This window comes from Podarcis gaigeae (genome assembly GCF_964106915.1).
Source record: "Podarcis gaigeae genome assembly, chromosome: 5".
Taxonomy (NCBI): Eukaryota; Metazoa; Chordata; class Lepidosauria; order Squamata; family Lacertidae; genus Podarcis; species Podarcis gaigeae.
The window spans coordinates 88116215-89202003 of record NC_139681.1 but is presented as its reverse complement, the minus strand read 5'-3'; the positions used below and the strand labels follow the sequence as shown (position 1 = coordinate 89202003).

At 43.7% G+C, this 1085789-nt stretch overlaps 1 protein-coding gene and 1 long non-coding RNA gene across 6 annotated transcripts; both read right to left on the bottom strand.

Moving 5' to 3' along the window:
* Positions 1-61631: 61631 nt before the first annotated feature.
* LOC310845128 lies at positions 61632-69773 on the bottom strand. The gene is made up of 2 exons (XR_014564489.1): positions 69559-69773; positions 61632-62107 (listed from the first exon to the last, which is right to left on the bottom strand). It is a non-coding gene; the product is annotated as an uncharacterized lncRNA (long non-coding RNA).
* Positions 69774-259451: 189678 nt separating this feature from the next.
* Positions 259452-1057339, bottom strand: NAALADL2 (N-acetylated alpha-linked acidic dipeptidase like 2). Of its 5 annotated transcripts, none has more exons than XM_083739414.1 (16): positions 1057283-1057339; positions 1019389-1019452; positions 892752-892832; positions 657034-657526; positions 594630-594900; positions 584131-584250; positions 531964-532114; positions 456550-456693; positions 447066-447158; positions 443526-443731; positions 437458-437586; positions 406077-406223; positions 362247-362342; positions 304409-304502; positions 293627-293825; positions 259452-259870 (listed from the first exon to the last, which is right to left on the bottom strand). In XM_083739414.1, the coding sequence occupies exons 4-16, from the start codon at positions 657516-657518 to the stop codon at positions 259672-259674; spliced, it is 2334 nt and encodes a 777-aa protein (XP_083595540.1). In that variant the 5' UTR covers positions 657519-657526; positions 892752-892832; positions 1019389-1019452; positions 1057283-1057339; the 3' UTR covers positions 259452-259671. The 5 variants fall into 5 exon arrangements, with proteins under 5 accessions (XP_083595540.1, XP_083595539.1, XP_083595541.1 ...); XM_083739413.1 differs by lacking the exon at positions 1057283-1057339 and adding an exon at positions 1041545-1041621; XM_083739415.1 differs by lacking the exons at positions 1019389-1019452; positions 1057283-1057339 and adding an exon at positions 916309-916326.
* Positions 1057340-1085789: the final 28450 nt, after the last annotated feature.

Here is a 1085789-nt window from a genome sequence, read left to right as displayed (position 1 = left end):
AGTCCCAGGTTCAGTTCCTAGTGCCTGAGACCCTAGAGAGACAATGCCAGTAGACTGTCTGGGCTAGACAGTATGATCAAGTATGAGGCATCTTCCTCCTGTGTTCCTGAAAGAGCATTAATTAAATCATTTTTTCAAGCTCAGAGGCTGAATTTAAGGACTCAGCTACATTAGTCTAAAATACAAACAAACACCCAGTGTTTTGAATGCATTATAAACAGGCAACACTAGATAGCCCTGCAGAGCAAAAAATAAATAAATCATAGTGTCCCTCCCTTTTTGTTATAACAACTTAATTTCTGGCTTATTTATAGCATTTCCCCCCTGTGTGTAGATCCACCCTAAGTCCCACTTCTGTCTCTTCTCTGCTATGGGGTCCCTGGCGGATTATTTGCTCAACTCTCCCTCTCTCTGTTTTCCATGGGACAGAGAAAGTGGGGGGAAGCAGTGGTGGACAACACAGCACAGATTTGCTGGGTCACATTAGGGTGTGATCAGGGCTGTGCTCGTCCTCATACTGGATCAATAATTATGTTTGAATTTGTGAGTGCACTGGATCCGTTATTCATACAGGCCCATTCAGTCCAAAGGTGCTTACTCTAGCAATACCAGAGAACTCTGATGGAAATGGGAGCAGTAGCTGTCAATCTTCGCTTATCCGTCACACATCTGGAATGGAAATCAATCCAGTTAATGCAATTAGTATTTGATGTTGCTGCTCCTTCTGTTTTCCGCCCATGAATGATATGCAGTTGATAGCTCACTATTTGCATTCTGTTTCCTTTGCATTGAAAAGAATGCTGTGTAATAACATAATCCTGTAATTAAGTATGTAATTGATTGTGTAACTGTTGCAGTGAGATGAATAATGTCGTTTCTGTCGAAAGCCGAACTGCAGCAAAATGGAAACAGCACAGCATGCGAGTAACATATGGAATGGAAATTGATGACTTATTACATCCTGAGATTACCCTCAGGCAAATTGATATAAGATTGCCATCTTAGTACATTTATTGTTCTTAGGAAAATGAATAATAAATTGAAGCTCCCTTAAAAAAAAAATGCTGGATGATAACAATGGCATAAGGAAATAAAACATGCTATTTTGTTCTTGCTAAACACAGGTATCATTTACTCTTTATTATTATTTATTTCTTAAAACAACCACTGCCACACACTGTCTTGCAATGGAGGCATCAAAGGAGATCATTGTTCCGTTAAAATTGTGGAGGTGATATTTGGCAATTATTCAGCTTTTTGTGCTTGATGAGGCATAAGTCACAGTGTGGAAATTATATCGTCTGGAAATCATGCCGCTGAATATTTTATCTCAGTGGTGCAAAATGGCTGAATCTTTAATCGAGTGCATTTTTGTAATCTGCTTGTCGCTGTAATATTATCTTACATAGAAGGGGTGAGGTATGACTGCAATATGCCAGAATACCCAGTGGGAGCAACAGCTTGCTTAGTCAGTATGGGAAGTGATTAAAAAAAACAGAAAGAACACCTTGTAGATGATTGGTTATCATGTAAAACATCCCTTCCCATAACAGCATGGTGTTATGCAGAGCCAAAGTGGAGGAGGCAGTGGTGGTTTGTTTAAACCAGGGCCTACCTCAGCCATGTCTTATTTGAGGAAGATCCTATCTTTTGAATAGGCTGGGGAATCCCAGGCCTGCGGGCCAAATGCGGCCCTCCATCTCTTAGTTACTACTGCTCTTCCCAAGATAGCGGCACCAAGTGTGTGTGTGTGTGTGTGGGACTAGAGCCTAGAGGACCCCCCAAAAAAATATTAAATGAAGGGTTTGGGTGTCAGAGTTTGAGGAATTGGCTTCCTCCCCCATGGCAGTAGATAAGATCAAACAAAAGGAACGTCTTACCAGTTAGAATCTTATAATCACAGCGGGAGAACAAAGAACACATCTACTATAAATGGCGGTGCTCCCAATTAAGGTTAACACCCCCTCCATCCCTATTAATCTACGTCACTCCTACGCCTTGTAATCTGAGCTTGTACCCCCTGCACTTTCTGTTCTGAGACTTTCTGAGCTCTTCTCGACCGTGGGCTGGGTGGGGGAATGCTGTCCAGAGACCGTGAATCTGTTAACCCTCTCTCTCCCAGTGTTTCTTCTCCTAGCTGTTCCCCATCCAGTATTTCCCAGCTTCTGCCTTCTGAACTACGCCCCTCTGCAAAACACTGTTCCAAATCTATACTTCCTGCTCCTGGGAAGATTCAGGATAAGGGGGAGGGGGTGGCTCCCACCATTCCTCCTCAGTGAAGCCCTCCTCAGTATGGTCCTTGACACCAGGCCACTCAGAATTCCGCAGTGGCCATGCCTAGAATGCCATGAGACGTCTGCACAACCTCTCATCACACCCTGTGGCATGCATGCATGACATCAGCACACCCTGACCTTGTTCACATAGTCATCATCAACCTTTTATTCGACCGTCAGTCAGAAAAAAGTACATTTGTCAATACACAGTTAAACATCCAGGAAGATTTTAGAGCCAACACTAATATGGGCTAAACAGATAGCCCCATTTGTTCACATAGTGGGCACACACCCCACAGTGTGCTGACACCACATGGCCCCAGCCCCTTCAGTCACATGCACGTGTCCCAAGACAAAGCCTTCACTGGCCTTCAATGATTTTGCCTGGCTGAAATGTGTCACTGAACTCCCATAATGCATGTCGCTTGTCTGGATGGATGTTGGAGTGTGTGCAGAAACTAGCTTGCTGTACAACATTTGTACAAATTGCTCTGCTCACTTTGGCCCCATCCCCCACTGGGATCTGCCCCCCCCCCCAGAAGGGAATGTGGCCCTTGGTCTGAACAAGGCAGATGGATGTCAATTTGGTACTCCATCTGTTGCAAGGATGGGTTGGTTTTGCCATTGCCTTAGCCAGTGAAGGGAACCCCACCTCTGCAAAAGAGGAAAAAACCCCACGATCGGCTACATAGAAGAAAAGCAGTTATATAGCTTCAAAAACTATTTGTGATGAAGGCTATAATGAGTTCAGACATTATCTAGTGCATTTCTGTTACAATCATAATATGGCAATTCTAGGTTTTCCTGGTGCCTCCTGGATGAACTCTGTTGTAGACCATCTAAATAAGGGGTGGGGAAACCCTGTAATCACAGAATCATAGAATTGTAAAGTTGGGAGGGACCCCAAGAGTCATCTAGTCCAGCTCCCCGCAATGCAGGAATCTCAACTAAAACATCCATGACAGATGGACCCCCAACCTCTGCTTAAAAACCTCCAAGAAAAGGAATTACCATCAGGATGGTATTCCTGAAGTTTAGTTGGAATCTCCTTTCACGCAAGGGAATGTGGCCTTTCGGTTGAAAAATGTGCCTCATCCTCCGTTCTAATAAATACAAAATTGGGGCTTTCCTTGTGCAAGTTGCATTTTGTTTCAAATGAGCTGCTGCTAACTTAAAGTGTTACTCTCTGCCAAAAAAGGGGGCGGAGGAATGCTGCATTTTATTGCTTTTGCTTTTAATTGTTATCTTGTATTTTAATGTTGTAATTTATTTATGCTTTGTGAGCTGCCTGGGGAAGATGGGGTCTTGGGTGGCCATGTAATCAAATACATCAGTGCACAGAGGAAAGGGTTAACTGTCTTCTCCCAGAGTGCCACTTCCTTGATAGTCAAAGCAGCCCCGTGGGGCTACTCATTAGTAAAATAAAAACTGCAGGAGATCTTAATCAGTGATCTCTGCGCATCATGTCTAACTTGGCCCCAAGCTTGCCATTGCTGTTGTGAGGTCCCAAATAGTTTGGCGCAGACCCATAGTAAACGAGCTTTTAACAGAAATGATGGAAAGTGTAGTAAGTGGAATGATTTTATTTTTTTAATGTAGACTACGAACCCTGATAAGAAATCTGATCTCCTCCTTATTGGAAGGAGGGCGGGGGAATCACTTGCTGCGAGGCATGAAAGACATTCCCTGATTCACATCAGTTCTTCAGGAGTACTTTATTCCAAGAGCACTTATCAGTAATTGCTGCCTATGAAATGTTTTAAGTACATCTGTTAAACGCTCTGACAGCTAACAAGTTTTCGTCTGCTTTAGGAAAAGTCAGTATTGGAATCTGTTGGAGGATGATTACTTTGGGATGTTTACACAGAAGAAGAGCCATCAAAATAGGCTTTATTTTAGTTCCCAAGGAGAGGTCGACATCCATTGCATGGTGCCTGTTCATTTAAATGATCATAAGCAAAGTGAGCCCTCTGATCTGTGGTTTAGCTGGGCCCTTGCTGACACAACACATTTTCTTGGGATCCTGCCCTTGGTAGAAAACACAGGGCACGGGCTATTTGTTAATCCCAATACCTCACAGTGCAATTATCCGGTCACTTTGCAAACTGGGGGGGATAACATCCAATAAGAAAAGTGGCAGAAAATTGCAGTGGAAAGTGTGGGAGAACAACCATTCTCTGGCAATGTCATCATCTCCCCGTATCAGGATGAATGATAAATAAACAGCTTTTATGGAAGCTACCCCAGTTTCCCAAGAATAATATTAGCTGCATGATCCTATATCTGGGCCTTGTTTACACTGTATATGGTGCTAGAACTACAGTTTGTGCCAATGTTTTTGGTGGCCATAGATCAAAGAACATAGATCATAGAATCATAGTCTTGTAATGCAGAAATACACAGATGTTCCATATGGGAATCGAACCTGCAACCTTGTATTGGTCTTATTACCACCATGCTGTAACCAGCTGAGCTATCCAGGCTGATGACTGTACTTTTCCCCATTCACAACAATGATGGGATGTGTTTGGACTAAGCAAAGTTGTGTGGCTCGTCCACTCCCTTGTTCCTCAAACCAGTAAATGTTGGAGCTATGAACAGGTATGCAGGATATGTGTAGCCCTTTGTGGCTTAAAAATATGTATATTTAAATTAACACTTGACATTTGGGAATTCTGCTCTTGAGGGGAGAGAAGGAAATTAGACATCAGGAACTTCACACTTTGGGTCTGTTTATAGATAACTTCCTGTCAAAAAAGTATGAGGAGTGGTGAACAGCATGACAAAGAAGTTGCGCAAACTAGGGCTGAGCATCGTGTATGGACAAAACCTGTATCTGAAACTGAATCAGATTGATCTGGGATATGCCTGGAATAGGTCAAGGCAGCCCCAGATCACCCTGGATTGGGTCTAGTCCAAGAGCTGTCAAAAGGTGAACTAAATGAGTCAATGGTCCGACTCAGTATGAACCAGTTGCCTGTGTTGCTAATAACTGGTGGGCCATGGGTTAGTTACTCCTGCATGAACCCACCACTGTGGTATTTACATCAGAGTGGTCATATTCTTCAACTGCCATAAGATTGAGTCATGTGAGCGGTGTGTTGGGAATCTGCATACGTGCAGCTACACACACAGAGTCAATTAGGGTTTGGCAGACAGCCAAGGCAATGTGGAGTAAGTCTGCCTGGTGATATAGAGGCATGGAGACAGCTTCATGATTGGTCAAGCTCTCTCACGGGAATAATGATTAATGGCCTACTAACTGGAATGTGTTAGTACGAGGTTGAGTTCAGGAGTTGTGAGTCGTGTAAGAGGGAGCTAGTCAAAGATCCGTGTTCTGGTTTGTTCCTGTAAATAGTCCACTGTATATATTAAACACCTAACTACAAGTTCCTGGTTCCTACTTCGTCCATCCTGTCTGCAGCCAAGTTGCCAATTGCTTTCATGGACTCTGCGTTTACTCTGCTAGGTCTGGCTAAGGTCCTGCAACTAGTCAGAAAGTTGCAAAATGCCAATAGGTTTTGCCAATACCGTGTGTGTGTGTGAGAGAGAGAGAGAGAGAGTGTGTGTGTGTGTGAGTGAGAGGTATGTGAATTGCAAATGAGCAAGTTGTTGCAAACAAAACTCAGTGAAATTCCACAAACGGAATCAGTGAAATACCACAAATGATTTCGATCATCTAATGTACATAACATTATTGCATACATGCATACTACGGATTTGGATATTAGAAGTTCAGAAAGTTGGATCAGTGGAGCCTTACAAGGCAAGTGCGGATGAAATGCATTAGCATTTGCAAGGATGAAAACTATTTTTCTTTAGGTAGTCATAGCCATGGAGGCAAAGTGAAAATTGCAGACCCCAGCCTCTTTCTTTAATTAACACCTCAATGGACGTCACCCACCTGGTGCCGGATATCATCTCCATTACATTTAGACACATCTAGCAGATATGGTGATTCTATTATGACTTGTGAAAGGCAAAAAATGAAATTTGACAACTTCATTCTATCCGTGTTTTTTTCTTTTTCTTTTTTAAAGAGCTACTTGCCAGTTTCAGGCTTCAGTCTGCCAAATGAATGATACAGATAAACATATACTCGTTCCCCTGCAAAACACACTCTGAATTGTTCTTACAATGCCTCCAGTGTAAGCAGGAAGTGCTTCTTTGAAATCCTACACACTGAAGTTATTAGGTAGACAAATTATGAAACACGGCCATGTGGGAATCCTGAACATTAATAAGCAGCTGGCGATGGTTTTTCAAAGTGTGCCATGGGACACTCTTGGGTCTCTCTTAAGCCTACCTGGAGTCATTCAATGAGAAAATGAAGACAGAGTGATAACCTTCATTGGCTTTTAGCTGCAAACAAATAAAGATGGGATGTAAACTTAATAAATAAGTGAGCAGAACCAATTGCAAACAGAACCAAGGGATGCACAGCCTGCTGTGAGCAGGACCCCACCTCAGTTCTGTCCCCCCCCCCATTTCTTCTGCTATATCAACTCCTGTTTTCATGGTGAGGTCCCATATAGTGAGGTTTCCTATAGAAGGGAACAGGCATGAAAAATGAATCCAAATACTTCATAAGTGTCTATCCTAACTTGATTCAAACGCCTACTTCTAACTTTATGCTAAGTGGGATTGGCAATGGTGTTGTGGTCTGGACTCTTTCCTAGATCCTTGTGGATCTAAGAATAAGATATATGACATATATGATAAGATATATAACCTCCTTGCATGTAGAAAGCTGTCATATTGTTGCATTCTAGTGTTTAAAGGTAAAGGGACTCCTGACCATTAGGTCCAGTCGTGACCGACTCTGGGGTTGAGTCGCTCATCTCACTTTATTGGCCGAGGGAGCCGGCGTATAGCTTCCGGGTCATGTGGCCAGCATGACTAAGCCGCTTCTGGTGAACCAGAGCAGTGCACGGAAACACCGTTTACCTTCCCGTCAGAGCAGTACCTATTTATCTACTTGCACTTTGACATGCTTTCGAACTGCTAGGTTGGCAGGAGCTGGGACTGAGCAACGGGAGCTCACCCTGTCACGGGGATTCGATCTGCCGACCTTCTGATCGGCAAGTCCTAGGCTCTGTGGTTTAACCCACAGCAGCCCCTGCGTCCCTTATTCTAGTGTTTACCCACTGCTTTATTTATTTTTTTATTTCAGCCGACAAGGCTGTTGATTCTCAAACAGGCTCTGTGATTTCAATAATCTGATCCTGGTGCAATCTACTAATTTATCCTTTTTTTAAAAAAGTAACAGTGAAAAGCGTCCTATTTCAGCAGCCTGGCCTAGGGCTTGTGATTTTAATAGGACAAGTTTTTTTACAACGTTCCTGACACTGAATAAGAAGAAAGTCATTAAAACATGAGTTATGCATGTATTTTTCTATGTAGAACAAAAAAGTTATTAAGTGGTCCATCAAGACTCACAGCAATTTTCAGGTGGTCTGCAAAAATAGAAGAAATCCAATGGGGGGTGCTTGGGGGAAGCAAGAAATTTAAAAAGGGGAGAGTTTCAGAACAGTTTGCCTAGAATTCTTTTCTTCCTAGATTTCAAGACTTATTTTCATTTTGTGCTTCCCAGTCTTTCTTGAGCTGGATTTGTAGGTAAACAAAATTATCTCCTACTTGTCAGCCAACTGAAATGGCATCCAAAGCTAAAACGACTAGTTGCCCAGAGACAAAATGCAGAACCCTTTAAAAACTAATTATACAGAAGTTAAATGATAGCAGATAGACCCCCCCCCCAATCATCATCATAATAAAAATCTTCTGGTGTATAATTAGACATGTGCATTTAATTATACCGTTTAGCTGGATAAACCAGTTTAGCTTTCTGAATCAGTTTAGGTTTTTCCTGTAATGTGTGAGCCTTTCCTTTTCATATCTGTTTGTCCATCTAGCATTCATCTTGTTATAAAACTGCAGGTCTTTTAAAAAAGCTACAAGTACTAAAACATCACCTGTGGCCTTGGCAATTCTCCAGGATATATGTACTTGCTGATTATAAGCTTGCATCTTCCATAGCATTCCACTGTGGCCGTGTTTAGTCATAATCACGGCCGTAGTTTGCTTCAAATGTTTGTTCTTGTATTCTTAGATTCCAAGGAGGACAGATCAATCAGTTGCTATTAGCCAAGGAAGGCTATCCAGAACATCAAAGTTCAGAGACAGCAGTGGCCAATGAAATGATTTACCAGCAAAACTGCCAGTAGCCATAACAGTGCGACAGAAAAGGTAGGATCCTGTCCATACTTTTTGGCTGAGGTGTGTCTGCTGCAGCCAGCATTGTGCACCTTGCTCAAAGCATTGAGCAACCATGCACTTAGGCAGTGTTGGCTGTAATACCACCATCACTTCCACGCTGGGATTCCTCCATTCTTGTTGCTACTAGGGACGCAGGTGGCACTGTGGTCTAAACCACTCAGCCTCTTGGGCTTGCCGATCAAAAGGTCGGTGGTTCAAATCCCCACAACGGAGTGAGCTCCTGTTGCTCTGTCCCAGCTCCTGCCAACATTAGCTGTTCGAAAGCATGCCAGTGCAAGTAGGTAAATAGGTACCGCTGTGGTGGGAAGGTAAACAGTGTTTCTGTGCACTCTGATTTCCATCACGGTGTCCCATTGCACCAGAAGCAGTTTAGTCATGTTGGCCACATGACCTGGAACGCTGTCTGCGGACAAACACCGGCTCTCTCGGCCTGAAAGCGAGATGAGCACCGCAACCCCATAGTTGCCCTTGACTGGACTTAACCGTCCAGGGGTCCCTTACCTTTTACCTTTAATGTCCCTGGCAATTTCATATGGCAAACGGCTTCAACAACTGCCACTAGGCAATTTGCCATTGAATATCAGTTAAGAATGTAAGGGGAATGTGCTGGATCAGGCCAATGGCTCATCGAGTCCAACATCCTCTTCCCACAGTGACCAACCAGATACCTTTCGAGAAGCATGTAAGTGGGACATCAGTACCCTTCTGCGATTCTCAGCAACTGGTATTCAGTGCCATCATGCCTCTGGCAGTCAGGTAGAAAAGAGTCTTGGTGGACCCTTGGTAGGACACTGACAAACTGGAACGTGTCCAGAGGAGGGCAAAGGCCTGGAAATGCTGCCTTATGAGGAACGACTAAGGGAGCTGGGATGTTTAGCCTGGAGAAGAGGAGGTTAAGGGGTGATATGATAGTCATGTTCAAATATATAAAAGGATGTCACATAGAGGAGGGAGAAAGGTTGTTTTCTGCTGCTCCAGAGAAGCGGACACGGAGCAATGGATCCAAACTACAAGAAAGAAGATTCCACCTAAACATTAGGAAGAACTTCCTGACAGTAAGAGCTGTTCAACAGTGGAATTTGCTGCCAAGGAGTGTGGTGGAGCCTCCTTCTTTGGAGGTCTTTAAGCAGAGGCTTGACAACCATATGTCAGGAGTGCTCTGATGGTGTTTCCTGCTTGGCAGGGGGTTGGACTCGATGGCCCTTGTGGTCTCTTCCAACTCTATGATTCTATGATTCTATGACCCTTGTCCTCCATGAATTTCTTGTGAGTTTCTCCTGGGAAGGCTTTTGTTGTGCTTGAATCCTTTTGGGAGGCTTCCCATAGGCTACTGTGGAAGATGGTATAGTGGACTAGATACCGTATTTTTCACTCTATAGGACACACTTCTTTCCCTTCAAAAATGAAGGGGAAATGTGTGTGTGTGTCCTATGGAGTGAATGCAGGCTTTCGCTGAAGCCTGGAGAGCGAGAGGGTTTATTGCGCACTGACCCCTCTCGCTCTCCAGGCTTCAGGAAGCTATCCGCAAGCCTTCAGAACTTGGTGCGAGTTCCCGCCAGGCTCCTAAGGCTTGCGGACAGCAGCCTGCAGCCCGAAATCTGGGGAGCGCACCCCGGGTTTTGGGCAGCTGTCCTCAAGCCTTCTGAGTGCGGCGGGAGTTCCCACCAGGCTCCGAAGGCTTGCGGATAGCAGCCTGTTTTGGGGGCTGGGGTCGGGGAAAGCTTGGGCTTCCCCCACCCCAGCCCCGCACCTGGGGGAAAAATAATATTTTTTCTTTATTCCCCCCCCCCCCAAAAAAAAAACCTAGGTGCACCCTATGGGCCGGTGTGCCCTATAGGGCGAAGAATACGGTAAATATTTGGTGTCTTAACCCAGGAACTTCTCACATTCTCAACATAAATTGTCCAAATAAGGAACTACATGGGGAAAGGGCTCTTTATCCTTCCATTGTATTTTATTTTTGGCCATGGTTCTCCCACATTGCATATTGCTATGGGTGCAAGAGCAGGAGGCTTGCTTTTTGCTGGCATTTTTTATTTGTATCTTTTAATGGGTGGCGAGAAGCAGAATTCAGTGCAAAGCAACTCACGTAAGAGACTGGCTTATTTGGGTTGCCATACATCTGGAATTTCCTGGACATAGCCAGAATACAGCAGTTGGAAACAGTGTTCTACTTAATTTTGGAAAGAAAAAAAAAACCTTAATGGGGGGCGGGGAGCTCAACAACTTTTGTTTGGCAACCCTAGCCTACCCAGGGGTCAGAAAACGTTTTCAGCAGGGGGCCAGTCAACTGTCCCTCAGACCTTGTGGAGGGCCAGACTATATTTTGAAAAAAAAAAAGTGAACAAATTCCTATGCCCCACAAATAACCCAGAGATGCATTTTAAATAAAAGCACACATTCTACTCATGTAAAAACATGTTTATTCCCGGACTGTCCATGGGCCAAATTTAGAAGGCGATTGGGCTGGATTCAGCCCCCGAGCCTTAGTTTGCTTACCCATGGGTTAGACATTTCCCACAGCACTGAAAATATCGTGCAAACTGTTTCTTAGTTAAGGAAGTTTTTGATCCTTTCCAAGATTTAGACTGTAATTCTGTGCTTGCTTGCCTGTGATTAAGTTCCATTGAAATCAACAAATCTTCCTTTTGAGTTGACATGTATAGGATTGTGCTGTTTGAATATCTAACTTTATCAGTGAAATCAACCTGAAAGTACTTGTCTCTCCATTCCCACTGGATTTTCACCTTTCATAAATGCATCCCCTTGATGTGGGGGCATGGCTTTTGAAAATCATCATTGATTAGAGTGTTGTGCTGATAATGTCAAGGTTGTAGGTTTAATCTCCCTATAGGACAGCTGCATATTCCTAGGGTGCTGGACAGGAAGATCCCCAGGGTCCCTTCCAACTGTATGATTCTATGAGTCTACAAATTCTGGCACACAAATATTGAACGTTTTCCCCCCTAATAGATACAAGCCATCTTGCCAGCTATCGTATACCCTTGACCGAAGAACGGTACACTCCTTCTATCTGGGATGGTCGTCCTCTTCCACCGAGCGCGCAGCTTCGGGAGGGACGCACATGGAGCGGTGAGGGAGGAAGGGGACACCCGCCTAGCCAGCCAGATCAGCCGAATCAACCCTGGCGATCAATGGGGTGACAGATGTCGCAGCCAGATCGCCCTCACATCCCCTTGTAAACTATCGTTGTTGTTTTTTCTGGTCTATGACCGTAATAAATTCATTCATTCATTCAAGCCATCTTGCCTAATACAAAGCTGTTTTGCATGCCATTCGCATGTCATTTCCAGTAATATACTGTATACATTTATATATTACAATGACCCCAATTATGCATTTCGGTACACATTATTGAAGGGTTAGAGAACCGCATTGCACGATTCATAAAAGTGCAAATTCGGAAGGACAGTTGCATTTCAGTCCGTGAATTTTTAGTTCAGTAAGTGCGAATTAGGTAGGTTCGTGTGCAAATGTGAATTGGACTGAAATTCTCCCACATGCCTAATGGCAACGGCCTCAATTAAAAAAACATACCAGCCAGGCATTGATTTTCCGCCTCCCGGTTGACTCTAATTTTTCTGCTCCCAGATTATATCAAAGAAGCTGCTCTCCTTTTCATTTTGGTTTGTCCTTTGTCCCTGACCCACATTGAGCGTGTTTCATGTCAGGCTGTGCGCCTGATAGAACAATTTCAACCTACTCTGTTTTTCACAGCTTAAGACAGCAAAATAAAAGATGGCTCATGCAGAGACACATTGACCAAGATCAGAGCTAAGCTTGCTGAGAGTTGTTGCTAATTTTTTTAAAGCCTTTCCCAGCCAGCCATTTTATCTCATTAGGTTTATCTTGTTGTGCGTAGGAATTAGTCTTTCTTTCGTTCCTTCTCTCTCCCCCCCCAACCTTCTTTTGTATACAAGTTGTTGGGCAGACCACATTTGCAACTAAACTCTACAAGGAAAGGGGAAGAAATCTCATTCGCCTTTGTTCCTATCAGTAGGAAACTTTTAATTGCTTTTCTCCATTTACGCAGAATATAGTGGGGAGTAGTCATGAAAATGAATCCAAATACTCCATAGGGGTCTATCCTAATTTGACTCAAATTACTATCAGAAGAAACAAAGCATTATTTGCTCTGCGTTGCTGAAATAATTGATTTAGCAGAAATAAAACCAGCCGCAGGAGGACAACAGTATATGTTAATGACATCCTCCTCCATACAGAGTCCAGTTCAAGAAGCCAAGTTTATAATGGCTTGGAACCAAGAGGTTAATGAATACCTGGGTTTTTCTACCCTCCACAGAAGTTCAGGAAATCTGAAGATTTTGTATTTCAGATTATTTTGTAGCTTTCTGGAAGCCTGGATGTTAGGAGCAGGTGCCAGGAACAGGACAGCAATAAATCACACGGCATCAGTGCAGTTAACTTTCTTTTCAAGGAAACTAGGTCAGCTCAGAAGGCCAGGCCCAGTGAGCACAGCAACTCGTCCCCGTAGATCTTGCCCCTATGAGGCAGTTGCCAGGACTGAAACTATCTCCTCCTACTCCGGGTTCTTCTCAAGCAATCTGAGACTCTGTAACTGTGTCTGTCTCTGCTCCTCTCTCTTCATACCTCTTCTGGTTCTGGGAGATTAGGAAGAAGGGAAGGTGATCACAGCAGGATAGGGAGACACCCTGGCTTCATCAACCATGACTCATCTCTGCCTCCTGGCTCCCCCCTCCTCTCCAGCCTCCATTTCTGCCTCTGATTCTGGACTGCTCTCTACCATAGCTTCTTCCTGCTAACTAAACTACCATTATTTATCCATTAGGATGCAATTCTGACTGTGATCATATGTTCCTGCTCATTTATTAATACAAACTGCAAAGGCCTTCCTTGAATGTCCCCAAGTTAGGTTGCCAAGCACAAGAGATGGGGCCTTCACAGTGGTGGCCCCACAGTTGTGGAACCCCCACTGTACAGAACTAGGAAAAGCCCATTCAGAAGGAGCTTTCAAACATGCCTTGAAGACTTGTTAGTTCTAGTCTGTCTCTACTGAACAATGTTTCTCTATGTCACTGATCCCTGGGACTTGGCAAGTTCTTGTAGTTCTGGATTATTACAGGGTTGTTGTTGTTTAAATAAAAAACAAAAAGACCCCACCCAAACATTTCTCCCATGGAGCTTTGTTACTTACAGGCTGTCTTCCGGGGGCTATACCATAAGAGTTTAGATATTTAAAATAAATAAATGTGTAGTGTGATGCTGGACGAATGAGTCTTTTCCATGTATTAAAATGCAATCTTGTTTTTCACATGAGGAGATAGCTCAGGCATTTCACTCTGCCATCCATCTGCCATTGAGCAGTCACATCCTGACACTGGGGGCAGCTTAATGAGCAGAACACTATGAGCAATTAGCATCAGAATTAAGGCTACCTGTGGCTAACAACAGGTGATCACCCTGTCTAACAGCTGCTAAGTGTTGTTATAAGCCAGCAATAGACTCCAGGCTGAGTGAATTGTGAGCATACAGCTGGGAGTGGCTATGTACGCTATGCAAACCAAATTAATTGGGTCATATTTTTTAAAATTGTGATTATGATCCACGGGCATTAATTCCTAGCATGTAGTCACTCCGGGAAATTTTATGCAGCTTCTTTTTTTTTTAATGAGAGAAACGTAGTAAAGGTTAATGTTCTGAAGCCAACTTTTTGTTTCCAAAGCAAAATAAAGGGGGCAAAGCGTAACATTTTATAGAGATTCAGCTGACTACAGAAACTGTACAAAACCCAAATGCTAAGACTCAAGAGGGTTTTTTTTTTTTTGGGGGGGGGTGTAACTGTATCTCTTTAGAGGTTTTGGAAGTAGAGATGTACCGGTAAGTAGCATTGCCAGCCATGGACTCAAAGAGATTCATCCTGAATTTTTAAAGTTATAGATGAAATGGAAGAAAAAGCAATTGTGTGTATGCATTGTTGTTGTTTTCATTTTTAAATACTGATTCATTTTTTTCTCTTTTAAGCTTTTATAAATTATTAAGCCTCAAAATATTGGCCACTTTCTCGTAAGGAAGCAAACTCTTTGCAGAACTGACTGCCAGGATGTTTAATCTGCATGTCTGTGTGGGAGTTATTTTGCTTAATTGTAAATATTTTTCTTTCATGTTCAAACAGTCCAATATCTTAAGACCAGGAATGTGTTTTATAATACTTGTGGTGATGTTTCTGCTATCAGAGAAAGCAGATAGCTGTTTGGCATCAATCACCCTAACTCACAGACCCTCCAAGTGTCCCTATTTTCCAGGGACATCCCTGATTTAGAGAAGCCATCTCATTTGATCCTGGAATGTCCCACTTTTCCTTAGGATGCCCCTATTTTCATTGGAGAAACGTTGGACGGTGTGGAGTTATCTGACCCCCAGGCCATCTGAAGGTAATCCTATATAGGGAATTTTTTTTAATGTTTAATGTTTTATTATGTCGGCAGTTCGAATCCACGCAACAGGGTGAGCTCCCATTGCTCTGTCTCGGCTTCTGCCAACCTAGCATTTTGAAAGCATACCATTGCAAGTAGATAAATAGGTACCGCTGCGGTGGGAAGGTAAACAGCATTTCCGTGCACTCTGGTTTCCATAACGGTGTTCCATTGCACCAGAAGCAGTTTAGTCATTCTGGCCACATGACCTGGAAAGCTGTCTGAGGACAAACACCAGCTCCCTCAGCCTGAAGCAAGATGAGCACCGCACCCCATAGTCGCCTTTGACTGGATTTAACCATCCAGGGGTCCTTTACCTTTACCTATGCTTTTATATATGTTGGTAGCTGCCCAGAGTGTCTGGGGCAATCCAGTAAGATGTGTGGGCTATAAACAGTAAAATTATCATTGTGGAAAGGGATGTCCCTATTTTCATCGGAGAAATGTTGGAGGGTTGAACTCATATGAGTTTTATTGCAAAGATGAGCGTGAGGAGGTCATAAGCAGGGATGCTTGAGAAATTTGATTTTATCATAGAATTGTAGAGTTGGAAAAGATTCCAAGGGTCATCTAGACCAGTGTTTCCCAACCTTGGCTCTCCAGCTGTTTTTGGACTACAACTCCCATCATCCCTTGCTAGCAAGACCAATGGTCAGGGATGATGGGAATTGTAGTCTAACAGCAGCTGGAGACCCAAGATTGGGAAACACTGATCTAGACCAACCCTTTGCCATGCAGGCATCAAAGCTTGAAAATCCCTGACAGTCATCCAGCGTGTTTAAAAACCTCCAGTGATGGAGACTCCACCACCTTCTGAGGTAGTCTGTTCCACTGTTGAACAGCTCTTTATGAATTCTGGTAAGAACTGACCTGATCCATTCTTCCCAAATCATCTGTGAATTGCCTCACCCCACCTATGATCATCTCTCCCCACCTGAGCCAACCCAGACATTGTATTCATCTTCAGAGGCCCTCCTCACCTGAGGGAGGTGCAGAGGGTGGTGATACAAGAACAGGTCTATTCAGAGGTAGCCCCCTTTTTGTGGAATGTGTTCCCCAGGGAAGCAAACCATTGTCTGTTTTGAAGAACCAGGCCCAAACGGTATGTGGTATTTAACTAAGTTTTGCTTAGAGTAGAGCTGTTGAAATTGATGGACCACCTTCGTCATGTTCACTAGGTCTGCTGTGAGTAAAACAAAGGCTCTATCTGCACTATACATTTAAAGCAGTACTATTCTACTTTAAGTAATCATGGCTTTGCCCCAAAGGAGCCTGGGAAATGTAGTTTGTTAAGGTTGCTCGTCTAAGTCGAGGCCTATCTTCACAGGGCTAAACAGGAATGTTTTTGTCCAACCTGCTTATGCATTGTCAGGCTATCTATCTATATCTATATCTATATCTATATCTATATCTATATCTATATCATCTATAAGTAACACTAAATTATATGAAAAGGTGCACGCATAACACATATGAAAGCATCAAGCCCCATGCAGCACTATATTTCTGCAGAATTAAACTGCGGGAGGCAGTGGAGGACAGAGGTGCCTGGCGTTCTCTGGTCCATGGGGTCACGAAGAGTCGGACACGACTAAACGACTAAACGACTAAACAACAACAACAACAACATATGTGGGACTTTATTGTACAGTTATATGCATTGTTGCATGAATCTGTTTATCTTCTGGTGGCTTATGGAAACCTAGAGTGGATAATAAGGCAGAACCGGTAAAAGAAATAAATCCCTCACAGATGATTGAGATCAAGGAGAGAGATGGTATTTAGAAAAAATCTGTGCAGATAAATTTGAAATTGAGATTTTTATTTTTAGAAAGTTCCATCCTTGCACATGCGAGAATGAGAAATTTAGTTTAGTTTAGAAGTGAAATGGAATTTCTAGTCCTCCCTGTCCAAAATCTAAGAGCAAAGTATTATTAAATTTATTATTAGATTATCATGAATTTGAAGATTCCGTATAAAATCCCAGCACTAGACGTTCAGTGGAACAGAACACTCCCGACTCATTAACAGCAGAAACTATAAATTAATTCAACAAAAGTGATGCCACTATGTTAGCTACAGAAGAGCAATGAGAGCGCATTTCTTAAAACATCTATATTATATACAATGTACCAGTCATTGCAGTGGTGTCATCCACAAAATAAATTACTGAACAATGTGATAAATTCTATTTACCTTCTCCCTTTGATCACATCACCTGCCTTCTACCTGGCAATCTGTCTCTGTCTGTAATGTTTCATACATTCCAAACCTTTGAACGCTTTCAAAAGAAGTTGACACTACTCTTACTAATAAAAAGCTTGCAAGGTTTTATTTCCTTCTGAACTTGAAGACCAGGCCACCACACATCATCTAAGTCAGGGGTAACCAAAATGGTGTAGATGTCAGGGACCTTGCTGAGGAGGGTTATACTGAGGAAGAATGGTAGGAGCCTCCCCCTCCCCCTGCTCCTACTCCTGAATCTTCCCAGGAGCAGGGGGGAAGTATAGATTTGGAACAATGGTTTGCAGAGGGACATAATTCAGAAGGCAGAAGCTAGGAAATAATGGATGGGGAACAGCTAGGAGAAGAAACACTGGAAGAGAGAGGGTTAACAGATTCATAGTCTCTGGATAGCATCCACCCCCCCTTCTCCAAATTCACAGAGAACTCAGAAAGTCTCAGAACAGGAGGCACAGAGGCTACAAACTCAGATTTCAAGACGTAGGAGTGACGTAGATAAATAGGGACTGAGGGAGGAGTATCCCTTAATTGGGAGCACCGCCATTTTTAAGGAGATGTGTTCTTTGTTCTCTCCCTCTGTGTTTGGGAGTCTACTTCTCTGCCTGAAAATCTCTCTAATCATTCCATACTTGAAGGAACAGGTTAACCAAGCCTGAAACCTGCTTGTGCTGAGCTACCCAAATCAGGCCCCAATAACTCCCAAATTCCTTCTTCAATGATTTATTACCAAAATCCATTAACTTGAGCTCATGTATAACAGGAACCCAGCTGTACAAACATGACTGTCTCCCTTATCAGTCCATGAAGGCTGGTAATGACGGATGGCCTTGTCAGTTCCGAGTGGAGACGGGATGGAAGATCTGGGTCTTATCTTGTAGGATGTAAATATCCTGACCACAGACCTTTCCTGTCAGGCCTGTCAGCCCACGCTCCTGGAGATGGCGCCAGGAGTACCCCTATAGTGGTTGACCTTCTTGACCCAAGATAAGCACACAGGAACAGGGATATCTGTTTATGCTCAAGGATGCTCAAGGATGTCAAACTAAGTGTACAAGCTGACGTGGCTAGGATTCCTGGGGAAGGGGGAGAGGGTGACTGAAGGGGATATATACTGCATGAAATTTCTCTTTCTGTGTGCTTGCTGTGAACCTATCACACAGTGCCTTCTGCTCTCCGGAGAGCAGAATAAACTCTTTCTCTGAACCAAACCTCAGTGTCATTTGACTTCCTTTCTCCCTCCCAGGAGCAACGCAGACCCCACCAATGGGAAAGGTCTGAAAAGGCTACATACTGACAACAAAACCATGTGTCTTTTTAAAAACAACAACAACCAGAAGTGTCAAAATATCACATAAGCTTTGATGCTCATTATGTGCCCTTTTACTCCTCAGTCATCTCTGGGGCCACTTCCCCTTTCACCCCAACCCAAATTATGCTACCATTTCACAACTGGCTTTTGGTGTTGCTTTCCTGCAGCCTTTTGTACAGCTCGGCACGATTCCGACAGCTTCATGTTGAATTTTTCTGCTTTACCCGAGCCGCAGCCCATCATAAAGAAGGTAGAGAAAAGGCAAGCCTGTATTTATTAGAGCTGCGAAGGTATTAATAATATATGAAAGGAATATCACATTTGGAGCACTTTATTAAAACTGCAACTCATTATTATTATTATTATTTGCATTACTCTGGCGTGGAAAAACTCATAAATAAAGCACGTCTCTCCACTTTCTTCATTTAATTAAGCCACTGCACTGTAACACTGGAGAGAGTCACAGAATAGCCATTTAGCCACATTGTAATGAACAGCCGCTTGTTGTGGCTTTGCACAGTTTAATGCCACATTATTATTATTTCACACACACACACACACACACACACACACACACCCCTTGGATCATTGTGCATGAGCTGTGTTTCATGCAGGTCAACGTTATAGGCTAAAATGAATCTAGAATGGTAAAACTGGAGGGGACACAAATAGGCATTTGTTCTCTATGCAAAATGGCCTTCGTTCTTTTTCTTTTTTAAAAAAGATACACATAAATGAAAATTAAGAAGCCGTTAAACTGCTTCTTTCCCCCACCCTTTTAAAAGGGGGAACAGAGCTATTCCCTTTCTGCCATACCGTGGCGCCATCTTCCTAGGAGGATTGAGGAGGGGGCGCGCGTGCAATGGCACACAACGTCATGACATCACATGTGTGATGCCACGCAATGTCATGACATCATTCGTGCCATGTTGTATGACACCCTGACAGTGTGTTCATGATCCTGTGAAGAGCCACAGGGTAGAGATGAATGCCCCCTGAATATTGAGGGTGGGGTTGGCCCCCTAAAACATGCTGGGGGGGGGGGAAAACTGTATTGGCCCCTGGGAATTAGTGCACCTGGCCATACCTAATTTAACCAGAAATGATGAAGACTGCTGGAACCATTGGGGTCAACTGCTTCACCTGCCTTGTGCTGCCTGTCCTCCTGGGACCCATAAAAACAGGGGCTGCTTATTCTTGCTCTCTCTTCATGCTTTTGTGGGGAATAATCTCTTGCCTTTGTAGCAGGGAAATGTATTTTAATATTTTTAATATGTTAAGATTCAGTTTGATTTGTATTGTTTTTTTCCATCGGTATGTTTGCATTTGCATTTTGCGTGGTTGTGAGCTGCCTCACAACATAACAAAGTTTTATGTTTGTAACGTAGCAAAATTGCACACTTGTGCAGTTAAAGTTAGGCTGGTAATGTCCCATTTGAACAAAACATATTATCTTAAAACATATCATCCTTAATTCCCCCCATTTCCCCTTCCCCCATAAAACAACCCCCCTCACTGCCCCCCCGACTTCCCTCAGTTCCAGTCTCTGGTTTCTCTATAAATGCTATTCTCTACGTGTTACAAAATTGTATAAATCCTTGATTTGTCTAACTAGTTATTATCAATAAAAAGTTTGTGAGTGTTTATTCAAAGCCTGCCAAGGAGTCCAATTCACTTTGTTGGATCTTTAGATACTTTGTAAAAGGTTTCCATTTATCTTTAAAGTCACAGTTATCCTTGTCCCGTAGTTTATGTGTCAATTTTGCCAGTTCTGCATAGTCCATCAGTTTCTCATGCCATAATTCTTTAGTCGGGATTTCCTCAGTCTTCCATCCTTGTGCTATTAAAACTCTCGCCGCCGTTGTTGCATACATGAATATATTTTTCAACTTCTTTGGCAGGTCTTTTCCTACAATCCCTAACAAAAATGCTTCAGGTTTTTTAGCAAATGTTAGATGGAACATTTTCTTCAATTCATTGTATATCATTTCCCAATTTTTAAAAATTTCATTAGAATCCCACCACATATGTTAAAATGTCCCCTCCTTTTCCAACACCAGTGGAACATCTTATTCAAGTTGCATTTTGATACCATTGACTTCAGTGGGATGCAGGCTACAAGAATCTACCTGGAAGTAAGCCCCACTAAGCTCACTAGAATCTACTTCTTATTGATGTGCACTCAATCCTATGCATGTCTATTCAGAAGTAAGCCTTGCTGAGTTCAGCAGGGCATGTGCCAAAGTAAGTAGCCGTAGGAGGGGTGGGGAAGCTTTTTTCAGCCTGAGGGCCACAGTCCATTCTGGGCAACCTTCCAGGAGCCACATGTCAGTAGTGGGTGGAAACAGAGGCAGAAGGGAATATAAATGCAATTTTTGTATAGTAGTCTAGTATCTGTATACACACTGTTTCCCACACATGCCTCTAGCCAGGCAAGCAAGAGTCATTATTAGAGTTCAATGACACATTCCAGCCAGGAAAAAATACTCAAGGAGGGTGTGAAGCAAGTATTATGTATAATTGTTTAATTGTACACTGAAATGGAAAAAAAAACCCCTCTTTGTATTTGTATGTGTGTTGCTGAAGGTTTAACATGGAAAATTCCACTGAGCTATATTGAAGCTAAGAAGAGCTCTCTGAGCATCTAAATGTGTTGATAATTAACTTTTGATTTTCTCTGCTAGCTCTCATGTGGTGTTTAACAATGCCCTTTTAAAATGTGCTGAGGGGCAGGTTATTGGGTTATTTTTGTTTTTATCTTGATAATATATTTTATGGTTTTATATTCTGCTTTTATTCTGTGAACCACCCTGTGACCTATGGGAATCGGGTGGTACATAAATAATAATAATAGTAATAGTAATAATAATAATAATAATAATAATAATATTTTGATCATGTGAGAGGTATGCAGTTGCAAATCACCATTTTGATGGGAGTTGCCTTTGAGTTTTTCTCTGGAAGCCACAGAGAACAAAGGATGTGATAATGAGGTCTCTCCTGAAGAGAAAATAGCTCCAGGTTAATGAAGACTCTGGGGAGAGACAGACCTTTGTTATTAGGTCTGTTTGGAGTTATTTCAAATTATAAGAAAACGAATCTGTATTGAAATGCACATGATATTATACAAGTATCTGGATGTAGAATTGATTGTTGTATGTTCTGTTTTGAAGAAAGTTCTGTTAGTAAAGCATTGAAGTCATTTTTTCAGTCCAAACAATTTTTATTCCAAGAGGAGTCAGTTTTTATTCATCCTGTTGCTTCAAGCTGTACAATATTAATATCTGCAACAGCAAGACCAATGAGAGTTGTGGCCTAGGGAGAGAGGCGTGGCTAGTAAGGAGGTGTGGCCTATGGAAGATACCTGTGGGCCACATAGTGAGACCTGGAGGGCCACATTTTGCCCACAGGGTCTGAGTTTCGCTCCCCCAGGTGAAATCTAAACCTTGCAGCCCTAGGTGAAATCTAAACACATATAAAGAGCACTGTGAACATGCTTTTTTTAAAAAAAAGTTTTTAAAATATATTGAATTTGCCATTAAGCTTACCTTCGCTATCTAGTGTCACATTTGTATAAAAACACTTAAAACTACTTAAAACATTATATTTCCAGCTGTATAGCTGAGTCCCTAGTCACATCTTTCTTTAGCAGGATTGGAGCAAATGTTTATCAGCTGAATCGTTTCCTCCATCTAGCCCCAACTCATCATGTCAATCAAACAATGAGAGTTTTTTTTAAAATAAAAAATAAAAAGATTGATGCACTATTACGGGTCCTACTTTCAATCAATTGTTCTATGGCCATGATCTCTTCCTGACTATGCACTGACTTTGTTGTCCAGAGCCGAAAACACTGAACATTGTCAAGAAGACAGGTTTCACAGTTCACTAACTACCCGAATTAATTGTTTCTCACTTATCTGGCACATTTTCACAGGAACAGATGGCTCCATCTTTAATGCAAAAACAAACAGAACAACAACCACAACCAGCCACAAACCCCACAGTTTGTAGAGAGGGGTCTCAGTAATAACAAAGGAAGCTGTCCTCTTATCCCTATAGATTTTTCTTTTAACAAAAATATAGAGGAACTTAACAACAACAACAAAAGCATGTATAATTCAATAAGCAACATATTGGATGCATGTAGCAGCTGGCTGTGTAATAAAGCCACTATTGATAATGGGGCTTTAAACAGAACTTCCTCAAGAGTTTGGCAGGCTTGGGGAGAAATGCCAGCACTATTAAGTAGTGGAGGGAATAAGCGAATGATCATAGAGGGACAGGAGAAGGCACATTTAATGGGACAGATTGCAGCCTTAATCAGATTTAAAAGACACACTCTATCCGGGGAATTATAGTTCTTTGATAAAAACTATGGTTCTCTAGCAGAAAATTCCTAGCAGACTAAGCAAATGACAATTCACAGGAGTTTTGAGGGGAAGCCACATTACTCATACTGGCACAAAACCTACATAGGCTTGTAGTGTAAATCTGCTGAAAGAGTTGGAAGAGATAGGGTTCAAATATTTTAAAATGTCATGACCTTGATCTGAAGGCAGCTCTGTTTAGGGAAGTTTTTAATGTTTGATGTTTTATTGGGCTTTGAATGTGTTGGGAGCATCCCAGAGTGACTGGGGAAATCCAGCCAGATGCATGGCGTATTATTATTATTAGTAGTAGTAGTAGTAGTAGTAGTAGTAGTAGTAGTAAATGGCCAAACACACACACACACACACACACACACACACACACACACAGAGAGGGGTGGGAATGTGAGGATCATTCTTAAACGGCAGATCAGGGCAATCCAAATGATTTAGGTGCTGAAACACTTAGTCCAGGAGTGTCATGCAGACATGGCAGAATAGATGGTGCCATTTCAGACTTCAGGTGAATGACCACATTTTTAATGTCCCCCTATGTCAAAATCTCATTGGCAATACAGTAGTACCTCGGGTTAAGAACTTAATTCATTTTGGAGGTCCGTTCTTAACCTGAAACTCTTCTTAACCTGAGGTACCACTTTAGCTAATGGGGCTTTCCGCTACTGCCACACAATTTCTGTTCTCATCCTGAAGCAAAGTTCTTAACCCAAGGTGCTATTTCTGGGTTAGCAGAGTCTGTAATATGAAGTGTCTGTAACCTGAAGCCTCTGTAACCTGAAGTATCTGTAACCTGAGGTACCATTGTAGAAGACTCAGCACAGAAGGTAATGAGTTTGAATAGAACCTTCCTCCTTGCTATGTCAGGGTATAAAAATATAAACCAAGAGTTTTCTTGCCCTGCTTCTGACCCTCTCCATTATGTTATTGCTGACCTGCTGGTGGTGCTGGAAACTCTTTGCCCGTCTAGTGGACCCAGCAAATACCTGACCTCACCAACCTCTGGAGTCGGCTTGGTGCACACACCTAATTTCCTTGGAGGAAGGGTGGAATACAAATGTAATAAATAAGTGAAGGAGGAGATGAATGTCCTCTTTCAACCCAGTTTAATTTTGTCCTACTCATAAATCTGAATGGCTCAAGCGCAGTGAAGGCCATACTAGGTTCTGAATTAATACTAGCCTCATGAAGCGTGAGGCAAAAGACTGTAGTGCAGGGAAGGAGGCGAGGTGATGGGATGGGATGAAGCACTGGGTTGTGTTTGCTCTCCCTTTCCTTCACTCAGAGGTTATTAATATTAGCGAGAGAATAGACTGCAAAGGCTGGAAGCTAACAGCTTGCTTCAATGCTTACATGCTTTAAAGGGGAGAGAATCATAGACTTATTAATCTGAGAAGGGCTGTCAACAGTTTTATTATGTTGATGAATTAACCGGCTTTTAACTGATTAATTACTCAATTAAATTTAAATAAATGTACAGATTGCAAAATCTCAACAAATGCTCCTTTTGTGATGATTCTGATGAAAAGAGACTGTTTCATAAGATAACAAATTTCAATAAGCAAAAGTTCCAGCTCATTGCTAGAAGGGAAGGCCGTCTGTCACATTTCCTTCTTTGTCACATTTGGGGACAAGGAATCTTCAATATTATGTTAGACACTGACATGGCTTGAAATAAACAAGTTCAAGATCGGTCAGTGTCATGAAAGACTCAGATTTAGAAGACACAGTGGCACTGATTTCAGTTGTGTTCTAGGAGAGTGTTCTTCAGCGTTGGGTCTCCATATGTTGCTGGACTTCAACTCCCATCATTCCTGACCATTGGCTAAACAGGTTAGAGATTATGGGAGTCGTAGTCGAACAATACCTAGAGACCCAGGTTTGAATTCCCATAGCTGCTTAATTCTGCTCCTCTCCAGGCTTTTCACCCCAAGCAATCAGAGACTGAATCTCTGTGCAACCAATCTCTCTTCTGCTCTTTTCATTTCTCTGTGTGTTCTGGGAGCCTAGAGGAATGGGGAGCTGGTCACAGCCGGAGGGGGTTTCTTCAGCAGATGGCTTCATCTCTATCTCCTGCCTGCCCTCCTCTCCAGTGTCCGAATCAGGACTGATTCTAGGAGACCCAGCTTCTTCCTGCTCACTAAACACTGTTGCCTCTTCAGCTTTAGACACCTCCTCCTCCCCCCAGTCTAGTCCTTCTTTTCCCTCTGACCGCTCATCGTCATCCCACCACCAAACCCCTGGCTCTGAACCTTCTTCCCCTGGGGGTTGCCCAACTAGTTCCTCCCACCACTCCTCTGCATCCAGCCAGTTCATGACAAGAGGTGTCTAACTCCTAATAGTTGAACAAAAACAGGAACAACAATGGCTAAAGCTCTGCACAGTTACGCAATTTATGGAAATGTGAACATATCAGATCTTCGGTGTTTCCTACCTGTAAAATGGGTATTAAGGATTGGATGCAATGCTGTGCTGGGGGTTGTGGTCCGATTTCCCCACACTAGCAGAGAAGGCACGATTGGAGTATTCATAGTACAATATTCACGGAGGTTTGCCACAAAGTGCAAACGCTGTCAGTGTAGACAATACAGAGCTGCCTAGACCATTGGTTTGCCTTGGTGTGTGGCAGCTTTTTATGTTCCTTTGGTCATCCTTGATCACCCACTTCCAGCTGTAAATCCTTGTCTCCCTTTTGCTGAGCAGCAGTCAGAGCTGTAAAATTTAGTTCCAGTTTATTACTCAGTAGGACAGAGGGCAGGGTATGTGTAATTACGCGGTTACTTGTTTTTGTTTCTTCTTCCTTTTTTAAAAAAACAATGTGCCAAACTGAGGTTGATGTTTGATGTAGAAGGCTGGCATAGGAGGAGAGTAAGTGCTTAACTCTTTCTTGGTACATGGTTTCTCTATTGAAAAACTCCCCCCCCCAGCAGCTTTTACCAGCAAAATGAAGTTGGCTTCATTTGCCCTGCACTTATTCCATATCAAAAGTCTAGGTGGAGCAACAATTGGGAATGCAAAAGATATTCACCCCAGACAAGTATGGTGGGTTGTGCAGCTGGATGAGGGACAACAATCCCATAAAACATTTGCAAGGAAATGTTTTGCAATCAAAAGAACTGACCCAAATGGAGAAGACTTGCCAAATGAAAGATTGCCAGCCAAGTGGATCTGGGCATCTAAGGACTACTTGTGTCCTGGGCAGATGTCAGCAGCAGGGTTCTTGATCAAGTGAGAAGCCTATACAAGTAGTACAGCAGGATCCCTGTTTTCAAATGGTTTCCCTAATATGTGGGAAGCCAGAAGGAGCTGCATGAAAATAGATGTGGGGCTGAGGTCATGGTCCCACAACCCTTTCGTAGTTGTGTTGCTCTTTCATACAAGTAATGAATGCAAAGTACTCCAGTTTCACAAAAAAAGTGATGGTTTCATTAGGAAGTAACGGATTAAGTGTAAAGAATTTATTTCAATATGATAAGCCCCACCACCACCACCCAAAGCAGCTGGCTTTGGGTATGAGTCTGCTGAATGCTGATCATGCATGTGTAAAATCTTACTCCATATTGCAAGCCAGAGAAGATGTCACGGGGACAAAATTACATTTGAGTAGACAAGTATAGTCAAAATAAAGTCAACCCAGACAAATTCGTTTACTGAACGTGGCGTTTCAGTACCATCAATACAAATTACATAATTCTGGCACATCAAAGTGATTATCTAATCATTCATTCGAGAGGTTCCTCAATGAAATGGGCTTCTATTCCTAGAAGGTACCAATAGTCAATCATATATATGCATATCCGAACACTATGATGGCCTTTAAACACTTTGACATATTCCTGACTTGCTGGGGTTTTTTTTGGGGGGGGGGGAGAGACAGATTTAGGGTGTTATTTCATGTTACAATAAGGATCAAAAAGAAGTACGAGCTTTCTGTTTCTATGTCTCTTTGGAAAAACCTAAAAGGGGACATCATTCATAAGTGGTCTCTCTTGAGGAGTGGGATGTGTCCTGCTTTACCAAGTAGAGTTAGAAGGCTGTCAGAGGCAAGCAGTGGAGACTGCTCTCTTAAGATGAATGGGGCATTGCCCCACTAAACTCATTTTGCCCTTAGCCAATCCCCACCTGCCTGCTTCCTTCCTTACAACCAACCCAGGTGTGGCCTTGGCTGCCAGCTTTCTCCTCCTGAGTTTCAGTTTTGCCCTTGCAGAACTCAGCAGTGAGATGGTTGTAGACAAAACAAGAATTCATCATTGCCTCTGGCATCACCTAATATTGCGTTCCTTGCCTTCTGCCCTACTAGGCTCAATGGGATCCAGCCACCAGTAATGGCCAGCCCCATATTTGAAGGGGCCAGCTTTTTGAACGCTTGCCTTGTTGGAGAGCCAGAAGAAAGGCAGAAACAAACTTCATTAAAATTGGGTGCTTGACAAGGAAATGTCTAAGGAGTCATCACATTCTAGGCTGGAATTATCTATTTTACTTCCTAGGGAAGACACCCCACATGGAAATTGATGTTCTTCCCAACTATTATATTCTGCAGAGACAGATTTGTACCTAATGCCTTGACCTCACTACAATTTCCCTTTCCTCGAATAAAGTGATGTATAGTTGTTGTTCAGTGCTTGAGGGGTGATGCATAGTTATTGCTCAGCACGGTACTTAAATGATACTTTTTGTTCTTATTATCGTTTGTATTTGTTGCTTCAGCAGAATAGTCATCTTAAGTGCAATAAGTGATATAAATCCCCAAAATTATGGGTTTACAATGAAAACACTGACATGATATTTTATATAGCATCAATGATAGGCAGTGGTGTAATTGTTTTTCAGCTTTATCCATTTTCACTAGCCATTGCAGTCTTTCCCTTCTGACAAGCAAATCACAATTTGTTTTTTCCAACCATGGATTCTATGGCAGCAGTAGCCAACATGGTGCCCCTCCAGATATTGCTGGGCTACAACTTCCATCTGTGGTCAGGGGTGATGGATGTTGTAGTCTAACAACATCTGGAGGGCACGACATTGGCTACCACTGGTTTATGTCATAGATGGTGGAACAGGTGAAATTCATAATTAGGAATGCACAAACTGGTGGACAAGTCACTATTTGGGAGCTGCCCTTGACCTTCTGGTGATTGCTCATTTCCCAGGTTCTCAGAGTTAAAAAATGGCACAGGTAAAATATCTTTAAACTATGGCATTGCACATATTGGAATGCTGGAATTTGCATTACCAGAAGCTTTGGTAATGACCAAATTAAAGCTTAGGTAGCTTTTAGGGGTATGTTTACAAGCACAATCCAAAGTCTTGGTGGTGAGCTTTAAAGCCCTAAATGGCCTCAGCCCTGTATACCCAGCACCTCCATCCCCATTGTTCAGCCCAGACACTGAGATCCAGTGAAAATCTCACTGGTGGTTCCTTCATTGCGAGAAGTGAAGCTACTGGGAACCAAGCAGAGGGCCGACCCAGCAGAGGCACCAACCCTGTCAAACGCCCTCCCATCCGATGTCAAGGAGATGAGTAACTATATAACCTTTAGAAGACATCTGAAAGCAGCCCTGTATAGGGAAGCTTTCAATGTGTAATGCTTTTCTATATGTTGGAAGCCGCCCAGAGTGGCTGGGGCAACCCAGTCAGATGGGTGGGGAATAATAATAAGAATAATAAGAATAATAAGAATAATAGTACAAATTTGTAGAAAATAAGGCTATTGATGACTACTAGCCATGATGGCTAAATGGAACAAAAATGACCTCCAGACCACTATGTCTAGCCCTCAGGTTTCTTCCTAGACTGAACCCTCCACCAGCCATGTTCTGCACCTTCCTTGTGTGCTTTCACCTGGGTAGAATACTTCTATAAACTGTTGTCAGGGAACTGCCATCAGGGCGAGAAACGGAGGCAGGGCTACCCAGCGATGCCGGAGAGGGGACGAGCAGGGGGGAAGGATTTCAGCGTAACACCCATAGAGAAGAGAGGGAGATGGAGGAATTGGTGACAGGGCTCCAAGACCCTTCCCCCGACACTAGTGGAGAGAGCGCTGGGACGCCCCTGCCTTCCCCTTACTTGCGCAGACGCGTTCCGCGCAGAGAACATAGGAGGAGACTCGGGGTCAAACAGCTTTTATGCTGGAAGAGGTTCAAGAGACGCCCACTCTTGGATTCTGCAAGTGACTAACAGGTCACGGAGGGCGAGCTCCGACCCTAGGCATGGTTGGGGCAAGCAAACTAACTGAACTGAAGTAAGGTTACGCACAAGTAACCCCTCACAACCATTACAACTGTGATTGTGTTTTTTGCTTAATTGGATAGAGAGAAGATGCATCGGTGTTGAAACCTCGAGAATGGAGACTACTGTACAAAGATAAATTGTATCCATTGCTTCACTGCTTTTCCCCCACTGGCTGAACCTAGCACTGGCATGTAGCCTTCAGAAGGTAGCCAAGAAAGGAATGTGGTCCTTTGACTGAAAAACACTCCCCATCCCAGGTTTATGATATGCCCTTCTCTGGTTTCAGCACAAATCAGGAGTGGGCTATAAGTTATTTTAGCAATAACCAAGCAAACAAACACATCACTGCTGATATACAACCACCATTGTGAGGTCGGAGGCCACAACAATGCCTCCCCGGCTGTTGCTGTTGGTTGTGGACTGCCTGTGAGGTCACCAAAGCACATGGTAGTTGAGTGGCTATAAAGGTGGGGCAAGGAGAAAGCCAAAGGGAAAGCCCTCTTCTCTCCCCTAACTAAAGACATTGGACAACAGTCATTGCATCAAGCACTGGCTGGTCTCCCTCCACAAAGAGACAAACAGGCAGATGGAAAGAAGTGATCATCTAGCAGGAGGGTGCTGTGGAGCAATGAGAGGCTAAGTTCACTTGCTGAGGGGCACTGTGGGGTTAAAGGTGGCTGGTGTCCATTGTCGCTGATGTCTGACAATGGACCTGGTGCAAGCTGGCAGGTCCTGGGGAGTGAAAGTTGGATGAGTTTGCATTTGGAAGCTGGAGGGTTCTGTAAGGCTGAAGTAGACTGGTGCTTGTTGATGTAAACTGGCTGAGGTTCATCTTTGGAAGCTAGTGGACAGAAGCTCTGTGAATATTTGTGGAGTGAAGCTGAGGCATGTATGTGAATGAATGGAGAGTGGAGGATGAGTGAGTGCGGCCAATGGCATTTTTCATGGATGTCAGCTGGTGTGTGCCTTTTTCTGTGGATGGGATGTTTCAAACGTGGTTGAGGTGAATGGTGTGTGTCTGGATGCATTCACCCAGGTGAGGTTGCCCTCCAGATACACCATGCCTGGGAATAATATACTCAAGGGTGGTAATGGTTTCCTTGCAAATGCAGGAGGAGTGGATATTCATGGGTAGAAGCAGTGGAAGTTGGCAAGTTAGGGAGGAAATTGCCAGGCAGAAACCAGTGGATGCTGTTGGATGGTAGGCATCCCACTCACTGTGCCTGAATTTGTGTCAGGAATGAGCCAGCTCCAAGCAAAGGTTTGCAGTCAACTGCAGAAAGCAGCCAGGAACAGAGAGGCTTTGATGTCAGTCAGACAGGGGAGAGCTGGCAGCTGCAGACTTTGGCTCTTCCTGACCTTGATGGAGAGGCTGATAAGGCAGTAGCTGAGAGGCTAGAACACAGCCAAAGCTTGCTGGAAGCACAATCAGGTGCGAATAAATTCAGAGACAGCCTCTCAGAACTGGAAGTGGTTGGAGCTGATCCAGTAAGTCCGAGGAGTTGGCGAATGGGAGGGTTGTCAGACAGGAAGTAAAACAAGAGACATAAGGGTTGTAAGTTCAATATCTGTTGGAGATGCTGGAAGGAGTCTTCAGAAGGGTCACCTTGAGTAATGATGCTGGAGGCTTTGTTAGAGCTGTCCGGAGCTATCTGTTTGTTTTTGCAATAAATCCTCCTTTTTCATTAGCTACGCTTTCTGTGTTATCAAGCTGGGAACCTGGACTCCTGACAATTTGCCTTTCAGGGATGTCTGGCAAAGCTTTTCCCAAGGCCGCCCATGAAAGGAATGATGAGAACAGCAGGGCTTAAGCATGCCTCCTTTTATTTCTATAGAAATGCCTTTCTAAAAACACCTACCATTAAATTTGTGTTCATTACACCTTCCCCCTTCCTCAGTGTATAATGGGAGGCTATGCAGATGCTTCCTGAGCTGTTGTCATTGCCTATGGATTGCCTGGGACGTCACCAACAGACATTGGATGATAGCAAAGAGGCAGTTACTAGTGAGAGGGTGGAGGGAGGGAACTGCCCATGGAGAAGATGCATCCAGGGAAGATGGAGCAGTCTTGGTGGACTAACATCCTGATTCAATAGTGTAAGGCACCCTCGTATGCCATGACATACTGTGCTGATGTGATGTCTCACCCAGTGGCGTAGCGTGGGGGGTGCAGGGGGGGCCGGCCGCACCGGGCGCAACATCTGGGGGTTAGGTTTAGGGGGCGCAAATCCATGGGTTAGGGGGCGCCCCCTTGCCCCGGGTGCTGACAACCCACGCTACGCCACTAGTCTCACCTGTGCCCAATATTTCAAGACAAACAAGAAGAAAAATGCAGCAAATTTGTGTTAAAGGAATTCATTGACACTGTATGCCCAAAATATGAATAATTTGCTAAGCACATGGCAAAAACAATATCTGGTCGCCTTTTGGCTTAACTCGTGTAGACAAATACAGCAAATCTAGGAAGTGGAATACGAGACCGTAGCAACTGCCGCTTTGAGATATAGAGCCCACCTTGCTGAAGCTGCCTTCACCTCCACTAGGAAAACCAACTTTCTCTCCCAGAGCTGTAGTTATATATTTCTTGGTGGCATTACACAGACGTATTCATATATTAAACAGAATCACAGGGGGAAGGCATTTGGGGGAGGGGGAAAATCAATGTTTTCCAAATGAAGGCGAGGAGGAATGTGGAAGCCCATTAGGGGAAGAAATGGTCTTTCAATTGTCTGCAAAAGGTAGCACAAATAACACAGAAGAATAACCACTGCAACAAAAACCAAGTGACCCAAAGAAAACCATACCCTATGTCTTTTTTTAAAAACACACACACACATATGTCAAGGTCCTTTTATTCTCAAAGTTCCCTTGCTTTTCTGGATTTAAGTCATTAAAGGTCAATATTTTCAGAATGGGGTCTTTCTCCCCGCATGCGCAACTGTGGCTAAATAGGCTTGGAATTGATTTGTTTTGAATTACAAGATACACAAAACGTCTGTATATCTGGCCAGCAACAAAAAAGCACTTTGGTTTTATAGAGGGGGCACCGAGATGACACCAAGGGTGCGTGATGCAGTGGTGTAATGAAACCGAGATCAATGTTAAAACGAATGTAGCACCACTGAGAACTACACACAGATCAATACTCTTGTAAGCCATCAAATGCAATCTCACTATATAGTCTTGTTAGAGAGTACAGTCGGTGCTAGGTGGACCTCCCCCTCCCCCTTTATTCCCTGAATATACTGTTGATTCTGCTATAAATCCCTCCAACTTTTAGGGTGCTTCTTTTAAGCATCCCTTGTTGCTGGGGTGGCAGGGCAGGTGGAAGAGTGGAGGCATGCAGAGGCCAGAGAATGAATTCTGAGAGGATGGGTATCCTATTTGCTATTCTTTGGACCCCCTGGGAAATTCACTACTCCAAACATGCTGTAGCCTTGAATTGGCTGCCTGCAGTGCAGCTGCCTGAGTCCTGAATGGGGCATAGCTCCATTGAGCTTGGTGCCTGTACGTAAAAGTAAGTTTAGTGTGAGGGACCAGGCTAGTGAATTTAAAAATAAATTGGCAAACTTGATGTGGAAATGGGAAGAATTTAAGATTGGGGAAAATCAGAAACTGCTATTCTTTGTATGATGAAGAAACAGAACCCCAGATGGTTCTATGCACATAGGAGCAGGCTTAATCCTCAATTTCTGGGGTTACTAATGGCAGGGAGCACTAACCATTTTAATGGTGTTCCTGAATGCACCTCAATTTCCTGTGTCAAAAATAAGTAAAATGGTTGCCAAAGGTGAATGAATCTGTCAATTGTGGCCACTCATTTTTCCAATCTTAAGGACAGTTCTCCTCAAGAGAGAGAATGAATGAAATGAACATTCATTGGCATTTTATTCAGAATTTCTCCCAACATATACATTTTTATGCCATTTTCCCTAATATACCCATTTTTTAAATAGCGAATCCCCCAAATGTAGTGCATCATTTTCACTAATATGTGCATTTTTAGGCACACTTTCCCAAAATATGTTCACGTCCCTACACATTGCTTGACTGAAGAAATGCATTGCAAAATTCAGAGGAGTGCGAATTGCAAAGGAATGGACGCATTTCGGTCCATGTACTGTTTCATAGGGGACGCGGGTGGCTCTGTGGGTTAAACCACGGAGCCTAGGACTTGCTGATCAGAAGGTTGGCGTTTGAATTCCCACAATGGGGTGAGCTCCCGTTGCTCGGTTCTTGCTCCTGCCAACTTAGCAGTTCGAAAGCACGTCAAAGTGCAAGTAGATAAATAGGTACCGCTCCGGCGGGAAGGTAAATGGTGTTTCCATGCACTGCTCTGGTTCGCTAGAAGCAGCTTAGTCATGCTGGCCACATGACCCAGAAGCTGTATGCTGGCTCCTCGGCCTATAGAGCGAGATGAGCGCTGCCACCCCAGAGTCCGTCATGACTGGACCTAATGGTCAGGGGTCTCTTTACCTTTACCTTTAACGTTTCAGAAAGTGCAAATTAGTTAGGTTCATCTTTAAATGTGAGCTGAATGGAATATCTTCCCTCATTCATCCATGTGGGGATAGAGCAACTTCCAGAAGCAAAGCACTAAACTGAAAACACTGGGTAACTTGGCCCTGATGGACAGGCATTCCAAAGTGAGTGCAACCCATCTTCCTGTGTGCAGTAAGATGCATTGCACATCCTTCCACCGAGGTCCTTGTGGGAGAAAAGCCAACCCTTCTCCACACACAAAAAGTCACAACAACATTAAATGAGCTAGTTATGATTATAATGTCTTGAGTCCCTCCCTCACACCCACCCCTGAAAGGTGGTTGGAGTAGATGATCCATGGCAGATCTTGCTTGGAATTATATATGAAATGTACAATGCTTTGTCAAGGTGGAGAGAGAGAGAGAAAAGCAATGCGAAATAATGCACAAGTGCTGGACCGTCTGTTATAGTCCATTAGTTTAATCTGTCACTCCCGGCTGAGCATCTATGGGATTTATTGCATGTTAGATAGCATTCCTTTCTGTATACCAATTTGATTGAAAGGGTGATCTATCAAGACTCCGCATTGCATTGAATGCTGCACTCCCAGTCCAGAAGCGGGGGGATGAATTGTAGCCAGATCTCATTCACCTCTCTCATGTGACTAAGAAATTATAGTTGCAGGGTGGGAAGGTGGCAGAGGGAGGAGGGAGGTTTGGGGGAAAGAACATATTAGCTCTGAAGCCATCACTAGTTCCACTAGCAATTCAAAATGGAGGATGGTTGTAACCGGCTGCCCTTTCTAAATGGAGAGGAAATATTCATCAAGAGATATCAGACACCGGCTGAAAAGGAGAAGAGAAATAGGTATGAAGCGAAGCAGGGAAATAGAAGATGCAGATAAACAGGACGTGTTTCTATGAGGTGATTTTTGTGCGTGTGGGAAATCTATGTGCAACTCTTCCAAACGGGAAAGTGCCATTAGTAATTTCACCACAGTTTATGTACCACCACCCCAAAATAATAAGAGTTATTTAACGGGCTAACATGCTTAAAATTTTTGCATGTCTTTCTGGATGAATAAAGAGGATCCAGCCACGACCTGTTTTGAGGCCTGTTGCAGAATTTCAGAAGGCATCCTCCTCACACCATGAAGGTAAAATATATTTATAAACCAAGCAACTGACCACTTGCTTTCCTTTGATAGTATCCTTCTGCTCTCAGGGTAGGCAACCACAATTTGACTGGTGGAAAGGGTGCTAGGGCTTATCACTCATAACAAGATAGAGTTCCCAGCATTCTTTAGGTGAAGCCATGACTGCTTAAAGTGATATCAAAGTGCTTTATGGGCTCAGTTGGATACAAGCTAAAGTAACTTTTCTCCAGCCTTAGGTGAGGGATGGCAACATGGTGCCCTCCATATGTTGTTGGACTAAGATGTCCACCATTCCCTAACTACAACTATGGTTCAGAAATAACTGGGCAAGGAGGGGAATCTCTGGGCTAATACCTGTAGAGTCCCTGAACTTGTCCTGCACAGATACCTACTTAAGTTGTTGCTTCTTTGCAATGATGGAATCCTTGATGGATGAGGAGAGCATTGGGTTTATGTTTGGGCACAGTCCACTCAGTCTGAAAAATACTTATCTGTGTCTGTAGCTTTGGGAAGCGCCCAATGCTTCAGAGTCACTTTGTGTCTTCCCAGTTTGATCTTACTAGATCTGTTAAAAAAAAAGCCCTTTCCTTGCCCATTTACTATAATGGGAAGTCTAAAAATGACTATAATGGTGTTTTGTTTTACTATTTTCACAAGTGGATGAAATTTGCAGGCACAGAGATCCTGAATCATCCATATTTACTTTGCAATTTACACCGAGCCAGTGAATACTTGAACTACATGCACACCATCGTAAGTCAAATGCTTGTCTGTATTCGTCTCACCCCAGAATATGCAAAGAAGTAATATTCTGTTTTCCTTTGCTTTAGCTGATTGGGAGTGGGATAAACTTGGCAGTATTTTCCACTTTGGTAATATATCCTCCCCATTCATCTGAATTAAAAAAAAAGGAATCAGATTTAAAGAAGTAGCAATTTGGAGATATATATGGGATATCTCCAACATGTGTCTCTCTCTTTGTGTAGAGGCATAAAGATTGTTTCCAAATACCTTACCAATTTCATTGCAATCCCCCCCCCCCCCGTGCTAGATGGCTTTTCATGGGAATAAAAGACCATGAAGGGAAAGTAGTGAAGGGTTTTATGTACCAGAAGATGGCAATGGTGATCTTCAGTAGTGTTAATCTAGCTACGCAACACCCGTATAAGTCTTCTGCCGGGAAGCAAAACAAACACCATCTTCTATGAGTGATGCCTGAACACTCCATTTTCATACTGCTCCATAACTGCTCCTTATCCTTGAATTCTGCAAGTTATTGCTAATCATTGTGTATAATTCCCCCCCCTTTTTTTTGCTTTTTTAATATAAAAAATATTACCACTGCAAATAGCTTTTGGGGGGTGGGCAGGATTGCAGAAGCTGTGATATTATTTAAAATTGGAGAAGTGCTACTGTTGAATTCAACATGTCATGTCGATGAAAAAATCATCACTGGAAGTCAGAGTCTAGGCGAGGAAAACATGCACTTTGTTGGTTTGTCTGAAAGCCCAAAAAGCAACAAGGAGCAAACTGACAGGGAAACTATGGGAAGTGATGCTTTATTTTCACCAGTCAAGTATTTGATATAGACACACCTTGGAATGAATACATTCAAAGGACACACAGCAGCATCAAGGGTTGGTGACATCGGGCACATGCCAAGGCCTACACTCTGGCAGGAGGTCCACTTTTGATCCACAGAGCCCTCTCTGCTGTTTCTCCTTCCTGTTGCTGCTTGGTTTCATGCCCTTTCCTGGCCCTTTCTTGCCACGAGGAGAAGGCAAATGAATCCCCAGTAATAGCTGCTAAGAGAGAAGGCAAACAAATTCCTAGGGAAACTAGCAAAGAGGAGGCAGAAGTAGGGGAGTTGGTGCTAATTACCTGGACAATGCTAGGTTGGGGGACTGGGGTCATTTGGGCCACTGGTAGGAACATAGGATTGGAAGTGGAGTTCCGCCCAGGACAGTTCCACACACCAAACTGTCCTTGCTCCGATCTAAAACCAAACAGCAGCAGCATTTACACACAAGTAAAGAAGCAAACTTATATGTAGTTTAACGACATGGACTCAACAAGCTGGGAAAGAGCAGGTTCTAGTCTAGGTGCTTTTACAAAGGCAGTGGAGTAGCAACAACGAACCCAGTCAAAGAGCAAAAGGACAAGACAAGACTGATAGCGAGAGTTCGAAGAGTTTGAAGGCTGTGGGAGAGTGGCAATGTTGCACCATCAGAGTTTTCTCAACAGGGTTTTGAACAGGGTTGGAGAGAGTTCAGAAACTCACAAGGAAACCTAACTCTAAAGCCATTCCTGGCCCAGAAGCAGACATTTGCATGACAATTGCTATGAGGTAGGCGAAAGCAAACTGTCCAGTGCCAATTTCCCAAGTGGAAAATTCCACTTGCCTAGCCCCAAGTATACATTTCTTAATATACTTGGAAGTTGAATGGAATCTGTACCGGACGTCCGCTCGACTTCCAAAAAATTCAGAAACCAAGGCGTGGCTTCCGATTGGCTGCAGGAAGCTCCTGCAGCCAAGCGGAAGCTGCGGAAGGCGTGACGGATGTTCAGGTTCCAAAGAACATTTGCAAACCAGAACACTCACTTCCAGGTTAGCGGCGTTCAGGAGTCAAAACGTTTGAGTCGCAAGGCATTCGGGAACCAAGGTATGACTGTAATTGTATTTTTATCATTTTTTTGATCTTTATACTATGTTACGTGGTGCCACTTGTGTTTTATGTTGTAAACCGCCCTGTGGTCTTTTGATGAAGCACAGAGTATAAATTGGATAATAATAAATACTATTCATAAGTATTTATTTTGTAAATTTTATATAGCAACTGATTGTAAGAAAAAACTGGGAGGGAGTTGAGTACAGGTTAGGGGCCCACTGAAGACATGTTACTCAATCTGCTCCCCCTCCCCCCAAAAACCCCAACAACCCTGGAGCCAGCAGTGCCTGGGCAGCAGTGCACATTTGTGTGTTTAAGGATGGTTTTTGTAAGCAGGCAGTGGAAGTTATGGGCACTGACCATAACAGCAACACAACTCTGTCCCCTCCCCAGTCTTCCTTCAGTCTAGAAGGACATAGAGACGTGCTGGGCAGCACAGCTACATCTGCTGCTTGCTTCCAATAAATATACGCTTGTTGATTGGGTGGGTGGGACTGGTTGTCTCTGCCAAGTTCTGTATTTTGGACCTGCTAGTCATCATTAGGGTCTCCCTATGTTACTTGGTACAGTTTATGTTTAGGAGGATATCTTATCTAATCTAAATTATTATCTTACCTAAATGTTCTCAGGTGCTTTTAACTGTTCTTCTTAATGCATTACCGTATTTTTCGCCCTATAGGACGCACTTTTTCCCCTCCAAAAATGAAGGGGAACTCTGTGTGCGTCCTATGGGGCGAATGCAGGTTTTCACTGAAGCTTGGAGAGCGAGAGGGGTCGGTGTGCCCTCTTGCTCTCCAGGCTTCAGGAAGCTATCAGCAAGCCTGGGGAGCTTGCAGGAGTTCCCGCAGGGCTCTCTAGGCTGCGGATAGCAGCTTGCTGCCCGGAGCGTGGGGCACACTGAAGCAGAGCGCCCCGTGCTTCGGGCAGATATCCGCAGCCTAGGGAGCCCTGTGGGAGTTCCCACAGGGCTCCCTAGGTTGCGGATAGCAGCCTGCTGCCTGGAGCGCGGGGCATGCTGGACCCGCGGCTGGGAGGGGATTTTTTTTTTCTTTATTCCCCCCCCAAAAAAACTAGGTGCGTCCTATGGGCCGGTGCATCCTATAGGGCAAAAAATATGGTAAATAGGTTTTCTTTTCTTTTTAATGGTACTGTTTTATGACAGATGGACTGGCTGACCTGGGCTCCTTTCAGTGGAAGCTCGGGCTACAAATTTAAGTAAATATAGTAAAATCTGCGTCATTCCAAAATGTGGAATTCTTACTACGAGTTTTTCTTTGTTATTTTTATTCCTCCCGCCCCTGGTATTTTTAGGGTGCTTTAAACTGCTTAGAGTGTCCCCCACTTTGAAATATGGAGCAAAATATAAATTGCAACAATAACAATGTAACTTGAATGTGACAAAAAGGAAGAACTCAGGAGCCAGCCTCTTTAGATATGGTTTGTTCAGCAGGTGGGATTTCATATACACATCCTTGTATAAATGCTCTCCCTTCCCTACCAGTCTTGTCTGTCTGGCTTTTGGGGATGTTTATTCTGGTATCTAGCAACCAGAAGCTCCAGAGTATTGGGTTCTACCTTGATCCAAACAAGAACAGCAGAAACTGAAGTTCATCCAGGGTGTTAGGATGCTCATGGCTTATTGACAAGTCCTACTGGGCAGCTATGAAGTTAAACCACTGAATTATGAAGTTGTTAAAAAAAAAAAAAAAGGAAGGAAGGAAGGAAGGAAGGATATTCAAAGGAAACAAAAGGCATCCTTGGCCCATAGTCTGATAGAACCATAAAAAAAGAATTTTATAGAAGTATCATAAAATTTGTATAGGGGCATAATAAAAAGCAGATACAAGTCTGAAAAATTCATTAGATTCCTCCTGCCCTAACACAAGCTCTGCCGATGCAAGTACTTTGCAATGGTAATGTGAAGATAACTGAGGAGAAAGTGGCAGAGGCAACAGCAGCAGCAAAAAACTAGAAGGTGGAGGGGAGAAGGAAAGCAGCGAAGAGGGAAATCATCCCAAATCAGCCCCTGTGAACAATGGCTTTGATTATAACCATGTGAAATTTCCTAGCCCCAAAACATTCGTTTCTTTCACAGTTCTCCCGGCAATTATGAAATCAGCAGATTCCTAGCTGATTCTCTGGCAGCCGAGCTAAATATATATTTGAGACGAGAGGATCGGATGTATAATTATATTTTCTTATTATCCTAACTTCCTGTATATGAAAACAACGGAGAGCTTCGGATATTTTTTGTTTTGTTTTGCTTTGTTTTGACGCCGCCTCGCAAGGGCAAGATGTACGAGCCTGCATCGCAGCTGTGCTGTATTCAGGGAGAGTGAATCTATGGTGCACTGTTTCCTTTCAGTTTCCAGACACCGTGCCTTCCTTTGGACTAGGAGAAAACCCGATGAAGGCCCAAGTTAAGATCCTGCCAGGAAGCTGCATGGAACCTCATTATAGGTTATAGGGAGCATAAAACTCATTTGTTACAATATGTCAGGGTGTTGTCAGTGGTTCCTGGCTGGTTGTCTAGGAAAGTATAAAGACAATGAAAGATTTCTCATAGTCCTTTTTTTATTTCAAACCTTACTCAGAGAGGCTATAGAACCCAGCCTCTTGGATAATGGCTCTCCCACTTCCTCATTCATCATCATCATCATCATCATCACCTCCTCTACAGGTGCTGCTAAGTGTCCTCTATCTTTGAGCTTTTTGCTCTCCTACTTTTAAGGCTCGCCGGGTTCTGGGAGTGCTTTCTAGGGAATGCTTTCTAGGGACAACGTGTCAGCCAGCTGCTGCTCCGGCTCTAATTGCTCCTCCTCTCCCATTATTTCCCAACTTTCCCCTTCATCTGCCTCTGAGCTACGACCTCCTGCAAACCCCTGTTGTAAATCTATACTGTCTTCCTCTTCCTCCTCCCTGGAAGGGTCAGGATAGGGAGGTGGTCTCCACCACTGCTCCTTCTCTGCCCAGCCCCTGACACAACAGCTCCACTGGCCCAATTCAAAGTGCTGGACCTATGAAGTAGGGTCACCATATTTCAAAAAGCGAAAATCCGGACAGAAAAATTGTTGAGTTTTTCTCTCTTTTTGCAAAATTGCAAAGAAATTTGACACTGCCAACATCAGTTGCCATATGCCTGGACTTGTGTTCTCAGCAGCCTTGTGTTCTCAGCAGGGACCACAAGATCCCTTTCCGGAGATGCTCACCAGGCTAGATCTCTTTAGAACCCAAATGAAGCTGCTGTTCTGGCCAAAGGTTTCTGTCTCTTAAACCAATGAGGGAAGCACACTTGCTCTGTCCTTGTAGTTTTACCCTGTGGCTTTTAGCGGAATGGCTTGAACTCTGATTTCACATTCTATTAATCTTTACAAACTGCCTCAAGCGTTTTGTTAGGCTGGAAGGGTAGATTGGATTTTTCCCCCCAGAATAGATGAAATGGTCACATAGGGCCTATCACTTCCAAATTACTCTTGGAGAACCTTCTGAAATGCAGAGAACAGACCGGGGTTGGGCGGGGGGATAATTTCTTTGTTGCTAGATGCCTTCCCTAATTTCTGCCACTTGCTTCATCTCACCTGTGTGACTCTTCTTAGCTTTAACAGGAACATCAAAAGCCAAATCTGAAAGGACAACACATGTAGAGAGAGAGAAAGCGTCCTGAGGTGAATAAAAAAGAGCATTATGGGGACGGCTAGTTCGCCAACTCTATTATTTCTTCTTTTTACCAATTATTGGGTCCATCTGTCTTCTTGGCATGGCTCTCACTAGCACCATAATAGTCTCTCAAAGTCAACTTTGCCTCGCCACCCTGATCTTTTTGGAAGGCTTGGCCACAGCGACTTCCACTTGAATCAGCAATTTCCCCATGTTTAATGAGCAGAAAAGCTCTCCGTATGCAAAGAGCTGGCGCAAAAAGAGCCTGTAGTTTTGGCTCCATTTGTATCAAACGAAAGCAGCCATTTCTGAGAACTGGAGTAATCCTTGGCTTGGCTGCTTCTTCTGCTCTCCTGTAATGCTTGTTTGCTAAAATGAAAGGGGAGAATCTTCAAGCCCAAGGGTTTGATCCTGGGATGTTCCTATTTCCCCCCTCCAAGTGCCGCTGTTGCCAACTCTGGGAGGAGGATGAGCGGGCGCTTGTCCCAAATGATGGTGGGTGTGGCTGCAGTGTGGGAATGTTCAGGGAGGCTAGCAAGTTCCTTCACTTAGCAGAGTTTACAATCCCCTTTTAACGCACAGCGGGTAGCTGGTTGCAGGCTTGTTTAAGCCTCTCACTATCATACAATTCACTATTGAATTGTAGGTTCCTGGTAAATTCCCATTTTATCCCTCTTAAAAAGAATAAAGACACAACAATCTTATTTAAAGTCAATAAAAGTTGTTTACTCACATCAGTTCACAGTTCCCTGAAGGCAGACTTAGTTACAAAGTATATATATGTGGAACTATCCCATATGGGGATAATCCCAGTGTCCTCTGTTGGCTGGAAGCCAACAGGGCATCTCTAGCTAAAAAGCTGCTCCAATGATGAAGGAAGTCAAAGAGAGAGAGAGTGCTGTGTGATCTGTCCTTTTGCTACCTGGACAGGTAAGGTCACACCCACCTCTTGTCACATGCAAAGGAAGTATGTCCCAGTCCAGGAGGAAACAGGAAGTTCTGACTGGCCAGACCAAACATTCCACCACATGACCACTCTAGGAAAACAAGGAATGTTGTACTTGACTGCTACTTATGTATCACATCCTACATGCAGCGGCTATGAAGGAGCATCTCATTGCCTCTCCATGGCTGCTGTTACGAGCCTCCTCCTTTGGGCAGCCCATAGCGGTTGCTTGGAGAGCATGTGACGTACCCGCTCTGAGAGACAGGCAGAGGGCAGGCCCTCCCTGGGCGGGAAGAAAGGGGGAGCTAAGTAAAGTGCAAGGAGTCTTCATTTTAAAAAAATGATCTTGTGCTCAGGTCAGGTCCCACTTGAAGGTTTCCCAAAGGCATCTGGTACAGGATTAGACAGGTCATTGGTTTGTTCCAATGGGCTCTCCCTGTGCTTTTATGTTGAATGTGCCATCCTCACCCCTTTCCCAACAATCTACTTCCCTCGGATCCATATTCTAGATCTGGGCACCAACTTTGCTAATCTTTGTGGACAGGAGGTTGCCTCTGAGTCAGAAAGGCTGGCCCAACCCCTTCAAGAGGAGAGACAAACTTTCCCAGCAGAAGCAGTAACCTGCAATGAATATTTTAAACCGGGAAGGTGAAAAGCATAACTAGGTTTTACCATATGTTCATTGAAGTTAATCTCAGTTTGACAGGGTCATTATTTACAGCACTCAACTCTGGCATCCCACCCAAGCGTGGGCCTGCACGCTTTAACAACGCCACTGCTTATTCTTCTCCACAGTGGAAATAAGGTGGTTGGGTTGTTTTCTATATATATATACAAACTGATAAAAGTTCTTCATTTGATTTATCTCCCCAGGCCAAAATAGACTGGTGGTTTGCCTTGAAGTTAAAAGGAAAAAACCACACACTGTCAAATCCTATATATTCCTTTTTATGTATTTTGTCATTTCCCCTCTATTAACTCTGTCCTAAGGTTTGGAAGACGAGTGCTCTCTGAGCTTCCATTTACATACACTACTTTAGCGTTGACTTTTTGGTTGCAGCCTATTAAATTTATTGACTGTAAGTCCCTTGAGCTACTGAGGAGCCCGTGTCTTGCCATTGTATATCTTTTGAAAGATGCTACCGGTAGCCAATTTGAATGTGTTTACTCACTCCTGTTTTATGTATCCAGTACCTTAAATTGCATTCCCCCACGCACACATTTTCTGGTACGAAAAGACACCATTCTACATTTTAACTCTTGTTGCTTTCTTTATGGCCTACGTTCACAGCTCAACAGGGTGAATATCTGCAGAAGGCTTCAGCTCAAGCTGGTTGCATCCTCCAGGTAATGCAGGGATGGGGAACCTGAGGCCCACCAGATGTTGCTGAACTCCAACTCCCATCAGCCCTAGACAGCATGACCAAAGGCCAGGGATGATGGGAGTTGTAGTCTAGCAACATCTGGTGGAGCACAGGTTCCTCAGTCCTGAGGCAATGTACCTTTAGTTTTTGTTTATTGATCAATCTCTCTCTGTGTTGTCTTTGCAGTCCATGGAAGTGTATATCTGTAGGATGGCACTTCTTTCATGAAGACAGCCAGGGCCTCCTTCCACTAGCTAGGATGTCTATTGTTGTTGTTGTTATTGTTAATTTTATTATTAATTTTATTATTTTATTTTATTTTTTGTCCCCTGTCCATCTGACTGGGTTGCCCCAGTGACTCTGGGCAGCTTCCAACAAATATAAAAGCATAATAAATCTTCAACAATTAAAAACTACCTTATACATGACCGCCTTCGGATGTCTTCGAAAAGTCATATACAGTGGTACCTTGGTACTCGAATGGCTTGGCTCCCGAACAAATCGGTTCTTGAACGCTGCAAATCCAAAAGTAAGTGTTCCAGTTTGTGAATGTTTTTTGGAAGCTGAATGTCTGGTGTGGCTTCTGCCTGAGTACAAGAAGCTCCTGCAGCCAAACGGAAGCCATCCCTTGGTTTTTGAACGGTTTTGGGAGTCAAACACACTCCTGGAATGGATTAAGTTTGAAAACCAAGGTACCACTGTAGTTACTTATCTCCTTGACATCTGACGGGAGGGCATTCCACAGGGAGACTGCCACTACCAAGAACGCCCTCTGCCTGGTGGTTCCCTGTAACTTCACTTCTCGCAGTGAGGGAACTGCTAGAAGGCGCTAGGTGTCCAGGCTGAACGATGGGGGTGGAGATGTTCCTTCAGGTATACAGGGCCAAGGCCGCTTAGGGCTATAAAGGTCAGCACATTTAAATCATGCTTGGAAACATACTGGGTGTTATATGTTAGGACTGGTATTATATGGTCCCAGCAACCATTCCCAGTCACCAGTCCAGCTGCCTCATTCTGGATTAGTTGTAGTTTCTGAGTCACCTTCAAAGACAGCCCCATGCAAAGTGCATTGCTATAGTCCAAGCAGGAGATAACCAGCACAGATACCATACTGACAAGACAGTGCACAGGTAGGTAGGGGCCTATTTTTCAGTCCATGCAACTCTCATTAGTGTCTTGCCTGCTCTTAACACCCATTTGTCCTGTTCAATCCTGAATGTTCAGGGTGGGTTAACAAAATTAAGAAGATAAAATATCCAATAAAAAATAGCTAAAACATAACAAGTGCTAAACCCTCTGATCCTCTGTCAGCTTAGCTTGAAAGCCCGCACAGATCACTTCAAAGCATCAAGTATCTACTCTGTTTTGTGGCTCTTTATGTTTAGAAATATTCATAAATGTTCAACCCGGTGGAATTTGGAATAGGGAAAGCACATATTATAAAGAAAGAGCCTGCTAGGAGTTGGCACCAATCAGCTTCAACCAGCTGTGACCTAAAAAGCATTGGGGCCCCTCACTGTGAGATGCAAGAAAAGGCATGTTTCCTATTTTGATGCTTTTCTTGGTCCATCCTCTTATGCATTTCAATGAGGCCAAGTGCTAATTGTTCCTCAGCCCCTACAGTGGCTTCCTTCAAATGCAGAAAAAGAACCACCCATTGCTTGGCACTGGAGAGAGAAGGTTCCATAAACATGTATAAGAAAAATAAACTAGGGCACAAAACCACGCTTAGTAAAACCATTACTTAATCTTGAGTTCTGTGGGACTGACTAGAATGCGTCCTCATCACTAACCAATTCAGTATTGGATCTGTCAGAAACCAGATGTATAATAAGAATATAAGCTGTGGGATCAGACCAAAGGCCCACCTAGATCACCATCCTGTTCTCTTGATGGCCAACCAGATGCCTATGGAACACCTGCGTGCAAGACATTAGTACAGTAGTCCTCTCGTCTCTTATGCTCTGTAGCATCTGGTGTTAAGTTGTGGGTGAACAGATCAGACGGCACAGCGATTCTTTAAACAGCTCTTGTTTATTCACAGGCCAGAACAGAACTGGAGTGAAGGGTTCAGCCAACCTGCTTATATAGAGCTCAACAACAAAGCAACAGTAACAACTTTCTGTAACTATCCAATCACTGAACGTCCCTTTCAATTCCTTATTTGCATACGCGGACCTGAGTGAAAACTATCTACAGTATCCTCCTGCTGGCCCAGGGTGAGAACTTCAGTATATAACGTCTGGTCTTCAGAGTCATGCAACCTTGGACTCTGGAGGTAGTTGCAAAGTCATCACAGTCTGTAGCCTTCTCCTCACCTTCTCATCCTTCTGCTAGTTTTAATCCATTGTCATAGCTAGCCTTGATCATTTCCATACAGACAGCACCCTTGTAATTTCCTAAACATGTAAAAATCCATTTTGCACGTGCCCCTTTCAAAGCCATCCAAATCAGTGGCCACCACGACATTTTGTGGTAGCAAATGCTGCAGTTTATGTGGCACTGGGTGACGGACTTCCTTTTTTCTGCCCTGAGTATCCCAATTTTCAGATTCAATGCATGGCTCTGGGTTTTAGTATTATGAGGAAGGGAGAAAAGCTTCTCTGCATCCACTTTTTCTATACCATCCATGATGGTATGATGACTAATACCTTGTCAATGATGACAGAATCCTTGTATAATGAAAGAACACACACACACACACCGTATTTTTCGCTCTATAAGACGCACCAGATCATAAGACGCACCTAGTTTTGGGAGGAGGAAAACAAGAAAAAAATATTCTGAATCTCAGAAGCCAGAACAACAAGAGGGATCGCTGTGCAGCGAAAGCAGCGATCCCTCTTGCTGTTCTGGCTTCTGGGATAGCTGCACAGCCTGCATTCGCTCCATAAGATGCACACACATTTCCCCTTACTTTTTAGGAGAGAAAAAGTGAGCCTTACAGAGCAAAAAATATATATATATTTGCTTTCGTAGATTTTCACGGGTACAGGAATGCAGGTTTTGGTGTCCTCGGGTGTCTTCCCGTGTAAAAGTTGGGGTGTCTAGGCGACGTTTCGACGAGGTCTCACTCGTCATCTTCAGGCTGGTGCTTTCGGCTTCTTGTTACTGGAACAGAGCGGGATCTCTTGATGGCCAACCAGATGCCTATGGAACACCTGCGTGCAAGACCTTAGTACAGTAGTCCTCTCGTCTCTTATGCTCTGTAGCATCTGGTGTTAAGTTGTGGGTGAACAGATCAGACGGCACAGCGATTCTTTAAACAGCTCTTGTTTATTCACAGGCCAGAACAGAACTGGGAGAAACCAGTTCCCTTCGCCTCTCTGCCCTGAGCCTCTGCAGTTCAGGAGAGGCTGAAGGGTTATTGGGCCCAGGGGGAGACTCACCTGTAGGCACTGAGTCCTCAACCACCTCTGGAGCCAGAGTGGATTCACCTGGTGCCTGCTCCTGAGGATCCGGCACAGGTGCAGGCGCTTCAGAATCAAGGCCCTGCCCCAGTTCAGCCGGCCCTGGAGGCGGGGACTCCTGTGCAGGCTGGGATTCCTCTGGTTCAGCCTCTGAATCGGATTCCCAGGCCATCACAGTAGTGGTCCTTGCTGTTGGCTGGCCTGAATGAGAAATTTGTCTCCTCCATGTGGCGATGTGAAGGCAGTTTCAGCACCATGTATTCTTTGTGATGTTTCCATTCCTGAGTGCAAACTGGCAAAAATCATATCTCACAACTTTCTTTCCCCCCTTAACTTTGACTCAAAAACAAACTAATTGATGGCCAGTCATTAAGAGACAGTAACATGGGTTGTGCAGAAATTGTTTCACCGCATTAATATTTTCATGGCATCATCTGCGGAATCCATCCAACGTAAATTTAGTTTGGCTTCCCAGATAATCATCCTAAATGCGTCTCTGTGCAGGCCCTGAGTAGGACAATGGAACTGCCTGGGCTTCGAAATTCCACATTTCATCCTGGGGAATCCAGGTAGAATGATGCTCAATTAAAGAATGTTTAGCTCTCGACAATCTTCATTGCAGGTTTCAATATCAAGTCTAAAACTGGCGGAAATAATTCTCTGTGTGACTGAAGTTACTATCAATCCCATTCATTTCTATGGGAATTAGGCAGTTAAAGTGGGTGGCGCAGGAATCCAATCTTCATTAGTATCACTTGTGATTCCGGCGTTGCAGAAGATGCTTCTCGTTCTTTAAAGACGGAGGCATTGTGTTCTTCTTTCTCTTTGGAGAAGAGCTCTATTGTAGCTGAGCTGCAATGAATGAAGTGTCAAAAACCTTTTTATGTGTATTATCACATAATGTTCCATTATCTCCGAGGAAGTCTTAAGCCGCTCGCTGTAGAGGAGGTGACAGAGGAATTTGTTATTGCTTTTGCGTATTCCTCTTTTAACCAAATATAGATGGAGAAGGGTGATAATACCACCTCAGGAGGAAGGCTTCTCTTTGTCTGCCTAAAGTATCTGTAGGAAACTTCTGAAATATGCAGAAACTGATGAGATGGAACCTTTTGTGCTTTGATTGCAATGGGTGATGCAAGCATGAATTCCCTAAGCCCCGCCATGAGAGATAGCAGAGCAAGTATAATGAGGTCAATGTTTCCTTGGGGAGGATGGCATCAAACCAACTCAACACATCAGTCACCACTTAATATTGTTATCTCCATATTAGAAGTGGGGGGCAACCAGGGCCCAAGGATATTATCGGCTTCTGTTAAGTTCTGGAGACTGTCAAACCAAGTTTTATTTAAAATACACACTGGCTTTGCACTGCTGATTTGTTTGATTCTGCTGCCTGTGGATGTATGAACGTTACCCATCTTTAGATGGTTGCTGCCTTACTGCACACTGGCCCTGCATGTTTGGGACATTTATACAAAAGTAGATGTGTACTGAGCCCAATGGAAGTTGTTCCTTTTCCCACGCATAGTACCATCCACAGCATATTAACTGTGCACAGAGTTTTGAAATTTGATTTTTAAAACGAACTAGTTCAAGTTCAGCATGTATAAAAGGAAACTAATTTCACTTCATGTTTATGCCTTTGCAAAAACAAACTAGTTCATTTCACAGTTCAATTCAAGTTCATTCAAATCACCCTTGGCAAAAACAAACAAAAAACAGTTCAGCATTCAGTATGTTACAAGCGTCGAAGAAAACATCAACATGCACTCGCAGTGAATGTGAATTCTTTAATTTATTTCCCCCAACAATTATGATCTCCAAGTTCAAAGGCTCCCAAGAATCTAAAGAGTAAAAACTGCATGCAAAAGATTCAACTGGAAGACGAACAAGAAATCATTCAGAGTTCTACATCAAAATTCATCATATCCAGTTTACTCTGCAATTATGGGAACTGCTTTCAGGTGTAGTTTAGAGATTTTTGAACTTCGAACTAATTCAGCGAACTTTGTTAAATCAATGCATTTCAAGCACTGACCAGACATCAGGATCTGTATCCAGAAAAACAGATGCTGCTCTTAATAATAATAATAACAATAGTAATAATAATAATTTTTATTTATACCCCGCCCTCCCCAGCCAAGGCTGGGCTCAGAGCGGCTAACAAGCAATAATAAAAACAAGTTGAATGATTATTACAACTTAAAAACAAAATTAAAATACAACATTAAAATATTGAAACATTAAAATATTAAAATGTAGCCTCATGGCAGGAGGAGAAAGGAAAAGAAAAAAGAAAGAGAGGGAGGGAGGGAATCAAATTGGCTCCAAGCCAAAGGCCAGGCAGAACAACTCTGTCTTACAGGTCCTGTGGAAAGAAATCAGATCCTGCAGGGCCCTGGTCTCATGAGGCAGAGCGTTCCACCAGAGTTGAAAAGGCCCTGGCTCTGGTTGAAGCCAATCTAACTTCCTTAGGGCCCGGGACCACGAGGGTGTTGCTATTTATGGACCTTGAGGCTCTCCGTGGGGCATACTGGGAGAGGCGGTCCCGTAGGTACGAGGGTCCTAGGCCGTGAAGGGCTTTAAAGGTCAAAAGCAGCACCTTAAATCTGACCCTATACTCCACCAGGAGCCAGTGCAGCTGGAAAAGCACTGGGTGAATATGCTCCCATGGCAGAGACCCCGTGAGGAGCCTCGCTGCAGCATTCTGCACCCGCTGGAGTTTCTGGGACAGCTTCAAGGGCAGCCCCGCTTAGAGCGAATTACAGTAGTCAAGCCTGGAGATGACCGTTGCATGGATCTTAATAGTGCAATGCAGATCATGCACACAGTTAGCTTAACTGAGACCCTTCACTGCATGCTACCTCTAAGGGAGGACCAGAGGGTGGCAAAAATACAAGTGTTGTTGTTGGGTTGTTGTTTTTTTGTAGTAGCTACCCATCTATGGAATACTGTCCCCTGAGAGGCCTGCCAGGCACCAATTTTGTCATCATTCTGATGCTAGGCTCAAACTAAGATGGTTTTGTTTTGCCTCAAAGCTCTGATTTCATTTTTCTAAAAAAGATGTCTATGTGTTTACTGCATTGCTGCATTTGTTTCTTGGAAATTATTCTTGCAAATCACTTCAGTTGAGGGAGACAATTTATCAGTTCAATAAAATAACTAACTAAACTGAAATGCACAGCCTGCTTGTGATTGCCTTAATAACCTGTCATCTTGCACTCCCAGCTGCTGCTTATTTAACTGCGAAATAGTCTCAAACAAAGGGCCCTGACTTAATCAGTAATGGTCAATGCCCAGCTTTTATATGAGGAACAAGAAACCAAAGATAGCTGTGGCACTGCCACTGACGTGAACATTTAAGAACGGGTCTCATCAAGACTTTGCACATTGTCAAGATCCTTGTTTAAGTCTATTTCACTGCAGTATCTCTGCTCTGGATCTCTACTGGTTGTTGTTTAGTCATTTAGTCGTGTCCGACTCTTCATGACCCCATGGACCAGAGCACGCCAGGCACTCCTGTCTTCTACTGCCTCCCGCAGTTTGGTCAGACTCATGTTTGTAGCTTCGAGAACGCTGTCCAACCATCTCGTCCTCTGTTGTCCCCTTCTCCTTGTGCCCTCAATCTTTCCCAACATCAGGGTCTTTTCCAGGGAGTCTTCTCTTCTCATGAGGTGGCCAAAGGATTGGAGCCTCAGCTTCACGATCTGTCCTTCCAGTGAGCACTCAGGGCTGATTTCCTTCAGAATGGATACGTTTGATCTCTACTGGTAGGAAAAGCAAAATCAGTACCGCCACCGGCAGAGAAAGGTAGACAACGGCCTCTTTTCCTTCCTCCCTGAGCCTTTTGTTATATTCTGTGAATCACAGCTGTTCTCGTGGATGCTATTGGAAGCCCTTTCACCTCTGGGAAAAGGTATATGAAAACAGATCCACCAAAAGCAACATTAACTCCCTTGACACTGGAAGACACACATGTCTTTTTGTGGCAGCTGTGATAAGTAAAATCCCTCAGCTTTCTTTTTTGATACCTTAGGCTACATGTGCATGTTTTTTTTTTAAAAAAAACAACACCTCTCATTTTTTGGTATATATATTTGAAGTTCCAGGTCATATTCTGAAGGCACTCTGTATGTGGCATCTTGGTTCTCAAACTTAATCAATTCGGTTCCAAAACCAAAGCTTTCCAAAACCAAGGCGCGCTTTCCCATCAAAAGTAATGCAAAATGGATTAATCCATTCCAGACTTTTAAAAACAACCCCTAAAAGAGCAATTTAACATGAATTTTACTATCTAATGAGACCATTGATCCATAAAATGACTGGACTCCACACAGTCACAAAGAGAAAACAAAAAGAGCCACAGAAGCAAAAACGCAAAATACCGTATTTTTCACTCTATAAGACGCACCAGGCCACAAGACGCACCTAGTTTTTGGAGGAGGAAAACAAGAAAAAAAATATTCTGAATCTCAGAAGCCAGAACAGCAAGAGGGATTGCTACGCAGTGAAAGCAGCAAACCCTCTTGCTATTCTGGCTTCTGGGATAGCTGTGCAGCCTGCATTCTCTCCATAAGACGCACACACATTTCCCCTTACTTTTTAGGAGGGAAAAAGTGAGTCTTATAGAGCAAAAAATACGGTAAATAGCAAAAACAGACAGACCTCAGTGTAATAGTCAAAACGGAAGTGTGGCACTCAAATCATCAGCGTAGCACTCAAAACAGAGTATGTTTGACTTCCGATAAAAGTTCACAAACCGGAACACTTACTTCCAGGTTTGCAGTGTTTGGGTTCCAAGTACCAAGGCAATTGAGAACCAAGGTACCACTGTATAGCAACCTTGTGGAAGCCAAAGTGTGTATTATCAGTGCCTTCTCACTTCACTAGGAAGACACCAGTGCTTCCTTGTGTTCCACCATCAAAGAAAGTTTTGATTTTAAACCTAAGCCTATCTGTTATTTTTCTATCTATGCATGAGTCACCTAGGGGACTCCTCCATTTTTAATAATATTAATGGATCAAACAGCAAATCAAATTTTATATAGAGGATAGCAAATGCATATTCACTATAAAATATAAAACCCAATGTTTGAAATCAAACACAAGTCAAGTAGCTAAAAAACAACAACATACTGCCTTTCAAATACTGTCATATATCAAATACCAAGTGCCAAATCTCATATGTCATAGCCTGCCAACTATCAAATACTGTCCGGCTTCCAACAATAGAGCTTTTTGTGAGGTCTTGCATTTCACATAGATGAAATTGCCATCAAAATATTCAAATATCATGAGTCACAAAATTATGACGCAAGCTTTTTTAAACTAGAGAAACCAGAAATATGCCAATTTTGACTTTTTGTGTGTCTCACTCTGTGTGTAAACTGAATAATATTTGCTCTATAATATTAATTATGGATTATGCTAATTAAGTAAATAATGATCATTAATCAATCTTTATTATTTCTCTTTGCCTGTGGCTCACAGGGATGCAGGAGTGTACATGCCACCCGATCCAATTAGGGGCCAAATCTGAAAAATTAGAAAAGTTTTCAGCAGCCATTTAATAAGTTGAAACAAGAGGAAGCCTGCTCAATTTCTCTTGGCAGAGTTTTCCAGAGGACTGGGCCAAGGACACCAAAGGCAATACCATCAATGGAACCAAAGTTAGTAGCAAATCATGTTGATAAAATTGGGACTTGTATTCCTGAGAATATGTATGGAAGTGAGAGCTGGACCATAAAGAAGGCTGATCGACAAAGAATTGATGCTTTTGAATTATGGTACTAGAGGAGACTCTTGAGAGTCCCATGGACTGCAAGATGATCAAACCTCTCCATTCTGAAGGAAAACAGCCCTGAGTGCTCACTGGAAGGATAGATCCTGAAGCTGAGGTTCCAATACTTTGGCCACCTCAAGAGAAGAGAAGTCTCCCTGGAAAAGACCCTGATGTTGGGAAAGATGGAGGGCACAAGGAGAAGGGGACAACAGAGGACGAGATGGTTGGACAGTGTTCTCGAAGCTACCAGCATGAGTTTGACCAAACTGCGGAAGGCAGTAGAGGACAGGAGTGCCTGGCGTGCTCTGATCCATGGGGTCATGAAGAGTTGGACACGACTAAATGACTAAACAACAACAACAACAATTCCTGAGAAGAAAGTGTGAAGCTGGCCTGCACAACCTGATCTACCAAGCTGAATTTCGTTTCACCAGCTGAGCATGGCCTCCTTGTTTTTGCAACCTGTTTGCAAAGTCAAACATGTGTGCGCGTTTTTTATTTGTGTGGCAGGCCCCAACGCAGGGCCAATGGGCTGCATCCGCCTTGATGGATCGCAAATTGTGCAGGCTTGGGCTAAATGCAACACTGCTTACTGCCCATTTGTCATCCCCATGCTCTGCAAAATAAAAATGTCGCGTAGGCATTCCAGTCCTCAATCATTTGCTCGAATGGAACGAAATGCCCTGACTCTATGCGAGCAGGTTCGTAATTACATCAATAATTTAGGATGGCGGCTTGATAGACATTCCCGGCAGACTCCGTACCTTCCAGTTGCATGTTGTCTCACTCTCACTAGGATGATAATATGTTTGCTGCCATACCTGTGTACTGCGGAAGCTGCTACCGCTGCCACCCGAAGAGCAACAGTAGACCCTACGGGAAGTATTTGTTTTGCTTAGTGAAACAAATTAGCAGCTGAGTACAGCATGCAGCCGTAGATCAATCTCTCAAGCCTGCTGTCAACATTGGTGCGCTGTGTTCTTTTTGAGTGCGCTTGGTAAATACTCACTCTCCAGTAAGAGGAGCGGGGGATCAAATGTTGTTGCACAGATTAATTAAGCAGCTCGGGTTTGTGGAGTATTTCGAACATGAAAAGCTCCTTCCTAATGATAACAACAAAAGAACCGGGACTCTTTGCCATTAGCAAGCCACTCCAGCTAACAAGCTGATTAGCCTCTCCCTAGCTTTGTACACTTAACAATGCTACAGCCTACATGATGCGGTGAGGGCCGTAACTTAAGGAAAAGAAGATCATTTCCCCAGTGTTGGGGGGAAAGAATCCTGATTTTCAAATATTAGGTATGGAGTTGGAAAATTAGAGCAAATTATATAGCCAAGGTAGCCATTAACTGTAAAGGAGATGAATTGACTTGATCCTATCTCTCTACCTCAGGCTATGCTCTAACTTTGTCATCAGACTCTGAGTATAAATTGCACACTGTATTAATTTATATTGTTTTAGACATTAGTGGCCACGTGATGATTTTAGCTTATGAATTTTATTGTTTAATGTTTTTATTTGTACATTAGGGTAGTTTTATAGCTCTGTTTAGAGTACGTAATGTTTTAATAATATAAATGTTTTAAGTTTTTTTTATCAATTCAGTATATTTTCTTTAAATTGTCAAATAATTCTGTGTACATTGTGGCAGCCTTTGGCTATGTGCAATAGAACTGACTGACTGACTGCCTGACTGATATGGAGTTGATTGTATCTCTGTATCCTTCAGGTATGCCACAATCTGGCTCATCCAACTGAAATATGTATTTCTGGCTTCCACAGTGAATAATAAAAATAATCCAGTCTCTGGCCATGTTCATACCATACATTTAAAGCACTATGATACTACGTTAAACAGTCATGGCTTCCCCCAAAGTATTCTGGGAGCTGTGGTGCATTAAAAATGCTGAGATTTGCTCAGAGACCCCCTATTCCCCAGACCATGCTACAATTCCCAGAGATTAACTGTTAAACCATACTGAGAATTGAAACTCTAAGAGGGGGAATAGGGGTTTCCAAACAATTCTCAGCACTCTTAACAAATTACATAATTCTTTGGGGAGGGCCATGGCTGTTTATCATGGTATCATAGTTTCTGTTTGGGCTCATGGTTTTGAGTCTGCAAATTTAAAAATGACTCCTATCCCCCCCCCCCACTTTGGATAACATTTGCAGGCATTTTAGCCCTTTCAGAGTGGATAAAGCCTGCCAAACCACTGGTAAATGCATTGTGTTGTTTTCTTACAGTCCCACAGTGTATTTGTTAGATTTGAGCTCTTCATGTAGTAACCCTTGAGCGAACCCAGGACATCCTGCCTGTTCTGAGTAGGGATAACTAAAGCTGACAAATAGTGCAATGCTATAGACAGTTGAAGCACCCAGATAGGTTGCTCCTGCAATGACCCTTAGGCATGCAGTGTTGTGGAAATACATTTCTCGCAGCATAGCTAGTCTGAAACTGACCAATCCACAGCCCAGATAAAATGCCCGGATCTCGCCAAGCTCACCCGATGTCCTGAACTGGGCTGATAATATTGTTCCTAATGCTAATCGGCATTAGCCACACCAGAGCCATCTTGTGACTTATGGCATCACAAGGAAAGCTGTTTGCCGACAAAATATGGCAGAGGCAAATTGGGCATCATCCAGCTTCCTCCCTGGAGAATATGCTTGCACGAACGCTTCAGACAGATTGCCAGATTTCCTCTGATCCTTGAGGTATAAACTAAGGCCAGGGTGAAATGTCATCATGGGTGTAAAAGCACCCATAGTGCCATGTTGACATTCAGACCCATAAGTCAGAGCTCCAGTGAAGGGTCAGCCATTTCAAATTTGAGTCAAAAGCAGTGTTACTGGGTGGAGGACTCTGCCAGATGGAAGATATCCTCTCTCCTCTACCCCACATGCAGTGTTCAGGGGTGACGGTGGTTTCTTCCAACCTCCCCACAGAGCTAATTTCAGGGGACCCTGGGGGCATGGCTGGAGGAATTGGGGAGAAAACCCCACTGTGCAAGCGGAAGTCCTTCCACATGGCTTCTGCTGACGGGGCTCCATTGGTGAAGTCCACCCTATATATGGGAATGCCAATCTCAGTAGCAGCTGACTGTTGGAGTTCATAGCCTACGTGCAGCTTGGCAAGTGAGCAATTAGCGTTTTAACTACAGGCTAGGGCAGGCATTCCCAAACTCAGCCCTCCAGAGGTTTTGGGACTACAACTCTCATCATCCCTAGCTAACAGGACCAGTGGTCAGGGATGATGGGAATTGTAGTCCCAAAACATCTGGAGGGCCAAGGTTGGGGATGCCTGGGCTAGGGAGACAGAGCACGGGAGAAATTTGCCTGGAGATAAGAGAACCTAGTAGCAGCTTGGTAATTGGCTGAAGTCTCTCATATGGGCAGCATGACCTATGACATTGTTTGGCTAGTAATGAGTAATCTGGAGTGTTTGGAGAGTGATGAAGTTCATGTCTGTGTATAGTAACTTGTATATAGCTTGTGAGTTTACTGCTGTATATAGTAAAGGTAAAGGGACCCCGACCATTAGGTCCAGTCGTGACCAACTCTGGGGTTGCGGCACTCATCTCGCTTTATTGGCCGAGGGAGCCAGCGTACAGCTTCCGGGTCATGTGGCCAGCATGACTAAGCCGCTTCTGGCGAACCAGAGCAGCACACGGAAACACTGTTTACCTTCCCACCGGAGCGGTACCTATTTATCTACTTGTACTTTGAAGTGCTTTTGAACCTCTAGGTTGGCAGGAGCTGGGACAGAGCAACCAGCGACCTTCTGATCGGCAAGTCCTAGGCTCTGTGGTTTAACCCACAGCGCCACCCGCGTACCACTGCCATATATAATAAACTACAAAATCAAGTTTCTAGTTGTCAGCTTTGTTCCTGATCGTCGTCCTGACTGAGCAGCCTCAATCATTGCCTAGGAAAAGCTGCACTACTCTGCTAAGTTGGGCAGCATTGAAGAAGTTCAAAGGCGAAGAGCCTGGTCCTAGTAGCATGAGAAAGGACTTCAGAAAGTGCTCACAGGCTTTGGAGTTTTAACAGTGGGTGGTGTTGCTAGCTTGACTCCCCAACACTTGAGAGTTGCTGAGAGGGGAAGGAGGGAGGCGCTGGGGCATGGCAGAGGAGCGGGTCCAACTCTCCAAGCACCACAACCACACTGTGCTGACCTCCCCACCACTTCTCCCCTCTCCTTCTTGGTAACCAGCAGGGACTCTCAGCATTGGGAAGCCAGGTAAGCAAAGCAGCGCTGCCAGTACTACTCTGCCAAGTGCTACGGCTCAATATTAGAAGCTGCCATTCCCTCCCCCCCTTCCAATCTTCCACTTCGTTTGCACCATTTCCCTGGTTATCACTTCTTTCCTTATGTCTTAGTGTGACCCCAGCCAATTAGGGATCACATGGAGAACGTGGCATTTCAGAGGGAGAGAGAGATACTTTTACAGCTACAAAAAAGTACTTTGAATTGCATGTTGACAAAAGAAAAATGCATTCCCCCCCCCCCATCCATCTAGTACCCAACCCGAAGGTTCAGATCTAAACAACAACAACACTAGAGTGGAGAGATCCCCAAAATTGCTAATGTCAATTATAAAGAAGGCATTAACACAGCCCTATATTTGGGGATGGGGTCTTTGTGTGATGGACAAACAACCACCCTGAAAGTTCATTGTCCCCCCCCCCACCCATAAAGTGCTATTATACCATTTTACATTATACCGTATTTTTCGCCCTATAAGACGCACTTTTCCCCCTCCAAAAATGAAGGGGAAACGTGTGTGCGTCCTATGGGGCGAATGCAGGCTTTCGCTGAAGCCTGGAGAGCGAGAGGCGTCGGTGCGCACCGATGTCTCTCGTTCTCCAGGCTCCAGGAAGCTATCCGCAAGCCTTGCACGCCCGGAGGACGCCCAGTGCTTTGCGCAGGTGTCCGCTAGCCTTGCGGGCGGCAGCCTGCAGCGTGGAGCACGGGGCGCCCTCCAGAGGACGCCCTGTGGTCCACACAGGTGTCCGCAAGCCTTGCGCACCCGGGGATCTCCCCTGGGAGCCGAAGGCTTGCGGGCGGCAGCGCGGAGCACGGGGCACCCTTCGGAGGCCGCCCCGTGCTCCACGCTGGTGTCGGCAAGCCTTGCGCACCCGGGGGATCCCCCCCCTGTGAGCGCAAGGCTTGCGGGCGGCAGCCGGCAGCACAGAGCACGGGGCGCCCTTTGGAGGACGCCCCGTGCTCCGCGCTGGTGTTGGCCAGCCTTGCGCACCCGGGGGATCTCCACCCGAGAGCGCAAGGCTTGCGGGCGGAAGCCGGCAGCACGGAGCACGGGGCGCCCTTTGGAGGCCGCCCCGTGCTCCGCGCTGGTGTTGGCCAGCCTTGCGCACCCGGGGGATCTTCCCCCGGGAGCGCAAGGCTTGCGGGCGGCAGCCGGCAGCACGGATCACGGGGCGCCCTTCGGAGGCCACCCCGTGCTCCGCGCTGGTGTTGGCAAGTCTTGCGCACCCGGGGGATCTCCCCCCGGGAGCGCAAGGCTTGCGGGCAGCAGCCTGCAGCACGGAGCACGGGGCGCCCTCCAGAGGACGCCCCGTGCTCCACGCAGGTGTCCGCAAGCCTTGCGCACCCGGGGGATCTCCCCCCGGGAGCGCAAGGCTTGCGGGCGGCAGCTGGCAGCGCGGAGCACGGGGCGCCCTTCGGAGGACGCCCCATGCTCCGCGCTGGTGTTGGCAAGCCTTGCGCACCCGGGGGCGCGTGGGGCGCCCTGAAACAGAGGGTTCCCCATGCTGCGGACTGTAGCCTGCCGCCCGACGTGCGGGGCGCCCTGAAGCAGAGCGCCCCTCGCGCCAGGCAGACATGGGCCAGCCCCACAAGCTCGGGGACAGCGGGGAGGCGCAGCACCGCCATCCCACTGTTCCCCGACCTGGTTTTTTGGGGGGGGAAATAAAGGAATTTTTTTTTTCCTTTATTTCCCCCCCCAAAAAGTAGGTGCGTCCTATGGGACGAAAAATATGGTACATTTAATTGGCTACTTCTTAATGGCAGCAAGAGTATCCATAGCCAGAAATTGGAAAGGAGCAAAGAGTTTTAAAAGGTGATGACATTTCGGAGGGCAAAGAAACCTTCCTCAGAGCGAAGGCAATCAAGTTGGAAACCCTGTAGCCTCAGCAGCAGTCCCTGGGAAAAAAAAGAATCACTTGAAGAAAAGGATTGATGCTGATGAAATGTTGATGAAAATCTTCCCATGGTGCTCCCCCTGTTTTTGGCTCAGACTTGCCTTAAGTCTGATTCCAGATATTTTACTCCTAGAGCAATAGACCATAGGCCAAGCTATTAGAAATATTCGGTTTTTAATTGCTTGTCTTCGAGGAATACAGAAGAAGCTTTTTAAGCATTCCAAATAATTAAAGCAAAAAAGTGTTCAAATATAAATGTTAGCCAAGTGCATGCTGATGTGATTAAACAGTTGCCTTCGCAGGAAACTGGCCATGCTTCCTCCTCCATCTGCTAGGCAGGCAATCAGATTAGATTTATGCTGCATGCTTATTTTCCTCTTCGTAACAAAAAGGGGCAAGTCTTGTTTATTTTTCTAGTTATTGCAAGGTGGCTAACAACTCTGCAAAATATATTGATCCACTTTCTTAAAAGGGGGAGATTTTAGCCTAAAAAAGAACAAAGCATGAGCCACAAACTGTAATATTTTACTCCAGTCAAATGGAAATGAAAAACCAAGACCATGAAGGGGGGGGGAACCCCCTCAATTGCAGCCCTTAAATAAAGAAAATTGCATTTATACTGGAGTTTGCTGAGAGTTAGAGCTACCAGTAAGTTTCCTGAAAACTGCTCTTCAAAATGAGTTTTGGAAAATTAGGTTAGTATCGACTTGGTTGTTAATAGCTGGCTGTTCCTTTTAAAAAATATTTATTTGGTTGTTTTGGTAAAAAGATTAAATTATGCTGAGAACGAGCTGCAAGTATGTGGATTTATATGAGGTTATTTGCAAATATATACCCTTCACACACTCTAAAATGTATTTCAAAGAATAATCTCTGAGCCTGGAAGGCTGCTGTGCTTGTTATAAAAGGCAAATAGATTGAGTTGATTTCTTAATAAGCATCTCACTTTCTATTTGCAGTTTACACTCCCCTTTTCCCCTGTAGGCAAAAGCCTTGGTGGTTTCAGTTTTGATTTCCGTGAGATATTACTGTTCAATAAAGGGTATTTTTTAAAGGGTCGGCTCCTCAGCTTATGTCAGTGTGACCTGTGAGTGGTTTGAAACAACTTCTTGAGGCAACGAGATCACTTGCTAGCCCCCCATGTCTATGCTGGGTAGTGCATTTTGAGAAATACAACATGGCGGCCATATGGCTCCCACGCAAACAGTGCTAATATCTGACTGGTGTGTGTGTGTGTGTGAATGATTGGTGACTTCTGCTCTGCCAAGACTAGTTCTCACAGTGCCCAACCAGATACAAAGGTACCTCAGGTTACATACGCTTCAGGTTACAGACTCTGCTAACCCAGAAATAGTACCTCGGGTTAAGAACTTTGCTTTAGGATGAAAACAGAAATTGGGCTCCAGTGGTGCGGCAGCAGCAGGAGGCCCCATTAGCTAGAGTGGTGCTTCAGGTTAAGAACAGTTTCAAGTTAAGAACGGACCTCCGGAACGAATTAAGTACTTAACCTGAGGTACCACTGTACCCATGTAACAGCACTCTCCCTGTTTGCAGTTCCCAGCAGCTGGTGTTCAGGGACACACTGCTACCAAAAATGGCGGCAGCGTATATTCACAACACAGAAGCAGACTTTGGGCTCTCAAATTGAAGCGGTGCAAGGCTAAAATTCGGTGCCCCCTGCCTTTCATGCTCCGTTCTACAGCATTGTTGTGGCAACCCCTACAGCGCAGTGCAACCGAACCGGTCACACTACCCTAAAACCACCTCTGTACAATGACTGGTAGCCATTTTTAGCCTCATCCTCTGTGAATTTGCCCCGTCCTCTTTCAAAGCCACCCAAGTTGGTGGCTAACCCCACCTCTTGCGTGGATGAATGCCATAGTTTAACCCTGCACCCTTGTGTTGTCACACTAAGCCTGTTGTTGACTTAGATTGTTATGGGAACCGGCCCACTGTCTCATCCTCTCACCTTGCCTCACGAGATTATTGTTATAGTAAAGGAAAAGAAGTAAAAACCAAATCCCTGTCCATTGAAGAGTGCTATAGAAATGAATTACCTCGCTAATAAAACCCCGCATAATATATTGTGCCTTCTCTTTTCCCATTCCTCGAGCTTGCAAAGGGAGAAAGGCTGTGTTTATAGTGAAGGGGCTGATTTATTTTGTATTAATTTGAACGCATTACTTAGCAAGTGAATTTATTACCACCTCGTACACACAAAAAGAGGTGCATGTGTGGGGGATATTGATATTTCTGCCCCTGCTTGTGAGCAGGGAGGTAACAATGAATATGAATGATCAATAAGTGAATAAAAGCTGTTTAAACTTGCTAAGCATTTTAATTAGCAGCTTTTCGTCTTGGGGCCAGGAGTGCTGGAATGAGTGTGATGTTCCTTCCACAAAAGTATTGTTTAGTATTTGGGGGAGTGTTTGTTTATTTCTTTACACCTGACCTTCTTTTCTGGTCTTCGTCTTCCATCATGCGCTTGGAGCATGAGAAGACATTGTTACAGGCAGCTAGTTTTTTCAGGGCTGCTTTGTACTAGGTGTAGACCCATCAAGCTGACCCCAGTTCATCAGACACATATAGTAGCTTTCATCAGCCCAGGCAGCTACGGGGTTGATGCTTTGATCTGACTCTGGTCTCCAGATGGTAAGGAACTAACTACAAACCTCCATTTAACATTTCCCATTATGCCCTGGTAAACCTGTGACCCTCAGGATATTGCAAGACGAACACTCCCATCATCACTCTCCTGCTGCATGGGGGCGATGGAGTCCAACAAGATTTGGTGAGCCAGAGTTAATTTGGGGAGGATTTTATACATGTGTTAGTCAATCAAGGCTTCGAGACACAAAATACTGGAAAATCTGATATATCGCAGACCTCAGGGAACAGAAATACAGAAAATGACAGCTGGTCCACCTGGTGACAAAATGTCTTTGCCTCCAGGATCACCATAGAGGAGAGATTTTTACATTGATGGTCCAAAGGTAAGACACCACCAGAGAGGCAGACTTGAGCAGCCCAGTAGAGAATGCCCAATTAGCTCCATCAGTTTGCCTCCTCCTTCTGCCTCCTCTTGTCACCATAAGGTCCACACACCCATTCCTGATGCCCATGAGTAGGTCACTGTTAGCCATCTCCTGCCTGCTGTAGTCTAATGGTGATGCAGCAGTCCTGGGGAGATCAAATGTTCTCCTCCTAAATGATGATGGAGGGTTCTGGCTGTTGCAGGTCCTGTGGCACTAACCATGATGGGAAGGAGATGGCAAGATCTGTCAGAGGAAGAGGAACAAGAAGTTGGGTGTGAGGAGAGCTTGACCAGTGATGTAGGAGAGGGTCCCACTGCACTGCACAGGAATGGAGGGGGAGCTGTCTGAGTTAGTCTCCATTCTGCCCTCTGAGAGTGAGGTTTCCATGGTACCCAATATAAGGCCAGTGGCAAACCAGTAGGGCCAGCCAAACTGGAAGTGGAATGAGAGTTAGAGTGCTGGACTCAGGTCTCAAGGACATGTCTTTGTCTGCACTGGTGCAAACAGACTTGGCCACTCACACACCCATAGGACTGCACACTTGCAAGCACAGCCATCTGTCATGGATGCTTTAGTTGAGATTATTGAATTGCAGGGGGTTGGACTAGATGACCCTTGCGGTCTCTTCCAACTCTATGATTCTATGATCTCACTAGGTGTGAGAACTATGCAACTGACTGGTCCTGCCACACTCCACACAAGTGGAGCAGTAGGGGTAGGTCAGATGTTGGGCCAATGGCTTAGCTACTTCTTAGAGCTTGGGCAGTCTTATGAATCATGTGTCCTATACTATATAACCATGCTCTGATTTCTTAAACAAAACCTTCAGGTTTCCTCGAGTTGAGAGTCATGAGTACTGTGTCCAAGAGGTGGGCTCCCTCCCAGCTCCCAGGACTAGCTGGAGGTCTGGGATGGTGGGAGGCAGAAGTGATCAGGTGCAGCATGCAAGAATAGGTATTATTATTATTATTATTATTATTATTATTATTATTATTATTATTATCATGCAACTGTAATACAACTCCATGAGTCATTGCACCAACAAGCAGAGATGCATATATGTCACTATCCTGAGCCCTTAAAAAATAAAAAATTGAGCAAGCTATAATACTGATGGAGTGTCAAACGCAACTGCTCTACATCTGAAAAGGCAGGATCATGATTCCTCCACCACTTAAAGAGATGGTGTGTATCCACCCTAAATTTTGTTCAATGGGCTGAATTGATCTGCCTGTTTATTAAGGGCAAGGCAATGGAGGAAGGGGTCACTCTCTGATTTGTTGGTCTTTCTTGAGATCTAGAGAACACCCCATGGGCTCTCAGCAAAGCTTTTAACTTGCTTCCCCCTTTGGCATGAGCCCAGAATTTTAAATTGCAACCCTGATGTAGCACATACAGCATAAACCACCAGAGAATATAACATAAATAGTTGCTGGACCGCCCTTGATTTAGGCAGGGTATAAATGACGATAGCTTTGCCTCGGAGAGAACTACAACCTATTCCTGAGCATTAAAATGGTAGGCATATTTCAGAAGGCAACTGCAAATGTACATTGTATTGGCGTTATCTCTTGGCATTCAATGGCTTTTCCCTTAGTTCTTGTATTGCTTTATTGCAGGGAGCAACAACAATGATTACAGCCGGCATTTGTTCATGAATTTTTCCCTGTTGTGGACAAAAGCTGCTGTGCTAAGGCCGGTAACTAGAAGGCCTCTACACAGTGGGGTCACAATGGGGGGCGTGGGGCAGTGCGCCCCGGGTGCCATGTCTGCAAGGGTGACAAGAAGTCACCCTGCGGGGGCTCGCGGTAGCATGAGCTGCCATTGCGCTGCCGCACGTGAAGAATCCTCCATTTGCGGCTGCAGCTGCGAGAAGAGGATCCCAGCGCCAGCGGCAAACCGTTAAATGTAGCACGAGCTGCCATCGCGCCGCCGCACGTGAAGGATCCTCCATTCGCGGCTGCAGCTGCGAGAAGAGGATCCCAGCGCCAGCGGCAAACCGTTAAATGTAGCACATGTGTGGCATCACACGCATGCACTGTACGTAGTGACGCCGCACATGCGCTGTATAGCGGTTTGCTGGCGCCGCCGCTCCAGCACTGTACGGATGGTGCCGGGATCCCTCCATCGCCACTACAGCTGCGAACAGAGGATCCCAGCACCGTCCGTACGGCACTGGAGAGGCACCGCCGGCAAACCGCTATGTACAGCGCATGTGCAGCGTCGCTATGTACGGTGCATGCATCATACGTAGCGATGCCGCACATGTGCCCTATGTAGTGACACTCGCCCCAGGTGTCATGATGCCTTCCTTTGCCCCTGCCTCTACATTGCACTGTGGGCTGCCCCTTTCCTACAACCTCTGCTCAAGTAGGAAACAAAAGTGGTGTCTATACTAGTAGTGAAGAGAGGGACAAAGCTGCATTGAGACAGGATGCTAAAGTGTCAAATGCAATGTAAACAAGTGCAAAGTGATGCATTTCAAGGCTGTTAGGAAAATTCCTAGGATTCCTTCCTTGGAGTAGACTGCTGAAGGCCTCTAAGGAAAGAGAAGTCAGGTACACGCGGTAGGCTCAACAGAGATTTATTAATCATTAAGACAGCGCTGAATGGTCAGCCATGGTAAAAAAAAAGAAAGAAATAAAATAATAAGAAGAAGGTAAAGGACCCCTGGACGGTTAAGTCCAGTCAAAGGTCTATGTGGTGCAATGCTCATCTTGCTTTCAGGGTGAGCGAGCCTGTGTTTGTCCTCAGACAGCTTTCCAGGCCATGTGGCCAGCATGACTAAACTGCTTCTGGAGCACAAAACACCATCATGGAAAGCAGAGTGCACGGAAATGCCGTTTACCTTCCCACCGCAGTGGTACCTGTTTATCTACTTTCACTGGTGTGCTTTCGAACTGCTAGGTTGGCAGAAGCTGGGACTGAGCAACGATAGCTCACCCTGCCAAAGGGATTCGAACCGCCGACCTTCTGATCGGCAAGCCCAAGAGGCTCAGTGGTTTAGACCACAGTGCTACCCACGACCTGGTCAACCATGAAGCTATTGCCACAAGCATGGCCTGACAACGGTACATGCCCTCAGGCTCTTCTTATATGCTCTTCTTCTATCAAGTAAATACATGAAATCCTTGTGCCTGTATCATTTATGCAACATTATTGCCTACAGCAATGTGTGAACAGCTCGTGGACACCCTACCTGGCCTTCCAATTGGACATCCCATAGTTGGAGTCGTTTTCCACTTAGAAACTCCATTTATCTTATCAAGGTGTCATCCTCAATCATTCCTTTCCAGCAGGTTTTCGGCTTGCACATTTTGTTACCCTTCCCTTCCAGACTTGTCTTTGGCATTTCTCCTTCTTTGTGTTAACCCTTATTATTACAATTCAATCTGTTTTCCTCTTATCTGGTCAGTTATTAATCTTCTGTTGCTGAGGGCAAGGTTCTGGCTGCTCACCTGCACTGCTTTGGACAAACATTTCTGACTCTAAGCATAGACAGCAACTTTGATTTTAAATACTTCTATAATATCCATATCATTATATACATGTCCTATACAGTCATACCTTGGGTTACAGACGCTTCAGGTTATGAACGCTGTGGGTTGCGAACATGCATCCCACACAGATCACGTTCGCAACCCAAGCATCCACTGTATATCCAATACATATATTTGTAACAAAGGCAAAAAAAAAATCTTAGTTTTACATACATGCTCATGGGGTCTGAACAGGCTGTGACTGAGCAGGAACAAGACTTAGGGGTCATAGTGGATCGATCAATGAAGATGTCAGCATAGTGATATAGGCTAATCCCAAGCTTGGGATCATTAAGAAAGGAACTGATGATAAAAATGTCCATATCATAGTGCCGTTATACAAAACTATTGAGCGAGCACATCTGGAATCTGCGTACAGTGCTGGTTGAAAAGATAAAGGTAAAGGTACCCCTGCCCGTACGGGCCAGTCGTGTCCGACTCTGGGGTTGCGCGCCCATCTCGCTTAAGAGGCCGGGGGCCAGCACTGTCCGGGTCACAGACACTTCCGGGTCACGTGGCCAGCGTGACAAGCTGCATCTGTTCTTTTTTTATAGAATATTTATTAATGTTTTTAATATTAATACAATAAAGATAAAAAGAAAAAAAAGAATAAAAAATAGTAACAAAAATACAGAAGTAAAAATAATTAAAAAGAAAAAAAATGCAGATGTTCCATTTCTCATTTTCCTTTAATGTGTTTCTCGAACCTCCTCATACTTCCCTTTTTTGTATTCCAATTCAAATTGTTAGTTCAGCAAATCCTTGTTTCAGAAAATCCTTGAGCCAGCTCAGCACACTGAAATGCCACAGTTCTGGTTGCTTCACCTCAAAAAGGAAATTGTTGCGTTGGAGAAGGTTCGGCGTTTGAGGTGGTCATTTTGTTTGCCATTGATGAAACTTCACCTTTCCCTCCCTACTATTTCTGATTGGAAAGAACCTCTCGCCACTTTCCGCAGGCCTTGGGAGTGACACAATGCAATGTGGCATGATATTGCCATTTGCTGCAAATGCATTCCAGGAGGTATGGTCAGTCTTAAGTTGAGGCATGAGAATCTTACGAAAGCAATGGAAAAAAAGTAAACACTTTGTCTATCTCATAAGATGAGGTTAGGCAAGAAGCAATCCCAACCTGAAAATTTAAGAAAATTAATTTCCCCTGTTTTGGGGTGGGCATGGGGGTCCATTTCACACTTGTTCAGCCTCAATTAATTTTTGTTGACTTTTTTCAGCTCAGATTTAATCTTATGCTTGTGATTGCTAGTTGATTTGAAGGTTCTGTTGATGGGATGGAAAAGCAAGCTGCAATGTGTTTTCATAAATACGTTAAATTCTGTCTTAGCTCCACTCTCCTCTCTCTTGCTGCTGGCCTGTTTCATACCTATTCTTTCTGGTTGCCATGGCAATGGGGTTTGCTCGCTTACAAGGCCAATAAACCTGCCATTACTTACTGATATGTAATAGCGCTGACATGTTGTTCCAGGCTAGGCCTCTAGTTCCATGCCAGATGGACTAGCTCTGACCGAGTCACTGCCCTCCAATTATTGACACCGCTATAAGGTCATTCAATCTGGGGTCTCTCTTTCCCGTTCAAGTTGCCTCAAATGTACTTGGAAAGTTCATAGCCAGTTGGGATTGTACGGGGCCTGAATGGATAATGCTGCAGCACTAGCCCTGCCTCTGTATTTGCTGAAGTGCCCAGAAAGACCCCCCACAGCTGGAAATAAACAGAAGAGGTGGAATTCAACATCACGCTACGGTTGAACATCCCACCATCACTAGCGTTGCCATTTGCCAGATGCTGTTTGCCAGATGTAACCAAGGCACCAGGCAAACCCATTCTCATGTTGCTTCCTTCCAGACCTCTTGTGGAAGAGGCACATGAAGAAGGGCCTCAGGTGATGATCGCAGGGTCTGGGTTGGTTCATGTGGGGAAAAGCGGTCCTTGGGGCATTGTGGTCCTGAGTTATTTAAGGATAAGGCATCACTGAGGATAAGACCATCAGTGGTTACTAGCTTTGATGGCTGTCAGGGACTGGCTGGATGAGGAAGAGTGGTGGGAGGTGCCTGCCCAGGAGCCCCCCAGGGAGGGCACAGAAGATGACAACTTAGATCCTGGTGGTGGGACACTGAAGACCAGTCTGCAGAAGGGATGAGCTGGGAGATGCTAGAAGCAGGGGGGTTGAGTGATCAAGGAAGATCAGGAGAAAGAGGGCCTTCTAGGACAGGATTAGAAGCTGAGAGTCATAGAGTGAGTGCAGACTCAGACAAGGAGGAGTCAGATATTGCTCCTTCTACACAGCAGCAGCACAGTCCCAAGGCCTCCTGGCTCTCCTCCCCCCTCCAGCATTCCATTTGAGGAAAGTCCTACACTGGCCAGAGGAGGAGCTCACCCACTTGATGCATCCTTCATCTGCTTGGGAGGGATCTAAAGTGGGGAGCTAGTAGTCAGCTTCAGCAACATGTCAGCTGGCTTAAGACAGAACAGAGGACTCTACTGTGTTGTTATTTTCTGTTAATAATGAGTTAATTGTGTTTCATGCATCCCATGTCTGTGCCTGCCCTGTGGTTGACCTGGCTTGCTTGTCAGCTCCTTGACAATGGCTATGTTCTACCTACACTGTCTTCATACCTCTTTTAATACCAGTCACTGGGAATTAGAGGTGGGCAGAGTGCAGTTTTGCTCATGTCCTTATTGCCACTCACTGGTATCTGGTTGGGCACTGTGAGAACAGGATGCTGGACTAGAAAGGCCATTGACCTGCTTCAACAGCCTCTTCTTATGTTCTTATTTAATCAGCCCTCATGGGTAAATGTTTTGGTGCTATTAAGGAAAAACAAATGATCTGTGCTTTGGCTTATTAAGATGTTTTTTTGCCACCATGGTGGGTAGAGAGTGCCATCTGGGTTTTCTGGCTCAGACACCGCAATGTCTTGTATCTGCCCACAAATATATTACAGGACCAAAACAGAAATCCATCTCTGTATGTAAATGTAGCTGATAAGTACAATGGCTCAAACTGCAGATTATTTTTGTGCAGAAGTCTCTCTTATGTTAAGTAAATTAAAAACTTATCCCAAACAAAAGAGTTCCAGTTTAAGGCACCTGACATTGGTTCATAATAATAAAAAATAAAAAATAATCAAGCCAGATTGCTTTCCACAGCTGTTTTTAGATTAAATAAAATTGGTATGCCCCAACATGCACTCAACAAATCTGGCATCAGAAGTGACATTTAAATTATGCAAAGGATGAATTAGACAGAAGTTCCTAATGATAAACATTTTGCTTATTCAGTCTTAGTGGTGCAAATCCATGCCTATCCCACCTTTCAGTGCTTTAAAGATAAGATCTGCAAATTGGATTGAAAGGGAAATGTAGGAAATAAATAAAAGGGAAAGAAAGGGAAATCATAGCTACTATGAGTTGCCTCTGATATTAGTCCTGCTCATAGCAGACCAACTAAAATGAGCAGCCATGAATGTGGATACTATCCTAAGGCTAAAGCAGCTAGGATGAGTGGAGTTATGATCCACTGGATCTCCAGCTGAGCAAAGAGGTTCCTGGCTCTTAAACTATTATCATCAAGATATTATCTTATTTGCGGATGTTTTTCTCCTTCATAATGTGGAAAAACTATTACAGTGGTACCTCGGGTTACATACGCTTCAGGTTACATACGCTTCAGGTTACACACTCCGCTAATCTAGAAATAGTGCTTCACTTTAAGAACTTTGCTTCAGGATAAGAACAGAAATCGGGCTCCGGCAGCGTGGGTGCGGCAGGAGGCCCCATTAGCTAAAGTGGTGCTTCAGGTTAAGAACAGTTTCAGGTTAAGTATGGACCACCGGAACGAATTAAATACTTAACCCGAGGTACCACTGTATTCTTACACTTCGCTTTACCCTTTTCCTATTTGGAGTCATTTCTTTGCTTTTTGTGTACGCCACCCAAAACTGTCTGGTGTGATACAGAAACCTATTAAATGGAAGGACTCTCCACTGTTGTTTTCCTTTTTCACACATGCATGATAAGAAAGCCAGTCCTCCCTCAAGGAAGCAAATGTCAGATAGACCTTTTGAAATGACATTATATGCTGAGTCACCATCCCTGCTCAGGAGACCTAGTACTGCACCCCTTCCCTCGCACCCACCTACCCCCGTTGTCAAAATCGACATGCTGCTTTTATGTCCTGGTGGTCTTGTCTGCCTGGCATCTCATCAGAAAGCTTCCCGACAAATCTGCGGGGAGAATGGCATGACAATTAAGACACGGATTTCAAATGTACGTCGTCAGCCCGAGTGCTCTGCACAGAGGAACAGGCGACTTGTAAATGTCACAGCTCAAACCCAGACATTTATTAGTTTAAAGCTGACACACTTTCCCTTCACAGCAAGTAGTGAGAAAATGTTTTCCCCCTCTCACTGGAGACATTTAAAACAGCGGTAGATTGGACAAAGTGCTATATATAAAAAAAAATTCACTCAGTAGATCTTCAAGAGGCCCATACAAAGGGATAAGCTGGATGAACACATCAGATTACACAGTCCTTTTGACCATGATCTCCCACTACACATGAGTAGCACATGAAGAAGATTCAGTACACTCAGAACTCAGATGCTGTCCCTTCTGACTAAGAGCCTATGAAGAATTTGAGAAGCATCTTTTTTGCTGTGATAAATTCAGAGATCAAACCTGTTGGGTGTTCAGGAAGACATAGGACTTCCAACCGGAAACCAGTCCACTAATCCTTTCTACTTCCTTTTTAATAATGGAATACCCTTCCACAGTCACTTTAGAGAAGTTTATTTCTGTTCACTAAGAGGAGCAAGTGGTTTATTTGGGAAAAAAGATCACAGAGATCGCATGTTCATGGTAACCCTACAGAAGTGGGGAAATCTCTCGGAGGTAGCCTGTCTATGCTGCAGATTTGCCTCTGACCATTCTGTGTGGGATGTGGGAGAAAAGAATTGCACCAGAATCAGTGCTGGGAGCCTGCAAGAGTGGTGGTTTGTGTGTGTGTGTTGTGTAATATTGACACAATATTGTGTGTATTGACACAACAGCAGTGCATTAGTGATAGATTTATACTGTCTACACATCAATATCCAATAATGTCATCTGAAGGGGCTATCTTCTACTATAACACAACAAATGTGGGACAAAAAAACAACAACCCCTTGAACACTTGTGACATAAAAAGTTACACCTGGAAGTTACACCTGTAAGTTATGATACATACACTGACTGGAAACAAAGCAGTACTGTATGTCCATCCATTTGCAGATGTAAACAGTATTGAAAGTGGAATCATATATAACTTTCATGATACTACCATGATCACAAATCATCATCAATGAACTTTACACAGTAGAAAGGTTGTCAGGAGGGCCTTACAATAATGGATTTTGACCAGTATAGCCTGCAATGATTGGAAACCAATGGATAGAATATATTTAAATTGAGTCTACTACATCTACCTCCCTGAAGCTCAGCACTGGCACCCCACAGGGATGCGTGCTGAGTCCCTACTTGTACTCATTGTATACATATGACTGTATTTCTTCTGATCCATCCACTGTAATTATTAAGTTTGCAGATGATACTACCATAATGGTTCTAATTACAGGTGGAGATGAATCAGTGTACAGGGGGGGAGGTTCAAAAATTATCTACATGGTGCTTAGAGAATAACTTGCAACTAAATATTAGCAAGACAAAGGAGATGGTGTTGGACTTTCGGAGGAAAAGAGGGGAACTAGCCCCGTTATATATCGGGGGGGGGGGTGTTGCATGGAGAGAGTTTCTTTCTTTAAATTGCTGGGAGTTTACCTTAGTGAAGACCTCACTTGGAAAAACAATATAACTCGGGTGGTTAGGAAGGCCCAGCAGAGACTCCATTTCCTCAGGGTCTTGCGAAAGAACAATGTTAAACAATATTTGATGACCTCCTTCTACCAGTCCACAATAGAAAGTGTCCTCTCATGTTGTATCACAGTGTGGAACGTTGGCTTGACAGCCACGGACAGAGAGTCTTTACAGAGGGTGGTGAACACAGCACAAGATATCATGGGCTGTCCCTTGAGTCCGCTGGATGACATCGCAAGGGATCAATGCCTTAGGAGAGCGAGAAAACTTCTCAGGGACGATTCACACCCCGGCCAGCACCTCTTTAATCTTCTACCCTCGGGCAGGAGATATAGAAGTATAATCAGTCATACCACCAGGCTAAAAAACGGTTTCTATCTGTGGGCTGTTAGGCTGCTGAATGGAAAATAATATAGTGCAACTGACTTTCGGGGTTGGTGTGTTGTGCGACAAGCACACAGAGTGCAATGAGACTGAGTGTTTGTGGGGACGGGAGGTAGACTCAGTTAATTTCATTGTACACAGGTTGTACATTGACAATAAAGGATTTTTTTTTAAAAAAAAGCATCAGAAGGAATATACACACATATTTCATATACATACACTAGGGTGTCAACTCCCTCCACCCCTTTGCCAATCAGCAGGTACATGAACTGCAGCATGACAATAGCCTTACATTTTCATTTATATAGGAAGATACACACACACACACACACCACAAAGTAGGAGAGCTCTGCATGGTGAATGTGGTCATTTGCTTTTTTGATTCCACTTGTGATTACTACTGAGCCTTATAGCTCTGGATTTTCATTTTATTGGCAGCTGAGACTGTGGAGTTGTAACAAGACTGCAACTGGTGACATGGATCTGAGGAGATTAAATTGTGCTGCCATTGAGAAAATTCTTGCATCAAGGAATAAAAGGAATGTGTAGCACTGGGTAGCTGTTGATAGCTTCTCGCTGAGTGTCTGTGCTGGTAAGGCTGTGTGTGATGGAACCGTGAAAATCCCTATATCTGGATCCCACACTCATTTTCTCTTTCTGATCGGCACTTCAGATAGATGAGGGCCATGTGGCACATTAATAAATGCAGATATGTGTTGCAACGTTCTGATGGTTGCTTTTTGTAAAGAAAGTGACTTCCAGGGGGGAGATTTTGAGTGACATGGTGTGTGTGTGTGTGTGTGTGTGTGTGTGTGTGTGTGTACTAGTCCTTTTTAGCTCCGAATTTTCCTGCTGCAGAGTTCCAAATGTGTATTTGTGATGCTCAATATATGCCCTTTGGAAGTTGCATCTCTTTCAAAAAGCACTCGTTAGGGCTTCATTGCATGGCTGAGACTGCAGTAAGAAGTTCACCTGAGGATTTGGACTCAATTTAGCAAGGCATGTTTTGGCCACATATTGCGGTCAGGAGTCTGTAGGCTGATTTGTGGTACACATCCAGATGTGTAAATGGTTCACTCTTGCAGCAGGAGATTAGACTTAAGGTGGCTTTCTGGCTAGCCAGCTCAATGCCTATAGGTCTATCCATCAAACCATCTCTCTGCCCTGCGTTAAATCCCTCCTCAAACCCATTTATTTTACAAAGGGCAAGCTTTAACACTGGAGGCTTAAAATGATTTAATGGTTATTCTTTCCCTCTGGGGAACTCTGGGAGTTGAGGCATTGTACTGACATACACGGTTCTCTTAAAGGAAATCCTGAAAGCCCTCAGCAAACTATAATGCTAGATCAATGACCATTATATGTAGGCATAAAATTGATGTACATTTGTTGAGTGGATATTCACAAAATCCTTGTGATAGCCCACTGTGTTAGCCCATTCTCTCTTCTTTTACCTTATCTTTGGAATACCTGCACATGTATTATTTGCTACAGCAGGGGTCACCAACATTTATTGGCCAGGGAGCACATTTGGAATTTTGAGGAAGTGCCATGGCCACCTGTCACAAAATGGCTGCCGTGGAGGATGTGGCATAACATAAAATGGCTGCCATGGAAATGTGACATAAATGACTGGGAGGGGGCATGGCATAATACAAAATATCTGCCAAATCTGAAAGAACAGAAAAAGGCACTTACATCATAGTAAAACCCGAAGGATTGTCTCCACCCCCATCATTCTGCCCGGACACTGAGGTTGTTCCCTCACTGCGAGAAGTGAGGTTGCAGGGAACGAGGCAGAGGACCTTCTCGGTAGTGACGCCCACCCTGTGGAACATCCCCCCATCATATGTCAAGGAAATAAACAAATAACTGACTTTTAGAAGACATCTGAAGGCAGCCCTGTTTAGGGAAGTTTTTAATGTTTGAAGTTTTATTCTGTTTTTAATGTTCTGTTGAAAGCCGCCCAGAGTGGCTGGGAAAACCCAGCCAGATGGATGGGGTATAAATGATAACAACAACTTCTTCTTCTTCTTCTTCTTCTTCTTCTTCTTCTTCTTCTTCTTCTTCTTCTTCTTCTCTCTTTGAACTTTTTATTTGTTCAGTCTTGGGATCCAGTGAAATAAGGGAGTGGGTGGAACCAATCAGAAAGAACAAACAGTCTCTTATATGCTGTGGATTTTTGAGGGGATATTTACTTTTGTGGGTGCCATAGGAAGTCCTGAAAGGCAGAATGATGCCCGCAGGTGCTAGACTGGCAACCCCTATCCCTCATGGATGCTACTGATAAAACAACCCGTTAGATGCACATGGTGGTTGATCATCATGTGGTGAAAGCTGCTAAGTATGATAGCGTATGTGGCAGAATTGTGACAGGGATACCATATTAGATAGTATCTCAGTGGTGGTTGTTAACACCTACTTAGAACAGTAATGGTGAAGTAACTCTCCATTGCAAGACATTGCTGATCTTTCCCCTTAAATACATAAATGTTGAACTTTGGAAGAGGGAGGTTAAGAAATCTCCAAGTCAACAATATCTCCGGCATGCCTTGCAGAAAGAAGAATGATAGCAATGGTAGTAAATTGAAGGGGTAGGACAATGTAAGAATAGGTTATTGGACAATTCTCTTGACCATTATATGAACCCATAAATTCCATTTATCCATGAAATAACTATTGCCTTCATACTGACATCGTCCCTATAAGAAACATTTTGCCTTATAGAGACAATTGCATCCTGCTTTTTCATTAAGATGCCTTGCATTTCATTGTATGAATAGCTCAGAAAAAATATTCTATAAGATGGGCATTTCACAGTAAATAAATTGCACTGATACAACACTATAAAAAGCAATGCTCAGTGGATTCTCTAGGTCAACCTCTGTTCTAGAGTTCTGTGCTTAGCTTTTAAACATGCATTTATGAACAATAAAGGTTACTTTTTGTTAAATGAAATAACACCAACAAAATGCTATGTGTTTTCTGAATAGGACAGTCAACTAACCGGCTCTTCTGTTTCATGCCGCTTTTGAAGGCGTAGTCAAAAATTACATGGTAATTGCCATGCCTAGCCCTGGTCTATCAAAGAGGAAGAGCACTATGCCCTGAAACGTGAGCCCTGTTTCAACATTAGTTGTGTGTAGGGCAACTTTATGTTGACTAATGAGTGGGGCCCTACTCCTGACTTCAGTGCCCAGATTTTGCAATGCTAAATACCTCTGACCTGAATTTTGCAATGCAGTTCTCCATTCAAGTAATGCGTATAAAAATGCACGCTAGTGAAAATAGCATGCAAAAGTGCATTCTAACAAATGCAATTACTTTTGGGGGGGGGGGGAAATCTAGATTTTTAAAAAATCGCAAAATGATGTGGGAATCTGTAGAACTTCTTCCTTCCTGCTTTTCTTCCCCTCTCCCCTTCATCCATCCACCATCAATTAACTCTCTTCCATTCATTCTCTCTCTTCCTCTATAGGGCTGAGGGCTACACTGATAGTCCTGGGCCACAAGTAGTGTGCATGGCCCTGGCACTGAAATTTGTGTGTGCCTGGCCCTTTCATGGGGAATTTTTTGGGTGCTCGGGCACCCAGGGCCCCAGGGATTCGGCACCTATGGCCATGGGTCTCCCACCTGCTTTTTAAATACATTTTGAACATTTCCATGCTTGGAATTTAAGATGTACCTGAGAGGCCCTTGTTGTTTCGGTACTGAGCAAAGCCTGATGTGCTTTGGCTTCAGACAGGGCCTTCTCTGTGGTGGCACCTCAATCATGGAGCACTACCCTGCATAAGGTGTGCCTGGTGCCAACTTTGTTCAGCTTTTGGTGCCAGTTGAAAACCGATACCTTCCTCCAAATGAGTGATGTAGATGTGTATAAATTGTCTTTATAAATGTAGTAGAGTTAATTGATTTATACAGCTCAGCCATTGTGCCCCCTATTACATGAATTTTACCTCAGAATACCTGTACAAATGCACGACTGAAGTATCTGTGAACACCCCTTATATGATTTAGGTGTGAGACTGTTTTGTTTTTTAAGTGATTTATTTATATTTTATGCATTCATATTATTTTTATTTTAATGCCACCTCCCTTGAGATCACCTGTGATGAAGAGGAGGATATTATTTTTTAAATAAATAAATGAATGCCAGTACCCCTCATAAAATATGTAGGGGTCACACATGCATTTTAGACCACGTAGCAAACGCTACGGTTTTCAACAGCGGAGAAACCGCTGTAGGCCACCCCCCTTCAGAGATGATTAATTTCATTTTGCCATCTGAATACGACTGCCGAAAACTACTATAGACTTTGGGATCCTTCATTTCATGCACAGTAGGGGTTCCATCACATTGCAGTGAAACCTGACGTGGTATTCCTTGTATTATGAAAATATATATCCTAATCGTTCTGGGGGCCCAGCATCTGAGGAAACAGATTTATAAAATTAATGTTAGGCAATGTATGCAATAAGGCATTTTCTCTCCTATAAAGGACAGCGATCTCTGCTTTTATGCCTCCAGGGTCCACTTTAATAAACACTGAATACCAGCCAGGCATTTTCTTAAGTTTTGTTGTCAATAAATACCATCTGTGCACGAAGCACACACAATTCAGGAGAGATGCTGATCATAAGTAAGATCCAGTGCATTATTCTGCTGGCGCTCCAACTTGTTTGGCCTTCAAAGGGATAATGAATTTTTTATATACTGCTTGAAGAATTATATTAGCACTTTGTTTAGGCTTAATAGAAATACTAGATTCTCTCCATCTGAATGGAAAATCATTGTCTAAGGAAATGAACACAGTGAGGTCACGTCTTTCACTTCTTTTGAAGGGTTGCAAAAAAAATGCAGTGAAAATGAAGGGGAAAATGACTCGCTTTAATGTCTCCCAATTGTCCCATTTCTCCTTGATTTCTTTGTATCTAGGCAATCTTTTCATTTGAGATTGACGTATCAGAAAGAGAGGGGTGGGGGTGGGGAACTCCTGGAAAGGCAAAGCTTGAATATTGATGTATCGTTCACATGTACTCTCCTGCTCTTACAGTCTTTACGCATTCACAGTCGTTCTACTACAGTGATTCCCAAACTGTGGGGTGGAGCACAGGAGCTTGCCTCTCTAGAAGAACTGAGATGAGTCATGAAAAATTAGGCCACCATCCACCACTCTTAAATGGGACCATCTAGGCAGCCTCCTGGGCTATAGCTCCCCATTCACTTTGGCCACTGGCCTTGTTGGCTGGGGCTCATGGGAATTATGACACCTAGAGGACAACCAATTTGAGGAAGGTTGAGCCAAACTCCTTGGGGATTTTTACCCTAGGGTAAAAAAGAAAAGAAAAGAAGGATAGGTAACTCTAGAGGCTTATAAAATTATGCATGGTATAGAGAAAGCAGACAGAGTTTTTTCTCCAGTTCCATTAGAACTCCAGTGCTTCCCTCCCGTTGGAGCAAATTCTCTTTGGGGATTCAATGTGGAGGTTCAAACCAGATTCCCAATTAGTCAGATGTCTATTTAGTAATGCATTCAGTGGCAGAGGAAGGTTGTGTGGGGTGTGTGGTGCGCCCCAGATGTCATCACTGTGTGTGTGTGACAAAATAAGTTTTTCAAAAATGGACTCTGTGGTGTTTGCCCATTCATTTGAAAATGTCTATACAGGGGGAGAGAAAGAGTTAATAGGTAGACCAATAGAAAAGCCAGAGGCGGAGGCTACCTGTTTATAAAAGGGCTTAGTCCAAGGTTGGTTTTGGTTATTTGGTTGGTTGGTTGGCAGTTGGGAAAGCAGTTGGCAGACAGTTGGAATTAGAGTGACAGTGCAGTTGCTTCTTGTGTGAGGGGTGGTAGAAGAGTTAGAGACAGGATAAAAATAAGACTAACAAGGTAAAGAGTAACAACGTTTTGAATGCAGTTTAAGTTTATTTGTGTCTGCAATAAACTACACTCTTCTTTGTTAACTTAAGAACCTGACTGAGACTAAGTGACTTACCAGGGAGGACCTGGTTGGTAGCAGCAGATTATTGGTGTACGGGTCAATAGTCTGTGAGACGACCAGGGGCTCCGTACGAACGCCACAGGCTCACAAAACTTTTTAGGAGTGACGTGGTGGCTTAGGTGAAAGCAGGTTCCGTGCTGCCTGAAATGGCAGCGTGGGACTTGTGTCTGCCTACTGCCTCACAGCTGTCCTACAGCTAAGTGGGAGGCGGCTGAGAGGCTCCAAGCGTTGGAGAGGCATACCCAGACCCCATGGACGCGGATCACCCCGCCCCCATGGACGCGGATCACCCCGCCCCTGGCTGCAGGACACGCCCCTGCACCAGGCACCCGAGCGGCTAGCTATGCCACTGAATGCATCCAGAACAGAGTCCAAAAGAGTCTGTGAGAGCGTTCCATTAACTCACACTGTCTATAGGAAAAATGCATCATCTTGGCTGTTTATCCTTTAGCCCAGGGGTCGGCAAAGTTTTTGTGGCTTGAGCCAGTTCACCGTCCCGCAGTTGCCGCAGTGGGCTGGAGTGCGCACACATGCACAAATGCTAATTTTTGCTCTCCTTCCAGCGCGGAGGAGGCGTGCACAGCTTCCCATTGGTCGCAGGAGCTTCCTGCAGCCAATGGGAAGCCGGCCAGCATCGTGGAAGGCAGTCTGTACTCTGCTCTGTGCCGGTTTAGCGCAGCGCATGGGAGCCAACCGAGCGGGCGATGGGGGTCCATGGGCCGGTTAAATGACCCCCATGGACTGCTTGTGGCCCATGGGCCTTAGGTTACCGACCCCTGCTCTAGCCAGCCACCTGCTGCCATTTCTCCATCTCTTCATCCTACCACAATTCTTGAAAACACTTAAAGAGGTTGTTGTTGTTGTTGTTGTTGTGGTTGTTGTTGTTGCTGCTGCTGCTGCTGTAAAAAGGTAAAGGGACTAACCATTAGGTCCAGTCGTGGCCGACTCTGGGGTTGAGGCACTCATCTCACTTTATTGGCCGACGGAGCCGGCGTACAGCATCTGGGTCATGTCGCCAGCATGACTAAGCCGCTTCTGGTGAACCAGAGCAGCAGACGGAAATGCCGTTTACCTCCCCGCTGGAGCGGTAACTATTTATCTACTTGCACTCTGACGTGCTTTCGAACTGCTAGGTTGGCAGGAGCAGGGACTGAGAAATGGGATCTCAACCCATTGCTGGGATTCGAACCGCTGACCTTCTGATCGGCAAGTCCTAGGCTCTGTGGTTTAACCCACAGCGCCACCCCTGCATCCCTGTGTTATTGCTGTACATGCATCTTATTTGGAGTTGTTTTTCACTCTAGCGGTCAGCGTTACGATCCTCCTAACCTGGTTCTTACCTGTTTCGTAGTCAGGCCGCACTCTTGCGTACATGACACTGGCCTTACTGATAAGGGTTCTGCAGAAGTTCTACCTTACTCACTTTCACTGCTATCACTAATGCCACCCATTCACTGGTTCTGTTCCTTTGTCCCTCCCCATTTCACACTGCTGCCTAGAGGGAGAAGGTGAACTGGGCATCATTCCTTGTCATCGCTTCTCTAGATGGCTTTAGAAGTTGATGGATAACATTTGTCTGGATGGCTCTACAGAAAACCTCACTGTTCATAGGTTGCACTCTATTTTTAATACCAGTTGTTGGTGGCGGGTGACATTGGGACAAGGAAATTGCTTCCCTGAAATATCTGGTTGGTCGATGTCAAAAACAGGAGGCTGGAGTACGTGGACCGTTGGTCTGATCTAATGGTGCTCTTGTTTTTGTTTTATTTAAATTTATTTTTCTTTATTTTCAACACAAAATTACAACAAAAATTACATACGTTGAATCCAAAATAAAACAATACAAACAAGAAAAAAACAAAACGCAAGAGAAAAAAACCAAACATGAACAAAAAACAAAAACACACAAATAAAACCATATCATCATTCTAATCATTATGTACATATACACATATTGACTTCCTTCCTTTGTTCTAAGACCTTGAAATTTTTACTCTTTCTAAATTGTTGTGTCTAATGTAGATTACCTTTATCTTTATACTTTTTGCACCATTTTTCTCTTTCTTTAACCCTGCAAAGCTTCATTTGTCTAATGGTGCTCTTGTTATGGTCTTAGCTTATATTGTAACTTTTTGGAGGTGATTGTGTTTGTGTGTTGGGGTCCCCAATCCACCCCCCAAAATAACTCACAACGGACACGTAATTTTTGTTTAAGATTTTTGGCATGATTTTGGCCACAACTTTATTAAAATACAAACTGTGAGTGGTTGTTTAGGCATTGGTTAAGACTATCTGTCCCCCCGCCTGGGGGCAGAACTGACTTCCGGGCACCACCGAAAGACAGTGCGGGGGAAAGCAAGTCGGGGAAGAATTGGAGCTGAGACACAGACCCTCAACTCTCACCCGCCTGCTCCCCGAAGGCTTGCTGGCCCTAGTCCCATTCCAGGGATTGGATGAAAAGATGGCAAGCCCCAGGATTCCTTTAACGGAATTCCCTTTCCGCAGCAACCATGGAGGGGTAGGCCCAGCCTATCCTAACCCTTCCTCCACCAGATTTATAACCAATGCCTAACCACAACCTTACAAGTTGTGACGATTTGCTACGCAGTAGGCAAAAACCACCCAGCCAGCCAATTTGCCAGGTGGAAAAATTCCTACCAGGCCCCTGCTCAAAGGCAGACGACCCCATGACAGGCATAGCAAGGTCAATGCAACAAACCCCTTATTCTAGGGCGGGTGGGCGGGTGATCCGTTGCACGCAGCAAAAGAGAAAGTACAAGGCTGCGTGCAGAGTATTTAAACCTTTTACCCCTCCCACCAAAATTGCAACATAACTTTTGCCCCAGCAACTCGGCAATCCAATCAATGCCCCCTGGCCATCTTGGAGAACTTACCCAGCAACAAAGGGGTGGCTCAGTAGACCCCACCGCAACACGTTCTCTCCCTGAAGGAGAACACGCTATATAAAATACAGCATGAAAACAGGAGTTGGAGTCTTGCCACATAAAGACAGCATAAAACCTCATGTTTGTTTCTGATTATGATTATTCTCCTAGGAGTAGATCGATGCTTGTGGCACCCCCTTCCCCCCAACCATCCTGCTTTTCACTATATTAGACATCAGCTAGAAATTTATTGTATTATAATGCTTTTCAACATCTGCCATTCAGCTCATTACTCCAAAAGCATGAATACATTCAGTGTAATAAGGAGCCTAAATCAGATACTTATCTTTTTATTTTCATTGTGCAACTATTCTTATGACTAGGCACCCCAGATGTCTTCATACTTGGGGCTCCGAGCACATTCAGAGTTTACACACTGAAGAAATGTTTCAATCCCAGACTGCCTTTGTTGACACCTCAATGTCTTCCATAAGCACTGCACCAGGAAGATTTGGAGCATCACATGACAGGACAGTCTCAGAAAAAGATGTGTTCTCCCAAGTTTACATGTTCCTATGATGGGGTTACCATACATCCAGAATTTCCCAGACATATCCGGAATACTGCAGTCGGCAGCAGTGTCTGGGCAGGAATCATCAAAATATCTGGGCAAATCGGGTTGTAAGGCAAGCCATGCCAGCAGTCCTCTTCCATCCCTAGTAGTATTTAATGGATTGTGGACAGACTCTGCCCACAATGTGAGGTCCATGGGCTGCTTACCTGGTCAGGCTTGTAAAATAATTGTTGCATGACAATTCTTAATTGAGCATCCTTTAGAGGTTACAATGTGTTCTTAGCCTGTGACTAAGGCAGATATGCCAGCTTCAAGCATCTCCCTTTTCTACCTCCCACGTTGAAATCTGATCTCTTCTTTCGCAGAGCGATTGAGCTGTCACACAAAGTGCTTTGTTCTGATATGCAACACAGCCTGCTTGGAAAGTTGATCTTCACAGCAGATAGCAGTGCTTGGGCAAACTGAGTGACAGTGAAATCAAGCGGGCCAATGGCAAAACCAGATTTCAAATAATGGGAGCCTTAAAATCAGCATATAATCCTGTTCTAATTTTAAAAGATGCCATGTCGTGTGCACACCTGATTATAAGACAGCTCCAGGTTTGAAGATGTATGCTGCAGAATGCTCATTTATTTCGTTATACCATAAATATGCCATAAATAGGTTATACCATAATATTTATTTCCTAAGGACAAAGTCAAATCTCTTTCCTGAAATGTGCAGTGTCATAAACAAAGGGGATATCCATAAGGCATTGCTGCAATAAGCTACATGCACACCCCTATCAATACAACTATGGTTTTTTCCCAGTAGTGATGTATGGAAGTGAGAGCTGGACCCATAAAGAAGGCTGATCGCCGAAGAATTGATGCTTTTGAATTATGGTGCTGAAAGAGACTCTTGAGAGTCCCATGGACTGCAAGAAGATCAAACCTATCCATTCTGAGTGCTCAGTGGAAGGACAGATCCTGAAGCTGAGGCTCCAATACTTTGGCCACCTCATGAGAAGAGAAGACTCCCTGGAAAAGACCCTGATGTTGGGAAAGATGGAGGGCACAAGGAGAAGGGGACGACAGAGGACGACATGGTTGGATAGTGTTCTCGAAGCTACCAGCATGAGTCTGACCAAACTGCGGGAGGCAGTGAAAGACAGGAGTACCTGGCGTGCTCTGGTCCATGGGGTCACGAAGAGTCGGACACAACTAAATGCCTAAACAACAACAGCAATACAGCACACCTAGCCATGGTAGATAATGTGGAGTTCTCTGATGCTTCACATAGTCATGATTGTGGTTATTAATATTGTGCATTTGGAAGCAATAGGATGAATAAAAACTGACTCCTCTTGGAATAAAAATTGTCCAGACCAAAAAATCTGTTTTCAAAGCTTTACTAACAGAACTTTCTTCAAAGCAGACACAAAACAATTGTCAGAGAACTGGACTCTTCAACAGGCAGAGACAAGACAAATAGTGGAAGGAGGGGCAGAATTACTAAGAGAGGGGGAAGAAGCAGCTAGCCATAGGAATTCGACCTTTGTACACCAAGAGACACAGAGAGTAGAAATGCAGCTGCAAGATTCAGATAGTGACGCAGACACCGAAATAGTGGGAGTGCAATCTCCCCGATCTCGCAGGCTTACAAGATTAAATGAGAAGCGTGAAACTAAAAGGAAGAGAAGGTGGCATTTTTCCTGTTGGGGGAGAAGGGGGCGGAGTTCAGTCCTGGCAACTGAGGAATGGGAGGAAGACTGAAATTAGCGGAGATCCAACTGGGGCTTTTTGTTGAACCAACAAAACTTAATTAATTAACTGCCAGAGTCGTCTCGTATGTGTGGGAGAGACCCAAGCCTTACAACAGTAATGATACATCCAAATAGTTGCACAATATTGTATGCTTGTCCAAGCATAGCTACAGCTTTAGAAATATAAAATTACACCAAACAGGGATCAAAGATCTTTCTTTCCACACACAGACTCCATTAGCCTGCATTCCAGCCTGAGGCTGTTTTCTCCAGGAGAGAGGCATCATTATTAGCACACCTTTCTTCTACAGTGGCTTGAGAAGAAAGACAACTCCCTCAAAATGGAGATTTGGAAATTGCATGCCTCTTCCATGTGATCTAAAGTTAAACACCCCACATGAGAGAGCAGCAGAGATACATTGACAGTTAATCATTAACCTGATAGGAACTCGGAGAGCTCTTACTTGGCGCAATGGAAATTTACATGTTCCTTTTACACATACAGAGTCATTTTCCATTTCAATGTACAATTAAACCATTATACTTAGCAGTCATCTAGAGGTCATGGAATCATAGAAATCATTGTATTTTAATATTCTGCTGGAAGCCACCCAGAGTGGCTGAATATCTGCATGTGAAAGAAAACAGCAGAAAACAGAAGCTGAGTGCCAGCCACTTCAGACCAGGGATATGGAAACGATGGCCTTCCTGATATTACTGTATTACATTTCCCATTATCTATGATCACTGGCCATGCTTGCTGAGGATGACGGGAACTGTAGTTTAGCAACGACAGGGGGGGCATGCCTTCCCCATCTTTGATGTGGTAAATACTGATTGAGGCGAACCACTGGGCTGCCTCTGTTATAAGGAAGCTTCCTTTGAAACAACGGACGCCATGTATCATTAGCAATGCCCAGGCAGCATGTTAATCCATGGCTCATAAAGGTGAGTGAGTAAAATACTCAGTGCTTTTTTTATTGAAATACTGCCCTGCAATGAGGCCAAACTTAGATTCACAAGATGCTTAGGGGGTATGTGTACCCCTGCATTCCCCCAGATAAAAAGCAATGAAAAGACTTATGGGGCTCCTCTTTTTGAGTGCACAGGTGAAGCAGACGGGGGCTGGATAGATTGCATGAAGATGCTTCATCCCATAGCCAAGGAAATTATTCAAAGAAGGGAAAACGTTTTGCGATTTTTATATTGAACTACCATTACTGGCCCAACTGGCTTTTCCCATATTCTCCACAAGTGGCTATGTCTGCCTGAAATCTTGGAAAGGGAAATAGATATCTATCAGCCTGAAAGCCTCTCAGTTTTGTTTCACTACCACAGACTGCCTTGTCACCCTGTCACATAGATCTTAATGTCTAATGACTCTTTGGATGACAAAGTGCTAAATATTGAATGGACCCTTCCAGTGCTTTGGCATCAGATTCTCCCCGCCCCTGAAAAGTGAAGAAAAGGCTTAATTATCTGAATAATCAGGCTGGTAAATATTTGATCGCCTGCATCATGGATGCTGTTCTGAGCTACCCTCCTGAAATAGATTTCATTGTCAATTATTTGATCTGTTGCAATGTAAATAATGGCTCTACAGCTGGAAGAGCGTTGTGCTCTTGATCAGGGGTGGGGAACAGAAACTAGCCAGTGGACTTTCTCCTGACACACAAACCCAGGCTGTTTTGATGGGTGTGCTGGACCACCCACCTGTCAATCACTTGACATCAGAGCAATGCCAGTTACCCCAAAGAAATATTTTCCATTTGTGAACACAGCAAAGTGGGCGTGCCACAGTGCAGCCAGTTCTACTTGGGCTTGTTGTCTCTGCCAATCAGCTCACTTGCCAAGGAACAGGTCAGCCATTTCACCACATTGTAATGAACAGTCAATTGTTGTGGCTTTCTGGAGTTAAATGAGTTGGCAACCAACAAGGCCCAGCTATTTGTTGACCTAATTTCTTTGGCTACTTGTCAAAACCTCCCCCCCCCCTTAAAGCTCAGAAATTTGGCCTAGTTGTCTGGTTTTTTATTTTTATTCTATTGCTTATTTTGTAAGTGAGAAAAAGCTGTCACACCCTCCTCTGCCCCCTCACCCCACCCTGACCCAGCAGCAACATTTTGGCACTGAACACACATGGTTAATAACATGACCCAACTGAGCCATGTTGAGTTGCAGAACAAAGCAACATGGCATCACCATCGGAGCTGGAGTTGTTTTGCTTCCACGCCTTCATCCTTATGTGAGCTTCCGTTGGTCATCTGGAAAAAATGCACTCTATATGAAACAGGTTTGCCACCATGCCTGCTGTTTTGCAAAAAGTGTTCTACACATGTAGAAGTCTCCCGAATAAGACTGTAGAATTCTGAAGTGATCATTTAAATTCTTTGGGTAACCATTTCTTGGCAAGAAAAAGAAAAGAAACACACCTAATTCATCAAGGAGAAAGTTCAAATTCTGTTGTGTTGGGTTTCTTTCTTGTTTTACTAGCATGGATGTTTTTAAAATATGTACTGTATATATAATTCAAATATATTATTCCCTCCCCAACCCCTGCACTTCAGGACAGAAGTAACTGGAGCCTGCTGGGCCTGGTAGGACAGAAGGCAAGGAGACCAACACTAGGTGGAGCCAGAGAGAACAACAGGCATAGCCAACTCTCATTCTAGTTTTGTCCCCATCCTCTTCCCTAATGGAGACATCAAGATTACGGAGGAGAAAGCTGACAGGCAATGCTACCTCCTGGACTGTTTGTAAGCAGGGAGGAGGAGATGTGGGGGCTGACAGGAGGCAGAATGATGTTGATTGGTCAGTACTCCATTTGCCCTTAGGGACCACCAGCTTCTGCTGTCTCAGGACTCTACCAGCTAATGCTCTCTCCATTCTGTTGCATGTATAGAGCAGGCCTATGAACTAGGCAGAGCCGTCTTTCCCATTGGTCTTAGTGGTTCATTGCGCCAGGGCGTCGGCCTCTCAGGGGCGCCCTAGCGAGTGGGGGAGCTTCATGGCTTTGCCAGCAGCCTCCCCTTTCCCTGCACACCTGCCAGCTGCGCCCCGCCAACTATATGGCTGGCAGCTTCCTTCCCAATCTTCCACAGGAGGAGAGCCATCCCCGCAGAGGTTTAGGATGGAAGCTTCCCTCCCAAGCCTTTGCATCTGCTAAAGATGGCCCTGCTCCTGGTCGTTGTCCTCCTCCTGGCACCTGCCTTCTCAGGCACCCCAACGCTGGAGAGCATGTCCCTCGGCACGTTTTCTTGCTTGATCTCCGCCACCACACTGGGGATGGGGGCGTTGGGGGAGGAAGAGGACATTTTCCACTCCCCCCCCCCTTGTTTTAGAGTTGCTGGGGGTGGTGGTGCCAGAGGGATCTTTGCACCACGGCGCCGGATATGCTTAAGAAGACCCTGGAACTAGGCCAGAGTATGGATCATAAAATTCTCCCCCATCCTCAAAATACTTTCTCTACAATGCATAGTGGGGTCTGCAGGAAACATGGTGATTCCTTGGCAGACGATGTAGTCTGAGAAGGCAAAAAACAAACACAAAAAACTTGTAAACTAGCTTTAGGTCTAACATATCTAAATGGCTTAAGTGTCACTAGGCAAGAGTTCTTATCAAGCAGTGTGTAAGGCAGAGCTTTCCCAACTTTTCATGTTGGTGACAGGCTTTTTTAGACATGCATCATTTTGTGACACAGTAATTCACTTCTACAGTGGTACCTCGGGTTACAGACACTTCAGGTTACAGAAGCTTCAGGTTACAGACGCTTCAGGTTACAGACGCCGCTAACCCAGAAATAGTACCTCGGGTTAAGAACTTTGCTTCAGAATGAGAACAGAAATCATGTGGCGGCAGCGGGAGGCTCCATTAGCTAAAGTGGTACCTCAGGTTAAGAACAGTTTCAGCTTAAGAACGGACCTCCAGAACGAATTAAGTTCTTAACCCGAGGTACCACTGTACTAGCAAACCGGATGTTAAGCAAACCCTTTTCCAGCCTCAGGAGGAGTGTGGGGAGGGTTTGTACGACACACCTGCACACTGCAGCCGACACACTAATGTGTCACAACACACAGTTTGGAAAGCTCTGGTCTAAGGTATAGAATAATGACTGGAGATTAATTAACACTGTTTTTTTTCTTCTGCTGGTAAATCTTCAGAAATCTCATCAAAGCTCTTACTGTAACCAGCCAGTAAACACCTTCTTTAAGGGGGATAATTTTGCCCCAGAGATGTTAAGAGGGTGATAATTTTTTTTTCCAGTGGCAGATGTTGGCACTGATACTACCTTGTGTGAGGAAGCTCAAAAATAAGCGGAACGGTAATTTATATTCAGTGGGAATCTGGTAACATGAATGGAAGTGGCACAGCCTGGCCTCATTTCCCCTACAGTCTTCAGGCGGCAGTTTCATGGCCCTGCATAAGCTAATGCAGGAATAAATGCTTGCCACATTATTGTTGTAACACACAAACGCCGAGTACTTCAGCATTAACATCTGACAAGCCAGCTGTCATCTTTCCAAAAATACTTGCTGTCTAACAACTATAACACTCACTGCCGCCGCTCCCACTGCTGTTTAGAAACCAGGGGAAGGAATTCTGCTCTGGGGCATTTTGACAGGGTGATAGCTGTTGGAGTGACAGATTTTTGTTTTGTTTTTTTGTTTTGCTCAGATGTTTTAAAGGCCCGTACTCATGTTTCTGAAGGAGAAGTGCTAAACGATTCACTGTGCGTTTGGTGCTCCGCATTCCGGTTCGAAGGGCTTCCTCCTCAGACATATTCAGGAGGCAGCTGGTGAGCTAACCTGGGCGGAAGGAGAAGAGGGGCAAAAAAGTTGGCACCTTGAGAAAGCACCTGCTTCCGCCTGCCCCCTTGAGGACTCGGCACATGATGTCTGGCATGCAGGGGGCGCAAGCTGCATCCCCCCCCCCCCCCGCAGCAAAAGAGGAAGGCTTGTGGCTCAGTGATAGAGCATCTGCTTTGCATATAGAAGGTCCCGTCTTGGATTCCCAGCATCTCCAGATCAGAAAAGGCTTCTGTCTGAAACCACGGTGACCCACTACCTGCCATTGCCAACAATACTGGGCTAGATGGCCCAAAGGACATCTTCTTCTGTTTCCATGCAGCGCGAAGGAACAGGGACAAGGAGCCTGCAGAGGATGAAAAGGCAAACTTGCATGGATGTAAGAAACACAAGAATTGCCCAAATTCCAAAGGCTCATCTACTCTGGCGCTCTGATCAACAGTGGTCCAGTAATGTGCTAAAGAGGCTATTTCCTAGATTAAGCTCTGCCCATCTAGTGTAGTCCACTCTGACTAGCTGCAGCTCTCCAGGGCAGTGGCAAAGCATACACTGCATGTAACAGGGTGTATGCACTGTGTCGAGGGGTTGCTATGTGCCGTGGGGTGGGGTGCGCTGCTGGGGTGACCCCCGCTCACTGGAGCTAAGCAGCTCCACACTGCACCGTCTGCCTGGCAGCACAGTGGGGAGCCTGTCTGCTTTGAAGGTGCACCCACAATGCCCTGAGAGCCCAGTGCCGCTTTTTGAGACTCACAAAAACACTGCAGGGCTGGCAGGGCACATGCCTGTTGTGTCCTTCTTAAGCCTCCCTCCAGCTGGAAGGCTGGTACAAAGGACACTAGAGGGCAGGAGTAAAATGGCACCGGGTTCGCAGGACACTGTGAGCTGTTGCGTGCTTCTCATGGTACCCTCCATCTGTAAATAGTAATAATAATTTTATTATTTATACCTCACCCATCTGCCTGGGTTTCTCCAGCCAATCTGGGCAGCTGTGAAGAATGTGGCCCCACCCAAAAAAGACCTGCGCCTGTGGCCATGCCCCCCCAGCCCCCCTCCCATGCTACGCCTCTGCTCCAGGATCTCTCCCACCCATGGCTATCTCAGTCTTCTTTCTTTCAAACGGAAATGTCAGGGATACCAAGCCTGGGAATTTCTGCATGCAATGTGTGGAAAGAAGAAGGAGGAGTGAGACCATCAAAGCAGAAGGTAGGAAGCATCTTATAACTGTGCACAGTCAAATGCAAACAAGCATGTTTAACATGGGCATCTCTAGGTTGAATTCAGCAAAATGTTATAGTATATGTTTTTCTCCCCTCTTGGTGTCACTGTAGGGTAGCATTTAGACATCTAGGCAGCATGCCTTTCAAAGCTGAACAGAAATGCTCATGTGCACAAACACCTCTTAAGGTTCAGTTGTGTTGCAAAAGTGTGCTGTCACACTCTTCGGTGTTGTGCCAGCATTGCTATACGTATGCTGAAGGACATTCTACTAAAGCCCACCATTTCCAGATGCAGCAGAACAGCATCGTCCAGAGTTGTGACAAGACAGAAAGGGCAGTGGAAATGTCTTGGTGGATGAGAAAGTGCAGGACAAGATAACTCACCCACGTGCTTCCCTCCAGGTAGATTGCTCAGTCCAGACAAATCAGCACCATGGCTATATCCTTCTTATCTGATTTTCCTCAGTGACCTTTAAGAATGAGATCGTGACGGACAGGAACCCTAGCAGAGCAATGGAGACCCAACACAGCCAAATTACAATCTCCCTGTGTTGCATTATAAACATGGTGTGTGTGTCTATTCAACTGAGTTTTACTCAGAGTACACCTAACTTGAGGAGCAATTCTAAATATGGAAAAGTGCCTTAAATTAAGCCGGCATAGAGTATAAAGGTAAAGGGACCCCTGACCATTAGGTCCAGTCGTGGCTGACTCTGGGGTTGCGGCGCTCATCTCGCTTTATTGGCCAAGGGAGCCGGCGTACAGCTTCCGGGTCATTTGGCCAGCATGACTAAGCCGCTTCTGGTGGACCAGAGCAGCGCATGGAAACGCCGTTTACCTTCCCGCCAGAGTGGTATCTATTAATCTACTTGCACTTTGACGTGCTTTTGAACTGCTAGGTTGGCAAGAGCTGGGACCGAGCAACGGGAGCTCACCCCGTCATGATCGGCAAGTCCTAGGCTCTGTGGTTTAACCCACAGCGCCACCTGCATCCCTGGCATAAAGTATACCACATCCAATTAGAAGCAGGGCTACTGCCAGCTGAACTGGACTAAGCATGGCATATGGGCTTAAGCCCACGTGACTTGGGAGCATAACATAGAATCATAAAATTGTAGTTGGAATGACCCCAAGGGTCATTTAGTCCAACCCTCTGCAATGCAGGAATCTCAACCAAACTTTCTTACTGTCAGAAAGTTCTTTCTGGTGTTTAGTCAGAATCTCCTTTCTTGTAACTTGAAGGCATTGGTTCGGATCCTACCCTCTGGGGCAGAAGAAAACAAGCTTGCTCCATCTTCCATGTGACAGCCCATGAGATATTTGAAGATGGCTATCCTATCTCCTCTCAGTCTCCTTTTCCCCCAGGCTAAAAATACCCATCTCCTTCAACCAGCTCTCATAAGGCTTGGTTTCCAGACCCTTGATCATCTTCGTTGCCCTCCTCTGCACACATTCCAGTTTGCCAACATCCTTCTTAAATTATGGCAACCAGAACTGGACACAGTATTCCAGGTGTGGTCTGAACAAGGCAGAATAGGGTAGAACTGTGACTTCCCTAGATCTGGACATTATACTTCTGTTGATGCAGCCTAGCATAAATTAAACTAGCAAAAAGGGTGGTGTAACTCGATCTCTATTGAAAGGGTTGTTTTCCCTCCAACAGGCTTATGCAGCCTAGCTCCTGAATGGAGTTTCAGCCTGGAGTACTTTGTCCCTGCTTACCTGAAAACAACTTCTTGTGTTCAGGATTATACCCTAATTTAGGTCCATTAATTATAATGGTCTTGAAAATTCCTCAGCAACATCCCCACCCAAATCTCTCCTCCTCATGTTATTCAGCGAAGCCTTGATCTCTAATATTTTCTGGGTGCCTTCCTGGCACGACACATAATAGAATTGAGTAAGTTCTTTTCAGTTGTACTTCTCATGATCCTTGGAACCATATTTCATTGAAAGGAAAATCTGTGATCCTTATGTAATCTTTCAATTAGAGCCGTAGTAACATTTGGAAAGAAGAATAGCTTTTCAACTTCTGGAGGGCAGTCTAAATAAATTGCCGCTTGTCAAAGAATCTGGTTGCATGTGGTGATTTTCTGACATTCAGATGCTTTTTTGTGTGTGCATTTATGGGAGGAAATTGGAATGCAGGCAGAGTCGTCCTGCTGGAATTTTAAATAGTCTCGGAGAGTTAGTATTCTTCCTCACTTGGCATTTTCTTCTGACTTCGGCACAAGAAACAGCAGGCAGCTCTCATTGTATTGCCTCTCTCTTCCTCTCAGATGATTTGTCAGCCTTAGAGGTCATTTGAAGATTTCTACCTGGTGGATTTTGCTAAGGAGGTTTCATTCTTGAAAAGACAACGTGTATTCTTGGGATGGTTTATAGCCTGGCAGTTGGCAGATTCTTTCAAAGGGACAGAGAGAGAGTGAGAAAAAGGAGTATTGAGACAGATTCTGGGCACAGGTAACTAACCCCTCTTTCCCCTCCTTCTGTTGTTTCCTGGACGGGCAAGATTTTTGGGCTCAAATGTTTACTTGATTTTACAAAAACAACAAGCATTGAGGTGCCCCAATTAATGAGATTATTATTATTTTAAGATTTAAAAGCTGGATTTTGCTAGTCCATTCACAGGTGGTGAAGTGGGGCAAGGAGGGGGCATTCAGATGCTGTGGTGGCCGACTGATTTTAACAACAACAACAATAACAATAACAACAACACAGTGTTGCTCTGATGGGACTTCGGCCAGCAATATTTTTCAATAGCTATATTGTTCATTTAAAAATTAAAAAAACAAGAGAGATTCTTGAATTAATAGCCCCCTCATGGGAAAACAAAGCCACATGGGGCAATTATTCACAGGGTGGATGTTCAAAAGGAAGTTAATGTGCCAATCCCTCACTTGGGATGATCAGGAAGCGACAAAATGGCTGAACTGGCAAGCATTTAACTTTTATTTGACGTTGGCCAGGGATCTTTGCTGAATGAGGCTTAACTTGTGAGTAGGCATTCTAGAAAGGTCTCAGCCATGGGGAAGGACAGTACAGTGGTACTTCAGGTTACGTACTTAATTCGTTCCAGAGGTCCGTTCTTAACCTGAAACTGTTCTTAACCTGAAGCACCACTTTAGCTAATGAGGCCTCCTGCTGCCGCCGCCGCACCACCGGAGCCCGATTTCTGTTCTTATCCTGAAGCACTATTTCTGGGTTAGCGGAGTCTGTAGCCTGAAGAGTATGTAACCTGAAGCGTATGTAACCCGAGGTACCACTGTACTTGTTTACATGACACTATATTAAATGCTGTGTGGAGCCCCTGTTTTAATGCAGTGGTTGGCTATCTGAGGGGAAACAATCAGTCTATTCAGATGTTCCTTTTCCTCACTCAGTTAAAATTACATGAGGGATAGCATGGTGATAGCTCTTCCCCTTGCTTACAACAGTCTGTGATTTGAAGGCCAAACCTCCTGCACTCAGGGAAGCTTTTCTGAGTTTAGGACCCTGCATAACCAGGAGTAGCCAACATGTTGTCATTCAGATGTTGATGGACTCCAACTCCCATTAACCTCATCCAGCTTGGCCCAATGGTCAGGGATAATGGAAGTTACAGCTGGAGGCACTGTGTTGGCTGTTGCTGCTCTCAATCACACAGGGAGTTGGGCAAGTCCAAGGGACTCATACCTGCAAAACTCTGCCCTTCAGCTCAAAGGGAAGGTGATGCTTGGAGAGGGTGGGGCTTGCTGGAACCACCTTTCCCCTCCCAATCTCTCCATGACTTTATCAGATGAGGAATGCCTGATTTAGTGCCTCAGCAGCACTAAAAGACCCAGTGTGGGATCAACTCTAGTTACAGAGATTTCAGCCTTTCTGAATTCCTTGGTCTCTGGAGAGAAGCTATAGAAGGAGACCAGTATGGTGCTGCTCTGTCTAAAGCTTGGTTTACTGCTGCTCAAGCTGTTTGAGATCCTTGAATAAAGACTACTGTGGAATGACAAAGTGCCCATCTAATTTCTGCACGTCGAAGCTTCATCTCTAAATCTGTGAAACGCCTGGTAAGCAAAATCATACAGGAAGCACTGGGATATTTCTTTGCTTTTTCAGATATGATTATCAGATGGTTTCCATGCCAGCATTTTCCCTTTTTTTATGACATCGCAATCAGGCCTGGAAGTGAACGAATGGGGCATCATCAATCAAAAATATGGTGGGTCTGATACATTTTTTTTTGTTGCCTTCCCATCCCATCCCACTCACCCCCCCACCCCCCAGTTGCAGCATCACTAGATGAAAACAAGCCTGCAAATATCACACAGAGGTTGTCAGGCTTTCTGACATGCCCAGGTAGGGAAACCTCCCATGGAGCAATTCATCACCTTTTTAATCCTTTTAACGCCAATGGAGACATGCCAAACCCACTTCCAAGCTGATCTGCATTGCCACTTTCAGAGCTTATATAGTGAAATTTATTAAGCTTCCCCTATCTCACGCTCTCTATAATACCTGTTGATATTGCAGTGTCCCGTGCACAGCGGAATGACGAGGAGTACGTGCACATACTCTATATTGCTTTATTTACACTTCAAAGCTGGTAGGTTACAGAAAAACTGCTGAACTGCAAAGAACAGTGAAAAACAGGAAACCAGTGTACGTCACATCCAGTCTCCTTTCCCGTGAGAAACTCCAACAGCAATTGACTATGGAATGTAAACATTGTCTTGTGACAAGCATTTCACTGCTCAGGGAAGGAAGCAGAAACCAACATCCTCCCCCTTTCTGTGAACATCACTGGGCAGCGTGTTCGTACAATATCAGTACAAACCCAACTTCTGCACATAGGTACAGTGTTGATCCCTTGATACAATCTTGGACAATACATCAGCAGGAATTTCATTACCTGGCATATAGGACACCGTTATGAGTCCCTTCTGAATACGTTCCCTAGCATGTTGCAACTTCAATTGCAAGTGCTTCGTGCTTTGCTTACAACCTTCAGAATTCAGCAAAGCCAAACATGCTTTGTTGTCCTGGTAAACCTGGATTGGACATTTGACAGGAATTTTCATGTCTTTGCACAATTGTAACAACCATTCACAATCTTTAAGTGAATAAGACAGTGCATTCAGTTCAGCTTCACAAGTACTTAAGCTAACTGTTGTTTGCTTCTTGCATGACCAATCAAATAGACCCTGATTGTACTTATAGCAAACTCCAGACGTACTTTTCCTGTCTGTAGTGTCACTTCCAAAACTTGCATCTGCAAATATCTCAAGACCACCAGACTTCTGATTGTTAAATCTCAGTCTGTAATGCATAGTGCCTTTCAAATACCGCGCTATGCGTTTCAGAGCCTTCCAATCCTTAACAGTAGGATTGTTGACTTGTCTGCTTAGCAAATTACAGCTAACAGCAATGTCTGGTCTTGAACATCTGGCAATGAAGTTTAGCTTGCCTAGCACACTTCTGTACAGTGTAGTATCAGAAAATGCTTCTTCAGTGTCATCTACCTGATAACCTGTTATCATCGGTGTGTCTACAGGATTAGCATCCATCAGGTTTAGTTTGCTTAACACATCAGTAATTTTACGTGACTGGTGTACTAGAATGTTACCATCTTGATCTCTCTCTATTTCCAGAGATAGGTAGTTGTTTACCTCACCAAGATCTTTCATGTGAAAGTGCTCTTTCAGTTGAGCTACGGTGTTATTGTACATTGTGACATCCTTCCAAAAGAATAAAAGATCATCAACATAAAACAAACAATACAGTTTCTTTTGCCCCTCCTCTTTGACAAATACACATGGATCAGCTTTCCCTTGCTTAAAACCTAGAGAAAACAATACTTCAGTGAGTTTTGTGTGCCAACACCGTGCACTTTGTTTGAGACCATAAAGGGACTTCTTCAGAGCACAAACATATCCCTGTTTTACCTGTACGCCATCAGGTGGAAGCATATAAAGTGATTCATCTAGAGATCCGTACAGAAAAGCTGTATTCACATCATGGTGACTAATGTGTAGATTCTCCTCTGCAGCTAGCTAGAGCATAAGCCTAATGCTCTCATACCTCACGGTGGGTGAGTAGGTCTCATGATAGTCTTCACCTGGTACCTGTGCAAAACCTCTGGCTACCAACCTGGCTTTGTGTCTGACTATCTTGCCATTTTGATCAGTCTTCGCTTTGAAGACCCATTTGCTTCCAAGCAGTTTCATTCCTGGAACTACTGGAACTAGGTCCCATGTTTTGTTCCTTTTCAAGGAATCAAGCTCAGCCTTCATGGCATTTAACCATGGCTCAGCTTCCTTTGAATCCAAATCTTGGATTTCTTGGAAACTTGAAGGTTCAAATACCTTCTTGGAGCTTTTAACAGCTGTTACTGCTATCTTAGCAAACTCATCAGCAAACCTCTTCGGAGGTCTGCCTTTTGTTGCTCTCTGTGACCTGCGAATTAGCCTTAAGTCCTCAACACTCTCCTCTTCCTTCTTAGGAGAAAAGTGACCTATTGTGAACAATGGTTCCTCCAACTCTTGATCAGAGCTTTCAGAGGGTCGCATAGAGGCTTTCGCACTCTTGAAATCCTCTGAATCCCCCGATTCAGTTTCAGACTCAGAATCAGAACCTTCATCAGTGGGTGTGGGTTGTTGCGGTTGCTTTTGACTATCCTCAGTCTCATCACTGTCATCAGGATAACATTGGAAAATTCCCACATTCTCCCCCCACTTGGCATTGTACTCAACACTTCTTGTGAGCTTAATTGTCTTAGAGTCAGTCATCATTATTCTATAAGACCCTTTCTGATAGCCTAGAAAGATACCATGCAATCCACGCTTGTCTAACTTGGAGCTTTGTGGTGAGTGAACCCACATGTCAGAACCAAAAATTTTCATGTGTTTGATGTATGGCTTCTTGCCAAACATCTTCTCATAGGGGGTACAACCAATCGCTGAAGATAACCTGCGATTATAACTGTAAACAAAACACGAGAGAGATTCGGCCCAATAACTCTCTGGAAGATTTGCATCATGCAGCAAGGTTTTTAACCCTTGAAGCAATGTCTGATTTGCCCTCTCGCAAAGTCCATTCTGCCATGGCGAACGAGGACTAGACAAATCGTGTTGAATTCCTTTCTCAGTCAGAAAAGCTTCAAACTGCTGAGGAGTGAATTCTCCCCCGCGATCAGTGAAAAGAATTTTTATCTTCTTACCATGCACATTTTCCAACCAAGCACAGAATTCCTTGAACCTAGGAAAAGCCTCTGATTTCTGCTTGAGATTGTACACATAAATATACCTGGAAAATGCATCAATGAGAACCATGAAGTACCTGTTTCCACCCAAAGAGGGCGCTAGTGGTCCAACCAAATCAGCATGAACAACCTGGTATGGTTCTGTAGCTTGCCTACTAGACACCTTACCTTTCGCAGCCATTTTCACCTTGTTTGCTGCGCATGCCTTGCACTTCATGTGGTACTTGCAGGGTTTAATAGTCATACCTTCAACCAAGGCAGGCATTTTAGATACTGCCTCAAAATGCAAATGACCAAATTTTCGGTGAAAATCATGAATACATTCTGCATGCAAACTTTTGTTAGTACCTGCAATGCAACAAGTTTCATCCTGCACAACATCATCAAAATACAAAACATACAAACGATCAACATATTCAGCATGCAATACATAATCATTTTTCTTTGTGATGATGCACCTTTTGTTCTTAAAGGAAACGTCAATTTTCCGCTCATTCAGCTGTCCAACGCTGAGCAGATTATGTTTGGCATCCGGCACATAAAGAACATCCTGTATCGATAAGTCCAAACTGTGAAGAACAACAGTTCCGTAGCCTTTACTGGGGATTGTGTGGTCATCCGCCTGGTGAATCGCATCTTCCTGCGGTGTAAAAGACACGAACAGTCGCTTATCGTTGCACATGTGATGCGTTGCAGCTGAGTCAACAATGAAGAAAGATCTAGACGTCTTCTGGACCTCTGCAACCTTTGGAGTGAAGCGTGAGACCATTGCCTTGTGCTGCGTTGTCCTGGACACCGGACCTTAGCTCATCCACGCGATGAGCTTTCGCTGCGCTGCTCTGTCTTGGCCCTGGGATATCTGCATTCCCTCTTCATATGGCCTAGACGTCCACACGAGTAGCATTTCACTGCCTTCAAAGCTTTGGCGCCATCTGGTGGTTCCACTGCACTATGGGATGACGTCTGTGAAGTCTCCCCCTTGCCCATGCAGCTAGCACCCCGGCGATCTGCTTCATTCAGAATCACGGCAGTAACATAGTCCACGGTCAGCTGAGCATTTGGCTGATCAGTGGTAACAGATTCCCCACTTGCTTCAGCCAGCCTTCTGCAGCTAGCCATCATGACTCTGGCATTAGCCTTCTGCATCATCTCTGCTGCTTTAAATCAGGCTGCTTTATATAAGCTGTGTCTGTGTACAGCTGCTTCATTCCAAAAGCAAGTTCGAAACAGCCTCTGCCTGTGAGCCTGTGCCACTCTGCTTAATTGCAGCTGCTTCAAACCTCATTCCAAAGGCAAGTTCAAAAGTGCTTTCTCTCTGCTGCCTTAAATTCATGCTGCGTCACTGCTGCAGCTGCTTTATTCCAAAAGCACTTTTAAAAGTTACTTTCGATTTCCCCAGCATAGGAACTTGTTCCTTTTAGCCTTTGCCTGAGCCCGGCAAAACGGCCTTAAAAGTTCAAAGTCCAGCCATAAAGCCATTAAATAGAAGCTGGCAGGCTGCCCGGAGCAGTAGCACATACCTCATCAATCATCTTGACTCGCAGAGCAGATACCGTCCGATCCGTCCCTCTGCATTCTGATCCTTTTGCCGGCACTCCGATTCTTTGCTCCTTTGTTCCTTAGCCAGGAGCCCGATTCGACTTCTGGAGTCCATTCTTAAGATGACTGCGTTTTCTGGGCCACATAACCATTTATGTTGATATTGCAGTGTCCCGTGCACAGCGGAATGATGAGGAGTACGTGCACATACTCTATATTGCTTTATTTACACTTCAAAGCTGGTAGGTTACAGAAAAACATCTTGCCTCTGCCGGAGCAGAGAAAGCATCCTCTCTCCTCTAAAGCACGGAGAGAACAAACTGCTGAACTGCAAAGAACAGTGAAAAACAGGAAACCAGTGTACGTCACATCCAGTCTCCTTTCCCGTGAGAAACTCCAACAGCAATTGACTATGGAATGTAAACATTGTCTTGTGACCCACCCACAAAGGCCATGCCTCCCATTATTATCCTGGTATCAAGAGCTTAGGGCATCAAACAAAAGCCCTAGGAGGATATATTAAACTCCATTTCCGGAACCTCGTAGGAAATTTGCAACCCATAATAATCTTTGAGGAAAGATTTACTGAATCTTAAAAGTAAGAGGAATACATTTTCCACTCCGCTGAAATAGTTATTTTGACTAGTCAGCTGCACAGTGCTCTGTTGCACATCATAGGCTTGTTACCTGTTCAGGTATGTAGTGCGGCATTGGCATGTGGGGAGGAGAGGCTATGCTGGGAGCACATGATTTGCATTCAGAAAGCCATATTTCAGTCTCCAGCATCTCTCGTGAACAAGATTATGCTTCCAGAAGAAATATTTGCCTCAGAAGATGCCCTTGTTGGCTCAGATAGGGACAAGCAGGGCTTTTCTTCAGCCCGAACTTGCCGGAACTCAGTTCCGGCTCCTCTCAGGTGGCAGCCATTGCCATTCTAAGAGAATGAAGAAGGAGTTCATTGTAAATTTTGGCACCCCTTTTTCTAGAAAAATAGGACTGAGGACAACCTTAGTTTGGTTGTCTATGCATTTCCTGTTAGATGATTCTGGGGTGCTTGACTATGGGTTGGCTTGGGGTCATTTGTATTCAGCACCATCAAACACATACCTGAGCACACAAGCAATGGCATTTGGGATGATTTATTTTATGATGAGGGGTATGTGTGTTTACTGGCAAGGGGAACTGTCTTTCAACATGACAGACCAAAGCTACATGCAGCATATGGGATGACTGCATTAACCAGCTCATTTTGCTAATCGAGCTGGTGACTTTGACAGGATCACGGCAGATTTAACAGCCTGGTATGATGTGCTAACGAAGTCCCCAAACCCCTAACTCCCTCTTATAAGGTATACGAAACTGTTCGACATGATTGTCATAAACGATTGTTTACCTTTTCCAAATGTCAGAATCAAGGTGATAGTTTAGACACACAAATGACTCACAAGGGCTTCTGTTTAAACAATTATGTTGACAATTAAGTGTACATAAGAACAATGGTCTCATCACACCGAAGCTGAAAGAATATCCTTCTCCTGCATGGTTACAAAGACAGCTTTAACACAAGTTTTATTCAGCTCATGCTTTCAGCTCTAGAGAATCCGTCTTGAATGCCACAAGATGGTGGATGTGTTTGATAACTCTTTCATTATTATTTGCTTCTGCTGTGGATGGCCAATAGGATCTGGTCCCTGAGGAGAGATATGATACATACAGCCATATCAGGGGGAAAACAACACCACGATCTAAAAACTTGATATATCCAGGAGCACCTGACTAAGCTTGGGATTTTCCTGAAGCATAAATTTTGGCTGAGCAAACCAAAGGAATAACACTCAGATAGAGCTCACGTGTTCACAGTCCAGTTCGGGGGCATGGGACAGAGGACACGGGGCAAACCCCTAAGCTCAGGGAGCCAAACGCAGCTCCCCACTCTTCTCTCCCCACTCCTCACCTCTCACTAAGCCAAACCTCTCTCTCTGCTCCCAGGACGCTCTCCTAGAGTGCTTTTGCTTGGTTCTAATGACCTAATTTCCACATCACATTAAACCATATTTTAAAATAAACTATAGTTTAATGTGAACAAGGGAGGGAAGGAAGCATATGGAAGTGATATGCCGTCCCTTCCTGGGTAACTGTATAGAGGAAAAGATGGTGGCCCTATGTACCTATTGGTACAGCCATTTATTTATTTTTACTATACAATATCCCTGGTGGCCTTACAGGTATATGACACCCAGTTCAAGGGGAGGGGGAGGGGCCTTACACTTCGTAGGACTTGGTTTTCAATAGTTTTCAGCAAATGCCACATTTTCAAGTTGCTGCTGCAAGCTGCTAGAAATGGTTTAGAAGAAAGAAAAAAGAAACTGGGAATAAGCCCTTAGACTACCTTGGTAAAGGTGAATGGACCCTTGACCATTAGGTCCAGTCGTGGACGACTCTGGGGTTACGGCGATCATCTCGCTTTATTGGCCGAGGGAGCCGGCGTACAGCTTCTGGGTCATGTGGCCAGCATAACTAAGCCGCTTCTGGCGAACCAGAGCAGCGCATGGAAACGCCGTTTACCTTCCCACCGGAGCGGTATTTATCTACTTGCACTTTGACGTGCTTTCGAACTGCTAGGTTGGCAGGAGCAAGGACAGAGCAATGGGAGCTTACCCTGTCGTGGGGATTCAAACCGCCAACCTTCTGATTAGCAAGTTCTAGGCTCTGTGGTTTAACCCACAGCACCACCAGCGTCCCACTTACCTTGGAAAGTGCTTCCAAAAACTATTTCAATCTGTTGAAAGTGCGGCAGTTTAAAATGTTTTTAAAATGAATTTCTCTGAATGCAAATCTGCATAGACTCGGGAAGGAACAAGCTTGGCGGTCTACTCATGGGCAAGGGACATGGGTTGGAGAAAGATGGTTTCATCTATCACTACCTAAGATGTTACTGGAATCCAGCTGTCATCCTGCCCTACCCAACATGGCCAATGGTCAGGAACAATAGAATCATAGAGTTGTAGAGTTGGATGGAACCCAACTCAAGTGTTCATGGAAGATAAGCATCTCCATCTGAGCATCTCCAATGAAAGAGAGTCCATCACCCTCTGAGGGGGACCATTCCACTGTCAAATAGCTCTTACCATCATAAACAAGCTAGCTCCCTCTTCTGTATAACAGCCCTGTAAATATTTGAAGCTGGGTGTTCTATCTCCTTTCAGACTACTGAAGTCCACTGAGGAATAGATTGGCTACCTCTGTCCTAGAATAACAGTCTTTCCTGTTTTGGTAGATTCCTCCCAATGGCTTCTATATTTCTTTGATTTTCTAGTTGTCTGCTGCAGTCGTAACTCGTAGTTCAAGCTGACCTTCTTTCTGCCTGGGCACGTAAACAAGGGAGAAGGAGCCATGTCCTCAACACTGAAGGGATTTCTTTAGTGTTCAAACTCATGTTTGCATACAGGAGTCACAAGTTTGTTGTCTATTGTTTGTTTGTGCATCTTAAGCATCTTTAAGCTTGAGCTTTTGGGCAAATAGACTGCTATGTTCCATACAAACCTGTCGTGCTCATTAACTATTTAGCTAATAATAAATGTTTCATGGTGTTGAAGTCAATGCCGCTTAGCATTACTTCGCAAGACAGCTGCTGAGCATTGTGTTCTGTCAATCCCACCTCTCGACCTCTGACTCATCTTCCACCTCGAGCTCGAAAAGGAAAAAGAAGAGAGTTTGAAATGCCAGTTCCAAACCACTAAAAATGAAAGGTGTCCACCGACACGAAATTACATAAATAAAGCATCCAGAATTCTTTGGAAAGCCGTATGCATAATGGTCATGGCTGGTACCAGAGGAGAGCTGGGAGGCAAGAAGCCTGCCAAACCAGGAGGCCGCCCCTCATTACTGGACTCCTGTTCACCTTCTCATCACGTCTCCCATGGTTGCAGCCCGTCATGAGCTGAAGGGCAAAGTTCTGCAGGGGTGAGACTCCTGCAGTTGTCTAACTTCCTGTATGATTTAGAGTAGTGACATTCAACATTGTGCCCTCCATAGACTGCTATCTTCCTTTCCGAAATCTTAACATGTAGGACGCAACTCGCCAATGTAGAAATGTATTTTGCCTCTTTTGTGCCTGCCCCCCTCCCATTTTTCCCTGGTAACCCACTAATAATGGCTTGGTCCAGGGAGATTGGCTGGCCTTTCTTCAGGAAGTAGACCCTCTAGGCCTCAACCTCTGTAGTCAATCTTCCTGAGGGAGGGGAAGATTGGGAGAGAGTGGAACGCAGCCAGACAGGTTATCGAACAAACAGACAAGACTGGGAAGGAAATATAAAAGGATCACATGGCAATATAACACCTTTTAAAAGAAACTCAGGTCTGAGAGCCAAATGCCGTTCTCTGGGCCTCTTTATCTGGCCTTTTGGACTCTGCCTAGGCCAAAAAAAACTTCTGAGACCAGTTTTGCTTTGCTCCTTCTACACTGCATAGGTTGAATGTAGGCTACTCTGCAGTCACTTTTGCCTCTGGCCCAAGCCATCCATAGCAGGTGGCCCCTATGAAGGAATACAGGCTGAAAAAGTATCCCCAGCCTATTAAATAATAATAATAATAATCCATAACAATCTCCTCCAAAGTACTCTTAGTCATCCACACCACCACATCACACAAGTACATCAGCCACACCACCACATTCATCAGGGTGCAGGACTAGCTATTCTGACCTGTTGGACTCCAAATCCCATCAGCCCCACACAGCCCGAACAGTGGTCAGAGGTGATGAGAGTTGTCATCCAACAAGATCTGGAGGGCACCATATGAACTACCCCTGAGATACAAGGTACCTGTATCATTCCTGCATAGCAAAGGGTTGGACTAGATAACTCTATGGACCACCCAACTCTACCATTCTACCATTCTATGATACCATAAACCTGCCTGGGCTATAAGTTGTTGTTGTTTAGTCGTTTAGTCGTGTCCGACTCTTCGTGACCCCATGGACCAGAGAACGCCAGGCACCTCTGTCCTCCACTGCCTCCCGCAGTTTGGTCAAACTCATGCTGGTAACCTCGAAAACTATAAGACAGGTCTCTAAATCCCTGTTCCGGCTTACTGTTAAGAGAAGTTAGACTGGTGAGTACCAGGGACAGAGTCTTTTTGACCATGGCCCCTCAGCTGTGGAATCTGCTGTCCAAGGGAGGTGCCTGTGACTCCCTCCTTGGTTTCCTTCAAGTGGATCTCAAAAGCATCCCCACCGCACTCTGTTTTTCAGCAAAGGTGTTACCAGCTTGATATTTTAGCTGTTTTCCAGTTTTCAGCTTCAGTGTCTAGTTATTCATTGTTGGGTATATATTTTCTTATGTGCAGTAAACAGCTCTGTGAGGTGGGATATACTGTTCTTAAACCAAATAAATACCGGTAAATAACACAGAGAGGCTTTTTAAAAACAAAAAAAAAAAAAGATGTTCGGGATACTTTTGATAATGAGTGATGCCAGGAGCCCTGGGACATCAGGAAGTCTGAATTCCAATGCATACTGAAAAGGGCCGATTCTGGACAAACATTTGTTTGGTTAACATCAGAGGGTGTGTTAGGTAGGGGTCAGTTAACACCAGAGGGTGTGTTAGGTAGGGGTCAGCATCACTGGGCACTGTTCAACACCAGTGCCCCAGTAGTATGTCCACTGTCAATTCCAGGAGGCTCTTTGCCCTACACTTCTCTTCTTCTCCTTTTGCCATTACTGCCTGTTCACCTCCCATTCCAAGTGGACAAGGAGAACTCACCCTACTGTGCCTTGTCCTCTCTTGCCCCCCACTCCCTCAAAACAACAACAACAACCTGGAAACAGCACTTGGTAACCCGCGACTCAGAACACCTTGGCTTTTCAACTCCTTGGGAGCAAAAGCATTACATGTTGAGATCCAGCGTCTCCTGAGTCAATGTTCTCATTTTAAAAAGGGTAGTTTTGATCAAACAGAGCATGTTGCCCATATTCATCTATCATCTGAATATGTTACTCCTTAAAACAAAAAAGGTCTATGTTCAAATATACATTTGGTGTGGATCCCCCCCCCTCCCTGGCAATCTTCTTTTTAAACCAGTGCTGTTCTTTTGGTTTTGTCACTCAAAAGATAAAAACAAAGCTCTCATCTGGCAGTAGAAAGTAAATAGCTACACGACTGCCTGAATTATTTAGTTCATATTTATTTATATTCCAGTTTGTTAGAATGCCCTTACCCATTGCTCTCAGTGTCTGCAAGGTGTTTGCTCTCCTGTGATTCTTATTTTATGGATTCAGCAACCGGAATGCACTAGGTAGCTTTCCGGAGTCTAGCAATCAACTAATCCTTCCTAAGATAAAATAAAAATAAAGGGGAAAATAGATTTCTGGGAAAACAAATGATCCCCTCAGTGTGTTCAAAGCCTAGGCTGTAAGCCTCTCCTCCCTGACAAGGCACAAGAATGCTCAGACCTTCCCCATGAACAGGTAAAGCAAATGACAACATGAAATGTCCCAAGAAGTGATAGATTGCAGATTGCTCATACTCTTGCAATCCTGACAAGGAATACAATTAATATTTCTGGTAAGTGTTCAGGAGCCTCAGGATGAATGCAAATATTTGCTGTGTGTTGTTCTGCCTTTCTTTCAGAGTTATATGATGGGACATTTTCTTCATCCAAGATATGTGATTTCTTTTTAAAGAACAGCTTTTCTTCCCCCTCCCCTCCCCCAAAATCCCATTGACTGATGTGGCAATAAGCTCTCAATATAGCACCAAGACCCCCACAGCATTTTTTAAAATGACTATGAGCCAGCTGAGGTAAGCATGTTTAAGACCCATTGACTTCAATGAAAGTGCCGTCCTCTATTCTTAAATCCATCTCATTGAAAGCACTGAGGCTTAACAGTGCTTGCTTGCCTATTGGACATGCCCAATCTATTGCAAAAGTATGTAATTAGTACAATACAACGTTGTAAATGGTGAAACAATTATAATGCAAACTATTAATAATGAAGCTAGGCTATCATGTGTGACAAACAAATGTCCTGATCTCGATCCAAATTTTGTAGATGAGTTACATTGTTGATTAATTCTGTTAATCATTGCAATTGGGACAGACAAATTTTGGATCATCATCTTCTTTCTTTTGGTTCTCCACTGGCAATCGGGATTGCCAGCTCCCTTATATTTGTGCTCTAAAACCCTTAAACCAAGTCTGTGTTTGAATAATATTTTCAACGTGGTACAGTTCTCAGGATCTTGGTGCCCTGGATATTTTTATTTCATTGCTAAGTGATCCATCTTTAACGTGTGCCCTAAAATCCTGATTAAAAAGCCTATTGATTTGTCATTCATTGGAGTCAAATCAAGTATCTTGCCTTGTCAGGAATCTGACTTGGTTCCTTGAACTTGTCAGGGCAATAAGTATCTCACAAATACGGCCCTGACTGCAGTTATTTTGACAAGACATTCTCATTTTATACAGTTCTGCTTCAATGAGTTATTGAAATCTACTCAAATGAAATCTTTAGAAAGGAAAGGAAAAGCTCTTTCCTTTGCTAAGATACTGAGATGGAATTAACTGGTGGGTTAATTGTCAGATGTGTGTGTGTGTGCATATCAAAAAGTATACAATACTAATGGGTTATTTAATGGCCAAATAATACTCCGCCTCGCTTATGTAGCCTCCAAATTGCAAAATGATGCTTTAATTTCCTCACCCTGGTGCAAAACAAGTGGTTGATAACTAGAATGGATTGGAAGTGTGCTGAGTGTTTGCTCGTTTTGATTAGCAGGGGGAAATGAACACTTTGTGGTCTGCTGGTGAGCTGCCAAGCGCACAGAGTTTCTCAACATGCCCTCCACATGTCCCCGCTGGATGCAAGATGGCTGCCCAAAGCTTGTTGTCACAAGTTGCTGCGATGAGCGCATTTCTGTGAATCAACAGTAAGATTGATCCCTGTTCATATTAGCAAGCAGAAGGTGCTAACTAAGTGTTCAGTAGTACGAGCAGTCATGATAAGATGCCATTGAGAGAAATCTAAACGTTCATTTAGAGGCCTGTGATGATATATGGATTGTGATGTTTTATTGAGGTGGCTCTGTAGCTTCTGGATCCATGCCAAGTGGTGGCATCAATCTTGTGGAAGGTTCAAACATCTCCCTCAGCCATGCATGAGAAGCCATGCTTGCCAATATCTGCATACGAAGCAGCAGATACCATGAGAAGCTTTGCCTCCGCTAAAGAGATGGCCTGATGTATTCTAACTTCCCTCTAAAGTTCTAGTGCAGTTCTGACAGGCATCTACATCCTGATGAAGTGTCTTCTGTCACTAATTGGACCACCAAGTCACATATGCCAATTTCAAACTAACATAGACAACAGTATTCAAGGGGAAGGGGACCTGCCTAAATGAAAATGAAAGATGTGATTAATATAATATGGGTTACTGGCATTGGAATGTAATGTGGATTCCTAGCATTTCTGGCCATTAGAAGAAAATGCCCCAGGAATACTTGCACTGTCCACTCTTTTCATAAAAGTTAATCATAACTGATCCTGCTGTAACAAATGCAAACTAAGCCTTCTTGTTAATGTATTAATAATGAATAATACGATGGATTAGAATGCCTTGTTTATTAGACTATCAATAATTAACTGAGATTTGCCGTTTGTGGCAAACGACTGTTATTTCAGTTGCAGAATTCAGTGGCATAATTTATATGGTAATTTTGTGCAAAACAGCGCCAATTACAGTGAGGCCATTTTAGCACAGAAAGAGCAAGTGATGATATTATCAGTTTTTGTTAACTTTTCAATTCTATATTAGCAGAGTAGCCTGCTAAGTAAACATCGCTGAGGGATGGGACGAAAGAAGGAAAGTGCTGGCTTTGTGGTAAATGTTGTAAATTCATTGCAAACACACACACCTCTGTGTGTTATGAATTTTGCTTCAGGATAAGAACAGAAATCACACGGCGGCACAGCGGGAGGCCCCATTAGCTAAATTGGTACCTCAGGTTAAGAACAGTTTCAGGTTAAGAATGGACCTCCAGAACAAATAAAGTTCTTAACCCAAGGTACAATAATAATAATAATAATAATAATACCCCGCCCATCTGGCTGGGTTTCCCTAGCCACTCTGGGCAGCTTCCCTAGCCACTCTGGGCAGCTCCCAGCTCTGGGCAGTTAAAAACACGATAAAACCTCAAACATTAAAAACTTCCATAAACAGGGCTGCCTTCAGATGTCTTCTAAAAGTCAGACAGTTGTTTATTTCCTTGACTTCTGATGGGAGGGCGTTACACATGGCGGGCGCCACCACTGAGAAAGCCCTCTGCATGGTTCCCTGTAACCTCACTTCTCACAGTGAGGGAACTGCCAAAAGGCCCTCAGAGCTGGAGCTCGGTGTCTCAGCTAAACGAAGGGGTTGGAGATGCTCCTTCAGGTATACTGGGCTGAGGCCATTTAGGGCTTTAAAGGTCAGCACCAACACTTTGAATTGTGCTTGGAAATGTACTGGCCTGCTTCTTGTGCATAGGATTTCTCCCTGTATCTATTTGTCCCTATTCTGCCTTTGGATAAGACGTACTCTGCACGGTTATTGTGCATAAGAGTAGATTTCCTGGAGAGGCAGTTCCTCAACCTTCCACCCAGCACGGTGGGCTGCAAAGCTTTGATCTCTTCTCTGAAAAGCTGTATCTCTTGTATTGATTATCGAAGAGGCTCCCTTTCACTTCAATTCCTACATATAAGAGCTCACCAAATCGATTGAGAGCCTTTTAGTTTGAGCACAACGGATATTACTGCTGCTATGGCTGTCGGAGGCAATGCTGTTTATTGTGCCACTTCCATTGTGGTCTGGAAATGTCCCCCCAGTAGCATATCAGTATTCACATACGCAAGAACCCCTGTGTTAAGTTGTGGGTGAACATATCAGAGGACACAGCGATTCTTCAAACAGCTCTTGTTTATTCACAGGCCCAGAACAGAACTGAGCTGAAGGGTTCAGCCAACCTGCTTATATAGAGCTCAACTACAAAGCAACAGTAACAACTTTCTGTAACTATCCAATCACTGAACGTCACTTTCAATTCCTTATTTGCATATGTGGACCTGAGTGAAAACTATATACAGTATCCCCTGCTGGCCCAGGATGAGAACTTCAGTACATAACACTCTGACCCTTTATCTCACGGGTCCTGCAAAAACTAGCAAGAACACCAGGACTGTGTTACCCACTGACAGCAACCCAAATGCAGAAAGCAACAAGATACCGCTGTAAACGACTTCCACACATATTCTCCAGGCGTCTGCAACTTCACTCAGCAAAAGGAAAGATAGCAGAAGGATTTAGATTCTGCAAATTGGATGGGCATCAGATTTGCCCATTAAATCAGACTTTTTATCAAAATAGAACCCACCTCGATTGCAAACCAATATAAAATGTTCTGAACTTCATTTCCTGGCCAAATATGCTTGATGATTTTTAGCAGCTCAGCTTCGCCTCTCTTTTTTTGGTGATGGTGAGGGGACGACAAAAAAATCACAGCCTAAATCAATTTTATGATCTTAGTTGAACCTGCAAGTCTGCAATTAATTTATTGGTGTTTCTGGAATGGCAATAGGTGAACTTGAATGGCTGACAGATGGCAAGTCATTTACAGGGGAGAAATTAGAACTGGACCATATATGGATCCCGCGGGTTTGCCATGACCCATCAGCAGAGGAAAGAGGACCTTCGCTGCATAATAACGGAGGCCTATTACTAAGATAATTACAAAACCAAATCGCTGCCAGTAGGCCTAGACCTTGATTTCTCTGTTATAAAGCAACTGCTCTTGATCTGTGAAGTAGAAGTGTTCAAGGTTCACAACAAGCATAACCCCAACATCTGCCTGCCATCTAAAGATAATGATGTGGCATTAATTAATTTGAACAATGCAGGCTAGCATCAGACAGTATCAGGAATAAGACAGCTAACATCATCCCATTTGTCTTGTTAGTTATCTCCCAGCATGCAACTGGGAAATGGAGTGATTGCAGCATAAGAGGCGGTTGGAGGAAAAGAGATGAGCTGATACGATTTGCCTCATTTTGCCTTTGTTTTCATGAGAGTTGAAGAGTGTCTCCTATCTGTAAAACCCTCCCCATCTGCCAAATGCCAGTTCCATACAGAAGGAGGGAGTGTGAGTAGGCACTTGAAGAAAGATTTCGTGGTGCAATTACCGTATTTTTCACTCCATAAGACACACTTTTTTTCTCCTAAAAAGTAAGGGAAAATGTCTGTGCGTCTTATGGAGTGAATGTGTGGTTGATCGTTGGGTCCCTTTCCGGCCCCGCCCCCTTGCCCAGGCCTCCGTGGTTGAATGTTCTGCAGATGGAGGCTGTTTGTTTCCCCAGTGACTGGCTGATTAGATTATCTGTCTGGAAACTGTAGAAACCGCTCCCTTTCCTTTCCTAAAGAAGCTGCAGAACTGTGAGTTGAACCCCATAAAGACAGGATTTTTTTCCCTTTGCAAAATAAGCTGCACAGCTTTGAGCTGATCCTCAAAAAAGAGGCTTTTCCCCTTTGCAAAAGAAGCCACACAACTGTGAGCTGATCCCCCCCAAAACAGGGCTTTCCCCCCTTTCCCCCTCTAAAAACTAGGTGCGTCTTATGGTCATGTGTGTCTTATGGAGTAAAAAATACAGTAAGTTATAGTTAGGTATGCAGGTAGCGTCCTTATACCCAGTCAGACTGTGCATTCAGGAAGGGATGTGGAATGTGGAATGTCCCAGGTGTCATGAACTGGCTGGACACAGAGGAATGGTGGGAGGCACCAGCTGGGGAACCCCCAAGGGAGGAAGGCTCGGAGTCCAGGGATTGGTGGTGGGACAGCAATGAGTGGTCAGAGGGATAAAAAGGATTAGACTGGGAGGAGGAGGTGTCAGAAGCTGGAGAGGTGACAGGGGACTCAGCTACATTGGCAAAGATAAAGCACTTTATATAAGGTCCATGAATAATAATAGCTTAAAGGTCCCAGGCCCTAGGAAGTCAGACTATCCTCCATCAGGACCAGGGCTTTTTTAGTGACAGCTCTGACCTGGTGAAATGCTCTGTCCCACGAGACTAGGGCCCTGCAGGACTTGATCTCCTTCCACAGGCTGGTAAGACAGAGCTATTCCGCCTGGCGTCAATCTGAATTACCCTGATCCACTATTCCCTTTCCCTTTCCCCCTCTCCTCTTCTATGAAGAAACCCTATCTGGGACCCCACATTTAAATTCTTCCCTGGTCTCCTTGCTGGCCCTAGTAGGACCAACTTGGCCAGTTAGCCCTAGTGATCATTTGATGTCTACTGACTTGGTCCCCCCCCCAATGACCCCTGAATTTTATTCATATTGATGCTGCATGGCAGTAGCAGCAGCAGGTGGTGCATTCCTGGAAGGCCTGTTCTGCTGCCCCCATGGATCCTGCTGCCCAAGGCAGTTGTCTCACCTTGCCTCATGAGTGGGCCAGCCCTGATAGTAGCTGGAAGGCAACACATTAGCTATCTTACTCCTTCTACTGCAATGAGTGGGGAAGCTCCTGTAGGGAGGTGAGATCCATGTGAATCAGCATTCCTGCCCCCGTAAGACATTGCTGGGTGCTGGCACCCCAGGACATTTTGACCACAAAAAAGTGGAGTCTAGGCTCAGCTATTAAGCAACGGTTTTCGATGTGCTTCACTTCAGCTGTGAATCCCACCAGGAGGGCTTCCTTCCACAACTGTTTTCTGAAAAGATGGCAAGAAGCCCAAGCAGAACAAACTTCAAATTACATCCTGAAATGAACATTGACCCTGGACAAGATGAGGTTGGTGCATATGGGAATTGCCAAGCAACCGCATTTGTGTGCACAGAGCTAAATCTTCTTAGCTCTAACAGATGTATGAGGGATGGCCTATTTTGAGCTGGTTTACTTGTTTGGTTCACTAACGGAAAGGGATGTGATGCGAAGGCAGCATAATGGGTGCAATGATGCTTCCCTAACTTACTGTAGTGATCAAAGTGAAGCCGCGTAGTAATTTATTTTTCGAAGGGAATCTGCCCGGTTTCCCCTCTCCCTGTCTGCAAGGGGCTGATAAATGATTAACACGGAGGAATTTAAGAACAGGGCGAATAAAATGAATACGGTTCCAAGACAGCACTCTAGGGTGGAAAAAGAGTGCCTGTATTGCCAGTAATAAGAAATGGAAATAAGATAAATAGCAAATGAGACAGCCTGCAAAGCCAAATAAATAACATGGGGGAAAGAACAAATATTTTCTGCAAAATAAAGAACGGGTCTAAAACAAACAATAGGAGGAATAAGCACTGATGAAGATTAATTTGGTTATTCGTAAGTACAGGGGAAGAGAGGGGAAATTCTTGGAACTAATGGAAATGTGTTATGTCAGTTCTCCAGTTGTAACTGGGCTGGAAAATGTTCGCTGACATTCATAGCGTGGCATTTTCAGAAGTGATCCGTTGTGACCGAACTCTCCTCCCACTCCAAAATAAAATAAAATAAATCTGCCAGGGTTGAATTAGTGACAATTGCTTTGGGTTTAGTTCTAGAGATGCTCGGAGATGTTTTCTCCTTTAAAAGGCTCCATGGAGAGGCACAGGGTTTAGATGATGGCTTGATGGGGTGGGTGGTGAACTCAGTTTTACACCTTTTCACCTTTTACACCATCATGGTGGGAAAATGCTCTGCCCAAAGAGGCCCAGCAAGCAACTTACTTGGTTTTCAGGTAGCTGCCTAAAACATATTGTATCTTTCAAAAGGCCTTGGGTGGCCAAAGACAAATGTTCCTTTTAAACCCATAATTTATTTATTTATTGTGTTTATATGCCGCTAATCCAACCAAGTACTCTGAATGGTTCACATGGACCATGAAATACAATTTACAATACGGATGCTTTAAAAAGAAAAGTCACAAAGCAGAATTCCTAGGGAGGGAGATGCGTTGCACATACACTTTTTATTCTAGTGATGGAAAGCATCGAAATAATAGCTACTCAGCACCATCTGACTAGTTCCGAACTGCATACTCTTCAAGTGTCCCGATTTTGTTGGGACATCCTGGAATTACAGAGGCCATCTTGGCTTCTGATTCAATCCTGGAATGTCCTGTTTCCCACCTCCAGCGCTGCTGCAGCTGAGCTTGAGGAAGAGGATGAGTTGGCACTTGCAGTTGCTGCTGGCATTTGTGGTGGTGCTGCGCTCTTGCATGAGTCAGCTGGCTCCCACGGCACCAGAAGACATGTGCCCCAATTTTCATCAGTGGAATGTTGGAGGGTATGAAATTGTAGGAGTGGGTGGAGCTGCTGCACTGCTGAGGTGACGGCTCCTTCTAATCAGTCCACTCACATGGACTAGGAACATAGCAAGCTGCCATTGGGTCAATGTAGCTTAGTATGGTCTACACTGAATTACAACAGCAGCCATCCAAGGTTTTAGATCGTGGTTTCTCTGAGCCTCCCAGTCTTACCTGGAGATGCCAGAGATAGAACCAGAGGCTTTCTGAGTGCAGAGCAAGCCTGTCCCTGTGCTTTCATATTGATGTATATGCTGTTATGTTTTGTTAAGTATCTATTGTGAAACTGTATTGAATTATCTCCTACAGGGAGATGCTACAAATAATAAAGGATGGTTGGTGCATATTTTTGTTACAAACCTGACTGCTTTGCATGTGGTGTATATAGAAAGCAGCATCCATCCGATTGTTCCCCTCTGATTCTCTCCCTCTTCCCCTCCCATTAATTGTTAGGGGAAATTCATTCATCCCTGGTTATAAATTGTGCTGCCTTATGATCGCCGAAGAATTGATGCTTTTGAATTATGGTGCTGGAGGAGACTCTTGAGAGTCCCGTGGACTGCAAGAAGATCAAACGCATCCATTCTTAAGGAAATTAGCCCTGAGTGCTCACTGGAAGGACAGATCGTGAAGCTTAGGTTCCAATACTTTGGCCACCTCATGAGAAGAGAAGACTCCCTGGAAAAGACCTTGATGTTGGGAAAGATTGAGGGCACAAGGAGAAGGGGACGACAGAGGGCAAGATGGTTGGACAGTGTTCTTGAAGCTACAAACATGAGTCTGACCAAACTGCGGGAGGCAGTGGAAGACAGGCGTGCCTGGCGTGCTCTGGTCCATGGGGTCATGAAGAGTCGGACACGACTAAACGACTAAACAACAACAACAGCCTTATGATGGCATGCAGATATTAGGGTACTGTATGGTGATTGAAACACTTATAGATATGGGCACTTGGGGTGGGGTAGCTGCTATGGAACAGCACATCTTGACTCTCATCCACCACTGTTTGCATTCTTCTCTAATTGCATCTGGAGGATCAGCACATCTGGATGCTTAGGGTTAGAAAACACAGGTCTAAGAGGCTTTCCACTTCCCACATATTTATCAGTTTTCCATTGCATCTGCTGCTTTCCCTGGGAAAACCTGGTCTCTACCACTAAATTGGAGCAATCATCTGTGGGAAATCTGGTTTATATTTGTTTCGAATCAGCTGTAAAGGATAGGTTTCCCCTGGAGCCAAGAGGTGGGACAAGCAGAAGTGCGGATGAGCCCTTACAACATGTGACTGTACTTATTCAAATGCAGCAAAGAGCATTGTTTTGTAGGGGGGGGGATGAGAATTGAAAGCTTTCTGCAAACCATGAAAAACTAGGAAACACCAGTACTGGAAGAAAAAAAATAGTGGGATGCAGGAATAGAGATGGCTCACCTTTAAAAGGATGAGGATGAGGATATGTGTGGTATTTCTCACATTAAAAAGCAACAGGGAACACCTTAAAGATTATAGGAATGACTGCAGAGTACATGTTTTGCATGTGGAAGGTTCCCATTCAATCCCTTATACTGCCAGTCTACTACTGCTCTACTGCAGTAGACGAGATCCTATACAGTTCTGAAAGACCTGAGGCTTTGAAGAACCATCCCCTCCATTTCCAGTATTCAGGCTGGGGGTGATGTTGCTTAAGTAGCCAATGAGGGATGAATCATGCACAAGAGGATGGTATCAGAAGCAGAAGTGGATCACTAGGTGAGGGAGAACCACTATGCCAGCTTCCTGGCAGATGGGTCACTGTTCCTTACTGGGAGGAAGAGGACGCAGGGAAGCGTAAAAGAAATGCTAGGTGTTTGCACTGCACAGATCTCCCTGCTACCTGATCCTTCACTTCCTCCTTTCTGGTAAGCCTGGGATTCTATCAGAGGAGCTCTGCCCACCAAGCTACCCCGATCGAACGCTTGTGTGAACTTTGTAGAAGCGCAAAACATCTCTAGGCAGGGAAAAGTGGGGGAAACCCTGAAACTGTCCAGTGAGGACTGAGCAGGCTTTAACAACAAGCAAACAAATCCATAGGCATCCTTCTGGATCAAAAGGTGGGTAAACAAAAGAAACATCTCATCAAGCCAAATGCAACCTTCTGGATGCCTGACTATTCATTCTTCATTAGTTGCACTCCCAAGAAAATAGCAAAAGCATAAAATAAAAAAGTGCAGGTCTAATGAGCCCCTGCTGGAGTTCCAGAGATACTGATGGGGTCCTTCTTTTGATGGACAGAACACTGCCAGTTAGTGAAGACAGTGGTGAGCTAAGGGTGCCAGTGGTCTGGCACAGTTTAAGAAGCTTCCACCATTCCATTTACACGTAAAAAGAAAACAATCAGCATGCAGCTATCTGTCTAATTAGTCTCCACTGCTTCTATCTCTCAGTTGATCAGGTGTGTCTGTATCGAAATCAGGTACCAGATCAGGCTTGGTGATAGCAGTGATCAATGCAAAGTAGACATGAATTCAATGCCGTGCTCCTTCTGTTGAAAAAGCTTTTTGTAACCTAAATCCCGCTAGCAAAGCTTAGCTATTTGTTAGATGGGATTTGCATACATACCTCTGCTACCCTCGACCCTGAAGCAGGCAAAGCACCCTGATAGGTCCATGAGCTCTGCTTCTTACAGGGATGGTAAAGTTGTTGCAACCTCAGTAATAAGAAACCACAAGAAAGTAGCTATACAGGAAAAACAGCGTTGCTGGAGTCAATTCTTTATTCTTTCACCTCCTCTCCTACCTTAATACTAACTTCAATTTTTTACACTCGAATAGAGATGTGGCAGGGACGCAGGTGGCGCTGTGGATTAAACCACAGAGCCTAGGACTTGCTGATCAGAAGGTTGGCAGTTCGAATCCCCGCGACGGAGTGAGCTCCCATTGTTCGGTCCCAGCTCCTGCCCACCTAGCAGTTCGAAAGCACGTTAAAGTGCAAGTAGATAAATAGGTACCACTTTGGCGGGAAGGTAAACGGCGTTTCCGGGCGCTGCTCTGGTTCGCCAGAAGTGACTTAGTCATGCTGGCCACATGACCTGGAAGCTGTACGCCGGCTACCTCGGCCAATAAAGCGCCGCAACCCCAGAGTCGGCCACGACTGGACCTAACAGTCAGGGGTCCCTTTACCTTTACCTTAGAGATGTGGCCTTAAGATCGGAACAGGCTCAAGCCCTTTGCAGGTCCATACGTTCTGCTTCATGGAATTACAGTCTCAGAGAATTGTAGCGTTTGAAGGGATCCCAAGGCTTCCATATTGAAGATGTTAGGGATTAAACCTGGGCCCTTCTGCATGCAAAGCAAGCTACCAAGCTACAGCCTTAGTGTGCACTTGGCCAAATCCTTCTTTGCAAAAGCCCGGGGCAAAGTCTTCTGTCCTTAAGAGGATGAGGACCTGAACTTTGAGGACTTCTGGCAGATAACCTGTTGAGGCACTCTGGATTTTGTAAAACTTAGACAAATTCCTGGACCATGTATTTACCAGGTGAAAACAAGGCCACGAGACTTCTAGCTTTCATCTCGACAGTCCCCTATTTTTGTTTCTTTCTCTCTGCCATTTTGCTTTGACTATGGTTGGCATGAATAATGCAGTGTTGTAAAATTGATGGCACAGTCCTTTTGTTAAAGCAGTTATGAAATGAGAAAACAAAATCTACAAGGAAAAGTTATGAAGGAAAAAAAGCAGCATTTCTTTTGCACTAAAAAAGATGAAGTTGTCTTGCCATTTACATTTGTCTCTCCTGTGTCATGAATATGAGATCAGATAGTTCCATAAGGAAAGTCAATTTTTTTTTATAAGCTCTGCCAGGGCAGCTGTAAATATTAAAAAGATTTATGAATTAATTTTCATACGCAAATGACAAAATACCCTCTGTCTGTGTTTGAGAAATCTACCTAGCAGTTAAAAAGTATATAAATAGATATTTCATTTAGAATTCCAGTCACACCTCGGATTCTTCTTTAAAGCATGCAGGATTAATGTGGAATGTGTGTGTGTGAAAGAACAATAAAGCCATCATAATAATGTTCCTAGTGAGCATATTTTAAAAGGATAAAATAGACTTCCTAGTTATTTAGGGAAAGTGTTGGAGAGTCTGTTCATTGCTTTTCTTATTTTTTAAAAAACTATTTTAGGTTTTATTTCCTTCTGTTACGAGTTTTGACTTAAGAATCCATAATATTCTGCAGTCTTCCAGATGATGTTTCACTCCAACTACTATTAGCCCAGCCAAAATGACCACTGGTTGGGGATGATGGGAGTTGTAGTCCAACATTTGACAAGTCACAGGTTCCCCATTGTTGGCCTACAGTGTGTGATAAAAGACTAGCCAATGGAGCCTAATCCTATACACTGTTTGCATACCCTCCAACATATCGAAGGGAAAAACTGGGATGCCATCATCTGGGATGCCATCTTCCTGTTTTTTCTCATGAGACGATGGCAGCCATTTTGGGCGCTGTGGTGTCATGATATTTCGCATGGTGATTTTACCCTTTAAAAATTGTTTTTTTCTGGTACAGCTCCCTAAAACAGGCATTTTGTGGCACCGAGTAAGATTGTGGTGCTGAAAAAATGCTTTTTTTTAGGGGGGGGGGATTGTGGTATCAAATCACATTGCCCAAAATGGCTGCCGTCCTCTCGTGAGAAAAAGCAGGATGTCCCATTTTTCCCCAGGACACTTACAGGGTATGGGTTTCGTAGAAGCCAGGGCTTCAGTTCGCAGAAGTGACCTGCCAGAAGTGTCCAGAAAGCCTACAAAAAGACCATAACAGTATTTCAGCTAAGGTGTTTTCTCATTTTAAAAAAGTAATAAAGTATAATAAGACCTCAACTGAAGAAATAATTTGAAGAAATAATTACACAAGGTGGAGGGGGGGAATGTTTGTTATCTCACATATCCGAAATTCTGAAATCTAATGCAGACAACAAAGGAAATTATTTTTAAAAGAATTCAGGGGAGAGGTGAAAGGTTAGAAGTTAATGTTTCAGGTGACATGTGGATAAAAATAATGTTTACTACCAATGTAGCTCTGTCATCTTGCATACATAGAAAAGACAACTTTTATAAGATTTTATATAGCGGGTAACCAACTCCAAAATATTTAGCAAAGCTATATGTGGATGTTAGTGGAGCATACTGGAAAGCTAGGAAGAAAATTGTGTCTGGTGGACGGGTGAGAAAATTAAGAGCTTTGGGGATAAAGGTATTGAGCAAGTTACATACAAGAAATAGTTTTATATTGTATACAAATTCTTTAGGGATATCTTAAAAATGATGTAAGATCAGAACATCAGAATCAAGTTGGGGTTTTGTTAACTGCTGCTAAAACATTAATAAGCAGCTAAATGTTGTACTGCGAAAATCCCAAAAGAATGAGAATTAAGTTAGTTTGTTTATTTGAGACCACTTATGAATAGCTTCCCATAAAATATATTGAATTAAGTTCACAATAAAAACAATTAAAAACAATTCCATACGTAGGAAACAATTTTACATATAAGGACAATAAAAAAAGGAATTCTATAAACGGCAACAATTTCAAATTCAACACAGACACAGACTGAGATAAAATTAGGTAGCAGAGGAAATGGAACAGAAAAATCAGACAAAATATATGCAATATGCTGGACATTTGTTTAATACACAAATGAAAACAAATGTTCCAAATCATATTAGCAGATATGGCTGTCCTGTTCAGTATGGCTTGTTTTTCCTTTGAAATGACTTTCTGTGATGGATAAACTTTTGTTTTGTTCCTAGGACATTATATGCTGGACATATGGATAATTTGTATGGCTCAATAAGAACTACTTATGTTAATGTACAACCAGATACCTTTTATGAGGTTGGAGGGGTACTCTGTTATATATTTATTCTTATAAATAAAAAAACCAACACAATCATAAAGAAATACAATAAAATTTGGTACTGTGCCACAGTGACGCAATTAAACATGTAGGATTAGGTGCAGTGAAGACAATAGATTTCTGTACCATTTTGCATTTTCAAAAAATAAATCTATGACCTTTATTATAACATTAAATAGAACATTATAAGGCATCAAAATAAAACATTGCAAATGAAAAATCAAATTAAGATCCACACTAAAACCAGCATTATGGGCAAAATAACATCCAAAAATGTCATCTTAAACATTCAAAAGGCATTACAAATAAAATGCAAATACAAAAGCTGAATAAAAATTCCACATATCCAGCCATCATTAGTGATGGAACAAAATAACTGCTACCATCCCCACGCACAATTGACATCTTCCAAACTCCTCCTTAATAATCTTACTCTCAGAAATTGCCAGCAGCTATGCCCATAACACAGTTAATCCCCAGCCAACCATTCGTCGGAAAGCAAACATCTAATGTGCTGCCTGTGTCCCTGAGAAGTGGGTGGATACTGCAGAATTGCTGAGACTGGATTCCTCAAGGGCAAGACTTTATCAGTCCCCTGTTTTGCCCTGGAAAAAAATCTCTGGAAAAGTTGCCATCACCTTAGATTTCCTGTATAACCTATTGCCAGATTTCTCCGTTTATGCCCCTCAGCAACTCACTCCCATTGCCCAGTGTCATGGAATCAACCAGACAGAGACTTCTTCATTCTCAACATTAGGGTAAAGGTTTAAGGAGCCTTTTCTATTTGTGAGTCCGTTAAGGGAATTAACATTGGGGTCTCGCCGATTCTAGCAGAAGGCTCCTATTAAAGACTAGAGCCTTCTCCAATATCTATAAAACCAGTGCTTTTTTCTTTAAAAATGTTTAGAGCTACTTTCATTTTCCTACTCTTATTGAAATACTGCCCCTCTTTGAGGCCAGACTTAGATTCACAAAATGTTGAGCGTACCCCTGCATACCCCCAGAAAAAAAGCACTGTATAAAACATTCCTGTTCTTGCCAGATAACCAGCAACAAAGATCCTTTGCAGTGTTTCCCAAACTTGGGTCTCAAGCTGTTTTTGTACTACAACTCCCATCATCCTGGTGTTCTTTGGCAGGACCAGTGGAGACCAGCTGGAGACCCAAGTTTGGGAAACAGTGCTTTAAAGGTTGTGGGAAAGAGGAAGCAAGATTGGAAGGCAAGATTGGAACACACACACACACACACACACACAGAGATTGAGAGAGAGAGAGAGAGAGAGAGAGAGAGAGAGAGAGAGAGAGAGAGAGACGTCTATCCTGGTGTTATTTGGCAAAGCATGTTCTCCTTCATGGAGAGCACGTGTTGCGGTGGGGGCCGCCAGGACACTCCAAAGTTGGGGGCGGGCTAACTGATCATTGGCCACTGATGCGATTGGGGCTTCCCTTGTTGTTGGGAAGAAATTAATGTTGCCATTTATTGATTGACAGCCAGAAATGCTAAAACTCCTTGCACGAGGCTAGGGCTTCCTCTTTTCGCCCGTGCAGCGGATTGCCCGTCCCTCCCTCCCTAGAATAGGGTTGTTCGCTTTGACCTTGCTATGCCTGTCATGGGGTCGTCTGCTTTGGAGTGGGGGCCTGGTAGGAATTTTGTCCATCTGGCTGATTGGCTGGGGCCATTTGGTTTTTGCCTACTGCGTAGCAAATCGTCACAACTTGTAAGGTTGCGGTTAGGCATTGGTTTATGGTTTGGTTGGTTGAGGGGCATGGATTGGCTGTGCCTGCCCCTCTAATGCTGCTGCTGCAAGGGATTCCGTTAAAGGAATTGGGGGCTAACTATTGCTTGTCCACTCTGTCAAGGGGGCTCGGGCCATAGCAATGAGCTCCTGGTTGCATTTGGGGTGAGGGCAGGTTCCCTGCTCCGTGTAACCCCCAAGTGCATTCCCTCATTCTGACTTTCGCATCGTGCGGAATGTCAGTCTGTCCCCCATGGTGGGGGCAGATAGTCGCAACCAATGCCTAAGCAACCACTCACAAATTTGTATTTTAATAAAGTTGTGGCCAAAATTATGCCAAAAACCTTAAACAAAAATTCTGCGTGATGTGTGAGTTATTGGGGTGGACCTGGGGACCTCGACACGCAACGATATATAAAGAGTTTTTCCCCTCCCATTCTTTCAATTAAAATAAATGACGCTGGCAACTGCCATCCTGTGTCCTATTTGGAAGCAAATGCAGAGAGAAATTATAGGTAAAGTTTTGTGGGTGGTAGTCATAAGAAAATACATACCACAAATTGGCAGTTGGCAAGATAAGTAAAGCTTGCACTGAAAGCAGTTGTAGCATTATTAGCAGTCCCCTGTTGTGAAATGTGTCTTTTTATGGGCGTCAGTACCCAGATGATGTTTGGTTGTTGTCTTTTATCAAAATAAAGAGTAACAGGCAGGTCTGTTGTCCTTAACCTCTAATAGGCCTCTCCTTTAAAATGTCCACATTTTACAAAGTTTATAAAATTATAGGATTCTGGTGAGAAGGTTGGGGTGGGAATCCAAAACCTGAAAGGATTATTACAAATTGTGAGAACTGGGGCCCAGTTTAAAAATAAAATAAAATACAGTGCAGTAGATAATTGAAAAACATCTCACTATTTCTCTTTGTTTGAATAGTGGGCCATCCCGTGAAAGACTTTTTTATTTATTTCCTCTTCCTGACCAGCCTTTACAAAACAGTTTGCTCACATTAATCAAAAGCTCACTTACAAGCTTCTCAAATAAACCACTATTCTTTGGACATCCTGCTATGGTTTGGCGGAAAACGGAAGATAAAAAGTAGGTTCATTTCAGTGATTTCAGCAGCTATAGGGGGTTGTTGTGTTGATATATGTTGCGTGGCTGCTACTTTGACACACACACACACACACACACACCACACACACACACACACACGCCTTTTTCAATGAACTAATCAGAAACTAAGAGAGTAGCACAGAATGCGTGACGATAGCAGTCTTTAAATAACTGAAGGCTCCTCATGCAGAATATGGAATCACAACCTGTGTGGAAGAGCATAAATACAGATTTTGTCTGAACTAGGAGCAAACGTATCTGTCAATTTTGCTTCTCTCTGTTTCTTTTTTTTCCCCAGTCTCAAATTAAGTTCTGCACATTTCTGCAGCATTTTGTGGGTATTTTAAAATTTAAAAAATCCTCATGAGAATTGATTGGCTGAAAAAAAATCACATTTTTATTTTATTCTTAAGTTTTATTGAATGTTCAAATCAAATCTCGATGGAACCTAACCATCAACCCCAAGACAATATTGCATTAATCATTTCAGCAGACAACATACATTAATTGGGACATACAGTACAAGTAGCGAAGAAATACTATGTAATAATGTCAGCTCAAAATATGAATATGCTTGACAAAAGAGTGGGAGGTGGGTAGAAATGGATAGCCATACATGATCAATACCAAATAAATTCAAACTTACTGGGAATCTGCCAGTCATGAATCTGTTCCTTGATATATGTCAAAAATAGCCGCTATGTGTCTGCACAATCTGTTGGTCTAGTTTTGCCTCTTGATACTCTTAATGAGTAGGTTAGCTTTTCAGAGGTGGCGGCATGCAGAGCTTTTTTCCAACCATGTTTGAAGGGAGAAGTCTGAACTAATTTGCCATCCTTCTGCTCTGCTCGGTATTAACTTTTATTCTGATGTGAACCTACCTAATTTGCTGTTCCCAAAACAATGCAAGAGCCAGACCGCAGCCATCCTTTGAAATTTGCACTTCTCTGAATTTCATGATATATTTCTCCAACCCCAAATGTGTACATCTGTTAGGAGAAAGTGTGCATAAGAATGCATGCATTGGTGAAAACCAGTGTACATACATACATTATATAGGGGGAGAGCGCATGCAAAAATGCACACATTAGAGGATGTGTACACTAAAAAGCTGTTGAATTTTTGTGAGGACTTTAAAAAAATGCAAACAGATGTGAGAATGTGGAGAACTGAATTTAAGTCTAGGATAAATAAGAATGGATAAAAGCTGATATCAAGAGATTTTGCCCATCCCAATTTTGACCTAAGAAACTCTGAAACCCTGAAATAAATACTTACCTTCACGAAAACAACCCTCTTTCTGTCATCTGATTTCTTATAATGCCGGAGAGGTTTTCCCCCCAAGGTCAGAGTCTTGAGAAAATTTTCAGCTGGATGTAGGACAACATAACACATGTAGGGGAGATGGTATACCGCTTAAGAGAGTGTGAGATTCTTGCGTTAATCTGGATAAGCTTTTAAGGGCTTATCCATCACATTGTCGATCAACGCCTCTGCTTTTCCTATTACCTCTTCACATGCGATGTATCTGTCTGTCATTGTCAAACTTTTCCAGTGAGATTATCCATCATTTTGAGGGAAAGCCAAATCGTTCTTTTTTTAAAAAAAATAGTGGCCGCCTACATTAGTAAGCCAATAAGGAGCGTAGTATTAAGAGAGATAGAGGACAAGAGAGGGACAAGATGAAATCAGTTGTTGTGTCGTGCTATGCATGGCTGACTGGTGCCCATTAGGACTGGTTGTTGTTGTTAAAATCTGAATACTGCCCTTTATCCAAAGATTACAGGGCAGTTCACAACAGGAAAAATCCAAATAAATAAATAAAAATACACAATAAAGCAAAAGCAAATGCTATCAGGGTGGTTGTACTGCAAAGGTTCTGGGATAAACCTACTGGTTCATTTCTAATCAGGCATTCCCTGCAACTTGCAGCTGAAATCCTGCAACTTTATATACCTCATACCTTCCAAGGTTCTTTGTTCCTCTTTTGTTGCCCCACAGTGCAAGAGAGTCCTTCGGATAGCAATAATGCAATGATATTTATGGGGAAGGATCACATAACAAGTAACAAAGCAGAATGATATGTGGGCAGTCCAGTATAAATCCACCACTAATAAGTTATTGTTGCATCAATGACCTGTTGCAGAATGCACACCAAATTCCTACCCTAGTCTGGTGGGACCTTACCTGTGGTGTCGAGATATAGTTAATGTTGAAGGGGTCTTTCCATGCTTAGAATTATTTTGTATTTTGCATTGATTATTTTGCATTGTATTGATATTGTTTTGTATTTCTCAAGGCTAAGCCCTAGCACAAGAAATGGGTTTGAGAGGCAAAACCATTGCGAGGTCTTCTGGGTCAGCCTGAGGCATTAACCTCTCTAGGGATTTGGATCAAGGGCATTTATCTGAACTCAAGCACAAAGCTTTATTAGGTCTGACCATCCAAAATAAAAATAAAAAAGGAAAATGAGAGTGTTGGGGAAGCTCTTTTAATAGCTATTATTGGGTGCTTGCTGTAGTTTAGTTACTGTGTTCAGAAAACTATATCTAATAATTATCATTATATACAATTTCCTGTTTGAGTATAATAGTGACTGATCTTCCTTTCGCTGCTGGAAACTGAAGCAATAACAACTGTAACCTTCATATTGTCATCGGCAATGTGAAAGCTGTACAATAAAGCAACACAACGCTGCTATTTGGAGTTACCAGCCATTTGGAAATAGGAGACCTGATGGGTGGATGGGGAAGGGGTTGCGTGTTGAGGTCCCCAATCCACCCCCCAAAATAACTCACAACGGACACGTAATTTTTGTTTAAGATTTTTGGCATGATTTTGGCCACAACTTTATTAAAATACAAACTGTGAGTGGGTGTTTAGGCATTGGTTAAGACTATCTGTCCACCCCGCCTGGGGACAGAACTGACTTCCGGGCACCACCGAAAGACAGTGCGGGGGAAAGCAAGTCGGGGAAGAATTGGAGCTGAGACACAGACCCTCAACTCTCACCCGCCTGCTCCCCGAATGCTTGCCGGCCCTAGTCCCATTCCAGGGATTAGACGAAAAGATGGCAAGCCCCAGGATTCCTTTAACGGAATTCCCTTTCCGCAGCAACCATGGAGGGGCAGGCCCAGCCTATCCTGAACCCCTCCATGGAGGGGTAGGCCCAACCTATCCTAACCCCTCCTCCACCAGATTTATAACCAATGCCTAACCACAACCTTACAAGTTGTGACGATTTGCTACGCAGTAGGCAAAAACCACCCAGCCAGCCAATTTGCCAGGTGGAAAAATTCCTACCAGGCCCCTGCTCAAAGGCAGACGACCCCATGACAGGCATAGCAAGGTCAACGCAACAAACCCCTTATTCTAGGGCGGGTGGGCGGGTGATCCGTTGCACGCAGCAAAAGAGAAAGTACAAGGCTGCGTGCAGAGTATTTAAACCTTTTACCCCTCCCACCAAAATTGCAACATAACTTTTGCCCCAGCAACTCGGCAATCCAATCAATGCCCCCTGGCCATCTTGGAGAACATACCCAGCAACAAAGGGGTGGCTCAGTAGACCCCACCGCAACACGTGCTCTCCCTGAAGGAGAACACGCTTTGCCTTCCAAACTCTCTCCAAATTCTAATGAGATCTAATTTTGACAACTAAACAAAAAGGGGGAAATACATGTTGAATCTAAAGCAGAAAAGGTTCTGAGTTTCTGGAGACAGACTTGAGGGAGCTGTGATGTTCTCTCTACAAAAAATGATGGTTACCAAAATATAATTCCATTTGATATTTGGGACAGGTGTGTAGGGTCTATCTTATACTGACTTCTGAAAGTGGTCTCCAATAAAGTTTAAGAGGCTTGGCTTAGTGGTCACAAATAGGGGCAGCCTGGTGGTCTCCCTTGGCTCCCCCAAGGCCTTGTGTTGCTTCCAATTTTTATTTTGTGGAATTTTTTTTAATAACAGAAATAAATTATGCTCAGGCATTGGCAATTGGTGCCCATTAGGACTTTGAAAAGTGCCTCTCTTGCAGTAATGGCGTTACTCCAAGTAAAGCCCCACCCCCCTCTTTCTCTCCTATTATACATCATCCCTACTCTGGCTGATCTGTGCTTTCTGCCTCTGAGCTTTCTGTTCTCCTACTTTCCATGCCCGCCAGGTTCTGGGAGAAGGGGAGTCTGCAATGCTTTCTAAAGACACTGTGTCAACTGTCTCGCCCTTGGTGCTTCTTCTTCCTATTCCTCTCCCAATATTTCCCAGCTTCTCCTCTCTCCAGCTGTCAGGTGTGCATGCAGGAACCAGGCCCTGTGACCAATAGAAAGGCCCCAGTCCTGCAAAGTCCTAAGTTTGTTCTGAACAAGCACAGGTGAGGCCAATTGGTAACTCACAGCACCTGGTGGCAAGAGCTGGGAAGGAATATAAGGTCAGCATTTCCCTTCGGCTCTTTGCCACAGCAACACGCTCCCTTGCTGCGTTTGGCTTCTTGCTTCCTGATCCTTGAACATCGGATTCTTGACTCCCTGCTTCTTGATCCTCGGACCTTTGACTTCTTGACTCCTTGCTTCTTGATCATCGGATCCCTGACTTTGTGCCTCCTTGCTTCTGGACCCTTGGCTTCTTGACTCCTGGCTTCTGGACCCCTGTTCCTGCTTCCACCCTGCCACCCCGGTCCTGGTGTCCCCTGCTGGGACTTCAATTGCCCGTGAATCGGACCGTGACACCAGTCTCTGAACTGTGATCTTCTGCAAACTACTGTTGTAAATCTATACTGTCTCCCTCTTCTCTGGGAAGTGCAGGAGGAGTGGGCGGTGGTCTCCACCCATTCCTCATCAGTCCAGTCCCTGACACCTCCAATCCTAGACCAGCCCAAAGACTCTGGGCTATGTCCCCTTGATGCCTGTTGGATTAGCTGTGGGTCTTTCCCATGACTGAGAGAGACCCACTTCCAGAACCCTCCCAGCTCCTGGTATTTTAGATTTCCAAGATATGGCAACCAAAAGTCTTATACCCTGGCAATAGTTAATATTTCTTCTTGAAGTTAGCCACCCATGGTATCTGCTAACTCCTGTGCAAATAATTATCTGCCATGCCTGTAAAAGCAGGAAATGATTATTGAGTCTGTGGTTATAAAAGCACAATCCATTCCGGGCTGCTAGTTGTGCTGTATTGTCATCTCGATTTGGTGATCAATGAATGTTTGAGCTAACACGAACTTGAAGTTAGTAACTTATCTGCTGCGACGAAGAATTACATCAGTCATTTTTATATATACACCAGTGGCAGAACATTCTGTATCTGTGGGGTATTGACTTTGTGTGCATGAATGTTGACACAAAGGAAAAATAAAAATATGTGGTGTAGAAGGAGAGAGTAAAGTTTAGCTGAGGGAGTGCACAGAATTCAGAAAACTTTGAGATCCACTGTTTGCTCCTTTACTCATGGGGAGGAGCAAAGGTAGGAGTAAGTATGCCTCTCTTCCTAACCCATATGACACACCTGCCCTGTCTCTGATACCACTGGAAAACAGTGTAGTGGCAAATCAGATCTTTCTGGTCCAAGCCACTTTCACATGGTTAAAAGATGCTCTCAAGGCAAATATATATTTTAAAAATGCAGTATAAGCACAGATAATTGTGAAACACTGGTCTGCAAGTGTTCCAGTTGGAGAATAGCTTCTACCAAAGGCATCATGGACTTTGAAGAAACACGAACTCAGGGCAAAAGGGAGAAACATGCTAAGAGGAAGGCATGCAAGGGCAAACTCTTACCATGATCAACTCCCACCTGGAAACCTATGTCACCGCTGTGGAAGGACGTGTGGCTCCAGAATTGGCCTCCACAGTCACGTATGGACACACCGTTGAGACAAATTCATGCAAGACAATCTTACTTGGCTACGAGTGATCACAAGAAAGAAGACACATGGAATTCACACTCATTACTGCATTCCATCTTGTTCCCACATTAATTTGCATTGGGTGGTGGGTAGGGGAGAAGAAATCTAAAAGTATATTTTGTATTTGAACAGTCAAACACAAAATGATCTCCCTCAGGACATCATCTAGGCACCTCTTGCTGGGTGATTCAGCCAGCATTTAAAAACATAATTCTTAACTCACATTTTTCAAGATTGTCAACACTGGCTCCTGACATCTAAGCTACTGTAACTGAAACTGATATTGTAGCATTGCTGATTAACATATTAGTCTTACTTAAAAAAAAAGACCTATTGAAATTAACATACAGGAGTTAGGTTCATTAATTTCAGTGGGTCTGCTTTGGTATAAGCAGACTCAGTGGCTTTTATTGCTATGTATTGTTGTTGCTGCTGCTGTTGTTTTCTTGCTCTGTAAACCACCTTGGTATTTCAAATGAAAGGCAGTATACAACTTTAATAAATAAGTGTGTGTTTCCTATATAGGAAGCTGCCTTATACTGAGACCATTAGTCTACCTAGCTCAGTATTAGCTAACTGGCAGGGGATTGGCAGGGTTCCAGAGAGGGAATAATTGCCACTCTACCTGGAGATACCTGAGATTGAAATCTGACCTTCTGCATGCAAAGCAGATGCTTTGCCACTGAGCTGCAGCCCTTCTCTGAATGTTGCACCGTAATAGTCAACGAATATTCAACCACAGCTTCACCTTCCAAGGAATGTTGAGAGGGCGGTGGCAGAGAAGAGGACCTTTTCAGTAATGGCCTTTCATATGTGGAAGGCTCTCCCCAGCAAGGACTGCCTGGCACCCACTATGCCAGCAGTGTGGTGTAGTGGTTAGGAGCGGTGGACTTGTAATCCGGTGAACCGGGTTCGTTTCCCTGCTCCTCCACATGCAGCTGCTGGGTGACCTTGGGCTAGTCACACTTCTCTGAAGTCTCTCAGCCCCACTCACCTCACAGAGTGTTTGTTGTGGGGGAGGAAGGGAAAGGAGAATGTTAGCCGCTTTGAGACTCCTTCAGGTAGTGATAAAGCGGGATATCAAATCCAAACTCCTCCTCCTCCTCCTCCTCCTCCTCCTCCTCCTCCTCTTCTTCTTCTTCTTCTTCTTCTTCTTCTTCTTCTTCAGTGCTGGGTTAATATGCTCATTTGATGGGATGTGGTGGTTGTTTTTATACCTTTTATATTTGATTACCTCTGACGTGTTGTCTACTAGGATGGTTTGGTGATGCTGCTATGACATTCATATTGTTTCGTATTATTGCCTTGTATATTTTAAGCTGATGTAAGTTGTCTTTTTTGTGTTTTGTTTTTTAAGCAACAGGCATATAAGAAATCTAATAAACGAAACGAAACTTACGTGAAACAAATGTAGCAGGAGGGCATGTCCAGGCAGTCTCTCTAACTTTTGCTCCTCAATCTCTTCAATCCAGTTCCTCACAATGCAGTTTCTTACTGCACTTTTCTACAGTTTGATATCAGATTATCCTTTCATTTTCTGTTATCTCTTCTGAGTCTTTGCAGAAATATCTCACTGATACATCTCTCAAAACCTTTACTGTATCCCCTGAGTCTCCGCAACATTATCTTGCACACACTATATTATATTTGTATCAGCCTCTAGATCACATCTTTCATTGTCCCTATTCTCCTTGAGATGGATTTTGATGTAGAAAAACGTTCTTAGAGGCAGCTGGAGTACATCCAGGTTTTAGTGTTTAAAGTTCAATGGAAAGAAAGTGGGAGTGGAACTAGACTTTGATAAATTCCCAGTTTGGTGATTAGAAATCCAAAATTCTTTTTATTATTCTTTATTCTTTTATGTTACAATATGTACACACTACATTTGGCTTTAAAGTACCTTAGTGACTACAAACTCATCGCTCAGGACCAATATAGTACCCTCTGCTCTGAGCGTTAATTCAATTTTTCCTGTTACTCTTTGGGCTTATCCACACTCCTTCCAGGGAAAGCTGTTCTTTAGCACTTATTCGGAGCAAAAAGCAATCAGGTTTTCCGTGGATTGCTGTTTGTTCCAATTTAGAGAGAGCAGGCTTTCCCTGGGAAAAGAGCAAGCTGTGACAGAAAAGTTTGTTTTGCTGGGCAGGTTGGGTCCCCAAGTGTTTTCTTTTTCTTTTTCCCTGCCAGCAAACGGTCAACGAATGGCAGCCTCCAGTTGGCCAGGGTTCCAGGAGAGGGGGTTGAAAAGAAGACGATTTGGAGAGACAGTTTTTTAGGTTGGGATAGAGGTTGGGAGAATAGGTTGGGGGATAGGGAGTGAGAGGAGAGAGAGTTGGTTCTGGGTAGAAACATCCACTCTGAGGAATATATCAAAAGCTAGAGAAAGGAGTCTCTGAGCTTAGTGTGAAGGACAGTGTGTGGTGTCCTGTAAGAGTAATTAGGCCAGGAATTATCTGGGAAGCTGAGGCTGAGCCAGGAGAAAGAGAAGCTGTGAGAATACAGTCTACTTAGGACTCATTCCAGTCACGAGGGAAGAGATTCTTCTACAAAAAGTGGAGACTCCCAAACCAGTTAAGAGGGGTGTGGAGATCCCTTGGGTCTGTTACTTGGAGTACCTCAGGAGTAGGGTTGTCTAAGGGGTGTGTAACTGGCAGGAAGTACCACCTTGTTTCAAAACCAAAGTATTAAGTGGCAACAGCTGTGCAACAACTGTGTAACAACTGAAGTGAAATAACATTACAATCTGAAGTATCTTATGTTTTACCCACTTTGTGTCATAAACTTCCCTTATTTAATAAAATCATTCGTGCTTATTTGATCAAATCCTGCCTGAGACTCCAAATTATTAAGTTATCCCTCACACAAGTCCCCCACAGGATAACCTGGGGTAGTTTGTAGGAATTCGTGGAAATGGTGTTCTGTGAAGTGGGTGCACTGTATTTAAGTGAGGGCGGGCCCAATGGCGCCAGGGGAAAAAGTGCCGTTACACCATTGCACAAGCCAAGGAGAAAACCGCTTGGACCCATTCGTAGAAAGTTGTTGTTGTTGTTTCTTGAATTTATACACCGCCCTATACCTGAAGGCCTCAGGGCGGTTCACAGAAAAGATCAATAAAAACCACAATATATAGAATCAAAATAAAACCACAACCCAATTACATCCCCCTCCCAAAAGAGCCACATTTTAAAAGGGCATAGGATGTGGGTCAAGCAGTGGGTCAAGCGGAAAACTTCTCAGACTCGTGCTTTCAAAGCATGGGACAAGCAGAATCATGTTTAGGGAAGCTTTTAATATTTGATGAATTGTTGTATTTTAATATTTTGCTGGAAGCCAGCCAGATGGGCGAGGTATAAACAATAACAACAACAAGAACTCTATCTGAGCACAGAGCTATACTGGTTATACTGGGAAAGAGCAAAACACTTCATGAGGATTTGCACGCTGCCATGTTTTGGCAGGGAAACCTCAGGCCAAACACAACCCTCTATGCCAGGGGTCAGCAAACTTTTTCAGCAGGGGGCCGGTCCACTGTCCCTCAGACCTTGTGGAGGATTGTGTATATATATATATATATATGCAGGTTTTGGTGTCCTCGGGTGTCTTCCCGTGTAAAAGTTGGGGTGTCTAGGCGACGTTTCGACGAGGTCTCACTCGTCATCTTCAGGCTGGTGCTTTCGGCTTCTTGTTACTGGAACAGAGCGGGATCTCAATGTTTGAGTTCCTATAAATACTGTAGAGGGGGTGTGGTGTCTAGCCTCCAATGTTCTGGGCAGAGAGGAAGTTCCCAGGCTAGTGTGCCTTTTCTTCTTTTGTTCCTTAATTACTTGAGAGATACCTTGAGTGATTTCTTGAGTGATATCCTGAGTACCACTTAGGTGGGTCATTAGGTGTGGATTAGTTGCTAAAGTCTTTGTGTCTTGACCTCTTGAACTTTGTGAAGAGTTTTCCTGAGAAGATGGCTGTATTGCACTTAGTTGTGCTTTGGCTTGGCTTCGTGTATAGGGGCGAGCTGTGGTTTTGTGGCTTGTGTCAGCCAGATCTGTGTAGGGATTGCAGGGGGGTGCAGCATCCGGAGGTGCCACCATGGATTGGCTACTGGATGGTGTCAGTAATTCATCTGTGGAGAGGGTCTGGGTTTGGGTCTGGTGTGGTTGATTGGTGTTGGCGTTCTGTGTGCCTCTGGATCTGGTGTCAGTTTTTGTGGGGAGGGCTAATTTCCAGATGTCTGGCAAGCGGGATGTGTCGTCACGCTTGTTCATGTTGTGAGGGTGTTTCTCTATCTCGATGGCTTCCATGATTATTCTCTTGTGGTGATGTTCCGTGTTAAAGAGCAATTTGGAATCTGCAAAATTAATTTCGTGTCCTGTTTCTTTCATGTGTTGGAAAAGAGAGGAAGTTTTTTCTTCTTTTTTGACGGCATTCTTGTGTTCTGCGATACGTGCATTTATTCGTCTGTTTGTTTGTCCAATGTACGTGGCTGGGCAGACTTTGCAGGGTATTTCATAGATCCCTTGGTTTTCCAACTGGATTTTATCCTTGGGGTTTCTGAGGATATTGGCTATTTTTTGGTTGGTGCAAAAGGCTGTTTTGATATTGTGTTTATGGAGGATTTTGCTAATTTTATCTGTAGTGCCCTTGATATAAGGAAGGAGGGCCATGCCATTGTTTTCTTCTGTGTCTTGGTTTTTGGGGGGTGTTTCCTTTTGGATTAGCTTCGTAATCCTGTTTTGCTGGTATCCATTGGCAATTAACACATTTGAGAGATTCTGTAACTCAGTTGTCAAGTGGTCTTTGTCAGCCAGGCGTTTGGTTCTGGAGATGAGAGTCTTGGCTACGGAGTTTATTTGTGCAGGGTGGTGGTGTGATTGTGCATGTAAGTAGCGGTTGGTGTGTGTTTTTTTCTGGTAGATAGTGTGTCCTAGGGAGCCATCAGGTTTTTTGTAGATTAGGACGTCAAGGAAGGGAAGTTGGTTGTTGGCTTCTATTTCCATAGTGAATTGTATTTTGGGGTGTAAGTTGTTGAGATGTGTGAGGAAGCTATCCAGTTTTTCCTTCCCGTGTGGCCAAATTACAAAGGTGTCGTCAACATATCTGAGCCAAAGTTTGGGTTTGTGTTCTGACTTGTCTAAAGCATTGGTTTCAAAGTGTTCCATGTACAGGTTTGCGATGACCGGTGAGAGGGGTGATCCCATAGGTGCTCCTTCTATCTGTTTGTATCTTTGTCCATTGTGGATGAAGTACGTGTTGGTTAGGCAGTGGTTGGTCAGGTCCAAGATGTATTCGGGGGGATTGTATTTGTTTTGAATAGCTGTCAAGGCTTCATTAATGGGCACTTGTGTGAAGAGAGATACAACATCGAAGCTCACAAGTAGGTCATTAGGATGTAGGTTTTGCTTCTTTATTGTTTCTATGAACTGGAAGGAGTTTGGTACGTGTGAAGAGATGGATTCTGCATAGGGCTGAAGTTGCTTGGCGAGAAATTTAGCGAGATTTTGTAGAGGTGAGCCTATGGAGCTGACTATTGGTCTGAGTGGTGTTCCTTCTTTGTGTATCTTGGGGAGGCCGTAGAGTTTGGGGCATCTGGATGATTTTTCTCTGGGGATGATTCTTAGCTGGATTTCTTCACTGATAGGAGAGGCTTTTATTTTGGATTTGGTGGTTTTTTCCAGATAGGTGGTGGGATCTGTTTTTATAGGTTTGTAGGCAGGATCTTGGAGTAGCTTTGATAGTTTTGCTTGGTAGTCCGATGTGTTCATCACCACTGTGGCATTACCTTTGTCTGCTGGGAGAATGATTATGTTGTTGTCTTTCCTCAGGTTGGTGAGTGCTTTCTGTTCTTCTTTGTGTAAATTGCTTCTGGGTGGTTTGCTGGAGCAGAGGATGTTGGTGACTTCAAGTCTGATTTTATTGGCTTCATCTGGGTTGAATTTGGTTAGGCTAGCTTCGACTCCGCATATGATGTTTTCCGTGGGGATGCGTCTCGGGGCGATTGCAAAGTTGAAACCTTTGGAGAGTACTTTGGTTTCAGTTGTGGTGAGGATCCTGTCTGATATGTTATGTACTGTTTGTTTCATGGGTTGCTGTGGAGGGTGGCCGGGCTTCTGGCGTTTCTCTAGTTTGTGGAGTTTGTTGGTGTGTGTGTCTGTCTTATGTGAGGTCTCCGTTTCAGCTCTCCAGACGGCTAGTTGTTTGCATTTGTCCCAGAGTGCAGGGTGGATTTTGTTACAGAGTTTGAGGTGAAGAGTGAGTAGATCTTTGTTGGTTTGGTCTAGTAGGTACACGAAGCCAAGCCAAAGCACAACTAAGTGCAATACAGCCATCTTCTCAGGAAAACTCTTCACAAAGTTCAAGAGGTCAAGACACAAAGACTTTAGCAACTAATCCACACCTAATGACCCACCTAAGTGGTACTCAGGATATCACTCAAGAAATCACTCAAGGTATCTCTCAAGTAATTAAGGAACAAAAGAAGAAAAGGCACACTAGCCTGGGAACTTCCTCTCTGCCCAGAACATTGGAGGCTAGACACCACACCCCCTCTACAGTATTTATAGGAACTCAAACATTGAGATCCCGCTCTGTTCCAGTAACAAGAAGCCGAAAGCACCAGCCTGAAGATGACGAGTGAGACCTCGTCGAAACGTCGCCTAGACACCCCAACTTTTACACGGGAAGACACCCGAAGACACCAAAACCTGCATTCCTGTACCCGTGAAAATCTACGAAAGCAAATATATATATATATATATATATATATATATATATATATATATGCAGGTTTTGGTGTCCTCGGGTGTCTTCCCGTGTAAAAGTTGGGGTGTCTAGGCGACGTTTCGACGAGGTCTCACTCGTCATCTTCAGGCTGGTGCTTTCGGCTTCTTGTTACTGGAACAGAGCGGGATCTCAATGTTTGAGTTCCTATAAATACTGTAGAGGGGGTGTGGTGTCTAGCCTCCAATGTTCTGGGCAGAGAGGAAGTTCCCAGGCTAGTGTGCCTTTTCTTCTTTTGTTCCTTAATTACTTGAGAGATACCTTGAGTGATTTCTTGAGTGATATCCTGAGTACCACTTAGGTGGGTCATTAGGTGTGGATTAGTTGCTAAAGTCTTTGTGTCTTGACCTCTTGAACTTTGTGAAGAGTTTTCCTGAGAAGATGGCTGTATTGCACTTAGTTGTGCTTTGGCTTGGCTTCGTGTATAGGGGCGAGCTGTGGTTTTGTGGCTTGTGTCAGCCAGATCTGTGTAGGGATTGCAGGGGGGTGCAGCATCCGGAGGTGCCACCATGGATTGGCTACTGGATGGTGTCAGTAATTCATCTGTGGAGATAGATAGAGAAACACCCTCACAACATGAACAAGCGTGACGACACATCCCGCTTGCCAGACATCTGGAAATTAGCCCTCCCCACAAAAACTGACACCAGATCCAGAGGCACACAGAACGCCAACACCAATCAACCACACCAGACCCAAACCCAGACCCTCTCCACAGATGAATTACTGACACCATCCAGTAGCCAATCCATGGTGGCACCTCCGGATGCTGCACCCCCCTGCAATCCCTACACAGATCTGGCTGACACAAGCCACAAAACCACAGCTCGCCCCTATACACGAAGCCAAGCCAAAGCACAACTAAGTGCAATACAGCCATCTTCTCAGGAAAACTCTTCACAAAGTTCAAGAGGTCAAGACACAAAGACTTTAGCAACTAATCCACACCTAATGACCCACCTAAGTGGTACTCAGGATATCACTCAAGAAATCACTCAAGGTATCTCTCAAGTAATTAAGGAACAAAAGAAGAAAAGGCACACTAGCCTGGGAACTTCCTCTCTGCCCAGAACATTGGAGGCTAGACACCACACCCCCTCTACAGTATTTATAGGAACTCAAACATTGAGATCCCGCTCTGTTCCAGTAACAAGAAGCCGAAAGCACCAGCCTGAAGATGACGAGTGAGACCTCGTCGAAACGTCGCCTAGACACCCCAACTTTTACACGGGAAGACACCCGAGGACACCAAAACCTGCATTCCTGTACCCGTGAAAATCTACGAAAGCAAATATATATATATATATATATATATAGGGGGGGGGATGAATGAATTCCTATGCCCCACAAATATCCCAGAGATGCATTTTAAATAAAAGCACACATTCTATTCATGTAAAAACACCAGGCAGGCCCCACAAATAACCCAGAGATGCATTTTAAATAAAAGGACACATTCTACTCATGTAAAAACACACTGATTCTCGGACCGTCTGTGGGCCGGATTGAGAAGGTGATTGGGCCGGATCTGGCCCCCAGGCCTTAGTTTGCCTACCCATCCTCTATGCCTTCCTCTCTGGACCTCAGGACACCCCACCCCCATTCCACCTGCCTCTTCAAGCCACACCCCTCACTGACCCTGCTGCATATTCTGCTTAAAAACTTTTACCTGGCTAGAAATTTGTCCTGGAAACCTGATATTGCCTCTTACTTACCTGGGTGGGAATAAAGAGGTAGGAGTGTGCGCGCAGAAACCACTCACTTTGGCATGGAATATAGCCTATTGGACAATGGTAAAAGTAATGCCCATTGCTGCAACCACCATGCCTATTTTTGCCTCCCGTGACACATGGCTTGCAGAAGGTTGTCCACAGACTGAAAAAGCCTCACACACCACACACACACACACACACACACACAAACTTCAAAGTGTATGAAAGAGAGCATAGGTGAGGCTCTATAGCACAAATGTGCCATCACAACCTCTATTTGTACTTTGCAACTTCCATACCATGTGCCCAGAACCAGCCTGTGCTGCTGTGCTCTGACTGCCAAGATGCTCATGTTTTGAAGAAAGCGGAATGTGAGAACCAATCCTGGGCCAGTCAGCCTGGCTGCCTTTCCCAATATACTGGCGGGTAGCCTGAGCCCAAAAAAAACCCACCTCCTTCTTCTCCTTCTTATATATGAACATTAAGTCTTAGCTAGTAACAGAGCCCCAAATGCTACAGAAGGATAAAATAGTGTTAAAAATCAAAGGCGAGACCTTCTGCCTTGAACAAACAATACAGATAAAAAGCAGGCGATTTTATTCCAGCTAATAAATAACGCAATGCCTTCATTAACCTTTATTCTTTTTTATTAGCAGACTTGGCACCATGACTCCGCGCAGAGCCCAGCAGGCTGCCCAGGCACTGACATTTCAGAGATTGGCAAAAGACTGCGCTCAGCGTTAAACATACCACTGTCTCTGGTTTTGTCATCCACAGTGGGGGGCGGGGGAGAGATGGCCCCTTCCTTTTGTCCTTTAGAAAAGGCGCTGAGCAAAATAATAAAGAAAGGGCTGGAGCGTGAGCAACAGAACTTTCTTTGCTAATAGGCAGCTTCTTGGAAAGACAAGTCTTGAGGTTTAAAGAAGCTGGGCAAGGTGGAGCTTCTGCTTTGCTTGCAGAAGGTCTCAGGTTCAATCCTTACATAAAAGTAGCGTGCAGGATCAGGCCAATGCCCTATCTAGAATCCTGTTCTCATAGTGGCCAATGGGATGGTTGTGGGAAACCAGGGAGCACAGGGGGGCTCTCCCCTGGCGCATACCATCCAACTTTTTCTGTTTTATAATAATTTTTATTAATTTTCTAATTTACATTTAAAAATATTCTTTTCAACAATCTTAAATTGATGACTTCTCTTCTTCTCCTTTCGTGGTTCAATTTGTATATCAAACATGCATGCATATTTTTACTTAACCCAAACTATTCAGTTTTCCAGTATTACATTCATCAAAACTTATTTGTACTGTTGAATTTATCTGAATTTCACCGGTGTTTTCAGATGTACACAATTTTCACCCATGTATTCAATAAACATTTTCCAATCTTCTTTAAACATGTGTTCTTCTTGTTCTCTTATTCTGTATGTTATATCTGCAAGTTGTACGTCATCAGGGGTCAGGAAACTTTTTCAGCAGGGGGCCGGTCCACTGTCCCTCAGACCTTGTGGGGGGCTGGACTATATTTTAGACAGAAAAAAATATGAACAAATTCTTGTTGTTGTTTAGTCATGCCTGACTCTTCGTGACCCCATTGGCCAGAGCACACCAGGCACTCCTGCCTTCCACTGCCTCCTGCAGTTTGGGCAAACTCATGCTGGTAGCTTTGAGAACACTGTCCAACCATCTCGTCCTCTGTTGTTACCTTCTCCTTGTGCTCTCCATCTTTCCCAACATCAGGGTCTTTTCCAGGGAGTCTTCTCTTCTCATGAGGTGGCCAAAGTATTGGAGCCTCAGCTTCAGGATCTGTCCTTCCAATGAGCACTCGGGGCTAATTTCCTTAAGAATGGATGCGTTTGATCTTCTTGCAGTCCATGGGACTCTCAAGAGTCTCCTACAGCACCATTATTCAAAAGCATCAGTTCTTCGGCGATCAGCCTTCCTTATGGTCCAGCTCTCACTTCCATACATCACTACTGGGAAAACCATAGCTTTCACTATACGGACCTTTGTTGGCAAGGTGATGTGCCCCACAAATAACCCAGAGATGCATTTTAAATAATAGCACACATTCTACTCATGTAAAAACACTAGGCAGGACCCACGAATAACCCAGAGATGCATTTTAAATAAAAGGACACATTCTACTCATATAAAAACACGCTGATTCCCAGACCGTCCACAGGCTGGATTTAGAAGGCGATTGGGCCAGATCCAGCCCCCGGACCTTAGTTTGCCTACCCATGGTCCAATCAATCTCTAGGTAGGGTTGGGAGAGATCCATGACCTAAACTTGGAGAACCATTGCTAGCCAGGGTCGACGGTACTAAGAGGCATGGATTAATGGTCTAACTTGAAGCAATGCAGATTGTTATATATGCAAGTCACAGAAGACCTGCTCCCCAGCTTGCAGGCCTTTCCCCAACTGGCCTGGGAGGGCAGGGCTCTGACTGACTCTAGCTACAAAAGCTGATGCTGCTGAACAGACTTTTGGGCAGGGGTATTGCTTAGGGCAGGCACAGACACACTGAGCCCTCCAGATGTTTTGTGACTACAACTCCCATCATCCCTAGCTAACAGGACCAGTGGTCAGGGATGATGGGAGTTGTAGTCCCAACACTTGGAGATCCAAGTTTGCCTATGCTTGGCTTAGGAGGGTTTTTTTTGGGGGGGAGGCTGCTGTTATTGTTATCCATTTTTTTGTATCTTAATTTCAGATCCTATTATGATTTTTGTGGTTTGTGGCTGTGTGGTTTTTTTTGACAATTGACTTATTTTTTATGACTACTTTGGTTATGTTGTAGTCATGTTTTTGAAGTTGTAAGCTGCCTTGAGCGTCGTTTTAACTATGGAAAGGTGGCGTGCAAATAAAATTATGTATATATGTATGTTCCATCAGTTCCATAAACATTTTTGCTCCATCTGCTTCCTTGCGATCACTCATAGCCGAGTAAGATTGTCTTCCATAAACACGGTTTTAACAGTGAGTCTAAGTGACTGTGGAGGCCAATTCGGATCCACACATCCTTCCACAGCGGGGACACTGGTTTCCAGGCAGAAGTTGATCATGGTGTGGATTTGCCAAGCGTGCCTTCCTCTTGGCACGTTTCTCCCTTGTGTCCTGAGTTCGAGTGTCTTCAAAGCCCATGACACCTTTGGTATAGGCTGTTCTCCAACTGGAGTGCTTGCAGGCAAATGTTTCCCAATTGTTGGTGTTACCACAGAGCCTAGGACTTGCCGATCAGAAGGTCAGCGGTTTGAATCCCCGCAACGGGGTGAGCTCCCGTTGCTCAGTCCCTGCTCCTGCCAACCTAGCAGTTTGAAAGCACGTCAAAGTGCAAGTAGATAAATAGGTATCGCTCCAATGGGAAGGTAAACGACGTTTCCATGCTCTGCTCTGGTTTGCCAGAAGTGGCTTAGTCATGCTGGCCACATGACCTGGAAGCTGTACGCCGGCTCCCTCAGCCAATAAAGCGAGATGAGCGCCGCAACCCCAGAGTTGGTCACGACTTTACCTTTACCTTTATACCATCCGCACTAGACATTTTAAGCAGTATCATGCCACTTTAAACAACCATGGCTTTCCCCAAAGAATGCTAGGAATTGTTGTTTCTTAAGAGGGCTGGGAGTTATTTGGAGACCCGCTGTTTTTCTCACAGAGCAGCAATTCCAAGAGGTTCCTGGAAAGATGTATTGAGTGTTAAGCTGAGGTGGGGAAACCTGTGGCCCTCCAGCTGTTCTTGGACTCCAACTCCCATTAGCCTCAGCCAGCATGGCTAGCTGCCTGGAATGATGGAAGCTGTCATCCAAAAAGCATATGGAGAACCACGGGTCCCCAACCCCAGCTCTAGGGATTTATTTTAGCTGCTCAATTTGACTTGATGATTTCATTTGACCTCAGGAAGCTATAAAGATAAACTGGTAATTGGCAGGAGCAATTTTGCCTGATGGTACTGCCATTGATTTTCCTCAGGCTGTGCAAAGAAAGCTGCAGGTCACCATTTAAAAACTTTCACTTTATATCACCTAAGAGGCATCTCCCTACCCCCCAGCATACTCAAAATTAATTCCAAATCCCCCTCTTTCTCCATGCTTCAGCTTCTGTTCCCTCTTCTCTTCAAAACTGATCCTCTTCAGATCCTCTTTGCTTCCCTGAGGTGCTCCCAGCAGATCCATTGGGAACATATAGCCAATTGATGCCTTAGACCAGGCATGGCCAAACTTGGCCCTCCAGCTGTTTTGATAATACAACTCCCATCATCCCTCGCTAACAGGGCCAGTGGTCAGGGATGGTGGGAATTGTAGTCCCAAAACAGCTGGAGGGCCAAGTTTGGCCATTCCTGCCTTAGACGAATGAACTGACTTGATGGATTCCAGAACAAAAATGGTATTTTGTCTTTGTGTTGAGAGGGAGAATGTCTTAAAAAGAAAGTGAATAAGGGAGGAAGAAGACCAGATAAAGCGCATTTGCAGTAGATAGGGGCTGGGCAGAGGAAATGACAGTTCTAAAACAATGCATGAACTAAGCAAAAAAATAAACATAGAGCTTGCCATGCTTACCTGCTGTGGTTATAAAGAGGCTGATGACGATGTCATTCTAATAGGAAAAATAAGTAGTAAACTTGGGAGATTGCATTTAAAAAGAGTTGCAGCCCTCTGTGTCAGACCTCAAGGACTGAGACACGCATTCAACATAATGTAACATATCGCAAAGCCCACATAGATCTTTATTGCAAAACAAATTATCCCCTGTGACAGAACGAATCGGGGTCCACCGTGACATTGTCCTTTTTATTACTGACTGCCCAACAGCACCTCTGCTTCCCTCTCCTTTCTCATAAATATAATTATTTAAGCAGACACATGTTATGCTTGGTTCTTTTTCAATTAGCAAAAGCCATTTGCCTCCAGCATTAATTAAATCTTTCCTTGGAAAGTTGAGAACTGTTTATTTTATGTACACAACGCTGTGATTATTATTTTTCAGGAAGGGGTGTGTGTGCACATCATGTCCAAAGTAAGCCAATGGCCCTACCCATTCAGAAGAAATGAAATACAGTGCAGGAAACATCGACCTCACTCTCAGTTGGGTTCATTTACCTTCAATGGCATCATAATGCAGCCAAATTTGATTGACTCTGTAGCACCCTGATATGATCACACTCACTATGTTGTGTTGTTTAGTCGTTTAGTCGTGTCCGACTCTTCGTGACCCCATGGACCAGAGCACGCCAGGCACTCCTGTCTTCCACTGCCTCCCACAGTTTGGTCAAACTCATGTTGGTAGCTTTGAGAACACTGTCCAGCCATCTCATCCTCTGTCGTCCCCTTCTCCTTGTGCCCTCCATCTTTCCCAACATCAGGGTCTTTTCCAGGGAGTCTTCTCTTCTCATGAGGTGGCCAAAGTATTGGAGCCTCAGCTTCACGATCTGTCCTTCCAATGAGCACTCAGGGCTGATTTCCTTCAGAATGGATAGGTTTGATTCTTGCAGTCCATGGGACTCTCAAGAGTCTCCTCTAGCACCATAATTCACTATGTTAGGGGTGGGTAATTCTCAACCTGCAGGTCAGATATAGCCAGCAGCTGGATTTTATCTTGCCCTCAGAGTCCCCATCCACCAGCCCGGGATTTAGAGTGGTGAGAGCAGTTCCGCCATATAGGGCAGCGTGCCAAGGAGGTACAAAATGATGAAAATGATGATGATGCCTATATTTATACGGGTACCTACAGAGAAGATCTATTAAAAAACCCAACTCTACCAAAAGGACTTATTATGAAAACAAGAAAGGGGCATGTCACCACGGAGAGGTGGACTTGTGTTTCTTGCCAATATGCAAAGCGTGTCCATGAATTTTGCAACTGCATAGGTATAATTTTAGGGATGTAGTTTGCATTTAGGAATTTCAGCAGGGCTGTTCAGCTGTTGAGGTGTTTTCTGCTTTTCCACAATCAGAAGAACTTTAAAACACACACACACATGTCTGGGAGGCAGGGACTGAGTGAGAGAGAAGTTGAGAATGAAAATGCAGCAGAGTTACTTGGTTAAAAAAATGCTTGCTTCCTTGGGAAAATGGTGTTGGATCAGAAAGAATGAAATATGTATATGAATAAGCATAAGGAGATGTAGCAAACCAAAGAATATGAAATAGGATGCCAATGAAAGATAAATCAGGAAGTCTGTGTAAGATAATGATAGGATGATGAATGGGTTTATTATGCAAATTTAAATAGGTGTAAATAAACGGAAACTGGTGTGTGTGTGGTTGCAGGTGACTCTCTCTGTGTGTTCATGTGAATATGCTTGCGTGTTAAGGGTGATCTTACCCATGACTAGTAGAGTGCAGTCCCAAAAAATCTTCTATTGGGGCAAGGCATTCCATGGCCAAAAAAAAAGGTTCCTCTCCTCTATGCTGCATGATCCGTGGTTTGCTGGAATCACTATCCCAGTCAATAACATCTAGCTTATTTTTAATGGCATTTCCACATTTTCCTTTGTGACTCCTTAATTTTATAAGGAGTAATGGGAACAGCCATTATGTATGGCCTCTCTGCAGGAGTTGTCAGAGTACGTGAGGCAAATACCAAGCCTGCAGAATTCTTGTGGCCAGATTTCCCAAATAAATAAATAAGCAAACAAACGGATGAATGAATGGTGGAGGGCAGCTTAGATGTGTGGCGCCTATGACATAAAAAAAGTTAGATGACCAGCTGTGGTAGTTTTAAAGGACACCTGTTTATCCCCAAGAAGCTGCGCAAGAGAGAACGTTCTCCCATTAAAGCAAGTGGCATTCATTCCTCTTGCAGACTGTCTTGTGATCACCAGAGCCTGAGGTTCGAGGTGTTAAGTCAGATAAACTTTGTCTTAACATTTGTAAATCCTTTCTAAAGTGCTCTGTATCGGCGAGGCAAATCAAAGTGTGTTACCTGCCTTGTTCCTGCACGGGACAGTCTCCAAGCTGGCAGACGGGGCGGCTTCATCCATCTGTTCTGCTGACAGTTCCAGGAAAGGTGGTGCGTGGATGGCGTACTCAAACAAGTTAAGTAGCTAGCTGAGATCCGGATTGATTTATGTTTACTGCTGTGTACAGATGGCTCTCAAGATTTCTCAGACCCCAGCTCTTTGGGGTGGGGGAGGGAAGCACAGGAGTTGGGCGACAGTAACAGATGACTGTTTAGGACAATGTTGCTATTGTGTAGGACTCAAGGCCTACACAGGTGCAAGGCTGGTCTTTAAAATATCGGGGCCAAGCTCTTAAGCCATACAAAAGCTAAAGAGGTTCGGGGCTAGATAGGTTGTAGGGATAGAGAAACCTGTCCATTTCTGGCTCATGCCACTGTCCTATTTTCACATGAGTCTGTGAATATAAATATGCATTTTAAAGAAGACCTTTAGACCTAATTTCCCTCAAAATATGCACCACGTACTATTATCTTTTCTCTTTTTTCTTTTTCAGCTGAGAACTGCACTGCAACATTCATGAAGTGTTAAAGGTGGTGAACAGCGGAAGTTCTGATCTGTGCATACATCTGGAAAGCGTAGACCAATTTAGATTCAAATTTGGAAAGGCGATAGGTTTTTCGAGCATCACTATCAAGTCCCAACGTTTAAGCTGTCTGATGAAAGAGGAGATTTGGCAGCCAGCGAGGCTTACCTGCCACATGTTCTCCTCCATCCCTTTCTTCTGTTTTTCTCTCTTACCTGCTACGGTTAGCAGGACTACAGCCGTGTCATTCACCCAGCAGGGAGCAAGGAGGATGCTAGAAGGGGTTGTGGATGGGAGAACCTACAGCTGCTGAGCCTCTTGTTAAAACCAGGAATGTAAAGGTCTCTGGAGCGAGATGGCAGATCACAGCTTTAGGAAGAAGGGAGCTCTCATGCTGCAAAGCCCAGGTTCTACCTCTGGGATTCCCTGATCGGTCTGAGAATCAGTGTAGACTGTTTACACTGGTCTGCAGAGCCGTCTTTCCCATTGGGTTTACTGGGGCTTTGCGCAAGGGCGCTGGCCTCTCAGGGGCGCCCCAGCGAGTGGGGGAGCTGTGCAGCTTTGCTGGTGGCCTCCCCTTCCCCTCCTGCATGCTTGCCAGCTGCACCCTGTCAACCATATGGTTGGTGGGCATGCCGCTTGGCTCCCAAGCCTCTGTGGGAGGAGAGCAATCTCCGCAGAAGCTTAGGATGGAAGCTGCGCCCCGCCAACTATATGGCTGGCGGGCATGCAGCTTTCTTCCCAAGCCCCCATAGGAGGAGAGCGACCCCCGCAGAGGCTAGGGGAAAGGTTGACAAGTCTGGGAAATGGGGGGTGGGGCGCTGAAGGGATCATTGTGTCAGCATCTCTGTTACGACCGAGCTGATAAAGCTCATCTTCCAGAATCGCCCTCCGACGTGATTAACGACCTGAGCCTTTGATGAGGCCTCAGGCACATTCCCATCCATACACATCACAATGTGCAGATTTTAACCAAAATGTGATGTTATACTATCTGGTCCTCATCTGGGGATGGAGAACAATGAAGAGCTTTCCCCCACGTAATCTGGGGGTGAGGGGTTTAAAAATCACAGTATATTTGCTCTGCAGTTATTTTATTTTTTTAAAGCATCACTTTACACTTGCTTCATATTTAGTTTATTTACTACTACTTGTTCCTGCCGGGGCTTTGGTAATTGAGTTTCCCCTGTAAAATACACTTTTAATTTTGTGCTAACCCAGAAATAAGTGAATGAATGACAGAGGAATATGCCTTGGCTTGTAGAAAGCAATATTGTTAATTTCCCCAAAGCAACTGTCTACAGCACAGGAGATGGCTAACTGATTAAGATGGAAAGATGGAGATTTCTAGCACCTGTTGTAACCAATTTGCCAACGTAACCTTCATTTATAAGATTACTATTTCACCCTGAAGAAAGGCACACCCATTACAATTAAGGCCTGTTGGGGGAAATGAAATAGAGAAGCTTCAATTCAATGCAAGGTTTATTAGCACTGTGTACAATTACCTTGCAATCCATAAAATGCAGGATACCTGAATCCATTCAACACAGACAAAAAATCTAACATTCAAGAAACATGCTAAGCAATAAGCATTTTGAATGTCCAATCAGAAGTTTCCTGATTATTCCTTCAATAAAAATAATACTGTTGATGATACTATAAACTACCGTAGTTACAACAGTCACTGTGGTTGCATGTTTTAGCATCCAGGTAAAGCCAGCCCAAGACATTTTGGTACCTGAGGGAAACCACAAAATGGCGTCTTCCTCCCTAGCAGAGAAGAAGGAATGAGCAAAGATCTACATCAGGATCTGCTGCTGCTATTCACCCTAATGAGACCTCTGTTTAAGAAGGCCAGAGTCAGACCCTCCAAGTGTCCCTATTTTCCAGGAACATCTCTGATATGGAAATGCCATCCCAGTTTCTCATTTGATCCCGGAATGTCCTGCTTTTCCTTAGGACATCCTTATTTTCATGGGAGAAATGTTGGAGGGTGTGGAGTTATCCAACCCGCCAGCTGTCTGAAGGCAATCCTGTATAGGGAAGGAGTTTTTTTTAATTTTTTTGAATGTTTTTATATATGTTGGAAGCTGCCCAGAATGGCTGGGCAACCCAGTAAGATGTGTGGGGTATTAATAGTAAAATTATCATTATGGAATGAGATGTCCCCATTTTCATCGGAGAGATATTGGAGGGTATGCAGAGCCAACTGGTTCTGTTTTGTGCCAGTGAGTTCTCATCAAGGCCTTCTCCTCTGCGAAGACTGATCAGCTGCAGGTGGAGTCATTCCACCCTCTTCCCCTTCAGGCTGCTGTTCAGCAGGCGAAACTGACTCGTGACTGACGATTCCCTAGAAAAAGCTCTCTGTCAAATGTTTCAAAAGTTGGGGGGGGGGGAGAGAATTGGGCCCCAGGTTTGTAGAATACCTAAAGCAGTGTTACAATTAAAAGACACTTACAGTACATGTTCCTTTTACAAAATATGTATCCTGGAAAAGGGACATCACAACTAGGAAAACAAAACAACAATTCACTCAATTATACTCAATATAAAACAAATGCAAACTGTCTTAAAGCAGCCAGATAATGCAGGGATCCAGAAATTATTCCCACCTATCAATATCATGTGTTGTAAAGAGCTTGAAAGCACTGAAGCAGAAACAGGCAACTTAAACAAAGTACAGTCATACCTCAGGATAAATACGCTTCAGGTTGAGCGCTTTCTGGTTGCGCTCCGTGGTGACCCGGAAGTAACAGAGCGTGTTACTTCCGGGTTTCACCGCTCACACATGTGCAGATGGTCGAAATGACATCACACGTATGCGCAGAAGTGGCAAAAAGTGACCCGCGCACGCGCACGCACAGAATCATAGAGTTGGAATCATAGAATCATTGAGTTGGAAGAGACCACAAGGGCCATCGAGTCCAACTCCCTGCCAAGCAGGAAACACCATCAGAGCACTCCTGACATATGGTTGTCAAGCCTCTGCTTAAAGACCTCCAAAGAAGGAGACTCCACCACACTCCTTGGCAGCAAATTCCACTGTCAAACAGCTCTTACTGTCAGGAAGTTCTTCCTAATGTTTAGGTGGAATCTTCTTTCTTGTAGTTTGGAACCATTGCTCCGTGTCCGCTTCTCTGGAGCAGCAGAAAACAACCTTTCTCCCTCCTCTATGTGACATCCTTTTATATATTTGAACATGGCTATCATATCACCCCTTAACCTCCTCTTCTCCAGGCTAAACATGCCCAGCTCCCTTGGCCGTTCCTCATAGGGCATCGTTTCCAGGCCTTTGACCGTTTTGGTTGCCCTCCTCTGGACATGTCATGTCTTATGTTCTGTTCAGAATGCGAACTGGGCTCCGGAACGGATCCTGTTCGCATCCTGAGGTACCGCTGTATTACAAAAAACAACAATAACACATACATATAAAAATTTCTTCCCGGTCCTTCAACAGCAACCAGTCAAAGACCGTAGCAGCACCCGCTAAACAGGAAGAAAAAGTTCACCTGTAAACAAGAAAACATTAAGGGAGGGGAGGGTGGGTGAATCTCCAGAGCCAACCACCTGGCAGTAGCTCCACTCCCTATATATTAATGGGACTGGCCCCACCTCCCAGCAATGAAACTCTGCATGAACCTCTGATACTGAGAGGCAGGCCAGTCCCTGTTTTCCAGTAAGTTCCCTGGGAACTGTAGCCCCGCACACGATCCCGCAAAGGGCACCCACCATGTAAAGTGTGAGTTCTCATTGTGCTCTGCCTAAGAACCTCGAGTTCCCAGTAACCCCTCTAGCCATGCAGAGAGACAAACATTTCCATTTCACAGCAACCAATGGGATGGGCGCATGAGAATGTTGGGATGCATATAAAGTAGGCACTCCTTGGAGAGCCCAAATGACTCTAGAGCAAATGGTTCAGGGCAGCAGCAAAAGCCAGTTATTAAAAACTCAGCATGTGAATCTGTCACATAATAAAATGTAGTAATTTAAACTTTTCAGACATTCTGCCTGATGTCAGAGGTCTAAATCTAATGAGGATGTTATAACCTGAACAGCCTCGCCTGCGTAATTACCAATGGTATTGCTGTAGTCTTCCGCCTCCTTATCCATATTTTTAGCAGTGTGATACATTCCCCCAGATTGTCTCCTCAGATGAAGGGAATACCAGAAATCATACATTTTCTTAGATTTGGACAGGCATCAACACTTTTTTTTTAATAAAAAGGATTGTTGATCTATATTCCAGGAGGAGATTTTATGGCACTTTTATGAAAATATTAGATTTCTATTTATCAGGGTCAAATCGAGACATTTCTCATTTGAAATTCATTTGCTAAACAGTTGCATGAGTTTTACGAGTCTATTCACCCTCCTGGTTAATAGAAAAATCTGTACCTACCATGGCAACCGCTATATCACACAGACACATACAGTGGCATGTCTGAAATACGTAGGCAATTGATATGAGGCCGGATCCTATGCATGCAGATTCCACTGGAGGAAAAAATGTTTCTTTGGCTTATTCTACCTTGACAGGATAAACTCGTGGGGGGCTATACCCAGCAAAGTTTTGTCCATAGACCCACCAACCTCAGACTTGATTCTTCCAAAGCCCACCTCCCTTCTAAATTCCAACCAGTCTAGAGGGGGCCTTGTCCATTTACTTCTTGCACCTTAAGTCTCAGTGTTGCCCTTGTAGATCTCAGCAGGGTGGAGTATGGGGACAAAAATAGAATTACAGTCATACCTCATGTTACGTTCGCTTCATGTTATGATTTTTCAGGTTGCGTCCCACGGTGACCCAGAAGTACCGGAAAGGGTTACTTCTGGGTTACGCCACTCGCACATGCACAGAAGCGCTAAATCGTGCTTCAAGCATGCGCACAAGCGCCAAATCATGCCATGCATCTGCACAAATACGGCACTTCAGGTTGCAGGCTTTTCATGTTGCAAACGGGCCTTCAGAACAGATCCCACTCGCAACCAGAGGTACCACTGTAGTTGGCTCTGCCTCTCATTGTCTTTGGCTCCACCTAACTGTTGGCTTCTCTGCCTTCTACCCCAGAAATCTGTCACATAATAAAATGTAGTAATTCAAACTTTTCAGACATTCTATTAACAACTCTCAGCACCCTTAACAAACTGCACAATTCTTTTGGGGGAAGCCATGATTGTTTAAAGCTGTATCATATGAATACATATTAGTAACTTTGCATTCATGTGACATTTTTATATGTATGTGTTGTTGATGTTTTTAGTAATTTTTTGTTTAAGTTGCCTGTTTCTGCTTTGGTGCTTTCAAGCTCTTTGCAACACATGATATCGATAGGTGGGAATAATTTCTGGATCCCTGCATTATCTGACTGCTTTAAGACAGTTTGCATTTGTTTTATGGGACCAGTGGCCATGATCTTTTTTTGAGGTTGAGCTTCAAATATGGTTTGAAGCTCAACATGAAAAAAATGAAGATCATGGCCACTGGGCCCATCACCTCCTGGCAAATAGAAGGGGAAGAAATGGAAGCAGTGAGAGATTTTACTTTCTTGGGCTCCATGATCCCTGCAGATGGTGACAGCAGCCATGAAATTAAAAGACCCCTGCTTCTTGGGAGAAAAGCAATGACAAACCTAGACAGCATCTTAAAAAGCAGAGACATCACCTTCCCAGCAAAGGTCCATATAGTTAAAGCTATGGTTTTCCCAGTAGTGATGTATGGAAGTGAGAGCTGGACCATAAAGAAGGCTGATTGCCGAAGAATTGATGCTTTTAAATTATGGTGCTGGAGGAGACTCTTGAGAGTCCCATGGACCGCAAGATGATCAAACGCATCCATTCTTAAGGAAATCAGCCCTGAGTGCTCACTGGAAGGACAGATCCTGAAGCTGAGGCTCCAATACTTTGGCCACCTCATGAGAAGAGAAGACTCCCTGGAAAAGACCCTGATGTTGGGAAAGATGGAGGGCACAAGGAGAAGGGGACGTCAGAGGACGAGATGGTTGGACAGTGTTCTCGAAGCTACCAGCATGAGTTTGACCAAACTGCGGGAGGCAGTGGAAGACAGGAGTGCCTGGCATGCTCTGGTCCATGGGGTCACGAAGAGTCGGACACGACTAAATGACTAAACAACAACAACATAATTGTGTGAATTGTTGTTTTGTTTTCCTAGTTGTGATCTTCCCTTTTCTAGGATACATATTTTGTAAAAGGAACATGTACTGTGTCTTTTAAATGTAACACTGCTTTAGGTATTCTACAAACCTGGGGCCCATTTCCACCACCCCTCCACTTTTGAAACATTTGACAGAGAGCTTTTTCTAGCGAATTGTCAGCAAATTTGCCCCCCGCCCCCATCTGTAAAGTGGAGGCAGCAATCCTTCCCCTCCTGATGCCGTGAGAGTTAAGTTAAAAAATTCTTATAATGTTCAACAGCCATGAAAATAGAGACCACATTAGCACCAGAGAAAAAAGGGTTTAAGAAGATTGGAATGCATCCCCAGCTGGTGGCGGCATTTTTTTTCATTAAGGGAAGATGAGAGTGGAAAGTTGAATCATTACGAAAGGAGAGGGCGATAAAATTCATGATTTGATCAACTAGGAGTCTGCTGGTGGATGCTTTATGAAATTCAATATCAGGAATATGTAAGGTAATGAGGCTGGAACAAAACACCCGAAAATGGACTATATCCTTTATTATCGTAATATGCAGCAAAACACACAGCAGCAGGGCAAGGAGGTAAAAGCAGATATCTCTCTAAATCCTTCTCTCTAGTGTTTAGTGGCAGTGAAATAAAGATTGCATCTGCATAAACCCCAGTGTGGACTGAAAAGTGAAGAAAACTGTTCAGGCACGTGGCACAGTTTCGAAGGCAGAACTTCCAGGTAAAGAAAAAGATGCTTACCTCAAAAATAAATATCCATGTTGTGAAAATATCTAGCGGATGTTAAACACACATTGAGAAGAATACCTCTGAGCCATTGTATCTCAATAGGGAATCACAGCATGCTCTTCAGCCTTGGCCCCCCAGGGGTTGTTGGACTACAACTCCCATTATCCACAGCCAACGTAGCCAGTGTTCAGCATGATAGGAATTGTAGTCGAACAAACATATGGGGACTCAAGGTTGAAGAAAGTAGCATTCCGTTCGGCTCTTGTAGTGGGATCCAGGTGCCTCAATCTGTGAGCTGCTATGGCAGCCGGCCGGCCTTCCAGCTCTCGATTGTGCCTCAGCATCACCATAGGGCAGGACTATAGGGCAGGGATCACCAACATGTTGCCCCAGGAACTCCGGTGCACACTAAGCCTTTGAGTTTCCCCTTACTTACTGCCACTTTGGTGATGAGATGACAAAAATTGTGACCCCTTCCTTCTTTCCTTCGTCCTTGACCTTCAGCCCCTTTGGCCCAGCTCCTGTTTTCTACCTTTCAAAGGCCACCTCTCTCTCTCTGCCAGTTTTGTCCCTCTACCGAACCTTTGCAATAATGTACGGATTGGCAGGATAGATTCTCTTGCAGGCCTCGCTTACAACAGTCTCGATGACCAGGAGTGTTGTTTGCATGGACAGCTGGAGTCCCCCAAACCCTGGGAGGCCCCGTGTGGAATAATGACTCAAGACAACGTGCTGTGGGATTAAAATTGGCCACAACTTTATTATGTTTCAGATGTCGGTAGACCTTGCCTCAGGCACTGGGCATTTATCCTTCCCAGTCCCCCTTCGGGGGTCTGGGGAATATCAGGGTTATCCAGAGTGTGTGGGGTGGGGCTGGCTCTGGAGAACATATGTTCAAGCAGAGAGAGCCTGCCCCCATTACGCTGCTGTCACAGGGGAGAGCAATGACAACCTATAGGCGTACGGCCAAAGCCTCCCCTCAAAACAACCCCTTTAAAGGGGAACCCTGGTATCGCTGCCACAAAGATAAGGGGGACGTGGGTCACCGCTACACGCCCACCCCCATTTAGGGATGATAGACTAAAGGATTCCACCCAAGGCCTAATACCGCCAAAGTTGTGATGTTTTGCCAATGCAGGGAATTCATTTCTGGCCCTTCAACAGTGATCCTGACGTAGCAGCGCCTGCATACCTGTGGAGAAAAGGTTAACCTGCAAAAGAAGTCTTAACTGAGAGTGGGTAGAGCGGGAGAAGCTATGGAGCCAACTGACGGTTCCCAGGTAAGATCCTCCCCCTATTGTGTGGGCAGGGTGGTCCCTTCCTCTACCTGGCCTGATCACCTTGACAGTGCCTCCCCAGGGCAACTAGCTGAGGTAGGCGGAGACCTTCAGGTATCCCACCTGGGGAAGGCAAAGCTAAGCCTGTGCTAATGGTGCCGCATAGGGTTCCGGGGGCTGTGCGCGACCACGCAAAGGGTGCCCCCCATTTAATGTGGGGAGCAATCATTCCTGCCTGGGTTCTATGGATTTATAATTTGGCATTCTTATGCTGCCGCCGCCACCTCCAATTCAATACATTTCCTAGGAAGAGCAGGGGACTCGCAGGGTTGGCAATATGCCCTGAGCTTGGTGTTTACTGAGCTTTCTCAGAAAAGGTTCAGAAAGATCTGAAAGTTCTCTGACGAAGTCACGGAAGGGGGAAGGAGGTTTCCAAAATGAGACAGGCGAGCAGGGGACTTGTCCATCACCACTCCTTTTAGAAATTGACCAGTGGAACCTGCTGCCCATTGGTAGGGCGGAAGGCAAGGAGACCAATAACAGGGTGCAGCCAGAACGAATGATGGGCAAATGCAACCCCTGACTGGTTAGAAAAAGGCAAGCAAGTGGTGGTTGGCTGAGGGCAAGCAGAGGGTGGAGCACTGATCCATCCTGAGGGATAGCTCAGTCGGTAGAGCATGAGACTCTTAATCTCAAGGTCGTGGGTTCAAGTCCCATGTTGGGTGAAAGATTCCTGCATTGCAGGGGGTTGGACTAGATGACCCCCATGGTTCCCCCCCAACTCTACAAATCTGTGTTTCTGTGAATTTGCCTTAACAGACCAGCCTCCTCGCACCTGACCATAAGAAGCACCTAGTATTTAGAGGAGGAAAACAAGAAAATAAATATTCTGAATGAAACAGTAGATGTATGATTTTTGTGGCCACAGACATGATATGTGATTTGACAGTGAGTTTGGGGTAGCCCAATGCAAAAATCCTGAGAATCCATGTGGGTCTGTGCTTTGTAACCATGTTTTTGCGCCATTGCGGCCCCATGAAACAGTGGATTTGTGGTTTTTTTGGTGCAGGCTATAGACATGGACATGCTATGTGATCTGATGGTGAATTTGGCTCCAGGGACCACGCATTCGCTCCATAAGACACACAGAAATTTCCCCTTACTTTTTAGGAGGAAAAAAGTGTGTCTTGTGGAGCGAAAAATACTGTAACCATGCTAAAAAGCCAAAGCCCATCTCTAGTAAGAATCTCCCACCACCGAAAAAAGCAATAAGGGGGGTGGAATCATTAATGGAACAAAGCTCTTACCTATTCAAGTTTCTCTACCATTTAAGGAGTCATTTTCTGAAATGGCTCCTTGAACAGTCAAAATGGTAATGATTAGTCTCGCTCTTCCTTAACACCTGCTGGGTAACATACTTGCTTAGTGGGTCAAAGCACCTCAAAAAGCTGTTTTAAAAAATAAATAACAGAGTGTAAATGTCGCTTAATAGCTTCAAACGCAATAGCACAGCTTTTATAAACAAAAACAAATAAAGCCCCCTCTCTGAATTAGGACAAGTAATTCCAACGTCTCTGTTGTTAGAGTTGCTACTACTTATAATCAATCATTCCATAAAGCGCTTTTGGCTTTGGTCTTTTTTTGTTTTGTTTTAATCATCTGAAATTTTGAATCCCTGGTTCAAATGAATTAATTTCACAGCTTGCAGATCAATTAGTAATCATGCTGAAAATTATATTATTGATGTTCACTGGGTGACAGGAAGAAATTGACGCGAGTGGAGAGTGTTTGCAACTAAGTGCTAATCCCGGGGTCCACAAAAGCCTTTGGTGTGGGCCTAGCATGCTCTGAGGCATGCACAGGAATTTCCAAATGCTTGTTCTATCGCTGGTTTTCAATATGGACTATGTCTCCAGGCATTGGAACAGGTAGCTTATGTGTTACAGTGGTTATACCTCTACTTATGAGGCTGGGTTTATGTGTCCACCTCCTGGTAGTTGTGCTAAGGGGTGCCACAGGACACTGTTTTGCTCTTGATGCTGTTTACGATATGGAAACACATTGCTCCATTATGACATGGTCCCAGCCAATCAGGGATGACACCATCACACAACCTATCTAGGCAGCCCAGAACGATGCAGTGCCACAGAATTCCACCAGATTGGTGTAGCTCTCGGAGTGTGGGGCTGGAGACTCACTCTGATTGGCTGTGGATGCAGCTAGTCAGAGTGGAGTGGAGTTGTCAGGAGCTCATCCTACACTCAAGTAAGACCCTGGTAGGGACACATGCACGACTGGCATGTTCTCTCCCTCCTGGTTGATCGTTCGGGAGCTTCAAAAGCTTTCTTCTGCCTGAACATCACAGCGACCAATGCCAAAAGACACCGGCACACTTAGGGATCCGCAGAGTCTTCGCAGCTTGTGTGACAGACCTCAGCAACTTAGCATTTTGGCTAATCTACATTATTTAAATATAAACACACACGGAGCACTGCAACATGGCTCCCTCTCTCTAGCATCAGACAGCAAAGAGGAAAAGAACAAGGGAGAATAGTCCCACTTCACAGAACACAAACATCCTGTCTCCGTCACTTCCCACTTTGTGGAGTCAAAATATACCATGTCATGTGAAAGACAACAATCCCATGACTGCAATCATGGAGCAGGAATTCTAACAGGAGTATGGGATGGGTGGGGTGAAGCAATGGACAGTGGGGTTCCTGGCATTCAGCTGGATAAGAGTATAACTTCTTAGCTATATGTAATTCACCCTACAGCCAGAGAAGGAAGTCTCTGAGCTGGTGGATTAGGTTTAAAGACAGTGGATGGTGTCTTTTGCAATACTATAACAGCCAAGTAAGACTTTGGAAGCTGAATTTGAGAAAGGAGAGGTAGAGTTGTGAGGGAATGTTCTACTTTGATCTCAATTCAGTAAGAAGGGGAAAGATCTTCTGGAGAGAGAAGAATAATCCCAAACCAGTTAAGAGGGGTGTGGTGATCCCCTGGTCTGGTATATTAAAAGAGGAGCCTCAGGCGTGAGATTTATAGGCGGTTGGGAAACTGATAGGAAGTACCAACTTGTTTCAAAACCCAAGTATGAAGACCTAAGCTGTAACACCTCTGCAATTAGCTTAAGGAAATGAAGTGAATATAAACTGTACATTGACCATCTTGTTTATGACATACACTGAATTTATGATATATTTATGTTTACTGTTTCTTTTCAAGAATCTCCCAAACATCTATTGTTTTACCAGTTTTGCTGTAAAATAAAATCTTTTTCCTGTTTAACTTTCCCAAGTCTTGAAGTACCAGAGTTTTCTTTAAAAAAAGCTATACTAGCTAGTAGTAGGGAGAGGGGGCACATTTAGCTAAATGATGATGTCATAAAGCTACCTCAGAGTGAGGGCGCTCTTCTTGCCTTTGCTCCGTATGAGTGAATATTTTTAGCTCTCTTCACAGTATTTTTTTTTAAAAAAAACACACACCCTAAAAGCACATGCAAGGAGCAATGCAATTCACCCCAAGATATCTTCAGTGAAAAATGCCCCTCCCAACACAAAACACTTTATGGCTTAGCCCTCTCACATACACTGATTAGCTATAGGACATAATTAAATAATTCCCAGTCCAGGGACAATTGCTTCATGGACACCACCACCGTTCTTTCATCACCTTAGTAATCAGGCTCACCCCATGGAACTAGATTGCTACCTTGATTAGACTAATGATGAAATGTTGTTATCTTCTCCTTTGCCCTATCCTCTGATGGCTTACCTTTTAAAATGGCTTTTCGCTTCTTCTTCCTTTTTGAGTGCTGGGAAAAGTGCAATCACTCCAGTTAAAGCACTTGGTGTCCCTATCCCTTTTCCTCAAGAGCCAGCATGCACTATGCAACATATCAGAACGGATGTGCTGCAAGTCGATTCAATTTTATATCTGTGCCATCTTGTTTTGCATTAGGTGAGCCAGCATGGTGTGGTGGTTAGCATGGCAGACTTTGCCCAGAGACACCAGAGTAGAAATACCCATTCACCTAAGAAATTCATTAGGTGCCACTGGGGCAGGTGTTAGAATTCCTGCTCCATGATTGCAGTCATGGGATTGTTGTCTATCACATGACGGTGTATGTTTTGACTCCACAGAGTGGGAAGTGATGGAGACAGGATGTTTGTGTTACTGTGTTCCGTGAAGTGGGACTATTGTCCTTTGTTCTTTCTCTTTGCTGTCTGATGCTAGAGAGAGAGGGAGCCATGTTGCAGTGCTCCGTGTGTGTTTATATGTAAATAAAGTAGATTAGCCAAAATGCTGAGTTGCTGAGGTCTGTTATGCAAACTGCAAACACTCTGCAGATCCCTAAGTGTTCCGGTGTCCGTTGGCATCGGTCGTTGTGAAGTTCGGGCAGAAGAAAGCTTTTGAAGCTCCCAAACGAAAGACCAGGAGGGAGAGAACATGCCAGTCGGGCATGTGTCTCTGCCAGGGTCCTACTCGAGTGTAGGACTAGCTCCTTACAGCAGATATGTTCTCTAGCCTTGACCCACCTCACTGTTTTACTTTGAGGATAATGTGGGATAATGCCCATCCATGTATACAACGCTGACCTCACTGGAAGAATGGTAGGAGATCATTGTAGATGGTGAAGAAGAAGAAGAAGAAGAAGAAGAAGAAGAAGAAGAAGAAGAAGATAACTACGAGGCTGTGCACTGGTTTCAGCTGAAGTCCAAACTAAATTGATTCAGGGGGATACATGTTTTGACAGAGTTGGATGGAGACAGCCACCGGACACCTGGGGTGACCTGAGGATGTCAATGGGTGAAGGATAATAATAATAATGATGATGATGATGATGATGATGATGTATTATTTATACCCCAGCCATCTGACTGGGTTCCCCCAGCCACTCTGGGTGGGCGGCTCCCAACAGAATATTAATAAAAAATAATAATAAAGTGATAAAATATCAAACATTAAAAACTTCCCTAAACAGGGCTGCCTTCAGATGTCTTCTAAAAGTCAGATAGTTGTTTATTTCCTTGACATCTGATGGAAGGGCGTTCCACAGGGCAGGTGCCATAACTGAGAAGGCCCTCTGCCTGGTTCCCTGTAACCTCACTTCTCACAGTGAGGGAACCGCCAGAAGGCCCTCAGAATTGGACCTCAGTTTCCGGGCTGAACAACGGGGGTGGAGATGCTCCTTCAGATATACTGGGCTGATGCCGTTTAGGGCTTTCAAGGTTACCACCAACACTTTGAATTGTGCTCAGAAACGTACTGGGAGCCAATGCAGGTCTTTCAGGACTGGTGTTATATGGTCTCGGCAGCCACTCCCAGTCACCAGTCTAGCTGCCACATTCTAGATTAGTTGTAGTTTCCGGATCACCTTCAGAGGTAAGCCCCACATAGAGCGCATTGCAGTAATCCAAGCGGGAGAAAGAGAAAGGGCTGTTTGCAAGAGGACCTCCAAGCCCTGCACTGCATTTTGGCAGTGTGCACCTGTTCCCAGTAGGGAATCTTTTCCCAGTAGGAAAACAAATGTGAGCATTTAAATGGAGCAGTTGGTTTGCAGAGGGTTCAGTCTTACTGGCTGCATGGCTCTAATTCACCAGCGTGTTCCGTACAGGGAGCACACGAAGTAGACCCCAGCAGGATTGAGGCCTCTGCTGACTACAGTGTCCTTCTGGACAAATGCATTCCTTGCAGGGAACATTCTTGCAAAGCAGCATGGAGCAGGATTGCACAGGGAATTCAACCCTGCTGGTTGCAGGGAATGTGTTGGCGAAGCAGAAACCAGTAGACTGGTAGGAGAGAGATGGCATCTTCTTCTTCCCCTGCCCTCTCCTGACCTTACATTGATTTAGGTTTTTGAAACCCTAACTGAACATTATTCCTATCCCCTAAATTGATCTGGGTCAGACATTTCAACAGTTCAAGAAGGACACTGACAAACTGGAACGTGTCCAGAGGAGGGCAACCAAAATGGTCAAAGGCCTGGAAACGATGCCTTATGAGGAACGGCTAAGGGAGCTGGGCATGTTTAGCCTGGAGAAGAGGAGGTTAAGGGGTGATATGATAGCCATGTTCAAATATATAAAAGGATGTCACATAGAGGAGGGAGAAAGGTTGTTTTCTGCTGCTCCAGAGAAGTGGACACGGAGCAATGGATCCAAACTACAAGAAAAAAGATTCCACCTCAACATTAGGAAGAACTTCCTGACAGTAAGAGCTGTTCGACAGTGGAATTTGCTGCCAAGGAGTGTGGTGGAGTCTCCTTCTTTGGAGGTCTTTAAGCAGAGGCTTGACAACCATATGTCAGGAGTGCTCTGATGGTCTATCCTGCTTTGCAGGGGGTTGGACTCGATGGCCCTTGTGGTCTCTTCCAATTCTATGATTCTATGAGACATTCCTCTGGTTGGGTTGGGGAGGCTATGTGGAACCCTAAAAAATACTACTATGAATAATAATGGCGAATAGTATTTTTGAGCCACTGTTCTATTTATAGGAATAGGAAACACCGGCTCTCTTGAAAGCAGCAAAACAGTCCAGATATGCAAATATATATTTTGTCAGTGCGTGCTTAAGTAGATACAACACAAAAATTAATATACTGAAGTTATGGAATGAAGACTTCTCTTCTCCCCTGTCAAGTCCTTGGGCAAAGTCACTGGGTTGAATCCTGCTAAAGCATACTTAGACCTATTGGACTCACTGAACATGACTAACTCACATGGTTTTCAGAGGGTCTACTCTGAGCAGGACTTAGTTGGGTCCAGATCAGTATCTCTCAGCCTCAACTTCCTTAAGTATTAGAAGGTATGCTTAAAATAAGAAAGTCAATTATCAAAATCATTGTTGGCCAAGATTGAATATACAGTCGTACTTCGTTTTGAGTCCGCCCCATTTAGGGTCCATTTTGTTGAATGTCCGTGGTAAACCCGGAAGTACTGGAATGGTTACTTCCAGGTTTGCCACTCGCGCATGCACAGAAGTGCTAAATCACGCTTCGCGCATGCACAGAGCAGCGCTTTGTCGAGTGTCCCTTTCGTTGAGCATCCGGGGCTCTGGAACGGATCCCAGACACAAAAGGAGGTATGGCTGTACCTGTTAATTAATATGCCAAGATCCCCCCCCCCACACACACTTGATTTTCTTTCACACACTGAGGTACTAAAAAGAGATTGGTGTTGAAAGGCCCATTATCCCAAAGGATTTAATTGGTCTAGCTAACAAAGCACAGCAAAGATGTCATTTTACATGCAATTGTACCAAGATGAAAGGCTCTTCGTGACCAATATTCATGACCAAATTATGAATATTTAAGCAAACAGACACAGAGGCAACAACAAATGCTGCGTTATTGTACAAATACAATCGAGATATACTGTAGAAATTATTAAATGCAAAATAAAAACAAGGGCAAAAATGTCCCAGAGGTGCCTGTTCAGTAAGAATACAGGAAAATCCAAGCCACAGAATCATAGAATTAATTGTGGAGCTGGAAGGGAACCATAGTGTCATCTAGTCTGACCCCCTGAACTGCAGGAATCACAGCTAAGCATGGTGCCTTCTTGATGTTGCTGAACCACAACTCTCATCACCTCGGCAATTGGCAATACTGGGACTAGTGGGGGTTGTGGAGGAGGACAATGGTGACAATGGTGCTTTGATTCAACAAAACCATGTTTCCAATTGAACCAAGCTCCACAGCAAAAACAAACACAAAACAACACAAAAACCTTTGACACTTTCTTCTTACAGCCAATCCCATCATGTTCACTGTGAAGAATGCCATATTCCTTTATTGTCTAAGGGTATCTCATGCTTCAGTTTCCCCTGCTGCGACCTATTTCTCATTTCCTTGGCTACCCCATCTCAATTCCCCTGATTTTCTTTCCCCCACCATACCCACCAGTAGCTATGATTATGCACAGGGCTAAACAGTACAGCTATCCAAAGGTAAATTAAAAAAACAGAGTATGATCCATTTTGTTCTCAATTGATATTCATAGAAACAGATGGCAATGTTTTTACGCCTGGTTACTTAACTAACTTTAAGTGGTTAATTTCACAGTGTTACAGTTGCTTTAAATAGGTCCCTGGCGCTTTAAGTAGTATATAAAACACAACACAGGGTTTCTGTCACTTTGAGAGGTTCAGATCTGCCCCATATCCAAACATGAGCCAATTTCCACATAGTCCTCTTCTCCAATGAACACTCATCATTAACTAGGCACTGAATACTGTGACTGCAATTTTCAATCAGGTCTATAATCTCTTACTTCAGGCTTCTGCTGAAGTCTTACCCTTAGTCCATCAATCACTGCTGCCTCGGATTTTCAACAATGAATTGACTGAAGGGCTGTCTCTGGAACAGAAGTGGGGAACCTTAGGTCCAGGTGTCTAAATGCATCTCTAGCTCTTGGGACCCTCTTCATGCCATACACACACCCCAGCTGCGCCCAGCCCAGTTCCTGGGTTAAATGCATCCTTGATCTCTGATCATGCCTGTTGCCTCTTTCGATAGAGAGTCGTGTGTGTGAATGTGTGAAGAAACTAGCCCAGGTTGGTTTTTTAAAAAAAATAATAATGGAAAAAGTTATATTTTATGGAGTGTTGTAATTTGCAATTGACACTGTAAACTGTCCTGTGGTCTATTGGATGTGTGTGTGTTTTTGTAGAAATGAATGGATAAATAAATCAGATAAAGACTCTTTTTTTTTACAAGGATTCATATAAAACATGCAAATATCATCTCGGACACCATTAAAATTATTTTTTAAAGAAAGAACCCCAACCACATATGCAGACTGGGGGGGGGGGTGACAACATAAAAATCACCTCTCAAGAGTTCCACATTGACTATCATATTTTAAGAACTTTGTAGGAATGTTTTAGCTGGGCTCATAATTGGGAAGGCTAGTCTGAACAGAAGGGGGTCTATGTTTCACTTCTTGATTTGACAAACTCTCCATTCTGCTGCTAAACTTAAGCAAGTTTGATCCTGTATGCTGCCTTGAGGGGAAAACTCCTGGGAGCCATATATAATCTGCTCTGAGCTCTTTGGAGAAATCGTAGGGAATAAATGTTTACCTTTCTTGCAAGATGCTCAGAGCCTATCAAGTGTCTCTGCAATCCTCAAGAGAAGGCAGAGGGCCTTCTCGGTAGTGGCGCCTTCCCTGTGGAACGCCCTCTCATCAGATGTCAAGGAAATAAACAACTATCTGACTTTTAGAAGACATCTGACGGCAGCCCTGTTTGGGGAAGTTCCTAATGTTTGATGTTTTAGTGTGCTTTTAATATTCTGTTGGTAGCCGCCCAGAGTGGCTGGGGAAACCCAGCCAGACGGGCGGGGTATCATCATCATCATCATCATCATCATCATCATCTCTTTGGCTTTGGAAGGGCTAACTCATCACAGAGATCGAAGCATCCAAGATGCCCATTTCCCCATCCAATAAATCTGTCTTCTAGTTCTGTAATCCCTCTACCACCCAGTCCCCAGAAAACCTACCTTGCCTTGTCTCTTGTTAGTTCTTGCCATACAGACTTCCAGCCTTTACTCTTCATTGTTATCTTTCCCATATTGTGTATAGCAGGAGTGAGGAACTTTGAGCCCTGCAGATGCTGTTGGACTACAACTCCCATCATCCTTGGCCATTGGCGCCATGCTTGTCAGTCAGTGCCTGGTCCAAGGTCCCCCCAAAGAGCTTCAAGGCTGAGTGGGGATTTGAATTCTGGTCTCCCAGGTCCCAATGCAACATTCTAACCAATATACTATCCAGCTTCACCACATCTGATTCATAGAGTGGTTGGTACGACGCAGATGCCTAGTTTCTTGCCCATTTCTGCATTGCCAACATTATGTCCTGGTGGAACAACATCAGGACTCCTGTCCAATATCTCATATTTGTTAATTTGTTTCTAACCCTTAGCAAGGAGCCCAAAGCAGAATACATTTGCTTTAGGACAGTGCTTTTGACCAGCTTAGCTTTGCAGGTAGAACTATACACAAAAGTCGCTTTGGGTCATTTCTTTTTGTCCCCTCCCAATTGGACATTAGGCATATTCAGTATCAGGAAAAGGTCACAAATATTGTAAGTTCCAGCAAGGCATTCTGTATACTCCGATAATTTAATGGTATGAGCATGTTCCACTTTTGCTTTTTAGAAAATATACGATGGGAATTGTTTAAACTATATGCCCTTGGGAATCTGACATGCTCCCCACCTGGTCAAATAATGCTAATGTTTCAAAGGAAGGGCTGATTGTGAATTGTTCAAGTAGGTCAGACATAAAGCCAATTAACGCTACCTATTTGGTCTTCAAGGTCTGAATAAAACAGAGCCCCATTTTGATTAGAAGCCTTGCTCCTAACAGCAGGTACATGGCTTAAAATAGACTAGAAAAATACATAAAGCCACATGGGATTGTTAAAAAAGATTTGATTGTATCCCAGTCAATTGCTATAATATAATTTCCTGTCCCTTATTATAGATATTTCATCAGCCATATTTTCTCATTCCAATGTTATAAAATGTGCCAGTAAAACAGTGGTTTGAACTATCTTATCTTTGGAGGCAAGGCTTTTGCTCAGCCAGAACTCACCTCAACAACTTTGGGAGTTCTTGCACCTCTTTTTCAAGAAAAAGAAAACACTGTTTGGAGGGGTTCTAATACAAATAACCAACCAGTTCTTGGAGGAAGGCCTTATATTTTCCTAGGAGTTACCTAGGGACTGGAAGTGTATTTTCTCATACAAATGGACACCCTTATAGTCATACGTGGTTTGGTTCCAGAATAAAGATGGAAACACCTAGCTGTGGGAATGTCACAATTGTGAAGGATGTGTGCAGTGGGGATGCTACATACAAACCCCAAAAGAGAAATATTACATTGCAGAGCTCAGCATCTGCAGACTGGTGCCCAAAAACCCTTCTAGGGGTTTGTTGTTTCTGTTGTTGCTGCTGCTACTGCAATTAGATCTCAGGATGGTTCACAACATAAAATCACAGTATAAGAAACACAAAATACGTAAGACCAATAAGAACGAAACAAACCAAAAATCCACCTTCCCACAACACATTTAAAAGGGTACAAGATGTTGATCAGCCCAAGGCTTGGTTGAAGAGGAATATTTTTGCTTGGTGTCTAAAGATGTACAATAAATGTGGCAGCCGAACATCCCTGGGAAGAGCATTCCACCAATGGGGAGCCACTGCAGAGAAGGCCCCGTTCTCGTATTGCTGCCCACTGTTCCTCTTGTGGAGGAGGCACACCAAGAAGGGCCTCAGATGATGATCACAGGGTCCAGGTATGTTCATATGAAGAGAGTTGTTTTTTCCTTCTATCCACCTGACCCCTGGGCCATGGACTTATGGTAGCAAGATCTGGGTGAGCCACTTCCCTCATTGATTCTTCCATCTGATATAGCAAAACTCCGGATCATTTCAATAAAATTAAAATGATGAATGGCTTCACAGACCTAGGCATTATTGTCTGTGACTGAGGAAGCCATTTTCAGCAGGTGGGATCAGTGGGGCCCTTCTGAGGAGGCCCCATCTAACATGTTTTCAGTTCAGAGCCGTATAAAGTTGCTTCTGATGCTGGGTTTGCCCATTGATTTATGCACAATCAGTAATTCCCTTCCAAAATATTTTGGTTTATGTACAATTCAAGTGGTGGTAATCATACTGCTCTTCAGTGAGTTTTCAGATAGGTTTTTAAATATTCTGTAATCTGATGAGTCCTATTCATGGCATCCACACACCCCCATAACAGGGGCTATGTCTCTCATTGAGAAATCAGGAGCCACCTTGATGAACCCCCCCCCCCAAGGTTATAATTGAATTCTGGGGGAAAGTAATAGATCAGGAAGTTTATAACGAGATCTGAAACACAATACTGTATTCAAAATTTGACATATGGCGACTCTTAATTTTGCAGCGCGGATATCCTGCCAAACAATTTGATCCAACTTCTGTAAGAATATTGCATTATTGAGCAAACTACATCAAGTTCTTGCATCTCTTCCAACTTCACAACTGTGTTTCCTGAAAATGTGTGGGTTTGAGAACTGGGGGATTTCAGATTTGCTTTCAGAATATTTGCTTGAAAAATAGCCCGCAAGCAATTAACAAGTGTGATAAATTGTAGGGGCTGTTTTCTCCCCAAAATTATTACCGTTCTTGATGCAAATTGATAGCATTTCACTGAATAGCTTGGGAAAGCTCGCTGCGCACAGATCTGTTTCCAAGTTTTGAGTGCTGTTGCGTATGCCACCAATATGTCAGAAGACTTGGGGAAACATCAATGTTTGCAAAAGGAAAAGGGAGAGGGAGGCCCTCCAAATCAGACCATTGACTACTGAGCATGCTGTTTTCTGGGAGTGGGAAGAGAGAGAAATGGGAGGGAGGGAGAAAGGAATTTCATATCCTGGCTAGAGGCTAGCTAGACAACACTGCAACATGTTGTCAGTCTGGATAGCTCAGTTGGTTAAAATGTGGTGCTGATAACACCAAGGTTGCAGGTTCGCTCCCCCTATGGAACAGCTGCATATGCCTGGGATTGGACTAGATCAGTGTTTCCCAACCTTGGGTCTCCAGTTGTTTTTGGACTACAACTCCCATCATCCCTGACCACTGGGTCCTGCAGGCTAGGGATGATGGGAGTTGTAGCCTAAAAACAGCTGGAGACCCAAGGTTAGGAAACCCTGGACTAGATGATTCTCAGGGTCCATTCCAACTCTACAATTCTACGATTCTATGTTGCAGGTTTCACTTGTACCCTCTAGTTTTGGTGTTTTGGTTATTCTGCTTGGGTTGGAATTTCCACCCCCAAAACACGCTTTTCCAAAAGCAAATAAATGAATGAAACGGTGGGGAGAAGAAGACGTCCTGGCAGTTGCTCAAGGGTTGCCCAATCAACTCTTTCCAGTCAAAATCAGATTTATATCGAAGTGGAGAATAGGATTCTATACCAAATGATGAGCATACAGTCTGCAGATGACACTGGCTAGTATGTATATAGAAATATGTTCAGGAATAGAGACTTCAATTTCCAACAGGAGGTTGTTGTTTCCCCCCCTGCATGATTCCTGAATAAACAGGAAATGAAGAATTAGCATTTAGGGCAATAAATCTGACTCCACTTCGGAATGTAAATAAGCGCCTGTGGATTAATTTGAACAGAAAAAAGGAATATCTGTTTCCTGCAGAGAATGAAGAAGGGACAGTGACAACCTGGCATAATCTGAACAAGACTGCCTTTTCCTTATTCAGCTTTTAATTACATGCAGGCTAATTATTAGAGCTCAGGATAAGAGACACGCTAGAAATGAGTATATGTGACACTGAATGGAAATGTGCGGTAAACATTGCCATATAATGCAGCTTTTGGGGGAATAAACATAAGATGATTGCCTGTCCCTGCACCGATTATCCTTTTTACATTATGTTTTCTGTTGTGCTCCAATTAGAGATGAAGACTGTCTCTTGATCTGCTGATTAACCATCATGAGCAATTGAAAAGAAAAGTGTCTTGGACTTAAAAATAAAATAAAATCACACACACAACATGCTGCATGCTATTGAAGGCAACTGCTTATGAAAGCAAATATATTCTGAAATGCTTCAGTCTCTACACGAATTGGCTCCTCATGCTTATACCTGATAATGCATGGAACATTTTTTGGAAATACAGTGGTGCCCCGCAAGACGAATGCCTCACTAAACGAAAAACCCGCAAGACGAAAGGGTTTTCTGATTTTTTAGCGGCTTCGCAAGACGAATTTCCCTATGGGCTTGCTTCGCAAGACGAAAGCCCATAGGGATATCTCCGAAGACAGCGGGGAAGCGCAGCGCGCCTTCTCCTCTGTTCCCGGACCTGTCCTAAGGCTTGCGGTGGTGCCCCGTGCGTGCTAAAGCAGCCCCCCGCGACCCTCTCCCCGCTGGAGAGGTGACGCGCGCCTATGGCAGGAGCCTCCATAGGCGCGCGTCACCTCTCCAGCTGGGAGAGCAGGCACGGGGCTAAAGCAGCCCGACTCGCCCGCCTCCCTCCCACGGCACACCCGGCAACTTCTCGCGGCACACTAGTGTGCCGCGGAACACCGGTTGGGAAACACTGCCATAGATGACATATGGTAAAACCACGTTGCTTCTATCAGCCTGCCTTGAGCATCAAAGGATGCACCTGTGCCAGATGTTTACAAGGCCACACTTTGGTGCCAGCAGTGTAGTCTCTATGGTCAGTGGCTATGACTGCTGAGGGGCCTGTGTGCCTGCATGAGCCAGGCCCCCTTAGGCCACCTCTGCCACCACATCACTGTAGTTGGATGTGTTGAGGGTTACCAGCTGGCAGAGCTGAGGAGAACAGGTCCCGTTGAGCCAACATGAGGGGCTGGACTGCCACCTTCTCCTACCCATGCCCTTTCCCGCTCTTGCAGATTTCAGGACTCTGCATGAAACAGTGAGAAGGTGTGATGGTGGAAGGGTTTTCTGACATTTTCAGGGCAGCTGGAGTCTTATGATACACAGCCCAACCTCTATTTATATAACCCTCTGGTTACGTAAACTTCAGGATGCACAAGTCGCAAAGCAGGAAGTATTTTGCCAGGTTTTGCCACGCGCGCATGCGCAGAAGCGGTAGACCATTTCTGTGCATGGGCAGAAGCAGTCTGCGCATGCACAGAAGCAGGCCTCAGGTTGTGGAAACCTTGGGATCCAATCGGACCTCTGGAACGGATCCCATCTGCTATCAAAGGTACCACTGTACTGTATTATTATTGGTGGTGGTGATGATTATCATGATAATATTTATATAGTCACCAAGCAATTAATATTCCCCGAGCAACACATACCACTACCACTGCTGTGTATGGGCATTTGCAGGTTGAAAATTCAAACGAGTGAATTACTGCACAAATATAAGGGGCGCACTATCAAATAGATTGTGGGAACAACACTTGAGAAGGAAAGGAGCTTCCTTGCTCTGAGAGATTAGGCTGGAACAGCCCCTTCTCTCCACAACAGCTGCAGTCTGTCTCCCTGTTAAATCTTTTGCATTTTAAGAACATATCTGAGCTGCAGATATTTTGCATAACCAGATCCTTTATGGGTAAACTGTTCTCATCGCTTTACTAACACATCCTACTCTAGACACCGGAGCAAGACAGGCGGTTGCTGAGCGAATGAGTTCAGCACATAGCGGGTGAAGAACACCAGCTCTGTGCAAGAAGGGGGAGGGAGGGCTGGAGGGATTTAGCAGCCTTCAAATGGTCCTGTTTTCATGTTTGAAATGTCGCTGGCAGTGCAGAATTGAGTCTGGCAATGGGCATGTGTTGAAGACATGCAAGATTCTCCTCTGCCTCCTTCTGCATGGCACTGTTTGTAGGACCTGCCCTCTCCCTCTTCACATTTCCTCTGCCTCTACATTCTTTACATATCAGACAGGCCCCGCCTTGATTATCTTTTCAGTGCCTATTGAATACATTCCTTTTTCTGCAAGCCTTTAAAGTAGAGATCTTTTTTTAAAAAATCCCTGTCTGCTTCTGTATTGGACTTGAAACTGGGATGTGTGTGTATTGTTGATGTTTTTTGTGGGAAGCGATTCATAATTGAAATGAATAAGGGAGCAAGCTGTCTTAGGGCTGAAATGGAGCAAATGTCAATAGAGTTGCATGGCGAGTCCCCCCCCCCCCTCCGCAGTGGAAATAATGACACTTGACACAATTATTAAGGTTAATGGGCTAAATAAGGCCCCAACTTTATTGGTTACAGGTGATGGGTGGTATTTGCTTAGGCACTGGTCCTAACCGACTATATCCGAATTCAGCCCATCTGCTTGAAGTCCGGGAAGGGAGTCCTGCTGATGCACATAAACTAGGAACTTCCCTGGGGTCACCACTAGGGTGCGTCCCTTAGACCCTCACCTCCCCAGGCTTCAGACAGGGCCACATCCCCCATAATCCTTTATCGGACTACCCTTCAATATGCGGGGCAGGTGATGGCGCTGCCTCCCCTCTTCCATCTACAGAACTATACCAATGCCTAACCGCCAATACCAAGAAAGTTGTGACAATTTGCAACGAGGTAGGCGAAAACCAAGTGGCTGGTGCCAATTTGCCAAGTGGAAAAATTCCTACCAGGGCCCTCAACGGTGACCAACCAAGGTCCATAGCAAGGTCAGGGAACGAAAACCTTATAGGGCAGGAGGGTAGGAAAAGCAGGAACAGCTGGCAGGTGGCAAAGAGGGAGATCCCCGGCTACGTCCTGATTTAAATAAGGCAGGCCACACCTCCAGAGCCAGCCGATTGGCTGGCCAGGAGGTGACGCGGCTGGGAATCCTCCCAATCGCACAGGGGCTGGGTTCCAGTTGCTGCGTGTGTGGTGGGGCTGTGAAGCCCGCAACTTCACCTCCTCCAAAGGGCGGAAGTGGCTTTTACTGTGGATTGTTGTTTGTCAATTCAGCAGTAAACTGTGGACTTCCCCAGGGAAAGTGGCAGGACCAAAGAAGACCCTTTCAGGCCCATGTCCACAAATAACAGGAGAAATGGAAGAAATTGTGGGACAAAGGGAAGTGTGCACCAGCTCCACAGGCCTTCGGAACGCCTGCACATTACAGCACTGTCAAGCTGAGGTGAATAATAGAATCATAGAATTGTAGAGATGGGACCCCAAGGGTCATCTAGTCCAACCCCCTTGCCAAGCAGGAATAATGAAGGTGAACTGTAGTTTCTCAAGGGTCCTGGGAGCTATTAGGAGACCCCCATTCCTCTCACAGAACTACAGTTCACAGAGGGAAGAGGGGTTGATTGTTAAACCGTACTGACAATTTTAGTTCTTTGAGGGGAAGAGGGGTTGGCTAGCAGCTCTCAGCACCCTTAACAAACAACAGTTCCCAGGCTTATTTGGGGGAAGCCATGACTGTGTAAAGTGGGACAGTACTGCTTTAAATGTAGAGTGCAAAACGAGCCAGATGTGTCAGGCAGGGGTTATTCTCTGCAGTGGGGAATCTGATTTATGTGAGCAGTTATCTCACACAAACTTGAAGTCTGATCTCTTAGGATTCTGAATTGTAGCAGTGAGCAGGAATAGGAATGCAGATGTATGGGAGAGGCCAAGATGATCATAGATGTCAACTTTCCCCTTTTCTTGCGAGGAGTCCTATTCAGAATAAGGGAATTTCCCTTTAAAAAAGGGAAACGTTGACAGTTATGAAGATGATCCTCACTCCCCCTGCTCACACAATGGTATGACCCAGACAGGTGTGTGTGTGTGTGTGTGTGTGTGTGTGTACAGGGTATGTCTTTCCCTCTGTTCCAAAGCTACTTCTACTGTAACTTTACCCCTGCCCCCCCATCACACAAACACTTGGGATGGGGCAGAAATTCTGTTTTGTGTGTATTTTAATGAGAAACTACCTATTTTGCACTTCTTGCACCAGTAGGCAAACCAAAGAACAATTATCCTTCTAAAAGTTGGGCTTCTCTGAATTTTGCAATGCAGCTCTTCAGGCAAACAATAAGTATAAGAGAGGGTGAAAATAATATAAAAATGTATCAGGGGAAACTGTTTGAAAGAATGTGTGTATTAGCCAAAGTGGGATACAAAAACATGTGCATTAGGATAAATTAGCCCTAAAAAGATGGCAAATTTTCATGAGGATTTCTTTAAATGCAAAATTCTGTGGAAATCTGGAGAACTGATTTTAAGATCTGAAAACCAAAAAACTAAGTGAAACCAAAGTTGACGGATCTTTTCATGCCTAATTCACCCCATCCCTTCCTTTTAACTGGAGGCAGTGTAAAATGGTTGGCTCTCTCTCATTAGAATATTCTGAAGAAATCTCCAGCTATTTTCTAGTCATTGGCTCCCATTAAGAGACATTTCCCTAATCATCCTAAGGCATTAGCTTGTATTCTGCCTAACAGAAGCCCACACTCATAATGCCACTATTTCTTTTGACGCCTCAGATCCTGAAATTCCTAGTCTTTTCTGGAGCATGGTGTGTCTCTCAAATGGCTTCGAACACTCTGCTTGATCTCTTCAGAAATATAATGTAATCTGGAAGGTAGCCCACTGCAAGCACAGACTCTGCATTCCAAAATCCCGCATTTACACATTAGATACCGGCAATCTCACAGAAGCTAACCTCAAGGTTAAGCAATCTGCTGATGCTAAGGAAATAAAAGCAACAGTTATGAATTACAGTGGGAGATAAATTGTGCTTCGCAAAAAAAAAGCAAAAAAAAAAAAAAGCAAGACACTGATTCAAGCAATCATACTGAACACAGAAATGGATCAATTACGACCTGATACTCGTGTTTCTCAAATGCTCCCTCTTTGTTAGCTGAAGAGAACCTGCATAGCATGGCAGAGAAGATAACAGTACAGTACATGATGAAAGTTGCCCAAAGCAACACTGGGAATTACAGAAAATTAATATTAGTTATTTGTTTATTAAACTGAATACCCTTCACTCTGGGTTCCCAGAATGAGTTAATGCAAAAATGCAAAGTTATAAAACTGAAATACCTAAAAAGTGAATAAATATTAGGGGTGTGTCCAGACCAGAAGATTTTCCTGCTCAGAATGATTGACTACAACTCCTGACTTCTATAAAAAGAAAAATAAATAAATAAATAAATAAATAAATAAATAAATAGTCTATTAGCACCTTAGAGACCAACTAAGTTTGCTCTAGGTATAAGCCTTCATGTGCATGCACATTTCAGATCACTGAAGCAGAAGTCACCAGACCTTTATATATAGTGGGAGGGTGATGTGGGGTTTTTCTCAGGAGGGTAGTAGGAGATTGGTGATTGGCTCAGTGGGTATGCTGACTTCTATGACTGAAGTAGAATTAGAACCCATGACTGAAGAAGAAGAAGAAGAGTTTGGATTTGATATCCCGCCTTTCACTCCCTTTAAGGAGTCTCAAAGCGGCTAACATTCTCCTTTCCCTTCCTCCCCCACAACAAACACTCTGTGAGGTGAGTGGGGCTGAGAGACTTCAAAGAAGCCCAAGGTCACCCAGCAGCTGCATGTGGAGGAGCGGAGACGCGAACCCGGTTCCCCAGATTACAAGTCTACTGCTCTTAACCACTACACCACACTGGCTCTCAGACTGCATGGTCTGAGCCCAATATGTAATTCGTGCAGAGGGATTATGTTTAATTGTATGTACTGGACCTAATGGTCAGGGTCCCTTTACCTTTACTTATGTATATTATTAATATTAATAATAATAATTATTCAGAACCGCCCCCCTTCAGTTCTCAACAGTGTTTGGGTTGATGTGTTTTGGTAGGGTTACCAAATTCCACGTATTTAACAATTATGTATTTAAATCATTAAAAAAAAAATCCTACTCATCAGCTGAAAAAGAGTTTCAATGTGGCTTACAAATGCCAGTGCTAAGACTGTCCCTGCTTTTAGGCTTACAAGTGTCCGGAGGGTGGAGGAAAAAAGTGCAGGTACTTATTCGTAGCTATAATGACTCAGAGGAATTGGATAATTGGGAGAGGAGGAGTAAAAATGTATTGGTCTCTCAGCGGAGCCAAGAGAGAGGCTCTACAATCCCACCTTACATGATCACAGAATAATAGGATTGTAGTGTTTGAAGGGATCCTGAGATCCTCTGCATTGCAGGGATCTGAACTAAAGCATCCATGATAGATGACCATCCAACCACTGCTTTAAAACCTCCAAGGAAGGAGAGATCACAACCTCCCAAGGGAGTCTATTCCACTGTTGAATAGCTCTTCCCATCAGAAAGTTCTTCTTGATGTTTAGTCCGAATCTCCTTTCTTGTAACTTGAATCCATTGATGGAATGGCTGCAGATAGATGGTGCTTGAGGAATGGATGGTAATCTCTCAGCAGGGACAATGGCAAGGCCCTGCAATCCCATCTCAGGTTCTTCAACTCCACATATGGTGAGATTCTTCTCAAAAACATGGATTTCCAATGAGTTAGACCAGTATCCTCAAACAGCTGGCTGAACTATTGGAATACTGCAGTCTCTGTGGAAATTGCTGAGAAATGAGTGAGGGATGATGTTAGTTGCTAGGTTAGAGAATTTCCTCAAGAGACCTATGCACCATCGTGAAGATGCCTCTGCTTATCATAAATGTTCTCACTTCAATGTAACCAAAAGCGGCATGTCTCAGTTCTTCATTTTGGAGACATTGTCCTTAGAGGTTTGTTGAAACTGGATTGGATGCACCCTTGGCCTGCTCCAGGACTCACAGTGTCATCAGCGGCCAGAGAAGACCAAGGCCTTCTTATGGTCCCTGGAAATCCACTGCCATTCCTTTTGTACTGTGCATGTGGTAGATATCCTCCGCCAAATCAATCTATTTTGTATACTGCTGCGTCAAAAGTCATGTGTCTTGCCTTACTTGAAACATTTCCCCACAGGTTCCTCTCTATGCCTCTCCCACTCCAAATAAAGGGTTTTAGTGGAATGCATTTAAGTGTGCCTAGATGCTCACTAAGGGACGCAGGTGGCACTGTGGGTTAAACCACAGAGCCTAGGACTTGCTGATCAGAAGATCGCGGTTCGAATCCCCACGACGGGGTGAGCTCCCGTTGCTTGGTCCCTGCTCCTGCCAACCTAGCAGTTCGAAAGCACATCAAAGTGCAAGTAGATAAATAGGTACCACTCTGGCAAGAAGGTAAATAGTGTTTCCGTGCACTGCTCTGGTTCGCTAGAAGTGGCTTAGTCATGCTGGCCACATGACCCAGAAGCTGTACGCCGGCTCCCTCGGCCAGTAAAGCGAGATGAGCACCGCAACCCCAGAGTCGGCCACGACTGGACCTAATGGTCAGGGGTCCCCTTTACCTTTACCTAGATGCTCACTGGTAAACTGTATCACCTATTAGTCTGGAATTGCGAAACAAAGTTAATGGGGCGGGGAGGGGAAGAAGCCTACCACTCACCTTTCAGCATTTTTCATTCCTGGTAATGCACCAAGTACAATTATATCTGCATAACCCTCAGGGCAAGGCTTTGAAGGGAGCCATTAAATAATTCACCCGTTGTCGAATCAAAACATGAAGTTTCCCTTGAACAATTGTACCAGCTTCCACTCAAATCGTTGTTGTCCAACTGAATTTTTTAAAAATGTCAACAATTATCAGGGGTGACAGTGACCTGGCTTTTTAAGGTTGGCTGCACAGTTCATTTGTCTTAAAAAATCAGAAGCCTTCAACGTTTCAGCAGTGCTGCATCCAGAATCCACAAGGACTTTAAAGGATGCATTGGAAAGTAGGGGGTCTGAAGAATTTCAAAAGCCCTGGGCTTGCAAGTCTTTTCTTTTCTTTCTTTTTTAAAAAAAGTTTCTTTCCCTTCTGCGTTGGGATTGTTTTTGGTTTTATGATTGAAACAGCTCCAATGAAGAAGAGGAGGAGGAGGAAGAAGAAGATGGAAGTTATCTGCAGATGGTCTGCAGGCAAGAGAGCAATAGCTCAGGTGATCCCAATTCCATTTGTCCATTGCTTCTGCTTGCATCAGAGGGAGAGGTGATACAACAAGATTCCCTCTGGAAATCTGTTTGGTACCTACCACTATTTGGCTCTCCCCTTTCCCGAACTCTTTCTCATACACTATATATATATATAATTTTCAGCATATCATTTTCAACAATAATTAAACATATTTTAACATCTTAGACATTTTTTTACTTCCATCAATCTCATCTGAGAATTTTCCAATCTAATCTCTAAATACACATTTCCCACTTCTTCAGTTACATTTAATTCATAGCTAATATCCCCATTCTTTCTCTAATTTGCAATGTTTCATACATCTTTCCTTACACAGCTTCTAGTGTAATTTGTTGGTTACATTTCCTCTTCAAATAATTCGTATATTTCTTCCAATCTTCTGTGAATCTCTGGTCCCGCAGGTTTCAAATCCTCCCTGTCATTTTGTCCAATTCTGCATAGTCCATTCATTTTGTTTGCCATTCTTCCTTCGTTGGCATCTCGTCTTGTTTCCATTCCTGGGCCATACACTTAATATTCTGCCTTGTTGTCATGCAACTCCACTGTGCAATGATCCTCTAATCCGGAAGATAGCATATAGCCATCTTGGCCAATAGTGATAGCCCTATCCTCTATGAATTTAGTTGGTGGCCTCCACAACATCTTGTAGGAGCAAATCCCATAGTTGAACTACACGCTGCTGTGTGAAGAAGTACTTTTTAAAGTCTCACCTGAAATCTCCCATCATTCAGCTTCGTTGGAAGACCATTTGATATTATGAGAGAGCCATATCCACTTTCTACATACTGTGTGTGATTTCATGCTCCTCTAGCTTTCCCCACTTTAAATGCATTCCCCACACCCAAATGTTGGTGCACTGATCTATTCCCCACCCTTCCACCATAAGATATGGTTACCAGATTTTTTTCAATGAATCCGGGGACAGAGTAGCAACAGGGAGTCAGTAGTGGGGATGGTGAGGCAAAAGACCCTGTTGTATAAAGGTGCAAAGCCCTTCTTTTGCACCCTGTGAAAAATAAATGCAGAGTTGGTTTTTTTAAAAAACTGGACAACAGCCACCTGCCCGTGATTCCTGAGCCTCCCCCTGATCTCCTTCCCCCTTTGTTTTGACTGTTCATGGGAGTCTCAGGAGTCGCAGACGAATGGCCATTGCCCAGTTTTTTAAAAACTCTGCATATTTATGTTTCACAGGGTGCGAAAGAAGGGCTTTGCACCTTGCCTGGCAGAGAAACCGCACGCCTTGCACCCCTCCTGGGCAATGGCCGTCTGCCTGCGACTCCCAAGCCTCCCCTGATCTGTCACAACAAAGGGGGAAGGGGGCAGGAGATCTGTACTGCTGGATGTCCCCGGTTCCCCTTTGGCAGTGGCGGCAGCAGCAAGCAGTGAGCAGCTCCTGAAGCCAGCCAGAGTGAACTGCACTACCAGGCTGGCTCCGGGCTGCTGAGGCTGCCGCTGCCACAATTTCCTGGGGACAGATTTGCAAATCTGGGAACATTCTGGGGACGGAATTTGTCCAGGGACAGATTTGCAAATCTGGGGACGTCTGGTAACCCTACCAGAAGACCCCAGGGCAGGATACAAAAACACAATGAATAACTTTTGAAGTAAAGAAAAGAACCACAAAATATTAAAAAATCATGAAATATTAGGGAGTTTTGGAGTGGGCCAAATTAGCTACTGGCCTCAGTTCTCTAGGTGTTTGTACTGGTATGCAAAGCCCTATATAGCTTGGGATTAGGGATCAGGACACCCAAAGGATCAGCTCCCTTATATAACCAGCTGACTCCTGCACTCTGCAGCAGAGGGTTACCTGCAGGTACCATCTCATCAAGTTCATTCCACACAACGTTGGAACTGGGGCGTGGTGGCATCTACCCTTTGCAACTCCTTCTCATTGCATACCTGATATGCACCATCTCTGCTATCTTTTCAGCTCCTATTGAAGACGTTCCTTTTTTGACGAGCTTTGTAAATGGAGTTTTTTTTGGGGGGAAACACACAACTCATTATCTGCATTGGATTTGAAATTGTTTTTACATATTGTGTGGTTCTGCATACGTTTTACGGCATTGTGAAATCCCTTCAAGAGGTTCCATAGGAAGCACTTCCATATATGAAAAAAAAAGGCATTGAGCACACTTTCCAAGTTTCAGAAGTCAAGCATTGCATTTTCAGCAAGCAACAAACAAGGCCGTAGAATGGAATATAATGCATTATTTTCTATCTTCATGCTCTGTAGACAATCCTTTATTTTAGCCAAAGTACTAATATTTGCAATGGTTTTTTTTTTTAAAGGTCTGGTAGCCCTGCCTAGGGTGCAAAGCAGAGAGGATGCATATCTATTCCTGCCAAGTTCTGTAGCATTTGATTGGCTGGGTGAAGCTACGTGAAGTCAAAAGCCTTTATTCCAAGTAGATCAAACCTGCTTAGACTGTGTACTAGCAATTAGCAAAGCAGGGGTCTTTTATCATTGTGCCTGCCTCAATATTTCTTTTGTGATTCACAAAGGACCCTCCGTAATAGCCAAGGTCTGATTGATGATAATTACACAAGCATCTCTTCAGGAGATAGCCAAAAAGGCTTTCTTTCCAGATTCTCAGTCAAAGAAGCTGTTTGCAATTAACACTTTTGTCTGGGCAATGTGTATTTAATTACTAGATGTTTCTCCTGTGTGCAGGCAAACAAAGAGGCATTTAACCCTCCAAACCTGGCCATCAAACTGAAATTTTGTTTGAATAAAAAGAGCTCATTTAGCTGTGTATAACTGTGCCTTGGCACAGTCACCTTGGATTCTGGCAGGTCTCCGGTGTCTTTGACAACCTCACAGTAGGCAAAAATTCAACAGGTCCACCTCTTCTTGGCATGAAGATACACGGATGTAGCAAGCTGTTATAATTCAAGCCCACCATTAGATCTCAAAGCCTCAGAACACTTCAGTATGTCAAATCTTTGACTTGTGAGCTAGTTGCAAAAATTACCTTTGTGTAAGCAGGCATTAAGGAGGTTCAGAACCCTCTTGACAAAGCCTTCAAGGAATTTTTAAGAAGTATTATAGCAGCGCTGGAAAGTCTAAGCAGACCCTTCTCCCATCCCTTTTCACATGTCAGTGTCTCTCACCTCTGCATCTGCTACCAAAAGTAGTCACCTCTCCATTTGCTTGGGTCACTGGGAGATTCAAAGGTCACGTTTCAGGGGACCAAAACTATCCTGGGTACAGACAGCAGCCTCATCCAAGGCCCATCGAAGCTCCAGTTTTGAGCATGCAGTAGTGCTAACAACTGGGACGTGGGTGGCGCTGTGGGTTAAACCACAGAGCCTAGGAGTTACCGATCAGAAGGTTGGCGGTTCGAATCCCCGTGACGGGGTGACTTCCGTTGCTCGGTCCCTGCTCCTGCCAACCTAGCAGTTCGAAAGCACGTCAAAGTGCAAGTAAATAAATACATAGCCCTCTGGTGGGAAGGTGAACAGCATTTCCGTGCACTGCTCTGGCTCACCAGAAGCGGCTTAGTCATGCAGGCCACATGACCCGGAAGCTGTACGCCAGCTCCCTCGGCCAATAAAGCGAGATGAGTGCCACAACCCCAGAGTCGGCCATGACTGGACCTAATGGTCAGGGATCCCTTTACCTTTACCTTAGTACTAACAAGGGCTCAGGCAAGAGCCTAGAGGAAAGTCAAGGGGCAATCCAGGGTAAGCAGAAGATCAGGCTCAAGAGACAGCGTGGCAGCAAGACATCATTCCAGCAGCTCTCCCACCCTCACACTGAGGCTTTTAAGGCAGAGCTGCCATGGGGCGAAGGAAGGAGAACCGGCAGCTGGTGTGGGGAGGAGGGCAAACTGCTTGGCGGCACATGCACGCTGCTATGTACTGCGCATGTGTGCACGCCGCTACACACCACACATGTGTGCATGCCACTACGTACTGCGTATGTGCGCGCACCGTACTGACGGTGGCAGGTTCCTTTGCTCGCGGCTGCAGCAGCAGCGAAGGGATCATCTGCTCATGGCTGCATGGTGGGTAGAGGGATCCCAGCATCATCTGTACGGCACTCGAGCTGTGCCACGCATGTGCTGTACATACGGTGCATAGGCATGCGCCACTAGGCGGTTTGCCAATGGCACCGCTCAAGTGCCATATGGATGGCGGCAGAAGGTGCAGCTGCAAGCGGAGGATCCTCCGCACGCGGTAGCGGCAGTGCGATGGCGGTGGCTTGTGGTGCCGCGCCTGGGGGCGGGGGTGAGAACCCCCCATGGGGGGGGGCTTCTTGTCACCCCCCTCAGAGATGGCACCTGGGTTGGACCGCCCCCTGCCCCCTTCCTCTGCCCCTAGAGCTGCCACAGCCCCACCCTAGAGGTTTCTCCACATGTGAGGGGCCCAGCTCCTGAATAGCCCTTTATTCACAAGGAGTCATCTTCTGCAACTGAGCACTCAGCCTCCTGGCTGTGAGCATCTCTCTTGATGCACCACCACTCTGGGGAGTTTAGCAGTGGCTCTGCCACTGCTTCAGAGGCTTTTCTGCAGGGGGAGATCTCTGTTGGTTGCCCCCCAAAAGCATAGAATCATAGATTTGTCGAGTTGGAAGGGACCCTGAGGATCATCTAGTCCAACCCCCTGCAGTGCAGGAATATGCAGTCCCGTACAGGGATTGAACTTGCAACCATCCAGCCAGCTCTTCCTGCTTGCCATTTCCTTCCACAACTCCTTTGTTTCCCCCATGCTTCAAATACTCTTAGACAAGCCACCATTACAGTGAAGACGTTATATAATAGTAGCAATAATAATAATAATGGCCTGAGTGAAAACAACTATGTTTTTCATGCACATTGTTGGCAGTGTCATGAACCACCCCTCCACTTTTCCCATTTCCTGTTTTCCATTCATTTGCATTTTCTTCTCTTCACCCCACTCTAAATGGGTTTCACTTGACCTCAGTGTAATCATAACATAGCCAAACATGATTGATGCCATGATGATGTCACCCAATTCACTATAACCAGGCTGAGGGAACCTTGTTTGTTTGTTTGCAGACTGAGAGCTGTGTTCCAGTCCGGGCAACCTCCTCAGAGGCCAAACAGCAGTGGTGGCAAACAAATGGAAACTTTCACTTTTGCAAAGGAGGTTGGCTTCTACACACACACACACACACACTATCCTCCATTCAGGCAACCAGCAGCCATTTTCAGACTCCAAGGACATATTCCAGGAAGGGAAAAACACTTAAGGAGAGTATGAAATAGGGCTGCTGAAGAGTAGGTATGGCTATGAAGGGGATATGGCTCAGGGAAAGGCCTGAGGGATGGGTAGAGAGGTCAAGCAGGTCATATTTCAACCTTGGCGCACTAATTATGATTTGTGGTGCAATCATCCCCATTATTATAAACACCAAAAGAGGAAACAAATGGTAACACTTTCTGCTACCTATTGCCAAACCTACCATTTCAGGTATTCATTCAGCAATGGTGGCTATCAAAAATGACTGGTGCTTCAAGGATCATTTGGCTGGACACTACGCCTTGGCACGGTTTCCTTTCCGCTGCTTCTTGCCATCGTTTCTGTTGTCGTGGCTTCTCGTGACTTCTAGCCAATGCGGTTTTGTGTGTGAAATTGCATTCCACGTTTCAGCAGCTTGGAAGATAAAGCATGCCAGCGTTTGTCCGGGGCGCTGCCTGAAGCCAGCGAGCCAAGGCCTTTGGTTTTAATTTCCATTGAATTAGCACCAGCTTTGAAACATCTTTTTGTGTGTGTTGCATGTCCGGGAGTAGGTGAGTGAGCAAGTGTCTTTTCCAGTGATCTTGGGGGAATTTAATTGATCAAAAGATTGATTTAGTCTTGCACTTCCATAATAGGATTTGGATGCATAGAATTATAACTGCAGTGGAAAAGTATTATAACTTTCAGGCAACCTTAATAAGCCACAACTGTCTCAAAGGAAGGAAGCATTCAGAACGGGTTAGCTTCTTATCGACTTTGGGGAGTTCGGATAAGACCTAATTTTCAATTAGTCTTCCACTTCATTCATTTATTTAGATTTTCAATCCAATCTAGTCACAGGGCCTAGACTAGTACATAGCTTATCCTTCAGCCATTAGATCAGCTCCGCAATTTATGTGCCAAATATGTTTGCATTCAGTGTGCATTCAGCAAAGGACATAAATGTCCATCAATTGAACCGCTGCCTTGGTTGAGCATCTTTTCCGACTAGAGCCTGAATGACAGAGCCTGGTATCCCTGCTGGAAAACTGATGGTTTGTCACTGGCGGAGGAAGGGGGTGTGGTAGGGGCGGCTCGCCCGGGGTGTCATCCCTGAGGGGGGGTGACATCACCGTCTGGCCCCCTGGGATGCTCACCCTGTCCCCATGGGAGGCTAGCACAGCATGTGCACCGCTCTGGGTGCCAGAGCAGCTAACTCCACCTCTGTGGTATGTGGGACATTTCTACTTCTGATTGTCAGTTTCCTACCAGAGAATTTGGGATCTGATGTCCCAGTCCCTCCATGTGATAGCTCCTCCACCATCCCAAGACTCTTCTTATCTTCAGTGAGCCTATAGCACATTGCGGAGGTGGTTTTAGGGTAGTGCAACTGGTGCTGTTGTGCTGGGCACCACGCTGCAGGAGACACCACAGCCATGCTGTAGAACGAAGTGTGAGAGGCTGGGGGCACCAAGTTTTAGCACTGGAATTTGAGAGCCCGAAGTCCAAGACTACACAGGGATAGTGAACCTGTATCCTTTCAGATATTCTCAGTTTGTAACTCCCTGTAACAGGAGATCAGGGGTGAGAGGAGAAAGAGTTGGTTCTGGGTAGAAACATCCACTCTGGGGAATATATCACAAGCTAGAGAAAGGAGTCTTTGAGCTTAGTGTGAAGGACAGTGTGTGGTGTAAGAGTAATTAGGCCAGGAATTAACTGGGAGGCTGAGGCTGAGCCAGGAGAAGTAGAATATTGTCTACTTAGGACTCATTCCAGTCAGGAGGGGAGAGATTCTTCTACAAAAAGAGGAGACTCCCAAACCAGTTAAGAGGGGTGTTGAGATCCCTTGGGTCTGTTACTTGGAGTACCTCAGGAGTAGGGTTGTCTAAGGGATGTGTAACTGACAGAAAATACCACCTTGTTTAAGAACCAAAGTATTAAGCGGCAACAGCTGTGCAACAAGTGAGAAAGAACTGAAGTGAAATAGCATTGTAATCTGAAGTATCCTATGTTTTACCCACTTTGTGTCATAAACTTTCTTTGTTTCATAAAATCTTTATTGATATACAACAACAGTTTGTAACTCTCATCATCCCTGACTACTGGCTATGATTGCTGGACTTGATGGGAGTTGTTGGATTCCAACAACCTTTGGAGTGATATAGGTCCCCCAGCCCTACTACAGAACAAAATAATAGAATTGTAGAGTTTGAAGGGTCCCCAAGGGTCATTGAGTCCAACCCCCTGCAATGCAGGAATCTCAACTTAAGCATTCATGAGAGATGGCCATCCAACCTCTGCTTAAAAACCACAAATGAAGGAGAGTCCACCGCCTTCTGAAAGAGTCCATTCCACGGTAAACAGCTCTTACTGCCAGAAAGTTCTTCCTTCCTAATTCTTATATTATGTGTAGCATCTGCTAGATCAAATGTGGGGCAGCATTGCCCTCCATATGTTGCTGAGCATTATTACTAATCATGCTTGCTAGGCCTGATGGAAGTCGAAGTTCAGCAAAATCTAGAGGGCCAAAGGTTAACCACTCTTGCTTCTGTTGTTATGGACAACAACTCCAATTGTCAAGGATATTGGGAGTTATAGTCCACAGCATATGGAGGGCACCACTTTGGCTAACCCATCATATATTTTCATATCTTCCAGCTTCAGAAGCAGTCAGCTACAAGATCATCTTAATTTCTTTCTTTTCTTTTTCCTCGCACAGACAAGTCACCAAACTGTGGCGAGACCCTTTCGCTTCTCTCGTGAGACTTACAAATCCCCCCTCTGCATTAGTTGCTAAAACTCTCCCTGATGCTGCCACGGGAACGGAAGGGCACAAAACACTCCACATAAGCTGGTTATTTTGATGGCAGCTTCTTTCAAGGCAAGAAATATTAAAGGTAGGAAACTCATCTGAGCTTCACTTCATCTGAAACTTCTGTTCATCTATATGCTAATTCAAGCTGGATGCAAGGCTGGTTCTTCCAGAAGACTGTGCTGCTAATACCTTTTTAACACATAATTTAATATTGTAATTTGGGGGCAGGCAGTAAAACTTAGTGCCGTCTGTTGTTTTCTAGTCTGCGGCTTATTTCCTTGAGGGGAGCTGCAGTGAGCACTTGCTTCTCAGCCGAAAGGACAGAGAGGTCTGTCAATCTGTTCTGCCCCACTGTACGTCTTAGCCACATATGCAGATGCTGGAAGAGCAGTAAATGACATATTGCAGTGTGGCTCCCCTCCCCACAAAGAAAATTACATGCCACAGTGGTGTTAGGGAGGTTCTGTTTTCACACTGACAACAGGCTCACTTATCACTGAAGTGCTTGCCATTCGCCTGAGACTCGCCGGCAAAAATTCATTGAGAGCGTTGACTTTAAGACCTTTGCCGGTGCAGAATTAATAGTCACCTCTCGATGAAGTGAACCCAATTTAATTATCATGCGCAAGCGGGTAGTCTAGAACCTGGGAGCATTCCTTCCGCCCGCCCCCCCTTTCCTTCCCCCAGCATGGAGAAGCGATTTGCCCATTTAACCTTATCTTGTTTCAAATGCCAATGCCACCTCGTAAATAACACAAAAGAGATGGGCTTGGGGGGATGGGTATAGATTCATGGACTCATAAACGGGGATGCTTTAGTCACAGGCTGCACTTTAGAAGAGAGATGATCCCAGCCGCTTTGTTCTGGCTTTTGATAGACACCCTTTTCAGATAACAGTCGATGCAGCCAAGCAAGACACCTTGCAGGGAAAAGGATACTGCACTTTCAAATCAGCTAAGAGCCCCTGCCAACATCCTTTTTATTGTGCATTCATGATTATTTGTGCTTGTGTATTGGGCCTTTATAAGGGATGCGGGTGGCACTGTGGGTTATACCACAGAGCCTAGGACTTGCTGATCAGAAGGTCGGCGGTTTGAATCCCCGCCACAGGGTGAGCTCCCGTTGCTCGGTCCCTGCTCCTGTCAACCTAGCAGCTCGAAAGCACGTCAAAGTGCAAGTAGATAAATAGGTACCACTCTGGCGGGAAGGTAAATGGCGTTTCCGTGCACTGCTCTGGTTCGCCAGAAGTGGCTTAGTCATGCTGGCCACATGACCCGGAAACTGTATGCCGGCTCCCTCGGCCAATAAAGCGAGATGAGCGCCGCAACCCCAGAGTCAGTCATGACTAATGGTCAGGGGTCCCTTTACATTTATTGGGCCTTTATACAGGATTCTGTTTGTGCTTGCAAAAGTTTTGGGGTGGTTCCACTGCTTTGTTTCCATTCAGTAAATCCTGTAACTTTTTATACCACAAATATTTTGGAGGGGTGTATGTTGTGTGTGTTTGTGTCCGTGTGTCCTGTTTTGTTATGGAGTGCAAGAGTGTCCTTCCAGATGTTAATAATGTGTTAGCATTGGGGAAGCATCACAGAGCAACTACTAAAGGCAAATGATGAGTGGATGGTCCAGTCCAAATCCATCAGTAGTACAGAAACTTAGGAAGCTGCCTTATACTAAATCAGACCATTTGGGTCTATCTCTATCACTACTGTCTACACTGTTTGGCAGCGGTTTCCAGAGAGACGAGTCTGTCTCAGCATGACGTTGAGATACAAGGGATTGAATGTGGGATCTTCTACCTGGGAGAAGAGAGGGTTGAAGAAGACTGGAAGAAATTTAAGATCTATCTACAAAAATATTGTAATCTGGTTGAATGTTAAGAAGGATGCTAGATCACAAATAATTGCCTACCATTGAATTAGATTCGAATTTGATGATAAGTGAGATTAAGGAAAATATAAATTTTCTGGAGAACTGCTAGATTCTATTTAAATGAGCGGATATAAGATTGTAAACAAGATGGTAATTTGCTTAGAAAAACCTTTTTTAACGATGCAAGTGAGAGCAGGAGACGTGAGGGAGTCCAAAGAAGTGATGAAATTATGCTATGATATAAATAATGTTGTTTATTATTAATGCATTTGAATTTGAAAACCTTAATAAATATATTTTTTTAAAAAAAAAATGAATGTGGGATCTTCTGCATGCAAAACAGATGCTCTACTGCTGAGCTACAGCCACCAGTTTGGAGGGGTCCTAAGGATGACTACTTGGAAAACACCCAAAACTACAATTTCTTCCTGTCTGTAAAAAGGTAAAGGGACCCCTGACCATTAGGTCCAGTCGTGACCGACTCTGGGTTGCAGCGCTCATCTCGCTTTATTGGCCAAGGGAGCCAGCATAGAAAGGTGCTACGAAGGAGCTGGCAACAGGTATTTTACCAACCAAGTGTTTCTTTCTGTGCATGGGGGGCTCTCAGCTTAGGGATTCTCATTGTCCAGAGTCTACAGAAAACCTAGAATTGGTTCAGTGTGAGAACAGGACGCTGGCTTTTGTTAGCACACAAAGGTAATAGCAGGGGTTGGCAAGCTAAGGCCCATGGGCCACAAGCAGCTCATTCACCTGGCCCACAAGCTGCCCCCAAACCAAGCCGCCTGCTTGGTGAGTCCCCGTACGCTGTGCTAAACTGGTGCAGCACGGTGCAGGGACTCACTTCCGCAGTGCCAGCAATTGTGTCTGTGCAGATGCAGGTGCCAGGAATCAATGGTGCGGGCACTCACACGCGTGTGATCCAGCCCACAGAGGGATCTCCACTGGAGTGAACTGGCCCAGGGGAGGTAAACCTTGCTGACCCCTGGTTAATAGAAACCAGCTCAATTGGTGTTTCACTCTACTTTTCCTTTTGTTTTCAAAGGGAAGAGTTGTAGTTCAGTTGTAGAGCATCTGGAAAGTAGAGCGTGGGACTCTTAACCTAAAGTTTGTGTTTTCGAGCCTCATGTTGGGCAAAAAATTCCAGCATTGTAGAGAGTTGGACTAGATGACCAATGCTTCTATGATATGCATGCAGAAGGTGAAATGTTCAATCCATGTCATCTCCAGGTATGACTGGGGACATCTCCTATCTGAAGCTCTGGAAATCTTCTGCCTGTCAATGTAGAGAATGAATACCTAGATCGACCAATGTCCTGATCCAGTACAAGGCAAGATCCTCTGTCCCTCTGCTACACACACACACACACACACACACACACACACACACACAAGCTCTTTTTGAAAAGATAAACAGCCTGCTAACACATCCTAAGCCTCTTTGGCGGCAGAGTTTGTTTCATTTTGCAAAGTAGGGAACCCAGATGCTTGGACTCTAATGATCAGAACTGAACCAAATAATCAACTTAAACAGTAGTAGTAAGCTCAGTGTGTCAACTGAGTTAAGCAAACATTCTCTTCTGTCCAGTGGCTAAGGAAAAACCAAGCTCAACAAGGTTAATTTACTCTAGAGCATCAGTTTGATCTCCCCATACGACAGATGAATATCACCCAAAGCATATTTTAATATACATACATAAATATTTCCAAGAACAGAAGGTGTAATCTTCTTATAAAATTAAACTTTCATTTCCATTGATTTCTAGCAGCATAAAATCCCTGGTTAAGCATGGATCTTGCAGTGAAATATTATAAATCAAATCAAGCTTGAAATCCCCATATGAAGAAAAGTGGAAAGGTATCACACATATTAAAAGGTGATGGGCAAAGGAATTTGCAGATGCCCGGAACCTGTGATGGTCCCCTACTCATTCAGGAAATTAAATTAATTTAAAATAGAATGGAGAACAAAATAGCTCAGTGTGTTTTCCTTCCATTTGGGACTCTTGGAATGTCACAAATAGTACAGCAGCCTATTAAAGCCAGTGTTCTGTAACCAGAAAACCCATGTTATGCGGATGGAAATGATTAAGCAAATTACTTGTTCACTCATTCATTTCGTGATCCAAATACAACCTGTGGCTCTCATTTTGCCCAGGTACCTGGCATCTCTTAACATGTCCAATAGTTGCCCAGAACTGCTGAGAAATAAGGGAAATGTGGTTTCTCAAGGCTCCCAGCATTGTTCGTGATCTAAGGGAAGTCATATTGCAGATCATAATGTGAATCTCCCTCCTTAAAGCGTGCAGAGGATTGCACACTGCACTGCAACCTTTACTTTGTGTTAGTTAAGTTTTTGTTAATGCCTTTTTTTCTTCTTGTTTCCCCCCTCTTCTCCTTCCTCTCTTACTGCTCAAACCTTTGTCATCATTCTCTCCCTCTTCTCTTAATTCTGTGTTTTTCATTCCTTCCACACACTCCTTTTCCCTCTGCTACAGCTAGATCTGATGCGTTTTTCATTCAGAAGTAAGTTTTTCTGACTTCAGTGGGACTTGTCAAGGAATAAGATGAGTGCCCCTGAACATGTGCAAAGTGTATTTTCTTCTGCCTTCCATTAATGCAATTCAGCCTCACAGAAATAATGTTGTGATCACCTCAAGTGGAGTTTACAAGTTTCCATGGGGAAACATGTACATATTGCATTTCTTCTTTTTACATTTTGCCATTTTTTTAAATTAAAAACAAAACATATTATCTATTTGTACAGCAAAATGGTCTAATGCCCAGGCAAATGTCTGGTGAACAGAGTGGGGTTTATTTCTGAAGGAATATGAAAGTTGCACTATGTGTGGAGGCAATGGCAGACATTTGAAGTCAGTGAAGTCATATCCTTCAACTATCCCAATTTGAACGGGACATCCCATAATTACAGAAGCTGCATCAGCATCTGATTGGATCTTGGAAAGTCCCCCCTCCTTTTTTTTTGGTCCGGTGCTCTAGTGCGAGTCAGTTGGTTCATGCCGGACCAAAAGACACTCATTTTTGGGTCTCACGCTGTCACACAAATCAGCTACCTCCTATGAGAGCTGGGGACCAAAAAACAAGCATCCCAGTTTGGGTCAGTGGAATGTTGGAGTGTATGTGAAATATAGCTGACAACCATTTCAGCTCCTGCACACTTCAACATTGTTGGTCTAAGTTCTGTCCTGCGCTTGTCAGCACATTTTTTGCAATGTTTTCCATCCCTTCCGGTTTCAGTGAAGGATAGACATATCTAACAGTTTTGATTTTTCTCCATTTCTCATTTTTCCAACCTGAAGTTCTGTTTGCCCCATTTCTGTATCATTTCTACACATGCATTTCCATGCAAATTTCCCCTAACACACACATTTTTTTGGCAAGGAATTTTTCTTCATAAAATCTAGTTTTGCGAATTGTTTTCACTAATATATGCGTTTCTAGGCACACATTTTGTTCAGAGAAACAGCACCTCACAATTCAAAGTAATGCAAGCTTTGAAGGGCAAGCAGCTGTGTTTTGCTTTCTTTAATGGTTTAAGAATGACCAATTAAGTGGGTTTGTACTGAAACATGAAGGGAATCAATTCCTCCACTAGCTCTACTCACAGCAATTTCCAAGCCAGACATATTGGGAAGAAACCATTGTGATAGTCAGTTATAAGAAATTAGGATTTATTATTTATTTAACAGAATTTATTTACCATTTAACCATCGAAGCCTGTCTAGGAGGTTTGCATAAAATTGGATATAACTCTTGTTTCAGACCCTGGTTTGTAATAAATAATTGTTGTTTGAAGAAGCGACTGTTTCCATATCCAGACATTATCAGAATCTGTGGTTTGTTCCACACTGCGATAGGGAGATTTAAGCACCTTTCCTTCTCATGTGATGAAAAAGGATGGAGTGTGGATTCCAAAGGTTTGCCATGCTGCGTTTGAACCATCAGAAACTCATCCCTGTAACGTCTCAGCTGGGTCTAAGAGATCGTCCTATCTCTTTAAATACCAGATTTCCCTTAAAATGTGTTTAAAATCAATTTCCTTCAAAGGAGTCCAACTTCCCTGCCCAGAGTACATCAGCTAGAAGTGCCTACAAAAAACGATTAGCAGTGGAGCCATTTATATAATTTAAAACTGTCACAGGCAGGCTGCAGAGATAGCCTGCCACTGAGATGAATGGGGCAGCTCAGGCTCTCAAGGAACTGCTTTGCTCACCCTGTCAAACAATACAAGTTCAAAGCTGTAGAATCATGAAGTTTAGGAACTTTATCAGCTGGGGGCAAAGGTCCATGGCACAATAGGAGAGCATCTGCTCTGCATGCAGTGATACATTATGAGGAACTTTGAAAGAAAGAACCCCAGAAATCCTTTGATAGGAACTCTTAAGTAAATAAGATGGGTATAACACCAGCTATAGGGAAGAACTTTCATAACATGAGAGAAATGCTGCTAAGCTGAGTTAAGAAAATAGGTTAAGCTAAGGAATACAGAATTATATTAATGCAGAAGAGGGGAATTTAGATGGTGCAATAGCTAAGATAGGTTAGGTTAGGTTAAGTGAAGCAGAACATATTGAAGAGCTAATAGTGGAATTAGCAGGCTGAGTGCAGCATTGAGTGCTGAGCCCAGACAGTAGAAACAGGAAACATGTTAAGGATCCATATTGAAGGGATATGGAGACAGGTGATGGCGAACAAGCAGCCTAGCACCAAATGTAGAACATAAAAGGGTGACACGAGTTGAGCACAAACCTTTAACATAGCATAAGGTTCAAATAAGGTGGGATCCGCCCAGACGGGAGAATTTTAAGACACCTAAAAGGCTGTTGGAGGAACTGGACATGGAGGAAGGGGTTAATTTCTTTCACGGGCACAAATCACCTCACTCATGTGATAAGCCAACAAGTGCACAGTCAGCCAAGCCAGTTGCTATGGCGACAGCCCAGTGCTCTCTATATAAGTGATTAAGGCATATCAGCTTGTCAGTCAATCAATGATACTTGTGAAGTGAGTTGGAGACTGTTATGTTGTGAATTGCTGGGGCAGCAGAAATACTTCCTACTTGTATATATCTGTATCCGTATCTGCTAAGCCTACAAGCTGTATCTATATATCACTGTCCAGAACTGTATTACTGAAGCCTGATCTTCTCCAGCAGTAAACTCTTTTGGACCTAAAAATGCCTCTGTGTGGTGACCAGAACTGGGGGAAACTTCTGCCGTGTGTGTATCTGACCTCAGTTTCCCAACAAAAGTCAGTGTTTGGGAAACCACCACATACTTTTGAAAAAGGGCCCCCATCTCATCTGAACACAGTATCTTCTGGCTTGCTAAGATTATTACCTACTAACTGGTCCTGGCCAGTAAGCAATCTTCATGTTGTTGTTGGGGTAGTATACCAACTACATGCTTACGGTGTTGTTGTTGTTGTTTAGTCGTTTAGTGGTGTCCGACTCTTCGTGACCCCCTGGACCAGAGCACGCCAGGCACTCCAGTCTTCCACTGCCTCCCGCAGTTTGGTCAAACTCATGCTGGTAGCTTCGAGAACACTGTCCAACCATCTCGTCCTCTGTCGTCCCCTTCTCCTTGTGCCCTCCATCTTTCCCAACATCAGGGTCTTTTCCAGGGAGTCTCCTCTTCTCATGAGGTGGCCAAAGTATTGGAGCCTCAGCTTCAGGATCTGTCCTTCCAGTGAGCAGTCAAGGCTGATTTCCTTAAGAATGGATAGGTTTGATCTTCTTGCAGTCCATGGGACTCTCCTCCAGCACCTTAATTCAAAAGCATCAATTCTTCTTTATGGTCCAGCTTCTTTATGGTCCAGCTCTCACTTCCATACATCGCTACTGGGAAAACCATAGCTTTAACTATACGGACCTTTGTTGGCAAGGTGATGTCTCTGCATTTTAAGATGCTATCTAGGTTTGCTTTTGCTTAGGGTACTAGATTATTAGAACAAGCGATGTGCTTTAAAGTGATGTATTGCTTATAAGAGTTGAATTAATCAATATAAGGGTGAATATAGCATTAAGAAGAACTTTTCTGTCAGAGTTCTTTTGGGTGGATACTAAAGGAATATTAATGGAATCCAGCTACTGTATAACATCTCTTTTTAAATGCAACAGGCACTCCAGCCGAAAAATTATGAGAATTCACAAAAGCAATAATTGGTTATCAGTAACCTGACTGGCTAACAGCAGAAGGTCCCTGGTTCAATCTCTGGCCATTCCAGGTAGGACCAGGAGAGAGATCCCTGTCCGAAATCCTGGAGGGCTTCTGCCTGTCAGTGTAGACATCACTGAACAAGATGGACCAGAGTTACCACCCAGAGTGGCTGCTTATTATATATTTGCAGTTTCCTCTGTCCTCATATCCAATTTTTTGAGATTCTAGTGCAAATTCCACCCTACCCATTCAAAATGGAAGCAAACATGGTCTCTGATTATTTTAGACATTTCTGACATTAGTAAAGATCTAATCAGAAGGGAGGTTACGGAATTTCAACTGAAATGGGAGCTGAAATTGCCACTTTTTGCTTAATTTTCCCAGATCTGGGATGGAAACCAGTGCAGTGGGTAGGTATTCGTCGTTGTTGCTTTCAGTTCACATATGATATGCAATTGATGAATTTTTCTTCCATTTGCAGTTATTTTCTTTTGCACTTAAATAAATGGCCTTTGAGTGAATACATATGACAATGGACTGAGAATAGTTTGATTTGCCTAACTTCAAAATTATGCCCCCAAAATCACTAAAGCCAATATGATGGGAAAGGGAACTTACATCCCGATCCAGTCATTTGATCAGCCAGAGTTTGAGTTTAACCAAAATCCACCTACCAGATGATTCAGTACAGACATATTAGTACTCAAGAAACATGTAATGTTTCTCACCATGCCTTGGTCGTGAATGAAATGGGTTTATCTAAAAACACCTGCTAAATTGACAATTGATCAGGGAATCTCTTTTTCTTTTTTCTTTTACTCAAATCTAGCATCTTATCCTCTAGGCCACGTTTTACCTCACGGAACCTAACCAACCATGTCTTTAAAACCGTTGATATCAGCCATAATGTCAGACCTGTGGTGTTTACTGTAGCAAATGCTAGTTGAGCACTTTAGCGGCTGACTGATCTACAGCTTGAAATTGGTGTGGAGTATCTGCTGTTTGCTTTACAACAACCCAGTCAGGGGTTTATAAAAAGCATAAATCGTGAATATTATTCCCTAGTGGGTGGCTCTGGTGAGCTTCTAATATTAAAAGACAGAATAAGCCTCTCGGCAGAGATGACACGACTATCAATGGGAAGCTCAGGGTCAACTATGAAAAGGAGTTAATGGGCTGATGGGAAAAGACAACTTTCTCTCCCTTCCCTCTACAAATGGGGGAAGGGGAGTCTACAGACTAACCAAAATTAATTCTGTTTTATTTGAGGAATGTGTCAAGCATTAGCCAGCATCCAAAGTTCAATAACTGGTAAGAGCTGGGCCTGACTAGAAACAGTTTAATATAGGAAAAGTCAGAGCTGCTGATAAATAATGCCTAGCTAGTGCCAGCATACAGGTAATAGCAAAGATCATTCCTGCAAAATACAGCACCCAGAGGAAATACATAGATGAAAAGGAAGTCCAAACCAGAAGGGGAGTGGTACTTGAGGTTTCTGAAGGCAATCCCAGTGAAATTGCTGAATCATGGATACCAGTGAGAGCTGTGACTGATTCTGCCTGTACTCCCGTATCCTAAACCGATAAACTGTATCCCGATCAATGTAAAGTAATTTAAATACTGTGAAAAGACCATGAACTGATTGGCTCTCATTCACTCAGATCCACTAGTGATGGCTCTGTTTGGAACATAAAGCACAGGAGCTTCTACTTCAGCTGCAATTCCTCCAGAGTGCGAGGAAAACCTAACCAAAGGTGGTATTGGCTGAGTTCCTAACCCTTATGATTTCCAAAATGTCCTTATAAGCCATATTGTTCGGTGTGCTGGTGCAATTTCAGAAGCTGGGAGGAGGCATTGATTGTTATGGGTGCTGAGAGTGGTTAGAAGAAGCCTATTCTGCTCACAAACCTACAATTCCCAGAGTGGTTTAGCAATCAATCCCTCTTCCTAGGGAACTCTGGAAACTGTAGCTCTGTGAAGGGACTGTCGATATGCAGAGGGCCAGGAGGCCAGCTGATAAGCCCCAGCTGTGCTGTCTCCTTCCATCTCCTGTGCTCTGATGTAAATCAGCAACCCGGACTTGAGAAGGTAGGGCATGCTATTAGCAGAGTGCACTGCGCACACAGAATAGGCGTGAGGCTTGTGAAGTCATACTATAGCTACAGATTTATTAAACATAAATCAGGACAAAGAAACATGGCGTCTCTCTCTCATGGCGTCTCAGAGAGAACAGCTAAAAGCAAAAGCTATGCACAAACAGAAGTTCCCAGCATACTGTGCTGGAATGTAAACAGACATGTGACACACAACAAGTCCACATGCCTGTTCCGTAAGGTGGAATAGAAATGTCAACATGGACTAGGGGTCTCTTACCCACTCTCAGCACCCTTAAACAACTACAGTTCCCAGAAGTCTTTAGGCGAAGCCATGACTGTTTATAATAGTATAATATTGTTTTAATTGTGTAGTGCAGATGGGACCTGGTAAGCTTTTGTTATTGGAACTGGCAAAGGCAGTGGGGTCTTGTATGTAGGGCAACAAAGCGTCCTGCACCATCCTGCCACAGTGTCAACCAGTATGTCTTAAAAAAACAGTCTGATATAGAACATATTGCAAGAAAGGAATACACAAAATCACTCACGCTCCCTGTAGTGATGCTTGCTAACAGGAGGCAGCAGGAAAAGGAGCCTAATTTGGAGCCTAATTGTTTATAATGGAAATTCATGAAGAATGAACCTAAAAAGGCAAATGGCATGGAGCCTTTCTCCAATTTGGAAGAAGTGGTCCACCAAAGCTTCTTACACACAAACACACAAGTAACAAAATAGTGCTAGTAGCAGAGGAAATTCAAGAAATGTATTTATCAAAGCACCTTTGAATATCACCTGGAATTTGTCGATATGCTTTCAAACAGAAGAGGTGCTGTTAACCAGTGAGGGGAACGAGCTGCTTGTCTTACCTGAGAATTCACTACAAAGCTCCAGAGAATGCAGCTTATACTTCCTGAGTACATCTGATTAAGGATGTCCTTGAGAGAGATTGATGGTGCAAGTGATTTTTTTTCAAGCTTCCAGGAACTTAGCCAAACTAAGGAGTACTCCCATAGGCTGCAGGGTACAACAAAGCAAAGTTAGAGTACAGAATTTCCTTCAAATCTATTTCTTTGAGGGAGAGAGCTGGCTTTCCACTGGGGAAGTCATAAAGCCAGATGATTAGATAGCACTCTCTCTTTTTTCTCCTTCTCCCTTCTCTTCCAGCTGCTTTCCATCACATCTTTCTCTCCCTTTCTTTCCCTCTTTTGCCTCAAAATTCTCCTGCCGAGATGTAACTTTGGGTGTTTATCTTGTGGGGGCAAGGGGGGGCAGGAGTTGTTGTCAACTTATTGCAGTAATTCTTTCACAAGCTTCTTTTTTCCAGGGGATCACTACCACCTTGCCCTGCAGCAACAGAAGTTCTCTTGCAAGGCCTGTCACTTGTCACAGGGCCTGTTGCAAATGAGTGTTTCAAGGTGCTGTTGCTTTGAGTGTTATTATTTTCACTAGGCAGCTATTGAAGACTTTTTGGTGTGTGTTTAAGAAGGCTTTCCCTGAAATGTGGCTCAGTCGTTTCATGGAATATTAGTTGCACAATTGCCTAAATAGTTTCATTGCTTTTTCTTCCCGGAATCTGTAAACTTTTGTTATTTTATCTTATTGTACACCACTTCAGCAGTCTTTGATTGTGAAATTATTTATTTATTACATTTAAATACACCCTTTATCTTCCAATGAGCTCAAGGTGCTGCGTGTGGTTCTCTTCCTCCCCATTTCATCCTCACAACAACCCTGTGAGGTAGGTTAGGCTAAACAATGGTGACTGGCCCAAGATCACCCAGTGAGCTTCATGGCTGAGTGGAGATTCAAACCCTGCTCTCCCAGGTCCTAGTCAAACACTCTAACCATTATGCCACAGTGGTTTAGAGTTCTACACAAAATAGGTAAATATCCATCCATCAGCAAGTAACATTTCAGCCCTGCCATTTTAGTCCAGCATTCTTTCCGCTACAGTGTTCATTCAGATTCTAATTATTAAAACAAATTTATGGCTCACTCTTCCCTCATAAGAGAACAGGGCAGGATGCAATATGCCAAAGAAGCCAGCCATACAATAAATCAAAGGCTGTGTGGGACAACAGCTCCCATTATCCCTAAAAGAAAAGCCAAAGGTTTTTGGGTTTTTTTTAGAGGGGGCTACCTTACCCGGTTTGAACATTTTATTTTCCCATTTCATTTTGTTTAGGGAAGCTTTTAATATTCGATTAATTAATGTATTTTAATCTTAAATTGGAAGCTGCCCAGAGTGGCTGGGGAAACCCAGCCAGATGGGCGGGTTATAAATAATAAATAATAAGAATAAGAATAATAATTATTACTATTACTATTTCCCAGGAACTTGGCTTTTTCGCATGCCCACCACCGGGTAAGGTAGCCATATTTCAAGAAGTAATCCGGACACACGCATAAATGTTGAGCTTGTTCCTCTGGAAATCGCCCACTTCCTGTTTCTGTTTGCAAAAACCTGGACATTTTGATGATTAAAAAAAATCCCCCCGGATGGTAATTTTGCTATTGGAATCCCAGACATGTCTGGAGGGAAATGAACATATGGGAACCCTACCACTGGGGAGAGTTTCAAGGCCAAGACAGAGAACCCTGGTGTGAAGGCTCCATTCTTCCTCTGCTAGTGCTTTCCAGGATTAAGGTCCTGTTACTCAAAACAGATTCATTCAAGAATGCTTCAGGTAGAAGCAGCTCCTGATGTGCCCAGTACTTAAAGTGAGAAATGACTGAAGTAATGAACTTTGTATGATCAACCATTTCTGACTCTACTAAAGTACCAGACTGTAATAGCAGGAATGATTTTATGTATTTGTCCTGCCTGCTTAGCCAATGGGCCATCGTCAACCTGTATTTCAACAGTTTATGATAACAATGCTTTCTTTTTTCCAGGGGGGGGGGGGCATGCCACCCCCACAGTCACTAAAGCAGTAATTGCCCTGATTTCCTGCAATTCCACCCATGTAAATCAATGCGAATCAGGCGAAGATGCACAATGCCCGTCATTTCTGGAAATTGCAAAAATGTAAAATCAATCAAAATGGAAGATGCCTTCAAAGAATGCCCAAACTTCTGTGTGTGCCAAACAAAGGTTCTGTAAAGCATTACACATCGATTGATCAGCAACCGTTGTTGGACTATCAAGCAATGGAATGAGGAGAGAGAAAGAGAGACGCCATTCTGTGGACTTCTCGTATTTGTTTCCTTTCATATCCCTGTGGCTTTTATCAAAATACCTCCATAGGTACTTTAAATCACAAAGCTGCATGTGAAATCTTGCTGGAATTTGCTGTTTGCTGTGGCATCTGTGGCTCAGGATGGGTGGTCTGAGTTAGCTACTGTTGCTCCATTCAGGTTTGGGCAGAATCTCGACAGTATAGGGGGTAACCACTTCTTTGAGTTTGCACATGGCTAGGGATAGGTGGGAAATTTGATTCAGTTTTCATTCAAAGATGAGCTTACCTCATTCATATTTTCCAAAATGTGAATGGTAACAAAGCCATCCAGTGAGAACAGCACCAGCATTTGAAAGTTCAGGAAGCTGGAGAAGAATTCTTACCACCATTGCCTTCCCCATCAATATTTATTTTGCTGCTCTTAGCCTTCTCTGGAGAAAAGATGAAGGTCATGTAGGTCATCTAAAGGGCATCTAGTCTGGGGAGAAGGCCTCTCCCCTCTGAACCATATTTAGGTCAAGCTGCTGAGGCTACTTGGAGTGCAATAAGACCTGCACCAGCCGCTGCAACTACATTGCCCCCCCTCCCTTCCCCTCAGTGTTGTTGTTGTTGTTGTTGTTGTTGTATTTACTTAATGTATTTATATATCACATTTCCCCCCAAGTTGGGAGTCAAATCAGCTTACAGCATTTCAATATTGAATTAATTGTTTGCTTGTTGAGGAATTTACACTTCTCTGAATTTTGAAGTGCAGCTTGCCAACCAAGTAATGTGCAAAAATATTGCATATGCTGGAGTAAATTGTGCATATAAATAAATAATATGCATTGTGCATCTAAATGTTAGTAAAAAACAACAACGTACAAAATACATTAGTTTAGGGGAAACTGCTTGAGGAATATGTGTGTATTAAACAGAATTGCATACAAATATGTGTATATTGGGAGAAATTCACAGTAGAACGCTGTTGCATTTTCATAAGGACTACACACAGAGAGAGACACCTATACACACATATACACACATCAGAAACTGATGTGGGAATGTAGCGTACTGAACCTAAGATTGGAGAAATGAGCAACTCAGAGAAACCAAAATTGACAGATTCACCCAACCCTAATTATGCTCAACGCAGAGCCTTCGGCTACAAGGATGAACTGCTTTGATAAGCTCGTGCATCACTCAGGGGGACTCTGCCAAAGCACCTTTATTTAATGCTATAGGAAATGGCAATCCAGGATGGCAGTTGGAGCTGTGGGGAGGGGAGCTCCTTTGACTCTCGGTATTGCTGAGAAAATATGAAATGACCTATTTTGAAACCAGAACTGAACAGACTGGCTTAAAGATAGCCCGACACCTTCCTTCTGAAGATATGCATATCTAAATGTAGCTCCACATACTGTGCAGTGATGAACAATCAGTATGTGAAATACTTTACAGTTCTCCTGATAATTAGAGTGAGATATCGTGACCTCCCTAGAGGGTCCATGTGATTAAGGATGGATTTGGGCTTAACTCTCTCACTCCAAAGCTCAACATTCGGTGACTATTCTTATGCTCATCTTGAGGCCCACAAACCACTCTCCATGATGTCTTCTCCTGTGGTTAGGGTGGGTCTTGTGTGAATATATTGTGCTAGTGACACACCACACAGCAGTGGGTGCTGCTGCTGGAGTGTTAGGGTCTGGGGTGCCAACTCCAGGGTGCCCTGGGCACCTGAGCACCCACAAAAAAGAAATCTGTGGGTACCCGGCCTCAGCACCTGCTGCCTCCGCCGGCCACTGCCTTGCCTCTGGTGCTTCAGCACCCCGGCAGCGACTGGGCCAGGGCCTGCACCTCTGCTGCAGGGCCTCTGTTGGGGCCTGCTGCAAGCCCCAACTATTTCTCCCTCCCCCTCTCCCATTACCCTCCCCCCAATGACAAGCTTATGAGTATGTTTGGCCTTTGTTTGCTGAGAAACTGTTCAATTATACAATCAATGAGGGACATGATGGAGCAGGGGAAACAAGGATGGGAGGGATTGATTACAGTGTTCGTTGGGAACATTGTCACATTCAGATATGATTATTTTCTTGCTTAGATATCACTTCCATGTAGGACATTGCATATGCACCGAAGATGGTTTGGAAGCTTTAATTAGACCTAAATGCAGCAGCCAAAACGGTGCATAATACCTGTACTAAATCAACTCTACTTTGGCTACTGGTGGGTTTCCACTCAAGTTCATTTCAAGGTTCTGGCTTTGATTTTTAATTAAGACCTACACAGTTTGGGTCCAATTTTATGCAAAGTGATTCCTCCTCTCACATAGTCCCTCTTGTGAATTGAGAAGGCCCAAGCAGGATCTTCCATGAGTGCCCTTCCATCTGAAATGCAGGGGGTAGCTAATTAGGCAGGAGCAGCTTTCCCCAACTGATGCCCTCCAGAAATCTTGGACTACAGCCATCCACCCCATGCTGCTGTTAGGATTCTTGCTCCGTGCTTGAAGTTATGGGATTGTTGTCTATCACATGACGGTGTATGTTTTCATTCCACAGTGTGGGAAGTGACGGAGACAGGATGTTTTGTATTACTGTGTTCCGGAACGTAGGACTATTGTCCTTTCTTTCTTTTTCTTTGCTGTCTGATGAGAAAGAGGAAGGAGCTAAGTCAGAATGCTCCAAGTGTATTATATGTAAATAAACGTAGATTAGCCAAAATGCTGTGCTACTGAGTTTGTTACGCAAACTGCAAATACTCTGCAGGATCCCTAAGCGTGCTAATGCATTTTGGTATCAGTCGCTGTGATGTTTGGGCTGGAGAAAGCTTTTGAAGCTCTCAAACGACCGACCAGGAGGGAGAGAACATGCCAGTCGGGCATGTGTCTCTGCCAGGGTCCTACACACGAGTAGGACAATCCTAACAGCTGCATGGGGTAGGTGGGAGTTGTAGTCCAAAATATCTGAAGGGAGCCAGGTTGGGGAAGACTGATCTAGAGCCTTCCTAGTAATGCCAGATGTCTACTGAAATTCACTGTCCAGAGAGACTCACTTGATCGTGCTATTAAACATTAGGAAGAAAGTAATAAATTCTCTATCTTAAAAAGCTTTTTTACTGAGTTTTAAACGAAAAGGACTACAATTTCAACTCCTGCCATGTTTACTTTTGGAGAGTTAAAAGTGGGCTTTGTTGTTTTTTATTGAGTGCGTTGCTGCTGTTTTTCGTTTTATTTTATTGTGAACCACTTAGAGAACGTCAGTTATAAAGCAGTATAAAATAAGTAAGAATAAATAAGCTTCCATTCAGCTTCTTTTGCAATCTCACCCTCAGTTATATTTCCACAATTTCATTCTCCAGAGGTCCAACCACTTGCTTAGCCGATTTCCTGCTCTTGAGTAGTGGAAGACTTTTCAAAATGTTGTTAATAGGTTTCAAAAAAATTCTACTCAAGTTCTTCTTCTTTTGCTTGCCTCCTTGTCAATTTACATTTACTTTGCCATAGGTTATACTCCTGTTTATTTTCTTTCTTTGGGCAAGACGTCTCCTTTTTCTTTAAGGATGCCTCTTTGCCTTTTACAGCTTCTTTAACACTGCTTGTTAACCATCCCCTTGGGACTGCCATACCTTTTCTAATCTGTGGCCTACGTTTTATCTGCACTTCTATTACAATGGTTTTAAATTACCTATTTTAATTCCAGGGGATTAAAATAGAAAGCTGCACTTTGAAAGAGCCCAGTAGGACGCTGAATGTGCCAAGAGCTCACCACATTTCTCCATTTAATAATTACTGGATCCATTTCACAGGGCGATCGATAGATTGCTGTGGATTTTCATCAGGGTCCATGAATATTGTTGGGATGCTGAGATTAATTCCAAGGGGAAAGCGCTTGCAAAACACTCAGTAGCATAGAAATGCTATTAGTGTCTGCAGCCTTTATTGATCAGCTGCCTCCAGACAATCCTTTTCTAATAATCGGTTTACTAAAATGGAACGTACGCCTCTTTTGGAGGTATATGAGTGCCCTAAGGGAAAAGAAGTAACATGGTAATAATATGTAAAGTTGTGTAGAGCTTTCGTTAAATAAGTTGACATACATATGAGTGAACAACTTGGGAGCCTGTGGTGCAATGGGTCAGTGCGTCTGGCTGTTAACCCAAAGGTTGGTGGTTCAAGACCGCCCAGTAACAGCTGTGGGCAAAATTCCTTCATTGCAGGGGGTTGGACTAGATTACCCTTGGGATCCCTCCCAATTCTACAATTCTATGATACTGCTTTAGGATTAATTTCCACCCTGTGTTGAACATCAAGGCTGTGTTCACATTGCAGTTCATTCCATTCTTTTCCTCAGCTGTTAAATTCCACATTCTATTTTAATTTTCACGTGATATTATAGGCAATTTCTGGAACTATAGTGGAATACAGGGCAAGTTTAGTGCTTGTTTCCATGTTATTTGCTTCCAGAATTAATCTGTCTGTAAAGCGTGTTCTCACTAAAAGGAGAGCACGGGTTGCGGATGGGGCTATACAAGGCACCCCATGATTGCTAGGCAAGTTAAAGCCAGGGCTTGTTTAGATGGGAGGATCTGGTTATCTGGGGAAAGTTGATGTTGCAAACTTAGGGGTGGGGTCAGTGGCTATTTAAGCAAGGTCCACAGCTTTCTCTTTCTCTTTTGCTGTGGACATCGGATCTCATCGGATCTCTGAGTGACTACAGCAGAAGTTTGGGTCGTATACCTTTTCCCTTTGTTTTTCTTCCTCCATTTTCTCCTCTTTCTTTAATTTGTTGCTGAAAGATCCTTCCCCACTTTATTTAATTTTCCTGTTTGTTTTAATTCCCTTTAATTTAGTCGGGGGGGGTGCTCGGCCTGGGCCCAGGGGCCGTGTGGGGAGGGCTTCCCTCAATTCCCCTGCCCTCTTGCAGGGTCGATCCCCAGTCAAGGGAACATTTCTTCTCAGTTTGTCCTTGCTTCTCCCTTCCCCACAGGCTTCTGTTGGCTGCCTGGCTAGGGGTGGCTTACCTTGCCCTGTAGCAGGCCCTGGGAGGCCGGCCTGGTGTTGCTGGGGGGCTGGGTGCCGCTGGTTGTCCCCAGAGGTGCATTGATTTGAGCGGAGAGCTGTGAGGCCTCCATTTTGCAGCCTCATTAGGCGGGAGCGCCATTTTGATTCCTCTCGGCCACGTGGCGGCCTCTAGCGTTCAGGCCTAGTAATTGCAGGGCCTGGTGGTTGCTTTATCCTAGGCTGAGTATAATTGGTACTACTGCGACCTCTTGTGGCAGTTGATATGTTTGCAGGCAATTAATTTCTTCAATTGCACGCAGCCTGGACGGCTAGTGTAGGTGTGTGTGCTGGTAAAGAGCACAAGGTTGTGGTTTGTTTCCGTATTGGACAGCTTCTGATTTGGTGGCTGGTGCTCTTCCCAGCTGCTCCTGGGTTACCGATCTGTTGCATAATCTGTAAGCAAGTGGTTGCCTCCTGTCTACTGGTGCATCATTTTATAGTCTAGGTCTTAGTTTTAATTAACTATTTAATTCATTCTGCTTCATTTTCTTGCAGATTCTAGCGTCTTAAAGAACTTAGTTGGTTTTTTTTTTTCTTTTTGTTTTTTTTTGTTTTTTTTCTCTACTTAATTTTATTTTCTTTTCTTTTCTCACCAGTAGTAGGAATGGCTCCTAAGAAGGCAGCAGGAAGGCCTGTTCCAGCCCGCTCCTCGAAGCGGCCTATAAAAGGCCCATCCCAGGCCTTGCGATCTCCGCAGCCTGGTCAGTCCTTGAAACGCATCCAGGCTATGGTTTCAAGTTTGTCTGGCGACCCGGTGACACTGGCAAGGGTAGAGGCGGAGATGGATGGCCTGCTACACCGTTGCTCGACCCCGTCAACGTCATCAGCATTCCCGCCTCCCCCGGTGGATGTTTCCTCTCCTGCATCATCATCTAGTGAAGAAGGGGAGCCACTGTTAGCCGGAGTTGGCTTACCTGATGCTCCGCAGGTCCAACCTCCGGTGCTGCCTGTATCGCAGGATGCAGTGCCTAGGGGCCGTGGTCGTGCCAGGGTCGGCGCCAGAAGAAGCGCATCGACCCGGGGCCACGCTGTACGGGGCTCACCTGTACGGCCCCCAGCGCTGGGGCATTCTAATCCAGTTCATTCACAAGTTGTCTCTGTTCAGTCAGCCCCAGGTGCAGTGCAACAGGGTGAAGCGTCAGATTCTTCGATTGAAGACAGTCTTCCTCTTCCTCCAAGGTCCTCTTCCGGTGGGCATCGTCGCCGAAAAAGGGGCTCCAGGAGGCACTCTAAGAAGAGACGGAGGGACACATCGTTCTCCACTTCAGGTACTTCCTCCATCAGCTCTAGCAGTGATGAGGGGGCCCCCCTTAAGCTTTACTGGGGCTACGGGGAGTCGTCGGGGCTGCCAAAGTGGGTTTGGGAGCGTAGGGCAAATTCTCATAGGGCCAGGTATGGCGCCGTACAGGAGTGTCGAGAAGGGGTCCTGGTGCCTGACGTAAGAGTCTCCACCAATTCTGCTAGGGATATTATTCCTGGTGCCCACTTGTCTTCCAAATTGCGGTCTAGGATTCTGGATGGCCGCTACGTGGATATTTTCAGCTTGGCTCCTCCGCTTGATGGTCAGGAGCCGCTGGACAAGGGCCTTTCCGTTCCCAAAAGACGGACAATTGTAGCAAAGGCTGACAGGACTTTTGAACGTTGGATGGATAGTTTCCAGGTTTTTGCTGGTGTGATTTCTGCAGCGTATCCCAAGAGGTCTCTGCACCTCTGGGTTTATCTGTCTATTGTCCGTTCAGCTTTTACGATGGCTGGCGAGACTGCTGCATTATCATATGACCAGAACTTTAGGCGTAGGGCGGCCAAGATACCGACGGCCCGCTGGGACAGGAAGGACTTGGATGTGTGGACCACTTATGTGGCACCACGTATTGAGAAGAAGGCTTCTGAGTTGCAAAAATTCAAGCCTGCCACCCAAAAAGTTGGGCGCAAGTGGTTCTGCTGGGACTTTAATAAGGGCATTTGCCAACGTCAAGCCTGTAAATTCGCACACCTTTGTGACAAATGCTCTGGGAGCCACTCGGCTTCTGCTTGCTCCGCGGCCAGGCGGCCCTTTTGCAGGGGAGGGGGCTCCCAGCAGCCCCCCAAGGTCCCTGCCCAGCCTCCTGTTCCCGGAGCAGGAAAGTGATATCTTTTCTTTGGCCTATACTCCGGTTCGGCTACAGCCGTTACTGGCGTTACTGGAATCTTACCCAGACAGAGAGTCAGCGTCGTATTTGAGTAATGGTTTTTCGCTGGGATTTAGGATCCCAGTGGTCGTGGCCCCTGTAGCCCAGAATCCTAGGAACCAGAAATCCGTTAAGGACATGCCTGGTGTGGCGCGTAAGAAAATTGAAAAGGAGCTGGCTTTACGTCGTATGGCTGGTCCTTTCGCCACCCCCCCCTTTCCTAATTTGCACATTTCACCCTTGGGAATAGTTCCCAAGAAGGCCCCGGGGGAGTTTCGCCTAATTCATAACCTCTCTCATCCTAATGGTACGTCGGTTAACGACGTAATTCCCCCGGAGCTCTGTTCGGTGAAGTATGCCTCTCTTGATCATGCGATCAAGATGATAAGGAAGTTTGGGCCTGGTGCCCTATTGGCCAAGTGCGACATTGAGTCGGCTTTTCGTTTGTTGCCAATTCATCCTGAGGATTTCTGGCTGCTGGGTTTTCAGTTTGACGGGGGATTCTATTTTGATAAGGCTATGCCCATGGGCTGCTCGGTAGCTTGTGCGGCTTTTGAGTGTTTCAGCTCATTCCTGGAATGGGCCTTGCGCGACAGAACCGGTTTGGGCGGGGTTACGCATTATTTGGATGACTTTTTACTGGCCTCCGCGAGGGACACGGGGAATTGCGTGGTTCTGCTGCGTGCCTTTGCGTCCCTGGCTGAAGACCTGGGGGTTCCATTAGCGGCAGAGAAAACTGAGGGTCCCACTACGCAACTTACCTATTTGGGTATCTTGTTGGATACCGTGGCCCAAACCTCTAGTTTGCCGCCAGATAAGTTAGTTGCTTTAAGGAAGGTCATTGAAGAACTGCTCCCATTGAGGAAGGTTACCTTGCGACAGCTTCAGTCGTTGCTAGGTCATTTAAACTTTGCTTGCAGGGTGGTGGCGCCGGGGCGCCCGTTCTGCTCTCGCCTGGCCAAACTTACCTCGGGGCTGCAGGCACCGCATCATAGGGTTCGTTTGTCCGCCCAAGTGCAAGCCGACCTCCGTGTGTGGCTGGAATTCCTGGAAGAATTTAATGGCGTATCACTGTGGCAGGACACTTTGAACCTCCACAATGATTTTCAAGTGCATTCGGACGCGGCAGGGTCACTGGGGTTTGGTTTGTTTTGGGACGGCAGGTGGTGTGCTGAACCTTGGCCCCAGGCTTGGTGTGGGGAAGCGATAACTCGAGACCTGACATTTCTTGAGTTTTTCCCCATAGTTGTTGCGGTACACTTGTGGGTCGAGCATTTTAAGGACCATCGGGTTTGTTTTTGGTCCGATAACCAGGCAGTAGTGACTGTTTTAGCTAAGCAGTCATCCCGGTCGTATAGGGTTTCGGCCTTGCTTCGGGTGTTTGTTTTGCACTGTCTGCGTTTTAATATTGTATTTTCTGCTCGCTTCGTTCCGGGTATTTCTAACGAGATTGCTGATGCTCTGTCCCGTTTTCAGATGGAACGATTCAGGTCATTGGCGCCAGAGGCTCGAGACCGTCCGGAGATTTTCCCGGATCATCTCTGGAACCTTGGCAACACTTAGTTTCACAGGGAGTAGCAGCATCAGTCGCCCCTTCCACGCTAAGGTCCTATAAGAAGGCCTGGGCTGATTTTCTGTCCTTTAATGGCCAATCGGCGGGGGCGGTCATCACCCCTCATTCTACTGCCCAGGTGCTTAAGTATCTGGCACATTTGTTCCAGATGCGCCGGGCGGCTAGGACCCTGCGACTTCACTCGGCAGCAATTTCTTTCTTTAGCAGGGCCACTTTTGACAAGGACCCATGTAGGAAGTTTGTGGTGCGCCGGGCATTGGAGGGATGGGGACGGCTCACCCCATCGAGGACTGTTCCCGGAAGTCCCATCACTTTTGAGTTGCTGATACAGATGCGCAGTAAACTGCGGAGCATCTGTTGGTCCAAGTTTGAGGCCCGTCTATTTTCAGCAGCCTTTTCCTTGGCATTCTTTGGGGCACTGAGGGTAGGCGAGGTGGTCCTGGAGCAAAAACGGGATGGAGGTTCCAGGGGTTTGCTGTTGCAGGACGTGAGCATGTCACAGTCGGACCTGAGGGTGCATATCAGGAATTCGAAGACCGACCAGGTGGGTAGGGGAGCCGTCATTCGGCTCTCGGCAACGGGAGAGAAGGGTCCTTGCCCCGTAAAGGATCTTAAGAGATACTTGTCCTTGCGGCCGGCAGGCGAGGGGCCTTTGTTTATTCATGAAAATGGGCACCCTTTAGTCCGGCATCAGTTCACTAAGGTGATGCGCAAGGTGGTAGTGGCCTGCGGCCGCAAAGCATCGGAATTTGCTCCTCACTCCTTCCGTATTGGTGCCGCAACGACAGCTGCCCATTGGGGTTTGTCTGCAAGGAGGATAAAGGACCTGGGTCGCTGGAGATCGGATGCATTCAAAGTATATGTGAGGAAATAATGGTGGTGTGTGTACTGACATTTTTGTGTTTTAACCCTAGGTCTGGCCGCTATCCGTATTTGGATAGTGGGACACAGCATTGTGCACTGGGCCGCTGTCAGAGCTCGTCAATCTGGTCTGGGAGCTGGCTTGGGCCTTCCGCAGCACGTGCAGGTGTCCTGGATTTCCAGACGAGGGATGCAGTGGAGAGACTTATTGCCTCTCATGCACAGACGGGTCCTCCACGCTGGCCCCCCTACAGCGATAGTGGTGCAGCTGGGGGAGAATGATATGGTTTCCTCTTCCTGCTTTGGGCTGCGTGCTGCCATATTACTGGACTTGAGGGATTTGGCGGCCTTGGTGCCTTCAACCACACTAATTTGGTCGCAGCTGCTGAAACGCCGCATTTGGAGGGGTAGCCCTTGCCCGGCGGCCACCGAAAGAGTTAGGAAGCGGATTAATTCCGCGGCAAGCAAATTGGTGGTTGGTTTGGGCGGATTTGTGATTCCTCACCCTCTGATTTCGTTCAAGGCCTCTGAATTATTCAGGGATGATGGGGTGCATCTTTCCCCGTTGGGGAATGATGTCTGGTTGGATGCAGTGGTGTCCAAGTTGAGGGTGTGGTTTAGTCTGTGAGTGGTTGGCGGCGAGCGTAAAGGGCTCGGGTGGCGGTTAGGCATTGGTTAAAATTGGTTGGTGGAGGGGTATGGATAGGCTGGGCCTGCCCCTCCAATGCTGCACGGGTATTCCGTTAAAGGAATTCTGGAACTTACCATCCCCTTCGTCCAAACCCTTGGTGCAGGGTGCGGGCCGTGTAAGTTCCAAGGAGCATGCGGGGATTGCTGAGGGTCTGTTTCGCAGCTCCAGTTGACCCTGATCTTGCTCTTCCGCACTGACTACGGAGTCAGGGCTGTCCCCAAGGCGGGGAGGACAGATAGTCTAACCAATGCCTAAGCAACCACTCACAATTTGTATTGATAATAAAGTTGTGGCCAAAATTATGCCAAAAACCTTAAACAAAAATAATGTGTGAAGTTTGAGTTATTGGGTTTGGGGTGTCTTGGGGACCTCAGCACGCAAAGCGTGTTCTCACTAAAAGGAGAGCACGGGTTGCGGATGGGGCTATACAAGGCACCCCATGATTGCTAGGCAAGTTAAAGCCAGGGCTTGTTTAGATGGGAGGATCTGGTTATCTGGGGAAAGTTGATGTTGCAAACTTAGGGGTGGGGTCAGTGGCTATTTAAGCAAGGTCCACAGCTTTCTCTTTCTCTTTTGCTGTGGACATCGGATCTCCCGCCCGCCCTCCCTTGTTGGGCTTCGCTTGACCTTGCTATGCCTGTCATGGGGTCGTTCGCCTTGGTGCGGGGGCCCAGTAGGAATTTACCTCTTGGCTGATTAGTGTGTGCCAATTGGGTTTTGCCTACTGCGTAGCAAATCGTCACAACTTGTAAGGTTGGCGGTTAGGCATTGGTTAAAATTGGTTGGTGGAGGGGTATGGATAGGCTGGGCCTGCCCCTCCAATGCTGCACGGGTATTCCGTTAAAGGAATTCTGGAACTTACCATCCCCTTCGTCCAAACCCTTGGTGCAGGGTGCGGGCCGTGTAAGTTCCAAGGAGCATGCGGGGATTGCTGAGGGTCTGTTTCGCAGCTCCAGTTGACCCTGATCTTGCTCTTCCGCACTGACTATGGAGTCAGGGCTGTCCCCAAGGCGGGGAGGACAGATAGTCTAACCAATGCCTAAGCAACCACTCACAATTTGTATTGATAATAAAGTTGTGGCCAAAATTATGCCAAAAACCTTAAACAAAAATAATGTGTGAAGTTTGAGTTATTGGGTTTGGGGTGTCTTGGGGACCTCAGCACGCAAATAACATGAAAATGAGGGCTAAATGTGTTCTCTGTTCCACATTAATCCCAGAAGTGACTCTTACACTATGCGGAAGCTCAGATATAATGTGGAACTTTTCTGGGAACCGCCCTGAGACCTCCAGGTATAGAGCAGTATATAAATTCAATAAACAACAGCAACAACAACAACAATTAATAATAATTTATTTTTTATACCCCGCCCATCTGGCGGGGTTTCCCCAGCCACTCTGGGCGGCTTCCAACAGAATATTAAAATACAGTACAATAACCTATTAAACATTAAAAGCTTCCCTATGCAACAACAACAACAACAACAACAACAACTTAACAGTTGGGGGGAAGTTATGGGAATGGAATGAACTGTTGTGCGAATGCAGCTAAGTTAATTCTAGAAAGAACACATTGACACAATGGACTCAAAAGAAAGGCAGGATGACCTGTTTTTAAATCAATCTGTCCAATCTTTTCCCGAAGAAAATCCCACAAGTTCCTCAGGTAGCTGCTTGCCTCTCAAGAAGAGCGTTGCATCCCAGAACCGTCTCCTGCCATTAAACACTACCCAGAATCAGCCCAGCTTTCTCCTTTATACAAATTCAGAATATAACATTCCAGTACTGTAATGGAGTCCTGGCCATGTGCCTTTAATTGTCCCCGCTGCATGCCATATGCTGCAAAATATGAATTTCTGAACTGATCTTTGGACCGCTTTACGTTGTTGATACTATCAAAATAAAAAAAAAACCCAAATGAATCTAAATGAATATGTCACAATAAATAAAGGCTCTCGCCAGCTGCTATTAATATTTAAAAGCGGTGTGTGAGGTTTTATTAACTTGCATAAGGACTCTTTTTTAAACTTCATTTGCATAAATTAAATATTCCCTTGCTGTTTTAGATATGTTTCCTTTCCCTGCTTCAGTGGTCTGATTAAAGATCAGGAGGGGGCTTGGGGGAGGGGCATGGGGAAATAGACGCAGATGAATTGTAATAGACTTTCAAGATATATAGCATCTTGTTAAAAATTCACGCAGGCCAGAATACGAGAAGGTCAGAAAATGTCTTTGAAATCCTGCCAAGGCTCTTTTTGATAATTCATGCAGGTTTTAAAAGGGAAATTCCTCATTAGATAGGACCTAATGCTTATTAATTTATATTCCTAAGGCAGAAGCTGAATATTAAGTGGCCGGCTCTGTTAATCCATTTATTAAATATCAAAGACCTTATGTTTTCACCTGGTATCCTTGCTTATTGATTAATGGCTTTAGACCAATATGGGTTATTGTTGTTTCATATATATATATATATAAAATTAGAAGTTATTTCAAAGGTAAGTTCCCGACCTCAGCTGGCCCTTGCACTGCCCTCCTGTGAAGAAATGAATCACATCTTTGTGGGCAAGGCAAGAAACTCACAAGTTTGGGCAGATGGACAACAGCCTCGGGTTTGTGTGTGCGGCAAGTCAGTTGTGGAACTGAAATGGCACTGGTAGGTCAAAAGAGCTTAATATGAGACTGGATGGATGACACTGGCATATTCTTCTTCCAAGGGAAACCAGTCGGGTGTCTCTGGGAAATCCTCAAACACAGGATTGTCCTCTGTTGCCTCCCAGTGACTAGTATTCAGAGGCCATGCACCAAGATCCACCCAGCGACCCCAAATCTAGTTTAGCCCCCAAATTAACTTTTATCGTGTTTATGTCAGACACCACGCTTACGCCTTATCTCTTGCTTACGGAAGAAGGGAGGAAAAAGAAACAAACTTTTTTATTTGCCCATTTATTTACAATACACTACTTTACAATACAATACTTAAGTATACAACACTACCACACTTACAAGTATTGTTTAGGCACCTACCTAGGAGAAACATCAGTTGTGCCCAAGGGGCCGCTGACCCCGCTCAATACTATACATAACATAATATCTTGATGCAAGAGTTAATTCCACGTACACGGCGCTGTTGAGAATGACAAGCTGGCTCAGCGCATCTTTGGTAAATGAGCGCACAAAGTCGAAAGTCCTTTAGTGAAACAGTAGGTATCCATTTTGGTAATACGTAGTGTGGCGTTTGGGGTCATAAGGAAAGGGTTAAATGAGCGTGAAGTGATTGGCCAGTGGGAACCCAAGGGGAGGAGTTAGAGTTAGAATTGGAGATTTTTGGAAGTCAGTTGGGAGTTGGAGAAGGAAGAGGGAGGATACATTTGTGGATTGGTCTAGTTTTGATATGAGAGAGTGAGAGAAGCTGTTAGGAGGAGTCAGACAGAAAGTTGGGATAATCAGTTAGAAGTTATTAGGAAGGTATAGGCCGGCAAAGAAAGTAAAATTAAGAAACTGACAAGAAAAATTATCTGAAACCATAAACTTGTTAAGGCTTATAAAATAAACTTGCTTATTTGATTTAATGTTAACAACTGTCAGGACTCAGTGTGTACCCGAGAGAAATGGGTTGGTGGCAGCGGGGAAGCGATCACAGTGGTGGCTCAGGGATCAATAGACCGTCAAACGTCTGGGGACCCTGTGTGATCACCACACCTAGGTATATACGTATTTTGTTTTTCTAGCTTGATCAAAAATATTTATTATTTCATAACAAGTAGATAGTTAAGAGCTTAGGCGGCTTCAGCGGTGGGCGTCTGGTGCTCCCCAGAATTCAGCACCCAGGTGCCCTGCAGCCCTTGCACCCCCGGGTAAAGACGGCCCTGCATGTAACCCAAGAACATAAGAAGATCTTGCTGGATCAGGCCAATAGACCATCCAGCCCAGCATCTTGTCTTCACATTGGCCAACCAAATGCCTGTGGGAAACCTGAAAGTGGAACCCAAGCTCAAGAGTCCTGCTCTGGTTTCCAGCAACTGGCGTTCAGGAGCATTACTGCCTCCATAGAACAACATATGAATACAGTATATCTCTATATTGATACACATATAAATAATTACCTGAATTTTGGTGCCCTGGATGTTGATAATCAACAAGTAAATTTCTCGCAATGTATGCATATTTAGATGCAGATAAATGATAATTTGAACTCCAGGAAACCAAACGTTGATAACCGCAAGTTTGTTGTGTAAATAGATAAATGTTAGGGCTGTGTGCCAGTTCTGGCTGAATCCTGGATCCTGAATTGAATCAAGTTGATTGCAGTCAATCTGGGAATTGGATTGTGTGGATTGTGGCGGCCCCAGATCACCCCACATCAAACTGGGTACACCCAGAGCGATTCAGCGTTGTCAAAAGATTGTGATGGGGAGAAAGAAAGCCATTCACCCAGTTGACTGTCAAAAATGACCACTCTGAAGGTGAAGAAGGCCCAAACACAACTAGAGCAACAGCAGGGACCAGCCCAGATCCATCTCTTTATTAAATGCATTTTTTCTATATTTTCTACATATGCTCATCACATACCTTCCAACATGACATGGGCCAAATCTGGGATGCCATTTTCCAGGTCTGCCATTCCTCATGAGTCATGTGACCCACATAAGTTCCTGGGGGCCCCAAAGAGTGCTTTTTTCAGGCACAGCACCTAAAGCCATGCATTTTAGGGTGCCAGGCCTGAATAAGTGCAACCCAAAATCATGTGAGATTGCAGCGGCCATTTTGGCCATTGTCCTCTTGTGAGAAAAAACCAGATGTCCCTTTTTTTCTAGGGCAGTGGACAGGTACGCCATCAGAAATCACAATATGAGTTCAAAGAGCGCTCACACGAAACAAGTGACATTCCTTTTTTTAGGTGTGTTTGCATAACAATATAGGAGCACGCTATATAATCTTTGATGCTTTAGAATTAGCTTCCATCTTGCGTCCTTAAAAGATTACCCCCCCCCCCCGATTACCCCACCCTCAAAAATAAAAATCACATCAAGGTATAGAAACTGCCATAATTTTGTGGAATCTTCCTGCTTGTCACTTGTCAGCATGACATTCGCCTTTTAAGCCACTCAACTCTCCTTTATTTACAACATTCATTCCATTTAGCGTAAAATGTAGTTAGGAACAACACCAGCCGATCCTAGCATGCCCAGACTGTGAAATTAATAAGGCAACTTCTGGGTTGCTGAATAACCCTCGCATGGGGGCTTCCATCGCATCGAGGGGAGAATACAGAGCGGACCCTGTTGATAAAAAGGCACACTGAACGACTTTGCTGCCGAACAAAGGCAGATGGACTCTATGAAAGCATCATCGCATACAATCTATTTTGATATTTGGTTTGGATAATGAATCCTGATGATAATAAGCTGAACCCTCACTGCAAACACACCAGAATCGTGCTGGGTAAGATTAACAATGCTCCTTGACTGTCTGCCTGCTTAGCTAGCAGCATTAACCACCAGGAGCACGGATGATTTAATGCCCAGATGCCAAGCAATTTGAGATGCAGAAGCACCCTACAGTGAAGCAATTATTGCCTTGGAGGGCCTTATTATCCTCCTCATGCCATGAATTCTGCAGAGGGTAAACCCACTTCCATTGTTGCGTTTACCACGTCGGCATCCTGCAAAGAAACTTTTTTGATGGGAGAGGTTCCCAATCTGAGCTTTTCATCTTCCCCATCAAGCCACCCACTTATTGGCTAAAGCGGAGAAGGGCAGACTTCAAGACTGTGGGATAAGAACGTAGGACTAGCTTGCTGGGTCAGGCCAATGGCCCATATAGTCCAGCATCCTGTTCTCACACTGGCCAACCAGATGCCCCAATGGGAAACACAAGCAGAACCTGAGCACAAGAGCATTTTCTTCCCTTGCAGGTTCCTGCAACTGGTGTTCAGAAGCATTGCTACCCTGACCATGGAGGCAAAGCATAGACATCAACCAAATGCCAAACAATGTGTTCAGGCATTTGCCTTTGAATTAAAGAAGTGCAAAGTTGGAGAGAAGCCATGGTTCAGTGTTTGATCACCTCTCTTGCATGTCCCAGGATCTAGAGCCAGCATCTCCAGGTAGAAATAATAATAATAATAATAATAATAATAATAATAATAATAATAATAAATTTACAGCCTGCCCATCTGGCTGGGTTTCCCAAGCCACTCTGAGCAGCTTCCAACAAAATATTAAACATACAATAAAACATCAAACATTAAAAACATCCCTAAAAGTCAGATACAGGTAGTTGTTTATCTCCTTAAAATCTGATGGGAGGGCATTCCACAGGGCAGGTGCCACAGCTGAGAAGGCCCTCTGCCTTGTTCCCTGTAACCTCACTTCTCGCAGTGGGGAAACCGCCAGAAGGACCTCAGAGCTGGACCTGGGGGTGGAGATGCTCCTTCAGGTATATTGGGCCAAGGCCATTTAGAGCTTTAAAGGTCAGCACCAACACTTTGAATTGTGCTCGGAAACATACTGGGATCCAATGTAGGTCTTTCAGGACCAGTGCTATGTGGTTTCGGCGGCTGCTCCCAGTCACCAGTCTAGCTGTCCCCTTCTGACAGTGCTGACAGGCATTGTAGACAATATGGATCAAAATGTCTGACTCAGTATAAGACCGCTTCCTAATTTTTTGTGGGATTTTATTGTATTTCAGTTTTGATTGTTGCTACCTGACCCCTGAATGAAGTGTAGGAACCAGTAGGGTGGGAAACAGTTTCAATAAACAAAAGAAATAAATAACATGTACCAAAAAAAGTACAGTCATACCTGGGGTTGAAGGTGCTTCAGGTTGAGCGTTTTCGCGGTGACCCAGAAGTAACAGAACACGTTACTCCCAGGTTTCACCACTCACGCATGTGCGGATGCTCAAAATGACATCACGTGCATGCGCAAAAGCGACAAATCGCTACCCGCGCATGCCCAGACTTGGGTTGTGTTCTGCTCTGGATGTGAACGGGGCTCCAGAATGGATCCTGTTCGCATCCAGAGGTACCACTGTACACAAAAATTGGGTGGGGCTCTAAACAATAGCAGGGGGAATGACACCCTCAAACAATCCAATGAGTTAGGCCTATTTGCTCAGTTGCCATGGAATGTTGACTAACCATTGAGATGGAATTAAGAGACAGAACATGGAGGGGAAGGAAATGGAATGGAGTGCCCTAGAAATGGATATGGCTGGCAGCTTGGAACCATAAACAAGAGGACTCCACACTGCAACATTTTGTCGCAGGTCCCACTTGTTTTTAATAGGAAACCGATTGCCTTTGCAGAATTCAATCAAGTTAGAAATGCATTAAAGAAAGTTGGCACTGAAATCTATCACCCTTTTGCAGAGAAACAAAAGATATAAATGAATGTGGGGGAATTTGAAGCTCATTTTGATTTATAGATCTATCTTATCTGCATTAATTCACTTTTCTTGAGTTTCTTTGCAAACAGCTGTTCCCACTGTCATAATGTGATGGGGTGAGTCAAGGCAGTAGATATTGCAGAGAATGTACCAAACACCCTGTTGCTATGTGGCCCAATATTTTCAAGCTTTTCTTTTCAACCATGCTAGGGTTTGCAAATAATACCTCTTTTCTTTTTCTTTTCTTTTTTTGCCACTGACTTAGCACACTGTAAAAATCAGCCACCTAAGCCAAAATTATATAGCTGCCTTTTTGCATATGAATGCAAGTCGTAAAAGGACAATCAACAGAAAGAATTCGCAACATTGGCTCCATTGCAGCATGTAGTTAAGCATGCCGAAGTCCCATTGATCTCAATAGCACTTAAGCTCATTTAATGCTGTGCTGGATCAAGGCCAGGGTTCATAAAATCCCAGAGAAATTTGGTTTTTGTCAGAACCACACACACTGGATGCAAAACAGCTGGTGAATCTGCTCATGGGTTCTGAGCATCAAACATCTACCTGCCCTTCAAACTAAGGTCCCAGGGCAGGTTACACAACATTAAACACAACATTTAAAAAACAGTTTAAAACCATCTACAATAATAAAAGATAAGGTGAGTCTTAAAATATCTTCTTTGGCGATCACTCATAGCCGATTGTCTTCCATAAAAACAGTTTTAACAATGAGTCCGTAAGTGACTGTGGAGGCCAATTTTGGATCCACACGTCCTTCCACAGTGGGGACATTGGTTTCCAGGAGGGAGTTGATCACGGTGTGGATCTGCCAAGCATGCCTTCCTCTTAGCAAGTTTCTCCCTTGCGTCCTGAGTTCCAGTGTCTTCAAAGCCCATGACACCTTTGGTAAAGGCTGGTCTCCAATTGGAGCGCTCACAGGCAAGTGTTTCCCAATTGTTGGTGTTTATACTAATTTTTAAAATAATTGCCTTGAGACAGTCTTTAAACCTCTTTTGTTGACCACCAGTATTACGCTTTTCATTTTTAAGTTCGGAATAGAGTAGTTGCTTTGGAAGACGATCATCAGGCATCCACACAACATGACCAGTCCAACGAAGTTGATGTTGAAGAATCATTGCTTTAACACTGGTGATCTTTGCTTCTTCCAGTACACTAGCATTAGTTCGCCTATCTTCCCAAGTGATGTGTAAAAATTTTCGGAGGCGCCATTGATGGAATCTTTCGAGGAGTTGGAGATGGTGTTTATAAGTGGTCCATGTTTTACAAGCATATAGTAAGGTTGATAGTACAATAGCTTTGTAAACAAGCATTTTGGTTTCCTTGTGAATGTCCCAGTCCTCAGTACTCTGCACTTCAGTCAGGAGAAAGCTGCACTCTCAGAGCACAGTCAATGCTGGATTTTTACATCAGTGTTGGCCCTTAAAAATATATACCTCAAGTGTCAAAATCCAGGGTGAAGACATTTGTCTTCTGCATCCTCTGGAAGCAGTATAATGAGGGTTCTAGATGCAAATTTGTAGGGAGCATGTTCCACAGGTTGGGGGGCCGTCACAGAGAATGTCTTTTCCTGACCCATCCCACCCACCCACCAAGCTCCTGGAGGGGACGGAACTACCAAGAGCAGGCATCCCCAAACTCGGCCCTCCAGATGTTTTGGGACTACAACTCCCATCATCCCTAGCTAACAGGACCAGTGGTCAGGGATGATGGGAACTGTAGTCCCAAAACAGCTGGAGGGCCGAGTTTGGGGACGTCTGACCAAGAGGGACCCTTCTGTAGATCTCAGCACCTGAGAGGGTCAGTAGGGAAGGAGATGTTCTTTCAGATGTTTGGTGCTTTCAAGTTGTTCAGAGGACTGTCCTCTGCAAAGTATGATGCAGGACCACCCTATTTGGCTAGATTTCTCCCCCACCCCCCTGAGATCAGGGTAGAATTATTACTATAATTGCAAAAATTGCTACATTGTGCTGAGAAAGCCAATCATACTTCATTTCTTTTTAGATACAAAAAGATTGGGAGTGGGAGTGAACCTGGCCATTTTATGGTGACCATTAAAAACCTTGCAATCAGAATGTAGATGATTTGTTTTGTACTGCAAGATCCCTGACTTTCTTATTACTCCAGTATGAAAATGGAAGGAAATAAATAAAAATACAACAATAAAATGGTGCCTGAAAGCTGATATAATGGCTCTAGAGATGTCATTAATTTTGATCATGTCTATAAATTTAGATTGCATATAGTAGGTAGGCTCTTTATGGGAGGGTATTTAATTACCTGATAGGCTTTAATGGCTTCTTTGCATCAATAATAGAGTCGATAATCTGCATTTTTCAAGCTCCCTAAATATGCATTGACATAATAGATGGAATGGGTTCTGAGCCTTCTTTGGTCTATTGGCCCATTCACTAAAATGCATTTCTGAGGTCATTAAATGTATATTCAACATGATAGAATCTAGTTATTCTATAACAGTTTACTGGTGCATAGTCACTGTTGAGAAAGATGGCAATTTATTGCTTGGAATATGATTTTAAGTGCCTGCTGTTGTGTTCCAGCCATATGACCCGGGGTATCATTTAGGATGGGCAAGGTTGGTTTCAGATCACATAGCATGATTCCTCAAGACCCAGATTTATGGACAGCTCGCAGATTCTTCACACTCCTCCCAGTGGATAGGGGGCAGTGTCTACCCTGAGTCTACTTTAAGCATAATTAACATTGGATAGTCAAAAAAACCAAAGATCATGGCCACTGGGCCCATCACCTCCTGGCAAACAGAAGGGGAAGAAATGGAGGCAGTGAGAGATTTTACTTTCTTGGGCTCCATGATCACTGCAGATGGTGACAGCAGTCACGAAATTAAAAGACGCCTGCTCCCTGGGAGAAAGGCGATGGCAAACCTAGACAGCATCTTAAAAAGCAGAGATATCACCTTGCCAACAAAGGTCCATATAGTTAAAGCTATGGTTTTCCCAGTAGTGATGTATGGAAGTGAGAGCTGGACCATAAAGAAGGCTGATCGCCAAAGAATTGATGCTTTTGAATTATGGTGCTGGAGGAGACTCTTGAGAGTCCCATGGACTGCAAGAAGATCACACCTATCCATTCTTAAGTAAATCAGCCCTGAGTGCTCACTGGAAGGACAGATCCTGAAGCTGAGGCTCCAATACTTTGGCCACCTCATGAGAAGAGAAGACTCCCTGGAAAAGACCCTGATGTTGGGAAAGATGGAGGGCACAAGGAGAAGGGGATGACAGAGGACGAGATGGTTGGACAGTGTTCTCAAAGCCACAAACATGAGTCTGACCAAACTGCAGGAGGCAGTGGAAGACAGGAGTGCCTGGCGTGCTCTGATTCATGGGGTCACAAAGAGTCGGACACGACTAAACAACTAAAAAACAACACAACATTGGATACTGCCAATTATCATCAGTACTGGCATTTTTATCAGTTGGCAAAGGTTCCCCCAGCAGCCTGCAAGTATCAGTGAGGTGACAGTCCGTGCCCATAGGCTGGACTGGGAGTGAGGAGGAAAAATGCAGGCTCAGGTGCTAATTTGTAGGTCACATTCCCACAATACATTTAAAGCCCTATGATACTACAGCCATAGCTTCCTTCAAAGGCTTCTGGGAGCTGTAGTTTGCTGTGATGGTTAGTGGGTTCCTATTTCTACCAGAAAGTATTATTTTCCTGTGAAGAGGGGTTGACTGTTAAACTATTCCGGGAAATGTAATTATGCGAGGGGAATAGTGGGGTCTCAGCACTCTTTTTTATTATTGTTCTATTTCTATGCCACTTTTTATTCAAATAAATCTCAAAGCGGTTTACAAACAAAAGATAAAAATAACATAATGGAACATAACAAATACAGCATAAATCGTATAGAACACTTAACAAATCATTAGTAAAACAATCCCAAATCTCTAATAAAACAATTACCATCTATGTAACACTATTAACAAAACAACTAAAAGATAAGATAAGCATCACAGCTACACCTAAAATCATATTATAGGATTCACAAAGTACGACAGCATTCCTATCTATAAAACAACATTAACAACAAAACGAAACAAACAAACAAAGCCCTGTTGAATTTGAACATGTGCTCTCGCCACTCTTAACAAAACAACAGCACAATGAGTTATTTTGGGGAGGCCATGGCTTTTAAAAGTGCTTTAAATGTACGCCGTGAATGTGGCTTTAATTACAGTTCCTGTCATTTCAGACATATTTGTTTCCATTTCTATTGGCAACTAGTCTCTTTTTCATTGAGGTGAAGTGGAAGAGCATCGGCGACTCTTGCGAATTTATACCAGTTCATCATCGTCTGCTGCCCAAGCTGCTACGGCTTGGCAAGGGTAAACCCCATCACCTGGGGACACGATTATTTTGACACAAAATCATTTCTCCTTTCATTCTTGCCTGCCTCATCCCAGCACAGTGATCTCTCTTTTTTTCCTAGAGGACAGATTTAATCCATAGCCGTTACATTTCCAATTCTTGTACTGTATTCAGGGCTTCTCTCTCACCTCAAAGCTGTTAGTAAAGCCCTGAATGGTTTCATCATAAAAGTAGTGTGTTACCGTAAGCCAGGAAAAGGATTTCCAAAGAATTGTGCTACCAGCTGATAAAGGATTTGGGAGACTACAAATCTCGCACTATTTATGTAGTACATGACATTAAGAAGATGGGCCGGTGTTCCATTCTGGGTATGCACTGCGCAGAATTGATTGAGAAAAGACAGTGGTGCCCAGTGATTATAAACACCTAAAACAAAAGTCTACAACAAAGTGATGCTTATGAGTATCAATAGCAATAAATAATTACAAATGTCTTCTTAATATAGCTGAAAAGCACATTGCTTCTCTAGTATGGAACAGCTTCAGAGGATACATTAGCAGGATCAGGAAACATCTTAAATATAGTGCTTTAGAACATTCCAAGCAATTCTCATTCATTGCTTCCTAAAGAATATATATGGGAAGAAGGGGGATATATGTTTAATAATGTATATCTGAGCGGTAGCAAGATTATAGGGGTGCTCCTTTGGAGAATTGAAGACACAATGGAGACTGCCATAGCTTTAAGAAATATGATTTATTCATATATTTACACCTTCCGTCTGCATGGAGGGAGCAGAGATCTTACAGCAAGGTCATTTCAAGAGGGGCTAGTACCCCACAGCAGTGCAGCAGTGGAGTCAAAGGCATCTCTCCCAACTAGATGCCAAGAGATGGATCTTTCCCTTTGTTCTCTTCCTTCTTCCCAGCACAGCTTTTCCTGCAACCTCACAATCATCTTGGCAACCTCTGTCTGCCCAGGCCCAAGGATTCCTCTTAGATGGGCCATCAACTCATTTTGCCATGTTAACACATCTGCTTGGCCAGGCTGGTTTGAACAAGCCAACCTAGAGATTCCATGTCTGGCCCAGTTCTGTAACATGTATTTTTATTCATATCCCAAATAATCAAAATCCAAGCATTTGCAAATCTCTACGGTTTTTTGCCCACACAAAAAAATTCTAATAACATACAGCCCTATACACAGTTACTGCATTATATACTTTGTTGGTGTTCTGATTGTTGCAACCTGCCCCAGGACTTTAAGTCACACATATGTGCAATAAGCCAGTTTCAATATCCTCATATATTTGGCACAGAACTAAGGCTAAGAGCTACTGGCTTGTTTAGTCAGAACATTGCTCTTTTTGAGAGCAGAAATAGTTTAAAATAAAACAGGAAATCTTGATGTTTAGCACATCAGCTACCAGCTCCTCTCAGATGTTGTTTGCTACATGCAAGTTACTGGTCAAATTATTCTTTTTACTATTGCTATTGGTATTATTACTACTACTATTGCTATTATTCTCCAACATTGTGTGCAATGGGCTTCCTGATAAGCTGGTATCTGCAGGAGGCCGTCTCCTTTAGAATGCAGTGATCAGTTGGGTATATAAGGAGTGAGACAATTTTTTTCAGGCATGCTGGCTGCTATTGAAAATGTACTGAATGCCTATTATGTTCAGGATCAAATATTTGCAGTTCAGGAGAATATTCCAAGAAATCTCCTGTTAATATACACAAAAGCGCATTTTAGAGGGCAAGCTCATTTCTGCCTCAACAGAAGCTCTGTTTTGTTTTGTCTCCGCATTGCCTATCAAAAGAGAACAAACCTCAGTGACACTAGAAATGCCATGACACAATCCGGCATAATTTGGGATTCACAGCTTTCAGGAAGTTATTAGCGCACTCTGAGTCTTCAAGGCAATACGATCCATATCGAATTTGCATCAGCAGAATTTCTGCATGTCTTTGCATGTCTCTCAATTTAATTTATATTCAGAATCAGAACACCCTTTAGGAGCATATTTTCTCACTCAAACATATAACCTCCCCACCCCCACCCCTTTTTTGTGCTCTTGACAGACTGTCCTATGCTGATGTCTTTTTCTTGGTCCATAAATAAGTGTGATTAAGATAGTAAAAGCATGAGAATTGCTTTGCTGGGTCAGAGCAAGTTCCACCTAGTCTGAGCCTGGAAAAACTGTGATCCAGGAAGCTGAACAGGCTGTTGCCTGAGGCCCCAGCACCCTAGGACTACTGCCTGGGAGCCAGTGTCCCAGTATAATCCACTAGTACCAATGCCAGTATTGGGACCTGGATGCTGGGTGTGTGGTTGGGAGAGCCACCACTGGAAACTTTCCTCAGTGTTCATCAGCACATCAGGTATGCCACAGTGTGCTGTGGCAGATTTAAAATGGTGGTTTCTTGACTTGAGAAAGGGCTGGAGCAAGACATTTTGCTACCCGAAGCAAAATGTTAACCCTCTGTACAATAGCCAACTGGAGCTGCTTCAAAATCTGGAGTGAACTAACATAAAAAGGTAAAGGTACCCCTGCCCGTACGGGCCAGTCTTGACAGACTCTGGGGTTGTGCGCCCATCTCACTTAAGAGGCCAGGGGCCAGTGCTGTCCGGAGACACTTCTGGGTCACGTGGCCAGCGTGACATCGCTGCTCTGGCGAGCCAGAGCTGCACACGGAAACGCCGTTTACCTTCCCGCCAGTAAGCGGTCCCTATTTATCTACTTGCACCCGGAGGTGCTTTCGAACTGCTAGGTTGGCAGGCGCTGGGACCGAGCAGCGGGAGCGCACCCCGCCGCAAGGATTCGAACCGCCGACCTTTCAATCGGCAAGTCCTAGGCACTGAGGCTTTAACCCACAGCGCCACCTGCGTCTCTGATGGAAACAGGGACATCCTATATGATGATGATGATGATGTTATTCTTTATATCCCACCCATCTGACTGGGCTGCCCCAACCACTCTGGGCAGCTTCCAACAAATATAAAAACATAATACAACATAAAACTTTTTAAAAACTTTCCTATACAAGGCTGCCTTCAGATGACTTCTAGAGACTGTATAGTTACTTTTCTCTTTGGCTTGGGGGTTGGATAATTCCATACCTTCCAACATTTCTCCAATGAAAATAATGACATCCTGCTAAGAAAAAGCAGGACATTCCAGGATCAAATCAAAAACTGGGGTGGCTTCTGTAAATCCAATACTGTCCCTAGAAAATAGGAACACTTGGAGTCCCTAATGGATTTCTATTTTAAGGAAAACACAGTTCCCTGTTTTTTGTACATTCTGGAGAACTATGGTTTGTTTAAAAGTGAAAATTATTGGTTCTGAACTCTTCTTCATTGTTACAAAAGAGAAGGAAGGGGGGGACACATGGGGTTCATTTACACATCAGGAAACCATGCTTTCCTGCTTTGTCTGAGCTGAGCCAATCTCTGTGGCAGAATAGGAAAACAAACCACATTACAATGGTAAACTAGTGCAAGGCAAGAAGTCCAGTTTGGAAAGGGAGTTATTTCTGTACAGTTCCCCCCCCCACACACACACTGCATGTAGATCTAATGGGGATGCAGGTTCACCTCCAATGTGAACCCAGATAAGAAGTGTGCACAGAGTTCAGAGAGGACAAGTGAGGAAGGCAATAAGGCTGCCTCTCAAGGGAACCGAGTGTTAAATAGGAAGAGGCATGTGTATATCTATACAGGTCTAATTCGTAATAATGCCCTACAAGTCAGCACAGCTTATTAAACCAAATCAAGTGTGCACGACTAACATCAAATCAATTACAGAGCCTTAATGTGTGAAATAACTGGGGGAGCCAAGCTGTTTCAACTTGTACACAGTGTTCATCACAGGTAATAATAACCTCTTAGCCTCAAGATCCGAAATTAAATAATCTGGCAAAGTTCGAGGAAGGAGTTTTAATAGAAAACACATTTTAAAAGGCTTCCCAAGGGTTCCTGTGGCCCATTGAAATGCAAGTTGGGTTACAGAGAAACACATTGTACTCGCTTCTAAATAACCCTGTTGGGCATATTGCTCTCCAGAGGCTTGGACCCTGCATCCTTATTTATGTAAATAAGCCCAGGGACTTCAATAGGATCATTTACATAAATAAAAACTTAACATGCGTGGGGAAATTGTACTTTAATGAATAAGAGGCCTACTGAAAGAGGAGGAAGCGAAGCTCTGCCAAATTTCTCCACCCAGACAGGTTTTTCTCCCATTGCTTTTTGACAAGAAATAGGTAGTCGATTCAACATTTCAGAACAAGGGCCACATTCTTTTTTTTATTCTAGGGGTCAGGAGTGAGCAGGGACAGAGGCAAGAGTTGGAGGAGCAATTCATGCGAATCTTACTTTTATGCCAGAGGCTGGCTCACACACCCCTCTCTGACCTCCATCCCGACAAGCAAGAGGCATTATCAGAGTCCAAGAGCATGCTTCCTAACCCTACCGTAACCCTAAACCCTAATCCCACCCTACTCTAACCCGGCCCTAAACCTAGGTTTGGGTTAGTGTGCTAGTGTGCTACTGGGTTGGGGTAGGGGTTAGGGTTAGAGTTGGGATAGGGTTAGGGTTGTGATATGGTAGGATTACGGCTATGGTTAGGGTTAGGGTTGCATTTTGGTAGGGTTACAATTAGGGTTAGGGTTTAGAGGAATATGAATGTGGGGATAAATCAGTAGTGGCTGTTGAGGTGGTGCAGGTGAGGCAAAGTTGCTCTCCTAGCTTCCCAACACTGTGATCGTCAGCACTTATTTCAAAGAAGTGGGGAGTGGAGAGGGGCAAGGCACTGAGAACCGTCTTCTCGTGCTGTGTACAAGGCACTGAAATAAGATGATCTACACAGAGGCCTGGGAGACCATAGCTTTAATTCATGCAAGTGATCTCCGTTTGTGAGTTGGAGAGATACCATGTAATTAGGCCTCAATTATGGGCCTATGCACAGTGTCCAGCTCCTGCAACACCTTCTATGCACCATGGGACAAGAGAGAATGGGTGTAACCTCAGTCAGATGAGTGTACTCACTAAATCCCAGGGCATTTACAAGTGATAAAGGGGAGAGGACTGCTGACTCTTGGGTTGACTATTTAAGACACTGTCAGTGCCTTTAAAAGAAATCCAGTCACAGGCAATTGAATAAAATATAAATGGTTCCTCCTCTGTCCTTCTTGGTTGTTGTTTTTTTATTTTAGAATATTTGTGAAATGAGTATGAAACAGCAATAATAATAAAAATGCTGCCAGGATAAAGCTCTATCTAGGGAGAAAGCAAACAGGATGAAGCAATTGGGGCTCCACTGATCAATTTGCTGAGTCCATATTCATAACAACTGCTTAAGCAAAACACCTAGATGCAAAGGACTGCAAGTTGCCCATCAGTACTAATAATTCTAAATCATTGCTTTCTGCTCTACTTTTCTGTCAGAAATAAACACCCAAAGTAGTTCATAAGAAGAACAGACACGACAAGAAAGTCATTTGGGAATGCCAGACACAATAACAGTGTGTAACACAAAATTACAATGACAGAGAGAAATAATTACAATTAGGACTGGATGACAGATAGACACGATTTGAGACAGACATCCATGGGAACCTAAACCACGTAGCCCAACAGATCTTGTCACAGAAATGCTCCCTAAATCAATGTGCATTAAATGATGCAAATTTGTGCACATTATATATTTGAATCATTCGAACGTGGTAGTTGGTATGTGAAACTGTGAAATTCACAGCCTACTACGCAGCCAACCTGCCCCAAAATGAACCCCACCCCAAAATGAACCCATCTTCACACACTCTGACCCACAATGGACATCCCCCACCTTTTCAGGAGGTTCTCTAGGGTAAAACCGGACTGCTGAATAGAAACAACAAACAGAGCACAGCAGTTTAATGATCTAAAGGAGAGAGGCTGTTCTGAGATTGAGAGAGGCTACAGCAATTACCTGGAAGTCAAAAAGAGGTAATCAAAAATATTGCACAGCAGGTCATCACTAAACAACAACAATAATAAAAAATCTCCACTTCAGATATTTAAGGGGAAATAGAGTAGCAGAAGACACTGGATCCCAGCAGGGTTTAAAAGAAAACCCAATAACAAAGCTGAATAATATTGCTGCCAAATTAAATGAAACTCCATCAGGGATCATAGGTGGCTTTTGATGGCATGTGGAAGGTGGTAACCCTGTTGAGAAGCAGCAATAAACCTCAAATTGAGAATCCTTAAATATGTGCTGTGGCTTAAAAAGAGAGAGAGAGAGAGAGAGAGAGAGAGAGAGAGAGAGAGAGAGAGAGAGAGAGAGAATAGAGTGCCAGATCTCCAAGTCATTTGTATGATTACTTTGTATTCTTGTACGAAGACAGAGAGAAGATATAGTAGCCATATTTTTTGAAATATCTAAGGGGCTTTCACGTGGAAGATGGAGCAAGCTTGCTTGTTTCCTGCTCCTGAGGATAGGACTCAAACCAATGACTTCAAGTTACAAGAAAGGAGATTCCGGCTAAACATCAGGAAGAACTTTTTGAACATAAGAGCTGTTCAACAGTGGAACAGATTCCCTCGGAGGTTTGTGGACTCCCCTGCACTGGAGATTTTAAAGCAGTGATTGGGTGGCCATCTGTCATGGATGCTTTAGTTGAGATTCATGCATTTCAGGGGGTTGGACTAGATGGCCCTCAGAGTCCCTTCCAACTTTACGATTCTATGATCAAAGAGTTCACCAGAAGGACAGATTCTGAAGCTGAGGCTCCAATACTTTGGCCACCTCACGAGAAGAGAAGACTCCCTGGAAAAGACCCTGATGTTGGGAAAGATGGAGGGCACAAGGAGAAGGGGACGACAGAGGGCGAGATGGTTGGACAGTGTTCTCGAAGCTACCAGCATGAGTTTGACCAAACTGCGGGAGGCAGTGGAAGACAGGAGTGCCTGGTGTACTCTGGTCCATGGGGTCACGAAGAGTTGGACACGACTAAACAACTAAACAACAACAATAATCAAAGAAAAGGACCCTAGTCTAAAGTGCTTATAGTCTGAATGAAAACTGGAGGGGGTGGCTGTCTGCCAAGACAATGAGAGATAGATAGATGATGATATAGAAAGATAGATGATTAGATAGATAGATAGATAGATGATAGATAGATAGATGATAGATAGATAGATAGATAGATAGATAGATAGATAGATAGATAGAGAGAGATATAGGTAGATGATAGATAGATGATAGATAGATATAGATATAGGTAGATAGATGATAGTAGATAGATAGATAGATGATAGATAGATGATAGATAGATAGATAGATAGATAGATAGATAGATAGATAGATAGATGATAGATAGATAGATAGATGATAGATAGATAGATAGATAGATAGATGATAGATGATAGACGATAGACAGACATACAGATAGATAGATGTTTATTCTTTATTTATTGAGACCATGACTAGAGCAAGAGTGTTGGAGTTATTAACAGCCTCTGAAGATTGTGGTGATTGGGGCTGAACTATACAGAAGTAGTTCTTTCTTTCTTGGGGCACCGGTCCCAAGGTGTTTAGGATATTGTAAGCCAATGTAAGCCAAATTCTTAAACTTGGCTTGGTAGCTAATGGACATCTTTCATTGGGTAAAGTGAGGCATTGTGGACTTTAAGGTAATATGGAGAAAAGTTGATGGAAAGACCTTGTTGAAATAATCAGTTTTGAAGGCTCCCTTGGCACCAGAAAATATTTGGATATTAAGAACTGCCTTGCTGGATCTGAATATCCTCTCTGCTAAGAAAAACAACTCCTCCCTTAGTTGTCATCTAGCAGCAGCACAGATGGGACTCCGTGGTTTGTACATCTGCTCTGCTGGGAGACCAGCAACTTTTACTTCCTCCAGTCCTTCAGATGGAGTTTCCGGAATGATCCCCAACATTTCAGGATGGTTTAACATTTGTATACAGGAACTGGAGGCTAGCAAGGCATGGTTAATGTTTTCTTTTTCCTGGTACAGTGGTACCTCGGGTTACATACGCTTCAGGTTACATACATTTCAGGTTACACACTCCACTAACCCAGAAATATTGCTTCAGGTTAAGAACTATGCTTCAGAATAAGAACAGAAATCAGGCTCCAGCGGTGCGGCAGCAGCAGGAGGCCCCATTAGCTAAAGTGGTGCTTCAGGTAAAGAACAGTTTCAGGTTAAGAACAGACCTCCGGAACGAATTAAGTACTTAACCCGAGGTACCACTGTACATGTTTTGCAATGTCAATGAAGAGATAATAGAAATCAAACCAGCAACCTTCTAGTTAACAGCCAGATACACTGACCCATTGCATCACCTGAGGGACCTTCATCTTATTGCATCCAACAGTTAAACAAATGTCAGGGAACATCCATGGGTTTGATGTGAGCAGATAAATTTATTGTTGTGGTCAAGGCAAGCAAGATTTAGATGGTCCCTGGAGCCTGTATTCTGTAAAATTGGTGGAATCGTGGCTCAGAAGATGGCAGTGGCCTTCATATGCAGAAAACTACACAGAGGTCTGCAGGAATACTACAGAAATGTGGTGAAACCGGAGTTCTTCTTCCTTGTTCTGGTGGCAGGGACCCATGTCGTCACCAGAAACTATGCTCTGGGTCCAAAATCTTCAGGAGTTTGGGCTCAGTCCAAGATCATTTAAAGATGTCGTGCACATTAACTGTGTATGCACAGTTAACACATTAACTGAGGAGTCCCTCATTTTCAAGTATTGGCACATATCAGGGAGGGAGAACGGACTGGAGATATTTTGTTGGTAAATGGACTTGACAATCAACTGTCCTCTCCTTCCTCTATAGTCTTTCCAAGAATTAGCCTACTTAAGGAACAAAAAATACTGCAAATTTGTCCCTATAGTTACTGTGGTTAGGACGAAACCCATCTAAATGAATATTTGATAAATGAATAAATGAATATCAATGGGGAGAATAAATGAATAGTAAATAAGCCTAAATGCTAAGTGGCAAAAAATTTAAATGAATAATTCTCTTAAATGAATAAATTCACCATGCTTCAGTTTGTTAGTACTCCACACAGATTAAATCCTTTTCAGATGGAGGCCTGGAAAGGTGAATGGCAAAGGAGCGATGTTTTGCTGGAGCAATGTATATGCTAGCAGTTTACCAGTGTGAAGAAAGGCAAACATCAAGAGGATCTTGTTGCTGCAACCTTACAGTGCGCAAACAGTGTTATCAGTGTTGCTATTAAGTTTCGAAAACACTTGCTTTTTGATACTATGCCCATGTTCCAATAACCAGACCATGCACATTGTTTCATCATTGTGCATTGTACCTCAGCAACGTACCTGATATTTGGGTGGTGGGGCTGAATATAGCAAGGAACCCCAGGGCAAGAAGTACAGCACATTATGGCTGCTGCCTGGTTGGCAATGACCCATGGCAGGGCCTTCTCAGTGGTAGTTCCCTGTCTGTGGATTGCCCTCCCTGGTGAGGTGTGTCTGCCTTCATCATTATAATTTTTTAGGAGGAATGTAAGCAGATTCTCTTCCTGGCAGTCTTGGTATTATTATGTGTTGTTTCTAATTGTTTTAAAATACGTATTTATTTTGTTCTTAATTGCATTGTTTTAACTTGTTTGTGTTTGCCACCCTGGACTCATTGGGGGGGGGAGCTGGGATATAAATTTAAACAACAACAATGATCTGCTCATATAGACAAATTATTCCAGAAGCTCTGGGTCTCCAGATGTCGCTGGACTACAATTCCCATCATCCCTGACCATTGGCCATGCTGGATTGAGCTGATGGGAGATGGAATCCAACAACATCTGGAGAGCCACAGGTTCTTCACCCCTGCATTATGTCACAGAATCATAAAACTGTAGCGATGGAAGGGACTAGGGTTGCCACCTTTGTTCTGGCAAAATACAGGGCAGGGTGGGGCAGTTGAATTTTCTTTCTTCATCTGGTGCTGAAATGATTTCAAAGCAATCCATTACCATCCATTGCAGCCTAACATGATGGCCTCACTGGAATTTGTCACACACACAAACACATAGGGACATGTGCATGAATTTGTAAATCTGTCTGTGCTTGGCTACCCAGAGCTTAAATACATGACCTTTCACACACATGCCTTTGGAGAGGATCCCTAATTTTGCACAGAGAGTGAGAGAGAGAGAATGAGAAAGAGCAGTGCAGAAAGACAGTCGTACCTCATGTTACGTTTGCTTCAGGTTGGGTGTTTTCAGGTTGCGTCCCGCGGCGACCTGGAAGTACCGGAAAGGGTTACTTCTGGGTTTCGTCGCTCACGCATGAGCAGATGTGCAAAATGATGCCATGCACATGCGCAGAAGCAGCGAATTGTGACCTGCGGATGCGCAAACATCTGCTCATGTTGTCAACGGGCCTCCAGAACGGATCCCGTTCGCAACCAGAGGTATCACTGTACATACAGGGAAAACTGCGCCCTGTATTGAATCGATACAGGATTTAGCATTTTACACAGAAATATGGGACAACAGGTGGCAGCCCCAGAAGGGACCCCAAGTGCCCAAAATCACTCAGTGGTAGATCATTTCTTTGCATGCAGATGAGCCCAAGTTCAGTCTGTAGCATTGCCAGGTAGAGCTGGAAAATCCTCTAATTTACGCTTCATGAATTGGAGGGTGAATGTCTATAGTGGGGAACTGGAGACTTGGGGAGGCTTCCTGCATAATTTTGAAACCTGCCTCTTTCAGGATTCTAAAGAATATAAAGAGGCATTCAGCCTTCCCAGATATGGAGGGCAATGGGGACAGCAATGGAAAGGACAGAACTAGCTTGCCCAGTGGCTACTAGATATGATGGGTATGTTCTCCCTTCCTCAGAGGAGGCAGTATGCTTCTGAATGCTAATTGCTGGGAATCAAGGGTTGGGAGAGTCCTATTGTACTTATCCTTGTGGACTTTCTAGAGACATCTCATTGGCTCCTATGGCATACCTTCTGCCAATTAAACATTCTGCCAGTTAAAATTGGGACATACATCTTTCCTTGCTGGGTTCCCATGCGAGCCAGCCCCCTCCATGGGCTCTGGTTAGGCTGTGATCTTTCATATGAAAAATGCGCATCTTTCAGTGGCAAGCTCTTGCAGGACCCAGCTGACTCATGCAAGAACACAGCACTGAAAACAGGACATTCATTCCAGGATCCAATCAGAATCCAGGATGGCTTCTGTAATTCCAGGATGTTCTGGACAAATCTGGATGGTTGATGCGTACAGAGACGCCAGCTTCTCCAGACAATTGGGGGCTGCAGTGTGATGCGGGTGGCGCTGTGGGTTAAACCACAGAGCCTAGGACTTGCTGATCAGAAGGTCAGTGGTTTGAATCCCCACGACAGGGTGAGCTCCCGTTGCTCGGTCCCTGCTCCTGCCAACCTTGCAGTTCGGAAGCACGTCAAAGTGCAAGTAGATAAATAGGTACTGCTCCGGTGGGAAGGTAAATGGCGTTTCCGTGCACTGCTCTGGTTCGCCAGAAGCGGCTTAGTCATGCTGGCCACATGACCCGGAAGCTGTACGCCGGCTCCCTCAGCCAATAAAGGGAGATGAGTGCCACAAACCCAGAGTCGGCCACGACTGGACCTAACGGTCAGGCGTCCGTTTACCTTTACCTTTAATGTAACATCACAGGATGTCCTCTGAACATCAAGGGGCCCAGGCCCCCTCAAAATATATATATTGGGAGGGGGGCTGAACTACCTTGGCCCCTAGGAGCCAACACCTATGGATCAGTATGCTACAGAACAAAATGCTGGACTAGATTGGTCTTTGATTGATCCAGCAGAGTATTATTATTATATTATCATCCATGTTTACCTTCACTCACAAAGTGCTGCAAATAGAGCTTGGCTTGGAACAGATCCTATGCTGAAGTTAATACAAAAATACAGATGGGCAAGATTTCAAAATATTACAGCTACCTTTCCACCAATAAACAAGGGTTCAGGCTGTGGGGTTACAGATAGGTAGCCGTATTGGTCTGCCATAGTCAAAACAAAAAAAATTCCTTCCAGTAGCACCTTAAAGACCAACTAAGTTAGTTCTTGGTATGAGCTTTCGTGTGCATGCACTTCTTCAATATTAAACAACTCCTAACCCACAATAATACTACAACCAGACCTAACACGGACACTGGCACCAGAGCCTGCAATAAACCCAGATGCCAACTTTGCTGCCACATACATCCGGACAACACCATTACTGGCCCCAACAACATCACACATACCATCTCGGGACTATTTAATTGCTCATCGTCTAACATTGTGTATAGGTATCTGAAGAAGTGTGCATGCACACGAAAGCTCATACCAAGAACTAACTTAGTTGGTCTTTAAGGTGCTACTGGAAGGAATTTTTTTTTGTTTAGGCTGTGGGGTTGTGTGTGCGCACGCATTTTTTACAACGACTATCCTATAATCCAAAGCCACATTCTTCAAGGCATTTGCATAATCCAAATAGTACAGACTGATCACAAGCAAATGTATTTTAAGTCTCTCTTCCACTGAAGGCCAATTAGAATATGCCCCCCCACACACCCCCTTTAAGTACTGTAGCTGTTGTTGTTGCTTGCTATCCTTGATGGGTGCCTCAAAACCAGCTCCGAGTAAATGTGGGCAAGCAGCAAAACGCCATTTCAAAGCTGAGTAGTTTCTTAAGAAAAGCTTGCCAGAGAAAGGAGAGAGTCAAAAGCAGATTATTGTTCTGCCTTTTGTGTTAACGCTGATAATCAACACTGGACATTTTGAAAGAGGGAATCGTACAGGAAACTCTTAAGCAGGTTGCGCATGAGTCTATCAGGGCAGCGACTTTCTGTTTTCATAAATATGTAGAAAAATCCAGGATGCTTGAGCAAGACAAAACTTAAGGGACCAGTTCATGAAAAAATTATATGCCCCATTTACTCTTGCCTCTCATGTAGTTTAGATTTTTATTAACTCACTTATCTTTTATATGCAGGAGGTCATCTTTCTAATATGCACCCCAGAAGGGCTCACATCCTAGAATGAGGGGGGGAGGAGGAGGGGGGAGGTCACATGAGCCCATTTGCATTGCCAGCGTCGGAAAGAAACTAGCAAATGCAATGTACATTAGAAGATAAATGAGCCACGCACTTTCTGCTGAAGGTCCTTGAGTCTGAAGAAGTAGACAAAACTTTGAGCGGAGGAGGCGGGGAGTCGTCAGTTTTTGATGGTTTTCATTTCAAGGCTCAATTGCAGCCCTAGGCCGAAGCCATAGTGAAGTAGTTTGTGTGCATGGCATTGCCTCTTGCTTCAGTTCCCTTCCATTTATTTCTCTCTCTCTCTCTCTCTCTATCCCCACCACATAACGGGTACACATCTGCAAACTGAATGAAAAAGAAACAAAAACAAAAAACACCCTGCAATCTTGATGGGATCATATGTATGGAACAGTTTCAGAGGTATGCAATGAAATGTTGAAATCCTTCAAAGGAATCTCTGAGGAAAAGCTGGAAGAACTCAGCCATGTTTGGGCTGGAGAATTGGAAACTGAGCTGTGGGACATGAATCTTCAAGTACCAGAAGGCATGTCACCTAGAAGAGGTCCAAGACCTGTTCTCTGCAGGATGAGAGAAAACCAGCTTAAGTTACAGGAGGAAAGATTTCAGCTGAACATTAGGAGCAACCTTTTGATAGGAAGAGAAGCATGACACTGGAAGCGAATACCTAGAGGGCTCTCCCTCACTGGAGATCTTCAAGCAGAGAGGCTGCACATGTGCGCATTGGTCTTCAATTGTTGAGCTAGGAACCACTAGCATGTTGTGGCCTGATCTGAGGTGGGTTGCAACAGCAGCACTATTACTATGCGAAAATATGATCTAAAATCAAGAGTCCTCAAGTCTTGGGACACATCGTGGCAATTTAAAATGTAGCAGTCAATAAACACAGAAATGCAAAGATAGTTAAGTATTACATTCAGTATTCCATATTGCCATGTACATGACAAATTGTGTCCTCCTCCCAGAGAGCATGCATTGTGGTGAGATCATCGAGACTGACCTCACTGCTGTTGTGGGTGGGAGCGATTGGATAGCCACAACAACCCGATTGGTGGTCCCTTGGTTGCTGGGGTAATTCTGGCCAATGGGATCCTTTCATGCCTTAACCGAGGGACCTATATGCACCACTGCACATTGCGTTGAGCTTCCTCTTTTCGCCTCGCGTATCGGATCACCTGCCCACCCTCCCTATATTTAGGGTTCATTGTTACCTTGCTATGCCGTCGTGGGTCATCTGTTTTTGGGACAGGGGCCCGGTAGGAATTTTCCCATTTGGCTGATTGGCTGGTGCCACTTGGGTTTTGCCTGCCGCGTAGCAAATCTTCACAACTTTGTAAGGTTTGGTGGTTAGGCATTGGTTCAACGTGGAGGGGAGGGGAGGTTGTCACACGTACTCCTTCAATGCGCAAAAAGGTATTCCATTAAAGGAATCTAGGGGCTCACCTTGCATTTGTCCGATCCCCTTCCAGGGGTTAGGGCCACGCCAGAGTCCCTGGGAGCATTTGGGGTGAGCTTGAGTCTGAACCTGGTCCAATGCTCCCCCAGGATGTTTTTGTTAGAATTCCTGCTCTGTGATTGCAGTCATGGGATTGTGTCTATCACATGATGGTATGTGTTTTGACTCCACAGAGTGGGAAGTGACGGTAACAGGATATTTGTGTTACTGTGTTCCGTGAAGTGGAACTATTGTCCTTTGTTCACTCTCTTTGCTGTCTGATGCTAGAGAGAGAGGGAGCCATGTTGCAGTGCTCCGTGTGTGTTTATATGTAAAAAAAGTAGATTAGCCAAAATGCTGAGTTGCTGAGGTCTGTCACGCAAGCTGCGAAGACTCTGCAGATCCCTAAGTGTGCCGGTGTCTGTTGGCATTGGTCGCTGTGATGTTCGGGCTGAAGAAAGCTTTTGAAGCTCCTGAATGATCAACCAGGAGGGAGAGAACATGCCAGTTGGGCATGTGTCTCTGCCAGGGTCCTACTCAAGTGTAGGACGAGCTCCTGACAGTTTTTCCTTACTGACGTCTGCTGGAGTCCAGGCGTCAGTGCTGCCGTGCTAAGGTCAGGGGCAGCTAGTCGGTAACCAATGCCTAAGCAAACCACTCACGATCTGTAATCAATAAAGTTGTGGCCAAAATTATGCCAATAACCTTAAACTAAATTCTGTGTCAATTGTGCAGAAACATACACAGCCTATTCAGAATGTCTGGCAGAAATGAAATGTCTTCAGTTGGTGTCAAAAGATAGGCAAAATCGGTGCCAGCCTTAGCTTGAAAGCGGTTCACAACTGGGATGTATTACCAGGTTGAAGATCTTCTGATCTCAGTCAACATTGGTAACACCAAAAGAGCTTCTCAAGGTCTGCAGGTCTTTAAGAATCAGTATTCCTTAAAATGCCTTGCAAATTTGCCAGAACAGGAATCTGAGGGCTCTGGACTCTTTTTAAAGAGGTGTTGGGCAGCCCTTTCATGTTTCACATGGGGACCCTTTGCCTAAACAGTCTTAAATTTGGCAGTTCTTGTGAACTGGAGAAGTGTTTGAATCCCTGTAAAACGTCCTGGTGCTTGGGTGGAAAATGCCAACACAGAGAGCAAAAAACAGGGGGCGTTTTCTATTGAAATCAATGGACAAAAATAAAGGTGAAAAGAAAATTGAAATCAATGAAGATAAAATGAAATGAATGTGGCTTTAAAAATGAAAATGAAACGTGAAACCACCCGCCCACTATTGCATGCTTTTACATAATCCATCCTTAGCAGTGGAGGCCTAACAACATCCTTGGTTAAATTATTTCCTTCAAAGGAAAGAGTTTCAAACACTGGGCATCCTTCCAAGAAATTGGGCATGAGATCATAAACTAGTTCTTCTTCTCCCACCTTTCGAAACCTTATAATATACCTGTGCTAGGTTCCTTTTATCTCTGTTCTATATATAAATATGAGCATCAGCATTTGGGGGTGGGGGAAGAGAGAGGAAATCCACGAAAAAGTTAGCACTTTGATCTTTAATGCCCTTAAATAAAGCTGCTCTTCCACAGGAAACCGGGGAAGGGGAATGCAAATTCACGGCTGACTGTTTATTCTGCAAATGAAAGACGGAGATAAGAAATTCCAAAAGGAAAACAGAAAATAAAACTGTTTGCCATGTAAATTAGCTTCATTAATATAGAAGATATTTCTCCAACCTAGCCCTCGGATCGCTAGTAGCTGCCTTTTTCTGCAGAGAAGTGCTGGGCTTTCATTCACAAACAGTATTTTTATTACAGCTGTGGCAGCCATCATAATTGTTTATATATGTAAATGCACAATAAAGGGAGCAGAGATAAAGAATGTAAGATTTAATCCATTTTAATCTTGTTAAGGTGCAGGGTGCAGAATATATAATTTTAATAGTCAAGTTACCCTCATCTACCTGGGAAGGCAGTTTGACGTTTTTAGTGCTTAATGTCTCCAATTTTTAGTGCTAATTAAACGGTCTTAACCTGCTAGTGTTTTATATGTATTATCTTAAATCACAATTTGGGATGGAAATGGAGTGTTCTTACTAGATAGTAAAAGTTCCAAATGGCTAGAAATCTAATGTAAATCACTGTTCTGAATGGAAACGAAGGGCTGTTCCTCGTTTCTCTGTTGCTATTTGGGCACAGCTACCCTTGTAGGAAATGCACTTCCAGATTAGCAGGTGTGAAACTCCACAGGGTTGGTGTTAGCAGTCCAACTGAGGCAAGGGATGAGTTGCCGCACCCATCATTCCATGTACAGGAGCTTGACTTGTTCCATGTGCAAATTAGATGAAAAATAGAAATCTAAGGGGAGATGTTCAAAGGAACAAGAACAAGATAAGAGGAATGAAGCTCCTTCTTGAATTTCTCCAGGTGCTTGTTGTAATGACTCTCTTAAATTGCGTGTTCAGACATAGAAACCTCCCCCCTAAATAAATTCACACTTGACTCAAATTTTGGTTTCGGTTTTTGGCAGAATTTAGGCCACAACTTTATTGATTACAGAAAGTGACTGGTTGCATAGGTTCTGATTCAACTAGCTCCCTGCACCGTTGTAGGTAGCGCTGACCCAGGGTCCAGCATAGGTCAGCCAAGGGTGAACACCTGGATAAGCGGAAAGCCGGGAACGGGCTATCTCTGCCACCCAAATGTCCCCCTGGACTCAGGCATGGGCATAAGCCCCTCTCAGGGGTTGACCAAATAATTGAGGCCCCGGATTCCTTTAATGGAATACCTTTCACATAGGGATGGTAAGAGCGTTCTCCCATCCCTATCGCCTGAACCAGAGCCTATCTGCAAATGACCCAAATGACAACAGCCAATCAGCCAAATGGGAAAATTCCTGCTGTGCCCCTGTCCCAATGACAGAAGACACACGATGGCATAGCAAGGTCAAGCGCAAAGCCCTAAAAGTAGGGAGAGGTGGGTGGGTGTTCTGAATGCACGGGCCGAAAGAGGAAGCTCTGTGTCGTGTGCATGGGTATATATAGGTCCCTCAAACCCTTTGGACTGCGTCCTATTGGCCAGATTGCACCTGGCTACAAGGGACCTACCAATTGGGTGTTGTGGCTGATCAATCATACCCACCCACAAGACAGGGTGTGGGTTTCCAGATCTCACCGCAATACGTGCCCTCTTTAAGGGAGGACCCGATCAATGGCTTCCGCATTGTAATGCCAGTCAAGTTCAAATGGTTCTTTGGCGTATTCACAATCAACCCACACATCTCTTTTGCAGGAAGCTTCTGTCATGGATCTCCACAGGTTCAGGATTTTGAGTCGAACCTGGAGGCTAATAAAATTAAGAACATTTTGTGCAATGGCAGTTGGGAAAGGTGTACTTGCAGTTCCAGACAGGGTGGAATGCCCATGTGGCAAGACCCGCCAGCCCCTGTTGAAGTGGGTCACCCTGCTACCTTAACAAGATTAAGATGGATTAAATCTTGAATTCTTTATCTCCGCTCCCTTCAAATGTGTCTTGCAAGATGCAGGCAAAGTAGTGGGAAAGTCTTTGAAGGTCACTTCCAGTTCTGTTTCCAAATATCTTGATCACTAGAGACGAGGGCTGTTTTTCTTTTCTACAGCAAAGGTGGTTCAGGTAGGCTACCTGCTGCTGAAAAGGGTTTAACACTTGATGGCCCCAGAAGGTCTTCTCTAATGTTTTCATTCTTTGATGTCCTGAGGAGGCAAGCTGTTTGTGCCCAAGAGAGGCAAGGTAATAAAAATATTCTTCAAATTTACCACTCGGTAGGTCTTTTACATCTTTGCATGCAAGCTATGATTTCCATCTGTACTAGACTTCCTCCTGATTGTTTTATTGCATAATTAATGCTTCTCCTTTTTGAAGCACTAGCAAGTTTCCAAGTCTTTGTGTGGACATACTGTAAACTACTTCTGTGTTGTTATTTTTTTTTAAAAAAAGACACTTTAATCTGGACAGTTTCTGCAACCAAGGGCGGCACATCCTGTTTTGCTGCCTGAGGCAAAACAGGAGTGTAATATGTTCCATTGCGCTGCCACCAAAACCTCCTTTATCTGATTCCATGGCAGTGCCCCCAAAGCAGCAGCGGCAGCAGGTTCAGGCAAGATCTCGTGAGATCTCACCAAAATCTTGTGAGATTTTCAATTATTGATTTCAGTTTCCTTGACCTATGATGATTTGCAGATGACTGAATGGACTCTCTCAACTGGAAATCAAGTTGAAATTTGGATGACATGACAGATGTTCTATTGGGGATGGTGCGACCCATTCACACATTCAATAAATCAATGGAGTCTGTATTTTATGACTAATAAATATTCATGCATGGGGTTAAGCCTGTAGGATCATCCTAAGTAGGTATCTGCCTTCCTTCCACCAGATGGTCCATTAGGGGAGAGAATGTTTGGGAACCATTGTTCTGTACCACTCTTATAATTTCATTAGGCAGGCTTGAGGCCTTTAATTAAGAATGTAGGCACCTAGTTTATTCTGTCAGTTTGCATTTCTTAGTGTATAAAGTATTGATCTGATGTGTAGAGATATTTCCTGTTCTAATTAATTCAAGAGGGTTCTGGAAGCTTCTCTGTGTGAAAGAAGCAAGCAGAAGGTTCATGAAGTTTAGGTTATTCCTTCAGAGAAGTGGAGTACAGCTGGTTTAAACTGGTTCTGTTATCTCTTTCTGTCAAGGTCACACTGACTATAAAAGTAAGGCCAGGAGGAGCCTAGGTTTCTCTTTCTCCTTCTGGTGTAGTGTTCTGTATACATGGTACCTCGGTTTATTAACTTAATCCGTTTGGGAAGTCCGTTCTTAAACCAAAGCGTTCTTAAACCAAGGCGTCCTTTCCCATAGAAAGTAATGGAAAATGGATTAATCCGTTCCAGACAATGACAAACAACCCCTAAAACAACAATTTAACATGAATTTTACTATCTAACGAGACCATTGATCCATAAAATAAAGGCAATAATCAATGTACTATACTATAAAATAAATAAGACAGTATTGTAGATGATCAAAAATTCAAAAAAATAAATAAATTCTTACATGCACTGATGATAGTCATTGTTTGGATGGGGGGCTTTTATCCATTTCTGCAGTCCCACAATCAACCAGCAGCTGAACTGGGTTCCACACAGTCACAAGTCACAGTAGCAAGTCAGTCCCATAAAATGAGGAACAAGTCACACTAAAAAAAAACGAAAAAGCCGCACAAACAAAACCGCAAAAAAATAGCAAAAACAAAAGCTCCAAATATCACTTCTGTGTTGTGTGAGTGCTTGGGACTCCAAAGCCAACAGACTCAATGGGAAGCCTCTGATTAGCAGCAGGGGACTCAATTTACAAACGGAACACACTCAACAGGAAGCGGAACATGTTCTATTTCCAAGGCAAAGTTCACAAACCAAAACACCTACTTCCGGATTGGCAGCGTTCTTATTCCAAGTTTTCCATAAACTAAACTGTTCTTAAACCAAGGTACCACTGTATACCTTTAAGGTCTAGACTTATTATAAGTTATTGTAAGTTTAGGTTAAGTCTGCTGCAACTGGATTTCTTATGGACAGTGCCAGTCCTGAATGTATTGGATTTGTGACCATTATGCTCATTTGCAGTAAAGCTCTGCTGGATGAAGAAGAAGAAGAAGAAGAAGAAGAAGAAGAAGAAGAAGAAGAAGAAGAAGAAGAAGAGAAGTGTTTGGATTTGATATCCCGCCTTTCACTCCCCTTCAGGAGTCCCAAAGCGGCTAACATTCTCCTTTTCCCTTCCTCCCCCACAACAAACACTCTGTGAGGTGAGTGGGGCTGAGAGACTTCAGAGAAGTGTGACTGGCCCAAGGTCACCCAGCAGCTGCATGTGGAGGAGCTTGGAAGCGAACCCAGTTCACCAGATTACGAGTCCACCGCTCTTAACCACTACACCACACTGGATGAAATACAATTGCCTCTGGTCTATTATTTGGGAATCCTACAACATGTTTAAGTTTTTACTCTGCTAACTATACATTGGAATCTACTCTGGATCAATATTGAGTAGAATTACATGACACATTCAGAGCAAGACTGATGGTTCCTCTAACTGTTTGGCTTTCCAGGATTTCAGACAGGATTCCATCCCACCCCTAACTGGAAATGTTCTCTGACTGGGCTATGACATTTCTCTTAACTCTTCGGTTTATGAATGATCAAGGGCCCTTACCAAAGAACTTTTAAGTCATGGAAAATAATAATAAAAAAAGACTCTGGCTTTGATTAACCTAGCAGCACCTGTAAATTATAACGCCAGCCTTTAAAGCCCATCATTTATTCTTTGCATGTATATTTTATGTATCATAGATTATAAATTAATGGGGCTGTATCTTTGTGTGGCAGGATGGTAGGTAAATGTCAGCAGATAATAGTGTTCCTTACACCAACAGAGCTGCCTCTGTTAAATCTGTTGATAACTGAGGCTAGAGGCAAGATTATGACAGATTGTGATTTACAAAGATGGTACCATAGCATAGTTAATAAATAACTAATCTTGGTAGAGAAGACAATGCTATTAAGACCTAACAGGCTCCTGGTACAATTTGCTTAAGTGCAATTCAGTGAAATGGTAGAAAAGGAACAGAGATGAATGACTATCTCCAGTTCAATGGCTTTGTTGTCCCTTGGATTCATGCTGCTCCTCTTAACAATAGGGATATTCCAGGGATGTGTTCTCCATGAATTCCATACAAAATGACCTGATCCACACCTCATAGACTAAAGGGCAGGTGCTTCAGTTTCTGCATTTCTCTGAATTTTGTAACAGAATTCTCAGCCCTAATGTATTAAAAATGCAAAATTTCAATAGATAAAATGCATTTAGAAATATGGATTGAAGTATGGATTTAGATGTTTATGAAAACATTCTTGCCGTTGTTATTTTGCAGATTAATGCAGAACCAGTATGGAACAGAAGTATGAATGAACACATTTGAAAGTGATACATATGAGAAATAGATTGCTCTGGAAAAACAATATAACTCAGGTGGTTAGGAAGGCCCAGCAGAGACTCCATTTCCTCAGGGTCTTGCGAAAGAACAATGTTAAACAACAATTGATGACCTCCTTCTACTGGTCCACAATAGAAAGTGTCCTCTCATATTGTATCACAGTGTGGTATGTTGGCTTGACAGCCACGGACAGAAAGTCTTTACAGAGGGTGGTGAACACAGCCCATGATATCACAGGCTGTCCCCTGAGCCTGCTAGATAACATCGCAAGGGATCAATGCCTTAGGACCCCGGCCAGCACCTCTTCAATTTTCTACCTTCGGGCAGGAGATATAGAAGTATAATTAGTCATACCAACAGGCTAAAAAACGACTGGACCTAATGGTCAGGGGTCCCTTTACCTTTAAGGTGCTACTGGACAATTTTTTATTTATATCAGTTCATCCGTTTTCCAGAGCAAGGGATGGGCGGAGTATTATTATTATTATTATTATTATTTCTTGTGCTCATCGCTTATGCTGGAACTGAGCTGTCCTTCCTCCCGTCCCTCCTCCGCTACGGTGCTGCTACTTCAAAATCAGGTCCTTAATAAAAGCTCAACAGTTCATGGCAACATTTGCCATGTATTTGCCTTTTTTCCTACTGGCTGCGAAGGAAGCGGGCCTCAGTCTCCAGCAAACTGCTATTGTCAGTGTTATCAGCATTGCTAATGGCACTATTACCATTCTCATCACTAAAAGCCAGTTCATTATCTGATAAGGCCAACTTTCCTCTCGTGCATTGGGAGGGATTTGATTTTCCTTATTTATATTCTCTGTTGGCATCGCTGAGCCTTGCTTGCCGAAAACGGAGGCACCCGCCCGCCGCCCCCCACAAGGAAATTGCCATTCTGCTCATTGCACTGCTTTTTTTATTATTAGTCACTTGTTTCTTATAAAGCACGGGGTACGCTGGCTGTTTTTAATTCTTTAGCCAAAGGGATTTGCTTTTTATTAAAAAAAAAGGCGCTAGATAATCGTAAATTAAAAAAGGCTGGCTTGTGTTTCATTGAAGCCAAGGAATGAACTGACTATGCCTGCGATTGAAGATTGAAATAAGAACTAAATCTGGACAAAACAGCTGGCTGGATGCATTAGGGCTATTCATTCGGCTTTGGGTGACCACTTTTGCATCTCCAAAAAAGAGGAGAAAAGATAACTAAGGTTTGCATGGTAATTGCAATTTATGTCTTTTATTTGTTGATGTGGTTTCTAAGCCAAACAAGCAGCCCAAATTTGCTACTTGCAAATTTAGAAATAATGACTCCTGGCAGAGTTCAGCATTGTACTAAGGTGATATACCTGTATACCTGAAGGTGCATCTTCACCCCCATCGTTCAGCCTGGACACTGAGGTCCAGCTCCGAGGGCCTTCTGGCAGTTCCCACTCTGCGAGAAGTGAGGTTACAGGGAACCAGGCCTTCTCGGAAGTGGTGCCTGCCCTGTGGAACGCCCTCCCATCAGATATCAAGGAAATAAGCAACTATTTTACTTTTAAAAGACAACTGAAGGCGGCCCTGTTTAGGGAAGTTTTTAATGTTTGATGCTATATTGTTTTTAATATTGTGTTGGAAGCCACCCAAAGTGGCTGCGGAACCCCGGACAGATGGGCAGGGTATAAATTTATTATTATTATTATTGATTATTGATTATTATTATTCCATCACTACAAGCATTTATGCTTACTAAATGGAACAATCTCCTCTCTTCTGCCCCTGCACTCTGCTCTAGAGGTTCTCCCTATCACACTGAGCTGATTTGAGAAGGGTGCAGGGCAGAACATAGCCATCATGGTTAGTAGTCATTAACAGCCGCATCCTACCATGTCACTGAAGACAAAACCATTTTTTCTTGTGGCATCCAAGCTGTTGATGCAGGGGCATCCAGAATGGAACTTCCCCTCCCTCTCCCTTCTCTGTGACCCACCCCACTGCACTCCACAATAAATCTGCTCAAACAGGGACTGTGCAAATGGGATGACTTTCTTGGACACAACCAATAGTTTGTGGTTTTATCCCTTCTAAATCCCTGCGCTTCCTTTCTCGTCTCTCTTCTGATGGATCCAGCAACTGGTGCTGCATTTCTTGAAACGTTTTTCCTTTCGCAGTGTTTGAGAGGTGGCTATTTATTACAACGAAATTAAACACAGAAGGAGGCGGTAATAAAATTCATTTTAAATAAAAGACTGTGCAGATGATTTGTGAATTAATTGAACAGTTAATTTCCTTTTTTGTTTAATCTTACTACCCCACTATGTGTTATAATTGGACGACAATGTTAGCACACATATTTCTGAGCATAGCCTAGAGGATTTCCACCCACCCACCCTCCTTCAAGATGATGGCACATCACGGAATAGTGGTAATGAAATAGGCCCACTGTGGCAGAATTTATCTTCTATGAATTGTAAACATATACAAAGAGGATGCTTTGGGGGGAGAGAGAGATGGGAAGGGAACTGTTTTCCGGCATTGGGGGGGGGGTATTTTACTAACATTATTATTATTATTATTATTATTATTATTATTATTATTATTATTATATTTCTATTCTGACTTTAATCCCAGAGGGTCCCAGGACAACAAAGAAAACAGCAGCAAAATGATGCAATGAAAATAAAATGAAAACATATTATTTTTTTAAAAAAGAAAATCCATACCTCCACAGCAAATAATTTCAAGGTTGCCAGGAATAATATCTGTAATAGAGGAAGGCTGCACTGAGGAGGAATGGTGGGAGCCTCCCCTCCCTCTCCCTCTCCCTCTCCCTCTCCCCCTGCTCCAGATCCTGAATCTTCCGAGGAGCAGAAGGACAGTATAGATTTGGAACAGTGGTTTGCAGAGGGGCATAGTTCAGAAGGCAGAAGCTGGGGAATACTGGATGGGGAACAGCTAGGAGAAGAAACATTGGGGGAGAGAGGGCTAACAGATTCACAGTCTCTGGACAGCATTCCTCCACCCAGCCCACGGTCGAGAAGAGCTCAGAAAGTCTCAGAACAGAAAGTGCAGAGAGTACAAGCTCAGATCACAAGACGTAGGAGTGATGTAGATAAATAGGGACAGAGAGAGTGTAACCCTTAATTGGGAGGACCGCCATTTCTAGGAGATGTGTTCTTTGTTCTCTGTCTGTGATTATTAAAGTTTCTAACTGGTAAGAAGAGTCCTTTTCCTTTGTTCTGTTTTTCTACTGCCACGAGGGAATAAGCCTGACAATATCTCTTTACTCTAGCCTCTTTACTCTCGCCGTACCAAGCTACTTACATTCTTCCTGATTTAACAGCTTTGGCCCATCAATCCTATGGTCACTGAGAGGGTGTCCCAGGGGCCATGTGACGTTTTGGCTTCCTCTTTCCAAATCCAGAAAGTGATGTCCACCCCTGTAGAAAGTCCATAGGGACTCACCCTGCTACTATAGAAACCTCCACTGCCCTAGCCTTGCTGACATTGGAGTTCATTGGTGTCAGGGGTTCAGAAGGAGAGACACAGGAGGGGGAGCAAATGGAGAGTGAGGAGGAGGAGTACGAGGGGGGCGCAGACAGTGACAGTGGCCAGAGTTATTCCACAAGCCTCTCTAGCGAATCGGAGGACTCACAGAAGGGAGCGCCGGTGGCCAGAGCGAGGGGGGCTCCAGGGGGGAAGCCCCAGGAGGAAGGGGCTAGCGGGGAGTCCCTGAGCAGCAGTTGGAAATCAGGACCAGCTTCTCCACCAGAGCGCAGTGGGGAGGGGGAGTCCCAGGAGTCGGGACCAGTGTCCTCACCACCAGAGGGAGGAGAGGAGTCAGGTTTGGCAACGCCCACATCAGGAAGCGGGGAAACGGTCAGAAGGAAAGTCACCGGCTGGGCGCGCGCGCCAAGTTCAAATGTACAGGAGCGCGGCACAGTGGGGAGCCCGGAAAGGGAGCCAGGTCCTAAAGCCCGCCGGAGGGAGGGGCAAGACTCAGGAGGCTCAGCGTCAGAGGAGTCCAGGAAGGAGGGAACCCCATAGGGCAGAAGGACCCAGCGAAGGAAAGAACAGCGTAGGAGGTGGAGCCGGGCTAGAATCTTAAACTGGTGTGGGTGGAGCAGTGAGTCAGAGGGGACTTAGCCGGTCTAGCGTCGAGACGTGGGTCTGCGCGCCCAGAGCTTGGAAATGGAAACTAAACTTTAATAAAGACTTTTGTATATAACATCCACTGGGCGTTGGTCCTCTGTGAGCTGGGACCTAGCGGCAGTCCTGACAATTGGAGTATCATTTATAATTTACCGGCTGGAAAATAATACAGTAATAGTTGGTATATTTTTTTTTAAATATATTTTTTATTAACAAACCAATCAAATCACATTAATTACAAATTACAAAGCCGAATTTTTAAATTTTTGTTGGGGGTACCCATACTTTGAGCTCAGAAAGGGATCCAAACATCTCTCTTGCTGCTGCTTTCATATTCACAGTTCTGTCCAAATAGTATTCACAGTTCTGTCCAATCTTCTCTTTATTGTTTTCTTCATCTTCTTGTTGTTATCATATATTCCTTTATTTGTGACCTCTGATAGTCTCCACAAGCGGGTTGAAAACAGACGTTGTTATATCCTGTATGGATTTTCCATTCCTCCAAGAGCCATATTCAAACAGACAGACGCCATTTCAACACTTCCGAACAAAACATTCTTAAAGTCTGCCCATTAATCCTCACAGGCCTGTCATTCTCTCCTCGAACTTCTTAGGGGGTTCTGCCAGGTGAAACTTACAGTCCGATATAATCACAAAACCATGGTCTCCTCCCCCTCAATCGTAAATCTTGCCACCTGCTTCCTAACGAGTCTCTTTTTATAACTGCGTCATTCCAAAGGTCTTTCATTCCTTTCCAAATTTTCCACAAGCCATGTCTTTGATTAGTAATTCATTTCCACACAGTTCTTAATCATCCCGCTTATAATCAGTAATTGCAATGATTCTTCCGGGGGGGGGGGGGCTTGTTAGGTAATCACATAAGATAAAAAAAAAAGCCCCCCCATTCCGTCCCGTTCCAACATACCGACCCTTTGATGTGTCTTCTTCTTGATTTATTTTGCTGTTGAATCCAGCCCATCGCTCCACTTCACAGAGGTCACTTCAATTAGCAGTCTTGACTCCCGTTCTTCACTCGAAATATGTGCATTTGCTTCTCTCTAATTGTTTATTTTGAGCTGCTGCAACCAGGCCACGCGATCAGAGACAGCATTCAGGAGAGCCGTCCCACACGAGTACTGTGTGCCTTGTGTCCTCACCCCCTTCTTTCGAACTCGGGGGTGACATATGGCAACCGCAGGCGAGGCAGTGTTCCCCATTCCCTTGGGGTAACAAGGGAGGCTGCGTACTCCCATATCAGCCTCTTAATTACCTCGTGTGAGCCGGAGAGATGGTATTGTCAGCCATCTTACAATGCGCCCCTAGCGGCCCCCCAATATTTGGTATATTTGTGGAATGTTCAACAATAAATGCTTTAGTTTTGTACAGGTAAAAATGCAAATATATGCAATTGTCGTTACATCTTTCTGTAAACCTTCTGCAACGTCTGCCTCAGCTTAACTTCCCCATCAGCCAGAGATCCACTGGATCCTAACTCTGCTCATCATGGCGGATTTTGCTACAGGATCACTTCCTTACACTCCACAACCCAAAAAATCTCCCTCCAAATTTGCTGTGAATTTTGCATCAGACACAAGTCAATGAAAATCTAGGTACAGAACATTGCTTTGCATTTCCCCTAAGGAATATAGCATTTTATTGCTGAAATTCCCCTGATTTAGTCGAAAGATCCTCTTATACATATATACAGTGGGTGGTGCTGTAGGGACGCGGGTGCCGCTGTGATCTAAACCACTGAGCCTGTTGTTGTTGTTTAGTCGTTTAGTCGTGTCCGACTCTTCGTGACACCTTGGACCAGAGCAGGCCAGGCACTTCTGTCTTCCACTGCCTCCCGCAGTTTGGTCAAACTCATGCTGTTAGCTTCGAGAACACTATCCAACCATCTCGTCCTCTGTCGTCCCCTTCTCCTTGTGCCCTCCATCTTTCCCAACATCAGGGTCTTTTCCAGGGAGTCTTCTCTTCTCATGAGGTGGCCAAAGTATTGGAGCCTCAGCTTCACGATCTGTCCTTCCAGTGAGCACTCAGGGCTGATTTCCTTGAGAATGGATAGGTTTGATCTTCTAGCAGTCCATGGGACTCTCAAGAGTCTCCTCCAGCACCATAATTCAAAAACCACTGAGCCTAGGGCTTGCCAATTGGAAGGTTGGCGGTTCGAATCTCCACAACTGGGTGAGCTCCCGTTGCTCGGTACCAGCTCCTGCCAACCTAGCATTAAAGCATGCAGTGCAAGTAGATAAATAGGTACCACTGCGACGGGAACATAAACGGCATTTCCGTGCGCTGCTCTGGTTCGCCAGAAGCGGCTTAGTCATGCTGGCCACATGACCAGGAAGCGAGATGAGCTCTGCAACCCCAGAGACATTCGTGATTGGACTTAACTGTCAGGGGTCCTTTACCTTTACCCTCATATATAGCACCTGAGAAAGAATATCCACACATGCTCCAAATTGTGATTTAGGTGCAATTTTGATGACTCCACTTCTTCTTCCTGTGGGAGAAGGAGGGGGGGAGGAAAGCTCATGTGGATTTAGCACCAAATATTTACTAGCAATTGTTATCCTTTCTGCTGTTTGTACAGGGGAATTTTCCATGCTGGATAATGAAGAACAGAACAGCTCTTTCATACAGAGAAAGAATGAAATAACAGCCAGATGGTTGCTGCGTTAGTTTTATTGAGCATGCCATACCAGATACAAACAACAATTATTAAACACAAGCTCTAAATTAGATGCAGAAAACATGGCTGAGTTGGGGGGCGGGGGCTGGGAACCATCACAGGAACGTAAGAAATAGTTCTGTACTGAGACAGCCAATTCTTCACCTAGCTCTGTATTGTATATACAAGGGTTGCTTAACCTGTGGCTCTGCAGACTGTAACTCCCATATGTTAATATTTGTCCTGGTACTGTATTTGTTAGAAAATGTTTTTTACACAGAATAAGTTGTACTGGGGAAAAGAGAACCGATGTAATGAAATGTAATGTTGTTGTTGTTTAGTCGTTCAGTTGTGTCCAACTCTTCGTGACCCCATGGACCCGAGCATGCCAGGCACTCCTGTCTTCCACTGCCTCCTGCATTTTGGTTAAACTCATGTTTGTGGCTTCGAGAACATTGTCCAACCATCTCGTCCTCTGTCGCCCCCTTCTCCTTGTGCCCTCCATCTTTCCCAACATCAAAGGAAACGACCTCTTTTGGGGGATTACTTTGGTTTTGGGGTGACCATTAAGTTGTTACAGGGAAATATCATCTCCCTGTAAAATACCATATGTCTGTTTGGCCAAAAAAAAGACAGTGATGTGTGCTCTTTCTATATAACCATTAGAAACCTTTGAACCAGTTCTTTATGTCTTTGCCTAGAGCACAGTTACAGACCAAAGAAATGAAAGGTTTTAAAGGTTACTGAGTGCTGGAAGTGTTCACATTTCATCAGTACCAAATTATTTAGCAAAGGTGCTACCATGATATACTGGCCTGCTTTGAATGTACATATCTCAGCTTCTTAAGTTGAGATATGCACAAGACCGGTGTCTGACTGCTCTGCCCTGAGACTAGGGATGTACACCAATCCATTCTGACATGCATTTGCATTTTTAACCAGTATTTTCTGTTCCGCTCCCATTGGTTTTATTTTGCACAAATCTTTATTCATTCCCCGCCCGTACGTTTCTTTTTCAAGCAACACATATCACAGTCATCAATAGATAGTTACAAATCAATTACCTTCCCTGTGTGTTCCCTTTAAAGTCAATGTGTTTCCAGAGAGGTCATCTTTTGCAGCAAACCCCCCCCCCCCGAGTCTTTAATGAAGTGACTAATGGCCCATCACAAAGCCCCCTCTGGCCGGAAATGGTAAGGGAAGCAAAAGAGGAGATCTCAAACGATCCACAGATTGTGGCAATGGTGCAACAGGGTAAGAGCATGAGAAGAAACTTATCGGATCTGGCCAAAGACCCAACTAGTCTAACATCCTCTCCTCAAAGTGACCAACCAGATGTCTATGGGAAGCCCACAAGCTGACTCTTCCCATCTGGGATTCCCAACAAGTGATATTCAGAGAGATACTACTTCTAACAGTGGCAGTAATAATATAGAGCTATTCTGCATAGTAGAGACATCACCTTGCCAACAAAGGTCCGTATAGTTAAAGCTATGGTTTTCCCAGTAGTGATGTATGGAAGTGAGAGCTGAACCATAAAGAAGGCTGATCGCCAAAGAATTGATGCTTTTGAATTATGGTGCTGGACACGTCAGACACGACTAAACAACAACAACATTCTGCATAGTAGAAATTGATGGTCTTATCCTTCATAAATTGATCTAATCCTCTGTTCAAGCCATCCAAGTTGGTCACCATCACTACAACATAAGGGATTGAATTCCGCAGTTTAACAATATACTCTAAAAAAGTTCTTCCTTTTTCTGTTCTGAGTTTTTCAAAATTCAGGTTCTTTGGACGTCCCCAAGTTCTGGTCTTTCAGACTCCAGATTTAATGGTCAAGGAAGACAGGCGTTTATTTAGATGGCAATACATACTGTTTTGTAGACTACAAAGGTTGGTCAGCACAAAGCCTAGCCCTGACAGCACCACTGGGTTAGTAGCTAAGTGATGGTAGTGAAAGACTTGTGTGCGTCAAATTATCACCCAAAACTTTAGCTGCAGAGCTCTAGCATGATGTGATATGATATGGTAGCAAAGTTCTGCTGGCTTAGGTCATTTCCTCACTTTATTTTCAAGCCCATGCCATTATTTTGCAGTGCCTGCTAATATTACAGAGTGCCCAGATCTATTCCAAAGTCTATTTCTAGACTCAGCTTGTATGTGTATGTGAAATTCCATGAGGTTAGATGTGAAGATGAATTTGTTGTTTAAGTTCCTTCCTCCAGCAGGCAAGAAACTGAATCATTTTATTTCTACTGACCTTGTCTCGTTGAAAGATGAATCAATGAATCAAGTTATGAATGGTATATCATGAAAAAGTGATTTATGCTGGCCCAGTTCAAATATGATGTATTTCTTAGGGTCCCCCTCCCCCTTACTGTTGCATCTAAAGATTCACCCAACAGATAGTCAGTGGAGACTTGCCTGAAATAAAGAATTCCTTGCTTTTTGGAAGTCTATTATGAGTACTTTCTTTTTTTAAAAGCATTTTACATTACCCACCCACGGCACAACATTTCTGCTAAAATTATTCTCACTGAACTCCTGTCTATGTTGAAACATATTTGCTAATGGAAATACTTTTAGTATATGCATTTTTGTACACGTTACTCAGCTGGAGAACAGTAGTGTAAAATTCAGAGAAATGTGACTTTAATGTACACTGAGAATTAAGGAACACTATAACTTCCATCACGTTCTCAAGCTAGAAAGTTAAACTAGGCTGAATCTGCAGCCTCTCCAAATGGGGCTGGGGGAGACCCTTGTCTAAAATCCTGGAGAACCACTGTCAGTCCACTCCTGCTTCTTCCCCCAACCCTAATTAATTTTAGCAGCCTAATTGAGAAAATAAAGCTTCTTAGTTGTTACTGTTTTAAAACAATTGGGCATGGCCACCTTACAACAGAGGGATTTGCTGCTAGATATGGATCTACCTTGCCAACAAAGGTCCATATAGTTAAAGCTATGGTTTTCCCAGTAGTGATGTATGGAAGTGAGAGCTGGACCATAAAGAAGGCTGATCGCCAAAGAATTGATGCTTTTGAATTATGGTGCTGAAGGAGACTCTTGAGAGTCCCATGGACTGCAGGAAGATCAAACCTCTCCATTCTTAAGGAAATCAGCCCTGAGTGCTCACTGGAAGGACAGATCCTGAAGCTGAGCTCCAATACTTTGGCCACCTCATGAAAAGAGAAGACTCCCTGGAAAAGACCCTGATGTTGGGAAAGATGGAGGGTACAAGGAGAAGGGGACGACAGAGGACGAGATGGTTGGATAGCGTTCTCGAAGCTACCAGCATGAGATTGACCAAACTGCGGGAGGCAGTGGAAGACAGGAGTGCCTGGCATGCTCTGGTCCATGGGGTCACGAAGAGTCAGACACAACTAAACGACTAAACAACAACAATGCTTCTGAAAACCAGCTGCTGGAAACCACAGGAGGGGAGAGGGCCCTTGTGCTTGGGCCCTGTTTGTGGGTTTTCCTTAGGCATATGGTTGGCCACTGTGAGAACAGGATGCTGGACTAGATCAGCCTGTGGGCTGATCTAGCAGGGCTCTTCTGTTGCAGCCTTAAATACAACTTAGTCCAAAATTGTGTGGCTGAAATGCACTGATACAGTTCTTGAATTACATCATCAATTTTAAGAGCTATGACATGGGATTATTTCTTAATATTTTTGGTTGATGAGTGGTACACTGGCACAACACTCCATAGCCTTACTTTCTTCTCCTTTCCTTTTTCCCCTCGCCTTTTTGTACCACATGGGGATCACTCCCTACTCTTTTCTTAATGGATTGATTTTACTGAAAAAGAAACTGTAGGGGGCAATTATAACTTCTATCTAGGAGAAGACTAATTTTAAATTACTTGGTTATTATAAGCCAAATGAGCATTGTAGAGATTCTAGTTAATTACACTAATTAAAAGGGGTTATCTTGTCCTTGATTATTCTTGCCAGTGGTGCAGTTTAAGCACTGAAGCAGAAAAAAAGAGCAATTTTGGATGTGAAGGTTTCTACAAAAGCTTGCATTCTTGATAAGTGCTAATGACCCTTTTCTTGGTCATCTATCTCGGTGGGAGTGTAAACAGAACTCAAAGTGTAGGTTTATCTCTAGTCTAGCCATTTGTTTTCAAGAAAGCCAATGGGAACTTTTAAATAAACAAATAAACGAACGATGATGATGATGGAGCATCTTAGTAAGAATTCAGTCCAACCACCGTCCCTCCTTTCTGCAACTCCAGGAGGAATAATTAAAGCAACAACACAGAGACCCCAATCCAGAAAAGGAAACATCTACACATCAAACATCTCACAAGTGGCCCACTGACATGGATGCAAATGTGAAAACTATTTCCATCCACACCATAGTATAAGTCTCAGTACCATTGAACTGACTGGACACATCTTTTGACGTAGAGGGCACTGCAGAACTTCACCTGCAGTCATATTGGGAGTGGGGTACCAGCGTATAATCCAAAATCACATGTCACAGCAAGCTTCCTGAAGCTAAGCAGGCAAGGGATTATATGTCCAACCTAAGAATAGGAGGTTGCCAAGGCTGCCAGTATACGGCTGGGCCCAATTTAAGCTGCAAACCCATAAAGCCTGATGTATGAAGCCAATTCTGTGCTCCCGCTGATGTGTTTGCACCATACCAACCTACTTAGCAATCTGCCTGCAGGGAAGACAGCAGTGTGACTCTGCACTGCCAGATGCAGGGCCATCTTACCCATAGGTGCTAGGGTTGCCGGGCTCTCAGGGGCACCACACAGAGAGTCCAGGGCCAAGAGTTGAGTCTGGAGAACAGCCCGCCCGTCAGTCGGAGCTCTTCTGCTGTGGACGGCTCTGCGCCGCAGGTTCGGAGGCAACCAATCCAGCGAGACACTGAGGTGGCTGGCCAGCTCTGCCCTCCTGCATGCCTGGGACTGGGAAACCTTGGGGGGCGCTGGGCGGATCTTTGCACCCTGGCACCACATATGCTTAAGACAGCCCTGGCCATGTGTGCCACTTCTGTCGTGGGATCCCAGTAGCTGAAGGAGCATCTCTTTCTAGATGATTCCACTAAGATTCCTAACATAATCCACGGAGACCCATCTCTGCATGACCCCTCCAAAGGCAACAAGAGAGGGGGTCGTGGAATGCAGTTCACCTAAAGAGGCCCAGCTAGTACCCTCTTAACATCCTTTGGGTGTCAGTTTAAGACCTTTGTTTTCTCAAAGTATTGGATTAGTTTGATAGTAACTGCACTCGTGACAAAGGAAGGGTTTCTGTTCTTTTTACCTGTTCATTTGCTAGAACATATTCCACACATTTATTCCATAGTTTGTCTATACTGGATTTTTAAAATTATTTTTTATGGTAAGTCACCTAGAGGTTAGGTGATTCGTACATTTAATTAATTGATGATGACAACAACAACACCTTGAGTTCTGTGATGGAGATAATGTGGAATTGAAATATTATTAAAAAAATTATACTCATGGAGATGACTAAAACTGGATCAGGTCAGTTGAAAGTGCATATAGTTTAATGTGTTTAAAGAATGCAAATATTCCTTGTATTATCCATTTTGGCTTTATGTGGCTTTGCTGGCTCACTGTAGCCAAAATGTGAGATGGGGGCCAGTTCTGTCAACTCTCCCTCCCTCCCTCTCTGTCTGTCTGTCTTTTACTATGCCACCTCCAAGCAAGGACTGGGGGCCACCTCCATGGAGGACTGGGGGCCTTTGGATCAGTAGCATCATAGGGCACAGCTGACCTCCAGTCAGTTGCATTGTTGCTGCTTACTAGAAGGCAGTGGAGGATCAGCGAAATGAAAGGGAGGTCAGCGCAGTGCGAGTGCACCAGCACAGTCATTCTGGCTTTCCTGCCAGTGCATTTGCACTCTGCCAGCCTCTCTGCCATATCACTCCTTTAACCTTCTGGTAAGCACCGATGACACGACCAACTGGAGCATTGGCACCCTAGCAAAGCTAGAACAAATGCTGGTAAATTCCTTGCATAATCAAAGCTAGTATGTCAGAGAGCAGTCTATGCTAGAGCCTTTCTCCCAGATAGCATTGTATGAACAGGGAGACTTTTGTATGGGAGTATTTGAGCATTCAGCCATCGCCTCTTCCATTTCTAGGATTTGGTGGTGCTGTCCAATAACATTTCATATGATGTTGAGCTTTGTGACTCTGGATTCAAACTGTCACCATACCCCAGACTTCACTCACTTCACAAACTACTGCTAGGATTTATCAGTCAACCAACATACCATTACCAATGCTTTGGTTTCAGCGATTTATAAACTGAGCTGATATTCTCAAGCAGCCATTCATATTTTACCAAGCGCAGTTAATTGGAGTATTTTCTTCCGTATTTGTCATTAGGCTGAGCCAGCATTTTGAGGTGTTTACAGACTAATTTATTGATAAAATTAAACAGTATATTAAAATACAGCAAATTAAAAAGATTTCCACAGCATTCATCAGTGCAATATACATTATATTCAGATCTTCATAATCCAGTTTAGTCTCTAGAAAAGAAATACATAATTCAGGGAAAGAAAAATATTAATTTTACAATCAAAACTGCTGTCATTTATTGTGTACATTTCAGTTCTCAGTGTCTTTCTGAATTAACACTGTTGTAATATAAAAATCTGGTAGCTATAAGAGGAAATATATGCTTTATTAATAAAAATACTGAATGCAGAATCTACTTACATTGAGTCAATAGTATATATATTTAATTTTTAAAAAATACAAATTCTGAGAAAGGAATATATATATATATATATATATATATATGCTTTCGTAGATATATATATGATATATATGATTGATATATATATATATATATATATATATATATATGAGAGAAGGTGTGATACCCAGACTCTAAACCCATATTTTAGGAGGTTATAAAAATCAATCTTTCATTGCACACTTTCCACATCATGTGAAATTTATTGCTTTCCTAGTTTCACTATATCAAAACTATGGCTTCTGTGACATGAGCCACCTTTTTCAACTCTAGCATGGGTTGTTTATTAACTTGAGGGTGTAGTAGGGGATACAGGATATATCAGCATTGTTTTTGGAATGATTCTTCAGGGAAATGTGTGGCTTTAATTCAAATAACTCAGCAGACAGATGTTACCCTGTGAACTGGTGCAGCCTCACTTTGGTTCACACCATTTTGTACCAAGCCGAGATTTGTAACAAGACCCACCGTGCAAAATGGTGGACACGTTCTTCTGAAGCACACCACGGGATGAACGTTTGAATTCATTTGGTGGCGCTGTGGTGTAAACCACTGAGCCTTGGGCTTGCAGACTGGAAGGTTGGCAGTTCGAATCCCCACGAGGGGTGAGCTCCCGTTGCTCGGCCCCAGCTCCTGCCAACCTAGCAGTTTAAAAGCATGTCAAAGTGCAAGTAGATAAATAGGTACCACTCCAGTGAGAAGGTAAATGGTGTTTCCATGTGCTGCTCTGGTTTCGCCAGAAGTGGCTCAGTCATGCTGGCCACATGACCCGGAAAAACTGACTGCGGACAAACGTCGGCTCCCTCGGCCAGTAAAGCGAGATGAGCGCAGCAACCCCAGAGTCGTTCGCAACTGGACTTAACTGTCAGGGGTCCTTTACCTTTAAGGCAATTACTACATGGCATTATTGCACAGACAGGCAGCTATGAAAAATTATTTAATCCTCTCTAGTCAAAAACAGCACTCCCCCTCCTATATTGCCTCTTGGATACAATCCTGGTGTTTTTTTCTTTCTGATAGGTTTGTTATCCTATATATTTTTGGGACATAGAATAATAGAATTGTAGAGCTGGAAGGGGCCACCTAGCCCAAGCCCCTGTAATGCAGGAACCTTTCACCCAATGTAGGGCTCAAACCTACGACCCTAGGATTAAGAGTCTCATGCTCTACCAAGTGAGCTATCTAACTGGAGCCTGCAAGATTCGATGGCAAGACCCACTGAAGTCCCTTTGGGGCAAGACCCACTGAAGTCTCTTTGGGCTTCCGTAACAGGCCAGTGAGGATCAAGCCATAAAACAGAAGAAGAACCCTGCTGGATCAAGCCAACGATGGCCCACCTAGTTCAGCTTCCTGTTCTAACAGTGGCCAACCAGATGTCTATGGGAAGCCTGCAAGCAGGCCCTGAGGACAACAACTCTCTCCCTGCTTCCAATTCCCAACAACTGATTCAGAGGCATAGCGCCCCCAATAGTGGAGGTACAACACAGCCTTCATGACCGGTAGCCATTGGCAGCTTCATCCTCCCTGAATTTATCTAAAGATCTTTTAACACCATCTGAGTTGGTGGCCGTTGCTACATTTTGTAGCACCGAATTCTATAGTTTGGCTATGCGCTGTGCGAATTAGTGCGTTCTTTTCTCTGTCCCGTATCTCCCAACGTTCACAGCTTCGTGTGGTTGTTGCCTCTAAGCTGGTCACCAACAATGACTTGTTGGCTGGAAATGAAATGGACATGTGATTATCAATGGCAAAGCACCCCAAGAATGCCTTTGTAAGTGGGTCTTCTTGATACCTTGCAGTAGCGCTCAGAAAGCAAACCAGTGCAGCATGCATTGTTCTAGATTCGCAGCTCCGTAAGCGCATACTGCACTGCCAGTACATACTATGTTGGATGATGCCAGGGGCACAATTTCTAGGTTTTAGGTGGCTGGAGAAGAAATGATTTCTACGTACATGATGGAAGCAACATTGCACAGCAGATTCAAAGGCCTCCTCTAGAAAACTAAGGTTAAGCAGAGCATCTCTCTTAACATCATTTGCTGGGCCTGCTATCTTACCATCATATATGCAAATAGAAAACTCGGGTGATGAATTATGATGATGGCTATGTACCAAACATGTGGCTATGCTAAAACAAGACGTGGGTATCAGCATGCTTGGGGAAAAACTCAGGGCGTTCCAGAATTATAGAGCTGTTCAGCAGTGGAACTGACTCCCACAAGAGGTGGTGGACTCTCCTTCCTTGTAGGTTTTTAAACAGAGGTTGGATGGCGATCTGTCATGGATGCTTTAGCTGAGATTCCTGCATGGCAGGGGTTGGACTACATGACCCTTGCGGTCATCTACCAACTGTACGATTCTATGATTCTATGAAAACCGCTAAGGAGGCAATGTCCTGCAAAACATCTGCAGCAAGGGCTGAACGTGGCCATGGAACGCTGGTTGATTATTTTGGGAGTGGGTGGCTGGGGTGGGGGGTCAGAAGGGAGCATTATGAAGATGGCATGGCTGGCTGGCTGGCTGGCTGGCATACTGAAGATGAACACTCCACACTGCAATGCTACTTATGCCTCCTAATAACCAGAGGTAGATATTAATGCCCTCTCCTCTCCACCTCAGCCCTGATCTGAATCTAAGTCCTGCACAGCTGCTTTTTCTGGAGAAAAGAAGAAGACAGGGACAGTTCTCAGCAAGTTTCTAAAAATGTGCACTTAACTGCAACAGCAGACCTACATTTTTGGGCCCCTTCACAACCAGCAATGAGGTTTGGGTAACCACTGTAATCTTCTTCAATGGGATTTTTCCATGACAGATCATGTTTTAAAATATATATATTATTTTTTACTACATCTCAGATTGTGAATAAAATGACTAAACTAAATGACTAAATTCAGAGCTTCTTTACTTGTGGAAGGAAGGAAGCTCGACCTACTACGCACCGCATTTTCAAAGCGGCATTTTTAAATATATATTAAAAAGCAGTCCTAATTCTACCCGAGTCTAAATGGCTAAAACTTCCAGGGTGCAATGAAAAGCTGCTGTTTTTTTTAAAAAAAGAAAAAGGCAAGACCCAGAATGAACTTCTCTAAGCCGAAGAGTTCTCCCCACAGTACATTCCAAACAGGCAGATTTATTGTGTCTTTGGAATGCTATTACAAAAACCCCATTCTACTCCCTCCATTTAGTGCCTTGCATACCTAGAGCGACTCTATAATAAAGACATAGTAAAGACAGTCACCCCGGTGCATTATATCAAATGCACTTTAGACGGAGTCAGTAAAGAATCTCCTTCCAGAGAGAGACTTGTACAATACTCAGTACAATACTGCCGTCGTTTCACTTCTGCCTGTTACAGACATTGAAGGCATCAGATAATAGGCAGCATGCAGTCTTAAATATGAAGGAGAGCAAAGGGAGATTTGAAGTCAGGGCCTCTAAACAATTTGAAAGTGTGAACGCTGCCTTCATCAAATGTGCTTCATGGCTAAGTTCTCGCGCAGCCCCCTGACTTCAACATGGAGCTGCAACATTTCCTGCTCTACCCCAGCGAAGACAGAAAAGGGGACTCACAGCCTTTTACACAACATGGATGCAGGATCCAGGCTGCTTTCAAACCACCTTGTGTATTTGTTCCCTTTCACATAGTCAGCCATTGTGAATGAATGCAGTAAGCATCAATACAGCACAGTTTCCAGACCAACTGATGTGATGCTGTGGGCTGACTCGCAACGCTTGGGTTTTCTGTACCTTCAACATTATGGCTTATATCCAATAGGTTGCTTGCGGTAGTCAAAGGCACTCACACTTCTGCAAGGCGCCTCCTCTGGTTTCATAGCTTCCTGCTCAAACCTGTGCCACGTTTCATACTGCTTCAGAATCAGAGCCCCCACCCAATCCTGAGGAGTGACTTTGGAAGGGCACATGGGGCTGCAGAGGAGAGGAGGTTGGGAAATCCATTTTCTATGAACGGGAAAGCTTTGGTCCTCCAAGCATTGCTGAACTACAACTCCTGTTAGCCCCAACAAGCATGGCCAATGGCTAGGGATGATGGGAACTGTAGTTCAGTAAGGTCCAGAAGGCAAAGGTTTCCTTGGACTTGTTGTATTGCTACTTTGATTTTTCCAGGCTTACAGTGAACCTCTACAACTATAGGCAATTCCCCACTTCAGGAGATTATTCTCCAGGTGGGTAATCAGGATAGCTGAGGGCGCAGAGCACCCTCACGAGTTTACTTAACATGAATACAGAATGCTTGAAGAGGGCTTAAGGCACTAGGCAGTTTTGTGTGTGCTTTGTGATTGTATATACATCTGCTTAACACGCACATACTATAGATTTTACGGTTTTATCCCCTAAGACGTTAAAAACAATTTACAGCCCATCATGAACTTAGTACCCAAATCCCACTTTCCCCATATTCTTATTACTTGCCTGACTTGATTGTATTTTATCTTCTTTATGGGGGCACTAAAATATGCACAAATAAAATCATGTTAGCTTATTCATTATCATTTCATTTTCATCCACCTTAAACACACAAATATATAAGCCATAAAGTTTTCTGGCTGCGGGATCATTCAACACTGTTTGTTATAGACTGGATACTGGCAAATGACTAGCAAAGAATGTCTCAGCAGTCTGGTGATGCCTGTTGAATTATTACTTTTAAGAGAAAATTTAATTTATTGCTGGTCAATACCAAAATTAATCCAGATGACATTGCCTGTTATGATTTACTGGCACCTTACTTTATCGATGCTACTCAAAGGCCCCAGAGGACATGTCATATCAATGGATGCAGTCTTTAGCATACTTACTTAGGTGAAAGAACTCATTGAAATCAATGGGACTTTCTTCTGAACAAATGGGTTTGCATTGTGGTGAGCTGCTGGAGATGGGGGGATGTGTGTAGATGCCAGCTGGCTTGCTGACACTAACTGATGCCCCCAATTCCCTTGCAGGCTCTGACATTACATGAATACATTGAGCACAGGAGTCTGGCAAAAGAGCAGGAAAGAGGAAGCTGGTCACCTTCTCTAGTTTGTAACGGGAGGCTGAGAGAGATAGAGAGATATGACCTTCTGTAATAAATGTCTTGTGTGAGAGAGAGCTTCACAGATTGGAAGAGGAGGAGAGACCAGCCCCAAACCTCAATAACAGCTTTTACATTTGCCCCGGCAGCTAATCCAGTTATCAGCCACTCTTCTCTATTAAATATAGGTCACAACTTATTTGGAGCAATGTCCTGTTATCAATCTAGCCAAGGCCTCATATTGAGCTTACGGGCACTTGAAGGTAGCAATCAGTGTTGGAATGTAGCTCACGATGACCTTTTGCAAGGGCTTAAAAATGATCTTTGAGAGCTCACTTCACCCATCCACGCTTAAGAAAAGAGTACCACAGGTTTGTGGGTGCTTGTGATATTCTCTTTGAAGGCCACCTTCAAGTTTGGCTGCCTCCCACTCTGGTGGGTAAGTAGAATTCACAGGTCATCAGGCATCATAGATGGAGCTTTTCATATTGCCCTGGAGCCTTGCAGCTTGCTGGCTTCAGGCATTATTGCTTCCAGAATCCATCTTCTCTTTGCCCCTTGATGGCCTTCAAGAGGAGTTGGGAAGCTTTCACTCCCATTTTTGTTGAACTGCAGTTTGCTGTGTTGTCCGATCCACACAAGCTGTGGCTAATTTTAATTATGATTCACTTGAAACAAGTCAATCTGAAACTGAGTTTTACAAAGCTGGCGTGGTGAAACAAACCACGGTTGAAATTAACCACAATTTTGGACAGAGCACTAAACTGTGGTTAATTGAAACTGGAAGTCAATGCTTCAAATCTCCTCACAACCAGAGGAAGGGACAGGAAAGGAGAATAAGAGCTCTGGGAAGACTAGGCTCATTCTCAGCACATAAACATTCAGCCACAGTAGACTGTGGGTACAACCTGCCTGCATAGTGCCTCACAGGCACTACGTTGAATGTCTGCTTCCTTCTTCCACCCTCCATCTTAAGTCTCCTCCCAACACAAACACAGATGGCTTTTCCACCAGCCAATTCTCTCTCTCTCTCCCCTCTTCTCCCCACTTATTTAGCATCTAGCCTGATGAAGAGTTCTGCAGAACTCAGAAGTTTGCACACTATTTTCTGGCATTTTTGGTTGACCTAATAAATATATGGACGCGGGTGGCACTGTGGGTAAAACCTCAGCGCCTAGGGCTTGCCAATCGTATGGTCGGCGGTTCAAATCCCCGCGGCAGGGTGAGCTCCCTGCCTACCTAGCAGTTTGAAAGCACTCTTAAGTGCAAGTAGATAAATAGGTACCGCTTTATAGCAGGAAGGTAAACGGCGCTTCCGTGTGCTACGCTGGTGCAGGCTTACCAGAGCAGCTTCGTCACACTGGCCACGTGACCCGGAAGTGTCTCCGGACAGCGCTGGCCCCCGGCCTCTTAAGTGAGATGGGCGCACAACCCTAGAGTCGGACACGACTGGCCCGTACGGGCAGGGGTACCTTTACCTTTAATAAATATATTGATCTAATATGGATTCTGATGGATCAAACTAGAAAATGTTGCTTAAGAATAGAGCAAATACTTAAGGAACGTAGTTCTAGAATAATCATGAACTTATGAAATTTCCAATTAATAAATGCTAGAGCCATGGACAGCATTTGAAAAGGGTACATGTGTCAACAAATCTAATGGGGATACAAGAAGAACATATTTAAGTTCTCACTGAGAATCACACATTAGACAAGACCTCACATCAGTGCCAGCCCACTCAACGAGGCTATGTGAGGTGACTGCCTCAGATGGCAGGAGCCAAAGGGGCAGCAAATCCTGATGTCACTCTTTATTCTGGGCTGCCTCACCCATGAGGCAAGGTGAGCTCACAGTGAACATCTCAGGTCCCTGAGCAAATTGATCTACATCTATAGGAGCAAAGAATGTCCCCAAATATTGCAGCCCACCTTCAAGCTGCTGAAAGGTGAACTCTTAGTGCACCATGGCCATGCTTGTAACACAATGAAACTCAAAGCCATTGGTTTCTGAATATGTACTGGTTCTTGACAGGAAAACAGAAATCTCTCCCTGTTAGGAAACTGAATTCAGGATACCCAGGGCGCTCACCGTGGATTTGCCATTTTCAGTTGCATTCTCCCTGACAGCTCGACTTCACTGGTGTCAGTTTTGATTCCACTGGGAATAACTTGCCTAACACTTGACTCATATTGGGAGGTTGGCCAACAATTCAGGGGGTGAAACAGGATTAATTTCTGCTATATACAACAGCAGTACTTTTCATCCCCAGCTGTATGTGACATGACAGTAGCCATAGGTGTGTTCAGGTGCCTGAGCATGAGTATGGAACACCGGGATATGCCTCACAATGTCGTATGTATGTTGCCATCTTGGTTGTAGCCAGAGATTAAGAATGAGAAATGTAACCACATCCAACATTGCCAGCGTTATGTCTCCTGGGCAGACAGTGACAGCTATAGTCCATAAACATCTCTCTCTTACCGGAGAACAATACTAGCAACACTGTTTTATGACTCTGACTAACCTTGTCATCCACAGGAGACACGATTGACTCGCTAGCCACCTCAAGGTGAGGAAAGCTTAATTCTTAATGCTAAATGTCTATAAAACATAAGCAGCTTGAAAGTGGTCTGAGAATACAAAGAAGGGATTGTTCAGTATTGCTGGTGTAATTTGACAGCCAGGCCTGGCTTGCTGCTAGTTAAGGGTAAAGTATGCTTATAAATAAGGGGTTAATCAGTGAAACCTGAAGATATTTATGACGGAAGTTTTACAATATCCATACAGGTGCCTGTAATCAGCACAGTGGCACTTGCAAAGTGCCCTCATCACTCTGTAAGGTTTCATGACCAAGATCCACTAGTTCTGCATCAACTTGCTCTGCTGTTGACTTTTCATTGAACAGCAGTCCCTAATGCTACCTGACAAACCACTGTTGAAACAGATAGTTTCACCAGAAGTTCGTGATACAGAATGGTGGGTGGGCTGCAGTTCAACTGAGAAAGTAAAAGACTATGGATGCATGTAAATTCAGCCCACTAAAGACGTGCACTGGTTGTCAGCTTCATCTCTCCTGCAGCAGCCCACTCATTTGCCTTCATGGAACTCAATGAACTATTATTATTATTATTATTATTATTATTATTATTATTATTATTATTATTATACCGCCCTATACCTGGGGGTATAGGCAAGGGCTTAAATACAAGGCTGATATATATCCATATGTGTGTGTGTGTGTGTGTGTGTGTGTGATTTCTTGTAGAAAAAAGATTTGCCTTGTATCTTTAATATTTGGAAGCTGACCAATATGTTTCAGATCCGTTCTGTTTCACCCTGATCCAATTTGTTATTTGAGTCCAAATCTGATCTTCTAAATCTGAAGATCTATTTCCCCCCACATTTATGATGATGTTGAGTCTTAATCTCCATCCCCCCTTTTCAATAAAGCAGATGAAATTTTCAGAGATATTCCACCTTATATCTAACCACCTGCCTAGTGAGTACATGGACTTCCATGAAGATGAACGAGAGGGCTTCTGCAAGACCTTTGTCCTCTCCTGACAGTCACAGCAAGCTAGTCCTTTGCTTTGCAGTCTACTAGCTTTCGTGGGCTCATTTACAAGGCTGATTTTGTGTGTACCAACACATTCCAAAGAGTTAGCTTTCCTCCATATATCATTCGGAAATAGAAGTACATGATAAATTGTCAACAGTGCAAAAGGCTGCTTCAGATTTATCTAACTGTACAAAATGGTGCCGTGAAACAGGGACTCTTTTAAAGAGTCAAAAAACAAAAGAAAGGAAAGGTTTCAACCACATACAATTTCTGGTCCAGCTCAGAGTCTTCCTTTGCAAAATGTAAACAAAGCTCTTCCCTGTGTGTATGTGTGTGTGTGTGTGTACACGTGAAAGAGACAGATTCCTCATTTGCTTCCTAGTAAGGCAGCCTCAAAGACATTGAGTCCTGCTTTGAAAGAAACCTGAGCTGAATTGAGGCTGCTGAGCACTTTCGACAAGGCTGCTTGAAGAGTCTCATTTGACTGATGCAACTTGCAGTGTTCCACCGCCTCTAGCAGTACTGAAAATTGGTGTGTCCTTTCATCCAGCCTGTAAAGGATGTTTCTGAAAAAGAACAATAAGAAACAGTAAATGCTTGACTCAAACAGATGAAAACAGGTATCTGAAATCATCTGAAATCATCGATGATGCCCCCAGGTGGCAGCCACGTTTTACAAATGATACACATTACCTACTGTAACATTAACCCGCGGCAAGCTCAGAAGTCGACTGTGTATATTTTATCTGCCTTCCCAGAAGTGTGCCCCTTCATCGCTCCAGGAGCGTACATCTACAAATCTTATCAAAGGAAACATCGTCAATCAGGATGAAATATATATCACAGCCCCAGCCCCACGACATCCCACTAACATTTTCTCATTGAGAAGAATAACAGCCTGATCCCCATACTCAATAGTTCTTTCATCTCACCGGGGTGTTCCCCATCCCCAAGGAACTAATGTAAATCTTACACGGTTGTAAGTACAGCCATGCAACACCTCCCCAAAGATTTTCCCAAATATTATTGCCACGTCAAAAAGTAATATTGTGTGTTTGGGACAGTGAACCACAAAATTGGATACATAATTTTCACAAGGGGAGCATTTTCTGAAATGTTAGTTTATGTGATAGTTTGGTTCGTGGATAATGCACAGTGGGCTGATTGGTTAGATGTAACATACAGAGCGGGGTTGTTTCTGAATGAAGTTCCCCATTCCAAATCGAATGGACAACTGACTTGTGATAAAGTGTTTTGATAGAGAAAACTCAGAATAACTGCAAGACCAGAAATAGTGCTTTAAGATACCTCCCCCCTAAATAAACTCACACTTGATTCAAATTTTAGTTTTGGGTTTTTTTGGCAGGATTTAGGCCACAACTTTATTGATTACAGAAAGTGAGTGGTTGCATTGGTTCTGGTTCGACTAGCTCCCTGACCCTTGCAGGTAGCGCTGACCCAGAGCTCTATCATAAGTCAGCCAACGGTGAACACCTGAGGTAGGCGGAAAGCCCGGGAGCAGACTCTGTTCACTCCCCAGATGCTCCCTTGGACTCAGGCACGGGCACAATCCCCTCTTGGAGGTAGACCAAACCAAGTTGAGTCCCTGGATTCCTTTAACGGAATACACTTCACATAGGGTCGGCGAAACTGTTCTCCCATCCCTATCACCTGAACCGGTGCCTATCCGCAATCTTACAAGTTGTGACTATTTGCTATGCAGCAGGCGAAACCCAAATGGCAACAGCCAATCCGCCAAGTGGGGGAAATTCCTGCCGTGCCCCTGCCCCAATGACAGACGACACACGATGGCATAGCAAGATCAAGCACAAAATGCCCTAAATATAGCAAGAGGTGGGCGGGTGTTCCGATGCATGAGCCGAAAGAGGAAGCTCTGGGTCATGTGCATACGTATAAATAGGTCCCTCGGTCCGTTTAGTCAGCCCCCCATTGGCCAGATTAAACCCATCAATGAGGGACCTACCAATCAGGTGTTGTGCCTGCCCAATATACCCACCCACAACCAGGAGGTCAGTATCCAGGTCTCACCGCAACACATGCCCTCTTTGAGAGAGGACACGCTTTAGCCACAGTGCTTGATAAAGCATTCAATGTATTTCTGTTCTCAGAAGAATGTAAGAAAAACCCTACTGGGTCCGCGGAGCCAGAGGCTCATTTAGTTCGGCATTCTTTTCTCACTTTGGCCAACCAGATGCCTATGGGAAGCTCACAAGTTGGTATGGAGAGCAACAGGGTTCTCTGCACTTGAGCTCTCCAGCAACTGGAGAATGGAGATAGAACATAGGCATCCTCACTCGTAGCCAAGGATAGCCTTTTCCACTATTAATTTGTCTAACCATCTTTTAAAGCCATCCAAGTTGGTGGCCATCGCTACATCTTGCGAGAGTGACTTCCATTATTTAGCTATGCACGGTGTGTGAAGAAACAAGGGAGCGGGGTGGCGCTGTGGTCTAAACCACTGAGCATCTTGGACTAGCTGATCAGAAGGTCGCGGTTCAAATCCACGCAACGGGGTGATCTCCTGTTGCTCTGTCCCAGCTTCTGCCAACCTAGAAGTTCGAAAGCACGCTAGTGCAAATATATAAATAGGTACCGCTCCGGTGGGAAGGTAAACAACATTTCAGGGCACTCTGGTTTTCGTCATGGAAACCGTCCGTTGCAACAGAAGTGGTTTAGTCATGCTGGCCACATGACCATGTGTTGAAATATTTTTTGGGGGTCTGTCCTGAATCCACAACATTCAACTTCATTTGGTGTCCCTGAGTTCTAGTATTATGAGAGAGGACCCAAACCATGGATTCATGTGGCAAGAAAGGAAAGATCTGGAAGATCTTTCTGACAGTAAGAGTTGTTCAACGGTGGAACAGACTCCCTCAAGAGGTGGTGGACTCTCCTTCCTGGGAGGTTTTTAAGCAGAGGTTGGATGGTCATCTATCATGGATATCTCGCTGAGATTCCTGCATTGCTGGGGTTAGGAATAGATACCTCCTTTTAAAAAGATTTTTAAAAAAGAAAATTGGAAATTATTTATGTAAGCAACAACAGTGGCAAGAATTATATGAGCACAAGCTTGGAAGACAGAAGAAATGCCAAGGAAAGAACAATGGCAAGGGAAACCTATGGAATATGAAGAACTGGCAAAATTAACAGATAAGTTACATGAAAAGGATAACAAAGACTTTAAAAGAGAATGGGAATGATTTACAACATACATGAAGCAGCAACATAAAGAATTGGACTCACTGGCAGGGTTTGAATAAACAAACACAATTGTATATAACAAAAAGTAAGATTATATGTATGGGGAAGATTTTGGGAAACAACACACAGGATGAGTAATATGGAGATAAAACACAATGGGAATATGAGGGACGTCCAGGGGAGGCATGGGGGGGGTATGGAAAATTGTTAGAGAAATATTGTTAGAGGATGTATATGTGGAAATTATATATATATATATATATATATATATATATATATATATATATGTATAAGTGTGTGTGTGTGTGTGTGTATATATATATATATGAATGAATAAATACTCCTTGGGTTCCCTTCCAACACAACAGTTCTATGATTCTAATATTTTTGGCTTTTGGTGTTTTATTTGTGTTTGTTTTAGTTTTCGTGAGCCTTCTTGAGTTCCAGTTCTGGGGGAAAGGCAGGATACAAACTAACAAATGCATGGAGAAGCAGCTGCCTTGTGGCTCAGATTCTTTGTGTGCATGAAGTGGGGTGGGGGATAGAGAGCACCCATCAGCCATGTGTCCCCAGATACTGTTGGACTACAACTCCAATCGTTCCCAGGCAGCTCGGCCAGCGGTCAGAGATGATGGGAACTGCAGTCCAACAGCAACTTGAATCACAGAAGGGGAGCAGGAAAAGCCACAAGACCTTTTTTTCCTGGAAAGCAAGAGAACTTATAGCTAGATGTCAGCTGTGTAGACCTGTCAGTCCCTGTGCAGTGATGCAAACCACTTCAAGGCATTCTGGAGGAAGTCCCAGGTGCCCTAACTGAAGGCAGCCTGGATTATAGAGATAGAAAAGCAAGGTAAGCTGAAGAACACTGCCTGAGAGGGTGAGAAAGCAGCAAGGAAAGGGCTCCCAGTCAAATGGTTCAACTGTTATTCTTCAAAGCAAAGCTATTATATGTCTCTTGTTGTAAGCACAGCAGGATTAAAAGCATTTTTGGAAAAAAAGCAAAAAAACAACAACCCAAAAAACCCTACTCAGTTGGTTTCCACTAGGCTTTGGTGGGTCTGTTAGAGCAGGTAATAAATGTTATCTTAAAGCAGGTGTAATCATTATCCTAATTAGAACAGTATGTAAATATCATAAATCTCTACCCAGGGGTACCTTTGATTGTAAACTATATTGTGTGATGTTGGAAAATAATGGCGGGGGGGGGGGGAAGGTTGGTGAGCGATTGCAGGCAGGAGTTTATCATCAAACACATACAAAGGAATTCATAAAATGAATGGACAGAGGAGGGGGGGAAAAAACACAAAAGAAAGCAGCTCAGCCAAGACACTCCATTAGTAACTTAATTACATGACAGGCCCAGTGGCAACTCCAAATTAGTAATAAAACTGCCAGCGATAGTCACCCAGAAGACTACCAGAGAGTATTTTCTGCAGATCACTATCGGAGACGTCTAATTACTATTCGAAGAGAGGGATTGGCTAAAAAAAAAGTGGCAGGTTAAATGGCAACTTAGAAAGTGTGCTTGGAAATGCTTCCTTTAGAGTCTCCTTTGCATAAAGGCCATAACTTACCCCACAAAGACACTAAAACCAGCATAACGGAAACATTTTAAATTCTTCGCTGCCTCTAAACCGTGGTTGGGTGTAAATACATCATTGTAGCTGGGCGCTGGAAAACATATAGGACAGCGATGGAAAATCTGACCAATGCTCACCCTTCCTCAGAATTCTTTCAGCAAGATTGGCCAACCAGGTACCAGGGTCCATCTTTTGCTTTATGAGCAGCTGAAATACAATGTGTCAACGAATACAGACACAGTAAGAGCTGTTCAACAGTGGAATGGTCTCTGTGGGGTTGTGGACTCTCTTTCCTTGGAGGCTTTTAAGCAGAGATTTGATGGCCATCTGTCATGGACGCTTTAGTTTAGTTTCCTGCATTGCAGGGGGCTTGACTAGAAGACCCTTGGGGTCCCTTCCAACCCTATGGTTCTATTATTTAAGCAACAAAAAGCACCAAAACGTCCAGCAGAGGGTTGTCTGCCTCCCACAACCCTTTGAAGTCTTTGCAATAATCAATTACTGTTGTGACGGAAACAGCATGGCGGCAGCTCAGCAGTAATGTTGCCATCATGCTGTTTCCAACATCACAGTGCTATGTTGGGACAGCAGGGGTAGTTTCTACATACATCCCTCTGTCCTCTGATGTCACAGGCTGGCTGGATGCAGAAGACTGATGGGAGGCACCAACTGGGGAACCCCCAAGGGAACCCTCAGGGGAAGAAGGCTCAAAGCCAGGGGCATTGGTGGAGGGACAACGATGAGTTGTTAGAAGGAGAAGAGGGAACAGACTGGGAGGAGGAGGAGGAAGAGGAGGAGGAGGAGGAGGAGATGTTGGAAGCTGATTAATGAGCACAAAGAGGCTGGAGAAGAGCAGACCAGAATCAGAGGCAGGAGAGGATGGGACCAGGAGACAGAGATGAGGTTGGTTGCTGGAGTCCAGGGAATCTTCACCTCCCATCTCCCAGAACACAGAGAAAAATGAGGAGGGGAGAGCAATGGGACACTAGACGAGGGAGCCTTAGATGGCTTGGGAAGGACCCGGGGAGAAGGAGTCTTAGAGAGAGGTGGAAGGTGAGGACCTTCTATCCACACAACCACCTCATTGGGGCAAGAACTACTGGGAAGAGTTGCTGTGATCACTAGAGCCAGTAGGGAGTCTGGCTTGAGAGTGTGTTAGGCCTGGCTAAGTAAAGATTCTCAGAGGGCCACATTTGGCCCTCAGGCTTGAGTTTCCCCACCGCTTTGTTTAGAGTTGTGTAAATTTTGGGTTTTCATGTAAAGCCCCTGTTTGGTGGGACAGAGGTTTGTGCAGATGCTTTCTGCAAACATTCACTTTTTATCTGATTCACAATGTTACCTGACGTCACAACGTTGTGTATCGGGTAGCAATCAGAAAAGATGACAGGATGACATCATTGTGACTTACGGCAAACGAAGGCAGTGGAATGCAAGGGCAATGGAAATAAATGGACAAAACCTTTGTCAAGGAATGCGAACAAATCGACGAAAAGCAGGGAGTGTTTCTCAGCGCTGCCAAAAATTGCCCTCTGCTTTAGTTTACAGCTATAATCCTGCCTGCATTATTGCAGAAGAAAGACCATAGTACCAAGAATTCCAACAAGGGCAAAGCTAAAAGGCAGAAGAAAGATTTAAGAAACCGAGGGGCATAGGACATGAATTTAGAGCATGGGAATAGAACAAGCTGCCTTCTAATGAATCAGATCATTAGTCCACCTAGTCCAGCACCATCTGCTCCAAATAGCCATGGCTCTTCAAGGTCTCGGACAGAGGTCATTCACTGACCTGCATTCTTAAGTTCCTTTTAACTGCAGATGCCAGGAACCAAACATGGCTCTCTCTGCATGCAAATAATCTGCTCTGCCAGTGATCTGCAGGCCCTTTCTGTTCTTCTGAGTGGCTAATTGGAGCCATCCACTGGAGCTCCACATAATGGCCCTTCTAGTTTAGCATCCTGCTTTTACAGTGGCAGACCAGATGCCTGTGAGAAGCCTGCAAGATGGACATTGAGCACAACAGCACTCTGCCCACCAGCAGTTCCCAGAAACTGGCAATGCTGAGTTGGCCACTAGATGGGAGTAGTAGAAAAGTCTGGGGAAAATACTCTAGCAATCCCCAAGGGAAAAGGCAGGGTATAAATAGTGGTGCGATGGGTTAGTGTGTCTGGCAGTAAACAGAAGGTTGGTGGTTCGAGCCCACCCACGGATGGTCATGGGCAGGATCCCAGCATTTGTAGGGGGCTGGAGTAGATGACCCTTGGGGTCTCTTCCAAATATACAATTCTATGAAATATAACAACAACAACAACAACAACAAAGCGCTTGCTGTTTTATTGTGTCTTAGCAGAAAATAATAGAAGAATTTGAGGCACCAGAAAGCCACAGTCCTTTTTCTGTTGACCACAGTAGTTTGATGGCCATAATTCTTTGATATTTATGTGATTAAAATGACATCAGTCCAATCCCTATGCCTAATCACTTCAAAATACCTCCCTCCAAACTTAACCATTTTGATCGCATCAGTATAATACACAGAGTCACTGCAACCCGCACAAAGCGATTCTTAAAAGGAAAGTGCAATGCATTATTGATGACACTAATGAAATTACTACACACATCACTCATCCTTAATGGGTCCATTTCAATGACACATCATAGCAACCCGAAAAGTACAGCGCCAAACTGGGAAAAGTAATTAATAACGCCAGACAGCAATTCTGAAGGAGATAAAACCTCTTCATGGAGCTGACAAATCAGCCTTAATAAACTAAGGCAAAGGTACATACAAAAGGAATTTTATTAAAAGATGGGGGGGGGGGGAGAAACCTTCCACTGTCTTTATGAGCCATTTCTGTGACTGAAAAATGTGCTCGTTTGGTGATAGAAATAATGGCCCTCTATTCAAACATTGTTTCTCATTAGCTGAAATGGGCATGGAATAAGACCCATACCAGCCAGAAAGTAACTTGTATTATGCCACGTCTTAAATAAATCAAACGAGATAATGCCAAGCCTTTGCAAATGGCTTAAACTGTAATATTCCATAATGCAAGAACTAATTTTATTTTTTTGATAATGAGGTTGAACTATTTCAGGGGTTAAGCTGAGGCAGCAGTGGGGGTATTCTGGAGTTTACATGCTCCTCTGGAATGGAAAAGGACAAGAAGGGAAACAGGTGCTGGATTCAACAATGGGTGTAAAAGGAAGTGGGTGTTGCATTCACAATGTAGGGAATGGGCCAGACAGCTAATTCTGCCCTCATCTGCTTCTGCTGGAACTCACCAAAAGGCAAGCAAATGGAGTGCCCAATTGCTTCACATTCCCCTGCTGAACAGCATTTGAAAGAGTGAAGCCTTCCTGCACTCTTGAGTCTGCTGGTATTGAGGGATGGGTCAGACATGCTTGGTGCCCTGCCCACGGTTTCTGCCCACAGGTGTTGAATTAATTATTGGGAAATCATTAAGCGGCATCACTTTATTAAAATCCAATATTTTTGAATTTGGCACCATCTACAATTGTGGATAGGGACGCGGGTGGCGCTGTGGGTTAAACCGCAGAGCCTAGGGCTTGCCGATCAGAGGGTCAGCGGTTTGAATCCCAGCGAAGGGGTGAGCTCCCATTGCTCAGTCCCTGCTTCTGCCAACCTAGCAGTTCGAAAGCCCGGTGGGAAGGTAAATGGCATTTCCCTGTGCTGCGGCTTAGTCATGCTGGCCACATGACCCGAAAGTTGTACGCCAGCTCACTCAGCTAATAAAGCGAGATGAGCGCCGCAACCCCAGAGTTGGTCACGACTGGACCTAATGGTCAGGGGTCCCTTTACCTTTACGCTTATAATTGTGGATTGAGCATGAGAAAAACACTTTTTTTCCAGACTTATCATATGCACACAGAAAAGTGAGTTTCCTGTAGACAATATTTTCATCAGACTACGGTCTTTAATTTCCCCCAAAACATTTATTTATTATGAAGCATTATGAATTGCATCTATGACTGGCCAGCTCAGAATATTGATACAGTTAAATGGTCCACCTCTAGTGACAGCATTAAGATTTGTACATTGTCCACCGACGAAGACCTGTTTTGGGTCGAAGCACCTCTGCTTCTCAGTATTACTGCAGATCACATGACTGTTGGTTCTCAGCATGATTGCTGGTACAGTGGTACCTCAGGATGCGAATGGGATCCATTCTGGAACCCCGTTCACATCCTGAATAGAATGCAAGACGCGACTGCACATCTGCGCGAGCGCATGTCGTCATTTTGAGCGTCTGCGCATGCACGAGTGGCGAAACCTGGAAGTAACATGCTCCGTTGCGGAGCGTAACTTGAAAATGCTCAACCTGAAGCACATTCAACCCGAGGTATGACTGTACTGCATATGAGTTTGAAGACTGCATTTTAGAAATCTCATTGGTATGTTTTACAGTATGCTCACCGGGGCAAGATGGTTCCAACATATTATACCAATCCTGAACTGACTGCACTGGTTTCCAGTTAGTTTCCGGGCCCAATTCAAAGTGCTGGTTTTTTGTTTTTTTGTTTTTTTTTAAAAAACTTTTTATTCAAAATTATAACAAGACATATTATCCAAAAACATATCATCCTTGTTTCCCCCCCACCCCATTTTTCCTTTCTCCCCCCTCCCACACAAAACCCACCCACCCACCCCCGACTTCCCTCAGTTCCAGTCTTTGGTTTCCCTAAGAATACTGTTTTTGCATGTTACAAAGTTGTATAGATTCTCAAACTATTTAGCTGATTATTATCAATAAAAAGTTTGTGAATGTTTATTCAAAACCTGCCAAGGAGTCCAGTTGCGTCTTCAGATACTTTGTAAACGGTTCCCATTCATCCTTAAAGTCAAAAAGTGATGGTTTTGACCTATAAAGTCTTAAATGGCTCAGGACCACAATATCTCAAAGACTGCATCTCCCTATATGAACCAACCCGGAACCTGCAATGATCATCTGAGGCCTTTCTTTGTGTGCCTCCTTCATGAGACGTCCATGTTATGGCAACATAAGCATTCCGTTGCCATGGAAAACACTCCTCTTCAACCAGGCTTTGGGCTGATTAACATCCTTTACCCTTTTAAATGTGTTTGTGGGAGTGGGTCAGAGGGATGGGAGTTACTGGTTTGTTTAGTTCTTCTTCTTGTTTTTATTATGTATTCTTGTATTTTTATGTTGTGAACCACCCTGAACAAAGGGCACTATGCAAATTTATTAAATAAAAATATCAATAATTTTGGGGAAATTTTGCAGTGTTGTTGTTTAGTCGTTTAGTCGTGTCCGACTCTTCATGACCCCATGGACCAGAGCATGCCAGGCACTCCTGTCTTTCACTGCCTCCCACATTTTGGTCAAATTCATGCTGGTAGCTTCGAGAACACTGTCCAACCATATTGTCCTCTGTCGTCCCCTTCTCCTTGTGCCTTCAATCTTTCCCAACATCAGGGTCTTTTCCAGGGTCTTCTCTTCTCATGAGGTGGCCAAAGTATTGGAGCCTCAGCTTCAGGATCTGTCCTTCCAGTGAGCACTCAGGGCTGATTTCCTTAAGAATGGAGAGGTTTGATCTTCTTGCAGTCCATGGGACTCTCAAGAGTCTCCTCCAGCACCATAATTCAAAAGCATCAATTATTCGGCAATCAGCCTTCTTTATGGTCCAGCTCTCACTTCCATACATCACTACTGGGAAAACCAGAGCTTTAACTATACGGACCTTTGTTGGCAAGGTGATGTCTCTGCTTTTTAAGATGCTGTCTAGGTTTGTCATTGCTTTTCTCCCAAGAAGCAGGCGTCTTTTGCAGTAGTAATCAACAAATCTTATTATTGGCATGCACCCCTAATATATACACATGTGCATGTGCAAGGTCCATATATTTTCCTCACCCTCTGCTGAATCCACAGAGGTTGAGAATGGGGCAAGTGAGAAAGGGTACCAGTCTTGAGTAGCTTGCATTCTTGCTACTGCTGCATGCATTAGGTGGATTTATGGGTGGAGTGTGATGAAAAGAGGACTGCTGTCCTTTGTTATGGCACACAGGAAGCTGCCTTGTAATGAATCAGACCATTGGACCATCTAGCTCAATAGTGCCTTCACTGATTGGCCGTGGCTCTACAGGGTTCCCATACAGGGGCATGCATCACTCCTTCTTGAGATGGCAGGGATGGGACCTGGTACCATGTGCATGCAAAACAGATATTCTACAAACTGAGCTCCAGCCCTTGCCTCTTAAAAATATCTGGAGACGCATAGGACTTGGCCATACTGAAGCAGCCCAGATGATTCGAAGAGAACGTTTTCCATCAGGCCACAAAACCAAACCCTGAACAACTAAACCTTAAGTCTCTTGCATGTGTAAATAGCTTAGTGTAATTATGTAGATCTTAAAAAAAAAATCGCCATAAAGATTTGAAAGGAAGTATTTTATATTCTAATATAAAAGCTACTTACGGAATATAAAAGCTACTCTGCTCTTCCCCTGAAACCCTAAAACATTTGTGAACTAATGCTTTTTTATAAAAATAATCAGTGAATTACAAGTTATGGTGAGATGCTATTGACAACTGCTTGACATTGAAATGTGAAAACCACCGAAATGCTTGTCAAAACCAGGTACAATTATGGCACATGCAGTTCTGCTTCCCATGACTATAGCTATATTTGTCCAAAAGTCAAATATTTAAATTAATTCTCCCTCTTTCTTTAGCTCATTGGCTTACCCTGCTTAATGAAACAAATCAGCCACCAAAATGAGAGGTTATTAAGACTGTATGCTAAATAGCCTTTTGCTAAATATACACTTGAAATATACACAAGGCACAAATAGGATGGTGTTTCCTCAGGAAATGCAGGCAAATGCAGGATGGTTATTAGGTTATTATTATGCATGAAGACTAAAAGAGATGTTGGTAGAGCTTTCCCCCATGAAATGGTTCCTCCTTTCTGCTTCTGTGTGACCAAGATCCAGAGCTATAGCACAAGGCCATTATGTCTGTTTCTAGAGCGAGCCATTTCACACTGCGAGTGGGAGAAGCAGATGCTCCCCAGCATATATAATAAACTTTGCACATACCAAAACTAGCTTGCGGTGTTGAATGAACAAGTATTATTCCACACAGAGAAACATTAAAATGCTATCAGTAAAATAGCGCTGAGATTAAAATTCTTACGGCCGCAATCCTATGCATACTTACTTGGGAGTAGCTTTCATGCAAATATTATGTCTGAGGCAGCCTGCACAGGATTGCATGGGACAGAAATAATGGTTTTCATTTGAAAGCCGTGATTGGCAGAAGGGATGTTTCCTACATCTCAGTGTCCTTTCCCCTTTTCCATTTCTGCCTATCTTGGCATTAAGCAGTACATAGGATGAAAGGCGGCGGCTAACAGATTGAGGTTGAACCCTGACAAGACAGAAGTACTGTTTTGGGGGGACAGGGGTGGGCAGGTGTGGAGGACTCCCTGGCCCTGAATGGGGTAACTGTACCCCTGAAGGACCAAGTGTGCAGCCTGGGAGTCATTTTGGACTCACAGCTATCGATAGAGGCACAGGTCAGTTCTGTATCCAGGGCAGCTGTCTACCAGCTCCATCTGGTACGCCGGCAGAGACCCTACTGTCTCACCAGAGTGGTGCATGCTCTGGTTATCTCCCGCTTGAACTACTGCAATGTGCTCTATGTGGGGCTACCTTTGAAGGTAACTACAAGGAAACTACAACTAATCCAGAATGCAGCGGCTAGACTGGTGACTGGGAGTTGCTGCCAGGACCATATAACACTGGTTCTAAAGGATCTTCATTGGCTCCCAGTGGGTTTCCAAGCACAATTCAAAATGCTGGTGCTGACCTTTAAAGCCCTAAACAGCCTTGGTCCAGTATACCTGAAGGAGCATCTCCACCTCCCTCGCTCAGCCCAAACACTGAAGTCTCCTCCAAGGGTCTTCTGCTGGTTCCCTCAATACAAAGAACCAGGCAGAGGGCCTTCTCAGTAGTGGCCTCCTCTCTGTGGAACAGCCTCCTTCAGATGTCAAGGAGATAAAGAACTATACAACTTTTAGAAGACATCTGAAGGCAGCCCTGTATTGGGAAGTTTTCAGTGTTTGATGCTTTATTATGTTTTATATATTCTGTAAGCCACCCAGAGTGGCTGGGGAAGCCCAGCCAGACGGATGGGGTATAAATAAAAAAGTTGTTGTTGTTGTTGTTGTTGGCGTCGTCGTCATCATCATCATCATCATCATCATGTTCCAGCAGTGGAAGGACTAGTGGGGGCATTTATTTTTATCCAGAAGTCACCATTGCTTTTTTGATCTCCCTCTGTTTAGGCTTCATAAAACACTCAACCTAGGAAATTAGTTTACATTATGAGTTGCTTTACACCAGATTAGTCTCAAGTGCCTTTCAGGACAAGAATAAATCAATGACCTTTTTTAAAACAACAACAACAGCACAATATCCATACATGATAACCCCTGAAGCCAAATCAGAGTGAGGGCAATGCTTCCTGCCCTCACTCTTGCAGCTCGTCAGTAAAACTGGCAACTCCCATTTTGTGCACATTCAAAGAACGCAAGACTGTGCATTTGCAGGACACTTTTGGACCAAGAAGAGAGTGTGATAGGGGTGTAACTGTGGGGCTTATACACACTTCACTGATGCGCACGATGATCCAAAATGCAACCCCCACCCAAATTGGAGGTTGCTATATAAAATGGCACTCTAGAGCATAAGGGAGATGATTGTTACCAGGGCCATTGGTTAGTGGAGGGTATTTGCACAGCTGCCTTTGCTAAAATCTTCCTTCCTTCCATCTGTTTAGCAGAGTGGCTGAGCACTATTATTACAATAAAAAATATTTTTTTAAAGAAATTAACAAATTATAATAAATTGTTTAAAAGTTTAACTGTGCACTCCTGTAAAATCATGTAAAAAACCCCACACACCCAAGAAGCCATGATCTGCAGAATGCCAAATTCTATGCCTAGCAGAAAAGCACTTTCTTGTAATTATACATTCCATCTTTTCACTGTTTCTTAAGCCCCGGCTTTCAAATGGTAGAGAAAGAAAAAAGAAAGCCTTAATAAAGGAGCTGGTCCCAGCCACATATTTTACACCTTGTACCTTATGAGAACAACTCCATTTGGGAACAGGAGCTATCAAGAAGCAATCTGAGAAAACTGGAGCAGATAGTATTGATTTGAATGGGATTATGCACTAGCAAAGCACTTGAACCTCACCTCGCCTCATTGAAATCAATGAGAGCCTTGTCATAGCCATCAGCAGGGCGAAAATACTCTGTAAGTCTATTGAAGCAGCTCACAAAGTGACATTAGAACATGCAGCCGGCTGAGCTTACAGCAGAGTCTCCTTTGCAGTTGCCAGGGAGAAATCTGCAGCTTTCTTCTGTCCCTTGAAAACAGTGCATTTCATTTTGGCTCCTCCAGCCTGCGTGTTCCCCAGCTTCTTTACCTGCTTCTCTGTCCTGCTGACTGTAGTGAGCAGGACTTCAGGTGTGCTGCAGAGCAGGTGTGAGAGAGAGACACAGATGAAAGGACAGGGAAAGGAATGGAGAAGGTAAGCCACTGATATCTTGCCCCTTGCTGCATCTGCAGCATAGCTGTCAATGCTTCTCTTTTGATTCCTCGCAAGAAAAGGGAAAAGTTGTCAGCTATGATCTGCAGTTGGAGAGCAGGTTTTAGGTAACCTGTGGCCCTCCAGGTGCAGTTGAACTACTGTTTCTATCAAGGTCCAGATTGTCACTTTTTGAAATATGGCAACCCTAGAAAATGGCTTTTCCATGAGAACCAGGAAGTGACCTCTCCAGACAACAGAATGACTCTTCTTATCTCTGTGTCTGCCATCACCTGAGTGACATGAACACTGTTAGGCAGTTGAATGTCCATATGTACTCCACGAGTCTACCCCTGCGGCTTGATGGAGGTAGAAACTGTCTCTTCTGCCTTGTTACGCTGCCATTTCTACGGGGATATGCACTCAGTATTTATTAACCCTGCTATGCAAAAATCTCCAAATGAATCCAAACTTCAGTGTCTAAAATCCCTGGTAGAGGACAAGGATCCTGAGATCACGTCAAGAGTAGCCAAATTCTGTGCGATTTCCATAAAACTTAGGCAACAAGCTGTGCTATCATAATGATTAAGGTTTTCAATGAGAATTTCAGGTTATATGTTAGTGACTAAGTTTTAATTTATATAATTTTTAACTGTTGCTATATCTGTATTGTCCCTGTTATACCTAATTGCAAATTCAAATGTATCCCTACCGTGTTTTATGACTTCCTTGATTTTGTTCTTTCATATTTCAGAGGCACCCTGTGCAAGGCCAAAATTCTGGGTCTGCCCCTCGCCTTCCATTCTGTCATAGTTGTGGTGCCCTGTGGCGCCCCTAGGCTCAGAGCCCGGAGCGACAGAACCAGTCAGGTTCCCCTAATCCTTCTATGTAGCAAAGGAGTGGAGGCTGTGTGCCGGTTTGACTGCATGTCTGCAAGAGTGTGGGTGGCCACACCAAGGGTAAAGGGGGGGGGCTTTGAGCAATAAATAAATAAGTAAATAAAGCAAAAATGTTAGCCACCTCTGTTTTAAGTGGACAGTGCCTGTCTTCAGATTATAACTAGGGATAGACAAATCTGTGAATTATGGTTTCTCATCCCCCCCATTTTAAATTCAGCTCAGTTTGACAATGCTGCAGAAAGCATGAGAATCTTAGAATAACTTGTAACATGGACATTTTTTTTGCTAGCAATCAATAGAATACATTTTTTCTATGTAACTTTCTGTAATAGATGCACTTTTGTGCTTGCTTCCGCCTAATATTTGTATTCTTGCACACATAATTTTTTTTTGGGGGGGTACACAATGAAAAATTAGGAGAAGTGCAAATTTCAGTGGGTGGTTATGTTTCAGTTTGCATTTTGGTTCAAGAATTGTGAATTAGGTAGTTCCTCATTAAAATACAAACAAAATCCATTTTTTCCTCCATCGTAACCTGGCAACCTACTCTCCCGCCATGTAGCTCTTTTCTTTCAACTGAAGTTATGAGCATCTTCTCTCCTTCCTTGGTCCATGCTATGCCATTGCATTAATGGTAATGCAGATTGACATTTGAAGGCGCTAACATATTTGTAACCCGTATGTTGTGCACAGAGAATCTCAGGCCTTCCTTGTGGTTCTTCCAAGGCTCTGAAATAGTTTACCAGAAGAGGTTCGAATATGTATCTCACTCCTCGAGAAAAGAATGCAAAGCACATACTTTGGGGTTGACTTTGGGCAGTCAGTCATCCTACTGTTGGTTGTTTTTATTGTATTCTGGTTTATATTTTTTACTGCGGGCATTTTATCTGATAGTTTCTATTACTGGTATTTATCACCTCAATCTCTCAGAGAGGTGGCTTACAAAGAGTTAGAATAAAGTATAAACAAAATTTACACACAGAGATAAAATATATTTATTTCCTATCTTAAAAGGGATTTCGATTATTCTCCCATCCAGGTTTCTGACCCAGTCTGCACCATGCTTAGATTCAGCCCAGCTACAGCACAGCACTTGACAGAAGTAGAGAGCAGCCTTTACCAAAGGTGTCATGGGCTTTGAAGACACTTGAACTCAGGATGAAAGGGAGAAACATGCTAAGAGGAAGGCATGCTTGGCAAACCCTCACCATGATCAATTCCCACCTGGAAACCTATGTTCCCACTGTGGAAGAATGTGTGGATCCAGAACTGGCCTCCACAGTCACTTATGGACTCACTGCTAAAACCCAGTTTTGGAAGACAATCTTACTCGGCTACGAGTGATCGCAAAAGAAGAAATAAGAGTATTAGCCCTACACAAATGTAAGATGGGGGACACTTGGATTGCACATGTGAAAAGGATTTAGGTGGTTTAGTAGACCACAAGCTTAACATGAGTCAACAGTGAGATGCAGCAGCAAAAAAGAGCAAATATTACTCTAGGCGACATCAACGGAAGTATAGTGTCAAAAAAGCGTTTCAGAAAAATATGTTCTAAACTTCATAAAGGGAAATCACGTTGGCAAAAGACGAGACTCCACAGGGCCATCTGGTATCACAGTATTACAACACATATAAAGTGATTTTTCTTTAGCAATATAGCTGAGTCCCCAGTCAAGGGAACTTATAAAGGTAAAGGGACCCCTGACCATTAGGCCCAGTTGTGACCAACTCTGGGGTTGCAGCACTCATCTCGCTTTATTGGTCAAGGGAGCCGGTGTACAGCTTCTGGGTCATGTGGCCAGCATGACTAAGCCGCTTCTGGCAAACCAGAGCAGCACACAGAAATGCCATTTACCTTCCCGCCGATGCAGTACCTATTTATCTACTTGCACTTTCGAACTGCTAGGTTGGCAGGAGCAGGGACCGAGCAATGGGAGCTCACCCCGTCGCGGGGATTCGAACCACCAACTTTCTGATTGGCAAGTCCTAGGCTCTGTGGTTTAACCCACAGCACCACCCACGTCCCTCATAATCATAGTCCCTCTCTATTCTGCCTTGGTCAGGCTACACCTGGAGTACTGTGTCCAGTTCTGGGCACCACAATTTAAGAAAGATATTGACAAGTTGCAATGTGGGTAGAGGAGAACAACCAAAATGACAAAGAGTCTGGAAACTGAGCCTTATGAGGAGCGGTTGAAGGAGCTGGATGTGTTTAACCTGGAAAAGAGGAGACTGAGAGGAAATATGATCGCCATCTTCAACTATCTAAAGCAGGCATAGGCAAACTCTGGCCCTCCAGATGTTTGGGACTACAATTCCCATCACTCCTGACCACTGGTCCTGTTAGCTAGGGATGATGGGAATTGTAGTCCCAAACTTCTGGAGGGCCAGAGTTTGCCTATGCCTGATCTAAAGGGCTGTCTCATGGAAAATCCTATTGATTCTGATATATCTGGAAGCTTCAGTTCCATCCCCCTCACCGTGGCATCTGGATTTTTAATAAGATTGCATTGTATTTTACGTAGCTTTCTAAATCTAGCCAAATATGTTACTTCTGCTACTACTGAACAGTTATTTAGCACCCACCGTAAACTGTGCATGCAGATTAACAAGCTATTTATATTTTCTTCCTTTAAATATTGCCTAGGTTAGGCTGGCTGCCGAAACCGCTTCTCGATACTGCTATGTATAAAGTTTCCTTTTTATCCATATCACATTCCTGCGAACATTCATCAAGCTATTTGAATACCATTAATACTGTTACTCAAGCAATGCTTCTTGCATTATCTGTTGATACAGATGGTAGCAGCAACAGCACAGTTTCTTTAATAGAAAATATATTTGCAGTTGAATCTCCAACCTCACCAATGTCAAAATACAAACAAGAAGCAATATATTTCTCAAAAAAAAAATCAATAAACACTAGACGGGAGAAAGAATAGCACCAGTTTCTCTCTCGCCCTCCCCACCTCTCTGGTTATGTGTGGATCTCAGGTAGCACCAAAATATAGCTAGAAAATACCATTTTGACCAGGGGTCAGCAACGTGCAGCTCATGGGCCAGATGCAGCCCATGGAGACCGTTTCACTGGCCCACGAGCCGCCCCCAAACCGAGGCGCCTGCTCAGCGAGTCCCCCGCACGCTGTGCTAAACCAGTGTAGCGAGACGCGGGGACTCGCTGAGTGGCATCGGAAATGGCGTCTGCACACGCACAGATCCCAGAAATTGCATCTGCGCATGTCCAGACGGGGAAAATTGCTTCTGCGCAGGCACGATTTTCAGCATCTGGGCATGCGCAGAAGTGATTTCTAGTGCCACAGAAATGCACAGATGTGATTTCTGGCATCGCGCTGCACCAGTCCGGCCCACGGATGATCCAGTCTGGCCCACGTGGGAGTGATCCTGCCCATGGCCGGTATACCTTCCCGACCCCTGATTTTGACCATCCTCTGTGCCCTGGGCTCAATGAAAAGCACTAATACCGACTGATATCCCCCCACTCTTTGTCCTACTTAACCACCTTTCAGTTATGGGTTATTTTGTTGGCATTACTTATAAGATGGTGATACCATTAGGGGTAGACTTCAGGTTCTAAATCTGGGACCTTGAAGGACTCCGTGTGACTGCCGGAGAAGGCAGCAGATTAAAGTTCCCGCATGAAGCAGGAAGCAAGGCACCCGCCAGGGAAATACTAGGGTGGATGCTAATCACTGAAACATCTTCCTTTCCCCCCTTTTTGTTAACATTCATAGCTGGGGGCAGGCTCCAGGCACACCTGCCATCTTTGGTTCACCAGGGTGCCTCTGAAGCTGGCTATAAATCTTTTTAAGAATGAAAAGAGAAAGGAACTCCTTCCTGTTGCAGCCTAATGAGAATTTTTTTGGAGGGGGTGGCAGATGGAGCAAGTGGGAGCAGGAGAATGGTGAAATAGAGCATGAAAATAGTTGGAGAAACCAGCAGAGGAGAATAGTAGTCAGGAGGGTGGTATAAGGGGACTCTGAAGGGCAGTCCAGGTACCCCTCAAACTGGATAGCATTCTTTTTAAAAAAACATATTTTTTAATTTTCATTTTATACTTTGTCACAGGCCAATGAAATCATAACATCACTTACATCTTTGCTTATCCTGAGCCTCAAATTCCCCCCCCCCCTCCTACGCCCTGGCTTTAATAGGTTTACCTTTCGTCTTAGCATTCCTATCTCACCCAATTTACCTTCTTTTTATCCTTAAATAAATTTACTTCTGTATTTGTAAACCAGTTCCACATATCAACATTACAAAATATTTTAAGACCAGCCAACGTTTTCAAATGTTTACAATGTTCTTTCGTATATTGTATAAATTTACTCCAGTTCTTTTCAAACAGCTCATCATGCTGGTTTCAGATCTTCCCTGTCAGCTTTGCCAGTTCTGCATATTCAATCACTTTAGTCTGCACTTTTTCCAAAGTTGGAAGTTCCTGCTGCTTCCATTTCTGTGCTAAAAGTGTCTTCACAGTCATAGTAATATACATAAATATAGTCATGTCCTTTTTAGGAATTTCTTCTCCTACTATACCCAGTAAAAGCATCTCTGGTTTTTTAATAAAAGTATTTTTAAAGACCTTTTTCAGTTCATTATATACTATGTCCCAGAAGGCTTTTATCTTAGTACAAGTCCACCACATAAGAAAGAAATTCCCATCCATTTCTTTACATTTCCAACATAACTTATCTTGGGTGGGTAGCTTTCTGATATTCTTGAATAGACATCCCATAATTCTTCAGGAATACAGGTGGGACACACACACAGTGGTGTAGCGTGGGTTGTCACCACCCGGGGCAAGGCAAGTAATTTGCACCCCCTAACCTGTGGATTTTAGCACTCAAGTGTGAGCGCGCGCCCCCCCAGATGTTGCGCCTGGTGCGCCCAGCCCCCCTGCACCCCCCACGCTACGCCACTGCACACACACACACAAAATGCAGTGCTAGGCAAAGAAGTCACCTTTCTGAGGTAATGGCACCCACCAGAGAGGTGCTGGACCCAAACCAGAGAGGTGCCTGGACATCAAACACAGAGAGAATGATGATGCCTTTGGAGAAAGAGAGTGGGAGGGAGAACTTCGATTTTTGAAATACTACCCAAGTAGATTTCTCCTTACTTTTGGTGAATTATCTCTAGCCACTGCTTTGATATTAGCAGTATACTCCATACCTATCTGTACATAAAACACCGAGTCCCAAGTATTAATGTCGCAAGCTAGGAGGCTGCAGTTTCAAGCATTGTTCCAAGCCTTGTGAAGTACGATTCACAGTGGGTAAAAACGAACTTAATGCCATCAAAATTCTAGTGGGAGAACATTTAAAGCAATGCACCTGTGATATTAAAATATCTCCCCCACCCTTCTCCAGTTCAAAGTCTCAAAACTCCTCCCAGCCAGCTCCCAAATGTCAATGAAAGGACAGTAGCTGCATGGAAGGCAATAATCCAGCAAGTACAGTTCTTCAGTTTGGAGAGAGAATCGGGGAAGGAAGCTCTGTCAGTTGAACAACTGCCTGTCCAGAAGGGAGACGAACCTAACCACCCTAGGTAGGTGTCAGGGAACTGCCATCGGAGCTAGAGGCGGAGGGAAGGCTCCAGAGGGATGCCGGAGAGGGTCCCAGTAGGGAGAGAGGCAGCCCATCTGCTGGGGAAGGAAATCAGCGTAACACCAGTGGAGAAGGGAGGCAGATGGGGGAATCGGAGAGGAGGCTCCAGGACTCTTCACCGGAGACCAGCGGGGAGAGCACGGGTACTCCGCTGCCCACACCCTCCCTGCGCAGAAGACTTCTGCGCAGGGAGAGTAGGAGGAGACTTGGCGTCAAAGAACTTCTTTGCTGGAAGAAGTTCAAGAAGCGCCCACTGACAGATTCTGCTAGCGACTGAGACAGCCACGAAGTGAAATGCTGTCCAGACAGAAAGGGTTCAACCAGGTAACCTAGTCAGGAGTGGCGGCAACTTACGCATGAGCAACCCCTAGAACCATTACAGTAGGCAAAGCCACTCTTGAGTCTTACAGGTCAACAACGTAATGTGAAATTCTAGGCTACATCAATGGACTGTAAGCCACTTTTTTTTTGTAAGCCTCTCTGAGGTTTTATTACAATCAATCAACATAAAAATAAAATAAGTAAAGGGTGGTATTCAACTAAAGAGTTATGCTAGTGCAACAGTTTAGCTTTGCAATGTGAATTCCCAGCTCCCTCCCACTCCATTCCTGCCTAAATCTGCTCTGTGGGTTCCCCCAACCCTCTGGAGAAGATTGGGGGTGGGCACAGGGGGCATGCTGGTTGAGGAGGAGGTGGGGAATTTGCACTGCACATCTAAAAGTCATTGCACAGCATAGCTCCTGAGTTGAATACCACCCAGTGTTCAAATCATGAGAAGCAATGGTATTGCTCCATTCTTTTAGTTGTTTTATATATGGAATTGTCTTTTATGTATGGATTTTTCTATATATATGTTCACATATAGAAAAGCTTCAAAATCAACCCTCACTGGGTCACTGCTGCTTTCTGATGTTCTTCCCCCGCCCCTGAGATTTTTATTAAAGTTTTTTAAGAAAGAAAGAAAGAAAGAAAGAAAGAAAGAAAGAAAGAAAGAAAGGGAAGGGGAGAAATAAAAGAGAGGAGAAAAACAACAGAAATAATAACGCATACACACATATAAATCCCTCTATTCTAATTATACCCTAATATTCAATCGATCTAATGTTCAGATTTGCAGAAAATTGGCATTGTGAATAAGTAGCAAGGCGAGGAAAACTCATGGAGAGACAAAACTGGTTTAATTCTCTTTCACATGTCGTTTCATTAAAAATTTGTGGTTCACAAAGAAAGAAGCTGTTTTCACCTAAGCATAACGTCTGCCATGAAGAAACTGTTGAGCTTCATTATGGACCTTTCCCTCTCATTCGCCCTCAGCATCTTTTCTGGGTACAAAACCTCTGGGTCATTTCAACTAGGTTATGCTCAATTTCTTCCTTCCTAGGATTTATTAGGCAAGGGCATGATTCAGCATGATTAGTGATAATGAGGAAAGATCAAAACCACAGCAGGAATTTGTAAGAGCATTATCAGATTAGCCAATATTACTCAGGGACTCTGCGCTGAATTTGTTTCTTTGAAGAGCGATGAATATTAAAGTGCAGAACCGAACAGAGTTTTAAATACCAGCGCATCGAAATGGCTGTGTTTATGCCCAGCCTCTAGCAACAGGTGGTTGTTCCCAAACAGAGAATTGAGAGCTGCATCCTATAATCAAGGGTCACCAACGTGGTGCCTGGGGGCACACAGATGCCCACAAATGCTGTTTTTTGGTAGCCACAGGGTTTCCTCTTCACCCCCTCCATTCACTGAAACTAGGCTTGGGGGGGGGGGGGAGAGAGAACTATTTATTCTGTTGTAGCCAATAGACTAGCTTGCAGTGTGTGCTTGGTTGTTGGGTTCACGGGCTCCAATGGAGAGCTTCATTGCTTCGCATGTGTGCCTAGAGGCCCCCAAAGGGTAGCCACCCCTATGCAACTATGCAGGGGAAAGACAAGATACATGCAACTAGCTTAAGGTTACCAGATTTTTTTCAAAGAATCCGGGGACACTTTTTTTTTTTTTGAAAAGAGAAAAAAAAGTTATTAAAAAAGTAATTTTTAAAAAAATTAAGAAGTGATATCTTCTCTTCTGTGGTCTCCTCTATCGTGCGCCCAGGCCTTCTCTCTTGGAGCGCTAGCCACCATGGAGTAGGCTTGGGTGCTCTCTCCTACCTTTCTTCTTCAGCGGCAGCAGAGGCGCACCAAGTTTGGGGCTCCCCTCTTTTTTCTCCTCTCTCTTTCTCCTCTCTCTTTTTTCTCCTCTCTCTTTCCTTCTCCTTCTCCTCTCCTCCTTCTCCCTGTGTTGGCTCTGGGGTTTTCCTGGCCCCGGAGCACCACTGGGCAGTCAGCTGGGTGCTATCCCTCCTGGCTCAATTTGGGTCATTGGGGGGGGGGGGGTCAGCAGTTCCCTCAGTTGACGCGCTGGGCGTCCCTGGTTCCCCCTTGGCAGTGGTGGCAGCAGCGGCAGTCTCGGCAGCCCGGAGCCAGCCTGGTAGCGCAGTTGGCTCTGGCTGGCTTCTGGAGCTGCTCGCTGCCGTGGCACCCGCCATTTTGCCTCGCCAGAACTCCCCATATGATGTGTCTTTTGCTGTTGAACCAACCAAGCAACATTCATTCCCTACTAATGAATCTACAACACATAAAATATAAATCCGGGGACATTAAATGAAATCCGGGGACATTCCTGGGACAGATTTTGTCCGGGAACAGATTTGTAAATCCGGGGACTGTAACCGGGAAACAGGGATGTCTGGTAACCATAAACTAGCTATCACTCAGCCGTGAGTACAAACAAATGCTTAAGTAAGTTTCTAAAGCTGAACATTATTTGCGCAAGGAGTTGTGAAATAATAATAATAATAATAATAATAATAATAATAATAATAATAATAATAATTTATTATTTATACCCCGCCCATCTGGCTGGGCTTCCCCAGCCACTCTGGGCAGCTTCCAAAAAAAAGTATTAAAATACTGTAATACATCAAACATTAAAAGCTTTCCTAAACAGGGCTGCCTTCAGATGTTTTCTAAAAGTCTGGTAGTTGTTGTTCTCTTTGACATCTGATGGGAGGGCGTTCCACAGGGCGGGTGCCACTACCGAGAAGGCCCTCTGCCTGGCTCCCTGTAACTTGGCTTCTCGCAGTGAGGAAACTGCCAGAAGGCCCTCGGTGCTGGACCTAAGTGTCCGGGTAGAACGATGGGGGTGGAGATGCTCCTTCAGATATACTGGAGGCCCCCAAAGGATAGAACCTACCGCTCCTTTCTTGCCGATATTTAAGGTATCATGAAATTCCCACTTGCCTGGAAGTAAGATCCACTCAACTCAATGAATTCTCTAGCCATGCAAAAACCTCTACTGACCCTATTGTATTCATATGCAGGGCTATTATTATTATTATTATTATTATTATTATTAGGTGGGGAAAGGCCTTTAGGTCTGCAGTCTCCAGCTGAAAGGGGGCCTCAGATTACAATTTTTTTAAATTTATTTTGTGATCTGCTAAGTTTTGCTGAAGGAACGCAGGTGGCGCTGTGGTTTAAACCACTGAGTCTCTTGGGCTTGCTGATCAGAAGGTTGGTGGTTCAAATCCCTGTGACAGGGTGAGTTCCTGTTGCTCAGTCCCAACTCCTGCCAACCTAGCAGTTCTAAAGCACGCCAAAAAGTGCAAGTAGATAAATAGGTACCCCTCTGGCGGGAAGGTAAATGGCGTTTCCATGAGCTGCTCTGGTTCACCAGAAGTGGCTTAGTCATGCTGGCCACATGACCCGGAAGCTGTACACCAGCTCCCTCGGCCTGTAAAGCAAGATAAACGCCGCAATCTCAGAGTCGTCTGCAACTGGACTTAACTGTCAGGGGTCCTTTACCTTTTTTAAAGTTTCATCCCTTCTTTTATGCAAGCCAGACCAAAATGTGACTTACCCGCTAAGATAGGAGACCCAAGGAAAGCATTGGTTAAATTAAAAATAAGTCTCACTCTGTTTTTTAATGTCTTGTTTTCATGTGTTGTCATTTTAATTCTTATTACAGCTAAGGGCCTGAAAAGCCTGCCCCTCACTGTGTGGGGTTTGAATGCTGAAGATTCATTCTCTTGTTGGCATGGCTGGAAAGCAACAGAGAATGTATTAAGGCAAACGCTGAGTTACAGGAGGAAAAGCCTTCTGCCGGTTTTTTTTTGTTGTTGTTTTTTTTGGTTGCATGCTTGATTTATATCCTGTCCTCCTCTGCATCTTAATGGATCCAAGGCAGGTCCCATTACCTTAAGAGTTGCAGAAGGATAGAGTGTTCTGGCAGGTACACATCAGCATGACAAGAGGCAGCTGTTTTACATTCCCTGTTCTATTAAATCCTACCATGGAAATTTAAAGGCACAGGGGCTCAGGTCTCTGTCTTTCTTTGTACCTTTAAGGAAGGGGCAGGGAAACAGGACAGGCAGGGACACCCCCTGTCATGCAGTTGTTTTAGTTGGGACTTAGGGGGACAGAGGAAGACAAAAGTGGTGCAGCAAGACTTATGTTAACTTTAAGGTAAAGGTAAAGGTAAAGGTACCCCTGTACGGGCCAGTCGTGTCCGACTCTAGGGTTGTACGCTCATTTCACTTAAGATGCCGGGAGCCAGCGCTGTCTGGAGACACTTCCGGGTCACGTGGCAAGCGTGACGAAGCTGCTCTGGCGAGCCGGCACCAGCACAGCACACGGAAATGCCGTTTACCTTCCCGCTATAAAACGGTACCTATTTATCTACTTGCACTTAGGGGTGCTTTCGAACTGCTAGGTGGGCAGGAGCTGGGACCGAAAGAGGGGGGGTTAACCCCGCCTTGGGGATTCGAACCGCTGACCATACGATCGGCAAGTCCTAGGCACTGAGATTTTACCCACAGCGCCACTCGCGTCCCCTATGTTAACTTTATGTCTGCTTAATTTACAAGGGTTTGCTTTGTGCCAGCTTCTTGTGCGTGGGATTGTTTTCTTACTGTTGTTCCCAGGCATTTTGTGTGTGTGTGTGTGTGTGTGTGTGTGTGTGTGTAACATGGACCACTTATAAATACCATCTCCAACTCCTCAAAAGATTCCATCAACGGTGTCTCCATAAATTTTTACACATCACTTGAGAAGGCAGGCAAACTAATAACAATGTACTGGAAGAAGCAAAGATCACCAGTGTCGAAGCAATGATTCTCCAACATCAGCTTCGTTGGACTGGTCATGTTGTGCAGATGCCTGATGATCGTCTTCCAAAGCAACTACTCTATTCTGAACTTAAAAATGGAAAGTGTAATGCTGGTGGTCAACAAAAGAGGTTCAAAGACTGTCTCAAGACAAATAAAAAAAAATGTAGGATAAACACTGACAACTGGAAAACACTGGCCTGCAAGCACTCCAGTTGGAGAACAGCCTTTACCAAAGGTGTCATGGGCTTTGTAGACACTTGAACTCAGGATGCAAGGGAGAAACGTGCTAGGAGGAAGGCACGCTTGGCAAATCCACTGTGATCAACTCCCGCCCGGAAACCAATGTCCCCACTGTAGAAGGACATGTGGATCCAGAATTGGCTTCCACAATCACTTATGGACTCATTGTTAAAACCATGTTTATGGAAGACAATCTTACTCGGCTACGATTGATCACCAGAGAAGAAGAAGAAGTGTGTGTAATATGGCGACTGCCACAGAGAAACTGGTGGAGAACATTTAAAGAAGATTCTGCTAAGTGTCCTAATTGTAGAATGATAAGGAAAAGAGAAACATCTGAAAAAGTCGGGTAGGGGGATTTTTTTTCTGAAAAATGTCAGCTTAGCTTTAGGAGATGTGATGGCAACTGCCCTTAAACCTAGGAGGTCAGTTTGCACTTTGTGAAATTATTGCACTTTCATGTCACAACACAGAAAGAACATCCAGTGCACATTAAAACATTAAAACAATAACAACACTTTTGTTTTTCATTTTTCACACATGGGGTTTATAGGTAATATTTTAGTCACAGAGCACAATGTGCCAAATTCCATGAAAAACAGGAGCATTAACGCTACATTTTTGCCACCTGGAGCTGTTGAAAATGTACACTGAAGCCACAATGGTGGTTTAAAGTAAATCAATAATGTGTGCAACTGTACCTATTGCTTCTCAGTTCCTTGTTAAGTCAAATGTCATGAGTTTCAGGCATAATTCATGGTACTAGTATGAAATTATCATGCCCACCCACTTACCCAAATGTCTTAGTCTCTACATACCAGAAGTTGTGTGCATCAGGTGTTGCCGGACTACAATTTTCATCATTTTAACCAGCACAGTCAATGATCAAGGACTATGGGAGCTATAATCCAACAACATCTGGAGGGCACCACATTAACCTCACAGTTGGATTACTGCAATGTGCATTTTGTGGGGCTACCCTTGAAGTTGGTCTAGAGGCTGCAGCTGGTGCAGAATGTGACAGCTAGGTTGACTGTGGGAGCAAACTTCTGCCAGCATAAAACACCTTCCTTTCACAATTTGCACTGGCTGCCTATCTGCTACTTGGCCAAATTCAAGGTGATGGTACTAACGTATAAGACCCTGTACAACTCAGGACCAGGTTACTTGAGAGACAGTCTTATCCCTTAAAAACCCAGTCTGTCACTATGGTCTGCAGGAGAACCTCTCCTTCAAGTTCCAAAAGTTTCAGGATTCCACGCTGCCCCTACTCTGTGGAATACTATTCTTGTTGAGATACGACACGTGTCTGCTATTAGCACTTTCTAGAAACTTGTTCCGAAAGGCTACCTCCATCGGCTGATTTTGTCTCTGCCATAGGTGCCTGTTTTGTTTTGTTTTGACTTGTTTTTCTTCTTTTTAAATTGTGCATCACTTTAAGAAGCTTGTGAAAGGAGAATAATATGTGACTACTAACAAATGAATCGTAATCATCAACCACCCATACTACATAACTTAGGATGAAATTCTGCACACATCTACCTGAGTGTAAGTTGCCTTTAAGTCAATGAAGCATACATTTGAGTAGACATATGCAGGATTGTGTTACGTGAGACTGCTTCCTCTGCTATGCTCAACCATAAATTGGAGCAATCTGAACACTCTTAACATATCTTTAAATCTTCCAGAGGGAAGACGATGTTCACCCGTCTACCCATTTCTTTCTGTCCATTTGGCTGCCTCCATATCCCACCTACCATGCAGCACACCTGAGTAGTGCTGAGTATGGATGGAGTTGGAAGTATTGGGGATATAGCCTTTCCTCAGACTTGGGAGTCCATCAAATGCATGACTTGCCACTTGCAGCCAGTCTAGAATGGGACTGATTAACAGCCACATCATAATTGCCAGGATCAAGGATTACAATGCAACATCAAACAGGATAGTTTAGGAATGCAGTGATGGCAGCAGAGGAAAGTATGTAAGGTTGGGATTGAGGTGACATGTTTTTCCTTATTTTGCTAATGTACTTCTCTTCTCCTTAATTCACAGACCAAGCATTCTTTTCAGAGTATGCCAGGTCACCTTGTCTCCAGGCAAGGAAACAGTGTCAACCCACAGAAAACACACACTTTGTGGAATCAGGTAAGAAACGTGGCCAAGAATTCTTGGAAGCTCCAGTCTGCCAATATGTCAGTGAAAACGGCTAATAAGACTTGGATTCATTTAAGGGGAAAGTAGACCTCAGAAGAACATCCATGGGGGAAAAATTGGAAATTCATGAGAACATAATAATAACAACAACATGCACAAAAGGCTAGATGAAACTCACGCCTACCTGAAGCAAGCACACAAAACAAGTTCCATCAGAGAGACATTCAGCCTGTAAGTCAGGCCTGTGAAGACACCATTGCAACTGATTTTTGGAAGAGTTAATTGATTTTATATTGCTCTAAAGCTTTTATTGGAACAATGCTTTTGTTGTCACTTCGATTTTAAATGCGATGCATTGTGCCCTGGGATCACTTGTTTAAGAAAGAGTGGCTGAACAATGCAAAAATAAAATAAAATAGGAATAGGGTGTATTTGAATGTTTCCAGCTAAACTTTTCCCCTGTTACATTCTTAGGAGATGTAAATGCACAATGGCCAAGAGTGGGGGGAAATGTTGGAAAATGTTGGTTGTAATTTGGAATACAACATAAACTTATTCTCTCTTTCTCTTTATATATATATGGGGTGAAATTCTGGTGCCTTTCTGTTGCACTGTCTTTTTAAATTATTAACAGCAGCAAAATACAGTAGCAAACAAAGGCTCTTCTATAGTTATGTATTCATTAATTAGTTTAAGATTCCTGGTCCGGTTAAACTCCGGTGAACAAGTTAACTTTTATTTTCTGACAGAATTATTCACTCAATTTAACAGAGGCCTGAAAGAGAACTCTAGACGTTCTAGAACTCCTTCTCAATTGCTTCAGAAGCCCCCATTTCCCCAGAGTCCTACTTAGTTTTGCTAAAAGGGATAGTACAGTAAATACAGACATGAGATATAACAATCACACATCAGCAACGGAGGAGTGAAATGCTAACAAGTAACATATTTCCTAACTGAATTAGAGATTCAGGGATGGGATGAGAAATCAAAACTGGCAGATTCACCTGCCCGTTACCTAGACACAGGTTGATTCCCTCAGTAAGAATTAGGCCTCTTGAGCTCTCTCCACACTGTGGTCCCCTGTGCTGACTGCCTGATACTGACTTCCAGCATTTATGGCTTATTAGCCAGATCTCATTGAGTGACTTTGGCACCAAGGCATTTCAAAATAGACTAAGGTAAAAGTTTGTCCACAGAGTTTGTCCATTTGTCCTCCATTTGTCCACAGCACTTTCCTGGTCATGTGGCCAGCATGACTAAACCACTTCTGGCGCAACGGGACACCATGACGGAAACCAGAATGCACAGAAACGCCATTTACCTTCCCGCCATTGTGGTACCTATTTATCTAATTGCTCTGGTGTGCTTTCGAACTGCTAGGTTGGCAGGAGCTGGGACCAAGCAACGGGAGTTCTGCATGGGAGTACTGCATAGGAGTACTCTTTTACCTCACATCCAGATTGATTCATCTCAACTTTACAATGACCGAGGGCCTGTTTGGAATAATAACATTGGCTGCACAATTGACATACCAGTGGAGCAATGTTGATTTGAGAAGTAACCATTGCAGGAGCCATGTGGGAGCCAACCATATGGAAGTATCTTCTGGATACTTGGAAGAGTTGTCACTGGTCCTGTATAATACAGGATTGTCCTGTATTTCAATATAAAACAATACAAAATGCTACATCCTGTACTGATACAATTTGTCCTGTATTTGAGGTCTTCTCTCCCCCCCCCCCCTGGCAAGTTAGGGGTCCTCTCCAAATGCATGTGTTTGAAAGGGTGCATGAAAGGTCATATATTTAAGCTCTGTGTAAGTAAAGGTAAAGGGACCCCTGACCATTAGGTCCAGTCGTGACCGACTCTGGGGTTGCGGTGCTCATCTCGCTTTATTGGCCGAGGGAGCCGGCGTACAGCTTCCGGGTCATGTGGCCGGCATGACTAAGCCACTTCTGGTGAACCAGAGAAGCACACGGAAACACCGTTTACCTTCCTGCCGGAGCGGTACCTATTTATCTACTTGAACTTTGAGGTGCTTTCGAACTGCTAGGTTGGCAGGAGCAGGGACCAGACAACGGGAGCTAACCCCATCGCGGGGATTTGAACCGCCGACCTTCTGATCGGCAAGTCCTAGGCTCTGTGGTTGAACCCACAGCGCCACCCGCGTCCCATAAGCTCTGGGTAGCCAAGCACATATTTACAAATTAATGTGTATGTGTGTGCACGTGCGCATGTGTGCCAAATTCCAGAGGGGCCTGGATTAGATTGTAATGGATGGTTCTGAAGTCACCAGATGAAAAAAAAAAATCCAGAACAAAAGTGATAACCCTAAATTGTGAACCTTTCTTGGGCCTGGCCCAGAGGCTCCAGCTTGTGTAAAACACTGCAGATAGACCACTGATGGGGGCAGACTATGGCCAGCATATAATTCTAGAGTAACGAGAGCCAGTGTGGAGTAGTGGTTAAGAGCAGTAGTCTCATAATCTGGGGAACCGGGTTCGCGTCTCCGCTCCTTCACATGCAGCTGCTGGGTGATGACCTTGGGCTAGTCACACTTCTTTGAAGTCTCTCAGCCCTACTCACCTCACAGAGTGTTTGTTGTGGGGAAGGAAGGGAAAGGAGATTGTGAGCCGCTTTGAGACTTCTTCGGGTAGTGATAAAGCGGGATATCAAATCCAAACTCTTCCTCTTCTTCTTCTAGTGCACGGGCTACTTATACACTACCACACCAGGTTCAGGTTTCTTGTATTAATTTACAAGGCCCTTAACAATTTGGGTCCAAGATACCCTCAAGACCACCTAACTCCTTATATCCCTGCCCAATCACTGAAGTATTCAGGGGTGTCGCTGTTAGTGGTTCCACGTGGCTCAGATGCACAGCCCCTATCCACCACAAACTGGGGTGACCAATTGTGGGTCCAATTTTATGAACCTCCCTTCCGGTCAAGGTCAAACTTGCCCTGACCTTCCTACTGAACCTCCGTCACCAGAAGGCATTTTAATTGTACTTCAATTTTATAGTTTTAACTGATTTTTAAATTTTTGGTATTTTATCTTTGTAAACCATTTAGAGACTACTGTAGTTAAGCAGTGTATAAACTGTTGAGCTAAATAATAATTCCAGTGAATTAGCCAAAGGAAGATGAAATAATGTCTTTTGGTCATCACTGATGCAGCAAATTCAGCATTGTACCAAACCAAATCTTCCTTCTTTCTCAAATGGATTTGCTGTCTGAACTAAAAGTGGCAGTTCCATGATGCTGGAAACAGATGATGGTGACTAGGCTTGCTGATGGTGACTGAGAAACAATGCCTACACTTTTGTCAAGCATTGTGACTGAACTGGAGAACATAAGTCCCAATGAATATACAGGAAGCAATCCTCATCCCCCACCCCGGAGAATATGTGCTTTATTATGGGCACATATTCTTCCTTCAGAAGGCAGTAAATTACAGTATTTATGGAATCTTAATTATCTAAACACAGTTGGAGCCTGAAGGTCAAGGCTGCAAACTGCATCCTAAATTTCTGTTTACAGATGAAGTCGAGTATTTATTGCAGCACTGTTTGTGCTGCTATAGTTAAAGGTCTGCCAGCGTTTCCATTATAAACCACTATTTCAGAGGTTTATAACTCACTCGTAAATCTCTACTTCGGGCTGAAACACAGTGCAAAACAAGGTCTCTACTGTGGGAGAGAGATTTCTCTCCCCCCCCCCCCCAATTCTTCCTTGTTTGCTTTACCAAAATTGTTTTGTTTGTTTTTTTTAAAAAAAGGTAAACCCCAATCTGAAATATACAAAATGCACTGCCAACTCTTATTAGACTCAACAGATCACACGTTTTGTGTAAATAGAAATGCAGGGCTATTTGGTAAGTTTTCAGAATTACAAGAGAAATAAAACGAAGGGTGTTTTCTTCCATAAATACTTTATGGCCTCTGAAATTATTAATGAAATGATTATATATATATAGGGTTTTTCATGGTTGTTCATACCACATCATCTCCATAGTTCTTACAACTGGGAAAGGTATATCAGTATTATTATTCCCATGATCAGTATTGTGTACATATTGGTGTTCAGAAACCCTCCCCCATGGCTTCTCTAAGACATACATAGTTTGTGGCTGTGGATCTGAATCTCATTGTTATGTGCATGCTGTTAAGGCTAGAATACAGACTACTCAGAAGATCTATAGTTGAATGGTTCCACATTGTATATACATTTTAAACATCTTAAAAGTAGTTGCTGCAAAGGGTTTAAAGTAGACTGGGGCAGTGACTCTGGTGGAAAGGTAGTTTAATCCACACAGCATTGACTTCCCTGGTGCTGCTTTTATCCCTATTGGGGAAAACGAGACACCTCTCCATTACATCATGCCCAGGCGGCTGCTATTAAGAGTCACCCATTATACAGCATTTTCAATTTATGAACTCTTTGGTATGTTTTACATGTTCCTGCTATGTCTGCCATAGAGATATCAGGTGATTGACAGATGGCCAGTGCTGCAGTGGGTGGACGAGATAATTATCTGAACCCATTTCTCCACCCCTGGTCCTAGGCTCGTTGTTGGAAAAATAAAAATGACAGCCAGGTGAAGGCACTGCCTGGGAGTGCAACCCCCCCACCTATACAATCCCCCCACTTCTTGAAAGGCAAAAAAGAAGCAAGGCAGTATTTAATCTGACACGACATATAGAACTATTTATTCCTAAGTAATGGTGATTCACCACAATAGCAAAATGATCTGCTAAGAAATAGGAGCACACACACACAAAATGAAGATATGTAAATGTATGTGTGCACTTTTTTAACCATAGGTAAAAGTAAAGGACCCCTGACAGTTAAGTCCAGTCACAGATGACTCTGGGGTTGTGGCGCTCATCTCGCTTTACAGGCCAAGGGAGCTGGTGTTTGTTTGCAGACAGTTTTCCGGGTCATGTGTCCAGCATGACTAAGCTGCTTCTAGTGCAACGGAACACTGAAACTAGAGCAGTGGACGGAAATGCCATTTACCTTCCTGCCAGAGTGGTACCTATTTATCTACTTGCAATTTTTGGTGTGCTTTCGAACTGCTGGGTTGACAGGAGCTGGGACCGAGCAACGCGAGCTCACCCCATCATGGGGATTTGAACCACCGACCTTCTGATCAGCAAGCCCAAGAGGCTCAGTGGTTTAGACCCCAGCACCACCTGCGTCCCTTATGGTTTTTAACCATACAATGGCCAAATGCCCATAACACACACACACACATTTGCACTTTGTTAATTTGTATTTGTATCCTGCCTTTCCACCCAATGCTGCTCAAAGTGTCTAACAAAGGTAAAATACAAAACCATGTCCTACATATGAGTTGCCTATGTGTATCTGCTGAGGCAAAGCTGGTGGGGAGAATAAAGTGAACATAAGACAATTCTGCAAGCTGGAGATGAGTGTAGTAGCACCTGCAGTTCCCAGAAGAATATTGTATCCGAGAACAGAGGGAAAACACAGCTGTGATGACAAGTAGTATCTATCGACTATTTGGTTAAATCCATCAAGAGAAGCCTTATGTTGCTCCAAAAGACTGTCATGAAGCCTTGGGTTTCTTTAGTGGAGTATATCTGCTCAGCACTGATGCCACGACAGAAATGTTACAAATTGCATTCTAATCACACCTCTTCCCATGACACGACTTTAATTTCAATTTCATTCCCCCGCCATATTTTTTTTCCTCCTGAAAGGATTATTCTTGTTTAGGAAAATGTGAAAAATGAGCTTTTATCTTGCCTTCTCGCTGAGATACGCAAGCATGGCAAGGCAGCTCTGAAAGCCAAAACAAACAAGATTACCATAGCAGTGGGCGCAAATGAGCGGAGAGAATCTTTTACCTGTAAAATCCCGGAGGGACCTGTGGAACTAAGAAGTTCCTCTCGAGGCTTTGCAAGACGTCGTTCAGCATTCTTACTCGGGTGGGAGCTCTCTCCTTCGGGTCGTTTGCTGGACGCATCTCATCCGACTGGAACAACTGGGCACTCTCCCTCAGGGCGTTGGCCATTGTCAGCAAGCGGTCAAGATTCAGATGTTCATCTGAGAGCAGTAAGAGAAACACACTATGGGTAAAAATGTGCTGAGGCTGACCGGCAGATCCATGTGCTCACTTGTGGTAGAACACACTTCTGAGTCACACTTAACCACTTGGCTCTGACTGGTGGGCCTTTTGGGGTTGCAGTTTATTTGCTCCAAATATTTACACGCTGTTTAATGCCTAGTCCTTAAGCAGTGTGCAATAAGATTCCAAATTCAGATAATTGGTTAAAATTAACCATGAAGTCAGAAAGAACCTCACTTGCTGCTGAAATGAAAAGGTCTTGGCCAAGCACCAGAAACTCAACACAGAGGGGACTGTCTCCTGGTGGCTATAAGCCATGCATCTGATGCCACCAGAAATGACTCCTCAGTGATAGGCCAGGGCAGGGTTATAAGGAACCAGGCAGTCTTTAAGGTATCCTAGACTCAAGTTGTTAAGCGCCTTGTAAATTAACATGAATCAGAACCTGGCGTCTGCCTACTGTTGGGTTAAAGGACAGTTACCCCTTCCCCTCCCAGTGATAAACTAAGCGTGAAACATTTTACTCATACCATAGCTACTCCTGTTTCACTCTAGCAAGCGAGGCAGCTTGAGTACATGAATGCTTCAGGGCAGAAGCATAATTTACAAGCGTTAAAAATCCACTGGTGCCCATTATGGAAAGCAATTGGTTACGCAGAGAAATGTTACTGCATTCAATCCAAGTCTGGAGAATAAATATCCATCCGGCATAACATGACTTTGAATAAAATCCAGTTACATGCAGCCTGTGCAATGAAAAACCTGCCGTATAATTCAGCAATCAGCAGTATGCATCTCCCAAGTTCCCTTTTTCTGGTGCCTCCAATTGTATTTATTTAACAACTTAAAATAACCAGATGAGATCATTCATCCTGATTCAAGCTGGGGAGGGTTGCATAACGAATTGGAAATGCAGGATAATAAAAGTGTTGCTGTTTCCCCTTGAGTGAGATAACATTTGTAATTTTCCCTCCTTAGGAGTGGTGTCGAAAGATGTTTAAGATAAAACTAGCAAGCACTTCTGAATAGCACAGCCTACCAGTTGCAACCACTGTGTTTTTCCAAGGGATAAATCACACGTGTCGCTGTCACTTCAAGGCAGCCATGTCCAGTATGATATGATAATAGGAACGCAACTGCACTTAAAATAATACTATTTATATCCAGAGGTGAACATAGCCGTAGGCTTGCTAACGTCTTTGAAAGCCACTACTCAAGAACAATTCATATAGCTAGACTGCTAAGCGACTAGACCGATATTCTGGTATGCAAACCATTAATTTAAGAAGGACAATCCTGGAAAGGGGAAATTAAAAAAAAAAATTCTGGTCAGCTGCCAATTTGATGCCAGACTAAGTTCAAGGACTTGGTCCTGCTGCACAAAGCCATAGGCAGCTTGAGAGGAGGACACCTGAATAATCATTTCACCCACTGACATGCTCCACTGACCACTGTGTGGTACACAAGAACAACTCCTACAGGTACCACCTCACTGGGAAGTCAATTCTGCACTACATAGGAATCAAGCATTTAGCATGGCTAGGGCTGCCATATGCGTGGAATTTCCCAGACATTCAGCCAGGATTCAGTCGTCGGAAACAGCATGTGGGCAGAAAACCACGTAGATGTGGCAACCCATATCGGAAGTGTAGGTTTTGGTGAATTTCCTTAAAAATAGCTCAAAAACTTTGGCCAAAAAAACTGTTGTGTCCGGATTTTCACTTTTTGAAATATGGCAACCCTAAGCATGGCAGCATCCACCTTTTGATACATATCAGATAAGTGCCATCTTTGTTGTCTTTTCGGGAGCAATTAAAGACCATCCTCTCCCAAAGTGTCTTTCTACTCGCGATTGTTATCCTAGTCTGTATTTGCATTGGGCTTGGGGTTGTTTTCATACATGTTTTTGTTTATTATTGTTAATTAAAAATTGATAGATTAGCAAAGGATTGCTAATATAGAGGGTTAATATTTGCAGTGTCCTGTCCCATGTCTAGGGCCTGCCCAAGACATTTTGTTCCCTGAGGTGAAGGGCAAGATGGCACCTTCTCCTCTCCATTCCATTTACAGAGAGGAGCAGTCTAAACCACTGAGCTTTTTGGGCTTGCTGATCGGAAGGCTGGCGGTTCAAATCCCTGCAACAGGTGAGCTCCCGTTGCTCTGTCCCAGCTTCTGCCAACCTAGCAGTTCTAAAGCACACCAGTGCAAGTAGATAAATAGGTACTGCTGCGGCGGGAAGGTAAACGGTGTCTATGAGCTCTGGCACTCATCACTGTGTCCCACTATGCCAGAAGCAGTTTAGTCATGCTGGCCACATGACCCAGAAAGCTGTCTGTGGACAAAAACCAGCTCCCCCAGCCTGAAAGCAAGATGAGCGCCCGCAACCCCACAGTCGCCTTTGACTGGACTTAATCTTTTACCTATTACCTTATTCCATTTTCAGAATCTGAACAGTGGCAGCTGACTCTTCCTTCCACAGAGGTGACAGGACAACATCCTCCACCATTCTGGAAGGCAGTAAGTGGGTTTGTGGGGGGCACAGAGCAGGGCTATTTTAGGAGACTGTTTGGAGCAGGTGGGGTACTGCAGCCCCAAATGTCTCTCACCTGAGGAAGATGTCTCACACATCCTAATGGTCCCCCACGCATCATTTGCCATTGCTGTTTGATACGATACGCATTGCAAATTCAACACAGAATTCATTGCTTTAAAAACAACAACACGAAATCGCCTCAATACTGAAATGCTTCAGAAGTTCAGAGCAAAATAAATAAATAAATAAATAAATAAATAAATAAATAAATAAAAGCATCCATGAAAGCTAATTAACAAAACATTGTCTTGGGTGTTGAATTTAGGTGCAGGAACTGTTTAAACATTAATACCCAACATCCTGAGAAATTAGGTGTGTAGAGCCAGTGTGGTGTAGTGGTTAAGAGCGGTGGTCTCGTAATCTGGAGAACCGGGTTCGAGTCTCCACTCCTCCACATGCAGCTGCTGGGTGACCTTGGGCCAGTCACACTTCCTTGAAGTCTCTCAGCCCTACTCACCTCACAGAGTGTTTGTTGTGGGGGAGGAAGGGAAAGGAGAATGTTAGCCGCTTTGAGACTCCTTAAAGGGAGTGAAAGGCGGGATATCAAATCCAAACTCTTCTTCTTCTTCTTCTAGGTGGGTGGGTGGCTGGTTCTAGACTTGCTTGTAGGCATGAGCAAATCAGTCTATTTTTGGTCTTTCTCAGTTTCACATTTTTCAAATATTAAATTCTGTCCTCTGGATTTCCAATTCTGTCTGCAAAGTCATTTCAAAAAGTCCTTGGACAGTCCACCAGCATTTTGCTACAAATATCTCCCGATAACCACATTTTTGTATGTGACTTCTTCCTAATATGAACCTTTTTTCAAAGCAATTTTTCTGACTGTGATGCAGTTTTCACCAATAAATGCATTTTAGGCATATACATTTTTGTACATGTTACTTGGCTGGAGAACCGCACCATAAAATTCAGAATAGAGCTAATTAGGAAGGATGGCTGTAATTGGTTAACATGTTGTTTCAGAAAGTTTAGATTAGATAGACCTGCCTTTAGAGGTGAACTGAATCCCTATCTGTTGCTGGAAGACAGGGGGCTATTCCTTTGCAGATTGGTTGTAGCTCAGCAGTAGAGTGCATGATTTGAATGCAAAAGATCCCACATTCAATTCCTTACATCTCTAGGAAAGGATAGGAAAAAAATTATTTCTGAGACCTCTGGAAAGCTGCTTCCAGTCAGTGTAGGCAATTCACTGACTCCATATCAGGCAATTACATATATCCCATGGAACTCATGTTCATAAATTCCACCGGAGGAAGAAAAAGAAGAGGAGTTTGGATTTGATATCCCACTTTATCACTACCCGAAGGAGTCTCAAAGCGGCTAACATTCTCCTTTCCCTTCCTCCCCCACAACAAACACTCTGTGAGGTGAGTGGGGCTGAGAGACTTCAGAGAAGTGTGACTAGCCCAAGGTCACCCAGCAGCTGCATGTGGAGGAGCGGAGACGTGAACCCGGTTCACCAGATTACGAGACTACCGCTCTTAACCACTACACCACACTGGCTCTCTGGAGGAGGTACATGCACGATTCAGTCTTGGGTTTGGGATAGAGACACAACATCCCATGCAGGAAATCACTGTCATTAAAAAGTACCTGCCAAGCAGCTGTAATTTTTTTAAAGTATACAACAGGGCTTGTTGATTTAATCTGGCATTTTCCTTAGCTTTGGTTAATTCATTAGTTTCAGTCACTTCACTTCAAGGAAAGGAGGATTATTTTCATGGCACTAATACTAGTAAGATAAGCTTTCTCATTTCTGTTAACTTTGCAATTTTGTTTAATGAAATTCCCCGCAGCTCCTCTGTCTCTAAGATCAGTTTCATTACAGCGTCCACTTCTTTGTCTGATCTCATAAAGCTAAGGTTTGAAAAGTTGTCATGAGGGTTCGCTGCTCTTGCATTTATGCAGCCCATGGCATACATTTCTTGCAGCTACTGGATTAGTCAGGTTTCACCCCTTAGGGCAGGTGTGGGGAACATTTCTGAGCCCAAGGGCCACCTTCCTTCCTGGGGAACCTCCTGGGGGCCCCATGCCCATAGCTGGTGGAGCCAAGGGGGCAATAGATAATAGAATCATAGAGTTGGAAGGCACCCTGAGGATCATCTAGTCCAATCCCCTGCAACACAGGAATATGCAGCTGTCCCACACAGGGATTGAACCTGCAACCCTGTGACTCTTACCTTTGTACAGCAGGCTGCATTCTAGCCATGCACAAGTCAGAGCTCTTTACTCTCACTCCTGCACACAGACATCTTTCCACTGTCGATCCAGGCAAGTTAGAGGCATTGTCCCAGTTCAAGGATAGCTCAGTTGGTAGAGTGTAAGACCCTTAATTTGAAGGTTGTGGGTTCAAACCCCATGTTGGGCGAAAGATTCCTGCATTACAGGGGGTGGACTAGATGATGCTAATGGTCCCTTCCAACCCCACAGTTCTATGATTCCAGCTAGGCAAAAGCAATTCAGGAAGTTGTGAAGCAGGCCTGGAGAGAGGGTGTGGCCTGTTAGTATTATTTGGTAGTATTGGGGAGAAGGTGTGGCTCAGAGAGAGTCCCAGGGAACAGATAGAGAGGCCTGGGGGTGGTTGCATTTGGCCACCATGCTTGGGATTCCTGCTCTAGGGGCAAGGTTGACCCTCCCAAACACTGAAGGAGCAAAGCTGCTGCACATATTGTAGGTGCCAACCGCCAGCTGTGTTATTTCCTAGAGCCTGGGTCTCTCTATTTGCCTTCCCAGAGGCAGAACTGTCTTCTTTTTTCCCCTCCCTCTCATCCAAACACACAGATCAAGGTCATTCATTTCTAACACAGAGCTTTCAAGAACTGGCTGATAAATCAACTCGAGCAACTTATTCGGCATTAAATTATCCCGCTTCCTAGTGGCTGCAAGGAGAGAGGCGAGCCGGAGTGATCTGCTGCCAACGTGAGCTGCGGCAATAAATAAGCAAGATGGCCAGTCTTCAAACCAAAGAGCCATGGGGGTTCAGTGCTCTTTCCCCTTTCCCCTTTCTCCATTTGTGGTTGCCCTACAAGGAGCTGGGGAGAAACACCCTCACAGTTTGGCCCTAAAATGGTATTTATCCTTGATTGTGCTTTAAATATTGGTCACTGGTGTGACTTCTATTAAAAATTATACACAATTCTGACTTCACTGGAACTTACTCCTAAGTAAAAGTGCAGCATTTATTATTATATGGTTTATAGTTTAGAACCCCTTCATGGATCACTGCCTTGTCGTGACGAAGGGGCTTGAATAACTCAGAGAAGCTATGAACTATGCCGAGCAGGGCACCCAAGATGAACAGGTCATAGTGGAGAGTTTTGACCAAACGTGATCCACCTGGAGGAGGAACCGGCAAGCCACTCCAGTATCCCTGCCAAGAAAACTCCATGGACAAAGACAACAGGCATATAAAAGTTATGACACTGGAAGATGAGCCCCTCAGGTCGGAAGGTGTCCAACATGCTACTGGGGAAGAGCGGAGGACAAGTACAAGTAGATCCAGAGCTGATGAAGTGGCTGGGCCAAAGCCGAAAGGACGCTCAGTTGCAGATATGCATGGAAGCGAAAGGAAAGTCCAATGCTGTAAAGAAAAATATTGCATAGGAACCTGGAATGTAAGAACTATGAACCTGGGTAAGCTGGATGTGGTCAAAAATGAGATGGCAAGAATAAATATTGACATCCTGGGCATCAGTGAACTAAAATGGACGGGAATGGACGAATTCAGTTCAGATGACTATCATATCTACTACTGTGGGCAAGAAACCCATAAAATAAATGGAGTGGCCCTCATAGTCAACAAAAGAGTGGCGAAAGCTGGACTGGGATGCAATCTCAAAAATGATAGAATGATCTCGATACGAATCCAAGGCAGACCTTTTAACATCACAATAATCCAAGTTTATGCACCAACTACTGGTGCTGAAGAAACTGAAATTGACCAATTCTATGAAGACTTACAAGACCTTATAGAAATGACACCAAAGAAGGATGTTCTTCTCATTATAGGGGATTGGAATGCTAAAGTAGGGAATCAAGAGATAAAAGGAACAACTGATAAGTTTGGCCTTGGAGATCAAAACGAAGCAGGGCAAAGGCTAATAGAGTTCTGTCAAGAGAACAAGTTGGTCATCACAAACACGCTTTTCCAACAACACAAGAGACGACTCTACACATGGACATCACCAGATGGGCAACATCGAAATCAGATTGATTATATTCTCTGCAGCCAAAGATGGAGAAGCTCTATACAGTCAGCAAAAACAACACCTTGAGCTGACTGTGGCTCAGATCATCAGCTTCTTATAGCAAAATTCAAGCTTAGATTGAAGAAAGTAGGAAAAACCACTGGGCCGGTAAGATACAATCTAAGTCAAATCCCTTATGAATACACAGTGGAAGTGAGGAACAGGTTTAAGGATTTAGATTTGCTGGACAGAGTGCCTGAAGAACTATGGGTGGAGGCTCGCAACATTATACAGGAGGCAGCAACGAAAACCATCCCAATGAAAAAGAAATGCAAGAAAGCAAAGTGGCTGTCCAACGAGGCCTTACAAATAGCGGGGGAGAGAAGGCAAGCAAAATGCGAGGGAGATAGTGAAAGATACAGGAAATTGAATGCAGATTTCCAAAAAATAGCAAGGAGAGACAAGAAGGCCTTCTTAAACGAGCAATGCAAAGAAATAGAAGAAAACAACAGAATGGGAAGAACAGAGATCTGTTCAAGAAAATCAGAGATATGAAAGGAACATTTCGTACAAAGATTACCATAATAAAGGACAAAAGTGGTAAGGACCTAACAGAAGCAGAACACATCAAGAAGAGGTGGCAAGAATACACAGAGGAATTATACCAGAAATATATGGATGTCTCGTACACCCTAGGTAGTGTGGTTGCTGACCTTGAGCTAGGCATCCTGGAGAGTGAAGTCAAATGGGCCTTAGAAAGCATTGCAAATAACAAGGCCAGTGGAAATGATGGTATTCCAGCTGAACTATTTAAAATTTTAAAAGATGATGCTGTTAAGGTGCTACACTCAATATGCCAGCAAGTTTGGAAAACTCAGCAGTGGCCAGAGGATTGGAGAAGATCAGTCTATATCCCAATCCCAAAGAAGGGCAGTGCCAAAGAATGCTCCAACTACCGCACAATTGCACTCATTTCACACGCTAGCAAGGTTATGCTTAAAATTCTACTAGGAAGGCTCAAGCAGTATGTGGACCGAGAACTCCCAGAAGTGCAACCTGGATTTAGAAGAGGCAGAGAAACCAGAGACCAAATTGCAAACATGTGCTGGATTATGGAGAAAGCTAGAGAGTTCCAGAAAGACATCTACTTCTGCTTCATTGATTATGCAAAAGCCTTTGACTGTGTTGACCACAGCAAACTATGGCAAGTTCTTAAAGAAATGGGAGTGCCTGATCACCTCATCTGTCTCCTGAGAAATCTCTATGTGGGACAAGAAGCTACAGTTAGAACTGGATATGGAACAACTGATTGGCTCAAAATTGGGAAAGGAGTACGACAAGGCTGTATATTGTCTCCCTGCTTATTTAACTTATATGCAGAATTCATCATGTGAAAGGCTGGACTGGATGAATCCCAAGCCGGAATTAAGATCGCTGGAAGAAATATCAACAACCTCAGATATGCAGATGACACAACCTTGATGGCAGAAAGTGAGGAGGAATTAAAGAACCTTTTATTGAGGGTGAAAGAGGAGAGCGCAAAATATGGTCTGAAGCTCAACATCAAAAAAACGAAGATCATGGCCACTGGTCCCATCATCTCCTGGCAAATAGAAGGGGAAGAAATGGAGGCAGTAAGAGATTTTACTTTCTTGGGCTCCATGATCACTGCAGATGGTGACAGCAGTCACGACATTAAAAGACACCTGCTTCTTGGGAGAAAAGCAATGACAAACCTAGACAGCATCTTAAAAAGTAGAGACATGACCTTGTCAACAAAGGTCCATATAGTAAAAGCTATGGTTTTCCCAGTAGTGATGTATGGAAGTGAGAGCTGGACCATAAAGAAGGCTGATCGCCGAAGAATTGATGCTTTTGAATTATGGTGCTGGAGGAGACTTTTGAGAGTCCCGTGGACTGCAAGAAGATCAAACCTATCCATTCTTAACGAAATCAGCCCTGAGTGCTCACTGGAAGGACAGATCCTGAAGCTGAGGCTCCAGTAATTTGGCCACCGCATGAGACGAGAAGACTCCCTGGAAAAGACCCTGATGTTGGGAAAGATGGAGGGCACAAGGAGAAGGGGACAACAGAGGACGAGATGGTTGGACAGTGTTCTCGAAGCTACCAGCATGAGTTTGACCAAACTGCGGGAGGCAGTGGAGGACAAAAGTGCCTGGCGTGCTCTGGTCCATGGGGTCACGAAGAGTCGGACACGACTAAACGACTAAACAACAACAACAAAATAGTTTAGAAATTATTTATTGTAAGTGTTGAGTGGATTTCTGTTTAATTTTTATATGGTGATATTATTATTTTATACTATTCTAATGATTGTTGAATGTTACTTTTTTGATGTAGGTTGCTTATTTTAAAGCTGGGGAGGGTGGGATACAAATAAATTATTATTATTATTATTATTATTATTATTATTATTATTATTATTATTGCAAGTTTGTTGTTTCCATGTGCGCTCCTAAGATTCCTGCTCCAAATTCATAGAATCACGAATTTATATGCTATATGCCAGTCTTTAATACAATTCACTTATCTTATTATGTCTATTTTCTGCTTGTTCTTTTTCCATGCAGTCATTGCTTGGTCTTCACATGTTGGGAACCTCTTTCTACCTTTAAAAAGGAGAAGTTTCCCTTTTTTAAGGATAAGAAGAGGGCTTCACAGTCCTGTGTTTTTTTCTGATCCCCAGGCTGAGCTAAGAAGAAATATTCCTCTTCTTCTACACCAGCATTGCCCCAGGAAGCTAAAATTCCACTCTGTGTGTGTGTGTGTGTGTGTGTGTGTGTGAGAGAGAGAGAGAGAGAGAGAGAGAGAGAGAGAGAGAGCGACAGAGAGAGCGCCTGCTATTGAGTCTGCTCCTCACCTTCTGCTGACATATAGCTCCTGAAGAAGTAGCCAACCCTCAATGTGGTCCCCGGGCCAAAAAATATAGCCATTCCTGATGCATAGGACTGCTCAGTGCCAGATTTATGTATAAGCTAAATAAGCTATAGATTAGGGCCCCACCCTCTTGGGGGGGGCAAAGAAATTAAAGGGGGGAAACCTGGATGTACATTTCCAAAATATAAGATAAAAAACAAATGCAATAAAACCTACATACAGCAACAGCGTTTTGTGTTGTGTAGGCTCCCATGATGTAAGTAATGGGCCCCGCCCGCTAGCCTGCTCGCTAAAATATCACTGGTTTGCCCATTTCTATATATAAGGTGCCTACATTCTGCATGGACTGGTTGCATGGCAACATATGCAAATGACTTTAGATAACGTTTAAGGTCCATAAATTAGCATATAGCATATATTCAACACAAATATATATACATATATATTCAACAAATGTTGACAAAGGACAGGTGGACATATAAAGGGCCCCATTACCTTCAGTAGCTTAGGGCCTCATCAAACCTAAATCTGGCCCTGGGACAGCTGCTGTAATTTTTAACACACAAATGCCTACACACTTTTTTCTTTATTGGCTTACATGTTATACCCCACTTTGCTTGCAACATGGAGCCAAAGGACCCTACATGGGATTCCTCAAGCAGTCACCCACCTAGACACTGATCACACCCAGACCTGCTGAGCAGCAATCAAGTTCCATCAGGCCATATGCTGGGTATGCATACAACACACACAAAAATCTGGTCCAATGAAATAGGCACATACTGTTTGTTTATAGTGATGAAAAGCAAATGCTCACCATCAAAAAGCAAAGGGATAAAAAAAAGACATTCACCAAGAATCCTTGGACCATGGAACAAATTACCTCTAAAGCTCTTCTGAACTTCTAATGCAATATCCAGGGCATTAAAGGGCAGTACTGGGTTGTTGGCAATTTGCAAAATTACTTCACCTGTCAGCTGGAAGGAAAAAAGAGAAGAGAGAAAAAAACAAATAAATGGAGATCAAATAAATTTCAACACATTTTATGCCTAATAAAAAACGTCTATTCTGTATCGGTCTCTACAGCCACAGCAGGCGCCGTAACTCGCCGACGGTTTGACTTCACATCCAAAGTTGCATTCTTCCATTGTCTTTCCAAACAGACAAATGGCAACACAGTACCTAAGCACAGTATTCCGATCCATAGTTCACCATATGTTTCAATGCACACAATCAGGCCTCTTGCGCAAGCAGTCTTCTCCATTCATTTCAATGGCAGAAGTGGCATAGTATGAGTAAAATCATGTGTGTTTTGCATAACCCCTTCTCTATCAAAATGAGCACCTTGATTTATAAGATCTCTTAGCTGCCCTTCACCATAAAGTTCAGGATCTGGCTAAAACAATATATTATGTCATCATAAACACAGACAAAACTGTTCCAACCAAAACAGAGCAGTATATATTTGACAGGAGAGACGGATCCCACAAAACCAAATACAGTCATACCTCAGATTACAGACACTTCAGGTCGCACATTTTCAGGTTGTGCACTGCGCTGAACCCGGAAGTACCGGAACAAGTTACTTCCGGGTTTTGGCGCTCGCGCATGCGCAGAAGCACCAAATCGCACTTTGCGCATGCGCAGAAGAGCCGAATCGCAGCCCACGCATGCACAGACATGTCACACGGATCATGATCGCAACCCAAGTGTCCACTGTACCTTACTTGCATCTTCAGAATATGGCAAAAGATGTACACACACAGTGGTATGTGGAGGAAGTTCCACAATTTATGGGCTGCCGTTCTTTTTTGCACTTCTGAGGCCCCTATGCAGATCTTGACATCCCAGAGCACAGCAGATTGCTCATGTTCACAGAGAATAATTGGATCAGGGGGAATGTCTGATTTAGAACAGTGGCCTTCAACTTGACCAGTTCCAGGATCCACCATTAATTCCAGCCTGATATATAGTATCACTTTCAGTGTTCTCACTTATCATTTTTTTTTCAACCTAAACTACTTGCCTTTACTTACTGCCATTAGGGCTGTCAACCGTATGAAGGGTTTGCCCTTGATTAATGTTCTGTCTTTTCACCAACTAATCAATTAACTTTAAATGCATTTTGCATATTACCCAAAGGCACTGCAAGGTAAGATATTTCACCACTTAATAAACAAAAGCTCCACCACCAAGAATGGAAAAATGGGCAGCATTAACATATGAATGTGCTTTTTATTATTATTCTATATTACATTAATACATTGGAACTACAAAATAAAGAATATTGCATTAATAGTTGCTCTCACTGATTACAATGGGCTTCTGCCAATCCATCAGCCTCATGTAGTTGACTAATCTATCAACAAACTGATTTCACACAAACATCTGCCTTTCTTTTTCTCTCACCTTCCTTCTCTCATTCTTTCTTTCAACAATATAGTTGCTACATCCTTTACAGGCTGCAGCTTCTAGAAGAAGTCCCATATATGAGGTTCAGTCACCAGATTTAAAAATCAGGGAAGGTTGCCCAGGCCTTTTAAACTTGACTCATTATTTTATTAACTCCTGATTTAGTTTTTTTTTTTTTTTTGTATTTTATAACATACTGTGTTTAGGGTTATGTGGTTTAGGGTTCGGTTTTAATTCTCAGGTGTGCTACTTTTGACATTATATACAAACCGACATTGCTTCATGAAGATAAGCTGCCTTGAAAAGTCTCTTATGGCACAGTCTTCTACCAGTCTACTCAGAAGAAAACCCCGTTGAGTTCAATGAGGCTTACTCATTGCTGTTTGCTCTGATTTAGTGGTAAAGAGCAGGTCTGTGTGAGGAAAACTCCAGTGGGGGGGGGGTAAAATAAAATAAAGCTTAAAAGTGCAACCCACACACTTTTTACAGAGCAAACAGCAACCCACAGAAAACCCAAACTGCTGTTTGTTGCACTTCAGCTTTAAAGAGCAGGAACATATGACAACCATATGTCAGGAGTGCTCTGATGGTGTTTCCTGCTTGGCAGGGGGTTGGACTCGATGGCCCTTGAGGTCTCTTCCAACTCTATGATTCTATGATTCTAACTCATTCATGGGGAAAGATCTGGTGCAAATTTGGAACTTTAAAGTGCAGACCTTTGCTTGGCCATAGCCTCATGTCAGTGATTTGAAGGCCATCTGAGGAGGACAGGAGGCCTGCCTGTGGATTGGCCAATAGTAGGCAGGCCTGGGCCTGGGCATTCCCCAGGGGGCGGGACTTGCCAGCTGATGAGCATTGCTTGGTTCCGCCCCTTGCCTGGCTCAACTAGCAGTTAGGCTTTGGCTAGAGGCGAGGTTGTAGCCTTTGCCTGCTCCTCCAGATGTTTTGGAACTACAACTCCCATCATCCCTAGCAAACAGGACCAGTGGTCAGGGATGATGGGAAATGTCTCAAAACATCTGGAGAGCCAAGTTTGCCTACGCCTGGTTAAGGGTATAGTGTTAAAGGAATCTGTGAGGTGTTGCATCTGTCCCATGCCCTGGAGGGGGGCTAGGGCCATAGAACTCCTCCAGCGGGGACCCTTCAGGGGGTACCCCTATTTGATGTAGGTCATAGGGACCCCCAATCATGTGGTTTACCCTTAGATACACTCCCAGCAGATAGGATGGAGTTGAATAAATGGCTTCACCCAATGCCTATGCCTAAACCTCATATCTGTAACCATTAAAGCTGTGGCCTATTTGAACCCCAAAACTCTATGCTGTTGTCTGGTCTGGTTATTTCATTACATAGCAAGTGACTGGGTCACGGGGCCTTGGCACGCAAATTACTCCATACTATCTGATATTTGAGAAAGAATAATACACCCAGAAAAGATGTTGTTGGAATATTATCGTACATCCAGGATTTCTGGAGACAGGGGAAAGGGAGGGGAAAGATACCCCAGCAGGATATCTTAAAAGCCTGCAAAGAAATTTGGGGCAAGACACATCCACAGAACATGGAGACAGAGAGCACACTATAGATCAGCTTGAAACCCACTTCCAAGCAGGGGCAAGATCTGAAGCTGTAAAGATTTCTACCTAAAGGGGAGAAAATGCCAGGGAGGCTGCTGAGAAAAAGAGCTGTCATCTTCTGTGAAGGAAGAGCAAGGAGGTGAAAGGAAGTACTGCAGAAGAACAAAGTTAATGATATCCCAAGGGACCAAGAAAGAAACTGGAAAGTTAGATCAGCATTTAAAAAAAAACGATGGGTGGGGGGTAGCTAGGGATGGAAGAAGATATTTTTCTGTTCCAGATTGTATCCATTGTATGCAACACTTTTCCCGTTCCACTGCAGTTCACCTTCTGCCCCAAACCACGTCATTCATCATGTCATTCATTATGTCCCTTAAATAATTTGCATATTTTATTATTTAAATCACACGAGTTACCGTACATTGCCATTGTGTCATTGCACCTCATGCATTTCAATGCAAAAGGAAACACAATGCAAATTGGTTGGGGGGGCGGACACAATTTATCATTTGCAGGCTGAAAAGGACAGCAGCAGCAAATACTGGTCATACTTATAGGATTGATTTCCATTACAGACAATAGATGAATAAGTGAACACAGTCAATTTCCTCCCCCGTGTTTTTGTAGGAATTCCCCAAGATGCTTGGGTGCCAAATCCCACACCCCAATGCTTAGCACACCTAGTGAAGACTTAACAATACATTTTTCCAGCAACTGGATCAAAATACTGACCATTCCTCAGAATAATCCCCTTTTATCAAACCAAGTGGAAAAAATTAAACTTACCAACTGATAATTAGCTAGATAAATGTATTTACATTATATTTCCCTCTCAAGATCTCAAGGTAGTGTGCATCAAGCAGCCTCTTCTGTACAATGTAGAAATTGGGCCTTTAGGGTTGCCATATTACAAGACGTAAAAATCTGGACAGTTGTTGAGCCCCTAAACTTGTGGAGCTTCTTTCGCGCGATGGCCCGTCTGCGCCAGACCCCGATACAAAGCTAGAGCCCTGCCGTTTGCTCCCGAGCCCAAAACAAAACAAGACAAGGAGCTGTCCACACCTATACCAGAGCCCCTACAGAGCCTGGGCCGCCACTCCCGAGCCCAAACTTGAACCTGAGCCACCCACACATTTTTTTATACCCCCCCCCCCCAGATATATAGATATAATCAGACTGTTGCCATCTCTATTGCCTTTCTGGTGCTTATTGAAGACCTTCCTTTTTCAACAAGTCTTTTATCACAGTCTGAATCTGTACAGGATTTAAATTTGCTTTGTTTTTAATATTTGAAATTGTTCTATATACGTTATCATTGCCTACATTTTTATTAGGTCAACTGCTTTGAGATGGACTGAGAGGAGATATGATAGCCAACTTCAGATATCTCAACGTTTGTCACATGGAAGAGGGAGCGAGCTTGCTTTCTCCTGAAGAGGGAAGAGGGAGCAAACGAGGGAGCGAGTTTGCTTTCTCCAATGGCTTCAAGTTGCAAGAAAGGACATTCCAACTAAACATCAGGAAGAACTTTCTGACAGTAAGACTCTTTGGCAGTGGAATGGTCGCCCTCAGGAGGTTGTAGACTCCCCTTCCTTGGAGATTTTTAAGCAGCTATTGGGTGGCCATCTATCATGGATGGCTTAGTTGAGATTCCTGCACTGTGGGGTTTGAACTAGATGACCCTCAGGGTATTTTCCAACTCTACAATTCTATGATTCATAAATGGAATGAAATAAATAAATAAATAAAAGTCACTTGAAGGGAGGAAGAGTTGGCTCCCAACAGTTAAATTTAGAAATGTCGAAATAAAAAGGTAGTTGTGGGGGGTGGGGAGAGAACCTTATCAGTAAAGCAATTTAGAAATCTCGTGATCTCCCTCCCTCTCTGTCTTTCCTTTGGCATTATGTCACAGGCAGTTTATATGTGTGTTAATGGGGTAATCATAGTGTTTATTAAATCACGTATGTGGAACGTTAACCTGGAGAAATCAATCATGGGGAGGAAAGCTTGGAGCATTGATTTTGAGCAGGGTGAGTAATAACTTTGCAGAAACGTGCATCAAGCCCGCATAATGCAGCAAGACAGAAAAGGCCACTGATTTCTTATTTATGGTCTTGTTTTTGGCCATGCCATCCCAGGAGCACAGCACTGAACATACATGCAAAGCAGACCCAGCGCTCCAAAGACCGACCCTTTGAAACACGGCCTGAACTTAAAAAATAAATAGATGTATGATTTACAATTTTACATATTTCAATAATTTTACAATCATTTTAACATTTCGAAACTCGACTTCCTTCTTCCCCTTTCTGAGGTTCCTTAAATTTATTTTTATATTTTCTGCATATTCCAAATTACATGGTCTGAACTTAATGTCCTAATTATTGAACATAATGGCTGGAATCCAAAGAGATACTTTAGGTGCGTCCAAGAACTTCAGCACACACATTGAAATTATCAAGTCTTCCACTTTGAAAAACAGACAACCACCATGCCATAGGACCATCTATTTCTGGACATCTTCAAGGTTTCCAAAGAGGTCAATGGAAGGTTTTTTGGGGGTCCATGAATATGGGCCCAAAAATGATTTTTCCAGTGCAGTAAAATAAGTTGCATGCAAAATGTTGTATTTAGGTGTGTTTTTCCCCCTAGGGAGGTGAGTGGTCCATAGCTTTCATCAGATTCTCAAACAGGTCAGTGAGCCAAAAAGGGTTTAAGAATCACTGTTCCAGGCTGTTTGTTTCTTCCACTGCTGTGTTTCCCCTTTTACACTTTAAAATAATTACTCAGGCCCATCACATTTCCTGGAGTGTCTCTGGAAAACAGCAGCATATTTCCATAGACACTCCAGGAAATGTTACAGGTAGGTAGCCGTGCTGGTCTGCCGTAATCGAAACAAAATAAAAAAAATCCTTCCAGTAGCATATTAGAGACCAACTAAGTTTGTTATTGGTATGAGCTTTCATGTGCATGCAAACTTCTTCAGATACTCCAGGAAATGTCACATTTCCTAGGAAATCCATGGGAACATGTGGCAGAAATAGGGCTGAGAAATTAAAGTGAGTGGTGAAACTCACATTAAAGAGAAAAAGGAAGGAGGGAGGGAGGGAGGGAGGGAGGGAGGGAAGGAAGGAAGGAAGGAAGGAAGGAAGGAAGGAAGGAAGGAAGGAAGAAAGAAAGAAAGAAAGAAAGAAAGAAAGAAAGAAAGAAAGAAAGATCTGGTTAAGCTTACATTAAAATTTTAACTGAACTGAAATTACCTCTCTAAAAATAAACATTATCCCACCTTAACTTGGGACAATGGACTAAGCCACAAATGTTTGGGGAAATTACTCATGACACAATGAAAGCTGCAGAAACTCCCTGTTTTCTTGGGGTTGTGGGATGAAAGGAGTGAATGTTTCCCATGTTGGATTTTCAAGCGAAAACAAAGGAAAACTAACAATTTTGCTAGGGTAGAAATTTATGCTCCCAGAATACATAAATAGTGTGAATATGCACTTCAGTTCTGCCATTATTTTATCTGACTGCCTTGTTTCCCCTGATTATCCCATAATTCCCCCTGACTTGCTGCTTTCTGAATTAGTCCCATGGGCAACCCCACCCAATCACACAGTAAAGAGGGTTACTTGGCCATTAAGATTCAGGTACGTCATGATGAGGGCAAGTGAGGGCAATGCAAATTAACAGTTTCATGAAAAGTTTGGGGAAACTGCCAAAATATAGAGGAATTTTTGGAACTGCCCAAAATGTCTGTGAAAAATGGTGCTCTGTACACATTTCTTCAAGCTTGTTCATAATGCTATATAACCTTCCAGTTTCACATTTCTTCTTTGGCACTATTGACACTCAAAGGTTAAGTAGTAGGATGTATTTCTGTGTTTAAACAGACAGCTCAACAAACATCTAATCTGACAGGATACATTTTGGGTCAGCAGAGGGCTCTCTGAGAGAAGACTAGAGTAATTCAAAAGCTGCTACAGATGAACTAGAGCATAATAATTCACAAAAGATAGCTGTTTCTAAACAAGATAGGATTAATCATTTCAATAAATGCTACAAATATGATGTGTATTTCTCTAAAAGGAAAGCACTTCATATATTTTATTCATGCTTTGGGAAATATTGATCAGGAAAAAAAATGCATTAATGAACAAGGAATGTCCTGTATTTTTAAGTGGGACTGAAACTCAACAAAAAGGCTAGATATTGGCATGTATAGAAAGCCATGCATCAAATTCAGAAACTTCCTTGACTATCAGATTGGCCTTCAGCAACATGGGATCACTGGTGGTATCGTGACTGCAAGATATATTTTTTACCTGAAAGATGGTGACCAACCCCCTTTATTTAGCAGAAATTCAAAACACATTAGGCAGGAGAAAAGCCCACCAAAAATCTCTCTCTTCAACTACCTCTGTCTAGCCTCTAGTGGTTTGGGACTGGAATTATTCCAGACTCTGGTGAACTGGAACATATCAAAAACAGTTTGGATTTCCTTCACATTATAAAGGCCTGACTAGGACAGTCATGAGTTCACTGAATACTACAGCTGAGAACAATGCCACACACATATAGGCCCCTCATTCAGACCATCCACTGAACACAGAATGAAGCTAGTGGTCTTTGACACTTGGGAACAGGACCAGCACAGCAGCTTGTCATGCCTCACCTTAACCTGGTGCCAGGCACAAAGTCCTTGGATGATGAATGAGAAACTCTGTAGCTTGAGGAACATGGAGAGCAGGCAGGGTCTTCTGGAGCCAACTCTGAGGAACTACTTGAGAGGCCTTCTAGTGGAAGATCAGCTAAAGAACCCATGAAGCTGTCAGAGGATGGCGTGAAACCACTCCTCAGTCCAAAGGCCTAGGTCTAGGCCAAAGAGCGTTGACACAGCATGTATCTATGGACCAAGTATCAACACACAACTCATCAGCAAGCAACCCCTTGAAATCCTTTACTACCAGCAGCTGGGGCTAGGATATGGTCTAGGAGACCACAGTATAGAGGTCTCCAAACCTTCCAGTTATTATAGACAACATTAGTCTCCATATCCTTGTTCTTTGCTCCTGTGTATAGTTTCTCCTCCCTGCTCAACTCTCAGTGATATTGACTTTGGATTGTTTCCTGACATAGGAGCCAACACCTAGGGGTTGAGGTCCCTTCAGCCCCCCAATAAAATATCTGAGGGGGCCAGGCCCACCAAAAGTTGATGGGCATTACCATTCAAATGGGATGGGTGTGCCCTGTCATGTGCTTGATTATGTGGGGTGGGGTTTACCTGACCCCCCATATTTTATTCAAGTTGGCACCCCCTGTTTCCTGACATTGTTTCTGGATCACGCCTCTGACCTAGACTGACTCTCTGTGCTTGACCTTGGTTTTTGAGACAATAGTGCACACTGAAGCCTGTTCTCTTGCACGAATGTTTTGGTCAAAGACTTTTACTTCCCTGGACTAAGACTTGAGCCCCTTGGACCACAACACAGACCTGTGGCCACTCCAGGTCTTCCATAAATGTGTGACAGCACTTCTGAAAGGAGCTAGTGCATGGAGGTGGTTTTGAAATGTGGTCTACAACCATGAGCTCCTCCAAGCACCCTACTTCTCCTGAAAAGCTTCACTTGGTTATGCTAAATGTTTGTGCCAAAAGGATCTCTTATATCATTTTGTCCACTCAACTCTAGAGCTATGTTGTCTTGGTTAATATGTGCAGCCCTCACAGTGACAGCTATAGAATAATATTTTTAAAAACCCTAGCAATTATGCATAATGTTCTTCCCATAAATCAGGATGTCATGGTTGTAAGGCAAATGGCATTTTTGAATTCCTGCTTATGCATGATCCATAGCAGACTTAATATATATATATATATATGTATTGTTAGGGGGGGAATCATAATTGAGGAATGATGGATTAGCTGAGCAGGTACATGAGATATGCTCAGCAGTACAAACTGAATACAGTGGTGCCTCGGGTTACAGATGCTTCAGGTTATAGACACATCAGGTTACAGACTCCGCTAACCTAGAAATAGTACCTTGGGGTAAGAACTTTGCTTCAGGATGAGAACAGAAATTGTGTGGGGGCAGCGGGAGGCCCCATTAGCTAAAGTGTTACCTCAGGTTAAGAACAGTTTCAGGTTAAGAACGGACCTCCAGAACAAATTAAGTTGTTAACATGAGGTACCACTGTACTTGAAACATGCTGAACACAGAAGTTCAAAAATAAATAGAATAAAATGACATGTTGTGTATATGCATAGTACATTTTCGTATGTGTGCTGTAGCTTTCATTTAAAAAAATCTAATTCATCACAATACTTAATAGATGTGTCTGTATTTTTGATAATGGATTTCATTATGGTATGTTCACAGTTGGGGTTTGTGTATCCTCAAGAGACAAAAATGAGGTGTCTGTTATCTTGGTTGCAAATAGCAAGGGGGAGAATCAAATTCTCCAACCACAACTTATTGGATCACCTAAGGGAGCCCTCTTATTGGTTTAAATCAATTATTAGTTCTTGTATTACTCATGCAGTAAGGAATAAATCTAGGTTCTGAGAACACACAAATCTGGTATCATATGAGTAATGTCACGAATGAGCCAGACATTTGCAAATGCAAACAGATGCACAATTTGTCCGATGTTTGTGATTCATCTATCTGGTGCAGTGTATGAATGATCCCGAGGCCTAAGGCTCCCTGTCAGCCAGGCAAAGGAAATCATGGGGTGAAATTATCTAAATTGGAATACAAGCACTCCCCTTTCTACCCAATCCATGACAGCAGTAGTCAGCAGAAATATAAAATCCCCAGTGTTGGTTTTCAGTGGTAACTACATGCTGTTTCCAATGGTAACTACATAGGTGAAACCAAGCATTCTTGAAGATCCGAGACATAATCGGATGGGGAAAAATTTTTGTGGACAAGAAAAACTTGTCACCAGGGGGGCAAGCATTTCTCTCAACATGACTGCTTCTCCTCCGACCTCTTGATCCTTGTCCTTTAAAAGATGGACTTGGGAATTACAGTTCCTGACCTTGGCAAAGACAATGGAGATACTGGTTTCTCGGGTCAAAATACATTCTAACCTCTTGCTTTTTTAATGGATGCTATGTGTTTTTAAGTGCTGAATATGTCAGTCACCGTTAGACTGCAAAAAAAAAAAACAAAAAACAACCAACCAGTGCATGTTAATAACTTCTTTTCGGCTACTTTCTAAAACAACACATCATGTCTAAAAGAGGAAGACATTCCCTCCTCTCCATTTGACACTTCCTCTGCACCTAACAGAGACGGGTGGTGCTGTGGGTTAAACCACAGAGCCTAGGACTTGCTGATCAGAAGGTCGGTGGTTTGAATCCCCACTATGGAGTGAGCTCCCGTTGCTCGGTCCCTGCTCCTGCCAACCCAGCAGTTTGAAAGCAAGTCAAAGTGCAAGTAGATAAATAGGTACCACTCCAGCAGGAAGGTAAATGGCGTTAACTTTCCAGCAGGAAGGTAAACGGGACGCAGCAGCCGCACCAACGGCAGGCGAGAGAGCAACGCCTCTCCATGCAGAGCGGGACTCTGTGGAGGAGAAAGTGGCCAGGGTGGAGGTAGCAGAGGCGACCGGCTTTGAATATCAGCTTGATCAATTTTTTTTTATTTCATAACAGGTAGATAGTTCAGGTAGATAGTTTTTGAATTATGACACTGGAGGAGACTCTTGAGAGTCCCATGGACTGCAAGAACATCAAACCTCTCCATTCTGAAGGAAATCAGCCCTGAGTGCTCACTAGAAGGACAGATTGTGAAGCTGAGGCTCCGGTACTTTGGCCACCTCATGAGAAGAGAAGACTCCCTGGAAAAGACCCTGATGTTGGGAAAGATGGAGGGCAGAAGGAGAAGGGGATGACAGAGGACAAGATGGTTGGATAGTGTTCTCGAAGCTACAAACATGAGTTTGACCAAACTGCGGGAGGCAGTGGAAGACAGAAGTGCCTGGCGTGCTCTGGTCCATGGGGTCACGAAGAGTCAGACACGACTAAGCAACTAAACAATAACAACAAGATAGTTAAGAACTTAGGCGGCTTCAGCGGCGGGCACCCGGCGCCCCCCAGAATTCGACGCCCCGGTGCCCTGTACCTGCACCCCTTGCACCCCCGGGTAAAGACGGCCCTGTGTGCACACCAATGGTGCTTTGCAGATAAACACACCACTGAACTCAGCAGGAGGGGTCATAGTTCTGTGGAAGAACCTGAGCTTTGCATACAGACGGTCCCAGGCTCAGTTGCCAGCATCACAAGGTAGGACTCTTGGCTGAAACACTGCTGTCAGACAGTGTAGACAATACTGAGCAAGATGGACCAAGTAGTCTGACTTGGAAGAAGGCAGCATCCTGTTCTCTTGCATCTTCCTGATGATCGCCTTGTTAAGCAGCCTAACGGCGTGCAAGATTGCAGCCTTTGTGACCAGATTGCTGCCTTCTGCAAGAGGCTATGCAAAAACCGTGTTTTACTTAGCCTGAATTAATATATTCTGAGGCAGGCCACCTATCAATAATATATTATATCCCCTTGAAAGGATGGCTATATTGTAGGATACGCTCCAAGCAATGAAAACTTAAGCTCCTTTTAATTGTCAATCTTACCATCATTAAACACGTTCATGGAAAGAGCTATTTTTTTTAAAAAAATAAAATCCTCCCTGTGCTTCCCACCAAAATGAAAGTGCTAATGTAAAGAAGAACTCTTTGATCTTGAAATAAAAGTTTCATTTCAGGTGAAATTATGGAAATGTGGAAATATTAAGTTCCATTGTTAGAATTAAGAAGAAGTAAAACTGAAATGAGGAAGAATTAGGGCTGTAATTCAGAGGAGAAAGGTCATTGCTTATATGATTTTATGCTCTCAGTACCAATGTCTAGAAAGGGAGATCTGTCCTTGGAAACCCCTTCCCAGGCAGTCTGGATGAGCTAACACTGGTGTTTCCCTGCTGTTGGAGCTCTGATGGCAGGCAGGGCAGAAAGGAGGCATGCTGGGAATGGATCCTGTTCTCCCAACATGCTCCTGGAACACAGGCTGTGGGGCTAGAACAGTGTTTCCCAAACTTGGGTCTCCAGTTGTTTTTGGACTACAACTCCCATCATCCCTAGCTAGCAGGACCGGTGGTCAGGGATGATGGGAATTGTAGTCCAAAAACAATTGGGAATTGTTTACCCCCAAACAATTATTCTTCCTAGAGGACCCAGAGATCCTTCATACATCAGGAAACGTGTTGTGTACAAGGTCATCATGCAGGCAGACTTCTGCCTGTAGTGTAATCTCTTTACAGGTGCTGCTGTAGTGCTGCTGCTCACAGCAGTCTCTGGAAGCAGTACAGGAATTAAAGGGTTAAGTAAAGAGGTAAGAAACCAGGGAGGTAAGAAAGGGCTAGAGATAAGAACAAAAGATAATCGATTAAAGGGTCTGAAGCAATTCACAGTACCAGCTGCGAATGTAGCACCCTGGACATGCAAAATCTGCAAAAAAAATTAAATGCACACAGTCAGTAGGTTTCTGTTTGCAATTGGCTTTTGGGCGCATATTCCTCTTCTTCTGTCTCTTTTACTGGCATCACACATATCTGGCCAAATGGCTTCTGGGGTTTTCTTGCATGTGCATGTCAACAGTGAAATGAGCATATGCCCAGCTATTTTGAAACGGAACTATCCCACACTGTGAAAATATGGTTCACTTAAAGCCAAGCTACATATTGGCACCAAATAGCAGCTTCCCTCTTGCAGCCCTGGGATAATGGCATGGGCAGAAATGGTTAATCCCACACCTTGCTAATCTGCTCCCATCCACCTGCTTAAAAACACAGAGATGTCCTATATGACACCATTTGATGTCATAGAATCATAGAGTTGTAGACTTGGAAGGGACCCCAGGGGTCATATGCAATGCAGGAATATCAGCTAAAGCATCCACGACAGATAGCCATCCAACAGCTGCTTAAAAATCCCCAAGGAAGGAAAGTCCACAACCTTCCAAGGGAGACTGTCAAAGAGCTCTTACTGTCAGAAAGTTCTTAGTTGGAATCTCCTTTCTCATATCCTGAAGCCATTAGTTCAAGTCCTACCCTCCAGGGCAGGAGAAAACAAGCTTGTTCCCTCTTCTATGTGCCAGGCCTTGAGATATTTGAAGACGGCTATCATATCTCCTCTTAGTCTCCTCTAAAAGTACCTAGCTCCTTCAACTGTTCCTCATAAGGCTTGGTTTCCAGACCCTTGATCATCTTGGTTAACCTCCTCAGCACAAGTTCCAGCTTACCAATTTACTTTCTTAAATTGTGGGGTGTCCAGAATTGGGCACAGTATTCCAGGTGTGGTTTGTCCAAGACAGACTAAAGGTAAAGGTAAAGGGACCCCTGACCACTACATTAGGTCCAGTCGTGGCCGACTCTGTGGTTGCCGCGCTCATCTTGCTTTATTGGCCGAGGGAGCCGGCGTACAGCTTCCAGGTCATGTGGCCAGCATGACTAAGCCACTTCTGGCGAACCAGAGCAGGGCACAGAAACACCATTTACCTTCCTGCCGGAGCGGTACCTATTTATCTACTTGCACTTTGACGTGCTTTCGAACTGCTAGGTTGGCAGGAGCAGGGACCAAGCAATGGGAGTTCACCCCATCACGGGGATTCGAACCGCCGACCTTCTGATCGGCAAGTCCTAGGCTCTGTGGTTTAACCCACAGCGCCACCCGCGTCCCAGACTAGACTAGACAGACCCGCATCCCAGACTAGACCAGACAGACTAGAGTAGGACTATTACTTCCCTTGATATGGACAGTACACTTCTATTGAGTGTGGTCTTTTATTATATGAAAAGCTTCAATATGGCGGTGCAGTTGAACACCATGCATTCCACGGATGTGTGATGGGGTTGCAGGGACATCAACACTCCCACCCCACATCTCCATAGGGCCCACCACCTGCACAGTCAGCCAGCATCTGAAGGGACTCAAATTGTGATGCAGGCACACAGATCTCCTATATTTGTGTAGGGCGGGGGGCATGATTAAGCAGAATCCCTCTTTGCATTGGAGAGCTCTGGGCATGAGCATGTCTATACACAGGCTCCTTTAGACACCAGCCACATGTGCAAATATGAAAAGTGAGAAGAGCCTGTTGGATCAGGGTAATGGCCCATCTTGTCCAGTATCCTGATCTTACAGTAGCCAACTAGATGCCTCTGTGGGGTGTTGGGAGTCACCGGACCGCATATAAGATAAATATTCTGAGCATGATTCAGCTTCATGCTGGCCAAAGAGATTCTCTCATTGTCCTCCCCAACAGTGGAGATATCTCTCTCGGGTAAGCCTCATATGTGAAGGAGCAGTTTGCATCACATCCTTTGAAGCCAATGTTTTGACTAGGAGCTGGAATAAAACTTAAGAACCAAACGTTCCAAAAAACCCCCACAAAGTTTTGTGTCGTATAATCTGGCTCAACACAGCTTTTGAAGCAATTGGTGAGAGACAGACTGAAGATCTATCTACACATTCAGGAAAATGACGCAGGGCATTCCTCCCAGGTCTGTATCATTTCAGAGAGCTGATAAGAGATTGCATATTTGAATACTAACCACTTCAAAAAGGTCTGTGCCAATGGAAAGCAGCCTGCCAGGCATAAAGGTTCATTTTAAAAGTTGACTCACAGGCAGCAGTACCCAAATTTTCTTTGGGGGAAAAATGTTTTAATTGCTGTTGCACACTGCATTGATATTTGATTAATTTTAGAGGTCTATAAATATTTCAAACACATAAATAATGGACAAAATAATGTTTAAAAGCGAAACTTACGAGTGTTTGTTTTTTAATGTGCAGGAAGGTTTCATACAGAACAGTCCTAAGGATGGTCTGGTTAATATGCATGGTTGATTGCTCTAGAAATCAGAGAAATGTGGGGACATCTAGAACCACCTGCAATGAAGGAATCTCAGCTAGATCATACATGATGGCCACCTAATGTCTACTTTAAAACCTCCAAGGAAGGTGACTCCACCACTTTTCATGGGAGTCTTTTCCACTGTTGAACAGCTCTTACAGTCAGAAATTATGTTTAGTTGGAATCTCCTTTCTTGTAACCCACAAGGATAATTCAAGGAGAAGACCACTTTTCCCCCTCCTGTGGTTTCCAGTAGCTGGTACTCAGAAGTATAGTTTCCTTGAACTGTGGAAGCAGAGCATAGTCATCCTGGCTTCTCTCAAAACACACATTTCTAGACACATTTTCATATGCTTAGGCTGCTGGGAACTACATCATAAGTTTCCCTGCAAACATTAGTCCAACTGATGCAGATCAAATTGAATCGAATTCCTCAAACATCTCTAGCTAAAATGCACACCATGTGTCCTGTCTGTGTAATGAGAGTTCTACCTCTGCAGGCATCCAATAGTGACAGCTAGTTGGGTTAGAGAGGAATAGTACAATACATTCTTTTCTCTCGAATTATTTTATTAGTTTTCATCCGTAATGTCATGATTTAATCTATTTCCAGAACTGCAAAGAACAGAAGATGGAGAAGGGGAGTTTATTAAAAACACACACAAACACATAAGACACCAGGTCAATCAAAAAGGGATTTCTGCATTGACATTCAGAAAATATTCTTGCCTATTTCTTGGGAGGAAATAGCAATGCCTCAGGAGCTCAGGGAGTTTGCCGTTTATTTCAGGAGTGGGCACTCCAAAAATTGGGTAAGGGCCAGACAAGAGGTGGAAAAAGAGGGTGCAAAAGAAGAAAGGTGCATGAGATTAAGGTGGTTTCAGAAGGTGAGTTAAAAAGAGGTTGTGCTTCAGGCTGGGCCCTAAACCAAAATCATTGCTGGGATGGTTCATCTGAGGATGGGACTAAAATTCATCCCATCCTGTTCCCATGCAGGTTTTTAAGAGGGAAAGGAACTATCTAAATATATTTTAAAACCTGCACAGAAATTTTTGATATACAAATTATTTCCCATGAATATTCCTGAAGTTGATTTCAACTATGGAACTTGGCATCCCCATATACAGTGGGGAATTTCTAAAGCCACTTCCGAACTCGGGAGGAGGTGGTGTTGCCGTCTTCATGCCCCCAACACTTGCGCGATCAGGGGAATCCTCTGCCGCCAGGGCCCAAGGCACGCCCCCGAGCGGTGACCCCGGGGGAGTGCCTAGCTGATGTGCATCAGCAGGGCTCCTCCTACTGGTGTTAACCCTTCCCAGCCTTCAGACAGACAGACTGAAGCCGGATAGTCGATTAGGACCAATGCCTAAGCCAATACCGCTCTTACCTGTAACCAATAAAGTTGTGGCCAATTTTAGCCCATTAACCTAAATAATGGTGTCTTGTGTCTTTATTTCTACTGGTGGGAGGCGGGAACTCGCCACGCAATTAAATAAAAAGTGCATGCAGAAAAGACTTAGCACAACTTCTGCTGTAATTTGTTTCCCTTTTTGTGTTTCAAAATTCAGATTTCAGCGGGCTATTTGGACTTCTAATTATGCTTTAGTCTCCAAAAATTCAGATGCATATTTTGGCTCCCAATGCTTCATGTTAAAAATTTGACCATGGAATGGACTCCGTCAGAAGGTGGTGGACTCTCCTTCGTTGGAGGTTTTTTAAAGAGGATTGCATGGACATCTGTCAGGGATTACTTAGCTGCGATTCCTGCATTGCAGGAGGTTGGAATAGATGAGCCTTGTGGACCCTTTCAACTCCACAATTTTATGATTCCATGATAAGCAAAAACTGTTTTTTAAATTCTTCTCATTCAACTTAAGAAAGAAAACTTCCATTGGGCCAAAACTATTTATTTGAATCAGAGGGAAAGATGCCAGAGTAAAACCTTGATTTCGATCCCTTTGCTCTTAAAAGATTTCCACATATAATGCAGATGTCGTGCTGCTTTCATTACAGAGTATTCCATTAAATTTTGGACCTAGAATGAATGTCTTTCATGCATTCATGTAATTTTAATCTCTCCCTCTGTCTCCAAGTCTTCATAACATTCCTCTCTCCTGTGCTGTACAGTTTACATATATACAGATATGTATGTACAGTTTACATATATACAGATATGTACCCTACCTTTGCAATCAAGGTAGGGTAACTGGTAATGGCAATACCTGAAAAATGATTTTAACCATCCTGTTAATCACAGCCAGAAATGAGCATCAGCCACTTAAGGTCAGGATTCAGTTTCAGTGCAACAGTCGCCAGGAGCAAAGAGGCATCTGGCTTCAACCAGCCAAACCAAAGCACCACTATTTTATTCGGGTTTAAAACAGCAAGTCCTGTGTCTCCAAGGAAAGAAATGGCACTTCACCTTCTGCTGTGTGATGCTTATTAGCCACCGGCCTGTCAGTTTATATCACACTACATTTTCTTGCAGTTCTAAAGGACAATAAAGCTAGTGATGTACACACACACACACACACACAAATGGTACCCCACATTCTGCTGGATTAAGACAAGAGTCCATCAAGTCCAGCATCTCACTCTCACGGTGGCCAACCAGACGTTCAAGGTAAGTCCAAAAGCTATAACTGAGCAGAACAAGACTTTCCTCTCCTGCCGTTTCAGAGGTGATTCCAAGCAATGGGTATTTCATAAAGCAAAATGCATTCACCGGTCTTCTAATGGTGTATTTAAAATAAATATTTCCAAACAAATTTAATCTATAGAATGCCCACAAATAGGACCTGAGCACAACAGCACCAAAGGGATGCGGGTGGCGCTGTGGTCTAAACTACTGAGCCTCTTGGGTTTGCTGATCAGAAGGTTGGAGGTTCTAATCCCCGAGACAGGGTGAGCTTTCATTGCTCTGTCCCAGCTCCTACCAACCTAGCAGTTTGAAAGCCCGCCAGTGCAAGCAGAAAAATAGGTACCGCTATGGCGGGAAGGTAAACGGCATTTCCGTGCGCTCTGATTTCTGTCATGGTGTTTTGCTGCACCAGAAGCGGTTTAGTCATGCTGGCCACATGACCCAGAAAGCTCTCTGTGTACAAATGCCGGCTCTCTCGGCCTGAAAGCAAGATGAGTGCCACAACCCCATAGTCGCCTTTGACTGGACTTAACCATCCAGGGGTCCTTTACCTTTTACAACAGCACTCTTCCCAGTTGTGACTCCCAGAAACTAGTATTCAGAGGCATATTTCCTCTGACAGCGGAGGTATTATAATCATTAATTCTTCCATCTCCCCCCATATAGTCATCTAATCCTCTTTTAAATCATCTGAGGGACCCTGTTTTATCATAACCAAAAATGAGTCAATTAAGAAGAGGTGAAAATATGTCACTGGATAGGCTTGCCTCCACAAAAATGTTTTAATCGGGCATCGAAAAAAATACGGTGAAGGCACCTTCCAGATGTCAAGAGGTGAGGAGTTCCAAAGTGCAACAGTAGAATAAGTATTATTTGGCATCTGCAACAGTGTCAGTTTCTCAGGAAAAAAACAGTTCAGTGGGCATATATGGGGTAAGGTGATTCTTAAGTAAACTGATCTCATGACATTAAGGGCTTTAGAAACCAACAACATCAATCTTTATTACAGTCCAGAGACCCAACAAATTGCTACAAAGCAATACACAGTTCATACAGCCTACCTCCAGGTTAAGCAAGCATTTTGTTCAGAATATAGGGATCACTGGTTCTTGCAACCACCGATAAGAACTTTGCCACTGCTAATGTTCTAGCATTTGTCCGGTCCTCCAACAGGAACCTGACATAGTGAGCCTCTGATTTTCCCGGGAAAGGTACCAGCAAGGGTAGTATCAGTTCAGCCCTGGCTTGCTCATATTTTGCACAGTGCAACAAAATATGTTTTATGGAATCGATGTCTTGAGCACACGAGCAAAGTCTGTCCTGGTAGGGAACTCCTCTCAACCTGCCATCCAACACTGCAAAACAACACTGCTTTGGTGAAAAACCTTCGATAGTTTGGTATTGTCAAGTTTTCAATGTAAGATCTTAACTTAAAGACATGCCCATATTGTGCTCCTACTTCCAGCGGACTACAGACTGCGTGTGATCGAGATCGCAAGTCACTCTGTGCATTATCCCATAATCTGTGTGCATTTTCCCATGATCTTTGCTTTAATGTCTTTAGGGTGCCTTCATAACCCAGGTAATACAGTTGGGGGGGTGACAGACCAATAGAGGTGGCTTTTTTAGCCATGGTTTTCTGCCATTTGCTGACAAATTCCTCATTGGTCAGGTGCTGGTACAAACCCTTCCCTAGATCAAACACTGAAATCCTGAGCCAGTGTTTTAGGAGGGATTTAGATACCAATAGTAGCACTTGGAACTTGACGTGGTAATAAATCAATGACCAGTGCAGATCTCTGAGCACAAGGCAAGTCCCATATAGAGTGCATTGCAAGAAACTATCTTGTGAGATAGTAAGAGAGAATTTGTTGTTGTTTAGTTGTTTAGTTGTTTAGTTGTGTCCGACTCTTTGTGACCCCATGGACCAGAGCATGCCAGGCACTCCTATCTTCCACTGCCTCCCGCAGTTTGGTCAGACTCATGTTTGTAGCTTCGAGAACACTGTCCAACCATCTTGTCCTCTGTCGTCCCCTTCTTCTTGTGCCCTCCATCTTTCCCAACACAGGGTCTTTTCCAGGGAGTCTTCTCTTCTCATGAGGTGGCCAAAGTATTGGAGCCTCAGCTTCACAATCTGTCCTTCCAGTGAGCACTCAGGGCTGATTTCCTTAAGAATGGAGAGGTTTGATCTTCTTGCAAGTAGGAGAGAAAAATCTCTCTAAAAGAGAAAGAATTTGTTGCTTATTGCTTCAGGTGGCCAATCCACAATTTGGGGACTGATCTCCATCCTCCCAATGTTTTTTTCTGCCCTCTGAGTGAGGGGAGGTGCCTCTTATAGGAGTCCCGTAGAAAGCATCGGCACACATCCAAGAGAAATGTGCACAATATAAAGCGCATTAGGAGAGTCAGTGAAAGCAAAATTGTGTAGGAATTGTGGCATCAAGTATTTTATTATTTACAGCAAAAGAAACAAGGCATTTTGTGTGAGCTGCTTCTCACACATCCTTTCTAGCTGGACAGAGAGCAAAGAGCGGAAGTTTGTCAGCTTGACTTCCACTCACACGCACAGAGATAAGAAATGAAATCATCTGATCAAATGACCCTCTGCAATAGTGGCAGTGGAAAATACTGACGCTGAGACCCCACTGAGTGGGAATATGCATGTACCTGTGATTCTGCCAGTGCGTGTCCACATGCATGCAAAAGGACTAGGGTAGCCACACTCATTTTGGGCACTGATGGCACATGGCCTGAGGAGATTTCACCCCTCCCATATCCAAGAATCTCCTGATGATCTCTGCTGACTCTCCAGAGAGGAGGAGGCGTGTTCTGCTATCTACTTATTCTACTCCAGCAAAGAGTCAGTCAGTCAGTCAGTCAGTCAGTCAGTCAGTCAGTCAGTGAGTGTGTTGGAGAGAGAGAGACTGAGTGTTAGAGATCGTGTGTATAGATAAGGTTGCTGCTAAGAGCAGCTGCAGACACTCAGTGCAGTGCAGCATTCTTTATGCTTAGAACTCATTTAGCTCTGTATATAGTTTGTATGATAGTTGTAGATAGAATAAAAGAAGTTATTCTACAGAGCTGCTCTCCAAGTCGTTTATATACTCTGCTAGACTCTGCTGTGCTCTGCTGTACGACGACTGTCTACTTGTGGAAGTGAATCCGGTGCTCACAACTCTAAGCTGTGAGTCCACAGCACTTTGACCTGTTCCTGTGCAGAAGGTGGCCTCTGGAAGTGCTACCCAGCTCGCCTAGCCCAGTCGGGGCTGAAGTGCATGAGTCCAGTTGGTGACACTGGCTCAAGGGTGATGCTGACATGGCCCCTGGAAGTCTGGTCAAGAGTGAATGCAACCCTTGGACCAATTCTATCCCCACCCCCACCATTCTTGGTTAAACCTTCCTCCGTTTAGCAAAGTACCACACAGCAAAAGGACACTCAGAAACCTCGCAATGCACACTGAGCCCTATGCCCTAATTGACTCAATGAATGACTCATATTAAACACTTGAGTGCACATCCTTGTCAGGTAAATTGGGATGCGGGTGGACACACAACCCATGCCTGCTTCACTCGTTAAGGCTTGTTTTCTTTCCCCCAAAGGAATTCAAGCTGCAGTAAAATATTGCTCTGCTTGTTATGTTGATATATTTCTCATTAGGACCTGATGAAACTAATGTTGCCCAGTGCACTATGAATTACCACTTTTAATCTTGTATGTACAACTTCAGGATTGCCATTATTGTTTCCTCTCAAAGCTGAACACATGGTGGGGTGAAGATGAACTCTTGCTTTTTCTCCAACCTCACAAAATCTGCATTGGAACCCCTCTTTTTGGGATCCACTTGGTAAGGTAGTTATTTGCTACAAGACACAGGATCTGCTTATGTCATTGCTTAGCAGTCTTTGGTCTACATTTAGCTGTGTCAGCAAAATGAATGTTGAGGATCACTGAAGTCCAGAGCCTTGTTTTTATTCCTGGCTGCCTGATTGGATGAGGCTTCTCCTTGCATGGAAGAGGTCTACCCACGTAAAGCTCTCTGTGTGCATGAGATAGGAATGGAACAACCTGACATTTACGGCTTCTCTCAGTTTCTCATCTTTCCAATCTTAAGTTTGGCTCTTCAAGTTTCCACATCAGTTTGCGATGTCCACATTTAGAGGGACACTTTACCCCAGGATGTGCATTTTTTGTACACATTATTTAGCTGCAGCACTGCACTGCAAAATTCAGAAATTTCATAGAATCATAGAGTTGGAAGAGACCACAAGGGCCATCGAGTCCAACCCCCTGCCAAGCAGGAAACACCATCAGAGCACTCCTGACATATGGTTGTCAAGCCTCTGCTTAAAGACCTCCAAAGAAGGAGACTCCACCACACTCCTTGGCAGCAAATTCCACTGTCGAACAGCTCTTACTGTCAGGAAGTTCTTCCTAATGTTTAGGTGGAATCTTCTTTCTTGTAGTTTGGATCCATTGCTCCGTGTCCGCTTCTCTGGAGCAGCAGAAAACAACCTTTCTCCCTCCTCTATGTGACATCCTTTTATATATTTGAAGGATGGCTGTGTTCCAACTCTTGCATAGTTTCCAAAAATGAGATTTAGATATGTTTTCATTTAAATGCAAACTGAATCTAAATTCTCCCCCATCCCTGGTACAAAACTCCTTCCAGTGCCTGGTGAATATGTAGACATTGGGGCGGGGGGAGTGTTCACCAGTGGTGCTGGACATGGGTAACCCATACACAGGAGTGGTGGACAAGCCTTGTGATTGCATGTTCTTTGAAAGCATTTTTGTGACCTTCTCCCTAATGCAAATGAACATGGAATGAAAGGATAAAATTTACAGCCTGTAATGCTTTGAAAGAGAATATGGTGAAAATGATGTATAGATGGTATATTACACCAGTGAAATTAGCTAAAATGTATAAGACAAATAACAAATGTTGGAAATGTAAAGAAAAAGAAGGAACATTTTATCATATGTGGTGGGAATGTAAAAAAGTAAAGAACTTCTGGGAAATGATATATAATGAGATGGAAAATATGTTGAAATATACATTCTTAAAAAAACCAAAAGCATTTTTACTTGGTATTATAGGTCAGGAAATTAATAGGCAAGATATTAAATTGTTTTTATATGCAACAACTGCGGCAAGAGTATTGTTAGCCCAGAAATGGAAACAAGAAGAAATTCCGATGAAAGAAGAATGGCAGACAAAATTAATGGACTATGCAGAATTGGACAAAATGACAGGAAGGATTCGAAACCTGTGGGGCCAGAGATTTACAGAAGATTGGAAGAAGTATATGAATTATTTGAAGAGCAACTGTAATCAACAAATTACGCTAGTAGAACTACAAGAAGTTTTGTAAAGAGAAATATACCAAGTGTTACAAAGTACAAAAAGGAAGATAAGAAATGCATATTGAGAGATTAGATTGGAAAATTTTCAGACAGGATTGATGAAAGTCAAAAATTTGAATAAGATGTAAAAGTATGTTTAATTACTGTTGGAAATGATATATTAAAAAACCTGTAATAAAAATTATATTTAAAAAATGTAAATGAACATGTAGACACTGGGGAAAGGATAACAACTACATCCCCATTTCCCCTCTCCAGATCCTCAGTCAACCCATGTTCAGACCACGTGAAAATGGCTAATATTAAAACCAAATGTTGTCAACCCCAATTAAAGACCGGGAGGAGGACCCTCTGCTGAACCATCTTTCAGGCCTGTAGCGGCACAGAGGAAAAATCACACAATCTGCATGGTGAGCTGTGGCTCAGAAACAGCTTGCAGCACAGAGGCAGCTGCTACAGGGAGCAACGGAAAACAGCTGTTCCAAGCACACTGCCCCGAAGTGAACTTTCAAATTGGATGACAGTAAAGAATGTTATATTTCCCTAGAATGATAAGGAAGAGCCAAAATCGATACAGAGGAAAAGCTGGGGTTGCAAGTCGGCGGTCTGATTTTAAAATCCTGTTTTAAAAATGATACAGGGCTTAACTGCTGCTTCCTTTCTTTTTAAATACCCTTAAACTTCTTCGGGACTTACGGAATAGATTTACAACAAATATCCTGCCCCACTAAAAAATGGATTTCAGCAATCCGGAACATATTTACAAACCATGTAGGAGATTTATAAGCTTTGCAACAGCTTTACAAGTCATGGCAATAAATTTTGTTGTTGTTGTTGTTTACAAAATTCTTGCAGTGAGGACAAAGGACAAGCTTTGTTTGTTTGTTCACAAAATTTGTTACTGGGTCATTAATTTTCAAGAATGCAAACCCATTTTTCCTCTCATTCTAAAGTCTGTCTTTTAGAATCCTCATCAGGTTTAGTTCATACTACCCCTTTAAAGTTCAGATTTAGTAATGAGCTCTTTGAAAGGTTATGCAATTAATTTTACCTATTGCTCCCTCAAGCATGCCTTTTCTCGGATCGCATCTCGACTGCATCAGCTAGTAACGCTACTCTGTATTTTGTCAGATTTAATCAGAAGGCCAGGATCCAAATCATATTTACATTGTGCTTAGTACAGAATATGCAAGTGGCAGAAAGTGTGCATGTAAGCATTTTCTAGAGAAAGACGGTGGTCCTTGGCCTGTTTTTTTTTTTAACAGCAAAAAGTTGCAGTCCTATATCTTAAAAGGGGGAGAAATTCCTTTCAGCTTTACATGTGAAGTTGAACCTATCTAATTTGCACAAGCCACAAACTGAAACACACACATCCTTTGAAATTCACTGTGCCGTACACTTGTAATGCAGTCTTCCAGCCAGGTTAATGTGTATAAAAATGTATGAACCAGGTTAATGTTTGCACTGAAATGCATACATTAGTGAAAACAACACGCAAAGGTATACTGTATTGGAGGGAATTTGCTTTACCAAAATGTATATATGAGAAGTTTGTTCACAAAGGTCTGAATTTTTGTTCTGCAAACTTGTGTAGAAATGTGGGGAGTTGCACTTCAGTCAGGGAAAAAATGAGAAACTGAATTTGACAGATTCACTTACCTGCCACCTATTTCTGAGTAGAAATGCAAGGGATTGCAGTGTAAGATGTCAAAATAAAACACTATTTTTTTTCCTTCTTCAGATGAGCAGGTTTCAGGGGGAGCCTCCCCCAAACTTCATAGCATCACTTCTTCTTGTGATAATACCCCCAGAGAAAGAGCACCATTGGGGAAAAAATATGGATAGATAATTTGCACCCTTCTTCCATGTCACTGCATCTGGCCAGGGGTCACCAATCTTTTTGGTGCCCATGATAGGGTTGCCCTACTTCAAACAGTGAAAATCCGGACAGAAAAGTTGTTGATTAAAAAACATTATTATTATTTTTTTGCTAGAGACAGCAGTATTCCAGATATGTCCAGGTAATTCTGGACATATGGCACCCCCAGCCATGATCATATTGGCAAACCAGAAAAAACTGCAAAGGGTACCACACACACACACCACACCAGTTGTATATGTGTGCAAACACGCACTCACTTTCCTCCCCGCCTGCAATTAAACTTGAAAAGCATGTTGTCACTCCCCCCACCAGGCCGAATGGGATCGTCCTCCAGAGTGCAGCTGGGGAGGATGATCAGTACATGCACACGGGGCTTTTTTCCCCAGCCGGAACACATTGAAACTCAGTTCCAGCACCTCTCAGATGGGCACCTGTCAGGGGCTGGTCTGGATCGGAAGATTGGGGAATACAATTGCAGGGAGATCAGCTCCTAACAGAAGAGTCCAGTGTTTCCAGAAGCAGAGAGAGAGGCAGACACAGAAGCTGCACAGTTGTGAGAAGAACTACCAAGCTATGAGATAGTAGCTAAGCAAGCAGAAGGGAGGGAGCAGCTGGGTGATACATTGATCGAGAGTGGGGGGAACCTCTTCCCTCCCCCCAAACTCAGAGAATAAAGAAGACGCAGGGGGGACTTCCTGTTGGCATGCTTCTTGCTGCAGATGTGGGGATGGGTCAGAGTAGGCAACTGATATCCTTGTGGGGGGATGCCTGTCTGTGCTTGTAACATAATGCTGAAATAAAAGGACTATAAATCTACCAAATAATTGATAATTCTTATCGGTCAGCCACCAGAAGGGAGAGGGGAACTCCCGTACTTGACAGCACCATTGCCATTCTAAGAGAACAAGGGAGGCATTTGTGGTGAGTTCCGGCACCTCTTTTTTCTTGAAAAATAGCACTGCATGCATACCTCAATTAGGCTTTAAAATGTACTACCATAACCAAAGCTACTAATATAACTCCCCCCTCCCCCAAGGCTAACTGCAGTGGTTGAGGGGGTTGCTGCTGGGGAGGGGAGAGTTAATTTCCCCCTTTCCACCTGCAATTATTCCTCAAAAGTGACCCCTCTCTGCTACGATTAGCTTTGGGGAGGGGAAGTGCTTTATGGGCTCCAGTTGAAGGCCTTTTTCCTAGCCCAGTTGTTTTATTTATTTATTTATATTTGTTTATCTGCTTCATTTTCAGCACATCCTTCATCACAAAAAAACCCTGTATCTGTAGAACAAACACTAAAGCTGTGTAACATTCATAATTCTTGCAACTGCTTCTTCTCTATATAAGTGTCTTTCCTTCATGAGGCCACAGCTTATCAGTGGAGAGGGCAAAGCCCGGAGGCTGCCTCAAACAACCCATGTGCAATGGAACAAATCACATGAAAAAATAATGTTGGCGAGGATGTATCTTTAGGTTAATGATGAGAAGGGACTAAGCAAGGAAAATACTGTGTGTCTGTGCACACACATACATGGGTCACATCAACACTGTACATTTAATGTGGATTTAAAGCACATGGCTTTCATAGAATCATAGAATCATAGAGTTGGAAGAGACCACAAGGGCCATCGAGTCCAACCCCCTGCCAAGCAGGAAACACCATCAGAGCACTCCTGACATATGGTTGTCAAGCCTCTGCTTAAAGACCTCCAAAGAAGGAGACTCCACCACACTCCTTGGCAGCAAATTCCACTGTCGAACAGCTCTTACTGTCAGGAAGTTCTTCCTAATGTTTAGGTGGAATCTTCTTTCTTGTAGTTTGGATCCATTGCTCCGTCTCCGCTTCTCTGGAGCAGCAGAAAACAACCTTTCTCCCTCCTCTATGTGACATCCTTTTATATATTTGAACATGGCTATCATATCATTTCCCCCAAGGAATCTTGGAAACTACTTCACCTCACAGAGCTACAGTTCCAGCACCCTCAACAAACTACAATTCCTAGGATTTTCTGGGGGAAGCCATGTCCTTTCAAAGTATGGTGTGGGTGTGACTAGGTACCAATTCCATTGCATATATATACACACACTGATATCCAGTTGCTGCTATCTTTAGTAACGGAGATCTGAGAAATAACTAAACTGCCAAGTTCTATGCAATCATCAGATGAATTTTTCACATTACTGCCTCAGATTCAGAACATAAAGTTTCAGGAGCTCAAAACAAGCCGCCTTTCCTTCCCAACATTCTCCCCTCCCAAAAAAGACGCTGTCACGTACAGCTCTCAAAAACAATTTTTAACAAGCCACAATTAATGGCAAATCAAAGATGCACCAGGGACTGCTTGAGCCGTGTTGCAATTATACAAGACATTCCTTATGAGCTGGAAATTACTATTTGGTTTACAAGAATATTGATTTGAAATGGGGGACAAAATGTGATTTCCTAATTATCACATGACGACTAGCATGGTAGCTGTGAAATTTCATGGCGGGGGAAATAAAAAAGCACATAAAAAAAAATAAGTGCAGAGAAGAACAGTCTTGTTATACCAAAAGCAAAAATAGTCAACATGGTGCTTCCATCAGTCCCAGTCAGCATAGTCAACTGTTCGGGGTGATGGAATGTATCCCAACAACATCTCTAGGCTCTCATATTACCTACCCCTGCCATATAAGACTAACAGATTTGTTGTGATATAAGATTAGTGAGCTAGCACTCCACGTGTGGCATAACGTATCGCTTGGATGTGGCACAAATGTATGTTCACATGCACACAGAGAGAGACGGACACAGAGTACAGTGGGGCTAAATCGATGTGTCCATTCTCTCATGTATCAGTACAAGATAACTTTAAGAACATAAGAAAACCCTGCTGGATCAGACCAACAGCCCATCTCGTCTCACAATGGCCAAACAGATCCCTGTGGGGAATCCACAAGCAGGATCCAAGCGCAGGAAAAAGAAGAAGAGTTTGGATTTGATATCCCGCTTTATCACTACCCAAAGGAGTCTCAAAGCGGCTAACATTCTCCTTTCCCTTCCTCCCCCACAACAAACACTCTGTGAGGTGAGTGGGGCTGAGAGACTTCAAAGAAGTGTGACTGGCCCAAGGTCACCCAGCAGCTGCATGTGGAGGAGCAGAGACGCAAACCCGGTTCACCAGATTACGAGCCTACCGCTCTTAACCACTACACCACACTGGCTCTCTCCTCCTATGGCTTCCACTCTCTCCTCCCATGGCTTCCAGCGACTGGTATTCAGAAGCATTTACAGCCTCCAATTGTGAAAGCAGAGAATAGCCATCACAGCTAGTAGCCATCGATAGCCCTCTCCTCCATAAAACTTGTCTAATCCTCTATTAAAGCCACCTAGGTTGGTCGACATAATTGCCTCCCTTGGGAACGACTTCCATAGTTTGGCTATATCCTCCCCAGTCTTCCAGCATTCATCTGTTATGAGAGAGGGAGAAAAACTTTTCTCTAGCCAGTTTCGCCATGCCATGCCGTGCCTATTTGTACACAGTGGTAGCATGTCTCCTCTTACTCAACATTTCTCTAAGCTAAAAAAAAGTCCCAAACACGGCAAACTTTCCTCATAGAGGAATTACTTCATCCCTTTGATCATTTTGGTTGTCTGCCACTATTAACAACACCACTGATATGTCTAGGCACTGAACCAAAACCCCACAGAAAATAATTTTATGAGAATTTCTTTTCCTTTTCGAACTGCTCCTGAACTGTTTTGAATTTTCATCCCCCACCCTGAAAGTTTATCAAACTAGCTCTCCCCCAATTTCACTATTCACTGATGATACACTCTTACAATTGTTTAATAATATTTTATTATTGTTGAAGGAAGCAATGAGTTTACCTTCCAGTCTTCCTTTCTTAGGCTGTTCCTTTCTTCATTTGCCAATATGACCTAAGAACAGAATTTCAGTTTTCCCCTGGAGAATATTCAGCAAAATCACACACACACACACACACACACACACACACACACACACACAGTGTGAAGAATGTTGAGAGGTCCTTTTCACTCAGCCCTAGATACAACACAACCGTCCTACCTTTGCTATCCTTAGTATTGAATACCACACCCTTTGTTGGGAGGTGTTAACAAAGGGGAAATGGACCTGAAGTTCCCAGGGTTGGGATCTCCATGGAGGACTGGGACAGAACCCTGCCTGAAATCTTGTACACCCACTACCAGTCAGTATAGATGACACTAATGGACCATTGGTCTGACTTGTTCCTAAGATAAGCAGTATCTGGATAGGAGACTAAAAAGAAACTCGATGGAGGCTTCCTTGAGTTACATGGAAGAAAAGTGAGAAGCAATGTAAGTTGTGGGGTAAATCGTGAATCAAGAGTGTCACCTCTGAACACACAAACATCCCTAAACATTATTGTCCCATGCATTTTCACACCATATCTGAATCTTCCCTACATACTGGGTTATTCAAACAGCCTTAAATGACATAGGGCCAAAGACATAAAAGGGAAATTATAACCGTGTTCATCAGGCTATCATTGCACAAATAATGTAGCAAATAAAACCTCATAAAGCCTCCCCAGATTTATAGCTGTGCTCCATTGCTTATTAAAAATAGCTACAGCGAGCTCTCTCGCTCTCCCCCGCCTTGGTTCCAGACAGTTTCATAAAACCTTAAACGTGTGCTGTGCTATCAGAAGGCTTTGTTCAAGAGCTCATCTCCCAACCCCAGCCCTTAATGTAGCATGCTGTTTAAAATGGGAAGCCCTGTGCCATACAGTGATATACCTGCACAAAGTGAAACAATATCAGCAAAGGAAGAAAGGGTATTTGTTTCATGATCATGCAGCAGACAGCATCTTCTTAACATTAGCAGGGCAAGAAATGACAGAACAATGGGATCATGCAGAGAAATACCTGGTGTGTGTGATGCTTTCTTCCTTTCAACATGGCAAGAAGTCAGGAGCCCTTGGGGGTTTTGTGTGGCTGCCTCATGTGGCGAACCACTGAACTGCACGTTGTAGCATCCTGCAATTTATGGCCTTCATCCCTGCACTAATTCACCCCACCCAGGCTGGCTGTTGGAACCTCTTAGCAAGAACTATAAAAGAGCTTCCTGTTTCTGGCCACAGTGGAGCAGTGCAGTTACATGACTTTCTGGACATAATGGTTTTATCTGCCTCAGTCTTTATATGATAATGTGAATTATTTCAAAATGAGGTAAGCTAGCCCTGCTGCATTTAAGGATCATCCTCTTCATTCTGCTCAGTGAGATTCCACCGCAAAGTCTTGCTTTGATAGCACCAATAATTCCAGCTGAGCCTTCCTTGCTCAACAAGGTCTTCCTGATCTCGGCTGCATTCCTTTGGCTTGCCCTTCAGTGCTGCCTTCTGCCTTGTTCCTGGATATCCTACTCTTTTGCCTTTCAGCCCTGACATGCTCTGTGTTGCTAACTATAGCAAAATATCAAAAACTTCCATCTACCGAGGTAGACCATTGCTTCATCCAGCTCAGGAATGTCCACTCTGATTGGCAGCAGCTCTTCAGTCTGACCTGAAGATATCAGAGATGGAAGCTGAGACCTTCTGCATGCAAGGCAAGTACTGTACCACAGAGCCCTCTCCTGGAGCTGGTCCATAGCTCCTGCTGGCTTGTCCATGGTCCCTGTCTCACCGCAGACTGCAACCAACAGCCCAGTACTGACAGAAGGTGTGTCCAAGTTACTTCAGGGAAAGAAAGCTCATCCCAGGGCAGTATGGTTCTCTCAATGGGCCCATTGATATGGTTACACTTTGCAATGCAAAAGATTTTGCATCTTATAAATACCACACACTTCCTTTCTACAGCAGACGCTAGGGAGTAAGACTTCAGATACTATATCATAATGAAGTTGGTGATGGATAATGCATGTTTTTAAATGCACATCTGTTCACAAAGGGAAATACGTATAAGATGACTCAAATGTGATAACCCCGTAGGAATTTTCATTTGAAATAAAAACTGCTACTTCCCTCGTCACATCCCATGTTAGACACCTCCACATTTCTTACGGGGTTCCAATCTCTTTCAGATCTTTAAACAAAACAGGTTTATGTTGACCGAGAAGAAGTTGGGGATCTGAATCACCATTAACTGCTTAAAAGGAACATTTGGAGATTTGAATGCCACTTCTAATTTAAATCCAGACCCACTGCTGGCACCCATGATGGCATCAGGACCTGTTGCTTTGCCAGCTCAAGGCCTTCAACCTTCTACCCTGGTTAGGATGCTCAGCAGGGCTGCAGGTGTGTCAGTGGTTCAGTCGTCCTGTTAAGCCCTGCCAGGCAGTGGCCAGAGTTAGGACTGCATCCTTGATCATGATCAAGAGGCCAAGCTATGGCACATACATTCCCATTGTGTGAACTGAAACAGAAGGGTACCAGAATAACTGTTCAGAAACACATTGTGATATTCGGAGCATATATCTCCAGTTTTCGGCAAATATAACACAAAGTGAGATTTAGGTTAAGTAGCTGCACTTTCCAGAAGTATATCCAAACCAGCTTTGCTCATTGTACTCAAAAGCAATTGCAGGATCTGCTCATCTTACTGTTTGATGGGCGACTGCATTGTCGTCATATGCACCCTCCACTGCTGAAAAGTTTAAAGCTCCTGCTGCATCCAAAATCATTTTTTGGGTGTCTTTTGGGATCCAACTGTACAAGAATAAACCTGTGCTTAATCTAAAGTTGCGAGATGAGCCTTCATTCCCAAGAAACATTGACTTGTATCAGCGCTCCTGCTTGTCACCTTTTATCTTATCTTGATTACACAAGCTCTCATTTTCTCATTGTACGTTTTCCAAAATCCCACGGAGCTTTCATTGTGAATGTTGATGGATGAGCTTTACAGCCCTGTCTGTCCAGGTAGGTGTGAGACAAATAGCTAAGCAGGCTATGATCTTTGGGCAAATTGCTCTCTGCAAGCACAATATATATCAATGAGTTGTGTCAGCTTTCATATAGGCGCTTGTCAGTTGCATTACCCTGGTGACGAAAGCACAAGCTAAAAGGGGGTCATTGAAGCAGAGGAGGAGAATCCCGCGGTGTCAAAATAAATTAGTGAAGGGGAGCTCAGGAAAAAAAGAGCTTGCATTAATTCGGATGAGGGAAAGCTTATGAGGAATCAACGAGTCTGGTGCTGCGGGAGAAAATGCAAGTCATGTCTCCAAGATGCAAAGAACTAGCTGTCCCCTTTGACGATTGGTGCTTGCCGTTTCCCACTTGCCCCCTTTTAATCTGACATTGTCAATTATAATGTGATAGGAGTTTTATGGTCTTAGATATATGGTAATGTTCATAACCGCACATACATAGGTCAGCACAGGAAGACCAACCTGTAACCATTTTGATCCCTAAACTGACCAAATGTTTTCTCTGCAAGGCCAAACTGGAAAAGTCTCCCCATTGTCTCTTTCCTCACAAATCCTGTCTTAAGGACACATTTATGATATGAATAGGGTGTGAGCCTGTGACCTGGTCCAGGAAATAAGTATTTTACCACTACAAAAGAATGGCCAGGCTCCCCAGGAAATCCAATCAAGTAACTTGCCAGACAGGAGATAAACTGCGACAGGAGAAAAACAACATGCAAATGTTCTGTTTTATGGGATGTATCTGAGGGGTGGTCTTAGGTTACACCCCTTCTGTGATGTATGCATAATGTTTCTGGGGGTGGTCTTGATCTAGAGGATGGGAATTTCAAAAGTCTTTATAAGCCCTTGCACAGCATTTTTGTGGGTCCTCCTCTTTTCCTGCATGTAAGGGGAGCACCCTGTTGCAACAGATCAATAAAGATCAAGCTTACTAGCTGCTTTGCTTCTCAATATTCTTTGGTTGGCCTCTGTTATTCTCTCCTACCAATAGGGAACCTATGTAAGGACTCTCTATGGGCTCTTGGATACCCCATAAGGGAAAAGGGCATATTTTTATTTACAACAATAGCCATATCAGCTCATCAGTTCCTTCCATGTGTTTTAAGAAGTCCTATACTGGTGTTGTCCACTGAAAAGCAAAAAAACGAAACAAACAAAACAAAATAAACAAACAAAAAACCCTCCATGTGAATATTCATTACATATATGATGGGCTCTGATATTATTAATGTGTGACAGGAGATTCCCATGTCATTGATGGAGGATCTCAATGCATCCTGGCCTGAACATTCTTAGATCACATCTTACATTTATCCCCGCCAGTCCTATTACTTTCACAGTAACATTGAATAAATATGACACAATTTGGAATGGGTTTATACATAATGTAGTAGGCTATTCATATTTACATATGTATTAGGATAATAATAATTTTTTATAAGAATGTATGGGTTAGGGTATTTTTCACACATTCCATATACAGTGGTACCTCTAGTTACGAACTTATTTCATTCCGGAGGTCCGTTCTTAACCTGAAACTGTTCTTAACTAGAGGCTTGCTTCACTAATGGGGCCTCTTGCTGCCGCTGTGCTGCCGGCACACGATTTCCATTCTCATCCTGGGGCAAAGTTCTCAGCTTGAGGTACTCTTCCAGGTTAGCAGAGTTTGTAAACTGAAGCATTTGTAACCTGAGGCATTTGTAACTTGAGGTACCACTGTATTCATATACAGTGGTACCTCTGGTTGTGAACGGGATCCGTTCCAGAGGCCTGTTCGCAACATGAAAAGAGCGCAACCCGCAGCGGCGCGTCTGCGCACATGCGGGTAATGATTTGTCGCTCCTGTGCATGCGTGTGATGTCATTTTGTGCATCTGCGCATGCACGAGTGGCGAAACCCAGAAAAAACCCTTTCCGGTACTTCTGGGTCACTGCGGGACGTAACCTGAAAGAATGTAACATGAAGCGGACGTAACCAGAGGTACCACTGTATTGCTTCTTTTTACCCATTTTTGAGCCTTTTTATTTCTTCTTCGCATCACTTTATTTCTTTATATTTTCAATAAAACATTAATACGAAAGGCTCACAAAAAATTACATTCTCAGTAACTTAGTCATTAGGTTCGGAGCAAGGCTATGTACACATCAGCAGCATGAAATACAACGAGGCTGCCTCCCCCACCTCTGCCGTATTTCAAGACCCCTTTAAATGTTGCTATTAACACCAGAGAGGAGGCAGGGGTGTCTTCAACTGATGCCCATTACCTGATTTGTCTCTCCAAGCCAAACTCTGAATTCGCTGAAGCTCCCACCTGTGCATGTGTTGCCATTTGCACATGTGCAGCGACTGGCTGAAATGTACACACCTCAGCTTAACTGTGGCTTTTGTTTCCTAATTGGATGGAATCCGGTTTGAAGGAAAGAGCATCAAACTGGAGTATTTCTCAAGAAGCTATAGGGTAACTATGGACTAACATCATGTGCACTCAGATTCAAAGCAGGGGGAGCACATTGGAGCTGGAGTAATCAGTAAAAAGTAAAAGCTAAAGGACCGTTAAGTCCAGTCAAATTCAACTATGGGGTTTGGCACTCATCCCCGCTTTCAGGCCGAGCGAGCCGGCATTTGTCCGCACATAGCTTTCCGGGTCATGTGGCAAGCATGACTAAACCACTTCTGGTGCATGAAACACTGTGAAGAGTGCCAGAGCGCATAGAAATGCTGTTTACCTTCCTGCCACATTTATCTACTCACACTGGTGTGCTTTTGAACTGCTAGGTTGGCATGAGCTGGGACCGAGCAATGGGAGCTCACACCGTCGGGCACATTCGCACTGCCTACCTTCTGATTGGCAAGCCCAAGACGCTCAGTGGTTTAGACCACAGCGCCACCCGCGTCCCTTTGGAGTAAGCGGCAATGTGTACACATCCCTAATTACTGGACTAAATAATTACTGGAATGCTATTACTTGCTGAAATGTAGCCTAGACCTATAACTACCTTGCTCTGATATAATCACCTGGCATCTGGCATGCGTTGCTCACAAGAGGAACATTTGCAGTCAGGCATTCTGGCCATGGCTATCATTGGACATTTCCCTTCAGAAGATATTGTTCTTTAGCCAAGCTGCTGCTAATGGTGATGTACATTCTGGTTGGCCGCCGTGGGAACAGGATGCTGACCTAGATGGGCCATTGGCCTGATCCAGCAGGCAGATGTTGTTCTTACAAAAATCGCTGGGACCTGCACATGGCAGATGCATGGAATCACCTTCCTGAAGGCTGGGAGCCTTCTACCAACTTTTCTCCTTGTCTGTCACATGGCCCACATGGTTAGTTAGAGACCCAGTGTGGTGTAGTGGTTAAGAGTGGTAGACTTGTAATCTGGTGAACCGGGTTCAAGTCTCCGCTCCTCCACATGCAGCTGCTGGGTGACCTTGGGCCAGTCACACTTCTTTGAAGTCTCTCAGCCCCACTCACCTCACAGAGTGTTTGTTGTGGGGGAGGAAGAGAAAGGAGAATGTTAGCCGCTTTGAGACTCTTTCAGGTAGTGATAAAGCAGGATATTAAATCCAAACTCTTCTTCCAAGTGTGAGCAGACCTTGAGAGTTTCGATAAATGACATGAGCTGGTGGGAGCACTCGATTTGTCTTCTGTGGCTTCAGAACCGAAAGGACTTAAAATAAGTTGCACAATCTTAAACTTTAAAAAATTGTCAGATACCATCTGAATACTATACTGATATACTGATGATATACTGAATACTGATACTAGCATGAGTTTGACCGAACTGCGGGAGGCAGTGGAAGATAGTAGTGCCTGGCGTGCTCTGGTTCATGGGGTCACGAAGAGTCGGACATGACTAAACAAGTAAACAACAACAACAACCATCTGAAGAAGTGTGCATGCACACAAAAGCTTATACCCAGAACAAATTTAATTGGTCTCTAAGGTGCTACTGGACAATTTTTTAATTTATTAATTTATTTCAACTGCGTCAGGCCAACACGGCCTACCTGAATCTAGAATCTTAAACTTTGCTAGGGTATGCATGGCACACGGTTACCTGTCAGTGTTACCGAGTGAGCTGCTACAGATCAAACATGGCACAGAACCCTCCTAACAACTCACGTGGACAATTAGGACCATAGCAAGCTGCCTTATGCCAAGTCGAATCATTAGTCCATGTAAGTCAGAATTGCCTGCACTGATTGGAAATGGCTCTCCAAGGTTTCGGACAGGAGTCCATCCTAGACCTACCTGGATTGAACCTGGAACCTTCTGCATGCGAAGCAGATGCTCTACCAGTGAGCCACAGCCCTTCCCCACATCCCAAGAGTTCCCTGGGAAGTGGGATTGATTGCTGAACCGCTCTGGGAATTGTAGTTCTGCGAAGGGAATGGCAGTCTCCTAACAACTCTCAATACTTTGCAACTACAGTTTCTAGGATTCTTTTGGGGAAGTCATGACTGCTTAAAGAGGCATAGCATTGCTTTAAATATATACTGGAGATTGGGCGTAAGAATACGATACAGGAAAATTTAAGCACATTACAGTCTCACTGATTTCAATGGCACAGCATTATGCACATGATGAATGCGTTCCCATTGAAATCAGGGGGACTTTGGCTGGCTTGAATTCTTTCTTTTTCTTTTGTCCTGCGAATCAGCGCTCTCTCTCTCTCTCTCTCTCTCTCTCTCTCTCTCATTCTCGCTCTCTCTTTTAAAACTTATTCTCTTGCAAACATTTCTGACCTCTGCTGAGCAGCGAGGGAAATTTCAAGCTGTTTAGATTCTAAATGGCATTAATATACATTTGCATGACACACTGTAAGAACTACATTAGCAGAAACTGGACTGGAAGAGCTAATTAGCCAGATGAGGTTTCAGCAGCAGCTACAAAGAAACGTGACTCCAGATTGCACTTCTTAATCGTGGTGTTTTTTTGTTTATTACAAAGCCAAGTATATTGCAATGAAACTTCCACATTAAAAGCAGCACCTTGGGGTCAGTTTGTTTGCCTTGTTGGGGAATTAGAGGGTTATTCATTAATTGCAGCTTTAATCCTGCCTTTAACGATGCAACATATTCCCATTAGAAAACCAAAGCCCGTAAGTTGTGTGCCCTACCCGTCAGCATGGAATTTTAAATTCAAATATCAGTTTTCTTCTTCTAAGCAAACCATCACGCTACACTGAACAATTTTAAACACCATACGTGTTATGTGGAAAGAACACCAAACATGGATATAAATTCCATGTTTGCAGCAAATAGAGTGGAAGTAGAGAAAATAAATCTGAGACATATGAACGTGTATCATAAGAACACAAGAAGATGCCGCTGGAGCAGGCTAGCAGCCAGTTTTTAACAGAGGCGGAAGAGATACCTGTAAGGGACGCGGGTGGCACTGTGGTCTAAACCACAGAGCCTAGGGCTTGCCAATCAGAAGGTTGGCAGTTTGAATCTCCGTGATGGGGTGAACTCCCATTGCTTGGTCCCTGCTCCTGCCAACCTAGCAGTTCGAAAGCACGTCAAAGTGCAAGTAGATAAATAGGTACCACTCCGGTGGGAAGGTAAACGGCGTTTCCGTGCGCTGCTCTGGTTCACCAGAAGCGGCTTAGTCATGCTGGCCACATGACCCGGAAGCTGTACGCTGGCTCCCTCAGCCAATAACGCGAGAGACGCAACCCCAGTCGGTCACAACTGGACCTAATGGTCAGGGATCCCTTTACCTTTAAGAGATATCTGTCGGAAAAAGGAGTAAGCAATGGAGTAAGACAGTGGTTCTCAAACATTTTTCTCTGAGTCGGAACAAAAGTTTGCTCAAGCCACACAACTTTTATACTGATAATACATACAATGGGGTGGGTGGGGAAACCAACTCCTAGCAGTGATTGATTTATAACATAGAACACAGGTACTTTATAATATGATAATGGAATATCCAGAAATTCCATAACAATGCAGCCACATAAGAACATGAAACTTTTTCTCAAAATATAGTTGTGAACAAGCCTCTTACATACGTACCTTGAGTATTTACACAAACTCAATGAGAAGTGTGATCTTGCTTTTGCTGGGTGATCTCTTTTCTATGAGGTCTAATACAAACAAAACACTCATCTCCTCATCAACACAAAGAATCCTTTCTCTTTTCTGATCTTTCATAATTGTCAGAGTTGAAACACAACAATATGTCATGGAGAACTGCAGAAGAATAGCCAATGTTCTTGCTCTCATTTTGAAAAGATATTTATCCATATTCCGCAAATTAAAAAATAATTTGATACCATACCACAGCATAGCATACTGAAATGTGTAAATGTTTATTTGTCCTTAAATCTTCCTGCCACACTTGCCATCCTTTCCTGGTGCAATGAGAATCGCTGGACTAGGAACTGGCAGACCAGAGTTAAAAACCTCACTCAGCCATGATGCTCCCAGGGTAACCATGGGACAGTCGATGTTTCTCAATCTAATCTACCTGGCAGGGTCGTTGTGAGGATAAATTGGTGAGGGAGAAAACCACGTATGCCACCATGCTTGATGGGAAATTTCGAGAAAAATGCAATTTTTGGTTTCTATGGAAGCCGCCCAGAGTGGCTGGGGAGGCCCAGCCAGATGGGCGGGGTATAAATAATAAATTATTATTATTATTATTATTATTATTATTATTATTATTATTATTATTAACAATAAATACAAAAATCTGGGTGGGAACTGGAGGGCCACTGGTTCAAAATCTCACCTCAGCTGTGAAGTCAATAACTGGAATGAGTCAACTTGTTATCATTCAGCAAGGATTGTCCCCAGTTTGCAGTATAGGGCTGATAATACTGTTCTACCTTAGAAGATTGTGTCAGGAGTCCAGGTTCCCAGCTTGATAACACAGTAAGTATAGGTAATTAAAAAGGAGGATTTATTGCAAAAACAAACAGATAGCTCTGGGCGGCTCTAACAAAGCCTCTGGCATCATCACTCAAGATGACCCTTCTGAAGATTCCTTCCGGTGTTGACAGAAGATATTGAACTTATGACCCTTATGTCTCTTGTTTTGCATCCTATCCAGCAGCCCTCCCATTCGCCGACTTCAGACTTAGTGGATCAGCTCCAACCTCTTCCTGTTCTGAGAGGCTCCCCCTGTGTCTGTTCACTCCTGTTTGTGCTTCCAGTGAGCTTTGGCTGTGTTCCAGCCTACTCTCAGCTACTGCCTTATCATCCGGCCATTCAAGGTCAGGAAGAGCCGAAGTCTGCAGCTGTCGGCTCTCCCCCGCCTGAGCGAAATCTAAGCCTCTCTGTTCCTGGCTGCTTTCTGCAGTTGGCTGTAAATCTTCACTTGGAGCTGGCCCATTCCTGACAGGTTGCTGTAAGGATTGCAAATGTTTCCAACACTTACAGACTGCACTCCTATGCCCCTGGGGTTTAGGATGTGGGATAAATTTGTTTTATTTGCCTTTAAATGTGAGCCTACCATATTAGCACTAAAAGAGGAACTGTTGCACTTTCATTCCTGAAATCCTGCTGCCAGCCAGTGTACAGCACACTGGCATAGATAAACCATTGTGTTCCTACATCCCTGATGTATGGTTTTTTCTAATTCTAATTTGGGGGAAGGTATTTGATTTGTAGAAATGATACTGTGGTGGGGTGAGAGGCTGGCACCCCCCCCCTTCAAAGCAGTGATAATAGATTGCCAATATCTCATCTAGTTTGGCTCTTACAATGCAATTTCAGAGATGCACGATCTATTGGAGAGAAGGGGTGTGGAGAAGCTGGTCTTCAACTTATTGTTGTTGCTAGGTCTAAAAAGTTATGGCATGCCGAGGAGTGGTGGCTGGTGGTTTTGTGTGTGTGTGAATATTTTGGAAATTTCCCAAAGAGGGTTGTGCAATTTCTCAGAGTAGGAGGAGACGAGCATTAACAGACTTGATGTCCCCCTGTTCTGTACAGTGGTAAGTGAAATACACAGATACTGGAATAATTGATTATTCTTCCTCCCGGGGAAATGAAGAAATTCACATAATGCAGACATAATAAATAAACCTGGAGGTTCACAGGAAGGAGGGCATGTAAATCTGATAGCTGGCTCCATTTGTTTACAGCCAGAAACTGGCTGCCTTCAAATCAGGAACGACAGTGCAAGAATGTTAATTTGGCTCCTTGCCTATATCTCAGCGCTAATGAGCGTGTAGTTTTACATATGGCTGCATTTCACTGTGATCTTTTGAACTACCCTTATGAAAAGCTAACCATTCTCCGTAGCACTTTGAATCATTAACCGGTGTGATAATTCACATGGCCACAGATTATGACAAGAGACTCAAGTGCTTATATTCATGATCTTTTAAGCTTTATGCATGTCTCCGCAGCTTCTTAACGAGGCGTAATTCATTTCCTCCAGGTCTGTGGCTAATTTTTTTAACAGGGCCCACATTTGGGGATTTCACGAGAGGTGAAGGGGCAGCACAGTTGACTCTTCTCAACAAGTCTTTCCCTTGGGAGAATGGTAGAAGAAGCCATTCGATCTGAGATGTGGTCAAATGGAGCTGTTTGCTGTATGTTTGAGAAAGGAGAGAATCAGAGTGTGCAAGAACTTTGACGTTCTCAGTTCTAATCTTGCCTTGGTCAAAACATAAACATGTAGGAAAGCTAGTATTCTTACAACCTCACCAGCACCACACACATGCCAGTAATGTATGGGAATAACAATGCCGGTTGATTCTTCAGTGTTGTAATCTGGAATTTGTGATTACTATAGATTACTGGTATAGACAAAGTTCTAAAGCTGTTCCTGCCATCTAATTTGTAGGGGCAAAGAACAGGACCTTTAGGGTAGTGACACCCCTTATGTGGCATGACCTCCCTGCTGACATTAGACATGTGTCATCAACTCTGAATTTTTAATACATTCCCGTGGGCTTCCTGCATGCAGCAGCGCTCTCCTCATTAGTAATTCTCATCAACTGATGTTTCATAAACTGACATTCATTCACTGCTACCAGTATTCTGCTGGTATCATCTAGGCTAGTTTGATCACTACCCTCTGTAATGGGACACAAATATGAGATACATTCAAGACTGCTGTACACACGTAGCAGAATGAGATATGAGATGATATAATGAATTGTACCATTTTGGTTTGCAAAAATCATATTTTTGAATGCTCTCCCAGCCCAGCAGAAGATAATCTGGGCTAAAACCTGGTGTCAGGAGCATGCTCCCCACCCCAGGGTGCAGCAGAAGAGTCAGCCTCAGAAATTGAACTAAACGAGCAAGGGGCTGACTCTGCAGTTGAGAGCTGTTTGTCATAGTTTAGAGAGGACAGCCCAGCCCTCCTCCTTCCCAGGGAAGAAGCTGTTAGCTCCCAAGGAGAGGAAGAGTTGGAAGTTGGTCAGAGCATTGCCAGGCAACCAGCAGATAAGCCAGAGGCTGAGGCTGTGTCTTCTGGGAGTAGGGAGGAGACAGGCCAGCCGCTCAGTCCCCATACTAGGAGACTGAAGAAGCTCAGAGAACAATGGGAAGGAAGGAGAAGAAAGACGGGATTTTGGCGTTCTTTCTGTTAGGGGAGGGATGATGAGTCAGACTGAGCAAGTACTGTTAATGAGAACAGGTGGGAAGGATATGCTCTGGATGTGTTTTTTTCTTGTAAATAAACTTACACAAAACTGACGGAGGTTGTTGCTGCTCATCAGGCAGCTTGCCTGCCAGGGATCGTTATACCTTGTCCCTGATATGCTTTGTTTTCATTTTCGTTTGAGCATTTATTTATTTGTGGGTGTGTAGGGCACTGAATTAAAAAATGTGAAAGGCATTCAAGATGATACCCCACCACCTTTGACTCTAAACCCTTCATTTAATAGGCAGAGCTGAATTAGTCCTGAGGAGGGCATCTTTGGCTAAATTCCTGACACATAAATAGTGGACCTTGATTAAAAGAGAATTGGGATGTCAGCAGGGGGGAAACAGAGGGAAGAATTTCAGTGTTGCACTATTATGACTGTCCTGTCAGTGCAAAGCATTTCTGCTCCCCTCTCCTTCTTCCCCATGTGCTGTTCTAGGGGTTGTCTCAATGCTCCAGAGCCAATATGGTGATGGGGTGTGTGTGCAGGAGCATGTTGTGGGGGAGGAGAGAGAGAGAAAGCACCACTTGCACTACTGGGAATCATTGTGGTGGCTCCCATGGAATCTGGCCCAATGACACAGAGATAAGGTGGTGGTGATTTTTAAACTCAGCATTCTTGACTCACAATGCAATTTGAGATTTACTCTTTGCCACAGAACTGGTCTTCACAATTCCACCTGATATTTGCAGTCCCAAATTTTTTTGTTTTTTCAATCGTAACAGCAGACCTGCTCCGAGTTAACTTGAAAGAGACGACTTGCTAAAATGCAGTGGGAATAAAAGATACTGCCTTTTTCCTATACAGAAGTTTGCAGCTGTTTCTCCCCCCCTACTGAATGCTCTTTCTTTTGCTCCCTGCTAGCCTCCCCCACCCCCACCCTGCAGCTTTTTGCTCCAGCTTGTTACTTTGAATTTTGCACACCTTCTCTTTGGCTGCAAAAAGCTCTTTGCTTTGTTCTGTCTTACATCTGATGAAGTAAGATCTCCCGGGCCTGTGGAAGTTCATGCCACAATAACCTTGCTGAAGCTAAGCAGGCTTGGATCTGGTCAATGCCTGGAGGGGAGACTTCCTAGGAACTCCTATGAACGCTACCTTGAGCTCCCTGGAGGAAAGGGCAGGTATAAATCTTAGAAACAGGCCAGCCTTCAAGGTGCCACAGGACTCGCTGTATTTGGAGCAACTGACTGGCATCAGAGATGAAAACCTCATTCCAATAAAGGCAAAACAAATGCAAAATTACAGGCTTTTTAACCCTTTGGTTCAGGTCCTCCATGTTCCAAGGAATCCAGGACAGAAAATCTGGGCCTGTAATTGCCTGACTTTGAAAACAGCAGAAGCAGCTAGGAAGAGAGGAGTTCAGGGATATTTTTTTTTCAAAAATAAGTTCCTAAGTTGTGTGTCCTTGTTTCTCAGTTGGATCCTTTTATCTGTATGTTTTGTGCTATATTATGCTTTGTGATTTGCTATTATTTTTATTGATTAGTAATTCTTTATTGTAATTGATAAGTGTAAACTGTTTAATTTTTATTTGCTGATGTTTAATGTTACTGTTTATATTAGATTTGAATGGATTATTGAATATTGCTTTATTTGATATAAGTTATTTATTTCAAAGATTTCTTTTGGACTTTTAAAATATTGGACCCGATTGTTAATATTAATATTTGATGTTTTATTATGTTTTTATATGTGTTGAAAGCTGCCTAGAGTGGCTGGGATAATAATAATAATAATAATAATAATAATAATAATAATAATAATAATAATAATAATAATATAATAATAATAATAATTTGTGTCCCATGATGGGTCAAGGTCACTTGCATCTATGACAAGAAGGTAATGAGACAAGGTGATGATAAGATAGAGGCAGTTACTGGTTTGGTTGGTTCTCATTGAATGCTGTATAAAGAGTATACAGAACAAACATGACCCTGATGTTTCTTCAGGAGCAACCAAGATGAACATAGGATTGCAGCTCCTTTCCTAGGGAAAATGTTATAGATTCATAGAATTATGCATGCTATGGTGGAAGTGGATAGAGCGAATGTTCTTCCCTTTTCTATAAGACTAGAACGTAGGATCACAGGAAGCTGTGTTTTACCAAAGCAAACCACTGGCACATCCAGCTCAGTATTGCTTACAGAGGCTGATAGCAACTCTCCAGGGTTTCAGAAAGTGGTCTTCTCCTGGAGATGCTAAGGACTGAACTTGGGTCCTCCTGCATGTAAAGGATGTGCTCTACCAATGAGCTCTACCTTCACATCAAGTTGACAGTAGGTCCAGGGCAGACAACATTCATTTATGTAATTCACTGTCAGGAGTGCATGAAGGAGCCAGGCCCTGTGACTGGTATGGCCTCGAAGGACTGGGGCCCTCCTGAAGGGCAAGGTGCGGCCACACAGGTGAGGGTTGACAGAAGACTCGTGGCACCTGGTGGCAAGAACAGGGAGGGGGTATATAAGACCAGCATTTCCCTCTGGCTCTTTGCCACAGCAGCACACTACCCACCTAGCTGTGCTTCGGCTTCCTGACTCTTGGACCCTTGGCCTCCTGACTCCTGGTTTCCTGACCCTCGGACTCTTGGCTTCCTGACTCCTGGTTTCCTGATTTGTGAACTCTTGGCTTCCTGACCCCTGGACTGCTGATTCCTGCTTCCCGACTTCTACCCCGGTCCTGACGTACCAAGCCGGGACTCCGACTGCCTGCAACCCAGACCATGACATTCACTAACAAACGATGTGGCCATGGTCACCAGCTTAGAGGGCTTTTAAGGGGCATTAGAAAAGTTCATGGAATATGGTTCTGTCTAGGTTTATTAGATGTCTGTATGGCATAGTTTAGTCGGTAGAGAATGGTACTCTTAATCTCAGGGTCGTGGGACAAAAAAATTCTGCATTGCAGGGGGTTAGACTAGATGATTCTCATGGTACCTTCCAACTCTACAATTCTACAATACCTCCAGATTTCAGAGGTATACTAAATAGTAAACACATCCTCACAGTATGGATGCCAAACCTTCACCATCCACTCATGGTATCAGAAGGCATGGTGAAACTCTGACGTTTGCAAAGATGCAAAAAGTAGTTATTCATTTATTTCCTAAATTTATTTTAGGAAAAATCCTCAAAACAGTTTACCAAGAAAGATAAAAGAAAATTATTGCCAATTTACAACCATAATCTCAAACATGCAGAATAGAACAGACAAAAACAACAACAACACACACCTCATATGAACATTTTAAACATCTGCGTAAGGTAAAGGTAAAGGGACTCCTGACCATTAGTTCCAGTCGTGACCGACTCTGGGGTTGCGGCGCTCATCTCGCTTTATTGGCCGAGGGAGCCAGCGTAAAAGCTTCCGGGTCATGTGGCCAGCATGACTAAGCTGCTTCTGGTGAACCAGAGCAGCACACGGAAACGCCGTTTACCTTCCCGCCAGAGCAGTACCTATTTATCTACTTGCACTTTGACGTGCTTTCGAACTGCTAGGTGGGCAGGAGCTGGGACCGAGCAACGGGAGCTCAACCCGTCGCAGGGATTCAAACCGCCGAACTTCTGATCGGCAAGTCCTAGGCTCTGTGGTTTAACCCACAGCGCCACCCGGCTGGAATAGACTGTTTCAGCAGGGATCTTATGTTTATCACAACATTCTCTAGTTTGAAAATGCTGACCACGATTTTGGTTGGGACACCCTCAGCCATAATGCCAAAGACCGTGTTTACTGGAACGGTGTCCAATCCTGCCTGCATATATTTGGCAGATGGGCTGCAGAATTCAAATATGGGTGGACCTGGATTGTTCAAGGCCAAGCCAGGCTATTTTGCCTGGTCCTCTGCCAGCCTAAAACCAGGGAATGATTAACTATGATTATATACTTAGCTGTAATGAACCTAATCCCAATAGCCAGTCATTTAAACATGGGGCCCATCAGCTGCTGAGGCAAATTATTTAACTGTTTCTCTTTTGCACCACCGCATAATCTTTGCCTTCCCCAACCCTCCAGGCAAATCTTACGAAGCTTTAGCTGGGAAACTATCAAATCTCCAAAGGTTGAGTCCTCCCTTGGCCATAGCAGAATTGGCCCTGAATTTGTAGATTCTTCCACTGCTCGTGTGTGAGAAAACATAGTTTAAATTACAACCATGACCCTTCAAGCAACCAGCTTGGGCTCGATTTGAACGATCTTATGTTCCTCGAAAGATTAACAGTAATTGGTATTATAGGACACATTCCTTAAAGCCAGTGTAAGCTTTATCATCTCAAAATGGAGAGAAAATGTTGAATTTACAGCAATAACGGCACATTTGTGCTGGGTACTGATTATCATAAAAGCAATATTTACTTTGCTAAATCAGGATTTATTTATTCAGGCCCAGCTGTGAAGATGCCAGACAATTGAAAAGATATACAAAAAAAGAGAGAGAAGAAGTAGTGAAAGCTAAAATGGCATTATTACATACAAGCCTGCTTCTAAATTAGGTAAGGGTGGATACTCAAATATTTAACTCTTTTAACTGTTGAGCAGATGTAGCTAACTTCATTCCTAACATTTTCTTTATCTCCTTATACTCACAATAGATATAAAACAAGTTAGTACTTAGTTGTATCCCTATATTTGCTTTTTAAACAGCTGGCAGGTGGGCTCTGTCCTGCCGAAGGTCATCCACTAGAACTTAATCCATGTGTTATTCAAATCCAGGCTTCCTCAACCTCAGCCCTTCAGATGTTTTGAGACTACAATTCCCATCATCCCTGACCATTGGTCCTGCTAGCTAGGGATCATGGGAATTGTAGGCCAAAAACATCTGGAGGGCTGAGGTTGAGGAAGCCTGTTCTAATCTCTGCTAGAGAGGCTCAGGTCATTGCCAAAAAGGTTACTGAGATGGGGGCAGCAGACAGTCACCTTTGGTATGCCAGGAACCATTTTGAATCAAGATGGTGGACCAAAATGTGACTTCACTGTGATATTGCCCGTTGTTGTTGTTTTTAACATGTTTGGCCACCTCTTGAGATATTGTGACCAAACCTGGCTTGAGGGTCTCCAAGGTGGAGGCAGCAGCCTTTGTCATTGTTTGGATCCTAGTCAGATAGGCTTAGAAAGTGCTTGGTCTTGAATGACACATAGGAACCGGAGAGTGATCAGCTTGGAGCCTAGAAAGGGCTGAGACAGGGCTTCACTCTCTCAGACAGGGACCAGGCAGGGATTAGGAGCCTGGAAAGGGCTTGGCTATGCATGGTGACCTCAGTAATTTCCCTGAGGGGGAAGTAAAGATCCCAGAAGGGGTTGGGAGCACAATAGCAAGAGTAAACACCAATGGATTGATCTCCTTTCTGAACATGGAACAAAAAATAAAATAAAATCTGCTTCAGTTCCCCCATTTTTGGTCATAATTACCCAACATTCTTAACTAGAAGTAACAAACATTCACTTAGTCTTAGACCAATGTGGCAGGATCTTACCCCCTCTTTGGCATACCACCAAATACTTTCCTCCTCCTCTTCTCTCTCTCTCTCCCTCTTTCTCTCTCTCTACATTTTTAACATGCTGCAACAGATGAAGGAAGGTTGCGTCTGATTGGAAATACTGGCTTCAGAAAGGATTCCACCGATGGCAGCTCAATTTAGTGTGATAATGAGCTTACAAGTAGTAAAGGTCACTAACTCTGGAAGGCCTAGCTTATCTATCTACACACAGAGAGAGAGGAGGGGGCGAGAGAGCAATATACTGAGAAATTGTAAAGTATGCCCACAAAATATAAGGTAAATATAAAACCTCACTTTCAATAAATATTTTTTTCCCTTTGTTGACTTTAATTATGCATCTATGCGAAAAGGAAGTGTACAACTGTGAACATTCCACACTGGAAGAAATGCTACACTTTGAAGCCCCATCAACTCAAGGACAGACCCCCGTTGACGGCAGTTTGAAAGCCTGCATTGTATGAGACGTTGGAATCTTTTCCCTCTGTTACAAAGGTATACAGGCACTGCCCCCCCCGAACTTTAATATGCCACAAGAAAGGAGGGGTGTGCACAGGGAGGGTTGCTGGCAACGATTTGATATGAGCAAGGGTTGTTCTTAAGGAAATTCACAAGCTGTGTTCAGAGATATAGAATTCTGGAATAAGAAGATGAAAAGGTCCTAGTCTTTCCCTCCCGAGTGCTCAGATAATGCACAAATTTGGAAGGCCGGGTGTGCTTCAATTCACGTATTGTTTGGAAAAATGTGGGTTTTGTGAGTTCAGAAATGCGAACTGAATCAAATCCCCTCCTCCCACCGAGAGCACAATATAAGTTGTAATTCAGCAGCTTCTCTTTCCAGTCTATTTCTGAAATTCCTTTGTAGTAAAACAGCTACTTTGAGATCTTGTATAGAATGTCCGGGGAGATTGAAGTGTTCTCCTACTGGTTTCTCTGTCTTGTGATTCCTGATGTCCGATTTATGTCCGTTTATTCTTTGGCGTAAGGTCTGGCCTGTTTGTCCAATATAGAGAGCTGAAGGACACTGTTGGCATTTGAATTTCAGAAATAGACTGGAAAGAGAAGCTGCTGAATTACAACTTATCACCAAACTTAAAACCATGGAGAAACCTGTTCTGAACAAAGACCTTGGATTCTTATCTCATTATACATGACAAAGCCATTTTTCACCTTTTCACCCCTTGCTTTTTCCTGTAAGACCTATTGCAGTCGTTAAGAGTCGTCAACAGGCTCATCACAGCTATCTGCCAATCACCCATTCCCACCACCCTTCTGAGTAATACCCCTCCCCACCTTCTCACTATATAGAAGGGTCTGGAAACTTCTGTTTCAGTGTATCTGAAGAAGTGTGCATGCACACGAAAGCTCATACCAAGAACTGACTTAGTTGGTCTTTAAGGTGCTACTGGAAGGAATTTTTATCCAAACTCAGATCAGCTGACAATATTAGCAGAACACCTGAATCCACCTTTTACAAAAGAACAAAAATGTAAATATTTTTACCTCTACTTTGTCCCCACCCTGCAGAAAAATGTAAGAGAAAACACAAACTAATAACTATTATGATTAAAAGGTTTAATGCCCAACTTACAACAATGTTAAGTAAAGTAAGAGAGTGTATCTATATGCCCTTAGTTACGAATGTGCCACATGAAGTGAATGGGACTTACTTCTGAGTATTTATACCAATAGGATTGTACTGTACCTTCTTAGGCATGACATTCTTCATTTTTAGATATTCATATTAATCACTTCCAACCATGACATGTAGAGACATCACCTTGCCATCAAAGGTCTGTATAGTAAAAGCTATGATTTTCCCAGTAGTGATGTATGGAAGTGAGAGCTGGACCATAAAGAAGGCTGATCGCCGAAGAATTGATGCTTTTGAATTATGGTGCTGGAGGAGACTCTTGAGAGTCCCATGGACTGCAAGAAGATCAAACCTATCCATTCTTAAGGAAATCAGCCCTGAGTGCTCACTGGAAGGACAGATCCTAAAGCTGAGGCTCCAATACTTTGGCCACCTCATGAGAAGAGAAGACTCCCTGGAAAAGACCCTGATGCTGAGAAAGATGGAGGGCACAAGGAGAAGGGGACAACAGAGGACGAGATGGTTGGATAGTGTTTTCAAAGCGACCAGCATGAGTTTGACCAAACTGCAGGAAGCAGTGGAAGACAAAAGTGCCTGGCGTGCTCTGGTCCATGGGGTCACGAAGAGTCGGATACGACTAAACGACTAAACAACAACAACATTAATCACTTCCAACCATGACATGTATTAGAGCATAGGCTTTTTAGAATGAACAGTTGTTTAAGGTTCAAAAAATCATCAGTGTTGCAAGGTGGTTTCTGGTTCTCCAAGGTGTCAGGCAGAATAACTGAGTGAAAATTTGGTTTCACTTGCATTTTAACGAGAACCTGCCTGATTCAAACTTCTTGAACCAACATGCAAACCGAAACACAGCTACCCTTTGAAATTTGCATTTCTTTGGATTTTATGATGCAGTTCTCGAAGCAAGTATTATGTACAACAATGCACATATGCAAAAATCTGTGTTAAATGCCTGTAATGGTGGATATAACATTCAAAATACTTTGCACTTGGGAAAATTACTTGCAAAAATGTGTACGTTAGTCATGACTGCCTGCAAAAAAAAAAAAAGTGTTTCGTATTTGAAATTTCCGCTAAAATGCTGGTGAATTTTCATGATAATCAAAGGAAAGCAAATGTGGAAAACTTAATTTAAGATTGGGAAAATGAGAAACCTAGAGAACTGAAATTGACAGATTTATTTATTCATAAACAGGAATCTTACAATGCCCAGACCGGACCAATAACCCTTAAATCCTTTAGCTGAACATCAGGGATTGAAACTTGAACAGCGTAGGCTTAAGCTGATGAGATGTAATGAAATTGATGGGTTTGACTACCTTTAAGTGTGTTGCTTTCATTGGGTCTACTCTGAGTATAATTCTGCATACAACCCTCTTGTGTGCAAAGCACATGTTTTAACAATGAGTGACAGGCACTTCCTTGAGCTTTGGTGTGGGACCCACATGCAGAATCAATCAATGATGAAAGAAATGCCTGCTCTCTCACACAATGTTTCGGTGTGTGCAACATAATAATTCTACCACCATTCATACATTGACTATGGATAACTGATGTGTTAATATTTATGCTTAACTACAGAACTCATCAGATAAATTATGTTCTACCCTCTATAGCTGCAGTTCCCTTTCATGTACCATCTCAGACATTTCCATTACAGGTGAAATTAAATTACCCCGCCTCCTCCCCTACACTCCATTTAAAGTAAATAAAACTTTATTGAGCTCTCTCTTCCTCTAGGGGACTATACCGAAGATCAATGTGCAGATGGTATACAGATGGTATTTTTAGACTCTGAATCATATAGGTGAAGTCCTACAGAAGGATTTTGTTCTGCTGCAGTCTAATAGACAATTGGAAAGATGGAAGAACCTTAACAACACGCGCTAAAAATATTAGATTGCATCAATATTTCCTTCCTCTTCCAACAGTTCCCAACTTCTTAGCTGCCTCGGTAATTTAAGAACGTGAAGAAAGATGAAGCAAAAGAAACCATCCACTAAACCGAGCAACTCTCATCTGTCTGAAATAAAGAGGAAGGATATGTATAATAAGCAGTTTGGATTCTTCAAGTGGCTGGTAATGTAAAAAGAAAATTGTGAGTACATGTTAAGCACAACCTGGTCCTCAACACCTTAAATAAAACTTACTAGTGCAACTGGGGGTTTGAAGCATGTGCTGTTGCATTCTGGTCCTGACTATGGGCATAGGCATCTGCTTGGACACTGGAAACCTCAGGAAGGCAGAATGCTATTGTACTCAATTTCTGCTTTCATGTTTCCTATAAGCGTCTTGTTGACTACTGTAAGAACAGGATGCTAGTCTAGGTGGGCCACTGACCTGTCCCGGCAGGTCTGGTCTTGTGCTGTCATGTGGGGCCAAACATGATATTATGTTAAACACATTTTTGGATGGGGTGTGACTATTTTTAAAGACCAAAGTAGCAGCTATTGGGGGCAGAAAGATGCAGGACCACAGGGATAGAGTGGAGTTTAACCCTTTCTCTCCCTTCTGTAGAACCAGAAAAAAACCACACACACCTTTCTGAGCTTCCTCCTATTACAGCATTTCCCAAGCTTGGGTCTCCAGTTGATTTTGGAGTACAACTCCCATCATCCCAAGCTAGCAGGACCAGTGGCCCTTATGGGAACTGTAGTCCAAAAGCAGATGGAAAGCCAAGTTTGGGAAACCCTGTCCTCATACAAGTAGCAAGATTTTTTTCTGTGGGGTGGGGGGGTGGGTCATTAAGGCTGTGATAGAGAGGCAAAAGGTTAAACACCTCCATCCCGCCATGTTCCCTATCAAGATCTGGGCCCCCCTACATCTGATAGTTTGATTTTAAAAACATTCAAGTCAAGCATCTAAATATAAGGTTACCAGATTTTTTCAATGGATTTTGTATGGGGACTGATTTGTAAATCTAGGGACTGTCCCTGGGAAACGGGGACGTCTGGTAACCTTAAAAGACATATTTGATGTAACACGTTGCTTGGTCCTTGATGTAAGGATATAAGCATATGGAACCATTTCACGGAAATGAAAGCTACAGTTTCCATTTCAGTTTTGCTAGAGTGGGAAAACACAAGCATCTCTCTATATTTATTTGGATGCTTTCTATTATCCCCTTGAAGATCCGTGTAAGTCCTGGACACAAGAATGATTAAAAAAATTAAAAATAATCACCAAAGGAACATAGGGGCATCAGAACATAGGAAGCTACCTGATAGTGAGTCACGTCACTGGTCCACCCAGCATTGTTTACACTGACTGGCAGTGGCTGCCCAGGGTTTCAGACAGATGTGTCTCCCAACCTGACCAGGAGATGCTGGGTGTTGAACCTGAGACCTTCTGCCTGCAAAGCGGATGCTCTTCCCGTGAGTCCTGGTCCTTGCTTAAACAGCTGGCTTTTAAGACTCCACAAAAAGCTCAGTTCCTAAATTAGGCCACCAGCCCACACAACTGGCAGTAGCCCTGCCTACATCACATGAGCAGGGAAAAGAAGTGACAGGAAATACTGTATTTTTTGCTCTATAAGACTCACTTTTTCCCTCCTAAAAAGTAAGGGGAAATGTGTGTGTGTCTTATGGAGCGAATGCAGGCTGCACAGCTATTCTAGAAGCCAGAACAGCAAGAGGGATTGCTGCTTTCACTGAGCAGTGATCCCTCTTGCTGTTCTGGCTTCTGAGATTCAGAATATATTTTTTTCCTTGTTTTCCTCCTCCAAAAACTAGGTGCGTCTTGTGGTCTGGTGCGTCTTATAGAGCGAAAAATACGGGTATATATGAACTTACTACCTAAGCTTCACCTTAGGCCACACAAGCTCGGGGATTGCGGATTTCCTGTTCTCCCAAAGCTCAGGAGTTTAGTCGTATGCAGTGCTATTTTCGGGGGTGGGTGGGCGCAGGGGTATGCACACCCCTAAACATTTTTGAATCTAAGTTTGGGCTCATTGAGAGACAGTATTTCAATATGAGTAGGAAAAGGAGAGTACCCCTAAACACTTTTTTGGGGGGAAAGCACTGGTTGTACGGGGTGCTTCAGGGTCTGCAGAATTTGCTAGAGCTGTAAATCAGTCTTGGGGGACTTTGGAACAGCTCTGTCTCTAAGCTCTGGTTCTCTCAAAAACTTAGGGAGCAAACACGAAAGTCAGAATGAATTAAATTAAGTTTAAGCCAGATCCAAACTTCATTCAGGAGTCAGTCTACTGCTACCTGAGCCAGGCTAAGCCCAGCCGAAGGGAGAAGCCTTTAAATTACACAGCCCTTTTGGGCTTATACCATGTTGTCAGGTCACATGATACAGCTAATGAGCACCAGCTGAGCTAGGATGAGGAATGGTGTATCTCTGGCTGAGCCAAAGTTGGGGACTTATACGAGCATAACAAGAGACCTTCCACATCCTAACTTGCTCACCCCAGCAGATCTAGGTTTGTGATTGTGCCATTAATTTAAAAAGTAGATAAAACCTTTCCCCCTACTTATTTGCTTCATTTTTCACTTTGGTTGGTTACTTTTCCTTTTTAGTTTGGGAAGGGATGTAGATATTCAACAACCCTAACCTCAGGGATGAACCTAACCTAATCTTTGATGAAATGTTTTCTCCCCTTGAACGGGTAAATTCTGACATAGAAAATGAAACTTGTAGAAATTTGGCTCAGTTCTACCAGTAATCAGACCCTCTCCAGACATTAAAGTAAACACACAAGAGGATGCCAGGGGTGAGTTTTCTAGCTCTGACCTGCTACACCACCCTTTCTGCCACATTCTGACTCATGGAAGGTCAAGTTCTGAAGTGGAGGAACTTCTGCACCCATAAACATTTTTAGAACCCCAATTATGCAGGGTTTCAAAAGGCGCTGGCCACCTCAGTGGATCTGGCACTTTCCCAGAGCAACCCAAGACCCTTAGGTCTTCTGGGATAACACCAAACTCATTTGACTTTACAGATAGTTCACTTCAAATGCATTTGGTCCTGCCAAAAGCCACAACAGATCTACATAAATGTGTTTAATAAATTAAAACGTCCACGCAACAAGATAAACTGTATGCAATTAGGAGTTCAAAATTATGAATTCATACCCCAGAAAAATAATTTATTGTACTAAAGTGTCAAGCACACATGGATATTTGTCTTGCTTTGCCAAGGGTTCATACTAATGTGGCCACTTCTTTCCCATCATCATAATCATTCACATATTCTATCTTCTTTCTAAATTTGTTACATATTCCTCCAGCAACTCAGAAAAAGAATTTGAGTCCTGTACTCTCTGACACAAAAATGAACTGTGTGGCAAATCCCCAATTTCCCCGTCATTGCAGATGCCACAGACTCCAAAGAGTGCTGGGGTTTCTCCCTTCAAGCACTGTGGATGGTATTAACCGGAATCTGGAAAGAGGAAAAGAGGAAGAACTGGGCACCACAGTTCAAGAAGGACACTGACAAACTGGAACGTGTCCAGAGGAGGGCAACCAAAATGGTCAAAGGCCTGGAAACGATGCCCTATGAGGAATGGCTAAGGGAGCTGGGCATGTTTAGCCTGGAGAAGAGGAGGTTAAGGAGTGATATGATAGCCATGTTCAAATATATAAAAGGATGTCACATAGAGGAGGGAGAAAGGTTGTTTTCTGCTGCTCCAGAGAAGCAGACACGGAGCAATGGATCCAAACTACAAGAAAGAAGATTCCACCTAAACATTAGGAAGAACTTCCTGACAGTAAGAGCTGTTCGACAGTGGAATTTGCTGCCAAGGAGTGTGGGGTTGGACTCGATGGCCCTTGTGGTCTCTTCCAACTCTATGATTCTATGATTTCTCAGAGTGTGCCTACCTATTAAAACCATAAAATAACTCTCAGGGCCAAGCAGTCCATTTTAGGATTTGTCCTGGATTTGTTTGGATTGAAACTGGATTGAAACGGGACGTGCACAGAAACCCACCCTGTTTACAAATTATGTTTTGAGGGCTTCCAGTCAAGTACTAGAAAAAAACCCCACCTCATATCCCCCCCCCAAGTATCCGATCTGAACACTTGAAAAAACCCCAAATTAATCCTTTGTTGCTGTTTACTCCCTTCTTTGCTCTGCTTTCCTAAACGAGAGAGGGAGGGAGGGAGAATGGCCTTACTTTGGGAGAGTAGTATGGAACAACAGGCTGCTGAATGACATTTCCTGCGAGGAATCATAGGTTACTGTCAGGGAACTACCATCAGAGCCAGAGGGAGAGAGTGGGCTCCGGAGGGGTTCCAGAGAGCGTCCCGGGATGGGGAGAGGCAGCCCATCTTCTGGGGAAGAGAATCAGCGTAGCACCAGTAGAGAAGGGGGGCAGATGGAGGAATCGGTGAGGCGGTCCCATGACTCCTTGCCAGGGACCAGCGGGGAGAGTAAGGGTCCTCCGCTGAGTACATCCTCCTTGCGCAAAAGGCTTCCACACAGGGAGAGTAGGAGGAGACTAGGCGTCAAAGAGCTTCGTTGCTGGAAGAAGTTCAAGAAACGTCCACTGACAGATCCTGCCAGCGATTGAGACAGTCACGGGTGAGTGGCTGTCCGGACAGAAGAGGTTCACTCAGGCAACCCAGCCAGGTGTTGCACCGGTTTACGCACGAGCAACCCCTAGAACCATTACAGTTACAGACCCCATAAGCCCCAGCTGGAAATGACAATCCAAACATTATTATTATTTGCAGCTGAGGATACCTTCAAAGGGTATTACCTGTTACCTGTTACCTGTTCCTTCTGTCTAAAGGTAAGGCATTTTCCCACAATGAAGGTTGGAGCTGTCAGGGAATTGTGGAGGTGGGGGCAAGAGACCCCAAACATTTAAGCAAGGCTTCCAGGCTGAGCTCCAATTCTAGTCAAGCTAAGCCATATTCAGGCAGAGGCAGCGGACATTTTTAGCCCTTCCTTCTCTGGAGGTTCATCTTGGCCCTGGCTCAAATTTTACCTGAGGGGGGTGGACTCTGGAGTCCAGTAGAATTTGGGGGCAGAAGTCTAGGGTCCCACTTAACAGAATGAACAGGAGGAACCTCAAACATAGGAGAGTCAGCTTACCACATTTTGGAGCAAACAAAGTAATACGATTGCCATTTCGATAGGGGACCATTTCAAGTTGGCGAAATGAAAGGCATTACAGTGGTACCTCGGGTTAAGAACTTAATTCGTTCTGGAGGTCCGTTCTTAACCTGAAACTATTCTTAACCTGAAGCACTACAGTGGTGCCCCGCAAAACGAATGCCTTGCAAGACGGAAAACCCGCTAGACGAAAGGGTTTTCTGTTTTGGAGGTGCTTCGCAAAACGAATTTCCTATGGGCTTGCTTCGCAAGACGAAAATGTCTTGCGAGTTCCTGCGGGGTTTTTTTCCTCCCCCCCTTTTTCCCAAGCCGCTAAGCCGCTTATCAGCTGATCCGCTAAGCCGCTAAGCCGCTTAACAGCTGATCCGCTAAGCCCGCTAAGCCGCTAATAGCACTAATCCGCTAATCCGCTAATGGGCTTGCTTCGGAAGACGAAAAAAACGCAAGACGAAGAGACTCGCGGAACGGATTCTTTTCGTCTTGCGAGGCACCATTGTACTTTAGCTAATGGGGCCTCCTGCTGCTGCTGCACCGCTGCTGCACGATTTCTGTTCTCATCCTGAAGCAAAGTTCTTAACCCGAGGTACTTATTTCTGGGTTAGCAGAGTCTGTAACCTGAAGCGTCTGTAACCTGAAGTGTTCGTAACCCGAGGTACCACTGTACCAGCTAAGACTAGTACCCATTAGATCATTAAGTCCAGCATCTATAATTACCTAGTACATCAGTGCTGGAGTTCATATAGCTAAATGTGAGAGTTGTCATCCTGCTCAACTGAGGTGGGTGGAGGCCAATGGAGGTGTTTGAGAAAGAGGTTACAAATTAGTTTCCTTACCACCACCACCGCATTGAAATTTCATGTGATAATTATCTCAAAGAAACTGCCATCTCCCTATCCAAAAGCACTTCTGTCACTGCTAATCGTTCCAGCACATACCACAGGGACTGTTCAAATGCAGATGATTTAACGGTGAGTGTAATTCTTCCTGTAAACAGGATTGATGAATTGTGCGTTCTCCAGACCTCAGGGTCCAAGGATGGAGTGACAGGGATCCCCTTTGAAATCCTTTTAGTGTCAAGGACGTGTGTCAAAGCAGCTGTCTTGCTTGCCAAGAAAGGCGAAAGGGGAATCCTGCACAATGAATGTTCTTTAATCTGCAGCATTCCCAGTTTAAGGCTTCATAAAAACTCCAACAGGCCATGACAAGAAGTCTTCTCTCTACTCTTTCCTATATAGTGGCAGCCTTCGCACAGCAGTTTCCAGGTCTGCCTGCTAGATCTGCAAACGAACAATCTCCATGGATTTCCTTTTCCTTCTCTCTGATGGAAATGTGCCCACAGCAGATGCCTTGGTCAATGAAAAGGGCATCAGAGGTGAGAAGAAAGGAGCTTGCCTTCTTTATTGGGTTATTGCTCTTTTGAAGGTATAAGAAGTTGGGGAAACCTGTGTCTTTCCAGATGTGGTTGGACTCCAACTCACATCAGCTCCATTCAACATGGTTCTAGGCCAGGGATGATGGGAGCTGTGGTTCAGCAACATCTGGTGTTCCACCAAGGTCGCCATCCTTGGTACACCATCCCAGCATATGACCTGAAGGGACATGAGGTCACCACTTTGCCTGAAGATAAGCAGGATTGGTTCTGGTCAGTTATAACCACAGTTATAGCACCTTGGGTTCCATGATGGAAGGAAGGGGATATTAAACTGTAAGAAACTGAGTAAGTTCATAAGAAGTTTCTGAATCAAATATGTGTAGTACATTTCTATATTCTTGTAGGAGATAAGAGGTTTTTGGTGAAGGAAGAGGAGGTTAAAAAGGAGATAGAAAAACTTGAAAATACTCTACCAAGAATACAGGATTGTCTTCCAAGACAAACAGAACATAACATCATCTTTAGTCAGCATGATGAACACCATTAAATATCTCTGTGTACACCAAATTTCAGGTTGTGATCTATTGTGGAAGTACGGGAATATTTTTTAAAAAACAACAACAACACCAAAGCAAACAGTGGGACAATCAGTATGTCAGTGAGGCCCAAATATTTTAAATATAAACAGCTTCTGAAGCTTTTGTATTCTGAATACTGAGAATGTGAAATGCACTCTAATGCATTTAAATAACCAGCCAGTCTGGCATATACAAATATTTTTGAAACACCTTTGAAACAGAAATTGATTCATTCATAATTGGTTAACATGAAAGGAATCCTTGTATTACTGAGCGAGACATCTTAAATTTCCTCTACCTTTGCGATGGATTCATGCAGGCTGAAGGAAGACACTAGTTCGTTGGATATTGTTGAATGTAGAGGGAAAAGGGCTTCAGAGAGAAAACTTGCCGTCTGTGTGACAAAAAAAGAGAAAAGGAGATGGAGAGAACCTTTAAGACTTCTTATTGATTTCCTTCTTCAAATGCCTTATTGGATTCTATCTGAAGGTTCAAAGGACTTCAAAATTGTTGTAAAGTTTGTGCTGATCATTAGACTTCATTTTAGTGATCTAATTTACTCGTTCCAAACTCTGGAACAGAAAAAAAGGGATACAGTTATCTTTACTGTAAAAAAAAAAGTGTTCTCCTGAAATGACATCTATCTTAGTAAATGTACTTCCCCGTTCAATGCATTATTATGCCTAAGGGGAGAAAAATCCATACTGATTTCATTTGTGCATTGCTAGTAATTCCAAAACTTGAAATGACTAATTGGCTTGTCAGAAATTATATATGCATGACAATTAGAGCCATAAAACACAAAACTATTTATTCAAGAGGAACTGCATCCCTCCCCTTCAGTAGTAGGCATAGCTTAGAATGTTAATTATAAAAATGAACTAATTCCTGTTCATGTACATCCATTTAGAAATTGAACTAGTTCAGTTTACAATTCAATTCAGTTTCATCCATTTATCCTATTTACCTTTCTTCTTTTGGCATTCAAGATGTTGTGCTAAAGTGCAAAACAGTGAACTTCATTAAAAAAAGAGCTAGTTTATTTGAAAAACTGGTAGTAGATAGTTTTCAGAGATGGACCATTGTTTATTACTGAGTTCCCGAGATTAACAGTAATAAAATAACACTACTTGTTATCAGGTGCTCACTGTTTCACGCTTATGCATTTGGTTTGGGCTTTTTTGGTTTTAATCTATCCCATCAATATTTCCAAGCAAACTAAGGCAGCTAACAAATCAATAACAGAACAATAAAATAAATAAATAATACAATCTCCAACTTAAACTAAATCACACACTCAAAACAGCAGCATACAAATTAAGAACTAATAATAGCAAAAATAATAGGAACCTAATTTTTTAATGTTCTAGTTCAATGGGAATTCAAGAGGAGCACAAAACAGGGGAAATCAAGGCTTTGCTTTCTCTGCTCAGGGGTTTTGCACTGGTATATGTTTGATTCCTACCTGCTGTCTGAAGTGGTACAGTCCTACAATACTTGCATCATGCACAGCTGTTGATTGCATAGTCTAGGCTTGGCTGGTTCTATGGACTCCTGTTTTTTGTGCTTCAGGATCTAGGCAGAAGGCCTGGCTTATCTTCCTGAGATGTAGCTAGTGTGAGGAATTTTATAAAACCGGGCTCCATTGCATAGACACTCATAGGGAATTCATTCTCTTGAGGGCTGATCATCAAACAGTCAAACTGGCAACATCTTTGGGTTTCTGTTTTTGAGAGCTGTGCAGACTTCTGTTGATGCAGTCTAGAATAGCATTAGCTCTTTTTTAAAACTGCCACTGCATCACACTGTTGACTCATGTTAAGCTCGTGGTCCGCTAAGACCTCACATATACTGCTGGCAGAAGCTCCTTGTTGCACTTTACTGCTCAAAACCCATTGGTAGCTTCTGCTAATTTTCAGCTTAAGGAAAGGACTTCCATGTGTATCTTGCCCAAATACACAACTGTGGATTCGGTACATATGGAAGTAATTCAATGATCTGAAAGCAACCAATTTGCACTGCAAAGGTTGTGCTGCTGTTTCATCACATCACAGTTCTCAGTGTTCATAATATGGGGCTACCTTTGAAGGTGACCCGGAAACTACAACTAATCCAGAACGCAGCATCCAGACTGGTGACTGGGAGCAGCTGCCGAGACCATATAACACCGGTCTTGAAAGACCTACATTGGCTCCCAGTACGTTTCTGAGCACAATTCAAAGTGTTGGTGCTGACCTTTAAAGCCCTAAACGGCCTTGGTCCAGTATATCTGAAGGAGCGTCTCCACCCCCATCGTTCTACCCGGACACTGAGGTCCAGCACCGAGGGCCTTCTGGCGGTTCCCTCACTGCGAGAAGCCAAGTTACAGCGAACCAGGCAGAGGGCCTTCTCGGTAGTGGCGCCCTCCCTGTGGAACGCCCTCCCACCAGATGTCAAAGAGAACAACAACTACCAGACTTTTAGAAGACATCTGAAGGCAGCCCTGTTTAGGGAAGCTTTTAATGTTTGATGTATCACAGTATTTTAATATTCTTTTGGAAGCCGCTCAGAGTGGCTGGGGAAGCCCAGCCAGATGGGCGGGGTATAAATAATAAATTATTATTATATTATTATTATATTATTAAATAAGCCAGACTGGGCACCCAGCACTAGCAAGTGGTCCTTGCGGGTGTTGACCAGGACAGAATATAGTCCTCTGGCTGAAAGAAGGTCCCTCATTTCTGATTTAGCATCTGAGTATGAGCCAGGGAAGATAATGGCACATTTGATGAACTCTGAATGCAGTTCTGCTGGACATTTTGTTTTTAAATGTTCCTCTAGCTGTGTTTGGCCATAGGTGATAAGCACCTGTATGTTTGGAAATACGTTTTTGCAGCTTCTCTCCATGTCTGACATCTGCTGATATTCAAAAGTCGGCTGCCTGATGTTCAAGTCCTTATATCCACATTTAGTAGAGTCCTGAATTTTGGAATGGTTAGTATCAAAAGCGTGATTAATCCATTCCTGACTTGCCAGAAAGTTTTCCTTTTAGAGACCATATATTACTGTGAAGTGTTGAAATTGAAACCTTTGCTTTGGAAGTGATATTAATACCGCTGGAAGATTTAACAGGATTGATTTGCTGTGCCATGCATTTTGCAACTTTCCCAACTTGCTTCTGACAGCTAGGACACTGCTCTGAGGGTCTCTGGTTGTTTTAAACTTCAGTGTGCTCCTTTTCTACAAAGAACCAAGCTTGGCTATCTCACTTAAACAAGTTTAGACGTCAGTGGCATTTCATGCTAAATAAATTTGGCAAACACTTCTAGCAATTTTTATCACAATTCTCTCTCATTTTATAATTATTGTTATTAAATCTTCCAAATTATTACATAACTCCAATAATATATATCTTTTTTTGTTACACATTTTCTTCTTGACTTCCCCTCTATCCTTCCCTGTTTTTTTTATATTCCCCCTTAATAGTTGCATTAAAACACATCTACATTTATTTTCTAAGACCCCCAAATCCATTCTCCACATTCTTCCATTGCTCATATCTCAAATCCTGCACGTGATTTCATATAAGAATGATAATTCAATATGTAGTCCTCCTATGGGCTCCATTCTTCTATGACAATACAATCATTTTGTCCTCTTATTTTAGCAGTCAGTTTCACCATTCCTGCATAGTTCACCAGTTTTATAAGCCAGTCTTCCTTAGTTGGAGTCTCTTCGTCTTTCCATTTCTGTGCATATAAAGTTCTAGCTGCAGTTGTTGCATACATAAGAAGGTTAAACAGCTTTTGGGGAATTTTCGTCCCCAAAAATGCTTTGGGTTGGGGGGGGGTGTTGGTCAATTTAAGCATCTTTTTCAGTTCATTGTAAATCATTTCCCAGAAATCCGTTGCCTTGCCACAAGTCCACCAGATATGATAATCACAATTCTCACACAAGGTGCAAACTGACACCCCTCTCCTGCAAGCAATCTGCACATATAAAAGGCAGTGCCCAATGATCCTTCCTATTCTCCCAAGATCCAGCCCCAGTCTAAGCTCCCTTCCAACCTCCTCTTCCATAAGTTCTCTGCTGGAATCCCGCTAGAACATGAACCTCAATCGTACAGTGCTCTTGAGTATTTGGAACACCCATGAAGCTCTGGCTCTGCAAGTGGAGACAGTGGCAGAATCCCTCTTCTATGTACAAAATGAACAGAGAAGAAAATGTGACATCTAGTGAGCAAGAAACAGAACCTCAGGAGGGAATATGCAGATGAAGGGAGTGGCTATGCAAATATCCTGGTTCTCAGTGGCTAAAGAGATCACTGGTTGAATAGATGGACCATAAGGAGATGCCTTCTACTGAATTAGACTCTTGGTCCATCTTGCGCAGTACGACCTACACTGACTGTCAGCAGGTCTCCAAGGTTTCAGATGAGGAACATTTCCCTGCCTACCCAGAACTGTCAGGGAATGAACCTGAGGTTTTCTTCATGAAAAGCAGATGCTCTACCAATAAGACGCAACCAAAGGCCCGGATAAATAAGTAGGGCTTTAACTAGTACTGCAAATATAAAAACTTTTATATCAACAGCAGTGTGATGGGCATGGCTGGAAAGGGTCTTGTGTACAGCTTATACAGTGGTACCTCAGGTTAAGTACTTAATTCGTTCCGGAGGTCCGTTCTTAACCTGAAACTGTTCTTAACCTGAAGCACCACTTTAGCTAATGGGGCCTCCTGCTGCTGCTGCACCGCTGGAGCACGATTTCTGTTCTCATCCTGAAGCAAAGTTCTTAACCTGAAGCAATATTTCTGGGTTAGCGGAGTGTGTAACCTGAAGCGTATGTAACCTGAAGCATATGTAACCCGAGGTACCACTTACAGATAGGTAGCCATGTTGGTCTGCCATAGACAAAACAAAACAAATTTCCACCTGGGAGAAGAACTGGTGGAGGAGGACTGGAAGAAATTTAAGGACTATCTACAAAAGCATTGTAAATTGTATGAATGTTAAGAAAGATGTAAGATCGGTAATAAGATGACTCCAACAAATTAGTTATAATGAAAAGAAATCTGTATGTAATTGAAAGAAAAGATAAATTTTGGATAAATGGTATGTTAAAATTAAAGTTCTAAAAAAGTGAGTTAAATTCTAAAATTTGAGATCCAATACTGGAAAACTATACTATATGAATTGAAACAAGTTAGCAATTTGCTAGCAAATATATGAGTTTAGAAGGCAGGAACAAGAGATGTGAGGAAGTCCAAAGATGAGAATGAAATGTGGATACTGGAAAATACTATGTTACTATGTATGTCTTTTATTGTCTAAACAAAAATTTTAATAAATATCATTATTTTAAAAAAGTGTATCTGAAGAAGTGTGCATGCACACGAAAGCTCATACCAAGAAATAACTTAGTTGGTCTTTAAGGTGCTACTGGAAGGAAATTTGTTTTGTTTTGACCGAGGTATCACTGTTTCTCTATGGTTCCAATACTGAGAAAACCAGACCCACAAACACCATACCTTATAAATCTATATAGCAATGTGGAAAGAACCCATATGCAATCTTTCCAATGCATTATATACATTTAAAAAAATAATCAGAAAAGACGAAGTGGTAGTTTCAGTTTCAAAGTAGGAAATAACTGTGGTGACTTCCTTGCTTCTCGCTGGATGAAACATTAAAGAAACCTGCAAGATCTGAATGTTGCATAATCAATCATTCTCAGAAGAATTAATGAGGTAATAGATTCCTTACCAGTGTATTTTCATCTATGAGAGCTCAGCACTTGCTTGTCTGCCACACACACACACACACACACACACACACCCCAAATATCTCCAGGAAGAGAACCACTCCGGTCATTCATTATTACGATGACAGGGCATAAGAGAGGCGTGATTGACAGTAACAATTCATCCTTATTTTAGATGTTTATGAGGGAGACTGAACAGATCAGTACATTTAAGTGGAAAGGAGCAGAGCCCAATGTACTGCTGTGCGAATAACACACACAAATTGCCAACAATGGATAGGTAACAAATCAATAAAGCACTTGAACCAGAACCCTCCCGCTTAAAAGAACTAAGTGCACTTGAAACCACTAAGGCTGTGTACACACCATATATTAAAGCTCATTTAAAGTACAAATAAAATGATGATGATGATGATGATGTCTTCAGGAGAGAACCTTTCACTGTGCTACTTGCCCCTAAGGTCTGTTCCGTGACGACTCAAAGCAAGCGTTTGATCATTGTTGCACTTATTTTTACAAAACACCCTCCCAAACAAGTGTCTATGGTGCTATGCTTAGACATGGGCTTAAAACCTTCTCATTCACACAGACTGTCTCTGTAGTGTGACCCTACCATCTTGCCCAGGGGTCAGCAACCTAAGGCCCATGAGCCACAAGCAGCCCATGGGGGTCGTTTAACCGGCCCATAGATCCCTGCCACCCGCTCAGTCAGCTCCCGTGCACCGCGCTAAACCGGCACGGAGCAGAGCAGAGACCACCTTCCACGACACTGGCCGGCTTCCTGCGCACAGCTCCTCCACACCGGAAAGAGCTCCAGAAATAGCGCTTGCACATGCATGCATACGCACACACTCAGGCCCACTGCGGCGTCTGCGGTACCGTGAACCGGCCCAAGCCACAAAAACTTTGCTGACCCCTGATCTTGCCCATAATACTGAATACGCCCCACCACATATTTTATTTTGTACATCCTTTCAAATATTAAAACACACACTATTCCGCTATTTTAATGCTTAGTAACTTGTAAATAATTTTGCTTACAGAAAGTAGGAGCAAAGTGTGTCATGGCGGGATAGTAAAAATTTTGCACTCCCCTTGTTGAACATTCTCCCTGGATTATTTCCCAACTTTTTAAAAGCAGTTTTGGAAACACTCCAAGGGTTATCATTATGGGATGAAGAGCTGACCATCACCCAAAGACCATCAGATCTACTTGACAAGCCCAAAAGCCCTTCCCTTCCATGTTCCCGGTTAATGGGGTGGCATCTTTTGATCAGCAGCCATCGACCAACTTTCTTCTCTTCAACCGAATTCCTGAAAATAACCTTCTGTCACATCACAGCTGAACTGGAACACTGTAGGACTGCATGATTGATGGAAGAGGCTCTGAGCAATTCATTGACATATGACAAGAGTCCCAGAAGCTGAGCCACCCACTTCGCCTGTTGATAAGGCACAACTTTAACACAAGCAGGATTAAGGCAGAGATGACAAGCTGGGCAAAGACTGATAATCAGATACGGAGCATAGCCTAGTATTCTGAAACAGGAACTTAGAGAACACAAGAAGCTGCCTTATACTGACTTAATACATTGGTCCATCTAGCTCAGTCTGTTGGATAGTTTGTTTAAAGGTAGGGTTCATTATTGTTCCACAGGGTGTGTACCACTTTAAGGGCCAGGGTGCATATCCTGACCTAGTTTTTGCAGCTGTGTGGCTGTGTAACAGGTGCTGATAGGTCACTGTGATTAGCTGTGTCAGCAATTGTGCTTGCTATATAATGAGCTTTACTCTGTACCTTACCCATAGCTGTCAACTTTTCCCTTTTCTTGCGAGGAATCCTATTCAGAATAAGGGAATTTCCCTTTAAAAAAGGGAAATGTTGACAGCTATGACCTTACCCCCCCCCCCCCGGTGGATGGATGGGTGGGTGATAATTATAACCACTATGTAAGATGTATGTTTGAGGAGTTTTTGTTATTCAACCTTGCTAAGGTCTCTTTGCATGTCTTCAGTGATTCCATCTATGTGGTCTACTCTGCACACAATCTGTGTCTTGTTTCAAATGCCCAATACAGTATAGTCTACACTGAGTGACAGCTGCTCTCCAAGGTTTCAGAGAAAGGACATGTTGGAGATTGAACCTAAGGCATCCGACATGCCAAGCAGTTGCCCTTCTACTTAGCTACCACCAGGCTTTGTCTCAACCCTGTTTTAAATCACGCTGCAAAATACCTTGCTTGAGCGAACCTGCTTCATGGCCCTGAACCAATTCACTTGACCCACGCTGCCTGTTCTGAATTAATTCCCCAATAACCCTCCTGTCTCTGAGTGTTTTCTGAAACTCTGAATGAATTGCTCATCTGGACTGACTTTGCATGCTAAAAAAGGCTTGCAGTATCATTTGGGTTGAGTCCAAACTATCCACCCATTACCATTATCGTAAAGGTTCATGAGCCACCACTGGAGGGATAGCCTACCTACTGTTGTAACTACTCTGGTAACCTCAAGGTTAGATTACTGCAATGTGTTATTCATAGGGCTGCCTCTGAAGACGGTTCGGAAACTTCAGCTGGTGCAGAATTCAGCAGCCAGGTTGCTCACTGGAGCAAGATGGTTTGAGCATATTACACCAATCCTGGTGTAATATCAATCCTGGTGTAATCCTGGTCCAACTGTACGGGCTACCAATTAGTTTCTGGGCCCAATTCAAAGCGCTGGTTTTGAGCTATGAAGTCTTAAATGGCTCAGGACCTCAATACTTCAAGGACCGCCTCTTTCCATATGAACCTACCCAGACCCTGAGATCATCTTCTGAGGCCCTTCTTTGTGTGCCTCCTCCTCAAGAGGTCCAGAGGGTGGCTACATGAGAACGGGCCTTCTCTGCAGTGGCTCCCCATCTGTAGAATGCTTTCCCCAGGGAAGTTCACCTGCGCCTTCATTATATACCTTTTAGGCACCAGACAAAAATGTTCTTTTTTAACCAGGCCTTTGGTTGATCTGATTGACATCCTATACCCTTTTAAAATGTGGCTCTTTTTGGGGGATGAATTATTGGGTTATTGTTTTTATTTTGATTTTATATATCACAATCTTTTTTGTGAACCGCCCTGAGACCTTCAGGTATAGGGCAGTATATTAACTAACTAACTAACTAACTAACTAACTAACTAACTAACCAACCAGGGGCTAGAAACCACAGGAAGACAGAATGTTCTCGTGCTTGGACCTGGCTTTGGGGATTCCCAAAGGCATGTGGTTGGCCACTATGAGAACAATGGCTTACATGTTTAAAAATGTGCTAAACGCATAAACACATAAAATCTTTAGGAAAAACTACGATAGAAAATTGGCCCAGTCACCTGTGGTTCTGAGTATGGGGATTTTCTTGACAGACTGATTTGTATTGGGGGATGGTCTGCACCTACAGATCTGTAGACAGAATCTGGCGACCATCCGGGTCGACTTATGATCTTTACCTAAAAGGAGAAGATCGAATTTGTGTTTTTCCAGGAGGTCAGCAAGTCAACCTCTCTTTATCCCAATGAATAGTGTGCAGCCCAGGCACATCTCAGTACTTAGTAAGGGTAGCTTTATCCAGCAGTGTGCTCATACACACACACAAATGAGTGAGTCTTCCCACTGATTTATTCAATAGAGTCAACAATAGCAACGCTATCTCTCCCTCATAAGCATGATAACTGAAAATGTGCTACTTAGCCGACACTAATGCAATGGTTAACACCTTGAGGACTGAAGGAGCTAACCATATGCAACAGATGATAAAGGAACACCATATTGCCACATGTGAGATGCTAACTTTTGCTCTGCCTTTACGTCTACTCAGGTCTTGACAGACAAAGCTGTGTTGCTGATCTGCTTCTTTCACTATTCAAGGACTACAACAGCTACAAAGCATTCCCAACAGATGTTGTCTTCTGCTGTTCCCTTGCCCTCTGAGAGGATAAGGAGAGTTGGTAATAAGAAAACAAACAGATTATTTCAACAGTCAGGCAGAAACAGAAAGTTCCAGCTAATTAATTCCACCGCCACCCACCATAAGTACCGTATTTTTCGCTATATAAGACACACCAGACAACAAGACGCACCTAGTTTTTGGAGGAGGAAAACAAGAAAAAAATATTCTGAATCTCAGAAGCCAGAACAGCAAGAGGGATCATTGTGCAGTGAAAGCAGCAATCCCTCTTGCTGTTCTGGCTTCTGTGATAGCTGTGCAGCTTGCATTCGCCCCATAAGAAGCACACACATTTCCCCTTACTTTTTAGGAGGGAAAAAGTGAGTGTTATAGAGCAAAAAATACGGTACTTAAAAATGTATGGAAAGACTGAGATCAGGCTAGTCTAGTCCAGCATCCTGTTCTCACAGTGGCAAACCAGATGCTGCAGCAGTTGCAGTAACAGCATAATAATACTACTAATAATACTAATAATTTATTATTTATACCCCACCCATCTGACTGGGTTTCACCAGCCACTCTGGGCAGCTCCCAACAGAATATTAAAAACAAAACAAAACATCAAACATTAAAAACTTCCCTAAACAGGGCTGCCTTCAGATGTCTTCTAAAAGTCAGATAGTTGCTTATTTCCTTGACATCTGATGGGAGGGCGTTCCATAGAGTGGGCACCACTACCAAGAAGGCCCTCTGCCTGGTTCCCTGCAACCTCACTTCTTGCAGTGAGGGAACCACTAGAAGGCTCTCGGAACTGGACCTCAAGTGTATAATGTGGGTGGAGACGCTCCTTCAGGTATTGCGGACTTTGTAAAGTTTATCTGATTTTTTGGAACAATATTCTGGTATTCCAGGTTGGGTGTATCCCAATAGCGATCTTGATAATGGTCCTTGTCATTCTTCTCCTCCTTTGATCAGGCTTCTCTGGTGTCAATACTGTGTCCATCACACTTGCAGTCAACCAAAATGTCCTCAGACAAGTTCACTCACTCATCTTCCCTTAAGAATGATCAGTTCTCCAGATCATTTGAGCTTTCGTTTAAGGAAGTGTTTTGTGAAATTAGAAAGATATTGATGCTTCCCCTTTCACAATAGTGGGTCACTTCTGATTAGACTTCGATTGAGCATCCAAATTCCAATCTTAAAGAGAATTGCCTCCTTTTCATTTTAATTTGGGCACCATTTTCTGCTGCCCTCTGGTCTCTTGACACAGTGATTAATTGATTTATGAATCAATTACATTTGGCCTCTAAATGGGAACAAAAAAAAAATTCATTCCCTTTGATTTATTTATGGCATGTGTCAGAATGTACATCTGCTTTCTTCCATCCATTCTTTAGATTTTCTAACCCTTTCCCATGTAATTAACTTCATTTTAGAGGGATATGAAATGTGCAACCCTTTTCACACTCAGCAAAAGACACCACGCAGATTCGAAGGAGGGTGATTTTCATCAAGACTGCAGCACAGAGGAAAAGTTTATCATTCTCCCCCTGCCCCCGCCAAAAAATCCCTGATATGCCATATGAACTGAAGCTTATGTGGTTCCTACTTAAATGCAAGACCAGGCACGTTAGATATGATTGCATATATAATGGAATGTGTGATAAACAAACTTTCACAGCTCACACAAAAAGCCTTCTTTTCTGTTTACTTGTTGCCAATGATATGCACAGAGTGTCCTTGTGGAACCACCCCAAAACACATAAAAGAAACTGCATAAGATGAAAGAAATGCATAAGAACTGACCTACTCAAGAGCACATGGAGATAGGAGACGCTGCACTATAATCACTTCCATACAATTTGAGGAATCACAAAGGCAGCTGTCGAAATGGAGGCTAAAATTCCTCGTTCTGTGAAAGAAATGTAATATTTTTCGATTCCTCCCACGCCAACCTGTTGCCACAAAACAAATGAAGTAGAAAACCAGGTAACAGAAGTGATCTTCATGCATACACTTGTCTTGTATCAGGGCAGGGGGACCTGTGGACTTTCAGATGCCATTGGACTCCCACTCCCATCATTCCTGGCCATTGACTTTGCTTACTGGGACTGGTGGAAGTTAGAGTCCAATGGCAGGCCACAAATTCCCCAACCATGCTGCTCTTGAGTGGCTTTCCTTTATACTCTTATGGTCAAAACTCCAACAATTAAGAGCTGTGGATCATTAGACTGAGCCTGGCCTTGGCTGGGGAGGGCGGGGTATAAATTATTATTATTATTATTATTATTATTATTATTATTATTATTATTATTACTACTACTACTACTACTACTACTACACTGTTGCTACCATACTTACAGTACATTTTAAACTTCTCTTATTTTTAAATAATCCAGGATAGTTTAAGAAAGACGAGTTTCACACAATGTTACAAGTGAGTTTAAGCTGTAGAGTTTGAAGACCATGGAAATCATGAGCGCTGAATTTATTTTGAAATCCACTCTAAACTTCATGTATGATCTGAATGACCTAGACAAATTGAACCATCTCAAGAAGCTGGAAAGATGACCCAACAGTTCTAACAACATAATGCCCATATAAAAGATTGACTAAGAGCTTCACAGCAACACTGCTACAGGTGTTGACAGCATTTTATTTATTTTCATATTTTCATCTAACCTCTCCCACAGTTTGCGTTGGCTTTACAATATCATAAAAAGCAGCAATAAAACTGCATAATCCTAAAAAATTGCAAGCATCCCTTGAGAACGTAGTAAACCATGCAGAAATCAGAAATGGGTTTCTATTTTTTTTTTAAAGCAAGTAAGAAGTCATCCTTTTCTTTCTTTTCTTTTTCAATCAACAAATGATTGTGAAAAGGAGGAAAAGAGATACAAATGTGAGCTTTGCCTTTTTTAAAATATAAAAAGCCAATGGGGTGCAGCGTTGAGGAACCTATCAGAGAGATCATTACCTACCATCATCCATTATATATATTACTGAGCATAACACGAGCCAGGACTCCAGCACAGAGGCCTGTACAGAGGTGGGATGCCACTTTCAGACAAAGGGCCACATTCCCTTCTATGAAATCTTCCAGGGGCCACATGCCAGTAGTGGGCAGGGCCAGAGGCAAGTCAGGGCAAACACTGCCCTGTAAAGTTTGGCACAGTAGGCTAGTTTCTTCACAAAGAGGCAAGCAAGGGGCATTCTCAGAGTTCCAGGAAGCTCTCCAGCCACACAAAAACACTCAATGTGGATGTGAAACAAGACCGGTGAGGGGTGTGGCCCTGGGGGGAGAGGGTGTGCATACCCTTCAACATTTCTCTGATGAAAATGTTGTTGTCGTGTCCGACTCTTTGTGACCCCATGGACCAGAGCATGCCAGGCACTCCTGTCTTCCACTGCCTCCCGCAGTTTAGTCAAACTCATGCTGGTAGCTTCAAGAACACTATCCAACCATCTCGTCCTCTGTCATCCCTTTCTCCTTGTGCCCTCAATCTTTCCCAACATCAGGGTCTTTTCCAGGGAGTCTTCTCTTCTCATGAGGTGGCCAAAGTATTGGAGCCTCAGCTTCAGGATCTGTCCTTCCAGTGAGCATTCAGGGCTGATTTTGCTTATTGGATGCTGAATTGGGACTAGCAATATGTGATCACACATCCTTGGTCCCTGTGCCTAGTATATGCTCCACTATCAATTATTACTACTGCTACTTCTGCTGCTGCTTTAGGAAATGCAGATTATAGGCTGGCCTTTCTTTTTCTTCTAATGGCTATTTAGAATTTATTTTACATCTATTGCATTATATTGCTTCATTACACTATTGATTTTACATTTTCTTTCAACAGTTGAGACTAGCATGTTAGGAAGCCTGTCTGTGTCTGCAATCCTACCAGTGCCTATGCAGTTGAAATCCCCAAAATGCTCTGGAGCATTAGCATTTTCAGTGTTTATAAATAACACTCACTGTTTGACAGGAAGGGTGGTCATGGAATCTCCTCTGGTGAATTTCTGCACTCCTTTTAGGCAGTAGGTCATTCATTATTTGGCTACATCCCACCTTCTGGAGCCAGAACTGCAAGGGGTATGTCATTTTCTGAATGGGTAGAATTTCCACAAAAATCTCTGCCACAACTGCAAAAGTAGACACTTCTGCACATGTAGCATCTAAAGATGGCAGTTAGGGATAGCTTTCTGTGACAATCCTTGGTCAACTTTTCAGAGAGCTGGTTGAAGTGGCAAGATCTTTGGCCCACAACGAAATTGCTTAGGAAAAGACAGAAACGGAAGAAGCTCAGAAAGCCAAGGTAGGTCTCAGTCTCACACCAAATGCTGCTTCTGTTTTGAACAGAATGGACCTCTGCATAATCAATTAAAATGGAGGCTAGCTACTGAGGCATGTACATTATGAAACTTCAGATCCATGGTATCATCCTCTAAGGAGCAAACTCTAAGCATTCAAACTCTGAATACCATCACCTTGATGGGAGATTATTGGAGAGGTTGAACAGTGACCCATAGAACGAGGTGAGATATATTCTGTAAGGAACTGGGGAAGCAGCCTGAGGATTTTTAGCCTTGGTTTCTCCAAGGCTGGAGTGCGGGGGGGGGGGGGCTTTTAAAGGGTGTATTCCCGGGGTCAGTTTGTTTTAAGATTAATGAATGTGGGGTATCTTTTGTACACCTTCAGAATGTCTGCAAAGGATAGAGGGTAAAGTCAGATATGGATTTAGGGGAGCATGACCAGTTCAGTATCACTGGGCATGTAGTCTCAGCTGTGTTGCCAGGGACATCACAACTATGAATGGAGAATGGAGCATGAGGGGTGAAAGAGCTCCGAATTTCGGCACCACACAGAGCGCTGCTGAAATTTGAGACCCCAAGAGCCACCACGGATAAAGCATCACCTGCAAGGCAACCAGCTGTTAATACCAGCTGTTAATCCTGTAATAAGGTCCATAGTTATGGCAGAAAAGAGAGTGGCTTCCCCCACTGTGGACAAGAGTATCCCTTCTCCATGGAGCCCACGGACTCCTGTTTTAACTAGAACTTCCATTGTGGGTGTGAAAACAAGAAGGTGAACCTTGTTGAATCCTCACACTTCATTCTCTGTGGTGGAGGAAACCCCTTAATCTGTTTGGGCATTCTCCATGTGCAAAACATGTGAAGAAGATGGCGGCAGTAATTTGCTCCAGGTCCCACCCCTGACACCTTGAGTGGCACTGGCCACTCCTCCTGGAAGTCCCTGCATCAGTGGGCATGTCTGCAGAGGCAAAGCAGGTGTGTAAGAAGCTACTCCTGCGTAGGCTTTGCCTTTGCTGACATGCATGCAAGATGTCAGGGCCAGGGCAACCTACCAACTCCCCCTTACATAAGTTCTGCATGTGGATAATGCCCAAACAGTACTTTGGGGTGAGACAGAGACCAAAGTTCCTACCTTATCAGATTTAAGCTCTGCCCTCTCCAGTTCTTGGAGGAAGGTCCTGAAACAAAGCTGAACGACTTCTTCTCTACAAGGGGAGAAACAAAGCCGTTATGTTTACCCCAAGACCAGACAGTGTGTAGGCGAATGCTTTCCCTCTGCAATGCCAACTGACTTCATGTCTGTTGCTGTTTTTTTTCTCTCCGCCAGAAGAGTAAATAATTGGTGTGGGTGAGAGGATGATTCATTCCTTGTGCTCAATCGCTCTATGACTTTTTAAAGGTGGGGGGGGGGCGTAGTAGTTCAAAATGACAAACTCTGCCAATTCTCTCAGGAAATATTAATGTGAGTTTATAACTCAGCTGGAACGTACTAGAAGCATTGTTCAGATAGACAGAGAGCACTTTTGTTGCCATGTTTACTTGTGCTTTTTTAACCTAGCTTTATATTTCGACTTTAACAAGCAACATGCTTTATAGTTGGTGACATTTATATTTACAGGGGTTAGGTCCATAAAAATAACTCCTCAGGTCTATATAATTGTAGACAAACCCTCTCTTCCCCATTGCCGCCTACAAATGCATCTAAATGAAACTGATGAGACAACGGAAGCCCTCTTCTCTGTGTAGAATTTAACTTACCTCGCCAGTTGTATAAATGTTTAGAAGATAAGATTAGGCCAATAAAGTGAAAGCTAATAATAACTGACCTGCTTACTATGCTCCTGACGTTTCCCGTTCGAGATTTTGATGGGGAACATGTGTAAACAAGTATAAATGTATAAAAGAAAAGGGAATATTAAACATAGTTTTTGAACTTCAGCAAGCAGAGGGGCAAAATGAGATGCAACCTTTTTGAAATGCAGCAGTTATTCTAAAGTAGCTTGAAATGAAGAACGCCAGTGTAGTGTCATACTGCAATTTCTGGAGCTACAGGCTTCACCAATCTGTCAGCCTCATGTATTAGCAATTCTCACATTTTCCTGTGTATGCAGATGTGGGAATAATGCCTGTATCAGCACAAGAGCCTTGCATAGCTTAAATGAGAAGTCAGTGGAACCTTGATTTTGAATTTTTGTAGGCCAATGGCTTCATTAGATTTTTTTTTTTGGGGGGGGGTGTTACTTAATTAAAATGATGGGTCCTGATTTAACACCTGCCAAAATATTTGGGTGCTCAGTTATGCTTCCCTTCGTTGGACTGGGGAGGGAGCCATTCTCCCAGTACATTTCCGAGCACAATTCAAAGTGTTGGTGCTGACCTTTAAAGCGCTAAATGGCCTCGGTCCAGTATACCTGAAGGAGCGTCTCCACCTCCATCGTTTTGCCCGGACACTGAGGTCCAGCGCCGAGGGCCTTCTGGTGGTTTCCTCGCTGTGAGAAGCCAAGTTACAGGGAACCAGGCAGAGGGCCTTCTCGGTAGTGTCACCTGCCCTGTGGAACGCCCTCCCACCAGATGTCAAAGAGAAAAACAACTACCAAACTTTTAGAAGACATCTGAAGGCAGCCCTGTTTAGGGAAGCTTTTAATGTTTAATAGGTTATTGTATTTTAGTGTTTTGTTGGAAGCCACCCAGAGTTGCTGCGGAAACCCAGCCAGATGGACGGGATATAAATAATAGATTATTATTATTATTATTGTTATTATTATTATTAATCTTGACAGTTAAATGGAAGCCTATACGGGCCTTCTCTATTAGAATGAAGAAGTGGAATTGCTCATGCAGGAGAACGATGCACATGTCAGAGCGCTCTGAGATCTCTACCTAACGGATTTGCAGCACTGCTACACTACTGATATGGTTTGTTCCCATGATCTTCAGTTCAGCAGCATTCAAGAATGATCCAAGTCCTGTCTCTTAATTAGGGTTGGGGGAATATTTTAATTTCAGGTCGTTCCCCCCCTGCACCTCTCATTTGTAGTTGTAAGTTCCATTCTCTATTTTTCCACATCAGTTTGTGATTTTTCAAAAAAAAAAAAAAAACACCAACAAAAACCCTCATGAAAATTCAGTAGAAGTTTAGTGTGATATCCATTTTTTTATGCAACTTCTTTAATATCCACATTTTTGCAAAGCAATTTTGCCTGCCATTTTCACTGGTATATGCATTTTATATGCACGCCAAACCTTAGTATATGCATTTTTGTACACATTACCTCGCTGGAGAGCTGCATTTCAGACTTTGGAGACACATGGATTTTAAAGGATGGCTTTGTTTTGGTTCGCATATTGCTGCAGAATGTGTAAAATAGGGAAGTTCATCTATAAATGCAAAGTGAATTGGATTGATCCCCCAACCCTAATCCTACTGTATTGATCTAACCCCACCTCATCCATTAACTAGGGTTCCTTGGTCTCATGGTTTGTCTCACAATGACAGAGTATGTTTATTATATACAGTGCTGGCGGAAAGCCTCTGAGCATCCAGACATTGTTAGACTACAGCTTTCATCATCCCAGCATCGTTGGCCAAGGCTCATGAGAGTTGAAGTCCAGCAACATTTGATGGGGTGAAGGTTCCCCATTCCTGATTTTGAATGTGTATCCTGCCTTTCCACAACTGCCATTATCTGCTACAACCAAGACGACTCACAGTGGTTACATACTAACACAATATCAAAGTCGATATTAAAAACAACAGCACAATCAACATAGGAGAAAATAAAACCAAAAGCAGTTTTTTTAAAAAGCATCCCAGGAAAACAAACCAGCAGCAGAAAAACAAAAACAAAGAGACCCGTTTATACATAAATGTCTTCATCTGCCAATGGAAGGCTCCAAGAAGGGAGATTAGCAGAGGAATTGCAAAGCCTTGGCACAGCCAGTGAAAAGGCCCTGCCAAACAGGAATGTAAGAAGGCATTGCTTTCTGTTCCACCTTGAGTTTGTCACCCGCAGCGTTGTTTCTGTTCAACTGCAACTTGGCATCCTCCCCAAACCATGCCATTCATCTCACTACAAAATTATGTATCTCATGTGATTGGCTGAATTAATAGTGTATATTACACAGATCATGCTGTCTCGACGTTGTCCCATCCTGTTCGTTTCAATGCAAAGGAAATGCAGTGCAAAGGGAGAAAAAGCATAATCAGTTTTATATCGTTTGAGAACTGAACAGCAAATACCAAATCTATTCGCTGGTTTGATTTCCAGTCCAGACATGAGATGAATCTGTGAACGGTGACAATTTCTACTCCAGCTCCGAGGGTCTTTTGGCCATTCCCTCACTGCGAGACATGAAGTTACAGGGAACCAGGCAGAGGGACTTCTCGGCAGTTGCACCCACCCTGTAGAACGCCCTCCCATCAGATGTCAAGGAAATAAATATCTACACAACTTTTAGAAGACATCTGAAGGCAGCCCTGTATTGGGAAGTTTTAAATGATTGATGTTTCATTGCATTTTTATGTGTTGGAAGCCTCCCAGAGTGGCTGGGGTATAAATAATAAAATAAGAAAGTTGTTGTTGTTGATAGTAGTAGTAGTGTGCTGAAAACACAATGGGAAGAGAGAAACAAAATTGCACTGGAGATCAGCTGTAAGAAGTTTCAAACTTGTCTAACAAAATATCAAGGGATGTCAAACTCTACCCTTGCTCAGCTCAGCTAGGTTCCACCTTTGAAGCCCTAGGCCTCTCCCCTTGGGCTTCTGAACAGTGGCATAGCAAGGTCAGGTGGTACCCGGTGCAGAATTTTTTTTGTCCCCCCCCCCGACATTAATGGCTCGGGATAGGCTTGGGAGTCACGGGCAGGTCGCGCGCCGAATGTCACCCCCGCAGTGATGACACCCGGGCGGTCCGCCCTTCTCTGCCTCCCCCTTCCTACACCTCTGCCTCTGAATCCACAGACCCTCGGGTTAACAGCAACATTTGTCATGATAAGTCCTTTGTACTTCATCAACAAAACAAAAAAAGAGGGTCTAACAGAGGAAGTCTGATAACTTTTTAATGATGCCAAATGATTGGTCTCATGATTAATAGCCATAAAGTATTTATTGCGATTGGTCCCACAAAGACAATATAGAGCCTGATTTTCCCAAAGCAGCCATAAAATTGGCAGCAAAGACAATAACGTCACATCTCTCTCCCTCTCATGTATATGTACTCCACCTGCTCCGTAGATTTAGCCATCCATTCACTACATTAATTAGAACTCGCTCGTCCCCATTTTACCTATGTAGAAGTATAAAATGTGAGGCTAGCTAATTACAGGCGGGCTTACTTAAATGCACACTATAAAAACCTACCTTCCAGAACAGATGGTCTGGCAACGAACTCTCTGCCTTTCCTATGTAGACATGGCCGAATTCCACAAGAGTGGCCAGTTTGACAGACGGATGGATTAATCTGCCCATTTCGGTTTCGCTTAGTTTCTCACCCTCCCAATTCCTAAATTCAGTTCTCCACATTTCTGAAGAAATTTCGGGGGTTTTTTTTGTTTTTTGTTTGTTTTTAAAATCCTTACAAACTCTACCAGCATTTTTGTGTACATTTCCCCTAATACATGTTGCAATGCATTTCTTTTTCTAATATAGACATTTTGCAAGCAGTTCTCCCTAATATAACGAATTCTTGCACATTATTTCCATGAGTATCCGCGTATATATGCATTTCTGTACACGTTGTTTTGGTTTGAGAAGTGCAGCACAAAAGTCAAAGAAGGGTGAACTTCAAAAGATACCTGCATTTCAGTTTGTGTATTGGTTTGAAAAGTGAGAATTGTTGGTGTTACAGTTAATTTACTGATCACCTTCTAAACCACCATATCAAGGCGATTTACAATTAAAAACAGTTAAAAACGCAAACACAACAAACACATTTACAACAAGACTATAACCTTAACAAGTGAACACTCATGGTAAAGACCCATTTATCCAGCTGGGAAAGGATTTGGCAGTTTCTCACTAAAATGGCAATAGAGTCTCAATTCTGTCCCATCTCTCACATCAGAATAGAAGTAGCCAAGAAATACACCAGTCCTCCCTGATGATGATGATAATAATAATAATAATAATAATAATAATAATAATGATGATGTTACAGAATCATTTCAACAACAAACCCTCTCTCCTCTTAAATTGCGGAAGGAGGAAATGCTTTCCATACAAACTAGTTTTTTTAATACAAAAAATTACCCCCTGCTTTGGGCAGGTTGGGGAGGGAGATTTCACTGCCTCTCTGATATTGTCGAATAGCTATATACGATTCATTATTATTATTATTATTATTATTATTATTATTATTATTATTATTATTACCCCACCCATCTGGCTGGGTTTCCCCAACCATTCTGGGCGGCTCCTAACAGAATATTAAAATACAATAGTCTATTAAACATTAAAAGCTTCCCTAAACAGGGAACACCTTGATGTTCTCACATTCAGCATGAGATCTCTGTATGCCTTGAAGTACCCCATGAATATTCCCAGAAAAAAGGCCCAAATGGAACCCAGTCCCACATCCTGCTAGTGATGTGCTCCCTATCTTCAGGGAGCGAGCCAAGCCTAGGTTGGATAGTAATCTTGCATCATTGACTCCACCAACATCTCCATGGCCAAGACGCTGGCTGTGGAAGAAGAGAAGAAGAAGAGTTTGGATTTGATATCCCGCCTTTCACTCCCTTTTTAAGGAGTCTCAAAGCGGATAACATTCTCCTTTCCCTTCCTCCCCCACAACAAACACTCTGTGAGGTGAGTGGGGCTGAGAGACTTCAAAGAAGTGTGACTAGCCCAAGGTCACCCAGCAGCTGCATGTGGAGGAGCGGAGACGTGAACCCGGTTCCCCAGATTACGAGACTACCGCTCTTAACCACTATACCACACTGGCTCTGGAGGTGTGTGAACAGACCAAGCCTATTCTTGGGCGTGCTCCCTTGCTTGCCTGATCCCGTCCTGTCTTCGGACAGGACTCTGCCCACTCCACTCTTCGAAAGGAGAACTCAGGAGACATGTCAAGTGTTGGTACAGCATCATAGCATGTGCCTAGCCATGTTCTTTGGAGGTCTGTATTAACCCACTGAGTGCACCTTGAAAACTCAACTGTTTTTAGATTGTGGTGAATATTGGAATAGGTAATAAGTGAGCCAAGGGTCTGAGTGGGATGAACTGGGTACATCACTGATGACCAGATGCTGGGGATAAACATTGGGATGACCATCACCAGGGTAGTGATCATAAGCTCAGTTGCTTGTAAGTTTCCAGATACATCTGGTTGGCTACAACTGGAGGCAGACCAGCTCTACTTGAGCCCAGCAAGGCAATTTCCATGTTTTAATGTTTCACGTAATTCCCCCAGAGCCATGCTCAGTCATGCCACTTTGCTTACCATGCACAAATCTAGGGATGGGAAGCGTAACGACTCATTTACCATAAGTGCATTTTTCAAACATCCTCATGGCTAAAAATAATCAGAATAAAACAGACATTCCTGTAACTTGAGGTCATTAAAGATGAAGTTAAGTATGAAAACCAATAAAACAGTGACAACAGAAAATGTGAGAAGACTACAGCAATATTCCCCAGGCGGAATAAAGTTACACACAGTGTGCAAAATCGTATGCAGACGAGGACAAACTAATTAACAAGCTTGAAATGGAATGGGTTGCAGAACCGCCATATATCTAAAGTGATGGTTGTTTTGGGGGAGGGAATATGCATTTACAGCTTTGAAGATGCTTCGTGGTGAATCCTATCTTTGCATTTTCTAAAAATGCAAAAAAAGAAAGAAAAGAAAATCTATAACTCAATAGCATCTGTTTGTTACTACGATGTTTGTGAGTTTTAATGAAACTAAATATGGATGAAGAAAAGACATGCACCCCCTTCGGTGTGGAAGCAGGGAAAGACCATAGATGACTGAAATGGTCTATGGCAGGGCCAGATTTAGGTTTGATGAGGCCCTAAGCTACTGAAGGTAATGGGGCCCTTTATATGTCCAGCTCTCCTTGGTCAACAACAAATTGTCGCTGTTTCTTGTGTTGAATATATGCCATATGGTAATTTATGGACCTAATAGGTATCTAAAGCCATTTGCACATGTTGCCATGCAACCTGTCCATGCAGAATGTAAAAGGTAAAGGGACCCCTGACCATTAGTTCCAGTCATAGCCGACTCTGGGGTAGTGGCGCTCATCTCGCTTTATTGGCCGAGGGAACTGGCGTACAGCTTCCGGGTCATGTGGCCAGCATGACTAAGCCACTTCTGGCGAACCAGAGCAGCACACGGAAACGCCGTTTACCTTCCCGCCGGAGCAGTACCTATTTATCTACTTGCACTCTGACGTGCTTTTGAACTGCTAGGTTGGCAGGAGCAGGGGCCAAGCAATGGGAGCTCACCCCATCGTGGGGATTCGAACCGCCGACCTTCTGATCAGCAAGCTCTAGACTCTGTGGTTTAATCCACAGCGCCACCCGCATCCCTTATGCAGAATGTAGGCACCCTATATATAGAAATGAGCAAACCAGTGATATTTTAGGGAGCAGGCTATCAGGCGGGCCCCATTACTTAACTCATAGGAGCCTACACAACACAAAACACTGTTGCTGTATGTAGGTTTTATTTTATTTATTTCTTATCTTATATCTTGGAAATGTACATCCAGTTTTTCCCTTTAATTTTTTTTTGTCCCCCCAAGAGAGTGGGGCACTAAGCTATAGCTCGTTTATCTTATACAGTGGTACCTCGGGTTAAGAACTTAATTCGTTCTGGAGGTCCATTCTTAACCTGAAACTGTTCTTAACCTGAGGTACCACTTTAGCTAATGGGGCCTCCCGCCACCGCCATGCCACCGCCCGATTTCTGTTCTCATCCTGAAGCAAAGTTTTTAACCCGAGGTAATATTTCTGGGTTAGCGGAGTCTGTAACCTGAAGCGTCTGTAACCTGAAGCGTCTGTAACCCGAGGCACCACTGTACGTAAATCCGTCCATAGAGTCTATGGCAACAGCACCACAATTACTGCCAGTTGTTGAGGGAGCAGGGCAATGGCAAGTTCAGAGCAGTTTGGGTACATTGACAGGATCGCCTCTGTGCCTGAACTGCCGCAACCTCTCCCCAGCCTGCCACCTCACAGTCCTGATAAGCTGTCAAGGCGTTCTGTGCATGTAGATAAGTCTTATACAGTGGTACCTCAGGTTACATACCCTTCAGGTTACAGACTCTGCTAACCCAGAAATAGTACCTCAGGCTAAGAACTTTGCTTCAGGATGAGAATAGAAATCGTGCTCCGGTAGCCCAGCGGCAGCAGGAGACCCCATTAGCTAAAGCGGTGCTTCAGGTTAAGAACAGTTTCAGGTTAAGAACAGACCTCCGGAACAAATTAAGTACTTAACCCAAGGTACCACTGTACATTCTGAGGGCAGGGGAAGTATGTGGGGGAAATTCTGTTGCTCTTCAGTTCTATTTCTGCTTCTATGGGTATCTGATTGGCTGCTGAGGGAAGAGAAGTTTATCTTTGCTTGCTTGCTTGCTTGCTTGCTTGTTTATTGGACAAGCTTTATATACTGTAGCTTTTTTTAAAAAAAACAACACACCAATATTTAAGAGGTTTAGAAAAATATGGGGGGGCATTACAATAATAGGGTAAAAAAAGAGAGGTTTGTATGAACTTATTAAACTGATTAAAATCTGCAGTAGCTAAAAATATATAAAACACATGTAACTTCTACATGACTGGGTCGGTTGGGCAGGCAAAATGCTGGGCTGGATAATCCAGCAGAGATCCTTTCATTTTCTTAAGGAGTTTCTTACTTGCAAGGTAGAAATAGTTAGGGATGAAATTAATCGCCCATCATGCTTCAGTTGAAACTTTATAGCACACCTGCTTTTCAGAATTAAGCCAATTTAGACAAGCCATCCCTAGTGCTTGTATCGTTTTAGGTTTGTATCCTCCAAATCCTAAATCTCTTACCTAAGGCTGCTTTTCTGATGCCATACATTTGTTTTACAGTCTGCACCTGTCTTTGCAGATCTGAAGTGAACCCATTTCTTCCTTTCCTCCTGAGCATACACATTAGCACTTTCTAAATCCTTCACAGAGCATTGAAGGGTTGCTCAGTTTAATAGAAGCCCATAATGCATTAATACATTACTCATTGTGAAAGGTGCTCTTAAATATTCCCTTGGATGCTAATTTAGCTGGAATTTGTAGCAAGAACACACTGACCTTGTTAAGGCTAATGGCTCGGTGTTTTACAAGGCAAAACACACGTGGAGGTTAAGCTGATTGTCTGGATTGTTTTACGTGAGCAACTTTGAGTTCATTGTTATGTAACGCCACGAGGAAAAACAAATCTCTTATCCCGTTACAAGTATGAGATGAGAGCTGCTGATAATGAATGCTCGTCTGCGGTTCATTATACTTTTGGTATCCATTTAAATGGCATGTGAAAAAAATGTTTACCTGTACAGATTACGAAAAATGCCAGTATGCATGTTTCTTTATTTTGAAAAAAAGCTATTATTTTCTGCGCTTAGTCATTTGCATAATTTATCATCCTCTTGCTAGTCTTTGGGGAGAAACAAGAAAGAGTTGTATGGAAGCTTGGTCTCAGCTACTTGGTTAATGCACATGATGAAAATAATTGTTAAGCTCCAAGACCTCTCACATGTCATCTTCAGCCTGCTTACAACCTTCCATTGTGGATTCTTGAAGGCAACATTTTCCAATCCACATTGTGTTTGTCACACGCAGCTCTGTCTCTCTTCCACTGCAGTTTGCCTTCCAACCAAAGGCTGTCTTATTTTTTCTCACTGAATGCTGTGGTGAAGTTATGTAATTTACCTAATCAATTATGTAAGTTACGTTGACATAAAATTATAGAATTATAGAGTTCGAAGGGACTCTGAGGATCATCTTGTCCAACCTCTTGTTCGGATCCTACCTTCTGGAGCAAGAGAAAACAAGCTTGCCCCATCTTTCATGTGACAGGCCTTGAGATATTTTAAGATGACGGGCATATCTTCTCTTTTCCAGGCTAAACATATCCAGTTCCTTCAACCGATCCTGCTGCAATGTAGTAATCTCAACTAAAGTATCCATGGCAGATAGTCATCCAACCTCTGCTTAAAAATCTCCAATGAAGGAGAGTCCACAACCTCCCAAGGGAGTCCATTCCTCTGTCAAACAGCTCTTAATGTCAGAAAGTTCTTCCTGAAGTTTATTTGGGCTCTCACTTCTTGTAACTTGACTCCATTGGTTCAAGTTCTACCCTCCAGATCAGGAGAAAACAAGCTTGCTCCATCTTCCATGTGACAGCCCTTGAGTTATTTGAAGATGGCTATCATATCACCTCTCTGGCTGAAACAACATTACAACATCATTCCAGGAAGTCAGAGAAGACTATTTTGGGCTGGTTGAATGAGAAAAGTCCATTGAGACAAGCAATCTGATCTAGTAACAGGAGCATTCTGCATTCCTCCAAGTCTTTCTTTCTTTGTTGAAAACAAAGAAGCTGTGCTTTGGGTACAGAATAAAGCTCATGTGCTTTTCTTTACGCGGGTGGCGCTGTGGGTTAAGCCACAGAGCCTAGGACTTGCCAATCAGAAGGTCGGTGGTTTGAATCCCTGTGAGAGGGTGAGCGCCCATTGCTCAGTCAGGGGTCCCCTTTACCTTTACCCTTTACCCTCTCAATACACCTGATATATCAAGAAATGACTACAATCATTGTGCAGTCAAGTAAACCACCAGATAAGTATTAGCAGGAGTGCAACTTTTGCTTTGGAAGAGTGCTGACTCTCCCATGCAGCTCCTGGCTGTAACCAGGTTTCTGGTTGAATTCAGCCTGTCTTAGATCAGAGAAAGAAAAAGCTCACCTCTCAAAAGAAATATTAACAGCAGGGCAGTAGAAACTGCCAAAGAGATTGGAGCAACTAGCTGCTAGCTGGCTCTCAGTTTTCCCTTCATCCCATTATGGTTCCATGTCTTTGTATCCAAAATCCAGGAATGATAGGGGTTTTATACATATCCTTTAAACAGAGCTCTGGAGTGAAAATGCCCACTAGGAAGCAATAATGTGAATGAGGCATTTTTTAATGACTGGCTGTGGTCCTAACAGCAAAGTTTGTTTTCCCTCTGTCATTCTGGAGGGCCATTATAACACAGACATCTAAGTGAGCTAGCTTAGGTGTCATTCACAAATCCCATGATCCACAGAGGTAAAGAAAAGAAAAGTTCTATTTATTTAGCTTGCTTGCAGATAGTCAGCTGGCGTGAGCCATCGGTCATGCAGAGGTACTTGCCAGGCAAGTGCTTTATCAATTTAGCTCCCTGCTCTGAATCTTCTCTGAAAAGCCCCAGGTGATGGATGCAAGTAGAGCTTTTGTTTATTTCTTTGCCTTTGCTCTTGGGGGTAGCAGACATCCTTCTACTATTAGTATCTTTCATGGTCTGTATAGGCCAGAACATTTTGGTCTGTATAGGCCAGTTCAAAAGCCGAAGCACTTTTCAGGATCAAAAATAAAGAACGTCTCCATACAATTCATACCTGCCTGGCTGAGACTTGCAAAACTTTGTCTGCGTCCAAGTTGAACCTCAGACCCTCCAAGTGTCCCTATTTTCCAGGGACAGTCCCAAATTTACAATTCCAGAATGTTCTGCTTTTCATTAGGACATCCCTATTTTCATCAGAGAAATGCTGGAGGTTAGCCTACACTGAGCTTAGGTTGTCACTTGGTGGGCACGGGCCTGAACTTGACAAAGAAATAAAAACCAACCCTACCACAAAGTCACACTGGTGACTTGTTGATGTTAATTTGGGCCTCACTAGGCCTAATATAAGGGACGTGGGTGGCACTGTGGTCTAAACCACAGAGCCTAGGGCTTGCCGATCAGAAGGTCGGCGGTTCAAATCCCCGCGACGGGGTGAGCTCCCGTTGCTTGGTCCCTGCTCTTGCCAACCTAGCAGTTCAAAAGCACATCAAAATGTGAGTAGATAAATAGGTACCGCTCTGGCGGGAAGGTAAACGGCATTTCCGTGCGCTGCTCTGGTTTGCCAGAAGCGGCTTAGTCATGCTGGCCACATGACCCAGAAGCTGTACACCGGCTCCCTTGGCCAGTAAAGCAAGATGAGCGCCGCAACCCCAGAGTCGGCCACGACTGGACCTAACGGTCAGGGGTCCCTTTACCTTTTTAGGCCTAATATAATATTCATCACACTCAGCAGTCCTTGTATGTTTTAGGCACATAGTAGAACTGCAATGATGCATCAACATGGATAACATGATGCCATGCCTGTGTTTCTTCTGAAGCTGCTGCTTGGACCTCTATGCATGTTTTTCCTGCCTTGGATGGAGAACTTGTCATTTTTGAAAAGGGTAACAGGAAAAGCGGCTATGACACCTATGCAAAACTGAAGAACTAAATGGTTTGGCGAACCAGAGCTGGAAGTGCGTAAAAGCTCCTTGCATGGGAAACACCATGCTGAATCTGCAAGAGGACAAATGGATGCCTTCATTTGCCCCAGCTGCAACAAAACATGTGTCTCCTATATCGGTATATACAGGCACAGCAAGCGCTACAACATTGCAACAGCTTGACTTCACCCACAAAGATGCACCTCTCCATTGTCTCCCAAGACAGACAGATACCAACAGACCTCATCATGCAAACTGCTATTTGAATAATGCTTTTTAAGAGCCCTCCCACCAGATGTCAAAGAGAAAAACAACGACCAGACTTTTAGATGACATCTGAAGGCAGCCCTATTTAGGGAAGCTTTTAATGTTTGATGGACTACTGTATTTTAACATTTTGTTGGTAGCTGCCCAGAGTGGCTGGGGAAACCCAGCCAGATGGGAGGGGTATAAATAATATATTACTATTATTATTATTATTATTATTATTATTATTATTATTATTATTGGAGGCACTGGGGATGAATTCATAGAACCAAGGGAGATGTGGCTCCAAAAGGTTTGAGACCCACTGTTAAAAAACCTCAGGTTCTGTAATGCAAATCACAACATTTTACAGCTTAGGCTGTATGGCTAATGACAGCTGGCAGTGTTTTCTCTCTCTCTCTTTATTTGCAAATAAACATTATTTATTTTAAAAGGTCCTCAGGAGATGTTACTTCAAGTCCCTTCATGATGAGAGTGATGGGGCAAAAAGCCATCTCGGTAATTGTTCCGTCTCTCTGGAATTCCTTCCCCGGGAGACCCCCAACAGGTCACCGCTCTCGCCTCAACTCCCGCCAATTTAGTTTAGAGACATTTTTAATCCAGTCGGTGTTCAGAGGGCAAAGCAGATTGCTACTTTAATTCAGCTGGTTATTAGTCATTCTCTGCTTTGCCGTGTTTTGCCAGTCTCTAGGTGTAACTGTTGTACTGTATTTCTTAATTAAGTTTTATTGATATTTGGAGATTGTTTTTATATTACTTTCACATTCAGAGATGGAGAGAGATGGGACTGTGCAGCCTCTCCGTCTCCTCTGCTGAAAGACTAGCATCTTATGGCTCCTCCTTCAGCTGCAAACTACAGCAGACATTTTGTCAGGCTATAAGAGAGGGAGAGAAATCAGAGTGCAGGACTTCAAGAGCTTGGATGAAATACAGTGGTACCTCTAGTTATGGACTCAATCCACTCTGGGGTGCCGTTCATACCCCAAAAAGTCCATAAGTAGAGTGCTGATTCTGCGCACGCACACGGCACGATAGAGCACTTCTGCGCATGTGCGAAGTGCGCAGAATGCTTTTGTGCATGCAGGAAGTGCGCAGAACGCTTCTATGCACACGTGCGTGGTGAAACCCGGAAGTCTACGCTTCCAAGTTTGCCACGTTCACAAGCCCGAAAAGACGCAACATGAACCTAATGCAACCCGAGGTATGACTGTACCAGCAACATTTCTCTTCTACTTTCCTTTAACTCAGCTGCTTGTTACAAGAGCTTTGTAATTAAGAACGGGGCTTGAGGTTTATTTTTTCTTCCTCCTCCCCAGTCCTCCTTCCTTTTGTGACGTGTATTTTCAAGTTAAAAGCTTGAGTCCAGGGGTGGTCTAATCACTGATAGTAGTGAGCTGTTGTGGCAGCCTTTTGAAATGCTTTGAATAAACATATTTATTTCTTTATTTAGTGGTCACATCTGACCTGCAGTCCTTTTATTTTAAAATATCAACACTGTACAACATCCTATTCATCCATCCATACATCCACCCATTCATTCTTTTAATGTGTTTATATGCCATCTTTCCTTCCAGCACCTCAAGATGGTGAACACAGTTCTCTTCCTCCCCATTTTATGCTTTCAACAACCCTGCCAGGTAGGGTAGGTTGAGAGAGAGTGACTGGTCCAAGATCACCCTGTGAGCTTTGTGGTTGAGTGGGGATTTGAATCCTGGCCTCCCAGCACCTGGTCCAGTGCTCTAACCACTACACCACACTGGCTTCTCCTTTCAGACAACAAGGAACCACCTCCAAAATGGTATAAAACTGAAAAAGAGGGGTATAAATAAATAAATGATGCAGTATAGCCCAAGTGTACAAAACACCAATTACAGGGGGAGGGGGAGAGTATGGGGTGAACACAGGGTTTGATGAGGCCCTAAGCTACTGAAGGTAATGGGGCCCTTTATATGTCCAGCTCTCCTTTGTCAACAACAAATTGTCACTGTTTTTTGTGTTGAACACATGCTATATGGTAATTTATCGACCTAATAGGTATCTAAAGCCACTTCCACATAACAAAATATGTATTTAATCAAAGTAATTGTTGAACTGAAATACAATTAAGAAGAAGTATATTAATAGTGAAATACAATGTTTTAGGGGTTGTTTTTTAAAAGTCTAGAAGGGATTAATCCGTTTTGCATTACTTTCTATGGCAAAGCGTGCCTTGGTTTTGGAACGCTTTGGTTTTGGAACAGACTTCCGGAACGGATTAAGTTTGAGAACCAAGGTACGACTGTATATAGAAATGAGCAAACCAGTGATATTTTAGGGAGCAGGCTAGCAGGCAGGGCCCGTTACTTGCATCATAGAAGCCTACACAACACAAAACACTGTTGTTGCATGTAGGTTTTATTTTACCGTATTTTTCACTCTATAAGACACACCAGACCACAAGATGCACCTAGTTTTTGGAGGAGGAAAACAAGAAAAAAAATATTCTTAATCTCAGAAGCCAGGACAGCAAGAGGGATCGCTGCGCAGTGAAAGCAGCAATCCCTCTTGCTGTTCTGGTTTCTGTGATAGCTGCGCAGCCTGCATTTGCTCCATAAGATGAACACACATTTCCCCTTACTTTTTAGGAGGGAAAAAGTGAGTCTTATAGAGCAAAAAATACGGTATTTGTTTTTTATCTTATATTTTGGAAATGTACATCCAGGGATTTTTCCCTTTTAAATTTTTTTGGGGCCCCCAAGAGAGTGGGGCCCTAAGATATCTATCTATCTATCTATCTATCTATCTATCTATCTATCTATCTATCTATCATCTATCTATCTATCTATCTATCTATCTATCTATCATCTATCATCTATCTATCATCTGTCACCATCTACCTGTATCTATCGAGAGAGAGGATGCTTTGAAAGTAATAACAGAGGGTGAAAGTTACCTTCAGAAAGTTCTGCATATTTCAAACGAAATAAAAATCATTATGCATTCCCTCCAAAGACGATACAATTTCCAACTGTCAAGACTCTTCAGTGTATTTTAACCGAACACCTCCTCTTTGTATCTCCACCCCCCTTACCCACCCAATTTGCTTTGTGGACCATGATATTACTGTATCTCTGCATAGGCTAGGAGTAACGCAAAAAGGAAATTTTTATGCTTCCCCCCATCTTCTTCTTCTTTTTTTGGCCTGTACTTGCGTTTGACTGAAGATATGGAAAACAACTTTTATGACTTAGGTGGTAAAAATAAATGTCCTGGAAGCCTTACATAGCCAGAATTTGGACAGCTAGCATAAAATACTTCATGCTAAATTTACATCCATCAATAAATAAGGAGAGAGAGAGAGAGAGAGAGAGAGAGAGAGAGAGAGAGAGATCCAGGTTGGTTTTTTAATAATGTACACAACATTATTTTCTGAAACAAACTAATAATACCAGCCATAATCTTGATCTACCTGCCTTATTATCACAGCAGAAGAAAGCACATCACGTTACGAGCTAAACGCTATCAGAAACGGTCAGAATGAAAGGGTTGAACAACAAACAGATAATGTTTTAGAATGGCTATTGGTTATTTTGAGAGCTGGATATGCCTCTAGATTATGGAAGAGCATAAAAGCGAAAAGGATGATCATGGCTGTGCTCTGTTTTCCACTTTTAATAAATGCCAATCATCCTTTCCATCCTAGGCTGTTGTCGTAAATGCGGAAACTATCGGGGAATCACTCTCATCGCAGAAGGCTTTCTTCTGTAGCTTAATCAAACTTCGCCCAGGGCAATGTGGAAGAGAAAGGGGGACAAAGAAATCTACATCATGATAAGTTAAATTCTGTGGCATGTACAAGTCTTGACAATTTGCATTCAAAAAACCCACACACATTTTGCATATGTAATAGTATGCAATAGACGAGGGGGGCGCTGTCGGTTAAACCACAGAGCCTAGGACTTGCCGATCAGAAGGTCGGCGGTTCGAATCCCCATAACGAGGTGAGCTCCCGTTGCTCGGTCCCTGCTCCTGCCTACCTAGCAGTTTGAAAGCACGTCAAAGTGATAAATAGATAAATAGGTACCGCTCCAGCAGGAAGGTAAACGATGTTTCTGTGCGCTGCTCTGGTTTGCCAGAAGTGGCTTAGTCATGCTGGCCACATGACCTGGAAGCTGTACGCCAGCTCCCTCGGCCAGTAAAACGAGATGAGCGCCGCAACCCTAGAGTCAGCCACGGCTGGACCTAATGGTCAGGGGTCCCTTTATCTAATAGTAATTTTGGTACTGAAAGAGCTATGAAGGCACCAACAAGAAGACTCCCTCTCCTCCAGCTCACTAACTGTAATGCCTATTCTGCCTCTGAATTTGTGCATTACCTGCACAATTTCAAGCATTACCGGAATGCTTAAAGTGCTGTCACGTGGATGATGGAGCGAATTTGTTTGCTACTTCTCCAGAGAGCGGGACACAACCCAAATGAGTTCAATTGACAATGAAGAACTTCTTGAGGGTACGCGTGTCTTTCCTGAATCCAGACTGTTTAGGGCTGTAAAGGTTAGAGCCAGGAGCTCCACTTGGGACCAGGGTCCATTAATAAAACAAAAAAACATTTCTGAGCAGAATTCAAAGTTTTGCTGCTGATCTTTAAAGCCCTAAATGGCCTCGGCTCAGTATACCTAAAGGAGCGCCTCCCCCCCCCATCATTCTGCCCGGACACTGAGGTCCAACTCCGAGGGCCTTGTGGCAGTTCCCTAGCTGCCAGAAGCCAAATTACAGGGAACCAGGCAGAGGGCCTTCTTGGTAGTGGCACCCACTCTGTGGAATGCCCTCCCATCAGATGTCAATGAAATAAACAACTATCTGAGTTTTACAAGACATCTAAAGGCAGCCCTGTTCAGGAAAGTTTTTAATGTTTGATCTTTTATTGTATTTTTAATATTCTGTTGGGAGAGACCCAGAGTGGATGGAGAAACACAACCAGATGGGTGGGGTATAAATAATAAATTATTATAATATTATTATTATAAAACACTCAGGTGAGTGAGTTTGGGTCATTTTCTATATGAATAAAGGCTAAAGTATTTGGGTTGCTGTCGTTAACTCAGAGGCAAAGGAGATATAAATGATATAGGTTTATAAAAGATGGAACTGTTGGGATACTGCCAGGGAGACAAAGGCCATCATGCCCCCACATTGTCACAAGACGATCCATCAACCTCCCGTAGAAACACAGTATCAGTCAATTAGTGACACAAGCCTCAGAAGCAGCTGTCCACATTCCAAGACTAGTGCATGCCCTTTCAGCAGAGTTTCCACAGCGAAAGATTCACCCAGGAGAGCATTATTTACAACTTTATTCAGCGCTGGTCAGAACAAAGAAAAACATGACTGCTTGCCTGCGTGTCCAGGCACAGAGAGAGACAAAAGCTATATACAAAAACAGAAACTTCCTGTGAGCCGGAAGTACGCAAACTGTGACTCAAACAACAGCCTGCTCCCTGTTTAAGGTGGAACGGAAATATCCTAACAGGAACATCTGTAATAGTTGCGGTGTTTAATTCCATTCTTTGTCTTGGACTACATTCTCAACATTTTGTTAATCTCTTATAGCAATAGCTTGAATCAATGCACAAGCAAAAGAGAAAGACTCAAGCTCTGGACTAAATGTCTCAGCTTAAAAAATACAACTTATGCAGTACTTGGTTTCTCTCTCTCTTGCTCTCTCCCTTCCCTCTTCTTCTGCAAGTTAGAGGAGCCAAGTGTTAAGAGAACACATATATACAGCTTTTTATTTTTGTAATAAGCTCATATGCACAAATCTGTTTACTGGTGGCTCTGTAAACTCAGTCACCATGGCAATGAGGATGGTGTAAAAGCTTAGCATGACAGGAAGGAAGGAAGGAAAGGAAAAAGGATACTCTGGAGAGAAAGAGAGAGGGAGAGGAATGACAATGGTTATAGCAAAGGATGGGGCATGACAACTTGGGAAGGTGGCTTCTGTACATGAAGGAAAACTTACCCTAAAACTCTGCTTCCTTGCAGGAGAAGAAAAGGCTAAGGTTTCGTAAACCCTACACATATTCAGAGAATATTTACAGTGTGGTGTAGTGGTTCAGAGCGGTAGACTCGTAATCTGGTGAACCAGGTTCGCGTCTCCGCTCCTCCACATGCAGCTGCTGGGTGACCTTGGGCCAGTCACACTTCTCTGAAATCTCTCAGCCTCACCCTCCTCACAGAGTGTTTGTTGTGGGAGAGGAAGGGAAAGGAGGTTGTTAGCCACTAGGACATCCAGACACACTGCCAAACTTACAATCCATGCATTTATAATACATATGAATGCTACAAATGCACATGCGCGCGCGCACACACGTTGTATTATCAGTATTATATTTTTGCACTGAGTCAAACAGGAAAAAATGGATGGGGAGGAATGAAGAGTTTGTTTTTTGGACTGCTTAAGTTCTATACTCCCCCCACCTCCCCAAGGTATGAAACTGCATGGGTATTGGAAAGACGTTAAGGATAGGCCTCCTAGTCTCCAGAAAAGCCATTTAGCCTCCTCAAATCATTACTGGGGATAATTTGTGACAGTGCGTGACAGGATATAGCATAAGCTCTGAGCCACCAGGCCATTTTCAGGGAGAAATGTTAATTAATAATTGAAAACTGTGCGGAGATTATCCAAGATTAACTGTCCACATGACCTATAATATACTCAATAATAAAGCTAATCAGAATCTAATGGCCACTAGCAAGTTTGCTCTTAAGAAAAAAAACCATCTACCTGCCCACACAGGCATTTTGTTAAGCATTTAGCTGTCTTCCGCCTCCAGATTCTGCACAGTTCAGGTTAAATGCAGCAGCCAAACAGAGGTGGGAGACTGGGGCAGCAGTGTCTGAGGACCAGGCCTAGCACCCCAAGGCTCCATCTTGTCAGGTGTCAAATGCAGATAAGGAGCAGCCACCCAGCAAAAACACAGGACACAGTGCCAAAATATGATCTGCTTAATGTGACACTTTCTCTCTCTCCTTTAATTATTTTTCAGGTTCAGGGACCAGTATTGTTAAGGAAAGTAAAGAGGGAGGAAAAATGGGTGGCATCCCATGAATTCATTCTGTTAGCACAGAGGTTTACAATTGTGCAGTACAGGCTCTGCATGCTATAAGCCCATCTGCCCCAAAATTATTATGCTTCATGTTCCTTTCCTTTGAGAAGAAGGGCACCTGTGTTTGATGACCTGTCTGGATACAGGATAGAGCCACATGGTGCTTGGACACAGATGGCGCTGTGGTCTAAACCTCTTGGGCTTGCTGATCGGAAGGTTGGTGGTTCAAATCCCCGCGATGGGCTGAGCTCCTGTTGTTCTGTCCCAGCTCCTGCCAACCTAGCAGTTCAAAAGTACACCAGTGCAAGTAGATAAATAGGTACCACTGTGGCAGGAAGGTAAACAGTGTTTCCGTATGCTCTGGTTTCCGTCACAGTTTTCTGTTGCGCCAGAAGAAGTTTAGGCATGCTGGCCACATGACCAAGAAAGCTGTCTGTGGACAAACGCCGGCTCCCTCGGCCTGAAAGCGAGATGAGTGTTGCAACCCCATAGTTGCCTTTGACTGGACTTAACTGTCCAGGGGTCCTTTACCTTTTACCTTACGTGGTGCTTGACACCCTACTCAGACAGCCTGGGATGACTTCTTGTAGTGTGGAAGCCGCTTATAAACTTGGCACAGGGGAGATGTAACTGCACCAAGAGCCAATGATCTGGCTCTTAATTTTAATTGTTATGCATAAAGTAAGAATAGTCAAACATATATAAAAGATTAACTACAAAGGAATTAAAATTATAATTACAAACCAAAGATTAGTAGAGGTGTTCTCATTCATAATTAATTGGGGGGCATATAATCAATAGATATAAATGGCAGCTTTGAGGGAGGTTTTATGTAGGAGGTCATGAGGAAAAGGCCGTTAAATGAAGCTCAGAACACCTCCCCTCCCTAAGAAAATCAACAGAAGCACTATATCCTCCTTGGCAACTTAAATTTGATGCCTTGCCTTAATTCATTTTTGCAGTGATGAGTCAAGGTCAATTTTTTATGCAATAAAAGCAATGGATAATCATCAGTCTTTTCCAAAAAGATCTATACCGGGTCTTTGGGGACAATTATGCCAATAATACTCTCTTTAAGATTAGCCTTTTTAAAGACTTAATTGGGGACCAGAGAAAATGTTCCCGTTTTGTCACCGGTTGCAACAATGGTTTAACTACTTAAAGGGAGATGAGGTTTGGCCCGACTGCCTTACAATTTATGATCTGCGGCAGGTCTCCCATTCAGACTGAACAATACCCTTTCTGAATCCTCCATTATGGCGAGAAGGAAGATTTGGCCGTGCTTCCCTACCCAGCTATCACACCTGCCTCTGGCTATTCATGGCAGAGTGTAATACTTCAAGAAGGCCTGTCCACACAGTCTTATATGCACAGGTTCAGAACATATTGCTGATGGAGACATTTTATCTGAGAAGTCATTTGGAATGGGCATATATGTCTTTGATTTTATGTACCGTATGTGTACTTTTAAAAGGGACTAGGGTGGCGCTGTGGGTTAAACCACAGAGCCTAGGACTTGCCGATCAGAAGGTCGGCGGTTCGAATTCCTGCGACAGGGTGAGCTCCTGTTGCTTGGTCCCTGCTCCTGCCAACCTAGCAGTTTGAAAGCATGTCAAAGTGCAAGTAGATAAATAGGTACCACTCCGGCAGGAAGGTAAATGGCGTTTCCGTGCACTGCTCTGGTTCGCTAGAAGTGGCTTAGTCATGCTGGCCACATGACCCAGAAGCTGTACGCCGGCTCCCTCGGCCAATAAAGCGAGATGAGCGCCGCAACCCCAGAGTCAGCCACGACCGAACCTAATGGTCAGGGGTCCCTTTTACTATGTGTACTGTTTAGGTACACTCAGCCACTCTGATCTGCAGAACTGGCCCTGTTGCATTTGCCACTCAATACTCATTCTGCACTTGTTTTTTTTTTTATAAAAAACCACTTGTTTAGTGGGGCAGCACTGTGGTCTAAACCACTGAGCCTCTTGGGCTTGCTGATCAGGTTGGCAGTTCGAATCCCCGCGAGGGGGTGCGGTTCCATTGCTCTGTTCCAGCTTTTGCCAACCTAGCAGTTTGAAAGCACACTAGTGCAAGTAGATAAATAGGTACCGCTGAGGCAGGAAGGTAAACAGCGTTTCCATGTGCTCTGGTTTCCGTCACGGTGTTCAGAAGCGGTTTAGTCATGCTGGCTCATGACCCAGAAAGCTGTCTGTGGACCAACGCCGGCTCCCTCGGCCTGAAAGCGAGATGAGCACCACAACCCCATAGTTGCCTTTGACTGGACTTAACCATCCAGGGGTCCTTTACCTCTCCCTTACCTGAACTTTGGAACTCCCTGCTCATTGACACCAGGCAGGCACCTTTGCTTTACTTCCTACAGTACCTGCTTAAAGCACTTTTTGTTTAGGCATACCTGGCCATACATATGAAATGCTGACATTATGTGATTTAATCTGGTTTTTAGTTTGTCATTAATCTAAATTAATTCTGTATGTTTTAAGTAGTTTTTTTTAAGTTTTAAATTATTTTAAATTGTTTTATTCTTCTTTCAATATGCTTCAAGGGTATCTCCTCCCCCTTTTTGTTACACTCAAGCAGTAACAAAACTGGATTTCAGCACACATTTATCAGTAAGCACATTTTTGCAATCAATTTCCCCTCATTCTTGTGTTTGCAATGTGCTATTGTAAGTTGTTGTCACTCGTATCTGCATTTTTTGAATGCTTTCCCTAATACATCCATTTTTGTACACATTCTTTGGATGGAGAACTGCACTGCAACGTTTGGAGAGGCACACATTTCAAGGGATAGCTGCATTACTGTCCATAAATTGTTAAAGGAAGCATGAATTAGGTAGGTTTGCACTGAAGCGCAAACAGAACCAAATGCCTTCTCCATTCCTTGGTGACAACACCATTAGGTCCTGCCTCTCAATGCCACATATCTCACCTCTGGTGGTAACTATGCCCACTCCAGAAATCCCCCAAGTGGAGATAGGAGTGTGAGAAGGGACTTTATTTTAGCAGAGGTTTCCCCCCAGTGCCGGATTTACATACAAGCTAAACAAGCTGTAGCTTGGGGCCCCACTCTCTTGGCCCCCCCCCAAAAAAAAATAAAGAAAAAACAACTGGATCTATATAAAAAAAACCTGGATCCAAAATATAAGATAAAAAAACAAATAAAATAAAATCTACATACAGCAACAGTGTTTTGTGTTGTGTAGGCTCCTATGATGCAAGTAATGAGCCCCCAATCACTTTAAGTTAGAGCTTAATAATTATTTCACGATTAATATATTTCTTCTTAATTGTATTTCAGTAAAATGATTTCTTTCATAAAATACATATTTCGTAATGTGCAAATGGCTTTAGATACCTATTAGGTCCATAAATTACCATATAGCATATATTCAACACAAAAACAGTGACAAATTGTTGTTGACAAAGGACAGCTGGACGTATAAAGGGCCCCATTACCTTCAGTAGCTTAGGGCCTCATCAAACCTAAATCTGGCCCTGTTTCCCCCCAAAAACAGTTAATTCAAAATGGCAGAGTTTCTCTTTTAATCAATTGCAATTGTGTGAAATAACGTTGTGTTGTTTTTGTTTTTAAGTTTGTTTACTGCCCTGAGTTCTTGTACTTCAGAAAGGTTAAGTCTCTCTCTCTCTCTCTCTCTCTCTCTCTCTCTCTCTCTCTCTCATAGATGACTGAAAGAAAAATGGCTTCTGCGCATGCTTTGATGTCATTGGGGCCCATAGATTCTTATATAGATTAGTGAACACACAGCTCTGGAACGGAAGTTGCATAGAACAGCTGTTAAGTGACAAAAGAAATGAGCATTGGACCACAAGCCTGTCATAAACATTGCACTCTTAATCAGAGAACATCTGCTTTTCCATTTCTTTTACGACAACCTCTGCCTTATACTTAATCTGAAACAGAATGATTTTCCTAATAAGGTGCAACAGTGTTTTACAAATTGAAAAGCCTCCTTGCTAAAAGGAAAGGATACCAACTACAGACGTTTCAATTAACACAACCATTTCTTATAAAATGTGTCTGTGCGGAGTGGAAGGGGGGCGGGCGTTGGGCAGGGTGGAAGAAATGACTCCACCATTTGGCAAACCCAGAGATTGCTCTGCGTTTGCGGAAATTTAATTATGGGCAAATTAGTGGTGCAGATGCCAGCGCACAACGGGTTCCAAGCTCCCGCTACTCGATTTGAGCTTTCCATTTAAGCGGGTAATGGAATGTGCATGGAAGAAATAAAAGAATGCAACTTCTCCAAAAGGACAATTGACAGAAAACACATTTAAAATATGAGGTATGTTATACCCCAGCTGCAGAAGCATCTTTTCCCAAGTATGCTGCTTTCATATGCGCATAAGGACATGAGATGAGCTTGATGGATCAGGTGAATGGCTGTGTTCTCACAGTGGCCAACTAGATGCCTGTGGGAAACCCACAAGCAAGATTTGAGCACAAGAGGGATTTTCCGCTTCCTGTGAGTTCCAGCAACTGGCATTCAGATGCATTACTGCTTCTGACTATGGAGTCTGAGCATAGTCTTTCTGGCTAGTAGCCCTCTGTAGGAATGATCGCTGGGTTGTGGAGTACACTCCTGCCCATGGGCAGCCTCAGCTGTCTGCACACATGACACAGATAAAGCCACAGCTATCTGAACATCTTGCCCTCTCTCTAACCTTTTGTGGTCTCAGTAGTCTGCCGTGTCCTGTCTGTGACCTTTGTCTCAGAGACCTTTTTTCTCCTTCGTCATACATTGTGCAAGGGGAAAATGACGCGGTGGAAACAGGGGCCAAAATAACTTTGCACCACCCCTCAATGTCAGGACTGGAAGTTGTGTAAAGGTCACAGTCCAAAATGTATCTGACGGGTTTTGCATATTATGCCAATAAAAGGAGCCTCCACAGAGCCAGCCGGCAGCTTGCTTGCAGCTTGCCAGCGCACAGCTCACCTGCATTACCAACTCATGTCCTTCCCTTCACCCTTGATAGCCCTCTCCTCCATGAATTTGTCTGATTTTCTTTTACAGTCAAGCAAGTTGGTGACCATCACTGCCTCATGTGGGAGGGAATTCCATCGTTCAACTATGTACTGTGTAAATAGGTGCTTTCTTTTATAATAAATAATAATATTTTTTTATTTATACCCTGCCCTTCCCGGTTCAAAAACCGGGCTCAGGGCAGCTAACAACAAATTTAAAACACTTTAAAACACTTAATTATAAAATCAGCATAAAATACAGTATAAAAACATGAATAACAATAAAAATCAAAAATCAAAAATCAATTAGATAATCCCCAGGCCTAGCTGGCTGAATTGGTCCTACTTGGGCCAGCAAGGAGGCCAGGGGAGAATTAGCTGTGGGGTCTCAGAGCGGGTGATCTTCATAAAAGGGGAGGGGGAGGGAAGAGAAGGGAAATAAAAAGCTTTTGCAGATGACCTAGTTTTGACCCTGCAGGAGCCAGAATCTAGTACAAAAAGAGTTTTGGAATTGATTCAAGACTTTGGTCGGGTGGCGGGATTTAAATTAAATAAACAGAAAACTAAAGTATTAGGGAAAAACTTGACAGACATAGAGTCAGAACGGTTTCAGAAAGAAACAGAACTAACATTGGTGAAAAAAGTTAAGTACCTAGGGGTAAATATAACAGCAAAAAATCTGAGTCTATTTAAGGATAATTATGAAAAATGTTGGTCTGAAATTAAGAGAGACTTGGACAGTTGGTCAAAATTGAAGCTTTCTTTGTTAGGCCGAATTGCTGCCATTAAGATGAATGTATTGCCAAAGATGTTGTTTTTGTTTCAAACATTGCAAATTGTGGACAAGACGGAGTGTTTCCGGAAGTGGCAGAGAGATATTTCTAAATTTGTCTGGCAGGGCAAAAAGCCCAGAATTAAGTTTAAGATATTAACTGATGCGAAAGAAAGAGGGGGCTTCGCCCTGCCAGACTTAAAACTGTACTATGAAGCCGCAGCTTTCTGCTGGCTAAAAGACTGGCTACTTCTTGAAGACACTGAAGTGTTGGATTTGGAAGGTTTTAACAATGCTTTTGGCTGGCATGCATATCTATGGTATGATAAAGCCAAGACCAATAAGGCCTTTAAGAACCATATTGTCAGGAAAGCTGTATTTAATGTCTGGACAAAATACAAAGACTTGTTGGAAAACAAAACCCCAAGGTGGCTTTCACCTCTGGAGGCTAAGGCCCGGAAGAGACTCAATATGGAGGCCAATTGGCCAAAGTATTGGGAAATATTAGAAAAAGATGGTGACAACTGGAAATTGCAGAGTTTGGAGAAAATGAAGGGTAAAGTGCTAGACTGGTTACATTATGCTCAGATTAAAGAAGTTTTTAAAAATGACAAAAAGTTAGGATTCCAGGTGGAAAAATCGAAGTTAGAGACAGAACTGTTAGAACCAAAGAGTAAGATATTATCAAGAATGTATAACTTGCTGTTGAAATGGAACACACAAGATGAAATGGTTAAATCTGCTATGATAAGATGGGCACAGGACATTGGGTATAATATTATGTTTGAAGACTGGGAAAGGTTGTGGACCACTGGGCTGAACTTCACTGCATGTAATGCTCTGAAGGAAAATGTAATGAAAATGATATATAGATGGTACATGACCCCTGTTAAACTTGCTAAAATATACCACTTGTCCGAAAATAAATGTTGGAAATGTAAGGAGAATGAAGGAACATTCTTTCACCTCTGGTGGACTTGCCCGAAAGTGAAGGCCTTCTGGGAAATGATATATAACGAGCTGAAAAAAGTATTTAAGTATACTTTCACTAAGAAACCAGAGGCCTTCCTCCTGGGCATAGTCGGCCAGAAGGTGTTAAAGAAGGACCGAACATTCTTTATGTATGCTACAACGGCAGCAAGGATACTTATCGCTAAGAACTGGAAAACTCAAGATTTACCCACACTGGAAGAATGGCAGATGCAGCTGATGGACTATATGCAACTGGCGGAAATGACCGGCAGAATCCGAGACTTGGGAGAAGAAAAGATTGAAGAAGACTGGAGGAAATTTAAGATTTATTTACAAAAGTCTTGTAATTTGGTGGAATGTTAAGAAGGGTGCTTGATTACAAAAAATTGGCCATCACTAATCTGGATTTGAATTGGAAGATAAGTGAGATTTTAGAAAACAAAAATTGCTGAAGAATTGTTATTTATCATTTAAAAGAGCGACTATAAATTACATGATAATTTGCTTGGAGAAATGCATTGACAATGTAAGTGTGAACGGGAAACGTGAGGAAGTCCAAAAAGGTTTGAAAATTTGTTAAGACAAAAGGAATGTTGTTTATTATTTTTGTATTTGGTATAAAAAACCTTAATAAATATCTTTATAAAAAAAAAAAAAGAGAAGGGAAATAAAAGATCAGGCTGAATTCAAATTAAAGGCCAGGCAGAATAGCTCTCTGTCTTACAGGCCCGATGGAAAGAGGTTAAATCCTGAAGGGCCCTAGTCTCATGGGACAGAGCATTCCACCAGGTCAGAGCCATCACTTAAAAGACCCTTGCCCTGGTGGAGGATAGTCTGGCTTCCTTAGGGCCTGGGACCTCTAAACGATGGTTATTCATGGACCTTAAGGTCCTCTGCAGGGCATACCAGGAGAGGCGGTCCCATAAATATGAGGGCCCTAAGCCACTGAATCTTCCAACATTCAGTTTCGTCGAATGTCTGCAAGTTCCAGTGGAAGAAGAAGAAGAAGAAGAAGAAGAAGAAGAAGAAGAAGAAGAAGAGCAGCAGTAGTTTGCACTTGATATCCTGCCTTTCACTCTCCTTAAGAAGTCTCAAAGCAGCTAACAATCTCCTTTCCCTTCCTCCCCCACAACAAACACTCTGAGAGGTGACTGGGGCTGAGAGACTTCAAAGAAGTGTGACTAGCCCAAGGTCACCCAGCAGCTGCATGTGGAGGAGCGGGGAAGCGAACCCGGTTCACCAGATTACGAGTCCACTGCTCTTAACCACTACACCACACTGGCTCTCTAGAACATACACAGGAGTGCCTCCTCTGCCAGATGCCCGTTGTGCTGGGAGCATTGTTGTAAAGTCAGAACCAAGACAAAGTTACCCTTGTTGTTGTTTGTAAATGTGAAACATCTTCACATTTCACTTTGAAATTGTACTATCTTGCAAACATTAAAAAACCCTAAATAGGGATTGCCAACTTCATTTTCCTCCAAAAGCTCTACATCCAACAGCATCCATCATTTATAACAATAAATTATATCGTGCCATTTGCTCTGATTTCTTTTCTTTCTTACTTTTTTTTAAAGACAAGAAACAAAAATCCTCCAAACTCAGTTTGGTTTCAGTTTGGGCCAGACTAGTTTGGGAGCCCCGTAATCAGTGCTTACTTGCCTTTAAAAGAAAATGCTAATAGCATCTAAGGGCAGGTGGGACTGGGGTGCACAGAGGACAGACTGGTGAAATCGGATTATTCAGATTGGGACTGGAGCAGGGAGGGCTAACCTGAATTGTACCTATGTGGTTTCCCCTGCAGGGCAAATGGTTGCAGAAGGGGACACTTCAGACTGTAAAAAAAGAGTGTTTTTCTGGAGTTGCAGAAGAGGTTAACTCTCTCCCAGTGCTGTGGTCCCGATCCAAAATCACACACATACACACACACACCAAGGTTGCTATTAACATTATCTTTAAAGTGTATAGGATGGTATCTCGAAACTCCTAGTGCTGCAACGTTATGCCCGTAAAACTTGGAAGGGAGGTAAAAGAAATCATTGTGGCAATAAATTATGATGATGGGGGCGGTGATAATAATCCTTTAACATATTTAACGCAGGCAGAAAAAAATCTCCCTAGAAATACTGGTATCATTTTTCTTCTCTTCACTCACATATCCCTCCCCTGTTCCCTTATTTTCTAGGCAAAGAATGCTTTGTATACATATAATCCCCTTGCACTTAATATCAGGGACAGCACACAAGCCATCCTTCAGCGTAAAACAGTAAAACACACACACAAAAACCCCCACTTTGCACATCCCATGTCGCTGTGAATATTACAATTATGTTCCGATGTTAATCCTGCTGCAGCAATTTCCTTGTTATGATTGCCTGCGTGAAAATGCAAGAGACAGCGCACATTTCCCTTTCCAATGGAACATGACACACACTTCGAGAGAGCTGATGAGACCAAATACTCTGCAGGAACATTCATACCTTTCAAGAGAAGCAAACAAATAAGCCAGCAGCTTCTGACAAGCTATCTACTTGATAGGGGCAGAATTTGCTGAGGGAAGCCAGATTTGGCTTTCTGATTAGCCTGTCCTATCTGGTGATTTCATTAGCAATTACCTCTAATGCTGTCGAATCTTGGTATGAAAATTGCAGAGCCGGGACCCCCAGATGGTTGATGAAATAATCAGAATCGCCTTGCATTTGCACGGAACTGACATTAGATTCTGCACATTTGTCTTGCCCAAGACAGGTGAAGTTGTGCCTCTGAAACACATAAAATTAGATTCAAGGTTAGTTTTGGGAGTCGCACGTACAGCTATATTAAGTTTATCAAAACTACAGCAAATGTAGGTGATGTTTTCCTAAGCACATTAACCACCAGAATGCCTAGAGATTCGGTCAGCAATGCTACAATTTAAATAAATGTATTTTTGAAATGTGCATGCTATTGTTGATGTAAAGACAAAGACAAATGCAATGCATTTGACTTGGGAGTCCGAACAGCAGCATGCACAATAATACTGTTTTATTATTGATCATTTCAACAGGGTTCACATTGATTTATCATACTTATTTAGCCTCGCAAGCCTAAGACGTGGTGTAGGATGTTGTGACTGGAAGGCTCAAGACCCTTAAGAACAGTGGAAGATAAAACCATTAGCGTGAACCTTAGCTGAGGTTGCCTGCTGCCTTACTTCTGGTGGGAAGACAGGCAAACCACTGCTAGTGTACTGGAAGAAGCAAAGATCACCATTGTCAAAGCAATGGTTCTTCAATATCAGCTTTGTTGGACTGGTCATGTTGTGCGGATGCCTGATTATCATCTTCCAAAGCAACTACTCTATTCTGTACATAAAAATGGAAAGCGTAATGTTGGTGGTCAACAAAAGAGGTTCAAAGACTCTCTCAAGGCAAATCTTTAAAAATGTAGTATAAACACTGACAACTGGGAAACACTGGCCTGCGAGTGCTCCAGTTGGAGAACAGCCTTTACCTAAGTTGTCATGGGTTTTGAAGACACCTGAACTCAGGACGAAAGGGAGAAACGTGCTAAGAGGAAGGCATGTTTGGCAAACCCTCACCATCATCAACTCCCACCCAGAAACCTATGTCCCCACTGTGGAAGGATGTGTGGATCCAGAATTGGCCTCTACAGTCACTTATGGACTGACTGCTAAAATCGTGTTTTGGGAGACACTCTTACTCGGTTACGAGTGATCACCAAAGAAGAAGAAGACTTCTAGTGTCTCCTTCTTCAATGACTGGTACAAACATGCTCTTGCTCATTCCACTTTCTGTGTGTACCAGAAACGTCTCACATAAGGGCCTGGGTCTTTTTTGGTTTTACCTCACTGCACTGATTTTGAAAGTGAGAGGGTGGCCCTTTGCAGAGTCCTCCACAAAACATGGAGACCTCAGGGGTGGGCAATCACCAGAAGAGAAGACCTTCATGCCATTGATGACCCAGGGCGTATGGATGCCCAAAAGGAAGGAAGGAAGGAAGGAAGGAAGGAAGGAAGGAAGGAAGGAAGGAAACCAGAAACAGAGAAGTAATATAGCTTCAAGGCTTCCTGAATCTACCAAAGAAAATGAGCTGCTTAGAACAACTCTTCGGGAAATAGATTTTTCCATCTCATGGGGATTTCTAAATCATTGACAGCAACGATTGGCTTGAGCTGGGGTGGGGGGAGTGAATTAAAAAATAAACTTCGTGGGAAATTAAATTTAGAAAAGGAAGCAAGGCCTTCCCAGCGGATGCACATCATATGAACCATTTACCAGTGCAAATCATCAGAACAGCCAATGTCAGCTGTGCATATCCCAGATTCATCCCAGATGGTTTTTGCACAAATCTTCATTTGGAAAAAAAAAAAGGCCATCCACCACAATGGGCAGGGAAGCACTTGGCTGTGAGTTCTGGAAGACCTGCTCCCTGCCATGCTAGCCTTTCCTCACCTAGTCTGAACGGATGGGACTTTACGTCCAGCTACAAGGGCTGCGGCTGCTGAAGGGGCCAGAGACCATCTTGGCTGTCCCTTTGGGCAGACCCAGGTCACTGAGCATGAGCTTCCACAGCCGCTGCCCACCATAAACCACCATGGGCAGGACTGATAGCAAAAGCAGCGGCAATGTGCTATGCTTACGAACATTTGTTGTCCTCTTGTTAATTATGATATTTAAAATGTGCATTTTATATTTGACTTTATTTAGTAAAGTTTAAGGTTGTTGTTTTTAACTTTGCTGCAATAATTGTGCACTTTGTAGCTGACCTCTGGAATGTTTTGTTTTTTTGGGGGGTGGGGAAGAAGATAATATTTTAGTTTCCTGTTAATTATGTTGCTTTGAATGTACTTGCCTTTCTTTAGTAATGTTTCATTTTGCACTGTTTTATTTAATGTTTTAATGTGTTTGAGAAACCACTTTGAGTTGGTTTCTTAAAAAAATATAAACCGGTATAGAAATGAATAGTAATGATAGTGATAATTGGGGGAGGGGGTGGGCATTCCAGGAGCCCCTGGAAAAATGGATCTGGTCCTGATCAGGCTGTGTAAAATCATCCTACTTTTGGAGTTCCGTACACTTAGTGAGCCTAGATTTTTCACACAGATGCCTATAGTCTGCAGAGCTCTATGGTGAGAAATGTTGTAGTCAGGATCTCATAGAATCATAGAATTGTAGAGTTGGAAGGGACCTAGAAGCCATCTATTTCAACCCCCTACAATGAAGCAACCTCAGCTAGATCATACATGGCAGATGGCCATCTAACCTCTGCTTCAAAACCCCCAAGGAAGGAGACTCCACAACCTCCTGAGGGAGACAGTTGAACAGCTAGAGAATAGGGTGCCCCACAGGTCAATGCAAAACACAAGTTCCCTCCACCTGAAATGTGTGGAAGAGGGAGTGGGACCATACCCAGTGATCCCACCTGTAGCTTAAGACCAAACAGAAGGTCTGTAGATGTTTCGGTCACTATGGTATTATGTAAAAAGGTAAAAGTTAAAGGACCTCTGGACGGTCAAAGGCGACTATGGGGTTGCGGTGCTCATCTCGCTTTCAGGCCAAGGGAGCCGGCGTTTGTCCACAGACAGCTTTCTGGGTCATGTGGCCAACATCACTAAACCGCTTCTGGTGTAACGGAACACAGAGTGCACAGAAACACCGTTTACCTTCCTGCCACAGTGGTACCTATTTATCTACTTGCACTGGCATGCTTTTGAATTGCTAGGTTGGCAAGAGCTGGGACAGAGCTGGGAGCTCACCCCTTCACAGGTATTCGAACTGCCAACTTTCTGATCGGCAAGCCCAAGAGGCTCAGTGGTTTAGACCACAGTGTCACCCATGTATTATGGTATTATGTATCTACAGATGTACATGGTAGGTGTCTCATATGATTGGGAACCCTGTATGTGCAAATTTTCCATTTCCACACCGCACCTATGTACTTACATCTGCAAATGCAGGCATACGCAAACTCTAGCCCTCCAGATGTTTGGGACTACAATTCTCATCATCCCTGACAATTGGTCCGGTTAGCTAGGGATGATGGGAATTGTAGTCCCAAACATCTGGAAGGCCAGAGTTTGCCTATACCAGTGCAAATGCATAGGCATCTCTTATCATACCTTGAGGTCAAGGTGTAAAAAATTAATATAAGCTGGATATTTCAGGAGGGGCTCCAGCATACCATCCATGCACAGCTGTAACATCTGCACGACCACTTTTCACAGTTGACATAGTGCCCTCCTGTCCAGCTGTTTGAGCAAAGGAGGGATGTGTACGTGAGCACCCTGCAGTTATTTATTGTTCACTTATTTCATTAAATTCTATCTTGCCTGATTGTGAAAACAAAGCAAAGAGGTTTTCAGAAAGCAGAAAGCAATAAAATCATGGGCAAAAAAAGCAGGTAGAGTCAGCTGTTTAAAACCTTCACAAAATTAAAAATCATATGTACTGCTGTTGTGCTGAACAGACAGCAAAGCCCAGAAGGCAGCAAGTGACCTCAGGCCAGTCTACAGAAGTTGTGGCCCACCAAGCCTAAACATAGCCTGAAAAATAAGTGACATGGCTTGCCAGACACTTGACAGTGTCCCTGTTTTTGCAGTTCAAGTAAGGCTGGTTTACAGTGCCCTTGGTATACTGGATACGTAGAATTGGGAAAGGACCTCCAAGAGGTGTTTGGCTTGGTGGGTCACCAGTTACACAGAGTTGTCATTAAAGCACACAATCAAACTCAGCAAATTGCTTCAGATAGCAGCTGATTCCTGTTCAACCAAACCCCTCACTCCTTGGTTCTTAATTTATCTCTACCCTCTTGAGCTTTCTTGAATCAGAGTTTACAAACACTTCAGAAAGATATTTAACAACCTCACACTGTGTGCCAGTTTAGAAATGCAGATTTCTTACTTTTCTTTAAAAAACAACAACACAAAACCCTACACTCCCCCAATCCTGATACACAAACATGCATGTCTTGTATTGTGGCACAGAGAAAACTGATCTGTTGATTAATGGGGATCGTGGCATGCTAAATCACTTAAGCAGTAACTGAAAGAAAAGAATTAAACTACTTTATTTTAAAGAAATGTTGCAGTCCTTCACTAGATAGACCTTAGAATAGCCACACAATTTCTAAGTACTTACCTTAAGTCTGACTTGCTCTCAAACTTATGGCAAGTTTGATATGGCATCAGGAATATGTCCCCACACACTCCTTCAGTACTTTACTTATTACATCACACACAGGGACACTCTAAAGTTTCCATAACTCTGGATATATTTTTTTTATTTACTTATTTATTTAACTTCTATACCACCCTGAAGATCAAAGGGCAGTTAACAATTAAAAAACCACAAAAATACTTACCAGCTCCCACCCCTGCAACAGTTTAAAAGGTCATAGATTGTTTAATCAGCCGAAGGCCTGGAAGAAGAGGAATGTTTTTGTCTGGCACCTAACAATATGTAACTAAGGCACTGGGTGGGCCTCTCTGGGAAGAGCATTCTACAAATGGGGAGCAACCACAGAAAAGGCCTGCTCTCATGATGCTGCCTTCTGGTCCTTATTCCAAGGCAGATAGCTGGTCTGTCTAGCTCAGTGCTATCCATCCTGATTCACTAAGGATGTTAGAGAGAGGACATTTCCAACCTCACTAGATGATACCAGGAACTGAACCTGAATCTTTCGTTCATGCAAAACAGATACTCTACCACCGAGCTACATTCTTTTGCTTGAAATAATAATAATAATAATAATAATAATAATAATAATAATAATAATAATTTATTTATACCCCGTCCATCTGGCTGAGTTTCCCCAGCCAGTCTGGGTGGCTCCCAATCAAGTGTTAAAAACAGTACAGCATTAAATATTAAAAACTTCCCTAAACAGGGCTGCCTTCAGATGTCTTTTAAAGAGAAGATAGCTGCTTATTTCCTTCACATCTGAAGGGAGGGTGTTTCACTGGGTTGGCGCCGCTACCGAGAAGGCCCTCTGTCTGGTTCCCTGTAACCTCACTTCTCGCAATGAGGGGCCCTCGGCGCTGGATCTCAGTGACCGGGCTGAATGATGGGGGTAGAGACGCTCCTTCAGGTGTACAGGACCGAGGCCGTTTAGGGCTTTAAAGGTCAGCACCAACACTTTGAATTGTGCTCGGAAACATACTGGGAGCCAATGCAGATCTCTCAGGACCGGTGTTATGTGGCCCCGGCAGCCACTCCCAGTCACCAGTCTAGCTGCTGCATTCTGGATTAATTGCAGTTTCCGGGTCACCTTCAAACGGTTGCCCCACGTAGAGCGCGTTGCAGTAGTCCAAGCGGGAGATAGCTAGAGCATGCACCACTCTGGTGAGACAGTCTGCGGGCAGGTAGGGTTATAGCATCTGATAGTCATAGTTGTGTCTAGTGACACATGTAGCTCATCTTTGAATGTGTGGAAGTGGGAGCCCTAGTCGGGTGTTCATAAAGAAGGAATGAGCACACAGTGAGGGGAGAACTTGCTGGAGTGCCCCCTCTCATTTGAAAAGGGGAGGACAGGAAGGAATGTGCTTGTTCCACCCCCTGTCCCAAGCCACATTGCTCTCTGTGGTTTCTAGGGTGACTGTGTGTTGAGGAGAATCCTCCTATACAGGGCAGGTGCCACTACCGAGAAGGCCCTCTGCCTGGTTCCCTGTAACCTCACTTCTCGCAGTGAGGAAACTGCCAGAAGTCCCTCAGAGCTGGACCTCAGTGTCCGGGCTGAATGATGGGGGTGGAGACGCTCCTACAGGTATACTAGACCGAGGCTGTTTAGGGATTTAAAGGTCAGCACCAACACTTTGAATTTGCTCGGAAACGTACTGGGAGCCTATGTAGGTCTTTCAGGACCAGTGCTATATGGTCTTGGTGGCTATGCCCAGTCGCAAGTCTAGCTGCCACATTCTGAATTAGTTGTAGTTTCTGAGTCACCTTCAAAGTATCTCTGTGTAGAGCGCATTGCAGTAGTCCAAGCGGGAGAGAACCAGAGCATGCACCACTCTGGCGAGACAGTCTGCAGGCAGGTAGGGTCTCAGCCTGCGTACCAGATGCAGCTGGTAGACAGCTGCCCTGGACACAGAATTGACCTGCACCTCCATGGACAGCTGTGAGTCCAAAATGACTCCCAGGCTGCGCACCTGGTCTTTCAGGGGCACAGTTACCCCATTCAGGACCAGGGAATCCCCCATACCCGTCCACCCCCTGTCCCCCAAAAACAGTACTTCTGTCTTGTCAGGATTCAACCTCAATCTGTTAGCCGCCATCCATCCTCCAACCACCTCCAGAAACTCACACAGAGTGAAAAACCCTCTCGTTCCAGATGGGGCTCAAACCAACTCAACCCCCCCCCCCCGGGGGGGCGGTTGATATAGTGGGAAGCAGGCCTATATAAAGAACTTTACATGTTTCCTTAATGCAGGAAACAGTGACAAACACAGCAATCCGAAGAGGAGAAGGTATTTGCTTGGGGATCAGTTTAACATCTTGACATCAGCTGTTCAAGCACATTCTCTTCTCTGAAAAATTCTAAGCACACCGGGAAATTCCAGGGGCAAGAAGAGAGAAGATGGATTGTTAACATTAATTAATTTGCCAGTGCATTTAGCTCACTTTTTCAAGCCGGTTTCTCTAGCTTTTGCTGCTCGACATTCTGATTATTGTAATGCTGCCAGATTTTATCAGGCGCACCGTATGGCATTCCTGTTTGCTACACTGAACACAGCATCTTTTAAAGGATACGTTCAGAGGGAATGGTAATGCGGGAGGAATTCATTTCAATTAGATGTTGCCACTTGCAATTCCCTCCTTGTCAGCAATCTGGTCAGCTTCAGCTGCATGCTCTGGCCTCAAATGATTGTTCAGTAGCAAGAGAACAAGCTTTGGCACCTTCTGGATGGTTCAGACCACGACTCTCATCAGCCTTGAGCATTGGCAATGCTTGGTGAGGCTGATGGGAGGTGGAGTCCAACAACATCTGGAAGGCCAAAGGATCCCCCACCCAGAGGAAGACTCTTAATTAGGATTTTCCCAGACATTACCAGGATTTGAAAGGCAGAATTGACATCCAGGGGGTGGGGAGAGATTCTGAAAGGTGGCGCTTTGTCATGGATTCTTAAAAAAGCTCTACAATTTTGAGGTCTTCCTAAGAAAAGCTCAACAACTTTCTGGGTGTCCTGGGTTTTACCTTTTGAAATATGGCAACTCTAGTTTTAACTAGAGTTCTGAAAGAACTACTGTTCCCAGAATGCATTGTGCCCAGGATCACTTCTTCTGGGTTGATGGATGGAGAGGAGAGGAGAGGGAGAGAGATGTTGGCAGAAGAAGTAAGGTAAACAAACCTCCATTTTGCTTCTCATTGCTGCTCTTGCTTCTGCCAAGAGGGTAAGAAGGAAGGGAAAGCATCTTTAGATACTGTCTCCTTGGGGAGACAAGAGGGTGACAGAAACAAGAAGGGGCAAGACAATACAATTGGAAAGTTCCCCCTCATTTCAGATTCGGGGTGGAAAGATTGGAACCCCCCAACCAAATGGAGGAGAAGCTTGGAGGGTTCTCCCATCTCTAAATACATGCTCACATTTTTATGCACTATGTACAAGTTGTCTCGAACATAGAAGAAGGTGAGGTACAAATGAGACATAATTTTCAAGGCGATACTTACGGGCATGCATCTTGCTCAAAAAAAGTTAAGGGGTTTTTCTCATTTCTGGTTGATGAAAAAAATACTGCTTATGAGTAACGAGATAGAGTATTTTATAATATGGAAAATGAATTTCCAATATCAACAAGGGGTGTTTAAAATTTTATAATGTAATTATGTAGTGCTGAGCAGTATTTTTATTAAATAGCATCATCCCTCATGTACGCAATATTGATGAATTTGTGACATTGGTGTACAAGATCAATAGTACTTGTATCTCAATGCCTAACTGCTTAGTTCAACTTTTATTGCACTAAGTATCAGAGTATAAATGGCCCCGTAAAAACATAAACCTGAGAAATACTGTTTAACTTTGGTTAAAGAAGTCTTGACTCCTTAGTTCTGAGGACATTTACATAGAAGCAAAGAATAAATTCAGGGGTCAGAGGAAAAAGTCAATTAAAAGGCTCAAATATTGGAGGAGAGACCGTACTGCGAAATATACTGCTCATATACACCACCCACTTGGTGTCTACCAGATGCTCTGGACTTCAGGAGGGCCTGCCCAAGACATTTTGGCACCTGAGGCGAACCACAAAATTGTAGCTCCACACCGGGGAAGAAGCAGCAAATGATGATCTACATCGGGAACAACGTGGGGGAATCAAATCAGCCTTTCATGATGGATGAAGTGAGAATCAAAAGATGTAATGGTGGTGAGGGGCCCACTCTGAATCATGCTGGAAGGATCCAGAGCCTAGGAAACCTCAGAAAGCTGCCCCCTGCCTTTTCCTCCTCAGGGGTGGGAGGAGACCAGCAACAATTGCTATTCACCAAGAGGCTGCTGTAGAGGCTGCATGGGGTGGGGGAACTGCTGAGGAGGGGCAGATCCAGCCTCCAAGGAGTGCACCACAGCTGTTGCTACAGCAGCAGCAGGTGATGCATTCCATGCAGGCTGGATCTGCTGCCCATGTGAATCCTGCAACCCGAGGTGATTGCCTCCCCTTGTCTCATGGGTGGGCCGGCCCTGGGTTTCAGTTCCCAACACAGCCATCCTTGTTGAGGCAGATGGGAGTTGTGTGCTCCAAAACAACAGGATGACACCCCAGGGCAGATCTACTATGAAACTAATGAAGCTTAAGCTTCATCCCAGAGAGACCCCAGAATAGACTTTAGTCCACATTGCTTAAAAAAAGGGTATGTGTGTGTGTCTAGTAGATCTAGTTTGAGTTACATTGATTTGAGTCAAATTGATTAATTGTCAGGTTTAGCGCTTCTCCCACGCAAAACATGGAACGCTGGCAGTTTAAATAGCTGAGGTTTATTTCTCAATAACAGGCTTGCAGCAGTCCAAACTTCCACAACGCATCCTTCACCATCGGAGTCAGTTGACTCAACTGGCTTCTGACCCCTCCCAAGGCCAGATATACGCCACGTCCTTCCCCACCTCTTGCTGGCCTGCCTCTGCTCTAATCGCTTGCTCCGCCTCCTACTTCTTGGCGACTCAGATGCAGCCAATTCCTCTTCTTCTGCAGATTCCTCTCTGCTTGGTGTCCCTGACATTAATCTTTTGTTGTATAGTGGTACCTTGGGTTACATACGTTTCAGGTTACATACACTTCAGGTTGCAGACTCTACTAACCCAGAAATAGTGCTTCAGGTTAAGAACTTTGCTTCAGGATGAGAACAGAAATCGTGCTCCGGTGTTGCGGAGATACACTGAGATACGACCCTTTGCTATGGCATGGCCTGAGAAGCCGATTTTGCTGAACCTATTCCTGACTTGATGCTATTAAAGTGGAAAGGTATCTCCCTCCCTCCATCTCCAACTTACTATACACTGACAATCTCTTTTCACATTCGCTCTCGCCCATGCAGAAATTCTGGAATGGCAGACATCTTTGGATGTGCCCACACTGTACCTTCTTATGTTCTTTTGCAAGCAGCATCCAAGGAGCTCCTTGAGATTCCCTAGAGTGTTAGTGCCAACTCATGAACAGATGGAATCTGTGCTTCTCAGTGGGTATAGAGGAACAGAATACTCCCCACCAACTCTGGAGTGGAAATTGGGTTAATCTACCACAACACCAGGCTGCCTTAGCATCTGTTTCTTGTGCAGATGGGAAAAGCTGGTGAGACAAGCCAGCCAGCTGCCAAGCCATCTAGAAAGCAACATGTTTGAGTCTGCCCCACCTACAGCGGACTGTGCTTTTCTAAGCAGGGGTATGGGCTATCTTCTGGATCCCTAAGAATTTCAGTTGAGTTACAAAGGTCTGTGTTGCACAGTACTGCCCTCTTGGCTTCAACACACTGCAGAATGTAAGCCAACAGTAGAAAGGTCCTAGAATGCCAACGACGCTAAGCATTTAGTAAGACCAATGATTAGAGATGTTGCCGACCTTCGTAATCAAACACATGGATTAGCCAAGTGCACTTCCACTCCAATTCACATCTCTAGCTGAGAATGTAAAATGAGAGTTTGACCATGTGCATTCAGCTGATCAGGCACTCAAGGAAGCTGTGCTGTCAAAATCAGCACAGAACCTCCAAATGAAGCTGGATGTTGCAAGACTCAAAAAAGACAAAAGAACATACGTCTCAGATTTGAGCATCAACTGCTTACACTGTGACAGAGCAGCTTTAATGACGTCCATCATAAACATATCTGTTAAGTCCACCTTACATTCAAAGAAACAGCCATGTGAAGCTTATTTTAAATTACAATATAATAGCAGAATAGCCAAACACTGATTTAAACAGCCAGGTTTATCTCTAAGCTGAAAGAATTTGTTGGTAAACAAGTTTGCCCCCCACAAAGCCTTAGATTCTTAAGCAATTGTATTCTCATTTCAACTTATGCACATCATAATTTTTAATCTACATATATGATATGCTCATCTTACTAAAAATAACTAGAATATTAATACTGATTGGGTTAGTTTTGAGGGCAGCTTGAAGCCATTCTTGATAAAAACCACTCTGCAGTGGTGTAAGGAGAAAATAACTTCAGCAAAGGCAAAGCATCAATAACAGAACAGATTAATGTTAACACCTTCTATATCCCCTGACTCTAGGGTTTTCAAATACTTCATAATAAAAGTAAATAAGGATTTTCATTTTAAAAAACCCATATATATGACATTGGATATATATTTGCTGAAGTCCTACATAGTCAGAATAAAATTAGTGGGTGGTTGCGGGAGCCATTTCTGTGGATTTTAGGAGCAGAGTTAGAGTTCCATTGTAATCATTGTTGGCATGCATCTGTCTCGAGAGACAATGGAGTGTGCCTTCAGGGGTGAAGACAATCGCAGCGCCTGCTGTGGTTGCAGAGGCCGGTAACTCACAACTGCTGCCTCCTGTGTTTGTTTTGCTGATTAGCAACACCAAAGCCATCTATCCAAGGTGCAAGCCTGAGCAGTGTGCCTGGAGGTCCTAGGCTGCCCAGACAACAAGACCTCCCTGTGCACTGAATCCCATTGATCCTTCTTGACTGAATGTTGCTGTGTGATTTCCTCAACATGCTTCACACTACAGTAAGGAGCCAAGCTAGCTATCAGATGCACACAGAACAGTTGCAAAGCTTCCTGCTAAAATTTAAGCCTGCTGCAGGGCAAGGTAAGCAGCAAAGATGCTGTGCTAATATCAACTTCTACTTTAAAAATAGTGCTTAAATATGGTTGGGGTTAGGGTTCCCTGTGTGTCTTCAATTTAAAGTGGAGCCCTAGAGTGGGTTCAGATAATATTTGCTCTGGTTCCCTCTAGGAAATAACTGTTCAAGCAAAAGTCTATTCCTCCGATCAGGGCTACAACAAATAACTTTTCCTACAATCATGACCACATGTAGCCACACAACCTCTCCAACAACTCATTCCCACAAACATTCATCGGATGCCTGAACAGGACATTTCTTAGTCCTGTATCTGAAAATACTGGTTCACTAGCTTTTAAAAAAAATGCGGAATGCTACTGTGCCCTGACTCAATTCTTGCAAAGCCTCTTAAAAAGGTAAAGGACCCCTGACCATTAGCTCCAGTCGTGATCGACTCTGGGGTTGCAGCGCTCATCTCGCTTTATTGGCCGAGGGAGCCAGCGTACAGCTTCCAGCTTTTCAAATTTGCAAACTCATCATTGTTTGGTGAATGAATGCTCTTGACCACAAGGGGAAAAGGCCGGTGGGGGGTGCAATAAGAACTGTAAGTCCCATCCACTGACCACCACCCTGATTTCAGCTAAAACATACCACTCCAAGCTTTTTAAAGACACTAGCTGGGTGGAGGGGGCAATATATAAAAAAATGGGTGCATTAGGACAGGAATGGGCAAACTGAGATCTAATGGCAAATATATACTGTAATTCATTGGCAGTAAATCAGCATGGTTTTCTGACTCCCAATTGTTTACCAGTAGCAAGAACAAAATTTTCTCCACTAAAATTAAGGAGCTGAAATTAACAAAGCTAACCGGGATAGACTTTTATGTGAATAGACTGTGAGGTGAGAGAAGTTCTCCTATTGAAAACAAATTCTTTTGCTTAGAATGTGCTCAGAGACATCTTGTCCTTGAATGCTATCTGCATTTCTTTCACACCTGGCCCAGACTGGTAGATCTCAGCAATCCAGTAAAAAGAAAAAGTAAAAAAGATGTAGGTCTGATAAACCTGAAGTCTGCCCATCCCTGCATTGCATTTTCTTGCTGGCACCTCCTCTTATCCAAGCACTATCCTCACCTCTCTTTCTCAAATTCACCAGTAGCACTGTGCAACCAACACCCCCAATCTGCCCACACACTGAAAAAAGGCAGATTGGTCTCCTGTACTGCTACCTGCGGAGTTGGCACTCTTACCCAGGAGAACACCTAATAGAGGAAGTGCAAATCAGCAGACCCAAGACATCAAGCTGAGATTTTTCATAAGCTTGACCTGGAATGGCTAAAGTGTCAGAAGTCAAGCAAATGCCAATCTATTGCTCTTTCATCCTCTCAGTAGGCTGGAAAAGCCATGCTGAGACAGCTAGAAACTGGCCACTTAGTGCACTCATCGCAACCTAGGTGATAACAGAAAGAACAATGGATGTTCAAAATTCCTCCTCTGCCTTGTAAGCTTCTGGGAAAACCTGCTCTTCAATGCAAGGTGAATGAATTTGTGCTGGACTTAGACCAATGGAAAGCACTTCTGGCATTTTCAGAATATGTGGGTCATATCACAAGATCAGTGTTTTGGCTTTTCTGTGTTTGAATGATTTTATATGTAAATGGCAATTTTTTTTGTGTAATTTAGAAACTGGTGCCGAAGAATATTGCCCCAGAATATTTCCGTAAAAATTATCCCCCGTGGATCAGAATGCCGAATATTCACTAAACCGTATTTGACAGCTGGTGTGCATAAATAAATAACATAACAATAGTAATAATAATATACTCTCCTCTGGAGAAAATATATGAAAAAGATTGTATTAAGGGGTGTGCCAGCCACAACATTGGCTTTGTATCTGCAGCACTGAGAAAGAACTCAGTCTGTATTGATTCAGTTGGTTATTCAGGCCTGAACAAGACCTGCTAAATCTGAAAGTCTGCTCCCCCCGCCCTTTGGGTATAATGGGGAATATAGAAATGGCCATGACATTTCCCCACCACTTTTTACACAAGTGGATAAAATCTGCAGGCAAAGAATCCACGTTTTACACACTTTTGGCATAACAACAAGGAGGCTGACATAAAAACCAAAGATCAGTGTGACACTAGCAATGAATGTGTTTTCAGCATGTAAAAAGGAATATTAATGAAAATGCCAGTGGTGGGGAGAAATGAGGGACAGTGAAAAATTATTTCCCCTCAGCATTAACTGCAGCAAGGTGGCTCATGCAAAACAAAATAACACAACAACAAGGAATTAATTCATATCAAAGGATACTGGAGATGGGAAGATAAATTAAAAAATGAGGCTCAATGTGAGAATGAAATAAATTACATCATGATGAAAGAATGACATATGAGAAGACTTGGCATTGAAATAAGTGAATGAAAGATAAGATATTGAAATTGGTAGATGTGTTGTTGTTTTTTAGAAAAAGACATATGAGAAGACTTGGTTTGTAGTCAGCAGCATCCTATGGCTCCTCATCTGCTTTCCTTGGCGGGGACTGCAAAATTGCTCTGCAGATGAATTTTGTAAATTCTAAAAAAAGTAGTGGATATAGATAACCAAATACTAACGTTGAAGTTATTGTCACCACCCACTATTATGCATCTGTAGTTCTTTGTATGGTAGTTCTCGATACTCATATGTGGCTGTCAATGCAAACCAACTACTATAGTGCAAGGGTAGTGTGTGTGTGTGTGTGTGTGTGTGTGTGTGTATGTCACTATTTGCCCAGATATTTAATCACATCCACAAAAACAAAACTTGAAAAGATACCTTATACAAATGCCACCCAGCTTCCCCTACTGTGTGCCTTTGAGTGAGTCTTTGCTGGGGCTGTTCATTTTTTTCTGCCTTTTGCTGGTTTAATCTTTGGTAAAGCGAATGTTGCCTTCTCTCTCAACTTGATGTTCACAGGCACAAGGGTTTTGCTCCCTCTGTGAATCATATCCAAAGCTCCTGTGCTGAACTGGAAGTAATGTCAGTGACAGTGCAGTGATACTTGACTTTTCCAATTCACATGCCTGTGAATGATATTTGTAAGCAATTGCCTTCTACAAAAAAGGAGATGGAAGAAGTCCTATTACAAAACAAAACAAAACAAAACAAAACACAGCCACGCGAAGGATGAACATTGTCCTGCAGCTGGAGGTGCAGGTGGATGAATCAAGTGACCCAGAAGATGTCACCGAGTTATACTTTTCACCATCTGAATTATTACACAGTTTCGCCATCCTACACGTATAAGAGCAGAAATCATAAATTTCAACCCTCCAGTGTTTTCTCCAAAACACCACATCCGATGAGGAACTTCTTATCTCTTTCAACAGCCCGCTGCACAGGATAATTACAGTGCTGTAATATTTATGAAACCTGCCTTTCAGCCAAAGCACTTAGCAAGCCTTAATTGAGATTCATAATGCCCTTGTGAGGTAGGTGTGAGGCAGTACCATTTAATATGGGAAGGCACAGTATGAAGGCCAAAGCTTTATGGGATACTTAGAGATATTTCTGGTTGTCTCGCATTTTCGCTTGCTTACTTTGCCGGATTATTGAACATACATGCCTCCATTTGAGATAAGTAGAAGCTGTAGACACTGTGGCTTCATTTAGACAATCATTTGTAAGGAGGTTGATCACGTGGTGAAGTCATCACACAAGATACATATTTTTTTTTGGAGCAGAGATCTGGGGGTGACTAATAGCCAACCACAAAGCAGACAATGGCTCTACTGTACCACTGAAGGAAGCTAGTTGCCATTACCCATTAATGCAACAGCATAAAACACACTTTGATAGCATTGCTATGAACTGAATTCAACTAGTCTATTGTAATTGGAAAAATACAAAACTAATAGAAACACTTCAAAATACTAACTCATAAGCATCAAGTATGAATGGGCCAGGTAGTTCTTTTGAAAGCTTACTATGGAAAGGGCACACTGAAGGGCAACTGAAGCTGCCATCCTAAAGCAAACCAAGGACAAGATGAAGGAGCCTCAGGATATGGTTTAAGTGCTGTTCCATCCTGGGAAAGTACTTTTGCCTCTGGGAAAAGCACCTGGTGTGATTGCAGAATGTTCTGCTGGCATAGAAGCATTGTTAGTGCTATTCTGGAAGCAGCAGGGCTGAATAGGATGGGAATGGGATGTTGATGGGTCCTTGGAGGCCTTTGGAACCACAGGACCCAAAGTACCAGATTACCATGACATGCTACGGTTAAGTGGAGGGAACTATGCCAGCCCTGAAGTGGAGGCTCCTCTGCTATGTGATTCACTCCCAAACACCCACACACTCACATTCTCTGGCAACCCCAAAGTTTTGGAATTCCCTCCCCACAGAGGTGTGTCTGGCATCTTCATTATACAACTTTTGAGGAATGCTGAAGATGACATCCTTACTCAGGCTTTTGGCACATGGGCTGCATATGTTAGTACCTACCTTATTTCTGTGATTGCAAGTTGTTTAAAACTGTTTTTAACATTGTGTTTTAATTGCTGCAACTCACCCTGTGACCTTAGGATGAAGGGCAAGTAAATTAGAGCAGCAGCAGTAAATGTGGGCCTAATTAATTAAGCTAAAATGAACAAGCATATGATTGTGGGTTGAGAGAGAGAAAAGGAGTCCTCTTAAAAGCTTGGAAGCAGGAGTTGCATGCATGCCATCAACATTTCTCAGATGAAAATAGGGAGGTCCTAAGGAAAAGCAGGGCATTTCAGGGTCAAATCAGAACGGCCAGGACGGCTTCTGTAAATCTGGGGCTGTCCCTGGAAAATAGGGAGTTACGTGCTGCATGGAGTTCCTGTCATTCTGTCTCATTCATACATCACTAGCATTGCTAAAAGGGAAAAGTGTGTGCACAAGCACATGCACACGCACAAAAACACACACATGTCCCCACTGGTTCTACACTACATGACTTGAGCTGCCTTCATGGGATCCTCATGCAAGAAACGAGTGAGAAGAGAGCAAGCAGGTAGGAGGAAGGGACAGAGTATAGGTGTCAGTGGGAAATAGAAAAGTGTATTTTCCCTATTGGCCCTGCCTTCTACTGGCTGGAGGCCTGCAAGGATGCTTACACAGGTATATCCAAGAACAGGGGTTGGCAATCTAAGGCCCATGGGCCACAACCGGCCCATGGGGGTTGTTTAACCAGCCCATGGACCCCCACTGCAGTGGCGTAGCGTGGGGGGTGCAGGGGGGCCGGCCGCACCGGGCGCAACATCTAGGGGTTAGGGAAATCCACGGGTTAGGGGGCGCAAATCCATGGGTTAGGGGGCGCAAATTACTTGCCTTGCCCCGGGTGCTGATAACCCACGCTATGCCACTGCCCCACTGCCCGCTCGGGGAGCCCCGCTGCCCACTCGGTCGGCTCCCGTGCGCTGTGCTAAACCAGCGTGGAGCAGAGTGGGGACCACCTTCCGCAACGCTGGCCTGCTTCCCATTGGCTGCAGGAAGCTCCTGCAGCCAATGGGAAGCTGTGCACGCCTCCTGCACACCAGAAGGAGTGCTGGAAATAGTGTTTGCATATGCATGTGTGCGCACACACACTCTGGCCCACCACAACATATGTGGGGTCGTGAACCCACCCAAGCCACAAAAACTTTGCTGACCCCTGCCCAGAATGTATACTGTGATTTCACCTGAAGTGGAACTACCATCTGTGCAGTTCCACATGTGCCGAGGGAGATTAAACTGCTAGATTTGTCCTTCTAAAGCATATGTGTGCTGTGCGACATTCTTTCTTTCTTTTTATTTATTATTACAGCAAGTGCAGCATAACTGAAACTAAATACAAAACCTGTTGCGGAGAAACAGCAGGCTTTACAGTATACAGATTTCTATAGCTACTTGTCTAGGATTTCCTTCTCTCCTCCCAACAATAACAACAACCTGATAAAACACTTTTCCTAGGACTTATCTCAGAATTTATGAGATCAGATCGTTAAAGACTGAAAGCTGATTGTTTCAAAAACGTTGCACAGTATAATCTGGGATGAATACAAATTACAATATATTTCAGAGGTGTGCTTTTTCTCCTCTCTCTCTCTCTCTCTCTCTCTCTCTCTCTCTTTCTTTCTCTCTCTCCTTCCATTGGAAGGTGACCTTCAAAACTTACAGAGTGAAAGCTGAACTTTGGCAGTGAAAATGAAGTACACACTGCATCTTCCAGACAAAAATGTTTGGAAGATGCCGCAGAAGATAAAATCAATAGAACAGTGGTGGGCAAAGACCTTTTCTTCTTATCCCTTTCAGGGAGCAATGGAGTTCTGTAGATGAAGACCTCTTCCATAGATGAAATCAGCATACCTGAAGGATTTGTGAAAACGCTGCGAAGTTTTTTCGGGTTCCACACAGCTTGTCAATTACAAGTGCTACGCAATGTCACAGTGCTTTGGGGAGTTTGATCCCGGCTTCAGTCATTAATGAAAGGAGCAATTTCATGAAAACACTCCATCATTTCGGAATACCATATAGCTGGTGGAAATGGTAAAATAATGGACAAAATTTCTGTAAGACAGTTTCCCCAATAACAGCGAAAGATAACGTTCCACAAAAAAGAATGGGGAGGGGACATGATTCTCATAGAATAGACCTCTTCAGTAGTGCCACCCCATCTGCAAATTCACATCAGGCAATTCTTCAGCATCATGTAAAGGCTCTTTTATTTCCCCAGGGTATTTATTATGGCTGCATACAAACTATACTTTTAAAGTACAGTCGTACCTTGGATTCCAAAGGCCTTGCCAGTCCAATGTTTTAACTCCTGAACATCGCAAACCCAGAAGTGAGTGTTACGGTTTGCGAACATTCTTTGGAACCCGAATGTCCAATGTGGCTTCCTCGGCTTCTGATTGGCTGCAGGAGCTTCCTGCAGCCAATCAGAACCACACCTTGGTTTTTGAAAGTTTTGGAAGTCGAACAGATTTCCGAAATGGATTCCGTTCGACTTCCGAGGCACCACAGTACACACAAAGCCCATTCTTACCCTCAAAGAATTATGGGCACTATAGTTTGCTTTGCGCAGAGTTATAGTTCCCAGCAACTCTCAACAAACTTCAGTACCCAGAATTCTTTGGGGAGGCAAATGTGTTTCTCAAGTGTGAGCTGTAGAAATACCAGTTCACTTTCTTTCCTTCCTCTGAAGTGCTTTGTGGGTAGATTCAAATACACTCTACCCCATAACCTCCATGTAATGACCCTCCCTTCTCTTTACAGTGGTACCTTGGGTTACATACGCTTCAGGTTACATATGCTTCAGGTTACAGACTCCGCTAACCCAGAAATATTACCTCGGGTTGAGAACTTTGCTTCAGAATGAGAACAGAAATCCTGCTCTGGTGGCGCGGCAGCAGCAGATGGCCCCATTAGCTAAAGTGGTGCTTCAGGTTAAGAACAGTTTCAGGTTAAGAACAGACCTCCGGAACGAATTAAGTACTTAACCCAAGGTACCACTGTATTTTCCTGCCAACCTAGCAGTTCGAAAGCACCCCAAAGTGCATGTAGATAAATAGGTACCGCTCTCCAGCGGGAAGGCAAATGGCATTTCCGCTTTTTGCGCTGGTTCACCAGAAGCGGCTTAGTCACGCTGGTCACGTGACCCGGAAGCTGTCTGCAGACAAGCGCCAGCTCCCGGCCTCTTGACCGAGATGAGCGCGCAACCCTAGAGTCGGTCACGACTGGACCTGTTGGTCAGGGGTACCTTTACCTTTTTATACCACTGTATTTGGGTGGGTTTGAAGACATCGGAGATGGTGGGAATGCAAAGGTGTGTGCCAGTGTGCAACATTCATGGAAGGCACCACACGGGAGGGCAAAATCTGCTCACGGATTTTACACAGGCTTAAAGAATCGCAACCACAACGGTATGCTTTGAACTGTGCTGTTCCAGGCACCTGTACTGTTGATCCAACACGCCGGGCGGGTGGGGGAATAGATAATTACTGCACATTACAGTAGCGTTTGCCTGCTTGTCAAACGACGCCGGGTGACAAATTGTATTTTGAATTATTAATCCTCTGTTTTTCAAAGCCTGCCACTTCTAAAGCTCCCCCCCTTTCAGCTTTGTCTTCAAACGCGGCGATCAGGAACGGGAAGTTGCGCAGACTGCAGTCCACCTCTCTGAGCCGAAACTTCTACATCAAGGTCCCTGTTTTCAACACGTTTCAGTGAAATCTGATTGACTTCTCAAATCGCTGAGGAACACCCTGCAATTGAGCCAGCCACGCTGAACTAAAAGGAGTGTGTGAGTGTGCTGGTGGGGATTCGGGGTGTGTGTGTGCAGGGGGGAAGCTTCTGAGGCAGAGATTACCATAAAGAGACAAACAGCGTCATCTTTCATTAAGGGGAAAGAAAAATTCCATTTAAGAACATTAAAGGTTTTTTTTTTTTTTTTTAAAGCCAGGCATTCTTTTGAACACATACCACATGCTAAAAGGAGGGGGGGGGGGATAAGTCCTGTTTTAACAATACCCTTTGTACAAGTTTGTTTGTCTTTTCTTTTACAGTTCATAAAAGCCTCCTGGGAAGCTGGATTTATGTCTGCTGGCACAACAAAGTACAATATTGGACAATATTTCTCCCCTTTATCCATCCCACCTGTTGTATTCTACCCAAAGAGAATAACAGAGTTGTGAAGAGCTTCAAGGGTCATCTAATGTCTACCACTACCTCCTACGGTGAAGGCAGTGAAAATCCACAGTGTGCATGAGATGGTTTGCTCTTACTGTTTCGTTTTGTTTTGCACTGGTTCGACCTCTCCTATACACCCCTGTGGCAGCCATCTTATGTTAAACACCCCCCTCACAGCAGCCATTTTGTGACTGGCACCCACGTCACTTTCTCAAAATTCCAGATGGTCCCAAAAAAGGTGGGCAACCCTTGATCTAAGGATTCTACTGTCCTGAAATATCTACAGTGGCTCCCAGTATGTTTCCAAGCACAATTCAAAGTGTTGCATTGGGCCATTTAAAGCCCTAAACGGCCTCGGCCCAGTGTACCTGAAGAAGTGTCTCCACCCCCATCAATCAGCCCAGACACTGAGATCCAGCTCTGAGGGCCTTCTGGAGGTTCCATCACTGTGGGAAGTGAGGTTACAGGGAACCAGGCAGGGGGCCTTCTCGGTAGTGGCACCCACCCTGTGGAACACCCTCCCATCAGATGTCAAGGAAATAAACAACTTTCTGGCTTTTAGAAGACATCTGAAGGCAGCAGTGTTTAGGGAAGTTTTATGTTTGATCTTTTATTGTGTTTTTAAGGTCCTGTTAGAAGCCACCCAGAGTGGCTTAGGAGGTGCAGCCAGATGGGCAGGGTATAAGCAAATAATAATAATAATAATAATAATAATAATAATAATAATAATAATAATAATTTGATCACAAAAGTAAGGCTCCAAGGAGGCTGAAGCACACAGTGACCTTGAGCCAGCCATCTTTATTCATCTTGATTGACTAATTCAGAGTTTTCCAAACTTGGATCTCCAGCTGTTGTTGGCCTATAACTCCCATCATCCCTGACCACTGTTCCTGGAAGCCGGGGATGATTTGAGTTGTAGTTCTACAACAGCTGGAGACCCAAGTTTGGAAGACCCTAGACTGATTGATTGATAGCATTTAATTCAATTGCATTTCTTCTTCTTCTTCTTCTTCTTCTTCTTCTTCTTCTTCTTCTTCTTCTTCTTCTTCTTCTCACTCGTAGCCAAGTAAGATTGTCTTCCATAAACACAGTTTTAACAATGAGTCCGTAAGTGACTGTGGAGGCCAATTCTGGATGCACACATCCTTCCACAGTGGGGACAGAGGTTTCTGTGCGGGAGTTGATCATGGTGAGGGTTTGCCAAACGTGCCTTCTTCTTAGCACGTTTCTCCCTTTCATCCTGAGTTCGGGTGTCTTCAAAGCCCATGACACCTTTGGTAAAGGCTGTTCTCCAATTGGAAAGCTTGCAGGCCAGTGTTTCCCAGTTGTCGGTGTTTATACTACACTTTTTCAGATTTGCCTTGAGAGAGTCTTTTAACCTCTTTTGTTGACCACCAGCATTACACTTTCCATTTTTAAATTTGGAATAGAGTAGTTGCTTTAGAAGATGATAATCAGGCATCCACACATGACCAGTCATCTCACACAACCGCCCAAGGAACATATTTCCTCCCTATTTTAACCTTACAAAACCAACCAGCCAACAAAAAAAGCAACCAATAAGAGTCAAACCATTATCACAACAGTCCAGTGACCAATAACAATGGGAGATATCTTCAATTAACCCCTAGTACCAGGGAGAACGGGACCCGGGTGGCACTGTGGGTTAAACCATAGAGCCTAGGACTTGCTGATCAGAAGGTCAGCAGTTCGAATCCCCGTGACGGGGTGAGCTCCCGCTGCTCGGTCCCTGCTCCTGCCAACCTAGCAGTTCGAAAGCACGTCAAAGTGCAAGTAGATAAATAGGTACCAATCCGGTGGGAATGTAAACGGAGTTTCCGTGTGCTTCTCTGGTTCGCCAGAAGTGGCTTAGTCATGTTGGCCACATGACCCAGAAGCTGTATACCGGCTCCCGTGGCCAATAAAGTGAGATGAGTGCTGCAACCCCAGAGTCGGTCACAACTGGACCTAATGGTCAAGGGTCCCTTTACCTTACCAGGGAGAACATAAATGGCTTTACTTCTTGGCAGAAACCCATTGAGGACCCAGGGTAGGACCATAGCTCAGTGGTAGTGCATCTTGCTTTGTAATCCCTGGCATCTTCTGGGCACCACAGTTCAAGAAGGACACTGACAGACTGGAACGTGTCCAGAGGAGGGCAACCAAAATGGTCAAAGGCCTGGAAACGATGCCTTATGAGGAACGGCTAAGGGAGCTGGGCATGTTTAGCCTGGAGAAGAGGAGGTTAAGGGGTGATATGATAGCCATGTTCAAATATATAAAAGGATATCACATAGAGGAGGGAGAAAGGTTGTTTTCTGCTGCTCCAGAGAAGCGGACACGGAGCAATGGATCCAAACTACAAGGAAGAAGATTCCACCTAAACATTAGGAAGAACTTCCTGACAGTAAGAGCTGTTTGACAGTGGAATTTGCTGCCAAGGAGTGTGGTGGAGTCTCCTTCTTTGGAGGTCTTTAAGCAGAGGATTGACAACCATATGTCAGGAGTGCTCTGATGGTGTTTCCTGCTTGGCAGGGGGTTGGACTCCATGGCCCTTGTGGTCTCTTCCAACTCTATGATTCTATGATCTTCAGATGAGGCTGGGCATGTCCCCTTTCTGGGATCCCAGTGAGCTACTGCCAGTAGACAAAACTCAATGCAATGGAACAATTGCCTCATTCAGCACAAGGCAGCATCCTCTGTTTTTAAGGGAATTCCATATGCAGAAAGCCACAATAGAAAGGGCTTTATCGCTGCCTGCCATCCCCCAGTGGCTTTCCTTTTTCATCTCTAACACTACAGGAAGTACCTGTCGCATTTCTAATGTGGTCCCTCACACAGCATCTCCTCTCCTCCATTCTACATTTTCATGCCACTCTAAGTTTGGTGGGGGGAAAGTTACTTGGAGACTGATGTGCCTGAAGTAATAATACTCCAAAAAGCTGCCGTTAATGAGGCATGATCTCTTACTTACTTGAGCTGAATTAATCCATTTGAAACATTAAACTTCACGCTTACATCTATGCAGTGGCATTGATTCTCCAAGAAACTGACATTTGGTTTATAAGAAAAGGTGTCACTTCTTTGCTTTTAATCTGAAGCCTGCAATGCCTGTCGACAGTTCCCAACCTCTGATGATCAGAAGTGGCTTGTTGGGTTAATTCTACTGAAGCTGGCTGAAATCTTATGTTCAAGATCTGTGGGTGGAGCAGGGGGCAGCTTAAGTCATGCATGCAGAAGCAAAGGGTAGAAGAATCTCAAAGAAATTTTACCAGAAAAATTGGATATTATGGCGTTTCCATGCTTCTTTTTTTTAAAAAAAGCTCAAAACACAAAATCCACAGGGGTTTTACATTATCGTCCTCCCTACCAGCTCCTACTCTTGAATATTTCCCTTAAAATCCATGCCTGTATTGAACACTCCCTTAAACATGTTGTGTTTCATTGCACACCTAGATTGGACACTTTCCATTCCATTCTGGTCGGAAGAGAGGTGCAAAGAGCTTCTCTCTGTGGGTAAACGTGGTGGTGCCCTTTTCCATTGATGAAGAGGGGGATTGAAGTGGGGGGGGAACATGCCTGCACCATTCTATGGCCCTATCTCTTATTATTTATTATTATTATTATCATTTATTAAAATTGTATACTGCCCCATACCCGCAGGTCTCAGGGAGGTTTTACAAGATAAAATCATAATATAAAACTATAAAACACAAACTATAAATGAAAAAGAACAACCCAATAATACCCCTACCCTTTTCCTGCTCTTTTCAATGTGGCAACCATTTTGTGTTGTCGGGAACGTGCCCCCCCCCCGAGTGCAGGGGATGAGTTAGACTTAGAGTTTGAACTAAATGAATGAGGGTCCGACTCTGCAGATGACTGTCAGAATCGAGAAAGGGCAGTTTGACCCTCCTTCCTGGAGAAGTATTAGCTCTCAAGGAGAGGAAGAGTTGGAAGGCAGGCAGAGAGTTGCTAGGCAATCAGCAGATAAGCAGTGGTCTGAGTCTGGGTCGAGTGGGAGTGAGGAGGAGGAGAGAGGTCAGGCTCTCAGTTCCTGATCCAGGCGTCTGAATAAAATCAGAAAGCAATGGAAGGGCAAGGGGGGAAAGGAGGAGTCTGGCATCCTTCCTGCTGTGGGAAGGGCGAAACTTCAGACTGCCCAACAAATGTAAATGCGAGCAGGCAAGATGCCGGGCTCTGGATGGGATGTGTCTTTTTGTAAAATAAAAAATAGGTAAAAGGTAAAGGACCCCTGACAGTTAAGTCCAGTCACAGACGACTCTGGGGTTGTGGTGCTCATCTCACTTTACAGGCCGAGGGAGCCGGCATTTGTCCACAGACAGTTTTTCCAGGTCATGTGGCCAGCATGACTAAGCAGCTTCTGGTGCAACAGAACACCAAAACCAGAGCAGGACACAAAAACGCTGTTTACCTTTCCGCCAGAGTGGTACCTATTTATCTACTTACACTTTTTGGCATGCTTTTGAACTGCTAGGTTGGCAGGAGCTGGGACTGAGTAATGGGAGCTCACCCTGTCGCGGGGATTTGAACCACCGACCTTCTGATCAGCAAGCCCAAGAGGCTCAGTGGTTTAGACCACAGAGCCACGTACATAAAACTGCTGGAGAATCATTACTTCGCATTGGGGCTTGATTGCTTGCCAGACATATGTTATGTCATGTACCCACTGCAGAACATTCCAAATGTTCTCACCATCCCCAAAAAGTTGGAGTCAGGAGTGGTTTTCTGGGGTTTCAGACATGAGGAGATCCCAGAGGTTGAACCTGAGATCTTTTGCATGCAGCAAATGTTCTACAACACTAAGCTAGGGCCCTTCCCCAAATTCATGGAATATAGGACTATCACCTCCCTGTTAGTAAAGTGAGCATCCCATATGCTGGCAGGCTGGGCACAAAAACAGACCAAGAGAGATAACAGGAGTGGAAGCCTGACCTAGCAGCTGGAGAGGCTATGACTAACATATTTATTCATCTTTGGTGACTTATTTCTGTATGGACACCGGGATGCAATGATATTTCAGTTGCAGAGATAACTCATTGTACATGATTACTGGCAGATATTTTGTAAATATGATCTATGATTTTGGGTTTGCTCTTCTGGTTAATTAAAAAGCTTGATTGACAGATGCAAATACCTTCTTTTATGAGGAAGCCCAAGAATTCTGCTTTGCAGAATGCTAAATGACTCAGAGGCTGCATTCAAGATAAGGACAAACAACAGCAACAACGAGGACACAATTACTGTTTTATCAACAGTAGAGATAATGATTTCACTTCATGCACACTTTATACAATTATAGATTTAAGCAGAAGACTACAGAATAAATTTACCCAGTGACTTTATAGTCCAAATTCACGTTAGGGAACCTTTAATATGAAGCTACAATGGATTTTTTTTTTTATTATGCCACATATATTGTCATAACACATTGTTTTTTTATTACTACTAATCTTTTGTATTGTGCATAATGGATTTGATCAAAAAGTCCCGTAGGGTACACTTCCCCCTCTTCCAGAGTGTAACGAGGCTTTATAAGAGACATGGAGCTGCTACTGCTTTGAGTCTTTGTGCTCTCTTGTTCTTATTACATGTACAATAACACAACTAGTCTGGCAAATGCCATACATGCTTTGGTAACAATTCAGATTGGATTCAAGAGGCTGTCCTTGGAAATAATTTGGAAACTACAAACTTGTGCGAGACCTGACAGCCAGAATCTTAAGTGCAACCTTTTTCTTTCTTTCTTTTTTTAAGATTGCATATTACACAGGTAATTTACTGGCTCGCAGTTCCTGTCTGAGTTCAATTCAAGGCAATTGTTTTGATATTCAAAACCTGAGGACTAGGATATTTAAAGGACTGGCTGCCCTCAGAATGCAACATACTCAAGGGCCCAGCAGATACAGCCGACACAAACACAAAACCTCGCCTCATGCTTGGGAATCCCAATCCCAGAGGCTTCCAAATCATAGAATCACAGATTTGGAAGAGTCCTCCAAGGGCCATCTAGTCTAACCCCCTGCAATGACGGAATCACAGCAAAATAATGAAGAGCAGGTGGTATCTGTTGACATTTCCATTCCACCTTAAGGAACAAACATGGGATTCATACGTGTCACATGTCTGTTTACATTCCAGCACAACTTGCTGCAAACTTCCATTGTGTATAGCTTTTGCTTTTAGCTGTTGTCTCTGAGACGACACACGAGAGAGATGACATATTTCTTTGTCCTGATTTATGATTAATAAATCTGCAGTTGTAGTATGCTTCCATAAGCCGAGGGCCTTCTGGCGGTTCCCTCATTGCGAGAAGTGAGGCTACAGGGAACCAGACAGAGGGCCTTCTCGGTAGTGGCGCCCGCCCTGTGGAACGCCCTCCCATCAGATGTCAAAGAGATAAAGAATTACCTGACATTCAGAAGACATCTTAAGGCAGCCCTGTTCAGGGAAGTTTTTAATATGTAATGCTGTACTGTTTTTAACACTGATTGGGAGCCGCCCAGAGTGGCTGGAGAAACTCAGCCAGATGGGCGGGGTATAAATAATAAATTATTATTATTATTATTATTATTATTATTATTATTATTATTAGCCTAATGCCTATTCTGTGTGCACAGTTTGATCTGCTGATAGTGTGCCCTGGCTCTGAAGCCCAGGTCGCTGATTTACGTCGGAGCAGAGGTGATGGTCTTTACAGCGGGACGGGACGGGGCTAGTCAGCTGGCCTCCAGGCCTCTGCATGCCGACAGTATCTCTGCTCATGCAGACACTTTCCCCTCCTGTCATCGGAGTCTTAGCCCCTAAATTCTTAAGATTTTATAAAGATTGAGAGGATAAAGTTCAGCAATGCATAGGTTACACTGGCAAGGCAACCATGTCCTAAACTTCATTCCAGTATTAATGTTTCCTTTCCCCCCTCTTTGTGCTAGTAATAGATGGCGTGGATAAGTGTGGCACATGGCTGGCCTGTTGAGAGCTATCGAAATGTGCACCCAACTGATTAGGAGAGCTTATTCATCAAGGGTAGCCAACATAATACTGTCGAAATATCGTTGGACTGCAGCTTCCATTGCATTGCAGGGGTTTGGACTACTTGACCCTTGAGGTCCCTTACAATTCTATGATTCTATGATTCCTTCAGCCCCAGCCAGCATGACCAATGGTTATAAACCAACAATAATTTTGCAACATTAGCTCCCCCTGCTAATTTGCCTTTGCTATGAATGTGCAGTGGATCTGAATGAATCTTGCATCCCAAAATGAGGCAGGTTGCTTTAGAAAGATTCATGAGTTGTGCAAGGCAAAGGGGGATCTCTCTCAAATGCCTGAACTAGGGGTCTCTGAAATGATCATTATTCATTGTTGTGGTTCATTCATAATTTCTGTTCATGGTTGTGGTGGTTTTCAGTCCACAAACGATACATGATTGATGACCCCCCCCCCCACACATTTGCATTATATTTCCTTTGCACTGAAATGAATGATGCAGAATAACATAACAATGCAAAAATGGTGTGACTGATTACATAATACTCTTCCACAGCAGGCAGTGAGTCAAATATCATAGTTTTTTTGGAAGCTGAAGTGCAGTGGAAAAGAAACAGCAAAGTAAGTGGCGAATATAGTTTGGAGCAGAAATCAATGCCTTCTTACATTCCTAAATCTTCATTTATAAACTGCTCCCCAACAAATGTTTATGAAGTGGTGTAAATGAGAAATATTTCTTCTTCTCAGATATAGTAAAAAAAATATTAAAAAATACATCCATAATCTAAAGAACGGATCTCAAAAACATAAAATTGCACAGATTCCGGATAGTATACAGTGGTAGCTCGGGTTACATACGCTTCAGGTTACATATGCTTTAGGTTACATATGCTTCAGGTTACAGACTCCGATAATCCAGGAATAGTACCTCAGGTTAAGAACTTTGCTTCAGGATGAGTACAGAAATGGCGCGGCAGCAGCAGGAGGCCCCATTAGCTAAAGTGGTGCTTCAGGTTAAGAACAGTTTCAGGTTAAGAATGGACCTCCAGAACGAATTAAGTAGGTAACCAGAGGTACCACTGTACAATACAAACTGTGAGGCTTTGTAAGTGGGAGAGATGGCACGAGGAGACATTCATTCATTGCATGTGAGAGAAGGAGCTGACCAGCACTCTTTCAGTTACTCACAAAATTTTCCGCCACAATCTTTTTGTTTGGCCTTTGAGGTGCCACAAAGTTCTTTTTTGTTTTCGCTGCAACAGACTAACAAGGCAATCCCTGGGGAATGTCAACTAATTGATCCGTCAAGGATAACTTCTGTGCATGCGGAATGTAAATTCAAGACTAATGAATTAATGGTCTTATTTGGGAGATTTAATTTCCGTACCAACCCACTCTGAGTTTCCAGTGACAGTCTGCCAAATAAATGGTGATTCATTAGCACAGCCAGCCAACAAATGGCAACTTCCCTCACAAAACAGTCAGAGGCACAAATGTAACTTGGCAGAAGCCTCCTGCCATCAATGTGGACAATAATTAGCATGGCTGAACAGAGTTCACTCTCACTTTCCAAAGGTCTCAAATTGTTTGAATTCCTCTTTGGCTTAATGATCCAAATATTTAAATCAGCCTTCTTCTTTTTAATTCAGTATATCAGCCAGAATTCCCATGACAGGCAAATAAAATGAGTGCTTGCATGTTGTTTATGTGCCAAGCAACAACATCCCTTGCAACCAATTAAAGAATTGAAGATGAGCACCCCCTCAAAGTAACGCGTCCGAGCAAGAAATTTGCTTCTGCACATTATTCCAAGCTAAGTGGAGATTTCCCATTCCCCTCATTTATTTATATAGCATCAGCCCACTTAACTCTTTGTAACGACAATCATTTAATGGGTAGAAACGGCAACCTGCCCAAACAACAAAGCTGCTCTGTGAGAATGATACGTGGTCCGGAATTTTTAGGTAGGCCCTGACCTTCCAAAACGACGTTCACGTAGACTTGGTAGGTCAGGAGCATCCCAGTCCCTGAGATTTCAGAAGCCAAATCTGAGACCTAGGAATGGGCCCTGGTGATGTCACAGAAGCAGGCCCTGGAGATGGAAATTAATTAGGAGAGGAGAGCAGAGCAGAGCAGAGGAAGATAGTTCTCCCCAGAGTCTCTATGCTATAATTTGCAGCCAGCTCCTGCTGCGCCATAGGTGCCAACTCCCTGGGGCCTGGGTGCACCCACAAAATTCCCCATGAATGGTCAGGCACCCACAAATTCCAGTGCCAGGGCCATGCCACGCTGCATGGCATCCATGACCCTGGGCACCCATGGTCACGAAGCCAAGTTGGCACTCCTGTGCTGGGCTGAAGTTTGCAAGTTGCATGCGTGGTCTTCTTAATATATATTTTAAAATATTTATTATTATTATTATTATTATTATTATTATTATTATTATTTTATTATTATTAATATTATTTAAATATTATTAAATATTATTTATTATTATTAAAATTCCCTAGCCGGAATTAAGATTGCCGGAAGAAATATCAACAACCTCAGATATGCAGATGACACAACCTTGATGGCAGAAAGTGAGGAGGAATTAAAGAACCTTTTAATGAGGGTGAAAGAGGAGAGCGCAAAATATGGTCTGAAGCTCAACATCAAAAAAACGAAGATCATGGCCACTGGTCCCATCACCTCCTGGCAAATAGAAGGGGAAGAAATGGAGGTAGTGAGAGATTTTACTTTCTTGGGCTCAATGATCACTGCAGATGGTGACAGCAGCCACGAAATTAAAAGACGCCTGCTTCTTGGGAGAAGGGCAATGACAGGCCTAGACAGCATCTTGAGAAGTAGAGACATTACCTTGCCAACAAAGGTTAAAGCTATGGTTAGTTAAAGCTATAGTTAAAGCTATGGTTTTCCCAGTAGTGATGTATGGAAGTGAGAGCTGGACCATAAAGAAGGCTGATCGCCGAAGAATTGATGCTTTTGAATTATGGTGCTGGAGGAGACTCTTGAGAGTCCCATGGACTGCAAGAAGATCAAACCTCTCCATACTGAAGGAAATCAACCCTGAGTGCTCACTGGAAGGACAGATTGTGAAGCTGAGGCTCCAGTACTTTGGCCACCTCATGAGAAGAGAAGACTCCCTGGAGAAGACCCTGATGTTGGGAAAGATGGGGGGCACAAGGAGAAGGGGACGGCAGAGGACGAGATGGTTGGATAGTGTTTTCGAGGTTACCAGCATGAGTTTGACCAAACTGCGGGAGGCAGTGGAGGACAGAGGTGCCTGGCGTTCTCTGGTCCATGGGGTCACGAAGAGTCGGACACGACTAAACGACTAAACAACAAAATTATTAAAAGGTCTCTTACCCACCTAGAGAGCCAAGCCCCCTGCCTACCAGCTGAAGGAGGCCAGGCAAACTGGAGACTTCAGGTCAGACCCGGAGGTCTGGCAACCCAACATGGACATAAGACTTTACACGGACTCCCTCAGAAGGGAGTGGACTCCCCTTTGGAGGTTTTAAAGCAGAGGTTGGGGTTGGCCATCTGTCATGGATGCTTTAGCTGAGATTCCTGCGTTGCAGGGGGTTATACTCAATTACCCTTAAGGTACTTTCTCTACAAATCTATGCTTATATGTACAGGAATTCTGTAGCTTTGGGCACTTTTGATCATTCAAGCTCTCGAAGACCAAAACCTCCAGAAGAAGAAAAATATCATGCTGAAACATAAAATGCCTGATCACAGTGATGATCTGGGGAAGACTCCTACACTTATCTCCCATATATTTAATTTCTACATGAACTAATGTTATTTTCCCATAAAGTTTGGGACACTGCTGCCATTGAAACGAGACAGGCGCCCACAATTCTGACATATAATCGCCTATTGCCATGTGTTTTTAAGAGGATGGATTTGATTCAATGTTGGCCATTCTGTATTTTATGATTATATGATATTGCAATGGTTTTTATTGCACACCGTCATGATATTTGCAAATTTCAAATATGAATTTTCGCTTTACCCCTGATTTAAACATCACAAGGAATTGAATAAGGTTCTCACCTTTCTAACCTCAGTTGCCAGTTGCTGAAGAGAAGGAGATGCGATGCTATGCAAAACTGCTTTGCCCCTTACTGGATCGTGGAGACTCACATATGCCACAGCGTTCCTCTGGAGAACTTCCTTGAGATCCTGAAACAAGCAATCATACTGAATAAGAGGATCACATTTAAGATGTACAATATTCATTTAGTCCCTTGCAAAGGGAAGAAAAGGTGTGTGTGTGTGTGTGTGTGTTGTGTTTTACTACCCACTCCAATTCTCTAAGTAATAATTAACTCATTTCCCCCACCCTCTATAATATCATTTTAGGAACTTCAAAGAACGCCTTTGTTTAATTTCTCTCTAGCAAGGTTATAATTCCTTTTCTCACATCGTCTGAAACAAAATGAAAAACAGGGCCTGAAGGAATTAAGAATCTCTACAGTTCTAAAGCTGAGAATGAAAACATTACATACTGAAAAATAACAGGAAATTGTTTTATTTAAGAAGGGAAAAAAATCTTAAACTTGCCTCTGACAAGACACCAAACTTCAAATGCAATCAATGACACACTCTCAACGCACTTGATGTTTCAGACCAGGCAACCATTATTTTAGATTTGAATTGCATCCTTTCTCCAGTGTTGTCACTTTATTATGTTTTTTTTAAGGCAAAGGGATCTGCATGAGCCACATTTCAATTATTTCCCATTTGCCTTCCCAGTAATGAGCCGCTTGTTCTATGAAGAGGCTCTTTACGCCGAGCAGAAGGGGTGTAACAAAATTATGTCTGATGTAAAGATGATTTGAAGTGGAACTAAACAAATTTTGCTTCCAGTCAGTTACAAGGGGCCCTTTTGGTACTTCGCCCCCACCTCCCACAGCTCATTCTAAAAACATCACTACGTTGCAAGGAATAGGCTTTTTTAAAAAAATAAAAATCCGTGCATTGCTTATACATGATCCCAAGCAAATCATACCCCTCTCCATTTAGCAATAATTTCAGCACACTTCAACTTTGTTACGGCGGCATCCCCTGTCAAATCTCTCCATTAGAGTTTTACAGCTGCCGCTGTCTTCATAAAGCACCTGAGAAGAGCCAGGCCTAAATTTGCTTTTCCACCCTCTTCCCTCTAACCCACAGTGCCACCCGCTTCCCAGAGACTACCTTAGGTAAAGTTAAAGGGACCCCTGACCATTAGGTCCAGTCATGGCCGACTCTGGGGTTGCGGCGCTCATCTCGCTTGACTGGCCGAGGGAGCCGGTGTACAGCTTCCAGGTCATGTGGCCAGCATGACTAAGCCACTTCTGGCGAACCAGAGCAGCGCACGGAAATGCCGTTTACCTTCCCAATGGAGCGGTACCTAATTATCTACTTGCACTTTGATGTGCTTTCAAACTGCTAGGTTGGCAGGAGAAGGGATCGAGCAATGGGAGCTCACCCCATCACGGGGATTCGAACCGTCGACCTTCTGATTGGCAAGTCCTAGGCTCTGTGGTTTAACCTACAGCACCACCCATGTCCCTCGAGACTACCTTACACTGCGTTTAAAACCAAAATCTCATTTGGATAGAAACTGTTTCTCAGGTGGCAAGTCCTAGTCTTTATAACCCTGTACCTTCTTCCAGAAGGCAGAAACTGAAAGAGATCATTTCAGGGGTGCGAACTGTCCTGCACTATCTGTGCAGCTTTCCTATGACACCTGGAAGCATAGATTTGATCCAAGATTGGAAGAGTGCACCCAATTATTCTCTCCACAGTCTTTACAACCCTGGACAGCATTGTTTTTCCCCTGACCGTGCAACTTACAAACCACACACAGAGACCATAAGTTAATACACTCTCAACAGTACAATGGTAAAATGCCTTTTTACCTTTGAGAGATTATTTTTCCGGAGGACCTGAGTACAACAGCCTTCTCCCTACCTGTGATTCCCAGCGGCTAGTACCCAGTGATGTGCTTCCTCCAATAGTGGAAGTAATTTGTTGTTGTTTAGTTGTTTAGTCGTGTCTGACTCTTTGTGACCCCATGGACCAGAGCACACCAGGCACTCCTGTCTTCCACTGCCTCCCACAGTTTGGTCAAACTCATGTTGGTAGCTTTGAGAACACTGTCCAACCATCTCGTCCTCTGTCGTCCCCTTCTCCTTGTGCCCTCCATCTTAATACTTTGTGGCTAATAGACATTGATAGCCTTATACTCCACGAATTGGGCTAAATCTCTTGTAAAGGCATCCAAGTCAAAGCAAGATAGGCATTTTTCTTCTAATGATCACCAGCATGAGGGGTGGTATCCACACTTTTTGCACCACACTTTCTAGGCACAGATTCACACTTCAAACCTCTGTGCTTTCCCCCCTTTTTTTGCCTCACTGCTTTCCCCAGGAATACCCATTCTTTAATGCTAATTTGGGAACAAAGGACAATTCGAAAGGAAGCCTCGTTGACCTCTGGGATGAAAGCAGCCCAAGGAGAAGGGGAGGTATCTAGTCTAGCTTCGCCCAGCTGTTGTAAGGGGCCTCAGTGACCCATTACCACCTATGCTGCAGCCGCTTGCAATGTTGGGTGGAGGGAGAGAGTATGCACAAGCATCTTACTGCCACCCCCTCTACCTCTCTTTTAAATCAGAACCAGTGAAAGCGGTGAATGTCCTGTGTGAGTGCCAGGAGGTGGTTGGAGGATGGATGGCAACTAACGGACTGAGGTTGAATCCTGACAAGACAGAAGCACTGTTTTGGGGAAATAGGGGGCAGGCGGGTGTGGGGGACTCCCTGGTCCTGAATGGGGTAACTGTGCCCCTGAAGGACCAGGTGTGCAGCCTGGGGGTCATTTTGGACTCACAGCTGTCCATGGAGGTGCAGGTCAATTCTGTGTCCAGGGCAGCTGTTTACCAGCTCCATCTGGTACGCAGGCTGAGACCCTACCTGCCTGCAGACTGTCTCGCCAGAGTGGTGCATGCTCTGGTTATCTCCCGCTTGGACTACTCCAACGTGCTCTACACAGAGATATTTTGAAGGTGACTCAGAAACTACAACTAATTCAGAATGTGGCAGCTAGACTTGCGACTGGGCATAGCCACCAAGACCATATAGCACTGGTCTTGAAAGACCTACATAGGCTCCCAGTACGTTTCCGAGCAAATTCAGTGTTGGTGCTGACCTTTAAATCCCTAAACAGCCTCGGTCTAGTATACCTGTAGGAGCGTCTCCACCCCCATCATTCAGCCCGGACACTGAGGTCCAGCTCTGAGGGACTTCTGGCAGTTTCCTCACTGCGAGAAGTGAGGTTACAGGGAACCAGGCAGAGGGCCTTCTCGGTAGTGGCACCTGCCCTGTATAGGAGGATTCTCCTCAACACACAGTCACCCTAGAAACCACAGAGAGCAATGTGGCTTGGGACAGGGGGTGAAACAGGCACATTCCTTCCTGTCCTCCCCTTTTCAAATGAGAGGGGGCACTCCAGCAAGTTCTCCCCTCACTGTGTGCTCATTCCTTCTTTATGAACACCCGACTAGGGCTCCCACTTCCACACATTCAAAGATGAGCTACATGTGTTGCTAGACACAACTGTGACTATCAGATGCTATAACCCTTGAAGCCCATCTGATGATATGGCCACAGGCTTTGGGCACACTGATAAAGCTCACTGAGGTAGGGTTGGGCATGAAGTGCTGCCCCTTCCCCTCTTGATGGCATGGGTGTTGGACATTCCTCTCAACCGCTGCAAATCCAGTGTTCGTGTGAAAGGGCCCTATGTGTGCACTGCTGTACCCATGTGCAGATCTCTTCCTCCCAAATTAGCTGCCTAGGACTTTATTTCCCACGTCCCTTGGACCCATTCATGTGAAAGCCCAATGGTAATCCATAGAGATAACAGCATTGTTGACACTTCGCTCAGCAGCAGGGGGGGAAAGGCAGTGCTGCTGAAGCCTCCTTCACATTTGTATTGTGTGTGTGTGTTAGAGCAAGAGACACACATCCTTTATTCAAGTCAATCAGCATGCTGTAGCTCAAGGAGGGCACGTCGCAACATTATTAAATACACTTACGCATGCTGCAAATAGAAAGCAGAAGTCTGAGAGCAACTGTTTACCTTGGTGTGCTGTTTGATTTTAAATAGCTGGGAATGGTAAATTGGGAATCATAAACTGAAGCACCATAATTCACCGCAGTTGAATCTAACTGATAATGCAACAATTCCAAAAAAATAATAATATGATAATAGCTGTTACAGTTTCATATTCTTCATTGTTTTGGATACAGAGGATCACAACAGGCCAGGTAAAACATGTACCTGTTCTGATCCATCTTATTCAAGTGCTCTGATTAAATGTGCTAGTATGTGTTTATCCTAAGTTTTAACATTTTCCCATCCATCTTTTCCTTCTGCTTTGCTTTGTTGTCTGATCTGACAGACAGGCATGTACCAATTAACCACCCACCTAGATTGTCCTTACTGCTTATTTACCCAGTTTCCTCCACATCAATGATTGACTGAGAAAGGTAGGGACTTCTACCAGATTGACAGATTGTCTCATTAACACTTCTTGTGCCCTCAATGGATTCTGACATACCTCTAGAAAATTATTTTCATCTGGTAGGCTCACCATTCAGTTGACTCTGCTTAGCTTTTGTTTGCCACGGAGGAACACTTTAATTGTCTACAAATTGCGGGGGGAACTCTGAAAAGCACTTGTGATTAATTGCTTGCATTGGTGTGAACTAATAGCAGGCAGTGCTCAGTTCCCTTCTACAATTTTTAGGCGTCTCATTCACCTTGTTTACCTTGCTGCTGACTCATCAGTCACCACCAAAAAAATATGAGTCTGTAATGCATTTTTTTAAAAAAATGAGATCATCTTCATTTAAGTCAATAAAGCTCTTTGATAGGCATGCCGGAAACCTTGCAAACATTTCAGTCAACAGACACTCCCAAGGGGCTGAGCTGCTTTGAATAATAGAACACAAGAGTTGGAAGAAAAGGGTCATGTAGTCCAACACCCTGCAATGCAGAAATCTTTTGCCCAACTTGGGTTTCGAACCCATGACCCATCTATAAACCTTTGAGTTTCTTTCAGATTCTAATTTTTCCAGTTTTAAGTTGTTCTCCCCATTAATTTGCAATTAAAGCCCTCACAGCAATGCACCCCATGTTCGACAAAAGAATCCTGAATTTCACCCTCATGGTCCCTTCCAACTCTATGCTTTCTAATGAGGGTACCAGTATAGTGGTACCTCAGGTTACAAACACCTCGGATTGCAGACACCTCAGGGTACAGACTCCGCTAACCCGGAAGTAGTACCTCAGGTTAAAAACTTTACCTCAGGATGAGAACAGAAATCACACGCCGGTGGCACGGCAGCAGTGGGAGGCACCATTAGCTAAAGTGGTACCTCGGGTTAAGAACAGTTTCAGGTTAAGAACGGACCTCTGGAACGAATTATGTTCGTAATCAGAGGTACCACTGTAGCTCCTTACAGTGCTAGTGTCCAATGGAAATGGCGGAAATGACTGGCAGAATCCGAGACCAGGGAAGAAGAGTCGATGGAAGAAGATTGGGAAAAAAGTATATTTAAAAAAACATTGTAAAATTAATGAATGTTAGAAAGATGCTGGAATGAACTCACATGGTATTAGCAGAAATGTTATAAAGAATTAAGTTAAAATGGATTGTTAATGGGTGAAAGTGTAAAATTTAAGGTTAAATTGCGTTAAGATAAATTATGGAACAAAATCTGAGAAAGAGGGAAAGGACTTGCTGAAACAATTATGAATTAAGAATACAAAAAAGGAGGCGCGAGGAAGTCATGGAATTAAGTAAATGAAAGATAATGATATGAAAATACTGGATGTTATTGTTTTTAAATGTTATTGTTTAACTGTATTGTTTTTGGGTTTTCTCTTTTTTCTTTTTCTTTTTTTTTCCTTTTTAGTTTTGTATTTTCCTTTATTTTTGAAGTATTGTAATCCTTTTTATTATTACTGTCTATTCTTCTTTTTTTGTATTTGTTGGTTGCTGGTGCTGATCCTTCTGGCAACCCCAACTTCCCTTGGCTTAAGGACATTGGTAAAAGGCCGCATTTTCTTACCTCTGCCCACTCGTAGGAGCCGATCTTGCCAAACACAGTTTCTCCCCATGAGCAGAAAATGATGGTCCGGTCAGGTCTCCATCCTTTCTTCACTTTCCTCATCAAGGCCTGGATGAATGTAGTCATCACGGCAGTTCCATCAGCCCACTGCTGCCCACTGTAGGCACCTAACGTGCTGTGGTGGCTGCCAACTATTACATATCTATCTGGGATGGGGAGGAGGAGAAGAAGAAGAAGAAGAAAGAAAAGGGAAAGAAAACCAAGCAACTTTTGTTGTTGTTAATTAAGCAGCATGAGAAATCGGCATTGAAAGCATTAATTGTTTTGCTGAACTTTCCCATTTCTGCCCAGCTGCATTGCATCTGCTGTGCACCACTGAAATCAGCCGGCTTCAAGATGTCTGTTCACAAGAAATCAAAAGCTTCATACTTGTTAAGCCTTAGTTAGATACTCTTATCCTAACCAGAGATGCAAACATATTTTCCTGCTGTGCCAGCCTATTATTATTATTATTATTATTATTATTATTATTATTATTATTAATTAATTTATTTATACCCCACCCATCTGGCTGGGCTTTCCCAGCCACTCTTCCAACAAAATATTAAAATACAATAATGCACCAAACATTAAAAGCTTTCCTAAACAGGGCTGCCTTCAGATGTCTTCTAAAAGTCTGGTAGTAGTAGTTCTCTTTGACATCTGGTGGGAGGGCATTCCACAGGGCGGGGGTCACTACCGAGAAGGCCCTCTGCCTGGTTCCATGTAATGTTGTAGCTCGCGGTACAGAACTCTTCTGAGATCATGGCTGTGCCTCAGGGAGTAATCCGAAATGGGCATATCTGAACACTATGTCACACTGTGGGTTGTTGCCTTCTTTGCTCTAAAGCAAGCATCCCCAACCTGTGGCCCTCCAGATGTTTTGGCCTACAACTCCCATGATCCCTAGCTAACAGGGCCAGTGGTCAGGGATGATGGGAATTGTAGTCCAAAACATCTGGAGGGTCGAGTGTTGGGGATGCCTGCTCTAAAGGCACTGAGGTGTTATAAGAACATAATAAGAGCCCTTATGTGGAGAATGACCACTCCCCGCATGAAATGGGGGGTGACCTTTGCGTGGACGCGCGCAGCTCCTGGATCTGGAGCGGCTACATCAGCATAGGCTTGGCTGCACCTTCCCTCAGGTGGGATACCTGGAGGTCTCTGCCTACCCCAGTCAGCTGTCCAATCCCACTTGGGGGAAGCGTTGCCAAGGAGATCAGGCCAGGTAGGGGAGGGATTACCTGCCCACACAATAGAGGGAGGATCTTACCTGGGAATCCTCACTCGGCTCCAGAGCTTCTCCCACCCTACCCACCCTCAGTTAATGCATTATTTTGCAGGTTAACTTTTCTTCATAGGTTTTGCAGATTAACTTTTCTTCACAGGTATGTGGGCGCTGCTATGTTAAGGTCGCTGTCAAAGGGCCGGAAAGGAATTTCCCTGCATTGGCAGGTTTCGCCTTTCCCGTAGCAAAACTTCACAACTTTGGCGGTATCAGGCCTTGGGCGGAATCCTTTTGTCCATCTTCCTCTTTGCAGCGGCGATACCAGGGTTCCCCGTTAAAGGGGTTTCTGAAGGGAGGCTTTGACCGTACACCGAAAGGTCGTCATTGCTCTCCCCTGTAGGGGCGGCGTAACGGGGGCGGCTATCTCTGCTTGAACATATGTTCTCCAGAGCCGGCCCATCCCCCACACAAACACTGGATAACCCTGATGCTCCTTAGGTCCCTGGCTGGGGACTGGGGAGGGAGAACGCCCAATGCCTGAGCCAAGGTCTACCCACATTTGAAATTTAGTAAAGTTGTGGCCAATTGAATCCCATAGCACATTGTCTCGAGTCGTTATTCCACCGCTCGGGATCTGGGGACTCCGCCTGTCCACGCAATCTTTGGCTCCCAGATGTTGTCAGAGCAGAGCATGAGCAGTGGGGGTGCTGAATGTTAGCATCACACAGGGCACCGCTGAAAATTCAGAGCCCACCGCCTGCCCCTGCCTATAGAACTACAGCCTGGTAAAATTCATTAGTCTTGTCAAAACCCTTTAGAAATCCCTCAGACTTGTCACCTCAGCAGGTAACGTCAAGCTGCCTTCAGATTTCACTTCAAGAGACTGTAGGTGGCAACCGTAGCTTTAAAGCACATCAAAAAGGAACAACTTTAAAAGCCCCTGCCCAGCCTCAAATTGTTCTGGTACATTTGCTTGGAAACATAATATTTATGTCTGTCATGATGATTCTAGTCTAACAACAGTCTAGCATAAAAAGCCCCTTTCTTAAATAAAGAAAAGTTAAAGGGTATTCTTATTTTTATTCTTATCTGAAGTTACTCACACATCCCTGCTGGCAACATGTTGGCGTGTGCTGGGGAAGTCTGTATAGCAAATTGCCTGTACATTAAATTGTCTATGAAATTACATATTCCTCAGGGTTTTTACCCCCCTGCGATTACTACTGATGAACATTTTTTAATTGGGCACACACAGTCTGATTGACAAATTTCCCTGGTAGTTCTCCTCCCTGCAATAACACTGTGGAAGAATTTTAGACACAATTTGCAATGAGCTTTAACTGGTGCAAGAATCAATAGACTGGAGTTCAGAGGATTTTGTTGTTGTTGTTGCTTTATATAATATATGAAACTAACAGAGTGTAAGTGTCCATATTCCCCCCCCCCCCAATAATGTCTAGGCCGCAAGAGAACAGTACAGAACAAGTATTTGGGTGGCATTCAGCTAAGTTTTAGTCAGAGTGGACCTGTCAAAATCAATGAACGTGACTAAGTTAGGTCTATTAATTTCGGTGGCTCTGCTCTGAGTATAAAACTTAGCTGAGAGCTGCCTGAAATACACCAATCTGAAATAAAAGATGGAACCAAAATGGAAAGACTTATTATTGTTCAATATGAAGGAATGGCTGGAGACAAAGTTGATGTGTTTGAATATAGAAAAACAATATCACTGGCATTTATTAATAATTATTTATTTTTATTTATTATTATTAATAATAATAATTAGAGATCCCATTTTAGACTTCTAGTGTAAGAAGGAAAATGAAGTAACCTATTTGGGTAAGGAGGTTGGGAAAATATTGCCTTACAGAAAGTAGATCCACTGAGAGTCATTCTATAGCGATTATTTTGAATAATTTCTTTTATGTAACTGACGGAGGGAAAATGGGAAGTCCTTTTTACTTTTCTTCTCATTTATTAATTTTCTTTTCTTCTCTTTTTTGGTTTTTCTGGGGTGTTTTCTTTTCTCTTTGTTTTTGCTTAGATTGCTTTGTTTTGTTTTTACATTATTGTATTATGGGAAAGCTTTAATAAACTCCTATTTTTAAGAAAATGAAAATTGAAGTGATGAAATTTAGACAACATGCAGCACTCAGTGATTCCTAGACCAATGAGGCCCTGCACTGTCAAGCTCAGTCTGCCCCCAGTCATTCCCAACCAACTGCCTTCTTATTTTCAACCACTCCATGTGGCAGACTAAAGATAATACGTACCAGGAATTGTGGCTCCTTTTAAGTATGCAACGACGTTGGACATTGTTTTGTATGTTGGTTGTGTTTGAACTTCCAGTGTCACGGTTCTTCTTTCTGATAAGAGAGAAAGAACATATGTTTGAGATAATAACAACAACAACAACAACAACAACAACAACAACAACAACAATTTATTTATACCCCACCCATCTGGCTGGGCTTCCCCAGCCACTCTGGGCGGCATCCAGCCACAAAACACTTAGAAAAACCTTCACTTAAGTGGTTCCGTTTTGGCTACATAAGCGACACCACCACAGCCTGATTATGAGAAAAATGAGAAGGAGCAAAGGAACGCCTGCAACAAAACGTTGCCGTGTGAAGTGCTTCTTTTCGGGGTCCCAGTCACTCCCATCTGCTCCCCAGTCAATCAGCATTCTGAGTCCACTATGTATGTTCATTAGGCTCTGCAGTTTTTTGTTTTGGTTTTTTGTTGTTATCGTTGTGTTGAACATCCTGCTGCCCAGTCCAGGTATATTAAAATCTCGGATTTCCACATTGTTTTCTACGGCCTATTCTCCAAAAGCATCTTGTCACATGCGGCAGAGCTGCTACACTCACTTCCCGGTAGCTGGCTTGATGCTGCTTACTGGGAGGGAGAGGGTAAATAGTGATGCAATAGGGGGATCAGGGCAAGGCAAACACGCCAGCACAGCCAATCTGGGGCTCCTGCCAATGCATTTGCACCATGCTGACTTCCTCCCATGAACTAGCAGTGACCCACCAGCTAGGAAGATAGCATAGTGGCTCCGCCACACCCAGTATGATCCAGGAAGCAGCCTACCCATAGAATGAGGTTATCTCAAGGCCTTGTATATCTATATGTCTCTTCTTTCCAGCCAACCCAGTTTTTCCTCCCTGCTGCCTCAACAGTTAGTCCAGGCTTCCTCAAACTCAGCCCTCCAGATGCTTTTGGCCTACAACTCCCATGATCCCTAGCTAGCAGGAGCAGTTGTCAGGGGTGATGGAATTGTTGTCTCAAAACATCTGGAGGGCCGAGTTTGAGGAAGCCTGAGTTAGTCAATGTCCCATGGATACTGAGCATGCTCAGTCTGTGCTGGACTCTTCTGGGTTCCTCCTCCTTTGTTCTGTTCAAACAAGCAGCAATGTTTAATTAATACCCACTTTACTAGAAGAAAAGAGCCACAATGGGGCTTCTGGGAGGGGGGTTACTTCTTGAATTATAAATGTAGTTTCTCTTTCCCCTCCTGCTTTAACCAGTACTAACTGATGGTGTTAAGTAAAGTTCCATATTGCACTTTATAGTCATCTCTGTCTTCCTTGAGGTGAGACACAGAACCTTTTCTGCAACAAGCCCCCTGCTACTTTAAAACTCCCAAATTTAATGTTCCTCTACAAACCTCAGGGCTACCCCAGTCTGGTAATACCTCCCTCTTCGAACATCGCTGTCGCCTGTTTGGCAGTCGAGAGAAGAGAATGGGAATTGGAATGTAGGATGGTGTATGTATCAAAAGTCATGGAACCAATGGGAAGATGTGGGAAGAATCAGAGGCAATTATTTCGCTGGCTGTTCCTCCTCAACCAACCCTAGTCAGCTCATTTTCTGGTCTCGTTCCAGAAGAGCAACGGAAATGTTTCCACCGAGAGAATATTGCAACAAGGAAAATAACCCGTCCCTCTGTCTTTGTCAAAAGGGCTTTCAAGTTCATGTTCCCAGCATTTGACTAATGAGTTTGTTTTAAAAATTAATTAAAACTAATATCTTTTTTCTTTTCTTTTACCTCTCAGGCTGAGAAAACAAATGACCTCATTACGGGCTGAAAGGGGAGCAATAGCAAATAGACTTTTCCTCCCCCCACCTTCAGCAAAATGTTAATAATAATACAACACAGTGCAAGCCATGATACTGAAGTTCTTAGCATTAATACCAATAACGTGAGTGGGGATTTCGCCTGCGCATAGATTCACTAGGCACACAAATTCACTCCCACCAAGCCTGGGGTTTGGATGGGGTGAGACCAAGATCATCAATCTTGTGGTTCAGATTTGCCTGTGTGCCCAGCTGTGTATTTATTTATTTTTATTTATAAAATATACCGCCCTCTTACAAAACACCAGGGCAGTATGCAGCTATATAAAACCATTAAAAATGGTACAAGCACAGTATATGGTCCCATCTTCACTATACATTCAAAGCAGTATCGTACAACTTTGAGCAGTCATGGCTTGACCCAAACAATCCTGAAAAGTGTAGTTTGGTAAGGATGCTGAGAGTTGTCAGGAGGGCACTATTTCCCTCACAGAGCTACCTTTCAGACTGACGGAGCCTCCAAGTCTCCCTGTTTTCCTGGATTTACAGACGCTGTCCCAGTTTGTGTGGACAGGCGGAGTCCCCAGATCCCGCGCGGTCCCCCCGTCATGTGGAATAACGACTCAAGACAATGTGCTATGGGATTAAATTGGCCACAACTTTATTAAATTTCAAATGTGGGTAGACCTTGGCTCAGGCATTGGGCGTTCTCCCTCCCCAGTCCCCAGCCAGGGACCTAGGGAGCATCAGGGTTATCCAGTGTGTGGGGGGGGGATGGGCCGGCTCTGGAGAACATATGTTCAAGCAGAGATAGCTGCACCCGTAACGCCGCCGCCGCAGGGGAGAGCAATGATGACCTTTCGGCGTACGGTCAAAGCCTCCCTTCAGAAACCCCTTTAATGGGGAACCCTAGTATCGCCGCCGCAAAGAGGAAGATGGACAAAAGGATTCCGCCCAAGGCCTGATACCGCCAAAGTTGTGACGTTTTGCTACGGGAAAGGCGAAAGCTGCCAATGCAGGGAAATTCCTTTCCGGCCCTTTGACAGCGACCTTAACGTAGCAGCGCCCGCATACCTATGAAGAAAAGTTAACCTGCAAAACCTGTGAAGAAAAGTTAACCTGCAAAATAAGACATTAACTGAGGGTGGGTAGGGTGGGAGAAGCTCTGGAGCCAAGTGAGGATTCCCAGGTAAGATCCTCCCTCTATTGTGTGGGCAGGTAATCCCTCCCCTACCTGGCCTGGTCTCCTTGGCAACGCTTCCCCCAGGTGGGATTGGACAACTGACTGAGGTAGGCGGAGACCTCCAGGTATCCCACCTGAGGGAAGGCAAAGCCAAGCCTATGCTGTTGGAGCTGCTCCAGATCTAGGGGCTGCACGCGTCCACGCAAAGGGCGCCCCCCGTTTTAAGTGGGGAGCGGTCATTCTGATTTGATTCCTAAGGCTGTCCCTATTTTCATCAAAGAAATGTTGGAAGGTATGGTGGGATGTCCCTCTTTTCGTTGGAGAAATGTTGGAGGGTATGGAGTTAAGCAACCACCGAGCTAAAGAGAGAAGTAACTATACAACCTTTAGAAGACATCTAAAGGCAGCCCTGTATAGGGAATTTTTAAATGTTTAATTATGTGTTTATATATGTTTGAAGCCGCCAAAGTAGCTGGGGCAACCCAGTCAGATGGCTGGGGTATAAATAATAAAATTGCTGTTGTTGTTATTGAATAGGACATCCCTATTTTCATCAGAGAAATGTTAGACTCTAACAGAGGATAAGGAGTAATGGTTAAACCATGAGAACTGTAGTTCTGTGAGGGGAACAAAGGTCTTGATTAAGTGAAGCTCTGAACATTTCCATGTCAGTATTCAATTTTTTAAAGGAAAAAAAATCAAAATTCATCAGCAACATTTACACTAATATATACATTTTTAATGAAATTTTGCCTGGTTCACAAACTTTGCAAACAATTTCCCTAGTGCGTGCAATTCCCCCTGAGAGTGATGGGAACTGATGTTGCACTATCACTGTCCAGATGATTTTGCAGGGAGGGGGGAGGGGAATGGCTGCTCCCCATGGATCTAAGGGGCAGTGATTCCCCCCCAACAATACAATCATGGTATGGGTATATCAGCTGCATTTTAAACAGGCACAGCAATATGATATAGCTAAGTAGACCCACCAGAATTACTCATTTGGCCTGGAAAGCCATTGTGGTCAGGCCAGACCTATCTGCTCTGCACCTGGGGCAGGTAAAAATGTGGCTGGGCCAAAAGCGAGGTTGCAGCCTTACCTCATATCATAGCTGGGTGCACAACTCTTTGCAATCAGACAATTGCCATGGCTTGCAGAGAGCTGTACACAGAGCTTTGCAAGCACTGAAAATCAGTTGATTGACTAGCTGCACCAGGTAGTAGCTTTCTGTAAGAAGAACATATTTTTTTTGCATCCATCTCCAATCCACAGATTGGTTGGGATGTATACATGAGATGAATCCACTTTTGAAACTGAATTCCTCAAATTTCTCCCCCGTCCCTATTGCTGCAACAGTTACAGAAGAAGAGGGGAAATAGAACCCAATTTTGGTGGCCACACCGTGCCTTCTTCAATGGCCATTTCATCCTTAAATGCGTAGTAATGAAAGAGAATGTTCTCCACCGGCAAGCGGTATGTTCTGGAATCAGATAATAAAATGAATGGGCACATTGTACAGTAACATTGCTTGGTTTAAAGGCTTAGTGCGCCTAACAAAAGGCTCAAAGAGCTCTCAATGGAGTATGGAAAAGGAGTAAAATTTAATTTCCCTTAAACAGTTCTGACAACAAATCTCACTTTCCACTGTTAGACGTCCGATGAAAGACTTTAAAGGTCTTGACAACTTTATCTCTTCCTACTTTATGCTCTGGAAAGTGACAGGGAGACTTTAGCTTAATGCGGCTTGAAATATTCTCTAAACTTTATCTAAGCCATAAAGCTACTTCACGACTAAAAGAACAGAAAGGGATTACTCTTATCATTAACAGTTCCAGTTTGGCCCCATCTTCCTGAGCCCTTTTTACTTCGAAAACCATTAGCCGATACATAACGAACACACATGGCCTCATGTTCCTTTGTCACTGTTGTACACAGTGCATATCTGTGGCCGCACATGGATAGCACTGAGGGCCCAAATTGTATAGGAAATGTTTCATGTGATATGTCAGAGGTGGGTCTCCAAATGTTGGACTACAACTCCCATCATCCCTGATTATTGACATTTGCTCAGCTAATGGGAACGGACACTCAGAACAATGCCTGCTGATGTGGCATGTCCTTTATGTGCCTATATATGTTGTCCAGGATTGTAAAGACTTGCAGAGAGAATAACTGGGTGCACTCTTCCCACCTTGGATCAAATCTATGCTTCCAGGTGCCATAAGAAAGCTGCAGAGATAGTGTAGGATAGTGCGCACACCAGAAATGATCTCTTTCAGCTTCTGCCTTCTGGAAGAAGGTACAGGGTTATAAAGACTAGGACTAGCTGCCTGAGAAACAGTTTCTATTCAAATGCGATTTTGGTTTTAAACACAGTGTAAAATAGTCTCAATGGGAGTATATTGTATTTAATTATGGGGTATCAGAGTTTTTAGGGGTCTAACCAGACTGGGATAGCAGGCTTGTTGGTTTCTGAATGTCTGATGTAGATTTTCAATTTTGTTGTTCTGTATGGGACAATGACAATAAAGATTATCGTATCATATCATATTGTATGGTTCAAATTGTTCCAAACCATGTGGCTGTCTCATGCACACATCTTATCATGTAGTTGCTCCTATAAATGTGGTCTCTTACTGTGGGTTTGTGTGGGGTGGGGCAGTACAGTGGGGCAGTGCAGGCTGTAACCTGCAATAATAATAATAATAATAATAATAATAATAATAATAATAATAATAATAATAATAATTGCTATTTTTCTAGGGCGGTGGAACATGGTGGGAAATTAAATGTGTCATTAGATCTGCCTGCCCAGTGCCACCACAGCCAGAGAACCTACAGCTGGGACCCACTGATAGTGGAGGAATCCCACAAGACCAAATGATGCTCAGAACTACCTCAAACCAAGGCGCCGTTTACAGGTGATAAACAGACAAGCACCCCCAGTGCAAAACTCAATGCTTTGGTGAGATTCAACATAGCTTGACTGGGTGTCTTCTCATGCAGTGGGGGTTCTACCCCAGCAGCTACCATATGCCCCCAAAATATGCTCAGGAAGATTGGGGGACCATCTGGAGCAGATTGGGGGGGGGAATGCGAGTAGCTGATAAACCGGAAGTCTCATTGTGTGAATGGATTTCCGTTGCATAAGCCATTTATGACTGAGCAAGGATATGAATTAACATCCTTGCAAATCCGGAATTCTCCCCAGTACATCACTGGGAACCTCCTTCTCTCATAAAGATAGATAGATGCATAGATAATTTTTTTATTTATGTATGAAATTTTCCAATTTAATAAGTTTAAAGTGTATCAATTTCATATGCTTTTTAATAGTGGGGATTTCTTTTAGGGATAACTACAGTGGTACCTCGGGTTACAGACGCTTCAGGTAATGCGATTTCAGGTCGCACACCGCACCGAACCCAGAAGTACTGGAATGGGTTACATCAGGGTTTCAGCACTCGCACATGCACAGAAGCACTAAATCACACTTTGCGCATGCGCAGAAGCACCAAATTGCGACCCGTACGTGCACAGATGTGGCGCTGCGGGTTGCGAACGTGCCTCCCGCACGGATCACATTCGCAACCCGAGGTTCCACTGTAATGCTAATAATAAACAGTCTCTTACACTGTAGAAAGTACACAAACAACTTTACTTAATTAGTTTCCATTGCTTTATCCTGGTACCTTTTTCATCTCGGAAATTGATCCCTTCCACACTTTGACTCAAATCTGGAAAGAATTTGCAACCCGAGGTTTTGTAAAAGAGAAATGCGCACTCTAAAATGGATGCTATCTATGTAGCAGGCCAGCCTGATAGGGGAATATTCTACACTGCATCATTAATACAGTGCATTTATCTCTGCAAAATTAATTCTTGCTTAGCAGTGTATCAAATAGTCTATGAAGAAAGTTAATTGTGAATCAATGGCTGCAGACAGAATGCTGAATATACTGTAAACTTTCTCATGCAATGCCTTATTTAGCACAGCTGATGAACGACTGGAAGTTGCTGCAGTACGAACTTGCTCTTCTGTCACCTTTTACATGGAAGTGATTGATCCCTTGGACACTGTTTGTTTAATCTGATTTAACTGTTTTCCACCCTCCTCTAAATAAATCTGGATTGATTTTTAAGACCTTTTGCTGTTCAACAGCATAAGCTGGTGTGGTTTTCCTCATAAATATAATATACACTCCTTTCAGGCTGGACAGAAATTGATACCACATCCTCCCCCCGCCAAGAAACTATGTGATTACTGAAAGACACTAGAAACTATGTGATTACTGAAAGACATGAGGCTCTGCAATGGCTCTGCAAAACAGAACTGCACTTCCTCAGTCCCCAGCAGCAGGGATGGTAGAGACAAAATTCAAATTGGCTGGCTCTGGTTGTCATTGGCTGAGGCTCCACCAGTCATTGGCTTCACTGATTTCTACCCCACCAGTCCCAGTGGCCACCACCCACCCACTGGCAAACGGTACTTCTCCTTCCCCCAAACCTGTATCTTTCAGTTTCTTGCCTATCACTCCGGATATATCTGAAGCACATTGGTGGATAGATGTACCAGAAGGAATGTGACATCGCCATATATCCTCACTGAAAACCTTTCTGCCAGGCCAATAGCCTGGATAAATGGAGACTGAGAGGAGATATGAGAGCTGTCTTCAAATATCCAAAGATCTGACACATGAAGAATGGAGAAAGCTTGTTTTCTGCTGCTCTGGAGGGCAAGACCCAAACCAATGGTTTCAAGTAATAAGAAATGAAATTCTGACTAAACATCAGGACTAACAACAACAACAACAACAACAACAACAACAACAACAACAACAACAACATAATAATAATAATAATAATAATAATAATAATAATAATAATGTATTCATTTATACCCCGCCCATCTGGCTGGGTTTCCCAAGCCACTCTGGGCGGCTTCCAACAGAATATTAAAATACAATAGCTTATTAAACATTAAAGGCTTCCCTAAACAGGGCTGCCTTCAGATGTCTTCTAAAAGTCTGGGAGTTGTTGTTCTCTTTGACATCTGGTGGGAGGGGGTTCCACAGGGAGGGCGCCACTACCGAGAAGGCCCTCTGCCTGGTTCCCTGTAACTTGGCTTCTTGCAATGAGGGAACCACCAGAAGGGCCTTGGCGCTGGACCTCAGTGTCTGGGCAGAACGATGGGGGTGGAGACGCTCCTTCAGATATACTGAGCCAAGACCGTTTAGGGCTTTAAAGGTCAGCACCAACACTTTGAATTGTGCTCGGAAACGTACTGGGAGCCAGTGTGGGTCTTTCAAGACCGGTGTTATATGGTCTTGACGGCCGCTCCCAGTCACCAATCTAGCTGCCGCATTCTGGATTAGTTGTAGTTTCCGGTTCACCTTCAAAGGTAGCCCCACGTAGACCGCATTGCAGTAGTCCAAGCTGAAAATAAATAGAGCATGCACCACTCTGGCGAGACAGGCAGGTAGGGTCTCAGCCTGCATACCAGATGGAGCTGATAAACAGCTGCCCTGGACACAGAACTGACCTGCGCCTCCATGGACAGCTGTGACCGTAAGAGATGTTTAACAGTGGAACGGTCTCCCTCAGAAGGTTGTGGGCCCTCCTTCCTTGGAGACTGTATTCCTTGTATGATGCTTCCCAAAACATTCAGATGAGAACACCTTTCACCAAATTCTGCTCAGTGCATTTGCGCCTCTTTGTTGTCAGATTGATTTATTTTTACCCTAAGCGGAACATGCCCCCTTATGATACACAAACACACACTCAGAGGTGCAAACACAGCACTCTGTTTCCTGCAATGTGATACAAATGAAAGTGTACACAAACAGAGCTATTTGTAGAGAGCTTAGTAGATATGCTGGAGGCACACACTCAGGGGGAGAAAACGTGAGGAAAGCCAACTCTTTAATGCTCTCCTGGTGCCTTAAACGCTTCCCTGATATCGTATGTTGTCCAACAAGGCCTAACAAACGGCACTGCAGCTACAGAAGCCTCTCGGGTGAATCGGAGGGATATTCTCAGTCAATAGCATGAATTAGACTTTAATGCCATGTGCTGAGAGACGTGGTACTCCGGATATCTGATTTCCATCAGTTAGATCTTAGCAGATGCAACAAACAATGAGACAGGTATGTGTAAGCTTTGTGAATTTTAAACGAGTTTGTGAAATACTTTCTCTCCCCCCCCCCCATTAACTTCATTCTTCTTATCAGCGGCTCTTCAGAACGTTCTGAGCTCAATCTCAGCAAGCTCTTCAGAGTGTAATTGATATATATTTTCTCTCTCTCCTCGCCTCTTCTTAAAGTGCTGCTAAAGGAATGTACCTGCAATTGGTCAAAGCCCCCAATTATACACAATTATGCATAATGCAATTTCAAGGGCTTACAGAAGTTCTGAATTTAAAGAGGATCGTCATTCTGAGAGAGAGAGAGAGAGAGAGAGAGAGAGAGAGAGAGAGAGAGGAGAAAACTGTTACCTGCAGCCAGCAATTCCAGGGGTTCGCAATCTTCATTTCCACCAGCCTTCTCAGGGGAAGAGAACAGCTTCCTCACCAATGCCGCACAAATAGGCTGGACTAATAGAGAAGTGAGGTTCGATCGGTTCTGTTTATAGTTTCCATCTTCAAGGAGAGTTGAGGGGGTAAAGAGAACAACATAAGTATACGACAATAAAACCTTTCTCTAGATCAGTGCATTTGAAGAGTTCGCGAACAGAACATGCCACTCTGATGCCATGACAGGCCTTCCATGACAGGCACTTTTGGATTTCTGAGAAACGTTTTCTGGCAGTAAGAGCTGTTTGACCGTGGAACGGTCTCCCTCAGGAGGTGGTGGGCTCTCGTTCCTTGGAGGTTTTTAAGCAGAGGTTGGGTGGATATCTTTCATGGGTGCTGTGACTGAACTGCATTGCAGGGGGCTGAACTGGAAGACCCTTGAGGTCCCTTCCAAGTTTACAATTCTTTGATTCTAATCATATGCCTGTAGGAAGCCTGTAAGCAGGATATATGCCCAGCAACTGGTAATCAGAAGCATGCAGCCTCCTACCGTGGAGGCAAAGCACAGCCATCATAGCTATTCATAGCCTTTACCTCCATGAATTTGTCCTATTCTCTGCTGTGTGAAGGCACACAGTCTTCAAAAAAAAAAAAAAAAAAAACCATCTTGGAGGTCCCGGGCCACAGGGAGGTTAGGCTGGCCTCAACCAGAGCCAGGGCTTTTTTGGCTGTGGCCCCGATCTGGTGGAACGCTCTGTCACAAGAGACTAGGGCCCTGCGGGACTTGACATCTTTCCGCAGGGCCTGCAAGACAGAGCTGTTCCGCCAGGCCTTTGGCCAAGGCACAGCCTGACCCCCTCCTCATAGAACGCTAGCCCAATGGTTGCTATTAATTTGATTCTGAATTGATTTTAGAATGATTTTAGAATGTATTTCAATTAATTGATTGTGATTTTATGTAAACTGTGTTACTTTGACTGTTGTTAGCTGCTCTGAGCCCAGCTTTGGCTGGGGAGGGCGGGATATAAATAAATTATTCTTATTCTTATTATTGCAAAAAAGAGGATGCCATGGCAGCCATTCAAAGCAAATAAATGCAATTTGTACCCCTGAGAAAGAGGATGTGTCCTGGAAAAAGTCTAGCCCCCTTGTGACCACGGAGCAGAAACGAAACTCCTCCTCCTTCTGAAACCAAATTCACACCATTATCAAATTCTACTGGGGGGCTGGGCACCAAACAAATGTCATGGTTGATGTTTCGCTAAAGGGTTCTAAGTGGATCTCTGTATTGCATGGTGGTCCTTGAACGAGTGTTGACCTTTATATGGTCCTTCCTCATCAACATTTAACCCAGATCTTTTACAGTTTGCTTTAAGGAAGGGTCGGAGCTCAGTAACAGAGCGTCTGTTTACATGCAGAAGTCCCATCCCTGGCATTTCCATGTAGAGCCAGAAAGGTCCTCACTGAAACCCAGGAATACTGCTGCCAGTCCGTGTAAGACATACTGAGCTAGATGGCTCACTGGTCTGATTCAGTATAAGACAACTTTCTGCATTCCTACTGGCAAACTACACCCAGCCAAATTATTGCACAGGAAAGTCATGTTTTGTCAGTTATGAATAAAGCCAAACATGTATCTAGACGTCTGAGGAAAAGTGTGTGTGTGTGTGTGTGTTCCTATTGTGCCCTAAAATAGCATTTTAATGATCTTCCTTTTTGTTTTCTTTCTTTAGAAAAGGGAAAGTTTGACTCGACACTGAACTGTAATTGTGCATACCACTTCTTTGACTTTCAGCTACAATGCTAATAGAATTGTATTAGTTTTGAAATAACTGAACTGAATGGTTCATTAATTTTTCACCTTAAGCTTAATGGGAATTTGACAGTTTTATGCTCTGAACAGACACTGCAAGGAGGGCCGTGTTGTCTTCCAGGAAATTATAAATTACAACAGAAAAGGGGGGGAAAAGCATGTTTGCCCTCAATCAAGATTTTGGCTTAGTCACCCTGGGTGCAAAACGAGCTCCGTATACAATCTAACAGAGTCAGGGATCCTGTGGCAAGATCCACTGGGAAGAGCAGCATAGGATGCAGCAGATCGCTGGCTCAGTCAGTTGATTCCCACTCAGTTGGCGAAACCAAAGACGGTTGAGCCAATAGCATTGTAAGTACCCCAAAAGGGGTGTTTCAGGGGCATGGCAAGGGTGCAGCCAGACTGGGGGGACGGGGGACGGGATGATTTAGGTTGGATTCTAGGCCCTTTCAGCTCAGTCACGGAACCTGGCAACCTGGCATAGAGCACCATTTCAAATGCTTCTTTCCCCTCTGCCAGGCTTAAGCAGAGCACCACCAGCAGTCCCGCTGCTGAACAGGATTTGAATCAGGTGTAATTTTATGCCACCTTAAATTACACTGGCTTGCTTTAGACCCCCTTAATGTGCACATGACTAAATAGTCTTCTTTGGATTTGTACACTGCAGGTACTCTACGTCACTGGTGCACTACCATAGGCATAGGGTATTTATATTTATTGAATTTATTTATTTACTAAATTTATTAAATTTCTACACCGCCCTTCATCCAAAGATCTCAGGGCATGTCGCAGCGTAAAAGTACAGAATAAAAACTCAAAATGCATAAAAAGCAAGAACAAGAATAAAACAAAGCAATAATCCCTCTCCCGCAAACACATTTAAAAGGACGTAAAATGCTAATCAGCCGAAGGTGTCGGAGGCTGGGCAGAGGAGAAGGAATGGTGGAGGCCACTTCACCATCCTGACACTCCCAGGGAGGAGGAAGAGGAAGACAGTATAGATTTACACCAGGGGTTTGAGGGAGGTCACAGCTGAGAGGCAGATGAGGGGGAAAGTTGGGAAATAATGGGAGAGGAGGAGCAATCAGAGCCGGAGCAGCAACTGGCTGACATGTTGTCCCTAGAAAGCATTCCAGTCCCACCATCTCCCAGAACCCGGCGAGCCTTAAAAGTAGGAGAGCAAAGAGCTCGAAGACAGAGGGCACTTAGCAGCACCTGTAGAGGAGGTGATGATGAATGAGGAAGTGGGAGAGACAGGGGGTGGCGATGAACTGGGGACAGCACTGTTATCCAAGAGGCTGAGTGCTATAGCCTCTCTCTTTCAAGTTTGAAATAAAAAAGGACTGTAAGAAACCTTTCCTTGTCTTTTTGTGGCAGTGTGTTGTAGTGGTCAAGAGCAGTAGACTCGTAATCTGGTGAACCGGGTTCGCGTCTCCGCTCCTCCACATGCATCTGTTGGGTGATCTTGGGCTAGTCACACTTCTCTGAAATCTCTCAGCCCCAGTCACCTCACAGAGTGTTTGTTGTGGGGGAGGAAGGGAAAGGAGAATGTTAGCCGCTTTGAGACTCCTTCGGGTAGTGATAAAGTGGGATATCAAATCCAAACTCTTCTTCTTTATACCTTCCTGGGCAATCAGCCGGTAGCCTCTCACAAAAGGCCCCTGTCTCTACAAACACAGCAGTCCTACTTCACCCCCAAAGGTACATATACTGATCTAGAGCCACTTTAACACGCCACTGTAAAACACTCCACATGACACCATTGGCGAAATAGTGAGCTATTAATTCCTCACTCCTTTGTCAAAGGGGCCTATGGTTTTGCAGAGATGGGATGGGGAAGATTAACTGGATCCAGCACGGGCAAGGCAGCTGTGGTCCTCAAAAGACTGTCAAAGGTTTCAGCTGAGAGAGAGGGAGAAGGTTTCAAGGAAAAGTTGACGGATAGCGAGTGGGTGGCACTTTCAGCAAAACAGAAGGAAGGCATGTAGGCGTGTGTAAATGGAAACACTTGAGTTTGCGTGGAGTAAAGAGCAAAATGGAGAAACATGCAAGTTAGGAAACGACAACATGGATAAAGTTAAACTCAAACATTCTGCTCTGTTGCCAAGGCACCCATGAGCAGAGGCATGGCCATCTGCCAGCTTGCTGCGTGTATCTTTAGGTAACGGGTGTCGTTAATAAGCAAATGTGAGAACATCCCTAGGTTTCAGTGTAAAAAGGGGAGGGGAGAGATGCAAATGAGATATGATGTAAATTTTAATCTAAAGCCAATCCCCCCATGGGCTGAAAGAAGGGACCTCCGTTTTGCAGCTGCCTTTCTAAATATACTTTCAAAGATGGTTCTCTTTTTTGTTTTTCCTGGAAGCTGAAACAAGCTGCTCTGCCCACTGTGACAGCACTGAGATGGGAGCTGGTACGACATGTGGTTTTAAAAAGGGCACATTTAAAAACCACATATTGATTTGAGGCATGGCAGAGAGTGAAATGGGCATCTTTCCTGGGGCGTTACCTGCTTTTGTGGCAGGCAGAGTGTTTAGTACACAGTTGGAAGACAAAGAAGCCCAAAAGATGTTTTTTTTTAAAAAAAAATATAAAAATAAACCCACTTTGTTTAAAAAGCATTCAATTCATTCATCCCTATTTTCCTTTGACATTTCCTTCACTTTAGTGAGACAAATGTCTATTAACAACAGGCAGGCCCCTTCTGTGTGCTGTTTTTGATGCCTGCTAATAACGTTTTAGTTCTGGCAAGGCTACCCAGACAGGAAATTTTATTATGTATATTTGTTCTTTTTTCTTCTTTTTCAAAAGGCTGCTGGTTTTACCTGTGTTTTGATGATCCTGTTATGTCTTCTGCTTTTAAAGCCTATGGATTTTATCAGTATTTGCTTGTGAATACTTTATATTCTTTCATGTAAACAGCTTAAAACGTGTGTGTTTTTAAAAAGTGGTGTATAAATTCTGTCAAGTAAATAAAATGAAGAGTTATGGCAGCATACTAGCTAAGCAGGTGAGCCGTGAATGAAAAAAGTTCACTATTCGAGCTTCTACCAAGAATTGATTATTTACTTATCTGCGCAATCCACAAGCGGTTTGGAACAAAATGAGTAAATAGGAATACATAAAAACCCATTGAAAACATGCAATCCATTGAACACACAGCAAGAAGTAACCACATGGCAGATACTAAGAGGCAGCAATCATGTCTCTTCTGAGATGCCCTCAGGCAAAATCGCTCCCCACATCAGTAAAACGGCCATGATAAGGTGATTTGAGCCTTATCAGGGATTCCTGAATTGCAGGAGTTTGCACTAGATGTTCTCCAGATTCTTTCCAACTCTACAATTCTATTCTTCCAAGGTTTGATCTACTACATACCCTCCAACATTCATCAGATTAAAACAGGGACATTTCTCACTCTTCCCAACTGACCTTCTTCAATGCTCCCCATCCCCATTTTTTTGTCCCTTGGCCTCCGCACTACAGAACATTTCTTATCAAAATAAGGGCAAGTCCAACCACCACGACAACAACGGAACACCACACACACCCCTCACTGTCCTGAGAAAACCCGTAACCCCAATTTTATTTTCTTCTTTGGTATAGTTACAAAAAGAAAAGCACACACTGGTAAATTTTAGAAAGGGGCAAGATTAGACATAAACACACAGTGTGTTTGAAAACAAAAGCAAAAACAAAACAAGACTTCTCACGCTCTGCTCCACTGACCTCTTTCTTCCCACCTAGGACAGTCCTGCCCTCTGCCTGTGCCTGAAAGCCAGTGCATCACACAGGGCTGGGCCTCAGCGGGCGTAACCTCTTCTCCTCCTTGCCCACTCTCCAGCAGCCACCTCAACCTGCCCAAGGAAGGAGGCTGCCCAAGAGAAGAGGCAACAGGATGTTCCCTCACTGCTGGCTGAGCCCTAGCTGGGCCAGATCTGCCTTATTCCAAACCTGCTCTTCCTTGCGGACCTTGGGTTTGGAATGTGTTGTAAGGTAGCATCAATGGCAGACAATCTAATAGAAGAGACTCACAAGGACATAAGGAAACCCTTGATGGATTGAGCCAAATGCCCATATAGTCCAGCAGCCGATTCTCAAAAGTGGCCAGTGAGATTTGTATGGAGAAACCACAAGCATCTCCTTGGCTCATCTCCTTGGCCCAGTAGCATTTGCTTTTTCAAGCAATCTCACCCTTCTTTTCCGTTGCCTCTGGTATAGCTTGCTTTATCTGCAATTAGACCACTGCCTAAAAGGACTCCCCCACCCCCCATTTCCCTTTACGCCTTGCATACGGTGACAAATTTGTCATTCACAGTTCCAGGATGGAATGCAATTAATTTCTCTAAGGAGATGCTCAGCAGATGGCAGTAAGAAGTGGAAGTAAAGGGATTGTTTTAGTAATCATTTGCAAGCTAAATGCTAACTAAATATCAAGGAGTTAGAAGCAAAGAGATGCAGGTTTGTTTTTATGATTTTTTTTAAAAAGACCCTGCATGGCAATTGTATAGAAAGTGAAACAAGAAGATTGATGCAAGCAAACAATTCAGACAATGATGCATCTCACTACAGATACAGGAGATAAGCATCATAACCTATGATTTCTACATATGCACCATGCAGTTAAAACAAGCGTAGGAGAAGAAAGGAGGGAATTGGCATCCTGTGAGTGCTGAGGTAGCAATCCTAAGAATAGGAAACCAGCATAAATTGTTGTTGTTGTTGTTGTTGTTGTTGTTTAGTCGTGTCCGACTCTTCATGACCCCATGGACCAGAGAACGCCAGGCACCTCTGTCCTCCACTGCCTCCCGCAGTTTGGTCAAACTCATGCTGGTAACCTCGAAAACACTATCCAACCATCTCGTCCTCTGTCGCCCCCTTCTCCTTGTGCCCTCCATCTTTCCCAACACCAGGGTCTTTTCCAGGGAGTCTTCTCTTCTCATGAGGTGGCCAAAGTACTGGAGCCTCAGCTTCACAATCTGTCCTCCCAGTGAGCACTCAGGGTTGATTTCCTTCAGTATGGAGAGGTTTGATCTTCTTGCAGTCCATGGGACTCTCAAGAGTCTCCTCCAGCACCATAATTCAAAAGCATCAATTCTTTGGTGATCAGCCTTCTTTATGGTCCAGCTCTCACTTCCATACATCACTACTGGGAAGCATAAATTATACTGTCTTAAATTAAGGCAGTGTAAAGCACCTCAGACCTAAAGTCTGCTAGGAAGCAAGGCTACTGCTGGCTAAGCCAGCCTAAGCCTGGAAGAAAACAAAGCTTGAAAATAGATTTTGAGTTGCAACACCCTTTTGCCAGCTTCATTTACCCCAGATTAACAGAACATGTGAATGGAATCAAGATCCAGCCTAATCCCACCTGGCGCTGGCTCTGCCACTCCACCCAAACAGTGCCAACCCACCCATGAGACAAGGTGAGGCAAGCACCCCAAGCAGCTTGATTCACTAAGGCAGCAGATCCAGAGGTTGATCTTTCTACGCACACACACACCATTCCTGATATAGATCTTCCCTGGCAGGGAAGTGGGGCACCATTTTGGGGTCTCATGCCAACATGTGTTAGGCCAGCCTTGCACTCTGGAGGGTATGCCACTGCAGCTTGCAGCAGATTGTTTTGGCTTGTGCTTGGCTACAGTAAATCACTGGGGGTGGGAGATTTCAGAGGAAAGCAGATTGCAGAATGAAGGATTAAGCACAATCTTAAACTGTTTCTCTACTGCAAAAGCCCACTCAGTTTGGACACCGGAGCCTCCTGAACAGGAAGTGGTTCTAGGGCCGTCTTTACCCAGGGGTGAAAGGGGTGTGGGGCACCCGGGCACCGAATTCTGGGGGGCGCTAGGCTCTCGCCACTGAAGCTCTTAACTACCTACCTGTTATAAAATAATAAATAATTTTGATCAAGCTAGAAAAACAAAATACATATATACCTACGTATTACCAAAATGTATACCTACTGTTTCACTAAAGGACTTTTGACTTTGTGTGCTCATTTACCAAAGATGTGCCACAGTGGCATAGCGTGGGGGGGTGCAGGGGGGGCCGGCCGCACCGGGCACAACATCTGGGGGTTAGGGTTAGGGGGCGCAAATCCATGGGTTAGGGGGCGCAAATTATTTGCCTTGCCCCGGGTGCTGACAACCCACGCTACGCCACTGATGTGCCACACCAGTGGCGGTGGCGCTTTCATTCACAACAGCGGCACTTGTCAGACTTGGGGGCTAAAGACTTCCCTGAGCGGTTCAGTTTCCTTTTGCTGTTGAACTAGATTTGAAGAACAAGGAATGCTTTGTCCTTCGTTCTTCTGGAGTCCTGAATTCTGGCTTGCTCCTTGAGCCTGCCTCCTGGGCTGTCCTTTGCTCCTGCCAATGGTTCCTAGTTCACCTCAGACTATGGCGCAGCCCTGACACCTAAACTGATGCCTGTGACAACATATTATACTGTTCCATTTTATTCCCATGAGACTGTTCAGGGTGAAGGAAAACTCCCTTACCCTGCAAAAACAAACAGCTCAGCTGGTCCAATATATAGCTTTTGAAACAGTATGAAATGTGGCTCTGAGTTTGCCCACAGACACATATGCAGATGGCATATGAAAAGTGGGTTGCTTAGATACTGCAGTTTCTGTTGAACCTTGTTTTTGCTTTCTATATGTCTAGTTTGGTTTATAAGAATCGCTGAAAAGGCTAGATCCAAAAGTTGCTTCTCTCTTTCTCTCTCTCTCAACTGCTGGAATTGTAAGTTTAGGGAAGACTGTGAAGTTTCTTTTCCTGCAGGCATATTAGAGCAGAAGAACAACATCTAGGGTGATGCTCAGGAAGGGGGACCATGTGGAAGAGGGAGACATCTTTAGAAGCACTGAAGAACAGGGGATTTCAGCAGCAGAATTCGGCATAACAAACTTCGCCTACTAAGGGTTGGGATGAATTTGGTTCAGGTTGCATTTTAATTTAAATCTACCTACTTTGCACTTTCTGAAAAGATACACAAATTGAAACAGCCATCCTTTGAAATTCACACATATCCAAATGGTTGTATTCAGCTAATGTTTACTCAGAGTAGACGCATGGAAATTAATGGGCCTCAGTTAGTCATGGCCATTAATTCCAACGGAGCTACTCGGAGACAAAGTTAGTTGGGTGCAAGCCTTAAATTTGCATTTTATTTTAATGTACCCACTTCTAAATGTGCTTTGCTTCAATATGCATACACACAATTTGGTAAGTTGTTTGAGTTGAGGATTGTACTGTAAAATTCAGCAAAGCGTGAAATCCAATGGATAATTACGTTCCAAGTAGAGGTGCAAATTAAGTTGGTTCACTTGAAATTGTAGGCAAAGCAAAATTCTCCTCTGCCCCTAGTGGGAAGGTGGTGTTGGAAAAGGAGAAAGCAGAGGCCCCATCCACAGAGGCAAACGTAAGACCGATTAAGGCTCCTTTATTTACAGGCTGCACTTTCATGATCTTTTAATGGTTTGTGCTAATTGTACACACAGCATTGTCTTCAGACAGTGCTTGAAAGGACTCAGCGGCACATTTTTGTGCTTTTTCTAGATTGTTCAGCTGCAGTTCCACTCATTACACTAGACTATTATAAATTTGTATATACGGGTTTTTAAGACTGTATAGATTCAGACAGTGCTTTTTTTTCTTTAAAAATGTTTAGGGGTACTCTCATTTTGACTCAAGAAAACCAGCATAAATACAGTAAATGGACAAAAGTACAAAGATTCACAAAATGTTTAGGGGTATGCGTACCCCTGAGTCCCCCAGAAAAAAGCACTGGGTCCAGAAATGTTTGTGTATGTATTGCCTGTAAATCAGCATGCTTAAATTATGTTGAGGGGAGGTTATACAGACATTTCTTTACAGGGAAATGTCATCAGAAACTGGAATTTCTCCCCACCCCCTTCTGTCATTACTTGAAATTATAAATTTACTTTTGGTGAAAAAGATGCTATTAATGGAAATTTTGGAATTGCAAACCTTCCCGTATTGCTGCAGAATTTCACTTCACAAAATTCAAGGCAGGTCCGAAGGCTCCTGCTCAGGCAAAATAAACCAGCAATTCCAAAGAAAAGCTGAGTTTCCATAAATAGTAGCAAAATGTCCCGAGTGATGATCTCACAATTCTGAGGTCAAAGTGGCAGTGATCCCTTCAAGTCAGCAACCTTAGCAACCTTCTCTCTCCCTCTTACATAAGAAAGTTTCTAGGAAATTTGTAATAGCTTGCAAACTGGGGCCACTGGGTAGAGATGTGTCAGGGAACTGACATTGGAGCCAGAAGTGGAGGCAGGGCTCCCAAGCGATGCCGGAGAAGGGCCAAGCAGGGAGAGAGGGGACTCAGCAGCTGGGGAAGGAATTCAGCGTAACACCAGGGATAAAGGGGGGCGGATGGGGGAATCGGAGAGAGGGCTCCAGGACTCTTCGCTGGAGACCAGCGGGGAGAGCACAGGTCCTCCGCTACCCACACCCACCCTGCGCAGAAGACTTCCATGCAGGGAAAGTAGGTGTAGACTTGGCGTCAAAGAACTTCTTTGCTGGAAGAAGTTCAAGAAACGCCCACTGACGGATTCTGCTAGCGACTGAACAGCCACGAAGTGAAGGGCTGTCCAGCCAGGAAAGGCAACTTACGCACGAGCAACCCCATATAACCATTACAAGATGCATGGTGACATTTACCCAAGGGCAAATAATAAATTGGTCGATGTGGTGCACAATGAGTAGGAAGCTTTGATAAGCCATTGGAAGCTGCTACACATTCCTGATGTGTACAGCTACAGAAACACGAAGCACCCTAAAAGTTCAGGTAGCAGCTGAAACCTATGACGTGTGCATCCTGACACCTCTAAAGCCAGCACTATGTTATGTACAAGCAGGCAATCTTACGTGCCCATAATAATGAGATTTATTATTATTAAAAATAATAAAAACCTTAGAATATATTGCAAGGAGATGAAATGGAAATAGAAAATCTCTAAGAAAACACTGATTGTGACAGCTTTAGGATAGCAATTATTTTGTTTATAGCATGCAGTAAACACTGCAGGGATTCAGAACATCACAAAGAGGGCACGGCTTGCAGCCAACACAGAAGGGAGTTGCAGGGGCTACCAATGCTACTCTGTCTGTATCCTGAAAAGAAAGTGGAAAATAATCACATGCCATGCATAATTTGTTTCTGCGGAAGCATATAAATTTTGGCTTATGATGTTCTTATGGCCATAAACTGACATTACACTTGTAATCGATTTCTCAGTGGCACCAGAACATGAGATTTATTTTGTCCCTCAGCCTTGACTGTGTCAGGAGAACATTATGGAAACTGTCCTGGGTTAAACCATTGATCCGGTTACAGTGATAGAGTTGGGAGAGATCTCAAGGATCATCTAGTCCAGCTGCCTGCTATGAGAAAGATCCCTTACAGATCAGACATTCAGATCATACAATTCAGTACAGTGGTACCTCGGGTTACAGACACTTCAGGTTACAGACGCTTCAGGTTACAGAGTCTGCTAACCCAGAAATAGTTCCTTGGGTTAAGAACTTTGCTTCAGCATGAGAACAGAAATCGTGCGGCAGCGGCGTGGCGGCAGCGGGAGACCCTATTAGCTAAAGTGGTGTCTCAGGTTAAGAACAGTTTCAGGTTAAGAATGGACCTCCAGAACGAATTAAGTTCTTAACCCAAGGTACCACGGTATTCTGTTCCTACAGTGGTCAACTAGATATCTCTAAGAAGCACACAAGCTGTCTGGTTGTGAGTGCAATAGCCTATTCCCATGGTTGTTCTCTAGCAACTGACAACCAGAGGTAGCTTTCTCCTCCATGATTTGGTATTTTGGTGGCTGTCACCATATTTGGGGGGTAGTGAATGCCATAGTTTATCTTCCTTTTTTCAGTCCTGACTCCCACCATACAGCTTCACTGAATGACCCCAGGTTGTTATAGAAGAAGAGAAAATAGGAATGGCCACAATAATACAGCACAAGTTGTACAGTGGTGGCTTTCAGACTTTTTGCATTCAGAGAACCCATTCCACAGTTATCCATTAAGCATGCCATGAAGCAAGGCCCAGTAAGTTACACAAGACTGAGGTGCAACTCGTTGCTGGGTCTTCCTATTGACCTGCATGACCTGAGACTGCAGACTAGGACACACCAAACACCTTTCTGCAACTGCACAACAAAATGAAATATTTGGGCTGTCTTTCAGGTACTTTGAATGCTCATCTCATTGAAGATCTGCAAATAAACCTCCATGGAACTCCAGGATTTCCCCAAAATACAATTTAAAGAACATTGGCATGAAGGAACTGTCATTCCAAATCACAAGGACTGTTTTGTTTTTTAAAAAAAAAATGGGAATGAACATATCTCAGTGGTGGGTCACAATTATTTGCAAACAGAAGGTCCCACATTCCATCTTGGTCTCCTGCAATAATAAGAATTAGGTGGCCATTATAAGGGTCAAGGTCCCCAAGACCTTTCACAGTTGCTTCCAGTTAGAGTAAACCGGGTGCAGCTAACATGGTACCCACCCAGTTGTCCCTGACCATTGGCCATGCCAACTGGGGCTCGTGGCAGTTGGGACCCATCTGCATCTAGAGCAAGGTTTGCCAACTAGGTCTCCAGCTGTTTTTGGACTACAACTTCCATCATCCCCTAGGGTTCAGGGATGATGGGGACTGTAGTCCAAAAACCCAAGTTTGGGAAACCCTGATCTAGAGCGAACCATGCTGGTTACCACTGGAGCAAACAGTTCAGGGATAGATATATTCTTCTCCTCATTGTGGTGTGCTAAGTGGCAGAACTGTAGGTTTTGTTTGGTTTTATAAAGTGACCAGCCACACACAAAGCACATCCATGCTGCTTCTATATCAGGGTTGGCTACCCAGATGCTTGTTAAATTCCAACACCCTTCAGTTCCATCCAGTACAGACAACAGATGCAGATAACTTGTGTTGTAGTCCAGTAACATCTGGAGGGCCACAGGTTTCCTGACCTTGTTTTATATCCTTCCATGAACAAGAACAAACATCTCAAGAAAATGTTATCTAAATTCAGTCATCACCACCTCCCCTTATATGCGTTCATGTGTGTGCGCACACTTGCGTGTGCATGTGTATGTAATTGTAAACATTTATTAGCTTATTAATGGAAGTTCTCGGGTGACAAACAGTTTCAAATAATTTTAAACCACGCACACACAAAAACCCAGTATGAAAATATATGCCTCACTGTGAACAGAATTTCCAGCAACATAAAAATAAATTACAGGAAAAGCATAACCTTCATTTCAGAACCATGCAATATTAAAGTCAAAGTAATTTTTACAAGAGATCAGGGTGACTCTAGTTACAACGCTGGTCTATTGGCGTTGCTTTACTGAAACAGTTCCCAGACTAATTTTAAATGGCTTGTGGAGTACCAATAAAAGCACATGTGACAACCACCTGTGAAATTAGTTACCAACGTGAATAATAAGCGATTCACTGAGAGAGCAGTTAAAATTTAAAGTATCCCCTGCCAATACTTATCTTTCCTCATCTTTGACTAATGCCAAGTTTGTTTATAGTAGTTCTGCCCTTAAGTTCAAAAGGATATAATTAATAAGAATTATTAATTTGATCGGGACAACTTCCCATCTAGTCCAGCATCCTGTTTTCACAGTGGCTGCCAGATGTCTGTGGGAAACGTGGAAGCAGGATTCAAGCCCTAGAATACTCTCCCCCTTCTGTGGTTTCCAGCAACTGGTATTTGAAAGCATCGCTGCCTCCAACTGTGAAGACAGAGCATGACCACCACGGTTTGTTGTTGTTTAGTCATTTAATCGTATCCAACTCTTCGTGACCCCATGGACCAGAGCACGCCAGGCACTCCTGTCTTCCACTGCCTCCCGCAGCTTGGTCAAACTCATGTTGGTAGCTTCGAGAACATTGTCCAATCATCTTGTCCTCTGTTGTCCCCTTCTCCTTGTGCCCTCAATCTTTCCCAACATCAGGGTCTTTTCCAGAGAGTCTTCTCTTCTCATGAGGTGACCAAAGTCTCATGAGGTGACCAAAGTCTCAGCTTCAGGATCTGTCCTTCCAGTGAGCACTCAGGGCTGATTTCCTTCAGAATGGATAGGTTTGATCTTCTTGCAGTCCATGGGGCTCTCAAGAGTCTCCTCCAGCACCATAATTCAAAAGCATCAATTCTTTGGTGATCAGCCTTCTTTATGGTCCAGCTCTCACTTCCATACATCACTACTGATAGGCATCAAAAGCCCTCTCTTGCATGAATTTTGTCTAATGCTCTTTTGAAGCCACCTAGGTTGGTGGCCCTCACTGTCCCCAGTGGAAGCGCGTTCCATAATTTCCCCGTACCTGTCCTGAATGTTCCGTCACTCAGCTTCATTGGTATGAACCTCCTTATCTCACTAGTTAGCTACCAAAACCTGACTTTTATCATCAGTCCCATTTTTCTAGAAAAAGAGATGCTGGAGCTCACTATCAACTTGTTATCTTAGAATGGCAATGGCGCCCACCTGAGAGGTGCCAGAGCTGAACTCTAGTGAGCGCCAGCTGAAAGAAAGCCCAGCTTATCATCATGTTTTATTGCCAGGGGAGAGGAGGCTTCAAGTCTGCATGAAGGAGAAATGCGGAGAACGGAATTTAAATTTGCAAAAATTAGAGACTGAGAGACAGGAAACAACAATGACATATTGTCCCATTCCTTTTAAAAAGGTGTCTTTTTTTTTAATTAGGAGGGCAGGGGAAAGAAAAAAAAAAAAAACTCCTCTAAAGCTATGATCTCACATTATGTATGGTTAGCATTCTGGCTCTTAGCTCCTCCACCCCTCTGCTTTCATGCCTTAGCCTACATTCTTTGAGCAGGTAATTTATTCACATAAAAGCTAATGTGTCCACTGGCAGAACCTGCTTAGTGGAGCTTTGTGATCCCAAACCCGTAAAAAGTGAACTGTGCTTGTAATAAATGGGAAAGACCACGCACGACAACAAAATTGAAGCAGCCAAGAATGACAGGATGAGAAAGGTAGCGCTGAAGCAAAAAAAGGAGGTGGGGGAATTCAAAATGTAAGGGAGTACAGGGCATTGCAAGTCTGAGTCAAAGAAACTGCTGTTATACAGCTAGTAGGCAGGGGAGGTACATTGGGACAAGGAAAGCAAGCAACTGTTCCCCATACTGTTCCATATCTCTACATTATAACAGAGATACCGCACTATTCTGTTTAGAAATATTGGAAATGTGTGTCCTTTTTATTCATATTTTTTACAGTGGAAACTGGTGGTGAAGAAGAGGTGAGCTGCACCAACTGATGGCAAAAGAGAATGATTTCTATTCAAGAACAGAAATGCAAAAACTGGATCCAAAATGAACCCCAAAACAAAAGAGAAAGCAAAAATTAAATTGAAAAGCAGCCTGCAGGCTGCTTTTTAAAATTTAAACCCTGAATAAAACTTTTAAACAAAACTGGGCTATTTGGAAAATAAAATCTGCATTTTATCAGCAGCTCAAGATACATTCTCTTTTGTTTTGTGTTGTTGTTGTTTTTTTGTAATCAAGAACAGAGGGGTTACAAGAATGCAAGGAAAAAACCCAGAGAAAGCGCTATAGATGTAGGAATAACCCCCTCTTCCCCTGGAACGCTCACTAAACTTACAGACACTTTCCCTCTTTCAAAATGCTGAAGTCGCTTGTTTGGAGTGTCCCTGGGAGTGAAAGTTCATTACAGTCACTAATGCCTCACCCGCCTTATGGGAGGGCCGGCCCTAATCAAACCATATAATTTGCTAAATGGTGAACAGAAGACTCAACAATATCCTGCAGCGGCCCTTCTGAAGCCTTGCTGTGTGCTCTTCCACTGATGTCACTCCCTTGCCCTTTTGCTTTACCCTATCTAGTAATTTTCTGTAGCCCACACCCAGTTTCTCAATGCCTAATATACTGGAGAGAGAGAGAAAATGTGACCTTCAAAATACACAGAACATCAATAATTTGAGGACAGAGAGAGGCAAGAAGAAAGGAAATGTTGGGGGAAATATTTCTAACAGGATTCACACACATATACATAAAGTCTTCTGATACATATCTAATAGCATCCTTGCCCTTGGCTTCAGGCAAGGTCTATAATATTTGCTGCAAGTTGTTTCTACAGCTAGAAATTGAAAGAAAAAAAAAACATTCTGGATTAAGCCTCACCTCCTGCATATCATTGGCCAACATTTATTTTACAGGGCTGGATTTGCCCAGCAGTAAGCAACAAAATATTTTCCACAGTGATTTGAGCTACCAGGAAGCATCTCATTGACTTGTTTGTTTATACTTCCTAGGGCGTGCAGGCACTATCCATTGGATGTGTTAATAAATATTCTGTTTCATTTTAAGAATGAGTCTTCTTGAATTGAGGAAGCTTTGCCTTTTCCTGGGGGGGCAGAGGGGGGTTTATTTTAGATTAACTTGATAGTTTGGGTTACAGATAGGTAGCCGTGTTGGTCTGCAATAGTCAAAACAAAAAAAAAATTCCTTCCAGTAGCACCTTAAAGACCAACTAAGTTAGTTCTTGGTATGAGCTTTCGTGTGCATGCACACTTCTTCAGATATGTATCTGAAGATATGTATCTGAAGAAGTGTGCATGCACACGAAAGCTCATACCAAGAACTAACTTAGTTGGTCTTTAAGGTGCTACTGGAAGGATTTTATTTTTTTTTTGATAGTTTGGGGTAAGTCAACGTTCCTCTGAAGGAGCACAGCTTGGTTCCAGCATTTGCTACTTATCACAAGGCTTTCTGGCTTCCAAACTCCATTTCAGAAGCGGTGATCTTTGCAGTAAAAGCAGAACCGCCTCTTGACTGATGTGCCTCTCTCCCATTCATCTGGTGGCATTACTCAATGAACCAAAGTACAGTGGTACCTCAGGTTACATACGCTTCAGGTTATATACGCTTCAGGTTACAGACACCTCTAACCCAGAAATAGTGCTTCAGGTTAAGAACTTTGCTTCAGGATGAGAAGAGAAATCGGGCTCCGGCGGCGGCAGCAGGAGGCCCCATTAGCTAAAGTGGTGCTTCAGGTTAAGAACAGTTTCAGGTTAAGTACAGACCTCCAGAACGAATTAAGTACTTAACCTGAGTACTTAATTACTGTACTTAATTACTGTACTTAGTTACTGAGTACTTAATTAATCACTGTACTGGGTCAGCCTTAATTCTTTCTCCCTATACGTCCTCTTCTTGTTCATTCTATGCAAATGGTAAAATTTAAATGGTAAATTTCAGGAGGGAGATTGGATAAAAATGCCACTGAAATGAGCAAGCAAAATGATCAAGGCACTGGAACATTTTTCCCATGAGGAAAGCCTAAGCAGTGGTGTGGGACCTTTTCCAGCCAAGGGCCACATTTCTTTCTAGGTAACCTTTCAGGGACCACATGCCATATTGCAAGAGGCAAAAGTGGGTAGAGCAAAATAATAATGAATGCCACCTTTTATGGAGTAGGTTAGCTTCTTCGCACCCACACTGCCCTCTCTATCCTCTATCGAGGCAAGCAAGAAGCATGATCAGAGGTCAGGGACAAATTCCAGCCAGGCAAAAACACCCAGGAAGAATGCAAAGCGGAACTGGTGAGAGCTATGGTTAGGAAGGGTGTGTGGTCTGGACAGTCAAGAGCCTGAGGGCTGCATTTGGCCCCCTCGTCTAAGTTTCCCAGACCCTGGCTTTCTGTCTCCCAAAAGAGGAACTCTCTCCCCAAGAGGCACATTTAGTGCACAGCTTTCACCATATGCTGAAACATAGGAGCCAACTCCTAGGGGCAGTGGGGGCTTCGGCCCTCACAATAAAATATTTGAGGGGGTCAGGCCCCCACAACGTTGATGGACATTCCCATTCAAATGGTGTGTGTGCACTGTCATGTGATCAATTATGCAGGGTGGGGCTTACCTGGGCCCCCACAATACTTTATTGGATGGATTTCCCCCAAATTGATTTTTGAATTTATTGTTATTCATGCTTTTATACTGTATTTTATGCTGTTTTTTGTTGTATCACAATTAAGTGTTTTAAATTTGTTGTTAGCCGCCCTGAGTATGGTTTTCTGAACCAGGAAAGGCTGGGTATAAATAAAAAAAAATATTTATTTATTATTTATTTATTCAAGTTTGCTGAAGACACACCTCTTCCCTGACCTTTTCATTCTCTTTTTACATAGCCATTTCCGACCTGGGAGGAGAGCGGGTTGTGGCCTAATCCCTCCCACACACGCAGGGGCTGGCCCTTTGCCCCCGCGTGAACAGGGAATCCCCAGGTGTGTCTTCGAGCCTGCCCACCAATCAGCGGGCTAGGGAGGCGGGGCCTAGCCTATTTAAGGCCAGGCATGCCCGGGGACCGCCCTCTTTCCCCTTTCCAGCCGAGCGGTTTTCCCATCCCACCCACCCTTTAGGCTTAGCTAGCTATGACCTTGCTATGGACTTCGGTTGGTCGCCGCAAGGGGCCTGGTAGGAATTTTTTCCAATTTGGCGCACTTCGAGCCTTTTGGTTTTTTCGCCTACCTCATAGCAAACACCACAACTTCCGCGGTATTGGCGGTTAGGCATTGGCAGGGGTTAATTGTTATGCAAATGAATGGGGGGAAGGAAGCGCCATCACCTTCCCCCAATGGAAAGGGTAGTCCAGTAGAGGACTCCGGGGGGCGTTGCCCTGTCCGAAACCTAGGGAAGTAAGGGCCTTCGGCACGCCCCCGAGCGGTGACACCAGTGGGATCCTAGTTGGCATACTTCAACAGGACTCCCACGGCTTGTGGATAGCCCTTCCCAGTCTCCATGCCGGGTAGTCGATAGGAGCCAATGCCTAAGGCCAATACCTTTCAATTCTGTAATCAATAAAGTTGTGGCCTTTTTATGCCCATTAACCTTAAATAATGTGTCCAGTGTCTTCATTTCACATGGGGGAGGGGACTTGCCACGCAACCCAAACTTTTTTATCTCATGTAACCCACGAGATGGGATGAACAATATAGCTGCCAGATGTTTTACAGCGGTCCAGTTTGGACATAACATTTCGCATTTATGTCCTGCTCACTCCCCCACTTGCCTCCTCTCCTCTGTGTGTTGATTTTGGCATGCTGACAGTGGTTAGCTTACATTTTCGTCCCCCATTATGTATGAAATACAAAACTTGGTTTAACACTGGCTTACTCGCCGCGATCTTTAGACACTGACACTGTTTTTGGGGCAGAACCTTTTGATCAGAATTACAGGCGAAGTCAAATCATACTATTTGATTCACCCACCTCCTGAAAGAGTAAACGGGTGCAGGAATTGCATTTTAACTAGCTATAGATCAGCCCCTAGGCTCAAATCTTTCTTCCTTTCTAAATAAATAGAGGATCTAGCCTACATTTCACTGGAACAAATAAAGTTATGAACCTATAGTCCTTTGCCACAATAAGATTGAGTTAGGGAATGCAGACCTGATTGTTAATGTAATTATTTTTCTCTGCAGCCTACTATCGAACAGAATAAGGTATTGTGTGAGATTAATTGGACTCATTACGGCCACTTCAAAGTTTGTTCAATAATATGCTGTCTCTCACTTCTAAGTAACTTTCTTGATATAATTAGTTTCTTAACCTCTTCTTAGCACACTTGACAGTATGGCAAAGTTGTAATAGGAGTGAGGCTTTCTTCTCAATATTATTCATGTTCCTTCTGGTTTTTTACCTGAGGTTGTGATGGACTGAAACTTGTCCAGTTTCTCAAAAAGTTTTATTCCTCTGTGAAAGGCTTCCGTTTTCTGACTGATTCACAGGGTGCTGCAGAATTCCTTTAAAAAGTCAGTGGGTGCAGGGATGAGCTCAGTGTATCATTGAGAGAAGGCTGAGAGTGATTTGTGTTCTCGTTTTCATTTCATATGTCTTCTGTGCTCTACAGTCTCCAGAAGGGCTGTAGCTCAGTGGCTGAACAGCTGCCCTGCATGCAGTGTGCCTCCCTCATTTTGTTTTTAAGGAAAGTTATTCCTTTTACCTTAAAAAAAATAGATCTTTCCACAATTCCTTTAACGGTAAAGAAGACTTTACATGTTTGAAGATAGCAATGGGCATCTCGTCACATTTACAGGGAAGTCCAGTTGTGATTGCCCTAAAGTTTTCAGGAAATACTGGCAGCACTAAGATGGCTGAAGAATATGGACTATCATAAAAATGACTTGTAGATTGAAAGAAGGGGCACTCACTGTTAGAATTCCTGCTCCATGATTGCAGTCATGGGATTCTTGTCTATCACATAACGGTATATGTTTTGACTCCAAAGAGTGGGAAGTGACGGAGACAGGATGTTTGTTTTACTGTGTTCCGTGAAGTGGGACTATTGTCCTTTGTTCTTTTTGTCCTTTGATGCTAGAGAGAGAGGGAGCCATGTTGCAGTGCTCCGTGTGTGTTTATATGTAAAGAAAGTAGATTAGCCAAAATGCTGAGTTGCTGTAGTTCTGTTATGCAAACCGCGAAGACTCTGTGGATTCTAAGTGTTCTGATGTCTGTTGGCATCGTTCGCTGTGATGTTTGGGCAGAAGAAAGGTTTTGAAGCTCCCAAACAATCAACCAGGAGGGAGGGAACATGCCAGTCGGGCATGTGTCTCTGCAGGGTCCTACTCGAGAGTAGGATATGCTCCTGACAATGGTTGTGGGCCCAGGGTTCAGGGCCACAGACCCAGTGCCAGCAGAGGAAGAACCAGGGGCTGTTCTTGTCCCTGTTGGGAGTCTCCTGGAACCGGCAGCGTGAGGCAAACCTCTTCAGAGATGGAAAGGAAAAAGCTGCAAGGAGACAGTGAGTAAAGCCTGTGCCTAAAAGTGAAAGTAAAGAAAGGCCAGCAGAAGAAGGCTTGATTTATAGCTGCCTGATACAGACGGCTCAAAACTAAGGCTCGCCAGCAATATTCCCTCCCCTTGGAATTCGATTCCATTTGTCCGTAAATGATGGAGAATACTTGAAAAAAATGCAGAGGAAACCTTTGGCATTGCACTATTTTGAAGCTGCTAGTGAGAGCTAAGGCTATCATTAGCTGTTATCCATGATGGCTATGCTTTGCCTCCATGGCAATAGGTAGGAATGTTTCTGAATACAACTGCAGTTTCTGGGAAGCCTGGTGGGAAGATAGTGCTCTTGAGAGTTTCCCACAGGCATCCGACTGGCCACAGTAAGAACAGGATGCTGGACTAGGTAGGGCATTATTCTGATCCAGTAGGTTTTCATATTATGTTCTCCTATTGCTAATTTTGTCAGGAGGAGAGGGTGAATACAAAGAACATTTGAATCATAAGAAAGAAGCTGTAGAAGTGATGTCCTTATTATCTGTTACTTTGCATGCCATCAATGGAGTCTTATCTCATAAGAATGGGCAGCCAGACCATAAGCTTTGCGGTGCCTGATATCAATGCCTTTTATACCTGCTATTCACTGTCATGAATCCCTGTGATGCAGCAATAACATAAAGAGGGGAGGGAATCCCTAAACAAAATTGCAGGGTGCAAAAAAAGAGAAAAGAATAGCCCGATTCATTTCCTTGAACAGATCTTCCTTATACCATTTCTCTCAATTCGTTGGAAAAATTCTCCATCAGACAGTTATGCTAACCATGGAAACATGCTATGGCACCAAAATCCCTCTGAGGGAAATATATAGCTTGAGATGGTCTTGAAAAACGTTCCTTCAAAATATGCCAATTATCCCAACAGGAGATTGGTTAATAATTGATTAATCACTCCTCTAATCATATACTGGAGCTGAAATCTTTATAGCAATTAAGTTGCTTTAATGCTTGATAATTATTACCCACAAGGATGAATGTGTACTAGTAGCAATGGAGGTGTAGCAAGGTACACTAGCATAAAATGGGATTATGGCTGAGTCTAGGAATGAAGACGCAAGGCACAAGTCCTGGATTTTAAATGAGTCACAGTTGTATTAACCAAAAGATCCTGCAACATGAAGTTTAAATTCTGCATAATCTGAGTATGGGTGGCTAATTTCTTGGGATGCTTTGGTAGCAACCACCCACTTCATCCCGCTGTTTGATTCAACATTATGGACTCAGCTGCATTAGTCAAAAATCAGTGTTTTAAAAGCGTTATAAACATGCAACACTGGATGGTGCTGTAAAGCACAAAACCTTTCTATGTAATTTTACATAGGGTTTTTTCTTGCATTATAAAAAATTAATTTATGACTAATAATAATAATAATTTGTACCCCACCCATCTGACTGGGTTGCCCCCGTCACCCTGGACGGCTTCCTACACACACACACACACACACACACACACACACACACACACATATATATATATATATATGCAGGTTTTCGTGTCCTCGGGTGTCTTCCCGTGTAAAAGTTGGGGTGTCTAGGCGACGTTTCGACGAGGTCTCACTCGTCATCTTCAGGCTGGTGCTTTCGGCTTCTTGTTACTGGAACAGAGCGGGATCTCAATGTTTGAGTTCCTATAAATACTGTAGAGGGGGTGTGGTGTCTAGCCTCCAATGTTCTGGGCAGAGAGGAAGTTCCCAGGCTAGTGTGCCTTTTCTTCTTTTGTTCCTTAATTACTTTAGAGATACCTTGAGTGATTTCTTGAGTGATATCCTGAGTACCACTTAGGTGGGTCATTAGGTGTGGATTAGTTGCTAAAGTCTTTGTGTCTTGACCTCTTGAACTTTGTGAAGAGTTTTCCTGAGAAGATGGCTGTATTGCACTTAGTTGTGCTTTGGCTTGGCTTCGTGTATAGGGGCGAGCTGTGGTTTTGTGGCTTGTGTCAGCCAGATCTGTGTAGGGATTGCAGGGGGGTGCAGCATCCGGAGGTGCCACCATGGATTGGCTACTGGATGGTGTCAGTAATTCATCTGTGGAGAGGGTCTGGGTTTGGGTCTGGTGTGGTTGATTGGTGTTGGCGTTCTGTGTGCCTCTGGATCTGGTGTCAGTTTTTGTGGGGAGGGCTAATTTCCAGATGTCTGGCAAGCGGGATGTGTCGTCACGCTTGTTCATGTTGTGAGGGTGTTTCTCTATCTCGATGGCTTCCATGATTATTCTCTTGTGGTGATGTTCCGTGTTAAAGAGCAATTTGGAATCTGCAAAATTAATTTCGTGTCCTGTTTCTTTCATGTGTTGGAAAAGAGAGGAAGTTTTTTCTTCTTTTTTGACGGCATTCTTGTGTTCTGCGATACGTGCATTTATTCGTCTGTTTGTTTGTCCAATGTACGTGGCTGGGCAGACTTTGCAGGGTATTTCATAGATCCCTTGGTTTTCCAACTGGATTTTATCCTTGGGGTTTCTGAGGATATTGGCTATTTTTTGGTTGGTGCAAAAGGCTGTTTTGATATTGTGTTTATGGAGGATTTTGCTAATTTTATCTGTAGTGCCCTTGATATAAGGAAGGAGGGCCATGCCATTGTTTTCTTCTGTGTCTTGGTTTTTGGGGGGTGTTTCCTTTTGGATTAGCTTCGTAATCCTGTTTTGCTGGTATCCATTGGCAATTAACACATTTGAGAGATTCTGTAACTCAGTTGTCAAGTGGTCTTTGTCAGCCAGGCGTTTGGTTCTGGAGATGAGAGTCTTGGCTACGGAGTTTATTTGTGCAGGGTGGTGGTGTGATTGTGCATGTAAGTAGCGGTTGGTGTGTGTTTTTTTCTGGTAGATAGTGTGTCCTAGGGAGCCATCAGGTTTTTTGTAGATTAGGACGTCAAGGAAGGGAAGTTGGTTGTTGGCTTCTATTTCCATAGTGAATTGTATTTTGGGGTGTAAGTTGTTGAGATGTGTGAGGAAGCTATCCAGTTTTTCCTTCCCGTGTGGCCAAATTACAAAGGTGTCGTCAACATATCTGAGCCAAAGTTTGGGTTTGTGTTCTGACTTGTCTAAAGCATTGGTTTCAAAGTGTTCCATGTACAGGTTTGCGATGACCGGTGAGAGGGGTGATCCCATAGGTGCTCCTTCTATCTGTTTGTATCTTTGTCCATTGTGGATGAAGTACGTGTTGGTTAGGCAGTGGTTGGTCAGGTCCAAGATGTATTCGGGGGGATTGTATTTGTTTTGAATAGCTGTCAAGGCTTCATTAATGGGCACTTGTGTGAAGAGAGATACAACATCGAAGCTCACAAGTAGGTCATTAGGATGTAGGTTTTGCTTCTTTATTGTTTCTATGAACTGGAAGAAGTTTGGTACGTGTGAAGAGATGGATTCTGCATAGGGCTGAAGTTGCTTGGCGAGAAATTTAGCGAGATTTTGTAGAGGTGAGCCTATGGAGCTGACTATTGGTCTGAGTGGTGTTCCTTCTTTGTGTATCTTGGGGAGGCCGTAGAGTTTGGGGCATCTGGATGATTTATATATATATATATATATATATATGCTATATATATATGCTTATATATATGCTTATATATATATGCTTTCGTAGATTTTCACGGGTACAGGAATGCAGGTTTTGGTGTCCTCGGGTGTCTTCCCGTGTAAAATTTTACACGGGAAGACACCCGAGGACACCAAAACCTGCATATATATATATATATATATATATATAAAATAAAACATTAAACCTTAAAAAAAAATCCCTATACAGTCGTACCTTGGAAGCTGAATGCCTTGCAAGTCAAATGTCAAATGTTTTGGCTCCCAAACACTGCAAACCTGGAAGTGAGTGTTCTGGTTTGCGAACGTTCTTTGGAAGCCGAACGTCCAAAGCGGCTTCTGCGGCTTCCGATTGTGTGCAGGAAGCTCCTGCAGCCAATTGGAAGCCATGCCTTGGGGATCGAATGTTTTGGAAGTCGAATGGACTTTGGAAGTCGAATGGACTTCGGCTTCCATGGTACAACTGTACAGGCAAGCTTTCCTTGCTTATTGAGTCATCTAGCTCAGCGTTGTGTGAACTGACAGGCAGCAGGCCTCCAGGGTGCTAAGACAGGGTTCTCTCCATGTCCTACTTGTAGATACTCGAGATTGAATCAGGGACCTTGTGCATGCAAAGGAGGAGATGCTCTACCACTGAGCTACACTCTTTCCTCATTGCTTACTCTACTCCTCTATACACACTTAGGTGCAATGAAATGCCATTAACAATTGACACAGGAGCCTGGATTGCACTTCTCAAGCCAGCCATTGGCACTAACTCATTCAGTTTCTTCTTTCAGAAGGGCAAAGAACCATTGCCTTCCCCATGGGGGAAGTGTAGAATTTCGAACTACTCAAAAGTCATAAAATACTTATTTATAGCGTGTGGGTTTTTTCCTCTTTGTGTAGATCCACCTTGACTCTGAATCCTGTAGGCATTTGACGAACCTTTCCTATCTCTTCATATTCCATACGCTCTCTCTCTCTCTGGTCATTTCCCCCCACCCCCCTAAAAAGAGGATATTGTAGAAAAAGGTTCAGATAAGGGCAACCAAAATGTTCAAGGGCTTGGAGCAACTCCACTATGGGGAAATGTCACCATATACATGACTTATTAGGGTTGTTGTTTTTTTTAAAAAAAGGCAAGTAAGATGAGACATTGGTGCTGGAGGAGACTCTTGAGAGTCCCATGGAATGCAAGAAGATCAAACCTATCCATTCAGAAGGAAATCAGCCCTGAGTGCTCACTGGAAGGACAGATCCTGAAGCTGAGGCTCCAATACTTTGGCCACCTCATGAGAAGAGAAGACTCCCTGGAAAAGACCCTTATGTTGGGAAAGATGGAGGGCACAAGGAGAAGGGGACGACAGAAGACGAGATGGTTGGATAGTGTTCTCGAAGCTACCGGCATGAGTTTGACCAAACGGTGGGAGGCAGTGGAAGACAGGAGTGCCTGGCGTGCTCTGGTCCAGGGGGTCACAAAGAGTCGGATACAACTAAATGACTAAACAAAAACAAACAAGATGAGATATGATAGAAATGTATAAAATGGTGCATGGTGTATAGAGAGTGAACAAGGAGATGGAGTTCCCCTCCTGCTTTTTTCATAATGCTAGAACTCAGGGACATCCGTTGAAACTGCTGCCAGATTCAGGACAGACAAAATAAAGTGCTTTTTCAGATTGTGCATTATAACTAACTAACTAACTAACTAACTATTTTTTTTTTAATTACTTGTACCCCACCCATATCACTGGGTTGACACACACACACACACTTCTGTATCTATTCAACAATGTCTCTTGAAAGTTGGAAAGAACTTAGTAAATTATGTCAATTAACCCATAACATCTTTAACCTAATTTTAGAATCAAGTGAAAAGGACTTTTGCGTCACTTTGTTAAGAAATTACCGTACTTCACTGAACAATGACTTGCAATGAATTTCAGACATCAAATCATTGCCATTAGCAAGCAGTACCCTCAAAAGCATGTTTGGGTTGTTGTTGTTTTTAGTATTTACGGATCCATTTTTACTCCGAAGTACTATCTCTAAACCAAAATGTGGCCCTTAGTCCTTCTCACCTTCTGTCTATTCCATCCCAGTTCTGCTGGTTATAGCATTGAAAACTGGCAGAACTGGAAGGAAAAGAGAAGCCCTAATGTATGCGTGCCATCTATAACCTCCCCTTGCAAATTGATACGTCTACACCTTTTGCCCACAAATTCACTAGGACTGTAGGTTTAAAATTAAACACTCTACATTAAAAGTTTATTAAAGTGTTAAAATTCTTGACTAAGATTTTTTTTTTTTAAGTGCAGCTAGAATTATTTGGGATGCATAAAATGAGTGCACAGCTCTGGGTTTCTTGGAAAAATTAACATGCTGATGGCCAAGTCAAGTGGTCGAATTAGCACAAAGAGAGCATGCAGAGGTTAGCAAGTGGTGAAGCCATGCTGTGAATATTTGCATCTCTCTTCTGACTTACTTTCTTCATACCTTTCAAAGTAATGACTTGATAGATCATTCCAGCGCTTGGAAAGTTTGTTTTTAACTGTTTTAGTTCAAGTTCATCCTCTCTAAAAAGGAACCAGTTCCAGTACACTTTTGTACTTTTAAATTACTGTGTAGTTCTTTCAGATTAATCCAAATGAATCCTTGGCAACTCCCCCCCCCCCCCCAATATTCAGGATGCTATAAGCTTCTGTGCTGAAGTAGAGGATGCAAAAGGAAATCAGAGGCCACACGAAAGTAGTAAGATATCTGACAGGCAAAATGTCCACTGGTGAAGCTTTCCTCAGAATTGTATTTCCATGCTAGAAGAGTTTACCATCTTTAATTTCTGCTAGCCACTGCGTTCTGTGTGTACTTCTCACTGAAAGCTGCTCTAGTCTGCTCTTTAGCTTAGAATATACAAGAAATGCCTCACATTCCTTCTTTCAGAAAATGACCTTAGCAGCACTTCCATACCTGCCTAATACGTTGCGGTCATATTTTGTTTTCTAATTTTCTTTACAGGCGTCCAGCTGACTGACTTTTTTCTTAATGAAAGCTAAGAGTCCGTGTCTCTTGTATGGGGATTGGAGAATGAATGTGAAGATGAACCAGAAAACATTCAAGATTCTACCCCCTAAATGAACTTAGTTCACCTTTAGTTCACCCAGCGATGATCAGGACCACATTCACATGTAGCTCAGAGATTTTTGAAGTAGTTCAGCGAACTTCATTCAACTGAGCTACTTTATTCCAAGCCGTGGATTAGACAAAGTCCACCAGTCTCAGAGAAATTTAATTGCATGCTCTGTAATAGCGTGTAATAAAAGAGACTTTAAAAGTGCTTGACTATGGCAGGATCATGTGGCTTATATTAACAAAAATCTGAGACGCTAAGTCTGAAAAAAGTGGCCAAAGAGTTTCATAAGGAGTATAGCATAATCCTATAGCCAAGGGACGCGGGTGGCACCGTGGGTAAAACCTCAGCGCCTAGGGCTTGCCGATCGCATGGTCAGCGGTTCAAATCCCCGCGGTGGGGTGCGCTCCCGTTGCTCGGTCCCAGCGCCTGCCAACCCAGCAGTTCGAAAGCACCCCCGGGTGCAAGTAGATAAATAGGGACCGCTTACTAGCAGGAAGGTAAACGGTGTTTCTGTGTGCTGCTTTGGCTCACCAGAGCAGCTTCGTCACGCTGGCCACATGACCCGGAAGTGTCTGCGGACAGCACTGGCTCCCAGCTTCTAGAGTGAGATGAGCGCACAACCCTAGAGTCTGTGAAGACTGGCCCGTACAGGCAGGGGTACATTTACCTTTACCTATAGCCAATTCTACTAGCAGAGCCAATCCAGTGATGATACGGACACCCTAGCAAGAATAAGCATGTAACCCTCATCATTAATGAAGCTTGCCATTGCTGTTTATTGAGAAAAGCAAGGTTATAACTTGGAGCCCAGCGAAAACGAGACACAGCATTAAAACAGTGGTTTTGGCAAACTTGCTCTTAATCATGTTCACATTCAACAAATGGAATCCTTACTGAACTTTCTTGTACCTGTGGACCTTTGGACATGTGGGAGATACCCATTTTCTATGCATGGCGTATTCTCAACACCAGAGAGAAAAAGGCAGTCCCTAGTGATGTGGAGATCTGTGTGTGCATCAGCAGCTAAGCACCACAGTATCTGGAACACAATAAGAAACTGTACAATTGCTCTGTTGAGACTAATTTAAAACAACTGCTGTATAATGACTGCATTTCAATATCTTCCAAAAATAATCATTTTTATGTAATCTACGGTGACAGGTTTACTGAATAAATTAGATGTGTTAAATTTTTACAATGCTCCGCATAGAGGCATCCTGATACAATCTGCATTAAATATAATTAACTTTCTTCCAGCAGAATCCTTAACAATCTAACATTAATCTAAAATTATAACAATACATTATTTCCCCCACATTTATTGACCTCATTATGTAGATATATTATTATAGGTACTTCATTGCATTATTTCACGTCTTCCAGAAGCAGAGTGACTGAAGAAGAAGGGAAAAAAACCATAGCCTAAAAATAAAATAAAATAAAACCACATTTAATTTTATACAGCTCATTCTCAACACAAGATGCCTGAAAATATGTTACAAAATAATGACTTCAAGCTACGGATAGTTTGCTGAACTTGACAGTTAGGCAGCTATTATCCATTTAATAATCAGCTCAAGAAGAGAGCACAGTACAATGGAACTATTTTTACTGTGACAAAGAAAAGCTTTTGAGGGTTCTATCCTTTGCCTCATCTAGGTATGACTCATATGACCTTTGGAAATGATAGTCATAGGCTAGCATAATGATAACATCCCACCAATGATTACTGGTACTACTAGGTTCAGAAATGAGAAGTGTGAGATGACTGTTTCAGTTTAGTTGGTATTATTACATTTCATGGTTGTTTGACCCAGCTGTTCTGTATCTGGGGTTCAAAAAATGTAGGAGTCACTGACCTTTATGAGCCAATGGGCACATCTGGAATTTTGAGAAAGTTTCATGAGTGCCAGTCACAAAATGGCAGTCATGGGGAGCGAAAAGGAAGAAAGGAGGAAAAGAGGTAAAGGTAAAGGGACCCCTGACCATTAGGTCCAGTCGTGACCGACTCTGGGGTTGCAGCGCTCATCTTGCTTTATTGGCCGAGGGAGCCGGCATACAGCTTCCTCCGGGTACAAACCAGTTTGGGCCTGCATCACGGAATGTTATGAAGGTGAATGCAATTCAGCTCAAACTGAAAAAGGCAGAATACAAATGCATCCATTAAATACATTTCTGAGTTCAGTGTACTGAATATGTGGTGGAGGAACTGGCCATGGTGCTGAAAGCAAATACGTCATAGAATGTTCGCATTGAAACTGTTTTATTGTGTTTCGATATTTTTGCAACTGTGCTGAGGGTGTTCAGTCATGGATGAGGAAAATGGCATTGGTTTTTCCCATTCACAGATTAAATTGCCCTCAAAGAAAATGCTGCATGTTAGTTTATCATTTTATCACTTCTTTATATGGTAAAGTAGTTTAGATGTGGTGAAGTGTTTATAACATTGCACAGTAGTTTTTTGTTTTTTAAAAAAAATGGTAGTGGTAGTAACATTGTCATCAAATCAAATTAGTCATCACACCTACTATATGTGTATAAAACATATATGTGCTATATATTGAAGGGATTATTACACAAGAACAGTGATTGGTCTGCTTGTAACCATGTATTAAAAACACACACAACCAGAAGACTTTTTTGTTGGGTGTAGTGGGTTAGAGGGGACGCAGGTGGCGCTGTGGGTTAAAGCCTCAGCGCCTAGGACTTGCCGATCGAAAGGTCGGCGGTTCGAATCCCTGCGGCGGGGTGCGCTCCCGCTGCTCGGTCCCAGCGCCTGCCAACCTAGCAGTTCGAAAGCACCTCCGGGTGCAAGTAGATAAATAGGGACCGCTTACCAGCGGGAAGGTAAACAGCGTTTCCGTGTGCGGCTCTGGCTCGCCAGAGCAGCGATGTCACGCTGGCCACGTGACCCGGAAGTGTCTCCAGACAGCGCTGGCCCCTGGCCTCTTGAGTGAGATGGGCGCACAACCCCAGAGTCTGTCAAGACTGGCCCGTACGGGCAGGGGTACCTTTACCTTTACCTTTACCTAGTGGGTTAGAGAGATACCGAGACAAGATTAAAAAAAAAATGTTCTTATAAGCAACAACTGCTGCAAGAATTTTGTTAGCCCAAAGATGGAAACAACAGGAGTTACCAACAAAAGAGTGGCAGATGAAAAGGATGAACTTTGCAGAACTGGCTAAACTGACAGAAAGAATCTGGAATCAGTGAGACCAATCATTCCGAAAGGACTGAAACAAATTTATATTATATTTGAAAAAGAGATGTAAGCAATTTAGGTCATTAGCAGGGTTATCTGAAGATCTGTAAAATGAAATTACTACCTATTCAGGTTGAGTAATATAATACTTTAGGTAATGGTATAACAAGAATAGGAAACGAAGCAAAATGTAAAGATGTAAAGTTTAATTTTGTAAACCATCAGAAGGGAGGGAGGGAAGTCTTTAGGTCAGTCGAGCCAAAGAGGTCAGTCGAACAAGAAGGTATGATGTTACGTAATGTGATTATATGTAAAACCAATAAAATTATTTATAAAAATAAAATAGTCATTCAGCAGAACTCAGTGGGAAGATCAGTTTACTTAAACCAGAGGGGGTGGGGTTAATAATAATAATAATAATAATAATAATAATAATAATAATATTTATATCCCACCCTCCCCAGCCGAAGCCGGGCTCAGAGCAGCTAGCATTAATAAAATAATACAACATTCTAAAATCATTTCATTATAAAATTAATTCAAATCAAATTGATGGCAACCATTGGGCTAGAGTTCTGTGAAGATTGCCAAAGGAGGGAGTCAGGCTGTGCCCTGGCCAAAGGCCTGGTGGAACAGCTCTGTCTTACAGCCCCTGCGGAAAGATGTCAAGTCCTGCAGGGCCCTAGTCTCTTGTGACAGTGTTCCACCAGATCGGAGCCACAGCCAAAAAAGCGCTGGCTCTAGTTGAGGTCAGCCTAACCTCTCTGTGGCCTGGGACCTTCAAGATGTTTTTGTTTGAAGACCATAAGTTACTCTGTGGGACATACCAGGAGAGGCGGTCCTGTAGGTACAAGGGTCCTAGGACCTTAAGAGAGGTGGGAAAGCACAGGATAGATAGATATCTTTATTGTCATTGTCCCATGCAGAACATTGTCCCATTGTCCCATTGTCCCATGCAGAACATTGTCTCCAACAAGGAAAGGAGATGATCAATGAAAGAAAGTATTAACATTTCATCAAATGGGTGTTTGAAGAGGATGCAATATCATAAAACAATGCCTCCTCTTCATTCTGTTGCCCAAGGTGAAATACAGAATGGGTACCTGACCCTGCTAAAATATTTATATAGGCTTCGATAGCACAATAAATGAATCAATTTAGTATGCTCATACAAACTGCCAATGTAAGTAATTTCACACATGCACATATGCACCTATATGGATGTTCTGGGGTCTATTTCTATAATTGCAAAGTACACTTTCATTAAAATATGGAGCAGGGTTGCTTCAGAAGTTCAGATTTCAATGGTGCATAATTTGGCTCAGCTTGATAGAAAATTTGTTGCCTACGAACGAAAGCTACAAAAAAACAAATCAATGCAGGCAAAGCTGTTCAACAGAAAGTCACAAATTCAAGTGGAGCAATGCATATGTATTCAATCACTGCTATCTCGTCCCTTAGTCTGCCCAGCATATAAAATAATCAATATGCCAACTTCATTTCCAGAATGGGCCTGTGGCAGCGGGGGGGGGGGGGTGGTTCAGGAAATCTGTTGGATGAATTGAGCATTAGAGAGGCAGTGACAAAGAGTATTAAAGCCTGATTAGTCAAATTATAGAACCTAATCAACTCCTGCAGGACCAGGAAAGTAGATCTCATAAATATAGAAAAGATGTCAAATTTGGTATGAAATCTCCCCCTTCAGTTTCAAGTCCTTGGTGAGTGTTTGCCCTTATTTCTCTTCAAAGCAATGACATAACAAATGCTTTAATCTCACAATCCTCCCATTAATATGTTAAAACACCATTGTTGCTTGCAGGTATAAAATGCTTGTGTCAAAAAGGCAGCAGAGAACAAACAAATGTAATCACAGAGCTGGATTTAGAGCTTCCCTGAAGCATGACAACATTTGCTCTGGGACTTAGGCGAGAAAGGCGGGGGGGGGGGTGGATAGAGAGAAAATTATTTTGGTGATGCGTAGTTCAATCTACGTGTTCTAATAACCATTGCTCCCAGTGGAATTTCATACAGAACAAATAATATCCCATAGAATGGAAAGTAATATGAGGTTAGTGATGTATTAGCCCTGCAATAATGAAGGAACTCCAACTTTTTCTCCCCTAAAATTGATAAGGAAACTTTATTGGACTTTTGGATAGAGGTTTGGGCATCAGAGGTCTGACATTGGGCCACATATACGTAAACCATAAAAAAGCTATATGAATCGGGGACTGTAGGTTGCCTGTGTACAAACCTAATTACAATATAGGAACATGTTCCATGAGATGTTCATAACTAGCTTCAAAAGGCAATAATGTTCTATCAACCTCCCAGATTTCTACTATAAAGGAACTTCGAAGGCTCTTTTTAAAAATGTTATTAGCTTCGCAGCAGAAAGATGCCTGAATTTCAGAGATAAATTGAACAGGTGAGTAACATCAAAGCAACAGCTCGTGGGACACTTCTGTTGATGTTTGGTGGTGGTTCACTAGGGATTGAGCCTTTAGTGCAGCAGGTGCTGCCCTGCGGAACTCACTTCCACTTGAGGTACAGCAGGAACCATCCCTCCATTCTTTGGGAAGTCTTTTGGAAACTATCCTGTACAGGCCTTTTGCTATGTGAATTTTATCGATGTGTACAGTGAGGGTTTTTTATTCATATTTTATTGAAAAATATTTCAATTAAACAAAATAAAAAATATGGAAACAAAAAGTGCATAAAAATATAACAAAAAATCAAAACAATCTAATTCTGTACATACTTGCCGAATACAAATGTATATGAGTAAATTTTTTCTTCTTCTAATACAGGCTTCCTCAACCTCGGCCCTCCAGATGTTTTTTGGCCTACAACTCCCATGATCCCTAGTTAGCAGGACCAGTGGTCAGGGATGATGGGAATTGTAGTCTCAAAACATTTGGAGGGCCGAGGTTGAGGAAACCTGCTCTAATACATACTTATTATGTTCTTATAAAACTTCTCATGGTTTTATTGCTGTATGTTGTATACCACCTGGATATATATTTAAATGAAGCAGCAGATTACACATATGTAAATAAATAAAATAAATAAAAGCTATAGAAACAATGGGCTAACAACCAGCAAACCCCAACACCTACTGAAATAAACAGGCCCCAAGTGAATGGTTAAGCATTAACAATTATATTCAATTGGTTCTACTTGGATGTAAGCCATCCCATGCGATGGTTTCTGCAGGAAATGATAGATTTATTTTCCTTCAGACACTCCAGCTCCCACTGAAGAAGAAAAAACCCAAATGTGCAAATTACACAGGCTATCCTGATCCTAGAATGATTTCTATTAGCCATGTGGTTTAGCAGCTACAATTTGTGGGTGTTCCCAGGGCTTTTTTTCAGCCGGAACTCACCAGAACTCAGTTTCTGCACCTCTCAGGTGGGTGGCATTGCCATTATAAGAGAACAAGGGAGGCGTTCATGGTGAGTTCTGGCAACTCTTTTCCTAGGAAAATAGCACTAGGCCTTCTCAGTATCACAAATGACCAGGTGTTCAGAAGTGATAGGGAATGACAATGAAAATAGGAAGGACACATGGAAGTAACCTCAAAAGTCTAGTAGGGGCAATGTAAACAAAGGAAGGATGACCCATGCAATGATGCTGTATAAGGCCAACACAGGCTCCTACACATCCAACATGTTCACAGAGTGCCAGCTATTTGGTTACCTTACTTTTTTTCTTGAGGACCTACCTGGTCCCCATTTTTTGTCATTCCAAGTAGGGGTCAACATCAGGAGGTTATTAAAACACTGGTGGGTCACCAAACTTGACTGCAGAATAAAAATATTCTGGAATAACATATATGAGGAATTGGGGGGGGGGGGATGTTTAAAATTTTGGTAAGAAACCAGAGGCATTTCTCTTAGGGATAGTCTCAAATGACATTCCAAAAGATAAAATTAGAATCTTTTTGTACACAACAGCCACCGCTAGATTATTGGTTGCTAAAAATTGGGAGTGTGCAGAAATACGTTCAGTGACAGATTGGCAACTCAATTTTTTTTAATTTATTGAATTAGCAAAAATGACAGCAATAATCAGGACCCAATCCAACCTGAATCTTAGAAAGGAATGGAAATGTGTTGATGACTACATGGTACAAAGATGTTCCAACAGTAATTTATTGATAAGCATAGATTGATCTCACAAAGATAAGATTTACGAAGTGAAAGAAGGAATGTGAATACACTAGATAATAAATATAAACACAATAGTAATATTAGAAAGTAGAATTAGAGATGCCATGTGCAGGGGGAAGTCACAAGGGAATATGGGGAAAGGGAAAGGTGTATAAATATGTGAGTATATAATTTGTAATGTTAAAGTTGAAGAATACATGATGTGTTTTATTTATAAAACCTACAGTATTTGAATATGTAACGTATATGTACAAATAAATAAAATAAAGTAAAAAAACAAACAAACAAACTGCAGCAGAAAAGGGTTTAAACCCCAATCTCATGGAATTAATCCAAGAACCCCACCACAAAACCATGGGATAGCCAATCACAAATATCCTGCCGCAGAAATGTGGAGTGATGGGAACGTACAGTCATATGTGGTGGGATTGTCCGTTAGTTAATGAATTCTGGAAGCAGACTGGTATAGAAATATCGGGAATTGTGGGTAGGAAGGTGGAAATATCTAAATTAATGGTTCTTATTAGCCTGAGTAGCACCGAGTTAGAAACAAAAAAGGAATGTAAATTGGTAAAATTGATGGTAATTGCAGCCAGACAGGTTATAGTGAGTAACTGGAAAAATGCAGAAGAGCTAGGGGTTGAACGAATGGAGGAAAAAACTGAAAAATATAATAATTTTAGAATATCTAACTGTGAAGATACATAAAATGAAAGGGTTTAAGGTCAGTGAGAAGGAGGAGGATTGGTTTGAGAAGATATTGAAATATTTGGGTAGGTTTGAACAATTTGGGGCAATAAAAATGTTAAAGATCATTACAGCTAGAAACCACTTAATTTCTAAACCAACATCGTTCTAACATAGTATAGTCCAATCTACTACCTTAATCTGAAGTGATCCAGCTCAGTCTACCTGTATTTCTACTACCTCAGTCCCACCTCATTGTGTTGGTCTTTCACACCAGCATTTATTTTTCGACAAGCTATTGTGTGAATTTGGCTGACTTTCCCCCCACAAAGTCCAGACATGGAGTGCATATCTATTACTTCACATTTAGATGGGGAAATGCAGCACTCTGCTTTAAAGGGACTCCATTTCATCTTTGATGGTATTCTCTCTTCTTCTTTCCCCATTTTGGAGTTGCAAGAAGTAATGATATACAGGTGACTCTCAGTCCTCCATTTTCCTTTTAATTTAGAACAGTCCTGCAGGACTCTGGTGCACTAGAGCAATTCTCTGTTCAACAACCTATTATACCAATGCTTGATTTGTCTTCTCGCTGAGATTGGTTTTACTGAGCTCAGCACATGAAATTGAAGAGCCTGTTTCTTCCCATCCAGATTTTGATTTGCTCAGTGGCCCCAGCGGCAGCAAAGGACCTGGCCTCAAGACCACACAGTTTCTGAATGTTGGCCTGCTAAACTATTTCAGGTTCTGTATGTGCACAATGTCATTAAGGGCTTTTCCCCCACTCCAAAGCAGTTCTTTTGCCCCATCTTTTAAAATATTTGGGAGAGTTTTTTTAAAAAACCCTTTCATTTCATATGACAAGACAAGCTACTATACACCATAGCTGTCAAGCGTCCCTTATTTGGTGGGACAGTCCCTTATCCCAGCGCCATGTCCCGCTGCTGTCCCTTATTGATGATGTCCCTTAAATTTCCTGGGTTTCAAAGGAAGCAGCTCCTCTCCCTCCCTCCCTGCCGGCCAGGGAGGAGGGAGGCTCCAACTGTGTTGCTTGGCTGCATTGCTCACCCAATAAGAAGTCTAAGAACAACTGTGGGGTGGAGCTTGCATGCCTGATCAAATCGGCTGTGCTGCCTGGGGACTCGCCTTTGCTCGGCGCTTCCCAGCGGAGAGGTGACAGTGGTTTTCCTTGAGGCTTGAGGCTTCCTTTGGCTGCTGGCTGGGCTTTCTGCCTTTGGCTCGGAGGGGCTCAGAAGTTGAACATACCTGTGCCCGGAAAATCCCTTATTTTGGCTGCCGATCCCTTATTTTTGAGGCTGCTGGTCCCTTATTTTCAAATCTGTAAGTTGACAGCTATGCTATACACAGCCGTATCACCCAATGTGTTACTGTTATGAGTTGTAACCTAATGAAACCAATGTGATAGGCCTATGCAGCTCACCTGATGGTGCCCAGAAAAGTGAGCAAGAATATAATCATCAGCAATGCCAAAAATGGTTATCAGCGGTAGGATAACAGTTCGGCAGCAACTGGAATTTAACCGACTAATTGAGGGCAGAGCAAGATGGAACTTGCACCTGGAAAAACTGCTGAAACAGAATATCTTTTTCATTAAACCGAATCCTAATGAAATATTGAAAGGGATTATTTCTTAACTTGTCAGATGTGCTTCTTTCACAGCCAGCTAAACCCATGTTGTTGCACCTTAGAAAACAAACAATAATTTCAAGCAGTGTAAATTGTGATTTGCAGCACTAGAACAACATTTTTCATCAGCTTCAGCTGAACACATGTGTGCCAAGCAGTTCAGCCCAGCCCAAACTCACTAGCAAGCTTTGAACATATGGAGAAGTTGTGGGCAGGGGGATTTCCATGATGTATATTAAAGCAGGATAGGTGTCAGTCACAAAATGGATGCCGTGGGGGGCAAAAAGAAAAACAGCAGAAAAGGGGAGAGGAGCACAAAACATTAAGGACATCTCCGCACACATATAAGATGCTCCAACAATGGAGGACAAAGCACCTGTAACAGCCACCACCCCACTTTCTCACAAAAAGAAGCTCTTGCACTTCTCATTCATTGAGAAAACCCTGCCAAGTTTTTGAAGAACCACCGGGTTCCCTAGAACCCATTCAGAAAACTACTGCCCTAATGGACTAGATCAGTATGTACTTATATCGGTATTTAATGGACCATATTTTCCTCTATTTTATTTCTGCATAACATCAGCATTCATAATGAGCACATTAAGGCAGTGATTATGAAGCTATAAAATTATAAAATTAATTTCCAGAGGGGACAGATTAGGAGCACTTCATATGAAGATCTTGTTGACCAGGTGATTCAGTTAGACATGCCAAACTGAAAATGTTTTCTGTTGCATGAAAATCTATAAAAGTCCCCCCCTCCCCCCAAAAAAAACCCTCCACTGATTGAATCAGAACAAGAAAAGGAAGGAAAAAGGCACACTGACCTTTACGGACGTTTTGTTCTATGCATTTACTTCAATGTCAAACCAGTTTGTTGTCGGAGTAAAGACTGATCAATTCACCTTTCACCTAGACATTTACACTCTTTCATGGCTCCAGCAGAGAAGTCTTTGATGCACAAGTTAAGAGAAATGATGGAAGACACAAAAATAAACTGAAGAAGTGGGAGTACCAGATTGCTCACCCATCTAGACCTCAGGAGACTGGGGCAATGGCTCAAGCTAAGGAAAATGTGTGAAGCTGGCACGTGATCTTATGTTTCCACCTCAAAGGAAATGGCTTTCTTCCATGGGATGAAGATGAAAGGCAGCAGAGAGACTCATAGTTGTGTCAGAGAGTAAAGAAAACATACCACTAAAGGAAGCCTGTCAATTAGTTTTTCCATAGGCCAGACATTTTGTCCAAGATCTTGTTAGTTTCTCTTCTCCCAGCCCTGGGAGCCTTGTTTTGTTTTGTTTTGTGGACATGTAGGATGAAAAGAAAGATTCTTTAAATAAATAGATAAATGGGTAAAATGGAAACTTTTTTGTCCCCATTCTGCTCCACTGGAGTAAAATGGGCCAATTAATATGGCCTACTTAGGCTTGGGGGTTCTGGCACACAATGAAATTACAAAATGCAACTAGGAAGCAAGCAGAGATGTGGGTATCCAACTGAGGTATCCAAGGAGGCCTATCTAAACCTACTTATGTGTGTATTTCCAGCTCAAGGGTATGTGGGATTGGTCTTTGCCAGTCCAGTTGACCTCAAAGCTTGTCAGCTGCTGACAATTACAGGGCATCCTTGGGAGAAGCTGGTAAAATGTGGACTAGATGATGTTACTGTTAGGTGAAATGGTAACTAGCTGGCTGACCAAACCAAAAGAGTGCTCACCAAGAATTCCTCATCATCCTGGGGAAAAAATTACAAGTGGGGAGCTGCAGGGTTCTGTCCTGGGCCCATTGTTGTTCAACATCTTTATAGATAACTTAGATGAAGGAACTGAGAGGATGCTAATCAAACTGGGAGCCATAGCTAATGCCACAGAAGATAGAATCTGTATTCAAGATGACCATAACAGTATAGAGAACTGGGCCCAAACTAACAAAATTCATTTCAAAAGCGACAAATTTAAGATTCTGCACTTAGGCAGGAAGAACCAGCTGCACAAATATTGGGGGGGGGGGTTTCACCTGGCTTGGCAGTAGTAAATATGAAAAGGATCTAAGGTTCTTTGTAGACCACAAGTTTAACATGAGTCCACAGTGTGATGCAGTAGCGAAACAAGAAAGACAGAAAAAAGCTCATGCTATTCTAGGCTGCATCAACAGAACTATAGAGTCCAAGTTCAGTGTTCAATAGACAGTACCACTCTATTCTGCCTTGGTCAGAACCCACAAAAAGACTGGGTAAATTTATGAAGCAAAAGACTGTCAGTGGCTACTAGTGGTAACAAAAAGACAGTCACATGAACTCATGACAAGGAAATATTTTTTTAAAAAACATAATGCACATTTATTGCTATTTAAACAGCAGCCCAGATTTCTTATGTTCTTAAGAAACACAACAGCGGGATGCGACATGGATAGTGTAGACAGGTGTGTGAGATCCAAGACTTTTGCTTCAGTGATGGAAATGTTTGCAGCAGCAGAAAAAGAAGCTCTGGCCCAGATTTATGCCATCAGTGTGGACTTTAATTTGTTGTACAACTTGAAAGAGAGGCAAAATAATATCTAATAACACAGGCTCCCAAAATAGCCACATTGTGTAAGCAAGCCAAACAAGCAGGAGCTGTAAGACGTGCGTGCTAAGCCTAAATACGATTATTTCTTCATTATGGGTTTATACTAATCACAGTTTATCTGATTCAGTAATAACTTGGCAGAGAGAGAGTGACCAAAAAGGAAAGGAAGAAGAAAGGAAAACGGTGTTGAGCTGCATGGCCAGACAATACAAAAACATCATTACCAGTTCAGCAAATCCTATTTTCAAAGTCTGATAAGAGAAGGGGGGGGGGGACCTGGCAAGCTATTAACACCAAAGGGCTAAAACTGAAGTCCACCCAGATTATCCACATAATTAAACCTGCATTATTCTTAAGAACAACAAAACATCTACAAGGGTGGCCAAGCACAGATTTATTGAAAGTAATTCTAAAAATGTCTAACAGGGCAGACAGAGATTATTCATAATGCAGTGAAATGCAGGAACACAATGGAGGTGTGACAGATTCCCCGATGTAGCACCCAAAGAAATGAGACGTGTGTGTGTGTGTGTGTGTGTGTGTGTGTGTAGATTTTTCCCTCACTGACGGATCAAAGCCCAGAATACTCCTTAGTTACTGTGGAGAAATCAACATTTAAAATGTGTTTACTGAGACTATTCATTTTATGTATAAAGTATAAGAGTTTACTGTGTACATGGTATTATGTGAAGAGTTAAATTTGATATCCTCAGAATCTGTTGGTGACTGAAAATTGACAGTTACTTAGTAGAATACCTTTGGCCTGGTTCCTTTCATACCGTATCAGAGGCTTGTGAATTTTCTCTTCTGATTGGCTGGTTTGGTAGCAATTCTTGGCTACTCATGGGGGTGGCGAATTCTATGCTGCTTAAATCTGATTGGTTGAAGGGTAGGCTGGCTAGAACATAAATAGTCACTTGTACCACTGGTAAAGGATAGTGAGATCGGTGGCAATCGCTGAAGAAAAAGAGGAAGCGAGAGAAAAGTCTTTAGTCTTGAGCTGAGTCTGGTAGAAAATGGGCAAGAGGTTATTGGAGAGGCTTCATATGTCTGGAAGTAGAGACTGTCCCTAAAACAGTTTCTGGTTTAAGCTGAGGATTGGCAGAGAGCCTGCCAAAGGGCTATGAGCAGTGCAGTGCAGTAGTATATTATTATTTCAATATATATAATCAAAACAATCATAATCCTTAATCAAAAGAAAAACAAGAACAACCCGAGGTTGTGTCAGGAGCTGCAGTTAGGTGGAGGTCAGCAACAAAACAATACCAAGAGTCACTGAAGCTAACACTTTAGTCAGAGAAACAAAACAGTCAATCCTGGTGGTCACAGCAACCCTTCCCTGTAGGTCTTGCCCCAATGAAGCAGTTGCCACAAGGAGGGACCTGCTATATAGCAATGCACTCTACGTGGGGCTACCTTTGAAGGTGACTCGAAAACTACAACTAATCCAGAATGCGGCAGCTAGACAGGTGACTGGGAGCGGCCGCCGAGACCATATAACACCGGTCTTGAAAGACCTACACTGGGTCCCAGTATATTTCCGAGCACAATTCAAAGTGTTGGTGCTGACCTTTAAAGCCCTAAACGGCCTCGGTCCAGTATACCTGAAGGAGCGTCTCCACCCCCATCATTCTGCCCGGACGCTGAGGTCCAGCGCCGAGGGCCTTCTGGTGGTTCCTTCATTGCGAGAAGCAAAGCTACAGGGAACAAGGCAGAGGGCCTTCTCGGTAGTGGCGCCCGCCCTGTGGAACGCCCTTCCAGCAGATGTCAAAGCGATAAACAACTACCTGACATTTAGAAGACATCTTAAGGCAGCCCTGTTCAGGGAAGTTTTTAACGTGTGATATTTTACTGTATTTTTGGTTTCTATGGAAGCCTCCCAGAGTGGCTGGGGAGGCCCAGCCAGATGGGCGGTGTATAAATAATAAATTATTATTATTATTATTATTATTATTATTATTATTATTATTATTATTATATGCATTTATATGAAAGCCCATGTGGTGCCTTTCACTAGTCCTATCAAAGCTACTTTGGCTTTTTCTTGAAGCTCCTTAAATGTGTTCTCTAGGGAAGCACACCCAAATTCTCTTCAAATTCTGCTTTAGTTGAAATTTCAATGGCAGCTCTATTGAAAATGTGCTCCAGAAGCCCTCTCTGAGCAACCAGGCCAGACATTGCCACTAGCCAGGTTATTTAAGCATTCCGAATGGGTTTCAAATTTGCCTAGGATGGTAATTGCAACGTTTGATTCCATGGCAAATGTTTTGACTGGTATTCTAGGTTGGGTTCCCTCCCCCTTCTGTGTGTGACTCTACAACTGGGAGATTTTACTGATTCTGCAGAATGATTTGCAGCGAAAAAATCTGAGTCTGATCAAATGTGTTTCTTGCCCCTGCTCCATACTTCATTCAATTCCCTGCCTCTGTCCAGAGTCACAATCAATTTACTTTTTTGGGAATGGAAAAGACAGTACTTGGCCTTAAAAAGGCCCTTGAGTCTACAAGCTTGTCAGTTGCTGCATGTCTAGAATACTGCAATATGTGCCAGCCCATCACTGGAAAAAATTGAAGTAGAAATTCAAGCTGTGATTCCCTTCTTTGTATGCATACATATGGTGGTGGGAGAAGAGGGAATGCAGTGGATACTGACTTATAAGAGCAAATAGGGTACAATCCCAACAACCTCAACCTGCCCTCAGTCAGACCCCACCTGCCTGCTTTCTTGTTTATAACCAGTCCAGGGGGTGGCACTGTGTGGCAGCTTCCTCCTCAGTCTCCATCATTTCATTTCATTTCATTTCATTTCAATGACAACTTGCACACCACCTAATAAAATGAAATCTCTAAGTGGTTCACACAGATTAGAGTAATAAAACCACAGGCAAAAAATAAATAAATCAGTACACAATATCAAAATGCAATTAACATCCACTGAAACATTAAGCAAAACATTAGAAGATAAACACTGAAATTATGCCTGTTATACAGTGGTACCTTGGTTTACGAACTTTATCCATTCTAGAAGTCTGTCCTTAAATCAAAGCATTCTTAAACCAAGGTGTGCTTTCCCATAGCAACGGGGGACTCAATTTACAAATGGAACACACTCAACAGGAAGCAGAACATGTTCTGCATCCAAGGTAAAGTTCACACACCAGAACAAATATTTCTGGGTTTGCAGCGTTCTTAATCCAAATTGTTAATAAACTCAGCTGTTCTTAAACCAAGGTACCACTGTAATGCTTTGAAGGAAATAAATACTGGCCCACAACCCTGAACAGATTGTGTCGAACTTGCACAACTTCAGCAAGGAGGAAGACGGGGATAAAATTGAATTGTTTGCTTCTGCATATCATTTGCTCTGGCTCCACCTAACATTAGTCTCCATGCCTTCCACCCCATCAGCCAGCCACCACGGCCAATTTGCAAGAAACATGTCTTCCTTGGCTTCCTGTTAGTGGTCAACAAAAGGAAAGCTTGGCTGCCAAAATGCTGAGTTTCAGAAGCAGCACTTCAAAGCATTCACTGCAACAACTCTTGTACTGAGTCCCTCCAACAAGCGAGATCAGAAAAAAAGAATCCAGTATGAGTACAAATGGGTACTTGGCAGAAAATATATTGGGGTGCTCCACATCAACCAACTGGCATACATTTTGCCCTTCAACCATTTCAGTCAGCGGGAGGGGGAAGAAGAAATAGCTTCATCCCACAAGGCTTCATAAAACATTTCTGAAGGACTCCCCAGGGATGGGATTATTTTTATCCCAGAGTCTTCCCTTGAACCATTTTCAGCTTTTACCAAAACAACATGTTTTTATCCTGGAGGGTGGAAAATATAGCAGCTTTTCAATCCTCTAAATTGCCCTCCTCCTGCGGCGCTGACATCCTAAATTAAAAAGGCTCTTCTGAAAGCGTTTTGAGATGCCACATCAGATGCAGGGCAAAGCACAGCGGTCGGATCAAGAGGAGGGCTTGGGAGCAATATGGTAGAAAGTGGGTTAATCGGAAAATGAGGGGAGCTGCAGGGAGCACATCAAAGCAGAGTAATCTGATCAAATAATAGACAGGTGGCAAGGGGATTTAGGGCACTGACAGCTGCTATTCTTGCAGGCCCTACACTCATGGCTGTTCTCAGAACTATGGCCAAACAATGGCATTATGCAGCACACAACATTCCCTTCTGCCAGAAGTGTCTGTGCAATGGGTAGATATAACCACGGCAATGCATTACATGATGTTCTGCCATTGGTATTAAAAGCTATATACAGAGGAAATACCACTGGTGTTGTTATAGCATTTATTGTTATTTTATTTTTTATTTCCTTGCAAAGAGTGCCACATTCATGTGCTATTCAATTCTTCAAGGATCTGTGCCCATATCAATTCCTCTGATGAAGATTAAAACATCAATAGATGGTCTGACTCACTATGCCAAGGCAGCCTCATATGTTTCAATCTGGGCTGAGTTCTGCTCGGATTTGGATTTGTCAAACCTACCTTTAGAGTGGCCAAAAGCTACATTCCCAGTAGTGATGTATGGAAGTGAGAGCTGGACCATCAAGAAGGCTGATCGCCAAATAATTGATGCTTTTGAATTATGGTGCTGGAGGAGACTCTTGAGAGTCCCATGGACTGCAAGAAGATCAAACCTATCCATTCAGAAGGAAATCAGCCCTGAGTGCTCACTGGAAGGACAGATCCTGAAGCTGAGGCTCCAATACTTTGGCCACCTCATGAGAAGAGAAGACTCCCTGGAAAAGACCCTGATGTTGGGAAAGATGGAGGGCACAAGGAGAAGGGGACGGCAGAGGACAAGATGGTTGGACAGTGTTCTCGAAGCTACAAACATGAGTTTGACCAAACTGCGGGAGGTAGTGGAAGACAGGAATGCCTGGCATGCTCTGGTCCATGGGGTCACAAAGAGTTGGACACTACTAAATAACAACAAAAGCTACATTCAGTCAGGGCAAGGTGGTAAATGCAGAGCCAGTTGAGTACAGACTAGAGCTGCGCCAAACGTTTTTCCTCCTTTTTTCTTAATAAAACACCCTTTGCAAAGTGGTTAGAAAAATCAATTGCATCTGAAAATTATAGAAAGGGAGAGGAAATTCTGGTGGGTAAGCTGAAGGGTTTTTCTTTGTTCTGCTTGCCTTGCTTTTGAGGTAGCCAATGAGTTTTGTGAGTGTCCTGTCCTTTCATTTAGGGAAGACTATAGCTTTGTTGTGGAGCATATAATTTGTATGCAGAAGGTCCTGGGCTCAGTTGCGGGCATCTCCAAGTAGGACTGGGAAACAGCCATGTCAGAAAGCTGCTACCAGTCAGTTTGGAAGAGACTGAGCAAGGTGGTCCGAGTAGGTATAATGCTGCTGAGTAAGTTTCTATTTGCAATTTCTCTCCCCAGTGGTCTACATACTGCAGCCTCCCCAGGTGCTTGGCCTTTCTGAAAACCCAATCCTTGACTGAGCATTCTGGAAGCATGGCAATAAAGGGTGGGTGTCCACCATGCTCCTCCTCCACTACTTCTACCTCTACCTCTACCTCTACCTCTACCTCTACCTCTACCTCTACCTCTCCTTCTTCTTCTTCTTCTTCTTCTTCTTCTTCTTCTTCTTCTTCTTCTTCTTCTTCTTCTTCTTCCAAAAAGGTGAAATCCATGAAGAGACCTCTTTTTAACAAGAAAGGCCCCCTCTAAAACTGAAGCCTCCAATCTCATGTGTCTGATAGCCAGCCTTCTCACCTTGCTATGCTTCAATTAAAGCTTTGGTGAAGTTTTCAAGAGATAACTCCTCCAAGATCAGGAAAGCACGGGCAGCCAACGAAGCTGCATGTAGGATGCAATTTTCCATTCCACCCTGAACTTGTCACATGCAGCACCGTTTGTGTTCCACTGCTGTTTGTCTTTTGCCAAAAACTGTTATTCATCCCACTGTCCACTGTGGTGAAATTATTTAACTTACATAGTTACATTATCATTATGCCTAATAATCAAACTCCATGAGAACTCAGCGGCTAGAATGAGATTCACCCCGGAGGGTGATCTCACCAATTCAATTCCCATTAACAGAGGTGTCCGACAGGGTTGTATATTGGCTCCATTCCTGTTCAATTTGTTCATAAGCGATATGAGGACTCCCCTAATAGAGGCTCAAGAAAGGATTCATGCACCCCGCCTAGCACTTTATCGCTGCCCTTTGTTACTATATGCGGATGACGCAGTCATCCTTTCCTTTTCTAGAGTAGGTCTCAGGGGGGCCTAAAAATTTTTTTGGATCATATTGTAATGCAAATTCCCTTACAATTAATTATGGAAAAGCTAAGATCCTAATTTTCTCAAAGAGCTGGAAACTCCATTATTGGAAAATTGATGGGAGAGGCATCGAACAAGTCTATAAATTCCAATATTTGGGAGTTTGGTTACAACATAACCTTAGATGGAAGGCCCATGTAGCCTATGTTACAAATAGAGCCAAAGCTATCTCCTTGGCGATCTTGCGATTCTTCTTCACCGATGGGGCCCTTCATATCCCATCAGCGTTGAAAGTCTTCAAGGCCAAGGTGATTCCGACAATTGCTTATGCCATCTCAATTTGGGGGACTTTTGTCAACCTATCTCACCTAGAGGTTATTCAAAATCAGTTTTTAAGAGGGATATTGAAACTGCCCAACTGGTTAGGTAATACAGCGTTACGCATGGAACTTAACACTGTATCCCTGGAAAACGCTCTGTGGAAGCACATAATTTGTCACTGGTTATCTCTATGGCACAACCTCCCAAACTTGTACTTGATACAATGTATGTGGAGAGATGATTTCCAGAGCCCATGGGTAAAAAATTTACAGCTGAAAATTACGGCAATGGGAATCTCCCCATCCAAATTACTAGAGCAGGACATAGTTCCAGCTAAAAGAACAGTAACCTGTAAACTAGAGGAGATGGACTTGCAGCAGAAAATGGTCTTGGGCAATGGTACCTGCTCACCTCTAAACTTTCGTTTATTACCCCTCTTAAGGCTCCCAAACTATTTGAATTCCTTAACTTCTTCGGCTCATAGATATGCCTTTGTAAAGGCAAGATTCTTCACCTTCCCATCGAACGTGCTGAGAAATAGATTCTCCAATGGACAGATATCGCTTTTATGTGATTGTAATTGTGGGGCACCGGAATCGTTGCATCACATAATTCTTGAATGTGCTTTTCACTTATCGGCCAGGAGTAAGTTCCTTGCTCAATATCTAAAGGGAATTGCCGATGATACGACTGAAGCCAAACTGAGATATCTATTAAATGATGATGACCCCCTAAGATCACTCATGGTTGCCAGATTCTTGATCAGCGTCCTATCCCTAAAGAAGAGAAACGGACTCCTGTGTGGCTTGGATAATCCCTTTAAACCATGATCTATGTTTTAGGATGTAATTAGGTGATATCACCATTGATGTCTTCTATTAATTTATGAGCAGAGGGCGATGTTTATGATACAAATTTATTGTAATGTATGATGTTGGACTTTTGTTTTTGTTTTGCTTTGGTTCTTGTCTGTTTTTTGTAAGTTTTGGCGGTTTTAAATTTGGAGGTTCAGGTACATTATGGTGGTATGGGAAACTGTCGTGTGACGGGCCAATGGCCGTAATAAAGATCAATCTAATCCAATCCAATTATCGTTATGCTATTCAACCACATTCATTAGAATGCAAAGTAATCTATACAATTGTGGGTGGGGGGTGTCATCAATTAGATATTGTCTGAGGAATGAAAGCAGCAAGAACAGTGAACACAAATCATTATCATCATCATCACCATCTATACTGTCCTTCATCACAGGGCAGTTTGCTGGGTTGGTTTCTGTTCCGGACGATGCAACAAAGAACCTCAGCAATTTTCACTCCCATTTCCAATTTCCTCAGAATATTCCAACATCCCTAGCACTGAATAAATGTTTAATAGACAGAAAGTGCACAAAAACACACCACCCTTGAACATGTTGCAACAAGGAGCTGAGTTCAACCCCTCACCGCCAAAAAATTATGAAGACGGTATAAAGAGACTATGGATGAGACAGAAAAATGGAATCTTCAGATTTGTAAACTCTGGTATGTCTTCATCTTCCCCAGAATGAAGACGCGAGGAATGATGCTTTTGCAGATTTCAGGACTTTCTTGTATTATTTGAGGAGGGTGGCTTTTGTGGCTTAATGGGATGAAGGCCTTTCAGGGAGCTTAAGTTCTCTAAAGTGACAGACAACCACTTTTAGAACAAATAAAGGAACAAAGAGCTTTAAAGGGAGTGTTTTTTAAAAGAAGAAGTATCTGGGATACTCCTCCCCATGAAAAGGGCAAATTCCTGATAGCTGTCATCTTCCAACACATGACAAATTGCTAAAGATGGAAATACCTGTGCATAAAATAAGATTCATGGAGATCATGACACAATCTTTCATAAATGCCTCCATCAAAATATATTGGAACAAAGAGGAGGCAGGTGCTATGACTAATATTAGCAGTGCAGCCACAGGCCAAAAAAGCTTTTTGCTTTCTTTTAAAATAGGCTGAACTGTTCAGCAGCTTGCAGATTTTGTCCCTACTGATCTGATTCCATAAAAAGAAAAAAATTCTTCTACACTGTGGATAGCGTCCCAGAGTTCCTATGCAAATGTCAGCATGCCAAAGATTGCCCCACTTCTCTAAAAAAAAGTGTGAAAAAATAACTCTGATTAGAACCTAAGACACAGTATTGTGTGATATTACTGAAAGGTACTGAAAGATGATCAAGGGTCTGGAAGCCAAGCCTTATGGGGAGCGGTTGAAGTACCTGGGACAACTGGCTCAACAGTAGTACATGTGAAAAAGATCTAGGGGGTCTTAGTAGGCCACAAGCTGAATATGTGTCAACAGTGTGACACAGCAGCAACAAAATCTCATAATATTCTAGGCTGCATTAACAGAAGTATAGTGTTCTGTTCAAGGTACCTAATAATACTGCTCTATTCTGCCTTGGCCAGACAACACCTGGAATATGATGTCGAATTCTGGGCACCACAATTTCAGAAGGATGTTGACAAGCTGGAATGTGTGCAGAGGAGGGTGTCCAAGATGTTGAAGGGTTTGGAAACCAAGCCTTATGAGGAACAATTGAGAGAGTTTGGTGTGTTTAGCCTGGAAAGGAGGAGACCGAGGAAAAAAATTATATATGTTGGCCATCTTTAACTATCTTAAGGGCTGTCACATGGAAGATGGAGCAAGCTTGTTTTCTCCTGCTCCGGAGAGTGGGACTTTAAGTTACAAGAAAGGAGATTCTGGTTAAACGGCAGGAAGAGATGTTTGTCAGTGGAACCTCCCTCAGGAGGTTGTGGACTCTCTTTCCTTGGAGGTTTTTAAGCAGAGGTTGGATGGCCATTGGTCATGGATGCTTTAACTCATATTCCTGCATTGCAGGGGGTTTGAGTAGATGACCCCTGGGGTCCCTTCCAACTCTACAATTCTATGATTCTAGGAAGGAGATGTCAGGAAGAAGTGTATGCCTTCTCCCGCAAATATGCAGCCAGTCAGGTAGGTACCTCTTGGTTTCCCATATGGTTTCCCATATGACACCCGCCTCTCCTTCCTGCTTGATGTCCCAGTCCCTGACAGCCCCAGATCATTTTGTGCCACCCAATGTATGCCACAGTGATTTGGGGCTGTCTCAACATGACTCAAATGATGCCTGGATCCAGTGCTCAGTTCCTGTTCGCAACCATCAGGCTGGCCACTCTGAGAACAGAATGCTGGATGAGATTGGCCTTGGTCTGATCCAGCTGCAAGTCCATCCAAACACCCAGCTAATTCTCAGTGACTAATAATAATAATAATAATAATAATAATAATAATTTATTATTTATACCCCGCCCATCTGGCTGGGTTTCCCCAGCCACTCTGGGCGGCTGCCAACAAAATATTAAAATGCAGTAATGCATCAAACATTAAAAGCTACCCTAAACAGGGCTGCCTTCAGATGTCTTCTAAAAGTCTGGCAGTTGTTCTTCTCTTTGACATCTGGTGGGAGGGCGTTCCACAGGGCGGGGGCCACTACCAAGAAGGCCCTCTGGCTGGTTCCCTGTAACTTGGCTTCTCACAGTGAGAGAACTGCCAGAAAGCCCTTGGCGCTGGACCTCAGTGTTTGGGTAGAACGATGGGGGTGGAGACGCTCCTTCAGATGTACTGGACCAAGACCGTTTAGGGCTTTAAAGGTCAGCACCAACACTTTGAATTGTGCTCGGAAATGTACTGGGAGCCAATGTAGGTCTTTCAAGACCGGGGTTATGTGGTCTCGGCGGCCACTCCCAGTCACCAGTCTAGCTGCCACATTCTGGATTAGTTGTAGTTTCCAGGTCTCCTTCAAAGGTAGCCCCACGTAGAGCGCATTGCAGTAGTCCAAGTGAAAGATAACCAGAGCATGCACCACTCTGGTGAGACAGTCCGCAGGCAGGTAGGGTCACAGCCTGCATACCAGATGGAGCTGGTAAACAGCTGCCCTGGACACAGAATTGACCTGCGCCTCCTAATGTTTTGAGCAAGCAAATAACTAAATAAATAATCTGAACAAGTCGTTTCATATTAAATTCAGTGAAAGAGCCCCAGTTTTAGGCTGTTTTATCTAGACCCTGTTCAGTCATCCTTAAGGATAACACTAACAAAGTGAATTGCATTGCTAATTTCATAGGCTCTACCAGGCCTCCCTGCCTGGATCCATCAGATATGCATAGCCATCCCTCCCTTGAAACAAACTGTGAAATGCCGTTGAGCAATTTTTTTGTGCACACTCAGTATTTTAAAGGTCACAGGGCTCTTCCAGGTATTGCAGAATATGGGGAGGATGAGGGATTTTTCAATCCAAGTCGTTATCTGATGAATTTTAAAGGGCGGCTGAGATACATTAACTGATCAGCTCCTACGCAAGCAGAAGAGCTAATATTGCTTTGGCATTTGGCTTCAGTCTTGTAACTTATATTCTCAAAGAATTATATTATTTTTCTTTGAAATTAAAGGGCAACTTTTTTCCCCAAAAAATAAAAAGGTCTCGTATGCTCTTTCTGAGTTGTCACTTGTGAAAAATCCTATGTAGAAAAAAACAAATACAGTTGTCACAATTTTGCCTTATCAAAATGTGCCACCGGAACAGTATAATGTGAGTTCCACACTGGAAAATTCCAGCCAGGCTGCATGCTAAATTATGTTAAGAAGGCACTAGAGGATGGTAGTGGTAGTGGGATGTGTGTCAAAAATTATTATTATTATTATTATTATTATTATTATTATTATTATTATTATTTACATACCGCCCGATACCCGGTAGTCTCAGGGCAGTTCACAGAAAAGAAAAAGAATTCATAGAATTCTCCATGCTGATCATCCAGTGTTCCAGGTCACATGTTAGCCAAATGCTCAAAAGTTCCTTCCTTCAGATCTTCCAATCATCATTCAGAGGTCTGGTGCAGCAGCCAGTGGAGTTTTAGGGGCAAAGCTATCACACATAACCCTCCTCCCACACATCCACACAGGGCTTATGTCTTCACTGAGAGCTAAACTACATTGCAGAGGCCACAATTTCCAAGCAATCTAGTCTGTTTTCCCAAGGCAGCATGCTATTTCCTCCAGGGAATGCGCTCATCCTTATATTGCTGTGTGGCAGGTAGTTGTGGAGAACTCATGAACACAGCTTTGAGCCAGAGTGATGGAATGGGATTAGCAGTTCAGTTCTGGGATCTTCCCTGTTCAGTCATGTCACCGACTTCCATTGCCATCACGTACACAAGTGACTGCCTGGCAGGATCTTTGAACACAGCAGCGAACAAGGGCAAAGCTATCCTCTTCCTCTGCAGCAAAATAGAACACAACCTTCCTACAGCTCTTACATCAGTGGCAAAGAACTGGGATAAAATATGCAGTGAAACATCGCTGCTGAATTTTTTGCCAAATGGGTAACAGCAGTTGGTGCAAACTTTGAGAGGCTGAGTCAAGAGTCCCTGAAATTTGACATTTCCTATGCATTCTACATTCAGTTGTAATACAAGGGCTTGCTACTGAGGAAAGTCTAAGAAATGACCTCCGTAAAACCAAAGAGCTTCCTTTAATGGAATCTGAGATTCTGGGTTAACCTGCAAAAATATAAAGGGTTCTGCTACATTTTGCAATGCCATGCAATCACGTCCCTGTAAATAATTTAAAAACGAAAGAAAATAGTATGAAGAAAGGAATCAATACTATGGGGTCGTACAACAATACCCCCCCTCCTTCTACTGTCATAATCTCTCTTTCTTGATCCTCAGACTGTGACAGGGGTCATCTCTCCCAGCATGGCTAGAATAGTGAATGAAAACAGCCATAAATCACAGGCATAGAACCATAAGGAATGCACTGGGCAGCACACAGGAATGGTGATATCTCAATGTGCCTGTTCACAAGAGATAATAGCTGCTTGGAAGCAGATTAAGGAAGCTTCGCTATAGGGCAACAAGAACGTATGCCTTGGTTACATCTGGTTTGGATTATCACAATGAGTTATACATGAAGAGACTTTGGGAAACTGCAGTTGGTCCAGAATGTGGCTGCAAGGATGCTAATGGCACCCATCCTGCACCAGACACACCAATTGCCAATTTGTTTCCAGGCACAATTAAAAGTGTTGAATTTAAGCCCTTAAATGGCATAGGTACAGATGGAGAGACCCTTCTCTGTGTCCTGGCTATGTTGGACGTATGGTTGGCAGTGACAAGACTTAAAGCTTCATCAAAGTAGTGGCCAAACTCCAGCATACATTCTCATTTTATCTGAAGTTTGCATACACATATAGACACACACACACATATAAGAGAAGGGAAGGCCTTTTTTTTGATGCTGCAGAGGATTTCTCAATAATACACTGGGTAATTTTATTTTATCTGAAAACCATGAAAATCTGGAACAGCATTAGCTCCAGCTGTGTGTTTTGTAGGTTCCCAAAAAGTAAGTATTGCCATGGAATATTACCTAGGCAAATCATATTTAAATGCAAGAAAGCTGGATTTGCTACTGAAATGCTACGTGGAGCCTCTTAGTTGTTCTTGAAAAGACCCCTACACTTTGCGACAGACTGCTTGCTTCATTCTACCAGAGAGAAAATAGATTACCTGTGAATGAAATACAGCTATTAAAATAAATCAGGTGGATTTGGTGGGGGTGGGGGAATAGCATGGGGAGGATATAAAAATGTTTAAAGGCTGAATCTCCACAGGGAACAAAGTGGATCCATCACTCAACAATAGCGAGCGAAAGAATGATTGACTAATGTAGACCTAAGAACTGGAAATATTTCAAGAACACGACACACCTATCAGAGTACCTAACATTAAATATATGGCATTCCTCTGGGAGTCCTTTTTTGCAGCACATCTAAAATAGGTGATATTTACTATACTTTGAAGAACATCTATTAAATACCATGTTGAAAACCACTTGTGTCTCATTCAAAAAGAAAAAAAGAAAGAGCTTTAGCATCTAAGGTAGAACTAAGGGACACTTCTAGGAGCTAACAGAATTTAACAGAGGAAGAAATTTGAAGATTAAAAATCTGGAATACGTGATTTAGTAGAAAAGCAAAGAAACTAGGAAAAGGGTGGAAGGGGAGTCACTAGGTATTTAGTTGTATGTCATGATTAGTATGAAAGTTGCATAACTGGTGAGTGGAGGGAATGGGATGGGATGTGTGTTTTTTGTTTCTGTATTAAAAATGCAAATCAAAATATATATTTTTTAAAAACAACAACAACTAAGGGATACTTCATCAATTTAAAACTTTTCCACAAGAGCTCTCTTCCTTCCATTATCCCCTCTACAACTGACGCTGGATTTATTTTAAAAAAAATCTCCCCAGACAATAATGCCCACTTACACCACAAAGAACTCATAACCCACCTACTTTCAGCAGCCAGAAACATCATAACCAGACATTGGAGAGACCTGTCAGGAGTAAGGAGGGACCAATGGTACCAAATAGTATGGGAAACAGCCTTACTAGAAAAATTAACCAATAAACTGAAACTGACATGGGGACAAATAGAAGAAGATGCCTTTACCCCGGTATGGCTCCCCTTTATCACATACACAGCCCAACAAGACAATGACAAAAATCCACCAACAGCATACAAATCAATATGGCTAACCTGAACCAAAACACCCACCTACCCCACTCACACATGAAAACAAAGACCACCACAGCCAACCACAAATGAACAGCCACACCCTAGGCCAACCCCAACCTCTCTCACCACCAAAGGAACACAAGTGAACAGCAGAGAACCTGCACAAACGACTCTGACACCAAACCCTACATATATTAATGAAAATAGAAACATTGTCACCCAACCCCACCCATCTTCCCCCCCTCCACCCCTTTTCCCCTTTTCTTCCTAACATCTCAACAAATAAATCTGATTTATAAAACTGTTGCATGGAAAAAATACGAGAGACATTGCACATACTTTTGTAAATCAAGAAAATCTTTAATAAAAATACATTTTTAAAAATCTGAGATTAATTTGGAGAGGTGTGAGCTCAGAAGAAACCTGATTTATTTTAGGTCATTGGCTTAAGTCAAATTTCAAGCAAATGAAATATTAGCTGTGTTCAGAAATCCAACTAGATCAGCAGCTACATTTGCACTTTCTCAATGCCATGCAGAGTGTAGTAAGCCTCTATCATAACTCTGCCCCCACAACCTCACTGGCTTCCACTGGAGTGAAATGGACTAAATCAAAATCAGAATCTGTTTGTAATCTGGTTAGTCCATTTCCCCAGATGGGAAATTGATTTCCATGAGACCAGGAGGGAGCTTTGAGCAAAAAACAGCAAAATACAGCTTTCCACCCAGAGAGGCTTTCCCTTCCCTTCTACTCCTATCATACACATCTGGTGAGCAAGATAATGACTAGTGGAGTGGCAAAAGAGTAGGCTCTCTCATTAGCCCAAGCATCACTTGTTCAGAATTATTCGTGTGGAACCAAGAAAGCTTGATAAATTTGTATATCGGGGTGAGGGGAACCCTCAAAATTCATCTGCTTTTTGTCAGGTCTGTAGGTCTACAAACACATGAAAGATGTCAAGACGCTGAGTGGGATTGTGTACATGGGCTCTTCCCTCTTCTTTTTTCATTCATGATAACTTGTGAAACACCTTATAGAATGAACAAACTGTAGGCAAGTGACCTGCATATACATGATGAGAACACTGTCTTGCGTGGCAAGGCATCCTCCCTACTCTTTGGTCCTCCTCAATACCAAGAATAAGAGGCATGGCAACCAATATTTGCCCCTAGTTCACTGCTTCCCACAACTCTTTCATCCTCTTCTATTCAGTGAACGTGATAACAAGGAAGTGGGTTGTTGTTTTTTTTACCCAGTGGCACTAATATTGCGGAATACCCTCCCTACTGAAATATGAGAGGCCCCATCAGTATTGGCATTCTGCCGGCTGCTGAAGACATTCGTGTTTAGGTGAACATTCCTCTGAACTGAATTTCTGATTTCATTGTTTTAACTGGGTGGATTTTTAAAAAGTGTTTTAATTGTCATGCTTTTAAATTGATAGATTTATATTTTAATGAAGGATGTTTTAGTGCCCCGATGGAGCTGTTACTGTGCATTTTACATTTGTATTGATTTTATAGTTGTAAACCATTTACAAGCCATTTTGGCATACAAGCAATATATAAATTTATTAGTTAATAAATACATTTCAAGTTGCCGCGTCTTATCCTTGAGTAGCTTTGGATTAAATTTGCAGCCTACTCTAGTTACAAGAAAGGCATTTATTTGGGTGTGTGCAAGTCGCATTAGCAAAGATTCTCTTAGCATTTTCATAGCAAATAACAGTGAAAGAATGGATCACTGGAAGATCAACTTCAGCATAACAGCCACATTCTGAAGCTGCAGTTTGATTTCATGCAATGAACTTCAACGTACCCAGGCCCATCCATTCTCTCGTTTCCTTCTGTAGTCATGCTAGCAGGGCTGTCCTATTTAACAAGTGCAGCTTCTGGAAGCACCTCATTTGGATGAAGCTCAGCATCCCGGAATCAACAATACAATCATCACGCAAAGCATACACAATAGCTAAGGACACATTATTGTGTCCCAGAAAATCAATGGTGGAAGCAATTGTAACATTAGCATGTTTAAAGTCATTAGCAGTTAAATGCATATTATCAATTCTTAATGAATGTTGGTCTAATACCGGGGCACTAATTCCTCTTCTTGCCTTAATTACTCTTTCAGCCCCATTAATGAAAACATTGATCCATAGTGTCATCCTCAGACATCAGCTGTGTTCCAGACATGCAAGTCAAATCACACACCACTCCTTCTCTGTTGCACTGCCCCCAAATGACTTTTTATCCGTTGTTGTTTTTAATGTACCAGACCAGTAGTCCAGAGAAGGCCTTCAGATCCAGCTGTTACAATAGATCTCTTCCCAAAATTTGTGCAGTTATGCTTAATGGAAGGGATTTAGCTTAGTGGTAGAGCATATTTGCATGCAGAAGGTCCCTCTGGTTAAATCCCAGCCATCTCCAGATAGGGCTGAGAGTGTCCTTATCTGAAACCTGGAGAAACACTGCCAATTGGCATAGACAGCATTGAATCCAGTGGTCTGGCTCAGTATAGGGCATCTTTGTATATTCCTATAATCTTCATTTCTTACCAGGTGAATACTTCTAATGCCTGCCTAGTCAATGATTCAAGGTCCTTCTAAATATCCACACATGGAACAGAATATTTGAATGGTCCACCTACCATGACATCTAAGCACCAAAATGATTTGGTAGCACAACTCTCCCATGATGGGAGAGTTTCCATTCCATTTCTCCTCCCAAAATCTCCACCCAGCAATAGTCAGCATTCTAGGCCTGGTGAGCATGATCAATCTCTACTGAGCAATTGCTGGGATTCTCAATCCTCCATGTTTTCCTTATTATTATTTTCTGCCTGCCTTGGAGTTCCCCTGAGCCTAACACCTCCCTCTTGAGTGTGCATGGTGAAGCTTGGGCTGTATCCACACCAGAAGAATCCATTTGCCATTAGTCTGTTGGATATGTGTCTTTTAGTCTGTTGGATATGTGTCTACTGATCCCAGACCCTACTGTTTATGAGTGGCACTTTATGGCTTCTCTGCAGAAGCTACAATGGATGAAAGATTGTTTGCTCTTTCTGCTCAGCTGCAGTCCGACACTGAAACCCCAACCCTGAATATGCTTTCATTTCATTGATGCCAGGATTGGACATCCACCCTCCCTTCCACATTGAACTGAGAAGTGCAAAATTCTTCTCTCTGTCAGCAAACTGATGCAAGCACCCTTTCCTCCATTGATGGTTCATGTGGGGGTGCTTACACTATTTTGTGGTCATGTCAGACCCTCCAAGTGTCCGTTTTCCAGGGACCTTCCCAGTTTTACAGAAGCTGTATCACTTTCTGATTTGATCCTGGAATGTCCCACTTTTCCTTAGGATGTCCCTATTTTCATCAGAGAAATGTTGGGAGGGTATGGCAGGAAGCCCCTATTTTCATTGGAGAAGTGTTGAAGGGTATGGAATAGGACACCCCCATTTTCATTGGAGAAATGTTAGTGGGTATGCATGTCTCTTTTTCTGGTCCTTTAGATGTGGCAGCCATTTTGTGTTAGGCCACACCATAGCATCTGCCATTTTATGACTAGCACCCACGGCACCTCTTCAAAACTGAAACTGTCACCAAAAGGTTTGCAGGCCCTGACACAGAGGCAGCTGTCCTCCCAGATTTCCATAAACACGTTATCCATCTTGCCTACAGGCAGGTCTACAAATTACTCTACAAGACAACTTCTTGTTGTTGTTTCCTAGTTACCTGAAAGTAGAGCTCAAATACCACTTACACTTCTTGCTTCTGTTAATGTTCCCTAGAGGGGCTGGAGCCTGAGTGGTACAAGGAGTTTTGAGTCATTATCCATTTTGCTCCCCTACCCCATTTCCCAAATTTGTCATTGTTACAACAAAGGTAAAAATAGCTTTTACATAATACCTTAACAGCATGCAAAAATTACAGCTGCCTCTCTCCTAACCATTAATAGCCTTTCAATATTGCTTCCGTTATAGTTAAGTGGACAGAATATTATTAAAATCTCTTGCTGGAAAAAAAGAAGGAGAATTGGGAAATCACTTCCAAAGCAAATTTTAAACTGGCATGGCCTCTGTACGTTCAATACCAACAGGAGGCACTTCGAATTTCTTAAAAATTGATCCCCTTCCTACCAGTATTACATCAGGAGAGAATGGGAAATGGGCCCTTTTGCCGACACCTATTAGGAGGGGGAAATCTCAACTGAGAGCACAAACATTCGTTTTGAGCTGTGTGGTCTCTGCAGCACACAGGTTTCAATAAATATGCAAATCCTTACTTTGCTATTACTCTGAAACACTAGTGACTTCAATGATTTTTTTTTTTTTTTTACAGAACCCAAGGGGGTTTGGGAGGGTATTTTTTTTTTTCTAAATACACTGAACCTGTCAATGCCACCATCAACATGGAAGAAGCATTTGAGGCAAAACTTGTTTCCCTAATAGAGAATAAAACAGCAACCTTAGCTCACTCCAGAGGTACAGAATCACTATATTCAAACAAACATGGTGGTCTAGATTCACACACACAACCCAATAGGCTAGGAAACAAAGACATTTGGCAAGATTTGGGGAAGGGTCATTGCTCAGCGGTAGACAGTCTGCCTTGTAAGCAAAAAGTCCCAGAATTAATCCCTGGCATCTCCAGGTAAGGTTGAGAACAGGGGTGGTGTGTTCCATTTTGTCCCCTGAGGCACTGACAACAGTGGGTTCCAGTAAGATCCCTCAAGATGTCACCGAAATCTCATGAGATCTCATGCACTCCACAAGACCTCCCAATATTTTGGTGAGATCTCAGCGGAAGCAAGCACTATTCCCAGAGCTACTTTTCCAGCAGTGGTGGAGACTAGTGAGAGGATGTTGTTATTTTTTCATTCTGTAAAATGTTGTCGATGCAATAATATTGCATTTATTGTTGTTTAGTTGTTTAGTTGTGTCCGACTCTTTGTGACCGCATGGACCAGAGCATGCCAGGCACTCCTGTCTTCCACTGCCTCCTGCAGTTTGGTCAAACTCATGTTCATAGCTTCCAGAACACTGTCCAAGCATCTCGTCCTCTGTCGTCCCCTTCTCCTTGTGCCCTCCATCTTTCCCAACATCAGGGTCTTTTCCAGGGAGTCTTCTCTTCTCATGAGGTGGCCAAAGTATTGGCGCCTCAGCTTCAGGATCTGTCCTTCCAGTGAGCACTGATTTCCTTAAGAATGGATAGATTTGATCTTCTTGCAGTCCATGGGACTCTCAAGAGTCTCATCCAGCACCATAATTCAAAAGCATCAATTCTTCGGCGATCAGCCTTCTTGATGGTCCAGCTCTCACTTCCATACATCACTACTGGGAAAACCATAGCTTTAACTATATGGACCTTTGTCGGCAAGGTGATGTCTCTGCTTTTTAAGATGCTATCTAGGATTGTCATCAATTTTCTCCCAAGAAGCTGGCGTCTTTTAATTTCGTGGCTGCTATCACCATCTGCAGTGCATTAGTGGTGCATTTATACTGGATCATCCATATGCCTTTTCGCTTTATCAGTTGTTCTGTGACACTTTCCAAACATCATTGGCTTCTTACCATGGGGAGGGGATGCTCTTGCAACTAGGGCACAGCCAAAGCAGTAGGGAGGGAAAAAAGAAACCAAAACATTTGTGCCTTTAAAAGTGACAGGACATTGGCAGGAAGCTACAGGACATGCCCTGATTTGGAGAGGCTAACGGTATCGAAAGCAGTATCATGTATAACTGCCCTGATGCCACTGGGAAGACAAATCATTATGAATGTGCAGTAAAAAATGACAACTGGGGTGTGGGGATCTCTTCAATCCTATGCTCAGTGTTCAGACACTGCAGATACTCCTTCCCTCCCTCTGGCAGGAAATTTCAGTAATCTTTATCAGGTTCCTTCCCTGGAAGCTCTTCCTGAGCAGACCTTCCAGATTCACTTCAAATTCCACTTAGGACACCATTCAGTGGCAATTCTAGCTGTCAGCACTTTGTGAAGATATATAAAAAGTAGCTGCAGTCACAGGAGTGGCGGTGCCAGCTGGTGAGAAACAGGCCACTTACTCGAATGGAACTGCCACAGGGAAAGCGATCTGTATGATTCACTCAATCAACCCCGAGATGCTGCTCTGTGCCAAGACCAAACAAGCTTCCATTTCTCCACACTGCCCTTCTCATCCACCTTTAGGATAGAGGCAATACTTTTGCAGTAAATAAAATAAACTGAATGGTGATTGTGCCCATTCCACTGTGAAGCAGTGGGTGACATGCCAACATCTCTCCCACAGAACAGGTGAAAAAAGAACAGCCCAGGGATTTCATTGCCAGAAGGGGAGCAACAATTGCCATGACTTCCATGCTAAAGGTAGTGGTGCTTACTGCACCATTCAACAATGCCAGATCCAGATCTTGGAAGGCCCTTTAGGAGGGTTAGATGAATTGGTCAATTTCCATTTCTTTTTTTTCCCTTCTTCAATCATATGTTCGGTTCTCCAGATTTCCGCATCAGTTTGTGATTTAAGAGGGTGAAAGTCCTCATGAAAACTCTTTAGTGTGAATTTCTCCTAATGTATGCATTTTTGCAAGCAGCTTTAGCTAATATACACATTTTTACATGCAAGCATATATATGCAATTTCCCACTGCCTTGTCGTGGTGAAGGGGCTTGAATAACTCCAAGAAGCGATGAGCTATGCCGTGCAATGCCGTGCAGGGCCACCCAAGACGGACAGGTCATAGCCGAGACTTTAGACTAAATGTGATCTACCTGGATGAAGAACTGGCAAACCACTCCAATATCTTGCCAAGAAAACTCCATGGACATAAAAAAGGAGAAGCTTTGAGAAGAAAGTGAGAGTTTCCAAGGCATGCTCTGGTTCATGGGGTCACGGAGAGTCGAACATGACTAAGACAACTAAACAACAAAATGCATTTTTTCTTAAATATATGCATTTCTGTACACATTACATGGCAGGAGAACTACATTGCAAAATTCAAAGAGTAAAGATTTTGAATGATGCCTCTCTCTCTCTCTCTCCCTCCTTCCCTCCCACCCACTTGACCATCAGTCGTTTTGGTCAGGTGCCCATTTCTTAACACAGTAAAGTTCTAGTGCTCATACTTCAAGTCGATAAAACTCTGGTACTAAGGGATGATGGGCAAGGAAGCGGCTCAGACACATCTGCTTTGTATGCAGAATGCCCCAGTTTTGATGCCTGGCATCTCCAGGCAGAGTTGGGAGAAACATCTGTCTAAACCCTCAAGGGATCATGGCCAGGCAGTGTAGATAAGACTTGACTAGACAGACAAATGATCTTACTCAAAATAAGGCACCTTCCTATATAATGATGTCAGGTGCCTTACTCGTATACAAGTTAACATGGACACATTTAGAGCAGAAATAGAACCCCAAAGCAAGCAGAAATTGAGGATCTGGAGAGAGTCACCTTAATGGGTGCTTAGCCTGGATGCTACACAGGAAAGGCAAATACAGGTGAAACTCGGAAAATAAGAATATTGTGGAAAAGTTCATTTATTTCAGTAATTCAACTTAAAAGGTGAAACTAATATATTAGATAGACTCATGACATGCAAAGTGAGATATATCAAGCCTTTATTTGTTATAATTGTGATGATCATGGCGTACAGCTGATGAAAACCCCAAATTAACAATCTCAGAAAATTAGAATATTAAATGAAATCAGCAAAACAAGGATTGCAAATAGAGCAATATTGGACCTCTGAGAAGTAGAAGCATGCATATGTACTCAGTACTTGGTTTGGGCTGCTTTTCATCAATTACTGCCTCAATGCGGCATGGCGTGGCACTGCTGAGGTGTTATGGAAGACCAGGATGCTTCAATAGCAGCAATCAGCTCTTCTGCATTGCTCGGTCTCATGTCTCTCATCTTTCTCTTGGCAATACCCCATAGATTCTCTATGGGATTCAGGTCAGGCGAGTTTGCTGGCCAATCAAGCACAGTAATCCCATGGGCAATGAACCAGTTTTTGGTACTTTTGGCAGTGTGGGCAGGTGCCAAAGTCCTGCTGGAAAATGAAGTCAGCATCTCCATAAAGCTTGTCTGCGGAAGGAAGCATGAAGTGCTCCAAAATCTCCTGGTAGACGGCTGTGTTGACCCTGGACTTAAAGAAGCACAGTGGACCAACACCAGCTGATGTCATGAGTCTATCTCATATATTAGTTTCACCTTTTAAGTTGAATTACTGAAATAAATGAACTTTTCCATGATATTCTAATTTTCCGAGTTTCACCTGTATCTGTTCCCCCCTATCTAATCAGCCTGCATGGCCTTTTAAAAAAAAAGAAACTGGGGAGGATGTCCTTGCTGTCTTAATAAATGGCAAATCTAAGACTCAGTTCCTAAAAACACAGCAGTAAACAAATGAGAACAATGGTCCCGTTTTCTTCTGAGCTCCCCTTCGTATGGTTACTGACAAAGATCATTATGCAACAGTTTTTATCTCAAATCCACTCAGAAACGAATTGCTTTCAAGAATATGTAGTTGGGAAGTTATTTTATTTACAGATTTAATACCTTCTTGTTTTCTTTTACAAGTATCCTATAGAGAGACTTGCAAAAAGAATCCATTTTAATAATAACTTATCCAAATAAGGAGGAGAAGGGAGAGGGAAACAGTTGCGATTGTAGCAGGCAAAATGGCAATATAAGTAGCACGGTAAAAATAGCTGCAAAGAAGTCTTCATTGCTATGAAAAGCCTAAGATGGTGGGACCACAAAATGTGTGCCTGCATATAAATAAAACCTGAGGCTTATCCCCCTACCCCCACTAGCCAAATGCATATATCCCCTAAGCCTGGCTAGCAATGAGCTTGAACAGATATCAAGCTGGGCTAAAGACTGGTGGGTTTATCCTTGTTTGCCAGATTCAGAATACACGCCAGGCAAAAGTTCAATTATAAACCTAATTACACCTTTAATTGCTTAAACAATCAGCCATCTGACTTTGCGGCGCTTGCTTCCAAACGCTGCCTGCTGATTTGCATGCAGGTGCACACGCAGGTGTTCGCGTGGCAGCTTTTCAGAACCACGTTGTGCAGTCCCAGCCTCCTAGCACTACATGCCTCAGGATCTACACAATTCCATATCAGGTTAAACCAGATACTGAACTTTATCACAAGTCAGGTTTTTTTAAAAAAAAGAAAAAAGGAAAAAAAAACACAGAACGAAAGATTAAAAACGGAAGCACATAAAGATACTATATAATTTACAGGGAGAATCCACACATCAGCTGTTCCAAAACTTTATCTGCAGTTACAGCGAGAGTGTTAGATGTTTGCTAGAGGTGGGTGAGCTTCCTAAAGCTGCTCTCAGATTCACCTGCAGAGACCTGCAGAGCCAGGAGAATAAATTTTGGGAAGCTTGCAGGTGGGCAGGCTTTGCAAGCTCCCAGCATTTGCCTCTCATAAACACCAGCTCTGATGAATTTGAACAGCCTTGTTGTCATTTTAAATATACCCCAAGCATCTCGGCTCCAAAAATGCCTGGGACAGTGTGCAAAGCAGAAACTTAAGCCTAGGCACTTCAAGGTTACAGTTTGTATCTGTCAGTCTTGGTTTATATTGATCAATGAGAAAAATCCCCACTACAGTGGTACCTCAGAAGTCAATTGGAATACATTCCAGAAGGCCGTTTGACTTCCAAAACGTTCGGAGACCAAGGCATGGCTTCCGATTGGCTGCAGGAAGGTCCAGCAGCCAATCGGAAGCTGCATAAGCCATGTTGGACTTTTGAGTTCAAAAGAACATTCGCAAACTGGAACACTCACAGCCGAAATGTTTGAGTCACAAGGCATTCGTCAACCAAGGTACGACTGTATTTATATGCATGCCCACATGAGACCTCCAGGACATGCAGATACCTTTATCTTTCTACCAAATAAAGCAATCCCCAGCACATCCTGTTTTGATCCACTTAGGCAGCAATCCTGAGCGCATTAAAGTGGCATAAAGCAAGCCAGTGTCTATTAAGTCATCATAGAGTTAACCCAGGTCCAAGCCCTGTTCAGCAACAGAGGGAAAAGAAGACCTTAAAACAGTATTCTATGCTGGATTGAGCTGTATGTGTTTAGGATTCAGCCTAAGTTGTTCCTTCTTCTACCCCTGTCATGCTCCAGAAATGGCCCTTTTTGAGGACTCACACCAGCCTTGGCTTTAATAATAATAATAATAATAATAATAATAATAATAAACCATAATAATCACAATAGCTTCCAGAATCTGCAAGGGTCTACAGTTCCCTAATCTCCCATCAACAGACCACTCTGGCAGCCTTGCACCTGAGATGATCATTCTGCATGCCCGAGAAGAATCTGTTCTCCTCTTCACTCTATGCAAGGCAACGCATGCACTCTGACTTCCTTTTTCGTATTCTGTGTCCGTCTTTCCACCTCGCTGATTCTTCAAGCAAGTTAAGCCATGCTGTCCCTGACCAGGGCTGTTTATATTCTAGTCTTCTGACAAGCACTGGATGGAGCAGACCAGCAGCAATGCTGATCAGGGGCCTCTGGGCTGCTCACGCATTCCCCAACTCCCCATTGCCTCATTAGGAACTGGACCTGAATAATAAAGTCAGCAGAGAGTTTGCAGGTGACATCCACTACCATCATCACCATCACCATGGGTGGGCAATCAGCCAGTTGGTTGCATCAATGGCAAGATGACAAATAGCAGTGATGGGTCTTGGAATAGTGGGACTGGGCACTTCTGGATGCTACCCCACCTCTGTATTCCCTTGTGAAAAAGGTTACAACATTTGGAGCTTTTAAGTTTAGAGAAAAGTTGAGTAAGAGGCAACATTGTACAAGTTTATAAAATTAAGCATGGCATGAAGAAAGTAGATAGAACAAAGTTTTTCTACCTCTCTCCTGAAGCCACATCTTGCTGACATCCATTGCAGCTGAATGTTGGAAGATTGACAGATAAGTACTCCTTCATGCAGTGCATAGTTCATCTCACTCCTCCAGGAGGCAGTGTTAGCCTCCTACCTAAGGTAAAGCTAAAGCTAAATGGACCCCTGACCATTAGGTCGGGTCGTAACCGACTCTAGGGTTGCGGCGCTCATCTCGCTTTACTGGCTGAGGGAGCCGGCGTACAGCTTCCAAGTCATGTGGCCAGCATAACTAAGCCACTTCTGGCGAACCAGAGGAGCGCACGGAAACGCTGTATACCTTCCCGCCTGAGCGGTACCTATTTATCTACTTGCACTTTGACGTGATTTTGAACTGCTAGGTTGGCAGGAGCAGGGACCGAGCAACGGGAGCTCACTCCGTCACGGGGATTTGAACTGCCGACCTTCTGATTGGCAAGCCCTAGGCTCTGTGGTTTAACCCAGAGCGCCACCCGTGTCCATCCTCCTATCTAGACGGTTTTAAAAGAGGGTTAGACACATCCATGGAGGAGCTGGCCATCAATGGCTACTAGTCATGACAGCTATGCTCTGCCTCCACAGCTGGAGACAGCAATGCTTCTGAATAGCAGTTGCTGGCAACTACAGAAGGGGAAGAGTGCTCTTGGACTTGAATCCTGTTTGTGAGTTCCCACAAGCATCTGGTTGGCCACTGTGAGGATGCTGGAGTAGATGGACCATTGGCCTGATGCAGTGGGCTCTTCTGATGTCCTGACATTCTTATGTATGTTACACACTGCCTCCATGAATCTATCTCATCCCCTTTTCATGCCATTTATTCCTACCCATAGCTTCCTGTTATTTAGTGAACTAGCATTCCCCTCAAGTGTCCTGATTCCACCGGGATACCTAGGACAAAGGTCCGTATAGTTAAAGCTATGGTTTTCCCAGCAGTGATGTATGGAAGTGAGAGCTGGACCATAAAGAAAGCTGATCGCCGAAGGATTGATGCTTTTGAATTATGGTGCTGGAGGAGACTCTTGAGAGTCCCATGGACTCCAAGAAGATCAAACCTATCCATTCTGAAGGAAATCAGCCCTGAGTGCTCACCGGAAGGACAGATCCTGAAGCTGAGACTCCAATACTTTGGCCACCTCATAAGAAGAGAAGACTCCTTGGAAAAGAACCTGATGTTGGGAAAGATGGAGGGCACAAGGAGAAGGGGACGACAGAGGACGAGATAGTTGGATGGTGTTCTCGAAGCTACCAGCATGAGTTTGACCAAACTGTGGGAGGCAGTGGAAGACAGGAGTGCCTGGCGTGCTCTGGTCCATGGGGTCACGAAGAGTCGGACACGACTAAACGACTAAACAACAACAATCTAGGATTGAGCAACCCCTGCTTCTGATCTCGATCTTGGATGCCCCACTTTCGCTCCTCTGCTCTGGCATGGGACCAAAAGACAAGAGATTTTAGGTTCCAGCAGGCCACTTTGGGCCACATGGCATCTACTGAGGCTGCACAGGCTGGGGCGACCTTCCCCAGGCTACTCTGGACCATGTAGCAATTTCCAAGGCTGTGGAGCAGGAGGCGAAGGCAGCAGACAAAGGTAAGAGGGGGAGAGAGGAGGCAAGTGAGTGAGTGGGTTGCTGAGTGAGGAAGAGGTCAGCAGCAGTGAGGGGGAGAGCGATGGGGTCGCCAGGATGGTGCCCCACATTTTCCTCTAAAAATGTTGGGTGTTAGGTGCTAGTCTTATTCCATGACTCCCAGCAGGATTTCCCAGCATGAGCCTGATCTTCTGAGCCAAATCACCAGCTCCCTCCCAACCACCCTCAATCCTGATCTTCATCACGAAAGGAAAAAAAGTCTGCCCTGATTAGCTCATTACACAGCATTAATAAGCAAGCGCTCTAATAACAGAGATGATCAGCTTGTAATTTCTAGACGTGAGATGGGTGGAAGGGAAAGGGGGGGGGGTGATCAACAGCCTGGTTCCAGGGAAATTCTTATAATCCCCCTCAAAAGCAGACATAGAGAAGCATGAACAAAATTTATTTGACTTTCAGGCGACAACTTTGCATGGACTAAAGAAACCAAACAGAATGCTATAGGAAAGAAAGAATCAGAAAAGAACAAGCAGGTGTGCTTTTGCTTTTCCCTCCCCCCACTGTGTTCCATGCCCCTCCCCTTCCATCTTTTTTTTTTTTTTTTACTTTTTGGAGTGTTATTTTCCCTCATGCATGAATGGCACTGATATCTCATTGCTTCATGCAGGCCGGTGGAAGCTCAGGGGGGATATCAGTTTAATTGGGTTTTAGACAGGTAAAATGAGAAAATATAGTATGGGTGTCTGGAGGGTAGGCGAGGGAGGGCATGGAAAGGTGGAGGAAGCTGATTGACAGAAGCCCAACAAAAGTACAGCTGGGGAATTGGTTTCCAACGCAGAGCCCCCAACCCAGCCCACACTATGTGTGCAAATCACTGTGGAATTTGTTCTGCTGCCCTGGGAGGCAAACCATTATGGATGCACATCTCCCTATGTGGTAAACAAAGGCCACCTGTGATACGATTAAAAGCAGCTTTGTGCTGCAGCCGTAACGATCACATTGGCCATAAATCAGAAATGTTGCAAGCTGTCAATCTGCAGGCACCTTTTGCCAAAATTAAAGAGGAGCTGCTGCTATTTGACTGCTGAAGCTCCTGTCCTTAACCTGGTCTTCTGATCTACATAAGACATAGCTCCTCTTCCTCTTCAAAGATCAAACAGAATATCAGAACTGAGTTTCCTCAGCAATAACACCACAACCTTTCTGCCTGAAGACCAGGGGAAATTTCAGCATGACAAGGTTTAAGGTTCTATCTGGGTCAAAAGTTATGCACAAAACTTTTTGGGTGGGCATAACACCTGCAAATATTTTGAGTAGAGGTGGTCTAAATACACTAATCCCACCCTGCTTTTGTTTCACTTGCACATAATCATTGACAAGCAGCACTTGAAAGCACCCCACATCTTTCTAAGGTGCAAAGCTTGCCTTTTCCTCCTTCTGTTTCTATCCTGTCCTACTTGCAGAAATTCCTCACTGCTGTGTTTGGATTATGCGTCTGCTCTATGGCTAAGCAGTGCAGGAAGTGGAATCTCATCATCTTAACAACATGCAAATACTATTACTTCGATTTTGATCACACATACTGGGAGAGTGATCTCTGCAGCTATGTATATGAAATGGTTTTGAGAGTTTGTTATGAAAGGATTCAATATAAATAAGGAACAAAAACAAACCAAAACCAGAGGGTTTTTTACCAGATTGCTCTCACAGCTGCAAAGGCAAATATGCAAGGAGGGTGGGTGGAAATTATGTGGCTATTTAAATTCCAAGTTCTATGCTATATATCTCCTTGAAGGACCCATGCAAGTAAGGGCTATAGAAATCCTGTGAAAGTTGAGATGATTTACAAGGAAACACCTTATGCCACGATGCATATGCTTGATTGAAACTACTAGACAATGCAGATTTTTCCAGTTATTTTTGCCTGTTCAGCTCCATGTCTCCAAGGGAATGAAATATCAGAAAAGCAGAGGAAGGCAAGAAGAAACCTCAGATTAAAAAACAACAGCCAACTAAGAGTATGGGATTCTTGTTCTCACTACAAATAAATTGGCATAAATTTCAATCACAGTCTGTGTGCTTATGCATATTCTAAATGATCCTCTGTAAATACTGCAGAATAATTGACTATGCTCAATTAAACAATGCCACACTACTAAAGCAGTAAGTGTCAAGGGCTTTTCATGAATCCTTCTTGAGCGTTCTGCTGGCTTTTGCTACAGTTTCACCAAGTTGGCTGTTTTTGCCCCAAATTTTTGTTTTTGAAAAAAAGGAAACAAACAGGAGAGAGAGAGAGAACAGTGTGTGACTTGATCAAACTATATATTCATCCATCCATCCATATATGCAGAGGAGGGTGACCAGATGATCAAGAGTGTGGAAACCAAGCCTTATGAGGAGTTGGGTATGTTTAGTCTGGGAACAAGAAGACTGAGAGAACATATGATAGCCACCTTCAAATACCTGAAGGACTGTCACTTGGAAGATGGAGGAAGCTTGTTTTCTCCTGCTCCAGATGGTAGGACCTGGACCAATGGCTTCAAGTAACAAGAAAGGAACACCAGGAAGAGCTTTCTGAAGGTAAGAGCTGTTCAGCAGTAGAACTGTCTCTCATGAGAGGTGATGGACTCTTCTTCCTTGGTGGTTTTTAAGCAGAGGTTGGATGACCAACTGCCATGGATGCTTTAGTTGAGATTCTATATCCCACCTTCTTTTCAAAGGAGCTCAAGGTGGCATAGATGGTTCTTCCCCTCCTCCTTTAATCCCCACAAGAACCTCTGTGAGAAAGGTTAGGTTCAGAGACAGTGGCTGGCCCAAGGTCACCAAATGAGCTTGGAGATTTCAACCCTGGTCTCCTAGCTCCTAGTCTTACACTCTAACCACTGTATACTACAAAAGCTGTGTGTAACACACACACACACACACACACACACACACACAATGTTTGGGACATCATAATGTAAACCAACAAGCTGTGGTTCTCAAATAAATGATGTGACAGCTCAGTGCAATGCATGCTGTCATAGAGTAACACGTATATAAAGCATGGTTTTGCTACTGCTATAACTTGCCCGATTAATTTTTTAGAAGGGCATTTCTCTAGAAACTTCTGTCAAGAGTGTAAGGTATTTACTGAACTAAGCTGTTGTATTTCAGCATTTCAGAAACAGATAGCAGCCATCTCAGCGCTGATGCTTTCTCAGCACTTCCTTATGATATTTTGTTTGTTTATTTCGCTCCCTCCACCCAAAGGCAGAGATAGAAATCCCATTACCGAGTGGCTTATCTCAGGAATGGGGTTCTTACTCCTTGTAGTAGTGATGTCTTGCTATTTACACAGGAAGCCTGGTAAATAGCTTTTCTCCATATCTTCATTTACTGAGCTATTTTTTTATATATACCTGATGAGAGATTTCAGCTTAGGAGAATGCTCTGAATTACAGCACTCGGATAAAACCGAACAGTTCCTTGCCAACAACAGCCCAAGTGACTGAAAGCAGTGCAGGAAAGAAAAACCCACATAGAAAAGACTCACCCTACTGATATTCCTATCATTATTCATATTCAGATGGGCCACTCTTGGACCTTGAATGGGGCCCCCCTTGCTTATTGTTCCACATCCTCCAACATTTCTCCAATGAAAATAGGGACATCCTATTTTTTTTTTTTTTTTATTATTATTATTATTATTATTATTATTATTATTATTATTTTATGCCCTGGCACTCTGGGCAGCTTCCAACATATATAAAAACATACGAAAACATTAAACATTAAAAATATTCCCTGTACAGAGCTGCCTTCAGATGGCTCTGGGGTCAGATAACTCCAAACCTTCCAACATTACTCTGATGAAAATAGAGACATCCTAACAACAAGCAGGACATTCTGGGATCAAATCAGAAACTGGGATGGTTTTTATAAATCTGGAAAATAGGGACACTTGGAGGGTCTCTACTGCATTGCTGAGTCTGAAGAAGGCCTCATAGCCAGCCATTTTCTCTTCTGGGCCTCATCTTTTCTCCCTCCTCATCCCATACACTAGGGTTGGGGAACCCTTTTCAGTCCAAGGTATTCATTCCCCCAAAGGCCACCTTCTGGGGGCTGCATGTCACACTGGTGGGTGTGGTAAAGATGATACTGAACTATAGATGAACCAATGGTCTGACACAGTAAAAGGAAGCTTCCTATGTTCCTTTCAGTCTAGCAACATTTCTCAAACAGGAGGCAGTGGGCTGATCCCTGTATCAAATCTTAGTCGTAGCATTTCCCTAAACCAAGCATTTGGCTGGGAAAATATAAAGGGAAGGATTCTTAATGTCCCTTTTTATTCAGTAATTTCAGAGAAAGGCTATAGAACCCAGCCTCTTGGATAATGGCATTGTCCCAAGTGAATCTCCACACACACACACACCCCAGTCTCTTCCACTTCCTCATTCATCACTTCTATGGGTGCTACTACCTGCCCTCTGTCTTTGAGCTCTTTGCTCTCCTACTTTCAAGGCACCCCAAGTTCTGGGAGGTGGAGGGGGGGTCTGGAATGCTTTCTAACAACATGTCAGCCAGGTGTTGCTCTGGCTTTCCCATGATTTCCCAACTTTCCCCCTCATCTGCCTCTGAGTTGCGACCTCCCTCAAACCCCTGGTGTAAATCTATACTGTCTTCCTCTTCCTGGGAGGGTCAGGATGGGGAGGCGGTCTCCACCATTCCTCCTCTGCCCTGTCTCTGACACATTTAAAGGCAAGTTTGCTCATTAGAAAGAACTGTGGGATTTCAGCAAAAACTGAGCTTCCGTGTGGTAGGGTTGCCATATTTCAAAACGTGAAAATCCAGACACAAAAGCAAATTTATTGAGCTATTTTCCAATGAAAATTGGCAGAACTGACACTGCTGACATGGCTTGCCATATGTCCAGACTTCCCCAGACATTTTATTGATTTCCAACCAGACACTGCTTCCAACTACAGTATTCTGGGTATGTCCGGGATATGGCAACCCTACCATAAGGAATTCCTACAGGGCCAGGGATGTACATAAGAAGAACTCAATTGGATCAGACCAGAGGCCCATCTAATCCACCATCCCTTTCTTCCAGGGGCCACGGACAACCCACAATAAGCATATGAGTGTTTATTTGTTCTGCATTTCCCTGTACAGTCATACCTTGAGTTGAATGTGTTTCAGGTTGAGCGCTTTCAGGTTGCGCTCCATGGCAACCCAGAAGTAATGGAGTGCGTTACCTCCGGGTTTCACTGCTCGCGCATGCGCAGACACTCAAAATGATATCACACACATGCGCGGAAGTGGCAAAACGCGACCCACGCAAGCGCAGACACGCCGTTGCGTCTTACATTCCATTCAGGATGCAAACGGGGCTCCGGAACAGATCCCGTTCGCATCCCGAGGTACCACTGTAGCTGAATCCTGATAAGTCCACCCTTTTATTAAGAATACGAACAGATTTGGCATTTTTTCCCTTTCTGTTTTTATTCTGGCAGCCTTCACTGAGGGACGAACGCCACTAAACCTCCACTGGCAACATATTGCATAGGAAGGTGGAATATAAATACAAGAAATAAAGGATAAATGCATCCAATGAGCAGAGTGATCTCCACTGTTCTTGGGACAAACTTTTAACAAGCAGCCAGGAAGGCAAAAAATAATTCCCTGCTGTGTTTCTGGATGCGGTGAAAAAAAGACTTTGACTTTAAGAGCCAAGAGCTCATATTTACAGACTTGTAAAGATGTGCAAACAATGTTAAAGGCTTGACATAAACCATCCATTTCATTCATACACACAGAAAACACACATATGCACACACACACACACACACACACACACAAACACACATGCCTATGCAGTTTTCCCTCCTGCAAAATCTCTGGTTGTATTCTATGACCCCCCCCCCCCAAAGAGCATTTACTGCATCCATCAAAGAAATCAGTGCGTATGGTCTAGACCCTTACTCCTTAGCCCTAGAGGTGGTGTAACCGTTTCAATTAACTTTACTTTTCATGGCGGCTACATAAAACGTTGTGGGGTCAAGTGAACAGATAAACAGCAAGCCATTCCTCAAACGTTCCTCGTGAAATGAACAAGAGTAAAAGCTGGAGGCTGCTACATTTACTTCTGTCACTCCCCAGGGCAGTGCTTAAGAACACTAGGTCAGGTAGGCTGAGATGCCGAGAAATTGCTCAATGCCTTCCCACTGAGATGTCATAGCATTTCATGCTGCGAATAGCTAACACCCTTCGATGACGAGGAGGCAAATATTTCTCTTTCCCCTTCCCCCTCAACACACACACATCTTTCTTTGCCATTCCAGTCATGCAGTGTTACAGCATTGTTGCTTCAGCTGATTTAGTGCCAATTCAAGTCAGATCTCCGGTGTCTGAACAAGTAACCACACCAAATATGCTTGATGGAACCTTGTTACAATTTCACAGTGGGGTTTGTAATGGTCCCTCCCTCCCCCTGCCACTGCCACCAAACAGTGAGAGAAAAACATTGAGAAAAGAGCAAGACGGCGAAACACATCCCACTGTGTAACAGGTACCTTGAGTCTCAAACCGGCTCACAGAGCAGGGATGGGGACAAAGTCTCAAGCTTCTGCTGCAGCTACAGCAGGGTTAGAAATACAGATGGATGAACCTACCTCTGGCCTGCATTAACTTCAACACTTTTTTGATTCTGTTGCATTATAGGTAAAGGACGCCTGACCATTAGGTCCAGTTGTGACCAACTCTGGGGTTGCGGCATTCATCTCGCTTTATTGGCCGAGGGAGCCAGTGTACAGCTTCCAGGTCATCTGGCCAGCATGACTAAACCGCTTCTGGCGAACCAGAACAGCGCCTGGAAATGCTGTTTACATTCCCGCCGGAGCAGTACCTATTTATCTACTTGCACTTTGACGTACTTTCAAACTGTTAGGTTGGCAGGAGCTGACAGGGTCACCTTTGGCCAACCACCAGCTCTCAGCCTAGCCATGGAATCCTGCCTTGGGCTCAAGAGAGGAGAGGTGTGATACAGAGGGACATGTCACACACACTTACATACCTATACCTAGCCAGAACTCATCAGAACTCAGTTCCAGCACGTCTCAGGTGGGCGCCATTGCCATTAAACATACTGAAACTCAGGACAGATAATGCCAATTTGATTTCACTATGTTAAGAGTCCCACAATCCTGGTGCCTCCACACTAAATGCACAATCTGAGGGCAGTCTGGAACTGCCAGGCACAAACATCCATATTCAGAGACACATATAAATACATGGTTTGATATGATTCACCTGCTGAGAGCTGGACTGCAACATTTAAAATATAGTTGTGTTCTAAACATTAGTCCAAGAGGTGCAGAGAAGTTGAATTTTGTATAGGAAACTGTGAAGACTGGAATGATCAAGCTCCCCTAATCCATAGATCTTGAAATTTGAGCAGACAAGAGTGCCTATGAATAGAAGTTGGAACAGGAAGACAATATACCCAAGTAGACCAGGTATCTTCAACCTTTTTGGGTCCCACTTTAACCCAAACGTGCACCTGGAGACCCATTCCTTGATCTACTGCCATATATTTGCACAGCGGTAGTTGCGACCCACCTTGGACCAAGTGGGTCTTGACCTATCAGTTGAAGAACAACAACAAGAAGAGCTTGGACTTGATATCCCACCTTTCACTCCTCTTAAGGAGTCTCAAAGCAGCTCACAATCTCCTTTCCTCCCCCACAACAAACACTCTGTGAGGTGAATGGGGCTGAGAGACTTCAGAGAAGTGTGACTAGCCCAAGGTCACCCAGCAGCTGCATTTGGAGGAGTGGAGAAGCAAACCCGGTTCACCAGATTACGAGTCCACTGCTCTTAACCACTACACCACGCTGGCTCTCTGAAGACAAACAGACGATCTCACACTAAGGTCAAGTTCTCTGAAGTTGGTTGCCCACTTAGCCCAGCATGAATTTAAGCTACTGTGAAATAATTCCCTATTTTGAGGATCCAGGTGCTTGACTCATAATAGGAACAAGGGAAGCAGCAGTTTGAAGCTTTTCTCCAACCAGGGCTTTTGCCAATATTCTATCAGAACAGGAGCATTCACCAGCTGCCAATACTCAGTGGTAGGTGCTGGCATAATTCACTATCAACTACACTTCGCTTTTCTCTCTGCAAAAAAGCTGACGTGTCACTTGCTCCCTGACCCCTCCCAATTAGCCACAGATTGCTGCTTTTTTTTTTTTTTTAAGGCGGCCACCTGCCTCTCCAGTCTGAGTCCAGGGATAATCAGTGCTGGGCATTTTCCATGTTGTTAAATGCAATGGCAACTCTGGATTCCAGGTGCTGCTGCTGCTGTTTTTGCAAGGTTCAAAGTGATCTCTTTCACTGAACCACCATGAAACTCCTAGGCACATGCGATAAAAAAGGCATCACACAAAAGGAAAGCTTTGTAGGATTCTGACAACATGGGTGGGAGATGGTCTCACTTAATTTGAATTGCAGGAGAACAAAACTTTATTTTTTATTACACCTAGAAAGTGAGACAGATTGAGGCAGATTGAGGCAGAGAGAATTTCTAAGCCACTTGTTTCAGCTGGTAACACTGAGCAGCCGTACATATTCAGGACTTCAGGACTTTCTCATTCCCTGGAGAAGATTCACTATGTTACATAAATTCATCCCATGCGGTAAAAGCCCTATGTGTATCTACCCAGAGGTAAGACCCATTCAGCTAAAATTAGCACTCAGAATTCTCTCCCAGGTGTGCATGAACAATCATGCAGTCTTGGTAACATCCAGACAGGGCTGGTCTGCCCCTGAGGCAGCTGCCTTGGGTGGCATCCTCTTCCTGCCCCACTGTCTCTGTTGCTGGTGGAGAAGTGGTGGCAGCAGCTTCCAGCAACATCTCAGGAATCTGCAGAGCCGGCCCACAGATGAGGCAAGGTAAAGCAGCCGCCTCAGGTGGCAGAAGCACAAGAGCCTCAGGTGGTGAAATGGGCTGGGCTGCCCCTGTCGGCCTGGGGTGCACATACCAAATGGGGGCAAAATATTTAAGCAAGCAGCAGGGCCTACGAGCCACCATTACCCCATGTTTCTAATGCACCAGTTTTCAATCAACAGTTAACAAAACAGCGGTATGCAATGGGAAAATAACCCTTGTAATACTCACCAATACTTGGGTACCCTGGTGTAGAAGGATCACCTCCACCGTTCAAGGACACCATAAATGCTTTCTCGCTCAGGTTCTGAGTCTTTGGTAAATCGCAAGGATCGACATAAAGAAGGGCACCTCCAAAACCTGCCTCTTCCAGCAGAGAAAGCTGGGAAGACAAACAAGTAAAAGGAGAATATCAGCATTAGGTCGTTAATATTGTTTTCCACTCTTCTCACATTTATATTCCATCTTCCTTCCATCTTGGAATCCAAGGCAGGATATACATGTGGTTCTTAGGTGGTCACCCCTCCAGAACCAAACCTGCTTAGCTTCGGCAAGGTTGGTGACTTCATGAGCTTTCAGACCATACCCTGGGACAAGTGTAAGCAGTATTTTTCATCTCAGGGGTCCCATTCCCTTGTGGGCAGTTCATTGTTAATCAATGAAGTATTGTTTTTGTTGTTATTAAGGCTTGAATTGCCTTGTAAATTAGTCTTAAGATGATTTGCAAAAATCTTGTGGAGACAGCGAAATGTAGTTTCAAAAACAGAACTACAACAACTAAAGCTAGGAAGATGGTTGGAACAAATGTGGAGCGAATTTTCAAAAGAGAATTAATTGATTAAGATCCTAGTGTTGAACACAAATTCAGTGCACTCCTTTCTAAATTATCACTGGGGATGTTCTTATGCAGCCTACCGAAGAGCTAAATCACAACATAAATTGTTTGTGGTTTGACTTTGGGCACATGTACACCATTTAAACATTTAAAGCACTAAACATTAAAATAACAAAACAAAAAAAGCCATTAAACTAGCAACTCTAGTTTGTGAAGGGTGCTGAGAGTTGTTAAGATACTCCCTGCCAACAGCCAGTTACAATCTTTAGAACCCTCAGAGAGAAGCAACTGATTCTTAAACAATTCTGGGAATTGTAGCTCTGTGAGAGGTCTCCTAACTCAGAACTCTTCTAAGTGTAATATGTTTTATTAGTTTTCAATTACAATAACCCAATAAAAGCCTCATTGTCAATACCAAATTATAATACAATTAATAATGCCAATTGTTCAGATGCCAAATTATATTATTTTCCTTGGTCCCCACATGCTAGAATTGATGATTTGATTAATTTACTTTAACTCTGCATTCCCAAAACTTATAAATTCCAATTACACACTAGTCAGAATAACAAACCCTTATACCACAGCTGCAGTTTTAACGACTTCCATTTGCATTAACACATCAAATAATTTACAGTCCTACAAGTGAAGCCTTCAAACTCTCCCTTTGTTCTTCTTGTGTGTGGCTATTATTCTGTCCGTGATGTTTCTTCCTGTCCTTGTACTGTATTATGTCTATCTTCTGTCAGTTGTTGCTGTTCTCCATCATACCTTGGGCAGAGCTAGTATCCCATTACTGTTTCATAAGTTCTCCATACTCAGCACTCTTTTCAAACTAGAGTTCTCAGGAGGAACCCATGCCCATTGAAAATTGTATGATACTGCTTTACATGTATAGAGCAGATGTGGTCTTAATCAACACAAACCAGAACGTCTTTCTGTTGCTGATTACTTGTTCAGTTATCTTGGGTATCAATTCCCTCCCTCAAATCTCTTTTCCCCCATCACTTCTCTGCCCCAAAGCTGCTTTGTTCTAATAATGTGGTAATGCACATTAGAAATCGGAAAGAACAAACGCAATGCATTTTATTTTTCCCCCACCAAAAAAAAGAAAAGAAAATATATTTTCCTCTGTTGTTTTATTTTGATAGGCTTCAGGGAACTTAGATACAGAATACAGCAAGCGCCTGGTCCTGCTGCCATGGTTACGCAAGCCATTCAGGGGAGAAGGTGTACAATTGCTAAAACATGTAGCATGGCCTAAAACACAATCCCTGTTTCTTGGGAACCAATATGTCAGCATTCCTCCCAACAAACACCCCAGTCAAATAACTTGTCCCGGATTTTGCATTTATAAATGCAGTTTCCCAACCGCTAGAAATGACTCCAGGCCAATCAGTGGAAACTCATTATGAGCAGGAACTGGGAGCCAAATTTCCAGGAAGGGTAAAGCTACACTCCCCAGGTGGAACAGTCGTCGCTTGCTAGAAGACACACCATGTTTTCTCTATAAGCTCATTATTTCTAGGCTCAGGATTGACAAAAGGAGTGACTTCTCCACACAGAGCATTATTAATGTAGGGAGTGCAATCCCACAAGAAGTGCTCATGGCATTGTTCAGAAAATTAACGGTGCAAGCCATCTACCCGCACAGTGTTTTTCCTTCCCTGAGATGTGCTCCTTACTAGGTTTGTGGTTGAATGAAAGCTGTCCCGGTCTTTATCCAAAATGCGTAAGGCAGGAGGGGGCAGGGTGACTCGGGAACTTCCTTGTTCAGAATTTAAACGCGTCCTGAAATTTGTAAGTAATATTCCTTGCAAAAGTATGGTCACATGTGCCATAAAGGCACCATAGACATTGTCTGCAGAGTGCAGGCAGCTCGCCAGCGGAGTGTGCAATTGAATCTAGGACATTGTTTGTAGGAGAAATACACCAGGCGGTTCAGTAAGGTCAGCAACTGTATAATTTACTGACAGGTAGAAGAACAACTATGTACGAGTATAAAGTGATGCTACTTCTGACTGCCTCTCATTCGAGGCAGACAGCTTACAGAATAGACAGTCTTTCCAGTAAAGCACTTTTCCAGCAGAGATGCAACACAGGAAAGCTAAGTTCAAGCCAGCAGCACATCTGGCTCTGACTGACTTATACCTCATGGGATGCTTGAGCTCATGACCTTGAGCTCGTGACCTTAGTTAACCATGACTTGGCTTTTTTTCTGCAAGCATAAACTTACATACTCCAACGTATTCTGCTTGCACTCTGCTAATGACAGAGGACATTGCATATGATGGATAAGGCAAAATCCACTACTGAGATATAGAGATGGAGGTGAAATTTAATTTACATTGTATTTGATTCACAGCGAACTTACTTAATTCAAACTCTCTGAAACAGGTAAACCCACTTAAATTGGAAGGACAAACTGTACCTTGACTCTCTGGTTGTTGATACTTGAATGAACATCTCCCCCCCCCGCCCCCAATCTCTCTTCCTACTCCTTTCATTAGCTATTACAAATTGATGGTCAGAGGCTGATCAGACTATTTCTGGTCAGTGTCAGTTTTCCATGCATTCGTTCACACAACTCCATTCCATCTTGGTTCTACATTAATCTGTGATTTATTAATTTATTTAATAATCTGTACAACAATTTGCACTTCGTTACACATTTAAATAGTGCTTGGATCACAAAACAGTATGTATTTATTTATTTAAACTGTTATTACCTACTCATCACTGGTTTGCTTAAAAATTGTGGACAAAATGAAAAATTCCTATCCATCCTTAGATGTGTACTGCAGAGAACATCTCGCTGGAGACCGTGTCATTCTGAAACCTGTCTTCAGATTAACATTTCCTTCTTCCAGGATTGCCCAAGACATCTGTCTTGTGATCCACCATCTGGGAATCAGTGTGCTCTCAACTGTCTGTCCCATTACACACACATGGGATGCTACTTCCCTGTGGTGCTAATGTGGTTGTGGTACATATGCAAATGCAGCAGCCACATGGAAAGGCCAGCAAGGTTGTGATGATGCCACACAGTGTACAGGTTTTTTTAAATTGATTTAATGTAAATCCTTTCTTCCATTTTGAATTTTGTTAGCCACCTTGAATGTGCCAATCAAAAGGCAGGCTATAATTTAATACAAAACCACAACCATGTGGGACAGTAACATGGAGAAGCAACTCCCACAGATTTGCATGAATGCATGAAGAAGGCCTCTCTCTTTCCTGCTCTCTTCCCCCGTCTCTCAAAAGATACTGATTACCATTTTATCCCATCAATCAACCCACAGAGTTGTTTCATGATTACAATCTTGGATTAGTTTCAAATGCAAGATTTGGTTCCACTTCCATCATTCCAGAGCAACGGTCTTTCCCTAAATCTCTAAAGACTCCTTGTTCCAATTTAATCACAGGCAGTTTGATTTAGTTTTCCCGAATTTCATGTAAAGCCTGAAAGGGCTGGGTATATAATTCTCAGAGTGCTGACTTCAATGACAAAGCCACAGCATGTAGAAACTAATGGCTGCAATGCTCATTTGTATGGTGGTCAGTTCTTATCTCTCTAGCTGCTCCTTGGGGTCTTGAAATAAAAATACATACAATATGCACATCTACACTGACCTGCAGGTACACTCCGAGTCTAAGAGACAGTGTGATTCAGAGTCCAATGTCCTCTAATTGGTATATTCACAGCTGGGCACATTATTGTATTAAAAATGCAGTGCGAAAGGACAACATACTTCTAATCTGAATGTGCGGTGCAGAAACATTTCTTGTACTGTGAAGCTCTCTCACTCAGATCATGTTAGCATCTGGCCATTAGGAGTGGTGCCAAACTTCTAGAACTTGGGGGGATTTGAAAATAAACTTCCACAGTTCAAGAAAGCCCCACCAATTATGAGCTGAGTTGAAACTCCCCTTGAAAGTTTGCCTTCGCTCATAATTAGCTCACATCAGTGCAAACTGCTCCTAGTCATCTTAGCCATCAGTTTCACTGCTCTCCCTCCTTTCCTTTCCAATCTCACCATGCAAGGCGGAGCGGTAAGGGACGTGGGGAATCTTGCATTAGTTTTATTGATTGTAATGTTAGTATGGAAGTGAGAACTGGACCATAAAGAAGGCTGATCACTGAAGAATTGATGCTTTTGAATTATGGTGCTGGAGGAGACTCTTGAGAGTCCCGTGGACTGCAAGAAGATCAAACCTATCCATTCTTAAGGAAATCAGCCCTGAGTGCTCACTGGAAGGACAGATCCTGAAGCTGAGGCTCCAATACTTTGGCCACCTCATGAGAAGAGAAGACCCCCTGGAAAAGACCCTGATGTTGGGAAAGATGGAGGGCACAAGGAGAAGGGGACAACAGAGGACGAGATGGTTGGACAGTGTTCTCGAAGCTACAAACATGAGTCTGACCAAACTTTGGGAGACAGTGGAAGACAAGAGTGCCTGGCGTGCTCTGATTCATGGGGTCACGAAGAGTCGGAGACGACTAAACGACTAAACAACGACAACAATGTTAGTACTTCTGGCCTATTTTATAATGTTCATTTCAAGCTATAGTACCTGTTGAGCTATGGACCTGTAGCTTTTTCAAAAACTGATATTGCAGCATATTGTGTTAAATTTCATTCACACCAGTAGGCATGGTGCAACAAAACACGAGGCTTTGTCCAATCACTACTCCCTGATTCATTCAGCACGTGCATGTTTCTGTTCCCCCATGATTCCACCCCCCCACCACCCTGGAAATGGAAGGAAATAACTATATGCTGGTATACCACGCCACAGTTTGTCACTATACTCCCTCAATTTTCTGGATTAACGGGGTTGCAAATGATTTTATTTTTCCTAGAAGCAATGAGCATGGAAATGAGTGCTGAAGCTTTTGCTAGGTTCCGCTAGATTTCTGGAAATGGCTAGAACACAGTATGGAGGCTCAAATATAATGGAGAAATGAGCAATTAGTGAAATGTCAGGGGAACGGAATAAATTGCTGTGTGAATGCAGCCTAAGTTCCTGCTCTGTTTCCAAAAGCAATGGCTTTGAGGGCACACGTTGCTGTGCCAGGGACTTAGCATGAGGGAGGGGTTGGTTGGTCAAGAGGCAGGTATTCTAACACCTTAGCAAAAGGGGAGAACTGAGTATCAGTCCCTACTATAAGGCTCACTGTGGTGCAACTTGCAATGTTGTGGAAATAAATGGAACCAAATAAATTCATACTTGGCATGGGATAAATGGGTTAACCTTCAGAGATGCAAGCCTGATGTCCTGGGAGAAAATATGAGATGTGAGCGTAACAGTGTAAGCTGGCCCTCCTCTTCAAAGGTATTCTCATTTTCCAGTGTTGACATTTCTGAATGTTATATTAATTCAGCATGCATTAAAATGAACTGCATGTATGAAAATTATTGCAGGATTAGGAACAATGCCAATTAACCCCCACACTAGGTAATCCTACAGAGTATGGACTGAAAGCTCTTCTAAGTTCACAGTGCAAGGTATGGCAGTTGAATGGCCCATACTAATGAACCAGAGCCCTATCTGTTCTTAGCCGGACAAAGGATGAGTTACTGGATATTTATTCTGATGGGCCTTTCATGCTGAAGTCCCAATTAGAGTCATAAGGATCTGTGAGCAATCCCTTTTTTTCAGTGTACTAATTGGCAATGCATAAAATCACTGACGGGAAGCAAAGTGCCATTTAAACTATTGGCAAAAAAAGAAGAAGAAGAGGAATAACTACTTTGCATTGCAAGAATTTAATTAGATGTTACCCTCCTCTTGTTCCTTTGCTACAAGACAGCGTGTGTGAGAGCTTTTATATCAACAGAGCTAGAATGAGAGCAAAGCAGTGTACACTTCTCTCTCTCTCTCTCTCTCTGTATATATATATATATATGCAAACAAGGCAGCAAAGGCCCTACATTAAATACTTAATAATGCTGCTACTTTCGCCATTATGGATGTCAAAAGGACATAGTTCAATAGGAGCTTCTTTTGTTGCAGAAAATAAGACTGAGGCATTTAATGATCTCTCTATCTAACCCAAAGGTAACAGGATGCATGCATTAAAATGTTTAAGTGCTGCAGGATAATAGAATCACAAAATCATAGAATTGTAGAGTTAGAAGAGATCTCGAGGGTCACATACCTACACTCAATCCCACAAATAATTCCTTTTCCCACCACCATCCACCACCCCTCACCCCACCTTTGTGTTAGACTTCCAATCTACTCAATCACAATTTCTTTCCACTTCTATTACTTTCTTTCACACACCTTTAACCTATTTTCATGCTTCTTTTTCTATTACACATTGTTATCCATCTTATTTAGTATTTCAGTATTTAAAACAGAACTTGTTTATTCCAATAGGAGTTCTGATTTTTCAATATGGTTTTGCAAGTATCCTTTAAACACCTTCCAGTCCCTGTCTATCTTCTCTTTTGAGATCCTTCCAATTTCTCCCATTGTTTTGGATATATTGTAATACTCCAATAATTTGGCAAGCCACTCTGGGTTTTTTTGGCTATCATATCTCCTCTCTCTTTCCCAGGCTAAACATACCCAGCTCCGTCAACCATTCCTCATAAGGCTTGGTTTCCAGACCCTTGGTCATCTTGGACGCCCTCGTCAGACCATGTTCCAGCTTGTCAATATCCTTCTTAAATTGTGGCACCCAGAATTGGACACAGGACTCCAGGTGTGGTCTGACACCTGTGATGTGAATGGATTCACATTTGCCATCCTACTCTCATCTTGCAACTAAAAAAGGATGCTGTAGCATCAAATCAAAATTTATTTACGGCCGTAGGCCCATACAATTAAAACAACACATAAATAACAACTTGTGCACGTGGGAAAAACAGCCGCTAAAACACCACTATAACAATAAAATACAATATGATAGAATGGCATACTACGCCTTAGTTAGCTTGTAGTGCTCCTTGGCGTCTCTTTTGGGTAAGGACAGCGACCAGGAACCTTGCCACTTTCAGGGTCGTATGAGTATCCTTATCCTGCAAGATTTGGGCAAGGTGGAATTTTGGTGGGGTACCCTCTAGTTTCTGTATGATTGGTCCCAACAAATTTGCCCGTGGCACATTGAACAGGGGGCAAGTGAACATAATGTGCTGGAGCGACTCCAGTGTCTCCTTATCACATTCGCACGTGGCGGGGGCTTGGCCCTTTGAGAATCTATGTCTCAGGACGTTGGAGGGAAAAACGTTGAACCTCGCTTTGGTGAAGGCCAGTCTATGGGCAACAGACGAAAGGGAGGAGAAGTATGATGGAACGCAGTAAGTTAAAGTGATCCCGATGTTCTGGGGCGAACAAACACCTCCCCCCAGCATATAATTTCGCTGTAGATCGATGTCATCCAGTCTTTGGCGGATCAGTCTTTGAGCAGTAATTTGGTCTAGTTTTAGGGAATCTGAAGGAGAAATTCCGTAACTCAGGAGTTTGGCATGAATTCTACTAGTCCAAAGGCTAGAGAATTCATCTCGCCATAAGCATTGGACAAGGTAGTGGTTTGGTAATCTATGCCACAATGATAACCAATAATTGAAGACTTGCTTCCACAGGCAAGTTTCTAAGGATGCGATCTTCAATTCTAGTCGCATGGCTGCATTGCTTACGCACAGGGGGAGCATTAGGAGCCGGCGTAGGAATTGATTTTGCAGCGTCTCAAGAGGAGCAAGATCTGTCATCACAGCCCAAAGCGGGGCAGCGTAAGCAAGCACGGCAACCACTTTTGCCTTGAACACCTTTAGGGCCGAGGGAACATGCAAAGCTCCATCCGAAAAAAAGAATCGGAGGAGCGCATATGACAGAGTTTTGGCCTTGTTAAGTAGGTGTTGAATTTGAGCTTTCCACCCCAAATTGTATTGCTGTAGCATCATGATATTAAGCAACAGAAACTCGAAAGAAATCAGGAGCCATGTGTAAAAAAACAACCCAGAAACATAGATGGAATCAAGCACAGAAGGCAATCTTGTGAAATGATAGGCTGTTTCTATAAAAACTTAACAAGGTAGAAGATGCACTTAGTCTGAATGGAACAGAAATTATCTTCTGCATTAATTGAAATAGTTCTCTAGCTTTCTTTTCAGGATGGCAAGCTCTACCAAAAACCTGCTACTGCTGCAGCTTATGTAAATAAAGAAGCATAATAAAGTTTTCAGCTCTGTATAGATACACTCTCATCAGATGATATTTAATTTAATCACTAAGATTAAATAAAATCTTTCCTTGAAAGTTCCTTGCCATGCTTTTTTCTCCAAATGAGAAAAATGGGCCATTGCCACAATAAAAAGGGTGCTTTCTTCGCTCTCCCTCTTGGGGGCGGGGAGTGGGGAACTACCTTAATTATCTTTAAGTGTACTTCATGTTATCTTCCTAATACTCATAATAAACTAATGTCAGGGTCTTTTCACCGACTTGCTTATGAAATGTGTGTGCCCCCCCACTCTGGCTGTATCCAGTGCTTTCCCCCCTAAAATAAATAAATAAATGTTTAGGGGGTACTCTCATTTTCCTACTCATATTGAAATGCTGCCCCTCAATTAGGCCAAACTTAGATTCACAAAATGTTTAGGGGTATGTGTCTCCCTGCGTCCCCCCAGAAAAAAAGCACTGGCTGTATCTCACTGGTTTGTAGTAATAATAATAATAACAATAACAACATGGCAGGCTGTTTCCTGCTAAGTATATCCTGTCTCATTTTAAAGCTATGTTTTATGTGTGGGATCTGTCTTCCTTAAATTTTTACTATATAGTTTATAGTAGCAGTATTCTTTAATGCTACTTTGTCAATGCATTGTTATTGTTTTATATGATACTTTGACTTTAAATTGGTGTAATTTGCCCTGAGTTCTGCAGAGGCGGTGAAAATATTTGTTATAAACAAACAAACAAATCACACCAAATTGCAAATGAGAAGACGGTGAAGCTTGCTATAGGCTAATATGTGATCTGAACTAGGAGTTTTCTACAGCTTTCATTCTAAGCCACGAGAGTTTCCTGCTTCACTCAGCCTATAGATAAATTGGCTTGCAAATCATAAATATCAACTTTCCATCTAACACGCTCTGGGGCTTTTTTTTATCTAACTGTGTGGGTCACAATGGCCTAATTTTTTCCTTAATTAGAAACCGGATATCAAAAAGCTTGCTTGCATTTTAAGATTCTGAAAATGCTTGCATATCATGCTTTTGATAGCATACATTTTTTCCCCTACGATTTCTGTGGTTAGAAGTTTCAAAGCTAATATGTCAGCATTTATTTGGCAGGTTACGCAGTGCACCCCCCCTGAAAAAAAGAAAGCCTAGGAGAGACCGTGAGCAATCCTACAGCAATCCTATGGCATATATGTTAAGCCATAATGAAGTACAGCAGATTAAAAATCCATTCAGATGTGGGGCTACTGTGGGCTGAAACCAGAGGTTCCCAAACTTATTTGGCCCACTGCTCCCTTTTCAGGAGCAAAAAATACTCATCCCCTCCCTCGAAATATACCTTCTTTTAACGAACAAACAGAAAGGTGCTACAACCCACCTGCCATTGACCAAATAGGCAGGCAAGCTCCGATCTACTTCCTGAGCTTGGGCGAAGCCAAAAAGGATTCACTCAAACCTGAGGAAACCCCTCACCTCCAGCATGAGAGCAGTGGCGTAGCTAGCTGCTCGGGTGCCCGGGGCAGCCAGTGCGTCCTGCAGCTGGGGGCAGGGTGAGCTGCCTATGGGGGCGGGGTAAGCCAAAGCAGGGTGTGCTGCGTGGAGCCTCTCCACAGCCTCCCCCCCCCCAGCTGTAGGGAGGTTGAGGCGGTGGGCAGACACAAGCCCTGCACTGCTCAAAAAAGCAGCGTGGAGGTTGCAGGCAGTCCGCCCGCTGCCTCCCCCTCAGGAGAGACTTGTGGCTCAGGCACGCTGCAGGCCCCACAGTGTGCCCTTCCCTCCTCACCTAGCTACCAGTGGCGTAGGAAGGGGAGTGCAGTCGGTGCGGGTGTTTTCCCTCCAGTAATAATAATAATAATTTATTATTTACACCCCGCCCATCTGGCTGGGTTTCCCCAGCCACTCTGGGCGACTTCCAACAAAGTATTAAAATACAGTAGTCTGTTAAACATTAAAAGCTTCCCTAAAGAGGGCTGCCTTCAGATGTCTTCTAAAAGTCTGGTAGTTATTTTTCTCTTTGACATCTGGTGGGAGGGCGTTCCACAGGGCGGGTGCCACTACCGAGAAGCCCCTCTGCCTGGCTCCCTGTAACTTGGCTTCTCGCAGGGAGGGTACCTTTAGAAGGCCCTCAGAGCTGGACCTCAGGTAGAACGATGGGGGTGGAGACACTCCTTCAGGTATACTGGGCCAAGGCTGTTTAGGGCTTTAAAGGTCAGCACCAGCACTTTGAATTGTGGTCAGAAATGTACTGGGAGCTAATTTAGGTCTTTCAAGACCGGTGTTATGTGGTCTCGGGGGCCACTCCCAGTCACTAGTCTAGCTGCCGCATTCTGGATTAGTTGTAGTTTCTGGGTCACCTTCATCGGCAGCTCCACGTAGAGCACATTGCAGTAGTCCAAGCGGGAGATAACTAGAGCATGCACCACTCTGGCAAGACAGTATGTGGGCAGGTAGGGTCTCAGTCTGCGTACCAGATTGAGCTGGTAAACAGCTGCCCTGGACACAGAATTGACCTGTGCCTCCATAGACAGCTGTGAGTCCAAAATGACTCCCAGGCTGCGCACCTGGTCCTTCAGGGGCACAGTTACCCCATTCAGGACCAGGGAGTCCTCCACACCTGCCCGCCTCCTGTCCCCAAAAAAACAGTACTTCTGTCTTGTCAGGATTCAACCTCAATTTAGCCGCCATCCATCCTCCAACCGCCTCCAGACACTCACACAGGACCTTAACTGCCTTCATTGGTTCTGATTTGAAAGAGAGGTAGAGCTGGGTATCACCCATTTCAAAAAGTGTCATGAGCCCAATTTTATACACACACACATATTTTTGCCATTTTGCCACCCCCCCTCAATGATGACACCCAGGACGACTTCCGGGTCGGCGCCATCGCCGAATGGCGGGCTCCCTCCGAGCTCCGGAGGGAGCCGGCTTGGCAGGGGCTGGGTCCTACCGCACCGGCGATGCGGGGACCCTTAAAAACCACAGCCAGATTGAGGCCGTGGACATGGAGACTCAGCTGGCACCGTTAGCGCTCTCCCGACTCGTGAAGGAGCCTTTTTAAAGGCTACGGATCGGGTGCCGGGGAGAAGCGTGGTGCTTTGAGTTCTCTGCTATCCCTGCCGAGCGCAGCCGCATGCCATCCGGCGGAGAGCGCTGACTTCTTCTATTGAAAATTCGGCTCTAAAGAAGAACCCGTGAGTAATTGGAATATGGACTAAAAAAAAAAGGGGGATAAATTTTTAAAATTCGGAGCGAACGGGGGAGGTGGAAAAAAGGAAGTCAGCCCACCCCTAAATTGTAGAAGAGCCAAAACAAAGGACTGGACAACTAAGATCGAGTGTAACCTTATCTTGCCGAATCAGCAACTTCGCGAGGGAAAATTATAAGATTGAGCTGGAGGAGAAAAGTGGAATTGTTTTTAAAAAAGCAACCCCCCCGGAATCCCTGGAGCGATTCGTGAAACTGCCTGGAGAAAAGTGATGGAGGTTTTGACAGCTGTCAAAGAGCTGTCAAAAAGGAAGATTAAAATAGAGACTTTGTTATGAGGACTTTGCCGGTTATATTTGTTACAAATTGAATACAAACTGTTTTAAATATCGGTCAACAAGCTACTTGGTCTGGTGGATGTGATTCTGGAAGGGAACTTTGTTACTGCAATCCACCTAGAGGAACCGAGGGACATTGCATGTGTTTTTCACAGGAAATCTGAACAGCTGAATGGAACTTTCAATCTCCTGGGAAACTGCAGGAATGGAACAATATTTTGTCTACAGAGGTCTACACACTACAGGAAACAATGGAACTATTTGTTGGAAAATGAAAGGAACATGATGCAATGCTTTGCTCCATGAATAACAAACCTCTGCAGAGACACTAGAAACTTTTGGAAAAAGAACATTTCTGTGGGAGAACAGAGAAATAAAAAGGAGGAGAATGATTGATAAGAACAAGGAAATAACAAGAACTGGACAGAACTGGGGGAACATTTGGGATATTCAGGTTTGACAAGCTTATGGATACAAAATTGGAGTTTTTACTCCTGGATATAAAAACCTGGATAGAAGAAATGGGCCCTTATTTGATAGACTCCTTCTACGATTGGACATCCGTAATTAAAGACTGGCAAAGAACCGGAGGGACATAGTGTAATGTGGGAACTCCAGGAAGATATTAGAAGCGGAGGGATAGGTGAAACGCAAAGGGGAAAGAGGGGAGGGAAAATTGGAATCCAAAGGCTGTAAAATTATTATTCATATTTATCTTATTTCCATCTGTACTATGTTTGAAAGGGGGAAACTCGTGGAAGTGTATAGATCGATCTTAGGGGATGAGAATTTGGATAAATTGGGTTATTGATGAAGAGTGTAACTTGGGGATAAGAATTTGTTGAATTTAATTGCTTATTTGGAAGATTTGGAACACAAGAGAGGGTAGGGAGGGGAAGTCCTAGTTATTGGCAATAGATTGGATTTAATTTGTTTTGATTTGTTTTAATTTGGAAAACCTTAATAAAAATTATTATATATATAAAAAAATGATGACACCCAGGACGGCCCGCACCCCCTTCCTATGCCACTGCATGAACAGCAGATCCAGGGGAGGCACTGTAGCCATTCCACAATGGTGCCCGACATGGTGGTGTCATTACACAACAGATGTAACAGATGTATGAAAGGTTTTTCAAAATTCTCTTCTCTTCTCTTCTTTTCTCTTCACTCTTTATGTTTTCAATGCCCCCCATTGCACCTGAGGCTACTATCGCCCCCCCCTGGATCATTCCAGTGCCCCCCTACAGGGGGCGCATTATCACCCCCTTTGTAAAACACTGAGCTATCCAATCCTACAGTCTCACCCATTATAAGGCAGCTTCCCAAGTCTGCTTTTGAGTTTTGAAACTCTTTCCTTGGAAAGGATGAAGGCACGTTTTGCACCTTTCTTGCTGGCAACTTGTATCAAAGTAATGGATTGCACTTCTGCCTTGTGCTCCAGCGGCAGGTTAGAATTGCTGTCTGGCTCACATTGCTAAAGCTTTTTCAGGAGAAAGCTCTTTGAGTAGGTGACCAGCGTTTCGCCACTCCGGGAGACAATTCAAGTTACAGGTTGCCAGCAAGGCAGATGAAAAGCCCCTTCAGCCACAAATTGTTGGGGGTCACATTTTTCATCTTCACATTGCCCGTTTCCACCCCCACCAATTTATTGTCCATTCTCAAAGTCTCATACAAGAACCTAAGTCTCATACAAGAAAAAGCAATTTGTAACACAACTGCAGCTTTCTAAAAATGGTTTGTTATTGTTTTTCCTACAGATTTCATGGATATTTTTATTTAAAGCAGATATACTGCTAGCTCCCTCTACTAGATTTCATGAACTTTTATTATAAATTGGAGAGCTTATTTTATTGCCAGATCTTGCTTACCAGTGCTAAGAAGTCCGCAACGTTCAATTCCAATTAAAAATGAAATTGAACTACAACTCCCTGGAAAGAGAAGTAGATTGGACTCAATACGCTTTACTTAATTTATTTCAGCAACAAAATAATTGAATTGCTTACAGTCCAGGAAAAAACCCCAAAAAACTTTGCATTATTTTATCAGTACATAACACCATATCTTTTACATAGCTATTGCTTCATGAAATACTATATATTTTAAAATAACCAGGCAATGGAGCATTCTGCGTGTAATTACCATTTAACGCTGAAACAAACCTAGTAACATGCCACTTTGGACATTAATGATATGCATAAATATAGCAAATGTGAGCTTCTTGCACTGCTTGTATTCACATACATCATATTTGTCTGAAGTGAGAATTTGTGTTTCTTTTAGACCGGAGGATAGTGCGCTCTGCCTTATTCATCACTCTCAAAATGGAGGGGGGGGGATCTCCACTTTGGACCTTTATAATACAGTGGTACCTCGGGTTACAGACACTTCAGGTTACAGACGCTTCAGGGTACAGACTCCGCTAACCCAGAAATAGTACCTTGGGTTAAGAACTTTGCTTCAGGATGAGAACAGAGATCGTGCGGCGGCGGCAGTGGGAGGCCCCATTAGCTAAAGTGGTACCTCAGGTTAAGAACAGCTTCAGGTTAAGAACGGACCTCCAGAACAAATTAAGTTCTTAACCCGAGGTACCACTGTAATAACTTATTATTTATACCCTGCCCATCTTGCTGGCTTTCCCTAGCCACACTGGGCGGCTTTATGGTGTATCAACACAGAGAGGAGGTGATTTTGGATTAAACCACACTGCCATTTTTAGTTAGCTATCTATAAAATGAGAATGATGACTAGCATGTCTCTTTTTTTACCAGTGTTCATAAAGAGTATAAAGCAGGGGTCAGCAAACCTTTTCAGCAGGGAGCTGGTCCACTGTCCCTCAGACCTTGTGGGGGGCCGAACTGTATTTTGACAAAAAAATACATTAACAAATTCCTATGCCCCACAAATAACCCAGAGATGCCTTTCAAATAAAAGGACACATTCTACTCATATAAAAACATGCTGATTCCTGGACCATCCGTGGGCCGGATTTAGAAGATGATTGGGCTGGATCCGTCCCCCGAGCTTTAGTTTGCCTACCCATGGTATAAAGTATGGCAGCAAAATTTAGGGGGACTCCTATGGCTAGATCCAATGGGATGGATATTCCACTATTTGCAGGAACCCTCTGTTTGAAGGGCTGTCTAAGATCCACTTAAAGTGTTAAGAGATTTTTATTAATGGTCACTGAAAATTGAGGGGCTCAGGAAGGTTCAGAGTCCCCAAGTTCCCAGCCGTCTCTCCAAATATGCAGGCCTTGAGGCATTGCCAGTTCAGGCTCAGATAAGACACAGAGATAATTCTTGTTGTTTATTTACCCATTCTTTCTTTCACAAAATCGTAAAGCACTTGCCTGTATAAACAGCAACAACCATCTCAAAGCGGTTTACGAAAGTTCTAAAGCAATGAATTTATCAGTAAAAACAGTTAAATCATTCAAAAATTAATTAAAATCCACGATAAGCTAAAAACCAGATTAAAACACGTGTCCACATTCTACACATCTTGGTAAGCTTGACTAATGAAAAATGCGCTTAGCAGACATCAAAAAGAGTACTGTGAGGACACCTGTCTGAGGCCAATGATGATGGAGTTGTTATCAATAAATGCAGGGCCAGCCCAAGACATCTTGTCGCTTCCCTGTCAGGGAAGACAGGGAGACTGAAGGTCAATGTCAGGAACAAGGGGGATTGAGTTGTTACAGAGGTTTTTTTTATATATACTTGTAATCTGCTTATTATTGTTGGTCAAAAACTGGGCATAGAAACATGATTGAAATGATTTTAAAATTAAATTAAGAGATACCTTTCCCCCAATTATTTTTTCTTCATTCTCTTAACTGTTGTTTGCCAAGCAACTGTTTTCACAGCCATATACACAGAACATCTTGTCAGGAACTGCCATCGGAAGGGCAGGTGGTGGAAGGGCTCACGGAGGCTAGGAGAGACTTAGCAGCAGAGGAGGGAACCAGCAGGGGGAGAGAAGGAGCTCCGAGGGAGAGTGAGTCGGAGGGATGGCTCAGGGACACTTCCAGCGAAAACAGTGGGGAAGTTTCAGGACCTCCTATAGGGACACCCACCCCTTGCCGGAAACTGTCGCGCCGAGAATCCCAAAGACGCGTTTCCGTTAAGGAGCTTTTATGTTGGAAGAGATTCCGCAAACGCCCACTGTCGGTTTCTGCCAGCGATTGAGGGAGTCATGCTTAAGGGGCTCCGCTATAGACAGAGCTTTGATAATCAGGCCAAACTCTGAGGGACTAAGCTTTATGCACAAGCAGCTCATCATCCCATCACAGCAATCCGACAGTCCCTGAAAGCCGCTTGTGCAAGGAGAGGCATCATGAGCAACCCAACCGGAGCCGGAGACGCAGGAGGAGCTGGAGCGGGTCCAAGCCTGGAAGAAAGGTACAGGGTGTTGGAAGTCCAGCTAGCGCTGCAAACGGCGAGGCTCGAGGAGAGGCGGGCTCAGGATGCAGAAAAGGGAAAAACCACCCCACTCGCAAGGAAGGTGCCAGGATTGGTGCAAAAGTTTGGGGGTGATCCCAGGAACTATCAAGCCTTTAGGACAGAGATGCAATATGCCCTCAATCTGCATTTCGATGACTTTCCCGATGAGGAATCGAGGGTAGCATTTGTGATTGGGCATCTCGAAGGGGGGGCGAAAGACTGGGTGAGGCCCCTGATGGCAGCGAATAATGACGCCCTAAAGGACTCGAGGAAGTTTTTTCGCGCCATAGATCTGATGTTTTCCAGCGAGATTGAGCAGGGAGTGGTGCGCAGACAGTTAATGGCGTGTAAACAGGGGAACCGATCTGTCCGTGAGTACTGGACTGAGTTCACCATGTTGATCCATAAATTGGGGTGGGACCTGTCGGCGGAACCGATACAAATGCTGTTCGAAGAAGGGCTATCTTCGGCGGTGAAGGACGAACTTTCCCGGGCGCCCAGGGCGGAGTCTATGGACCAGCTGACTAAATCTGCGCTGGCCATAGGAGCATGCCAGGAGGCGAGAGCTTTGGAGAAGCGGGAAGGGAAAGGGGAACGTTGGAGGGATTTTCGCATTCCAGAGATTCCAGAGCAGCATTCCCCGCCAGTAGAGCCAATGGAAATTGGAACAGCGCGCGCGCGCGCGCAGTTTCAAACCCCAATGAAGGGCGGAAGAAGGAGGGAAAGAGCGCCAAGAAATGTTTTCTCTGCCAACAGCCAGGTCACTTTGCCAGAGTCTGCCCACAAAGAAAGGAATGGCAAGGGATGGCGGGAGCTGTTGGGGGGGAGGAGGAGGGAGTTAAGGAGCAAGTAAAAGCCAACGCCTGGCTGCCACCATTGGGGCACAGCAGCCAGGCCAAAGAGCAGTGAATGTGCCCACGCCGGAACCCCCAAGACCAGCGCTTGTAATAGAGGTGTTGCTAGAGCTGCCAAACGGACACCCACTAAAGATAAAGGCGCTATTGGACTCAGGCAGCTCCTGTAATTTTATGAGTAAGGAGTACCAGATACAGACTATCCCTTTAAGTAACCCTTTGCAGGTGACCACGATTGATGGGAGGGAGCTGTTGGAGGGAGAAGTTAACCAACAGACTGTCCCAATGACAATGAAGGTGGCAAGACACACAGAACTGATAGCGTTTAATGTGGCCACCTTGGGAGGAGCGCCTATTATTTTGGGGATGAGCTGGCTAGTGCTGCATGATCCGCTAGTGGGATGGCACCAGCGGGTAGTTTCCTTTGGGTCAGCACATTGCCTAGAACACTGCAAGGAGGGGAAGGCTCAGGAAGGAGCCAAGGCCACTCTAGCAGGGACGAAAGTAACTGATAAAGGGAAGGTGCCCCGACAATACGCCGACCTGGGTAACATCTTCAGCGAAAGAGAACACTTGTAGGTTGATTTGACACTTTGACTGTCAAATCAACCTACTCCCTGGGGCCCAGCTGCCAGTGGGCAAGCTGTACACCATGTCCGATAGGTAGATGCAGGAGTTAAGGGAGTTCATTGACAAAAACCTGAAACAGGGTTTCATCAGAGAGTCAAGAGCGGTGGGGGGCAGCCCAGTGTTTTTTGTGGACAAAAAAAACACGGATAAACCCAGGCTTGTAGTGAATTACAGGGCCCTGAATGCCGTGTCGGAACCAGTGGCTTTCCCCATGCCCAGAATTGATGACATTTTGACCCGAGTGAGGAAGGGAAATATTTTTACCAAACTGGACCTGAGGGGGGCGTATAACCTGATACGGATGAGGAAGGGGGATGAATGGAAAACCACCATGTTCACCCCTTTAGGGGCTTTTGAGTATCTCGTTATGCCCTTCGGTCTACAAGCAGGCTCAGCCTGTTTTCAATCATTCATGAACCACGTCCTGGGACCTTTGCTTTACAAGAATTGCATGGCCTTCTTAGATGACGTGTTGGTATACTCAGAGAACGAGGAGCAGCATGTACGGGACGTCCGGGAAGTACTGGGCAAGCTGCAAGCAAACCAGCTGTGGGTGAAACTGGAGAAGTGTCAGTTTCATACCAAGGAGGTGGAATTCCTGGGGTACCGCTTGTCAGACAAGGGATTGGCCATGGATCCCGGCAAGGTTCAGGCGGTACTAGAATGGAAGACCCCGAAAACGAAGAAGGACGTGCAAAGGTTCCTAGGGTTTGGAAACTTATATCAGAAGTTCATCAAGAACTTTGCCCACTTGACGGCTCCCATCACTGATTGTCTCAGCAGCAAGAAGAAATTTGTTTGGACGGTAGAGGCGCAGCGAGCATTCGAAGAGCTAAAGAAAGCGTTCGCGTCTGAAGAACAGCTCCTGCATGTGGATCTACAAAAACCGATGAGAGTAGAAACTGATGCATCAGACCGGGCGGTAGGGGCGGTGCTTCTGCAGCCGGGGAAGAGTGAGTCGGAGTGGAGACCGTGTGCCTTCTTCTCGCGAAAGTTGAATAAATCCGAGAGGAACTACACCGTGTATGACCGAGAACTACTCGCCATTCATGAAGCATTCCGAAGATGGCGGCACTTACTAATTGGTGCACAACACAAAGTCCAAGTGTGCACTGACCACAAGAATCTAGAGTATTGGAGAACGGCACGAGTACTCAACCAACGACAAGTGAGATGGGCCCAGGAGTTCTCCAAATTCCACTTTGAAATTTGCTACCTGCCAGGACCGGAAAACGTCAGGGCGGACGCTCTCTCCCGAAAACCAGAATATTTGGAGGGGGAGGGAGCGCCAGAAGAGAGACATATCATCCCAGAGGACCACTGGGTGTGTGGGGCGGCATTGGTGGGGCAAAGAGAACTGGTAGAGGGAACTGAGAATGATGAATACGCCCAGGATAAGCTCAGAGGACTCCGGAGGGAGGGAGAGAACCCAGGAGGTTTTGAGGAAAGGAACAGGGCATTGTATTACAAAGGGGCACTGTATATACCCGAAGGAGAATTGAGGGGGAGGGTACTCAAACAGTTGCACGACAGCCCCACAGCGGGGCACTTCGGGCAACACAAAACCATGTGGTTGGTGACCAGGGAGTTTTGGTGGCCCAAGGTGCGGGAAGATGTACGGGAGTATGTAAGAGGGTGTGACCGATGCCAGCGAGCAAAAGGGGAGAGGCGGGCACCGGCGGGGTTATTGGAACCACTACCCACACCAGAACGACCATGGGAGGCAGTATCCATAGATTTTATGACGGATCTGCCGAAATCCAAGGGAAAAACAGCTATCATGGTTGTAGTAGACCTGTTAACCAAGATGTGCCACTTTGTGGCATGCTCACATGCAGTCACGGCAGAAGAGACAGCCAAGTTGTTCGTAGAACACATTTTTAGGTTGCATGGCGCCCCCTTGAGGGTGGTCTCAGACCAAGGGAAACAATTTACGTCCAGGTTCTGGAGGAAGCTCATGAGCTTACTGCACGTAGAGGTTAATTTTTCGACTGCCCGACACCCTGAAACCAACGGGCAGGCGGAAAGAGCAAACAGTATCCTCCAACAATACTTGAGGTGTTATGTCAATGACAGAGAAAATGATTGGGTAGAAAAGTTGGCTCTGGCAGAATTTGCCTACAATAATGCGGAGAATGTGTCCACAGGGATGAGTCCCTTTTTGGCCAACTATGGGTGTCATCCCAGGGCATTTCCAGGGGAAGGAGGGGAAAGATGGAGCGTCCCGGCAGCAGAACATTTTGTAGAAGAGATGGAAGCGATCCATCGTCAGCTCCAACTCAATTTAGAAAGGGCCAAAGAAGAATACAAGAAGCAGGCAGACAGGAACAGAAGGGAAGGTGAAACCATAAGGGTGGGGGACCAGGTGTGGCTATCGACCCAAGGGTTGCCATTCAAAGGAGGTTGTAAGAAATTGAGACCCAAAAGATTGGGACCATTTGAGGTCATACAACAGGTCAATCCAGTGGCGTTCAAACTCCGGTTACCGAACCACATGAAACTACACCCAGTATTCCACAGGTCATTGCTGTCACCGTACAGGGGGGGACGTGAAGGGGTGTTCACACAGGGACCAGTCATAGAAGAAAGGGAACGCAACAGCCATGTGGCGGAAATCATTGACTCCAGGTGGAAGGGTAATCAGGTGGAGTATTTGGTAGCTTGGGAAGGGGAACCAGAGTCAGAAAACACCTGGGTAACTGCAGAGGAAGTCAATGACGAGGTTTTAATAGAAACGTTTCATCAACGGTTCCCAAGGAAACCTCAGTCTGTAACGAGGTTCCGGAGGGAACATTTTGGCATCACCGACGAGGAAGAGGAGTTCGAAGGGTTCCCAGAATCGGAGCTGGAAGAAGGAGTAGACTCCGATGAGGAGGAGTACTCGGGGACAAGGGACGGCAACCGGTGGAGGGAAGTGTTCGAGACTTCGGAAGATGAGGGAGGTTCTTTCAGGGGTTTTGCATCCTCACCGCCCATGGAGGAAGGGACGGGAGGGGGTGAAGGGGGCCCTGGAGGGGAGGTCGATGTCAGGGAACTGCCATCGGAAGGGCAGGTGGTGGAAGGGCTCACGGAGGCTAGGAGAGACTTAGCAGCAGAGGAGGGAACCAGCAGGGGGAGAGAAGGAGCTCCGAGGGAGAGTGAGTAGGAGGGATGGCTCAGGGACACTTCCAGCGAAAACAGTGGGGAAGTTTCAGGACCTCCTATAGGGACACCCACCCCTCGCCAGAAACTGTCGCGCCGAGAATCCCGAAGACGCGTTTCCATTAAGGAGCTTTTATGTTGGAAGAGATTCCGCAAACACCCACTGTCGGATTCTGCCAGCGACTGAGGGAGTCATGCTTAAGGGGCTCCGCTATAGACAGAGCTTTGATAATCAGGCCAAACTCTGAGGGACTAAGCTTTACGCACAAGCAGCTCATCATCCCATCACACATCTAGAGTAAAACAGTGGGAAAATCTTTTTTACTTTCATGCACATGTGTTGTTCTACGCAAAGGACACATATACAGAAAAATGTATGAAAGCAGGATACAGACTTGACTGCATTCTTCATTTCATTTCCATTTTTACCATATGGTATTGTGCATTGCTGTGTGTTGTTCTACCTCATAACTGAGATATATTTTCCTCAGCACTGGGCTAAACAAGCACAAAGAGTTCTCTGGAAAACGAACTATGGTTAACCGTGTTTTCCAAACTCAAGTTCAGTATATAATTTTGTTGATAATTGGCTTCACCCATGGACCACAACAATGAAATAATTACTCTAAAATAGCATAAATGAAAAAATTGGGTAGAAAAGAATTCGCGGTGCACGTAAACCAACATCAAATAAGACATACATCCAATTTACAGTCAATTACATGGTCATTGAGAAATGTTGATGACATTTCACAGCAACCGACACCATTGTTCAAGCCCATTATTAACATTTAGAAGCAAGAAATTCCAATTTCTCCTGACTGACCGGATCGTGCAAGCTGCTTCCCCAGTCCTCCCTCCCATTGTAAATTCCTGCTCCATATCCAAGACCTTTCTTCAGAAATGCTTCTGTTCTCAAAATAGGTTTTGTGGGGTCTACAGTGAGGAGAAAGGGAAAGACAATTCCCCTTGAACTATCATCCTTGTGTGAGAGGTGAAATGAATACAATACAGTGATCTTAAAAAATGTGATACCATCCTTTGTCAAACCTTAACGATTTAAACTTTTCTCCTTCTTCACATTATTACTTCACCGTTGCAACTGTTAATAACATCCAGTGTCTTTCAATAACTTCCACAAAACAGTAAACGCTGGACCTCAAAGATTTCAGTCCTGAAAGGCGAACAATAATAATAATAACAATAATTTATTATTTATATCCCACCCATCTGGCTGAGTTTCCCCAGCCTCTCTGGGCAGCTCCCAGTGTTAAAAACATGCCATGTTTAAGTTGATCAGGTCCAACATGGTTTCTTTAAACTAAATTTTGAAGCAAGCTTGCAGTTTTAAACTGTGCACACTTAAGAAAGGCAGTCTGTGGATGTCGTGGCCGATTTTAAACACAAACCCCTTAAACATTTCTAAAATGACAGAGACACAAGAACAGACTCACATACACTTAACAGACAACACACATAACAGGCAACATGTAACATGTAAACATATATATTTCCATCCTTTAGTTGGATATTGTAAGGAGTTGGCTCGCTTCCTGTTTATTTCATTAACTGAAGTTAGTAAGAAGGTCCCACATGAAGTGGTTTTATGAGCCTCCTTGCCTCTTCAAACACCTCCAGTTAATCAAACTGGCAGGGCTCACAACACTTGGTTGACTGGGTACCCCTTTATGTTTGTTTAGTCGTGTCCGACTCTTCGTGACCCCATGGACCAGAGCATGCCAGGCACTTCTGTCTTCCACTGCCTCCCGCAGTTTAGTCAAACTCATGCTGGTAGCTTCGAGAACACTGTCCAACCATCTCGTCCTCTGTCGTCCCCTTCTCCTTGTGCCCTCCATCTTTCCCAACATCAGGGTCTTTTCCAGGGAGTCTTCTCTTCTCATGAGGTGGCCAAGGTATTGGAGCCTCAGCTTCATGATCTGTCCTTCCAGTGAGCACTCAGGGCTGATTTCCTTCAGAATGGATCGGTTTGATCTTCTTGCAGTCCATGGGACTCTCAAGAGTCTCCTCCAGCACCATAATTCAAAAGCATCAATTCTTCGGCGATCAGCCTTCTTTATGGTCCAGCTCTCACTTCCATACATCACTACTGGGAAAACCATAGCTTTTACTATACGGACCTTTGTTGGCAAGGTGATAAATGCATGCATATTTTTAATTTCATTTTCTTTAAAAAAGAGAACTAAAGGGAAAGGACCCCGGGCTCCCTACCTTCAAAGGATCTACCCTGAGTGCAGCTGAGGGGACACATGCCCCTCCCTTGTTTTTCAGGGCCCACTTTCGGCAGCTGCCTAGGATAATGAAAACTTAGAGGAAAAGGACAAATATGTAATGTCTAAATCATTTGATTTGCAAAGGAGGAGTTCCCTTTCATCCCCTTGTCTCGGAGACTGCATGGTCCCATCCCACACACCTCAGAAATGTCATTGCCAGTCCTTCCAAGCTTGAAGAAATCCCTACAAAGAGCAGTATCCAGAAAAGACTTGCTTCATCTTGTTCATCTGCTCCTCAATGCTTACAATCTTCTCTCATACGCTCCAACATTTCTCTGATGGAAATAGGGATGCCCCATTTAATTACACAAACACACTGAGTGCTCACTGGAAGGACAGATCCTGAAGCTGAGGCTCCAATACTTTGGCCACCTCATGAGAAGAGAAGACTCCCTGGAAAAGACCCTGATGTTGGGAAAGATGGAGGGCACAAGGAGAAGGGGACGACAGAGGACGGGATGGTTGGACAGTGTTCTTGAAGCTACCAGCATGAGTTTGACCAAACTGCGGGAGGCAGTGGAGGACAGGAGTGCCTGGCATGCTCTGGTCCATGGGGTCATTAAGAGTCGGACATGACTAAACGACTAAACAACAACAACAACAACACACACGGCCATCTTTAGCATATGTGCCACTGGGGTGCAAAGATCTGTCCAGCGCCCCCAAATTTAGTTTAGCCACCCCAAAAATATTTTGGGGAGGGGAAATCGCTCCTTTCCTTTTCACGGCCACCAATCAAGAGGGACCGGTATACAGTAGGTATAAATTTGGTGCCCCACAGAATTTGGAGCCCGGGTGCCCGGCATCCCTTGCACCTCCAGGTAAAGACGGCCCTGCACACACATAGACACACAGATACCCTGCCCATCTGACTGGGTTCCCTAGAATAAAACATTAAACTTTTTTTAAAAAAAATCTTCCCTATATAGGGCTGCCTTCAGATGTCTTCCAAAGGTTGTATAGCTACTTATCTCCTTGGCTCAGGGGTCACATAAATCCATACCCTCCAACATTTCTCAAGTGAAAATAGGGACGTCCTAGGGGAAAGTGGGACGTTCCGGGATCAAATCAGAAACAACTGGGATAGTTTCTTTAAATCCGGGACTGCCCCAGAAAATAGGGACACTTGGAGGGTCTGTTTTCTTTATGAAAGCTGGACATATCAGTCAGGCAATTAGGAACACAGAAGGCTGCCTCATTCCAGGTCAGATTTTTGTCCACCCAGCTCAATACTGCTTACTGTGATTGGCAGCTGTTTTCCAGGGTCACAGACCTTTCACGTTACCTGGTAGAACAGGAGATCCCTTTAACCAGAGGTTGAATATGGGACCTTCCAGGTGAAAAGCATATTCTTTACTACTGAGCTGCAGTTCCTCCCCAGAAAGGAGACTTCCAGACCAAGAAGCAATTTAATTCAAGCGATAAGCTTCATGCGCAGCCACCGTGGGTGTTTTCGGCGCCTTTCTCCATTCATGCATGGCAACACTAAACCCCTTGATGAGCCTGTGTCCAAATATTTTACAATGCACTGGAGTTGCCTGGAAGGTTTGAGTTGATTAGAAGTTGAATTGAAGAAAAAAAAACAGTTTTCCCGAACACGGAAACTTTTGAAAACCAGAAGTTGGTAATTCTAGTAACAGCTTTATTTTACCCTAGATTTACAAGAGAGTGTGTATTATTCAGGCTGCACACTTAGCACTGATTCATGTGCTGCAACTCTCTAAAGGTTTGAAATGGTAATGGCTGTTATATTTTAACTAATGTTTCTAATAATATGATTCAGGATTTTATTGTGCGCACACACGCACACACAGATCACATTCTCTATAATGGCAAAAAGCGTATTGAAAAAGTGTTACTTGCATTCACACATCAGTGACTACACTCCTGCCTGCTTTCCTCCCTGTAGACGTCTGCTGAATGTTCCTTATTTTTCCAATTACATACAGTGTAAATTGATAAAATGGGTGCAGGTTTCAGTGGGGCATCTCAGGAAAATGGTGTGGCAGAGGGTGGGGAGTGTAAAAGGCTTGTTTACTGCAGGAAACAAAGAAAGTTGCAGAAGCAACTTCTAAATTGTTCCAAAGAAAAGTCTTAGCGACAAAGTGTGTGCCATCTATTCCAAATTCATTCTAGGCTCATGAACAGAGAGAGAGTGTGTGTGGTATAGTGAATTTAGATATCAGTGGATTTTTGCCAGGGAGACCAAGGATCAAATCCACTCTGAATCACAAAGCTCTGAGGGCAACCTTGAACAAGAACCTCTTTTTTCCTCATATCGTCGTGAACATAAAATGAGACTCTTGTTATGGGCAGCTTTGGAGAAAGAGAAGGATGCAGATATGATACATTTCAATACAGTTTTGAATATGTCTGCACTCAAACCACAGTTTATTCAATTTCCCCAACGTTTCCCTAACTGTTAATTTCCACATTATATCTGAGCTTTCACACAACATAAAAACCACTTCTGAAATGCTAACGGAAAGATACTGCATGTTTAGTGCTCATCTCCATATTATTTGATTCCAGAATTAAATGTGTTTGCAGCACTACTACTTTAACCTGGAAAACCGCAAAAGTAAAACGTTGAAATTTGGGCTCGTATACCAGCATACAGTTCTTTCCTGTTGTTTTTGTGGGGGGAATTGTGGGGAAACAAAAGCACAAATATGTGGAACGGATGAGAAAGTAGTGCTGTTGTCCAATGAGATTTGTCGCTGTGCCAACCACTAGTGTAAAAGAAATTACCGTATTTTTTGCTCTATAAGACACACTTTTTCCCTCCTAAAAAGTAAAGGGAAATGTGTGTGTGTCTTATGGAGTGAATGCAGGCTGCACAGCTATGCCTGAAGCCAGAACAGCAAGAGGGATTGCTGCACAGCTTCAGGGATAGCCGTGCAAAGCCTCTTCAACAACATTTGATTCAGAATTTTTTTTTCTTGTTTTCCTCCTCTAAAAACTAGGTACGTCTTATGGTCAGGTGCGTCTTATAGAGCGAAAAATACGGTAGTGTGACATGCCAGTATATTGGTTAAAAGGCCACAGTTTCATAACACAACAGGTATTGCAGTGTGAAAGAAACTTTAGGGTGGAATCTACATGTATATTAAAAAAAAACGCAGTGAAAATGCTTTCTTCTAAAAAAAAGTATACACACACATATATGTATTGAATTTGCCATTAGCTCACCATTGCCACCTAGTGTCACATTTGTATAATGTTATGTTTGCAGCTGTACAGCTGAGTCCTAGGAAATGGGAAAGAAGTACTTGCATTATAATCAGGAAGACTAACGTAATATTACACGCACATTGCCCAGGTTTGTACCCCGGAGTGATCACTTCAGTGCTGCTAATACAGCAAAAACAATGCAGAAGGCAGCAGTTATGAGTTACAAGTCTCTACAGACACAGCAGGTGCTGTGATTCTCCAGTGAGTTGACTTCACCCCCAGGTAAAGGTAAAGGGACCCCTGACTGTTAGGTCCAGTCGTGACCGACTCTGGGATTGTGGTGATCATCTCGCTTTATTGGCCGAGGGAGCCGGCATACAGCTTCCAGGTCATGTGGCCAGCATGACTAAGCCGCTTCTGGCAAACCAGAGCAGCACACGGAAATGCCGTTTACCTTCCCGCCGGAGTGGTACCTATTTATCTAATTGCACTTTGAGGTGCTTTCGAACTGCTAGTTTGGCAGGAGCTGGGACCGAGCAACAGGAGCTCACCCTGTCACGGGGATTCGAACCGCCGACCTTCCGATCGGCAAGCCCTAGGCTCTGTGGTTTAGACCACAGAGGTACACTTAAATCTATCATCAACTCAGTCAGGATAATGACACTTTTCTATCACAGGCCTTGGCTTTTAGTCCTTGGGTTTTGTTTACAGACTACCTGCTCCCAACTTCAAACAGCTACTACACAGCAACAGACCTAGATGCTAATTCTGTCTACACATCTGCTCTGGCAATTCTATTACAGAACCTAACCATGTCAGACACAGGATCAGGGGTTCATCAACTTGCTCATTTACCAATATGAGATATGCCATCATCTGCCAACAAAGCCCTTCTTCATTCTATTAGCAGGTCAGCCTCTCCGCACACAAAATAAATTAGCAAAAACCTGGCATCCAAAATTGAAATATTCAGAAGCTAGGGGCATTTCACTCTTCAAGAGACTCCGTAAATGTTAAATCACCTTAAAGTGGCCATCCTGGAGCAATGGAACTTCAAAGAAGAACTGCAACACGAAATCAGCAATTTACAATATGTCAAATTTCACTTGAAGCCACCCAAAGGAGTTTTAGCACATTATACGTGTTAATTGGCTCACCAATGCCAGGATGTCAGTGCCATCAAAAACTGTTTTCTGATTACCATTCTTAAGTATGTAATTATTTCTGCCTGTACTTTTCTTCATTTCATCTTCCTCTCATCTCACTTTTTACACACACACACACACACACACACACACACACACACACCATTCGTCTATTTTGTTGTAACTCGGAATAACACTTCATGACCGTTATGGCATGTCCATGAAAGCTTATGAGGTAATAAAATTGTTAGTTTTTAAGGTGCCCCAAGACTCACTGTAATCTTCAGTGGCTCAGGACAACAGGTTGTGTGTGCTGTGAATTCTCTTGCTCCACAACAAACTACACAAAACTGTTGCATGGGCACTGCAAGCGTCATAAAAGAAGCTTACACTGCAATGCCAAACATGTTTATTCAGAAGTATTCCTGATTTCAGTTGGGCTTATTCCTCACAAAGTGAGTTTATCTATAGTCACCGCTCACATCTATGGCTCTACACAAAACAAGAAAACAAAAAGATGTTCTTAAAGTAGTCTTTCGGATAATAATATAACACAGATTTTCCTTATGCTATGGATATCAGCTAGTGTGTGTGTCCACCCCCCGATGATCAACTTTATACATAATTCAGGCAAAATATCCTGCAGGCAAAACCTTCTTCCATGCTTCAGTAGGGGGGAAAAATTGAACCATAATAAATGGATGTTTCTGCACCCAATGAGAAAAGGACGGAGTATTTAAATATGTGGGTCAATGCATTTAAAATAACCGCAGCACAATTCTTTGCATGTTTACTTAGAAGTCCCATTCAGTTTGAGTTGACTCACAAGTAACTGCATACAATTGCTGCTGTAGTAGCAGAAAGTGTGTGTGTTTATTTATTTGAAATATGTCTTACCATTCCTTCACCAAAGGGTTCCAAGGCGGTTTACAACATTACTACTACTACTACTACTACTATTATTATTATTATTATTATTATTATTATTATTTGAATTTATTTACCACCTTATACCTGGGGGTCTCAGGGCAGTTCACAGAATAAAATAAAGATACAAAACCGCAAAACACATGTCAGGGAACTGCCATCGGAGCCAGAGGGAGAGGGAGGGCTCCAGATGGATTCCGGAGAGTGTCCCGGGAGGGAGAGAAGCAGCCCATCTTCTGGGGAAGGAAATCAGCGTAGCACCAGTGGAGAAGGGGGGCAGATGGGGGAATTGGCGAGGTGGCTCCATGACTCCTCGCCGGAGACCAGCGGGGAGAGCACGGGTCCTCCGCTGCCCACACCCTCCCTGCGCAGAAGGCTTCCGCACAGGGGGAGTAGGCGGAGACTAGGCGTCAAAGAGCTTCTTTGCTGGAAGAAGTTCAAGAAATGCCCACTGACGGATTCTGCCAGCGATTGAGACAGTCACGGGTGAGTGGCTGTCCGGACAGAAAGAGTTCACCCAGGTAACCCAGCCAGGTGTGGCGCCGATTTACGGACGAGCAACCCCTAGAACCATTACAACACATAATAAAAACAAAAACAACCCAATAGTCCCCCTCCAAAAAAAGCCCACCACATTTTAAAAGGGAATAGGATGTAAATATTATTATCAGTATTACAGAATGACTCTCATTTTTGGCCTGGACAATTTTTATTCCAAGAGGAGTCCATTTTTATTCATCCTATTGCTTCAAGCTGCACAATATTAATACCTGCAATAACTTTACCCTAAGTTCTGTACCAGGAAAATGGATGAGTATTTAACACTTTATGCAATGAAAACCTGCTGCTGAAAGTACATTTCACAGGAAGCTGGAGCTAACCACAAATTCCTGATGGGTATACTTGTACAATGCTGATGTTTGTCGTGTGCACACCTTTTTTAAGTGCACAACTAAATACGTAATGTGTGAAGCTCAATCAATCAATCTTGCTATCATTTTATTTCACATGCTGCCTTTCCAAAGCCAAAACCGTGGTTGAAGAGGCTTACAACATAAAAAAAAAAAAATACAGAACCTAGTCATAAACTCTAAACAAAACATCAAAAAGTACACAACCAAATCCTCTTCTTCTTTATCAAACCTTTATTAGGCATTATGGAAATAAAACCTTAAAAGAGAAAATAACATATAAAAGCCTTGAAATATATATAAAAAGGCAGCAGTTTGCTAAATGCATATATATATATACATATAGAGTCAGTGGTTTTCCTTGTTGTTCCACAACCAAATCCAGCAACTTCCACTTAAATCATAAGATCAAAAAGAAAGATACAACAAAATTAACAGTAATAACTGTCCCCACCACACAACAAAGCCCCGTAAGTAATGCTCCAGCCCAAGTTCCTGTTCAGCAGCCTAAGCTTTTGTAGCTGGAGTCAGTCCAGGCCCTTCCCTCCCAAGCCAGGTGGAAAAGGCATGCAAGTCTTAGAGCAGGTCTGCCAGGACTCACAGCCAAGATGCCCCTAAGCTACAACTGAAACAGACACTAGAGGACAAAAGCAAGTTTATTTGCGAAGCTCTGTGGTAGAGGGGAGTGGAAAGTCTCACATTCACCCCTCTAAACTTGCTCTTCTTTTCTGCTGCAAAAGCCACTGTTGCTTCTTTATTCTGCAATTAATTTCCATATCCATATGTTTCCAATGTCCATATGCAGCTTGTGTTGTTCAACTTTATTTATGACACATAAATCTACTAATATGCATTGGAAAGATATTCAGAGATTGTAGTAAAATTCAGAGCCGTATTTTATCATGCTGGTCCCTGCTGACATTATCACTCCAGATCATCCTTCCCTCTCTAAAATTCACAGAGTAATAAAATACCCTGTGTAATATCCATCAGTATAAAAAGCCCAGATGGTTTGAGCTAGGAGATTAAAGCACAGAGATTACAAGAGACATAATATATAACTTTTCACACTCGCACAAGAGAGAGAGCGAGAGAGCGAGAAGAAAGAGAAAGAAAACCCCAGGGAGATGAGGAGAAGGGAGAGCTAGGGAAATGTTTTCTAAAATATATGCAGTGATTCTGATAAAATAATATGCTTGCAATGTTAATAAGGGGGTGGGGGGAGAAAGACACCCTACCTTACATTGAGTTGACAGGACTAGACCTTTCCCAAGGGTTTCTATGCCATAAAGGTAAAGGTACCCCTGACCGTTAGGTCCAGTCACGCACGACTCTGGGGTTGTGGCATTCATCTCTCTCTATAGGCCGAGGGAGCCGGCGTTTGTCCGCAGACAGCTTATGGGTCATGTGACCAACATGACTAAGCCGCTTCTGGTGAAACCAGAGCAGCGCACAGAAATGCCGTTTACCTTCCTGCCAGAGCAGTACCTATTTATCTACTTACACTTTGACATGCTTTTGAACTGCTAGGTTGGCAGGAGCAGGGACTGAGCAATAGGAGCTCACCCCGTTGCGGGGATTCAAACCACCAACCTTCTGATCGGCAAGCCCTAGGCTCTGTGGTTTAGACTGCAGCACCACTAGCGTCCCTGACTAGCATAACAGAGAAAATGTCAACAGAACATTCTGGTAGAAAGTCTGTGGAAGTCAAAACCTGATTCCATAACTCCCGGAACAACATGTGGACTTAAGTAATTCACTGGCTTTAGCACCTCCCTAATGTTCCAACAAAGGACACGGGTGGTGCTGTGGTCTAAACCACAGAAGGTTGGCGGTTTGAATCCCTGCAACAGGGTGAGCTCCCATTGCTCGGTCCCAGCTCCTATCAACCTAGCAGTTTGAAAGCACACCAAAAAGTGCAAGTAGATAAATAGGTACTGCTCCGGTGGGAAGGTAAAGGGCGTTTCCGTGTGCTGCTCTGGTTTCACCAGCAGCGGCTTAGTCATGTTGGCCACATGACCCAGAAAAACTGTCTACGGACAAACGCAGGCTCCCTCGGCCTGTAAAGCGAGCTGAGCATGGAAACCCCAGAGGCGTCTGTGACTGGAATTAACCGTCAGGGGTCCTTTACCTTTTACATTTCCAACACAGTTCTTAACTCAAAAAATGAAAAGAAGTATCAAAATACATTTTAAAATACATATTTTGAGAGTAAATATATTCAGAAGCGAGAGAAAATGCTTTTCAAAACAATGCATTTTAAAAATGTGAATTTTTGTGTATGTTTCGTTCGTTCCTATTTAAATAATAATAATAATAATGTCGAACAAACTGTAATCAGCTTATGGGTGAGCTCACCCGAAACGGACATGGATGGGAAATCAACCGATTCACGTCTCCTTGCATCCTGTTTTACAATTCCAACATATAATTCTCCCTATCTTTTGTTTTAAGTGTTTATGTATATTTTTCATTAACAAAATGCAAAGCTGGAGTCAGCAGCTTAATGAGAGACACAAATTCCGTGGGGGAAAGAAGGGGGAAGCCTCCAAAGAGGATATGAATGCTATTAGTCTTCTCTCATGGTTAGTTCCCTGGTATTTAAATAAGTAAAATGGTATTTAAATGGTAAAAGGTACTTCTAGCCAGGAGGCAGTGGAAGACAGGAGTGCCTGGCATTCTCTGGTCCATGGGGTCACAAAGAGTCGGACATGACTAAACGACTAAACAACAACAACAACTTCTAGCCACTATGGGTATCTGAGCCTATAGTGACAGAGCTGGACCCAAAAGCTGTGATTCTGCTCCTTCAGCAGGAGAGCAACCCCATCCAGGCTAGGATCAATTTCTCAGACACAGGAGCTACCTTTGAATGTGACCCAGAAAGTACAATTATCCCAGAATTCGGCAGCTAGACTGGTGACTGGGCGTAGCCGCCGAGACCATATAACACTGGTCCTAAAAGACCTACACTGGCTCCCAGTATGTTTCCGAGCACAATTCAAAGTGTTGCTGCTGACCTTTAAAGCCCTAAATGGCCTCGGTCCTGTATACCTGAAGGAGCGTCTCCACCTCCATCGTTATGCTCGGACACTGAGGTCCAGCACCGAGGGCCTTCTGGCGGTTCCCTCGCTGTAAGCCAAGTTACAGGGAACCAGGCAGAGGGCCTTCTAGATAGTGGTACCTGCACTGTTAAAGACCCTCTCACCAGATGTCAAAGGAAAAAACAACTACCAGAAGACATCTGAAGGAAGCCCTGTTTAAGGTTTGATGTTTATCATGCTTTTAATATTTTGTTGGAAGCCTCCCAGAGTGGCTGGGGAAACCCAGCCAGATGGGCAGGGTATAAATAAATTACTACTACTACTACTACTACTACTATTACTACTACTACTAGTGCCTCCATCTTGCTAGGATTCAAGTTCAGCTTGTTTCTCCTCATCCATCTCTCCTGCATCAAGGCCATGGCCCCGCGACTGCATGGCCTCTCTTGATTCAGATGTTATAGAGCAGGGATGTACAACAGGTCGATAATGATCTACTGGTAGATCCCTGGGAGGTTCTGGTAGATCGCGGTCGGTTGGTGAGTTGTTCCTCTTTCTCCCCCCAAACCCTTAAAAACAGGGCTTAGGGAGGACCCTAAAAAAAAACTCAGCAACTTTGACTTGTCAGTTTTTTATTCTGTAAGTAGATGGCAGTCTCTTGGGAGTTGGCCACATCTCTTGTAGAGAAACAGAGCCAAATGTCATCAGCACACTGATGACTACTCCAAAACACCTAATGACTCCTCCTAGTGGTTTCATGGAGACTATTAAACAGCACTGGAAATTAAGCAGACTCCTGCTGCACCCCATGACACAGCGGCCAGTTGGCTGAAAGGCCCTTTCCCAATGCTGCTCTCTGGACTCGGTCTTGAATGTTGGATTGATGAAGAGGCACACGGTCTCTGGTTACGGTAGTTCAGCTTAACTGTCCTGGATAACAGCTATTGAACACAGAATTTGTCTAATTCCCCTTTAAAGCGATCTAAGCTGCAGCCATAATCACATCTGTTGACAGCAAATTCCATACGATAATTACGCACTGTGTTAGAGAGTACTTTCTTTCGCTTGCATGCCCATGAATTTAATTAGGCGGTCATTTTTTCCAGGGCTATCATTTTCCAGCATTGTCAATCCATTCCTTAAACAAGTTGTGCTCTTTTACTTTACTTTGGGAAACTTTGGGTCATATCCCAATTGAATGGGCTCTATTGGCAGTCCATAGAAGGCAGCCTGGATCCACAAATTCTTTTTCGTATTTTTGGTAGATATGAGAATATTCTTAGACAATGGGAAGCTTCACTAGTCAAACTGCTATTAGGAAGCCAAGCAGAGGATAGTCTACAGCAGGGGTTGCCAACCTGGGTCCTACAACCCACTAGTGGGTGTTTCAAGATTCTAGGTGGGTGGTAGGGGGTTCTACGACACAAGCTGAATCCTCCTTCCATCAAGCATTGATGGGCGGTAAGGAAATTTTACCATCAAGAAAGATGCATTAGTGGGCGGTAACTATAAAAAGGTTGACTACCCCTAGTCTACAGAAACAGAATATGAGTAATAATAATAATAATAATAATAATAATAATAATAATAATAATAATAATTTATTTATGCCCTGCCCATCTGGCTGGGTTTCCCCAGCCACCCTGGGAGGCTTCCAACAAAATATTAAAATACAATAGTCCATCAAACATTAAAAGTTTCCCTAAACAGGGCTGCCTTCAGATGTCTTCTAAAAGTCTGGTAGTTGTTGTTCTTTTTGACATCTGGTGGGAGGGTGTTCCACAGGGTAGGTGCCACTACCAAGAAGGCCCTCTGCCTGGTTCCCTGTAACTTGGCTTCTCACAGCGAGGGAACCGCCAGAAGGCCCTCGGCGCTGGACCTTAGTGTCCGGGCAGAATGATGGGGGTGGAGACGCTCCTTCAGGTATACTGGGAAGAGGCCATTTAGGGTTTTAAAGGTCAGCACCAACAATTTGAACTGAATTGTACTCAGAAATGTACTGGGAGCCAATGTAGGTCTTTCAAGAACTTGCACTTCTTGCACTGCACAACATCAACATCAAAGTTGGCCCATGATGTGTATGTGCAGGAGATAGCCTGCCAACAAGATCCACTTGTCCACCGGTGCCCTAATATATTCAGGTTTGGGTAAGTGTGCCACAAAATCTGGAAAAGTGTGAATTTCAAAAGACAGCTCATTTACACACACACACACACACACACACACACACACACATATCCTGGTGGATATGACACTTTCAGAGTCATGGGTTCAAGCCCCTTGTTATACATATTAATATGTATAATTATGCATTACATATTTACCCCATGAATATCCTTCAATATACAACCTACTATAAATTTTACATAATATGTATTAACCATTCGTACATAACTTTATATACCATACGAGTATTATTTAAGTATTATTATTATTATATATATATATATATATATATATGTGTGTGTGTGTGTGTGTGTGTGACTTAAGAACGTATATGTATACCGTGCATTACTGTACAACCTCATGGGTATCCACTAATCACTACCCTCTATAATCTTACATTCAGACATTACCTGCAATATTTCTCTTCAATACGGAAGTGTATTTTATACACGGTTATCTATTGATCTGGCTTCTCACGTGAGAATCATCAGCCCCTGTGTACAAGGCCTCCCCTCCCTAGCCTCACGTACATAACTTGAGGTTGCGCCACTTTCTCACTTTTTCCAAGGCCTCTGGTTGTTAGGTCAGGACCCTCCTACTCTCCATCACCACTTTCGCACCTTTTCCAAGGCCTCTGGTTAATGGGTTAGTTACCCTCGTACCCTTGCTCATAGCATAACTGGTTTCCCTGGTGGCTGGTATTTTTTATTTCTCTTTCCCTTCACACTTCATTCCTGCATTGCAGCAGGTTGGACTAAATGACCATCATAGTCTCTTCCAACTCTGCAATCCAATGATTCTATATAGTTGCAGGAAATGTAAATGTGGATCAATTAGGTTCACATAAAAATGCAAACCAAACCAAATTTCTCTCCAATCGCTAGAACAGAATTAATGGCTCCTGTGCAGAGTAAATGGCTGCAGTTACAATCTAGACTGGAAAAAATATATATATTGCAGCAGAATTTCGGGATGTTAAGAAAATCAGTAAGAAAAACCCACAGAAGCCAGAATATTTGTTTTATGTCTTTTGAAACATCTCTTCCCCTTCTTTATCTGAGCCTCACGTTTAGGGCTTATGAGGCTCGATGGAAGGAAAGGAGGAAATTTATGTCTAGAAAAGTCCCTTGGAGGAACTTCATCTTCAGAGAAAATAAAGCTTAGATCACTGAGCAAGTGGCACTAAATTCACTCACTGCAGTGTTCAATCAATCTGTCGCTCACATATGCACATAAACTGCCCTTCGTGTGGGCATCTGAGCCACAGCTATTTGCAAAGAAACAAAATCAATACATAATTTTCTTTAAGAGAGAGGTGGTGAAGCAATTACACAGGATAACATGAGAATATGTACATTTGGAAGCCTAATGAGAAAAACGTCAATCTTTCAGTCCCACAAACAAAAAACCAAACCTAGCAATGCCACTTAACGTGCAATTCAAAGTATATCTACTAGAACCACAGCACTGAATTGATTAAATCAACTAGGCTGATTGATTAAAAATGGTAAGACTAAAAATATGTCCTGAATTAATCAGTTGGCGGATTCTAAAAAAAATAATCTGTCATTTTCTTGTCTGTGTCACTTCCGCTTCATAGAATAATAGAGTTGGAGAGGACCCTGATGATCATCTACTCCAACCCTCTGAAAAACAGGGACATGAAATTGTCCCATGCAGGGATCAAACCTGCAACCTTGCCATTATCAGCACCATGCTCTAACCAACTGAGCCATCCAGGCTGTCTTTCATTCATTCATTCAAAACATTTTGAACCCTTCCTTCACCAACACATGATATCAGGGTATGACAAAAATAATAATTATTAAAAAACAACAACAACAGAATATGTTGTCAAGGCAAGCACAGGTAAAAGGAGCAAGTCTAAACCAAACTGAAAAAGCTAAACAACCAGCTGTCGGCCAAAGTAACAGAGGCTGGAATCCAAATATCATCACTATTTTATGCTGGGCTTTTGAGAGTAGAGGCAGGATTGAGCAGAGGCATTCCTCAACTTAAGCAGCTCAGCCTCCTGATGCCAACACTGCCAGTGCAGAACACTCCTACATATGTAAGGGGACCTACATACAAACTGAGACATGCTTCTCCACCCACAGAGGCCCAGGACCCTCACATGAACTGTATTTTTGTATATATGGAAGGCCCTTTCCTCCCTCAATTATGCTAGACCCTCCAAATGTCCCCATTTCCCAGGGACAGTCCCAGATTTACAGAAGCTGTCCCGGTTTCTGATTTGATCCCGGATGTCCCACTTTTACTTAGGACACCCCTATTTTATCAGAGAAATGTGTGAGGATATGTTAAAGGTAAAGGGATCCCTGACCATTAGGTCCAGTCATGACCGACTCTGGGGTTGCAGCGCTCATCTCGCTTTATTGGCCGAGGGAGCCAGCGTACAGCTTCCGGGTCATGTGGCCAGCATGGCTAAGCTGCTCCTGGCGAATGAGAGCAGTGCACGGAAACGCGGTTTACCTTCCTGCCAGAGAGGTACCTTTTTATCTACTTGCACTTTGATGTGCTTTCGAACTGCTAGGTTGACAGGAGCTGGGACAGAGCAACGGGAGTTCACCCCGTCGTGGGGATTCGAACCGCCGACCTTCTGATCGGCAAGTCCTAGGCTCTGTGGTTTAACCCACAGCGTCACCCGCGTCCCTTGAGGATATGTTAGGACATCCCTATTTTCATCAGAGAAATGAAGCAAGAGTGAAGAGGCAGGAAAACTATGTTGAAGCTGTGATTCTAAACTCCCTTACTAGTTAAGTCGCACAAAGCACAGTGGGAATTACTTCTGAGTAAGTATGTATGCAACCATGCTGTAGTCATGGTTTGCCTGGTGCAGATGTAATACATAGCTTTGGTTTGATGATTCATGGTTGGTAACATTTTTAAATTTATCCTGCTTTTGGTATTCTTCCATAATGCTTGCTTATGGTTAAGGAAACTAAACCATGAGCAGCTTTATGATTTCTCCTCCTCCTCCTCCTCCAATACATCTTGCTTGTAGTCTCTTCCTTTGAAGAAGGGATCCTGACTGAAAGGCCAATGAAGATCTCTGCAAACCTCGCAATTTATCTGATGCCAAAAGCAGCAGGTCCAGTTCATCACACATTTATGCCATCAACTAAATAGCTGGAAGTAAATTTGGCATTAAGATGATAAACATGGTTATTAGAGAAGAAGAGCAATTCCTTCAGCCGTCAGTTCCCCAGTGCTAATTAATCTCCGATTTGTCATAAAGACTCCTTAAAAAAAAAAAAAAAAGATCTGAGTATCTCATGAATCAGCACATTTTGAACTTGCTGAGCATTTCACAGCCAGTGCTATATGACAGAAGACAAGGTCAAGTAGTAAAGTGAATTAAATGTTATCTTTTCTCCTTGGAGACTATGATATAAACTATCTGGCAGAGAAATGACTCAACAAACTCCCAAGCAGTTTTTTTGATTCACTTCCCTTACAGATACTATATATTGGAAGGGGGTGGGGGAGAGAAACCAACCTATAACTGAATGCTGCCGAAAATAAGCGACACAAACAACTTCTGAACAGAGAAATCTTGACTGCCTTAGAAATAAAAGACATGCTTAGGAAATTAGTGTGTGTGTGTGTGTGTGTGTGTGTGTGTGTGTATAGCAGTGCTTTTCTAGGACAGACAAAGGTTGATAGCTTTATGGGAAAGGTTTCTCATAACACAAGCACAATAACCTGAGAAGGAATGCCATAAGCGACGTATTACTAGTAAAGATGTTATTCTAACCTAATCTAAAAGATTATGTGAAGCTATACTTGGAAATTAAGGGACGCGGGTGGCGCTGTGGGTTAAACCACAGAGCCTAGGACTTGCCAATCAGAAGGTCGGCGGTTCAAATCCCCGTGATGGGGTGGGCTCCCGTTGCTCGGTCCCTGCTCCTGCCAACCTAGCAGTTCGAAAGCACATCAAAGTGGAAGTAGATAAATAGGTACCACTCAGGTGGGAAGGTGAACGGTGTTTTCATGCACTGCTCTGGTTTGCCAGAGTGGCTTAGTCATGCTAGCCACATGACCTGGAAGCTGTACGCCGGCTCCCTCGGCCAATAAAGCGAGATGAGCACCGCAACCCCAGAGTCAGCCACGACTGGACCTAATGGTCAGAGGTCCCTTTACCCTTTATCCTTTGTACTTGGAAATTATGCTAGTACTTTACATGTCCCCAACGTAGCTCAGTTGGTTAGAACATGGTGTTGATAACACCAAGGTTGCAGGTTCGATCCCCGTAAGGGACAGCTGCATATTTGGGTTGGACTAAATGACCCACAGTTTCCCTTCCTGAATCTATGGACTGTTCTTTGAATCCCACATCAACCTATAGGATGGCCCAGACTGCAATGATTAACTTGGATACAGGAATTAAAAATGTCGAGATTTGTAAGTACATTTCCATCTTTGTTTTCCAGAACAGAAGCAGGACAGCAGATATTCTCATAAGGAACCTGTTAGAAATAGTCATGGTGACATTTATGATTTCTTAATGCTGCAGTCCTATACACTGGACTTTTTGGACTGCTGTATCTGAAGGCAGTGGAAGAGGTTCATAGCCTCAGAGATGGAGGCCATACCTGCCTCAACATGGCTCCCTACGTAATGATGATAGAGCAGTGTTTTCCAACCTTTTTTGGGCAAAGGCACACTTGTTTCATGAAAAAAATCTCGAGGCACACCACCATTAGAAAATGTTTAAAAAATTAACTCTATGCCTATATTGACTATATATAAAGTAACTCTCTTTAATAGGAATCAAATAAACACAAAGAAAGTATTTTATAATTACTTTATTATGAAATAGTAAGTAAACAGAAATATGAAAAATTATAAAATACTTTATTCAGTGCGCCTTTTGTCCCTCTCCTCGAAATGCTCCAACTCAATGTTCCTCCGCGGGCTGGCCATTGGAGAGCCGTGTCGCCCACACCGCAGCCCAATACAATATGAACCCTCCCCTCGCAAGCGGCAACCCCTCCACACTCCCCAACTTAAGCCTCCACACGCGCCCTGCCCAAAGAGATGCCCGCCCGCGCGCGAGGGGATCCTTTACCTCAGCATCCCGCAAAAAAAAAAAAAAGAGGGCGGGAGACTGCGGTCCCTCAGAGGCTGGGCGTTAGGAAGAAGCAGCCGCCTTCATCCAAGCAGGAGCAGCAGCAGCTGTAGCTGTAGTAGCGCCAAGCTGTGCTGGGGACTCCGTGCCCATGAGGGGAGGGAGGGGAGAGAGAGGAGAGGCAGCAGGTCGCCCTCTTAAGTCACGCGCGTGCAGGCACCACCACGCATCCCTCGCGCCCTCTCGCAGAGCCCCTGCTCAGCACCTCCCGCCTCGGGGATGCCCGTCATGAGCCGCTGAGAGGCCGCCAAGCCTCCAGGCTGCTCCCATTCAGCCTTAGGCGCGCGCCCGCCTCGGGAAAAGCGGTGCTGGGAGGCAGAGAGAGAGAGAGAGAGGACGCCGCTGGCCGCGTCCCACCCTCAGTCAGTCGGCTCGGAGCTACTGAGGAGAGGGAGGTGGGGACGACGGCGCGTTTGTTCCGCTCGGGGCCAGCGCGCCCCCGCCCCCCTCTCCAGAATCCCCAACTAAATACGATGCGCTAAGGGAGGGGGGAGAACCCACCCAAAAAGAGGACGCCTTTCTGCAGGGCGCCTAAGGCCTCTCGCCGCCCGACTCGCCCGCCTCCCTCCCACGGCACACCAGGCAATGTCTCGCGGCACACTAGTGTGCCGCGGAACACCGGTTGGGAAACACTGTGATAGAGCTCTGATGTTGGCAGAAGCAAAAAAAGGAGTCTGCTAGTAAGGCATGGTTTTGAAGCATCCCTAGATTGCCTTCTTCTATGACTCCTGGAGAATGGTGCCACATATGCTACCTACACAGGTGAGCTGGTTCAAGGAGGACCCCCAATGGGATGGAAACTCAGTAGCCCCCCCCCCCAAAAAAAAACTTGGTTTAGAAAAGAAAACAATGATAGGTGGCAAAAAGGATTTATCAACTTCACTTAAGTTCAAATATCTCTCATCGCTAAAACTGCAGATATCATGGAAGTTGCAAATGCTATCAGCCTACTGAATCAATAGATCACATCGTTGCAGGTAGCCTAACACTGTGAAAAATCCATAATTAGAGAAGCACAACCATATGACAACTGATGTTTTGTAGGAAATTGACCAGACAACGGGCTTGTGGTTTATAATGTTATTAATCCGTTATTAAAATGTGGCACCAGAAGGTCCTGCAGAGCAACGAGCCACCGGCAAAGGGAAACTGTATTAAATGTTATGGAATGTTATATCTCGTATCATTCTAATAATGTCTAAAAGATCAATGTCGGTCCAGCCAATGTAATTTTGAAACTGCATGCCCTCACTGTAAATACACAGCAGATTTCTAAGCAACTGATTTGAGTTGACAAACCAATGAAAACTGCTAAGAGAAAAGACTGGAATATGCTTGTAAAAGTAAAGATAAAGGGACCCCTGATCATTAGGTCCAGTCGTGACCAACTCTGGGGTTGCGCTGCTCATATCACTTTATTGGCCGAGGGAGCCGGCGTACAGCTTCCATGTCATGTGGCCAGCATAACTAAGCTGCTTCTGGTGAACCAGAGCAGCACACGGAAATGCTGTTTACCTTCCCGCTGGAGCGGTACCTATTTATCTACTTGCACTTTGACGTGCTTTCGAACTGCTAGGTTGGCAGGAGCAGGGACCGAGCAATGCGAGCCCACCCCATCGTGGGGATTCAAACTGCCAACCTTCTGATCGGCAAGTTCTAGGCTCTGTGGTTTAACCCACAGTGCCACCCGCGTCCCTGGAATATGCTTGTACTTCTCTCTAAATATTCCCAGTTCTGTATCCCAAACATGTATTAGGCTGCAGGATAGGTTGTTGCTATAGGCTGAAGCCACAGCCTCCATTTTACTGTGGTTGGTTGTGGGCCTGACTGGCATCTTCATGATGCAGGGGGTGGGGCTCAGGAGTTTATTTAAGCCCATATTCCTTCTTCTGCCTTATCTGGCTCCCTCCTTATCTCATAGTGTGACTGGTATGGTTACTTTGAGGTTGAGCCTGTGGCTGTTTTGCTGCCTCCCCTCCCCCCCCCCCGCTCCATTTCTGTGTCTTATTTCAGATCTTGGCTGGGGGGGACCAACATTCTGACTCAGTGCTGCTTTGGAACATAGATCTGATGTATGCATGTGTACGCCCACCTACTGTTATTCCAAAAAATACATACATTTGCATGCATATTCCTGCTTAAAAGAGCTACCCATTTTCAATGCAAGTCCCCAATAAATGAATGAATTCCACACCTGGATGTTACCACACATGGACCTCTGCTGCAATGAAAGACTAAAGGAGCCTGTCTGGTGTAGACCTCAGTCATGCTCCTTACTGTGTAACCTTGCTTCAGCCCCAATCACCATCTCTCAACGATTTTTGTTAGAATATAATGTGAGGTTCCTGGGAAGCAGCCGCTGGATGCAAATGTAAATCATTCCTAGTCTAGTCCAAGCTCCTATCTTCTTATTGATGAAACACTTTGAAAACCAAGCATTCATATGAAATGTCTGGAGGGCTTAATCTCTGTAACTTTCTCCTTGAACAGCGCATTGCACAGTGCAGTAATCAGTGCATTGTTACCTTTGCATCCTATTCAGGACCTAGATAATACACACCAATACACACTGATTGCTATTTCATTATGTCTGGCATTTAACGGAGGACTGCAGCATAAGAGGAACACAACAGGCTGCTGAAGACACGTCAAGTTCTAGCAATGATTACTGACCTTTCATGTACATAATGAGTTTGGATCCAAATCATTTAGATACATAGCACAGTTTTCAGAGCCAAAAACAATATTTGAAACCTAGATGGTTTCTATTCAAAACAAAGTCTTTCGCTCACCCACCACCTTTGAACTGGAAAATGAGAGTATTTTCTTTGGCTGGTGGAGCAACTCAGAGTAAATTTAACTGCAAAATCCAACATTTCTGCTATTTTATAATTGCTTCTGTGGACTGAACACAATGGACACAATCCAGCCGTACTGTTTAGTGACCATTTTTGTTGTTGTTTAGTCATTTAGTCATGTCCGACTCTTCGTGACCCCATGGACCAGAGCACGCCAGGCACTCCTGTCTTCCACTGCCTCCCGCAGTTTGGTCAGACTCATGTTTGTAGCTTCGAGAGCACTGTCCAAACACATACCCCTTCATGGATCACTGCCTTGCTGTGGCGAAGGGGCTTGAATAATGAGCTATGCCGTGCAGGGCCACCCAAGATGGAGAGGTCATAGTGGAGAGTTTTGACCAAATGTGATCCACCTGGAGCAGGAACCGGCAAGCCACTCCAGTATCCCTGCCAAGAAAACTCCATGGACAAAGACAACAAGTGACCATTTTAGGAGTGCCCAATTGATTCTCAGTCACTGACAACCGGGTCCTTTTGGACCTGGAAGAGGGCAAAACGGGAGTGGGAAATGGGGTGGAATGGGGCAGAATGGGGTGGGGCAGGGCAAAATGGGGCAGGGTGCACTTATGGGTGCTCCACCAATGTGTGTGGGGGCCGGGAATGGAACCCCCCCCACTGCCGGTTCCTTCAAGTCCTACTGATGTTGATGGGAAGGTTCAGCACTTGTTCAAGGTTGCAACCTTATACCTGCTTACCCGAGAGTAAGATCCATGGAAATAAATGAGTATACATGTCTTGCCCTGTAAATTTCTCCCACTGAAATCAAAGTGAGTTCAAGGTGCTTAAAGATGGATGAACAGGGGGCCTTCTTGGTAGTGGTGCCTGCCCTATGGAATGCCCTCTCATCACATGCCGAAGAGATAAGCAATTATATGACTTTCCATAGACAGCTGAAGGCAGCCCTTTATTGGAAAGTTGTTAATGCCTGGTGTTTTTATTGTGTTTTTATATTCTATTGGAAGCTGCCCAGAGTGGCTGGGGCAACAAGTAATAAATAAAACAAGTTAACATAAACAGCAGCAGCACAATCTATCCAGTTCCCAAACAGTACTTGCATACAAGTTGATCACAATGAAAAATTGTCTGCAAGAATTCAAGCATTTTTGAAAAATTACTGGGAATATAACAATGCAATCTATCCTAATAAGAAGTTCATGCATATTTATCAGCATTTGCTAAAGTTAGTTGGATAATGCATTCTGGAGGCCTAAACTACTTGACTCACAATGCAATGGTGACTAATACTTAATCTAATGCTTTATATCAATTCATATTTTTCCCCTTCAGGACTAAGGCCCATATATATTTAAATGCACACACACATACAGTTGCTGTCTGCTGCTCTCCTGTATCAGAAAAGTTCCCAACTTCCAGTTTCATTTCCAGGTCAATTCAAAGTGAGTGTTCTTTCCTTCAAAGCCCTAAATGTCTTGGGACTGGATATCTAATGTAGGGATGTAGGACCTGAATATTGTTGCATTCCAGTTCCCATCAGCCCGAGATGGCATAGTCTAAGTTCAGGCATGATGGGAGTTATAGTCCAACAACATCTGAAAGAGCACAGATTCATCTTCCCTAATCTAAATGAATGTCTTGGTCTATTTTATTTTTGTTTTTAAGTTGTAATCATTCATCTTGTTTTTACTATTGCTTGTAAGGCGCTCTGAGCCCGGCCTTGGCTGGGAAGGGCGGGGTATTTTTATTTGCCACGTGAGTTTAATGTTGTCATAATAACAGCGGTGTATATACCTCCCGATGCAAATACTACTACAGCTATGGGTCACCTGCTAACTGCTATTAGCAAACAGCAGCGGGCCCACCCGGATGGAGCATTTGTGGTTGCTGGTGATTTCAATCGAGCTGATTTAAGGACTGTGCTTCCTAAGTTCCACCAGTATGTTGATTGTCCCACTAGGGGGGGAAATACCCTAGACCGAGTATATAGTAACATCATGCATGGATACAAGACCAAGCCCTTGCCCAATTTGGGACAGTCAGACCACATATCCTTACTTATGATACCATCATATAGACCTCTCGTACGCAGAATTAGACCATCAACTAGAGAGATACGAGTGTGGCCAGCAGGTGCATCCGAGCAACTTCAAGATTGCTTTCGGAACACTGAATGGTCACTTTTTGTGGAGAATAATGTGGACACATACGCTTCAATAGTACTGTTCTATGTCAAAAGCTGCATTGATGTCGTTACTACCACCAAACAAATACGGGTGTTTCCTAACAACAAGCCCTGGCTAAACAGGGATGTGTATCTTCTGTTAAAGGCAAGAAATGCTGCTTTTCACTCTGGCGATGCGCAACAGTATAGAGAAGCTAGAGCCAAACTGAAAAAGGGCATTAGGGATGCCAAAGCTATGTACTGCCGGAGGATCGAAAAGCATTTTGAGAGCTCCGACCCTCGTCGAGTATGGCAAGGCCTGCGACAAATTACAGGGCAAAATATTAAAAACGAACTGGCTAGCAGCAGTGCGCACCTGGCTGATCAGCTGAATCAATTCTTCAGTCGTTTTGAGGTGGGAACTGGAACCACCGTCACTACAGCATTGGCTACCAGCACATCATCAGAAACTATTACTGATAAACAACCATTTTTATTACAGACCTCCGACGTACAACGTGCTTTTCGGAGCATTAATATTAGGAAGGCAGCTGGACCGGATGGAATTATGGGACGAGTTATTAGGGACTGTGCTGCAGAATTAGCTGGTGTATTTACGGACATTTTTAATCTATCCCTGTTGCAGGGTTCTGTCCCTACCTGCCTGAAGACATCGATTATAGTGCCAGTCCCTAAACAGTCAGTGGTGGTATCTCTCAATGACTACAGACCAATAGCCCTAACATCTGTCGTTATGAAATGCTTTGAGAGATTGGTGCTAGATTATATTAAGGCTGGTCTTCCATCCACTCTAGACCCGTTCCAGTTTGCATACAGAAGAAATAGATCTACTGATGATGCTATTTCCATCGCTGTCCATACTGTACTGAGTCATCTAGAACGACAGGGAACCTACGCAAGGCTGTTGTTTGTGGACTACAGTTCTGCCTTTAATACAATTCTACCAGACAGGTTATTCCTTAAAATGACCAATTTGGGTATACATCAGAAGATCTGTTTGTGGGTAAGGAATTTCCTGACCGATAGGCCGCAGACAGTGAGAATGGGACCTTACTATTCTTCTACTCTAGTATTAAGCACAGGAGCCCCTCAGGGGTGTGTGTTAAGCCCCTTTCTCTATTCCCTGTACACATTTGATTGCACCCCACTGTATAAGTCCAACACAATCATCAAATTTGCGGATGATACAACAGTGGTGGGGCTCATTAGTGAGAATGATGAGGCTGCTTATAGGAAAGAAGTACAGGGGTTAATTCAATGGTGTAAAGAAAATAATCTTATGCTTAACACCAAAAAAACCAAAGAACTCATAATTGATTTTAGGAGAAAGAAAAGTGTATTTTTACCATTGCACATAAATGGCGAGGAGGTGAAGAGGGTTGGTAGTTTTAAATACCTGGGCATTTACATCTCTGAGGACCTCTCATGGACTGCAAATATTAATATGGTTGTGAGGAAGGTGCAGGGGAGGTTGTATTTCCTGAGAATGCTCAGGGGATTGAATCTATCTCAGCACCTACTTCTGTCCTATTATCACAGTACCATTGAGAGTGTCTTAACCTATAGTATATTATCGTGGTATGGGAGCAGCTCTGAAATGGATAAAAAAGCTTTACAGAGAATAATTAAAATTGCCCAGAATGTTATTGGGCTCCAACTACCAACCCTGGATGAGATCTTCACGTCTCGCAGCTTGAAGAAGTCACACAATATCCTGAGAGATCCCACCCATCCTGCTCACAACCTCTTTGAACTGTTGCCTTCGGGCAGAAGATACAGGACAATGAAAACACGAACCACACGCCTTCTGAATAGTTTCTATCCAAGAGCTCTGATTGCACTAAATAATGATCTCAGGGCCAGTTGTAAGAAATAGCAAGCAGTGAGTAGTAAGGAATGAGATAGGTTTTAGGTTATGCTATGCTTCTAATAGGTTATGTTATATTCTGGATTATGTTATGTTCTAATAGATTATGTCTGAATAGGATGAGAGTGTTGGAGATACGTGCAAATGTGTATGTGAATCCGGTCTTGGGTGCTTGATTTTCGTTGTTGTGTATACTGTGTATATACGGACAATGACAATAAATTTATCTAAATCTAAATCTAAATCTAAATATTGATTATTATTAATTATTAATAATAATTATTATTAAGCCAAATCTTCAGTAGAAGCCCTGCATTGAATTGGGTTGGATGTGAGTACGGGGCCTACGTGGTGGTGATGCCAAGTTCAGGAATTCATTTTCTAAGATTACTCTGCGATGCCTGGTTAATTTTCTCACTTTCTGGCATTTCATCAGAGAACTCTAGGGATTTGGATTGATTTACCTGCTGCTATCATTGCAATGTTACTAACGCCTTGGTTACTTTTTAAAAAGTATTGGATTTTGAAAGATGGTTCCCTTTTAGGAATGGAAAGTTCAATTCCCTCTCGAATTCACATGTTCATCTATGATAAACCAGCTCTGAAACTTAACTACCAAAGTGAGTGTTTTGAGCAGCAAGTCATAGTTATGACTGCTTCGCACTTAAACAAAAAGTAATGATAGTTGTTTTTTTGGTGAAGTCTATCTTGTTTATTCCAGGTTTGATTGTTAGAGATATAATTTTCCAGTCCTAGTTTTTCTTCTATGTCTGCTTTTCCTGGCTGAATTTGTTCTGGTCTCCTGCTTAAATGGTTTTGGTTGGCTCTCCTGGACAACAGTACTTTTGTTTTAAATTGTTTTTTTATCTCCTGTTCACTCTATTCCTTAGTTCAATTCAGGTTTATTAACAGTCCACAGAGAGCAAATATTTGATTCCATACGATGAAGGGAAAACTCTAAAATACTATCTGTCAGTTTTGGCTCCAGTTTCTCATATTCCTAGTCTTCGGTTTGCTACATTTCCACTTGAAGTTACAATACATGTATGTGTGTTGTTTGTTTGTGTGAAGTGCCCGCTAATATCCATTAGCATTTTTGTGTGCGATTTTGCCTAATAAACACACCTGTACATTTAATTCAGCCAAATTTGCAGTGAAGGCTACTTAACTTAGACAAAGCCATGTGACCTCCATTGAGATCTTCAGACTCTGCTTTTTTATGTATATTTCTTGTACAGGTCAATTTTTTATCATTACATATGATTTTTATGTATTATTTATGTCCATATGTTTCTGTTTGGCATTATTTTGCCTTAATAATAAATCTGAATTTGAGATATTATATTGGGGAAATGCTTGCCAAAATTTGTATTTTTTTAAATGTTATATTTTGCTAATAGACACATTTTTAGGTCCAATTTCCCTAATATATGCATTTGGAAGGAGGGGGGAATTGGAGAACTATATCACAAAATTCAGAGAAGTTTGAATTTTGAAGGATAGCTACATTTCAGCTTGGCTGTTGTTTTGGGAAATGCAAGTTAGGGAGGTTTGTATGAAAATGGAAAACAAACCCAATTTCTCCCCATCTCTACAAAATACAATTGACTCCCTAGGAGCCTCCACAGGGCTTAATCTGCACTGATACTACCCAAACTATCCAAGGCCCTAGGGTTATAATGAATTAATAATAATAATAATAATAATAATAATAATAATAATAATAATACCACCTTTATTGTCATTGTACAACCTGTGTTGTACAATTTCATTAATTTACTATAAATTAAACGAGCCTCCCCCCAAAAAAACCCCAATCAGTCTCATTGCACTCTGTGTGCTTATCGAACAACACACCACCTCGCAAGTCAATTTCGCTATGTTATTTTCCGTTCAACAGCCTAACAGCCCATGGATAGAAGCTATTTTTTAGCCTGTTGGTATGGCTGATTATACTTCTATATCTCCTGCCCGAGGGTAGAAGATTAAAAAGGTGATGGCCAGGGTGTGAGTCATCCCTGAGAATTTTTCTCGCTCTCCTAAGGCAATGATCCCTTGCGATGTCATCTAGCTGACTCAAGGGACAGCCCATGATATCATGTGCTGTGTTCACCACCCTCTGTAGAGACTTTCTGTCCGTGGCTGTCAAGCCAGCATACCACACTGTGATACAATATGAAAGGACACTTTCTACTGTGGACCAGTAAAAGGAGTTCATCAATTGTTGTTTAACATTATTCTTTTGCAAAAATACTCATTGTCTGCAATGACGTTTTAGATATATTGGGTAGTATCCGAGTAGCTCATTTAGTCAGCGCAAGGATTTCCATTTGTGCAACAGATCTTCCTCCTCTCCTTTCCCTGTGTGCCCCCTGAGCCCTCACCAAATCTGCTCTGGAGTGTTGGGGGGGGGCAGAAATGATTTAGAAAGAAAGGACCAATGACACCATGTTATGATATTGTAATTTTCCCAGGAGCATCTTTGCTTTTCATTCCAAAGCTGACCGACCAAGAAGGATTGCAGAAATCTCCCCCTTGCCTCCCCTCTCCTGGAATCAATGGAAATCGTCAGGCTGAATGGCAGCACTGGTGATACTTTCTGGATTCCCCCAGAGTTCTTAACCGGCTATTCCTTTTTGTGCTATATTCCTTTCCATCACAGTACTGAGTTTCAGTGGCAGAGACACCCACAGTGTATCAATGCAGCTGGAAGCCTCAGATTTTGGAGAGAGTCCAACAGAGCTGGTAAGATCCCAAAAGCTCGAGGTTAGACAGGCAATGTGTTATGCTGAGCTTCACCTCAGGGCATGTCTGAATCTCCAATAGGACAAGTAATGATGTCTGAGATTGAGACTGAGATTTCTGATCTCAGATCACATGACAATAGGAGACAGCCATCTCCAGCTACTACTGCTCTCAGTTCAGTTCATTTCATTTTTTTTCCTCTGGCTCTGGCTCTTTGCCCTTTCCCTCCTTGTAATATCTTCTGCTGCAAACTTTGTAAAATGATGCCACAGGAGACTGAAGTGTGGAGCACACAGATTTTGCTTAACACTGTGCAACTCTTAGTACAGCCGCTGTAAAGCAGCATCTGTCAGAGGCTGCAGTTCTCTTCAGAAAAATCAGGGTTCTAAAGGACACAGCTACCTGCCTAAGTTTCCAGAAAAGCACCCCGTTGCATAGATTTTCCCAGCCTGGCATGAACCAGGAATGATGCCAGAGACACTAACAATCAGATGATTGCCAGGGCTTGTAAACTGGATGGGCTGGTCTGACTCAGTGTAAAGTATCTGACTCTCAGGCTAACTGGACCTAATGCCAAAGGCCACAATATAGACAGGTTCAATCATTTAACTGAAAGCACCCCACAGCAGGGGTGGGCAAGGGTGCTCAAACAAGGCCCGCCTCCAACATCCCTGTGCACACTGGAGCCAGCTTTCCTATAAATGAGCAGGAAAAGTTCTGGAGGGAGACTTTTGTTCATATTTGCTTGAATATGAGTACAGCCCTCTATGCAATCAGGGTCTTAATTTTATCACAGTTCCAGTTACGCAGGCAGTTCTAGGTGTGTTCAAGCAAACCTGAGTAAAATCTCCATGCAGGCCTTCCCTAATCAATGCAGGCACATCAGGGACTAAGAGCAGCTGAAGGTGGGATGAACAGGTGAGGCCAACATTTGTCAAAGGGCTTTCATTGGGACAGAGCTTGAATGCCCCCACACTTGCTTTTAAACATTGCATTTTCAGGAGAATGTATGAACAGAGTTCAGGTGATATCTAATATAACATGTACAGTGGTACCTTGGTTACAGATGCTTCAGGCTGCAGATGCTTCAGGTTACAGACTCCGCTACCTTGGGTTAGGAACTTTGCTTCAGAATGAGAACAGAAATCGCACGGCAGTGGTGCAGCAGCAGCAGGAGGCCCCATTAGCTAAATTGGTACCTCAGGTTAAGAACGGTTTCAGGTTAAGAATGGACCTCCAGAACGAATTAAGTTTGTAACCAGAGGTACCACTGTATACAGTGAAGCCTCGGGTGACATTGCCTCCGGCTTACGTCACCCAAGGCTTGTGACCGGCGCAAACCCAGAAGTACCGGAATGGGTTACTTCTGGGTTTGCGCCATTCACACATGCACAGAAGTGCTAAATAGCGCCGTGTGCATGCGCAGATGTGACGCTTTGGGTTGTGGCATTTTCGGGTTGCGGCTGGGCCTCTGGAATGGATCCCCGCTGTAACCTGAGGTTCCACTGTACTCAGAAGCAAGTCACATTGTGTTCAAATGGGTTAAAAGGTAAAATATTCCTGGATAGTTAAGTCCAGTCAAAGGCAACTATGGGGTTGTGGCACTCATCTCACTTTCAGGCGGAGCAAGTCGGCGTTTGTCTGCAGACAGCTTTCCAGGTCATGTGGCCAGCATGACTAAACCACTTTTACCTCAACAGGACACCGTGACAGAAACCAGAAACCAGTACCTATTTATCTACTTGCAGTGGCGTGCTTTCAAACTGCTAGGTTGGAAGCTGGGACAGAGCAACAGGAGCTCACCCCATCATGGGGATTCAAACTGCTGACCTTTGGATCGGCAAGCCCAAGAGGCTAAGTGGTTTAGACCACAGTGCCACTTGTTTACACCCAGGTCAGTGTGCACAGGTATTATAACCCATCCCCCAAGCTTGTGTTTTAAACCAGCTGTAAATGGGTTTATCTTATCTTCTTCACTCTTAGTGCTGTTTTCTTAAAACAAATTTCTCCCGGAAGCACAGTATGCATCAAACTTTTTTCAGCATCCACCTTGTCATCAAACTGAAATGTGTTAAACATTTATTTTGCCTTTGCAAAAAGAGAAAGAGAAAAGGAGCTAGCCAGTCACACTGCGTCATAATCCTGTGAGAAAAACTGGGAACGGAACACAGGTAACGAAAATAAAGCCAAAAACCGCAGGAGGCGATTGCTGCAAAGAACCAATTAAATACAACTTTAGGTGAGCGAGTCACAACAAGGTGTCATCATAATGGTTGCAATTTGAAAACCAGGAAAAAAGGAACAATTCATTAGGGTAAAATTGCATTCATGCCACAGCTTACCTTATACAGCAAAGGCAAACGTCCTAGCTTCAGAAGCGCAATTTTCCTGGAGACATTTGCAGTATTTTGGATCCTGAGCAAATCTTCTGCAGTCCCGTACTGCACATCAAAGACTTCAGCCTGTATAAACAGAAATAGATGCTATTTATTAGTGTATTCTTTCTCAACACGTTGAGGATCAGACAGATGGTCGCTACCAAGAGGCAATTCACAAGCAGTATAGGGTGGCAATCATGTTATTACACAGTGACAATCATATTTGCTGTTTGATTTACATGTGGCTAAACACGCCTACATGGTATCTGCACCAGTCCGTAGGTGTTTGCAAACACAAATCTTTCATTTGTATGTGCTACATTTATATAAGTATAGACAAAGAGCCTAAATATAGATAAGCAGCCAAAACGTAATGTGTGTAGCAGCGTTCAGAGAGAAGTAGTGGTGTCATTAACCACAAACTTGGGGGGAGCAAAATCTTGGGTGCCACCCTGCCCTTAGCAGTAAAGACACTTGTGCTCACTGGTGTCTGTCTGCTGCCTTGGATTATACAGTCATACCTCGGGTTACAGAAAACGCTTCAGCTTGTGTTTTTTCGGGTTACAGACCCACCGAAACCTGGAAGTACCGGAATGGGTTACTTCAGGGTTTCGGCGGTCGCGCATGCACAGAAACACTAAATTGAGCTTTGCGCATGTGCAGAAGTGCTGAATCGCAACCTGCACATGTGCAGGCGCGCCACTGCAGGTTGGCAACACTGTGGGTTGCGAACATGCATCCCGCACGGATCACGTTCACAAACCGAGCGTCCACTGTGGTACTCATCTGACCTCAGTATTTGCCTGCATGACAGTCTAAAGAAGTCTAAAGCCAGCAGTAGTTCTTTACCTAGCCTGCCAGCTGTGTTTTGTCATAGCAACTTAACAACTTGGACCAGTTTACCTATGAGATCACCTTGCACCACATGTGCCCATTTGACCACTTCGATTGGCGAAATTGGCACAACTGCAAGTGCCACATAATACCTGTTCCACATATATCAGAACACAATCATTTAATGTGGCAGAACATACACTTTGGAATTCCCTGCCTATTGAGATCAAGTCGGTTCCTTTACTGTACTATTTTCGGTGCCTTCTAAAAACATTCCTACTTGGCCTACCAAGATGCTGAAAAATGCTGGTGTGGAAAACTGATTTCAAGGAGGAGTAGGATATTGTTAGAATGGGAAACCAAAGATGAAAAGTTTAAATCTGCTGTGACCCATTGGGTTAGGGATGTGGAGCATAACATAGAATTAGAATCATGGGGAAAGTTATGGAAATCCGGGTTGAAATTCACAGCATGTTCTACCCTGAGGGAAAACTTTATGAAAATGATGTGTAGATGGGACCTAAGAAAAAGTAAATTAGCCAAAATGTATAAATCAACGTCAAATATTTTATCACATGTGGTGGACATGTAAGTAGCTAAGGACTTTGGGGAGATGATTTATAATGAGTTGAAATAGATATTTAAGGTAATTTTCCCAAGACTGGAAGATTTTTTTACTAGGGATAACTAGAGCAGAAAATCGTGTCCTCCCTAAAAGGTGAGACCTGGAGACTGTGGGTGGGTCTATTGGACAGCCACAACACCCGGTTGGTAGGTCCCTCATTGCTGGGTTTAATCTGGCCAATGGGGTGCAGTCTAAATCGAGCGAGGGACCTATATATACCGATGCACGTGTCCCAGAGCTTCCTCTTCCAGGTTGTGCATCGGAAGACCCGCCCACCTCTCCCTAATTTTAGGGCATTTTGCGATTGACCTTGCTATGCTGTTGTGCGTTGTCTGTCATTGGGACGGGCACGGCAGGAATTTTCCCCACTCGGCTGATTGGCTGTTGCCATTTGGGTTTCGTCACAACTTGCAAGGTTGCGGATAGGCTCTGGTTCATATGATAGGGATGGGAGAACGGTCTCGCCATCCCTATGTGAAAGGTATTCCATTAAAGGAATCCAGGGACTCAACTTGTTTGGTCAACCATCGAAAGGGGATTGTGCCCATGCCTGAGTCCAGGGGAGCATCTGGGGAGTGAATAGAGTCTGCTCCCAGGCTTTTTACCTGCCTCAGGTGTTCACCCTTGGCTGACCTGTGATAGAGCTCTGGGTCAGTGCTACCTGCAAGGGTGTAGGGAGCTAGTAGAACCAGAGCCTATGCAACCACTCACTTTTCTGTAATCAATCAAGTTGTGGCCTAAATTCTGCCAAAAAAACAAAACTAAAATTGGAGTCAAATGTGTCTTTATTTAGGGGAAGGTCTCTGGGTCTGAAAACGCAAAACAGATAAATCTATTTCTTTATGCAACCACGGCAGCATGAATGGCAGCTGAGTTTACAAGTTATGGTAAAAGTTTCTAAACACACTGTGTGAGCTTGGAGCGGTCAAACTCAGACAGCCTCTCTGATCAAGTTCACTTAGTGGAAGAGAAGAAACAGTGGAAAGAAGGTGAATGAAAGAACTTTCTCAACTGTCCATCACCAGACATGAGGGAGCGTGACCTGGTCAGGTCTAGAAACAACAGCATACTCTGTGGTCTTAACCCCTTTATGCATTTAAATAGAGTTAAACATGCTAGCTGTATGAAACTGCATTTCCTACAAAACGGGCTGCTGCCATGATTTCCAAAGAAGCAGACTCTAGTAATTGAATGCTTATGCTGCAGTGAATGTTTTAGTCCTTAAGGTACAGTACAAGATTTTTGTTGCATTCATCTAGTGCCCCTTTCAGTACATTGGTAGGTGTGAGAAAACAAGGACTGATATTTCTGGTCCTTAAACGATTCTCAGGTGGGTTGTGGTGGAAAAACCTAAAAATGCATATGTATGATGCAAGTGTTTCCTGGAGACAGGATGTTATTCCTGTTAATAATGTATTCCACACTTACAGTACACATGGTGCTAATGCACTTTTGTAGTGTGTGTACTTTTGTACAATAAAATAAAATAATCCAACCATAATGAATGGAGTGGATTCTGTAATGCTTTTAGCTTTCACTTCTCCTGATGTTAAAATGGTATAATCCTGATCTTTATACATTCTGAATATGAAAGCAGAATCGCTGGTGGTAAAGTATAGATAAACTGCTTTCCTTGAGGGGGAAAATAATGCTATTTGAAAAACAAAGAGGAACACAGCCTTTTATCAGCTGCAGAAAAAAGAACACTTGTGTGTTTGCTTTAGATATGCCAAGGTAAATCCTCTTATACCTAAAACTGTGGCGCTGCTAAACACTTTGATTCATCCATTCAAATGGGGTGCTTACTCTCTAAAATGCAATCTGTGGACTGAAAAGCATATGTATCTCCAGCGAAATCCAGCTTTGCACTAGATGGAATGAATAAATGGCATTCTTAGAATCAGAACAACAAAAGCTTTGATCAGAAATGCATTAATAGGGGTGCTCCCATACTTTTCTGAATATATCGCTAGGGCACCTTTATAAAAATATTTTATTGCATCCTTCCATGTAATTTCAGAACCCTTGGGATTGGTCTGATTTCTGCTAGGAGTGCTATTGCTCCCTACATCTTGACTCAGGTTCAAAGTTCCTCTCCAGGAAAACAAAATTGCTAATTGTTAACAATATTGTCTCATAATCTCCCTCCTCCATGTAGTGTGCATGAAGAAGATGGAGACATGCTATTGGGTACCAAAGAGGAGGCAGAACTGCTGAACACCAACTTTGCCTCTGTCTTCACTCAAAAGGAAAATAGTGCTCAACCTGGTGATAACAGAATAAATGATTTAAGGAGAAAGCTATAGCCCAAGATAGGAAAAGCGGTGGTAAGGGAGTACCTAGCTATTTAAAAGAATTCAAATCTGCAGGGCCTGATGAGCTACACCCAAGGATATTAAAGGAGCTTGTGGGTGCCATCCCACAGCCTCTGTCTATAATCTTTGAAAATTCTTGGAGAACAAGTAAGGTTCCTGCAGACTGGAGATGGGCAGGTGTTGACTCCATCTTAAAAAACTGGGGGAAATAAGACCCGGGTATCTACTGAACGATGAGCTTGACGTCGATACCAGGAAAGATCCTAGAACAGATAATTCAATAGTTGGTATGCAACAGTGGAGGAATGGCAGATGAAGATGATGGACTTTTGGGAGCTAGCCGACCTGACTGGAAGAGTCCACGACCAGAAGGAGGAGGAGTACCAAGAGGAATGGAAGAAATTCAAAGACTACTTAGCTAAATATGTTAAGATACCTTAAATAGAATTACTTGGAGTATCAGATAGGCCTAGGATTTAAATATGTGATGTTGTAGAATACTACGTTAAAAGTTAAAATGAAAAGAAAGAAAGAAGCTGATTGACCAAGTAAATTTTATGTGAAAATAGTTTTGGAAAACTGCTACAATGATTTATATGGAAACTCAGCCAGGGAGACTCGAGGAAGTCACCCAACAATGTTAACAAAAGTGGAATTATTACAGTTAGGATAAATGTCCGTTTGTGTTTTTTTATGCTTTCTTTTTATGTTTGTGGATTTGTTTGTTAGAAATTTGGAAAACTAATATTTTTTTTTGGAAAATAAATAAATAAATAGTTGGTATGTGAGTACTTAGAAAAAAGAATGCTGCAATTACTAAGACCCAGCATGGGTTTCTCAAAAAAACAAGTCATATCAGACAAATCTCATTTCTTTTTCTTTTTTTGATAGAGTTACAAGTTTAGTGAATCAGGTGAATGCTGTGAATGTAGTGTATCTTAATTTCAGTAAGGCTTTTTCAAAGTCCCCCATGATATTCATCTGGAGAAGCTGGTAAAAGGTGGACTGGATGAGATAACTGTTCATTGGATTTGTAGCTGATTGAGTGAGCAAACCTAAAGAGCACTCATTAATGGTTCGTCATCATCCTAGTGGGGACGCAGGTGGCGCTGTGGGTTAAAGCCTCAGCGCCTAGGACTTGCCGATCAAAAGGTCGGCGGTTCGAATCCCTGCGGCGGGGTGCGCTCCCGCTGCTCGGTCCCAGCGCCTGCCAACCTAGCAGTTCGAAAGCACCTCCGGGTGCAAGTAGATAAATAGGGACCGCTTACCAGCGGGAAGGTAAACGGCGTTTCCGTGTGCGGCTCTGGCTCGCCAGATGCAGCTTTGTCACGCTGGCCACGTGACCCGGAAGTGTCTCCGGACAGCGCTGGCCCCTGGCCTCTTAAGTGAGATGGGCGCACAACCCCAGAGTCTGTCAAGACTGGCCCGTACGGGCAGGGGTACCTTTACCTTTTACCTTTATCATCCTAGTAAAAAGTGACAAGTGGGATGACACAGGGTTCTTTCCTGGGCCCATTGTTGTTCAACATCTTTCTAAATGACTTGGAGGAAGGAATTGAAGGAATGTGCATCAAATTTGCAGATGACAGCAAAGTGGGAGGCATAGCTAATGTTGCAGAAGACAGAATCGGGATTCACTATTATCTTAAGAGATAGGAGAACTGGGTCTGACTGAGCAAAATGAATTTCAATATGAACAAATGTAAGGTTCCGCATTTAGGCAGGAAGAACCAGATGCACAAATATAAGATGGGGCACACCAGGCTTGCCAGTAATGCATGTGAAAATGATCTAGGGGTCTTAGTAAAGGTAAAGGGACTCCTGACCATTAAGTCGAGTCAGGAATGATTCTGGGGTTGCAGCGCTCATCTCACTTTATTGGCCGAGGGAACTGGCGTACAGGTCATGTGGCCAGCATGACTAAGCCGCTTCTGGCGAACCAGAGCAGCACATGGAAATGCTGTTTACCTTCCCACTGGAGTGGTACCTATTTATCTACTTGCACTTTGACATGCTTTCAAACTGCTAGGTTGGCAGGAGCAGGGACCGAGCAACGGGAGCTCACCCCGTTGCAGGGATTCGAACTGCCGACCTTCTGATCGGCAAGTCCCAGGCTCTGTTGTTTAGAGCACAGTGCCACCCACGTCCCCTAAGGGTCTTAGTAGATCACAAATTAAACATGAGCCAGCAGTGTGACACAGCAAAAAAAAAAAAAAAAGAGAGAGAGAGAGAGTTAAGGCTATTCTAGGCTGCATCAACAGAAGTATAGTGCCCTAATCAAGTCATAGTACCACTATTCTTCCTCAGTCAGACCACACCTGGAGTCCCACCACAGTTTTAGAAGGCTATTGACGAACTGGAATGTATGCAAAAGAGGGTGACCAAGTTGATTGAAGGTCTGCAATACAACTTAATTGATATGCTAGTGCAAGCATTAGCACTTGTGAAATGGGTTTTCCTCTATGTGCACTCCATGCCATCCCCAATTTTTATCCATTGATTGCTTTCTCCTCCAAGAATTTGTCCAGTCCTCTTTTAAAGTCATTCCAAGTTGGTGGCCATCACTCTTTCTTCTGGGAGTGAGTGACTTCTCTTAACTATTTGCTGCATGAAGTACCCCCCCCCCCACATCCTGAATCATTTTGATAAAATTCTATCATGCCTTTCCTCTAGACTAAAAAGTCCAAAATGTGGCAACCTTTCTTCACAGGCGAGTTGCAAGATTCAAACCAGGAGCTCATATATTCAGCTTCAGTCTTAAAGGCACCATACAGTACAAAGTGGTGAAATTTGCTGGGGGGTGAAGAAAATCTGCAATGCTCTTTGCACTGAAATATGTCTGGGACTTGATGAAGTGTGCTATTATGACAGTCATTTGAAGGCACTTGCTATTTTGAATCCACCAAGTTTATTTACTGGCTGATTTTGTCTCCTATTTTACCTGATCTTGAAAATCAATGCGCTTATGATTTCATCGGGGGCAGGGGGGGCTGACAAAGTTCTGGCACAGAAATTTGTGTTTCTATTTAAACTGGAGCATTTTCCTGAGTCTCCTCCCGCCCCATCCTCCACTGCTCTCCCTCAGCTATTAATGTACATTTCAGAGGCTCCTATCCTTTCAGAGGTTAAACCTAATATGTCTGAGATTGCCATGCTCTTTGTTTCACAGGATCTGACAGAACTCATTGAAAGCTTGGGGAAATATATTTACATTTTCTTTAATATTTGACACAATGCAAAGCTTTATCCTTAGAGGAAAAAACTACAGAAGAGGAAAAAACCCCATAAAAAGAGTCGTTAGCAAATAAATATATCTGAAGTAAAATGTAAATGGTGCCAAAAATGTAAAGGAAACAGCAAAAGCAATCCCCCCCCCCCACACACAGGCAAAGTCTTATTGGGCTTTATATCTCCTAGATAACAAACCTGGCCATTTTTCATTGGACTAGAAGCTGCTAGAAAAGGAAGAATTGGTTCTCTATTATCTTTCACTTTATCCTCTCCCCTAAAACAAGAAGGCGCCTAAACTTACCATGTTGGATATATACATCTCATTAATGGACTTTAACATTTTACTTTTTTACAGATAAGCAACAATGGAGATTAACCACCTCTATATAATATTTAAATCGGCATGTTCCTATAGAGTGAGGGCTTTGGTCTCCTCTTAATGTGATCGTCCATCTCCAGATTCTCTCTCTGCTTCCACTGTGTTTCACTTCCATGCGAATGTACACAACACAACACACACCCCTCCAACTGGGCAAGCAAAAGGAAACATTCCATTCAGGAAACATTCCATTCAGGGAAAAGCACCACGGAGTGTCACAAGGGTTGGATGGAGAGACCATTCAATTTATGGACCAGAGTTCCATGAGCCCATTTGGTGTTAGTGCTAACAGCTAAGATGTCTCATTTTGGTATGAAAAGGTCTTAAGGCCAGTGCTGAGCAGGAATCCATGGTATGGTGAGAGGTATGGTGATGTGGTCTCCATGGTTACTGCTTTGGTAGGTGCAGGGAAAAAAATGCAGCTGTTTGTTTTTACCATAAAGAAAACTAGGGCTATTCTGTTTCCATTCCAAATTAATTTCTGCAATGTTCAATTGGAAACCCCTCTCTGGAAATGGCTACCCAATGCATGCCTTTCATTATGGACTCATTTTTGAAGCTGCAAGAAGTTTATTTTTTAAGAGTTTGGCTCTGTTTGCTTTTTGTTAAACATGATGCAAAATACCACACAAAGTATGCACTTCTGGCAATGTGATGAAAGATATCGTTGAAAAGTTGTGTTGCAGAAAATTCAGTACTCATTTTTAGAGGGAAATGCTTTCTATACTGGGAGTCTGGAGAAAAGAAAGATGTTCTAAACTCCCTTCCTATTGAGTTATAATTCATGAGGCTTTCTAGTCACAAACACAACGCATCAAGAAGTAATTCTTTTCCCTCCCACAGACCTGAAATATGATGAATCATCTATTTTAATGTGCATTTCACAAGCAACAGGGCCATGATCTGCGAAATCATACACTGACCCCACCTGTTATTATAATGGGGTAAACACTGTCACTTTCCCAGCCTACAGCAAATTACACAGAGGTAGCAAAAGTGGGTCATCCATCACTGGCACTAAGTTTGTTTTCAAAGAGAAGATTTCATATACCATGCCTGCCGTTCAGACTGTTACTAGAAAGCACAAATTGGGAGATTCAGGTACAATGTGGCCACAAGATGAATGGACATGACAGGCTTTCAAAGAAGCAGAGTGCGGCTGTTCTACAAATAACATTGTCAGAAACCAAAGCAGTCCTGCCGTGAGTGTCTGGCAGTGAGCCACATTTTGTACAGCCATTAATAGCTCTTTCTGCTGGTAGTTCAAGTGAAGAAAAAGACAACAGCAATGGGGATAAATCAGTTACATGCAACTGGATGTGTGTCTGTGTGTGTGTGTGTGTGTGTGTGTGTGTGCATTTGTGTATGTCTGTGTCTAGGTTAGAGTCAGTGTGGTTGTGGTTAGAGTGTTAGACTAGGGCCTGAGAGACCAGAGTTCAAACCTTTACTCATTGAGTGAAACTCACTGGATGACCTTGGGCTAGTCATTGTCTCTCAGCCTAACCTACCTTGCATAGAATCATAGAACCAGAAAATTGTAGCAATGGAAGGGACCCCAAGAGCTCCCTAATCTAAGCTCCTGCAATGCAGGAATCACAGCTAAAGAATCAATGGCAGATAGCCATCCAATCTCTGTTTAAAAACCTCCAGTGAAGGAGAGTCCACCAGCTGTTGATGCTGCCATGATACATGATACAAGGATTGCAAATTATATGCAGACTTCTCCATAGACTTCAAAATAACTCTTTGATCTGATTAATGCCCTGATCTCAAAGATCTAAGCAGCTTTGGCAGCTTGTAGAGTAGCTTGCACCAACACAACATTAACTGCCTTGATTCAGATGGTACGGAGGTGTAATTAAGTAAACTGAAGTGGTAGGACTTTTCTCTGCTGAAAGCCATAATTCTCTGTACACTTCCAGGAGGCTATTATGCAGCATGCTTACCAGATGGATCTTCAGTTCTGGAGGCCTACAGAGATTTGGAACACACATTTCCCAAGAGCAGGTGTGGGTGCTTATAAATTTATCTTTTCCCCCAAGCTCCTCTTCTATGTACCAGATGAGGATTACAAACCCTCTGGGCTTGGACTGTTCATTCCGATGCTCTGCTCTGCACCTAGCACTAAATAAATGTTAAATAGCAGAAGCAGAGATTGCCATGTATGTGCAGTTGTGCAGTACCTGCAGATGTGCCCAGCTGAGAAAATCACTCCCCTAGAGCAAATAATAACATCATGTAAACCAAATGTTTCTGATGTTTCAGGTTTCGGTTTCTGCCTATTCCAGTCCTGTGGCTGAACATTATCATGCATCACAGCCTAGTAAGCATCTTGGTTCTGCACTCCTGACTAGATGAGATTGCAGAAGTTTCATGTTGTTAAATATGGACTGGCTCAATCATGTAGGAAGGAGGTGGATCTCAAGAGTTCCATTTTAAGAGCAAAAGAGAAAGCATAAGTGAACAATGGCCATAGTTCAGTGGTGAAGGGCAGGTAATAAATTGAATTAATAATAATAACTGAAATCAAGAACATCATTTCTACCTAATGAGAGGCAGGTCTGTTACCTGTCCTGCTGGAGAAAATGGTAGAAGGAAAACTGAGGACTGAGAGCTTTGCACAAAGGGGTTGTGTCATCGATCTATGGTGCCTCCACTTTCAGGTAAAGGCCAAACCTCCAGGTTGCAACCCAGCAACAATCCTGTGGTCCTCAAAAACTTCATTTTAAAGGAATGTTTTGAAAGGTATGGTGGTGCTTAGCAGAGCTGCCTCATCAACTATAATCGAAGAATTTAAAAAATCCATCAAATGCTATTGACATGACTCTAAAAGAAGGCAGTTGACTCACCAAAAATCTGAAGAATTCCAGCTTCCACTTAAAAAGGTATAAAACATAAACAGAGATGGATCATGCCAAAAATTGAGTCATAAAGCATACTATATCTTAAACCCACACCTACTTGGCTTCTTTCGAGCCTTGCAAACAATACATCATCCCATTGGTTTAAATCTAGATGGAAGCTGTTTCTTTCTATTTCCTCCCCCCACCAAAATGACAGAGACAAATGGTTACATTACCGTGAGAGTTCCTTTGGCAGAGTAAGCAGCATAGGAGTAGAGAAGGTCTTGACTGTGAAGCTTTTTGGTCTCTTTGCTACACAGCTGTCCATTAGGATAAAAGCATTCACCAGTGCTATTCAGAGTCACTGTATTTGGAGAAGCGCCCGGCAGATCAAGGAGGACAGAGTAATTCACGAGCTGGACATCTTCAAGGCCATAGGATGTCCACTGAGCCAGCAGCTTCATTGCAATATCTCTATCTTCTTTCCCATGCAGCTGTATCAAATCTCTGACAACAAAGAAACAACAACAGAAGTACTCGATTAACACTCTGGATTTCCCCAATGCCTCTTCACTTTTCTGATAAGAAGCCTCTGATTTTATTTGTATGATGCCTAGAATCTAGAAAATTTATTGTGCCTAATTCTCCAACCATCTTATCACAAGAAGGTGGATTTATCGCATTAAGAATTTCAGGAGGCCCATTGTATTAGCCCAGTCTTCTGGTTGTTTTGTAAAACTTGACGCTAGTCTTCCAAGAATATAGGATCACCCACATGGACAAACAAAACCTAACATCATCTGTGAGGAAGACAAGGGACTGGTTCAGATATGGATGCTTTTAGGAAGCTGCCCTCCTGGTCAGTGGTGTAGCATGGGTGCAAAATTCTGAGGGGGTGCAACCAAGTGCCCCCATACAGGCATCAGCTTCCATAGAAATCCACACCCTAGCAAAGGCAGCAGAGCAGCTCAGGCCCACAGAGAGTGGACATGAATGGAGCAAGGCAGGCAGCAGTGGCAGAGCTTCATGCTTCGGCACCGGGGGCAGAGAGCAGGCAGGGGTGTGGCTGGCACATGCCCTGGGGGCATGGCAAGCCACCCTCAGGGGCGTGGCATGCATCCTGGGGGCATGGCACCCAGCACGAGGGGGCCAGCCGTGATGGAACCCCACTGGGATCGTGGTGCCAGGGGTGGTGTGCTCCCCCTGCCCTCTCTTCCTCCACCAGTGATAGTGTGGTGCTCTTCCCCACGGGCATCAGGGGGATTTGCCCACCAAAGGCTGTGTCACCCAGATGGGCTCTCCCCCTGCAGGCTGCGCAACACAGCCCTGCTTGGCTCTGGTGGGGGGGGTGCTCCAGTAGTGTCAGCAGCTTACCCGCCCAGGGCGCCAGCAACCCATGCTATGCCACTGCTCCTGGTAATCTTCTGATGTTTGGGACAACAAGTGCCATCAATCCCAACCAGCATAACCAATGGGAGGCACTGGGTTGGGGAAAGCTGTGTTTTGTTCCTAGAATTAAGATAACAAAGTAGCCTCTCTCTTTTTTGTTAAAGGTTTTCCCCAAAATTGTCCCTTGTTATGAGTGGAGATGCCTTTTGACTAAATGTAGCTGAAATTCTCTGCAGCTGATGGAAGTGAAGGGTCAGAATGGGGTGGGTAGACACCGCCCAGTCAGCTGCCTTAAGGAGGAGAACGTGGTTGGTACACTTCTTAGGAAAGTGTCCTTTATACAAAGATCTGAAGAAACATTATCTGAAGCCCCTAACATTAGGGCTTAGCAATGATTCCCCCTTTAAGGGGCCTATTGCACTAACAAACTTGCATTTAAAACAGAAGAAGTTCTAGTTCCTTCTACATCCCTTCCTGGAGACCACTGTCTCTTGGAGGAATCACACAATGAACTTTTGCCCATGCTTCAGGTCATATGAGCTCTGAGAGTTGGGAGAACCTTCAAAATGGTCTTTAAGACAGCATGAGGAGGGACTGATTTAAAGAAAAATGCAGAGAACCTATACACATATGGGAGCATGAGGGCACATGAGACTCTTTGGATATTACCCACCGTGTACACACAGCATATATGAGAGAACACAACAGATCCTATCTTGTTCCGGCCCAATAGCCAGAAACCCATTTTAAACAAATGAGAATGACATTCACCATCTGTGGCCTATTTTAATACCAAATAAAACACACACAGAGACACACACACGTGTTTGAAATGAAGTGGGCTTATGTTAAAGACTTGTGAGCTCTTTTCAAGAGGAATAATAGTCAAAGGTCAACTCTTTGGATTTAATCTTTTCCACTTTATCTCCAATAAGTCTTCAAACAGACTGCACAAAATAGACAAGTTAATCCAATCACTAGTACATTACAAGCTAGTGATTTCATCAGCTATGCCCTTTAAGGCAATGACACAAACTTGGACAGTCCCAAAACGCACAAAGTCGTTTGATTAACACAATTGCTACTTGAAGACCCACATTTCCCACAGGTATTGGAAGCATTAATAGAATAAATAATGGAAGTGAACTCATCCCATACAAATAAGATTGACGCAGTTCCCATCAGCCTGCACTTTGCTTCAGTGAGGGAAGTAGTTTTAAATGAAGAGCACAATTATGAAATTGTTCCTTTCACTATGAAATGAACGATGCTTTCCACTCTGTAATTAAATCAATACGCTATTGAAACTTTAGTGACAATATCCTTGATTGAATTAAAGCAACACAAGTGCATTCCTTATTTACTTCATAATTCCTTTTACAGAATATTTAAAAATCCTGATGCAAATCATGCTCTAAGCTTTATTAAAACAAATCAGCAGGTATTAAGTGTTTTAATGACACTTGGGAATATTTTAATCTAGCAAACAAACTCTTCTGAAGTTCCACTAGCAAGGCTAAAGCTGTGATCCTAAGCCTTCTTACTGAGAAAGATATCTCTTTAAACCAAGTTGAACATACTTCCAAGCAAATATGTCCAGGAGCACTGAGTTGTAATTGACCCATGTACTTCAACTTCACTGTTCTTGACGTTTAAAAGTGATCTGTCATGGCCTTTGAATCATGCAGCAATCCAGGATTAGAGTCAGGGGCTACAGAGGCACCAACAAAGGGCTCTGAGCCAGCTGCTGTGCCTGGGGCCATCAGATAAGAGCCCTCAGAAGAACCTCCCATATCACAAGGACCTGTAGGACCATGGCCAAGACCCTCACAGTGCCTTCCCTTTTGTCTGAGGAACCAATGCCTTTCACAGTAAATTAGTCCAGCAGCACAGGACACACACCAGGTGGGAGGCAATGGAATGGAGAAAGGGTCAGGTCAGAAGGTTGGACCTTTCAGAACCTTAAGTTCTCCACAAGGGGATGGAGCCTAGAAGAGGTAGTTTGGAGGCAGGGGTTTCAAAGGCCTGCTGCCTTGCCCTGTGGATCCAGCATCTGACCAGAGCACAAAATGATCCTTATACTGAATGAGGACGCAGTTTAGCTAAAGTTGGGTTTGGGTTGCCTTGGCAAGATAAAGCGACTAAGAAATTTAATTAATAATAATATTTATTATTATTTTTAAGTGAGCCCTCACTCAGTTCTATTGTAAGCTATAGAAAGTCAGTTAATTTCAATTTCAATTTAACCCATTCTTTTCAACAGGATGTAAGAATAGCTGCATTTAGCTGCATTGGTGCCCATGGTGTTCATTTGATCTTTATAGGCTGGTTGACACATACATACATCTTGATTTCTCATTGCCTGAGTACTCAGCACTTGGTGATAGGATTCGAATATGTGAGCATGTTTCACTGTAGTGGTAGAACAATGATGACTCATTCTCACATATGCAAATCATCCCTTGATTCTGCAGTGATCAAGCAAATAACATCCCAGTGTGATTCAATCTTTGTTATACAGGTTTGATACAACAAACCACTGCATGACTAGCGTTGCCAAATTTTGAAGAGCAAAAAAGAAGACACATTTACCGACTTCTACTTTTAACCAAGGATCGCTAAGACAACTCTATCCATGAAAAGGAGGCTGTGTCCTGGGAAAAGAGGACAGATGGCAACCCTTTGTCAAAGCAGAAGATGTAAATTCACAACGTAAAAAAACACCCCAGCAACATTTAACTCAAAGATGGAAGGAGTTTGGGAATTCAGATGAATTTCACATCTACATGATAAAGCAGGGGTTCCTAGCATGGTGGCTTCCAGAAGATGGTGAACTAAAAGTTCCATCAGCCCCAGTTTGCACTGCCCAAAGTCAAGTTTGTTGGGAACTCTAGTACAGCAACAACTGTAGGCCACCATGTTGTTAGGAGGGAAGGAAGGAAGAATGGAATTATTTTTCCTTTCTATCACTATAAAGGTAAAGGTAAAGGGACCCCTGACCATTAGGTCCAGTTGTGACTGATTCTTGGGTTGTGGCGCTCATCTCGCTTTATTGGCCGAGGGAGCCGGCGTACAGCTTCCGGGTCATGTGGCCAGCATGACTAAGCCGCTTCTGGTGAAACAGAGCAGCGCACGGAAATACCATTTACCCTCCCGCCGCAGCAGTACCTATTTATCTACTTGCACTTTGACATGTTTCAATCTGCTAGGTTGGCAGGAGCAGGGACTGAGCAACGGGAGCTCACCCCGTCGCGGGGATTTGAACCACCGACCTTCTGATCGGCAAGTCCTAGGTTCTTTGGATTAACCCACAACACCACTATATTGTATCACTATAATGTCAAGTAAATATTAAATTCAAGCATTATTTTTGCATGGAAATAAGACACTTTGCATTCTCTTCTGCACAATATTGTGTTGTTTAACCCAATGGCTGTCAAAATTGTGTTCTAGGGAATTCTGGGCTTCTTGATTAGGATGAGTAAAACATATTCTAAATTCACTTGTGGCTGTGTCAAAGGATTACTGGTCTTCGTGACAATGTGTACCTCATAATCTGTTGCCACCCAGAGAGGTTCCTTGGCCAGTAGGTTTACACGGAACATGTTTCCTGGAGGTAGAAAGTTTGAAAACCATTGGTTTCAGCTACCCAGAGATGAATCACAAAGGATTATAGTTCACAATCTACACCATAAAGCTGCAGCAATCTGAATGCTATTGTGTAAAGCAGTAAAGAGGCTGGAAGCCTCCTGAAGGGGGATAAAACAATTTGTCTGTACAGCTCATCAGTGCTCAACAGTTATAAGGCTAGGATTCCCTGCCAGCACAGCAGCGTGAAAGCCCCAGAAGGTGGAGGGATATGGCTTGTCTCTGAAGAAAAATGAACACTTACAGTACCCAGGCATTTTGATATAAAATAGGCATTAATGGAGGGAGTGAATTGGCTGAACCAGCATGCCTGGCATGCAGCGAGGAATAATTTGCTGTCGCTGGATCTTTTCTTACTCTTGCTTCATAAAACATACAAATGAAACTGACCAAAGGAAAGTGGTCAGATGGGGGTTGCAGTCCACATTTTAAAACTGGGGGTAGGGCTCCCACTTTTTCCACTGGGAGAAATGCAACCTTATTCCTAGGTTGGGGTAAGCTGGGTTGGCATGCAACCAAGGAAACGGGGGCAATTGGCAGGCCCCCAGCTGGCTCCAGCCCACCGGCCGGTGTGCCAGGCGAACTCCGGTCCTTGGTGCAGCATGAATCTGCAGCCCAGGCTTCAGAAGACTGAGCACGCTATCAGAAGAGCAAACACCGCACAAACAGAAGTGGCGTGAGAGGCTGTGTGAGCATATTTACAAGCATGTTTATTCAGCGTAAGGTAAAGGTAAAGGGACCCCTGACCATTAGGTCCAGTCCAGATTCTGGGGTTGCGGCATCATCTCGCTTAATTGCCCAAGGGAGCGGGTGTACAGCTTCCGGGTCATGTGGCCAGCATGACTAAGCCGCTTCTGGTGAACCAGAGCAGCGCACGGAAACACCGTTTAGCTTCCCACTGGAGCGGTACCTATTTATCTACTTGCACTTTGACGTGCTTTTGAACTACCAGGTGGGCAAGAGCTGGGACCAAACAACGGGAGCTCACCCCGTCGCGGGGATTTCAACCACCAACCTTCTGATCAGCAAGCCCTAGGCTCTGTGGTTTAGACCACAGCGCCACCCGCGTCCCTATATATAGAAATGAGCCAACCAGTGATATTTTAGCGAGCAGGCTAGCAGGCGGGGCCCATTACTTACATCATAGGAGCCTACACAACACAAAACACTGTTGCTGTATGTAGGTTTTATTTTATTTATTTATTTATTATTATTTTGGAAATCTACATCCAGGTGTTTTTTCCCTTTAATTTTTGGGGGGGCCCTCAAGAGAGTGGGGCTCTAAGCTATAGCGGGTGTACAGCTTCCGGGTCATGTGGCCAGCATGACTAAGCCGCTTCTGGTGAACCAGAGCAGCACACGGAAATGCTGTTTACCTTCCCGCCGGGGTGGTACCTATTTATCTACTTGTACTTTTATGTGCTTTCAAACTGCTAGGTGGGCAGGAGCTGGGACCGAGCAACGGAAGCTGACCCTGTTGCGGGGATTCAAACCGCCGACCTTGATCGGCAAGCCCTAGGCTCTGTGGTTATTCAGCATACATCACAACAAAAGGAAACATGTCTGATCTCCTCCGTGTCCAAAGCAAGACAACTAAAGCAAAAGCTATACACAAACAGAAATTCCCAGCAAGCTGTGCTGGAGTGTAAACAGACATGTGACACACAACAATCATGCCTGTTCCTTAAGGTGGAATGGAATATCCCAACAAGCTGAAGCAATGGCAGAACCTGGTGACTAAAAGACAGAATAAAGCAGACCAGATGTGGAGCCAGGATGCATCAGAACTAAACGAGAGGCAGCCCATGAGGCTGGAGCCAGAGACAAAAAGAATTCCACTGGCCAAGCATTTAAACAGAGAGCTTCATAGCCATTCCCATCATGGGGAAACAACGGCCAGCTTGCATGGGCAGAGTCTAAACTATGGGAACACTTCCTAAGGAGTATCTAGGAAGATGCTTCAATTTGTCCCCCAAGTGGCTCTCAGAATAGCCATTTAGGGAGCTGAGAATCCTATCCCAACACCAGCAACTCACTACAAGAGTTTCTAATGAGATGTCCCAGGGCACCAGTGTGTCAGAGAGTACCTCCTTTGGCATCCAAAAACTATCAGACTATAGAGCCCACTCCCACGGAAGGCAGTGGTGGCCACCGACTCAGACAGCTTTAAAAGAGGATTAGATAAATTCATGAAGGAGCTCTCATACTTCCCATTGGCTTCCAGGTCCACAGGAACAGAAGATGCAGTATGCTAGCCAGGAGTTTCAGGACTGCTGGCAAAGTGTCCAGCTCACCACATGTGAATAGAAAGGAGAAGCCCATGTGAACTTATTCCTGGATCAGGGCCAGGCACAGAACCAAGAAGGGGATGGAGCCTCCAGCTCCTGTAGAAACTCTAAGCTTGAACTGAATAATTTCTGGAGCAACAGCTTCCAAACATTTCTGAAGTGGGTGAAGGACAAAATTCTCTCGAGGTGCTGGAATGTAAGCTGAAAATTCCAGCTAAGGTGTAAGTGTGTTGGTGTGTTGGTAGGGAGGAAAACCTGTAGAGGCTTATGGACTCCAACTCACATCAATCAGAGCCAACGTGGCTGATGGTCAGGAGTGATGGTAGTTGTAGCCCAATAGCACCTGCTGTGCCACCAATTCTTTAGAAGAAGAGGAGTTTGGATTTGATATCCCGCTTGATCGCTACCCGAAGGAGTCTCAAAGCAGCTAACATTCTCCTTTCCCTTTCTCCCCCACAACAAACACTCTGTGAGGCAAGTGGGGCTGAGAGACTTCTAAGAAGTGTGAGTAGCCCAAGGTCACCCAGCAGCTGCATGTGGAGGAGCGGAGACGCGAACCCAGTTCACCAGATTATGAGTCTACCGCTCTTAACCACTACACCACACTGGCTCCTGATGGTTAGGAATGATGGTAGTTGTAGCCCAATAGCACCTGCTGTGCCACCAATTCTGTACTCCTGACCTAAGGCATTCTGAGCTGTGAAAATCCATTTGCACAGGGAAGCCACCAAGTGATGAAAATCAGGGTTGTTGTTGTTGCTTTTAACCGTGCCTAATGACTGTGTGAACCCTGTAAGGCTCCCAGAGCCACAACACTGCTATTAAAGGGCATTTATTCATATGGATTTCTGTCTGACTGGAGCAGGAAGAGACCTTGCTGAAAACACTTCCACAAGAGCTATTGTTTTTTCTATAAAGGTGCCTTATGGGCAGAAATTCCATCAAAAACTGTCACCCAGGAGTGAAATATGCTTGTGTGATTCTGCGCCTGCTTTTCAAATACTACTTGTTTTCTTTGTGGGGAGGTGTATGTGTGTTTTAAATTATTTTCTCCTTTCACTTGACGTGATCCATGTTTGAAGTGACATTTCAGTTTAGCTTTTCCTCGAGTCTAATTGTTCAAGAAATAACAGTAGGGAGTTTGTGTGCATGTGTGTTGCAAATTAACTGATCTTTATTTAGGAGGGAAATGGCAGCATGTTGGAATGGGAAGAGAGACCGTAAATATACTGTGTATTCATTCCCATCTTGTCAAGCCCCTCTGGAGCCAGAAAGCACAGCTCTCTTACGCACTCCCTCCCCACTGCCTCAATATCTGCCTTGTACAGCCCCCCCCCCCTTTCCAGGGAAAAGATACACAAGACAGATGATAAGCAATATCTTAACTCTTCTCCAACACAAAAAAAGTACAGCAGCTTGATCCATCAAAAAGCCAGTAACTGACATTTGCACAAAGCACCTCAATTAATCCACGGCGTCACCATTTAGAAAGATAAATCTCTATCAATGAGTGGTTCTGTGAAAATACGCTACTCTCCCCCTACCCACCCCCCACTGTCAGCCCCCCCTCTACCCCTTTTCAGGAAAGTAGCATAATCTGGGATACAATGATGGCATGTGTCCATAGAGACGCTTAATCTAAATATAGCTACTTTGAATCCTCAGTGCTCAACCCCTGATCTCAATCATTTTCTGTGCTTTAAAAGGCTGTGATACTAAATACACAGGCAAACCTATCCTACCACAGGCTGCTTTGTGTGTAAATAATTGCAAAAATACACAGGATTGTGCCACAACAAGTATAATAATAATAATTCCTGCTCTTCGCCAGCAGGTTCCAGACCAGGTTACAATATAAAATTAAAAACAGATAAAATGGATTACAGAAAAAGAGTGAACCTGGAAAACACACATCCCAGACTAAGGAGGTGGGTCATCAGTATTGGCCAAAAGCTGTAAAGTGGAGAAGCCAGACACACCATTGTGGAGAGGGAATTCTGCGATTTAGAGGCTGCCACAGAGAACTTCCTTTTCTGGGTTCTGAAGGAGGTACAGCAGAACTACAGAGAGGGTCCCTCTGCTGGTCGTAACATTTGGGATGGTCTGTAGGAAAGCCTTTCAGATATGTGGGGTCTAGGTTCTGAATGCCAGCAGCGTTCCTGCCCCCAGAAAGGGAGGCAGAACTATCCAGTTTGCCCTACTGGCCTCTGAAAATGATAATAATCTTGGGCAGCATGGTAAGACCTGCAGTGGTGCAGCTAGGTAATTTGAGACTTTGGAATTAAAGATGGGCAAGGTCCATAGCATAATGACAAAGCATCTGCTTTGCACTTAAATGGCTCCAGGTTCAATGCCCACCATCTCCAGGTATGGCTGTAAATGTCTCTTGCCTGAAACCCTGGGAAGCCATTGACAGCCATTGTAGACAATGCTGAGCTAGACCAATTACATGAGACAGCATAAGGCATATTCCAACATGTCTTAAACTGGCCTTGTGTCCTGAGCCACCATTTTATTCCTGCCTCTACCATCGTTCCCCATTGAGCCAATACTAGCCAGTTGCTCATTTCTAGTAAAACGCACAATCTCAAAGGTCTGCTGAGATTTACACTAGGATTACCCTTGTACCTTTGAAATGAACGCTTTGTTGGGACAGATTGTGTGTTCAATTCTGGCTCACTGCACAACCCAGGAACTTTTACAAAAAAAAATCTTTTTTGAAAAAACCACACACAAGAGGTTCTACATCCATGACCCTGGTTTAGGATTAGAGGCAACCTCTCACCAAGCCTAAATTCACTTTGGTATCTGCTTCAAAACCTGTTTGCTTTGGTCATCAGACTCCCTCTTCTCCTTTTATTTAAAGCATTTTATTAAAAGCATCCTTAACCTGTGATCCTTTCAAAAAAGAAAAAGAAAAAGAAATCTCTTTCAATGATGATCCAAAGTGCAAAGCTAACTGACTGTCTCGCTGCTTGCTTAATTATCTAGTGCAGTAGAAGTTGACAATCCTTGTCAGATGGTATTTCTCTCCCACGGTTCACCAAAGACTACTCTTTTTTTAAAAAAAAGTGACTTTTTTTTCCCTGCCTTCAGAACAGCAACTGCAAGATCATACTACAGTAGATAACAAGAACAGTTCCCACATTTGTTGCTTCCATTATTTCACAGACTGTGAAATTGTTCAACTTTGGCTATCAAAAAGCAGCAAAATGAGAGAGCCTTTGAATTATTTACACCAGAGTAAGGACAGTTTATTGAGAGTAAGGGGGGACTCTCAGTCATTTTTCATATATCTTAGGAGTTTAGGTAAATGGGTAGCTTTTTGTTGGAAGAAGGGAACCCCTCCTACTTCTTTTTTTAAAAAATACACTCCAAAGAGACTGGCCACATTCACACCATACATTTAAAGCATTCTGATACCCCTTTCAACAACCATGGCAAAGGTCTGAGCAATGATGGTGGGCTAAAATGATGGCTATAAAGCTGTCTTTTGTCCATCTATTGCAGTATTTTCCACTCTGTCTGGCAGTGGGTCTCCAGGGAAATCTCCTAGTTGTCCCTTGAGATCCTATGGGTTGAACCTGAGACCTTTTGCATGCTCTACCACTGAAACACAGCCCTCCCTCCCCACCACACACAGGCAGTGAACCAGAGGCAACAGGCAGTATCCAACTAATTAGTTCCATCAGTGCAAGAATTTCTGCTTGCACAATGGAATTTTTCCCTCTGTCTTCCTGCTGCACTCCCCATATCTTGTTCTTGTTTCCCCAAACCCTTCAAAGCAGCTTTGGTGAGGGCACAGAGAGAGGAGCTAGGGGCAAGGAGTTGTATTATGTAAGGAGAAATCATTGCACTGATGGAATGAGTCTGTTGGATATCACCCAATGAAATGTTGCAGGGCAAAATGTAATAGTGGAAAGAAAGAGGGAGTAGTCTGGAGCTGGACCATAAAGAAGGCTGATCGCCGAAGAATTGATGCTTTTGAATTATGGTGCTGGAGGAGACTCTTGAGAGTCCCATGGACTGCAAGAAGATCAAACCTATCCATTCTGAAGGAAATCAGCCCTGAGTGCTCACTAGAAGGACAGATCCTGAAGCTGAGACTCCAAAACTTTGGCCACCTCATGAGAAGAGAAGACTCCCTGGAAAGGACCCTGATGTTTGGAAAGATGGAGGGCACAAGGAGAAGGGGACGACAGAGGACGAGATGGTTGGACAGTGTTCTTGAAGCTACCAGCATGAGTTTGACTAAACTGCAGGAGGTAGTGGAAGGCAGGAGTGCCTGGCGTGCTCTGGTCCATGGGGTCACGAAGAGTCGGACACGACTAAACAACTAAACAACAACAAAGACTCCCCCCCCCCCGCTCTTTTTCTGACCCACACAGTCTTCAAAAACATTGTTTTTTCTCTCCCTCTCCCCAATTCAACCACTTTTGCTTTCCTGGAAGACCATAGGTAACATGCTAACTCTACAATCCTATAATTCCTCAATGAAAGTTACTAGCAAAGTAATCAAGTCCAGGTGGCATCTTTGGCTTCCTGAGTCAGTTTCATTAGTTCAGATACAGGAAAGGACTCTGCATATTTCTGAATAGCAGTGGAAGGTTTTTCCTGCAGCCTTTTATTTGGGTGTGGGGGTGGGGGACACACCTGCATGGCCATTGATCACAAAAGCCATGAACCCTGTTAGCCCAGCTGGTAGTATCCTTTTCCTTTGTCCCTTTCAATTCCTAATCATTCCTCATCTCCTTGAATTGAGGAACTGATTAGATCGCATTGCTAAGTCAGAATGCTTGTGGGGTTATGCTCACAGCTAATGGCATTTTTTTTATTTTTTATTTTTGGTTTAAATTGTATGATTTAACTCCTTTTAAAAAATGGCCTTGGTTTCTGGCGAACAGCGATGGAATTCAGAAGTGCAGCTCAGTAATTGAAGTCCTTGAGAGAGAAAAGGAGAGGTTGATAATTAAATAGATGCACTGATAGCAGCTGACTCTATGCAAATCTTCGGAAATCACGATGATCTCGGGGTTGTCTTTTGTTTTTTAGAAGAGTGAATAGCTGCTCTGATAAATACTTTAGATCTGTGTGCCTGCATTTCAAAATAATTTCATTTCCAGCCAATGGGGCAACACACTCTTAAGCATATTGCGTAAGAAGATGAGCCTTATCTGGGGCATAACCTCCATCACTCCACAGGCAGAATCACGCTTGTCAAGTCCCCAGTCTCAAACCACTGATTTCTCTTTGAGTCTCTCCCCTCCCCTTCAATATTACATGTTGCTGTTGGCTATTCACTGCCAGCTGCAAGCTGAATTCATCTACACTACAATAGCTTGTCTTCCAGTAATTTAAAACCCAAGAGGGTGATTGTTCTTTTGGTAAAGATGTACTAGAAACAGTATCATTGTCTTGCACTATATTATCAACAGTTTGAAAATATACCTCAGCAGCTGCAGGGTTTGTGTCAAATGGAAAGCTGTGTGAGCACAACATAGTCCTTTTGTCTCCATGCCCATGTGATTTACCTCCATGTGCATTAGATCAGGGGTGGGGGACGGACCTTCTTTCAGGGCGACCCTCATGGCTCTGGTGGGCAAAGCCAGAGGCAAAAGGAAGTAGAACAACAGGTATGTCTTTTCCCATTGTGCAGTAGGCTACATTCTAGCCACACAAAAGTCAGAGGTTTCTGCACACATGTCTCAGATCTTTATCCAGGAAAGCAGGAGGCATTATCTCAGTTCAGTGACTTATTTCTGCCTGGCAAAAGAATTCAAGAAGGGCACAGAGTTGGGGCATAGCCCAGGAGAGGACGGCAGCCTGGGAAATTCCTGAGGGCCAGATATAAGAGTTTGAAAGCCACATTTGGCCCACAGGCCTGAGGTTCAGCACGCCAGAAACTGAGAATACTCCTAAAGGAGGAATGAACCTTGGCAAACAAAGGCAATGACTGTCTGATATGTGCAAACATGACACTTGGAAGTGACCTGAAAATGCCACAAAAATGTCAAAAGGTGGAACAGGTCCATCTGATGTGTGCTGGGGTCTGGAATGTAATTCCTGTACAAAATGAGTATTTCCTGTAATGACTGAATGTAATTTGCTGCCTGATAAGTTTCGTATGTTTGTGCAATATGGGTATTTGCAAAGTTTGCTGCATTCTTACTTTATATTTTTAGGTGTAAATTAAAAGGTGATAAAAGGGTGTGTGTGCATGCGGCACTGTGGTCTAAAGCACTGAGCCTCTTGGGCTTGCTGATCAGAAGCTCAGCGGTTCGAATCCCTGTGACGGGGTGAGCTCCCATTGCCTTGTCCCAGCTTCTGCCAACCTAGCAGTCCTAAAGCACACCAGTGCAAGTAGATAAATAGGTACCGCAGCGACAGGAAGGTAAACGACATTTCCATGTGCTCTGGCTTCTGTCACAGTGTGCCGTTGCACCAAAAGAGGTTTAGTCATGCTGGCACATGACCTGGAAAGCTGTCTGTGGACAAACACTGGCTTTCTCAGCCTGAAGCGAGATGAGCACTGCACCCCATAGTTGCTTTTGACTGGACATAACTGTCCAGTTGGTTTTTATAAATATATAAACCATCCAGTCGGTGTATGTATGTATGTATGTATGTATGTATGATGTGTGTGTGTGTACGTGCGTAGATATAGATATAGATATAGATATAGATATAGATATAGATGATATAGATATAGATGATATAGATATATAGATATAGATATAGATATAGATATAGATATAGATATAGATATAGATATAGATATAGATATAGATATAGATATAGATATAAAATTTGTACCCTGCCCATCCGACTGGGTTTTCTAGTCTCCTGTTTGTGGTATGTAGATATTGCCTTTTTCTGAGCAGCCATAGAATCTGTTGATATTTTAACTGAGCTACCCGCCACAACCCCAATCCTGGACTCCTAACTGTAGCTAAGAGATTGGATTGGATTGCATCTGTTCAAAGCTATAAGTAGACTCTCCAATAGAAGGATCAATTGGACATAGCCTTTTATTTCCCTCTTCTTCACACCCGGGCTGAATTCATACATTTAGTTGCAAAGCAAAAGTTTAGGACAACATTGGAATGGTTCCTCCAAAGCGCCAGCTGCGTACACAAAATTAGAATGTTAAGGCAAAGTTTGATTAGATAACACTGCAGTAAGAGGAAGAGCAGAGATAAGTGAACAGCAGCATGCAGATGTTTGGAACTCCGAATTAAGATTTTCAAGATGCCCCTGTAGTATTAAGTGTGCTTTAATGTGCAATCACCTGAATTGCTTTATCTAAAGAAGAAATGGGCCAGAGTAGAATGTGAATGTTTAATCTTAAAGGCCAGATGGCGGTGGCTGTTGCTAGGCATTAAAGAGGAAGCTGAGCTACCGAGAAACGGCAGCATCAATTAAGCTGTGCAAAACTAAAGCAAAGCCATTACTTGCCAGAGTTAAACTTCGCTTTACTCCTATGGCTCATTCTGTCTGAACAAAGAAATCATGAGTGTTAGTTTGTGCTTGCAGTGACACTTTGAAAACAAATCGGGAGAGAGGAAAGGAGAGGGAAACCAGGGACATCCATAAAAGTGGTACTCAAAACTGCACTGGGGAGTACAGATTTACAAGGGAGCTGTATTTCCTCATTGCAGAAAGCACGAAACATTGGCCTGGTCCACTTTTTATTGCTTCTGCACATTCCCTGAGGCGGAGAAGTCATCTACCAGCTAGCTGGGAAGCAGATGGGGTCTGGGAAACAGTATGTCATTAGTTATTAGCATTAATGACCATTCTATTCTGAATACCAAACAGTGAAGGACAAGGATACTGGCATTGTTATATTTTAGCTCCACATTTCTAGAAGCCTCAGAAACATTTCCTGTCCCTCCAAGGTCAGAGGATAAAGAGCAAGGCTGTAAAACAAATAAATGGTACTGTATTTCAGAGACACACACACAGAGAGAGGTGGGAAGTGAAGAGGAAAAAATTGAGGTGTGGGCCTGCAGAGGCAGGGTTCACACACTCCAAGGTAGGTTTATCTAACAAGTTCCAGACTTCCTCATCCTGGTGCTTACTTCCTCCCAAAACCACCCAGAAAGTCAGGACCAATTTGACAACTGAAGACATGCAAAAGAAAGTACTTCTTCACACAACGTATTGTTAAAAGCATTTGTTCCTGCAGGAAGCAGTGACTGCCATCAACTTAGATAGCTTTAAAAGACAATTAGACAAATTCATGGAGGATAAGGCTACCATACCCTGCAAGTGTCCTGGAAAAACCGGGACATGCCATTTCCCCCCTCCCCCACATGAGCCATTATGGGCAGCATGATCTCTCGCCATTTTGCTCTGTGATTTCCCATCAAAGAAAGTGTGTGGTATCGTGTGGTGCCCCAAAACACATGTTTTCAGGTTCTATGCCTGGGGAAAAAGTTGTGTTTTTTACGGAGAGAGAATCATGGCACAAAATCATGTGGGATCATGGCACCCAAAATGACTGCTGTCCTCCCACAAGAAAAAATGAGTATCCTAGAAGATGGTATCCCGGTTTTTGCCTTTGATATTTTGGAGGGTATGGGCTGCCAACAAGGCTACTAGCCCTAAGGGAGGCTATATTCTGGCTCTATGGTAGAAGCAGTATGATTCTGTATAGCAGCTGCTGCAAACTGAAGGAGGGGAGAGTGCTCTTGTGCTCAGTGCCTTCTTGCAGATGGATCAGTGTGATAACAGGATGCTGGACTAGACTGGCTTCTTATGTTCTCACGAGCTTAAGTCTTGGCAGGGCTAGGTGTGAACAATAGGAATTGAGCAAATAGGATCTGGTGCAATCCAAAGGTGAGAATACCAAGGTGGACAAGCAGGGAAACAAACCAGTTGGGAACAAAGTTTCAGGATGCAAGCCTCTGCAAACATGCCTTGGAGTAAGTAAAGAGATCTGAGTACACTTGGATAGGAATGGGCTGGCAGAGTGGGTAGTAGGCTCAGGGAGAGGGTTACAGAGGTGACAAGGGAAGAAGATTTCCTAATCTAGATAGGCAAAAACAGAACAAACTTTCCTATTTCTTTTGGCAGTGGCTGCTGGGAAAGTGAAGCCAATAGGGAAAGGGCAGCCAAAGGAGATTTAGCTATATTCCATTCTGGAGGCAGCTTTTCCACACAAAAAGGCCTCCCTAAAACAGAACTGTTAAGTATCATTGTTTAATTGACACTGAAATGAAGAATGCCTAAATGTGTAGTACTGAAGGTTTTAATGTGGGAAAATTCCACTGGACTATACTAGATGGTCTCTGAATTCCTTGATGAGTTGATAATTAACTTTTGTTGTTTTCTGCTAGCTAACATGTGAGTGTTTAACCTTAAATCAGGTGACAAAAGTATTTTGTTGGGAATTTGACATTTTGGAAGGGTGGTGGCTGAATATTTGTTCCCAGCCTCTGCAGAAGTAGGATGTAAATGAAGCTCTCTAGAAACACACAGCCTCAGGCAAAATGGAGGCTGTAAGATAAGAGATATTTGATTCTAGGTCTGTTTGGAATTATATTATATTCCTAAGAAGATGAACCTGTGCTGGATTTGCATAAGATATTGTATGCAATTATGTGGATGCACCTTTGATGTTTTTGTTATGTTTTTTGAAGAAAGTTCTGTAAGTAAATCTTTAATTAAACTTATAGGCCTTGACATGGGATGCGGGTGGCACTGTGGGTTAAACCACAGAGCCTAGGACTTGTTGATCAGAAGGTCGGTGGTTCGAATCCCCGTGATGGGGTGAGCTCCTGTTGCTCGGTCCCTGCTCCTGCCCACCTACTAGTTCGAAAGCACGTCAAAGTGCAAGTAGATAAATAGGTACCGCTCCGGCGGAAAGGTAAACAGTGTTTCCATGCGCTGCTCTGGTTTGCCAGAAGCGGCTTAGTCATGCTGGCCACATGACCTGGAAGCTGTACGCTGGCTCCCTTGGCCAGTAAAGCGAGATGAGCGCCGCAACCCCAGAGTTGGTCACGACTGGACCTAATGGTCAGGGGTCCCTTTACCTTTACTATGGGCCTTGACAATGTTTTATTTTCAAAAGGAACCAGTTTTTAGGCTTCTAGTCACTTCAAGCTGCACAAATTAATATCTGCAATAAATACATCCAACCTGTATGATTGGTAACACAACAAGGAAACTAGGCTGTCACTATCCATCAACTGACTTTAAAGTACAATTCTTATAAATGCTGTTCCATAATGATTACAGATGGAGATTATATCTACCATTGGAGGAATGAATATCGTTGTCCATGTTGAGTCTAGATGTTGCCATGAAGCTAATATCAAAGCAGTCCACTTATTTCATCACTTTGATGATCATGCAAATAAGTACCCTACAGGCAAAATGAACTGTCATATTGTGCAAAGGTCAATGGTAACCCAAATTGCTAATATACTTTCATTTTGTTTCAGTAAAGTCTAATATTTGCCAAATGGCATGTTCCATTAAGTAGCAACTTGCTAACATGCAAGTATAGCATAATGAACTGCTAATAGCACGTCTAATCACTCTTAAAATTGGCAGCTAATTAATGTGTAATTATGATTTTAAAATGGTTTTTCACAAATAGCCACCTGCAGCTTTATTTCAAATGTGATTAAAAATAATAGTTTCAGAACTACTTAGATTCATTGAACCTTTTTGAACATAGTTTATTATAAGTATTTTCAAAACTGAAAAATAATTGCCATGTACCACTACCCACCAAAAAATGAAATAGTCAAGCATTAAGCAGGTTTGTATAATAGCTTAGGGTTGATTATATTAGCTAAGTGTCTTCTACTCTCCATATATACAGATGTCCCAAAGCGAGCCATGGATAGCTGGTAGCCAAGGGACAACATTGTCTTCTTCACTGAATTATTTCTATAGAATAAAAATGTACCATATAGAAAAAAACATGTACCATAGATTTTCAGAACCATCATTGGTCTTTGTGTTTCTGAGCTCTCCAAGATGCTTCATTAGTTTTTCCATAAGAGCTCTGTTCCATAATCTATCCTACCATGCCTCTAGAGTTAAGTTAGGGCTGAGAAAGCACAGGCACGAGCAGTTTCCCCCTTTCCCTGCTTCTTTCTTAGGGAAAACCCACTCTTTAAAGCTAAATCAGAGAAAACATCAATCCAGAGAAAACCCAAAATGCCATTTGCTCCAATTGAGTGCTAAAAAGTGGTTTTCCCCAGGCAAAAGAAGTGAGAGAAGAAGTGTGGATAAGCACTATGTTAATATATTTCTAGCTGCAGAAATGAAAAAAGATCAGTGTGTCACAGAATCATAGAATTGTAAGGTGAAATGTGATGGTGATGAAACTCCTGGACTGGCTATATAGCTCTGGACCAGAAGTTGGTAGGAATGGATAGATCAGTCTTCCTGTTATGTAACAATTTCACACGAGTCTAATTCCATTACAATTTGCATTTTTTTAAAAAAAGAAAGAAAGAAAACTGCATGAAAATTAATATACGTATATAATATTTTGCTCCACTCCAATTTAAGAGGAAGCCTCAACCTATATATTTATGCCCTTCCTGCCTGCTTGTATCTCCTCATCACATTCTTTCCATCTGACAATGATTAATGTTGCCATAGAGATCCCAAAATATGCACACAGAACACAAAACAAATGTCGGGTATCAATCTGAATCAGAAAGTCCAAGCTTCATGAAAAGCTGACCTTTCCATCTGGCATTGTCCCAAATGTCAATCACTGCAGCTTTCAAAATCCTCCACACCTGTGACAGGTGAGTGCCAATCACAGATTCCTCGCATTCCACATTCTGTTCAGTCACACTCAGATCTGCGACAGCCTCCTTTATATCTCTGTGTGGTTCCCTCTGCCGCCTCCCACCATCTAGCTGGTTTGAAAACCAACATTTCTGCAGTTCTTTCTGAATGTTTCTGGCCTACTTCAAATGCTTCCCTTCCGGACCCTGAGCATTCCTTCTATCTTCTCAAACACACACACACAAATAGATCTTCGTAAATGTGAGGAAGTGGTAGTTATCATTTGTTTATATTTTAAAGGATCTATGTGCTGATTTTCATATGGTATACCAAAGTGACCTGCAGCATCCTAAAAATGGCAGTGTGGTGTAGTGGTTAAGAGCGGTGGACTCGTAATCTGGTGAACCGGGTTCGATTCCCCGCTCCTCCACATGCAGCTTCTGAGTGACCTTGGGCTAGTCATGTTTCTCTGAAGTCTCTCAGCCCCACTCACCTCACAGAGTGTTTGTTGTGGGGGAGGAAGGGAAAGGAGAATGTTGGCCGCTTTGAGACTCCTTCAGGTAGTGATAAAGCGGGATATCAAATCCAAACTCTTCATCATAAGCTTCATTAAAACGGATCCAAATAGAGAAATATAAATAGCCATAAGAGGGAAGAGTTGGGACCTTGAGCCCATCATCAGTTAGCACACGGACAGCGGACGCCTGTTCATAGCATTCCCACTGTGATGAAAGGCAATGTACTTCCATTTAAATTAATAGTAATTATTTTTAAATTTGCATATAGATTACCATATGCAAATCACATGCCCTCTGTTTCAGGGATGTACTGGTGCTACCCACCCTAAAATTTCCTGCTGTTCAAGAGTAGCAATCACACCTGAAATAAATTGCACACAGTTCAATCTTCTCCTTTAAAAAAGAAAAGAAAAAGTGCTTAACGCTTGCCATCGTGAACTGTCGGTGACCATAAATAACCGGACAACTGTTTAATCTGCATTTGCTGTTCTAGCATCTGAGAGGCCGAGTGCAGGAAATCTTGCAAGAACTGTAAGCAGCTCTTGATGACAGCATAACAAACAAGATGTTTGGAACACAACCTGCTTTCCCTATGCTTGGCCATGTCTAGCTAGAGTTCAGCTTGTCTCTTGCTAGATGAAGCATGAACCCCATGAGACACAGCTGCCATGGTGTTCTTCCCTGAACTGGGAATCATTCTGCACTCAGTGTCATTCAACTGAACCAGCCGAAAAGGGGTCTGTAATGGTTTTCATCTGCTGTTAGACCCAGATTGCTTCTCTTCTCTCTTTTCCTTCCTTTTTGACGTTAAAGGAGGTATAGGGAGAAAATTAGGCTGTCTTGCTAGGCCTACACATCCATCTGCTCCATCGGGATTCTTTATAAAACCCTGTTTTTAAGGCTGCAGTGCTGAAGCTGTCAAAACTACAGGAATGCTGAATGGAAGGCGGGGAACAAATTGAACATGTTTACAGCAAACTGGCAAATGGAAGCAAACCAAGGCAAGGCAGTTGCTGTCTCTCAATGGAAGGAGTGTTTCCGCACTTGATTTCTTATACATAACAAGGATAATTTTCTTTCTCTCTTGGGAAAAGTTTCCCAAGGGCCACATTCCCTTCTGGGCAAACTTTTGAGGGCCACATGCCGTGGGGGGGGGGAGAGGAGCAAGGAATGGAACTAGTGCATATCAGAGCATTGAGCAAAGTTTGTCATGCATAACAGCGGTCAAGGACAGGAGCTCAACATAGGACTGCAATTTCCCTAATCTTGGAGCTCCGCGTTTCTTACTGACATGTAGGCTTAACATTTCTTAAACTGGTAGAAGAAGGTTGGAATAAATTTAAAGACTATCTACAGAAACATTGTAAAATTAAGGAATGTTAGAAGGATGCTGGAATGAAGTTATGTGGTTTTAGCAGCAATGTTATAAAGGAGTATGTAAACAGGTGTTGTTAACAGGTGAGAATGTAAAGTTACAATATATTAAGATAAAAACAAAGATGGAAAGGATTTGTTGAATTAACTAACTGAACTAGAATACAAGAAAGGGAGGTGTGAGGAGGTCAAGGATACAAGTAAATGAAAGATAAGGTATGGAAAAATCGATTTGTTTTTTATTGTTTTTATTTTTCAGTATTTTGTATTTTTTGTTTTATTTTTTTATTTTTTGTAATTTTTTGAAATTTCAATAAATATTATTTTTTAAAAAAAGCATTTCTTAAACTGGCCTCTACTCCTCTTGGAAAAATCAGCACTCTGATAAGTGACAGTGCCAGAGAACACTGAGCCCAGCTGCTCTAGGATGTCATTCCTGCTACTGCTATGGAATCTATCATACGGTACGCCAGGTCTCTAGAAGGGGAAGGCAATGAATAAGTCTGGGCAAGACCTTATGCTTACTATATATGAAGACTGCTAGAATGAGATGGTGTGCAAACAATGGGTGAGACTTAACTGCAGTAGCAGTGTGAAATATTAATCTCTAATTCTTTGCTGCAGTGAGGGTCTCTGTAATACAACTAGACCCCAGGACATGTCTGAAGAACCTTTTTCTGGTAAAACCCATCCCACGCCAGGTGTATTACTGGGAACCAGAACTTTAAAGATATATAACTTGTTGTGACCAGAGGAGGAAGAAAAGAGTCAAGAAGAAGAAGAGTTTGGATTTGATATCTCGCTTTATCACTACCCGAAGGAGTCTCAAAGCGGCTAACATTCTCTTTTCCCTTCCTCCCCCACAACAAACACTCTGTGAGGTGAGTGGGGCTGAGAGACTTCAGAGAAGTGTGACTAGCCCAAGGTCACCCAGCAGCTGCATGTGGAAGAGCGGAGATGTGAACCCAGTTCACCAGATTACGAGACTACCGCTCTTAACCACTACACCACACTGGCTCTCGATACATCTATATGGGTAGTACCAATGTCACATTAATTTCCCAACTATAAATTGTAGAGGGTAATGACAGTGTGGGAAACTATCCTGGTGCCGCACAGTCTTACCTGTATCAGGTAAATAGACCCTGCTTAAGGAGAGGGTTAGCAGTTAAGCTTGCTTCTCTCCCTCTCCCTCTCCCTCTCCCTCTCCCTCTCCCTCTCCCTCTCCCTCTCCCTCTCCCTCTCCCTTCAAGTTGAGAAGGAAAGCTTTCCCAGGGCCCAAGCATTCTGGTTGGGATACTTGGGATCGTCTCAGAGGTGCTCTGTATACACCCCATAGGGCTTACAGCCCACAGGTGCGAGCTTCAGGTAATGCCTACTACCCTGAAAGATGACTACAGTGTCCTCACCTAAACTCATCCTGCTACTGTGCCCAATAATGAAAGACACCAACTGCTCCAGAGTCATCAGAACAACAGTGTAGATTAGACCCCCCCAAAAAAAGAAATCCTTTCCACAGGGCCAATGCACATATGGACAAATAAATAAATATCCTTGACCCCAAAGTGACCAAAATAAACATCAGCTGTATCTGTCACCAGAAATGGAAAGATGGTGATGTTGTGGCTGCAATCACACCATACTTTAGAGTGGCCATTCTAAACAGTCATGGCTTCCCCCCAAATAATTCTAGGGGCTGTAGCTTGTTATGGGAGCAGTGAGCTGCCAGGAGACCTCTGTTCCTCTCCCAGAACTACAATTCCCAGAGTGGCTTAGCAAGGAATCCCTCTGGAATATTGGAAAACGAATAAAAAACTTATTTGTCAAATAAAAATAAAAATCATTCCCTCTTCACTGGCTTTGGTAAAGATGGAGAAGAGAGAGAAAGGCATATTGAGCCAAGTTGCCTTTTAAAACCTTCATCCAAGCAAAGAGGAGGATGTTAGCGGTGCATTAAATGGGCTATCATGGAAGGAAGTGAGGATTTCTTGCAAGGGGCAGCATTGCTATGTGCCAGATTAATGAATGAAAGCAACATCAAATTGTTAATGGATTAGCTTTAAGTTATGCCTGTTTTTTCAAGAACAAACTCATGCATATTTGTTATGACCAAGACCACCTGAATCGTGTTCTATCATCTATCTATCATCTATCTATCATCTATCTATCTATCTATCTATCTATCTATCTATCTCTATCTATCTATCTATCTATCTATCTATCTATCTATCTATCTATATCTATCTATCATCTATCTATCATCTATCTATCTATCTATCATCTATCTATCTATCTATCATCTATCTATCTATCTATCTATCTATCTATCTATCTATCTAATCTATCTCTGTCACCATATATACATGGCTGTTTCTACAGATATTGCTATTCCATCATCTCTCATCCTAACACTTTATTGTGCAAAGCATACATTCCCCGAGCAGTTGAAATGAATGGAAGTGTTAATTTGCGAAACAACAAAAGGCACTTCAGGAACAAATTGGAAGTCAACTTCTACAATCCCTCTGAGGCACAGATGGACAAATGAACTGCAATTTGATTTTTCTCCCCCCCCCCCCTTTCCTTAAGCCCATAGCAAATATTTCTAAATTGATGTCTCAGAAAGTGAAATGCAATTACAGTGATAGAGGCCTGTAGTTCTCAGGCTTCTTACCCCGTAATGGACTCAATGATTTCCATAGTAGCTCACATGGAGGACAGAAACTCAAATTATCTGCCTATTGACTTATATATCCCACCTCTCCATTATTATGCTCAAGGCAACTGACGATGTCAACATCACACATAGCAATTACAATGAAACAAAATAATAATAATCCCTAATTAGGAATAAGCGGACATCTCTTGTTCCGCCCCCCCCTTTATTGTTTTTGTGACCCAGTGGTGGCCCTTACGATCATGCCATATTAATGGCATCCCAGCAACACACATAGCTGAAGGTACTCATCCACAAAACCAAGTGGGTTACCAAAAGTTGATTTGATGAAATGTCAAAATGGCAAAAGAGGGGAAAGAAATCAAGGAGGAATGTGGTGCTAAGAAGAAGCTACAGCTTGGGGAACTATAGGGCATGAAAAGAGAATGAATGTTCAGTGAGGTGAAATTTTGTTGTTGTTCTAGTTATTGGTTTGACATAAAGTCAAATGGGCTACTTGTAAAGCAAATGTGGCCTAGCTTGTATTCAAAGAAGAAGAATAGTTCAAAGCAGAAGGTTTGCTCACAAGTCTACTGCCTGAAATGAAATGTGTTTCTACAGAAATTTGTGATAGCAGCAGCAGTGGTTATTCAGATGAGTTGTGCCTTCTTGTGGAGGATAGGAATAAAGTATTCTTCAGCTGGTGAATGGCATGATCCATAACCTCCTAAATGTTTGCTTAAAGCTCTTCCAGAATTTCTGCTTCTGAGTTCAGTATCAGGATTATGCCACTATATATCTATAATTGGGTTTTTTTTTAAGGGCAGCCTTGGTTTGCCTAGGCCAGGCATGGCCAAACTTGGCCCTCCAGCTGTTTTGGGACTACAACACCCATCATCCCTGGCTAACAGGACCAGTGGTCAGGGATGATGGGAATTGTAGTCCCAAAACAGCTGGAGGGCCAAGTTTGGCCTAGGCAATGAAGACCATTAAAAAAATATCACTTGAGCTGCTGCTGCTCCATGAAATGGGGGTGATGACCCCTCTTGCTTTCCTGTTGACATGATGTCTATGCTCATTATCAGTGCAAACGGTTGCTTAGATTTTGTGGCTTCTCAGATGAGATTAAACTGAATGATTGTGGGCAAAGTTGCCTTCCCCCAGACAAATTGCCAACCTGAGCTAAAGAGCTCAATCTAGACCAGGGGATGGGGAACATTTTGATCCAACCAGCCATATTACTGCTGGAAAGCTGTCAAGAGTCATACTCAAGTAGTGGGCAGCCCCAGCCCTACATGTATATACACACCCTTAACACACACACACACACACACACACACAGGGAGAGAGAGAGAGAGAGAGAGAGAGAGAGAGAGAGAGAGACGGCAAGAGAGCTATTTCAGAGGCATACATCATTTGTTGTTGTTGTTGTTGCTGTTGTTTTCACAAGGAGGTCTTGTCTTTGGGCTTCCAATAGGCATCTGGTTGGCCTCTGAGAGAATAAAATGCTGGATTAAGTGGCAACTTTGGTCTGATTCAACAGGTTGCTTCTTAAATTCTTAGGACGTCTGATGTCGACACCAAAAATTAGCTGCCTGAGGCTGGTCCAAGGTTATCCGGCTGCACACTTTGTCTGACTGTACAGTCAACCCTGGCCCAGACCCAACTTCACTTAAATCTTTGCCTTGGCAGCCAACTGAGTATGCCAGCTGCTGGGAATCACAAGTGGGAAGGGTGGTGCTGTGTTCAAGTCCTGCCCTTGGGCCTCCCATGGGCATCTGGTTGGCCACTGTGAGAACAAGATTCTGAACTGGTCACTGGCCTGATCCAGCAGGGGGGTCTTCTTATGTTCATATGTGCCCAGATTGACAACTGATATGCCTATTCAGGTTGTTCCCTTTCATCTTGTAGCTAGATAACTGTTGACTGCTGCTTATGCTTTGTTGCAAATAACCAGAAGGCTGGGAATAATGAAACTTTTGAAGGGAAAAATCCTTTGATTTCCATGAATAAGAGGGAAAGGGCTTAAGCAGATTTTAAAGCATCATTTATTTTTAGCTGTAAAGAATCATATTCCTACCAGCAAAGGACCTGCTCTCTCTCTCTCTCTCAAGAAGAAAAAAAGAAAAAGAAAGTAGTAACAAAAAACACCTTAAGGCTAGCAATTTAATTTCTGAATAGACATATTACCTTGTTAATTCTACAGTCAGTGGCAGGCTTTTATATCTGCCGCTAGATATTATTAATCCTTTGGTTCCCCCCCCTCCTTTGTAACTAAAATGTTGCCACCAGATGGAGTTCATCTCTTGCTATGATTTCTGTTAACATACCAACAATAATCATAGTACTGGACTCCCAGCTGTGCAGAATTCAGAAACAGGAAAGAGCTGTCAAAATACATATAAAATGCAGCGAGCTGACCAAGATCTGATGTGCATAATTTATATACAGTATTGGACTGTAACACTGTCAAATTCAGTTTAAGGCTATGCCCCGGCCACCTCTGCCAGCCCATTCTCCCTCCTCCCTGTTGCCCCATTGCCTTTCCACAAACCTATCCACTTGCAGCAGTGGGGAAACAATCGCAAGTTGTCTCTGGGGACCTATCTCCATCTTGGCACCTAACAAGTTGCAATGGCAGCATCATCAACTCAAAAACTCCTGAGAATAATAGTTTCCCAAGACGCCAGGCTCCATAGTATAAGCTGAGGCACCCCCGGAGAACAACGTTTTCCAGGTTTTCTGGAATGTTTCCTTGGATGCTGTTGTTGCGTCGTTCCAAGTTCCAGAGGTGAAAAGCATGAAGCATCATTTGGAAGCTTCTAAGGAACCTTTGCTTCTGCTGCTCTTACTCCATCTCTACTCCCAAGCAAGTTAAGGGTAAAGGGACCCCTGACCATTAGGTCCAGTTGTGACCGATTCTGAGGTTGCGGCGCTCATCTCGCTTTATTGGGCAAGGGAGCCGGCGTACAGCTTCTGGTCATGTGGCCAGTATGACTAACCCGCTTCTGGCAAACCAGAGCAGCGCATGGAAATACTGTTTACCTTCCTGCCAGATTGGTACCTATTTATCTACTTGCACTTTGACGTGCTTTCGAACTGCTAGGTTGGCAGGAGCAGGGACCGAGCAATGGGAGCTCACCCCGTCGCGGTGATTCGAACCACCGACTTTCTGATTGGCAAGTCCTAGGCTCTGTGATTTAACCCACAGCGCCACCAGTGTACCAAGCAAGTTAGGGGAAAGGGAACAAAGTAGAAAGGCCCGGAACAGAGGTAGCCAAAATGATACTCTCCAAAAGTTGCTGGGTCTCCAACTCCCATTAGCCCCAGTCAGCACGTCCAATCGCCATGGATGATGGGCAGTGTTGTCTAGTACTATTTGGGGGCACCACGTTGATGACCTGTGACTTGGGGCTTCACAGGAAGTGATGGGGATCAAGGAGGAACAGTAAGCCTTCAGCTTCTGTTGCATTCCTAACAACATCATAGATATGTGATGGGATTTTCAGTCCTTGTCAGGCTTTAAGGAATCGACTTCCTTCCCCGTGGCAGTAAACAAAAGATCAAACAAAAGGAATGTCTTACCAGTTAGACATATTACCTTGTTAATTCTTTAATAATCACAACGAGAGAACAAAGAACACTTCTCTGAGAAATGGTGGTGCTCCCAATTAAGGGTCACTCCTCCCTCCCTCCTATTAATCTACATCACTTCTACGTCTTGTAATCTGAGTTTGTACCCTCTGCACTTTCTGTTCCAACACCTTCTGAGCTCTCTGTGACTTTAGAGAAGGGGGGTATTGAAGGCTGTCCAGAGAATGTGAATCTGTTAACCCCCTCTCTTCCAGTGTTTCTTTTCCTAGCTGTTCCCCATCCAGTATTTCCCAGCTTCTGCCTTCTGAACTATGCCCCTCTGCAAACCACCCTTCCAAATCTATACTGTCTTCCTGCTCCTGGGAAGATTCAGGAGCAGGAGCAGGGGGAGGGAGTGGCTCCCACCATTCCTCCTCAGCACAGTCCTTGACAGTTCTCTTTTGTAGCTTATCACCCTACCTTCTCCAGAAACAGTACTCAGGACACACTCAGTGTAATGGGTAAGCCAGTCTAACCTTATCATGGATTCAGGAGTTTTCATTGGACAAAAATATTTAATGGAGGTTAGGATGGGTAGGGAACAGAGAGGGGAAAGACAAAGAGAAAACTGCAAGGGTCATGTAAAAATGATAAGAATTATGTGAATGAATTTATTGTAGGAAGGGAAGAGAATTCAAATGAGCTCTCCTGTGTTGAGAGTATTGCTTAATTATCCACAACAAAGGCCCACTTGTTCAAAAGCCCTGACCTGCCGCTCTGTTGCCGGCAAAGCTCCAGTTGGCCTTTTGAATATAGCATTGATGCAAACTCGAACTGGGATCTCTTTATGAATTGCTTATTCAGTATTATTTCGTTGGCACTAGGGAAAATCTTTCCTAATTGCTGGTGTGTGTGTAGCCGGGTTGTTGTTTCCTTTCTTTCCTTTCTCATAATTCTAACGCGTTGCCACTCAGTCTTTGAACTGAGCAAAGTATGAAGTGGGAAGGTGGAAGAGATCACAATGAGCACAATTAGCAAATGCAATGCAGAGCACTGAGGTGGATGTTGCAGGTGCATCATTCCCATAAACAATGTTCAAGACTTGGGTGAAGAGGTTGTCTGCGGAAGGAAAGGCAGGCAGCTCCTTAGAAACGGTACAAAGGACCAAAAGATAAAAGTGAGAAGTTGCTGCTGGATTTAGGCATGGAACAGGTGATTATCAAGTATTTGTAAATGGGGGTGGGTGGGTTGGGTTGGATTGGGTTGTTACAGGCCTGTGTTCTATTATACACATCCCCTCCATGAGATAAACTTGCAAAAAAAACAGCACCTAGTACAAGCATAGGCAAACTCGGCCCTCCAGATGGTCCACTGGTCCTGTTAGCTAGGGATGATGGGAGTTGTAGTCCCAAAACATCTGGAGGGCTGAGTTTGCCTATGCCTGACCTAGTACAATATCTGAAGGCTAGGCAGGGCATTGTCAGATACCATCAAATACGGACACAGATGCAAGAGAGTAAGCCTATCCCAAGAACCATTTTAAAAGTGTTGAATATGGTCAGAACCAAGGAATTTTTTTCAGCTGGAACTCAGTTCCAGCACCTCTCAGGTGGGAGCCATTGCCATTATAAGAACAAAGGAGGCACTTAGGATAAATTCAGGCACCTCTTTTTTCTAGAAAAATAGCACTGGTTAGAAGACAAGGGTATACGGTAGAGTGCCACCTCTTGCACTTCTACTGCCTGAGGCCAGTTCTGTCCCCAACCATTGGGCATGCTATCTGTGGCTCATGGGAGTTGGAGTCCAACAGCATTTAGAGGACCATACATTCCCCATACCCAATCTAATTAATAACCAGCGCAGTTCCTCTATAGCATAGGAGGATAGGGTCTATACTAAGCTACCCTGCTATAAAAATGCTTTTTACTAATACTTGAAATTGAAATTCCCCTCTAATGAACCAATGTTTCCACTTTGCCTTTCTTCTATCTCATCAGATCCAACCATGTGTTTTTCCTTCACTCCAGATTAATGCAAAACTTATCATTCTTCTCTAGACAGTTTCACTTCTTAAAAAATCAACTTGTCTGATTACTTCCTCACAACTTTAGTACTAAGTACATTTGGTGTGTGAATCATGGCACATCAAACTGGACTTGAAAATGTGCAGACTGCTAAGAATGCAACAGTTTTCTAAAACATACACATTAGCTTTTCAAGAAGATTTTTTTTGAATGTCCTGAAACCTCCAGTATGTTCTGGATTAAAATTAGCTCTATCAGTTACTAATTTCAGAAAATGAATCTTAAAAACAGCAAGATTCTGCTTTCCGCAGGTAAGGATGACTCTGTCAGTCAGTATTCTGATTTTTCTGACATCATCACCAGTTGTTATTTGGTAGTGCCATTGGTTCTGGAAGGTCAGATGCTATAGACGATTGCTGCATCAGTACGCAAAGACATGTTTCTGAAGTGCCACTCACAGCACAACCCAAGCTCTTAATCATTATGTTGAACCGGTTTCAAAAGCAAACCACTACAGATGAATAACCTTATAATCTCACGCCACCTAGTTTCCCTCTTGTGGTCTGTTAACCTTGCTCTCTCTATGACACAAATTTTCAGGAAAAAAAGGGGCACAAAAAGATGTGGCCTTATGGATTCCCTCTCCCTGCCAGTCAGGAAAAACATCAGAGTGCAGCCCTGAGCAGTCAGTGTTGGGGCATGTGCAGAGTGCCCATTCAACACACCAACAGAGTGTGCCAATGGAACAGAAAAACACCAGGCAGTTTGCGTAGGGCCAGTTCCTTTACTGACAGTATAAAGCAGTTCCACAGTTTATAGGTTACGTACAGTTGTAATATACAGTCTTTCCAAGGTCTCCTTGCAGTGTTCCAATGAGACGAGGCTGTGGCCAAGGGCAGCTTGCTTCAGACACAAGTGCATTTATATTTTAGATTGGGCTGACTCACTCTCACATGTGACCTGGAAATGTAGGTGGGCAGACACTTCCTCATTAAAATGGACCATACCTGAGACTGGAAGGACAGATCATGAAGCTGAGGCTCCAATACTTTGGCCACCTCATGAGAAGAGAAGACTCCCTGGAATAGACCCTGATGTTGGGAAAGATTGAGGGCACAAGGAGAAGGGGACGACAGAGGACGAGATGGTTGGACAGTGTTCTCGAAGCTACCAGCATGAGTTTGACCAAACTGTGGGAGGCAGTGGAAGACAGGAGTGCCTGGCGTGCCCTGGTCCATGGGGTCACGAAGAGTCGGACACAACTAAACAACAACAACATACCTGAGACATTTGAACAAACTATAATCATAAAGATAAGCAGTCTCGGTGGTTTGGATTACTCTCTTGCTACATGTAAATCTGTGAATTAAAAGCTGAGATCAAACTGCTTCCTGAATTAACATGCACTTCTGATTGAACATGGAACACTCCCAGGTCTTTGAACCCATCTCATGCCATCTCACAACTAGAGGTGTCAATCAAGTATGCCAAAGTGCATAATTTACCAGTGCGTGTTTTTATATAGTTTATGGATACCGATCAAATCTTTTCAATGTGTTTGGTGAATGCGCATGAGGAAAGTGTTAAGTCTAAGATGTCCAGGGCAGCGTTTTAATACTCAGGTGGGATGCACATGGATGATGTTGTCATTCCATGCATATATTCCCATTCTGACACTCCAAACAATGAGTGTAGGCTGAACGCTTGAGAAACATGGCAGTAAACACGCCTCATCAAGGCTGTTGTAGAGTTGGGAAAGGTTTGGAAAAAGAGCAACCCAAATTATAAAGGGGGTGAAGAAACTCACCTATAAGTTACACCATTTGGGACACCGTTTTTTTAGTTTATAGAAGAGGTGAGGAAGAGACAACATGATAGAATTATACATGGCAAGGAGAAAGTTGGAGAAAGCGCTTCCACTGTAGCAAGGCTGCCCCTTAAGGGTGAGAATTCAGCATGCGGTTCATTTTCAAACTTACAGCACCATCTACTCTACTCAGATGTAAGCCCATTGAGTACTCAGATGTAAGCCCATTGAGTTCCTGGGCACTTACACCCAGGCCTCAATTTAATACAGCTTTTTGCAATGTTTTTCACCCTAAACAACAACAGCAAAAAGCATGAACACCAGAATTGGCACACAATAAAAAAGATGCTCAAAATCAATACAGCCTGCATTTAAATCCAGTTAGAGCCTCAGCTAGAAAGATAAAAAAAACTTTTTAAAAAGAAAAAAAAATCTCAACATAAAAAGGTTTGTCAGCATAAAAGTTTTTTCCCCCGTTTACTTAAAGTGTCTATCAGGACACAGTTTAAGGTATCTATCAGGGCAGACTTTCAGAAGTCTTGACTATAGTTTTAAAATAAAAGTTTTGAAAAATGGCGTGCTGAAAATAATGATTTTCTTAATTCTGTTATGTTGCTAACACCCCACACCAACCCTGAAACTGGATCTTTTATGGCACACCACAATAAATTTTCGGGGTTTACTTTGAAACCATGGCATGAATTTTTGGGGGGAGAGGAAACTCACATCACAATGAAGATTCATGAGGTCTAATTAGACCTGTGGGCTGGAGGTTCCCAACAGTCCACAGTGACTGGCATCAGTTTTAGACTCTGTTAATTCCCCGTCTACCCTGGAGATTGAGCATCGAAAGTGATACCTCCTGCTTGTAAAGCTGTGGGAATATGGTCATTTGTCCATAAGAGCATGGGCAAAAGTTTATTATTGCAAGGTGATTTCATAAGCAGAAAGCATTGCTTGGAAGCATGAGCAGCGCGTGGACAGCTCATGCCATCCAATGATTGGTCCACGTAGTATAACATGATCAACTGTGTGGTCTGGTGTGAGAACATGAGACTAATGTATTGTATTGTCTTTTATCTGCTGACTGAGGCAAAGCTCTCTCCTTGAATTTGTATCTTTCTTCGGCACACAATAAAGGTTGGGCTTCAGCAGCTTCTAGAGAGAGCTGCGGCGAGATTTCTGCAACCCATCTTGGTGTGAGACTGATTATTTACGGATGGCGAGCTGGTTCTCGTCATAAAGCAGATACTCTGCCACTGAACTATGGTCCTTCCCGGACATGAGGACCCTAACATTCTTTGTGGCCTAGTGGTAACATAAACATCTCATTCTTGAGGTCCATTAAACTGAGGATGCGATCTAATGAATGGAGACTGGGTTTCTTGGTTTCCTTCTTCCAGCTTTATCCTTTCCAACACCCTCTTAGCACCCCAGGTCTAGCAAGAGGATACTCCGGTGATTTCTCCCAAGACACTCATCCTCAGGTGCAGGGACTTTATCATCTATCTATCATCTATCATCTATCATCTATCTATCTATCACCATCTATCTATCATCTATCTATCCACACACAAACACACACAATCTAAGCATATAATGGGTAATTTGCAAAGATCTGTTTTATTTTGTTTTAAAAAAAAGTACATGCTGTAGGTAAGGGAAATGCTGGCACAGTTTTAATTAAGCCAGAAAAGCTGTAAATAACTGAGCTCCAGAGGGAAAATGCATTGGAGGACTGCCTGGAACAGACCTTCAAGAAATCTGTCAGTAACATTAAGTTATTTAAAGTTGAGCGATTCCAAGAAGAACTTTTCTCTTATCACTTTGTTCTTGCTGGTCAGGAAACAACAACACAGTCTCCCTGTAGACAACCAGACACATAAAAATACCCTTGCACACTCCTTTGCAGCAACCTTTCAGGATAGAGCCTCTCCATCGTTCTTTGGGAAAGGAGCTCAAGCCAGGATGATTATCAGTTCATTTTCCTAGCAGGATTAAGACAGTTCATGTTCCTTGCCCTCATACATTATTCTCTGTCCTCACAGTTCATACATTATGCAGAGGCAACTCTGGGCTAGCCTCTGGCAGTAACTCCTTGTTAAGTGTAGACTTACCAGGGCTTCCTTGTGACCATTGAGATGGGTTTATAGGTGGTTTCATGGGGGGAGGTCGACTGTAGCTCAGTGGCAGAGCACTCTCTGCATGCAGAAAGTCCCATGTTCAATCCCCAGCATCAGGTAGTGCTGGGAATGCCCCCCACCCTGTCCAAAACTTGGACAGCTAATGCCAGTCACTGAAGACAATCGTGAAGTAGATTGATCCTGCCTCTACTGGCATGATGCCTGAAAGCAACAGACCTAGCAAATGAAGTTGGAGCATATCCACATACATGACAATGTACAGGGACATCTTACCCATAGAGGCTAGTGGCGCAGGGCGCCAGGGCTCCAAGTTCTGGAGGGAAGAGCCAGAGGCTGGACGTGGTGCCTCCCGGCATCAGCTTGCTGCCCTTACCCACCTCTGCCATGCTGCGCCGAAGCATTGCCACGCTCGGAGCCTCCACCTGCCATGGCCACCATGGCACGAAGTGGCCAGATGAGCCAGGAGCCACTGCGTCCAGCCTCCATCTTTTCCCTGCCGGAGGAGCTGCCCTCCAGCCGTTGCCTGCCTCCTTCAGCCCTGCAAAGCTGGGCGCGTCACCATCAACGCCGTCCTTCCTAAAAAAGGTAGGCAACTTGGGGGGGGGGTGGAGGGATCTTTGCACCACGGTGCTGGATATGCTTAAGACAGCCCTGACAATGTACCGGTGGAACTTCTTCCTGAGGAATGAGATCCTCTTTGGACCAGAGTCCCCACGCCCCACAACTTGCATAGGAAAGCTTCAAATGTTTAAAACAAAGGGTGTGGTGCACCACACTGATGAGGCATGAGAGGATGGCTGTTGTGGCGGGAAGATTCAAGGATAATGAAATATTATTTATTAAAAAACATTTCAGGGTAGTAGCGTATTGTATTGTAGCTATAGCTATATTGGATATACAACCAGAAACAGTATCTGTAAAGGGAATTGGGGTTGCTTGTGAGTAAGTGGCCGCTGCTCTTGGCAACGTTCTCTGGCTAAACTTTTCCCGGGCTGAACAGCACCTTCTCCGTGGCTGTGTCAGTCACTGGCAGAATCCATCAGTGGGCGTTTCCTGAATTTCTTCCAGCATAAAAGCTCTTTGACCCCAAGCCGCTGCCTAGCCTCCCTGCGCGGAAGTTTTCTGCGCAGACTGGGTGTGGCCAGCGGAGGTCCTGGGCTCTCCCCGCTGGTCTCTGTGGAAGAGTCTTGGAGCCATCTCTTCGACGTCCTTCCCGGTTCTCTTTTCTTCCTGGTGTCACACTGATCTCCTTCCGAGGAAGTGTTCCCTCTCTCCCGGCTGGGCCCATCTCCTGCATCACTAGGGAGCCTCACCTCCACTCTTGGCTCCGATGGCAGTTCCCTGACAGTATCCATGCCTCTTTCAAGAGCACTGGTTATTCTTCGGCAGTTCTCCACAACATACAGTATTGTTGCAAAATAGGGATTTTCAACTCTGACAAATATTAAAGATCAGAAAAGCGATGAGAAGATGCGAGTTTCTCTTAATTTTTTGACACTGGCAAAAGCGAGCTCACACCTCTCATTGGTGTCCCATAATCATATTATAAAGTAGTTGTGTTCTATGTTATAAATCAAGCACTGCTAGAAGTTGTTGTTTTTCTTCCAATGTATTTCTTATCAATAAAGAATTTGATGGGGTGCAAACAAATTTTTATTCTGAAAGTGTAGCCCAGAGGATAAAAGTTTGAGAACCACTGGTGTAAATTGTGGTCGCATGGCCTCCAAATGCATGAGATGGGCATGGACATTGAGTGTGTTGACTTGGTGGTCCCACCATAACACATATGTAATCTTTCAGCATAGTGAGCTAAACTCCCTTCTATCTATAGGACATGCATGTGAAAATTCAGGTTGCTTGCACGTGGAAAACCTAATATACCTATAGAGTTGACCTAAATCAGGTCTGCATAATGTTTGACTCACTAGGTAGAAACAGCTCAATGGTTGTATATTAGGCCCTGTCTTATGCATAAAAGCCCACCCTTAATTTTAAAATTCAGGAAAAAATAGGCAATTTTTCAAGATCCCGATAAGCCAAAATACATGGCTGGTGATTTACTGTGTGACTTGGTCAGTCATGAGGGTTTTTTAGACATACTTAAGCCAGTGAATCTTAAAACTGTGGCCAAGAGACAACACAATGATTTGGTTTACACGCAAATGTCTACTCTTAGTTTACCAATCCTGAAGACTGTATGCTCTCACTCTCTCCATTTCTCTCCCTGAGTACATGGTTCAGAGAAACCTACCCTTGCCATTTCATTCAAATCACTAACCATTTACTATGGTCACAGACTCAAAATAAGGCCAAAACTAAAACCATGCAATGTGCCACAACCTTAAGCATGAAGCAAATTACAAAGCAAGGTAAAAACATAAATAGCATCAGCTCAGCTTTGCATATATACACAAGTTGGGCCCATACAAACATGAGGTCGGGATGGCCAAACCATATGTGAACTGACCCAATTAAAAACCAGAGAAAAATGTTGAAGAGCTAGTGTTTTTTGACATTTCTGCTAGATATAAAAACATGGGTTACATATGAAAAACTGCCACATTACTAAGTGCTGCCAAGCATGATTTCTGCTGAAGATTCAGCAATACCGTCATCTCTTAGTCTCGGCATAAGTGATTTACATGGCTAAATGTTTTCAGCATTTGAAAAACCGCTCTCCAATTTCTTTATTAGTCTCCTTAGCATATATATCAGAGGGGACAGATGCACTCAAGATGTCTTCTGGCAGTATATTATACACTCTAAAAGTTCTTTGAGCTGATTATAGATAATTCAATGAAATGGTGTCAGAGAGGTCCGTCTTCCAGTATCTTCCTGGGTTTTGAAAGGGTGTTGATTCTAGTTTAATGAGTGCTGGAGAGCATCTGGCAATCACACCCCTGAGACGGGCCAACTGAGAAAACAGTGTCTCCACTGCAGAAGGCCTGGCAAAAACGGATCTGAAAAAAACTCTCTCATTTAGCGTTTGGCATGCAAAGTACAGAGGGGAGGCAGTCATGAGCCGGCAAATCGTATTTGTTTGACAAATGTCAGCAAGACATTAAGAGGCATCCTAAAACAAATTCTCTTTGAATGTGTGTGTGTGTGTGCTTAAAAATATCATTTAGTTGCCCAGATGCTAGTAAATTGGATTTGCAGAGGCCTGGCAAAGAAGGAAGGATCACCGATAATGGCAAAAAACAGCCACACGAGGCACCAAATCCATAAATTTAGGCTCGAGAGTGTTCCAAGCCTTTAATTTGTTGGCTGTGGCAAATGAGCAGCGATCAAAACACCACAATAAAGGCTTCTCCATTCTAAGCAATCGGAAGACTTGCTGCCCAGGGTGATTCTGTAATGCTGCTACATTTCGGCGCGAGACAGCAGGGAAATAAGAAGCACAGTTCTGCAGCCAAATTAAAATGGACTGATGTATAGCCAATGACGTGTTTCTCCTCCATTTACTAGCAAGGTATCATTTGTATTGTTTCATCTGCTCTCGCTTTCCCACCCACCCCTCCCCTCCCTCCCCCTTTGGTCTTCCATTGTGCCAAATAAAACATTTCAAAATGCATTAAGCAAATCAAGACCAGGGCATAACAAAACAGAAGAAAGAAGCTGTTATAATTTGTAATAGGTAGTTGGAGCCTAGAAGCAGGAACTCCAATGCAGTGTTATAAAGTTTAGTGTAGCAAAGGATGGGCATAGCTAAAGATAAAATTTTAGCATCTGATTTATTTATTTATTTATTTAAAAAAATGAGCCAGAAATGTTTTGCTGTATGTATGTATGTATGTATTGCTGTATAAAGTGAAAGTCCTCAGCCATAGGAGTCAACTCCTAGGGGCTGAGGGATCTTCACACACACCCCCAATAAAATATTTGAAGGGACCAAGCCCCCCCCCCAAAAAAAATGTTGATTAGCATTGTCATTCATATGGTGTGCATGCACTGCATCATGTGATTGATTATGTGGGGTGGAGCTTACCTCCCCCATATTTTCTTCAAGTTGGCACCCCTGTCCTCAACCTAATTTCCAAAGCCCCATGAAAGCAATCAGTTCAGAGCAGTACCACTCCTGACACAATTGGAGAACTACATCTCTTATAAGTCACTCAGAAAAGTCAGGACAGCCTACAACCCCACAGCACCAGGATTTCAGAAGGGAAGGAAAAAACTCCCCCTTGCTGTCAAGTGATGCCTTAAGGCAGCCTTTTTCAAACTTGGTTTCGAAAATGTTGTTAAACTATAACTCCCATCATCCCTGACCCCTGGTCCTGGTAGCTAAGGATGATGGGAGTTTTAGTCCAACAACATCTGGAGACCCAAGTTTGAGAAAGTCTGCTATAAGGGGCGGTAACTCAATCACTGGAATAAAACAAATGGAGTCCGGAGAAAAGAAGAGAAACTCATAATAATGTTGTGATTTTAGGTGAGGTTAGGCTGTATGTCTGGGTCCCTTCTAATTCCAGGATCTAGCAAGAATTCAACTAGCCATGCCAAATATTTGGCAATGGCCTCTCAGCAAAGATCATGCCATTCTGACTGGTTGCTAGGCAGCAACAAGGCCGCCACCATCTTGGTTGGCTGATTGTCAACATAACTGTCCCTTAGGTTACCACCTAAATAATCTCTGCTATTGTTCTTCCAACAAGGAGAAGGGGAGGGTAGTGTTTCAGGCAGAATTGGCACAGGGATATTGGTCGTTTGGGGATTAGGGTGGAATGGCAGAGGGCAGATCATTTTCCTAAGTCTTGAATTGACTTTAGAATGAAACAAGTTATTTCTGATTTTAAAATAATTCTGTTTATTTTCAAGTCAACCCAAGGTGAGCAGAGGACACACTCATCCATCTCTAATGGAAGTGACATGAAATGGATGCATTTAATACATCAAAAGAGCAATTCTGGCATAGGCCTTCAAACTCATGTCTTAAGATATCTGCCAACATAAAAAAGCTGCTTCTAAAGAAATGCTTACTTGAGATGGGGGCAAAGAGGAGGGAAAGGTCAGTAAAATTAAAATAAGCAAGGAGAACGGTTAGTTAATTACACGAAAAGGTGATCCCTTTGCCGTGAACACAATGAGAGTTTGTTAACTCAGTCCTGGGGAGCCTGTGGCGCTTTGGATCAGCTGGGATCAGAATGACCAACAGGAATGAAGGAAGTTGAAGTCTAACAATATCCAGAGAGCCACAATTTCCCTATCTCGGCTATAATGAATACATCCATCGATTGTGGTCTGTATGTACTGAAAATTCACAGAAAGCAAGTAAGGAGAAACTTTTATTATTTCATTTTATTTCTACGTTTGGAAAGAAGTGGTGTCAAGGGAAAAGAAGAAAATACACCTTTTGGCACATGGCATCATAAAGAATTGTGCTGGAGAAGCAGATGTACAAACTCAACATCCCATTCCAACCATTGGCCCCTCCCTCCCTTTTTCACAAATTGGCACGGTTTCTCTTCCCCGTTCCATTCCCCTTGATATAAGGCACGCTTTATGAATGTTCCCCCCCTCCCTGCAACTTACACAGATGCTGCAGCTGAGCTGTCAAAAACACACACCAGGCAATAACTGAAGAGAGAGAGCCTGTCTTCCAAAAACCACTTAAGCTCGTTGCATCAAGGAAGCCTAACAGGAAGTTACAAAGATATGTGTCTCCTGGTATCCATTCCTATGCAGCGCACAATGAAACAATAAAAGGCAAAGCATCAAAGTCAAGTTGATCCTACCTAATGATTCACCGTGGGAAGGTGACTGTGAAACAACGGGGGAACAATTACGCAAAGAAGAGAGGGTAAAAATGGAAGGGGCACATGAAGCAGGCGGAGGGCAAGAAGAAGGCGGAGGGGAAACTATAAAGGATGTAATGATGTGCAAGATGCTTCAGGAGTGAAAGCAAAGTACGGCAAGTGAAAGTACAACAAACAGAGAAAGCCGGGTTTCCCCAACCACTATGGCAGGGGTGAGCAGGCTTAAGGGCTGTGGGAGCTCCTTGGTTTTTCGCTAAAACCCAGAGATCCACCGAGAGCAGGCAAGTGCAAAATTCTTCTTGTGGAAGGCAGGCGTGAAGTTGCACAACAAGGAGAAGTGTGTGTGTGTGGGGGGGGAGAATTCTTACAGAAATGGGAAAGGCAATTGAAATTGATGCAGTTCCACATGTTCGTTTTTGGTCAGGAACAGAAATCTAACTAAGAACCTGTTCTATTAATTCCAGAATTGGCACATAGACGGTTTGCTGTGTCTTTCTGTTCTTACTACAGCAACTTTGTGCACGTTGCTGGTGCTGTGGTCTAAACCTCTGGGCCTCTTGGGCTTGCCAACTGGGAGGTTGACGGTCCGAATCTGCGCAATGGGGAGAGCTCCTGTTGCTCTGCCCCAGCTTCTGCCAACCTATCAGTTCAAAAGCACACAGTGCAAGTAGATAAATAGGGACAAGTAAATAAATGTGGCGAGATGGTAAACAGCATTTCCGTGCACTCTGGCACTCATCATGGTGTCCTGTTGTGCCAGAAGTGGTTTAGTCATGCTGGCCACATGACCTGAAAAGCTGTCTGTGGACAAATGCCAGCTCCCTTGGCCTGAAAAGCAAAATGAGTGCTGAACCCCATAGTCCCCTTTGACTGGACTTAACCATCCAGGGTTTCTTTACCTTTCTTACCAGTGTTTTGTAGTGGTTAAGAGTGGTAGACTCGTAATCCGGTGAACCGGGTTCGCGTCTCCGCTCCTCCACATGCAGCTGCTGGGTGATCTTGGGCCAGTCACACTTCTTTGAAGTCTCTCACCCAATCACCTCACAGAGTGTTTGTTGTGGGGGAGGAAGGGAAAGGAGATTGTTAGCCGCTTTGAGACTCCTTCGGGTAGTGATAAAGCGGGATATCAAATCCAAACTCTTCTTCTTCTTCTTTACTTCTGCAATACTAGGAAGCAAGCCATGGTCTGTGCTATCATGTCAACTACATCCAGGCTCACTTGTTGTTTCTCTCCAAACAAACCATAAATTGTAACCAAGGTTTGCTTGAGGGAAACGAACGATAAGCCCCAGTGCGGTCACAGCACAAAGCTAGAGTATGATGACAGCAGCAGGCATGAGGAAGGACAGCCACTCACATTCAACTTTAATTCATAGTTTAACTATGGTTTGTGACTTGAGTTGAAGCCAATGAGCATGGAAAAGTGTCGTACAAATAAACTGAGGCTGGTACGAAGGAATTGAAGGCTTAGGCAAAGAGTGCATGCCAAATGCTCTGTATAAAACTTGGAAATAAAAACGAAACAATGAAGGATTCCTAATGCGCTGGTTTTGCTGTAAAAACAAGCCCAGGAAATACAGGGAGAAATTTCAATGAGGAGAAATGCAGCAGCTCTCATAGTTGTAAATCACAATGAAAGCTTTAGCAAAACTAGTCTTCAATGCAGCCTGATGTACGGTTTAAAAAAACTATGTGCCTTAGCATTAAACAAAAACATAAAGGTAAAGGTACCCCTGCCCGTACGGGCCAGTCTTGACAGACTCTGGGGTTGTGCGCCCATCTCACTTAAGAGGCCAGGGGCCAGCGCTGTCCGGAGACACTTCCGGGTCACGTGGCCAGCGTGACAAAGCTGCATCTGGCGAGCCAGAGCCACACACGGAAACGCCGTTTACCTTCCCGCTGGTAAGCGGTCCCTATTTATCTACTTGCACCCGGAGGTGCTTTCGAACTGCTAGGTTGGCAGGCGCTGGGACCGAGCAGCGGGAGCGCACCCCGCCGCAGGGATTCGAACCGCCGACCTTTCGAGCGGCAAGTCCTAGGCGCTGAGGCTTTAACCCACAGCGCCACCTGCGTCCCTTAAACAAAAACATACAGTGCATTTTATTGCATCCAGATAGGAGACAGTGCAATTTATTTTTCAGTTAATAAAAAGAAAAGCTCATTTTGCCATATCCAGGCGCAAGCTATAAGAAGACTGCCTTATAAGAACAGCCACGCAAATGCAGAAAGGAACAATCCTATTTAAATCAGATCCAAAGGCACGCAACACATTCAGGGACACATAATGCCATTTTATATAGAAAGACAAAGTGCTGCATTTAACTTTTACCCTGTTATTCCTATTGAATGTGCATGCGGTATGGCTTTTTAAAAAAACCAACCAAAGCATATTTATGACCTTGACTGAAGACTGCAGCTTCTTGGTGAGGAATCAAGGAGGGAAGAACCTCATTAATAGTAAATGTTCTGCATCCTTTGCACTTGCACATTGCTCCTTAGAACAAACATATTTGCCCCTCTTTCCCACACAACTACACTGTGAGCAGTCACGATACATTGAATCCCCCATACATTGTGTGCAAAATCTGATGTTTGACACAGCAATAACATGCTGCAATTATATCAGAACCGGAAATACTCGTACACCACTGCTATGATGGTGGAATGGCTGCCATATCTAACACATGGTCATCTCAGGTAAGGGGGGGGGGGACATACTGGAATGGGAAACGATGAATAAATGGAATACCAGCCACAATCCCAGCATCCTTGGTGACACAGGTACTTCTCAGCAATCTCTGGCAATGATGGAAACAATGCCCTTGCACCACCTGAAACAGAGGGACCCAACCCTAACTCACAGTGGTGTAGCCTGGGTTGCCAGCATCTGGGGCTGCATGGTTGGAAGGAAGGGAAGCGGACAGAGTATGCATGCACTTTCAATTGCCTAACGGTGTCTGTGTCACCCAGGAGATCGCAACCACAGAGCCATTCCATTGTCTGGAGAGGTTACCTCCTGGTCAGGCCCAGATTTAGGTTTGATGAGGCCCTAAACCACTGAAGGTAATGGGGCCCTTTATATGTCCAGCTGTCCTTTGTCAACAACAAATTGTTGCTGGTTTTTTGTGTTGAATAAATGCTATATGGTAATTTATGGACCTAATAGGTATCTAAAGCCATAATGGGATCAAAATAAATAAATAATGTATTACATGAAATAAATCAGTAGGCCTAAGACCCTTAGTCTATGGTGGTCATCAGTCTACAAGCACTCTTTAATATTAAATAGCAGGTACAACAGCTTGACCTACATTCAACTGTGCTGTACTGAGGTCCGCCGCTCCATGCAGAATGTAGGCACCCTATATATAGAAATGAGCAAACCAGTGATATTTTAGGGAGCAGGCGGGGCCCATGACTTCATCATAGGAGCCTACACAACACAAAACACTGCTGCTGTATGTAGGTTTTATTTCATTTGTTTTTTATCTTACATTTTGGAAACGTACATCCAGGTTTTTTTTCCCTTTAATTTTTTTGGGGCCCCCAAGAAAGTGGGGCCCTAAGCTATAGCTTGTTTAGCTTATATGTACAGTAAATCTGGCACTGTTCCTGGTGTACATGGAGAAGCCATTTTCAATGGAGCCCAGCAATGGAAATGCGCAGCTGTATTAAAGCAGCACTAGGTGTTGAAAATTTGCACCCCTGACAATTTTGTCCCAAGGGCAGCTGCCCCTGTGCTCCCCATGCTACACCACTGCCATCTAATGCTTTTTCTGTAGTAGCCTCCATTTATGGAATGCTCTCTCTAGGGAGGCCCATCTGGCACCATCCTTACCATCATTTTTTTGCACCAAATGCATTTTTGCAGCCTGGGTATTTAGGCAGCAGGAATGGTATTTTGCTGTATTGCTAAATTTGTTTGTAGTAATGCTTATGGTTTCATTTAGTGATGTATGAAAGTGAGAGCTGGAACATAAAGAAGGCTGGTCGCCGAAGAATTGATGCTTTTGAATTAGTGCTGGAGGAAACTCTTGAGAGTCCCATGGACTGCAAGACGATCAAACTTATCCATTCTGAAGGAAACTAGCCCTGAGTGCTCACTGGAAGGACAGATCCTGAAGCTGAGACTCCAATACTTTGGCCACCTCATGAGAAGAGAAGACTCCCTGGAAAAGACCCTGATGTTGGGAAAGATTGAGGGCACAAGGAGAAGGGGATGACAGAGGATGAGATGGTTGGACAGTGTTCTCGAAGCTACCAGCATGAGTTTGACCAAACTGTGGGAGGCAGTGGAAGACAGAAGTGCCTGGCGTGCTCTGATCCATGGGGTCACGAAGAGTCGGACACGACTAAACGACTAAGCAACATGGTTTCATTATTGTATATTTCAATTGGTATGGGCATGACCACCAGGACACCACATCCTGGATTTTCTTTTTTGCATGTTATCCACACTGCCTGGAGAGGGAATGTTACCATGGATGCTGGCTCCATCCCCATATTCCCCTGTGCAGTGTGTTCCATGCTGCCCACACACCAGCGGCATGTCTGCAAAGGGGAAGCTAGGCCAAGCTTGCTGGGCAACATCCAAGCAGGCTTCATCCCTCCCAAAATAATACATCACACATCTTGTCAGCTGAATTCATCTCCCCTGGGCAGTCAGAGATTCTGATTCCCATCCCACCCCCCAGGGTCAGGGAGAGCAGAATTCAGAGGGGTCAGGTAGTATCATGCTCCCTTGTGTGGGATTGTGCGGCTGGATGGCTGAGTGTTAATGGGGAATGTGAATGCCTGTGGAAACATGAGTGTGAATGTGTGTGTGTCCTCATCCAATTTTTAGCTTTGGCCCCACCAACTTCTGGCCCCAATCCCTTCTCCACCACCAATACATGGCCCCTGACCACTTTCCCCTGACGGAACGTGGACCTGTCTGAAAGAAAAGCTCTCTATTCTGCATCAGTCCCTTCACCATCCAAAAACCCACACTGACAAACCCAAGGGACCGAACCCTTATTTAACACCAGAGTAAGTTACTGTCTTATTGTCACAGAAAAGAAAACACAATATGCTGTGCACTGTAAAGCATTGGAAGAATATAGTGTGCCTTGCCATAAACCTTACCTTAACAGACCTTAAGGGAGAGGAATGCTAGTGAAACTAAAGCACAAAAATGCCGGTGAAGGGACCGGTCATTTTTCAAAAAGGACAACCAGGACTAATCCATTAGCAATAAACTGTGTAGGAAATCTTCACATTTCTCCTCCTAGCTGTCCCTCTTCCAGCACTAAACATCCACTCCTTCAGAAACCTGTCACCTTCGCTTTCCTCCTCCCTCTGTTCTTTCCACGCCGTCAAAGCTCTCAGGTCAAGTCACAGGTGACACCTGGGGTCATGTGCCTCCCCCCCAACATTTGTTTTTCCTAAATGGAAAAGCAGCCTAGGGGCCTGTGTATGGGAGCAGAGGAGTGGGAGGGGAGGGGATATTTCATCCATTCCCCTTTCTGCCATTTGCACCTTCCCTCCCCCCCAAAAAAAAATCCCGTGGGAAGGAAAGCTTTTAAAGACAGGAGGGATGTGAAGGAAGGGGAAAGGGGAAATAGGCTGCCCCTCCCCCAGGGTACTCTTCACTCCCAACTGCATCTTTCTAAGGCTCTTTTTCATGCAAGGTAGGGATTGAGGGGTGCATGGCTGCCGTGTCCCCACACCACCCTTTCCTAGCGGCCTTGCAACACTCAGATCCCGGGGTGGTGCTAAGATGGCCATACTGCGTAGGACTGGTGTAGTAGTAGCAGGAACAGTAGTAGCAGTAGTAGTAGTAGCAGTAGTAGTATTAGTAGTAGTTATATATTTATTATTATTTATTATTATTTATTATTATTTATTATTATTTATTATTATTATTTATTATTATTTATTATTATTTATACCCCACCCATCTGCCTGGGCATGCACAATGGGCTCCATTTTTCCTACACCCCTCACCCCACCCCCAGCATGGGTGTGTGGCTGAATACACACAAGCATCCTCCCTGGACAGCAAGGGGTCATGTTCCATTGCTGGGTCCACAGGTTACCTGACTCCTGGGGTACAGCAAACTTTCATCTATCTATCTATCTATCTATCTATCTATCTATCTATCTATCTATCTATCATCTATCTATCTATCTATCTATCTATCTATCTATCATCATCTATCACCTATCATCTATAATCTACCTACCTAGCTACCTAGTGTAGTTCCTTTATTCCAGGAGGTGATGCTTGATCATTCCTCTGTATGTTCCATTATCATCTATCATCTATCATCTATCATCTATCTATCTATCTATCTATCTATCTATCTATCTATCTATCTATCTATCTATCATCTATCTATCTATCTATCTATCTATCTATCTATCATCTATCTATCTATCTATCTATCTATCTATCATCTATCTATCTATCATCTATCTATCTATCTATCTATCTATCATCTATCTATCATCATCATCTATCACCTATCATCTATAATCTACCTACCTAGCTACCTAGTGTAGTTCCTTTATTCCAGGAGGTGATGCTTGATCATTCCTGTGTATGTTCCATTATCTTTTGTGAGGACTCACTTTACTTTTCTGTTGAGAGCTGTCAACCATAAAGACCTTTATGGACCGAGGTCATCTTCATGTCAGTGCCACTGTCTAATTCCCCCTGTATGCATCAATATCGCTGGCAATAACTTCAGAACTACCTTCATTTTACCTGTACTGAAGAGGGAGAATTGTTTGCAGCTCATAGAACAGAAATGCTAACTTGCAACACCAGTGTTACACATTAATGAAAAGCCTGCCATTGTAGTGGATGACGTGAAACATTTTTGTTTAAAACTATTCTGGAGTGTGGCCCTGCCTGCCTGCCTGCCTTCCTCCCCCTTAGTCTCACTTTTGCCCTTGCAGAATTTATTGGGCTGGAGGATAAAGACTAAAGGACATGTCATTGGCTCTGGATGACTTACTTCTGACAAAACATGCAAGAGACTGCGAAGTTCATTTCAGACATCGTTCGTGACTCCATATCTACAATCGGTGGCCCAAAAGGTTATCCAAATTTATCTCTGACTCCACATACAGATGTGTTGATTGAGGAGACTACAACTTGATTTACAGTTCATAGATCTGGTGGAGGAGAGCTACGCACAACTCAGGCCTTTTTAAAAATGGAAAGCCAGAGTCAAAATGGGCAGATACAGGGGGAGGGGGGAATGGGCAATTCAACAAAAACACTGGGGCAATTCAAAAACCCAAATCGCGAGAATGTTGTGTGATGACAGGTGATGTAAAAAAAAAAGTGTCTGACAGCAGTGCAAAAAGTAAAATACAGTGGTACCTCAGGTTACAGATGCTTCAGGTTAAAGACGCTTCAGGTTACAGACTCAGCTAACCCAGAAATAGTACCTCAGGTTAAGAACTTTGCTTCAGGATGAGAAATCGCGCAGCAGCAGCGCAGCAGCAGCGGGAGACCCCATTAACTAAAGTGGTGCTTCAGGTTAAAAACAGTTTCAGGTTAAGAACGGACCTCCAGAATGAATTAAGTTCTTAACCCAAGGTACCACTGTAACCCACACTCTCCTAGAACCACAGATCATGGTCTCCAGCTTACCTCTTTCTCCTCCGCCTGCCCTCGATCCTTCCATTGCTACTCTTCGCAGAATAGGTAAAGGTAAAGGGACCCCTGACCATTAGGTCCAGTCGTGACTGACTCTGGGGTTGCAGAGCTCATCTCGCTTTATTGGCCAAGGGAGCCGGCGTACAGCTTCTGGGTCATGTGGCCAGCATAACTAAGCTGCTTCTGGCAAACCAGAGTAGCGCATGGAAACACCATTTACCTTCCCGCCAGAGCGGTACCTATTTATCTACTTGCACTTTGACATGCTTTCGAACTGCTAGGTTGGCAGGAGCAGGGACCGAGCAATGGGAGCTCACCCCGTCATGGGGATTTGAACCACTGACCTTCTGATCAGCAAGTCCTAGGTTCTGTGGTTTAACCCTCAGCGCCACCCTCTTCGCAGAATATTCACCAGTAATTCTAATCTTATAGAATATGGAGACCCCTGTTTTAAGAAGTCATGTGTAGTTGTCAATGTTATGGCAAAGGCTGTGATGCCAGAAACATCCACAATGACATTCTTTATAGGGACATGATTAGGGCATTAACTGCAGTCGAGTTCTCAGTTCTGGGGATTTCCCAAAGAATTTAAGCAAGAAAGAACGCATGGAAAATGCACAGCCATGTTGCAGTGGTGCACATAACATTGGACAGTTCCAAATTTTGCTTTTTAAAAAATAAAACTCTGCCACAATCTTTTCCCCTGTCTCTGCTTCCCCATATCCCAGCTCCTCTCCCCCTGCACCACTTAATGTCCCCATCCCCTGATAACAGGATCTCATTATAGGCAGCTGCACAGTTGCAAACTTTTCAGAACAGAGTGTAGGAAAGAAAAGAAACCGCAAGGCACATGGATCAAATATAATTAGCGAGGCAATTTGATGTGCTGTTCTTAAAAGCTGCAAAGGTTATTCTACTGTTTCCATTTTGTTACAGTTCAGCAATATTTCATTAAGCCAAACCACATAATAGTCTTCTCTCTCTCTCTCTCTCTCTCTCTCTCTCTCTCTCTCTCTCTCTTTTTCAGTTGACCAGCAATATTGACTCAAGAATTAATATGCCACCAAACGGCAGGAGAAGGCAGCACAGTTTCGACAAAGATAATCCTTTTCTCAGCACTCCTCCCCCATCCTCCAATCTTCTGAACCAGTGAGAAGGATGATTTGAATGTCTTAGTCAAAGGGAAAAGAAATGTTGAAAATAATAAGGAACATTAATCACCGGAGGCATTGCATGAAAGGCATTAGTCCCAATAAGACATTTTTTGCCACATATAATGAACGTCACGTGTACAGGAAAATTAACTGTCAGAGGAAACAGGCACCTGTTTAACTGTGTGAAGTCCACTTAAAAACCATATGGTGTGTTTTTAATGGTGTAGGCAGGCCGCAGTTTCCATCCAGATGTTAAGCCTAGCAGTTCCTGCCTTTTAAGGAGGGAAGGGCAAATCTGTCATGTAATCATAGAATTGTAGAACTGCAAGGGACCCAAAGGGCCGTTTAGTCCAACTCTGTGTAACGCAATTTTAGTTTCTCATTTTTTCACATTTCCACATGTTAGTGATTTCTTTTTTTAAAAAGTCCTCATGAGAATTTACCAACATTTTAGTGCATTCTTTTTTGTAATATACAGTTTGTTAATGCATTTCTGTACATTTTGCAAAGCATGTTTTCCCTAATATTCATATTTGCCCCCATATATCGAATGGTGTGTGCTATTTTCACTGCTATTTTCATTTTATGCAATTTACCCAGGGTGTAGGCATTTTGGCACACATTACCTGGTTTCGGAGCTGCATTACAAAATTCAGAGATGTGCAAATTTCAAAGATCCCCCACGTTAAAATTTGTTTCAGAAAGTGTGAATTGGCTAGATTCACTTTTAAACATGAACTGAATCAAATTCCTCCAGCATCCTTAGGCCAACAACACAACAGGGGGATACTGGGTTTAGTATATGACCTATAGATCACTACTCATATCATTGTGTGGCTAGATGTCAGGGCCAGCCTGTCCATGAGGCAGGCAGGGTGAAGCAGCTGCCTTGGGCAACAGAGGTCAAAGAAGCACCATCTGCTCATCCCACCACCAACAGCGAAGCTGGGGCTGTTTTCTGGCAAGATTGCATGAGATCTCATGGAACACATGAAATCTCATGAGATTTTGGTGCAATCTCACCAGACATCGCCGCCGCCACAGCTAAGGGAGGCTTCAGCAGGGCATGGTGGCAGCACAGTGGGGGACAGCATGACACTACATTCCCATTCTACCTTAGGCAGCAAAATGGGATGTGCTGGCCCTGCAAGATGCTGACAGTTTGTACCAGGCACCAAGATGTTCTGGATGTGTGGTGAAAGCAGGATGGGGCAAGGAGATATTTACACCTATTCCACCCTCCTGACATGTGAACTAGGGACCAATCCTCAAAGCTTGGCAGCATGCTCATCTGCAGACTCAGCTGGCAGTGGCCCCTCCCAGAAACTCTTAGACAGAGTTCAGAACAGAGGTACTTTACATGGGCTTCCTATAGTTAAGATTGCTCTATCCATAATGTTCCATATAGAAAGGCTAGGTAAACATGTCGGAAATAAAGGAAATAAAGGAATTCTGCTGTTGACAATGACATTGCTCTTACAAGAAAACCAAACAAGGTCCAAACGTGCTGGCATTCAGGTGGGTTGTTCCCATCATTCTGAACTAAACATATTCCGTAGGGTGGAATTTTCATTTTTCTTTTTAGTACTCCTGTTCTCCAAAATTGTATCATTGAAACAAAAGACAAGTCCAGTGGTTTTCAACCTGTCTGCAATGAAACAGTGTCATTCCAATGCTTCTTTGCAATGCAGGTGCAGACTTTGGGTATTCAACTGCCTCTTCTAATTAAAACACACACACACAAACACACGCACCACAGCCCCTGATTTGCTTGCCTTACCAGACAGTCTAAATATTTGCTTCACGATAACTCTGCAAATACACATGCACGTTCAATCCCACCTGTCATATTCTATTAATAACCTGCGAGGGACACAGGGAGGAAGTGGGAGTAGACAAGAAGCAGAGAAGATGCTGAAGGGGTTGAAAAAGACTAAAAAGGAAAAAAAAATCCAAAGGTCACCACAGCTGAGAAAAGCAAGGCAGAAGCACAGTCCTTTCACTAGGACTGAATCCGACAGCTTTTGTTGACGACTGGCTCGGGGACATGGCGCATAACCAGCAGAGGACCTTGTCATGTGCCTCCATTTTGAATGGACTCCCCTGCATGGCTTGGCAGCCCTCACAATGGCTATTGTGTCACTGTTCCAAGAAAAGAAAACACGCACCATTCTCTGTTCCCTTGCTTTTTTGAAACCTCCACTCCTCTCTTTTCAGGGTGCTTGTGTTCGTTTTTAAGCCTGTAGATAGCACCCAGCATCAAGCGAGCTTGACCTCAAAGATGCAAGGAAGGAAACAAAATGCTGGTAACTCCCCCCGCCCTCCCCAAGAAAGAAAGAAAAACATATGCTGCCATCTAAGAACAGAATTATCTCCCCGGTTTTTAATACCTGCAATGGGAGAGTGATAATAATTGTGCGTGACAACTTTCCTCCTCCTCTCAAAATAATTACGGCTCTCTCCAATTCAGCATCTGTGTTGCCAGATGTTACTGTCAAGCACGTAAGCAGTGGGCACAGGCCCTGCGCAGAACTGGCCTCCTTCCCAAATTATTTGAATATGTCAGCAGAGGCAGGTGGCTCGCTGTGATCCAATGTCTGGAAGTGCATTGCAAAATGCAAATCTAACTAAGAGGAACAGGAGCGGTGTGGGGTGCAGGGAGCGCAAGGACACACCAGAGTGCATCCAGCAGGTTTAGACATAATCACATCTGGGTGATGAAGATGGGCATTTCGACGGTAGCGCAGGAAAAAGGGCAAAGTGGTTAGAATTAAAAGTGCATGTGGGGAAGAGCTGGAGCTCTGCAGTAGGGAAACTGCTTTCAATGCAGAAAAAAGTCGCCATTGAAAATGCTGAAGAGCCTCTACAATACTGAGCTAGGTGGACCAAGGGTTCGACTTGGTATGCCTCTGGCTACCAATTTCTGGAAGGGGGACGAGTGTTGTTGCGCTTGGGTGCTGTTTTCAGGCTTCCCACCATGAGAACAACATGCTAGAACTAGATGGGCCTTTGGTCTCAACCCAGCAGGGATCTTCTTAGGTTCTCTGGTCATCTGCAGATACATTACCCTGATGAAAATACCAGTACATGCAAAGGATACAGCCATATAATCCCAGGCACTTTGCAGCTGCGCCTGCTCCTTAAACCACTGTGTGGGAGTCAGTGCACAGGTGTGTGTGTGTGTGTGTACAGTGGATGCTTGGGTTGTGAACGTGATCCGTGCGGGCAGCACGTTCGCAACCCACAGCATTCGCAACCTGCAGCGCCATGTCTGTGCACGCACGGGTCGTGATTCGGCGCTTCTGCACATGCGCAAGCACCAAAACCCGGAAGTAACCCATTCCAGTACTTCCGGGTTTGGCGCGGTGCACAACCCGAAGGCGTGTAACCTGAAGCATCTGTAAGCTGAGGTATGACTGTATATGTGTGTGTGTGTGTGTGTGTGTGTGTGTGTGTGTACACACATGGTGTTTCTTTATTAATTTAAAATATAATAATGTACAAATTGCTGGTCATGTCTGAGACTTTGGGAAAATAATTGTTTATCCAGTACTAAGAAATCGTTAATAAGATGAATGGAAATTTTAAAGAGCTGCTTGACATTTCATTCTTAGCGATCTGCAGAAACAAAAGAGAGGCTGAATAGATTCCTAATGTTAATTGAATGCTTATGAGAGAGTGTCCATGGGAGTGTGAGAAAAAGATTAACTTTATCACAGCAGGTGACTAAGATGAGCAGTAGCATTTAGGAGTGCTTACAAAATTATCCCTACCTGAATTTCTCCCTGGATTTTAGGGGGGGGGGGTTGAGGGGGAGATACCTGATCTTCTTCCTGGAACAGCACAGATGTGTTAATGTTTTGCCAATTTTTCATTCTGATAACCAGACATTATTCAACCACAGAGAACGCACAGTTTTGTCATTTTCTTTGGTGTGCATTTTGTTCCTCCACACGGGTTGGCTCCAGTTCGGCATATGTGTACACTGATTAAATTTCAGAGGGAAAAGAAAGTGTCATCTGATTCCACAATCATGTCGGGACTCATTTTGGTGCCGTGATCTCATCTGTAGGCATATGCCTTGGATCCTGTTACAGGCATCTCATAACACTCATTCTGTATTCGTAAGAAATAGATCTTTTAGTGTGGCCACATCCACACTTTGGAACTCCCTGCAAGCAGCTTCACTTTGTTCTTCTTGGCAAAAACATTTTTGTTTAGGCGAGCCTCTCCAGATATGTAGAATATTAGCACAGATTTTAACTTGTTTTTTGGTTGATCATTGATTTTAATTATATTTTTTAATGTTTTAAACAATGTTTTTTAACTGCTTTTACTTATGTAAACCACTCTGAGGTTTTATTACTATCAAACAGAGCAGAATATAAATCTTGTGCAGGGGCGGACATAATAAGGTCAGGGAGTCAAGATGAAAACTACAGCAAATATTTGTCATTTCCAGAAATAATTTTGATCCTCTCTCAAGTTAAAGAACAAGGAAAGCAGGATGAAGCACAGGGCAGAACCCCCCCCCCCCATAACAATAACTTGTGGAATTTGCTCCCCACAGAGGTGCGTCTGGCTGCTTCATTGTACAGCTTTCAGAGAATGCTAAAGACACATTTATTTACCCTGGTTTTTGACGCTTGAGGCAGGGGCAGATTTAGGTTTGTGGAAGTAGCACAGGGTGCTGAGCAAATGGGAGGGGGCGCTGTCTCAAAGCCCGGTAAGCATGGTGCTGGGCTTTGGGAAAGAGGTGTGAGGCTCCGACAGGGTCCTAGAGTCCTCCCGCCTCCTTCTGAAAGCCTAGCTCAGGGCTAGGCAACCTAAGGCCCGGGGGCCAGATGCGTCCAGTCGCCTTCTCAATCCGGCATGCGAACGGTCTGGAAATCATTGTGTTTTTACATGAGTAGAAGGTGTCCTTTTATTTAAAATGCATCTCCGGGTTATTTGTGGGGCATAGGAATTTGTTCATTGTTTTTCTTCAAAATATAGTCTGGCCCACCACATGGCCGGAGGGACGGTGGACCGGCCCACGGCTGAAAACGATTGCTGACCCCTGGCCTAGCAAGCACTTTCCCAACTTTGGGAAGAAGCTAAGAGACCTTTCCTCACCTTGGTGAGTTGATCTTGCTCCTGGAACCTCTTGTGTGTCCTCTTCTGCACCCTCTCCAAGTCCGCAGTATTATTATTTTTTGTAATTTTTATTTTGGGAGACTAATAATCTTTCAAGCATGATGATGAATAATCACCTCAGGTGTCACTGATGTACACAATACCAGTTTCAGTGCCGATCAACATCCTTCCAGCTCATCATGTTATAGGTACAAAGAGTAGCATGTTATGGGACATCCTCACATAACAAGTTTCCTTGTTCCAGCTTTGTATCGGTGATGGCACTGATGGCCTACAGTAGGTGAGATGAACGTTTGGACCTCCAGATATGGAACATGGTCAATGGCTAGGGTTGATTAGAGTTGTAGTTGTTGGTTTCTGCTCTCTTTCACTGTGCAGCGAAGTGCTTGTCACGAGACAGGTGTTTACATTCCACAGTCAGTTGCTGTTGGGTTTTCCCACGGGAAAGGGAGACTGGATGTGACGTACACTGGTTTCCTGTTTTTCACTGTTCTTCGCAGTTCAGTTGCTTCTTCTCTCCGTGCTTTAGAGGAGAGAGGATGCTTTCTCTGCTCCGGCAGAGGCAAGATGTTTTCCTGTAACCTACCAGCTTTGAAATGTAAATAAAGCAATATAGAGTATGTTGGCACGTACTCCTCATCATTCCGCTGTGCACGGGACACTGCAATATCAACAATAGTAGTTCACCCAACAACTGGAGGGTACTCTGCACACCTGGAGTAGAGAAACATAATTGTGTGCTATGTAGTGCCAAGGAAGTAGCCACTGACCATGAGGGGAAACTAACCAGGATGTGGAACAGCACATGCACCAGTTTTCCTACTACTTTTCAGTAGACACAGCTCATGTGCCCAATAAGGATGGGGGAGTTAATTTTTTTCTGAACATGACACTTTCATATGTCTTCCCCACTAAGTCTGCTGCACCCCATTTCTGCCTTACTATTATTTTTTAAAAAAAACACACAGAGAAAGATCTCCATTTGAATCTCAATATTCCAACAAAAAACAAATTCTTAAGCATGCTATCTCTCAAAATACGCACTTCATATTTCAGAAAATTCAGAAATCCAATGAATTACTAAGCTCCAATTTGTATATTTGCCCAGAAGGGATGGAACACGTCGGCCCATATTGAAACTCAACTTCTTCAAGCTTCTTCAAGCATCCCTACTATCTGACTGTCAATCGGAAAGCATTACATAACAGCACAATGAGACCAGCACAATGGTTTGCACTGAGAGTGAACACTCTTCCCCACAACCTCCCCCCTCTCTCCACACACACACACACACACACGTTCTCCTTGTTTGAAAGTCATCGCACTCCCATTTCAAAGCTAAGGAACATATTGTTAAAAAAGAAGTTATTTGCCTTTGAATAAAATCAATTTTGGTTGTGATTATTTCAGCCTGATGCTGAAGTACCCCAGGAAACTCATCAGCTTTCCATATGAAATGAACTGTGACGAGCCGTCTCCTTTCAGTAAGGCCACTGCAACATGCCGCTCATTGAAACTGATTACTATTCAGACAACGTCAATTTCATTATCCCCGATCGATTCCCAGAGAACAAAAAAAATAATAAAATAAAATAAAATAACCCTCACTCCTTAACGGCCTTCATTCTTGTCACTCCTGTTGTGAGTATGGAATGAACAATAGTTCAATTCAGTACAACGGACCTGCAGACTGGCGATTCTCTGCAGAATTGGGAGCTGCCTGGCCTGTCTTATTAGCACCCCTTAGGTAAATGGCTGCTTGCAGGATTGACGACTTGGAGGAGAAGTCCCGCGAGAAGCAACCGGAGGAAGACTCATCTCCCTGGAGGCTTGTGCAATTTGATTTGTGTACACAAGGCAGGAAGCTAATTGCTAATTGTTGCGGACACATGCCGCAGAGCTGCAGTAACATATTTAACAGCACCATACATCAAGAGAAACCTAGTTTCCTTTTCTAACAACATCTAAGCGTTTGAGAATTTCTGGTGTAACAACAATATGGGCTCTAGGGAGAATATGAGTCCCTTGCTGCAACAGCTCTGCTGGTTACTGGTCTGTTTCCGGGCACAATCCAAAGTGCTGGTTATGACCTATAAACAGTGCTTCCCCCCAAGAAAAATAGGTGCCAGGACTCACCAAGAAGTTGTTACAGTAAGTCGCTGAGTGACTTGGGGCAGCCTTGAACAGATTCCAGTTTGACAACAGCCGTGTTCACTGCCTGCGGAAGTGCTAAACACTACAGTAAACTGTCTGCCTAGCTGGTTTTGGGGTTGCTCCTGGTTCTGGTGCAGGTCAAATAAATGAGCCCCTGCCTCCCTTGCTGTTGGAACTGTGCTCCATCTGGGGGAACAAAGCACTGCCTATAAAGCCCTACATGGATTAGGTCCAAGCTATCTGAAAGAGCGGGATGCGGGTGGCGCTGTGGGTAAAACCTCAGCACCTAGGACTTGCCGATCGCATGGTCGGTGGTTCGAATCCCCGCGGCGGGGTGCGCTCCCGTCGTTTGGTCCCAGCGTCTGCCAACCTAGCAGTTTGAAAGCACTTCCGGGTGCAAGTAGATAAACAGGGACCGCTTACCAGCGGGAAGGTAAACGGTGTTCCGTGTGCTGCGCTGGCTTGCCAGATGCAGCTTGTCACGCTGGCCACGTGACCCGGAAGTGTCTGCGGACAGCGCTGGCTCCCGGCCTCTAGAGTGAGATGAGCGCACAACCCTAGAGTCTGGCAAGACTGGCCCAAACGGGCAGGGGTACCTTTACCTTTACCTTATCTGAAAGAGCATATCTGCTCATATGAAACTGCCTGGGTTCTGAGATCTTCAAGGGAGGCCAATCTCTACCGGCAAACTCAGAAGGGATGTGGGAGACGGCCTTTCTGGAAGCTGCTGCTAGACTTCAGAATGCCGTTCCCAGAGAAGCTAGACTGGCTTGGTCCTTGTTGTCCTTCCAACAGGAGGTGAAGACTTTCCTGTTCCAGCAGGCTTTGGGGAACTGACAGCTTTTAATGGAAGGGCTCGTGCTGTGCTGTTTTAATAGATTTTATATTTGTATGTATGGAAGTGAGAGCTGGACCATAAAGAAGGCTGATCACCGAAGAATGGATGCTTTTGAATTATGGTGCTGGAGGAGACTCTTGAGAGTCCCATGGACTGCAAGAAGATCAAACCTCTCCATTCTGAAGGAAATCAGCCCTGAGTGCTCACTGGAAGGACAGATCCTGAAGCTGAGGCTCCAATACTTTGGCCACCTCATGAGAAGAGAAGACTCCCTGGAAAAGACCCTGATATTGGGAAAGATGGAGGGCACAAGGAGAAGGGGACGACAGAGGACAAGATGGTTGGACAGTGTTCTCAAAGCTACAAACATGAGTCTGACCAAACTGCGGGAGGCAGTGGAAGACAGGAGTGCCTGGCGTGCTCTGATCCATGGGGTCACGAAGAGTCGGACACGACTAAACGACTAAACAACAACATATTTGTATGTAGTTTTACTTCTATCAATATTCATTTTATTCTTTTTTAACAATTGTTTTTTGCAGTTCTTATTTTTGTCTGTAAGCTGCTTTGAGTCCCATCTGGCAAAAGGTTGTACATACATACATACATACATACATAATTAGCATTTATACGTATATATCATAGGGATGTAGGAACTTGCCTACATTGGTCCACCTAGATCTATCTATTGGTCCATTTAGTGTCTACTGCCCAGTAGTAGCTCTGCATCTAACTTGGGAGCTGTTGCAAAGCATGTGCTCTACCTCTTCGCCACAGCCTTTCCCTCATCACTTTAAAGCACACTGCGAAGCATTTCACATATATTATCTCAATAATCTTCCTCTGGTATTGCTATTATAGTCTAGCACAGGGGTAGGCAATGTGGTGCCTTATAGATGTTGTAGGGTACAATTCGCATCATCCCAAATGAACAAAGCCTTATGGGGAATGGTTGAAGGAGTTGGGCATGTTTAGTCCAGGAAAAGAGGAGACTGAGAGGAGACTTAATAGCCATCTTCAAATAATAATAATTAATAATAAATTATTATTTATACCCCGCCTATCTGGCTGGGTTTCAAATATCTCAAGGGCTGTCGCATGGAAGAGGGAACAAGCTTGTTTTCTCCTGCTCTGGAGGGTAGGACTCAACCCAATGGCTTCAAGTTACAGGAAAGGAGATTCCGACTAAACATACAGGGGGGAAAAATTCTGGCAGTAAGAACTGTTTGACAGTGAAACAGTCTCCCTTGGGAGATTGTGGACTCTCCTTCCTTGGACATCCAAAGAAATTGAATATCCAAAGGCCTGCCCCATGGAAGATGGAGCAAATTTGTTTTCTCCTGCTCCGGAGGGCAGGGCCCGAATCAATGGCTTCAAGTTACAAGAAAGGAGATTCCGACTAAACATCAGAAAGAACTTTCTGGTGGTAAGAGCTGTTTGATAGTGGAACAGACTCCCTCAGAAGGTGGTGGACTCTTCTTCCTTGGAGGTTTTTAAGCAGAGGTTGGATGGCCATTGGTCATGGATGCGTTAGCTGAGATTCCTGCATCCCAGGGGGCTGGGCCAGATAACCTTTGGGGTCCCTTCAAACTCTACAATTCTACGATTCTATGATCCTCACCCAGCCTGACCAAAGGTTAGGGATGCTGGGAGTTCTTGTACACAACATCTGGAGGACTACGCTTCAGATAGTAGGACATGTCAATACCAGGTTAAGTGTGCATTGCATTGCAAACTTAAGTCCCTACGCTGCGTCAGCTCTCTAAGTCAATATGTAAAAATGCTGGCAGCCTCATCAGCTCCCACAACTGAGAGGCTATCCTGCCCACTTCCCCGAAGATCCACAGGATGGTTAATGAAAGCTGATACGTTTAATTCAGTAGCAGCAAAACCCTGATGATTGTTGAAGCAATTACCAGGGACTGCTAATTAAACTGTTGAGGCTTTTCGCTCTGAAAGGTTTGCTTCAAAACCTTTCCTCAAAGGATGCCCCAGGGATAGCTAAGCAAAACTGCTGACTCTCTCAGAACCGTCATAGGATCAGGCCTCAGAATGTCTTTGATTAATACCAAGGGCGAGGTGGAGCAACAGAACAAGGAAAGATAACCACTAGGTCCAAAATGCTGAAAAGTGCACACTTTTACATTACACAGAACTGTTTTTGCCTGCAAAGTAGGAATTTAAAAGTAACAATTTATGGCCAAAAAAAAGTGGGAGGGAAGGAATAGAAAAAAATGAAAAACAAAACAAAACAGGGCAAGGTCGAGTACAGTTTCAAAAACAACCAATAGGAACAAAAACTATATGCTACTAAGACTGCAAGTGCCAAGTCTCAGAGCCAGGGAGTAGAGAAGGGGGAAATAGGCTGAATGCTAAAGCCTGTTTAGCTCAGCCTCATGACAAACCAGCACAGAACACGGTTTTAAAGGCTTGTTTTCCCTTTGCCAAGCCAATGGCTGAGCAGGGTTTTGATCCAGTGTAACGCAGGTGGCGCTGTGGGTTAAAGCCTCAGCGCCTAGGACTTGCCGATCGAAAGGTCGGCAGTTCGAATCCCTGCGGCGGGGTGCGCTCCCGCTGCTCGGTCCCAGCGCCTGCCAACCTAGCAGTTCCAAAGCACCTCCGGGTGCAAGTAGATAAATAGGGACCGCTTACCAGCGGGAAGGTAAACGGCGTTTCCGTGTGCGGCTCTGGCTCGCCAGAGCAGCGATGTCACGCTGGCCACGTGACCCGGAAGTGTCTCCGGACAGCGCTGGCCCCTGGCCTCTTAAGTGAGATGGGCGCACAACCCCAGAGTCTGTCAAGACTGGCCCGTACGGGCAGGGGTACCTTTACCTTTTAACCTTACGCTGGCTTGCTTTACACCCATTTTTGTGTGCATAGGATTGCTCCCTTAGAGACCCACATGAAGAGCGATTCATAAATTAATCAAATAATCACAGTAATAATTAAAATAACCCCTTTTCTTACGTTGTGCATTGCTGTTAGGCGACATCATTTTTTTACGGGTTGGTGGTATACAGTCGCAAGTGCTGTACATTTTATGCTGACGCGCCTCTTTAACTTTGGAGCAATTTCTATATGCTATCACATTATGGGAGGAAACACCTGGGCTTCAACCAACACTGTTCATTATAAGCCCTCTCACCGTTGCGATGCACACACAAGGGACAGCCTACTAATTCCTTCTTACCTACAAACAGGTGTTTTATGGCCTTCAGAAATTGTTTCAGTGCATTGTGTTAAGTGCTGGAGAAATGTATATATGCACATACCGTTTTAGGATTTTCACTAATTCCCTGCTGCAAGAAAATACTGAATGAAGGACAAAGTAAATCCATCACGTTGCTGATGAACACAAAATCATACACCCCTAGAGACCTGCAGGGATGCATTTGTTTGGTCGAGTAGCAAACAGATGCCCTTCAAATGTTGCTGGACTATCATTACCACCATCTCTGACTAGGGATGGGGGCGATATTTGATTTAGTTGATCCTACCAAATCTGCACATTCCAAAATAATATGCGAATCAAAACTTTCACAAATCTCTGAATTTTGCATTTGGAGTTCACCAGCTAAGTAATGTGTACAGAAATGGATATAGTGGGGGGGGGGGGGAATGTGCATAAAAAGGTATGCATTTGTGAAAATAATGTACACAAATTCATTATATTGCATTTGCTTTGCAAAAATGTGCATATTAGGCAAAGTTACAAAAAAGACTTTTTAAAAAAAATATTCAAAAAGTGCTTAATAAAAGAAACATGCACTAAAAACTCATTTTCATGAGGAATTAATTTTAATTCAAATTGCTGCAGAAATGTGGAAAACTGAATTTAAGATCAGAAGAGTTAGGTATGGAGAAATTCAAAGCGAACCAATCCATCCATCCCTGTCTCTGACCACTAGCCATACTAACTAGAAATGTTAGGATTTGTACTCTAACAACATCTGGAGGGCATCACATTGGCTACGCCTTGGCTGGCATATGGGGAATAGTTTTATGGTGAGTTAGTTAGATCAATGGTCCATGTAGCTCAGTATTGTCTACATTAACTAGTGGGAGCTATCCAGGGTTTTAGACAGGGGGTTCTGAAACCCTTATGTGGAGATAACGGGTATTGAACCTAGTGACTTTTCCTATTGTTTGGATTCTGCTTCCATATTGGCATGACTTATTTGTGGATAATTATTGTGTGTATTTATTAATATGATATCTTTTGATGAGCCTATTCATATCTATATGACTATTTAAGTTTCGTTAGTATGTTTTGTAATTGTGTGTGGATTATCTTGAATATGTTTCCATGTTTTATAATGTGAACTCTTCTGATACCATGAGCTGGCTTGGGCATCGGATACAAAGAAACTGATGACATGGACATCATTTTACCCCACATATCTGCTGGAGGAGGGCTGAAGGTCAGTTACAGAGCCCCCGGCTGTGCAAAAGGTCCCAGGTTAAAACCCCAACATCTCCAAGTCGGGCTGGGAATGCCCCTTCTCTGAAATCCTGGAGAACTACTGCTTCTCAGTACAGTCGTACCTTGGATTCCGAACACCTTGGTACTCGGACATTTTCGCTCCTGAACCTCCCAAACCTGGAAGTGAGTGTTCTGGTTTGTGAACATTCTTGGGAACCTGAATCAGAAGCCGCGCTTCGGTTTCCAAACATTTTGGAAGTCGAACGGACTTCCGGAACAGATTCCGTTCGACTTCCAAGGTATGACTGTGCGCTGGATAGACCAACAATCTGACCCTGTAGATGGCAGCTTCCAGCCTGCCAATATTTCTCCTCCATTGTTGACAGAATAATACAGACAACCCGCTCACAAATTTAGATCCTTGTACACCACTGTTGAGTTCTCAGCATATAAATGGCAATCTACATTTACTGGAAGATAAGTTTCTTTCAGTGTTATTGCTGGGAGCACTGCTGATGGCCACAAAATGAAAGCTCTCTTTGTGAAATGTCCTTCCTTAAGGGATCGCCACCCCCCAAAAAAGCAGCCCAATGAGAACTCATCATTCTCAGTGGCCATGGAATACTGTGAGTGGTGGTAGTGGAAAACCAGGAAGGGAATAGGAGCTGAACACAATGGAGTGTCCTGGGAAAGGGCATGTCTTATTGGAACCCTGAACATTTTGTTGATGATTGTAGCTAGACTATGATTAGCTCTGTGTTTAGGGGTAGCAAAGATTCAAACAAGTTAACACATAGTTAAGTAGAACATCTGCCCCACCTTCTGCCTCAGTAATTTTCAGTGTGGCATCTGCAATACCAGACAGAAAAATCCAGTGCCTATGGAGACAAAAAGCTCTTCATTTCTTTTGGATTTTTAAAGCATTTCAGACAGCTCTGGTGATATTCAGCCGTGTTGTTCCGAAGCTTGACTAGCTCTATTACTGTCCCTTTTTGGGTGCTCCTTTCTCAAAATTCCTCTTTTGGGGGTCTTAAATACACAAAAGCAATCATCTCTGCCTATGCTTTCATACTAATTAGCAAATTCAACACAAGCCAATAATTGGAAAGCTAGTATTAAGCATTTCTGCAGGGGCAGAGCTTCAGAAGAAACACGGTTTGCCAGGAGCAAATGCCAAGACGGGGCAAAATGCCAAGAGGGGGCAAAATGTCGTGATTCACAGGAGCAAATGCCAAGAGGAGGCAAAATGTCTTGATTCACAAACTGGACTGTGGGAAAGTTAAAACAAAAAAATTTCCTTCCAGTAGCACCTTAAAGACCAACTAAGTTAGTTCTTGGTATGAGCTTTCGTATGCATGCACACTTCTTCAGATATGGCAGACCAACACGGCTACCTATCTGTAACTGTGTGGGAAAGTTGTGCATTTTAAGAAAGTTAGCGGTGTTGACTTTATATTACTAAGAAGAGCCATAGCAGTTCTGATATCAAGATCTACCAAAATGAGCGGGATCCACTGGATCACTGGCTGGGGGCATAGGTCCTCATCCTCCACTCAGCTGGAGAGACCAGGATATCTCTCCCATCTCCAACTGGCTCAGCCGAGCCCTGGAGATCTAAGGTCATATAAAGGGCATTCCAAAGGTGTGACAGGCTTGGGATCAAAAGGGGAGAAATTTAGGGTTGATCCTAAACCCCTTCAGATCAATCCCATGACCTGACAACTCAGCATAACTTAGTATTGCAAAAACAGTGCTGCAATTCAAACCTCACTCACTGGATCATTGAAAGATTCCATCAACTGTGTCTCCGAAAATTTTTACATCAAAAACATGATAAAACATCAAACACTAAAAACTTCCCTAAACAGGGCTGCCTTCAGATGTCTTCTAAAAGTCAGATAGTCGTTTATTTCTTTGACATCTGATGGGAGGGCATTCCACAGGGTGGGTGCTACTACCAAGAAGGCCCTCTGTCTGGTCCCCTGTAACCCCACTTCTCACAGTGAGGGAACCACCAGAAGGCCCTCGGTGCTGGACCTCAGTGTCCGGGCTGAATGATGGAGGTGGAGACGCTCCTTCAGGTATACTGGGCTGAGGCAGAGGTGCATCCAGCCTTCTCGAGAAGTTGTATAATGAAGGTGCTAGACACACCTCTATGGGGACGCAGTTCCACAACTTAAAGTCTGCCACAGAGAATGCCCTCTCCAAGGCCACCAGCACTCCAAGCTTCTGAGGGTGGTGGAGCTACCAAGAGAGTATATCCACTCCTTATAATCAGCTAATGAAAATACTGAGCAAGACATACATTTACCAACATCATACAATTGCTTTTAAACCACGCACGTACCTGTAAATCTGTGCAACATCCTTCGCTTGGATTTCTTTCAGAATCTCCTGGCTGAGGTGAGGATCACTTGGTTTGGGAGGTGGTGGTGGGGAAGGAGGGCACCGTACGTGTCCATAGTAGCCGATCAAAACCCCCAAAATAAATAGACTCAAAGCAGTGCAAAATAGCTTAAATATCCAGCAAAAGCTGTAGCGGTTGCTCTTTGGTGGAGGCCTTGTATAATGGGAGACGTAATCCGGATCTTCCTGAAGCCTCTGGAACCTCCCTTTGGGAGATGCTGATGGCTGGATGGGCTCCAGGTCCAGGTCCGTGTTTTGAGTAATTCCTACTTGTTGATGGACTGTCCCATCCAGCCGGAAATGGTCAAAACCGGGCTCCTCCAGTTCTTTCTCCATATCCCATTCTAGCTCCAGGGAAGTGGCTTGGAGGTCATCACTATCTAGATATTGTGCCCTCTGGTCTGCGCCGACTTTGTGGTACGCCATCTTTTTACCTGTGGGTTAAAATGATAAAGTCAACCCAAAGGCAATGAATTGTTTTAAACAGAGTTCTAGGTTGTTCTTTAATGCATTGATCAGATGCAGATTCATAAATGCCGGGAGATTTGTAGTGATCTGGTATTCTTTTATAAGTAACTTTCATATTTTTAAAAATCTCCAAACTGTGTAACTTAATTTATTTGGAATCCCCCCCCCTCTGTTACATCTCTGTTGCCCCTTTTGTTGCTTATTGCAGTGTTTCCCAACCTTGTGCCTCCAGCTGTTTTTGAACTACAACTCCCATCATCCCTGACTAGCAAGACCAGTGGCAAGGGGTGATGGGAATTGTAGTCCAAAAACAGCTGGAGGCACAAGGTTGGGAAACACTGGCTTATTGAAGGCTTTCCTTTTTCAGCAAAGCTTTTAAGTGGAGAGTCCAGTCCGTATTGTTCACTTATTAATCAGGATTTGTATGCTGCTTAGGGGGTAACCCAAATCCAGGACTGAGTGGAATTCAGAAAAGGTGGATCTCTGGCTGAGGTCTGCAAAGGGAGTAGAGGAAGTGAAGACCCTATTTAAAAATGTGCAGGGTGAGAGCTTCTCTTATCTTGGGGTTGCTAAGATGCCAATCAGCTCCCGGCTGCCAGGTATGCTTGCCAATCAGGTCAAGGCCACTGGCATGTCTAACAAGCATTTGAAACGCTATTTAAAATTCCTCCTTAGTTTGAAAATACTAACAGTGAACTGTCCAGAAGGGAATCCCTTTTTATGCCTGGCTTTCTCCTGTTGGGGAATAAGTGAAATGATGAATCTGAGAGCTCACCCACACCTCTACTCGCCCCATGCCTAGAAAGCGTTAGTAGCCCAAGTGGTTTCCCGCTTGACCCATGCTTTCTAGACATGAGTCCAGATGGTTTTGCCTTCCGCCCTCTGGTTTCTCCTGAAAAATCCACTCTTTAGTGCTAAATTAGAGTAAATGTTGATCCAGGGAAAACCCAAATGGTTTTCTCTGTGGGTGAAAGCAGCAGAGCAAATGGAAGTGAGGATGAGGTCTCAGTGTCCTGTCATGCTCCTTCCCATTGTATCTGGTCCCCTCCAAAGTTTTTTGGACTCTGACTCCCATCAGACCTGGCAGGCATGACCAATGATGCAAGTTGTTGCTTCTAGTGCTTCTCAGTAAAAAGAATGATTCAGGGAGGATAAAAAAGCATTTTACCAGTCATCTACCCAAGTCAGGAAGTGCTGGCTTATGTTGAAACTTCCAGGGTGACATTTTGTTCTCTTTAATTGGTCAACAAAAGCCTTCCATCTGGACAGAATGCTTTATTCGTTTCCTGTATATAAATGCGCAGTTCTTGAATGTCTCGTTAATTTACTTGGAATTTGTCCTGCTGATCTGATTTAATCTCCTCCAGTTACTTGTTGGGTTCCCCCCTCCTTCGTCTCTCTCCCATTTTAAATGAATCAAAGTCACTGCCTGGTTGGTATTCTTAGCAAAATGGTTTCCTTAATGGCAGAGTATGACAGTGGCAGTTCCAGGCATATTTCTATCTCAACACGCGCACCCTCAAAGTAGAACTCTGACCTCTAATCTAAACATTCAAAATCAATTCCCTACAAATCATTTTCTAAACTGACTGCAGGGACGAGACATCGTTTTCATTCATACTTTGACAATAGACATTCCATCACATAAGCAGCAGCAATTTAACGCTTTTCAAACAGCAGACAGACCCATCAATTAGAATGAAATGCAGATACAGATATTAACTCCTCAATGTGACGGGTATCTGACTGACACCCGCATCGTGGCCTCCTCCCACTCCTTGTTACACATTAATAAATTTTCTTTATCTAAGATCCATCTTCCAGATAGCGTTTTCTGGGTCACATATTGGATGAACCTACTTATATGCGGCAGCACAGAGAGGGAGTTGAGCAATCGTATTTGAAAAGGGGAGAAAGGAGATTACAACATACTCCAAAATGCAGATACAGCCTACTGTACGTTAACACAAGAGAGGGAGAGAGAGAGGGCACCCTATCTAGATCTACACTGCTCCTAATTTGCAAATCCTATTTCCTTACAAAGGATTAGCCATTTGGAGGTCCTCGCCCACCGACAATGCCCCAAATGACATTGCTAATAGACTTGCCACCAGCACATAATAACTCTCCAATGATAAAATGTTTTGTAAACCCAGCACAAACTCTTCAGTGACTCTCCTGTCCAGTTGCTGTTGCTCATAAAGTGGTTCTATCAACATCACAAACACCTGGGCTCTACCAGTGTTAGGAGACACATGCCTGAAAAAAAATTACCTAATGTTAGAAGAAGAGAGTTTGGATTTGATATCCCGCCTTTCACTCCCCTTCAGGAGTCTCAAAACGGCTAACATTCTCCTTTCCCTTCCTCCCCCACAACAAACACTCTGTGAGGTAAGTGGGGCTGAGAGACTTCAAAGAAGTGTGACTAGCCCAAGGCCACCCAGCAGCTGCATGTGGAGGAGCTGAGACTCGAACCGGTTCCCGGTTCTGCTCTTAACCACTACACCACACTGGCTCTAATGTTAATATAATTGCCATCACTCTAGAGTCCAGCAGTGAACAGGCACTGAATCATAGGCAGAGGTGGTGAACCAGGTTTGGCTTTAAGCATGATAGCGGTGATCAAGGACTCACTGAATCCAAGGCTAGCAAGCAGGAAGCGGTTGAACTGGATCCCAGAGTGCCAGAGTGCCAGGGCCTATACTGCCTATACTGCTACATTAACCTCACAGCTGGATTACTACAATGTACTCTGTGTTGGGCCACCCTTGGTCTGAAGGTTGCAGCTGGTACAGAATGTGGCAGCTAGGTTGCTTGTTGGGCCAAACTTCTGCCAGCATAAAACACCTTCCTTGTCGAAGTTGCACTGGCTGCTAAACTGCTACCCGGCCAAATTCAATGTGATGGTACTAAGGCCCTATACAAGGAGGGAAACTGATTTTCTAGATACATCTCCATTGGAGTTTAGGCCCAGTTTTGGCACAGAAACTGCTTTGGTTAAGAGAGAAATGGGGAAAATTTGTCTATGTTAATTCCCCTCAACCTCTCATTGACTTTCAATAAACATTGACCATAGTATCCTCCTGGAGCACCTATCCAAGTTGGGTGTGGGTGGCACCACTTTGCAGTAGTTCCAGACCTACTTGGATGGTTGTTTCTAAAGGATGATGTTTGGGGCATGCTCTTCAGCCCTGTGGAGCCTTCAACGTGGGGTTCTTGAAGGCTTGATTTTATCCCACATGCTGTTTAACATCTACATGAAACTGCAGAGTGGGGTCACCCAGAGTTTCGGAGTATGTTGTCAGCAACATGCTGATGACACACAGCTCTAGTTTTCCTTTACGTCTGCAGGTGAGGCAGTGTATATACTGAACTGATGTCTTAGTAAATGGACTGAACGAAAGCCAACAAACTGAAGCTCAATCCAGATAAGACTGTGGATGGTTCCCTTGACCGGATGGATGGGAGGTTGCCTGTTCTTGATGGGGTTACACTTCCTCTGAAGGAGCAGGTACACAGTTTGGGGGTGCTTCTGGACCCTTTGCTGTCACTTGAGGCTCCGTGACCTATCTGGACAGGGATAACCTACCTTCTGTCATCTATGGTATGGTAACCCATAGGTTAGATTGCTGCAATGGGGGTGCCTCGGACGGTGGTTCAGAAACTTCAGCTGGTACAGAATTCAGTGGCTAGGTTGCTCACCGGGGCAAGACACTGATCCTGGTCCAACTGCACTGGCTGCCAATTGGTTTCTGGGCTGAATTCAAAGTGCTAGTTTTGATCTATAAAACCTTAAATGGCCCAGGACCGCAACAACTAAAGGCCCGCCTCTCCCCATATGAACTGACCTGGTTTATATTCCTATAGTAAACATATTCTTATAGTAGAATCTCCAAACCATACAAGAATGACCTAGTTAACAGGAACAATTCAAGAAGGACACTGACAAACTGGAACGTGTCCAGAGGAGGGCAACCAAAATGGTCAAAGGCCTGGAAACGATGCCTTATGAGGAACGGCTAAGGGAGCTGGGCATGTTTAGCCTGGAGAAGAGGAGGTTAAGGGGTGATATGATAGCCATGTTCAAATATATAAAAGGATATCACATAGAGGAGGGAGAAAGGTTGTTTTCTGCTGCTCCAGAGAAGCGGACACGGAGCAATGGATCCAAACTGCAAGAAAGAAGATTCCACCTAAACATTAGGAAGAACTTCCTGACAGTAAGAGCTGTTTGACAGTGGAATTTGCTGCCAAGGAGTGTGGTGGAGTCTCCTTCTTTGGAGGTCTTTAAGCAGAGGCTTGACAACCATATGTCAGGAGTGCTCTGATGGTGTTTCCTGCTTGGCAGGGGGTTGGACTCGATGGCCCTTGTGGTCTCTTCCAACTCTGTGATTCTATGATTCTATGAAATAGCTTTCAGGTTCTTTATAAATAATTTATGTAGAGTTTATGTGGATTAAAGAGAGCACTGGAAACATCAATTTGCAACAAGGTTCCATTTGTGCTATATATTTAAAGCAGTATCATAATAATTTAAGCAGTCGTGGTTTCCCCCAAAGAATATTGGGAACTGTAGTTGCTTAAGGGTGCTTAGAGTTGCAATGAGACACTTATTTTCCTCGTATAACCAGAATTACCAGAGTTCCCTTTTACAGGGAATTCAGCGACAATCTGGGATAGCTCAGCCGATAGAGTATGAGATTCTTAATCTAACGGTCATGGGTTCAAGCCCTATGTTGGGCAAAAGATTCCTGCATGGGGTGTGTGTGGACTAGATGACCTACCCCCATGGAACTTGCCGCTTTGCAATTCTATGATTCTGTTGTTAAATCACTCTATGAACTGCAGCTCTTTGAAAGGGAATCAGGGTCTTTCGTAACAACTCTCAGCACCTTTCATGGGCAATCGAAGTCCCAGATGGGGACATTGGGACTGGGGGCAAGATGGCGGGGTGGGAGCAGGAACGGGCATCCAGAAGCCAGGAGTCAGGAAGTTAAGAGTCTGAGGATCAGAGAGCCGGGAGTCAAGAAGCCAAGGGTCCGAGGGTCAGGAAGCAGGGAGCCACGAAGTCAAGGGTCCAAGGATCAAGAAGCAAGGAGTCACAAAGTCAAGGGTCCAAGGATCAAGGAGTCAAGGAGCCAAATGCAGAAAGGCAGGAAATGTGTTGCTGTGGCAAAGAGCCGAAGGGAAATGCTAACCTTATATCCCTTCCCGGCTCTTGCCACCAGGTGCTGTGAGTGACCAATTGGTCTCACCTGTGCGGCCGCGCCTTGCCTCTTCAGAACAAACTTAGGAAGGCCCCAGTCCAGCAAAGTCCTACTGGTCACAGGGCCTGGCTCCTGCACGCACTCCGGACACACATGACAGTTCCCAGAATTCTTTGGGGGAAACCAAGACTGTTTAAAGTGGTATGATGCTATTTTAAATGTGTAGTGCTGATGGAGTCTAACTATGAACCAGAGAATAGTATCACGGTTATGTGAAATAGCACCCCACCCATGATGTGTTTTCTATCCAGTCAGCTGCAAAGCACAGAAGTCCTTGATCACCCAGATGCCAATATTTGTGTGGATTGCCTCCACTTAAAACAGCAGTAAGGAACGGGTATCCCTTAAGCTGTTGTTTACTGACAAGTCGCATTATCTTTGACCATTGGCCATGCTGGCTGAATCTGATGGGACTTGTTGTCCAGTGAGATCCAATGAGGGCTGCAGGTTATGCACCTCTATTTCAAAAAGTCATAACATGACACCACACCACATGGAATCGATAGACAGCCCTCAGAAATGTTTTGCGTACATGCTACAGCAAAAGCAAAGCCAAACATGGAAGGCTCTAAAATGCTTATTTTTATGGCACTGGAAGTAAGAAGTCAGCATTCCCGCACAGCTGCCTTCATCCTAGTCTGCATATAAAACAGAACGCAGCGGCAGCATGTCAAATCAAATGGCTGTAAGTGCTGACTCTTAGCAAAACAAAACCAAAAAAATAAAACAACACACACAAAAAACCAAAAACACAGAAGCCAACATATATCGGCAGCGTCCAAGCACTCTGCATTTACAACAGTTTTAAAGGAATATTTTGGTCAGGAGGATGCATGCTAATCAAGAATGCTTAAGTATCTGTCCACGTAAGCATATCATAAAAATGGTATAAAATTGCATTTAATGGCTGCTACTCTGAATAAGCAATAACCATTTTTCTATGTTGCATATCGCAGCTATTTCCCACTGAAAGGGAGTACTCAGAGGAGGGCTTTTTCCTCCTTTAATTGGAAAGGGTTCTCTAAATAAGATCAAGATTTCCTAAGGAGCGTTCATTTTCTCACGGGAAATTCATGCACTAACAAAAATGCTTTCAGGAGAGCTTCACAATTGTGTAGCTGGAGGAGGTATAGAATAGGACCTGCATTAGGCAGACTGAGATGGTAGGATGAAAGGGCAGTGGTTTTTTTCCCCCAGTGAGTTAATTCATGATTACAACATTTTCCTTCACCAAAGAAACACCTGTGTGTTTGTAATATTCTGTTGGGAGCCACGCAGTGTGGCCCAGCCAGTTGGGTGGTGGTTGTTAACAAACTACAGTTCCCAACATGCTTTTGTGGAAGACATGACTGTTCAGGTCATTTAATAATGCTTTAAATATAAATTATGAATGTGACCTTTGACTATGGACCTTTGCCATTCCACCTCAGCCAGTGAAATGACTTGGGTTGGTCCTGCATGGGCATTTGCAAAGCCTCTCTGAGAAATGTCATTATTTGTTCATCTTTACTAGTCACCTCATAAAACTGAATTCTCTAGGTGAAATGCAGAATTAAACAGACACGCCAAAATAAGATCAGCTCAACCCTAAAATCCAAGCCAGAGTGAGAAAGTAATACAAATTGTATTAGTTATAAAAAAGTATTTCCACGCCACCACATCACAAAATATCAAGCTGGCCGTGTAAGCAAACATACCGTATAACAGGTACGAAGACTGAAATCGCCTCACAAGGGCGAAAAACCAACTAGCATTGGCATGCTTTGTACACTCCTGGTCACCTCACATCAAAAGGAAGATTCTAGAATTGGAAAAGGTTCAGCCCAAATTATCAAGGGAATGGAGTGACTCCCCCCTCCCCCATGAAGAAAGGTCTTTTTAATTTAGATAAAAGCTAAGAGGTGACACGATAAAAGTCTATAAAATTATTCATAGCATGGAGAATGTGGAGAGAGAAAAGTTTCAATCCCTTTCACGTAACAGCTAAATGTTGGAAGATTCATGACAGATAAAAGAGAGTGCTTCTTTGTGCAGTGTGTAGTTAACCTGTGGAACTCTCTCCCACTGGAAGATGTGATGGCCACCAACTTGGACGGCTTCAAGTTGGACAAATTCATGGATGGCAAAGGTATCAATGGCTACTAGCAATTGATTCCCACCAGTGGGAAGAAGGACAGAGATGCTACAATCATGTGATCTAAACACATGGATATACCATAGGTTATTTTAAATTTGGAGGATTTGCAAAAGCTGAGGTTGTGCAAGGGAGGCGAAGTACTACTTGTGGTGTTCCCCTGCCCCCCCAAAAAACTACTGTAAGAATGCATTAAAAATATATCTAAATTTTAACTGCAATCAACAAGATTTATGTTTTCTTAATTTTGAAGCCATTGTGTGCAGGTAGTAATCATTTTCTTTCTTTCGTGAAACACAGGTATGCATGATACCCGCACATGACTAACGCAAGCCACACTTGCGCCCCATTATACAATATATTTCTCAGTGAATACTGGTGTGTGACAGCTGAAGTAGGTGCAGCAGGTTGCTATGACAACTGCTGTGGGTGGAAACTAAGGCAAGTATATTTATTTTCACAACGTATGTGCATACACAAGCATATATCCTAAATCCATAACCCCCATTAGGATGTGTATGAAGAGTCTGGCATCTTGCGAAATGCTCACTTTTGGCAGATGTTACACCCGTGGAAGCAGACAAATTGTATTTAAGTGAATCTGTATTGACAGTTATAGAAACTTGGTTGTTTGAAGTGGCTTTCTCATGGCTGTATTGATTTTCCCGTGAAGTGTGTTCTTCCTTCTATCCATGCTTCCTTCTCAGGTTTTCAGTTTAAACCCCTCAGGTTCAGTCTATTCTTGTGGTTTCTTTTTTTAATCTGACCTGGGAAGCAAACCTTGTACAGAGTCTAGGGCACAAAGAGTATGTGCGCTCTTGATAGGAAGGGGAGAGACTGGACGAGTTTTGGGCTGAGGTCCAGAATGTCAAGGGTGACACAGAATTTCAGATATTTCACTCCAGTTTCCTATTATTATTTACTAGTAGCCTCATAACCCAGCGTTGCTGAGGAATTCAAAGAAACCAAAAAACTCAGTGCAGTTTTGAAAGCTCCAGTCAGCCATCTTAATTAAAAATGGTGTTCGACTATATGCTGACATAGACAAAAACTGCTTGTTATGCAACAGCTGGTTAAAATCAGCAAAGTCCTTGAAGGTTTTAGTCCACCATCTTGATTCTAAAGAGAATCAAACTGTATGCAAAGATAGAAAGAAAAAGAAAACCCATGCTCCTTAATAAAGCTCTGAAAGGTTCAGTCCACCATCTCAATTCAAAATGGCATTCAACAACAACAGCAACAAAACCTGCTTTTTTATTTCATGCTCTCTCTAGGGAAACTCGCCTGGTGTCTTCATTACATATCTTTAGGTGCCAGGCAAAAATGTTTCTCTGTAACCAGGCCTTTGGTTGACTGAACAAGCTATGATCTTTTAAATGTGTTTGCGGGTGGTGGTGGGGTTGATTGGTTTGTTTTATTATGTATTTTGTATTTTTATGTTGTGAACCGCCCTGTGATCTTCGGATGAAGTACAGTATACAAATTTAATAAATGAGAAGAAGAAGAAGAAGAACCGTTGCGCAAAATGTGCACATAAGAAGTGTCATAACGCATAGCGAACCAACAAACTGCTTTCCAAAATATATAGCAAATATTTAGCTGCCTCAGATTTGGTGACCTCAGCAAGAACGTTGAAATCCCCCAAGACCAACAACCAGGGGGCTTTTTTTCCAGCCAGAAATCCCCAGAACTCAGTTCCGGCACCTCTCAGGTGGGCACCATTGCCATTTTAAGGGAGAAGTTCGTGGTAAGCTCTGGCACATCTTTTTCTAGAAAAATACTGCTGCCAACAACTTAGCCATTTTCAATACCACAGCCGAGACCCCCACTGTCAGCTCAGACAAGGAAGACTGCTAAGTAGTGTTGCAGGAATTTATGTATAGGTTGGGGGGGTTGCCCCTCCAGCAGATACCATGCACATGCAGCCCACTACCAAAATCAGCACAATCACGTTTGTGATTTGTCCCCACAAAACACTTCATCACAGTTTCTTCCTATCTATTCAAAGGGACTTTGAGGCATGATACCAAATGTAACAATTCACTGATAAATGTATCTATGTACTGGCTCACTGGGAAAACTTCAGATATGTGAGCTCAGCTACTCAGCAACCCCTCTGCCTGAGTGATAATTCCTGGCACCTGAGGTAGCCATTCCAGGAATAACAAACCCAGATGAAGACAAAAGGGTGGGATTAACTTGGCTGGGAAACAGGGAAATGTAAATATCTCTTTTGTTACACTTGATGGGTGTTTGGTGGAGGGCAAGGAGAACCATGGGGCAGGGTCCAGGATGCTCAGATTACTGCCACCAGACCTCCCCTTTCATGATGTAACCATGATGTATTAGTGTTGTAGTTTTTTTGGGGGGGTGTAACATGGAGATTAGCAGCTAATAAAAGTTTGGGTGCTCTTTTGTTTGGATGCTTCCATCTTGTTCCACCTTGTGGCAGGTGGGAGTCCTGTTGCGACAGTCTTCAATAAAGACCAAGCATACTGGCTGCTGTTTTGCTTTGGTATTCCTGGCCGGTGTCCTTGTTTTTTGTCCAAGGGAGCCCTCAGATTTCTCTGTTAACAGTAGCAAGGACTGCTAGTAAACCAGTAGAATCCTTAATCTGTCCTGAATGCCCAATGCAAGGCACAAACACTCTAGCTTCCCACTCAAGAAGACTGAAGGATTGAATTCCCGCTACATTGATCAGGCCTGCTCTGATGCTGCATCAAATACCCAGGTGGGCATAAGACTTCACCCTGCTTCACCCAACCAAGTCTTGGTAATATAAGCCAGGTCATCCTTCTCATGCACAATCAAAATTTGGATGGGGGGAGAACTCATTTAAAATAAATCCTGTATGTGCTCCTGAGATACTAAAGATACCAGAGGCAATGGATATTGCATTACAGTCTCCCCACACTGTCTCTTCTATTAATTAAAATAGATCAAGGCAGTTTGCAATGTTACAAATAATTAAAATAATAAAATCCTGGCTAATTGTAAAGGAAGAAGAGCTAGCTGACAAACCAATTAAAAACTAATACATTCAGGAGATTAAAAAACTTCACGTCTTAAATGCCTGCAAATATGTATCTTAGCACAGCAATGGAAAACCATCAATGAGGCCACCAGTGATGTCCTTAAGTAAATTTAGGCCCAGGAGTTAATGGTCCTATAGGAGGCTCTCTTAGTTAGTATCAAAATATGATAAATTTGTCCTCATGTTTTGTAGGGGTCCTCCTGCTCATTCAGTTAAGTGGAACCATGGGCTTCTATCCCAGATTGGTACCCAGACAACACCACTGGCCGACGCTGACATTTGCAATAAGATTCAGAATGTTGCAAAGGGAAGCAGTTTGATCTTTTCCTCTCCTTCCTCTTTTTTTTTTAAAGAAAAGACTCTTTTCTTATTAAAACAGCAACAACAGCTAATCTCGATGGGAAGGAAAACAATCAATCAGCCAGTGGTCCACACAGTGTCAAAACTAATCTGATTCCCTTCATCATTTCTAAGGAGATCCTTTGCAGCGATGCAATGTCCTTTCCTCAAAATTCTCCTGACCTCCAGCTCACAAATCTCTTCACCAGAGTATAAACAAAGCAAACTCACTGTGATCTAAATAGGAGGGCATGTTTGGAAAAGGTGAAGCAAAACTGTTAATTATTATTACTATTCCTTGTAAGTTTCACCTTTGTTCAGAAAAGTGGTCAGGGTTACTCATACAAGCACCCTTCTGCCTGTGGGTTCTTTGTTGCCTCCTTAACTGTGCTCAAAATTACCAGCCTGGGGGGTAGAAATGCCCTCTTGTGATGTCCCCTTGGGGGTATAATTGGGAGCATTCAATGTGTAGTTTGTGGATTTCATCCACACACATACAAGCACCATAAATTGCTCCTGAAGTCAACTGATCAATTCAACTTACAGTTCAAAACAAAGATACCTAACCTGAAACATCACCTTATGACCCGCTTTTTTGTGCGTTTTTATCTTTATTTGTTTTTAAAACACATCACAGTTATCCTTCTCCATCATAAATATACACATAAATATACACAAAAGAGAGTGTTGGAAATAAAGTAAAGTTGTATAATGAAGTATTGAGACTTCCATCCACCCCAACATGGGTCCTCTACATTTCTGTATTAACTGCATATTAAATAACATCTAGTTTTTATTTATCCATTATTTCCATAAGTTATGTCACATTGCAGGAGTCATTCAAGTCCTGCCAAAGATTTCAGGTGTTTACAGTGATCTTTTAGGTATTGTCTATATTTGTCCCACGCTCTGTCAAATTTTTGGTTGTCACGATTCCTAATTTTCCCTGATAATCTTGCCATCTCAGCGTACTTGAATAATTTTGTCTGCCATTCCATTTCTGTCGGTATATTATCTCCTTTCCAGCATTGGGCTAATAACATTCCCGCGGCCGCGGTTGCATGACCTTTTTGTGTGTGTGTAGAAAATGCCCACCACACCAGAAAGCCCAAAAGTTTCCACCCCAAAATTTAAACAGGGGCTATTCAGCACGGCTGTAAAAACACCAGCTCTAATGACTCCAGATTCTTATTTCTGTGCTCCTCACCAGTCTACGTCTTCAAACAAGGCCCCCTCTTCTACGTGGCAATTAAAATGCAAAATGACATTTCATTTTTCAAGATATATATCTTCCTACCCACGCTTGCACATATGTAGAGAGGCACAATAGCTTCCATTTAGGTGAGGCGCTCATGGCTCCTCGTTAGACAAATGCATCCCGAAATTAAAAACGACAAAGGGAAAATTGCACATTTGGAGCATTTTAAATATAGCTAATCATCAAAGGCAGCGGCAAGGATTCTTGCTTAAAGTGCCTGGCAGCGGAGGGATGGGAAAGAGAGAAGAAACAGACTAACAATCATGTTTAGTGGCTTTGGCATATAAAATTTATTTCCATTAGTGGGAGATGGTAGTCCCCAGGCCAGAGCCCCTGGTCCATGAACCGTGTTAATCACCTCGTATGAGCATTCGCTGTATACTCTCGAGACAGCAGCAAACTGTAAGAGTACGGCAGAGCAAGCAGATTGGCAGTTTGCTAACAACCGCTCTGTGCTTGACTTGTAACCCTTGGAGTGCATTAACGCAGTGGGTTTCATGAACCATTGAAAGAAACGAGGCATCCTTTACTTTGTTAATATGCAGGCACAGCCTATGACTCAAGTTGTGTCACCACGATAGGTACATCATAAATATCATGGTATGGAATGTTATTTCCCCCTGACTCTTCACTCCCAGCCTTCTTTCCCTCCGTGTCAGCAAGGGAAACTAAAGCACAATGCTGATTATACTTAATTCCTATGCAAGGGTCTTCCTGTGGCCCTTTCCTGTGAAAATGGGCATCTCGACAACCTTTATTTGTTCACACAGATATTCCCACAGGGATTAACTACCGGCTGAATCCATTCACAAGCCTCTTTCATCCCTCTTCTCATGCAAGGGCATGCCGAGTCGTTAACACGGCACTGAAGCTGTTCCTCTTTCATGTCACCCCCATCCCTCCATAAACAGCCTGCCAATTTAACAAAGCCTGCGTTGTACAACATAAGGATGTGGTACGGCAAGGAGGTTTTGCTCAGTTAACAGAAACATGTTTAATTGTTTGCTATTCAAAAAAAGGCAGCTGGCAGATTCTGCAAGGGGCAGAGATGGAGAGAGAGTTTTTGATAGAGATTCAAAACAGCAAAGTTCCCCTCCTTCGTGCATTTGTAGTTGTGCCGTTGAACCCCAGGCAGGGTAAATGAACTGATAAATAGATGTTGTTATGAGTTTTGGGTGTGTGTATTAACCTGGGTGCCAGGCTCACCTAATCCCTGGATCTAGAAAGTGTTAAAAGCTAATCAAACCTTCCAATTCTGGGAAATGGCCAGACTGGCCTTCTGGTGAGGTTTAAGGAGAGCAAAGGAAGCACCTTTGAGGGAGATGGGAAATGGACACGGGCCCTCCCTAAATTCGCAGGTAATAGTGGGAAGAACAAAAGCCAGAGTTTAGAGTTGAGTTTTGGAGTGATGAAGAAAAAAACAGCAAGCTGGAGAGAGGGTCAGAGCCACATTTTAGAGCAATGCAGGAGAAACAAGACCCTCTTGGGGTCGTAATGCTGTGAATCCCTCCATCGCAGGCTGTATATATGTGTAAATAAACCATACACCATAATGACACCACAGTCTCCACTGTGCCTCATTCCCAAAAGGAAACACAAACCCTGGATAAGTGCCAGGAACCCCTGGAATCTCGCTGATACAAGGCCATATGTAAATCCAGATTCAGCAGACCATCCCACAACTTCTGCATCTCCATTCACATAGCTGCTGGTGGTTAATCCTTTAATAGACCATGTAAGCTCAAAGAGCATCTCCTTTCACAGAAACCCACCCAGGCCCTCCATTCAATTATCTTGTTCGCCCAAAATGCTAAGCCAAACTATGGTTTAACATGAATAAACAAGCTGGTGCACAGAGAGAAAATCATGGCTGCTTCACTCATTTCCCAGTTCTCCCACTGATGTTCTACTGAGAGCCATAGTTTGGCTTCACATTACATTACAATCCGACCTCATGGTTTGTCTCTTACCTAATGATTGTTTGGTTACAACTTGTGTCAAAATAATATGATCCATTTCCTGCGGTAAACAGAGCTATTGGTTTGGCAATGTCGTTGAAAATACGTAGCTCTGGAACAAAGCATATACCTGGATTCCTAAATGATGACACTGCTATTCTGGGAGAGCAATTGAAGAAGCACAACCACAAGGGAAACAAATCTGAATAGATCTAAATTCTAATCAGCTGCCAATTAGCTACCTGGCTAAGTTCAAGGTGCTGGTACCGGTGCAAAAAACAAAACCCTGTACAGCTTGAAACCAGGAAGCCTAAAAGATTGTCTCATCCCTTAAATACCAAACTAATCACTGTGCACTGCAGGAGAATGCTTTCTGTAGACACCACCTCATCAGGAGGTTCATTTTGTAATGATGCAGGAATTGGCACTTTAGTATGATGGAATCCCCTGCTGATGCATGTGAGATGGGCACCATCTTTACCATGTTTTTGATGCCCATTGGCAATGTCCCTTTTGTGGTTGTTTTTATCATGGTCTGTATCTGTATTGGAAGGTCCATATAGTTAAAGCCATGGTTTTCCCAGTAGTGATGTATGGAAGTGAGAGCTGGACTATAAAGAAGGCTGATCACCGAAGTATTGATGCTTTTGAATTATGCTGCTGGAGGAGACTCTTGAGAGTCCCATGGACTGCAAGAAGATCAAACTGATCCATTCTTCAGGAAATCAGCCCTGAGTGCTCATTGGAAGGACAGATCCTGAAGCTGAGGCTCCAATACTTTGGCCACCTCATGAGAAGAGAAGACTCCCTGGAAAAGACCCTGATGTTGGGAAAGATTGAGGGCACAAGGAGAAGGGGATGACAGAAGACGAGATGGTTGGACATTGTTTTCGAAGCTACCAACATGAGTTTGACCAAACTACGGGAGGCAGTGGAAGACAGGAGTGCCTGGCGTGCTCTGGTCCATGGGGTCATGAAGAGTCGGACATGACTAAACGACTCAACAACAACAAATCTGTATTGCACTTAAAATTGTGCCTATTGTTAAATTGCTTCAGGATGTTTTTAATGGAAAGCAACCCTAAAAATGAACAAACTAACAAATAATGTTGCTCTGTCTAAGCCCATACACTTAGAAAGACCTCTGTCTTAGCCCCTTTGACATTTCGTGTCAAAATGCAGATTTTGATATGAAAAAGTCAGAACAAGACAAACTAGCCCAATGCTAGAATATATTTGAAACTAGCACACAGCAGAGTTTTCTATGAAGTGGGGAGGAGGAAAGAGATTGAAGTCCGGGGTGTATAATGCAATATACACCCCAGGCTAATAAAACATTAAAACTCAGTGACTGCAATTGCAGTAAGAGAGTTGTGTTATTTTTGTTAAAATAAATGCCTTAGGAACCAAGGTGTGTTGTTGTAGCATCAAGAGTTAAATTTTTCATTCATGGAGCTTGTCGAACATCATGTTTAAACAACAGCAAACACTGAACTTACACGTTCAGGTATATTTATAGTTTCCAGAGGAATTAAAACTATTAAGAAAGCTTCCATGCACTAGTTTTAAGTGTTCCACATAGCTTCAATGCTTTATTTATGAACAGGGACATTATTAAAAATAAAAGATCTCCGATGGCACATAAAAGTAATGCTGTTATGAGTTTAAATGTCAGGCAAATGGCATGAAAATGTAATATTCAGACAGTCATAAAATAGAAGTAGTTATTTTAGGAGCATTGCATTATGAGGGTACCACCCTAAACAACTGTGTTTATTATATTAATGCAAGCATGGTTATTACATCTGTGCCAATTGCAAATCTAATTCGTAATTCTTTCATTTTTTTTAAATGAAAGATTGGCACCTTGTTGAGGCAAAACCTCAACAACATAAGAAGAGCCTTGCTGGATCAGCAGGCAGGCATAGCTTGGATTGTGGGGGGACGACAATTTGGCTTCTCACCAAAAAGATAACAAGCTTGCATCAGATGAGCCTCTCGTGGAAGGTAAGTCAACAGGAGGGGTGCCTCCCCTGAGAAGGCTCTGCCTCCCGTCACCACCCACCTTATCTCAGATGGTGGCGGCACAGGGAGAAAAGCCTCAGAAGATTACCTCAATACACAGAAAGGTTGGCATGAAAGCAGGTGTTCCTTCAGGCACCTGGGTCCTCAGCAGTATAGGACTTTAAAGCTTAGCAGTATCACCTCTCCCAAATGCTCAGGCAGGGTTCCCAAAATAAATAACAACAGCAAGAGGAAGCAATTACTTCATGGGCTGTCAACCTCAGATACCAACCTATTAAAGTAGCCCTGGTGGTGATGAAGATGATTTCCATTTGTGAACCTCTAAAGAAGGCTGATTGCCGAAGAATTGATGCTTTTGAATTGTGGTGTTGGAGGAGACTCTTGAGAGTCCCATGGGTTGCAAGAAGATTAAACCTATCCATTCTGAAGGAAATCAGCCCTGAGTGCTCACTGGAAGGACAGATCCTGAAGCTGAGGCTCCAATACTTTGGCCACCTCATGAGAAGAGAAGACTCCATGGAAAAGACCCTGATGTTGGGAAAGATGGAGGGCACAAGGAGAAGGGGACAGAGGACAAGATGGTTGGACAGTGTTCTCGAAGCTACGAACATGAGTTTGACCAAACTGCGGGAGGCAGTGGAAGACAGAAGTGCCTGGCGTGCTCTGGTCCATGGCGTCACGAAGAGTTGGACACAACTAAACGACTAAACAACAACAACAACAACTATCTGAAGATCCCTGGGGACTGGACTTGATGAGCCTCGGGGTCCTGTCCAACCCAACAGTTTATGATTCACAATATTCTCCCACATGACCTGGAGCTTCCAAAATTACTTGAACATTGTGGGGAGAACCCACACAACAGCAGCTAAAGGTGAGTTATGACTGATGGGGTATATGAGCCCATGGCCTCCTGGGTCACTGCCCTCACATCAGGCATGTGGAACCAGTTTCTACCTGAGGGCTTCATTTCCTCCTTCAAAGCCTTCTGGAGTAGGGTGGGGATGGGGTGACGCATGTCAGTACACCCTTCAACATGTTGGAGCCAAAAACTTGGACATGTGTCTTCTGGGCCAGGAAAGTCGCATGACCCGTCTGAGGGTATGGAGCCCCAAAACACATTTTTGGGGGGCTCAGGGATCTCTGGTGAGTGGTAACAGAGGCAAAAGTGGTCAGAATAACCAATCTAAAATTTCCCTCTGTGCAGTAGGCTAGTTTCTACACAGACTCGCACGCTCCCCTCTAGCTTAGCAAGCAGGAGGCATTGACAGAGGTTAAGGATATATTCCAGCCAGGCAAGAACTCTCAAGGAGGGTACAAAGTATTTCCAGTGAGTTATGTGGGGAGAGTCCTATGGACCAGACAGAGAGGTCTGGAGATCCATTTTTGGCCACTGGGCCTAAGGTTGCTCACCCCTGCTCTCAGCCAATATACTTCGCCAGTTGTGTTTGTTTCTTTTAAACTATGTTTAAAAAGTTATAGCTCCACCATAAAAGAATTCCTCTCGTCTATGGTGCTATAAAGCCCACATAACTTGCAGAACTCAGTTTCATGAGGAGCCATCTCAACCCTTACAGCATCCTTTGCCAACCAGGTGCCATCCAGATGTTTCAGACGACAGCTCCCATCAGTCCTAATCAGCATAACTGTAGCAGCTGTGACTCATAGGAAATGTAGTTGGTGAAGACTGCTTGAAAGACAAGCCCACACAAGTCAGGTAAGACTTTCCAAATTAAAACACATTAAAATAAAAGTAGGGAGACAACTGGTCAAAATTGTTTTTTGCATCGCTTATTGGAATATATATTGTGTATATATATATATATGCTGCCTGCAGTTCTGACAGCCCTTATAAATTCAACTTTTCTTCTTATAGACAATAACTACATATTATAAATATAGTGCATGGCTGTAGGCTCCTGCTTCAGCCCCCCTCCCTTAATATTGCTCCTTTATGAAAATTTAAACCAAAATAATTGCAAGGGATGGAATTACCTATTTCTAACCCACCATCTGCTGCACGAAATAAACACCTCAATTATTCAGGCCGTAATTTATTTGCAAAATCCACAATGCCATCTCCTTCAACAGTGCGTAGAAGGGATGCTTCTCCTTAATATTAAAGCCATTTCGACATCAACCATTTTGGCTCCCAAACAGTCAAATATTTTCCCAACTGGATAATCAAATAAAGCAGCCCTAGGCTGGGAGTTAAATTGGGATGTGCTGGTAGATCTCTGGGTAATCAGCATCAATTCACCAATGGATTTTGACTCCTAGTCGTTTAACACATCCAGAAGCTGGGCTGCTGAAACAAATGAAAAATGAGACATAACAAGGAATAGGTTTTTGAGTGAAAGAACTGTGAACCACTGGTACTGAAAACATGAAGGGGCCTCTTGGTTGTTCCACCAACTTCAGAGTTTTGGGGGTGACAGCCAGGGCTGTCTTTACCCGGGGATGCAAGGGGTGCGGGGCACGAGGGCGCCGAATTCTGGGGGGCGCCAGGCACCCACCACTGAAGCCGCCTAAGCTCTTAACTATCTACCTGTTATGAAATAATAAATAATTTTGACCAAGCTAGAAAAACAAAATACATATATATTACTGAAATGTACACCTACTGTTTCACTAAAGGACTTTCAACTTTGTGTGCTCATTTACCAAAGACGTGCCCCGTTAGCGGCGGCACTTGTCATTCACAACGGTGGTGCTTCTCAGACTCAGCGGCACCATGCCCGCAAAATTACCGTATTTTTTGCACCATAACACTCACTTTTTTCCTCCTAAAAAGTAAGGGGAAATGTCTGTGCGTGTTATGGAGGGAATGCCTATGGGTGGCATGCCTATGGATTTTCCTCCTCTAAAAACTATGTGCGTGTTATGGTCGGGTGCGTGTTATAGAGCGAAAAATACGGTAACTAAATATGGGGGTGCTGGGTAGATCTTTGCACCCCGGTGGTGCATATGCTAAAGACGGCCCTGGTGACAGCCTGAAAGAGGGCATTCTCTGAGTCAGCCCCCCTCTCCACAGAGGTGCTTCCCCCTGGCTACTTCACTGTACAGTGGTACCTTCGGGTTACATACGCTTCAGGTTACAGACTCCGCTAACCCAGAAATAGTGCTTCAGGTTAAGAACTTTGCTTCAGGATGAGAACAGAAATCGTGCTCCAGCGGCACGGCGGCAGAGGGAGGTCCCATTAGCTAAAGTGGTGCTTCAGGTTAAGAACAGTTTCAGGTTAAGTACAGACCTCCGGAACGAATTAAGTACTTAACCCGAGGTACCACTGTATAGCTTTCATCATATGCTCAAGATGCACCTCTTTGCCATGGTCTTTCACACCTGAGAATATATATTTTTAGGATCCTCATATTATTTCAACTGTTTTGTTTGTTTAACCGATTGCAACATTATATTTTGGAAACCATGCAGTTGGTGTGATGGGGGAGAAATCACACTAACAGCAGCAGCAGCAACAACAATAACAACACTACTCCAGGGCATCACTGCTGAGCCCTAAAACTTATTCAGTGATTGTAGAGGTTGAAGGTTGTTGTCTTCAACAGTTCTAGCCTTACGTGTGAGAGTGCAGTTAAAAGGGGAATGATAAGCGCTTTTGAACATGATGCCCATCTCCAGTAGTTCAGCTATCTGAATAACCACACAATGTTTCAGGTTGAGAGAGCTTGTTGCTGATATTGATATTATTGTTGTATCTTTAATTTTAGATCTTATGATTTACGTGGAAATTGTTTCCATTCGGTTGTGTACTTTTTGATGTGTTTTATTTATTGTTTATGACTTCTGTTATGTTTGTAATTATGTGAATTTTGTAATGTTGTAAGCCACCTTGAGCGTAGTTTCAACTATGGAAAGGCGGTATACAAATAAAATGATGGTGATGATTCATAGCAGTGACTGGAGGAGGAATGACCACAGGTAGAAGTGCAGAGAAAAGAAATTCTGTGGTGCATCTGCAGCAGCACAACCAGACACCGTCATCTGCCCCAGCTGCAACAAAACACATCTCTCCTGTATTGGTCTTTACAGCTGTAGCAGGTGCTGTAAACCTTCCAACGGTTTGACTTCACCCCTAAAGGCATACACTGCAGCAATTATCAATTAGAATAGAGAATGAAAAAAACAACAACTTGGGTTTCAAATGACAGTCTGATTCCATGCATGGATTACTCTAAAGTTGTTGTTGTTTAGTCGTGTCCGACTCTTCGTGACCCCATGGACCAGAGTGTTGGTTTCTGCTTCCTTCACTGAGCAGCGAAGTGCTTGTCACAAGACAATGTTTACATTCCACAGTCAAGTGCTGTTGGGTTTTCTCACGGGAAAGGAGACTGGATGTGACGTACACTGGTCTCCTGTTTTTCACTGTTCTTTGCAGTTCAGTGTGATTCTCTCCGTGCTTTAGAGGAGAGAGGATGCCTTTCTCTGCTCCGGCAGAGGGAAGATGTTTTTCTGTAAATTACCAGCTTTGAAGTGTAAATAAAGTAATATAGAGCATGTTGGCACGTACTTTTCATCATTCCGCTGTGCACTGGACACTGCTTATCTCCAACACAGAGCACGCCAGGCACTCCTGTCTTCCACTGCCTCCCGCAGTTTGGTCAAACTCATGCTGGTAGCTTCGAGAACACTGTCCAACCATCTCGTCCTCTGTCATCCCCTTCTCCTTGTGCCCTCAATCTTTTCTTCTCTTCTCATGAGGTGGCCAAAGTTTTGGAGCCTCAGCTTCAGGATCTGTCCTTCCAGTGAGCCCTCAGGGCTGATTTCCTGAAGAATGGATCGGTTTGATCTTCTTGCACTCCATGGGACTCTCAAGAGTCTCCTCCAGCACCATAATTCAAAAGCATCAATTCTTTGGCGATCAGCCTTCTTTATGGTCCAGCTCTCACTTTACACATACATTACTCTAAAGTAGATCCTACTAAATTTAATGGGGCCAAGTGATAAAATGATCAGCTGCAGTCACTATTTTTGCTGAATGCAGTAGAAGCAATAATGGGATATAAAATTCCCTCTCCTCCCCCACAAAGGAAAATGTTTCCGCTGATTGGTTTTTAAAAATGACCTAAGGCACATAATGTTTGTCTATCCTTCTTTAAGTCTTTATCCCAGAGGCAGTAGATTGATTGCAGATATAAATACCTGGCTGCCATCTTTTGAGAGAAAGAATGATTTAATCTGTACAAAAATTAGACTCAATGATACTCTAAACCATCAAGCTTGGCTGCTTAGAGGACCTGGGTACCCAGGCCATCTGCTAAGGATTGCTCTTTTCTTTGCTAAGGTTTCTTTTTCTTTTTTGTACTTCCTTCACATTCGGAAGACCCACCTATAAAGAAGTTACAAATAACGTTTCCAAAGCTCATAAACAGATGGCAATACAGCAGGTAATCATTTACTTTAAAAAAACACACCAAAAACACACCTCCCAGAGTGTGATGAAATTGCACCAAAAATAAGGCAGCATTATATACTTACATCCAGGAGGAATACAATGTATTATAAAGCAGACCAAAATTTGGGATAGGAGTTTGCCTGGGTGATGAAATAGCTGGAAGATAGAGATTGAGGCATCCCATACGGAGGAAGCGATTATGACTGTTTAAACTGGAAATGCATTTTTAGGGAAAGGGATCCTAACCTCCCTTGATATAATTTAAAGCTATTCGCTGTGTAAATTGAGGCCATGAGATCACCAGCCAGTCAATATTGTTTTCAAAGGAAGCTGCCTTATACTCATTCAAGACTATCTGCATGCAAAGCAGAAGGTCTACCACTGTGATAAAGCTCTCCCTTGCCTTTCAGGTGCTCTGGGCAGGTGAATTGATGAGATGATGACCCAATAAGCTCCATCCAGCAGGAAAAGAAGGGTTTGCTGAGCCCTGCAATGTGTGCAGCATCTAGACCTGTTCTCAGGCAGCACATATCTAAAGATAATACACATTCTCCTCCAAGCTGCCATCACTCCAAATTCTGCATTCGAGACATTAAAATAGTCTGATTTCAAAAAATTAAGTAGATTTTCATGCAGTTAATGTTTCCCCAGTAACCTAGTGGCCACCACTTCTTGTCACTAGTGGATTTCCCTAAGCTAATTCCATGTTGTGTGATGAAATAATCTTTCCCTCATTCCTGAATTGAACATTTTGCTTATTAATTTCACCCTGAAATTGCTTTTATGTTGCTTTTTATTATGTAGATTTAATGTTGTATTTTTATGGATCCTGTTTTATTGATAACTGTAAGCCGCCCTGGTGAAAATCTTTTTGAAGGGCATGGTATATATTTTATTACAATAATGATGATGATTAAAAAAAAAAACTTTATTGGACAGGCAATCTTGAGTTCTGAATTGAACATTTTGCTTATTAATTTCACCCTGAAATTGCTTTTATGTCGCTTTTTATTATGTAGATTTAATGTTGTATTTTTTATGGATCCTGTTTTATTGATAACTGTAAGCCGCCCTGGTGAAAATCTTTTTGAAGGGCATGGTATATATTTTATTACAATGATGATGATGATGATGATGATTAAAAAAAAAACTTTATTGGGCAGGCAATCTCAAGTTCTGATATTATATGAGGAGAGAGAGAAAATACCTCCCCACCATGCATAATTTTATAAACTCTTGGTCTCCTGTTTGAGTTTGGCTCCTATGTGGCATTGTTAACAGTCAACCTAAAGAAGCTATGATCATTCTCCTTTGGGTATGACTGTAGACTGCAAGCTATGGATGAATCTATATCAGTAGGAAAAAAAATATATTCTGGAGAACAATGGAATTCCTTGGAAATTATCAGGTCTTCTTCATTATGCAGATGAGCAATGGCAGAGAAGTTTCAAGGATATATATCACCTTGTAATGCCAAGCCATAGGGGAGTGTTGTGTGTGTGCTAGGCTGCACCTTCAATTCATGTGAGAAAAGTGAGCCCAAACATCATAGGGCAGAGTTGGGGATACTGTTGCCCTCTAGATGCCCTCATCTCTGACAGCTGTGGCTGATAGGAGTTGGAGTCCGTCAACAACTTCCTGGAGGGCTGCAGGAAGCACCGCACATAAACTTAGCATGCGCCCTAGAACATAGGAACAAATATAGGAAGCTGTCTCATAACAAGACATGCTACCTCCTGAAATAAAAATTGCCCAGATCCAATTTTTCAAGATTTACTAACAGAACTTTCTTCAAACAGATTGAAAAACAAATAATGAGACATCCAAATAGTTGTACAAAATCATGTGCTTGTCCATGCACAGGTTCTGTTTCCTACAAATATAGACAAACAGAGCCCTTTTTCTCCCACAGACTCCATTAGCCTGGAGGCTGCTTTCTCCCCAGGAGAGACTCATTTCCACACCTTTGTCTTCACTAGCTAGTGAACAAAAGACTGCCTCAAAACAGTGATTTGCAACTGAACACTTTACTCATGTGATCTAAGGTTAAACACCACATGAGAGGTAGCAGAGAGACACATCAACAGTCAATTATCAAGCTGCTAAGTCTTATCCAGAGAGCTCTTCTTAGCTTCAATGGAATTTCCCATGACCCCTTTAGCAATGCCCATTCAGAGTTATTTTCCATTTCAATGTACAATTAAACAATTATACTTAACAAGGCAGAGCTTTGGTCCTTCCCCAAAAGAACAACAGAGTCCTCTGGTATGCACAGGGATTCTGTGGTGGGCTTGCAGTGCAAGTCAATGGAAAGTTAGTGAGCTCGAAAATCACTGGTGTATATCATGCTCTGATTACATCTGTCATAAAGAGCCCAGAATTTATCTGTCAATTATATGTACATGTCATTATATATCCCTGACACTAAGCTGTTAAGCTGTATAGGTAAACCTCCTGCATCACATTTATTCTAATGAGGTGGTTCTTTAAGGTCCAGATGGGTAGATGATTTTCTTGTGGGAAAGTGAGAAAGACAAAACAGCACAGTTTATTAAAGTGCCACCATCATGTTTATTAGATGCAGTGGAGATGTGTACAAATAAAGAGTGCAGCACTGAAGAAGGAAAAGAGGGGGAGGGAACAGAAATTGAAGCTGTTTTGTACTAATTTCATTGTTATTGTCGCTTGCTTTCCTTTTGAAATAGCAGATCATTAAGCAGAAGCATAACGAAAGGTCACTTGGATGTGAAAACATCAAAAAACTCGTGTGTTTTTCTACAGCCATGTCTTGCACGTTTGTAGCTTGAAATGCTAAATAAACTGTGAAAGTTTATTAAGAGAATCCTCATAATGAGCCCACATCCACATAAATATTTGTCACTTGCAGACACAGTACAAATCAAGATCTTAATCAATTCGACAACAGCTTGTAGGCTGGTGAAGTGCTCACCACTCCAAGACAAGCTGATTTTGAAAACTGAACATCATGTTAATGAAGCTTTAATTTTCCTTTTTATTGAGCCTCCCCTGAGTCTTGTTGAAAGACAAAAGTCAGCGTATCTCATTAGCTATGGCATCAAATCTATCATGGGCTGGATTTTTCCATGCCCAGCAGCCAGATATCCAAGCCTTAATATACGGGCTGAAAAATCTGAGGTGCTTGATTCTCCATGCATTCATAAGTGCATTTCTCCTGTTTCCACATTAATCTATGATTTTAAAAATGAATAAATCCATGTGATTCATATTTGAATAGATATTTAAAAACATAATCTATAATAACATGCATATCTGAATATGTATTTTATCTTAATATGTATTCTGTGCTTATTTTATTCTAAAATACACATTTATGAACATATTTTTGATGAATCAATCTCTCTTCTATGTATATAAAAAAGCAGCTGTCCCAAAAGGTGTCCAGATCTTCTCTGTCACCCTTCCTATTCAAGTATCAATCTAGCCTAAGTTGACAGATGTGAGGAATTCCTTCTTTATATTTCTCCTGGTCTTATCAAAATTATTTCGGCTTCCCTTGAAATTTCCCTGGTATTTTGACTGAGAGAGCACCCCCTTAAAATGTTCCTCATGACGTTGCTTTAGTAGAGACTGTAATCTATGCTACAATCCTGCCCATAATTATGCAAGGAGGCACCTACTGAGGTTTTTTTAATGTATATAGTGGCTCGACTGTGTTTGCAGGCTATCGTTCAACGGTAATGTGGTTGCATGAGCTGCCTCAGTAGGAAGGAGAATGAACTTGCGACTTATGGTGAGGGTTATGATCTGAAGACCCATAATGCACCAGCACTGCTGAAGCTCAACAGGCTGGTCAGAGTTGGAATGAGAGATTCCTTGGTAAGACTGTACTAGCTGTCTTGACTTGTATAGAAGAAGAGATGGGTATTAATGCAATAAAGATCTGTATGTAAAATGGGGGGGGGCACAGGAAGATGAGGATCCGTGACCCTAGAGACTCTCATCTCTACCAATTGTAAAAATATACCGGCTACAACGTCCCCAGCAATATGCGTTCTTGATTACCACCTGTTGCTATGCTAAGATGACCTTCTTTGGTCACTTCCAATCTTCCTATTTCATGGTCTGAATTGTGACGGCTGCTCCTCATTAAAAGTAATACCATTGTGCAACAGGATAGCTCTGTGGGCTGCATTAAGCACAGCTGGGTTTCGCTTGCAGCATTTGCACTGTGTATAGTAAAGCCCACAAATGAGAACAAAATGATTATAGGGCTATGTGCATAATCCACTCCATCCACTTACCGGTATTTTGGCACCCTTTTCTTTCAACAAAGAGTGACTGACATTTCATGATAATGCCCCGTGAGGATGCATTAAACATGACATTTGTTAAAATACTGTGTAACTCGCTAATTCCTGCTAAGAAACAAGGTGCAGCGTAGAGTACCGCGGAATCTGATGGGGCCCATATTTTCCCATCATCTGTATCCTCACTTCCAGCTTGCATCATGCAAGAGCATCAGGATGAATAAAGTGGAGTAGGCCCCCTGAAAAGTCTGAATCCATGTTCCCTACGCATGAGAGCTGTGCTCCAAAGAAGACTGGTGATTCTGATAAGGCAGGAAGCATGGATCTTAAAGGCTTTGACTTTGTGCAGTATCAGGATGGTCCAAAAAACCCCAGCTTAACACCAGTTCCTCAAAGCCATCCCATAACAGGCCTAAAATGCTTCTGGGAGACCTGAGGTTCATCTTCTGGCAGATCTCCAGTGGAAGGGAGTTAAACCATAGGCAGATGACCAGGGCTGGATTTAGGTTTGATGAGGCTCTAAACTACTGAAGGTAATGGGGCCTTTTATATGTCCAGCTGTCCTTTGTCAACAACAAATTGCCACTGTTTGTGTGTGTGTGGGTGTGGGTGTTGAATATATGCTATATGGTAATTTATGGACCTAATAGGTATCTAAATCTATTTGCATATGGTGCCATGCAACCCGTCCATGCTGAATGTAGGCACCCTATATGTAAAAAGGTAAAGGTACCCCTGATGGTTAGGTCCAGTCGCGGACGACTCTGGGGTTGTGCGCTCATCTCGTTCTATAGGCCAAGGGAGCCGGCGTTTGTCCGCAGACAGCTTCCGGGTCATGTGGCCAGCTTGACTAAGCCACTTCTGGTGAAGCAGAGCAGCGCACGGAAACACCGTTTAGCTTCCCACTGGAGCGGTACCTATTTATCTACTTGCACTTTGACGTGCTTTTGAACTACCAGGTGGGCAAGAGCTGGGACCAAACAACGGGAGCTCACCCCGTCACGGGGATTTCAACCACCAACCTTCTGATCAGCAAGCCCTAGGCTCTGTGGTTTAGACCACAGCGCCACCCGCGTCCCTATATATAGAAATGAGCCAACCAGTGATATTTTAGCGAGCAGGCTAGCAGGCGGGGCCCATTACTTACATCATAGGAGCCTACACAACACAAAACACTGTTGCTGTATGTAGGTTTTATTTTATTTATTTATTTATTATTATTTTGGAAATCTACATCCAGGTGTTTTTTCCCTTTAATTTTTGGGGGGGCCCTCAAGAGAGTGGGGCTCTAAGCTATAGCTTGTTTAGCTTATACATAAATCTGGCACTGGGAGGGAGCTAAATCATAGGCAGAGGACATGCTGTTGCTTAGACGGCATCTCTACGTGTCCTTATTGTACAGGCACAGTACATAACGATTATAGCTGAGAACTCTCTCTGAGTAATGAGAAGAAGCCAATCTGTTACGTATGCAGAAGATATTTGAATTTGGACGGCTCGCTACATTTAAAAGGTCTGCATGCACATTAAACCCATTTAAAATAAATGCCAGTGATCCACAATCTTAGACAGGTAGTCAGAAGTACCCCCTTGAGAATACAGTTGATCCAGTTCCTCAGTGGTGTGACTCCATTTAATTTTACAAGCTTTTACTGGAAAGGAAACAGAGGTAATGAACTCGGCCCCATAGCTGGCATGAATTGTGACCATAGTCCTAATTATGAAAGGTATCTCCTGAGACCACCAGTTCCCACCCCCACCCCCCCGGTGCCAAAGAAGCATGAGAGTTAAAGCGGGCAGGCAAGCATAATGTTTCTGCAGAAGGATTAGTTTTACAGTCTATATGTTAAAGTGAATAAATTGCCCGTTCATTAGCAGAAATAGACCATATGCTGAAAAGAGCCATTGGATTCGCTTCACCGGCAAACGAGAGCAATACTGTATGATTAGAAGGCCCCAGCAGTTCAAAAGCCTTTAAGGCCGGGTCCAGTGGTTATAAAATGAAGTTTTAATGATTCCTTTAGCATCTGGGAGGCACTCCTTAAGTGGTACGCAGGCTTGCTACCACTAAAAATATTCATCTCAACAAATTCCCGATACCTCCCACAACCTTTATTTCCCCCCCACAATGGGTATTTTATGAAGCTGTGCTAAAAGGCTGAGAGCAGAAACAAGAGTGTCTCTTTTAACTAGGCTTGCTATCCATTTTACTCATCACTTCAGTAAAACCACATTTTGATAAGCGATCCGGGTAAGGTGTGAAAAGCTAGTAAAATGTCAGATATAGCCTATTTTTATGTTATGTTATTTTACGTCTATTGCCCTCGCCTGCTAAATTTCATTCTTCCTCAGCACCTCCCCAGCAAGTTCTTCCAAAGTTGCACCCTGGTGAGTGAGAACTGGCCTCTTGGCCCGCGTTAGAAAATAATCGCCTGCCTCCAACGATGGCACCATTATTTTCTTTCAGACAAAAAATGGCAACTCTGCTTTTAGCATTTTAATTAATGACAAGCAATACACGCCCAAACCCCACACCTGGTTCAGTTTAGAATTGGCAGAAGCAAACAAATGGGAAAATGATTCATTCTGAGCCCAATTCCCAGGGTGAAAGCTACATTTTGCAGTATTTTATTTATTAAAATATTTGTGCATCACCCTTCATTGAAGAAAGGTCAATTTACAAATAAGAAATTGGAAAGAGAAGTGCACAATACAGCATACGCAAAAGCATTAAAATAATTCACACACACACAAATAATAGTGTAAAAATGACTTGTCTCATCAGTCACCAAGATCTCGGCTCTAAAGGTGGATTGTTACCTGACATCTGAATGAATACAGAGTTGGGGCATGACACACCACAGAGCACAGACTCAAAGTCACCACATTACCAGAAAAATGTTGTAATCACCAGGGAGAGAAAGCTACAGAGGTGAATAAAGGGTTCTTCTGTCAGGTAACCAGCTGCAGATGGGATTCTTTTGAAGATCAAATTATAACCACAGCTGGAGAAGAACTGTGTGGGAACGGCTAACAATTACTGGCATGCTTTATGCGTGTGCTAAATACCCTCCAACATCCTGCAGAGGAAAACCGGGATGCACGTCTTTCAGGGCTGTACTCTCACGGGAACCAAGTGACTCCAGTGATCCAATCAGAAGCTGGGGTGGCTTCTGTAATTCTGGGATGCCCTGCTCAAATTGGGTCAGTTGATGGATATGGTGCTATGTTTGTATCTCAGTTCAATAACTTCCCACATTTTAATATTGTTCTCTTCAAGGCACCAATTCCCTAGTACTAGCACTGACTTTAATAAGAACATATTGAAAGCCCTGCAGGATCAGGTCAGATCCAGCATCCTTTTCCATCTGGTGGCCAAATGCATGTCAACCAGGACATGGGAGAGGGTGATTGCACCCATCTGTTGTTCCACACCAGGATTGGGAAAGATGCAGTCTTCCTGCTGGCTGAGGCTAATGAGAGATGTTGTAATACAGGCTGACCTGATCACATCAGTCTGGAGAACTTGCATGTGTACAAATGCCATGCAGTATGCATTCTGTGATTGTAAGGAGTCATTCCTTTAGCGCAGTGTTTCCCCAAACTGTTTCTCCAGATTTTTGGGGGACTACAATTCCCATCATCCATGACCACTGGTCCTGCTAGCTAGGGATGATGGGAGTTGTAGTCCAAAAACAGCTGGTGACCTATGTTTGGGAAACACTGCTTTTGTGTATATTTTGGAATTCCCTACCTATTGACATTATCACTGTACTTTCTTACAAGGCGCCAGCTGAAAACTTTTCCATTTGGGTGAGCCTACACAAGCACATGATTTGGTTAAATCGTTTCTTTAACTGTTTTCAAGTATGTTTTAATTACATTTTAAAATGTATTTCTTTACTACTTATGTGTTTTGCATTCTGGGCTCCTTTTGGCAGGAAGGCGGAATATAATATATCAATAAACCAGCAACATCTGGCAGGTTAGCTACCCCATAATAAGCAGAGCCATGGCTAGTATACATTCGTGAACCTAGCCTCAATGCATTTGCCTAAACTCCCTTTCAAGGCAATTTTAAAAATAAGTAGCTCAGAACACCTGTCTTCAACAAAACAGCTTTTTCAAAAAATACACAAGACCTTTTCAGTTACTCTCCAGATGAAATCAAAGCATGCAAGACCTTTGTGAAGTAGAAGTACACAATCCCTCACCCTGTCTGTACTTGACCTCAGCAGAGACTGAGCAAAAGGCCATTCCTGTACTGAGCATCCATCTTCCAGGGAATTTCACTTACTTTCAGAGGAAGCCCTTTGGTCACAGAATGAAAGCAACAAACACCGCCACATTCTCTCACCCACTAAAGAATAAAGATCACATCCAGATTAATACCGATATAAATAACCCAACCCCTATTGTGCGCCAAGTAATCTCTCGAAATAAGCTAAATTATTCCACTGCTAACTGGATAAATGTCAAGAATCAGAGTGTTGTCCCCCCCCCCTTTTTTTTACAGGACATAGCTTAATCGCATAAGAAGCTTTATTTCTTGAAGTTGATTCAACTTATCTCTTCTAGAAGTTGATCTTTTCTGTCACATCAAAGTGAGCAGAATGGGTGGGTTATTTTTGTATGAAACGGTACAACGTGCATCAGGATCACAACCAACAAGTCCTTCCCCACGTCAGAAATGGTAGGTAAGCCTTCACGAGACTTCCCCATGGTTCCCTTTGCAGGTCAGGTAAAACAGATGAAATATTTGTGTGCGAAAAAACAGTAATAATTTGAGCATTGCATTCCACACGGGTAGTCGCTAAGGGCACGATCCTAAGGCTAGATCCACCAGCCTGAGTGAGGTTAGGATCCAACAGATCTCTGGCTGAGCCAGGAGGTTCCCAGTTCAGCTGGGCTACACTGGCATAATTCCTTAACAGGAACATAGGAGGCACCTATTGCTACAACTAGCTCAGCATTGTCTACACTGATGAGGGATGTGGGTAGCACTGTGGTCTAAACCACTGAGCCTCTTGGGCTTGCTGATCCGAAGGTCGGCGGTTCAAATCCCCATGATAGAGTGAGCTCCCATTGCTCTGTCCCAGCTCCTACCAATCTAGCTGTTCAAAAGCATGCCAGTGCATGTAAATAAATAGATACTGCTATGGTGGGAAGGCTCACTGGAAGGACAGATCCTGAAGCTGAGACTCCAATACTTTGGCCACCTCATGAGAATAGAAGACTCCCTGGAAAAGACCCTGATTTTGGGAAAGATGGAGGGCACAAGGAGAAGGGAACGACAGAGGACGAGATGGTTGGACAGTGTTCTCGAAGCTACCAGCATGAGTTTGACCAAACTGCAGGAGGCAGTGGAAGACAGAAGTGCCTGGCGTGCTCTGGTCCATGGGGTCATGGAGAGTCGGACACGACTAAACGACTAAATAAAAACAAACAACATGGCGGGAAGGTAAACAGTGTTTCCATCACAGTGTTCTGTTGTGCCAGAAGCCGTTTAGTCCTGCTGGCCACATGACCTGGAAAGCTGTCTGTGGACAAACGCCGGTTCCCCCGGCCTGAAAGCAAGATGAGTGACGCAACCCCAGAGTCGACTTTGACCTGGACTTAACCATCCAGAGGGGTCCTTTACCTTTTACACTGATGAGCAGTGGTTTCCCAGGATTTCAGGCAGGAGTCTCTCCCAACCCTACTTGGAGATGTGAGGAATCAAACATGGGATCTTCTGCTTGCAAGGAAGACACTCTGCCACTGACCTATGTAGCCCCTCTTGGCTCAACGGGAGATTCACCAGAGTACATCCCTCATGAGTCCAAGCAAGTGCTTCTGATCTCATACTCCCAGGGGTAATACATCCCAGTTTGTTGCTTCGGGCAAAATAAAAAATGCCACCCTGCCCTGCTGCTGCTGCCACCTGAATTTCCCGTCCTGCCAGGTCCACTGCTGAGGGAGAAGAGGTGCCAGCATCAGCGCTGACTTCCAGTGAGATCTCACGTGCTCCACAAGATCTTGCTGGAAATCGGTCCCAATGGTGCAAGGAAAGTAGCGGCTTATATTTGGGTATTTTTTCTTTTCCCCCTTTCCCTCCAATTTTAAAGGTGCAGCTTATATTTGGGTGAGGCTTATATCATAGAATCATAGAGTTGGAAGAGACCACAATGGCCATCGAGTCCAACCCCCTGCCAAGCAGGAAACACCACCAGAGCACTCCTGACATATGGTTGTCAAGCCTCTACTTGACAACCATATATTCGGGCCAATACACTAAATCCAAATAATACATGAAGAAATACGTGGTCAAAGCTTCATTTCTGAGCCACTCTGTTTATGCATTTAAGATATTTGTAACCTGTCCTTCATCAATACAGACAGCAGGATGGGCTGCAGAACATGCAATAACAGCAACCCATCAAAGAGTTAAAACAAACAACAGTGCATACTACAAACAAACCACCAAGCAAATAACAGAGCAGGTTAAACCATCCACCACTTCCAGGACCCTCTAGGGTTGTTTGAAAGAGGCTAGTTACTTGTGCACAGCTGATTTACCCCCTGCTGCTAGCCTATATGTGTACTGCTTTTTCACGCCACAAAAGATGCAGTCATTAGCCTGGTTCCTGGAATTGGCTTTAATTAAACGAGAGCAGCTTAACCTGAGGCACCGGTCCAAATGACAAACCATGTCAAACAACCAACAGAAAGTCATGCCGGCATTTAACTGGGACGAAAAATCTGCTTCCTGTGCTTAAGTCTGCCTTCTATGAAACAAAGTTCAGGGCAGCAGGTTCAGAAACAAAAAGAAAAAAACCATACATTCAGTCAAGCTCACCCCCATCAGAACATAAGACGTTCTGGATCAGGCCAATGGGCCATCTAACAGTCCAGCATCCTGTTCTTACAGTGCTCAGCTGGATGCCTGTGGGAAACCAGAAAGCTGGGCATCTTCTTTGGAGATCACTCGTAGCCGAGTAAGATTGTCTTCCATAAAGACGGTTTTAACAATGAGTCCGTAAGTGACTGTGGAGGCCAATTCTAGATCCACACATCGTTCCACAGTGGGGACATTCGTTTCCGGGTGGGAGTTGATCACAGTGAGGGTTTGCCAAGTGTGCCTTCTTCTTAGCACATTTCTCCATTGGGTCCTGAGTTTGAGTGTCTTCAAAGCCCATGACAGCTTTGGTAAAGGCTGTTCTCCAACTGGAGCACTTCCCAGTTGTCAGTGTTTATACTACATTTTTTTTTTTTTAGATTTGCTTGGCATGAGCACAATGGCACTCTACATATCTGTGATTCCCAAAAACTGGTATTCAGAGGCATGATGCCTCTGAAAGTGGAGGTGGAACACAGCCATTGTGGCTAGTAGTCATTGGTAGCGTCGTCCTCAAGGAATTTGTCCAGTTCTCATTTAAAGAAATCTAGATAGGTGGCCATCAGGAGCGAGTTCCATAGAATTGCAGGGTCAACTTGTCCATCCTCTAGTAAAACCTCCTCCAATGTAGGAATCTCAGCTAAAGCATCCAGTGACAGTTGGCCATCCAACCTCTGCTTTAAAACCTCCAAGGAAGAAGAGTCCACCACCTTCTGAGGGAGTCTTTTCCACTATCAAACAGCTCTTACCACCAGAAGGTTCTTTCTGATGTTTAGTCGGAATCTCCTGTCTTGTAACTTGAAGCCATTGATTCGGGCCCTGCCGAATAATATATTATTTATACCCCGCCCATCTGGCTGGGCCTCCCCAGCCACTCTGGGCGGCTCCCAATCAGTGTTAAAAACAGTACAGCATTACATATTAAAAACTTCCCTGAACAGGGCTGCCTTAATATGTCTTCTGAATGTCAGGTAGTTGTTTATCGCTTTGACATCTGCTGGAAGGGCGTTCCACAGGGCGGGCGCCACTACCGAGAAGGCCCTCTGCCTGGTTCCCTGTAGCTTTGCTTCTCGCAATGAGGGAACCGCCAGAGGGGCCCTCGGCGCTGGACCTCAGCGTCCGGGCAGAATGATGGGGGTGGAGACGCTCCTTCAGGTATACTGGACCGAGGCCGTTTAGGGCTTTAAAGGTCAGCACCAACACTTTGAATTGTGCTCGGAAACGTACTGGGAACCAATGTAGGTCTTTCAAGACCGGTGTTAAAACTTGCTCCATCTTCCATGGATATTCAGTTTCTTTGGATGTCATTGAGTTCTAGCGTCATGAGAGAGGGAGAAAAACGGTATCCACACTCTCGATGCCATGCACAATTTTACAAATTTCTATCACATCATCTCTTGCATGTCCCCCCCATAAAAAAACCTCCGAAATCCTGCAACCTTTTCTCATAGTGGAGTCACTCCATCCCCTTGACCATTTTGCTTGCCTTTTTCTGAACCTTGGAGAATGAAGGAGAAATCTTCAGCATAGGACCAGTTAACTAGCTAAGGCTGTTTTTGGATTGTCACAGGAGACTTCTGGTGCAGCAGTTTGCAGAACTAAGACATTCTGTCAGCACCTCATCCTCTTGTGCTGCTAAGGCAACTTCAATTTGATTTCCAAGACTCTAAGAAGCACAGACAGTCTGCAATGTAGCTGCTTGTCATATATCAACGTGCAAAAAGATTAGCAACTCAACTGGACTGATGATGCCACAGGCAATTTACCTTCCTACAAGGAGGACGTATTAATATAAATGAGCAGGTGTACTTAGCTATTACGTTCCTACCCAACTGGGAACGCAATGCCCAGATGTGCTTGTGCTTTCGACATTCAGTAAGTCCATCTTGCTTTTGCTAGTCTCATTAGAGGATTAATGGGAGTGGGGAAGGGGGGTTACATATCACAGTGGCAGCAGGAGAAGGGGGCTGGCTCCATTTATGAGAACCACTGGCATTGCTTTTCCTGGCTGTTATGAATTCCTCTTCTGGAAACCTCTAGAACACCTCTAATCACAGAAAAAGCAGGAACCAAATTCAACTGCTAATCTTTCCTCAAAGGTGGATTTGACCAGGAAATGAATCATTGAGAAGCTAGTCTTATTTTAGGCACAAGCCGCTGGCAGGTTCTGGGAGCCTGTGACCAGGACTTGTAAACAGGGAAGTTTGCAATGGGTTGCTGGAGGAGACTGAAGAGAGTAATCTTGTGTCTTTTGGATTCAGGCTGGTTGCTTGTCTGAGCAGCAGTGGCATAGCGTGGGGGGTGCAGGGGGGGCCAGCCGCACCGGGCGCAACATCTGGGGGTTAGGATTAGGGGGCGCAAATCCACGGGTTAGGGAGCGCAAATTACTTGCCTTGCCCCGGGTGCTGACAACCCACGCTACGCCACTGCTGAGCAGATGTGGAATGAATATTGTGTGGCACCAGCAACTGTGCAGATTTTGCAGACTGAAAGGGTTAAGTGGGCCTACATGGGGTAAAGTGGTCCCACAAGTAAACTGTTCCCCAGATGTAACCAAATGCATAGGTATAGATACTCTGAGGTTTTATTGTTTCTTTGCTGGCTTTTCCTTGATATGGAAAGTCTTAATGAAAACAAGGCAAAAATATCAAGTAAGCAGAGCTTCTCTTCACATTATCCTCTGAGTCTTTCAAATTGCATTTTTGTCACAGTACAGAGGCACAGAAAAATGTCTACCTCAAGAGAAGTAAGAAATTGGTTACTGTTACACTTTCCCCCCTCCACCTCAGAAAATCTACAACCACAAATCCACACAACCAAAAGGGTTGAAAGGTATTATTCTAAAAGGTCACATTAACTTAATGAAGTGCCATTTTTTGACAACTTGGCAGTAATATTGGGAGAATATATTTGATTTAGCAGAAAAACAAGTCTGCCACATCCATGCCCTCTGCACTCTAAACAAAGACATTAGTAATTTCCTTAAAAGGTCAGACACAAGCGTATTATTTAAAACCAGGCATTTGCCTGTGGTGAATTTATGAATAGGGTAGTCGCTAAGGCTGGTATTATTTCAAAAAGCCATAGGTATTTTATTTTCCAGTGACATAAACAAGGTTTTAAAAACTTCCATCTTTACCCTCCCACCCCCAAACCATATTTTTGTTTTCTCTTCACTGAACAAACTGTGTTCTTGGTGCAAAAGTGGGGCTGATGCTATATGTTTCAAAGTGTTTTTGAGATAGTGTGTTCTCCTTCATGGAGAGCACGTGTTGCGGTGGGGTCTGCTGAGCCACCCCTCTGTTACCAGGCAGGGTCTCTAAAGATGGCCTGGGGCAGTGATTGGTTCACTGGGTTGCTGGGGTAAAAGTTATGTTGCAATTTTGGTGGGAGGGGTAAAATGTTTAAATACTCTGCACGCAGCCTGGAGCTTTCTCTTTGCTGTGTGCAACGGATCACCCGCCCACCCGCCCTTGAGTAAGGGGTTGTTGCATTGACCTTGCTATGCCTGTCATGGGGTCGTCTGCCGTTGGGGCAGGGGCTTGGTAGGAATTTTGTCCATCTGCTGATTGGCTGGGCCATTTGGCATTGGTTATAAATTGGTGGAGGAGGGGTTAGGATAGGCTGGGCCTGCCCCTCCATGGTTGCTGCGGAAAGGGAATTCCGTTAAAGGAATCCTGGGGCTTGCCATCTTTTCGTCCAATCCCTGGAATGGGACTAGGGCCGGCAAGCCTTGGGGAGCTTGTGGATGAGAATTGAGGGTCTGTGACTCAGCTCCATTTCTCCCCGACTTGCTTCCCCCCGCACTGTCTTTCGGTGGTGCCCGGAAGTCAGTTCTGCCCTCAGGCGGGGGGACAGATAGTCTTAACCAATGCCTAAACAACCACTCACGGTTTTGTATTTAAATAAAGTTGTGGCCAAAATTATGCCAAAAACCTTAAACAAAAATTAAGTGTGCGTTGTGAGTTATTTGGGGGGGTGGCTTGGGGACCTCGACAAGCAAGAAACTGAAGATACGAAAAAACCTCTCTTGCGCAAAACTTTCACAGCTTCCTTCCAAACAGTTTGCCTAGGAAAGGCTCTCTGAGGAAGGCCTTATAATTTAACTTGCCCATTGTAGGCAAGCAGGCATGCTTACACCCTTGTAGACCTCTGGATTTCCGCTTTTGTGACATTTCAGGGGCAACCGTTGTGATAGAACCTGGCTCAGAAATATAAACTATGGGTATCTGTGTTTTAGGAGAGCACTGTAGTGCCATAATTCTTCTTCTATTAAAACCAGCACCCTATTTCCTAATCATTCACAAACCTCCTTCCCTGGATGTGGCCACTATTTAGCCTGTGTAAGAAAGAGGTATTTTCCTCACCCTTCCCTCAATTCCACTGTTGTACAATCACCTAAGCAGAAGTCAAACTTGGAATGTTTCTCCATGGGCAATGCCAGTCGCTATTGGGGATACTACATTTCCCAGGAGCACTTCTCCTGGGACCACTACAGATAAGCACTCTGTCTCACGGGGAGGTGTGAAGAGGCTGCCCTCTCTTCCAACCTTGTATTTGCTGCTGGTTCAGAAAGCAAGGAAGGCTACAGATGCTTTGGGTAAAAGGGACCCCTGATCATTAGGTCCAGTCATGACCAACTCTGGGGTTGCGGCGCTCATCTCGCTTTACTGGCTGAGGGAGCCGGCGTACAGTTTCCGGGTCATGTGGCCAGCATGACTAAGTCTCTTCTGGCGAACCAGAGCAGTGCACATAAATGCTGTTTACCTTCCCGCCGGAGCGGTACCTATTTATCTACTTGCACTTTGACGTGCTTTCGAACTGCTAGGTGGGCAGGAGCAGGGACCGAGCAACAGGAGCTCACCCATCATAGGGATTTGAACCACCAACCTTCTGATCAGCAAGTCCTAGGCTCTGTGGTTTAACCCACAGCGCCACCAGCATCCCTTGCAGATGCTTTGGAGCCTTGTGTAATGTAAGCAGGAGGGAGGTTGAGTGACACAGTAGAGGGCTGGCTGAGTTTGTGGGTGCTTAGAGACATGGAATTGGAGAGTTGGAAGGGAACTTGAGGGTCGTCCAGTCCAACCTCCTGCAATGTAGGTATCTCAGCTAAAGCATCCTTGACAGATGGCCATTCAACCTTTGTTTCAAAACCTATAAGGAAAGAGAGTCCACAACCTCCCGAGGGAGACCGTTCCACTGTCGAACAGCTCTTACTGTCAGACAGATGGGGGTATTAGCCCTTAGATTTACATCCTTGGATGAAGGGTAGGGTATAAATTTAACAAACAAACAAATCCTCCCCTCCAAAAACAAAAAAACTTTCCCAGAAAAGGCTCTGGGGAAAATGACAAAGTTTTGAGGGTAGAGGTCTCTCTGGTATCGGTCTCTACAGCCACAAGAGGTGCTGTAACTCTCCAACAGGATGTGGGTGGCGCTGTGGTCTAAACCACAGAGCCTAGGGCTTGCCAATCAGAAGGTTGGCGGTTCAAATCCCCGCGATGGGGTGAGCTCCCGTTGTCCCGCATGTCAAGTACAAATAGATAAATAGGCACCACTCCGGCGGGAAGGTAAACAACATTTCCGTGTGCTGCTCTGGTTCACCAGAAACGGCTTAGTCATGTTGGCCACATGACCCGGAAGCTGTCTGTGGACAAACGCTGGCTCCCTCAGCCTATAGAGTGAGATGAGTGCACAACCCCAGAGTCGTCTGCGACTGGACCTAACAGTCAGGGGTACCTTTACCTTTACCTTTTAACTCTCCAACAGTTTGACTTCACCCCCGAAGGCACATTCTTCCCTTGTCTTCCTGATACAGGTAAACACCAACATGAATGGGTGTGAAATCAAACACTTTTCAGGCTGAGCTAGGGAGCTCAATCGTTACTATTAATGATGGAAGCATTTGTAGGAGACCAAACAGGAACACACTGTAATTTGGACTGTAGTTTGATGTTCTGAATGCTCACTGGAAGGACAGATCGTGAAGCCGAGGCTCCAATACTTTGGCCACCTCATGAGAAGAGGAGACTCCCTGGAAAAGACCCTGATGTTGGGAAAGATGGAGGGCACAAGGAGAAGGGGACAACAGAGGACGAGATGGTTGGACAGTGTTCTCAAAGCTACCAGCATGAGTCTGACCAAACTGTGGGAGGCAGTGGAAGACAGGAGTGCCTGGCGTGCTCTGGTCCATGGGGTCACGAAGAGTCGGACACAACTAAACGACTAAACAACAACAACAACAAAGTTTGATGTTCTGGTTTGTCCTTTTCAAACGGATTGGGGAAGAACCCAATAATATTCAGCTGTGTAAATAGGAAGTAGCACTTTTCAGATTCTAACACACCCAGAGAGAGAGAGAGAGAGAGAGAGAGAGAGAGAGAGGTACTTTCTTTGTTTTCCAAGTAAAGCATCAGCAACTGAAAAAGCCCTGGTTGCTTAAGTGTTCTCTGTGTTCCTTGCATGAAAACAGTAGCTGTCTGGCAAATCATCCAGCTCCTGTTTCTTTTGCCTGGTCCCCAATGGAACATCACAGGCAGGAGCCTAAAGTCAGCAGCGCTGCATAATAAATTACTCATGCTAGTTCTGGATAACTGTTCCTGGACAAAAGAACCTGACAGGGTTTCTCCTAATGCGTCACTGATCTGATTTAACCAAGATATATAAAAATAGTATATGAAGTATTTATAGCATTTATATATATATACATAATAGTAATAATCCAGAGGGAAAACACGCTTCCCTCTCTGTTGTTCTTTCACGGTTATATAATCCCCATGGGGCCTGGCTGGAAAGGGGTGGATTATAGCATTTTAAAGCTAAATCTCAGAAACCAAGACAGTTTGAACAAAGTCAGTGTGCTTGAGATCAGTATGATAGGTTACCTGACCAGGCCATCAAGAGTCCAGCAAATGGCATTGCGAGTTTGGGGGGAAAGCCCTTGCAGAGGGTTCTGGGATAAGAGGACATAGATGTGTGGTGGCGGAAGTTATGGGCTGCATTCATCCCTCCAGTCTTGCAATGTCAGTCTCTTTGCAGGCTCTCAGGATCCACTTTCAAGCTTCGAGATTAGCTGGAAACTTTTATCTCCTCTTCCCCTTCATTCTGAAACTGGGCCCATATGCTAGCATTGTTTAACAGCCCAACAAATAAAGCAGAGTATTCTAAGCACACCGAATCTCAAGAGAATGCAAATTCTAATTTAGCCAGAAAGCCACAGCTTTCATATTAACAGTTTATTAAAATTGCAAACTCTCCAATACCCTCTTCATCTAAATGTTTATGGGATGTGCCTATTTGCATTTTAATGAAGATTATTATTTTTTTGTCATTTCACGGGGAGAAAAAGAGAAGGAGAAGGGACAGAGCTGCTATGATTTTGGTTACACACTTCTGAATGCTAGTTCCAAATGTTTAAAAAGCACACTAAGCCTTCAAACCCGAGATAGGGCAGAACATTAGTCTGGGGGAGAGAAAAAAAGAAACACTGAAGTTATTTTTTGTTTTGTTTCTTAAGTGACTTCTAAGCTTTTCATGGCTTCAAAGCTTTTTGCGTGCTATGGGGCTTGGTTTTGAAGCTTTCCTCTGAAACCAAATTGTTGTCACACAGCCCTTAACCCCCTTTTCGCAGCGATTGATCCTGGCCATGGCTGCAAGCCAGGAGCATATGCTAAGGATATCTAGATGCTTTTGAACCCACCAGACCTAGGGTTACTTCCATTTGTAACAATTCATTTCTGATTTGGGCAGCTGCTCCAAGGTGACCTGGCTATCAAAACTTTTCCTGGACATTCCAGGAGATGTGGCGTATTTAAAAAGCCCACAGTATTCAAAAAATACTGGAAAACACAGACAGGCTATGGAGAGCCTTGTAGCTGCAGTGAACATCTGCAATTATTAGGGAGAATCCCTTTCCTAATAATAATGATAATAACAATAATAATAACAATAATAATAATAATAGTTGAGTTGTGAGTGAACATATCAGACGACTCTTCAAACAGCTCTTGTTTCTTCACAGGCCAGAACAGAACTGAACTGAAGGGTTCAGCCAGCCTGCTTATATAGAGCTCCACTACAACGCAACAGTTAAGTGGGACGCGGGTGGCGCTGTGGGTAAAACCTCAGCACCTAGGACTTGCCGATCGCATGGTCGGCGGTTTGAATCCCTGTGGCGGGGTGTGCTCCCGTCGTTCGGTCCCAGCGCCTGCCAACCTAGCAACCCCTGGGTGCAAGTAGATAAATAGGGACCGCTTACCAGCGGGAAGGTAAACGGCGTTCCGTGTGCTGCGCTGGCTCGCCTGATGCAGCTTGTCACGCTGGCCACGTGACCCGGAAGTGTCTGCAGACAGCGCTGGCTCCCGGCCTATAGAGTGAGATGAGCACACAACCCTAGAGTCTGGCAAGACTGGCCCGTACGGGCAGGGGTAACCTTTATCTTTACCTTTACAACACAACAGTAACAATTTTCTGTAACTATCCAATCACTGAATGTCATTTTCAATTCCTTATTTGCATAAGTGGACCTGAGTGAAAACTATCTACAGTATCCCCCTCCTGGCCCAGGGTGAAAACTTCAGTACATAACAATAATAATCATAATAATTCTATACTACCATTCATCCGAAGATCCTAGGGTGGTTTACAATAGTAAAACAAAAAACATATACCAGAATAACGAACTCTTCTCCTTCTCTTGCTCTGTGGTAGACATGTCAGTGTCTAGATACATTTGGAACCTGCTTCTTGAAACCTTCCTGGTGTGGTGTATTTCATGCACATGTCTTGTGGTGTTGTGTTCTTTTGGACGTGTGAGGGTGGAGCATCCCGAGCCAGGGATGGAATGACACAAAACTGATGTAATATTTCTAAAGTTCTTTGACATCTCCAGTCAAAAGGTGCTACCAATCCTAAAATTAGTACACATTATTCCTGGAAGAATTTATGATGTTTAAATAAATTATTTCTGGTATTTCTTTCTTTCTTTGTCAAGCTAGCTGTTTAAAACAAAATTGCAATCACATTTTAATTTCACGCACTTCTAATTTTATAACTCTTAATTTTTCTCCTTTAATTCAAATTTATTTCAATTTTCCACTCTCAGCTGTGAAAGCGCCCGAGAGTTTTCCAGACACTTCTATGTGTAGTGAATATTTTATATTTCACACACCATGTACGTCTGAGGTCCCTTGGCATCTGAATGGTGTTTCTTCAAGCCTTGCTTCGGATTTAGAACAATTCTAGTCAGATTGCATAATGGAAATGAGAAAAAACTGTAACAAGAGAACTAATGCAAAATCTCAGTCAGATCTTAACTAAATGTCTGTGTGCATGCATGATAATCCCATCAACTTCACTGGGCTGCGGGCTACTTAAACTTTGATTTAGCTTACCATATTGTTTTCTAAGAGATTTAGGCAAGTACACAAAAGAAACAGGGCCTACCCCCCCCCCAGATCTTTGCTTTATTGCTGCAAATTTCAAATAGCCACAGCTAGTTGTATAAGAAGGCATCTTCTCCCCATCCCACCCTGCATTTACTCCACGCAGCACTGTTTCTACTCCACTGCAGTTCATCTTCCTCAAAAACTCCACTATTCGTCTTGCTGCCCACTGTGCCTCAGTTAGGTAACTTACATAATTTATTTCTAATATACAGTGGTACCTCGGGTTACATACACTTCAGGTTACAGGCGCTTCAGGTTACAGACTCTGTTAACCCAGAAATAGTACCTCAGGTGAAGAACTTTGGTTCAGGATGAGAACAGAAATTGTGCTCTGGCGGCACGGCAGCAGCGGGAGGCCCCATTAGCTAAAGTGGTGCTTCAGGTTAAGAACAGTTTCAGGTTAAGAACAGACCTCCGGAACAAATTAAGTACTTAACCCGAGGTACTACTGTACCTCAGTACACTGTACCACTGTACTGAGGTACATGGAATTGAGAGCTGGACCATAAAGAAGGCTGATCACCGAAGAATTGATGCTTTTGAATTATGGTACTGGAGGAGACCTGAGAGTCCCATGGACTGCAAGAAGATCAAACGCATGCATTCTTAAGGAAATCAGCCCTGAGTGGTCACTGTAAGGACAGATCATGAAGCTGAGGCTCCAATACTTTGGCCACCTCATGAGAAGAGAAGACTCCCTGGAAAAGACCCTGATGTTGGGAAAGATGGAGGGCACAAGGAGAAGGGGATGACAGAGGACGAGATGGTTGGACAGTGTTCTCGAAGCCACAAACATGAGTCTGACCAAACTGTGGGAGGCAGTGGAAGACAGGAGTGCCTGGCGTGCTCTGGTCCATGGGGTCACGAAGAGTCGGACACGACTAAACGACTAAACAACAACAACCACTGTACAATTTTTCTTATTGACACTTGCTTCTTATATGGTGCGATGTAATAACCTACTACTGTACTTTTGGGTTGTTAATAATGCCACAGTTTCCTAAGCTGCCATATCGGGAATCTGTGGCTTAATCAACACCAAAAGTGGAAGCTTTCAATATCTTCCCCTCATGTGAAGATAGAGAAGGGAGCACACTTCATTCACAATTTCTACATTGCTTAGAAACGTTGAATATTAAGCCATATATTAATACCTGAAACAATAAACAAACAAATAAATGAGTGTAAGTTTGCTGCAGCTCATACTCATAAATTCAGAAGTAGGCAGGAAAAGATTTTTGAGAGTAGCAAGGAAGATTTTGGTTATGAGTAGTATAACATCTCACATTCTTCAAGATTGTTTTCTGGTTTGGATTCATGAGTATTTACTTTGTATTTACTTATTTATTTGCTTTATTTATTTATTTAGAATACAAAAATGCTGCCTATAGGGCAAGGCCTTGACAAAATAGCTAACAGAAGATCATTAAAGCCCTGAAAAATCTGTTAAAACTATAAATAAAACCTTTTTTAAAAAATAAAGAAAACAATCTAATCACCAAATCATCCCTAAAACCAGCAGCCATCTAAACAATACAAGACCCAGCTAACGATGCTATCAACAGAACACACTTTGAAACAATACATGTTGAAGTTTTGTTTAAAAAACAGAGACGCAGCTATATATAAATAAAATATATCTCAAAATATAGTTTGAAAGATATGGGGCCACTATTGGAAAGGCCCTGCCTCTATCAATTTTGTAAGCTTTAGGTGAACTGTATTATTTAAATTGTGATTTTCTGATGCTCATTACAAGGTTCTTCACATCCCTAGTCATTCAAATAGCTTGCTGGTCACTTTTGCTAAATTACTACCTCTCAGCTTAAAGTTCCTCAGAGAATACTTGAGAAGGGTAACCTTTGTACACTGAAAATAACTAGTGAAAGATAATAGGCAGCTGTTGTAAGTTAACAACAGTGATTTTCTTGTCTTACAATCCTGATAAAATGACATAGTCATAAAAATATCCCCATAAAAAAACAATTACAATACAAATAAATGCAAATAGGGAGAACTCAGAAATAAACTATGTGCCCTGCACACAACCTTAATTACAATTCTTCTTTAGTGTCGGCTGCAGAAGAAGAATCACATTTCCTGCTATGCTTCCCAGTGCTACAATGCAAATTACACCAATTAGATGGAAGACTGACAGAATGTGTAAGTTTTTGCTTATTGCTTTATAATTCTGTTATGTTAATTTGAAATGCTACATTCATTTGAAGCTTCTTTCATTGCTCAGTGCCAAATTTCAACCGGGAACTTTATTTAAAAACTTACCATCTCAATTTTTATATCTTATTGTTCGGTGCAGTTGAATAACTGCAGCACCCCAATAAAAACACCCCTTTTTTAAAAAGGGAGGAGCCACTGCAAAGTGTTTTGAAAACTGTGCTATGATATGTTTTATTTGTCCCAGCAGAAACAGATTGGGCTGTAACCTACTTCTTAAAATATCAAACACTTTTGCAAAGAAATGTTTTGCAAACTCTTGATTTTATGCCGTGGTTCTTTTAGCTGAGGCTGTAGAGCAGCAGCTTGTGGTGCCTTCGCCTCCTTTGGCACCATAGAGCTGAAGTGCTACCATACCATTTTAAAACAAGGCTTTCCCCCAAAGAATTCTGGGAGCTGTAGTTTGTTAAGGGTGCTGAAAGCACTTAGGAGACCCCTATTCCCCTCACAGAGCTACAATTTCTTGGAGTGGTTTAACAACCAATTGCTCTTCAGAGGGAACTTTGGGAATTGTAGTTCTGTGAGGGGAAATAGGGGTCTCCTAACAACTCACAGTTGAGTTGTTAGGAGCAGAGACATCGTCTTGCCGACAAATGTCCGTATAGTTAAAGCTATGGTTTTCCCAGTAGTGATGTATGGAAGTGAGAGCTGGACCATAAAGAAGGCTGATCGCCAAAGAATTGATGCTTTTGAATTATGGTGTTGGAGGAGACTCTTGAGAGTCCTATGGACTGCAAGAAGATCAAACCGATCCATTCTGAAGGAAATCAGCCCTGAGTGCTCACTGGAAGGACAGATCCTGAAGCTGAGGCTCCAATGCTTTGGCCACCTCATCAGAAGAGAAGACTCCCTGGGAAAGTTTGAGGGCACAAGGGGAAGGGGACGACAGAGGACGAGATGCTTGGACAGTGTTCTCGAAGCTACCAGCATGAGTTTGACCAAACTGCGGGCGGCAGTGGAAGACAGGAGTGCCTGGCGTACTCTGGTCCATGGGGTCACAAAGAGTCGGACACGACTAAATGACTAAACAACAACAACTCACAGTACCCTTAACAAGTTGCAGCTTGCATATGAAAAGATTGTTGGGTCACAAGACAGACTTCTTGGCTAAGGATTTATGTGTGTCAGTGTTTGGATCATCTAATCCAACTCCCTCAAATGCAGGAATCTTTTTTGCCCAGGTAAAAGTCAAAGGTAAAGGACCCCTGGACAGTTAAGTCCAGTCAAAGGCAACTATGGGGTTGTGGCACTCATCTCGCTTTCAGGCCAAGGGAGCTGGCATTTGTCCACAGACAGCTTTCTGGGTCATGTGGCCAGCATGACTAAACCACTACTGGTGCATGGAGAACCATGACGAGTGCCAGAGTGCACAGAAATGCCATTTACCTTCCCGCCACAGCGGTACCTATTTATCTACTTGCACTGGCATGCTTTCGAACTGCTAGTTTGGCAGGAACTGGGACAGAGCAACGGGAGCTCACCCTGTCACGGGGATTAGAACCGCTGACCTTCTGATCAGCAAGCCCAAGAGGCTCAGTGGTTTAGCCCAATGCTCTACCGACTGATGTTAGTCAGTTGGGGACCCTTTAGATAACATGTGACTAATAGGTTTAATAAATATCATGCAATATTGGATACAAGCCAGTACAGCAGAAACTTTTAATGATGATGGTCTTTCTTCCACTTGCTATGTATAGAATGCCATTTCGCAGCTGCGTTGCAACAAATTGTTTGCACTTCTACAGCTAAAGAAGACTGTGCGAGTTATGGTTTCCTCACTTTTATGAAGGGTGTGTGTGTGTGTGTGTGTGTGTGTGTGTGTGTGTGTGTGTGTGTGTTTGTGTGGGTGGGTGAGCTTTTATTTTGAGAAGATGCTGATGGCAGTATTTGGGATTTGTAAGTCGATGCACATTTAAAATGGCCAGAAATATGGAGGAATAGCATTTTTCAGGAGCTTTAACATCTAATGATGGAATGTGCCATGGGAAGGGAATTGGTCTTGAACCACTTGTGTGCAGTTGAGAAGGCCATTATGTGAAGAAAGGAGGAGACTGTATGCTGAGTCTTCAGTATGCTGACAGTTATCTGCTGCTGCGGTGTTGACTTCAGCTGAGCTCATATGAAACAGCCAAAAAATACAAAATAAAATAAGGGCTTTGAAATCCTGTGGCTTGTTATTGTGATTGAGGTCTTGACTGATATATTTGCAATGCAATTCTATGCTGCATGTCTTCTCAGAAGTATTTCTCATTGTTTTCATTGGGGCTGACTCCAGTGTTAAGTGTGCATAGGAAACAACCCTGAACACATGAAGCTGATGTAAAGCAAGATGATGTAAATGAATCTGGCTTAAAGTTAATCCTGTTCAGCAGTGGGGCTTCCTCAGGGTTTCCTGAGCTAATGGTTAAACCTCTCTGGGAACTGCCGATCTTAATGGAAAACAGGTTTCTTAACACCTCTCAGCATCTTTAACAAACTACAGTTCCCAGGATTCTTTGGGGGGGGGGAGCCATGACTGTCTGAAGCAGTGTGCTACTGCTTCCAATGTATAGCGCAGATGGAACCCTAGACTGACCTACAGATCTGACTCTTTAGCAGAAACACCTTCTCATGCTAAGGAGGCAATTCATTATGAGGAACATCCCAGAAGAAAGACTTTGTTGCTGAAACTAGTGAGCAGCCTTTAATAGCTTTCAGAGTAGGCAGGGGGAAGCTGGACAACAACACCTGCAATTCCTGCCTATTGTCCATGCTGGCTGGAGCTGATGGGAGCTGGAGTCCAAGATGGTCTGAAGAGCCATGGACTCCTGGTGTTGTTGAACTTGCCATGCCATCAGCCCCAGACAGCATGGGCAGTGATCAGGAATGATGGGAGATATAGCCCAATCATATCTGTAGGGGCCACAGGTCCCCCACTCCTGTTTTGGAGGGATGAGGAAGTCTGGTTGTCCACTGCAGATTGTAGAACTGCTTCTAGGGCTGGTAAGCCCACCAGGTGGCACCAAACATATCTCTCTCTCTCTCTCTCTCTCTCTCTCTCTCTCTCTGTGTGTGTGTGTGTGTGTGTGAGAGAGAGAGAGAGAGAGAGAGAGAGAGAGAGAGAGAGAGAGAAATCAGAGCCACTTGTGCCACCTATTTTTCCAGAGCCTGCCAGGTGTGAGTGCCGTCTTACACAGTGGCTCCCAGATGAGAGCTTTAGAAGATTTTCAGCAACTGGGTTCGAAGCAGGACAGCATTTGGACTCAGTTGGTAGAGCATGAGACTGTTAATCTCAGGGTCGTGGGTTCAAGCCCCAGGCTGGGTGATATATTCATGCACTGCAGAGGGTTGGACAATATGATCCTCATGGTCACTTTCAACTCTACAATTCTGTGATTGGTACCTTATGTGACAACCGGCTCCTCAGGAATCTTCCTTACCTCAAGTGGCAATCTAGTGTTTCATATGCAAACATCTGAATGGTCCTAAACAAAAACCCTATCAACCAATATCACACACCCCTTAACTTTATTTAAGAATACTGAGTTCTTTACCTCAGTAAAATATTTACCGAATGTACAAAACCTCCAAAAATTAAATTCTTAAAAGGCCACATCTTCCGCGGAATATTTCAACACAGGACAAATATATTTCAATACAAAAGTGAGCTAATACTGACAAAACTAATCAAAGAAAGTAAACATGGGAAATCAATAGGCTTTGATTCTTGCGTATGAAACTTCAGATGAGGAGGCCAAAACAATTTCCTTCAAACCTCCACCATAAACAACAGTCCTGCATGAATGGACAATTCCCCACCCCACCCCCACTAATTAAAATTCTGCAGGCTAAACACGCCCAACACACTCAACCAGTTTGTTTTCAAGGCCCTTTATCATCTTGGTGGCCCTCCTCTCCACGCATTCCATCTGGTGAGGCCACAGGGAGGCCATCTTGTTTTTGTTGTTCAGTGAAGTCGTAAAACAGCTACTAACACTTCATATTATACAACAGCATGTCTGAGGCAGTAGGCTTCTAAATGCCAGGTGTTGGGAATCACAAGTTGGCAGAGACCATTGCTCTCAGGTTCTCCTTCCTATAGGCATCCGGTTGGCCAATGTGAGAATAGGATGTTGGACTAGATGTGCCTCTGCTCTGATCCAGCAAGGCTCTTCTTATGTCCTTGCTTAATACTGTTGGCTGAAGCTGGAAGATTCATGATGGAGAAAAGAAGGTACTTCACACTTAAGTTGCACTTATGGAGTTTGCTCCTACAACAGGCAGTGACAGCCACCAAATTGAGTGGCACCGTCAACAAATTCATGGACGATAAGGCTATCAATAAGTCTACTAGTCCTGATGGCTATGTTCTCCTTACACTCTTGGAGGCAGCCTGCCTCTGAATGCCAATTGCTGGAAACTGCAGCAGAGAGTGGTGTTCCTGTACTTGGTTCCTGCTAGTGGGTGTCAGTACGCCTTTGAGCTGATGCCAATGACTGGGCTCAGTAATCGGTTCTGCCTCGACTGGGCTAGGTGAACTGAAGCACTTCCAGAGACCTTCTGCTCATGGAAATCAGGTCTAAGTGCACTGGACCCACAACTGTCCATTGTGAGCACCAAACTCAGCAGAGTATGAGCAACACGGAAGAAAGCTGTGAAGCACAACTTCTTTTATTTCTAATAGCTACTGCAAACTAAAACTAAAGAGGTACAGGCTTGCATGAGTGTTACAGCTCTCACTCAGCCATCTAATCACTACAGGGATAACACACAGACTCCCCACAGAGTCAGACAGGAGCGGAAGAAGCGAAGAGCAGTTTCTGCCCCCTCCTTTCTGAAAACATCAGGAGATTCTTGCGATGGAAGGGGGTGAAAATATCCACAGTGGGCATCTGGTTGGCACTGGCCACTGTGAGAACAGGTTGCTACACTAGATGGGTCATATCCCAAACCAACAAGATCTTCTTATTTTCTTATGCTACATTCAGTAGTGATCTGGTGGACTACTGCTTCTCACCTGGTGGGGCTGGGGTGGGTCAGGGTGGCAGCAAGGTCAGGGCTGTATGGGTGCAGAGGTGCAGCCCATCTCTTGCACCCGCACAACTTTAGTGTTGCTGTCTCCTTGCCCTTCTCCAGCCCCATTCTCTCCACCCTATAGGAAGCGGCTGAAATAAAATGGGTCGGGCGCAATTTAAAGGGGTTCTATTCTGAAATACAACCAACTGTTCCCAGTAAGTCCTTAATAAGCCCAAGCTATTTCCAACTCGATTTCTACTATGCTTGCATTAAAAAAACAAAACCTATTTTCCAGCTTTGTCTTCTTGTATTTGTGGGTGTCCCCCCCCCCGCCCATGTTTCTTTGTTTCTTTCCTTGAAATCTGCTCTTTGAAGATATCTCCTCTCAAATGACCAAATAATATTGAATGGTATATTTTCCATTTTGCTCCTAATTCCCAATTTGCATAATGTTCACAGCAAGGAATATAGATTTAAAAGGTTTTCTGCCATATGGGTGTGACAAGCTCCATTGATTTGTCTTTCTAATTTCCTTAGTGCCCATATAATGAAGCTTGAATTTATTGGTGTTTATGAGCTAACCAGTTGAATGTCTCCCCGTCTGGTAAGCTGTGTTTGCATTCTTGATATGTGCTATATATAATTCCCTATTTGTGGTTAAGCAGCGCGTTTGTTCAGTAGCTTCTAACTCTGGAACCAAAGGAAATACAATAAAACACAGCCGTTTGACTTGCTGCACTCCTGTCCTTGATAACATTTGCATCTTAACCATCTACTTGCTCAAAGGAACAAAAGGAAGCTGTCTTAGACTGAATCAGCCCATTGGTGCATTTAGCTCAATCAACCAGTTTATTATGGTCATAGACCAGCAGTGTGTCCATTAAGCTCAGTACTTTATACAATGACTGGCAGTGGCCCTCCAGGGTTTCAGACAGGGAGGCTTTCTCCACCAAGACCATATAACACTGGTACTGAAAGACCAACATTGGCTCCCAGTACGTTTCTGAGCACAAGTGTTGGTGCTGAACTTTAAAGCCCTAAACAGCCTCGGCCCAGTATACCTGAAGGAGCGTCTCCACCCCCATCGTTCAGCCCAGACACTGAGGTCCACCTCCAAGTGCCTTCTGATGGTTCCCTAACTGCAAGAAGTGAGGTTACAGGGAACCAGGCAGAGGGCCTTCTCGGTTGTGGCACCCGCCCTGTGGAATGCCCTCCCATCAAATGTCAAGGAAATAAGCAACTATCAGACTTTTATAAGACATCTGAAGGCAGCCCTCCCTGTTTGGAGAAGTTTTTAATGTTTGATGTTTTATCGTGTTTTTAATAGTCTGTTGGGAGCTGCCCAGAGTGGCTGGGGAAACCCAGCCAGATGGGCTGGGTCTAAGTAATAAATGATGATGGTGATGATGATTCCAATCTGGAGATTTGGGGATTGAACCTGAGACCATCTGCACGCAATGTCTTTCCCCAGTCTAGCCTGTAGGTGCTAGGGATTGAACTCAGCATCTTCTGTATGCAAGATAGATGCTGTACCACTGCGCTACATCCCTTTTCTTGTTACCTCCTGGTTGTCTATTCTTAAGATGCCTTCTCTGCAGAACTAAACAAGTAGCACCGCCCTTCCCTGCAAAACAGCTGGCTAACGTGTTGTGGAATTTTAATCCGCTTCTTTCTTTCTTTTTAATGATTAAACAGAAGTCCCAGCCACGGTTAACCAGCAGACAGTCATGGCTGATACTCCTTATTGCGGCAACAATCAGAAGGTTCTTCGCACACCGAGAGGGAGAGGAAAGCAACAAACACCTTATTAAGCAAGCAAGCAGGCAAAGGCAAGGCAGCAGATGCCCCCAGGGCCATGTTAATTATCTTAGGGTCGAAGTCAGTAAGAGGCTGTCAGGCAAATCAGATGGCACAGCCCAAGTGCTGGAGTCCCCCAGGTCCTGCAGTTACAGCACTGTCATATTTCAAACGACAGGTAATAGGTAAGAGCATGCCAACGCTAACCTCCTCAATTATGCTCAGTGTCAAGGTGTGGGGCTGAAGGAGACATGGATTCTGAATATTATATATCTATATGTTCCCTGACCAAAAATAAAAAGGTGCTTTATCGAAGCGAGCCCTTTAAAGACATGGACTGAGGAAAAGCTTCTTGACACTCACAATGGGAATAACGTCCTAGAGAGGCAAGACTCTTGGCTGATAAAATAAATATTGCTTTAACTTAACGAAGCATAAAAAGAGAAGCGGGAGGGGGGTGCGTGTGTGTAGAATCACAGGGTTCTACATTTGCTTCCCTGACAGACATTTACCATCCTGTAGACATCTCTCCCCCCCCCCCCACACACTCTCCTTCTGCCTTTATATGCCAGCAGACGTGAATAAAAGAGGCTCTTGATGTTTACCTGAACATCCTTTCAGCGAAAAGGCACAAGGAATGCCTGCCTTATTGTAACAAAATCATCTGCCCCAGGTGTGCCGGGAGGCAAGAGCAGGAAGACAGAATGCCTTTTGCTCTCCAACATATGCAGTCTTGAACGCTTAGGGGAGAGGCAACGGAAGGCATTGGGCGGTGGAAGAGGAAACAGAGAGGTATGTAGGAACACTCGAATGAACACTGGCAGCAGAGGCGGAGCAAGGCAGGTGCCTGGGGTGTCATCCCTGAGGGGTGGCGACATCACCACAGGCGCTGCCCCCCCAAGATGCTCCCTGCTGCTGGCGCACCCCCTGGGATGCACGCTGCCACTAGCTCTGCCTCTGCTCGTCCCTATGGGCACCGCGTGCCCCATCCCTAGCCCCTATGGGCGCCGCGCACCACCATGCACCCTGCCCCTATGGACAGTTCACACTATCCCAGGTGCCCGAGAGACTTCCACTGATTGGCAGGAGCAAATGCACTCTCCTGAGATGATGGGCACTTCTCCATCAGATGCCACAGGTCCATCAAGTCCATACTCAGACCAGACCGTGGCTTTCATGCCAGACCTTCCTTTTCCATTTGTGTGTTTGTTTGGCATCCATCTGTCTCGTGAGACAAGGGTAGAGTGCGCCTTTGAGGGTGAACTCAAACTGTTGGAGAGTTAGTGTGAAGGTGTCGGGTTGTGCTGCTGCTGCAGGTGTACCATGGCATTTCTTCTCTCTGAGCTCCCTCCAGAGGTCATTCCTCCTCTGGTCACTGCTATGGATGCAGGACCTGATTGACTGTCTCCAGGCACTGTGGTCATCTGCAAGGGATTCCCCCATGGTGGGGTTGATGCTGCCAGCCTTCATGTCACGTCTGCAGACATCTTTGTAATGCAGAGTCGGTCTGCCAATGGGCCTGGTGCTTGAAGCCTGCTCCCCATCAAGCACATCCTTGGGGTTCCTGCCATCTTCCATTCTGTGGACATTACCAAACCAGTGTAGGCATGCTGGGAATATGGGCTTGGGAGAACATATCTTTGTTTTTGCCATGTGATTCCAAAATTTTTACTGACACAGAACATGTGGAAGGCACTGAGGTGTGGTGTAAGCTGCCCATGTCTCACTACCTTAAAGCAACTTGCTCAACATGCAAGACTGGTAGACCTTCATCTTGCTGTTGGTTGTTAGCATCACAGGGATGCAAATAGTGCTGTGGTCTAAACCACTGAGCCTCTTGGTCTTGCCGATTAGAAGGTCAGCAGTTCGAATCCCCACGGCAGAGTGAGCTCCCGTTGCTCTGTCCCAGCTCCTGCCAACCTAGCAGTTTGAAAGCACACCAGTGCAAGTAGATAAATAGATACCACTGTGGCGAGAAGATAAATGGTGTTTCCATGCACTCTGGTTTCCGTCACAGTCCTCTGTGTGCCGAAAGCAGTTTAGTCATTCTGGCAGATGACCCGGAAAGCTGTCTGTAAACAAATGCCGGCTCCCTCGGCCTGAAGGCAAGATGAGCGCCACAACCCATTGTCACATTTTACTGGATTTAACCACCCAGGGGTCCTTTTCCCTTTTCAACAAGCTGGTGGTTAGGCCATACTCCATGCAGGCTTGGGCAAAACAGTTGTTTATTACATTTATATACCACATTTTTCCTCTGAGGAGCTTGAGTTGGTGTGTGCAGTTCTCATCTCCACATTCTATCCCCTCAACAGCACCTGTGAGGTAGGTTAGACTAATAAATAGTGACTGGCCCCAGGCCTCTCAATGAGCTTCATGGCTAAGTGAAGATTCAAACACTGGTTTCCCAGGTCACACTCTAACCATTATACCATGCTTGCTCTCCATTCCTTGCATGAAGTCATCAGAGGAATAAGAGATGGGTGGACCCAGTTTCCTCCTCCAAAATGTCGGAGATTAAAATAGAGACAGAGCTGTAACATCCCAGTTCTCATATCTAGGTCCCCACTCACAGCAATGCATTCCTGAGGACTCTATTCTGCCTTTAGCACTCAGTATTCACCAAGGCAGCAATCACCAGGCCTCCACTGACTTAAACACCAGGATCATGTTCATTCTTTTGGTTAAATATATACTAGAGGAACATAATTGGTCTAGAATTGGATATTGTCAGCAGTTTAAAATACATCCCAGCAGCTGCAGTGTGTGAAGAGGCAGGTGGGCACTGCATGATTCCTTAGTATTTATATGCACATAGTTTTGCAATTGCAAACATGCGCACTGGAGACAAGAGGTGTTCACTACCTATCCAGAGCTTTAGCTTTGGGTGATTCCATGGAGAAAGCTTGATGCTAAAGGAAATCTGTTTCACTTACGTAACAGGCATTGGTATATATCAAGACAGAATGACTGCAATGCACTTTATGCGGGGCTTCCCTTGCACTTGATTTGGAAGCTGCATTTATTGCAAAATGCTGCAGCACAACTGCTGACAGGAGTGGGATCCTGCCAGCATATTTGTTGTTGTTGTATAGTCATTTAGTCGTGTCCAACTCTTTGTGACCCCATTGACCAGAAAACGCCAGGCACTCCTGTCTTCCACTGCCTCCTGCAGTTTGGTCAAACTCATGCTGGTAGCTTCGAGAACACTATCCAGCCATCTCGTCCTCTGTTGTCCCCTTCTCCTTGTGCCCTCCATCTTTCCCAACATCAGGGTCTTTTCCAGAGAGTCTTCTTTTCTCATGAGGTGGCCAAAGTATTGGAGACTCAGCTTCAGGATCTGTCCTTCCAGTGAGCACTCAGGGCTGATTTCCTTAAGAATGGATAGGTTTGATCTTCTTGCAGTTCATGGGACTCTCAGGAGTCTCCTCCAGCACCATAATTCAAAAGCATCAATTCTTCGGTGATCAGCCTTCTTTATGGTCCAGCTCTTGCTTTCATGGCAGCATATTACACCCTCGCTTAGAGATCTGCACTCCATTTGGTACTTTTAATTTTATTTTTTGCATGTGTTGCATTGTGTTGATCTATGTCAACGCCCTCCGCTTTATTCCCCACCCCCCAAGTAACCAAGAAACATCAGGCAGAGTTTTGTGGTGAAGGGGGTGGGGGTACCACTCATGCTTTGCTTTGGGACCACCCAGCATAGGGTGGAAATATGAAATTGCAGGTTTCACAATTTCATCTCTCATGGATGAACGCTTGAAGGCTTACTCCTTTAGGTCTATGCCTGCAGGACCAGGCTTAAGGAAGTCGGCCGTCTTCTGCTTTAACAATTGGATATATTTTAATTTCCTGGCTTCTGACAGGTTCCCCTCCGTCGTGTTTGTTAAATATGTTTGTTATTATCTGACTTCCCACTGTACAGATCATAATTTCTTCCATATTGGCTCGTTTTCATTATGCTACATGACAGGTCTCATTTTTACAGCTAATGTGCTCACCGCCTTTTATATTTGAACTTAATATTTGAATACAAATATCATCATCTGGCCACGTTCTTGCTCACAGAGCTGTGTTGCATTACAGGGTTCACTCAGGCTCCCCCCCTTGCTTTGCCTAGATATTTCAGAACATAAATCCAAATTAAGGAGACATCTCAATATGTAAAGGTCAGGTTTTGGGGTTTCCCCCCCAAAATGGACACTTCCATAGGGACACTTGAGAATCTGAAGAATCACAGAAGAAGTTGTCTTATACTGAATCAGACCACTGATCTATCTAGCATTGTCTACACTGACTGGCAGGGTCTTTCCAGGATTTTAGACTGGGTTTTCCCCCAGCCATACCTGGAGATGGCCTTTAAAACCCCCACACAATTGGGCATGACACAGATGTTGTCCTCGGTGCCATCCCTAGCAGCAATTCAGTGTTTAAACAACAACAGTTCAGTCGGTGGGCAGGGGGTTTGTTATTGGTTTCTTTTGTTTTCATTCTTATTATGGTTTTTTTAAAAAAAATATTATGTATTTTTATGCTGTAAGTTGCCCTGAGATCTACGGATGAAGGGCAGTATTCAAATTTAATAACTATAAATAAATACTGTTCAGTACAACAATAACTGGAAATGCAATACAATCAGAACATCCTTAAAACACACAAGATCAACGCAGCAGCAGGCAAAAAAACCAGCTTCAAATGGAGCAACTCATGATCATTCTCATTCCATTCCAAAGGAATAAGTGAAGCAATGAGACCTCACCAGCCAATGAGAAATCAGCAGCATTTGGGCGGGATCCACCCTGTGAGGTGAAGGCCAACTCTGGTTAAGGAGGAGGATCTCAACTTTGTGCACCTGTGCCCTTCCATTCTCTTGTTGTTCTTTAGTCGTTTAGTCGTGTCCGACTCTTTGTGACCCCATGGACCAGAGCACGCCAGGCACTCCTGTCTTCCACTGCCTTCCGCAGCTTGGTCAAACTCATGCTGGTAGCTTCGAGAACACTGTCCAACCATCTCATTCTCTGCCGCCCCCTTCTCCTTGTGCCCTCCATCTTTCCCAACATCAGGGTCATTTCCAGGGAGTCTTCTCTTCTCATGAGGTGGCCAAAGTATTGGAGCCTCAGCTTCATGATCTGTCCTTCCAGTGAGCACTCAGGGCTGATTTCCTTCAGAATGGAGAGGTTTGATCTTCTTGCAGTCCATGGGACTCTCAAGAGTCTCCTCCAGCACCAGAATTCAAAAGCATCAATTCTTCGGCGATCAGCCTTCTTTATGGTCCAGCTCTCACTTCCATACATCACTACTGGGAAAACCATAGCTTTAACTATACTAGGCTGTGGCAATGATTGGATGGCGAGGCAATGACCACAGTGATGAGGGAGATGGCTTGCTTAGAGAAGAGTGAAATGTGCATCTTGCCTCAGCCTTCTCCCCAAACCTGGAAGTGGCACTGATACCAAGTGCTTCTTCTAGAGCAGCGGTTCTCAACCTGTGGGTCCCCAGATGTTGTTGGACTACAACTCCCATCATCCCTGAGCTCTGGCCTTGCTAGCTAGGGGTGATGGGAGTTGTAGTCCAACAACATCTGAGGACCCACAGGTTGAGAACCATTGTTCTAGAGCACCCTGCAAAAAGAGAACACCAGTTGTTTTAGAACTGGAGCCATCACTGGCTTTTGAATGTTGACTTCTGACATTGGCATCTTTAAAGAACAAAAAAGAACCTGTGAGGGTTCTTTATTTTATTTTTGTTTTGTTTTGTTTCCTTACCAATGGTATGGGCCTGTCATATGTCAGTAAAGTTCCCCATGCGAACTCTAAACAGCTTTTGAAAGTGAGGAGGAGGGAATTATACACAATTACTACAGAAAGAAGTGGGGAAGGGGGAGAAGCGAGGCGGTGAGAAGTTCGAGAATAGAATTCACAGGCAATTTCTGAAATGCAGCTTTTAAAGCCTCTGACTTAAATCATCGCCGCTGACAAATCAAGCTTTTAGGCAAGACACCTCCATTTCCTTCAGTTTTCTTTGTGGCAAAACGGTTTGTTTTGCACAAAGACCCATTTGTGTGCCTAGTGTGGGTGGTGATAACAAACCAGGCATGCATCTCGTTTATTGTTACATTTTTATAATTTTTTTTAGAAATCTCTGTGGATCTCTCCTCAATCCATATCGTTCCAGAATACATAGGTTGCTCTGACAACTAAAAGCCAGAGTTTTCTACTGCAATATATGTAATTGCTAAGGCAACTTCTTGCAATTTTCTTTTAAAAGAAAAGGGGGTTGGGAAAGAGACGGAGGAAGATTGAGCATACATACAGACAGAAACAAATTTGAAGGAAACAAATGTAGCTTTCCACAACCTGGCATCATACATGCTTGTCCTCAGCATGCTGCTTTCAGTCTAGAATGATTCTAGATACAGCTGTCCACAAGGGTAAAAAGGTAAAGGTAAAGGTACCCCTGACCATTAGGTCTAGTCGTGGCCAACTCTGGGGTTGCAGTGCTCATCTCGCTTTATTGGCCGAGGGAGCTGGCGTACAGCTTCTGGGTCAAGTGGCCAGCATGACTAAGCTGCTTCTGGCAAACCAGAGCAGCGCACGGAAATGCAGTTTACCTTCCCGCCGGAGTGGTACCTATTTATCTACTTATACTTTGACGTGCTTTCGAACTGCTAGGTTGGCAGGAGCAGGGGCTGAGCAATGGGAGCTCACCCCATCACAGGGATTTGAACCGCCGACCTTCTGATCGGCAAGCCCTAGGCTCTGTGGCTTAACCCACAGCACCACCCACATCCCTCTGCCCACAAGAGTAGGTGTGGTTGTTTGATATGTATTAAAAAACCCTCCCCTTTGTTAAGTTATTCACACTCTTTGCTCCTTGGACATAATGAAGGAAAAAGAATAAGGAAGTAGTGACTGCGATCTTGGTATATGCCCACCCACAACTTCAATGGGCAGGTGTAGATAACCTCCATTCCCATTGCTGCAACCACCTATAACTATTTTCATCTGTCTTCAAGTGGACAGGGTAATACAGAATTCATTGGCAACGAGCATTTAACTTCAGCACAAGGTCAGTTTTTCAGGAACTGCTTTTCAGTGGCAAAAAATTGCAATAAAACTAGGTTGTGTGTGGACCACATAGAAAAAAATAGTCCTCAGTCTCCATTGATTTTAGCATAAAATTTCATGTACACACAGCTCCAAAAATAAACATGTATTAAAAGTCCCAACATTCTCACCTGGATCATAGTGCCTGACTTTGGACTTATCCACATTTGCTTTTCATCTGCTGCTTCCAGACGTAGCCAGCAATTTAAAGCTCCTTGTACGAGCGCTTCTGTCAGGACTGCCGCTAGGTCCCAGCTCACAGAGGACCAACGCCCAGTGGATGTTATATACAAAAGTCTTTATTAAAGTTTAGTTTCCATTTCCAAGCTCTGGGCGCGCAGACCCACGTCTTGACGCTAGACCGGCTAAGTCCCCTCTGACTCACTGCTCCACCCACACCAGTTTAAGATTCTAGCCCGGCTCCACCTCTTGCGCTGCTCTTTCCTGCGCTGGGTCCTTCTGCCCTCTGGGGTTCCCTCCTTCCTGGACTCCTCTGACGCTGAGCCTCCTGAGTCTTGCCCCTCCCTCCGGCGGGCTTTAGGACCTGGCTCCCTTCCCGGGCTCCCCGCTGTGCCGCCCTCCTGTATATTTGAACTTGGCGCGCGCGCCCAGCCGGTGACTTTCCTTCTGACCGTTTCCCCGCTTCCTGATGTGGGTGTTGCCAAACCTGACTCCTCTCCTCCCTCTGGTGGTGAGGACACTGGTCCCGACTCCTGGGACTCCCCCTCCCCACTGCGCTCTGGTGGAGACGCTGGTCCTGATCTCCAGCTGCTGCTCAGGGATTCCCCGCTGGCCCCTTCCTCCTGGGGCTTCCCCCCTGGACCCCCCTTCGCTCTGGCCACCGGCGCTCCCTTCTGTGAGTCCTCCGATTCGCTAGAGAGGCTTGTGGAATAACTCTGGCCACTGTCACTGCCTGCGCCCCCCTCGTACTCCTCCTCCTCACTCTCCATTTGCTCCCCCTCCTGTGTCTCTCCTTCTGAACCCCTGACAGCTTCCCTCCTCTCCAGAGCTTTCCTTGCAAAAACCTGCTCCTTTAAGCTCAGTCGGAGCAAACATTGATCTGTGGAAAACCCCAATTCGCTGTGATTCAGCTTTAAAGAGCTGTTTTATTTTTAAAAAAAATTCTCAGGGCATGGCCCTCTGCCTGGAAAGGGCAGGACAAAAGGTAAGAGTGGATAAGCTCTGTTTCAGAGCAAATTGTCTGGCTATGTCTCCTGATGTGGTTGGAGTTGTGCATCTGCATAAAACAAGGACACTGGGCTGCTGTGTTGTTTTGGGGCACCATGAGCTGACTGTTCCTTTTCCCTTAAGCAGAAACCAGCCTCTAGACCACACTCCCTCTCCTTCCTTGGCCTAGCAGAAAGCTCTGCAGACAGAGCCCTGTTAATAAAGTAGTGAAGCCTGAATTCATTAGTCAAGCCTCAGTAGACAAGCCAGTTGTTACATGCAGCTCTGCACATAACTGGAGGTGGATGGGAGCCATTTCATTCGTTAAATGATGGGGGGGCCTCAATCCGTTAATCTCAACCTGTCCTAGGAAGCGGCTTTGCTGCCAACGCTTATGAAATACAAGAGAACTTTCAATTTTGCAAGCTGCTTAATGCCCCACAGTTGCCTGACACAGTTGAACACATGCCATACATGCATACACACCCAAAATGACAACTAAAGCGAAATTAGATTGCCGGCAAACTCATAATTGAGCTCCACGTGATGTGGTCAATTTTCTAAGGCCTTTCTTAATGATTCAATTAGTTCCCTGGGAACATGGATAAGTGCATGCCCAATGTTCTGTGGCATATTACTGATTAGTATCTACCCAAACCTTTCTTCAGTGAACCTTACGCATTATACAAACTTATATGAACTATGAAAATGAAAACGGCTTGGAACATTTCGACTGCGTGCAATGCTCCATCTTCCTACCTCCACCCATGCAATATGGCAAAACAGTGAAAAATAGTTTCCTAATGGATTATCGAAACTTTGCGAAACCTTTCTTTTTTTAATGTAGTATCTCCAAAAGCAAGAAAATCTCTTAAACTATGGAAATTGCATAATTTATTTTGAAGAACAGATTTCTAATTATGCTATGAGTTATTCCCATAAAGCAGGCATGGAAACCCTCAAGCACTGAAGAAGAGTTTGGATTTGATATCCCGCTTTATCACTACCCTAAGGAGTCTCAAAGTGGCTAACATTCTCCTTTTCCCTTCCTCCCCCACAACAAACACTCTGTGAGGTGAGTGAGGCTGAGAGACTTCAGAGAAGTGTGACTAGCCCAAGGTCACCCAGCAGCTGCATGTGGAGGAGCGGGGAATCAAACCCGGTTCCCCAGATTACGAGTCTACCACTCTTAACCACTACACTCACACTGGCAATGAGAATGTGGGGGGGGGGTCATGGGGGGCAATACCCCCCCCCCCATTCTAAATTAGAAGGCTGGGCCACCCCAAACAACTGTGGCGGCGTGCACACACAATGCCATCACGTGGCAGGGCGTAAATGTTACATAAGTTAAATAACTTGCATTAAACAGTAAACAGCAAGACAAATGATGTTGCATTTGGCAGAAATCAAACTGCAGCAAAATGGAAACAGCACTGATTGTGACAAATATAGATAGAATGGAAATTACTGGCTTTTATTGCACACAAGGGACCCCTTCAAGGTACATCAGACGGTTTCTCTGAATCTGACCCTTTGCTGCTTTTGTCCTTTGCTTATAAAGAGATAAGCAATCCATTTATTGTCTCTCAAAATGCTGCAAAATACAGCAGCATGCATAGCCCATGACTGTTTTGTAAATCATGACAGAATGATATATATATTCTGTTTTGCAACACTGTGGCAGAACTTGTGACTTGAGAATAGCTGAGGAGATAAAGAGAGAGGGAGGGAGAAATGCTTAAAATGCTATTTGTTTTAGCAGGCATTCTCAACAGCAAACGTTTCTGAGGGTCTATCGGCAAATTAAACCAGCAAGTAGCCACCCAAGGTTTTCTGCTTTTTTGCTCGGTCTATAAATCATTGAAGTGTAGAAAAACATTGCATGTGCGATTCTCAGCAAAATGATCTCAGCATGGCAGACGGCAGCTTTGTGACTCCTGATCAGTTCCAGTTCATGGAAAGCAAGTGTGAGATGTTACAACCTGTTGTAGGAAGCTGCTTGTTATGTCAGCGAAAACCAGCACAGTGTTTGACAAATAATCTCTTATAGCAGTCTTTTCAGATAGAAAACACACTCAGGCACATTCCCAGGTCCCAGATTCTGACAAAGACGGTTTTATTGCTTTCTCCAGTGATGTTGATGGACGTTTTATGTAGCAGGCTTGACAACATGAGGATTCCTTGCATGAGAAAAGATGTCACCCAGTAGATCTCCGTGGTATCTGGGAATGCCATCGAAAACGAGAGGCAGCAACTGGGAACAATAACAATGACTGACAGCTTTCAGTGTGGATGCTCATGCATTCCTGCAAGCTAGAACGAGTGCAGAGGAGGGCAACCAAGGTGATCAAGGGTCTGGAAGCCAAGCCTTATGAGGAACAGTTGAAGGAGCTGAGTATGTTTGGCCTGGAAAGGAGGAGAGTGAAAGGAGATATGATAGCCATCTTAATATCTCAAGGGCTGTCATATGGAGGATGGAGCAAGATGGTTTTCTCCTGCCCTGAAGGGTAGGACTCAAACCAATGGCTTCAAGTTATGAGAAAGGAGATTCTGACTAAACATCAGGAGGGACTTTTTGACAGTAAGAGCTGATTGACGGTGGAACGTCCTCCCTTGAGAAGTTGTGGACTCTCCTTCCTTGGAGGTTTTTAAGCAGAGGTTGGATAGCCATCTGTCATGGATGCTTTAGCTGAGATTCCTGCATTGCTGAGGGTTGGACTAGATGATCCTCAGGGTCCCTTCCAACTCTACAGTTCTGTGATTCTAACAGTGGAACGAACTACCTTGGAAGATGGTGGATTCTCCCTCACAGGAGATTGGATGTCCATCTATCAGGGATTCTTTAACTGTGATTCCTGCAGTGATGGGGTAAGACTAGATGACCCTTGAAGTACTTTCCAACTCTACAATTTTATGATTGTATTGTCTGAGCAAAATGGAGTCTCTGACACGATGGGGAAGGCTGGCAGGCCAGGGTTGGCTTACAGGCCAGAGGTTACACATCCCTGATCTAGTTCAAATTTCTCTACAGGGTATCATCATCATCATCATCATCATCATCATCATTATCACTGCTACAAAATAATGGGGAGATGCATCCTCATTTATTTCATGGATGGCGTGGACCAGTTTCCCAGGCAGAAAAGCAAAACACGCACATATTTACTCACAGATTAAACTAAATGCACACCTCGCAAAATTGGAATAGGTCGTTTAAAAGTAAAGGCATGGGAAATGGCAGGGATGTTGATGGAGTCAGGATCAAGAGAAGTTGCTAGGTAACTGGATTCCAAAGAAACTATTTTCAGCTGAGGTAAAATGATACTGATCTGCTCCTGACTACCAGATGAAGTGCTGGCAGTTGGGGCACTAAATTTCTACCCATTGTGCTTCCACCTTTGTTGATCCACCCATTCACATACACAAGTCATTCCAGATCAAGGTTTCTCAAACTTGAGTCTCCAGCTGTTTTTGGACTACAACTTCCATCACCCCTAGCTAGCAGGACCAGTGATCATGGATGATGGGAATTGTAGTCCAAAAACAGCTGGAGACCCAAGTTTGGGAAACCCTATTCTAGATATTGTAGCCAATGATGAACATGCACATGGGGGCCAACAAACAAACCTATCCACACACATGGATACTTAGATACTTACAAACAACCACATACACAATCGACATAGATTGAAATGCACCCCCTGCAAGTATTTGCTCCAAATTTGTGAATGGGTGGTGTTAGGCCATATCTATAAGCCCTTTCTGCAATGTCCACATCCCCTTCAGAAGTCTTCCTGTATTGAATGGAGATATATGATGGGGGTGGGTGTTTGAAAGTACATTCTGTTCCTGACATCAGGCAGAATAGGGATCACAAGTTTATTCATTTTGCTCTAACCAGGAGAATTGTAAGTGCATTCCACCAAATGCACTTACAATACATTTTTAAACCTTCCCAACTTGATTTGAGGTTGAGCAGGTGGAAAGTGTGTGCATGTGGCCCTGAGGGGGGGGGTCAGGACCAAGGTGCATGGCTGTACACCCTCAACATGATTTTGGGTTATACCCTCTTCAGGATCCATGGCTACCCAGGAATGTAGAGAAAATCATTCAATCATTCAGTTACAGCATCATGAAACACCTGCTAAACAAAGCAATGTGGTGGTGGTGTTGTTTTTTAAAAAAGTCATTGAGCTGAAAAATAAATCTACTTTTCCAAAACCCTCCTCCACTGAAGGGTAGAAGCCTCCAGGTCCTTTTGCATCCTGTTTGCATTCCGCTTCTAAGGCAAACCCCTTTGATCTGTCTCTCTAAATATCCCAGATCTATTTTGCGGTCCTCTAGTTCTTCTGAGAGTTCATTACCGTTGTGAGAAGTCAGCAGTTTATTTACTTCATTGTGCAGTGCTTATGTAGGCGGGCGGGGAGGGAGGAGGGAGAGAGAGAGGGAGAGAGAGAGAGAAAGAGGAGGAAAGGAAATGACTGTAGATTAATTATTTACTAAAGGCAGGCTTGTTTGTGAGATCTTTGCTTTTCCAATCAGAATTCCCCCCCCCCCCCACCTGAGCTCTGACATCCTCACAGGGGCCTCTTTGACAACTGACAAAGATAACAATGCCCATCCTCTCATACCAGCAGTGGGAAACCCTGGCAAGGGTCCTAATTTGGACCATGAGGCCATTTACCCCAAGCCACACCCACTTGCCACACACCTGGTTTCCTGTATGACATCAGGAGTGGAACAGGCAGCTGATAAGGACCCATATAGAGGCTTTAAAAGTGCTCCTGATCATTCCTTGCCAATGGGGACTTGTGCTTGGTGGCTCAACTGCTCCCAGGGCTGCTGGGATAGGAGGAAAGAAGTCGCAAGGTGATGTTATAAAGTCCATCAACCTTCTTAAATGCTGCTTCTCTGCCTCCCCCCTCCCTTATGTGACACACCGTCTCCCAGAATATTCTGGCTATATAAATACTTCATATAAAAGTAATCTAAATTTTCTCTTGGTAATTCATATCATGAAAGGATGCCACCCTCGGATGTATTCATTATACTCATTATATATGCAAATTGCATCACAAAGCTCCAAAAGGTTCAGAACGCCAATTGCCGGAAAAGTATGACGAAGTTAAACTTGACTGATCTCTCCTTAATGAAGCCTTCAAGCACTATGACTTATCAAGGTTAAGACACATTGTCAATAATTTATCTTCAGCTTTGCTTCTGGAAGGTACTAAAGGGGGGAGGAGAGAACTAGGCAGTTCGTGAGCACCTAGCTCATTGTGATAAATAGGTTATAGATCTCTGGGAGAGAACGGAAGCCCTGAGACACACGTGTAGGTGATGTGCAAAACAATTGCATCTGAGCACTCCCTTTGAAATCACCCCCCCTCCCAACATCTTACCACAATCTATTAGTCCCAGGAGGACTTAATACAGCTAAGGGAGGAACTGCACAGCCAATCATCACTCTGTGTTTTTGAGTCCTGGCTACTAGTGATTTGTTTTTCCCCCAAGAGGCGTTATAAGTAGGGATGCAGGAGAAAGTTGTTTCACCACAGCCCATGCCAACCCGACATTCCCAAACTTGCTTGAGGCTCCGCCCCAACACACTTATCTGAACATTGCGACACATTTTCAGTGTGCAAAATGTGTGCGCAAAAATATGTGCTTTACATAAAAGATGCTTGTGGAATGCATATATTAACGGTGAATGAAAATGGTGTATTTTAAACAGAAAGTGCATGCAGTGGTACCTTGGTTCTCAAATTTAATCCATTCCAGAAGTCCGTTCCAAAACCAAGGCGTGCTTTCCCATAGAAAGTAATGCAAAATGGATTAATACATTCCAGACTTTGAAAAACAATCCCTAAAACAGCACTATATTAGGGGAAATTGCTTTGGGAAACGGGTATATTGGGCAAAATGGGGAAAAGTGGGGGGAAAGGAAACTGAGAAATTGAAATGGACAGAATCACCCATTCTAAGCTGCCATGCACAGGAATTCATAGTCTCCCTATGGAATGGTAAGATGTGTATGTGTAGGAGAAGGAGAGACAGAGTGTGTGTAAACCATGACACTTTACTGACAGCAACTCCTGGAGAGCAACAGAGCAACCATAGAGCAAGTTCCCAGACACTCCCTAACAACCTCCAAGCAGAGATTCCTTTCTCCTCTCGGAACTTATCTGCAGTAAGCCTTGATACTCATGTCAGGAAAGCCAGCTAAAGATTCATGGCTTGCCAAGCATTTCCTCCAAATACAAATAAATCCCCAATCTATGCTCCACATCACCTTCTTCTTGGAGGGCAGCAGCAGAGCCTTAGTGAGCAAAGAAATGAGGTCTCAGACACGCATCTCCTGAGAACTTTCAGTGCTGGATACACTCTATAACATTTTGCCATCCCAGCAAATGACATATCAGATCTGGACATAAATAAAGGCTTGTTGTTTTTTAAAAAACAACAATCCAAAACTATCTCACTGAAATCAAACACAATATTCTCTTTTTTAAAAAAAATATTTTCCAAGATTTTTGAAATAACGATTTTCCATTCATCCTAACACCATGCTCATCTTGTTTGACTTCCCCCCTTCCTCCCTGGTTTCCATTATTATTATTATTATTATTATTATTATTATTATTATTATTATTCCCTTACATATTATTAGTTTTCCAATTAATTTTCACTTCTTCATTTTTTACTAAAATATCAACTTACTTCATAAATGCTACACCAATCCTGCTAATGTTTTAACATATTTACAGTGTTCTTTAACATAATCTATAAATTTAATCCAATCTCGCTCAAATTTCTTCTTGTCTTGATGTCTCAATTAAAGATGCTAAGGTAGGTGTTTTAGGGGATCTCCTAAAAAAAAAAAATTGTTACTCTTTCTGAAAGCCTTTTACATCCTTTAAACATCCTAATTTGCTTAACCTGAAAGGGATCACACATACTTCCATCACAAGAGCCCTACTGGTTAGGGCTCTTGTCGGAACAACTTGTCTCTTCCTTAGGACCTGTCCATGGTACTGAAGGAACTTTCTCTTTCACTTCTGCTTTCTGATACAAGGATCTTTCACGTCAGTTCCCTGCTCTGGCTATCTGCTCCAAACTTCCCGCTGGCCTGCTTCCACAGAGAGCCAGTGTGGTGTAGTGGTTAAGAGCAGTAGTCTCGTAATCTGGGAAACCAGGTTCGTGTCTCCGCTCCTCCACATGCAGCTGCTGGGTGATCTTGGGCCAGTCACACTTCTTTGAAGTCTCTCAGCCCCACTCACCTCACAGAGTGTTTGTTGTGGGGGAGGAAGGGAAAGGAGAATGTTAGCCGCTTTGAGACTCCTGAAGGGGAGTGAAAGGTGGGATATCAAATCCAAACTCTTCTTCTTCTTCTATGGGCTCATCCTCACCAGGACCAGATAGTGAAGGCATTCAAAGGAGCCCCTTTAAGGTGATGGGTGGGCTGGAATACTTGCAGATGATCCAATACGTACATCATCCCAAGCAACAAAGTGCTATGTGTGCATAGGTACACACGCTGCTGTCATGTGTGACATTCTTCACATGGGGATACAGTGTGCGAGCACCAACTTGAGGCACCCTTCTGGAAAATAGCTATTTGTGATGGGTCCGTGGAACTGTGTCAGCTGGCTCTATTTTGTAAATGGTTATTGTGCAGCATTGATGACCAAAGGAGGCATAATCCATCACGTGACAAATGCAAGAGAATGGCACTCTTCCTAACAGAAGAAGAAACTTCACCTTTCAGCAGAGGGTGGGGAAGAAGACTGAAACTACATTCTGATCATGGCCCTCTGTCTTTTGTTGTTCAGATGGTCAGATCTACAGACGTTTTGATTGTCTCTATGCTGGCATCTCCCATGTGAAATTAAATAAAAGGCATGAGCTGGAGGGAAGCTGGATGAAAGGTTTTAAGAGGAGTGAAAGCTAGAGGACTCTGGGGATATGACACACATAGAAGAATGCTGCCTTATTCAACGTTTGTATTTTTCTTTCCTTTTTTAAAAGTGATGATTGGCAAGTTATTCTGAAAGGCTTCGGCTGCTGTCCCAGAACCACTTACTTTGGAGAAGTACAGTTGAGGTTTAAGGATCATAAGCAACACTTTGAAGATCATGGCTAGGGGGTTGGGAGTGACATATCAGCTTGACTCAAGACCAGCTGCCATAACAAATTGGGTCCTCCCTCTCTTGATACAGAAAAAGCTATCAGCTCCATCTATTTGAGGTTACCTCTTCCACATTCTTTTCTTGGGTTGCCTTGAAGTGGATTATATGTGAACTATTTGGCAGCAGGTGAGAGTTCTAGACATTGATGTGGCTACCTGTGATAATACAGGCAATGTTTTTTTCATAATTATTTATCAATTTTAAATTTAGATCTTACCAGCATGCCCACCAAACAGTGTCATGAAAAGTGAGCTTACAGTCTCTTGGTCTGTACATAGGGCATAGTGGCATTGCTGTTACCTGCAAGGCTAGTGAATGGGATTCTGACTCACTCAAATATACAGCATCATTCATTTCCTCTGTCCAGGAAATAACTGCACTGTTATAGAACACACAACATATGTACAGGTGGGGAAATCTGCCAATTTCCTTTTCTCTCAGCTTCTCATTTTTTTTTCGGTCTTAAGTTTCTGATTTTTAGTTTAAAAATGTTTTCATGAAATTTGATCAAAATTTTAGTATGTATTTCTGTTAATATACATATTTTGCATAATATACATGATTTTACAAGGAACTCCCCAAATATTTTATTGTTTAATTAATACTGACTAGTATTTGCATTTTTGTACACCTTATTTGGCTAGGAAACTGCATTACAAGTGCAAATTTTGAAGGAGGATTGTGTTTTGGTTCACATCTTGTTTTGGGAACTGCAAACTAGATCGCTTTGCCTTTCAATGGGAACTGAATTGCAATGTTCCCCCACCCTTAAGCATGACCTAGCTTAGAGTTTTCAAACAAGCAGAAGGATTGGTTTATTGGCTATTGATGTCATAATTGTCCCTAATTGTGCACTGAGAGAGTTTTCCTTACTGCTGTTCCTAGGGTATTTAGAGAAATTGCCCCTTGAACAAATAGTAATTTCATTTTCCTCGTCTCTCCTTGTCCCCTTTCCTTTGTGAGTCTTCTTTCTTTTTCTTTTTAAATGGTAAGCTTGCAGTTAAAGATTCTCTTGCCTTGATTGTGTGTAAACTGCTTTGGGAGCATTTTGGGGTGCAAATGCTCCAAATAAATAAATAACAACAACAACAACAACTTTCAGTCACAATTTGAAATCCCACATGCAATTCACTTCCAAGAGATGATTCAGTCTGGCAAAAGAATGATGCCAAATGTATCACAGTTGCTGCAATAATTTTAATTTTTCTTTTTTCCTTTTTTTAAAAAAGCTTGTGTCAGAAGGTTGAGCACTCTTGGCTAACATTACACATGCACTTTCAGTACCTAATTAGCTGATAATACTCTGGGCTCTTGTAAGGTACAATTCAAACACCTTGCTTACAACAGTGTTTAGTATTCGGCAAATAAATCTTCACAGCAATTAAATCCCTTGCTATTATGAAAATGCTACCATACCGTTGTAATATCGGAGGATAGCACAGTCAATGCCACTAATCAAGAGGCTATTCTTTGAATAATTGCAGGATTTATGACTAATTATTGCTAGGGATAAGCTGTAACTCAGTATACCAAGTACACAAAAATCTACTACCTTTCAAATAAATCTGATTGATGGAGCCATGCCCTTTAAGTGAGGCATGTGTATAAAAACCCTCCAAAATGGTTGAAGTGGAACTTACAAGTGTCTATTTCGCAAATAACCTTTACTTTCATTTCCCAGACCTGAAAGCACTTAAGCTTTTAGAAACATGAAATAAAGGGCATTGTCCTCCTTATGTGAATGGGCGAACCATAGCTAGAGGGCAAAAAGCAGAAGACAGATTTTATTTCCATTAGGTAAAAGATATATAATTCCATAGACAGAGCAGTTAAACCCTTCCAGATTGCTCAGGCCACCTCCTAAGTTCTCAGGACACCCTGGTGACTAACCATTGTCACTGACCATGCAGTAATCTATACAACCTTATTCTGTTTTTGCTCAGAACACATTCACAAAGGCAGACCTTAACAAGATGCCCACAGCTTTAAAACTGTTGAACTAGCCAGCAGGAAATCACAAAGGAAGCCATTAGATAGGTTATAAAAGTAAGAAGGCAACTGTGTTGTATTGTTATATTTGATATTAATCTCCCACTAGGGAGCCAATGTGGTGTAGTGGTTAGAGTACCAGGCCAGGATCTTGGAGACCAGGGTTGAAAAACACCACTTGGCCATGAAGCTCACTGCATGATGTTGTTGTGGGGAATAAATGAAAAGGGGAATAAATGAGAATAAATGTGCTAACTTGAGCTCCTTGGAGAAAAAAAGAAGATGGGATTTAAATGCAAGGAATAACTATTTAAAAATCACCAGAGCATAGGACTGATACTTTGGGTGACCTGTTAAAGACTTCTTAGATCTTAGGCCCATATCTACCTTGTCAGAATCAAGAATAATGATGATAATTCTAAGCAAAATGAAAACCCTATAGCCCAAGACAGCAATATCTCAACTGTGGTGATTCAGGGGTTATTAAAGATTATAAGTCTCATCATTCCTGAAGACTGGCTTTGCTAGTTGGGACTGATGTGCTTGGAATCCAACAACAGGCAGGAACCATGTTGGCTGACCCTGCTGTAAAGCCTAAATACTGGCAGCATATACAGTGGTACCTCAGGTTACAGATGCTTCAGGTTACAGACTCCGCTAACCCAGAAATAGTACCTCGGGTTAAGAACTTTGCTTCAGGATGAGAACAGAAATCAAGTGGCGGCGGCACAGCGGCAGCGGGAGGCCCCATTAGCTAAAGTGGTATCTCAGGTTAAGAACAGTTTCAGGTTAAGAATGGACCTCCACAACGAATTAAGTTCTTAACCTGAGGTACCACTGTAAAGGGGGAAGGATGGAATAACAGGGTAAATTACATTGTCCCCCAGCCTGATCCACCCATCCCTTCACATGTAATATTATGGAAGTTGTCACAATTTTAGGTTCAGCGTTAGAAAATCTACATTCATTAAAACCTGGCAAGTCCTCCCCAGAGTTATTTACTCACACAAACATGAAAATGCTGATGGGGCCATTAAACTTATATGACCTGCTGGTGTGTCAACTGAAAGCAACAAGTGTTGCTAAAAGTGATATAAGTTAGGAAAGTGGGAGAAAGGGCTACTATGGTCATAAAATGCATTAAGGCAAAGGGGAAATGCAGGCAAGTTTTCCATTACTTGGTTGAGCATGAGCCAGTCAATCAATCAATCAATCAATCAATCAATGCATAGTTCTCAGTTCAAAGAGACATTTAATTGCCAAACAAGCAGCCTTCTCCCCCTACCTCCAACAGATGCAGCTAAATCCCAGGCCATGTGCAAAAGGTTCAACACATATTAGCCTTTTCCTGAATGGCAGAGAATCTCCAGGATGAGCTCTAAGAACCCTAAAAGAACTTCCATTGCATATATCTGAAAACGCTGAGGTTGGGCTCATCGCCCAAGTTACTATTACTATTCATTATATTTGTAGTCTATATAAACCTAGACAGCATCTTAAAAAGTAGAGACATCACCTTGCCAACAAAGGTCTGTATAGTAAAAGCTATGGTTTTCCCAGTAGTGATGTATGGAAGTGAAACCTGGACCATAAAGAAGGCTGATCGCTGAAGAATTGATGCTTTTGAATTATGGTGCTGGAGGAGACTCTTGAGAGTCCCATGGACTGCAAGAAGATCAAACCTCTCCATTCTTAAGGAAATCAGCCCTGAGTGCTCACTGGAAGGACAGATCCTGAAGCTGAGGCTCCAATACTTTGGCCACCTCATGAGAAGAGAAGACTCCGTGGAAAAGACCCTGATGTTGGTAAAGATGGAGGGCACAAGGAGAAGGGGACGACAGAGGACGAGATGGTTGGATAGTGTTCACGAAGCTACCAGCATGAGTCTGACCAAACTGCAGGAGGCAGTGGAAGACAGGAGTGCCTGGCGTGCTCTGGTCCATGGGGTCACGAAGAGTCAGAGACGACTAAATGACTAAACAACAACAACAACAAATCCTCTATATCAGGGAGCTGAAGTGGCATGCGGGGATGCAAACATGTCAAGAGATAGGAATAGGACTGATCTGTGCATCCCAGCTCCTCTATCCATCAGCTAGACTGCAAATGTCCATTATCTGAGAATCAACTTATGGAATTCCAAATAACAAGATTCCAAATAATCAACCTTATCTCTTGTCTGTACATTTTGGTATATATTAAAGAGTCCTATTTTCCTCTGAGATCTGAGCGCTGTGGTCTAAACCACTGAGCCGCTTGGGCTTGCCGATCAGAAAGTTGGCGGTTCGAATCCCCGCAACAGGGTGAGCTCCCGTTGCTCGGTCCCTGCTCCTGCCAACCTAGCAGTTTGAAAGCACAACAAAGTGCAAGTAGATAAATAGGTACCACTCTGGCGAGAAGGTAAACGGCATTTCCGTGCACTGCTCTGGTTCGCCAGAAGTGGCTTACTCATGCTGGCCACATGACCTGGAAGCTGTACACCGGCTCCCTCGGCCAATAAAGTGAGATGAGCACCGCAACCCCAGAGCCGTCTGCAACTGGACCTAATGGTCAGGGGTCCCTTTACCTTTATCTTCCTCTGAGATGGACATACTTGCTATTACTTGTTTTATAAGGTGAAGAGAAACATTTGAGTGTTCTTTGTTCTGAATCACCCTGAAATCGAGAAGCAGCCTCCACCTCTGCCTACTTTTAGCCCACAATGTATTCCTTGTCATTTCATTACACGGCTTTGAAAAATACCAGCGTACCAAGGGAATTGTTGTTCCAGAACTACAAAATTGGTATTAACTCAGATGACACACTTGCTTTACTTAGATAGAGTGAAAATAGTTTGTTTTAGCCATGAAAGTTTTCAGGAGAATTAGAAGCCTCACAATGTTTTCATCACTCAGATATCAACTGGAGGAGGAGGGGAGAAAGAAGAAACCCTTAGAAAGAAATTGTGGTACAGCATATACAGAGGGTCCTAAGTTCAATCTATGGCATTTACAGGTCGGGCTGGGAATGCCCACTATCTAGAACTCTGGAGAGCCACTGCCAGTCAGTGCAGGCAAAACTCAGCTAGATGGACCAGTGGTCTGATTAAGTAGAAGACACCTTCCTATGTCCCTAAGATGGCCAACCAGTCAGTTCATTGGGGAACAGCCTGGATAGCTCAGTTGGTTAGAACATGGTGCTGGCAATGCCATGGCTGCAGGTTCAATTCCTGTATGGGACAGCTGCAAATTTCTGCTTTGCAAGGGGTTGGTCTAGATGATCCTCAGGGTCCCTTCTAACTCTTCAGTTCCATGATTCTATGAAAATTATCAAAGTGAATGGGATGAAATGCTGTGGCCTGAAGGTGCATGACACCTCTTTATAAAGGGGCAGTATATCTCTATTACAACAGATTCTGGGGACAAATAAACAATGAAGGCTATCATCTTCCATGCCTTGCTTTTGAGCTTTCCAATGGAAACCGACTTATCGCCACTGAAAAATAATACTTAATTAGTATTTACTTAGATGGGCATGAGCTGATACAATGGCACAATTACACCAATGCAGAGTCTAAGGCATCTTTCCAGTCAAAGGCTTCCCTTTTGCCCAAAGAACCCAAAATATCATTTGCAAATATATGGACAATACTTATCCTATGGGAATTTTGTGACTGCTTTTTCTGTGTAGCTTCTTGCCGTGTGTGTGTTCTGCACTTATAAGCTGTCACTGCTGAAAGGTTGGTGATGAAGACTAGAACTTGTTCACTTACAATAGAAATGAGGCCAGATTTAGCCCACCGAGTCTTTTCTACCAGGGCATGAACTTGAATTCCATATGAGGAAGCTAGACTCTAGCCTCGTCATTGACTGGGAATACAGCATCTGATCTCTCTTCAGGCACATTTGGAAACAAACAGCATTGCACTTTGTGACTGGAAGGCAGTATAAAGCTGCAAGCTTTGCCCTACTAAACATGAATTTGTTGTTTAGTCATTTAGTCATGTCCGACTCTTCGTGACCCCATGGACCAGAGCACGCCAGGCACTCCTGTCTTCCACTGCCTCCTGCAGTTTGGTCAAACTCATGTTAGTATCTTCGGGAACACTGTCCAACCATCTCATCCTCTATTGTCCCCTTCTCCTTGTGCCCTCAATCCTTCCCAACATCAGGGTCTTTTCCAGGGACTCTTCTCTTCTCATGAGGTGGCCAAAATATTGGAGCCTCAGCTTCAGGATCTGTCCTTCCAGTGAGCACTCAGGGCTGATTTCCTTAAGAATGGAGAAGTTTGATCTTCTTGCAGTCCATGGGACTCTCATGAGTCTCCTCCAACACCATAATTCAAAAGCATCAATTCAAAACATGAATACAAAGGCTTTTATCTCCTGTCTTTGCCTGGTTGTAAGGGCAGAGCCTTCTGGGTGCATTCCTTCTAGACTCCAGCTCTGGGGTGGCGGAAAAGGCATTTGGGCATGGATGGGTATGACTTTACCAGTCCACAGCAATGAGACCAGACTACAGACTGATAGTCTGAGCAACCATACCAACATGCAGTTAATTGATGACCTTGGGAATACATACATTTCAGCCATGCTAGGTGAATGCCAAGGTAACTTTCAAAGTAGAATTCTACATTCTTTGGAGTCTTCTTTGGAGTTCTGCAAGTTCTGACACTCCTGAGTTCATAATTTTGTTAAAGGAAGCTTGTTAACGAAAGACAGTGTTTTCTCAAGCACATCCTTGTAAAGATGATTTATCAGGTATTTTAATAGGCCGAGGTATCTTTCCTAGAGATTTATGGTGATGTTCACAATTTGTTCTGGGATATACTGTAAACGTTTATTAGCATCTCAACTGCCATTTATATTCAGGAAATTTGCAATCAAACATAAGTTCTTCACCTTCATTTTCTGATAGGAGAATAACGGAATAATGTGGCCTTGCTGAAAGACTGTAGTGAAGACAGTTAATTTTTTTATAGGCTTTGTGTACCGGGGTCAAAATATCTTTATAGGGAATTGAATGTGCAATACAGAAGACTTCTGAAAATGCAGGCTGTCCTTGAAGTTCGCAATCACCCAGGTATCACCTAATCTATTTGTTCCATGCAGAAAGTATCAGTGTTAAAATTATGCAGGTTGCTCATAATTTTTTAGGGCTGGGATATTTTAAACCCTGCAAGGTAGGTTCGGTGGAGACATTGTGATTGGCCCAAGATGACCAATGTTGATCCAAGATGACCAATGTTGATGTATATGACGTCTATGTGTGCAGCGAGATCCAATTGGGGAGAAGCTTCCTGATGGAGAATAGGATGTCCCTATTTTCATCGGAGAAATGTAGGAGGGGATGGAAACAGGATTAATCTTTTGTGACAGCTGGTGGGGGATAAAATCATGACCTTTCCCCCAATGATCTACAGCGACTTTTCGGAAACCTTTTACTTTATCCAGAGTGTTTATCTACAACTGCGGACAGGTTTACTGCCAGAAATGAAGTTTTTGGACATTTCTGGTCTCCCTAATTTACACTTTTGCTCCATTTATTAAAATGTTTTGGGCACCACCAACACACAGCACCTGTTTGCTTCCAAGCAGCCTCTGTTCACAAACAGCAACAACCGTGGGATCTGTTTGTTATGTGCAATTACATCCAAAAGCAAGCGTTGGCTGTGAATGTTGGCCTGACTTCTTTTGCTTGAGTATTTCAACCATGACAATATAATTAAATGTTGGCAATGATCTATCAAGGGCCATACTGAAAGATGGAGTGACAAGACTATATATATATATATATATATATATTCAACTTCATAGATGATGATATTCTGTTAAGCAACTGCACTGACACCCTTCTGACTATCCAAACAGGAGCTTGTTCAGAAAATCATGAGGCACTCTATTATGCATTAATTACAGATTGTCTCAAATGAATTCCGAGCCTGTCATTATTAAATGATGGACATGAGGGGGCTCGTGAGACGGTAAGAAACTAGACGGGGAGCTGCTTTTGCGGGACTGTTTTTCACATCATTGCACACACTCAGTTGGCTTATGTATAGTGTCATGTGACTTGGACGTGAGCTATTGATGAACCAGGGAGGTGAAAAATGTTCGGCATTTTATAATGCTGTGCCCAAAAAATTGTTCTGGTGTTTTCTCTGTCTCCTAACCACAACCCATCAGCTGATGAGAAAAAGAAATTGCATCCACAAGTTACCAAGAGGGAGATGTGAGGAAGGATGAGCAAGAATTCCTCTCTGGCACACTGAGGCATTGGCAGTCATGCTGTAAGCTGAGCCTGTCAGAGTGGAATTTGCAGAGCACATTGAGGATGCAGTGCCACAAAAGGTGAGGAGAATGGGAATGGGAAATGGCAACAGGTAGATGGATGTACAGGAAAAGAAGGGGGAGTTTAAGAGGCGGCAGCAGAGAGAGTGCAGATGAGTGGAAGCCAGTAAGGGAGAAGGAGGGTGAAGAAGAGAGACTGAGACTGGCTAGAGAGGACAGGAAAGGAATGTAAGAGGTGTCTGAATCAGGCCAGTGGCCCATCTAACCTAGCATCCTGTTCTCACAGTGGCCAACCAGATGCAACTGGGAAACCTGCAACCAGGACCTGACCACAAGAGCACTCTCCTCACCATCACTGTGGCTTCCTGCAACTGCTATTCAGAAGTATTTATGCCTCCAACCATTTATGCACAGCCATAACGGTTAGTGACCATTGATAGCCCTTTCCACTCCTTGGGAAGCTTGAGCAGCCGGAAAGGCTGCAAACTCCAGGAGAAATATTTAAGGACTATAATGGAATAAATCAGATGTGGTTTTTGTGTGTGGAAAGGGCAGCACAGCCTTGGTATTTTCCTCCTCTGCATTTCCTCAGATGTGGCCACCTCATCTGAAGGTGGCATTGCATGTTCAAGAAATGTTTTCACACAAGCCACAGTGTGATTTTAGCATGCATGGGATTTTCCAGTTGGCCGGTTCCCTATTACGGAGTCATCATTCCTGTTCAAAGCTGGCTTTCAATCAGGCATTGTGTTGAAACGTAGCTTATCGTGGTTCCAATCAAAGTGCTGACTTGCTTACTGCTGCTTATCGTACTTCCCCCTTAACGTTCTCACCAGCTTTCAAGTGCTTCTATAGTGCATCATCAAAGTGCTTCCTGGCTGGCATTTGTGCAAAGATTAGACTAGGCAAATATGCCCCCTTTGCAATGTCTCACACAACATCTGCTTTGGTTCCCTTTTCTTCCCCAGATCCTTATTAACCGCTCATCTAGCCGCTGTTTTAACTGCTGTGTTTCACCATAAGGCCAGTGGTAAAAGGTAAAGGTAAAGGGACCCCTGACCATTAGGTCCAGTTGCGGACAACTCTGGGGTTGTGGCGCTCATCTTGCTTTACTGGCCAAGGGAGCCGGCGTACAGCTTCCGGGTCATGTGACCAGCATGACTAAGCTGCTTCTGGCGAACCAGAGCAGCACACGGAAACACCGTTTACCTTCCCGCTGGAGTGGTACCTATTTATCTACTTGCACTTTCCAGGTCATGTGGCCAGCATGACTAAACTGCTACTGATGCACAGAGGACCATGATGAGTGCCAGAGCGCATGGAAATGCCATTTACCTTCCTGCCACAGGGGTACCTATTTATCTACTTGCACTAGCATGCTTTCAAACTGCTAGGTTGGCAGGAGCTGGGACCGAGCAACGGGAGCTCACCCCGTCGTGGGGATTCAAACTGCCAACCTTCTAATCAGCAAGCCCTAGGCTCTGTGGTTTAGACCACAGCGCGACCAGTGGTAATATACTTTAAAAACAGCAACACTATTTCCATGACCTACAGTACTATCCAATGCACATCTACTGAGACATCAACTCTTCCTGCATTGAAAGCGGCTTCCTCCTCCTTATTTATTTGTATTTTAGTACTGGTACATTTGCTGTTAGCAAGCCAGAAGCCAGTGCGATGGGCAAGGGAGGAGAAAAATACCTTCCTTCCCTTTCCCTTTGCATGCCACCACCTGGTTGTGCAAAGCTTTAAGGCAGTGGTGGACAGAAGTGGATTTAGGGCAACATGACTGGCTATGCTGCACTAGGGGAGCCAAGTCTGGGGGATACTGCAGGGCATCACAACTATGGCATAGTGAATTGAGCAGAATGGAAGCTGAGGGGGGGTGCCTAATTTTGGCAACACACAGGCAGTGGGGTAGCGTGGGTTGTCAGCACCCAGGGCAAGGCAAGTAATTTGCGCCCCCTAACCTGTGGATTTGTGCCCCCTAACCCGTAGACTTGCACCCCCTAACCCTAACCCCCAGATGTTGCGCCCAGTGCAGCCGGCCCCCCTGCACCCCCCACGCTACGCCACTGCACACACCGCACTGCTGGAATTTGACAGTCCACCCCTATGATGGAGAACCTTTTTTAGACAGGGTCACATTCCATTCTGGGTAACCTTCCAGGTGTTATAGGAATTCTAAGGTCTTATATATATATAAAACAAATGTTCATAAATGTACAAGGCAAACACATACATAAGTATATAAACCACGTGTCTGAAATAGTACATGAGAACAATCCTGAATCCATTTTGACTCTCCCAAATTGACCTCAAATATTTCTCTGCAAGGAGGAAGGAAATGGGAAAAGCTTTCCAATTATCTTTGGGCAGTAGGGGCTTACACCTCCCTGTAAATACAGTCTGGCAAGTATCTGTTAAGTTGAGCACACTTTCAATATGTGTAAGGGATTCAGGAACTAAATACCGGTATTTACCATCTCAAAGGAATGTCCAGGCTACTCAGAACAGGCAACCAGATAAGGCATTATCAGGTATCCTGGCAGACTGGAGAGAAGCAACACACTCAAATTTCTGCTGGGGACCACCTCTTTTTGTGACGTATGTATGATGTTTTGTGGGGTGGTCTTGAGCTACAGGGTAGGCAATTTCAAAAGTCTATACAGTGGTACCTCGGGTTACAGATGCTTCAGGTTACAGACTCCGCTAACCCAGAAATAGTACATCAGGTTAAGAACTTTGCTTCAGATGAGAACAGAAATCATGCTCCAGCAGCACAGCAGCAGCAGGAGGCCCCATTAGCTAAAGTGGTACCTCAGGTTGAGAACAGTTTCAGGTTAAGAAAGGACCTCCAGAACGAAATAAGTTCTTAACCAGAGGTACCACTGTATGTATAAGAGCTTGCATACCAATGTTCTGGGTTCCTCTCCTCTCTCCCTGTGTGGGGTGAGTGGGGGACCCAGTTTAATAAAGGTCAGGCTTACTAGCTGCTTTGCTGCTCAATATTCTCTGGTTGGCCTCTGTTATTTTCTCCTACCAATAGAAAACCTACAGAAGGACGCTATACGGGCTCTTGGATACCCCATAAGGGATAAAGGGAGCAGTTTTTTCTTACAATACAGGGGACAGTGGTAGGCAGGGCTAAAAGCAAAGGTGGGTGCAGTATTGAATGTAGGAGGTAGTTTTCTACAGCATGCTAGTTTCTACACACATAGCTCTCAACCCTCCATCCAGATCTTATCAGAGTTCAAGGATATCTTCTAACTAGGTTTTGCGGGTGTATTTGTAGCTCACTGGCTACCACACCACCTTGCCCCTCTCCCTCCAATGAGCAACAGCGACCCAGCTGTCAGGAAGCTAGCTTGGCAGATCTGCCCTCACCTGGAGAGCTGCTTCTGATAGGAATCCATTCAAAGTTTAATTAAATATGGAAGGGGGTGGAGTCTTTGTAATCACCAAGGGAAAATCTAGATCGGAGGGGAACGAAAGCAAATGTTTTTGCTCAAGTTGACATGGCAGTCAGTCTCCCAGATATTCATCTATCCACACCCAACAATACTGTGGTGCTAGTCAAAACACATTCATGAAAAGTGATTCACAGCACTTGATGTTAATGGCAAAGTTGACATCTCAAATCGCAGCTGTTTCCCCGCAGTAGCCAAGGGCAAAGCAATGCTTTTTGAAACCAACGCAAGCATAGATTATTAGTGCAGAGAGGCAAGGGAATCATTTCACAAATAAAACGTTATTCAGAAACATGATCCGGGCAAAAAAAGAAAGAGAGGCAAAAATTACTACATCAAATTACAACTCCTAGAGCGGCATGTGTGGTTGTCAAAAGCTAATGCCTGATAGATTCGGTCTATGTGCCAGAATATTAATTTTGCTAAAATACTGGGTTTTTAAAATAAAATAAAAGTTATAGAATTTGTTTTAAAATACTAATTAGAAAACAGGTGGTTTTCAGTGTTGTGTAAAATGTTTTGGAGCCCATTGATAAGAACAATATGCCTTCAGAATCCTACCTCACTTGACAGCTGGACCAGTAGACTTTTGAGATAAGCAAAGGCTGATCTGTCAGTCTGAAAGTCCTCCCTAAACACAGCAGTGTTACTTAGCTTGCTTGACTCTACCAAACTTTAATCATGGTGCATTTTTAAAAAAAGAAGTTTACACTTGTTAAGGAAAAGGAGGGAGGAGAAGGTGTAAGAGGTGTAAGAGTTCAGCCAAAAATAATCAGAAGACATTTTCCTGGGGCAGCGGAATGCTAAGATTATTTTTCTTGCCCTCCTAGAAAAAGAAAGCCATATTGCAGAATTGTCTCTGAATCCTCTTCACCATTAATAATAATAATAATAATAATAATAATAATAATATTTGCACCCACTATTAATCTACCACCCACTGCCCTGGAACAATGCTAAGTCTGGGGAACTGAGGACAATGCAAAGTGATGGCCAGGCTGCCTTGCTGTGTATAAAATGCAACGCTAACCATCAGATCAGTCTCTGGAGAACACAGCAGTGGACCACCCTTTGGTGCAGACAGTTCTTATGATCACACACTGCAGTTTAACTCCAATCCTTTCAGTGGCTCCCATCAATTACTGCAGATCTTTGTCTACAGTTAAAATCCAACCCTTTCAATGGCTCCCATCAATTACTGTGGAACCATCTATGCTTAAAAAACAAAAAAAAACCCACCCAGATGGTAGTTGCAGAGGGAGAGAGAAAAGGCTACTGAGCAACAACATATCACAATTAAACTGATGGAGTTTGGGGAGGATCAGTGAAAGTTCCAGCAGCTCCTTCCTCTTCTTTATAATGTCATGGTCCTAATTTACCTCATTTATATTAATGAACAGTGGATTGCACAACTATTAGCATGATTGAAAATTGCACTAATGCTCAGTAAATCTGTCTCTAATTATTATGATTAATGAGAAGTTGATCATCTTGGACCAGATTAACAACTTTAAGTCACTGAAACAGAGTAAAAGAGATTTTCCTCCTTCCTTTCTGTTGCTAAATGAGATCTTTAGTCTTCCGGGGACATTAGGAAGCTGCCTTATATTGAACACTGGTCCATCTAGCTCAATATTGTCTACATCACTGATCTTCAACTGGTGGGTCAAGACCCACTAGTGTGTTGCTGACTGATCCAAGGTAGATCTCAACAGGAGCATTGCATGTAGTAAAATGTTAATAAGGGACGCGGGTGGTGCTGTGGGTTAAACCACTGAGCCTAGGACTTGCCGATCAGAAGGTCGGTGGTTCAAATCCCCGCGACGGGGTGAGCTTTCATTGCTCAGTCCCTGCTCCTGCCAACCAAGCAGTTCAAAAGCACATCAAAGTGCAAGTAGATAAATAGGTACCGCTCCAGCGGGAAGGTAAATGGTGTTTCCATGAGCTGCTCTGGTTCGCCAGAAGTGGCTTAGTCATGCTGGCCACCTGACCCAGAAGATGTATACTGGCTCCCTTGGCCAATAAAGCAAGATGAGTGCAGCAACCCCAGAGTCGGTCACGACTGGACATAATGGCCAGGGGTCCCTTTACCTTTACCTTTAAAATGTTAATAAATGAGTCCATAAATGCAGGTTTGGGTTAGAAGTGGATCCTGAGTCTGAAAAGATTGAAGATACCTGTTTATCACGGACTGGCAGTGGCTCTCCAAGGTTTCAGGTAGAGGTTTCTCCCTAGCCCAACCTGGCAGTGCTGGAGATTGAAGCTGAGAACTTCTGCATGCAACACCCTTGTCTTTCCCATATAATGTAACTTCGAACAGCCCACGTTGCCTTATTACACCCTGTTTTTCCATAGCCATCTATGAATGGAGATTTGACCAGATTATGCTTTGTCCAGCTAGGTATTTATCTGACGTTAATTATATCCTAAATGACATTAAACATCAGCAGTACGGTTAGCTTAACAATGCAGCATGCGCCATTCGCTAGCTCGAGCATAAATAGATTCTGAGCACCTCGCACTCTAGCATGCAGGGAAGCATATGGCAAAGGGAATTAAAGTTTGAGTATTATTTCCAATTAATTACAATGGTAATCACATTATCTTCTGCACTGGACTTGGAGGCTTATGAATATGTCTCGGAGTTCTTTGAGGTTAATGAATAGTGCAAAAGAATCCTATTATCTGAAGGCTGGCTATTCAGAATCAAGGTGCGCCTCCACTTTTAGATCTATGCAAATTGGCCTTCTGTTTACTGGAATGACTGTAACATTTAGAAGCTAATGCTCAACATACTTTAGAGTTCGCCTGCTCTCATTGGCCCATCCTGGAGGGGAAGTTCCCATAGATCACTGGCAGATAACACCCCCCCACAAGATCCCAGGTTCAGTCCTTGGGAATGCTAGGTAAAAGGATCATGAGGGGAGCAGCCCTAGGAAATCTTTCAGTAAAATCCTAGGAGCTACTGTCATTCCATGCATGTGGAGAGGGAAATCTGCAGTCTTATGGCCCTACTGAAGTCAGGGGTATCACAAGGGGGGTGCAGACTGCCCCGAGTGTCATGCTTAGGGGGGTGACAAAAACTCCAGAGTGGCTGGGGAAGCCCAGCCAGATGGGCGGGGTATAAATAATAAAATTATTATTATTATTATTATTATTATTATTATTATTATTAAATGTGATTATCAGATTTGTGCAACCTGTGGGCATATCTGTTCTGCGGCCACCCCTTCCTTTAAAAAAACTCAACAACTCTGGGCAACCTTCCCTAAAAAAAGTTAAACAACTCTGGACAACATTCCCAAAAATTGCTATGTTGGGGGGGTGACAAAAATTTTTTTGAACCGGGTACCACCTGACCTTGCTACGCCTCTGACTGGAGTACAGCCTTTCCAGTAGCACTGCAGGGAATAGACCTGAAAAGTCACTATAAATACACATTGCTATTATTACACACACACACACATATATGTATATGTATATATATATATATATTTAAAAAAATGAATGTTCTTTGACCTCTGCTGTGAAACTACAAGGATGCAAGCCGGGATTCAGCCCCGCTGGGACATTTTTTTCCACCCAGCTTTTCTCACTAGAAATGGCACCACGACGCCCCAAGCTGTTTTGATGTGTGTATATTTTAAGGATGGATTAAATAGGTAAAGAAGATCTTAGTATATGATGCCCTGGAGGTTTTGTGCTTAAAAACAGTTGCTGGGTTGAAGAGTGGCTCCACGTAAGAAAAATGTAATGGCAGATTCACCTGTGAGTGTAAGATTTCCCAAGGCTTCCTGTGTCACAGGACTATAAAATACATTTGTGTCGGGTAGCATATATTATGTATAAACTATTTATTTTCCTTCAATCTGCTTAGCACCTTCTCTGCTGTCACAATGGATTTCGGTCTGCTAGTAGCTGAATAAGGGAAGAGGCAACAGTTTGGATAAAGCTTGCAATGTCTACAAGAGAGGACCAACCCAGTGCTTCCTAGGCAAACCCATAAGAGGTGCCTACAGAAAAATAAAAGCAGTAGTGGCTTTCTCTATATTGTCTTCACAGTAGCTTCCATACAGGGGAATTTCCATGCAACAACTGACATGCATAATGGATCATATAAGTGCAAGCTAAGTTAGTCCTCGGATTTCCACCATACATAATGCAGATATACACACTTATTTAGCATTTATTAACTCTGGACTTTAACGGAGCAGCAATTTTCTCCTATGATCACCCCCACATTAGTCTTTTCTCCCTTCTCCCCATCACCCTACCCCTTTCTTTCAGAGAAAAAACAGCTGATCTGAAATCTTTGACTGAGCTCTGCAAATAATCATTGAAATAGACCTATCCTTTAGGCATTTGTTCAATTGACAAGCATGTTCTATTGCACAGTCAGAGTACTTTTAAAATGGTTTAATCCTTTTTGAGGTCATTGGGCAGAGCAACCTATGTCCCCCAGCCGTACGTGGGGCTGAGTGTGTGTGTTTGGAATGAATGGAGCCGTCACTCCACCCAGCTGTTCCATCTAACTCAGTGATGGCCAAACTTGGCCCTCCAGCTGTTTTAGGACTACAATTCCCATCATCCCTGACCATTGGTCCTGTTAGTGAGGGATGATGGGAGTTGTGGTCCAAAAACAGCTGGAGGGCTAAGTTTGGCCATCACTGGTCTAACTGCTCCCACTGACTGCTGGATGAATGGATGTCCTGCTAGCGAAAGCCTCTCTGGAAGGAGCCAGTGAACCCCACCCCCACCCCACCTGGGGCATTCTGTGGGTAGGAGGGCAGGGCCAAGCCATCTCACTGTATCCATTTGATCCCAATGGTCTTCCGGTGATCACGTGGTGGTGTTGGAAATGAATCAGGTCTGATCATCCTGCACCCACTCAGACACCTCCCACTGTGACCATAATAAGCAGCAAAGCCACAGAAATTCTTAAAGCCCCAGCAGCAGAGAGGATTGTGCCTTAAAATAGTGTAGTAAACACATCCGGTGGCAGTGAATTATGGAAGCATTAGTTACACATTGGGTGATGTAGTTCCATTTGTCAGTGGCTTCATTTGATAATCTCAGGTATTAAGAGGTAACAGAGATGTAGCGGTCCATGGTCAAAGATACCTTACTATTTCTGCAACAGGATGCTTGAATGATTCCTTTCATGAACCAGCACGAAAGGGGAACTTTTTAGCCATTGTGCAATGTATCCCTAATTATAATGATTTTATAAGATGATTCTAAGGGTCTAAACCACTGAGCCTCTTGGGCTTGCCAATCTGAAGGTCAGTGGTTCGAATCCCCGCAACAGGGTGAGCTCCTGTTGCTCGGTCCCTGCTCCTGCCAACCTAAAAGTTAGAAAGCACACCAAAAAGTGCAAGTAGATAAATAGGTACTGCTCTGGCGGGAAGGTAAACGGCGTTTCTGTGTGCTGGTCTGGTTTCGGTGTTGCGTTGCACCAGAAGCGGCTTAGTCATGCTGGCCACATGACCCGGAAAAACTGTCTGCGGACAAATGCCAGCTCCCTCAGCTTGTAAAGCGCGATCAGCGCCACAACCCCAGAGTCGTTCATGACTGGACTAGAAGGCTATGTTGTTGTTGTTGTTGTTGTATATTTATTTAGACCTCACCTTTTCCCCTGATGGGACTCAAAGTGCCTTACATATAAAAATGGGAACCACTAAAAACATAATTAAAAAGCAATTATACATTGGAGGAAGTAAATCCATTCAAAACTGTATAGTCTTAGTAGGGTGTGTGGTTGTGAGAGCATCTGGCTATGACTGTTTTGAACCATAGCTGTCAACGTTTCCCTTTTTTAAAGGAAAATTCCCTTATTCCTAATAGGATTCCTCGCAAGAAAAGGGAAAAGTTGACAGCTATGTTTTGAACTGACCCTGAACTTCTGAATTCGCCAGGGCACTACCATGAGACAGAGATAAAAATGTCATTTCAGGACAGCTGACCAAAAGGAAAAGAGAGAGGAGGGAGATAAAAGCACTTATCTGGTGTTTTATTTCTCTTTTTTACTCCTTTGACTACAATTACTGGAGATTCGAAAGCTACAAAAACTGGGCTTGTTTTTTTGTCAGAAGACATAGATCAATTCATGCTGGGCTTCATTTCTTCCTATCAATAGGGAAGTTTTCTCCACTCTGTGATCTCAAAACCCTCTGCAGGTCTCCTCCACTGATTGCAGCCAGAGCACCCTCACTGCTGTTGAGTTATAGAATCCTGAAATGCCTGTTGACAAACTTGCATAATCACCTTGCTCAAAATGTAGGAAACCTTGCGGGTTTCTACAGAGCACCAAGAAGGGGTGGGAGCCAATCTGAACCTTTTTCTGTCCCAGTGCTTATGCAGCACTGAAGGCAGAAGGAAACAACCACTTGTGTGGAGAACTAGGATATGAAAGAAACACATGCAAGCCTTAAGTCCTGCTTGCATTTAAACTAGATGCAGTTTCAGGATCGATGTTCTCTGCTTCTGAACCTGTGTTAGCAGACCCTCCAAGTGCCCCTATTTTTCAGGGACAGTCCCAAATTTACAGAAGCCATTCTGGTTCCTGATCTGATCCTGGAATGTCCTGCTTTTCCTTAGGACATCCCTTTTTCATTGGAGAAATGTTGGAGGGTATGGAGTTAGCCGCCCCGTGAGCCTTCTGTAGATGCTGTGAGTTACCAGCTGGCCTCACCTGTGCAGCTGTGCCTTGCCTCTTCAGAACAAACTTAGGAAGGTCCCAGTCCTACAAAGTCCTACTGGTCACAGGGCCTGGCTCCTGCACGCATTCCTGACAACAATGGTCTCCTTGATCTTGTAGTCTGCCCCTCTCGCCTTGCCTTGGCCTCCTGTAAATAATCAAGGTTCTGGGTATGTCCCATAATGAGCTTTGCCCACTGCAAGGAACCACCAAAGCAGGAGAAAGTCAAAGCAAAACTGAACTTCTGTCATCATGCTGAATCCACACATTCTTCGGAACTTTGAAGGCCTGGCCATCTCATTCAGTTCAGTTAGCTGAGATGCTTGTTTCAAGCCCCTAGGACTTGATTACTTTTCTAACAAAAAGTGGTAGTCAAAACTGGTTGCTCTGAAGGAGGACAGTTTATAAAACAACAGCCAGACACAATAATCAATTCATAATTTCCCCAAGGCAGAAATGGCACTGCATAAGCTATGTTCATTAGGCCAGGAAGTAGTGTCATATAGGAAGAGTGAAACGTGGGCTTGTAAAGGAACTATTGGAGAATAAGCAAGAAATACTGGCTCAGGATATAGGGGGGGGGAAACCAGGAGCTCTGAAGAATGCACATTAAGTACTCACCATTCCCTATGACCTGCATACTGATGTGAAGGAAGCTTTTCATTTGCAGACTAATTCTGCTATCCTGAGTACAGACTTGATGTTCCTAGAGTCTCATAAAATCTCATTCTTCTATCCTTTCCTGGTAAACTTGATGATGGAATATTCTTGCAGGCCTATTACTCTAGGGGGTTAATTCCAAAGCAATGGCAGCCTAGGCTGTCCCTAACATTAGGCAGAGTGAGGCAAGTGCCTCAGGAAGCTGCTTTGGGGTGCAAATCTGTGTTTGCTGCTGTTGTTATAAACTGGCCGAGGCCTGCCCATGCTCTCTTCTCCCTTGCCAACTTATAAAGGGAAGGTACGGCTGGGAGAGACCCAGGCTGAAAGCATGATGGAGAGCAATGGACTTGGAAGGCAGAAGGTAGGAGGATGTTGTAGCATATCAGACCCATAAATTAAACTTCAGGAGGGAAGCGATTATAAGGTAAGTGGGATATTTCTTCGATAAGAAGAGTAAACTTAATTCCTTAGATACAAGAAAGAATAGTGAGAGGCCCAGTAACTAGAAAGCGATAGACAAACACAATGCTGTGATGAGAAGAAGAGTCTTGAACTTTCTCAAAGTGCCCGCTCCAAATACATTTCACTTCCAGAGGCAGGCAGAAAGTGTCTCCCATTCCTTCTGGCCAACGTGCAAAACACAAAGAATGGTCAACTCTTTTTTTGATACCTGAGACAGAAAACCCCATAAGCTGATCTTCCCTCTCAGGCAATTTTTAAAAAAAATCATAAATACCTAAATAACTATCTGTTGCCCTTTCAGGACACCCAAAATCAGTGGCCAGAGACACCTGCCTAATGGTTGGGCCACCCCTATTTTGGTAAAAACGGGAGACAAACTTGCAACCTGAGTTAAGAAGTCAGTAGAGTTCTCTACTATAAGCAGAGAAACTTTTATTGGATCAGGCTCCTTGGAATAAAGCCTGTACAAAAACTGTTGGCACTGTTGGAGTAGTGTTAGAATACACTGTGGACATTTAAGTTTAGTTTATCAGACATGCTGCAGCTGCCGCTGTTTCATCTGAATACTCCAAGTGTTTGTACAGTAGCAAACTGCTTAGGGAATGTTTGAATCCTAAATCAGATTAGAACAGCCATCTTAATACAGTATGGTGACAGTGGGTTAAGAGCCTGGAATAATAATAATAATAATAATAATAATAATAATAATAATAATAATATATCCCACTTCTGCTTGTGAAGACTTAAACTATATTTTCAAGATGATTAAATATCCTTGCATGCTCATGCACACATGCACACACTATTTGTAATACGCATGCTAACATACTTGGGAAACCGATAAGGCAAGCTCCAAGTAGTAAGCTGGATTTAAAGTTCTAGGCCTCCCCATCATCAGTGAGGCAGACTGATAACAGAGTGTACTAGGGAAAGCTGGCCAAGAGAGATACATAAGTCTGGTTATCATCTGCGTAAAAACGATAACCCACATCACAAAGGCAAAAGATAGAGACTGCAGGAAGCTTATAAATGCACTCAAATTGACTAGGTTCAGTGGAAAGCTGCAGGAAAGGTCACGTGGAATAATATCCCGGGGATATATGTTGGGAGTAAAAGACACCAAGCATCTAGCCAGGTTTGGCACAAAGCCATTCCTATTAAGGAAAAGGACCGTCAGCAACCATCAAAAGCCCAGGGAGTTGCGTGCAGGAAATCTCAGATTACCACTTTTCTGAAGATAGCTCAAAGAAAACTTGGAAAATAATGAATGAGCATGGCCAAAGGTGTTGCTCTCTTAAACAAGCAAGCTGCCAGTGTGGTGTAGTGGTTAAGAGCGGTAGTCTCGTAATCTGGTGAACCGGGTTCGCGTCTCCGCTCCTTCACATGCAGCTGCTGGGTGACCTTGGGCCAGTCACACTTCTTTGAAGTCTCTCAGCCCCACTCACCTCACAGAGTGTTTGTTGTGGGGGAGGAAGGGAAAGGAGAATGTTAGCCGTTTTGAGACACCTTCAGGTAGTGATAAAGCGGGATATCAAATCCAAACTCTTCTTCTTCTTCTTTGTTGGAAACATTTGGCCTATCTATCTATCTATCTAGATGAAAGGCTTTTTCTCTGCAGCTTCTTTCTTGTATGTGCCAATGAACAAGCTATTCAGATTTTAGAAAAGGGAGGACAGTATGGTGCAAGTAAAGGAGCCACAGTAAGCTGTATACATGGATGCATAATTTACAGGGTTAGGAAACCACATCTTAGGAACTAGGAGGAGTCTGCTATCAGTGGTGCTCCTTAACGTCTAGGTAGCAGCCAGGGAGTGGGATGAGTTCCTTTTAATCTGATTAGTAAAAGGAAAATGGGCCCATTCCCCCCCATCCCATCACCCTCCTTACCTTCCAAGAAAGATTTGGCAGAATGGGTCCCATTTTATTTCACTCTTCCAAAAGAAATGAGAATGGTTAATTACCTCATGGGGCTCTGGAACTATACCCAGTGGGGCTCTGGAACTACACCCAGTGGTCTAGCCCTAGCAATACCCCTGACTGCTACTCCCCCTTAGACATGAAGGATGTGGAGCTTGATGTAGCCAGTAGGCCAGATGCCTATCTCCCCTAACCCTCACAGATGAAATTTGAGGTGTGGGTTTAGCCATACACCTGTCAATCACCTGACTTCACAGTGTCATCCAGTGATGGAACAAGTCCTCACAATTGTCAGGACTTCAAAGCACCATGCAGGGTTTCCATAGATCTGTGTGCAGTGCTTTGACCAGCAGATTGTGGGTGCTTCCAAGCACTGGGTATGGCTCTTTGCTTATGGCTTGTGCTTTGAAGCTGACACTTCAAAGTGTGAGTCGGTCTCCTTGCAAGAAGGGGCCCTTCATGGATCAGGTTTCTGTGCAGTTCCCTACGGGGAACTCCATAACCCAGTTGATTCCATACGAGTTGAAGTTCAGCACCTATTAGCTGGTGACTTTAAGCTCTGCTTTCTGCTGGGATAGGCTGCATCACAGGCTTCTCCATAGGTAATCCTTTAGCGCAGCCAATCCCAAGTAGCTTGCTCTCTTTGCTGACTGGTGATGGCAGCAAGCCTCCCTTGCCTGTGCACAATCTGGAGCACACTTTAAAGCTCCAAATTGTACATTGACAGCTGCATCTCCACCTGCCCCTCTGTGACATCAGGGGTACAGCAGGTGGGGCATGGTTTGGGGAAAACAGCCCAGAGAGCCAAACTGAAACTGAGAATTATATAGCTTACAGAAGAGATATCTGGTGAAAAGGAGCTGGAGATGGCGTCTATGAATGAGAAGTCACAAGTTCAAGGATCCACTTCATCAGGGAGATGGCCTTAATATAAACCACTCAGTCGAAAGGTTGACAAATATATTCATCAGCACTGAGTAATGATGGAGAAAGAAAGCAATGCGGTCCTTTGCACTGGTCTGCAGAGAACAGCTTTAAGGTGAAGTGTGTATTAAAGGAAACAGTTGATAAATTTGCAACATTTATTTAAATATCTAGCCTGCCCTTCCTCCCAAAGGCACCTAGGGTGGCAATGTATGATATGATTGATCCAGCATGGAGAGCCAACACAGTGTAGTGGTTAAAGAGCCGTAGACTTGTAATCTGGTGAACTGGGTTCACTTCCCCACTTCTCCACTCCACATGCAGCTGCTGGGTGACCTTGGGCCAGTCACACTTCCCTGAAGTCTCTCAGCCTCACTCACCTCACAGTTTGTTGGTGGGGGAAGAAGGGAAAGGAGATTGTTAGCCGCTTTGAGACTCCTTAAGGGGAGTGAAAGGTAGGATATCAAGTCCAAACTCCTCTTCTTCTTCTTCTTCTTGATGGGAGTCTGGCACACACATTGCAAACTCCAAGCAAGTGTAAACCATTGGCTCCCCCCTGTCAAAGAATTCTGGGAACTGAAGTTTTGGGAGAAACTGAGAACTTGGTGAAGGACTGAGAAAACCAACCACCCAGAAGTACAATGGCCAGGCTTTTCTAAATTGAGCGAAATAATGTTAGACCAGTGTGAAGTCCATAGGGTAGTTGTGCCCTCATTGTTAATTTATCATCTCTGCTGGAAGCATGCACTGGGAAGCTTAGGATTTGATCAAAGGGCATGGGCCTCTCAAGCTGGCACTCTGTAAAAATAGCCTCTTCCCAATAAGGCAGAGTTGCAGCAAGGGCCCATAATTACTAGGATTATTAATAGCACAAGCCATCACTTAAAGTGGCTGTAGAATGAAATGACTCTTCAGAGGAAAGAGAAAAAAGATTCAGAGGAGAGGATAACAGCAGCTGCTGTGAGAAAAGTGATGGGAGTCTGTCAATGTCCACTTTCCAGCAAACACAGGAAATCGATTGTTTTGGAAACACCCCTCTTGATCTTACTGAATGGTCATTGATGGGAATCAGGCGCGTGCACACACTCTGCACACACTGCAGAGTCAATGAATTCATCTCAATGGCCTGCAGCACATCCACTGAAGCAGTGCTTTTCGCCACAAAAATCTCCCTGTATGCCAGAGGTGTGGAACCTTCAGCCTTCAGGCTTAATTATGCCTACCTGGCCTTTGAATTTGGCCCATGAAGTCATTTTGGGCAAAACACGCCCACTTGGCATCATATGATATTAGGCACAGAGACCTGTAATTTCCATACAAAGCACGAGCAGCTAATATTAAAGGTAAAGGATTTCTGATCTCTGATCATAACACTAAGCACCACAGCACTAAGATTGGAGATAAGTCCAAGCTTGACAAGGAGAAGGTAACATTTTCCTTAACTTAGCACTAAGATCAGATATAAGTCACTGGCATATACTCTTATGTCTTGTTGGCATCAGGCAAATGGGTTTTTTTGTTTTTTAAATGCCAGTGCTTTTAAACTTTGGCCGATATCCCATGTTTAATTCTGCTGTTTTGATTGCGTGCTTTAACCTGCCCTGATGTTTCAAGTGCAGACCTTTATTCCTTCATTATTCTAATTGCTTTATGGAATGGTTAGTAACCCCTGGGAGTAGCAATACAAAAGGCCACAGACATCTAATAGCAAACTAAGGCAACCCCCTACGCATACACAAAAACCTGGGTCTCCCTAGTTTAAGTCCACCATTAGGGCAGTCCTGAATCAGCTTCAGTCTTACAATTGAAGTTGAATATTACTTCAGCTGTGGAGATGGGATAGTACAGTGGTACCTCAGGTTACAGGCGCTTCAGGTTACAGACACTTCAGGTTACAGCTCCGCTAATCCACAAATAGTACCTTGGGTTAAAAACTTTGCTTCAGGATGAGAACAGAAATCGCACAGCGGGAGGCCCCATTAGCTAAAGTGGTACCTCAGGTTAAGAACAGATTCAGGTTAAGAACGGACCTCCAGAACGAATTAAGTTCTTAAGCTGAGGTACCACTGTATTCTGCACTGCAGGGCTGCTCAAACTGCGACCTGTGGACCACCATTAGTCCACAAGCTTCCCTCAGGTGGTCTGCAGCATGTCTGTGAATTTGTGGTTGACGACCCATTGTGTTAACTATTCATACTGATTTTTTGTTGTTTTGTATTGTTATTGTTTCTTTTATATTTTGTATCTTATTGTATTACAATTTAAATTCTGTGGAACGATACTGTAAAAGGCAATACATAAGAAATAAAAGAAGCAATAAAAATCCAGTTCAAAATCATACAGCCCCTAGCACAGTGCATTATGATATTTACACCGGACACAAAAAAGTAATTAAGTGATCACCAAAACCCACAGCAATTTTCAAGTGGTCTGTGGATGGGGAACCACTGGCATACTGCACATGAAGCAACAAGACAGATTAGGGGCCCTAGGACAGGTCATGTGACAAGAGAGCAGAATGACTGATGGCGGCTCAACTTCAGAACAACTGGGGGCTATTATTGTTGCCCCCAACACCTGCCACCTCAGATGGCCACCCCTATTTGTAGGGCTGGCTCCGCTAAGCACTGGAAAACACTGGCTCTTGTGGTCGGATCAGAGTCCCTATTGCGAAAGGTGCATGGGTCTATTAGGCCATATTGCTCTCTTTGTAATCCTCACCAAAGTGTGGTTGCACTGGCACAAAACATTTGTCAGTGCTCTTGCAGTTACATTGAACTTTAAAGCTAAGGCGCAGATAAGCAGGGATGTGATTTTCCGGGGGTTTACATTGACACAGGCCGTACGTAGCCAGGTTAGGATTAATGGCAGCTCTACAGAAATCTGCAGTGTGCTGAAAAGAAATGTTTGTTGGAAGCCCACCAAGCCAAGTGAAAAATGAAAGGAAACCAAGCATTGGCAATTACTACCGTAGTTCATTTTCATTAGAACTTTGAAAGCGAAAAGGGATATTGAATGAGAAGCGCCAGATTCTGTCTTTGAAGTGTCCTTGAAATTGTACAAACAGAATGGGGAATTAAGAGAGAGAAAGAAGCTGTACTCAAACATTGCTTGTCTCTTACCTTGATAAGCATTTAAAGGAGGAACTGCTATTCTTAGAGGAAGGTCATATTCAGATTACTCCTATAAATTTTACACGAGAAAAACTATAAAACAGCAATCTGAGACCTTGGTTTGCTACTAAACCTTGTAAATCCTCCTACCACAACCCCTTCTTGGGGCTGATTTCATCTGACCAACATTTAATTGTGCTTTGCATTGGAGGAGATATTTAGAAGCCAGCAGATAGGCCACATGTTGTCACAAGAGCCAATGATGGTTTGGGATGCTGACTTTAACCTGTGTCTGGCCCAGACAAATGGCACAGAAAGAGCAAAATAATCCCTGCAGCAAGGATAATTTGCTTCTTGACCCCCCTTGTGATGTGCAATTCGCCGTAAGGGTTTCAATACCCACCAGGCTCTACATCAACCAATTATGTCCCTTAAGGGGCACCATAGATCAACCAAAGATTACAGGGTATCTGTCAGAGGTGAGGATTTGAGGTAATGCTGACAACAAACCAAAGAGTGGGTGATTAGGATAATTGATGAGTTGTAGATGTTACTAATCACATTAGCAAACCTTCCTGTCCAGAGGGAGACGTTTACCATGAATGGTTCTTCCTTTTAACACCCACAAAGACATTTTATTTTGTTCAGGAATTGTTTAGTAAGCGTTTTTCAAACACGAATTGTGGGGGCAGTGAGGGGGGAATCCCATTATATGGATGGATTGAAAAACAACCGAGAGTGTTTTGTGGCACTGATAGACAAGGGGTGGAGGAACTGTGGTCCTTCAGATGTGGATATACTACAGTTCCCATCATCCCTAAACACGCTGCCTGGGACTGATGGGAATTCCTAATCAGTATGTGGAAAACCACATTTTCCCCACCACTGTTACTATATTATTATTTGTGTGTGGATGAAACATCCATAAGCAATGAACAGTGCAGACATATCTAAATCAGTCTCAAATCCAATACAGGCAGAGACTGGGAGAAGTATAATCTCCACTTAAAAGGCTTGTTGAAAAAGCAAGGGCTAACCAATATTATAGAATGGTAAAAGCTTTCACAGACTAGGGAGCCCACTTCATCAGACCCAAGACTGACTTTCTGGTCCATGAAAGATGGTGATGTTTCTTAGGGTATGGTCACATTAGTGGCTTAAAACACAGCAAGGTTATTTCTCCCTGCGGGGCGATGGCTGTCTCAGGTGCACAGACCATTTTGAAGTGAATAGCAGTGTTTGTCAAGAAGCTACAGGATTAATATAGTATCATGTGAATATGACTTCAAAAAACGAGCAGTGGGAGTGCACTGGATGCAGCACGTATCTCAACATACTCTTTGTCTTTAAATGGGAACAGAATTCTTCCTAACTAGGCTGCCACTCTGGAAATTGTTTTTTTGTGTGGAGGATGGTGTGATCCAATGGAACTCCATAAAGAAGAAAAGGAGTGTTTTACTTGATACAAGTTTCTACACTGTTGTGTTGTGGTCTGCACCAAATAGTGACTGTCAAGGGGAGTAAAATGTTAACTGATACAGATGTGTCTTTTAATAGCACAGGTCTTACTATGACCTCTGAAACCTATATATAAATGAGAAACTCTTCCACTAAACGTAACCAAGTGATTTTCTTGGGTGATCTAGTGTAGTCCAAAACTTATTCCAAAACACAAACATTTTCTCTCTGTAAAATGAGTTGTGGCCAGATGTGGATTTTGCTTAACTGCAAATCAACACCATTCATTTTGTACAACTTCTATCACAGCTGTGTTTTTATTGCGTTATTTACTGCATATAGAAACACTGGAAATGGCATCTTCTAGGTAGGACTGCTAGTACAGCAAAAAATATTCCGAGGAAAAGTATTCCACTGGGTTGTTGTTTTTATTATGAATATTATTGTAACATAGAAACAAAACAATTGGGTACCCCTGCACGAGGATGCAATATATTGAATAAAACTATTTGATCAATCACAGGGTTTTGGTTTTTTGCTTTTAAAATTAGAAGTTAGCTTAAAGCTAGGAATACCAGGAATGACATATATGGTGTCAATTCTCCCTTTTCATTCTCAGTAGTGCTTTCCCCATGTTTCCAACACTGCTTTTCAGGGAAATGAGAGAGGAAAGTACTTCCATAACAAAGCTTTACTGAGACAATTCATTCCTCAGCAGTAAGAAGTTATTATGACCTGACTATCTGCAGTACGGTTCGTCCACAGACCTACCATTTATCCACATGCCAACAGCTAGAAGTGAATTTGTAAAGTCATTGTGGAGTTTTGCCTCGCCTGACAAAACTTTGCAATCTGTGATGGAAATTCATTTCATAACGCAATCATATATTCCATTTAATAAGGTAAAAACCCACCTAAACTGGAAAAGCTCCAGAGGTACTTATTTTAGATTGACAGCTATTTGTAAGCTACATCTTCCTATTTGAGTCCAATGACATGAACACATTTCCAGGAAGGCTCCAAGATGATTCTTTGAAAATTAGTCATCCTTCTTCTTAAAAGGGAATGGAAATTAGGTAGGTGTCAGCATTTGCCATGAACTGACAGGATTTATCTCCCTCTGAAGCTCTGTTGGTATTGTTTAATGACTAAAGGTGCACAGGATTATAATTAAGGGTATTTCTAGAAGACAACTGAAGGCGAGAGAAAGTTCGGGATAAAGAAAACGGGAAGTTCATAAAGCAACATGACTTGCCAGGACCTATGGAGCCAATGTCAATGTCCAACTGCAGAAGGAGAGGTCATTCTGAAAATCAGAGTTGAGGAACATGTGCTTGCTACACCGCCCCCCATGAGGGCCTACCAGCATGGTTAATGGTCAAGGATGGTGGGAGTTGTAGGTCAACAATATCTGGAGGGTCACAAGTCCTCCCAGACCTAATTAAAACAACAGATCATCAGCAAATGTATTTTTTCCCCATTAAATGATTTATGTTCATTTATCTGATGAAAGGAGGACATGTACTTGGCTTGAATGAGTTTCCAAAGTTCCTAGTACAATTCTTGGGATCTTTGAAAGGCTATTTTGTAGCAGGACTGTATGGAACATCTGCTTGAACTAGGAGATGGGCTAGATTGGCCAATGGCCTTTCATTGTCTTTGCACTGGGATGGGGAGTAAATGAGATTGGAGGAAGGTGCTCCTTCATGCCAGCCTCTGCCTGTAGAGTGAAACTAGTGCCACTCTGCCAGTGTGGAGCTCCCCATTATATGAATGTGTGGGCGGGCAGAGGTGCTGTCGGTGGGATCTCCACTGGTGGCAGCCAATGAAAATCTCTGAAATGGATTGTTCCATGATTGGGAGGGACTGAGACAGCTGAGGATCCATTGGATTCTGATATATCCAGGCTGGCAAAGCAATTTAACTGCCCCCTCTTCTAACCTGGCAAGTATGTTTGGCTGGGCTGCAGATGTGGTGGTGATCCCATGTCTCTGTTAAACCAGGCAGCAACCAGAGTTCGGATTATGCCTTAAATCAGTTTCACTTGTTATTTCTCTAGATTTGTCCTTCACCAAATGCGAAGGGCTCAGCAGCAATATATCCTTATCCTTTCATATCCCCACAATAGCCCTCTGGTGCACATTCAGATATATACAAGGGTCTCTTGATCCCTGGTGGGTCTAACTGGGATTTGACTGAGCACATGCAGTTTCAGAGATAAAGTTCATCAGGTTAGGTCCCAGCTTCTAGATACAGAAGATTCTGAAGCAAACTGGAAGACAATGGTGCCTCTCTAGGGATGACAGAGAACTCCAATGGAAACAGAAACAGGAATGGAAATTGCTGACATTCACTTATTTGTTCCTTGTCTGTAACAGAAATCAATCCAGCAAATTCAATTGGTATTTGCTGCTGTTGCTTTCAGTCTGCAATGAATACAAAATTACTCGTGTCCCCCTCACATTTGCATTGTGTTTTCTTTAGACTGATATGAATAGGATGGAATCATGTAACGGCAACTCAAATGATGCAATTTGCTCAACTAATTAACTACTTAATTATGCAAATTGCACAAGTTGCATAATTTCACCACAGCAGAAACTGTGACGAATAACGCAGGTTTTGGCGGAAATGGAATCGTTGCTGCATGAGACAAATGCAAGGTGGAACAGAAAATGATGCCTTCTTGCATGCCTATTCTCTACCACCCATTTTTATGGCCTCCACCTCAGCGATTCAATTTCGACTCATCCTCAGCAGGGAGAGAGCACATAGGAGGGAATCTGGAATATGCTGCCTTTGGTTCTCTCAAAGAAGAGCAAGGAGGAGGAGATAGATCACCCTGCGTAAGTCATCTTGAGTGCAAGATACAAATGTAATAAACAAACACATCTAAGAAAAGAATAATAAAAGAGGGTCTGTAGTTTCACATTTCTGTTACAGTTATAAGCTCAATTTAGACATCACTACAAGCCCCTGCTTGTGTTAACCATTGTTTGGAACCTAACTATAGTTTGAACTTTCAATCAATTGGGCAGACGATGGCTTAGAGCTGCTTAACTGTTTTCCCCATCCCATCTCCTTGTAACAATACCAGGTGTGCTGACCTCTTCCTGTACAACAATGGCTCTAATGAAGGTCTGCCAACGCAGGTCTGCCAAGGATCAGGCCAAATGATTGTTAGTACAGACTGTAGGTTGAAAACCCACTTCAAACCACACATTTGTGCTTCTAGTTAATTGCAAACTATGATTGCTCAGCTCAGACCATTTAACATCTGTTGGCACTTACAGGGAAGGAAATGTAAATTTTTCATAAAGTATCCCCCAACCAGGAATCCTAGATCTTTCCCCATTACCAAGAGTACACTGCAGCCCATCCATATGTTGATAACAGGATGCAGACTGGCAACTCATTCTTGCTTCAGGACTTAGGGCACAGCAGTGGACTTGCCCCCCAACCAACCAACCATTCATGGACAATTGAGACCCTCGAGGGCAACTAGGAGGTAAGGAAGGCTCTCCGCATACCATCAATATAATAATAATATAATAATAATTTATTATTTATACCCCGCCCATCTGGCTGGGTTTCCCCAGCCACTCTGGGCGGCTTCCAACAGAATATTAAAATACAATAGTCTATTAAATATTAAAAGCTTCCCTAAACAGGGCTGCCTTCAGATGTCTTCTAAAAGTCTGGTAGTTGTTTTTCTCTTTGACATCTGGTGGCAGGGTGTTCCACAGGGCAGGGGCCACTAGCGATAAGGCTCTCTGCCTGGTTCCCTATAACTTGGCTTCTCACAGTGAGGGAACCACCAGAAGACCCTTGACACTGGACCTCAGTGTCCGGGCAGAACGATTGGGGTGGAGCAGAACGATTTGAGCATATTGGCATCAGCTCAGTTCAGTGGTAAATAATCATAGAATAAAATCCTAGAATTGTAGAGTTGGAAAGGATCCTGAGAGTCATTGAGTCCAATCCCCTGTAATGTAGGAATCTCAACTAAAGTATGACCATGACAGATGGTCATCTAACCTCTGCTTTAAAACTTCCAATGAAGGAGCGCCCACCGCCTCCTGAGGAAGTCCGTTCCACTGTCAGACAGCTCTTACCACCAGAAACAGCTCTTACCACCAGAAAGTTCTTTCTGATGTTTAGTCAGAATCCCCTTTCTTGTAACTTGAAACCATTGGTTCAGGTCCTTCCCTCTGAAGCAGGAGAAAACAAGCTATGCTCTATCTTCCATGGGGCAGCCCTTCAGATGGGTGTTACAAGAACATAACCTGCTGGATACTTGTTATGTATTGGGTTTAACACATTTTATGTTACAAGGCGCGTTCTAACCAATTGTATAAGCGTTGGTAGATGAACGTTCTAATGGCAAGTAAGCACTTGCACTTTCAACTGTCAATGGTCAGTTCATGCTGGGCATTATTATTGTGCTGTCCAGTCAGTTCGGTTCTTGTTTTCCTATGAGTGAGCTGTTGCCATGGACAAATGTTGAATAAACGTAGTTGAGGAACTTCTACTGCCTTGGGCTTCTGACTTTTTCCGAACATTTAACAATACTACTCCAGTATCTTATTCTCAGGGACATGGGTGGCGCTGTGGGTTAAACCACAGAGCCTAGGACTTGCCGACAGCAATTCGACAGTTGAAATCCCCGTGACGGGGTGAGCTCCTGTTGCTCGGTGCCTGCTCCTGCCAACCTAGCAGTTCGAAAGCACGCCAAAGTGCAAGTAGATAAATAGGTACCACTCCGGCGAGAAGGTAAACGGCATTTCCGTGCACTGCTCTGGTTTGCCAGAAGCGGCTTCGTCATGCTGGCCACATGACCTGGAAGCTATACGTCAGCTCCCTTGGCCAATAAAGCAAGATGAGCGCTGCAACCCCAGAGTCGGCCACGACAGCACCTAATGGTCAGGGGTCCCTTTACCTTTATCTTTTTCTCACAGTGGCCCGCCAGATAGGATAACAGAATCAAAGAATCAAAGAATTGTAGAGTTGGAAGGAACCATGAGGGTCATCTGTATTGATAAAAATGCTGTATTGTTTTTAACACTCAATTGGGAGCCACCCAGGGTGGGTTGGAAATGGCAGGGGAGGCTCACAGTGCATTTGTATGCAGACCCTGTTTGCAACATGATCTCTCCATGTGGAAGAGAGTGGATAATATCCAGACTGCTCCGAATGAAGCAAGCTGCTAGCAGCATAAAAGCACATCTCTAAGTCATGTAGGAGTTCAATGACCTTGTCATTTTGAAACACCTAAGCCTTCTAAGCAGTACTGTTTTGATTCCCACTGTCTTCTGGCCTCTGTAATTTCTCTTTTTATCTGTTTCACATTCTGCTGAGCTAGCTTCTCTCCCCCCCCCCCTTTCTTTTTTACTCAAGTGACAGCAGCTAATGCTAACCACCATAATAGAGTAGAAACTCACAGAAAGGCTCGAGGGACTGAAAATTGTCATGATTCTGACATGGGCTTCATTCGAGCCAACTAGACCTTGACAGGTCTTAGCCCCCAACCCTTTTGCAATGCCAGGACTCTGCCCTCTAATCTTGTATAATAATGTCCTTCACCTCTGTCCATCTTGTGCTCCAAAGCAATTTTAGCTAGAACAGATAGCAAAGAGACGGGGGGGGGGGGAGAGTGAAGGCATTATACAGGTTTTTGGGAAGGACAGTGTGAATGTCAATTTTGTCTCCTTCCCATTCCTCCGATCTTAAATGGACTTCTCTACGTTTCCATATCAGTTTGCAATTTTTTTTTACTATAAAAAAGTTATCCTGAAAATGCAACAGTATTTTTAAGTGTGCATTTCTACTATTAAACATCTCTGTGTATGCAATTTTGGCTATCATATACATATTTTCCCCCAAAGCAATTTCCCTTAAAATGAGGCAATTGTTTGCATGTCATTTTCACCAATATGTGCTCTTCACGCACACACTAACCTAGCACTCAGCTGGAGACCATGTTGCATAATTCGGAGAAATTTCGAGCAATGGCTGTCTCTCAGTTCTCCTATTGTTTGGGAACGATGCCAAAACAACAGGAGAACTGAGCCTGACTCCTCAGAGCACTGAAGTGGCCTCCCGTGTTGCAGCACCTGTCCAACAGAGCATGCAAGGTGGGAGGCTACAGAAATGCAAAGGAATGCTTGTCTGCAAGCCAGAGTTTTAGCCTTCTAAAGGACCCAGTTTTTAGGTGATGGGGGTGAAGCCTGGGAAAGTTCGGCTGGAGGAAGAGACTTACAAGGCCTCCATTCACCTCTGCATACCCTCCAAATTGCTCAGATGAAAATAAAAAGTAAAGGTAAAGGACCCCTGACAGTTAAGTCCAGTCGCAAACGACTCTGGGGTTGCTGCGCTCATCTCGCTTTACTGGCAAAGGGAGCTGAGTAGCACACAGAAATGCCATTTACCTTCCTGCCGGAGCTATTTATCTACTTGCACTTTGACGTGCTTTCGAACTGCTAGGTTGGCAGGAGCTGGGACAGAGCAATGGGAGCTCACCCCGTCGTGGGGATTCGAACCGCCGACCTTCTGTTTGGCAAGCCCAAGGCTCAGTGGTTTAGACCACAGCGCCACCCACGTCCCGCTCAGATGAAAATAGGGACATTCTATTCTACATCAGGAAGCTTCTCCCGTGTTTGGTCTCCCACACACATAAACATCATATGCACATCTACATCCGTCACTTTGAGCCAATTACAACCTCTCAGCCTAACCTACCTCACAGGATTGTTGCAAAGAAACATTGTGTGAGAGAAGGCATCATGGACTACAACTTCAACAGATAAACGGAATGGAATGGAATTTTAGCTGTAAGCTGCCTTGAGTTCTTGTCAAGGGAAAAGGTGGGATATACAACAACAGCAACAACAGCAGCAGCAGCAGCAATAACAACAACAACAACAAAACTGAGAATGATCAGGAACATGCCAGAGAGTAAATCCTATTGAACTAAGTGAGACTTACTTCTGAGTAAAAATGCTTAGGATTGCAGTGTAAGGCTCCATAATCTTTGCCCAGTTACATGGGAGCAAGCTCCACCAGTGGCATAGCGTGGGGGGTGCAGGGGGGCCGGCTGCACCGGGCGCAACATCTGGGGGGGCACGCTCACACTCGCATCTCTCTGCCCTTACCGGGTTAGGGGGCGCAAATTACTTGCCTTGCCCCGGGTGCTGACAACCCACGCTACAGTGAATACAGTGGACCTTACTTCTGAGTAGACATGTAAAGGCTTGCAACATAAGGCTCCATTTGCAATAAAGGAATAAACACTCCACATGTTTCCTTTAAAAAAAGCTGTCTGTGGAAGCATTACAATTACATTTTCCTTCAAAATTATAGGAAGGGCTTTGTATGTCAGCTTCACCATTCTCTGCATTTGGTGCAGGTATTTTATTTTCAGCATGAACAGGACTCTGTTTGTGTGTGTCTGTGTGTGTGTGTGTGTGTGTGTGTGTGTGTGTATGAGTGTGTGTGTACATGCACGCACGCACACTCACACCCACACATGCAGAGCAAAAATGTTTCCCCCTGTTTCCAAAAATGACAGGAAGGCTGGGGGCTGATCTCTACCACTTTTAATTCTTTGAGAGGTGGCGGTGAGGAAAAATGAAAACAGAGACATTCCAGGATCAAATCAGAAATGGAGAGGGCTTCTGGAATTCTGGGACTGTCCCTGGGAAATCAGGACACTTAGAGGGTATGTCTCTGGCCTTTTCCAGAGAACGTTAATCTCTTAGAACTATCCATGGTTCTGCAACCACCCGCCTATCTTGCTTCTATGAGTACCTGGTACAGGGGAGTCAGAAAAACAATACATCAAGACTATAACACAACACAACACTCCCCTTTCATTGTGTTTTGCAAGTGGTGACAATTGAGGATTCTCCTCTGGTTCCCCCATAAGTTTTGCATGGAGGTTACTACAATCAGGCCTTGGTGACATTCTCAGATGCAACCAGCTGTGTCTGGAATTGAAGCCTACAGCTAGACCCTTAAAGGCTTTGGAAATAGCAAAAAATTACACAGATAGAGCAATAGCTCTTCCCGCCCCTCAATTTTCCTGGCTCATCTAATTCACCACCTTCCTTTTCCCTTTCCTACCCCCACCCTCTGGCTTCCCCAAAAGCCAGTCAGTGATCAAAATTGCTTTTCAGACCAAGATTCCGGTCCATTTAACAAATGCCCACAGCGTCTGTGTGTGTCGCTTTTCTTCCTCCTCTTCTTCTTCATGTTGGGTTTCATGCAATTCCATCAATTCTCATCCTCACCTCTTTATAAGTAAGCACAGATGCTGGGAAACCATTTCAGCCCTTAAGATAAGATGCTAAGCATTGTAAAGTGGCAGAATGAGTACAGGATATAAGGGAGGAAGAGAGGAAACACTATTACTGGAGATTAGTGGCTCCCAGTACCAGTTGCAATGATTTCATATTGTCTCATTGAATAGGGGTGGGAAAAAAGGTAGGACAGTAATGATGATAATGATATCTTGTGGGTTTGGTCCTGGGAAACTACCTCAGTGGGGCCTGTATGCCTCATAAGATTGCAAATATGACTGTATAAAATCAGATGCATGTCATGGGTGTGGATTTCTCTCAATGTAACAACATATCTGTGTTAGCAGTGTTGGACTTCATTTTATATCTATATGTTCTCTCCCCCCACCACCACCACACACATCACATTAGTTTTTATGCATTCTATGCATGCACAATAGGGATGCAGGTGGCGCTGTGGGTTAAATCACAGAGCCTAGGACTTGCCGATCAGAAGGTCGGCGGTTCGAATCCCTGTGACGGGGTGAGCTCCTGTTGCTTGATCCCTGCTCCTGCCAACCTAGCAGTTCGAAAGCACATCAAAGTGCAAGTAGATAAATAGGTACCGCTCCGGCGGGAAGGTAAATGGTGTTTCCGTGCACTGCTCTGGTTCGCCAGAAGCAGCTTAGTCATGCTGGCCAAATGACCCGGAAGCTGTACGCCGGTTCCCTTGGCCAATAAAGCAAGATGAGCGCCGCAACCCCAGAGTCAGCCACGCCTGGACCTAATGGTCAGGGGTCCCTTTACCTTTACCTATGCATGCACAATACCATTCACAAAGCCATGGCGATAAACAGGATATTGGTAGTGATCAGATTCATGGCCCCTGATTGTGCCTTGGTGTAAACTCCTTGGTTACTTGATATGTTCCAGAGAAATGAAGTCTAGCCAGACGTAATCAGGGCTTTGAAGCTGCCACCATACACAACTTGGTAGTCTGAACACACACACACACGTGGTGATAAATGTGTGCCTGTCAACACAATGTCTCAAATTTAATTTCAATGCTTGCAGCAAATAAAGTCTATGAGAATTTCATACTCTGGACTCCTTTGAAATGTAGATCAGATGCACTGGCACTATCATTCCATTTTTCCTGAATGGATCATTATGTCATTTGTTTTTTCTGCACAGCATCAGTAAAAAACAATGGCCTTGTGGAGAAAATGCATCATTTTTGATGTTATTTTCAAGTGTCAAACTAAAAAATATATCTATGAACACACAGAGATACTTCAGCTCACTAATATATAGCATGCTCTCTAATATTGAGTCAGGCCATTAGTCTACCTAGCTTAGCATTTCCTACACAACACTGACCAGCCCTGGGCCTTCGGGGTTTCAAACAAGTGACTTTCACAGCTCGACCTGGAAAAAAAGCTGAGAACCTTTTATTTCCAAAGCAAGAGCCCCATCATTACATCATTACAGTTTGTAAATATGGGCCAGCCTTGGTAGTCAGCCAAAATTTGTGTTAGAAAGTGGCCCTATGCTTTCCCAAAAGGTAAAGGGCGGAATCACATTTATGGTACCATGCTGAGATTCAGAGGCACTGTGATCATTTTTGAGGCCTAGCACAAATGTGAGGGTAATAATAAGAGTCACCACCACCACCACTACAGCAAGATAGCACACAATTCTCTACACAACGAGAAAACAGAAAGTGGGCCCACCATTAGAGTCGTGGGAAAGAAAGCAGGCATGATGGTGCTGGGAGTTGCTCCATTGCCAAGGGAATGCTACTCTCTTTGACCATTGGGACTGGGACCTAGGGATGGGTGAGAAATTCCGCTGACTTCACTTTTTAATTCAAATCGACCTAGTTCAAATCTACCTAGTTCACAGGGACGCGGGTGGCGCTGTGGGTTAAACCACAGAACCTAGGACTTGCCGATCAGAAGGTCAGCGGTTCGAATCCCCGTGACAGGGTGAGCTCCCGTTGCTCGGTCCCTGCTCCTGCCAACCTAGCAGTTCGAAAGCACACCAAAGTGCAAGTAGATAAGTAGATACCGCTCCGCCGGGAAGGTAAATGGCATTTCCATGCGCTGATCTGGTTTCGCCAGAAGCGGCTTAGTCATGCTGGCCACATGACCCGGTAGCTGTACGCTGGCTCCCTCGGCCAATAAAGCAAGATGAGCGCCGCAACCCCAGAGTCGGTTACGACTGGACCTAATGGCCAGGGGTCCCTTTGTCTTACCTAGTTCACACTTCCTGGAACAATATAAGAAATCAAATGTGAGGTAGCCTTAATCTCCACATATAAAAAGTGTAAAGTAAAACAAACAAACAAACAAACAAACAAAAACCCTTCACAATAAGAGGATATATTACTGTGATGGTATATTGCTGTTTTCAGAGTGATTAGCAGCAGCTATGAAGAAGCTAACCCAAAATTGTCTGTCTGTCTGTCTATTTATCTATCTATCTGCAACATACTTACAGATGTGCTGGTATTGAGGCATCTAGTCATAAGCCTGCATTTTTTATCAGAGCTTCTATATTTTATCAAGGCTTGTATTTAAAAATGAGCTTAAAAAAGGATTTTCAAATGTTTCATGCCAGGCAGAAAGAACCTTGGCAAGAGGTTTTTCTCCTAAGACAAGGGGGCCCCATTGATTTATAGTAGAAAAACAATTCTCAAAGTCATAAAAAAGGGAGAATTACATATGCTGCCCTTGCAGACTGAGAAAACACAATTAAAGGCAAGGGTAAATAGTAAAATAATACCAATGTGCCTCCCAGTAAAATGAGCCAGATCTTCTTTCCAAGGTTAAAAAGGCCAAGAGCAATGGAGAGGCATCTAGCTGGCAGAAAAAGAGAGCATTTTAAAGAAATCTTTAAAAGCTGTTTCTTTTTCTTAAACTGAGAGAGTTAAAAAGGTTAAATGTTGGGAAAGGCAACTGGCTTGGCTGGAGAAGAAGCATCTAGCTGGCTGGGAAAGGAGGGGGAAAGGGGGGAGGTGTAAACTGAAGAGGCTTCTTTTTAAAAGCTGTTTTTTACTGAGTTCCTTTTTACTTTACAAAGGCTTTATTCTTTTAAAAGGCTACCTATGATAAGTGAATGAAATATATTAGCTTAAATATATTGGCTTAAATGTAATTATGCAAAGGATTTAAGGAATGCTAGATTCTTATTTCATATGGTTGTAGGAGTTGTATTTATCCTGAAATTAAGTCAGCCACCAGCCTAGCCCCCCTGCTAGACAGAAGACGCCATCCAAGCACTCTCGATACATATGGTTGTCAGGCATTTGTTTAGAAACTTTCAAATGAAGGAAATCTTTCAATATTGATGTGAAACTCGAGATCCTTGACATCTGTTGAACATAAAAATGTAAGATTAAACATTTGTTTTAGAAGGCAATAGGGCAAGGAGGGCAAAGAGGTGAGCTGGTAATTAAGATTCCATGTAAGATATATTATTACTTATTTGTCATTTATATATAGCTCTTTGTCTCCCTTATAAGGGCAAGGAAGTGGGTGTATCTTTTGTGGGTGTATCTTTTGTGATTGGTTCTACCAAACAGCCAATAGGAATTTCAACCAGGCTGATTGGACAGAGGCAGCCACAGGAGGAGCAAAGGGGGCTGGATTAAGGGAATATAAGTGCTGGCCAGGATGGCAAGAGGCCAGGCCAGAGCTTGGTAACCATATACCACTGAGCCTCTCATTTATTTGTCTGACAAATAAATTATTATTTTAATTTCTCTATTGCTGCGTTGAATATTTCATTCCAGCTAAGCGTTAACCACAAGCAGGGTGCTACATTTTATGGTGCCTCTGGACTCGGATAAGTGGTCTGCTGGAACGCAGCCCCTTCGCCCTACTGGGCAGGGTACAAGAGAGAGGACCACTGCTTACCCAGCGCGCACTGGTAAATTTTTCCAGGGGGAACGCAGAAGACTCGTCTGTCTGATACCCTGCTCACTGGCGGCGACGGACCGGGGGAAACAGGGAACCAACCAAGGGTAAGTGCACAAAGGGATTTTTGGCCCTCCAATTAATTGGGAGGAAGAGAAGTCTTGATCAAACTTCTGCGTCTCAGTAAGGGGAAACTGAGTACGCTAGGTGGTAGGGTACATCAGATGTTGGTCTGGTGGAGGAAAAGGGAAAATTGACAAAGCGTGTGTGAGTGACTGAGTGGATACTTCACAGGGCCATACAATGGGAGTTGGGGGTTCAAAGGGGGAAAATACACCTCTTGAGTGTATGTTAAATAATTTTAAGAAAGCCTTCTCAGGGGCATATGGAGTCAAAATGACGCCAGAGCGCTTGAGAACGTTATGTGAACTAGAATGGCCGAAACAAAATACTGAATGGCCATCTCAGGGAACTTTTGATATAAATTTAGTAAGCAAACTTTGGTCTAATATCGCCAAAGAAACTGGAGGGTGCCCAGAACAATTTCCATATATAGATTCCTGGCTGAGCACATTAAATAAAAATCCTCCATGGATAAGGGAATGCAAAGTCAAACGATGCAAATTATTGGCTGTAAAAGCTGAAGCTAGGAAAGGAATCTTGCCAAATAAACTCAAACCCATTTTTGAGGGACCAGAGGAAGAGGTGCTTCCACCTCCACCCTATGCTCCACATCGAAGGGAGCTTAATTCAAACACTCCGCCAGTTGTAACCCCAAGGCAAGAAAGTGGAATGAATAATGGGAGTGGAGTCACAGAGCTTGATTCCTTGATAGATTATGATAAATATCTTCAGGAGGCATTGGAGTCCTATAATAAAGCCCAAGCAGAAGTGGTTATTCCACCTGTGACTCCTAATAGACCTGCATCTACAGTCTCCTTTAGTGGAACAACTGATTGCCCACCCCAAACCCCTGTACATCCAAGTCCTAGAGAATTATTACAGAAGTTACAGGGAGACCTTAATCGGTCAGCAAGCAATACAGCCAGGCGTATAAAGCTGCTAAAAGAACGCCTTGGGACAAATACCATCCCCTATGATTTGAGGCCCCTAGAGCAAAGCGAAGAGAAAGATCACGTAGTAGCCCCTCTTAGAAGAGTATTTGATGCACTTGAGGAGCCTGCGCTGGTTAACGGGCAACCCGGACCACGGCCACCTCGAACTTCGACCCTGCAATATATTCCATTCACAACTACAGATTTGATGAATTGGAAAACACACACCCCATCTTTTGCAGAAAAACCTCAGGCTATGATGGACTTGGTGACTTCAATAGTAAATACTCATAGCCCTACTTGGACAGATTGTCGCCAGCTCCTAAATACTCTTTTCACCACTGAGGAAAGGAGAGACATAATTGAAAAGGCACAGATATATTTGCGTGAGCAGGCCAGAGTGGGAAATATTTTTAATATTGACCGTCATCTCCAAGATAACTTTCCCTTGGAAGATCCTAATTGGGATCCAAACAATGGAATTCACCTGGCCAGACTTACCACCTACCGCCAGACACTTGTGCAAGGTATCCGCAGGGCATGCCAGAAGCCCACTAATATGTCTAAAGTCTCAGAAGTAGAACAGAAACCAAAAGAGAGTCCAGGAGACTTTTTAGAGAGGCTGCAAGAAGCCTATCGTATTTGGACTCCTTTTGACCCTGAAGCCCCTGAAAACAGCAGAATGATTACTGCTACATTTGTGGCCCAGTGCGCTTCTGATATTCGTAAGAAAATTCAGAAATCAGAAGGATGGGAAGGGATGCTGATGAGCCAAATTATGGCCATTGCACGCCGAGTTTATCGGAATAGGGATGAGGCTGAGAAGCAAGAGAAGAAGAAGTGGCAGAAGGAAAAGATGGTAATGCTAGCCACAGCAGTGAAGCAAGACCACCGCCCCTTAAATGGAGGGAGAGGGCGAGGAAGGAATCCACCACTGGGAAGGAATCAATGTGCAAATTGCAAGAAGGAGGGTCATTGGAAGCGGGAGTGTCCTGAACCCCTGAGGTTGGAAGAAGTACGCCCAGGCCCAGGCCCAGGCCCAGGCTCCGGCCCAAGAAACCAGGGACGGGGACGGGGAATGATCCGAAATGGAAGATATCAGAGACCAGGACAAGGACAGAATAGAGACAATTTCATTGGACTGGCAGAAGAGGATTTTACTCAAGACTAGGAACGACCGGACTCCATAAAGTTAGGCTTCCAGGAGCCCACGGTCACGATTCAATTAGGGAGCCATTTAATAGACTTTATGATTGATACTGGGGCTGAATACTCAGTACTCCCAGAACTATTGCAGAAAAAGGCATCCAAAAGTGTAGTCATTAAAAGTGCCACTGGACAGTCAGCTAAGAGGTCTTTCCTCCAACCTTTGGAATGCCAGATTGGGGGACATCGTTTAACCCATCAGTTTTTGTATATACCTGAGTGTCCAATACCTCTCTTAGGCAGAGATATGCTGTCCAAATTGCAGGCCCAAATCACCTTCACTCCTCGAGGTCCAGAAATGAAACTGCCATCAAAAGCAGCAGGAATAATTACCCTCTCAGTACCTAAGGAACAATCATGGCGCCTAATGTCAGCCCTGCAAGTCCAACCCACATTGGATACAGAATTAAACAAGCTCCTCCGAACTCTACAGGTGCCACCAGGAGTATGGGCCGAAAATAGCCCACCAGGAATGGCTAAGAATATAGCTCCAATTGTAGTAACCCTAAAACCTATGGCTACCCCCGTATCTGTAAAGCAATATCCCTTACCCCGGCGAGCAGCAGAGGGCATCCAGAAACATTTGGACCGCCTATTAAAATATGGTCTGCTTAAGCCTTGCCAATCAGAATGGAACACACCCCTTTTGCCTGTTCGAAAACCTGGGACAGATGAATACAGGCCAGTGCAGGACTTGAGGCTCGTAAACCAGGCTATCGAGACCTTGCACCCAAATGTACCAAACCCATATACCTTGTTGAGTTTGATCCCACCAGAAGCAACATTTTTTTCTGTATTGGACTTGAAAGATGCATTCTTCTGTTGCCGGCTGGCACCACAGAGCCAACCTATATTTGCCTTCCAGTGGGAAGACCCTTTGACAGGAACAAAAGGCCAGCTAACCTGGACAAGATTGCCCCAGGGATTTAAAAATTCCCCAACTTTATTTGGCACTGCCTTGGCGAGGGATCTAACAAGTTACCCCTCAATACCGGGAGAAAAGGTGGTTCTGCAATATGTAGATGATCTTATACTAGCGGCAAAGGATTTTAATACCTGTAAAGAAGGGACAGAGGAACTGCTCCACTTGCTCTGGGAAGCTGGCTACCGAGTTTCCCAGAAAAAGGCACAGTTATGTTTAGAAAAGGTCAAATATTTGGGCTTTGACATCTCACACCAACAACGAGCATTGAGACCAGAGAGGAAAGAAGCTATTTGCCTTATCAAGGAACCTACCACAAGAAAACAACTTAGAGGATTCCTGGGAACAGCAGGGTTTTGTAGACTATGGATACCTGATTTCAGCAGTCTGGCCAAGCCCTTACATGAAAGCACTCGAGGTGCAGAAAAGGACCCATTCGTATGGGGACCTGAGCAGAAACAAGCCTTTTTAGTTATCAAACAACGACTTATGGAGGCACCAGCCCTTGGATTGCCTAATTCGGAAAAACCCTTTCAGCTGTATGTACATGAACAGAATGGGATTGCAGCTGCAGTCCTGACCCAGAGATTAGGAAGTTGGAACCGCCCAGTAGCTTATTTGTCTAAACAATTGGACTCAGTAGCAAAAGGATGGCCTCCATGCCTAAGGGCAGTAGCGGCCACTGCAAGCCTTGTCAAAGAAGCTGATAAATTTACCTTCGGCCAGACGATGTATGTGAATGTACCTCATGCTGTTCTGACACTCATGGAATATAAGGGTAGTTATTGGCTAACGAACCCAAGGATGGCTAGATACCAAGGCCTATTGTGTGAAAATCCCAGGATTCATCTACGAGTAGTGAATATGCTCAATCCAGCGACTTTGCTGCCCCTACCAGAGGTAGATGATGAGGAATCACATGATTGTCTCCAAGTAATGGATGAAGTTTATTCCAGTAGACCTGATCTGAAAGATGAACCATTGAAAAATCCAGATGTTGTATATTATACGGATGGTAGCAGTTACCTTCATGAAGGTGCCAGACGAGCAGGATATGCTGTGGTCACCAATGAGGAAGTTGTGGAAGCTGAAGCTTTGCCTGCTGGCACATCAGCACAAAAGGCTGAACTTATAGGCTTAACTAGAGCTCTGCAATTGGCAGCTGGATGTAAGGCAAACATCTATACTGATTCTAAATATGCCTTCTTAACCCTGCATGCACATGGAGCTCTATGGAAAGAAAGAGGTCTAATAGGAGCCCACGGGAAGGCCTTGAAATATGGACCTGAAGTAGAAATCCTGTTAGAAGCAGTATGGGCTCCAGAACAGATTGCTGTAATGCACTGCAAAGGTCATGGACGAGGAAGGGATCCAATAACCAGAGGAAATCATGCTGCTGACAAAGCAGCCCGAGAGGCAGCCCAAAAGCCTGTGGGAGGATTTATAGCAGCCCTCATACCAGAGGTAGTTCCAGAAGAAGTTAAACCTCACTATACCCCAGAAGAGAGGAAGTGGGCTGAACAGGAAGGAGCGGTTATGAAGGACGGTTGGATGATCCTGCCGGACAATAGGATTTATGTACCTCATCATCTAGCAGGCACAATTGTAAGAAATTATCATGAATCTACTCACCTTGGCGGTACTGCAACCAGAGAGAGTCTCAGTCGGAAGTTGTATATTATTAATCTATCACAATTAGCAACTTGCATTTCACAGAAATGTGTTCTTTGTGCTAAAAACAATCCCAGGCAGGGACCAGTACAACCTCCTGGAATTCAGCATGTGGGATATGTCCCCATGGAAAGCCTAATTGTGGACTTCACAGAGCTGGTCCCTTCTAAGGGATTCAAGTATCTCCTTGTGTTTGTAGATACTCTTACCGGATGGGTTGAAGCTTTTCCCACCCGAACTGAAAAGGCACGAGAGGTAACTAAGAGACTCCTCACTGAATTGATCCCAAGGTTTGGATTACCTAGATGCATTGGAAGTGATAATGGGCCAGCGTTCATTGATCAAGTAGTACAAGATGTATGTCGAGTCCTACAAGTAAAATGGAGACTGCATGCAGCATATAGGCCTCAGAGTTCAGGGAAAACTGAAAGAATGAATCGGACTCTGAAAACCCAATTGGCAAAATTAACCCAGGAAACGGGATTGGGATGGGTAGATGTGTTACCCATAACACTGTTTCGTGTTCGGTGTGCACCCACAAAAAGACTTAAGTTGTCACCTTTTGAGCTCCTGTATGGGAGACCGCCCTCCTTTGTTCAGGATATTCCAGCTGACCTTAAACAAATAGGAGATCATGTGACACAGGGACAAGTGCAATCTCTCTCCCGTGTTTTTGTTTCTCTTAACAGGTGGGCCCTCGAACGCACGCCGTGCAGCATTGCCGAGCCGATTCATCAGTTCCAGGCTGGCGATAGCGTATGGGTGAAAGAGTGGAAACGCGATCCACTTGCACCAAAGTGGCGTGGACCTTACACCGTCTTGCTCTCTACTCCAACAGCGGTGAAGGTAGCTGAGGTGACCCCCTGGATTCATCACTCTCGTTTGAAGAAGTCCGAAGGCAGTTGGACGTGCAAAGGTGACCCCTCTAATCCTTTAAAACTAACTCTCTCCAAAAACCCCTGTATCTAGCCCTACCGGGAACGGGCTAGGTCACGGGCAACATTTGACGACCGGCCTGCTGCAGCCACAACCTGGAAGCTGGCTGACCTGCGCACGCCTGAAGCTTGAGGAGCGTCTGAACCAGCAACTGTGAACGGAAAGATTCTCTAATACAATTGATTGACTGCCCCCTTGTGGAACAATTATCAGAGATATTACTCATTGGGGATCCTCGGGATATATGTTTTGGTCTTGGTGGTTCCCCATTTCTGTCACTGGGGGAATTATATTGGGGCTAATAATTATTTGCTATCACAATAAGGTAATCTTTTGTGGAAGGAATGCATATACTAGACATCAACATGATTTTATTATTAATCCTGATCCCTTGGGAAGGGGAAGGGTCCTTGAATCTGACCAAATTGGCTAAATATGGATTCAGCCATGACCACAATATGTGGGTAGGCTTAGCTGAGATGGTAGCCAATGTTGCAAATAGGACCAATTGCCTTGTTTGCTCTCTTGGGCCAGATGATTCAGAGGGAGGTATGCCCTTATTACCGATACCATTAGATGCCATTGGTATGGTAAGCGAAATGCCACACCAAACAGAAATACAGAATTTCCCCGGATGGAACTCAACTAAACCATTACGAGTTATACCTGTACAAGGGGAATTCTGTGTACATAAATCATCAGATGCAGCTGATTCTCCCATGATAGGCTCTTCTCATTGTCACTATACTTGGGATTATATTAAGAATAGTCATACCTGGGCACACGGTACTACCTATCGAACTCGGAATACCTTGCCCTGTGCACCTCCTTTTATTCACGCATGGAAAGTGGTGTGGAACATAACTGTGACAGAAAAAGGCAATCTAACATACTGCACTGTGAACTCTCTACCTCTTTTGGTATTTCGCCTTCTGTACTCCACGTACCAAAAACCTCAGACCCGATGGTTGTGGTGGATATGTGGAGAATGGGCATACAAAAAGCTCCCTTCCAAATGGAGTGGGACTTGTTTCTTGGGTTGGGTATTACCACCAATGTGGATTATGCCCACTAGTTCGGCCAGGCGAACACGAAGGAATGCTGATATTTCTCATATAGCAGGAGGAAGTACCCAAAGTTGGAGCGGTACTGATGATTGGCCGCCAGAGCGCATTATAGCCTATTATGATCCTGCCTCCTGGAATCCTGGTGAGCTCATACAAGGGGCACGGGATCCTATTTATAATCTAAACAGAATAATTCGATTGCAAGCAGTAGTGGAACTTGTAACCAATGCAACGGCCCAGAGTTTGAGACTTATTGCACAACAGTTGGATGAAAGTAGAGCCGCCATTTTGCAGCTGAAAATGGGAATGGATTATGTACTTGCCAGGCAGGGAGGCCTATGTGGAGTCTTGAACTTGACAGGGAATGCCTGTTGCTTTAACATTTCTGATAATGGTGAGGCAATCCGTGTGTTGGCCACAAAGATGGAGAATATAGCACATGTCCCAGTACAAACATGGGAAGGATGGGATATGGGATGGCTCACCAATTGGTTACCTAATGTCACAGGACTCAAAGGGATACTATTGTCTTGCTTGTTTTTCTTAACAGTAGTGGTAATGGTTTTGTGTATGATGCCATGTATCATTGCATGTTTTAGAAGTACAATTAGCAAGATGGTTTCAAATGAAACTCTACCTCATATCATGGCCCTATACAGAGCTTTACCTCAGGAATATGATGAAGGTCAAGCTATCAAGGACACTTGGGATGAAGGTCCTTGAGCTTGAAAGGGGGGAATGAGGCATCTAGTCATAAGCCTGCATTTTTTATCAGAGCTTCTATATTTTATCAAGGCTTGTATTTAAAAATGAGCTTAAAAAAGGATTTTCAAATGTTTCATGCCAGGCAGAAAGAACCTTGGCAAGAGGTTTTTCTCCTAAGACAAGGGGGCCCCATTGATTTATAGTAGAAAAACAATTCTCAAAGTCATAAAAAAGGGAGAATTACATATGCTGCCCTTGCAGACTGAGAAAACACAATTAAAGGCAAGGGTAAATAGTAAAATAATACCAATGTGCCTCCCAGTAAAATGAGCCAGATCTTCTTTCCAAGGTTAAAAAGGCCAAGAGCAATGGAGAGGCATCTAGCTGGCAGAAAAAGAGAGCATTTTAAAGAAATCTTTAAAAGCTGTTTCTTTTTCTTAAACTGAGAGAGTTAAAAAGGTTAAATGTTGGGAAAGGCAACTGGCTTGGCTGGAGAAGAAGCATCTAGCTGGCTGGGAAAGGAGGGGGAAAGGGGGGAGGTGTAAACTGAAGAGGCTTCTTTTTAAAAGCTGTTTTTTACTGAGTTCCTTTTTACTTTACAAAGGCTTTATTCTTTTAAAAGGCTACCTATGATAAGTGAATGAAATATATTAGCTTAAATATATTGGCTTAAATGTAATTATGCAAAGGATTTAAGGAATGCTAGATTCTTATTTCATATGGTTGTAGGAGTTGTATTTATCCTGAAATTAAGTCAGCCACCAGCCTAGCCCCCCTGCTAGACAGAAGACGCCATCCAAGCACTCTCGATACATATGGTTGTCAGGCATTTGTTTAGAAACTTTCAAATGAAGGAAATCTTTCAATATTGATGTGAAACTCGAGATCCTTGACATCTGTTGAACATAAAAATGTAAGATTAAACATTTGTTTTAGAAGGCAATAGGGCAAGGAGGGCAAAGAGGTGAGCTGGTAATTAAGATTCCATGTAAGATATATTATTACTTATTTGTCATTTATATATAGCTCTTTGTCTCCCTTATAAGGGCAAGGAAGTGGGTGTATCTTTTGTGGGTGTATCTTTTGTGATTGGTTCTACCAAACAGCCAATAGGAATTTCAACCAGGCTGATTGGACAGAGGCAGCCACAGGAGGAGCAAAGGGGGCTGGATTAAGGGAATATAAGTGCTGGCCAGGATGGCAAGAGGCCAGGCCAGAGCTTGGTAACCATATACCACTGAGCCTCTCATTTATTTGTCTGACAAATAAATTATTATTTTAATTTCTCTATTGCTGCGTTGAATATTTCATTCCAGCTAAGCGTTAACCACAAGCAGGGTGCTACAGTATCTTGCCATTGATGGGTGCATTTTCATTCTGGTGAGTTGTCTGCTATTCTCCCGAGCCTACAAAATGTCTGAAAACCTCACAGATCACCTGCTGAGCATCACAGAGACTTGGAAATCAATGAGATACTGTGCCATACCCTGAGCCTTTTCATATCTGGCCCGGAAGAATTTTCACACCAGACAGTTTGTCCCACTTTTACACTCTAAAATGCTCATGTTTCACTGTCAGCCTGAATTGGGCCAACCATTTTCTGTTGGAAATGAAAGGGGCTTCAACAATCAGAAATCTGGCAAACAGCAAGTTAACTTCTTCAGCCCAAAGGTAACACTAACTTATGTATTGACGATGCACAGGTGTCTTGCTCACATAATTTGTTTTGCTATTCAAAGAAATAAATGTAGCTCCCTTAGCAATAGCCATATTGCATTTTATCTCTAAGCTGCAGAGCTTTTTTTCTCCCTCTTTCCTAAAAGAAAAATCTCTCCTCATGTAGATGTTAATATTACATGTATTATTTGTGTCAAATATTACTTCTGAGGCATTGAAGAGAATAAGCATGGAAAGAGACCCAAAGCTAATACAAACTGAATAAATCTACTAACTATTTTTCTTAAAATTGATGATGGTTGTTAAGCCATGTTAATGGTATTTTTGTTCATAAATTGGATGGGTTGAGTACTACTAGCTTTTGCTATATTATACATTTCTATTCATACTTTATGTAAAAATTCAAATGTGAATTCAATGATGCCAATATAAAGGTTGTGTAGTTACTTATCGCCTTGGCTCAGAGGTAACATAACTTCATACCCTCAAACATTTCTCCAATGAAAACAGGAACATCCTAAGGAAAAGTGGGACATTCTGGGATCAAATCAGAAACCGGGATGGCTTCTGTAAATTTCGGGCTGTCTCTGAAAAATAGGGACACTTGGTCTAGTAGATCCATCAAAGGATTAAGCATGGCCGCCAGAATTCCAGACGGCCATTCCAATATGTGCTGGAATTACAACAACTATTATTATTATTATTATTATTATTATTATTATTATTAGTCTTTAAAGCATTTTAATGGATTATCTTAACTATTTTAATAAAGAAATTCGGCTTTAACATATAGCACAATAATTTCTTTTTGTCTTAAACATAAACTAAGCAAAATAAAATAAACAATAGTTCATTTTAAAGCAAAATTAGATATATCAGAAAAATAAAATAAAGTAAAATTAGCTAGGGAAAATCTTGAAGAATTCCAACAATATTTAGAATCAGCAATGTTAAAGGTGTACACAACAAAACATGCTCCAATCAATACAATGTTTTTTCACAAGGATGGGAAAAGACACAGGGCTCATCAAAACCCGAGTTACCATATTGGATGAAATAAGTTTAATACTGCAACCAACTTCATTTGTCTGCTGTTGGCAAGGCTTGCCTATGTTCTTTTCTATTGATGTAGTCTACAGAATTAAATCAAACTGCAATAAACTTATCTAACTTGTTTTGACCTCTTATAACCCTCAGTTTATACATCCATTTTTTAAATAAAGCTGTATCCCACACCATACAGCAAGTGCTATTCTAGTAGAATACTATTCCTAGTAAATATTTCCCAAACCTTGCAATAGTTAGGCTTTGCCACTATCAACATATGAACATTTCCTTATACTCTGAGCCTTACCATCAATCAATCAATCAATCAATCAATCAAATTACAACAATTAGTGCACGTATCTTATTCTTTTTGGTGAGGGTCTCTATGAAAGTCTCACAAGTGACCTACAAATGCCAAACACAGCCCAGCAACACGCAAACTTGTCCACCAAAGCTCAATAAGCTTTGTGTTTTTGCTGGGACTCAGAGTCTGGGACTCTGAAAACAGGGAAGTTGAGAAGCAGGCAGTGGGCCTAAGACATGGTTGGTGGCCCATAGGTCTTCAGCTTGGTCAGCCCTAAGTTGTGCGGGGCCAACCTGACTTATGCAGGTTTGGGGAGGATTTATTGAACCTGACAAAAACAGCACAGTTAGTTGCCTTTCAAGACTCTCTTATCCTCCGAAATGCCTTTCCCCCTCTTCCTTAAAGAGCACCTAAGTCATCCATTCCTTTGAACCTCTCTCTCTTTCATTCTGCCAGAGGAAACCACCAAAGAAGGCCAGCGATAATTACCTCCACAGTTCAGCTACTAGGCCATTTTTAGTCAAGCCTCCCGATTATTTGAGGCATCGTTTATTCTTGACTGATAGCTGAACCAGCCTTTTTTTTTTTTAAAAAAAAAAAAAGGAATTCTGGCATTCTTAAGAGACAGGGAACTCTGACCTTTCTGCCTTGAAGGGCCTATTTTTCAACTGCCTCCCTCACAACAATCCAGTTTTGATCACAGCCTTTAAAGGGAAGGCACAAGATTAATGCTTCCTGGCATGCATTGCCAACACTTCCTTGCTTCCCTCAATGTTAAGCGTAAATGCTGTCTTTGCTTGCATTCGGTGTTATATTCAGTTCAGTGGATATAATTGCCTTATCATTACCTACAAGAGGGACCTTTAACAAAATTCTGCAATATGGAGAGATCCAATTCCAGCCAGCAAAACCACACCCATTTCCAGGATACTCCATTCCACATCCACATCCAGTTTCTGTCCCCCTGGAATAATCATGGCTACTGATCATGCTCAGTCCGCATTGGCTATATATTTTTTGTGAGAGGTTGATCTCCTCTCAATATTTTTGTTAGATCTGCAGCCTTGGGAGTTTCCTGAACCTGTTGATTACCTCCCTCTTGTGACAAAGTTATGCTGTTTTGGCTACAGGAAAGGATCCAGGGTTGGAGAATGAACTAGCTGCTGTCAATATATAAGATAGGGGAGGAGTCAGTCTAAGTCAGCATGGCCAAGGCCAGGAATGATGAAGGTTGTACTCAAGCACATTCAGAAATCCACAAGTTCTCTCTGTTTCATCTAGGACAGGCTTCCTGAACCTCAGCCCTCCAGATGTTTTTGGCCTACAACTCCCATGATCCCTAGCTAGCAGGACCAGTAGTCAGGGAGGATGGGAACTGTAGTCTCAAAACATCTGGAGGGCCAAGGTTGAGTAAGCCTGATCTAGGATGTGCCAGTTGCTGTGATGGCTATGCAGCAGTAATTATATTTCATCTTTCCTCCAAGGAGCTCAAGGTTTCCTACCTGTTTTGTCTTTCTCCCTCCTCCCCACTCCTCATTTCAGGCTAGGAGTTAGGCTGGAGGACAATTTCATTCAATCCACGTTATAAAGCAAACTGACCTAATATGTAGATAGTAGGATAGAACACAGTTCATTTGGGAAGGGGTGTTGATCGATGGTACAGCATTAGTTTTGGATAGAAGATCTCAAGATCCGTCCCTGGCATCTATAGGTAGGGTTGAGAATTCCCCCTCTCTGAAACCTGGGAGATCCTCTTCCAATCAGTCTGGACAATACTGAGCTACATGGTCTTGCTCAGTATAAAGCAGCTTCCTATGTTCTGTGGTGAGGTTTCAGCTCAAAAAGTTCCTTAAAAACCTCTTTATTTCATGGGGAGATGGGCCTGTCTTTTTTAGGCAGAAGTGCATAGAAAAGCAGAGAAATGCAATTTAAGGAGGGAAATTCAAACAAACTGCATATTGGGAGGAGTGATGCATACAAAAATCACCAGTGTTGAAGCCATGATTCTTCAACATCAACATCGTTGGACTGGTCATGTTGTTCGGATGCTTATCATCTTCCAAAGCAACTACTCTACTCCGAACTTAAAAATGGAAAGCGTAATGCTGGTGGTCAACAAAAGAAGAAGAAGAAGAAGAAGAAGAAGAAGAAGAAGAAGAAGAAGAAGAAGAAGAAGAAGAGTTTGGATTTGATATCCCGCCTTTCACTCCCCTTTAGGAGTCTCAAAGCGGCTAACATTCTCCTTTCCCTTCCTGCCCCACAACAAACACTCTGTGAGGTGAGTGGGGCTGAGAGACTTCAAAGAAGTGTGACTGGTCCAAGGTCACCCAGCAGATGCATGTGGAGGAGCGGAGATGCGAACCCGGTTCACCAGATTACGAGACTACCGCTCTTAACCACTACACTACACTGGCTCTCTCACAAAAGAGGTTTAAAGACTCTCTCAAGGCAAATCTGAAAAAATGTAGTATAAACACAAACAACTGGGAAACACTGGCCTGCGAGCTCTCCAATTGGAGAACAGTCTTTACAAAAGGTGTCATGGACTTTGAAGAAGCATGAACTCAGGATACAAGGGAGAAACGTGCTAAGAGGAAGGCATGCTTGGCAAGTCCACACCATGATCAACTCCTGCCAAAAACCCATGTTCCCACTGTGGAAGGACGTGTGGAGCCTCCACAGTCAGTTATGGACTCACTGTTAAAACCGTGTTTATGGAAGACAATCTTACTCAGCTATGAGTGATCACCAAAGAGAAGAGAAGAGCATACAAAAATGTGTACAATTCCAATACAGTGTGTTTTTAGTAAAATATGCAGAAAATGGGTTGCGATGTGTACCTAACGTTGAATGCATGTGAAACTGCTATGGGACAGAAATAGGATGATTCTGAGTGGTTGCAGTTGGTCCAAGGTCACCTAGTGACCTTCATGGCTGCAAAGGGGCTTGAGATAGTCCAACACTCCAGTCACACTTTTTAATATAAGTATTGAATTGAATAATTTTGGTTCTTCCTGCCTAATAGTGAATCTTGCAGCAACAACAGACAAGAAGTGCTTAGCCCAGCATAACACAGTATGGAGATGAATAGCAATTAAAACCCTCTAAAACAAAACGAAGTAGAATGATAAGAGGTGCAAAAACTAGTGATGCAACTATTTCACATAAATGGACTGCTTCATTACCTGGAGCCATAAAGAGGGCGGGGATGACAAAATAAAATATAACGGCAGCTCCAGCTGTTGCCATAAACAGAAGCATCAGCTTCTCCATTCGAAAGGGAAGTCACATTTATGCTTCTTCACTTAGGATGCTAGGAGCATTTTCAGAATAAAAGCCATTACTGTAGTTTATGGGATGCCATTTTATGGCACCATATATAAGATTATTAGCCTGTTCTTATTTAATGCAGAATTAGGAGATCCTTCTCTCCCATGTCCTCCCCCCGGACCAGCCTGCCACCACCCAAAGAAATGTATGTATGCTGCAGTGATGGGCATGATTCAGCCAAAGTTAAACACTCTTAAATGCCATCAGTCATGTTATGTGCTTAATTATTCTCCTTTGAAATCTGTGGGACTTATGATGGTTGACTACCATATCACCCAAAGGATAGTCCGTCTTCCCCAGTGGAAATATTTAAGAAACAGTTGAAGACATTTTTATTAATCTGGGCATTTAGATTCTGTAGCATTATTTGTGGTCTGGTCTTGGCAGAGAGTTTTTTTCACCAACGGTCATTGTATTGCATTTTGTTGGTTTGGTTTATTATGATTACGATATGATATTTTCATGGCTGTAAGTTTCCCTGTGCTTTGTTTTGAATGAGGGTTGGGATGTAAATTTAGTGAGGAAAATTCTCAGGGATGATTCCCTGGCCGGCACTTTCTTGATCTCCTGCCCTCAGGCAGAAGATATAGAAGCATGATTAGTCGCACCAACAGGGTAAAGAACAGCTTCTATCCGTGGGCTGCTAGGCTGCTGAATGAAAAGATAACAACAGCGCCACTGACTTTTGGGTTTGGTGGGTATGTGTCAGTAAACGAGGGGAATTAAGACTAAGAGAGCTGAGTGGGGGGAAAGTGCTCGTGTAATGTCACTGTATACAAGTTGTACAAGTGACAATAAAGTATTTCAATTTCAATGAGCAGGTTACACTGGTGTATCTTTGGCTGAGTAAGGGCTGGGGACCTAACTTTAAATAAATGGTATTTAAATTTGCTTATTTGCTTATTTGCCCCCCCCCCACCGCCATTTTCAAATATTATTTTATGTTGAGTCTTTCTGAGTACAAGCCTGAGGGCAGGGAGCTGGATTCTAACAAAAACTGAAACAGAAATGGAAATTGCCAACGTTTGCTTTTTCATACAACACCCAGAATGGAAACCAATCCAATAAATACAATCAGTATTCACTGTTACTGTCTGCAAATGATACACAGTTAACTATGTTTCCCCTATTTGCATTGTGTTTCCTCAGTCTGCAATTAATGGAGTGGAATGATGTAATGACAATGTATGTAAATTACATAATTATGTAAGTTGCATAGTTATGCTGTAGCGGACAGCAGGTTGAACCATGTATTTTTTGGTGGAAGATGAAATGCAGTGGGACAGAAACAGTGATGCATGCAACGATTACAGGGCAGAACAGGAAAAATGTGCCTTTTTGCATCTCTAATGGCTAACAGTGCAATCCTCGGTCCAGTATATCTGAAGGAGCGTCTCCACCCACATCGTTCTACCTGGACACTGAGGTCCAGCACCGAGGGCCTTCTGGCGGTTCCCTCACTGCGAGAAGCCAAGTTACAGGGAACCAGACAGAGGGCCTTCTCGGTAGTGGCACCCGCCCTGTGAAACGCCCTCCCACCAGATGTCAAAGAGAAAAACAACTACCAGACTTTTAGAAGACATCTGAAGGCAGCCCTGTTGAGGGAAGCTTTTAATGTTTGATGCATTACTGTATTTTAATATATTTTTGGGAAGCTGCCCAGAGTGGCTGGGGAAGCCCAGCCAGATAAATTATTATTATTATTATTATTATTATTATTATTATTATTATTATTATTATCATTATTATTTCTATTCAGAAGTAAGACTTATTAAGTTCAATAGGGCTTACTTCGAAGTAACTGGATATAAGATTTCAGTCTTAGTAAATTGCAGGCATTTTGTGAACATCAATTAAACGTGTGTGAGTCCAGAATGATCACATAATTGTCACAATCAGGGTATGTATGAAGGAGTTACATCTCTTTCATAATGGCTGTGTTTCTTCCCTGTTCCCCACAGCTGTAACCCTCAAACTGTTTCTTGCAAACAGTCCATGCTGAATGCTGAACTAGGATTGCTTGATGCCTGTCCTCAGATAAAACATGACAGCTAACATTTCCCCATTTATAAATTTGCAATTAAAATTGCTACCACCACCCAAAAAATGCAAAACAAGAAAAGCTATGAGCATTTAAATTTGTTTTTCTGAATAACACACACACACACACACACACACAAGTATACACAATCACCACAATTTTAATTTTAAAAGAGGCAATCAAAAGGCCGTAATAAAAAGTGTCAAAGCAGTAATATAGCAGAATGCATTGCTTGTGAAGGGCAAGGCAATGTTGGAGACACACTTATAAAGTTGGCTGTTGTAAATACTGTTCTAAGCAAATAGTTCTCTCACACAGCGAGGACTAAATTATTCAATGAGAATCCTTGTGACATTATAGCTACTGTGATCATTTTTCGGGGGGCGGGGGATAAAATAAATCTTCATTTTCTCAAAGTGATTGAATGTTAAACAAATAGAAATATCTCTCTTTCATCTCAAAAGAGGGATCATTAACATTTAAATTAGAAAGAAATTAGACCAAAAGTTCGCAGCCCGTGAATGGAACAGCTACTACGCAGGAAATGTGATCTAGAAAGGAGCAAAACCTTCCGCGCTACAATGTATCAGGGATGTTTTACAGGAACAATGATATGGCCACATGTGTGGTGTCAAATATCCAGGAGTGACCCAATTCAAACGCTAGCTCAAAAAACATGGGGAACACATGAAGCTGGAAACAAGTTTCATGGGTCTCCACTGGTAGAGAACAAAGGGGTTTGGAATCATATATATATATATATATATATATGCAGGTTTTGGTGTCCTCGGGTGTCTTCCCGTGTAAAAGTTGGGGTGTCTAGGCGACGTTTCGACGAGGTCTCACTCGTCATCTTCAGGCTGGTGCTTTCGGCTTCTTGTTACTGGAACAGAGCGGGATCTCAATGTTTGAGTTCCTATAAATACTGTAGAGGGGGTGTGGTGTCTAGCCTCCAATGTTCTGGGCAGAGAGGAAGTTCCCAGGCTAGTGTGCCTTTTCTTCTTTTGTTCCTTAATTACTTGAGAGATACCTTGAGTGATTTCTTGAGTGATATCCTGAGTACCACTTAGGTGGGTCATTAGGTGTGGATTAGTTGCTAAAGTCTTTGTGTCTTGACCTCTTGAACTTTGTGAAGAGTTTTCCTGAGAAGATGGCTGTATTGCACTTAGTTGTGCTTTGGCTTGGCTTCGTGTATAGGGGCGAGCTGTGGTTTTGTGGCTTGTGTCAGCCAGATCTGTGTAGGGATGTACACCGAAATGCACACCCAGGTAGTCAACAAGAGTTTTAGAGTGATCATGGAGACAACATCCATTCAGAATGGCTGCCAATCATAGGCTCTCTGCGCTTTTCTAGAGGACAGAGTTGATTTAAAATGTTGTATTTTAAATTGTTGCAACCTGGCCTGGGACCTTAGTGTGAAGGGTGGGTAATAATTTTATTCATTCATTGATGGTGATGATGATACACACCAGGGGTGCCAAACTGAATAAAATACTGTGGGGGCCCAGGTAAGCCCTGCCCGCACATAATAGATCACATGATGCAGTGCGCGCACACACACCATTTGAATGGGAATGCCCATCAACTTTGTGGGGGCCCAGCTGCCTCAAATATATTTTTGTGGGGGCCGAATCCCCCACGGCCCCTAAGAGTTGGCTCCTCTGATACACACACAAATATACCCTGCAATGGCTTCTATTGGGATGCCTTGGGAAAGCAAGCTGGTCTGATTTATTCTAAAGCGGTGGTTGGCAAACTAAGGTCTGCGGGCCGGATCAGGCCCAATTGCCCTCTGGATCCAGTCCGTGGACTGTCCTGGAATAGCTGCTTGGATTGGCGTGATCGTTTGGGCTGTGCCATTTTTTTGCATTGGGGGGGCAAAATTCCCCCCTCCTTCCCTCGCATACACTGCGGCACTGCCTCCTCACTCCTCCTGGCCTCTCCCCGCCCTGTGGAGGAAGGGAGCTGGGCTTTGATTGGTGCCAGCAGCCAGCCAATCCGAAGCCTAACTGCCAACATGCTGAGGTGCGGCCAGACTCGCCGCCCACCCGCCGGCCTCTCCGTCCATGGCCGCACTGTGGACATCATGATAGACATGTCACAGGGCTTTGGCTGGAGCTTGGCATGCCTGCGGACCCCGTGCTTGGCACCCGGGAAAGCTGGTACAGAAAGGAGAGGCGCTGGCACCGCTGGCTCCCAACCACAGGCAGAGCTGCGGAGGAGGTAGGAAAGCAGGGGGAGAGGAGGGGCTGGGGGAGAGAGGGAGAGAGAGAGAAGGCCCCCTCCACTGTGTGTGTGTGTGTGTGTGTGTGTGTGTGTGCGCACGCACATGCACACACAGTCCGGCCTGTCACAAGGTCTGGGGGCAGTAAACCAGCCCCTTCCTAAAAAACTTTGCTGACCCCTGTTCTAAAGATTCCCATTGTGGGCGGGGGATATAGCTCAGTACTGGAATGTATTTTTGCATGCAGAACATCCCAAGTGCAGTCTCTGGCTTCTTCAGTTTAAAAGATCAGGTCACACGTGGTGAAAAAGACTTTTGCCAAAGACCATGGTAATCTTAGGTGGGGACGCCATAGGTAAAGGTAAAGGACCCCTGACAGTTAAGTCCGGTCACAGACGATTCTTGGATTGCGATGCTCATCTCTTTTTGCAGGCCGAGGGAGCCGGCGTTTGTCACAGGCAGTTTCCCCGGGTCATGTGGCCAGCATGATTAAGCCGCTTCTGGCGAAACCAGAGCAGCACATGGAAACACCGTTTACCTTCCCGCGGGAGCAGTACCTATTTATCTACTTGCACTTTCAGGCGTGCTTTCGAACTGCTAGGTTGGCAGGAGCTGGGACCGAGCAACGGAAGCTCACCCCATCGCCGGGATTTGAACCACTGACCTTCCAATCGGCAAGCCCAAGAGGCTCAGTGGTTTAGACCACAGCACCACCCAGGGGACGCCATAGATGCTGCCATTAGAACTCCTTGATTCATCTCTCTTGAACATAGCGATCTGATCTGAACAGCAGGAGGTAATGCATGCCTTTTTCCATCTGCACCCATCAACTCCGGTGGGAAGTCTGGAATCCCAATAGACGTGAAGCCAAAACTTATCAAAGCTGGAGTTGGATGGGCTCAGAGTAAGCTCAGAAATGTCGGACACAGACAGAATAATGTTTGGCAAAATGTCATTGTGAGCCCCCATCACAAAAGTGGTTAATAAAGCGAAATGAAGCTGCCAAGGATTTTTCCCATTACTTGAATGGGAAGAGCCCGATAGCCAAAGGTCACAAGTTCCTCCTGTTTTCAGACTAAACAGTTTCACTCACTTCCAAAAGAAACCCGGCATTCCTTGGAGCAACTGCTAGGAGACCGCAGAACTAACGTATCATAATGAAGCGGCCCTGATGTATTTATTGGAGGCATTGTGCATTGAGTCCACTTCTGATTTCACTTTTTTAAAATGCTGAGTGCATTCCTCCATGCACGCAACCATATTTAAAGCACGCTGAAGACGTTTTGTACCACTGCGAGGCAGCCTGAGGATGCACTTGTAGGAACATTGGGCAGAATATGAATTACGAATCCCAAATACTACAGACATTTTACATTGTAAGTGCATGTCCAAAGGCCACTTTTAGTCTCACTTGAAAGGCTCACATCCTCATGTGAACACTTAAACAGAGTGAAGTTGCCTTCAGACTCAAGTAATTCAATATATTGAATTTTTCCTGCTATATATTACGTGTGTGTGTTAAGGTTGAACTGAAGCATATAAACTTATGCATAGAGTGGAGAGAGTGGATGGGGAGAAGTCCCTTCACCCTTATAATACTAGAAGCCATGAATTCTAATGAAAGTGAGCAATGGAAGATTCAGTACAGACAATGGAAAAATACTTCTCCACTAGCTAAACTATGGAGTTCACTTCCACAAAATGCAGAGATGGTCACTAACTTGGGTAGCTTTAAGAGTGGGTCAGACCAATGATGATGGTGATAATTTTATTATTTGCACCCCGCCCATGTGACCCCTCTGGGCTGCTTTCAACAAAATAGGAAAACGTAGTAAAACATCGAACATTTCAAACTTCAATAAAAGTTGTGAAGTTGTTTATCTCCTTGACATCTGACAGGAGGATGTCAATTGATGGCTATGAGCCATGATCGCCATGCATCATCATCATCATTATTTACCCTTCCTTCACCCTAAGGTCCCAGGAAAGATTACAGCATTAAAACAATATTAAAACTATTTAAAGCAACTGACAACCATAAAAAGTGCAACTTCTGCTGTCCATATGCCTCTGTCTTCTGGAAATAAGAAGTGGGGAGAATATTGTCCCTCTGAGCTTCCCATAAACGTAAGAAGAAGAAAAAGGCAAAGGACTACTGGACGTTTAAGTCCAGTCAAAGGCAACTATGGGATGCAGCACTCATCTCACTTCAGGCCGAGGGAGCTGGCGTTTATCCACAGACAGCTTTCTGGGTCATGTGGTCAGCATAACTAAAATGCTTCTGGTACAACAGAACACTGTGGTGGAAACCAGAGCGCATGGAAACATCGTTTACCTTCCCACTGCAGCGGTACCTATTTATCTACTTATACTCGCGTGCTTTCGAACTGCTAGGTTGGCATCTGGCTGGACACTGCGAGAACAGGATGCTGGAATAGATAGGCCTTTGGTTTGATCCAGGAGGGTGTGTGTGTGTGTGTGTGTGTGTGTATTTCCCAATAACTAAAAGAAAAATTAAATTGGAATAATTTCTCCCCAGTGTGTTCTCTTTTTCATGCTGCCATCAGAATTAATTCCACTTTCTTCTAACTTTCTTCCTTTCTAAATGTGTGTGTGTTCTTGGCATTCCGTTGCTTACATGAGGTAGAATTCCAAAGGCATTGTTCGACATGGAACTTCATCCAAATTGACTGACTGCCCCCGTACGGCACATTTTGTCACCCTGCATGTTTCTAATTGGTTCATTGTGTACCTGCTGGAATGCAGCCTACAGGTCTTGGCAACCTCAGACACTCGTGAGAGTTCAGCTGCCTTCTCCTCGCATTCAAAGGGAAAAGGAAATTCTCATTGCCAGGATTTATACTTCAAGCCTTACCTGGCACAGTGGAAAGGAGAAAGGCAGGTGAGTGGGGGGGCTTCCTATAGAAGAGCTGAGTGATTCTTTCACATGCTGCTCAGTGCTAGAAATATTAACAGACTAGTATGAATTCAGCCTCCACCTCACCCACCATTAGCGTCACCAAATTAAGTCCCCCTATCACACCAAAGCACAAAAGAACCTATTACAACACAACCTATGGAAGCACAATGCGTAACTCAGGCTTTAAACATGCCCATCATTGCTAGTCATTACCACGTGCTCTTCAGAAAACACACACAATTATAGCTCCAACTTTCAACTGGTTCCACCCACCGACCAGCTGAAGAATGAAAAAAATCACGTTGGCAATTATATATGAAAACCATGAGGAACCTCTAGCCTACAGCCAAATATGGTCCTCCAGCTCTCTCTGTCTGGTCCTCAGGACTCTCCCTAGTCCTTGCCTCTTGCTGGGCTTATTCTGTCCTCCCCTCAAGTTCTGCTGCCTGGCTGAGGCAATGGAGGAGAGACATCATTGCACTATAGTGATGCCTTTTGCTGTCCTGAGGATGGAGATTGTGAGTGTGTGTGTGTGTGTGTGTGTGCGCATGTGTGTGTGTGTGCGTGCATCTGACCTTTGCTCAGCTGGAATATAGCTTATTGTACAAAAGTATGAGTGACATCCATTGCCCCATCCATTTTGTCTCTGGCCACATGCACCAGTGGGCTGTGGACCATGGAAGGTTGCCCATGAGAGAATTCAACTCTCAGGCTGAAAAATAGATATTCAACTTTTGATATAGGTTAGAGAAGGTGGAAGCTCCATGCCATAGGGCTGCAGTCTCTTGAGAATAGTACCAGAAAATGGAAGTTGGAGTCCAAGTCATAGGAAGAAGAAACTTGGAAGAAGAAAACACAACAAGGACTCTGTCCCCCTTCAGGTTCTGTCTCAGCCCCCAAGTATTTCCAGTTCCCGTCTCACTTTGCCCCAGCATGTGGAAGGAAGCCATGAGGTGTGTGTGTGTGTGTGTCTGCTTCTTCTCACAAGCCCTATGAGCTTATGAGTCATTGGTCAAGGCCTGTTCTTCTGCTGTTGCCCTTCACAGCCCCGTCACTGCACCAAGGCTTACTGGCCTCACCTTCCACTTCTGGGTTGGTCCACAACTGGACTAGGCACCTCGTGCGATCACTTCTAAGCATGGACAATCACAATTGGCACAGTGGGCACCTCACTAGCACAAGGCAAGGCAACTAGTGAGGCCACCATAGCCACTAGCCACCATTCTACCAGTGCCACCTTCACAGTTGAAAGTGGAGTACTGATTTGAAGGTGAGGTCAAGCACAGTCAGCCATGATGGATCCAGGTGGGCACTTCAACAGTAAGTGAGATCCATCTGTGAGATCTCTGTGGCTTTCAACCACACTCCCTCATTGCTGCCTTCACAGTGGAAAGCAGCAGAGCGCATGGAAGAATTAAACTGAATCAAAGGATCTTGATGTTTCTGCTCAATGCATCATTATTCATTTTTTGTCTAGAAGCCCAGTTTCGAGAAGAAAGGCATGAACTGGTTTCTTCTTGTTTTTCTTTGAGTCCCGGAATTCTTGGCAGGCATCTGACCATTTAATTTCACTAAATTGCAACTGTGGCCATAATTACCTGCATATTTTTCACCAATAAAACATGTCTTACCAAGTGGCCGATACAGAATGTCGCAAGAAGCAAAATACAAACATTCTTCAGAGGCAGCCATTTGCTATAATGCAGGTGTAGCAAATGCATGTTTCAGAACATCCAAAAAAGCCCAAATCTGAGATGTCCAATTGTCCTTCTATTCACAGTTACATTTTTGCATTATTAGTCTTTATTTCCCAACAACTATGGTCCAGTAGTCTCCCCCCTTAAGATTTTTAAAGTAATGCAATACACACACCCCATTTCATAAACATGGTATAATCATGTGACTTTGTGAGTCTGGTTCTGCCTCACCATTGCCAAAGCTGCTGCAATGACACAGACTTTTCACAAATGTTCCAATTGTTCTAGTTGATGAAAGGCCAGATTCACTTCCTTTTTAACTACACACGGGGTCCAAGAGCCAGTAGAAAGAAGAAGAAGAAGAAGAAGAAGAAGAAGAAGAAGAAGAAGAAGAAGAAGAAGAAGAGGAGGAGGAGGAGGAGGAGGAGGAGGAGTTGGAGTTTGGATTTGATATCCCGCTTTATCACTACCCTAAGGAGTCTCAAAGTGGCTTGCAATCTCCTTTTCCCTTGCTCCCCCACAACAAACACTCTGTGAGGTGAGTGGGGCTGAGAGACTTCAAAGAAGTGTGACTAGCCCCAGCAGCTGCATGTGGAGGAGCGGGGAAGCGAACCCAGTTCACCAGATTACTAGACTACCGCTCTTAACCACTACACCACACTGGCTCTCTAAACAGGAGCCAACCTGTTTAGGGAAGTTTTTAATGTTTGATGTTTTATCGTGTTTTTAATATTCTGTTGGGAGATGCCCAGTGTGGCTGGGGAAACTCAGCCAGATGGGCAGGGTATACATAAATATTATTATTATTATTATTATTATTATTATTATTATTATTATTATTATTATTATTACCACCTGTAGCAGAGTATAGATTTGCCACCAAAATTTCACCAAAAGGTGTAGCTTCTTCTAGGGCAAAGTTTGAAAAATTTGACAGGATCTTCATATAAGCCTAGCAGTGCTTACATTTTATTTTCTGTGGTTTGTTTCCCCTGTATATGTTGATTTGTTCTCATGTCATATTGCTTTAACCCTGTGACACAACACTTTGGCACTGCATGTGAAAAGTAATATAAGGTAAAGGTAAAGGTACCCCTGCCCGTACGGGCCAGTCTTGACAGACTCTGGGGTTGTGCGCCCATCTCACTTAAGAGGCCAGGGGCCAGCGCTGTCTGGAGACACTTCCGGGTCACGTGGCCAGCGTGACATCGCTGCTCTGGCGAGCCAGAACCGCACACGGAAACGCCGTTTACCTTCCCGCTGGTAAGCAGGCCCTATTTATCTACTTGCACCCGGAGGTGCTTTCGAACTGCTAGGTTGGCAGGCGCTGGGACCGAGCAACGGGAGCGCACCCCGCCGCAGGGATTCGAACCGCCGACCTTTCGATCGGCAAGTCCTAGGCGCTGAGGCTTTAACCCACAGCGCCACCTGCGTCCCGACGAAAAGTAATATACAAATACATATTTTTATATAAAAAAAATAGGATAAAAATACCAGGTTCACAAATGCCCCATTCAAAAAACACGAGTGTGACAATGGCCACAACTGCAATAGCTCAACCACCACCATGCCATTCCCATTACTATCCACAATTTGGAGAGTGACATGGGTAGCCTCTGTGCTAGTGAGGCTCCACCATCATCTTAGAATCCTGATTTCCCGGGTTTCAAAAATCTGCAAGGAAACTCCACAGTTCCAAAAGGCTCTGCTCTTCAGACAGTGATCCTCCAACTTGTGGGTGGCAATGAGAATGGGAGGAATGTGGTGTCATTGTCCCCATTGCCCCCTAAGCTCTGTGAACATGGAGCTGGTGATGTTACGCTATGCGTTTTGTGCTTTTATGTTTCTAAACAGCCCACGATCTTGTGATGAACGTTGGCATACAAATTTAATAAATAAAATTAAAATGAACGCATGAAGGTTAGGCAGCTGGGGACAGAAGGTGTGATCCTGCACCCACCCCCATGCATTGACTGTGCCCAGTTTTAGACTATGTGGAAGGGGAAATGTGGAGAACGAATGCCAGGGAGGTGTTTGATCATGTCAATCTGGGACTGTTGGGGAACCCTTTCCTGTGCACCCCCTCCACAGGAAGTTTATATGGTGGCAACATGCTCTAGTTATCTCCCGCTTGGACTACTGCAATGTGCTCTACGTGGGGCTACCTTTGAAGGTGACTCGGAAACTGCAATTAACCCAGAAGGCGGCAGCTAGACTGGTGACTGGGAGTGGCCGCCGAGACCACATAACACCGGTCCTGAATGACCAACATTGGCTCCCAGTACATTTCTGAGAACAACTCAGAGTGTTGGTACTGATCTTTAAAGCCCTAAATGGCCTCAGTCCTGTATACCTGAAGGAGCATCTCCACCCCCATCGTCCAGTCCACTGAGGTCCAGCTCCGAGGGCCTTCTGGCAGTTACCTTGCTGTGAGAAGTGAGATTACAGGGAACCAGGCAGAGGGCCTTCCTGGTAGAGGCATGCCTGCTGCCATCTTTATCCATTTTTAGGGGCCATGCAAATACTTGGGCTTTTGGCACTAAATTTGAAGGGTAGGATTGTGGCTTCTTCTAGTGGGGAGGGAAGAGTAAGTCCCAATCTCTTGTAGTCATTTAACTGCTTTTTGAGATTTTTATCGGTTTTAAGGTAAGTCACTTTGGCTCCCCCTGTGAGAAAAGCACCTAACAATAGCAAATAAATATATAAATAAATAACCCTCTTTGATTTTAGAGATAACCTCAGGTTCTTCCCCTTGGGGAAAATAATTTAATGCATACTTTATCACTCGACAGGCCATAATTGGTATATAACATTTTAAGTGTAATTAATCTGTATGCTCTTGGTTTTATGTTTTTGTACTGTTTGCTGCTTTGGATTTTTGTATGAAAATCAGTACATAAACAAAGAAATAATTGCTATTTATTGGTATTAACTGACCAGACAACTCTTTGGCTGCAGATAACTAGTTAAAATGCATCCCCCCGAGATAAAAGTATTTGGTTGCATATTTTTGAAAAAATCACATTTTTTAAGAGAAGAAAATGATCCGAGTGTTCAGCGCATGTGCTTCAATCTCTCTAATATGTTTCAGAATGTCTTTATATGACAAGAAGAAAGCAATCTTTTATGCCATATGTAGAAGATCAATAGTTATTTCCCAAAGTTTATGGCATAATTAAAATGTGGAACAGGAATAATTTTCTTCCCCAACCCTTCAGGCTAAGGAGAGAATTATTGACAAGTCAAAGTTATGTGATATAATGTTGTTTTTTTATTATGTTTATGAACGACACAAAAAGAGTTTATGGCTTTTACATGTAATTTCGTAAGCTGAGGAACAACCAGGGGAATAAGCTGCTGTATCAGCAGAAGGGAGGTTCTGCATTCTGATGCATGTATGTGTCACAGTGTGCATGTGTCTAAGAAGAATGCCTTCCTTCCTTCCTGTCCACTGATGGTCATCAGAAGATGCCCCTTTGGTCATGTGACATTTTGCAGATAGTCATCTCATGAGCATTTGCGTGTCGAGGTCCCCAAGCTATCCCTCAAATAACTCACAACTCACACATAATTTTTGTTTAAAGTTTTTGGCATAATTTTGGCCACAACTTTATTAAAATACAAAAAAATGTGAGTGGTTGCTTAGGCATTGGTTAAGACTATCTCTCCCCTCCCCCGCCTGGGACAGAACTGTCTTCCGAACTCCCTCAGAAGCCAGTGAAGGGAAAACAATATTGGGGAGCAATAGAGCTGAGTCACAGGCCCTCATCACTCACCCACATGCTCCCCAGGGCTTGCCAGCCCTAGCCCCATTTCAGGGATTCGGACGAAATCGTGGCAAGCCCCTGGATTCCTTTAACGGAATTCCCTTCCGCACCAGCATTGGAGGGGCAGGCCCAGCCAATCCTTACCCCTCCCCCAACCAATTTATAACCAATGCCTAACCGCAACCTTACAAGTTGTGACGATTTGCTACGTAGTAGGCAAAAACCAAATGGCCCAGCCAATCAGCCAGATGGACAAAATTCCTACCGGGCCCCTGCCCCAAAAGCAGACGACCCCATGACAGGCATAGCAAGGTCAAACAAAACTCCCTGAACTCAGGGTGGGTGGGCGGGTGATCCGATGCACTCAGAGAAAGCAATAAGCTGAGTGCCCAGTATTTAAAACATTCAATCCCACCCACCAAAATTGCAACATGTAATTTAACCCAGCCATCCAATCATTGCCACAGGTCAGCTTAACAACCCTGCCTGGCAACAGAGGGATGGCTTGGCGGACCCCACCGCAACACGTGCTCTCATTTCAGGGAGAACACGCTTTGGAGATGGGGTTTTCTTTTCCACCTTAAAGGATGATCTGTCCTGGCAGTCGGGGACGGCACCTTGCCTGGTCTGGTGCAGCTTGGCTCTCCTCCTTTAACTCCCCATAAGCAGTAACAACGTGACCATCTGAAAGCCAGGCTTTCCAGTGGCACATTGTTGTCCAGATTCTATGTAGCAATGGACAAATGAAATCAGTACTCAAAAAAAGGCACCATGCTACTGAATACTAAATATAGGTAAGCAACAGTGGTGAGCAAGAGCGGTCAGATTTGTCACTGTTGACTCTCCCAGTTTCTCATCCCCCCCCCCCCCCAATATTCAGTTACGTTCTTTACATTTTTACAGCTCTTATTTCAAATCCTCATGAAAATTTGTCAGCATTTTAGTGTGACCTGCTCCTAGTAAATCCCCCCCCTTTTTTTTTTACTAATTTACATTTTTTCCCCAAGCGGTTCTCCTAATATAATGCATTTTTCTATGTTCTTTTCATTAATATATTCATTTCTAAGCACACCTTTCCCCAATAAATGTGTTTTTTAAAACAGTGGTTGGTTTGAGAACTGGACCACAAAATTCATAGAGATGCAGACTTTGAAGAATGGCTGTGTTTTGATTCTCACATAAAGTGTGAATTAGGTACATAGGTTCACCTTTAAATGCAAATGGAATCAAATCCCCCCCAACGTCCTTATTGGCTGCTGATAGAAATGGGCTGCTGGATGATGGACAGTTGAATCCAGCAAGTGTCGCCTTATTTTCTTAAAACTTGCTGGTGAATGATGTGCTTATGATTTAACCGTGTAGCAGCAGGGCTTCATTTGAGCTCCACAGCTTACTGCAGAGTCATTAAGGTGGGGAGTTTCAAAGTTTTTCAACAGTCTAAATAACAGGACTTGTGCTCCAATGACACCTCTGTTTTAAGTGCAAAACTGCAAAATACCATTGCATCTTAACGGGTGAGGAGATGGGGAGGTGGGCAGAGGTCCAAAATGGAAAAGGAAAACGAAACAGTGAAAATAAAAGCTCAGCAATAGAGGAAAAGATGCAGAAATTGGTAGCTTGAGGAGAACAGGCAGGGGGAAAAATTGATTCAGCTCTACAATGTGCACTGTGGAAGCACAATTGAGTTATTTTGTGTTTTTGTACCTCAGTGACTTTCAGATCAAATTACCCAGAGCATGAGCTGAAAAGATTGCTTTTCTGTTCTAGTCCTGCAGATTTACCCCGCCCCATTTACTGATGTCAAATCATAAATAATTACCAGTGCTCAAGAGTGGAGCATATCAGTGCATTTGCTTTAGGATATCTGATCCACCAGCTCACCTTGGCCCCTCTCACTGCCTGGCAATGCCATTCAACATGCATCATCAATAAAAGGCCCAAGTCTTCTCAAAGAGTTTTTTTCAAGTACAACAGAAGGTCTGTGGGAGAAATTAGTTGGGTCAGACTCAATGCTCTGAACTTCCTTGTGGATTGAAACACAATCCCTAGTCAAATTGCGCACTACGCCAGATTTCGAAAATCACTTTCATTGCACAGAAACGAACATTTTCACATTAAAATAATATAAAACATGTATTTTACAGATGATGAATGAATTGAAAATTAATATTTTACACAAAATTTGTGTACAAACAAGAATACATTTTTTCCAGGTACGCTTTTAAAAAATTGTCATAAAACAGAATGGGGCAGACATATCATTGAGCACCAGTCACATTGAAATAGGATAGATTGGAGTTGCCCAGTTCTTCCCTAGTAAACCACCCACACGACACCACCAGAAAAAAAACACACCCCCATTTCTTTCTTTTTGACAGTTACAAGCTTCAATGGAATGCTGTGGCAGAAGTGTGTCTTGATTTCTGTAAGGCTTTTGAAAACGTTCCCCATGATAATCTTGCAGAGAAGCTGGTAAAATGTGGACTGGGTGAGGTACCATATTGGCCCGAATATAAGCCGCACCTGAATATAAGCCACATCTTAGAAATTGGAGGGGGGGAGAGAAAATAAATAAATACCCGAATATAAGCTGCTCCTTTCCTCACTGCTCTTGGCTTCATACTGGGGGGGGGGGGAGTTGTGCTGCATTGCCAGTGGCCTTTCCCCTTCCTCGCTCTCTCTCTTCCCAGCCTTGGGGGGGGCGGGGACTACGCACAGGGTGGATGCCGCTTCACCTTGCTCCTTGCTCTGTTTGCCCCATGCTCCTGGCTGCATACCGTAAGGTCACAAATATAAGCCACACTTTAACTTTTCATGGTCGGAATTTGGGGGAGAAGTGCAGCTTATATTCAGTCCAATACGGTAACTGTTAGGTGGATTTGCAGAATGGTTGGTGACAGGTTTCTGTTCTGGGTTCGTTCTTGTTCAACATCTTTATAAATGACTTGGATGAAGGAATCAAGGGTATTCTCATCCAATTTGCAAATGGCACCAGACTGGGAGGGGTTTCAAGAGAGGATTCAAGATGAGCTTAACAGCTCGGAGAACTGGACAAAACTAGCAAAATGAATTTCAATAGGGACAACTGTAAGGTTCCACACTTAGGCAGGAAGAATCAGTTGCACAAATATAGGCTAGGCTTGTCAGCAGCACATGTTTAAACAATCTAAGTAGACCACAAGCTTAACATGAGTCAACAGCGTGATGCAGCAGGGGAGAAACTAAATGCTATTCTAGGCTGCAGACGTATAGCGTCCCAATCAAGGGAAATAACAACATTGCTCTATTCTGCCTTGGTCAGACCCCACCTAGAGTACTGTGTTCAGTTCTGGGTGCCACAATTTAATAAGGATATTGACAAAGATATTGTGAGGACATCGTGAAAGCAACCTCAAGAGACTAAAAGGGGAACCCGATTATGAGAGGGTAGAAGAGGCTGTTATGTGCTTACACACCATAGTGCCCACTGAGACTTTTCTAGCCACTGCTTGCCCACCAGTTCTCCAGGGTTTCAGGTGGAAGCTTCCCCCAGATCAGCTGGTTGACTAGAGGTTCTTCAATGAAAGATTCCAAGGATGACACCTGGGTCTTTGCAAATGCATATATGCTCTGCTGCAGAGCTGTAGACCTTATCTTACGACTGCAGCCCATCCACAATCAGGCAAGCCCAGTAGCATCCAGGACACATACACACCATTTCCTGGCCACACCATGTGCATAGAGTGTGAAGTAGCAGAGCACCAAATTCTGACTCGCCCATGAAATGGCAGCAAGCGAATTCTTTGGCAAATGTCAGCCCCAATGGCAGAGAAGACAATTAGCATAAAGGGAATAGCTGGGATTTAGAGAGAGCCAGTAGTGATGTATGGAAGTGAAAGCTGGACCATAAAGAAGGCTGATCGCCGAAGAATTGATGCTTTTGAATTCTGGTGCTGGAGGAGACTCTTGAGAGACCCATGGACTGCAAGAAGATCAAACCTATCCATTCTGAAGGAAATCAGCCCTGAGTGCTCACAGGAAGGACAGATTGTGAAGCTGAGGCTCCAATACTTTGGCCACCTCATGAGAAGAGAAGACTCCCTGGAAAAGACCCTGATGTTGGTAAAGATGGAGGGCACAAGGAGACGGGGACGACAGAGGACGAGATGGTTGGATAGTGTTCACGAAGCTACCAGCATGAGTTTGGCCAAACTGCGGGAGGCAGTGGAAGACAGGAGTGCCTGGCGTGCTCTGGTCCATGGGGTCACGAAGAGTCAGACACGACTAAATGACTAAACAACAACAACAACAAATCCTCTATATCAGGGAGCTGATGTTGGAAAAGATGGAGGGCACAAGGAGAAGGGGATAACAGAGGATGAGATGGTTGGACAGTGTTCTCAAAGCTACCAGCATGTGTTTGACCAAACTGTGAGAGGCAGTGGCGTGCTCTGGTCCATGGGGTCAGAAGAGTCGGACACGACTAAACGACTAAACAACAACAACAAGAGAGAGCCCTTGGAGCTTAATCCCTGGCTTCTGCCAAAAGCTTGTAGAACATGAAAAACTCCTCACTGATCTTCTCCAGGTGTACCTGGATCTCATCTCTGATTTCGGACATTTGACAGGCACTCAAAGACCTCAGCCTGGTAGCTTGAAATTTCAAATCAAAACTAGCCCAGAGGAACGCGAGAAGGCGATCTAGGAATGTATGCCTTGGGTTTTGCACAAAGCAAAACATGCACACTGTTACTCAGTCTTCTGTACTGTTTCCAAGAAGCAGCTGCTGCTCACTGACATTGATCCGAGATGGGCAGAAAGGTTTGCACCTAATTATGAGCAAATAAAAGCACAGAGTACTAGTGAGCTGGCTTTCAAGCTTCACGGAGCTCCCCTTCGGGTTTGATTTAAACAAAAAACAACAAAAGGAGAAAGGCAGGAGGAAAGCAGTTGCTGATAGGGGAATGGTAGGGTGGGGGACCTATCTGCGTTATGTTGCAGACTGATGACAGTGATTCAGGAAACTCTTTGCGAACTGTTCAGGGTTTGATTGTGCCCGTGCATTAGAGCACAATGGCACAATGGCATACTCCCAGGAATGCCAGAATAAAGCTACAATGGCCGCTTGCCCTTTCAATATATAAAAGTCAGCTATTCAGAAACCGTCTCTCGCGTGTTATGTATCGAGCCTAGACTGCAGAAGAGAGAGAATGGGAACTTTACTGGTTTGAAGCAAGGGAAAGCAATTAGGGGGTGGTGGAAGCTGAATTGTACTTAAGGGGACAGAACAATTATTTTAATGTGCCTCAACTGCTGCATTTAGATGGCACTTTATTCCATTTCCCTGATGTTTTCTTGCTCGGTTTCACATTTTATGCGATCTTTCACACAACCTGAAAACTACTTTTGGAAATCTAGTGGAATCTAGGGGAAGTTTAGCACTCATTTCCATGTTGTTTCAACTTGGGGAAACTGGGGGAGTTTTCCTGGGTTTTTATGATCGTGCCACCACCATCATGTGACAAAATTCGGGGTCGAATCTCAACAATGCCCAGGATGATGTAGCCTTACAATGTTGCCCTCCCAGCTCCTTTTGTGCTGTGTTTGCTTATGAAGTTCATAAAAGGTCTATATAATGTGTAGGGTCCAGCTGTAGAGCACCTAAGGCTACAGAGTCAGTCCTTGGCATTTCTGTATAACAGCACGGGCTCTTCCAAGAAGACTTACCCCAATATGTTGTGGTTTTTTTAACTGTTAATGGATCATAACAAAAGTTCATATAATCCAGAATCTCCCCCCCACACACATACAACTGCCCAATTGAATGTCTCTGAGATGCCCACAAACAAGGCACAGTGGTACCCTGGTTCTCAAACTTATTCCGTTCTGGAAGTTCCTTCCAAAACCAAAGTGTTCCAAAACCAAGGCACGCTTTCTCATAGAAAGTAATGCAAAATTGATTAATTTGTTCCAGACTTTTAAAAACAACCCCTAAAACAGTAATTTAACATGGATTGTACTATATAACGAGACCCAAGAAATGAAAGCAATAATCAATGTATTGTACAATAAAATAAATAAGATAGTATTGTAGATGATAAAAATTCTCATCCACACAGTCCCAAAAACAAATCAACCGGAAAAGCCTCAAAAACACAAAATAAATAGCAAAAACAAAAGTACCAAATTTAATCCGTTCCGGAAGTCCGTTTGACTTCCAAAATATTGAAAAACCAAGGCACAGCTTCTGACTGGTGCAGGCACCCCAGAAACAATAGCTGACATTCGCATCAGATGTTCGGCTACCAAAAAATGTTCAGAAACCGGAACACTTACTTCAGGGTTTTTGGCGTTTGGGAACCAAGGTAACACTGTAATAATCTAGATCTCTTGATGTTGCCTCCCATTCTGGTGCTGTGTGTCTAAATGCAGGGCTCTGTTGTACTTGGATGAAGGAAGGAATGTGGCAGGCCTTCTGGGTATCTCTCCAACACATGGACCCTGCATCCACAGTGGACAGGATGAAGCCCATAGGGATTGAGTGGAATCATAAGCCATCCAGGGGGTGTGCAAAAGCAGCAGTGCCAAGCTCATAAACCCTACACAACTTTTATGTGGTAAAAAATGTGGGCAGATCAGAAACTTGCCATAGGACATCTTCACGTATTATTGAGAAGGGTTGGGGAGCGGAGGCGGCAAAATCTGGCGATGCTTTGGCTTGGGGCCACCGGTTGAATTATTAAAAAGTCTGGAATAAAAGTTTACAATGTACCCTTATGCTTTGAAGCAGTGAAATCGGGGAAAAACACCCTACATAAAATAAAGCAAGGAACACCACGTGCTCACAACCAAATGCATTCTTGTAAAATTTTAATGGTATACAGCCCACTGAAACTGGAACCTCCCCAACTGGGGGAAAAAAGTGGTTATGCGTCAATCTTCAAAAGGAGAGGTTGAAACTAATGGATAGCTTTAGCTAGCTGCACGGATATTGAGTAAAGCTTTGGAGATACCCGCTAGTCAAGTCAGGTAGCAACAGCAATTTGAAGAAGTTTAGCTAGCTGTGGGACTATTCGAGCAGGCCTAAGCCACATGTGTGCTAACTGCAGGATTATGGTACCCCCCCTTCAAATATGGGTATAGACACCAGCTAGTTCAGTAACTGGGACACGGGTGGCGCTGTGGGTTAAACCACAGAGCCTAGGGCTTGCCAATCAGAAGGTCGCGGTTCGAATCCCCGCAACGGGGTGAGCTCCCGTTGCTCGGTCGCTGCTCCTGCCAACCTAGCAGTTCGAAAGCACATCAAAGTGCAAGTAGATAAATAGGTACCGCTCCAGCGGGAAGATAAACGGCATTTCCGTGCGCTGCTCTGGTTCGTCAGAAGCGGCTTAGTCATGCTGGCCACATGACCCGGAAGCTGTATGCCAGCTCCCTCGGCCAATAAAGCGAGATGAGTGCCACAACCCCAGAGTCGTCCGCGACTGGACCTGATGGTCAGGGGTCCCTTTACCTTTACCTAGTTCAGTAAGTGATGCAGCAAATACCAATTTCAAGCTAGAGTATGCCTCAGTGGTACAGCATGCAGTTTGCATGCAAGACGTCCCTGGTTCAATCACCAGCACCAGCTTGGAGAGCCCCTTCCACTCAGGAAAGACCATTGGATGGACCAAAGGTCTGACTCCTTGGCATCTTCCCATGATTCCACATTATTTGGAAATAATGTTTTATGATTTCTGTGGACCACCCCATCTAGGCCAAGGGAGGGGAATCTATGGTCCCCCAGATACTTCTGGACTATATCTCTCATAAACCCCAGCCAGCATGGTCAATGATGATGGGAGTTGTAGTCCAACATCATCTGGTGGGCCCCAGGTCCCTCGTCTCCATCGTAGGTCAGTGATTGGCTCCATGTAATTGAACCCAACATGCAAAGGAAATTCACGCCATTCGCTCCAGACAAAGCACAAACCCTGATGTGGCAGGTTGTCTGTATTGAATGCAAGTTGCAGGTATCAACAGATACCTGAAAACTGATAGAACATGAGCCACTTGGGCAACAATCACCATTTCCCCCTAGGCTATGTTGTTTTCATTTGGGGAGGGAGTGTCTAGCCAACTTTATTGAGAAAGTCGCTAACAAACTATAGCTAAGAAACTGGTCTGTTTATCCATTCCTTCATGGCATAATCTACCCAGCAGTGGCCAGTATTAAAGATCATGGTTTCACTGGTTAGTTAGTCAGTGTGTGTGTGTGTGTGTGTGTGTGTGTGTGTGTGTGTGTGTGTGTTTCCTAGGGGGTCTGTGAGGACAGAGTGCTGGACTAGGTGGGCCATTGGCCTGATCCAGTACACTTTTATGAAAAGGAAATAATCCACTTGTTTTAAAAAGACAATTAGGCATATGCTAAATGTTTCATTAGCAAGTGTGTGTGCAGATGGCCTTTTCAGTAGTGGCGCCCGCCCTGTGGAACGCCCTCCCATCAGATGTCAAGGAAATAAACAACCACCCGACTTTTAGAAGACATCTGAAGGCAGCCCTGTTAAGGGAAGTTTTTAATGTTTGATGTTTTATTCTGTTTTTAATCTGGGAGCCGCCCAGAGAGGATGGGGAAACCCAGCCAGATGGGCGGGGTATAAATAATAAACTACTACTATTATTATTATTATTATTATTATTTTATTTGGTGTGAGGAACATCTCACTCATGTTTGTACTTAACCTTGTGGGGAAGGGGAGAGTTACTATTTACACCAATGCATAGCTGTCAGCTTTTCCCTTTTCTTGCGAGGAATCCTATTCGGAATAAGGGAATTTCCCTTTAAAAAAGGGAAACGTCAACACCTATGCGCCAATGGGAGCTTTCCCCATTGCAATGCAGGGGAGAGGATGATGGCTTGTTTAATCATGTATTAGTAGCACTATATCCGAGGCTGGAGGTTCCATAGCTGAAAGGTATCTCCCAGTTTAAAAAGGATTTCAGGCAGCACAGCTGGGAATAAGCATAACACAGGTGTAGACAGACGATAGCTCACTAGCAAAGAATATGCTTTACATGCAGAACACCCCCTCCCCCCTGTTTGGCATCAACCCACATTAAAAAAAAAACTGCATGGAAATGTACACCTAACTAGCATTTAAATGCACATTTTGAATGCATTTTCTCATAAAACAACACATTTCAAAACATATTTTAACACTCATTTTGATGCATTCTTTTTTTAAGAGTTTGTTTCTCAACTAGACCCCCAAAACCATTCATTTCACTCTTTTCCTTCCGCTTCTCATTGCACTGGGATGGTGTTACCTTCAGCTCACGCTGCATTAGCAGGGATGCTATGCTAAGAGACAATCAGGCCGGCACAGCTGTGAATGTTGGAAAGGCTCCTAAAACCAAGTGAGCACAGGAGCACAGGGATGGAAAGCTGGAGCTCTCGGTTCTATTTCTAGTGCTCCACAGCTGACACGGTATACCACTCTGGGCAAAACAGTTAACCTTGCTGTACTTTAGCTCTCCCCCCACCCCACGCACCGTAAAATCAATATTTGCAGGTTGCAGTATGATTTGTCAATTAGGCTGTGTTTGTTTCAATCGTAGCGGCACCACGGTGACATGCCACCCCTCTTCGCCCGAGCGCTTTGTGCATCTGTCGTTGCATCCAATTAAAAAGTTTTCGACAATGCAAATGCATATGCTAAGCAGAGGCTTTACAGCTGCTCTGAAGCGGATGAGAAAACTCTTGCCATCTATTTCTGAAGGGCATGAAACATACGGTTGGCACTAGCTGGGCAGGGGTGTCTTCAAGCCGGCTTTGGTGTGGCCCGAGTTGATGGACATGGCATTGCCTCACTGCCAACACTGCGATGGCGGGGGGGGAGTTCAATTCTGTTTGCATTTATAAAAGCAAACCTCTCAGATTCACACATTCTGAAATAATATGAGAACTGAAATCTACACATTTTGTGATGCAGTTCTCCAAGCCTTTTTTTCCTTTTTTTTTTTTAAAAAAGTGTGTATTATGGGGAATATGCATAAAAATCAATATACCAGTGAAAGTTGAATAGGAAAACATTAAAGTAGCAAAAGGGGGGAACATGCATACAAAACTGCATACAAAAACGTTTTCATTAGGAGACGTTTGCACTAAAAGGCTGGTGAATTTTCGCAATTTCAACTGCTGCAGAAATGGGGTGAAATGAATTCAAGACTGGATAAGAAGAAAAAGAAGAAGAGTTTGGATTTGATATCCCGCCTTTCACTCCCCTTCAGGAGTCTCAAAGCGGCTAACAATCTGCTTTCCCTTCCTCCCCCACAACAAACACTCTGTGAGGTGAGTGGGGCTGAGAGACTTCAAAGAAGTGTGACTGGCCCAAGGTCACCCGGCAGCTGCATGTGGAGGAGCGGAGACACGAACCCGGTTCCCCAGATTACAAGACTACCACTCTTAACCACTACACCACACTGGCTCTCTCTGTGAATGAGAAACTGAAGTTGACAGGCTAGCCTTCCATCCCCAGACATGCATCACTTTCTATGCATGATAGCCAACAGACTAGCATTTGATTCTCACTTAACAGTGGCAATGGGAAGGCGTCCTCCACTGATGGCAGCACACTCACTTAAGGGTGCACGGCAGCCCGTGTGGCACACACAGCTTTCTTCTCAGGCATCTATCTGGCACCTGAGAATGACACCTCATTCTGCCCAGTGGGAGAACCAACCCTGGATGCAGATTTTCGGGGGGGGGGGGGGGCAGGGACTGCATGGGAGAGACGAGACGGGTGTTCTGTTGCACAAGCAAAAGAGGAATGGCAGCACTGGATAAAACTCAATGGCTTTCCTTTCAAATGTCACACTGACCGCTGAGTTACCAAAGAAGTGTGTGATGCTGGAGTTAGGACCAATATTGTGGTGGGGTCCCACAGCCCCCTCTGTGCATTGCATCATGTGCCGTCAAATAATCAGGTGAAGAATGCCATATGTGCTCTACACATTCTTAATTCTATTGTATTTCTGAATGGCTTTTAACTACCAGCTTTTTAAAATTAATTTATTTACAACAACAACAACCACATCCCAGGAAAATAGAGACAATGAATATGTGTGGAAATCTGGTTCCACACCCTAATATGTATATTAAGTCCAGGGGTGTGATCTGAAGAATTAGGAAGCTGTTGGAAGCTAAACAAGTCTGAGTTTCCACAATGTCTAAATGTGGAACCAATGCCTTTAGACTTCATGATGGGAGAAAGACAGGCTATAAATACAAGAAATTACCTCAAACTTCCTCAGATACATAAAGTCTTTGAATTATGTGCCAATTTGAAACAAGCAGCCATCAAAAGGCCTATTATTTGGTGTTTACTTTCTACCTGTTCCAAAAACCACACCCTGCTTGCTTTAGGCTTCACGTTAATCCACATGAAAATGAGCATCTGCATATTTCACCATCACAATCTGAAATGCTTGCTCAAGGTGGTGGAGAGATAAGGAGAGCAAAAAACCAAAAAGGCAGAAGTCTCCCTCTAAAGTTACGTTACCAGCTCCCTGGATAAACACATCTGCAGCGAGTGAACACAAGGGGAGGGGGATGGTTCAATTCCCATTTCCCAAACCAATATGCAAAGTGATGTGCGGCTGTCTTTTAAGATTCACACCTCTCTGAAATGTGTGATGCAGTACGCCAACTCAAAAATGCATTCAGAAATAAGTGTATTAAGGCAAAGTGTCACACGTGTGTGTGTGTGAAAGTAATGTGTAAAAAATGTATTATATTAGGGGAAATGCTTTGCAAAAATGCTTTTATCATTAACATTATCATCAGATTTAAAACAGAGATTGAAGTTTCAAATATTGATAATCTGAGTAGAATGGACTCAACACAACATCTCCTTAGGAAGACGTTATCTAATTCAGATAGATGCTGGAGGTGCATCCAGGGATGTTTTGTGTTGTTCTCAACTTCTTGTCCATTTCCATTTTGCACTGGTGAAATCTTTGATATTCACAGATGTCTCTGTGTTGCGCGCTTTTAAATCACATTCCCATGGTGTGAGAATTAACAACACAGCAACAAAAAAATAATAATAATGATTTTGTGAGCCCTTAAGGCTGATAAAATACTTTGAACCTGGAAGGATAAATACCTACCATCTATTTTGAAATGGTCTGCAGATCTTAACACTCTTGCTACATTTGAATGCACTTTTTATAAACACCAGTTTCACTTGGATACAGTACCTAGTCAAACATTTGGATGGCATGCATCCATCAGTATGTGCAAAACAGTAATACTGAACTGATGTTTAGAGTGTTGCTGTGAGTGGGTTGTTCTCTTCTTGTTGTTTTTTCCTCTCCTTCCCTCCCTCTATCCACTTTTTTTCTTTAATAATTTTGCATGCAAATATTATTTCATTATTTATTTCTTATCCACCTTTCACCATAAGGTCCCAGGACAGGTTATAACAATTTGAAAATACAGATTACAATCAAGAGGATAGGGTAAGTTCCAATATATATATAAAAAAGGCAAAGGACCCCTGACAGTTAAGTCCAGCCGTGAATGACTCTGGGGTCGCGGCACTCATCTCACTTTACTGGCTGAGGAAGCTGACGTTTTTCTGCAGACAGCTTTTCCGAGTCATGTGGCCAGCATGACTAAGCCGCTTCTGGCAAAACCAGAGCAGCACACAGGAATGCCATTTAACTTTCCACCAGAGCGGTACCTATTTATCTACGTGCACTTTGATGTGCGTTCGAACTGCTAGGTTGGCAGGAGCAGGGACTGAAAAACAGGAGCTCACCCCATCACGGGGATTCGAACCACCAACCTTCCGATCGGCAAGCCCTAGGCTCTGTGGTTTAGACCACAGCACCACCCGCGTCCCACAATATATATCAGGTGTCAAAAGCATATACTATGCAATGAGGGTCCCAGGTGCACCTCTGTAAGAGATAGTTCCACAGCTTAGGGAGCACCACAGATGATAACTTCTCTCAGCCCCCAGCCCCCCCCCAAAAAACTTATGAAGATGGATGGTAGAACTACCAAGCAGGCCCCCTCTGCTAATTTTCACACCAAGAGGTTCAGCAGATCTCTCGTCTCGGTAGTGTCGCCCGCCCTGTGCAATGCCCTCCCATCAGATGTCAAGGAAATAAACAACTATCCGACCTTTAGAAGACATCTGAAGGGAGCCCTGTTTAGAGCAGGTTTTAATGTTTGAAGTTTTATTCTGTTTTAATGTTCTGTTGAAAGCCACCTAAAGTTGCTGGGGAAACCCAGCCAGATGGGCGGGTTGGAAATAAATTATTTCTATCATCATCATCTGGAGCCATCTGCTAGAGCTGCCATCTTGGCTCTTACTTGGCCCTTGGCCTAGCCAAGTCACAAACCTTGCCTATTTGTTTCGCCCTGAACAAATTCTGTATGCTATCTCCACTTTCCTGGTTTAAGGAATTCTGAGGCATTCTTTTAATTAATGTACCCCACAGCTTCCTTAGCTGTGCCTCCATCCATCATCCCGAAGTGGCTGGGTCTTCCTAAAGGAGCCACTAAAAAGAGGGAACCATATCGGCAGTCATGTCACCTAACCGGCCTCATGGCTCTGATCTGCGGGTATAGTCACACCTGAGTGAGAAGCATTTTTAAAACAAATTTTGTGCTCTTTGATTTTTCTAAAAATGCAACAATAATAAAATGGGGCTAGGGAGTTTCCCCACTTCCATTTCCACCACCACCACCACCCCGGCCCATTCAGATGGCATTCAGCAAAGCTTTGTTATGAAACAGCTTCCCCAGACATTTGCTTACCTGCCCACAGGTATGGATCTTAGTTATTTGGGGGCCAAAAAAGAGGAATGGGGGGTGGAGGAGATAGAAGCACAGCAATGTGTGCAAAGTTTGCCTGGTTGCCAAGGAAGAATTTGTATTCACCATACAGTTGGCTATGTACGCACCAATCCAGAATCATCTGTCATGAAGATAAGCCATTGTTTCATATGTCACCGCCAAGTTTGACAATGTACGTTGTACAGCAACATGCAAAAGCCTATTTACCGGTAAGCAGGTCCTATTGAATTTTAACAGGGACTGCAACTAAGTAAACATGTCTAGGACTGGTCTAGCTGGCTCTGCAAAATAACTGTTACAAGTCAAATTAGTTCTTCCGCTGATAGGAGCACCAGTAAATTTGCAAGTGCGTATATTTTCCTGGATTTTGATACGCCATGTCCTCAAGTTAACTTTTTCCTCATTGCAAACTGAAGACAGTCCTCCAACTCAAGGAAACTGCAAACCGCAAAATATAACCTGCAACAACCACAAGGAACCGGAAGCTAAATGCTGACTTTCATCCAAGAATGGCATGTTTCCCAGTCCTTTCAAAAACACAGTCCAACTCAGCACAACTCCTCGGAATCGAGGAGGCACTTCCAAGAAAAAGAGAACATAAAAGGATCGCAGGAAGGGACCGGGTTTTCCCCTCTTTCCCAGGGAACGCATCCACGTGCAGGCGCAAAGCTTCACCAGGGATGACAGACAGCAGCTGCCTGTAGCTTCCGAGAGCTAAACATTAACCGCCTCAAACCTAATCCCTGTTCCTCGCAGACAACAAAGGTGATCTCACTGCTTGCACGCACTTACCTTGCAAGGGGGGATTTGCGAAGCTCTTTTCTTTCTCACCCATGTTCTAAGGATTGTGTGTGGGGGGGGGGGACAGCAGGATCTTTGCGGAGAAACCAGGCAGTGCCCAGCTGAGTCGGTGACTGGGGAAGTTTGACCTCCTGACTTCCTACTGTAGCAATGTAACCGTACACCTTACTTTCTTCTGGGAATAATTAGCAACCTGCCTTCCCGAGTTACCTGGGCTCGCCTGACCTGTTTCTCTGTTCTCTATAAAGTGACATCACATCCTTTGATCTCCTCCGCTGAATTACCATGTGCTTCGGACAACACGGCAGCTGTCTAACTTTGGACTCTCTTATTCACTCTCTCTTTTTAATCACTCCTCTGTTACTTTCACTTCTAGGCAGAACAGAATGCTGCTTGAGCTATATACATTGTTAGCAGCTAATGTGACTAGTCACAACACCGAAGGCTTGGGATTCTTAGTGTCTGTTTCTCTTTTTTGCACCTGATTGCAGGAGAGTTGGGGATTTGGGGAGAGCAGCAAGTAATGTCAGTTAGCTAATATTTGGAGTTCAGGGTTCACTGGGAAGACCAAAAAAAATTCCACAGAAATAGGGAAAGGTTCTTAGGAAAGTTTAAAAAGGCCCAACCTTAACCACATTCCAACCTGAACTGCATGATATGTTGTTGTTGTTTAGTCGTTTAGTCGTGTCCGACTCTTCGTGACCCCATGGACCAGAGAACGCCAGGCACTCCTGTCCTCCACTGCCTCCCGCAGTTTGTTCAAACTCATGCTGGTAACCTCGAAAACACTATCCAACCATCTCGTCCTCTGTCGTCCCCTTCTCCTTGTGCCCTCCATCTTTCCCAGCATCAGGGTCTTTTCCAGGGAGTCTTCTCTTCTCATGAGGTGGCCAAAGTATTGGAGCCTCAGCTTCACAATCTGTCCTTCCAGTGAGCACTCAGGGCTGATTTCCTTCAGAATGGATCGGTTTGATCTTCTTGCAGTCCATGGGACTCTCAAGAGTCTCCTCCAGCACCATAATTCAAAAGCATCAATTCTTCGGCGATCAGCCTTCTTTATGGTCCAGCTCTCACTTCCATACATCACTACTGGGAAAACCATAGCTTTAACTATACGAACCTTTGTTGGCAAGGTGATGTCTCTACTTCTCAAGATGCTATCTAGGCCTGTCATTGCCCTTCTCCCAAGAAGCAGGCGTCTTTTAATTTCGTGGCTGCTGTCACCATCTGCAGTGATCATGGAGCCCAAGAAAGTAAAATCTCTCACTACCTCCATTTCTTCCCCTTCTATTTGCCAGGAGGTGATGGGACCAGTGGCCATGATCTTCGTTTTTTTGATGTTGAGCTTCAGACCATATTTTGCGCTCTCTTCTTTCACCCCCATTAAAAGGTTCTTTAATTCCTCCTCACTTTCTGCCATCAAGGTTGTGTCATCATGATATGATCGTGCGTTAAAAGCACATCTCCAGCTATCTCTGTCTGCAAGGAAAAGGCCAACTTTTTCTGGCAACTCTCCCTGATAAATCAGTAAAGATTTGTGGCATGCCTTTTTCAACTGACTTTTTGCAACTTGTCATGCTTCTGGTTTCAGACCCCTCCTCTTAGTCTCTAGAAGCAAAACCTCTCAAGGGGGAAATTCATCTTGTCTCTAGATGTACATGGGTGTAAAAGCACATGTGTGAATGCTAAGGAAACACGGAGCACACAGAACGACATAAAACAAAATGAAGGGGTTGTAGCCATGGCCGGATTTAGGTTTGATGAGGCTGTAGGCTACTGAAGGTAATGGGGCCCTTTATATGTCCAGCTCTTCATTGGCAACAACAAATTGTCACTGTTTTTTGGGTTGAATATAGGCTATATGTTAATTTATGGACCTAATAGACCTAATTTATGGACCTAAGTATGGACCTAAAGCCATTTGCACATGCAGAATGTAGGCATCCTATATATAGAGATGAGCAAATCAGGGATATTTTAGGGAGCAGGATAGCAGGCAGGGCCCATTACTTACGTCATAGGAGCCTACACAACACAAAACTCTGTTGCTGTATGTAGGTTTTATTTGTTTTTTATCTTATATTTTGGAAATGTACATCCAGTTGTTGTTGTTGTTGTTGTTGTTGTTGTTGTTGTTGTTGTTGTTTTCCTTTAATTTTTTGGGGGGCCCCCAAGAGAGTGGGGCCCTAAGCTTACTCCCAGATAAGTGGGCTTAAGATTGCAACTGAAACCATTCTTTTATGAGAATAATACCAAACAAGCCCTGTTGCGCAAGCAGAACTTGGTTTGTGCAGCATAACTACAGTCAGTGCCGGATTTACGTATAAGCTAAACAAGCTATAGCCCCAGTGAATTCAATAAGCTTTACTTCTGAGAAGACACTGTTAAGGATTGCACTGTAAGTTCTGTACTTCTGTTGCAAGCAGGGCCATATATATAATGCCTCCTGCGATGAGATTTTAAGATGAGGCAACTGTGAGTTGGAAGGGACCCTGAGAGTCATCTCAACACACAGTCCCCCATCCAATTTGAAACCATACCAGACCCTGCTTAGCTTTTTCAAATGTTCTAGTAGTTTACTGCTGCCCCACTGGGGAGATGCAGGGCATCTCATGTGGTACACGCAACAATGGCCTTCAAGTGCTGCCCGCTTGCCAGCATCTGCCACAAACTGCTTAAAGGTAGGGTCAGCACTGGTTAGGAGATTGTTTTGACTCTTAGTATTACAGTGGTACCTCGGGTTACATACGCTTCAGGTTACATTCGCTTCAGGTTACAGACTCCGCTAACCCAGAAATAGTACCTCGGGTTAAGAACTTTGCTTCAGGATGAGAACAGAAATCGTGCTCTGGCGGTGCGGCAGCAGCAGGAGGCCCAATTAACTAAAGTGGTGCTTCAGGTTAAGAACAGTTTCAGGTTAAGAACGGATCTCCAGAACATACTTAACCAGTACTTAACCCGAGGTACCACTGCACAGTGGTACCTCGGGATGCGAATGGGATCCATCCGGAGCCCTGTTCGCATCCTGAACCCAACGTAAGATGCGACACTGCATTTGCACGTGCGCAGGTCGCGTTTTGCCGCTTCCGCGCATGCGTGTGACGTCATTTTGAGCGTCTGCGCATGCACGAGGGGTGAAACCGGAAGCAACGCGCTCCATTACTTCCGGGTTGCTGTGGAGCGCAACTCGAACGCACTCAACCTGAAGCACATTCAAACCAAGGTATGACTGTAGAGGAAAGCAAGGATTGCAAAACTGAACAAAGAATGGGGGGGAATGTTCTTCTACCCTTCTCCTTTCAGCCCAAGGGCAGAATTGCAAAGATAATCTTATCTGAGCCACGAGTTTGTTGTCTGAGGAAATATTTACTTTCTCCCTCCCCACATACATTGAAGGAATAGCAAGCATGTTGAAATGTAATTCTGCAGTAAATTGGTAATGAACAATTGGATATTTTTTTTTCAACAACAACAACAAAAATAGGAAGAAATGAAACCTTACGATTTATTTTATTCTGGCGTTTACAGAGCTATCAACTGGAGCAATGCAAACAGAGTTACAACCTTATTGTGCAAATACCCTGCATATTAAACTAATACACATAGTAAAATACAACACGGCATTGTGTGCCAATAGTCATTTGTTCCCATTTAGAGTACTCTGTAAAATGTCATCTAATTAAGAAGGCTGAGCGTTATCATGCTCTTATATGCTGTGAAGGAAGAAGCAAGACTATTCTAGGGTTTGTTTGTTTGTTTTTATTTGCAGAATGGTTTCCTGAGTTGTCTACAGGAGACATGGATCCACCTATTGACAATTCGGGTCAATTTGGCATGCACTCATTCACAAAAAATGTGTTCCCATCTTCTGCATTAATCAATAATTAACTAATCTGCATTGATATGAAAATTTATTTTCAAATTAATCCCAAAGTAAGTATTTCAATATGTGTTTGTGTTGTTGAGATGTATGCATTTCTAAATGTATTTTACCCCAAAGCATGGATTTTAAATATATATATATATATATATATGCTTTCGTAGATTTTCACGGGTACAGGAATGCAGGTTTTGGTGTCCTCGGGTGTCTTCCCGTGTAAAAGTTGGGGTGTCTAGGCGACGTTTCGACGAGGTCTCACTCGTCATCTTCAGGCTGGTGCTTGAAGCCGAAAAGCACCAGCCTGAAGATGACGAGTGAGACCTCGTCGAAACGTCGCCTAGACACCCCAACTTTTACACGGGAAGACACCCGAGGACACCAAAACCTGCATATATATATATATATATATATATACACACACACACACACACACACACACACATACATACACAGTGATACCTCGGGTTAAGTACTTAATTCATTCCGCAGGTCCGTACTTAACCTGAAACTGTTCTTAACCTGAAGCACCACTTTAGTTAATGGGGCCTCCTGCTGCTGCCGCGCCGCCAGAGCACGATTTCTGCTCTCATCTTGAAGCAAAGTTCTTAAGTCGAGGTACTATTTCTGGGTCAGCGGAGTCTGTAACCTGAAGCGTATGTAACATGTAACCCGAGGTACCTATATATATATTATATATATATAACAGAAAGCACTCACCAACCTGAGGAAAGACAACAACATAATCATTCTCCCAGCAGACAAAGGTAATGCCACAGTGGTGATGAACACATCGGACTACCAAGCAAAACTATCAAAGCTACTCCAAGATCCTGCCTACAAACCTATAAAAACAGATCCCACCACCTATCTGGAAAAAACCACCAAATCCAAAATAAAAGCCTCTCCTATCAGTGAAGAAATCCAGCTAAGAATCATCCCCAGAGAAAAATCATCCAGATGCCCCAAACTCTACGGCCTCCCCAAGATACACAAAGAAGGAACACCACTCAGACCAATAGTCAGCTCCATAGGCTCACCTCTACAAAATCTCGCTAAATTTCTCGCCAAGCAACTTCAGCCCTATGCAGAATCCATCTCTTCACACGTACCAAACTCCTTCCAGTTCATAGAAACAATAAAGAAGCAAAACCTACATCCTAATGACCTACTTGTGAGCTTCGATGTTGTATCTCTCTTCACACAAGTGCCCATTAATGAAGCCTTGACAGCTATTCAAAACAAATACAATCCCCCCAAATACATCTTGGACCTGACCAACCACTGCCTAACCAACACGTACTTCATCCACAATGGACAAAGATACAAACAGATAGAAGGAGCACCTATGGGATCACCCCTCTCACCGGTCATCGCAAACCTGTACATGGAACACTTTGAAACCAATGCTTTAGACAAGTCAGAACACAAACCCAAACTTTGGCTCAGATATGTTGACGACACCTTTGTAATTTGGCCACACGGGAAGGAAAAACTGGATAGCTTCCTCACACATCTCAACAACTTACACCCCAAAATACAATTCACTATGGAAATAGAAGCCAACAACCAACTTCCCTTCCTTGACGTCCTAATCTACAAAAAACCTGATGGCTCCCTAGGACACACTATCTACCAGAAAAAAACACACACCAACCGCTACTTACATGCACAATCACACCACCACCCTGCACAAATAAACTCCGTAGCCAAGACTCTCATCTCCAGAACCAAACGCCTGGCTGACAAAGACCACTTGACAACTGAGTTACAGAATCTCTCAAATGTGTTAATTGCCAATGGATACCAGCAAAACAGGATTACGAAGCTAATCCAAAAGGAAACACCCCCCAAAAACCAAGACACAGAAGAAAACAATGGCATGGCCCTCCTTCCTTATATCAAGGGCACTACAGATAAAATTAGCAAAATCCTCCATAAACACAATATCAAAACAGCCTTTTGCACCAACCAAAAAATAGCCAATATCCTCAGAAACCCCAAGGATAAAATCCAGTTGGAAAACCAAGGGATCTATGAAATACCCTGCAAAGTCTGCCCAGCCACGTACATTGGACAAACAAACAGACGAATAAATGCACGTATCGCAGAACACAAGAATGCCGTCAAAAAAGAAGAAAAAACTTCCTCTCTTTTCCAACACATGAAAGAAACAGGACACGAAATTAATTTTGCAGATTCCAAATTGCTCTTTAACACGGAACATCACCACAAGAGAATAATCATGGAAGCCATCGAGATAGAGAAACACCCTCACAACATGAACAAGCGTGACGACACATCCCGCTTGCCAGACATCTGGAAATTAGCCCTCCCCACAAAAACTGACACCAGATCCAGAGGCACACAGAACGCCAACACCAATCAACCACACCAGACCCAAACCCAGACCCTCTCCACAGATGAATTACTGACACCATCCAGTAGCCAATCCATGGTGGCACCTCCGGATGCTGCACCCCCCTGCAATCCCTACACAGATCTGGCTGACACAAGCCACAAAACCACAGCTCGCCCCTATACACGAAGCCAAGCCAAAGCACAACTAAGTGCAATACAGCCATCTTCTCAGAAAAACTCTTCACAAAGTTCAAGAGGTCAAGACACAAAGACTTTAGCAACTAATCCACACCTAATGACCCACCTAAGTGGTACTCAGGATATCACTCAAGAAATCACTCAAGGTATCTCTCAAGTAATTAAGGAACAAAAGAAGAAAAGGCACACTAGCCTGGGAACTTCCTCTCTGCCCAGAACATTGGAGGCTAGACACCACACCCCCTCTACAGTATTTATAGGAACTCAAACATTGAGATCCCGCTCTGTTCCAGTAACAAGAAGCCGAAAGCACCAGCCTGAAGATGACGAGTGAGACCTCGTCGAAACGTCGCCTAGACACCCCAACTTTTACACGGGAAGACACCCGAGGACACCAAAACCTGCATATATATATATATATATATATACATATATGCAATGAACTGAAATTTAGAGAAGCCCAGAACCTAAAACGTAATTAGGACTCCATCTCTGTATTAGTCTAGGAGTTCACTTTGCTTAAAAATGAAGACCATACACAGACATTCTCAATGCAGTGACATTCCCGTTTTTCACACATGCACATGCACAAACACATTTATATCATTTTAAGCCCACTGCAGAAAAGGGAATTTTGTTTGTTTGTTTGTTTAATACACTATTTCCCACCTTTCCTGAAGGCTCTCAAGGTAACATTCACATTCCTCCCCTCTCTCTTTTACTCTGACTGCTATTCTGTAACTAGTAGATTAGACTGACGGGCAATAAATGTTGTTACCCAGCAACCTTTGAAGCTGAGAGGAGCATGGAACCTCAGCCAGTCCCCCTCACCATGGCATTATACCAACTATGCCACACCAGGTCCCTCACCCGAATCAAAGCATCTCTGGGGAGGGACGGACCCAATCATGTCCAACAACCGGATAAAGCTGTAAATCCAACAGATAAGCATTCCCTAGAGAAGCGCAGCTAATTACCATAAACAAGGTTTAGGGTAAAGGTAAAGGGACCCCTGACCATTAGTTGTGACTGACTCTGGGTTTTATTGGCTGAGGGAGCTGGCGTACATGTGGCCATGCATGACTAAGCCGCTTCTGGCAAACCAGAGCAGCACACAGAAATGCCATTTACCTTCCCGCCAGACTGGTACCTATTTATCTACTTGCACTTTGATGTGCTTTCGAACTGCTAGGTTGGCAGGAGCAGGGACCGAGCAACGGGAGCTTGAATCCCCATCACGGGGATTCAAACCGCTGACCTTCTGATCGGCAAGTCCTAGGCTCTGTGGTTTAGACCACAGTGCCACCCCCGTCCCTAAGGTTTAGGTTAGGTCCATTCAATTTATACATCGTTTCCCACAAAACTCAAAGTCCCAATGTGATTTACAGACAAGGCAGACAACAACAACAATCACATACACTCCCCCCCCTTGCTAAACTTTTCTTAATTTTGTTAAGTAATCGAAATATTTCACAGTGAAGCAAAGAGTCAGGTGGTGGCTTACCGGGGGGGGGGAAAGATTTTTTTTTAATGTCCCCCCCCCCAATCTCACCCCAAAATCAGCATGAGAGTTAAGCGGATGCTGAAATCCCTTTGCCCTGAAAACAACTAACTGTAATAGAACTTGGAAGTGTTGGATTTTGGCTGAATTTCACACGCTGCTTATTTGGGGTGGGGATTAAACCTGGTATCTGTTTGCCGCAGATATTTCCATGGCCATTTCGCCCCTTTCACAGGTGAACCCACTGTGGGAAATGCACCTTCAATCTCCCTCGCGTGTTTCCCACAGTCTAGGTAGCAGCCTTTTTACTTCTTCTTTACATAGCAGCCACTTCATGGTTCCGAGAGACAAATTCTTTTACGTCGGGATCTGATTTCAAGATAGAATTTAATCTTTCATCTGACACAGCCAGTACAGACCACACCTGAGCAGGTTCGAACAAGAGAGAATAGCTCGTTTCTGTCATATTGGTTTACTGTGAATAATGGGGAGAAGCCAGGACTCATACGGCTGCTCTACAGTACAGCAAGGTGCCTCGGTTATTATTCTGCTCTGGGTGTCAGACTAGTTCTGATGGTACAGAGCCAAACTTGGGACAGGGATCCCCACTCAACCATCAATCTCTGCATAGGGCTCTGAAACTCTGCAGAACCACTGCCGGTCCCTGCAAACAATTTTGAGCTAGGTGGACTGAGCTTCCTATGTAGAAGTACAGGATAGCCCTCCAGACTCAAGCAGTACATCTGCTTCCCTGAACAGGGCAGAGTGATGGTGATGTCAGGGTTGTGCGAGTGCACTGATAGAGACAATCTAGGTTCCACCTTCTGTCAGAGGCAGTAAAAGCGGGTGGTGCTGTGGTCTAAACCACTGAGCCTCTTGGGCTTACTGATCAGAAGGTCGGCGGTTTGAGTCCCTGTGACGGGGTGAGCTCCTTTTGCTCGGTCCCAGCTCCTGCCAACCTAGCAGTTTGAAAGCATGCCAGTGCAAGCAGATAAATAGGTACCGCTGTGGCGGAAAGGTAAATGGCATTTCCCTGTGCCATTGGTTTCCATCACAGTGACCCGTTGCGCCAGAAGTGGTTTAGTCATGCTGGATGCATGACCCAGAAAGCTGTCTGTGGACAAATCGGGTCCTCCCTTAAGAGGGCACGTATTGCAGTGAGACCTGGACAATTGACACCCTGTGTTGTGGGTGGGTACGACTGGTCAGCCACAATACCCGATTGTTAGCTCCCTCAAAGCTGGGTGCAATCTGGCCAATGGGAGGCAGTCCAAACGGTTCAAGGGATCTATTTATGCCCATGCATGTGACCCAGAGCTTCCTCTTTCGGTGAGTGCATTTGGAACACCTCTCCCTGCTTTTAGGGCTTGTTGCGCTTGACCTTGCTATGCCGTCATGTGTTGTCTGTCATTGGGACAGGGGCACGGCAGGAATTTTCCCTAATTGGCTGATTGGCTGTTGCCATTTGGGTTTCGCCTGCCATGTAGCAAATCATCACAACTTGTAAGGTTGCGGATAGGCTGTGGTTCAGGAGATAGGGATGGCAGAACGCTCTCGCCATCCCTGTGTGAAGGGTATTCCGTTAAAGGAATCCAGGGACTGAATGGTTTGATCAACCCCTGAGAGGGGGCTGTGCCCATGCCTGAGTCCAGGGGGACATTTGGTGGCGGAGATAGCCCGTTCCCGGCTTTGCGCGTATCCAGGTGTTCACTGTTAGCTGACCTATGCTGGAACACTGGGTCAGCGCTACCTGCATGGCAGGGAACTAGTCGAACCAGAGCCTATGCAACCAGTCACTTTCTGTAATCACTGAAGTTGTGGCCTAAATTCTGCCAAAAACCAAAATTAAAATTTGAGTCAAGTGTGAATTTATTTAAGTGTCTGGGTCTTTAAGGGTTTCTGGGTCTGACCACGCAAATGGTCGCTTTCCTCAGCCTGAAAGCGAAATGAGCATTGTACCCCATAGTTGCCTTTGACTGGAATTAACTGTCCAGGGGTCCTTTACCCTTTTTTTAAACCTAGGCCTTGGAATACCAGTTGCTGGGAATTGCCAGTGGACACAGTGTTGTTGAGCTTGTGCCTGGCTTGCAGGCTTCCCACAAGCATCTGATGGGCCACTGTGAGAACCACAGAATCATAGAGTCGATGTTCCTCAACTACTGTTCACACTGCCCTATGCACAAAGCGGTTTATGGGCCTGATCCCATTTATCCCAGTGATATATGGAGGAGGCTGAGAAAGATTTAACTAGCCCCAAATGTCCCAGTTAGCTTTGGGATGAGTAGGATGTTGATTCTAGACCCCGCACACCCAAATCTAACACAGCAGACCTCTAGAAAACACCCACCCACAACACGTTATTACAGTGGGAACCATTTCCTTGTGTTGCCAGACTATGCATTGGCAGCCATGCAGGGCATGAATATAATAGAATTATAGAGTTGGAAGGGACCAGCCAACTTCTGCGTATAAACCTCCAAGGGAGGAAAGTCCACCACCTTCCGAGGGAGTCTGTTCCACTGTCAAGCAGCTCTATCAGAAAGTTCTCTCCAGGGTGGTGGTCTAGATGGGTCATTGACGTGATCCAGAAGGGTCCTCTTGTGTCCTTCTGTAATCCATCATCCATGCCAGTGTGCCCTCACAGCCCTCACCTCAGTGCCATCCTACTGCCCCCACCTCAAAATCCCATCGAGGTAAACGACACCGATGCCAGTGGTACAAGTATGACTCAAAGGCCCCACCGCAACAGCAGCTCACGGTCTCCTGTGCTCCTCACGCTTGACAGTGTCTCATCGCTTAATATGCACAGCACAGGGATGTGTGTGTGTGAAGACCAAATAGAAAAATCCCATTTTGCACTGCAGCTTAGAGGAAGGATGTGCTGGAAATGTAACTGATAAGCAAACAATCCTTTGGGTTGTAGCCAACGCTGCTGTTCCACTAGCGCAACAGATACCTGCTAATGTAACAGAACTTTCTCCTCCTTTCCTCTGCAGCCCTCTGCACACCCTCAACATCTGTTCCAGAGGATCGGAGGACCCTCTGGAGCAGATTTTGAGTAGAGGAAGGGGGAGATGGCATTGCACATATGGAACTCTGTGCTTGGATACAACCCTTTGTTTCTTTTGGTCCTACACCTTACAACTGAAATGTCCTTTAGTTTCCATAGTTTAAATTTACCTGTTCTCATATTCATGGTCGTAGGGATGCGGGTGGCGCTGTGGTCTAAACCACTGAGCCTCTTGGGCTTGCCGATCAGAAGCTCGGCGGTTCAAATCCCCACGATAGGGTGAGCTCCCGTTGCTCAGTCCCATTTCCTGCCAACCTAGCAGTTCGAAAGCACGCCAGTGCAAGTGGATAAAATAGGTAACAACGTAGTGGGGAGGTAAACGATATTTCCATGTGCTCTGGTTTCCATCACGGTGTTCTGCTGCGCCAGAAGCATTTTAGTCATGCTGGCCACATGTCCTGGAAAGCTGTCTGTGGACAAACGCCAGCTCTCTTGGCCTGAAAGTGAGATGAGTGCCAGAACCCCATAGTCGCCTTTGACTGGACTTAACCATCCAGGGGTCCTTTCCCCTTTTTTTAACCTCATGGCTACTGGGCATAATTGCTGTACATTACTTCCAGATTCAGTGGCAGAATGTCTCTGCTCTTACAAAGATATTCTCATGGATCAAAAATTGGTTTTGTGGTCTTGTGCTGGTTCCTTGCAGGCCACAAATGCCCACAGAAGCACCAGCTTCAGAAACTCTACAAAGATAAATCTACAAAGGTGGTGTCAAGGCAAAACAGAAGTATCATGGTGTATTTATAGTAATGCCAAGGTGAGATTTTGCAGCAAAATGCCCACTAGTGGAGGGGAGAAAGCATTTGCCAACTAAATTAATCCAGCATGTTCCAAGGAAAAAAGGATTAAAGTCATGTCGTTCCATAAACATGTTCCATACATTCCTAACTGTAGTCAATTATTCCTCCACTGTCTCCTTTTCTTCTTTTTGCCGTAGGCAGGACAGTTACCTTAAGGTCATTTTGGGGGGTGTGGACTATATAACGCAACATCTAACTACATTCTGCCTTTGCACAGAGAAGGACTTAATAAGCTAAGGAGTTGCATCTGACAACAAAATTGTACATGGCTTGCTTCACAATTAATACTTGATTGGTGTTAAAGATAGTATCACTGAAAAACAATTAACTCTTGGATCCAAATTAATTTTCCCATTGCAGAGCATGCATGAACTGTTTTGCAATTAACTTGTGCATGCATGTGACAGGAGAGAATCGTGCACCTGCCTCCCATAATAATATTTTTTAAAAAAACAACAACAACAACAAAAACCCTATCAAGCTAAAATATTTTAATTCTACTTTTCAACATGGTTTTGGAATGCCAGTTGAGGAGTGCTTCATGCTTTCCTTCTAACATCCTGCAACATATATATGTGTGTGTCTGTGTGCAAAATAAGGAAAGAGGGGATGGTTGTTTGGTTGTTGCTGTTTTCCCCCAGGCAGTGCAAAAAAATTGTCTCCAGCAGCAATGGGGAACATAAATGTGCAGCTGTTGAATGCTGACTTTCCATATTAAACAGCATCTTGAACTCGAAGCTTTTAGCACCTACTAATGTGCTCTGTGGCTTTTTAACTCTCCAAAACTTCACCACATTACCTTCTGTTGACTTATTTTATTTATATTCACTTGCGTTTGAGGGCTGTTAAAGGGCTGCTGATGTGCTGTGCCCTGCTAGAACTTAAGTCTTCTTCTGCTACTACTTGGGAAAACCTAGGGTGAAAGTGTGAAACTGAAAGCTTTTTCACACCCACAAGTCTCCCACCCCCATCAGCTGCCCTCTCTCCTTTTCTAATAGTTTGACACATTTTGCATGTGCTAGGTAGATGCCACTGGAAGCAGTCTCCACACAATAGGGATGTCCAGAGGCAACACACACACACGTTTACTGAAGGTGTGAAGGAGATTTTGCCTACTAAACACACCCAACACATGCCAAAGTGCTGTTGGATAATTGGCGTGACGTCGCTAATTGTTTTACGAACCCAATTAGCCCCAGCTGCTTACAGCGATCTCTGGTCCGGCACGTTTCCCTCTCTGCTGCGCCGATCCTTCCATCCGCCACTAAGTGCAGAGTAAAACACAGCGGAGCTATTGCGTCCCGGTGTAAAAGATGCAAACACACCCAGTCTCTAGTGTGTTTATTTATCAGTCTTTATTACAGCAGTAAAATAACAAATCAGCATTTCTCAGATTCTCCTGGGCTGCTAGCATTCATGGCTGCCGTCTCTTTCAGAGACAAAGAGACAGTGAGGAAAAACTCCTCCCTCCTTCCAAATCACACGTCAGGAATTGAGGGACGTCACACAGAACTCTTTAACCCTGTGAGTTCTGAAAACATTCACACCCCCTCTTCCCTCCATTCCTGAGGTGACATGGGTATTTACCTTTACAGACCTTTTGTGCCCCTTCCTGGCATTCTTGTCAGGCACCAGTGGAACCTCCTCACAACTCTCAGGTTCGCACTGTGCGAAACCAACCCACACACCTGTGGCCTGATACCTCTCAGGTGGAATTCCCTTCGTTGTGCGACTGGACCGCCTGGGCACAAACTCAGGTATTTCCTCTGACTCACTGTGGTCAGCAGGTGTGTCCTGTGCATCACGGGATTCCCCCTCTGACTTAAAGCGTCTTCGAATCCTTTGCATTACGCTAACAGGAGACCTAGGCTCACTTTTGGGCTCTCTTTTAACAACTTGTGGAGATGCCCCATCCTGTTCTTGACCTTGGTCAGTGACCTGGTCGTCAGCAGGTACAGCCTCTGGTTCTCCTTCCTCGGAACCTCCCCCCTCTGAATCAGACAGACATTCTGAGAGAACGTCACGCCTTGCAGGAGTCTTTGACCAACTATCCTGCTCATAGAACTCAGCATGTTTACTGACCAGAAGCTTACTCTGATCACCTTCTGGATATGCAAACCTCCAGCCTTTAGTGGCTGGTTCATAACCACAAAAGATCATTTTCTGGAACTTGGGTCCACCTGGCTTTTGCAAAGCCTTTGGCACTGGCACAGATGCCGCTGACCCGAACAGACGGAGAGAATGAATCTGGAGTTTCCTTCCATGAAGCATGAAAAACGGCGTGTCACCTACCACTGAATTGTAATAATAATAATAATAATAATAATAATAATAATAATAATAATAATAAATTTTATTTATATCCCACCCTCCCCAGCCGAAGCCGGGCTCAGGGCGGCTAACAACACTAAAATAGGACCGATTCCAGGTGAAATTCACATTCTTAATTGCCTCCATCCAAAAACATGGAGGTAACCCAGAGTCTGACAGCAACACCTGTGTAGTCTTAACCAGAGCTTCACTCCTGAGCTCTGCCACCCCCCTCTCTTGAGGAGAAGTCACTTTGTGACGTATCCCTTTCTGGTGAAAGAACTTCTGCAAAGCAGACCCAGTAAACTCTGCACCTCAGTCACTAGTGACTGCTTGCACCTTGGTGGAGAACCTTAGTTCCACCTCCTCAACCCAACTTTTAATCAGTTGCGCTGCATCTCCCTTGGATTTCAGAGCATGAGTCCAGGAATTCTGGCTAAAATCATCCTGCATCGTTAGCAGAAACCTGGCTCCTCCCAGACTTGGCTCTGCCATGGGTCCAAACAGATCTATGTGAACAAGCTCAAAAGGTTTTGTGGTTACCCTGTCCACCCTGGGGTAACTGCACCCTTTTACCTTTGCCCTTCTGCAAGCCTTACAACTTAGGGTTTTTCCACATTCCCTAATTTTACAACCTTTGGTGCACTCCTGTAACATCTGAAGTTCTTCAAGAGAACTATGAGCTGTCTTCTTGTGCCATGCACATGCACATGAAACATGAGTGGGAACTGTAGCACACATAGCTTGTGTCCCCTCACCCTTCAGAGGCGTTTTAAGAACAAAGAGATCATTCTGCCCCTTTTCAACTTTGACCAGCTGCTTCCCTCCCTTGGAGATTGTGCAAACATCATGTTCAAAGCAAACCTTAAACCCCTTCTGCAACAAATAAGGGACAGATAAAAGACAGTGTTGCATCCCAGGTACAGTGCAAACCTCCACCTGCTCCTGCAAAACAGAAAAATAGACATTTGCAACGTTAGTTACATTTTTCTTTTCCCCATTTGCAAACTGAACAGTTTTTCCAGCTGGAATTGCCTTGCAATTCCACAACTCGACAGCAGGGGTCTCAGGAATCAAGTTTCTGTTAGCTCCTGAGTCGATGACAAAGCATAGGTCATTGTCTCTCTCAGAGCTGTTCTCAAACATTGCAAGACTGGCTGTCAGCTGATAAGCATCCTCATTGTCTCTAGCACATCCGCTTTGCGCGTTCCCACGCCTGGCTCCCTTGCCGGGCTGGTTACCATGGAAATCTGACTGGTTCCCATGAGAAGCGACCTTGACAACATCCTGCCTCGTCTCTCTGCTTCGGTGGGGGCAAAAGCGACGCAGATGGTCAGGAGAATTGCGAATAAAACAACGACGAATAGTGGAAAAAGCCTGAACCGTGCATTCCGCTGGCTTGGCTCCGCCCTTACAACCAGAGTTCCCGGTGCCAGCTCTGCCCTCTCTGATACGGCGTTCTTCTTCATCAGATAAGCGTCCTGTGACGTAATTAAGCGTCAACGCTTGGGGATCCATCGATTCCAGAGTTAGACGCAAATTGTCATAACTCTTGTCCAGAGAGCTGAGCAAAATGTACACTTTCAGCTCCTCAGTAAAGTTCACTTGTAACAGCCTCAGCTGGTTAAACACAGACAGCATCTCAGTTACATGCTTCCTGATGCCCTGATGCTATCCCCAGGACGTAACTTCATCTCAAACAAGCGTCTGGTGGTGTGGATCTTTGCCCCAGCCGTGGTTCTGTGGTGCACCCTTTCCAACGCTTGATAGGCCTCACAAGCATTCTCCAGCCCCTCTACCAAAGGCAGCTGTGAGCCATCCAAACTAAGCACAATAGCTCCCAGGGCTCTCTGATTTCTTCTCTGTGAAGCGTGGGCATTTGCAATGTCTGCCGCTGAAGCACCTGCCGCTGGTGTGGGTAGTGGAGGTCCCTGAACAGCCTCCCACAGCCCCTTCGCTACCAGCCATGCCTTCAGCCTTCTGCTCCATTCCGCCCAATTTTTGCCATCCAATTTTTCAAATGGGACTGCATATGAATCGTGGCCGTCTGCCATGTTCTCCCCAGGGCCCCAGCTGTACTCACGTAGCAGCAGCTCTCCGGCACCTGTCTCTGGAGAAGCGACTCCCTCAGCGAGCTCCTCTGCCTCTCAGCATCAGGCAGGACTCAGCATCTTCCCAGCTGGCTCCAGCGTCTTCCCAGCTGACTTCAAAGCACACCGGCACACTTCGCAACAGCTTTATAGCAGTAATCAGTGTCCATAACCTGTTGGATAATTGGCGTGACGTCGCTAATTGTTTTACGAACCCAATTAGCCCCAGCTGCTTACAGCGATCTCTGGTCCGGCACGTTTCCCTCTCTGCTGCACCGATCCTTCCATCCGCCACTAAGTGCAGAGTAAAACACAGCGGAGCTATTGCGTCCCGGTGTAAAAGATGCAAACACACACAGTCTCTAGTGTGTTTATTTATCAGTCTTTATTACAGCAGTAAAATAACAAATCAGCATTTCTCAGATTCTCCTGGGCTGCTAGCATTCATGGCTGCCGTCTCTTTCAGAGACAAAGAGACAGTGAGGAAAAACTGCTCCCTCCTTCCAAATCACACGTTAGGAATTGAGGGACGTCACACAGAACTCTTTAACCCTGTGAGTTCTGAAAACATTCACAAGTGCATCTCAACCAAGTGTGAGCTGGCCATGCACTTGGTGGAAGTCTGAAAGGGGAACACCAGAAGTGACACATAAAAAAATATATTTGTAAGGGAATCAATTGATATGTGAGAAGTTATCAGACCCTGTTCCATCTGTAGTGTATTTCCCTTCTACACTTAGGTTCCCATGATGGAAAATACCTCTATATTTTACTATTATTCTTTTTTAAGTGGGGAAAACACATTGAATTATGGCTAATGTTTACCCTCACATTTCAGGATTTGCCTAATTTTGTGGTGGAGTGGGGAAGGCCTTTCCAAAATGGGAGAAATGCCATTTCAGGAGCAAGAAAACAGTCAGGGGATGGGGGAACTCAGGGTCAGCCCATCCATGAGGCAAGGTGAGGTGACCGCCTCAGGTGGGAGGATCCACAAAGGCAGCAGATCCCAATGCAGATCTACATTCCCTTCTTGTTCCGGATTCAGATCTTCACTCACCTCTTCTTCCTGGGCACAGAGGGAGACGCTATTTTGTGGTTTGCCTCAGGTGCCAAAATGTCTTGAGCCAGCCCTGGTGGAGACTTCCCTGTGGTGCTGGCCCTGCACAGCAACTCCTTTCAGATAATGTAATTATCTTTGAATTTGAGATGCATCCATGCCCAATAACTTGAGCATGATTACTTTGTGCCTGTGAACACCCACTTGTATCTATGGCAGCTTCTCTAGACATGTAAATGGCAGTACGTAACTGGTCAGCTAAGGTCATTATCTTACAAAGAAACCTGACTTACCATTTCAGCAGGTTTCCTCTCATAGATTATAACATCACAAATGCAAGGTCACAGGTTTCTTAGGGATTCACGAACATCATCCAGACTAACTGCCCCCAAAATCTACACCACTAGGTTAGAGTCTAGTGGTTAGACACGAGCCTAGTTTTCCTATGCGAATGGAGAAGTTTTCACAGAAAGGAACATTCAGTCCCATGAATGGCATCTACAGTCTGAAACAGTAAATCTCGGTCACAGGGAACAGGGATGCCAACCCTCATCATCCCTGATCATTGGCCAAGCTGGCTGAAGCTGAACAGATTTGTAGTCGTACAGCATCTGGAGGAAAGACCAAAGGTTCCCTGTTCCTGAACTAGGCCATATTGAAAAATGCTAACAGGTAACATGTACATTGGGACCCGGGTGGCACTGTGGGTTAAACCACAGAACCTAGGACTTGCCGATCAGAAGGTCGGTGGTTCGAATCCCTGTGATGGGGTGAGCTCCCGTTGCTCGGTCCCTGCTCCTGCCAACCTAGCAGTTCGAAAGCACATCAAAGTGCAAGTAGATAAATAGGTACCACTCCAGCGGGAAGGTAAACGGCGTTTCCTTGCGCTGCTCTGGTTCACCAGAATCAGCTTAGTCATGCTGGCCACATGACCCGGAAGCTGTATGCCAGCTCCCTCAGCCAATAAAGCGAGATGAGCGACGCAACCCCAGAGTCGGCCACGACTGGACCTAATGGTCAGGGGTCCCTTTACCTTTTAACATGTACATACATGACATTTTGAACAGATGTTTGCAACCAGAGTCTGTGGAACTGAGTTATTAAAAAGTGGTCTTTATGGGAGCTAAATGTGATAATACTTATGCTTCCACTAAATTAAAAAGCTGTTAATAAACTGAGTATGGTAAAAGAAGTGGAGCACATCTTTCATGCCAAAAAAAGGATGGTTTTATTTCTCAAGGCTGCATTCGCCCAAGAGCACAGGAATTTCAACAGGTTCCATGTATCATTGGGTGTGGAGCACCCTTGCAGGGCTACGATTGCAACATCTATTGAGGCATAATAGTTCCTGTGAATTGCAAGTGGGGAGAGTGCTGTTGTGCCTGGGCTCCTGCCTGCAAGCTTCCCATAGCCATCTGGTTGGCCACTGTGAGGTCAGGATGCTGGACTTAGATGAGCTGATCCAGGAGGGCTCTCTTACTGCCCTGGAGGCTGACCTAACAAGATTGTGGATAGAATATTGGCCCTGAATGTGCCTTGTCAACTGAAAGCAGCATCAGAGAAGAGTGGCTCAAGCCTTAGGACCAGTTTACCTATGAGATTGCCTTACCCAGCTCTAAGGGCCTTCTGCCGGTTCCTTCACTATGAGAAGAGAAGCTACAGGGAACCAGGCAGAGGGCCTTCTTGGTAGTGGTGCCCGCCCTGTGGAAGGCCCTCCCAGCAGATGTCAAGGAAATAAACAACTACCTGGCTTTTAGAAGACATCTGAAGGCAACCCTGTTTAGGGAAGTTTTTTATGTTTGATGTTTTATCATGTTGTTAATATTCTGTTGGAAGCGACCCAGAGTGGCTGGGCAGGGTATAAATAAATTATTATTACCAGTGCTTTTTCTGGGGGGATGCAGGGGTACGAATACCCCTAAACATTTTGTGAATCTAACTTTGGCCTCATTGAGGGGCAGTATTTCAATATGAGTGGGAAAATAAGAGTACCTCTAAACTTTTTTTTTGAAAAAAGCACTTATGATGATGATGGTGAAGATGATGATGATTATGATTCCTCACATGTGTCCACCTGCTGGTTCCAATTTTGCAGTGCCAGAGCTAATTTTTGCTGTGCATTGTGCCTGATGGACGTCTATGTATTTTAAAAACTTCCATGCTTGGCAAGTTTTTATATACCTGCTTTATGTTCTTTAAAACAGCAAGGCTTTTTTCTTTGGCAGGCGAGACTCAAGAAAACCACGATGTTACAAGTATGAATGCAAAGTAAGCAACTAATTCCTGGCATGAGGACCCTTAATTTGGATGGGAGGTGGGAAAGGTCTGGTTTGAGGGACTCGCTCTCCAGTGACAGGAAGGCTGGATCGCGCTAGCCACCCCATGAAATTGTGTTATAATATGCATGAGCTGCGAAGTGTGATTTGTGAAGGGGTCTCAACATTTGGGCTGACCTCCCAGAACTTTGGAATTGAATCCTGTCCTTTGGCAAGCTCTGCCTCGCTGACGGCGAGCCAGGATGGCAACTCGGCTGAGAAGAGCTGATATTCTCACCCAGAAGAGGAGTGTCGCTTCCAGCCCCTTAAGACCTCTTCCAGCAGGGTTGACAAGACAGAAATGCTTTGTTTTCATACTCTGCATGACTCCGCTGGTGCAATCCAAAACCCATCAAGCACAGAATAGTCATCGTTGTACAGACCTCAGATGGTGAAACATTTCTGCCTGATGGAATCTTCTAGGTCCCCTCGTCTAGCATCCCCACTTGAATTTTAGTGTGGCAGCACGGACATCAGGCAGGTGCCTTCCCTATCCTATTTTCAGTGCTTTCTAAAAAACATTCTTGTTTAGGCAAGCCTATCCAGATATATAGTTTAAATCTGCTTCCTAGCTTACTGTTGGATGGGACGCGGGTGGCGCTGTGGGTTACACCACAGAGCCTAGGACTTGCCGATCAGAAGGTTGGCGGTTCGAATCCCCACGACGGGGTGAGCTCCCATTGCTCGGTCCCTGCTCCTGCTGACCTAGCAGTTCGAAAGCACGTTGAAGTGCAAGTAGATAAATAGGTACCACTCTGGCAGGAAGGAAAACGGCGTTTCCATGCGTTGCTCTGGTTCACCAGAAGTGGCTTAGTCATGCTGGCCACATAACCCAGAAGCTGTATGCTGGCTCCCTCGGCCAATAAAACGAGATGAGCGCCACAACCCCAGAGTCAGCCATGACTGGACCTAATGCTCAGGGGTCCCTTTACCTTTACCTTTACCTAGCTTAGTGTTGATTTTAATTATTTTCAATTGTTTCAAATAATTGCTTTTCTCTGATGTCCCAATAATTTCATTGTTTCATTTTTTACTTTTTTATTTTGCAAAAAATGCTTTTTTACAATCAAGTGGCATATGCATATTTATAATAAAAAATAAAATAAAATTGCATCTGAACAGTGGCCATCTTTATTTCATCAAATCTTTGAGCATCCTGATAGTTTCAGCGTCATTTGAGGAAATGAAAGGCTCCTCTGCACACGTTTTGTTCCCAACTCAGCTCTCCAGCCATCTAGGAGCACTGTCTTGGTTTCTCCGCTAAGTTTGGACAGCAGCAAGATGTGGAGAAGGGTTCAGCTCTGTCATGTAGTCTTTCTCTCACTGGCCAGACCACAGTTTTATTTCCTCTATATGTAGGGAGGCATTGTCCCCCAACAGACCTAAGGGACACAGACTAAATTAATGGATGTTCCCCATCCACCAGCAGCTGCTACCTGAGGCAGCCACCTCACGTTGTCTAATGGTAGGGCCAACCTTCAGTCTTAGTCACAGCTGCTTGTGAAGGCTATGGAGCCTGAAAAATGGGGCAGGGACTACATGCCCATGATCACATGCCATTAAAAAAAGGTGCTAGGTCTCTGCCTTGGTGTTTATTTTAATTGCTACAAACCTTTTTTCCACCTTTTTTTTCTTGTTCTGCTTGGTTTTAATGCCGATTTTATGCTGAAAGTCACTTTCGAACATTTTTATGAAAAAGTGAGGAAATAATAATGATATTTTAGATTTTTTATACCTGCTGTATGACACACTGAGACATGTGAAAAGTGATTCGGATATTAAACGGTGATCTTCTCATTGGTACCATAGAGACAACTATTAGTTTACGTCAGAAGCCTTTAAAAAAATGTTTTATGTATTTTAAACGTATTTCAAAATACAGTGGTACCTCGGGTTACAGACGCTTCAGGTTACAGACAGTTCAGGTTACAGACTCCGCTAACCCAGAAATAGTACCTTGGGTTAAGAACTTTGCTTCAGGATGAGAACAGAAATCGTGCTCTGGCAATGCGGCAGCAGCAGGAGGCCCCATTAGCTAAAGTGGTACCTCAGGTTAAGAACGGTTTCATGTTAAGAACAGACCTAGAGAACGAATTAAGTTCTTAACCCAAGGTACCACTATAGTGCTTTCCATTCTCACATAGGTGATGGTCTGTCTGTCAATTATTCCTTCCCACCCCTCACTCCCCCCACTCATTATTGACACTTCAGAGAAGGGGTTTACTGTATAAGCAATCTGTTTCACTCTTAATCTTGACTGCATCTGAACAAGTGATGCAGACGCCTTGTGTGTCATTATCAGAGCTGTTTGGGCCCTGGATAATTCACTGCTGTAGCACTTGTAATAGATGGAGGCTGGGTTGAGGATCGGTAGAAACATCCAAGTAACACGTAGAACAATTAAAATGCACTGCTTCCGAGCTGTACTCTGGAGGTGCTAACAACTAGTTATATTGTTTGCAATAAAAACCCCATTAAAGGAGTAATTTAGGACTTTGGTTTTGAGACAAGACGGCTTCACTTTACTTTCGCTCTCTCTCCCCACCATCCTGCATTTACATATGCCACTCGTCCCCAAGGTAATTCCTGTTACTTTGTGTGAGGAGCCCATATTAGCATGATGCACACAGACATTTTGAAACCCATGATGGCTGTACCAACAATCGGGGCAAGAAGCCTCTCGCTGAATCAAGGCCAGGAGACTTTGCTGATTCTCTGGTTTTGAAAGGAAGGCCGCCGCCGCCGCCACCCTTAGAAAGGATCTTGAGAGTCCCATGGACTGCAAGAAGATCAAACCTATCCATTCTGAAGGAAATCAGCCCTGAGTGCTCACTGGAAGGACAGATCCTGAAGCTGAGGCTCCAATACTTTGGCCACCTCATGAGAAGAGAAGACTCCCTGGAAAAGACCCTGTTGTTGGGAAAGATGGAGGGCACAAGGAGAAGGGGACGACAGAGGATGAGATGGTTGGATAGTGTTCTCGAAGCTACCAGCATGAGTTTGACCAAACTGCGGGAGGCAGTGGAAGACAGGAGTGCCTGGCGTGCTCTCTCCAGGGGGTCACGAAGAGTCGGATATGACTAAATGACTAAACAACAACAACCTCTCACCACCCAGGCCTGGTTTTTGTGGAGCAGAAGTATTTTGGAACCCTTCCCTGACAATAACCAGGGATACCACTTTAGGAGGCTGGAAGTGGGGAGAACAGCAGCCAAGCCTCACTTGCGTTTTAGATTGCATGTGCTTATGCATCTGCACACCTGTGCCTCTGGTTATTATGACACAAATAATGCAGCTGCAATAAATGCTCTTTGCTTAGTAATATAGTGCTTTTTTAAGAAAAAACAGTTTAGGCTGCTGTCCAACTAAACAGTTTCACTAGCACACAATGACACTTCCTCACCCTCTCCTCTCTCTGCATGTCTTGTAAATCTATCCTGGGTGGTTGAGGGAATGCCTGGAACACATTTGGGGAGTCTCACAGAGGGAGGAGAGGGATGGGAAGTTCCAATGTGGAGCTTAGTGTCCTAGAGCAAGTAGAAATCTTTAGTTGGATAATCTCCCACTACCACTAATCTTTTATGCTTAAAAAATGTTCTCCATTCTTTGCATTTAAAATATAATCTGCCATCATATCCTTTTTTAAATTAATGCATCAATATAAACACTAAATATGGTGTTTCCTCTTCCTAAACCTCCTGTTTTTCCTGCACTGGACTTATAACAGTTATATCTCATGTCGGACGGGTACCAAAGTGCTCACCCCCCCAAAAAACACACACACATTTGAACCCTTCAAATATTGAAGTCAACTGTTCAGTAATCCTCAAAGCTATGTCAGTATGCTTTTTCTCTCCACATCATCTGAATCAGGAAGAAGAAGAAGAAGAAGAGTTTGGATTTGATACCCCGCTTTATCACTACCAGAAGGAGTCTCAAAGCGGCTAACATTCTCCTTTCCCTTCCTCCCCCACAACAAACACTCTGTGAGGTGAGTGGGGCTGAGAGACGTCAAAGAAGTGTGACTGGCCCAAGGTCACCCAGCAGCTGCATGTGGAGGAGCGGGGAAGCGAACCCGGTTCACCAGATTACGAGTCCACCGCTCTTAACCACTACACCATACTGGCATAATGGGAGAGGTTATGCAGCTGCTACATCCATGTCTGGAGACACTAGTGGGTTAGAGCCGGGGTCAGCAAACTTTTTCAGCAGGGGGCCGGTCCACTGTCCCTCAGACCTGGTCCACTGTCCCTCAGGCGATTTTTTTTTTTTGGGGGGGGGGAATGAACGAATTCCTATGCCCCATAAATAACCCAGAGATGCATTTTAAATAAAAGGACACATTCTACTCATGTAAAAACACTATATTTAATTATGGATCCTGTTCTACATTCCAGAAGACCTCTCACTCTCAGAAATCCATTGACTCTACACTGCATCTGGTCCCTCAGCAAAAGAAGTGTAATAAACCAATATTTTTTGGGGGAGGGGGTGGGATGTGGAGGTGGTAACTTCAAAGTTTGCCTTATTTTTATGTTTCTGCTTTAAAAAAGTGGGTCTCAATGGGTAATGATCTTACAGAGCCAACTCAAGGAACTCCTGAAACAAAACCCAAATGACGCTCCCTGGTGGCAGTAATATAATACTAAAATCAAGTACCGGTCATTGAAAATGTGCTGCTTCAACAGGCCATGCGAATATGCCTCTTCAGGCAAGCCTCACCAATCTGATCAGTTTATGGGTTGATCTTCGGGGCTGATCGCAATATAACTCTATTAATATCAGAGTTTTAAAATGCAAAAGCTGAACAGATAAAAAAATACCATCTCACAGTCAATGAGAGGCAGGGAAGAGAAAAAGAAATGAAAAAGAAGGGTGTTAAACAGCTCATTGAATATATATATATATATATATATATATATATATATATATATATTGTCACTGTTTGAGTCACCATCAGCAAAGCAGATTGCCAGATGTTGGGATTCTGGAATGCACCTGGAGAAATAAATGCAGCAGCTGCCAGTTGGGAAGGAGCGCAAAGAGGTGCTCTGACTGTGGCACACTCACCACGGAAATTCACCCCACATCAGAAGCCTTCTAAAAAATGTTTTATGTATTTTAAACGTATTTCAAAATGCAGTGGTACCTCAGGTTACAGATGCTTCAGGTTACAGATGCTTCAGGTTACAGACTCTGCTAACACAGAAATAGTACCTCGGGTTAAGAACTTTGCTTTAGGATGAGAACAGAAATCGCACGGCGGCAGTGGCACAGTGGCAGCGGGAGGCCCCATTAGCTAAAGTGGCACCTCAGGTTAAGAACAGTTTCAGGTTAAAAATGGACCTCCAGAACGAATTAAGTTCTTAACCCGAGGTACCACTGTATGTCTTTACCCTCACGACACCTGACAGAAGTCAGTGAACAGAAGTCAGTGAACAGAGGTGAACAGAAGTGCTTTAGTGGCTGGATTTGATAACCATCAAATCCTGCTCAAACAGCTCTGCGGTTGCGGTGCTTATCTCGCTTTACAGGCCTAGGGAGCCGGCGTTTGTCCACAGACAGTTTTTCCGAGCCAGCATGACTAAGCTGCTTCTAGTGAAACTAGAGCAGTGCACAGAAACGCCATTTACCTTTCCGCCAGAGTGGTACCTATTTATCTACTTGCACTTTTTGGGCGTGCTTTCAAACTGCTAGGTTTGCAGGAGTTGGGACTGAGCAACAGGAGCTCAGCCTGTCACGGGAGTTCAAACCGCCGACTTTTTGATCGGCAAGCCCAAGAGGCTCAGTGGTTTAGACCACACCACCACCTGTATCAGCATTATCTCTCACAACTACAACCCCTTGTGGCGACAAATCAAGAAAGACCTGAAGAGATGGAACAACACCAACTTCACTTTCTAGACAAAATAGCCATGAATGATCAACCTCCCCAAATTAACCTACAAACCCTTCCAATCTGGGTTCTCCCAGCCCAAGTTCACAAATGGCAGAAAAAAAATTACACACATTTATATTCTCACACAAAAAAACCAAGAATGAACCCCAAATACCTGCACCTCCCCTCCTCAGAAGGAGGATGGGGAATCCTCAACATAGAATCTTATTCATAGAAATATAAGGAAAATGTATGTAGTTCCTAGTTCTCTATCCAATTGCTCAGTAAAGATGTACATGGGTTCTGAGTTTTCGATGCTCCAGAGAAGGTATGCGTAGAAAAAAGGATGAATGACAGGCAATTTGGCACCTGCTGCGACATTCACAATTCAATTGCAGAGTGGTTTTGGTAAAGTTATTTAATGTGTAACTTTCCTTTCCACAGAGCAGACTGCCAATATTTTTTTTTATTTTTCCCTGCCCTCCCCGTTTCATTTTGAAATCCAGTGGGCCCACCATAGATCCTACAACAACAACACTTTTGTGTACGAGCCTCAGTCTGAGCTGAGAGGTACAAGGGCAATAAGAAATGTCTAGGTTTTGCTTTGGTATCACATGCTGCGTTGAAAGGCATTAAAGTTTCATGCGCTCACGTATAAACTGGCATTTGCAATACATTTCCCCCAGCAATTATCTATACACACTGAAAACAGCCTGTGAGGTTCCAGCTCCATGACAGCTCACAATATACATACTATGTGGCTGTATTAAAGAGCACTATGTTGTTCACTTAATATATGCAACTCAATTGCAACACATTTTTTCACACCCTCTGGGAGAGAAATGCCACTCTGGGGCTGATTCAATTATTTCTTTCTTTCTTTTTTTTAAAGAAGAAGATAGGGATAACTCAAATATACTTAACAAGACTTAAGGTTGTAAGGAAACTCTCTCATATGGAACATTTTAATTAGGTCCATCAATAGAAAGAAAAATGAAAAGCAGTGAAGAAGTTACTAGAAAGGAAGGAAGGAAAAGGGAAGTGAATGTGGTTCAGTTTACCAAGGAAGATGTTTGTTTAGAATTGAAAGTTGTTTTGAATGGTTTTAAATGTTGTCTTTAATGTCCTTACCAAATCTGGGAACTTCAGATGAAGAGTAGGTAATAAATATAAGAACAATAGAATCTTAGAGTTGGAAGGGACCCAAAGGTCATCTAGTCCAACCCCCCTGCAATAATAGTAATAGTCAGTGCTTTTTTCCCAGGGTTAGAAGCAGAGCTATGCATATCCCTAAACATTTTGTGAATCTAAGTTTGGCCTCATTGAGGGGCAGTATTTCAATATGAGTAGGAAAATGTTAATAATAATAATAATAATAATAATAATAATAATAATTTATTATGTTTACCCCACCCATCTGGCTGGGTTTCCCCAGCCACTCTGGACGGCTTCCAATTGAATACTAAAAACAATCTAGCATCAGACATTAAAAACTTCCCTATACAGTTGTCTTTTAAAAGTAAAATAGTAGATTATTGCCTTGACATCTGCTGGGAGGGCGTTCCACAGGGCAGGCGCCACCATCGAGAAGGCCCTTTGCCTGGTTCCCTGTAGCTTCCCTTCTCACAGTGAGGGAACCAGCAGAAGGCCCTCGGAGTTGGGTAAGGCGATCTCATAGGTAAACTGGTCCCTCTGCCTGGTTCCCTGTAACCTCACTTTTCGCAGCGAGGGAACCGCCAGAAGGCCCTCAGCTCTGGATCTCAGTGTCCGGGCTGGATGATGAGGGTGGAGAAGCTCCTTCAGACAGATAGATAGATGATAGATAGATAGATAAATAGATAGATAGATAGATAGATAGATAGATAGATAGATAGATGATAGATAGATAGAAAGATAGATAGAAAGATAGATAGATAGATGATAGATAGATAGATAGATAGATGATAGATAGATAGATGATAGATAGATAGATAGATAGATAGATAGATAGATAGATAGAGATAGATAGAGATAGATAGAATTGATAGATGATAGATATAGATAGATGATAGATAGATAGATAGATAGATAGATAGATAGAGATAGATAGATAGATAGATAGATAGATAGATAGATAGATGATATAGATAGATAGATAGATAGATAGATAGATAGATAGATAGATAGATAGATAGATAGAGATAGATAGATGATAGATAGATAGATGATAGATATAGATAGATATATGAGAGACCACTTAATCAAAAAATCAAAAACAGTAATGCCCTAAGCCAGGCATGGCCAAACTTGGCCCTCCAGCTGTTTTGAGACTACAACTCACATCATCTCTGACCACTGGTCCTGTTAGCTAGAGATGATGGAAGTTGTAATCCCAAAACAGCTGGAGGGCCAAGTTTGGCCATGCCTGCAGTCTAAGCAGTGGTTATTATAAAATTACCAATAAGGCATCATTGATTCAAAAGTATCAATAAAGCATAGATACACCAGCAGACTGTTAAGAAGTGCACACAGAATAAATGTTACTCTAATGCAAGTAAAAAGAGTAATATACATAACAACACCATATGCCTCAGTTTTCAGCATTCTGCATGAATTGCAACTTCTTGATCAACTGCCAGGGAAGCCCCACATGAAGTGGGCTACTGGGCTACTGTGGCAATCTATCATAGTCTAGGAATGGTCACAGCTGTTATGCCAGCCAAACTGCACGGATCACGTTTGCAAGCCGAGCGTTCACTGTACTGCATAATCAATGCCCTCATGGAACCGAGTAACTTTATGCTCAAAATGTGCAGTCAGTTGGTCAGAATAAGTCTCAGCGGGCTCCAGGGGACCTTCCCACACAAGGGAGCCAGTCGTTTCTCGACCACCAAAAAGAGCTCCATCAGTTGGTTGCTTCAGGATGCAACACAGGCTGAAGCTGGCATCTTCATTGTCACCTGCACTGAGACATAGTAGGCGAAATTATGCGCACTAGCCAGTGTTCGGTCAACTTCAGAGAAAGTCTAGTCTTCATCTAGATGTTCACCCATAAATTCCGATTTCTGCCAAGGCAAGCGGGTGGAGGGCATGGTGCGTATCAAAAGGGTGAGCCTATAAATCGCGAGTGGAACATGTTAGGACGTATTGCAGCTAAGACGGCGCAGGATATTGCTGTAGCAAATTGCACAAGCGATGTTCCGTGTGGGATTTCTGTGCTATATTTCACCCGCCAAGCTGCCGGAAAGAAGCAGAAACACCAGATTGTCGTGGGAACAAAATTGCTTTTGATACATTGCAACTCACGCTATCCATTCCTGGAACTTTGTGAGCTTCTGCAGAGCAGACCAGCATGCACACAGAGTTTGACAATTTGAACGTAACGCCTGCAATTCATCCAGACCGTGGCTCTAGCAAGTTTTGGCCTGTCATGACACTGCTTTTATTACCTCCTCGACCACTCCTTTAAGACTTCCCCTTACATCCAGAAATTCTCCATAGGGCTGCGTAGGGCACTGGTGACTATTAACCTAACATGCACCACACAGATAAGAACAATGGCCAGGGATCTGTCAATTCCAGCATCCCATTCTCACAGTGGTGTGCCAGGTGCCTATGGGAAGCCTGAATGCAATAACACACAGGATGTCCAGTAACTGGCATTCAGAAACATTGCCTCTGACAGTGGATTTGTCTAATCTACTTTCAAAACCACCCAAATGGTGGCCATCATTACTTCTTGTGGGAGCAAATACCATAATTCACTATGTGTGGGAAAGTACTTTCTCTTGTTTGTCCTGACTCTTCCAATACTCACCTTCATTGGTTGTCTCCAAGTTCAAGTGTTATGAGAGAGGAAGAAAGACTTTCCGCAAACCATGCATAATTTTATACATCTCTATCTAGAGACATCACCTTGCCAACAAAGGTCTGTATAGTAAAAGCTATGGTTTTCCCAGTATGGAAGTGAAAGCTGGACCATCAAGAAGGCTGATTGCCAAAGAATTGATGCTTTTGAATTATGGTGCTGGAGGAGACTCTTGAGAGTCCCATGGACTGCAAGAAGATCAAACCTATCCATTCTTAAGGAAGTCAGCCCTGAGTGCTCACTGGAAGGACAGATCCTGAAGCTGAGGCTCCAATACTTTGGCCACCTCATGAGAAGAGAAGACTCCCTGGAAAAGACCCTGATGTTGGGAAAGATGGAGGGCACAAGGAGAAGGGGATGACAGAGGAGGAGATGGTTGGACAGTGTTATCGAAGCTACCAGCATGAGTTTGACCAAACTGCAGGAGGCAGTGGAAGACAGGAGTGCCTGGCGTGCTCTGGCCCATGGGGTCACGAAGAGTCAGACACAACTAAACGACTAAACAACAACAACATCATCTTGTCTCCTCTCACTCACCTTTTCTTTATACTAGAAATACCACAATGTTGCAGCCTTTTCTCCCAGGAGAATTGTTACACACACACACACACACACACACACACACACATATTTACACTTTTCAAGTTAATACATTTCCCTAATTGTATGTTGCTGTTGCTGTTGTTTTGTATGTTGGCAAGGGATGTCTCTGCTTTGCACTAATTGTATACATTTCACTAATTTTACAATCATTCTGACATTTCAAAACTTGACTTCCTTCCCCCTCTTTCCGTGGTTCCTTAAATTTATTTTCAGTATCTTCTGCATATCCAAATTAACCTCATTTGCTCATTTATTCATCTTCTTTAAATATATACTCTTATGAAACTGCAGGCCATTACAGTAATCCTGCCAATGTTTCTATCTGCTTACAATTTATCTGTAAATATTCAATAAACCATTTCCATTTATATATATAAAATTGTTATCTTGATTTCTTATTCTTCCAGTAAGCTTCGCCATTTCTGCATATTCCGTAGGTTTTTGTATCCAGCCTTCCTTTGCTGGAACTTCTGCTTCCTTTCATTTTGGAGCAAGTAACATTCTTGCCATGAATTGCTCCATTCCCTTAATCCAGCCATATGCAAACTCGACCTTCCAGATGTTTTGGGACTACAGTTCCCACCATCCTTGACCACTGGTCCTATTAGCTAGGGATCATGGGAGTTGTAGTCCCAAAACATCTGGAAGGCCGAGTTTGCATATGCCTGCAATCATTTTGTCTGCCCTTTTCTGAATCCTGTCCAGCCTCCTGGAAGTTATGTGACCAGAACTCCACCCAGTATTCCAACTGCAGTCACACCATAGATCTGCATATCAGCATTATTCACCCTACCATGGGAACCATGTTTTCCCACACATGCTGCATCCTTGGCTGACATTTTCACCAAGTTATCCAGAAACAACATTATGGGAATTTTGCATGGTTTGGTTCATTCAAGCACCCAACTTCTCTCTGACATTTAACAGAGTGGCAGAAAGCGTGTTCTCCAATAAATGAGAGCACGTGTTGCGGTGTGGGCCACAAGGCCAGGCCTCTTGTTGCCAGGCAGGTTAATAGTTGTTGCCTGGCATCATGATTGGGTAACCAGGTTGCTGGGGCAAATTGTATGTTGCAAATTGGGTGGGTGGGACCATAGTCTTTAAATATTGGTGCACTCTGGTTTCTCTTTCTCTTTGCAGAGTGCATCGGATCACCCGCCCGCCCGCCCACCCTCTTTCCGGTTGACCTTGCTTTGCCTGTCATGGGGTCGTCTGCTTTGGAGCAGGGGCCTAGTAGGAATTTGCCATTTGGTGATTGGCTGTGCCATTTGGTTTTGCCTACTACTCAGCAATTCGTCACAACTTGTAAGGTTGCGGTTAGGCATTGGTTATAATATGCTGGTGGTGGAGGGGTCAGGCTGGGCCTGCCCCTCCTATTGCGCTGAAGGGAATTCCGTTAAAGGAATCCTGGGGCTTGCCACTATTTCGTCCAATCCCTGTTATGGGACCAGGGCCACCCAATCCCTGTTATGGGAATCCTTGTTATAGGACCGGGCAGGCAAGCTTTCGGGGAGCTGCTGGGGTGAGCGGTGTGGGTCCGACGCTTAGCTCAAATGACCCCCCCAGTTTGACTTTCTCTTCTACTGGCTACCGATCGGACCTCGGGATGTCAGTTCTGTCCCAGGCGGGGGGACAGATAGTCATAACCAATGTCTAAACAACCACTCACTGATTTTGTATTTTAATAGATTTGTGGCCAAAATAGTGCCCAAAAACCTAAACTAAAATTACGTGTTATGTGTGAAGTTATTTGAGGGGTGGCCTGGGGACCTACACACGCAATCAGCATCCAAAAGCAGGGAGTTTACTTTCATAAACCCATTTATGACCATGCATCAACAGTAGCTCACCTGCCAGGAAGCTAGTGTAGTGGCTCCATCCTACCTGTTAAGCTCCTTCTGTATACCTGTGTGTCCGTATGTGCGTGTGTGTGCATATATGTATATTGGCATATAATCGTTTTTTTAAAAAACGCAACAAGACAGTATACAGCAGATAAAGATAAGATAAGCAAAAAGCAGTCATCAAAGCTTTACGGAAAACATCACCGAAGCATCGATAGAAATTTATTGGATAAAAAGCGAAAATTCACATTGCTGAGGGCTGTCTAAAGTATATAGTTTTCAGAAGACATCTGAAAGAAAGCAGGGGTATTTTTGCTGAACATCTGCGGGCAGGTGTTCCACAGGGCAGCGCCTGCCCCACTAAAGACTTGAGGGAAGTACCAGATGGGCCTCATCAGAGGAGCTCAGTGATTGAGGTGGTGTATAAGGGATCAGGCAGCCCTTAAAATATTTCGGGCCCAAGTTGTTTAGTGCTTTGTGAATTGACACAAGAACCTGGCCTAGTCGCAAATCAGCAGAGGAGTGACCTGCTGCCAGCAATCTGCTCCTGTGAGCAGTTTGGTTGCTCCTTGAGGGTTCTTGGGTGGGTGAAATGAGTCCTTGAACTCAGATAAGGACCCGTGCGTGTCTGGAAATTGTGAAGGTGTATGGAAAGTACCCTACTGTACAATGGTGAAGCTCTTATCTGTTGCTGTAGCCCTGCCCACAACTAGCATGCAGTCTTCAAAAATGCCCCCCACCCCTCTTTTAAGCAAACTGCTGTCCCATCTAAGTCAGAAAGATTTACTCAGATACAGTATTGCTATGTCACTCCCACTTTCTTGGATTTTTCCAAATCCTTCTACAAGGAGGCTCATGGGCTCATGAGAAGTAAGTCTGGACTTAGGCACAAGTTGTTAAAGTAATGGGAAGCAAACTGAATGAAGATTTCTCACCCAAAATAAATGCAGAATAGAGCAAAGGGGGAAAAACAACCACCCCCATAAAGCTGTTAAGGTTAAAGGACTTTTAAAGCATTTGCACTGTTGTACCCAGCTAATAACACATCAAACCTCATGCAAAATTCCAAGATAAATTTGGAAACACCAGCTTCTACAAAATATCAGTTTCAAGGAAAGCAAAGCATGACAAAACGATAAGGAGTTTCAGTAAGGACAGTGGTCTGAAAATCTCTACTCCTTTCACTGAGTATGTTTTATGAGCCTCAGAAAACATTCCTGCAGTTACTACTGGTTGGACCACAGTCTGGTTGGACCTTTAATTTGACTTAATCTTATGTACATTTAACTTGAGCGATTTCAACTGTTGAAAGGCAGGCTGGTTGAAACTGCGTTAAGTCAAGTCCCAAGCAAGGCATGGAGCTTAAAAGCTATTTTGGCATCAGGTAACCCAAGTAGACCTGGCACAAAAAGAGCTTCTAATATCTCAGCCTTGCTTTCATTATAACATGTAGCTTGGTCCTAAAACTGGAACATCTCGGGGGGGAAAAACCAGAGTTTGAGGCTCATTTTATGATAGATCGAAATGAGAGCTGCAAGGCAGAGCCCTTAAGCTTTTTGGAGCTCACTGTTCATCAGCTGGCAATAGCAGCAGTCAGTAAATGCAGAGCTAGAGAGCTGGCTAGCCACGTTTGCCCTGCAACATCAGAAATTAACTTTACCCACCTGTCCAGAGAGCTGGAGGTACAGATGAAGTGGACAGCAAAGCCAGGAAGGTCTCTAAGAAACATATCCCCTACAGAAGTGGCACCTTCGGGCAGGCCTGTCACTCTCCACAAAAAAATGTGTCAACAAAAGTGTCTCAGAGCAGCAAAAGGGGTGAATGAGCATCAGGTGCTGACAGGGCCATGCACAACTTGCGCTTTTCCAACTGCGCTTACCCACTTGTAGTTATGCCACCCATTTTGTGTTATGCTACATTTCCCACGGCACCCATTTTCTGGCTAGCACCCATAGCACTAATGAGTACACTGGCCTCCAAAAGTGGGCAATGCCAACATTTTTGGGGAGGCAATGCCAGTTTTTTAGGGGGTCCCTGCAGTGCATAAGGTGGTTCCATGACAATTAGTCTCATGCAAATAGGTAAAGGTAAAGGGACCCCTGACCATTAGGTCCAGTCGTGACCGACTCTGGGGTTGTGGCGCTCATCTCGCTTTATTGGCCGAGGGAGCCAGTGTACAGCTTCTGGGTCATGTGGCCAGCATGACTAAGCCGCTTCTGGCAAACGAGAGCAGCGCACGGAAACACCGTTTACCTTCCCGCCGGAGCGGTGCCTATTTATCTACTTGCACTTTGACGTGCTTTTGAACTGCTAGGTTGGCAGGAGTAGGGACCAAAAAATGGGAGCTCACCCCGTCGCGGGGATTCAAACCGCCGACCTTCCGATCGGCAAGTCCCAGGCTCTGTGGTTTAACCCACAGCACCACCCGTGTCAAATAGGTAAAGGTAAAGGTACCCCTGCCCGTAGGGGCCAGTCTTGCCAGACTCTGGGGTTGTGCGCCCATATCACTCAAGAGGCCAGGGGCCAGCGCTGTCCGGAGACACTTCCGGGTCACGTGGCCAGCGTGACATTGCTGCTCTGGCGAGCCAGAGCTGCACACGGAAATGCCGTTTACCTTCCCACTAGAAAGCAGTCCCTATTTATCTACTTGCACCCGGAGGTGCTTTCGAACTGCTAGGTTGGCAGGCGCTGGGACCGAGCAGCGGGAGCGCACCCCGCCGCAGGGATTCGAACCGCCGACCTTTTGATCGGCAAGCCCTAGGCGCTGAGGCATTTACCCACAGCGCCACCCGCGTCCCGTGTCAAATAGAAGTAGGTAAAAAAAGGAAAAGGTAAAAGGCCGCTATGGGGTTACGGCGCTCATCTCGCTTCAGGCTAAGGGAGCCAGTGTTTGTCCGCAGACAGCTTTCCAGGTCATGTGGCCAGCATAACTAAACTGCTTTTGGTACTGGCAGATGCAAGTGATAGACTACATGGAATTGGCAGAAATGACCGGCAGAATCCGAGACCTGGGAGATGAGCAAATGGAAGAGGATTGGAAGAAATTTAAAGACTACCTGCAAAAATATTGCAAAATGTTTGAATGTTAAAACGATGCAGGATATAAAGATAATACGGCATTAGTAGCATAGCTGAAAGAAATATGTAAAAATGTTTTATGAGAAATAAGGGTGAAAGACTTAGAATAACATTATGTCAAACTTAAATAAGGTTATAAGGGGAAAAATTGGAGACATAATAGTTGAAAGGTATAATACAGAATAAGATTTGAAAAAGGGTAAGGCACTGCTGAATATGATTGTGTAAAAAGGGAACACAGAAAAGGGAGATGTGAGGAAGTCAGGAAAGAAGGATATGAAAATAATAAGTAAGAAACTGGATTTATATGTTTTTTTAGGTTTTTTTATTCTTCTTTTTTATGTTTTGTATGGCATTTTTTTGTTTTTATTTGATTGTGATAATGCTTTTTCTTTCTTTCTTTTTCTTTTCTTTTGGTTTGATTGTGAAGTTTGTTCTACTGTTTAAAATTCCAATAAACGTCTCTTTAAAAAATAAATAAACTGCTTTTGGTACAATGGGACACCGTGACAGAAACCAGAGTGCAAGGGAACGCTGTTTACCTTCCCGCTGCAGCAGTACCTATTTATTTACTTGCACTGGCATGCTTTCAAACTGCTAGGTTGGCAGGAGCTGGAATACACCAACAGGAGCTCACCCCGTCACAGGGATTCAAAGCACCAACCTTCTGATCGGCAAGCCCAAGAGGCTCAGTGGTTTAGACCACAGCACCACCAGCGTCCGAAATAGAAGTCCTTAAATAGAAGTACTTCCCACTAGTACAAAACTACCAGTGGCTACAACCACAAGTATAGACTGACTGGGCAAAACTAGCCCTAATCACCAGTGTTTCATTTATGGCCATAGGCTGATTTAATTCCAAATTGAAGTATCTGCCAAAAAAAAAAAAAAAGTTCTTCAAAAGGCCTGAGATAAAAAGGGAGCCTTCCCCCATATCCCCTGAAAAAAAATCCCTAGATGGCAATCAAGCTTCTTAAACGAATATGACTACCACTAAAGTTATGGATTAATATTCTCTTTTCTCCATTGTATCTCTTAAAGGATTACAGAAGAGTGTGCAATCTCCCTGAGAACGAATCAATATATAATTTCAAAAGAGTTAAAGTTTACTGCCTTGCAACTAGATGGAGGGGGGAGGACCTTAGCTAGCCATAGACCTGCCATTCCGTCTGTCCCCCCCCCCCCCGCCGCCCGCCAATCTGCAGAAAAACGTCTCACTCATCCCATTTTCAAGTATTTTATATTTTGGCACAGCACAGCTGTTTGCCATGTGTATTTCTAGCGTAGATGCACACTGTTGCTTAAATAGCTTCCTATAGATTTGTTGTGTGTGTGTTTTTTTCAGATGTAAAGCTAACGCAGAGAAAATGAGACATAAAATACATATGCTCTGTCACATTTTTCTTTTCTTGCTTTTTATGCCTTAGTCAATATACTGTCTTAGCAGCTGATAAACTGGAATACCAGATGTGGGGAAATGTGGGAAGAACACACAATGATATTCTCCATATTTCTGATATTGTTACAGAGAGCGGGAGATCATCAAGAACTGGCCACTAAAAGGACATTTTATTAGCCACTTGTCCTGTTGTTACCAAGGGAAAGTTCATCGTTCTTTGGGTAACTTTTTATTATTATTAAACAACAAAAATTCCCCCAGCCCTTCACCAATGTAGCCTCTTTGTGTTTCACTTTGAAAACAATGCTAGTGATGTTTGAATGAGACAGAACTGCAGGTGGAGGGACTGGGTAAACCCAGCTCCCAAGTTTTTAACTGCTACAAACTATAAGCCAAACAATTTTATTTTTAAAACCCAAGACCCCACTCCTGAGCTAACGAATGATAGGATTCACTGGAATCCACATGCCTGAACCTAAGTAGTGATGAGAAAATCACACTTGGCATGATTTGGAATTGACTCATTTGTTATGAGCTTTCTTAGAGAAAAGGATCTTGCCCACTGCAGAGTAGAGTTGCACCACCATCTCACCAAAACACCTCAGGGTCCTCTACTGATGCAAAAATGTGAGGAAAGCCAAGGGAGATCTGCTTACTTGTTTGCAAGGGGATTCAGATCACCCACAAAGTCCTTGAAATCTCCATCTGAAGGATTTTGAAGGTGGGATATTGATAGGGCTAGGAAAATGTATTGAGAGTAGAGAAACAATGCTAGCAAAACAACAACAAACCAACATATGGTCACGTAAAGCATACTCAATACACACACGAGATGTAACCGTCTGTGTTCTTAGATAAGTAAGGTATACTATTCATTGTATCAAATTGTAAATTTCACAGATTTTGTGGAACTGTAACAACCTTTCATGTGGATGGTTTGGACTTTATGAACAGACAGGTGGAATAGACACCACTATACAGATGGACTGTATGTATGAACTGACTAGAGAATGATCTGATCCACTGGGTCTTCTGCTTTGTTCATTTGTTGAACTTTATGAGTTACTTCTGTTGAAATTTACAATTTGATACAATGAATAGTATACCTTATTTATCTAAGAACACAGCCGGTTATGTCTCGTGTGTTTATTGAGTATATTTACCTAGAGCAGAGCAGAACAGAACACAATCCCACCGGGGTACAATGCAAGCTTCAAATAATACATTATCGGACTGGACATATTACATAAATGTCTTTCCATTGCAAGAGCAACACTTTTCTTTTATGTCACAAATTCAAGATTAAGGAATGCTGATATGACAGACAGCTGATTGTTCAATTACCACAGAGCCCCATTATAGTTGCTATATACTTTTCTTGTACCAGTTTGCTAAAAAGGTATAAAAACATATTTAGTAATTGAATGTCTGCAAAATAGGTTATTATCCTCTGGACATTTGTGCTGATATTCTATTGGAAGCTGCTTCGCTTTTGATTCCTTTTCTTTCTTTTTCACAATCAGCTCTGGCTGATTTAAAAGACAGTTTGAACATAGGTCAGTGATCCATATCTAAATCTGCAGAAGAATAAGAAACTGGATATGGACAGATTGCTGGGTGTGAATCCAAATGGGTGTTCAAACCAGCAGCCATGTGTTTCATATAATTGCAGAGCTGAAAATCTGAAATCATTTCACATGTATCTTAGTATTGATTCTGGTCCATCCAATAAAAATCCTGACATTTTAAAGTGCCCAAACTCTGCTATGGAAGTTGGTACAATTCACCAGTCCTAATTTTCCCAGTAGTGATGTATGGAAGTGAGAGCTGGACCATAAAGAAGGCTGATCACCGAAGAATCAATGCTTTTGAATTATGGTACTGGAGGAGACTCCCATGGACAACAAGAAGATCAAACCTATCCATTCTGAAGGAAATCAGCCTTGAGTGCTCACTGGAAGGACAGATCCTGAAGCTGAGGCTCCAATACTTGGCCACCTCATGAGAAGAGAAGGCTCCCTGGAAAAGACCCTGATGTTGGGAAAGATGGAGGGCACAAGGAGAAGGGGACGACCAAGAACGAGATGGTTGGACAGTATTCTCGAAACTACTAACATGAGTTTGACCAAACTGCGGGAGGCAGTGGAAGACAGGAGTGTCTGGCATGCTCTGGTCCATGAGGTCACAAAGAGTCGGACACAACCAAATGACTAAACAGCAACAACAACAATTTTTATGTCTTCTATTTGTCTGCTGTCTGGAAGAGTCTCAACTGACTGCAACTGAGACTGTTCTATTGCTTCTTCTCCCACCTTCCCATCCTGGAAAAGAGGAGATATTTGATAGCCATCTTCAAATATTCCAAGGGCTGTCACATGGAAAATGGAACTAGCTTGTTTTCTCCTGCCCTGGAGGCTAGGACCCGAATCAATGACGTCACGTTACAAGAAAGGAGATTCCGATAAAGCATCAGGCCGAACTTTCTGAAAGTTGACTTGGTTTTTCTAGCTTTTGGTGGCCTTGGTTAAATTGTTGTTTTTTAGAATATGCTTATTGGCTTTTCGAAAAAGGCAGCATTTAAACAAAATTAATTGACATGGGAAACAAATCGCAACAATTTTGTGGAGCACTTATTTGAATTGTAACAATGCCAATGAAAGAGATATCATTTGGCTAGGCATATTGCTAAAAGATTATCTCTGTGCAGAAGTCCAAAGCACAAGTGCCTAATATACTTGGAAATGAAAGGAATCACAGAGAGACCAATTGCCTTCTCCATTTGGAAGCATGCATTGCTGTGAGTCTACATTCTGCACTATTTTAATACTAAAACCTATATAAAAAGGAACTGCGCAATATCAAAATGGTCACATGTTGCCTCCTCCCTAAGTACCCTGCAAGCAGTTTTTCCTGTTTTATAGTACCAACAGTGGCCTTATTATTGATATTGCTGGTATATTACAGTTTATATAGTGTGGTTTTATTATTGATGTTGCTTATATTTTACTGTTATCTTGTGTTCTGTGATTTGTGACAAAAGTGGTATATTAACACATTAAATGAACATTAATAATAGGATAGCATAGGGAAGGCCTACAATGTGCTCCACTGACCACCAGTTGTGTATGAGCTTCATTTGGGTGGTCCGTGGCATTCCACATTAGATTTTCATATATTTTTTATTGTATATCTATTGCTTCTTTTATTCCCCCCCCCCTATTGTCTTGTAGTGTGACTTCTGTGGAATTCTAATTGTAATATAGTAAAATACAATATAAAAGAAGCACAGAAATATGATTTTAAAAAATCACATGGCATCCAGCAATGCCCTTTACAATTCCTGCAACAGGCAGAAAAATAATTAGGGAGTCCACCAAGTCCATCAGCAATTTTCAAGAAGCTTTCCTACTATCTGAGTATAGGCAATTTGTGTTAATATCATCAATTGTATGGTCTGGGGTTTTTTTTAGTATACTTAAAATCCTTTGCTTATTAGGGACCACCCCACATTTTATTTAAAAAAAATAGCTTTGCACAGTTAAATACCATAGAGTTATCAAAATTTTCAAAAGTAGGGGGTCCGTGGCTTGACTTTTGAAAAATAGGAGGTCTTCAATAGTTAGCCAATTGGGAACTAGTGGTCTAGATAGTTGCTTTTTTCTCAACTCCTGCAGTACCTGACATGTTGGTCAGACTCAGGTGCTAGTCAGACTCCATCACAATGGGTGGATAGCTGCTCTTTCTCTGATTGCAATGTTTTTTAGATTTTAAGAAGAGGCAAGACTGGCAGCGCATTTCTCCCCTCTCGGGGTGCAATCTGATGCCTACATTAAGAGACACAGCTTGACTGAAGTTGTTCCAGGTCAGGCTAGCCTGGGAACCAGGCAGTTAGCACTGCTTTGTACTCTTTGAATAGTTCTCTTGAATAAAGTATTGCAGAACCTGCACATTTTGAGCTCTGCCTGGTAATTATGTCCCAGCCAAGCCTAGGCAATCTAAACAATATTGTGTTTTGATATGCTTTATGCTATGTTTTTCCCCCTCTGCTCATCCTTTATTTGGGGAAGCTATTTGGGAAGACTCAAAAGCAGGGGTCAGCAAACTTTTTCAACAGGGGGCCAGTCCACTGTCCCTCAGACCTTGTGGGGGGCCGGACTATATTTTGAAGGGCAAAAAATGAACGAATTCCTATGCCCCACAAATAACCCAGAGATGCATTTTAAATAAAAGGACACATTCTACTCATGTAAAAACACGCTGATACCCGGACCGAATTGAGAAGGCGATTGGGCCGGATTGGGGCCCTGAGCCTTAGTTTGACTACCCATGCTCAAAAGTGTCCTCCCATTTGCACAGCTGGATGTTTCTATGTAACAGACTGCCCAGATCAGGGCTGGGGAACCTCAGCCCCAGAAACCCAATGCATATCTGAAAGACTCTCTATCTGGTCTCGAGGACTTCCTTCACACCTCCTACCCAGCCTCTCCCCAGGCCACATGCACCACCTGCCCTCCTTCACACTCTCCTTTAATGTTTTTGCCTGACCCGATTGTCTCTCTTCACTCTGGTGATGCCTTTTCCTCCTCTCAGGAGGACAGAGTGGTGTGTCAAAGTGCTCTTTTGAAACCAAAGGGAGGGAGAATATTCAAGTGCTCTTCTGATTCTCTCCTTTGAAGTTCTATCACTTGGCTTGATGGTGGTGTCAGGTGATTGACAAGTAGGTGGTCCAGCCCCCATGTCAACGTGGCCCATGAGAGTTGGAGGTAGATAGATAGATAATTTATTACGGTCGGAGACCAGCTTATAAAACACAGAAGGAAAACAAACAATTAAAACAATGTACAACAATAAATTTAAAAACTACCGCAGGGAGCTGACCCAGAGTCACCCATAGAACCGAGTTTGGGGATTTTCTTAACAAATTAGTTTGAGTTGGGAGATGGTCTGCGCCTACAGATCTGTACACAGAATCTGGCGACCATCCGGGTCATCTCCTGATCTTTGCCTAACAGGAAAATGTCGAATTTTTGCTTTTCTGGGAGGTCAGTGAGCCTCACTAGCAGGGGGAAAGTTGGAGGAGTTCAGGATCTGACTTGTTCTCCAGATTGAGCTTCCCACCCCTGGCCCAGTAAATGTGTTAAGGATATTGCACTGAAAAAATGTCAAAATGCTCAAAGTGACATTCGCTCTGCTCTCTCCTTTTCTTAACCCTGCTACCTTGTGGACTCAGGTTTACTCCAGCCAAGTTGAATGCCTCTTTTAAATGAAATAACAACCCATATCTTTACTAACCTTTTTAGAGTCCTCCTCGTGATTATTGGGTTCCACCCATCCTACACTTTCTCAGTAAGAAGCCCCCACTCACAACATTACTATCACAGGCTACTATGTGACCAGTTTAACTCTAGAGCACCAAGATGGGGGAACACAGAGATGACTTTCCATAGTCTCATGCTGGTGATGTGGCAGGATGTGTTTCAGTGACCAAACTGATAAAATATCAATGGGTTGGAAATTCTGATGCCAGTTTTGGGGGGCAAAAGGAAGTGGAAAACGAGAAAACCCTACTAGTAAACTTCACCAGGGTATCTGGTCAGCCACTGTAGAAAAACAGTGTTGGGATTAAATGAACCCCTGGTCTGATCCAGAAGCACTCATCTTATGTTCTAGAGCAGGGTAGCCAATATGGTCCACTCTAGATGCTTCTGGACTGCAATGCTTTTAGTCCCTTACCATTGGACACGCTGGCTGAGATTGATGTGTAGTGGAGTCCAACAGGACTACCCCTTTTTTTCTTGGTGTCAAATAAATAAACAACCTTGGACAAATGCTCCTGGCCATAACAGAACTGGGGACTTAGAAGCTTGTTTTGCTCATTGAACCAAGGTATAAGTTTGTTTACACTGAACTTCATTGTGTTTCATGGCTATTTTATACACTTATTTTTGTTAACATTCTTTAGGCAATGAATATGATAAAAGATGCCAATAAAAAGGTATTTTAGCACCGACACTGAGCCCCTCTTCTATATTTCTGCACCAGCTTGTGGTAATTGCCTATTCTATACCTTACCGGGGAACTGTTTTGTAGATATTTTACATTAAACTTAAATTTCATTATGGCAAACAGAAACACGATCAGCTCTTTTAATAGCTGCTCTGCCTATTGATCTGAAGTATATGGCTGTATAGTGCTCCATGGAAATTGATAAATGATGCCGCATTTGAATTTTCCATGGTGTTGTTTATGGGTCTTATAAAGTCTTCCTTTTGTTTTCCTTTATAAACAGCAAATCGATTGTTTCTGAAGAGAAGTGATCTAAGTTTGTTTGGTTTTTCTGTAGTTTTACTTCTGCAGACAATTAGGCGATATGATTCGATCTAACGTTTCCCCCCCTTTAAAACCTAATCTGTCTCCAAGACTGCTTCCACCTGGAGGGACACGCAAGTCCCTTTCAGGTGTTTGAATGAACATGCAAATGGGAGCTAGATGACAGAAACAGAGTCTGATCCTGACCTACACGTGTTCATTTGAACACCTAATGAGATCATCACCATCTGTTGTTGGGAATCCTGCTTTTTAAAGGGTTTTTCTGATGATGCAGAAGGAAACATCTGCATTTCCTATTCAAAATGCAGGGACACTCTTCAGAGTACCAAGTCAATGCACATCAGGAGCAGGGGTGTTCACACATCACATTCAATGAGTTCACGATCAGTGTACACAAGAACATGAAATGACTTGGCTATATCATGTGAATTGCCTATCCAGTCCAGCATTCTGTTCTCACAGTGGCCAACCAGATGTCTGCAAGCTAGACCTGAGCACAACATAACTCCACTCACTTGCAATTCCCAGCAAGTGGTATTCAGTGATGGGTCACTTGAGCTGTACAAATCAGCAACTGTACACTCTTTCGCATATGTGTAGAGACAGTTTGTACCTGTATTCAGTGTGACCCATGAACAAACTTAAATCTTCCATAGATATCTTTTTAGGACTATGGATGTACCTTCACTTTTTAATTTTGTTCACATAAGCATTTGATGCATGACCCTCATAAGGAGGATCCTGACTAATGAGGTCACATGAGAATATTCCACGGTGAGAACATTCCAAGGATGGAGTTTGCATGCTTAGCCTAGAGGAGAGATGATCAAGATTGCTATATATGAATACCTGCCAAATAGATGATAGGGCTGGGGATTATTTTTTGTTGATCCAAGAAAGAAGAACACACACAAATGGGTTCAGATGAATGGGTTCCTTGCGGACCCTCTTAGGTGTTAAGATTTACTTTACTTTCCCTATATTTTATTAATTTCAACCATTTGTATGCCTCTTAACTGCAGTAGCCTCTAAGTGGTGTACAAGAAACTGAATACAACAGGAGTTAAAACTATAAAATCAGAATTCAATTTAAAAGGCTGAATAATAATAATAATAATAATAATAATAATAATAATAATAAGTCTTCAGCAAGAGCTGGAATTTCAGCAGGAAGTGGGACTGTCTGACCTTGACTGCAAGGGAGTTGCCCACCAATACTGTACGGACAGCTCATGGTGGATATAAGGTATGCATCCGAGCCATGCTGGACTATTAACAGTGACTTCCTCAAAGACCTCAACAAATTAGCAGTAGTTACACTGCCCTTGAGAATTTGGGAGGTTGTGGAACTTTCTCTGCAGCAGCCCATCAGCTGTGAAATTCCCTTCCTGTAGAGGTGCACTGTCCTGTTTTCTGCACCAGCAGAAGGATGGACAAATGATCTTTGAGAGCGCTGTTAAACTCAGATCCTGCCTATGGGCTTCCCATAAGCATCTACAGAGAACAGGAAGCTGGACTAATGTGCCACTGGCCTGATTCAGCAGGGCTATTCTTACGAAAAGCAGTGTGTGTTTTTTCTCTATGTCAGAAGCTTTCAGTCTGGAGATACAAGCCAAGAGTTCTTCCCCCACCCCTACTCTAAATATCACTGGATTTGCTGCCATACGTCTCGCTTTTCTCCAAAACTAGAAAACGTGCAAGATATAAAATTAACACATCTGCCATTAGGCTATTAAAATGTTACTTAAAACCATGCAGAACCATTTATTTATCATCTGCTCTGAAGATGACCCCACGGTTGCTGAATCTTCTATTTATTCTTCTGGGACTTCAGTATATCTTCTCCCGTTGCCAGGCAACAGTGACTGCATTGTTAGGCCTACGCGTTAGACATTAACAGCCATCAAGGTTTATTTCCCTGGGTTATATATAAGCAGCCACAGTGGGAAACAAGATGATTTCCATTCTGATCAAAAGTAATATCAAGGTGTGTGTTTTTTTCCTCTTTCCCTTAAAAAAAATTAATGGCCAAAATTTTTCAGGCAGCCCACACAACTCATGTAATTGCTGTGTAGGGGAGGATACAGTGAGATTACAAGTTGCAATTTCTTTGTGAGAAGCTGCAACAAAAAAAAGGGGGGGGGGTAAAAGTCTTCCTAACAGAAATCCATGAGATATTTCTGAAAGGCTTTGTTATTAACTTTGACTATTGGAATTGCATTAAGCTGCTTGGAAAATTGCACTAGGAAGGTATGTATCCAAAACTTTTTCATGTCTGGGAAACTATTCTTAAGGAAAACCACATTACCTTATGCTTATTGGCAGTGCTATTTTTCACCATGAACACCTCCCTCATTCTCTTAGAATGGCAATGGCACCCACCTGAGAGGTGCCAGAACTGAGTTCTGGTGAGTTCCGGTTGGAAAACAGCCCTGCTCATTGGTAGAGGGTGAAAGCCAACCATGTCCATTGGATAGTGAAACAGCCACTGTTGGTGGAATGGATTTCAACTTCACCTTGAAACTCCTTGCATGCCCTCCAAATCGCCCTGTGTGTTTGGGGGAGCTGATGATCTAGATTGTAGGAGGCTTTCCAGGAAGGGGAAATCACATCTTTCAGGTAGGAATCTGCTTACATGGCGCTGGATGTTGCCATAATCTTTACAACATGTCAGCTGTCAAGGGTCACTGTGACACCCTATTCCACAGATGGGGAATGAGACTGAATTTGGCAGGACTTCAGCTTTATTCATTGGGCTAGATATTTGCAGCTCCAGCTGCTAGATTGAGCAGGAAGATTGCATGTATCCATTTGCAAAGGAATATCTGATTGTATGTAACCGAAATCCCTAGCTGGATCGGTAGAGCGATTTTGACATTCCTTCTCATTGCCTACATTGCAGCTCTTGTCACATATTATACTGATAATGGGTGCATTCAGAAGCAAATGCTATTCTAGGCTGCATCAACAGAAGTATAAGGTCCAGATGAAGGGAAGTAATAGTACCACTCTACTGTGTCTTGGTCCGACCACACCTGAAATACCGTGTCCAATTCTGGGCATCAAAATTTAAGAAGGATGTTAACAAGCTGGAACATGTGCAGAGGAGGGCAACCAAGATGATCAAGAGTCTAAAAGCCAAGCCTTATGGGGAATGGTTGAAGGATCTGGGTATGTTTACCTTAGAAAAGAGAAGACTGAGAGGAGATATGGTAGCCATCTTCAAATATCTCAAGGGCTGTCTCAGGGAAGATGGAGCAAGCTTGTTTTCTCCTGCTCTGGAGGGCAGGACTCAAGGCAATGGCTTCAGGTTACAAGAAAGTAGATCCTCACTGAACATCAGGAAAGACTTTGTGACAGTAAGAGCTGTTTGACAGTGGAACGGTCTCCCTCGGAAGGTGGTGGACTCTCCTTCCTTGGAGGTTTTTAAGCATGGTGGATGGCCATCTGTCATGGATGCTTTAGCTGAGTTTCCTGCATTGCAGGGGCTTGGACTAGATAACCCTTGGGGTCCCTTCCGACTCTACAATTCTATGATCCCACAAAACCAGAGTTCAATGTGATGAGAAAAGGACACAGTCAGCTCTGATTTCATGTGCTCCCCTCTCCTTGTGTCACTGCGAGAAGGATTTTGGAAGTGTTTGCTTCTGATTTCTGTAAACCAAGGTTTACAGTGTAGCCTGACCCCTAAACTGCAGTTAGTGTTACCTATGTTTCGTCTAAACAAGGCCATCTCATAACCTATAGTGTGAAGTTGATTTAAAAAAAATAAAAACTATAGTTTACATTAGCCACAGTTTGTTGGGCTTGAACAGTGCCATAAGCTGTTATTAACCTAAACTGGAAGCAAAAGCTTCTGAACTTCTCCTCTCAGGCCTGAGAGGAGGGTGAGTGGAATCATGAGACTTGCTGCTGCTCATTCTTGTCATGCCGAGCCGTGGTTTAGCATGATGTCCAAACTGGACCATTGCCAGACAGTACACAATAGCATTTAGATTATTTCATCCAGGTCTTCAAGATTGCCCTACCTGGGTGGCGAGCCATTTAGCAAACCACCAATGGCTTGCTGCCTGATAACAATGACCATAGGGAGTGATTTTCTCCCCATGATTGCTACATAGGATATGAACTAATCAGATACACATTGAAATAAGCAAAGACAGAAATCTTGATATGGCAACTCCTTCCTCTCTATTACAAAAGGTCACAACAGTATCCAAATGTCCTATGTGTTCATTTTCATCACCCACACATTTTTTTAAAGGATACATACAAGAGAGAGAGAGAGAGAGAGAGAGAGAGAGGGAGGGAGGGAGGGAGGGAGGGAGGGAGGGAGGGTAGGAGTCAAGGAGGGATATATTCACACACACACAGATGGGGAAAGGATAACTCATAGGAATGGAAAAGTCCCCTGTTGGCTGAGAAGGGAATTCAGCAGCCAAGTGTTTTGCCAACAAATTCTAAAAATGGATTCCAGATACATTCCTTCCAAGTGTTTGGAAGGCTTATCTGCTTGTATAAGCAATTGTCTCCTTACATGACAAATTTAATACGTCCATGGAGGAAATCCCTTTGATTTGGGCAACCCACTAAATGAAACTGGACTCCAGCCCTATTTGATTGTGCTGTCTGAGCTTGCAGGTGTTGTATTGTGATCATGTAGGCTCCTTTCATATGTTGCACTCCTGCATGAATGTCTGGTGGAATCAGAGATGGGGTGGGTGTGTAGACAGAGTGAGAGTGGAGCAATTTTAAAAAGTACTGTGTGCTCCAGCCTCATGGCATGAAACACTCCTTCTTATAATGACTTAAAAATAAAAGTGAGGACTTAAAAATAAAAGTGAGGACAGGGCTTTTTCTTCAGAAACAATTTGTTCTACACTTCAACACGCTGGCAACTCACATGACATTGGAGATCAACAGCTAGTTAAGTACACTAATAACTTCCTCTAATATTCCACACATCATATTTTAATTAAATTTGCATTTTCAGCTGCCATCTGTCTAAAACATCCTCCACAATTGCTGGAACAAGGGCAGATTTCCATGCTCATGTAGACATCAACAGTCCTGATGACATCTCCCCACTCTTTTTTAATACCTTATGTAAATCAGAAGAGCATTACTCGTTCTTGTTTTCCACACAAAGCATGGCATTGCAAGAGAGAAACAAAAGGTCTTTTTTTAGGTCAATATTTGGTCAATATTTCATATTTCACAGATGCAAACAGAAACACTCTTATGCTGTACCTGGTACTGCGCTGATATCAGTTCTGCTATTCTCCATCCCCAAAACATTCTATTCCCCTGCTAAGAAATCTCCCATTTCTCGATCTCACTCTCAGGACACTTTAGAATTTTGGTGGGCTCAGGGTTTTGAGCTGACTTTCTCATTGCAAGGTGGTTAGCGGTGGTGTGTATGTGTTTCCTCCCCAGTAAACAGCCCACCAGCACTCTGCAGCTTCTCTGGCTGCCTAGGCATCCTGATATGAAAAAAGGGTGCAGTTCCTACACAAGATCTTTAACAAAGTTATGGGCACCTAGAAAAGCTGCAGAGTGCAGACCACTGGTGAGTTAATTTGTACAATGAACTCACAATCACCCCTCAAGCACCTTAAAAGTAAGGTAATTGAAACAAACAAAAATCTATACCCCACCTATGAGAATTTCAGATAAATTTCCTCTCCTCCTTGACCATTTTCAAAAGCAATTTCTTTTCTCATTGCATAATGTTAAAGGCATTTCTCTACCAGCTTATTTTGTTTACAGTGGCCTGCTCTGCACAGATTTAAGAGCAAAGAGGATATTTTCTCTCTCCCGCCCCCACTTTGGCTAAAGATATACAGAATGGAACATGATTATCCTACAACACATTACCAACCATTCAAAACAAACCTTACTAGCTTGAATGCTTGTTCACTTCAGTATAGGTAAAGGATCCCCAGACAGTTAAGTCCAGTCGAATTCGACTATGGGGTGTGGAGCTCATCTCGCTTCAGGCCGAGGGAGCCGACATTTGTCCACAGCCAGCTTTTCCGGGTCACGTGGCCAACATGACTAAACCGCTTCTGGTGCAACAGAACACCGTGACAAGTGCCAGAGCGCATGGAAACGCCATTTACCTTCCTGCCCCAGTGGTACCTATTTATCTACTCATGCTGGTATGTTTTTGAACTGCTAGGTTGGCAGAAGATGAGAAAGAGCAATGGGAATTCACCTAGTTGTGGGGATTCGAACTGCCGGCCTTATGATCAACAAGCCCAAGAGGCTCAGTAGTTTAGACCACAGAACCATATGTGGGCACAGTGAGGCGAAGTAGGTATCGAGTGGTGGATGGAAGCCTACATGTTTATTAGGACTCTCCTGTGACAATTAACAAATTTCTTTTGAAAGGGGAAAATCTATGTGTAACCTTGGTTTGGGAGTATGGGTGGGTGGATCATGGTATTTGAGTCTTATGCTAGATTTTCTTTTTTAGAAACAATAAAAAAGTGATTCCTGCATTGCAGAGGACTAGATGACCCTCGAGATGCTTTCCAGCTCTACAACTCTATGATACTATTAAAACCAGCCCTGTTTCATTCTGTTTAATCCCATTTCCTAAACAAAATCCATATACCATATTTTTTGCTCTATAAGACTCACTTTTTCCCTTCTAAAAAGATTTTTTTTTTCTTGTTTTCCTCCTCCAAAAACTAGGTGCGTCTTGTGGTCTGGTGCATCTTATAGAGCGAAAAATACGGTACTTTTTTCAACAACAAAAGGGTACTTATGTGGTGGTCTGAAGCCTTTAACCTACAGAGCTGCTTAGAGGTATTCTGCAGCTGCACAGTTTAAAACAAACAAACAACTCTCTTAAAATGCTCCCCAGGAACAACTGTATGTCATAACCTGCAATCCCTTCCTGGAGAACTGCATGGAGAAAGAGATGGCTGCCCCCATGTTCCTATAGTGGCAACCATCTTTTTAATGGAAGATGTCATTGTAACACTACCAAGGTTCACTATTATACAACTTAATCTGAGGATATGTGTAAGGGTACAAGGGAGGTAAAATGGGGGTTCATGGAATGAACTTGAATCCTCCCCAACTCTAACTGTGAGGCATGTTTGTAGGAGAATTTAACCTAGTCACCATCTGCAGTCCCTTCTATCAGACCCAGGGAGGTTTCCCCCCCCCCCTTCCTCCCCTCAATACATAGTTCAAAAGCAACCCTAAAGCATGGTAAAATGAAGTAGCCAGGTATGGTAGCAAAGTGAAGCACTGCTCAATCATCAGGTACTTTCATTAGAGGGGAGATCAGCCAAGCAAGGCAACCTGTAATATAAAATACGGCAGTGTTCTCGGAAAGTGAAAGCGCAAGGCAAAGCAATAGCTAAATTTTATTTTGCCCTTCAAAGCACAGGGCCCCTTACGACAGGAAGACAATTAAGGTGACAATAAAAATCAAAGCAAAAGGACTTTAAAATGCTGAAGGCGGAGGTACGTTTCATTTGGCAAAAGGAAAATTCCATGACAGCCACAAACAAGCTCCTGTACATTTTGCTTTCCTTTTATTATTATTTTTTTCTCCTTAAAATAGGAGGACTTTGAAATGGTAATGTTTGTAGGAACACACATCACATTAGTGTTGTTTGTTTTCTTGCAAGCCAGTTGTTGGCAACTAAATGGGAGGTGGGGTTACAACACATACAGTCCTTTCTCTGAGCTGTCAGTCGTTTTCATTGCTCACTATAACGAAGATTAAAGTTGCACTTTTGAACAGTTTTTCTGCTTCCCCCTCCCCCTCCAGCTGCAAAAGATGAAGGATCCGATTAACACTGCCTTCCTGCTAAGCACTTGTGAAATATTCAAAATATGGCTCCCTCGCAAGGACTTGGAATTGGACATTCGTGGAGGATATTAGGAGCCTGGAGGCTGGCGGACTGGGAAGCCACTAACACAACAAGGGTTTCAACGTGTCTACCGAGGGACACATAATCGTTAAGCAAGCATGCTTTCCACTTGCAATGCTCATCTTTGGTATAACTATTTGATACTATGAGACTATTAAAAACAGCTACTGATTTCTAAATGATTCTCTTGAGCTCATCCGCTTCCAGGAAACGAAAAACAAAGGGGGGGGGGAGAACAGATAAACAACCAAAGCTGTATCATCTACAGCAAAGGTACTGTTGCGACTCCCATCCCGAATGCTATGACAGGCTCTTTTGTGTAAGTAAGAAATAAAGCTTTGTGCAATGCTTAAAATGGGACAGGTCTATTGCATATATTAATATTGAAAGCAACTGGATGCATAAAAACTGACTGTTTTTGCAAGGAAGCATTGTCCAGACCCATTCAATATTATCCAAAACTTTACTTGCAGAACTTTCTTCAAAACAGAACAAAGACATCAAAGATATATCCAAATAATTCCATACAATATCTTGTGTAAATCTTCTCACTCCCACAGAGCCTGAGACCAAAGAATAAAGTCAACTCCCTTTCAAAATGGAGATTTGCAACCAAATACCTTTGTCACCTGATTTAAGGTTAAAACACCACATGTTACCTAGCAGAAAACACCGATAGTGAATTTATAAACCCATCAAGGAGTTCAGAGACCACTTAGCATACTCCAGGGAAATTTCCCTATGTTAAACCTTTTAGCAATATACAGGCATTCCCATTTCAGTGTCAATTAAGCAATTATAATTAACAAGGTCAGGCTACGAGTACAGATCACTACAGGCATGGCTAGTTTAAGAAGTTTAAGTGTTTAAGAATGGCACCAAGAGCCTGAGACAAGACAAATGGTGTGAAGATGTCTCAAAAAATGGCTATGCCCCTCCTGTAGACTTTTGGAACTGGTGTGCTTGTAGGCACACACTTCTTAGAAAGAAGGATCTTAGAAAGGTCTGGAACTGTTTTCAATCACTGAGATGGCAGCAAATTATTGGTGACAGGTTGGTGGTCAGCCCCCCTGGCTTCTTCACCTCCAGCTGTACAGCCTCGCCTCCTGGCTGGTTCATACACTCCCCCTATCAACTTTGGGATTCTGGGCAAAAATACACTGGAACCTCTACCTGTGACCATAATCCATTCCAGAGGTCTGTCCGGAGGTTGAAACGGGTTGCTGGGAGAAGCGCCACTTCTGCACATGTGTGAACAGCGATTGCCACTCCTGTGCATGCACAAATGGTGATCGCCTCTCCTGCGCATGCGCAGGAGCAAACCCGCCGGTTACTTCCAGGTTTGCCGCAGACATTGGGTGAAATGGATGCAAATGGAGGCGGACATAAGAAGAAGTCTGACTGTATTCCTTTTGGATCTTAAGAGGGGACATAGGGTTTAATGATATGCAAGCCTATATTGGTGTTCATCAGGGTGTCCTTCATCATTTGTCCTTTCTAAGGAATTGCAGGATGAACACTTTTAGTCAATTAATGTTCTTTTATCCTTCTGATGCATTTTAAATTTTGGAACATGTATGCTTTTATAATTGTAAGACCTTTGGATACATTTTTGTAGTAAGCCGTCAATAACTGCAATAAATAATTATGGTAATAGCAAAATGATGGTGATGATTTGTGAAATGAGAGCCAAGTAAAAGACATTTTATTTCCTCCCAGGCCATCATGCTATATTCCATATGGAATGCCAACAGTTTACATGTCCCAGTTTACAAAGTGTGTGTTTTTGTGTGTTTGCGGAGGAGGAAATTTATCAGACTCGCTTTGAAAGTCCTTCAGTTTTTGAAAATGGGTATTCAGGAGTACCTCCTCTTGATATATGCATGAGTAACCTTGTACCTAGATAGGGCCATTTGTTATTCTGTGTATTGCCTGTTTGCCACTTCAGTTTGCTTTTGAGTCTGATCTTTTACCAGCTTGAATAGAGCAAACCGCTTTGTCACTGGTATACTGCAGCTTCCCCACTTGGGAAGAAGGAACACATCATATTGATTCTTCTTCCAGTGCATCTGGAGTGATATGAATTTGAAAGAAGGCATCTTCTAAAAACACCTTGATCCAACACCAACAGAAGTTTCCACATTGCAGCATAAGCAAATCCTCAGCAGGAACAGCTGTGGAGAATGCTTTGGTTGTTGTGTGCTTTTTAACTCCCAGGAAAATTAATCTTAAGAGCTAAACTACCGTTCTGGACCCTTCAACGTTTCATAAATGGAAATCAGTGTATTCCTGAGCTTGAGAGGGTGGGGAGGAATCTGGCAATCTAGCTGCATGAAATAGTGGACCACAGCAGGGCCGACACAATCCAGATTCAAATATGCTATCAAGAAAATGCAAGCGCTGAAGTTCCATGTTAGTGTGTGGCTCCAAAAGACAAAAAAAAAAAGTAGGGACACAAAAGTAGGGCCTACTGAGGAACTTGTTCATTGTGGATTCCAGTGCAAACTGACCAGTGCAATTGGTCTTTCCTGAATGAATGGACAGATCCAATCTCAGTTACCCATCAGTTATCCATCACTTTCACACTTCCTGAATGTTCTGGCACGGATGTTGGCTCCAAAACAAATGCATCAAAATGCATTTCAAATGTGTCTTTTGTAAGAAAATATGTTTAAAAATGCATATTTAAATGTGGATTGATATATATATATATATATATATATATTTGCTTTCGTAGATTTTCACGGGTACAGGAATGCAGGTTTTGGTGTCCTCGGGTGTCTTCCCGTGTAAAAGTTGGGGTGTCTAGGCGACGTTTCGACGAGGTCTCACTCGTCATCTTCAGGCTGGTGCTTTCGGCTTCTTGTTACTGGAACAGAGCGGGATCTCAATGTTTGAGTTCCTATAAATACTGTAGAGGGGGTGTGGTGTCTAGCCTCCAATGTTCTGGGCAGAGAGGAAGTTCCCAGGCTAGTGTGCCTTTTCTTCTTTTGTTCCTTAATTACTTGAGAGATACCTTGAGTGATTTCTTGAGTGATATCCTGAGTACCACTTAGGTGGGTCATTAGGTGTGGATTAGTTGCTAAAGTCTTTGTGTCTTGACCTCTTGAACTTTGTGAAGAGTTTTCCTGAGAAGATGGCTGTATTGCACTTAGTTGTGCTTTGGCTTGGCTTCGTGTATAGGGGCGAGCTGTGGTTTTGTGGCTTGTGTCAGCCAGATCTGTGTAGGGATTGCAGGGGGGTGCAGCATCCGGAGGTGCCACCATGGATTGGCTACTGGATGGTGTCAGTAATTCATCTGTGGAGAGGGTCTGGGTTTGGGTCTGGTGTGGTTGATTGGTGTTGGCGTTCTGTGTGCCTCTGGATCTGGTGTCAGTTTTTGTGGGGAGGGCTAATTTCCAGATGTCTGGCAAGCGGGATGTGTCGTCACGCTTGTTCATGTTGTGAGGGTGTTTCTCTATCTCGATGGCTTCCATGATTATTCTCTTGTGGTGATGTTCCGTGTTAAAGAGCAATTTGGAATCTGCAAAATTAATTTCGTGTCCTGTTTCTTTCATGTGTTGGAAAAGAGAGGAAGTTTTTTCTTCTTTTTTGACGGCATTCTTGTGTTCTGCGATACGTGCAATACCCTGCAAAGTCTGCCCAGCAATACCCTGCAAAGTCTGCCCAGCCACGTACATTGGACAAACAAACAGACGAATAAATGCACGTATCGCAGAACACAAGAATGCCGTCAAAAAAGAAGAAAAAACTTCCTCTCTTTTCCAACACATGAAAGAAACAGGACACGAAATTAATTTTGCAGATTCCAAATTGCTCTTTAACACGGAACATCACCACAAGAGAATAATCATGGAAGCCATCGAGATAGAGAAACACCCTCACAACATGAACAAGCGTGACGACACATCCCGCTTGCCAGACATCTGGAAATTAGCCCTCCCCACAAAAACTGACACCAGATCCAGAGGCACACAGAACGCCAACACCAATCAACCACACCAGACCCAAACCCAGACCCTCTCCACAGATGAATTACTGACACCATCCAGTAGCCAATCCATGGTGGCACCTCCGGATGCTGCACCCCCCTGCAATCCCTACACAGATCTGGCTGACACAAGCCACAAAACCACAGCTCGCCCCTATACACGAAGCCAAGCCAAAGCACAACTAAGTGCAATACAGCCATCTTCTCAGGAAAACTCTTCACAAAGTTCAAGAGGTCAAGACACAAAGACTTTAGCAACTAATCCACACCTAATGACCCACCTAAGTGGTACTCAGGATATCACTCAAGAAATCACTCAAGGTATCTCTCAAGTAATTAAGGAACAAAAGAAGAAAAGGCACACTAGCCTGGGAACTTCCTCTCTGCCCAGAACATTGGAGGCTAGACACCACACCCCCTCTACAGTATTTATAGGAACTCAAACATTGAGATCCCGCTCTGTTCCAGTAACAAGAAGCCGAAAGCACCAGCCTGAAGATGACGAGTGAGACCTCGTCGAAACGTCGCCTAGACACCCCAACTTTTACACGGGAAGACACCCGAGGACACCAAAACCTGCATATATATATATATATATATATATATATATATATTGCAAATTATATACACTTTATTTTGCAATTCTGCCTAACATGCACATTTGGGTAAGTAATTTTCTACTAATATAGTGCAAATATATGCACTTTTATGGATACTTTCCCCTAATATATGCAGTTTTCTATACATAGTTTAAAATGTTTTTAATTCCTTCCTGAAAAAACAGTGATTTTACCAACCTCTGCAAAATGTCAAACAAGTTTTGAGAGAAGGTGGGAAAATACTTGTGATTCAAAATTGGGGGGGGGGGAATACCAAAAAAGTGTTGTGTTGAACAAAATTTGGGTTAATCATCTAAGGAATGGCAAGGGAAACAAACAAACAAAGGGGTTTTGATCAACCTAGAGCAGTGAAATTGTTTGGGGACTTGCACAGGTCTCTACAGCATCTCAGCATCAGGGAAATGGCCTTTTGGGGTGGGTGGGAGAGGAGTAGGAACCCTAGCTAAAATTTCTCGTGCGGCACCTGGTTCTACCCCCAACCATCCCTCTCCACAGTGTTCTATTTCTGCATCACAATCAGACCTCTGGCTATTTTTCTGCTGTTCTGCAGCTGGTCATCTCTTACAGCTGCAGGACACCCTATCAGATGAATCTGCTCATCTGGAACTAGCTCAGTGTGCAAACTAATTAGCCACAGCTGGGACTGAGCTCCAGCACTTTTTTAAAAAAAGAGGAGGTAGTGATGGGGAGAAGCACTGATGGCCAATACTTAACGTCGCTTTTCAGTAGGAATGTTTTAACCAATTAAATTAGTTAAGAGTCGCCGGTTAAAAGCCCTCTGTGACTTTCCTTCAGCAACCTTGTTTGCTCCCCTGGGGAATATTCCTCCTTTATATGGCTTTGGTCTAAACATCCTGATTATTCTGCTCTTCATCTTTCTCCTAGAAAAGTTTCCAAGTGAGATGATATATGAACACGTAACAGGCTACCTGAAAGCCATTGTTAAGTGGTGATGATAGGGACTGAACCTAGAATCCTTTGTGCTGTGCAAAGAGCTGGCCCTACCATTAGGCAGAGTGAGGCAGCTGGTTCAAACAGCTGATTTGGGGGGGGTCACGAAAGGGTAGTAAATTGTTAGTTGTTTAATGTATTGTTGCTGTATTTTTACTTTCCAGCAAGAGGCACGTGTGGAATTCTCTGTCTAAGGACCATAATAATTTAGCTAGCCTTGTGTATGCACCTTAGAATGGGGCAGCATAGAACACGGGGTGGCAGACTAAGCCCCATGGGCCGGATCAGGTCCAATTGCCCTCTGAATCCAGCCTGCAGATGGTCCCAAATTTGCCGCTTGGATCAGTGTGATCGTTCGGGCAGTGCCATTTTAATTTTTTTTTTTTTTTTGCAATTTCTTTTTTCAGTTGCCATTTCCACCCCTCACACACACCATGGCGGCGCCTCCCCCCTCCTCCTGGCTTCCCCCTGCCCTGCAGAGGAAGGGAGCTAGGCTTTGATTGGTGCAAGCCAATCTGAAGCCTTGCCGCCCGTGCACTGAGGCCCAGCCCAGACTCACCACCCATCCGCCGGCCTCTCTGCCCATGGCTGCACTGTGGGCATTGTGACGGGGGCGTCATGGGGCTTCGGCAGGAGCTTGGCATGCCTGCTGGCCCTGCGCTTGGTGCCTGGGAATGCTGACTCCCAACCGCAGGCAGAGCAGCAGAGGAGGTAGGAAAGCAGGGGGGAAGGGGAGGGACTGGGGGAGAGAAGAGGGAGAGAGAAGCTCCCTTCCACCGCATGTGTGTGTGCACACACGCACGCACAGTCCAGCCTGCCACAAGGTCTGAGGGGCGGTGAACCAGCTCCCTCTAAGAAAGTTTGCTGACCCAGGCATTGAATCACAGACTTGCAGAGTTGGAAGAGACCACGAGTATCATCTAGTCCAACTCCTGCAATGCAGGAATCTCTTTGCCCAATGTGGGGCTCAAACACACAACCTTCAGATTAACGACTGAAGCCCTATGCAGCCTAGGACCCACGTACCAACAGGACCGCCTCTCCTGGTATTCCCCGCGGAGGACCTTAAGGTCCACAAATGACAACATTTTGGAGGTCCCAGGTCGCAAGGTGTTTAGATTGGTCTCAACTAGGGCCAGGGCCTTTTCAGTACTGGCCCCGACTTGGAGGAACACTCTGTCACAAGGGACTAGGGCCCTGCAGGACTTGACATCTTTCTGCAGGGCCTGCAAGACAGAGCTGTTCCACCTGGCCTTTGGTTTGGACTCAGTCTGGCCCCAATATTTCCCTCCCCTTATGGTTTTGATCTATGGGCTACTTTCAAAATGAGGCTGCATTTTAAATTGCATTTAACCTGTATTTTAAATTGTTTTATTTTATTCTTCCCCTATTATGTTTTTACTGTAATTTTTAATGTTGTTAGCTGCCCTGAGCACAGCTCTAGCCGGGAAGGGCGGGGTATAAATAAAATTTATTATTATTATTATTATTATTATTATTATTATTATTATTATTATTAACTATCAAGGCTCCTTTGGCTGCTCTGTCTCAGCAAGGAAAAAGGGCAGCCCTGTTTGCAAGATTAGGTATGGCATTTTCACACAGAGGTCCCAGGATCTTTGGAGGCCAGAGTTCTCTGGCAACTGCACCTCTGAAGAGGAGATGGAGCCATACCCTGGTCTGAAATCTGCCTCTCATCAACACAACCCTTCATGCAGAAGGTTCCTAGTTCAGTCCCCAGCTTCTCCTCCTAGCGCTCTGCCTGGAACCCTGGAGAACTTCTGCCAGTCAGAATAGAGGGACCCATGGGCATATTCAGTATAAAATAACTTCCATGTGTCTTTGTTCAGCTTTTTCTTAGCAAGTTTCTTGCTAAGTTCTTTTTCAAGTTCTTCCTTGAACTTTGGGAAACACTTTATTGCAAGCATAGACTAAAGGTTGGTTTCTGGGTGTCTTTACTCTGCCTACGGGCACCGAAGAAATAATATCTCCACTGATTTCGGTGCTCAGTCTAACTTAGTGAACTCTGTACCGTCAAGACAACAAGTGTGTAAATGTCAATTCACTGGTGGGTACTCAAGAAGGCAGAAGGGAGAGAATGGAATGGATGACAGCTTGGATCACCTGTCACTAACAATCCATCTCAACAGCGTCTCTGGTTATGAATATGCAGTTTACGGAGTAGCGCATTTCAAGGATGACAGGACACAGATTAGTTTAGTGATTTGTAATGGGAGGCATTCAGATTGTGTGAAGGAGCAGGTCTCTGGAGGAATGGGTTGAGCATACAGCTTGGCAACAAGCCATAGGGCAAGATTTTGCAGAGAATTCTGGCAGCTACAGTATTTTAGTTCCCCCCCACTCACACCCACTGCCAATTGATTTGCATGCAGCCTTTACTACATCCTCTTCGACAAAATAATAAATAAGAAATGATCCCAGCAACTTGCTTGTAGCCATGAACACAATGCAACACAAAATCAACAATCACAATTGAATCAGAAAAGCAGTAACAGGAGAACAAGTAAATAACACCAATAATATATATATTTTTTAAAAAAGAAATAACAGAAATAATGGTTGCTATAACAAATACGTTAAATGCTACTATGTCATGCCTCTGACCGCAGTGACAATATAAAGGAGCAGGGATAGTCAACACAGTGCTGTCTGGATGTAGCTGAACTGACTCTCATCAGCACCAGCCATTAAAGGCCAATGGACACAAATGCAAACGCATGTACCTCTTTATATATTTTGGTTTACTGTATAACATACATGCAGGCTGCTCATTCATTGCTAGCAATGCCTTCTATTCCATTTTCAGCTGATGAAGACTTTATTCCGAAACAGTGAACTATTCCAGACACACTGTCCTCTTGAGATTTCCTTTTAAGATTTCTGAGAGACGCCTTCCTTCCAGACTTTTATAGGACATCTTCCTTTGAGAGACAGTTTGGCGTGCCTCACCATTCATTGACTTGTTTGACTCCTCATTTGACTCTTATATATACAACAACTTACAGTCCCTTGTATATTTTGTGAGATGTACTGTATGAAAATACATTCTTTTGAAGTGGCATATTAGTATATTTTGAATGACATTGTGATTAATTATATATCCACTACCAGTCGGTCACGACTGGACCTAATGGTCAGGGGTCCCCTTTACCAGTTATTAGCCAGCATGTTGCATTTGCGTTTGTGCTGATTGTTACGTTTTGCAACACAGGAGTTTGTGTTTGTCCACATAAAGGCCAATGGGTCTGGGATGAAGGGAGTTGTGCATCTGGAGGGCAGCACATGCTATAACCACTCTACCATACCATCACTTTGTGGCAGCGGTGGCAAAGCTGTGGCCCTCCAGCTGTTTCAAGACTGTAACACCCATCACCTCTGACTGTGGACCCTACTTGGTGGAGCTGATGTGAGATTGCATTCAGCATTATCAGGGTTGGCGTGTTTGTGTGTGTTATTGTCTGCTTGGGGCAAGGAGAGGGAATAAATGTGAAAATGAACAAGAAGCCATTCAAACATCTATCCCAAAATTAACCCAATTCATCTTTAGTTTACCCGGCAATTAGGGGAACTACTTTCAGATATAGCTCAGAAACTTTTCAACCAGTTCAGTGAACTCCGTTCCTCTGAACTAATTCATTCCAAGCCCTGCAAACAGTGTGCGATGGAATTCTGGCAAGTGGTTTTAATGTAACAGACGTTTTATTTCAGTACTTGGTGATGCAAAACACCCCCCTTTTCCTTTCTTAATTATAGACCATACAAAACACCTCCGAACACTAATTGACATCCCTTTCACTCCATTTGAATCAATATGTATTCACAAGAGAAGTTAAATCCTTTTGTGGCTTGCTGTTGTATTCTTCCTCTTGAGTCACGTGAGGAATTCTCCTTGACAAATATTGGCCCCTTTTATATTCAGCTTATTCAGAGCCGCAGACACAAGCTCACCTTCTTGTATGCATTAAAACATTGCCAGAGCCTAAAGATTACAGGTTTCAGAACAGCAATAGAAATGTAATCAAGTGACACTTCTTCCTCCACCACAGGAGACTGGGTGGAAGCCCACACAGCTGCAAATTATGTAACTGAGAGTATAAGCAAAGTTTCTTTTGTAGTATGGATGTCTGCAACTGAGGCTGATGTACAACAGAAATAAAAATCTGAGGGACGAGTGTGTGGAACCCCCTGCCCAAGAAAGTTCACAGCTTATTTTAAATGCATCAGTTTTCCTTTAAATTCCACACCAGGGCCAGCCCTATCATGAGGCAAGAGGAAACTTCAGCATCCGAGGCAGTGAACCAACTCCCACCAGCCCCAGCCAGTATGGGCAATAGTCAGGAATGATGGGATTTGTAGTCCAGTTGGAGTTTAATTGCGAGTTGAAGGGCCTCAGCCACAGGTTCCCCATCTTGTCCTAAGGCCTCTGTTGAAGGACAGAGCTGTGTATGTCACACAGGGTATCTCACCACCACCCAAAATAAATATCAAAATCCTAGCTCCGAATGTTGTGGAAGACAATGTCCCATCACCAGTGTTGAGGTAAGATTCAGCTGCCAAGCCTAGTCATCTTATTATGTGAAATAAGGAGACATTTCCAACTTGGCATTTGCTTCTGGCAGCAAAATGTCTTGGGCTGGCCTTTTTCCTCAGTTCCTTTTACCTTTCTGCAGCTCCTAAGGTTGTGTCAAAAAATTGCTTTAATTCCACTAGATTCTTGAATCACGCTGGCCACTGGGACCATATGACATTGGTCCTAAAGGATCTACATTGGCTCACAGTACATTTCCAAGCACGATTCAAAGTGTAGGTACTGACCTCAGCCCTGTATGTCTGAAGAAGCGTCTCCAGCCCCATCGTCCAGCCTGGTCCAGCTCTGAGGGCCTTCTGATGATTCCCCCACCATGAGAAGTGATGCTACAGAGGGCCTTCTTGGTAGTGGCACCTGCCCTGTGAAATGCCCTCCCATCAGATTTCAAAGAGATGTGTAAGAAGAAGAAGAGGAGTTTGGATTTGATATCCTGCTTTATCACTACCCGAAGGAGTCTCAAAGCGGCTAACATTCTCCTTTCCCTTCCTCCCCCACGACAAACACTCTGTGAGGTGAGTGGGGCTGAGAGACTTCAGAGAAGTGTGACTGGCCCAAGGTCACCCAGCAGCTGCATGTGGAGGAGTGGAGACGTGAACCCGGTTCACCAGATTACGAGTCTACCACTCTTAACCACCACACTACACTGGCTCATAACCTTTAGAAAACATCTGAAGGTAGCCCTGTATCGGGAAGTTTGGTGTTTTATTGTGTTTTAAATATTCTATTGGGAGCTGCCCTGAGTGGCTGGGGCACTCAGATGGGTGGCTGCTTCTTCTTCTTCTTCTTCTTCTTCTTCTTCTTCTTCTTCTTCTTCTTCATCTTCTTCTTCTTGGGATATAACTTGGGACCATATAGACATGCTAAGCATGTACTTTGCCACCTCTGAGAAAATGTCCCTGAAGTTAACAATTCTTTCAACTAGGCTACATGTGTGAAAGTGCAAGGCCTAGATAGCTAGCAAAGAAGAGAGAGAGAATAAAAATAAAATAAGTGATCTGGTTTGGGGGAGGAATAAAAGATTGAATGGCTTGGCAGCTTATCTAAGCGCTTTACACTCTTGCTGTTATGACCTAATGCAGGGCTTAAGAGTGGACGAAAATAACAACCATGGCTGTGACCATCTGACAATGGATTTTCAACAGTTCATGACAAAATTTGCTTTCTAAAGGGACATGGTCAGATTAAATTTGGACATAAAAATTGCTTTGGGGACAGAGAAACAGAAACAGTCTCCAGCATGGTCTCTTCTGTGTCCACGTAAAATATCCAAAACCAACAAAACAAATTTTCCCCACAGCAAGACAGTGAGGAGAGAATGGAGGAACGACTGAACCGAAGCGAACCTGATTAGTCTGCATTTCTTTCTGAAGTAATGCTTGAAAAAGCTAAAAATAGGGGGGGGGGATGTAAATAGCATTTTTGAGTCCTAGAGTCCTAATAAGCTCCACTGTTATTAGAAGGGGAAGTATATTGTAGCTTCGGCCCTATGAATCTTCACATGAAAACGCCTCCTTTTTTCTTTTTTCTTTTTTGTCTGCCGAATTCCGTTTTCTGACTTTGATGTGTTATTATCTCAGGCATGGACAGAATAACATTCAGAGAGTCATGGCTTAGCAAAGGAAAGTTTGTGTGGAGAAGGAGGAAAATTGCACAGGAAGAAAATAGAAATGCCATCAGAGGACGCTTTAAAGACATGCTGTTTAAAAAGCTGACAAGGAATCAGGGTCAGGCCCTGGGATAGGGTCATTCATTGCTCCACATTTGGCCTCTGGGCTTGACGTTCCCCACCTCAGGGGTTGTCTAAGTCTAAAGGGATCCACTGTTCTCCTGCATGAACTGAAAATGTGCCCTAGGCACCTATATAGAAGAGGAAGAGGAATGGAAAAGCTTGCTCTCTTGGAAACTTGTTGGACATTTCCAATCTTCTCTTTTAAGAACGCTAGATAAACTTCCAAGACACCCCAGGTTTCCCCATAACACTGTTTGAAAGCCACTTGAAGAACCCATCTGAAGAGGCAAAGCCTTATTCTGGATTTCACCATTTTGACCTGCATTTGACCTTTCTGGGTCTTGGGTGTATGAATGAATGGTCTCCTGTGGTGGAACACATAGTGTGTAAGCACAAGGAACTCATTTTAATACTCAGAAGAGGCATAAGTTGTTTTTTTTTTTAAATAATATTTTTATTCATTTTCCAAAAAAAAACAATTTTTATACAATCAATTCGCATTTTATCACACATTCGTCTCTTTTTTTGACTTCCCTCAGTTCCTCTGCCGATATTTCATTTACATCTATATTATTAACACATTTCTTAACTTAGTATTGCCTTTAAACATCTCCTTCCCTCATCTTATTCTCTTTTTAACAATATTCCTCTATTTTTCACTGAGTCTCTTGAAAACCAGAGAGGCATAAGTTTAAAGGATCATTCTGTGCTGGACGGACAAGCAAACTGATCTGGTCTATAGGAGTTTGTGTACTCTTACAAACAAAAAAATCCTGCATGCAAAAAGGACTCTCCAGATACTTTCCATCATCTGTTAGGTGATCCTTTTAACTGATGCCTCTTCTGAGTATTGAAATGAGTTCCTTGTGCATATTGTGCCAGACAGACAAGCAATTTGATCTGGCATATACGAGCTTTTGTATTCCTACAAACGAAAATTCCTGCACACAGAAACGTAGCATGTCAGGTCAGGCTTGCCCTTGGCATGCTAGTGTTCCGTGTTCAGATATGTTGATATGAACAATGCTGTTACTTCCCACCTCAATTTCTTATTTTTGAAATTCAGCATGAAAGTTTATTAGCATTTTAATATGCATTTCTCCTAATATACACAGTGTGTTTGTTTGTTTGCTTGTTTGATTGTGTGTGTGTGTGTGTGTGTGTGTTGATTCCTGCCTTGCATGGGGTTGGACTAGACGTACTTTCCAACTCTACAATTCTCCTAATATAATATATTTTGGATGCCATTTTCATTAATATAATTGTTTTCATAAATGTTTCCTCCTAAGATATGTGGTAGGAAATCTGCACTACAAAATCCAGAGAAGTGTGAATTTTGAAGGACAGGGGCATTCTGGTTTGTGTGGTGTTTCAGGAAGTTTGAATTACATAAGTTGTCTTCAAATGTGAATTGAACTAAATGTCTCCCCCATCCAGGGCAGAGAGGCTTTCCCTTCCACCGCAGAGGAACTGTCAGGGAACTGCCATCGGAAGGGCAGGTGGTGGAAGGGCTCACGGAGGCTAGGAGAGACTCAGCAGCAGAGGAGGGAACCAGCAGGGGGAGAGAAGGAGCTCCGAGGGAAAGTGAGTCGGAGGGATGGCTCAGGGACACTTCCAGCGAAAACAGTGGGGAAGTTTCAGGACCTCCTATAGGGACACCCACCCCTCGCCGGAAACTGTCGCGCCGAGAATCCAGAAGACGTGTTTCCGTTAAGCAGCTTTTATGTTGGAAGAGATTCTGCAAACGCCCACTGTCGGATTCTGCCAGCGATTGAGGGAGTCATGCTTAAGAGGCTCCGCTATAGACAGAGCTTTGATAATCAGGCCAAACTCTGAGGGACTAAGCTTTTACGCACAAGCAGCTCATCATCCCATCACAGCAATCCGACAGTCCCTGAAAGCCGCTTGTGCAAGGAGAGGCATCATGAGCAACCCAACCGGAGCCGGAGACGCAGGAGGAGCTGGAGCGGGTCCAAGCCTGGAAGAAAGGTACAGGGTGTTGGAACTCCAGCTAGCGCTGCAAACAGCGAGGCTCGAGGAGAGGCGGGCTCAGGATGCAGAAAAGGGAAAAACCACCCCACTCACAAGGAAGGTGCCAGGATTGGTGCAAAAGTTTGGGGGTGATCCCAGGAACTATCAAGCCTTTAGGACAGAGATGCAATATGCCCTCAATCTGCAGTTTGATGACTTTCCCGATGAGGAATCGAGGGTAGCGTTTGTGATTGGGCATCTCGAAGGGGGGCGAAAGACTGGGTGAGGCCCCTGATGGCAGTGAATAATGACGCCCTAAAGGACTCGAGGAAGTTTTTTCGCGCCATGGATCTGATGTTTTCCAGCGAGATTGAGCAGGGAGTGATGCGCAGACAGTTAATGGCGTGTAAACAGGGGAACCGATCTGTCCGTGAGTACTGGACTGAGTTGACCATGTTGATCCATAAATTGGGGTGGGACCTGTCGGCGGAACCGATACAAATGCTGTTCGAAGAAGGGCTATCTTCGGCGGTGAAGGACGAACTTTCCCGGGTGCCCAGGGTGGAGTCTATGGACCAGTGGCGTTCAAACTCAGGTTACCGAACCACATGAAACTACACCCAGTATTCCACAGGTCATTGCTGTCACCGTACAGGGGGGGACGTGAAGGGGTGTTCACACAGGGACCAGTCATAGAAGAAAGGGAACACAATAGCCATGTGGCGGAAATCATTGACTCCAGGTGGAAGGGTAATCAGGTGGAGTATTTGGTAGCTTGGGAAGGGGAACCAGAGTCAGAAAACACCTGGGTAACTGCAGAGGAAGTCAACGACGAGGTTTTAATAGAAATGTTTCATCAACGGTTCCCAAGGAAACCTCAGTCTGTAACGAGGTTCCGGAGGGAACATTTTGGCACCACCGACGAGGAAGAGGAGTTCGAAGGGTTCCCAGAATCGGAGCTGGAAGAAGGAGTAGACTCCGATGAGGAGGAGTACTCGGGGACAAGGGACAGCAACCGGTGGAGGGAAGTGTTCGAGACTTCGGAAGATGAGGGAGGTTCTTTCAGGGGTTTTGCATCCTCACCGCCCATGGAGGAAGGGACGGGAGGGGGTGAAGGGGGCCCTGGAGGGGAGGTGGATGTCAGGGAACTGCCATCGGAAGGGCAGGTGGTGGAAGGGCTCACGGAGGCTAGGAGAGACTCAACAGCAGAGGAGGGAACCAGCAGGGGGAGAGAAGGAGCTCCGAGGGAAAGTGAGTCGGAGGGATGGCTCAGGGACACTTCCAGCGAAAACAGTGGGGAAGTTTCAGGACCTCCTATAGGGACACCCACCCCTCGCCGGAAACTGTCGCGCCGAGAATCCAGAAGACGCATTTCCGTTAAGGAGCTTTTATGTTGGAAGAGATTCCGCAAACGCCCACTGTCGGATTCTGCCAGCGATTGAGGGAGTCAGGCTTAAGAGGCTCCGCTACAGACAGAGCTTTGATAATCAGGCCAAACTCTGAGGGACTAAGCTTTTACGCACAAGCAGCTCATCATCCCATCACAGGAACATTTAAAAATTATGACTCCTCCCATCTTTCCAAAGTGGCAGAGTCCAGGGACAGTTCCACTACTTGATCTTACTGAATGCACAAACGGGCCTTGTGCTAGAAGACAACTTGAACCTATGTTTACACTGTCCCTTTGGTCTTTGAGATAGCACCTGCCAAATCGTAATGGGGTGGGGGAATGGATAATGTGATATCTAACGCATCAAAGGGACAAATATCTTTGTCTCGCCTCGATAACGCAAGGACAAAAATAACATTATTAGCTCCTTGGATAGAAAAAATAAAATAAAAAACGGGTGCCTAGTGTCAAGAAGTTGAATAATATTGTTCCACAGGAGGGGGAAAAAGAAAAACAGACACGAAAGAAACTTTATTACTGATCATTTCCGTGCCTAATAGAACCCCATAAGGTTTCTTTCTTGTTAGTTTCCAAAGAGCCAGCGACAATCTCAGGCTGTTTCTTGTCACAATCTAGCCTTTGATTCAAAGGTAGAAAAGAAAGGATTTGGAGGTTTAGAGCAATGCAACCTGAGAATAAGCTACTTTAAGTCGGAAAGTGGCAAGAGCAATCGGGCAAGGTGAACACATGAAAGGCGGTTGTTCTCAACAGGGGGACCGTTTCAGGTTTTGGTTGGGTGCAGGCACTAAGATTTTCAATTCCCTGGGAAAAGGGATTGGTTGTTAAATTACTCTGGGAATCAGAGTTTCTATGGGAGGAACAGGGGTCTCCTAACAGCTCTCAGCACCCTTAACAGTTCCCATAATTCTTTGGGGGAAGCCATGATTTTTAAAGTGGTATAAGAGTACCTTAAATGTATGATGTAGAATTGGCCAGAGCAAAGCAGCCTCCTTAAGGAGCCAGTGCTGAGGTTGGCAGTGGGGTCCTGGAAGACAGAGCTGTGTGTGCCCTGTGCCCCCTCGTATAGCTAGCTCTACTTGTGTGGTGGATACAATGATCTGGCTTTTGGCAAGAAGAGTTTTTAACAGAACATCACTTGCTTAGCATGTTTTATTTCGCATGATTTGTAATTGCACACTTTTATTGGGTTTTGCTAATTGGACATTTTATTGTGCTCTTCGCATTTTTATTGTTTCCTTGGGGGTGGATTGCCTAGAAAAAAATCCAGAATAAATGGGGGTGAGTTTAAGCTTGTTATGTTTTATCTATTTCAATTGGTTATTTTATACAGGATTTTAATGTAGCAATGCCAGCCTGTAGCTTTCTGGAATGGGCAAGGTTGACATCCCAAAAGAATCTGCTCTCCCTAATTTTTATTAGCACTATTATTAAAAGCTGCATTCATTCATTCATTCATTCATTCATCATTCATTCATTCATTCATTCATTCATTCATTCATTCCTACCCCTTTATCCAAGGCATTCAGAGTGCTGCAATGTTGTTCGCTCTACCATTTGATCTCAGCAGAGGCAGAACCCATGTTCAAAGGGTGGCATGACCAGACAGTAGACTGGAGTAGTAGAGAGATCTGAAATCACCAACATGGAAGTTCAATGTGGTAGTCACAACAACAAGGACAAGGGTAGCAGACAGCTTCAAAACACACACACATACACACACAAAGTGTAGACATTTGATAGAGATCTAGAGTAGGGTTTCCCAAACTTGAGTCTCCAGCTGTTTTTGGACTACAACTCCCACCATCCCTAACTAGCAGGACCCATGGTCAGGGATGATGGGAACTGTAGTCCAAAAACAGCTGGACACCCACATTTAGGAAACCCTGTCCATTCTGAAGGAAATCAGCCCTGAGTGCTCACTGGAAGGACAGATCATGAGGCTGAGGCTCCAATACTTTGGCCACATCATGAGACGACTCCCTGGAAAAGACCCTGATGCTGGGAAAGATTGAGGGCACAAGGAGAAGGGGATGACAGAGGACAAGATGGTTGGACAGTGTTCTCAAAGCTACCAACATGAGTTTGACCAAACTGTGGGAGGCAGTGGAAGACAGGAGTGCCTGGAGTGCTCTGGTCCATAAGGTCACGAAGAGTGGGACACGACTAAACAACAACGACCTAGAGAATATAAGGATGGTTAACTGCAAGGCCTGCAGAACCATGGACAGCTCATTGGGCATCAGCAAATGACTCCAACTTATCCCATCACCCCTCTGAGCTTACCATGCGGCTTGGGGAATAGAGATCTATGGAGCTGAGCCCTCTATTTTCTCTCTGTGACTTAATTCCAACTGGTACATCTCATGTATCAGTGAGGGGTTTGGTGTAGGGGGCTCAGCCCCTTGGGGGAGTCCAACTTAGGAGGAGTTGCATCTGATAGTCCTGGTTCAGGGTGCTTCAGGCTTGCCAGAGATGGGCTCAGTATCAAGATCCAGGACTTGTTGGTTTGCTAGGGACTGGGGCAATCCTGATTCAATTGCCCCTTCCTCATCCACTGCATCTGAATCCTAGCTGCCAGCTGAGCCTGGGCTTTGACCGTCTCACTCATTTTATCTTTACAACAACCTCAAAAAGTAGGTCAGACCGAGAGACTCACATGACTATTTTAGCCATCCACAGCTTTAGTTCCAATTCATGAGCTTCCATCAATGCATTAGCATTATTTTGAGGTTTGCTAGAAACCAGCTGCTGGCAGACTTCGAAATTATAATGTCACCAGCAAGTGCCAATATAAATCATATTGATTTTTTATTTTTATTTTAAGAGTAAGCCCCCCCGGGGGGGGGTTAAGAATCAATATTCCAGTAGGTGGAGCAGACATGACATCAAAACAGCATACCATATAAAAACAGGGTGGGTGGCAGAGAGAATAAACTCCACATAACAGGCATACAGGACTGAGAACGAGGACTGTGTAATGTTTAACAACGTTACTTAGATACACAAACATCCTTAGGCGCCTTCCATCCAACCCAATTCTGTGCAGAAACACTTGTATTTAACTAGACACAGAATGTAATTTGACTTGTTAAAAGGCTACGGAAGAGTGAGTTATAATCATTTTGCAGAGTGAAGTATAGGCAAAAGGGTCTGCTTCCACCTCTCATTTACACCAGTCTAATTAAAGGACAATTTTCCTTAAAGTCACTGGCGTAAATTTGGTAGAAACGAGATTTCAGATCAAAGCCAGACGCTAACTGCATAATGACTCTGGGCTCCTGCTGATAATAATGTGTGTGTGTGGTTCTCCCCCCCCCCTTTCTTTCCCTGATCCTTTCACAAACGGTGGTTGCCTGGTGTGCAATTTGTTATGCAGCTGATCAATACAGAAGTCTGTGGGTGTCTTGCTAATAAGCCCTGCATATGTAGCAACACAGGCACCAACTTGTAGGGTCAAGGAGTGGTGTAAATGCAAGTGGATTTGCTCCTATTTACACTACTTCACCAAAACTGTGACGAAGCATTAAAGGCAGCCACAGATTATTATTTTTTAAAATGATATAAAGTTGGCATATATGAGAAGGTAGGTGTGTGAGTTTGTTAGGGTAGAACTGAAGCTGAGCTTGAATTCTGGCAACATGAAGGCACTGTGGGTGAGCAATTCCTATGTCCAAGAAATTGGTCACTTGCCTTTCCTGGATGGGATTGCCATCCTGTTGAAGGAGATGTTGCAGCTTCTAGATTCAGCTCTGCCACTGGCTAGAGGTGTGCTTTACCAACAGCTATGACCATTTCTGGACTGGGAAAACATTGCACAATAGTTCATGTGCTGGTTGCTTCAAGACGGGATAACTGCAGTGCTGTGATCTCCAACATTTCTTCAGTGAAAATAGGGACATCCTAGCCAACAAAGGTCCGTATAGTAAAAGCTATGGTTTTCCCAGTAGTGATGTATGAAAGTGAAAGCTGGACCATAAAGAAGGCTGATCGCCGAAGAATTGATGCTTTTGAATTCTGGTCTGAAGGAGACTCTTGAGAGTCCCATGGACTGCAAGAAGATCAAACCTATCCATTCTGAAGGAAATCAGCCCTGAGTGCTCACTGGAAGCACAGATCGTGAAGCTGAGACTCCAATACTTTGGCCACCTCATAAGAAGAGAAGACTCCCTGGAAAAGCCCCTGATGTTGGGAAAGATGGAGGGCACAAGGAGAAGGGGACGACAGAGGACGAGATGGTTGGATAGTGTTCTTGAAGCTACCAGCATGAGTCTGATCAAACTGTGGGAGGCAGTGGAAGACAGGAGTGCCTGGCATGCTCTGGTCCATGGGGTCATGAAGAGTCAGACAAGACTAAACAACTAAACAACAACAACAGGGAAAAGCGGGTCATTCCAGGATTAAATCAGAAACTGGGACAGCTTCTGTAAATCCGGGACTGTCCCTGGAAAATGGGGACATTGGCTACCCTTGCATTTGATTCAGAACCTGCAGTTAGTGCAGAATGCTGCAGCATGGATGCCAACAGGAGTGAGGCCTTGTCAGCATATAACACCTGTGCTCAGAGATCTGCACTGGTTGACGATATGCTACTGAGCCATGTTCAAAGTGTTACTATTAGCCTACAAACCCCATAACAACTTAGGACCAGTTTACCTATGAGATTGCCTTAGCTTCACTGACACCTTGTGAGTTCTTGCTGACCTGCACTCCCAATACCCATCCTGACACTTGATTTGTAGGGGGAAAGTGAGAGATCATTACTAATGTTCAGTGTTCATACAACTTCTACTGGTGAGATTTCAGCATCACCCATAGAATGGACAAGTACCCACTGATTCAGATGAATTGTGGTTTAATGGCTAGTCAATTTCTGTGTTTTCTGGAAGTGCCACATCTGTTTTCCAAATGAGCCCCTATGGACTGAACCTCATAATCTCTTGTAATGGTTCTAGGGGTTGCTCGTGCGTAAGCAGGTGCCTATCTCCCTGGCTGTGTGCAAACACCTGGCTGGGCTGCCAAAGTGAACCTCTTCTGTCTGGACAGCCACTCACCCATGGCTGACTCAATCGCTGGCAGAATCCGTGAGTGGGCGCTTCTTGAACTTCTTCCAGCAAAGAAGTTCTTTGACACCTAGTCTCCGCCTACCCTCTCTGCGCGAAAGCCTTCTGCGCAGGGAGGGCGTGGGCAACGGAGGACCCCTACTCTCCCCGCTGGTCCCAGGCAAGGAGTCATGGGACCGCCTCGCCACTTCCCCCACCTGCCCCCCTTCTCCACTGGTGCTACGCTGGTTCTCTTCCCCAGAAGATGGGCTGCTCCTCCCGATCCCTGGACGCTCTCTGGAATCCCTCTGGCTTTTGCGCTCCCCCTCCAGTACTGATGGCAGTTCCCTGACATCTCTTGGACAACTTTATGACTCAGGTCCTTGATCCATCTAGTTCACAATTGTCTACTCTGACTGGCAATGGTTCTTCAGATTCCAGACAGAGGACATTCCATCCTTTACCTGGATATGAGAAAGGTTTGAACCTGGTGCCTTCTGCACTCAAGGCTTTATTAAAAAGATGATTCAAGGTGTGATCAATGGTACAGTGGAACTGCAGTCCGGTGTTAGATCCATCATGAAAACACAACTAAGGGGTCAAACCTATGAGCAGCTTAAGATGCAGCATATCTCCAGTTCAGCTGGCTGATTCCCAACTTAGCCAAGTCCAGCCGGTGTTAACCAAGGGGGATCTAGTGGGTAGCACAAGCGGTTTGGTCTCACTAGGCACAGCGCTTCTGGAGTGCCATAGCAGGCGCCACAATGGTGGCATCCAGTGGAAGGCGAGAGATGGGAGAATGCTGGATTTTGGTGTTGCCAGGGCCGTCTTAAGCATATCCGGTGCCGTGCTGCAATGATCCCTCCAGCACCCCCACCCTCATTTCCCAGAGTTGCAGACCTTTTTACGGTGCTGCTGGCAGCTTTGCAGGGCTGGAGGAAATGGGCAGCGGCTGGAGGGCGGCTCCTCTGGCAGGGAAGAGGCAGAGGCTCCGGGCAGGACGCTGCTTCAGCGAGGCGGGCGAGAGCAGCGAGCTGATGCCAGGAGACGCCGCGTCCAGTCTCTGCCTCCTCCCTGGCACCCTCCAGAACTTGGCGCCCTGGTGCCCTGCACTACTTGCCTCTATGGGCAAGACGCCCCTGGGTGTTGCACTGAAAATTGAGCTGCCAAGGTACGTAACCCTGGTTTAGGTGAAGATATGCCGACATAATTTGGCTGAGCCAAACTGGCTGAGCTGAAGTAAGTCCCCCAAGGGCATTCCAGGGCTATGGCAGAGGGTGGAGCCAGGCAGAAGGGACCTAGGTTGGATCCTAAACCTGTTCAGTTCAGTCATTTGACCTGGCAACCCACTATTTTAAAGACAATGTTTTTCCCCCTCTGCCAGGTTTAGGCAGAGCAGAAGCGGTTGCCCCAGTGGTTTGGAAGTGGTATAACTTTGCGCCAGCTCACCTTACACTGGCTTGCTTTATGGTAGCTGCTTGGGTATACGATTGGTCTCTCAAACTACATAAGGATGAATTTTCATATCAGAAACTAAGTCAGCTGGAGAATAAGCAAAGTGAACATATATGAACAATTAATTTGAGACTAATTTATTTTGGAAGGGGGAGGGAAACCTATAGGCACAATCAACCCAGTTAAGGACTCTTAATTTCCAATTGATTTCAACTGGAGAATTAACCACATGCCTTAAACTTTTTTCCAGTTGAACAAACAGATTTTAGATGCACTTAACTTTAGACGGGCTTTGATTAATTTGGAAATTTGTAGGTGGGTTGTTCACTTACAATAAGGAGGGCGCCTACAGGTTTGTGTGGAATTTGACGGTCATTTCTCTTTTTACTGAGCAAAAAAGTTGTGAGGCAAAAAAGCATCTCTCTCCATTATAAAGAGGGGGAAACACCGAGAATTTTGAATGATTTCTGACAGCTACAGATAAATGATAACTCTAGTTAAGAAACAATTCTTCATGAAAGTAAAACAATCTATCATTTCAGTAAGTCATTAAATAATCTACTACAGAAGGAAACACAGTTTTAACCAACCACACACACACACACTTCAATTTACTTAAAATATTAAAAACACATTGAAATCATTGCTGCTCAACATCATTCACTGAAAAAGAGCAAATTATCATGCACTGCTGATCTGGAATGCTATGGGAAGTTATGTAATTAGTTATGAAAATGTATTAATGTATCTGAGAGAGCGGAGGGGGAGCAATGACATCCACTTGGCATTGTTCATATGCAGAATTGAATAAAAAATATCCCTGTGTTTGCAAATGCAAATTTGGCAGGTGATATGCAACTTCTCATGGCAGCCATTAGATGAACCATTATTGCCTGCCTGTAAAAGAATGCCAAGCAAAATCGACTTTGCATCCTTTTCTCCTCATTATAGCACATCATCACCTAAGCTATATTTGACAAAGAGATGGCTAACCTTCTCCCTAGCATCCCCTTTGAGTGCTTGCAATACCTTGAGGGCCTTGGGAGGAAAGCAGGTCCATAAAACTATTCATTTGACCCACCTCCATCACCTAATGGGACCTTCTGCATGACTGGCACACGCTCTGCCACTGAGCAAGTACTGCAATACCTTGGGGGTCTTGATGAGTTTTCAGAAAGCAGGTCCATAATGCAGAAGGTCCCATGTTTAATTCCAAGAATCACTAGGTAGGAATTTTGAGAGCATTGTTATGAAGAGGAGGAGGAGGAGGAGGAGGAGGAAGAGTTTGGACTTTATATCCTGCCTTTCACTCCCCTTAAGGAGTCTCAAAGCAGCTCACAATCTCCTTTCCCTTCCTCCCCCACAACAAACACTCTGTGAGGTGAGTGAGGCTGAGAGACTTCAAAGAAGTGTGACTAGCCCAAGGTCACCCAGCAGCTGCATGTGGAGGAAGTGAACCCAGCTCACCAGATTATGAGTCCACCACTCTTAACCACTACACCACACTGGCTTTATTCATTTAAGTCCTGCCTTTCCCTCAGAACTGGGACTCAAGGCACCTCATAAAAATTAAAAGAAGGGTGGGGGTGAAACAGAGATAGCTAAAAACACATAAAAGATAATAGTTAAAAAGGAATTAAGCTATAATGGAATTGAAAACAATGTCAAAACAAATATGTTAAAATACAGATCCCTTAGCACAACTCCATTAAAAGCCCTTTCCTTTGGTTCACCGAAGCCTGCTGGAATAAAACAGCCTTCACCTTCCAAAGGAGAGACAACGAGGAGGGAGCTAGTCTAGCCTCACTAGAAAGGGACATCTGGTTGCAGCCTCCAAGAAGGCCCTCTCCCGAGTCCCTACCACCTGCGAGGGCGGCAAGAATGATGAGCCTCTCCTGAAGATCTTGGAGCTCAAAGACTGTATGGGAGAATACAGTCCTTCAGATAGCCTGGGTGTAAAGGAAGCCCCCCCCCCCCAAGTTTGATCTGTCCTGAAAGGGAAGGGTTGTAGCATGTGTCTGAGGGCCTTCTGGTGGTTCCCTCAGTACAAGAAGTGAGCTTACAGGGAACCAGGCAAAGGGCCTTCTCAGTAGTGGCGCCCACCCTGTGGAACACCCTCCCATCAGACATTAAGCAAATAAACAACTATCTGACTTTCCAAAGGCATCTGAAGGCAGCCCTGTTCAGGGAAGTTTTTAATGTTTAAAGTTTTATTCTGTTTTTAATGTTCTGTTGAAAGCCGCCCAGAGTGGCTGGGAAAATAATAATAATAATAATAATAATAATAATAATAATAATAATAATAATTATTATTATTATGTCCCAGGTTCAGTCTTCAGCATCTTCAGGTAAGGCTGGAGAGATGCTTGCCTGAAATCCTGGAGACTCGGTGCTCGTCAGTGTTGAAAACACTGAGTGGCAATGAACTACGTGGACCCACTGAAAATAATGAACTTGGCGCTGGGGCGAGGTATAAATAATACCTTGGGATGCTGCCAGTCAGTGTAGACAATATTGAATCCAACAGACCAATTGATTAACTCAGTATAAGGCAGCTTCCTGTGTTCTTCTTAAGACTTTATTTTTTTAATGAAAAGATAATCCTAATTTGCCTTGCCTTCTGGTGGCTCATAGGGAATGCATTTAATGTTAATTTGTTAGAAGGCTGCCCTCTTTTTCAAAGGATTAGTGCCTCTCTTGAGCACTCGGGGTGAAACAGCGTAAAATAGGAAACCAAGAAAATTTCCTCGATTGTCATTCAGATCTACTCTGTTTGTAAAGCTCGGAAAGTAAAGGGGGATGAAGAGGCAGAGACAAAAAGGCATTACGAAGTGATTTAAATCAAGGTCCTCCTTTGTGTTAGAAGCTATCTAAATAAATCCTCCCTGATGACTGACTGGCTTTCTTCCCATTCAGCTCAGGTAATGATTTCATCATCGGTGATAGACTTCCATGATATGATATCTCATCTCTGCTGAATAAGCAATACGATTTTGACATTATTAAACGTTCATTATCAAACTGTCCCAAGCGATGATGGGGAGGGGGAGGGACCTGACCTTTTTCTCTTGTGCACACAAAATTCGCGTTGCTATTAACATTTACATTGCCTTCATAAATACTGTTTCTATTGTTCTAGATTAATTGCCCGAGAGTATTCTCACAATCACGAAGGCGAAGAAGCAGTGCTGCGTGTGGCATGAATGCGTTTCCTGATCGAGTGGACAGAGATTCAATGGGGGGGGGGGGGAGAGAGAGTGAAGATTTGTTAAAAGAAAAGTAACAAACTTTCCTTACAAGATCGCATCCTTTCTGCAGCACAGGGGATTTGCCCCTGCAGATGTGTGAAGTCAGAACATCAGAGGTTGGCTCTAAATGCGCTGTGCTCTAATAGTTTGTTATCAGGGGGCAGATTCACATGTTATTTTTATAAACACTGAGAATATCTTCTGAGCCCCAGTTCTAACACTAAAGGAGTAATCCTATGCACAAGCAACTGGCATGAACTAAGACAGATTTTTTTTTTATTTTTAATATTATAATTTATTTTTTAATAACTTTTTTATTCAAAATTAAAACAAAACATATTATCCAGAAACATATCATCCCTTATTCCCCCCCCCCATTTTTCCTCCCTCCCCCACAGAACTCACTCACCCCCACCCCCGACTTCCCTCAGTTCCAGTCTTTGATTTCTCTAAAAATGCTGTTTTCTGCATGTTACACAGTTGTATAGATCCTCAAACTATTTAGCTGATTATTATCAATGAAAAGTTTGTGAATGCTTATTCAAAACCAGCCAAGGAGTCCAGTTCGCTTTGTTGTGTCTTCAAATACTTTGTAAAGGGTTCCCATTCATCTTTAAAGTCACAGTTATCTTTGTCCCGTAGCTTGTATGTCAATATTATAATTTATTACCTGCCCAGGTCCCAGGGTGGGTTACAACAAAACTCATGAAGCAGTAGCTAGGTAAAGGTAAAGGGATCCCTGACCATTAGGTCCAGTCGTGACCGACTCTGGGGTTGCAGTGCTCATCTCGCTTTATTGGCCGAGGGAGCCGGCATTTGTCCGCAGACAGCTTCCGGGTCATGTGGCCAGCATGACTAAGCCGCTTCTGGCGAACCAGAGCAACACATGGAAACGCCGTTTACCTTCCCGCTGGAGCGGTACCTATTTATCTACTTGCACGTGCTTTCGAACTGTTAGGTTGGCAGGAGCAGGGACTGAGCAACGGGAGCTCACCCCGTCACTGGGATTCGAACCACCGACCTTCTGATCGGCAAGTCCTAGGCTCTGTGGTTTAACCCACAGCGCCACCCGCGTCCCTGAAGCAGTAGCTAAGGATGTTCAAAATGTTCAAGAGATACTTCCACCAGTCTTACAAAGCACTCAGTTTACAATTTCTCAGATGTGTTTGTGGGGAGAGGCTCCAATCTGGTTGCCATTTTGCTTTAGGAAAAGGTTCTGGAACAGGCATAGGCAAACACAGCCCTCCAGTTGTTTGGGGACCACAACTCCCATCATCCCAGGACCAGTGGTCAAGGATGATGGGAATTGTAATCTCAAAACATCTGGAGGGCCGAGTTTGCCTATGCCTGTTCTGGAAACTTGGCACAGTTTCTATGTATATATGCTCAGATGTAAGCCCCATAGATTTCAATCAGACTTGCTCTCAGGCAGTCAGGTTGTGTATCCACAGTAGTGAGCAGAGGAGGAATGACCACTGGAAGGAGCACTGAGAGAAGAAACGCCAGCAAATCCAGACACGTTCATCTGCCACAGCTGCAATAAAACATGTCTTTCCCATATCGGTCTCTACAGCCATAGCAGGTGCTGCAACTCTCCAATGGTTTGCCTTTACCCCTGATGGCATATTCTTCCATTGTCCCTCAAGACAAATGGATGGCAACAACTCCCAGATTGCTGCTGGCCAGGGCAATCCAACCCCCTGATCTACTATGCTGGAAAAAGTATGGGTGAAGCAGGGATTTTCTACTGCCCATCCCTACCTGCCTGGGTGGGTGGGCTCCACCAATGGAAACTGCAGAGCTCTTGACTGCACCCACCTAAATCGTGAGCAGGTGAAGCTACTGTCAGTGGTACCTTCACAACTGCTGGCACTTACATACCATAAAAAATTGAGCATTTTGATGGTAGGGTCAGGATGAGTAGGGGGCAGAGCTGGATCAGCCAAGCATTCTTTGGATCTTCAACATGTCCAGCTACTGGCAAGGTGTGGAATCAGTGCTAGCGAAACCCAGAATTTCCTTGCCATCCCACCTTCCAGCCTGGCAGTTAGAAGCGGTGGAGTTTCGCATGCACCCTGAAGCTAGTTTATCTCTCAGTTGCGTATTCTCAGTACGTACCCACAGTTTAATTAGATGATGACAAAATACAACAAAATGGGTGCATGGCCCTGAACAAAATACTGGAGAGGAAGAAGGTGAGGAATGTAGCATTCACTTCATGCCTAGTTCATCACTAAATCCCCCGACTCCCTTCTTAGATGAATTAAACTCCCACATCAGGGTCAAGATGAATGGGTGTTTTCAAGTGACGAGAGCACCACTTCTTTACCATTTAAACAAGAGAAATGTTTTGTAGGCATTTTGATTTTTAATTACAATAAATGTCAAGGGCTTCATGGAATGACAGAAGAGGCCCCTGAATGTTCTAATAATTTTCCAGCTCTGCTAAAGTATTAATCAAGTAACCTTAAAGGGCTTTTCACCAGATTCTCTGCAGATGTAAAATTGATTCCAGTCGAGCAGCGACAATTTACACCAGTCAAGACTTTGGCCTTGTATTTTTGAATGTTCTAATAATTCAAGAGTGCTGCGGCTGTGAAAAATACAGGCAGCTTCTGCCTGTTCTCTGGGGTTCCTAAATAAAATTGGTGCAAAACAAGAGATTCTGCATGGTGATGTAGTAGCTAATGTCCCAGTCCAAATCTTGCCTCTGCTATAAATTCGCAATGGGATATCAAGAAATCTACTTTCTTCCAGCCTTAAGAGTCTCATCTACGGTATACGGTCCCTATGTATCTTGCTCTACATAAGGCACTTTTTATCTGAAGAGCTGTCAGCAGACAGTCATCTATATGAAGTGCTATTGGGTCTATGTTCAGTTTAATGAGAAAGAACCCTATTTTATTATTTATTAATTGCTTCCCATAAAGCATCTTGAAGAGATTTACAGTATAATAACCTATGCATGCGAAAGGCTGGGCTGGATGAATCCCTAGCCGGAATTAAGATTGCCGGAAGAAATATCAACAACCTCAGATATGCAGATGACACAACCTTGATGGCAGAAAGTGAGGAGGAATTAAAGAACCTTTTAATGAGGGTGAAAAAGGAGAGTGCAAATTATGGTCTGAAGCTCAACATCAAAAAAAATGAAGATCATGGCCACTGGGCCCATCACCTCCTGGCAAATAGAAGGGGAAGAAATGGAGGCAGTGAGAGATTTTACTTTCGTGGGCTCCATGATCACTGCAGATGGTGACAGCAGCCACAAAATTAAAATACACCTGCTTCTTGGGAGAATAGCAATGACAAACCTAGACAGCAAATTAAAAAGCAGAGACATCACCTTGCCAACAAAGCTCTGTATAGTTAAAGCTATGGTTTTCCTAGTAGTGATGTATGGAAGTGAAAGCTGGACCATAAAGAAGGCTGATCGCCAAAGAATTGATGCTTTTGAATTATGGTGCTGGAGGAGACTCTTGAGAGTCCCATGGACTGCAAGAAGATCAAACCTCTCCATCCTTAAGGAAATCAGCCCTGAGTGCTCACTGGAAGGACAGATCCTGAAGCTGAGGCTCCAATACTTTGGCCACCTCATGAGAAGAGAAGAATCCCTGGAAAAGAACCTGATGTTGGGAAAGATGGAGGGCACAAGGAGAAGGGGACGACAGAGGACAAGATGGCTGGATAGTGTTCTTGAAGCTACCAGCATGAGTTTGACCAAACTGAGGGAGGCAGTGGAAGACAGTGCCTGGCGTGCTCTGGTCCATGGGGTCACGAAGAGTCAGACACGACTAAACGACTTAACAACAACAACAACAACCTATGCAAAACAGTTAAAACCATTGCACATGTAGGAACACTTGCATAAAAACAATACCGAATCAGATTTTGTTGCAGGCTCCCCTTATGGGCATAATAGCGCTATGCTCTGCTGATCATAGAATTGTAGAGTTGGAAGAGACCATGAGGGTCATCTAGTCCAACTCTCTGCGATTCAGGGATCTGTTGCCCAACACGGGGCTCAAATCACAACCCTGAGGCAGGCTATTTGCCAGAATTCAGCTGACCAAAAGGGAATATGCTCCTATTGAGTCACATGCAAGATAATTGTGCCTGTTGACAGATGAATGGATGGAATGCGTTAGACCACCAACTTTCAAGAGGAGTCACTTTCAGTAAAGGGGTCCTATAAGCCAGCTTCAACTAATGAGTCCTGGTAGCAAAAACTCATGCAATATCTTCTGCTAGTTCAACAGCACTTTCATCCCTCTCCTCCCCTTGTGAACCCCCTTAAAATTCTAGCCCTGAGGGCATATGGATAAGTCCCAGAATAGTGTACAGAGGATAGTTCCATCTGGCAAGCCAAAATACTTCCATTGGTGCAACAATTGTCAAAGCTCTTCATCAAATTCTGCTCTGTTTCCTTGTCCCTTAGAACTTCCAGAGACAAGTACATGCAAAATATACTGGCATTAAATATTCTGAACCTACCCCTAATCCAGAATATGACATGTATTCGTTGTTCAGTCCTGCCAGGGATTGCACCACTGTCTTCATGGTCGGAAGTTGGGACCTCAGCCTATCATAAACAGCATGCACTCAGGCCCCAGAGCCATCTTAAGGCACTAAAGGAAAAACATGTTGCATCAGCTCTTGCACTTGGCAGAGAGTATGAAACTTCTGGCTTGGCCTGGCTTACATCAAATACTAGGAGCCTGGTTTCTGAAGTCCTTATAATCTGTACTTTTCCTAGAAACATATCAAGGCAACATACAGAGTTAATATAAAATCAGCAAAAGGATCCACAAAAAGACCGTTAAAAAATCAATAAACATTGGTTGTTGTTTTTAAAAAGAGAGAAATTCATATTACAAAGGTCTATTTAAACAATGCAGTTTCCAAAAATATCTTTATGCATGCGTCAACGGCGGCAAGAGTCTTCTTCCAACAAAGATGGAAGAACGAGAAAATCCGAAGCAAAGAACTGTGGCAAGAGCAATTGATGGACTATGCAGAATTGGCAAAACTGACACACAAACTACATGATAAGGATAACTGTAATTTTAAAGATGAATGGGAACCCTATACAAAGTATTTAAGGAAACAATAAAATGAACTGGACTCCTTGGCAGGTTTTGAATAAACATTCACAAACTTCTTATTGATAACATCTAGATAGATAAATTAAGGATCTGTACAGTTTTGTAACATGCAGAAAATAACATATGTTGATAAACCAGAGAGAGGAGCTGAGGGAAGTCTGGGGGAGGAGTGGAGGGGGCTATATTTTGGGGAGGAGCGAGGGGAAAATGGGGATTTAAGGATGATATGCTTTTTGATAAAATGTTATGTTGAAATTACTAATAAAAATATTTTTAAAAAAAGAAAGAAAAAGGAAATAAACGATGCAGTTTTCAGAAGATGCCTACAAGAAGGCAGGGGTGGTTCCTGTCAGATTTCTTCCAATGGGGAGTTCCAGACTAAAATATTGGTCCCTAGTGAAGACCAACCAAACTTCAGGGGCATGGGGAACTCCCAAATGTGCCCCATCAGTGACTTAGCATCGTGCATACAGAGTCAGGTAGTCATAGAATCATAGAACCATAGAATTGTAGAGTTTGAAGGGACTGTGAGGGTCATCTAACCCAACCCCCTGCAATGTAGGAATCTTTTGCCCAATGTGAGTTTAAGCCCATGACTCTAAGATTCAGCACCTCATACTCTACCGACTGAGCTATCCCAGCATTCAAGGTTCATAAGGTACGTTAACTCTTGACCGGTAATGGCCAGAAGGCAGGTAAGGGTGGGGCGGTGTTGCTCACCTGGCGTCCCAGTGCAGAGGTCACTGCCAGCAACTAACTAGAAGAGTAAACACAGCAGGGAGCTGTGTATCTGAAGCTGCCGTATCTGAAGAAGTGTGCATGCACACGAAAGCTCATACCAAGAACTAACTTAGTTGGTCTTTAAGGTGCTACTGGAAGGAATTTTGTTTTGTTTTGACTATGTCAGACCAACACGGCTACCTATCTGTAACAGCAGGGAGGTCAGTGCTGTGTGGCTGCAGCGGCAGGGATATTAGATTAGCTCTGCCACTGCACCCTCGCCACACTGACCTCCCTGGCTTTTCACCCCACTCCATCTTGGTTATCGGCAATGCCATCCACATTGGGAAACCAGATGAACCACAGCACACCACTCTGCTTTGCCAACATCTGCTGCTTTTCACTGGTCAATAGAGTGCACCTTCTGCCTGCCGCGTTTGTCCCTGCCATTAAGCTCAATGGCTCTGTGCTTGAAGAACAATTGATCCAGGGCATGAAACATGACTATTTGTCCATCTAACTCAGTAGGGTTAACTCTGGCTGGCACAGAATCTCCAGGATCTTTCTCATCACCTGGTAAACAGTCTTTTCAAATGGGCATGAAGCTGGGATTTTCTGCATGGAGTATATGCTCTACCACTGTGCTGTGGTCATTCCCTCCATTCCAGATACTACATGTCCACCCAGTGCCGGATTTACGTATAAGCTAAACAAGCTATAGCTTAGGGCCCCACTCGCTTGCCCCCCCCCCCAAAAAAAAATTTAAAGGGAAAAAACGTGGATGTACATTTCCCAAATATAAGATAAAAAACAAATCAAATGAAACCTACATACAGCAACAGTGTTTTGTGTTGTGTAGGCTTTAGATACCTATTAGGTCCATAAATTACCATATAGCATATATTCAACACATAAAACAGTGACAATTTGTTGTTGACAAAGGACAGCTGGACATATAAAGGGCCCCATTACCTCTAGTAGCTTGGGGCCTCATCAAACCTAAATCTGGCGCTGTGTCCACCTATACCCAGCTCCAAAGAACTCTCTTTCCACATAGGAAGAAGGGAAAGGAAGAGAAAGAAAATTTGTAAAAATAGGTAAATGCAGAAAAAATAGATTTCATATTTCATAATATGTAGGACAAGATAAAATGACACAGATTACTCACCAAAGACATATTTGCACAATCCACTAATAGTTCTACATTATCATTAATTTTACTCTTAGACGTTAAGATTTTCCACTGAAAGGGAAAAGCAGCAATGCCCACTTAACACTAGTTCCTGCTCGCCTTTGACTTCTATAACTACTGTAGTATAAATGAGAATATGTCATTTTGAATCAAATTTCCCTTTTTAAAAACCGTTGACCTGCAAAGAATGGCAATAAAGACCCTTCTGGTATATTTTTTTTTACCATGGAATGAACATTCCTTTCCATTTGATAATTGTAATAAAATACACTTCTTTTCAAAGTCCAATTTAAGATTTAATGATGCAGAGAAGGTTGGGGTGCTTAAAAGAAAGTGGAACAATAACACTAAAAACATCGCTGCAGCCTACAACAATATCACCTAAAAAAAATATTTCTGGTCAATTAGCTTTGATTGTGTTAAACAATGACAAACTACAGAAGTAATTAGAAATCACACACAGTGTTAGCAAGTCACTAAGTGGTGTTGTTTAGTTAGCAGTAATTTAAGCTTCCACAAAGATTGTCATTTCTTTACATGTGTTTTAAAGCAAGAATCAAATTGGATTTAATATAGTTGTGTGTGTTTTTCCTCTTAATGTGGCTATAACCAAATGGTCTCCTGAGTTTTATCTCCTTTCATTGAATTTAACAGCTACTGCAAAATACATGAAAAAACATTGCATACAGGAATCTTTCTTCCCTATTGAAGCAAAACTCCTACAGCCAATCCATATGGCGAACAAAACTGATAGGTAGGGTGATCCAAGCAGTCTATTTTCAGACTAGGTAATTTTTGCATGCCTGCTCATAGCTCAATTCCATCCTGTTATCATGCTGATCTACCTACCTACACACACACACACACACACACACACACACACTGCAGCAAGATTCAAAATTAAACTTTTGAGTATATTTTCTCATCTGTATTTTCTGTATTTTTGAATGCAATCTGTATTTTTGAATGCATGCTGAGATTCCGCCTCCAGCAAGAGTTGTGTTGGAACCAATGGAAAATTATAAAATCTGATGCACACATAGATTTTGCGGCTAAGGTGCAGATCACTTCCTATCAGAAGTAGCAAATATTGAATCCCTTAAGCATCCTTACTGACATGCTGATAATGGGACTTGAGTAAATTTTCTGCAGACTCACTCCAGAATTAACTCTATGTCATCTTCACAGCTCAGTGCCGAACCTAGTTTGTTTTTGACACTTACTTATCTGGTGACGGGAATTGGCGTTATGACCTTGGCCCAGATGATTTGGTTTTATTTTTATTCATAGGAGTATTTGCTCATTCAAAAAAAATATATAGCATGGTGATGTGAAACACAAATATTAAAATGGATTTATATTGTGAAATCATAAAATACAAAACAAATGATAGATGCAAAACCACACCAATGCTTTAAAACTGCTTTGGCGAGGCAGAAATGGTTTCAACAGGTGGCAAAATATCAGAGTTATGGGTGCCTGATTTCAATAGGAACAGTGTCCTATTGCTGTACTGGTGCCACGACACTAAAGACCTTGGTCTGCATAGACACTAAACAAATCTGAAACAACTGTCGGAAAGTCAGGTGGGCTTCACCAGATAGTTGGAATGATCTGGCTGGTATATAAGGGGCATGTTGATCCTATAGGTAACCTGGTCTCCAGCTGTTTAGGGCTTTATTGACTAAGGGAGAATTCCTATGGCACAATCTACTGGAATGAGCAGTTTAGATGTAGTGGATCTCTGTCTCAGCCAATCGATTCCCAGCTCAGCGAGGCTCAGCCAGTGTTAAGTCCCCAGCCTTGGACCAGCATAACTTGGTCATTCCAGTTACAGATAGGTAGCCGTGTTGGTCTGCCATAGTCAAAACAAAAAAAATTCCTACTGGAAGGAATTTTTTTTGTTTTGGTCATTCCAGGTAAGCCAGGGCTCAGTTAGCTAAGCCAAGGCTGCTGTAAGTCCCCCAACCCAAGAAAAGGCATTTTGGGGATAGGAGCATCCTAAGCTCATTCAGCTCAGTCATGTGGCCTGGACTCCTGGCACAGAACACTGTTTTAAAGGCTTGTTTTCCCCCTGCCAGGCTTGGGCAATGCAGCAGCAGCAGCCGTCCCCTTGCTGAACAGGGTTTGGGTCTGGCGTAACATTATGCTGGCTTAATTTACACCAGCTTGCTTCATGCTGACTTCTAGGGGAACAGGATTGCTCCTTGAACTCAGCTCAGTAATGCACTGAAAGCCAACCAGAACTTTCAATGGTGCAATTTGCTGGTGTGGAGCTGTTCTGGCTAAAACCCAAATCTGCACTGGGTTTGTATTGCTGATCAAGGCTGTCATGAGTGGCAACTAACTTGAAACACCAGTATTCTAACCAGGCCTGTGCAGAGAGGGTGGGGGGAGCTGGGTATACTTACCCCGGTCCTTGAAGGGCTAAGTCAGGGGGGCTGCCATGGGCCTGGCAGAAGAAGAAGAAGAAGAGTTTGGATTTGATATCCCGCCTTTCACTCCCCTTTAGGAGTCTCAAAGCGGCTAACAACCTGCTTTCCCTTCCTCCCCCACAACAAACACTCTGTGAGGTGAGTGGGGCTGAGAGACTTCACAGAAGTGTGACTGGCCCAAGGTCACCCAGCAGCTGCATGTGGAGGAGCGGAGACACGAACCCGGTTCCCCAGATTATGTGACTGCCGCTCTTAACCACTACACCACACTGGCAGACTTTTGTTATTTAGTTTATAACTTTATTCTAACAAGACTCCCACCCTGGGCATCAGACAAGCTCTGCATAGACCTGGTTCTAAACATCCCCAAAGATGCAGCACTGATATGGTGCTATCACTCTGAAAATTGCAAAGGAAAGTACCTACCTTCTCACTGGATTTCAACCACATTGACAAAAATAATTAAATGCAATCAATTCATCAAAGCTGTTCAAACTATTCCATCCAAACATGCTGTCCAAAGACCTTGAAATCATCCAGTTGAAACATGGAACTGAGAAACTGGGAAGAAAGTGTGTTCAGATCTCTGATCCCAAAAACTAGCCTATCCCCCGAAAATGAGCATCCTAAAAGGCAGGGAAGGGGGAATCTGGTGAACTTCCATATACTGGGAGTTCCACAACATGGGTTAGGCAGGGGTCAGCAAACTTTTTCAGCAGGGGGCCGGTCCACTGTCCCTCAGACCTTGTGGGAGGCCAGACTATATTTTGAGAGGGGGAGGATGAATTAATTCCTATGCCCCACAAATAACCCAGAGATGCATTTTAAATAAAAGCACACATTCTACTCGTGTAAAAACACCAGGCAAGCCCCACAAATAACCCAGAGAGCCATTTTTTTTTTTTAAAAAAAGGGCACATTCTACATGCTGATTCCAAAACCATCTGCAGGCCGGATTTAGAAGGCGATTTGTCCGGATCTGGCCCCTGGGCTTTAGATTGCCTACCTATGGTTTAGGGCAATGTACAAGCTCTGCTATAGCAGGATGTAGAGGAGCAGCTTGCAAACTGCCTTAGACTCTAAGGAAAATCTGCGTTCAGAATACATGGAAACCATTACTGTCACCACTGACATTTGTCGTCCGCTGACATGCAGTACAAAGTGCTTCAGAGCAATGCAAGCAACAAGGAGCATATGGAAAGGTAGCCATCTAAGAACAAGTCCAATGACAGGCTGAGATGGACCAAAAGCCAAGCTACATCCGCCAGTCTGAAAGTTTGCAGCATGCTGCACACAGAGAAGGGTTGTCTTGCATTATCAAGAAGGACAGCGAGACTTGTGGTTTCTCATGTGTCTAAGACAACCACAATTGCCCCTAAGTTTCCCTCCACAATCTGTTGTATCTTGAAATCATATGGTTATGCCACATGGTTTAACATGCACTTGGTACCAATTGCAAATAAATCTTCCAATCTGAGACCAGTGTATAAACTAATGTCTTCTTCAAAAGCAGTTTCCCATCAGCCTGGGCTCATTCTTATATCAGGGGTTTCTTGGGGTCATTTTGGTGGTGGTGGTGGGGTCTCTCCACAAGCTAGCTGTAGAACACAATGCCTCTGAGCATACAGGGAGTGCATTTACCTCACTAAAGAGGCTCCATAAACATCTGTGTTGTATTGAAGAGCATAGATTCAGAACTTTTGAACCAAGGATCACCAAATATCACCAGAGCTTAGCTTCCTGCCTTATAAGTTTCCACCCCACAATATGAGAAGTAATAAATGTCTCTAAGAATTCATTGTCAATAATAATAATAATAATACAAGCAACAACTCTCCAAGTGACTGACAAAATTTTAAAAGTATAAGGCATGACATAAAATCAGAAAAAAGAACAGCGCAGTACAATAAAAGCCATACAATGACATATAAAACAAACTCAGTCAAATAGGCGACTCTCAGCTTACACGAAGGCTACATCTGGGGATAGTGCATGAAGCCAAAATTGTATATAGTCAAAACACATTCAGTTCAGTGGTGGGTAGCAAAGCCAATGTCTTTATTCCTGAATGCCAGCCCCCTTTCCATCCGCCTTTACTCCCCCCTCCCCAAGCACATAAAGCTGAATGCAAACGAGTTAAGTGCACATAAGCAAATAAACATGAATGCCTGGGAGAAGAGATGAGTTCTTACCTAAAGAGGTTAATGGGAGTGCCAGGTGAACCTCATTATGCGAGAATGTTCCGCATCAAGCATGGCACATGTTCATGGTTCACGAAATAGGATCTGGGGCTTCCAAGTCGGATAGCACACGATTCAAGTAGGAGCACATAGCCCCAACATACCACTTATAAAATAAGCCTTAGCACCATCATTACCTTACTTAGAGGCCTCTTCTGCAAAGCACTAGTTCAGGCCAATCCATGTCTTCCAAGTATCTCAAGGATAAGCAGCCTTGCCTGTGAACGAGATGAGAGGGGAAGTGAGTGTTGTGCTGACTTCTTGAGGAATTTGACCTTTGCTCTTTTAATAAGCCTTCAAAAGAGATTTTTTTTTTAATCCCTAAGTGGACGTTCTTACATGGATTTATTTGCAATTCTTTTATACATACAATCATTTATTTTTTTAAAGCATGTAGTCTTTTAAAAAACTGCTTTTATATATGCAAATGTTTTAACTGTTTTTGCATATGTAGTGCACCTGGGAAGGATCAACCTGCCAGCAGCAGGGACATGCTCTTGCTAGGGGTGGAGGAAGGGGGGTGCAACTTGCTGTTGAAATGGAACACTCAGGATGAAACGGTTAAATCTGCTATGATTAAATGGGCACAAGATGTTGGACATAACAAAATGTTTGCTGACTGGGAACAGTTGTGGACCACAGGTATGAAATTTACGGCATGTAATGCCTTAAGAGAGAATATTATGAAAATGATATACAGGTGGTACATGACACCAGTCAAGCTTGCAAAAATTTACCATTTGCCCGATAATAAATGTTGGAAATGTAAAGATAATGAAGGTACATTCTTTCACCTTTGGTGGACGTGCCCAAGGATTAAGGCTTTCTGGGAGATGATATATAATGAAATGAAAAAGGTATTGAAATATACCTTCTTGAAGAAACCAGAGGCCTTTCTCTTGGGCATGGTCGGCCAATTGGTGTTAAAGAAGGATAGAACTTTTTTTATGTACGCCACAACAGCAGCAAGAATACTCATCGCAAAGTATTGGAAGACACAAGATCTACCCACCCTGGAAGAATGGCAGATGAAAGTGATAGACTATATGGAACTGGTGGAAATGACTGGCAGAATCCGAAACCAGGGAGAAGAGTTGGTGGAAGAAGATTGGAAGAAATTTAAAGACTATTTAAAGAAACATTGTAAAATAAATGAATGCTAAAATGATGTCGGAATGAAATGAAGCGGTTTTAGCAACAATGTTAAAAAGGAGTATGTAAAAATGGATTGTTAATAGATGAAAATATAAAGTTATAATATGTTAAGATAAAGAATTAAGATAAAAACAAAGAGGGAAAGGATTTGCTGAATTAACCATTCAAACTGGAATACAAAAAAGGGAGGTCTGAGGAGGTCAGGGAAACAAGTAAATGAAAGGCAAGACAGAAAGATGGATTTATTTTTAATTGTTTTTATTTTTTCTGTATTTTGTATCTTTTGTTTTCTTTTTTCTACTTTTTCTTTACTACTTTTGTAATCTTTTTTGAAATCTTAATAAATATCATTTTTTTAAAAAAAAAAAAAGGAAGGGGGTGCGGTGGGTGCGGGCCGCCCCAGGTGTCACCATTCAGGGGGTGACAAAATACTGGGCAACACTCACCGTGGGGCCTGCAGCGTGCCCTAGCCACGTGTCTCTCCTGGGAAATCCAAAAATCCCCACAACAAGGTGAGCTCCTGTTGCTCTGTCCCTGCTCCTGCCAGCCTAGCAGTTCGAAAGCACACCAAAAAAGTGCAAGTAGATAAATAGGTACTGCTCCAAGGGGAAGGTAAATGCCGTTTCCATGTGCTGCTCTGGTTTTGCCAGAAGCAGCTGGTCACATGACCCAGAAAAAACTGTTTGCGAAATCAAACGCCGGCTCCCTCGGCCCGTAAAGCAAGACGAGCGCCGCAACCCCAGAGCCATTTGCGACTGGACTTAACTGTCAGGGGTCCTTTACTTTTACCTTTACAAGCCAATGGACATGATAAGCTACTGTGAGGCATTGGTAGGTACTCTCCAAGTATGGTGCATGAAGCCCTTCACTGTGTCATCCTCGTTGCGTCAAGCAGTGCCTTCTAGACTGTATGGGCAATTTAGCCAGAAGATATTTGTATTTCGAGGAGATGGTGATCTAACATGGTTTCCTGGCTTTCCTGCCTCTGTTTGCTTCCCCATCTCTATCTCTAGTTAAGCTCTTTGATGGCTGAAGAGCAGCCTTTAATGCCTCTAATCTGCTGGAAGGAAGTGATATTGTTAGGTACCTTCTTTTGATGTTGGATATTGTTTGAAGAAAGTGAAGTATTGGGAGAGGTGGCTAATCTGTATGTAGCTAGTAGCATGTAGGCAGCCAGGCAAACCACACAGGTTAGCTATCTATAAATGGTGTTGGGCATAGTTTTTGAGAAGCTCACGCACGGACTGATCGATCATTTATGTGCAAACTAAGGCTACCTGGGGGAGTCGCTTCACGATTTCTTGAGGGCTTCCAAGTGGCAGATTGAAGTGCTTGCTTGATAATGTATGTAATGTTTGCTGTTTAGAATAAAATCTTTAGTCGTCTCACTCACTTGTGTTTGCAGTGCCTCTGAATCTCATAAACAAAAGAACCACCTTGCATTTGGCAAGACATAGTCACAGGAGGAAAGTCCACGCACCTTCTCCTCACATCAACGCATAGTGGTACCTTCTAAGTGGGGTATTAAATTCACCTGCACATACCGACACTGTCCAGTATCCATTTGGTTGGAACACAAAAGACCACTACAAGAAGATATCTTCTATAAAGTCAGACCACCCACCTAGCTTAGTACTGCCCACACTGATTGGCAAGGTTTCAGAGTTTTAGGCAGGAGTTTTCCCCAGACTAGCAGGCAATGCCGGGAACTGGACTATGAATCATTTATGTTCAAATACCAGGAAATGAATACCAGTAAACATCAGGATCAAGGGTTGAATGCAAAAGAATCATTGGCAAGAATATTGCAAAGGACAAAATAGCACCAAGATGCTATAATTAATTGAAGTGAGCTCCTGAGTAAAGGTTAGAGGAGATGTGTGTCAATCAATATGAAGAAACTATTGACTGGCTCATCTTGAAGAAATTAGCAAAGTATAGCTATCTCCTTCCTCTGTCAGTAGGAAGGCACTAATTATGTTTGTACACCAAGATGTACTTTAGAGTCTAAAGCTCTGCAAATATCGAACATGAACATATCCATTATTAAGGAAATGCTCATCTTTATGACAGATACTGTGCATGTACACTGCAGAAACCTACCAGGGCAGAAGGCGGTGAACATTTCCATGTGTTCAACATGACTCTCTATCAGACTTCTTTCAATAAAACTTAGGAAACACTTTGCCAACGTTGTTCTACTGAGTGAAGATCAAGCTTCTTCAGCTTCCCAAACATTGCCAGCTTAACGTATACCAACATGACCAAATTGAATGCACACAGTATCCAACCAACTTAAGTTTCCCTCCTCTGGTCCTGGCTCAACCACTCCCCTGGAACACTCCTTTTCCAGGGCACAACTCAGCTCCCTGAGTTTCAGCTAAGCCAGGATGAAGGATTTGGGGCAGCATATCTCTGGTTGAGTCAGGGCTTGGGGATTTACGCTGGCTGAACCAGAGAACCACCACATCCTAAGATTCCTGCATTGCAGGGGTTTGGACTAGATGACCCTCAAATTTCTTCCAACTCTACAATTCTCTGATTCTATGAAATGTAAACCTTAAATAAGATTGCAAAGGGGGCTAAAACAGCCTACATTTGAAATGCACGTAGACCAATATCTGTGGCTGGTTAAATATTTATTATTTAAATTCAACCACACCACACTGCCAAGGCCAGAAACATGGAAATTAGTCATGTAAAAAATGGCTTGAGAGCCATGTGCTGGAAATGTACATTTTGTGCACTTCATTTCATTTTATAGTCTCCAAGAACTATTACAATTTTAATAAACTTGTATCTGGGATTTGAAGCCAAACGCTTATGCTCAGAAGACACGAATTTATTAACTAGAAGACACCCAGAGTGGTAATAAAATGTATTCCCCAGCGGTCTGTTGCAAATGGGTTGTAAAAATTACATTTTATTAATCCAGCTGCAATTAAAGAATGCAGCTGTCTCATTTGCATCCCAATGCTCCTGCTTGCAGGAGGACAAATATTTTTCATTAATACGTATCTTCCTTGTGACCATTTTTCTCTGTCCACTCTTGATTCCCACACCCAACTCTGCTCCTGCTCCTTAAGGTTTGCAAAGCAAGATCTCTTCATATTGTGGGACTTGCACAGACACACACATACAAAAAATCAACCACCACCACCAAGAGATTCATCTATTGGACTCTGTGCTTTCCAAAATGAATGAAAACCAAAAGCATCTCTCCCTGGATGCACCTTTGGGCCATATGCACATGTAAGTAGACTTCTGTGTGTGCATCCCTAGCTGGATGGGGAACCACGCATACAAATCACACAGCACGTGTGATTCCCCAGCAGTGGGATTCAGACACATAGAAAACATCTTACAAAAAAAAGAGAGCCCACCAAGTGGGAAAGTGTCGGCGAATCACAGCCTCTTCCCCACTTCTCTTTCTCTGGCAATATCAATAACTTACTCAAACTCGTCTATGATTTAAGCTTATTTTCTTCAAATTACATGGAGATTGCTAGTTATGCACACAGATCGGGCCTCAAAATGTGCCTGCCTGCCTGCCTTTCCTTTTCTTCCTACTATTTATACCTGCGTTAAACATTAAAACCACACGTACTTCTAAAAATGCAAGAGGCGGGGAGGATGAGAACACAAACTAAGAAAAGCTGAAAAGCGTGGGCAAAGACTGAGGATTTCACCTGCTGCTGAAAAGATAAAAATCTTGGCACTTTGGTGTATTTGTGTGGGTTTCGCAGGTGTTCAGGTATGCAGAGACAATGCCGTTGTACTTTGTCACCCACCCACCACCCCAATAAGGCCAAAGATTTGTCTGCCAGCATTAGAAAAAAAATCCATTTCCAATTTTATTTGCCCGGCTCCCTTTCTATTGCCTATTTTTTGGGAAAAAAATATTTTCACTGTTTTTTCTCAATTGTGATCTTGAATTTAAGTATTGTGTGCATGTTTCTGTTTAGATATGCACTGCATCATAGGTTTGGTAGTCTTAAGCCGAGATCCCAACCCCACTGACCTGGGGTTGTTCAATGAGACTTCTGAGAAGATGAGACTGGGACTGCAGCTTTTGGTTTTACACACTTAAGCTGAAAATAGTATTATATATGTATAGGATTGTGCTGGAAATGATGCAAAAGCACTGTGCTGTTGTGTATGTTCTCACATTTGCACTGCGTCGGGATGTGAGGAATAACTGGTGTTGTTGGCATAAAAAAGCACTATTGCAGAACCGAACAAGATTGGCTGCCTGCTTTTAATATCAGTTCAGTATCACAAGAACCAGCATTGCTCTGACAGCGAATTTGCAAAATGTAACATTTGCTTAATAAACATGCGACTGATTTCACTATAGATAGATAGATAGATTGTTGTTGTTGTTTAGTCGTTTAGTTGTGTCTGACTCTTCGTGACCCCATGGACCAGAGCACACCAGGCACTTCTGTCTTCCACTGCCTCCCGCAGTTTGGTCAAACTCATCCTGGTAGCTTCGAGAACACTATCCAACCATCTCCTCCTCTGTCATCCCCTTCTCCTTGTGCCCTCCATCTTTCCCAACATCAGGGTCTTTTCCAGGGAGTCTTCTCTTCTCATGAGGTGGCCAAAGTATTGGAGTCTCAGCTTCAGGATCTGTCCTTCCAGTGAGCACTCAGGGCTGATTTCCTTAAGAATGGAGAGGTTTGATCTTCTTGCAGTCCATGGGACTCCCAAGAGTCTCCTCCAGCACCATAATTCAAAAGCATCAATTCTTTGGCGATCAGCCTTCTTTATGGTCCAGCTTTCACTTCCATACATCACAACTGGGAAAACCATAGCTTTTACTATACAGACCTTTGTTGGCAAGGTGATGTCTCTACTTTTTTAGATAGATAGATAGATAGATAGATAGATAGATAGATAGATAGATAGATAGATGATAGATAGATGATAGATAGATAGATAGATAGATGATAGATAGATAGATAGATAGATAGATAGATAGATAGATGATAGATAGATAGATAGATAGATAGATAGATGATAGATGATAGATAGATAGATGTAGATATGCAGCTTTTGATACAGCTTCCTGCAGTTTTAGTAGATTATTTTGTTTGGTGTAAGTGTACATTTTGATCCAAGTTGTATTCTTAGGAAACCCTAAGGGGAATCAGACTTCCCACAATGACTCCATACATTGGGAATCAAGCGAAGGATGGAGCACACAGTGTCATCTACTGCACTTGTATGGAGATGAGTTAATGTTTCTTCTACTTATTGTTCCAATCAACAGATGAATGGGAATTTCCAGGAAGAAGTCCCTGCTTCACTGCCCTCATGTTGGTTGCAACCTACGTTGAGAATCACCAGCCTATGTTTACAGAATGGACTTATACTGTACTTCCCTGGCAGATTATTCACTTCATCTTTGCTCATTTCATGGCTGCTAATTAGGCTCTGGCTTCTCGCTGAGGAATGCATGCCTCTGCCCTCTCTTTGTGCATCTCTCGGGGTTTCTATGAAGGGTCTTTCCCCTGTCTCCTCTTTCCCTCCCTCTCCCGCTCTCCTGTTATTGCTGCCATGCCATCGCGCACTCAAAGACAGACACCAAAACTAGAATATCACCTTTATGAATTAATTTGTTCTTCCAAGGCTCCAACCCTTTAATGAGGCTCTTTGGGAACTGGCAGCTTAAACATTAAAACAAAAAGGGGTGGGGTGGGGAAATGAAGCAAAGCAAAGCAAACAACATTAGCAAGAACCAGGAAGCTTCACTTGGAATCCTCTTTTTTGAAACCAAATCACTTTTTTTAAATAGAAAAACCTGTATTTTTGAAGTTCTAGCTTTGTTTCAGAGCTAGTTGTGATGCATTCTTGTGTACTCATAAAATGGATGGGTCAGTGGCCTTGCTCTGAGGATGAATGGGTGGAGGAAGATATTTATGGTGGAATTCAGGAAAGGAATTATATTGATTAAAGTCAATTTACACATAGGAATAGAGATTCTTGTGAGTAGGTGGATGCTCCCCACATCTGCTTAAAAGCTTGGCGGGTGGGCAGGGAAACTGGTTGGGACAGCTCTACTGCTCCTGGACAGTCTTGAATTCCTTGTTACCAATGTTGGCCTTGTGAACTTTGGCCTTGCTCCTAGGCTGGTCTCATCCACGTCAACTCTCCACCTTGGAATTGCTCCTGGGCTGTATTGACCTACTGTTGAGTCTGTACCATTAATCTGCTTTGATAAGTGTAGAATCATAGAATCAAGGGTCATCTTTCTAGTGCAACCCCCTGCAATGTAGGAATCTCAGCAAAAGCATCCGTGACAGATGGCCATCCAACCTCTGCTTAAAAACCTCCAAGGAAGGAGAGTCCAAAACCTCCCGAGGGAGACCGTTCCACTATCAAACAACTCTTACTGCCAGAAAGTTTCTCCATATGTTTAGTCAGAATCTCCTTTCTCATAAATTGAAGCCATTGGTTCGAGTCCTACCCTCCAGCGCAGGAGAAAACAAGCTTGCTCCATCTTCCATGCAGCAGCTATCATGTCTCCTCTCAGTCTCCTCTTTTCCAGGCTTATTTACTTACAAGTAAGTGCACCTACTGCCAGGTTTTGACTGGGAGTCAATGCTTTTGAGTGGCTGGAATATATCCTTAAACACACAAACATATACACACGCCTCTGACTTTTGCGAGCAGCATCTCTCTGCACATTTTGTCTTTAGCTGTGCCCACCATTGTGTAGCCTTTGGAAGGTTCTCCATGGGGAAATGCACTCTTTGGGTTGAAAAAGCATCCTCCTCACATGGAAATACTGCTTCCCTGCATTGTGGGGACTGATCAGCTCTATGGTCTCCAGCCTTCTCTAGCCTTGTGGGGCCATCAAACAGAACAGCCTCTCCTAATCTCCCCACACCCTCTGGAATGGTTTAAACCACTGAGCCTCTTGGGCTTGCTGATCAGAAGGTTGGAAGTTTGAATCCGTTGCTCTGTCCCAGCTCCTGACAACCCAGCAGTTCGAAAGCACACCAGTGAAAGTAGATAAATAGGTACCACTGTGGCAGGAAGGTAAAGGGTGTTTCCTTGCACTCTGGCTTCCGTCACGATGTCCCGTTGCACCAGAAGCAGTTTAGTCCTGCTGGCCACATGAACTGGAAGGCTGTCTGTAGACAAATGCTGGCTCCCTCAGCCTGAAAGTAAGATGAACGCTGCAACCCCATAGTAGCCTTTGACCGTACTTAACAGTCCAGGGGTCCTTTACCTTTACCTATACCTATAAACTATAGCAAGGCAATGAGATGTTGCTTTCTGTGCTTGAGTTAGTGTTTCAAATCACTGCCAGCAGTACCAGACTGTGGCTATGCCTCTGAGTTTATGGATTGTTCCTTACGCACATGGAGGTGGGAAAAAACCATACATGCCTTCTCTCTCTCTCTCTCTCTCTCTCACACACACACACACACACCCCTATAACAGGGTCTCCCCAGACCTGCCAGCTTCTGCTGTGCTGGTTCCCGCATTCAGATCTTACGCTCAGTGGCACTTCAAAGATCAGAGGCTTTCTTATTGACCCAAGGAAGGCCCACAGCATGTTGCTGCTAAACAGAGAAACCGGCACAGCCATGAATGACAGATATAAAGAGCTCAAGAGTATAAGCAAAGGGAAAACATTTGGATTGGATTTGACGGAGAGGAGAGGGGGGTGGGAAGCTGTGCCAGAATGCTAAAACCAGCTTCCCTGCTTGTGTGATGCTACCGGGTAAAGTGAGATGCCCCGGGCTACAGCGCAGCTGCGTTTCCTTGTGGGCAGCATGTCAGTGGTAGGCGGAGCCAGAGACAAAAATTGGGTGGATCAACAACCATAAAATTTATGTTTGTACAGTAGGTTAGTTTCTACAGCAACACACAAGCCTATCTGCCTTCCTTCCTGACTAGCAAGATGTATTGTGAGAGTTCAAGAATGCATCCCAGCCGGGCAAAAAAACCTCAAGGGTGGTGCAAAACAGGACCACCGAGGGGTCGTGGTAGTGGCTTTAGAGGGTGTGCAGCCTGGAGAGAGTCCCAAGAATGATCTAGAGATGTATTTGGGCCCCAGGCCTGATGTTCCTCACCCCTGAGGCCAATTGTGAGCATCCAGTAGTGTGGCTCAGTGTACTTGTCCTTTTCCCCAGGTCCAGATGGCGGAGCCTTGAATTGAACTTATTCAAAATTTGGAGTGACTGTGTGAATCTTTCTCGATATTAGAAATTTGGCACCCCTTTCCCGCACGTATTCATTATGAATCATATTTGACAACCGAAATATTTAGTGATCATTTCTTTAATATGGCAAACAAGTAAATACGAGCCTGTCATTTTGTGATGTGGGTTAGTCATTTCATAACGGAATATTTTTTACAGAAAAGAGGCACACTCCAGCGTGACTACAACCATGTGAGCCATAGATGCCTAAGCTGCCTAAACGGAGGTGAAAAGTTATTGTTTCTTATATGTTGTGAACCTGTGTGAAAACAAGGCAGGTGATGGGTACTGTATTTATTTATTTTTCTTGCTGAGGCTGTTATTAAATGCTGCCCGGATGCACAGTGTTATACAACTGCCCCCTTTATGCCAGGTCTTATTTTAACAGTTCATTAAACGCCAGGAAGAACAAAAGGTCATTCTTTAGAAAGATGTGGAGTGTGACAGAAGTCAAGTTGTGCTGCTTACAAGGCCAGGAAGGTAAACTGACCCATCTGAAGTTTAATTACAAGAGGAAGTGTTCTTTATTCAGAGATCTGAGCCTCTGACATCCACAGTTCACAAACTTGAACTGCAGTGTTTATTACCTACCAGCCAAGCTTGGCGTAGCTAAATAAATATGTTCCAAGGGACCTGGTGGGAATTGGAGGAGGATCCTAAATTATAGATAACTTGAGGAAAACAAGACCTTTCTAGCCTCAGGTTCTGTTTATAATTCTCCTTTTAGAGATGGCAAGTCATTCACCCATCTTCCTTCCTTGAACCAGCTAATTCACTTATGGGTTTCTTCCTCAACGCTAGTCAAGATAGGTGATCTAAGGCAATATTACACATTTTTTAATTTTCTATGCTTTAAAACAAAACAATAACAATGCTTTTTTAAAAAAAATCCTGCCATTAAATGGATTGCATCACTGTTGTGTCTGCATCCCCCTCCCCATTATATTTTATTTTAAAAAAATTAAAAATCACATATACATTCCAATACATAACAGAGTTTTCTCTTTGGGGGGTTCAACCGCCCATCCCATTTTCAATGGTGTTTTTTATTTCTCCCCTTTGCTGCACCCTATCTTATATCTTTTATATCATGACAATGATACAGTAATCTCTAATTCCGTCTGTTGCTCATAGTTCGTATCCTGCTCACAAATTCATCATACTATAATGTTTCTTTAAATAGTCTGAAAAAGGCTTCCATTCTTCTGTGTCTGCAGTTTTTACACTGCGAGGTCCAAAACAACTTAAGAAGAATCCTGCTAAAAGGACTAAAGGTCCATTGAGTTCAGCATCTGTTTCTCAAAATGGGCAGCTATCAATTCCTTCTCCCTAGGAACTCTGGGAATAGTAGGTCTGTGAGGGGAATATGGGTTTTCTAACAACTTTCAACACTCCTAGCAAACTATGCTCCCTAGGATTCTTGAAGGGAATCCATGACTGTTAAAAGTGGCATGATGGGGCCCAAGTTAAATCAACCTTGTTTGGGTAGACGTTTTTGTAAGGCCTTGATTTCATAGTGAGGACCATGACATTGGTGGACACAAGCATTGCCCTTCTTCTGTACTGCCTGCTTAGCCTAGAGATGACATTGGATCATTTTATCACATCACCAGAAACGTCTGTAGCTGAGGCAAAAGCCTACCATTTCTGAGGCTGTGCATTCATCCACTCATTTACAAATATTATCTCTTAATAGAGTAATGCTTGATCATCAGAGAGGTAAAAATAAAAGCAACTTTTTCCTTTTCAGGTTGCCAGTCCAAAGCAGACAACACACACACACACACACACAGATCATGCTAATGACTGAAAGTGTGCAGCAGTAAAAGCATTAATAGAAAAGAGTTGCTAAACCTTGGTGTAAAAAAATTGGATTAAAAAAAAAGCATTATTCCATTTTTGTGCTTCTAGACAAGAATTCAGGATTTATTCAGATTTGTTGGTTTTAAAGATGGGGGGGGGGGTTTAAATTCAGACAAAACCCAAAACCATGATTTAGTATTGTATGACTGTGTCATGGCAAGCCTCAGGCTTTCATGCTCCTCTCTCACTTTGCATGTAAGTGGAGGAAATCTGAAGCTTCCGGCCACAGTTTGTAACAAATCCATAAGCTCTGTTCAGGCATTGAAAAGCATGCTATGGAAATTGCTTGGGTGGAGAGAGTGGGGATGAGCTCACTTGTCCTGCAGCAACCATTGTACCACAGCCCTCACTGTGCAGGGAGTAGCTCTGAGGATGGCAAGATCCCTGCCTCTCAAGTAGTCTCTGCAACATGTGCAGAACTGTAGTAGCTGTGATGTGTCTGAAGGGGTGAAGTCAATGGACTCCCCTCTGGCTCATCCACCCCGTCTCCATCATTTGTCTACAGAGCTGAAGTTTCCCACCCGAAAACAGGCAACTGTGGCTTGCATGGACCACTTTTCTGTGTTCCATCAACATGGGAAACTTTTGCTTTTTGCAAAAGATGCCTAGAAATTGATTACAGATAGGTAGCCGTGTTGGTCTGCCATAGTCAAAACAAAAAAAATTTCCTTCCAGTAGCACCTTAAAGACCAACTAAGTCAGTTCTTGGTATGAGCTTTCGTGTGCATGCACACTTCTTCAGATACACTGAAACAGAAGTTTCCAGACCCTTCTATATAGTGAGAAGGTGGGGAGGGGTATTACTCAGAAGGGTGGTGGGAATGGGTGATTGGCAGATTGATTGTCTCCTTTCAGAGAGGGAAGGGTGCAAGGCTGAGGCTAACTGCGGCATGTTCTGGTAATGGAAAACCGGGGTCCAGAATTACCAGTCTCACCAGTGCACATAAACATTTGTTTCAAGATTCAAGGACTGGCAATAAGGAGGAGGCCCATTTTGGTTGTGGCCCTTCATCTATGGTTTGCTTTCTCCAGCAAGACTCATCTGGCACCAATTTTACTATATGTTCAGTCTCAAGTTAAAACTCAACTCTGCTCTCAGACATTCCATGGCATGCAATGGGTTGTTTCTACTGAACATTAGTTCTTGATTTGTTTTTGGTTAATTGTCCATATTGATTATAATTTTCTGGGGTGTGTTTTTAATGTCTATGGATTAATTGTTTTATCGTGCAGTTTTAAACTCTGTATGTTTGACATTTCTGTAAGTTGCCCTGGAAAATTCTTGAGCAGATGATTAAGACATTTGAATATTTATTTATTATGTATTATTATATTAAAGTGGTATAACAGTCCTTGAAATGTAAGGTGTGGAGGTGGCTTGACATAAGTCCTGAATATTGTATTGATGCAGGGAGTATCCCACCCCCCTCAGAAATTGCTCTTTTTGCTTTGGACAGAGTTGCATCCAACTTTAGTTAGAGTAGGACTCAGTGAAATTAATGGGATTGATATCAGTATGGCGTGAGAGTCAACATTGTGTAGTGGTTAGAATGTTGGACTGGAGCCTGAGAGACCAAAGTTCAGTTTTTTCTTTGTCCCTCTACTTTTCCCCCAGGAAAAGCCACAGTTTAAGGCTGAATCAGAACAAATATCAATTGGGGTTTCTGCAGATTGATGTTTTGTTCCGATTCAACAGTAAACAGTGGGCTTTTCTGGGGAAGGAGCATAGCTGTCAATGTTTCCCTTTTTAAAAGGGAAATTCCCTTATTCCGAATAGGATTCCTCGCAAGAAAAGGGAAAAGTTGACAGCTATGGGAAGGAGGTGGGTCAAATAACACACCTCCCGGACCCGTGCCTAGAAATCATGGGGCAAACTGAAGAAATTGCCAGACCAAGAGAAGTGTGGGTGAGTCCTCACTGGGTAACCTTGAGCCAGTCACAGTCTCTCAGCCTACCCTACCTCACAGGGTTCTTGCAAGGGTAAAATAGGAAGAAAACCATGTGTGCCACCTTGGAGTGAAGGTGGGATATAAATGTGATGAATAAAAAATTATAAATCCATCAGTTGGACTTCGTATATCTTAGATACACTTTGTTCTTCCATTTTTTCCTTTCCTCCCTGCTCCCGTCAGATCATCATAACATTCAGAAGTCTCCCAAAGATCTAAAAACCAGGACTGCTCACTCTCTCCTTGCAAATGAAAACGTATCTCACTGTGCTTTTTTGAGCTTGCTTGTGTGGCTTTCGTCTGCATGCCGTGAAGAGGAAGCAGAAATCCGGTCCACAGGCTATCCTACCCAGACGTTGTCCATGCTGGTAAAGCTGCCTCAATCAGCAGGTCACCTAGCAGCCCGGCAGGCTGAGGGCTCGTTCTCTACCCGTTCTGTAGGTGCTCTTTGAAAAAGCTCTGAAGCACAGCACTCTTGGGCTGCCACTAAGCGGAAATGCCAGCAAACATTTGAAGCCTGTAAGTGCTGTAAGCTCTAACTGTGGCTAAAAGCAGCAGGTGCCAAGGGCTCCTGAATTCTGCTCAGAAAGAAGAACCCACATAAATGTATATAATCATCTTGGTGCTGGGTATTTCCTGCAGATTAATGACCAGCTGGGAGGAGTTGATGGCCCAGAGCATAGCCAAGGCCCATTAACCTCAGCCAGCCATTAATCCCCAGGAAATGCCCTGCACCAAGTTCATTTTTATTATCCTAAAATGAAATATGAGCATGGCTACTATGGATATTTTATATATATATATATATATATATATATATATATATATATATATATGCAGGTTTTGGTGTCCTCGGGTGTCTTCCCGTGTAAAAGTTGGGGTGTCTAGGCGACGTTTCGACGAGGTCTCACTCGTCATCTTCAGGCTGGTGCTTTCGGCTTCTTGTTACTGGAACAGAGCGGGATCTCAATGTTTGAGTTCCTATAAATACTGTAGAGGGGGTGTGGTGTCTAGCCTCCAATGTTCTGGGCAGAGAGGAAGTTCCCAGGCTAGTGTGCCTTTTCTTCTTTTGTTCCTTAATTACTTGAGAGATACCTTGAGTGATTTCTTGAGTGATATCCTGAGTACCACTTAGGTGGGTCATTAGGTGTGGATTAGTTGCTAAAGTCTTTGTGTCTTGACCTCTTGAACTTTGTGAAGAGTTTTCCTGAGAAGATGGCTGTATTGCACTTAGTTGTGCTTTGGCTTGGCTTCGTGTATAGGGGCGAGCTGTGGTTTTGTGGCTTGTGTCAGCCAGATCTGTGTAGGGATTGCAGGGGGGTGCAGCATCCGGAGGTGCCACCATGGATTGGCTACTGGATGGTGTCAGTAATTCATCTGTGGAGAGGGTCTGGGTTTGGGTCTGGTGTGGTTGATTGGTGTTGGCGTTCTGTGTGCCTCTGGATCTGGTGTCAGTTTTTGTGGGGAGGGCTAATTTCCAGATGTCTGGCAAGCGGGATGTGTCGTCACGCTTGTTCATGTTGTGAGGGTGTTTCTCTATCTCGATGGCTTCCATGATTATTCTCTTGTGGTGATGTTCCGTGTTAAAGAGCAATTTGGAATCTGCAAAATTAATTTCGTGTCCTGTTTCTTTCATGTGTTGGAAAAGAGAGGAAGTTTTTTCTTCTTTTTTGACGGCATTCTTGTGTTCTGCGATACGTGCATTTATTCGTCTGTTTGTTTGTCCAATGTACGTGGCCGGGCAGACTTTGCAGGGTATTTCATAGATCCCTTGGTTTTCCAACTGGATTTTATCCTTGGGGTTTCTGAGGATATTGGCTATTTTTTGGTTGGTGCAAAAGGCTGTTTTGATATTGTGTTTATGGAGGATTTTGCTAATTTTATCTGTAGTGCCCTTGATATAAGGAAGGAGGGCCATGCCATTGTTTTCTTCTGTGTCTTGGTTTTTGGGGGGTGTTTCCTTTTGGATTAGCTTCGTAATCCTGTTTTGCTGGTATCCATTGGCAATTAACACATTTGAGAGATTCTGTAACTCAGTTGTCAAGTGGTCTTTGTCAGCCAGGCGTTTGGTTCTGGAGATGAGAGTCTTGGCTACGGAGTTTATTTGTGCAGGGTGGTGGTGTGATTGTGCATGTAAGTAGCGGTTGGTGTGTGTTTTTTTTTTTTTTTGTGGTAGATAGTGTGTCCTAGGGAGCCATCAGGTTTTTTGTAGATTAGGACGTCAAGGAAGGGAAGTTGGTTGTTGGCTTCTATTTCCATAGTGAATTGTATTTTGGGGTGTAAGTTGTTGAGATGTGTGAGGAAGCTATCCAGTTTTTCCTTCCCGTGTGGCCAAATTACAAAGGTGTCGTCAACATATCTGAGCCAAAGTTTGGGTTTGTGTTCTGACTTGTCTAAAGCATTGGTTTCAAAGTGTTCCATGTACAGGTTTGCGATGACCGGTGAGAGGGGTGATCCCATAGGTGCTCCTTCTATCTGTTTGTATCTTTGTCCATTGTGGATGAAGTACGTGTTGGTTAGGCAGTGGTTGGTCAGGTCCAAGATGTATTCGGGGGGATTGTATTTGTTTTGAATAGCTGTCAAGGCTTCATTAATGGGCACTTGTGTGAAGAGAGATACAACATCGAAGCTCACAAGTAGGTCATTAGGATGTAGGTTTTGCTTCTTTATTGTTTCTATGAACTGGAAGGAGTTTGGTACGTGTGAAGAGATGGATTCTGCATAGGGCTGAAGTTGCTTGGCGAGAAATTTAGCGAGATTTTGTAGAGGTGAGCCTATGGAGCTGACTATTGGTCTGAGTGGTGTTCCTTCTTTGTGTATCTTGGGGAGGCCGTAGAGTTTGGGGCATCTGGATGATTTTTCTCTGGGGATGATTCTTAGCTGGATTTCTTCACTGATAGGAGAGGCTTTTATTTTGGATTTGGTGGTTTTTTCCAGATAGGTGGTGGGATCTGTTTTTATAGGTTTGTAGGCAGGATCTTGGAGTAGCTTTGATAGTTTTGCTTGGTAGTCCGATGTGTTCATCACCACTGTGGCATTACCTTTGTCTGCTGGGAGAATGATTATGTTGTTGTCTTTCCTCAGGTTGGTGAGTGCTTTCTGTTCTTCTTTGTGTAAATTGCTTCTGGGTGGTTTGCTGGAGCAGAGGATGTTGGTGACTTCAAGTCTGATTTTATTGGCTTCATCTGGGTTGAATTTGGTTAGGCTAGCTTCGACTCCGCATATGATGTTTTCCGTGGGGATGCGTCTCGGGGCGACTGCAAAGTTGAAACCTTTGGAGAGTACTTTGGTTTCAGTTGTGGTGAGGATCCTGTCTGATATGTTATGTACTGTTTGTTTCATGGGTTGCTGTGGAGGGTGGCCGGGCTTCTGGCGTTTCTCTAGTTTGTGGAGTTTGTTGGTGTGTGTGTCTGTCTTATGTGAGGTCTCCGTTTCAGCTCTCCAGACGGCTAGTTGTTTGCATTTGTCCCAGAGTGCAGGGTGGATTTTGTTACAGAGTTTGAGGTGAAGAGTGAGTAGATCTTTGTTGGTTTGGTCTAGTAGGTATCTTTTCTTGTGTAGTTCGTTTCTGATTAGGGATAGTTCAGTTCGTTTCAGGATCCTTTCGGTGGCCGGGGTTTTAGAATGGAATTTAAGTTGGAAGCATGTGGGAATTAATTTGTTGTCTCGGCAGTTGCGTAGGAACAAGAGATCACATAAGATGGTGGCTCTTCGGACTTCTAGTTTCTCGTAGGTTCTTGTCAGCTGGAAGGTTTCCTCCCCGTAGAGGTAAGATATTTGCTTTCGTAGATTTTCACGGGTACAGGAATGCAGGTTTTGGTGTCCTCGGGTGTCTTCCCGTGTAAAAGTTGGGGTGTCTAGGCGACGTTTCGACGAGGTCTCACTCGTCATCTTCAGGCTGGTGCTTTCGGCTTCTTGTTACTGGAACAGAGCGGGATCTCAATGTTTGAGTTCCTATAAATACTGTAGAGGGGGTGTGGTGTCTAGCCTCCAATGTTCTGGGCAGAGAGGAAGTTCCCAGGCTAGTGTGCCTTTTCTTCTTTTGTTCCTTAATTACTTGAGAGATACCTTGAGTGATTTCTTGAGTGATATCCTGAGTACCACTTAGGTGGGTCATTAGGTGTGGATTAGTTGCTACTTACATGCACAATCACACCACCACCCTGCACAAATAAACTCCGTAGCCAAGACTCTCATCTCCAGAACCAAACGCCTGGCTGACAAAGACCACTTGACAACTGAGTTACAGAATCTCTCAAATGTGTTAATTGCCAATGGATACCAGCAAAACAGGATTACGAAGCTAATCCAAAAGGAAACACCCCCCAAAAACCAAGACACAGAAGAAAACAATGGCATGGCCCTCCTTCCTTATATCAAGGGCACTACAGATAAAATTAGCAAAATCCTCCATAAACACAATATCAAAACAGCCTTTTGCACCAACCAAAAAATAGCCAATATCCTCAGAAACCCCAAGGATAAAATCCAGTTGGAAAACCAAGGGATCTATGAAATACCCTGCAAAGTCTGCCCGGCCACGTACATTGGACAAACAAACAGACGAATAAATGCACGTATCGCAGAACACAAGAATGCCGTCAAAAAAGAAGAAAAAACTTCCTCTCTTTTCCAACACATGAAAGAAACAGGACACGAAATTAATTTTGCAGATTCCAAATTGCTCTTTAACACGGAACATCACCACAAGAGAATAATCATGGAAGCCATCGAGATAGAGAAACACCCTCACAACATGAACAAGCGTGACGACACATCCCGCTTGCCAGACATCTGGAAATTAGCCCTCCCCACAAAAACTGACACCAGATCCAGAGGCACACAGAACGCCAACACCAATCAACCACACCAGACCCAAACCCAGACCCTCTCCACAGATGAATTACTGACACCATCCAGTAGCCAATCCATGGTGGCACCTCCGGATGCTGCACCCCCCTGCAATCCCTACACAGATCTGGCTGACACAAGCCACAAAACCACAGCTCGCCCCTATACACGAAGCCAAGCCAAAGCACAACTAAGTGCAATACAGCCATCTTCTCAGGAAAACTCTTCACAAAGTTCAAGAGGTCAAGACACAAAGACTTTAGCAACTAATCCACACCTAATGACCCACCTAAGTGGTACTCAGGATATCACTCAAGAAATCACTCAAGGTATCTCTCAAGTAATTAAGGAACAAAAGAAGAAAAGGCACACTAGCCTGGGAACTTCCTCTCTGCCCAGAACATTGGAGGCTAGACACCACACCCCCTCTACAGTATTTATAGGAACTCAAACATTGAGATCCCGCTCTGTTCCAGTAACAAGAAGCCGAAAGCACCAGCCTGAAGATGACGAGTGAGACCTCGTCGAAACGTCGCCTAGACACCCCAACTTTTACACGGGAAGACACCCGAGGACACCAAAACCTGCATTCCTGTACCCGTGAAAATCTACGAAAGCATATATATATATATATATATAAACAAGCAATTCGAATGTACTGAGTTGGGACGGCATATGTGGCAGCCTCAGATCTACTTATATTCTGTACGCGCAAATTGCAAGGTTTCAAAGAGGGGTCCAATGCGAGAGATGAGGAGCCTGGCTAACAGCCCCATAGCAGTGCTAACCTATGCCAGTTGAATGGAAGGTGACATCAAAGCTGGCGCCACCCTCCTTGCAAAGCACAGCTGGAGAGAGGTTGTGTGCACAGATGGAGCTGCACTTTGAATGCTTGCAAGACAGAGGGGAAGTCAGGAGGACCTCTCTCATTAAAGCACAAGTCAGACTTCTTCAATCCCCTCAGCGGGCCTAAGCGGATAGCGCTGAGCAATGGTTTGCGTTCAGAGGAAGAGAGCATTCAAGAGATGTTGCAACCGGTCTCTTATTGATTGAAGCCTGTTGTTTCACCCTTGGGTGCAAAGCAATTCAAGAGAAGCATTGCTCTTTCCATTATTGACTTCTTGTTCTTTGTGTGGGGCGGTGGGTGTTTGGCATTCCTGATTACTCACAAGCACTGCACCATGTTTTTCAACAGCAGGGCTCACCAAAGCTGTCTTTTCATATTAGACTGAAGTGGATCAATGTGACAAAGGGATAAACAAGGCTGAAAACCAGAATTTTCAAAATTGTTCTTTACAAGTCGGCAACTTGCCCTAAACAAACAAACATCTTTATTGTTTTCTGGGATGGGGCACAACTTAATTTAAGGGCCCAGTGGTGGCCATTTGATCTTACCACATACCGATAATTCTGCCAGAAAACTGTCAGCTGTGATCTATCTTTATGGGAAAGTCATCCTGCGGTTGGAGGGGGGTGGAGGAACCTCAAACACACAAAGCAAAATTTAACAAAGCATGCATGGAAATGCAATAGGCCAAATCCTGGTAAGCCATTATTCCTCCCAGTATGCCCTCTTCTCTGCTATGGAAAAACAGACCTATCCCAATGGGCTATTACTGTATGGAAGAAAAAACATAAAACCCAGTGAAACTCACAGAATCGGTGTAGCTTCAGAGGGTAGGACCTGAACCAATAAATTCAAGTGACAAGGAAGGAGATTCTGACTAAATATTAGGAAGAAATTTCTGGTGGTAAGAGCTACTTGACAGTGGAATGGACACCCTCAGACTGTGGTGGACTCTCCTTCGCTGGAGGTTTTTAAGCAGAGGTTGGATAGTCATTTGAGAGGGATTATTTAGCTGAGACAAATACAAGATGGGTGACACCTGGCTTGAGAGCAGTACATGTGAAAAGGATCTAGGAGTCTTGGTTGATCACAAACGTGACATGACCCAACAGTGTGACGCGGCAGCTAAAAAAGCCAATGCAATTCTGGGCTGCATCAAAGGAGTATAGCATCTAGATCAAGGGAAGTAATAGTGCCACTGTATTCTGCTCTGGTCAGACCTCACCTGGAGTACTATGTCCAGTTCTGGGCACCACAGTTCAAGAAGGACACTGACAAACTGGAACGTGTCCAGAGGAGGGCAACCAAAATGGTCAAAGGCCTGGAAACGATGCCTTATGAGGAACGGCTAAGGGAGCTGGGCATGTTTAGCCTGGAGAAGAGGAGGTTAAGGGGTGATATGATAACCATGTTCAAATATATAAAAGGATGTCACATAGAGGAGGGAGAAAGGTTGTTTTCTGCTGCTCCAGAGAAGCGGACACGGAGCAATGGATCCAAACTACAAGAAAGAAGATTCCACCTAAACATTAGGAAGAACTTCCTGACAGTAAGAGCTGTTCGACAGTGGAATTTGCTGCCAAGGAGTGTGGTGGAGTCTCCTTCTTTGGAGGTCTTTAAGCAGAGGCTTGACAACCATATGTCAGGAGTGCTCTGATGGTGTTTCCTGCTTGGCAGGGGGTTGGACTCGATGGCCCTTGTGGTCTCTTCCAACTCTATGATTCTATGATTCTTGTATTGCAGAGGGACCCTTGAGGTCACTTCCAGCAATATAATTCTATGACTAACTTTAGCAGTTTGAACAGTGCTTAAAAGTGCTGTGAAAATAAATGCAAACATCATATTTGGGCTATTCAAGTTAGCCCTGCTAATTCACTTATTTTCAACAACCTGACCAAAATCTAATAATAATAATAATTTTTATTTATACCCCGCCCTCCCCAGCCAAGGCCGGGCTCAGGGCGGCTAACAAGCAATAATAAAAACAAGTTGAATGATTACAACTTAAAAACAAATTTAAAATACAACATTAAAATACTGAAACATTAAAATATTAAAATGTAGCCTAATCGCAGGAGGAGAAAGGAAAAGAAAAAAGAAAGAGGGGGAGGGAATCAAATTGGCTCCAAGCCAAAGGCCAGGCAGAACAACTCTGTCTTACAGGCCCTGCAGAAAGAAATCAGATCCCACAGGGCCCTGGTCTCATGAGGCAGAGCTTTCCACCAGGCTGGAGCCAGAGTTGAAAAGGCCCTGGCTCTGGTTGAAGCTAATCTAACTTCCTTAGGGCCCAGGACCACTAGGGTGTTGCTATTTATGGACCTTGAGGCTCTCCGTGGGGCATACCGGGAGAGGCGGTCCCGTAGGTACGAGGGTCCTAGGCCGTCATGGGCTTTAAAGGTCAAAACCAGCACCTTAAATCTGACCCTGTACTCCACCAGGAGCCAGTGCAGCTGGAAAAGCACTGGGTGAATATGCTCCCATGGCAGAGACCCCGTGAGGAGCCTCGCTGCAGCATTCTGCACCCGCTGGAGTTTCTGGGACAGCTTCAAGGGCAGCCCCACGTAGAGCGAATTACAGTAGTCAAGCCTGGAGGTGATCGTCGCATGGATCACTGTATATCTTATAAACATACTATATTTTATATACTATATAAAATCTAGTATATCTTCAGGAAATCATTTGTATATGTGCAAGAACATCATGTACAATGTTCAAGAGCTCTGGTCTGCAACTAATGAGGCAATTGCAACTTCTTTGAAATAGCTTTTGGGGGAGGGAGGGAGGAAGGGAGGGAGAGGAGGACATGTCTATGATATTATTATCTTAGCTCTGAACATCTGTGCATTGACAGATTTCAAGTCAGGAAACTTTGCCTCTGCAAATAATGATTTAATTCCAACTTACGTAAGTAAGGTCTTTTGGAAAGAGCCGATACTCCAAGTGGTTCGCCCAATCTCTAGCTCATCTCTCTTTGAGGCACTTTCATAATTTCACATAATCCAGAGTTTCAAAATGGAATTTCAAAGGGTTGCCCTCCCTGCTGCCCTAGTCCTAGACAATTAACTCAGCAATTATTTTAGTATCTGCAGACCCATTGCCAATTGACTATAACTTCTTGGCTGGTTTTAAGGAGCAAGACTTCTACGTGCTGTTCTTACTGACCCATTAATGTTTGGCAATCGGCTTTCCGCTCCCCTTCTTGTTTTAAGCCCTGCTCGTTATGCACAGGCTGTCTCTTTAATGGCATCTCCTTGGCATTCAGAAAAGTGTGTGTGTGTGTGTGTGTGTGTGTGTTTTGGAAGGGGGATTACATTTAATACACTTTAGGGATTTGGGTTTTCTGGGAGGAAACACCGCATCAATGGATTTTCAACTCCAACCAAGAGTCTACTCTAATTCTGAACTTTCTCACCTCTGCTGCTTTGAGACACCCAAAAGTGTCTGGACCTTCTGATATACTCTGCTCTCGTGAATGCGCTGCTAGTGATCAATATCTACAAACTTTCAGTGCTGGCACTCTCAAATTAATTTGATAGTGATTTGTGTCACATATTAACTGCTTTCCAAAATATCAGCCATGTTCTAGACTAGCCCACTTCCACCTATTGCCCACCAGATATTTGTGAGACCACAACTCCCATCATCTGCAGACAGTCAACCATGCAAGATGGGAGTGGAAGTCCAAAACATCTGGAGGGCAACAGATTGGGGAAGGCTGTTCAAGATGTTCTGCCACTGATCATAGCATATTGCCAACTTGGAACATTCAGGCATGAGAGCACAAGTGTTCCGTCTTCCCTATTCCCCAAATCAGAACAGCCCCCAGACCACCAGGGTCTGGCCTCATCGACAACAGAGCTAGATCTTCCGTTTGCAAATGCAGCTCTTCCCACTGTGTTTCCTTGACCTCTTTGGGAAACAGCAGGATAAAAATAAGACTTCCTCCCTCAGGTGCTCAATGCAAATTGCAGCATTTGCAGAGCTGATATGCAAAATAGATGTGCTACAACCAGTATCACTCATTAGTTAGAGCTCTCTTTCTTTTCTTTTTGGGAGGAAGAGTTGCCTTCCAAGAGTTTGCTCCCAAAGCTTGTAACTGATAACTCATTGGCTACAAAGATAAGAGGTTCTTTCACATCCCTGAAGTATTGCAGGTATTTGGACACCACACATGCCTTCCTCTCTCCCATTGTTTTGTGTGTGTCATTTTTTGTGGTCTTTTTTATGGATCTTAAGACTGGTGGCAAGGGCAATTTTAGAATTACCGTAGTTTTTGGTATATGAAGGTTGTAAGCAAATAAGTAAGTAACAGTGTCCCGAGCCAAAGTCCTTTCAGCCTACAAATATGTAGGTCTGCAAATGCTACCCTAAGAGGCAAGAAAAGAGTGTTGCATCATGGAGCTCTCAGGAGAAGGCGGCAATTAAAGGGACTGGGTTGGGTTGGGTGGGGTGGGGTGAAGCATCATAGAAGATGCCTCGTGTCTAGGCTTTGAAAGAACTGCACACCACATCTAGGAGGGAACATGAGATTTAAACTTGCATGTTGTGCAAGATGAGCGGCTTCTCTAGAGGCCCCCATTATGGTATGGCAGTCCCCCTTCGATGTGACACACTAATGTCCTGCGCACCTTCTCTAGGTTTGTCTGGAAGTACATTCCGTCTAGGCATGCAACTAGACTTATTGCTGTGTCTAAAAAAATCTGCACCACCATCGCCTACCACCAAACCGTCAATAAATGAGAAAATAAATTGCACGTTAAAATTTGGGTGAAATTCTCATGTGGAACGTGGTGGCGATGGTTGCACTTACCTCACTTCTGAGGTGGCTAATAACTTTGTGAATGACTCTTTCTTTCTTTCTTTCTTTCTTTCTTTCTTTCTTTCTTTCTTCTCAATGGTGTCTGCCTTCTGCTGACTTCCCAGGTGCCTGTACTTCCTGAAAATGCAATCACGCCCCAGCTGAGCTTTTTTTGCAAGCATGGTAATGCAGGGAGGTTGCATTCCATGCACCTGACATTTGTGCAGTTAGTGATTTTGAAAACGAAGTATTCTTTGCTTTTCAAGAAATCAATGCAGACAGATTTTCTTGAAAAGTAAATAAAATGAAGATCTTCCTTTAAAAGCAAAATGAGTGAGAGCAGCTTCTTCCGGCACCGGGGAACCACCCTCCCAAGCTTCCCCTTCTTTCAGTTAAGGCCCAGAGGAAAATTTCATGATTTAACTTCTTTCACAGGGCTTTATTGGATCAGGAAATGCGTGCTGCAGAAAAGTGGACAAACATTTAAGGATATAACTCTCTCACACACACACTCCTTGCAGAAATAAGATATATTCATTCCTTACATTCATGGAAATCATAGAGACATTCTAAGGCAGGCTTCCTCAACCTCGGCCCTCCAGATGTTTTGAGACTACAATTCCCACCACTTGTCCTGCTAGCTAGGGATCATGGGAATTGTAGGCCAAAAACATCTGGAGGGACGAGGTTGAGGAAGCCTGTTCTAAGATGTCCTACATATGGGGAAGAAAAGTGGAAGCTTCCTTCAAAGGAAAGAAAACTCTGGAGAAATGGGAGGCTAGGTTTCAGCACAACACACTCTGTACATCTGATGCTAGTGCATATGAAGAAGTTTGAAATCCCTTGCCAAAACAATGTCATTTCTATTTATAGTCGTACCTTGGACCCCAAATGCCTTGCGAGTTGGACGTTTTGGCTCCCGGATGCCACAAACCCAGAAGTGAGTGTTATGGTTTGTGAACGTTCTTTGGAACCCAAACGTTCAACGTTGCTTCTGTGGCTTCTGATTGGCTGCAGGAGCTTCCTGCAGCCAATCGGAAGCCGCACCTTGGTTTCTGAATGTTTTGGAAGTCAAATGGACTTCCAGAACAGATTCTGTTCAACTTCCGAGGTACCACTGTATTTTTTACATTTATACACCACTGTTTCTTCTGAGGAACTCAAGGTGTTCTGCATGGTTCTCCCATCTTCACAACAACCCTGTGAGTTAGGTTAGGCTGAGAGACAATAATTCACCCAAAGTAACCCAGTGAGCATCATGGCTGTGAGCTTCAAACCCAGGTCTCCCAGGTCACAATTCAATACACTAACCATTATACCATGCTGGATTGTGAGAGAAAAGCAAAATATAAGTATAATCAAGAGAACAGAAGAATGCCCCCAAGGCCACCTTACCAAAGACAACTATAATGGACAAATCTTCATCATTTTCTATAGAGGATTGCAACATTGATTGTCATAGTCAAATGAGCTAGCACAAGCTTCTTTGCCACTTGAAATAGAAGCAAATATTCTCCTCTCAGGCAATGGTGGAAAAGCTCCCATATCTTAGCTGAAAATAATTTTAAAGGATCCCAGGGAAGAACAGCACACCACACAGGAATGCTCCCAGATAATTATTGTATTTATAGTCTAGTTTGGCTCAGGCCCTACTCTGTATTTAGCATGATGATTGATCTATCCTTCCTTCCAACACTTTGGAATGCCATAAAGAGGCCAAGATCTAATGCTTAATTAATCCACATTTGCTGTATCTAGAAAGCAGACTGGATTTGCCTGCTTAGTCCATTTTACAGACTCAATAATAACCAAAGCAATTATTCTAAATTAAGGTGGGTTTTATCTTATGCTAAGAAGCTCAAAGTTTTTCTTTGAGGATATTGTCGGTGTAACAAATATAGTATCGTCTCTTTTTTCCAGATCTCACTGAAATGTTGCTGTCATTATTGTCAGTTGACACTTACACACCTTTATAGCTTTACTGGACAAGGGGTTGCTTTAAGGCAGGGACAGACAATATGGTGCCCTGCAGATGTTTTGGATTACTCTGAACAGCCCTAGTCAGTATGGGACATGGTCAGGGACGATGGGAGTTGTAGTCCAAAACATTCCAAGGGTCCAGACATTCCAACTGACTACTGCTGCTTTGAGGTTATTTCTGGTCACTGTTGGGGTTTTTTCTCTTCCAATTCTATTGTTACTGTGTTTTATGTTTATTATCAATTATATAAATTTGACATGTTGTTGGAACCTGCCATAAGAAAGTTGGACCCTAAAAGTCTCAGTCTCTCTCTCTCTCTCTCTCTCTCTCTCTCTCTCTCTCTCTCTCAGCAGAAAAAAACCATACATTTAAGTCAACACCAGTTTAGTGATTTCAGCCTTGCACTCCTGCCCCAGTAATAATTTGACTATACCTGAACATGGCTAATGAATCTATTATTGCCACTGCTGAAGCTTTGTGGATTCCACATATTCTCCATTTACAAAAAATAGGAAATATATTGCATGTCAAGACCCCGGAGCACAGGCTGATGGATGGAGATGGCACAGCTGGGGCTTATCAGCTGGCCTCCTGGCCCTCCGAATGCCGACAGCAGATACAACTATTAAGCTCTGCATAGAGTTCTTAGCAGAGCTGGCCCACCCCTGAGGCCAGGTGAAGCACCTGCCTCAGGCGGCAGGATCCTCCAAGGCAGCAGATCCCAATGTCAATCTTTCTTCCTCCCTTGTTCCTTGACCTTCCCTCACCCCTCTTTCCTGGCAGGGAGGGAAGCCCCATTGTGGGGTCTACCCCAAGTGCCAAAATGTCTTGTGCAGGCCCTGGCACTTGGCCTCAGACAAACCTGGCAAGTGAAAATGCCCATCAGTTTCAACACCTCTATTTCACATCTACAGATATTCATGTTGTGGATGGAGGGGGAGGAAGAAATGCATCACAGAACTGTGAAGAGGTTGAGTTTCCAAGAATCTCAAGGGAGGTGGGAGGTATTCTGGTGCAGAACTGTGGCTGGCACCAGCAGCAGTGGGTGGAAATGCATAAACATCAAGAGGACAGGGTTGAGCCCATCAATTTGCTAGGAACAACAAAGCAAGCTGCTGTGGTTGGCTGGCACAAAGTTATTTATTTTTTTCAGCAACATGTTCCCCAAAGCTCAATATTTATTATGAGGACAATTACCGATGTGAGTCATGTTCCTGCCAAAACTGAGCTATTTGCTTAGTGCGGGGATCAGCAACCCTTCCAGGTGAAATGCTGTTGTTTTTCAGGGAAGCACAAATATGCCCTGCACTCATTTTTATGTCCTTACAGCACAAGAAGAATCCCAATAAAGATTCACCATACTAGCAGAATATTTTAGGAGAGAAATGATCAAGAACATAAGAACACAATAATAGCCTGCTGGATTAGGCCAATTTTTAAAAAACAAAATTTCAAATTCATAGGGAAAAGTGCAAAGAAAACCAAATTCATAGATGGAATGGTTAGCAAACAATCCATTGTCATTTCAAGCAGTTTTAATGCTGTTATCTTTTCTTTTGGGCTTTGCCTCTCTTTTATAGACATTTTTTGTGGAGGGTGATTGTTGCATTTTTATTATACCCTGTAAATGGCCCTACAAGTTTATAATGCATGCACAAATAACTTATTTGCAGTGATTTGCTCAGATCTCTAACCCCAGCCTTCTTTATTTCTCCCTGAACAGACACAATGTCTGCTGTAGATGCAGCTCAATCGACTAATATTTCTAATTAAACTGTCGTTAAGTTTCTTTGTGGGCGTGAAAATAATTAAAGCAACTGAGATAACACTTTTTTTTAACCTCTGATGATTATCAAGCATTTGTGATTAAAGGAAACTCTTACATTTTTGGGACATGTTTCCAGAATTGATACCTATTTGCAGATCACCTTTGCCCCCACTGGTTGCATGCAACTTGCAACTTTTTCCCATGAAGGTGCAGCTCCCAACCTCACATTTTCTGAGCACTTAAAATGCAGTGTTTTATAAGGCTGTAGGGGGGAAATGCAATGATCCATTGGCATAAGGCATTCTTGCTGGCTTAGTGGAACTTGTGGGAGCATCGTACAAATGACAAAATGGAGAACACATTAGCCAGTTCACACACTGCTATGGAGCGAACCACTTGGAAGAAGCATGGCAGTGATGCTGCAAAGACAGTGAAGGAACTGTATACCATCAGGAGTTATGCAGGTGCAAGACACATTGAGCAAAATAAGCATTTATTAAGAGAAAAGCAAAAGGCCAAATCTGCAATTGTGGGGTAAGTACAGGTGAAACTCGGAAAATTAGAATATCGTGGAAAATTTCATTTATTTCAATAATTCAACTTAAAAGATGAAACTAATATATGAGATAGACTCATGGCATGCAAAGCAAGATATGTCAAGTCTTTATTTGTTATAATTGTGATGATCATGGCGTACAGCTGATGAAAACCTCAAATTAACAATCTCAGAAAATTAGAATATTAAATGAAATCAGCAAAAAAAAAAAAGGACTGCAAATAGAGCAATATTGGACCTCTGACAAGTAGAAGCATGCATATGTACTCAGTACTTGGTTTGGGCCCCTTTTGCACCAATTACTGCCTCAATGCAACGTGGCATGGATGCTATCAGCCTGCGGCACTGCTGAGGTGTTATGGAAGACCAGGATGCTTCAATAGCAGCCTTCAGCTCTTCTGCATTGCTTGGTCTCATGTCTCTCATCTTTCTCTTGACAATGCCCCATAGATTCTCTATGGGGTTCAGGTCAGGCGAGTTTGCTGGCCAATCAAGCACAGTAATCCCATGGGCACTGAACCAGGTTTTGGTACTTTTGGCAGTGTGGGCAGGTGCCAAAGTCCTGCTGGAAAATGAAGTCAGCATCCCCATAAAGCTCGTCTGTGGAAGGAAGCATGAAGTGCTCCAAAATCTCCTGGTAGACGGCTGCGTTGACCCTGGACTTAATGAAGCACAGTGGACCAACACCAACTGATGACATGGCTCCCCAAATCTCTTTTCTGATGAGAGCAGCTTTTGCATCTTATTTGGAAACCAAGGACCCAGAGTCTGGAGGAAGAATGGGGAGGCACACAGTGCTTGAAGTCCAGTGTGAAGTTTCCACAGTCTGTGTTGATTTTCTGAGATGGTTAATTTGGGGTTTTCATCAGCTGTACACCATGATCATCACAATTATAACAAATAAAGACTTGACATATCTCACTCTGCATGTCATGAGTCTATCTCAAATATTAGTTTCACCTTTTAAGTTGAATTACTGAAATAAATGAACTTCTCCACGATATTCTAATTTTCCAAGTTTCAGCTGTATATTAGGAATCAGAATCAGAAATACTAAATCAAAATGGGACCTTTTCTTTTCAGCCCGAGGGCTACGTTTCCTTCTTGGCAACCCTGTGGAGGTCACATGCCCATGAAAGTTGCAATGAAGAACCAAAACTGAGTGGAACATGACCACAAATGTCACCAGTTGTACACACACTTCCATATCCATCTCTATCCTCCTTCCAGGCAAGCAGGAGTCATTGTCTGCACTCAAGTCCACACTCCAGGTACAGCGGTTCTCAACCTGTGGGTTCCCAGATGTTGTTGGAATACAACTCCCATCATCGCTGCCCACTGGTCATGCTGGCTAGGAATGATGGGAGTTCTGGGGACCCACAGGTTGAGAAACACTGCTCCAGGAGGATACAGATCATGGCCAGTGAAAGGTGGGGCCTGGGAGAGTGGTTGTGCCTGGGGAGATGGGACGCGAGAAGAGTCCCAAGGACCAGACAGAGAGGCCTAGAGGACTCCATTTGCCCCTGTGCCTGAGGTTCCCCAACCCCAAATTGCTTTCTCCCACATGGGAGATCTTCCTCAGAAACCCTGCTTCGAATCTCCTTTCCATGTGAAATTAGCTGTTTCTCCAGCGGCACTTATGCTGTAAAACAAAGGTGGCCTATCTAATGCTCACCAGAGGTTGCCAGACCTCAACTCCCACCATCTTTGATCGTTAGTCATGCCAATTGGGGCTGATGGGAGTTGAAGTCCAAGAACATCTGTTTTGAGCTCCTCCCAAGGTTTATTCTATCCCTTCACCGTTAGCCTTCCAACATCAGGCAAACTCTGTGCTAGTTTTAGAGAGTGACTGGGATCTGTTTGAATGTAGAAAAGATTCTTCTCCTTCGTTGCCTTGGTTTTCTTTTATAGTTCTGTTTCTTTTGTTGCTGTTTTGCTTTGTTTCTGCAGTGTTGGTTTTGTTTTATCTTGAGTTCTATTGTGTTTTTTTAAAGAATGAGGCTATGTATCTTTGGCACAGTAGTAGGCATCTAGATGGTATAATACATAAAACAGGACCACTCACTGAGTCCTATGTTGTAGGCAGTTCTGCCCTTAGGTTTTGTTGTTGTTGTTTTTTTGCTTCAATTGTACTTCTCTAAACCTCAAAGTTCACCCAATCCTGCTGATACCTCCCTCATATTTGTGCGTGATTCTCTTTTGGCTAGATAAGCAACAAACCTCACAACCTGAAAATCACAAACTGAGAGACTGACAGGCACCCTATTCAGTAGTGGCCTACGTGGTGGGGCAGAGTTGTGGAGGCACCCTGTGGCCTTGTTCTGTCTTACCTGGATGAGGCTGAGGTTAGGGAGAATGGCAGCAAGGTTGTGGCTGTGGGAATGTTAAAGGTAGGAAAGGATATATTGAATAAGTAATTAATATCCTTCCTTCACTCACACTAGTGAGTGATGTAGCAGAGCAGATTCCCCTCAATATAGCAGGAAGCTAGTTTGCAGATTCGTTTGAATCTCTTTAGTTAAATAAATCCAATCTGGCTTGCCCAGATGGATTATTCCTGGTGTCCCCTTTTATCCCTCTTTAAAAAACAAAGACACAAGAGTCTTTCCTTAAAAGTAACAAGAAATGTACTCGCATTTCAGTTCACAATTTGATCCCTGAAAGGCAGACTTTATTTAGTAGAGTCATACCACATGTTACATTTGCTTCATGATACGTTTTTTCAGGTTGCGTCCTGCGGTGACCTGGAAGTACTAGAAAGGGTTACTTCTGGGTTTTGCCGCTCGTGCATGCGCACAAGCACCAAATCGCGCCGCGCACCTGCGCAGATATGGCACTTCAGGTTGCGGGCTTTTCATGTTGCAAATGGGCCTCGGGAAAGGATCCCGTTCGCAACCAGAGGTACCACTGTAGTTACATAACAAATTGTAAGTGAATCTCATATGGAGATAGAGCTCATGCGCAAAATTACATTAAGAGAACAAAATGGCAGCAAGAGAGCAGCAAGCAAGAGATGAGAGAGAGAGAAAGAGAGAGAGAGAGAGAAGGCTGCATGACTTGGCGCTTTTATGGAGTCAGCCAGACCCACGCCCATCTCCCAGGTCACATGCAGGGGGAGGAAGCTCCAGACCAGTGGAACAGGAAGTTACACTGACTGGATGTCCCCCTGCCTGTGCCCACTCTAGGGAAATAAGGAATGTTCCACTTGACTGTTCCAATAGATTGCATCCCACAGTGGCTACACACTTGCACCGGTGGAGCCAATCTGCCATTGTTGCCACCTTGCCCTGTCCCATTGAGGAAATCGGCAGAGATGTCTATGTCAGGAGGGTTGTTCTGAAGCTCCACACGACCTCATGAGCAGCTCCTGACATTCTCCACCCAAATCACAACCAGATACAGCATGGAAGCAACCACAGGGGTAAATGCTGCAGGGAATCTAAGGAAACCAGAGGCAAACGTTAAATGGAACTCAGTGTGAGAAAGGTGCCATTGTGGATGTATCCATCACATTAATGCTGCACGGTAAGCGTAATAACAGATCACAACACATACCAATTCCTTAAATAGCGGCGGCGGCAACAGCAGCAACAGCAACATTTCATTATTAAACTAAACAAATATATCGATATCCCTCCCTCTCCCAGGAACAAACAGTTCATGTAATCATCTGTCGGGTTAAAAAAAATGTGTTGTTGACCTGGAGACCCCCTAAAGAATGGTGATCATTGCAATTGTGTTATCTTAAGGAAGATACACGAAGCCTGACCCCAAGAGTGCCTTGGAGGTTATTAATATGACAGCATTATTTAGGACTGTCTGGAAAATCAATATTGAAATGCTATTACATTGGACAGTGGCATCATCAGTAGAACTGATGGGAGGTAATGAAAGGAAATCAACAGCACGTTTGCTGAGGGAGGAATCTGGTACATCAGGGAATATGTCAATATGGTTTGCATTTGCAGTTTACCACTAGTATACGGCTGGCACAACCAATGAATGACCCATCACCGCATTGGTCCTTCACCACCAGATGTTCATTGTCAAATCTTATTTCATTATCCCTAGAAGATCCAATCATACAGGACAGGTGCCATTCACCAAGGGAGAGTGAAGCTGATTGATAAATAGCATGTTTATGATGGGTGCAGCTTCAGAGTGAGTTGCCCCCACAGCCTTTTATATTTTAGAAAAAGATGCCCAAGGCAGCTTGCAACGCCATAATTAAAAGCACAGCAGAAGACAGCTAGATGCTAAAACGCTAACAATAAAAGCAGTTAAAAGCGATAAAAGCCATACGTAGGGGGTAGAGGAATGACATCAGAGCTCAGTCATATCATAACAGGCCTGACAAAACAATATTATAGCTTTGTATTGAAATGCTATGGGGATGACAGAACCCAGGTGGGTCTCTTGGGGTATGGAGCTCCTTAGCCGGGACTCCACTAAAGAAACAGACCAAGTTTGCCTATTTTCTAGGGACAGTCCCAGATTTACTGAAGTCGTCCTGGTTTCTGACTTGATCCCAGAATGCCCTGCTTTTCCTTCGGATGTTCCTGTTTTCATTGGGCAAATGTTGGAGGGTATGGAGTTATGCAACCCCCAAGCCAAGGAGATAAGTAACTATACAGTGGTACCTCAGGTTACATACACTTCAGGTTACAGACTCCGCTAACCCAGAAATAGTGCTTCAGGTTAAAAACTTTGCTTCAGGATGTATGTGACCCAGGAGATGGGCATGGCTCTGGCTGACTCCTTAAAAGAGCCTAGTCATGCAGCCATTTTCTCAGTCGCAGTCTAGCTTTTGTCTTGAAGTTCTCTTGTTGTTGCTCTTTTGCTGCCATGTGGCTTTTCTGCAGTGTGCTGGTCCCGGGGGGAAGGTACCGTGATCATAGTCAGAGTTCACAAGAGGGGAGGCAAGGTCCAAAACAGGGAGCTGGGCGGGGAACAGGAACGCTGTGAGGTCAGAAGCTGGGAGTCGGGCGGGAACAGGAACGCTGGAAGGTCAGGAGCAGGAGGCCGAGCAGGGAACAGGAACGCTGGAAGGTCAGGAGCAGGAGGCCAGGCAGAGAACAGGAACACTGGAAGGTCTGAAGCCAACAACAACGTTGCTCCCGCAACCTGGGACCGGGCTGACTGACCTTTATCTTCTTCTAAGGCCAGGGGCGGTCCCGGCCCCCAGGAGCCCCGCCTCCTCTGGCCTTAAGGCGAGCACTCCTCCTGGGAGCAACCAGTTCCCTTCGCCTCTCTGCCCTAAGCCTCTGCAGTTCAGGAGAGGCCGAAGGGTTACTGGGCCCCGGAGGAGGCTCACCTGTAGACACTGAGTCCTCAAGCACCTCTGGGGCCAGAATGGTTTCACCTGGTGCCTGCTCCTGAGGATCTGACACAGGTGCAGGCTCCTCAGAATCTAGGCCTTGCCCCAGTTCAGCCGGCCCTGGAGGCAGGGACTCCTGTGCAGGCTGGGATTCCTCTGGTTCAGCCTCTGAATCGGAATCCCAGGCCATCACATGCAGCCATTTTGTCTTAATGTAATTTTGCTTTCTGCTGGCTAAGAGCATGAGTTCAGTCTCCATATGAGATCAACTCACACTGTTTGTTTATGTAACTGCTAAGAAAAGCCTGCCTTTCAGGGATGAAATCGTGAACTGAAATGTGAGTAAACTTCTTCTTTATTCAGAAAGACTCTCGTGTCTTTATTTTTTTTTAAGAGGCATTAAAGGAGATAACAGAAAGTAATCTTAACTAAGAGATTCAAACAAATTTGCAAACTAGCTTCCAGCTATATTGAGGGGAATTTGCTCTGCTACATCACTCACTTGCGTGAGTGAAGAAAGGATAATACTTATTCAGCATATCCTTTCCTACTATCCTTAACATTCCCACACAAACGACAGCCCCCAAATACAAATTTGTAATGCCCAAGTTCTTATGTTTGTGAAGGAGAGGTTATTTTTCATCCTAGTGTCTCAAAAAAATCACATACAACACGATCAGCTATTTCCTCCACCCCACCAACTTCTCAAAGGTCAGTGTCAATCCTTCCAGCCTTGAACAAATTACACCAAAGTGTCCTATCAAAATTCTAAACAGACTGACTTGTTAAACTCAGATTTTCAAACAGTGAGGAAGGGTGAATCTGCGGGTAGCTTACTGATCCAGACAAGAGGGAAAATTCACTTGAGGAATCAGAGCTTTGAGAAGATGAGATATTTTTGACCTGCACAATTAGATTTGGGCTCAGCATAGAACATCACATTAGACAGTTACAGGTATAAACTGAACAGGGCTGATAAATATCATTCTGTAGGAATGCCATCAAAATCCAAGACAAGTCATAAGAAGATGATAAATTTGAAAGTTTACTGGGTTTGGGGGAACATCGTGATTGCCATTATGCACATGGATTAGCTAATGTGGTATTGATAGCTCACTAATAGAAATTAGAGACCAGTAAGTAAGTTCCTTTGATAAATGGATGTTTTTAGTGACAGTTGCTCTAACATAAATTTTCTTTAATGCCACTGAATGCAGCCATTCATCAGTATGATAGTTCTATCAGTCCCTCTAATAGTTTGTGCAATATCTGAACACAACAGAGCCAGGCATTGCATTCGTTTCCACATCTAGGCAGAGATTTCTCTTTTTACCAATTCCTTTTCCATGTTATTCCTTCTAAGGATTCACATGTACATTGTACAAATGTATAATATCACAAATACGTCTTCATCAGCTTCAAATGATATAGAAAGCTGTTGCTTCCTAGTCATTTTGGTGTGTGATGGTAGTCAATGGTACACAATAATGTTACCTCTTTTTTGAGGGGGGGGTCTTATGGCAGCCATTTTGTGCTGGCACCCATGGCACATTAAAAACCCCGTCATTAGGCAAGTTTAAAGCGCAGCCATTTTAAGAGTATGTGGGCACCCATGGCAGCCATTTTGTAGTGGTGCCCATGGCAGTTCGTCTGATTTCCACATGTGGCCTTGGGCCCCCAGAGATTGGGAATTGCTGCTCTAAATAACCCAATGTCTCAACAGAAAGCAAACATTGCATAAGAACACATTCAAAAGTGCTTCATTCCTTCACAGACACGTTTTTGCTTGTGGTACCTTCCCACATTCACATCCAAACACAAATTATATGCATGTTGCTTCAGTCTCCACTCAGATCTTATATACACTCCTTATATACACAGAACCATTCATAGTCTTCTCAAGACATCTCCTGATGGCAAGCCCCATCTCATCTCCCATAGAACTGACTGGAGCTCATTGGCTCCATTCAGTTCTGTGTTCAGAGCTCTCTCTGCTCAGTGGGTAGTGAGGTGGAAAATAGATATATGCAGTACATCATTTCCTGCGGTATTTTTACTACGACAGTTTACTTCACTCTGCACCCTTGCATTTGTCTTTGTGATGGGTGTCCTTGAGCGAGTTCCACCCTTCTGTTATTTCATCGGCTATATGCTTGAATTCGACGCACATTTCTTAATGGACTGTCTACTTAGCACAGCACTGTATAATAAAGACTTCTTCACAAATACACAAAGTGATGCCTAAGACACATTGTTCTAAGTGATGCAAAGAACAAACAGTGCCAGTCTGAAATGTTTTGAAACAGCAAGGGAAGAAAGGGAAGGGGGGGGGGCAGGGGCCTTTAAATAAAAGCAAAACAAAAAAAATCCTTTTACACTGATAAAAAGAAAAGAAAAGAAAGTAACCAGCTTCTTCACTTGATTTTACCACACACAAGAAAGAAACATCTCAACGTTTTCTACAATTGCTCTCACAGATGTAAGGCTCTCTTTTAACAGGATGTTCTTTGAAGGAGACAAGAGTGCTAGACCCCAAGTTATTTTCAAACTTAAGCTTTCTCCCCACCAAGGAGAAGTGGAGAAAAGTCTCATTTATCTTCTCCTTCCTGAGATGGTTGCTCAGTAAGTCTGCTTCTCTCTCTCTCTCTCCACACACACACACACACACATATGGGCTGCATTCAGACAACACTTTATGCCATTTTCCTGATGCTTCCTTACCTGGTGTGTGAGTGTGTTTGCATTTTATGTAACATTTCACATGACGGAGAATGCAGTTCTGGAAATCTAGCAGAATCCAGTGGAGGTTTAGGACTCATTTCTGTGATAATTGCTTCCAGGGAAAATAAATCAATTTGCAACCCTGTTAACCTGGGGGGAAAGATTGCAGGGTAGAATTTGGGGTGGTATCTCAGAATACAGTTCTTTCATTCCATATACCTTAGCTAATACAATATGACAAATACGTAGGGAATGTACCACCGAAAAAAAGTTATCAATTAATATCTGGATTTCAAGCACCGGAGCTCATATTATTGATAGAACATAAGGGACTCATATGAAGAGCTACATCAGTATCTATTATCATAAGGAAACAACAGAAGGAAAGGATTAAGCTGGGAGACTGGACGCAAAATCTTTCAATGTGAAATCTTGAAGGGAAGATGTGAAATCTTGAAGGGGAAACAAAGTGAATGTTCGGTACTATTTTCAAGAGCCAAATCTCTAGCACTCCCACATTTGAGGGTCTCTTTCAATAGAATAAGAAGTATTAATGTGCTAGCTTAAAGGTAAAGGTACCCCTGCCCGTACGAGCCAGTCGTGTCCGACTCTAGGGTTGTGCGCCCATCTCACTTAAGAGGCCGGGGGCCAGCGCTGTCCGGAGACATTTTCGGGTCACGTGGCCAGCGTGACGAAGCTGCTCTGGCGAGCCGGCACCAGCGTAGCACACGGAAACGCCGTTTACCTTCCCGCTATAAAGCGGTACCTATTTATCTACTTGCACTTTGACATGCTTTCGAACTGCTAGGTGGGCAGGAGCTGGGATCGAAAGACGGAAGCTCACCCCCTCGCAGAGATTCGAACTGCCGACCATACGATCGGCAAGTCCTAGGCGCTGAGGTTTTACCCACAGTGCCACCCACGTCCAATGTGCTAGCTTACTAGCATAATAAAAAATTTTTATTTACTAGCTATGGTTTTCCCAGTAGCAATGTATGGAAGTGAGAGCTGGACCATAAAGAAGGCTGATCGCCGAAGAATTGATGCTTTTGAATTAAGGAGCTGGAGGAGACTCTTGAGAGTCCCATGGACTGCAAGAAAATCAAACCTATCCATTCTGAAGGAAGTCAGCCCTGAGTGCTCACTGGAAGGACAGATCCTGAAGCTGAGGCTCCAATACTTTGGCCACCTCATGAGAAGAGAAGACTCCCTGGAAAAGACCCTGATGTTGGGAAAGATGGAGGGCACAAGGAGAAGGGGACGAGAGAGGACGAGATGGTTGGACAGTGTTCTCGAAGCTACCAGCATGAGTTTGACCAAACTGCGGGAGGCAATGGAAGACAGGAGTGCCTGGCATGCTCTGGTCCATGGGGTCACAAAGAGTCGGACATGACTAAACGACTAAACAACAACAGACTGCCTGCTCCACTTCTGTCTGCTGAAGAATCCATGTGCCCACCTGTTCCTGAAGGTTGGGGGATTGGGCTTTGTATTTTCGTTTTTATTTATTTTTTGTGATTACGGGCTACAATTCCTGTAATCTTTAACCATTGACCATGGCGGCTGAGGCTGACAGAAAGTGTAGTCCAACATCACCTAGAGAGCACCATTTTGGCTATCCCTGGTACAGCCCAATGCTTTTCTACTCCAGCAGGCATTTGGTTTCCAGGGTCTCAGGCAATGAAAATCTTTTTCCAGTCCTGCTACCTGAATAGACCTGTGCTCTGCCACTGACATACTCCCCGATCAGAGAAAAACAGAAGCCTTAAATTGTAAAAACAACAACAACAACAACAACAACAACAACAACAACACTATGTAGGCTAAATTCAGCAATATATATGTTATTAAGCATGTGGTAGACTGCTGGACTTAGACTGGGGATACTTGGGATCAAGGCTCTGCTTATCTGAAAGGGATCTTGGCCTGTTACCATCTTTCAACCTAACCCACTCTGCTGAAAACCTGAAACTGCCTTTTCAGATACCTTTGGAAATTTGAGGAGAAGTATCATCAGTTTACTCAGAGAGTAGAGGGGAGAGGGGAGATAAAGTTGGCAACAACATTATGTTGCTCACTTCCCTCCAAGCAAGGTAATGGAAAGTCCTGAATGCAGAATTGTTCTTTGGAAGGAAAAAAGAAGAAGAAAACCTCATGCCAAAAAGGGGCTAATCTGATTCCTGAGCCACTTCATTTCTTTTAAGCACAACTATTTTAAAAATGATTTCCCATTCCGTCCAGTTGCCCCCTCCCCCCTCCAATTCTGCATTTCCTTTGACAGAATCAAAGACGGAAGCACATTTCCATATAATGTTCCAAGGTCAAATTGCTAAAATATCAAGGGTGGGGGGAGGAGGTTGTCTTGTTAAGCAGATGAAACATTTCTGCAGTGACCGGCATTGGCCTCAAAGCCTTAAAATGGAATTTAGAAACAAGATGAAATGCAGGTTATGATGAAATCCCCTTTAATTGGGATTATGGAGAGTACGGACCTATTTCTCTGCCCCATCAAGTCCTATTTTACATGCTGTGCAATTGATTCCCAAAGAGTTGAAGGGATGAAGGCTAAAAGCAAGAGTAAATGGTAAAAATTGGATGGCAATCCTGGCCAAACATTCGAACATCATTTTAATGGAAAAATACAGAAAGGAAGAAGAAAGTTTAGAAGCCTTTCCTGCTCTTATCCTATAGGAAATGAAAGGGAGAGTTAAAGAGCCTATGTTTTTTTCTTCTTTCCCTTCTCATTTATTCCCGTCACTTTTTGCTGTTGCTGCTCTTGTTTTAACTAAATACATCTTAGTAATTTCACATGCTATTTGCAAAGGTGCAGCTTTCACAGAAAAGTAATTTCTCCATGGCTTCAGGCCACTTGGCAAACAGCTCTTATGAAAGAACCAAAGACCTACAGTTCTGAAAGGGAAAGAAACAAACAAGGTATTGTGAGAGGCTCAACCAGATGACTGAGCTGTTTACTAAATGCCCAATTTAAAATTATCCAAAGAAAATGTGGCTTTTTTTTTTGCTTACAGAATAAAGAATGTTTAAACTGTTGCTTTTTTAAAAAGATACAGTTGGCTAAGTTCGGTTGTTAATAAATAATAATAATGCAACATTATTAAGACAGAAAACATCCAAATCCATACTGCTGTAGGTCACAACTGTGATGCTTCCTCACTTAGCTCTGGTGTGCGTGGCGAGAGGTCAAAGTATTTAGCAGCATGACCACCAGATTATTATTGTATGGAAATCAGAGTGGAATTCCTGCTCTTTAGTGCTCAGTCGGGGCAAATGTAAATTCAGGTTTTACACGGATTGCTGTTTGCTCCAATTGAGCTTTAAGGAGCAGGTTTTCATGGGGAGAGCTCTGGAACAAAACAAAACAAAAAGGTGTTCTGACACAGAGCTTTAAAGCACAGGCCATGCCTGGAAAGACAGGAGGAAAGGTAAATATGGATAAACTCTAATCAAATCCAGCATTATTAATTCAGCATTCAGCATCCTGTTCATACAGCAGTTGACCAGATGCCCCTGAAAAGTTCACAAGCAGGACCTGAGTGTAGCAATCTTTTCCCCACTCAATTCCCAGCAAACAGCATTCAGAAGCCTGCTGCCTCTGGCAGTAAGGTAAAGGTAAACGGACCCCTGACCATTAGGTCCAGTCGTGGACAACTCTGGGGTTGCGGTGCTCATCTCACTTTATTGGCAGAGGAAGCTGGTGTACAGCTTCTGGGTCATGTGGCCAGCATGACTAAGCCGCTTCTGGCGAACCAGAGCAGCGCACGGAAACACCGTTTATCTTACCGCCGGAGTGGTACCTATTTATCTACTTGCACTTTGACGTGCTTTCAAACTGCTAGGTTGGCAGGAGCAGGGACCGAGCAACGGGAGCTCACCCCGTCGCGGGGATTCGAACCGCTGACCTTCTGATCGGCAAGCCCTAGGCTCTGTGGTTTAACCTACAGCGCCACCCGACATCTAAAATAAAATTGGTGGAAGGACACATAAAATCAGGAAAACATACATGGGTACCATTTGTATACCATGTAGAAGATAATACTGCCAAATAATTGGAGGAAGATTCAAATACCACCAAAGCATTTATTTTCCTATTTCAGAGTTTTTATAGCCCTCCCTTCATCATGATCAAAGCACAGCTGCTATACATAATATATGAGCTTGTGGTAGATACAGATTCACACGCTTTTTTTATAAAAAAAAGTTATTTAAGATGGTTGGGTGAAAGTTTTGTATCTCTCCTTTTTCTTTGGTAGCAGTGAATATGTAAACCCAGTTTCCACTTTACGGAGAAGATGTGTACTTGGTTGAAGTGGTAAGCTTAATTGCTAGTGTGGGATCATTATATTTGCATTTGTGTACAGAAAAAGAAAAGCTGTAATAGCGAAAATTGAGCTGGGACAGAGTGCATAACAACTTTCTTTTACTGTGACATAATGTAAATAATCGCTGATTTGATGGCAGAAGCCTCTTCTGGGATTCAGAAGCTGAAATTCCTTCTTTTTCTTTTCTTTACCGTAAATCTTCACTAAATTTAGATTCTTACATGATGGAAATGGAAGAACTACACAAAATAGGGTCTTCTCAAGTGTTACAGGAAGGAGAGAGAAACAGAGAATTCTTCCAAGTCTAACTGGCAGAATTGTAGATAAGCTTGTAGAATGGCTGATAAGCACCGACAATGACTAATCTTTGATTTCTGCCCAGAGAGAAGTTGTCCATAAATACCGAGAGGAACCAAAAGCTTCCAGCCATCCTGCAAAACTCGACCGCTATTTGCAGCTGCAGGATCAAACAGCTACATGAAGGAATGAGAGTATTAACACCATTGGTGCAAGCGCCGAGGGTGATATTGCATATCAGCATCCCCCTTGGACAACAGACTTCCAGTTGCACACATGGGACTTTGTCTTTCTTCCTTCTGGATCAGATTGGGGGCAGTTCAGGAAGATGCAGTAGGGAGGACAGGAAGCGGAAACCTGTTGCAATTGTGTTGCATGCACTGGCGTGGTGACAGAAAAAGAAAGAAGGAGAAGCACTTTCCAAAAGTATTACACTTACAGCCCATAATGTCTTGTCAATCACTTTGCCCCCCACCAGAGTATGGCAGCTTAACCCAATAAAATAATAATAATAATAATAATAATAATAATAATAATAAATTTTATTTATACATTGCCCTTCCCAGGCTCAGGGCGGCTAACATCAGTAAAATTACAATAAAAACATAATAGGGGAAAAAACACCAATTTAAAATACAGGTTAAAATATAATTTAAAATGCAGCCTCATTTTAAAAGTAGCCCATAGATCAAAACTATAAGGGGAGGGAAACATAAAGGTCAGACTGAGTCCAAACCAAAGGCCAGGTGGAACAGCTCTGTCTTGCAGGCCCTGCCAAAAGATGTCAAGTCCCGCAGGGCCCTAGTCTCTTGCGACAGAGCGTTCCACCAAGACAGGGCCAGTACTGAAAAGGCCCTTGCCCTAGTTGAGACGAATCTAACCACCTTGCGACCTGGGACCTCCAAAGTGTTGTCATTTGTGGACCTTAAGGTCCTCCGCGAGGCATACCAGGAGAGGTAATCCCGTAGGTATGTGGGTCCTAGGCCGCATAGGGCTTTAAAGGTCAAAACCATCACCTTAAACTTGACCCTGTTCTCCACCGGGAGCCAGTGCAGTTGGTAAAGCACTGGATGAATGTGATCCCATGGCAAGGACCCCATAAGGAGTCTCACCGCGGCATTCTGCACCCGCTGGAGTTTCTGGGTCAGCTTCAAGGGCAGCCGCGTAGAGCGAGTTACAATAATCAAGCCTGGAGGTGACCGTCACATGGATCACTGTGGCCAGATCAGGGCGAGAAAGGTAAGGGACCAAATGCAGATCAAGAAGTGTTGCATGCCCAGTAGTCAGCTAAACTGACAGCCTCATGAGAAATATGTAAAATAACTAAGCAAGTATTAGACATCACCCCAGAATTGGCCCTACTAAACATCTTCCAGGGACGCGGGTGGCGCTGTGGGTTAAAGCCTCAGCGCCTAGGGCTTGCTGATCGAAAGGTCGGTGGTTCGAATCCCCGCTGCGGGGTGCGCTCCCGTTGCTCGGTCCCAGCGCCTGCCAACCTAGCAGTTCGAAAGCACCCCCGGGTGCAAGTAGATAAATAGGGACCGCTTACTGGCGGGAAGGTAAACGGCGTTTCCGTGTGCAGCTCTGGCTCGCCAGAGCAGCGATGTCACGCTGGCCACGTGACCCGGAAGTGTCTTCGGACAGCGCTGGCCCCTGGCCTCTTGAGTGAGATGGGCGCACAACCCCAGAGTCTGTCAAGACTGGCCCGTACGGGCAGGGGTACCTTTACCTTTTACCTTTTAAACATCTTCCAAGACAACAATGCCCATTTACACCACAAAGAACTCATAACCCACCTACTTTCAGCAGCCAGAAACACCATAACCAGACACTGGAGAGACCTGTCAGGAGTAAGCATGGACCAATGGTACCAAATAGTATGGGAAACAGCCCTACTAGAAAAATTAACCAATAAACTGAAACTGACATGGGGACAAACAGAAGAAGGCACCTTTACCCCGGTATGGCTCCCCTTTATCACGTACACAGCTCAACAAGACAATGACAATAATCCACCAACAGCATATAAATCAATATGGCTAACCTGATCCAAAACACCCACCCACCCCACTCACACACGAAAACAAAGATCACCACAGCCAATCACAAATGAACAGCCACATCCTAGGCCAACCCCAACCTCTCTCACCACCAAAGGAACACAAGTGAAACAGCACAAGCAACGCTGACACCAAACCCTACATACATTAAGCATAATAGAAACATTGCCACCCGACCCCACCCCCACCCATCTTCCCCCCCTCCACCCCTTTTTTCTCCCCCTAATGTCTCAGCAAATGAAACGTGTTTGTAAAAATGTTACATGGAAAAAATACGAGAGACATTACACATACTTCTGTAAAACAAGAAAATCTTTAATAATAATAATAATAATAATAATCTGAGAATCTATTATGTTCCATATGAATGCCAGCATGTTCTCCCATCAAACCCATTCCATTCTCCACTGCAGTGGCGTAGCGTGGGGGGTGCAGGGGGGCCGGCCGCACCGGGCGCAACATCTGGGGTTTAGGGTTAGGGGGCGCAAATCCATGGATTAGGGGGCGCAAATCCACGAGTTAGGGGGTGCAAATTATTTGCCTTGCCCCAGTTGCTGACTACCCACGCTACGCCACTGCTCCACTGTAGAGGGAGGGATGGGCAATAAAGTCTCAGGTCTAGAATGGTAGCATTAGGCCCCAGGTCTAGCTCTCACTGAAATGGTAAACCTGTACCCGGGTTCTTGAAACTGCAAAGAAGGGCTCCCATTAGAACGCTAAGACACTGAAGGTAAGTAAGGGCTATGCATAGAATGGGCCTTCTTGGCAGCAGCTGACTGACTTGCAGGTAATAAGGATCTTGGGCAACAGTCTTTCCCATCATCTACCTAATCCTTTTAACTGGATATGTGAGGAATGGGACCTGGGGCTGTAGGCTTGTGTGTGCTATATTGCTGAGCCTAAGGCCCTGTGCTACATGTTTATCACCAGAGTGTCTATACAGTATAATTCTAGCTGACCTCAATTCTAGCACTCAGCTTTACCTGGCTGCATCTTGTTTTGAATATAAACCTGCTTTCTCATTGGCTATTAAAAATACAGCTTTCTACTCCAAAGCCAAAGAGAATCTCATCTTAAAGCAGTTGCAAAATAGCTCCCGGCCACAGGAAGTTGACTCATAAATGGAGTAAATCCAATGCAATCCATCCCTGGGAAAGGGGGAAAAATCTCCTTAAATAATGCAAGGGCCAGTTATTTCTTCCTGCAACTGTGAGCGTTCATGTGTAATGCATTAAAACATGGTCCTTTTGCTGTTCCCGTTGTGTTTTATTCATTACTTTTATATACAACATGTCTAGGAAAGACTGATAAATATTTGAAATGGGCGAAAATGCATCACTTCTCATGTTCCCCAAGATGCAAGAAATCACGCTCTCTTTTTATTATTGTTGTTCTCAGAGATCATTAAGAAAAAAATGCAGTAGACAAAAATCATTTCTCCCCCCTTGGCTCTATAATCACTATAATTATAAAACTATAATTATATCATTTCACATGCACAAATTCAAAGACAGTGTTTTACTTCCCCCTGCCACCCCAATCACTGAAAGAGATTAGTGTGCAACTAATGAAAGCCAACATGAACAATGCTTTTGCATGACCCTAAAAGGCCAGTTTTCACGCCATGATAAAGTGGGCGCAGGATTTGGGGCATAACATTATGTTTGAAGACTGGGAAAGGTTATGGAACACCGGAATGAAATTTACGGCATGTAGTGCCTTGAAGGAAAACATTATGAAAATGATATACCGGTGGTACATGACCCCAGTCAAGCTTGCTAAGATATATCACCTGTCTGATAATAAATGCTGGAAATGTAAAGAGGCGGAAGGGACATTCTTTCACCTCTGGTGGACCTGCCCGAAAGTGAAGGCCTTCTGGGAAATGATTCATAATGAACTAAAAAAGGTATTGAGATTTACCTTACCTAAGAAACCAGAGGCCTTCCTTCTGGGCATGGTGGACCGGAGAGTGTTTAAGAAGGACAGAACTTTTTTTATGTATGCTACTACAGCAGCAAGGATTCTGATTGCAAAATATTGGAAGACACAAGATTTACCCACACTGGAGGAATGGCACACGCAGTTGATGGACTATATGGAACTGGCCGAAATGACTGGCAGAATCCGAGACTTGGGAGAAGAAACATTCGAGGAGGATTGGAGAAAATTTAAAGACTATTTGGAAAAACATAAGTTGTATGAATGTTAAAAAACGCACCTTTTAGGAAATTCTAGCTTCAGTAATGTTAAATTAAAGAAATGGAAATTAAGGTACAAGGAGTCAGAGATAGAATAATGAAACAACTTTATTGTGTTAAAATGAAAATGTACATGATTTGGGTTATAATACATTTGAAATTGGGTAACATGATAAAAAGGAAGATACACTAAGTATTGAAATAAGTTAACAAATTGCAGACGTTATGCATCACAGAGAATGCAGGGTTGGGAGGACGTGGGGAAGTCCAACAGATTTGGAAAAAGGAGTAAGAAAAATTTGTAACCTTTCTTTTTTACTTTTATAATACGTTCTTTATTCTTTTTTCTGTATTTTATAAAACTAATAAAAAATATTATATATATAAAAAAAGGCCAGTTTTCAAATCAGGATAATAATTAGCATCCTAGCAGTTCCTTCTTTTTCCATAGTTGTTTTCCCGGGACTGGGAAGGCACAGAAAGAAAAAGTTGCTACCAACTAAGAAAGCTGCAAAAGGAGTAGCAAATGGAAACAGTGTACTACAACATACCTTTGCACTTATTAGAGCGTGGCACAGTTTGTACTGAGTAGTTAAGACTGGATCAGTGTCTCTTGAGGTTTATAACTAAGCCACTCAAAATGTGCTGTAGGCTGCAAGTTGTTTCAGGAAATGAGTCCACCAGCAAAACTATTTTACTTACTTGCATTTCTTTTAAAGTTCAGTGGGTTATTAAACCATTAGAGGGTACAAAATGTTGATTAAAGTTCATCTTCTACCATATAAAGAAATAATTCCAGTTCTGATTCAAGGTGGATGCATTTTTATATCTATTTATGGCGCAGCCTACAGCAATCAACAGGCTTCAGGCATTATATTTGAGCAGAGTTAAGCCTAAGGACCCGCTTTTAGCATCAAAAGTCATTGTGGGGTTGCAAGATGAGTTGGGAGTTCAGTAAAATCTGGGCAGACACCAGTTCAGGATTGTAGCCTGAACGAGGTTAGGCGATCAGCCATGTTTTCTTAGACGAACATGAACCCATATCAAGGATTCCTTCTGTTGCTTGACAGTTCAGGCAGACTGTAGTAGGCTGTCCTTCGACTGCTGTGGCAATCACAGGAATGGGTGGCGCTGTGGTCCAAACCACTGAGCCTCTTGGGCTTCCTGATCAGAAGGTCAGCAGTTCAAATCCGTGTGATGGGGTGAACTCCCGTTGCTCTGTCCCAGCTCAAGCCAACCAAGCAGTTCAAAAGCATGCCAGTGCAAGTACCGGTAGATAAATAGGTACCACTGTGGCAGGAAGGTAAATGGTGTATCCATGCACTCTGGCTTCCATCACGGTGTCCCATTGCTCCAGAAGTGGTTTAGTCATGGCCTAGAAAGCTGTCTGTGGACAAATGCCGGCTCCCTCGGCCTGAAAGTGAGATGAGCACCACAACCCCATGGTCGCCTTTGACTGGACCTAACCGTCCAGGGGTCCTTTACCTTTTTACCTATGGCAATCCCAACATGCAAACAGACTCCTGGGGCCAGTGCAAATCACTAATCCCAGCCAAATCCAGCAGTTCTCTGCTTCTACCAAGAGATGGCAATACAGCCTTCTCTGGCTCTGCAAAAATCAATCCATTAGGGGTTATGCAGTTATCCTGCCCTCTTAAAAGACTTTCCTTCTTCTGCTGCTTTTACATCCAAAATACTTCTTCCTTCAACTCACCCTATTTATCTCTTCTGCGCTTCACACTCTCAGCGGCTCCTCTCTGCGACAAGCCATTTTTGTATCTCCATTTCCATCTCCCAAGAAAGCTGTTTAAGTGTGTCTGCCCTGTGTCAGAGCAAATGCCAGCTGTCCAAGAAGAGAAACCTTCTTACAGAGAATCTGAAGTGCCCTATATGTGTTTTACATATCCCACCGGCAACCCGCATCAAAGCAACTTGTGCTGCTTCTGGCAAAGCAAACGCTGGTCACATGGTGACTCAAGACCCCTCTCATCATGTTAGCAACATAATCTGCAAAGCTGTTTTGACTCACTGCTGACACACATCAGGAGAGGCACATTACAGTAATAGTGCGCTTTCCTCATCTGAAACTTGTCAGCGGCGGAACAAAGTTATTCCTCAAACTATGCTTCTGACAGCTGGTCGGTGTTTGCTATGAGACAATCTGTACCATTATAATGCAATGATTGCCAAAAATGTGAAATCATACCTCCCCACACCAATTTAGGAGAGAATCCACAAACAGCCACTGAATATACTCATCTCTGGCACAACCTCAACTATGCAAATACTCTATAATGGGCTGGGGGGTTTCCCCCCTCAGCCTAAGGACCACATTTCCATCTGGGCACCATTCTGAGGGCCACATGTTAAGTGGGAAAAGCAAAAGGCAAACATGGATGGAGCAGTGGGTGGGCAGAAGACTAGTTTCTATAAATGCAGGGCTGTCTTAAGCATATATGGCGCCGGGGTGCAAAGATCCGCCCACCCCCAGGTTGGCCAGTCCTAGGGGCGTAGGAGGGAGGAGCCAGCTCGCCGCTTCAGCATATCACTGGCTCATTCACCCCCGAACTTGCAGCACAGAGCCACCTGCAGCAGAAGAGCCCGCCACAGTGCTCCGACCGACGGGTGGGCTCTCCCCCAGACTCATCTCTTGGGTCCTGGACTCTTGGCCTGGCACCCCTGAGAGACTGGCGCCTATGGGTAAGACGGCCCTGTATACATGCACATGAACACCTCTCCACCTTCCTTCTTGACTAGCAAGAGAGAATATCAGAGTTCAATGACACATTCCAGCCAGGCAAAAAATATTTTTGAGACATGGCCAGAGAGGGATGTGGCCTGTGGAGAGTAGGTGTGGTCTATGGAGAGTTCTGAGGGCCAAATAAATACCCTGGGCCTGAGGTTCTCCACCCCTGCTTTACAAGGTACCTATGAAGAAAAGAAGAGGTTGCCATGTTGGTGGTGAGTGGGCAGCAGCACTCTGAAGAGGAAGCCTGCAGCTTGAGCAGCGCACCTCTACAGTAGCTACTTGAACCAGCGACCTATACATTAAGAGTCGAACATGAGAGCCAGCTCTCGGACCGACAGGGTTCTTGCTGCTGACATCGGCTGAAAGATGAATTGCACCCCTGGCGTGCTTAGCATTAAGGTAAACCCATTTCCACACTTTGGCACAGAATGGGCCAGAGTAATGAAACATTCTGATTCAAAGGATGGCGAACACACTCTGACCTCCCACGTCTTATTGTGAGGAGTGTAGTCAAAAGCGATAGAGGCGAGTATGCCTGAACCCTGACATATAATAGGAGCAGGTCCTATGGTAACCACTTTAATCTTGCAGTAAATGATCTAGCCTCACTTTGACATCGATTCCTTCTTTTCTTTTTTCTTTGAAAGCAACATGTGCATTAACAGTCTTTTTTCTACTCAACAAAATCCTCTTAGCATTGAATGATCACCTCTCCTTCCCCCCCCCCTACTGCTTGAAAAGTAAAACTGTTTGAAACCAACTAGGTGGGCAACCCCTAAAGTCATCATTACACTGCCAAGGAAAGGGCGATGCTGCTGTAGATTTCAATTAAGCATGATGCAGCTGCTAAAATGCAGCTGCAGTGCCTTTTAAAAGCTTCCGCGGGCACACAGCTGCGGCCCAGTCTTGCTGCACTGGATCTTTGATCAGCTACCCAGGCGCTAATGACAACCTAAAGAGACTATGGCAATGTGTTCAGGGTGAGAATGCCTTTGAAGATGGTTTGGAAACTGCAGCTCTGGAAAAATGTGGCTGCTCATGCGGAAGTGGCGGAGAGGCACTCAGAGCACGTTGCTCCAATATTGTATCAGTCACACTGCTTTCCAGTTCATTCCCATGCACTATTGGTTATGACTTTTAAAGCCCTTGATGAGTTGGGACCAAGTTACAGTGGTACCTTGGGTTAAGTACTTAATTCGTTCCGGAGGTCCGTTCTTAACCTGAAACTGTTCTTAACCTGAAGCACCACTTTAATGGGACCTCCTGCTGCTGCCGCGCTGCATGATTTCTGATCTCATCCTGAAGCAAAGTTCTTAACCTGAAGCACTATTTCTGAGCTAGCGGAGTCTGTAACCTGAAGCGTATGTAACCCGAGGTACCACCGTACTTGAAAGTTGACTCGCACCAATACAAAGTGCCCAGACCTTGTAATCAGCTTCAGAGGCCCTGCTTATGGGCCCCTTATTAAACTTGTGGGCACATGGGACAGGGTTTCTTCAGCAGTGACACCCCTCTCCAATTTTTGGAGTTCCATTATCCAGTGGCAGAGCAAGCTGATCGAGCACCAGTCCAGGGGTGGGGTGGAGTGAGCTGGGGCAAGAAGCTCCATAGGGCCTCTAAGGAGTCTGCCTGCCTCTTTCCACTCAGCCGCCCTACAGCTAAGGGGGAGGCAGGGGGCGGCCTTTTTGTTGCAGCATGGAGACTGTGTGCGCCCAAGCCACCACGTCACTCCCAGGAGAGGCACATGGCTTGAGCGCACTGCAGACCCCGCGGTGAGTGCCCCCCGGCATTTTGTCACACACCCCAGTGGTGACACCCGGGGCGGCCAGCCCCTACTGCACCCCCTTGCTCCACCCCTGCCCTTCTCCAATCCTGAGAGCCAAAGGGGGGGGGGAATGTGAGTATGTTGAAGAGGAGGGGATGTTCACTCGGTTGGGATATTCCGTTCCACCTTAAGGAACAGGCATGATTGTTGTGTGTCACATTCCTGTTTACACTCCAGCACAGCTTGCTGGGAACTTCCGTTTGTGGATAGCTTTTGCTTTTGCCCTCTTGCTTTGGACACGAAGGAGATCAGACATGTTTCCCTTTTGTCCTGATGTATGCTGAATAAACTGCTTGTAAATATGCTCACACAACTTCTCCTGCCACTTCTGTTGCATAGCGTTTACTCTGCTGAGTAGCATGCCCTAGCTTCTGAAGCTCGGGTCACAGATGCTGCATCAAGGACTGGAGATCACCCGGCACACCGGCCAGTGGGCTGGAGCCAGCTAGGGGCCTGTCAATTGCCCCCGTTTCCTTGGCTGCATGCCAACACACTCTAGGAGTGGTTAGGCTAGTGAAAATAGCAAGTGAACAGGAAGATCAAACAATCCCTCATGTGTTGTGGATTTTTGAAGATGTACTTACTAACATCTTCCATAGGTGGCAAGGTCTCCGGACGTTTGATGGTCTATTGATCCCTGTGACACCACTGTGCTCTCTTCCCCGCTGCCACCAACCCTTTACTCTCGGGTACACACTGAGTCCAGACAGTAGTTAAAATTAAACCAAATACAGTGGTACCTCGGGTTACATACGCTTCAGGTTACATACGCTTCAGGTTATAGACTCTGTTAACCCAGAAATAGTGCTTCAGGTTAAGAACTTTGCTTCAGGATAAGAACAGAAATTGTGCTCCAGCGGCATGGCGGCAGCAAGAGGCCCCATTAGCTAAAGTGGTGCTTCAGGTTAAGAACAGTTTCAGGTTAAGAACAGACCTCCGGAACGAATTAAGTACTTAACCCGAGGTACCATTGTAAACAAGTTTATTTTATAAGCATTAACAAGTTTATGGTTTCTCAGATAATTTTCTTGTCAGTTTCTTAACCTTAGTTTCTTTACCGGCCTATACCTTCCTAATACCTTCTGACTGATGATCTCAACTGTTTGACTGACTCCTCTTAACAGATTCTCTCACTCTCTCACATCAGACTAGCCCAACCCACAGACTTATCCTCCCTCTCTCTTCTCTAACTCCAGACTGACTTCTTAACAACTCTGACTCTAAGTCTTACTCCTCCCCTTGGGTTCCTATAGGTTAGTCATTTTACAATTAGTTAACCCTTTCCTTATGAACCCAGTGTGATGTCACACACTGAGGAGGGCAAATGCCACAGTGACACACTGACACCCACAAGCCATTCACATGCCATTCCTCTCACTTAGAAGTGTAGGGTTGGACGGGACCCCAAAAATCTTCTACTCCATGCCTTCTGCAATGCACAACAGGCCTGATTCTCACATCAGAAGCCAAAGGAGAGAGCCACCGTCAGGCAACTTGGTCCAAGCCCATTTCATACAGCAAGCACATTTCGTTTGCATATGCCCATGTGGTGAAAATGGACTTATAATTAGGCAGCTATTAATGTCTGCAGCTCAGCTCTGTGGAGCTGTAGCAGAGCTTTTGGCCTGCTCTGTTTGGCTTATTTCAGCCCGAAAGCCTGCAAGCCTGACAGGTCCCCGTAATCTTTGCCTTTGCCTTTGATCTTCCGCATCAGAAATGTAAATGCAGATTAATTTAACAATCTTTTGCTGTGTTCTTGCCCTTTGATCAGACCTGTTCAGTTCAGCGTATTTGCGATTATGCCTCCCTTCCCAAGCCAGTAATGGGCCATTAAGGCTAATCAAAGACCTATACAATTCAACGGTTTTACTAGACTGCTCCATAGGGAGAAAAATGTAATTCTTTCCATTTTATTTTCATCCATTGTTGCCCTAATATGAATACCTAATTAAGTTGCTCTGTCCACCTGGGCCCAAAGGAAATTGTCCCAAGTCCCACAGGCTGCTGAATGAGTTCTGTCCTCACAAAATTGTCAAGCTTGCATAAGTGAAAGGCCTCAATCCCGTTCAACTTTCTCTGCTTGCTGTCTGTTGCTGTCATCTGTTTACTATGGTTGCCTTCGGCACTCACTATTCTGCAGGACGGATAAAAGCGCATGCCGGTGGTTTGCACAGTAAAACAAGGTAGGCCTCCAATATATGAAAGACCACCTTCTTCACTACAGAACTTGGGTATTGATATCAGTACAGGGGACTCTCCTGGTAATTCTATCGCCCTCAGAAGGTTAGACAGTGGTAATGCAAGAAAGGGCAGTCTCTGTGGAACACCCTCCACACCACAGAGGAGCATCTGGCAGCATAGCTACGGACCTTCCAAGTGTCCCTCCTTTCCAGTGATAGTCCAGAATTTACAGAAGTCGCCTCAGTTTCTGATTTGATCCTGCTTTTCCTTAGGATACCCCTATTTTCATTGGAGAAATTTTGGAGGGTATGGAAGGACGTCTCTATTTTCGTCAAAGGTTATGGAGTTGTGCAACCCCTGATCCAAAGAGATAAGTAACTATACAACCTTCTGAAGACATCTGAAGACATTTTTTTAAAAAAAAATGTTTAATGTTTATTATGTTTTTATATATGCTGGAAACCACCCAAAGTGACTAGGGCAACCCAATCAAATGGGGGGGGGTATTATTATTATTATTATTATTATTATTATTATTATTATTATTATTAAGGACACCCTTATTTTAATTGGATAAATGTTGGAGAGTATGTAACTATGCAATTTTTGTCATACGCTAAAGATGTACCTCTTTACCCTGGCCTTTGGCAGTGGAGATGTATATTTTTAACACTCAACATATGCTTGTGATTGTAATTTGGTTTAGCTGTTTTAATGCTGCATTTTAAATCGGTACAAAACACCTCAGGACTTTGCAGGTGAAGGGTAGATAAACAATAACAATGTGAATCAAAGGGCATAGTTACCCTAGCACGGAGGTTCTCAAAGTTTTTTCTGTGGGTCACACTTTCAGAATAAAAATTTTGATCACGCCACACTGAACTTTTTTATGGATAAGAAATACACTTGAAAACAAAAACAAACTGCTAACAGAACACAACTACTTTATAATATGATCATGGGATATCCAGAAAGTATTAAACAATGCAGGTATATAAAGACATGAATGATTCCCAAAATATAATATTGATTGGTCTTGAATATTCCTGCCACACTTGCCATCCTCTCCTGCCACATCAGTATGGTATGCCACACCCTTTGAGAACTACTGCCCTAGCGCAACACACCACTTTTTTAAAACAACCACAACAACCAAACCATACCTTTTGTGGTTAGCAAAGTGCTAGGGAAACGCACTGGAAAAAATGTGGGATTAATTGGATGGTGTTTTTATACAAGTCAGGATTGGCAAACAAGTCAGGATTGGCAGCAAGTTCTACAGGGTTTCAGGCATATGTTTTGGTTTTTTTCCTAGCCCTATCTGGAGATGCCAGGCATTCAACTTAGGACTTTTACATTCAAAGCATGTCCCTTACCACTGAACTGTAATCCTTCCCTAACACTTCACAGCACACACAAAAAATGTGGATGTGGGCACCATATTGCATATTTAGCTATGCCAGAAGGGAGGAGGAAACAAGCATTTGGCTGTTAATTATTATTTTTAACAAGGGATGCGGGTGGTGCTGTGGGTTAAACCACAGAGCCTAGGACTTGCCGATCAGAAGGTCGGTGGTTCGAATCCCCATGATGGGGTGAGCTCCTGTTGCGCAGTCCCTGCTCCTGCCAACCTAGCAGTTCAGAAGCACGTCAAAGTGCAAGTAGATAAATACCTTCCTGCAGGAAGGTAAACGGCGTTTCTGTGCGCTGCTCTGGTTCGCCAGAAGAAGCTTAGTCATGCTGGCCACATGACCCGGAAGCTGTACGCCGGCTCCTTTGGCCAATAAAGCGAGATGAGCGCCGCAACCCCAGAGTCGGTCACGACTGGATCTAATGGTCAGGGGTCCCTTTACCTTTACCTTTTATTATTTTTAACAAAACTTGGAAATAAAACCATTTGTTTAGTTTTTAAAACAGCAGCAGCAACAACAGCAACACTGGTTCATCAAGTAACAGAATCCTAACATGGAGCGGTCAACTAAGCTATGAAACAATGTTTGCTTTAAAGTGAGCTCTCTGCACCGTGTTATTTGAGCCAAATGTTATATGCCTTTGTGGCATATTTGGAAATACAAAGCTGCTGAAAGTCATTTACTCACCATAAGTTCTTCACCATATTCTCTAGTCCTTATAAGGCCTATTGATTTCTGAACAGAGTTCTCCAGACCAGACAAAGAATATGTAAGAAGCCTGAGGGAAAGTAAATGCATTTCATCAACAGCGAACAACACAGTAACCTCCCAACATCTGAGTTGCTGCTTCTGCTAATCAGGAGAGAGGGGAGAAGGGGTGAGGCAGTGGTGAGGTTGATGTGGCTCAAACACACCAGCAGAGCCAATTCAGTGTTCCTGCTGGTGTGTTTGCACCATGCCAACCTCCCCAACACCTCTCCCCTCTATCTTCCAGTAAGCAGCTTTGACTCTGCTGTCAGGATACCAGGTGAGTACCACCGCCCCACCATGTTGCCAACAACTGCATTTCAGTATGAATTGTTACACTACATGCTCAAGGCAGTAAGCCTCATGACTACTTGAGAATATGTTAAACAGCTTACAGTGAATGTTTAGGAATGAGTGTGAATTCCACAGAGTAAGTTGGTAACAAAATTGTGATGATCTCATACACAAACCATGCTTATGCATGAGGGTTGCCTGGTAGGCCTGCTCCAAGGACTTATGTTCCTGTTCTCTGAGAATAATGCGAGAATTAATAGGCAATCTAACTAACCTTAAGTCATTAAATAATACTTGTTCAGAAATTGCTTCTGTTGTCTTCCCTGGCTGACAAACACTATACATTTCTCTCCCCTTAAGAGTATAACATCATACTGGAATTAATTGGCTCTGTAAAAAAGAGAGAGAAAGCCCATTAAAACCATGTTTAGCAGCTGGATTCAACATCTGCCTTGACTAGGCCATTAATGCTTGATTAATGAGTTAATTTATGAGACTTCATGTAAAAATATCAAGAGCACCTAAGTAATTTAGGATCCGCAAGAGCCCAATTCTCAGGTCACTCTTGCACATGCCTTCTCCACTTCACAGGATAGTGGGCTCTTCTTCATTTTTTAATGCTATCTTTCTACAAGCCTAGTAGATAGTAGAAAGTCACAGGAAGGCTTGTAGCTCAGTGGTTCAGAAACTGTGTCTTGCATGCAGAATTCCTAGGTTCAGTCTCTGGCATCTCCAAGTAGGACCAGGAATGCCCTATGTCTGAAAACCAAGAGAGCCTCTCCCAGTCACTGCAGTGATGCTTGTTGTTGTTTAGTCATTTAGTCGTATCCGACTCTTCGTGACCCCATGGACCAGAGCACGCCAGGCACTCCTGTCTTCCACTGCCTCCTGTAGTTTGGTCAGACTCATGCTGGTAGCTTCGAGAACACTGTCCAACCATGTCGTCCAACAACAGTAACACCAAGTGAAACACATAAGGATGTCCTGATGGACCAGTCCAGTGGTCCATTTAGTAGAGCATCCTGTTCTCACAGGGGTCAACCAGATGCCTATGGGAAGCCAGCAAGCAGGACCTGAGTGCAACAGCACTCTACCCACCTGCGATTCCCAGCAACTAGTACTGAGAAGCTTCCAACAGTGGAAGTAGAATGTAGCCATTCTGGTTAGTAGCCTATGATAGCCCTCTCCTTCAAGAATTTGTCTAATCCTCTTTTAAAGTCACCCGAGGTGGTGACCGTCTTGGCCTCTTGAAGGACAGCATGGCCTCGGCCACCTACTTTGGAGACAAAAGAAATGAAATATACATCTCTAGGGAGGGAAAGTATAATTAATTTCTAGGTCTTTGAACTGCTAGCAGATTTCTTCTTGTTGTTGTTGCAACAGACTAACAGTCTTTACATCTCAGCTCAGAGATTTTTTGCGTTTAAAAAAAACGCTAGGAATTTAATGTTCAGTACTTAATATTTTAAACAGAAACTACAGATTTGCCTAGAATATTTTTAGAAAACAAAGTTCTGCTTCAGCTGTGGGCACAGCTACCACTTCCACGTTTCCATGGAAACTGGGCAGCAACAGAAGACCTGACATCCTGAAGGAAGAAACTCTTTGAAGTTTGTAAAATATGGTATAATAAACATACCAATGAGTAAAATATACTCTCCATGTTATTGTTATTTCGTATTTTCTAGGCTAGGAATGTCTTGTCAGAATTCTCTACGGAGAAGAAAAGTAGAAGGTGGACACAAAGTAGACTATGAGGATGTTCAGCTGTAGTCAATTTGGTTTTCCCCAGCTGTGGTTGGACTCCAACTCCCATCAGCCCCAGGAAGAATGGGTAGTCAGGGATGAAGGGAGCTGTAGTCTGGGGGGAAACCATGGGGAAATCCATGATAGGTTACTCTCATTCTACATTTATAATGCACCATTTGTAGAACAAGCTACACTCAAGTAAATTGCTACAGTTTCCCCTTTTTTTACAATTTTATTTTGATTTTCAAAAGTTAATTACATATATGGTTTCCCCCAATATTTTTAACAAATGTAAACTTCCCATTTACACCTACACGGTTTCCTTGTTTCCCCTTATCCTGCTGCATATTATACCTAAATTGCTACAGTTTCCTTACAGGTTATGTCCACAGTTTTTTTCCAGCCAGAACCCACCAGAACTCAGATCCAAGGGCAGATTACAATGATTTAAAATTCCAATTAAAATACAATTAAAACAAGAATAGAGTGGGCTCTGGAAAAAAAACATCTCAGGTGTCAAAGGCCAGTATAAAGAGCTTTGTCTTCAGCATTTGCCAAAAGCTGCAGAGTTAAGAAGGCAAACACACCTCTGCAGGGAGGGGATTCCACAACTTGGGTTCTGCCTCAGAGAATGCTCTCTGCTGGGCTGCCACCATCTCAAAATTTGTAGTGAGGTGGAACTACCAAGAGGGCTGACTCTGGTGGTCCTGGGAAGGTCTGTAGTGAAGGAGGCAATCTTTCAGATATTTGGTGCTTAAGTCATTTAGGGCTTTAATGTGAGCACCTTGAATTGGGCCCAGAAATGAACTTGGAAGCCAATGTTGTTGTTGTTTAGTCATTTAGTCGTGTCTGACTCTTCATGACCCCATGGATCAGAGCACGCCAGGCACTCCTGTCTTCCACTGCCTCCCACAGTTTGGTCAAACTCATGTTCGAGTCGTCCCCTTCTCCTTGTGCCCTCCATCTTTCCCAACATCCGGGTCTTTTCCAGGGAGTCTTCTCTTCTCATGAGGTGGCCAAAGTATTGGAGCCTCAGCTTCACCATCTGTCCTTCCAGTGAGCACTCGCAGCCGATTTCCTTCAGAATGGATAGGTTTTATCTTCTTGCAGTCCATGGGACTCTCAAGAGTCTCCTCCAGCACCATAATCCAAAAGCATAGATTCTTCAGCAATCAGCCAATGTTGGCCGCCCCAATGTTTCCACTGATGGTGATGGGGCAGGGTGAGCTGATGGCAAGGCCAGGCTTGTGCAGATATATGGGCAGCTGTACTGCATTGGCTCCACTGATAAATCTGTGCTGCCACTACATCAGTGCTACCCTGTCCTGACCGGTTCAGATGCTGGTGTCAGAAGGGCGATTCTGTATCTTTCCCCACCACACTGCACCCTCCAGGTGCTTCTGCCAAACTTGGAGTTCCTTCAGGCCTGCTGATTCTTACCTCTTGAGCATTGATGGTGCTCTTTTGGCTACATGAGGATCCTCAGTCAGTGGATGAGTTTGCTGTTGGTATATATGATGGACTCCACTGGGGAAGATCTATTACCCAGGCTGTTTGCAAAAAATAAACGAAGCCCACTGTGGCCTTTCTATTTAATAAACCAGTATAGAGTTCACTGCTGTTTTGAAAAGCCAAAAACCCTGTTCTAGGAAAATTACTTCTTGCTTATATCAGTTAATTTTTAGCCCTGAAGTCCCTGCGCTAGCTGTTGAGAAAGATCTGCTACCTGTCGTACGACTGAAGGCTCTCACTAAACCAAACCAACCAACTGTGGAGGATTAGCCTGCAACCGCCGCCACTGCTGCCACTATCAGGGAAACCACAAGTTACAGGCAGTTCATTTTACAAAAACCTAATGGAGTGTAGGGCTCTGGCTGTTTAATACAAGCACTGTCAAGGCATCTAAGCAAAAAAAAACCAAAACCCCCCAAAAAACTTCAACTGTCATCGTTGACAAGCTGTGCAGAATTATTTGTCACACAACACTAGATAAGAAACTTGTAGCATAGTGCATGGTGTTGCAGCCATATGTTTCCAAATGCCAACTGACGGTGGCATGTACATTGTACAATGTTGGAAATAGAATACTAGCACACACTGAAACATGGATGCTAAGTTTAGTTTACCCACCCACCCCTTGTTAAAGCATTCGCCTTTGGTTTGATTCAACAGGGATCTTATTGGGACTGCCCACAATTTGCAGAAATTTTGAATTCTGAGTGGCAGTGTCACAAGAGCTTGAGGATTTTAGCTACTCTTCTCCAACCTGGTGACTTTATTTTAAACTCCAACTTGTATCACTGGTTTTGAAGCATATCACATGAAAACCTCCAAGTGGGTTTGGGGGTTTTTTTTTACATTTAAGTGGTGTACAGATTCCATTGAATAAATACATAAATAAAGTCCGCCTCCACCATGCTGCATATCTAGAATGGTTCCACATGTTTAGCCATGTGCACAAAGCCCTGTATATGCAGAATTCATCATGCGAAAGGCTGGGCTGGATGAATCCCTAGCCGGAATTAAGATTGCCGGAAGAAATATCAACAACCTCAGATATGCAGATGACACAACCTTGATGGCAGAAAGTGAGGAGGAATTAAAGAACCTTTTAATGAGGGTGAAAGAGGAGAGCGCAAAATATGGTCTGAAGCTCAACATCAAAAAAACGAAGATCATGGCCACTGGTCCCATCACCTCCTGGCAAATAGAAGGGGAAGAAATGGAGGTAGTGAGAGATTTTACTTTCTTGGGCTCAATGATCACTGCAGATGGTGACAGCAGCCACGAAATTAAAAGACGCCTGCTTCTTGGGAGAAGGGCAATGACAGGCCTAGACAGCATCTTGAGAAGTAGAGGCATCACCTTGCCAACAAAGGTTCGTATAGTTAAAGCTATGGTTTTCCCAGTAGTGATGTATGGAAGTGAGAGCTGGACCATAAAGAAGGCTGATCGCCGAAGAATTGATGCTTTTGAATTATGGTGCTGGAGGAGACTCTTGAGAGTCCCATGGACTGCAAGAAGATCAAACCTCTCCATACTGAAGGAAATCAACCCTGAGTGCTCACTGGAAGGACAGATTGTGAAGCTGAGGCTCCAGTACTTTGGCCACCTCATGAGAAGAGAAGACTCCCTGGAGAAGACCCTGATGTTGGGAAAGATGGAGGGCACAAGGAGAAGGGGACGGCAGAGGACGAGATGGTTGGATAGTGTTTTCGAGGTTACCAGCATGAGTTTGAGCAAACTGCGGGAGGCAGTGGAGGACAGAGGTGCCTGGCGTTCTCTGGTCCACGGGGTCACGAAGAGTCGGACACGACTAAACGACTAAACAACAACAACAAAGCCCTGATTTGCATATCTATTTCCCCTGGAAAATAAGGTGATGGAGATGGACCAAATTGACCCTTTATGCACATGCCTATATGTGTGGAGCCTTATGTAAGAAAATCTTTTAAGTGCACATTTGAAGAAAGGTATGTAGCTATGTTTCCCCCACATAAAGAACCCATGTATGGACTGAAATGTTATAATACCATTTTGGTCTGAATACCTGTATCGGCCACATAACACCCCCTACAAAGAGCTGGCTTGTACAAAACCTGAGCTTGGGAGACCTCTGGAACCATGTGCAACTTCAATATACTTGGGTAGATTTTGTGGAAAGATCATCTGCCCTTCTCAGTGGTGGCCCTAGTTGCAATGAGATGAGATAAGTTTAGAAGTCATGCATGGTAGATCTATGGTATTCCACCCATCTTTCAAATAGACCTAATTTGAGGGGTGTGGGCCATGGCCTATATTGGGGGGCAGCTTCTATTTGGACTTATTCACAACCATAAGTTTAAACATGGTAGAACACTGCAACATTTTCACATAAGAAAAACAGCCACCCATAAAACCCATCCTGTTTTAACACGTACCGAATATGCAACCTTCAAATTAACTCAGGATGTTTCATTGTCGGTTCTCTACCTACGCATTCTTCAACTCTGTGCCCCAGTTGTTGCTGGACTATGTCATATCATCCTAGACTGTGCTGGCTGGGGTTGATGGGAGTTGTAGTCCAAAACTACTAGAAGGCACTAGGTTGGAGGAGGCTGATATAGGCAACCACCTTGCTGCTCAACCAAAGAAATGCACATGGAACTTGAACTTTCAAAAGGACAACTGTTCACCATTAAGGGGCTTTATTATGGAGCCACTCTGTATGTATTTGCAGTGATGCAGAGTACTAAATCCAATTCCCTGGAGAACAAATATTCATCGTTACCACCCTCCCATGAGTCCTTTACTCTGCTTGAGAAATTAATCCATTTAATCCAAGGTAATTCAATTTTACCTTTGTTTCCTCAGGGTGGGTTTTATTGATAAAACATTCAAAGAGGTAAAAGGGGGGCAGGCACGAGAAAACAGTATTCATCTCTCAACAAGGTAAAAAATAAATAAATCTGTTCCTCTCAGTTGTTTTAAAGAGACCGGCTTTTGTGCCTTCTCTGAGCTGAGTCTTTGCTGTTATTTATTTCTTGCATTGAAATACTGAAAATGTCCTTGGGTAGGAGGGAATGAATAGCAAGGTACTTTGTTAATACATGAAATGCAATAGCCACTCTGTTATTTGTTTTTCTGGGCTCATCCACACTTATCTTTTACCCCACTTTTTCCAGGCATAGGCCTGTGGCTTAAAGTTCTGTGTTCAAGCACACTGGTGTTTTTTGCTCCAGGGTATCACTGTGAAAACCTGCTCTTTAAAGCTGAATCGGAGCAAATGGCAATGACCGCTCCCCGCTTAAAACGGGGGGCGCCCTTTGCGTGGATGCGTGCAGCCCCTAGATCTGGAGCGGCTCCAACAGCATAGGCTAGGCTTTGCCTTCCCTCAGGTGGGATACCTGGAGGTCTCCGCCTACCTCAGTCAGTTGTCCAATCCCACCTGGGGGAAGAGTTGCCAAGGAGACCAAGCCAGGTAGGGGAGGGATTACCTGCCCACACAAAGGAGGGAGGATCTTACCTGGGAATTCTCATTTGGCTCCAGAGCTTCTCCCACCCTACCCACCCTCAGTCAATGTCTTATGTTGCAGGTTAATTTTCCTCACAGGTTTTGCAGGTTAACTTTTCTTCACAGGTATGCGGGCGCTGCTACGTTAAGGTCGCTGTTAAAGGGCCGGAAAGGAATTTCCCTGCATTGGCAGATTTCGCCTTTCCCGTAGCAAAACGTCACAACTTTGGCGGTATCAGGCCTTGGGCGGAATCCTTTTGTCCATCTTCCTCTTTGCGACGGCGATACCAAGGTTCCCCATTAAAGGGGTTTTCTGAAGGGAGGCTTTGACCGTACGCCGGAAGGTCGTCATTGCTCTCCCCTGCGGCGGCGGTGGCGTTACGGGGGCGGCTATCTCTGCTTGAACATATGTTCTCCAGAGCCGGCCCATCCCCCCCACACACACTGGATAACCCTGATGCTCCCTAGGTCCCTGGCTGGGGACTGGGGAGGGAGAACGCCCAATGCCTGAGCCAAGGTCTACCCACATTTGAAATTTAATAAAGTTGTGGCCAATTTAATCCCATAGCACGTTGTCTTGAGTCGTTATTCCACATGACGGGGGGGACCGCGCAGGATCTGGGGACTCCGCCTGTCCACGCAATTTAATTTTCCTGAAGATTGCTGTTTGCCTCAATTCAATTTAAAGAGTGGCTGTTCGAGGGAAAAGCTTCAGAGCAAAAAGAAGAAGTGGGGGCACTCAGACACACTATAAAGCATGGACTGTGCCTGAAAAGCCTGGAGGAAAAGTAAATGTAGATAAGCCCTTTATTAAATGGAGAGGTGTTGGTGGCTCTTTGCTGCAGATTTAGTTAGAGCATTGAAGCAAAAGGATGGCCAAATTAGCTCCTGAAATTCTATTCATTGGAATATCTCTCCAGGTTTTGGAGTCCCCCCCCCCAAAAAAAAATGGTCTTGTTTCTGAAGTGGAATTGATGATCCATGAGGAATGCACCTTTGTACTTCTTCATCTTTTGCAAATCACTGTGCATGTGAAGTCTGCTGCTGCTTTCCATTCTTTCATTTATTTCATAACTTTTCTGCCCTCTGTATTACTAGCTTACCTCCTTTTGGTTTCATTTTGCAGACAGGGGAATAAAACTAGGAAACTAAAGAAGAGAACCATTTTTTTGGTGTGTATATTTTCCCCCACTCAGGGAGGGAAAAAGCAAACCATCTTGATTTGATTGAAGGCAAAAGTGGACCAAAATTCTTTTTCAGTAGTGTTTTAGAGCAGTGCTTGTATTGTTGTATGAAGTGCTAAAATAACATACAAAACATAATAATCAAATGTCATGCTGGTGTTTGCATAGGGAGATGATGATAGAGATAGATGAGATAGAAGAAGAAGAAAGAAGAGTTTGGATTTGATATCCCGCCTTTCACTCCCCTTCAGGAGTCTCAAAGCGGCTAACATTCTCCTTTCCCTTCCTCCCCCACAACAAACACTCTGTGAGGTGAGTGGGGCTGAGAGACTTCACAGAAGTGTGACTGGCCCAAGGTCACCCAGCAGCTGCATGTGGAGGAGCGGAGACACGAACCCGGTTCACCAGATTATGTGACTGCCGCTCTTAACCACTACACCACACTGGCTCTAAGATAGAGAGATAGAGATGATAGATAGAGATAGAGATAGAGATAGAGATAGAGATAGAGATAGAGATAGAGATAGAGATAGAGATGCTCTGTATCATGATTCACTGTTCTGTTGTTTTCCTAATGTGAAGGAGCAGATGCGCCTGTCAATAAAACACTGTATGAAAATAATCCTGATGCAATCATCTATATGATCACATCAGTCAATGTTTACATGTGCATCTAAGGTGAAGGACGTGAGAGAGATGAAGATGGACCAAAGTCCATAGCAACCTGTACTTGCTCTGATTCTAGAATTATTTCTTACATCAGGACAGTGAGAAGGGCCCTGTTGGATCAGGGCTTCATCTAGCTCAGCATCCTCTTCTCACATGGACCCTACGTGAAGCCTGCAAGTTTCTCCGTTTTGGACCAGAATGGAATTCAAAGCCATGGAATGGTCAAGAAACAAGATTGGGAACATCCTCTCTTCCTTACGTGAGAGGTATTGCTGGGAGGTGTCGCTGTGTTCTTATGAAAGAGAAGGACACAACCCAACAAGTATTGCGAACTAGTGTTCATTGAGAAACAAGCTATTCTTTCACCAAGAGCTCCACCTCTCCTTTCCTAATAAATTTATTTATTTGGTTTTCCAAATTTGAATTTTACAATCACATAGTCAACATAAAAACAAGATACCAAAGAACCTCCTGGACTTCCCTCCTCCCCTTTGTGGGTCCTATTGTTAATCACTTCCTCCTGCATCTTTTATAATAATCCAAATATTTTACATATCCATTGTATCCTAAATTCACCATTAAACTACAACTGTTTACAATGGTTTTTAACATACATTTTAACATTTCCCCACCCACCTCCCCTTTGCTGCCAAATTGCTCTCCTTTGCCCCATCTTTTTCCCTTTGTCTGTCAATGGTAAGCTGTCTTATAGCATTCGTAGGAAGCTGAGTCAGACCATTGGGCCATCTAGCTCAGAATTGTCCATGCTAACTCACAGAAGCTCTCCAGGGTTTCAGATGGGGACCTCTATCCACCTTGAGATATTGGGGATCAAGCCTGCATGCAAACAGGAGCCCTACCACTGATCTACAGGTTTCCCGCTAAGTAAAAAATAAATGATTCACCCTTCACTGCCGCATTCTAAACAAGACACTTTCCTTCCTTTTGATTTTGTTTTGCAGACTGGAGAATAACATGAGTGTGAAACTAAAGAAGCGAAGTAGCTTTGTAATGTTTTCCTTGTTTCTTTGTCCTTCAGGTTGCCTTTCAAGCAAGTATGAGATTCAGCTGGGTGTATCAGATGCTTCTGCTACAACATCCACCACCAGTTTTTCAACGAGACAGACTTCAGCCTCAAGATTTTATTCCTGCATTGTTTCGTGGGTTTTTATATATATAAGAAAGTATACTGGTTACAGCTGATATAAAACGAGACACCTTCGGTTGTAAACTGGTCTTGTAAGAAACAAAGGCAGAGCTCTGAATTCTCAAGTGCCTTCCTTTTCCCTAGGTAGCAAAGGGCTGTGATATTATGCTTTCTAGTAGACCCAACGGAAGAATGATGGAGCGTTGTGTCTTCAGTCCCACTGTAATGAGTCCAAGGCTTCTAGACACCCAATTACTAAAGAACACAAGTACAGGCACCCTTCCTTTCAGGGGGGAAACCCTCCATGTCCAAAATGCACATGATGCTATTAATTGTGTGAAATTAAATAACCAATCCTTTGATTGAGTTTAATTTCTGGGAGCAACATTCACAATGATGTAAAATGACCCTGTGCGTTACTTAGATCAGACATAGGGAATAAAGTCCTTCTCTGCCTTGAAAAGCCCCAACTTTCTTTCCTGAAATAATTGTCACCTGGGATGGGCCTGGAAGCTGAGATGATCCTGGAGAGGTGAGCAGTTTGCTCTGTAGCAATCACAGCAGTGGGGGTGACTGGGGCTGTGGTTGAAGCAGACGTCAGCTCTCAACAGTTTAATCTTTTTTTCCCCTGAAGAAACTGAACCAAGAGTTGTATTTTCTTTATTCTATTTCACTTCTTGTTCTATAAAGCATTCCAGGATTTCTGCTGGTTGTGGTCAATGAATTTAATAAGCTAAAGTAGATTATGTAAAGATGAGGCTCTGCAGAATCAGGAGCAGACTGGATTATTAACAACTGAGGTCACAAGAGCCAAGGAAGAGAATTATCCCTGTGCCCAAAGAATATCCCTGAATGCATTCCTTTACATTCCTCCCATCTAAGTCAATGGCTACATTTATTCTTATTGCAAACACTAGCATGATGCACCTGAGGCACATGTTGTGATGGTGGATAAGACTGCCAGGAGCTCATCCTACACTCGAGTAGGACCCTGGAAGAGACACATGCCCGACTGGCATGTTCTCTCCCTCCTGGTCGATCATTTGGGAGCTTCAAAACCTTTATTCAGCCCAAACATCACAGTGACTGATGCCAACAGACATCGGCACACTTAGGGACCCACAGAGTCCTCGCAGCTTGCGTAACAGACCTCAGCAGCTCAGCATTTTGGCTAATCTACTTTATTTACATATAAACACACACAGAGCACTGCAACATGGCTCCCCCTCTCTCTAGCATCAGACAGCAAAGAGGGAAAAAACCCAAAGGACAATAGTCCTACTTCATGGAACACAGTAACAAAAACATCCTGTCTCCGTCACTTCCCACTCTGTGGAGTCAGAACATATACTGTCATCTGAAAAACAACAATCCCATGACTGCAATCACAGAGCAGGAATTCTAACAAAGACATGAGCTTAAGGTGGGAAGCTCATGAGACTTCAACAAGCTCTCCCCAACACTTTACATTTCACAAGTAAAATTTGGCTTAAAAAGAAGCATCTGGAGAACATACAATATATGTTTAGATCAGACCAAAGGCCCGCCTAGTTAATTATTGCAACATACCTTGGGATCTTAGGGTGAAAGGCGGGTAATCAATTGTAATACTAAGAATAATAATCCAGCACCCTATTCTCTCAGTGGTCAAACACATGCCTACGGGAAGCCTCAAAGCAGGATCTGAGTGCAAGAGCTTTCTCCCCACATAATTCCCAGCAATTGCTATTCAGAGGCATTTTGCTGCTGACAGTAGAAGTAGAATAGAGCCATTGTAGCTAGAAGCCATCATCAACAGCCTTCTCCACCATGACTTTTTCCTAATCCTCTTTTGAAGGCATCCAACTCAGTAGTCATCACGTCTTGTGGGAGGAAACAAATGCCATTGTTCAGCTATGCCCTTCAAAAAAGAAGTTATTCATTTGGTCTGTCCTGGAACTTCCATTGTTCAGCTTCGTTGGATAACCTCACATGAAGAATGGCATTTCTCAGCAATCCGTTTTTTGAATTATTTTAATGCATTTGTAGCTCCCTGTAAAGAATTGCTGCCCCATCATCTGACATTAGGTTTACATAATTGTCGAGGATTACAAATGCTCAGCCCAAATGAGTGGGTTGCCCAAGTTTTTATCTTTGTTGTCATTGCCTGCTTGGGTTTGGATGTAATTTGGAGTCTGCCACTTACTCCTCTCTCTCTTCTGTTATTGTTGTGGGTCAATTTAGTTAATGATATTTGCTGAGAAGTATGAGGTCACATGATTCACCAATTGGCTGCTTTTCTTGAGGGGGGGGGGGGAAACCCTCGCCTCAATGGCTGGCAGATTTCACAATGGCTCTCTTCCAGGGTTGTAGCTCTAAGCAGGCAGTTTTCTGCTGAAACATTAACTTCTATTTTACCCATCCTCCTTCCCATTGTTTAGATGATTAATTGAATTGAAAGTGTCTGTTACTGTTCCTCGGCTATTAGACCTATTCCTGGAAACTCATTCTTATGGGATTTTGTACTGCCTGCAATGGCATTTCAGAATCCTTTGTCAAGCACCCATTAAGAATGTTGGCTACCCATTTGTTAAACACTCTTCAACTAGGTAATTAACAAGTGTCAGATTTTATGGCATTACCCCCTCCCTTAAGAAGAAAAAGAGGCTGCTCATACCTTCCATCATTTGCTTTCATTTCTTTTGCTCTTCCTTTGCCTTGCTTCATGAAAGGACAATGCTAAATTTTTATAGTCAGTAGCAAAAGCAGTTGCCAAGACAGAGAAAAGTGTTTTGCAGGAGTACTTTAGCCATGCACCTCTCCTTCTAATTATAACATGCCCCTAAATCTTTCCAGATAAAATCATGATAGCAGTCTACTGGATCAGGCCAATGGCCCATCTTGTTCAGACTCCTGTTCTCACTGTGATCAGCCCGATGTCTATGGGAAGACTGCAAGCAGGACCTGAATACAGCAGCATTCTCCCTATTTTTGATTCCCAGCAACTGGTATTCAGAGGCATATTGTCTTCGACAGTGGAGGTAGAACATGTTAACTATACTAATTTAATTCACTGAAATTGTAAATGCTTGTATGCATTAAGGTAAAGGTAAAGGGACCCCTGACCATTAGGTCCAGTCGTGACCGACTTTGGGGTTGCAGCGCTCATCTCACTTTATTAGCTGAGGGAGCTGGCATGCAGCTTCTGGGTCATGTGGCCAGCATGACTAAGCCACTTCTGGCGAACCAGAGCAGCGCACGGAAATGCCGTTTACCTTCCTGCCGGAGCGGTACCTATCTATCTACTTGCACTTTGATGTGCTTTTGAACTGCTAGGTTGGCAGGAGCGGGAACCGAGCAATGGGAGCTCACCCCGTCACAGGGATTCGAACTGCCAACCTTCTGATCGGCAAGTCCTAGGCTCTGTGGTTTAACCCACAGTGCCACCCACATCCCTATTTTGTATGCATACTATGTGCTTAAATTTGATTGGTTGGTAACTGAATTCTAGAGAGTTGTCTAGTAGTTCTCATGCGATTGGCTATCATTGGTCACACTGGGTGTTTCTAAGGAGAGACTCCATTTTATGTGGAACAAGATGGCTGTGTTTCAGAATCCACTGTGAACCCTGGTAAGTTGAATAGAGTGCTGGAGTGCATCTTCTCTGCTCAAAAGAAAGAGAGCAAAGCTGCAGGAGAAGGTAAAGGTGGAAATCTCTCATTGGACCTGCAAAACATGGCCTAATTGAGATACAGAAGGTTGAGTGCTTAGCTCTGCTTGGATGAGGATGTGACTGTAAATATTATGTTTTAATTCAACAACAACAACAACAACAACAACAACAACAACAACAACAATAATAATAATAATAATAATAATAATAATAATAATAATAATAATAATAATAATAATTTATTTATACCCCGCCCATCTGGTTGGGTTTCCCCAGCCACTCTGGGCGGCTTCCAACAAAACATTAAAATACAATAACCTATTAAACATTAAAAGCTTCCCTAAACAGGGCTGCCTTTAGATGTCTTCTAAAAGTTTGGTAGTTATTTTTCTCTTTGACATCTGGTAGGAGGGCGTTCCACAGGGCAGGCACCACTACTGAGAAGGCCTTCTGCCTGGTTCCCTGTAACTTGGCCTCTCGCAGCGAGGAACCGCCAGAAGACCCTCGGTGCTGAACCTCAGCGTCCGGGCAGAATGATGGGGGTGGAGACGCTCCTTCAGGTATACTGGACCGAGGCCGTTTAGGGCTTTAAAGGTCAGCACCAACACTTTGAATCGTGCTTGGAAATGTGCTGGGAGCCAGTGTAGGTCTTTCAAGACCGGTGTTACATGGTTTCAGCGGCCGCTCCCAGTCACCAGTCTAGCTGCTGCATTCTGGACTACAAGTTTCTGCAAGTAAAGTTTTTGAATGCTGAAGGCTGAACATTGCTTTAATTCCCAAAGAAGACTGTCCGTCATATATATGATTTAAGCTTCTTAGCTGTGATTTCCCTACACTTACTTCAACAGAGCATAGTCATCATTGCTCATAGCCGCTGGCAGCCTTTTCCTCCATGGATTTGTCTAATTCTCTTTTGAAGCCATCCGAGTTGATGGCCAACACTGCTTCTTGCGACAGGTAAAAGGAAATATTTCTGCAAGCAGTGCATAGTCAATGGAATTCGCTCCTTCAGGATGCAGTGATGGCCACCAACTTATTGATGGCCTTTAAAATAGAATTGGGCAAATTTATGGAAGATTGTACTATCCGAGGCTACTAGACATGATGACTGTGTTCTATCAGAGGCAGCATGCTTCTGAATATGTTGCTAGAAAGCACAGGAGAAGTGAGGTCCCACTTGTGGGTTTACCATAGGAGTATAGCATCTAGATCAAGGGAAGTAATAGTGCCACTGTATTCTGCTCTGGTCAGACCTCACCTGGAGTACTGTGTCCAGTTCTGGGCACCACAGTTCAAGAAGGACACTGACAAACTGGAACGTGTCCAGAGGAGGGCAACCAAAATGGTCAAAGGCCTGGAAACGATGCCTTATGAGGAACAGCTAAGGGAGCTGGGCATGTTTAGCCTGGAGAAGAGGAGGTTAAGGGGTGATATGATAGCCATGTTCAAATATATAAAAGGATGTCACATAGAGGAGGGAGAAAGGTTGTTTTCTGCTGCTCCAGAGAAGCGGACACGGAGCAATGGATCCAAACTACAAGAAAGAAGATTCCACCTAAACATTAGGAAGAACTTCCTGACAGTAAGAGCTGTTTGACAGTGGAATTTGCTGCCAAGGAGTGTGGTGGAGTTTCCTTCTTTGGAGGTCTTTAAGCAGAGGCTTGACAACCATATGTCAGGAGTGCTCTGATGGTGTTTCCTGCTTGGCAGGGGGTTGGACTCGATGGCCCTTGTGGTCTCTTCCAACTCTATGATTCTATGATTCTATGATTCTATCTGGGTAGCCACTGTGAGAACAGGATGCTGAAGTGGCTGGACCATTGACTTGATCCACCAGGCTCTTATTTCTTAAGTGAAGGGTTTTTGTTTTTTTAAATCTTAACCTGTATCTGTGTTGGATGTGAAATTGTTATCACACATGAAATGGCTTTATATGTCCTTTTAGTGTTAAATAACTGAGATATTTCCTAGGAAGCAATTCATAAAATCAATAAATGACAGTGGGGAACGGGGGTCATTCTGCCAATTGGAGAAAGGAGAAGGAAGAGCATGGAGAGTAGAGGGAATGAGCTAGGTGAGAGTGTGCTTAGGAGACTACTATCTCTAATTGCATTCATTCCAGACTCGAGTTTACAGTAAATTTGGTTTGTTTTCCCCTTTGTTCCTCAAACAAACACTCTGTCGATTGCTAAGCCTAGATAGTTGCCAGGATGACCCACACTTAAAGACCTACTTTTGATACCTACACCTACACAGTGCTGTTTAAGACTGTGACATGACAAGTCTTTTAAAGACACTATGTTTTCCATCCAAATGGGGATTTTATAGAAGGGTGGGCGTCATCCAACCCTGAAACAATTATGATAGGTGGAATGTATGATGATGACCTTGCTGAAACCTAATATTCCCACTTCTAGCTAATATGTTTGAATTGATTCTCCACTTTGTGTGTTTTGCAAATTAATCCTCAGCTTAGTTTAATGTAATGACAGGGTTAAGAGTTTCTTTTTGTTATCTGAGTCGTTCTTGCTGCTGAGACCTGATGAACCCTTAATGCAATTAGCACGGCAACCTTTGTGGAAAACATTGGTTTTGCATTTTATGACCCACTTGGGACTAAGTCAACTAAATAATTGTGCTCATGCAAGGATTACTGTTAGCACAATGGAGTGTTCCTCCTCTTCACTCCCCCAGGTGCACCCTATGCTGCCAGAACTTCTGCTCCAGAAGGTTGGGGGAATCCCACGGAACAAATTTAGGAGACACACAGAGAGAGGCGAGGCGAATAATTTTCCATTGCAGAATGAGAAATCCTTGCACTGATGGGACAACCCTTAGTGTCCCAGTGTCACTGTAGCAGGAAACGTCATTACAACCCAGTCAGGTGGGTGGCATATAAATAATAAAATTGTTGTTGTTGTTGTCGTCGTCGTCGTCATCATGATGCTAGAACGCATCCTCAAGACAACAACTCACTCTGAGTGGCTTCAGATGTTACACAGATTGGACACATTAGGACCTTGTGCTTCCTCTCACCTAGGAATGGACAGGATGGTCTTTTTCTGGTCAGGGTAAATCTTGCATGCGATTATTCACACATCTATTCTTTCCTGCTATAACATGTAATTTTATTTTATTGCAAATGTGCACTAAAATCATATTTATATGCGTAGCTTAATCACACAGTATACTATCTAAATATGTATTGAGATAAAATACATATTTAAATAGTATACTTTGTGATCAAAATGCCTTCATGGTACTTTTCCTGAGCTGAGAACCTTACTGCAAAATTCTGAGATGTGCAAAATCCAAATCAGAGTTACGTTCCAATCCTCATGTTAATTCAGGAGGTGTAAGTTAGGTCCATTTACATCTGAACTTACAGAACTATATTTCTCAAACATCCCTACTTCTCACCATACTCCTCCTTTTTTTGAAAGATACACACCACTCTTCCCCAAGGATATGCTTTCCCTCTACGCTTTGGGATGCAGAAGGCAATTACCTACCCCTTCTCAAATCTTCAGATGAGACAGAGTGATGGAATTATGGAGAGAAGAAGCAACCTGCATAAAGGTTCCCTTTATGCTGATCCCCTATTACTCCCAACTAAACAACATGAAATAAATGTATGACATGTCAGGGAACGTCTTCTACTTCATAACATCACTGAGTTACCTTACAATTGAAAACTTTGTTTCCAGATTGCTGCAGTTATTGAGAAATCCCATTTTGCTACCTGAAAGTTTAGCTGGAAATTGCCTGATGCATATTCTCTTTTATCCTTGCCTATTTTATGTTTGATTGCTACTTCCTGAATATTTAAACTAAACATTGCTCTGATTGCCGTCTGACAAACGACTCACGTAGCAGCCTCTGATTACCTGACCATCATGGTAATGTGTCAAATTATTGTTTGCTTGATAAAAAGCAGGATAAAGGAAAATGGTTGAATGCGGGTGGGGAAAGAGTGCAAATGCTTAAGACACAAAAGAACGGTGACTAGCTGACTTACAGTGGCATAGCTAGCCACTTGGGCACCTGTGGGGGTGGAACAAGGCACTGCAGGGCAGGGTGCACTGGAATCCCAGTGCCAGAATCCCAGTGCCCAAGCTGCACTCTGCTCAAGCAGCACTGAATGTGCAGGGAGGCCACCCGCCGCCTCCCCCTTAGCTTTAGAGCAGCTGAGGGGGAGGCGGTGGGCAAACGCATTAATAAGGTCCATAAATAACAACAGTCCCAAAACAGCTGAAGACCCAAATTTGGGAAACTCTGATCTAGAGGCTGATGAGGGGCCAAGTTAGTTTTCAAGCAAAAGGCCGGACTCTGTATCATTGACTCCCTGGAAAAGACCCTGATGTTGGGAAAGATGGAGGGCACAAGGCGAAGGGGACGGCAGAGAACGAGATGGCTGGATAGTGTTCTCGAAGCTACCAGCATGAGTTTGACCAAACTGCGGGAGGCAGTGGAAGACAGGAGTGCCTGGCGTGCTCTGGTCCATGGGGTCACGAAGAGTCAGACATGACTAAACTACTAAACAACAACAGAGGTCCCAGGCCCTAAGGAAGTTAGATTAGCTTTGTGTGGCGCTTTGAAATCTCAACATAAGAACTTCAAAGCGCCCAGTCACTGAATGTCATCGTGCTATTAGGTGGTTGATGAGTTGACAGCCCCCCCCCCCAACCACCTTTGACTGGCTTGTGGAGCGCAAATGTTTTCCCACCTCTGGCTTAGAATATGGTTAGGAGACATCCCCGTTTCCCGGGGACAGTCCCTGGATTTACAAATCTGTCCCCAAACAAAATCTGTCCCCGGAATGTCCCCAGATTTCATTCAGTGTCCCCGGATGTATATTTTAAGTGTTGTAGATTTATTAGTTGGGAATGAACATTGTGTGATTGGTTCAGAGGCACAAGACAAATCACATGGGGACTTCCGGCAAGGCAAAATGGTGAACGCCACGGCAGCGAGCAGCTCCTGAAGCCAGCCAAAGACAACTGCGTTACCAGGCTGGCTCTGGGCTTCTGAGACTGCCACTGTCGCTGCTGCTGCTGCTGCCACTGCCGAGGGGGAACTGGGGATGCCCGGTGCATCAACTGGGGGAACCGCTGCCCCCCGCAACCCAAATTGAGCTGGGAGCAAGAGCGCCCAGCTACCCAGCTGACTGCCCAGTGGTGCTCCGGGGCCAGGAAAACCCTAGAGCCGACGCAGGGAGAAGTAGAAGGAAGAAAGAGGAAGAGGAAGAAGAAAAAAGAGGGGAGCCCTGACCCTGCCATGCCGCTGCCGCCACTGAGGAAGAGAGCCGGCCAGGGCCCAGAGGATGGTCACGCGACAGAGGAGACCACAGAACAGATTATTATTATTATTATTAATAATAATAATAATAATAACTTTTTTAATAACTCCCCCCTCTTTTTTTTAAAGTATCCCCAGATTCTTTGAAAAAAAAATCTGGTAACCTTAGCTTAGAAGGGAAGATAACAAAATGTCATGAATTCCCAGAATCCAGGGTCCTATATCTCTCTCCTGATCATTTAGACTTGAGATGGGCCTGGACTGGAAAACGAAGTTCAAGCATTGCACAAGTGATTGCTAAGCTACCAGGAAAATGAAATGTTTATTTAGTGTGGAGTAACACCATCAATCACTTCAACAGAGCTATACCACCTACGTATACTGCTTCATATCTCTCCTCCAGGGTTAGGGGACCTGTGGTCCTCCAGATATCCTTGGACTCTTGGGGATAGATTTTGGGAGCCCCATTTCCATCAGAAGTTTGCATATTCTGATAGGTCAGTTGGGTGATTCAAGCTTTATTGATGTTATCTATAGGGAGCCCAAAGCCAGAGTGGGTTTCATTACACTAAATTCCACAAGAACCCCACATCAAAATCTGTGGAGCAAAATATAATTCCATTGACCAAGACAAGACCCTAAAAATGCAGGTAAATTAATAGATATAGTTAAAGTTTAGATTCTGGCAATATGTGTTAACTTCCCTGCATTAGATTCTAAGGGGTACCTTTTCATTCTGTCACCCAAACTGAGAGTGACAGAGGGAAGACAAAGAAGAAGAAAAGCCTAAGACAAAATGCAAACTATCTTTAGTGCTGATCTCATTAATTCCACACTCTTTTCTTCTTTTGTTTCCTTTTTATGTTGTTTATCTGTTTGTTAGGCTTTGTCCCAGAATTAATTCTGGTAATTGTACTAAATGTACTAAATGGTTTGAAATGAGCAGTGTGTTTCCTAATTAAATTGTGAAGAGATGTAAGTGTTTGGGTTTTCCTTCTCCCTCACTTAGCAAAATAATCCAGAGTTTACATTCAGAGCAAAATAAACCCACAGCAATTTGTGTAACAAAATCCACATTTTTTATGTTAACAGCAACAACAACAACTATATAAATACAGCAGACAAGCCATGCAACTCCTTTAAGGCACTGGCCTTTAGTCAAGCAGTTCCTTGAGTTCCTTTTGTGGCTTTCATGAACAGGAGGGATGAATTAAAGGAGGGGCCATAAGTATTTGTCAAAAATACTTATGAAGGAGAATATCCACCCCCATCGCTCGACCTGGACACTGAGGTCCTCCTCTGAGTGTCTTCTGCTTCCCTCTCCGCAAGAAGCGAAGTTACAGGGAACCAGGTAGAGGGCCTTTTCAGTAGTGGCGCCCTCCTTGTGGAATGCCCTCCCTTCAGATGTCAAGGAGACAAAGAACTACACAACTTCTAGAAGACATCTGAAGGCAGCCCTGCATCGGGAATGGATATTTTATCATGTTTTTATATATGCTGTAAACCATTGGTAGGCAAACTAAGGCCTGGGGTCCAGATCCGGCCCAATTGCCTTCTAAATCCGGCCTGCAGACGGTCCAGGAATCAGTGTGTTTTTACATGAGTATAATGTGTCATTTTATTTAAAATGCATCTCTGGATTATTTGTGGGGCATGGGAATTTGTTCATTTTTATTTATTTATTTCAAAATATAGTCTGCCCCCCCCCACAAGGTCTGAGGGACAGTGGGCCGGCCCCCTGCTGAAAAAGTTTGCTGACCCCTGCTGTAAACTGCCCAGAGTAGTTGGGAAAACCCAGCCAGATGGGCAGGGTAAAAATAATAAAGTTGTTGTTGTTGTTGTTGTAAGGTTGCAACGCTGAGCTGAGCAACAGTCAGTGTCCTCTAGTGGCTGGAGCAGTGCTGTGGCTAGACATGACACAACCTATTAGCTACAATAGAACACTTGTTTGAAGCCTAAGTTCAGAGGGGCCAGGGTGACGATTCTGTGTGAACCACATGTGCCATGCCAGTGACCTCTAGGCTAGAGTGTCGGACTGGGACCTGGGAGACCATGGTTCGAATCCCCACTCATTTGGTAATGGTGTAAATACTTCTGTCACTCTCTCTCATCCTAGCACAAGCTTCTTGTGAAGATAAAATGGGGAGCGGGTGTTTTCCATCTTACGCTCCTTAGATGAAAAACAGGATGTAAATGTAATAAAAACAAACAGTTCAAAACCAACAAGCATTCAACAATGTAGAGGATCTTGAGATCCACTACCCATTCCAGGCACTGGCTGAGTTGCCATGATGCCCCCACTCCCTGCCAGGCCATTTCCTGATCTACTATGATGTAATTGAAGACTCATAAACATTAACTTCCTGGCAGTGCAAGGAGCCTGAGGACAGGAAGGCCTGTGTGCTGTTGCTAGAGACGGAATCTGTTATTAGGCTGAGTTATTACATTGTGAATACTTGGGACGAGCAGTGTGTGTGCAGGCTATGGGAAAGGCAGGCTGTTGTGTCTCTAAATGGGCTTATGGGGACAGACAAGGTAGTGCAGGCAGTAAATAGCTAACCTGCCATGTGTTCATGAGCTCTATTTACAGATTCTCTTTTGATATCATTTCTCCTTAAAAAGGAAAAGGATTAAGGATGACAGTGGCAATACTACAGGCTGAGAAGTGTGAAATCATGTGCAAGGTACAGCTGTATGGTGGGCGAAGGTAAGATGGAGCTGGAATATTACCTGCCAAGGCAACAACCATGGAGGTTGAGGCCGGAGGCAGCAATCCCAAACACAATTACTAGGGAGCAGGCCTCTTTCAACAATGTGGGGAATGGGAAATAACCAGCGTGAGTAGAGAAAGCTTTGCCCAGTTGGCATGCGCACACACACTAGGAGAGGCTGGGTTATGACTGTATACCTCTGCCAGGATGATTCAAACCCCAGCTGGGAAGTGACAGAGCATGGTGGATCTGCAGAACTGCCACTGCACCAGCAGCCATGTTGCTCAAGGTGGAAAGCGAGGGCAGGCAAATTGCTGCATCAGTCTGGAACTGGCCCAATGATATAGTTTGGCTCGAGTGATCACAGCGGGGCCACACACAGGTCACTCAGCCTCTCTCCTCAGAATGGTCCACTGTGGGGATTTTCAAAGGCAACGGCCAAAGGCAAGGATCCCATCTGATAAGAAGACAACCAGGGTTTGCCTTCAGCTACGAGCCTTGGAGAGACTCTTGAGAGACGCTTGAGAGTCCCATGGACTGCAAGAAGATCAAACCTCTCCATTCTTAAGGAAATCAGCCCTGAGTACTCACTGGAAGGACAGATCCTGAAGCTGAGGCTCCAATACTTTGGCCACCTCATGAGAAGAGAAGACTCCCTGGAAAAGACCCTGATGTTGGGAAAGATGGAGGGCACAAGGAGAAGGGGACGACAGAGGACGAGATGGTTGGATAGTGTTCTTGAAGCTACCAGCATGAGTTTGACCAAACTGCGGGAGGCAGTGGAAGACAGAAGTGCCTGGCATGCTCTGGTCCATGGGGTCACGAAGAGTCGGACATGACTAAACGACTAAACAACAACAACAACAACGAGCCTTGGAGCTATCCAAAGTCCTGAAGCCATTTCCCTTGTCTCAGTTGCTGGCTGCATTGACCCCTGCCATTCTGGGAGTCTCAAGCTTTTACAGAATGTTCTATGCCAGGCTTCCTCAAACTCGGCCCTCCAGATGTTATGAGACTACAATTCCCATCATCCCTGACCACTGGTTCTGCTAGCTAGGGATCATGGGAATTGTAGGCCAAAAACATCTGGAGGGCCGAGTTTGAGGAAGCCTCTTCTATGCTTTTGCCATGCAGGTTTCCAGACAAGCACTGGAAATTGCAGATATTCAACATTAACCATGGTAACTGCAGGCTTTGCTGAGCCTATCTCTGGAGGCTATTCCACACACAAATTCTCCCTATTATTTTAGAATCAGGAAGGCTGGAAATCTGGCTAAAAATTAACTTGAAACTCAATGCACTTTACATGCAATATCCATGGTTACAATGTTCTGCAGGATTTATTGGCTGCAACCCCAAACCAAACTCCATCACCTCCAGTATACTAGACCTCTGAAACTGGCACCCTGTTGCACAGCTCCGAATGTGCAACTCCATAAACACCTGCTCCTGCTGCTATTTTGATGATCCACTTAAAAGTTTAAGCACATTTTTAGACCTTTTTATTTTTTAAGAAAGATAGGAAGCAGAACTCCAACTGCAGGGCAAAGCAGTACAAATTAAACCTGGCACCATTTTCTACATCAATATAAATGAGAGTTTGCACGAGGATTTTACTTAACTTACTTGATCTTGCCAATTTGAAAGCTGCTTGTTACTGCTCATTTTCCCCCCTATCATGATGGCCTAAACCTGTTATCTATAGGAATAATTCACAAATGTGAGAGAGGCTCAAGTGTGCCTTGGTTAATTAACAGAGCAGTCTAAATTCCCCACTGCTGCCACAATGATGGAAGGTGGAGGCAAGCAGATTGGGCCTGATTCCTGCATCAGCTTTAGGCTGGTGCAGCAATAGGGCACCCTCTACAAGCCCAACTCAGAAATGAGAAGAACCCAGGCTGATTCAGCTCTGTCCTCACATTCCCTGTTTGGGGGCTTTCTGAGAGTTTCCACTAGCAAGGATACCACCACTGGATCTTCCATCTTCCCATATATTCAGCAGCATGCAGGAAGTTTGTTAATCTAGTAGAAGTGAACTCAGCTCCATTTTCACTCAATCCAATCCCACCTGCCCTTGAGCCTAAGTCACAATGTTGGATGCATCCAGTATTCTATGACCCTCAGAGCAGAAAGGATCTAGACAACATTTATCTTTCTGCTAATAAAGGTAAAGGGACCCCTGACCATTAGGTCCAGTCGTGGCCGACTCTGGGGTTGCAGCGCTCATCTCACTTTATTGGCCGAGGGAGCCGGTGTACAGCTTTCGGGTCATGTGGCCAGCATGACTAAGCTGCTTCTGGAGAACCAGAGCAGTGCACAGAAACACTGTTTACCTTCCTGCCGGAGTGGTACCTATTCATCTACTTGCACTTTGACACATGTTTGAACTGCTAGGTTGGCAGGAGCTAGGACCGAGCAATGGGAGCTCACCCTGTCACGGGGATTTGAACCACCAACCTTCTGATTGGCAAGTCCTAGGCTTAACCCACAGTGCCACCTGCGTCCTTTCTGCTAATAGGAGGGCATTAAAATCATACTGAATTATGGAGCAATGTCCATGTGATAGGCTGCAGGGGAATTCCACAAGCATCACCACTGTACATAACATACAGACCTATCTCTGAGCCCTGACTGATTTAGCAAAGGTGAAAAGAGGACATTGTGAGACATTTTCAACTGGGTTATTCCATTTTGGCAAGAAAGACTATTTGGGGAGATTGACTCAGTCTATACGTTTTGTTTGTTTGTTTATGAAGTGTCAGAGTGAAATTAACCTCAAATTTCAAACCCCCCTCAAAAGAAAATTGGGCTCCAGATATCAAAGGACTGGGAAACACTGGTCCAGTTTTTCACACCCTGGTGTGCTCCAGGTGTTTTGTACTCTGGTTCACATCATCCCATCATCTGGTATAACAGGATTTGTGGTCCTGGAGAGAATTGGCTTGAGGAAGGCTGCACTAACCTAGAGTGTTTACTGCTAATATTGAATACAGTGATGGCCAGATCCACCCCATACATTTAAAGCACATACATTTCACATCTAAAGCATATGACCTTCCCCAAAGAAACCTGAGAACTGTAATTTACCCCTCACAGAGCTCCAATTCTCAGCACCCTTAGCAAGTTGCAGTTCCTAGGGTTCTTTGAGGGAACTCATGTCCTGCTCCAAGGGCCTTCTTCCCTCACTGAGAGACATGAATCCACAGGGGACAGGCAGAGGGTCTTCTCAGTAGTGGCACCCCCCTCCCCATGGGACGCCCTCCTATCAGATGTCAAACAGATAAAGAACTATTTGACTTTTAGAAGACATCTGAAGGCATCCCTGTTCTGGGAGGTTTTTAATGGTTGATGTTTTGTTATGTTTTTAATATTTTGTTGGGAGCCACCCAGAGGAGCAACCCAGTCAGATGGTGGCTTATTATTATTATTATTAAATGTGCATTGGATGTGCTTTAAATATATGGTGTGGTTCTGCCCTAAAATTCTGTACTTGTTTCCATATATAGGAAGTAGTAACCATTAAAAAATGAACAATGGCTGGACATTTTTCTACAGGACCACCTGTATTGTGGCTCATGGGCTCATCATGCAGTTTCAAACCGTGCTGCTTCTAGTTTTCATCTGGACCCCCATAGTCAATGCATATTTGAATTGGCAAGTTTAAGCATTCCGGCAGTCCCTGTGATTGTGCAGTCTGGCTGTAACAGGATCCTTGTAAATCATCCATTAAGTACATAAAAGCACACACACACAAATTATGTGCGAATTGGTCTCTCTGCAGGCAGGTAATGCAGGATGATGTGCTTATAGACCCTTCTGCATGCTGAGCAAACCTTAATAAGGGCGGCTTGGTCCTATGCATAGCAATATTCAAGTTGATCTATTTTGGGCCATTTCTTTTTTAATAAATGCAACAATTTTAATCAAGTCTGCTCAGGAGGGCAGAAGATTAGTTAAGGAGAGAGGTAAATGCAATGTTAGATTAAGGTATCACTGGGAATTAAAAATGTAATTTTGCATTATTACCAGGGCTATATAATGAAGAAAGAATATGCAATGTGAAATTAAATGTAGCACAATGCAGAAACCAGGAGAGAAAAATGAATCTGATATGCCAGTCAGAAAAGGTCGCCAATGCTTAAACCCAATTCACTTGTGCTTCGCTCATTTCTTCTCTTTCTCCTCCCCTCCCTTTCACACACAGCCTAAGTCTTCCAAAACAGGCAGAGAAAGTCAGTGATTAAGATTCGGACACCTCTCCGAGATTACATAGCAGAGTTCGGTGATTACATAGCAGTCTGCTGAGGAATCATGCAAATTTAAGTGAAGCCTTCAAGTTGTTCAGTTCTGTTTCTCTGAGTAGCCTTCCAGAAGGACCAGTATAAAAGAGTGGACTCTGAGCAATCCAGTTTCAGTTCCACACTCTGCCACAAAGTTCAGCCTCCTTAGCTCAAACAATTATCCGCAGAAGAAGCAGGCAGGTGCATTCTTTATAGCAGGGATAGAGAGCCTGTGCCCCCTCCATAGAATGCTGGACTTCAACTCCCATGAGCCTCGGCACAGCTTGGCCAATTTGTCAGGGATGACGTGAGTTTGAGTGCAGCAACGTCTGCAGGGTCACAGGTTCCTTGCTACAACTGTATACAGAGCACTTTTGCAAAACCTAAATAAGTCTGTAGACAGCTTCAGTAGATCTGTGCATCTCCATTCATGACTGTATCAGGGGATGCTCTGTGCATGTAATTGGGTGCATAGGAGATGGAGCAAAGGAGGTCAAATGGAAGCAGTGGGAAATAAGGATGGGGGGTGGGGTGGGATGGAGGCGTAATAAGGCTAGAAGACTTCTGCCTTAGGCTGCATTATTCTGGGAAAGGAAAGGAAAATCAGGGACAAGCTATGTGCAACTGATCAATGTGTGCAATCATTGGCCCTGAGAGAGCTCTTTAGTGAATATAAGCCCATGACAAGTGATATCAGTAGGCTGATGCCACACATATCTTGAATGCATGACCCCATTGTTGTTGGTGTTGTTGGTCACCAGGGCAGTTATTCCAGGCCGGCTGCAGTATATGCAAAATATGTGTGCTGCATTTTCTTCTTCTTTCTTCTTTCTTAATACTCTCCATTCCCTGTATTGTGTGTGTGCTATTGATGTAGGGAGATGAAGATACATCTATGAATTTAGTCACAGATCCAGATTCTACCCTGTGCATTTCAGCAGAGAAAACAGTACCTCTGAGGATGTGCAGAATACAAGCAGTCCAGAAGGGACAGTAGATCAGCCAGTCACCTAAGCTTGAGCTCTATTAAGTGTCCTTCAGGCATGTGCATGCATGTACACAAACAGACAGTCACATGAAGAAAGAGATGGATAAAATGCACTACCATGGCAACTAAAAAAACACCACACACATCGGGAACATTAAATCCCTTAATAACCATGCCAAAATTAAATGGGGGCGGTGGGTGGGGAGATAAACCTCTCAACATTCACCTTAGCACTGAAAACAATGTATACTTCACCAAGCGAAGGAGCCATAACTCAGACACAGAACACATGGTTTACAAACAGGAGGTCCCAGGTTCACCCACTACATTCTGTCTGAGATCTTGAGAAGCGTTGTCAGTCAAAAGAAGCGGTACTGGGCCATATGAGGCTCGTGGTTGCTTTAAAAAGTGTCATATGTTCATGTGCAATAAAGTAAAATAAATCAAAGACCTTTTATCACATACTGATTTGGTGACCAGGGGGATAGCCCATTATCAAAAGTACAAAAATAAAAAGCAGAAAAAGAAAGAAACTCTTCCTTTTAGAGTTCAACAAAGCAGAACATATATGGATTTCTTAAAGCAGAATATCTACATCGTTGCATTCTACTTTAGCAGGGCTTCTGAGCTTGCAAGTGACACAGCTATTATTTATTTAGCATGCTTTTAATCTCACTCCCAGCAGGACTCAAGCCCACAGCGAGGCCTCAATCTGGGCCTTTCTGGAAGTGGCCTCTTTCCCCCATTCCGCTGGTGGATTCCTTTTCATCAGTAGACAGTCGCCACTGGATCCCACCCTGTGTTTTTTTATTGATTCATTTCCTCCTCCGCTGCATTCAGAGATCACAAAAAAGGTCATTAGTTTGCTTGCTTTATTAAATTTCTACACTGCCCTTCATCCGAAGTTCACAGGGCAGTTTACAACATAAAAACACAAAAATATATAATTGCAAACAGAAACAATACTCCCCACACAGTTTAAAAGACCATAGTTTTTTGTTTTTTTAATTAGCCAAAGGCTTGGGAGAAGAAGGATGTTTTTTGCCTGATGCCTAAAGATATGGAATGAAGGCACCAGGCGAGCTTCAGGTTTAAAGTGTAACTTCTGCCTTGGAAGAAAAGCAACTCAGAGTACTGTGGTGCATTAAAGGCTAACATTTATTATGGCATAAGTTTTCTTGAATTAAAGTCCACTTCATCACATGCATGATGCATTGTCTTCAAGGAATTGATACAAAATGCAGGCATGTGATGAGATTATCAATATTATACATCTCAGCAAGTTTGACAAGAATATTAATGAATCCAGGATAATCAGTTGTCCTTAAGCATGTCTACAGAGCAAGCAATTTGTTCATCAGCATCACAAAACCATTCAGTTTAACTATCTGGCATAATTATATACTTCCACCAGTCTCTCTTTACCCCAGTTCTTGAAATCTATTAGAATTTCTTTTCTAATAACTATGCATGAGAGGAAACAATAGTAGTTGGTGTTTCCTTCTGAGCAGTCGTGCATCTTTTCATCAAATGCTTCAGAGTGAGATTTACATGTTTTTTCTTCGGTAGCCATGACCATTAAATCACAGCACAAATTATTGTCTAAAGCTGTACGCAGCTCAGATTTCAATGTGAGTGTTATAGGGTTCGCTAAAGTCCAACTCCCCAAATTTTCAAACTGCATATTATACTGCCCATTATGTGAAGTGTTACCAAACATTTTGGGTCAGCAGAAACTTTTAGAATTTTTATAGAATTGTAAAGTTGGACAGGACCTCAAGGGTCATCTAGTTTAATCTCCTATACTGTAGGAATCACAACTATAGAATCCTTGACAGATGACCATCAAACCTCTGCTTAAAAACTTCCAATGAAGGAGAATTCAACACCTTCTGAAGTAGCCTTGCTATTACCATTGCAGTTGCAAAGGTCAAGTGAAAAATTCCCCCCTTTGTCTTGCCCAAGACACACCAAAAATTCAGCCAGAACTTTGCAAGTTCAGAGTTTTGGCCCAGGCTTTGTTGAAGCAACTTCATAATGCTACTTATCCAATCAAATGATTTATTATTCTTATTATTACTGAGTACCAAAAAACCACCAGAATACAGAGTCATTTTTCAACACTGCAATGTTCTGTTCTGGTGTGGGAAGAAGCTGGAAAGGAGTCCATTAGGCAGAGGAAATAGCATAGGAAATACAGCTTGCTTGTTCCAGCACCATGGAGAGCTCCAAGTGAGTAACTTGCTGTGATGGGGCTGGAGGTGAACTGAAACCTTTCAAGTCTTGACTTCCAGTTCACTTCTCCCACACTATACTCCCTTTGTCGGATAATTCAGTGTCATAAAGATAGATACTTCTCTTTTTCTCCCTTACCTCCTACCAGGTGTGCTCCCTTCACCACTGGACTGGCTTGGTAGTCTGCAAAATGCTTGGTTCCTAGGGTCCAGGGGAGGGTATCCATTGCTGGTTCTGAAGGCCCTAGTGTTCTGGGATGCAATTCAGCAGCCTCCTGCCAATCAGCCTCAGGTTCAGTGGTCCCCTGATCACAAATACAAGGCTGAAAGCAGAAATACAGGCCCTGCTCTGCAGCCAGTGGCCCTGGTCATTGCTGGACTTCAGGGTTATGGCACTGCCAGAGAGGTTCACAAAAAAGGAAGAGTAGTTTCTGTGTCAAATCAATGAATGAGCAGGGAGAAGGCCTAGGTCAAATCGCTCTGATATGCACACCTACAATGCAAATGTCTGGAGGGATGAAGATGCCACACGTCTGAGGTGAAACTAGCTGGCGAGGCTCCCCTCCAGCTTAGGTATTTGCTGCAAGCATAATAATAATAATAATAATAATAATAATAATAATAATAATAATAATAATAATTTATTTGTACCCCGCCCATCTGGCTGGGTTTCCCCAGCCACTCTGGGCGGCTTCCATCAAAGATGAAAAATACACTAAAATGTCACATATTAAAAACTTCCCTGAACAGGGCTGCCTTCAGATGTCTTCTGAATGTCAGGTAGTTGCTTATCGCTTTGACATCTGATGGGAGGGCGTTCCACAGGGCGGGCGCCACTACCGAGAAGGCCCTCTGCCTGGTTCCCTGTAACTTGGCCTCTCGCAGTGAGGGAACCGCCAGAAGGCCCTCAGAGCTGGACCTCAGTGTCCGGGCAGAACAATGGGGGAGGAGACGCTCCTCCAGGTATACTGGACCGAGGCCATTTAGGGCTTTAAAGGTCAGCACCAACACTTTGAATTGTGCTCGGAAACATACTGGGAGCCAATGTAGGTCTTTCAAGACCGGTGTTATATGGTCTTGGCGGCCGCTCCCAGTCACCAGTTTAGCTGCCGCATTCTGGATTAGTTGTAGTTTCCGGGTCACCTTCAAAGGTAGCCCCACGTAGAGCACATTGCAGTAGTCCAAGCGGGAGATAACCAGAGCATGCACCACTCTGGCAAGACAGTCTGCAGGCAGATAGGGTCTCAGCCTACGTACCAGATGGAGCTGGTAAACAGCTGCCCTGCATACAGATTTGACCTGTGCCTCCATGGACAGCTGTGAGTCCAAAATGACTCCCAGGCTGCGCACCTGGTCCTTCAGGGGCACAGTTACCCCATTCAGGACCAGGGAATCCTCCACAACTGTCCTCCTCCTGTCCCCCAAAAACAGTACTTCTGTCTTGTCAGGATTCAACCTCAATCTGTTAGCCGCCATCCATCCAGGATGTTGCTTTAGTTTGGGTCTTTTTAAAAAAAGAAATAAAGAAGCAAACACACACAAACAGAGAACAATCACAGTGATTTAGGACAGGAGCAGGTCAGGGTAGAAAGGTGACACCATTTTAATCAGGCCTGTTAAGAGTGGACGATTATTTACAGCTTTCTTATTCAGCCTGGCCCACCCCTGTGATTTGCAACCTGGAACTCCGATTCATCTTGCTAAGGCCTTGAGGAATGGAAATCAGCAGAAGGCAAAGAGTTTTGCTTTCGTTGTTCCCTATTTCTTAATGAAACAGTGATGCCTGATGTTCTCTGCTGCAGCGTAGATGGTATACAGAAAGACAGATGTACATATGCAAAAGAAGCAAAACAACAACAACAAAACCATCACTTATCAAGGCCCTTAAGCATTATCTATAATTAACTGGAAGCAGACTCTTAATGCATAGTGCAATACGCACTGTGTTAGGCTTTGCTTACTGCAGGCTTCTTCTTTTTTTTTATGAATTCCCTAAACCAGTAAGACTGCTCAGGCTGCAATCCAATGCACACTTGCTGGGGAGCAGGTATGTTGGAGGAATTTGATTTGTTTGTGAATTGTGACACCAACTTTTCAGTTCTGCTCCAAAGCCAAAAGGGCATCGGAAGTGCATTATCCATTGGATTTCATGATTCTCAAATGTTCAGATACAATTCTTGCCTCCAAACGTGGTGTCAGAAGTGCAGAATGAGGAGTGCACTGAATCGAACGGAAACAATTTTCTGGGTGTACTTCTAGAGACAAAGGAAGCAGTTTCATATTTCTCGTGTGCTCCCTCCCTCCCTTTGATAAAAAAGGGAGAGATTGGCTTTGGGGGGGCCCTTCTGTGGTGGGGGCAGGGAGAGGGGAGAATATTTATCTGGCTGCCTTATGCTGAAATGGGAGGTTGGGTACTGTGTGAGAATGATGGGGAGGGTGTTTGTCAGTGCAAGCAAATGTGTGTCTACTCACAAGCAAGCTCTACTGATTTCAATGAGGCTTACCCCCAGGAAAGTAGAAGTAACTTTGGTTGAACTCAGTGGGGCTTATGCATGCATAAATTCCACTTAGAGTGGGGAAGAAGGTGAGACGTGACTAGTAAATCACTTAAACTACTCTTAAATTAGTTGCAAATATATTAAATATATTAAATGGAAGTTTATTTATTTATTTATTTATTAAATCTACTACTTCCTTACATTTTAAGGCCTTCCACCACCGTAGGAAGCCTTGTCAAGGCACTCTGCTGCTGCAGGGAAGCATGACGCACCCTAGTCACTGTGGAAAGGTATGGCGGGATCCTCTGCCACTATGGGGAGGTGCGGCAAGGCGCTCTGCTGTGAGGAATGTGACAAGATCCTCTGTGCTGCAGGGAGGTGTGGCAAGGCCCTCTGCTGCTACAGGGGAGCACAGTTCACCCTCCTCTGCTGCAGGGAGGTACGGTGGAACCCTCTGCCACTGCAGATATATATCAAGCTATCATGATGTTTAGCTGGTGATATATCATGATCTTGAAAACCAGATATCGCCCAGCCCTACCAGACACCTTCATCGGCCCCAGCTGCAACAAAACATGTCTCTCCCATATTGATCTCTACCGTCACAGAAGTTTGACTTCACCCCTAAATATGCACAGCTCCATTGTCTCCTGAGAGAGACGGATGCCAGCAATTCAATATGTAGTGCCACCCACATACCCCGGCTGGCATCCAACGATGTCAGCCCAGCAGCCAAATAGGCTAATGCAGAGGCAGTGAGAGATTTTACTTTCTTGGGCTCCATGATCACTGCAGATGGTGGCAGCAGTCACGAAATTAAAAGACACCTGCTTCTTGGGAGAAAAGCAATGACAAATCTAGACAGCATCTTAAAAAGCAGAGACATCACCTTGCCAACAAAGTTCCGTATAGTAAAAGCTATGGTTTTCCTAGTAGTGATGTATGGAAGTGAGAGCTGGACCATAAAGAAGGCTGATCACCGAAGAATGGATGCTTTTGAATTATGGTGTTGGAGGAGACTCTTGAGAGTCCCATGGACTGCAAGAAGATCAAACCTATCCATTCTGAAGGAAATCAGCCCTGAGTGCTCACTGGAAGGACAGATCGTGAATCTGAGGCTCCAATACTTTGGCCACCTCATGAGAAGAGAAGACTCCCTGGAAAAGACCCTGATGTTGGGAAAGATTGAGGACGCAAGGAGAAGGGGACGACAGTGGATGAGATGGTTGGATAGTGTTCTCAAAGCTATCAACATGAGTTTGAGCAAACTGCGGGAGGCAGTGGAAGACAGAAGTGCCTGGCGTGCTCTGGTCCATGGGGTCATGAAGAGTTGGACACGACTAAACAACTAAATAGCAACAACAACAGACTGCCTGTTCCACTTCTGTCTGCTGAAGACTCCATGTGCCCACCTGGTCCTGAAGGTTGGGAGATTGGGCTTTGCATTTTCATTTTATTTATTTATTTTTATTTTTTGTGATAAGACTACACATTTGCAAACTTGTAATATAGTGCCTAGAAATCTCTGCCCTACCAGTACCCTGTTTCTTTAACATCACACTAGCTATACAACATTTATTATTCATTTGTTTTGCCCAGAACATCTAAGTTTGAAAAAGAATTCTGTATTCTTGAAAAGTGGTTAGCTGCCCACAGCAAACCAGGAACTAGGAGTCAGTACCAAATAACAATTAGGATCAGAATTACCGCTCACACATTAAAGCAGTGGGCAGGGTTTGCGAAATGGCACAGGCTTCCCTAGCCCGGGCGACACCCCTTTTTGCTTGCTGGCCATCGTTCCGCCCTTTCCTGAGCTAGCCAACTGCTGGCTGGAGGGTGGAGTGAGGGCCACGTAGAGAGGGCTCCAACCAACCATCTCTCCAGTCAGTCTTTGGAGCACAAAGCACAAGGCAGGGCCAGAGAACAATCTAGGACAAAGAACAAGACTAGAAACAGAAGACTCTGATCAACAGACCTTGCTGCTTGAGCAAAGCACCACAGACAGGAAGTCATGTAATACTCTTTCCTGTCTAGGAGGAGCGACTGGCCAGGCAGAACCAGCACAAAACTGGAGTTATATGCTTTGCCACATGGGGCTTGTTGTTGTTGTTGTTTAGTCGTTTAGTCGTGTCCGACTCTTCGTGACCCCATGGACCAGAGCACGCCAGGCACTCCTGTCTTCCACTGCCCCACATGGGGCAGCGGTCAGCAATTCCTGACAGTAAGCTTGTCCCTTGATCTGTGTGTTCCTTGTTCTCTGGAACTGATGGTGCAAGATGGAGAGAGGAGGATGCAACCTGGTGTTTAGGACAGCCTAGTTTTATTGCCTGCTCCCATTCTGGCCACAATGCTTTGAATGGGAACTAAAGAATTTACATGGTACTGTGCAAGTATCCCAAGTATCCTGTGGTGTCCCATCATCCTGCTGCCAAATGATGCTGCAGGTAACTGCATCAGAGTTGTAACCTATGGGTTACAGGATAGAGAAGGCAATGTTTGTAATGTCACCTTCTTCTCTCTCCTTCCTCTCTCATCTTACATGCTTGTCCAGCATCCACTCGTTCCAACCACTGCAAATAGCCACAAAAGGCAATATTTTAGAGCTATTCTCTTAGCCCATGATTCTTCATTTGCCAGGAATAGAATAGTTAAGGCTACCACCTACAAGGTAGTTGAAATGAAATAGACTTGGAGGTGTACATTATATTTCTTTCTTTCCTTCTTCCCGAATTAAAATTCATCTCTTAATTAGCTTAAGATGATTCATCCCAAAGTTTATATTTTTAAGATATTAGATACGCTTAGAAAAAATACAGAGAATCGCAGTATATCTGTCTAAAGAATGTACTATAGTTGGACTATGTCATTATAAATAATACAGCTATGCTTAACATAATACATTTATTACTCCTTGCACAGACTAGCTATTTGGCTTTAATTTCTTCCACCTATAATACCCTTTGTTTAAATATTTTAAGTGTCATATGAATGTAAGAGCTGTGATTAAACTTTTTCAGGGAGACTAAGCCATTTCCAGGCACAGAAAGAAAAATGTTAATTGGTGTTTAATATGAAACCTGCACAATTTTAGAGGTGTGCTATTGAAATGCAGATGAGTTTGGATTATTCAAAATAAGTGAAAGAAGCTGAGATTTTGAAATGTTAATTAAAAACACAAGGGACATGAAAGAGTCGGGCAAAAAAAATAAAAATGAATGTGTTGATTGTGAGAAATAAAAGAGATCTTGAACAATAGAACTCCAGGAACAAAAGAGCAAAAGAAGAGTAGAGAATAGGTGAGGGGGATCCATACAGTTCAAAGGATTGTGATGTGCGCATGCGCACCTAATAATTTCATTAGTGGTTCAAGAGCAAACTGTTTAGTAGAACATTTTGTGTACGAAAGCATGTTGAATGACACCACACTTGAACCCTACAAAGCTGCAAACTGGTTCTGTGCCAAAATCTACCCTCCAGGTTTTGTTTTTAAAAAATATTGATTTTCCTATGTGAAAGAAGCTTTCATTTTTCTCTCATTCCTCAGGAGGTGTGAGAATTTCTTTAGAATTTTTGTGGGTTCCCATCTTGAGTTTGCCTTATTGTAGTAAGAGGGTTGTGGGTGGTGTGTTTCTTCCCTTTTCTTTCCAGGAAGCAATTTCCACAACACTGAGCATGCTTCCTGATTTGAAAAAGCCATGTGGGAGGAGCTAGATTATGACACCTTCCTCTGGACTTTAATTGAAACGCAGGCACCCAGGAAGGCTGCACAGACGTATAGACGTGCTCTAAGAACCCACAACAAGCCTTAACCTTCCACTTTTCAGTATTTTGCTACTGTGTTTGGAAGGTTCTGTGTGAAAAGACAACCTATCAGAATGTCGGTCGCTTTGACAAAATGCAAAGGGTTTAAGCTTTTGTGTGCATGCACACTTCTTCAGATATACTGAAACAGAAGTCACCAGACACTTATATATAGTGGGAAGGTGGGGTGGGGTTCTTCTCAGAAGGGTGGTAGGAAATACATATTTCATTACATCTGCTAAAGCTATTTTTGGTCACCTGCAAACATTCCCTTGCTTTTCCCTGTAGGACTAATTGCAGTTGTTAACAGTCATCAACAGGTTCACCATACCCATTGAGTCAGTCACCCATCTCTTACCACCCTTCTGAGAAAACCCCCACCCCACCCTCCCACTATATACAGTGGTACCTCGGGTTACAGATGCTTCAGGTTACAGACTCCGCTAACCCAGAAATAGTACCTCGGGTTAAGAACTTTGCTTCAGGATGAGAACAGAAATCATGTGGTGGCCACGTAGCAGCTGTGGGAGGCCCCATTAGCTAAAGTGGTACCTCAGGTGAAGAACAGTTTCAAGTTAAGAATGGATCTCCAGAATGAATTAAGTTCTTAACCAGAGGTACTACTGTATAAGGGTCTGGTGACTTCTGTTTCAGTGTATCTGAAGAAGTGTGCATGCACACAAAAGCTTACACCCAGAACAAACTTAGTTGGTCTCTAAGCTGCTACTGGGCAATTTTTATTTTATTTTTTATTTTTATATTGACTGCGTCAGACCAACACAGCTACCTACCTGAATCTAGAACCAGGCTAGAGTTGTTTTGAGAAACTGCAAGGGGCATTCTTTAAAATGCAGTGGTCTTTGAAATTTAATATCGAAGACATCTCAAAATAGGCTTTTGAAACCTTGCTGAGAAACTGCTTCTCTGCCCCTCCCCAGCAAAAAAGAAAACTTTTTACTGAATTAAAGACAGTATTCCTGAAGACCACCACCATTTTCATAGAAGTGGTTTAGCATAGTGTCGCATGCCCAGCATAAAACACATGTTATTTATTTCCCTGTGCTGGGTGTTGGAGGGCAAGGAACTAGCAGCTCTCATCAGGTTGGGTGGCTGCTGCAAGCCAAATTCAGTGAGATGCCAATAGCAGGCCCAATGACTGCATAAATCACCCACACAGCCATATACCTAGGGAAATTCAGTTTCTTCAGGTCCATAAACACAGGCCTTGACATAAAAAGAAAATGCAGTAGCTTGCTAATAGCAGCAAGTCTCCTGTTGTCTGTGGGCACACTATTAGAGTAATAACAGATCACACCCAAGTGGTCTACTAACCAGCTCAGCCATACATTTGGGGGAAGGACTGGAACTGAGTCTTTCATTCACCAGTGTAACATAACAGGCTTTGTGGATGTTTGACTGAAAACTAATCTTTGATTTTGGCCTAACTTGAGCAACTTGACAGGTCATTTGAGTATTGTTAAATGTTGTTTGCCCAAACAACAGCATTGGCAAACTACCACAGCCTCGGTGGAAACACCATGATTTAGCCCATTGCTCCTGTAAAGGAAATGAAAATGGTGCCTGCTGGATCTGACCAATGGCCCATCAAGTCCAGCATTCTGTTCTCACAGATGCCTAAGGGAAACTAAGAAGCAGGACTTGAGCACAGGAGCCCCTGCTCCTCCTGCAATTTACAACAGCTGGTATTCATGATTAGTAGCCAGTGGCTGGAGGAAACTCTTGAGAGTCCTATGGACTGTAAGAAGATCAAACCTCTCCATTCTGAAGGAAATCAGCCCTGAGTGCTCACTGGAAGGACAGATCCTGAAGCTGAGGCTCCAATACTTTGGCCACCTCATGAGAAGAGAAGACTCCCTGGAAAAGACCCTGATGTTGGGAAAGATTGATGGCACAAGGAGAAGGGGATGACAGAGGACGAGATGGTTGGATAGTGTTCTCGAAGCTACCAGCATGAGTTTGACCAAACTGCGGGAGGCAGTGGAAAACAGGAGTGCCTGGCGTGCTCTGGTCCATGGGGTCACGAAGAGTTGGACACGACTAAATGACTAAGCAGCAACAACAAGCCAGTGGCAGCCTTATCTTCTGTAAATTTGTCTAATCTATCTTGAAACATTCTGGCAGCCAGGTGAAGGAATGATCGCTGGGTGTGGAGCACACTTCCACCTGCAGACGGCCTCAGCTGTCGGAGCGCGTGACCTTCGGATGTGGAGCACACTCCCCCCCCCCCCCAGATAAAGCCACAGCTCTCTGAACATCATGCCGTCTATCTAACCTTTGCTCTCTTAGTGGTCTGCCGTGCCCTGTCTGTGACCATTGTCTCCTTCATCATACATTGTTCACAGGGAAAATGACGCGGTGGAAACAGGTGCCAAAATAACTTTGTCTGGTTTTGCATATTGTGCTAATAAAAGGAGCCTCTACAGAGCTAGCCGGCAGCTTGTCCTGGAGCATGCTTGTCAGCGTGTTTCTTCACAGCTCACCTGCATCCAAACTCCTGTCGTCCTCCATAATTCCTACAGCCCGTGAAAGCCACAGCAGCTAAGAAGAGAGGAGTCCATTGCCTTTTTTTAAGGCACATTGATTAAACAAAGTTACCAGACATCCCCGTTTACTGGGGACAGTCCCTGGATTTACAAAACAGTCCCCATCCTGGATTTACAAATCAGTCCCCATTTACAAATCAGTCCCCATACAAACAAACCTAGACAGCATCTTAAAAAGCACCTTGCCAACAAAGGTCTGTATAGTTAAAGCTATGGTTTTCCCAGTAGTGATGTATGGAAGTGAGAGCTGGATCATAAAGAAGGCTGATCGCTGAAGATTAGATGCTTTTGAATTATGGTGCTGGAGAGTCCCATGGACTGCAAGAAGAACAAACCTATCCATTCTGAAGGAAATCAGCCCTGAGTGCTCACTGGAAGGACAGATCCTGAAGCTGAGACTCCAGTACACTTCATACATTTGATGGATGGGACCATTGCCCTTGGAAGCTCAATGTTCTTTACAGCCATGGCAATGGTTTGGAAATAATAATAACAATAATAACAATAATAATAATGTATTATTCATACACCACACCTCTGCTGGGTTTCCCCAGCTACTCTGGGCGGCTTCCAACTGAATATTAAAAACAATAGAGCATCAGACATTAAAAACTTCCCTAAACAGGGCCACCTTCAGTTGTCTTTTAAAAGTAAAATAGTTGCCTTGACATCTGATGGGAGGGCGTTACACAGGGCAGGCACCACTACCGAGAAGGCCCTCTGCTTGGTCCCCTGTAACCTCACTTCTTGCAGCAAGGGAACTTGCCAGAAGGCCCTCAGAGGCGGACCTCAATGTCTGGGCTGGATGATGGGGGTGGAGACGCTCCTTCAGGTATACTGAGCCGAGGCCGTTTAGGGCTTTAAATGTCAGCACCAACACTTTGAATTGTGTTCGGAAATGTACTGGGAGCCAATGCAGTCTTTTAGGACCAGTGTTATAAGTTTTAAAAAACCCTCCAGTTCTGTAATTATCCCTGGCTTTGTTTTCAACTCATAATGGTGGCACCAGTCTCTCTCTCTCTCTCTCTCTCTCTCTCTCTCTCTCTCTCTCCACACACACACACACACACACACACACACACACGGAGAGAAAGAGAGAGAGAAAAAAATGCATAATAAAAAACTGCTTGTGTAAATATAACCCCACATTTCAACCGTGCTTCATGCATTATCTGTGGTGATCCAAACATACAGATCAGGGAGCTTGGATCTCTTGCTGCCGCCACCACCACATTGCAGGGAGAAGATTGCCATTGTTCGGAAGCCTACCTTGCAGTTGAGGAGCGCAATAAACCGGTCAGGACAAGGCAGACTCTGGAGCAAGATATATGTAGTGAAAACATAAAGCCATTGAACTTGGGTGCAAGTGTTTTATGATTTGACCAACGCTCTGGGTTAATGTCCTGTCTTTTTCTACTTACATGTGACTGCTCCCAAGACCACTGGAATTATGTTGCAGTTCCTTCTCCAGATTGCGTTATATTTCTTCAACTCTTCCCCATCTAATTTCAAAGGAAAGCAAGCCTTTGGGACTGTAGCCATTCAGCTCTTGAGTTGATAGCTTAGCAGTTTTGCCATCTCTCTCAGGAGACCTTGTTAGTGATAATACATCTGTGGAGAGGTTTAAGTAATAGTTTCCAAGTCCCAAGAAAGGTAGAAATGATTATTGTTTCATTTCAATGGGATGCCATCTCCTTGGCTATGACAGCCAATCATCATCTCTACTGCAGCAAAGTTTCTTCTTCTTCCTTGTTTAAATAGTGCCTTTAATATAGGAGGACAGCTTTATTTATTCTGCAGCAGGCATCTGAAAATTTGCCTCTCATAAAAGAAGCAATAGAAATGTTTGAAAAGATATTTCTTACTGCAAAAGGAGGGGATAGATTATATTTCCCCAGTATCAATGGCCTGGGGATAAAAGGTTAAGGTTCTTACAAGTGCCAGGCTTCCAGTGACATAAAATCTAAGTATGCCTCCCTAAAGTCAAGTCACTTTCTTAGAAGAGCCACAGCAGAGTGGTGAGGGTATCTGCTTCGTATTGCAGCAGATCTCAGGTTCAATCCCCAACAAGCCCATATAGGGCTGGGAAGCATTCCCTGTCTGAAACCCTGGCCAACTGCTGCCAGTCAGTTTTCAATGGCTGAGCTAGGTGGTGTGATTCATTTTAAGGACATTTCCTATTTTCCTATAGATTTTTTTTTAAAAAAAAATAATTTTCCAAATTATTACAAATCAAACCAAATTAAGCTAATACAATTTCTTAAAATCAGCTTTTATGATCATCATCATTTCCTCGCATAGCTGCATCATTTCTTATTTAGAGTCCAGTTGACACCCTTCACTTGCTGTTAAACCATTCTTCCAGCTGGCTGCTTTTTTCACCCTACAATCAGCACCTCTTTACATCTTATAAATAGCTTTTTTTTTCAACTCTCATTAGTGAGGTCAAAATTATGCATATTATGCTTCCTTTTCCACATAAAGAAATGTCACAGTCAACATCTCCGAGGGCACAAGAGCATGTGTCATGGAGGGAGGCCAAGGTAGTGGAAAAATTGAATTTCACATTACTATGATCCTTCTATCATAATGAGAGCCAGTGTGGTGTAGTGGTTAAGAGCAGTGGACTCGTAATCTGGTGAACTGGGTTTGCTTCCCCGCTCCTCTACATGCAGCTGCTGGGTGACTATGGGCTAGTCACACTTCTCTGAATCCTCTCAGCCTCACTCACAAGTGTTTGTTGTAGGGGAGGAAGGGAAAGGAGATTGTTAGCTGCTTTGAGACTCCTTGGGGTAGTAATAAATCAGGATATCAAAATATGTCCTCTTGCAACTTTGACAGCATTTTAGTGTGCCTTTCTCCTCTAATATGCACATTTTTGTATGCAATTTTACCTAATATACACATTTTTTTTGCAACCCATTTCCCCAAACAATGCATTTATTTGTATGTTACGCTCACTTTTACACTCACTTTTATCCATTCTTTCCCCTAATATATTTATTTTTGTACACGCGTTTTTGTTGGAGAGCTGCATCACAAAATTTAGATGCAGGCTAACTTTGAAGGATAGCTTGCATTGCAATCTGCATATTCTTTCTGGAAATGTGAATCAGATAAGTGTGCACTCAGATGTTAACGGAAACTAATTTCTCCTCCATCCCTGCAGTGGTGGTAGACCCACATTTAGTTTTCCTCATTAGTTCCTTGAAAGGAACAGTCAGCTGGAATGTTGTCAGTATGCCTCCCTCCCTCTCTGTTTCTTTCACTTTCACACAAGCACAACACATTTTATTTGGTGGATTGCTGATTACATTTCTAGCTGCTTGGAATAGGCTCTATTTATTTCATTCCAGAACAGAACAGTATCATTGGGGGCATTTTGTCAAGTTGCAAAATGAGCACTCTTATTATCAAGAAGGCACTCTTCTCCTTCCATCCTTTTAAAAGCAAGTGAGCCATTATGTAACTGTGTAACCCAAGCTATTAAGAGAACAATTTCCCTTTCTTGCATTCATTTTATTTCTTCATGTAATTATACCATTACATTTTCCTCCCCACACTTTTTTTTTTGTAAAATCCTCCTTCTGTTGCTTTCTCTACTGAATGTACAATATATATGTAATGTGAACATTCTAGAGAGGGACATGTCAAAGGTAAAGAATAGATTTGGGTGGGGGTAAGCAGACGCGGGTGGCGCAGTGGTCTAAACCACAGAGCCTAGGGCTTGCAGATCAGAAGGTCGGCGGTTCGAATCCCCGTGATGGGGTGAGCTCCCATTGTTCGGTCCCAGCTCCTGCCCACCTAGCAGTTCGAAAGCACGTCAAAGTGCAAGTAGATAAATAGGTACCACTCCGGTGGGAAGGTAAATGGTGTTTTCATGCGCTGCTCTGGTTCACCAGAAGCAGCTTAGTCATGAAGAAGAAGAAGAAGAGTTTGGATTTGATATCCCGCCTTTCACTCCCTTTAAGGAGTCTCAAAGCGGCTAACATTCTCCTTTCCCTTCCTCCCCCACAACAAACACTCTGTGAGGTGAGTGGGGCTGAGAGACTTCAAGGAAGTGTGACTGGCCCAAGGTCACCCAGCAGCTGCATGTGGAGGAGCAGAGTCGCGAACCCGGTTCCCCAGGATTCCGAGACTACCGCTCTTAACCACTACACCATGCTGGTCACATGACCCGGAAGCTGTACGCCAGCTCCCTCGGCCAGTAAAGTGAGATGAGTGCCGCAACCCCAGAGTCGTCCGCAACTGGACCTAACAGTCAGGGGTCCCTTTACCTTTAAGCAGAGGAAGAAACCAAGTGACAATGAGTTAGTCACTTGAATCCAGCATAGCCTTTGTCACAGTATTACTCTGAGGATAACAGTGGATGGGGATAAAATGTCTCACCATAAATTATTGGAGGATGGGTGGGATACAAGGCTGAATTACAAGTGCGCATTCAGATAGACCAAAACCTACTCTGTACTAAGATTAGTAAATGTGCAGCTGATTGGGCTATTTTTTATATTTTATGCTGTTCCATCTACAGCAATAATAGAGTCAGTCTTTATTATATTTCTTTCCAGGTTTTAACAGATCTCCTTTAATGCAAATTGTACTCTTAAATCTCAATTATTTGCTAACTGTACAGCACGGTTAATATAGATATATAGTTAATAATTAGAAATATATTGGGTCAATGTTTCTTGTTTATGATTTCCCCCCTTAAGAATAAGTTGGTACCAGTCCAATTAACTTTGAGAAAATAAAAGCAGGTGCAAAATATTTGCTTCACTGGAGATGAGCTTTCCTTTCTTGATGCATGGAGAAGTAAAGCAATTAAAATGCTCATAGTAGGATGGAACGACAATTTTGCTTTAAGCACCAATGTGTTTACTTTTTTTTTTAATCTCAGCGGAGCAAATCATAGTCCCAATGAAATCCATGGGAGTTTTGCCATTAACTTGTAAAAAAATGTTAAGGCTTATGCCTTAACAAAATCTCCAGATAAGTCCGACAACCATGTATCAAAGCCTATGATGTTTGCAAGGCAATCACTATTCCTGCAAAAAATAAATAAATTGCATGCCACAGTCTTTGGTGCCACCAGAGTGGCAATCGAAGTGTTTTGTGGCAATGTAAAACAAACAAAAAAGTAACTTGTGACAATGAAGCAGATTTAGGCCAGCCGTGAACAATATAGAACATGAACTACTTTATACACACAGAAAAGCTACTTTGAAGCCAACAGAATTCTGAGAGCAGAGGAAAACCAACCAATATCATCTTTTCTCAACCAGTGCAAATAAATATTGTGATGTATTCAGTGCTGCTGTTCCACCTGTGCAATAGACTTCTGCTTGTGCATTCCAACTTCCCCTTTCCTCTCCTCACCTACTCCAGACTGCATGGGAAGGAACGTTTTAACTGCTCGCTGTGGCTGGTAGGTGTGAGAAGCAAAACTGGCCTGTTTGTTGACCCCATTAGTCACCTTTAGGCGTGAAGGGTAGCTCCCAAGGCCTGCAGCTCAGGGTTTTAAGGCCTGGGAGCAAAATAATGGTCACCTTTGTGAGCTTGCCTCATCCACTTGGAATTTGAGGGCTCTGGGTTTGGTGATACAGCAAGGCATCTCCACTAACCTTCAGAAATAGGCTGGGGTTGGGAGGGCAAGAGAAATTGCCTCCCCTATCTAGGCAGGCGCTGGCAGCTTCAGACATTTCCCTGATATTCAATTATTTAGCTCCCGCATCAATAGCTTCCCATCTTCAGGCTCTGTTTATGTTTGAATTTAATGAAGTGGCCCATAGTTCAACCCAGCCACTGGTCTGTTTTTATTTCAGACTTTGGTTGCAACCAGCAGCTCTCTTTCCTAGAGACAAATTACCTTAAAATAGGGGTGTGAGGTGTATAATGTAAGTCAGGATTTGCTAGTCGATCTCTGAGTAACTTGTAGTAGATCGGCAAGAATTCTGACTCCAACATCATCCTCAGGAAGGCTGGGGACGCAGGTGGCGCTGTGGGTTAAACCACAGAGCCTAGGACTTGCCGATCAGGAGGTCAGCAGTTCGAATTCCTGCAACGGGGTGAGCTCCCATTGCTTGGTCCCTGCTCCTGCCCACCTAGCAGCTTCAAAGCACATCAAAGTGCAAGTAGATAAATAGGTAACGCTCTGGCAGGAAGGTAAACGGCATTTCCGTGCGCTGCTCTGGTTTGCCAGAAGTGGCTTAGTCATGCTGAAAGCTGTACAGCTGTACGCCGGCTCCCTCGGCCACTAAAGCGAGATGAGCGCCGCAACCCCAGAGTCGGTCAAGACTGGACCTAATGGTCAGGGTTCCCTTTACATTACAGGAAGGCTACCTCCCCTCTCCTAAACTGGACTGCTCACATGAGCTTGCGTCAAAAATCAGGGGTGGATTTCTGCACGACGGGACAGTTTGCTGAGCTCTGGTATGGAAAACAGACCGGACCAACGATCCGTCTCAGTATCAGTCAGTTTGCTATGTTCCTACGTGATGGTGTGGATTATAAATCATAAGACAGCAGTGGAAGAAACACATATTTTCACTTTCCAAATGGCAAAATACCTCTGGGGTTTCTTTGCCCACAAAGCAATGCATCCACCTGTGATTACCAGCTGGGAAACAGACTTTGGCAAAAGTGCAGAAGAATGAAAAGAACACTTTTCAAGCAACCATGCCAAATAAACTTTCAAATAGCACAACACTTTAGGAGAATGGTTCCCCCTCCCCAGACACACACACACACACACACACAATGCCATCATGGTTGTCTTATGTGACAACAGCACCTCTTCCCTGTGGGAACAACAGCAGGAAGCAAAAACTAAGGTCCAGTTGATCTATTTATTTTTATTTTCCTTTAAGTGTGAATTTTTAAGCTGCCAGATGATACCCTTTCCTCCACACAGGCACAAACGTTTATTACACTTTCTTCTTCATACCCTACTCATAAAAAAACAGCAGAATAAAAACCCAAGCAGCGAGACACCAGTGGCATTTTTTATCTGAAGAATGTATGTCATAGAAAGGCTTTTTCTACACTTTGCGCCGCTGCCAAGAAGCAGGAGGGCTTGCAAGGTACTTTTTCCTATAGTTCTGCAACATTGTCTTCAGGCAGGGGTGGAGAATCTTTTGTACAGACCAAGGGGCCACATTCTCTTCTGGGGAACAACCCACGGGCTTCAGAATCAGTGGCGGGCATGGCCAGAAGCAAAAGTGGGCAGAACAATGAATATCCGTTTTAACTTTTTCAGTAGGCAACCTTCTGTACATGCTTGCACATCCCTTTCTATCCCCTATTCTGACATGCAAGAACCATTAGCCCATCCCATAATGCTGTATTGTTTTTAGCACGCGATTGGGAGCTGCCCAGAGTGGCTGGGGAAACTCAGCCAGATGGGCGGGGTATATATAAATTATTATTATTATTATTATTATTATTATTATTATTATTATTCCTTGACCATTGGTCATGCTGGCTGATGTTGATAGTAGCCAAAGTCAAACAACATCAAGAGGGTCTCAGGATCATCTTGAAGGATGATGTGCTGGAGCATCATTTGTCAAATGTGTACACATGGAAAGCCACACATTTCCATGACTTGAAAACTGATTACAGATTCTTTCAATGAAGTAAGGAAAGGGGGGGGGGATAAGGAGGCACAAACTACATAATGTCGTTGAAGGCAAGAGCCCTTTCCATAACAGCAGCATCCTAGTTTGCAATATGGAAATCTCTATAGCTACCTTGACTCTGTTCAATAAAGCAAAAACTTTTTCAGTTTAATGTGTATTATTTTCACCCAAGTTCCAAAATGTTGATCACCTGTTAAGGGCCGCACCCTTTACAAACACATCATTTAGGACATTTTCTAACTATCAAACACAGATACCACTCTCTCTGATTTCTCATTATAATGGTGGGGTGAAATTCAGCCAACTCAGTGTTACCATTTGGCTCTGGCCTATGATTCCTTGTACCCTTCCTGAACCAACCTGCAACATTTATGAAGGCTTTTTTCTTCTTCTCAGTAATAAATTCTCTACTTAGTTGTGTATTTGCCATGAGACTCCTTAAATTGACTCTGGTAGATTCGTTCCCATAAATTAGACATGCAAAAGCCTTGGTGTGCAGTCATTATCCATTTTGTGACAATTTGAAGAGTTATTACTTCACTTACTTTTAAAAGCAGTCTTTCTTTCCCTTTTCCTGCTCCTTCAGATGTAATCTGGTCTGACATCTAAAACGTCCCGCACATTTTTTAAAGTACTTTGGGTTACGTAAATTTCACAGTAGAAGCAAGATATTCACGGACACCAAATTACACTGTGGTTCTGTGGTAGTTCGGAATTTTCAGTTTACCCTTTTGGGAAAGAAATTGATGGTGTGACATTTAAAAGGACTCATTAACCATTCAGCTCTATCACTTTTAACCAGAATTCCCACGAATTGACTAAAAAATGACTGTACCACAAGGGAATAGAGCATTTGGATGGCTGATAATTGGATTTAAAAGCTTTTTGTTGGGTCAGTTCATTCTGGCCCAGGCCAATAATGAATTTATACTATTATTAATGACTCATTGCACTGTCTAACGCTTAGTTTTATCGATGAACTAAATTAGCTGTGGGCATCCACATGGCAAAAACAAAACAATTCCTCACCTCTGGTTAACTGACTATACTGGCTGAGTTGGATGGTGAAGCTTAAGGAGCTGATTCACACCATATTTGCTTTTTTCCTTGAGCACAGGCAACCTGAATGTGTGAACTGTCTCATATGTTTAAGGTGCTACAGGTGATATGAAAGGTCTGCCTGCAGTGTTAGATTTGTGACGACGATGAAGCGACACGAAGAAGCAGCTTAATGAGGACACTCGGGACGGGTTCAGACATGCACGTCCACCATCAAGTAGTGACTTGACTATCACACACCTAACGCTGCAGACAAATCCTTTTATATCACCCAGTGTCGGCTCCAATGAAATGTTATTCGATTGAGTCAATGCACACATTCAACTGCTAAGTTATCAGGCGGGGGAAAATGAAGGGATAGACATGTATGTGTGAACTAACCCTTTGCTCTGAGTTCTGCACAGGTTTTGTTTGGGAACCAATGCAGCTTGCTAGCTCTTCCTTCCCTATCGTTCTGATTCAAACTGTAAATGGATACAGAATAGATTTGCAGTAAGGCACCATAAGTCTTCGGTTTAAAAAGCAGTGGGTGGGTGGGTGTGCAAAGACTGCACTCTCCCAAGGTAGGGAGAACTGAAGCCGAGTTTCTTAGTGTCCGTTTCTCAGCTCAGTGCTGCATTTGCCAAGGGGTGGGGGGAGAGAAGAAGAAGAAGAAGAAGAAGAAGAAGAAGAAGAAGAAGAAGAAGAAGAAGAAGAAGAAGAAGAAACATCTCCACAAAAATTACAGTTTCAATATTCCGTGCTGGCTCTGCAGAGTAGCTTGCCATAAACTATTCCTCCAATGAACTAATGCACGGATGCCACCTATAAATTGCTCACGGTTAATTCATATAAAACGTCTTTTCTCTAGCAGCACTGCAGCAGCCCCCAACACGATCTTCTAATGGGAATATTCAAGACACCCTTGGCTTTTCATGAGATTCACAGAGGGAATGGCATACTCTTCACACAGAACGCACATTTACACACCCCTAAAGGCCTTTTAATTAGGCTTTTGCAAAAAATGGACCATCACCTTAACTTCCCGGCTGGGTCTCGGGTTAATTCCAGCTGGGTTCAAATGCAATTTGAAAATGGTTATAAAGTTTTTATTGCTTTCTCACCGCTTAACAGCAAAATGAGCTTGCTCATGGTTTGTTTGTTTTTGTGAGTTTGTTTTGTAAAGCAAGACAGTAAAACTGAATCCCAATTTTGCTAGAGCAACCTCCTTCCACATGCTAGTGTTCAATTGTCTGGCATCTATGGTTCTTTTAGACCACCAGACCAGTTCACCAGCAGTATCCCTCTAGAGGAGGACTGGGGGACCTGTGGACCTCCATATGATGCTGGACTACAAGGCCCATCATCCTTGATCCTCAGTCATGCTGGATGATGGGAGTTGGAGTCCTGCCCTGTTGGATTCCCTGGCAGCAGAGCTTTGGCAGAAACCACCCCTGCCTTTTTTTTTGATAGTTTCTGAAAACTGTATTGTTTAGGCGGTCCTTCACAATCTGAATTTCTCTTTTCAATCAACCAGTATGTACTGATGTTTTATTGATGTTTTAAATTATTATTATTTTATGCATGTGTTTACTGCTTCTATTGTATCTTGCATGCTGATATACTTTTATGAGGTGCAGACTATAAACATTTAAATAAATAAATAAATAAATAAATAAATAAATAAATAAATAAATGCATACCTAGCACCCTGAATTGGGCCTAGAAACATATAGGTTGTTGGTATAGATGTGTTAATGCCAGTGCTTTATGACGTAGCAGAACTGATGTGGAAATGTGGCAACTCAGCTGAAGACCGCATCCATGAGAAAATTAGAGAAACTAGTAGATTCCACCATCCTAACCACTGTAACCAAATGTATGATGAAAGGGGTTGGTCCAGGGCCAGATTTAGATTTGATGAGGCCCTAAGCTACTGAAAGCAATGGGGCCCTTTATATGTCCAGCTCTCCTTTGTCAACAACAAATTGTCACTGTTTTTTTGTGTTGAATATATGCTATATGGTCAAGGTGCAAATAGATAAATAGGTACCGCTCCAGCGGGAAGGTGAATGGCGTTTCCGTGCGCTGCTCTGGTTCGCCAGAAGCAGCTTAGTCATGCTGGCCACATGACCCGGAAGCTGTACGCCGGCTCCCTCGGCCAATAAAGTGAGATGAGCGCCGCAACCCCAGAGTGAGCCACGACTGGACCTAATGGTCAGGGGTCCCTTTACCTTTTTATATGAGATATGGTAATTTATGGACCTAACAAGTATCTAAAGCCATTTGCACATAACAAAATATGTATTTTATCAAAGTAATTGTTTATCTGAAATACAATTAATACATTTTTCCCCTTTAATTTTTTTGGGGGCCCCCAAGAGAGTATAAGCTATAGCTTGTTTAGCTTATACGCAAATCCGGCACTGGGTTGGTCAGCCAGATCCTCCAAGCAAACATCAAAGGATTGTGTTCATTCCCTACTCCCTTGCTGAAAAGTATCAATTCCACCTCAATTCATTCTTCTCTACCACAGTTCAGTGGTGGAGCACATGCATTTCATGTGGAACACCTCAGGCATCTACAGGTAGGGTGAGGACAGGGTCCTCTCTAAAACTCTGAAGAGCTGCTGACAGTTGTGATACCAAGCTAGATGGACCATTGGCTTGACTCAATATAAGGCTACTTCATATGCACCTGAGTACCACCCCCATAAAGAAGAAGCAGGCTGATCAAGGCACCTGGACCCTATCCCCAAATGTGGTTTACGGTGCAAGCAATCCTGTGATATTTGGACGAAGGGCGATATATAAATTTTAACAACAGCAACAATTTGTGTGCTGCAGAAGGGATGTTATGAGTCACACTGGAGACTCCTAGAAAGTACTACGATTTCCCTGGGCATTTTGCTTTACACCCCTGTGTTATGAAATGTGTTATACATCAAGGCGATAAGACTGTACAATCACTGGGTTTCTTCCAAGTCAATCCATTAATGTACTTAAATCCCAACCTGGGGCATCCATTATTTGACTTTTAAGTGGCAAGAACTTCTACTTTTAACATTTCTCATTTCTCAATATGAACCAGCTATCTCCTACACAGAAGACTTCCATTACACCAGAATACAACCCCCCCTCACTCTGGGCAATGCTGCGAGAGGCAAATCTGCAGGGATTAACAGCTGTTTCCTCTCGCTTCCTATTGTGACATATGGTTGGTTTTTATTTTTAAGCAGAAGATGGGGGGGTATTCTTTTTTTTCAGAAGGACAGGAAAGAGACAACCAGTACATCTGCCTTCTTTCCAACATCTGTTCCCATATCCCTCACATGCATATACACTACTCCACACAACTAACTTTATCAGGCACCTCTTTCTTTTTCAAAAGAGAAGTTCTTCGTTCATTCATTTCCCCAATGTCTTCTCTCGAGAAATTCTTATGAGCCAAATTCAACACCAAAGCTAGCCTCTCTCTCTTTCCCCCCTCAATTCCTTAACTAGGTGCCTTTTGTTTGACAATATCGAGCCTTCCAATTGTTTAGCCAGGCTTGTCTAATTAGACAGTAATTATTATTTGTATTTATTGCCGAAGGGCTCCTGATACCAAACTCTGGGTAAACAAAGGAGCCCTTACACCGTGAGCTCCTCCCACGCTCTTCTGGACTTCAGCTCCTATCAGCTCCATTTGATGGCCAATGTGCATGGATAGTGGTGGTTGCATGTTCCCTATCATTGTCTGTGGGCATAACTTATGCTCTCATGTACTGTATACTGCCTTAGGTTCACTGGAGGAAAGACAGAATGCAAATGAAATACAAATAATCTCAAATAGCAGAATTGAAGATGGCACCCACCTTTTCTCCCAAACTCAAAGATGGGATCCACCTTTCTCCTTAAATTTCCTCCACTATCTTTTCCCATCCCCTTTCCTTTTGCTTAAAAGTTTCATCACCATTTCCACCGCCACCATCACTGCCACCACCACCAGCATGATAATGCTACTGGTGAGACCCACCTTAGGATGCAGTGTAACCCACTTGTCCTGACCCACAACTGAAGGCAGATGGCCTATATAGAAGATCATGCTTCTCCTAAGCAGGGTCCACAAAGGCAACCCAAAATAACTCTGGAAACCCAGAGGTACCACTGCATCACCCTGCCAGTAGAGATGCATAGAATGTCCTTAGAGCTACATCACTCTTCAACCTGCTGTAGACCCTTCAGAGCCTTAAAAAGCTTACATCAAATCCTGCTTAGGTAACTTGTTTTGCCTCAAAGATGCACAGGCCTTTTTAAGATCAGCAGAAGAGACCATGTTTCACAAGCCTATTCTCAACGACAGAAATTTATTTATGGAGCAAAAGCTGCTATGGAAACCGTGGATCAGGGGCAAGGTGTCCTAATGCAAGGGAATGAAAAGAGTTTCGATACAATAAGCAATATATGGTGCCCACATATCCTCAGGCTGTAATTGGATTTCCACAGAAAAACAAAAGTCTGAGAATTGTATCCATCAAAGTTGTCCCATTAGTCAAGGACTTCTGCCTGCACAACAGGACTTCTTCTCTGTCTCCTCTTCCTGTCTGCTCTCCAAATATGCCCCGGGAGGTTGGGGAAGACCCAGAGAAGCTTTGGGCAACATAGGGGGTAGAGGGAGTCCCATTGTGCAGACAGAGGTCTTTGTTCTAATAGGACAACATCACTGGATATAACTCAACACAATCTGGAAGTTCATCTTCAGGTAATAATAATAATCACATAAAATATTAAAGGATTATTTTTTTAAAAAGGCAAACCGAAAGGTTGCTGGTAACACTACTAGATTTTTCTGACTCCTAATTGTTTGACAGCAAAGGATATTCAGTAACCTGGATGTAGTTATAATTGACTATGCAGGTAATCTACGGGGTCCATGAGGCAATTTGTTCCACACCCTGAATCACCATCTAGCATCTGGTTTTTATGGATCAGTAATTGTCTGAAGAAGAGTAAGTAGAAAATAATAATAAATGTACAATTTTAATAATGAAGGGATGTTTGAAGTAGAATCTCTCTCTCTCTCTCTCTCTCTCTCTCTATATATATATATATATATATCGTATTTTTCACTCTATAAGACACACCAGACCACAAGACACACCTAGTTTTTGGAGGAGGAAAACAAGGAAAACAATATTCTGAATCTCAGAAGCCAGAACAGCAAGAGGGATCGCTACGCAGTGAAAGCAGAAATCCCTCTTGCTGTTCTGGCTTCTGGGATAGCTGCACAGCCTGCATTCACTCCATAAGATGCACACACATTTTCCCTTTTTAGGAGGGAAAAAGTGAGTCTTATAGAGCAAAAAATACGGTATATATTCAGGGTCGGAAAAACCCTAAATTCACTAATGGGGTCTGAGTTGGTGGTGACTAACCAGGAAAGAGGCCTTGAGATTACAGTAAATAGCTCAGTGGGAAATGTGAACTCCAAATTAGGAATCATTAGGGGAGGGATTTTGAGGGTAAGGGTAGGTGATGCCTATTGTATTGCCTTTATGCAAATCAATGGTAACAAACAAACAAACAAACAAACACCACCCTTGAAATTCTATGTACAGTTCTGGTCACCACATGTTGTAAAGGATATTGTGTAGTTGGAACGGAGAACTAAAATGATCATGGAATTGAGGAAACTCCTATAACAAGGATAGGTTTCTAAGCTGCCTCCAGGAATGGAAGCACCATGCCTCTAAATCACCAGTAGCTGTGAGTCCCGTTGACTTTAATATAGAACTTATCTCTCATGATGGCCAGATGGTCTAAGCCTTTACTCTAAAATGTATCTCCAAGGGGTTATAGTTCCAAGGATGCTTGTTTATGAGAACCATCACAGATATATATTGTCACTTCAACTATGATTCTGCCAAGATCAACACCACAAGACTGTGCAGTCCATTTACAGTGCAGTCCTACAAATGTCTACACAGAGGTAAGCCCCACAGAGTGTAATAGTTCTTACTCCTAGACAAGCATGTACGGTATTCCACCCTTTAGAGTTTTATTTATTTGCTATCTAAAGGAGCTGGGCGTGAGCAGACCCTACATTATTGTATAAGATTTATTTATAGTCTTCTAGTATTACCACGGTGAGCTGTGAATTACCATGCAATCAGAGAAGATTAATTCGCCCCTCTTTGGAATTAATATGCAATGCTAAAGGATTACGTTAGGGTTCCTTTTAATTACATGCAATGCTCTACAGCAAAATAAATAGCTACCTCTTTTGAGGAAAATATTGTGGTGCCTTATGGGCCCTTTTAAGATGATGCATTGTGGTGTCTTTTGGACTGCAGCCTTCCACAATTTTATTTTTAAGTAAGCCTGTCTATGTATCACTTTTGAAAATGTTAATTCAAGTAACAACACGTCATGGCATTTGAGCTTCACTAAGAACATAAGAACATGCTGCCAAAGGCCCCATCTAGTCCAACTCTGTTCTCAGTGTTCTACAGCAACTGTTGAATATTTCTATATTGATACATCTGCAAACAATTAGGCTCTAGACCAGTGATCCCCAGTAAACTGGTGATCTCTGAGGCAGTTCTAGCCTCTGCTGTGATTCATTCTGTCAGGGCTGTCAGAAAGGCAGGTTCATCCACAGGTCAAAGGGAAGATTTGAGACTCAAAGTGCAACCAGCTTTTTTTATACAGAAAAGGCAGAACACAAGAGAGTTCATCTAGACTAAACTGCCCTAGGTGAAGACATTGCTGGGACTGGTGTCTCTAGCCCTCTTCTCCCAAGCAGATGTAAGCTATGGCGAGAAGGAAGAACCCCCTTCTGGGCCTGTCTGGTCCATTGCTCAGCAATGTGCAATTCTCTTCGTGTTCTCAGTGTAAGAGGAGGAGGAGAGCTCACTCTGGAGTAACTGGCTTGCTGTTGTGAAACTGAAACTGTCTGATTCCTCCCTGTCCTCTCCTCTCTTTCAGAGTCTGTGCTCACAGTGAGACCCTCAGCACATACACCCTGTCCTTGAACAGCTTTCTTCTTCCGACTCTCTGACTCTCACGCTTCCTGCTTCTACCACCTCCCAGCTTGTTCCCTTCTCCAACTGGTCTCCAGTATCCCACCACTCCTCTCCTGGGTCTAACTCTTCTTCCTCCAAGCCATCCCTGGGGGGCTTCCTAGATGGGTGACGCCCATCACTCTTCCTCATCCAGCCAGTCCCTGACACATTCTAACTTTGCACTAGATGCAGAACAGGGCAATCAAAAATGATCAGTTGGCTGGGGGAAAGGTTATAACCTGTGGTGCTTTTAGTTTAAAAGAAAGGTGAGTAAGGGGGACATGATAGAATATATCTGGTATGTGGGAAATGGGCAGAGCATTGTTTTTCTCTCTCTCATAACACTAGAAGTCAGGGACGTTCCATGAAGCTGAGTGCTGGACGATTCAAGGCAGACAAAAGAAAATACTTCTTCACACAGCTCATAGTTAAACTATGAAAGTTAAACCCACAAGATATGATGATGACCACCAACTTGGAAAGCTTTAAAAGCGGATGAGACTTTTGAGGACCATGTGATGGCTACAAACATACTGCATCAAGTTTCAGAGGCAGTACAGTGGTACCTCGGGTTACATACGCTTCAGGTTACAGACTCCGCTAACCCAGAAAAAGTACTTCGGGTTAAAAACTTTGCTTCAGGATGAGAACAGAAATCGTGCTCCAGTGGCGCAACAGCAGTGGGAGGCCCCATTAGCTAAAGTGGTGCTTCAGGTTAAGAACAGTTTCAGGTTAAGAACGGACCTCTGGAACGAATTAACCCGAGGTACCGCTGTATGCATATTCCTGTGCCTGTAATTTGTTTGAAGTGTTTTTAGTTTTGAACTGTAAGTTGTTGTAACCCGCACAGAAACCTGATGGTGAAGGGTGGGGGATACACTGAAGAGGTGGGATAAAGAATAAAAGGAGAGGAGGAGTGGAACGTGACTGAGAGAGTGCTATTGTGCTCATGTCTTCCTTGTGGGCTTCCCCATAGGCATCTAGGTAGCCACTGTGAAGAGAGACAGTTGAACTAGCTGTGCCTTCAGTTTGACTCAGCACGGTTCTTCTTATTTTCTTACTATGTTATTCTGTCCAGGCAAAAGGCAAGATGTGAACTACCACCACATCTCACCCAGGCAGGTGCTTTTTTCAGCTCCAGGGGGGAGGATGCCCTACAACACATTGATTCTAGTGATGGGGAAGAATGAACTGTCAGATTATCACAGAAGCTTTGAAGTACCTGTGATGGATTGTGCTCCTTTGAAGTGATAAACCCAGAAGAGCAGATTGCTAGGAGGTGGAGGCATTATTACAGAGAGCTGTTGCAGCTAGTCCACACCCAAAACATCATTTATGCACAAAGCAGAAAGTGCAGCCTTGAATCAACACTGCCAGAATAGTCACACCTGAACTTTGTGAGTGCTTCTCTCATTCTGTTGAGCAGGTTCTACTGGACTGCCTTGGGGACAGTGTCAGAGCAAGGTGGAACTCCATCAAAGAGGCAACCTACAACTCAGCTATGTCTTCCTTTGGCAAAAACGAGCAACAGATCCCTGATTGGTTTCAGGCCGGCGTAAAGGACATGGAGTCTGTTATTGCTGAAAGGCATGAGGCTCTTGTGAACTTCAAGTATGTGCCATATGAAAAGATGCTTGCTGCACCGAGAAAGGCAAGGAGCCCAGTGGTTGCCAGATGTTGGGCCAATGACTACTGGCTAAAGCTGTGTCAGAGCTTGCTGCTGACACTTGCAACACTTACAAAATGTACGAAGGCATGAAGAGAGCTTTTAGACCTGGTGTCAGAAAAACTGCCCTGCTGAAAACCTTGTTGGGATAATCATCATAGACTGCAGCAAGCAGGTGTAGCTATACAGGAAGAGTAATATCAAGTACTTGTGGAGAAACATGGCCTCTGACACAGCAATCAACAGCTTCAAAACTCTGCTTGTCATGGAAGAGCCGGGTGTCCCTCCCTCCCTCCCTTAACAAACTGAAGAACACCATCCACTCTCAGCCATGTGGTAAAGCCCCAACAGAAGTTCTGAAAGCTGGCTTCAATTCCTCCCTCAAGACACACCTCCATGGCCTCCTTTTGCAGTGCTGGGAACAAGGATCTGTGCTGCAAGACATGCATGACTACAGCAGTGTGATCATCTACAAGGACAAAGGTGACTGCCATGACTGAAACAACTACCATGGGATCTCCCTGCTGAGTACCTGAGGAAAGCCTTTGCCCTTGAAGTTCTCCACAGATTACAATCATTTGTTGAGAGGGTCTATCCTGAGTCACAATGCGGCTTTAGAGTTCAGAGGTTAACATGGTTTTCTCACTGCACCAGCTGCGGGAGAAATGCCAACAGCAGAGACCACCATTGTACATCACCTTCATAGACCTGATGAAGGCCTTTGATCTCATCAGCTGAAAAGGACTCTTCACGCCACTCAAAATGATCCAATGCCCACCTAAGCTTCGCAAGATGATTGTGTTCTTCCATGCTACTTTATGGAAATCAGTCATGGGCAACTTACAACCACCAGGAGCGATGCCTCAACACCTTTCACATGTGGTGCATCAGGAAGATTTTGGGCATCCTATGGCAGGAGAGAGTCTCAAACAAAGATGTTCTCTCCCAAGCCCACATTCCCAGCATGTTCACACTCCTGTCTCAACGACACCTCCGGGTATAGGGCGGTATATAAATTCAATAAATAAATTAAATAAATAAGCGATGTCTACACTGGCTTGATCATGTTCACAGAAGATCACAGGGCTCAACATCAAAAAAACGAAGATCATGGCCACTGGGCCCATCACCTCCTGGCAAATAGAAGGGGAAGAAATGGAGGCAGTGAGAGATTTTACTTTCTTGGGCTCCATGATCACTGCAGATGGTGACAGCAGTCACGAAATTAAAAGATGCCTGCTTCTTGGGAGAAAAGCAATGACAAACCTAGACAGCATCCTAAAAAGCAGAGACATCATCTTGCCAACAAAGGTCCGTATAATTAAAGCCATGGTTTTCCCAGTAGTGATGTATGGAAGTGAGAGCTGGACCATCAAGAAGGCTGATCACCGAAGAATTGATGCTTTTGAATTATGGTGCTGGAGGAGACTCTTGAGAGTCCCATGGACTGCAAGAAGATCAAACCTATCCATTCTGAAGGAAATCAGCCCTGAGTGCTCACTGGAAGGACAGATCGTGAAGCTGAGGCTCCAGTACTTTGGCCACCTCATGAGAAGAGAAGACTCCCTGGAAAAGACCCTGATGTTGGGAAAGATGGAGGGCACAAGGAGAAGGGGACGACAGAGGACGAGATGGTTGGACAGTGTTCTACAAACATGAGTCTGACCAAACTGCAGGAGGCAGTGGAAGACAGGAGTGCCTGGCGTGCTCTGGTCCATGGGGTCACGAAGAGTCGGACACGACTAAATGACTAAACAATAACACACTGGCTTGATCATGTTCACAGAAGATCACAGGGACGTCCAACTCCCAAGAGACTGTGATCGGTCAGGGTCCAGGTCAAAGTTGTTGAGCAGCTTTTTTTAGGGGGGGGGGAGATAATAGGGGCAAGGGGAAAAGTCGCTCAAAAAAAGATTGCTTAGGAAACAATCAACCTCACAGCAAAAACTCCATCTTCTGTTCTAGCAATCATGCGCAAATGGAGGACAGGGTGAGGGGGCAGGGTCAGATGCTCTTATGCCACCGCAAAGGAAAAGGAGACTGCAATCGACCAGAACCTCCCGGGGATTGACCTGTTGGACATACCTGCCCTAGGACATTCTCTATGGGGAGATGGCTTCAAGCACCAGGCCCATTGGCAGACCAACTCTGTGTCCAAAGATGTCTTCAAACAAGATGTGAAGGCTGGCAACATCAACCCTGCCCCATGGGAATCTCTTGCAGACAACCACAGTGCCCGGAGACAAAACAGTTATGTCATGCATCCACAACAGTGACCAGAGGAGGAATGAGCACTGGCAGAAGCACAGAGAGAGGGAGCACCATGGTGCATCTGCAGCAGCACAATTGGACACTTTCATCTGCCCCAGCTGCAACAAAACATATTGGTCCCTACAGCCACAGCAGGCGCTGTAACTCTCTAATGGTTTGACTTCACTCTCAAAAGTGCACTCGTCCATTGTCTCTCAAGACAAATGGATGCCAACAGGCTTGAGGCTTGTCTGAACCTAGTGCATACTACTTAAAACCATGTTTTACAAATTTGGCCTTATTAAATTAACTCCTTTTTTGTTGTTGTTGCTGCTGCTGCTGTTGCAACTATAAGTGGCATCACACTCTGCTATTTTATGGATAATGTTGTTGGACATTATTGAATGTGCAATGATGACTAAAGGCAGTAACGAGATGATGTGTTGATCAGTTAAACCTGTGATATAGCAATTTATCTTTCCCAACTAACACCTCTAGAAATATCTAGCATGGTTACAGGCATGTTGCAACAGTGGCTGAATTAAAAGAGATACAGATGTTCTGCTGCCCATGGCAGAGTAACATTTATGGGAGCTGAATTCCTAACTGGAAAATACATTAGGTGATCTAGAGACTGAGCACCCTAGTCTATAACAAAGCTTTTGATTCTGTTTAGCTAATTTTTTTGTGTTCTTCTTTTTCATTGTTTTCCTGTTTTGGTGTTCAGGTTCTTGAGTTTGTTACTATATGATACTTTTGAGTGCTGCAAATAAAATGGTCCATGGGTTGAGAAGGTGCTTGATCTCAGAGATTGTGAGTGGACATGGGGAAGAAAATGGGCAGCCTTGAGTGATGGGAGAGGCAGTACAGAAAGCTGCCTCGAAGATTTGGGGCTCTGCATATTCAAACCTTCAAACTCTGCTCTATTAACTGCATGAAAAGACAAGCTTCCAAGAGATTTGGAGTGCATTTTTGGAATCAAGTAATACCCAAGTAAGGGATGTGGGTGGCACTGTGGGTTAAACCACAGAGCCTAGGACTTGCCGATCAGAAGGTCGGTGGTTCAAATCCCCATGACGGGGTGAGCTCCCGTTGCTCGGTCCCTGCTCCTGCCAACCTAGCAGTTCAAAAGCACGTCAAAGTGCAAGTAGATAAATAGGTACTGCTCTGGCGGGAAGGTAAACGGCGTTTCTGTGTGTTGCTCTGGTCCGTCAGAAGTGACCTAGTCATGCTGGCCACATGACCCAGAAGCTGTATGCTGGCTCCCTCGGCCAATAAAGCGAGATGGCGCCGCAATCCCAGAGTCGGTCACGACTGGACCTAATGGTCAGGGGTCCCTTTACCTTTACCTAATACCCAAGTAATATCAAATTACAATTACTAATATCCAATTACCCTATAACAAGTGGGAGGCATGATGCAGGAATGGGGATTTCTCTAGATTAATGGTTGTTCTTTTTTCTTTTTGAATATTTTATTAATTTTGCAGTGAAATGACATTGACCAATAGCAATGAAACCTACAGAGTGTTACATGCTTAGGTCACACACAAATAAAAGAAATAAAAATTGAGTGAGGACAAGTACCTAAATCATTGAATACATCACCGAGGCTTCATTTATCCATGACATAGCCTCTCTATAAGTAAGCATGAGTGGAAAGAGGTCTTACATTAACTTCACTTCTGAGACAATTGGAGGCTGCTAAGTTTGGAGAAATTGAAAACTAAGGTACGAGATTGGCTGCACTATGCGCAAATTCAAGAGGTATTTAAAATAGATAAAAAAGTTGGATTCCAGGTGGAAAAATCGAAACTAGAGACTGAATTGTTAGAGCCAAAAAGTAAGCTACTTTCGAGAATGTATAACTTGCTGCTTAAGTGGAATACACAGGATGAGACAGTCAAATCCGCTATGATAAAATGGGCTCAGGATGTGGGGCATAACATTATGTTTGCAGACTGGGAAAGGTTATGGAACACCGGTTTGAAATTCACGGCTTGCACTGCCTTGAAGGAAAATATTATGAAAATGGTATACCGGTGGTACATGACCCCAGTCAAGTTAGCCAAGATATATCATCTGTCTGACAACAAATGTTGGAAATGTGGAGAGGCGGAAGGGACATTCTTTCATCTCTGGTGGACCTGCCCGAAAGTGAAGGCCTTCTGGGAAATGATCCATAATGAACTAAAAAAGGTACTGAGATTTACCTTACCTAAAAAACCAGAGGCCTTCCTTCTGGGCATGGTGGACCAGAGAGTGCTTAAGAAGGACAGAACCTTTTTCATGTATGCTACCACAGCAGCAAGGATCCTGATTGCAAAATATTGGAAGACACAAGATTTACCCACGCTGGAGGAATGGCAATCGCAGTTGATGGACTATATGGAACTGGCTGAAATGACTGGCAGAATCCGAGACGTGGGAGAAGAAACAACTGAGGAGGACTGGGAAAAGTTTAAGGACTATTTGAAAAAACATTATAAGCTGTATGAATGTTAAAAAATGCACCTTTCAGGAAATTCTAGCTTCAGCAAATGTAAGTTAATGAAATTAAAATTAAGACACAAGAATTCAGAGGTAGAATAATGAAATAACTTTATTGTGTTTAATATAAAACATATAAGAATTGAGCTACAGTAAAATTGAAAATAGGGAACATGATAAAATGGAAGTTAAAATAAGTTTTGAAATAAGTTAACAAATTGCTGATGCTTTATAAGACAGAGAACGCAGGGTTCGGAGGATGTGGGGAAGTCCTATAGAATAGATGGAAAAAGAATATGGAAACTTGTTATTTATACCCTATCTTCTTATAACCACTCTTTATTCTTTTTTCTGTATTTCTAAAAAGCAATAAAAAATGTTTTTTTAAAAAAAATACATTAACTTCACTTCTATTTGCATAGTCGTCAAGGTTTCCGGGAATCCAATCCTTCCCATGGTGGAAACCAATAAGTAGAAAAACAAGAGGAGTCTCACCAGTCCTTTATTCAATATTCACAGAGAGAGAGATGTAGAAATGCTGTCTCTCTTAGATAATGGTATTGCTCCAAGTAAAGTCCCACCCCCTCCTTCTCTTCTATTCTACCTCATCCCTGCATCAGCTAATCTGAGCTTTCTGCCTCTGAGCTTTCTGTTCTACTACTCTCAATACATGCTATGTCCTGGGAGGGGGTCAGGAATGCTGTCTAAAGACACTGAGTCTGTCAGCCGCCTTTCTCCTGGTGCTTCTTCTTCCTGCTCCTGCTCACCCCCCAATATTTCCCATCTTCTTCCCTCTGCAGCCTCTGAACTATGACCTTCTGCAAACCACTGTTTTAAATCTATACTGTCTCCCTCTTCTCCACCATTCCTCCTCTTCAGACCAGTCCCTGACATCAGTTGATATATGGGGAACCATACTTTATAAAAATGGATAATGGTTAGTTTGACTTCTAACAAGGCTCCTGTGTTGGGTTAGATGGTTGGAAAGAGCCAGATAACATTTTTTCCCTTGCCATCCTTTCAGACATGGTCCTCTGGAGTCTATCCAGCAAAGGCAGGGGAACACGACCGATTTGTCCAATAGAAGGCGAGAGGTGGCGGTGCCAGATTTTGGCATTGCACAGGGTGCCACTGACATTTGAGCACCAAGGTCTGACAGTGTATCCATTGGAGGGGAGGACAATCTCTAAATTGGCAGTATTAATTAAACACCATTAATGGTTGCTACTCTGGGACCCAGGCAGAGCATTGATACTCATTTATACTAACCCTTATTTGAGCAGATGAGCCTGAACACTGTATAATATTCCAAACAACTTAAGATCAGAAATGAAAATGCTATAACAACAGCAACAATGTATGAGGGCAAGGGGGAATAAGGAACTGTGGAGGGTGGTGTTTTGTTTTTTTGTAATAATGTGAAAACCCTAATAAACTTTGCATTAAAAAACCTTCATTAGTTAAACCCAACATTCAGTATTGACAAATATACCACATTTAAATAAAGTGGATTAATGCATATCTTAATGGTCTTTAGGTAAGCTCTTTGGACATGCCTTGTTAATGTGCGACAAGGAAAACGCCGATCTCTTGAGATTTAAAATAAATTGGCTTTAGAGAAAACAAATGTGCTACATAGCCAATGCTGAGCTCCACATTAAGTTCTAAGACTCAACGTCTGAAACAAATCTTATCTTTATAACTTGAAATTTGGCAGTCCCTTTTTTAAAAAATAAATAAATCATAACTGTTAAAAAAAATCAACTGTAGCTTGTCGAGGCAGTTTTGTAGTCAGGCAGGATATAATAGTAGTTTTATAACCTTCTGTGTCTTCCATCTTCATGTTTTCTATCATGGAACATAGGAAGTTGTTTTATACTGAGAAGGCCAACTGGACCATCTAGCTCAGGACTGTGTGCAACAGCAGTGACTTTTCAGAGTTTCTGACCAGAGCCTTTTCCAGCCCCCCGCCCCTAGTAACCTAGCTGATGACCAGCTCATAATCATTTCCTGGGTATGTGAACACCTGCCAGCTCCATGCGCCATCAGTCTTACAACTCCAGGCAGTATGATCTACACTAATTCTGGCACCAACCAACCCTCACAAAAACAGCTCCAGCCCATACATCCACTCATCAGATAATAGTCGCTGCCTAGGTTCTTGCATCATCTGGCACACCCAAATACCCAGCTTCCACCTGGGTCATTGGCAAAGACTGGAGGTACAGAACCTGCAGCCCTTCAGACTTTGTTAGACTACCGCTCCCATAACTGGTCACAATTGACTATGTTGGCTGGGGCTGATGGAGGTTGGAGTTCAACAACAGCTGGACAACCACAGTTTCCCCCATGCATGGGGAATGTTAGTTCACACAACACTCAAGTCAACTCAGTTCCACACTCAAGTAGCCACAACAACCTTTGTTGTTTAAGGGACAGACCCGCCAAGGAAAAAGAAGAATAGACTTATGTATGCAACAACAGCAGCAAGAGTTTTAATAGCACAAGGATGGAAGAATGAAGAAACCCCAACGAAAGAACAATGGCAAGAAAAAATGATGGACTATGTGGAACTGGCAAAATTGACGCATAAACTACGTGACAAGGACAACTGTGACTTTAAAGAAGAATGGGAACCTTTTACAAAGTACTTAAAGAAACAACAAAATGAACTGGACTCCTTGCAGGTTTTGAAGTAGGGGGGAGAGAGGGGCGGTATGTGGGGGTGGGAGGGGGAAAATGGGGGGGGAATATAATTGTTGAAATAATTTGTTATGTGAAAATAATCAATATTTTTTTTTAAAAAAAATCTTTGTTGTTTGGTCTTTGTTGGAAGCCGCCCAGAGTGGCTGGGGAGGCCCAGCCAGATGGGCGGGGTACAAACAATAAAGTATTATTATTATTACGGCAACCCAAAGTGAGGGAAATACCCTTTAGTGGTATTTGAGGTCTTTGAGGTCAACCTGCTGCCTGCAGCCTGTTCTATCCTCCTTGTCCCAGACACATGGGAATTATGGGACAGGAGAGGCAGTTAGAGATGGCTTCCATATTTTTAGTCTCATTGAGAAGGGTAAAGTGAAGAGGGGTGCCAGCGGATTATGATGCAGAAATGCAGTCAGAACTGCCAAGGAATTGAATTAAGAAGGTAATAAGATTTCCTTACATTTGGCAACCTGGGCATGTTTTGGGATTTAGGGAGGCTCTGCCAGAAGGCCCTCTGGAGTCTCTACACATTACAGTGGTACCTCAGGTTACATACTGTCAGGGGCTCAGGAGCAGAAGCAAAGGGAAGAGAGGAAATGGAGAGCGAAGGGGAAGAATCCGAGGGGAGCGTAGGAGAAGAGGACAGTGGCCCGAGGGATTCCATGAGCCTCTCCAGCGAATCGGAAGATTCACAGAAGGGGGCGCCAGTGGCCAGGGGTAGGGGGTTCCCAAGGGGAACGCCCCAGGAGCAAGGGGGCAGCAGGGACTCCCAGAGCAGTAGTTGGAAATCAGGACCAGCTTCCCCACCAGAGCAGAGTGGGGGGGAAGAGTCCCAAGTATCGGGGCCAGTGCATTCCCCACCAGGGAGAGAAGACGAGGCAGGGCTGACCACGCCTCCATCGGAGAGTCGGACAACGGAGGGAAGGTCAGATCCGGCCAGTATCCCGGAAGAGGGAAGCAGTGACAGAAGTACTATAACGGTTAGGAGAAAGGTCACTGGGTTGGCGCGAGAGGCAAGTTCAAATGTACAGGAGCGCGGGACAGCAGAGAATGAGGATTGGGAACCGGGTCCTAAAACCCGCCGGAGGCAGGGGGGGGAGCTAAGCGACTCAGCGTCGGAAGAGTCCAGAAAGGGCAATGCCCCAGCGGGCAGGAGGACCCAGAGGAGGAGAGAGCAGCGGAAAAGGTGGAGCAGGGCTAGGATCTTAAACTGGTGTCAGAGGGGAGGAGACTCAGACGGGACTTCGCCGATCTAGGGTTTAAGACGTAGGGCTGCACACTGTGGCTTTGAAATGGAAACTGAACTTCAATAAAGACTTTTGTACATTACGACAACCTAGCGTTGGTCCTCTGTGAGCTGGGACCTAGAGGCAGCTCTGACACATACGCTTCAGGTTACAGACACTTCAGGTTACAGACTCCGCTAACCCAGAAATATTACCTCGGGTTAAGAACTTTGCTTCAGGATGAGAACAGAAATCGTGGTCCAGCAGCGTGGCGGCAGCTGGAGGCCCCATTAGCTAAAGTGGTGCTTCAGGTTAAGAACAGTTTCAGGTTAAGAACAGACCTCCGTAACGAATTAAGTACTTAACCTGAGGTACCACTGTACTTTTAATTGGGCAGTTTTGCTTACACAATACCTAAATATTTTCCAGCCCCTTTGCATTGTTCTGGTCATCTTCTCCTCACCATGAATGAAGAGGTTCCATTTGATAGGTGTGGCTCTCATCCCTGAAATTTGTGATTGCTGCCTTTCCAAAAAAATAAAATAAGAAAGTAGACACAACAGGTTTACAGCACATGCCACTTAGGGCATCGTTCTCTGCAAGAGATGTGCTCTGACTACCAAGGGAATCCTCTTCCAAACAGTCTTTTTCAAGCTACTGAGAAGCATTTCTGTGGTTCTCTCTAACCTATTAACACTTTATTTGGAGGCAATAATTGACTGTTAAATCCAAATTGTTGCCATAAAAGCATTTAAAATGCATTTTATGAGCAATTAAAAATTATACTTGAACAAGCATTTTAAAATGAGCATTAATTGACAAGATCAAATAAGCAATCTAAAAATGCAGCAATCACGGCATGGCTTGCACCCCACTACGCAAGTCCCCAAGCAGAGGGGCTTGAAAGCAAAACCCCATTTATCTCAATAAAATTTCCTTCCATGCAAGGACAAAGATAGGATTGCACTATCTTGCTCATGCTACAGGAGTTCTTCTCTTCTCGTCTCTAAAAGCTTATATGAATTAATAATATTGAACAACAACAACTATTTATCATCATCATCATCAATATTTCTAAAGGGGTAGCCGTGCTAGTCTATTGCTTCAAAACCAACCAGTGGCGTAGCATGGGTTGTCAGCACCCGGGGCAAGGCAAGTAATTTGTGCCCCCTAACCCGTGGATTTGTGCCCCCTAACCCTAACCCCCAGATGTTGCGCCCGGTGCGGCCGGCCCCCCTGCACCCCCCCACGCTACGCCACTGAAACCAACACAGGCCCCATATGCACTATAAATTTAAAGTAATATCTTACCGCCTTAAATCTCACAGAGCTACAATTCCTTGAGTGGTTTAACAATCAAACCCTCTTTTCCTGGCAACTGTAGCTCTGTGAAGGGAACAGGGGTCTTCTAACAACTCTCAACACACTTAACAAATGACAGTTCCCAGGTTTCTTTGGGGGAAGCTATGACTGTTTAAAGTGGTATCATAGTGTTATAAACACTGGTGCCAACTGTATTTTTGTGGGTGCTCAGCACCCACATTGCAGAGCTCTGACATGACCTCCGAGGTGACGTCCAAGGCTCTGCGAAGTTGCATTGGAGGTCTCACAAGACCTCAGACATGACTTCCAAGGCCCCGCAAAGCCTTGGAAGCGCCATGACGGCACGTTACATCATGGGTGCCAAGTCAGTGCCCCTGGTTATAAATGTATTGTGCCAGCAGGGCCAGAAGGTCTTGCAGCACCTAAGAGGCTTCTCCACACCTCCATTTGTCCTGCCACCTTCCTGCAAGGAAACCCAATCTTTAATGGTGAATCGGAACAAATGGTAAGCAGGTTTTTCATGGATTGCAGTTTGTTCCAATTTAGCATGAAAGAGCAGGCAAAACCACTCAGATTCATACCTTGAAAATGTGGTTCAAGTGGAAAACAACTTGCAGAAATAAATCTCACACTGTTGCTACTACAGTGCTAACACCAATGGGAGCGTATTTTAGGCTCTTCAGAAAATTTAAATTGATGGAATTCATTTCATTTCATTTTTAATTTGTTTGCCACCCAAGGCATTTACGTAGAAATAACAAACTACACAACGAAGATCACACCTCCTGTAACAATCTGGTTTGATGCAAAAGGCATATGATTACATTAAAGTTATAGAAAGCCCATTCTCAAAAGTATGGATCACAATATCCATGTCTTTCTGCTCCACATATTCTCCATGCTGAGACTGGATACATAAGAATATTTTCAACTTATCTATGGAAAGGCAGTATCTTAATTGCTTAAAGCGTCGTGTAATTAAACCTACTGACCATGCGCTGATTCAATCTCCATTTTACAACTGAAACAGAATGTGCTTTTGAATATGGAATGAATTCAGGTAAATGAACATATAGTAATGCAGCCGTAATTTTCAAATTTTCCCATCCAAAAAAGGGAGAACACAGATTAGGTAATTGAATATCTAGGCTCTCATGTGGAACAGCGATACCTGTTTCATTTTAAAACATTATATCACACTTTCCCCCTCCACAAAGGAGTTGCTCAAAGCAGCTTTCAAGGCAACACATGTAATATTTGCAAGTAGGTATCTGGGAGTATCTGGGGACGGGGGTGGCGCTGTGGGTAAAACCTCAGTGCCTAGGACTTGCCGATCGTATGGTCGGCGGTTCGAATCCCCACGGCAGGGTGAGCTCCCATCTTTCGGTCCCAGCTCCTGCCCACCTAGCAGTTTGAAAGCACCCCTAAGTGCAAGTAGATAAATAGGTACCGCTTCATAGCGGGAAGGTAAACGGCGTTTCCGTGTGCTGCGCTGGTGCCGGCTCACCAGAGCAGCTTCGTCACGCTGGCCACGTGACCCGGAAGTGTCTCTGGACAGCGGCTGGACCCCGGCCTTTTAAGTGAGATGGGTGCACAACCCTAGAGTCGGACACAACTGGCCTGTACGGGCAGGGGTACCTTTACCTTTACCTTTTTATCTGGGAGTTAGCAAAATTACCTGCTGTTAATGGGATTGCACTCCCCATTGGAGAAGTGTGCACACAGTTTGAGGGCATTCCTGGAACCACTGTTGTCACTTGAGGCTCCAGCTAAGAGCATTGCTGCTTGGCTTTGGGTAATGCACCAATTACCCATGCTTTGGCAAACTTCAAGCTGAACTACTGAAATGCGCTCTATGTGGGGCTGCCTTTGAAAATTACAGCTAGTGCAAAATGTTGCCACAAGAATACTGGTGTGGGGCAGCAGGCTACAAGCATAGCACCCCTTAAATCAACTATAGGTAAAGGTAAAGGGACCCCTGACCATTAGGTCCGGTCGTGGATGACTCTGGGGTTGTGGCGCTCATCTTCCTTTATTGGCCAAGGGAGCCGGTGGACAGCTTCCGAGTCATATGGCCAGCATGACTAAACCGCTTCTGGCGAACCAGAGCAGCGCTCGGAAACACCATTTACCTTCCCACCGGAGTGGTACCTATTGATCTACTTGCACTTTGATGTGCTTTTGAACTGTTGGTTGGCAGGAGCAGGGACCGAACAACGGGAGCTCACCCTGTTGCGAGGATTCGAACCGCCGACCTTCTGATCGGCAAGCCCAAGGCTCTGTGGTTTAACCCACAGCGCCACCCGCATCCCATTCAACCAGCTATACTGGCTGCCAATTGTTTTCCAGGTCTCGTTCAAGGTGCTTGCTTTGAAGTTTAAAGCCTTAATTGTCTTGGGACACAAATATCTGAATGAATATCTTATTTCTTTTCAACCTGCCCATGCTCCAAGATGAGCAGATAAGGCCATCCTGGTGGTTCCTCAGTATGTGGTACATCTTGTGGGCATCCTGGAAAGAGACTTTTCAGTAGTGACTCCTCATACATTAAACTCTCTCACTACTGAGGTGGTGTTATTTAAGACACATCTTATAAAGCAGATATTTGGACCACTACCCCAGTGGTTCACAGACTTTTTTTATCTGGGCCACTCTTTCAGAATAAAAAATTGCTTGCCGCACACAGAATTTTTTAAAGATAAGAAATACATTGGAAAACAAACAGAAACAATTCCTAGCAGTGCTTGATTTATAACACTATGCAATATGACCATGGAACATCCAGAAAGTAAAATAGATAAATAAATGCAGTTACAGATAGGTAGCCGTGTTGGTCTGCCATAGTCAAAACAAAAAAAATTCCTTCCAGTAGCACCTTAAAGACCAACTAAGTTAGTTCTTGGTATGAGCTTTCGTGTGCATGCACACTTCTTCAGATACCCTGAAGAAGTGTGCATGCACACGAAAGCCCATACCAAGAACTAACTTAGTTGGTCTTTAAGGTGCTACTGGAAGGAATTTTTTTTTTTGTTTTAAATAAATGCAGCTACATAAGAACATGAATCATTCCCAAAATATAATTTAAAAAGAGCCTCTTATGTATTTACCTTAAGTATGTACACAAACTCAAGGAGAGGCGTGAGCTTGTTTTTGCCAGGTATTCTCATTTTATATTAGATCCAACTTGAGACAAATTCTCATTTCCTTATCAACACAAAGAACCCTTTCTCCTTCTCTGTTCTTTCATATTAGTCAGAATTTAAAATCCCCATTCACAATAGTATGTCATGGAGAACTGTAGAAGAATAGCCAATGCTCTTCTAATTTTGATACTGTACTATGCTGTACAGTGGTACCTCGGGTTACAGACGCTTCAGGTTACAGACTCCGCTAACCCAGAAATAGTACCTCGGGTTAAGAGGTTGGCTTCAGGATGAGAACAGAAATCGCGCGGCGGCAGCAGTGGGAGGCCCCATTAGCTAAAGTGGTACCTCAGGATAAGAACAGTTTCAGGTTAAGAACGGACCTCCAGAACGAATTAAGTTCTTAACCCGAGGTACCACTGTACCTGAATGTTTAAATCAGGGGTCAGCAGACTTTTTCAGCAGGAGGCCGGTCCACTGTCCCTCAGACCTTGTGGGCGGTTGGACTATATTTTGAAGAAAAAAATGAATGAATTCCTATGCCCCACAAATAACCCAGAGATACATTTTAAATAAAAGCACACATTCTACTCATGTAAAAACACCAGGCAGGCCCCACAAAAACCCAGAGATGCATTTTAAATAAAAGGACACATTCTACTCATGTAAAAACACACTGATTCCCGGACCATCTGCAGGCTGGATTTAGAAGGCAATTGAGCCAGATCCGGTCCCTGGGCAAACTCAAACGCCTCTCCTTGAGTTAGTTTGCCTACCCATGGTTTAAATGTTTCTTTGACTGCCCTTGAATCTTCCTGCCACACTTGCCAACATCTCCTGCTACACCAGTGTGGCAGGCCACACCCTTTGAGAACCACTGCACTACTACAATCTCTGAACGACAAGAGACTCCAGAGTTGCCCACACTCCCCCAGAGTTTGATTTCTTCCCAGTATCCCATAGGGGGATTCCCATGTAGCCTCTCATCCAGACACTGAACAGAGCCAGACCTGCCTAAGTTCATCAGCGTTGATGCTGCTGCACCTTTGAACCACGACCTGCTTGGCTTTTCTTTCCGATTTCTGCTCACATTATGCAACTGCCCACTCTAGGAGTGCGACTGCCATAAGTGGAGCACCTTGTAAGCTCTAAGAAAATGCCGATGCAAATGCTGTTAGTGCTTGCACATGTGCATTTGTTATCAAGTGAAAGGTTTCAGCGCTTCATCAGAAAAATGCATTAAGAAGGCAGGGCGAAGAAACCCGAGGAAAATGAATGTCATCTGTTTAAAGTTTAAATCCAGCATTATCTTTACAGGCACAGCAGCTGCTACGGCGGAGGGGAGAATACCTCGAGATTCTGTACAAGTTAATCAAGTGTTGCTTGTAGGGATTATTAGGTTTTTTGGGGGGGATCTCTTCAATTGACTGCAAAAAGCACAGAGAGAAATGAATGCAGTCTGCTTGCTCATTATAACTGTGATGGTAGTTGTGGGTTCAAATCCTCCAAATTCCCAATTGCTACAAGGATATCTGCCCACTGGTAGCCTTGAAAGGCATTTTTCTGGTCATGGGGGAGATATCCAGATACCCCAGGATTCATTTGATCCCAAGTTGGTCTCACTACCAGTGAGCAACCAGGCTAGCACAGCAAACTTACTGCCCCATAAGCTGCAACCCTATACTTGCTTGGATGCAAGTACCACTGCACAGAGTGGAATCCATGTCCAAATAACTATGCATTGGATTAAAGTGCCAACAGTCCCGTCTTGCCAAATGCAAGGTGGTCCTTTTAATGAGATTCAGAAGCAATGCAAACACAAGTGAGTGAGAAGATTAAAGATTTTATTCTAAACAGCAAGCATTACATACATTACCAAGCAAGCACTCCGATCAGCCACTGGGAAGCCCTCAAGAAGTGGCAAAGTGACCCCCAGGTAGCCTCAGTTTGCATGGCCCTGCAATCGATCAGTCCATGCACGAGCTTCACAGAACTATGCCCCCAAATCATCAGATTTATAGACAGCTAACCTGCATGGTTTGCCTGACTGCCTACATGCTACTAAACAGTGGCGTCACAACGGGGGGGGCACAATGTCGGGGGGGGCAAGAAGGCACCCCGCATGGGCTCTCAGTGGTGCAAGCAGCCATCGCGCCGCCACCGCATGTGGAGGATCCTCCGTTCGCAGCTGTAGCGGCAACGGAGCGATCCTGGCACCGTCCGTATGGTGCTGGAGTAGCGCTGCCGGCAAACCGCTATGTACAGTGCATGCGTGGCATCGCTACGTACAGCACATGCGTCATATGTAGCGACGCCACACATGCACCCTACGTAGCGACACCCCGCCCCGGGTGTCATGAAGCCTACGTTCACCCCTGCTACTAACTACATATAGGTAGCCATCTCTCCCAATGTTTCATATCAAAGAAGGAAGGTATCCAGCACTATTCCCTCCCACTGATTAGGGAATTAAATGGCTGTTCTCAGCCATCAAAGAGCAGGACAAGAGATAGAGAGGGGAAGGAAACAAAGGCAGGAAGAAATGGCCGTGCTAGATCACTATCTCCTCAAAATACAAATACCTTCTGCATCGCCCATTCACGTACCAAGTAGTGGTGTGCAGTGGAATTTTTCCTAGAGGAACAGTTAGGGCCAGAGGTGCCAGCTTGCAAGTGCAATGTGGGAAGGGTGACATCACACACATGATATCTTTGCATCCTGAAATCACATGTGTGAGCACCGTACCTCCCTCTCTAAGCCAGACAGACCCTTTTCAGGCTTTGAGAAGGAGGTATCGGGCCTGTGATAGGATGCTGCAGCCCTCCTACCTCCTTCCCAAAGCTGGGTGGGCTTAGGGAAGATGGCAGGAGGGTTATTGGACCCATCAGATCACCTCCCTCTCTAAGCTGGGCATAAGCTTCCCGGGCTTTGAGAAGGAGATGCCAGGGGAACATTTAGGGGACCAGACTAGTCCACTGTCCACACGCCACTGGTCCCAAGATTCCCTGCCCCCAAGACCAAGATGGTTAAGAATTCTGACATTGCTCAATTTGTTTTTGGGAAAGAGAGGAGGAGGGAAGGAAGGACTGGGTGCCATATTACTGACAATGAAGTTGTGCAGTGATAAACTCCTGATTGAATTACGGTGGTATCTCAGGTTACATATGCTTCAGGTTACATACACTTCTCAAGGATTTTATTCTCTCCCCCCACAAAAACCCCAACGATTTCTGATTTTCTCCCTTTCCAAGAAATGTGCACGCAGCTCTAATTTGTGTTATCCTTGACATTTAAGGACCTAAAATAATGATCTGTCTCTACATATCCAAAGAAGTGCCCTCCCTGAGACCATGAGGTCACCAGTAGAGGGTCTCCATAGGTCACACCATCCTCTGAAATTTGACAAGTCTAGACAGTTCTGTTCTTAGGGAGATCTGTCTGGGCAACATACTTCAATGTTATCAAAAAGAAATCAACATATTCCTGGTGCTTTTGCCTGGCTGGAATGTATCCCTGAACTGCAATGATGTCTTTTTCACTTGCCTGGATGAAGAGGTGTTTGTGTGAATTGTGTGTATTGAAGCCTCTGATATATGTGGCTGTATAAGTCAAAGTCACATCCATTACTCCACACACTTAGGTATGTGGCCCTCAAAAGACTGACAACAAGGCAATTTGGCCCTGGGCTGGAAAAGGTTCACCAACCCTGTTTTATTGGAACTTTCACATGTCTCTTCTCTCTTGATATTGAGGGCATTTCATTTACATTGCAATGCTATTATATCATGGATTTTTGATTATTTATTTCTTATGTTTATAGCCTAACGGATTAGTTCCCAAGGCATCTTACAGAAGTTAAAAGCCAACTTACCAATTATGTAATAATCTTTTCTTTTTCTTATCAAAGAACTTTTTTAAAAAAAGAAAAAAAGAAAATTGCAGCTTGCGCTTTCTGCATTATTTCCAAGGAATTAAACATACAGAACATTTTTCTATAGGAAAATGCACCATAAAAAGAATTACCAAGGATCAGATTTGAGTATCTGGAAATTACACGTACAGGAATATGAAAGCCTGTTCTATTATTTCTTTTAACAAAACAGCTGCTGTTTGTAGCGTTCCCTAAATATTACCTGTAACACTTCAAAACTGGAGCGGGGAATGTTATGAAACATGATCACCATTCCTTTTTGGTCACATTCTGCTACAGGGAATGCCGCATTAACGTCGTTACAGACAATATTGCTTTTCTTTGGCTGTTTCCGGAGGAGTCGAGGGAAAGCAGGAGAAAGCCTGAACAGTGTCCCCAAATGGTTACACAGACAGGAGCAAAAGGTCAGGCACACAGAACTTACCCTGGGCCGGATGTGAATGGTCCGGAACCATCATACGCTATTTCCCGACGTCCACCTGAGAAATCTGAAAAGGGAAAGTAACAAAGACCGTTTGTGACAAAGCTGACACAAAGTACTCCAAAAGGAGCCAAATCAATTGTGACATTTTTCATTTATTTGTAAATGCCTCCTTGGCAGGACACTCACTCAAGACGACAGTTGCCTCTTACGGAATGGAGGAGGTGATGGCGAAATAGAAGGACTCTTGACAGCCGCTTTAATGAGATTCTGCGTTAAGATCACTCTAACACTTTTTCTCCCCCCCCCTCTGTTCGTTCACTCTTAGTCTCCCATACCCCTAATTTATGGGAGGGGGAGGAAGCCTTCGATGTAGGAAAACCCCCCACCTTGCCCTTTTGTCAATTTCCATTTCTAGTTCATTGTGTCCTACTTCTAAGCCCATCTCCTCCTTCCCTAATAAATAAATAAATCACAAAGCAATATGTCAAGAAAATGTAAATAGTACAGGACATTGATTACCTTCTGGCCCAATTCCACCAATTTTGCTAGGGTGCAAGTTATCTTACTCAGCAAGCAATTCTGCCGCAGAAAATGAGATCTTTGACCTGCTGCTCAGAATTTGCAAGGAACGGACAGCCTACCTCAGTGGCGTAGCGTGGGTTGTCAGCACCCGGGGCAAGGCAAGTAATTTGCACCCCCTAACCCATGGATTTGCGCCCCCTAACCCTAATCCCCAGATGTTGTGCCCGGTGCGGCCGCCCCCCCCCTGCACCCCCCACGCTACGCCACTGGCCTACCTTGAAGAATAATCGGTGTTTGAGCCTCTTTCTCCCTAGCCACTTTGGGTATTATCATGATTCCTAAACTGCCTGCCAAAATCATTTGGCTATGATGGAGTCTGTGGGTTTTCATTGTTCTCGCTTGTTATTGGGGAGCTTATATTTCCACCTGGAATTGCTTTTATGAGTGATTACTGAGAGCAAACCCATGCAACATGAACAGCCTTCGATGCACTGCGATTCTAGTGGTTCAGACTCCGTCACACATAGAAATTACTGATCGCTGTGTGGTCAGGTGGACATTCTGTACCATCTAGAGCAGGCATAGGCAAACTTGGCCTTCCAGATGGGACTACAATTCCCAGCATCCCTGACCACTGGTCCTGCTGCCTAGGGATGATGGAAGTTGTAGTCCCAAAACATCTGGAGGGCCGAGTTTGCCTGTGCCTGATCTAGAGATATAGTGGCAGTCCTTGAAATACTAGTCCTGTATGCTTCCAATGGCCCTTTTCCTCACTGGTGAACTTCTAGGCATTGCATGCCATTGGTGTTCAGTGCTGGGGAAAAAAAGTGACATTTAATGGTTTTAATTATTATACAGTGGTGCCTCGCAAGACGAAATTAATCCGTTCCGTGCGTCTCTTCGTCTTGCGTTTTTTTCGTCTTGTGAAGCACGGCTATTAGCGGCTTAGCGGCTATTAATGGCTTAGCGGCTTAGTGGCTTTAAGAAAAAGGAAACAAACTCACAAGAACTTGCAAGACGTTTCGTCTTGCGAAGCAAGCCCATAGGGAAATTGGTCTTGCGGAACGACTAAAAAAACGGAAAACTCTTTCGTCTTGCGCGTTTTTCGTCTTGCGAGGCATTCGTCTTGCGAGGTACCACTGTACCCTGCCCATCTGGCTGAGTTTACCTTTTAATGCTCACCTACATTCCAGCCATAGAAAAGTCAGAGGTTTCTACTCATACCTCTCCCCACCCAGGCCAGAGATAAACAGGATCACATTACAAGTACACCTTCCAGACAGCCCCCCCTCCATATTTTATTTTGTTTTTATTTGTTGCAATTGTATGTCCACTTTTTCTCCAAGGAGCTCAAGCTGACATACATGGCTACCCCCCCTTCATCTCACTGAATTCCCACAACAACCCTATGAGGTAGGTTAAGCTGAGAGGCAATGAGTCGCCCAAGATCACCCAGGTGAACTTTATGGCTGAGTGTGGATTTGAACTCTGGTCTTCAAGGTCCTAGTCTGACACTCTTAACCATTGTACCAGAATAGAGCATTAAATGCATTAAACTAGTAAAAAAAACCACACACCTAAAACTAAAATTATTATACTAAGGGGGAAATTATTTGCAAAAATGTGTGTATTGTGAGATATTGCATACAAAAACAAGTATGTTGGGGGGAAATGCAATGAAATGCTGGGGGGCTTTAATAAGTGTTTTTAAATGAAATAAATAATAATTTAGTCAATAGAATCATAGAATCCTGCCCTGGTTAACAGCCAAGAAAAATGCACACCAAGAACTCAGGCCAATGCACAGTAAGTTTCAATAGTGGGAGTGGTCCCTACTTGCAAATCAATAGTCAGTAGTAACAAAAACTAATCCATTCAAGAGTATGTATTCTGGTTAACAGCCAGACACACTGACCATTGCACCACAGGCTATAATTTAATTTATTGTGAATAATAAAACTGTATTATTACTGTTTTTATTATTAGTTGCTTGTTACTTGGAGGTCTACAAGTCACTTAAAACACAGTTAAATGCACAGATAAATATATTATACCATTATATATAGAGAGAGAAACATACAATCCCCTTAACAGCCATAGGCAGCTTTGGTGGCATGCTAATAGCAATGTGGAAACATGGAGAACTGGACTTAAGATTGGGGGGGGGGGGTGAGGATCTGAGGGAAACCAAAATGTCCAAGTAGTCCATTGCTACTGGGGTGGGATGTAAAGGGAGAGGCAGCTACCAGGAATGCAGAGTGCTGCCTTCTGCAGCATGTCAGGGTTCCTCTGCAGATGCATTGATGAGGAAAGGACTCCCCAAAAGATGGGAAGTTCTCAAACCACAGCACTTGGAAGTTCAAATGCTCTGGCACAATGGCGACTTCCAAAGCGACTTTTAATTACAATGCCTTTAGACTCCAGGCTTCTTCCAAGGACTGCAATTTTACGCCCTTTAAATCACAGAACATTTGCTAAATATGCCGGGTGCCCCATCCCAAACTGCTTGAACCATACCGAGATGACATTCTTCTGGCATCAAAGGAAAGATTAGTTCTCCAAGCAGTCAAATTATGCTTTATTCAGCCTTTTACTCTAGTAACTCAGTAATAACGCTTCAGTGGGTTGACTTAACATTTCCCCCTTTTCAGCAATAAATTCACAAGCCATCAAGCTGAGACAAGAAGGATGGGTTTCAAGTTCTCATTTATCATTACTTTAATTGGTCTACAATTGCTCCTGACTAATTATTGCCCCTACAGGCCAACTATTAACTCAGTGTGTTTTAAAAGGGATTGGCTTTGAAAAAGTTACTTTGCAGTAACGAGGTTCCATTACTATGAATCTTTCATGCTTTCTCTCTTCCCCCTCCATTCAAGGCTATGGTTCAGTCCATAGGTAATGCCAACTAATTGGCGCTACTTGAATAAACCCTGCTTGTAGTTCCTTGTTTGGAGAACAAGAACAAACGATTATTTGTCAGTTCATACATAATGGCAAACTATGGTTTGTATCACAGAATTGTTCATTATAGTGCCATAACTCTTCATAGTGCTTACAAAGCACAAAACAAGCTAACAGTATAAGGGTGGTATTCAGCTAGGTTTTACTTCGCATAGACCCACTGAAATTAATAGACCTAACTTAAGAAGCAATCCTAAACCTGGAAAGGCAGAGGAAGCAACACCAGCTTAAGTTAAACTGGTGTAAAATATGCCAGTACACTGGTACCTTGGTTCTCAAACTTAATCTGTTCTGGGAGTCTGTTCAACTCCCAAAACCGTTCGAAAACCAAGGCGCAGCTTCCGATTGGCTGCAGGAGCTTCCTGCACTCAGTTGGAAGCTGTGTCAGACGTTCAGCTTCCAAAAAAAGTTTGCAAACCAGAACACCCACTTCCGGGTTTGTGGCATTCGGGAGCCGATTTGTTCAGCAACTGAGCTGTTTGAGAACCAAGGTACGACTGCACAAAAGGAGTGGAGCCTAAGCTTGGCAGAGGAAAAAATGAGCCTTGAAAATAAGAGTTGCAGCACTTTTTTCATTTGCTTAACTAACACAGGGTTGCCAAGGCACATTGCCAAGGCACATTGCACAGACAGGATCCAGCTTAAGTCTCCTCTATGGTCCTACCCCCACCACTCCCCCAGAATGCCCTCTTTTCAGGGCTTTTAGCTGCCTCAGATCTTCCAGGCTTGGATCAGCTCAGCCAGTGAGCCTGGGATGAGGGACTTAGGTCAGCATATCTCCAGCTGAGCCAGGGACTTACACTGGCAAAGCCTGGCTGATGCAGCCAAAGATCCACCACATCCAAACATGCTCATCCCTGCAGTTCTAGCATTAAGAATGTGCCCTAAGAGATGCTCATTAATTTCAACAGGTCTTCTCATAAAAAAACCTATGGGGGGCACCCTAAAATTAGACACAGGAAAAACAAAAAAGAAAATGAAAGTGGATGAGACATAGAAGCAATTTGCCATCCTTCCACAACCTGACATTTTGAACCACAACTTACATCAGTCCCATTCACCAGGGATGTTGGGAGTTTTAGTCCAAACAAGTTGAATGGCACCAAGTTGTGGAAGGCTGCACTATCTTCCCGTTAGTTATAACAGGACAGGAGAAGCCAACATGGTGACCTTAATTCATTGCTGCAACTCAACTCTCATTAGCCCCACAAGTATGGCCAACAAGAGGGCAACCTAGGTGATAAAGGGTCTGGAAACCAACTCTTATGAGGAACGGTTGACATAACTGGGTATTGTTTAACGTGGGAAAGAGGAGACGGGGGGGGGGAATACAATAGCCATTTTCAAAAATCTTAAGGGCTGCCACATGGAAGATAAAAAGGTAAAGGTACCCCTGCCCGTACGGGCCAGTCTTGACAGACTCTGGGGTTGTGCGCCCATCTCACTTAAGAGGCCAGGGGCCAGCGCTGTCCGGAGACACTTCCGGGTCACGTGGCCAGCGTGACATCGCTGCTCTGGCGAGCCAGAGCTGCACACGGAAACGCCGTTTACCTTCCCGCTAGTAAGCGGTCCCTATTTATCTACTTGCACCCAGGGGTGCTTTCGAACTGCTAGGTTGGCAGGCGCTGGGACCGAGCAACGGGAGCGCACCCCGCTGCGGGGATTCGAACCGCCGACCTTTCGATCGGCAAGCCCTAGGCGCTGAGGCTTTTACCCACAGCGCCACCCGCGTTCCCTTCTATGGAAGATAGAGTGAGCTTATTTTCTCCTGCTTTGGAGGCTAGGACCCAAAACAATGGCTTTAAGTTACAAGAAAGGCGATTCCGACCAAACACCAGGAAGAACTTTCTGGCAGTAAAAGCTGCTCAGCAGTGGAATGACACTGGCAAGGGGTGGTGCACCTTCCTTCATTGGAGATTGGGTGAAGATCACTTCATTGAAGACTAGGCAGAGGTTGGGTGGCCCTCTGTCATGGATGATCTAGTTGAGATTTCTGCATTGCTGGGCTTGGACTGGTGTCCCTTCCAAATCTACAGTTCTATGATTGTATGATAACACATGTTAAATAATGAATGCAAACTACAGGTTACTCTTCCATTTCCTTTAAAAAGTGTCTAAAAGCTGATTATAATTGCATATTACAGGGCACTTCCTTTCCCTCCACCCTCCCTTTTCTCTCAAGGACTTGCCATCAAGTGAGAAAGCATTTCTCTACTGGTGTCTGCACTTGAGGAAAGGTTACCTCTAACTCTGAAAGAAGGGCCTTGTTTATTTCCAAGACATCAATTGCCATTTGCTTGTGTTAGGTTCCCAATCATTTATTTTCTTTAAGAAATCAATTCAAAGGGGGTTGAAGAAAAAGAAAAACCATGAAATTGAGCAGGCAGGTAACCAATGTTTAGATAAGATACATAATTGTGCAGTTTGATGGTACAATAACTTTCCCAAGGGATACAAACGACCTGATAATTCAAGACTGGCAATGTCAAAATGAAGGTATAAATTGCACCCTTCTCCCTCCTTCTTCTCCTCTGGGTTGGGATAAATATAATTTCTCACTGCACTGTATGTCTCTCTTTTAAGCCTCAGGTGGTTTTAACTTAATGAGATTAGTTCCAGCAGGGAGCGAAATCCCATGAGATAGAATTAGTATTTTATCTGTTTTCTCCCCATCCAGCACGTTCAGTGTAGTCAATCTTGATGACGTGATGCTATTGTTGCCATTTGGTCCTTGTTTCCAAATGTAACACCATCTCCTAGCTCCATCATCAAAGCTCTGGTGGAACGTAAAGGGCTTGCTTAAAACATGTCTCGGGAGAGAAAGCAGGAACTCTATTATCCTTTCCTCGAAATCTGATGATTCCATATCTCTGTCCCCCAAACCTGTTTTCAATGTAAACATCATAAAGCAAAGCGGGCAGGATGCAATGGAATATGAAAGATACTGCCTCTCTCATCTGTGAGACTTCCAGCTCACACTACAGCCCCTCTGATAGGTTGACCCAGCCACTCTGGGTGGCTTCCAACGTATATAAAAACATAATAAAACATTATGCAATAAAAGATGCCTGATACACGGCTGCCTTCAGATGTCTTCTAAAAGTTGTGTAGTTCTTTATCTCCTTGACATCTGAAGGGAGGGTGCCACTACCGATAAGGTCCTCTGCATGGTTCCCTGTAACTTCGCTTCTCTCAGTGAGGGAACCAGCAGAAGACCCTCAGAGGAGGACCTCAGTGTCTGGGCTGAACAATGGAGGTGGAGATGCTCCTTCAGGTATACAGGACCGAGGCCAGTTAGGGCTTTTAAGGTCAGCACCAACACTTTGAACTGTGCTCGGAAATGCACTCAGAGCCAATGTAGGTCTTTTAGCACAGGTTATATGGCCCTGATGACCACTCCCAGTCACCAGTCTAGCTGCCGCATTCTGGATTAGAGTTTCCAAGTCACCATGAAAGGTAGCCCTATGTAGGGTGCATTGCAGTAGTCCAAGCAGGAGATAACCAGAACATGTACCACTGTGGCAGGGCAGTGTGCAGGCAGGTAGAATCTCAGCTGGCATAGCAGATGGAACTCTGGACACAGAATTAACCTGAGCCTCCATGGACAGCTGTGAGTCCAAAATAACTCCCAAGCAGTGCACCTGGTCCCTTAAGGGCACAGTTTCTTCATTCAGGACCAAGGAGTCCCTCAGCCCTACTGTCTCCCAGAAACAATACTTCTGTCTTGTTGAGATTCAATCTCAGTCCATTAGCCATCCTCCAGACACTCACACAGGGTATTCACTAACTTCACTGGCTCCAAATTAAATTAGAGGTAGAGCTGGGTATCATCTGCATACTGATGAACACCCGTGATTATTTCTTCTAGTGGTTTCATATAGATGTTGAAAAGCATGGGGGAAGAGGACAGAGCCCTGAGCTACTCCACAAGTGAGATTCTGTTGGGTTGCTTTACCCATAAGGACAATTTTCAGAAATAGTCTAGTCGGTTTCTTACAGGGGACCAGTGACTGCAATTCTGGAGAAGAAGGAAGAAGATGAAGATGAAGATGAAGATGAAGAAGAAGAAGAAGAAGAAGAAGAAGTGCATCCTGCAACAGATTGCTCCATGGAGTGCTTCTGTTTGGGTATCTAGGTCATATCTACATTATACATTTAAAGCACTTTAAATCTTCTTCTTGTTGTTGTTTAGTCGTTTAGTCGTGTCCTACTCTTCATGACCCCATGGACCAGAGCACGCCAGGCACTCCTGTCTTCCACTGCCTCCTGCAGTTTGGTCAAACTCATGTTAGTAGCTTCGAGAACACTGTCCAACCATCTCATCCTCTGTCGTCCCCTTCTCCTTGTGCCCTCTATCTTTCCCAACATCAGGGTCTTTTCCAGGGAGTCTTCTCTTCTCATGAGGTGGCCAAAGTATTGGAGCCTCAGCTTCAGGATCTGTCCTTCCAGTGAGCACTCAGGGCTGATTTCCTTAAGAATGGATAAATCTTGTGGCTTCCCTCAAAGAATCTAGGGAATTGTAGTTTCTTAAGGCTGTATTTCCCAGCACCCTTAACTCTAATTCCCAGGAGTCTTTGGGGGAAGTCACCACCGTTAAAGGTTGGATAACAGGGATTCTTTAGCTGTGATTCTTGCATTGCAGGGGTTGGACCTCTTGACCCTTGTAGTCCCACCCAGTTCTACAATTCTATTATTACATGTGAATAACATACAGATTGTACAATCGTTGAAAGTAATGTGTAAATACCCTTCATGAGACTAATAGTGAGAGGAAAAGAAGTAGAAATATAGAAAAGGATGCAGTCCAACCAAGTAACCTGTTAAGACAACTGTCCTGTTTTCTTCCTGGGAGGGTCACGATAGCTAACTTTAATTCCATTGAGAGCAGAAAATATCTACTAAACACCACTGCAAGCTATCTGCACCAGGAAACATTTGTCATAAAGATAAATTCTGCATAGACATGAGCCTTTTACCCTGCTTCCACTCCTATACTTTGTCCTCCATTTTTATATAAATGAATGATTCACTCTTCCTGATTCCAAGTTCAACTGGGAGAATTTGCTGCAGCTTATAGTTCTTTCACCCATTTATTTGCATCTTTCCACACACAAGAAAACCTATATACACATCCCTCACTATCTCACCACAGCTTAAAATGAGAAAACAACTAATATAAAAAACTGTTGTGTATTCTAACATCTCATTATATGTTAAACACAGAAAAACAGACATAAAACAGCAGACATCTGAAAAGGGGGAAAGTTGTTCTTTTTTTTTTTACTGACAGATGATCTGATTCCACTTACTGTAGCTGCTACAGTAAGTATTGCACTCCACTTAGAACACAATGGTGTTAAGAGAGATTTGTAATGGCATGATTTCTGCCTTTTTAGGGAGCAAGTTACCCAGGGCTGATGTTAGATGGTATCACTGGAAATTTCTCCCCACAGAAGGAGGTTTGGCATCTTCATTGTACCCTGAGTTAAGCTGAAGGTGCACCCCTTTTTTCCCTGGTCTTTGAAACCAGAGGTAAATGATATTCCTGCAAAGAAACTGGTAAAATATGGGCTGGATGAGGTAACTGTTAGGTGGATATGTAGCTGGTTCACTAAAGGTAAAGGTAAAGGGACCCCTGACCCACGGACGACTCTGGGGTTGCAGCACTCATCTCACTTTATTGGCCGAGGGAGCCGGCGTACAGCTTCCGGGTCATGTGGTCAGCATGACTAAGCTGCTTCCGGTGGAACCAGAGCAGCCCACGGAAACGCCGTTTACCTTCCCGCCAGAGAGGTACCTATTTATCTTACTTGCACTTTGACGTGCTTTCAAACTGCTAGGTTGGCAGGAGCAGGGACCCAAGAACGGGAGCTCACCCCGTTGTGGGGATTCAAACCACTGACCTTTTGATCGGCAAGCCCAAGAGGCTCAGTGGTTTAGACCACAGCGCCACAGCACTAACTGAACCTAAAGAGTGCTCACTAATGGTTCTCCAGCATCCAGGGGGGAAAGTGACAAGTGGGGTGCCCCAGGGTTCTGTTCTGGGCCCATTGTTCTTCAACATCTCTATAGATGACTTGGGTGAAAGAATTGAGCGGATGCTCATCAAATCTGCAGAAGACACCAAACTGGGAGGGGTAGCTAATGCCGCAGAAGACAGTATCAGGATTCAAATGACTATAACAGATTGGAGAACTGGGCCCAAACTAACAAAATAAATTTCAACATGGACAAATGTAAGATTCTGCACATAGGCAGGAAGAACCAGATGCACAAATATAAGACGGGGGACACCTGGCTTACTAGCAGTACATATGAAAAGGATCTAAGTCAGGCTTCCTCAACCTCAGCCCTCCAGATGTTTTGAGACTACAATTCCCATCATCCCTGACCACTGGTCCTGCTAGCTAGGGATCATGGGAGTTGTAGGCCAAAAAACATCTGGAGGGCTGAGGCTGAGGAAGCCTGATCTAAGCGACCACAATAATAGACCACAAACTTAACATTGGAGATTTGAAAGCACAGTTTGGGTGGTCGTCTGTCATGGATGCTTTAGCATTGCAGAGTTGGACTAGATGACCCTTGGGGTCCCTTCCAACTCTAACATCCTATATTTTAGGGCTCATCCTATTATTCTCATTGTAAATTTTAATGGATTTTAACTTAATTGAATATTGTATTTTTACATTGTTGTAACCCACCTTGGGACCTTATAGTGAAGAGTGGATAAGAAATCTAAATAAAAAAATAATAATATTCATCATCATGGTTTGCATTAAACCATTCTCAGAGTAGGCCCACTGAAAATCATGGGCCATTAATTTCAGTGGGTCTATGCTGAATAGTCCAGCAGCATCTGCATCATATTAAAATAAAATATTGTAGTGTTAGTAGTATCAACATGGTAACCAACGTCTGCGGAATGCTCAGCAGCTCATTTCCAGGTTGGAAGTGAGCCACTGGTATTTGTGGTAACCAGATGCAATGCCATGTCATGGCTAAAATGGCCGCTGTTTCTTTAATGCGAATAAAGCTGGGTCAGCATGATTCAGTGGCTTGCAGCAGGTTGTATATATATATATATAGTGAGAAATGTTAGTTTGGTGCTGAGGCTGGTGTTTGGGTTAGTTGGTTGGTTAGTGCTGGTGTGTATTCTTATTCAGTCGTGTTTTGCACAAGGACTTTTAAGAATAAAACTCTGCAAGGATATTCTCGTGGACTCTTTTTGTGCCGACAAGGGTCCGAGGACCAGGCTGAGGAGACAAAGGGTGGTCAGAACCTTTTCCTCCTTTTTTGCTTTTTACAAACACTGACAGTTATGTGTGAAGGGAGGAAGGGGGCACAGCAGGTTTCCCAATAATTGTGGACCCAGAGTGGTTGGCCCTGGGCCCTTCTGAGCACCCAGCCCTTCAGCAGTTCCCTGATCATACCAATACCTGCAGACACCATCCCTGTTTCCCCAAATTCATAAGTCTCTAAATGTTTCCATTACACTACATCAGTCCTAAGTTATAAGTGTCTACATTGCCAGGTATTAAGAAAGGTTTTCACCTTGGGCCAGTAATTATGTCATGGCCAACTCCCAGATCTGATGTCTTGTTTGACCCTAGGACAACACACTGGTGAAACCTCCTCCGCACAGAAAGAATACAGGCTTCTTCAACATAGTCAAATGTTTTGCTTCCGAATAGGACGGAAACCATTTATCTTAACAAAGGACACATCTAAATTTCTGACATGCCCATCCACGAGTTGTCTCAGAGAAAAAGTCATGCTTGTATGCGATTTAACTTACATGGCTGGCTTTAGCTTAAGAAGAACGTGGGGGTGTTTTCTTTCGTTTTTCTCCTTCTGGTTTTGCATTCATGAATCTGCTTAACCTTTTCCCTCGACACCATATATTCCCTCCTATTAATTCTCTCTTCTTCGCTCTCTGAAGAAACAGTTTTCTGTCTCTCTGCCTCAAATGTGCGGCAGTCAAGGGCTCGTCAAATGATGTGCTTGATAGACCTCTTTAAAAAGAATGCAGAGAGGGGGCTTTGTTTGGCTGCAAGCTTCACGAAGAACCATTTGGAAAATGAGACTGCAAGAAAACAAAGAGTGTAGTACTGGGGCACGGGGCCTTTTCCAGCTGATGGGCCACACTTCCTTTTGGTGAAGCCTTCTGGGGGTCTCATGTCACTGTGGGTGGGGCCAGAGGCAAAGGCAGGGGGAGCAGCAAATGCAGGTGTTTCCCTGGGACAGATGGGGCTCATCAACCTGAGGTCAAAACCAGCACTTTGAATTGGGCCCAGAAACTAATTGGTAGCCAGCACAGTTAGGCCAATGTCATATTTTGTAATTGCCCTGCAACCCATACTTATGGCTCTGTATTAATACAAAATGACAAGGATCATGACAATGCATGGCATTTTTCTATAATTCAGCTATGCAACATTATTTACAAAGCCATTTCAGAATGTGTGTGTGTGTGTGTGTGTGTGTGTGTGTGTGGAGGGGGTCTCTGTTCACAGTAATACAACTGATAGTCAATGGGGACCTTGCAAGTTCTACAGCATGTAAAATCTACATAGTAAGGCAAGTGTGAACAAGACTGCAGGAAGATCTATGTATTAGATGAACCACGAAGGAGAGGTTTGGGTTAACACTATGTAACAATGACGGGGACATGGAGGAAATCAAAAGGTACTGAAAGGACAGGACAGGAAGTGAATGGAGGTTGAACTCTCATATTCTCTTGTCTGCTCAGCCTTTCCCATGTGCCTTGCTGGGTCAGTGGAGACATGATTTTACTCTTCCACGAGGGCACAGCCGATTAACCTAACGAACTAGCGAGGACTTTCCTTGGCAAGGAAGAAAGCTGCTGGCATCCAGATGATCTAACGACTGAAGACAAGTTACGCAAGTCTGAAGAAATGTGGAAAACTTTTAAGAAATAGTTTTGGTCCAAGATAAAATAACATGGAAAGGAAAGGACAGAAGTTGTCAAGAGACCATTACTACCTAGGAGGTTGCTTCACACACACACACCAGTTTTAAATATACTTTAATACATATTGATTGATGTGTTGAAAGTTTCATTGCAGTGCACATTAGATTAGGGCTGCTGAACTGACTTGATATGCTATATTATATGACAGCTAGGAAAATTAAAAGCCCTCAAGCTGTGATCCCGTCGGATCTTAGAAGCCAAAACCATGTTAGTAACGGAGTGGGGAAGTTGTTTACAGGCTCAGGTGATGCAGAAGAAAGAGAGACAGCAATCCATTTCAAATTAGCTAGTCAAAAACAAAGACTTGTTGAGATTGCATGTATAGGGTGCCATAATAGAAAGCAGCCTTCCCCAGATGGTACCCTCAGGCGATATAGGACAAGTCTCTTTGTCCCACAGAACATAAATTGTTGCATCAAGCCAGTGGTCCACCTAGTTCAGCATCCTGTGGATAACCAGATGTTCATGGGAAGCCTACAAGCAGGACCAGAGCACAACAGTGCTCTCCCCACTTGTATCTCTCAGCATCTGGCATTGGGCACACTGGCTCCAAAAGTGGAGGTAGAACTTAGCCCTTTCCTTCATGGAAAAGAATTGTGAGGGGAGAGACTCCATCAGGCAAGGCCTTCTTCCACCTGCCTTACCCCACCCTCCAGTCTCTGCTTCTCAATTTGCATTGTATTATTTTATGCACTGTGGCTTGCCGTTGTTTTCTTGCTTGTAGTTTCGAAATTATTTATTGTAATTGTTAAGAGTGGGTTTCTGTTTAATTTTTATATGCTGATATTATTATTCTATACTAGTCTAATGATTGTTGAATGTTTATTTGATGTAGATTGCTTATTTTAAAGCTGTGTTATTATCACGTTTTTGTACTGCATTACATTGTTATAAGGTTACGTTCTTTGTTTCTTTAGTTTGTAAACTGCGTTGAGTATTGTAAGATAGAAAGGCGGTATACAAATTAAAAGTGATGATGTTGATAATGATGGATTTCTCTAATCCTTTTAGTAATCCAAATTGGTGGCCATCACTAATTCTCGTGCAAGCAAATTTCCCTACTTCAACTATGCACTGTGTGCCTGCCCTGAATCTTCCAACATTCAGCTTCATTCAACATTCCTGAGTTCTAGTGTTATGAGAGATTGGGGTGGGGGTGGGGGGACAGGACATTTTTCTATCCACTATGTCCAAACACTGCATAAGTGAATACACCACTGTCATGTTGCTTCTGAGTTAGCTTTTCTGTAAACTAAAAAGCTCCAAATGATATAACCTTTCTTCAAAGAGGAGTTTCTCCACCTCCTTGAGTATTTTGGTTGCCCCTTTCTTAACCTTTTCCAGCTCTACGACATCATTTATGAGGTGAGGTGACCAGATGATGGAAGACATCTTCAGGAAAAAATGGTCAGGGAAGACACCCAACAATAATCTCTTCTGATGGTGATAGAATGTATTTCTGAGCTAAGCAGCTATGGGCTTCACTAATATCTGGATGGGAGAAATGTTCTGGGCCTGAACCTTTAAAATGAAGGCTGAAAATCTATGGTTCGGAGTGTGGTGTGTGTGTGTGTGTGTGTGTGTGTGTGTGCACCCCTGCAAAAGGCTGATCTTAGTGATTCTGATGAGACAGTGAGAACGGTGATTTCCGAAAGCACACAGCATCAAAGCAACTTGAGGTTTTATAGGGTAAACTAAGCATTTTCAATTGCACCAGGAGCACTGTTGATAGGCAGAGTTAGGTACTCAAGCACTTAGCTAGCAGAAGCCTGCCAGGATCTGTTTTGTTATTTTGAGTGGGCCATCACTTTATCCACTGGCTCAAGGAGCAGCATTTTCTACATGATGTGATCAGTTATATATTATCAGATGTCCATTGTGAAGGTGAAATATCGCTTTAGGAGGCATAATTCAGATCTTTCCCTTCTCTTTTCCTCCTTGCCCTCCCTTTCAGATTTTATGTTCCATTGACTTTATCATTACCATAAAGAATAGCACAGACTCTCCACTTCATTGCTGGGGAAAGGATCCCTCTGCCCAATTTTAAGCAAATAAACCTAGAAGCAGCACTTATCTTAGACATTAGATAACCTTGAGTGTTAAACCTTTGCTGCCACTTCTTTGCTCTCAGCTCTCCATGCCTAAAACAAAACAAACACCACACCTAAGCGTGACCTTGGACAAAACAATGCTAAATTGGCTGGCAATTTTTTAGGAGGCACTGCCATTATTAACTTGCAATTTTTTCATTTTAGCCTGCCACTGATGCTTGGCAGCTTAAAATTTTTCATTTTCGCACTTGGATGAAGCTCACTGAAGTAGAGATTATGGAGATAGTGATGGTGAATTTTTTTACCGAGGGATCTTTCCACCTTTTCATTCTGTCAAATCAGGATAAAAATACAAAAGAGTTTCTCTTTAATGTATGGTTCATCAGCTGGGTATATCAGGATCAACTGGAAAAGTTAAAACTGTCCTTGGGCGTTGCTGAGTCTGAATTGTGAAAATCAAAGTATCATCAAAAATCAAGAATGCCGATTACTTCCACCAGCCAACATTCACTCGCAGAGGAACAAGGCTCTGTGTGTTCTAAGGATGAACAATTAGTCCATTTCTGTTCTATGTAAATTTTGCATGTGAGTAAATAGGGCTAACTCCCCCTCCCTAAGGTCCTAATGTTGATCATGCTTCCCATAAGGTAAAGGTAAAGGGACCTCTGACAATTAGGTCCAGTCGTGGCCAACTCTGGGGTTGTGGTGCTCATCTCCCTTTATTGGTCGAGGGAGCCAGCATACAGCTTCCGGGTCATGCAGCCAGCATGACTAAGCTGCTTCTGGTGAACCAGAGCAGCACATGGAAACGCCATTTACCTTCCCGCCAGAGTGGTACGTATTTATCTACTTGCACTTTGACGTGCTTTCGAGCTGCTAGGTTGGCAGGAGCAGGGACCAAGCAACCGGAGTTCACCCCGTCATGGGGATTCGTATAGCTCCTATTTAAACAGCAGCAACAACAAAACAACAGACATATTACGTGCAATCACACATTTAAAGTATCAAGTAGTTTTATTCTTGGTAACCATCCACAGTAAAAAGGTAAAGGTAAAGGACCCCTGGATGGTTAAGTCCAGTCAAAGGTGACTATGGGGTTGTGGCGCTCATCTCACTTTCAGGCCGAGGGAGACGACGTTTGTCTACAGACAGCTTTCCAGGTCATGTGGCCAGCAGGACTAAACTGCTTCTGGCGCAACGGGACACGATGATGGAAGCCAGAGCACATGGAAATGCTGTGTCCCATCCACAGTATCTGGCTGTAAACTACCTGTAATTAATATTCCTGGCTGTGCCCTTCCCCTACCTCAGCCAGGTTCTTGCAACAGCATTGTTTATTATTATTATTATTATTATTATTATTATTACAATTGCACAGTCAAATCTGATTGGCAATTTATTATGAGGTCATCCCATTCACCAGTGGAATCACCAGTATTTCATGAAGGAATTAAAAAAAATCAAGTATGGGTCTGTAGGAAGCCGTAGCAGCCAGCACAAATATCGGAGCCAAATAGGATTTAGAAAAAGTTGTAGATTATACAAATGGTGACAGTCACATTTTTCCATCGGCTCTTTCGAACTTTCGTTCATTCCATCACATTAGGATAAACATAAATTAATCACCAATAGTTTTTATTCTACCAAGCCCTCTCTCCTTTCCCCCTTTGTACAGTAGGCTACATTCCAGCCATACAAATCTCAGAAAAGTGTGTGTGTGTGTGCATGCACACACCCCACCTACCTCCATCAAGATAAGCAAGAGGCTTTATCACAGCTCAAGGACACATTCCAATCAGTTCGCCACATTTCTGCATCAGTCTGTGACCATCAGAAAATTTCATCAGCATTTTAGTATGTGCTTCTCAGAATAGACACACTTTTTGCAAGCTGTTTCCGTTAATATAAAGCATTTCCGTATGCTATTTTTTACCAATGTATGCACGTTAACGCACACTTCCCCTGAATATATGTGTTATCTGTACACATCATTTGGTTGGAGAACTGCACTGCAAAATTCAGTCTAGTGCAAATGTTGACTGACAGCTGCCTCTCGCTTTGCATATTGTTTCAGGAATGTGAATTAGCTAGGTTCAAGACGAGAACCAAACCAGATTATCTCCTCCATCCCTAAGCGCACCTGACTTTGGGCCTTACATTCCCCATATTAAAAACCACCCTGCTGTTTCTGTGCTTCCAGGCAGGTGTCTGTAGAAAAAGACATTTATTGTTTCACCCCCTCAGGGGTTTATTTCATTGCCTAGCTAGATAACACTCCTACGTCTTATCCCTTTCCAGCAGCTGAACCCTAAATCCAGCTCTCCAAATCTCCAAACTTTTATTTGGTGCCAGTAAATCCCGAAGCGAGAACGCAGGAGACAACTTTCATAGTACAAAACAAAAGATGAGCGTGTCAGAGGGGACTCGTGTTTTTTTTTATATTCCCAGCATGAGAAGAGTGCTATAAAATCGTTAGCATCCTCCAGGGCCTGCTTACAACTATGGCATCCATGTTCAGATCAATGAATCCTCGTTTTTGTTTTTGTTTTGTTTTTTAAAAGCTAATTGCAAATTATTATTTATGCATGGAATTATCACATATTCTCCTAGGGGATTCACTTCAGACAGCCACCCTCCCTGGGAAGATGGCTGGCATTGAATTTAGATACACAGCTTGCAATCCTAAGGCTCTGTAACATAGCCTAAACTGTGGTCTATCAGGGAAGGGGAATTTCTACAGGACTTTTTACCTTATGAATATTCTTAATGCATGAGAAGGGAACCTCTCCCCCAGGCAAACCCTCTGCACCTTCTTCAAGATCTCTTGTGTGGTTGGAATTCATCCTGGAATTTTAATGGTGCCCTTTGCTTGCCTGGATAGAGGGATGTGCAAGGCAAGGCTGTAGAAGCATCTCATTGTTTGCACAGCTGGAGTGTAGCTGTACAAAGGTAAGAGTTGCATTCATTGCTCCACCCACTTTCGCATCTGGCCCCACCCACCAATAGCAACTGGGCCCCAGGTTGCTCATGAGAAAACGAGGCCCTTGGGCTGAAAAGAAAGTTCCCCACCCTAATTTACTGGTCCCAATTCAATGGATGAGGAAGAACTATCAGCATGGTCACCATGGTGAAATCACGCCATTAGGAGCACTGGATTGGCATCTGCACTGTACCAACCTCCTTGCCACTGCATCCCTCCCCTTCCCAGTAAACATTGGCGACTCAGCTATTGGTTGCGCTGCAACCGCACCACATCACCCACTACCAGTCAAAAGGCCTGTGGCATCATGACATCTGACGCCATAAGTCCTCTCCAACCAAAAGGCCTATTGAAACTGATTCATATGCTTTCATCTACAAACAATGACAATATCAAACAGGTAAAGACCATTCTAATGCATATATTTCAATCTTAATACAGATCTCAGGGTGTGATACAGAAACAGCTATCAGGACACTCAATGATACAGGCCTTTTGCTTGAAAACCAACTTGGCCCTTCATCAGCATCTAGATCAGAGTTTCCCAAACTTGGGTCTTCAGCTGTTTTGGGACTACAACTATCATCATCCCTGACCACTGGTCCTGCTAGCTAGGGTTGATGGGAGTTGTAGTCCAAAAACAGCTGGAGACCCTGATCTAGACCAACATCTCCCAAGCTACTGGGTCCCTCCTCAAAATCTAATTCCACAGTCCTGTCCCAGTCGTCGCCCCCTGCTGACCAGCCCTGCCCAGATGTCTCCACAGGGCTTGTGATGGTGAGCACCACTCAGGTTTGTAAGAGTAGGTCATCCCAAAGATGGGGCGCCCAAAGGCTCTATCCTGCATTGTTGCATGTCAAGCTTCTCACAACATAGAACAATATTTCAAGTAGGCACAGAAGTAGGAATCACTTTTTAAAAAGAGCCTAAAAATAGAGGAAATAAGAACACTATACAGAACAGGAGTCTTTCAGTGTTACGGTTCTAAGATTATTGCAGCCATTGACTAGAAGTTCTGCGCCCTTCATAACTAGTGGGATAAAGTAAAATAAAACTCGCTAACATAGAATAATACTCCCTTATTTCCAACTGAGTGCATGCATACATTACAGGGAAGCTTAGCTCTGAGTATCTACATATCTTGACAGTTTGTCATTTTTATCCAATTCATTTTTTAAAACTCTCCCTGTCAGATTGACTTAAATTGGAGGGAGGGGGAAAGTGTGCTCAGCTGGTGAAATTTGCAGGGAATTCCCGTCTCTCAAATACAGCACACCCTTTGGCACTGCAAAAAATAAGAATTGTTGTGTGCTTCCCACTTCTTCAATCAATGAGAAGTTCCAGGGTCAGTGCTTACTACAAAGAGACTAGTCTTCTTCAGGCCCGAGATCACTGGGTGGCTATTATTATTATTATTATTATTATTATTATTATTATTACACAGGTTTTGGAGTAATTGGGATTATGTACAAATATGCAGATTGAACAGATATGGAAAGGAACTGTTTAAGTATTTCAAGGTACAGTGGTACCTTGGGTTCTATACGCTTCAGGTTACATACGCTTCAGGTTACAGACTCCACTAACCCAGAAATATTACCTTGGGTTAAGAACTTTGCTTCAGGGTGAGAACAGAAATCGTGCTCCAGCGGCATGGCAGCAGCAGGAGGCCCCATTAGCTAAAGTGGTGCTTCAGGTTAAGAACAGTTTCAGGTTAAGAACAGACCTCCAGAACGAATTAAGTACTTAACCCAAGTTATCATTGTATATAGAAAGCTCCTTTTACCAAGTCCATCTAGCCAATATAGTCTACTTTGACTGGCAATGGCTCTCCAGGATTTCAGACAGGTGTACCTCTCAGCCCTGTCTGGAGTTGTCAAGGAAAGAAGATGCTCTACAACTGAGCTATGTGGAAGGAACAGGTAAGAACTCAGTCACTTAGCGTGGCAGCACCAGCACTTGGGAACTCCTTGCCTATTGAGATCCAGCAGACTGTACTCTTCACTGTACTCTTTTCAGCGCCTGCTATAAAAACATTCTTGTTTAGACAGTCCTCCCTCTGTTCCCCTCAGTAGGGAGTCAGCTATCACCACCACTCATCTCCTCCTCCTCCTCTGGGGAGTAGCAGGAATCATTCTATGGGCTGTGCCTTCCAAAGGCTGCTTGAAGGTCTGCTGCTGTTGTTCTCGAGTCTTCCACTCTTGTTTATTGGAGCTCCCCTTCACTTACAGAGCCAGTGTGGTGTAGCGGTTAAGAGCGGTAGATTCGTAATCTGGTGAACCGGGTTCACATCTCTGATCCTCCACATGCAGCTGCTGGGTGGCCTTGGGCCAGTCACACTTCTTTGAAGTCTCTCAGCCCCACTCACCTCACAGAGTGTTTGTTGTGGGGGAGGAAAGGAAAGGAGAATGTTAGCCGCTTTGAGACTCCTTTGGGTAGTGATAAAGCGGGATATCAAATCCAAACTCTTCTTCTTCTTCTTACATAGCAATCCAATTCCGATGAGAGTCCCCTCCAGATCAAAACCTTGACACTCAATGGGTGATTCATTTAGCAGGTCATCCTTCTCCTTTATCTAGAGCACATCTGTTTCTTAAGTCCAAATGCAGATCCGTCTTAAAAGAATCAGAAGTACCTCCACTCATGGCGACCACATTGGGGAGTTTCTGATACACACAGTGCTATGCACTCTGCATCCCTGCTCCCACATTCCATCAGAGTGAGAGGCAGTTATAGGATGATCTGCGAGTGAAAGCTCTCCCCCCCCGACCCTGGGGCGGGGGGCTTGCGAGGATAATTACTCCCGGATTATCCTTAATTAACTGCACGGCTGGCACCCGCTATTGTGGGGTCCGCTGTTCACCATGGCGGCATCACCGGAAGTCCTACACACTTTTAGGCACCAGGCATAAATGTTCCTTTGGTTGATTTGATTGACAACCTATGCCCTATCCTGTGTTGGGGGTGTTGGGGGTTTATTGGGTTGTTGTTTTCCTAAGCTGATTATTTACTTTGTGGTTTTATACAGTGGTGCCTTGGGTTACAGACGCTTCAGGTTATGCGTTTTCAGGTTGCACACCGCACTGAACCTGGAAGTACAGGAACGGGTTACTTCCAGGTTTTGGCCTCGTGCATGCGCAGAAACACTGAATCGCGACCTGTGCAAGTGCAGGGATGGCGCTGCGGGTTGCGAACGTGCTTCCTGCATGGATTACGTTTGCAACCCGAGGTTCCACTGTATCCCGATTTTATCTTGTGAACCACCCTGAGACCTGCAGCTATCGGGCAATATATTATTATATTAATGCCTAGGTTAATCAGTCCACTCTTCACAGCCTGTTTTTACTCAGAAATGACACCAGGGGAATGACACCACATCATGATGCAGCATCAAACCTATAGGGCCATTCTGTGGGGAAACAGGAATGCAGCATCAGAAGCTCTGCCCCCATTTGAAGCAGCCACAGTTAGTACTGACCAGTTTCTTGGGTTCAGATTGTTGTGGAGGGTAGGGTGATTAAAAAAACCAATTCTCCTGACAGACTGGTATATATCCCCTCATTTACCCTGTTTCGAATATTCCACCTTTCTTCATTTAAGTTTCTTTTCATTCAGCCAAGTAAGCGGCTCAAGTATATGTCAAACAAAGCTTTAATAATAAAGAAAGTTCTAACACAGTAACGTACTGTTTGAGAGAAATTAAAACCACATGATGAGGCAAGAATGACAGTTGGTCTAACTGAATTTAACTGAACACCCAAAGGGAAGGGGTCGATTCAGGAGCAGAACACAAAAGCCCACCCACCAGATGCCAGACATTCTAATATTCAAATTAGGCCCCAGTGTTTTTCTAACACAGATGACATGACAAGTGGCAGTTAATAATGATGATAATAATAATAATAATAATAATAATAATAATAATAATAATAATAATGGGGAAAGCTTCTGAACGTCTCTGAACAGCTGTGTCAGATAAGCTGAAAAACAGAGCAAGGAGTTTGTGACCCTGAGGCTCACCTGGGTACATTATTGCCACAATAAACCATGATTTATAATGATGTTCAAATACACCCACTTACCCAATAGTTTGTTTGCTCCTTCCAATAAAGAAAACCAAATGAGAAAATAGACTTCTCCAAAATCGTTCAGTAACCCCCTAATATAGGTTCTGTTTCTGTTGAAATTATTGTTTGTCATTTTAGTATGCAGTGACTAATTGCAGCATTAATATCAGCTTTTCCAGCCAACATTCATTTCTATTTAATGTTTTCTTTAAATGTATCTTAGGAGCATTAGAAGTAAAAGAGGCTGTATTAGAAAATGTGTCTTTTAAAAAAAACCAGTCCATGTAATATGCATGTGCAAAATTGCCAAGTTTAAATATTCATAACTTCAAAGCTAATGGCCCAATTTAATACAAATTTATATTTTCAAAATCTCCATGCCTGACTACAAAGCAAGGCCAAAGTGAAGTGGTTACTTTTTGCCATTTTTTTAGTTATATAAGCATCTAGATATTACAGCACAGTAGTGAATGCACTTCAATATTTATTTACAAGGAGGGAAACTCATTTAAAATACATTTACTCATAAAAATGTATGGTTTGAGAAGGAGGACAATGATTTACAAAGAGAAAAGCTCACCCAACTTTCTCACGATTTCTAGGGGAAGGGAAACTCTTGAAGGGATGTCAGCAAAGAAAACATTCTTGGTGTGTTTGCTGGGGGAACGAAATAATAGTTCCTGAAATAAAGCTGCAGTTCATCTCTAGCAATTGCAAAGGCAAACCACTAACATTGTAATGATTTGGGGGCCCATTTCTTTGTTCGCTTACAGAAGCCCATGTGGTGTAGTGGTTAGAGCGTTAGGCTAGGACCTGGGATACCAGTTCAAATCCCCACTCAGACCTAAAGCTCACTGGGTGACCTTCGGCTTGTCACTGCTTCTCAACCTAACATACTTCACAGGGTTGTTGTGAAGACTAAATGAGAAGTGGGAGGGGGGTACCATGTATGCCCCCTTGAGCTCCTTTGAGAAAAGATGGGATATACAGTGGTACCTTGGGTTAAGAACTTAATTCGTTCCGTAGGTCCGTTCTTAACCTGAAACTGTTCTTAACTTGAGGTACCACTTTAGCTAATGGGGCCTGCTGCTGCTGCCACCGTGCGGTTTCTGTTCTCATCCTGAAGCAAAGTTCTTAACCCCAGGTACTATTTCTGGGTTAGCGGAGACTGTAACCTGAAGCGTCTGTAACCCAAGGTACCACTGTAAATGCAAAAAGTAAACAAAGAAATATGTCCACATGAAGTACTAATGGGACCCACATGGCCACCCGTGCACCCGTCCGTCAATTCCTCCTATGGCACCCGTATAACTTCCCTATTTTAAAACACTCAAAAATCCACATTGCACAAAACATGGTTTGCTCCCCACATTTGGTTCCTGTTTGCACCGGCTCTACACTGAAAAAAACCAAACACAATTCATATACACCCACATTTCACTGGATGCAGGGGGCCAACTTGAATAAAATAGTGGGGAGGCAACAAAGCCCCGCCCTGCATACATGTGCATACAATCTGAATGGCAATGCCCAGAAACTACAACTAATTCAGAATGCAGCAGCTAGACTGGTGACTGGGAGTGGCCGCCAAGACCATATAACTCCGGTCCTGAAAGACCTGCATTGGCTCCCAGTACATTTCCGAACACAATTCAAAGTGTTGGTGCTGACCTTTAAAGCCCTAAATGTCCTCGGTCCAGTATACCCGAAGGAGCGTCTCCATCCCCATCGTTCAGCCCGGACACTGAGGTCCAGAGCTGAGGGCCTTCTGGCAATTGCCTCACTGCGAGAAGCCAAGTTACAGGGAGCCAGGCAGAGGGCCTTCTCAGTTGTGGCTCCTGCCCTGTGGAACACCCTCCCATCAGATGTCAAGGAAATAAACAACTATCCGACTTTTAGAAGACATCTGAAGGTGGCCCTGTTTAGGGAAGTTTTTAATGTCTGATGTTTTATCGTGTTTCAAATATTTTCTTGGAAGCTGCCCAGAGTGGTTGGGGAAACCACTCCAGATGGGCAGGGTACAAATTATATATATATATAAACGATTATGGGGTGGGAGCTCAAATATTTTATTGGGGGGGCTGGAGGGACTTTGTCCCCTAGGAATTGGCTCCTATAACTGGATTTCCCCCTTCATTCCATTGTGAACAGTGGTGCAAAGGAGAGGTGCAAATACCTTCTCTCTGAGTAAGCACCACAGTTGCTGATGTATGCACATTGTATATTCCATCAACTGGGGTGGGGTGGGGAGAGAGATGCACCTGAACCATTTTCTGGGTCTTTTTGCTCTTATGGACATGGTGCTCAATTTGAATACAGCAAGTGCATCCCCTAAAACTGTTCTTGAAGGTTCCTTCAACCCACTTGAGAGCCAGTGTGGTGTAGTGGTTAAGAGCGGTAGTCTCGTAATCTGGGGAGCCGGGTTCACGTCTCCGCTCCTCCACGTGCAGCTGCTGGGTGACCTTGGGCCAGTCACACTTCTCTGAAGTCTCTCAGCCCCACTCACCTCACAGAGTGTTTGTTGAAGGGAAAGGAGAATGTTAGCTGCTTTGAGACTTCTTCAGGTAATGATAAAGCGGGATATCAAATCCAAACTCTTCTTCTCTTATTCTTCCACTAAGGAGGGTAATAGGGAGCAGAGGAGAAGAAGGGGGAAGTTCCATTGTGCAAGCAGAATTCTTTGTACTTAGCACCACACTGCCTAGCATTTGCAACTTGCATGCAAATCTGTGTCCTCTTTTTTGCCCAAATGACCACCCTGTGCACACGAGCCCTACAACCCACCTGGAAGTTCTTCAAGAGGGCCATTAATATGAATAGAATGGGCACAAGGACACTTAGCACCAACAAACAAAGTAATGCCTGGCCAATTTATTTCTTGGTTTCCTGATATGAAATAAATCTGTTTTCTCTAGTTTCCTAGTCCTGTATTATTGCGGCTCCCTTATAATGGGTCTTCCAGGATTGCTTCTGTCCATGGAATGCCTCTCACAATCCTTCCCTATTACTGAGGCTTATCATATGTAGAAAAATGCTAGTCTTACCTCTCCCATCATATTGGCTGCCTCCAGATATCCTCCTTTGCCAGCCTAATTTCTTGTTCCGCTCATAATGACTGAAGAAGCTAAACTATGCTGAACAAGTCTCCCCTACAGCTCAACTTCTTGGTGCATTGTTATTAAAAAAAAACAAAAAACAGAAAGAAGGGAGTACTCTGTAAAGCCAATTAAACTTAATGTAGGCAGCGGTTCAATGCAAATCGTTGTTAGTGTGATGTTTTGCAATTTGCAGGTGTCAATCCATCAGCCTGGTTTTCCAGAAGCAAAAGGCAGGCTTAATATTTTAAGTGTTTCAAAGCCAGGCTGGCCTGACTAAATGGATGACAAAGGTTGTGCTTCCCCTTGCAGCTTGGCTCTGCACACACCACAGTCCATGCACATCTAAATACTCTCTGAATCCTTTTAAAATGGAGATCAATAGTCAAGAATAGTCCTCCTGGAGAGGAATCTCAGTGTGGCTTGGGAGTCACCCTGTGTCCCCTTCTGCTGATTGTTCTTTTGACAGTCGGGCTATAGCTAAGTAGTGCTAGACCATCTGTAATTACATCCAGAAAGCACCAGGTCCAATCCCTAGAATCTCCAGGTTTGGATGTGAAAGACTTGCTCCAACAGGTTTTTTGGGGAAAGACTGTTTTTAATTAAAGGGCTGGTGCCGTGCTGTTTGTATTGTACTTATTGGTAAGTACAGATCTTATATATTATATAGTTTTAATTCAATCAATGCTTAATTGCATTTTAATGTTTGATTTTTCTATTTTTTAAGTGGCTCCTGTTTTTATCTTCAAGCTGCTTTGAGTCCCATCAGGGCAAAAACCGGGAGTATAAATAAATTTTGCTTCCATATATTCAATGCAAAATTCAGAGAAGTGTGAATGTTTTGTATGTATGTCCTAAGTCTCCACACCATCCATACCAGAAACTCAGCAGGTACGTATGAAAGGAAAACAATACAACTTCACCAACCCACACACACAAACAGCTGAAGCGTTCTCTGCAAAACCATCTGTTGTCTTTTGCTCTCTGACCATTTTTAAAAATGTATTGTGTGTGATATCCGCCCCCTCTCTATATCTTCCCTAGCCTCCTCCTCACACAAAAATGCTGCTACTGGAACAAAATGATTCAGTTTGCATGGTGAATACGGTAAAAGACAGGAACATATGGTGAAATAAACTTTCTCTTGCACTGTTCTTAGCAAAGCAAGCACACCTTTAAACAAGCACAGAGAAGAGACAGCTAAAATATGCTCGACTCCACATGAAGACTACTAATACACATGTGGTTTTTCTTCAAGTGGGAATCCCATTCCTCACTAATTATATTATGGAGATATCTAGTTAGAGGTTTGTCAGAGTAATCCGTTCCTAACCACTAACTATTCAGCAGGGGGTTTAAAATTTTGTCTTTCTAATGGATGCCTTCCACAGCTCCTTTTGCAGTGGGGGGAGGACGCAAGCTGCATCCTAACAGCTAGGATTTTACCTCCTTCTGATATCATTGCATTGTATTATAATATTAAGATGCTGAAGTCTCACCAATTCACTTGCAAGGGGACTGAAATTAGCACAGCACGTCCTGCTGAACAAGAGAACTGGAAATGGGGGGAAATACAACAAAAAGCCACTCATGCAATAGAAAATTAGAAAAGAAAATATTAGTGTACCCCTCCATTAAAATGGGGGGTTCTATTGCACCCCAAAATAGCACAGGGACTGTCAATCAGTGGGGGGAACCCCCCAAAGACTGGCATAAGGTAACCCAAGACATACCAATTGCTAGAGAAATCTGAATCAGAGACATTTTAGCAATTTCTCCACAAAAACGGGGTGAAGGAGGTAACAAGAAACTGATAATGGGAATTGCTTGTACCTCATAGTCCAGGCTTGAAGTTTGCTTCATAACAGATGCCAGCATCCCAGCTAGAGATAGGCAAATTTTGGGGTCGGGTCACTCATAACATCTGTCCCATACTGTCTTCACAATAATCTAAACATTTTTATGATGTTTGTGGGAGTGGCCATAGTTCAGTGGTCAGGGCAGCATATTACCAAGGTCCACCCCTGTTCCCAGGCTCCCTGGTTATGCTGTGCAGGTGCAGCAATACCCAGGACTTGAACTTTCAGAACAGAAACAAAACATCCAGGTGTATAACAGGTCGTACAAAGGAGCGGAGACAGCTATAGCAGAAGCTCAGGTGTCCAGGTCTTGAAGGAGCAGTGATCCTAACCCAGAGTCAGAACTGATCTGTTTACAAAGTTCCATTTAGCATGTTCCATCTCTAGTCTTTCAGCAAGAATCCTTTTCACTTTTCAATTGAATGCAGCATGCCAACTAGCCCTCGTCAAGCCCATTTTGAAAAGTCATTCCCATTGCTCGTTTCGGCTGTCTTCTGCATAACGCTGCTGTACAATCAGCCCTCTCCAATCACCACCTCGTGATCTTAAGAGCTCAGAACACAAAAATGTCAGCATCACTTAGCAATCTGGGATGACCCCGGCACATTTCATTTATCTCAATGACCTTCTCCTTCCGTTTTACCACGGCTGCTAAAAACCCTCTCCAGAGAGGAGGTGAGGAATTCATACGAGACACCTAACAGCTTATCTGAGTTCACCTTTCAACTTGATTTCTGCTCTGCTTGTCAAAAGTATATGTCAAGAAGCAGTTTCGTGATTCTTATTCATAGTTCTCTCATTCCTCCCTAATGCTGCTTGCATTTCCCAAATAGTCTGCCGAGGACACATAAAAATTGATAGAAAAACAAAAGTATATTCCAGGAACTTATTTGCTGCAGTGCGTGAAAGTGCTGGGTTCAGTTTGACCTCAGAAGAAAGCACGAATCAGGCCCATCGAGCTGAAAAATCCGCTCCACTTCCCAGTGGGGAGGAGTTGCGGTAGACTGCATGGCCACCCACTCCCCACAGGGGGCGGGGGACGTTGTCCCCTGTTGCCTAGGGGATCCTGGCACATCAGAGCCCAGACAGCCAATCCGCTGGCTGGGGGGCGTGGCCAGAGCCATTTAAACTGAGGAGCGAGTCAGAGGACTTCCTCAATCACCCGCCTGCCCTCCCTATTTTGCAGGTTAGGCAATGGCCTGGCTATGGACTTCGGTTGGTTGCCTTGGTTGTCCAAGGGGCCTGGTAGGAATTTTTCCACTTGGCAAATTGGCACTGACCACTTGGTTTTTGCCTACCTCGTAGCAATCGTCACAACTTTGTTAGGGTTGCGGTTAGGCATTGTTTGACCTTGTGAGGGGGAGGAGAGGTGTGGCCATCACCTGCCCCTCCATGCTTAAGGGTATTCCATTAAAGGAATCAGGGCCCCCCAGCTGGAGGCTAGGGCCTTGACACAACCCCGACGGGAACACCAGGGGGAGCTTGAGTTGGTTCGCACCGACAGGGCTCCCCCTACCGGTGGCTTACCCTTATTGGATTTCCTGCACAATGGGCAGGAGTCAGATGTAGTCAGGTCCAACCAATGCCTAAGCCAATACCGCTCACATTCTGTAATTCAATAAAGTTGTGGCCCAAGTTTGCCCAATAACATAAACCTAATATCTGTGTCCTTGTGTGGGTTGTTTCCAATGAGGGGGTGGCTGCAAGGTCTCAACATGCAACTGCTCTGCCCTGGTCGTAAGCCCTGGTTTGAAACGGTGTTTTCCTTTTCTGTCCTGTAACTTACTGCTTTATGAAATAATGCAGAATGGACTGTGGTTCCCCACTTCTCGCCTTCCTTTGTTTTATCAGTCTTTGAAAGAATACTGCACAGGCAACTAAGCTTAAGATGCCAGTAGCCAAAGCGCAAAGAGTGAGTAGCGCTGTAATTTGGATCAAGGTGCATCCAACAAGCTGACAAATACTCTATTGCCACCCCTATGTTAAATTGTATTATATAAGGTAGCGGATTTAAGCATGGTTTTGTGAATGCTTTGAGTGACCAGCCCATGTTCACATCCCTACACATATCTTGGCTCAGCTCACAATATGATGCGTTTCCAAGATACACTGAGTCATGAGCAAAACGCGTGTCTCTAATTTCACAGAACCAACTTTACCTACCCAAACACAACTGCATGAGAACTTTCCATTATGAAAAGGATCACATGAATCTGCAACTTAAAAAACACCTGCAAGGTACATCTAAGGACTGTTCTACCTACCCACCTAACTGGGGCTGTGGAACCTCTTACCATTTATTGCCAACCTGACACAAGGTTGGTTGGCACATTCAGAATACTTATCACACCCATGGCTAGATGAAGTCATCAAACTCAGTGTAAGGTCTTAGCTCCTTCTCCCACTGAGAGTCTTTCAGGATTTTTTTACCCTTCTTTCCTGGGTTCCATCTGGACACTTTGCCAGTGCTCTTTCTTCCTGTAAGAGCCTGATGGGAATCATATAAATTACATAAGCTGGTTTTAATTCCTTCATATTCTATGCCCATGCCAGTCCATATGTCTTTTCCATAAGAAAAACAACTCCCTGCTGGCTTAAAAAAAACAAAAAAAACACATGTGCCCTCCTTTATCGACTGTAATCATTTGGTTTTTATCAGCACCTGCAAGTACTGTATTTTACAAAGTGCTCTTCACAGTTCCCTCAATTCATGTCAGTCAACGGATAGCCATTTTCAGTGTGGTGAAATTTTAATAAGCAATAATCCTCAACAGAGCAACATATTTAAAATTAAGCATGCACTTAACTGCTTTACTCTATACACAGAATAATGTGTGTGTGTTGTTGCCTGCCATCCCAATCTCTGATTGGTGAGAGATTCCAGGGGTTCCAGGCACTAACCCAGGGTTCAGTCTCCTTGGAATGAGGGACAGCGGAGACTGTGGTGTCTTTAGGATATATGGTTTATTTACACATATCTACAACCTGAAAGTGAGAGCTGGATCATAAAGAAGGCTGATCGCCGAAGAATTGATGTTTTTGAATTATGGTGCTAGAGGAGACTCTTGAGAGTCCCATAGACTGCAAGAAGATCAAACCTATCCATTCTGAAGGAAATCAGCCCTGAGTGCTCACTGGAAGGACAGATCCTGAAGCTGAGGCTCCAATACTTTGGCCACCTCACGAGAAGAGAAGACTCCCTGGAAAAGACCCTGATGTTGGGAAAGATTGAGGGCACAAGGAGAAGGGGATGACAGAGGATGAGATGGTTGGACAGTGTTCTCGAAGCTACGGACATGAGTTTGACCAAACTGTGGGAGGCAGTGGAAGACAGGAGTGCCTGGCGTGCTCTGGTCCATGGAGTCACAAAGAGTCGGACATGACTAAATGACTAAACAACAACAACAACAAACTGACTTCACCTTGACATTCCCTTCTCATTCATTATCTTTCACTGCCTACATGAATTCTTCTGTCAGGTATTAAATACTGGCAAACGTGTTTATTCACAATGCAAGAATAATGTTGTAGTTCTGTACACACAATGACAGTAAATCCAACTGAAAATGTGGGAAATACCTCTGAGTAAATATGCATAAGCTAGTGGCATCCCTAATCCTTAAAAAAAAAAAAACTACACCTGAGGTTGCATCATGCAATTTAATGTAGAAAGTACCAAAAATCGCAATTGAACACCCAGACTTCCTGTAAGTGGGAGGTATTTACAAGGGTAAAATATATATAATCTGTCTTCTTGTTGCAAGATGCATCTCAAAGTAATATTGCTGTGTTTTCAAATGCCTGTTCCAGTAGATGAGACTACGAAGGGAGGGGGATGAGGACATTTCCTAGAAATTCTGGATTGCCTACATGTATTAAATTATATATAAGAAAATAAACACTAACATTGCTTTGGAAATTCATGCTGTGGATAAAGTTTATCTAAACCTGCTGCAGGTATCTTAGCCACAAAGAAGGCACTTGCTGCTGTGTACGACAGACTGATATTGACACAGGTAAAGGTAAAGGGACCCCTGACCATTAGGTCCAGTCATGACCGACTCTGGAGTTGCGGCACTCATCTCGCTTTATTGGCCGAGGGAGCCGGTGTACAGCTTCCGGGTCATGTGACCAGCATGACTAAGCCGCTTCTGGCAAACCAGAGCAGTGCACGGAAACGCCGTTTACCTTCCCGTGGAGCAGTACCTATTTATCTACTTGCACTTTGACATGCTTCCAAACTGCTAGGTTGGCAGGAGCAGGGACCGAGCAATGGGAGCTCACCCCGTCGCGAGGATTCGAACCGCCGACCTTCTGATCGGCAAGTCCTAGGCTCTGTGGTTTAACCCACAGCGTCACCCGCGTCCCAATATTGACACACTACAGTATATATTCTCTCTCTCCGCCCCCACCCCACTGGCAACATATAGTTTGCATTTTGAAAGCATAAAGGCAGTCCTGGATAACATCATCTTCACCAGTCCAAGAGAAGCGGGGAACTGTTATATGGTCTCTGATGCAGTTCTGGCTGCTATTATGAAGTTATGTGGTTCCATCTATGTTCATGGGCCTTCACTAACCATAGGTTTCACCATATCACCAATTGTGGAAGCTGGTCCCTTAGAGTGAATTCCCCACCAACCTCACTCTGCCTTGAGTCAGCCCTCACCTGCCCACCTTACCTACATGTGCTCCCCGCTCTGTCCACACCTTCTCTTTCTGGGCCACGCCCCTCCCTAGCCCTGTTCAATGTCTTCCTCAAGTTCTTTTGTGCTTTGTGTCTTTGGACTTTGGACTTTAAGACTTTGTCTTCATATTGCTTGCTTGGATGTGGGGTGGTGGAATGTAGCCCCTAAAAAGCTCCCCCAGAGGGTATGTGTCTCTTGGGATGAAAAAGGTTTTCGTGAATCTAAAATGTGGTAAAGGGAATGGTATAACGCGGCAAAGGGAATTCTTTAAAGTGGTAAAAGCCATGTTTTAAGTCTTGGGTAAAAGATATAAAACACCCCCTTTTCAGAGTTGCTTGAGAATCCAAACACGTACCAAATGTCAGCTTTCTATTTGTTATGAAAGCAGTTGAACCATTTTGGTATCACCCACATCAGTGAGTGAATAAAGCCCAGGCGTGTTTAGATATCTGGCAATTGTGACTCTCACTCCTGGCTTCAGTTAAGTTGCAATGTAAGGGCTAAATACAATGAAGCTGGCTAACATTATTAACAAGACACCTGTCAACAGTCTGCACCTGTGCAGATTGCAAAATTCATCTCTAGTCTAGCCCTAAAGTAACTCTTTCCAGTCCGATATTTTTATTGAAAATGGCATCTGATCGTATCCGAACAGGTCTCAGTCTCGGGAACCACCATGTGAAATCTGGTGACAATATCTTAAGGGATGTCCAAGTGCATAGAAAATAGATGAACAAGCAACTTTCCAATCTATATATAGTAGCAGGAAGTTGGAAGATGGATAAGCAGATTTGAAATACAGTGATACCTCTGGTTGCGAACAGGATCCATTCTGGAGGCTCATTCGCAACATGAAAAGCCCGCAACTTAAAGCGCCCTATCTGCGCAGGTGCACGACACGATTTGGCGCTTGTGCACATGCGCGAAGCGCGATTTAGCGCTTCTGCGCATGCGTGAGCGGTGAAACTCAAAAGTAACCCTTTCTGGTATTTCTGGGTCGCCGCAGGATGCAACCTAAAAAAAGTAACATGAAGCAAACATGAGGTATGACTGTATCATTCAATACATGAAAGATTGGGTGATATTCAACATTGGTCAGAGTAGACCCATTGAAATTAATAGACTGCAGTAATTTAAATATCCACTGATTTCAATAGATCTACTCTGTGTATGTCTACTGCTTCATATCATGTAGTATCGGTATACATTAGCCCATTTAGCTTAGTACAATAATGAGCTGCAGCTTTCTGGGGTTTCAGAAAGGGAGTCTTTCCCAGCCCTACTCGAACATGCCCAGGATTGAAACCAGAACTTTCTAAAACAGGCACCCCCAACCTGTAGCCCTCCAGATGTTTTGGCCTACAACTCCTATGATGCCCAGCTAACAGGACCAGTGGTCAGGGATGATGGAAACTGTAGTCCAAAACATCTGGAGGGCTGAAGGTTGGGGATGCCTGTACTAAAACAAGGCAGATGCTCAACGAGTCAGCTATAATCCTTCGATCTCTTCTCACATCTCCTCCCCTCACTGTAATTCCTATGGAGCCCTCCACGATCCATCCCACATTTTGATTTTTTTTTCCCCTTTGCTTTCTTTAGCATGCTGCCTTCTTAGGTCCGCTCTCTTTCTGGGGACCAGCCTCTTCTGTTCCCCTGTGGCTTAGACCATTCCACCTACCCTGCTCTCTTGCAATATGCAAGCTATTCATTACCACAGTTTAAGAAACAAGCCTTAATGCATTACAATATTGTCAGGACTGCCGCTAGGTCCCAGCTCACAGAGGACCAACGCCCAGTGGATATTATATACAAAAGTCTTTATTGAAGTTTAGTTTCCATTTCCAAGCTCTGGGCGCGCAGACCCACGTCTTAACGCTAGACCGGCTAAGTCCCCTCTGACTCGCTGCTAAAGCCACACCAGTTTAAGATTCTCGCTTTGCTCCACCTCCTACGCTGCTCCTTCCTACGCTGGGTCCTTCTGCCCTCTGGGGTTATCTCCTTCCTTGATTCCTCTGAAGCTGACCCCCCTGAGTCCCGCCCTTCCTTCCGGCGGGCTTTAGGACCTGGCTCCCTGTCAGGACTCCCTGCTGTGCCGCTCGCCTGTACATTTGAACTTGGCGCGCGCGCCCAGCCGGTAACCTTCCTTCTGACCGTTTCCCCGCTTCCGGATGTGGGCGTGGCCAGCCCTGCCTCCTCTCCTCCCGCTGGTGGCAAGAACACTGGTTCCGACTCCTGGGACTCCCCCTCCCCACTGCGCTCTGGTGGGGAAGCTGGTCCCGATTTCCAACTGCTGCTCAGGGACTCCCCGCTGGCCCCTCCCTCTTGAGGTTTCTCCCCTGGAATCTCCCTTGCTCTGGCCATCGGTGCTCCCTTCTGCGAGTCTTCCGATTCACTCGAGAGGCTTGCGGAATGACTCTGGCAGCTGTCACTTCCTGCTCCCCCTTCGTCCTCTTCCTCCTCACTCTCCATTTGCTCCCCCTCCTGTGTCTCTCCTTCTGAACCCCTGACAAATATGAACTCTCATTACATTCCCTGTGCCACTAGGTTAAGGCAGGCTATTCATCTAATTCCGAAAAAAGGTATTGGACAGTTCAATTTATCCACATTCACGACAAAATCTTCAATTGAAAAAGCCTTCATTATCTATTCACCGTTAATTGCACATACATTTAAAAGCTACAGCCCTAACATGCTGAAAACAAATAATTAAATACCTTTCTGGATGAATAACTGAAGGCAATGAGGATAAAAAATAAAGCAAAAACCACGCTGACAGCCCCACCAATCATATTAATGCAGAGACTATTTGTAGATTACCAGTGATGTTGCAATGTTTTAATGAATTCAGGACAGCGTTTAAGATCCAGTGAAAAATAAGGAAATCACGCTGTGTTGTTTTTTTTTTTAAGGAGTAATATGCCTTTGTGTAGGATGAATCACCATTTATTTACATTATGCAGATAAAAATGTCACAACAATTAATTTCCAGTTTTATCTGAATCTAATATAGCATGCAACAGTGAGAACCAGACAAGCAGTTTGCTGAGTTGGTGTAATTGGCAAACAAATTTAGCAGTAAATAGGGTTCGGATATGGAGGCTTCAAACAATTATGAGCATGATCCAGAGTTAAGCACTTTTTAGGGAACTATCCTATGCACAAGAAGCCTAGCAGGTGTAAATTAAGCTGGTATAAAACTTAATATAACAGAGTCAAATTCTCTTCACCAGCAACACTGCTGTTCTGCCTAAGCCTGGCAGAGGGAAAACAAGCTTTTAAAATAGTGTTCTGTGCTGGGTTGCCAGGTCACTTGGCTGAACTAAACTGCCTTAGAATCCAGCCTAAGCTCCCACTGTGTACCTCCCCGGAACACACCTTTTGGGGACTTACAAGGGCATCGGTTCAGCTAGCTGTTGTATCTTTGGCTAAACTAGTGTTAAGGGCGGAACACTAGATAAACTGGAGACCCACTGCATCTTAAACTTCACTCCAGGGGATTGTGCCCAAGATTACCCCCAAGGCTGTAGTCTTATGGATACCTTTTAAGGAACAACTCCATGAAACTCAATGAGACTTTCCAAGTAATCTTGCATAGGATTGGAAATAATTGCTATTCCTCTCACTTTGTCTACAACATCATTTTTGACCATCTATGTTCAGCTTCTCTAAGGTCAATGCCACTCCAAGACCCTCATAAAACCAATCAAAAAGGCAGCACGTATGACCAGCTGGAACTTAAGCACATGACCAACAAGTAATGGGATTTTGTTTACAGCAGGGGTAGGCAACCCAAGGGCCATGGGCGAGATGCGGCCCAATCACCTTCTCAATCTGGCCCGCAGACGGTCCGGGAATCAGTGTGTTTTTACATGAGTAGAATGTGTCCTTTTATTTAAAATGCATCTCTGGGTTATTTATGGGGTCTGCCTGGTGTTTTTACATGAGTAGAATGTGTCCTTTTATTTAAAATGCATCTCTGGGTTATTTGTGGGGCATAGGAATCTGTTCCCCCCCAAAAAAATATAGTCCAGCCCACCACATGGTCTGAGGGACAGGGGCTGAAAAAGGTTGCTGACCCCTGGTTAACAGAAATAACTGCAATCCCCATCACAAATGGAGTTCTATGGGTTACCTGTGCTGTAGAAAGACCCAGATCCTTCTATACACCCCAGTCCTAGGAAGCAAACTCAATCTATTTTATTTCAATGGTTTTTACTCCAATGTAATCATGCCCAGAGCATGATCCTATGAACATTTGCTCAGAGACAAACCTCGCCAAGTTCAATGGCACTTACTTCCAAGTTGCTGTGCTTCAGACTGTAGCTTTATAATTACTTGCTAGTTCCTCCAAATACACAGACTTACTTGCTGACAAGAAAGGAGATTCCAATTAAACATTAGGAAGAACTTTCTGGCAATAAGAGCTGTTCATTGGTGGACTGGGACTCCCTCAGAAGGTTGTGGACCCTCCTTCCTTGGAGGTTTTTAAGCAGAGACTGGATGGCCACCTGTCATGGATGCTTTAGCTGAGATTCCTGCATTGCAAGCGGGTTGTACTAGATGACCCTTCAAGTTCCATTCCAACTCCGATTTTCCTTTGGGCAGCAGCTCTACATGTACACTCAAAAGTTGTACCTAACTTTACCTACTTTGTACACTTACTAGGGAAGTGGGCCTTACTTCTGAGCACATAGCATAGGATGGAGCTATAAGCATCTTTAGCATGACCCCCTACTACCTGAGCCCATGCAAATTTACTCCGAAGTTCACTGATGGCTGTGCTCTGCCCCCAGGGGCACAGGTAGTATGCATCTGAATACTGGATGCTGGAAACCAGAGGAGGAACCTGTGTTCCTGTGCTCAGGTCCTGGTTGCAGGTTTTCCACAGGTCAGCCACTGTGAGAACAGGATACTGGACTAGATGGGTCATTGGCCTGATCCAGCAGACTCTTATTATGTTCTTAATTGGTACTGTGGCTGCAATCCTGTACAGTCATACCTCGGGTTAAATGTGCATCAGGTTGAATGTTTTCAGGTTACGCTCTGCGGCAACCCGGAAGTAACGGAGCGTGTTACTTCTGGGTTTCGCCACTCGCACATGCACTCAAAATGACGTCACGCGCATGTGTGGCGAATCATGAATCGCGACCTGCGCACGCACAGATGCGGGTTGTGTTCGCTTCAGGATGCGAACGGGGCTCCGGAACAGATCCCGTTCGCATCCAGAGGTACCACTGGTCAGGCTTGCCTGGGCGTAAACTGGATGTAACAGGACTTACTTCTGAGCATTTCTTTATATGTTTGTGCTTAGGAGGACTGCTATGTGTCATAGTTGACAGAGGATAGTCTAGAATTTTAAGAGCTGTCTAGTGCAAGATAAAGAAAGCATAAAATCTAAGATTAAGGGGTTTGGACAGCAGACTGAGCAGGCACACAGCCTTTCCCACTATGGTGAGGTGCCCTGTATTTCTATTTACATTGCAGAGGTTTCTCCAATTTTTCATCCAAACATAAAAACTAGAGCATGAAAGTCTGTGTTCTTTTTTTTCCTCCCCTGCTGGTGACGCACAAAGTGGCTACTCTAACCTCACGCTGGTTCCGACAGGACGCATGGATCCCATTCCAGTCTCCGCCCTTCCTGCGGTGAAGTTTCGCTGGGCTTTTCGAGGTTGGGAGTCAAGCGCTCCACGCTAAAGTTTCAACAACGTCGCAAGCGAAGACTGTTTCACGTTGGGATGCTGCTCCGGCCGGTTTAACAGCGCCTAAAGCTCCTCGCGCGCGCGCCCCTCCTCCTGCCGTCATTCCCTAGCTCTGGCCTACGGGAGCGACTTTTGTTTGCCAAGGGAACTGAACCAACTGCTGTCCAGAGCCGATCGGTGCCGTCCGCAGCCTTCTCCGGGTTATTACACAACCGCACGCGGGTTTGCCAACAGCGTTGCAAAACGGGCATGGCATTTTGCAATGCACTTCACGTATTTATTCTCAAGAGAAGCAACTTGGGGACCCTAAGGTGGTTTTTTTTGGAGGGGGGATCCCCTCCTTTTACATTTCCTTCGCCTACATCGTGGTCCCCCTTCGCTCTAGCTGCAGGAAGCCGGCCAGAGCCTCCCTTTTTTTTTTTTTTTTGCAAATAATAAAGCCTCTCCATTTCCCAACCATAGCTGTCAACTTTTCCCTTTTCTTGCGAGGGATCCTATTCGGAATAAGGGAATTTCCCTTTAAAAAAGGGAAACGTTGACAGCTATGTTCCCAACTGCAAAGCAGCTGCCCCGAACTCTGACCACAACCTCCTTCCTTCCTTCCTTCCTACCCCCCCCCCACCCCCGTTTGACTTGGAACAGTCGGGTCAAGCTCATTACGGCTACGGGCAGGGCGGGAGAAAGCGAGGCAAAGATGGGGGTGTGGGATAAAAGGAAGGCGGGGAGCGCTTCAGTGCTGGAGAACGGCAGCTGGGCTGGAAGAGCGGCGGCGGCGGCGGCGCCTGCGCGCGCTCTCGCTCTCCGCTGCCGGGTTGGCGCCTCGCAGCCCGCGAGCCTGCCTCGCGCCTGCCTGCGCGCGCGCCTGCGCGCCTCGCCGCGACTTGGCCAACTTTTCTGCCCACCAGGCTCTCGCCTGCGCTCCTCCTTCCCCCGCCCCTCTCCCCCCCCCCCCCACTCTCTGCGGCGGATCCATTTACCTTGGGAAGAGGAGGGAGCCTGGGCGCTGTACGGCGGCGCTGAGCTCTCTCGGGGGGGTTTTCAGCAGCCGTAAAGCGGCGTGAGAGAGCAGCGGGCGGCTTTCGCTCGGTCTCCCTCCCTCGCTCCCTCCATCCTCCCGGTAGCTGATTTGCGCTTATTACAAGGGATCAAGTGCCCAGTTTGGCATTAGCGGCCCGGCAAAGGGCGAGGGAGGGCGCGGAAGGGAGCGAGAGCGGTTCGAGATGGCGACATCTCGGTGCCAAGAGGGGGCGGGCAGAGGGCGAGGAATGGGACCGCTTTGCAAAAAGAGGGAAGGAATGAGCAAAACGTAAGCTGTGGAAGAAGGGGAAAAGCGAGAGGAGTTGTTTATTCTTTTTATTATTATTATCTTTATTGCATTCTTTAAAATTACAGAGAAAGCATGAAATAAACGTTACTTCCAAATATTCAAAAAAATACAAAAAAAGGGAAAAGTATAAAAAGGAAAAGACATGATAAAAAATAAAAAACAAAAAAGAATTAGTCACCTACACAAAATTGTTCAAAGGATACAAACAGTAATTTGAATAGTATTCTATGGGCCAGGTTCTGAGAAAGAAATTACATTTTTAATCATTTTCTTTCTGAGAAAAAGGAGGGTTTTTGTTGTTGTTCTTGCTGCTGGTCCTGCGCCCGTAAAAAGGTGCCTGCCAAGAAGAGGTTTTGCTTTAGGAGCTGCCTTATACTGAATCAGACCAGTATTCCCTGCACTGACTGGCAGCGGCTTCTCAGGGTTTCAGGCAGGGAAGTCTTTTTGGAGATGGGTATTGGCAGGTCTTTGGCCACTGAGCTGGGGGCCTTTGCTTCCCCCTGCAGGCGGAGATGCAGAGAAGAGGGAAGCTTAATGAAGGCCTTCCACCTAGAGATAGAGAAAGCTGCCTTCTACAAAGTCTAGAGTAGCCATATTCCTAGAAGGAAAATTTTAGGGACGCGGGTGGTGCTGTGGGTTAAAGCACAGAGCCTAGGACTTGCCGATCAGAAGGTCGGCGGTTCAAATCCCCACAACGGGGTGAGCTCCCGTTGCTCGGTCCCTGCTCCTGCCAACCTAGCAGTTCGAAAGCACATCAAAGTGCAAGTAGATAAATAGGTATCGCTCCGGCAGGAAGGTAAACAGCGTTTCCATGCGCTGCTCTGGTTCGCCAGAAGCGGCTTAGTCATGCTGGCCACATGACCCGGAAGCTGGCACTCAGCTCCCTCGGCCAATAAAGCGAGATGAGTGCCACAACCCCAGAGTCGGTCACGACTGGACCTAATAGTCAGGGATCCCTTTACCTTTAGAAGGAATATTTGGGACACAAAAGTTGTTGAGCTTTTCACTAGGAAACCCAAAGTCCTTGAGGTTTTAGTGTGTGTTGGTCTTCAGTTGGTCATGGCATGATCCAAGGTGGGTTGCAACAGGAGTGCTGCCACCAGGCAAAGATATGGTAAAAGGTATACAGCATGTATAGGACGTGGGTGAACCCCAGAGTTGGCCACGACTGGATCTAATGGTCAGGGGTACCTTTACCTATGTATGGAAAAGAAGGCCCATTGAGTCCTTTCACTTCCTCTTGTGCCACTTGTCTGGCCAGGCATACATTGTTCCATCCACACTGCAACTTGTTCACCCATTACTTAGAAGAGGCCTGCGCATGTGTAGAGTGAACCAGCAGCTGCCCTGCTAAGCACACACGGATCATGCTAACTGTTCTAATGCTCTGGATCTTTGAAATGCATTTGGGACAAATGAATAATATGCTGCATAAACAGTTAAGTAAATAAACAGATAAATCTGTTGTCTGTTCACATATTATGCACATGTTTCCTCTCAAAACGGCTTTGGTCTTACAACGGGTATTCAGCCCCGTTTTCATCTTAAGCATTGCACCAGCCTCTTAAATAGCAAATGCAGCCTCTGAAATAATCAGATGAAATGCTGCCTGACTTTGAGAATCAGAGGATAATGTTTAGTTGAACTGGGTTTGTTTGCTACTTGACAAAATGACCCATTCTTAGGCAATCATTAAAATCACAGGCTACAAGCACTGCATCTTACCTGTTCTCTGAAGTAAATTACACCCTACAGACTTTGCAGGTCATTGTCTTTTTAACACAGAGAATGGAGCCATTGGGACATTCTAGCCTTTTCCTTAGCAAGCCGTGTAAGCTTTTAAATAAAACATTCACCAGGATGAACTGACATAAAGTAAAAAAAATACCCAGTTCGGGTAAGCAACTCTTTGTGTGCATCTTCCCAAGCAATCTCAGCTTTGCTGGTATGACTGTACATCACCTACAGTCAGTGGCCAACTGAGACAAGAATTACCAATTTAGGCCCAAGATAGTAAGTTGTAAATTCAGGGGTAGGCAAGTCCCCAAACAGGCCAAATTAAGAACATTGAAGGAACATTGTCTTGTATAATGAACCCACTGAGTATTGTAACGCTGTTCCTTTGTGGTAAGGATGCAGGGGTTACAGGAGGAACCTGCCCTAGAAATAAATGTTTCTTGGGTTCTGTCTATTCTGGCTGCCCATTGGATCCTCTGGATGAAGGATAAAGTCTTCTGGGTCGGACCAGGCAGCAAACGTGGCTGATGTGGTTAGCTCCTCTGGTGTGGTTGTGGTTCTTGGCTTTTTTCTCTGACTCACAGCTATCAATGGGCCAGTGTTTCCCACAGTGACCATGACCAAACAGATGTCCATGGTACATTCACAAGCCAATCATGAGTGCAACAGCCTGCTGCTGTTCTTCCTCAGCAGCTGGTTTTCAGAGAGCCAGTGTAGTGTAGTGGTTAAGAGCGATAGTCTCATAATCTGGGGAACCGGGTTCGCATCTCCGCTCCTCCCCATGCAGCTGCTGGGTGACCTTGGGCCAGTCACACTTCTTTGAAGTCTCTCAGCCCCACTCACCCCACAGAGTGTTTGTTGTGGGGGAGGAAGGGAAAGGAGAATGTTAGCCGCTTTGAGACTCCTTAAAGGGAGTGAAAGGCGGGATATCAAATCCAAACTCTTCTTCTTCTTCTTCTTCTTCTTCTTCTTCTTCTTCTTCAGAGGCATACAGCCTCTATTACTGGAGTTAGCATACAACCTCTATTACTGGAGTTAGCATACAACCTTCCTGATTAGTGGCCATTGATAACTTTATCTTATTTGCCCTAGCCTCCAATTCAAGCCATCTAAGATGTTGGGCGCCACCACATCTTGCAAGTTCCATAGGTTCAACTTTGTACTGTTATTTCCTTTTGCATGTCCTGAATGTGACACAATTCAGCTTCATTGGATAACCTGCGTTCTAGTATTGTGAGAATTGAAGAAACAGCATTTCTCTGTCCATGGGGCAATAATGCCCCCTGGTTGTTCCCCACTGTTGGAGGAGAAAACTCTGCATGGTGCATGGCATGTCCTGACCCCTCTAAACTAGCCTGCTGTTTCAGATGTGGTGGAGGATGGCATTCCATCACCAGCATGGATGCCACTCTGGTTGGCTTCTGCATGTAGAATGGGGAAGGACAAATTTTGTCTAACTCAGGCAGCAAAATGCCTGTTCTGAATTGGTGGGAACGCAGTTTTCTTAGCTGCATGATGCTAACCAAACACCTGTAGTGGCAGAGCGAGCCTTGTTTCCCATTGAATCCTAAATGGCTCCGTAAGTCTTGGCAACCTCTTGGTGAAACAAGTCAATTATGTAACTTCCCTTTGTGCTTTTACAATATTTATCTGTCCTTGTTCCCAAAACAGCTGGAGAGAATCCACCAGCTGGTGGATCGCTAAGTTGAGTTGCAAAGTGTTGCAATTTGTCTCCCCTACAATATCTTTGAATGCCAACAAGAAAGACGGCGTTTCTTTTCTCATCTGGAACCAATTAGCCATCCAGTTGATAATGAGGATAGACATAGATTTGAAAACACACACAGAAACCCTACAAATGCTAATATGGAAGCTACCCTACCTGCACTATTAGCTGTTAACATGAAGCCTGCCAGATGTCAATTGATCGCTTGCAGTCTAGTTGGGTTTTTAACATTTCTTCCCTAGTTCCTTCTCCTTTTTTGGGACCTTAAATATTTTTTTAATATGAAGAAGTAGAGGAAACTGAGTTCTCTCTCGTAGCCTGATGTAGCAGTTGGGCTCTCTCAACAGCCTACTGCACAAGGAAATAAGATCATATCCAGTAAGGAAAGCAGAGCTGTTTGAAACTCCCAGGCTCCTCCTGGTGACCTGTTTATTGAGCATTTATCATGGGCTGCTTGCACAAAGTTTTCATGGAGGTCAGACTATATCCAGTCTCTGCTGAGCAGTTCTGTTGATTCTCTCGATTCAGCTCATTGCATAAAATCAAAATTAACAATGATCGGACAATTACACAGGAAGTTGCTGCATACCATTTCAGAGCATTGTCTCATCTACTTCAGTATTATCAACACTGATTGGCACTTGCCCTCCAGGATTGAACCTGGGACATTTTGCATGCAAATTACGTGCTTTCTACCATTGAGCGAGGACCAGCAGGGAAGAGGCATGCACAATACTCTGCAAAGGCCTCTTTAGCAGCTGTTGCTCAGTTAAGTGATTTCTGAGCTTCCTTTGTTAAAACGTGCACAAGAGACAGATTCCTTATTAATCACTGGGGAAGGGGTGTTGCTGAAGAAAGGGAGACATGCAGAAAAAGCTTCCAAACTCAGTTTGGGTTGGTTTTATGACATCTCTTACTAGTCCTCATAAGGTAAACAATCCTAACCATCGCTTGAGTCAAGGGAAGCTAAACTGAGAATTATTTCTCTTTTCTGTGGCTTGCTGAACTCTGTAGCTTATATGGAGAATGAATTGCAGACTCAGGACAGAGTGAATGACAAAATGCTTTCAAGTAGAACTAAGTCATTAATCTGCCTTGAGGAAACCCTTTTCATACAAGTAGACTGTATTATAATGGGGCTCATTGGATTCAAGATCAAATTTTACATACTGACATTAAGGAAGTTGTGGCTAAGCAATAAAAATGCAACATTTCATAGCATAAAGGCATACCATAATCCATACAGCCTTGGGTGGCTGGGCAATCTTGTTGCTGACTTAATTAATTGCTATTGATGCATGCTGAATTTTAGAGTTTTTAGAAGGTCTTTTCTAATTGTTGGATCTACACATGCATATATAATTGTGGACATTTACATCACAGGAGTGCAAGATTAACTGGCACAGTGTCAAGGCACATTGATCCTGTTTCACTGAGTTGGATCCAAACTTGGTAATGTTAAGGGTAGACCCACTGAAATAAATGGGGTTTAAGTTAGTTGTGATAAAAATAGCATTGGGTTGGAGCCAGGCTTAGTAATACTTAAGAGTCAACATGCTGAAGTCACAGCATCTTCTCCCAACCAATTGGGGATCATATAGTGAATGTGAAGATGTAACAGAACTATGTGGCCAACCAGATTTTTGCCAAAATAGTATTGCCACTACAGGTGAACCCAAACGAATGCCTTAGCTAAACTTGTGAACTTGCTTTAATTCAGTGTGTGTGGCGTACGTCTCTATTGCCAAGGCAACTGTACTAGCAAAGTAGAATACCTCAGTTCAGTTGCTTCAGCAACAGAAACACCACCTGTGAATGTTTTTACCCCTTTTCAAGTTCCCCTGAAAAAAGAAAAATGCTGCCTTGTTTTAGCACCAGGGAATGAAGTTGAGGAGAGTGGTCCTGGTATGACCTGTGGTGTTATTTTGGTATGAAAAAACAATGTGGATTTTGCAAGAAAGGTTCAGGAACAAAGAGACTTAATTTTGATAGTTGTTTTTAAATCTCTCTCTCTCTCTCTCTCTCTCTCTCTCTCTCTCTCTCTCCCCCCTCCCCGCCCCCATATTCTTGACAATGCAGAACCTGAACTTTGCAGCACAGTTTTTGTTGCTTTGGGGTTAGAATGGGGCCTCCTGAAGCTGCAGTCCTTTAACCTGCGTGGTGACACCCTGGTCTTGGACTCTGTGAGAGAAAGGTAGGGTCCACTAGCAGCCTCGGCTAGGAGTAGAAAGTATTGTCATTTCACACTTACATTCTCTTTACCAACATTCAAGCATGGAAGTTCAAAGTCCAATATCACAGGCGGCAGGGACCCAAATCAGTTTTGATGTGTGGGAAAATCTAAGGGAGAGAACCCTCCATATTTTAAACAACAACATGGAAGTGTGAATGCTGGAGAGAGAGGATAAGAGGAAAATGCTATGACTGATGCTCTCAGACTAGAGAGAGTCATTGGATATTACATAGTGACACATAATGGAGCAAACAGAAGCAGCAGCCGCAGCAGCAGAAGTCTAATGACTTAAATATGTTCTAGTCCTTAAAGAGTTTATGCTATGTAGACTGTGCAGCCATAATCTCAGAAAATGTAGCCTTTAGTACTTTCCATTCCAGGTGTAATGGAAAGATGCCCTTCTGAGTATGTCTCATTTTGTATATATTTGTCTCCTGTTGGGAGGTGAGACCTTCGTGTCAGTCTCATGTTACTTAATCATGGAACACCTTTCCCCTATTCTGTCTCTCTCTCTCTCTCTCTCTCTCTCTCTCTCTCTCTCACACACACACACACACACACACACACACTTTAACAATGGATACTGAAAACCTTTAAGCAACGTGGGTGGCGCTATGGTCTAAACCACAGAGCCTCTTGATCTTGCCAATCGGAAGGCCAGTAGTTCGATTCGTGCGGCGGCGGTGAGCTCCTGTTGCTCTGTCCCAGCTTCTGCCAACCTAGCAGTTTGTAAGCACACTAGTGCAAGTAGATAAATAGGTACCACTGCAGTGGGAAGGTGAACAGCTTTTCCTTTCGCTCTGGATTCCATCACGGTGTTCTGTTGCGCCAGAAGGAGTTTAGTCATGCTGACCACATGACCTGGAAAGCTGTCTGTAGACAAACACTGGCTCCCTCAGTCCAAAAAGCGAGATAAGTGCCGCAACCCCATGGTCGCCTTTGACTGTACTTAACTGTCCAGGGGTCCTTTATCTTTACCTTTTACTGAAACCCCTTTTCTTAAAGTTTGCAAAATATATTATTCATATTCCCTGATAAATTGCTTCTTTGCTCAACTTACTCTAACAAGCAGAAGTGCATCCTTGGAAGAAAAGGCCTATTGGTTTTAGTGGGATTTACTTCCAAGAAAGCATGCTTTCAACAGCAGCCTTAAAGAAAACTTGAGTGCCTGGTTTCATCCATATGTAACATTTGCAAGGTGCACTTAGATGTGGGATCCCAACAATGATTTAGTTACTGTTTTGCAGCTGGATTGCACAAATGGACTCCTTCGTTTTTCAAGTGTCAGTTCTTTTTGTATTATGAGTAGCCGTTATGATTTTATTTGGCTAAAACAAAATCCTCTTCACTGATTAAAGGGCTCAGACACTGATTTTGTATCTAAGTGGACTTAATCCATTCTGCTTACATTCTTCTCTTGTGTCAACCAGGAGAGGGGAGGAGAAAGCAATTCATATGATGCTGTACAAAATGGATGTAAGAAGTTATTAACAAAAAACAGCTTGTTTCAATACTTTGTATGTGAGTCAGAAGGGAGATTGAAATCCAGCCAGTCGACAACTTGCCAGCTCTCTTGGCTTACGGCTTATTCACATTTACCTTTCCTCTGCAATTTCCAGGCACGGTCCACACCTTAAAGCTGCACGTCTAAGCACCTTTATTTTATTTTATTTTATTTTATTTTTGCTCTAGAGCTTTCCCATGAAAACCCACTCTTTAAAGCTCAGTCAAAGCAAACAGCAATCCATGGAAAAACCAAATTGCCATTTGCTCCGATTCAACTATAAAGAGTGGGTTTTTGCGGGGAAAGCTCCGTAGCAAAAATTAAAAAGGTGCTCAGACATGGAGCTTAAAAGCACAGAGCAGACAGGCAAAAGGTAAGGGTGTGTGTGCCCTTAGACTGCAGTTCTAATCTTACCTACTTGGAAGTGAGCCCCACTAAGTTCAATAGGACTTACAACTGTTTGGAATAGCAGCCCCCCTCCCACCACAAGCTATAATTGGGAAACGTGCTTGTCTTCAAATTTGTCATTAGTAAGGGCTTATCCACACTGACACCATGCTTTTTTTTAAGCTTTAAAGCTGCATGTCGGAGCATTGTTGTTTTTTGTTCTGAGCTTGGCCTGCCAAAAACTGCTCTTTAGCACTTAATCGGAGCACGCATCAATTCGATTTTTCCACGGATTACCGTTTACTCCAATCCAGCTTTAAAGAGCAGGTTTTCACGGGGAAAGGACTAAAGGAAAAGAAAAGGTGCCTGCTTTGATCAGGGTCAGCATGCCTCTGAATACTACTTTCTGTAGGGTGAGGTCATGATTCTTGGCTTCTTATAGGCATCTGGTTGGCCACTGTGAGAATTGTTGTTTAGTCGTTTAGTCGTGTCCGACTCTTCGTGACCCCATGGACCAGAGCACGCCAGGCACTACTGTCTTCCACTGCCTCCCGCAGTTTGGTCAGACTCATGTTTGTAGCTTCGAGAACACTGTGCAACCATCTCATCCTCTGTCGTCCCCTTCTCCTTGTGCCCTCAATCTTTCCCAACATCAGGGTCTTTTCCAGGGAGTCTTCTCTTTTCATGAGGTGGCCAAAGTATTGGAGCCTCAGCTTCAGGATCTGTCCTTCCAGTGAGCACTCAGGGCTGATTTCCTTAAGAATGGATAGGTTTGATCTTCTTGGAGTCCATGGGACTCTCAAGAGTCTCCTCCAGCACCATAATTCAAAAGCATCAATTCTTCGGCGATCACTTCTGCTCTTATTTCAGTCAGACTCCTATTGCCTTGGACTATTTTCGATAACCTGGGACAAGACTAGATTTTCCTGGTAAGACAACAGATTGTTTTTTATGAGTCTCTCTCTCTCATGTAGTTTCCCAGGTTCTGGGTCTTTGTATTTTGTTCTGTCTCTCCATTCAGAGTAATCTACATGAAACAAACTGCATCAAAAGCATTTACAAATTCCTTGGGTCAAATTGATTGGTTCAAGTCTCTCTTTTTAAACACCAGCCAGAGATATTTGCATGCATCAGGGAACAAATATTGGCACTTGCGCCGCTTAGATGGCATGCATAATAACTTCCTGGAAAGACCTAGGAGGGCGACCTGGTAGAAGTGACTCCAATTCTGTCAACTTTATTAGAGTTGCATCTGTTCGTGTCAGGTCTCAATTTGCTCCCTCCCCTACTCCTCCCTTTCCCAGCCAAAATTAAAAGCCAGCTTATCGGATTTAATCTGTTGGGGTTTTCTTTTCCCCGAACGCTTCCGAGTCTGACTCATTCATCCTAATGCAGTCTAAAGCAATTGAGCTATTATTAAAGCCTTATAATTTCAAACACACTTTGGTGATTGCTATTTAGATGAGCATGGCAGCGTCTGAATCCCACGTGATTTCTTTAGCACTGGCCTTGGCAGAAAACATATTTTACATAATCATCAAAATAAATAAAATGTTTGCAAGGCTGGTGCTGAGCTAGGAAGGGGAAATGATATCTGTTCTAAGGTGAATCCTTTTTCCATCTCATCATCCTCCCTCTTCCTTTTCCTTTCAAAATGGTGGTCTTAAATGAGATCTGGGGCTGGTAACTGGAGACATACTGTGATTCCAGATGGCTGGAATGAAATTTGAAAATGAGCTGAGATAAACAGAGAAGCAGGAGGGTTCTGTGACAAACCCATAGGGAGTTAATCTCTTCTTCAAGTTGGATACTGGTTGGTAATAAGGGTCATTTAGCAATTTCCAACATCCTCAATTCATTTTAGTTATAGTGTTATTTTATTTCCTGTGTCTAAGACTACCGCAAAGGTGAATGGGTAATAGAAGAGTGTTGCTGTTGTACATTAAGACTCTTTCTTGGTTTCAACAAGAGATGTTTGTAGCTTAATTCATACAGGAAGCCTTTGTGTGCTGAAGAGCTTATTAAATTGTTTGATTCGTTTATATAATGGGCGAGCGTGTGCAGTACAAGACAACAATTTATCAAGCAGTGAATTGCTTTTGAAAAAATGTCTTAAGTACACAGAGTCATAAGCACACAGAGACTAGATGGAAATTTTCTGATGCCTTTTTGATACTAACATTGGGGTTTTGTTCCAGGGATCGTGCCTGAAACTAAAATTGTGTAAAATCAAAACACATTGGGTTCAGTGATGGGTGAGATTATCAAAGTCTTTTTTCCCAGACGTTCACCTCTTTCCTCCCCCTTTAAAATTTTTTAAATATTCCCTCCCCCCCCCCCCCAAGCATGTAAAGCTGAATGTGCCCAAGATGACCTTTACCATGATGGTCTGAGCCTATTACACCAATCCTGGTCCAACTGCACTGGCTACCAATAAGTTTCTGGGCCCAATTCAGAGTGCTGGTTTTGACCTATAAAGCCTTAAACGGCTCAGGACTGCAATACCTCAAGGACCGCCTCTTTCCATATGAACCTACCCGGACCCTGAGATCATCTTCTGAGGCCCTTCTTCATGAGCCTCCTCCTTGAGAAGTCCGGAAGGTGGCAACACGAGAACGGGCCTTCTCTGCAGTGGCTCCCTGTCTGTAGAATGCTTTCCCCAGGGACGTTTGCCTGGCACCTTCATTATATACTTTTAGGCGCCAGGCAAAAGCATTCCTTTTTAACCAGGCCTTTGGCTGATCTGATTTACATCCTACACCCTTTTAAAATGTGGTTTTTTTGGGGGGGCTATTGGGTTTATTATTATTGTTATTAGATATTTTGTGGTTTTATATCTTGATTTTATTCTGTGAACCACCCTGAGACCCCAGTGTATAGGGTGGTATATAAATTAAAAGAAGAAGAAGAGGAGGAGGAGGAGGAGGTGGTGTGGTGGTGGTGGAGGAGGAGAGATGGGGAATGTGACCCGATCACTTCTGTTTGATATCTTTGTATTGATTTACAATGTCCTCAACAACTTAGGTTTAGGGTGCCTTAAGGACCACCTGAAATCTTATATCACTAAGATCATTTGCAGGAGCATCACTGGTCATCCCTTGAGTTGCTGAGGCTCATCTGACAACAACAAGAAACCAAGCCTTATGTGGCATGGTCCCAGTGTTAGGCGCTTTATGTTTTGACATTTAAATTCACGTTGAAAACTTTTCTATGCCACCAAGCTTATGCAGGCGATTAAGACAATATTCTATAATACTTAGCTAATGGTGCCTGATTCAGAAAAATTGTACATGTTTTTTATTATTATACATAGATATATCACCATTTCAAACCACTTTGATAGTTTTTTGTTATAGCAGCATGTAAATATTTCTATAAATAATATATATATTAGGGAAAATTGCATGAAGAAAAGTGTGTGTGAGTATAAATGTGCACTAAAGCACTGATGGGTTTTCATGAGGACCTTGTAAAAAAATAGAAATCACAAACTGATATAGAAACGTAGTAACTGGGTAAAGGAGAAACCGAGAAAAACCAAAATTGACAGATTCATCTATTCTTCCTTTCAAGTAACTATTCATAGGCTCAGGCTGCATAGCTACAATCTCAGGCGCGCATATCTGAGAGAGCAAGTTGCTCTGAACACAGCAAGGTTTTCTTCAGAGTTAACATGCATATATACCCAGTTTGCAATTTTCTGACAACAGAAGGAAAATAAAAAATATATCAGCTAATCCATCTTATAACATGACAAAACAGTTGTCTTGTCCTATATTCATTTACAATGTGGCATCCTAGTATTGAATAAAAGGTGCCCATTTTTCAAATAAAAAGTTCGTTTTCTGTCTTCCTTAACCTGCACATAGTTTGTCAATTTAGACATAATCGCTGTGTCCCATAATTTGATTTACCATTGTTGTGGAGAAGGCATTTTATCTTGCTTCCAGTACAGGTTTTGACAGAGGCGCCAGTCTTTTACTAGGAACGTGGAAAAGCCTTGCTTGTTATTTTCACATTTAGTGGGACATTTATCTGCCCTGTTGGAGGTGTGGTTCTCTAGAGGGCTGAATTTCTTATTTGTTCATTTGGCTCCTAACATTGTTTCCTGATCATTTAAAAGCCCAGAAAACTCATTTTATTTCCAATGTTTCGGTTTGTTTATTTATTCATTCATTCATTTCTATGGAAACACAAATGTGCATATGCATTTTCTATTCTAAGATTAAAAAAATAGGTCCACACCAGATATGTTGTTAATTGTGTGAATGCTTTTAATGTGTCCCCTTTTAAAAGTAACTCACAGTTGTGGACATTATGTGAGTAGAATCAAGTCCATGGGGTTTGGGCAGGAGGTACACCCAAGTTGTTGTCCCTGTGAAATTCACTCTCAGAAGCTATTTTTTATCGGAAGCAAAATATTCATTGGTGGCAAAGGAGGTATTATTAATATTATTATTATTACTATCTATACCAACCTCCATTCAAGGATCACAGGGTTGTTTACAATGTAAAAAAACCCCAAATGCATAGCATAGTAACAAACAAAAACAGAGTTTAAAAGGCCATTTGTTGTTGTTGTTGTTTAGTCGTGTCCGACTCTTTGTGACCCCGTGGACCAGAGCACGCTGGCCACTTCTGTCTTCCACTGCCTCCCGCAGTTTGGTCAAACTCATGCTGGTAGCTTCGAGAACACTGTCCAACCATCTCATCCTCTGTCGTCCCCTTCTCCTTGTGCCCTCCATCTTTCCCAACATCAGGGTCTTTTCCAGGGAGTCTCCTCTTCCCATGAGGTGGCCAAAGTATTAGAGCCTCAGCTTCAGGATCTGTCCTTCCAGTGAGCACTCAAGGCTGATTTCCTTAAGAATGGATAGGTTTGTTCTTCTTGCAGTCCATGGGACTCTCAAGAGTCTCCTCCAGCACCATAATTCAAAAGCATCAATTCTTCAGCGATCAGCCTTCTTGATGGTCCAGCTCTCACTTCCATACATCACTACTGGCAAAACCATAGCTTTTACTATACGGATCTTTGTTGGCAAGGTGATGTCTCTACTTTTTAAGATGCTGTCTAGGTTTGTCATTGCTTTTCTCCCAAGAAGCAGGCGCCTTTTAATTTCGTGGCTGCTGTCACCATCTGCAGTGATCATGGAGCCCAAGAAATTAAAATCTCTCACTGCCTCCATTTCTTCCCCTTCTATTTGCCAGGAGGTGATGGGACCAGTGGCTATGATCTTCGTTTTTTTGATGTTGAGCTTCAGACCATATTTTGCGCTCTCCTCTTTCACCCTCATTAAAAGGTTCTTTAATTCCTCCTCACTTTCTGCCATCAAGGTTGTGTCATCTGCATATCTGAGGTTGTTGATATTTCTTCCGGCAATCTTAATTCTGGCTAGGGATTCATCCAGCCCAGCCTTTCGCATGATGAATTCTGCATATAAGTTAAATAAGCAGGGAGACAATATACAGCCTTGTTGTACTCCTTTCCCAATTTTGACCCAATCATTTGTTCCATATCCAGTTCTAACTGTAGCTTCTTGTCCCACATAGAGATTTCTCAGGAGACAGATGAGGGCCATAGATTAAAAGGCCATAGATTAGCTAATTAGCCAAAGGCCTAGGAGAAAAGGGGTCTTTTTGCTTGGTGCCTACATAGGTAAAGGTAAAGGGACTGCAATTTGGGTTTTGCTTAAGGAACGAAAAGCCACCAGATCTGTGTTGTGTCCTTACTTCTGGAAGTCACTTTTGTGTTGCAAAGGAAACTGAATTCATCTTGACGTGTTGTTTATTGCGTGAGATACATGCACTTCTCGCGCAATTCCAAAATAGCTGCAGGGTGGTAGGCCATTATTGGCTGGAGATCAATTCTGCAAAGCACCAAGAATCCAGTGGGATTAGCAAGTTGCAAACTGGTTTATAACCAGAGGCGTCTTTGGCCTGGTGGATCACATGCGGTGCCAGCCTGGCTTTCAAATTAGTTGCGAAATTACCAAGGATGAAGAAAGTCAACTGCCCCCATGAAATGGCCATTTTATGTTTTGCCCGAAGGGTACTCCCTGCAGGGTTTATATCTCCACTTGGTTTAATAGCATCCACAGCAAGGATAAGGAGACCTAATCGCTTCATTAGTATAACAAAACCATTAGAGGAAGATTTGGGAAGGAAGGGAATATTTTTAGACAAATTCCCTTGGATCGCATGAAGGCATTAAGATGAGTAGCAGCTCAAAGTTGGAGGTCACAGGAAATGTGCCAGAAGGAAGGAAAGTTTTCTTACCAGCCCAATTCAGACTGGAAAGTGAAGCACAAACGGAGGAATGAAACTTTATGGGGGTCCTAATTAGGGATCCTCTTGTTGCTTGGATACACTGTGTCTCTTTGAAATGTAAATAGGGCACCAACAAAATCTGAGAACCCAACTGGTGTCTCCAATGAAAAGAATAAGTATGTTTGATGTGGTCCTTTTTAATTTTGCCCGGTGTACTTAAATTTATACACTGAAGCATGTATGGAGCCCTATGAAATACAGAACCTGTGGAGATGAGATCTGGTTATGTAAATGCATGCCCAGGTTCATATGTATGCTATTTACAAATTACTTTAGGATGTCTATTTTTCTAGATTAATATTTTGGATATTATTATTACTACTGCTGCTGCTGCTATTATTAATCCTCTTTAGTCACTTCTGCATTATACCATAATAAAAACAGCACAACTCTCCTCCTATATAACAGCCACAGGGATCATGTAGCAGCACACTAGTAACAAAACAACATCATCTCCCTCCATCAAAAGGCCCTGGAACAAAGGTAAGTTTTTAACCTGTAACCAAAAGGGTGTTGGTGAAGGTGCCAGGCAGACCTTACTGGGGAGTGCATTCCACTGATGGGGAATCACAGCTGAAAAGGCCGTCTCCCTTGTCACCAACCTCCAAGCGTCCTGGAGAAGGACCTTCAAAGAAGATCTAAGAGTGAGGAGGTATATATTGGGGTCCTGAACTGTAAAATATCAGTTTAGAGGGTGTTTTCATTGCCAAAGGGAAAGATGGAAAAAGCACCAACTGCGGGTGTCATTTCATTTGCAACAGTGGGAAACTGAAGGGAATACGTTGCTTCCAAAGTTCTCCCAGCTCCAAAATTTCAGATCCTGACATGTATAAATGTCCCCCCAAATAAGTCTGTACTCCTTAGAGTTACCGCTGCAGCATCATTTGCCTTTAATATTAGAAGAGGCAAGCCTTGAAGCAGAGCTTTCTAAACCTTTCACGTTGGTGACACAGTTTTAAGGCATGCATCACTTTGCAACAAAGTAATGCAGTTTTACTAGCAAAGCGGAGGTTAACTGCAGCTGACACACTGTGTGTCACAACGCACAATTTGGAAAGCTCTGCCTTAAAGTGAGTGAAGAGATGGAATAAACGTTTGCCCCAGCAGCACTATGAGTCTTGCCTCTTTATTCTTGTTTTTTTCATTCTCTGGAACTGCCAAAATGTCCTCCTCCTTTCTCATTTGCCTTTTCATTCTGCACGTCCGTTTCTGTAACACTGTGAGAGCTGATTGCCACATTTTAGCCGTGGCCCAGAGCTCTGCAAGGCCCTGATGAATGCATGAAGGCTATGCCATTCATGTCAGGTAATGCACTTTGAATTATGGTGCTGGAGGAGACTCTTGAGAGTCCCATGGACTGCAAGAAGATCAAATATGTCCATTCTTAAGGAAATCAGCCCTGAGTACTCACTGGAACGACAGATCCTGAAGCTGAAACTCCAATACTTTGGCCACCTCATGAGAAGAGAAGACTCCCTGGAAAAGACCCTGATGTTGGGAAAGATGGAGAGCACAAGGAGAAGGGGATGACAGAGGACGAGATGGTTGGATAGTGTTCTCGAAGCTACCAGCATGAGTTTGACCAAACTGCGGGAGGCAGTGGAAGGCAGAAGTGCCTGGCGTGCTCTGGTCCATGGGGTCACAAAGAGTCGGACACGACTAAACAACAATGCACTTTAATATTGTAATAACATCAAGCACACCCAAGCCTAAGTTAGGCACTTTTAGAAGTCCCATCAACTTCAGTGGGAGATAGTACAGTTGTACCTCCGTTTATGTAACCTTCTGGTTATGTAAACTTCGGGATGCGCACATGGCAAACCCAGAAGTATTTTATTGGGTTTCACTGCACACACATGCACAGAAGCAGTCTGTGCATGTGCAGAAGCGATACTCAGGTTGCGGAAACCTCAGGATCCAACTGGAACTCCGGAACGGATCCCATCTGCAACCGGAGGTACTACTGTATGCCTCTGATGCCAGTGGCTGAGAATCACAAGTGAGGAGAGGTCTGCTGCGCTCTGATCCTGTTTTGAAGCTTCCCGCAGGTATCTGGCTGGTCATTGTGGGAACAGGAGGCTGGACTAGACAGACCATTGGTCTGATCCAGCAGGCTCCTCTTCTTAGATAACCATAGGATTAAGACCCAACAAGTCAGTAGTGGTGTGTTTAATTTTGCCTGGATCATGTCTGTTATGATTGGAACTACATAAACATGAAAAAGAGTCAGATAAATGGGGAAGGTTCTCAAGGAAATCTTCTTATAAACTCTGCAGCATGTCATTTACTGCCCTCTTACTTCCCATCAAGCCGTTCATTCTCTATTACACACCTAATAAGCACGAGCCTTCCTTGATCCTTATCCTTCATATCATGTCTAAAGTGTCTGTCAGAACTTTCAATATCTAACTTAATGGCAGCTTAGACAAAGCTGGCTCAGGTCCAGGGCTGCTCCACAGACTAGCTAAACATGTCAGAAGAAAAGAAGTGCTGCTCTGTGTGGGCTGAGGCTTATTAAAATCCCTTTCCGTCCATCACCGCAAATTGGGAGGTGTTGTCAGGAGAATCCTGCGCAACGCTCTGCCGTCAAAGCAGTTCGGGAGAAGAAGGCGGACAAGTGGACAGGAAGACCTCTGAAGACCACTCGGTAGGCTCTTGTTATATATGGAGAGAGTAGTTTCTCGGGACCTTGAACTCTGGTGAACAAGGCAAGACTTCCAAGGATCTCAGTTTTTCTCCTGCTGAGGAGGGATGGAGTGGTTGCCTCAGCCTGCCTAATGGTAGAGCCAACTCTGGGCATGTGCCCTCTTCCCTCCACCACCAAATCTTAGGGCAAAGGGATGCAAGGAGTGCTGTTGCATTAGAGCCAAAACCCATCTGGTCCAGCACTCTATTCTCACAGTGGCCAACCAAATGCCTATGGGAAACCGGCAAGCACAAAAATGCCACTTGTGCAACTTGTAAACGGAGACATACTGCCTCTAACAATGGAACTTGTACATAGACATGGCGGCTAATAGCCATTGGTAGTCTTATTGTCCATTAATTTATCTAATCCTATAAGAATTGCTATTTTGAGAAGTGGTGAGATAGTGAAGACCTCTCCACCAGCTCACCCAGGAATGAGTGCTATTTGGGACCTCCTCTTCCGGAACTGCCTCTGCCAGTGGCCATATATGGTTCCTTCACTTGCTAGTTTCCTTTATCCTTCTCCATTTCTCTGTCTATTTAACTGAGAACCATTATTTTAAACCAATGGCATCCCAAGATGTTAGACTCTTAACTCTGATCACCCATGCTGGTTGGGGCTGATGGAAGTTGGACTCAAACAACAGCCAGTGTGTGTGCGTGCACACACATGTCTGTATGCTGGAAACCTGGTTTAAACTGTGAGTTAACATGCACAGAAATGGTATGTAAACAAAATAAACTTAAATTGTTCACTGCTTGGGGAAGGAGCTGCATTCAGAATCATTTTCCAAAGGAAAAAAAATGAATATGAACTCTGTATGGAGCAAAGCCATTTCCGTTCATTTGTTTAGTTTTCCTCATTTTCAATCTGAAATGTGTTAAAAGAGAGAGGATGTCATCCGGAATATTTTCTTGGCTAAATTAGAATTATTTGAGGAATCATTGAATAGCGAACAAGCCAGGTCTTGCTCTAATTTACAGCTGAGGCAGTTGTTTACATGCTGATGTCTCTTTCCGTGCAATGAAATTTGCCCTGTGATGTCGTCAAGTAATTTCCCACCACACTGCATATTCTGTTGTGATTTCTGTACTTAACAATGGTCCATACACACAGTGGTGGATGAATAATGTCAGGTTAGTGAGCAGTAATAATAATATCATGATTGTTTTGCTCCAGTCTTCAGTGTGGTGATATTACTTGAAGAGTTCTGCTGGAATAACTTGGATGGGTTCTGCCATTCTCATCCCTGACCTGTTTTTGTAAAATACACCCAGCATCCTGCTGTTGTTCACATATGAATATACTCTCCCAAAGCTGTTCCTCCAATCATCTTCTATGGTGAAGGACTGTAGCTCAGTACAAGAACAGTTGCCCTGCATGCAGAAGAGTGGCTGGGGAAGCCCAGCCAGATTGGCGGGGTATAAATAATGAATTATTATTATTATTAGGTCCCAGGTTCAGTCCCCAAGCTGGGAGATATCCCTGCTGGAAACCCTAGAGAACCACTGCCAGTCAATTCAGACATACAGAGTTGGTTGACTAATAGACCTACTCAGTATCAGGCAGCTTCTTATGTTCCTATGGTCTTCAATTTACTCAATAAAGCACACCTGAAATCCACTGGCAGGCAACAACCACAGATCTATCTTGGTTATCTTAGATACTGAAAAACAGAGCAGAGGAACATCAATGGTCTTAAACCCTCAAATGTAGTCACCAAATTTAACACCCAGCCCCTGGCAAACAACCCCATTGCTGCAGGGTAGTTCACCACTGCTCTTGGTACCAGAGTCAAACAGACCATGGGTGTATAGAAAGTTGCCTTATACTGAGTCAAACCATTGGCGCATCCAGCTTAGCATCAGAGCTGGTCCAAGACATGTTTTTGCACTGGAGATGAACCACAAAACAGCACCACTCTCCCCGCCCTCTAGGAAAGAATGGCTGAGTGAAGATCTACACGGGAAACAAGGGTGGGAGGTGCCTCCTATTCACCAAGAGGCCATTGTTGAGGTGGCATTGGGCCAGGAGGTTGCCAAGGAGGCAGCAGATCCATCCTCGAAGGAGTGTGCCACAGCTGTTGCTGCCACCATGACAGTGGCCACAGTAGTGAGCGATGCATTCTTTGGAGGCCAGATCTGCTGCCCCCATGGTTCCTGCCACCTGAGGCAGTTGCCCCACCTTTTCATGGGTGGACCAGCCATGCTTAGCATTGTCTATGTTAATGGAAAGCAACTCTTCTGTTTATCAGGCAGAGTCCTCTCCCATCCTTACCAGGAGATGCTCGAGGTTGAACCTCACACCTTCTGCATGAGTTATGGTCTTTCCTCTTAGAATGACACGCAATGGGTTGCTGCCAATTCCTTTTCCATACTCCCCAGGACTCCCCCCTCCCCCAGAGCAGGAGCATTGATATAATCTGTTGGAACCCCAGGGCAACTCACAGACCCTCCTTACTCTGGCAGGGGAATGAGGCACTGGCGAAACTTTCAGGTTTTGCTACTGTTTGCGACAGATTAGCACAGAAGTCGGAGAAGAGGGGAAGCAATCATGCAGAGGCTGGATGCTTCTTTCCTTTGATGGGCTTTGATGATGGGGATCAAAAGTGGAGATAGCACTGTTCTGCTCAGGTCCCACACATTGCCTTCCCATAGGCATCTGGTTGGCCACTATGAGAATAGGATGCTGGAGTTAATTGGGCTTTGGTTTGACCCAACATGTTCTTATTGGTATCTAACTCATGCTAGTAGGGACACCAATTCTTTCTAAGATGGTTTGAATTTCTAGTGTAAAGCTAAAGGTTGTGTTTCAGCTGTCTGAAGATCCTTTGTGTTTTACAAGTTGCACTTATGCTCTCAGTTACACACACACACACACACACACACACACACACACACACAGATATAGATATAGATAGTTCAGCCAAGCTGGGTAATATTGCAATCAGGCCATATTGGAGATGTGAACTCAGGTCTTCCCAGTCTGGCCCTATCTGCACTATACAATTAAAGCACTATTATACCACTTTAAGCAGTCATGGTTTGCCCCCAAAGAATTCTGGGAACTGTAGTTCATTGGGAATACTGAATGTTGTTAAGAGACCACCATATGTCCCTCACAAAGCTACAATTCCCATAGTTCTCTGAGAAGAGGGATCAACTGTCAAACATTTGCACATAAGAGGAGAAATTCACACCAAAAGGCTGATTAATTTTCAGGAGAACTTTTTTTAAGGGAGGAGGAGGTGGTGGAGGAGGAGGTGGTGGAGGAGGAGGTGGTGGTGGTAGTGGAGGAGGAGGAGGAGGAGGAGGAGGAGGAGGAGGAGGAGAAGAAGAAGAAGAAGAAGAAGAAGAAGAAGAAGAAGAAGAAGAAGAAGAAGAAGAAGAAGAAGATATGGAAATGCAGGCAACCGAACATGAGATTGGAAAAAATGAGAAACTGAGAGAAACTGAAATTGTCAGAATTACCCATCCCTGTTTCCAAGAGACAATAAAGTTCTTTCTTAGTTTCTTGACTAAACCTTTCATGACAATGGTTATAAGGAAAAATAATTACTGGCTTTATACAGCTGCCTATGCTGTGGGGATTGTGCCCGGTGGGTGAAAGAAAGGGAGAGAAATCACAATTTAATCAACTCAGAAGCAAAATTGAAGATCACATGTGTGATGAAATAAATAATGTTCCATCAGAAGAAGCAATTTTCGGCCAACCTCTACCCCCTGCATCAGTTCAAATGAGGATTTTAAAGTTAGGTGTCAGCTTTGCAAAATGGCTTTGCCCACTCTCACTTGAGCTCTGTGAAAGGCAAATGTAAAGATTTTTGCAATTTCCTCTGCTCACCAGAAAGTTGCCTATTTTTAGCAAAAGCTATTGTTCTCTCCAAAATAGGCAGCTGACTGATTAATTATCTCCATTGTGCGGGCAAAGAGAATATTCTTTTGAAGGTGAAAATGGAAAGCAGAAAAGGAAAGAAAAGAAACATATGAGAAATTAGTTGCAGTGCTTAGCTATAGCCAGATATATTAAGTCATAAAGAAATCAATTGGGGACCGGAGGGGTGGGGAACGAAGGCAGGGGGCAGGAGAATTCAACATGCCAATTTTGTAATCTCTCTTCAGTCTTGAGGGGAAATGGAGGTATGGTGAATGCTTCATCAAAATGTTACTAGAGACGTCACAACTGTTCTCAGCCCAAGCTCTTCCTGAGTTGATTCAGTGGTGGTGTCCAGAAAGGACTGAGACAACTTCAGAGCCTCACTCAACAGAATGAGAAGGAGGTCCCCCAAACAAAGATGCCTGGTTTGTACATAAGAGGCCAATAGCCTACCTAGTCCAGTATCCTGTTCTCAGTGGACAACTGTGATGGATGCATCACCCAAATTGGGCTACTGTGAAGAAACAAGGGAGGTTTTCAGAGACAGAAATTATTATTATTATTATTATTATTATTATTATTATTATTATTATTACCCCAGCCACTCTGGGCGGCTTCCAACAGAATATTAAAAACGATACAGCATCAAACATTAAAAGCGAAACAATATTGGGGGGAAACTGAAAAGCCCCCCTCTCCAAAAAAATAAAAAAATAAAGCCCAGTAAGAACTGGACATTCTCGGTGGCCACAGAATGCTAAATATAATATACATTATGTTTGAGAAAGGTGGAATGGAATATTCTGGAAGTAGGTATGGTTGGCTGGAACGCTGAACATGAACATTTTGTTGCAGGTCCCTCTCACTCCTCTAGATTTTCTAGAGGGTGGAGAGCATGGTCATGACACCGTTTTGCCACTCTGCTTTACCTTCCTCCATTTCCTGCCCACAAAACTTCCAAGCGCACCAAGTAAATCATGGGTAATAGAGTTTATGGAATCCCAAGCTGTGCTGATATCTGGAAGGCCATCGCAGTGGTATATGGGCTGCAGTAAAACAGAAAAGCGCCCTGGAGCTTCTGTCAATAGAATATAGTGGAGACGTATGATTAAGAGAGAGTTAAGGTGCATCAGACAATGAAGGGAAATAATGCCATATGGCACATTAATAGATCCCAGGGAAGTCTTGTTAATCTACCAAAAAAAGCAAAAACCCAATAAGCTATTTTAGCGCAATATTAGGAGTGAGGGGGAAAGACGATGACAACTCATTCCTCCGTGTGATTTTCATGGCCTAGTTTGCAAACAGACAGTGCAAGGCTGGAACATTTCAGATCCCTTTTTCATGAGGCTTCGATGAGTCATAGACCTTAAGCTGAAGATGTAAAATTTCGCCAAGTATGAATTGCTCACTGATGATAGCCTTACATGACTGTTCCTCCCCACTCCCCAATTACAGTCACCTTGGAGTGGAAATCCAAAGGTTTGGGACATCCTTATTTCTCTGGACAACATATATTTGACAAATGCTGACAAATGAATTGTAGGCTGCAGCTCTTGAAAAGTTACCATAAGAATCAGAGTTGGCACAGAAATTTTCCCTAAGCAGCATTGGAAGCAAGTCTGACAAGTCCCGCAAAACATATGAGGATAATTTTCTTCATCTTATTATTATTATTTGTAAAAACAAACAAACAAGCAAAAGCACAGATAACAAATGAAATACCAACAATCATGATACCGTGTGCCACCCATATATTACTTGAAAATTTAATGCATGGCCATTCATTAACCTTGTGGAATTTGAGAGAGAAAGAGAAAGAGTTTAGATATCTCCACTGGGAATTACAGGCAGTTCTGTAATGTAAGCAAGAATCACCATGATTTAGAAATCATTGCATGCAAGGGAAATCAGTTCTGGGTGACACCAGCAGGGAAAGGAAGCTATAGAGATCTGACTAGCTTCAATTTTGCATATTGGTCTAGTGGGAGCACACATCAAAGTGAGAACATATGAACATGAGCAGACCTTTCTCAATCAGGTCAATGGCTGATGTAGTCCAGCCGCAGGAACTGAGTTGCCTTCCCTCAGCCTAACCTATCCCCCCCCCCCCCGGGGGGGACCATATGTGACACTGAAAACCAAGCCTTTCATTTCATGGGCAGGGGCATCCCATTCCGTTTTGCCACCTGAGGTGAAATGGGAATTACCGCCTCCTGCCCCACTCCCTGCCGTCACCCACTTCTGCCACTGGCTCTCGCCGAACTTGGCAGGAGCCAGGATGCTCCTCAAAGTGTTGCTGCCTAGCTACTTCCGCCCCCCTGTGTGTGTGGGGGGAGCTAAATGGTAACACAGCTCTCAGGAATGCCCCCGTTTTCACAGAACTTTGCGGGAGCCAGGGTGCTCCTCAAAATGTTGCAGCTTGGCTTCTCTCCCCACCCCCACCCCAAGGGCAGATGCAGTGTACAGGAATGCCCTGGCTCTTTCATTTATTTATTTATTATAATTAATTAATTTTGTATATCACCCATCACCTGTAGGTCTCAGGACAGTTCACAACATAAAAATACAAGATAAAAAATGCATTATTATTATTTTTTTTTAAAAAAAAATAACAAAATAGCCCCTCTCCTCCCACAAACATCTTTCCAGATCTTGCCAAACATGGTGGGAACTGGGGTGTTCTGTTAAAGGGTCAGGGAAGATGAGTAGCAAAGCCACACACCAGAATGCCTCCCTGGTCATTGGCCCAGTCTTGTGGACTACTTTGCTGACAGAGATTTAGCAAGAACCTTCAGCTTCCTTTTTTTTTTTTTTTAATCCCTGCTGGAAACGTTTCTATCCCACCAAGCTTAAAAGGTAAAGATAAAGGACCCCTGACAGTTAGGTCCAGTCGCGAACAATTCTGGGGTTGTGGTGCTCATCTCGCTTTACTGGCCAAGGGAGCCGACGTTTGTCCACAGACAGTTTTTCCGGGTCATGTGGCCAGCATGACTAAGCCGCTTCTGGAGAACCAGAGCAGCACACGGTAACGCCGTTTACCTTCCCGCTGGAGCGGTACCTATTTATCTACTTGCACTTTGACGTGCTTTTGAACTGCTAAGTTGACAGGAGCTGGGACTGAGCAATGGGAGCTCACCCCATTGCAGGGATTCGAACCGCCGACCTTCCATTCGGCAAGCCCTAGGCTCAGTGGTTTAGACCACAGTGCCACCCACGTCCTCCACCAAGCTTATGCAGGCAATTACAAATATATCTTTAAAGAAGAGTTAGGTGATTCCTGATTCATTCTCAGATATATATATATATATGGAGAGAGAGAGAGAGAGAGTTTTATTGTACAGTTTTATGTATACTTGTTGTAATCCACGATTATATTTCAAATGAATAGCATATATAAATATTTTTTTATAAACAAATACGGTATATTCCTGAGTGCAGGGCCAACTGCACACTTTGTATTTCTCTCTGCATATTGCAATCTGGTACCACCCCTCACAGCAATGGGATGACGTCACACACCCTGACTGGTGCCAAGCAGCTGCTATTTTAGTTGTTCACAGTGGCACCAATGTAGTGTCACTCCAGGGCATTGTGGGAACTAAAATGGTGGTCTGAAATGCGCGAAACATAAAGATCAGACAGGGGCCCATTGGGCTCCAACAGTCACAGCTGCCTGAGGAAGGGGACCTGCCTGAAATTCAATTCCAACCGCTACTGTGTTCTAGTATGACAGCCAGAGCATGTAATTTGAGATGAACAGCACTTTGGGAATGAGCTGTTATGGACTTGAAAAGAAGCTAAACTGTTCCAATGGGAGCAGGGAAAAGGAGAACCTACCACTTGTGTGTTGCCTGAAGCAACCTTGATGAGAGAAAATAGACTCTGAAATGTTATAATAGAAACTAACTACCCAGTCACTATAAGGAAAATGATCGCTATAAGCTTTGAAGGTCCTTGAAGTCTTCAATTAGGGGTTTGTAATTTTTGAGGGCAAGGCTGTGCTCAGAGAAGGGCCCACTCTGCTGTGCTGTTGCAAATATTATGGGATTCATCCAGGCCACTTTGATGGTTATCTTTAATAGCTCATTCGGGCTTCTTTTCTTTGAGTTGATGATGTGGATAATAGAGTGATTTGCTTAACCCCCAGACCTTCTGTCCTAGCCATTGTTCATGACCATAGCTGTCAACTTTTCCCTTTCTTACAAGGAATCCTATTCGGAATAAGGGAATTTCCCTTAAAAAACGGAAAATGTTGACAGCTATGTTCATGACCCCAGCAGGCATGTCCAAAGTCTGTTTTGGGGGCCTAATCCGGCCTACCAGTAGGTTTAATCTGGCCCCGTGGCAGTTTATTTCCTGTGGTAAATTCCTAAAAAAACACACACCAAAAACCACAACAACTTCAATCCTAAAAGAAGTTCAACAACTTCAATCCTAAAAAAAGGTCAACCACTTGGTCAGCCCCCACTTCACTTCATTTCACTTCATCAAATCTGGCCCTCTGTGAAAAAAGTTTGGACACCACTGCGGGAATGCAAAGCCCAACTAGGGCATCCAATAACATCTGGAAGGCCACAGGTTTGAGATTTTTTAAAATCCATTTTCCACTGACTACATTCTGCTGACAGCATCATCTATGCACAAAATTTAAACAGCCGAGTCAAACTTGCTGGAAAAGTGCAACTCAGAATTATCCTCTCTAAATTTAAATGGTGGCTATTCTTCCAATATTTCCGGCCTGCACAAGAGCATTCAGCAAATACATGGGGGATATTTAATATCCAGCGGTAGCCTTTAACATCCAAAGGTTATGCAGAATCAATCAACATTTCACAGTATCTGGAAATAGAGGTCAGTATTTCTGACAGTGTCTAAAATGCAACGGTCAATATCATAGCAGACAGATGGTATATAATAGCTGACAGTATTTGACAGTTTCTGATAGATGACTTGCCATTGATTTTAGTACATTTTATGTCAACTTCATCCATTCATTTATCCCATCAAAACATTTGAATTTCAGATTTTGAGATCAAATCTTCGTTCCAAGATTCTGCACTAGGGTTCTGAGGTAAAAAGTGGCCATCAAATTCCAGTTTGTAACATGCATGGTTGTTGTTGTTTTTAAAAAGTTAATTTTTAATTTAACTATTAAATTAAACGTTGCTTAAATTTGATGGGAAAATGTTCTAATAAACTGCCCTGACTGCTCAGAAATGTTTCAAAAGATCTTGAATTTCACATCTGGATCTGGACAGAGATTGCCTAATTTCTCTTGTCCACATTCTTGTTAGATTTTGCAAAGCATTACATTTGAGTTTCCCTGAAGACTGTTCAGAAACTGCTGCTGGTACAGGGCTAAGCAGACAGATTGCTGACCAGGGAAAGATGATTCTGCATGCAACACCAATCCTGGCTTGACTTCGCTGGCTACAAGTTAGTTTCCAGGTGCACTTTGACCTATAAAACCTCAGGACCCTAAGGATTGGATCTCTCTCTGAACTGACCAGACACTTAGTTATTCAGCTAAGATCCCCATTTGAATGATGCCTCCCCAGGGAAGATTGCCTGGTGCAATTGTTGTCTGTTTTAAGGTACAAGGTAAAAACATTTTCATTTCCTCAGGGCTTAAGTTTTGAATTGTGAGGGTATTAAATTATGTCAGTGGCCTTCTTCTGCATATCCTATAATTGAGGGTAGGTAGGACCTGGTCCTTTTGAATGTATTTTGGAAGAGTTTTGGAAGGGAACAATCCTAAGGCTAGATCCAACATCATGAAGGAAATTAGGATCCAGTAGCTCTCCAGCTGAGCCAGGAGGTTCCCGCCTGAGCTGGACAATGTTGGCATAAGTCCCTCATCCCACCTCAGCCAGGATGCAGCTGGCTGAAGCTGAGACCAGTGGATCTCAAGTCAAAAGGGGCATTTTGTCCCTTTTGCTTCTCATCAGAGACCCTTCTCTACATCCCTACTCCCTGAGAAGTTCGGAGGATGACAATGCAAGAATTGACCTTTTCTCTAGCGGTTCCATTTGGGAAATGTTCTCTCCAGGGAGGCTCACCTGGTGCCATCATAATATGTATTTAGGCACCAGGCAAAAACCTACCTCTTTACCCAGGCCTTCAGCCATTAAATAATCTATGGCCTGTTAAATGTGTGTGAGGGGGGTTGTTATTATGATGTTTTATTATTATGCTGTATTATGCTTTTATTTTTATGCTGTGCAAATTATGTTCTTAATGTTCTGCACTGCTCTGGGATCTTGTATAAAGGGTGGTATATAATTAATAAATACATAAATAATTTTGCGGGGCTTGGAGGAGGCAGGACTGGAGTGGGGGTGGGGTGGGGACTAAGGTTGGATCTTAAGTCCATTCAGCTCCATCACATGACCTGTCAAGCCAGCGAAAAACTCAAGCTCTATTTCAAAGACTTGTTTTCCCTCTGCCAGACTTTGGCTGGCTCAGGCAGAAGTTGCCCTGCTCCTGAATGGAGTTTTGATCTGGTGTATTTTTAAACTGACTTCCCATATTTTACAGTGGCTTCTCATTTTTATGATTGCTCCCTTAGTTTCTGTTTATTTTTCCTCTTTTATATGATTTTAAAATCTTTGCTATGTCCATTTTTGTTGTTTTGTAAGGCCCTTTGAGACACCTTGGTACAAAAATGTGACTAATAAATCATCACCATCATCCTATAATATAGAAATAAGGCATCTACTGCCAATCCAAGGTTTTATCATGCAACAGCTTTTGTCCATGCTTAGCTTTGCATATGCCATTCCATTCTTACCACATCTCTCAAACGATTTCTCTCTCTCAAATCTGCAAATAAGAAATCAATTACACAATAGCATTAATGAAACCCAAGACAAAAGGCTTGCCATGCACCGCTTGTGGTTTACCCATTGATTCTTCTTGATACTTCAACTGAACAATTTATCAAACGTAGCCGATGGTTGGCCTCCGTTCAAGAACAGCGTCGCACCAGAATTAAATCCAATCAGAAAATAAATCTGTTTCAACGATGCGTGTTTCAAAGAAGGAACTTTTCTTTGGAGACCTCAGAAAAAGGGCTAAATGATACATTTTCATTTTGAGTGAAAGGAGGAATGTAATTCTCATCCACAGCTGCAGCAGAAATCTTGACAATTTACTTCACAGAATGAAATTAAAAACAAAATAAACCCCACAAAACACTCATCTGAGGAATGTCCATTCTTTAAAAATTTATTTTGGCGTATTCCCCCTTCCCCAGACAATGATCATCAAATTATCTAATGTTTGCTTACATTATATAGCAGCTGTCTATAACAATTCATTATTAGAGAAGTGAAAGGAACTAATACAATGAACCAATATCACAGGGGAAAACAATTTGCAAAACATCAAGTAGTAAACTGACGTCACGTTTGACAGCTTACTAAAAACCCCACAACCCTCTTCTTTGAGGCCTTTTCAGAACATATCTGGTAAAATGACAAGCAGAACATTAAGAATGTCTTGTTGTGATCTAATTACAGCTGTTGTACTTTAATTTCAGGGATATATTTAACCCATGAGGTGGCAAACACCCACTTATTGAATGCTGAATAATGTAACAATGCTCAATGAGAAAAGCCACCTGCAGTTCTAGTTGCAGTGGTTCCATTTCTGAATACATTTAAGGAATGTATTCAAC

Bases quoted from the DNA above. Each gene is read 5' to 3' on its own strand.
- NAALADL2 (XM_083739412.1), bottom strand. From the start codon at position 805,479: ATGGGTGAGAAAGAAAAGAGCTTCGCAAATCCCCCCTTGCAAG. The intron at 657,527-805,436 runs GTAAGTGCGTGC...TTTAACCCACAG, and splicing joins CGCAAATCCCCCCTTGCAAG to GTAAAAAGATGGCGTACCAC. The intron at 437,587-443,525 runs GTAAGAAAATGC...TGCTTGTTTCAG, and splicing joins GCTCCTACGAGTGGGCAGAG to GATCTCAAGGAAGTTCTCCA.